At 39.2% G+C, this 1,153,433-nt stretch overlaps 4 protein-coding genes, 3 long non-coding RNA genes, 2 other non-coding genes and 4 pseudogenes across 44 annotated transcripts; 6 read left to right on the top strand and 7 right to left on the bottom strand.

The window, feature by feature from the left end:
* Window positions 1–75,327: 75,327 nt before the first annotated feature.
* On the top strand, window positions 75,328–76,518 carry LOC112854655 (dnaJ homolog subfamily A member 1-like; annotated as a pseudogene).
* A 42,907-nt stretch (window positions 76,519–119,425) lies between these two features.
* Window positions 119,426–145,958, bottom strand: LOC147575946 (uncharacterized). Its single transcript, XR_015241616.1, has 4 exons — window positions 145,788–145,958; window positions 142,361–142,553; window positions 127,106–127,181; window positions 119,426–123,270 (listed from the first exon to the last, which is right to left on the bottom strand). It is a non-coding gene; the product is annotated as an uncharacterized LOC147575946 (long non-coding RNA).
* RHOBTB1 (Rho related BTB domain containing 1) lies at window positions 145,059–269,358 on the top strand. 12 transcript variants are annotated; one of them, XM_086679789.1, is made up of 13 exons: window positions 145,451–145,601; window positions 160,489–160,588; window positions 205,212–205,262; window positions 205,390–205,481; window positions 230,321–230,522; window positions 230,903–231,006; window positions 248,123–248,308; window positions 251,505–252,484; window positions 254,304–254,422; window positions 260,260–260,410; window positions 263,472–263,560; window positions 266,551–266,656; window positions 267,178–269,358. In XM_086679789.1, exons 5-13 carry the CDS (start codon window positions 230,331–230,333, stop codon window positions 267,345–267,347), a joined length of 2,097 nt encoding a protein of 698 aa, XP_086535915.1. In that variant the 5' UTR covers window positions 145,451–145,601; window positions 160,489–160,588; window positions 205,212–205,262; window positions 205,390–205,481; window positions 230,321–230,330; the 3' UTR covers window positions 267,348–269,358. The 12 variants fall into 12 exon arrangements, with proteins under 12 accessions (XP_086535913.1, XP_086535921.1, XP_086535915.1 ...); XM_086679786.1 differs by lacking the exon at window positions 205,390–205,481 and adding an exon at window positions 146,174–146,303 and having other exon boundaries at window positions 145,455–145,601; XM_086679787.1 differs by lacking the exons at window positions 145,451–145,601; window positions 205,390–205,481 and adding an exon at window positions 145,059–145,210.
* Window positions 269,359–346,585: 77,227 nt separating this feature from the next.
* On the bottom strand, window positions 346,586–365,036 carry CDK1 (cyclin dependent kinase 1). 5 transcript variants are annotated; one of them, XM_086679783.1, is made up of 8 exons: window positions 365,017–365,036; window positions 362,340–362,400; window positions 355,504–355,660; window positions 354,528–354,651; window positions 352,091–352,261; window positions 350,530–350,693; window positions 350,264–350,405; window positions 346,586–347,071 (listed from the first exon to the last, which is right to left on the bottom strand). In XM_086679783.1, the coding sequence occupies exons 2-8, from the start codon at window positions 362,374–362,376 to the stop codon at window positions 346,973–346,975; spliced, it is 894 nt and encodes a 297-aa protein (XP_086535909.1). In that variant the 5' UTR covers window positions 362,377–362,400; window positions 365,017–365,036; the 3' UTR covers window positions 346,586–346,972. The 5 variants fall into 5 exon arrangements, with proteins under 5 accessions (XP_086535909.1, XP_086535908.1, XP_025773509.1 ...); XM_086679782.1 differs by having other exon boundaries at window positions 364,964–365,027; XM_025917724.2 differs by lacking the exon at window positions 365,017–365,036 and adding an exon at window positions 364,892–365,016.
* A 1,600-nt stretch (window positions 365,037–366,636) lies between these two features.
* LOC147575945 (U6 spliceosomal RNA) lies at window positions 366,637–366,743 on the top strand. The gene has a single exon (XR_015242121.1). It is a non-coding gene; the product is annotated as a U6 spliceosomal RNA (small nuclear RNA).
* Window positions 366,744–369,994: 3,251 nt separating this feature from the next.
* LOC147575944 (uncharacterized) lies at window positions 369,995–370,380 on the bottom strand. Its single transcript, XR_015241979.1, has 2 exons — window positions 370,274–370,380; window positions 369,995–370,171 (listed from the first exon to the last, which is right to left on the bottom strand). It is a non-coding gene; the product is annotated as an uncharacterized LOC147575944 (long non-coding RNA).
* A 28,892-nt stretch (window positions 370,381–399,272) lies between these two features.
* On the top strand, window positions 399,273–410,569 carry LOC147575943 (uncharacterized). Its single transcript, XM_086679781.1, has 3 exons — window positions 399,273–399,576; window positions 404,091–404,116; window positions 408,103–410,569. The coding sequence occupies exons 1-3, from the start codon at window positions 399,451–399,453 to the stop codon at window positions 408,278–408,280; spliced, it is 330 nt and encodes a 109-aa protein (XP_086535907.1). The 5' UTR covers window positions 399,273–399,450; the 3' UTR covers window positions 408,281–410,569.
* Window positions 410,570–416,427: 5,858 nt separating this feature from the next.
* Window positions 416,428–1,106,594, top strand: ANK3 (ankyrin 3). Of its 21 annotated transcripts, XM_086679771.1 has the most exons (52): window positions 762,366–763,509; window positions 870,315–870,416; window positions 870,823–870,921; window positions 871,135–871,233; window positions 880,441–880,539; window positions 886,495–886,680; window positions 887,336–887,359; window positions 888,525–888,623; window positions 910,078–910,176; window positions 930,827–930,925; window positions 936,854–937,051; window positions 939,140–939,238; window positions 941,937–942,035; window positions 943,890–943,988; window positions 946,752–946,949; window positions 948,987–949,085; window positions 949,367–949,465; window positions 955,051–955,248; window positions 967,317–967,415; window positions 975,916–976,014; window positions 976,104–976,202; window positions 976,741–976,836; window positions 981,136–981,208; window positions 981,370–981,432; window positions 995,714–995,767; window positions 1,002,858–1,002,981; window positions 1,007,895–1,007,997; window positions 1,023,845–1,023,951; window positions 1,025,901–1,025,933; window positions 1,028,611–1,028,835; window positions 1,031,660–1,031,814; window positions 1,048,808–1,049,019; window positions 1,050,234–1,050,441; window positions 1,053,388–1,053,484; window positions 1,054,174–1,054,402; window positions 1,055,036–1,055,161; window positions 1,056,090–1,056,212; window positions 1,056,649–1,056,675; window positions 1,057,737–1,057,818; window positions 1,061,880–1,068,368; window positions 1,070,309–1,070,383; window positions 1,073,700–1,073,831; window positions 1,074,753–1,074,896; window positions 1,077,764–1,078,075; window positions 1,078,355–1,078,445; window positions 1,080,481–1,080,859; window positions 1,082,561–1,082,611; window positions 1,084,687–1,084,773; window positions 1,091,524–1,091,607; window positions 1,091,720–1,091,779; window positions 1,093,279–1,093,359; window positions 1,105,177–1,106,594. In XM_086679771.1, the coding sequence occupies exons 1-51, from the start codon at window positions 763,396–763,398 to the stop codon at window positions 1,093,348–1,093,350; spliced, it is 12,519 nt and encodes a 4,172-aa protein (XP_086535897.1). In that variant the 5' UTR covers window positions 762,366–763,395; the 3' UTR covers window positions 1,093,351–1,093,359; window positions 1,105,177–1,106,594. The 21 variants fall into 21 exon arrangements, with proteins under 21 accessions (XP_086535887.1, XP_086535888.1, XP_086535889.1 ...); XM_086679761.1 differs by lacking the exons at window positions 762,366–763,509; window positions 1,025,901–1,025,933; window positions 1,077,764–1,078,075 and adding exons at window positions 416,428–416,701; window positions 535,317–535,355 and having other exon boundaries at window positions 1,061,880–1,069,685; XM_086679772.1 differs by lacking the exons at window positions 981,370–981,432; window positions 995,714–995,767.
* LOC147575942 (male-enhanced antigen 1-like) lies at window positions 741,653–742,542 on the bottom strand (annotated as a pseudogene).
* Window positions 1,086,477–1,087,300, bottom strand: LOC147575941 (uncharacterized). Its single transcript, XR_015241615.1, has 2 exons — window positions 1,087,106–1,087,300; window positions 1,086,477–1,086,612 (listed from the first exon to the last, which is right to left on the bottom strand). It is a non-coding gene; the product is annotated as an uncharacterized LOC147575941 (long non-coding RNA).
* A 22,458-nt stretch (window positions 1,106,595–1,129,052) lies between the features above and the next one.
* LOC112854928 (U6 spliceosomal RNA) lies at window positions 1,129,053–1,129,158 on the top strand. Its single transcript, XR_003223000.1, has one exon. It is a non-coding gene; the product is annotated as a U6 spliceosomal RNA (small nuclear RNA).
* Window positions 1,129,159–1,133,312: 4,154 nt separating this feature from the next.
* Window positions 1,133,313–1,134,096, bottom strand: LOC112854410 (GPI alpha-1,4-mannosyltransferase I, stabilizing subunit pseudogene; annotated as a pseudogene).
* Window positions 1,134,097–1,147,498: 13,402 nt separating this feature from the next.
* Window positions 1,147,499–1,148,453, bottom strand: LOC112854607 (small ribosomal subunit protein RACK1 pseudogene; annotated as a pseudogene).
* Window positions 1,148,454–1,153,433: the final 4,980 nt, after the last annotated feature.

The raw sequence follows: 1,153,433 nt of genomic DNA, 5'->3' as shown, positions 1-1,153,433 counted from the left end.
TAATATTGTGTCTACTATTTACTTCAAGTTATCCAACAGATAGGGGTAAGGCATAGGAGAGACGGTGTGGATAAAATAGGGCCCACCATGTGCTGATAATAGATGAATCAGGGAAACAGGCATATGGAGATTTATCCTACTATTTCTTCTAATTTTATGTATGCTCAAAACTTCCGTAACAATTTTATTTTTCAAAAAGCAGCTGAAGAAAAAAGAACTTTTCCAAAAGGTTTACTGAAACTGGAAAATGCCACTTTTTCTCTTGTATCATGGAGAAGAAAGTCTACTTAGGCCTTCAACTCTTCAGGCAGAGAATTTGACCCAACAGTGATTCCCTTCTCTCTTTCCAATAGGTAAATTGGAAAGGTAAATCAAGCGTTCAAGGCCAACTCCTTAATTTATCACAGAACACCTGTCTACACATCACCACTGATATAGGACAAAGATGAAAACCTTGAGCAGGGGTATCCTGACTCAGTTATGTGTAGCAGGACAAAAACCTTTCTGAACCCTGAACAGACTTTGAATTAATTGACCCTCCACTATTATTTGAAGGCCTTGCCTAAGTGAGAAATAAATAAATAAAGCAAACCTCAACAAGCAATCATTAAAAGGTACTTGGATCGTCAGCTGGTGACAGATCTCTGAATGCCGGGGAGGGGCTGGGGGTTGTTCAAGATCTCTGCAGTGCACGTAACTTCTCCCTGAAATAGCTAAAACGCTTCCTCAGCTCCCACCAGCCTCTGGAGTCCTTGCTTTACAGAAATTTAAGGCTCAAAGTGTCTACCCTTCCCCACGATAAAGTACAGAATTGATCAGGATTATGGAACCTGGAACTCTACATGTAAGAATTTTGTTTGAATATATCATGTGTTAGACAGTGACACCTATTGGTAAAGTGTAGTATTGTAAACCAGGACTATCGAATATTGCAATGCAGTCAAACCTTTCTAACTCAGACACAATGGAAAAAAGCCAGACTGAATTGGGGAAAATCCGTGGCAGGAAAAAAATCACTGTCATATGCTTTTATCACCTTCAACTAGTCTACATAATTCAACCTAGGCTAAAGGTGAGGTGTACTAGACCCTTACAGAAAGTATTTTTTGACGAGCACAGCAAATATTCAGCCTGAACTGTAGTGATATGCCTTAAATTGCAATTAATTCTTTTTAAATGGGTGTTCCCAAAGTTCTTAAAGCTGCTTTGTTCTCTTAAGTGGATAAACATTTCACAACCCTATCTCGATAAAGTATTAAGTGAATTTTATTTCTCTAAAAGTGACCCTCTGAAAATTCACAAATTCTAAACTTGTGAGATCCAAATCAATAAAAAATATATATATATATATGCCTTCTACACTCAAATTAGACAAAAGATTAGGAGATACATTTCAGCATTGTAAATGCCCAATGTAAATATGGAAGGAGGGGGCTTCTAAGTATGAAATAAATAACCTCAATCAGTTGTACAGGGGGAGGATGGATCCTCTCATTAAAGGATTAGATTGCTGGGGCGCCTGGGTGGCGCAGTCGGTTAAGCGTCCGACTTCAGCCAGGTCACGATCTCGCGGTCCGTGAGTTCGAGCCCCGCATCAGGCTCTGGGCTGATGGCTCGGAACCTGGAGCCTGTTTCCGATTCTGTGTCTCCCTCTCTCTCTGCCCCACCCCCGTTCATGCTCTGTCTCTCTCTGTCCCAAAAATAAAAAAAAAAAAAAAAGGATTAGATTGTAGGAACAAAGACAAGGCAAATGTGAAAAATAAAATCCCACCCAATTGTTTCAAATGTCCAGTCATCAGTTTGATCCCTTCCCTCATCAAAAGTGCTTACTTTGGGGGCATCTGTGTGGCTCAGTCGGTCAAGTTCCCTACTCTTGGTTTTGGCTCAGGTCATGATCTCAGGGTTCATGAGTTCAAGCCCCACATCGAGCTCCATGCTGACAGTGCAGAGCCTGCTTGGGATTCTCTCCCTCTCCCTCTCCCTGCTCCTTCCCTGCACACAGATCTCTCTCACTCTCTCTCAAAACAAATACATGAACTTTAAAAAAAAAAATCTTACTTTGTTCATTAGAATGATTTATATAACTTATAAAAGTAATCTCCATCAGAATCATTTATAAATATGCTTATATTACAGTGTCAATATAGATATATAGTACAAATATATATTTAAGTATGTATCATATAAATATGTGAAAATACATTTATGCCATAAAATTACATTGTAAAATAATTTTAATAATGAACTCAATGGGGAAACTAGATTGACTCTAAGTGATTTGTTTTATAAACTCCACTTGAGGGAACACACCCACACATTGCACAGGGAGTGATGCCTGAAAGAAGTCCTCTTGAACCAAGGTTCCTCCCTCCAAATCCCTCAGTCCTCTCCTTCCTGACTACTTGACAGCACTATAATGGGTGGTGTAAGGTTTTCTCAGGCTCAGTTCTGAAGTCACCTTTGCCCTGTGTCTCCTCCTCAATTACTCTTCTCTTCTGAATCCCGGTCTCCTCCCCTCAGGGACTGGGAAGGCAGCCTTGACTGCTGTGCAGAACAAAGGAGTGCTAACATTTTATTTTCCTCTGTGGCTCTCTCCCCTCCCCTCTCCCTGCCTGTTAGTCAATGCCAGAGGAGTGCTTTGAGGAATCCACTCTCAGGTCCTAAAGTCACTGTGTGACTGAGGTGCTTGATCCCACAGGGAGCTGAAGGTACAACAGGGCCTCCGATAGCCAATAGCCGGCATGTCTCTGGAGGACACGTGGAAAGCATGCGGGTTCACTGTGGTAGATGTGGTAACCACATTGACAAGCAATTTCAAATTCCAGAAAAACTAGCCTGGAAGGACTGGATCTAGAAGGAAAAAAAGGAATAAACAGACAAGGCCTCTAACTGATGAATACTTTGCTAATGCTTCCAAAGGAAGGACAACCTGTTAATAACAGACCAGGAAGGCAACCTTGCAGTTAATTTTTACTTTCTAGTCTCATCATCAAAGCATGTTTAATGTGATCCTGCATGGGGCAAGAGGGCCCTTGCCAAAATTAAAATCAGAAAAGGTTGGCCATCTGTGAGCATTAAAGGAATATGGAAAGAGTCAGAGAACAAAGGATCAACTCCTGGAATAAAGAAACATTTTTTAACTCATGGCTGTGTTTTGGTGTGTCCTTGTTTACCATAGGATTGTGGGGTAAAAAAGTTCAGAATCTTTAAATAAATAAAACATCACAGTCATGCTGATTTATTCAAGTCATTCACTCAGGGAGTGAGTTAATTGGAATCACTTGGGAATGAGCAGATTCCACTTCCTATAGGAGCCAAGTGAAGCCTCAGATGAAGCAGTTGTTGGAAAAGTCAGGGCAACGCTGATGGTTCATGAAGACAAATTAGTTGAGCCTGAGAGAGCTTGGTGAGCTAACGCAGACGCTGAGGGGTAGGATCTCAGCAAGCTGACTCAATGTTTTACTTAAACACCAAGATTCTGGTTACCAAAAGCTGAGGACTCTATCAGCTGGAAAGGCCCATGGCTACTTTCCTCTTCATAAAAAAGGTAAGAATAAATCAGTGGTCGCCAATGTGTGGTCCCTGGACCAGCAGCATCCGCATCCCCCGGAAGCTTGTTAGAAATGGGAATTCTCAGGCCTCACCCCCACACACTGAAACAGAAATTCATATGGCTGTGTTTTAATAAGCCCTCCAGGTGATTCTGAAATACACTTGTTAGTGTATTAAAGTATGGGAGCCACTGGAAGAAACTCCTGGAATAAATGACAAAAATGGTCCAATAACTTTGTTACAGTTAAACAGGGACTCAAGGAGTCTTTCCCTTCCTGCCTGGCTTTACCCTGGTCCAGGCCACCACAGCCTCATGCCCAGACACCTACAGGAGTCACTTCTCTGGTATCCCCATCTGGTTCAGGCCCCTCCAGTCAATTTCCCACAGTGTTGGCAGGGTGAGCCTGAAATTACAAATCAGCTAGTGTCACTCCCTTGATTGATACCCTGCAGTAGCTTCCCACAGTACTTAGGATCAGGTTCAATTCATGAGCTGACTTCTGCTGTGTTGCCCAAACGTTCTCCCAAACTTGAATCTCTTTGTACCTGAGGCTCCAGACAAGTTGAACTGCTTTTAGCTCCTCAAATCCAACTTCCAGGCCATGATGCCATGCTTTTTCCACTACCTGAAACCCTCTCTCCATGTCTCTTCATCAGGCCTAACTGGAGGTGACTTGGTGGAAGAAAAGAAAACCCATGGGAGTAAGAGTCATTAAAGAGAGAGGGAACCAGGAGAAAGGAGAGAAACCAACCCAAAAGCGTGTCGGCCTGTGCTGTGCACTTGGTGCATGGGGTCTCAAAGCCCATCCTATCCTTTGGTCTTCATCTTCTGCAGGTGTTCAACCTATCCCTGACTTCACCTTAAATGCCCCCCCCTCTGCTGGACCCTCTAGGCCCCAAAAGAAAACACTCTCTGCAGATTAGGCTCTCTATGGCTTCCAAATAATAATTAGCTACTGGACACACAGGGGTTCTCAAAGTGTAGTTCCCACACCAGAAGCATCGGCACCACCTGGGAACTATTTAGAAATTCAAATTATTGGATTGAATAATTCAGAACCTACTGTATCAGAAACTCTAGGACAGGGCTCTGCAACCTGTATTTTTTTTTAATTTTTTTTTTTAACATTTATTTATTTTTGAGACAGAGAGAGACAGAGCATGAACGGGGGAGGGTCAGAGAGAGAGGGAGACACAGAATCAGAAGCAGGCTCCAGGCTCTGAGCCATCAGCCCAGAGCCCGATGCGGGGCTCGAACTCACGGACCGTGAGATCGTGACCTGAGCCGAAGTCAGACGCTTAACCGACGGAGCCACCCAGGCGCCCCATGCAACCTGTATTTTTAAAAATCCTCCAGATGACTTTTATGCACAATAAAATTTGTATCTAAAATACTGTCTAGGGGTGGCTGGTGGTTTATTCAGTTAGCATCTGAACTCGATTTTGGCTCAGATCATGATCTCACAGTTCATGGGATCAAGCCCCGAGTCGGGCTCTGCACTGACAGCATGGGGCCGGCTTGAGATTCTCTCTCCCACTCTCCGCCCCTCCTGTCCCCGCATAAATGAATGAATGAATGAATAAATAAATGAATAAATAAATAAAATACTGCCTAAAGTATTTGTGTTAGAGCCCATGCTAATAGAACACCAGATACTCTCCTTGGCCCTCAAAGGGCTTTATATTTAGGCCTTTGGGTGATAATACCCCTCTCTTTTTTGTGTGAACCTCAAGATTGTTTTCATTGGTGTGACTAAATCTCAGGCAGGTGGAGCCAGGCAAAGCATGGGTGACCCCTTGGAAGGTTATAGCACCTGTCAGATGCAATTGTACAGACATTAGTGACTATGATAATTATAACAGTACTAGTAATCATCGGAAAGTAAATACTGATGATCATTTGCTAACCCCTTATAACATACTTTACTTATCCAACATAGTACAACCTTCGAAAGTAGAAATTAATATACCCCCATTACGGATGCAAAAACCAAGTCTCAGAGGTCACATGATTTGCCTAAAGACATTCGAGGAAGAAGTGATAGGTCAAGGACTTAAATGTGGAACTGACTAGCTCCAAGCCGCTCATTCAAGGGCACTAATTATTCCTACAAAGGTGCATGGGTGGTTACCAGAGGGAACACTCTGCCTCTGGAGCCAGGCCCCTCTTCTTCTAAGGGAACATGGCAACATATTGAGTTTCCTTCTGCGCATCTTGCCTTTCTTTTGAGGGCCTTTCTTTCAGTATTTGCTTTTGGGCTTCTCCTCCTCACTGACCAATGACTGGGATGATGCAGTTTGCATTTTCTGTTGCCATGCAGAAAGTGGCAGACACTGTGAAAGAGAGTGAGCCTTCCAGATGAAATGCAATGTGTAAATGGAAATTGTCATCATTATCCCCTGAATAAATGGAGAAAATGAACATTGGCTCTAGCAGAACTGGAAGGAAAAATTGGACTGCGAACAAAAGCATTATTAATTTAAGGAACTGCCTGAATTTGCCTCTGGCAGTTTCCTTTGTAAACACCGTTAACACTCTGGAATGCTTGAATTGTATCTAAATGCATAGCTTAAATATGTAAAAACAGAAACCCAGGCATTACTTTCAGGCATCCAGAGAATTGTTTGCTTCTAAAATCTGCCAGAACAAAATACAACTAGCATATGAGACTTCCAAATTATGAGGGTCTAATATCTCTCATAAAATCCTTTCACAGAATATAGAATTGTTGACTACCTCCTACCCAAGACCAGTTATAATTTACGACTGACAAAATATGGCTCTGTAACACTGCTGGTGCAGAACGTGCTTATATTTGTGTTTCTCTGTAACATGAACATGATTCTTGGAGGTAAAAGGCTGCAGCAAGGGATATCTTTAGGCAACAGAGTTATTTAAGTGGCCAAGTCACAGCTGAGTAACTTTGTAAATGAACCTGGTAGAGTCAACTCTGTGGAGAAGAATAATTGCATCTTTATGACCTCATTCTGAGGTGGAAAGCCCCTCACTCAGGCACCATGGTGGGAGGCATTCAGAGAAGTTGTATTTTGGACACTAGAATCAAGTAAGTTATATTTCCCAGAAGGAAAATATATCTATGAATTTTGGATGAGGTAGTTCTAAGCGAAAAGCCATCCTACCCTCACCAGGCTCACAGACTTTTCCCAAATAATCTGGAAAGTAAACATGGGCTTGTCAGTTCTCTGGAGCCCAAAAAGCATTTGGGAAAAATCTTGACTGAGTTTGATGAGCAACCATACCCCGGGGAATTCTCCATTTAGAAGCAAGAGAATAAAGGAAGTGTTGGAACAGTTGCTGCTGATTGGGAACCAACCAGCCCCTGGAGCAACTGATAGTAAGCTAACAGCTTCCTGAGCATGAGAGAGTCAAAGTTTGAATCCCTTGCTCAAGTGTAGAATAACAATAATGACAGCAACCAACACAGACTGGGGTCTTACAATGGATGGGGGAAACAAACACTTCATATATACTCATATATTTATGTGTATATATATATATATATATGTGTGTGTGTGTGTACATGTGTATGTGTGTATATATATGTATGTAAAATCATTTCTATACATTAATGTGCATATATAATTATTTAACACTTTTAATAGCCTTATTAAGTAATTTTAAAATGTTACTCCCATTTTACAGATAAGGACTGAACACAGAAGTTATGTAATTTTGTCCGTACTAGAAAGCAACAGAAGCAGGATTCAAACTGAGTCATGCTCCAGAATCCATGTTCCTAACCACTTACACACATCATCACTTGACAGGGAAAGATCATGGGCTTTCATGTTTGGCACTAAGGAACTGATTTCTGACTTACTCACTTTGAGGTACAATGGGATGCCATTTTGCAAGCACAATGGAATATTACTCAGCCATACAAAAGAATGAAATCTTGCCATTTGCAACAACACTGATGGATCTGGAGAATATTACGCTAAGTGAGATAAATCAGTCAGAGAAAGACCAATACCATACAATTTCATTCATATGTGGAATTTAAAAAACAAAACAAATGGACAAAGGAAAAAAAAGAGACAAACCAAAAAACAGACTCTTAACTATAGAGACAAACTGATGGTTACCTAGGGGAGGTGGGTGGGGGATGGGTGAAATAGGTGAAGGGTATTAACAGTACACTTATCATGATGAGCAGTGAGTAATGTATAGAATTGTTGAATCACTATATTATATCCCTGAAATTAATATAACACTGTATGTTAACTATACTGGAATTAAAATGAATAGAATAAGATAAAATAAAAAATGTGACCCTGAGTAAGTGACTTAACTTTATTCCCTGACTATAAAATAGATAAAATTCTGCACTAGCAGATTGTCATAAAGAAGGTACTTAAGACTTAGTAGACACTCAATAAACAGTTTCTTAAGCTACATCTTCATTAAATTCACTAACCATTTCTGGCTATGATCCAGTATTGGAATGGCAGCTATCAACTCCAGACTACTTCTCTGGCTAATGATCTGAGAGGCACAAGCAGAATGGAATGATTGCAAACTATAAAGGAAAAAATCATAAGCACTTACACACACAAATATATGGACTGGATTTTGGTGGAACTCAAAAGACAGAAAACACCAGCCTTCTACATTCAAATCCTATCAAATTTATCAGGTGCCTAGCATCATTGGATGAGGATCCACACTTAATTCTAAATCTGATTTTTGTTTGAAGAGTGTCAAAACTTTAAGTGCCAGCAATATATATTTTAAATAGATATCATTTCATATACATAAATTCATAAAAATATATATACAGTGGGGGGGGGGTATTTCCCCCTAAGGTAATTGTGTAACAAATTCACCTCATTGCTTCAGGCTATTTGAACCTCTCCATTACCTGGGCTGGATTAATTCTGAAATGATTCACTTAAGTTGTATTTCTCCGTGATTATTAAAATGAGATTTCCCCCCTTTTTCACAACAATTTCACCATTTTTCAAACTTGGCTAATGACTCTGCTTTTCCTCCAATCCTTTGGCCATATTCCTTACCATGAAACAACTTGGAAAGGATGTGTGATTATGAATGATTTTTTTATCTTTCCAAGTGGGAACCATGAAGTACTATTGTACTTTCTCATCCACTCCCCTATTATTTGGCTTCCTTCCTCTTTCCTGGGGAAGAGAAGGTATTTCAAGAGTAGAGAAGATTAGTTAATTATTTTCAGATGCCTTCTTACCTTGTTCTGTTAGACTCAAATCTCAATGGATTCATTTAAAATAACTGATCATTGGGTATCATTGAGGAATTGCCACTGTGGTATATTCTGACATGTATTTTTGAGTTCCAAATAAAACAAGAAGTTTCTCAGGGTGTAAGTAGCCCCTAGTATATTCCCTGCCTCCCTAATTTTATTTATTCCACATCTCCTGGTAAAATATCCATTGAGAAAAAGAAAGTAAAATGATTATCTGTTTATTAAGTTATTTTGATAGACAGGAACAGAGACTCATTAATGTCACTTGAAGAAAAGGGAGATTGAATATTAACTAGACTTACTGTGGTGATGATTTCACAATATATATAAACAGCAAATCATTATATCGTACACCTGAAACTAATATAATGTTATATGTCAATTATTCTTCAATTAAAAAAAAATCTTTGATGTTTGAAAAAAAGAAAGAAAAAGGTAGAGGGGATAATCACAAAGTCATTATAAAAGGTACAAGAATGCATTTAATTCAATTTTCTCCCAAATGTACAGAAAAGACATTTCTTCTTCCTTCTGGCCACCCCCCAAGTGACCTTGTCCTCCTGGAAAAAGTATCTCCTATCTGAGAAGTCCTCACCTTTGATAGCAATGAAAGAGGCAGGGGACACACGCACAGCCAGCCACATGAACCTGACCCACCTGGCAACCACCAGGGAGAAATCTTCCCTGCCAGGTCCAGAATGACAGGTAGGTGTCCCTCCTGGATGCCTGGGCAGATGGTGATGTCACAGAGAACACAGAAAGAGCAGGTCTGGAGAGGAAGAGGATGACTTCACATTTGCAAATGTCAACTCTGGGGCACCTATGAAACATTCAAGAGTACATCTGGGCTTGATTCTCACGAGAGAGGTCTGAGCTGCAGAGACAAGTCTGGTGACTTGCCCAGGCTACATGGCTTGGAGGTGGTGGTGGCAGTGCTGGAAGTTGATTGGAATCAGGTCTGTGTTAGTTCGTCTGTTGTGTGCTGCATGATGCCCCACATCAGGCCAACTAGTGAAGGTGTGAGGTGTGAGGCCGCCCTTCTGACCCTAAGCTCTCTGTACCTCGTCCCCTTGCTTCCTATTCCACTTTCTCAGCCTGCAGACTTCCTGTGCTTGCTTGTCTCTCCTTTTCCTTTATCTTAATTAACACTATACTCAGGAAAGGATCCATTAATATTGCTTTCCCCAGGGGGATTGACTCTTAAGCAACAACTCACCATGGGCAATGCTGAGGATGATGAACATAATGATGAGCATAAGAGGATCACTTATGGATATATTTTGTGTTTGTCCAGGCTGGGTTTTCCCCTGCATCTTCCTAAGTATCCAGGCTGTTCTTTCTACCTCACTGAAGATATGCACTGAAAAGACCCAATCCTACACACAACTTCTATTTCTGGATCTTTCAAAAGCAGGAGCTCTTAGGGTATAGCTGCAAGAGAAATACAGGGTGCCTGGTTAAATGTGAACTGCAGATAAGTAATAGTTTTTTTCAGTGTAAATATATCTCCAGTATTACAAGGGATATTCTTATGCTAAAAAGTTATTCATTGTTTAGCTGAAATCCAAGTTTAACTGGGTGATTTCTTCCATTTTGTTTTTTTTGCTAAATCTGGCAATCCTACTGTAGGGTAAAGGGGAAGAGCCTTTGCAAACATGACAGGGGGATAAAGAAGGGAGAATAAAATAGCAGGAGGGAGAGAAACCCAACACTAGGGCAGCTTCTGAGAAGCCCTCACAGAAATGGTCCTGAGTCTACCCCTCGCACAAGGGAGAGGGTACAGGACCTCACTGGAGAGGGGCTATTATCCTGCAGGAGTCTGGGCCTTTGGCCTCAGGGCATGTTCCAGGGTCCCCAGGACTAAACCAGGCAGACATCTCCTGAGTCCCTTAACATCAAGTAGCTATTTGTGCTTAGAAAATTATTTTCTCTATTAGGCCCCAAAGACTGAGATAAGGAAGGTCTAAGAATGCTGACAGTAGACTTCCTGCCAACCAGCATACAGAAGGCTTCAGACTACATTTATTTCTATCTAAAGGAAATTATGTGACATTTCTAACATCCTGTTTTGTGAAGAAAACTTCATAACTGCAAAATAATCATCATTACTGATAAACACTGGATATTTTCTATGTGACACACACCATGTTAAGTGTTTTATGTTCATTATTTTGGTTTTTGTATTAAAACATTATTATAGAACAAAAGGAGGGGTCCTTTGTTAAGGGAGTGCCAAATTTTGAGGAGTCTGTGAAGAAGATTCCAGAAGAGTAAAAGAGGACATAAACCAATGCCTACTTCACTTATTGATTAGCCTGGCTCTGGCCCCAAAACCTAATTATAAAGGAAATTAGGGGCTCCTGGGTGGCTCAGTCAGTTAAATATCCAGCTGTTGATTTCGGCTCAGGTCATGATCTCATGGTTGTGAGATCAAGCCCCATGTTGGGCTCCAAGCTCAGCCTTGAGCCTGCTTGGGATTCTCTCTCTCTCCCTCTCTCTTTTCCCCTCCCCTCCCTTACACACTCTTTCTCTCTCTCTCACTCTCTCTCTCTCAAAATAAATAAATTTTTAAAAAACAAATAAAGGAAAAATTATCTCAGAAAGATGCTTCACTCAATATACAATATATTTGTTTCAGGAGCCAGCCCTCTGCCAGCCTGCCTTGCTGCTCCCTTTAAAAGGCAAAAAGGGTTGGTCCTGATGTAAATGCTAAACTCCTTGCCTCAGACATAATTTTTAGGCCTAGCTCAGAACTTGCAGCCTTTCCCCTAGCACAGGCTAAATTCTTCCAAGCTCTGTAACTCTATAAAAACCACCTGTACCTTTGTGCCAAGGTTTCAGTGAAAGCATTATATTCTGCAATTACTATTCACTTGAAAGAGGGAAAATTTTCTTTCCAATCGACACAGTATCACTTCCCTCACAGACAGAATTGTTCATCTAGCACAGGCATTTCTTGTTTTATTTTACTTCAATTTCTGTGCTTCACAGATACTGCATTTTTTACGAATTGAAGGCTCATGGCAAACCCTGCATGGAACAAGTCTATCGGTGCCATTTTTCCAACAGCTTTGGTTCACTTCATGTCTCTGGGTCACATTTTGGTACTTCTCACAATATTCCTAAACTTTTCATTATTATTATATTTGTTATGGTGATCTGTGATCCGTGATCTTTGATGTTACTATTGTAATTGTTTTGGGGTGCCATGCCCATATAAGAGAGCAAACTTAGCCCATAAATGTGGTATGTATTCTGACTGCTCCACCAATGAACTGATCCCCATCTCCCACTCCTCAGGATCTCCCTATTCCCTGAGACAGAGCAATATTTAACCTAGGCCAATTAATTACATTATAATGGCCTCTAAGTGTTCAAGTGAAAAGAAATCATATGTCTCCCACTTTAAACTGAAAGCTAGAAATGATAGAGCTTAGCTAGGAAGGCATGTCAAGGGGTGCCTGGGTGGCTCAGTCACTTAAGTGTCTGACTTCTGGCTCAGGTCATGATCTTGCTTTTTGTGGGTTCAAGGCCTACATCAGGCTCTGTGCTGACAGCTTGGAGCCTGGAGCCTGCTTCGATTCTGTATCTCCCTCTGTCTCTCTCTGCCCCTCCCTTGCTTGCAATCAGTCTCTCTCTCTCTCTCTCTCTCTCTCTCTCAAAAATAAACATTAAAAAAAAAAGTTTTTTTTTTTTTTAAAGGAAGGTATGTCAAAACTAAGACAGGCCAAAAGCTAGGCTTTTTGTACCAGTCAGCCAAGTTGTGAATGCAAAGGAAAAATTCTTAAAGGAAATTTATAGTGCTCCTCCGGTGATCACATGAATGATAAGAAGGCAAAACAGCCTTATTGCTGATATAGAGAAATGTTTAAACCAGCCACAACATTCCCTTAAACCAAAGCCTAATCATATCAAGGCCCTAACTCTCTTCAATTCCATGAAGGCTGAGAGAGGTGAGGAAGCCGCAGAAGAAAAGTTTGAAGCCAGCAGAGGTTAGTTCACGAGGCTTAAGGAAAGAAGCCATCTCTGTAACATAAACGTGCAAGGTGAAGCATCAAGTGCTGATGTAGAAGCTGCAGCAAGTTATCCAGAAGATTCTGGTAAGATAATGGAGGTGGCTACACTAAATGACAGATTTTCAATATATTGGAAGAGTAGTCTGTTGGAAGAAGATGCCATCTGGGACTTCCATAGCAAGAGAGGAGAAGTCAATGTCTGGCTTCAAAGCTTCTAAGAACAGGCTGATTCTCTTCTTAGGGACTAATGCAGCTGGATCCTGGAAGGTGAAACCAATGCTCATTTATCCCTCCAAAAAACCTAGGGCCCTTAAGAATTATGCTAAATCTACTCTGTCTATGCTCCATAAATAAAACAACAAAGCCTGGGTGACAGCACATCTGCATATAACATGGTTTACTGAATATCTTAAACCCAATGTTGGGACCTACTTCTCAGAAGAAGATTCCTTTCAAAATATCACTGTTCATCTATAATGCACCTGATCACCCAAGAACTCTAATGGAGATGGACAGTGATATTCTTGTCGTTTTCATGCCTGCTAACACAACACCCAATCTGCAGCTCATGGGTCAGGAGTAATTTTGACTTACAGGTCTCATTATTTAAGAGATGCATTTTGTAAGGCTGTACCTGGTACAGATAGTGATTCCTCTGATGGATCCAGGCAAAGAAAATGGAAAGTTTTCAGGAAAGGATTCAACATTCTAAGTGCCATTCAGAACACTTGCGATCCATTGGAGGAATCAAAATATCAACATTAACAAAGGTTTGGAAGAAAATGATTCCAACCCTCATGGATGACTTTGAGAGATTCAAGACTTCAATGGAGGAAGTAACTACAGATATGGTGGAAACAGCAAGAAAACTAGAGTCAAAAGCAGAACGTGGGGGTGCCTGGTTGGCCTTGTCAGTTGAGTGTCCAACTCTTAATTTCAGCTCAAGTCAAAAATCCCAGGGTCATGGGACTGATCCCCGCGTTGGGCTCCATGCTGAGCATGGAGCCTGCTTAGGATTCTCTATCTCTCTCTCTCTTTCTCTCTCTCTCTCTCTTCCCCTCACCCCCACTTGTGCTCTCCCTCTCTCTCTCTCTCTCTCTCTCAAAAATAAAAATTAAAAACAAAAGTGGAGCCTGAAGATGGGCCTGAATTGCTGCAATTTCATGATAAAACCTGAATGGATGAGGAATTGCTTCTTATGGATAACTAAAGAGAGTGGTTTCTTGAAACAGAATCTACTCCTGGTGAAGAGACTTTGAAGATGGTTGAAATGACAACAGAGGATTTAGAATATTACATAAACTTATTTGATATAGCAAAATCAGGTTTTGAGAGGATTAGCTCAAATTTTGAAAAAAGCTCCACTCTTGGTAAAATTCTATCAAACAGCATCCCATGCTGTACAGAAAACATTCATGAAAGGAAGAGTCCATCAATGTGGCAGACTTCATTGTTGTTTTCTTTTAAGAAATTGCTACAGTCACCCCAGCCTTCAGCAACTACCACCCTGATCAGTCAGCAGCCATTGACATCAAGACAAGACCCTCCACCAGCAGAAAGGTTATGCTTCGTTGAAAGCTCAGAAGTTGATTAGCATTAAAGTATTTTATTAAATACTTTAGCAATAAAGTATTTTATTAGAATATGTACATTGTTTTTTTAGACATAATGCTACTGCACACATAAAAGACTACGGCATAGTGTAGACATAGTTTTATATGCACTAGGAAACCAAAAACAATTTCATTTGACTCACTTTATTGTGATATCCTCTTAATTGTGGTGGTCTGAAACCGAACCCACAGTGTCTCTGAGGCATGTCCATGCACAGTGTTCCTTCTCCAATAATAAGAAGCAAACAGGTTTCGACCTAACTTGGAAGCATTTTGCGCCTCCTACATGAAGGTATGAAATGGTTTTTCTTTCATGCTGAAAAATAAATCACAGTCATCCAATAGTCTAGCACCTGACTTTGAAATCTGAAATCATCTTCAAGACATCACAAAAAATAGAAATCATCATCATCATCATCATCATCATCATCATCATCTTTCTCAACAATGACTAGCATAATAGTGTTTGCCCATGTTACAAAGGTTTATAAAAGGATACAGGTCATGAAATTTCTTGATTTTTGACCAAAACTTAGCAATTATGTTTTGAAGAGGTTTTACCACTTAACCTTACAGATGAACTCCCTACCAAAACTTATTGGAAAAGAGGTTGTTTTTTTTTTTTAAAAAAGAGAGATTTGTGTTATAAGATTTATTGCCAAGTCCATGGTCTCTGGTACAGACACCTGATATTACAAATAATTCAATCAGAGGTTAGTCTTAAATATCTTGATGTTGAAAGCAAGAAGTTATTGACATTAATATAAACACTTTGTACTGGGGGATCTCCCCACCATCCACAATGAAGGCAGAAATAATAGTTTCTTTTTAAAGGAACTGGGAGGCATATACACGAATATATAATCCCTAATCCCATGCAGACCCTGCATCTTTGACCTCCTTAGCATTTATACTTCTGTATAAACTGCAATAAGTTAAAGGCAATTTTTCCTTTGGTAAAAACAATAAAGATCCAGACCTTTCTCCACCTGGATGTCTCACATTCTTCAAGATCAAAAAACTTCATTTCTCTCCGCCTTTTAAAAATATATTCTTGGGGCGCCTGGGTGGCGCAGTCGGTTAAGCGTCCGACTTCAGCCAGGTCACGATCTCGCGGTCCGTGAGTTCGAGCCCCGCATCGGGCTCTGAGCTGCTGGCTCGGAGCCTGGAGCCTGTTTCCGATTCTGTGTCTCCCTCTCTCTCTGCCCCTCCCCCGTTCATGCTCTGTCTCTCTCTGTCCCAAAAATAAATAAAAACGTTGAAAAAAAAAATTAAAAAAAAATAAAAATATATTCTTTCTGAGCTAGGATTCTCAGTTGGATATTGGAGTTGCAAATATGAAAAAAAGGAAAGACTAGAATGTACTATTATCAGTATGAACTCACGGTTTTTTTAAATACAGACAGACAAAAAAACATATACATAATACATAATATAGAAATATATATTATATACAAATACATATAAATATAAGTACAAATGTTAAAATATATATATTTACATGTATACATATATATACACACACACATATTTCCTAGCTCTGTCTAGAAAAGGAATTGGAAATATTAACACTCCAATAGTAATGAGTACACCCAAATTTTAGTACTAGGAATGAGTGTTCTCTGGACAAAGGAGGATTCTAGGACTGGAACAAAGAGAGTTCCAAATGATCTCTGTTGTACTATATTGCTCTAGAAGTCAGAAAGTATCCAAAGAATGGTAGCAACTACCAAAAGCATACAGAAACTAATTTGAAGGGATTCTCAGAGGGAAAATCAGGGACAATTTGAACATCAGAATAAATGACATAGTGGATTATAACTTATTTTGAAGAAGAAATCCATGAGTCTGACTTCAGCTCAGGTCATGATCTTGCAATTCATGGGTCCAAGCCCCATGTCAGGCTCTGTGCTGATAGCATGGAGCCTGGAGCTTGTTTCAGATTCTCTCTCTCTCTCTGCCCCTCCCCTGCTCATGTTCTCTCTCTCTCTCTCAAAAATAAATAAACATTTAAAAAATTAAAAGAAAAAGGGAGATCGACTGGGTGGCTCAGTTGGTTAAGTGTCTGACTTCGGCTCAGGTCATGATCTCACGGTTCATGAGTTCAAGCCCCTCATTGGGCTCTGTGCTGACAGCTCAGAACCTGGAGTTTATTTCATATTCTGTCTCTCTCTCTCTCTGCCCCTCCCCTGCTCATGCTCACTCACTCTGTCTCTGTCTCAAAAATAAATAAACATTTAAAAAATTTTTTAAAAAAGAAAATCCATGAGTCCATACTGATATAAATAAGTAAATACATAGATGAGGAGAGCAGAAAAGCTCTTCCTAACAGTAATATAGATATAGTAAGATAAATACAAAAGCAGTTATGAGTTAAAAAATCAACAATGGGGAAACAAAAGCAAAAATAACCTCTTAGGACTTCATCAAAATAAAAAGCTTCTGCACAGTGGAGGAAACAATCCACAAAACTAAAAGGCAAGCTATGGAATTGGAAAAGATATTTGCAAACGACATATCTGATTAAGGGCTAGTATCCAAAATCTATAAAGAACTAATCAAATTCAACACCCCCCAAAAAACAAATAATCCAGGTTAAAAAAAATAGGCAGAAGGCATAAATGGACTTTTCCAAAGAAGATTTCCAGATGGCCAACAGACACATGAAAAGATGCTCAACATCATTCATCATCAGGGAAATACAAATCAAAACTACAATGAGATATAACCTCACACCCATCAGAATGGCTAAAATTAACAACACAGGAAACAACAGGTGTTGGCAAGGATGCAGAGAAAGAGGAATCCTCCTTACACTGTTGGTGGGATTGCAGCTATTCTAGAAAACAATACAGAGTTTCCTCAAAAAGTTAAAAATAGAACTACCCTACAATACAGCAATTGTACTTCTAGGTATTTACCCAAAGATTACAAACATACTAAATGGAAGCGATATATGCACCCCAATGCTTATAGCAGCATTAGCCCAAATGTCCACTAACTGATGAATGTATGTATGTGTATGTATCTATGCATGTATGTATATATAATGGACTATTACTCAGCCATCAAAAAGAATGGAATCTTGCCATTTGCAACGACATGGATGGAGCTAAAAAGTATTAACGCCAAGTGAAAGAAGTCAGTCAGAGAAAGAAAAGTACCATAAGATTTCACTCATATGTAGAATTTAAAAAAAAACAAACAAAACAAATGAGGGGTGCCTGAGTGGTTCAGTTGGTTAAGTGTCTGACTCGATTTTGGCTCAGGTAATGATCCCACAGTTAGTGGGTTTGAGCCCCGCATCAGGCTCCATGCTGGGTGTGGAGCCTGCTTAAGATTCTCTCTCTCTCTCCCTCTCTCTCTCTCTCCCTCTCTCCCTCTCTGTCTGTCTCTCTGTCTCTCTCTCTCTCAAAACAAACAAACAAACAAAAAAGAAACAAAACAAATGAACCTAGTGAGGAAAGAAAGAAAGGCAAACCAAGAAACAAATTCTTAAATATAGAGAAGAAACTGGTGACTACCAGAGGGGAGGTGGTGGGAATTGGGTTAAACAGACAACAGGGATGAAGTCATGCACTTGCTGTGATGAGCACTGGGTGTTGTGTGTAAGTGATGAATCACTGAATTCTACACCTGAAACCAATATTGCTCTGAATGTTAATTTGCTGGAGTTTAAATAAAAACTTGGGGGGAAAATATACAAACTTTTTAAGTAAAAAAAAAAAAGAAAATCAGTAATAGATGCTCAAACTATCAGTTAAAAGTTTGATAAGGAACATGATAGTTACATAGCCTCAGAGTGTCCCCACAAAAACCCTGATAATTAAAAAGGGGAAAATTCATGTTATAGTGAAGAAATTTAGTGAACATCATCCTAAGTTATCAATGTCAGTATCACTGATTTTGGGACAAACCTACATTAAGTGCCTTATCCTATGACACACCAAGGAGGATACAACCTAACTTCTTTCTTTTCAAAAATGCATAACCTGAATCTAGTCATAAAGAAACATAAGCTCAGCCCAGGTTGAAGGGCATTCCACAAAATAAATGGTTCCTACCTTACAAAAATGCAAAGACACGAAAGACAAAGGTTTAAGAACTGTTTAAAATGAGAGGACAACTGCAGAGACAACTAAATGCAATGTATGAATCTGGATTAGATCCTGCACTGGGAGAGACAAGTAACAAAATCTGATTATGTCCTGTGGATTCAATAACAGTGTTGTACCAACATTAAATATCTTAAGTTTAATTATTTTACTGTGATCACGTAAGAGCCCATCCTTTTTCATAGCAAATATACACTAAAGTGTTTAGGAGTAAAGGAGCTAATAGTCTCCAACTTACTCTCAAAAGGTTCAGAAAAAAATTACCTGTGTGTGTATGACAGAGGACAAGAGCAAATGGGGTAAGAGGTAAGCAAGAGTGAATCTGGATGAAGTATTAGGTGGCATCTTGTACTATTCTTGTAACTTTTCTATACATTTAAAATAATATCAAAATAAAAAGTTACAAAAATCTCCCCATTTTTCAAGGCCCAAGTGGATCCTATATCTTCCATGAAGCCTTCTCTTCCTACTACAGAATGAAATCATAAGTCATAGAATTTTATTGCGCAAAGAGTCTAAGTACTTTCTCCAGAGAAATCCTGTAGCAGGGTGAGTCTGTATTATTCATCAGTTATTAATTAATCAAAAGACTTCTGAGGAAGTCACTCCTCTTGTCTCATCTATTACCAAAATCTTCTGCTACCATTTATCTCTCCAATTATATTGAAAGCCTCTTGAGACCTGGAAATGTTTCTTACAAGTCCTTTAACCTTCTGACCTCTTGTTCACACACCCCACCCCTTCTCCTGTCCCTACCCCCATGGCTCACAGCCTCTTGGCCAACAATAGAAAACACTGGTGTACTCCTCCTATTACTCCTTAACCCATCATGGTTCAGCTTTAGATGCCAGCCCTTTATGACACCATAGAATGGCTTGATTATCTTTGTACATACTCCTGAGAGCACCCCATTCTTATGCCAGTGTAGCACTCATTGTGCTAAACTGAAATTGGCTACTTTCTTGTTTATCTCCACCACCATATTCCAAGCTCCTTGAGGGCTGAGACTGGGTGAGAGGATTAGAGATTCATTAAATATTTATTGAATAACTAAATGAGTAATGATGGCTTAATTTCTGGAAGTCAACACTTGATGCCGGTTTGGATACCATTTTCAGACAACCTACTTCAGAATCACTTGGGGTGCATGTAAGCTATGCTACCAGGACTCACCTGGAATGTAATCAATCTTTGGGGGGATAGGGGCTGAGTATCAAATTCATAAATTTATCAGGCAATTGTAATTAACACTAAGAGGCCATAGATGGAGCAGAATGAAGTCATTTTCTATTATTCCTGCCCCCGCATTTCTCACCCCTAGTGCAAAACTCCCCGAAACAAATCTTGCTGTGATCCTGGAGTTTCTACTCATTTTACGCCCTCCCTATTGAAGTATGGCCTTTGAGGATCTGGCCTCCAGGACTGTTTCTCAGTGGCCAACTTTAAAGAATTTTGCAAGCCCCTCGTGTCCATCCAAAATTTAAGGCTAGTTGGTGCTAAAGAAGCCAATTTACTTAATATATCTGGAAAGGAATGACAAGGAAATACAGTTTAACATAATCAAAATTTTACATAGAAAATAACAAAAAGACAACATGTAGGATAAAATACAAAAAACAAAAACAAACAAAACAAAACAAAACAAAACAGAAAGACTTGCTTTCCAGCTCTGGTCCTACCAGAAAAGAAGGATTTTCATCTGTAAAAACATTAACTTTGGATTAAACCAACTGTTACATACAATTACATATCCCTTGAAGTACTAGCAGTGCCCTCAAAGTTTTAAAAAGTTGGAGAGAGGGGAGCCTGGGTGGCTCAGTCGGTTAAGCGTCCAACTTTGGCTCAGGTTATGATCTCGCGGTTTGTGAGTTCAAGCCCTGTGTCAGGCTCTGTGCTGACAGCTCAGAGCCTGGAATCTGCTTCAGATTCTGTCTCCCTCTCTCTTTGCCCCTCCCCCACTTGTGCTTTGTCTCTGTCTCTCAAAAATGAATAAATGTAAAAAAAATTAAAAAATAAAAATTTGGGGAGAAGACACTTATGGTTGTATGAAGTTTTACTGAGGGTCCTAACAGTGATATTTTTAGCCTGTGCATCTCTGTTGTGTGTTAATACAGACTGTTTACAAGCTACTAATAACCTCTTTGCTTTGTGATTCTAGATGAATTGCAAAAATAAGATATTCATTTCTCTTTCCATCTCTCTTTTTTTTTTTTTCAATGTTTATTTATTTTTGGGACAGAGAGAGACAGAGCATGAACGGGGGAGGGGCAGAAAGAGAGGGAGACACAGAATCGGAAACAGGCTCCAGGCTCCGAGCCATCAGCCCAGAGCCTGACGCACGGCTCGAACTCACGGACCGCGAGATCGTGACCTGGCTGAAGTCGGACGCTTAACTGACTGCGCCACCCAGGCGCCCCTCTCTTTCCATCTCTTAAATGCCATGGCTTTATCATGATCTTTATTTTAAGGTTCATGAAATGAAAAGAAAGTCCCCCCCCCCAAAAAAAAAAATAATCAATGGACAGCATCTTGAACACTGTGACATAAATTATTCTGAGTTAATAATTTACTAGTTTAGAGAGCCAAGGGAGATAAGCAAGATTCCCAACGTAAGTGAAAAAAAAAAAAACTGTGTGCATATTTAAATAATTCATACTTTAATTAAAATTGCCTATGGAACACTAGGGCAGTCCAAAATCATTTGACCAACACCTATGTTCATCAGTTTGAAAAAGAAAAAGAAGAGTCACATAAATAACTTTGCATGGTTTTCGAAGGTCCCCAAACTGTGGAAACATATAGGTCACATGCTTTTACCCTGTACTCCGTGCTAGAATTAGCTCGTGGTGTCAAGAGGGGGAAGCACACACTAAACAGCAGGTACTCAGTGGGTTTTGCTGCATGAAGCATAATGAGGATTTCAGATGTAACACACTAATACTTGTTTTATTACCGTAGTCAATTGTCCGTGCATCTTAGGATTCATGTTGTGTACATTGGCTAAGTCATGTTTCTTTCATTAGCTGAAGCAATTAATGTACATTCAGCCTTTTAAGTGCTACCTCTTTATGCTTTCTCCTTGTGTAATTCAGTTTGCAATGATTAAAATAATTTTTCAATGGCGATGTCACAGCTTAATGAAAAAATATATAGCAGTAATGTAAGAAGCATTTGTAAACATTTTTAGGAGGATATTGTTTGTTGTTACACAACCCTGTAGCAGATGGCTATAAAAAGCAGCTCAAATTCAAGAACGAGCTGAGAGACCTCAGGGGATTGGGATAAATAGGTGAAAGAAGGAGAGATTTTATTGTTCTGAAAGAGAATTTAATGCCACGTCAGAAATAGCTTTTGGTCCCTCTTTTGGTTTGTATGGTTAAGGATTAAATATGGGCTGGTGTTGACAATGAATGCCTCAGTCTTTTAACCATTGGGCACGCACCTTGTGCCTGACCCCGGGCTAAATCTTTGACATACACAGCTTCTCATTCAGTCATAGAAACTGTGAGAAACTGAGACATAGAAGAATGAAACAACTCTCCCTAGAGTCTCACTGCTAGTTAGCACTGGAGCTAGGATGCATCCCGCACCCCATCACCCTTTTACCTTCTTACCCTTTTACCACCTAGCAGAGTGGTTAAGGAGTCAGGCTGCGTGGGGTTATGTCTGAGCTTGGCTGTATAGTAGCAGTGGGACTGGAGCACGTTGCTTAGCCTTTCTGAAACTCACTCAGTTCATGGTCTTTAAAAATGGAGACGGTAATAGAAACCCAACTCACAGCAGTGTTGTGAAGAGCCAGTAAGTGAATACATGCCACGCGCTCAGAAGCACGCCTCGGCACACACATGGCAAGCGCTCGCTCAGCATCTCCTCTTAGAATTATTACTATTTCTGCTATACTGCCCACCCAGTGATGTCTGCTACTCTATTTCAGGCCTAATTGTTTCTTTGTTTTAAGCAAGATGCTGTGCTATTATGATGCCTATTAGTAAATGAGTATGTGTGCAAAGCGTCTTGGAGAGAATTATGACATGCTTGTCACATGTTATAATCAGAATCCAGATTTCATCAACGTATCTTTCCTAATTTAGTAAGTGGTTATCCTTTTAAGGCAATGGGTAATAATTTCACTAGATGTATTTTTTAAATTATTTTTAGCTTCTGCAGGAATGATATGATAATTCAGTCTTTAGCAACTAAATATATGTGATTAGACAAAGTAGGTCAGCTATTGAGAACATCATATAATGTTTCCTTTAGATTCCCAGTCAGCATTGAACAGAAGAAAAGCTATTCCTGATCTATGGTAACTCACTACATTCTTTATTCAGGCTGGCTGCTTCCTGAAAGCTTTCATACTTCCCTCTGCCTATATAATGCTTCCCCTGATTCTTTATTTGCCATTCCCCTGCTCTCCCTCAGAGACTAAGTTAAATGTTACCTCCTCCAGGAAGCCCTCCAAGAAGCTTTCCAGATCTGCTCTTCCTTCCCAGATAAAATTATCTCTCTCTCATGTGAATGCCTGAGACAGAAAGCATCCATTTTCTTCCAATAACTATACTCTCTTTCTACTTGCTTATGAACTTCTGGGCTTCAGCCAACAAAGGGCTTTCCAGAATAAAGACCGTATCAGCCTCTCAGAACACCCTGGGTATGGCCAGCCATGTGACCACAGTTTGGTGAACAGGATGTAGACAGAAGTATCGTGCCCTATTTCTAGGACACGTCCTCATATAGAGCAGTTCTTGACTCTTTCCCTCTTTCTGATTGCTCAAGTGGACTTAGCGGCTGATACTTGAGCAGCCATTTTAGACCATGAGGTAGAAGTCAAGTGTTGATGATGGCAAGAACGGCTAGTTAGTTCCTGATGATTATAAAGTCACTGGGAAGCATGGACTGCCCACTGCCAGAAACTATTTATGTGAGAAAGAAAGAAACTTTCAGTTTCTTTCATTTGTATATGGACCCAATCTTGACTCACTCAACTCCTTCACATTTGGTATTGAATGCACCTGTATCTCCTGCATGGCACTCACAATATCACATTGTATCTAACCACGAGCATAGCTGTCACTGTACTAGATGGGAGTTCCCAAAAGTGAGGACTGCCCATTGAGTACTCATCACATGCCAAATTCTTAGTAGGCTCTTGAGTAAATGCTTGTTGCATAAAGACAGCCTGAACCAGAATGTGTAGAAGACATTAAAAATATAGCTCCTCTTGACACGAAATCAGGAGCATTGTTTTGTATAAGCATAAATGTCTTTTTCATGCACAGATTTACAGTGCACAACGGAGAAGCAGCACAAAAATGTTCTGTTGTTATGCCTATCCATTGCTCTTACTCAGAATGACCTTATTATAATTAAGAGAGTAAATTCTCTCGCTTCAGGATTGTTTGTTTGCTTGAAGGCTCCAGCAATAAAGCATCTACATTTGGCTGAAGAACACTCTCGTCTGAAAAGATCATCCTCTTGAGTAGAAAGCCTTAGGAAGAGTGAGTGGTAGCTGTGAGGGAAGAGAGGCTCACGGCTGTCACATGATTCTTACATGTTACATGAGCCAAGGTTGTGGGATATGATTACAAGAATTATGAGACTCAGCCCATGTCCTAGGTTTTAGGCACTTGCTGGATATTTCTACACTTAGTCTAACTTCCTATCCAGAATAATTTTCCAGGTGTTCACTAAAATAGACAGTGTCTGTCATTTGAAAGTCTATATTATTATGAATTGCAGGGTTTAAAAAGTAGCAGGAACAGAATATTTTAAACTTGAAAAGCAATGTTTTAGCAGAAGGTAATGATTTCGAGAATGCAGCCTTGGGTTTTTGTTTAGTTTTTGTTTTGTTGTTTTTTTTTCTTTAGAATAAAACAATCAACTAAAAGAAAATAGAATATCTTGGGCATGAGTGTGTTACTGATTTATCCATCCTCTGCTATGATCCCATGACTCTTTGGTAACGCCACATGTCTGAAATTATTATATGAACTTTGTAAAAAGCATGACTTCTATGGGAATTCAAAACTCAACTTGAGTATTAAGCACTTAGCTCAGTTTCATTTCCCAACACTACTGACATCATGAAGCTCTTCAGAGGGTTCTGAGTGGTATAGAAAAAAGGTTTGTCTGAATTTAAGAGCCTAATTTGTCTGCTTTAGAAGAAAAAAATATAATCTTTTTGGTGGCAAAGATTTTTGAGATATAAGTATGACACTGATTTGGCTGTAAATTTTTAAATGGCAATGAGAAAATGAGCCATGTTCTTTTTCTCAAATTCACACTTGGCCAAAAGTGAGAATCCTTTCATACTGCTTCCTCTGAATAAGGGTCACTTTATTCAAAGGGCAGAAAACGGTAGAATTATTTAATATATAAGAGCAGCTGCAGAAAATGCCCTCACTGCCATTCTGAGGCCCAAGACAAATTGGAAAACATATGTCCCTCTGACATCAGTCACTTAACATCTTGCTCCCCCTAAAGATCACCGTCCTGGCTAACCATGTGTTGGCCAGTTTAAAAGTTAGTTCATTGGTACCACACAGCAATACCACTAGAAATAATGTACTCCAGACATTTTGTGTATTGGAAATAGGTATTTTATCTGTGGAAAACAATGCAAATGTCATTGAAACAACTTAATCAAAGGGCATAATTGTTAAAACAACTGAGCATGGCTAGATCATTTTAAGAGTGAGATTCTTAATCAGAATCACTTATCACCTTAGTTATTACCACAGTTATAAAATATTTGCCATCAATAAAGAAGAGAGGGAGGGAGGAAAGAAGGGAGAATGGAAGGAAGGAAAACATCTTCAGAAAGATGTCATAATCTCCCTGGTTTCAAGAACCTTAAGCCAGAGTCTTAGAGAATCTGAATCCCTAATTAAATAACCAGCCTTTGGATCCCCTGGGAAGCTAAAGCACGGCTGTTGTCATTCACATGTGTCTTAACAAAAGTCTAAGGACATGGGGACCACAAATTCTATCTGTGGCTCTGTCCAACCCTGGATTCTTGAGAGTCTTTTCTGTTCTTTTTTGCCTGGGTTTCCCCCCAGGCTACCAAAGGGAAGAGAAAGTGAGAGAAAGTAAGGAAGAATGTGTAGAGGAAGGGCAATAATATTAACATAGAGACATAATTCCCATTTATACCCCAGGTTTTCCCTTTTTTTACCTATCTGGGAGACTTTGGGTGTTGAAAGTACTGGAATGTGAGACCACATTCAGCAACTGAGCTGATCCACTATGTACTAGAAGTACTAAGTACTAAGGTGTGGGGAGAGCCACAAAGAACGGCCGAATTACAAGTGAAATAAACAAACTCCCGGTGGAGAGGAGCCGGTGCCCCACTAAAATACTAGACCAGTTTCAGTGACCTTGAACCCAGAAGCATTTGTACAGCAACTCAACCAAATGCTGGCACTCCAATCTGAAATCAAAGCCAAAAGCACAGTTTCAGAATCTGTAACCTATATGATCTTAATCTCGATCCACGGAAACTTCATGAATATTTTCTACTGAAATAGAGCCCGATCCAGGAGTTCCACTGAGGCATCTTGGAGGTACAGTACACTTGAAAGAGTTTATAAACAATTCACCCTGAAACTCTAAGGGAAGTTGGAAATGAGTAGGAAGTAATTCTTTATGAACCAAATCAAAGAGAAAATTGCCAGAAATTACATTACTTCTTTTTGTAAGACAGAGCTGAAACTGTTTTGACACTCATTAAAAACAAAACAACAGGCTCAAAAGGCAGTTGCTTGTGCTAAACTCCAAGTCACCAAATCAAGAGGTAATTGCAGGTATGGCTTTTGCAGAAATGGAATCTCAAACCAGTCAACCAGGAATCACCTGATCAGCACTAGTTAGGTAATCTGCCTGACAGACCCCTTCCATCCTCTAAAGTAACCTTGTAACAATCAACAGGCTTTTTTTACCTAGTGTAACTTCCTTGTTCCTGACTATAAAAGTTATTTTGTACAGCTCCTCAGAGCTCCTTTTTATTACTAGATAGGATGCTGCTTAATGCGAATTAATTTTTGCTCCAATACACTCTTAAAATTTTAAATAAGCCTTGGTTTCTCTTTTAACACAATGAATTATTCTTTATTCAACTGATGATTCACTCTTGCCAAAACAGTTCCCTCTTGCCTTTTTTTTTTAACTCAGAATGTTTAGTCATACAGTTATTATTGAGTGTTTTGGGTTTTATCCCTGTAAGCTGGCAACCAGATCTGAACTGCATTAATAGATCTGGTAAAACCCTGGAACTTGACTCAGGAGGATTTGTTTCTGTTTGTTTTCAAAAATACTAATGACAATAACAATTATAACTTGTAGGAAAACAGTTTCAACACTGTTGCTGGTTGCTACCAAAGTATTGAGTTCCCTATTTTTGAGAAACATGCTAAGGGATAAACTCTGTATTCTTTTTTTTAAATTTTTTTCAATATATGAAATTTATTGTTAAATTGGTTTCCATACAACACCCAGTGCTCATCCCAAAAGGTGCCGTCCTCAATATAAACTTTGTATTATTCTAAGTAGGTCTTTCGTAGTTTGAGAAGGGCCTTTTCTCTCTTCCCTCCTCCACTGCAAACCTTTCCCCACAAAAAAAATTAAAATTAAAAAATATTCTTTTGGCAATCTATTTGGGGGGGGGTGTGTGCTAACAAGATACTCCTAAGGGTAATGAGAAGACGCTAAAGAGAAACTTGCTTTAAGTGATAATTTTGCCTGAGGTCCATTTACCATGGCAATAATTAGAAAATCTGAATGTGGTAGGCAGTGTTCTAAGCTGACCCCCCCAAGATTCCAGCTCTCTGGGATACAATCCCTGACCAACCCCGTCGTTCCCCTAACTGTGGACAGAATAAAACCTGGATGGGACACTCTCCTCCTGGCCTGGAAGAAAGAAAATTGCCATATTGTGAAAAGAGGGTGGCCTCTAGGAGCTGAGAGTTGTCCCAGCCAATAGCTAGCAGGAAAACAGAGAACTCCGTCATACAGCCACACAGAAATAAATCTGCCAACAACTAGTGAGCTTGTGAGGACACTCCAAGTCTCAGCCAAAACCTTGATTTCAGCCTGAACAGAGGGTATATCTAATTTGTATCCAGACTCTTAACCCGTAGAAACTATGAGATAATAAACTGACATTTTTATAAGCCACCAAATTTTAGGTAATTTGTTATGTAGCGATAGGAAACCAATACGTTGACAAATGCACGTAAAAGTCAGTCAACAGAACTATTAAATATCCCTGCAGTAAATGGCACTACTTTATCCTGGTGGAAGCAAAAGCAAAGGTTAGACTTGGTATTCGATACTGTTTTCTCTTCTTTTTTCAATGATAACATCTGGCATTTGGCATAAATGCCTAGAACAGTGTTTTCATGTCTCCTCTGTCATCTTCTTCAGTGGACCACAGAATCTATTTCAGAGGAAATCATGGAATGATTCCCTTCTGATAAGATGCTCAAAGTCAAGATTCTATTGAAAAGAACATACGCAGCTAATCCATTTCGATTAAGTAAAGAAGTTTCTCTCTTATATATATGGTATCTCCTCAAGTACAATCAGAATTTGGTCAATCTAAAAAATGTGTTTGTAAAGAGGGGAGCCCATAGGGTCCAGGTGTACATATGGATAATATTAAGATTCTAATCATTGGTGTGTTTGTTTTCCCTTTTCCATTTTGTAAAAGTTATAGCAGTAGGTAGTAGTTGTGGTATAGAAGTAGTATCCTTTATGGCACATTGTGCTCAGCTGTTTTCTCTCCACTGAGACTCCCAAAGGAAACAGACTTAATGAGGAGAGGGCACACTGGAAGGGAAGACACTGGAAGGGAAAACAGTGGTAGCCTGGGCATTAGGAGACCTAGGTTCCAGGACCTACTTCGACATTAAGTAGCTCATGATTTTAAACATACAATTTTCTTTTTCTAGGTCTTGGTTTCTTCATCTATATAAAGAAAGGGTTCAATACGCTCACTATAGTTTACGGTGTTTAAAACCGCAGGGAATCCCTAAAGTAGCCATGGTGAAAGTGAAGACAGCAATGAGGTAGGGGAGACAGGAAACCAAGCAGGCAGGCTCCAGGTCTCCACGTTCACTTCCACACAGGTTAGTTATTCTCAGTTTCATACCTGTGGGCTCCATGGAGGATTTCATAACAACAAAGGCTGCCATCGCTTTAAAGCAAAAATGTTGAAAAGCACCGAGCTAGATGGTCTATTAGGTCTTTCTCAGAAAAGACTCTGAGTCTTTCAGAAGAAATAAAACAAGGAGAATGAGCATACGTTCATTCTTTTTCTGATCATCACTTTTATCTTAGATTCTGCTTAAGTAGGAATAAATTATTTTTAAGGAAGATGAGGTGTCCGTTAATCCACCTGGCATTTCAGCTTTCTTTGTCATGGAGATGTTCTCCTTTGCTTTTCATTAAGGTGGTACGTTTCATAGACAACCTATATTCAGAGCAATCATGATGTCCCAGTACAGTAATTATTTTATTTAAGTTTAGCTATATTAATCAAGCTAATTCGCTGGGTGAGATAAAAATTTCTTACATTCTAAAGTTGCTTATGTAAATAAATTCAAAAATCAAGGAATAAATTATTTTCTGTCTTTCTGTCCAATTCCTAGCTCTGGTCCCTGAATTTATGTTTGATGCTGGAGAAAGACCAGCTCCACCATCAAGCAGAACAATTCCTTCGTACTCTAGGAAGCTGCATAGACTTAATTAGGATTGGGTACTACTAGGTGTAGGGAGAGTAGAATGACTGGGAGAAATGCATAGGAATAGAGTTTCTAAAAATTAGTGATGTCAACCAGTAGGGAGCAGAGATGCAACCTGTGTTATTCTTGCCACATCTCAACTGCACTCCTGTCTAGATTTATTACTACCAAACCAAGGTAAATACTTTCCATCCTTTTTGCTGAATGGAAGCATGGCCTAACACGGACAAATATCATTGATCAATTTTAACAGAGGCTACATTATTATAATGATTATGACTACTTTTGCCAATACTTGTTGAATTACCATGTTCCACTGTGAAAACTGTACTGAGCACTTCACTGCTATCACCTCATTTAACCTGTGCAACCACCTGCAGTGTAGGTATTATTTTCCCCAGCTTACAAATGAGAAAACTGAGGCTCAAGGGAAGTTATTTAACTTGCTCAAGGCACACAGCTAACAAGTGACAAGCCTACATCTGTCTGACTTCTAGAACTTATCCACACGTTGTACTCTCCTCAAACCACTAGCGTTCGATCTGTTTTGGAGCAAAAATCAAGATATTTACTTTTGGGTGCCCTCATCACCAACATAGTATTGTGTACAACAAATGGTATTCAAAATATTTGTTATTGAAATAACTATCCCTGTTATTATCAGTGATTAAATTAAAACTGAATCCATTGGAAGGTATGGAAATATTAATACACCGCTCAGTGGAACTGAGCTTTATAGTTACCATGATAGCAAAAAAAAATGCACACAGAAAAGCTTAATTTTAATTCATATCATCTCTTCTCTAAATGGATTTTTAAACATGGGACCATTTTCCTCTGTACATAAATTCCTAATTCTCAAGAGCAGCAACATCTAAAGAGGACTATCAAAGCAAGATATCTAAAAAAAGATATAGTCTAATCTATATTAATTTGAATCTATATAATCTCTCCTGTAAATGGATTTGTTGCCATAGGACCATGGTCTTCACTACATGGAAATTTCTAATTATCTTGAATGCAATAATATTTAAACAAGAAAATTCAAGGCAAGAATCTAAAATAATGACTGGTATAGTCTGGGTTACTTTGGGATTCATCCTAAAATAACATTTAGCTCATTAGCAATAGCAGCCTGATCTATTCTCCCTACTTAGTAAGTGTTACATATGGTATCAGCTATATTTTCCAAACCCTGAATCAGGGTACATGACATAGGATTGCTAGGGAATATCCAGAACATATGGTCACCATCATATTAGGGAACAACCACGAAAGATACTTTGGAGTTGCTATTCCTACAGCACATATGTGTTTCAGGGAATAACCTCTTAGTTTCCCAAAGATATAGCCCAAATCTACCAAAAGCCTTTGAGAGCTGAAGTTAATTATATATCCAGGTAGGTGGGCCAGCAAGAGAGCTCAGAAAACAGCTTGATAATACAAGAAATCAACCCTTCAACCATTTTCAGTTTAGAGAAGCCACATCAAACCTTAATGAGAAACCACATGTAGTGGTAAATTCTGGCATTTAATTTTATGATTATTTACAGCCATTCTGGTGCATAGCATATGGCATAGAGTTGCCTTTTTAAAAGTACCAGGAAAATAAGCTGGAATAGACTAAATACATAGCCATTGAGTTTTATTCCTCTTGATAAAGAGATGGGAGACATATTTAATTAAACAAACAAAAGAAAAGATAAAATGGTACGAACTGTGGGTAATAATTCATACATTTGGAACCGCTTGGCATCATGCCTTAGGCAAAAACTGGTGACAAATATTAAGAAAATAACAAAAGTTCCAAAGTAATTTATTCTTAGGTGAATGTCCTATAGTCTGCCAAAAGCTTCATTCTTTTAATTCCATAGTCATTTATCATTCTAATAAAATTCTATAAAATACACCGTAAAACCTTTCACCTATTTGGTTTTTAAATTACTTTCTGAAATCTCATAGGAAACTTCAGGAATAGAACCAACAGTAAGACTCTTTTTTTTCTCCCCAAGAATAACTACTTTGCTCATCTGGATCCAAAACTAACAGATTTGAGTAAATTTACTTCCCAAATCAACCATTATGGTATGTTCCATTGAATGGTAAGATGAACAACTACACACAATACTGTAGAGTAAAAAAAGAAAAGCAGAAGAGTTTCAGGTACAGGATCGCAGAGCAGGGATTCGCCTCTCTCTCTATCCAAAACCCTGCCCCAAAAGAGTATACCAGGACAAAGGAACACAAGCATAGAAACACACAGAATGGGGGAAGAGACTAGTTCTTCACATTTCTGGAATTACAAAGCAGACAGAAGCACACTGATGGAAGAAACAGCAGAACAACCCACAGTCCAGAATCTGCCGCAGGGAGGCATAATGCAAATCACTGAGCAAGAGAGGCTCTGGGCTAGAAGCAAGACTGTGGGCAAGAAGGAAAAACAGGCTGAAAACAGAGGCAATGACAGAAGGATGATAGAATTGAAGAACAGCTCCGGTGAGTCACTGTCTTCTTTGATCCCCACATCTGAAGGCGGGCAGGTGGAAGGTAGGCTACTCTTTACTCTCAGGCAAAAAATTAATACAGAAATAAAAATTAAGGAAATGACCCTTAGAGACAAAAATGTATTGGGGCCAGCCATGGAAAGACTCACCACTGCTATGTTACTCCTATGGATTTAAGCCAGAGGGGGAAAAATAATATAAAATTTGACATTTAAAATTCAAGATTTTCATCAATTATTATTTGAAAACAATGCCCAAACCTTGGAAACATTTAGAACCCACTTTTCCTGTGTCCAAATGCCTAATGTGCATCCAGGATTCAGAACCCCAGGGGCTGCCTCTACTTATAAGATGACTGAAGGCTATTTGAGTAAGGAACTGCAAGCTTTGATGTGGGGTGTGAGTGCACACAGGCATCTCACAAGTATGTAACACTTCAAAACAGCCACTTAAGAAAACGTTGAATATTCTCCGTCATAAAATATTGAAGATTTAAAATCAACCAATTTCAGTCTCAGAAGGCCAAAGGAAGAAGAAATGGATGCAGATCAACACAGTTGATCTGACAGTTTTCCTCTGACAAATAACCCATCCCCTTGCTATCAACTAAGACCCTTTGACTTGACTTAATGACACTCCCAGACCTAGGATGGAGTGGCCATCTGATGCTGGTCTAGCCACCTGGGATTTCCTTTCTTTGGTCATAATAATTATTCGAGGACCAAATCAGAGCAAATAAGACACAATGTGTCTACGACTCTGAAACTTTGGAAAGTAGGACAGTGCTTTTTCTTATGAGACTGGAATCTGAAAAACTATAGGTTAGATTGGTAGAGCCAATATTTCCAACATAAGGAAAAAACCTGAGAATAACTCCAACAGAGAAGATCAGCTGAGAGACACTGAAAGAGAATCCAGCACCTGATAACATACTCTGGGTTCCAAAACTGAGCCTAGCCTACGACCAAACCTGCAACTGAATTTTAAGTTATGGGAGACAACAAATTCCCTTTTAATAGGTTTAGTATGGATCTTTGGTAACCCACGGTATTCTAAGTGAAACATGCTCCCGTCTACACATGAACACTTTCTTTCTCTGTCTCATACTGTTCCCACTCCCAGCATAAACACAGGATGCCATTTCCACGAGTCCAATACTCACATTTATAGACACAGAATCACAAACCAGCTCATTCATTCTCATTCTCAAATGTCCTGTGGTCCCATCTAGCCCCATGATAGGCCCAGAAAGATTATCCCAAATTATTGCACAAAGTAAAAGCTTGACTAGAAGAGAATCAGGCTGTGATTGCCTTATCAGTCATTATTATCATCAAAAATACTAAGACTTGGGGAAACAGGGTGGCTCAGTCCATTTAGCATCAGACTCGATTTCAGCTCAAGTCATGATCCCAGGGACGTGGGATCAAGCCCCACCTCTGGCTCCATGTTGAGAGTGGAGCCTGCTTAAGATTCTCTTTCCCTCTCTCTTCTTTCTCTCTCTCCCTTTGCCCCTTCTGCTCTGTTCCTGCTCTCACTCTCTCAAATAAAAAATTAAAAAAAAAAAAATTTAAAAATACTAAGACAAAGATTTACAAGGAGAATAAATACAAAAGCATGTAATAATAAAACTACAGAAAGCATCATAGTAAAACTACTGGAACATAAGGACAAAAAGAAAATCTTCAAAGATGCCAGAGAAAATACATATTACCTTCAAAGAAAGCCTAATGTGATTTACAGCTAATTTCTCAACAGAAATAATGAAAGGCAGAAGAATATAAAAAATCCTTGGGGCACCTGGGTGGCTCAGTCGGTTAATCCTCTGACTCTTGATTTCAGCTCAGCTAATGATCTCAGGGTCAGGGGATCGAGCCCCACATTGGGCTCTGCACTGGTGTGGAGCCTGCTTGAGAGTCTCTCTCTCTCCTCCTTCTGCCCCTCCCCCACTTTCATCTCTCTCTTAAAAAAAATGAAATGACATAACAAATTGTAACTATAAATTGACTAGGAAAAAAAATACACACACACACACACACACACACACACATATATATATATATATACACACACACACATACATACATAAATCTGGCAGCTTAAAAATCTTTTTTAGCATAACACCAAAGAGGAAAACCAAGAAAAATAGAAAAGAGGAATAGATCTGACCACATAAAAAGTATACATTTATAAGTTTTTATGTAAAATGAATGCTATAAAAATGTAAAAGATATTTTCAAACTGAGGAGAAATATAATATTTCCAATATATAAAATATAAAGCTATTATCCTTAATAGATAAATAGTATTTACAAATCAATAAGAAAAAATATAATCACTCAAGATTAAAATGAGCAAAGGATATAGATACAATTCACAAATAAGCAAATATAAACATTTAATAAACATGAGTATATTTAACTTCATTAGTAATAAAAATATAAATTAAACAAAAATGTCACAGAAACTCAGCTGTAAAATGGTCAATATTCTTCAAAATTTTTAATATTGAGTTTTCAAAGAATAGCTGATAATTAGGCTTTTTGCGCTTCTGGAGGGCAGTTTAGTAGTGTACACTTGTATAATCTTTTGGGGGGAAACCAGAAATTTTTTGTATAGAAAAAAAATTCATACTTGTGTTTTGGTCTATTCGTTACACTTCTAATAAAGAATACTTAATCAATAATCAAAAAGGTAAATGAAGGTCTAACTATAAGGAAGCTTATTACAAAGCAATTTATGTGTGTAAACTTTCAGAAACAACCTAAATATTCAACAATAATAGAGTTAATAAAGTAGTAAAATATGCTCTAATATTTTGTAATAAAATAAAAGGGGGGGCACCTGGGTGGCTTGGTAGGTTAAGTGTCTGTCTTCGGCTTAGGTCATGATCTCATGGTTCATGAGTTTGAGCCCCATGTTGGGCTCTGTGCTCACAGCTCAGAGCCTAGAACCTGCTTCGGATTCTGTGACTCCCTCTCTCTGCCCTGCTCATGCTCTGTCTCTCTCTGTCTCTCAAAATTTAAATAAACATTTAAAATTTTAAAATATATATATAAACAGGTAAGCATAGTATTATTCCATTTCTCTAGAAGATTTTTGTAGGATACACATCACCTTTTGTAGTACAGCACAAATTTTTAAAATACTGTATTGGACTCAATTTATATGCCTCTCCAGATTTACTCAGCACCACTGACCTCCCAGGCTGGACTGAAGACTCTTAGCTGCACAGCAATATAACCAACCTAAGTGAGTTCAGTGGTGAAGGTTTTGGGTGCAACAAGCAGAGGACATATTGAGAACAAGAAGGCTCTTTGATGACTCTCAAATCAGATCCCATTTACATACTTGGGAAGCCTCAAAATGTGAAGGTTGGGTGTGGAGAGAGGAAAGAGAGCCCAGTAGGTCCTTGTCTTACATTCTTACATTTCCTTTCCATCAGTGACTTTGGTGGGAAAAAAAATAGCACTCCAATTTGGGATGGTTAAGAGATCAGCCTGCAATTCAGTATCATTGCCAATTCATGCAAAGAATCCTTGAGAAGGGTTTCAAATCATTGTGTTTATGCCCTAAACAGATTGACTCTACAGCTACACACAGTTATTACCTGAGATGCTCTCATCAGTGTTCCTTGAAAGCAAATCCTTTTGATTCTTTCCTTTCTTAAATACAATCTTCCTCCACCTCACCCCAGGTCTTGGTGGTCTTCTATTCTTATGAGAGTAATAATAAATGAGACTCGGACAACAAAGGACAAGATTCAAGATTCCTTAATCAGATATCTCAGAACACAGACAAATTTAAACAAATTCTGTCCATGCAGGTGTTAATTTCAGTGTCCTTTCAGGAACATTCAGTTAAAACTGAATCAACATTCTGGTGCAGATGATCAAAGACAAACACTATTATCTTTTATGGTAAGTTTCTGTTGCCATGACACAGGTTCCCATTTTGTGATCTCAAAATGGAGATAAAAAAAGAAAAAAAAAAACAGAAGCCTCAAATATAGATTTTTACAAAGGGTGGCTGAAATTAGCAATACAATATTACTAAACTGGGAAACTTCTTTAGAATCTTAAAGTTGGTGAGACTCCCAAAATACATGAGGCACGTGTTTGTATACTGTCCAAGATTCAAGACTTTTCAATCATAAGAGAAATCATGTATGTTAAATAAAGGTAAATAAAAATCTGCCTTGCAGGATTCCAATAATATTAAAAATAAGCTTTTAAAAACCCATTAGTCTTATCTCCACATTAGATAATGGATTAGACAATAGATACATCTGCTCATTAGTACATTTCCTCAACAGTCTAGAATTGTATCTTAATGGTGATTGTTCTAATCAACAACCGTGCATTAAAATTTTCTTAGCTGCTAAATTTGCATCTTGGATTCCCTTCTAGTAAATTCTCCCATGATGCATTTGACTAATCCAGAACTTGCGTGCTAGTGACTTCACGCCCTCAAGGTGTAGGCACAGAACTCAAATAACCCAGTAAATCCCTTTCCTGGAATGTTAGGACTTGGAAGAAAACGGTTTATAGTTAGTGCCTGCCTTGGTGGCTGACAGTTTAGGATGGGAACCAGGGAGATGTTAGCAGCCATGGAAAAAAGAAAAGCAGTGCCCAATAGGAATATGTAGCAATATTCAGAGAAAAGCAGAAATAGGGCAGCAGGAAGAACGTATGGACACTGTAGGCCCCTGCCATTCTTACAATTACATCTCATCAATAACATCCCCCTTTGGTTCGAGCTACTTCAAGTTAAATTTTTATCACTTGCACCTGAAATACTTCTGACCAATTCATCATTTTTCCCTATAAATCCTCACATTCATTTCTTTTCTGGTCTTAATTGTTGCCAATTCAAGTTGTGTCTCCCATGAGATAGTCAATTCACATTTTGTAAAAAAGCAAACAAAATACTGAAATACTGATCAGATGTCATAATTATGAACCTCAAGTTTATGTTCAGAGTAAACATTTTGTGTTGTTGGGTATCACTCAAAACAAAAGGCCTTCAGTTGAGATTTAAAGATGTCATACAGCATATAACACTACAATAGCAATCTTTTAAAACATGCTCTAAACTGAGTTAATTGCATTTCTTATAAAATTCACTACTTAATTTTCAATAAATACATTTTTATTTTCTTTCCAATAACAAACACTAATATTTTTCTAGTACTTAAGATTTTACAATGCCTTTCACATATAATCATATTTGAGACTCTCAATAACCATGTGGAAGGTAGAGTGGATATTGTTTGCATTTTTGTACTATTTATGGTAGGCTAATTGCTCCAATTCACAACCCCAAAAGCTCAGTGACTCAAAACAATCAAAGTTTATTTTTTGCTAATGTTGAGTCTAATGCAGACGAAGCAGCCTTCAGAGATGCCCTTGTGACATCATTATCACCAACACCAAGCCAGCAAGAGGGCAGAGCAAGGGAAAGTATGCCAGATACTCCACCTCTTCAGAAGTGACACCCATCAATCCACCCACATTCCATTGGCCAGAACTAGTCACATGACTTTGGCTAAAAAGCCAAGAAAGAGGGAAAGGTAGTCCTTGGTTGGATAGCAGCTTCCCAGAGGCAAATCCATACTATGGAAGAAAGCATGGATTGGGAGTATTCAGGTAGCCATCCCTGCTATAGTTTTAGAGGTAAAGCCACTGAAAATCACATAGAGCAGGAACTGAACAGAACAGTTACTCCAACCCAGGTGTTCTGACTTCTAAGTGGTGCTTTCTCCTCAGCACAAATGCGAAAGGTAGTCACAATGACATGCATTTAAAGTTATCCATACATCTCTCCTTCTTCTCAACCCACTCGTTCAGATTTTTTTTAGAGACTCTTAAAAAACTCAGTTATTTTAGTATTTGTTTTATTCTGACCTCCTTCCTTTCCCACTGTTGTCTTGCCCCACCACATTAACCATGCTCCCTCTATTTTTGCATTTATTTGCATTCATGTATATTGGAATGTATTTTACCAAGGTCTATATCCACTGGCAGAACATGAGCATCTTGAAAGCAATGTTACTCCTTTATTTAAGTGATTAATACATTTAATCACTTTGTGTCTGGTACACAAAATGATTAATATATGCTTGGTGACTGAGGAACGACTTTCTCCCTATCTGCGTTTATTCAACACCTTGACCTCTCTTACAGATTAAACCTCATTTTCCTCTATTAACAGGGAAGACCAAAAACAGAAGCCAGAGCACATGCTACAGAAACAAAAATGTGAGCCTGGTAATGTTCTATATTTAACACATTTTATTATGACTCCTCTTCAGTAGCGTCAGCAATCCCCCTTTTTATAATGTTTGTTTAATTCTACCGTTCAGCAGCCTCAAGAGTCAGGGCGCCTACATTAGCTCTGAGTTGATGCTTGGATGAGCCTTAAATCTTCATGTTTTTTGACACCGTGCTGAGACAAACTCTTTGATTCAGGAAAACTGCATACTCTATGGAATAAGGCTGAAGCAATTAATCAAATATTTAATTATATCATAACAAAACACACAGTTATCAAGCTTTTAACTAACAATGGTAAAGAGTCCCCAGTGACCCAGGCAACAGAAGACACTAAGACACAAAAGGCTGCTTAAACCTCCATTCTTCCTGCCTCAGTGGAAATGTGTGGAGTCTGGAATGGATCAGCACCAAAAGGCAAAGAATCTGGTAGCCAGGCCTTTAAAAGCAGTCCCTTCCTTCAGAGACTGCCTGTTCCAGACGTTCCCAATCACTAGTCCAGACTGACCTGCCAACTTTCAGCACCTTGCATACTCTGAAACAGAACTCCTCAGTCCCTTACCCTTTGCCTCCTTTCTTACTCCTGGAGAACCACAGTCTAAAATCTAGATAGTACAATCCTGACATTTTGAAGCATGATTATCTTGAAGGGCGTGCAACACCAAAGAAATCATCCTACCCTTGGCTGACCATAAACAAATTCAGAATCCATAGAATGGTGCAAAACATTTATTTTCTAATTATGTCCATGTCACATAGATATCCACAAGTCTCTTCTCCTTGGTCTCTTTCCCTTCTTTTCAACCTCTCAGCTTTAACCCTAAATTCCTGGTTCATTCTGTGGCTATCCTTATGCCCAAGGCCAGAGAGATATGTTCCTGTCCCACTCCTCCTGGTGAGACTGGGCATGTACATTCTTTAGATTGGGTAACATATCCCAACTCCTCTCTCACTGATATGGAGAGCATGTCATGGCATAAACTTGATGGATTGTTATGCTTAAACAACCCTTCATACCAGTGTGAGAATGGTAAGAAACCAAGGTAATAATGGGACGGAGAATCATCCTGCTACAAAAGTTTGCCTACCCACTGTAATCTCAGACAGGAGACCATTTACCTCTACAACATAGCCCTCTATGTCACATACAGCTTACACCCACTTTTTCAGACCAATAAGATTATTGATGCTTCCCAATAAATGTGTCAACGGTTGTCTACCAGTTACAGAGTTAAGATTTAAGGTTAAGGCTTAATTCTGAAAAGGTCTGAAAACTGCAAAGTATGACAAAGTAGATCGATTGTTCAATTTTTCACTCTTTCCTTATAAAAAGATTACCTATCCATAGCCTTCACCATGGATTATGCAGTGCCACCAAGTAGAATATGCAAAATACACACAACTCTAGGGGCACCTGGGTGGTTCAGCTGGTTAAGCATATAACTCTTGGTTGGCTCGGTTCATGATCTCACAGTTCATGAGATCAAGCCCTGCATCAGGTTCTGCACTCTCAGCACAAAGCCTGCTTAGGATTCTCTCTCTCTCTTTCTCTGCCCCTCCCCCTCCTCTTTCTCTCAAAAAAAATTTTTTAAGTACACACAACTGTACTTTCAACTTGGTTATGTGACTTGCTTTGGCCAATGGAATGTGGGTAAAAGATACAGTGTGCCAGTTCTAACCAGAGAGTTTAAGAGGTGTTGTTTGCACCTTTAACCTTAAGCCCCTACCATGAGAACAGCATATCCCATATAGTGGTTCTTCCTTTGGCTTGGGCCCAGGAATGAGAAACACATGGACATGAGCCAAACTGAAACACCTCAAACTAAACCAAACCCAGCCGAACTCAGCCAAGCTCAGCAAAGCCACAAGCAAACTGTGGCTCTCATGTAACATGAGCGGTAAGTAAAATATCTCTTGTAGTAAGTCACTGAAATTTGGGGCTTGTTTGTTGCTTGATACTCAATAGGTTCTGATTAAATTTTTGTAGACTGAAATTTTAAATAAATGAATGAATGAATGAATGAATAGTAAAATACACAATTCAACAGGATAAGAGCTATCATAAAGCAATTTTAAAATAATTGTCAGATTAATAGACACACATTTTCAAAATTGTACCATGTAAAACATTAGTTTTGCTCAAGATATTAAAATGTATTTCTTGAGAAAACTGCTTTACAGTTAAATTAGTTTAGAAAATCTTGCATGAAAATACCTCCCTTTGGAGATTCATAATGCACATTAACAATTAAGGGCTGTGAGAAGTCATGTGATAAAGAACCCTATTTAACTTAATTTAGTACCTCCTAAAATTAATTGACCATCCATTCTTCCCCCTACTGGAATACCTATTAATATTCAATGTTTTTCAGAACATGGTTTGTGTCTTGGCTTGGGCTGCCATAACAAAATAGCATAGACCGGGTGGCTTATCCAACAGGAGTTTATTTTCTCCTAGTTCTGGAAGCTAGAAGACTGATATCAGGGTGCCAGCCTGGTGAGTTTACAGTAAGGACTCTCTTCCTGGCTTGCAGATGGCTGCCTTCTCACTGTGTCCTCACATAGCAGAAAGAGAGAGAGAGAGAGAGAGAGAGAGAGAGAGAAGGGGAGGGCCTCTTCATCTTGTTATGAAGCCACCAATCCTATCAGATTGGAGCACCACCTCTATGACTTCATTTAACATTCATTACCTCTAAAAGCTCTATCTCAAAATGCAGCCATATTGGCATATGAATTTTGGGGAGGACACGATCCAGTGTATATAACAGTTTGGGAAGTACTGGTAAAATAAGGGGTGTAACAGGAGGGCAGCAAGGTGAATTCAGTCTGTTGGTATAAACAGGCAACACTTTACTTAGGAGGTAGGACTTAAATTAGTCTGGGACCCAGGGTGAATTTAGCAAGTTATTTGAGGGATTTATAAAATGGTCCATTTTAAGTTGACAATCCTGTCAAATTTCAGGAGTTTGAGCAATTTGTTGGTCCAGAAAAATATACTACTTTAGGTATTTTACTACCCACTCCTTCCCTCACCCCCGAGAGGAAGGAAGATTTTTCTCCTCCCCTGGCAACAGCCCAGTTAATGAGAATCTGTCACAACTCAACCAATGAAAAGCCACTATACTTTGAACTCCAATGGACTTTCAATTTATAACATCCTTCCCAACCTCCCTCTTTCCTCCATAAAATAGCTCTCCTCTCCTTTGTTCTCTGGACTTGCCTGGGGTTTTGCTGTAGCTACTTGTCCCAAGTTGCAATTCTCTGCTCTTCCCAAATAAGCCCATTTTTGCTGATAAACTAAGAGTTTCATTTTTCAGGTTAACTGTATCTTTATTTGTTTGTTTTAAGGTTCAGGAGAGTATCTAGTACAACTATTTAGTAAGTTAATATGGTATAAATATATAGAGGTTTGAAAATGCAAAAGCTCACAGGAATCAGCATGTCAAACGCAAATGGGTAAAATTAGCCAAGTGCAAATGATAGGGGTGCTGGGAATTGTCACAAACTGGAGAACAGAGGCTCCGCTTTCTAGAATTCTAGCTAGTATTACCTTGTAGAGGTGGAAACTGTTCACACATTTCCTCATTTTTCAAGCAAAACTGGAAATCTGAATTTTAATGTAAAAATCTCCTAACTTTAAATGTTGGTGACTAACTGAACATTTTTAAACCCTCTCTCTATATATGGAGATAAATATGTTCCTCCATCTCCACACACACACGCGCGCACACACACACACACACATACACACACACACACACACTTGCAGGTCAAGTGCAGTCCAGAGGTCACCAGTTTTTAACCTGTGACATATACAATAAACACTTATTATTGAATGAAGACATCAAAACTATTTCTTTCCCTCCAGCTGAGTGACAGATACCATAGGAAGTCCTGATATTGGAGAGCAGCAGCTGGGATTGTCAGAATGGGATAGCATTAATTTTTATCTTTGCTCTATAAAGAGAAGCACTCTTTAGACCACTAAGATTTATGGAAATGTCTGAGAGAAGTTGCCATCAAATATTTCTTCTCTGTTTAACAAATACTTCTAAAGGACCCTAGTCCAGAAGTCATTATACATGGACTGGACTTCAGATGGTGTGGACTTTCACTGCCTCATTCAATGTCAAATTGAAAATATTACTATTCTTTTCATACTCTTTATGAATATTATTTTAAGATGATGACATTAAGTCATGCATAAGAAGTTATACACACAATATTGAGTCATTAAGACTTAACTACAGGATGCATTACATATAAATCCATATGTCTTCCACCTAACCATGATTTCTGTTTGTTTGTTTTTGTTTTTTACCAGAATGGCTTAATCTTAGGAGAGGATGCCTTAAGTGGGGGGAAGAAAACTGATCCCAAATTTTGGAGGACATATTAAATTTAGTTTTTCTCTGCAAAGCTCTGCTTCCTGTATTCCTTGTCCCACTGCTGTCCCTCACACCTCTTCCACCCAGAGAGAAAGCAAGATGTGAGGCACTGACAATGTGCTTTCTGTTCATTTCTTGAAGAATTAACTTTTGGAAAGTCTTCCCAGGCCCTTTCCATGAGGAAGCTGGGACTTGCCTCTTGTCCAACTGAATGCCTGACCCTCTTCCACATCCTCCAACCCTTTATCCTTACACATTCCTGTGTGGCAGCAGGACTTTCCCCAAGCTAAACTGATCTGACTGTGTATCCCTATAATTGGGAGTAGGATGTAAGAAACGGTCTGAGTTCTCTTGAATAGAGGAGACATAAGGGCATCTAAGGAGGGACTGTCAGATGGCACAGCCTGAGCACTAGAAGGGTGATACAGAGGGATAAAGCAAAGCCTGGAAGCAGAGAGAAAGTTCCAGGGACCACAGTGCTTGTTTCTAATTGCATCCTGAGGCCTGTCAGCTCTTCAGTCTTTGGGCTCCTTGAGACATATCTGTACCGTCATAATAAACACTCCTACACTTCCTTTTTAAAAAAATGTTTATTTATTTTAAGAGAGAGAGAAAGGGAACAAGTGGGGGAGGGTCAGAGAGAGAGAGAGAGAGGGAGAGAGAGAGAATCCCAAGAAAGCTCCACACTGTTAGCACAGAGCCCAATGTGGGGCTCGAACTCACTAACTGTGAGATCATGACCTGAGCAAAAATCAAAAGTCAGATACTTAACCGACTGAGCCACCCCAGTGCTCGCCCTCTGCTTCCTTTTATAAGCCCATTCTTACCTGTTTGTAGGACCTGATGAGGTCAACAGTAGTTCTATTTTGTAAACATTACCAAGTTCGATCCAGGATGTTATACCATTTAAAAAGTGGGGCAACTGGGTCACTCAGTTGGTCAAATGACCAACTTCAGCTCAGATCATGATCTCATGGTTCATGAGTTCAAACCCCACACCAGAACCTCTGTCCCCCTCTCTCTCTGCCCCTTCCCCACTGGCTCGTGCACTCTCTCTCTCTCCCACTCTCTCTCAAAAATCTATAAACATAAAAAAAAAAATTTAACTAAACAAACAACCCCTTTTCAGTTCAAAGGTGGCTGATTAGAAAATCAAATTCATGGTATATCTTAAGAAACCTCATCCTCGGGCACCTGGGTGGCTCAGTCGGTTGAGTGTCCAGTTTTGGCTCAGATAATGATCTCATGGTTCCTGGTGGTTTCAAGCCCCATGCCAGACTCTGTGCTGACAGCTCAGAACCTGGAGCCTGCTTCAGATTCTGTGTCTCCCTTTCTCTCTTCCCCTCCCCTGCTCTCTGTCTCTTTCTCTTTCAAAAATAAATAAGCATCAAAAAAAATTTTTAAGAGGCCTCATTCCAAATTTAATCAAATTTTTATAGAGAAAGTAAGCAAAAATACAACATGCTGAATATTTATTTGAAACAGCAGCTTCCTTATTTCAAGCCCTTGTACTTAGAACACTGTACATACAGATGTGGAGCTGCTGTATCCCCTGGTTTTCCCAGAGACATAAGAGGCTACGGCAACAGGGCAGCTAGAAGGCGTGGCCCACCTTCAAGTAAGTCAGATGAGGTGTGAAACAAGGGTGTCAGCTAGGACCCGTTCAATTTGAAGCCATCATTGCTACTGTATCAAAATGCCATACCAAACCTTGTTGTGATTTACTCCATAGAAAAGGGTCCCTGCCTTGGTTTCCTTTTGTTAGGCCTCAACCCCACCCCCCACCCCAACCATAGCTTTAGATTTTTACTTTTAATTTCACCCAACTTTACTCTTAGCTTTATAATGACTTTAACTGTTCAATATTTAATGAACCAATTAATTAAATAACATTTATTATGCTGCAGGACAGTGGTTCTCATATTTTAGTATGCATCAGAATTGCCAAGGGAGCTTGTTAAAAACTCCAGGCGCCCACCAACCCAGAGTTTCTGATTCAGGAAGTCTCAAGTGGGGGCAGGAGTTTCATTTTTAAGAGTTCTGCTGCATCTGATCTTGGTGATCGGCTAACTACATTTGGGGACGAACCAGTCTAGGGAAACAGGATTACAACACAGTATGCTTTGCAGGTGGTAAAGAAAACTGGCAATAGAGTTCAAATCCCTGGTCCATTCCTTACTAGCTGTGTGATTTGGGACAAGTTATGAAATGTTCTGTGACTCAGTTTCCTCATCTGTAAAATGAGAACAGTAATAATACTGGAGCCACAGGGTTGTTGTGGACATTGAGTGAGGGGACACAAGTGAAGTCCAAATCTCCTGGTACCCTGCCTGGCACTTTTGCTGAGTCCAAATGCCTCCTCCTCCTTCCAGAGCAACTGAGCAAGAGGGCTAGACTCTGCTAAAAGAATCATGGAAAATTCTGGGAAAGCAAATATGCCCCCCCCCAGCCCCCATCCATCCGTTTCCGGGAGAAGAAAAGGGCAGTTGTCTGAGGTAAAACAGGTGTGATGTGAAACGCCCCCTCCACCTGAGTCAACTCAGGGGTGAAAGCCTGTATGATGTGAACAGAAACAAGAATGGTCACTACTAACGAAGTAACCAAAAAAAACCCAAAAACCCTTTGGGACAAATGGCACTTTCCCTCCTAAATGATCCCGTATATAGGACCATTTACAACGTGTATACACAGATTTCACTGTCCTATTTACAGAAAAAAATGGGTCGCTGCTGGCCACTGACCTTCGCCAGCCCAGGGTGACCACCTTAAATCAAGAGCTTGCTGTAACACAGCTGAGCTTAGCAATTTTAATGAGAAATCTGGTCCTGCTGGATTACTGTTCCTGGACCACATCTTGTCAGCAATTCCTCAGGAAATTATTCAACCATCCCCAATTGCAAAGAAACAGATGGCGTACTGGAAAAAAAAAAAATATTCTGAAGTGTATGAGCTGGTAAAAAGCAAATTTAAGGACACAAAGGCCAAGGATGACACAAATACTAAAAGTACTTTTTCCTCAGAAAAATGGACTTGTGGACATTTTTGTTTTTTCCTGTCCTTTTAAACCATGAACTACACCAGTCACCAGCATGCATGCTCAGTGGAGAGATTTGCTGGACTTTTTAGAGCCGTTTAACAGAGACAGCTTGTTTTAATAATACAGAATAATACTGATCAAACGCTCTCATGGAAGATCAAGTTTTAAAATTTGTATTAATGCCCTGCTTTCATTTCCCTAATATCCTATAACCAAAACTCTAGGATCACACTCTATTATGCCAACTGCCCACAAAGAAATGTGGAATTATTATCAAAAATTATCATGGCACCTGAGAAAACAGCAGTGTAACCCTCATGAATATTAAATCTTTTCATAATGATCAGTGTTATTACCATGAATACTAAAATGTTACGAATTCATTGCAAATCATGCTCAGTGTGAAAAGTTGGCCTGTAACCAGAAAGTCTGAATTATACTTGGCAAATGCTTGAATCGATTTAAGTTATAAAAAGCAGGAAAAGGAAAATGGATAAAACGTTCGACCTTCAGCCTCAGAGGCCAAAGGGTGTTAGAAATCTTTCAAAAGAAAAGCAAGCTGCAATTTTCAAATATTTCATGGGAACGTTCGAATCTTTTTCAGAGTCCCCACATATGCCGAATTATATCCCAGCGAAGAAGAACCAGAGAAATGTTAGGCAGGAGAGACTGGGACATTTAATTATTAGTCTGTGGTTGTACTTAGATGGCACTAACTTGTACAGGTTGGTCCTACAGCGTGTCATGGGAGTGATTCTGACCTTGGAAGAAATTTGTGAAAAATAATCATTTTATGACAGCGCCTGCAGTTTTAAACACGAAGCAACTTGTAGTGGTCACATTTCCCACCGAAGTGAGCGCCAGTATGTTCTGCCTCAATAACGGAAAGCCACATCTATAGGAAAACAAATGTAAGGAGTGCTTTTCATGGTTAACTGATCACAAGCCTTCACCATGTGTTTTTACATTTGTATGACATTCAAGCAAATAAAACAGAATGATTGATTCTCAAGACATTCCAAAAGCAGAGTAACAGACGGAGTTTCAGGCAAAGAGATCCTAATGAAAATCTGATGGGAAAGTGGATCTCTCTCGGGGGGATTCCGACTGAAAAATCTGGGGGCAATTTGTAATGAACTGAAGCCTACATTTCATGAGTATTCCCTTAATAGCGTCACTTACAACTCTATTTACTGAGAAGGTCTCCCCATTCTTGTTGCGTGATCAGAAATCATAGGAACCACGCTTTAGAGTTCACATCAAAGCAAAGAGGTTCAACTCAAAATTGTCTCCTTGCAAAACATGTTTGTAAATCCACAGATTATTTAGCATCGTTCAAAATTAGGAGCATGTTCAACATAGATTTTAAGTAGTGTAATTTTACCCCAAAACTAGTTTAAGGTCCATCTGAAATTTCAAGTATCCAAAAATATCCTTAAGATTTAGAGAAAGTTCTGATTGGTGGACAGATTTAAGCAGCTCACAAGTTCCTAAAACATTCTCTCACTGTCTTCGACAATAATTCTTTAAGGTGATGGAGAATACAGGACAGATGCTAATTTTGCTTCTGGGAATTTCTATGAAGTTATAGGATGGCACTGAAACTGCAAAACAGCAGGATTTAACTAAACAGAACATCAATCAGTAAAGAACAGTATGGCATGCCTGGAATCCATTCAGAATGTCCTCGGGGCAGATTCCAAGATATTTTTCCCCCTCTAAATTTTAAGTGTCATAAGCAATGTCTTACATTCTTCCAGTAATTTCTGAAATTATATAATCACAGCCAACCAAGTGGCTCCTGAGAGTTACTCGGCTAATGATCCACCAGTAAAAATGATTGGGCTCTTCAGAAGAATTACTTTGCATTCTTCTTGAATTCACCCAGATTCCTCCAGCGCCCTCTGCACCTCGTTGGTTTCAACAACACTTTCTCAACAGGGTCTGACGTCTTCAGAGTCTGAGGGACCCAGGTTAGAAGTACAGATAAAAATTCTTCATATGTTCCCAGAGAATCATGAATAATATTTCTAAGTTCAAAAATAGCTCCTACTTACTTAACAAGGCAAGCAAATTGAGTAAAATTTTAAAGCAATACCATGAAGAAAGAAAATTTTCAATATTCCAGTTTAAATGAAGTCAGATGAAAGAGCATGGTAAAATGAAAGAAAAAAAAAGAATGTGGTTTTGATTCCTGGATCTTTCATGTAAAGGGAGTGATTGCTTTTCTAGGTCTCTGTGTCTTCATCTGTAAATTGGGAACAACTATGTATCTTGCAGCGTTACTGTTAGGATTAAATGAAAGAGTAGCACTGTGACCAACACCAAAATATGGCTTAATAAACACTTATTTTCCCTAGGATTAGAATGTCTCTTCACAAATGTGATTCCTCTGTGTGTCTGCAGAGGCCTGGGGCAGAACTAGCCATTTTCAGGACATCTCCTGTTTATAAAGCCCACTCATTAAATGGTAGCATTTCTTCCTCATCGGAAATTGCAAAATACAAGCAACAGATGCTCACTCAAAACAGCTCACATAAAGGAGGACAATTGGAAGGATGTGGGGAAAGTTTCAAAGGTGTCAGTGACCACGGCAGCTACCTAGTTTCTCTCTCTCTCTCTCAAGCCTACTGGTGTCTTCCCTACTTGCCTCTGCTTGCTGCCTTCCCTCACCTGCTTCTCTTTGAAGACCAGTTCTCTCTGCCTGTTGAGGCACGTGGCTGAAAATGCACCCTGTGCCAGACCCGCTGCTACATGGTGTCTGCATTCAAGCATGCACCACCCTATGAAGACACACTGTCTTTGACAACAGACTCACACAACAGAAAATCTGGTCTGTCTCTGGCAAATCAGGTTTATCTCTGGTACCAGAGGGTGGGGCAAGAGTGGGAAACAGCAGAAGCAGTTGCACCATGAGGACCATGGCCCATCCTTTCTGCAAACACTGTAACTGGGGACAGTTCTAAAAAAAGGAAGAATGTACTAGGCAGGCAGCCAGAGCAGACCTACTCCACTTCTCAACAAGATGTTACCTGCTTCTTATTTATCAAGAGCCTGGAGGCATCAGTGAAGCTGTGGCACTGTGCCGGGGGCCAGTGGGCATCCATGGCTCTCGTGGTTCTCAAAAACTAGGATCATGAGCAACATAGAAATTCAGGCCCTGAGCAATCATGGGAATTATCAACCGCTTCCAGATTTAGAAAATGGTGCCAAGCTTATTGTCTTTCCTATTTCTTCTCCCATGCATTATACATACTCTGGTCAACTCCCACACACAGGCCACACACAATCACCTCACTACACAGGTCTGCCAAAAACTCACTGTCCATAACCAGTCTGCCCTTACTGCCTTACCTGTCCTTCTCACATGTATTCTCTTCTTTCTCTCTTTTTTCCCACCTACTTTCCCTTGTAACATCCTCTCTCCTTCTTTCATTTCCTGGCCTATTAGCCCTCAATTCCAGAACTAAGTTTGAGTCTATAAATAAAGCATATACTGGGTATATCATATTATATCATATAAGGGGTGTCAATATGTTTGACATTGAAATGCCTCTTACTTTATTTGTTCTAAATTGAGTTCACTCTGGTACTAAGCCCCTCACTCAGAGTTTTCATAAACTGAATCTCAGACATATTTAGGGAGGCCCTCCCCCTCTCTAGAGGATTATTTAATAGTCCCAAAGAGTGTATACAGTCCTTAACATTGGAGAAAGAGGCCTCTTGTCTTCAGACCATCATGACTATCTTTGAGATGTTCATTATCTCTCTCTCTCTCTCTCACACACACACACACACACACACACACACACAGAGATCATCTAAAGGCAAGTGTTTCCCCACCTCTTGGCAAGCTCAGGCACAGCATCTTTTGCTATGGCTGGAACCTAGTGTATAAGACTTTTCAGGCATTTATGCTGTCATTCCCATCTGAGGCACAGCCATTTCAGGAAGGCAGTGAGGAAATCCATCTCTCTCCCTCCAAGGTCAAACTACATATCCTTCCTCCAGTCCTTGGAGGCCACCTCCTTTTCAAATAATCCATTCACTTAGTGAGTCTAGATTTTCAAAGCACAAAGAATTGGCGACCTCCCCCTGAGGGCAATAAATGTCCAGCTTCTGGGACTCTAAGCTCACTTTCTGTCTGGAAGGTAGAAAAGAGAAAAACACCTCTCATTTATTCTTTGACTCTCCTGTAACTGTGAGAACAAGACAGATATTAATACCACTTGCTTTAGCAACTCCCTATAAGTGAAACTTTTTAAATGAGTGTGCTTGAGGCCTCTTCCCAAGCTGTAGATTCCAAGGTTATTCTCTGAGAAACTGCAGGTGAGCATTTTGACCATCTATATAAGGGGTCATGGAAAGGAGATACTTCAGACTCTGGTGTTCTCAAGCAGCTAGAATGTAGAGGTGACCACACAGACTTCCTAGTCTGGCCTTCCATTTCTTTATCCGTTAAGTAGTAATAATACTACTATCATTAGCTGTTGCGAGGGTTAAATGGGGTGACATTTGAAAGGGTCATGCCAGAGGTACTGAAAGGTGTTATATGGAAAGTTTCTTTTTCTGTACAATGAGGGAGCCACCTTCAGAGTGGACTCCAACCAATCAATAAGTCTTCCTTCAAAACAGAGTTTAAAACGCCCCCTCTTGAAGAGCAACAGCCTGCAAAGAATGCTAATCAGAGCGGAAAAAAAATAGCAAGCTGAAGCCAAAAGACAAAGACCACTCAAGTGATCTCCACAGTTCAACAATAAAGCCCGGCAGCCAGCATTTGGGGAATTATATTATCCACCTGCCCCCTACCGTCTTCTCCACCTCTCATCAGAGCCAGCAAGGGCTCCAGAGGTGTGCTCCCAGGCCAGAATCTGGGAGCCAATGTCAAGCATGGAAGTATGTGAAGGGCTCGGATGTCATTCCTGGGGCAAAAGGAAACTCTTGTGTAAAGGTAGGTTTAGGAAGCAAGGAAAAATCCAGAAAGTAGAGTCCCTGGAGTTGCCAGAAAAGAACTGAAGGCAAAGAGATGTGTCTACAACATGAAATATGCACGGCCAGGCTAGGCCAAGAACGTGGAGCTAGGAAATACTCCTGTGCCAACCTGAGTAAGGCCAGGTACACTCACTAGGAGAGTCCAGAAGTAAGGGTGGAGGAGACAGAACAGGGAGAGAAGGACTATGCAGGCTCCACAGATAAACACAAACCTTTGGGCAATAACAGCAATTCCGGAAGTACTGATAAAATATAGCTAACATTTTTGTGTGCTGGGCAATATTTAAAGCATTTATTTGGCACGCCTGGGTGGCTCAGTTGGTTAAGTGTCTGACTTCAGCTCAGGTCATGATCTTGCAGTCCGTGAGTTCGAGCCCTGCGATGGGCTCTGTGCTGACAGCTCAGAGACTGGCGCCTGTTTCAGATTCTGTGTCTCCCTCTCGATCTCTGACCCTCCCCCACTCATGCTCTGTCTCTCTCTGCCTCAAAAATAAATAAACGTTAAAGCATTTATTTAATCTCACAACACCCTGTGAAGCAGTTCTATTGTTGTCTCCATTTTATGGCTGCAGAAACTGAGGCATCAGAACCTGCCAAGATGACACAGCTGAGAAGTGGCAGAGGTGGGAGTGTCTTCAGGGTCCAAGCACTCCCATGGTTCTTATGAGATGCCAGGCACTCCTTGAGGTATCTTACATACGGTAACTTAATACTTACAGCACCCTGTCCCACAGGCACTATTATGAATCAAGTATAAGTCTATATATATTGGTGCAAAAATACACTGATCTGATATGATACTTATTAAAGATTATCACCAAGAACTCTGTGAGGAGGAATCTGAGGCTCAAACCAGCCCCACTGCAGAGCACTTGTTCAATAGTTATTATATATAAGATAAATTCAGTAGATACATACAACATATACATATATATACACCCACATATCTAAGGTAAACAGTATATCCTTACAAAATTCTATCTGAGTTCTGAACATGTTTTAAAAACTAACTACACAGGGGCGCCTGGGTGGCGCAGTCGGTTAAGCGTCCGACTTCAGCCAGGTCACGATCTCGCGGTCCGTGAGTTCGAGCCCCGCGTCGGGCTCTGGGCGGATGGCTCAGAGCCTGGAGCCTGTTTCCGATTCTGTGTCTCCCTCTCTCTCTGCCCCTCCCCGTTCATGCTCTGTCTCTCTCTGTCCCAAAAATAAATAAACGTTGAAAAAAAAAAAATTTTAAAAACTAACTACACAAAAAGTAAAACAAAACAAAACAAAACAAAACAAAAAAACTACCCTATGATCCAGCAATCACACTACTAGGCATTTACCCAAAGGATACAAAAATACTGATTTGAAGGGAAATATGCACTCCTATATTTATCCAGCATTAATTACAATTGAAAAATTATGGAAATAGTCAAAGTGTCCATCAATTGATGAATGGATAAAGAAGATATGGTTTACACACACACACACACACACACACACACACACACGCTGGAATATTACTCAGCCATTAAAAAGAGTGAAATCTTGCCGTTTGCAATGACATGGATGCAGCTAGAATGTATTATGCTAAGAGAAATAAGTCAGTCAGAGAAAGACAAATACCAAGTGATTCCACTCATATGTGCAACTTAAGAAATAAAGCAAAGAAACAAAAGGAAAAAAGAGAAAAAGAGGCAAGCCAAGAACAGACTCTTAACTCTAGAGAAGAAACGGATGGTTAGTAGAGAAGAGATGGGTGGGGCGATGGGTGAAATAGGTGATGAGGATTAAGGATGCACCTGTGTTGAGCACGGGGGTGGTGTATGGAAGTGCTGAGTCACAAGACTGTACACCTGAAACTAATATTACACTGTATGTTAACTATACTGGAATTTAAATTAAAACCGAAAACACCACCACCACCACCACCACAACAATAACAACACACACACACACACACACACACACACACACAGCACAGTATCTGAATCTGGCAGGAAAAAAGCAAACTAATAATTCTGGGGGGCTTAATTCTGTGTGAAGAGCAACTTTAGACCTTTCCCCCCGATTTAAATTGTTCATTACACAAAAGCATTATCTATTTAATCCAAATCTAAGAAATTTTCTTTCAAGATGAAGAACTAACCTTCCAAGGAACAAAAATTTAATGAAAAGAGGAATACTAATGAAATTAAGGTATTTGAAGAAAAATAGTTCTATGTTAAGGTATAGCTTAAAAGCAGTGGAGGAGAGAGACCGATGTGCCTTCATGGGAGTCTGCATCTGGCATCCCAGCACAAGGAACATCTCGCAAGGCATACCATGGCCAGAGAGACAGAGGACCACACAGGCAATGGTCCAGAGCAGGAGAGCCATTAGTAAATGTCAGTAGGGGAGCCGAGCATTGCTGACACAGATCTGGGGTACCAGCCTGGACTGGCATGCATAGACCTTCACATTGTCAAGCATGTGCAGGAGAAAAAAAACAGAGATCAGAGATACAGAGTGATGTTCAGAAAAATGGAAATGGAAGGACATTTCTGCAGCGGAACAATCATGTGCCCTTAGAGCTCAAACTTTCGTTTTCAGACTCAAATTTCAAAAAGGATATGGCCATCTTTTCAGCTGAGCTGATGGTGAATAATTATATCCTGTCTACATTTCTTCTCAAATTAGATGAATTTTAAAATATTATGCTGACAGGCAGGTTTCATAGCCATCCTAATTCAATATTTTGATAAAGAGTTTCTTTTGTACATCATTAGTGCTTCACTGGCTCCTCTTTCTTATGTGGTATGGACTCTGAGGGAAGGGAAGTTAATGTTGAAGCCCATCATTTGACCTCCCAAGTAGCCATGTAAAGAATACCTTTGCTAGGTCAACTGTAAAAATAATATATTTTTTCCTTGCCTTTCTGTTAAATAAAGTGAGGGGCCTCGCAAGGAGTCGAATGGCTTCAGACAGCCTCTTGCGTGTAGAATCCAGGCAGGTTAGCAAAAAAGCCAGTTGCACATCTGGGTTTGAAGCCATCATTGAACTAGCATTGATGTGAATCCTGGTCCCATCGCTGGACTAGAATTGATGTCCTTGGGGAACTGCCTGCCTTCTGTAAGCTTCTCCTTCCCCTGCTGCAAAACAAGTAAAGCTACATCTACCTTGTTGTGGCTTGGCAAGCTTCTAAACCTAAAGATAGGTAAGTGCAATTTTCACTGTTGCCAGAAGGTTTAGCTGGGGATCATATGACCAAACTTGTCAATAAACACACATTTCATGAAAACTGTGTCTATTAATTCTAATGCCAGCAACCAAAAGATGAAAAGGAGGGGTTGCTAGGGTTTCTCAGTGGCCCAGTCGGTTAAGTATCTGGCTCTTGATTTTGGCTCAGATCATGATCTCACAGTTCTGGGGCTCAAGCCCCATGTCGGGCCCTGTGCTGACAGTGCAGAGCCTGTTTGGGATTCTCTTTCTCTCCCTCCCCCTCTCTTGCCCTCCTGGCTCTCTTTCTGTCTCAAAAAAATAAACTTAAAAAAAAATGGAAACAGGGGCACCCAGGTGGCTCAGTTGGTTAAGTGTCTGACTTTGGCTCACGTCATGATCTCAGGGTTGGTGATTTCAGGCCCCACATCAGGCCTTGTGCTGACAGCTCCGAGCCTGAAGCCTGCTTTGGATTCTGTGTCTCCCTCTCTCTCTGCCCCTCCCCCACTCATGCTCTGTCTCTCTCTCTCTCTCTCTCTAAAATAAAATTTTAAAATGTTTTAAAAAAGAAAAAAAAGGAGGGGCTGCTTTAAGAATAATGTTTTTCTTGGCATTTATTTATTACTTAATCTTTAAAATCTAATATTCTAATTCCTACAACTGTAATGGTAAAATATTATCCCCTATTTTGAAAAATGATAAAGTACGTAAAAGTCTGTGTAAAAATTCTGTGCACATCTGAGGACTCACAGGAATAGACATTTGACAAAATCTGCTTGTACCTAACAAACCTTCATTTCATGCAGACAACTAGATATGCTCTCTTAAGAGTTTCATTTTTGGATTTAGGTGGTGCATCTGAAAGAATGAGGCTGTTAATTGGATTTACAATGAATTCTATGAATAAATAAGTATACAGCATTAATATTTTATTAATAATTATTAAAATATGTTGGAAAGGCACGTATTATACTAGATATTTAGTAATATATGTAAAGTATCTAGTACAGCATTGTCATAAAGCAAACACTCAGAAAATGATAGCTGGTCTTAGCAAATATCCTGTAGAAAATAAGAATATAGTTAGAATAAACTGGAGAAGTTCCGGTGTGTTCTTTTGGAACATACCTTGCCAAAACCAAGCCAACGTTGTCTGCCTTTTACAAACTATAGCATCCTACATTCTAGAAGAAATCATTTTATTTCAATATGGGGATATTTAACTTTTAAATAGTTATCAGTTGACTTTTGTCAACTGTGGTTATTTTTAAGTCCCTAATTTTCTATTCAGGCAACCATGATTTTTTTTAATATTTCAATCAGTATATACTAGTGTATTTTCATTGGCTTCACCAATCTATTAAAAACATCTGAATCTATTATTCTGTTACTAAAACCATCACTCCACCTATGACAATCTATTTTGTTATACAGCATACACCGCATTGTCCGTTTTTGTTTTTCTGAATGCATCAACTGGATAGAATTCATGGCTGCAAATTTCTAAATCACAGTCCTCCACCTTTCACATTCAATAAATCTCTTGTTTCGCTTAATCAAAAATTATATCCTCCTCTTCTAGGGCAATACATGGAGGCTTAATGCCATATGAAATCTATGTATCTGTTAAATCTTGTTTTGCATTCATCTTGCTCGAATATTTATGGCCTTCTGAACTGAGAGCTCAGAAGGATAGTGGTGGCTTACATTTCCATATGGAATCTGCATTTATTCCCTCTCCCTTTTGAGACACCATCATACTGATTCTGGAAAAACAAAAACAGATAAACCCAAAAACACAAAGGGAATGACAATGTAATTCACCAGTAAGCAAGGGATCTCAAAATTTCTGTAAGACAAAAAAACAGATGGATGAGTCTGAAGACTAATGGAGAAAGATGGAGAAAACCGTAACTAAGAATACTAATGAAGTAGACTGCACTCAATAAGAGAAAACAGGTCTGCCCTAGAACACTCAGAATCACCAGGTATGGCAGAGGACAGATTTAAAGAATAGGCTTGAAATGAGGATTCACTGAAAGTCTACAGATGGAACAGTCAACACTCTCCCTCTCACCTACTCCCATGCAGAACACTCTAAAGTGAGATATTTATCTTCCAGGGGAAAAAAAGGCATCCTCTGGATATGGTGAATAAATTATCTGTGAAGAAGTAGGGCAGTCAGTATAGCAACTAGCACCCCTGAGCAAATTGCTCATCATGCTGGCATTAAGGAATCTCAATGCATCATCTTTGCTTTTCTAACCCCTTAACATAACTGACTCCTTCCCCTTCACCAAGTTCCACCCACATACACAAGGCTCGCAGTCCGTTTTTTAATCCCACCAATGATGGCATTGAAGATAGCTGAAACCAGCAATATAAAGACATTAGGCAAAAATGACTGAAGATGAACCAGAATAATTCAGGGAGAGAGGAAAAGAGAGAGAAAGAGAAAGAACAAAACTACTTCTGGTTAGTGTTCCCACAGAGGATGACAGAGAAGATATGGCAACCATAAACCAAGAAGAGGAGGCTATGAAAACAGTACAAAGGCCAAAAAAAAAAAAAAAAAAAAAAACCTCTTAGAAATCCCAAAATTGTCAAATTTTAAAAAAAATGACACATTATAATATTAAATCAAGCAAATTTCTCAGAGTGTAGGACAAAGAGATTGAGATAGAAGACATTGTTATGCCTTGACAAAATAATATACATTTTTATTTATTTTCAATTTTTAGAATCAACTTGCACACAAACTGGGGAATACTTTGCTATGACTACTGATCAGAATGTATGTATTCTCAACCCTGCCAGTGTAAGAGGAAAGCTGTAACTGACCAAGGATAGAATGAGATGAAAGGCAGTGGAGGAAAGCATGGGAACATTGATGTCATTATCCTCACAGTGGGTAGTGAGTAAATACTGTCCATTACGATGCAAGAGGAAGTGGTGGCTAATTACTGCTGGGAGTTGAAAAACTGACCAGTGAAGAAACTAGGAGTGGATAGAAATGCGGAGAAAGACGTAGAGGCCAGTATTACTAAGCTAACTCTTTGTACGTCATAATAGAACACTGATAAGTCAAGAAAGATAAATTAAGAAACACCAATGTGAGCAATTTTATATGAAGAAATGGAGAAAAATACATGAATAGACAAAAGCAAAGACAATGATAAGTAGTTGACTCTTACAAGTGAGACTGGAGTGAGGAAATTAACCAGAAGCCAAGAATTATTGCTTTTCATTCTAAGTGTTTCTATACTATTTGACCCTTTAAACCATGAGCATTAAATAAAATTAACTTTAATGCATTGTTAGAAAAACAAAACAGCATCTATCTACCTCAATCCCAAACTAGTTGAGAGGCTGTCTGTGCCTTTTGTATTTCTTTGGTGGATGCTCAACATTGATGCATTTCAGAATCAGGGGGGTCATTTTCCAGCCATTGCAAACTTCCTTAAAGCCCATATTTACCCGTTTGATACTGCAATCTATCTTCAAACTAAAGACAAAGAGGTAGAGAGAAATGAGCAGAAATAGTTTCATCTGACCTGCAAGTTCATCACAAATGAAGTAACCTCTTGATTACTTAGAATCCTTATCCAGAAATGCTGTGGGTCCCACTACCATTGTGACTCTTGCTTTGCCTCATTTCACCACACAAGGAGAGAAGAAACACACATATACACAGCTCACTCTGTTTCTGATCTAGTGGAAAAATTTAGTTTCCAAGCATGCCCAGTATAGATTCACATCAATTCCCCTGGACTTACTGAAGTTAGAAAGGTAACAGTGTAGAACTATGAGGTATTTTTTTTTCTGCTTCTTTGTATCTTTTGATATTTTCTTGATTTTGCAAAAGGGAGACATATTACTTTCAGTAGATGAAAAGAGAATAAAAGCTCTCAGGGAGTAGGGGGAGATCAGGAATGAGAACTTGAAAGACCTCAATTATCAAATAAAGGGAGATACATTTCAATTCCACCTGATGCACTAATGGGGTGAGGAAGGAGGTGCATACATTTTGATTTTTACTTGCATGGTGCGACAGCTTCCTAAAAGAAACTCTGGTCAAAGAGCCCTATGTCAACTTTCCTCTTCACTGACTTCAGAAACTGCTAAAATATCTTGTGCCATAATTTTCCTCCTTGTTTTCACACAGTTCTATGTGAGTAAATTCATTTTTTTATTCACTGTGTATATTGGGTTTATCTGTTTACACATTATAAAGCTAATACATGCTCCATACAAAAATAGTAGAAAATACTGAAATGCACATTTAATTTTGCAATCTGCTTAGCAACTTATTGTGAACATTTTTACTTCAGTAAATATATTTCTCCCAAAATTGTTTATTGATCACAAAATATTCCATCTGGTACCCGTTTTACACTTTTCTTAATCTTTTATCGTTGGACATTTCAAGTGTTTCTAGTTTCTGACCATGATCAATAATGCATTGGTGAATATATACATGCATCTTTGTACACATCTCTGAGAATTACTTCAGAGAAGATCGCTAAATATGAAGCTAGTAGATCAAAGGCAATATTTTTAAGTCTTCCATCAAATTTATTACTTAAAATCTATTTAATTCATTAAAATTCATTTTAATCCACATCTTTCATTTTAACCCACATCATCTCATCCTTTTAGGATCTGCTCTTATTAAATACAGCATTTTCAGATCTAGAAAAAAAAAAGCCTTGAAATGAATATACCAAAATGTCTGTATTTGATTTGACTCTGGGTAATGAGATTATGGATAATTTTACTATTTGTCTTTTACAGAATTTCTCAAATTTTCTCTATGATCACATATTACTTCTTTTAATTTAAATTTGTTAACTTTTATTTTTTATTATTTTTTAAAAAACTTTTTTAAAGTTTATTTATTTTGAGAGAGAGAGAAAAAGTTTATTTATTTTGAGAGAGAGAGAGAAGGTGCAAGTGAGAGAGAGGGGTAGAGTGAGAGGAGAGAGCTAGAAAACCAAGAAGGCTCTGGACTGTTGGCACGGAGCAAGACTCAAACTCACAAGCCATGATAATGACCTGAGCTGAAGTCAGATGCTTAACCAACTGAACCACCCAGGCAGCCAATTTGTCAACTTTTAAAATCTAAAATGTCAGCATTAATATGTATAGTTTATACACACCTGCTTCCATGCCAACTTCCCCTTTTGTCTTCATCTAAGGTGCCCATGGACCTTGGAGAAGATGACATTCAATCCTCTGAAGTTGAAGAAGTGAAAGCTCCTCATCCAATGGGAACAAATCCACAGGCCTGGCTCTGGCGGATTTTCTAACTCAGACATAGAGACTGTCACTACTAACTGGTAGGCTCTGGGGCTATAAAAAGTCATCTAGAGAAGGCATCATGCTAAGCGAAGTAAGTCAAACAGAGAAAAACAAATACTGTATGATCTAACTTATATGTGGAGCGTATTGTTTTAAAAACCTCATATTTTGAGAACAGACTGGTAGTTGCCAGAAGCAGGGATGGGTGACAAAATGTGTGAAAAGGGTAAAAAAGTACAAGCTTCCAGCTATAAAATAAATAAGTCCTATATTGCATATTTGAAAGTTGTTAAGGAAGAAAATCTTAAAAGTTATTATAATAATAAGAAAACAATTCTACAACTATGTATAGTGACAGATGTTGGCTGGACTTATTGTGGTGACCATTTCACAATATCTACAAATATCGAATCATTATGTTGCATACCTGAAACTAATGTTATGTCAATTATTGCTCAATAAAAAAAAAAAAAAGTCATACAGCTCAAGAGCCAGAGTCCACTACTCAGATGACTAAAGCCTTGTACATGCCTCAGATGTGGGACAGCGACACCCAGAAGTAACAGAGGGAGCCAACCTGCAGGGAGATATGGAGGTACATGCCTGGAAAGGCAGAAACATGACTGTGTGTCCTCAGAAAGATACAGAGAAAGATACCATGGTTCCTGATTTCCAGATCTCACTCCTGTCTCTGTGAATCCTGGATCAATTTCTTTTCCATCGTGTATGATATTTATGAGATAGCCAGTTGTAGTCTTAACAACAACAAAAAGCATATATATGTACATCTATATACACACACATACCTACATACATATATATCTACATGAGTTTGTGTTCTTTGAGATTACTGTCTACTTGAGCAACATGACAATTAACTTCATATTAAGTTTGGTGTGAGAACATTGACATTCTAAACCTGAAAGTGCAAAAAGAAAGCCCACGCACATCATTCCAGCCTCAACATAGACAAACGTTTATATATGGGGAGGTTTCACATAAAATCTGAATCTTTATCTTCTTTTGAAAATATTGCATAGATTGAGCATCACTGTGTCCCAGTTTTCTGGGAAGCCTAAACTGGCTGGAAATGAGCAGCTGCTGACCCTGTAGTCACCTGCAGCTCACATTCACCTGTTCAGGCATCTTTCCTGGCCGGCTATGTTTCTTTCCTGTATCGTTTAGCCCCCCCCCCCCCATAGGAGTGAAAGTTCCCCACCCCCTATTCTAAAAGATCTACTCCGAATGTCTCCCTCTCCTTTGTCTGCTTCTGAAGGTCTGATTCCTGGGTTCTTTATAAGAGATTACATGCAATGCTCACTCCATCTCCTGGATTCTCACCAAAGCCTCACTTTTAACTAAAGTTAATGGCTTGTCATTAAAGGGTGGTGTTGGTGACTGAGGAATCAGGCATTTCATCTGCCTCAGCAGTACATCTGTGGCAAAGGATAAAAGCCAGAAAAATCAAAACTTCCTCATTTCTCCAGAAAACCTTCCCTTTTCTAAATTAGAAACATCCATTTTGAAAAAAAAAAAAAAAATATATATATATATATATATATATATATATATATATATATATATCTGCAGATTCTTTGACACCACATCATTATCCCAAACCCAAACACAAGCCATGAGGCTGAAGGATCTGATGAAGGATCTGATCTGAACATTAAAATTATTCAGCTCCAATTATGAGATTGCCTGGTTTACAGAAGTGATTAGATGGTGTTCATTTGGGGGTCCTGAAAAACTGTTGTGAAGAAGCAAACAAGGCATCATGGTATTTCACACTTTGGATGGGAGCAATGCATGCCAGCTTTGAGCACCTGCTGATGCCCAATTCTTCTTCACCTTTTAGTGAGCCTTGGAATAACTCAAGGGCAATAAAGATAACTAAGTGGGGCCACAAAGGACATCTTAATCTCCAAAGTCTTGAAAATCTGAGGTCCTCGGCATTTGCTAAACCTCAGAGGAAATGTTTTTGATAAGAGTGCATGCTTTCGGAAAACTATTTGTAAAGAAGCAGAATGTTTTCTTTTACCCTTAATTTTTTGAAAGCTTTTGACATGAATCATTAACATTTTTCAAAATGAGCCCAATCCCAGGTGAACTAACATATATAAATAAAGTCTTTGCTCATGAGATCTGAATGATTTTTTTTTCTTTTTTTTTAATTTTTTTAATTTTTTTATTTATTTTTGAGACAGAAACAGAGCATGAGCAGGGGAGGGGCAGAGAGAGAGGGAGACCAGAATCTGAAGCAGGCTGCAGGCTCTGAGCTGTGAGCACAGAGCCCAACACGGGGCTCAAACTCACGCACCATGATATCATGACGTGAGCCGAAGTCAGACACTTAACCAACTGAGCCACCCAGGCGCCCCTGAATGAATTCTTTCAACTTACCACTTCAGGGCAGGAGATCAAACCAAGAATTGAACAAATTTCAGGCTAATGAAGAATGTCCCACCTTTTCTCTAGAAGACCAGACTTGTAGGAGACAGAAGGGAAAGGCATCAACTATAACACTGCTTTCCATTTATCAAGATAACATATTTCTCTGCAGAAATATTCCAAATTGTGCATTTCAAACACTAAGTCAAATTAGGGGTTCAGTCAAGCTCTGACCACAGTCAATATTAGCCAACCATTGACCAAGTTATTTTAATTTTTAATAATAAAAAATAGAATAGAACAATAATAAGTAGAACCAAATATATAATTATAAAACAGAATAGATACATTTATCCAATTCACCATTCTTCAAGTTTCAAATGGGCACAAGGAAACACTGATGAGCTGATTCAGCAATGAACTGTCATTCTCCAACAAGAATATTGAATGTTAACATACTTGACTTGAGACTGCAATTAAATGTACATCTAAAAGGCACTGCATGAGAATCTGGAGGGAATCCAACCCTTTCATTCTACTGTAATGTCAGACAGTCTACAGCCACCTTAACATTACATGCTGAATATGAAATGTCTGCTTGTATTCATCACTGCAGAGATTTGCAGAGAGCTTTAAATTATAACCCCTTGTGAATAACCACAGGCTTGTTGCTATGTATTTGTTTCATTTTTAGCAAACTGAGAAATAAGGGACTCCAGCAGACAAGGAATAATAGTCAGGAGCCCCCTGGGATATGACCCTGTGATCTCTGCCAGGTTCCGACTTTAGATTATCCAAGAAAATTTCAGGCTTCAGTTCAGGTCTCCATTGAGGTCTGAACCCCAGTACCCCCAGCCTCATTCCACAAAGAAAGATATTGCTATCCTCAGGAGGAAACACTTGTGACAAAATGTCAGGTATATTTTATTAATAGTAATGACCCTGGTCATGAGAAGGTGATTAAACCAGTTCCTGATTTGCTGGTTTGCTAGGAAATAATCTTAACTGACAAAACAAAGTGGTATTTTTTAGAAATATATATACCACTGTTTCTTCCCAAGCCATACTCCTCACATATGAAATATCAGATCTCAGAGGGAAATTAAATCATAAAATGCTGTAATGTCTCATTTAACAGATACAGTCAGAGAGCACTAAGTTACAGGTGAATGAATTTTCCAAATAACTTGAAATTTACCCCATTAAGCATCAACCTCTTAAAAGCTTAACAGGTAGATAAATAAAGTATATGTGATACAAATGTATATAAGTTATAATTTTACAGTGTACCATATAAATTATAATGTTTTATATATTAAATATATGAGTCTTTTTTTTTGCCTTTTAAAACAAACGGCATTGAACACGTACGCTTCTTAATAACACAGATCCTTAATCAAGAAAATGTGTGCATATGTTAATCTAAGATTATTAGTATTAACTAAGATTATTAGTATCCTAATATTGCTATATATTTTGATTTGGCTTTTTATAATTTTTCAGTCTCCTTTTCAATTTCAGCTGTTTGGTATCAATTTCAGGTTGATAATTCTATAGTCTTTCTCAGCTACCCAAAATCCCTCTTACTCTAATTCCTTATTTCTAATTTGCTCTGGACAAATGGACTAGATTTTTAGAAGTGTGTGTGTGTGTGTGTGTGTGAGAGAGAGAGAGAGAGAGAGAGAGAGAGAGAGAGATGACTGTAGCCAGCCTTTAAAGACTCCCATAAGAGTACAGTGCAGGATCTTAAATTACTGGAAACTACAGCCACATTTTGACTTCCAGACTGGCTCTTAGCTAACTTCTCAGTAGTTGATGTGGCTGGTTAGGTGACATCCTGATAAATGAGGTATTAATGAAGCATGATATTATATAAATTCTTTTCAATTGAAGGCTTAAGGAAACAATTCAAGTTTCAAGACTAACTTATTTCCATCCCCAAATTATGCAACCTTGGTGTGCAATGTAAATAAAATATTATTGAGTATAAAGCATAATTTAATGCTTAAAGAGCAAAGTAGTAATTTGGGATCACAAATGTTTGGGGAGAGAAATAAAAGGCAGCATATTAACGAACATTCTTCTGATGAATCTTCAAAGAATTACACCAGTCACGCACTTCAAAATCCCAGGTTTAACTTGTTCACTTGTTCAAGCATGCCTGGGGCCCTGGCTGGAGATTCTTCTGAAAGTCAAAAGAAGGGCAATACCTCGTTGTGTTTTTAAAGTCTCCTAGAGGGCTGAAAACCACAGGGACTAACCCCTCTGGATTATTACCCCCCCCTCCCAGGTACTGCTTTCCTATTTTAATATTAATATTCACCCTCAACTCTCCTGTTCTCTTCTTCCTCTATTTCTCTTTTCTCTTTTGTCCTGCCCCACCCAATAGACTTGGCAAAGGCTCCAGTGCTCTTTTCAAGAAGTGTGAGATCTTCCGGTTTTTCTAAGGCACTAATACATGCTTTAAACTTACTTTGCTCAAAATGAACATCTGCCAACATTCTGTGCTTTCCCATCCATGTTGCTCTTTATTTATTTATTTCCTCCTGCCTCATATTATAGCTAACTGTTTTTTACTTGCCTATATTCCCACTAAATTCTAAGCTTCTTGAGGATGAAGATTATTCCCTAGTCACCTTGATATCTAATGCCTAGTCAACAGGGGCAGTAGCTCTGTAGACATATACATATAATGTATATTTAATTAAATTGATTATATATATATATATTAATTAAATTGATGTTATTTATACCCAATAAGGAGAAGGAAAATATACTACATTTATATGTGTTGTTTTCAAAGCACTTCTACATTCATGGTCTTAATTTAAACATATAGCAAGCCAATGGTTTATTTTGCCTCCCCAGCATTCATTTACTTTTCTTATGATACTAGCACTCTGATTTTCCCTCATGAAGGATTCCTACACTTATTCTATTCCAAGTGATACAGGTGGCACTAACTCCAGTCCTGGCTCTACACATGGTCATGTGATAGATGCCGGGCCTATCAGGGCACAACATCCCCCAGACTCTGGTGATTGATTCAAGAATAAGCACTTGCCAAAAGAGAGAGAGAGAGAGACAGAAGAAAGAAAGAAAGAAAGAAAGAAAGAAAGAAAGAAAGAGGGAAAGGAAGGAAGAGAGAGGAAGAAAGTAAGGATTAAAGAAAGGGAGAGAGGGGGGAAAGAGAGGGGAAGGAGGGAGGAACAGGAAGGAAGGTAGAAAGAAAGAAGGAAAGGGAGAGAGAAAGAAAGAGGGAGGAAGGAAGAAAGGAAGGAAAGGAAAAACCTGAATTCTGGGGCCTCTGTGAAATTGTTAGGAAACCAAAATAACTTATTTTTGAAGAAGTTTCTGTGACATTAGGATGTAAATTAATTTGATATTACAAGGGAAAGACATTACAAAGACACCAGAACTGAGAAAAAGAGAAAAAATATTGACTCTTAATGACATCTTTTGAACCCCTGGATCCAGCCAACACCTAAAGCCTACATAAAAGAGTTTTGGTAAGTGAACCAATAAGAAAAGGTTATGTACAGCAAAACAATCAACAAAAGGTAATTACAGATTGAGAGAAAATATTTGCAAACTATATATCTGATAAGGGGTTAATAACCAAAATATACAAAGAATTCCTACAACACAACAGCAATCAATCAATAAATAAAATAACCTAATTAAAAAATGAGCTAAATACCTGAATAGGCATTTTTCTAAAAAAGACATATGAATGGCTGACAGGTACATGGAAAGGTGCTCAATATCAATAATCAACAGGGAAATGCAAATCAAAATCACAATGAGATATCACTTCACACCTGTTAAAATGGCAATTGTCAAAAAGACAAAAGATGGCAAGTATTGGCAAGAGTGTGGATAAAAAGGAAATCCTTGTACAGTATCCGTGGGAATGTAAATTGGTACAATCATTATGGAAAATAGTATGGAGGATCCTCCACAAGTTAAAAATAGAACTGCCATATTACCAAACAGTCCCACTTCTGGGTATATAATCAAAGGAAATGAAAACAGGATATCAAAGAGATATCTGCACTCTCATGTTTACTGCATCATTATTCACAATAGCTAATATATGGGAGCAAAGTATCCATCTATGAATGAATGAATAAAAAGATGTGATATATGTACCATATACATATAAGAATATTTTTCAGCCATAAAAAAGGGATATCCTGCCATTTGTGACAACATGGATGAACCTGGAATACATTATGCTAAATTAAATAAACCAGACACAGAAAGACAAATACTGTGTAATCTCACTTACAGGCAAAATCTAAAAAAGTTGAAATCATACAACTCATAGCAGAATGGTGGTTGACAGGGATGAGGGGGTGGGGGAAATTGGGAGAGATGTTGGTCAAAGGATACGAACTTTCAGTTAGAGTAAGTTCTGGGGAATCTAATGTACAACATGGTAACTATAGTTAACAATACTGTATTTGAAATTTACTAAGAGTAGATCTCAAATGGAGAGCACTTGATATGATGAGCACTGGGTGTTATATGTAAGTGATAAATCATTAAATTCTACTCTTGAAACTAATGTTAACTAGAAATTAAATAAAATTTGAAAGAAAGAAAAAGTAGATCTTAAGTGTTCTCACCACACACACACACAAATGATAACTATGTGAGGTGATGGATATGTTAATTAGCATGACTATGGTATGGATATGTATATTAAATCATCACATTTTACTATTAACACATCACACAACCTAAATATATATAATTTTTATTTGTCAATAATACTTCAATAAAGCTGGAGGTGAAAAAAGCCATTTGAATACATTTTTTTTTTCCATTTTAAATAAGAAAAAGTCCTGACTAGCCCAAAGATTAATATCAATGAGGGTTAAGGTTGTTATATAACCTACCTCTGACTCATGGAAGTTAAGCTGAAGAAGGTCTGGGGGACCATGATAGTTCTCCCTCTGCTACCATGCTCCCCATACCATTATTCCACCTCAGTGCAGTGTCATAAAATACCAACATCCCAATGGCAACACTTAGGGAGAGTCAGGAAACTACTTCAAAATAAATTAGTCAATTTTTTTAAAGTACATTGTTGCTACAAATTTATTTTATACAGTTCAGATAAATTTACCAAATATTGACAGCTTTCACAATTTTACTCATCCACAGTATGAGTGAATATAATCACCAATATTCCCCACACTGTTTTTCCCCCTCTTGGTACCAAATAGATTTGCTATTTCCTTCCAGATTCAGGTAAGTCCCTATGCCATGTGACAAGAATAGAAATTACTCAAGCAGAATACATTTTTTAAATGTCATGAACTAGGACAAAGAAATGAAACAGATCAAAACTTGTCTATGTGGTCTGACTAAATAATTCAACAGCAGATGGTTCTGGAAATTCGGACAGCTCTCAGTAGTTAGAGTTTAAGATCTCAGCCCCAGGCAGAAGGAGGCTTGCTTCAGCTGTTTCAATAATGCCTACCCATTTTCAGCCCACAATATTGGTCACTGTGTGCTCACCTGGCTTCTTCCATAAAACAGAACTTAACAAAACAAGGGGAAAGGAAAATAAACCTGGAGCTCATGTGAAGTATTGCTTGGTAACTGCTGCTGATAGGAAGGAATAGGATCTGTCCCTCTACTGGGTAAAATGTCAAGGTCAGGGTGGTCAATTCTCACACACATATGAAGATGAAAAGGTCATCAAGCTTTGGGGATTAATTTTGTTTGGTTTTCCATTTGTCCATACACACACACACATTCAACCCTCATTATTTGCAGATTCTGTATTTGCAAATTTGCCTACCTGCAAAAAATTGTTATCCGAAAATCAATACCAATGATGTTTTGTGAACATGTGCAGACATGAACGGAGTCTACAAAAAATGTCAGCCACACATGTTCCCAACTGAGGTAAACAAGGTGATGCCCTGCCTTATTTCAGCTGCCTATTATAAAAAAGTATCCTTTTCACAGTCCATGTAGGGCCATGTTTTCCACATTTTTGTGTTTTTTGCTGATGATTTCACTGGTTAAAAATGGCCCCCAAGCGTAATGCTGAAGTGCCATACACTGTTCCAAAACACAAAAGAGTGTGATGTGCCTTATGGAGAATAGACATGTGTTAGGCAAGCTTCGTTCAGGTAAGAGTTATCGTGTTATTGGCTATGAATTCAATGTCAATGGACCAAGAATATATATTAAATTGTCACATAAAACAAGGTTATGTATGGATCAGTTAATGATGATGTTGTGACCAGAGCCTCATAGGAGTCTAACCCTATATTTTCCCTAGAAGTAATGGTTCAGTGACTTTGCAAAACATAACTAGTGTGAATAATGAGACTTGACCATTAAAATGCCGTTAATTGACATTGTGTACAGACAGACCTTCATTTATACAGCCATTTTTTAGGGGAAGGGCTACATGACCCTTCCTGTATTCAAACTGAAGGTCCAGAGATAGAGTCGTGGTGAGAACATTCGGGGCCTGCTCCACCCAGTCCCAGCAGGCAGGAAGGTTATAAATCCCCTGTGTGGGACAACCTTACAGTGGACATGGAAGATGAAAGAGCTGACTTTGAGCCAATTAGTCACTGCTTCTCTCATGAGTCCCAGTAATGATATTCATGGAAGAACCATGGAAACTGCTTACCTGAGAAACAGCAAAACAAGGTACAACTACTAACTAATGCCATGATCCCTTTCTCCAAACATGGACATAACTTTATAATCTGCCTCACCACAAGTGGCAGTTATGGTGGCAATCTTTGTGTTTGCTCCCTACATCCCAAGTTTAAGCAAGGCATTGATTTTTCTATCAAAGTCTAACAGGTTGTAGCCATAGTGACCAGTTCTAATGTCAGCATCATTGGCCACAAACACACATGGCATACCTGCCAGGTAAAACGTGATGCAAGACAGTTTGAGAAAAATACAAAAAAGTTCAAGGTAAGGTTGTTACCTTTGAAAATCTAATGATAAAAGGAAAAAAAGCTTAACATTCCAATTTAAAGCTTTTGAGGACCTTAATTAATTTGACATTTCTATGAACTAACTCAGAATTCCTTTCAAAATCATGCAATGAGCAGTGGTAGGTCCAATGTCATGGCTCAGGCTTAAAGTATTAGCATATGAGCCTTTTGGAATAGGACATACTATTTTACTTTTTGTTTGTTTGTTTACTCCTCTTTCAGTGGCAATTTTATGCCATGCACATAATTGGAGCTCAATAAATATCTCCTGAATTAAATAGAAGGTACCTGGCTGGTTATTTGCTGATATCTTCCTAACCTAAAGCCCTGTCCTTAGACAAGGACAGTTATGGATCTTACTCTTCTTTAGAGTGTTTTCCATAATGGCTATTTCCAAATTGTTCAGGATGCTAAAGGAAAACAGATCTACCGAGCAAATGTCCCCTGAATGTGGCATGAATATGGCAGAAGGGATGCACGAGGAAGGAGAGAGAGATAGGGTGCTGGTAAGGAGAGAAATGTTGAGAGACAAGCACCAAAGCTTTATTAGGTCCTAGAAACACGGCAACTAGTATAAGAGTGCAGGAACCAGGACTTCTAGTTAAATATCGTGCACTGAACATATACATTTAGTTTCATTCCCTCTCAAAACCTATTAATACAATAACAAATTATAAACACACAAGCCCAGCAGTTCATGAATTTCACTCATGCTCACAAACTTTAAAATCAGATTTAGTTCCTTGGTCCTCACTAGGGAGAGGAAAACCAAGGTTACCAAAAATATAAAGAAATTCTCCACAATGAAAGAAAATGGAGAAACACATTAAAAATGACAGAGATGAGGGGCGCCTAGGTGGCTCAGTCAGTTAAGCATTGGCCTGCAATGCAGGTCATGATCTCATAGTTCATGAGTTCAAGTTCTGCATCAGGCTCTGTGCTAAAAGCTGCTTTAGATCCTCTGTCCCTCTCTCTCTGCCCCTCCTCCACTCTCTCTTTCTCAAAAAAATAAACATTATAAGAAAACAACAAAAAGGAAAAGTTACAAAAATATTATCAGAAGATAACTTACAAAACTATTATGACAGCATCAGCAATAATACTGAATATTGCATACATCAAAATACAAGGTGTCACAAAAAGAAGTAATATTTAGAGAAATAAAAGAACTCTTAGAAGTGAAAATTACAAGAACAGGAATTGAAAGAATTCAACTAAAGGGTCAGGAGAGAAGCTTAAGGAAATTTCCTTAGAAAATAGACACAAAGACAAAAATATGGAAAAAGAAGAGAAAGGATCAGAAAATTAGAGAAATAGTCTAGAAGCTCCCAAAAGAAACTGCACAAAAGATAGAATAGGAGAATCCAATTAGTAATGGATGCCACATTCATAAAACTGAAATATAAAAGTTTCCAAACTTAATGGGCTAACCTACTACACCTGACAATGAATAAGACAAATCAAAGAACCATCACCAGTAAATCAGCAATAAAACCTAACAGAATGAAAAAAATTGTCATATGGAAGAAATCAGGAGTCAGATTGGCATCAGATGATGCAAAACCAACACCAGAAGCTAAAACTCAAAGAAATAATAATGTCTTAAAGATTCAATGAGAAGTGGGGCATCTGGGTGGCTCAGTTGGTTGAGCGTCCAACTTCAGCTCAAGTCATGATCTCACAGTTTGTGAGTTTGAGCCCTGCATCCAGCTCTGTGCTGATGGCTCGGAGCCTGGACCCTGCTTCAGATTCTGAGTCTCTTTCTCTCTCTGCCCCTCCCCCACTTGTGCTCTGCCTCTGTCTATCAAAAATAAATAAAATATTTTTAAAAATTTTTAAAAAAGATTCAGCGGGAAGACTGATCTCCAAAATTCTACACTTATCCAAATTATCAAATAAATGTGATCATAAGGACTTTTTAGGTATACAAGTCCTCAAGAAATTTACCTCCTGTGGCCCCCTACTCTAGAAAGTACAGGATAAACAATGCTCTCCACCAAAATGAAGGTATAAACCAGGAAACAGAAAGACATGGAAGTAAGGAAACTCGGGACCCAACGAAAAAACGAGGCAAAATGTGTCCTAGAATGGTAAAGAAGGGACGTGTAGAGTGACTGTTGTGCCCAGGCCCAGAAAGCACTAATCCAGACTAGAGCAGAAGCAAAGAGGGTTCCCCAGAAGTTCCCTCTCTAAAAAACCTAATTAAAACTAAACATATTACTTAATGTGTTTCAATCTATTGAGTTATTTATGGGGGAACCTAGGCTGCTCAGTCAGTCAAGCATCTGAGTCTTGATCTCAGATCAGGTCTAATCTCAGGGACTTAAATTCAAGCCCCCACTGAGCTCCGCACTGGGCATGAAGACTACTTAAAAAAAAAAAGAGTTATTTAGAATAGGTAATAATCCCATAGTACATACTTGGAAGTTGCTTAGAGAGTAAATCTTAAATGTTCTCACCACAAAAAAGAAATGATAATTATGTGACATGATGAAGGTTTTAGCTAATGCTATGATAGTAATCATTTTGCAGTTTATAAGTGTATCAAATCAATACGTGTATACTTTAAACTTATATAATATTATGTCAATTGTATTTCAATAAATCTTGAAACTTAAAAAAATTAAAGTCAAGAAAAAAGAGATTTAGATATGACAGAGTTTGGGAATAATTTTTTCATCCATAAAATTGAGTAGACTAGCAGTGAAACAACCAGCTGAAACAACCTATGATCTCTAACCTATGATCCCAAATTCCTTAAAGATGAAAATCTATATTTTAGAGCCAAGGTCAAAGATGTATGGTTCATGCACTTACCCGGGAAATGAGCCAAACAATAATATTTAGAAAAACATTTTATTTACATCAGGATTTTAAAACTTGGCTAGTTAGCCTAATAAGCTGTGCTTCCTCTAGTCAAACCACACACAACCCACCTCCTCACCCTCTTCCAGGCACGGACTTCTTACTGTGGTTCCCAGAGAAGGAGCTGTAAACAGGTGACAAGAAATGACTTTGCTAATATTGGTATCTGTCACAGACAGGCCACCAGTCTACAAAGAGAATTTAAGGATAAGGAAGCCACTTAAGCATAAAATTCACATTAGCAAACTTATCCTTGCATTTGCTGATGACCCAAACCAAAGCCTCAAATACATGTGAAGTGTTCTACATAACTGGGAATAAATGTGTATTTCATGTGAAATCTCTTTTTTTCTCTTCAACCCCCATGTAATCCCAGAGATCCTGCTGGTCATATATTTCTTGTTCAGTAGAAATGAATTTCCAACCTAAGCAATGAATATGAAAACAAGAGACCAAGAAACTTTTCATACTTTTCCCCCTGGTTTCTAGCTTCACTTCCCCTCTAGCCATTACCCTTAGTTGTATCTTGCCATGACCCCCCTGGCCTGATCCTATCTGCCATATTTTCTCCAACCTCCCTGTCATTGTCAGTGGGTCTCTGTCCTCAGATACCTTCTCCTTGCCAGATGAGTTACAACCCTACTGTTCCTTATGCTAAACCGCTGGGGAAGAACCATGAAGAAGTTTGAGGGCAAGGCCAAGGAAACCTGCTGAAACCCACTCAACTGTTTCAGGAAATCAGGACAAAAGCTGAGAGTCAATTCTGGGCTTCCCTTGTACTTTATTCAATACTATTTCTTTTTTTTTTTTTTTCCAACGTTTTTATTTATTTTTGGGACAGAGAGAGACAGAGCATGAACGGGGGAGGGGCAGAGAGAGAGGGAGACACAGAATCGGAAACAGGCTCCAGGCTCTGAGCCATCAGCCCAGAGCCTGACGCGGGGCTCGAACTCCCGGACCGTGAGATCGTGACCTGGCTGAAGTCGGACGCTTAACCGACTGCGCCACCCAGGCGCCCCTATTCAATACTATTTCCATGACATCCCATGAAACCTGAGAAATTAGATAATCCAGGACTAGAGCAGTCAAAAGGTAAATAAATGACCACATGTGACTTGGCTTTGAGGAGATATTCATCTGAAGGTTTGCAAGATTTTCATTCACATTAAAGCTGCATATTTTGGGGGCAACTGGGTGGCTCAGTCTGTTAAGTGTCTGACTTCAACTCAGGTCATGATCTCACAGTTCATGAGTTCAAGACCTGTGTCAGGCTCTGTGCTGACAGCTCAGAGCCTGAAGCCTCCTTTGATTCTGTGTCTCCATCTCTTTCTCTGTCTTTCCACTGTTTGTGCTTGCTCATGCTCTCTCTCTCTCAAAAATAAATATATAAACATTAAAAATATATAAATATTAAAACTGTATATTTTTAAGTCTGGCTAAACTGGGATCCTTAATGTTTGGGGGGAGGCACCTTCCACTCTGAGTGTTTATAGCAGATTAGGGGACAGCTCAATAGCCTCATGCAGACAGCAAGGGGTACAATTTATTACATTGGATGAACCTAATTCTTCTAGATCAATATATCTCTGTACACAAAGCTTACATGAAGAAATAGTTAAAGTCCCTGACAAGGATTGCAAATTCACCTGCCTGGGGGAGTCAGGAGGTAACATCAATGACTGGCCACAGGCAGCCACAGGCAAGAGGGAGACCACAGGGAATTGAAGAGAGCAAGCCCCATCTGAGGGGCAACAGCTACTTCGCTCCCGCCTGTTGCTATCACGCAACAGCATATGCCTGTTGTCTCCCTATGCTTCATTCTTGAACCATAAAATGTCCCAACTTTTCAAACACTAGAAAGAAAAAAGAAAAATCTGTAAATTTAAACCAACTGAATCTATCACATTATAGTCATGCAAATTTTTATCTTTGCCAGTCAAATGGCTCTTCAAGAAGAGAGTAATATCAGGAAGGTTTAGAGAACCCTCTGGGAGACTGTTCCAAATTTCAAATACCTCAAACGTGACCTCTGGCTCTTTGCATGCACCACTCTCATCAACATCAGCAGGAGTTAAGAATTTATCAGATCAATTATATCAAGATTTTCAAATGGGCGCCTTCTTTTTATCTCTTCTGTATCAAACACTTATTTCATAATCCTTTGAAATATGGATGCTAGTCTAAACAAAGAGAACTGAATTTTCCTATTTAAGAAAATACTTGTACTAATAAGAGACCAAAAGAGACTTTATGTAAATTGACAAAAGATCCATTTTCTGTGGCTTGCATTAAAACTTTCAACATCAAATTAGGTAAAAGTGTCAGGAGGTATTCTTAAAAGCTTGACTGCTCAGGAAGGATCCAGGGATATGAGTGCAGCTGAGAGTCAGGACGTTATGGGTGGTTTTTCCTCAGCAAGCGTTTGGCAGACGCTGTTTCCACAGGATAGGATTGTTCATCTATCTTGCATTTTAAAATTAAACTAGTATTTTTATTGGGGCATGTGGATTAGAGGAGATCATGAAAAAAGAAATGGGTTGGCAAGAGAGAAAATTCAAATACCACCCAACGTCCTAAATTGAATTGCCTTGAAATAACCTAACAAGGTCATAAAAGTTTAAAACACTTCAAGGGTCAAAAGCTCAGAATCTCACAGCATTTCTAATTAGCAAAGTTCAGTTCATAGAAGGAAGCTAAGCGCTCAAGATTAAACCCAGCTGATGATCCTGATCACTTCCACTTAACCAGTCCACTTGACTAAGCCATGGGTTCCTTTTCTCTGTAAAATATCTGACTGATTTTACATTGGACAATTACCACTAGTAGGTTAGTTTCTAGAATGCCCACACATATGTTTAATGTTCACTCTGAGTTCTCTATGTTTCTCTCAAGTCAGTTTATGCCAGTTTTCTTGCTATTGCAATTACATAACTTAATTAAATGTACACAAACTGATGCAATAGCAGTGTGGGAGTTTGGGGATTCTATGAAAACCTGGTCGAATACTTCAGAAAGAGTTGACAAAGGCAAGAAAATTATTGTGGTAAGATATTTGTGAAAGAGTGTGAGGTATATTTAACAATCCAGGCAGACCTCACAACCCCTTAACTTCTAGCTCTGCTTTTAGTAAATTAAAACTAGGAGACACAGGAGACAGTGTCTTGTGGGTATGCAGGACGCAAGGAAGATGACCGAGCTCTCCTCAGAACACTGAAAAGAGGGGCCTTGACTCTTCATCAAATATTAGTGAACAACATGAATATTTAATACATGTATATATTGGGGCACCTGGGTGGCTCAGTTGGTTAAGCATCTGACTATTGATCTCAACCCAGGTCATGATCTCATGGTTCATGTGTTAGAGCCCCTCATCGGGCTCTGCATTGATGGCACAGAGGCTGCTTTGAATTCTGTCTCCCACTCTCTCTCTCTCTCTCTCTGCCCCTCACCTGCTTGTGCTCTTGCTCTCTCGCTCTTTCTCAAAATAAATAAATCAACTTTAAAAATTAATTAATTAATTAATTTCAAAAAACAAAACATGTATATATTGTTTTCATGAGTCCTTTCTTTTATGTTCCTATGTGAGTATAGTTGACATACATTGTTACATTAGTTTCAGGTGTACAGCATAGTGATTGGACAATTCTATACATCATGCTATGCTCACCACAAGCGTAGCTACCATTTGTCACCATACAACATTGTTATAATGTCACTCATGACATTCTCTATGCTTTGCCTTTTGTCCCCATGACTTATTCATTCCATAACTGGAAGCCTATATCTCCCTCCCTTTCACCCATCTTGTCCACCCTCTAGCAGCCATTAGTTTGTTCTCTGTATTCATTGATCTGATTCTGCTTTTTGTTTCTTTGTTCATTCATTTGTTTTTTTTAGATTTCACATATGACTGAAATCATATGGTATTTGTTTTTCTTAGTCTGACTTATTTCACTTAGCATTACACATTCTTTGTCCATCTATGTTGTCTCAAATGGTACAATCTTGGGCAGAACTTTCCAGAATGCTTGGTCAGAAGTGGAGGAGCCACGGCTGCCCAAACTACACCCAGGAATGAGCTCCTTCCCACTCCCTCACACCAACCTTGGCCTGCTCACCTGCTGTAGAAAATGGTGAAAGAAACTACTTACTGTGATGTTTGGGGGTCAAACCCAGTGCTACCCAGGAAGAATTGAAAAAGGCTTACAGGAAACTGGCTTTGAAGTACCACCCTGACAAGAATCCAAATGAAGGAGAGAAGTTTAAGCAGATTTCTCAAGCTTATGAAGTGCTCTCTGATACAAAGAAAAGGGAATTATATGACAAAGGAGGAGAACAGGCAATTAAAGAAGGTGGAGCAGGCAGTGGTTTGGACTCTCCCATGGACACCTTTGATATGTTTTTTGGAGGAGGAGGAAGGATGCAGAGAGAAGGGAGAGGTGAAAATGTTGTACATCAGCTCTCTGTAACCTTAGGAGATTTATGTAACAGTGCAATAAGAAAACCAGTTCTGTAGAAGAATGTGATTTGCAACAAATGTGAAGGCCAAGGTGGTAAGAAAGGAGTGGTAGAATGTTGTCCCAATGGCTGAGGTACTAGAGTGCAAATAAGAATTCATCAGACAGGACCTGGAATGGTTCAGCAAATTCAATCTGTGTGCATTGAGAGCCAGGACCCTAGGGAATGGATCAATCCTAAAGATAGATGTAAAAGCTGCAATAGAAGGAAGAGAATTCGAGAAAGGAAGATTCTAGAAGTTCATATTGACAAGGGCATGAAAGATGGCCAGAAAATAACATTCCATGGTGAAGGAGACTAAGAACCAGGACTGGAACCACGAGCTATTATCATTATTTTAGATCAGAAGGGCCATGCTGTTTTTACTTGGTGAGGAGAGGATCTTCTCTTGTATATGGACATACAGCTGGTTGAAGCACTGTATGGCTTTCAAAAGCCAATATCTACCCGTGACAACAGAACCATTGTCATCACCTCTCATCCAGGTCAGACTGTCAAGCAGGGAGATATCAAGTGTGCTAAACGAAGGCGTGCCAATTTATTGTAGGGTGAATATGAAAAGGGTCACCTAATCATCGAAATTAAGGTAAACTTTCCTGAGAGCGGCTTTCTCTCTCCTGATAAACTCTTTGCTAGAAAAACTCCTATCTGAGAAGAAGGAAGTAGAAGAGACTGATAAAATGGACCAGGTAGAACTGGTGGACTTTTGTCCAAATCAGGAAAGATGGCACCATCACAATGGAGAAGCATATGAGAATGATGAACATCTTCCTGGGGATGGTGTTCAGTGTCAGACCTCTTAATGGGGCCTGTGAATAACCTGCTGGCATCTTGTATGCAGTAGTGAATGAGAGAAGGACTGTAATCATAGCTCATTGTTTTTGTTTTAATATTCAACTATTGTAATCTTTTAAAAGTTAAATGAAGAATAAACTCAAATATTAAAACTCTGCCTTTGCCCCATATGTATGATGACTTCAGTGTGCAAGATAAGTTTAACACTCATAAAAACTACTTTAAAAAAAAAAAATCTCCCCTAGCATTTGTTAGGCCATACCTTGTAACTGATTTCAGCTCTAGGTACCTGAAATAGTTTAGACTGAAATGCTAAATGTATGTATTGATTTCAGTGTATGACCCTTAATTGGCAAACTATGAAGTTAAAACTTGTGTTTAATTGGCAGTCAGAAGAAGAACTTAACTTGTAGGGAAGTGTTGGTCTGTAGTTCTATTCAGTGGGATTGATTGTGATGCTTCTGCAATTATTCTATTGCCTCAACTGTTATTTGAAGATGGCATGTTGTGTGATTAATTGGGCCTGTGGTATCAGTGGTGGAAAGGTACCTTGCTAAAGAAGCATTTATCATAATCTGCCATTTGAGGGCTTGCACTTATAGAACTGCATTCCCTTCTGCTGTGCCATCTTATATATATTATATAAAATTTTATATCTTATGTATATTTTTTATATTTATTTACATTTTGTATACATATAAAATCAGTCCTGGTTACACTTTTTTTCCTTCTCTTTGTACCATGATAAGCTTCAGAGTAATGACTTTGGGAGCAGGGTAACTTAAAGTGAAGAGACATTTGCATGGAGAAGTGAATTTGCATGTATGAGCTAGGAAGGTGTTTCTTAGGTATGTTACAGGCTTACTTTAAACCATTTAACTTACACCCCATAATTTAAATGTTGGTAGTATAGTAAATTATGATGCATAGCTTTAATTGTATGTTTATAAGTTATGTTCACAAGCTTGAATCTGGATATCAGAATTAAGCAATTCTTGAACTATATGAATGTCTCCTTAATATACTGATTACAAAGCAAAAAAGAAATGGTACAATCTCATCCTTTTTAATGCTTTGTAGTATTCCAGTATGTGTGTGTGTGTGTGTGTGTGTGTGTGTACCACATCCTCCGTATCCAATCATTTATCCATAAATACTTAAGATGCTTGTATATCTTGGCTACTGTAAATAATGGTGAAATAAACATAGTGATGCATATATCATTTTGAATTACTGTTTTTGTTTTCTTTGGGTAAATACCCAGTAGCAGAATTACAAGATCAAATAGTATTTCTATTTTTAATTTTTTGAGGAACTTCCATATTGTTTTTCACAGTGGCTGTACCAATTTCACAGTCACTGTCCCACCAACAGTGAATGAGGTTTCCTTTTTCTCCACATCCTCCCCAACACTTATGTCTCTTTTATTCTAATTATTCTGACAGGTGTAAGGTGATGTCTCACTGAGGTTTTAATTTGCATTTCCCTGGTAATTAGTAATGTTGACTAATCATTAATCATGAATCCCCTTTCAATTTACTGACAAATTTTTTGACCAGTGCCAATCACATCGGATAATAGGGCTTCTACTATGGTCATTCCAAGTAAGCCCTATTTTCAATATGAACAAGGTAGCACTTTTACCAAAATTTATATTTGTAGCCTTTAGGTATTAAACCATTGTCAAGATAAATATTATCTCCTCGGTCTAACATCCTAGCATAATGATCAGTTGCAAGGTTAACATTTCAGTGGACCAAAATCAAGGTAATACCTATGGAAACACTCCACTATGAAGTTGCCTTTTTCTTCTTGATCTCTTAAAAATGTTCATGTGAAATATTCCTAATTAGGTCAAAATTTTGAAAATCAATAATCATTAGTAGTTTTATGTACCAGACCCTACTAATAAACATAGACACACTATCTATATTTATATAGTTATTTTTCACAGCACTGAGAAAATTAAGTGCCAGAGATAATAAGTTGCCCACAGTCACTGTAATGTGAAAGGCAATAGCCATGACTTGGCCTCTGGTCTCTTGGACTCCAAAGCTTGTACTCATCGATATAATGCTATCAAGAGCCCCCAGAATATGTCATTTTAATGCTACTCAACTAAAGGCTCCAAGTCTTTAGAATATCCAGATTTTATTTTTTTATTTTTTTTTTTAATTTTTTTTTAATCTTTATTTTTGAGACAGAGAGAGACAGAGCATGAACGGGGGAGGGTCAGAGAGAGAGGGAGACACAGAATCTGAAACAGGCTCCAGGCTCTGAGCCATCAGCACAGAGCCTGACGCGGGGTTTGAACTCACGAACTGCGAGATCATGACCTGAGCCAAAGTCGGACTCTTAACCGACTGAGCCACCCAGGCGCCCCCAGATTTTATTTTTTTAAATGGCTTCATGGGGCGTTTGGGTGTGACTCCCTCAGTTAAGCATCTGAATCATTTTTTTAATATAATTTATTGTCAAATTGGCTTCCATACAAAACCCAGTGCTCATCCCAACAGTGTCCTTCTCAATGCCTATCACCCACTTTCCCCATTGCCACATCCCCCATTAATCCTCAGTTTGTTCTCTGTATTTAAGAGTCTCTTATGGTTTGCCTCCCTCCCTCTTTGTAACTGTATTTTCCCCTTCCCTTCCCCCATGGTCTTCTGTTAAGTTTCTCAAGATCCACATGTGAGGGAAAACATATGATACCTGTCTTTCTCTGACTGACTTATTTCACGTAGCATGATACCCTCCAGTTCCATCCACGTTGCTGCAAATGGCCAGATTTCATTCTTTCTCATTGCCAAGTAGTAATCCATTGTACATATAAATCACATCTTCTTTATCCATTCATCCATCAATGGACATTTGTGCTCTTTCCATACTTTGGCTATTGTCGATAGTGCTGCTACAAACTTTAGGGTGCATGTGTCCCTTTGAAACAGCACTCCTGCATCCCTTGGGTAAATTCCTAAAAGTGCTATTGTTGGGTCATAGGGTAGTTCTATTTTTAATTTTGTGAGGAAGCTCCACACTGTTTTCCAGAGTGGCTGTACCAATTTGCATTCCCACCAACAGTACAAGAGGGTTCCCATTTCTCCACATCCTCACCAGCATCTATAGTTTCCCGATTTGTTCATTTTAGCCACTCTGACCGGTGTGAGATGGTATCTCAGTGTGGCTTTGATTTTTATTTCCCTGAAAGCATCTGAATCTTGAATCGGCTCAGGTCACAATCCCAGGGTTGTGGCATTGAGCCCCACGTCAGGCTCTGCCCTGAGTGTGGAACCTGCTTAAGTTTCTCTCTCTCTCTCTCTCTCTCTCTCTCTCTCTCTCTCTCTCCTTCCCTTCCTCCCCTGAGCTCTCTCTTTCTCTCTAAAATTAAAAAAACTATTAAAAATGGTTTCACATAATTTTTTAAGTCAGTGGTTATAACATGCAATTATATAATTTAAAAATACTAAATGCTCCTGCGCAAAATTTCTTTGGAACAGAAGGTATAAATACATATTACTAATAAGAAAGTACTTCCAAGGAAGGATATAAAAGGAATAATCCTTGGACTTTTAACTCATTCATACAAATACTCTAGGCTTGTACTCAGCACTGAGAACACCAAGATGTCTGAGATAATATTATTGTCCTCAAGGAGCCTGTGGTCTGTGTGAGATAATTAAGCAGCTGTAACATGATATCCCAGCAGTTCTTTTTTTTTAGATATAATTTATTGTCTAAAGGTTTGTGATAGTTTTGTCATTGAAAAAGTATATCTATATAACTTATTGTCAAGTTGGCTAACATACAGTGTATACAGTGTGCTCTTGGCTTTGGGGGTAGATTCCTGTGATTCATCGCTTACATACAGTACCCAGTGCTCATCCCAACAAGCGCCTTCTTCAATGCCCATCACCCATTTTCCCCTCTTCCCTGCCCTCCCACCAACAGTTCTAATAGGGATCTACCCTAAACACTGCAGAAGCAAGAGGTGATGAAAACTCAACAAACTGGTTATAGAAGGAACATATCTCAACACAATGAAAGCCATATATGACAAGCCAACAACTAACATCATACCAACAGTGAAACGTTGAGAGCCTTTCTTCTAAGACCAAGACCAAGAAAAGGGTACCAACTCTCATCACTCCTATTCAACAGAGTACTGGAAGTCTGTACTAAAACGATCAAGCATGAAAAAGAAATAAAAGTCATCCAGCACAAAAACAGACACATAGATCAATAGAACAGAACAGAGAGCCTAGAAATAAACCCACAATTAATGGCAAGAAATATGCAATGGGGAAAAGACAGTCTGGTCAAGAAATGGTGTTGGGAAAACTGGAAAGAAACATGCAAAAGAATGAAACTGGACCACCTTTTTACCACAAACACAAAAATAAAATCAAATGGACTTTAAATCAAAAGGCCCTAAAATGTGAGACCTAAAACCATAAAACTTCTAGAAGAAAACATAGGCAGTAATTTCTTTGACATTCATTGGCTGTAGAAACATTTTTCTAGCTATGTCTCCTCAAGCAAAGGAAACAAAAGCAAAAATAAACTTGGGACTATACCAGAATAAAAAGCTTTTTGCACAATGAAGGAAGCCACCAACAAAATGACAAGGCAACCTACTGAATGGGAAAAGATATTTCCAAATGATATATCCAATAAGGGGCTAGCATCCAAAATATATAAAGAACTTATACAATTCAACACCTAATAATAACAATAATAATCTGATTAAAATGGGCAGTGGACCTGAATAGACGTTTTTCCAAGGAAGACACACAGATGGCCAACAAACACATGAAAAGATGCTCAACATCATTCATCATCAGGGAAATGCAAACCAAAATCACAATGAAATATCACATTATGCCTATCAGAATAACTAGAATCAAAAAGACAAGAAACAACAAGTATTGGTGAGGGTGTGGAAAAAAGACACTCTCATGCACTGTTGGTGGGACTGCAACCTGGGAGAATATGGATATTCTCCAAAATATTAAAAATAGAAATACCATATGATGCAATAATTCCACTACTATTTTCCCAAAGAAAACAAAAAAGATATATGTACTCCTATGTTCATTTCAGCATAATTTATAATAGTCAAGATATGGAAGCAACACAAGTGTCCACTGACTGATGAATGGATAAAGAAGATGTGGTGTGTGTGTGTGTGTTTGTGTGTGTGTGTCTGTGTGTGTGTAATAGAATATTACTCAGCCATAAAACAGAATGAGATACTGCCTTTTACAACATGGATGGACCTAGAGGGTATAATGTTAGGTGAAATAAGTCAGACAGAGAAAGACAATACTATATGATTTCATTCATATGTGGAATTTAAGAAACAAAACAAATGAACAAAAAAAAAATGAGACAAAGAAATAGAAACCAGAGTATTTTTTTTTCTTTTCCTTTTTTCTTTTTGAGAGAGAGAGAGCATGTCAGTGGGGGGAGAGGAGCAGAGGGAAAAAGAGAATTTTAAGTAGGCTCCATACTAGGCACAGAGTCCAGTGTGGGACTTGACCCCACAACCAAGGGATCATGGCTTGAGCTGAAATCAAGAGTCAGATGCTCAACCAACTGAGCCAACCAAGGACCCCAAAAACAGACTCTTAATATAGAGACCAAACTGGTGGTTGCCAGAAGAAAAGTAAGTAGGGGGATGGGTGAAATAGAAAAAGGAGTTTAAGCATGATGGACACTATGTATAGAATAGTAGAATTATTATATTGTACATCTGAAACTAATACACCACTGTATGTTAATTATACTTCAATTAAAAAATAAATAAAATTGGGGCACCTGGGTGGCTCAGTTAAGCGTTTGACTTCAGCTCAGGTCATAATCTCACAGTTCATGGGCTCAAGCCCCACATTGGTCTCTGTGCTGACAGCTTGGAGCCTGGAGCCTGCTTCAGGTTCTGTGTCTCCCTCTGTCTCTGTTCCTCCACCACTCATACTCTGGCCCTCTCTCTCAAAAATAAATTTAAAAAATGAAAAAAAAATTTAAAGAAATAAAATGCATCCAGGGACACCTGAGTGGCTCAGTATATATGGAAAAGCCTAAAGACTCCACTCAAAAACTGTAAGAACTAATCAATGAATTTAGTAAAGTTGCAGGATATAAAATCAACATACTGAAATCGGTTGTGTTTCTATACACTAACAATGAAATATCTGAAAAAGAAAACAACCCCATTAACAATAGCATCAAAAATAATAAATAATTATAAATAAATTTAAAGAGGTGAAAGATCTGTATACTAAAAACTACACACTTTGACGAAAAACTGAATAAGATACAGACAAATAGAAATATATTCTGTGTTCATGGGTCGGAAGAGTGAATATTGTTAAAATGTCCATACTACCCAAAGCAATCTATAGATAGAATGCAATCCTTATCAAGATTCCAGTGACATTTTTTCTCAGAAATAGAGGACACAATCCTAAAATCCTAAAATTTGTGTATAGCCAAAGCAATTCTAAATAAGAAGAAAGGAGGAAGCACTATACCTCCTGATTTCAAACTATACTACAAATCTATAATGATCAAAATACTATTTGGAGGGCACCTGGCTGGCTTAAGCATCCGACTTCAGCAAAGGTCGTGATCTCACGGCCTGTGAGTTTGAACTTCACATCAGGCTCTGTTTTCCCAGCACACTATCCTTTTTCTATTGTGTATTCTTAGCGTTCTTGTAGAATATTATTTCAACAAATTGTGCTGGGAAAACTGAATAACCACATGCAGAAGAATGAAATTGGATCCCTATTTTACACCACTCACAAAAATTAACTCAAAATGAATGGAAGACTTAAACATATGACCTGAAGTTATACATCTCCTGAATAGGGGAAAGCTCCTTGACATTGGTCTTGGTGATGATTTTTTAGATATGACACCAAAACACAAGCAACAAGGCAAAAACAAATAAGCAATTCTACACAAAACTAAAAAGCTTCTGCACAGCAAAAGAAATAATCAACAGTATGAAAAAACAGCCTATGGAATGGGAGAAAACATTTGCAGATGACAAATGTTTGTGATGCAGGTCTAGTAAGAGGTTAATATCCAACATATATAAAGAACTCACATAATTCAGTAACAAAAAAAAAGCAACCCAATTTAAAAATGGGCAGAGGGACTAAACAGACAGTTTTCCAAAGTAGACATAAAAATAGCCAACAGGCACATAAAAAGATGCCCAACAATACTAACCCTCAGGGAGATACAAATCAAAGATACAATGAGATATCATCTCACCCGTGTTAGAATGGCTATTATCAAAGAGACAAAAGCTAACAAATGCTGGCAAGGAAATGGAGAAGAGAATTCTTGCACACTGTTGGTGGGGATGTAAATTGGTACCGCTATGGAAAAAGCATGAAGGTTCCTCAAAAAATTAAAAATAGAACTACCATGGGATCCAGTAGTCCCACTTCTGGGTATATATCTAGAGGAAGTGAAAACAGGATACAGAGAGATATCTTCACTCCATGTTCATTTTAGCATCATTCACAATAGCCGAGATACAGAAACAACCTAACTGTCCACCAAAGGTTAAAGGAAATGTGTTATATATACATATATACAATGAAATGTTATTTGACCATTAGAATAAAATCCTGCCATTTGCAACAAAATAGGTAGATCTTGAGGGCATTATGCTAAGTGAAATAAGTCAGAGAGAGAAAGACAATTACTGTATGAGATTACTTAAATATGAAATCGAAGAAGTGCAAGTCATAGGTACAGAGTAGAATGGTGGTTACCAGAGTCTTGAAGGGGGTTAGGTGGGCAGTTGGGAAGATGTTGGTCAAAGAGTACAAACTTTCAGTTATAGGATAAATGCATCCTGGAGATATAATGCACAGCATTATGATTATGAATAACAATAGTGTACTAGATACTTGATGTTGCTAAGAGAGTAGATCTTAAATGTTCTCACCACAAAAAAAGAAATGGAAGTTATGTAATGTGAAAGAGATGTTAGCTAACACTAAGGTGATAATCATATTGTAATATATATGTATCAAATCAACATGATATATACCTTAAACTTGCACGGTGTTATAATGAGATACATAATGCTTATTGAATTATCAATCATATCTCAATAAAGCTGGAAAAAACAAAACAGGTGATAAATTTGCCAGGGAGTATGCCACAGAATGGAGTCTTGTCACTAACACTACAATTGCTGGCACATGGTGCTAATAAAAGCAGACAACTTTTAGTCAGTTTTGTTTTGTGTTAAACAGTCTACAACCAATGCACTGGCTTCTGACCACACCCAGGTGAACTGTCCCCACCATCACCACCACCACCCCTGGCATGCCACTGTGAATTTGAGCTAGGTCTGGCTAAACAGAGAAGACATGGAAGGTCCTTTCAGAGAGAGACAGCCCCATATTTGAACAAGCATGGTGGTATGAAGAAAAAAGTAGGGGAAGAAGTTTGGTGTAGCTAAGCACAGGGTACAAAGAACCAAGCTGATATAAAGACAATCTAAAGTCAAGCCAGAATCTGAGCTGACTGCCTCAGGAAACCTGAGTAATCTGACACTCTCTAGTTCAAATTCTGGCTCAACCATTTAGCTTCTACATGATCTCAAAGCAGAAACCTATCAAATTAACGTAATCACAAAATGCCTACTCTGTACAGTTGTTGTGTGGATTGAAGGTGATGATGGATGTTTAATGCCCTGTATGGTATGAGTAGACAGTACAAAAGAGCCCACTGAAGGAGTTTAAACAGAAGAATGACATGTTTAGATGTGTGGTTTAGAATGATTTCTCTGACAACAGTGTGGAGTCAGGGAGATGAATAAGGAATTTGTGTGAAAGTACAGGTAAAGGAAGGAGAAGATATATATTCCAGCTAGCAGTTGTAGTATTTGAAGCAGGAAATAGGTTCTAGAGATATTTAGAGGAGGGGAGTGAACTAAATGTTAGTGGGAGTATGTGGATGCATCCAGCATTTTATTAGCCCACCAACAACCAAAGTGATGATTCACATTACTCTGAACACTTATTTATATCTACCTCTTAATAAAAAATAATAAATTTCAATTAAAATATGTCAGGGTAAGGAGTCAAGTACACCAAGTTCAGTTCTGACTCAGCCCTAGCTGGCTCTGTGACCTATGTCTCAATTTCCTCATTCATAAATATGAAGAAAATATTCATTCCACCTAGTCATAGGATTTTGAAAAGAATGAAGAATATTATTATCAACAAAATTTCAAGGTGTATCATAGGCATTGAATTAATAAGAATGGAATTCTCCATGGTTATATACAATGTTATTGTGGGAAAAACTGTGCTATTTTTGTAGCTTTCCTGTAAGTCTGAAATGATTCCAAAATAAAAGTTAAAACAGTTTTAAGGATGTGAATGCGCTTGCAACCCACGTGTGAGTCTAAAAAGCTGTTCTCAGAGATGCGGTCCGCAGAGAAGTGGGGACTATTCAAGCTGAGTTTCAGTGATGTTGCTCCGGCAGATTGAATGACTGCCCAGTGACACACTGACTCTTGGAAGCTCCCTTGTGGTAAAATTCTGAAATCTCTTCTTGCCAAACCTTTCTTTTCATGTAAGAATCACAGTAAACAGCCAAATCAAACAGGAAATCTTTGGCTTGGTTTAAAGAAGACTTTGGAAAACCACATTGAGTAGCCATTTGTCATTGCCACCAAGTCCTGGAGCCACAGGGAGAGGAAACACCAGCCCATCTCCAAGAACTTTTCTCACATGGTCTTTCACACAAGATCAGAAGGTCCCTGTGGACCTCTTCTTGGAACCCAAATCTCTAGTACAAGAAAAATAGATGAACATTTTTTTATAACCAAAAATCATATGCCAGACACTATTAGCAGCTTCCATATCCTTTTGAATGGAAGAGTTTTTTAAAAGGTTTTCATCAGTAGGAAAAATTAATGGGAAAATAAGGTGTGTGTGTGTGTGTGTGTGTGTGTGTGTGTCCAACATACTAAGGCCATTGGTATGAGCACAGAAGACATAAAAATAGCAACTGCATTGCCTAATTTCCTTCTAACCAAAAAACCGCTTTACTGATGAAGAAGCAGAAGTTTAGGGAAGTGACATGTCTTGCCTAAGAGTCTTTCCTCTTAAACTTAGAAGAGTCTTTCTAACTTCAGAACACTCATTCCTATCTGACACAATATCTAGCAAATAGTCGTGGGTAGATCCCGGGAGAACTACAAACAAGAAATAAATCATGCACTAACGGCCATCATTGAAACAGGCTTTCACTGCCATGAAACTACTCTGCAGAGCCTGACCTAAAATCACCCACCCCCATTCAACCATAGGAAAAAGAAAGCCCCAACACAAGCACAGCCCCCTCCAAGCACACATAATCGCTGGATTACAATTCTCCTCACATGCGTACGTGCAAAGAAAGGTCTTTCGAATGGAGCAAATAATCCATTAAATACTCAATTAAAGCCATTTCCAGAATGTACAAGAATGTGATTTAGGTCACACACATGATGTCAGAACTACAGGTTGAATCTCATCAATCAATGAAGCAGAAGGAAATAAGATTGAAACCAGTTGTTTGGCTTCATGTAGCTAAAATAACTGCACGATTAACTAAATTTTTCTCTTTCTAACTGGTTGTCATGGTATTGTGCAGATAGAATCTTAGACTGAGACTGCAGACAACAACGAATTTGTGACATTCTGCTTTGACCCTTATATTGCAATTATATTAGGGCTGTCATTCTCAGATGACACAAAATCACAATACACTCTCTTAAAAATCTCAGAAATTTTGGGATGGGAAAGCCAAGGAGTCAAGGGAAAGCCATGTTTTTAATCATTTTAAAAGATGGTTTTATTATTTTCAAATACTATATACATTCAAAACTCAAATATATATGAGTATGAAAAATAAATTCAATTAAGACAATGAAAAAATGGTAAAGACCTGCATTGCATAGTAACATATCAAAAATACACAGTTCTGACAGTTTACAAATATCAGTTGCTTTACACTGGGATAAAGCCACTTTGACTCAGTGAGAACTGCAATCATGATGATAGTCATTAATGTTTATTGGACATTCAGAACATACCAGAAGTTTTACATGTATTTTCTCATTAAACCAAAACCATTTTAAGATGGTGTCTAAGATGATCTCAATTTTACAAATGAAGAAACTGAGTTCAAGGAGCTAAGTACTTTGCCCACGATCACAGAGTTGGCAAGGGGTTGGACTCCTATCCATAAGACTCCACAGCCTGAAGCCTCAACTCCATCCTGACTAGCCTCTGAATACACACACTCCAAACTGCCAGATATCCAAAGCTTATTCCTTCAGTTACATTTCTTATCCATCCCCTATTTCCAATCTCACTGAGACCAGAGGGCACCTTTCAAATGAAGAATCAATGTTCACTGCAGCATTATTTACAATAACCAAGATATGAAAGCAACCCAACTGCCATCAATAGATTAATGGATAAAGAGGTGGAATACATATGCAATGCAATATTACCCAGCTATAAAAAAAGAATGAAATCTTTCCACTTGTGATCTAAAGAGTATTATGCTAAGTGAAATAAGTCAGAGAAAGAAAAATACCATACAACTTCACTTACATTTGGAATCTAAAACAAAACAAAACAAATGAACAAACAAAACAAAAAAGAAACAGATGCATAGATACAGAAAATAAGCTGTTGGTTAGTACAGAGGGGAGGAGTTGGGAGCAGGGGAAATCAGTGGAAGGCATTAAGAGGTACAAGTTTCCAGTTATAAAATAAATAAGTTATGGAGAAGCAATATACAGCATAGGGAATAGACGCAATAATATTGTGATAACTTTGTATGTTACAGATGCTAACTAGACTTATCATGGGATCACTTCACAATGTATAAAAATATCAAATCACTATGATATACACCTGAAACTAATAGAATAGTGTACATCAATCATACATCAATAAAAAAAGAATCAATGAATGATGAGTAGTTATCAATTTTGAAAGGTAAAAACAAACCTTGGAATCTAAAACAACTAACTGAAACACCCAACTCAAAATAAAGACATTTTTATTTCAGCAATAACATTCAGGTTTTAATCCACTTCCACCATTCTTTTTAATTTTTTTAATTTCTATTTTTTTACTTGAGAGAGAGAGCATGTGTGCAAGTCGGGGAGAGGGGTAGAAGGAGGAGAGAGAATCACAAGCAGGCTCCACACCCAGAATGGAGCCCAACAGGGAACTCAATCCCTGGGATCGTGACCTGAGCCAAAATCAAGAGTTGGATGCTCATCTGACTGAGCCACCCAGGTGTCCTCACTTCCACCATTTTTAAGAGATATATTTCTTCCTGGTTTGCTGGAGGTATTAAAATGAAGACTTTAAAACAAAGAAAAATAATTCTTCTCTAAGCCAAAGAAATTAGTGCTCCTAGAATCCACATTCAATCTGACCTTTCTATAACATATTCTGGTTAGTGCCTGGAGATGTGCACAGCGGTTATGGAAGTCTCTCTTCAGTCTCATTTCCCAGACACTGCACAGGGAAGATGTCAGGGAAGCCATGTTCGCTAGTGTTCTAGAGATGCAAATAGATACTAAAAGAGAATTAAATCAGCAAGAATATCGCAGCACGGGGACTCTGTATTATTTGCCCCTAGAGGTTCAAAAGTGGAAGATAGACAAAATAGACACTGTATCTCAGTGGGCAGAAGAAATGATTCATTATCTTAGAACACGATCCCTGGGGCGCCTGGGTGGCGCAGTCGGTTAAGCGTCCGACTTCAGCCAGGTCACGATCTCGCGGTCCGTGAGTTCGAGCCCCGCGTCGGGCTCTGGGCTGATGGCTCAGAGCCTGGAGCCTGTTTCCGATTCTGTGTCTCCCTCTCTCTCTGCCCCTCCCCCGTTCATGCTCTGTCTCTCTCTGTCCCAAAAATAAATAAAAACGTTGAAAAAGAACACAATCCCTAATGTACGTGACTTAAAAATAAAAGGAAATGGCAATAAATTTTCATCTATAGTGGGTTTGATAGATCACAACTCTGATTTCCCCTCCCCACTGAATTATTAAGGAAAAAGTCAATATGAATATGCAACAGAGTTGTGTCCTGCTTTCTCTTTTTGGCAAACTGGTCTTGGCTCCTAATTCCCAGCAGCATCAATTAACAATGCGTAATTTTAATAGAATGCTTGAAAATACAGAACTGCTGCTGTAAAAATTAATTGTCTTGAGCTGATTTCCTATAGACACCGTTAATCAATATTTTGCCATCCCACAAGCAGCTGCTAGCCTTCTTCCCGTCATTTGAGAGAGAAAGGAATGTGAATAAGGTGACCACGTACTCTACAGGTGTGTGGGAGACATTTGAATTTTTAACATCTTGGAATGTAAAATCCAGGAAAGAAAATAAATAGTTTTGTATCTTAAGCTAAAGCTGAAGTTCTTAAGAAGATTTCAGAGTGATTTAGATTAAATGATTTAATTAAATAAGGTCTGAATGAAGATTTCCTGTTACAGTGGTACCTAAAATGTGATCAATTGTTTGATGCCAAACTCTGGAAATTATACCCATTTATGTCAAAGAGTATTGCATATGATCATTTGGTGTGTTCAGAAATAAAATGATGCAGTTTATATCACAGAAAATGTTTTCAAATCTCTAGATCAGCATGAATATTTGAAAAGAGCACTCACTTGAGAAGAACAGGAGTCCAGGCCCAGCTCTGCCACCTCTTATAACCTTGAGTAGGACAATGTAGAAAACTAACATTTCCCCTCTTGCAGTCAAAGTTTCCTCATCTCTAATGGGAGGAAGGAATCTCTAAAGGTCTAGTTCTACAGTTCCTTGATTTAAAACCAAAAGGCTTGGAGCATTCACACAAAGATGGAAAACCACACATATTCTTTAACAAATGTTGGATATCTAGGCGTGTTAGTTCTCCAGGCCAGTGGGTACTGTCCAATTCTGCAGCCGTGAGGCCCACATCACTATCAAACATTTGATATGTGCTGTGCCAAATACACATCAGATTACAAAGACTTAATATGCAAAAAAAAAAAACCCAATGATTTTATATTGATTATAAATGGATATGATATTTTGGATATGCTGGGTTAAATAAGTAAAATACATTATCAAGATTAATTTTACTCCTCTCTTGTTCCTGTTTTCAATGTGGCTACAATAATGTGTTAGGTTGCTTACATGGCTTACATTCTGTTAGCGGACCGCACTGCTCTAGGTCTTGGCAGCTTAGCAGTAAGTGAAACAGACAAGTCCCCACCCTTCAGGATCTTGCACTCTAATAGAGGCAAGAAATAATGAACAAGAATAATTAATTTTAAATAACAGTGCTATGAAGATAATAAAAGAGAAAGTTGTGTCTAAATATTTTTCTTTAGATACGGTGGTCAGGAAAGATCTTTTAGCCAAGGGGACATGTAATCTAAGAACTCAATGGTAAGACATGGGAACTTGACACAGATCTGTGAGAAGAATGGTCCAGGAAGAGGGCACAGCAAGCCCCAAAATCCTGAAGTGGAAGCAAACTTGGGATGTTTGTTTTTACTGCACATTGAAACACATTTATAACACATTTACCAGAAGTACTATTCAGGCTCCATAATGGATTTCCCTGGCACCAAGCAGTGTTTTAGGAGCTATCACATACATCACCCCATTTTGTCTTCTCAGTGACTCTCTCTATGAATCTGCAGCACAGTGTCCATGGCACAGATGAAGAAACTAAAGCTCAGACAGTGTGAGGGGCCCGCCCAAGGAAATCTGATGTGGAAGAGAGAGTGGGGACCAGAAGATCCCCTCTTCACACCTCAAATCCAAGGCTCTTTGCAGTGTCCTCTGTCATCTTCACCCAAAGTACACAGCATATGCAAAAATGATTTCCTAGCAGAAGTGTGATGTCTCTGCCACTCTTTTCTAGCTGTTCTTTATTGCTCAGTGGCTCACAGAAGGAGGAGTCAGTTTGGAGAAATGCAATTACCACCATCAAGTATTTCACAAACATCAAGTTTGCTCTCAGGCAGCACAGTTACTAAACAACATTGTTCATTTTTAGAAAGGAAGGAAGAAACGCTTAATCCCTTTCCCCTTCTCCTCTCTTCCTCTTAATTACTAAACATTCATCTTACTCATTACATTTGTTAATGGCTTAACAAGTATTTTTGTTTGTGGTTCAGATGACCTCAGAGAGACAGCTGTGTAGTGCGGATCCAGGAGCCTGAGAGACCTGGGTCAATCCACCTCACCACTGAAAGGCTGTATGGTCTTGAACTGTACAATCTTGACACGAAGTCTCAGTTTCTTCATATGAAAAAAAATGGCATAAAAGTACCCACTGAGAAGGTTGTGAAGGTTAAATTAGAGGATCTTGAGCAAGTACCCATCCCAGAAGCTAATGGCGGCCCCTCAATGAATGCTGTACAATTATAGGTGTGACCACACTTTAAAGGGGCTTCACTGCACTCTCCTGGCAAGCTGAGGCATGGGGAGTTTGGGCCTATTAAAATCCTTGAGCATCCATGGGTTAAATGAAGATGACCATTTTTCCTTTATTCTGCAATATAACTGATATGTTTCTATAAATTAGAATCTCCTCACACTGGGTCCCAATCAAATCTATTCTCCATCAATTATCATTGGGGCAATGGCAAAATTAGAAACTACTCTTTAGTCACTGAACCCTTTTCTTGTGACTAAAGAATAATTTGGAGTTCCTAAATACTTTTAGGAACTAAAACTTCCCCAAGTATAGTCATGAACTAAAGCAGCTTCTGAAAGATTTCTTTGAGATTCCAAAGGGAATGCCCCAATACCTTCAAATAGCAGTAGCTTCAGCTTTTGGACTGCAGTTCTTTCTCCAAAAACAGAGCACATAGCTTTAAGGTCTCCAGTGATGTCCCCTTCAAGCTATGACACAAACGGCTAAGCCTGGCCCCTGGGAAAGTGCTCCCTGCTTCACAAAGATCTCAACCCGAGCAATTAGAGGGGAGGTCTGTGAACCATGAAGTTATTGGGAGTGGGGGTGGGCAGGAAAGGGCATGGAGATATAACCTCAAACATTTTTATACCTGTATACTGATGAAACACAAACAGTATTCCCTGCTTGATACTGACTGTGTTTCTGGGAACTTGTACTGGTTATAGAAATAACCAACAAAATCCAATGGTTTCATGGTGAGAGGATGTTTTCTCTCTTGTCTAATTGTGTGAGTTGTCCCAATGAGCAGATGTTTCTCTGTGAGGGAAGTGTATGAACTTGTTCAGTCCCAAAGATACCCACTCCATCTAAAATGCCTGACACAATCATCTGTCCATCTACCAAACCACTTTTGTTATTTCTTTTCGATTCTAAATCACAGTGTGTCAATTACCCACATACGGCTTCCCATAACCATTCCAAACTTTTCTATAAACACTGAGCTGGGGATAGGGTTTCAGAGGGATTAAAAGGTATTTTATTTATTTGCAGTGAAATGGTGTGGGGAAGTCCTTTAACATCAAGAGCAATCATAGAAGATGCTGTGGAAAGGGACATTAGCTTCTCACCACTCATGACTTTGTCTCATCGTCACGGGGGTTGAATTGTGTAGACAGTATATGAGCTTCAAGAAAACCTTTGTGTCTCCTTCCCTTATTACTGCTCTGCCCCCTTTTGTAGATGCCCCAGAATGGAAGTAAGAGGACAGCTGGCCCAATTCCTTCTTTCTGGAGCTCTGCAAACTCGCATGTGGAAAACCCTTAAGCATTATCTTAGGTCCTATGCACAGATCTAGAAATCCATACTTAGAAAGCACACCAGGGGTGCCTGGATGGTCAGTCAGTTAAGTGCCCAACTCTTGATTTCTGCTCAGTTCATGATCTAATGGGTTTGTGAGATTGAGCCTCACATCAATCTCATGCTCCACGCTATCAGCAAAGAGCCTACTTAGGATTCACTCCTCTCTCCCTGCCCCTCCCCCAACTCATTTTCTCCCTCCCTCTCCCTCTCTCTCTCTAAAAACAAACAAACATTAAAAAGAAAGAAAGAAAGAAAGAAAGAAAGAAAGAAAGAAAGAAAGAAAGAAAGAAAGAAAGAATACACCAAAGACCTAGGACCAATATGGACCAATATGTCCTTAGTATAAACTTTTCTCAGAGTGACAGGGATTTCTGGGAGTGTGTTGGAAGACTCATTTGCTTCTCCACAGAGATCTGTTTCATTCTAAGGAAACATACAAATCCAGTTCACTCATATTTTTACCTTATATTCTATGTAGAATATCTAACCTAAACTTGAAGTTTTCAACTTGCGATACCAAAGAACATAGACTTCCCATTTCTTTCAGAACATAGCTGTTCTTCTAGTTTTAGTGTCTGTCTTCTCCATTTCCCATTCCTTCTTATACCTCAATATGATTGGTCCCCAAGTTGAGAGGTATGACTGCGAGGTCATTTACCTAAAATGTTCTATCAGAGTTATCCCCAGAAAGGTATAGATCTGGGACACATAGGAAGTGCTCAATAGACTTAATGGTGTAGACCATTAACTTGCACAGTCTGGCAGCCAGCCAGCTATGCGTTTCCCACCACCTTCCAACTTTATATCCAGGTAAAATATCTTCAAATGATTTTCAAGAGATCCAAAAAGGGACAGAATGCAAGATACAATTTAGAACCAGAAAGAATCATCTAGTCCAACCTCATCATCATTTTGCTGGGAAGAATATGAGGCACAGATTGATGATGACTTGTCCAATGACACTGTGTTTATAAGGCCAGAGCTTAGGAACATACGCCATCTCATGACTTCCAGGCTAATGTTCTTTTCCACTATCCAATTTACCAACCCCAGGAATAGCTCTGCCTCTTATCCTAAGACTATCCTCCAGCTGTCCATAACAAAAATTTGGGAAGACTCAGCATTGTGAACTGAAAGGACCTTTGATGTGAGATCTGGGGTCAAGTTCATCTATGTGTAAGTTCCCAGGAAATTAACAGCAACTTCTCTGAGCCCTTATTTTCTTTTTGGTCAAGTGGGGATAATACCTGCCTTTGGTGCCTGCATTCTGCATTGTTGTAAAAAAATCAAAGGATACAGGGAATGTGAAATTGCTGTGAAAAGTGTTAGGTGTAATAATCCTCCAATTCAACTGAACTAATAGGCAGAGCACTGGATGCCTGAGAGGAACAGATACAACACCTGCTAAAAGTCCCCACATCATAACATATCTGGAACTAAAGAAAAACCTCTTCCCAGCAGCTCTGGAATGGGAGGAAAACCAGGAGGGGAAAGAAAGAGGAAACAAAATCCTATAACATCATGGTGTTATAGATGACCAACTGTCCTGGTTGTCGTAATTTTAGCATTAAAAGTCACATGTCCTAGAAACCCCTTAGTCTCAGGCACACTGGGATAGTTGGTCACCCTAAAATACAATACTTTTTAAAAACCTAAAATGTGAATCACATTATATTCACTTACAGGAAACTGAAAATGTTTCAGTTAAAATTTTTTCAGTAGCCAACTGTGAACTTTACATTACCCCTCTTCAGTGAGGTCAGAAATGTGAGGCAAACCTAAGTAAAGGCTTTAAAACATATTTTTCTGCCTCTGATGGCCAATGGTTTATTCCCCTCCTTATAAAACACTATACACAGCAGAAAAACAACAGCAAGATAAAATGGGTGAGTATAGAGACAGGATAGGAGATTAGAAAACATCAAAAAATACAATTTTATAACTCTTCTGCTCTATCCAGCCAATGAGTGCCTTGCATCCTCCCTGTCTGTGTGCAAAAGTTAGGAAGCTTCTCAAAAAGATGGTTCAAGATGGCAGCATAGGAAGATCCTGAACTCGCCTCCTCCCAGGGACACAAAACATTCGACAGCTACATATTAAACAAGTCCTTATGAAAAAGACCTAGCAACTAGCTGAACAGTTCCTCCACAACAAAGGACAAAAGGGTCAGATAGAAAGGTGGGAGAGGCAGAGATGCAATCTCACCAAAAACCTTACCCCTAGCACAGCAACCCACAATCAGAAGAAATCTCACAAATACAGAACTCCCTGAGGAGTGATGGGTTTGTGCCCCACAACAGGCACCCCAATCCTTGAGACCTGCAACAGAGAGACAAGCCCCCAAAACACCAGGCTTTGAAAACCAATGGGGCATACATCCAGGAGATGCCATAGGGCTGCAGCAAAGAGAGATTCCTCTTTTAGAGGGCCCACACACAGATTCACTCACCCCAGGACCATCACAAAATCAGCAGTTTGAAAAGCACCTAGACCATATGTAAAGGCAATTCATTTGCTAATCTTAAAGCATGTGTCATAGGGGCAAGAATCTGTTGGGACTTTCTCTTCAGACAGAGGTACTGGCAGGCACCCCTTTGAAATTCTGTCTCTACCTTGTTAGTGCTAGTTCTGGCAGCTACCATTTTTGCACTCTCCCTCCAACCTGTTAGTGCTGGGGCACACACCTCACCCTGTGCCACAGGCCCACCAAAGCCACACTTCAAGTGCCCCACCCTTGCACTGCAGTCACAGAGCTGCCAAAAAACAGTGGGCATTAGCAGCCTACAAGGGACACCCTTGAGTTCCTTGGTGTGATGCCAGTGGGAACTTCATTTCTGGGTCTCACAGGTCTGAAACTATTTGAAACACAGTTCTAGCAGAGTATCACCCCCATGGGCACCACTTAGACAAAAGACTAAACTAGGTCCTTAGTCTTCTTGTGAAAAAGACCTATTTATTTGTCCTACAGAGTCAGCCTGGTGGCAGACTTCAGTTTAATATGCAACTCTGGGGCGCCTGGGTGGCTCAGTCGGTCAAGTGTCAAACTTCGGCTCAGGTCATGATCTCGTGGTTTGTGGGTTCAAACCCAGGTGGGGCTGTGTCTGTGCTGACAGCTCAGAGCCTGGAGCCTGCTTCAGATTCTGTGTCTCCCTCTCTCTCTGCCCCTCCCCTGTGTTAGCACACTCTCTCTCTCTCTCAAAAGTAAATAATAAACATTAAAAAAATTTAATAATAATATACATCTAGAGGTTATGGAAATGCTCTCAGGGTACAGAAGCTTTGTGTTCTACCTACTTTGTTCTACCTAGCTTTGTGTCACTAGATTTCACTGGCACTTCCCAGAAAGAAGCTCATACACTCATCAGGAACCATGACTTTTATAATTGTCACCAGGGGGACACCTCTAGATCATGTGGTCTGAAGATCCATCAGGGCTTACAATTGTGGTCCCACAGGACTGTATATATTTGTATAATTTATAAGCTGCTGCCTGAGGGATTAGCTTTCAATCAGCTTGAAACTAGGTGCTGACTGAGATCCCTTCATCTGGAATGTTGACAGGTCTTGAAACACCCTCCACAACTCGGACCTATCAAGAATAAATTAGGCTCCTTAGCTAATCACAAAGTTTCAAGGGACAACCAAGAGCTATGGCAAGGTTCAATGATGAGGTTCATCTCCTACACAAGGCCACTCCTTCAAGACTGTGAGAGATAGCTGTTTCACCTAATACATAGAAACAAATGCAGAGAAATGAAGAAATAGAAGATTATGTTCCAAATAAAAGAACTGGAGAAAATCTCAGGGGAAAAACAAAACAAAACAAAACAAAACCTTAAATGAAATGGAGATAAGTAATCTACCTGATAAACAATTCAAAGTAATGGCCATAAAGATGTTCACTGAACTTGGGAGAAAAATGGACGGACACAGTGAGAATAAAGAGAGAAATATAAGAAAGTACCAAATGTCAATCACAGAGCTGAAGAACACAACTGAACTGAAAAATACACTAAAGGGGTTCAATAGCAGACTAGCTGAGGTAGAAGAAAGAATCAATGATCTGGGAGACAGGGCAGAGGAAATTACCCAAACACAATAGCAAAAAAGAAAAAAGAATTTTTTTGTAAAAAAGTAAAGATAGCTTACAGGACCTCTAAGACAGCATCAAGTAGAATAACATTTGCATGAAGGAGAAAGGAGTGAGAATGAGGCACAAAGTTATTTGAGGAAATAATGGCTGAAAATTTTGCTAACCTGGGGAAGGATATAGACAACCAAATCCAAGAAGCCTAGAAAGTTCCAAACAAGATGAACCCAAAGAGACCCACAAAAATGTCAAAAGTTAAAGAGACACTCTTAAAAGCAGCAATAGAAAAAAACAAACTTGTGACATACAAGGGAACGCCCCCCCCAAAAACTATCACCAGATTTCTTTTTTTTTTTTAATGTTCATTTACTTTTGAGAGAGACAGAGCATGAGTGGGGAGGGGCAGAGAGAGAGGTAGACACAGAATCTGAAGCAGGCTCCAGGCCCTGAACTGTCAGCCCTGATAGGGGCTCGAACTCAATGAACCATGGTATCATGACCTGAGCTGAAGTTTAGTTGCTTAACTGACTTAGCCACCCAGGCGCCCCTCAACAGATTTCTCATCAGAACTTTGCAGAGTAGAAGGGAGTGGTATAACATATTCAAAGTACTGAAATTTAAAAAAAAAAAAAAAAAAAAAAAAAACTTCTAAGAATTCTCTATGAGACAAGATTAACTTTCAGGATTAAATAAGAGATAAAGAATTTTCCAAATAAGCAAAAGCTGAAGGAGTTAATCACCATGAAACCAACCCTACAAGAAATGTTAAAGGGACTTTTTTAAACTGAAAAAAATGGTGTATCAATTACTAACAAGAAAAACATAGGAAAGTAAAAATCTTACTGGAAAAAGGTAAATATATACTAAAGGTAGTAAATTAAATCATTTAAAAAGCTACTATGAAGATTTTTTTTAAAAACAATAAAAGTAACTACTGATATAATAATGAGTTACAGGATACACAAAATAGAAAGATGTAAAATATGACCAAAAACATAAAATGAAAAAAACAAAATGAAACGAAAGAAAGAAAGAAAGAAACAAAGAAAGAAAGAAACAAAGAAAGAAAGAAAGAAATGAAAGAAATGGAGCAGGTAGAAAAATGTAGAATGTACCCAGGGTACCTGGGTGGCTCAGTCAGTTAAGCGTCTGATTTTGACTCAGGTCATGATCTCACGGTTTGTGAGTTCAAGCCCTGTGTTGGGCTCTGTGCTGATAGCTCAGAGCCTGGAGCCTGCTTCGGATTCTGTGTCTCCCTCTTTCTCTGTCCCTCCCCTGCTTGCACTCTCTCTCTCTCTCAAAAATAAATAAACATTTAAAAAAAATTTTTTTAAAGAATGTGTCCAAACTTAAATTGCTATCTACTTAAAATAGATTATTATGTATAAGAATGATAAATGTGAACACAAGGCAAAACTTATAGTAAATACACAAAAAAACAAGAAAGAAATCTAAGCCAAATATTAAAAATGTCATTAAACCACAAAGGAAAAATATAAGAGAAAAAGAGAGGAACTACAAAACGTCATTAAAATATTAACAAAATGGCAATAAGTACACACCTATCAATAATCATTTTAAATGTAAATGGACTAAATTCTCCAAACAAATGGATTTAAAAAGTGAATGGATAAAAAAAAAGAGGCCTATGCATATGCTGCATACAAGAGACTCACTTTAGATATAAGGACACATGGACTGAAATTGAAGGGGTGGAAAAAGATGTTCCATGTAAATCAAAGCCTGAAGATGCTGGGGTAGCTATACTTATAGCAGACAAAATTGGCTTTAAAAAAAAGACTATAATAAGAGACAAAGAGGACATTATATTAAGATAAAGCAGTCAATCCAAAAGAAGACATAACATTTATAAATATTTATGTACACAATATAGGACCACCTAAACATATAAAGCAAATATTAAAAGACCTAAAGGGAGGAATTGACAGCAATACAATAATAGTAGAGGGCTTTAACACCTCACTTATATCAATGGAACATCCAGACAGAAAATCAATAAGAAAACATCAGCCTTAAACAACACATTAGGCCAGATGTACTTAATAGCTATGTATAGAGCATTCTATCCAAAAACATGAGAACACATTGTTCTAAAGTGAACAGGAAACATTCTCTAGGATAGATCATATGTTAAGCAACAAAACAAGTTTCAAAATAAATTTTAAAAGATTGAAATCATATCATACATCTTTCCCAACCACAATAGTATGAAACAAGAAATGAATTACAAAAAGAAAATTGGAAAAAGCACAAATACATAAAGATTAAACAATATACTAGAAAACAACCAATGGGTCAGCAAAGAAATCAAAAGAGAAATCAAAAAATACCTTCAGACAAATTAAAATGGAAATGCACCATGCCAAAATCTTTGGGATACAACAAAAGGAGTTCTCAGAGAGAGGCTTATAGCAACACAGGCCTACATGGAGAAACAAGAAAAATCTCAAATAAGAAATCTAACTTTATACCTAAAGAGGAAAAAATAAAGCACAAAGTTAGTAGAAGGAAGGAAATTATAAAAATTAAGGTGAAAATAAATGAGATAAATGCTAAAAAGGCAATAGAAAAAAATAGCAAAACCAAAATCTGGTTATTTGAAAAGATAACAAAATTCACAAACGTTTAGCGAAATTCACTATTAAAAAAGAGAGAGGACTCAAATAAACAAAATCAGATATGAAAGAAAATCTACAACAAATATCAAAGAAATACAAAGGATTAAAAGAGATCATTATGAACAATTACATACCAACAAATTGGACAATCTAGAAGAAATAGATAAGTTCTAGAAACAAAGCCTTCCAAAACCGATTCATGAAGAAACAAAAATCTAAATAGACCAAATGCTAGAGAATACTTCCAAACTAATTGCATGAAGCCAGCATACCTTGATACCAAAATCATATAAGAACACCACATACACACAAAAAGATTATAGGCTAATATCCCTGATGAACATAGATGCAAAAATCCTCAACAAATATTAGCAAGCCAAATTCAACCATACATTAAAAGGATCATACATCATAATCAAGGGAGATTTATTTCAGGGATTCAAGGATGATTCAACATCTGCAAATCAATCAACATAATAACTCATATTAACAAAATGAAGAATAAAAATCATATAGTCATCTCAAAAGATGAAGAAGAAGCATTGAACCAAATTCAACATCCATTGGTAAAAAAATATATCCACAAAGTGGGTATAAATGGAATATATCTCAATATAATAAGGGTCATATATGCCAGGTCCATAGCTAGTTACTTGTATATACAGCATATGCACTCTTGCTACTTTTATTCAAGATAGTATTGGGAGTCCTAGCCAGAACAAGTAGGCAGGAAAAAGATACGGCATCCAAATTGAAAAGGAAGAAGTAAAACTGTCCCTATTTGGAGGTGACATGATTTTAAATATAGAAAACTCAAAAATCTTGACCCAAAAAACTGTTAGAACTAACAAATGAATTCAATGAAATTGCAGGGTACAAGATCACTGTACAAAATTCCGTCACATTTTTATATACTAAAAATGAACTATCAGAAAGAGATAATAATAAAACAAACTTATTTACAATTGTATCAAAAGGAATAAAAACTGGGGCACCTGGGTGGCTCAGTCAGGTAAGCATCCGACTTCAGCTCAGGTCATGATCTTTCAGTTCATGAGCTCAAGCTCCGCATCGGGCTCTGTGCTCACAGCTCCGAGACTGGAGCCTGCTTCAGATTCTGTGTCCCTCTGTCTCTCTGCCCCACCCCACCCCTCTCAAAAATTAAATAAATAAATAAATAAATAAATAAACTCAGAAAAAATTTAACCAAGGAAGTGAAAGACCTATATGCTGAAAACTATAATACATTTATGAAAGAAACTGGAGAAAACAGAAATAAATGGAAACATATTCCATGCTCATGGATTGGAAGAATTAATATTAAAATGCCCATATTACCCTAAGCAGTCTACAGATTCAGTGCAATCTTTATCAAAATTCCAGTGGCAATTTTTACAGAAACAGAACAAATAATCCTAAAAGTGGTATGAAACTACAAAATATCTCAACAAGCCAAAGCAATCTTGAGAAAAAAGAACAAAAGCTGAAGACATCATGTCCCCAATTTTAAAATACATTACAAACCTATAGTGACCAAACAGTATGGTATTGGCATAAAAACAGATATACAGATCAATGAAACAAAGCCAGAAATAAACCCACACTTATGCAGTCAATTAATTTATGACATACAAGGAAAGAATACACAAAGGAGTAAAGGACAGTCTCTTCAATTAACGGTGCTGAGAAAAAATGACAGCTACATGCAAAGGAATGAAACTGGACCACTATCTTATGCCATATATAAAAATTTACTCCAAATGGATTAAAGACTTGAATGTAAAACCTGAAACCATAGAACTGCTAGAAGAAAACTTAGGTGATAAGCTACTCTCGGTGATGATTTTTTGAACCTGATTCCAAAGGCAAGGGCAACAAAAGTAAAAACAAACAAATGGGACTATATAACATTAAAGCTTTTGTCCTGTGAAGAAAAGCATCGAAAAAAACAAAAATGAAAAGACTACCTACTGAATGGGTAAAGAAATTTGCAAACTATATATCCAAAATATATAAAGAACTCATACAACTCAGTAACAAAAGAACAATCTGGCTAAATGTCAGCAGAAGATCTGAATAGACATTTTTCCAAAGAAGATATACAGGTGGCCAACAGGTACATGAAATGATACTCCACATCATTCATCATCAGGAAATGCAAATCAAAACCACAATGAAATAGCACCTCACACCAGTTAGAGTGGCTATTATTAAAAAGACAAGAAATGGGGCGCCTGGGTGGCGCAGTCGGTTAAGCGTCCGACTTCAGCCAGGTCACGATCTCGCGGTCCGTGAGTTCGAGCCCCGCGTCGGGCTCTGGGCTGATGGCTCAGAGCCTGGAGCCTGTTTCCGATTCTGTGTCTCCCTCTCTCTCTGCCCCTCCCCCGTTCATGCTCTGTCTCTCTCTGTCCCAAATATAAATAAACGTTGAAAAAAAAAAAATTTTTAAAAAAGACAAGAAATAAGTATTGGCAAGGATGTGAAGGAAAAATAACACACATGCACTGTTGGTAGGAATTAAATCTGATGCCATCACTATGGAAAACAGTGTAGAGGTTTCCCCCCACGCCCTCCAAAATTAAAAGTAGAATTACCATATTTTCCAGCAAATCCACTTTTAAAGGATTATCCGAAGACAACAAAGACACTAATTTGAAAAAGTATATGCAACCCTATGTTTATTGCAGCATTATTTACAATAGCCAAGATATAGAAATAGCCTAAGTGTCCATCAATGGATAAATGAAAAAAAAAAAAATGTGGTGTGTGTGTGTGTGTGTGTGTGTGTGTGTGTGTGTGTGTGTTAGAATACTACTCAGCCATAAAAAAGAATGAAATCTTGCCATTTGTGCATGAATGGGCCTTGAGGATATTATGCTAAGTGAAATAAATCATACAGGGAAAGACAAACACTGTATGATTTCACTTCTATGTGGAATCTGAAAATCAAAACAAAACAAGATAAAACTCATAGATGCAAAGAACAGATTGGTGGTTACCAAACAGGACAGAGTTCGAAAGATGGGTTAAATGGTTGAAGAAGACGAAATACAAACTTCCAGTTATAAAATAAGTAAGTCATGGGGATTTAATGTACAGTATGTTGACTATAGTAAATAATACTGTATTGCATATTTGAAAGTTACTAAGAATAGATCTTGAAAGTTCTCCTTATAAGAAAAATGATTTATAACTCTGTATGGTGATGGATGGTAACAAGACTTATGTGGTGATCATTTTGCAATGTAAACAAATACAGAATCACTATGTTGTACGCTCCAAACTAATATAATGTTATATATCAAGTATATTTTGATTTAAATTTTTTTTTTCAACGTTTATTTATTTTTGGGACAGAGAGAGACAGAGCATGAATGGGGGAGGGGTAGAGAGAGAGGGAGACATAGAATCGGAAACAGGCTCCAGGCTCTGAGCCATCAGCCCAGAGCCTGACGCGGGGCTCGAACTCACAGACCGCGAGATCGTGACCTGGCTGAAGCCGGACGCTTAACCGACTGCGCCACCCAGGCGTCCCAAGTATATTTTGATTTAAAAAAAAGAAATTTTTAAAGTTTTAAAAAGAAGTTTATCAAAGCTTAGTATCCAATATGTTATTTTATCTTACATTTGCTCCCGTTTTTCTAAAAACTACAGAAAAATGCAGTAACTGGTTCATGACAGCATGGACTATCCCTAATATCTATATCTATTTTTTTTTAAGTGCACTTTTAAAATGGAGGATTGTAAAAGGCATTGTTTCAACTCGATTTATTCCAGTTGGCTTTTCTGGTCAAGGCCCTTAGAGCGTGTATTCTCTTGGCCAAGACTAGAAAGAATGTCATCATCAATATTCTAAACTATTCATCCCAAGTTCTAAATTAGGATCAGGCAGTCTGCCTGAATATACACCAATTCTGAAACCTATTCCAAAGAAGCAATTTTGCAGTGGGCAGAATAACTTCTTTAGGACTGTGTGCAGAAAGCATACCAAGATAAATGAAAGGCTTTGGAAAATTTCTGGTGTGCAACCACATTCAGAGTTTTCACCAAATATTTATTCTGGTGCCTCTATCTCCTTTTATTTCTTTTTTTTTTAATGTTTTATTTATTTTTTGAAAGAGAGACAGAGAATGAGCGGGGGGAGGTGGGGTGGGCAGAGAGAGAATAAGGCACAGAATCCGAAGCAGGTTCCAGGCTCCCAGCTATCAGCACAGAGTCCGATATGGGGCGCAACTTCATGAACCAGGAGATCATGACCTGAGCCAAAGTCGTACGCTTAGCTGACTGAGCCACCCAGGGGCCCCTGGCTCTTCCATTTCTTTAGCACAGATTTTTGAACATATGGCTTCAGGACATTTTCTCTATCTTTCTGACTCCTTCACCATCTCATATTCCAGTTTTGCAAGTGAAGACATGTATGAAAATGATGGGTGGGGTTTTTTTGCCCTTCAAATATGAGGAAAATTAGAAAATAAAATATACTAACACAGCAACACTCCTAAAGGACTTACATACAAATCTTGCAATGAACTCTATTGACATACAACGTACAGCAAGCCCCTGAGATTTTGTCCAGCATTATTCTTTCCACAATCCTTTTAGATCACATACAATTATGCCCACATAGAGCTAAAAATAGTTTTAAATTCCGATGAGGTATAAAAGCAAGATAAAATGACAGGCATAGTACACTTAGTAAAATAATCAATAGTACCTCATACATCTGTACTTTCAAATCTCCTTGAGAAGAATGATCTATATATACCAGCGTGGATTATTGGCTGGGGAGAAGAAAAGAGGGCCCTCTTTACCCGTGATGAATTCAAAAAGATCATAAGAACATTTGTCTTTAAAAATAAATCCAGTAAACTATACACTACACATTCCATCATCAGGCATATGTTTATGATGTGCCTTGACAAAAAGGTGTTTTGTTATGTTTTAATTTTTTAAATATCTTAGCTATGGTTTATTCTTCCATGTGAAATCCACATGGGCCTCTGGGCCTGTGTATACATGCAACCTCATGTTAACAGCACTTATGAGAGTACTTACTATTATAAAGTCCTAAAATTTTTACAAATGTAAATTTAATCATATTAATTAGTATTAAGAACAGTAGGTACAATTCTTATCCTTATTATAGAGATGAGAAAACTGAGCACAGAGAGCTTAAGAGACTTTCCCAAAGTCACAGAGTTAGTAAGTACTGGAATCAAGATTGAAACCCAGACAGTTCGGCCATGATCTTCACCACTGCTTCAACAGGCCATAGCATTTGCTGTCCATACTAGAGACACCTGTTGTTTAGTCTTTCAAAGATTCTTGCCAGTCTCAGTGCCTTTGACATGTTCTCTTTGCCTGCAGAATTCTTCCCTGCTGGCACCTTCTCACCATTTCCCTCCGAGCCTAAATGCCTTGTACTTAGGAGATCTTCCCTGTGCCCCCTCTAAAGTTAAGTATCTCTTTTCCATCCTTCTGTCTTTCTGTTCCTTGTTTATATCTCTCTACCATTCATCGCAATTTATAATTAGTTTCTTTCTTGTTTCTGTCAGACTTCCCCACTAGAACATTCTCCCCATGAAAGGACTGCCTATCTTCATCACTGTAGTTTCCCCAAGTACTAAGCACCGTAATTGCCTCATAGTCAAAATCAATAAATATTTGCTGAATAAATGAATATTTAAAAACTTTTACATAGTCTGAACTAATCGCCTAATTGGGACAACTTTGGGGCTAACTTGAAGCTATGTCCAGGTGCAGATTTAAGAAAAGAGGTTCTGGGTCAGGATTATTTAGAAAGTTTCTAGCATAGTCCATGAATATGGGTCCAATCTCAACACTTTTTAGACATCCTACTTCCTGCAAATGGTGAGGGTCCTGTAACAGCACAGCACCCTGCATCAATGTCCAAATGCTGCCTTGACTCACACCGAACAACTGGTAAATTCAAATATAGAAGGAAGATGCTTGGCTGGAGGGGATCCAATCTTGTAGCCCCTGGCCTCTTGCGCTGCCTACAGATGTATGTTTTTGCCGTAGAGTCTAACTTTTATATAAAGCCTACCTAAAAGTGTGGTGCTATAAAGGCAATTAGGTCCCCAATTATTTCTGTCAACCTCGGAATGATGGTAAAACTAGAAAGTCTCACTTTTCCAAAGTATTGTTACATAATTATCTTATCTGAACTTCCAAACTGAATAGCTGCTAGTCTGGAGTTCCACTGGGCGGAAATTACTGCTAGCAATTACCAGTGTTACAGGTCTTGCCTGAGATCAGAGGTCCCTTTCCCTGGTCTTCAAACCAACACTCTGAAGTAGAGACATTTTTAACTGCAGGGTCTGTTTGTGCTCACAGCGCCCTGCAAAGCCATGCCATCCCTCTGCCTGGGCAAAAGTCAGGCCAGCCCCAAAACAGCACTGATTAACAAGTGACCACATCAGTTACAGTCATGGCTGGAAACAGATGAGACATTCAAACTGTGTAATTTAAAGAGAATTGAGTAAAGGAATTGTTTACAAAATTAAGGTCAAGGTCTAAGCAATCAAAAAAAAAAAAAATGAAAGAAAGAAAGATGTAGTGCAGTCCTCTAGGACTAGCAACAGCAGGTGCCATTAGCACTCCTAGACATAAAAGGGCAAGAGCAGCCAGTGGTTCCCAAAACCAGATTCCAGAACGATTAGCTGTGGAGGCAGGTATCTGGAGGATGCCATCTGACAGGGAGTTGTGGCCTTCAGAGGGATGCAGACAGCCTGCGGCAGCCATGGCAAGAAGGAAGCAGGGAAATGAATAACCCAAACTTCTCTTAACTCACACCAACCACTGATCCAACCCAAATGGCACCCAAAGTTCTGAGAAATCATGTGATTAAATAATGTGACCACAAAAATATCCCGCCCACACACCCAGTTATATCTTACAGCATCACACAGAAGGGGTTCTTCACAGTACAGACTTTGAAAAAAACTGGAAAAGATGACTTCTGTCATCTCTTCCAGCTCTAGCATTCTATGACTCTGGCCAGTAATGAATGGGAAGGCATAGGACATGCGCATCTAAAAGCCAAGTAATGGCACTGTCACCTTGTGTTAACCAATATTACTTGCAGAATTATAGCCAGTCCCAGGATTCCATTTGGTATGGAGTCTTTGGCCACTGGATTAACAACGTGTGGGGAGGGGGTGTCTTTTTGGATAAAATAGCTGAAATTCATCCAAATTTCTTTTTTAAATGAGGCTGGAGGTTACTGAGAATTCACAAGAACCTATTAATTGCCTTCCCAGAATCATGATTGTGACAAGGAGTTCATACCAGATGCTCCTAAATATAATGAGACTAATTTGTAAATGTTCCCATAATGCACTGACTCTGAAGGAGCTCGCTGTCAGGGGAAAGTTTCTTCTGACCTCAGTTAATGACCTCCTTACATCGTGAAGCATGAAGATTGATAGATCTTGTAATTTTATCCCTGTTAATTTAACTGCAGATGCTATTCTTGGGCAACTTGGTGATCACAAGATTTGAAATATTGATAAGAGTCTATAGGACGGCAGTAAAGAAATAGCGGTTTTTAACAGACTGTGAAGGAACTTACAGCTTGTTAAAGAAAACTGGCTGCAGCTCAAAAATGCATGGGAAACTGACAGAGTGGGAAGCATTTAAGATAGAGTCAAGGAAGTAAACCATAAAATTTATATTTATGAAGCCAGCAATACCAAATGAGCAACAGGAACCAATGTGGCTGAGTGTGGAAGAGAAGACATATACACCAGCAGAGAAGCAAGGAATATTAGAAAAATAAAAAAGCATGCGTATACTATAATATTTAACCACCAAACATTTGCAACTAAGAACTATGGAGAATACCTGTGACTTGGTGGCTTTGCCTGGGATTGGAATGGACTGCCCAGCACCCAAGCCACCCCACCACCTGGGAAGGGTTTTTACTGGTTATCCCTACTTGTCCCCTGCACCCTGCTTCCCTCATTCTGCCCCCATGCTGGCTTCTGGGACATCTGTATATCAGAACTCCCAGTTACTGTGTTAGGAAATTCAATTGCACAATCCACAGGGCTGTGAAAGATAACAGCCTTAGTGAGAAGAAGTCCTGAGTGGAAGGATATACTTTTTGTGCAGAATAAATTTCTTTCAGGCATTGCCATGTGATGTTGTTTTTTTGTCCAAGCTGTAACCCACCCCTAATGTACAGGGGAATTATAATACCCAGGCAAGGGGAAAAAATTGTTCATAATTATCTGATAAATTCCTTGCCATTCTATTGAGATATAAAGTATTATCTCCATCTCAGAAATGAAGAAACCAAAACAAAGAGATTTCAGCACATTTCAGCAATGTGACCAGCCTGCTGGGTTGTGGGGAGTCACCATTGCAGCCCAGAGGGAGAGAACCTGTACATTTTCATCACTTCTGACGGCTTTACCCCCAAGGACTTGAGAAGGGAAACAAAGCAATTGGAAACGGTACCTTGAGTTCTTCTCTCCTCTCACCATTACCCATTTCTCTTGACTACCCCAACAGTAAGAGGAATTATAAAATAAGTATGGAGGAAAAGGGGAAGAGAGCACTGGTATACAAGTAAAATGGCCACTGGTAGTTACAGAGCCCCAAATCTGTGCTAGGGAGAATCTGGTGGCTGGGGCTTTTTGGGGAAGTGATTTAGATCTGCACAGAAGGGAAGAAATAGAATGACCTCTCCTGAGGTTAGGCATTGTAACACAAAAGCAACAATATTGGACTAAAAGTCCAGTGGGTCTGGAGTCTAACCCCAGCTCTGCTATTCTCAAGGTTTGTGTGACCATAAGCAAGTTGCTAATGTGCCTCCTGCATCTCAGGTTGTTTGCCAAAGAATGGAAGTTCCTTCCCAGTTCTGTCTCCGACCCCTCAAGCTCCACTCATAACTGGTTTAAATATATTTAAACCAAATGGCTGAGCAGAATTGAGCTTTTAGAAAGAGTCTCCCTTCACACAGCTGACAAACCAGCTTCCTGTGGTTTCTGTTAGCAGGAAGCTATCCTCAGCAGTATAAGCGCCATGGATCTCAACCAGTATTTCTCGTTTTTCTAAATTCTCTGAGATAACTGAGTTCCTGTCTGTCATGATTTGGGGGGCGACACGTTGCCTGAAAGGGGCCCAGGGTGAAAGTTCTCACACTTCCTAAAAAATCCAAGACAGGATGCTGTAACATTGAAGAATTCTCAGAAACCCAAAATCCCCCACTGCTATAATGGAGTCCAAGTATCTACTCCATGTATGAGAGCTCACAATAAATACAGTTAATAGACTATTTTTGTCAATCTGTTTTCTTAAAGTTCTGAATGTCTTGGATTCGATATTAAAGGTTTCCTTTGTTCCCTTGTAAAAGACATTACCTGACAAGCCCAGAGAAAAGTATAGTGACATGTTTTTATAGAACATATCACCAAAGCTTTATTATGAAGCTTGAAGCATTAGGTTTTTTAATATATATTTTAAATAAATAGAAAAGTAATGATGGGCTCCCAACAATTGTAAAATTAGAGGTTCCAACATTATTCTAACAGATGGCATCTTGCTTTGTGTTATCGTGTTTGAGTTAGCAACAGTCTTCATTATACAGAGATATTCTTCATTGTGTGATCTTCATAATAGGGATTAAGGAAAGGATATAAATGCAGTAATTTAGCAGATCTTATTGTTGGAAAGTGCTCATTTACTTCTAACTTGCAGCATGACTCTGTTGCTTAAAAAATGTTTTCCTGCTGTTTTTTAGCAGCAGGGAGAACACAACACATTGTTGTTAAGGTTGTTGATTCTAACTAGCTTTCATTAGGTATAAAAACCCATAAAGAATCAATAAATACTTTGTGTTTTTCTAAAGAGCATTCAAGGGTGGGTACTGTTAATGTGCTCATTGTGTCCAAACAGTATTAGCCCAAGAGAAATAATGAGGAAAAACATGAATAGAAAATGGAAAATACTGTTAGTAATGCTTTCCATGCAATAAAGCATTTCAAGTCAATAACTTGCTTACTACTTACAGGCCAGCACAATATTAAAAAAAATTCCCTTACATAACTGGCCATCTATGTTTAATGGGATTTTCTGTACAAATATTACATGGTCCCTGAAGGAGCTATTAGCTGTTCATGGCAACTGTCCATCTTGATCCTATTCCTCTAAGCTAGCCTTACCCATCCCCACACCACAAAGATAGTGGCCAATTAAAAAAAATGCTATGGCTTCTTCAGCTCTATCTCGGCATTGCCTACTGACCCTGCAAGGCTGATTACAACACAATTGATATGTTAGGTGCTCAATAAATGCTTCATGTATAGGAATGAATCGTCTCTAATAACTGTCTCAAAATTGCTTGCTTGTAGTAAAGTTGGGATTGATAAGAATACTATTTGTAGACAGTGGACTGAGACAATAAACTCATTGCTTATTATTCTAATCATTGTTAATATCATGATCCTTTTGAGAAAATGATAAAAATAATGAACTCTCTCCCCAGAAAAATTCACACACACACACACACACACACACACACACACACACACACACACTTGCTTTTACATACAATTTTATGTGGTTCCAGAAATCTTTTAAAGCATAGCAGATTCGAGGTTAAGGGTCCCTGACCTTCCAATGTAATAAAATGAGCCATGAAAATATTCATGAGCAATAGTGAGCAAACAATGACAAAATTCTTTGCAATGTTATATAATTCACTTTTTTATTTAAAAAATTTTGGGGCGCCTGGGTGGCGCAGTCGGTTAAGCGTCCGACTTCAGCCAGGTCACGATCTCACGGTCCGTGAGTTCGAGCCCCGCGTCAGGCTCTGGGCTGATGGCTCGGAGCCTGGAGCCTGTTTCCGATTCTGTGTCTCCCTCTCTCTCTGCCCCTCCCCCGTTCATGCTCTGTCTCTGTCTGTCCCATAAATAAATAAAAACGTTGAAAAAAAAATTAAAAAAAAATTTTTAATGTTTATTTTTGAAGGAGAGAGAGAGAGAGAGAGTGTGAGCAAGGGAGGGGCAGAAGAGAGGGAGACACAGAATCCAAAGCAGGCTCCAGGCTCTGAGCTGTCAGCACAGAGCCCGATGCAGAGCTCGAAACCACAAGCTGTGAGATCATGACCTGAGCTGAAGTCAGAAGCTTAACTGACTGAGCCACCCAGGTACCCCTATATAATTCACTTTTCAAGGATATCCATTGTATGGATCTTACAGGGTATTTGGATTTGGAGTCTGATTATTTGCTTCTCAAAAGTATTTTCCAATCTACCAAAGACAGTAAGTGTCTTGAAGTCAGGAGGTCCATATCTTTGAATCCACAGTCTCTGCCTCATAGCTGACCTTTGGTATATGTTTGGTGTGTGTGGTGGATGAATATATGGTTCTCTTGCCACTTCTGTAAATAGCTATGCTTCACTTAAGTGTTTGCATTTAGGTCATTAAATGCTTGCATGGAAGTGCAAAAAGCTTCTGTCAATTGAAGATTACTCAGAAAAGAAGATAAAGTGCATCTCAAATTGTAATGTGAGTCAATGGGAAAAGTGATTTACTTTACAAAAATGAAATTTATACAAAACTAGTGCATAAATCAAGATCTCCTCTCTCTCATGAATAATTTGAGTCACCTAGTATAATTTATAGCCTTTGTCATGAAGCCAATTTAAAACCCTATTCCAATTTTAGTATGTCTTCTGTTGAAGCTAGCACAAATACTGATGCAGGAAACTTGTCTGAATTGCATAAATATTTTTCTGGAGTAAGGGATGTGAGCTTTTCAAACACTGGGCATTTTGTTTTGTTTTGTTTTGCTTTTTAGGTCTTTGTTGAGACAAATTTTGAAATCTGCAACATCATTGTCACAAAGAATTCTTGTTATGTGAAGGTTATACATAGCTAGTGGCTCCAACTAAAGATGCAAATAAGATACTGAGGGGAGTAACTTCACTCTTCTGGAAATGCTAGAAAATTCCAACGTCCTGATTTGTGGGGAAATATTCATGAGAAAGGATTTTTCCTACTCCTAGCAGGAAAACCTCATTATGGTACAATCCCCTTTACCAATAAGCCTCTCTGCTTTGAGGTGCCAAACTGATTATCCAGGAATTTAGCTTCCTCTATGTATTAATTAGTTTGCTAGGACTGCTATAACAAAATACTGCAGACTGTGTGGCTTAAACAACAGAAACTTATTTTCTCCCAGTTGTGGAGGCTCTAAGCCCAAGACCAAGATGTCAGCAGATTTGGTTTCTCCTGAGGCTTGCAAATGGCCATCCTCTTGCAGTCTCTTCACATGGCTGTCCCTCTGCCACACACCCTAGTGTCTCTTCCATTTCTTATGAGGACATCAATCCTATTGGATTGGGGGCCCACCCTAAACAGTATCATTTTACTTAATCATTTCTTTAAAAGAGTATAACTCCACCTACCATTACATTCTGAGGAACTGGGAGATTAGACTTCAACATATAATTTTAGGGGAGAGGCACAATTCAGTCCATAACACTCTGAACTCCAGGAATCTGGCAGCTTGGCTTCTCATGCTCCTGTCTTCACAGATCACCTCTGGCTAAGCCTACTGTCCCAAAATCAGGTTTAGCATGACTTCTTTCTGATTCCAAGGTCCATGGTGTCTCTGAAGCTATTAGTTACTTCCACCTACTTTTCTACCACTGCCAAAGTAACCAGGGGCGAAAAAAGAGTTCTATGTAGAATTCTGAGTCACTTGCTTATTCTACTGAACTGTGTGTGTGTGTGTGTGTGTGTGTGTGTGTGTGTGTGTGTTCTTCTTGACATAGAAAACAAACCTCCAGTTCCTTGTTTAAATGTAAGCATCAATAAATCTGTCACAGTTTCTCTGACATTGGCCATAGAAACTTTTTTTTTAGATATGTCTCCCTGAGCAAGGGAAAGAAAAGCAAAAATAAACTATTGGTATTACATCAACATAAAAAGTTTCTGCAGAGCAAAGGAAATAATCAACAACAAAAAAAGACAACCTACTGGGGGCGCCTGAGTGGCTCAGTCGGTTAAACGTTCAACTTCCGCTTGGGTTGTGATCTCGCGGTTGGTAAGTTCGAGCCTCGCATCGAGCTATGGGCTGACAGCTCAGAGCCTGGAGACTGCTTCAGATTCTGTGTCTCCCTCTGTCTGTCCCTCCACTGCTTGCACTCTGTCTCTCGCATTGTCTCAAAAATAAATAAACATTTAAAAAAAAAGACAACCTGCTGAATGGGAGAAGATATTTGCAAAGGATATATCTAATAAGAGATTAATATCCAAAAAATATTAAGAACTTAAACAACTCAACACACACACACAACAACAACAACAACAACAACAACAAAACAAATAACCCAATTTAAAATGGTCAGAAGACATTAATAGATGTTTCTCCAAAGATGGCATCCAGATGGCGAACAGACACATGAAAAGATGCTCAATATCACTCATCATCAGGGAAATGCAAACGAAAATCACAATAGATATCACCTTGCACCTGTCAGAATGGCTAAAATCAAAAACAGAAGAAACAACAAATGTTGGTGAGGACATGGAGAAAAAGGAACACTCGTGCAACGTTGGTGAGAATGCAAACTAGTACAGCCACTGTGGAAAACTGTATGGAGGTTAAAGTTAAAAATAAAACTACCTACAATCCAGTAATCACACCACTGGGTAAATACCCAATGAGTACAAAAACACTAACTTGAAAGGATATATGCACCCCTATGCTTACAGCAACATTATTCACAATAACAATTATGGAAGCAGGCCAAGTATCCACTGATAGATGAATGGACAAAGAAGGTGTGGTATATATAAACAATGGGATATTACTCAACCATAAAGAAAAATGATATCTTGCCATTTCCAACAACATGGACAGACCTAGAAGGCACAATGTTAAGTAAAATAAATCAGTCAGAAAAAGACAAATACCATATGATTTTACTCGTATGTGGAATTTAAGAAACAAAACAAATGAACAAACCAAGAAAAAATGAGACAAACCAAAAAATACTCTTAACTATAAAGAACAAACTGATGGTTACCAGAAGTTGGTGGGTAGGGTATGAGTGAAATAGGTGACAGGGATTAGGGGTACACTTATCATGATGAGCACTGAGTAATGTATAGAATTGTGAGAGAGAGAGCACGCATGTGAATGTGAGTGGGGAGGAGGAGGGGCAGAGTGAGAGAGAGAGAGAGTGAGAGAGAGAATCCCAAGCAGGGTCCATGCTCAGTGTGGAGCCAGATTCAGGCCTCCATCCCACAACCCTGGGATCATGACCTAAGCTGAAATCAAGAGTCAGACGCTCAACCAACTGAGCCACCTAGGTGGCCCATGGAATTGTTGAATCAGTATATTGTACACCTGAACTAATATAACACTATATATATATATATATATATATATATATATATATATATATATAACTAATATATAACACTATATTTAACACTATATGCTAATTATACTGGAATTAAAAAAATAATAATAATAAATAAGTCATTCACAACAATTCCATTTACATTTGTGTATAATTCAACATTAAGTTGAGTGGAAGAAATTCCAACAAAAGCAACCGAAAAGGAAGAGCCAAACAGAAGGGAAGAGAACAGTGAGAGAACAATGTCAAAGGAAGAAGGAAAAAGGAGATTCACATGCTGCACAGGCACCTTGAAGGATGTTCACCAATGAAAGGACACAGAGTTTGGAAATTAAGAGATCGCTGATCATCTTAAGAGCAGTTTCAGTGGAGCAGAGTGGAATTTGGCAAGCCAAATACAGTTGGTTGAGAATTTAGTAAGTAGTAATTAACCAGAATAGTGAGTATCAAACAATATTTTCAAGACACAGAGAGAAGTAAGACAGTAAGCAGCTTGAAGCATGGCCAGTAGGACATGAAGCACCAAGAAATGAGTTTGTAAAAAGGGGTGAACATGGTTGTAGGTTCGGGATGGGGAAGAACTGTAAAGCAATTGAGGATTAGATGAAGAGAGAATATAAAAAATGGAGAAAAAGACTGTCCCAGGGATGAAGCACAGACTAGGACATACTAGGAAAGTGTGTGGAAGACTCGATAAAAAAGAAATTTCACATCAGGGGAGAACAATTGTCAGCATGGTAACAGGAAAGACATCTGAGCTTTTCCTGGGCCTGGTAACACCGGGTAATTTTAGCAGCTCGCATTCAATGACCATTTGATACGAGACATGACATGCTTCAGATGGCAGCTGGGGGAAGGAGGCCTTTTGGGAACTGGACTCATCTTCAAAACATCATTCTGCTGAAAAATTAATTAAGCAAAGAGTCAATTCACCAACTTTATCAGTTTATTTGTAATTTCTTTCTCTTAACTGTAAGTTTACAGCAATTAGTACTAGATGAGATTTTACAGATATTTGAAGATGTGGGAAAAGTTTTAGTTGACTGATTTTCATTTTGTTCTTTATACCACCATTTTAAGGAATATTTAATCGGTCAAAAGCAAAGCATCATGGAGTGCTTTAATCTATTTATGAATATATGTGATATTCAGAAAAGTATATTTAGGGGCGCCTGGGTGGCGCAGTCGGTTAAGCGTCCGACTTCAGCCAGGTCACGATCTCGCGGTCCGTGAGTTCGAGCCCCGCGTCAGGCTCTGGGCTGACGGCTCGGAGCCTGGAGCCTGTTTCCGATTCTGTGTCTCCCTCTCTCTCTGCCCCTCCCCTGTTCATGCTCTGTCTCTCTCTGTCCCAAAAATAAATAAACGTTGAGAAAAGTATATTTAAATACCATAATCAAATCTCAGTGTTTCCTATGGAGTTTTAGGTTATGTACCTAAAACTAATATACCTTATACCCTTTGCTTTGCCTACTGTTTGCCCTATTTGAGACCCTTTTGCCAAAATACTAAGTAGAAGAACCCACTCACATTGTTATTATAGCAATTAGGAGCCAAAATTTTGTATGTAATGTAGTTGCTCTTATTACTTCACAATTACTTTCCCTCCTAAAACAAGGACAGTATCCCCACGATGCAAAGGATCAATGAACCTGTCAGCTATCGAATAAAACTCATCACAAATAATTGTCCTTTGTATTTGTGCATCCAATGCCATCACTAAATTTCTGCTGTGGTCTTCAAAACCTAGAATTTTTTAAAAATATGTACACGTCCATCATTTAGTGCATAGCTGTGTTACTTGGGCTCTTTATGACTGCTGGAAGAGGCAAGTTCAGGATTTGCTGCAAGGGTACTGGGGACCTAGGGTAGCATCAGCTACAAAGTCACGAGGTGGGAGTGGTGGGGGGGACCTGTAATTCCAAGACCAAGATGTGTAATCAGCTCCACAGAAAGATCATTGGAGCCCAGGAGAGACCTGAGCAGCACTTATAACTAACATATTATCTGATCTCTCTATCACAATTTTGTATTTTGTATTTAGATTTAGATTTAATGTAACTCAAATCTGAAGTCCTAATCACACGGTCCTTTAAAATAATCTTATCTCAGCAGCCTCACTTTCTTTCTCATCTTTGAACGGTTTCAACCTTTCCTTTTCCTGCAACTGTCAACAAGTCTATGCTTTTGGATGTTTTACAGGGGAGCATAAACATTCATTTCCTAAATGAGCACCAAGACAAATTTTATTTAGGCTTAAAAACTACTTCTCGCTAATGAGAGAAAAACAAATTGGATTATATACGCAAATTTATAGAGTCCTTTGGGGATGGAAGAGGGTACCTCTTGACCCATCCATTTCGATCATGGGCCTCATAAGGAGTCTGGTTCATGGCCCAGAACCAGAATGCCGGACCACCACACCCATAATGTCAGCCACAAAGTATGTAAATAGCACAGTTCTCCATAGTGGTGAAAAACTGATATAAGGTCTCCCAAGTTTAAGTTCTGGTCGCTAAGACTTAATACTAATATCTGACATGTTATTTAATCTCTTTCTGCCTTTGTTTTATCTTTCATGAAATCAGGTGAGAATTGGATGAGTGTGTGTGTGCATTACTTATATATATGTATATACACATACATGCATATACACACATACACACATTTATACACACAGTTGGCACATAATATACACTCATGTTAGTGGTTTTGTACACACTAGAAAAGTCTCTAGATCACAGCTTAAGATCACACAGCTTAAGTTCTTCCCTTCTTGCTTTTCAGAAGGCAAATCTCAACAGTTGAACTCAAATTAAATGCTATTATTTCTGTGATACATAATTTATTCAGTGATTCAAGGAATATTTATTGAGTCATGCTCAATAAATGTCATGCTTTGTACTGAATGGTAATAAAATGTAGTGAAAAATAAAATGGTGCAGTCTCCACCCTAGAGGAGTTTACAGTCTAGAAAGGAGGATTTCAAACTATAAATAAAGCACAATTAGAATTCATGTGATGGATAAAAGATTGGACACAGTTGGGACAGACTCAAAGGAAACACAGATTTGCACTAGCAGATCTGCTGACCAACTATCCTCATATCCTGGGACACCCCTCAGTCCCAGGTTTGCCTAGGACTGAGAGGTGTCCCAGGATAGGAGACTTTCAATGCTAAAACTGGGACATTCCCAAGCTAACCAGGACAGCTGGCTCTCCTCCTAACAGGGAAGTCCCACAAAGGCAGGTATCTGCTTTATACTCTGGAGCATCTCCAGTGTGAGCCCCTAGGAATGGAGTACAATGGTTAAATATGGGGGTACTCTGGGGTCAAACAACACGTGCTCAAAGCCAGATTCCACTCACAAGCTGTGTAACCTCAGACACTTTACTCTTTCTCTCTGAGTCTCAATTTCCCCAAAATAGTGACATAGTTGATAAGTCGATGATAAGGATTAAATTAAAAATTAATATAGAGAATTATAAGGATTAAATTTTTAAAAATGGATGCAAAGCTTTCTACACACTGCCTGGCACACTGTCCCATTAATTTTGCTACTAATGGCCACTAATTTTGCTACTTTGTAGACCCTCAACAAATATTTGTTGAATGAGCATATAATTGCATATACTTTGACAATTCTATCATGTTTCTGACAGTTACAAATGTGTTTTTCCTTTGGAAGTTGGGTATGGAGTAATGAATATGACACCCCCTCACACACAGCCCACCACATCCATCTCAGACCACTCCTCATCACAGCTCTCCTTACACCTTTCTACATTCTTCTGGATCTGGTCATATTCCTTTGGAGTCTCTACATCGCACCAAGGCATGTCTTAAGCAGAACACTTCATTGTCCTGGTAATAGACAGAGTTACATTCTCTCCATCCCTCCCTAACCCTCAGCCCACCTCCTCAGGATGTCTGGTCTACCTTGTAGTCATTACTACTGTTAACATGGGAAATATTTGGTTGACTCAGCCAGGATCCAAGGAGTGAGCAGAAAGTTCCCTTCAGGAAACTCTCTCTCCCTCTCAGGAGAGGACCACTTGTACTCTTTCAAGGGTGTGTGGAAATGTACAGCCAGGAGCCAGGTCACATCTAATCTCTTAGGAGAGAGAGTTTGAGTTTCATCGGGAAGCAGGTTGACCTTGAACCAAACCAAAAATATCAATATGACAAGGGGTTCACTGTCTAAATGAAGCAGCCAATGTGTATTATATAAAGAGTAATTCTACCAGGAAGCATTTTAGCTTCCAAAATAAAAGATTTCTAGACTCCTAGGAAAATGTAGGAAGTATAGAAGGAAAGACTTAGAAAAGTACAGAAAATACATTCATAATGCCCATGATTTTTCAGAGTTCTTCTAGGAGCGTGTTAAAACTATCCCAAAATTCTGCAACCACACCAAAACGCTGATACCACCCTTTGGAATCTCATCCTCCTACACAAACGTATACACACACCCTATGAAAGTCACTGGTGTTGCAATCCATGCAATATGTGTCTCATTTATCAAGAGTGATTCCAATCGGAAAGCAAAACAGGGATTCAATGACTGATAGAATGCTGGACTAGGAGACTAGAGATGTTAGTGTCAACCCAATCCATTTGTGACTATGGCAAATCCTTTACTTCTTTGTTCTTCTGTTGCTCTAGCTCTAAAAGGATCATGGCCATCTCTGTCCATTTCTCCTGCATAGGGAATTCATTAAGAGGAATAAGATCAAATGCATGGAGGTATTCTTCAGAATAGAACTTATGCATACCTTATATTATTAATAATAAAAATTGGATTCAATAAGCCTGCTTTAAACAAAAGGCCAGGCAAGGGCAATTCCTCTGTAATAATGCCAGTCTTTTGTATCATGTAGACTTTGGAAATGTGAAGATATTTTGAAGCAATAGGAGGTGACTGTATAATCATTCTCTGTTAAATATTTTCAAGAGCCTTGCTCAAGTTAGTTTTAACTTTATTTAAATAATCATTCAGAGCTTTAACACAGATATTAATTTTAAAACTCCGTTTCTATAGTAGATATTATATAAGCTTATTCTTCCTTTATAAAGCATTCAGTGCACATTGAGAGAAACAAGTAGTTTCTGATTATAAAGCATATTGAAAAATACAACTATCATCAGATAGTGTATGTTGGATAAATAACACTCAATCATGTGAGTCAGCCAACTACTGTGGATACAAACACATTTTTTGAGTCATGCTGGCTATTAATCAGTGGTAACACCAATGAACAGAATGAAAAATTTCACCCCAAACTGACTGTTGAAGTGTTGCACATAATATTGCCCATTCATTCTCCATGTAATTAGTCACACTGCCAGCTTTGATAAGGGGGTTGGGTTTCCTATATCTTTTCTGGTTTCTTGTGTACTGAACAGAAATTGCATTTGCTTTCACTTCTGCTTGTGATTGGAAACTTTGCTGACATGAATGTCACACCTGGAATAACAGGTGGAGCTGTGCTCTCAGTCTTTGATGAGCATATCAGTCCAGTAACAAGCAAACACTGTCATCAATAAGAAGTACACACTTCTGACTCACTGTGCCTGATAGCATTCTTTAGAAGAATGTCAGCAGTAAGGGGTCAATATCTCAATCTTACAGAAGAAAAACCCAACTTACCACCTGGCTGTGCTACTTAGATCTGCTACCTATTCATGTCTAGGTTCCTACTAGTTTGCTCTCTTGAGTGTTAGAGATCAGACAGAATTAGCAATTGATCAGTAATTATTGCCAGGGTGTCCTTGAGCTGAGCACTGATTTTGTCTATGTGGATTTTGATTTGACTCCCCTGTGACATAAGATACTTTTCATACTCTCAAAGAGATTATGATCTAGTGGAGAAGTCAAAACAAATATTTGGAAAATTAAAAGACCATGCAAATTGTAATAATATGGCTGAAGTGTAAGAATTGTCTAAAGACAGTAACTGAATAAATGCCAAATGAATGATATTAAGGTCAGTGGTTTAGAAACAGTGCTCCAGGTAATCCCAAGTATTCAGGTGGGGGGAGCTCCCAAGGCAGCAGCAGAAGAGAAGAGAAGCTCCAAATGAGTAGGACTTCAGCCAAGCCCCCTTCCACCCCATCCACAACCTAGATTCTACCTCCGCCAGAGTAACTCTTGTGTTTGTTTTTTGTTTTCTGGGTTTTTTTTAACTTTTTATAGTGGAAATTCACATAGAATTTCATATCAAGAAAGGGATTCAGATTTGTTTTTTAAAAAGCCATTGATGTATTTTTAAATGCTATGAATTTCAGAATTGCATAGTGTAATCACTAGTGTGTGTTCAGTAGGTTTTCTTGGTGGAAGAGAACAGAAGACTTGCCAGATGAAGAAGATTTGGATACTCAGATGGCTTCCAGTTTAGTGGTTTATATAAAAACATTAAGATACTTAAACAGGTGGGAGTCCAAAGAGCTGGACTAAAGTTAGAGGACAATGCCACTTGCCCATAGGCTGTAGTGCGAGACAGTGAGAAGGGTGATTTCAGAGGTATCATCTTGGAGAGGAGCCATATCACAATCAACACAGTCATCATTTCATTAGAATAATCCATGTACACACATACAGGGCAGATATAAGAAAGCTCAGAGAAGAGAAGAAGGTTTCCCAGTAAAGAGGCAGAGACCTGAGGGGCTCTATAGGGAGTTAGTGTGGGTGGGACTCCTGGCCCATCTAAGGCAAACATAAGAGCTAGATCGGTTTCAGAAGTTAAGAGCAAGAGTCCTGGCTTGCCAAGAAACACTAGAAAAGTGAAATACAAGGACTAGGTCCTCTTCTCCCCCAAATCCTTTAGCCTTGAATAAAGTAAGCAGCAGAGAAAGCTCTAGAAGATGTCTTGATTCCACTTCTGCCTTCAGCTGACCTTTGAACCTAGCAACCAGGAGATATCAATTCTGCTTTTCTGTCTAAAGAGATGGAGTTGTAGGAAGTCAGAAACATTCCTCAGCACTTACAGCTAACAGCAGCAAAATTGGTGTGCATTGTCTGAACACAAGTGATATATTTTTTGAAATTACACAAATAGAGCTAAAGAATATTCAAGCACATCATAAGCATTCTTGGGCTACAAGCACAAAACATGGATAATTCAAGCATAAAAAATTACTATAAGAATACCAGAGTGTCTTGCAGAATTAAAGATGAGGAACAAGGATTGGGAAGGGCAGAACAAGGCTGAGATGTGGGGACTCTCAACAGCAGAAGTCTAAGGAGCCCCCTCTGTAGGGGCTGCCTTTTAGGGTTTCCACCTGCTTCCATATCTGCATGATATGGAAGATTTACTTTTGCAGATTCTCCAAAAAGAACAGCTAGCTGTTACCAAGGAGTTTTAATCTGTGCTGCAGTCACCTATAGCAAAGAGAAAGGGTAAGTGGAGCTGGAGCAACTCTGTGAGCAGTGACGCCTCCACAGTGTGCAACTATTGCATACACCATTATTCCCTGGTCTAGGAGTCATGGGAGAAGCCATCTATGGGGTACTGGAATCCAATGAACTTAGTCAACCAAATATAGTAGTCATGATGGCCGCCATTTTGAAAACCAGAAATAAAGCAAGTTGTTCTGCTTTGAACTATTTAGTAGAGCCTAATATTAAAACGAGTGCTCCTCCAATGGGTTCTTATGACAGTGTTTACCTCACTATTGTACATACTATTATAATTACCTGTTTACCTTTGCCCCCACCCCCACCCCACAGACTAGAAGCATCTCAAATATAGGGGCTGTTTCCTGCTCACATTTGCATTTCATCTATTAGGTGATCAATAAACATTTCTTACATGTAGGGAAATCATGCCTGTCAGACTCAGGATGGGCATAACTATTGGTCAGGAAAGGTATATGTTCTTCAGGCAGAGGTTGTGAGTAAAATAACAGTAGATTACTGGGAGATGAGACCCTTGATCCAAGATTCATGCTGTGACTGTGGTTGGAAGGCTAATTAGAAATCAGGCAATACAGTCAGCTTGTGGGAGGCAGACCTCCACAGCACAGGCTGAAGCAAATGAGCCTTTGGAGGTAGTCCTGGTCCCTCCCCATCCTGGCTCCTAAGGTAAAGCCTGGCTGATCTTATTAAATGTTTGGGCTATGTCTCCAAACTGGTTCTGCAACATCATATGCTGGGTCCTCTTCTTCTTCTTCTTCTAAATATTTGTCCTAAAATGGGAGAAGTAAATGTGGAGGTGCTATGTGATTCCCTTGCATTCTCTACCCAAAGAGAGATAATTTAATATTTTATTTTCTGTATAAACCATCCATAAACTGTTCATGTAAAGCCTGATTTCCAGGCAATCTGATTATGTCTTCTACTTCCCAAGGGGGTTTCTTCCACTCTACTGGTGAGAAGCTTTCCTCTTGTTAATCAAGGATCATGTTAATCATACCCCACCCCCACAGATGGAATTGAATAGTAGCAAAACCATCTCTAGTCTGGCTACCACTGAGGCCCACTAGAGACCACGGCTTCTTTGAAGAACGTTGCCAATATAGCTGACACTTCCCCAAATACTAACAAATCTCCAGGTCATCAGTGATCATTCTCAGAGTTAACAGATCATGTATCCTTGTGGATCACACATCTACTCAGAATTTTTTTGAGATAAAAGAACATGGATTATAACACTGCGAGCTCTTTATGCAACTTCTTAACAACTCTGTTCATGCTAATTAATTGCCAGATCTTTGGAATATGATCAAAACCAAAGTCCCCTAGTGGCCAGGATGAAGGTCCACAGCTGATGCAGAAAACAGAGAGCCCAGAAGAAATTTCATCTGTCCTGGCAAGGAAACACAAAGAGAGAATCTGGGTCAAAAAGCAGACAGCTTCTACAGTAACATTTGCATCAAAGAAAAGGCTGAGAATATTATTAACTATAGAATAAATACATAAAATGTAACAATATTTGAAACCAAACAGCAACTCTGTCCTTTAAAAAAAGCATTATATTGCTTTCTTGGGAAGCATATATCTAAAATTACAATAATTCAGATTGCTTTCACTCAGAAACATTTTGTTAAAAGATTGCCTTACATCATATTTGAAAAACATAAGCAGACTTTTACCAAATATAGAAACAAAGATCATAAACTGAAAATAGAAGCCAGAAGACAGACTCAGTGGAAACTACAGAAATATTAACATTGTATTAGATTTGGCAGTGAAGAAATAGAAATATATCGTGATTTACTACCTTTACAAAAGAATAAAAAAATTAGGTGAAAAAAATATTCAAACTATTCGAAATAGCAAGACACTTTTTGGCAATACGTAAGGAAGAAGATTTATTTAACTTTGGAGAGGGTTGGCAGAAAGGGACTAAAATGAGAAACAATAATACCACATATTAACTTTGTTCTTAAACATCTACATTTAATGTATCAACTTTGGCTGTTGTTATATGCCTTGGCAATTCAATAAAGTTACTGGAATGGAAAATTGAAAATTTTTATTGTGATATTTCCAATTTCTCCACTAGTGGAATAGTTTAATAATAAGCCATTGCATATGCTTTCAGCATTCTCATTAAAATGAGTGAGCTACAATTTTTCTTTCTATTCCTAGTTATCAGCAACCTTATTTACCAGTGCATATTAGGTAGGACACAAAGCTCAGCTAACCATTTGTGGTTATAGTTTCTGAACAAGCAAGTATTACCTATTGCAAAGGCATAAGGTTTGAAGCTGAAAGGAATCCTAAGTGGTTTCATATTCCGTATTTCCTAGTATCAATGAAGAAACTGAGGCTCAGAATGATTAAGTAACTTGTCCCAAGTCAACAGCTAGTCAATAGCTGAGCAGATGTCATCCTTCTAAAATGTTGTATTACAGTAGACTACCCTAGAATCCAAATTATTTCAGGAGTAGCCATTGAACATAGGCCTACAAATTCTTGTCTGGCAAAAAAAGAGAAAAAAAGAAACAGCCAAGGAGGATACTTAATTTATTAAAAGTCTACTTCAGCCTCTACCTTTACTTGGAATGGTTATTTTTCTTTTAGCTTTTATGAATCTGCCCCCAGTTTTTACATGGTTTAATGTTTTATAAAATGTCTCTCTGCTTTCACACATCAGAGTCGTGCAGAATACTGATGACTCCCTAATTTGTAAGGTGATCTCTTCATAAAGCCGTGTTAATTCCTTTGTTGGTCTTTGCAGAGTAAATCTACTTATAATCTGGTACCTGCAATTAAGTTGCTCATATAACAATTTATTTCCCTTTTAAGCAACAATCTGGGCACGTTTCTTTGGCTCAAGCACTACATAAACATTTATATTAACTATTAACCCTCCTGAGGCAATGGACTTGATGGAAACAGGAGCAGAGTGGAGCTGAAAGAACCAGGGGTGGATCCAATTCTCAGTCTGGTTGCCAATAAGCCATGTGGCCTTGAACAAATCATTTATCTTCCCTGAACCTTTCTCCGTGTGTAAAATGTAGGAGGTCATTTTTATGACCCTAAGATCTAAAACCCTGCATTTCCAAACTGATCGTTTTTAAGCCACCCTTAACAATAATTATTATGTTTACACCCTAAGCTTCCATCCTGTTTACTTCCATGCACCTGATACATATTTCAGTCCTACCATTGAGAAAAGTAAATAAACTGCAATAAAATGTGACATCTCCCCTACTATGCTGTGAACTCCATAAAAGGTTAATTCATTTTTATAGGCTTAGTGCCTGGCAGACTTGACATTCTATGAATGTTTGATATACGGATGGATGGATGGATGGATGGATGGATGGATGGATGATTGCCACAGCATAGCAGTAAGGAGAACTTAAGTATAAGTTTACATTGCCTCTGTAAATAGCCTAAAGATCATTGTCCTGAACCTCATCAGACACTTATATGTAAGTTTACTTTTTTACAGCATAATGCTCATAGTACATCTCTTATACATGATCTTTTCTTGCCTAATCTTAGCCTGTTAACTTCCCTTCTTGATGATAAGCTTGTTGAGAGCAAGAGATGTGTCTCATTCGTCCCATTCTGTACCTATTCATTGCACTTACGTATAAGACTTTCATCAATTTAGCTAGTTAAATGAATTTTAAAATTAGTTTCAGTAGAATAGTAGCCAAATAAAATAAATGATACATTTTGTATCAAAGTATAAATCTTTTTGGGGGTGGGGGCAGAGGTTTGGAGTGAATTATCTGGGATGATAAAATTGTGACTTTTTTGTCCTTTTACCTTTCATTAATCTCAAAATTTCACCCCCTATAAAAATCATTCATTCTTAGTGACTTTATTTTGCTTCATATGTGGTCAGCTCGTAATTAACATAATATAATTAGGTCTAATGTAATCTAGGAAGATCTCACAGGAGAGGAAGCATGAAGAACCCTTTATTGAGCTGCAATTCAAAAAAAAAAAAGTCATGGTAGAGAGGTATTTGCATGGTTTCAGTTTATATGAAATCCAGTGGCATTGCAAAAGTATTCCCCTGACCTTGCATGCAAATCATCTCCACGTTGCTTCAATAGATTCTTTGTCAAATGTTAAGAGTCCACACTCCAGAATGATACAGAATAGCAACAGCATATTGACTCTTGGTGGGATGTCCTACCCTCTTTTGACTTATTATCATGTGGATTACAGGATGTTTACTTTAGTAAGATGTTCTGTTCTCAGATGGATGCCCATTTCTCTGGTCAAAGGAGGATTTCCAGGCAAGCAGTTCTCCTTTTCAGGCAACATAAATTCGCTGATTGCTATCTCATCACTTTCAGATTCACAATGTCATTCTGGCATAAACAATGTATATGAACACATACATAAAGTTAATATTTTCTAACTCAGTTTTTTAATAGTCATCACAATCCTAATTATGCTATTAATCCATTATAATTATACTCATTATTACAAATATGATTTGTTCATGGGGATCTTCATTATTATAAGCAGTACATTACTGTTATAAATGTTATCAATAAACCATAACTGTTAGAAACACTCTTAATGTATTTACTCTTTGTTTTATCAGGTCCCACATAATCCACATGGGCATATTTATGTCTATATAAACTTCAAAAGAACCAGATAATCTCTTACTCCCAAAAAATTACTGTCATGTTAATAAAAATAATAGCTGAGGCTTATGGAGCACCTGCCATGTGCCGACACTAAGTGTGTTAACACAGATAATTTCATTAATGTTCCAGGATCCTATGAGGTAGAAGCTTATATTAGCCCCATTTTACAGATAAGAAAACTAAGGCTTATACAGGTTAAATAACCACTCAAATGTTAAGAGCTAATAAGTGATGGAGATAGAACTGGAACCCAATTTCACTTCAGATTACTGTTTGGGATAGCAGATGAACCTGCTCATCTATTTGTGTAATTATTTCTTTAACTTTAAGTTTGCATGTCACTTTTAAATTCTGTCTTAAAACCAGAAGTATATACAGAGTGCAAGTTGAAATGTTTGCAATAGGAATTACAGACTATCAAAAATATAATGAATATTATTACTGCAAAATTAGCAAATATAATAAATCAAAGTAGGAGAACAATGCAAGTATTATATAATTATCAGCATAGTTTTCTGTGAATGTGCTGTTGACTGATTAATTTTACAATTAGTAAACTTATTAACTGTGTACCTTAGCAGTTTTTTTTCTTTTCAGTGTGTAAGGTTTAAAGTTCAATTTCTTTCCACAAAGATTAAAGATTTTCCAGCTGCCAAAAGATAATAAGGCAAAAATGATTAAAAGTAAATTTAACCACAAAGGTTTTGATAGCACCACATTCCATCCCATCCATTTATGAATTGATTTTTGTAAAAAAGCAAATATGTAAAATCTGATATTCATCATTCCCTTTATTATTTTCCATTTGCTGTAGTCCAATTAGTATCACATTCATAAGGATCATGTGCATAAAATAGATATGAAACCACATTCCCTCTGAAAGTTTAAAAGCATTTTAGAAAATATGCCTAACACATTATCTTAATGAAGACTGCATACAAATCAGAAATGTTTCCTGGCTTTATAACCTAAAGCCAAAACAATATGAAACTTAAGAGCTTTCAAAACTATAAAATCTAAAAAGTTTAAATATTTATACTGGGAAGCCAATAAGTACTTTGAGAATATGAGAATTCACCCAGATAGCCTTTAGAACAAAACAACACATTGTGATCCATTTCAAAACTGCTGCTGTATTTACAAATCAAAAGCTTACTGAGGGTTGTCATATTCAAGACCTTATAAAGCATACTCCATGGAAAGCGCCCTCAAAGAGCGATCTTTTGGACTCTCAGGTTTATTTTGTCTGTTTTTAATTATGAAAATAAAACAGACACCTGTTTCACAATATTTAAAGAAAGAATTAGTATTTCTTAGCCTATTTTTTTATTACACAAAACTCCAGGTGGACATATCAGAACCAAGAACTCAATTTTTCATCTAGAATTCCTTATACTCAGATCTTCTGAGGCCTATGGGAATACTACATTTTTATCTGCAAAGCCATCTACTAAAATTTCCTTTCAATTAAAATAGAAATGATACTTAGCAAAAAGGGTGATTACATGAGTACACTTTTAAGAGGCATATTGCTTTTAAAAAGAAACTGAAAATGGGGAGCAAGGATGACACAGTGACTGGTATGAGCTTAGGGTCCGTTAGAGCCAGACTCCAATCCTGGTTTTGCCACTGACCAGATACACCGCCTTGACTAAGTCATTCGACTTGATTAAACCTCAGTTTTCCTCATCCAGAAACTAGACATAATTATGCTAATTCCCTAATAACACTGCTGTGAAGGTCAGGTAATATAAGCAAGCATTTAGCAGACTCTTGGAAACAAAGCACGTATTCAATAAATGGCAAGTTAGCCTCACAGTTAGAAAAGAGGTAAACAACAGGTAAAAGTAAGATGTCATTTGTCACGGATGCTGCAACAACGCAAAAAAAATAAATAAATAACAGAAAGCAATTAGACGGCCGTTTCTACTTCTCTGGTGTGTTAGTGTAAAACAACGAAGCTTGGGCTGGACTAAAGAAGGAAATGCAAGTACCTTTCTTCACCACAAGCCATGCAGTTAGGAGATGGGCAATGAGAACTTGACCTAACGAAGAACCACATGCTCTGAGGAAACTGTGGATAATTAACTTGTTAAATAATTCACTGAAATCAACCACTTGTCATGCTGTCAACCGCTTGGTCACGGCTGAAGAGGCTGTGTAAAACAATGATGCTTACAATTCAAAACTCGTACAAAATTCCTTACTTGAAATGACCTCAAAGATCTTATTACAAGATTGAAATTAGGGTTACACCATGGCACACAGGTTTAAAAAGGGGGAAATGACAATATCTTAGTCATTGCTTTATACCTAAGATTAACTATAAGAATGAAACACATAAAACTCCTCTTGTAAATTAAAAAAAAAAAGTTAAATATCAGTAACCTCATATGGCTCAAACTAATTTTCTGGGGTTTTTCATGACACATCATTCTAAGTTCATGTAAGCTTTGCCAGTCTACCATAGCAGGATGTGGACTAGCTTCAACCTTTTCAGAGTCCCTGTAAAAGTGGGAAGGTTAGGCAAAATCGCAAACACAAAACCAATTTTCTACAGGAAGTTAAAGAATATAAGTAAGGTGACATTATGAAAGTAGAGTCGGCTAGTCACATCTGCATTAAAAATGTTTTTTTCATGCAATCCTTGAGTACTCCACCAATTCTCCAGGGGCCAGTAATCCAATTTTTACAATATAAATTGACACAAGTTCCAAGGCCCTCTTTTGAATAATATTGAGCTCTGAGCTAAATCCCTGTTTAAAAAAAAAATTCAATTTCAGGGACTAATACACACAGCTAGTCCACACTAAGATCAGATGCCTCACTCACACAGGTGCACTCACTTCCAGGCACACTTGCAGATCGGTATGACCATGTGGGTAGTTCTGGCCAATGAAGTGTGAAAGAGACAATGAGTATCTTCTCAGTGCTAGAAGAAAGCAAAAGGCCCATATGGTTTTCCTTACTACACCGCAATAATCAAGGAGGTCTTGAATTGAGATTACAGAGGCGCAAGATCAAAAGAGCTTGGATTGCCAAGGCACCTCAGACGGGATAACTGCCACAAAGAGTCAGACAAACCCAGTGGGTCCTTGTTTGAGCAAGAGATAAACTTTTATTGTGTTAAGACATTGAGAGCTTGGGGTCGTTTGTTACCACAGAACAGCCTAATGTAACCTAACTGGCAGAAACAATTTTGGAACTATCTGTACCCTGCCAGAGCAAGTGGGCTCACCCCTGCAGAGCCATCACACATCACAGCTGGATCTGGTAACAGACCAGACCTCCCCTGCACCCCATCACAGTTGTACATCTCAGCTAGGCCCTCCCAAGCCCCACACTGCAGCCCCAGGCAACAGCCCCACCTAGCCCTCCTGCTGCTCCACAGCAGACCATTGGGCACAGTGGACACAGAAGACAACATCTGAGTGCCCAGCTCTGATGATCAGAAGGGATTGCACTCCTGGGCTCCATGCAGTATCTCCTACACAAGGCTACTCCTCTAAGACTCACAGAAGTGGCGTGCGCGTGGGTGGCTCAGTCGGTTAACCGTCCGACTTCGGCTCAGGTCATGATCTCATGATCCGTGAGTTCGAGTCCTGCATCAGGCTCTGTGCTGCCCACTCAGAGCCTGGAGCCTGCTTCAGATTCTGTGTCTCCCTCTCTCTGCCCCTCCCCTGTTCACACTCTATATCTCTCTCTCAAATAAATAAACATTAAAAGTTAAGAAAAAAAAGACTCACAGAAGTGGCTCATTTCTAATACATAGAAACAAACACAGAATCAGGCAAAATGAGGAAACAGAGGAACATGTTCCAAACACAAGAACAAGACATAAAAAAAAAGACATTAATGAAATGGAGATAAACAATCATAATTCAAATAATGGTCATAAAGATGTTCATCAAACTCAGACAAATGGATGTACACAGTGAGAGCCTCAACAAAGACAGAAAATATTAAAAAGTTCCAAACTGAAGTTAGAAGCTGAAGAGTACAATAACTGAACTGAAAAACATACTAGAGGTTTTCACAGCAGACTGGATGAAACTGAAAAGCATATTAGTGAGCTGGAAGACAGCACAACAGAACTCACCCAGACAGAACAGCAAAAAGAAAAAAAATTTAAAGGGGCTCCCTTAAGAGACCTTTGGAAAAACATCAAACAGAACAACGTTTGCATTTAGGGGCCCTCGATAGGGATAGGGAGAAAGGGCCAGAAAATTTATTTGAAGACACAACGGCTAAAATCTTCACTAATCTGAAGAAGAAACACACCTAGGTCTAAGAAACCCAGAGAGTTACAAAAAAGATGAGCCCACAGAGATCTACAACAAGACACATTATAATTAAAATGGTAAAAATTATAGATAAAGAGAGAATCTTAAAAGCAGCAAGAAAAAAACAATTTATTACATGCAAGAAAAACTGATAAAATGATCAGCAGACTTTTCAGCAGAGCCTTTGTAGGCTAGAAGACAGTGGCCTGACATATTCAAAGTGCTGAAGGGAAGAAAAGTCCAACCAAGAATTCCCTATGTGACTGCAGAAAAATGAACCTGGACCACTTTCTTACACCATACACAAAAATAAACTCAAAATGGATGAAAGACCTAAACAGACAGGAAGCCATCAAAATCCTATAGGAAAAAATAGGCAACAACCTCTTTGACCTCAGCTGCAGCAACTTCTTACTTGACATGTCTCTGGAGGCAAGGGAAACAAAAGCAACAATGAACTCTTGGTACCCCATCAAAATAGAAAGCTTCTGCACAGTGAAGGAAACAATCAGCAAAACTAAAAGGCAACCAATGGAATGGGAGAAGATATTTGCAAATGACATATTAGATAAAGGGTTGATATCCAAAATCTATAAAGAACTTAACAAACTCAACACCCAAAAAACAATAATTCATGAGGAAATGGGCAAAAGACATGAATAGACACTTCTCCAAAGAAGACATCCAGATGGCCAACCGACACATGAAAAAATGCTCAACATCACTCATCATCAAGGAAATACAAATTAAAACCACAATGAGATACCACCTCACACCAGTCAGAATGGCTGAAATTAACAACTCAGCCAACAATAGATGTTGGTGAGGATGTGGAGAAAGAGGATCTCTTTTGCACTGCTGGTGGGAATGCAACTGGTACAGCCACTCTGGAAAACAGTATGGAGGTTTCTCAAAAAATTAAAAATAGAACTACCCTACAACCCAGCAATTACATTAGGTATTTATCCAAGGGATACAAGTGTGCTGTTTTGAAGGGACACATGCACCCCAATGTTTACAGCAGCACTATCAACAATAGCCAAAGTATGGAAAGAGCCCAAATGTCCATCGATGGATGAATGGATAAAGAAGATGTGGTATATATATACAGTGGAGTATTACTCAGCAATAAAAAAAAAAAAATGAAATCTTGCCATTTGCAACAACTTGGATGGAACTAGAGGGTATTATGCTAAGCGAAATTAGTCAGAGAAAGACAAATATAATATGACTTCACTCATATGAGGGCTTTTAAGGTAGAAAACAGATGAACAGAAGGGAAGGGAAGCAAAAATAATACAAAAACAAAGAGGGCGACAACACATAAGAGACTCTTAAATACAGAGAACAAACTGAGGGTTGCTGGAGGGATTGTGGGGGGGGATGGGCTAAATGGGTAAGGGGTATTAAGGAAGACACTTGGGATGAGCACTGGGTGTTATGCATAGGGGATGAATCACTGGAATCTACTCCTGAAATCATCATTGCACTATATGCTAAATAATTTGGATGTAAATTTAAAAATAAATAGATAAATAAATAAAATTAAAAAAAAAAGAATTCTCTATGTGGCATTCAGAATTGAAGGAAAGATCAGAGTTTTCCAGATAAACAAAAGCTAAAGGAGTTTATCACCACTAAACTAGCTTTACAAGAAACATAAAGGACTTCCTTCAACTAAAAATAAATGGCACTAATTAATAACAGGAAAATATACAAAAGTAAAAATCTCACTGGAAAAGGTAAACACAGAAAAGTAGTAAACCAATCACTTAAAAAGGTAGCATAAAGGTCAAAAGACAAATATAGTAAAATTAACTAAATGTACAATAATTAGCTAATGGATGCATAAAATAAAAAGATGTAAAATGTTACACGAAATATATAAAAGATGAGGAATGTGTTCAAATTTGCATTGCTGTCAACTCAAAACAGACCCATTATATACATAGGAAGTTATATGTGAACCTCACAGTAACCACAAAGCAAAAACTTATCGTAAATACACAAAAGTGAATGACAAAGGAATCTAAACCTAACACTAAAGAAAGTCACCAAATTGCAAGGGAAGAGAGAAAAAGGAACAGAGAGGAACTACAAAAACAGCCAGAAAACAATTAACAAAACAATAATAAGCCATTAAGTATTTATTATTAACAATACTTATTAACAATAATTGATACTTATTAAATATCAATAATTACTTAAAATGTAAATAAATTAACCTCTCTAATCAAAAGACAAAAAGTGGCCGAATGGATAAAAACGAACAAACAAAACCCCCAAAACTCATCTATAACCTCCTACAAAAGATTAACTCCAGATGGAAAGAACACAGAGACCGAAAGTGAAGGGATAGAGAAAGATATTCCATGCAAATGGAAATTAAAAGAAAGTTAGTGTAATTAGCAAAATGAAGGATAAAAAACATATGATGATCTCCATAGATGCAGAAAAGGTATTTGACAAAATTCAACATCCATTCATGATAAAAATTCCCAACAAAGTAGGTATAAAGGGAACATATAAACATAATAAAGGCCATAAATGACAAACCCACAGCTAACATCATACTAAACAGTGAAAAATCAAAACTTTTCTGCTAAGATTGGGAATAAGACAGGATTCCCAGTCTTGCCATTTAATTCAACACAATATTAGAAGTCCTAACCACAGCAATTAGATAAAGGAAAAAAGAAAAGTAAACAAGAAAAGTCATCCAATTTGGACAGGAAGGAGTAAAACCCACTATTTGCAGATGACACGATACTGCATATAGGAAACCCAAAAGACTCCACCAAAAATGTATTAAAATAAATAAGTAATAACTCTATTCAGCAAAGTAGCAGGATACAAAATCAATATACAGAAATTTGTGGTGTTTCCATACTGAATTAGCAAATTATCAGAAAAGCAATTTTTAAAAAGATCCCATTTAAAATTGCACCAAAAAGAATAAAATACCTAAGAATAACTTTAACCAAAGAAGTGAAAAATCTATACAATGAAAGCTATAAGATTCTAGTGAAAGAAAGTGAAGAAAACACAAATAAATGGAAAAATATTCCATGCTCATGGACTGGAAGAATTAATGTTATCAAAATATCCATACTACCCAAAGTAATCCAAAGATTCAGTGCATTTCCTATCAAAATTCAAATGGCATTTTTTTTTTACAGAATTAGAACAAATCATTCAAAAATTTGTATAGAACAATCTTGAGAAAGATCAAAGCTGGTATCACGGTCCCGATTTTGAACTATACTACAAAGCTACAGTAATCAAAATAGTATGGCATTGGCATAAAAACAGATCCACAGATGAGTGAACAGAAATGAAAGCCCAGAATTAAACCCACACATATATGGAGAACTGATTTATGATAAAGGAGCTATGAACATACGTGGAGAAAGGCCAGTCTCTTCAATAAATGGTGCGGAGAAAACTGGATAGCCACATGCAAAAGAATGAAACTAGAACCATCTTACACCATACACAAAAGTTAAGACCTGAACCACATATTTCTAAAGGAAAACATAGGCAGTAAGTTCCTCAACATCGGTCTTACAATACTTTTGTGGATGTGACTCCAAAAGCGAAGGAAACAAAAGCAAAAGATTACATCAAACTAAAAAGCTTCTGCACAGCAAAAGAAACCATCATCAAAACAAAAAGGAAACCTACTGAATGGGAGAAGATACTTGAAAATCATATATCCAACAAGGGATTCATACCCAAAGTATATAAAGAATCCATGTACTGAATAACAAAAATGCAAACAACCCAATTTAAAAAATAGGCAGAGGAACTGAACAGATATTTTTACACAGAAGACATACAGATGGTCAATAGGTACATTAAAAGATGTTGAACATCACTAATTATTAGGTAAATGCAAATCAGAACCACAATGAGATATCACCTCATACAAGTTAGAACAGCTATTATCAAAAACGCAAGATATAACAAGTGTTGGCAATGTTATGAAGAAAATAGAACCCTCATACACTGCTGATGGAAATGTCAATTGGTACAACCACCATGGAAAACAGTATGAACATGCCTTAAAATAAAGAACAGAATTACCATATGATACAGCTATTCCACTTCTGAGTACTTCTTTAAATTTTATTTACTTATTTTGAGAGAGAGAGAGAGAGAGAGAGAGAGAGAGAGAGAGAGAGAGAGAAGGGCAAAGAGGAAGAGAGAGAAAATCCCAAGCAGGCTCTGTCCTCAACATGGGGCTCCATCTCACAACCATGAGATCATGACCTGAGCTGAAATCAAGAGTTGGATGCTTAACCAACTGAGCCACCCAGGCTTGCCACCACTTCTGAGTATTTATCTGAAGAATACAGAATATTGATTCAAAAAAATAAAATGTACTTTTATTATAACTGCAGCATTATTTACAATGGCCAAGAAATATAAACAACTGGGGCGCCTGGCTGGCCGAGTCGGTTAAGTAGCCAACTCTTGATTTCAGCTCAGGTCATGATAACATGGTTGTGAGATAGAGCCCTGCGTTGGTCTCCACACTGAGCTGGGATTCTTTCTCTCCCTTTCCCTCTCTCTCTGCCTCTCCCCCACTTGCACTTGCTCTCTCTCAAAATAAGTAAATAATTTTTTTTAATGTAAACAACCTACCAAACTCTACACCTGAAAAACAAATAATCCAGTGAAGAAATAGGCAGAAAACATGAATAGACAGTTCTCTAAAGAAGACATCCAGATGGCCAACAGGCACATGAAAAGATGCTCATCATCACTCCTCATCAGGTAAATACAAATCAAAACCACACTGAGATATCACCTCACGCCAGTCAGAGTGGCTAAAATGAACAAATCAGGAGATTATAGATGCTGGAGAGGATGTGGAGAAACGGGAACCCACTTGCACTGTTGGTGGGAATGCAAACTGGTGCAGCCACTCTGGAAAGCAGTGTGGAGGTTCCTCAAAAAATTAAAAATAGATCTACCCTATGACCCAGGAATAGCACTGCTAGGAATTTACCCAAGGGATACAGGAGTGCTGATGCATACGGGCACTTGTACCCCAATGTTTATGGCAGCAGCACTTTCAACAATAGCCAAATTATGGAAAGAGCCTAAATGTCCATCAACTGATGAATGGGTAAAGAAATTGTGGTTTTTATACACAATGGAATACTACTTAGCAGTGAGAAAGAATGAAATATGGCCTTTTGTAACAACGTGGATGGAACTGGAGAGTGTTATGCTAAGTGAAATAAGTCACACAGAGAAAGACAGATACTATGTGTTTTCACTCTTATGTGGATCCTGAGAAACAACAGAAGACCATGGGGGAGGGAAAGGAAAAAAAGAAAAGTTAGAGAGGGAGGAAGCCAAACCATAAAAGACTCTTAAAAATTGAGAATAAACTGAGAGTTGATGGGGGGTAGGAGAGAGGGGAAAGTGGGTGATGGGCATTGAGGAGGGCACCTGTTGGGATGAGCACTGGGTGTTGTATGGAAACCAATTTGACAATAAATTTCATATTAAAAAATAAATAAAAAATAAAAATGTAAACCACCTAAATGTCCATTGACGGATGAATGGACGAAGAAGATGTGGTGTATATACACAATAGAATACTACTCAGTCATAAGAGACAATGAAACCTTGCCATGTGTGACAACACAGATGAACTCTGAAGGTGTTATGCTAAGTGAAATAAGTCACATGGAGAAAGATAGATGCCACATGATGTCATGCATATGGTGGAATCTAAAAAAACAAAACAAACAAAAGAAAACAAAAACAAACTTGTAGATACAGAGAACAGACTGGTGGCTACCTTTGTGGAATCAGATTGGGAGGTGGGTGAAATGGGTGAAGGGGGCCAATTGTATGGTGATGGATGATAAATAGGCTTTAATGGTGATAATTCTGGAGTACATAGAGATGCCAAAGTATAATGTTGTGCACCTGGAAAAAAATTTGTAACTCATAGCATCCTCCCAGCTACCACCACCACACACACTCCTTCCACAAAAGATTTGGGTTTGTGGTTGTGTGGTTTTGGTTTTGATTTTCCTTGGTTGGTTCAGTTTTAGGGAAAAGTTATTTGGGGTTTGAGGCTGAAAATTTGAAACTGGGATCTGAGATAGGTCTAAAACCCTCAATCTTATTTTCTAAAACATGTCTAGAGAGGATTGAATCAAAACCTTTAGAGGCCAGAACACTGGAGATACTGTGTTTGGCCCTGACCCCTCCATCCATATGTAATTAATTCAGTTTGATGAAGCAAAATCACATATATGTGTAAGAAATTCTAACAAAGTTCTGACTTCTTTCTCATGATAATTATGCTGTTCTTTCTTTTTCTTTTTCTTTTTCTTTTTCTTTTTCTTTTTCTTTTTCTTCTTCTTTTTCTTTTTAAACATCAAAGATTGGGGCATCTGGGTGGCTTGGTTAAGCATCTGACTTCGGCTCAGGTCATGATCTCAGGGTTTGTGGGTTCGAGCCCTGCATCAGGCTCTGTACTGACAGGTCAGAGCCTGGAGCCTGCTTCAAATTCTGTGTCTCCCTGTATCTCTGCCCCTCTCCCACTTGTTCTTTCTCTCTCTCTCCTTCTCTCAAAAATAAACATTAAAAAACAAACAAAAAAAAATCAAAGATTAAATTGTTTTCAATAGGGCTTTGTTTGCCCATTATTTGCTAGCGCCTATATTGTTAGGACCAACTACCATCAAGTGATTAAGTTAGGTTTATCTGACCTTCAAGTTTCAGAATGAAATTAGAAAGATAATAAATATAAGAGGATAGTTTACAGAATAATCAAACTGGGCTTCTTTCAATTATTTCAGACAGGATACATAAAATATCCAAAATAGTTTCAAATTTTAACCAACAAAGTAATATAGGGTCCAGCTACTAAGACAATCTGTTTCTAGACTTGTTCCTGGGGTTTTAAGCCAAATAGGATTGTCCATGTACAATCCTTCCAATAAAAATGGGCCCAGGGCACTCTGATCCATTGCTTTGGTGGCAATTGTCTTAAGCCTTCTACCTTTGTTTCTTCCTTGCTTCTTGCTCCCACCTGCTCTACCCAAATTCTGAACTTTGTAGGTTTGTGCTTTTGATTTTAATCAAAGAATTTTCTTCCTGGCTTTTTACCTCTGGCATACTTTAGAGCTCAGAGTGTGCTTGGCATCTAGCCCACCCTGTTCCTTTCCCATCTGAAGGAAAAACTATTATAGCTACTATTTAGTGAGCAATTGTCATGTGTTAGGCATATGATAAGCACCTTGTATACATCACCTCAACTAATCCCCACAACAGTCTTCACTGATCAGTATTCTTATCACCGTATTATGATTAAAGCAACCAACGAACTGGAGAAAGGTTATTCAGCAAGAGGCCAGAATTTAATCACAGATCTCAATCCTACCCTTTTAGCTTAAACTATTGCTGCTTCCATATTTTCATTAAAAATAAATATTTACTGACAGGGTTCCTGGGTGGTTTAGTTGGTTGTGTCAGACTCTTGATTTCACCTCAGGTCATGATCCCAGGGTCCTAAGATAGAGCCCCACATTGGGCTCCACATTGAGCATGGAGCCTGCTTGAGATTCTCTCTCTCTCTCTCTCTCTCTCTGCCCCTCTCCCTTGTTCACACTCCCTCTCCCCTCTTCCCTGCTCACACACACTCTCTAAAGTGTGTGTGTGTGTGTGTGTGTGTGTGTGTGTGTGTGTGTGTATAACTGAGCACCTAGTACGTTCCAGGTTCTGCGCATTCTAATTGAGATCATATCATAAAGTTGCAAGCAAATAGATAATATCATTTCTGGAAGCGATAAGTGCTATGAAGAAAAAAAAATAAAGTAATGAAGAAGGACTAGAAGGGTGGGTGGCAACATTAGATGAGAGGAGGAGAGGAATATTGAAAAGGAGCCAATCATTTGAAAATCTGGGCTAGAAACATTCCAGACTGAGGAACATCCCATTCATAGGTACAGGGTCAGGAATGAGTGTGCTGTCTTCAAGAAACAGAAGGGTGTCTGGTGTTACTGAGGTTAGTGACCCAGGGGAAGATATGTAGAAGAGACGAAAAAGGTAGGCATGGCCAGGTCCTACAGGGCCTCGCTGCCAAGGCTAAGAGAGCTGAATTCCACATGCAATAGGAGCCACATTTGAAGGAGGAAGTGCCACGATTACCACATAATTTTTTAAAGCACAGATAATGCATCAGTTTTAACAATGAATATGGAGACACTAGAAAGACATGCATGCATAAGGTACTCTAAAAGGCCAACGCACAAAAACTCTAAAAGCAAATGGATTTTCTGCATCATCTGCAATCAGTTCTATCCCAGGAAATATGGAGTTCGTGGGAAATTCAAGGTCAGATTTTAATTTACTAATATTTAGTTATACTTAGGAGTGTCATCTCTTCAGGTTGGAGATGTCCTCCCAAGGTGAAATATCCTCTCTTGTATTGGCATTGTAAAGTAATGGTTTCAAAATTCCAGGCTCTACTGTTTCTCCCCACAAAGCATGTTATAGGTGAAAGATGGATAACACTACCACCATCAAATAATTTTATTAAGCACAGTATATTGAGAAAGAAACATACAGAATCCTCCAATCAAGGACTTGTCTTCTTTTATGGAAGGAGAAAATATGGTGCCACCCGTACAAAATCCATCTGGACAGACATTACAGAGATATATTTTACCATCCAATGTTATCTTTTGTAATAAAGCCCAAAAGGCATAGTACTGTAAAAATATAAACTTTAAAAATTCGAGACTTTGTTAATAAGAAAATTAAATAAAATTTGTTCACAATCCATGGAATTTGGTTATAGAATTTACAAGTCACAATTGTAGGACTACAGATAAATTTCCAAATTCCTTTCAGAAATATTCCACCCTACTGCAACTTTCAAAGTTTGGGAGGGGGGAAATATCCAAGTTAGATAAGATTATGAAATTATAGCATTTTCTTACTTTAATCCATGCCATAAAATCTAATATTAACTAGCTTATCAGGAATATCATGAGAAATACAACTAACAAGATTAAAATCTGGAGTCTAGAGCCAGAAATTCAAATGTTGGGGGAAAACACAAGAACTAAGGTGTGTTCCAGAATAAATATAAGTGCCCTAGAAGTAACAAAGAAAAAATATTCAGCGTATTTTAACAACTAAACTGCAGGGTAACTTCTTGCCCCTGGGAAAAAGAAAATCTTTACTTTCTCATAAAAGAATAAAGAACACACACATTTCAAGAGCCATAAAAGCTGTAACTAAGGAAAGCCCATCTGGGCAACTAGATTATCTTTACAATACACTCTTCACTATTTTATTTGGTCCTATTTTACGTACCTCAGGAAATTAGGTTTCCATCACTCTCAAAAATTTTCTACCAAACTATTAGATATTATTGCTAAGTAGTAACCAATAATCCCCACCAACTAGTTTAAAGTATTCTGCCCTCCTGTGTCTTACTGATATTTCTATTACTATTTTTCATTAAGACTATATTACCAAAATAATATTATTTTGTGAAGGTTAAAGTTCTAATTAGGAAAACAGGAGCTGGCAGTGGTTTAGTGCTGAGTTAAATTCTGAGACCCCAAGGAGAAAAAGAAAATAAATAATATAAAAATAAAATAATCTCTAAGGCCTCATGTCACCCTTTATTAATCGCAAAATAAATCTCTAGGAAAGAATGATCTCTTCACCTTCGTGGGCACCCTTTGCGGTAGGGGTTTTTGGAGGAACTAAAACACCCTGGGCTGCCAGACACATGTGTGTATGGATACAGTGAGGAATCGTCCAACGTGTCCTACTTTCTCTAACTCATACTTGGAAAGAAAAACAACATTCTCACCCAGCGCATTCTGCGGTAGCATATCACAACGAAAAGTACTCAGAATGAGAAGTCAGAAGGTTCAGAGCTTTGACCGCAGGCAGGCCCTGTGGTATTCCAAGCCTCAGCTGCTTTTTTCACACAATGAACTGCAGTCCAGCCTCCCCTGACTCTCCAAACGTTATAGTGTAATGATACTCATCTAAGAAAACAGAACTAAACAGAAAGTCCTTCTAGTAACAATATGCTGATACCAATTGTTACACAATGTTATGGCTCAATAACTGAAAAATTATAAATTTATCCTGCAGATAAACACGGTAAGTCTTAGAGTAGGGAGAAGAGAAGTTTTCAAGAGCTTGCAAAAAACAGGGAAAACCTTTCTTATGGGTGAACAGTCAGAAGAGTTTGACTGGGTTTTCATATTATTTCAAATCCCAGGCTCTGTGGGTACATTCCATTCTAAGAGAAAAGTCAACTAATTTAAAGAAGACAGGTGAATATAAAGTCATACTATTATAAGCTATTGTAATTCAAAACTAGAATAACAAGGTAAGCCAACAGTCCAAAGTAGACCCCAAGTTACTTTTATTTGGCAAGTTTAATTTCTGCTGCCAAATACCATAGTAAATTAACAGGGCTTCTTCTCCTCTTATTTCCCTTGAAACTGTGGAATGATCAAAAGAGAAAACAGAAGAAAGATATAAAAAAAAAGGTACTGGATATACCCTGAATAGGTATTCTCTGATTAATTAGTTGGTTTTATTCACTTTTTTCTTTCAGGAGCAGGGTTTTGGGTTCTAATGAATTATTTTACCCCTGGTTATGTAAATCAGTATTCGCAAACACTTTTGATAGACAGTCCATCGGTTAAAATGTTCAGTATATATTCCCAATATTTATTCATTTATTAATTTATTAACCAGATCACTTATTGCATATGCCAATATACATTATGAAATATATACATAAATAAAAGTGTTAAAAATCACTTAATGATGAACTAGATATTTATTTTGTGCTAGTCACGGTGCTTCATTTTATCATTAGCCTATGACTCAAAGTATAATATATACTTAAGGCAAGGCTCATTGTTAACAGAATTAGATTTAAATCCATATTTCATAGGCCTTCTTGATCATTTCAATGAAAGAGAGAAGCTGATTTCTTGGTAGACTGAATTAAGCAAATCATCAACTTTGTTAACCTCCCATTATGTCAAAGAATTCTTAACTGCAGTCAGAGAAGCTTCAATTCTACCAATTTCCTGTTTGCTTATGCTTGTATTATTAGTATTATCTTCTTTACAAAAATCCTTTGAAGCCACTTTTCTATTTTGTAACTGCTGGTTTAGTTAATACTGAATAATAGAATCCTTAATTCCTTAAATGAACAAACATAAAATCAGTAAGACGCAACACAATGTAATTGAAAGAAGAGCAGGAATCACATGTTAGCTGCTCCACACTATGGATTTCCCAGTATTTCTTCAAGATTCCTCTGTGAGGGAGGACAGGAGACCAAGGGACCTATGGGCAACTGGGAGGCCAGTATCAATCTGCATATTGTACACTTGCAAGAGCTTAGGTTTTATGAAATTAAAAAAAAAAAAAAAACATAAACAGAAGTTCAAAGTTTACTCCCCACAGCCTATTTTGGAGATAAAGTGTATAAGCAGTTGTAGTACATAAGGAGAGCTGTTACCTGAAGCATCTGCTACTTTACTTGAATATCAATGGGCCATGATTATGTTCTAGGCACACCACAGCTTAAGAGTCCTTCAGCTTGACCAGTAGGAAACTTTTATGGAGTTTAGAGGCTGTACTCTCTTGAAACAGCACTTTTCACGATAGTGACTAGACCATTCTTATTCCTTCGAGCTTCAGTCATTCATGCCCTCAGAAACAAACAACAACAAAGTTATAAAAGGCATTTGTTTGTGTTAAATACTTAACTCTATTCTTGTGTCCAGGTAAGATTAATCTTCAAACCTCAATGATCCTTGGAGGTGCTCCAAAGTTTGTTCATTGGCTAAAAGTTACACCATCACACCATTTTGTGCATTAGTAATCTTGAAATGATTAGCTATAATATATAATATAATGTATGAGTGTAGATGGTATCTAAACTCTTTCTTTAACATTCTTCATAATTTGTCTTAGTCTGCTGACGCTGCCATAACAAAATACCATAGATGGGATGACTTAAACAACAGAAATATGTTTCTCACAGTTCTAGAAGTTGGGGAGTCCAAGATCAAGTTGCCTGTGGGCTTAGTTCCTGGTAAGAATTCTCTTCCTGGTTTGCAGACCATTGCCATCTCACTGTGTGTTCATATGGCCTTTCCTAAGTACTAGAGCGAGCTCTCCAGTGTCTCTTCTTATGAAGACACTAATCCTATCAGATCAGGGCCCTTCAATTATAACCTCATTAACCTTAATTACTTCCATAAAGACCTTATTTCCAAATATGGTCACGCTGGAGGTTAGACCTTCAACATAGGAATTTTGGGGAGACATTCAGTCCACTACATAATTTATATGCTTTCTTTCAACAAATATTTATGTTTTGTCTTCTATGTGCATGACACTATAACCGTTGTTGTTCTCATTTTAGAGGAGACACAGCAAACAATAAATGTATGCATGTGTATGTGTGTGTGTGCATGCACATGCATGTGTGCACATGTATATTATATTAGAACAGGTGGTCAGGGATTACCTCTCTGACATGAGGACAAGGGAGAAAATATCTGATGTTACTGAGGAGCAAGCCTCTAAATATTTAGAGAAAGTGTCTCAGGCTCAACGACCAAGATGCAGGAGCCTAAGGGATGAAAGAACAGCAGAAAGGCCAGTGAGGGTGGCAGGACTGGGGAGGGGACAGTGATGGAGAAAGAGGTAAAGAGAGGTGGGGTGGCAGACATGTAAGGCCTTGGTGGCTAAGGTCAAGTTTGAACTGTCACCATGGAAAGTGACTGAAAGTGATGGGAAGCCATGGGGTGGTTTTTGAGCAGAGGATTGGCATGAGCTAATACACACACTTTTAAAGGGTCATCCAAAATTCTACATGGATAATAGACCATAGGGGCAAGATTAAGAGCAGTAAGACAAGTTCAGAGCCTTTTTCAGAAATCCAAATGGGCACTGCTGGTTTGGAAGAGGGGTAGTTGGGGTTAGACTTGGAAAACATTTTGAAGCTGGAGCTATCAGGATTTCCTGATGAACTGAATATGAGATATGAAAGAAAGGATAGCAAAAAAAAAAAAAAATCTTTGCAGCATTGCAATAATTCTAGGGTTCAAAACAAAATAGCAATCTAAAAGACCATTTGGAGGGTGTCCTCTCCTAGCACTCCATACTTCCACATACAACTTTTCATAGGTGCATTAATTATGTCTGCACTTGTCTATTTAGTAGCTATCTCTCCCCCATTAGAATGTGAGCTCCTGGAAGGTAGGACTTACATCTCTCTATCTAGTTCACTCTTACATCACCTGCACCAAGGTCAATGTCAGGCAGTTTTTGAGACCTCATTAAATACTTATGAACGAATATCCATAAGCTTTGAGCAATCTTGAAATTACATCTTATAAGTAGCAATTGAAAGAAATAGGGTGCTAAGAAGGCAGTATTCTCATTAGATGGCAGGTAGGACTATAAAGATTCTGTAATGTTTTCTAAGTTACCTTTCTCTAGTATTTAAATTCTAAGACACAACCAATTGTACTACACCAAAAGGACGTATCTCCTGTCAGGTGGTTAACACATTCTTCTGTAAATGGAGTTTTACCCTGATCTGATATCATAACCATATTATACATTTAATCTGTTTAATAATTCTTAGAAAAGTATTTCTGCTAAAAATAATACATACCACCAACCTTCTGTAATTCAAACTCAAGCAAAACGGCAAAACTGAAGAGTGAGGTCTACAGATAATTTTCAAATCTTATTTTCAATGATTGCAGGCTGTGTCTGCCATAAACTTTTATACCAGCTGTTAAAAGCTATTCAAATTGTTTTTGTTGCATTTCATTTTCACCACTCCTCCATATAGCGAGGTAAATAGACTGAAGACTAAAGATAGAAAAAGTTGTGGAGATTTGGGGGTGTAAAGTAGTGACTGGCCTATATAATCCCCGTCACTAAAAGGTTGGAATTATTCAGACGTGACCATACTTGGAACTTGGGGCAGAGCTAGTATGTAATGTACTGGTTTCCAGCAGTAACTTTTTATTTAAAAATTAAGTTCCTTTAACCGTTCTGCTGAAATGTCACTCGGTTGGGGTTTTGAAAGGGGAACGTGCAGACGGCTGCAGTAATGATAGAGACTCTTTGTGTAAACTACCCAACACGACACCGAGTGATGTGTGGTTTGTGATGTCAGCAGAAACCGCAGATAGAATCGCCTGGGTTTCTATCTCTTTGCTAGAGAACGTCCCTACAAGAAAAGGCTGACCCTTGACACCGCCAGAAACTTTCCCCAGACTTGGCCTCCATTGGTAGAAGGAGTCGCCCCCCTGCTGGCGGGCGCCCCACGAGAGTCCCAGAGGTGGGTCGTGGGGACGCCGACACTGGGGCGAGGTCCCTCCGGCCCTGCACAGACAAGGGCGGGGCCACACGCACTTGGGCTGGCAAGGGCTGGGGGGGAGGGGTCCCTGGGGGGGGGGCGGCGCAGCAGGGGGCCAGCTGGGGGCGGGTGGGCGGGGGCGGCCCAGGGCCACGCCCGAAAGTCTCAGCAGGCCGCGAGAGTGGGGAGGGCCCCGCAGCCCCCGCCCCGCGGAGAGGCGGTGGCGGGCCGCAGCGAGGTGGCCTAGCCCGGAGGTGGCTGGAGGGCGGGGGGCGCCCGAGGTGGGAGAGGGTGGGGTCAGGCGGCCTTACATAGCCAGAGCGGCCGCCTGCAGCACCGCCAGCAGTCGCCGCCGCGCCTCCAGCGCCCGCAGGTAGAGTCGGCAAGGGCGGGGCGGGGACGCGTCCGGGGTGGGGGTGGGGGATGAGGGACGCTCCTGGGTGGGAGGTGTTACTCAGAAGGTCCCCCTGTGTGCGCACCCATATTATCCGCAGACGCGAGCGCTTGGAGCATCCTTTTGCACCTCTGAAAGGGGCAGGGGTGGGGGTGACCCGGTTACCTTACGCTGACCTCCTGACAGCTGCCCAGCTGCACTGAGAAAGCACAGGGCCCCAGAGGGTGCTAGCTTCCGAGATACTTCGGGTGTTTTCTGCACCCTCCAACCTAACTGTCCAACACACACACACACACACACACACACACACACACACACTCGCGCTCTCTCTCTCTCTCTCTCTCTCTCTTCCCACCCCCCCTCCGCCCCCCGCAGGCAGGCGGAATTGGGGGCCTGAGGGATTAGAGGGATAGAGTCACTGTCAGTCAGAAGAGATTAGAATCTGGACAGGACATGTCCAAGCTGGAGTCTTCAGAAAGTAGGTGCAGCATCTGTGGCTCCTCGTGTCCAGCCCTCAGGTGATGTGTGATTGATTTTTCTTGGTTTGTTAGCTCTGAAAGCCCCAGGCTGTAAAAGGTTTGGGTCAACAATGAGACTGATCCACGGAGGCTTTCGTGCCCTGCTCTCCAACATCTCTGGTATCTGGAGGAGGGGCAGATTGGAGGATCCGAAAAGTCTGAAGTGAGTGTTCAAAGGAGCTTAGCGTTTTTAACTTGTGACTTTTTGAAAAAAGGAAATACACTCTTTTAGTTTGAGTTAGGTTTATTCTTTTAATATACATGCATTCATCTTAAGAGAACTGATGATGGCATTACATAGTGAGTCCAGTAGGTATGGCATCATTAGAACTAAAAACCAAGTTTACTGTGTAGTTCTAGAAAAATTGCTTCCTTACGTGTTTTTCTATGTCTCTATTACTGGGATGCAGCTTTGTTGGGAACGCTGTCAATAATCACCTTGGTGTCTGTGAGGTTTCCCCTGGTGTTGGCCACCTGACCCCAGACAGAGCCCAGTATGTACCCTTTTTGTAATACTGTGTTTCTGGTGGGCACGAACCTGCTTCCAGGCCTCTAGCCTTGGTCCCTGGTGAGAGGAAAAAAGTATCAAAAATGTGCTCTTGGCAAGTTTGGGAGCAAGGAAGAATGCTGTAGATTTTTTTCCCCATTAAAGTTTTCACGAATTGGCAATTTAAAACCCAAAGCATTGTTTACCACCTGTCAGACTCACTCGTAAGTGTAAGGATTAACTAATAAAAGATTTGTAAAATGCTTCCTGAATATAAAATTCCATAAATATGCAAAATAGTAATAATCCACCCATTGTTAAATTTATGTAGCTGCTTCTGCCATGCATACAAGACGATTTAGAATGCATGTTTCCTGTCAATTAAACAATGAGTTTGGAGTAAAATAATGAGTTCAATTCACATCCTATGAAACTTTGAAATAAAATTTCTCCCATAAGGCACCATCGGCAGAGAATCATAAAGTAAGCAGCATTTCAAAAAGTTATATATGGAATGGCACTTACCTTATGGCTGGGGGGAAAGGGACCCAGTGAACTTCTGAAACTAAGAAATATTCAGCCCTGGTTCGAGTGTGCCTGAACCATAAATATTCCCTTATGTTTTGGGGAATTCTAAGGAGAGAGCAAACAGATTTTGTGGCCTTATAGATAGTCCACTTTAATCCACGAAATATGCCTCTCCATATTTTAAGGCTGAAGTTCAATCTGTGGTTTTGTCCATAATGAAGAAAATCTTTATAGTTACTTGGATAAATTATTCATTCTTCCAATACCATGGGCTTGGTTTTTAAGCATCCTTAATATGAGCAATTATTTTAATATCCTGCAGATAATTAGATTAATTTGTTCCCAGTGGATTGAGTGACATGGTAACATCATATTTTTCTCTTTACATGTATTTAATAATAAAGTACGTCGTTTTTTTGCTTACTGGTTTCCTAAAGTAAAACCTGCTTCTTACATGCTAATTTTAAGTATAAATATTACTATGGATGGTCTTCGCTGTCTTATGAAGACAACTCTAGATTCACCACTAACAGATTAAGCTCTGAGCAAAACCATGAAGTTGGGAATGTCTTTCCTTGACATCTTCCCACCTTCAGTGGCCTTTTCTTCTCATTTTCTCCACTCAGCTCTCAGATGGACAGCCGCTAAACAGGCCCCAGCCCAGTATTCCAGAACTTCTCCTCTGCCAGCACTCTTCCTTTATCCAAGTAACTTAACCTCTGCCCTACTTATTTTCCAACAGCTTGGTATGGGTGAAAGTGCACTAGGTGAAAAATCAAAAGAGTTTGCATTTATCAGGCAGCTATGATACATCAGGCACTGCGCCACCTTATCTCATTAAATCCCTGATGCAGCAAATGTCATCCATATTTCACACAAAAGAAAACTGAGTCTCAAAGAAGCTCTGGTCCCCAAGGACAAGCAAAGAGCCAGGATTTGAAGCAAAGCATTGTGGTACTTACTGCTGCATTGTGAGCCTGATCCCTAAGAAGGGCTTATATTCTAGACTAAGGCATGGAAGAGTTCTCCCACTATCTGGCCATTTGACCTTAAACCCTCTGGGCCTTTGATTTCCTTTCTCTAGTTTTGGATTAAATGATCTCTCAGAGATGGAAAGGATATTTAGATGCCCACCACATTAAACTATTCCTCCCACGGGCTTCCAGAATATTCTTCCCTGCCCTGACCTTTTCTCCAACCCCCTCCTTGGTCTTTTTTCCTTCCTGTGGGTCCAAGTATATATCACCTCCTCCAAGAGACTTTTCCTAAATACTCTTCTGTTGTTTTCTAGCTCAGGCCTAGTGATCCCTTCTAACACTGATGACCAACTGCACTTACTTTATTTACACATCAGCATATATGTGGTTGGTGTTTTTATCTTCTCCTCCATCATTCCCACCATCAGACTGTAAGCCATGTGAGACCAGAGCTCCTCTTGTCTGACTTTTTCCATTATTGTATTCCCAAGGTGACACAGTGCACATAGTTGATGATCAATTAGTATATGTTGAATAATTATGAATTATATGATTATAATTCTATAATGAATAATTATTTCCTACAAAGGACATGTGCTAATGGCCAGTATATCGTCCCATCCCTGGGAAAACCTAAATGAAGTATCACCAGTCTTACACTGTTACAGTGAGCCTGAATTATGAATGGGGATCCAAGTATAGCAACAGAGACGGCAGGACAACCCTGGGACACACAGGACAAGCAGACACACTGAACATGGTCCAACCCCCATACTTTACAACAGAGAAATCTGAACCTCAGAATGATAATAAAAACTTGGGTTTAGAAGGGCATTGGAGACCATCCAATGGTCCAAACCATTGTTTTATTCATGAGGACACACAGAACATAAAATATGTAACAGATACATCCTGACTTCCAGAACAGCACACCTTTCACCAAGGAGTCAAAAATCTCAGGGACCACCCAATGAACAGGGGAAGGGAGCTTTAGGTAGTGATGCTTTTTCCCCCCAGAAATTCCAAAGAGGCTTAGGTTTCCAGACCAATCCTGGATAGCAACATTAGTACACAGCAGAACATTCTACTTCAGATAATCTAAGTTTTAAATTTTGTATGGCCTGTATAAATTTCAGTAACTCATTTACTATTTTAATGATCCACCAGGCAGACTTTTAATACCTATCATTAGTTTACCAGTTCTGTTTAAATGCTGGAGAGCTCCAAATGGCAAAACGACAGTGCTGAGCACTTACCACTACCATGATAGATTCAAGATACATTTAAAAGATGATTGATATTTTGAACTCCAAATGATGATGGCTTGTTTTTAAGGACTAAAATAACTTTTCTTCTCTAACTTAAAGAGCAATCCTTGCTAGAGTATTACATCCCATAAAAAAGCAGTCCTTAAACTTTAGAGGGCATAAAAATCATCTGGAAGGCTTTTTAAAAACCCAGATTGCTTAGAGCCTTTCTGCACATTTCTGAATTAATAGGTCTGAGATTGGACCCATTTTTAACACCTTTCGAGATTTTCTCAATCAAATAGTCTGAAGACCTCACTTTGAGATCCAGTAATTATTTTAGTATGTTTTGATTTTCCCAGATTCCTTGCAAAACGTTTTTTTTAAACAAAGATAATTGGGGAAGATGTGTAATGTGTTTCAATCTAGCAAACAGCATACTGGGTATGATGGGAATCTGTTTCCTTGTAGCCAAAGCCATGTATGTAAAACCATGATATAGTTACTATGTTTGATACTGGCCCCAAATCAGGAACATTCCAAAATATTTCTATTGGACTGCAAAAGTAAATCAGTAATTAGCAATAAAGGTTAAGTGTTAAGTTCTGTGGAGCAATAATGAAGCCCCTGCCCTCTAGATGACTATATTCAGTATAGTAGAGAGATACGATTAATATCCACAAAACATTCAAGGACAGAGTTGCAGATCAAGCACAGGATGCCCGGTTAAATTTGAATTTCAAATGCACAAATCATGTTTTAGTATAGGCATGTCCCATATATTTTTACTTGCTAAATCTGGGAACCTTGCTCAGTGAACATTAGCATTTAATGTTATTAGTTTCCAGGACTTGGGTTGGGGCGGCGGGGGGCAGGGAAGGGGGGGTAGTAATGCTGAGTGGTTGTTAAGTTTTGATAAACTGATAAAAGCTCTGAATGTGCTCCTGAGAGCACTTTCCGACAGAATGCTCATACTATTCCATGGACCCCCCCCCCCCCCACCCCAGGCTGCCAAAGCCCTTGTGGACATCAGAGTCATCTGCAGTGTAGACAGCAGAGGCCAGCTCTTCAGACTACTTAGGTTGGTGAGTCTGGAAGGTAGCTTGGAAAAGTGGAATGTGAACTGGGCCATTAAGAGAAGAAGAGTTTAGCTGTATTGTGGGTTTAAGAGACTTCTTAAAGCTTTCACAGAAGGCAGGTTCCTTTAGGCTTTGAGGGTATTTAGTAAGGAATATGGAAAAATTAGCTTGGGCTGGTTTTTGAAAGCCCAGCTTGTGGACAGCCTTAAATTCTAAAGGGTTTAGACTGCCTATCCTGGGAAAAAGTGTGTCTTTACTGATGTGTCAGTTAGGGATGAGGATCAGACAAAGGGAGATCACAGAGAGAAATTGCAGGCAGCCTCAGCTGTAGGGTCAGTAGGCCTGGTGTAAGCTCCTCCATTAACAAGCTGGGAAGCCTTCTGTGTGTGTGTGCAGTTTCCCTGGGCCCCCATCTCCTAAGCTGGGAATTGGGAATAATAAAAGGAGCTGCTAATAGGGTTGTAGTGAGGGTAAAATGAAGTTGTACGGTGCTTGGCACAGTGGGTGACACAGCATAAATATGCGATAATATAACATAATATAATCAGGGTTCCCCGGGGCTATGATCCACTGCTCCTGCTGCTACTGCCCTTGTTATTATTGAAGGGGGCGTGGTCGCCCAGCAGCCTGCAAGAGCGGTTTCAGGGGGAGTAAAACAAGAGAAAAATGATTGTTTGATCTGGATTTGGAGAAAGCTTTAAAATGTCCCTTTTCCAAGTTAAAATTTCTTTATCAAAAATTGTGAAGGCAGAAACTGGTTAGTAAAATAATGTTTGTACTTCTGAGGATTTTAAAATAAATACATTCAACTCTTCATTATTTTTCCTAGAAGAGGGAATATTAAGGACAATCTAAATCATATACTCTGATCCCAAGTCAAGGAGACGTTTTTTAATTGCATGTGTTACTCTTAATAGATTTGCCATCTTACCTATATCATTTTGGCTAATATTTAAATTAATTTGCACATGATAAGCTCAGACTAATCATTCAAAATGCTCCCCAAAGCCATTTAAACTGCAAAGCGGATGAGTTTATCAGAAATAATTCATGAAGCAACCTGCCTCCACAGAGCTGACTGAGAACACCGAAGATGGGACCATAAGGGCTCTGGGGTCAGACCATTGAGGTTCCCATCCCTGCTGCCTCCTGTGACTAGCTTTGTGACCACATTGCTTTGCTTCTCCAAACCTCAGTTTCTCCCAATCTGTAAAATAGAACTAATAATCTCCCTTACCTTCAAGGGCATGGGCATAGAGTTCTCACGTGGTTTCCGGTACCCAGTTAAGCGTCACATAGAATTCTGTGACCTCAGTGTCGTCTTCATCTTATCAGTATATTATTTAATATGTGCATAAAGAATTTATTTCAGGAAAACATCTAAAAATGTGAGAGATATTTATGATCTTTAGTCACATCTTAATTTATTTATTTATACAGCAAGGGCTATTTGGAGCATTTTCCAAACCACAGAGTACAGTGTTCTTATTTCAAAGAATTTCTAATCCCAATTTTCATTATGTGTTGCTTTCTCCAGCTCATCCATCTTCAACTTTTACAGGGTGATTGGTGCCTTTCTAGAGAGCTTTGGGTTTCAAACTATATATTAAAGCGTCTGGGCCCTAGAATTTAGTTGGCTCATAAACCTACAGTACAGAACAATAAGGATTGGTTTAAGGTACATTATAGTTACATGTATGGCAGTTATATTTTATTTGGTCTGTGCTGAGCACCTTGAGGGCATGTCCCATTGTGCCTTCAAGATGGTAGACTCAAATATTTATTGAATGAATTTAGTGTATAGTAAAATACATCGCGTTCTTTTTCTGAGGATACTTTTCCCTCACATTAGGAATTTTAACTCCTAAAAGAATGAAAACAAGGAAAAGACTTCTAACTTTCATGCATAAGATCATTAGTCTGATATTTCTAGACTGAAGTACTGAAAGTGAATTCGGAGATCTACCATTCATATTTCTATTTCCTAGAACAACATTTCCCTTAAGGTCTTCACATTAGCTGCTCCCTCCATCTCAAATGTTCTCCCCTCAGATATTGCTTATGTTCATTTTTTTGTTGTCTATTCTCATCCCCACTGGACTAGAAGCGCCCTGTGGTCAGAGGTCAAGCCTACCTGTTTACTGCTGTCTACTGCTCTAAATGCTACTGAGTATCTATTACAGTGCCAGGCACTTAGTAGGCAGTCAGTAAATATTCTGTCAATTAGTTGAATGTCAGAAGACCAATATTTGGTCTTCTACTGTCATCCCACTGCAGAGCAGTAATTTTTTTATACCTTTTGGGTCAAAATCACCTTTCAGAATTGGATTAAAATCATGAAGTGCCTCATTAATGAAATTTTACATGCTCAAAATTTTGCACATAATTTGAGTCCATGGACCACAGGTTAGGAATCCCATTCTAAAAAAAATATATATATATATGTATATATATATATATATTTAATATTTCAGTTAGATTTTCTTTATATATATGTATATATATGTATATATATACATATATGTATGTATATATATGTATATATATAAAGAAAATCTAACTGAAATATTAAACTAAATATCACAAAAATTTAATTACTACGAATCCCAATGTGTTAATATTCATGCATCTATAGTAATACTATCGTAATAAATTATATGTTGCCTTGGGAAAATTGTGCAACCCTCCAAAGGGAAAAAAAAGGCTATCTATAAATGTTGAATGTTTTATTTATATGCTGGAAAGGATTTAAGGCTTATAGAGAAAGGCTAATAAAAATACATACTGTACAGCAATATAAAATATATTTCAAATAGGTATGAAAAAATAAGTCAAAGGAAAAAAATAAGGCTAAGAACATAAGATGGGGCCAGTAGAGAGATTCATACTCAAAATTTATGCCATGAAATTCAACACTCTTGCTAGAAGATAGTAACAAATTTTGTTCTCAGTTTTTTAGCAGCCAATGTGAAGGAGAAAAATATAATCAGTTATGTCTTGCAGAGGGCCATATTTTATATATACTTAAATATGAATACCTGTATGTGTATTTAACAGCAAACTGGTTCTTAAAAGAAGGAAGTTTTATTATCATAATAAGGAATGGTGATTATATTTCCAACGTTTGTTTATGGCAAGTGTCTTCGTACCTGAGCTTGAAATAACCTATAAGAAATGTTCACAAATAACTGGCACTTTGGACATTTATGATTAAGATGTAATAACCTTCTGTTCTTTTTGTTAGCAGGTCTTACAGAAAGAAGCCTCCTTAGGGCAGTAAGACCGCATGAACTAAGAAGGGGAGGGGTGGGGACAGATGAGGAAAACCGTTTTCTCCACTGTCTTATACCCCATCACTTCCTTATCCCCCACCCTTTCCTCTGCTGCACACTATTTAAATAAGGTGCCTGAAGCTCTCTTTCTCCCCTTTAAGGCATATGCACCTAGGATGTTGACTAATGTAAGTTATTCCCCCTAACCTTAGTTTCCTTGGATAACAGTCTGTCAGGGACTTCTACGCCTTCTCTGAGAGAGCAAATACAATAACTAGCTTCTCAGAACATTATGTGGATTTGTGGCATTCTCTGAGGGGCTATAAATGGATCACATTGACAGCTTTATTTGTCATTCTTAAATGGAATGTGTTTTTCCCCCTTTGAGTTAAATCAAAATCAGATGGCATTTCTTATTTCATTGTGGAATGTTTTTAGTCTCATAATTGCAAAATTACATTCATAACTGATACTATGCTAATTTACAAAATTTGTGTTTTATTATTGGGGAGTTCCTATTTGGAAAGTAAGTGAGGGAAAACAACTTATGCAACATTTTCAGTTTGCCTATTTATTGAGATCCTGATATAGTTGCTAGAATTCTGTCGCCATATGGAAGTAGAGACAATTATATTGCATGAAATGACATGGATTTTAGAAGGAAGGATATAAAAAGGCATAACCAGCAGAATATCCACAATCCAGAGACTAAAACATTCTTGAAACCTCTTCTCTCTTTTGCCTCCCCAGCATGTCCCTGGTCTCAGTCATCCCTTCCTCTCCTTGCAATGGCTCTTGTTCAACATATGCAGGGGCAAAAATCTCAAGAATAGGGTTGGCAAGTACTACTTTCATACCATGGCATACTTCTTACATGCTAAAGCAGTTGCTTGGGCCCAAGTGAAGTTTTTCATTCAAAAAATCCCTATCAACCTTAGCTTGACAATAGCTAGGCCTCCAGGATCCTGTGAGTCTTCTTTAACATATGAATATCCTTTTGGACACTTCCTCTAGTCTTTACCTCCCCTAACTCCCAAGTATACAATCAATTGCTCTTCAGAATCCCAGGGCAGCTCTTTCTGCCCATGGGTCCTCTCCCCATGCTTTAATAAAACCACCTTTTGTACCCAATTAAACAAACAAAAAAATCCCCGTCACTTCCATCTACCCACTACTAAATCTGTATGAGAAAGGAAGCCCTCCTACTTTAATTTCTTAAATCCTCTAAAAGTTCCCAATGCTCTTTTACTGATCTCAATACTGTGCTTATCTTTAGAATTTTCAAACGCTATGCAATGGGTAGGCTTTTCTCGCTGAATTTATATGTGTTTATTTTCATACTCATTTTATACACATGCCTTTGATAAAGTCAACTTTACTGAGTACCCACTATGTCTGGACTCTCAGCATACAATGAACTGCATCAGGTATCCCCTGCCCTCATTGGGCCTACAGGCTTGTGGGGAAGACAGACAATAAAAGGATGACACAAATAGGTATGAAACTGACACTCTTCTACATATGCCACAAAGAAGAGACACAAGGTTCTGGAAAATGAGATCTAAATGATAGGAGTCAACTAGACAAGGAGTACAGGCAGAAGGCATGACGTGGAAGGGGTGGAAAGCCATGATGTATGGAAAGCAGAAAGAAGAAGCAATGTGAGAAACTGGAGGAAAATCAAGTGGTTGGAGTACAGAGGGCAGGGGTGAACAGCTGGAGTCCAGAGATGTGATCAGGGGCCATCACCATGAAAGGCTTTTTAGCCATAGTGAATAATATGTTTTTATCCTAGGGACCAATGTGAAGGTTGGGGGAGGGGAAGGGAGATTGTAATTAGTTACATCATCTATTTGGTATTTCAAAAAAATATTTCTGGGGCGCCTGGGTGGCGCAGTCGGTTAAGCGTCCGACTTCAGCCAGGTCACTATCTCGCGGTCCGTGAGTTCGAGCCCCGCGTCAGGCTCTGGGCTGATGGCTCAGAGCCTGGAGCCTGTTTCCGATTCTGTGTCTCCCTCTCTCTCTCTGCCCCTCCCCCGTTCATGCTCTGTCTCTCTCTGTCCCAAAAATAAATAAACGTTGAAAAAAATTTAAAAAAAAATATTTCTGGCTAGAATGCAGAGTATGGGTTGGCAAGGGGAATAGTGATGCAAACCAGTTAAACATTTTCAGCATAGAGATAATGATAGCATGGCCAAGGGGAGGAAGGATGAGAGGTTCATGATTTCTAAAAAGTGAATGGATTCAAGAGACATAGAGGAGGTAAACTGACAGGCCATCTTCTGCAATATTTATGTGGAGCCCATGAGAAGTGTCAGGTAACGCTAGAGGAGAAACAAGTTTGCAAAGACAGATGCTAAGTTCAGTTGGACATGTGGAGTTTGAGTTCTTCAGGAAACATTACAGGACAGAGCAAAAAAGACATTGGATTATGGGTGTGGAGCTTGTCAGAAAGCTCTACAGTTTGGATATAAACTCGTGACACATCTTTAATTCATAGTTGTGGATATGATGGGTATGATCCATAGATGGATATGATGGCCTAGAGAAAGATTATAAAATGAGTGGTAGAAGAGAATGCTAGGACCAAAGTCTTAAGAAATTCAAATCCATGCATCCAAGTAGTGAAGGGTGAGCCTCTAAAGGATGAAATAAGGGATAGTGAGAGAAATAGAAGGAAACCCTGGAAACTGCTGGATCATGGCTGGGGGGTGGGGAGGGGAAGGAAGCAAGGATTTCATTTCAGGAGGGTGGGAGTGGTCAGTTGGCTTGAATGTGGAAGATTGAGAACTGTTTATTTTATTTAGCAAGAGTGGAGAGCACTGATCAGGAGAGAATTGTTTTGAATTAAAATAAAAAGAAATCAGGGGCGCCTGGGTGGCTCAGTCGGTTAAGCGTCCGACTTCAGCTCAGGTCACGATCTCGCGGTCCGCGAGTTCGAGCCCCGCGTCGGGCTCTGGGCTGATGGCTCAGAGCCTGGAACCTGCTTCGGATTCTGTGTCTCCCTCTCTCTCTGCCCCTCCCCCGTTCATGCTCTGTCTCTCTCTGTCTCAAAAATAAATAAACGTTAAAAAAATTTTTTTTAAATAAAATAAAAAGAAATCACTAAGTGATATGTATGGGAAATAGAGTTATAACTAGTTCTATTTGTGGTCATGCCTGTTTGAGAATATTTCACATTTCATATTTTACATCTCTCTTAACATGATACTTGGGGAGCCAGCATGATAGACAGGAAAGTCATTTTGACATGCTGTTGACCATTATAGAGAAGAACTGGGGTGGATTTTGACAATAGAAGAGTCGAGGTCCTGGGGTCTGAACTGGAGAGAAAATAGGAACCTGACAGCAAGGAATTTTATGAGCACAACACTGCCTGTTCCTTCACCCAGTGGTGCTAGTGTGACCAGGGTAAATAAACCAAATGTTCACAAAGCAGTGTTGACTCGCCTCACCCACTTGCTGGCACCCCTATGTTGTAGAAGGAGGCTGTGGGCTGACACATTGTATGGCACATTCTCGGCAACTTCTTTGAGGTGAACTTCAACTTCTCTCCCTGCACCTGCTACCACACAAAAGTCTGAGCATGCCCACTGGCGGGGGTGGAAGGTGGGGAGCAGCAGGGAGACCACAGAGTAGAAGTTAATACCTCAGCCAGTGAACGCTGTGAGGAGACAAAGGTCAGATTGCAGAGGTGTGAGCTGCCAATGGGAGGTTAAGAAAAGAAAGAGGACTATTGGTAATTACTTGCAGTAGTCTGGCTAGAAAGATGAAGCAAGAGATTGGAGGGCAGCTGGAGAGAGGTAACTGGATGAGCAACCACTTAATCAACAAATATTAAAATCTCTTACATGTGTCTAGTGCTAAGAAAGGCACCAGGAAGAAATTTTCCAGCCTTAATGGAAGATCTGCCATAAGATCTATTTCTCGAATGCATAATGACTAAATATTTTGTGATCTGATTCGTTGAAACAAATGCAACATCTTCCCTCAGATATAAACCTTACTTGATCTTTATGAAATGATCAAATAAGTTTGTGTTAAGATAAAAAAGAGAAAAAGAACATGTCTACCTGTACTTTTTTTTTCCCTCATCCTCTCTCCTTTCATTCCTTCTGTGTCCCAAAGTTGGACAGTTCTGTTACTATCACTTATTCAGGAAATATCTTCTAGAATGGTGTTCTTAAGCCTATGTTCAGAGCGTCTCATAGTACTATTTGATGTTTAGAAATCATCTAATGTATAATTCATAGAGCACTCACATATTGGAATATTGAATATTACTACCCCATGGAAGTTAGAAATGTGAATAAAGCGGTATTCCCCTGGCCAGATTATAAGCTTTATGAGGGTTCTTGGCCCTGCTCTATTTAGAACTATCGAAAATAAAGTCAGAGTACTATAAATGGGATTTTTGTAGTTAGGTTGAAATTAAGGATCCTTGGGTAGGCAGAGAAAGGTACAATAAATTCTTACACAAGAATTCAGGAAGATCCCTGAAAGAGGTAATATTGGAACTGGGTGTTAAAAGATGAGACTTTCAGATAGCAGAAAGCTAGTAAGCAAAATCGCAGTGGCAGAAAACTACTTTTTGGAGGAGCCAGAAGAGCGAGCAGAAATGGTTTGGTATGGTTAGAGAGGCTGTGTGGAAAGCAGTAAATGCACAGATCTGGGATCCTGGAAAGCTCTGCTGAGGAGTCCTAGACTTGACCCTACAGTGACTGGAAGTGTTAGAAGTTTTCAGGCAAGTGGGGAAGCATGAGGTTTAGGAAGAAAACTGGGACCATCAGGAAAATTATGAATCAATGGGGACTGGAAGCAGGGAGTACATGAGATGGGAGGCCCCTGTCTGGATGGGAGATAGATGGTGGATGGTGGGTGAATTTCTGCCATGACAACAGCCTTGAACACGGAAAGGGGAAGTCGAGCTTCTTGTGCACAAAGTGGTTATAATCAGTTGGAGGTGTGTGTTTGGGAGGTGTGGTGATGGGGTAGAATGAAGAGGACGCCAGGTGTTCAAGCCAGGGAGAGGGACAATGCCACTGGTATTAGGTATGAAAGAAAAGTAAATTCAGGAGATGATGGGGATGAGGATCTAGCTAGAAAGCGTGAAAAAAGGTATGAAGACATTTAAGTCATGGGTGTAAATGAAATTGCTTCTAAGTGGAGAACCTTGGTGAAGGCCCACATTTAAGGAAGGGAGAAGGGCCAGAAGGAAAATTTGAGGCATTTCCTACAATATTAGAAGTGAGATTTCAAGGAAGCCAAGAAAAAGCTTCAAGGAAAAGGACTCATGTTGTGATAGGTTTCATTTATAGAGCTGACCCTTGAATAAGATGGGTTTGAAATGCAGGAGTCCACTAATATGCAGATTTTTTTTATAAATACAGTACAGTACTATAAATGTATTTTCTCTGCCTTATGATTTTCTTTCTCTAGCTTATGTTATGAGAATACAGTATATAATACATGTAACATATGTTATCTGTGAGGCTTCCAGTCAACAGTAGGCTATTTGTATTTAAGTTTTGGGGAAGTCAAAAGTTATATGCAGATTTGTGACTTCACAGGGTCAGCACCCCCTAACCCCTCCATTGTTCAGGGTTCAAGTGTATAATCATTTGGTTGTATCATTCTTTCTTCCCTTCTGGATTGGCCCCAAGAAATGGGCTGTGCAGCTGCCAGTGTTGTATCACGTCTAGGTTCACACTTCAGGCTTGCAGCTCTACCCACAATTTACTAATGAGCAGTGACTGGCCTAGAGTCATCAGCAGTCAGTGACTTCCTTGGGAAACTCCTCCCAACTACTGAGAGTGTGTGTGTGGGGTGTGTGTGTGTGTGTGTGTGTGTGTGTGTGTGTGTGTGTTAGGAAGGTACAACAAGGGAGGAGAGCCGGGTTTATATTTAGGATTTCCATAATTCAAGCTTCATGTTTGTCTCCAGGAGTAATACGATTTTATAGCAATAACAACTACCTCCAAGCATAAGTATTGTTTTGCCCTTCATTTTTCATGGTAGGTAGTCATTCCCGCTTTTGTTAAATAGTTGATTTTATTTCACTGTTCGTGTATCCTGTTTTCCATGAAATTTTTTTCCATGAATTTTGCATCAGGAATATTTCTTTGAGGGAAGTAATGCATTTTTTCTCCTAACAATAGGTGTTATAGAAGAAATTATGTTCTCCTTTTACCTAAATTTCCAAGAAATTCAAATCCAAATGGTAACTTCAATTATTTCAACTGTTGACCAATATATAGGTAGCATAATGAACTTCCTTTCTTTTTCACTCTCAACCTTGTTATTTTTATTCATATTTCATGATTTTTCTTTTTGGAAGTCACCCCAAATCCTTAAGATGAAAAGCCAGGGCATAAATGAGTATGTTCACTATTAACTAAATGTCTTTCCAGACATCATCTCACTTGATTGTCAGAACAAGCCATTGACTAGCTGGTCTTATTACTCCCACCAGAGCCATGAGGGAACAGAGTCTCAGTGAAGTTAAGGACATAAAGTTCACCCAGACAAACACTGAGTGGAATTCAACCCTGGGGCATCTTTCTCTAGTGGCAGAGTGGTCATTTCAGCCTATGTGGCTCAAACTTCTGTGGGCAGCTGGCCTATGTGTACATGGCATATGGCTGGCTGGGATAGCTCTTGTTCCGATGAAAACTAATCACTGACATATGAAACTAGTCTTGTTTTGAGCAGTTTTCTTCTTGATGATGAAATAGTCCATGTTTGTATGTCCTCCCCAGATTTTATAACATTCAAGAAGCACATGAAAGAGGCCTCTCATCCAGTATTCTTGATTAAATTATGAAAATGGAATTGAAGCTTATGTTCCCCCTTCGTACGGTAAGTAACTATGAATTTGGGTAACAGAATTGCCTTTCCCCTCCTCCTAATTTCCTCACAGTATTTACAAAAGAAATGGAAATGCTCCTGGTATGAAGGTGGCATGACTTGTGAATAATATCCAGATTTGTCTTCAGAATATTTCATTAAAAAGGAGAATTTCCATTTTTTCAGTTCAGTTGTGGTTTTTATAAATTCTAGTTTAACATGTTTTATCTGGTTTAGAATTGGAGTCATTTTGAACTACATATGAGTTTTGGTAATTAACATAACTCTTCTACCCACTTTATATACACTTGTAATTCTCTAGTGAAAACTGACATGTGGACTCTGAACATGGCCACATACAAGGAAGGTTTAGAACTGCCAGGTTGCTGTGCAGGGGCATTTCTCTTCATCCCAGAAGCCCTAGCTTGGAGCATCCACCCCCATTTGGCCTGGGCACTAACTGTCTTTAACTGGAAAGACATATCACCTTGCAAGTGATTAGAACTGACTCATCCCACATGAACAAAATCGGGTTTTAAAGAAAGGGCAACATTATCAAGTTCTTCTAGGTATTGTGCCTGAAGGATTTAAAAATGATTTGAGACAGTTGATTCCTTTGTCCACCTACAAAATCATCTGTTATTTTCACTCTTCACTATATTTTATTTTTCTTTATATGTGCTAATGAATGTTTAAAGGAAAAATTCTATATGTATAGTTATGAATATTCATTAATAAATTTCATTCATTGTAACAAATTAGGGAGGGAGGCATATGTGAATTTGTGGGGAGGCTGAATTATAGATAACTTTTAAATAAATGTGGCTTTTATTCTTTAAACTACATGTAGTAACTTCAACAAAACATTACAAAGTAGAAATCCTTAAGGAGACCTGTAATAATAAATCATATGAACATTTTGTTATTAGCATATAGATTGGATGTGTGTAGGAGCTTGTAAAGTGCCTGAGGTTCACTGAAAATAGTTTATTCTGTGTCTAAAAAGTGTATGCAAGATTGAAAATAAATGTTTAAAACACCATATATTACCTACCTATAAGTAAAGTGTTTGCAAAGCAAAGGTAAACATCAGCCCAGCTCATGAACAAATTATCAAAAGATTTTAAATTTATTGAAGCCGTAAATTAATGAGATATTACCATGTGTGCATAAATAACTTAAAGAATAAAATTTGCTGATCCTTCTCTCATATGGATATTTGTGCTAATGAATCAGGATCCTATTTACTCTATTAGTCCCCAAAGTAATTGCTTATTTGAAGAAGTTCTGTCTTATGGGTTTTCAGTTAATTAAATCCATTTGCATTTTATGCACACATTTTAAATTCTCAAGTCCTATTTTTCATAAGCTAGATTCAAATATGTTCATGTAATAATACCTCTCATTAAGGCATTAGTCTTTCATTTTTAAAGGAACTTTCAGAATAGCCATATGCATAAAATGGTTATTAATGAAATTCAATCAATATTTTAGAAAAGTCAACCCATTAAATGGTTTTTTTTTAGTTTAAATTTTCCTATTTGTAATGGTGATTACTATGCTGAACATACTTCCAATTTCTAATTTTTTGGTTAGCTTAATTTATTCAATGATTTTTTTTTTGCTTTGATTTTGCATGGCAGTTTTTAACTTCTAATACGCCTTTAGAATTACAAGCGACCTTTTCTCAAAGGGTGGTTTTTTTCAAGGTATGTGCATATTAACTGATTGATCTTGCCAACCCAGTTGGGAGATCACTAAAACACGAAGCAAAGCTTTTCTAAATCTAATACTAAAGAACAAGTATAATAATTCAACAAGTTAGGGATATTTTTTAAGGGTTTGTTTTCTCTTAGTTTTCAAATATTTGAGAAGTTGTGAATTAAAGTGCATAAGTGATAAAAATTGTAAATGCCTTTGTTATATCCAAACTGTAGAAATTTTTCCGTGCTGCCCAAGTTTGGAAGCTTGAAAATGCTACTGAATTTAGGAGAGTAGAGAAAGTAGATGAAAGAGAGGCCAGGAAGCGCCTCACAGGATATACACAGTGGGCCCAGGATCTAAGACCCAAGTACTTGGCAAGGCCAGATGCTGGGAAAGGCATCCAGGGGCACAATCTGGAAAGGTGATCTGGAAATTCAGTTCTGAAATCATACCTAACTGAACTATCTCTACATGGTTATTACATGTCACCCCATTTATAGTTTATCTAGCTTATTAGTTCCTCTTTGCAAAAAAGACACAAAATGCAGAGTCTGGATACATTTGGGTACCAATTCCAGCCTAAGTTTATAGCAGAATCAAAAAAGGATAGAGTATCCAAATGGACAAAGAAAGAAAAGGAAGCAAGGGAGGGAGGGAAAGAGGAAGGATATCCTAAAATCAGGATAAGTATGAATTATTTTGACCTTTTTGGCAATATTGGACAATAATGTACTTTTATTGACATCTAACATGAGATATAAGTATAAAATGGAGAACAATTTTTGATACACTTTAAAATTCATACACTTTATAGTAAAAGAAGCAATTTTCATTCAATTAAGTTTTATTAATTCATTTAAGTCATGATCTATGTAAAGCATAATGCCAATAGTATCCTAAGAAGATAACATTTTCTTTGTAGTTGGAATCGCCCTAAGGAAGCATTTCTTCTCATTTAGACAAAGTAGAAATAAAGCACATGTATTACCACTCGTATAAATTTTTAATACTGAATAAAATATTAGTGTTTAGTGTAATATTGATTCTCAACATAATACTCCTCCATAATAGCATGCTAATTGGTTAGAATTAAATCAGACAGATTCAAAAACCCTGAGAACAGACCATCTAACACTTGTAATTTTTTTTCATTAGTTTCCAGAACTCCAATTAAAATGGAATTAATCTGCCAAATAAAAGGCCATGGTGCAATAAAAGTTCCACATACTATGTCATGTGCATGCCTTCCTCCCTCCCAGGGCCACACCCCACAACAAGATACAGAAGTGAAGATCACTTGTGAGTTCGAACCACATAGTAACAGCCTTCAAAAGAGGCAGGCAATCTATGTGCATTCCAGCTCTATAATTTATTAACTGTGAGACCTTAGGCATTTTACTTGAAACTCACAGAGCCACAGTTTCCTCATCAATAATATTACTAGTCTAATAGTACCAACCTCCTAAAGTTATTGAGGAAGTAAAACAGAGGTTTGTTTAAACTAGGGGTGATTTTTTTTTCCCACCAGGAGACATTTGGTAATGCCTGGAGATGATTTGGCCTGTCCCAACTGGAGGCAGTGGGTGTGATATGGGCATTTGGGGAGTAGAAGCCAAGGACGATGCTATACAAGATGCACAGGACAGCCCCCCAAAATAGAGTCCACTGGTCCAAAGGTCAATAGTGCCAAGACTGAGAAACACTGGAGAACAGTGAAGTCATGTATGTAATGAGCATAATGTCTGAAATACAGTAGGCCCTCAAAAAATATTAGTATAATTACATTGTTATTGTCATTATTTGTTTGATAAGAAACTCCAAATCACCCTGGTGGTATCAGGACTGGGTACTACAAGCAATTCAGTAAGCCCATTGCAGTACAATAATGCCTATCTGCTAAGTCATCAGATGGACTATCCAATTTTTAGGTGCCTTCAGGAATGGACTGACCCACTTAATGCCTGACTAGTCTACCAAACTCACAGATAGGATTGTACCAAAGTCCATGGGCTATCATTTAATTTGTACCTTCTTAGAAATTAGGAAAAAAACAGGAAAAGACAAATAAAAAGTAACTTATTGTACCAGGTGACTATTACTTTCTAACTCTTGCTATTAGTAATGGCTCATGAGTCTCCTGATGATCATTTTTTTTTATTTTTTTTAACGTTTATTTATTTTTGAGACAGAGAGAGACAGAGCATGAATGGGAGAGGGTCAGAGAGAGAGGGAGACACAGAATCCGAAACAGGCTCCAGGCTCTGAGAGGTCAGCACAGAGCCCGACGCGGGGCTCGAACTCACGGACCGCGAGATCATGACCTGAGCTGAAGTCGGACGCTTAACCGACTGAGCCACCCAGGCGCCCCTTGATGATCATTTACTTTACAAAATAAGTTGATGTCTGGACATCATTTGTCTGGCAAATGGAAATATGGTCTTCTGGTTAACATAAGATCTTGACTATATATGGTACACAAATGTTATCAATTTTAAAACAAATTGAATGCAACAAAATAGTTTTAGCTTTATGTTAAAACAGTTTAGAGAGGGAAAACTCTTGCTTAATGCAAAACCTTCAAGGTCAAAGAGACCTGAGTTTGAATTTCAGCTTTATGACCTTCAAGCTGTGTGACCGTGAATGGTTTGTCTTCTCTGAGCTCAGTTTCCTCATCTGTTTAATAGACAGAAAATTATGTCACAGGGTTGTTGAGAGAATTAAATGATACATGCAGCATTTGACATTTATCAGTAGCGAATAATTATTACCATTTCTTCTGGAGACCTTGCATTGCCTTGAGGTTGTTATCATAGCCACTGGTTTTTATTGTAAGAATGGTAACTATGATGTGTAGATACTTTTTATTAACAGAGGAAGCCCAAAATAATCCATAGCCTCAATAAACAAAAAATCTTAGACTTACTTCAATAAAAGTGATTTAAGAAGAAAAAAGAAAAGGTACATATTATACATGGAATTTCCCAGTGAGAATTTTTTTTAAGGAAAAGATGGATTTCCTAAATTAAAGAATGAATGATGTGCACATCTTTCCAGCATATTTTAATATAGTTGATAATCCACTTTTTAATTAGCCACCTAATTATAATTCAATAGAAATTTCCCTAGGTGAATGTAGTAACCTACTTCAGAGAGAGAAATGGAGCTCTGAGTGGGCGCTCCTACTGTGAATTTTGACACTTTTTCAGGTTCAATTTGTTCTAAGGCTAACTGGCCCAGGAGAGATGGGGAGAGCTGTGTTTCATAACCTAATAATTCCCACTGCCAGGAAGGTTGACAATAAGGCCAAGTTCACCTTTCATTGGTATTTTTATTTTTTATTTTTCTCTTTTCTTTGTTCCCTGGAGAAGACCCAACTCTTTTTTTTTTTTTTTTTTTTTTTGTGCTCCCATCATTCAAATGTTTTAAATTTGAAAACAAAAACATTTACGCATAATCCAAACTACACCCTCCTTCATTTTCTTGGGAGTTTGGTGTCTTCTCAACTCAGGTTTCCCTTACTTCCAGCTCCTGAGAAGCAGGAGGCTGAAAGGCATGTGAGGAGACCATCTCAAGGTTTAATTCCACAACCCAGACTGTGCCAAGGAGGGAGATTACTTTTTAATCTATTCCTTAGCAATAGATGTTTGAATTTCTCAATCCTTAATATAGTTTTTATCATTAGTTGCTCATCACCTTAGTCTAAAATGTTTTCAAACTCACCAACTTTTGCTTTATTAATTGATTAATAAATTGATTGCTTTATTAAATCTCTCTTCCAACCAGTTTTAGCTTTGTGTAATTACAACTTCAATATATTTGAATGTAATTGTATACTATTGTCTCTCATTAATTTCTGGCTCATATCCATTAAACATATACAGACAAGAGAGGTGAACTTCTCACTTTAATTATTTCCTTGCTTTCACCCCTTGCCTCCTACAGTCTATTTTCAATAAAGTATGAGTCAGATAATTTTGTTCCTTGACTCAGAACTCTCCAGTAGATCCACTTCAATCTGAGTAAAAGCTAGAGCCTAATGATGGTCCTCAATGCCATATATGTGACCACCATGACCACCATCTCCTGCCCCAACTCGTACATTTACTCCACTCTAATTACTCTGGTTTCCTTACAGTTCTGTCGGTATACCAGACATATCTCTGTCTCAGGGCCTTTGCACTTGCTATTTCTTGTCTGAGACAGTCTTCCCCCAGGACTACACATGATTTACTCTCTCATCTCCTTCAAGTCTTTGTTCAAATGTCAGCTTCTCAATAAGACCTTCACTGACCACTCTTCTAAAAATGCAACCCCTTCCTTTAAAAAAAAGGGCGGGGAGGCTGGGTAGCTCAGCCAGTTAAGCATCTGACTTCGGCTCTGGTCATGATCTCGCAGCTCCTGAGTTCAAGCCCCACATCGAGCTCTCTGCTGTCGAGGCAGAGACCACTTGGGATCCTGTCTTCTTCTCTCTCTGCCTCTGCCCCTCCCCCACTTGCACACATGCTCCTGCACTCGCGCACTGTCTCTCTCTCAAAAATAAGCATGTTTGTTTTTGAGAGAGAGAGAGACATGGGGGTGGGGAGAGGCAGGGAGAAAGGGGGCACAGAGGATCCAAAGTAGGCTCTGCACTGTCAACAGAAGAGCCCAATGTGGGGCTCAAACTCATGAACCATGAGAACATAACCTGAGCTGCAGTCAGACTCTTAACTGATTGAGTCACCCAGGCATGCCCCCAAAATTTTTTTAAATAAAAAATAAATGAAAAAAAAATGTAATCCTTTCCCACACTATTTTCCTTCCTTGATTTATTTTTCTCCATAATACTGGTCATTCTCTAATAATTTCTGTGGTTTTCTTATTTATTTATTTTCTGTCTCCCTCCACTAAAATGTAAGCTTCATGAGGGCAGCAATTTTTGTGATTTTTGACCAAGCACCTACTCCAATGCCTAGTATCTGGCAGACACTTGATAGATATTAGTTAAACTGAATTGAAGTAAAATTACACACTTACTGACCTTATTTCATTTCCCTCAAAGCTTTCATTTCCCTTCTGTTAGTCCTTATCTTCTCGTGTTCTGCCATTATAGCTCCTATAGGACATCTTTGATCCCCCAACCCCCAGGTGGATTTTGGAAATGGAAGAAACAGTTTAACTGTGCTTCCTTTTCACTGATCACTGACAAGCTTTACTGGGATAAGTTTGCATTTTAGCCATATTCCTTTCCTATTAGATGAGGAGATTGTTATCACCAAAATGGTGAACTGACCGGGATAAATTAGATTCCTGATCAGAACACTCCTGGGTGAATCTTGATGGAAAAGAGAGGGAGAGAGGGAGAGAGGGAGAGAGAGATGGAAATGCTAAGCTCTATAAATAGGTATCCTTTTCTTAGCACACATGTTCCTAGCATAAATATTAGATCCTTAACCCTGATTCAAGAAAATACGTACTTCCTGATGACAAGAAAGCCATAAATATAGTTCATGACCAAAGATTAGTCACTGTTTATTATTGCTGGTGACACATGATATGTTGGGGAGATCTGGCAATATTTCAGACATCTCCAGTCAGCCATTTATCATTTCACAGTGGAAGATGAGGAGGTATTTCTATATTAACAGCCCCTGTAATAAGGGAGTGAGTGAAGAAACATCTGATGTGTTTTATCATTGAGAGTCAAAGGGACACTGACAATGTTAAAAATGTGCTGAGTAGATTACAGGTTTTGTACAAGTTGGTCTTCTAAACAAGAAGACTCCTTTTTCAAAAAAGTAGTAGAAGAAAAAAGGAACTATGTTCTACGTTGCTTACTTCTCCCTTGTGCCCATGAATGATATTTCTAGACTTGAGAAACTGTTTCTGAGAAACAGAAGCTTGATTTGTCTCCAAAGCCTCTAACATTCTGAGCAGCATGATGGTCTGGAGACCCTGCTGCTTCAGGCCATGCTGCAGTCCCAGCACAGGATTACCCTGCAGTTATGCAACAGAGACTCAAGGCATCTGCCCTCCACCCAGTGTAACAATGTTTCCCTATTTCAACCTAAAATTTAGAATAAATCAAGGCACATAGCATGTTAACAACTTCCACCTGCTTAAAAAATTCAAGCCTAGGGGTGGCGCAGTTGGTTAAGCATCCGACTTCAGCCAGGTCACGATCTCGCGGTCTGTGAGTTCGAGCCCCGCATCAGGCTCTGGGCTGATGGCTCAGAGCCTGGAGCCTGTTTCGGATTCTGTGTCTCCCTCTCTCTCTGACCCTCCCCCGTTCATGCTCTGTCTCTCTTTGTCCCAAAAATAAATAAACGTTGAAAAAAAAATTTTTAAAAAAAATTCAAGCCTATGTTCCCTTCATAACTACTATGGCCATGCAAGTGAAAGACATAAAGCTCTCTGGGAGAGGATTTTAAAAAGGGGCTTGGGGATGTGAATGGCCAAGAACTGTATCTTAGAAATGGTGGGAGTGAGCCACTGAAAAGTTTTTAACATAACCAATAACTTCTGCAATGCTCTGCAGAATTCTGAAGACACCATTAAAAATTAAATAAAAAGCCTCAGCTTGGTTTTGTGTGTGCTTCAATAGGCAAAAAGATATATTTAATGCAGAGGGTGTTGAATCTGAATTAGTACAAATATTATTAATTTAATGTTCATACTGCATTTTATGGTTTATAAACTGCTTAGCAATAATTTTATATATTTTTCCTCACAGCGCCACTGTAAAATATATCGGTATTTTATTTTTCCCATTTTATAGATGAGGCAACCTTTAATAAGTGATCTATTTCTTTCCTGTGCATATTGGTTAACTGGTAAATGATTAATTTATGTCTGCATGAACTTCATCATGCAGAGTATTTATTTTAGTGTGAGTTGGTATTTATTTTACCGACAAAGCATTACAGTATCCAATTATATATGCATGTTTTAAAGGCAGTAAAGCAGTCACCAGTAGTTAATGCAACATTAAGTCAGAGATTTTAAATCCACAGTAAATTCTGAGTGAGGGTATTTAAATCAAGCAGCGCCCTTTCTCCCTGCTCTCATCCATGTGGGTAAGAAATGGCCCTTCTATAAAATGACCATGTGGCATCCGTCCTGTGACATGGAAAAGATGTGCTGAGATTTTCAGAGCTTAAAATCTTAACTGAAGAGAAATACCAAAAGGTTTATAATTACATCTGGCAAAAATTCAAGAGTAAACAAATCTTATCATTTATATCTGCCTATAGAATAACTTGCAATTGGGGGGCTTCTACCTTGCCTGTTTTTTCTTCCCTCTATCTTATGTGCCTCCATTTTTTCCTTTCATTTTCTTTATCAGTTCTCCTTCACTAAGATGGTTGTTGTGGCTGCTGGTATGAACAAGTATAAGTAACCCCACACGAGTGATATATTAAGGCTTAATAAAAAGGATAACGTGTCTACAGTATTTGCATTCTCTCTCCATATTGCACTCTAGTGAGCTATCAGCAAAACTGCTTTTCAATGGGTGTGGCATATGAAGTCCAAGGTTCTCAAAATGCTCCCTAAGCACTAACTCAGCAATACCCTCTAATATCATTTCATACTTTACCCCTATAGAGGACAAAGCACCAAGAAGTTCATTCATCCATAAGTCAAATTTTTTAGCTAATTAGAAATATAATTTCTTTTCACAATAACTTATAACATATAATTTTCCCTTATTTATTGATCTCAAGACTCTTAAATTTAGCCAATAAAGCTAAGGATTTTTAAAATTCATTGCAAAGATTCCAGCCCTAATTTCACATGCAAAAGTCTAAATATTGGCATGTTAGCTGTCAAAGGCAGATGATTTAAAACACATTGTGTGTGCTGGATACTTAAATACTTCCAGATTCAGAAATTGTCTCCTTCAAACTTAAAATGTACTTAAAGACCCAGGAAGTGATACCAATTTTGTGAAAATATTTATATTATTAAAAATTTGGGGGTCGCCTGGGTGGCTCAGTTAGTTAAGCATCTGACTCTTAACATCTCACAGTTTATGGGATCGAGCCCCACATAAGGCTCTGCACTGACAGTGTGGAGTCTGCTTGGGATTCTCTGTATCCCTCTCTTTCTTCCCCTCCCCTGCTCACACTTGCGCTCTCTCTCTCTCTCTCTCTCTATCTCTCTCAAAATAAATAAATATTATAAAAATTTTTTGTACACACTGAAATATAAACTCCATTACATCAGATCTACTAGTAAGATAACATATTATGAAGTAATATTTTTTAAATTTATGTGATTTGCTATGGGGCCTACTGAAAAGTATCTATGTATTCAGGACACAGATGTTTTAAAAATAAATCTGTAAAACAAGGAGCATTACCAGAGAGGAATGTCACTGAAGTGCCATCCCCAGGCTTCCTGCTTAGAGATCAGTAATAAAAGGAATCAGCACCCCAGTGTGCTATTTTCTAACTCAGAATTAGATGGACTTGACCCTTAAATAAGCACAGTGGATTATTTTCATATAATGATTCCCACTCTCTCTCTCTCTCTCTCTCTCTCTCTCTCTCTCTCTCTCTCTATATATATATATATATATATATATGTGTGTGTGTGTGTGTGTGTGTGTAAATGCACACACACATGGAGATTTTAGCCTTACTCTGCTATAAAAATAGAGAAAACGTGTAATCAAAAGAAACATTTCAAGTATTAAAGTATAAATTAAATGTATGAAATACATAAACTTCTTCCTTTTAAAAATCGTCCCATCTAATAAAATGTCCAAATGGAGTGCTATCATAGTTTCCTTACATGCCACAGTTCCAATATCTAATAACCCAAGGCTTTTCCCAGTCCAAGACTTTCCCCAAGGCATTTATTATTCCCATTTACATTTATTTGACCCGTATTGCAGCTTCTAAACTGGATACATCATCTTCCCTGAGAACTTGGTGTCCTTACATAGCCTTACAGGAGAACTGTGAGTTATATCACTTTCTGATGCAACAATGAACTAAATGGGCAGAAAAGCGTAAGACTCCCTCACACTTCCTTGTTTTCCACCACCCACCCCTCACATAACATGAAACACAAGTGAGTGTCCCATTATTGTAAATGTTGAACTGGGCTTGATTCCCAGTTCTCAGTCTCGTAATCCCAGAATCCATTATTATGGTGTTTCTGTTTTCATCAATTGTCATCTTTTTATATAATTCTGTAAGCTTTTGCCAAAAAGAAACATTTCGAGGAGGGATTCTTATATGGAAAAACTGAAATACAATGTTCATGCTAAGGAAAAACATTTATTCTTTTTTAAAGAGAGAACTTTTCACCAAGTATCATGATTTTCCAGAACTGCATAGATGGAGAAGTTGCTGAAACTCAATCTTGCTTCCTGATAAAGTCAATATAGCATTTACACAGTTATTACCTAGAACTTCCATGAAAACTAATAAAAAGTATTTCAGGTTAAAATTTCAGCTTCTAGTTTACACTTAACTAAAAATCTCTTACAAATAAGCATTCTTGTCCATCAGAAGTTGGTACAGAAGAAGGAAGTTCAAAGGAGTAAATATGGGAAGTGCCTTTCCAGCCCTAATAGGGTAAGAAGATCCTGGCCCGAGAACATGGATCTCTAGACCATGGAGCAAATATATCCCTGAAGAGAGAAAAATCCATTAGGTTGTCATGGCTTTGAAACATCAGCCATTTACACTTGCCAGGTCCTGAACCCACATTCACTTGGTAATCAGTTCATTGATTAGAATTCTTCTTCTCATCTACTTATGTGTATATATCTATACCTACAGGGAGAAAATACAGCAGTCAATATAACTCATTAGGTTGATGGATATATTTCTTATTATAAGTTAATATATTGGGATTTTTCTGTAAAGACGCTTTTTAATTACTATAAATATTGTCAATGAGATCATTTTAAAATTATAAAACTCTCAGCCACACGTACAGAGGTAAAAGTTCCATTTCTGGAACATGAGACTAAAAAGAGTCATTTCTCATCCATATTTGCTTTTAAAATATAGCCACTCCCATACATGCTATCACAATGCCTTCCCCACCCCACAGGAAAGGGAACTAATGCTTGTAAGAAATGATAGTCGATAGTCTTACACACTATCCTCAAAGAAAGTTATTTGTTCAGGTTCACCCAACCAGTAACTAACAGAGATTAAAACTCAGGTCTGATAGATGCCCTTTCAACTAAACTTATGTCTTTACTTAGAATCCACTAATAGCAACATAGGCTGTGACTAGGAGAAGCAGGTAAGTACTCCCTGGCTGCTAGAGAAAAACACTGATCCTACTGGCTGTTTCCTCTAAACAAGCCTAAACCCAAATCTCCCATCCAAGAAGTTGGTGTTCTCTATCTGGCGCTTTTATCTTCATGGACATGTGCAGAAACCTTTTAGCTATATATATATTTTGGAGTCTGATTTTTAAAGTAATTCAACACAAAGACATTTGTTCATAGTAAACTTAAGAATGGATTGTATATTACCAGGGAACTGGAAAAGCAAAGAGAAATGATAATTATTTTACCAAGCAATTTCATAGCTGTCTTTCATTGTCTATTCATATCTCTTTATTTGGTCTGGCTAGTTATGAAACCAGCTCCCATTATTACATTTTGTTAATTGAAATATAGCTTTAATTGTTCCCAAGTATACTTTTATATTTTTTACCTAAAACTAATCTGAAAAAGGTCTTAAACCTATTTAATTGGAGCTGGTAGGAATAGAGGTGAGGGCACTCCTAAATTAATTATAAGCTTGGTGAGACAGAGATGAAATATTTTGGATTTTGACCATGCATGTTAGGTATTAGGAGAATTATATTTCATGTTATGGAGATGAACAGAAAATTCTGGAGATGATTTTTAAATCTTAAAGAATCAGGTATTGGGGTGCCTGGGTGGCTGAGTCGGTGGACCATCCGACTTAGGCTCAGGTCATGATTTCGTGGTTTGTGAGTTAGCACCCTGCGTCGGGCTCTGTGCTGACAGCTCATAGCCTGGAGCCTGCTTCCAATTCTGTGTCTCCCTCTCTCTCTGCCCCTCCCCCGTTCATGCTCTGTCTCTCTCTCTCTCTCGGCCAAAAATAAACACTTAAAAAAATTTTGTAATAAAAAAAAGAATCATAGGTATCAAATATTTATTCAGTCAGTTTGACTTCATTTAATGAGGTCATCCTTCCATTTTCCAGGAAACTATTTTGCTTAAACTAGTTCCAACATTAAAATCTTTCTTTAAGAAAAGATTATCACTAAAGATTGATATTGTATAATACAAACAGGAACTCATTTCAGTGTTTAGCCTACCTCCTCAATTTGAGTAAATTCTTCCTAATATCTAAGTAAAGTCTCTCCCAAAATGGCCCGTATCTTCTCCTCTGCAAGTAATGTAGCACTAATTTATTCTCCATAGTCTTGGTTCTTCATCCTTGTAATGCTTGGTTTGAATCTATATTCTCTGCATCCTCCCAGGCCTCCTTTCTTAATGGGTGTCTCCGTGTTTCCAGATGTCAGGGTTGTTTCTTTGGAGTATAAAACCCAAAGGGTGTTGCCCTCCTCACTGTAGCTCTGATGCTTCTATGATATAACCCCCTAAATATTTTTTTCAAAATGCTTCAGAAATGTACATATTAAAAACAAAGAGCAAACAAAAGAAGGCTATCTCAGATAAGGCTCAAATGGAGTTTATGCCAAAAATTTTCAGGAAGAGTATGAATACTTTTCTTTCTTGGATGCTATTTTGAACGGTGACAGGATGAACTAAGTGACCTCTTGATGATCTTCCAGCCCTGTGATTCTGTGATAATCTTAGCTTCCAGCATTTCATTTTCTCTAAACACTAAAATCTAATCTGCCCTAAGATATGAGAGTGTTTAACAGATGAAAACCTTTTAATGGAGGAAAGATTCTGCTTGTTTTCTTGGAAGTAATTTTCTTAACAATTGCTTACATTTATATTCAAGGCAGCCTATATTGAATCATTAAATCCAAAGAAAATCATAAAAGAAAAATTAGCAGACATATTATATAATGACGTGCAATTTATTTCTTGACTTTTGCCTTTATTGTTCTGCATTAGAAACATTTACTCCTGTAGACGTGGTTAAAGGATTCATGAACTCCACTTTCTTAAACCTAAAACCATTCTTGCTTTCTATACCACAATTGTTTCTACTTAAAAAGGAGACGTATGTTAGTACCAGTAGACATTTTAGTTCCAAGTGAGGCTACTTTCTGAGCGGGGCAGCCATAGAGCAAATTACATCTGACAAGTCCGTTTAGTAAAGATTAGCTGTAGTTAGATTAAACAGACCTTGAGCCTGCCATTTAATCCACCACTACTGGTTGTGTGTGCCCAGACAGTGACGATACTTGCAGGCACAGAAATTAGATTATTAGTTTTCATTGCTTTTTAATCAGCTGTTTTTGAACCAGTGGAAAACTTTAGACATAAAGTGAAAAACAGCCCTTCCACATATCAAATGGATGATCTACTTGACTCTAGATTCAGGTGCTAATATTATTAATTACATTATCAGTACTACTAATGATGATGATAAGAGTGTTACATAAAAACTAGCTACCCTGAGCTAATCTCTGGCAGAGCTTTACACAGATTATTTATATTGAATCCTCAACAACTGTTCTCTGGAGTTTTACCAAAATAAAAATGGTGAGTTATGCATATATTCTGGGACATTTTTTTTCTGATATTGACTCGGAGCGTCCATGAGTATTTTTCAATGAGTTGTTCAGCATTCAGTTGATTATTTTTTGTTGTTGTTTGGTCCAACTGCAGTTTGGATGATATAGAATGAACATAGAAAACCATAGCATTAATCTTGGACTGTAAAAGCCCTATTTGTATTGTGACACAAATATAAATGTAAAGCAAGCAGAAAAAATGCTATGTAAGCTCTTTTCTGAGCTCAGTATTGTTAGAAAATATTTAACTCTTGTGTTGTTTGGTAGCTTTTCTATTGTGTGTACCGTAAGTGCAAAAAGAATTACACTAGAGTTAAAAATTAGTCTGAAATTTCATAGTGAACTATTTTTATCAAAAACTTATCAGTTCCTCCAGTAAATGGGCAGCACTGAACTTTATACAATTGTCAAGAACCAAGAAATATAGAATTAATATTAAACACAGATCTGAGTTGTATTGATCAGCAAATACTTGATATAAGCTGCTAAAAAGAAAAGCCATGTATTATCATATTCCTTGTCTCTTGAATAAATACATGTCTTATGGGTAGAATAGTGGGTTTATATACCTACAGAGGGTAGCATTTGGTTGTGCCTAATGTAAGGTCTGCCTGCCACTCACATCATGTAAGTAAGCCCCACTCTATTCAAAACTGGGAAGTATTTTATTTTATTTTATTTTAACATTTATTTATTTTTTGAGAGAGAGAGACACAGAGTGTGAGTGGGGGAGGAGCAGAGAGAGAGAGAGGGAGACACAGAATACAAAGCAGGCTCCAGACTCTGAACTGACAGCACAGAGCCCGACATGGGGCTGGAACTCAGAGACCGTGAAATTATGACCTGAGCCGAAGTCGGATGCTTAACCGACTGAGCCACCCAGGTACCCCATAAACTGGGAAGTATTTTTAGTGCAATGTGTATAATTGGAATAGAACTGTCAACAACCACAACCTATGTTTTTTTGAAAAGCTGACACTATTATAGGCAAACAATCACGGATCACCATGCCATTCTGCTAAATGACAGCAAGACTCACCCATAGCACTGAATGCTCGCTCTGCCAGAAACCATTGGAGACCACACTGGAAATGGAGTTTCTGGGTGATGGTTTTACCCCATTGGCCTTGTATGTATCAATTAAGCAGTTGCCCTGGTTGTCCAGTTCTTCCCCTGCTGACATCATAACTCAGACTGTTAAAAATGTCTGCAATCCCATCGTCTGCTTTCCAGGGCTTTCACCTTGAGATGGAGAAAGGGACTGTATGGTCTCGCTTACTCCATCTCCCCAACTTCTAAAAGTACAGCCTGACGGTGACCAAAAGAGCTAAGTCAATGCCATTGTACAATAAATGGTTGGCAAGCAGCTCTGGAACTAAAAGACTCTTAAGGTTGAAGGGAACCTTAAAGGTCATAAATGATGATCCTACACTCTTCTGATGATTGAAGTGATATTCAAACACCAGTGATGATAGGAATCAATCTCTTGTCCTCCCAACTTCAGATTGCTCTAATTGATACAAAGTCCTTACATTAACTATAATGTGGCTCTCTGCAAATTCCACTTACTGGTCTTTAATGTAACCTTTGGAACTAATTTAATGTTTATGTCCTCTGATACTCCAAGAAGTTCCTTTCCAATGCTTCCTCATTCTCTCTGGTTTCCTTCCTCAATGCCCTTGTCACTTTCCTCTCAACATGGTCCAATTTTTTTATGTTGTTTATTTTTGAGGGGGGAAGGGGCAGAGAGAGAGACAGAATCCCAAGCAGACTCTGCACTGACAGTACAGGGCTCAAATTCACAAACTGTGAGACCATGACCTGAGCCAAAATCAAGAGTCAGTTGCAATGCTTAACTGACTGAGCCACCCAGATCCCCTGAACATGGTTCAATTTTTTAACATTTCACAAATTCAGAGTATGATTGGGACTTGCGCAGGATAAAACACAATTCCAAGCACTGCCTTGCTATTAATACTGAATTTGCTGTTGTGGCAACTATATCAGAGTGACACTTGAAATTCCTATGTGCTTCTCAAATATCTAAACTAAGTCACATGTACCCCATCCGGTACCTGTGTAGCTGAGTTTTTGTCTCCTTGTTTTGGACCACCATAGTAGATTTCATTAATGTTACCTCATTAAATTTGTTCCATCCTACCAACTTTAATGTTTTTTTCATGAGGAATGAAGAATGAATTCTAATCCTGTCATCTCACTTATCCACTATGTAAAATCCTAACTAGTATCATCTATAAATCTGACTAGCACATTCTCTATTTATATTAATACCTGATCTTTTTAAAGTGTATTTATCTATTTTGAGAGAGAGACAGCGTGAGTGGGGGAGGGGCAGAGAGAGAGAGAGAGAGAGAGAGAGAGAGAGAGAGAGAAAGAATCCCAAGAAGGTTCCATGCTGCCAGGGCAGAGCCTGACATGGGGCTTGAACTCATGAACCATGAGATAAGATTATAAACTGAAAGCAAGAGTCAGATGTTTAACCAAGTGAGCCACTGACATGCCCTAATACCTGATCTTTTTAAATGTTGACAATAACAGGACTGAGGCATCACTATTAAAAATACCCTTTCATGAGCATCCGTCTTTGGTTCAGGTCATGATCTCATGGTCCTTGAATTCAAGCCCCACATCGGGCTCTGTGCTGACAGCTCAGAGCCTGGAGCCTGCTTCGGATTCTGTGTCTCCCTCTCTCTCTGCCCCTCCCACATTCACACCCTACTCTCTCTCTCTGTCTGTCTCAAAAATAAATAAACATTAAAAAGAAGAAGAAGAAGAAGAAGAAGAAGAAGAAGAAGAAGAAGAAGAAGAAGAAGAAATGCCCTTCTAGGTAGCCATTAATCATTCATTTCTATTCTCTAGGGGTGGCTATTCAACAAAATTGCCAACACCCTGGATTTTTAGCTCATATCTTCACCTTAGCCAACAAGACACTACACAAATGCCTTGGCAGATATCCTGCAGAAATCCAGATATACTAGTTACCCCCATTGGCTAATCCATTAACCCTTTCAGAGAAGGAAATGATGTTCATCATCTACATGATCTATTTCATGGTGAATCTTTTGGAATCCAGCTGTGAGCCTTACCACAGTGATTTGAGGCTCACAGATATGTACATTTTAAGAATCTGCATCCCTGCCCCTTTAGAAATCAGATTCACATTTGCCAATCTCCATTCATGCTTCCCACAGTCCTGACAGTCCCTCAGAAATGTCAGCAGGGGTGTCACAGGTTTCATATGCTGCAGGGGTCTCAGCTTATTCATTGTCCCTAGCACCTAGCACAGTGTCTAGAATGGAAGAGGCATCCTACTATTTTTAAGGACTGAAAATACTCAAGTTAAAATACTCAGTCAAAAATATCATCTCAGATCATTGATTCCAAGGTTGTGAGACTGAGCCACACATCGGGCTCCACACTGATGGCATGGAGCCTGCTTGAGATTCTCTCTCTCCTGCTCTCTGCCCCTCCCCCGCGCGCTCTCTCTCTCTCTCTCTCTCTCTCTCTCTCATAAATAAACTTTTAAACAAAGGAAAAGCACAGTCCAAACTTGATATTTGGGTGTTTATATTCATGTTTTTAAAACTCTAAAATAAGAATCTTATAGGTCAGAAGACCATATTAATTTATACACCACATTAGAATTTTGAATTGAACCAAGAACACTCTCACAACTGATCACATGCCACACTTTCTTCCTGTGGTTGTAAATGACATCCCCCAGGTTTACAGAAAGATGGTCTGGATTTCACCTGGAGACATCTGGGCACTAGTGTTCCTGCTGAGGCTCAGAAGGAGCCATATTTGAATTGTTTGGGGGTGTGGAGACGTTAAAGAATATAAGAAGGCAAAGCTGGACTTTGGAGGAGAAGGGAGGGAGGCTTCCAAGTCGTTCCATGAGGCCTCATCCCTCTGTGCCCCTAGCACTGCACCCTTTCTCTGTTCCTCTGTTCCCTTTTGTTCATCTCCAGGGCCAAATTCTCTTAGGACCTGGCCCCTCCTCTGCTAGCATAATATAACCTACAGCTCTCCTTTCATCACACTCCTTAGGGAAATTTAAGCCAGAAGGAAAGGAGAATTTCAGGTGGAACACGCTAACAAAGAAGGTGATGATGACAAATCTCACATTTCAATAAAATCCTGGTAACTGAGATTTGAGATACTCAAAAGAATTACAGAAACACCAACACTGTCTCTTTGCCCCAAGGTTGCTGTCATTTCTGAGGGACTGAAAAAAAGTGATGTGCAGGGACACAGCTCCCACTACCAAGAGTCCTGGAAGGCATGGAGAACGTGGGCATCCTCTTACACCCTCTCTGTTCATCTTGTCTTCCCTCTCAGCAGAAGCAGTCTGTCATCCCTAGTCTCTCCTTGACACAAAGAAAACAGAAGTCCTACAATTCTGCTCTCTTTCTAATCCATCAGTGTTACTGTCAACTCTAAGCTACATGTCCATCTTTTATTGGAACAACAACGTGCTACATGAGCTTAAAAAGCAAACAAACAAAAAATAAAACAAAACAAACACAAAAAAAAGCAAACATGTATCCAGACGTTCTTTTCAACAGGTCTCAGGTCGTCTGCAGGTTTCCCTTTATATTTGCTGTCCTCCTGCCTGGACAACCCTTCACCTGACTTTTCCCAAGGCCAGTTCATAGTATTCAAGCCCCTGACGAAGAAGTGCCATCTTTTCAAAGATGGCCTCTCGACCACCCTGACTGAAGCAATCACACTGCGTTTCTCCTTTTCCCCTACTCAGCCCTGGTTTTCTTAAAAGCACACACTACTGCATGCAATTAAAGACACACCTTCTTTGTCCTTCTCCCCGCCTAGAAAAAAGGCCTCTAAGAACAAGGACTTGGCGTTATTCATATCAGCGTCCCCAGTGCCAAGAACAGTGCTGCTACCCAGAAGTTTCTCAATAAACATATGCCCAATGCATGAAGTGACAAATACTCAGAAATACTCAGACAAAGACTTCTTTGTCTTCTCTTTCACTTCAGAATTATGTACAACTAATTTCTAGAAATGGCTAATGGTAGAAATGGCTCATTTTAAATTTTTTTTATTCTGTAGAATATAATATAACCAGCAATGCTTTGATAATCTGAAAATTTTAGACAAGGTAAAAAAATAAAGTGGTAAAACTTAAAATAAGTTACTTATGTGGCCCCTGGGTGGCTCAGTTCGTCCGGCAGCCAACTCCTGATTTGGGATCAGGTCACGATCTCACAGTTCGTGAGTTTGAGCCCCACATTGGGCTCTGCGCTCACAGCACAGAGCCTGCTTCAGATCCTCTGTCTCCCTCTGTCTGCCCTTTCCTGACTCACACCTGTGAACACACTCTCTCTCTCAAAAATAAATAAATGTTAAAAAAAATTTAATAAAAGAAATTACTCACAATCCTAATACTAGGGAAAACATCTTAAGAGTTTGGGAGTATGTTTAGAATTTCTGCTAACTTCTCAATCTTTTCAAGTGATCTTCCCTTTCAAATTCTTGTGCTGTAGAATTCTTCTAATCTGTTCCCTGAACTTTTAAAAATCTGTTCTCATAAATTTGCCATATTTGTCTGATATTTTTCAGACTTTCTATCCCCATCACAGTTTTTAAAACTACATTTTTATTGTTCTATAAAATTCCTGTTACTTCCACATGGCCAGCCAGTTTCCCCCTCATGAACTAGAATTTCATTTTTTTCTGAAATATCAGTTCTCTCAATTCAAATTTTTAGACAATAAAATTGCCAACAAGGCAGGTCAATAATATATCAGATGTCCTTAGTTTAACTGAAAATGAATTCCGGAATAGCTGGCTAGAGACTACCATTGATACGGTATCTCACGAAATACTTGTCTCATTCAGTCTTAAGACTATTCTACCATTATGGATATACCATAAGAATTAGGTAGTGGGAAAATACTCACAAAAGACTTCCAAGAAATCTTCATTCACTCATCCATCCAATGATTAATTATTGAAGACCCATTATGTGCCAAAATTGTTTGAAGCACTTGAAATACCAAAATAAAGGCAAAGAATACAGTTGACCCTTGAACAACATAGGAGTTAGGGGCACTAACCACCCCCCAACACACAGTCAAAATTCCATGAGTAACTTTGGACTCCCCAAAAGCTTAACAACTTATAGCCTGCTACTGACCAGAAGCCTTACCAATAACATAGTCAATTAACACATATTTTGTATATTATATGTATTTTATACCGTCCTCTCATTATCAAAAAAAATCCATGTTTAAGTACACCCACACAGGTCAAACCTGTGTTGTCAACTGCACACTACTAAGGAAAAGCACACAATTATTTTACAAATAGTTACTGAACACCTACTAGGTGCCAGGTGCTACACCAGGCACATAAGCAGGAAGGAATCATAATGTCAAGGATACAGACACACTTGGGTTTAATTTCCACTACGTGCTAGCTTAAGAATTACTGAATAGTTTATTTCATCTATAAACTGAGAATAACAACACAGGCTTAAAGCACTACTATGAAACTTGAGAAATTAAATCATCCAACATACTATAATCCAAAGATGAGCAAAATTCCCTATTCTTGAGATACTTGAAATCTAGTAGATAATATACATAAAAGGTAAGCATTCAATAATACTTGTTGAATACAATTAAATACAGGGCAAAATGTGATACTAATTATGCTCTCTTCTGAATGGTAAATTTCTTTGTACACTTAGAATCCTTAATATAGTATGTTAGGAGTGATGGAATACTCAACAAATGTTAAATACATGAACAAATAGATGTTTTGTAAGTAATTCTGCAATATTGCCCTAAAATAATGAAATTCTCTCTTAAAGCCAAATATTTACTTCCAGAAACTTCATTTTTGTATTAATCATATAAATTATGCTTCAAGATTCTAGAAATGAAAGCAGATTAATTTCTGCCTGTCAAGTAGGATTACAATAGATATTACCCCCAATTTTTCAAGTTTTATATAAATAAGTTTGATCAGAAGGTATTTCAAATTGGATCTGCCATGTGAAAATCACAAGTTCATATTTGCTCTTCACTTTGAATTAGTGAGGCTTCTTTGTCCAGAAATGAGTTACAATTACACAACGTTGGAAATGTTTGTACATTTTCTCTGTATGAACTAACTTTATAAAGAAAGACTGAAAGGGCTGGGGTTTCTGGTTTCTGCTGCAAGTACAAACAGTGACTAACACGTTAGTCATAGTAAACAGCTGTTCCTTAACAGGACAAGAAATAACATGTTTAAAATGCTGCAGGAAAATTAAGATAGACAAAAGAAAGAATTTTTTACGTGTTGAAAGTAACTCTAATTCAGGCAATCCTAAAAAAGCATGCAAATGTAAAAATATTTTTGGGATTATACAGCTAGCCTTGAAGTAATTTTAGTTTTTAATTATGTCCTCCTCAATAAAAGTTGGATAGATGAGATGATTCTCCAAGGTCTTCTCGGATTTCTGGCAGTTTAAGAGACTTTGCTTATTTTCAATATGTCCCCTAGAGGGCAGCGGTGGCCCAAAACACAGGAAAAGATTTTTTTTTTTTTTTTTTTTTTTTTTTTTGTCAGTCCTGTATCCTCTCTGGCGCCAGCCTCTACTGCAGTCCCTTTGCCATTTCTCACACACCTGTCTTCTGTAAGCAAGTTGACAATGATATTTCTGAGTGTTTATTTCTGAGTACCTAACTAGCAAAACCATTAAATATTAGACAAGAATGTTGCATGAAGTATGTTTTTACAGAGATTGAAAGAAAAGAAAGTATATATATCACTTGACACACATCCACATCCTAACTGTCCTATCATGCACCTTTCATGCATTTTGGAGTAGACAATGGCTTGAGATGGTTGGGAAAAAAATTATAAGATGTGTCAAAGCAAAGAAATCAATTTTTTCCTTTAGTTGGTTTGAAATAAACCATAGTATTACCGAATACCTATTCATTCATTTATTCACTCAAGAATTACCTAATGTGTAAGAACCATATATCAGGTGTTGCATTTAGTAATGTGTGGAACAGAGAAACTACTTCAGGAACCTTATAATTAAGAAAGTGACACTAGATTACGTGATACAGGGAAGGATGACACAGTAATGTACCCAAATAATTACGAACTGTGGTAGCAATGTAACATCAAAAATTGTTGCGCCTTTTACAAACATTCTGGCTTTCTCTTCGAGGCCCACGGGTCTGAAGAAATCCTTGTCCTGTTCCAACAGAACACATAACTTTATATTTAAAAGGTGATGACGAACCACAGGAAGCTTCCTAAATAGGAGGGAGAGCCTGAGTGAGCACTTTACTAATGCTGAGGTTTTCTTTTTTAGTTAATGTTGCTGTTTAAATATTTTATTCTGCTCAGAGACATTTTTATGCAAAGGGTGCAACTTTCAAAAGAGACTTTTGCAAGGTTGCCCTAAAAGCCTCTTATAATACCTGTAAATTTATCTTCTGGGATCTCTTTTATTGTATTCAGATTATTTGCTGATTAAACTTTTTATTCACTTTCATCTTGTGAAATTGGGAGCAACATGCACTTCAAGTATGTGAAGAAAAAGATTAATGATGTCAGAATTATAATTCAGTCAATATTTGCTAAGCCATTTGGGTTTTCTGTATAGAGCAGAGGATAATGAAAATTGTCTACCGATACAGCAGTGAGTGGCTCTGAGAACATTCTTGCCATAACTTTTAGTCAACCCAAATGCTGTGGTCTGTTTATGTGGCTGCTTGTTTATGCAGATCACTGTGGCTGGGAATTATACATATTTGCAATACTTCCTGGGAGAAACCTACCATATCTGTACCTGTGGCCTTCAGTCTGCATTACAATCAAGGCTTCATTGAGATGCTAGAAAATGGACTTTCAGTCCTAACAATATGTCTGGTAACCATTTATGATGTTCTAACTCTAAGGAATGACGTATTTGTTTAAGTACATTGAAACTGGTGGATAATTTAAGTGAAGTTACTTTCAAGATTTAAAGTAGCAGGATCATAGTACTGTCAGTGGACAGTTAGGCTGACGAAGCCAGGACTAACCCAGGGAACAAAATTGTTACCACTGGACCAGGAACCACAGCATATTTAAAACTATTTCTATTTGCCCAGAACTGACTAAGCCAACTGTTATTTCCAGAGCTATAGTAAATCATCTTAAGACCTTATCAAAGGACAGATAAGCTTCTAAGTACTTGTCAAGTGGAAAACTTCTTTAGAAAAAAACAGAAAATTATAAGGATCTAGACATTTACACTAGACATTTTATGAGGAGAAAAAAACACTACATAACTTGCTTCTTTCTGAGGGTGTGGAAATTTCCCCTAAAAGTCAAAAAAAAAAATTGTTTGTAGAAAGAGTATAAGAGCTAATTTGGACTCCTAACTTTATTTTGCATTTGCAATTTGAAATGAGTCTATAAAATGGCTACTATTAAACATTAATCATTCCTCTCTCCTCTGCTCTTTCTGTGTGCTCATGTTTAAAAAGAACATATAACCATTGGGTATATTCTGATATATTATCTGTTGTAGGAAAGTATCTCCTGTTTCTATTGGAAGCCAGGGAAAACCAGATGATTTTCATCTTAGTTCCAACAAGAATTAGACCACTAACTGCATGTAATCAGCAGACATTTTCTATCATGTGGCTCATTTTGAAACTTTCTACTCACAGTAGTCCTACCACTGGATGTCGGGTGCAGAAAAATGGCCAGTTCCCTTAAAAACATTATAAATGATCACTACATTTAATGGCACTGCAATAACATATCCACAGAATAACCTATCTTGCTTAGAATTTACAGTTTGTAAAAGCACTTGCACACAGAGTAATGCACTTGAACTCATGCTGATCCTAGGTGGGTGTAGTTAAGTCCATTCCAGACATTTCTAAGAATTAGAAAGCTTGGGGGAGTTTCCCAAGGTCACATAGCTAGAAAATAGCTGAGCTCTTTCCAGGCAAGGTCTCTTCACTCGAGTCTAGGTCTACATGACATTCTAGTGAGGCTGTATTTACCACATGGTTGTGTTCATTTTCTTACACCAGGCAGCCTACTTAGATGTACATGTAACATATGCACAGCGGTGCTTTTATTATGTGTAGGCAACACACAGGTCTCCTTTTTAGGGAGGAGGAAGCAGAGCCCCAACAAAGCTAAATAATGCATCCAGAATGACACAGCTAGAGAGCGGTGGAGTCGGGGTTCCAACCTGGGGGTGTCCAGCTCCAAAGCCACGTGGCTGCCAGTAAAGCACTTTTCTTTCCAATGCCACCTATTCTAGACTGGGCTTTCCCTCTCCTGTGTTCTACTTTAACACTCTGTCAGGCAGTTCTTTGCAGACTTCTTTCTGCCTCACTGTTGTGTGTTTTCATTGAATACAAGGTTTCCTACATGGCCCAGATGATGTTGGTGTGGGCTGTTTTGCGTATAACTTGCGTAGAATGGCACAGTGTCCCTTGAGCATCAACAGAGGACAACTGAAGTAATACAGGAAATCCCAGGGCCCTCTGAGAATGGCAGCCACCCCTCCTTGTTCTCTGGTTGATTGAAGGCTTATAAGAAAAAGAGGGTCTGAGTAAAGCTCACTTGACTCTCTGAGTACAGGACAGAGTCATGACTCCCCTACCCACAAACCCAACCCCAAGTCAGTAGAAAAATGAGGAAGGGGGGCGCCTGGGTGGCGCAGTCGGTTAAGCGTCCGACTTCAGCCAGGTCACGATCTCGTGGTCCGGGAGTTCGAGCCCCGCATCAGGCTCTGGGCTGATGGCTCAGAGCCTGGAGCCTGTTTCCGATTCTGTGTCTCCCTCTCTCTCTGCCCCTCCGCCGTTCATGCTCTGTGTCTCTCTGTCCCAAAAATAAATAAACGTTGAAAAAAAATTTAAAAAAAAAAAAAAAAAGAAAAATGAGGAAGGGCTACAGAAAGAAGTTTGAAAAAAACTTCACAATCCTGCTGTCGGCCCTGTTGACACCATGGTGACAGGGCGTCTTCCTGAAATGGCCAGTTCATGGGTATTAGAGGTGATAAACAATGGAGTAGTAGCCAATGGCGCCTAAGGGTACAGGCCTATGGGAGTAGCCAAGCTGCCAGTACAGCTGATGAGACCACAGAAGGTGCATTCCAGCTGTAGTCACCACAAGCCCTTCACAATGTGGGCTATAACTGCCCACAAGTAAGAAAGACTCCAAAGTGCACAGTAGGGGCATGATCCAAAAGTAGTATCATTTACATTTTGCTTATGAGTATTTTCAGTTTGAATACATGGTCCAACCAAGTAGTTCAAACTCTCAGATAGATACTATGAAAATGGCTCTCAGAAAAAGCAGTCTAATTTATTTGATTCAGTATGTGAAGTTGCAAATGCAGGTGATTAAATTTCTAGTTCTCAAAGAGAGTACTTTGTTCCTGTGAACAGCTTATTAACAACTGGCAAAAACCACATGTGTGTCTGTGGACAGCAAATTCTGTTGAATTACTTAAATACACATACTATTCGATTAAATTCACCACCATAATCAATAGGGGCGTCTGGTTGTCACATTAATTATATTCTATAGAAATTCTATGGACACATCATTTAATTAGATTTTTCACTTAGTACTTATCAAAATACAAGAAATGCCATCATAGTTTTTTGCACATGATAATGAAAGCATAGGTACATTACCAACATTAAATCATGAAAGAATATCTACCCTTCTGTTTTCCTTCCTGCTAAAATTATCTAGCTTCTTACAGTACCACCTGTGATGATAGGCAGGCTACGCAGAATTTCAAAGCTTTCCACAACACCTACCAATCTCCATGTCAGAACAAATTAGTATTTCCAGTCTACTGTTTATCATTGTGGCATTTTAAAGCCTAATAGCTAATTCTTAAAAACATTAATAGCATCTACTTTTATTGAGAGCTCATGTTCAGTGAATGTGTTAACAGCTCCACTTATATGAGCTTATTTAATCTATAGAGAAACACTTTGAGGTTTCTTTTCATTATACAGATGTACAAACTGAGGCACAGGTCACATAGATGGTATAGAGCCAGGATTGAAACCTAGATCTGACTTATTTTATGGCCCACCTAGGCTAATCTGTTTATTTCACAGACACAGAAATGGACCCAGAGGAGTAACCTGTCTTTCTACAGGACACATAGCTGGAGAATGGAGACAAAACTGGGACTCAGGTTTCCACCAGTTACCTTTATTGTCTTGAGCCATCACTATAGGCCTGAGCTCTTCAGCTTTTTATTCTGTCTTATTTCTGTTTCAGCATACAGCAGCCAGGCTCAGAGACATGTAAACAATATCCATTAGCACTGCTGCCTGTGATGTGTAGTGCAATCACATTTTTAATGGACTCTGTCTGAGTCCTATGCTTGTCTGCATTGCTCTTAAAGAGGTCTGGAGTAAATCTATTGCTCACTTGGCAGTCAGCACTTGGCACAGTTTCTCAAGTGGTAAAGTTAGAGGTCTGTGGATTTTGCTTTCTCCCATATCTCTGGAAGCTTCTCCTAGAGAATGTCATCCTTAGCTCCCTATTCCAAGGCCAAAATCTATGACTGCTTCAGAAAAGGTCTTCTACCCTAAGCAGCACTGATCTGGCCATGCCTTTCCCTTGCTTTAAATACTCAGATAATAGGTTTTTATCATGAATGGGTTTTGCATTTTATCAATTACTGTATCTGTATCTATTGAGATGATCATATAGTTTTCTATTCTACTAATATAGTGATTTACTTTATTGGTTTTTGAATGTTAAACCAACCTTGCATTCCTGTTCACTTGGTCTTGATATGTTGTCCTTTGTTAAATTGCTAGATTTGCTAATATTTTTTTATTTGATAATATGTTCAGGATTTGTGGGTATATGCTCATGATGTCAAGTTTTGTCATGAGTATTAATGATGGCTTCATCTTGATCCAAGTGGTGGTCACATAGGTATTGACAGATAATGAACATAAGTTACAGACATTCCACTGTATGCAAACTACACCTCATTTAAGTACAATTTTAAAAGTCACTCATATAGTTTCACTGTGTCCTTAAGCAAGTTCATTAGAATGACATCCAAGGGTTCTGTTTGTTTGGATAGCTGGGTAATCTTTATACTTCACCTTGCAACATGGCCACACAGATTACTTTTAATTACTGAAAACTATCATACTGTTTCCTACTGTCAGAACTTTGCTAATGTTCTTCCTTCTGCACAGAATGACTCTCCTCCACACCTCTATCTTCCTATGAGAATCCCTGTCATCCTTCAAGGCCTAACATTAATGATGTTCCTTCTGGGACATTTCTTGGAAGATTCTGACACCCTTACCACCCACAGGCAGAATGTGCCATTGCACATTGTCCTCTCTGTTGAAAATATGGTCGATAGTTGATATTTTGTGAGATTTTCTCAAATAAAAATATTTTAGAAATCCATATGTAAACAATATTTTAATTCCAAGTTTTTAAAGATCCAGTTATGCTTACTCATCAAAAGTAATGTAGCTCCTCTGACCTGTGTAATATCAAGGTCCCAAACCCTTTAAAACTAAAACCTGTTGAGTTTCTTCTGCAAGATGGCCAGCTCAGAAATTTTGGAATTTTTTGGATGGGTTTTTTTTGGCTAAAGTTTATTAATTAATTTTTGAGAAAGAGAGCAAACAAGTGAGAGCAGCGGTGCAGGGGCAGACAGAGGATCCCAATCAGGCTCTGTGCTGTCAGGGCAGAACCCCATGCAGAGCTCCATCTCACGAACTGTGAGATCATGACCTGAGCCAAAATCAAGAGTCACATGCTTAACCAACTGAGCCACCCAGGTGCGACATAAATTTTGGTTTTTAAAAGAAATGAGAGTTTAGCATTTTTCAGAAAACTTAGGATTGCATTAGCATTCTTTTAATACACTGTGCTTGAAACTAAATGTTTTCAAGCTTCGATTTTATACATATAAAAATGGAAGCAAGTCAAGTTCCCTGTGATTTCTTCCTTAGAGGTGCTTGACTTTTCCACCTCCTTTAATTTGGTATTAGCCTTTTTGTTCCCTGCACTGACTCTTTTAACCACATGTTTTGAGGATCCAATTACTGACTTTTTAATCCGATTAACAGTGAAATCTGTGTCTGTTCTGGCAAAGCACAGAAAATACACTCATAAGTGGTATCTGCTCACAGTAAGTCCTTCCACTTTGCAGCAGTACTATATAACAGGTATGAATTTGGGATTGAATTTAGACTTAGGATGTTAATCCTTGAAGTCGTCTTTCTAGGGATGTGACCTTGCACAAGTGACTGACCTCCCTATACCTCAGCTTTCCCACCTGAACAAGAGGATAAAAGTACCTCACAGGGTTGCCTTGAGGATTACATGAGATAAAGCATGCAAACCACTAAACACTGTGTAGCCATGGAGTAAGCAATCAATAAATATTGTTGTGTTATTATCATTGGACAAATTATTAAGAAAATCTTTCAGTTACTCAGAACTGGATTACTAAATTTGTGATTATCCAAAAATTTTGTGGTGTTTTTTCTTCCCTTCTATTACTTACTCACTTGGACCTGCATCATTCTCAGTACCATATAGCATTTGATTCAGGTTGGTTTGGAAGACAGGAGGAGGAGGGAATCTGAGCTGACTCCTAACACTTAGTGGTGGGTACAGCACAGCACCAAACTGTTTGGGAACAGCTGAAGTCATTCAGAAGAGCACCGTCAGCCTATAAACAAATGAGTCCCAACTAAAACTTTTGTAGAATCCCACGTGAGAGTAATTTGATGTATCCGTTGAGAAAACTAATGGCTAAAAATTGTTATGAATTTAATAACGTGTTTAAATGAAAGATACGTCATCAGCCACAATAGCATACTTTAATTGTTAAAACAGCAAAATTCTTCTCCAAACAACAAACAAACTTGGTGCACATGTGGGTTCCTATCTCTTATGCAATCAAAAACTGGACTCTCCTGAGTATCTATCACTGACTACAAGTTATAGACCACAAATGTAGACTAAGAAAATGCTTTCTAATACTGTGTCAGTGCTTCTATATTACCCTAAATAGTTATACTGCTTTATAATCAGCACTGCTGGTGTATACTGGACTGGCAATTTAAATGAATGTATTTGTGCTATGTAATGATAGCTGGCAATTATCTGTGGTTTGGGGTAACCCAGGACAGCTACTCCTTGAATAATTGACCACAGTGACCCACATGTCTGCCCAATCAGAAGGAAGCCTCCACATCAAGTTCTTTGAAATGAATGCCCCACCAGTACACTGTTTTTCTATTATTTACTTTGATGTTCAGGAAGTGCATTATTCAGTGGAACACTGGATTGTTGATAGGTATTCTAATATCAAAAGAAGGGTTCCTCATCAAATAAATATGGGCTATTCAGCATAAGGCTATTTTCCTCTTATCGTTGCATAATTTACTGTCACATATAAACATCCTGAGAAGTCTTGCAATAAGAAATATAACTTTAAGAAGAGGACAAAATGCAAAGTATTTCCCAAATTTACTTGACCATTTATAAACAAAGTCTATTCCCCTTTATTAATAGAGTTTCACTCAGGACTGCTCCAAGAGAGTTGGGAAAAGCTACTTGATTAATATATCTCCTATTTACTATTAAATTCACTATTTGATAATTCCAAAAATATTTTTGTCTGCTTTCCTTCCATCCAATTTTTCTCCCTGTTCCTTATCCTTTCCAACCCATTACATTGCCAGATATAGCAAATTAATTAATTAAAATAAGAACGGGATACCCAGTTACATTTGAATTTCAGACAATCAATAATTTTTTAATATAAGTATGTCCCAAATATTGCATGAGACACTGAAATGTAATTGGGTGTCCTGTATTTTAACCCCAAGCCAAATGATGACTATCAGTGAGTAATTAAAGGAACTCAGCTTAATTTAGTAATAAGTACATGCAAGGAACTCATTCAATGCTTGCTGAATGTTTCTTGAACCTTTCATAATAACAAAAGTATGACACACTTTTTGAAACAACTATATTTGGCCTTTTTATAATAATTCCAACATAAGTAGTGAAGTCACTCTGGAACGCAAGACTGAAATAAATTCTTATGCTCCAGTGTGAGTGCTTGATTTTATAGATGAGGAAACTGAGCCCCGAGAGAAGTGACTTGACTTGCTCAAGGAAATTCTCCCACAAGGAGTTGAAAACTGTCAGTCTCAAGTTCTTGTTACCTAACTTGCAAGCCAACAAGGCTATCTTTATCATTGTGCACATATTTGGTAGGGCTTAAAAAAGGTGATGAACTAGTTAATCAAGTGTTCTAAATTATAGTTGCTAAGTTTAACAAAATATAGTTGCTAATTAAGTTAGCTACATTTTAGTAATGAAGCTTAATAAAATCAGAATAAAACGGAATACAATTAAAATAAATTTAAAGCTTTAATTATACTGTATATAAGCTAATGTTTCCTTCATCAGTCAGAAGGTGGTTCAGTATCTCCCAGTGTCTCAGTCCCCCATTATTGTATAGTATGCAAGAGTGCAAATTTAAAAAGAATACCAGGATGTCTTTTGTGTGCCTACTGTTTCTATTTATAAACTATTGTGCAGGACATATATGCTTATTTTCATCCATTAGTCACCTCAAGTGTGTTATTGAGAAAAAACATCAAGCCCAGCAATAATCTCACAGTACAAGCAGTAGTGCTTATACGAGCACAGTTTTTGTTCTATAGAAAGCAGAAGAACCACTTCCATTCACAGATGATACATCACCTTTACTATTAAAAAGAGGTATCGTTGGGGCGCCTGGGTGGCGCAGTCGGTTAAGCGTCCGACTTCAGCCAGGTCACGATCTCGCGGTCCGTGAGTTCCAGCCCCGCGTCGGGCTCTGGGCTGATGGCTCAGAGCCTGGAGCCTGTTTCCGATTCTGTGTCTCCCTCTCTCTCTGCCCCTCCCCCGTTCATGCTCTGTCTCTCTCTGTCCCAAAAATAAATAAACGTTGAAAAAAAATTTAAAAAAAAAAATAAATAAAAAGAGGTATCGTTTGGATTGGACTATTGCAAACTGCTAAGAAGACACTCAGGTACTGCTTTGTTGCCTGTGGGTTTTGCATTTAGTACCCATCATACAAATACCACTGTCCCTTCAGGTGCTATGTGACTCAGAGAAAGGAGTGAGGGATGCCACATCTTCAACAGGGATTTCAGGTTGGCCAAGAATGAGGAAGAAAGAAGCATCAGTTTCAAACTAATGAGTTCTTACGTATACAGCTTATTCCCTCACTAGATAGATGTGGATATTTAAACATCAAGAAATACCCTTCACTTGGTAATTGAGAATGATAAGCTCACTAGGAGCCTAAGTCCCTGCCTTATCTGTATTACCCATATATTTAAATCAGACTTCATAATCACATCATCTGTTAAAATGAGCTGGGTTTTTCCTGCATAACCTTCCCCTCTTATCTCATCAACTTGACATTGCTGGCACAAGGTGAAACCATTATAGTATGCCACTTGTTTCATTAGGAAGTAGAGCAATATTTTAATTTCAAGAAATATCAAGAAATGGACTGGGGATTGCATCGTATATTTTTCCATGAATTATGTGCTTTCTGTGACATGGTGGTGGTGAGGCCATATCACTCATCCACACCTGACCCACAGGTATTGGCCATCTTGTCAAGGACCCTGGGAATCCTGAAATTGTCGTCCCATAAAAATGAGCACCCTTCAACTCTACTTAACCTTTAACCTACCAGAGGTTTCTTTTTTATCTTTTTTTTTTCAACGTTTATTTATTTTTGAGACAGAGAGAGACAGAGCATGAACGGGGGAGGGGCAGAGAGAGAGGGAGACACAGAATCGGAAACAGGCTCCAGGCTCTGAGCCATCAGCCCAGAGCCTGACGCGGGGCTCGAACTCACGGACCGTGAGATCGTGACCTGAGCTGAAGTTGGATGCTTAACCGACTGCGCCACCCAGGCGCCCCTACCAGAGGTTTCTAAAATACAAAGTATTAAGGCAGTTTACCTGAGTTTGATATTAGAGTTTAAGAGACGCTGTGGCCCATTAGTGTCCAATGACACAATGCAATGTCATACACTGTCATACATACAGCATTACTTTGAATAAATAAGGAATCATAAATATGAAGTGCTAATTATATGGAAGTAGAATCTTTATCAGGAGTTCCTATTTTAAAATGAATAATACTTAGGGCACCTAGGTGATTCCATTGGTTAAATGGCTTACTCTTGATTTCAGCTTATCTCATGATCTCATGGTTCCTGAGATCAAACCTCATGTTGGGCCCCGTGCTGACAGCAAGTTGCCTGCTTGGGATTCTATGTCTCCCTCCCTCTCTGCCCCTCCCCCTCTCAGGCTCACGCACGCACTCTCTCTCTCAAAATAAAATAAATGAACTTTAGAATGAATAATACTTAAATAGGTATTTTACCTCTGGCAAGTGATTTGACCTTTCTGGTCCCCAGTTTCTTCATCTATAAAATGGGGATGATAGTGGTACCTCTCTCATAAAGTCACTGTAAGGATTTAATGTCAATGTGAAAGCATTTAGCACCATGCCCAACACATAGCAGGTGCTTACTGAATACTAATATAATTATGGATTAAAACGTCTGTTGGTGATCTTGGTGTTTACTCCTATTATTTGTGCATACTAGTACCTTATCTTTTTATTTTTGCACTTTAATCTTTGCAAAACACTTTCAGGACCTCAAAGTGCCTTTTCACGAATGACCAATGTAATGTTGGCCGTGATTACAGTGGAACAAATGAAACCATGAAGGGTAGTTTTCCCTTAAAATTGCAGCTTTTTCACAAGTAACACAGGTGGCCTGTATATATGAGTAGTTAGAAGGTAGAACTAAGGTACAAGCTTTCTCATGTAACATTATTGAAAACCATTCAATGTGGGCCTTCTTGCCCACCCTGCTGTTCAAGGCTCTGTAGGAATGGAAACACAAGGACACTGCCATGCCCTTCAGCAAAATCTCAGTGTTTTCTAAGACTGACAGGAGGATGGGAAGTGAGAACCTGTGCCTGAGCCCAGGACTCATCAGCTTATGTTTACAGGCTAAGGGATTGTGCTCCTTCAGTATCGATCTTGATGTCTAACTGCTTATCTCACTCACATGTGATGCAGCTAACTACTTGTCCATAAAGGGGAGTTTACCAAGTGGTACATTAGAGGTCATGTGAAATATTACAGCAAACATAAATATTTACAGCGCTAAGGAGAGACTCAGTTGTGTGCACAAATACAGCTGCTCTTGTCTCCAGGGCCAGGAGTCAGCTCCTCTGTGTTTTCAGATAAGGAATCATTATGAAAAGAGGGCAAATGCCAATGAAGGAAAAGCCTCCACAACTCAGCTTTCTTCCTAGGGGCTGACTGGTGGGTCTGCTTCCAGGCCACTTGTGTTTCTTACAACCCTGTATCCATACGTAAGTTGTGTAGTGGTATCTGCACACAAGTTAGTCTACTGTGCACTAGATTACCTCAGAATAGTTACTTCCACATGGCCAGACGATCAGGTTAGAATTCTGGTGCCCCTGTACTAATGGAGAGCAAGTCACTGTCTAGGAAACTTCATTCCCATCTCTCATATTTGAGATAATTCTCAAGCTTGTCATGAAGATTAAGTGACATGTATATTAGAGATGCTGGGTAAGCAGAAAAATGTGATACGAACATAGGTGGAATTATTCTTCTGAATTGGGCTGTGTGTGTCTGTGTGGTCCATTTATTTTTCTAGTTTCTGAATGTAGTTTAGCTCACTTCTATGGATGGGAGAAAATGCAGCAATTGCAAATCACTGGCAGAGCAAAAAGTCAAATCTCAAATATTAAACTTTCTACCTTATGGAGAGAGTTTGGTGGAAGCTACTATGTCTAATACTTACAGTCAGCACTCAGAGATGAGTTGTGGGAATGAGATAGTTCCTATATGATTGATCTTTGGCACTCCCAAATCAAGTGATACTCTGTGCTGCAGAGTGCTTTTGAGTGGCCTCATGATGAGTCCATTTTTACATTTACCAGTGTGTACAGAGCTTCATATTTACACTTTCCACAAACATTTGTTCATATAGTCCTCTTAACAACTTCTATAAAGTTGTGTTTCTTTTCCTCATTTTATATATGGAACTTTGAGATACAATGGACTAAGGGATGAGCACAGAATTATGTGGCTCGTTGATGGGATAGCCAAAATACAATTATATTTTCCTACTGTGTCCAGTATACTATGTGTGTTTGGGTTTTCTGGAGTTTTGGTGGTGGTGGGTTTTTGTTGTTGTTGTTGTTGTTGTTGTTGTTTTCACTTGTTTCATGAAGAGAAACAGTTTGGTATTTTTTGTATGAAACAGTTGGTCAGGCAAGATAGCCTTAAATATGTTATGATATATAAATATTGTCATATACTTTTCACTAGGTAAATCTTAAGTCTGGCATTAACACATTTTTAATATTAGAAATATAGGTTATTCCTGAAAGAAATACCCCTTTCACGTGCAGATTTTTTTCACGTGCAGATTTTTTTATCATATTTACTTTAAAAAAAATCAAAGATACATATTGTGCATTAGACTGTTGTGTTTTTCTGCTTACTAGAGGTATGATATATGTTTTCATAGTTTTATGAAAGAATCATACCTTTACTTTAAAAATCATACTTAAAAAAATCAAATATACACATTGTGCATTAGATTGTTGTGTTTTCCTTCTCTCTAAAGGTATGACATATATTTTCCAATTAGTAATGCCATACTAAAGAAAGACCTGCAGATAACCACAAAAGCTATTTTTTTACCTCCTCTGCTGAGCTAGACCAGCAGAACACCATCTTGGTATGAGAGATTTGGGCAGGAAGAAATGTAGTTAGGTTTGTGGAGCTTGCAAAAATCACATTTTTGCCAGACTCACCCCAAGCCAACAGAAAACCTAATGAACAGATCCATAAAGGATTTTTTATTATTATTATTTTAAAGAGAGAGAGGGAGAGAAGTGCAAGCAGGGGAGAGGGGCAGAGGAAGAGAGAGAGAATCTCAAGCAGGCTCCATGTTCAATGCTGAGCCAAACAGAGGCCTTGATCCCACAACTCTGGGATCATAACTTGAGCTGAAATCAAGAGTCAGCCACTCAACAGACTGAGCCACCCAGGCACTCCATACAGAAAGGATTTTTATGCAAACCTGCACAAATATATTTAACATGCTATACAAAAAAGAATACCTTTGTGTCAATTTCCAGCACATAGCCTATTAGTGCCCAGTAAAACAGGAACTCCAATATGAAAAACATGTTTGCCTTCATAGAACTAAAAAGTACCTAATATTTAATGTTTCTATCTTTAAAAGGGTATCATGAAAATTCCAAGATTGGATCCACTAGATTATTTTAAGTATTCATGTATTCATCTGTCTGTCCATCTACCTATACTTTCTATATCTATCTGTACTTAAATGACTCTTTAAAAAAAAAAAAAGTTTCTCAGGGGCACTTGAGTGGCTCAGTCGGTTAACTTACGACTTCAGCTTAGGTTATGATCTTGTAGTTTGTGGGTTCAAGCCCCGTGATGGGCTCTGTGCTGACAGCTCAGAGCCTGAAGCCTGCTTCATATTCTGTGTCTTCATGTCTGTCTGTCTCTCTTTCTCCCCCCTTCCCCTGCTTGTGCTCTGTCTCTCTCTCTCTCTCTCAAAAATAAACATTAGGGGCGCCTGGGTGGCGCAGTCGGTTAAGCGTCCGACTTCAGCCAGGTCACGATCTCGCGGTCCGTGGGTTCGAGCCCCGCGTCAGGCTCTGGGCTGATGGCTCAGAGCCTGGAGCCTGTTTCCGATTCTGTGTCTCCCTCTCTCTCTGCCCCTCCCCCGTTCATGCTCTGTCTCTCTCTGTCCCAAAAATAAATAAACGTTGAAAAAAAAATTTTTTTTAAAAAAATAAATAAAAAATAAACATTAAAAAAAAATTTTTTAAGTTTCTCATACAGACTAAATTAGGACAAACAGTGATAACTGGACCACAAACCCAAGACTAGGAGTTCATTTCCACTTGTAGTTTTTAGGTAAAGGACATCTCTTTCCATTGATTCCCACAGACAAGATTTCCCCAAAACAGTGAACAGAAAGTAGAACCTTCAGAGATCTCAACTACTGGTTTGAGTAACACCTGAGATAAATTTCCAAGTAGTCAAACACACACACACACACACACACACACACAGCTTAGCTACTTGGACTTAAGGGTTTTTACTTTTATCCAAGTGAAAAAGCTATGAACATACAGATTCATGCAAAACCTGCCTGTAGTATATGGGACAGAAAGGATTCACTGACCTCAGGTGTCTCCATTTCATTGATGTATCAACTACATGAAAGCTAGGGATGGGCCCCCACCCTCCCTACAGAATGCTGGACAACATCTGGCCTAGGAGTAGTCTGACACCTTGGAGAAGTATCTACTCTGGCAGAAGAAGTACTAGAATTCCTGAATACAGAAAACCTTTCAAGAGAAACAGATGCCAGAAGGCTCAGGTCATTTCCTTTCTGAGCCTTCAATGTTTGGCATTAATGAAGAGACCCACACCAGGGTCCATCTTACCTGCCTGTCATCATTAGCCGAGCTGCACCCAGCCTTTTGGACCCCACTGACCAGACCGACCCCACTGCCAGGCAGTGGGGGCTAGAGTCATGGTTCTTCTAGCATGCAAGATGTACAAGCAAGTCGCCATTAAACCACCGCTTGAGGCCAGGGCCCAGAGACCCTATTCTGTTCGGGAGTCCAGAAACGTTTCTTTAAAAGCCAGAAAACCCAAAAATGTGGGTCAGTAGATCAACTATGCCACTAGCATTTTCACAGTGCAGCGGACTTGTTGGCCGTTACATGAGCTGCCGTGTAACTCCAGGAATCTCCTCCAACAGCTGTTTTTTTTAGCATCTTTCTACCAAACGCACCTGTTCTTAAAAACATGGGTGAGTTCATTCCCTTCCACGTGCTCAACACTTGGTAGTACTTGCCCCTGAAATTTCTCTGGAACACCTGGAACTCGCCACCCAGGATACTATTCTCCAAATAGCAACGACACCCTCCCCACGTCCAAGGGGGATGACGCCTACCGCGTAAGGCGGTCCTCCTAAGGGCGCCCACCGCTGGGGCAGCTGCCTCGCTGGGCCTGGGCGCTGGAGGAGCGTTTGCGCCTGCGCGGCGGGGTCTCGGCTTCTTGGGCTGCAGCCCCGTGCGCTGGCGCTGGCCGTTCTGAGGCTGTTACCCACCGCTGAAATGCAGGTTTATAAAACCCTGAAAGGGCTCTCACTAGAGAAGTTTCATGTAAGTGCTTTAGAATACTTCATGTAACTGTCTGAGAATGTTCTCTATAAAACTGATGGCAACAGAAATGTTGAACAATAGTGATGGTATTGAAATTAGAATTGTCTTGCGGTAGTATTTAATTTGCACTTTGAAAATTCTATTATCCTAGAATATATTTTTGAAAAAACTCTCAAAACTCAGTAATTAAAAATAGTAATATTACGATTATAAAATAAGCAAAAGACATGAACAGGTATTTCAGCAAAAAAGGGATATGGATGGCAAAAAAGAACAAGAAAAGATGTTCAAAATCATTAGACATTTGGGAAATGAAAATTAAAACAATGTGTTGTCCCAACAAAATTACTGAACAAGTGAGTTTTTAAAAAATAGTGAGCCTGGGTGGTTCAGTTGGTTAAGTTTCCAACTTCGACTCAGGTCATGATCTCATGGTTAACATTCCAGCCCTCAATAGGGCTCCACAGTGTGGAGCCTGCTTGGGATTCTCTCTCTCTCTCTCTCTCTCTCTCTCTCTCTCTCTCTCTCTTTGCCCTTTGCTTATGCATGTGTGCATATGCTCTCCCTCTCTCTCAAATAAATAAACTTAAAAAAAAGAAATTAAAAAAATAGTGATAATACCAAAGGCTGGTGAGAATGTGGAGAAACTAGATCTCTCAAACATTAGTGGTGGAAATGTAAAATGGTACTCTGGAACGCTGTTTGACAGTTTCTTAGCATATGACCCAACAATTGTATTCTTTGGCATTCATCCCAAAGAAATAAAAACCCATGTTCATACAAATGTCTATATACAAATGTTTACAGAAGTGTTATTGGTAACAGCAAAATACTGAGAATTACTCAAACATCCTTCAGTGGGTAAATGGATGGACAAACTCTGATGCATCCATGCAATAGAAATTTATTTAGTAATAAAAAGGAATGAGCTAGTGATACATGTAACACCCTGGATGAACTTCAAGGGCATTATGCTTCATTAAAAAAAAAAAGTCAACTGTATGCTACCGGTTAATTTAACAGTCTCACAGTGGCAAAACTCTGGTGATGAAGGACAGATTAATGTTGGGGGGGATACAAATACAAAGAGGTAGGAGGAGGAAGTTCATTTGTGATAATTAAACAGTTCTGTTTCTTGCTTGTGGGAATTTTTTTTAATCCTATGACTTTGGTAAATATTTAACCATAAAAGCTAGTCAAAAGTTTTTACACCGCTTTCAAGCAATTCCAAAAGTGTTTAAATACACAGTGTTGGTTTAATTAAGCTTAAGTACCAATTTTGAATATTTATTAAAAGCTAATAGTATTGATTTTATTACCATGCAACAATTTTAGTATTTAAATGTGAATTATTTTGTGGTAATAAGAACGAGGATACACTCATGGCAGTGACTCAAGGGATTCTTTGTGTTCCTTTTCGCTCTTGTTGGCATAATATAGTCTGTATTTTTTGCTCATTTTCTCCCACTTTTACAGAATCAGGGGTTTTCTGTGTAACATTTGGGGGCTACAAAGCACCATTATGACAATCTCTTCCTCAGATCACTGCTTTTGTTTGAAAGGACTTCCTGGAACAGTGACTTTTCCTCTGCCTTATCTGATTTACCATTTACACCAGTTTATTTTCCTGAAAGTTCTTCCTGTCAGTTTCCCTCAAATTTAGACATCAAACTGGGTAGTTCCATGATGACTATTTGTTATTTAGCTCCTATTATAAGAAGCATCTTCTGGAAGACCTAAGTGAGCCTCTGTGTCCCCTGGGGGTGGATGGCAAATGGTAGGTAGCCTGTCAACTGGGTATGGGTATCTTTGTATAGGTATCTTTCTGGTCCTAGTACTTGCTTGTGCTTAAGCATGCTGCTTAATTCTTTTTTTTTTTTTTTCAACTTTTTTTTTTTTTTTTTTTTATGGGACAGACAGAGACAGAGCATGAACGGGGGAGGGGCAGAGAGAGAGGGAGACACAGAATCGGAAACAGGCTCCAGGCTCCGAGCCACCAGCCCAGAGCCTGACGCGGGGCTCGAACTCACGGACCGCGAGATCGTGACCTGGCTGAAGTCGGACGCTTAACCGACTGCGCCACCCAGGCGCCCCAAATTCTTTTTTAATTTATAATTGAGGAAATGAAAGAAAGGATGTCAAAAAGCAAGTTAATGATAAAAGAAGGTCTTGGCCAGGCTAACAGCTGTGCAAATGCAGCTGTCAAAATCTAAAAAACAAAAACAAACAAAAACAAACACCTACTTCTGCATGCCTCAGTTTCTCATATATAAAATTGTTATGATGAGGGGCGCCTGGGTGGCACAGTCGGTTAAGCGTCCGACTTCAGCCAGGTCACGATCTCACGGTCTGTGAGTTCGAGCCCCGCGTCGGGCTCTGGGCTGATGGCTCGGAGCCTGGAGCCTGTTTCCGATTCTGTGTCTCCCTCTCTCTCTGCCCCTCCCCTGTTCATGCTCTGTCTCTCTCTGTCCCAAAAATAAATAAACGTTGAAAAAAAAAAAAATTTTAAAATTGTTATGATGATAATAGCACCCACCTCATCATTTGTATTAATTGAGAAAATTGCTTTAAACCTCCTAGACTATCACCTACCACATATGAGTGCTGCAATACATGTTGGTTCCTGTTTCTTTTGAATTTCTACCCTATTTCTTAGTCCCCAGGGCAGTTTGAAGAGAAATAGCTTGCAATAAAAAGGACTGATCGCCAGCAATGAACAGGGTTAATTAACTTTTCCCAAGAAATGTGTTCCTGAAAAGAATCTGTATTGATTAAACCTTTCAAAATAGGGTCATTTTTAAAATTTTTTTTTTCAACGTTTATTTATTTTTGGGACAGAGAGAGACAGAGCATGAACGGGGGAGGGGCAGAGAGAGAGGGAGACACAGAATCGGAAACAGGCTCCAGGCTCTGAGCCATCAGCCCAGAGCCTGATGCGGGGCTCGAACTCACAGACCGCGAGATGGTGACCTGGCTGAAGTCGGACGCTTAACTGACTGCGCCACCCAGGCGCCCCAATAGGGTCATTTTTAAATAGACTAAGGTAGGTCTGTTTTGGGCCAAGTAAACGATCACCTCCTCAGGTCTCTGTCTTGAAGTTCTTAGAGTAGATCCCCATGTTTGACTTTTCACTACCCTCTCTCTCTTCTGGATATCAAAGATTATGGACCCATGACTCCATTTCCAAAGACAGTTCAATGGGGATGGTTTGAACAAAGCAGTTGCCCTTAAAAGGCTCCCTTTTCCCTAGCTTTTCAACACCTTAGGAACACAGTACCTGAAAACTCCTTGGGGACTAGGGGCACATTGTTGCCATCTTTGTATCCCCCTTGGTACACAGCCATCTAGATTTATAAAATGAATAAATTCCTAAGGCAGCTGAACACATCAATACCTTTATCCCCCAGTTCTTTATAGGCCAGGACTAAGGAGGTTTAAGGCACCCTAATTTTAGCAGACTGAGTGAAAGCTCTTTGAGGGCCAGGACAAAGCTGGCTGTGTTCGTTGTCACTCTCTTAGAGCTTCGCAGGGAACCTGACACTGGGTGAGCACTCAATAAGTTTTTGTTATGTGAATGCATGAAAACTACCCCTGGTCCTGTCCTCAGGGATCACGGCCAGCCTAGAAGAGGGGGGAAAGTTCATGAGGAGGAATGCACTGTCCTGGCCTTCCAAGAATACTGACAACCCATGAGCGCCCGACGCCAATTTCACTTCCTCACTCAGCCATTTGTAGGAGGTCGTAAATCCCCTCCTTCCTCGGTTCTGGGGACAGCCAAGTCTTGCTTACGCCCCCTGCGGGGACCCCAAGTCACAGAGGAAGGTAACCCAGAGGGGGGAGCCCGGCAGCACGTGCAACCTCCCAGGAGAGGAGGAGGCTGGGCTAACGCAGTCCTTAGTCAGCAGCTGGGCTCGCTTTTGAAACAAAAGCCAATGTCCTCCCTCGGAGTCCGCGGCCGGTCAGCTCCTAGGGGGAAGAAAGCCATGCTGCCCAGCCGGTTAGTGGCCCAACTTACTTTTCCAGAGCCTGGGACAAAGGGCCATCAGTTGTAGGGGTGTGGGTGGGGCGCTGGGGAATAGAGAGGGGGCACAGGTCGCCCTGACCCGACCCTCCCTGCCGCGTGGGAGAAGGGTCGGGGTCTCCCCGCTCTGCGCCTGTTTGTCCCGGGCAGCCCGCTTCCCAGCCCGGGCCCCCCCGGATCTGCGTAAAGCTGAGGCACCTTTGCCACCGGCGCCCCAGCGCACAGACACACCAGGCCCTGGTTTCATGAATGAAATCCAATCGTGTGGATATAAATAGCCGCGAAGGCTGCTAACGTCACAGTGCGAGCGGCGGCCGCCACGGCGGCGGAGCTCGGGGCCGGCCGCTGGGTTCCGCCAGGCTGGCCCGCCCGGGAGCGGGGTGGGGGCACAAGCAGGCGGGGAGGGCTGGGGTGGCAAAGGGCGAGCCCCTCTCCCCCGGACCGGGAAGAGCGGCCGCGGCGCCAGGCGAGCCCGAACCGGGAGGCAGTGCCATGCTGCCTTTGTGCAAAGTTGGGCGGCGGGCTGCACGCGGCGCGCAGGGGTCCCGCACACCCGCGACCGCGCGCAGTCGTGGCTGCTGCTGAGTGGCGGGGACCCCCCCCACTCCCCCCACCCCTTGAAGGCGGAGAGAGCTCGCGTCTCGCTCGGCTTCTGGGTAGGTTCTGTGTCGTGAGTGCGCTATGGTATGAAACTTATTCTTGGAGCAGCCGCCGCGGGGCCCCCCTCCCCACCGCCCGGGCCCCAGCGGGGGGCAGGTGGGGGCCTCGGGGCCGCGCCAAGCGGCCCGCAGCGTCCCGAGAGAGAGTTGTGGGACCGAGCTGCTGTGGGAGCCGCCCTCGCCTCTCTGCGAGGCCGGGAACCCTCACGGCAGAGGCAAGCCGAAGAGATTTCTAGGAGCGCCCGCACAGCCGCACCCCTTCTTGGAGCTGAGAAAATGTACAACAGGCACCCTTAGCAGGCTGGCGGCGCTAGGGAGGGGGTGGTGCCGCGTCGACGACAGGGCTCTTTTCCTTCGAAGAACAGTGGTGGGGAGCCGGAGGACCTGAAAAGGTGGATCGCTAGTCCCTTTAGCGCTTGCACCCCCTGGAGAGTTCACGGGTCAGCCCACAGTTTGGCGCTCCCCACCCCCAATCCCGTGTCTATGGAATCTGTTGTGAGTTGCTGTGACAACAGGAGGAGCTGCTATGAGGGGCTTGCAAAACACCTTACCTTGTTTCTGTGTGCTCAGCTTTCGGGGAGAACAATGGCGTGAAGGGTGGGGAAGGGGAGATGTGCAGACAAGGGAATCCAACACCCTTTCGAAAGAAAGAAGAAGGAAGGAAGGAAGGAAGGAAGGAAGGAAGGAAGGAAGGAAGGAAGGAAGGAAGGAAGAAGTGGAAAGAAGGCACAACTATGTAAAAATATATCATTAGATCCTACTTTTAGCTGAGCCTTTTCTATCCTCAGCAGTATCAAACATCTCAACTGAGGAGCAATGTCAATATTTAGACTTGGACAAGCCAGAAAGTTAGAAGGGAGCGCCAAGCGCAGGGTTTTGACTTGGCTTTGCACGTCAGCACACAAGCTGTGCCTTTCGAGCTGACTGTACACATTTGCTGGGGGAAAAATTGCATGAAGGTTGATATATATACAAAGACATCCAGGCCTAGGAAGATCCAGGAAGTTAAGACCAGAAGAGTCGCCTTGACTTTGAACTCCCCCGAACCTGTTCTGTTCATGCAGTTCTGCTGGACTCCAGCCAGATGCTCAACTTGAGGTTTCTCTAGTTTGGGGCTCCCTCATCCTCAACCAGGGCTATGCTGTATAGTTTACACTGGCCTGTGTATCCTCTCTAAACTGAGAAAAATATTGTTATTGGTAGTTTTCATCTTTGTGTAAAGTCCTCTCACTATCAGCAGATATAAATAGCCAATAGGCTGTGTTTGTGTGACCTCCTACAAGCTCCAGGCTTTTCTAAACATACATTGATAAGTTTGTTTACAAACACTCTTTAAAATTTGGAATTCTATTTCCTTTCAAATAACTTTGTGGATGCAGAAGAGTCACTGGTTGGTAGAAAATAAACACAAGTTATTTTCGGTATAATAATGTCTGCCTACTGCTCTGCAGGTGGAGTAAGCAGTCAATTATTATATGAGGTTGCCTCTGAGATTCCTGGATCATATGCAGATATAGTGGGAAAGGGGTTTAACCAGTTCCTCTCAGTGTGGAAGACTTTGAAATGATTATTGGGAAACAATAAAATCATGGTCAGTATTCTTCTGACCTTGCCCATTGATTGTTTTTATCCCAAATTTTGAAGGTAGTGCAAATGTAAGTACGTAGTGCTGTGTGTGATCACAGAGGTAAAAATAGAAACACAAATAATTTGATGTCATTCACCCAATGACGAGTTTTGTAAGTTATAAACTTATAAACTATACAAATATAACTTGAAAGGAAAAACCTAGAAGCATATGGCCTTTTATTTATGATAATATAGCCAAAAAATGTTATTTAGGAAGAGTAGTGTGTCCACGTGTATGACTTCTGTATGGTAAAATGCCTGTAAGGTTTTCCTTGTTCCCATCCGTGGGTTTGGGCCAAGTGCTTTTTTTGTATCATCCCCAAATGCTCAGAAATACATTTTTCACAAATGCTACAAAATGTTAACCTAGCTATTTCAGGATGTATTTGACCCAAAGAAATGCCACTTTAACACTGGCACTTGGCAAAAGTAAAGCGGATTCTGCCCTTTCGGGGGGTGGGGGGACAGAAAATTATGTGTTGAAAATGTTAGTGGTTGTCCATGTGCTTCTGGCCAGAAGTAAGTCTTATAAAGTGTTTCTCTTTTCTATGTAGGTGAGCCCAGCTGTGAGCAGGGTGTTCTGTTCTTCACTTCCAGCAAGCCAGGTCAGTGTCTTTGTGCAAAGCCATGGCCATAGCTCGATGACATCTTGTGTCTAATTCTGAGCATGTATTTCAGAACAGGTTTCTTAGTCATTTGTCTTAAAACAATTGACTTTAACATTTTTTTCAGGGACTCAGTTATGAACATCACAAGTTCAACGATTAATAAAATTATTCTATTTACTCTGTAAGTAAAATGGCACTAAAATGGATCTTGAATAGGTTTGTACTTTGACTTTTTTTTTTTTTTATGTTGGGATCAGAGTGATGCCAGAATCATTGAGGATACTGGGGATCTGGGTGTTTGATTATTAAAGTTTTACTTCTACCCTAATCTTAACACTCTAGAGCTGGAAGAAACTTGATATAATAATAGCTCTCTTTTTATTTTCAGTTAATGTGCTGCATTCGTTACATTTATGTTCTCATCTGCACCTAAAAACAAAAACCAACAAAAAACCCTGTGGAGTAAAACCACTCTCTTGATCCCCATAAGACAGGTGAAGAATTGGAAGTGTAGAGAGGTTAGATAATATATTCAATTCCTACTTTTAGTAAATGGAAGAAATAGGATTTTTTAAAAATCCCATCTTACTCTAAAACCTAAACTTTCTAGTTAAAAAATTCTTCTCCAAGAGGGAAGTTGGGGCAAAGAAAGGTTAAATGACTTGCCTAAGATAACATGGTGATTACAGTTCATATAATAACATGAAATGGCCCAACTGCTGAAAAAGAATAAATACCATTCTCTTAAATAAAACAGTGAAATAATAAGTATTCATGTGTACTTTCTGGCATGGCACTCTCTAAGATTTAAGAAAGTTTTTATCAGGGGGTCTGTGGTCTTAAGGATCTTACGAACAGATTTAAAAGGCAAGATGTTAAACATCCACGTATGAAAAGCTAAAGAATACATCAAGATCATGCATGCCAAAAGGCTAAATTGGGAGGTCAGTGGTACATTTACGAGAAGTTCAGCATTTTCCATTATGTGGGATTACTTTCCAATTCCTTGTATGCATGGAAGAAAGTCCAAGCACATATTTTGTCTGGATAGATGATAAATGAGTGCAAGTTTAGGAAAAGACAGAAGGCAGAATTTCAACCCAACAGGGAGAGATTATGCAGTCATCTAGAACTGCTAAATTACAGTATCTCATACTCAAAGGTGTTATTGCTTCAAAAGCATTGTAACAAAATTGTGAGCTGTTTGAATCTGCACAGCATCTTTGAGAAAGCTTTACTATTTAGCATGATACTTGAAAACACTCAATTCCTTTTGGAACCTCAATTTGCCTAAAATGTGCCATGTAGATAGATTTGGATGCATAATAGATAAATCCCAAGCAAAGTCCTGAAAATGGCCACTAAAGATTAAGCAGGACATTTTCCATTTTTACCAGGGTTGACAGCCTTCTCTTCCCCTCTTGCCTATTTTTGCAAAATAATTTGTAACAGTTGTTACAATGCAATATAATAATCCTTCTTAGGGAGTATTATATAAAAATAATTAAAAATGAAATGGAGAACAATTGATAAAACCTTCATATATCATCTTTTTTAAAATGTATTGGGGCGCCTGGGTGGCGCAGTCGGTTAAGCAAGCGTCCGACTTCAGCCAGGTCACGATCTCGCGGTCCGTGAGTTCGAGCCCCGCATCGGGCTCTGGGCTAATGGCTCAGAGCCTGGAGCCTGTTTCCGATTCTGTGTCTCCCTCTCTCTCTGCCCCTCCCCCGTTCATGCTCTGTCTCTCTCTGTCCCAAAAATAAATAAACGTTGAAAAAAATAAATAAATAAATAAAATGTACTAATATCCCCAACTCAAGCTAATAGCCCTAAAACCTTAATTAGCTAAGAGATACTTTTAAGCATTTAAGGGGTTGTTATAAGCTGTCCTATATAACAGCTTCGTCCTGTATAAGCTGTTATATACTGTATTATTACAGAATAGATCATAAGAACACTGAGAAGATCCAATTAGGTTAAGACCTCATCATCAACTGATATTTGGTTAACTGTAAGACTGATATGTCATAAAAATATCAATATAGCAACTATAAACTGTAATTATTTAAAAAGTAAAAATAAGAGAGCCTGTCTGGCTTAGTCAGTAGAGCATGTGAGTCTTGATCTTAGGGTCCTGAGTTCACACCCCATGCTGGGCATAGAGTTTACTTTAAAAAATCTAAATCTATGGGGCACCTGGGTGGCTCAGTCAGTGGGCGTCCGATTTTGGCTTGGGTCGTGATCTCATGGTTTGTGAGTTTGAGCCCCACATCAGGCTCTGTGCTGACAGCTCAGAGCCTGGAGCCTGCTTCAGATTCTGTGTCTCCTTCGCTCTCTGCCCCTCCACCACTTGTGCTCTGTCTCTATCAAAAATAAATAAACATAAAAAAAATTTTTTTTAATCTAAAAGTAAAAAAGTAAAATTATACTCTGAATCATAACAGACCAAAAGAGACTTTATAATTAGCATGTTATCCCTGGTAATAATTTAATTGGCAGTCATTCATTTGCTTTATTGAACTTCAGAAGGCTTTGGTTAATATGCTTGACCTATTTCAAAACATGGATGGAAACACTTGAAATTTTATTATGTTTTTCACTTGGGAAATTTACCTGTAGTAAATAGGAATTTTAAAAAATCTTTCTGGGGTGCCTGGGTGGCTCAGTCGGTTAAGTGACTGACTTCAGCCCAGATCATGATCTCACGGTTTGTGAGTTTGAGCCCTGTGTCAGGCTCTGTGCTGACAGCTCAGAGCCTGGAGCCTGCTTCTGATTCTGGGTCTCCCTCGCTCTCTCTGCCCCTCCCCCCCCTCAAAAATAAATAAATACTAAACAAAAAAAATTTTTTTAAATCTTTTCTATTGGTCTTCCTTTTGGAAAACAGGCAGTTCAGTCTCATTATTTGAAGGTCTCACTCTGGTTTCATATAAATAGGGTTCAAAGACTACAGGTGATCTGAATTTGGTTTTTGTGTTCATCTTCTTTTCTCTACTCAGGCTTCTCACCAACCTCACAACACCAAAACAAAACTTGGGGAAGGAAGGAAACATAAAGTCACAAAAGAGTGACTTATGTTGTATAGAAAGAGGCTGGAGGTGGGATGGGGGGGAGGGCCGAAGGGGGGAAAGCTTTGGCGTGGAGGCCAAACAGTCATTCAAACAGATGGGATGTGTGTGGACTGGTTGTTTACATGTCAGCATCAGAATTTTTTTTGTTAGTTTATAAACAAAGTCTCCACCTCCTCTTCCTGAAACCCTATGTTCCTTGTGCACAAAGGGCAGAAATCGGGAAATGGGCAAATAAAGAACCTGATACGAACTGTGGGTATGACAGCCACTCTTTCCAGGTGCCCCAGGACACTTCTCTCTTCAAATACTCCCTCCAGCTGTCCCATCAAGTACGTTAGCATGTCTCTGGTAAGGTTTTATCCACTAAAGGGTGAATTAGGAAGTTTTACAAAGAAAGAAAGGGATGCCAGTAGGTCCAGAAGAAGCAATTACATGTCTCCATTCTGCACCTTTGTTAATTTAGTGCCTAGACACACGTTAATGCCAAGTTCCCAGTGCTAATGAGGTTACCATCTCAGGCTCCATCCCTCTGTGAAGAAAGTTCCTTTGAACTGTTACTCAACCATAGTCCAAACCCCTAATGAGCACTGGAATAACAATAACCAGCAATTAATATGCTCCTACTAGATGCCAGACATTTTACTGCATTTCAATTAATATTCATTATCAATTCCAATTTTGTGGAAGCAAAAAATGGAACTCCAGATATGCTAAGTTCAAAGAGCAACAGGAAGTAGAGCTTGGATTTGCACCCAGGTCTGCTTAAGAACTTGAACATACATTTGTTTTAGATGAATTGCTAAGGGGGGGAATCACTATAAACCATTTTATCCCAGGTTAGCTTTGCAGATGGTGGAGTACAGGGGTTAAATAATTGTTGTTATGGGGTTTTTTTGTTTTGTTTGCTTTGTTTTTAATCTGACTTGAACTACATAGCTGGCTTGTTCAGACAAATTTGTTAACCTTCCAGGTCATTTCTAACATGTTTTGATGAAAGTCAAATCTTAAAACAGTTGAGTTGTGAAGGGTAGAATCATGGATCCAGAAAGGTCCTCAAAGATACTTAAGACAACTTCATGTAAGTGGAAAAACCTACCACCCAAAGAGGTGATAGAGCTTACCCCCTCTCATAGTTAAATATCTAACGCATCTGGAAGCAAACCTGGGTCCCCAAGTCTGAGCCCAGGACTCAGTTCTAGAACATAACACTGCCTGAACTGTGCCAAGTCTTCCAAAGCCTCCAGCATAGCCAAAATTACAACTATCAAGTATGACATCCATCTGAAACCTAAGATACATCCCAAAATGGGTGATAAGAGGATCTCAGGGCACTAAGAGAAACCTGATTTCTGTTCACTGATGGTGGTGTAGAACAGTCTTCCTGCTTACTTAAAGCATAGCAGCCCCACACTCCCATCCCTGCCACTCTGTCTTCTTGGAACGATCAGTTTTAATCAAGAATGGAGCTTTTCAATTTTGTCTGTGGAGCTCTGGCTCTTTACAGACTATGTCTGTAAATCTTCTTTGCACCTCATTTTTCTCATCTATGAAATGCAGACAGTATCACCTCTCTTAGAGAATTATGAGGATGTTATGAAGTGACACATGTAAAGCACATAGTAGTTGCTCAGTAAGGGATAGTTCTCTTCTAAGCCTTTCTAGAGTATTTCAAGGGGAAATGTTAATAACACACTAGGGCAGTCCTATCATTTTTCCCCTAAATGAACCAGAGTTGTTTGAATTTTGATATTGCAGGGGGTTATTACAGTAACCTTTTTCCTTGGGTAAAAACACATGCCGGGGTCTCTTGGGGTGCCAGTGGCCCAGTCACAACTACATTTGTTCTCCTTGTACTCTAGGGTTGCTATGGTTTACTTGAATTATTTTATTGCTTCAGTATCTGCCACAAACTAATACCAAGCTCCTCTTGGAGATTTGTGGCTCCCATTTCCTTCCGGAACTGTTTAAGTATCTAACACGTTTTCCACACAGACCTTTGCATCTCAAAGCAACTACTATATTTTCAGCCGAGTAACGAAGAAATACTTTCAGAGAATATTACCGCCAGTAGAACGTTTTTGCTTTCAATTTCAAAATACACGAGACTTTCCTACCGTCATTTCAATTAACTGTAGCATTAAGTATTCTCTGTGCTCTGGCCCTAGCTTCTCCTTTTGTCCTATGTTGCTGACTGATCTATGGATAGGAAAAACATAAGCACTGCAATTTCCCCCTTTTACCCTCCGTACTTGATAACTACCCTAGACTAAATTACATCTCTGGAAAGTATTTCCTCACACTCCTCTCCCCAGCTGCCGCACTCTGTCATGTGGCTGTCGCTGCCCTGCTTTGGATTTTTGGAACCAAGTCTTTGGCAACGTGTCTTATTCATCACATACATGGAGGGAAGCTAGTGTTGTGATTTTTTCCTTCTTGTACTTTCCCCCCCTTTTTAAGTTACTAATCCAAGTGGCCCAGTAATTTTCCTGGTGGCACAGTCTCCCTTTCAGTGTTTGACAAAGCTATATTGTAAGAGGCATGTCCTTTTCTTCAGGTTTATGTATACCAATTATGTGTTTTTTTCCTTTGCTATGAAGGGGCTGAACTGGTGCTAGACTCACCCTAACCTTATTACTAATCCCAAATCGATTATATAAATTTCAGTTCATACCAAGGAGTTTATTTTTAAAGCAGTGCTTCTCAAACTTTTTTAAATTTGTTTTTAATATTTTTATTTATTTTTGAGACAGAGAGAGACAGAGCATGAGCAGGGGAGGGGCAGAGGGAGAGGGAGACACAGAGTCTGAAGCAGGCTCCAGGCTCTGAGCTGTCAGCACAGAGCCCGACACGGGGCTCGAACTCACAGACTGTGAGATCATGACTTGAGTTGAAGTCAGACGCTTAACCAGGCGCCCCTCTCAAACTTTAATTGTGCATGCAAATCCCCTGGGCATCCTGATAAAATGCAGATTCTGATTGAGGAATTCTGGCGTGGGATTATGAATTTTTCACAAGCTCCCCATAGATGCCAAAGACCACATCTTGAATAGTGAAGGTCTAAAGTGTAGGTTTTGCTATATCTTATGCTGAAATTCATGCCTTACAGGCTGCTTATTTTGTTTGCTTGTTTCTTCTCTTTTTTTTTTTTTTTTTTTTTGCTTGTTTCTTAAATCATAATAGACACTCATGGAATCTTAAACATGGAGGAGATGTACACAGCAGTGGGCTAGTAAATCAACCAGGTGTCTGGGAAAAAAAAGAATGTATTTATGTGCATACATAAGTCTATTATAAATTTTACTGACATAAAGAATGTATGTAGCACACAATTTACAAATAATAAAAAAATATACAACACTCTTTATTGTAAATTCTGTAAAGCCAGTTGGGTTTTATAGAATGCTCACTGGTTTTGGTCCAACTCTTTTATCCATAAGCTACCTGTAGTACAATTGATGAAAGGGTGTAATTCCCTTATAAATATTGGCTGATATTTTCCGTTATGTTAATAAGCAGGATGAAAGTGCAACAACAAAGGCATGTCAGAATTGTACTCATTTATCAAAGATACGAATACCTTCTTTGCTGAACCGGATAATAGTTTTTAAATACTATAACAATATTTCCGAAAGTGTGCTATTCACATGTAACACGCTTCTAAATTTAATCTGCATCATTAACATTTTTTAATCATTTTCTTAAGTCAAGCAACAAAACAACAAAGCAAGCCCTGAATTGGTAGTGGTTGCCAATTTCTGTGGTATACAGACTCCCACCTCAGTCAGTTTCAAGCTACCATTGCCACTGAGTGTGGAGTTGGGGAGAGATGGCCCAATAAACACTGTGGTGAAGTATTTCCATCATACAGACAAAATTGGCATAAATAACCTCAAAATGTAGGTAACTGTAAAATGTAATGCAGTAATTAGAAAATGATGAGCTTTGAGCATTTAGTACCTTTGTTTTTAGTATTTCTTTGTTTGAAACTTGATCTAATTTAATTTTTAATACTGAACCTATTTTGTTTATTTTTTTAACTAAAGTATAGTGACACACATTACATTAATTTCATGTGTACAACATCACAGCTTGACAACTCTGTACATTAGGCTTTAACAGGTTTGCAAAAATCCTGGAATTTAACAGCCAGCTCTCACGAGCTGGTAGAGGCTGGCTGTAGCACACCACTAGATAGAGATGGTCTGGTCCAGTGAGTCTCAACCTTTGCTTCACATCGGACTACCTCAAGAGAACCATAACCTCAGGTCAGTAGATTTTAGTCAGGGCCGAGGAACTGGAATTTAAAACATTCCTATTGATGTGTATCTTATTAAAAGAAAAATACGTAAATCATAAGTATATAATTTAAAGGATTTTTCACAAACTGAACACACCCACATAACCAGCACCTACGTATAGAAACAGAAAGTCACCAACGCCCAGAAGCTCTTTTTAAATCCCTACCCAGTCACTTCCCAAACAAGGAAACCGCTATCTTCACTTGTAACCATAGACTCATTTTCCTGCTTTTGAGCGTTTACATAAACAAAATCTCTTTAGTGTCTGGCTTCATCCCCTCAATATTGTGTTTGTGAGATTTATTCCTAATGTATGTAGCAAGAGTTCATCCATTGTGTAGTATCCCAGTATATGACTAGAGTTCAATTTCTTCTTTATTCTTCTTTATTCTACTGCTGGTGGATTGTTTCCACCTGTTGGCTATTATGAATAGTGCTGTCAAGAATAATCATGAGGCGCCTGGCGTGAAGAGCGTGTGACTCTTGATGTTGAGGTTGTGGGTTCGAGCCTCATGTTGGGTGTAGAGATTGCTATAAATAAATAAATAAATAAATAAATAACTTACTTTAAAAAATAATATTATCATACAGGCAGAAGTACTTAAAACAAAACTAAATAAATTACCTGGAATAATTCTAATCAGCTGATATCTTGACTGCCTTCTCTACAACTCCCCCTCCTTTCTTATTTCTCATATAATATGATCAAGGCTATTGATTCTTTTGTGTGAATGTAATTTTAGTACCATAAACCATGAAGCTGTATGTTTCCATTCATTACAGTATGTTCTCCCGGCTCTTTTCAATTTACGTTCACCAACCTCCCCTTTCATCAAGACGCTGGCTCTTGTGCACTCTAAATAGGGATGAGATTGAGCCTCACATCAATAGCATGGAGGAATAATAGATACAGTGGAGATGCAGCCAAGGCTAAATTTGGCCGCTGATCATTAGGGATCCTAGAAAGAGGCTTCAAAGAAGGGGAATTGTTTCCCTTTGTGTTTATCAACAAAAATCAACAATGAACCCTTAGAATATTTCAGATTCTAATATTTTTAAAAATCCACTTATGTGAAGTAGACCAAGGACTCTTCTGAAAGAGAACTGAAATCTCTCAAAGTCTGATGACTTGATCTGGAAAGATTAGAGAAGGAGGTTTTCCCTGGTGTTCAGCAGGTGTATCCTTTGCCGCATTGTTCTAGGCTGAGTGGCTGTGTGGTTTTGTGTGTGTTTGGGCCGACTGAGATGTTAGTTCCTTTGATTTAAGTCAAGGGAGCTGAATGACCAGGAGCTCCAGGATAACACTGGTGATGTGGGATGGCTGCTCAGAATTTAAAGAAAGGTTTCTGGGGCAGCAGGCACTGAAAGGCACTTCACGTAAAGCTTTCAAGGTATGCAGAGCAAAGGTAGAGAGTAGACATTAGTTCCACCTAATGAAGGAAGAATGCATTCTCACATGCATAAATATTCTAGTCCCTGGTTTTCCTACTTCCCCATCTCACTTTTCTATAAAATTTCTTTGTTATAAAATAACACACGTTTATTCTAGAAAAGATGGAATATATAGATAAGAAAAATGTTTAAATCAATTATAATCCTAGTTGGCATTAATATTTTAATGTTTCTTGATGCCAAATGTTGCTGTATATATTTAGGTACTTAATTTTTAAGGAATGGTGTTATCCTGTACATTTTTTTGCAATCTTCTTTTCATTTAAATATGTTTATCATAAACATAAATATCAATGTACTCCTATAACACATTTTTGATGGCTATATACTCTCCTACTATGTGGACATTTATTTATGTGGGTTTCTTTGTTTTTAATCAACCCCCTGTCGTTGGATTTCCAAAATTGTTTCCAATATTTTGTTAACACAAATAATGATATGTAACATTCCTTTAATGGAATATTTTTGTATACCCTAATTATTTATCCAGGAATAAAGGCTTATAATTTGATGAAAAGTATGGACATTTTAAAGTCTTCTGAGTACCAGTTGCACTCCAAAATAATGGTATTATTTTCCACTCCCACAAACAGTGCCTCATCCCGCTTTCAAAAAACGTACAATATTCTATGTGATAAGTCGTAGCTAGAGTTGGAGGGTATAGAGACGTGTCCTGAAATTATTAGCTGGAATCTGTGCATTGATGTTAGCCAAAAACCTCTAATAAAATAGGAGATTTTAAGGAGTCTGCTTTTTGTCCACAACACTTTTGTATTTATGGTCTAATTTGCTAAAAAAAATCCTGGGGGAGAAAAACAAAACAGTTTTCTTCATTTGTCTGAATCAGAGCGTAACCTAATCCTAACTGGCATATTATAGTCTCCTAAATGATTAAATGCAGTTGCTTTACTGTCATCGTATCTGAACGTTTCACAGCAAGTGGTCTCTCTGGTCCTGCAGAAGCTGACCCAGTGACATCTTCAGAGGATGCTTTCAGTGAACAGAGACTTTCTTCATTAGGTTGGACTTTTAAGCATATCTGGTCTACAGACTTGATATTAGCTTTCTCAAATGAGCACTTACAACTTTGACATCTCTCTGTAGACTAAACCAATGTGTTAATTATTAATTCTTGACATATCTTCCTGATGCAGCCCTTAGCTAAGGTTCATACACAGGCCCTCCACAATCAATGTGTAGTGTCTTTTGTTGCTTTAATTTTTTTAACTTAAAAAAAATATTTAAGGATAATGTCTATAGAGAAATGTGTTTAGATCACAAGTATACAGTTTGATGAATTTTTGAAAACCGAACATATGTAATGAGCACCTAGATCAAGAACTCGATATCACCAGCACCCCACTTTTGGACATCACCCCAGTGCACCCTCTGTGTGTTTGAAATGCTCCAGATTTTATGTCCTGGGTAAGTCATTCATTTATAGAATTTGATTTTTCACTGAATCCTCACTTTAATGTGAGCTAGCTGCAGTCAGCTTTGATCGAGCTATCTCCCTTGTAACTGAAAACACGTACAATCTGCCTTCCCAAGTAAAGATTATAACATTAAATTTGTACACTGAGTGTACATCAGTATTTATATGTTTGTGATTTGCAGGTACACAAATACATACACAGCGTGCATACAAACAGATTTGGAATTTCTTTCTTCTTAATGAATGTAAGGCTGAATTATACTATATTGATCCAAGCTTCAAATATCTTAACTACAATTGATTATCACAGAATATTTCATGTGATATGTTTCTAAACAATTTTTTTTAATTTCTCATTTCAGTTACTCTAAGTATTCCCTCTGAACACTCAAAATTTAAAGGCCAAGAATTTTTCATCTTGTGCTTGAAATATATGTGTCCTGGGTGTCCACAGCTGTCTCTCTCTGTGGTTCAATTTCTTTGTCTGGTATTCAGCTAGATTATCATTTAGATTCCCATGGGGGTTTTTTAGTTGAAAGCCTGAGTGAGAAAAAAAAAAAAGTTTAACAGTCTCATGAAGCTTTATAAATACATGATTTTGAAAAATAATTTATACATCATCAAAAATCATTTATTATTATTGAACTGTATATATATATATATATATATATATATATATGTACTCTTATTAGAATTAACAAAGGTTAGACTTATGTACCCATTAGCTTTTTAAAAAACTAAGATATTTCTCCCATTGTAGAATACATTTAAGAATATTATTCATCCATAAAAAGTAATGAAGCATGAATATATGATACAACATGGATGAACTTGAAAGCATTTTGTTCAGTAGAAGCAGACAGACACAAAAGGCTGCTTATTGTATGATTTCATTTATAAGAAATATACAGAACAGGCAAATTCATAGAGACAGGAAGTAAATTAATGGTTTCCAGAGTTGGGGGGCAGTGGAGAACAGAATGACTGCTAATGGGCACAATGTTTCTTTTTGGGATGATGAAAATGTTCCAGAATTAGATAGTGGGCATGGTTGTAGGGCTTTGTGAATGTAATAAAAAACCTCAAACTGTATGCTTTAAAAGGATGAGTTTTATAACATGTGACCTTTATCCCAATTTTGTTAAAAAGGTAATATATTTTTGTCATAGAAAATTTGTAAAGTAAAGGAAAGTAGGAGAATGGCAACAAGTTTTAGCCCCGTTATCCAACAGCAATCCCTGTTATCTGTTCAGTGCACTTCCTTCGAATTTTCCTTCTGTATATTGCTCTTGCAAGAGGAACAGCTTCCCTTTCAATGATGGAGACACAATTATTAAATTTTAAGTATTCACATATTAATACACACCTATTCCTCCCCTACCCCTGGGGGGCAGGAGGGTGGGAACGATAGATCCAAGGAAGATCCATTTAGATGGTGGAGGGGAATAATGATGGAGATATAAGTAAAATAAGAAGATAGCCATGGCTATCATGGAGAGGTAATAGAGAAGCATCTCAGGAGAAAATATCTGCGGTCCCAAGAGGCAGAAAGACAGACAGACCTGAGCGGTTACCACAAGGGGTGGAACTCTTCAGGGACACATACCAAAGAAACTTTTTAGGAGTTTAGCTGCAAGATGCCCAATATATATCATGTCAACCACTCCCCTCAATCCTTAAATACCCATGTTGTTTCCCAGCTTTCTAAAAGTCACATTTGCGTTTCTTTTAGATGTGTCACCGTGCTAAGATGGTATTTAAAATGAAAGAACAAGGAGGCCCAAATTTATTTGAGTTACACGTATTTGTTTATTTTATCTGGTTTTCATCAACTATTTTTTAGATTGCTCTCCTGGTCTTGCCCGTAGATAGGGTAACATAAGCATTTTTCTATATTTCTATATTAATGCAAACTCAACATAAGGGATTGTAAATAATGACAGTCTTAATAGAAAAGACTTCTTGGGTATTTTCTTGATGGCAGGTATAGTGATTAAAATATTTTACAAGCATTATCTAATTTAATCTTTACAACAACCCATCAGGGGAGGCAACTGTCCCCAGTTTACAGATAAGGATACAGAAGTTTAGAGAGATTAAGTAATTGGCCCAAGATCAGATAAGCCAGTGCCTTAATTATTCCCTCCCTTGTCATAGATTTGGGTGGTTTTCCTTTTTTTTCGTATTCTTGATAAAGATGTGGTAAATATATTTGCTTTTAAAACATTTTCTTTTTACAAAGTCATTTCCTTAGATGGATATACCAGAACATATTTTTTTTTTAATTTCCAAATGGCTGAGCTTTTTGTTGTTGTTGCTGTCAATAAAACCATTCCTTTTAACTTTTTCATTTATTTATTTATTTGTGTGTGTGGCTAGGGAATTTGATTGGTACAACTTATGCTTTGGGAGGGGGATTTTCTCCTTCTGGTGGGTTAGTCAACTTCTGTAAATGTGCCAAGAACACCTGAAAAGACAGTGCACTCTCTTATCATGGAGTTTATTGAATATGAGATATCTATTCATTTATCACTTTTTTAAATGTTTATTTATTTTTGAGAGAGAGAAAGAGCATGCACACGAGCAGGGGAGGGACAGAGAGAGAGAGGAAGACAGAGGATCAGAAGCAGGCTCCATGCTAACAGCAAACAGCCTGATGTGGGGTTCAAACTCACCAACTGTGAAATCCTGACCTGAGCCAAAGTTGGAAGTTTAACGTACTGAGCCATCCAGGCACCCCCATTTATCACTACTTTTTATGCTATTCAAGCCCTCCCTGTGTTGTTTTTCAGTTTTGCTTTCTTAATCTGATGTTGATTCTGATTCTTCATCTCCTACATGTAGATAATTTTCATTGATTTCTCCTTACAGAATTTGTCTTCATTTTTAGTGTATGCTTTTTGGTCTGTGAAGGTTCATTATTACTGTTATGCTCTTACCACAAATTGCCTTTTTTTTTTACCTCCTAAATTATCTTTTACAGATACTTTTTCTATCTAATTTTGAAATCACAATCAAAATAACTATGCAGGTTAGTTTTATATTTTCAGTTGGTTTTGGTTTCCACAGTCCTTTTACACAGAAATAGACATTTTTTGGTTTGTTTGTTTGTTTTAGTTTTTAATCTTGAATTATCTCTGAGTGTTTTGTCAAGTATCCTTGAGCAGTTTAATTCAAAGAAATCTGAGTTTTTGCTCCCTGAGTCTTTTATACCTAAAAATAGTCTTATGGTTCCCTTTACATAAATAACAATTTGACCAGATTCAGAAACTTGTTATTATGTCCTTTTTCTTTCAAGGCTCTATGTTTTTCTACTGTCTTAAAATAGTGTATTGGTGAAGTGTGTGGTCGTCCATATTATTATTTCCTTCTAGAAAGAAATGCCTTTGGCTGTTAATTTTAGAAGATGTTTTGCTAAAATATTTGTAAGGTTATTATACAGTTTTTTCTGCCACTGGTATTTAAACCTTTTACTGAAAATAGATCTAGAGTCTTTTTTTTTTCCTTCTTCTCCTTTTTGTATTGGGAAAATTTTGTTTTATTAAATCAAGGTTTGCTCCTTTAGTTCCTCAAGAAGCCATACTATCTGGGGATTGCCTATCAATGGTCAGCCTCTTTATTATCTTCGGTTACATCATTTGCAGGTGGCCTTCCTTCTATACATAGTTTCTCATGTCTGGTCTGTACCTCATGAATCCATTTTACTACATTTTCAAAGCCCTTTACTGTTGCCATTATGCTTTTTAATTTGGCTCTCTTATATTTCACTTATCCATGGTCTTTACTTGTCTTTTGCCTCTTTATAGCCTCATGTGCTATTAGTTTGTATACCTGCATTAATCTTCTTTTGTGTGATCAATTACATGGTTCAGATATTTTTAAAGAAATATTTTCTTCTGCTCTTTCTTTTTTTTTAAGTTTATTTATTTATTTTGAGAGAGAGAGAGAAAAAACGAGTGGGAAGAAGGGCAAGGAGAGAGAATCCCAAGCAGGCTCCCCACTATCAGCACAGAGCCTAATGCAGGGCTCAATCTCACAAACTGTGGGATCATGATCTGAGCCAAAATCAAAAGCTAGACACTAACTGTCTGAGCTACCCAGGCACCCCTTGTTTTGCTGTTTCTTACAGTATATCTACTTCAGTAGAAGACCTTTCCTTCATGTCAGGGTTTTTAATAGACCATATGTTAGCTGGTCTCTGTTTACTCCATCCACATAGAAAAGGATTCCTCTGGCCAAGGATTAAAGTATATTCCAAATGCTTAGATAACCTAGGCTGTGTTGGAGAGCAAAGTAGGGCTCTACAGTGACTCAGGAGCCCACTCAGTTCCAGAGTGGACAAGCAAAGCTATTCAGTCTTGTGCATGTAGAGACATCTGTGGAGGGTAAGATAAGATCACTAATGAGGGGGCGCCTGGGTGGCTCAGTCAGCTGGGCATCTGACTTCAGCTCAGGTCATAATCTTGTGGTTCGTGAGTTCGGGCCCCACACCAGGCTCTGTGCTGACAGCTCAGAGCCTGGAGCCTGCCTCAGATTCTGTGTCTCCCTCTCACTCTGCCCCTCCCCCACTTGTACTCTGTCTCCCTCTGTCTCAAAAATAAGTAAACGTTAAAAAAAAAAAAAGTTTTCAATAAAAAAATTTTTAAAAAGACCACTAGCGAGGAGTGTCACCACTGAAGATATACCAATGGTCAGCCTTAGAGGTTGCACCTCTCCCCCTACCCCTGTCACATTAACAAGATCAGTCACTTCTGTGGCAGTATCAAAACTGAAACAGCTTGGCTAAGCAGGCTGGGGGAGGAAAAACAAAAATGAGTCTTTTCCATGCTCAGTGCTGTCTACCTGGTACACCCTCAGCAAGGGGTGCTTACTGGAACTAATCCTCCCCTAGGACAGCATACCAGGTTCCTCATGACTTTCCAGTGGCTCCACAGCTGATTTCTTCCACCTCGGTCCCATGTCAGGCCAGCTCTCATTACTCCAGACTATGAGCATCTGTGCCCAAGAGCATCCTACTTACCTCCCAGCCCAGCTCTTTTCCCTGTGGAAATGCGCAGTCTGCTTGGTCTTCAGTGATGTTCTCACTTGGCTCCATGGAAGTGAATTTGGCAGAAATCCTTCCAATTTCTGGTATATGGTTACTCCTTAGCTTTATTCTGATACTGTTGTGGAGTCTGCTCTTTGTGCAGAATAAGGTTAATTTCAGTGAGACTGTGTAGCAGGAGATCCAAGGCATGTATTCCAATGCTGTCTTGCCTTCAGGTCCAACCTATTGCCTCTTGTGATGTCTTTTAGGCATAGATTGAATTTCCTCATTCAAGATTCATTTATAAATCACTCTCCATAGGTAGTGGGTGCATGTACCTCCATTTTCCACTTCTTTCCCAGCCAATTAGTGACTCGCCAAAAAGGTTAGAAATCCCTTGAATGGGGATGTTGAAGTCCACAAGTTGATGGGAGTTTTATGAGACACTTACATGTGAATATTATTGAGATTCATAAATTGGCTCTCCCCACTAGAGCATGACAAATGATGACATTACTTTTTTTTTCCCCAATCAAATTCAGCCCTAAGCTCCACTGTGCCTATATATGGGCTCCCTCCTGCCCCCTGCCTTATCATTTGGTGAAGGCGCCTGGTTCTTGGTCCCTGGTGGTTCCCATGGTTACTGATGCTCTTCCTGATGGGGAGCCACGGCTGGTGTGATGCCATCTGTTAAATACCGCTCTCATGATGGGCCACACAGATGTCTCTCAAGGTGTTCCTCTCACTGACTGTGGGCTTAGCCACATGCTGCTGCTCTCGAGGCCACGGGCTTAGTGATCAGTCACCAGAGATAGCCGAGTGCAAGTCTGCAAGCGGATCCAGGTGGAGGGTTTCCTGAGGAAGGTGGAATCGCTGTACTTTGTTTTTTTTTTTTTTTTTTTTTTTAATTTTTTTTTTCAACGTTTTTATTTATTTATGGGACAGACAGAGACAGAGCATGAACGGGGGAGGGGCAGAGAGAGAGGGAGACACAGAATCGGAAACAGGCTCCAGGCTCCGAGCCATCAGCCCAGAGCCTGACGCGGGGCTCGAACTCACGGACCATGAGATCGTGACCTGGCTGAAGTCGGACGCTTAACCGACTACGCCACCCAGGCGCCCCGGAATCGCTGTACTTTGATATCCCACTGAACAAATATTTATTGAAAGCCACAAATGGCCAAGGCATTGAAAAGACTTGAGGATTTAAAGGTGAATAACAGTCTCTGCTGTCAAAAATGTATAATCTTGGTGAGGTGAAAGCAACCACATACACCTATAAGCATAACTGCCAATATGACAAATTGGAACTTGTTGAATACCCTAGGAATTCCTGGTATAAAGGAAGAATGTTTTCAGTGCACCTTCTTCTAAAGTGTAACTTACATCTATCTACTTTGCTCCATCTTGACCAGTTCCTGGTCCAAGCCCCCATCCTTCTCCCCGGAGAACCTGGGGGCATCCTAACCAGTCCTTCCACTCCCCACGCTATGTTCTCCACACAGCAGTCTCAGTGTTTGCTTTAAAAAAAAAAAAACATTTTTTAAATGTTTATTTTTTGAGAGAGAGAGAGCACACATGTGCACAAGTGGGAGAGCGGCAAAAAGAGAGGGAGGGAATCCCAAGCAGGCTCTGCACTATCAGCATGGAGCCCGAAGAGGGGCTTGAACTCACAAACGATGAGATCATGGCCTGGACTGTTAACTGACTGAGCCACCCAGGTGCCCCATCGGTGATGCTTTTAAAAAGCAAATCAGAACCTGTTATTCTTCTGCCTACAACATTTCAGTGTCTTCTCACTGTACTTACAACAAAATTCAGGTTCCCCTTTGTAGCCTAAAAGGCTGTGTGTAATGTAACACCTGCCTCCTGTCCGACCTTCCTCTCTCCTGTTCCCCTGCCCCCAGCTCCAGTGGGCCTGCTTCCTTTCCCTCCTCATGCCTGGGCCCTGCTCATTCTTCAAGTAGCCAGAAAATGGGCCCTCTTCACAGAGGCCTCCCTCGTCTTTCCTGCAGGCCTCCCACCCATTATTTTCTCATAACACCCTTTCGTTCTTCAAGGAACTGAAATCAAGTCTATGATTACAACTACCTGTTCCTCCCTGCCTGATTACGAAGTCCATGAGAGCAAGAATAGCGCCTGGCCTGTTTACCACTGCATACCTAATACTGTAGGCCTGCCACTCATGAAGCACTCAGCCTATTATTTCTTTAATTACGACTGCCAGAGTCCTAAAGGTGCAGAACAATTTCAGTGGTGGGTCAGGGGCATGAGAAAAAAGTCACCAAAGGAGAGGTTACCTGGCATATTTGTAGACAAAATCAACCAGAATGTCTAGAACGTAGCATACAGTTTACTTATGGTGGTTCTGAAAACTAGCCTGGATTTTTTATGTGTGCATCTTTTAAGCTAAGTTTTTTATTCCTTATTTTTCAACTGGGACAGCATTTACTAGGGGCAGTGGATAGATAGCAACTTTATTTCCAATCCTGGCTCACCTTCCCCACTGACAAGTTTTAAAAAAATGGGGAGCATGATCTTGTGGACATCTCCATTTTCACAGGGGTCTCGTGAGGATAATGAGTGGATGTTTTAAAAGGTGTCTCTGTATTATCTGTATTCCTGAACTTATATGCACTGTCCTTTCTGTTACTTAAACTCTTTTCCTTTCTGTTTTAATCAAAACTTTGAGTTGAAAAAAATATTGTTGATTTGAAAGGCGATTTTATGCTAGAGATATATTTCTTTAAACTTTTGATTTAGGGAAGCGCAGCCCAGCCCTGACTGCCTCTTTCCCAGATCTGAACCCATTCTCCATTCCAGCTGAGATGTTTATATTATGCACAGAGCAGCTCCTGCCTGCCTAGGACTGGTGATTAAGAGCTCAGGATAATGAAATCTGCACAGTTGAAACTTGGCTGTTGGCTACAGTTATTACGCAACTCTTAACATTTCTCTTTTGTTTCTGTCAATAATATACAATTCCCAGTTTTTCTTTCTGAGCTAACTCTTCCAACACACAAAAATTTGTTCCACTAGTATTTTTTTTAATGACCAAGTTAAATTATTTCTCAAAGTTCAGACTATATGCTTTTCTAAAGGACAAGAAAATTTAGTGGTTGTGCAATAGCATTGTTCAAACTGTCTATGAACAACTGAATGGAACTGGAAGTACAGAGGCCTTCTCTGGCCTTAGAGTTGTGTCTTTGAGTGGACTGCTCACCACACTTTGATTCAAAGAGCAGGCAGAACAAGAAACACAACACAGGTCATGGGAAGAGGTGGCATATTCCGATGGTGGGTGATTTGGAGCAATTAGACAATGCTTTAGTAAGATATCATAGACAAATGATAAACTTTCCCTGCCCACCCTCCCTAATATCTGAATTTCTCATGGTAGAAGAGACTCACACATTCACCTGGACGTAAAGAGTGGCTCTGTACTGGGCCGTCTGGGTGGCTCAGTCGGTTAAGCATCCAATTTCAGCTCAGGTCATGATCTCACGGTTCATGGGTTTGAGCCCCATGTCGGGCTCTGTGCTGACAGCCCAGAGCCTGAAGCCTGCTTCAGATTCTTTGTTTCCCTCTCTCTCTGCCCCTCCCCCATTTGTGCTCTGTCTCTCTCTGTCTCTCTTTGTCTCTCTCTCTCTCTTTCTCAAAAATAAGTAAACGTTAAAAAAAAAGAGTGGCTCTGTACTAAAATGCACCTATCCAAAGCAAGCAAGAATATCTTGAGTTTCATCACCCACAGTGCCTTTGAATTATTGAATTACGGAGACAGGACTCTGATGGTCATTGAGCCATAGTGAATGTGTCTGGCACTTCCTAAGAGCCTGTGTCTTAAGAGAGGAACAGGACACCAGGAAGGCCATCATCTCAAGGACTGAAAGTAGGAAAAAGTACCACCATTGGGAAGAGAAATGATTTATAAAGGAGATGAGATCAGCTAAGTTCAGATTTGGCTATGTCACTATTCGGGTCATGGTTGTTCCTAAAAGAGGGTCACAAATAATGGGGGACCTATGGACCAGAATGAATAGTCAAAGAAAGCTTTACTAAAGTGGGGCATGGTATAGTCTTATATTCCAAGCCCTTTGGCATACCGTAGTACCCCAGAAACACTTGATGATTCATTAAGGGCATTAGATGTGCACTTTGAAGGTATAGCCACAGGAAAAATAAAAAGTTCACAAACGACCATTCTATGGTTTGCTAATATAGGAAAAATGGGGGTATATGTGTATTTGTGCTTGTGATTCATTCTCCCAGAACCATTTATGATACAGAGGAGAAAGTAAATCAGTCTGTGTGGAGGCAGGACAATTAAGAAAGCTTTTTAGAGGAGGTAATATCTGAATAAGGTTTTAAGGAACGAATGAAGTTTTCCAGGCAGACAAGGAGTGGTAGAGGGTTGGCTGCAGGAATGGCATTTGTTAAAGGGACTGAAGCAGCCAACGACATTTAGAGCCATCACTGCCGTAAAAAGTTACCAAAAATGTCATGGCTTAAAACAAAACAAATGTATTATCTTATAGTTCTGGAGGTTAAAAATCTGAAATGGGTTTCATTGGGCTAAAATTAAGATGTTGGTAGGCTGTGTTCCTTCTGGAGCTCTAGGAGAAAAATCTGTCTCCTTCCTTTTTCAGCTTCTAGAGGTCACGTGCACTCCTTGTTTATGGCCCTTGGCTCCATCTTCAAAGCCAGCAATGTAACATCTTCACATATCTCTCTGACTCTGATCTCCTACCTCCTTTTTCTATATGAAAGAACCTGAGAGACTACATTGGGCCTTCCCAGACAATCCGGAATGAGCTCCTTAGAGTAAAGTCAGCCGATTAGCAACCTTAATTTCATCTGCTACCCTATTTGCCCCATGCCATTCACAGATCCCAGAGATTAGGACATTAACATCCTTGAGGGACCATTATTCTGCCTCCCACACATGCAATACAAGATGCTGAGGATGATGGTGAAGAGAAAGTTGGCATGATCCATCAACCCTAGGTAGAAAAGATCATCCAGGGGCACCCGGGTGTCTCAGTCAGTTAAGCATCCAACTTCGGCTCAGGTCATGATCTCATGGTTCATGGGTTCGAGCCCTGCATCGGGCTCTGTGCTGACAGCTCAGTCTGGAGCCTGCTTCGGATTCTGTGTGCATCTCTCTCTGCCCCTCCCCTGCTCGTGATAACAAATCACCCCAAAACGTGGTGGTTTAAAACAATAATCTGTACTTTCTCCTGATTCTGTAGGTTGGCTAGGTGATTCCTTAGCTGGGCTCACTCATAAAGCTTCATTCAGCTGGACAGTTGGCCGGGCTAGAGGATTCAGGTAGCCTCACACTATATGGCATCTGGTGAAGCCATCTGCAGGGCTGCTTCGGTTATTCTCACTGGGAATTCTCATCCTCTGTGGGGCTAGGCCAGCTTCCTCAGAGGACAGCCTCAAGACAGCATTCCAACAGCGTGAGGGTGGAGCTGCAGGCCTTCTGGAGACCCTGGCTCTGGAACTCACAGAGCATCACCACCACATTCTTTTGGAATGGGCCACGCAGTCACAAGGCTAGCTCAGATTCTAGAGGAAGGGAAACAGATTCTGTCTCCTGATGGGAGTTGCTGCCGCGCCCACGTTTCACCAGGCAGAGGCTGTAAAGATAGGAGTTTTACTTTGAGAGTAGGATTTTGAAACTCGACATTTCAGGGGTAAAATGTTTCTGGATGACAACAATATCCAGCACGTGGCCAAGAGCATGAATGGCCCAAGTAGAGTGTGGGGAAGGTTAGGTGGAGCAGCCGAGAGGCTAGATGTAGGATGTGTTGCCCTGTGGATGTGACAAGAAGGCTGAGCTGGTGGTGAATGTGGACCTTCAGGAGAGACCTGAAGTCCAGAAGGTGACATTAATCACGGTGTGAGCACATGGGGCCATCGTGACCACAGTCTCTAAGTTGATGGTGGGCACCAACACCCAGGGGGCAGCCACCCTGGGCCACCTCACCAAGTCCTCACTCCCCACCCACCACGTTGTCCTGTTCACTGGTCAGTTCTAAATAAACTTAACTGCTTCTGACATCCACAGTGTGCAGGTATGTCCTTCAACACTTAATGGTCAGCATCCATGTCCTGAGGATTCAGAAAAAGTATGAAATGAAGGTCAGGTCAGTTTTGAGTAAGATTACAAAGCTGCCGTGGTAATAGGTCCAGTGTCAGTCCTTTCTAGCTCTTTCTTTTATACTTTCTTTGTTTCCTCAGATTCGTATCTAAAGGCAAAAGAGTATCTGCACTGATCGGCAGGGTTCATGGTGGTGAAATTTATTAACAGTGTTAAAGGAATAATATTTATTGCTCTCATTCTAGGTAAATGAAAGTCAGAAACCAGATAGTCATTAACCAGATGGTCCTAAGAGCTCATTCAACTGTAAGAGTGCTAAATATGAATAAATTAGAGCCCATAACAAGTAAAGAAGGATAATATTGCATATTTTTATAATTATCATAACTTTATAAACGATGAACAATCAGTTTACAATACATGTGTAGCATGGCTTTGCATGCTTGGCTGTGACTTCTTACACTTAAAATAATTTTTAGATTACCACAAAATCAAGTTTATACCCCAAAGAAAAGATTTTCAGTATTTGGAATCCAGAAAACCCTTCCTGGAAATTCCACGTCTGCAGTGAGTGAGCTGGGCTACGAGTGTTTAATTCTGCCCTGCCTTTCACTTCCCTTCCATGTTGTCCCCTTTGTACAGAGTTTAGCACCTTTGGCAGTCACTTGGGTTTTGAGCAGATTGCTAGAGATTAGAGGATCCATGGATGTTATTCTCACCCTTGACACAGAAATTCTTTTCAGAACTGTGCATGAGGTGTGTCTATAAATAAGTAACGATAGTTTTGTAATCATAGCCTTAATATAAAAGCAGGAGAGCTTTCATCCCCTTCAAAGTAGTCTTGTGTAAAAGCTACACAGCTCTTCCACCAATGCTGTCATGATTCAAATTATTTGGGGGGTTCCTTTCAGGGGCTGCTCTCAAAGCTAGTTTGCAATCTGACAAGAAAACCAACTGTGTGTTTTGTGTGTGTCTATTTCAGTTTTGACTAAATCCAAACGTTCCCCCGAATTTTAAGGATTGGCTCTCCATGGCTTTTATCCATCTAAAAAAATAAAATTCACTTTCAAAAGAGTAAGATTTTCCACCACTTAGGATGATCAAAATAATGTACCTTAGTTTCCAGAGTTGTGAAGCTCCAAACAGATCCTGTTTTCTGACACAGGGTATATACCCTACAGTAATATCACCAGAAACATATCAAATTTCTTATCCACAACAAGTGTTACCATTTTTTATCCTAGAAGCTAGAAATGCCCCAGGAAAATATTTCTAACCTACCTTTCCAATTCTATTATCGCTTAGCTAACTGTGTCCAACTCCCACCCAGAAGTTTCCCTGCCTTCTTGACGTAAAGTCAGCTCTGCTCCATCTTGCATTTATGCTTGTTTTTCACTGAATTACTCTGTGCTTGCTCTACTGAAATTCGTCCTTCGTATAGATCTTCGTGGTTATTAAGTTTATGATTTCACGGCTAATCCTGGGCTTCCCCTGACTGTTTTGTTGTCCCCTCAAGGCACTCAACTCACCTTCAGCACCACGATTAGAATCCTGGGAGTCATGGGTGTGTCAGGTACATCAGTCAGTCCACCAAATCCTCACTACTTTAGGAGCCTGGTACTATAGTTCCCACTTAACAGATGCGGAAGCTATGGCTGAAAGCGCAAATGTCTTGTCCAGTGACAAAATGGCTGGAAAATGGGGAGAGTAGGATTCAAAGTCACATCTCCTCTAAGGCTGAGATTTCTCAACCTCAGCACTGTGACCGTTGGGCCCCAATTACTCCGTGTCGTGGGACCTGTACCTTGTATTATAGTATGTTTCGAAACATCTCTGGCCTCTCCCCCAACCCCATGTGACAACCAAAGATGTCTGCAGACTTTGCTAAATGTTCTCTGGCAGGTATTGCAGGACCACTGATCTGATGCCAAAGTCAGGCTTTTGCCACGTTAGACTATGAAATAGGGAACTAATAAAACCATAGACTAGAAATTAGAAGAGATCAATTTGAGGAGTCACCACCTGTGGGTGATCATCAGAATTGGAGTTTTTCTTAAGCCTCTCTTTCTCCACCCAAGACCTTCAGAATCTACATTTGCTGGTGGGCACAGATATCTATTTTAAGCCTCTCTATGGTGTGTAAACCACAGACAGGATCCTGAGACCAGATCCTGACCTCACCACACATCTGTTGTTTGAATCACTCCACTCAAGTCTTGCCAAATAGTCTGTAGTCTCGGGTTCAACACCTCCTGTGATGGTGTTACAGGAGACAGTCTCATGTTCAGATGGTCCTAACTGGGAAAAAGTATTCATTCTATTTCATATTCTTTCTTCTGTCTCTCCTTCTGTACTCTTAATCTCATATTATCCAAATTATCATTTTTCTCAAATCAGTTGAATTAAACAAACACTTACCGAGCCCCAGTTATGTATCAGGCCCTACTCTGAGCAGTTTCTTTACCAATATGACCACTAAAACCATTATTGGCTCATTAAAAGTGACCATCTAAGCAGTTTTCTCCTTTTAACAGTTACTTCCTCAGAGTGCCTGGGTGGCTCGGTTGCTTAAGCATGCTACCTGTAGATCTCAGCTCAGGTCTTGATCTCAGGGTCTTGAGTTCAAGCCCTGTGTTGGGCTCTGCACTGGGTGTGAAGCCTACTTTAAAAACAAAATTAAAAAACAGTAGACTTCTTCAAAAGGGCAATTATAATTCATTAAAACCTTAGAATCTTCCATGGTTGGCCAGCCATCCAGCTGCTGCCAAGAAGCAGTCTGCTCTGCGTTTTATGGAGGTTCCTGACCCCCCCGGGGAAGCAGAGCTCATGACAGCTTTTTCTCTTCCTCTTGACCCCTCACTCAGCAACTCTCTTAAACCTTTCTTGATGCTTTCAGGGAGATTCCAAACTAGCTCCTCATCCTGGTAAAATCATTCTTCACCATATGCTCCAGATTTCTTAATGAAAACACAGAGAGAAAGAGAATTAAAAAAAAAAAATACATTGCTTTATGGTGCCCCTTTTAAGAATATCGTTTTTATGAATTTGATTCATAAAATTCAAATTCATAAAATTTATGAATTTGATTCATAAAATTCAAAATTCAAAAAATAAAAATTCAGTTGGACTGTTGACTCATCTTTAAAGCAGGCTAATCCTCTTTGCTTGCACTTTTGAGCCTCCCCTAAGTCACCATGGTGGTGTAGAGCCTGCAGGAAACTGCTTTTCGGATAGAGAGATTGGCTCGTTGGGAGATTGAGATGGCATGGTCACTAATATTGCCAAGGTGGCTCGTGCCCCAGTGTCTAAGGTTAAACCTGCAGGTGACCAGTGTCTTTAGTGGATCAACATGAGTAGCTAGTGAGCTATAAATGTGTGCCAGCACTCTCATTTGCCTGGATGGATTTTCAGTAGGCAGGTTGTGTTTAGAGAAAACCAAGGAGAAAATAACATGTTAACCGGCATAAACCGTTTGGGGTCAAAATAACAAGCCGGCGGTGTTTTTGCACTTGTGTGAGACATAAATAGAAAACTTGAGTTTCACTTAGGCTTAGTATGGAGTTCCAAACCTCTCGCTTATGCCTGGGCACTTCCGAAGAAGAGCCCAGACAAAGGGGAAACGGCCTGAACCCCTCTCCCCTGTGATTGCTCTGTAACTCTCTTCTTCCAGAGTTTTATAAATGGATACTGACATGGACTACGAAAGACCCAACGTTGAAACCATCAAGTGTGTGGTCGTGGGAGACAACGCCGTGGGGAAGACGCGCTTGATCTGTGCCAGAGCGTGTAACACAACGCTAACGCAGTATCAGCTGCTGGCCACCCACGTGCCTACCGTGTGGGCGATCGACCAGTACCGAGTGTGCCAGGAGGTAAGACGTACAGAGTTTCTTTAGACTCCTAAGGGCACATCACTGCTATTGCCAGTCCGGATTTGATGGCACATCCCCTGCTATTGCCAGGGAGTACGGGTAACTTGTGCATGCGAAAGAAAGCTTATGTGTTTAGTGCCACAAGAGAAAACAAAAGTAAAACGCAAACTCGGGCGTATGGCTGTGGTTTCTTGAATGAGGAGGGTTTGGGTCACGTGATTCCAGAAAGAGAATTAGGACTTAGCTCAAGTCCTGTTAGATGCAGTGACAAAACTAAAGGCAGGTGGGTCAAGTGAGCCTTGAGGTGTGCTGACCTAGACATCCTTCTCCTGAGGAGCCTCTGAGTGACACTGAGCAGGACTGCACTCTCTCTCCTGCAGGTCCTGGAGCGTTCCCGGGATGTTGTTGATGAAGTGAGCGTTTCTCTCAGGCTTTGGGATACTTTTGGCGATCATCACAAAGACAGGCGTTTTGCATATGGCAGGTAAACCAAGACCAGTGTAGTGTGTTTGAACCTGAATACAATTTCCTTTTCCAAACCTGCAGCTGCTTCATAAAGCAACAAAAGCCGCGTCACATGGCCTTGAAATGTGTTGGATTCTGCGCTGTGTTTAAGAAAAAAGAAAAAAAAAATGTGGAATTGTTTTCTGATGTCAAGAAAAGCAGTCTGCCTTGACGCTAGGTCCCTCCCAGGAAGTCCCTCATTTGAAACAACCAGTGTTAGTCAAACTGGGACGTTAGCTAGAGGTTTCTGGTGTGCCCTCCGGCCCTGGCTGCTTTGATGGCAGGTTTCCTGAATGGTACTTTATTTACCTTTTGCTAAAATGTTTTAAGTTATTTCAGCACTCGGCCACCCCACTTCAGAAGGTCTCTTTGGTCTTTTCCTGACCACATTAGCAGAGTCTGATGTTTTTCACTTTGGGCTTTGTTATCTGAAAGTCTATTATTTTTATTTGAAGGTTGTTTTTGAAAAGAAAGAAAAATATCTCTGAAATCCTTCACAAGGCACGTTTCCAAAATGAACTGAAGCACTAATGTGTATTTTACATTAAAAATCAAGCAAAATTCCAGAAGAAGGAAAAATCAAGTGAAATCCCTGTAGTAAATCTAGAAGGACATTAATAAGACTAGGAACATGGTCAAATTGCCTTAGAATATTCAGCAACTTCTTCTTGCCACCATAACTTAAGGTCTTTCTCTCGATGAATGTGTTATAAGCTATCAAAACCCAGATAAAGAGATTTTCTTACCTCTTAATTGTAAATTAACACATTTTATCGTAAATTTAGAATTTAGGTGTCATGAATCAGTTGTCCCTCGTTAACCTCAAATGTCCTGTTACCTCGCAGGATTGGATTAGGCAGATACTCCAACCACATGAGTTACTCCTTGGCGTTGAGATAATCATTTCTGAAAGCACCTCTAGTCCTTTTTTTTTTTTTTTTTTTAATGTTTATTCAGTTTTGAGAGACGGAGCACAAGCAGGGGTGGGCAGAGAGAGAGAGAGACAGAGACAGCATCCAAAGCAGGCTTCAGGCTCCAAGCTATCAGCACAGAGCCTGATGTGGGGCTCGAACCCACGAACCGTGAGATCATGACCTGAGCCGAAGTCAGACACCCAACGTACTCAGCCACCTGGGAGCCCCGCACATTTCTCCAAGCCGGTGGCTCTCTAAGGCTCTGAGCAGACTTTTATTGGCATTTATCCAAGTGGTCTGAGCTACTCAATAAACTGCTGAAAGGGTTTGCCCTATTCCTAAGAAGTTGTTCACACCCTGAGAGAATCTGCCACTTAGACCAGGATGTTCGTGGGGACTCAGAAAAGGGCATCTGGGAAGTAAAACATCGATGTTAATGTCCCCTTGGTAATGAGGACTTTTGAGGTTAATTTCCAGAGTTGTAGATACTTTTCCTCTCCTTGAAAATCCTGTTTTATCATTTCTTTTCTTTCCATGGTGTTCTTGATTATTATATTAGTTGCCACTTTGTGGTTTTTCTTTTGTCCAGTTATTCCACACATACAAACAATAATAGTAAAGTGCCATTTAAGGACCATGCAGTCGGATTTGTAATATCTAAAGCATCATAAAATGATGACTTTAAGCAAAGTAAGGATGGATGTGATAGATTTCTGTGGACATTTTGCACCCTCACTTCCAAACAGCTGTCCGAAGATGATGGGCCTATTGATGAGCTTACCGAAGGTTTTGGGTTTAGCTGCTCTGGACCGTTTCATGTTGCCACTGGAATGTTACACAGCTGAAAAGAACGAGTTTTAACTTGGCCCCGAGTTTTACTTGGTTTAATGTAACGCTTATCTTTGGGTAATACAAGGGCTGCTTCACTGTCATGTGAGATTCCTGCTTAGGATTGATTTAATGGCATGATGGCCTTCATAGATCTCACACTGACAGGCATCCACACTGGGCCTTGTCCAGCTCCTGATGTATCTGGAGTCACTTCACCACGTGTCATGCCTGTGTTTGTTTATGCCCAACAAAAATAGGCTGCTCTTTCATGTGACTGCATCAGTTCAGACTGCATTGTTCTGCTCCCTTGTCTGTAAAGCTCGGTTCTATCAGCTGTAACCTGTTCCTCCTTTGATGGAAACAGGATGTGTTTTCCAAGCCAAGTTTGATTCTCCGAATGACACAGAAGGGCTTCAGGAAACACTCCCATGTTTCTGACCCAGCTGTCCGTGGGCCTCACTTTATATGCATGTTTGTACCTTGCATTTCCTCTGTCCTCTCCAGTTCTCCACAGCCTCACAGGTGTCCTGCCACGGACCGCACTACTGGTAAAGAACAAAAAGCAGAGCTGTTCTGCCTCAGCCTCCAGCATCTTTCTGTAAATGCTAAATATTATGCAATTCCACATTGATGTAACACCAAAAAATTGCATTTTGTGGAAAAGTCTGATGGTAATAGGAGTGCCTTTTACTTGTATAGGGTTCTGGCCACTGTATTTCATTGCTTTGCAAGAGCTGATCAATTTCTTGATGACTTCCATTTTTAGCTTTGTGTCATTCGTGAAGGAAAATAATCCTAATTACAATTTCTGACAATGCATTTGGTTTGCAAACCTGCTTTTTGACAGATGTTTTTTACTGTACTTGGTGTGAATGACAAATCAGTGGGATGTGATATATTCTTTATACCTGGATGTATTTGGAACCTTTTTAAAATAATTCCTGTGATTCTTTTGGTGACAGTGAGAGAAACCAGAGCCCTACCAAGATGCCTTAGGCCTTGTCTTTGGTGTCTGCTGCCCCTAAGGACCACAGTGGTTAATAAGTTGTCCCCTCAAACATCGTCTGGTGTGGACAGGCTCCACTTGCAGTGTGGATCCTGTGGGCCACGGTGGTGTCGGTCTGCCTACTGGAATTTGTATAACTATAAGCAGAAGGGCGTTAATCTTTCACCCCATTTTTCAACCAACTGGAATAATAGCTCCAATTTATCAAAGGCTTATATGTGCCAGTCAAAATATTAGGTGCCTTGCCAACATTATTTCAGTTAATCCTTTCAGGAACCCTAGAAGGCAGAGATTATCTCCATGCTACAAGGGAGGACAGAGCTGAGTTCTTTTACTCCCGTAACTTGCCCAAGAGTGAGTTTCAGAGGCAGATTCCAACCCACCTTTGCCTGAATCCCAGCCCCCACCCTTTCTTCTGTACCAAGCTACCTCAGCCTCATTTTAAACAGATGCGGCTGCAACCCACCCCCACATTGACGAGCTGGGTGTCTCTTTGCTCTTCTGTATTTGTGCGAAGGCTTAGAACTGGAAGAGGCCTCACAAGGTCATCTAGGTGACCCCTTTTCTTCAGGAAGGGAAATCATCCATCCAAGAAAAAATGTTGAGTACGGGAGTCCTTCTGTGGATGGAGAAGGAAGGTGGCACAGCAGCCTCAGCACCACTTAACACATTTAGAATCCGTCAAACCCTGTCTTGTCTGGAGTGAATGACTCCCAACTCTCGCAGCCTTTCTTCCCACCACCTACTTTCTATCCACTTTGGATGAACTTTTTCTGGCTCTTTTAAAATATCAAGAACAAAACTATACCTAGTAACCAGGACTGTGATCAGCTGCCCTTTTTTGGCAAGAAAACAGCCTCTTTTTAAAGTGGGCAGCGGGGGGGGGGGGGGGGTGCGCGGGGTTGGGGCTGGGTGGCTCAGTTTGTTGAGCATCTGAGTCTTGACTTTGGCTCAGGTCATGATCCCAGGGTCATGGGATTGAGCCCCACTTCAGGCTGGGTGCTGAGCCTAGAGTCTGCTTAAGATTATCCCTCTCTCTCCCTCTCCCCTCCTCACACACACACTCTCTCTCTCCCTCTCTAAAATAATAAAGGGGTATCACTCTCGGTTTTTCTTTCAAACTATTATAAGAATGAAATGTTCACAATTAGGCACTAAAAAGGGAGACAAGGAGGGTGGGCTCTGCCTTTCAACAGGATATCTGGGCCCCTGTCCCTCTCGTATAGTCACCCCACACGTAAATAATTACAAATTTTATGTTTCCTTTCCTTGAAAACCTCCAGCATTGATCTGTCTCAGGATTGGATAACCTTCAAACACATCATAAAGCTTGTGACACTGAAGGTGGTGATAACAACAGCTACAATTTAATCAAGGCCGGGCCTGTGCCTGATGGCCACCACTTCATTCTTGTGGTGACCCTGCAAAGTAGGCTCATTTCACAGTTGAGCAAACAGGCACAGAAAGGGGCCAAGGTCAGTCAGCTAGGAAAGAGTAGAACTGAACTTTTCCTGCTAGTTCTGTCGGACTCCAGAACCCATACCTTCCCTTTCCACCGTGCTGTCATGGCTGGTGATGATGGCTGATGACAAGCTTACCTTAAATTTATCCCTAGTCCAGTCTAATTTGTATGCTGTTCTATGTGGACACTGAAGACCAGTATTCTCCATCTGTCACCAGCTCTAGTTATGCCATTGTGCCTCGTAAATTCTTTAATACATAACAAATAGCTTAATTCTTTGTATAGCTAAACATGAGTGCTTTCATTTTCGTTAAAAATAATACATCCAAGTGAACTTTCTGAGAGTGAGTAGGAGCCTTGGGTCCTTTATATGGCATGCTTTCCCCTAAAAAAGTGAACTTAAACATGCAGAACCTTGCCCTTACACCCCACAGTTTCTGGGCATATTTTCTGTTCGGTTGGAACTCATTTATTAATACAGATTATTTTCACACGCGGATTTTTCTCAAATGTTAGCTCCTATGAGAAGTGCAGTATGTGTTTTAAATGATAATATTAATCAGAGCCATGGTTTCTGTGTGTCTATTTAGATAGGTCTAGTTTCATGCTGAAGGCAGTAATCAGATACACCATGAATACATCCCATTTTGAATGCTTGGTTGAGGCTCTTTTAAAAATTCAGGACTATGGGTGACCAGTGTTTATGTGTTTATCTGGGATTGGCTGTACTTGTGGTTAATGGCAAGGGGAAAAGTAGGAAATGTCTAATGTGTCCAGATAGGGTGCTTTGAATGAGCTCTTCCTGTCCCTGGCGCATTATAAATGCTGGGCCAGAAGTAACATTCTAATGACAATTTCAGGACAGCAAAAAGCCTGTTGGACAGTGAAATATATCAGGTGGAGGTGAGCCTGGGCCAGGACTAGGCTGAGGCAATAAGGCATTCACATTGGGCATAAAATATAAATAGTAATAACTTTTAAAAGATAGGATCACTAATTTTTTCTTTCTGCTTCAAACTCAGTATGGCTCAGTATGGCAAGGTTACTGGTCCTGACTTTATTTAATATTTTGATATTTTGTTCACCAGGGATTTATTTTGCCTTAATTTTGTTTTTTGTTTGTTTGTTGTTTTTTTAATATTGGGCACCTGGATTATGTAGTTTTTTGGCACCTCATTGAATTTTGCACCTGTGATAAAGGAGTCCTACTCACTCACAGGACTGTCTTCGCTAGAGTCCTGACCCCCATGGTAGACTTGAAAAGGAGGAAAGTTCACAATGCATGTACTATATGGAAAAGTAACTCAAACCACGCTTCTAAATGTGGGCACAATGGGATCTAGGAAAATTATTGCAACCTTTGTCCTAAAGTCCTGTGTCCTGCTGTGGCCTAAAGGTTTGCCCAGGTTATAGAAAACTGTAGAAAGACCAGGGCACTTGGGTGGCTCAGTCGGTTAAGCATCCAACTTTGGCTCAGATCATGATCTCGTGGTCCGTAGTTTTGAGCCCCGTGTCAGGCTCTGTGCTGACAGCTCAGAGACTGGAGCCTGCTTCAGAGTCTGTGTCTCCCTCGCTCTCTGCCCCTCCCCCACTCACGCTCTGTTTCTCTCTGTCTCTCAAAAATGAATAAATGTTAAAAAAAAATGTAGAGAAAAAAGCAAAACAATAGAAAGACTTAGAGGAATAAGTAGCTAGACCCAGAAACAGGAAACGTCGTTCCCTAAAAGGTTGAACTAAATTGCAGATTTAAGTATGCCCGCATATGCTGGCTATTCTGATGTCAGAGTTCTAGGGAGAGGTAAATCAGCACATTTTAGCCAGTCCCTGGATGATTATAAAGCAGGTGGTCCTCAAGGCATGCTTTGGTAAGCACTACTGTGGAATCATCATGATTATCATGCTCTTTACTGAACCTCAGCCAAAAGGGAAGAATCTCTTAAAGATTAGAGACAAAGCTTTTAAGTGAAGGAAACCAGAGGAAAGGAACACATACTGTGTGATATCATGTCTATAAAATTCCGGAAAATGCAATCCATGGTGATAGAAAGTAGATCACTGGTTGCCTAGGAAAGAGGACGAAGAGGGAGGGTTGGATTGCAAAGGGACACAGGAAACTTTGGAGGTGATGGAAATGTTCATGATTTTGATAGGGATGATAGTATTGGGGTGCATACGTAAGTCAAAACTAATCAGACCGAACACTTTAAGTCTGCAAAGTTTATTGTATTTAAATTGTATCTCAATATTTTTTAAGTACAAGTATTTTTATGAACAAAAAAATCTATTATGTCTGAGGAAATGTATGTGGTAGACAACATATGTTTTAATTTATAGAATTTAGAGTTAATTCTCACTGAAATACAAATTATTTGTGTGCACTTAAGGCGGGAAATGGGACAAGATCCTTAATAGAAGAGTATGGGAAACAGGATGGTCTTGAATCTCAAGGCTCAATAATGAAACACTATCAAATTGTCCCCAAATCATGCTGATTCCATTTTCCTAGAGATAAGCCCTCAGCCGTGTGGATCAGAGTCTGACCAAGTGGCCTGTGTCTTCAGCTGTGGTTATGTTTGTATCTTTTTCTAAAAAGATACATTGGACCAGGTATCCTGTGATAGCTGACCCCACAGTTCCCTGAAAGTTTTCTATTTCTCTGTTTCCCCATCAAATAGTAACCGTGTGGTCTTTTGTAGTTGGTTCATTCTGGAACTGGAGGGTGCAATGAGAACCTGTGGGAATGTACAGATGACCTTGTCTGTTTTGTGCTCATTCACCTTAGCTGAGAATCAGGTGCAGAGCTGGACGAGAAGTGTCCTTTCCCTGGGTGAGGTAGCTGCACGTTGGATATGAGGCTCCATTCTGGTTTGTTTCTCTGGACTGAGTCCCAGCCTGCCTGGCCTGTCCAACCTCCTGTCTTGCTCCAGACATAACCCGATATTTTAATTGTGTATGGTCTATAGCCTCTAGGCCCACAAATGTGCATTACACCTGCATAGAAATTATACTCCCACCTGCCTATTCTTTACCTACTTAATTACCACAACTATTCTAAGACTTTAGAATAAGAGGCACAAATTCCCAGAAGTCCCCTCCATACTCTCCCCCAACTCCCTGTTACCTTCAGGATCCAGGTGAAATGTCCCTCCTTATGTTCCTCAGGACTCCTTGGCAAATCCCTCTCATCACTATGATCACACACTTGAAAGTTGGCTCCTTCATCATCTTCTTCAGTTGCCCTTATGCTATGACTCCTACTATCTGTAGAACAAGAATTTTGTCTGTCTGCCCTATGCGTGGGCATGGCACATAGTAAGAGTTTAATGAATGTTAGTTGAATGAGTGCATGAATCTGTCCATCAGTCTTGTACATGGCAGGCTCTTCTAAGGCATTTACAAGGAAATGCCATTGTAACAAACTCCAAACTATTTCACTAGGTTGAATTTTAGGTTTGCATTTTTATAGTAAGAATCACAAATCATGTACCTATGTGAAAGTGACAAAGACAGAAAACACTGGTGCCTAACCTCTCCTTAATGAATGAGCAAATGAAAAGATGAGCTAGGAGATGAGCTAGACCAGGAGAAAAAGAATGGAGGTACACTGACCCACACCCTGAAACCCACCTTTTCTCCACAAATATTTTTAGATTTGTGAATTATTTTTGTAAAGCCTTGTTTGAAGGAGTATTCCTTTTTTCTTTTTTAATATGAAATTTATTGTCAAATGGGTTTCTATACAACACCCAGTGTTCATCCCAACAGGTGCCCTCTTAAATAGAAAATTACTTATGTCAATACTAACGATTTTCCAGTTGTAAGGTTGTTTGTCCTCTTAGTGTCATTTCCAAGATCCTTATAAGAATCATATTTTAGGGGCACCTGGGTGGTTCAGTCAGTTAAGCGTCTGACTTTGGTTCAGGTCATGATCTCATAGTTCAGTTTGTGGGATCGAGCCCCACATTGGGCTCTGTACTAAGAGTTCAGAGCCTGGAGTCTGTTTTGGATTCTGTGTCTCCCTCTCTCTCTGTGCCTACCCTACTCGTGCTCTCTCGCTCTCTCTCTCTCTCTCTCTCTCAAAGGTAAATACTGAAAAAGCTTTTTTAAATAATCATATTTTTAAATTTATTTATTTATTTATTTATTTATTTATTTATTTATTTATTTTAAATTCATTTGCCCAAAGATGAGGGCAGTGAGGAGAAAAATTGAAGGTGGATTATTACTGCTTTGTGCTTAACCAAAACAAATAAACAAAAATGCACCAGACTAAATGCATAGAAAGGATTCAAAAACTTAAATGTGGTGGAGATTTGTAGATTGTGCACTAAAACACCCAAACAAGATTTCCGTGATGCCAGATCATCCGGCAGACAGAAAACATGCCGTGCTCTGTACCACCCTCAGCCTACTGTCCCGCACTGTCCTTCCTGCTCTGAACTGCTACATCTCATATTGTGACCGGAAGACAAAACATCAGAAAGCTGGAATTTCTTTGTCCAACTGAGCCCTGGCCCCAGGATGAATCTGTCCTTGAGAAACAACAGTGCCAAATGAGATAGCAACAGGACTTGATTGATGAGTGGGGTCACTCGTGTTCCAGGACCTAGACAGATGCTGGCTGCTGCCCAAACACTGGTCACATAACTAGGAAAAACTGTCCATTGTGGCAGCCCAGAAAAGCATTGATGGCCTCAAAAGGTGCCATAGAAACATGAATAATGAGGCCACTGGAATAGGTAAGGAGAATAGGACATACACATTGTTCAGTATATTAACGTCTTGTGTTCTGCCTTCTTACTACCTTTTTTTCTATTACTACTTAATAACTGCAAGCTTGACCAGTTGGGTCAAATAATAGCTAAGTGTGTTAACTTTTCATCAGTTTGTGATGTTTCTATACTATAACATTCTGATGAGGAAATATATTTCAGCACTACAGTTTTCCCTTCTACATTAGGTGGTAAGAAAAAAGAGACTGTTGAGTAATTCTGCAGTGTCTTCCGAGGATGATTCTTTACTAGCTTTCAGCAGTTATATTTCAGTTAACGACATGAGCTGGTATACCAAAAGGAAAACATCTCGTGATGAGAATGTTCCGCAATTCTTATTGGCTACAACATATAAAATATATCCTGTGGTGACTTTTGAACCCATGATCATATTTGTTGGACAATAATTGGTAGTGTAAAGTTTACAGAACACTTTCACAGATATGTTTCTTAGTGAACCTTGTCAACAGTTCTATCAGTAACTTTTAATATTGGCCATTCATTAGGTTTCCAAAATCGTTCCACCACTTTATTCTTCCCCTGGAACCCCTGTGTCCCCAGCCTAGATATCATCTGAAGGACAGTGCTGAATTACAGAAAGATAAAGCAAATTAGCAGATTGTCTTTTCAACTTATTACCTTGGCTATCTTTCTATCTTACTGATTTTTGTTTTTAGTGTTTGCTATGTTTTTTTAAAAAAAACAAGATGGTCTGTGAAATAGAGGGTGTTCCCTTCAGCCTTGATTCTGTGTAACACAGAAATTAGTCGGTTGAAAGTAACCTATTTCTTTACATTTCCTTTGCTTCTGGAGATTATCTAACTCCATGAAGTGATCATTAATACATTATTATCTCAGTGTTATAAAACTATCCAATTAGATGGGGTAAATGGATTTTTTAGATAAATTCCAATAATTAAGAAATATATATTAACTGGTTAATCTCTGCTGTATACCAGAGATATTATATGGTTGCCTTTCAGCAGTAATTGTCTGAAGAAATAGCTCACATACTGTTTTCATTCTTTATTAAAACGTATTCCATAACTGACTTACTATACGCCTGAACTCCTTTCTTTTAGACTTTAGGACTGCAGACGTATTTGCATCTACGTCCTTTATCCTTCAATATCTAGAAGGCCATTTTACTTGGTAAACAGTCATTGGGAGCCTCTTTTGTCACAAATGCTGTGTCATATATACACCATGCAAGAGGAACTAATAGGAATGGAACAAAGTCCCCGAAGAAGAAACTCAGGGTACAGCAGGGAGACAGCAACATAATAATTACAGTTCAGTGTTAGAGATGCTAAAGTACAGATGTCAGCACCAGGAACAGGGAATACAGAAGCACTCAGCACAAGCTCTCTAGCATCATCCTTGACTCCTCTTGGGCATATCCCACACGTGGTCCGTCAGCAAACCCTGCTGGCTCCCTGCTGCGCAAATATAGGGAATGCGGCCACCTCTCACGACCTGCACTGCTCCCAGGCCAAAGTCCGATCGCCTCTCTCGGGATTGTTACCTTTTCACTGGTTCCATCCTTCTGCCTTTTCCCCTGACACGCCCCCTCCACCACCACCATCACTACCACCAACACCACCACCACCATTTGGTCAGCTCTCCTGTTCAAACATAAATTATGTTATTCTGCTTAAAAAATCCCAACGGTCCACCAGTTCGTTCAAAGTAAGAGCCAGACCCCATGAGGCCCTCCCTACCTCAGTCCAGCATTGCCTTCCTGAGCTCAGCTCCTGCTATTTCCCCCCCTCACCCAAGGGAGACAACCTTCCTCAGAGCCTTTGCATGAGCTGTTTCCTTTTCCACAGGGCTCTCCCCCACAGATAGCAGCATGTTAGCTCCCTCACCTCCTCAGGTCTTTACTGAAATGTCAGCTGCTCAGTGAGGCCCTCCCTGGTCACCTCATTCCAAAAGTATCTTCTGTTCCCTAATATTTCTGTCCCTCTTCCTTGCTTTATTTTCTGTTTGGCACTTGTCACTACCTAACACAGCACCTAGTGTACATATTTTTCTTGCTTATTGTCTTTGTTCTCCACTAGAATATGAGCATGAAGATAAGCATGAGTGATTTGTATTTTTAGCTAATTGCTGTATCCTCAGTGTCTAGAAGAGTACCTGATACATAGTGCATTATCAGTTAATATTGCTGAGAGGAATGACTGTGTATTACTATTGGATAAGTGGCATGAGACAAGTCCTTTCACCTTTATGAATTCAGAGAGGATTGCTGAGAGGTCTGGGTAAAGTCTCTTTACCCTTTCACTTCACACTTTCTTGTGTGGTGGAATGATCTTGCTGGTTTACATAGTTTCCTTTCAAAAGAGTTAAGGAGCTTAATCCCAGAGACCTCCCATCTGGCATTCAGGCTGATATGGAGGCTTTCCTGTATCTACAGCTAGTCTTGCTCTCAGGAGAAAACATGAACAGTACAGGAAGGAAGTACCTCCATCATTTCTCTTCAGGGAAAGCCAAAAAGGAATGAAAATGAGAGGTGGTGTTGGGAAGGAATTTATTACCACAATTTCACCTTCTCCTGTTAAACAAGCCTTCTTTATGTCAATGCTTTCTGTTCTCATTGACCAGGAGTTAAATAAGATTTCTTCTAATAAATTACTTGTGCTTCACTCAATTTCCCATGCATTCAACTTTTTCTGATGATTGTATGAGATTTAAGAATATACTAAATGGAGCTTAGATTGTTCAGTATGGAAAATGGTATATTGAGTGAAAAATAGCCAGTTTCTATTGGATGATAACCCACAACCTTCTGTGGTAGAGGCCAATGCCCCCTGTGATATTTGTATCATGATAGAAGAAGCAACCGTTCTTAAGACTCAAGTTTTATCTATCTCAGGGTTTGGTGGCATTGGTGGGATGTTGATATGGCTTTCCTGCACTTAAGAGCGTGCACTGCTTTGGCTACTCAATTTTGGAGGGTGGGGGAAAGACTGGTTTAAAGTATTGCTTCCTACTAAACGTGCAGTTATGGGCTTAGAAGAAATAGTTGCGCATGCTAATCACTCCCAAATCTGGATATATTGCAGGGTGTTTTGACAGTTTTCCCCACATAACATCTGTACTTAAGAAGCCTCACTGCTATTGGTAAAGTATTGACTTGATTTCTCTGCTCACATCCAGGGCACTGCATGGTCCTGCCCTGCTCTCCCCAGATCCCCTGCCAGGCGCTCCCCTACAGACCTCTCCATCTTCCATGAGTATGAGCTTACAGAGCCATTCATCTCCTGGTGGTTATGTTCACCGATCACTGACAACTCCCCCTGCATCTCATACACACCGGGCTGCTTCCCTACTAAAATTCTCCAAAGCCACGTGTTACACATTTCTTTTCTCTGCCATGCTCCCAGCTGTTCTGTGCTGTTTTGATCTGTTTGCATAGCGCTGTCAGACTACATGCATGAAAGGTGTGTTGTTGACTTGAATGGTTTCAAAAATGTTTCTGTAAAGAACCTACCTAAGTTGTAGGGGGAGAAGGAAGCTTGAAGCCCCAAAGGTAGAGGTCAGGGACTCCTGCGTGAACCTTTGCCAGAAGGAGACCTGTGCTCATTGGCAAAGGAAAGAAGGCCATTAAAATGTGATTGTGATCTCTACCAATATAAAGGATATAGGAGTTTCTACTCAAAAAGGAAATAATAAGCAGTACTGACATATAAAGAGGTGGGGTCCTACCACAGAATGAAAGACTTTAAGGGGCGTATTAACAACGACATACTTATTGGTCACCAAGTGTTCGTCAGCAAGGAATTGGCCTTTTGGAGAAGGGCATTTGGCCATCCTGCTCACAGCTATGTGGAGGACCAGATGGAACCCACAAACGTTCACAATGGCCTGTCAGACTGGCCTGATGTTGGGCTCTTAGATAAAGGATAATTTAGGTATTTTTCCTTCACTTAACCAGATAAGAAAATGCAAAGGCAGCCCCCTAGCCGACAGTGGTGGTGGACTGGATGGGACTAGGAAAGGAAAGATAAACCAAGAAGATGAGAGCACTTGTGTGATAGGAAAGAACTTGGAAAATCCATTCTTAACAACACATTTTTTTATAGTGACTATCTACCCTTTTTCAACCACTTCTTCAAAGGATGAATTTGGTATTTCAGATTGGAAAAGCAGCATTGCTTCTGGTTGCCTCTCTGACCTTTTCCCACCACGTTTGCTATATTTGACTATAGATATTACAAAGACAGGCCTTGGGAACTTGTACGGCCTTTGCTGTTTCAAGTCTAGCTTGGGCCAAGATATGTGGGCAAGATGCACTGTGTTCAGATTTTTTTTTCTTTCATCCTTCAATAAAGATTGGTCCCAACTTTGCACACACTTCTTATGTTATCCAAATACCTTTGCCAATTTTTTACATGCTATCTTTGGCCGGTGTTCTCCTTGAAAGATAACTGAAAAAAAAATATGCTGTCTTGTTTGTTTAATATCTGAAGAAAAACTGGTACAACTCAGGTTGGCTTTATCAGCACAAGCATTTTTGGAGGACTTGGGCCTTCTGTGACCACCCCCACCCCCGCCCAGCTGCCCTCTACCCCTGTATGAAGCAAGATCCGCAATTATTTCTACACACAGATTTACTTTGGATTTTTTACTTAACTAATCAAAACATCATTGCATGGGCATTATTTGATGTGTTAGTACCCTAGAGAAACTTTTACAGTAACATTTTCCCCTTAGGGAAAAGAAATTACATTTTTCTCCCCAAAATAAACATTCCGTAGGCAAGCAACTGAGACCCTGCATGCTTAAGTCCTTTGTAACCCTGGCTTTCTTTAATAAAGCCACTTAGCCGGGTCCACTACAACAACAAAAAATTCCAAACTTCTTCCTACCCCTTCTCAGTATTCAAGTTCTGGAGTTTAGAGTTTTGTCTACTCTGTGCTTTGCTTCTGCAAAGAATTCTCAAATTCTTGTGCTTTCTACTCCAAATAGCTGTAGGACGCCATTTAAATCCTATCAGATTCTTTTTACAGCTGAAATAGGAACGCTGAGGTCATTTCTAGGCTAACCCTGCTGCATAATATGTGAGAATGCCCTCATCACACATTCCCCTCCCAATTATTTTTAAACTCAACTCTTCAAAGTAAAAAAATGTAACAGAGCCATGGAAGTGGAAATGCTAGAACCTGCCTTTTTCATTTTATCTTCCACAGGAATGGCATTTTTAAACACGAGCTTGTGTCAGACACTGAACAGTCTCCACACAGGAATGAATGTTTTGATTAAAAGTTATTTAATAGCTCTAGTTCCTTGGAATTCTGCCTAAAGGGGGAGATATTCTTAGCTGCAGGTCCTGTGCCTTCCTTGACTAGATAGAAAAGAGGCTAAAAATCTACAGGGACTATGCGGTGTTCTCAAAATAGTTACTTGATTGTATATGTGTTTATATAGCAGAGAATACTGCTATGTGAAGAATTAGGAATTAGAAAAGAATATAGAATTAGAAAAGAATAAGGAGCAATGTGTCAAAACAGCATCTTTCTGTAGCTGTATCACTACATCCGCTGATTCCCCAGCCTTTTGGTTAAAATCAGGGTTAGGGTACTACATTATTAGGGCAGGCCAGAAAAACTGGCCTCTATAATTTATATAGAATGTTTTCTTAACTTGCATTCATATTTAGATCAACAACAGTTAAACCAAAGACGTTGAAGCAAGTTGGTAGGTAAAATATGATCTTATTTCTTAAGTGCTTTGAGTGTAAAGTAATGGAGATATATTCTCATAGCCCCTAACTGTGCATTAAAAAAAAAAAAAAAGGAAAAAAATTTCTTCATTCCAAGGATACAAGTAGAATTTTGACTCAATAAGTTATTTTAGCTTCAAAGGTAGTGTTGTGCTCAATACAACCTCTTCTCTTTAACTATCATCGTTTTGAGGCAAAATATTTACATAACATGGAATTATTTTTCTAGCCATCCAACAGCATTTCATGCATTGAGATATTGCTGCGACACAGTTAGAAGTCGGGCCCTCCGGACCTGTATTGGGTGACGGCATTATGCTATTATCATCAAGAGATTCCATTGTTTCCAACCCCCAAGGTCCTGTCTGTACTTGTTTACAGGTCAACCGAATAGTAACTCGTGTGTGCTCAGTGGCTTGAGTGTTATCACCGTAACCTTGGCAACCGAGCCAGCTCTGATTTCAAAACCTCACATGCTGTATCATAAAATTAGATAACAGAATTGACATTTAGCTTCATGTCTGTCATATAAATTAAGCTCTGAGAATATTTCTTTTATAGCCATGTGCTTCAATATGGAAATAGGCACCAATTAGAACAATTTTATGCATATACATACTAGTCCACATTTAGGTGCTGGGTACATTCCTCAATTCTTCCTCTACAGTATTGAACCTCACATATTGCCATGTTAATCTCACTGTGCCAAAATTCACGGTGGCTTTGTTTTATGATCAGGATGAAGCTTATAGCAGAGCTGTATCAGATATCCTATACAAATAGGATTATGAATAATAGAAAACTCAGCTCCTAAAAAATGTAAAATTCAAAGCATTGCTGGGTACTGTTATTTATGCTGATTAGAAGTAAGGCTGTGCACAGAATATTCCACTAACTAAATCAGAATCCCGACGACAAGACAGGCTTCCCTTTCATTTATATATTTATGCATATTTTTACACATATTATATTTTCCAGTGTCTATGAATCTCTGATAATATCTTTATTTCAAGGACATTCTAAACCTGCAGATTAATACATTCATCTACTTTGAGTCCCAGGTCCTCTTTTATAATTTGTAAATATTTAAATCTCAGGATTTTCCCCTCTACTTGCTATGGTCTATGCAGTTTTCCTGGAGTATAAATTTAAAGACTCAACTTGTGAATTACATTTAATGTAAGCACCCTGCAGTTTTCTGCATTGCAAATGATTATTTTTAGAAATTTTATGGTTGCCTGGATATATTTGTTTGTCTTCATTGATATGTAGGGGGAAAAAGCTCATTAATGATTTAAAAAGAAGGTGTTTTGATTCATCGACTTGATTCTTCTCATTACATAAACAATAAAGGCAATAAATTAACATCTAATAAAATTGTAAGAGTTTGTTTCCGAATTTAGCTGCAAGATAGTCTTGAATTCTTGGGCATAATTTTTCCTGTTCTTTATATTCTTTTGCCTCAATGTTTTCAAAGTCACCATTCAGCATATTTTAACCTAGATGATTGGTTTATAATTCTTATTAAAGATACCTTTTAGCAGCTGTCAAACACCATAATTGAACAACCGTTTTATGAAACGGTTCTTTGGCCTCTAAAATGGTAAGTTGTTATGTAAAAATAGAAGATCTTTATGTCAAAATTGACTGTAAAATACTTTTTCTTTTCCCCGTTTACCTGCTGTGTCATATATACCATTTGAGAAATCTGCTTCCAACATTCTCTTATTACCCATCCATCTAACTATTGCTAGTTTTCTGTTAAATACTACCTTCTTGCCATATATCTAGTAAAGAGTCAAAATTCCTGCAAATTCAGGACATTTTCTTTTCAGAAACAGATAAGTGGTTGTGCTCTCTACATGTGTGCTTAAGTGGGAAGAAGGGCAGAAATCCTTCTGTGTATTTGCTGACCCTGTACAGCAAATACCTGTTATGTTTTCAGTAATTAAACTGTTTGCTTTATCTCATTGGGTTGAGTCATCATCACCTTTCTGTTTAAACTGGTAAAAGGTAGTTCTTATTATTTTATTTTATCTTGAAACTATTTCTTGTGATTAACAGAAATAGTTCAGCATGTTGTGGCTCCAGGACTGAATCAAATTTGGGTAGTCATTTGTATTGTAAAAGAACATCTTTGGAAACTTTAATACATAGGCGTTCTGCAGTGCAATATGAAAATAAACTTGGGCTGTGTTTGGTGCTGGGATGTGGGGGCTTATCCGGCTGTTTGCATGACTCCGAGATGTATTATACTATCCTTTTTTTTTTTTTTTTAATTGTGACATGATATGGCATTAGATGGATGGGGGAGGGGAGGAACTGTAATGATAAAAGAAAAAAAAAGTTATATGGAAATACAGCTTCTTTTGTGATTTCCTTTTAGGTCTGATGTTGTGGTCCTCTGTTTTTCGATTGCTAATCCCAATTCCCTAAATCATGTGAAAACCATGTGGTATCAAGAAATCAAGCACTTTTGCCCTCGCACACCTGTTGTTCTAGTTGGCTGCCAGCTAGATCTCCGCTATGCTGATCTTGAAGCTGTTAATCGAGCCAGACGCCCTTTAGCAAGGTAAGCCAAGGGACTCAGTATTTTGCTGTGCTGGCCAAATTAAAGTTTAGAGGTAACAGATGTCCCTGTAGCCTAGGGTTATGCTCTTCAGTGGTTCTGGGGCCCCATCAAGCAGCCATATGCTTTAAGTTAGTTTGTTAATACTGACCCTTCTCGTGCTCACCGTCCCCTCTTAGGTGAGGAACCCATTTTTGTAAACTGGTTGGCCAGTTCTGGAAATGAATTTTATAATTGCAACCTGGTGTGAATAAAAGTGTCTTGGGGGCACCTGGGTGTCTCAGTCAGTTAACCGACCTACTCTTGGTTTTGGCTAAGGTCATGATCTCATGGTTCATGAGTTCAAGCCCTGAGTTGCACTGTCCGTGCAAAGCCTGATTGGGATTCTCTCTTTCCCTCTCTGCCCCTCCCACGTGTGCTTTCTCAAAATAAATAAATAATTTTTTTTAAGTGCCTTGAGGCACCTGGGTGGCTCAGTCAGTTAAGCGTCTGACTTCAGCTACACGAGTTTGAGCCCCACGTTCCAGCCCTGCATTGGGCTCTGTGCTGACTGCTCAGAGCCTGGAGCCTAGTTCGGATTCTGTGTCTCCATGTGTCTCTGTCCCTCCCCCACTCACACTCTGTCTCTGTCTCTGTCTCTCAAAAATAAGTAAACATTTAAAAAAAATTTTTAAGTGCCTTGAAATTTGCAGAATACTAAACAAAATAGTAGCTACTCATAGTAATGTCATTCTTGAAACTATGATTAGTTTAATAAAGTTAATGAACATTCAGATTGACTAGTCCCAGTTCTTGGCCCCCCAGAACATCAGGTTCATGCAAATACACATATCCAAGTGTTTTTAACCTTCTCGTTTTCCCCAATCCAACCTCTGAGAATATTTCATTCCCAAAATGGTGGTGTCTAGTTTTAAAACATCATATGGACCTATAGTTGCAAAACAGGAACACTGGTCTTTAAATGTTACTAGTAATTGTTTTTAAATTTTTTTTTAATGTTTATTTATTTTTTGAGAGAGAGACAGAGACAGAGCATGAGTGAGGGAGGGGCAGAGAGAGAGGGAGACACAGAATCTGAAGCTCAGAGCTGTCAACGCAGCGCCCAATGCAGGGCTCAAACCCACGAACCGTGAGATCATGACCTGCACAGATGTTGGACGCTTAACCGACTGAGCCACCCTAGTGGTGCTCCATCTAGTAGATGTTTTTTAAAATGTCACAACTTTAAAAATCAAACTGAGGGGGGATTTGTTTTACTTGTATAAAATGTGAATACCAATATTAGGGGGAAGTAAGAGTTTTTTAAAGCCCATGCCCCTTCCATTTTCCTGTCATAAAAAAAATAACTTTATATATATTTTATGTTTAACTACATTTTTTGCCAGAGAGCATAGCTTTCCCAAAAGTGTTGGTATTAATACCTTCCTTCAATGTTTGCCTGATAGGCTTGTTGCAAAAATTTTGTACAGACACAGCTTTTTACACTCTCACAGCAAAAGCAAATAGTATTTTCTTTAGACAATTTCGGATGTTCTTGTTGCATTTTGGATAAATTTTCTGAAAATGTTTCATGTTGTTTTCACAGTCCCTCTATTAAATGCATGGACTAGGAATTGAATGTTAGAAGCCACATAGAGGGAAAGGGGACTCACAGTGAAAGAGAGACTGCCCCTGGCATCCAGAACTTTCTGTGTAAAAGAATAGGCTGAGATAATCAGGCCTCACAACCATAGACGTGTGGAGGACAGGAGGAGAGTTACAGAGCACTAGAGGACAGCAGAGGGGACAGTCCCGATCCCATGAAGGAGCTGGTATTTGAGCGCAGCCTTGAAGAGTTTGCCAGTTAGTGATTTCCAAGTCAGTCCCAGGAAGAAGGAGCACAAAAAGCCCAGAGAAGCAAACTTTGAAGTTAAGTCTTCTTCCCTGCACTTCCCTCTGCCTTTGCAACACCCTGCCTTTTTTCCTTGTGCTCTGTCCAGGGCTTCAGATCCCAACTGTAACCAGTATTACCGTATTTCTCCTAAGACCAGTGCCTTTCACACACATTGCCTTCAATTTTGGAAGCCAAATATTTATTTAGGAAGATCAATTCCTAAGAGTGTGTCTCAGCATCAAGTGTGTGTTTGTGAAGAATGGAACAACAAAGTTAATTATGTTCTGGAACCTGTCTTTTACTATGCTATGCCATAGTCACAGCACTATTCTGCCTGGCCTCCCTGGGTTTGATTAGAATGTAAAGGGGCCTTGTGTGCCAGCCTGAAGGGCTGTGTGGAACCAGAGGAAATTTTTAAAAAGAATTACAGCTGAAAGTCATGCGTGTGTGATGTAAGGATGTTTCGTGCAGCAGTGGAAACTGTGGGCTGAAATGTGGAGAGTCTGAAGAAAGACAGTACAGAGGCTAATGCCATAGTCCAAGTGAAAGAGGCTGAGGGCGTGACTGCAGAGGCAGAAGAGAAGAGAAGCAGTTAGGCATGAAAGGAGAAGCACAGATCTGATGCAAGAAACTTAATTGGCTATTGGGTGGGGACCGTTTAGTCTAGGACTAGGGGCTTCTAGACTCTAACTGCTGGGCAGGGGTCTCTCTTCAAATTGCGAATGTGACCTGAAGCAAACCCTTTAGACTCTCTGCCTCGGTTTCTTCACGAGGTGGCATGCGAATAACACCCCTAGGGTTTTTGTGAGGCTCAAGTGAGAAAAGGTATATGGATTCACTGTAAAGTTATCAAGCAAAATGTAAGCATAACGTGGTGATGAAGGTGCAGACGTCACAGTTGTGATCGTTGTAACAGCTAATATTTGTCAGGCACTCCCTGTGGACCAGGCACCATGCTAAGCATATGATCTCATTTCAACTTCTCAGTAGTGCTTTAAGATGTAGGTGTTTATTATTCTTATTCCTATTTTACAGTTGGGAGAACCAAGGCTTAAGAAGGTTAAGTAACTTGCCCAGGATCAAATAGCAAGCAAATGGCCGATACTTCAGTTATTATAGTTACTCCTGAAAGCATTTTCCCCTGCAGGCCTGAGTCCTTTATATTTGGAAAGCTTGAGGTAGATCGATTTTTCAAGAGCCTTATTAAAAGTCTGAATAAGGACTTTAAAGGCACAATTCTATTAGGTGCTTTGATAGGCCCTTGTTACCATTTTTTTTTCCCTAAAATAAGGCTGATTATAATTTTTTTTAAATACTCCATTTTAGGCCCATAAAGAGAGGGGATATTCTGCCCCCAGAAAAAGGCCGAGAGGTTGCAAAGGAGCTGGGCATACCGTACTATGAGACAAGTGTGTTTGACCAGTTCGGAATCAAGGACGTGTTTGACAATGCGATCCGAGCAGCGCTGATTTCCCGCCGACACCTGCAGTTCTGGAAATCCCACCTAAAGAAAGTCCAGAAGCCTTTACTTCAGGCACCATTCCTACCTCCAAAAGCCCCTCCGCCGGTTATCAAGGTTCCAGAATGTCCCTCCATGGGGACAAGCGAAGCTGCCTGTTTACTGGACAATCCTCTGTGTGCCGACGTCCTGTTCATCCTTCAGGACCAAGAGCACATCTTTGCACATCGAATTTACCTCGCTACCTCCTCTTCCAAATTTTATGATCTTTTTTTAATGGAATGTGAAGAAACCCCAAATTGGAGCGAAGGAGCTGGTGAGAAAGAGAAGCAGAGCAGGGATTGCCAGGGGCGGGCATTGAGCCTTGACCCAGACGAGGAGCGGGAGGAAGGAACGCCAAGGACACCTCAGGCCAATCAGTGGAAGGCCTCGAGCCAGAACCTGTCCCAGCAGGAGAGTCTGGCTCTGGAAGGCGAGAGCTCAACTCCGGAGACACAGACCTTATCAGGCTGGAGCAAGGGGTTCCTTGGCATGCACAAGGAAATGCAAGCCAATCCCGTTTCAAAGCGCGTGGGCCCTGTCACTGTGGTCAGGATGGACTCCTCCGTCCAGCCAGGCCCTTTCCGGACCCTGCTCCAGTTTCTTTATACGGGACAACTGGATGAAAAGGAAAAGGACTTGGTGGGCCTGGCTCAGATCGCAGAGGTTCTGGAGATGTTTGATTTGAGGATGATGGTGGAAAACATCATGAACAAGGAGGCCTTCATGAACCAGGAGATTACAAAAGCATTTCATGTCAGGAAGGCCAATCGGATAAAAGAGTGCCTCAGCAAAGGGTCGTTCTCAGGTGAGGGGTCCAACGGTAAAGTCATCGATCCCTTTGGTTGTGATTTATCAAACATTAGCTGTTCCCAAATAGGCAAGAGAGTAACCAGCACTAACTTGTGTCCATGCTTATTTTTTTATGTAACCTTCTAGTTTGCGTGTATCCATCTATTTAATTCTTATCAGACTAATGGGCCAAATACTATTCCATTTTGAAGATGGGGAAATTGACAGGGAGGTTAGGCATATTGCCTCCAGGTTGTACAGTAGTAAATGGTAGAGCCAGGATTTGCACACAAGCTGCCCTCTAAAGTACCCTCACGGCGCTTCTCAGTTAGGTCACATTCCTCCTGAGCCTGCACCAGAGCCAGAGCAAGTCAGCTCGATGTTCAACTCCTTCAGGCTCCCTTCCCTGACCACATCTGATCTCCACTGACCTTTTGGCCTTGAAATCCTTGAGGTGATTTTGGCAACCCTCTGCCTTCGTATCAAGGGTGCCTCATCTGTCCATTTCCCCCTCCCTATCCTTTCTCGCACTCTACCACCCTACACTTCTCTATTTCTCTTGCCTCTTCTTTATCCTTGATAACTATGCTGTATGCTGACCACAGTGTCTTCACATAATTGCTTGTTTGTTTCTACTAAATTCTGAAATAGCCTTCTGTGTGTGTGAGTGTGTGTGTGTGTGTGTGTGTGTATTTCATTGTTAAAATTTGACTTCCTGACTTTTATTTACATGGATACTTCCATTTTGTCTTTATCTTTCATAATGCCTTGGTAGTACATATTTAGTACTATACATTCAGTAATTGATTACTGAGTCTGTTCATTAATTTTAAAACTTATGAATAATATTTACTTGAAACATTGACCATCATGAAATAGAAACAATCATGAAAAGAAATGTTACAAACCTGCAGTAAACAATGGACCTTAAGTGAAATGGATTGAATCGCCCTCCCCTTAATGCAAAGGCATAATGACCAAATACAACATGGAACTTCAACTGGATTGTCTTTAAAAAAAAAAAAAAAAAACCTATAAATACAATTTAGAGATAATTGGAAAATTTTGAGTATGAACTAGACGATGATATTACTAATTTTCTTAGGAGTAATGATATGATTATCTAGAAGTATATTCTTATTTTTAGAAAACTCTTGATAAAGTAGTTAGAAGTGTCATGCTGTTAAAAATGTCTACACACATAGGGGCACCTGGGTGGCTCAGTTGGTTAAGTGTCCGACTTCCGCTCAGGTCATGATCTCACAGTTGATGAGTTCAAGTGCCCCATTGGGCTCTGTGCTGACAGCTCAGAGCCTGGAGCCTGCTTCAGATTCTGTGTCTCTCTCTCTCTTTGCCCCTCCCACATTCAGGCTCTGTCTCTCTCTGTCTCAAAAATAAATATAAATATTTAAAAAATGTTTACACACGTATATATACACATACACACATATTCACTACGTATACACACACACATACTCATTCACCCATAGTTAAAGCAAACATGGCAAAATGTTAACAGTGTGATAAATGAGTTATCATTGTACTGTTTCTTCCACTGCTCCGTATGTTTGAAATTTTTCATAGTAAGGGAGAAAAACTATTCCTCTCCTTTATGTTACCATGTGGTTCAGAGAATTTGTATCGTGATCTCATGTGTCATCTTATATACTTAACTCCTCAATCCTTGGATGACATAGAGGGATCTGGGTGTAGTGGTTGATACCAAATCACTAAGTAGAGACACGGAAAAGAGAGTAAGAGATGCAGGTTGGTGACTGTGGGTTGAACTCTCAGCAAAGCTGGCTCATGGTTATGTTTCTTCGATCTTTGGGCAGATGTGACGTTCAGGTTGGATGATGGAGCCATCAGTGCCCACAAACCATTGCTGATCTGTAGCTGCAAGTGGATGGCTGCCATGTTTGGGGGCTCATTTGTGGAAAGCACCAACAGTGAGGTATGTGCCTTCCGAGAAGCCTAAGTAGTATCTTTATGACTGTGTGTGTGTTTGGTTAACCAGACGACTTCAGCTCTTCAACTGCTTCCATGGAGGTCACCCTCTTCTTAATTTTGCTGTTATGGGGAGCCATGGTCCGCTGTTCACTTGTGGTGTGTGAGCACCTGAGTGGTACCTGCGCATCACCCTTTTATGGTCACTGCTGTCATTTGTAAAACATGATCAGCTATACTTTTTTCAAATGTCACCAAGCAAGACACTATCAAACTCACATGCAGTTGGGGCAGTCTGTCTTCCAGAAGTTCGGGGTGGTGAAAAGTTTCTTCGCTTACCCGCATCCTGGGCTCAGCTGAGCCCCCAACCAGACGACGGCCCTTGAGAAGCCACATCCTTGTGCCCCTGTTTTCTCATCTGCACCATGAGGGGTGCACTGGATGGCCCTCGACATCTCCTTGAGCTACAGCATCCCCCGAGGCACTGCCCCGACTCATCTTCTCCAAGTCTTTGTTAACTGGAGGAAGACAGTAATGGAGCAAATGGTCATTCCTCTGAACACACCGCTGTCAATGCTTAGGTCTAGTGGAAGCCACTGAGTCACTTCTCAGACGCTGGCCCTATCTCCGAATAAAAGATATTCTTAGAGCAGAGTAAGCAGTATCTTGAAACCATTCTGTGTTCATCTTTTTACAAACCCTGTTGGAAAAGAAAGAAAAATTCCATTCAAGCACTTCTAACTTTAGTCTAGAAGAGCAAGCATTTTTGTTGAGTTCTGAAAGTATTTTTTAACCATCATTTTTTTAAAGGGGGACACCCCATCAAGTTTATTGTCCTAAGAGGCTCGCTTTGCTGATCTCAGCATCTCTCCACACTTTTAAAAGAAATAGAGAAAACAAGAGCTAACTTCTCGAAAGGGGCACTCACACCAGAAATCTGAGCACTCCCACAGTGACCCGGGAGCCTGCATTTGCATCCCCAAGTAGGGAAGCAGAGTCACGGCCTCACAAGCAGGGATGGCTGGGGCAGAGGAGGTCACTAGGCCACCTCCCGCTTTCAGAACAAACTGCAGCTGCTCCTAAACCAACTCCCAGCAAAAGGCTGTCTGCTGTGGGGGGAGGAGAAATGTTAGGATTGTTCTGATGACCTCGCTAGCTGTCTGCCGGCCTTTATAAGCCCGGAGGTCTGCAGCTGTAAGTAGTGAAGTCTTTCCTGTGCCACCAAAGATGTTTCCGAGCCATGTCACTGAAACTACACCAGCGTGGTAGAGGCCGCCCAGTGAAGGGCACAGGGCTTGAATCTCAGCTCCTCCACGTATAAGCTGTGTGGCCCTGGGCATCCTCCCTCTCTGGAAAGCAGGATAATAGCCACAGTGTGGTGGTGAAGTGCAAAAGTCAACACTCGCAGATCCTCATGAGCATTAAGTAAATGGTCGCTGCCATTAGTGTTATTTTGATGTCAGTCGTGTTCATATTCTTTCACTCTCACTTCCAAGAAAATTTGGGGAAGCCACCGATTAATAAGCCTTCATCCGAATGGCACTTCACCGGCTCCAGTAATCTCCAGAGATGAAGAGCCCGGAGGCTTGCTTCCCTTATGTGTCCAGCTCACTGAAATGTGTGCTGATTGTGCGGCAGAGCACCTGCTACTGACCCAGCAGAGAACTTGATCAAGGTCAGGAACCCAGGCACAAAGAGACACTGTCAGAGCTGACCTCACAAATGCTAATCCCCTTTATCCCTTCCCAGAATGGACTGTAATCGTCTCCAGATTAAAATGGGCAGGAGAGGTGACCAAAACAAAAACTTGGCAGTGAACATGAATGCACTCGTCTATGGTTAACAGCCTCTCTTGGAGGGGGCCACCTGTTTAGCACTACCTCTTAGAAAGACTAGGTCATTTGCCACTTAGAACGATAGCTGAGGTTAATAGGTATGGATGGCTTCTACCCAGCTTAGAAGACAGAGACCATGGACCCAAGCAACAGGAGGTCTGTGCCAAATTCCTTTAGCCAGTGAATCAGGAATGCCATGAGCTGTTGACATGTGTGCCCTCATCTGCCCCTTCTCTTGATTTCCAGAGTAGACTATAATGGTTATATAGTTTGAACTCTAGTCTCAGTTTGACCTTGGGAAAGCGACCAGCCCTCTCCAAACCTGTGTCCTCATCTTTAATATGGGGATAACAAGAGAACCTTCTTCAGAGGGCAGATAAGTCATGAGAGTACATGTGTGAAACATGGAATTTGGTGCTTGGAACATATGAAAGCTCAAGAAATGTCGGTGACCATTGTCCTGGAGGATCCTTGTTAAATTCTTTCCATGAGTAATTGAAAGTCTTTGTCCCCTGAAAGCCCCAAGTTAAAAAAAACCCCAGTTCCACACTTCCTAAACCAGCCAAGTGTGGTGGACGGGTCACGGGGAGGGAGGAACATCAGTTAAATGCTCAGTAAATATTCCATGACTTGGGATCTGTCCTTTGTAGGCCACCTTTTAACTCTTTATTGTCCTGTGAAAACCTGACTTCCCAAACCTCAAAATTCAGTCTTTCTTTCTTTTTGGCATTAACAGAATTCTCATACATATCCAGAAAGGAATAAGATATACCCATTGACGTTACTTTAACATTTTTTGTCATTTAATATTTAAGAAGACATTGTATTTTACTTCTATTTTTCTCATTACTTTTAATGTAGCAGTAAGCATAATTCTCTCCCCAGAGGTGCTCAGCAAGTGGTTCATTAAAAATGCATGCCTGAATTGTAGTAAGCAATGCTCTGAATCTGGAAAACTTTCTCATCCTCTGTGAGACTGTCTCTAATTATAAGCCTAATAGTCTGAGCTGATCTTTGCAATTAAAATTTTAAACCAACGAAACTGGAATAAGAGACGTAGTTTAGGATAGCATTAGAGTCTCTTTGCTGACTCTTATTTCTTCTAAGCTATGTCCAGCAGGTAGGATGCAAAATTCTTAATTCCATTTCTTATATAGCTTCATTTATATTGTTTTTAAAGTTCTATAAAGTAGTCTCTCCATTGTTATGCAGTTAAACATAAATGTTGAAATGACAGAAACGGGCTTAAAAAAAGAAACATGAGAATGGTGTGTGTTCTAAACGTGTTTTTAGTTTGTTTTCATTTGCTCTAACGGTCCTTAACATTATTTGCCCAAAAAAAAAGCCATCACTTCAAAAAATTGTTTGCCTTATGTTACACAAGAAGGAAAAAGCAAGCCACAGATGTTGATAAATGTCAGAACACTCCAGGGGCAGCTGGGGGGCTCAGTTGGTTGAGCTTCCAACTTCGGCTCAGGTCATGATCTTGAGGCTTGTAAGTTCAAGCCCTGCATCGGGCTCTGTGCTGACAGCTTGGAGCCTGGAGCCTGCTGTGGATTCTCTGTGTCATTCTCACTCTGCCCCTCCCCCACTTACAATCTCTCTCTCTGTCTCTCTCTCTCTCTCTCTCTCTCTCTCTGTCTCAAAAATAAATAAACGTTAAAAAAAATTCTTTAATCAAATGTCAGAACACTCCAAAGACATTGAAAGTATTGGGGCAGGGCTGCTTACAGGAATCTGTCGTCTCTTGTTGCTAGAAATAATTTCTTTTCACTTAGGATGTTCATTTTGTCATGACTTAGAACACAGTCTTAACAAAAAATGCTAAGGTAATATGAATATCTTCCAAATCCAGAGTCTCCGTGAAGAAGAAAAAGCTGAAGGTTATCACCTCTTCCAAATCTCTCCCATGTAACATATGAGGAAACCGAGGGTCAGAGAGGGAGAATGATTAGTCAAAGGTCACACTCCTTTTAGTGACAAACCCCCAGGCCTTTCCCAGCCTCTTGCCCTGGCATCTAAGACGTTGTTTTCAAAATAGCAGACCTCCCCGTAGCTGAGAGAGCAGGTTTTCACAGAAAGCTCTGCGACTTTTTATATTTATGATCACTAACACTTTATCACACTTAGGACTTTGTAAAATGTACATACCTTCACTACCAAAATGGTCCAAATTTTAAAGTTTCACAACTTAACCTTCAATTATGTATAAAATTGTACTAATCCAAACACGATCTGCATAAGATAAATGCATGTGTACATAAACGTATATGTATGTAAGCATATGCACAGGTACAACTGATATTAGATTCACTGGAATAGGAATTAATTACAATACAACAGCTTCTTTATTTTAAAATCACACCAGTAACAGTGTCTACTTGCCAGGTTCTATCTACTGTAGAGGTTGCCTAGAAACTTGAAATGAAGACCTTTGTCAAATCCTTGATGGTAGTAACCCATACAGCTTATTTACCAAATCATAATTGTTTTCATTGACTGTGTCTGAAAGGGGGTGTGTGTGGAATTTTCTTACTATTTCTGGGAAGTTCTTTGGGCCTTCCCTCTGATACATAAAGAGAAAGCTCTGTCTGAAAGGACAGTCCCTGTCTGAAGTGGCTGGTGGCCATGCAGGAGAATGACATAGAAGGCTGAGATAGCTTAAATGATTCTGGAACCACAACACTAGAATGCATTGACCATGAGACCCATGTAGATTGTGGAGAGAGAGAGAAGGAGGGAGAGATTAGATGTATAATAGAGATGTAATCATCTTTCTGTGGTATATAGAGGTTTGCTAAGCACCAGAAATCAGAAGTTTATAACTGTTTATCCTTCTCAACTTAAAATCTGATTCTTAAAAACTGTTAGTGAAATACAGTACTTTATTATACTGTGAGCCAAACAAACCTTTGCTTCCTTGCCATAAAGGGTTTCTTGTACTGCACAGTGGCTCTGACCACAGACCTTAGAATTATGCTCCCTAAGTTCAAATCCCAGACACTGACTAGCTCTGTGACCTTGGATTTGGGACTTAACCTCCCTGAACCTCAATTTCCATACCTGTAAAATGGCAAAAATAATAGTCTCTTCTTCCTGGGGAGGATATAAGGATCAGAGTAGATCACAGTACCTTGTGTATAAGAAGCCTTCAATTTTTATCATTATCATTCCAGTAGCTAATACCAATGGTACTGTTCTGTACTGTGCCGGGGTCCGTCTTGTAGAGTTACTTAGAGTCTCTATGCTGCCTAGCAGTGTGCATCCTCATTGATCCATGCCTTGGTTCTCTAGTGAACTCCAGCATATATTAATATTAGCAACAACTACAGGTACTCAGGAGACAGATTAGGTAAATCCTACAAAGAAGATGCCCAACCAACTATTCCCCAGATGTCCCAGGTAAGGATTTCTCTGGGTTCTCTGAATCTACTGATACCTGATAATGTTCCGATAATTTTGAATCTATGCGGTCATGTCATAGGAAAAACAATGAAGTGTGTGTACTGTGTTAGCCGCTATCGATAGAACGTTGGAATTGAGCCAGTCACTGTGGCAACTAGGTGGTTCCTCATCCTCTGTTTTGACATCTTAGAGAGCTGGGCTCTATCGTGTGTCAGCAACAGTGTGGTTTGCAGCTCCCCCCAACACCTGTCATGTCGCTAGGAGATTTCTTTCCCCACAATAGAGTATTATAAGGTACTTGGCAAAGAGAGCCCATAATGTCATCATACATTTACAGCCCATTTGTCTGATTTATAAGTCCAAATAGCCATTTAAAAATTCCAAATCAGGCTTTGTCAGGCAGCCCCACTCTTTTGTCATCTACAAATCACACTGTTATGTGTAAAGCAGTAAATAGTGAATGACTTCTATACACAGCCTCAAAGCAAGTGTCCTGGACTTGCCAATATCAAATCGTGCAGTTGGGATATTTATAAGCAGTGTAGCCTGAAAATGTACCCACTGCTTTCTTCAGCAGAACTTAGCTTTTTAAATAATGTTTCAGGTGTATCTCCCGAACATAAACAAGATGTCAATGCAAGCGGTATTGGATTATCTTTATACCAAGCAGTTGTCACCTAACTTGGACCTGGACCCACTGGAATTAATTGCCTTGGCAAACAGATTTTGCCTGCCACACTTGGTTGCACTTGCAGGTAAGGCCGATGACTGGGGGCCATGCAGCGTGACTGTCGGGCTTGTCAAAATTACACTTAAACAAAAATAACGTTTCCAGGGAATAAAAATTAATTTTGTATCACCCAACATAGGACTGTCTTGTTCAGGGTGGTGGGAATTGATCAGATGTATCAGACAGCCCAATTCAATTCCACAAATATTTTCTTTTTTTTTTTTTTTAATTTTTTTTTTCAACATTTATTTATTTTTTTGGGACAGAGAGAGACAGAGCATGAACGGGGGAGGGGCAGAGAGAGAGGGAGACACAGAATCGGAAACAGTCTCCAGGCTCCGAGCCATCAGCCCAGAGCCTGACGCGGGGCTCGAACTCATGGACCGCGAGATCGTGACCTGGCTGAAGTCGGACGCTTAACCGACTGCGCCACCCAGGCGCCCCGTCCACAAATATTTTCTTAAGCACCTACTTTGTGCTAGGCCCTGTTGGGTGATGCAGTTATCAAGATGAGTAACGCATGATCCCTGCTCTTGAGACCGATGCTCTATGCACTCTGCCTCATTTGTGGACCATGGAATTTGAAATAAAACTATTGTGTCCATATTATCCCCATAATGTGTGCTCAGACACAGTCTCTAAGAAAGAGGCAGTAGGAGGCAGTGGCTAAGAACATAGACTACAGAGCCAGATTTCTCGGGCTCAGATCCTGACTCCACCATTTCCTGGCTAGATGACTTCACACTTAACCACTGTGTCTCCGCTTTCTCTCTCTTTGGAATGGGGACCATGTTATTCTACTGTAGAGGTGTTACGAAGATTAAGGAGTTAAGATATATATATAAAGTTCTCAGAACAGTGTCTGGCACCTAGTAAGCATTATGTAAGTGTTTTTTTTTTTTTTAAAGCTATTTTAGAAAATGTTCTGACATTGTCAAGAGCATTTTGGGAGAAAGAAAAAAGGGGGACTTGGCTTCACTTCTCAAAATCTATGTGTCATTTCTGGATTTGTTCGGCTGGTAAGCTGAAACAGGTCTAAATAGGATATATATATTCACATACCTTTTTTTTTAAATGTAAACCTTCAGCTTCATTCACTGCAGGTGTCAGTTAGCAATCTGGGTGTTTGTCACTACGTTAGCTGATGCCTGTTAATCGTGAAAGCAGAAATAGTGCCAGTTTCATACATTGGCCTGCCTGTCCCCCTCATGCGGAAAAGTGCCTGAGCATATTAGCTTCCCAGTAAATACCTGTTGAATCATTAAGTGAATGAAAATGAATGTCAGAACAAACTAACTGGTCTTATCTGCACTTGACTTTCTGGCAGTGTCTTTAGAAAAGAAAATGTATTCCTCTGGACTCCAGGTTTCTACCAGGAGATCAAAGTCCTCCTTGCCTTGCTTCTTCCCCCACTGGAAAGAAAGAAAGAGATTGTTGAAGCATTGCTATTTGACTTTTTAAAAACTATTTTTAACCAGTACACCCAGAGTGTACTTATTTTTTAAATGCTAACTCTAGTAGGCTGCAGGAAGCAGTTCCTTTTTTCAGAGGTAGAGATTCTGATCCATTTGACTATCCAGTTTTTACAAGTATTTATCCTCTGAGGATGAACTGATTTTTTTTTAAATAGTCAAAACCAATTTGGAGCCAGATGTGCTGAAGAAGGTTTGTGATTAATCTTAAAATAATGCCATTTCTGCTTAAATATTAAGTATGGTGATGAAAACATGGGACTGACTTCTCCGTGAAAGGAACTGAATCAAAGAGAGCTTCTTGGGTAAACGACAGACTTCTGTGCATCTTTCCTTTTGTTATTAAATACTATCATTACTATTATGATTAATATAGAGCTTCCTAAGAAAATTCCCTTAATCATTTATAGTGTTTGGTTAGTACAGAGTGTTTAGAACATGTTTTTTTTAAAAAAATCAGTTTGTGGCGTGAAAATGCTTTGCAAACCTACATGTTAAAGGAATGTCAAGAAATGTTGCTATTAACTTGAAATTAAAAAGTCCAATGACTTCTTTGGAAAATTTAGTCCCAAATAGTTCTTTGTCAGTCCAGCCAAGGAAGATTGTGCCAAAGAAACCATTCAAACATAGATCTCGTATTGACCAGATAGAGGCATGTTGACTAAGACGTACGTAGAGCCAGAACAGAAGGTAAGCATGATTAAGACAGTTTATTGGACTAGAAGAATAGATGCAGTGGCTAGAGATGAAAAAAGCACCTTGACATCAAGGAGCTAGAAATGGGAGCCTAGATTGTACCCACACAGGTCAATCCCAAATGCAGGTGATGGCCCGAAACAGAGGCAAAGACAGTTCAGTCTCAGAGCCACTATTCCAATTCAGCTTCCAAGCCTTGGACGCAGCTCCCAGGCTTAAGTGGCTCTCCCAACCATATTTTTGTTACCTCTGGGTGAAGGTCTCCCCAGTCTTTAGACTCTAAGAAGCTGAGCAATAAAGATGTCACCCATCTTCAGCTGTTGAGACAGACATAGGCATTCAAATTTTTAATTCCCCATATGGATCCATTCCTCTGATACTCAGTCCCTCCACTGTCAGAGACTGTTGAGAATTGGAGTGATAGGAGTGGAGAAACTGTGAAACAGGAAGATAGCAGAGAGTCTAGAGGATTCTATGAAGGCGCTGGATTCTCCAGAGCAGAACTATCCGATAGAACTTTCTGCAGGGATGGAAATGTTCTGCATCTGTGTTGCCCAATATACATGTGGCTATTGAGCACTTCAGTGTGACTGAGGGTGTGAATTTTTAATTTTAGTTAATTTTAATTTAAGTTGAACTTGTCTCATGTGGCCAGTAGTTACCATACTGGACAGCAAAAAGGTCTGGAGGACTCTGGCTATTTCAGAAGAGCAAACGAGTGTCCCACAGTTGTTGGTACAGTGGCTGGAGACCAGAATTCCCCATGCTGACAGGCCACCCTGAGCTGAGTTTAGATGGCTACCAGAGCTGTGTCCCATACTTCCTCTCCAGTTAGGTGGTCCCAGACCAGACCTTCTAGGCGAGATGTCTGGCTTACAGGGTGTGGTTCAACTTTCTCCCGTTCTGTCTCTTCCCCAGAGCAGTATGCTGTTCAGGAGCTGACGAAGGCCGCAATGAGCGGCGTGGGCATCGACGGGGAAGTGCTCTCTTATTTGGAACTGGCCCAGGTCTGTAACAGTTTGCCTTTCACCTTTTCAGTGTGTTCAACCAGTTCATTTAATGCTGATAAAACATTCCGCTGTTGCATCTGTCTAAATAAAGATGTCACCACTGAGTCACAGAGGGCCCTGTGTACACTGAGAAGATCTGAGAGTTTCACGTTTCATGCACCATTCACCCTGCTGGGCTTCGTTTGAGAAAACAACAAGGACCCTACCCCACGCCAGCCCCATTGTCCCCCGAGGCACCAGCTTCACATGTGGGAGAACAACGTGGGGCATGATAGGGGAAGGTTTTGTCTCTCCTTGTTTGAATTCTTGGACACATATTGGCCAAGATCAGACAGTTTCTAGAACTCCACGAAGCCCTGTAATGCCCTACATCTTACTGCAGCTCTCCTGGGGTTTTCCAAAATCAGTATTTGTTAATATCAATATTGTGATTCCATAATCCCAGTACACACTTGCACTCTTCCAGCAAGGACCCAAGATCCAGCTCCAGCTTTGTCATGCATAACTTACTCAAGGCACAAAGCTAAACTCTGCCTCAGTTTCCTTATCATCCTGTCAACCTTACAGATTATTTTGAGAATCAAGTGGGAAAGAATGTCCAAGAAAGAGCAGTGAAGAGTAGAAGCCCTCTCACAATACAAGGCACCCATGCGGGATGCTTACTCCCTGGCATAGACTTCACTGACAATGAGTTTACGGAGGAACTAAGAAAAAATTCTTCAGTCCTTTGTTCAGCCCACTGGCTTTGGTTTTCGCTCCCTTTCTGTGTTAGGGTGGTGGTTTACTAAGTCTTAGATCCTTCTCAGTTAAGGGAGAGGAAGTGGTTTCAGGGAGAAGGGGGGAGGAAGTAGCAGGCCAAGATGGCTGGGATTCCCAAGGGGAAAAGGCAGAAGAGGACTTTACAGCAACCTGCTCATTGTAACTTACCATGCAACAAGTATTTTTATTTTCTCCCCACATATCAGACACCACCCTAGACAAAAGGACATGTGGCTACAAATGGTATGGGGCAATCATAGGCAGTGAGAGAAATAGAAGCATGAATTACTAAAATCCAATGGGAAACACAGCCTAGTAGAGGTTACAATTAAAACCAAGAACAGACATCTGTTGCAGTAGGATTAGCAAGCTCCCATCAAAACCAGGGGTGCCTGGGTGGCTCAGTAGGCCAGGGGTCAACCTCGGCTCAGGTCATGACCTCATGGTTTGTGGGTTGGAGCCCCGCATCAAGGTCTGTGCTGACAGCTCAGAGCCTGGATCCTGCTTCGGATTCTGTGTCTTACCCTCTCTCTGCCTCTCCCCTGCTCACGCTCTGTCTCTCTGTCTCTCAAAAATAAAATGTTAAAAAAATTTTTTTTTAACTGGTTGTCCATACTTGGAATCTGAGGTCTTTTGAAACAGGTCTGGAGCATAGTTTACAACTTGTGCTCTCTCCGGTAAATACTCCTCCTGGAGGAAAATGAAATGACCCAGAATTCCATATAGGGCGAGGCCACTTGAGGTAATGATTTGCAGTTGTGTTGATTTGCTCTGTGTCCCTGCCCTGACACGCGTTGGCAGGAAGAGTTGAGGATGGCGTCTTCCATATCTTAGCTCATTCATTAGACCCTAGCCTAGTGGCATGCTGGGTTTGTTTCACAATGAGCCTGGGGACAGGTGAGACCCTGATCTGTTGTTGCATTTTCCAGTTTCCATGGTGTAAATCCCCCCACCTTAACAACGTGAAATTGCTGAACTCAGAGTAGGGAAGAAATAGGCACAACTGACTCCCTTGGGCGGGTGCAGGCCAACTCCAGGACACCAGTGCCCTAATCTTACTTTCCGAAAGAAACCTGATATCAGGAGAAGTTGGAAGCATCAGCCAAAATTGTCTATAATGTTGGGGTTGCAATTCTCAGAATTTCTTGAGTTATTTTCTGAGGACTTCGCCTTTCTTCTGGGCCTTTGTTCACGGTAGAGACGTGGGTAGAGAGGAAGCACCCTGTCACTTTCGGGGCTTCACCCAATCAAAGAAACCTCAGGACCAACAAACTGAATGGATGTCTGAGAAAGACGTTGACAGAGTGTGGGGTGTGGAGTAGACCTGCCAAATTTGGGGAGAAATGGGGAGGTGACTGTCGATCTTTGAGCACAAAGTCTGTTCTGATCACAGCTCCCTCAGCTGCTACCTCCCCAGGCACCTGCTCAGAAAGGAGATGCTGTGAGTGTCGACTCCCTGCCACCCTGCCCACACCACCCCCTCTTCTCAGGTAACCAAAGGACAGGTATAGGACAGTTACACATTCTGCAGTCTCCTCTTTCAGATCTTCGGCCCCAGCAAGTTGAGCTCTGACCTGCGACACAGAGTGCTCCATGGCCTAGGCTTCCCTAAACAGAGTTGGTGTCCCTGCTCCACTGCTGGCTGGCACCTTCCTGAGGCCACGGTCATTTCTCACGAGTGGGCCAGCGATGGGGGAGGCTGGGAGATAAGGCGCGCTCTCAGCTCCTGATCTGGCATGATGATTATTTTCGGTGCGCCTATCACAGGGGCAAGGAAGGGGTGTGCCAAACACTATATTTGGCTGGCGTTGGAACCATGGCCAAAGTCAAAACGTTGTAGTCAAAACAAGAGGTTTAAGGGCGCCTGGGTGGCGCAGTCGGTTAAGCGTCCGACTTCAGCCAGGTCACGATCTCGCGGTCCGGGAGTTCGAGCCCCGCGTCAGGCTCTGGGCTGATGGCTCAGAGCCTGGAGCCTGTTTCCGATTCTGTGTCTCCCTCTCTCTCTGCCCCTCCCCCGTTCATGCTCTGTCTCTCTCTGTCCCAAAAATAAATAAACGTTCAAAAAAAGAAAATTTTAAAAAATAAAAATAAAAAAAACAAGAGGTTTACTGAATTAGTCACACAGGCCCTTTATCTCTTTCACCCCTCTCATGGCTTCCTATTCTTTGTGGCCCCACTTTAGAAAGCAGAGTCTGACCCCCCCCCCCTTTTTGGTCACTTCCCTGTAGTTCCACAACGCCCACCAGTTGGCCGCCTGGTGTTTGCACCACATCTGCACCAACTACAACAGCGTTTGTTCCAAGTTCCGCAAGGAAATCAAATCGAAATCTGCAGGTGAGACTGTGGGTCCCTATGTGTCCAGCTCTCATCGCCTCCAACCGAAGCATTTACCTCTGTGCCCTTGGGAAGGTCCATGAGCAGCAGGCAGCTCATGGAGAATTCCTTGTGACTGGCTGGCAGTCACATGCATGTGATGTGACACAAGGACTTGTGGGTTGGGAATTCTCTTTGAAGAACTTCATCCTTGAGGGATTTGGGTGGAGTGGGGATCGGGGTTCCCTGCTGCACAGCCTGCCGAGGTTGTTGCTCGTCCTTGTCTAGGGGGGCATGCCTAGGGCCAAGCCTACACTCTGAAGTCAGGCGGTCCTGGGTTCAGGTTCTCTGTGCCCGGCTACTTCAGGCAAGTGATGGTAACTCTCAAAACTTGCCTGTCACTATCTGCAAATGGTCCTACACACCGGGCTGTTGAGAGAATACATAAGAGAGCATGTATGAGAAGCATTAGGCACAGAACCTAGAATATAGAAGCATTCAATGAACCAAGAGTATTATCATCTTCATCTTTCCTTCATCAGACAACCAGGAATACTTTGAGCGGCACCGCTGGCCCCCTGTGTGGTACCTGAAGGAAGAAGACCACTACCAGCGCGTGAAAAGGGAACGAGAGAAGGAAGACATTGCACTAAATAAACATCACTCGAGACGGAAGTGGTGCTTCTGGAATTCATCTCCAGCAGTCGCCTGAGGAGGAAAAGAAACAAAAATCAGTAATCTGACACACACTTTTAAAAGCACTACTGTAAAATTAGTCCTATTATTAGAGATAAGTCGTAGTTCAGGTTTCAGGCACTGATCTTCCTCCACTTTTGTGCATTTATCTTTGTTGGGATCAAAGCACAAGCCTCCCCATCAATGAGCCTGGACAAAAAGGGAAGTTGACGCTCACTGCATTCCTTAAACCTATATGTATATTTTTTGTTAGAAGGCTTAATAAACTTTAGTCCGTTATTCCGTTTGTTTTTATACAAAGGAAAAAAAATCCAGCTTTCATGTTTCAAATTCCAAATTGGAAAATATTTTTATATGGTCTCTTGTATTTTGTTGAACTGAAAATACTATGTATTACTTTATTTTACAGGCCACAAATTAACCATGAAGTCACCCTGTGATTCTCTGCCCACATGACCACCAAGCATTATTACATAATTAGAGGGTTATCCTCTCGTTGTAAAGTAAAGGGTTGGAATGAAATTCCCCCAAGCGCAAGTTAGAGAGTGTTTAATCTTTGTTCTGCTGAATAACATTGGTATAATTACCAAGTCAACTCCAAGAATGTGTATTTGCAATATTTGCCGTGTAAGTGCTAGTAATTATATGGTTATATGTGCCATGTAAAATACAGTGATATCAAATCTTCTGTTGTTTAAAATGTCCAGATTCAAGAGGATAATCTTTATAATCATTAGAAGGGCTTATTAAATCCCAGCATTATCCAGGGCAAACCCACCAGTGGACCTGAATACAAAAGATACCATAAGAGTGTTGGTGTTTGGATTGCTGTGTTCGGGTTTGTGTCACGCAGTATTCCTTGATCTTGCCATGCTTCTGCATGCAGATTCTCTAATGACTTGAATCGAGATGGGCGAGGGAAAGATCTCCAGACTTTGTCCCATCGTCTTTCCAACCGAAACAGGCTTCCTCAGGTCTCTCACCTGCAGCCAACTTCACTTTGTAAGACATGCATTTTTAACTCTTCCCAGGGAAAATTCATGCCACTGTAGAAGTAGGCTGAGGCAGACCACCCACCCCTACTGAGATTCAGCGGGGCCTATGAAAGCGCAAAGCTGGAGGCTGGGTCGTCTGTGGTCCCTGCATTCTCCAACGCAGACAGGAATCTTATTCCAAGAGTCTAGGAAATGGTGCTATCGTGAGTTAGTCCTGACCCTTTGTCATTCTGAGTTTTCAGTGTTAAAATAGAAAGCATTGAGCAGGGGAGCTTTATAGAAGCAGTCAGTCATTGCTTCTCTGTACATTAAAACGTTACAGCACTCATACAGAGCATTTTAAGGCGACAGCTCCATACTTGCCATGGGATGTTGTATGGCGGGGGCTAGGGCTTATTTTGTTGGGAGGTCAACTTACTGATGCTAAAGGCTGTTGATTTTTTTTCTAGTTGTCGGAAGTTAGAAGAGAGTTGAGTCTAAACCCAGTGTTGACAACCATATGCATTTGAAAATCTATCCAGATTATGGATGGACATTTATTTACTGGCAGTGGATACACACCAGAAACAAGAGTTTGGAGAGGCCCAGAAATGCATCACCCTCTCATGACAAAGGAGAGGGCACTAGAGTAGAGATGGATGGTTGTAAATGCTTTTACTTTAACTTTTGGTCAGTGGGGCTGTAAAGCATTAACAGAAGGAGAAAGGAGACAGAATGAGAGGATAAATGTCAAGACTCAGGACGATTTGACATATATCCCACCATAAAATGGCAACAGTTGAGTTTTTAGTGAATGGTCAGAGTTGAATTTATACAACCAAAGCTCCCATGTGATTGTAATCTTGCCAAAATATAATGGACATGTAAATGAACCTGGGGAATAAGCAATAATATCCACTAGTGTTTGTCATCAGCTACTGTAACCAAGTGGCTGGTTCATTTGGTTGATGCTGATTATGGCCTTTAACCATGGTGGTTTGTTTTCGTGTTTTTTATTTCACAAAAAGCCAATAAAACTGTTTAGCTATAAAATGCCTCCTTTTTGTTTTTAAGGACTACCAAAATATCATGTGTATAATTTTAATAGCATTAAAAAAAAAAAAGTCAAAATGATAAAGGTGCTGGGCCATGGGGGCTGTGTGTGCTTCCATAACAAGGCATGTTAATGACTGTCATCTTTTTGGTATTGCCAGCAGACAATCAAATGCCAAATGAGGGATCTGGCTCTTTGTCCTTGGATAATACAGTTATGTCACTAGACATGACCGAGCATTGGAAAAAGCAGAAATGGTGTGGGGGCTCCTGGGTGGCTCAGTCAGTTAAGCGTCCAACTCCTGATTTCAGCTCAGATCATGATCTCGTGTTTTGTGAGATCAAGCCCCACATTGGGCTCTGTACTGACAGCCAGAGCCTGCTTGGGATTCTCTCTCTCTCTCCCTCTCTCTGCCCCTCCCCAGCTGGTGCTCTCTCTGTCTCTCTCAAAATAAATAAATAAACGTAAAGAAAAAAAGAAATGGTGTCTCTACCCTAATGAATTTATTATAGTCTGGGTTTGGACAATTCTTCCAGCAATTAAGTGAAAGGTTGCATTTTGGTCTTATGAAGATCAATATTTTCTTTAGAAGCAAATCTAAGAAAGACTATGGGAAAATATGTAAACAATTTCTATACTTCTAGTTAGTATAATGTCTACCCAAACTCAGAGGAAAGAAGGGTCTCCAATGAGATCTCATAACAGCACTCTTCTGAGTGGCATATCTCCTATAACTCCATGGAAAGGAGTTGACAACTATACAAAATAACTGCAGAGAAAAGACAGTGAGATTTCCAACACCTTCCCACACCTTTCAAAGGTGGGTAGTCCATATCATGACACCATTTACATAATATATACCAATGAAGTCCTACCTATAGGAAGCACTGATCTAAGTTTGTCCCAGAGGAATGCCTGGCAAATCATCGAAGATTTCAACATCGGCATTATAATACCCACAAATCCTACTGGTTCAGAAGTAACTCAAGTATTTTCTTTATGGACATTCAAAGGCAAGAATTCAGTGTTGCTAGGATTTTTTTTTCACATTTGTTTCCATTGTATGGTATATCAGTTATCAAAATTCAGTTTTCATCACTGTGACATTGACTTCTACTAGTCAGAGGAAAAAATAAAATGAATCCTGAGTTTCAAAACTATTTTATGAGTATAGCATTTCTGAAATGAATGCCTTTCTGCAAGCTAAAGATTTACCAGGCTATTTCTTTTCTTTTTATGATTTAAATCGAAGTTAGTTAACATATAGTGTAATAATGATTTCAGGAGTAGAATTTAGTGATTCATCACTTACATAGAACACCTAGTGCTCATCCCAAAAAGTGTCCTTAATTCCCATCAACCCATTTAACCCTTCCCCCCCCACCCATCTCCCTTCTAGCAACCCTCAGTTTGTTCTCTGTATTTAAGAGTCTTTTATGGTTTGCCTCCCTCTCTGTTTTCATCTTATTTTTCCTTCCCTTCCCCTATGTTCATCTGTTGTGTTTCTTAAATTCCACATACGAGTGAAATTATATGATATTTGTCTTTCTCTGACTTATTTGGCTTTTTTTTTTAGAGCATAATATACTCTAGTTCCATCCACGTTGTTGCAAATGGCAAGATTTCATTCTTTTTGATCGCTGAGTAATATTCCATTGTATATATAAACCACATCTTCTTTATCCATTTATCAGTCAGTAGACATTTGGGCTCTTTCCATACTTTGGCTATTGTCGATAGCACTGCTATAAACATTGGGGGGCGTGTGCCCCTTCAAATCAGCATTTTTGTATCCTTTGGATAAATACCTACTAATGCAATTGCTGGGTCATAGGGTGACTCTATTTTTAACTTTTTGAGGAACCTCCATACTGTTCTCCACAGTGGCTGCACCAGTTTGCATTCCCACCAAGAGTGCAAAAGTGTTCCCTTTCTCCACCTCTTCACCAACATCTATTGTTTCCTGAGTTAATTTTGGCCATCAGGCTTCTTCTTGAATTGGGCATTTCTTTAATCCAATACTCTAATTGGATGCTAGTGGACAAGTAGCAATAACTCCTCTTATCTAGAAGAATGTGACTATTGCCTATACAGAGAAGGGGCACCTGGGTGGCTCAGTCAGTTAAGCATCCGATTCTTGATTTTGGCTCATGTCATGATCTCATAGTTTGTGATTTCAAGCCCCGAGTCAGACTCCATGCTGACAATGCAGAGCCTGCTTGGGATTCTCTCCCTCCCTCGCTCTCTGCCCTTCCCGCACTCACTCACACTCTCTCAACAAAAAAAAAAAAAAAAAAAAAAAAGATCTAGAGTTAAAAGTTAACCAAGGAGAATGTGTTTCTGTTATATGTGTAATGAAGAAGCAGCTCAACAAAGCAAACAAACAAACAAAATGCTAAAGATAATTTTAAAAAAGAAAGAAAAAAAGAAAAACGGAGAAGAAGCACTGACCAAAGCCACACTGCAAAGTTGCAGTAAGCACTCTGAGACACAGATGTACTCTGTTTCAAAATGCCAAGTTTTGAGATTACTCCATATCTTATGGCTGAATTTATTTTCGGATGAAGACTTTGCTTTCTTGAATTTCCAGTTAGAAGGCAGGTGATGTATGCAACATGTAAAGACACTGGTGTGGCAACACTGGTGACTTGTAAATGCAATGCTTCTGGAAAGCTGTTCTGTTCCCTCTGGCTGGACTTGAAAACTCTATCTTGTGCCTTTAAATTGTATATGTTTACTTAAACAATTTAGATTCATGGTTTTTCACTGGGTTCATGTGTAGGTGCCTCATAAGTTAGGTATTACCTGACTACCGTCTACAAAATATGGGAATAATTTAGGAGCAGTAACTCTTGGGTAGAAACCAACCACATAGTTGCACATCCACAGGCATGAAAGTGGTAGAAACAATGATAGGAGACATGAAGTGACTTGTCAGCAATCACTCCTATTGCTCACAAAAATTTCTAGGAACACAACGTCTCAGTTACAAAATATCCAGTAGAATGTAGATGAAATGGGTAATATGCAAATGCGGCCCCATGCAAGGAGTATTTGAATCCTTTAAGTCTGAACACATTCTCAATCCAAAGACGAGAATGGTTAGATTTTTGCAGGCAATCATTGAGGAAAGAACTTGATTCCCTTTTCTCTCTCTGCTTGGATGCCCACGGTGAAAATAAAGGAAACTTCATTTAAAACGAAGTCAGGAAGCTCTGAAGGGGGTGCTCTCACACATGTACCACTCCGCAGCCTGCATAAACAGCAGAAAGAAGAATTATCTTGACAAGAGAGGCATTTTTCACATAAGAATTTCATCTCCTGTTTTTAAGAAAAACAAGGAAGATCCCTCCCTGCCCCAGCAACAGCGCACTAACCTCCTACCTGCAGCCAATGAGAAACACTACAACCTTAAACTCTTGTTCTTCTCCAATGAACTGCTGTTTAAACAGCGGCCTTCAATTTCCTCCTAAAACCTAATAAAAGCTGACCTTCCCTTTGCCTGTGGTTCATCATAGCTTGCATGTTCTGAACTGCAACTCCACCGCTGTTCCTGAATAAACTCATTTTGCTAGGAAGTAACTGGCTATTTTATTTTTTAAGATTGACACAACCAAAGTTTGGGCATTTTATTATTATTATTATTATTATTATATTATTCCCTCCCAGACTAATAAAAAGAAACATCCTTTTGCTTTGATGATTCATGGTGGTTCCGATCAGAGTGGGTATCTACCCAGGGGATAAGCTTTTGTGTGAAAAGATACACAACCTCCCTAAGCTTTAGTCATCTAAAACATGGGAATGGTTTTCACCTTTTTGGGTGCAGATTAAATGAGATGATTTAAGCAAAGCACTTGCACAGTTCCTGGCATATAGTAAGCCCTCAGTAAATGAACCTGTGATCTAAGCGTGTTGACTACCAAGATAAGAAATCTGAGAGAGTACAACACTGCATGTTCAGAATAGAACAATGTGGGCTTTTCCTCTTTTCCTTAAAACCTTGCTGCTTAATGCTTCATGACAGTGATTTAAAAATTAGACAATAAAAGCTATGGGAAAATAAAAAAAACAAGCCAGAAAGTAAAGGCAGGTAATGGCAATATGGAGGAAGGTATCGCACTTTCCACAAGGGCTCCCCGCTCCCTAGGCTGCCCTGTCTCTATGGAATAAGGGCTGCACTACCCCAAGGCCAAACTTGGCTTGAGTCTCTGATTCCTTTGGAGCATTTTCTCTTTCATTCCTCCCAGTCACCTTTTTTTCTTATTTTTGGATGTGAAGAGTCTAGTTAACCAGGCTCCTCAGTGCCCTGAGTGCTTAGCATTATCAGCTGCAGTCCTGCAAGACCCTTCTCTTTCATAATACCCACTCCCATAACATGTTCAATATATGTCTTTACATGTGTGGCTATCCTTAGATACAGTGCTGTTTCGGGTGTGCGATCATTAATTTCATTGATCCATCTTTCAGGCTCCACATTGTTTTTGGAAACCCAGCCACATAACACTGCACCCAGTCCTATGCCTCCCATGGCTGCATGGTTTTCCTTAGATCATATCCACACTTCACTCTCCAATCCCACTGGTGATGGGAACATTAGTCAATCCTCTCTCCCTGGCATTGCAAACGAACCTCCTCGCACACACCCTGGGGTTAAGATCTAAAAAACAGATTCTGGGACTCCCTCCAGATGTATAAACCAAAGCCTCTGAGCTGATGGACACATGTGGGAACTCACTGGTGAGTGAACTCAATGATGAAAACCCTTCCCTGCTCCCAGCAGTCGGTTGATAGGATTCTATAGAATTCAAGACTCAAAAAACCTGCAAGGCTCTGACACAGCCCAGACACTTGCTGTCCTCTGGCCCACAAGAAGAGAAAATGGGCTTAACTCCCTGCCACCTGAGAGGCTAAGAGGCTCTCCTGATGGTGAAAGTTGTGGCCTACTGGAATGAGGTAGTCAATCCCATCTGGCTCTGGCATTTTGTGTCCTGTGACTCTCACGAAACGCCTCTCAGGAGCCCCTTGAACACTAACATCCCTGATTTTCTGCCTTAAAAGAATCCTTGCTGGGCTTGTGCATGCTAATTGAAGGTTGCCTTCTAATTTTATGGCACATGAAGTCTAAAGGAAAAGTAAACTGCTAGTACAAATTCAGTAGATTGTTCAAACTGTCTCAGAGACTTTCAGTTTCTTTATGACTCTTAAATTCCCTAGAATCTATCAACTTGAATATAAAACTTCCCTTTTTCCTAGTTTCCTACCTTTGGTGGTCAGCCGAGAACAACACCTCTTAATTCATCAGATGGAGTGTGTTCAGGCCACTGTGATTTCCCTCCCAGCCCTACTCCCACTGGGATGCTCAGACTTCACTGTCACCACTGTCAAGACAGTCTTTTACTTAGTGAATCACAGAGACCTCTTTAAAAATAAGCATAGATGGGATGCCTGGGTGGTTCAGTCAGTTAAGTGGCTCAGGTCTTAATCTCATGGTTCGTGAGTTCAAGCCCCATGCCGGGCTCTCTCCTGGGCTCTCTGCTGTCAGTGTCTGCTTTGGATCCTCTGTCTCTCTCTCTCTCTGCCCCTCCCCTGCCTCTTCCACCATCCCACATTTGTGCATGCTTTCCCTCTCTCTCTCTCAAAAATAAAATAAACACTAAAAAAAAAAAAATACAAATAAGTAGTCATAGTGGGCCCTTCTTAACTCTAACCTTCAACTCTTACAGAAATGGGCTCACCAATCTTTAATAATAATAATAAATAATAATCTGGACTATCTCCCCAGAAAATTCTGTACTGCTGGTTACCCTTGCTCTCATTTTGCTTACATTTGTGTTGAGAGCCTGAGTGGTGAGACTGCTAGGATGAACTCTCACACACTCTCCCAATAATATTCAAGTGTTTCTTCACAGTGCCATAACTTGGATTGATGTTCCAAGCCTAGGCACCAATCTACCAGAGTCCTAAATAACTGATGTGAGAGCCATAATAATAATACATCATTTTTCATATATATCATGGCCAATCACTATGATAAATACTTTACATGCATTTATCTCATTTAATTTTCACAACTTTACCTTATGGGGAAGGTATAGGACTCCCCAGAAGCAGATCCTGAGATGAAGATTCACATTCTAGTGATTTATTTAGGAAGTGCCCTTAGATGAGACCATTAAGAGGAAGGAAGGAAGGAGGAGGGGACAGTATCAGGGAGTCCCACTCTCAGCTAGATCTCAAGGCATACCCTGGAGTATGAACTACACCTCAGAGTTGGATTTCTTATTCCTACAATGGTGATCAAAGGCTAAGTGCTCTGGGCAGGGGAGGGGGAGGGGATAATTGTAAATCCCTGACAATTTAAGGTTCTCTGGCATCAGAGAATTGAGGGAAGTGGCTCCAGAAGCCTGAAAGAAACCCTCCCATGAGAGTCTCAAGTATGGGCTGTTAAAGGTAAGTAGAAGTCATGGAGGGGACATTCAGAAGAGTAAGGACCTGAGGGCATCTTGGAGGAGAACAGTCTAATCTGCCTACTAACCTCTATTTTGAACTTCTGAAAAAACACCTGTTCAATTTGATGGGCACATTGATGGAAGTGTCATGTGCCGGTGAGTAAATATGGGTGAAAAATTTTGCATCCTCTTTTGCTTCTGTGTCAAAAAGCTACTGAAATCATTCTGAACAACATCAAAAGATAAATTCACCTTGATTAACTTGCCAAAATTACAGAATCTCAAACATAATCATCCTCCCACAAATGTACACAAGGCCTTATTCGAAAGGGCATCATTGAATTTTCCCTCGATTATGCAAAAACAAATTTAATAATTATTTACTTGAACCTAAACAAATTTCTGTCACACAGCATTTTATACACTTATGGCAATTTCTGGAAAAGGCCCGAGATGGCAATTCTGATTCTCCCTTGATATCCCCACCATCTTCCGTGCCCCACCCCCCCACCCCCACCACACACACACACACAGAATCAGTCCAGGACAGATGATCAAAGGCTAAAGATTTAAAGTAGACTTTTACAATTTTATGCCAATATGAACTGCTTGATTTTCATGACGTTCACTGCCTGATTTTTATTGAGCCTACTATAGCACCTAAAGTAAAGTCATTGCCTGGAGCCTAAGCAGTGGGATCTATACCTGTCTCCTAAACAACAGAGCATTCCTCCAGCTACCCAAATACTAAGCAACCTTTTCCAACTGCAGCATAGGGCAGTGTCTCCCGTTGGATCATTTTTCTGGTTTTATCCCAGCCGTTCATTGGGGAATAAAATGGTTTTATTGATCCCTATATCTATTTGCAACTCACTGAGATGAGAGGTACAGGGAAGGGTAAATATCTGAGCTCATCCCAGTGGAATATCTTTTTGTATTCTTTTCATAGGTTGGGTTATTTTTGCTGGACGGATGTATTGGTAGTGGGTGGATGATGTCTCTGTGTGATGGTAATTTTTATTGGAACTAGTTCTTTCCAAAAATGGTATTTATCTTCAATTTCATTGAGAGTGTTCTTCTTGATTATCTCCTGAAGCAAAAATGATTGCATTCATAACCAATTAGGATATATCTCTCCTGTCTTAAAAACATTTGGCCTGAGTGAGGCGCTCAGCTGACAGCCAGGAAAACATGCTTCTACTGAGAAAAACTTGACCCAAAGTCCACCCAGGAAATCAGGGCTTTCCAGGTTGAGGACTATTCCAAATCTCATTTGCCCTAAATCAAATGAGCAAATTCCCAGCAAAATCTGTCAATGGGGTCCCTTTGATCTTCAAGTCTGAAGGAATGCATTACAGCTGTCACTTTTCCACCCCACCTTCTCCCTCACCCCAAGCCTGACCTCTGCTTCTAGGACTGGCCCTGTAGAAATTCCATGTGCGCCACATCATACCAAAAGCAAGCAGACGATGCAAATGAAGGTCGGTGCTTTGTGGTGGGTTAGGTGGAGAAAGGTCTGCTTTTCAAATCCTACAAAGCTTCATATTGAATACCTGGTAACTCCAAATCTCTGGCATCAGACCTGACTTTTTGATCCACTGTATTTGCCAGGAAGTAGCTTCCTTTCATTCAGTCTTCAAAATTTCTTGTACTCGTGTGGTGCAAAGTATTCATCTCTTATCTTGGGAAGCCTCATGATCACATGCTGATTAAGCTCTCCTTCTACCTTGGTAAAGGGTTGATCCGATGATTATTACAATCATCTAGAACTTTTTTAACTTCTAGGTGCTAAAAACAGTATGTGACTGAATCTATGGCTCCAGATGGTATCTAGTATCTGGTTGGACACACCCAAATAACAATAAGATAATAAATGAACATGTCAAAATTAGATCAGGTATAGAAAACAAGTATAGATCAGGTATAGAAAACAGGTTTAATTTCATCTGCTAACTCAGATCAGTAATGTATGATTGTATTGAGTTATTCTGAGGTATGATGCAGGCTCCAGGGCAAAGAGTGTTGGGACTGTTTAAAAGTGTCTGACGTCAGCTGAATGGAAAAAGAAGTGGTATATATATATACATATATATAGAGAGAGAGAGAGAAAGAGAGAGAACATTACTTGGCAATCAAAAAGAATGAGAGCTTGCCATTTGCAACAACTTGGATGGAACTAGAAGGTATTATGCTAAGCGAAATTAGTCAGTCAGAGAAAGACAAGTATCATATGACTTCACTCCTATGTGGAATTTAAGATACAAAGCAAATGAACAGAAGGGAAGGGAAATAAAAATAATATTAAAATAGGCAGGGGGACAAAACATAAGAGACTATTAAATACAGAGAACAAACTGAGAGTTGCTGGAGGGGTTGTTGGTGGGGAGATGGGCTAAATGAGTAAGGGGCACTAAGGAAGACACTTGTTAGGATGAGCACTGGGTGTTATACATAGGGGATTAATCACTGGAATCTACTCCTGAAATCATTATTGCACTATATACTAACTTGGATGTAAATTTTAAAAATAAATAAATAGGTGCTTAATAAAAAAAGAAAAAGAAAAAGAAAATTTTAAAAAGCGTCTGATATGACTCTGGGAGAATTAACTAGTGGTAATTGTCAAGTTTTATTTATTCCACAAACATTTATTGTACAAATACCTTTATAATATGTGTAGGCACTTCTCTAAGTGTCAATGTCCCTATCACTACAGAGTTCACATTACACTGTGAGAAGCCTGTAGTGACTTACCAGGTAAATGCTATGAAGGAAAAAAAAGAAGACTATAGAAAGTATTCAAAAATAACATTTTAAGGCAAAATGGGTGAAGGTGGTCAACAGATACAAACTTTGAGATATAAAATAAATCAGTCCTGGGGATGCAGTGTATAGCATGGTGACTATAATTAATAATACTGTATTGTACACAATGGAATATTATTAAGCCATCAAAAAGAATGAAAACTTGCCATTTGCAATTATGTGGATGGAACTAAAGGGTATTATGCTAAGCAAAATAAGTCAGAGAAAGACAAATACTGTATGTGGAATTTAAGAAACAAACAAAAATTAGCAAAGGAGAAAAAAGAGAGAAAGAGAAAGAGAGAGACAAACTATAGAGAACAAACTGATGGTCACCAGAGGGGAGGTAAATGGGGGTTTGGGTGAAATAGGTGATGGGGATTAAGGAGTGCACTTGCTGTGATGAGCAGGGGGGATGTATCAAAGTGTTGAATCACTATATTGCACACCTGAAACTAATATACACTGATGGAGCACCTGGGTGACACAGTCAGTTAAGCATCTGACTCCTGATTTCAGCACAGGTCATGATCTCAGTCATGAGATCAAGCCCTGTGTCAGCCTCTATGCTGAGTGTGGAGACTGCTTGGGATCCTCTCTCTCCCTCCCTCTGCCTCCCCCTCTATAAGCTAACTATACTGGAATTCTAAATTAAAGTTAATTAAATTTAAAAAGAAAAAATAATAGTAATACTGTATTGCATATTTTTAAATTGCTAAGACAGATCTTTTTTTTTAATTTTTTTAATGTTTATTTTTGAGAGAGAGAGAAAGAGCATGAGTGGGGGAGGGGCAGAGTGAGGGAGACACAGAATACAAAGTAGGCTCCAGGCTCTGAGATGTCAGCACAGAGCCTGATGTGGGGCCCAAACCCATGAACCATGAGATTGTGACCTGAGCTGAAGTTGGACACTTAACCAACTGAGCCAGCCAGGCGCCCCAAGACAGTCTATCTTAAAAGTTCTCAACACAAGAAAAAAATTTGTAACTATGCATGGTGATGGATGTTAACTAGATTTATTGAGATGGTCATTTAGCAAGACATACAAATATTGAATCATTATGTTATACACCTGAAACTAATATAATGTTATATGTCAATTATATCTCAATTTTTTATTTTTTTTATTATTTTTTTTTAATTTTTTTTTTCAACGTTTATTTATTTTTGGGACAGAGAGAGACAGAGCATGAACGGGGGAGGGGCAGAGAGAGAGGGAGACACAGAATCGGAAACAGGCTCCAGGCTCCGAGCCATCAGCCCAGAGCCTGACGCGGGGCTCGAACTCACGGACCGCGAGATCGTGACCTGGCTGAAGTCGGACGCTTAACCGACTGCGCCACCCAGGCGCCCTCAATTTTTTAAAAATACCATTTTAGACAAAGGTGGTCAAGGAAGTGCTCTCCAAGGAGTTATTATTTAAGTAGAGATTTGAACTAAATGACTCAGAAGTTCAGAGAGAATATGGCTTCACAATGTTTAGAGATTTCACTAAGACCTGGAAGCCAGGGGTAATCAAATGGCTAGTGGCTGGGATCATCTGGACATAGCTACACTCACATATTTGGTGGTTAATGCTGGCACTTGACTAAGACCTCAGCAGGGCTGTTGATTAAGACACCTGTGTAGGGTTTCTCGATGGGGTCCCTCTACCTAGACTTATTTGGGTACCTGGGTTCCAAGACTGAGTGTTCCCACAGAAGAAGGTAGAAGTATAGGGTATATTTTTTATTTAGTCTCAGGAGTCATATCCTCCAACCATACTCTATTGTTTGAGGCAGCCAAAGGTTCAAGTTCAAAGAGAGAAAACATAGACTCCACCACTCAATGGGAGGAGCATCATGGTCAACTTAAAAGAACAACACATGGAATGGGAGATACTGTTGCTCCCATCTGCTGCAATATCTTAGAGTGAAAGAGTTGGCTGGTTTTTCACAGCTGGTGTTTGACTGGAGGAAGGAGAAAAGGGAGATGGAGAGGCAATGAAGCATACTCAACACCCAAAGGGAGCAAAGGGAGGGTCAGGGCTCAGAGCAAGCAGGAAATGCTCTGTCCCCACTTACTTTATTATTTGACATCTTCCACATGCAAAACTACTGCCAGGGCTGCTCCCTGACCTTTCCAGCCTGACTCCGACGTTAACCCATGTAACCAACAGGAACTGCATACACCTCACCCAAGCTCATCAAGATGCTTACCTCTCCAGCTGGGACAGCCACCATATTTTAGCAGCTTCAACTGTCTAAAGATTATTGACCCCCCTGAAGCCCAACTACTTTCCAATTGGATCTCTCAGGTAAGAAACAACCTCTTTAAAGTCATGTTCTCTCATTATCCTCACACAAACTCTCCAGAGAGGGTCTGAACTGCTTGAGCTAATGGCCTTTGGTGCAGTAAAATTTCAAAGAGCAAGTATTTTTTCATAAACAATGATAGCAGCAACAATATTCATTTTCAGTGGAGAAACCAGAGAGCCTAAAAGTCAACATGAAATACCAGTGGGGTGGCGCCAGGGTATCTTGAGTTTTTAAAGCACACTGAGTGATTGTCATGCTCATGGAGGTTGAGAACTACTGTGCCATCCAATCTGTCCTGATCCCCTTCCTGACCACTTCTTCCCTTTTCCTGTTGTGTTCCAGCCTCACTGGTCTTCTTGATGTGCCCTTAATAGGCCACATGTGTTCTTTATTTTTTTTATGTTTGTTTATTTATTGATTGATTGATTTTGAGAGAGAGAGCATGAGTGGGAGAGAGAGAGAGAGAGAGAGAGAGAATCCCAACCAGGATTCATACTCAGCACCAAGCCTGATGTGGGGCTCAATCTCACAAGATAGGAAGATCATGACCTGAGTTGGAAACCAAGACTCAGACGCTTAACTGACTGAGCCACCCAAGTGCCCCACGTGTGTTCTTGTCCTATGGTCTCTGCACATACTTTTGCCTTAGCCATCAGATGTCCTTCCCCAGTTACCTGCTTGACTAACTCCTCAATTCCAGGACCTGCACCGGGATCACAAAAGCTTCAAGAAGCAGTACTAGGTTTCCATGGAGGTCCCACCACAAATAGGCTTCTTTGAGTTTCTATCCATGTGTATAACCATCTTCAGGGAACTAAAAGCAGCCACCTCAAGTTAGAGATGGAAAAGAAGTCAGCCTTGAAGTTCTGTGATTATACACACCACGTCTCACTTGTCTGCTTTATCATCAGAGCAAAGCAGCAGTGACTCAGCTTCCTACTTGTCTCCTTCTCTGAAAATGGCCCCTCAATGGTTTATAGGTAAGCTTATTGTTGTACCTTCAATCAAACCCTGGTCTCAACCCAAACCACCTCTAGCTGCTCCTCTCTCTGATTCTAAGGCAGCTGTGTGCATGTCAGGAGTAGAATGGGAGGCAGCAGCCAGCAGAGATATCAGCTATGAAGCCCAGTGCAGAGATGAGGACCAGAGGGGGGGAGTGCCGGAGAGGAAAAAGGTCTCCCTTCCCCCAGAGTAACCTTTCCAAAAATAGGCATCCTGTTTTTTTTAATCAAAATCACCAACTCATATGTATTCTTCGGCATCTGGCACCGCAAAGTTCCAGATGTTCTGCAGTTGCTCTCACAAACTTCAACAGGAATGGATATTCAGATCATTCAAGGGGAATGGGAACAAGGCAGACTGCGTCAGAGCCAGGTGTCAGAAAGGATATTCATCCAACAAGTTTCCTGGAACCATCCAATTGCTGACTTGCAAGCACCTTGGGCCCAAGCTCTTCACAGTGGTATAACTTTCTCATCACCATGGGCACAACCGTTTTGGAAGGGAACCCTCAAGTCCTTTCCATGTTTGAGCAGCATTTTCTCACCCCTGTCATGATGGTGAAGTCTTGTGGCAACATTTCTTGAGCTTCCCTCCGCCTCCTGTTGTCTCCTGCCCTACAGCAGTGGTGGACATGGTCGGTGGGAGTGTGACACTCACTGAACAGGGTTGTTCAGTCTGGCGCTTCCTTGCCTTGAGGAAGTGCAGGAAGGGCCAGGAGTCTCTTCTATTCCCTGCAACAAGAGACCCTCTGGATCAGGACTTTGGAAAGCAGCCTGGAGGCCACCATTTTCTCAGGGGCCTTCCTTTCTCAGCCAGCAATGGATTGAGCAGCCTGCAGCCCACCCTGAAGCCAGCTGGGTAGGTGTGCCCTAGCCCACCGTGCCATGCAGTGCTCCCCAACAACAAGGGCTAAGGCAGGATCTGAGAAGCAGCAGGAGGCCCTCACTTGGCCCAAGGCCTCCAGACAAGGTCTCCCAATCCAGCTTCACTGGGAAACCCTGAAATTCAGGATTATTGGGCAGCTGACCCCACTACTGTAGCTGAGACCTTGTTCACCTTCTGGCTGCTTATACCTTTTCTCTACTCGTTAGAACCTGGAAGCAGGAAGAGGTGACTAAATGGCTTCCTCAAGCACACACCTAGTACCTTTTGTTCTTTCCACTCACTGAGAGCATGGCATTACCCTGCAATTAACCCCGTTTCCAGGTGAGGAGGCTGTGGCTCGGAGAGGATAAGTCATTTACCCGAGGTAGGACTCCAGTCCGTCTGATTCCTAAATCTATCCTGAAATGCTCTGCTGTACAACTTCCTGCTTGTTTCACAAATAAGAATACAGACCCAGAAAGGCTACATAGCTTAGCGAGTTTCCAACCTGGGTGCCTGAGCAGGGATTCTAACTCATTTCAGTATTCATTCACTGAATCAGTCATGCCCTCCATGTGTTTGTCTATTTACTAGATTTAGACAAATTTATCCTAAAGTTCTTAGAGATAGATAACAATGGCCATGTGCTATAGATCGAGTGCTTGTGTTCCCCCCCGCCCCACCTCCAAATTCATAAGTTGAAACCTATCCCTGTTGGGATAAGAGGTGAGGCCTTTGGTGTGATTAGGTCATGAGGGTGGAGCCCCGTGAATGGGATCATTGCCCTTATAGAAGAAGAGAGTCCCCTCGCTCCTCCCTGTATAAGGACAACCTTTGATGAGCCATGAAGGGGTTCTACCAGACACAGAATCTGCTAGTACCTTGACCTCAGACTTCCAGCCTGCAGAACCTGAGAAATAAATTTCTGCTTATAAGCCAGCTGTCTGTGGTACTTTTGTTATAGCAGCCCAAACAGGCTATAACAAAAGAGAACTCTGAAAACAGGAGAAAGCAATAGCACATGAATAGCATTATTGGATATTAAAATATCTAATATTATAATTCACACAGTTAATGCCAAGCCCAAGAACAGACAGAAAAGTGGCATAAAATAGAAAGTATAGAAACAAGCACAACAGAGTATGTTTGCTCTGTGATTCAAGTTGTCCTCACACGGGTGGGACAAGGATGGAATTTTTAATAAATGGTGTGGAGAGAAACGGATAGCCATTTGAAAAGAAAAAATAAAACATATCTGTACTTCCACATCATTTTTCACCTTACAAATCTCAATGTAAAACAAAACAAATATAACCAAAGAACCAATACAAAACTGTGGGTGAGTCTTTTAACAGGGGAACAACATTTATTACTGATTACTTTCAGGAGACAAAAGAAAACAACTGATAGTTTCAAGTATTTAAAATAAGAGTTGGGGGCGCCTGGGTGGCTTAGATGGTGAACATCTGACTCTTGATTTTGGCTCAGGTCATGATCCCAGGGTTGTGGGATTGAGCCCCAAGTCGGGCTCTGTGCTGAGCATTAGAGCCTGTTTGATATTCTCCCTCCCTCCTTCCTCTCCACTGTCTCTTTCTCTCCCTCCCCCTCCCCCACTCACTCTGTCCCCCTCTCTCTCTCAAATAAAAAAAAATGAAATGAAATGAACAAATAAAATGAGAAATGCATTCATGAGGCTCCTGAGGGCCAGAGAATGTGACACACCCCAATGTACAGAGTTGATGTAAGCGACCAAGTCTCAGGCCAGTTTCTTGGGCCTTTCTCATATATTTGAGCATGCTCCCCACTGCGATCTCTGGCACTGACAACCCTGCTGTTCTCGTCTCGAGTTTGTATCTGCAGACTGTCTCTCACACCCACCAAGCCCTCTGATCACTGGGTGCCCAGAGCTGCAGTGTTAGGTTCCAGGGTCCTTGGCATCAAATGTGCATCTCCTTTCCACCTCATTCATTGGCTAACGTTTAACCTGTGATGGGATTCTGAAGCCGTCCAAAGTTCACCAGTGCTGTAATCTGCACGGACAGGTAACAGATGAGCCCCGCATTGGGCAGACATGGGCTACATCTTTGTTCTCTGGAGAGGCAGGAAGTGAGCTGGATGCAGTATTTCACCAGGCACCTCTGTTAAAAAGACACCTCATTAGGAGAGATAACAATGACACAGGAAACCTATTCCGTGCCCTCAAGTGTGTTGGCAGCAAATTGGGAAACGAGGAAGATGGAAGGGACCTGAATGGTAAACCAACCACTAGTCTTACAGGAAGCGTCAGTGTGATCCCAGTAGGAGATCCTAGGTAATCAATGCCAGCCTCTCTGGCCAGCACGTGCTGGAGCCCAGAGAGGGGAGAATAAGAAGCAGAGTGAGCGAGGCTCTGTATCACCAAGGCATATGGCTAGTGGGAGAGTCTCACCTGGGTGCCATTCAGTTTATCCCCATCCCCTGACCAAAGACATCTTCCACACGCAGTACTTCCTGTACCCAGTAGTACACAACACAGCTGCTCTATCCTTCGCGGCTCACAGCAGGCCCTGTGGTCTGGGTTGTCACTTTGGGTGAAGACTCCGAACCATTGCAGATTCCCCCTCATCCTGGTCCAGGAAAGCGTGCCCTCAGGTGCTGTGATACCGGGAAATCCGGCATATGGTGGTTTGACATCCTGATTCTTGAATGATGAGTTAAAACTGATTCTTGAATGATGAGTTAAAACTAGAATGAACAATGAGATACCACCTCATACCTGTCAGAATGGCTAAAATGAACAACGCAGGCAACAGCAGATGTTGGCAAGGAGGCAGAGAAAGGGGAACACTTTTGCATTGCTGGTGGGAATGCAAGCTGGTGCAGCCACTCTGGAAAACAGTATAGAGTTTCCTCAAAAAATTAAAAATAGAACTACCCTATGACCCAGCAATTGCACTACTAGGCATTTATCCAAAGGATACAAAAATGCTGATTTGAAGGGGCACATGCACCCCAATGTTTATAGCAGTGCTATCGACAATAGCCAAAGTATGGAAAGAGCCTAAATGTCCAGCAACTGATGAATGGATAGATATAGATATAGATATAGATATAGATATAGATATAGATAGATATATACACACACACAATGGCAGTCAAAAAGGATGAAATCTTGCCATTTGCAACAACGTGGATGGAACTAGAGAGTATTGTGGTAAGCAAAATAAGTCAGTCAGAGAAAGACAAATATATGATTTCACTCACATATAGAATTTAAGAAAAAAACAGATGAACATGGGGGAAGGGAAGGAAAAAGAAGATAAAAAGAGGGAAGCATACCATCAGAGACTCTTAAATAGAGAACAAACTGAGGTTGCTGGAGGGGTGTTGGGTAGAGGATGGGCTAATGGGTCCATTAAGGAGGGCACTTGTTGGGATAAGCACTGGGTGTTACATGTAAGTGATGAATCACTAAATTCTACTCCTGAAACCATTATTACACTATATGCTAACTAACTTGGATTTAAGTAAATTAAAATGTTTTAAAATATTTATTTATTTTTGAGAGACAGAGAGATAGAGTGAGAGCAGGGGAGGGACAGAGAGAGAGGGAGACACAGAATCCAATGTAGGCTCCAGGCTCTGAGCTGTCAGCACAAAGCCTGACGCAGGGCTCGAACCCACAAACCTTGAGATCATGACCTGAGCCAACCGAAGTCAGATGTTCAACCAACTGAGCCACTCAGGTGCCCCTAAATAAAATTTTTTAAAAACTGGAGGTGAAGTTCCAAACCTTCAATCAAGCTCTTTGGGATCACAAGGCCAAAATACAGACAGCCTACAGATCCCAGCCGTGAGGGTTTTGTTTCAAGGGTCCTTAGGCGTATAGTGCAGGAGGCGAGGTTGAGAACGAAGTAAATAAGGGGAGCACATAATCCCCTTGCCTGCCCTAAGAACTTTGGACCAGTCCCCTGTGGAAAAGAGTGCTTCGAACAGACACCAAGCAGCTGCTTTCATCATACATTCTGACCACAAGCAGCAGGGGCTCTGAATGACAAACAGAAACTTTGCCCATGGCATGCTGGAGCTGACCCACACCAGTTTAAGAGAACCAGTTGTTAAAATTTTAGGAATTTTGCAAGCCATTTGACAAGTTGGTGGCTTGCAATGAGTATGGGAGTATGTGTACCACGGAACTTAGAAAACACTACAAAGCAGAGATTTCTTTCTTTTTTTTTTTTTTCCTTCTCTATGCTTCCTAACAGATTTTTATGGGACCTCTTAAATAATTCTGAAGACAGGGAGCTCCCTGCTCTCTATGTTGGCCCATCCCACTCTTGGGCAGCTCTAGTTGCTGGAAGCTCTTTCTCACACGAAGCAGAAGTTTGTTTCTTTATCATTTCCCCTTGCAGCCTGTTTGCTCACGGGGACCTCCCGGTGCTGATCCCAGTGGACACCACATAGGCTGCTCCCAAGTTCCCATGGAGAGAACACTACGCACTGCCAGAACATGAGACGTTCATCGCCGTTGGGCCGTCTCCCCTTGCCCATGACCCCATCCCGGAGGGTCTTTGTCCAAGTTTGCTTGTGCTCTTGAATGTTCCACTTGCAAAGTCTGTGATGACAAAACCACATTTCATCAAACTGTGTTTCTCTCTCCCCTGCCACTTAGAGTGATCTCCATTATTCTTAAACTCTTCCAATAGTCTTAATGCCAAAAGCTGCCAGAGGGGGCAGAATCGATTTTGTGGAGTGCTTTGCACAAATAAGATACACTAATTTTTTCTCTGAGAGGATCCTACCCAGGGCTAGGTGTCAAGTGGGGCTAGGCAGTGCAGGGCATCGGGTTTCAAAGCCACGTTGTCTTGAAAACCATGGAGCTTTGAGATGGGGCCAAGGGCAGGGGGAGAGGAGCACAGAGCAAACTGAGGCCTCTTCCCCAGGGGGCTCTCAATGACCTTGCCTGCATTGGGTAATGAGACTCCAAAGGCTTACTGCCAAATTCTACTCTGGCCAGCTTTCAGCTGTAGAAATATTCAAACAATATTTGTATAAATGGCTGCCATTGAGGAGGTTAAGCCTCCAAATAGGCATGCATCTCTGGGCTCAACTTCCTCTGCAGAAAAGGAGGCGGGGCGGGGGTTGGGGGGGTGGGTGGGGAAGACAGGCTTCACAACCAGAGCTGAATCCCTGAGCTCCAACACCAGCCCTGCCCCTACAGAAGTGACCCCACGTCTCTCAACCTCTGTTCCCTCATTTATAAAATGGGTGAGTGTGCACATTAAATGGTAAAAACCATGGGAGTACCTACAGTGGGACTCGGCACATAGCAATGCCCACCGATAACGGTAGCACCCTCTGATTACCAAGAACTTCTTATCAACCTCTTCTGAGCATTAACTGGGGCTTTCTTTATTCACTCAGCTGAGTAAATTGCTGCTGAATCTCCAGCCCTTGGGGTAGGCAGAATAATAAGAGGCCTCTCCCCAAAATATCCATGCCCAACTCCCCAGAATCTCTACGTGTTACCTTGCATGGCAAGGCAATTTTGCAGATGTGATGAAGTTAGGGATTGTGACTGAGGAGGCTAGCCCAGATTATCCAGCTGGGCCCACTGTGAGTCCAGGGTCCTTACAGGTGAAAGCAGGGAAGTGACAGTCAAAGGAGATGTTAAGACCAGAGTACAGGTCGAAGTCATGCAAGGCAGACTGGTGGATGACAGGCTGCTGGCTTTGATGCTTGAAGAAGGTCATGAGCCAAAAATACAGGTAATCCTCTAGAAAATGAAAAAGGCACAGAAATGCCTTCTTTTCTAGAGCCTCTAGGCTCTAGCCGACACCTTGATTTTAGCTGGGTGAAACCCAGGTCAGATTTCTGACCTCCAGGAGTGTAACATAGTAAATTTGTTTCAGTTGCTCTAAGCCACTAAATGGTGTTACAGTAGAACTAGGAAACTAATACAGTCCTTAATCCCTCTTCGCCCTGAGAGACCCACCAATCTCCTCCTCCAGTTTTGGGGATCTTCATGATCTCCCAGCTTGGTTCTGGCCCTACTGAATAGCAGAGCCACCCAACATTGTCAGGATGGACAAAAGATGTTAAGTCTGACTTGAGACAGAATGACAGGTAACATCGAGTGTGTTTAAGTACCTTACATGTAATTTAAGTCATTTAATCCTTATCACATCTCTATAAGATAGGTACTTCAAATACCCCTTTTACAGATGGGAAACTGAGGCACAGAGATGGTAAGTAATTTATTCAAGGTCCATACTACCAGCAAGTGTCAGGATGCAGATTTCAACCCAGGAAGCCTTATTTCAGAGTCCACGCTCTGAACCACTGTCCTACACAGAGCAAAGTTGCACACCCACCTCAGGGCCCTCTCAAGGTCTCCCCTGCAGAGACTCACCCCAAAGGCAAGACTTGAAATTTACAACAGCAGTTTTCTGGAGGCTGAAGAGTGGTTGGAAAGAGGGTGGAAGCCAACCTACCAATCCCATTTCTGAAATGCAATCACTGTCAAAGCCCAGAAAACTTTCCAAGATACTTGGAAAGGACTATTGGAGATAGAGTGCTCCCTCACATCCAAATCTCCCCACTCCCACACCAGGCTCTGCTTTTTGCCGGGCCCCAGAAAGAGGCTCCAGTCATCTCCAGTGGCTGGGCTGGTGTGGGTGCTCCATATAACAGGGCACCTGCCACCCTCCTGGTTGCTGCAGGGGGGCCCTGACATAGGCATTAGGCAGGAAGAGTGCAGCAGTGTGGCTGCTGTGTGAAAGGTGTTCAGAACGTTGCCTGGCCAATTTATTGATTCTCTTTCCCCAGAAAGAAGGGTGCTGGAGGAAGAGTTATATAAAGCAGTGTTTCTCAAACTTTAATATGCATATACACCACCTGGGGATCTTGTTAAAATGCCGACTCTAACTTAGAAGGTCTGAGATGGAGTCAAAGATTATGCATTTTTAACAAGGGGATGCAGATACTTCTGGTCTGTGCACCAGACACTCAAGTAGATGGAATGTAGGGCACAGAAAACAGAGCAGGAATCCCATCTCATGATGGAAAGGGGCCTTGAAGGCCCAGTGTGTACCCTAACCACAGTTAGAAGTCTGGACTCTTCAAACACTTCTCCCTTTCTGGGCAAGCAAGTTCAAGCAGGAGTCATTGCTCGGCCTGGCCAGGATAGTGGCAATGGGCCATTTTCACTGTAGGCTGGCCATGTCTCAAGCAGGAATGAGACACTTAGCCAGGCAGCCAAGAAAGGAGTTAACCAGTAGGAGCTTAAACCCTTCAAAGCCTCCGCATCCCCTAACAGAATAAACACCAAGCTCCTTGGGATTCACACCCATGTGGACACAACTCAAGGTCCTGATCTCCTTCCCACCACACCACATGGCTTCCCAAAGACTGCTGGCTTAGGTGGCCTCCACTTGGTCAAACACCTATTGCTAGGAAGTCCCAGATGGCCTTCCGTGCTCATGCTCAGGCAAGAGACTCTAGGCCCCCCACAGCCCCTCCATTAGTCCCCTCCATCATCGAAGCCCTCACTTCTCAGAGTGCGGTCTGTGGCCCAGCAGCATTGGTATCACCTGGGAGCTCATTAGAAATGCAGACTCTCAGGACCCACCCAGACCATCAGGATCAGAAGCTGCATTTTAACAAAACCCCTGGCGATTCGCGTGCACGTTAAGGTCTGAGAAGCACTGGCCTAAGCCGCTTCTATTTCTGTGTTTGCCTCCCCTGCACACTCAGCCCCCATCTCAACTTCCCTCTCCCAAGCGGGTCAGCATGACCTACATACCGAGTGTAAATTTAGCCTCCTTTCTGGCTCTCCTTGGTTACCTCTCTTTCCAGAAGCTTCCAATCCAGTGCTCCTCTTCCTCTATCAAGGGTCAGTTCTGCAACCCCACCCATCCCTAAGTTAGCCCAGAACATGTCAATAGCCTTTATTTAGGAAATCTCTCCAGTACTTTTTTTTCTCTCTAAACAAGAAATCATTTGCCTGAAGACTTAAATTGTTCAGACAAGCTGCTGTGTGCAAGGCCGGGGTTGTGCTAAGTTTTCCACTCCAGCCTGAGATCGTCTGTATACCAGGATGAGTCTGCCTTGGTGGGACAGAAAGGGAGGCCACCACGTGGGGACAGTTCTGTGTCGAGCTCTTGTCCTTGAATCATTTTGGGTTGTAACAGGGAGAACACAACAAAATTACAGTGGCTGCCATTCCTCACGAGGCACCAGCCAGGCTGACCCGGGTCGTCCCAGGGCAGGGGGCATTATTCGAAGGAGTCCATTTGACAAATGAGCCCACGGAGGAGGGTTCCTTTAAGGCCTCAAGGGCCTGAAGATACATTTCAGACTTCACCTGGAGAAATGGATGATCCTGCTCCCTTCTCAGACCCCATGGGAACACCACTCACAACTCTTGACCAGGAATCCTTTGTGTGCATTTTGGTTATTAATGCAGTCTGTCAGTTTTGCCCAGAACATAAAACTACATGCAGACATTTGTAATATAAATACAGATACTTTTATTAAAGGAAATAAAAACCAGTCCACCAAAGATATCACAGATCATACGTGGGTCTGTGTCTTTCCCATCTCAGTCTCATAAGTCTAATATAGACACTCCCTGATTTTTACTATTTCTTGTAATTTCTGATACCTTTATCATGTGGTTTAATGAAAGTTACTTAAATCTTTCATTTACTTAGCAAACGTTTATCGAGTATATACTAAATGCCAGGTACTCGACCGGGTGGTAAGAACATAATGATGAGTCACTGAGGGCCCCACAGTCTTGCAAAGGGACAGACAGGTAACAAATCCACAGTGTAGTAAGGCCTGCAATAAAGAGGTGTGCAGAGTACGAAAAAAGAATCCTTTTTTTTTTAATTTATTTATTTATTTTGAGAGAGAGAAAGTGCACACAAGAGGGGGTTAGGGGCAGAGGAAGAGAGAAAGAATCCCAAGCAGGAGCCACACTGCCAGTGCAGAGCCTGACATGGGGCTCAAACTTACGAACTGCGAGATCATGACCTGAGCTGAAACCAAGAGTTGCATGCTTAACTGACTGAGCCACACAGGCGCCCCTGAAAAAAAATCCTCAGTCATGAATAGTGGGATTCCCCAGGGAGTCCTTATTGTAGTGATTATTTCAGGAAGTACTGAGTAACACATCTGCTCTAGGATAAAAATCATTGTCACTTGCATACATGTCTTATGCCGCCTCTATGTTTATGGTGGCAATGTATTTTCATGGCATCTTCCATAGCTGTCACATTGTCAATAACAATAAATATGTAGCTTCCCAAACCTCTTGAGAAGGCGCCAACAATCCTCTGTAGGTTCCCAACATTACCCAAGTTCCCTATTCTTAGCACATTTTTTCCTACAGATTCAGGACCAGTGCCAAGATGACAAGGATAAGATCTATCATCCTGGAGAGCAAGATTCACAAGGACTAGGTGGGTGGCATGAGTGCCAGCTACACGGGCCAAGTTCAGAGTAGGACTCCAGATCCAGCATGGGATTGCCATGCACTTCAAGAGCCTGCAGCCCAATGCTATTAAGTGGGCGAATGGGGTATAAGTAAGGGAGAAAAGTTCACCCAGGGCTCCAGGGTCCCACTGCAGGTCTGCACACCCAATCAAGACACCAGCACTGCAGCCATGAGGAAGCAAGCCCCTGCCACCATACCTCCCACATGGATTACAGACACACAACCTTGTATATTTTGATATGGTTTCCTTGTTGCTACTTTGGGTTAAGTCTACACACTCCTGGATAGGGAGTAGAGAGATAATTTAACTTGTCCAGGAGCTAGGGCTGATATGTGAACTCAAGTGCGTCATTCCAGTTGTCAGACTCCCAGAAAGATGTAGCTCCTCAGACAGAAAACTGGAGGTTAGACATTGAACCTCAGATGGGTAGGAAAATAATCATCATGACACTACTAGCAAAAGTAATTGAGAGATTGCTACATGCCAAGCACTATCATAAGTACTGTACATATAGGAACTCATTTAAAGCTCACAAATTTATGAGGTAGCACTCACTACTTTTATAGATGAGGACATTGAGACCCAGAGAAGTTAAGCCCAAGGTCACCCAGCTGGTTGCAGAATCCACCACTCAGGCTCTGAACCAATGCACCACACCGCCACCCTGGGAATTCTCAGCTTTTTCTACAACTTGGAGTCTAGAATCTAAACTTCTAGGAGTCCCAGCATGCATGAAAGAACCTCCAGATGGAGTGAGACAGATGGCTTCTGTCACTAGGAGGAGCTAAGCAGGAAGCAGAAAGTAAGCAAGCCATATCTCCTAAATTACTGGTTCCTGAACCACATACTGCTATGCCCAACTCCAGGCATTCTGAATCAGAACCTCCATAGGCGGGGCCTGGGAATTAGTACTTTCATTCTCTCCAGTGATTCTGTCGTACCCAGTCCAAACAGCAGCATCTGGGAACCATGTCATAAGACTACATGCTATTCTGTGGATCTATTTCTCTTCATTTTCAGGCATGTCATAAAGTTTCAGCAAATTGGGGTATGATTTAGAGGCCAGGGAAGATAGAGAAAGCAATTATATGAATTCCCCCAAGGGGTAGATAAAACTCAAGGAATAAGATTTAAGGCTATCAGAACTAGTTGCCCAGAAATAGAGAGAGCCAGAGTAGTCTGAACTGACAGTTGAATGGGTAATGTGGCCCAACACAACAATCAGATGCCATTCTGCATGAATGTTATTATGTAGGAGCAGTGAGTTCAGTCTCAACTCACCATTTGTCTTACCACACACACCAAACATATATAATTCCAAGGTTTTGCATAGTCTTAATTGGAATCACATCAATGCCCAGTTTCTATCTAAGTATAATTGGAATTATATATTTAACAGAATGGTCCCTGAAAAGATAGGTTGATTAAACCTAACATATGAAATATCCTATTATAAAATCATTGTATTTCATGGTGGCATTTGTCAAGCCATTTTTCCATCTCCCAGCACATTCTAACCACCTGTTATCAGTTGAATTGTGTCCTCCCAAAAGATGTTGACGTCCTAAACCCCTCAATACCTATGAGGTGATCTTATTTGGAAGTAGGGTGTTTGCAGATGATCAAGTTAAGGTGAGGTCATTAGGGTGGGCTTAACCCAATATGACTGATGGCCTTATGAAAAGGGGAAATCTGGACACAGAGACACACATACAGAAAGAATGCTGTGTGAAAATGAAAGCAGAGACCAGGATGATACATCTACAAGCCAAAGAACGCCGAAGACCAGCAAACCACAAGAAGCTGGGAAAGAGGAATGATACAGATTCTTCCTCAGAGCCTTCAAAAGAAACCAAATCTGCTGACAGGTTAAGCCACTCCATCAGTGGTCCTTTGTTACTGTCGCCCTAACAAACCAATTCGGCATCATATGACCCCAAGTTAATTATCAACCAACTGTACAATTCATATCATGAGGAACCATTTAGCTAGGCTAATTCCAAAGTGCACCCAGTTTTGAGAAGCAGATTTTAGAATCAAGCATATTGTGCATCATATCCTTAATATGAAAGACACAGAAAGAAAGAGACGAATGGGAAATAGCAGTCTCAAATTCTTCACGAGTCATTGGTTGTCACCAGTTTGGAGACGAACATATGTGGAGAGAAGATTGCAGGTAAAAAGTATGCAACCTTGGGAAGGAAAAAGTATTTTCCCTTTACCCTTCTAGGTTTTTGGATGAGACCCCTCTATAAACACACACACACACACACACACACACACACACAGATTAACAAGAGAAAAAAACAAACAGAAGTTTAATAACACATAAACCTCCCAAATACATGGGAGATACCCAGGAAAACTGAGTAACTTTCCAAAATGGCCCAAGCCACCATCTTAAACACCTTGTCCAGCTAAAGGCAAAAGAAAAAAAAAGAAAAAGATGCTTGGAAGGGGGACAGGAAGGGCCAGTTATAGGAGGTTACCAGGAAAAGCAAGGTAAACTAGGGTGTGGTTCTTATGTAAATTTATGTCTGTTGCCTTCTCCATTGATCAGAGTTTCTCGAGATTTGGTCATCTCCTCTTCCAGGTATAGACAGGGAGATACCCTTACAAATGGAGATTTCCTTTATAAATATAAATTTCTTTTGTCTGCATTTCTTAAAATAATCAGCCTAAAAGAACCCATATGCCAAAGAGGCATATTTGCAGGTGGCAAATTCTTCTCTCCTTTACCCCAAATCCCAATATTGTTGTCTGATGAGCTATATTAATTACATGTGAAGTACCAGAATTTCTTTTTGTGACTTGAGTCCTAAAATCTCAAAGAAGGTGTAGCTGGGACACAGGGGTGCGAGAGCACCTGGATGCAGGGCTCCCAGAAAGATGAGGTTTCAGCACTCACTGCCAACAAAATGTAAAAGCAAAGAGATAGGCAGTGTGGAAACCAGAAAGGAATTTATTTCAGTGAGACAGAGCACAACTCTATCCCATGACCTGAGATTGTAACCAAAATTTAGAGTCAGACTCTTAACCAACTGAGCCATCCAGGCGCCCCCAAATGCCTATTTTCAAAGGGAATAAGGTCCTAGGTACCTCTCATGACCACACCATGAAAAATGTAAATCGTATGACCAAATGGTTTGGTAAACAGATTTCTTTAGCAGAGGACCTCACAGAGCTGTTAATATGCTAATGTGCTTTCTAAAGCCCCCAGAGGAGACTGGAGTGTGGTTCCCCTTGACCAGAGCCTGGAAATCACACACACTGGAAATATGGGATCTTATGATTCAATTTGTCTAAGGCTTTTTTAGCACTGATCACAGGAAGGATCTTCTTTTTGCCCACCACCTCTTTGAGTACTATCTCCCAACTTGTTTGATCATGGAACTCTTTTCTTTGAATGGTTAGTAACATTTTGAAGGAAATTAGTTTGAGGTTAAGGTAGCCAGGTAAAACAGTTACCAGAGAAAACCAAAGAAAAAGTAGTAAGTAACCTTCATTAAAAACATTCCATTTTCAATTCAAATATAACTAAAATTGTTGTTCACTTAAGTTGGGTATATAATTACTTTCTTCTAACAAATGTTCAAAAACTTTCAACGAATTTGTCATCAGTTGAATTTAGGTTCATATGAGATGGGTTAAATTAGATGGTAAATTAGAGAAAAGAGAAAAAGACAAAATGCTGAGGAGTACAATGGATGAGCTGGTCTGATACACTGTAGCATTTGATTTCATTGGAAGGATGCTTTTGTGAAGTAATTTAACAACATGTATTCAGAGCCAAGAAAATATCCTATACCCTTTTACCCGTTAATCCCCCTTCTTAGAAATAATTCGAAGTCTGGAACCAGGACAAGAGATGAAGGAGGGGCACTTTCCACATAAATACATTCACTGCATTTTTATTTTTAATGGCAAAAATTAGGGGAAATCTAAATGTTTTAGCCTACAAGACAACAGTTAAAGAAATTTTGGCACATCTCCTAGAAGGAATACCCTGTAACCACCAAAATTTTAAATTAAAATGTGGGATATGTAGCAACACAAGAAAAAACTTATTTTATAATAAGGGGAAAAAGAGCATGATAAAAAATTGCATAACATTATGAAAACCATATGTCCACAAACATTTATAAAAAGATGAGTTCTTGGTAAGATTATAGATGAATTTCTTTTTGCATTTTTCTAAAACTTTGTAATATTATTATATTACATTTAACTTTTAAAAATATTTTAAGAATATAAAAGCAGTTTGCTGCCAATACACCAGTATACGACTAAAGAAGTATCCGTATACATTTTTAAACCCAAATGAATTTCTGACAGGGTACAGAGCACATTTCTCAAATATTCTCCCACTCATCTGTAACCTCATTAAAATTCTATGACATTTCCAATGATATAAATTATCTTTCAACTTGAAAGGTATGCCAAGGCCTTTAGATAAATATAACCATTTCTGGTGCCCAACATGATTATTTTAAGTAATTTTACAAAATCCATTCCGCTCCTGCTGCACCTGGTAATTAAGTTCAAACATCCTGAAGAAGGGCCGCCTCATCTCCCTGAGGCCCAGAAAGAATTTCAATTGCCATTTAAAGCTTCCAATTAGCTCACAACATAAAATTACAATTTACTTTTGATATTTTTTCCTCTGGGCCTAATTTTTTTTTTTTTTTTACTACTCTTCTAACCCATATTGTAATTACGCCTGCTCAATCTGATGTGAAACGTCCCCTTTCTCCACACTGGGCTTATGGAAATACAACCTGGCTAGTCCGTCTCTCTCCTCTTTAACATACCTGTTGGTGGACACAAACAGGAGCTCTGTGCTCCTGAGTAAGACTCTCCCAAAGCACCAAGGACCCACCCACCCCTCATCAGCTGTATCACTCTCTCAGGGGGTGGGACCCCAGGTTATACCTCTAATACTTGTGTCCACTTTTCAAACGTGATTTCCAGAATGGCCCCATTGTAATTCAGGGACTGGAGGTAATATTGAAATTTATCTTCCCACCACATGGGAAGCACAAAGCCACCCCACTGTGGTGGGATAGTCTACTAAGGCATAATTTGTTTTTCCTGTAACCTTCCCTCTTGCTGTTTTAAGCAGATGGCCACACCCTTCATAATTCCTTGCCTTAGGGATGGTCTGCTCACCCCCACCCAGAAACAGAAAGCTGGCTGAAGTCAAGTCTGCCTAAATATTTAAATCATTAAAGAGATAAAAATCTGAGAGAGGAGAAAACAGGGTTTGAGAGCAGTGAGAATGAGGGAAGATGACCTCCTGAATCTAACCACTCTCCCCATCTCCACCCTGGAGGCCCTGGTGACAAGTGTATGGAGGAGACCGCAGCCCCAGGAGTTCTGGGTAACAGGGAAAGGGTGGTTCAGAACCAGGCTGTTCTTTTGTCCCAGAGGCAATAGGTACCTGTGTTCTGGACACACACACCTATCCCTACATTCAGTAAAGAACATTCTGAGCATACTCTCTGTGCATAACAGCTTTTAGGCCCCAGGGAAATATGTCTCCCCATGTCTTGTTCTAGTTCCTCAAACTAGCTGTGTCTGAATGCCGTGACCCTTTGTGGGCTGTCCTGATGACAGTGCCAAAGAGACACACTGCTTGGGAGCGTGGGGAGGACTGGAGAGGAGGAAGAGTTGAGGTAAGAGAGAAGACCAGGAAATGTGGCAAATCCTTTCTTTCAACTAGCACGAATGAAGTCAATCTTGCAGATGAAGTATTAGTTCCCAGAAGTGTGAAGTGGTCTTTTCTTGCCTTTCTTCTTGTCCCAAGTTAGAGTTACAAAGAAAGCCAACAGTCAGAGATGTATTTGCAATATTTGCACACAGTAGCTCAAAACCGTTGTGCAATGTTAAAGGATTCATGTTACTCAAGCTTCTACACACGGTCTACATTGTTACATGCACAAAATGGGGTCTTAATTTAATGCAGGTCAATGAGAACACTGGACACTAGAATTGTGACTAGATTTTTTATAATTTAATAAGGTTTAATTAAAATTTCAAAATTAATTTAAAATTAAAGCTATATTTACATATCCTTGATTTCTAATTTTTGATATTAGCTAGGATATGTATATTTTGCTATCTTTTGATAGATAATGTTTAAAATCTTAAAAGCAAAATAACTTTTTGAAAACATACAAATATTGCTAATTTCTTAAAATTCACATTATCTTAGTTCTACATTTTTTGGCAAAAACATATTCAAATCTCATTTTTGTGATCCATTGGATCATTACTGCAATAGAACATAAATTATGTGAAAACCTTAATTATAAGTGATTTTTGCTGACATAATGAAAGAAAAATAAAGTGTATGGAAAAAAATACATAATAACTCATGGCATACATATGTATATTTATTGTGTTACTCGTCTAATCATCACCAGCCCACTAACAGAATGCCCAATCATGCTCAAGAGATTTTTTAATTCATTTGTCTTTTGGTATTTGACAATTTTCAATCATAAAAACTATAGCTTTAAACATGTTTTGATTTGGTCATTATGAAGATATATTTGTCACAGTGGAAGGACAGAACACATCTTAATAGCCAACTTGATACCTTGATTTACTACTTCATCATTTCTATTTTTATTTATTTTTTTAACAAGAGAACATCACATTTCATTTCCTATGTGTGGGGAATCCACCAAGATGTGAGATCTCCATGACTTCTTCCTTAGACATATGGTATGAAATGTCCATGCCCTGCACATGGGAGGTTAGGGGAGGCTCTGCTTCCCAACCAACCCACTTCCCAACACAAGCCCCAGAACAGTCTCTGGCTCCGAATGGGTCACATGACCCTGAACCTATGAACTGTTCTCTGAACAACTAAATGCAATGCTCCATTGGCGAGCCTGGAAAAGCCTGTCCTTCTAGAGTCTGAGATGGAATTGGCTCCCCTCGAATGAAGTGTATGTGCTAAGAAGGGTTATTCCAAGAGGCAGATCAAGCTGTGTGAGTTCTAACACGATTTCAGTTGGGAGGGTCCAAGGTACTTAAGAAAAAGAAGAGAAAACACAAATTCAAAATTAGATAGTGAAAAAAAATTCAAATGAGGAAAGAAATAACAAATCCCAAAGCCCAAAAGGCTGACAGGTATCACAATTATCACAAAATCCTACCTGACATTTCTCTGTAATTGTTTTTTTTCCCCCATACTTTTTTGGCTGAATACACTTCAATCACTTCTTCACACAATAATGACTTCAGAATATCATTTTTAAAGGAGAATAGAAAGATAATTCAGTCCTTCTTCTATGTTGAATCATGGTTGATCAATATTTGTGGGGCTTTTTTATCACTGATAGTTTGAAAATGTTCTCTTAGCTTCCCAATGTGTTTCTGTGTAGTTTTATGATTATTGCCAAATTTGGGACTTCTGTCAAATTTCTTGCACATATGAGCTGGATAATTTCAAGACATTTCAAGTTTTCTTGCCCCAACCTGACATCTTAAATACTCTGATTTTGACACTCACTACCAGTTGCTGTCAGTCAGTCTCTCTTTTAGTTTTTATCTTAATTCCAGTGGGTTAGCATACAGTAATATTAATTTCCAGTGTACAATATAATGATTCAGCACTTCCATACACCACCCGGTGCTCATCACAAGTGCATCCTTAATCCCTACCACATATTTCACCCATCCCTCTACCCACCTCTCCTCTGGTAACCATCAGTTTCTTCCCTCTAGTTAAGAATCTGTTTCTTGGTTTGTCCCTCTCTCTTTTTTTTTCTTGCTCATTTGTTTTGTTTCTTAAATTCCACATATGAGTGAAATCATACGGTATTTGTCTTTCTCTGACTGACTTATTTTGCTTAGCATTATACGGTCTAGTTTCATCCATGTCCTTGCAAATGGCAAGATTTCATTCTTTTTTATGGCGGAATAATATTCCATCGCTTATACATACACGGCATCTTCTTTATCCATCCATCAATCGATGGACATGTCGGTGTCCTCTTGTCCTGGCATCAGCCACCACAGTGGGCAGGAGGAGTACTGGAAGTCAAGGATCACATCAGGATGCTAGCAAACACTGAACTATGACTGACTATGAACCACAAAAATACATCCATTGGAACACAAACTAAATGTATTCCCAACTCAACTTCTCTTAACTGGGTTAAAAAATATGCTTAGGGGTGTCTGGATGGCTCAGTCAGTTAAGTATCAGACTCTTGATTTCAGCTCAGGTCATGATCTCATGGTTCGTGAGTTCCAGCCCTGCCCTGGGCTCTGTGCTGACAGCTCGAAGCCTGCTTGGGATTCTCTCTTCCTGTCTCTTTGCCCGTCCCCCACTTGCATTCTTGTGCTCTCCCTCCCTCTCTCTCTAAAAAATAAATCAACATTTTTTAAAAATATGTGCCTACAGCTCTTCTGTTACCTTGAACACATGGGGAAGTGTGAATGAGGAAGGTCAGAAGGGAAAGAGACAGTGTTCTTAATCAATTGCAGTTAAAATATCTCGTTTTTACACATTTTACAACATGCATGGCTTGGTGACAAGTTGCTAGGGCCCCTCACAGTTGTCTTGCAAGGGGACTGTGCTAATGAGAGGCTTGGAGGGTTAAGTTTCAGGAGCTTCACAGCATACCCACCTCTGGGTATTTCTGATGCTGTTTCCTGAAGAAAGGGAAATGGATCCTGGCAGGTCAAAACTGTAGCTGTCTACTGCAATCGTTTTGGCTTCTATCGTTTCCACCACTCCATTCTTTCCCCTATGAATAAATATATCTTCTACAAAAGATTTTTGCCACCCTCAATTTTAATAACTTCGGTTTTTGCTTTCGCTCTGTTCTGCCTAAAAGATCCTGCACCTTTATTTGACCAAGTCATTCCCATCTCATGAGGCCCAGCCCAGCTGCTGTCTTTTTTGTTTCTCATCTCCCCATCCCAGGGCTTTCAAAATCTGGTCCTTAGAACACTAGCTCCTCCTTGAGATGCTCTATTTAAAAAGAAAAAAAATAATAGTAATGTTCTGGTTTTGGAAGAAGTTGCATGATTTTTCTGTCCCTCCCTGCCCCCCATCCTCTCCGGTTCAAAATGTATATTAGCAGTTTGAGTTCTGAGAAATCCTACACTGAAAGAATAATCATTCCTGAGAGCTTAGTCTATATCAGGCTGTTCCAAATGCTTTCCATGTCTTATTTAAACTTCACTACTAACCCTACAGAATACATTGATTTTACAGATAAGGAAAGTCTAGGGCTAAATAATTTGACTGAAATCACATGATAGGTAAGTGAAAGATCCACGTTTTGAACGTAGATGCTCTTGGCCATTGCTCTATGCTGCCCTTTTGATTTTGCTTAAACCAGTGCTTCCCAGTATTTTCAGTCACAGACCCCCTTTCTGCACAACTCTATTAAATCACCCATAAAAGCAGGATACACCCCCACGCACTTCAGCCGTGCCGCTCCCGAGGCTTACCCCCTTCTGTCTCCTGGCAGAGCAATTGTGATGCTCTCATTTCCTGCAGTAGGGACCTTTGTCTTGATCATGTTATCCCCCAGACTCTCCATACTGTCTGACACACAGTAGGTGTTCAATAAATATTCACAGACTGAATATATACTGATAGTGTTTTAAACTTTCCCAACTATATTTAATTGCAAAAGTGAGGAAGCAAATCCAATAAATTCAATGCTAGCAAAAGGAAAATAGAAGACTTTATACAACTTTTCCAAATCCTTTCATATTGCTCCTCTTCTACTGTTTACCAGCGAATAAGGAAATTGAAAGAAGCAACTACAAGCTGTTTTAATAGTCAGACTTAAATTCGATTTGGAATCAGCACAGAGAAATTATTTCTGAAGGCCCTTAACCAAAAAGGACTGGAAAGTATATTAAGTAAAACTCAGAAAAGAATCAACCATAGCCTGATATTAGCATCTTTGAAAGAGGAAATACACAATAGCATTCTTAATAATGTCTAATAATTCCCACAGCACAGGGGCACAAATAATGTTCCTTCTGAATGACAACATCTCAATTCCAGTTCTTGTCCTCCAACCTGGAATAAACAAGGACCATCCTCTGAATGTCCTATTGTTAACAGCTACAAGGGCAGAAGGCATTTTAATTTCAGAAGATTCAAGTTCAAATCATGAGTCGTCTTCTCCATTTCAATCACAATTCCGGTATACTTCTTATTGGTTAAAACGAATATGTTTTTACTGCAGGAAAAAAAAAAAGAATCTAAGCAAATTGGCACATACACTTTCAAAAATTTAATCCACACGTGTTTTGGTACCAGCATAAATAAGCTTGGCCCAATTTTGCAATGTCTTTGAAGACAACAATAGGGCTTATCTTAAAACTCCCTTGACCATATTATAAATATATCACATATCACAAATCCATATTACATTATTTCGCTTGCAAGAAGCCAGTCCAAATATTTAATGTGGATAGCTCTGAAGAGCAAAATTCTCTGCAGGTAGCAAGATGTTGATCAGAGCTGCCTGCTAGGTCGGAGCCCAGTTGTGAAACCAAATCTGGCCTCCACAAGGCCTCTGGAGTGATCTTACTCCTGCTTTACTTTTGGCCATTCAGTGGCCCCCCTAGTACCTTCAGAAGAAAGTCCAGACCAGCAACACCCCTCCCATGGCCTAAGCTCCTCTCTTCTGTAGCCTTATTTCCCACCATTTTCTCCATATAGAACCATTGCAAGTTTCCTGCATATGCTTTTTTATGTTTTAAATGGTTTTGCTCAAACTGCAAAATACCCTCCCAATCCCCCACCATCCTTTCTGCATCCTCTGACTCTCCCTGCTGCTTCAGCCTAAAACCTTACCTATCAATCAAAGCAACACTTAGCCAAGCAATTCCACTCCTAGTTATATACCCAAGAGAAATGAAAACATGCCCATATAAAAATCTGTCCATGAATGTTCATAGCAGCTTTATTCATAATAGCCAAAAAATGAAACCCAGTTGTCCATCAACTGATAAATAAATAAAATGGAGGGATAGCCATACAATGGAATACTCTTTGGCACTAAAAATAAAGGAAGTACTGATACATGCTACAACATAAATGAATCTTGAAAACATGAAAATGAAGGAAACCAGTCACAAAAGACCACATGATACAAGATTCCATTTTTTTTTTTTGTAATCTCTACATTCAATGTGGGGTTTGAACTCATGACCCCAAGATCAAGAGTCACATGCTCTACCAACTGAGCCAGTCAGGTACCTCTACAAGATCACATTTACATTAAGTGGCTAGAATAGGTTAATCTTTAGAGAGAGAGAAAATATTAGTGGTTGCCTAGGTCTGGAAGGGTTGGGGACAGGAGGAAGCGCCCGCTGGTCAGTATGGAATTACTTTTTGGAGGTAACGTAAGTGTTCTAAAGTTGATTGTGGTGGTGGCCGCACAACTCTATGAAGATACAGAAAGCCATTCAACTGTGTACTTCAAATGAGTGAATTGTAAGGTATGTGAATTATCTCTCAATAAAGCTGTTACAAACAGCAATGCTCATGCATCACCACCTCTGGGAAACTCTCTCTGACTTTTCCGAGCACATTTTGTCATTCCATCCGCTCATTACCTCTATCCTTGACACATGAATTTCACCACCAATTTATCACAATTAAGAGCAGTCATTTGCCAAGTACTTCATACCCAGCATCTTTTTTTAATATTTTCAATAAGCCTGTGAGATTAGTACTGTGAGCATGTCACTTTGCAGCTCGGCACATTTCGAAGTGTTTTGTTATCCAAAAAGACTGTTTCTCAAAGACAGCAGTTGCACGAGGGGACCCACACCTCTAATGTGGTCCAGTGGAATCTTTTTTGATTCAAGTCACAGTATTTTTAAAAACTTTAGTTGATAGAATTTTTAAAATCTGGAGATTTTATGTGAAAGTCCATTTTGATAACCTACTATGAAATTCAGAGAGCCTAATGATAAGATTCCACCAAAGCCTTTAAGCCTGGAGAGCCCTCTCTAACTTTTCACAGTCCTTACTTCTCCCTAGTGTCTCATATTGAGCTTGCTTTACTAATCGATGCTACCTGCACAAGGTAGAATAGGGTTTATACGCAACAACTCACCCTGGGCAAGAACCATGTCCTAGTCATATTTGCATTCCCGTAACACCTAGACAGCACGTGATAAGTAGTATGAGCGCAATAAATAACCTAGAACTGTTACTTTTCTTACTCTGTAAGTGAGCTATGTTCTGGAGCATGTTCCTGACCCTCTTATTATTATTTTTTTCAGCTTATCAGCCAATAAATCCCAAGTACAGCCTTGCATTGAGCTCCTGGTTGAAATCAGTTCAAAGGAGGTCAAATCCTGGCCTTCCAGGAAAACCAGGGGAAGTAAGATCTCACTTACAAAGCCATTAGCAAATGGTACAAAACATAATTAACAAAATGTAAGATGTACAGATTATAGCATTGGATGTCCTGTCACTACCCCAAGAAAAATTCAAGTTTAGTAAGCTTTAGAAAAAGCCCATGTATGTAAACAATAAAATCTTACCATTTTGATTACCTGAATAGGGCTGGGGTGGTCTAGTGTCAGACTGACCTATAAGTCTTCCATGAGGGTATATTTTACCAAGCAAAGTAACAGCCTACATGGAATTCATAGGGGTTTGTTTAACCTATTTATCAGGAAAGAAAAAATTGAGGCTTTTACTGAATCTATTATTGCTCATATGCAAATTATACTGATTAAAAAGTATCTTCATTTACTTCCAATACTTCCAATAAGACCCCTGGAAGCGTTTTATTGGCACCTGGTACTGACTTCAGTGACTATATACTGAGCTCTGACTCAGCCTTTAACCAGTTCACCGGTGGTGCGGAAAATTAGCCCACTTTTAGACACACAGCTATATTAATCATGTACATACATTGTGCTACAATTAGTCATGCACATACCGCACATACATCTAAGCTAAATCTTTTTTTATTTTTTTTTTTATTTAAAAAAAAATTTTTTTTTTAACGTTTATTTATTTTTGAGACAGAGAGAGACAGAGCATGAACGGGGGAGGGTCAGAGAGAGAGAGACACAGAATCTGAAACAGGCTCCAGGCTCTGAGCGGTCAGCACAGAGCCCGACGCGGGGATCGAACTCACTGACGGTGAGATCATGACCTGAGCCGAAGTCGGACGCTTAACTGACTGAGCCACCCAGGCACCCTTAAGCTAAATCTTTAATCTCCTGATCTTTTTAGATAAGTATATCATTTTAATTTTAAAATATTCGTACTCACAGAAAATTAGAAAGAAAAAATAAATGTTTGGTAATTTCAACCACACAAAGACTAGCATTTAACATTTTAGTACCTTTCCCTATAGTCTTCTTTTTATGCATATTTTTGCATAATTTTAATCATAAAGTAAATCACTTTTACACATTGCTTCCCATTTAAAATTATAACTTAAATTCTTTAATGGCTGCATAATATTGCATTGTGTGTATGTGCCCTAATTTATATAATTAGTTCCCTATTATAGGGCATCTAAGTTATGTCTTATTTTTCTGATCCGTTAATAATGCTGTAATTATCTTTCAGTAAACAACTTTTTTCATATTTTAAGTTGTGTCCTGAGGGTAAATTCTCAAGAATAGAAGTACAATAAAACCTTGGTTTGCGAGCATAATTCGTTCTAGAGACATGCTTGTAATCCAAAGTGAATTTCCCTGTAAGAAATAATGGAAACTCAGATGATTGTTCCACAACCCAAAAATATTCATACAAAAATGATTACAATATTGTAATATAATACAAAATAAATAAAATGTAAAATATAGAGAAAAACAAAATATAAAGAAAAATAAACAAATTAACTTGCAGGCACCCTTGAAATCCTTCGAAGCTGGTGTGAGGGAGATAAGAGAGAGGAGGGTTATCGTATAGGACAACTTTCACTATCACTAATGGAATCACTGATATCTGTTGGCTCAATGAAATCCTTTTCTTTTCGCACATTAACAAGGAACCTATCCAATGACACATGCTTTTGCTTCCTTTTGAGGATTTCATGGAAATGTGATATTGCAGTGACCTTAAACAGATTCATGGCTTGCACTGCTACAACCTTATTCAGGTGGTGCTTTTCTACAAAATTTTTTACTATTTCCCACATTTTACACATGTCCTTAATCTCATTTACAGTGAGGGATTCTCACTTTTTCTCCTTTTTCTTCTCCTCCTCTGCAGACAAGATGCAGACTTCTGATAAAATCTTGCAATTTCGGCCACTCGTGTACCTCGTTGGTACTTCTCACTGATTTCCTTTCCTGTTTTTTTTTTTTAAGTTTATTTATTTATTTTGAGAGAGACAGAGACAGTGCAAGTGGGGGAGGGGCAGAAAGACAGGAGAGGGAGAATCCCAAGCAGGCTCCACACTGTCAGCATGGAGCCCAATAACGGGGCTTTGGCATGGGGCTCGAACTCACGAAACCTTGAGACCATGACCCAAGCCAAAACTAAGAGTCCGGCTCTTAATCAACTGAGCCACCCAGGCACCCCTCAATGGTTTCCTTCTTAGCTTCCACCATGATCATTTCCTTCTTCTTACCCTCTTTCTTTTCTACCTTTTTCTGCATGGGGGCCATTGCATACACTTGCATGGATGTTGACTACAGTACAGTATTAATAAGCCCTTGTCATACACTGTATTTAATGTAACTGGCAGTAAGGCTGAGGAAAGGCTCTATATCTGCAGGCAGCCTGACCTAGAATGAATCAAAGCATTCCTCAGCTTACTCTTGTGTGGGAAAACAAAGGATTGTCCATAAGTGCTTTGGGGTGACAAAAAATACACTAGTGCCAGTTGTGGGCACCTTCCAAAGTGCTGAAAAATCACTGATTCTGCCAAACGCTGTACCTGAGACGAAGCACTCGAGCATGGAAGATGATCATTCACAATCCTGAAGTGAGTGAGAGATAGAGACAGAGATGGAGAGAGAGAGAGAGAGAGAGAGAACCATTGGCTCAGTTGTGATCATGTGACATTCGGCATCATGTACTACTGTATTGAGAAACATCGCTTGTTTATCAAGTTAAAATTTATTAGAAATGCTTGCTCATCTTGTGGAACACTAGCAGAACAAGTTACTCACAATCCAAGGTTTTACTGTACATTGTTACAACCTTTATTTGTATTCCCAAACTTCCCTACAGTTTGGATAGATTGCTATTCCTACCAGCAATGGCGGGGGGGGGGGGTCACCAGTTCATTTTCTTTTTTTTTTTTTAAGTTTATTTATCTATTTTGAGAGAGGTCAGAGACAGCATGAGAAGGGGAAGGGCAGAGAGAGAGGGAGAGAGAGAATCCCAAGCAGGCTCTGAGCTACCAGCTGCAGAGCCCGACATGGGGCTCCATCTCACGAACCGTGATATCATGACCTGAGATGAAATCAAGAGTCAGATGCTTAACCAACTGAGCCACCCAGGCACCCCTCACCAACCCATTTTCAATGAAGATTTTTCTTGTCCAGATTATTTGCAGTTGTGATATACAGGACTGGCTATAGACAATCTGGAGAAATTAGAGAAGAATGTCCTTGGTGCCACCTCACTTGCTTTTCACTCCTGTTCATGCAGTCGCCTCTATCCACGTCTCTCCTGCCCCTCTGGGTCCCCTTCACCTTCAGGCCTGCAGTGCCTCTGCCTTCTCCACCCGAACCCCTCCTGGACCTGCACACTCCAGTGAGCAGCTAACTGCCAGAGCCAGATGTAGGAAGGAATGGCTAAAAGGGGAGGTGAGCTCATTTGAGAGAGGATTTGCGTCTGCAATATTCCTAGGAGCCATAAAGCTGAGGAAAGTCCTGGGGGTAGCCAGGAACTTCCTGGGGCCCTTGAATCTCACCACAGAGAAAGCTGCTGGCCCATTTTGAAAGAATTGTTTTGGAGGAGAAAAAAAAAAGAGAGAGAGAGAAAGAATTCTTTTAGTTTTAACGGCCTTTATTTATTTTCCTGATTGTAAAAGTAATATATGCTCCCTATTAAAAATCTGGAAAATATTATCTCCAAAAGAATTAAGAAAAAAAACAGAATCACCAGGATTGCATCACCAGCTCAACAAATTTAGCTGAAAGCCTCCGAATACCCCATACCCTTGTCTTGAGCTCCTGCGGAGTCTGTAGTCCACGGGAGAAGCTGAGTCCTGCCTGTTCCTTTTTGATCAGCTTCCAGAAATTTGTATTCAACCAGGTCACCAGAATTGGAACCAGGAAAAGCAATTTGATCCCATGTAAGCTCAAAAGGTTTTGGAAGCCCAGACCGGCAGCTCTTCCCCCTCCTTACTTAGAAGATACACGCTTCCTGTCTGTGTTCAGAATCCAGTGGCATTTCCAGGAATTCAACTACTTTCCTCTCTTTACAGAGGGAGGGACAGTTTAGAAACCCAGGCTCTTGAATGGGAACTCAATTATTGGCATCCATGTCTTTATACTGTTTCCTTTGAGTATAATTATCAAGCACTTTCCGTTTTGCTTCTGGTTTGTAGTACTCATGGCCAGACATTTGACTTAGGTCAAGTTTCTGACCTTTTCTTATGCAACTTAGTTTTCCTTGGATTCACACAGCTATCAAACTACTTTGCCCTCGGGAAACAGCATGGTGCAACAGTTGAGGGTACAAGTCTTATGACGACGGAGCACTGTGTGAGTATGGCCATGGTCAAATAGGCACTTTGGCCCATGGCTGATGAGATGGTAAAGGGTACAAGTCCTTTGAAAGGCAATTTGGCACTATATATCAAAATTACAAATGCATATGGCCTTCAATTCACTAACCCACTTCTAGGATTTATCCCACAGATAGACCTGCACACATAGGAAATAAACATGTGTTTGATATTTAATGTACATTTATAATGTTATAATTATATATTAATTTGCATTTGAATTTTGTATTATAATTATGTGTTGTGTGTATATATATATATATACGCATACATACACACACACACACACTATATATATATATATATATACATATATATATATTATAGCAAAAGATTCAGAAATAACCAAAATGTCCATCAGGAGATTGGTTAAATAAATTACAATATGTTGGCATAAAATACTTTACAGATGTTTAAAAAGTGGGAGAACCTCTATGTACTGATATAGTAGACATTTAACATTGCATATATAATTTATATTATATGAAAGAAAACAGATTTTTTTAATTTTTTTTTTTTTTGACAGAGACAGAGAGAGCACATGTGCTCTCTTTGACAGGGAAAGGGAGAGAGAGAAGCTTAAGTTTGCCCCACGCTCAATGTGTGGAGCTGGACACAGTCTCAGTCTCATGACCTGAGCCAAAATCAAGAGTCTGTCACGTAACCGACTGAGCCACCCCAGGCACCCCAATAGATTTTTTGTAACATGTGATCTATATTATATATTCATGATGTATCTTCTTCATATATGATATGAGAAAGGCAGCTTCGAGTAGAGGTTAAGAACACAGACTCTGAAGCCAGACTACTGGATCTGAAGCCTGCTTCCACCTCTTCCTAGCTGTGTGATCTTAGGCAAGTCATTTAACCTCTCTCTGTCTCAATATAATCATTTTCTAAAATGGAGATAATTATCATTCTTACCTCACAGGGTTGATGAGAGCTTTCAATCTGTTGGTATTCATCAAATGCTTAGACCTAGATCTGGCACACAGCAGGGAAGCACCATGTAACTGTTAGTTACTTTTATATTCCATTAAATGAAAAGGACAACATTTTGGGGTGCATAATTTGCTACCTTTTGTGTATGAAATGGAATAAAATAAGAACTTGTGTTTGTATTTGCTTTTCTTCTCATAGAGCAGCATTGGAAAGATATATGAGAATCTAATGAGAGTGGTTCCCTGCAGGAGGAGAGGTCATGGTGCTGAACACAGGAGCAAACTTTTTAATTGCATACCTTTGAATATCCTTTTGATGTTTTTGAACTACATGGATTTAATGCCTATTCAATAACTTACTTTTCTTATTTTTTATTTTTTAAAGTTTCTATTTAAATTCCAGTTAGTTAACACACAATGTTAGTTAATCACAATATTAGTGATTCAACACTTTCATACATCACCCAACACTCATCAGGACAAGTGCATTCCTCAGTCCCCATCATCTATTTCTCCCATCCCCCACCCACCTCCCCTCTGGTGACCATCAGTTTGTTCTCTATATGTCAGAGCGTGTTTCTTGGTTTGCCTCTCTCTCTCTCTCTTTTTTCCTCTATGCTCATGTGTTTTGTTTCTTAAAAGCCACATATGAGTGAAATCTTACAGTATTTGTCTTTCTCTGACTGACTTATTTCCCTTAGCATAGTACTCTCTAGCTCCATCCATGTCGTTTGCAAATGGCAAGATTTCGTTCTTTTTGGTGGCTGAGTAATACTCCATTGTACACATATACCACATCTTCTTTATCCATTCATCAGTCAATGGACACTTTGTGTCTATAATTTGGCTATTGTAAATAATGCAGCTATAAACATCGGGATGCATGTATCCCTTTAAATTAGTATTTTTATATTCTTTGGGTAAATACTCAGTAGTGCAATTATTGAATCATAGGATAGTTCTATTTTTAACTTTTTGAGGAACCTCTGCTCCGACTTCCACAGTACTTGTACCAGTTTGCATTCCTACCAACAGTGCACTAGGATTCCTTTTTCTCCAAAAAGACATTTTTTTTATAAATTTTTTTAATGTTTATTTATTTTTGACAGAGAGAGAGAGAGAGAGAGAGACAGAGCATGAGTGGGGGAGGGGCAGAGAGTGAGAGGGAGACACAGAGTCCGAAGCAGGCTCCAGGCTCTGAGCTGTCAGCACAGAGCCCGAGGCAGGGCTTGAACACATGAACCATGAGGTCATGACCTGAGCTGAAGTCGGACACTTAACCGACTGAGCCACACAGGCGTCCAAAAAGAAATTAAAAAAAAAATAATAAGTATGGACCTAGGATTCAGGATGGTCTGTGTGCTAGCTCTGCCTCCCACTAGCTCCAAGACCTGGCACAAAATTACAAAGTTTGTGACTTCTTCAAGCCTGAGATTCCTTTCTCCATAAAAATCTTATCCACAGGTAATCAAGATACCCCAGTAACCTGTTTGGTGTAGGGCCAGCCGTGGCAAATGCTCAGGAAGCATTACCACTGGTAGCACTTACTGTTCACTTCCACTTCCCCTCAGGTGCCCCAAAGACGCTCATTCTCTTGCTCCACCTGCTGGCATTCCAGAACCTGAGACCAGACTACCCAGGGATGGAAGAGGAAGGCCAGACCTTAGGGTGAAATCAGCACAGGGTTCAGAACCCAGGTAAGTCCATTATTACTAACAGCATGGACTTGGGCAAGTAGCCTCAGTTTTATCATTTGTAAGGTGATGATAACATCAATAACCCCCATCTTGTAGGGTTAGCATAAGGACTGGAAATGATGTTCGTGAACTGCCCAGCACAGCGCAGGGAGGCACTGAGTCTGTGGAAGTTACTTTAAGACGAAAGAGAGGCGTGGTGGGAAGAGAGATGGAAGGGCTCTTATTCCCAGCTCCCGCTCTTCCTATGTGGTGGACGGCTTGGCTCCTGAAAGCTTGTTTGTAACCCAGTCTCGTGCTCTTTTAGCCCCCTGAAAGACAGAGAGCATCTGCCATGAGTGGACACATTCTCATTCTCGACGACGCTCAACAGAACAATTTCTGTGTAGGTTTCCCATCAAAAAAGACGCTGCAGGGTGAGCTAAGTGACAAGTACAACAATCCCACTTTGTGAGCACCTCCTGTGCACCATTGTCCTTGTCATTGAAGCTCCAGGCACAAAGCAGACAAGGCTCCAGTTTTCAAAACACCTACATCCGATGGACCATCAACAAATACGCTCAGGGAATGAGGACCATGTCTGTGGGGAGCCGCCTGAGTGAGATGGTCATGAAGGGAACTTGGGGTGCTCAGGTCATTGGTTTGAATACGTTATTTTCTTACTGAAGATTTTCTACCCTCCAGTTCTCTGGAAGATTGAGGACTTCAGACACATTTCTCATCTAAGGAGGAGGAGGGGAGAGGTCAAATTAGCGATCCAACCTCACCAGTTATAATCCTGTCGCCACTATTCACCAGGGCCTGTGCTCTGAATCAACATGATAGCAAATAGGCTGGAAGATCGCTAATTATCAAGGTCCTGACACTCGGGGTCCCCCTGCTCGTTTTGGCATTAACCGTAATATCGATGTAATGTCATTGCAGAATTAACCATAATATCATTTTTATGTCTTTGCAGACTTTTCCTATTTTACGTTCCCTCTTGCTGAGAGCCATGTGCAGCTCTATGTATAATGGAGTCAGGATTTTACTACCCTGGATGCTAAAGGTCACATTTTTGGCAAGATGTGGATAAGCAAAACCCCATGTGTGTCTATAAAACTAAATAGTAATTCCAAAGTATCTCTTAGTATGAGCTGGGATGTTTCCCAGATTTTAAAATATATAATTTTAAATTCATGATTCTTTTGAGAAATGCAGAAAAGTAAAATAAACCTCCCCTTCAAATACAAGTGCCTCAGGGAAAACGAAGTTTTATGTAAATAGCTGCAGGTGGTGATGTAGCAGAATCACAATAGCCCCCATAAATTTTGGAGTTCTCCAAGTGGGCTGAAAATTTTCTAATTTTCCTTTAGTTGCAGCTGAGACATCTCTTTCTCTGGGAAGAGATCTTTCTGTGATCTTCCCAAGACTAGGTTAGCTACCCACCCCTCTGTGCTCTCTTAGCAACCTGAACCTTTATCAAATGATTTCGAAAACCTTAATTATCCTGTTTAAACATAAAGTTCTCTTTTTCCCTTGACCTTATGGGCACAGAATCAGTTGAAAACTAATCCTTGGTTTGTAATGCGTTATCATCACTGGTCTATGCTTGACCCTGTTTTATAATCAGTGTTTTATTTTATCTGGGTATATATTTATCTGTAATAGTTCTGCCAAGTAGAAATATAATGGAAACCACATATATAGCTGTAAATTTTCTAATAGCTCCATTTTAAAAAGTATAAAGTAACAGATGAACTTAATTTTAATAATGTACTTTATTTAAACCAATATATCCAAAAGATTACCACTTCAACATATAATACATACAAACATTATTAATCAGATATTTACATTCTTTTCTTTCTATATGAAGCCTTCAAAATCTGGTATGTATTTTACATTTACAGAATATCTTAATTAGATCTAGTCATATTTCAAGTGATCACTAGTCCTATGTGGCCAGTGGACAGCACAGACTTATACCATAACCAACTTCCATGTGTGTATGACCAAAACAAGAACTGAAATATCACCAATAACTTATATATACCTGTAAACTCTTCTGTCACCCTGCTTCTTGTCAGATGGTCTGCTGGTTCAATTAGATGTTAAGTTCATAGAGGACATAATATGTGTATTTACATAGATAGTTGTGTTTTATTGTCATCTCAAAGTGTGTTCCCCAGACCCTAGGAGTCCTGGAGACACGTTCAGCTCACAATATTTTTCTCATACTATTGAGACATTATTTGCCTTTTTCACTATGTTGACATTTGCACAAATTACAAGAGCAATGGCATGTAAAACTGTTGGCACCTTAGCACAAATCAAGGTAGTAGCCCCGTGTCAGACTGTAGTCGTTGTAAAGTGCAAGTTTTACTTTTTTTTTTTAAGTTTTTTTAATGTTTATTTATTTTTGAGAGAGAGAAAGAGAGAGACAGAGTGAGAGCAGGGGAGGGTCAGAGAGAGAGGGATACACAGAATCCAAAGCAGGCTCCAGGCTCTGAGCTGTCAGCACAGACCCCGGCACGGGGCTTGAACTCACAAACTGCGAAATGATGACCTGAGCCAAAGTCAGATGCATAAACAACTGAGCAATCCAGGAACTCTGTGAAAGTTTTACTTTAAGATGTCCTTGATTAACCAGTAAAATGTATTAATTTTATTAAATCCTGATCCTCGAATGCCTGCCTATTAAAAAAAAATGTTTAATGTTTATTTATTTTTGATAGAGAGAAGAGAGGGACAGAGCAGGAGCAGAGGAAGGGCAGAGAGAGAGGGAGACACAGAATCCAAAGCAGGATCCAGGCTCTGATCTATCAGCACAGAGCCAGACGTAGGGCCTGCACCCACAAGCCATGAGATCATGACCTGAGTCAAAGTCGGAAGCTTAACCGACTGAGCCACCCAGGCGTCCCAACTGCTTGCCCGTTTAACCTTCTGCATGACAAATGGGAAGCAGGCACAGAGCACTCTCCTGCACACTCAAGTTCAGTTGTTGTCCAGAAGAGCACCTGTGCACCAGTCTGCGTTGTGAGCTGCACTCGTGGCATTTCACTGAACACTACTTGTACTTGAAACAACTGACAGATACACCATGGTTATTCAGAAGTGGAAATTTAGTGGGCATTTCCCCAAAATAAACAAAGTAAACCTGTCACTTCAGAGAAAACAACTGATGGTATTTGTTGCCAATAATAAAAATTTGAGCATTTGAGTGAAAACTCAAATTTTGGGAAATTTATATCCACTAATGTGAGTTTCACAGCTTGTCAATGTCTGTACACTTTTCTGAAGAGGTCAGTGGTGTTATTAACAAATGTGGTCTTTGTCGTTGTTGTTGTTGTTGTTGTTGTTGTTGTTGTTGAAAGAAGTGGCAACATTTAGAAGATATGTGTAACTCAGGGAGCCAATTTTTTTCAAGTGACTAGTGTACAATGTTAACAAAATCGTGCCTGGGTAAAAGATCCATCCAAAATGCATGATAAGCCAGTAGATTTTACTGTAATGGAGAACAAAATGTTTATTGATAATGGTTTTAGATTCTACACTGTAGCTAACCTTTAAGAAACTATCAATTACTGAGTTTTGGGACAGTATCAAAGATTATCCACAGTCTTGAAAAAGCTACTAAAATACCCCTTCTTTTTCCAATTACATATGTATTTTTTTGCATATTGCAACAAATTGAATCCAGAAGCAGGTATGAGAATCTAGCTGCTCTCTATTAAGCCAGAGATTAAAGAAGTTTGCAAAAATGCAAAACAATGACATTATATTCACTAATTTTTTTGTTTGGGAAATATAGTTATTTTTCATGTATTATGTATATTACTATGTAACAGGTTTACTATTGTTTTTTTTTTTTTAATTTTTAATGTTTATTTATTTTTGGGAGACAGAGAGACAGAGTGCAAGAAGGGGAGGAGCAGAGAGAGAAAGAGACACGGAATCTGACACAGGCTCCAGGCTCCGAGATGTCAACACAGAGCCCAATGCGGGGCTCGAACCCATGAAATGTGGGATCATGACCTGGGCCAAAGTCAGACGCTTAACCGACCAAGCCACCCAAGTGCCCCTATTATTGCTATTTTTAAATATATTAATAATTCAACATTTTTAAATTTCTCCATTTTAGTTTCTAATACAGTAAACACTGATAGCTATAACTAAAATAAAGAACAGCTCTTCTGGGGCGCCTGGGTGGCTCAGTCGGTTAAGCGTCCGACTTCAGCTCAGGTCATGATCTCACGGTCCATGAGTTCGAGCCCCACGTCGGGCTCTGTGCTGACAGCTCAGACCCTGGAGACTGTTTCGGATTCTGTGTCTCCCTCTCTCTCTGACCCTCCCCCATTCATGCTCTGTCTCTCTCTGTCTCAAAAATAAAATAAAGAAAAAATAAATAAAATGAACAGCTCTTCGATGTTTATTTATTTATTTTGAGAGAGAGCACACAGGTGTGTTAAGTGGGGACGGGGCAGAGGGAAAGAGGGAGAGAGAAAATCCCAAGCAGGCTCCATGAGCTCCCTGACACGGGGCTCAATCTCACAAACCATGAGATAATGATCTGAGGCAAGATCATGACATGAGCTGAAATCAAGGGTCAGACACTTAACCGAATGAGCCACCCAGGTGCTCCAACAAAAGCTTTTTGAGACCCTCAAAAATGTGTAAGAGTGAAAAGCATTCCTAAGACCAAAAGTTTAAGAACCACTAGCCTAGCACATTAGCCTGGCACATTTCATATTATGATATGATATGTTATGATATTTAGCTTATATATTATATATAATATACAATATATATTATAGCTTTCATATATTTACTGTCACCCTAATAGGTGATCAAAGTTAGTAACACCAGTGATGCCACAAATCAACATCATGTGCTTCCCAATGTAATGCACTAAGAAAGACACAACATCATGTCTATGGTATTCCTAACAAAAATGCACATCCTGAATATAACCATGAAGTAATATCAGACAAACCCAAACATTGACATTCTACTAAATATTTTGCTTGTACTTTTCAAAAATGTCAAGATCAAGACAGACAGGGAAAAACCAAGAAATGGTTTCAGTTTAAAGGAGACTATAGAGACATGACAAGTGAGTGCCATATATCACCTGGGACTTTCTTTTACTATGAAAAAACATATACTAATGGCCATTGGAAAAAAACTGAATAAAGTCTGTAAATTAAGATAATAATGTCTTAACGTTCATATTTTTAATTTTGATCATTGTGCAACTTATGTAAGAGAACGTTCTTGTTTTAAAGAAATAGTGAACAGGAGAAAGGTGTCATTTCTGCTATTGAGTCTCAAATGGTTCAGAAAACATGAGAGAGAAGAGAGAAAAAAGCAAACATGCTAAAATGCTAATATTTGGAATCTGGGAAAAGGAAATTCGGAAATTCTTTGCATTATTTGTGCAACTTTTCTTTTAGTCAGAAATTATGTCAAAACCAGGAATTAAGAAGGAAAAAAAGTTTACTAAATGAATCTGTAAGTAAATATTTGCTGATACCCCACCTTCTCCAGCTTCTGGGTTTAGACATTAGAAGGATTAAACAGGAAAAGGCAGTCTCTTAAGGTTGTTATTATATCCTTATATTGCTTTCAGGATTTGTGTTAAAAGTGCCTCCAGAGTTCACCTCCCTTTGTCATATCGCTTGAAAGGGCCTTTAGAGCCCTGAAATTGAGATTTTTATTGCATGGACTCCAAATTATTTTGTTTCTACTTCCATGCGGTGGGGGAGGATCATTTGCCAGCCTCTAACACGGAGCATGGAGAGAAAAGAGTAACTATGAAATGACTCTGGGAAGAAATAAGAAAGGGACTGCTGTCCACTCTGAGCGTTAGCCATCAGGAGTTGGGACAGTTGCGGGGCGGGGCGGGGGAGGGGGACGGGGGAAGGATGTGAACAGAAGCCGCTTCTCCAGCCGAGGACGCTCTGGAGGACAGGAAAGGGGTGGGACCCCGTATCAGTGATTCTTTGTTCCACTTCTCTGGTCTGAAAGTGCTTCGCGTGTGGCTTCACTGCTTTCAGGGTGAAAAAGGAGCCCGGGCCATCTAGGATTGGCTGAAATGTGTGTGGTTAAGAGTCTAGTCTTGTTGTGTAATTAGAAGCAGATCGTGAGAGTGAGCGAAGGGCTTTTTATAAAACAACACGCCTGCAGCCTTTTCTTAACAATTCGACTCTGCAAAGCTGGCTTCGGCCGCCTCCCCCTAGTGGTCCTGCGCAGGATCGCCGCGGCCCGAGGAGCCATTGTGTCTCTGGCTGTGCCTTTTTCTGTTCAGGACCGCGTGGGGAGCAGTGGTTTCTTGTTTGAAGAGCAGGAGTCTTATAAATTAGCTAATCTTACCTGGGGTGAGGACATTAAAATCTAGAGAGGGTGAGGAGATCTCTTGAGAGCACAGGTGCATCAGTCAACTTGAGCCCAGTCCAGAACCCTCTCCTAGGACAACGGGGGAGCCCACTGTCTTCCCAAACTTTGTGAAAAATCCCAAAGCCATGTTTAGAGAAAATCAAAGCCCTTCCCCATTACTGTGGGCCACCTGCAGAGCCCTGAACACCCCACCCAATACATTTCCTACTGTTCTCCTAGGCCCCTTGGGCTACCCCTGCCCTGCTTTAGTTTTAGTATGTGTAGCAAGCATCACTGCCTGACATTAGATTCTGCATCTGTGTATCTAGAGGTTGTCCGTCTACCACCTTAGAATATAAGCTCCATGAAGGCTGTTTCTTCTTCATTGCCGTCTCCCCAATGCCTGTCTCCTGGTAAGCGTATTAACTCCCCGTGGCTGCTATAACAAAGTGTCACAAACTTTAAAGCAACCGAAATTTATCCTTTTACTTTTCTGGAGGCCACAAGTCTGAAATCAGTTTCACCAAGCCAAAACCAAGGGTTGGCAGGGCCATGCTCCTTCTGGGGGTTCTAGAGGAAAATGAGCCAGTCTGTGTCTCTTGTCAATTCTGATGGTGACTGGCATTCCTAAACTTGTGACTACAACCTTCAAGGCCAACATCTGCAAATCTCTCTGTTGATTCTCACATTACCTTCTCCTCTGTGTGTGGGCATCAAATCTCCCTCTATCTCCCTCTCTTCTTTTTTTAAGATTTTATTTTTAAGTAATTTCTACACCCAATATGGGGCTTGAACTCACAAACCCTAGATCAAGAGTCACATGCTCCACTGACTGAGGCAACCAGGCGCCCCTCTGTCTCTCTCTTATAAGGATCCTTGTGATGGCATTCAAGGCTCCCCAGATAATCCAGACTAATCTTGCAAATCAGGAAATTGAGGTCCTTAGAGGTTAAGCGAGTGCCCGTAGTCAGATAGGCAATAATCATAGCTGCAGGATTTGAACCCAGCCAGTCTGACTGGAGGGTCCTCCCGTCACCCTGTGCAGGAGTCTGGTGGGTACTTGTACTCTTGGGGTTTGTGCTTATGAAGTAGCCTTCACTAACAGGGATACAAGGAGATCGAGGATTGGTCCCTGTCCTCCAGGATATATCCATTTATTTGTAAAGAAGGCATAAGTCAGAAAATGGTTGCTGTTGTGTGGAGAAGTGCTTGAAAGAGCGTGAACAGGCTACTGGAAGCTTGTGATGTCATTTCTTAATCTGGTGCTAGTTACAGTAGTATGTGAAACACTTTGTAAAAATTCATCACTACACTCTTGTGATTTATGTACTTTTCTTTGTGTATATTATCTTTTGAAGAAGACATAAAAATTTAGAAGGCATAAAATCAGGACTCTGGGAAAGGTAGGACCTGCAAGAGAAGCCATAAGGCAGTCTCTCTGACAGCCCTGGATGTCCAGGCCATTCCCTAGCCTTCAGGCTAATTGCCTGGCTAATTAAGGGCTATGAGGTAGGAGGGTGAGGGACTGAGATTTTTCCAGGGCCTTTCCTCCCAAAATTCCCAAGGTGAGCTCACCTCAAACTCAGTTTGGCTATAAAGTATCTTAAGTAACATTCTAAAATGTTGCCTATAAGAATGAACTTACCCCCCACCCCCCAACACACACCAGAGAAGTCTACTATCTCCCAAATTTGGAAAATCTTGAGCTAAACAAATTTAGATTCCTTTTCTATTACAAGACTTTGTCAGAGCCTTTACTATATTAATGTAAACTATAAGCCTTCAAGAGGAGACTTTCTTGCATTTTTTCCCCAACTTATTTTATTTTGGAATACTTTGTTTCCTTAACACTTTCAGGGTTAATGTTCTAAGGAACACATCTGAGGAAGTGCTATTGTAGAATACTGATGTTCAGACCCATATCACTCAAAGACCACAGAGACTGAAAGTCATCTTTCAAAGCATTCCTTATGGTATTTCTAGGTTATATTCGCTGTCCCTCAACAAGCCAGGAGGGTTGGTTCAAAAGAGCAAATGAAATATACCATAACCTAAGTGTCTGGATAAATGATGGGGACAGAAGACACCTGGGGAGTGGAGGAGGGTTGGAGTGCAAAGGGAAAAAATTACAATGACTTGAGCTCCAGGTTATCCTGAAAAGTTGGAAGTTAAGATACTTTTAATTGAAATGAATTGCAACCACCAGAGTGGTTTGGTTGAACAAAATGACTATTTACTATAAGGATACTGGGCTTTCTCTGGAAACCAAAGAGAGGATGACTCCGGACCTCAAGGGCAAGTTGGACCTGGATGCCATCAAAGCTCCCTCTCTGTCAATGCTCCTCAGTGTCCCCTTCATTCTTACCTCTCCCCGGACACCTATGTTTTTGCTTCTCAGTTGGCAAGATGGAAACTATGGTGACCAACAGTTCCAGAGTCTGCATTGCCACTGTTTGGTCATCTAAGGAGAGACTCAACTAACTCAGTCCCAAATTCCTGATGAAGGATTGGGGTCAGGCTGCTAGCCACTGCTAGAACACTGGGTGGTCACATCGCATGCCAGTCACGCTGTGACCATGTGGATGGAAGGATGCATGTGGACACCTGCATATGAGGTGGGAGCCCAGCACACCATCCGATAGACGGCTCTTCAAATCCAAGGGTTTCTTGTGTATATAGTTGCTTTCTTAAAGCACCTTCTTGGTTTCTACGTTCATAAAGAAATATAAATTTTTTGGTGACTCGGGAACTTTCAGTTCTTCAGAATCACAATCCAGAACACCAGCTCGCCTCTACCAACCTGTAGATGTGACATATGGAGGGGACACTGCAGACTGTTCTAGCTATATGTGAAAACCATTTTGGGGCGCCTGGGTGGCGCAGTCGGTTAAGCATCCGGCTTCAGCCAGGTCATGATCTCGCGGTCCGTGAGTTCGAGCCCCGCGTCAGGCTCTGGGCTGATGGCTCAGAGCCTGGAGCCTGTTTCCAATTCTGTCTCCCTCTCTCTCTGCCCCTCCCCCGTTCATGCTCTGTCTCTCTCTGTCCCAAAAATAAATAAACGTTGAAAAAAAAAAAAAAAAAGAAAACCATTTTACCCAAGTAACATGAAAGGAGCTTGCATTTAAAAAAAATGATTTGTTTCCTTCCCCTAAAATTTGAGTCCGTGAAGGGAAATTTGGTTAATTAACAATAGTTGTTTTTGGAAACTTGTTCTTTGAAGCTTCACTGGGCAGGATTTTGGCTGTTGTCAGCTACTATATCCTCCATATTTAATGCCATCGTTCTGAAATAGATTGAGTTCAGAAGTATTTTTCTCTTGCTTTGGAGATTTTGCATACTGGCCCAAATGGGTTTTTATTTTCCATTTTAATTTATACAGTATAAATACAATGTTGGACTTCTTTGGAGTTAACAGTTTCACTGTGCAGATGTTTCTTGAAAGCTTTTGAATTCATAGTGTTGGTTTTAAAAACATTTTTTTTTATTAGCCTGGCTGCCTGCCAGGAAAAAAAAAGTACTATTTCATTTTGCATAGAACTGTAAGATTCTTTCCTTGCTCTTTCCCCACCCCCAGCCAGCTACGTGATTACTAGGATTAAAAAAGCCATAGTGACATCTTGTGGTCAACCACCAGAGACACAGCACAAAGGGGTCATGGTGGGATGACAGACGTGATCTAGTTTGCTCTCCCACAAGTATTTCTTAATTTACTTTATTTGCTTTTTATTTACCATTTGGCTCAAGTAAATCACCCTAGATTTCCAGGTTGTTTTGCTTTATGGAAAATCTCAACTTTGCCCCCATAAAAAGGATAAACACTCTGTGTTCTGGAAAGGAAAGGAAGGCCATAACCCTTGCTTTTTGTTGGGCCCCTTGTAAAAATAGTGTTGCGCAAGTTACTCAGTAATAAGTCTGAAAAATATTCAAATCTTTTTCTTAAAAAATGGACAAAAAACAGTGTACAATGATTTTAAGCGCTTTCATTTATTATTCTAAGCTTTCAGAAACTAAGTGATTAGTTCACTTGTTTAGTATTTAAATGAAAACATTAAATAATAATTCTCTGATCTTTATGTCCACTCCCTAACTAGTGTCAATGGAGATAACATCTGCTTGCATAATGCTTAACTTTTTTTTGAATTTTTTTAATGTTTACTTATTTTTGAGACAGAGTGTGAGTTGGTGGGGGAGGGGGCAGAGAGAGAGAGACACAGAATCAGAAGCAGGCTCCAGGCTCTGAGCTGTCAGCATAGAGCCTAACGTGGGGCTCGAACTCACGAACTATGATATCATGACCTGAGCTGAAGTCAGATGTTTAACCGACTGAGCCACCCAGGCACCCCTTTAATTCTTGACTTTTAAAAGGAAAATATACCAAATATTATGCAGCAATAAAAAATTATATTACCAGAAATTTCATAAAACATAGAAGAAAGATATGATCTAATGTTAAAAAAACAAGACACTAAATTATTAAAGTATGATCCAATTACATATCAGTGTGAATATGGGTGTTCGTGTCTACACAAATGTGGATGTAAATGTCAATGTCAAAATCAAGGTCCATGGAGGAGGGTGTAGACACAGAAATAAGCCCAGAATAATATACTAATAAACATTTTCTGTTTCATGTCATTATAACTAATATTTATTTTCTTATGTTTTTCTCCATTTTCTATTTTTTCTTAAATGAGCATATGTGAAAGATCATAATCAGGAAAAATATTCAGCACTTCTTCTTAAGGATCAAGTTTCTATTTGTTTATGGTTAAAATATCTCCATTTGAGGATGACACCGAAGCATGAAAAAAAAATTCCTGTGAAATGAGATGCATGTCAATGCACTGAGATGAGAGAACCTGAGTGAGTCACCAGACCAACAGCAAGAGTTGAAATACTTGCAATTCCAGAAACATAAAGGCCTGTCCTTTTAGGTGCCTTCTCTGTGGAGCTTAGGGAACAGGGCCACTCTCTGCAGGAGAAGTTTGCCAAGGCCTTGAGAGAAACTGAGTTTGTCTTTGGTACAAAATGTGCATCAAACTATTTATTCACTACATAACGTATGCCAGGTGCTGTGCTAGAATCGTGAAATATACTAATTCTAACACTGAGAGTTCTGCAGGGTATTTATAAAGGTGAGAGAAGTGCTAGATGGAGAAATTAAGTGCCCCAAATCACACAATTGGCAGGCTGGGATTCAGACTCAGTCTCTTTGGACTCTAAAGCCCTGACTCTCACCATCCTTTTCAGCACATGGAATACTCCACATAAACCCTTAGTGTCTCAGCTCTCTGGAATCACAAGATCAAATTGTGATTGTCAGCCACTGAAACGTACCGAGAGGAATCCCTGGCAGGTACCCCTCAAATTCTTGTTAATGGTAAACACCTACATGCATCTGCTTCTCACCTTCCCATGGAAGAATAGGTTTTCTGCTCTACTCCCCAGGAAAGAATAATAATTACTTCTGGTTGCCTCTTCTCCATCACTCACTCAAACCCATAGGCAGAATGGTATTATATCTGATTTGTTATATTTGTGAGAGTCTGACATCCATTGGACCACACTAAACAAGGGGCAGGACCTCTGCACTGTAAAGGTAATATAAAGCCAGCGTCCCCTCTATGTCAATGTGTTATACAAAGCCAATAATATATTATCTTCTTAAACTTTATTAAATAAGCTGATTCTGAAGTTTAGATGGAAAAATAAGCAAGCGAAAGTGGTCAGGAAAGTCCTGAGAAAAATTACCAGATTTTTTTCCAAATCAAAAATTAAAGCCTATCATAAATCTATAGCGATTGAAAAATGTATAGTACTGGGGGGCCTGGTGGCTCTGTCGGTTAGGTTAAGCGTCTGACTTCGGCTCAGGTCATGATCTCACAGCTCGTGAGTTCGAGCCCCGCGTGGGGCTCTGTGCTGACAGCTCAGAGCCTGGAGCCTGCTTCCGATTCTGTGTCTCCCTCTCTCTCTGCCCCTCCCCCACTCGCACTCTGTCTCCGTCTCTCTCAAAAATAAATAACCATTAAAAAAATGTATAGTATAGGGGGCGCCTGGGTGGCCCAGTCGGTTAAGCGTCCGACTTCAGCCAGGTCACGATCTCGCGGTCCGTGAGTTCGAGCCCCGCGTCAGGCTCTGGGCTGATGGCTCAGAGCCTGGAGCCTGTTTCCGATTCTGTGTCTCCCTCTCTCTCTGCCCCTCCCCCGTTCATGCTCTGTCTCTCTCTGTCCCAAAAATAAATAAATGTTAAAAGAAAAAATTAAAAAAAAAAATGTATAGTACTGATACATGAATAGAGAGATGGATGAAAGAGAGTATAAAGTCCAGAAATAGACCCAAAAGCATCTGGAAATTTTGGATGTGATAAATTTAATAAACTTTAAAGATAATATCTCAAATCAATGAAGAAGATAGAAAAGATTCAATTAAAGGCTTTGGGTCAACTGGATGGCCATCTAAAAATAAAGTTGAATCCCATACCTTATACCTTATACCAGGAAAAATTCCCAGTGGTACAAAAATGTTAAGAAAATAGCATATTACAAGTGATACAAGAAACAATGGGAGAATTATTTAATAATCTCAGAGTGCAGAATATCTTTATATTTATGACATACCTAAAACACAAAAGTCACAATGTTCTGTAGGAAAAATAAAGACAAATAGCAGAACTGGAAGGAAAAAATATTTCCAATAGAAACCATGCTGGCTAACCTAAATGTATAAAGAATTTCTAGAGACCAATAAGGAGCAGACCAATGACCCAATTGAAAAATAACCAAATGATATGAACAAACTGTCCCCAGCAACGTAAAACCTATAAAAATCGGTTGAACATCACTCACAGTAGGAGAGATACATACACTTTACGACTATTGAGAAGTATCATTTTGTACCTAGTCCCTTGGCAGAAATCAAACTTCTGTAAGAGACTGTGTTGGTGGGGGTGTGGGGAGGCAGGCATTCTCCTATGTTGCTGGAGGAAGTAGGAATTAGAACAACCTCTGTGAAAGGCAATCTGCAAATGTACATATACTTTGACCCAGTTATTCCTCTTCAAGAATTTATAGAACAAAAGATGCTCTCATATGCAAAATGACTTACATCATTGCAGCGAGAAGTTTAAATAGCAAAAGGCTGAAAACATCAACAGAATGTTGGTTAAATAAATTATACTACATCAGAACACTTGTACAGCTATTAAAAAAAAGATGAAGCTCTTTATGGGTTGATATAGATAATCTCCAAGATATATTGTTAAAGTAAAATTCAGGACTTAAAATAGCATGTGGAATGTGTTATCTTTTTTACAAATCAAAAAAGGAATATATATGTGTGTGTGTGTGTGTGTGTGTGTGTGTGTGCAGTCTATCACTGGAAAGAGTGCTGGCAGTGGTTAGTTAAATATCCAGAAAGAATGGCCTCTGAATGTCCCACATAATACCAAGGCTGTGCTCTCCACCCAAAGGCCAGTGGACACTAATGGCAGAGATGTGTGAATGATACCCTCAGGGAGACCTGAGCACTCCCTAATGTGTCCTCCAAAAAAAGGGGTGTTCTTTTCAAAACATATGAACTTTTATTTTTATCTTAATTGATACAAATTTGCCATTGTAGTCAATAATACATTTACATTACTCTTTAAATAAAAATTATTATTTCTTTTTCCACAAGAAAGACACACTATATGGAGCTGAGGTCCCAGACACTCAGATATCTGAGCCTTCTCCCCATTTTGGCAGCATCAGAGAGTGCCTTGAGATCCATTCTCAGATGTTTATTTTATGTTTTAAGTCTCTAATTTTTCTTTCATTTATTTTTTGATAATGAATTTTTTATTGACATATAATTGACTTACAATATTATATTAGTTTCTTGTGTGCAACGTAGTGATTCAACACATGTATAATTGTGAAATGATTCCCATAGTAAGTCTAGCTACCATATGTTGCCAAAGTTAATACACTATTATTGATTATATTCCCCATGCTGTACGCTACATTCTCATGACTTATTTATTTTATAATGGGAAGCCTGTACCTCTTGCTCTCCTTCATCCTCTTTGCCCTTCTTCCCAACTCTCCTCCCCTCTGGAAACTACCAGTCTGTCTCTGTATGTATGAGTCTGGGTTTTGTTTTGTTTTGTTTTTTAGATTTTACATATAAGTGAAATCCATGGTATTTGTCTTTCTCTGTCTACCTAATTCACTTAGTACAATAACCTCAAAGTCCATCCATGTTGTTCAAATGGCAATATTTCACTATTTTTTGTGGCGGAGTAATATTCCATCTTATCTATTGTATAATGCTACAATGAACATAGGAATGTATGCATCTTTTCAAATAAGTGTTTCATTTTCTCCAAATACTAGATACCTAGGTATTAGTTCAGATAGATGCACAAAAGTGAAATGCCGGGTCATATGATAATTCTATTTTTCATTTTTTGAGGAACCGCCACACTATTTTCCACAGTGGCTGCACCAATTTACATTCCTGCCAACAATGTACAAGGATTCCCTTTCTTCCTCCACATCCTAGCCAACATTGGTTATTTCTTGTCATTTTGATACTAGCCATTCTGACAGGTGTGAGGTGATGTCTCATTGTGGTTTTGATTTGTATTGCCCTAAGGATTAATGATGTTGAGCATCTTTTCATGTATCTTGTCCATCTGTATGTCTTCCTTGGGAAAATGTCTATATAGATCCTCTGACCATTTTTGAATCAGATTGGGGTTTTTTCTGTTATTGAGTTGTATGACCTTTTTATATATTTTGGACATTAGCCCATTATTGGATATATGAATTACAAACATCTTCTCCAATTCATTAGCCTGTTTTTTTGTTTGACTGATGGTTTCCTTCACAGAACAGAAGCTTTGCAGCTTGATGTAGTCCCATTTGTTTATTTTTGCTTTTGTTTCCCTTGCCTTTGGAGTCATATCCAGAAAAAAAGAAAGAAAGAAACATTATTAAAGACCAATGTCAAGGAACTTAACATCTATATTTTCTTCCAGGTGTTTTATAGTTACAGGTTTTATGTTCGGGTTTTTAATCCATTTTGAGTAAATTTTATGTATGGTGTAAGATAATGGTCATTGTTTTGCATGTACCTGTCCAGTTTTTCATCACCATTTATTGAAGGTTGTTCCTTCCCATTATATCCTTGCTTCCTGTGTTGTAAGTTGACAATATATGCGTGGGTTTATTTCTGGTCTCTCCAGTATGTTCCACCAATCTATGTGTCTCTTTTTATGCCGGTACCATACTGTTTTGATTACTATAGCTTGTAGTATAGCTTGAAATCAGGGAACTTGAAACCTCTGGCTTTGTTCTTCATACTCAAGATTGCTTTGGCTATTTGGGGTCTTTTGAGATTCCATACACATACAAATTTTAGAGTTGTCTTAGCTCTGTGAAAAACGCCAATGGAATTTTTATAGGCATTGTATTGAATCTGCAGATTGCTTTTGGTAGTATGGACATCTAAAAAAATTAATTGTTCTAATCCATAAGCACAGAATATCTTTCCATTTATTTGTATCTCCTTCAGGGGGCTTCTGGGTGACTCAGTCGGTTAAGTGGCTAACTTCCACTCAGGTCATGATCTCAAGGTCTGTGAGTTCCAGCTCCACATTGGGATCTGTGCTGACAGCTCAGAGCCTGGAACCTGCTTCAGATTCTGTGTCTCCCTCTCTCTCTGCCCCTTCCCTACTCGTGCTCTGTCACTCTCTGTCTCTCAAGAATAAATAAACATTAAAAAAATTTTTTTTAATTAAAAATAATAACAATATTTGTATCTCTTTCAGTATCTTTCACATGTCATAGTTTTCAGTGTACAGGTCTTTCACCTCCTTGGTTAAATTTATTCCTAGGTATTTTATTCTTTTTGATGCAACTGTAAATGGGATTTTTAAAAATTGCTCTTTCTGATAATTACTTGTTAGAAACAGAACAGATTTTTGTATATTAATTTTGTATTCTGAAACTTTACTGAATTCATTTACTAGCTGTAACAGTTGTTTAGTACTCTTTAGGATTTTAGTATCATGCCATCTGCAAATAGCAACAGTTTCACTTCTTCCTTTCTAATCTGGATGCCTTGTATTTCTTTTACTTGCCCAATTGCTGTGGCTAGGACTTCTAATACTATGTTGAATAATAGTAGCAAGAGTGGAGATTCTTGTCTTGTTCCTGTTGTTAGAGGAAAAGCTTTTAGCTTTTCACCATTGAATATAATATTAGCTGTTAGGTTTGTCATATATAGACTTTATTATGTTTAGGTACATATCCTCTATACCTACTTTACTGAGTTTTTATCATAAATGACAGTTGATTGGCAGTTGCCAATTGATTTTTCCTGCATCTATTGATATGATCATATGTTTTTTATCTTCCATTCTGTTAATATGGTGTATCATTTGATTGATTTGCAAATGTTGAATCATCTTGTATCCCTGGACTAAATCCCACTTGATCATGGTGTATTTTTAGTGTTTTATTGACTTTTATTGAGGATTTCTGTATCTATTTCATCAGGGGTATTGACCTATATGTACGTGTTTTTATTTTTGCTTTGTTTTAAATTTTTTGTAATGTTTATTTAGTTTTTGAGGGAGAGAGAGACAGAGTGCAGGTGGGGGAGGGGCAGAGAGAGAGGAAGACACAGAATCAGAAGCAGGCTCCAGGCTCTGAGCTGTCAGCACAGAGCCCAACACGGGGCTCGAATTCACGAGCTGTGAGATCATGACCTGAGCCGAAGTCGGACGCTTAACCGACTGAGCCACCCAGGCACCCCATTGTTTTTGGTTTTTCTGGTGGTATCCTTGTAGGGTTTTAATACCAAGGTGATGTTGGACTCATAAAATGGTTTGGAAGTGTTCCATCCTCTTCAATTTTTTCAAAGACTTTGAGAAGGATGTATTAAATTTTCTTTGGATATCTGGTAGAATTCACCAACATACTCACATCTTTAACCTTTTTATGCTTGATATTTCCTCCTGAATTCCAAATAACAACGACAACAACAACAAAAAATGAATTTGCTGCACACCAGGCAATTTGATTAAATGCTCACAGCAATCCTAGGATGTAAAGATTATGACTATCCTCATTTTTTAAATGAAGAGAAGAGGCTCAGAGTAGTTAAATGTTGTCCAGCATTACATAAGCTAAAAAGGAGAAAGGCTGAAATTCTACCACAGATTGATCAGACACCGAAGATATTTCTTTTTCTCTGTATCTAACAACTTTCAACTCTCTCTACACTGTTCTCAATACCCACTTAGGACTGTGTCTGTATTTGGTTCTCTTTCTGGTCCTTTTCCTTGACATATTAAACCTTATGCATTCCTCTGGGTACAGTGGCTACAAATTCTAGTGGTTCTCAAGCCTAGTTGCACATCAGACACTTGGGGAGATTATAAAACACACCTATGTCCAGAATGCATCCCCCAGTTGCTGTTTTAACTGGTCTAGGATGGAGATTAGCAATCAGAATTTTCAACCCCTTACCTCCACTCCAGATATGTTTTATTCAATTCTGTACCCCTGGTGCCTAGTAGGCATTCACTAAATGGCAAATGAATGAATAAATGGATTGATGGATGAGGGATGAATAAATCGCGAACTTTAGGGTAAGGTAGAAGCCAAAACTAATTTTGACAATAAAAAAGAGCCGTTTTGAAAGACAGACTAGGTGGAAGTTGATAAATGCAGAGTCATTTTGATCTCCTCCGGAAGGCTGGACAAGAAGGAAGCTGCATCCATGTAACCCCGTCCAGAGCCCCACACAATGGAAAACTATAAATAGTGGCCCCGATCACATGAGGGTTATGTAATACAAGTTTCACAGAACACGGCTGCCTTTATCACTCAGGCTTAAGTTGCACTGAAATGGAAACTCAGCTGATGCCCTATGTATTAATTTCTCCAAAAGATGAAAGTCTCTAGCTTTTTCCCAGACCATCGATTGGCCCATGTTTGAGGCAGATTACTAGGGCCTTTCTTGCCAAAGAACCCCTGCCATCTTCGCAGATAACAAGGAGGCAATTTCAGCAGAAGAATTATTTTTATTTGCAAAGATAGGACCAGAATTTCCCCTGATCAAGTGAAAAGGCAGTGCATATCAGGTTTTCAGTCACTTGGAAACACAGGGTCACAAGGTCCAGAGAGGAGTTAGATATGCAGACTTGTGTGTATGGCTCCAGAGAGGTCACCCTGTGTGTTCCTCCAGTAGAGATTTGCTGATCATTCGAAAACATTTTGCAAAACACACAAATCCACTCTGTGCCACTTAACTCTATTACAAGGGCTTCTCATCTTCTATAAAATAATAGGGAACCCTCTTTGCCTGGGAAAGGAATCCCAGAGCAACCCTTGAATACACAATTTATTCTCACTGCTTAGTAAGGGGGACTTGGAAATAAATTTTTCCATGAGGCAAAGGCTAAGTATGTGATGGTAAAGACTCATACAATATTCTCCTTTTCCTCTTTGATACACAACTAGCCCTCACTTCCTTGTTCTTGGAGTTGGGCAGGGCCACATGACTATGTTCTAGCCAACAAAGTATGAGAAGTAGGTGTGCCACGTCCAGACCTGGCCATGCACATTTCTCCATGTGTTTATTGACCTCTGGGCAGCTGGAATAGAGATGCCTCCTAGGGCAATTCTGGAAACCATGAGTTAAAGACACTGGAGCATGGCAAGTCTGGATCCTTGAATGACTGCCTTTGGGAAAGCTGTCCTGCCTTCTTCCTTCTCATTACCCAGTGCTGCCATCACAGCAAGAAATACATTTCGAGGGGAGCCTGGGTGGCTCAGTTGGTTAAGCATCCCACTCTTGGTTTTGGCTCAGGTCATGATCTCCCTGTTTGTGAGATCGGAACCCTGAGTCAGGCTCTATGCTGACAGTGCAGAACCTGCTTGGGATTCTTTCTCTCCCTCTCTCTCTCTCCACCCCTCCCCTACTAGTACTCTCTCTCTCTCAAAACAAATAAATAAACATTTTTTTTAAAGAAACAAACATCAATTGTGTTTGAGCTACTATACATTGTAGGGTCTGTCTCTTCCAGCAGCCAGCCTTCCTTATCTAGTTATAGATGTCACCCACATGTCATGACTCTAGCATCAAGGATAGGAATCCTTCATTTGCTTTGGAAGAAAAGATCCCTCAGAACGGCCTACCCAAAAACTATTTTGCCAGCCTATCTTTGCCCTCAGGAGGCCCCAGTGATTGATAAGCTCAGATTTCTTATCTGAAGCCAGGTGTGGATGTTTGCAAAGATCATCTGGTTTATATCTAATATAGATGAGCTTTTCCAAATTCCATCTCAAAACACATATTCTATGCATGGACTTTAGTAAACACCAGAACCAGAAGAAAAGGATACATCAAGTAAAATTCATAATATGCTACGGATGGATTTCTGGAACAAACAAAATCGAAATTTTTATCAAACCGATCACATGTCAAAAAGATAAAAAAGAATCTGTCTTTAAAGATCTTTCTGCAATTCAAACAATCACAAACCACATTCCCTAAGTACTTTTTGAATTATCATGGACTAGTAAGCCTTTTAGTGAAACGAAACGTGTATTTTGCATAAGCTATCAATGATTTCAATGATATCCAAGATGCAAGCTAAGGTGGAATGGAGAAAGAAGAAAATGGAACCCTTAGACAAAAGTGAGAAATGATCTACAGTCCAGAAATTCACCATGGTACAGCAGAAAGGATTTCTAGGCCAGAAAGCAGGCAGAGTGGTCAATGGACAGACACTGGGTTAATGAGAATTTACACTTGTCAGTGAAGCTGGTAGAATGCTCTGGGGCTGACACATGGGGGGCCCTGCTGGACATCTGTTACCAAATGTAAGTGTCTGGCAACAGAAGAGGTGTGGGAACTCAAGAAGTCCAACTGATTTTTCTCCAACTCCAGCTAGGTGAGGAACGAGGAGTGAAGGGCACTTATTTGGGAAAATAGGTGAAAAACAATTACAGAAGAGCTCCCACAACAAATAAAGTGGATTCTCCGAGTGTGAGGGGGAAAAAGCAAGCTCTTAAAACTCAGGATCCTGACAGGAAGGAAGAGCTTATTCAGTGAAGAAGAAATCTATCCCTCCTCTGTCTGAGACACAGTCTGCAGGAACTTACTTGAACTTTACCACTCCAGAAACCTTGTGTAATACTCTCTTTAGCCATCAGGACAAATGTGAATTCAATGACTTTGGAAAGCTGCCCAAATGAAGCTTTCAGCAGAATTTTATATACTTCGGGAAAGGAGAGCCAGTGTAGCTGTGGCTTTAGAGCAGTGAACCCCCGCTCTTTTTTTATTTATTTTGAGAAAGCAGGCACATGGACAGAGAGAGAGGGAGAGAGAGCACAGGGTTAGAGAGAGAATCCCAAACAGGCTCCTGCACCATGAGCACAGAGCCAGACATGGAACTCGAACTCACAAAATGTGAGATCGTGACCTGAACCAAAATCCAGAGTTGGATGCCTAACTGACTGAACCACCCAGGCACACCAAAACCCCAAATTCTTGACCATCAATAAAATACTACTGAGTATATATGTGTATGTATTGATTCACAAAGTATGTATGTGAACTACCGTGTATAATACTAACACATTATATATCACATGAAACATATTCCTGGTAAAAGAAATGTTATAAGGCTACATGAAAATAGTATCTTCCTGTACCCTAAATGGGTTGTCTTTTACACACCATGTTGGACGCCATTACCTTCAATCCTGGTCCTAGAAAAGAGACCTTATCTTCACAAGAATGATTTGGTGTCAAAAAGAGATGAAAAACTCTTGGCTGGTGCTTTAGCTAAGAGATACCTTTACAGAGCTGTCCCCAGTTGTGCCTAAGTGGAAAGTGTGGATTGCATGTTATCTGTCGAAGTCTGTTGCCTGAGTAACCAGAAGAATCATGTGGAAACAGAGCTCCTTAAGGGAATAACTCATGTTTTATTTATCTGTCCTCCTCTAAGGGCTAGCAGGGTGTCTTACACTGAGGATAGGCTGGGTACTCAGTGACGCCTGTTGAATTCAAACATGAATGAGTAAATGACTGAACAGTTGAGCGAATATGCGAAAAACATTTTTAAGCCACAGGAAAAACACAAGTAAGGTATAATTCTCACTTGTCAGTGAAATATCTCCATTACTGGGAGAATGCACATCTTCTGCCTTGCCTTCAACTCAGTTGAAGTTCTAACTTCTCATCAATAGCTCTTCTTCAAAGGCCTTCAGGGTCTAGGCATGTACCACCGATGCCTGAAGACCAAGTAAAACAACAGGGACAGGTGGTTAACTGGAAACTGGCAAAATGGGGCATGCATAATGTCTGCTGAGGGTGACCATTTTTACCTCTGTTAGGCTAAGTGTTTTCCTCTCTGGGTGTCCAGGGGTTTTGTCACATGTCCCAACTACATTATTAACCTAAAGAGATCTGGGAATGTAGGGTGTTTCTTCCTCTGTCCCCACAGTGGTCTGACGGAATAAAAACTAGACTTAGGGTCCAAACCTTAGGCCCAAACTCTCCAATGCAATTAGCTCGATGGCCTTTGACAAGGCATAACCTCTGTGATCTTCAGTTTCTTCAGGCAGCCAATGAGAATAGCGCTACTTGCCTCAAAGGGATGTTCGGAAGAACAAACAAGACTTTTGCAAACTGTGATAATGTGTATAAATGTAAGGACTTACAGGTAAAATTAACGTAGTGAATAAAATACCTGTTGAAATGCATCAAATAGAGAGATGATGTAATTCTATACTCTAGGCCCAGAATCGATGTGTCTCTATTTAAGACTCCTTTTAAAAATAACATACACAGATGGGCATTTGGGTGGCTGAGTCAGTTAAGCGTCTTACTCTTGATTTCAGCTCAGGCCATGATCTCGATTCATGAGTTTGAGCCCTGCATCAGGCTCTGTGCTGACGGTGAGGGGTCTGCTTAGGATTCTCTCTCTCCCTCTCTCTGCCCCTTCCCTGTTTGTGCTCTTGCTCTCTCAAAATAAATAAATGAACTTAAAAAAAATTAAAAACTAATCTAAAATAAAATAAAATAAAAATAACATGTAGAAAAAAAATTTAAAAAATAGAGCAAGTTAACACACACATCAACACATTACATTGTTATCATCAAGGAGCTTGAAAATTTGGAACATTTATGATTTTAAGGTAAATAAGCAAGCATTGATGAATGTTTTTCCACTTTACAGTTTAAAGTGTATGTTTATTGTATTTGTGTTTTATTGGGACATGTAATACATCTATTATAAAATATTGGGTCCTAAACACTCTAATAGTTGTTACAGAAATATTTCTGGGTAGTAGAATTACTCTTAAATTTATTTTCATCTTTGTGCTTTTCTCTATTCTCCGAATTTTCTTCAATAAACACAACATACAACCTTTTTTTTTTTCTGATTCTTAAATATTTTAAAAAGAAAAAATACCACCCACGGACTGGTGGCTGACCAGAGACCTTTTTTTTTTTTTTTTTTTTAAAGTTTATTTATTTATTTTGAGAGAGAAGACAGGGTTGGGGAGGCAGAAAGAAAGAACAGAGAAGGGGAAAGAAAATCCCAAGCAGGCTCTGCACTGTCAGCACAGAGCCCTATGAGGGGCTCAATCTTACAAACCATGAGATCATGACCTGGGCTGAAATCAAGTCAGAGGCTTAACCAACTGAGCCACCCAGGCATCCCTGACCACAGACTTTTAAAACTGTGGTAGGAGATATGATAAATAAAAATTATCAAAATGACAGTCAATTTGTAGGATCAATCTAATTAAAACCTGATATAAAAATTCTTTATCAAACACTTCTTAGATCTGTTTTTTGGTTGTTGTTTTTTAATGTTTATTTTTGAGAGAGAGAGACACACACAGAGTGCGAGCAGGGGAGAGGCAAAGAGAGAGGGAGACACAGAATCCAAAGCAGGCCCAGAGCTCTGAGCTGTCAGCACAGAGCCCGACACGGGACTCGAATTCACGAACTATGAGATCATGACCTGAACCCAAGTCAGACACTTAACCGACCAAGCCACCCAGAGGCCCCTTAGAGCTGTTGTTAAAAACAAAAAAACAAAAAACTGTATAATATTCCACTGTGGTGTAAAACAGGAAGTGTAACAAGATACATTCATCTTTGCTTGAAATGATAGCGGGGAGGATGGCAAGGAGTGTGAGATGTAGGTTAAACATCTGACTTCCACTCAGGTCGTGATCTCATGGTTTGTGGGTTCAAGCCCCGCGTTGGGCTCTGGGCTGACAGCTCAGAGCCTGGATTCGGCTTCAGATTCTATTTCCCTCTCTCTCTGCCCCTCCCCACTCACATTTTGTCTCTCTCTCTCTCTCTCTAAAGAAATGAACCAACATTTAAAAAATTTTTTTTAATAAAAAATAGAGAAAAGAAGCAAAACTGTGTACTTTTTGTTATATTGTTTGAATTTTTTAAATATCACATGCAAGTAATAACTATTCTAAAATACAGGTATTATAAGAGCTCCTAACCTTTGTTCTGGGGAGCCAGTCCTCACAGTGGGTTTGCTGCCATTGCCAGCGGAGAGATAAATGTGCCGGCCTGTGTGGCCAGGGAAGCGCCAGACTGATCCTGAGCTCAGTTTCTTCAGCCTGCTGAGGGGTCGCGCTTGGAATTATCTGCTTCCTGTGGCAGCACGAGGCTCCGAGGCTCTGCTTCCTGTGGCAGCACGAGGCTCCGAGGCTCCGGCTCCACACTGCCTGTGTGTTCTCTGTTCCAACCCAGCATGGCTCTTGCTTGCCAGTTGGCTACATTGAACATAGTTGGTTACATTTCAGAAACTTGCCCTGTCCAATAAACTTTCCAAGACAGGCTCAGTATAAACTGAAAGAAACTAGGCTTGTGTTCAACTGAGTCTGAAGTACATTTGAGGTAGAAAAGCCTGGCAGGTGCCCCCCAGTGAAGCCATGCATTCTCCATGCTCCAGCTAGGGTCTGCAGCAAACACAGCCTCTTATCTCCTCTTTTGAGTCCATCCATGAAGTCTAAAGGGAAACACTGAACTATAGTTTCTTGACTAGCTGGCTGCAAGCCACTTCTCTGCACATGCCCTGTCTGGGGGATTTGGGTTGTAGAAGTTTACCAACACAAGTAGTCTGGTAGTCCAACTTAGCTCATGACTGGTGGATCTTGTCTTATCAGTGATGTTCTATGCAGCTCAGAGAAATATTACAACTTTGTGAGAACTACATTAAAATTAGAAATTGTGTTAATGAAGAAAACCATCCACTGAAAAATGTTAAGATAAGACAAAGAATGGGGAAAAATATTTGGCACACACATAACGAACAAAGAATTAGTATGCCAGCATGAGCAAGTCCTATAAATCAATAAGAACCAAACAATCTAAAAATAGGTAAACAAGCAATTCACCAAAAGGAATATCTGAATGGTCTATAACATACTGAAAGAACCTCAGTTTCAAGAAAACAAAACTAAAATTTTGTGGACTATTATTTCAAACCAATTAGATTAGCAAAATTTTTAAAGTCTAACAATACTTAATATTGGTTACTATTATAACAATGGGAACACATACACTGTTGTTAGAAATATAAATTGGTGGGGCACCTACCTGGGTGGCTCTCTGCTGTCAGCGCACAGAGCCCACTTTCAGAGGCTCTGTCTCTCTCTCTCTCTCTCTCTCTCTGCCCCTCCCCTGCACTTTCTCTCTCTTGAAAATAAACATTAAAAAAAAAAAGAAATACATGGGAATGCAAGCTTGTGCAGCCCCTCTGGAAAACAGTATGGAGGTTCCTGAAAAAACTAAAACTAGAACTACCCTATGACCCAGCAATTGCACTACTAGGCATTTATCCAAGGGATATAGATGTGCTATTTCGAAGGGACACATGCACCCCTGTGCTTATAGCAGCACTATCAACAATAGCCAAAGTATGGAAAGAGTCCAAATGTCCATCGATGGATGAATGGATAAAGAAGATGTGGTGTATACAATGGAGTATTACTCGGCAATCAAAAAGAATGAAATCTTGCCATTTGCAACTACGTGGATGGAACTGGAGGATATTATGCTAAGTGAAATTAGTCAGATAAAGACAAAAATCATATGACTTCACTCATATGAGGACTTTAAGAGAAAAAACAGATGAACATAAGGGAAGGGAGACAAAAATAATACAAAAACAGGGAGGGGAACAACACAGAAGAGACTCATAATATGGAGAACAAACTGAGGGTTACTGGAGGGGTTGTGGGAGGGGGGATGGGCTAAATGGGTAAGGGGCACTAAGGAATCTACTCCTAAAATCATTGTTGCACTATATGCTAACTAATTTGGATGTAAACTTTAAAAAATTAAAAAATTTAAAAAAATAATGGATAGAACAACTTGACAGAAAGCCAGCAAGGAAATTGAAAGGTAAATGAACTACACTATAAACCTACTAGATCTAACAGACATTCAGGAATTCTTCTGAAGTACACATGGAACTTTGTATATGCCAAAGATAATTGAAAACATATATTCACACAAAAACTTGTACATGAATGTTCACAGCAATATTATTCAGCATAGCCAAAACAGTAGAACCACCCAAATATCTATCAACTGATTAGTGGAAAAACAAATACTTTTTTTATAAAATGGAATATTATTTGTCCATAAAAAGGAAAGAAGTACTAATATATGCTACAACATGGATGAATCTTGAAAACATTATGCTCTGTGAAAGAATCCAGACACAAAAATCCACAATATATGATTCCATTTATATGAAACATCCTGAATAGGAAAATCCATTGAGACAGAAAGTAGACTAGCAGTTGTCATAGGCTAGGGTAAGGATGAAATGGGGATGGCAGCTTAATAGATGTAGAGTTTCTCTGGAGGGTGACAAAAATACAAAAATACACATTAATGATGGCTGTATATCACAGTGTACATACTAAAAACTCCAAAGATTATACTCTAAAGTGTTTAAATGTGAATATTATGTTCTTGTGAATTTTATCTCAGTAAAAAATAAATTTAAAAACTTAAGCAAAGAAAAAAAAAGAAATATAAATTGGTGAGGGGCATCTGGGTGGCTCAGTCAGTTAAGCCTTCTATTCTTGATTTCTGCTCAGGTCATGATCTCACAGTTCATGAGATCGAGCCCCAATTCTGGCTCTGTGTTGACCATGCAGCCTGCTTGGGATTCTCTCTCTCCCTCTCTCTCTGCCCCTTCCCTGCTCATGCTTGCCCTCTCTCTCTCAAAATAAATAAATAAACTTGAAAAAAAAAATACAGATTGGTGCACCCAATTTGGAGAGCAATTTGAACATAAGATATACATGACCTACGTATTAGGATGTAACAGAAAAACAAAAACTGTCCCAAGTACTGAAACAGAAGGAATTTAATGTAAGGAATTGGTTCCCTGGGGCCTGAAAGCATTATGTCAAAGAGCAGTGAGGGGGCGCCTGGGTGGCTCAGTCAGTTAAGTGCCCAACTTTGGCTCAGATCATGCTCACAGTTCATGGTTCAACAGGCTCTGTGCTAACAGCTCGGAGCCTGGAGCCTGCTTCAGATTCTGTGTCTCCCTCTCTCTCTCTGCCCCTCATGTTCTATCTTCTGCCTCTCAAGAATGAATAAACGTTTAAAACAAAAAACAGCAGTGAGGCACCACCACAGGAACCCAACAGGAGCCCACTACTGACCCTGGGGCTACGGAGGTGAAGGAGAGGAGCTACCGAAGACCAGGGGGCAGGAGCTGCGTGCATGATGACGGCTGGCAGAATGGAAGGGACCCAGTCCTAGCAAGAGGGAGATGGACATTCTCATTCCTCTCTCCCCACCTTCCCCACTCTCTCACCAGCGCCTCCCACTGCCTAAACCGGTAAACAGGCAGGTGACACGGGATGGGAGGCGGGGCCATGGCACCCACGTGGATCAGGGCCTGGAGACACAGAGCAGAGGAGGGAAGGATAAGGAACAAGTCTGCCAAAAACAAGACAAAAAGCAAAAACACCCAAACCCCAAACCCTTACACACAAGCAGATGGAGACATATACAGTAAAACTTACAGTGACACTGTTCATAAAAGCAAAACATGAGAAACAAGTCTATTAAGAGGAGAGGATAAATTGTAGTAGAGTCACACAATGGAATATTCCACAAAAATGAGAGCAAATGAACTATAGTTACATTTATCAACATGGATGAATCTCACAAAGCCAAGCAAAATAAATCTCATTCTTTAATATTTATATAAAGCATAAACGCATGCAATATGGCAATGATGATTATAGACAGACATGTTATATAGGGATAAAGAAAAGTTGAAAAAGTATAAACACATCTTCTGGGTAAAGAAAGGGAGATGTGAACAGGAAGAGATCTGAAGGTTTCATATGTAACAATAATGACACTGGGTGATGGATACATGGGGCAATGTATATTGCTGTTTATAGTTTATATAAAAGTATTTCATAATAATTACATTTAAGTGTTACAGAAGAGCTTGAAGGAATATGAGCGATGTGGACCTGACTATTCTAAGCGGGAGGAGACTCCATTATTTTGGTCTTGGAGGCAGGGCTGGGTGCCATTTGGCAAGACCCGCCCGAGAAAGCCCCTGCCAGCTGTCTCTACCCGCTGGACCCCATCCAGTTAGGTAAACAGTCAGTCCTTGTCCCTGCAAGCTCCAGACGTGCAGGGGCACCGTCAGTGGTACTCTCCTGACTGGTCGGTAGTACTCTGGGTAGAAGTCACGCCCCGTCTGCTTGTTTTCTCAGGCCTCAGCCAGGCACTTGTTCTGTGGCACGAGGGCAAGCAACATGTTCCAGAGCTCTTCAAGGGGTCTCTCTGCACCCCTCCTTCATTAGGCCTGGGTTAGATGGTAGCATTCCCAAAGCACGGCACAGCTCTCCAGAGTCACCATCCCCAGATCTCTCTTCCCCACTCTAAACCTTTTTAGTTCTCTTTGACTAGATCTAAGCAGGGCCGGCTTCACGGGTGTGTGACCTGTGCAGTCACACAGGACCCCGCACTTCAAAGGGCCCTGTGCTTGGTTTAATGCTCTGCTGTTGCCCTGTGAATTTTTTAACCATTTTTGAGCAAGAGGCCCACATGTTCATTTTGCACTGGGCCCTGGAAATTGTGTAGCTTATCCTGGGCCTAAGAGCTGTGGGACAGGTTCCTACAGCCATTTCCTTGTAAACCTGCATACCAGATATGGTAGTTCTGACAACTCAGATAGCTGATAACTATCTTACTGGTCTAAGTCACAGCAGGCAGCAAGAATCCCATTCCTATGGCCACTTCACTTATTTACTTGCTTATAATGGGTCTTCCCTCCAAGGATATGTAAAGTCCACCGAGACAAGACCTATTTAGTTGAATACTGTGTCCTCACGTCCTAGCTCAGTATCTGGCTCATATGTTCAGTAAATACTTGTTGGATGAACATTTATAAAATATTACACCTAATAACTTTATATGAAAATCATATGCCAGACTTGATACAGAGGATATATTTTCAAAGAATCAGCATAATACTGATTTTTCCACAGAAATATGTGTAAAGTAGGGAGATGCTTTCTCAAAATCTGCAACTAATACATAGTTTTGCTTTAATGCTGTAATTTTTCAAGATAGCCACCAGCCATTTATAAAATACTTGCTCTAAAATGTACCATGGGAGTTGTTTGGCCTTCTTTGTGACATCAAAGCCCATCTCAAGCTCATTCAAAAATACCTACTTTTCAGCACCAGCAATGGACCCCCCATTTAATGAGTGCTCATATGAGATTGCTCCAGAAAGTAAAAATATTTCAAATGACAAACAGTAAATGTTAAAATAAGTACAGCATTGTAACCACCACAGCCTACAGGAGTTCTAAGTCAGGGAGACCACAGCCTGGCTCACGCAACAAAGGGCTGCACATATTACCAGCCAAAGTACAGTGCTGCAATAGCATAAAGCAGTTCTACCAGCTTGCCAACTTTAAACTTTCAAAAATTGGGGGTATTTACGTTATTTCACTTTCCATACGGATTTAAACGTAACTTTATATTATTTGACATTTGCATAATCAAATTCACACAAATGGAACCACAGTATATGTCACTAGGTTATCTGAGTTTTAATGTGTCTGTAAATATAAACACTGCTTTAAACTGAACACAATAAAGGGTGGATGGGGAATAAGCAAAGAAGCAATGACTTTGTCTAGCACCAGATGACCTAAAGTGGTTTTGGCAGCAAAATCAAACAGGAATATCTCTTTGAATTCATTTGCTCTACATGGCAAGAGAAGGAAGAAGTAAAATATCTAATACCTAATATTTAAATCCTAGACAAAACATTTCGGTGCAAATAGGGAAGTGCTTTATTTACTCTGATCCAAGTCAAAGGTAGTTGGATAATTAGTTTTCTTTAAACAACATTCAGCTTTGCTGACATCTCATTTTCCAAAAGCAGCTGTTAGCCAAATATAGTATTGTTTATTCACTCCCCGGAAGGCTGTTTTTAAAAAGTGCTTCTTCTGGTAAATATGTTGCATCACATAATTGGAGATAACAGGAAAAGTAGGAGTTGCTGTGTGGATTTAAATAAACATATCCTCAAAAGTCCAGTTTTCTGTTTGTGAATAATTCTTTTATTTTTTGCCACTAAGGCACACTGAATTGTTTATTCCCTGATTTTGGGTCATGTTAGGAAATATTCCAAACATGACCACACATGAGATATTTCTCTTGAAAAATAAGAGATGGAAGTTGGGCCCTTTGCCTTTTCCCCTTATTGTACACGTCAGCTAATGTATGTTAGCTATTCCAGTGCCAGAGACCTTACCTCATACCTAAATTGCAGTTGGATAAAGTTTTATAGTTTTTTTTAAGAAAGCCATCTATTTAAAAATACCTGTAGCATCTAAGTCCCAAATTATCCTGTGAAGAGGAGAGAATGAAAATTGCTATTGCTTTTGCAAAGAACACACTCAGTCCCTATCATTTACAATGTGTTTGGCTTGCATGTGCTACTTACATTGTTGGCTACTTCAGTTTCTAGGAACTGAGAATGTATGTAACTTTCTCTGATCTGCTATTTTCTTCTGACCACTTGGGTTTTCTCCTGCCTAAATATTTCATCCTTAAAATACATTTCTTTCTTGACTCCATTATTGACCCAAATTCACTGTCAGAGCCAGTGTAAAAGAGAGTAGAAATCTCTTTAAACTGGAAATCAGAAAATCTAGACTCTAATTCTTACTCCATTGCTGAAATCCATGGTTTCTCCTTGGGGAAAATCAGGATGAAATTGATGTCCAAGAGATCCTATTCAATTCTGAAATTTTTTTATTTCACTAACTAGTTAATATGATTTATTGCTGAAAGTGGGTGGGGTCACACAGTGAATGCCAAAATTTGGGGCATGGAAGGGAAGATGTTTGTTCTTTAGGCTTATCCAAGCTGCTGTGACCTTCTAGACACATAGCTAATTAAGAGCTCCCAACATACAATTCACTTTGCATTTGTCATCTACTTCTTGCGGTTTTAGATGGATGCTGACAGGCCAAAAAATGTTCTGTGCTTACCTGGGAACTTGCAATCTTTTCATGTTCTGAGCCATTTTTCCATTAGTGCTTGTGCATGAGAAGTATTTCAAACAAGAAGCCAAAATGCACTTCTAAAACTATGTTCAAATTCTAGCAAGATTTAAGATGGAGCAAATGCTCTGCTTCCCATTTGGATTCGTGAAGCAGTGAACACACTTCATGACAAACACATTTATATTTTCTTGCACATAAATATGTTTGTCATAATACCAGAACCATTGAGACAAATTGCTATGTTCAGCTGGGAAATGTATCTTTTCTCTCTGTATTATAAAGAATGTGTTATGGTACAATTATTCTTGTGGTTTTATAGTTCAGGGCACTTTTATAGTATAGGAAGCTTCTGTCTACTGAAATAACATATGCTACTTAATTACTATAAAGCTCTTTGCAAATATAAAGAACTACTAATACCCATTAGCAAATAAATTTTCTAAATACATTCTGCTTCTGTTATTGTATGATTTCCGTAACAGAGAAGTACAGAATGGTTTTGACATCCTATCTCAAGGAAAACAATGATTCCTTGTAGAAAAGTAGATCTTACAGATTTCTACTTCTGACTGGTAGGTACCCATAATATAAACATTTCCCCAAAGTTTATAGGTTCTTTGAAAGGCCAAAAGGCATACATTGAGTATCAGTACCATTCCACCCAACCAGTACTAGAAGCTGCAGTGAAAACTGATTATGAGCAATAAAAAGCTTTTCAAGAAGATATTTAATTACATAAACATTTCTAACTACAAGGGTGCTTAAATCGAGGGCTCCTTTAAAATTATTCATCCAGTTTTGTGTTGGTATCGATAGCTGCATTAGTCAGGACTCTGAGGTTTAAATAACAGAACCTCAACTCAAACCAGATCAAGCAAAATCAAAACAAAACCCACAATCCCTACACCTACAAGGAACACTGGGTAGCTCAGACAATTTTAAAGCAGCACTGCAGGAACCAGGGCCAAGACCAGAACCAGGGACATCCTGGTCCCAGGAATCTACCACTTTCTCCACTCAGGGAGCTCCAGAGTTGGGGGTGGGGCAGAGGGGTGAGGGGGAGATGGCTCAGGCTCCCAGTCATGTTCTCCCAGGTTGACAATATCAGCAGAAAGAGGGCTTCATTCTCTCAAGGTTCCTATAGCAAAAAAGGATCCTGATGTGTCTTAGTTCATTTGCCCAGTCCTTGAACCAATTACTGCTACTGTGGTATTGTATACTGTAACTGATTGCATCCAGGTCATCCTTAAGAACAGAATGGAGAGCCAGAATTAAGAACCCCAGTAGGACCACAGGCAGTAGTGGGGCTCCCCTAATAAAAGAGGGTATTGCTACCAAAAATAGGAGAATGGACTGAACTTAAAACTGAACCTTACTTTGGTGACCTTGGTCTTTTCAATCTTGAGATGGAGGTTTCTGATAATCTGTTAATGAGTGATCTGCAAGCCTGCGGTATTGTTTTTGACAACCGTGAGCTTGGTGCTCCTTGGCATCTGGGCTGCCTTGGCTTTAGTTACTTGCCTACCTTCTGCAATTCTTTCCTCTTAAGCTTTTGAAACTAAATAAATACATTCGTTATGGATTGATCTTGGGAACCAACATGATGCCATGCAAAGAGAACAGGGGAAGTCAAAAGCCCCAGATCCTTCCTTGCTCTGGCATTTACTAGGCTTCTGACCCCTGGAAGGTTACTTCGGCAGGTTCTCAGATCTTAGTTTTATTATCTGTAACATCAATGCCCGTTCCAAGGTTGCCATGAAGAAAGAGGAACGTATGTAAAGCACAGTGGCTGCTCACATGTTCAATTACCGAAGGTGAGGTACCACCACCTTTAGGCAAACTTAAAGAATCGTGTCTAATGCTTCAAGTACTAGGCCGAGAGCTGGACAACGAAAGGGTAAGACATGGCCACTGCCCTCACTGGACTTGCACTTTAGTAAAGGAGAAAACAATAGAGGGAACATGAAAAAAACTGCTAAGCGTGCAAAGAAATTACCATGTGCTAGAACTTCACCTATACACTCTCCCATCTAGGGTTGCTTTTTAATGGATTTAAGCACCAGTTACTGTGGCAGAAAAACAGAACTGCCCAGTTTTTTGTAATAGATTGAAAAGAGGACATTTAGGGCATCCTAAATGGACACGGCAAATACAGGCAAAAATGGACATGTCCTATATATGCAGGATGCTTGGCAACCCTATCTCTATCCTGACAACCATCCTACAATCCTATTTATATAGTTATATAAATATATTACATATATTTACATAAATAATAAACCCTATGATCTCCATTGTACGAGTTAACAGACTCAGAGACACTGGGTGACTTGTTCAAGGACACAGAAATGGCAGAACTGGGAACCAAGCCCTAATCTCTCTGGCTCTAAAGCCTGGAATCTTTATACCATTCACTTTTCTCCACAAAGACAATGGAAGGTTTAGGGTCAAATTCCATTTTTTAAAAAAACAATTTATATATATGCCATGTCCCCATGTAAATTACCAAGATTTTATTGTACATTATGTATTAATCTCTGCATCATTGCTTGTATATTTAAACTTTAAAAAAAAAAAAAAAACCCTACGGCAAAGACTAGGGACAATGCTAACATAGGGCAATTGTCACAGTGCTATGCTCAAGTATATGGAAGTCTTACATTGGTGACAAAATATATAGCTATCTCCTGTCCGTCATGAAAAAGTATAGACTGAAACAGAAATAGAACAAGTTAAAGATACTGCATAATGCCATGAAGTTTTAAGACAATGAAAACTAGATGTCATTAAACTCACCACTGATGGTAACGGGCTGCATCAGAATCAGCCTGGGGAACTTCTGAACAAAGTTTCCTGGGATACATTTCCCAGTTTTCAACTTCAGAACTGCTCAAGAGTAGGGCTAGAATTAGTCTCAGGTGTTTCTAGTGTACAACAGACTTAAGAACTACTGACCTAGAGACATGTTCCATTTTAAAATTAATCAGAAGCAAGAGAGCACAAGCCAATTTAAAATATGTATGAGATGAGGGAGGACCCAATTCAGTAGCTTTCACCCAGCTACTGAAGCTGACATAAACACTTTACACAGCACTACACAAAAAAGTAGGACACTCATTATAGCAATTGATCACACACACTGTTCTACCATCTCGTTTCCCTGGTTCACAATGTAGGTTCTAAATTGATGACTTATTGACTTTTCAAACAATTAGACTCCATGCATCAGTGAGGTTGCCTGCTGCTTCTAAGAAATCCACAAAGCCTCAACCATTTGTAACCCTCATGTATCTAGACATTACTGAGACAGAAGTACCAAGAAATATTTACTCATAAGATGCGCTGAGTTTCTATTCTACATGGCGAGGAGGGGAAGTTGTGAACTACTATAGAGTTGCAATCCACAATTTGAAAAACTGATGCAGTTCAACACTTCACTTTATAAGTAAGAAAACTCAAGCCTAGGGGGATGTCATTTCACCATCTAATCAAATCTTTTGTGTGACCTTTCATTTACCAAATTCCCACCGTGAAATCTTAACTCTTAACAATGTGACCCCAAATGACTTCCATCCCTAGGTTCTGCACTCTCTTACTGCAGACTGACTGTAAGTCAGACTTGAAAGCCAAGATGAGCAGCTCCTTTGTCTAGTTATTACCTCTGACCAAGGCATAAGAATTCACTTAGACAAACAGCTTTCGTAACCTACCTAAAAATAGGCTAGTTCATAAATTTTCTAAACTGTTCTTCCCTGCTGTGAGCAGCCCTTGATCTTTGACTGTAAAACCTAGCAAACTTTGGCATGCTCTAATGTTAGTTTTATAGGTTACTGAAAACCTCTATAAATTTAGCATCATTTCTCAAATCTCAATAGTTTTCTCATTCTGAATGCTTGAACATTTAGGTCACAAATTGAAATAACAGCAGAAAAATACTCATCTTTAGGCAGGTTGTACGGTTACCACTTGGCAAGAAACAGACAAAAATTTAAACAGAGCATAAAAACACTTCAAAGCTTTATGAACTTTGAACTTAGCACACTTTCCTAAATTTTGGTGGTTCCAACTACAGGAAAACCAGACTCTAAAGATTTGAGATGATTTAAGCTAACTCAAAATTTTTCCAATTCCTGACATCAGTACTAGATTTATACTTTTATTATGGTAACATATAGTTGTTACAGTGAGATCTATAAACATATACAGAATTATTATATTTAAATTCATATAGAACAATATTTACATTTTTAAGTTACAGTTTTGAAATCAGAAGATGAAGTACAGCTTAAGTTTACGACAAAGAAAGAAAAACACAAAACAAAAAATAGACAAAGTTAACAGTAAAAATATAACTATCTGTTTTTGATACGTGGAAATGCTCAGAAAGCTACATCTTCTTAATCTGATTGTCCAAATCATTAAAATATGGATGATTCAGTGCCATTTTGCCAGAAATTCGTTTGGCAGGATCATAGACCAACATTTTCTGGAGGGGGGGGCGGGGAGATAAAAAAGAAAAAAGGTTTTGACTTAAGAAACGAACCATAAAAAAATAAAGCTTTAATTTTTCTACCAATAAGCCATAAGCTAATAATTTTAATAAAAATTACTACCAAATGAACATTTCCATTAGTTCAGTACCATACCACATAAATGTCTCAATCCTCCATACTTCACCCTCTAGCTCTTATTCCTTAAATCGTAGATACCTCAATAACCTCTTTCTGCTATAAATTATGCTTTAAGACACAAGCATTCTTAGTGAGATAGAGATAGTTTTAAAACCAGGACATAAATTTAAGAAAGATATCTAGTTAACTATATTTACTTTGAGAATTAAATGGCCATCTGAGTTATTTACAACATTCTTGAAATGGTGGCAATTAGCTATAGTGGTTTCTAATGTAGCTTCCATCAAGTTCCAAATAAAAACAAAACCAGAGCACAATGTGTTATAAACATAGTTAAAATGAGACTAAATGAATGATGGTCAATCTAGTATTAAACTTAATTTACACATAACCAGAAAAGACTGCATAAAGTTTAATGCTGATCTTAAATTTTATCTTTAAGAAACATTAATCTTAAAGAAAATCAAATCAATAAGCAAACCAGACATACTTTTACTATCTAGTTACCCTTTGAGCTGCTATTACATATTTAGCACTATATTAAGTGCTTGACACATACCGTGTTACACAATCCTCACAACAAAGCTAAGTATTGGTCCCATTTTACAATGAGGACACTGAGGCTCAGAGGTTAAGCGGCTTGCCCCAGCAATTCATAAAGCTAAGGAGTGGTAAAGCTTAAATGTGAAACCAAGTCTGATGTTTTACAGTAGTGGTTCTCATCTGGGTGAGATTCTGCCCCTCAGTGAACATTTGGCAATGTCTGGCATTTGGCAATTGTCACAACTGAGAGGAACATGCTACATACAGGCAGGTATAGGGAAAAGGACTGGAATGTTGTCAAATATCTTACAGTGTACAGGACCGATCCCATTAACAAAAAATGATCCAGTCCAAGATGTCAATACTAGCTAGACTAAGGAATCATGATTTACAGTATTTGAGTTTCATTGACTGAAGTGAAAATCTTTGTGTTCAAGAATTACAGAAGCTAAAAAGACAGATACGAAAGGCCTTTTAAGTCAAATTAACAATATTGATACATAAAATATTTGAATGACAGGTAAAGGACTTGGGATTTCACTGTAAGCAATTTGGAAATCTGAGCTGAATTTAGAGGCATAATGATTTATAAATTCTGAAAGGAGCCCAAAGACCAATTAGAAGATTTACAGGATAATATCACAATATTACATTAGCCAAGATTCATAAAAATTAGTTCCATCTAAAAGCTTAAGATTTAGGGGGCATCTGGGTAGCTCAGTTAGTTAAGTGTCTGACTTCAGCTCAGGTCATGATCTCACAGTTCGTGGGTATGAGCTCCGTGTAGGGGTCTGTACTACAGTTTGTGGGTTCAAGCTCTGTGTCGGGCTCTGTGGAGTTCTGCACCACTGGTGCAGAGCCTGCTTGGGATTCTTGCTCCCTCCCTTCTCTCTGACCCTCCCTCACTTGTGCTTTCTCTCTCAAATTAAATGTACTTAAAAAAAAATAAACAAAAGTTCGATATTTAGAGGCGCTTGAGTGGCTCAGTCAGCTAAGAGCCTGACTCTTGATTTCAGCTCAGGTCATGATCTCAAGATTTACAAGATCAAGCCCTGGGTAGGGCTTTGCACTGACAGTGCAGAGCTTGCTTGGGATTCTCTCTCTGCCCACCCCCCCCCCCCCCACCCCGTGCACTCTCTCTCAAAATAAATAAACTTTAAAAAAAAAAAAAAAAAAAGCTCAATATTTTTTTTTGTTATTTTTTATTTTTATTTTTTTAAAATATATGAAATTTATTGTCAAATTGGTTTCCATACAACACCCAGTGCTCATCCCAAAAGGTGCCCTCTTCAATACCCATCACCCACCCTCCCCTCACTCGCACCCCCTCCATCAGCCCTCAGTTTGTTCTCAGTTTTTAAGAGTCTCATGCTTTGGCTCTCTCCCACTCTAACCTTTTTTTTTTTTTTTTTTTCCCCTCCCCCATGGGTTCCTGTTAAGTTTCTCAGGATCCACATAAGACTGAAAACATGTGGTAACTGTCTTTCTCTGTATGGCTTATTTCACTTAGTATAACACTCTCCAGCTCCATCCACGTTGCTACAAAGTGCCATATTTCATTCTTTCTCATTGCCACGTAGTACTCCATTGTGTATATAAACCACAATTTCTTTATCCATTCATCAGTTGATGGACATTTAGGCTCTTTCCATAATTTGGCTATTGTTGTGAGAGAAAAGCTCAATATTTAAATACTGTTCTAAAAACAATTTTCCTAAAGCAGGCCTAGGGCAATTTCTTTTTTATCCTAATAGATTTTTTTGGCCCTATTTTTAAAGAAAACACCTATCAGTTGAAAGTGGCAATGTAGTAGTAAATGCAATTTTTTTTTTATAGTTTGTTAATGCTTTTTTTTTTTTTGAGAGAGAGACTGAGAGAGAGAGAGAACAGGGAAAAGGAGCAGAGGGAAAGAGATAATCTCAAGCAGGCTCCATGCTCAGTGCAGAGCCCTATGAGGGACTTGATCCCAAGGATCCTGGGGTCATGACCTGAGGTGAAATGAAAAGTCAGACATGCCCCATGGATTTATAAGAATTACATTATTCCTCCTAACCTTTCTGATGTAGAAACAAGGCACAAAGTAAGAAATGAGAGTTCATGCAGTAAATGGCTTTAATAACCAAAAATATCAAGCAATAAGGAAAAACCTATGTCTCGGATAAACTAAAAAGTAGTACACACCGGGACAAAAAGTTAGAAGGGAGGGCCATTACACACCAGCAACTTAAATAAAGGTGTACTAACCCTGGCCTTGCCTTCACAGAGCATCTTCGCTATGTAAGATTAAAAAACCAAACAAATAACATCTAATGCTGAATTCTCCTCTCAAAACCACTAATGTTTCTTGGTATCTAAAATGAAGCTAGTATATAATAAACATTAACAGTCATAATAGCTATGTGCCTAGCACAATATATATTGGCTTTCTATTTCCCAGGTAAAAGACTGGAATTGAGTACATTCAGAATCAATAATGTTGAAATCAGTATAAAGGGTCTTCTTACCGAGAGCAGATCCAAGCCATTTTCATCCAAGTTTTTGACATGGGATGCCAGACTTCCTGGTTTCCACTTGGGAAATGTATTCTTATAGTCCTGTAAAGATTCCACTTCTGGCCACACTTCATTATTGGGGGTGCCCAAAGCTCTAAAAAGCCAGAGAAAAACAAAAAAATTATTAAAGCATACATATAATCTTATTGTTATACATGTTGCCTTATTATTATTTCATCTGAAAACTTCTTAAAAGCTTAAATATAAGGCAAAAATACCTGAAAATTCTGAAGAGTTGATCAATTTCTGAATCCCCATGGAAAAGTGGTTTCTTAGTTGCTAATTCTGCAAATATAGTGCCTATACTCCAAATGTCAACTGGAGTTGAGTAGCGAGCTGACCCCAGCAGTACTTCTGGAGATCTATACCAGAGTGTCACTACCTATTACAAAGCAAATTTTTACACTGAATAAAAATACCTTTAAATAAATACATTAAAAACCTAAATATAAACATTTATATTTCAGTAGGACTATCCTTTAGAAAGTTCCATTAATTCCTCTGATAATATTGCTTGAAAGTCAATTAACTATACACAATATACTAAATGGAAGATAAATATTTCATTCCTAAGTTCTATTCATTAGGTTAAAAAACACTATACAAACATACCAACTCTTTTCTTGCTTTTCAAATCATTAGAGGAAAAGGATAAAAAAAAATAGTCAAGATAGCATTCACTTTTCAAAAGAAACAAAAAGGCAATTGAGAATAAATTCAGTGTGGCACCGTACAAATGAATGAATACTGCTTACATGCTAACAATGTTAAGTCAGGGACTCCTGGGTGGCTCAGTCAGCTAAACGTCTAACTCTTGATTTCTGCTCAGGTCATGATCTCAGTTTATGCATGAGCTCAAGCCCGGTACAGAGCCTGCTTGGAATTCTCTCCCTCTTTCTGCCCCTACTCCACTAGCACTTGCTTGTGCTTTCTCTCAAAATAAACTTAAAAAAATAATAACATAAGTCAAATAACAGTGGTCTAGGGCTAATCTATTATTTTACTATCTATAATTTGTCATGGCAAAAATATCATCTCACTTAAGCATCTGTTTAAGCCAATGGGAACCAAATAATCTTTATTTATACAGCTATGGGAAAAATAATAAAAAGGGATGATAAAAAGAAGCCAAGACATCTAACCAAATGAACACTGTTCTAAGTTTTGATTTGAAGATAGTCTTTGGGCTCAGGGATAGACAACCCCACAGAAGACAGTTTCCCAGAAGCTCTCTACTATACAATTTAATATTCCCTTTCTCTCCAGAAATAACAAATGAAATGCCATGTCATCTGTATTAACACTGAAAAACATTACAGTAGCTTCTAAATGTACCTGAAACAGTAACCCTTAGGTAAAAAAACCTGTCTTTTAACCAAATTGTGTACCAGATGATCCAAGCAGGAGACAAAAAACACACAGGAGATTTGCATGGGTAAAGTTTACTAAGAAAGATTCTTAACTAAGAGAGGGTTAGAATAAAGAGACTGACTAATAAATAATAATTTCTAGAACTGTAGTAAGGATAACCCCTTCCTCCTGCAGTGCCTCTCCAACACCATCCACTGACATCACACCTGCTGGCAAAGAAATATTTAAAGGTCTGAGTCAGATTTTCACATAACATGCAGTGAAGGCTGAGTTTGGAGCTGAGAGGCAATAAATTAATCCTGCACAATGGAAACCTTTATTATTTCTTTCTTGACTTAAAAAACAAATACAGAAAACAATCCAGCAATCACACATACTCTAAAACACAAAAACCACTATTCTACATACCTCATGTGTATATACTCTAATAGGTATTCCAAAAGCTCTGGCGAGGCCAAAATCAGCCAATTTAATTGTTCCTTTGTCATCAATCAATAGATTTTGAGGTTTTAAGTCTCTGTGCAAAACTCTTCTGGAGTGGCAAAACACAATCCCTTGTAGAATTTGGTACAAGTAACTCTGGAAGAAGGAAACATAAGTTAGAAACTTAACTGTACCACACAATAATTTTCTAAATAATCTTGATGGGTTTGTTTCAAAGATATAAGAAATTATAATACAGATAAACAATTTAACTGCCACAAAAGCTTTCAGGCCATTTGAGACTAGCAAGCAGCATTTGGGGTGAGAAGCCCACTGATATGCTAAGATATTCACCTTATGGACACATCCATATGAACTCATTTAGTCTTCTACTATTTTTCATCTCTCATTCTTTTTTCATCTCTTATTCTTAAGTCCTAATTAGTTTTCTGTATAGAAAGTTTTTTAAACTTTTATCTATATACTTATAGCAACTCTAATTTTATTAAGATTTGTCCATCTCTATTTCTTATTACATATTCATTTCCTCTTTAGAAACCCTGGTCACAGATTCCAAAAGAAATAACAAACAGGATATTATGATTATATATTTAAATAGAGACAATTATTGTAACATGCTATTTATTAGTTCAGAGAAAAGTATTATACAAGACAGGTGTTGCCAAGACAACGTAATTTGTCATTTGAAGCAACATGAATATTACAGAAATCTGAAGTATACATAGTAACAATATTGACTTATAAAGTTCAAAATTATAAAATAATACATAAAATCAACTGTTGGAACAAATGGCTAACCATTAAGATCCCTAGTTCTTTATACCAAAATAAAACTTTGATCCATCCACACAATTTAAAACAAACAAAAGGGAGGTGTGGCAACCTACTAAAAAATATTGTCAAGTATTGTTCTAGCATACACGATGTTTGAAAGACATATAAGCTAAAGTCCAAAAGTTATGTATAAGACTGCTAAATATATGATAAAAATTATTAATGGTATATGCCATTAACAAGTCAAAACAACAAAAGAAAAAAGGAATAAAGGGAGTATTATCAACATGTTAGCAAAAAGGACCTTAGAGACCAGTGAAAAATATCCTAACAGAAACATCAATGAAGATGTTTATAAATGGCTAAAAAATGAAAAATTATTAAATGAGATACAAAATATTTGCCTTTTTCACATGATGGACTGATAAAATATTTAAAAGATTGATAGGGGCGCCTGGGTGGCGCAGTCGGTTAAGCGTCCGACTTCAGCCAGGTCACGATCTCGCGGTCCGTGAGTTCGAGCCCCGCGTCCAGCTCTGGGCTGATGGCTCAGAGCCTGGAGCCTGTTTCCGATTCTGTGTCTCCCTCTCTCTCTGCCCCTCCCCCGTTCATGCTCTGTCTCTCTCTGTCCCAAAAATAAATAAATGTTGAAAAAAAAAATTAAAAAAAAAAAAAAATAAAAAAAAAAAAAAATAAAAGATTGATAAAGCTAGGTACTAAAACAGTAACTGTTACCCACCACAATGAGTAAACTGCTACAAGTCTTTGGAGGGCAACTGGCACTATCATGATTTTAAATGTAAATAAACATCTTCAACTCATTGATTCAAGTTATAAGAACTTATCCTATAAAATTGCAAATGAAGATCAATATACATAAGGATTCACTGCAGCATTGTTCCTAAGAGCATGAATCACCAAGCTGGAAAACAATTTCAATGTTTATTAGTATGGAACTGGTTTAAATAATCAGATCAAACATTTAGGTAAACAGGTAAGGCTATATGTTGAATGTTTCACAGTAAAAGGGTTTTACAGTTTTGTAAAACAGCGTATGTATGTACACAAAGTTGACATGCAAGTGTCTGTAAGACTATTAAAAAACTAACAATGGGTACCTACCTCTGAGAAGTGGTTTGGTAGAGTTAGTGTAAAGATAAGACATATCCACATATACACTTCAGTGCTTTTAAAAAAATTATACATTTATAATTTAGAAATTATACATTTATAATATAGAAATGTCTATTGTAAATTAACCAAAACATTCAAAACCAGAATAAAATAAAACCACTTGCCGTCATTACCTTACCCCAAGCTTTTGTTACATTGTTTCACACATACCTGACCCTCAAATAAAGACCAAAACATCCTAGCTTCCAACAATGGAATACATACCTACTGGTTTTGTTGTCTCAGGCACAACTTTTCACTCTACAACTAGAAGCAGTATCTAGTAATAAAAGGGGTAACAATCTAACCTATAGACTGTGGAAAAAAAATCTTCCTAATTCTACTTCCTAACACTCTTTCCAAGGATATTCCCCCAAAACACAGGAACTTCTACAGAATAGACCCTTTACACTCACAATGGATAAATACTAATAAACTTAAGTAAGCTTTTTACCTTAACAAGTGAAGATTCCATGAACTGACCAGGAGGGATGGAATCTAAGTATTTCTTGAGATCCATGGAAAGGAATTCAAAGATGAGATATAACCTGGAATCTTGCATAAGCACATCTTGAAGACTGAAAAACAAAACAATTATATGGAAAAAAATATCTACGAAACATTTTTGACCTCTCACAAAATAAAACTTCCAAAAACTTAACAGTGGCTATCACAGAAAGTGAAGCTTTAAGAAATGTTCTGTAACAACAAAAAGTACATACTGTTTTGGGAAAGAAGAGATGGTAGCTTCCCTAGTAATGAAAACCTTAGTTCTAAACTAGAATTTGAGAAAGGACTCTCAGGGCAGCAACTGAAAATTACGTAATATTATACAGAAGGTACTAACTGTCAAACCACTTCTATTACAAAAGAACATTTCTAGGTTGACTACTTGTTGCTCAGAGTTTGTTTTTTCATTGAAGTGAATTACAGAAATAAATTTTAAGATTTATTAGGAACACTTAACAGTTGCTCATTATCTCCAACCCCAGAAAAATGCAATTTAACCGTAACTTGGCCTGTTAGGAAACACCCTCCCTCCCCGCCAATACCAATCCAAATAGTTAAAAGAAAGAGAAACACTTTTCTTTTTCATCTGACAGAACTACCTGTCTTAGGACTCTGATTAAGAGGTCTTCAAGGACCAAAGCTCAGACTGGTATAGGTGATAAAGGTCTGTGAAAAAGGACTTTTTTTCTCCCTTGGCCGGTTTACCTTGAGTTTTCAGCTCCCAATACTAATCTCTTATCACCCTGCTCCTGTTTTAACAGCCCATTTTTCCTATGCCTGGCACCCTCAATTAACAAAATAGTAGGGTTCTCTTCTGCTCAGCAATTAGACCAGATATTAAGCAAATGTAAAAATTTCTACGTTGAAATTCACGCTTGAAATAGTATGCAGAAAATGGTTTAAATTCAAATATACCATACCTGACTATATTTGGATGACGAAGTTCTTTTAATAGAGAAATTTCCCGAATCGCAGTACTAGGAACCCCTTCCTCTTCACTTTCTAGTCTGATTTTCTTCATGGCTACCACTTGACCTGTAGTTTTGTGTCTACCCTTATACACAACTCCATAGGTACCTGAAATAGACAAAGTAAATGTCTACTATACGACACCCTCCACAAACTAAGATTTTACAAAATGACTCATCTTGTAAAATGTCACGTGATAGAAATGTCTACTGTGACCAGCTAGGAAGTATCATACTCATGATGATACTCTCATCACTTCCAAAAAGAAATTGCGGGTAACTACAACCTATCACATCTATAGTTTAGAAATAAAGTTCATGTAGTCATCACCATTTTCCCATACTTTAAATAACAATTTCCCAGCACATTTTAGAGAAGAAAACGGATCCTTTGCAGATCGAAATTTATCTCTTTTCAAATATCCAATCTAACAATAAAGCAGGCATAAAATACAGGGTGAGGATTTGGGCTGAGGAATTATTAACAGGAGTCACTGTGACACTTTCAGAAAACTTTGCATAGACTGCTTTATGCATATCAAATACATACTCAACCCTTATCTAAAAAAGAATAGGGCTAAAATATTTTATTAAATATTTATTAAATATGGGGCACCTGGGTGGCTTAGTCGGTTTAAGCATCTGACTTTGGCTCAGGTCATAATCTCAAGGTTCATGAGTTCAAGCCCAGCATCAAGCTCTCTGCTATCAGCACAGGGCCTGCTTCAGATCCTCTGTCTCCCGCTCTCTCTGCCCTTCCACTGCTCCTGCTTTCAGTCTCTCAAAGATAAACAAACATTACAAAATATATATTTATAAAATCTATTAAAGTTCACAATATCTACTATATAGTAGGAAAGCCTCCCACCCATTCTGAAGTTAACAAGAACACTGATTTGGATATATAGGCTTCTGATAAGGAGTAACAATGTCAATATAAGGGATCTTGGGCAGGAGAAGGGTGGATACAGAGGACAGAAATGGCAATATTAAGGGAGGCAGATTAGTTGATTTAAAAAGTTCATATACAGGACACATTTAGTCCCCAGATTTAGTGCGTTTTAAAACTGGAGTGGGAGGGGTGCCTGGTTCAGTAGGTGAAACATGTGACTCTTGATCTCAGGGTCATGAGGTCAAGCCCCATGATGGGCGTGAAGCCTACTTAAAATTAAAATAAATAGGGGCACCTGGGTGGCTCAGTTAAGGGATTCGATTTTGGCACAGGTCATGATCTCGCAGTTTGCGAGTCCGAGCCCCAAGTTGGGGTCTGTGCTGACAGCTCAGAAGCTGGAGCTTGTTTTGGATTCTGTGTCGCCCACTCTTTCTGCCCCTTCCGTGCTCATGCTGTCTCTCAAAAATAAACATTAAAAAAAATTTTTCAAATTAAAATAAATAAATAAAATCTTAAATAAATACAATCTTTAAACTGGAATTGGAAAATTTAGGGAGATCCTGAACTGCTTGACTATACATAAAATTTTACTGAATACCTTATTATTCTTCTGTAACATCAGTATAACTTCAAAAGTGATTAGAGTACATTTTTCTAAAGAGATCTATTCTAGTTTTTACCAGTTTCGCCAAAGGTAGCAATGTTTTTAAAAAGGCTAAGAACTACTATCAAATTATCTACTGGCTACTAGAGATGGTTTGGTGAGTGGCAAACTGATGTTATATAAACTTTGTTCTAATTTTGTTTTAAGATTTTATTTTTGAGTAATCTCAACACCCAACATAGGGCCTGACCTCAAAACCCTGAGATCCAAAGTTGCATACTCTACCAAGTGAGCCAGCCAGGATCCCCTAATTTTGCCTTAAAGAGAAATTCTAGGGGTGCCTGGGTGGTTCAGTTAACTGACTTAGGCTCAGGTCATGATCTCATGGTTCGTGAGTTCAAGCCCCATGTCAGGCTCTGTGCTAATGGCTCAGAGCCTGAAGCCTGCTTCAGATTGTGTACACGCCCCTCCCCCACTCATGCTCTGTCTCTCTCAAACATCAAAAAAAAATTTTTTTTTAATTCTATACAATAGTGGGCCTTCCTAAATACTGGTGTCATTTTACAGACAGAATTTGACTAAAGAGCCATTTCACATTATTTTGATTAAATCTGGATTAACTGTGACTCTTGGACAACCAAAGTCATTCCAGATTTTAAAAACCTCAGTTTTATGGATCTTTACAACCATCTTTAAAAATTGGTAACTTTCTGTACACTTAAAATCTGTCCATTTTTTGGGTATAAATCATACTTGCATCAAAAAACACAAAAGTAGTTAAGTCAGAAGCACAATCACCTGGCACACTGTGAAAGCAGACTCGGGAAGAATCATCACTTGCATAAATATAATATAAGCAGTTAATGGTAAATTCAGGACTAAATTTTTCCCCCTAATATTCTTTCTTTCCTTCAAGTGTACAACCTCATCAAGGTCTAAAATTTACTCATAACAATTAATTAACTTATAGCCAACACTTAGTATTTACCCAATTTTAGAAATCACAAGTGCTCTATGGTTCTCTTCTTTCTCTTTTTGAGCCATTACCCCTCATAACTACCGGTACAGAGCTCTAGTTAAACAGACCAGAATGATTCTACTAGGCAATTACCAAAAATTATTTATAAGATGCATGCATGCTATGTACTCTGAAATGAATTAAACATTATTAAATTTTTAAAAATGTTATAGTCAAAGTTATGGAGACTCTAAATGCTAAGCACAAAACCTTTATTTAACACATGTTTATTGAGTGAATAAAGGCCAAGTTAGGTCCCACATCATGGATATAGCTACCATGATCCAAAAAGATGTTTTCTCATGATAGAGTTCAAAAACTAAAGTGACAACACTCAGATCTTTGTAATTTAGAAGAAACCAGAAAATTTGTAATTTTGTCTTTGTAATAACTGAAATAAGAAAAGTCTATATTTAAGAAATGAACCAGGTTGTCAAAAACTAAAAGTGTTGGGGCGCCTGGGTGGCTCAGTCGGTTGAGCGTCCGACTTCGGCTAAGGTCATGATCTAGTGGTCTGTGAGTTCAAGCCCCGCGTGGGGCTCTGTGCTGACAGCTCAGAGCCTGGAGCCTGCTTCGGATTCTGTGTCTCCCTCTCTCTCTGACCCTCCCCCGCTCATGCTCTGTCTCTCTCTGTCAAAAATAAATAAAACATTAAAAAAAATTTTAATAAAAAAAACCTCAATGTGTCAAGATAGAAAAGGTAGGGGAACTATTCTATGTTAGAAAAGATTAAGGAGATATCAATCACTAAATGAAATGCAGAACACTGACTAGATCTTCAGAAGATACATGCAGAAGTATTCCAAGTAAGACATATCTGCAGCCACCCTGGAAAACAGTATGGAGGGTCCTCAAAAGTTAAAAATAGAACTACCCCTCAACCCAGCAATTGTGCTACTTGGTATTCATCCAAAGGATACAAAAATGTTGATTTGAAGGGGCACATGCACCCCAATGTTTATAGCAGCACTATCAACAATAGCCAAAGTATGAAAACAACCCAAATGTCCATCGACTGACGAATGGATAAAGAAGATGTGGTATACATATGTACAACGAAATATTATTCGGCAATGAGAAAGAATGAAAGATTGCCATTTGCAACAATGTGGATGGAACTAGAGTATGTTATACTAAGTGAAGTCAGTCAAAGACAAATATCAGGATTTCACTCATGTAGAATTTAAGATACAAAACAGATGAACATAAGGGAAGGAAAGAAAAAATAAGACAAAAACAGAGAGGGGGGCAAATCTCAAGAGACTCTTAAATACAGAGAACAAACTGAGGGTTGGCTGGTGGAGTGCTGGGTGGGAGAAGGGCTAAAGGGGTGAGGGGCATTAAGGAAGACACTTATTGGGATGAACAGAGGGTGTTAAATGTAAGTGATGAATCAGTAAATTCTATTCCTCAAATTATTATTACACTATGTTAACGAACTTGGATTTAAATTAAAAAAATAAAAAGTAAAGCACACCACTACAACTTACTTTACACTGGTCAACAGAAAAACAATATGCTAAAACACAGATAATAAAGTAAATGTGACAAAACTAACATCTTGGTAAAAGGTATTACAGGTTCATTAAATTCATCTTCAACTTCTCTGTATGTTTGGAAATAAAATAAAAAGTTGAGGGAAAGAAATTTAACTTTTCAAATCAGTACTATAATGTTAAAATTTGACCAGGTATCTGGCAAAAAGCAAAAGAAAATACTGTGTGAAAGATATCATCTAGGCCTTAAGTTATTTGTACAATTTATTTTTTCAAAAACAATGTCCACCAAAGGGGCACCAGGGTGGCTCAGTCAGTTGAGCATGTCCGACTTCAGCTCAGGTCATCATCCCACAGCTCGTTGAGTTCAAGCCCCACATCAGGCTCTGTGCTGACAGCTCAGAGCCTGGAGCCTGCGTCAGACTCTGTGTCTCCCTCTCTCTCTTCCCCTAACCCACTCACATTCTGTCTCTGTCTCTCTCAAAAATAAACATTAGAAAAAAAAATTTAAGAAAAAAAAAAAATGTCCACCACATAATCTAAAACTGCCAGGCACTGGAGTAGTCAAAACAACACAAGCCAGAAAAAGAAACAGGAAAAAACACTAAGGGAAACTGATGTTATTATCAAATATTTGACTACATCCAATAGTGCTGGACACTACTGCCAGGCACTGTTCATTCTTTTTTTTTTTTTTTTTAATTTTTTTTTTCAACGTTTTTTTTTTTTTTATTTATTTTTGGGACAGAGAGAAACAGAGCATGAACGGGGGAGGAGCAGAGAGAGAGGGAGACACAGAATCGGAAACAGGCTCCAGGCTCTGAGCCATCAGCCCAGAGCCCGATGCGGGGCTCGAACTCAAGGACCGCGAGATCGTGACCTGGCTGAAGTCGGACGCTTAACCGACTGCGCCACCCAGGCGCCCCATGCCAGGCACTGTTCAAACAGCTGTGAACAAGACAAAATCCCAAACCTCACAAAGCTTACTTACAGTGTAGCAAAGAAAAAGGATATTAAGGAAAACAAATTGAAAGAATTGCCACTGCCAAAGGCAATGAACAAGGCATATGAGGAGGTATCATGTAGAAGAATTGGGGAGGCTTGTAACTCCAGTAAATAGACTACATTTCAGATTACGCTCTGAACCACTTCTATTTGTAGTAGCAATTACAGTACCTTCCTCAAGAGTCAAATCTGTAGTCTCTTGCATGTTAGGAGTTCCAGAGTTTCAAAGAAAAACACATTTACACAAAAAGAATGTTTCTTTTTATTCCAAACTAAAAATCAGAACTCATTAAATTCTCTGAAGACTTAAGAAAAACTCAAAGCAGAAAACAAGTCTGTTAATCAAACCTATTTTTAACTCAGAAACAAGACTAGCTTAGTTGACCAGGTGTTAATAAGTATCTAAGTGATTTTTTTAAAAAAATCACCTAACATTTGTAAGTTAAGAACAAGAATCAATCTCTAACCCAACCACCACCCAAACATATCATTAGTATCTTACTAAATTCTTTCCAGTATTCTGCCCTTGGCTTTTTAGTAGTACTCCTTGTACAAGTATAGTTTTGGAGAACACTAACAATACACTAGTCAGAAACATCCCTGAAACAGAATCTACATACATAGGGGTGCCTATGTCGGTTGAGCATCTGACCTTTGATTTCAGCTCAGGTTGTGCATTTTCTCACGGTTCCTGGAATTGAGCACCGAGTTGTACCAAAGCAGAGCCTGCTTGGGATTCTCTCTCCCTCTTTCTACCCCTCCCCTGCTCATGCTCTCAAAAATAAAAAAAAAAAAAAAAAAAAAAAAAAAAAAAATTAAAAAAACAAAAAACAAACCCTACATAAATTAGACTCTAATAGTATAAGTTGTACCATTTATTCCTATAGAGTTTAGAATGTTAATACCAAGACTTTTATATAGAAACTTAGATGCTCTTGGGGCGCCTGTATGGCTCAGTCAGTTAAGCATCTGACTCTTGATTTTAGCTCAGGTCATGATCTCAGGGTTTATGGGTTCAAGCCTGCATAGGGCTTTGATGCTGGCCGAGCAGAGCCTGTTTGGGATTCTCTCTCCCTCATGCCTCTCCTTCACTCACATGTTCTCTATCCTTCTCTCTCAAAAATAAATAAACAAACTTTAAAAATTAAAAAAGAAAGTTAGATTTTATGTTGGGGGGAAAAAGGCAAAGGGATATTTTTACCCATCACTTATGCCATATAAACATTCTTTAAAAACTTTAATGAAAGTACTACAGAAAGGGAATGAATAATTATACATAAGAGTTATTGGTTTAGAATTGTTTAAACATGTAAACAAGACAGATCATTTAAATCTAGGGAAACTATATAGAAAACTTATTTAAATTGGCTTAATAGCTTATTGTAGCAGCTTAGAAAGTTTAGGTAAAAATATTTACCTTAAAAACAATTGTAGGAGATTAAAAGTACACTGTTAAACCTAATTCTACTGCCCTAACCTTTCCCAACACACATACGAGTTATCAACAGTCTTCTCAAATTATAAATACTGCTTTAAATGTTTCATATTTAAGATAATTGGGGGGAAGAGGGTTGCCAGGTAATCATATCAGAATAATTTCAATTCTCTTGGATATGAACATTTTTGTGTTTAAGTTACCATGTAAAGAACATACAATTAATGCACATTAGCACAGGATAAAGATTTGATTTTAATATTTACATGTCTTTATGTCACAGATGTTATAAGCATTACAAAATTCTTTTTTAAAACTTGGGTATTAAAAACACTCACCTTCTCCGATTTTCTCTATTTTGGTATAGTCTTCCATAGTTAATCGTAGATATGGTAGATCCTAGAATGAGAGGAAAAACTAATTTGATCACATGATCACCTGCCACTATAACTCAAAAGGTGGTTTAAAGTTTGTAATGAGATACAATGTGTAAAGCATTTCCCACAGTCTCTAGCACAGTGTTAATTTCCCATTAATATTAGTTACGTTAAAACAACACTTACAGGGGCACCTGGGTTGCTCAGTCGGTTAAGTGTCCAACTTCGGCTCAGGTCATATCTCGGTTACTGAGTTGAGCCCCAGGGCAGTCTCAGTGCTTGCTGACAGCAAAGAGCCTGCTTGGGATTCTCTGTCTCCCTCTCTCTCTGCCCCTCCCACACATATTTGCCTGTGTGCTCTCACTCTCAAAAATAAATAAACATTAAAAAAACCAAAACACTTATAAAGGAAAGGACTTCTGCAATTAAGATTTTCCCACCTTTCTTGGCTCTTAAAACAGAAGTATTTGTGTATCTTAACCAGTATAGTAGTTGCTTCTTCCAAACAAAGTAACACTCAAATTTAGACACAAACTTATGTATACACCCCAAACAAAAAACAAAAGTATGTTCTCTTTACATAACACTTCTAAGAAGCACCAACGTGTGCTAGTTATACACCCAAACATTTCCGTAAATAATATTTGACTGAATTTGTATCGCTTCATATTTTTTTGAAGAGAATTCAAAAGAAACATTTATTTTTTTTTTAATTTTTAACATTTATTCAGTTTTTGAGAGACAGAGCATGAGTGGAAGAGGGGCAGAGAGAGAGGGGAGACACAGAATCCAAAGTAGGCTCCAGGCTCTGAGCTGTCAGCACAGAGCCCGAGGCGGGGCTTGAACTCACCAACCGCTAGATCATAACCTGAGCCAAAGTTGGATACTTAACCAACTGAGCCACCCAGGCACCCCAAGAAACAGCTTTTAAAGACACAAGTAGCAGGACGCACAGCTGGCTCAGTCAGAAGAGTGTACAATTCTTAATCTCAGAGTTGTGAGTTCCAGTCTCATGTTGGAAAGAGCACATTTCATTCACACACACACACACACACACACACACACACACACACACACACTGGGTGCAGAGATTACTTAAAACTCTTAAAAAAAAAAAAAAAAAAGACACCAGTAGGGAGCTAATGTGGCTATACTGCTCACCCATTAGCAAGACTGTTTTAATGTCTGCTAAAATGCTGACAAGACACTCAAAACTTCCACAGCTGAGAAGTTTGCCCATGAAACATAACTTCAGAAGCCCAAATCATAATTCCCTTGATTTCCTAACACACTCCTCTCCTCACTAATAAGATCATATATGTAAAGGTGACTCTGAGTGACACTTTAAGTTCTATTTCTCACATTCATCTGCAAAATTATCCCAGAAGTAGAGACAAATCTTTTTAAATGAACAAAAAATTGCACTACATTGTCATGAGGGCCAATCTTAAATATTTTTTATTTTAATGTTACAAAATAGCAATAATTAGGATAATTGCCTTTTTTTACAATATCCAGATTTAATATGCCTAATGAACAATAAGACTTTGAGCTCTCTTTGAACAAATGGCTAAAAGTTCAATTTCAAAGTTGGGTTTAATCACCCTCCCTCCATTTTCCTATTTGTAACAGTTTAAAATAAAGGATGTCACTTTAAAATGCCTTTTGAATGTCTCCTAGGGCTGCGTACTAGCAGCAGGATGTAAAATGCCAATGGCTTCATCTCCTAGCCAGAGACCTCCAGGTCTTTAAAGGAAGCGGGACGTGCACATGACCAACTCTAGTATTAAATAAAAATACTAACACATACATATTTGTATCTATCTCTACGCATTTCTTAGCTTTCCACTTTGCATTGTACGTAACAGCCACCAAGCATAAAATTAAAACGAAAAATATCCAAATTCCCTCTGGCTCTATGCCTCGGCCAAGTGTTTTTAAACGCCTTGGGTGCACAAGGGCCCTGGGCACGGAGGCAAGTCCGAGAAGGCCCACAGGTTAGTTCGGTGTTCCGGGACGGCCTGGGTTTGGGAACCGGCGTGGGTATCTTGCCCCGGAGCCGTCTGGCCTTCCGCCCCCGAAGGCTAGAGCAGGGCGCACAGGGGACAGGCCGGAGCCGCAGGGCCTAAGACGGAGCCTGGCACTCCGCGTCGTCGAACCAATGCAAGGGTTTGGCTTCAACCAAGACCCAAAAGCCTCCTCAGCCAGGTCGGCGGCATTTTTCCGGAACAGCCGACCGCGACCCCTGACTGCAACTCCGAGGCCAGGGCAGCCCCAGCCCTCCCCGGTGTACGTCCGCTGGGTCTGGGCTCCCGTGAACCTTCCTGGAAAGCCGGGGCCAGGCCCGGAGCCGAGTGGAGGCCCGGCCTAGTCTCCACAGGCCCGGCCTGGCCCCGCGCAGACCCCCGCTGCCCAGCCCGGCCTCCTAATACCACCCGGTTCCTCAGCACTCCTTCTCGGGGGCCTCCGAGCCGACCCCCGCCGAGCACACACCCCGTAGGCATGACCCTGACCTCAGCAACTCTACCCGGCTTATTATCCCACGACGAAAGCGGCAGCAGCTACCACGTCAGCGTCGCTCTCACCTCAACTTCCAAGAGCCAGCTTTGGAGTTAAGTGCAGGCTGTTTCAAACTCACCGCGCTAAAGGGTCCGGGGCCCACCAATCAGATAGCCCGTAGACTTTCAAAGGAGCCAATCGGAGCCCAGCCACGCTTGGGCGGGCCTTCCCGGGTGGCTAAAGCGCGAAAAAAAATGGAAAGGGCGGCTGGATAAAAAGCAGGAGGGCGGGCGCCAACTGAGTCTTAGCGCAGGCGCTTTCATTCAGCCCAGAAGAGTGTCGTCCTACTGTTTCTAGTCGTCGGAAATCTACCGTTCACCCTGGGTCGGGTACTTCCCCTTCCAGTATTGGCAAAAATAAAACTTTTTGCACTCAAAGTGATACTACATATACATTTAGATTCCATTACTTTCACTTCTCATACTTAAAGCTAGCGTATATTTATGTTTTTCTAAGTCGGTGATTTTCCAGCTAGGCCAAAGAAGGAGCACATTTCACACATGCATGCACACATATACATATATGGATATATAGATATACGTATATATATGTATGTGTGCATATATGTATATATGCATATACACACACACACACACAGATATATATACAGATATATTCACTTTCTAAAATGTTTAGTGTTTTATTAAAGATTGCATTTATTTAAAAATTAAAAATAGGGGCTCCTGGGTGGCTCAGTCAGTTAAGGGTCTGACTTAGGCTTGGTGAGTTCGAGCCCTGCATGGGCTCTCTGCGGTCAGCACAAAGCCCGATTTTGGATCCTCTGTTCTCCTCTCTCTCTGCCCCTCCCCCTCTTGCTCCCTGTCTCTCTCAAAATAAATAGATAAAACTTTAAAAAAATTAAAATTTAAAATTAAAAAGTTTTAAGTTAAAAACAAAATTTTACATTTTTAATTTTAAAATATTTTCACATCAGAATTTTAGTTGATTTTTTAAAACACAAAAATTCACAATTCCATGAAAGGGAAAAAAAAAAGATCTAAATTATACTTTAAATAATCCAGTATCCAAAACTTTCTCTTTCATTGCCCTCCACTATATTCTTAAGAGAAATTTCTGCATTTGAACTATCTTTAAGTCTTTAAGAAAATATGAGTAAAATAGAACTAGGAATAATAAGAGTCCCTTAGTAAGAATTTCTCTTTGGCCTACCCTTAATGGGATGTAGAAGAAAGAGTGACTACCGTGAAATCTACAAATATGTATTAGAAGACTGAGATTATGGGGTGCCTGGGTGGCTCAGTTGGTTGAACGTTAGACTTTTGATTTCAACTCAGGTCATGATCTTAGGGTATGTGAGTTCAACCATCAGGTCAGGCTCTACACTGGCAGCAAGAAGCCTGCTTGAGATTCTCTGTCTCTCTCTCCCTCTCTGCCCTGCATGCTCATGCTCTCTCTCAAAAACAAATAAATAGGGGCGCCTGGGTGGCGCAGTCGGTTAAGTGCCCGACTTCAGCCAGGTCACGATCTCGCGGTCCGTGAGTTCGAGCCCCGCGTCAGGCTCTGGGCTGATGGCTCAGAGCCTGGAGCCTGTTTCCGATTCTGTGTCTCCCTCTCTCTCTGACCCTCCCCCGTTCATGCTCTGTCTCTCTCTGTCCCAAAAATAAAATAAAACGTTGAAAAAAAAAAATTAAATAAATAAATAAATAAATAAACTTAAAAAAAATAAGACCCCAATTAGATGCTCTTATAGATAGCACATTTACTAAAATTGGAATGACACAGAGAATATTAGCATGGCCCCTGGGCAAAGATGACATGTTCCATATTTAAAAAAAAAAAAAAAAAGCAGCAGCAGCAACAGCACCAGATTAGGGTAAAGAATAGAGGTAGTATATCACATGCATTTAATTTAAGTGTTTAGTACCTTTTTACACAGTGAGCAGTTTGTGTCATCTGGCACTATTTGTGGTACTAATGCACGGCCTTGACAATGTTATGCTCCTAGGTGGCAGAGCATTTGGGATTCACAGTGGAGGTAGAGGGTTGTGAAATCTCTGCCTGAACCTAAGAACTTTTAAACCTTACTTTTAAAATCCCAAACTCACATTCTAAATGAAGACTGACTACCCCAGAGAAAGCTTTAGAGAAGAAGACTGTTCTCTGCCAGTTCAGGGTACTGATTTTAATGAGAGTATATATATACATATACATATATATGTTTCTGGGAAGCCTCAGCAAAGCATTCATTTTATAGCATCTAAAAACAGCTGGTAATTCATTATATCCATTTTACATTCAGCATAAAGAAGACCACAAGCTTCCACAGCTGTGATGCTAGATTTTTCCATTTAACTCAATTATCTTTGTTTTTAAATTTTCAGGGGGTATTATAAATTCATGCTATCATCTCAGCAAATACAGTTTATTAATTATTTGGGCCAAATTGTATTCAGTGTCTCTAAAGTACTTTCCAGACACAAAATTAATCAGATACAATTCCTGCTGTAGGTGGTGGGGGTGGGAGAACACATGATTACTTAGAATTGTGTTCTAGCACTTATGCTGTAATTTATGCTATAAAGTGAAATGAGAACATAGAGGGGGAGATTATAAATTCGAACAGAGGAAGGGATATTTGAATAAACATTGGAGAAAGAATTGTGGGGGTGGGGCTTCCAAGCAGAGGAAATTCCATGAGGAAAGCATTGAAAGTCAGCTCAGATAATTCAGGGTGCCGCCATTGTAGGGTGCAGGGGGTCCTCAGGTGTTAAGCAAAGAAGGGAGTTTGGAGTCAGAATCTTGAAGAGCCCTGAATACTGTTGTAAGGGGCTGCACAGGAGAGGTACAGAACCATTTCAGAACCATTCTTGACATGCTATGAAAAAAGAACAGAAGAGGATAGGATGAAAAGGCATATGCTCCTAAAAATTTCATATTTATATTTTGGTAAACTCCATTTAGGAAAAAAAAAAAATCTGTTGGCACTGCATATGTTTGTTTTGTTTTATTTTTAGAAATAAACATTGCTGTGGAGTGAAATATCTCTCCCTCTGCCCCAAATTCATATATTGAAACCCTACCCCTTAATGTGATAGTATTTAGAGATGGGGCTTTTGGGAAATAATTAGGTTTAAATGAGATCTTGAGGGTGAAACCCTCACTATGGGATTAGTGCTCTTTTAAGAAGAGAAAACAGAGAGCTGGGTCACTCTGTCTCTCCCTTGCATGGACACAGCAAGAAGATGCCATCTACAAGCTCAGAAGCCTCATCAGAACCCACCATGCGGGCAACCCTGATCTCAGACTTCCAGTCTCCAGAACTGTGATGAAATACACTTCTTTGTGTAAGTTATCCAGTTTATGGTATTTGGTTGTGACAGCCCAAGCTGACTAAAGTATTTTTTCAGATGAAAAGGTTAAGAACATTTGCTTGTAAATACATAAAATACCCTGAAGGGAGATGCAAGAAACACTGTGCCTGGAGGAGAAGGAGTGCCTGGGGCACAGAGGTGGGAAGGGAGACTTTTGTGTCTTTGGAAGTTTGAACCATGTGAGTGTATTACCTAGTCCAAAAATAAATGAATGGATGTATGGGTAGATAAATGGATGAATGGATGGATGAATGAAAGAGGCCGAGCCCTCTTTTTGCTACTGGATAAAATTCACAGAAGTTGCTGGAAAACATACCCAAAAGGAGAAGACTGATCTCTCTTAACATAATTCAGAAAGTAAAGTGGTGGAAAAAGTAAGACATACAGTTTCAAGATCCTTTAATCACAGCTGAAAACATGGAACTATCATGGCTGTTCCTGAGTTAGGCATTTTTTTTTTTAATTATAAAAGTAATGTGGTTTTTGTAAAATGTTCAAACAACTCCATAATAAGAATTTGTCTTTTATAATCTTCATGCTCCAACCCTCATACCTCTAACAAAGAGACAGAAAGAGGAATTATGGTTAAGATGTTGGCATCCATACTGTAAACCCACGTGTGTCAACCTATCTCAATCTTTCATTGGAAATTCAGGAAATGAGCATGGGGTCAGGAATAGAAATGTGTTCACCAATGATTAAGGATCAAAGGTAACAGATGAATAGATGCATGTCTTCCCATACAGGTGGGGAGCAAATCCTTAAGGTGTGATAGGTAAAGGCTGCTCTGTGCAGAGCATGGTGGTTACTAGGAATAGTTGTGAGTATGGTGGAGGGCAGAGGGGTCAGGCAAGGCTTCACCACAGAGGTGGGTTCTAAACTGAGTCTTGAAGAATGAAGAATTTCCCAAGCAGACACATGCATGAGGAGAAATTTCTGGTCCATTGAAAAGAAAAGAAAAAAAAAAAAAAAAGACATGTTTGATGGACTGAAATTAATTCAGTATTGCTGGAACATAAATGGAGTTTAAGGGTTTGGAGAATAAGTCAGAAAAATGATGCTATGGAGTCAGGCAATATCCACACCTAGAAGGGTCTTTCAGTGTCCTGCTAAAGGACTTGGATGGAGGATGGAATTGAAAAAAACAAAATGTGAGTAGGGAGTGACATAGTCAGGATGAGGAACGTGGGATTAGGAAGGAAAAGTCACTGAAGAGGAGATCTGAGGAGGGACAATAAGGTAGCATCAGAACCAGACCAGTGGAGGCTCCACATCTATCCGAACAGGTGCTGAAACCAGGGGAGTGGTCAGTTTGAAGAGGTGGAAATAATGATGAGATATTGTAAGGAGCTAGGACAGTAAGACCTGAGAGATGAACTGGGTGTGTTGACCGAGGGAGAGAAGATCATCAATGATGACCAGGGTATATGCTTTGACAACGAGCTGAGCTGATGCCACTACCATTCTGGAGAGAGGCTAAGGGGCACTTACGGTTGGGGTAAGTGCCCATTTGGGCATGTTGATTATGAGATACCAATATGACATCCATGTGGCCTCAGATATCCAAAGGCAGATGCAAATTCCATGAGGCCTGAAGTAATATCATTTGGGGCAACTTTTAAAGGAAAAGAATGCTAGATTAAGTGTGATAGGGAATATTATGAGAATAAGAAACAGTAAAATTATAAAATTTTTAAAGTTGAAAAGTACCATAAAGTCACAAAATTCATAGAAAATTATATTTTTATTGATTGCCTGACACATCCTTATAATGCTTTTTGTCCTTACATTTCTGAGGGGCAACAATTTTTGGAATCCATACTTTCAGCGTTTATTCATCCTTTCAGCTGGCAAATTCTTTATCTTTGTCTCTTTATACGAATCGCAATTTTGTAATATTTACTATGAACAGAAAAAAGATAACTCAGTGTCTCCTTTAACATGGTTAATCCAAACTGGCTTTTTATAATTAATTATTTCAAAATGGTTTTTATGACTTCTTACCTCATTATTGATAACATCATGTAGATTTTTAGACTTTCTATCAAATTTGAGAAAACACTTATCAAGTTTCTTTCACATCTGAGCTGTTCGTATGATTTCTCTAAGCTTATGCCCTACAAACACAAGTATTAGGCTAAATTCTAATTTGCATGATTCTAAAGAATTCCAGATTCCAAAAACTTGTCTGATGCATTTATGATTGTTTATGCTGTGTTAATGAGTGTATTCCTGACACAAGGGAAGTTCCATTTGGATGACATAATGATGTAATTTTACAAATCTCCAGATTGGAAGAATTTCCCACAAGTTAGCTTCTCCTCTATGACCCGCTGCCCACTTACCATTCTGACAAGATCTCTGACCCTATATCTTTATCTCCAGATGCCAACAGAGTCCACAGAAAGGGTAGAAGGAGTATTTCCAGAAGCTGTTGCTATGTTAGGATCGCTGGCAATGACTTGGAAGTGCTGGAGATAACTACATGCCCCTAAGCCTCAGCTAAATGTATCCTCCACTCAGCTTCCCCTGAGCTGAATCCCCATTATGTTCATGGTCCCGTCAGTGCTGCTGGCAGGTGGGGAGAAATGCAACTGGTGGGAGTTGAACTGGAAAGAAACAATAGCTTTACAGAACTGTGGCTAAACTACCTTATTCCATACATTTTTCAAAAACGTATGATTATGTGAACACCCCTCTCAGAGCTCTGGGAAGGGCCCATGCTAAGGCAGGATCCGAACACTTAAGCTTCGTTAAATACATGGTGCATCTAACTGTTAAGCTGCAAACAATTTTAAACATAATTGGAGCCCGGAGAAGTGATCAGGGCTGTTGAAATGATCAGAGCAGTTGTTTTACTTGAATCTCTGAGGTGTTTTTAATGTATTTTTTTAATGGATTCTTTAAATTGTATCACAATACTGCTTATGCTTAAGATAGTCCCTTCTGCCAGAGGTAAAAGCTTACAGTACTTACAGTACTTCTTTAAATCTTTATCTTTTAAAATTATCCCCATGAAACAGGGCAATGGATTATGACTCTATCTCCAATCAGTAAGTTAAAGAATTAATACAAAAGTTTATTTTTTAATGGCGTTAAACAGATGAAGTTCTATTAAAAAAATTTTTTTTAACGTTTATTTATTTTTGAGACAGAGAGAGTCAGAGCATGAATGGGGGGAGGGTCAGAGAGAGAGGGAGACACAGAATCAGAAGCAGGCTCCAGGTTCTGAGCTGTCAGCACAGAGCCGGACGTGGGGCTCGAACTCACGGACCCCGAGATCACGACCTGAGCCGAAGTCGGACGCTTAACCAACTGAGCCACCCAGGCGCCCCTGAAGTTCTATTTTAATTCAATACACTGTCATCCAAAATTATACAGGTGTATAATGTGAAAGCTGGGGTTTCACATTATAAAATACTCTGCTTCATTTTAAATGTTTCCTGTAATTGACAAATTCCAAAGAGCAGAGCTACAGTAACACACTGCTAACAGTAAAATAATACAGATGAAACGTAATTTACTCTTTCTTCAAAAACGAGACAGTCACTTTCAGGTACCACAGGAAATTAAGCTCTTTCGGTTCCACTCACCAAATACTTGAGTGTTTTCTGTTCACCTGACATGGTTTGGGGGCTACTAAAGACACAATGATGAATTAGACTGTCTTCCTTGAGCTTGAGAGGAGGGGCCGAGATAAGAAAAATACACCAAATGACTATCCTTCCTTTAGGCTACCTAGTTAAATATCTTCCTTCAGCAGATACTTTGAACCAAGTACTAAGGGAATGCAAGTAAAGTGATGTCACATCCAGATAAGACAAAAAGGGAAAGATATCTGTTCTTCCCACATTTGATAACTTTATGGAGCCCTTATTTTATCCTAAGTGCTGGCTCAAATAATGGGCAGACAAATAAGAATCGGACCCAAGCCTGCCCTTCACAGTTTCAGAATGCAGATGGGGAAACATGGAAAAAGAAAACAAAAAAATTTCAAAGAGAAAAGTAGACCATTTTATTCAACAAGACAAAAGAAAAGCTTCTTCCTACTCCAGGGATCTTATTTGATTCTTTCCATAGCCAGTTCCAAACCACGGATTCGAAATGAGAAGTGGGAGCGGAACCAATGAAGCCGCACGGTCCCAACAAAAAGCCCACCAGGAATGGCTACACCATCACTGTAGGTAAAAGTTTAGGGAGGAGACTTCATGGCCTCTAAGCGTTTTAAATCCTGGTTCTCCCCCTTAATCTGTCTGTGGCTTCGGGCAAGGCACTTTATTTCTTTGTACCTCATTTACTCAAGTGCAGATGATAATAGTACCTGGTTGTGTTAAAATGGGGGTAATCCATGCAACATCTCCTGAGATCCAGGCCTAACCTACAGTAAAGCACTTCACCTGTGTGATTTTCCCTAATCATACTGATCACTATCTCTCACAAGAATTGCTCTGGTGATGAGTAGTGGGACAGAGACTTGAATACATTGCTTGGGGTCACAAGAGAGGTGGGAGGGAAACTCTGGAGATGGCAGATAAGGCTTCACTAATGCTGTGACCTTTACATTGGGTTGGGAAGGGAAACTGATGTTTAAATGGGAATTGAAGGAGAGCAGCCTGGGCATATGCAACGGACGGCACAGTGTCAACGAGGTATCTGGCATGCAAGGGATTGACAGAGGGAGCTTGGTAAAGCTGAGCTAAGGGTGCATTTGAACCAGTTCTTGAAGTACAGGCCCAACTTTGGCAAAGGGAAATGAAAGAAGGGAGTTAGTGGGAATGACGGTGGGAAACGTTCTAGGCAGAAAGAGGAAAAATAGGGAGCCGATTTGGAGAACACCCAGCAGTGGGATTTGGCTGGAGGGATAGCAGGTAAAGGGATAGAAGAGGGGAAAGGAGAGTTGGATCCCTATTGTGAAGAGTTTTAGAAGTCACTGTGGGGAAGTTTACCTGCAGTACTTCAGTCTAGAGGGAAGGACTAAAGGTTTTTTGGTTTAACTGAGCAGGGGAGTGATAGGATCCCATTTGCAATTGAAACAGATTAACTGGCAGTACTGAGCAGAAAGGACTAGTGTGGCAAGACAGCAGTGCAAGAATGCCAGCTGAAAGGTAATTACCTCCAGAAGTTGATTATATCTAATGCTGGGACCGACTCTATAAAGCTGAACTTTATAAATCTCTATGTACGTGGTGAATTGGTCATCTGGAGGCAATGCTGTAAAGACATTATGACTATGATTCCACTAGAGGGTAGTAGAGACAAATTGGTAAAATAGATGAAGTTGTTATCATTCCTACCTGCTATAAACCAAGTATTTTTCTTCTGGCCTATATTTTGTTATGGTTTCAGCTTAATTCAGTTAGCCCATGACTGAGAAAAATATGACAAGTACATTTAGTGGGTTGTGGTTCTAGACAAGTTAATAAATTCAATGTATCCATTTTTAGAAGGCAAAAATAAAGCTACCTGGCCAGACCAAAAAACTAGTTGGCACTTAGACTTTTTACAGTAACCAATATCTCATTATGGCCTTGATCGGAAACTCTTGTTTTATTTACTTTTAATTTTTTTTAATGTTTCTTTATTTTTGAGAGAGAGAGCTGGGGAGGGGCAGAAAGAGAGGGAGACAGAATCTGAAGCAGACTCCAGGCTCTGAGCTGTCAGCACAGAGCCCAACTTGGGGCTCAAACCCATGAACCGTGAGATCATGATCTGAGTTGAAGTCAGACACTCAACCTACTGAGCCACCCAGGCACCCTGGAAACTCTTCTTTTAAATTGAATCTTGAACATTGCATCCAAGTTGATTGTGGTTTAAGAAAAAGATGACAATGGTAACAAAGACATAAAAGTATGATTGGTAAAGTTAATTTGGATATGTACTCTTGGTTAGATAATTTAAGCTGAAAAGAAGCATATTTTTGGTATACTCATTTTCAGATAAAATCCTAAAATATTTTTCAGATAAAATCCTATATTTTATGCACACACACACACACACACACACACACACACACACTTCCTTTTGGGAAGTAATACAGTAAGGAAAAGCCATAATGCCCATACCATTTTTTTCTTATTCTTTATTTTTTTAAATGTTTATTTATTTTTGAAACAGAGAGCACACACATGGATGGATGGGGGAGGAGCAGAGAGAGAGGGGACCAAGGATCTGAAGCAGGATCTGTGCTGACAACAGAGAGCTTGAAAGCAGAGCTGGATGCTGGGCTCAAACTCACAAACTATAAGATCGTGACCTCAGCCGAAGTCAGCCGCTTAACCCAGTGAGCCACCCAGGTGCCCCCCAGTTTTTTTAAACTTAATATTCCTCTAACGTTATTTTATCATAAGGAAATAATTCTATATGAATAAGTCATATACTTGAAAAAACTTATTATGTTGCAATAACATTTTCTATAATAACAGAAATTTAGAGCCAACCTAGGAGTCTAATAGGAAAATGGTTAAATAGGTAAATTACGGTATTTCCCTTAATCAAATACCACATACTCAGACGCATGCACTGTGATTGCAAATTTATAAGAGCGTGAACTTATACTAGAAGGAAATAGAAACAGATTGTTCTCTTAGTGTAATGGGATGTGTGGTCATTTAAAAGCATTTCCATTCAACTAGTTTTATGTTGTTTTTACAATCACCACACACCAAAAGGGAGAATATGCTGCCACTAACATTTTACTTATAATTTCAAGGTATTACCATCTAACTAATACTTTTCCAAGCTTCACAGTGTAAAGATCACTATATATTAAACCTTTAATCAGAATAACTCTCTTCAATTACCTTAAAAAAAAAAAAAAGGAAGGAAGGGAGAGAGGGAGAAAGGAGGGAACTAAAGTGAGATTTCTAGAATACACCTGCTAACATATTTACAAGCAAAATATCTCTGGAGTCAATTATAGTATTGTAAAAGATTCATGAATACCTCCCTCAACAGCTTCAGAAAAGGAAAGCAAAGAGGCTAGCAGAGCAAACAAATTTTAAATGGAATTTGTCCATATTCCAAAGTCAGATAGACATGTTCAGTCATGAAAATGTCTAAGCTGAACATCCTCTTCCATCTTTAAAAACATAAACTCCAAAACTAGAAATAAACTCATCTTCATTTTAATGACTTCTAAACACTTGGAAAGGCAATAATCAGAATTTATAAATTACACAATGTTACAGTTGATGGAGCCTTAGAAATCATCTAATGAGAAATGAACAGTGTTAAAGCAATGTGTTTACATTTCCCCGATTTTCAGAGCTTCACATACTTATTTGTCTTGTTAAGTTCCTGATAATAAACAGTGTAACTTTGTCAGCATGTAGGAAATACATATATGTATAAATTAATAGATGTGTGTATAGATAAATAAAGTAAATCAATTTCAGTGTTTCAGTATGGTAATAACAGCTACTTTTTATAACATTCAGACATGCCATGAGCTGTGCTGAGAACTTTAAGTGGACTGACTTTAAAGATGAAACAATGCTATTGTTCAGATGAGGAAACAGATCTAGAGGAGTTTAATAATCTGCCCAGTGTCAGACAGCTAATAAGAAGTGGAATGGAGCCTTGAACCCAGGATTTTCTGACTCCAAAGCCTAGCTTCTCTACCCCCATGCAATCTTCCACTTAGATGCAATAAAATAAATAGATACTCTAACATGACAGATAATTGGAAATATTAACACTAATTTTGTTAAAAAGAAATTATATAGTCTTCTTATACTGTGTATCTTCATGACAATTTCATCCCCACTAGTGTCTTCTTAAAGAACGGAAGAAGTGTACCATTTTCTTTAAATAAGAATGTGATTAAACAAGTTTGAATCATTCACTAATGGTAGAGTATTCAAAATAGTTGTTCATTATTATTGGAACACCACAATTATTAGCTTCAGATGAAAGGGATGAAAACTTCAGAGCTCACTCTTGAATAGTTGTAGGTCTGGCTTTTCTCTCATCACTAGAATTTTCTACTCGAGATACATGGCTATTTTCAGTGTTTCCAGGGGAGCAGGCTGATGGTAGATTATGAACACAGAAGTGGAATAATGTAATCCTTGGTTCATTACAGTCTCACCCTTGGTGCATTTATGAGTACCTTTATCCATAGAGTTGTTAATTTATACAGTAATAATGTAATAAGCATCCATGAAAACCATAACTTTAAACCAAACTTTAAAACTGGGACCTTAACAATACTTTATATGGATGTGATCCTCTTTACACTCTTTTTTTTTTCTTCTACCAGTACTGAAAGCCCTGGTAACTCTATCCCTTTTTTTTTTTTTTTTTTTTTTTTTTTAGTGTTTATTTATTTTTGAGACAGAGAGACAGAGGGTGAGCAGGGAAGGGACAGAGAGAGAGGGAGACAGAATCCAAAGCAGGCTCTAGGCTCTGAGCTGTCACTGCAGAACCTGACGCGGGGCTCGAGCTCACACACCGCGAGATCATGACCTGAGCCAAAGTCGGAGGCTTAACTGACTGAGCCACCCAGGCGCCGCGGTAACTGCTATCCTTAATCATCATTCCTTTGCTTGCATTTTTATTTGGTTTTATCTTCTCTATGTGGTGTTAAAGAGAATGTGTATGTGTGCTTCCCCCCAACTTCTTATTTAAAAATTTTAAACCTACAGGGGCGCCTGGGTGGCTCTCACAGCTGAGCATCTGACTCATGATTTCAGCTCAGGTCATGATCCCAGGGTTGTTGGATGGAGCCCCAAGTAGGGCTCTGTGCTAAGCGTGGAGCCTGCTTGGTATTCTCTCTGTTTCTGCCTCTGCCCCACCTCTCTGCTCGTGCTCTCTCTCTCAAATAAAAATAAATAAATAAATAATAAATAACCTACAAATAAATAAATAAACCTACAAAAGAAGTTGAGAGTAGTAATAACAAAACCCATGAACCCTTCGCCTAGATTCACCAATTGTTTTCATTTGGCCAAGTTCGCTTATCTTTTCTCTCTCTTCATTCCTCCCCCCCTTCCTGAATTATTCATTCTCTAGTAAATTACAGACACCATGACTTTACCCCAAATGCTTCACCATGCATCTAAGAATGACCTTTTCCTTCATAACCAAAACATCTAAAGAAAGTAACACTAATTCCATAATACTTTCTAATATCCTATATACTTTCAAATATCTGTAATTTTCCCCAAAATGTCTTTTCAAGATTTAAAACAAAAACCCTGAAATACAGTCAAGACATAGGAATTGTATTTATGTCTCTTTAGTCTATTTTAACACTGCTTTTTGTTTTATTTTGTTTTTGGTAATACTATTGTAAGCCAGTTGTCCTGAGACAGTGTCCACATGGTACATGTGATTGGTTTTTCATGGTGTCATTTACCTTGTTCCAATAGTCCATGTACTATATACTTTCTTTAAATGTTAATTTATTTTTGAGAGAGACAGAGAGAGTGTGAGAGGGGAAGGGACAGAAAGAGAGGGAGACATAGAATCAGAAGCAGGATCCAGGCTCTGAGCTGTGAGCACAGAGCCCAACTCAGGGCTCAGACAGAGAAACTGAGCCATCATGACCTGAGCAGCCCTCCCCCCCGCCAATCATGACCTCCCACCCCCCCCCCCCCCCGCCAAACCCTCAGTTTGTTCTCTGTATTTAAGAGTCTCTTATGGTTTGCCTCCCTCTCTGTTTGAAACTTCCCTTCCCCCATGGTCTTCTGTTAAATTTCTCAAGTTCCACATATGAGTGAAAATATGTGATATCTGCCTTTCTCTGACTGATTTATTTCACTTAGCATAATACCTTCCAGTTCCATCCACATTGTTGCAAATGGCAGGATTTCATTCTTTCTCATTGCCAAGTAGTATTCCACTGTATATATAAAAACCACATCTTCTTTATCCACTCGTCAGTTGATGGACATTTAGGGTCTTTCCATACTTTGGCTTTTGTTGAAAATGCTGCTATAAACATTGGGATACAAGTGCCCCTATGCACCAGCACTCCTGTATTCTTTGGATAAATTCCTAGTAGTGCTTTTGCTGGGTCATAAGGTAGTTCTGTTTTTAACTTTTTGAAGAACCTCCACACCGTTTTCCAGAGTGGCTGCACCAGTTTGCATTCCCACCTATTTTATTTGTTTTTGAAGAACTGATGTTTGGCATTCTATTTTTTTAAGTAATCTTTATACCCAATGTAGGACTCGAACTCAAGAATCACATGCTCTAAAGACTGAGCCAGCCAGGTGGCCCTGGCTCTAACATTCTTTATTAATTTTTGCTTTATTTTTTTATTTCTGCTCTTATATTATTTTTTTCTTGCTAACTCATTAAGTTTTAGCACCTGACCTTTTTTCGTCTGTTTGTTTTTTAGAGATTGAGTGAGAGCACACAGCAGGGGAGGGGCAGAGGAAGAAGGAGAGAATCTTAAGCAGGCCCCACACTGGGCTCAGTCTCACAACTGTGAGATCATGACCTGAGTCAAAATCAAGAGTCAGACATCCAGCCTACTGAGCCACCCAGGCCCCCACACCTGATCTTTCCAATCCAAAAATTAATATCTAAAATGTCCCTCATAGGCGCCTGGCTAGCTCAGTCGGTAGAGCATGAGACTCTTAAAATGTCCCTCATATTGTATACCTGAAACTAATATAACACTGTATGTTAATTATACTGGAATTAAAAAAAAACAAAAAACAAAAAATCATCTCTCATAATATTACTTCTATATCCTATAAACTTTGATTATAGTGTTTTAACTTTTTGAATATATGGAATACATTAAAAATAACAACTTAAATGTCATTGTCTGCTAATTCTAATATCTGTGTCTGTCCTACTTTGTTTTCAGTTCATTTTTTTCTTCAATATTGGTTGTATTTCCTGTTTCTTTGCCTGCTTGGTAATTTTTTACTATGTCAGACATTACAAATTTTACACTGCTAGGGCCTAGATATTTTTGTATTCCTATAACTATTTCTAAGCTTTGTTCTAGGGTGCAGGTAAGTTCCTTGGAAACGATTTAATCCTCTCTAGGACTGCTTTTATGGTTTGTTAGGCAGAACCAGAGAAGTGCTTAGTCTAGGGCTAATTATGCCCTACTGCTGTGGCAAGGTCCCTCTGAGTATTCTTCCTGTTGTCCCAGAAATTATGAGGTTTTCTAGTCTGGCAGGGCCTGGGTGAGCACCTTTAACTCTAATCCTTTTGGGTGGTTGTGTTAGAGTTCTCCAGAGAGACAGAACCAATAGACTGTATGTATGTGTTATTGGACCCAATAATAATACAATTATATAATATAGAATAATAATGTAATGATACTAGAACCAATAGAATGTGTATATGTACTATTATATATATTATTATTGTCAGGAATTATAACTATATTATTTAACTATATCATTATACTACATAACTATATTATTAATGTAAGGAATTGGCTCACGTGATTATGGACACTGAGGAGCCTCAAGAGCTGTAGTCAGCAAGCTGGAGGCCCAGGAGATCCAATGGTGTAAATTCTAGTCTGAAAGCTGGCAAGCTCAAGACCCAAGGAGAGCCAGTGTTTCAGTTTGAGTCCAAAGCCAGAAGACCAATAGCTTGAAGGAAGTCAGACAATAGTAATTTTCCCTTGGGGGAGGGTCTGACTTTTGTTCCATTCAGGCCTTCAACTGATTATGTGGTGTCCAATCACATTGGAGAAGACAATCTGTTTTATTTAGTCTACTGATTCAAATGTTAATCTCACCCAGAAACACCCTCACAGACACACCCAGAACAATGTTGTTGGTTTTTTTAATTTAATTTTTTTTTTAATTTACATCCAAGTTAGTTACCATATAGTGCAATAATGATTTCAGGGGTAGATTCCTTAATGCCCCTTACCCATTTAGCCCATTCCCCCCTCCCACAACCCTTCCAGTAACCCTCTGTTTGTTCTCCATATTTAAGAGTCTCTTATGTTTTGTCCCCCTCCCTGTTTTTATGTTCTTTTTGGTTCTCTTCACTTGTGTTCATCTGTTCTGTGTCTTAAAGTCCTCATATGAAGTCATATGATATTTGTTTTTCTCTGACTGACTAATTTTGCTTAGCATAATACCCTGCAGTTCCATCCACGTAGTTGCAAATGGCAAGATTTCATTCTTTTTGATTGCCGCGTAATACTCCATTGTATATACCACATCTTCTTTATCCGTTCATCCATCGATGGACATTTGGGCTCTTTCCATACTTTGGTTTTGTCGATAGTGCTGCTATAAACATGGGGATGCACGTGTCCCTTCGAAACAACACACCTGTATCCCTTGGATAAATGCCTAGTAGTGCAATTGCCAGGTCGTATGGTAGTTCTAATTTTAGTTTTTTGAGGAACCTCCATACTGTTTTCCAGAGTGGCTGCGCCAGTGTGCATTCCCACCAACAATTCAAAAGAGATCCTCTTTCTCCGCATCCTTGCCAGCATCTGTTGTTGCCTGAGTTGTTAATGTTAGCCATTCTGACAAGCATGAGGTAGTATCTCATTTTGGTTTTGATCTGTATTTCCCTGATGATGAGTGATGTTGTGCATTTTTTCATGTGTCGGTTGGCCATCTGCATATCTTCTTTGGAGAAGGGTCTATTCATGTCTTTCACCCATTTCTTCACTGGATTATTTGTTTTTCAGGTGTGGAGTTTGGTGAGTTCTTTATAGATTTTGGATACTAACCTTTTGTCTGATGTGTCATTTGCAAATATCTTCTCCCATTCCGTCAGTTGCCTTTTAGTTTTGCTGATTGTTTACTTTGCTGTGCAGAAGGTTTTTATTTTGATGAGGTCCCAATAGTTGACTTTTGCTTTTAGAATAATGTTTGATCCAATACTGGCTACACACTCATGCAGTCAAGTTAACACATGAAGTTAGCCATCACAGTGGTTCTTGTCCTGCCCTCTTAACGGTTTCCACACATGCATGCGCTGTCAAAACCCTCCTGAATCCTTCAGGGGGACCCTTTGCAGATATCCAGGCTTCTCTGTGCATCTCTCCCCACCCTAGGATTCTGTCCTGTGAATGTTAGTTTGATTCCCTGGACCCTCAGCTTTGCATCTTCAGTTTGGGGAGTCCACCAGGCTCTACCTGTGTCTCCCCTCTCCTCACCACAGACTAGAAACTCAAGGCAGCAAACTGGAGCAATCATTCAATTCGTCCCATTTGATTCCAGTCTCTCATGGATCACTGTCCTATGTTGCCTGATGGCCGGTGTTTTGAAAACTGGTGTTTCATGTTATTTCATTTGTCTTATTATTCTTTTGGTGTTTGAGGTGGGAGAATAAATTCAGTGCCTTTTACTCCAAGTTTCAAAGCAGAAGGTCCTATAGTGTTCTAGGTTTTATTTTTAAATTTCCTGTGTGATATTTCTGTTTAACCCAGGGTTATTTAAAACTATGTTCTTGGGGCACCTGGGTGGCTTAGTCGGTTGGGCATCTGACTTTGGCTCAGGTCACGACCTCGCAGTCCATGAGTTTGACCCCCGAGTCAGGCTCTGTGCTGACAGCTCAAAGCCTGGAGCCTGCTTCGGATTCTGTGTCTCCCTCTCTCTGCCCCTTCCCCACTCATGCTCTATTTCTCTGTCAAAAATGAATAAATGTTAAAAAAAAAGACTTAAATATGTTCTTAAAATTTTAAATATATAGGACTTTTCATTTATCATTTTCAAAGTAAATTTTTTTTGACGTTTATTCATTTTTGAAAGACAGAGAGAGACAGAGCACAAGCAGGGTTGGGGTGGAGAGTGGGGGGGAGGGACGCAGAATCTGAAGCAGGCTCCAGGCTCTGAACTGCCAGCACAGAGCCCAACACAGGGCTCAAACTCACGAACCATGAGATCATGACCTGAGCTGAAGTCGGATGCTCAACCGACTGAACCACCCAGGCGCCCCTCAAAGTAAATTTTTTAACAAAACAGAAAACTTCTTTTTAAATTATATTTGATCTTTGAGATTTATTGATGTTTGCTTTATTGGCCTGGTACAGGATCAATTCTGTAAATATTCCATGTGAATTAGAGGAAACTGGGTATTCTCTAATCTTATATGTGGATTTATATATACATTCATTAATTCAGGCTCATTAATTACGGTTTTTATCAGACTTTTTAATCGCTGTTGAATTTTTGACAGCCACACCTATCAATAGTTGAGACAAATGTGTTGAAATCTTTCTTTGGTACAATAGCTGGATTTATCAATATCTACCTGTAATTCTATCAAATTTTGCTTCATTTTATTTGAGGATATTTTATTATATACTTAAATATTTGGTTGTACTATATCTTCTTGGTTAATTAAAACTTTCATCATTATATAGTAACCATGCCATTTCCTAACAATGCTTTTCTCCTAAAGTCTATTATCAGAATTTTCTGATGGAAATTTTATGTGAGAAATACATGCACTTTCAAATTTTCTAGTGGCCGCGTTGAAAAGGTAAAAAGAAAAGAAAGAAAAAGAAAAAAAAAAACAAAGATAAAAAAATAAAATATATAAAAAGGTAAAAAGAAACAGGTGAAATCAATTTCAAAAATACTTTTATTTAACCCAATGTATTGAAAATATAAACAATTAGGGACGCCTGGGTGGCTCATTCAAAGAACCAACTCTTGATTTTGGCTCAGGTCATAATCTCACAGTTCATGAGATTGAGCCCCATATTGGGCTCTGTGCTGACAAAGCAGGGCCTTTTTGGGATTCTCTCTCTCCCTCTCTCTCTGCCCTTCCCCTGCTCACGCACACGTACGCACATTCTCTCTCAAAACAAATAAACATGTTTTCAAAGTTACCAATGAAACGTAGTAGAAATAATTATCAGTGAGATATCATACATTCTTTATTTTTTTTGTGGCAAATCTTTGAAATCTGGTGTGTAAAAAACACTTATGGCACATCTCAATTCAGACTAACCAAATTTGAAGTGCTCAGTAACCACATGTAACTGGTGGCTACCATATTGGACAATGTAGGTCTACATAAGAGTACCAGCCTGCATTTGGTTACTATTTGTCTCTAGCTTCTTTTTTCATTCTTTTACTTTAAAACATTCTGTAGTCATAAGCCCTATGTCCTTGTAAAAGACATATGCATCGTTTTATGGAGTTTAAGATGTATGTGAAATCTGGCATGTAAACGGCTTTGAAATCAGGATTCACCTTATAATCAATCAATGTAGTGTTAACAATTTCTGTCATCTAGGTGGTATTTGTACCATAGTTGCCATTGCCTGAACATGCACAAGAATCAAAAGTACCCTTATTGGGGTGCCTGGCTGGTTCAGTTGGTGGAGCATGCAACTCGTGATCTTGGGGTCGTGAGTTCAAGCCCAACACTGGGCCTAGAGGTTACTTTAAAAAAAAAAAAAAAAAAAAGTACCGTGTCAAAACTTGAAAAATGGATGTCAGTGACTCAGAATCCAATCCCAAGAGAACACAGTGGGACTCTCTTTTAGCCCCTAAGAACCGTGTGGTTGTGGAAAAGGAGTGGAGAAAGTGTGAATCAAACATGTTTGGCAATATTCACAAAATAAGAGTAAACAAAATAGACTTAGCTCTGCATAATTGTAAAGCTGTCCTAAGAGCCCAGAACCAGTGGCTTTCAGTGCTTTTTTGAATTATTTTAGGCAGTGCTGACTCACCAATGCTCTTGAGCCACAAACCATGATATTGTAATGGATATCGATAAATGAAAAGGTGATTCATGAGGTTTGGGTGACTGTGATGAAATTTTAGAAACACTTTAATCAACTTATTTTGCTTTTATTTTACTTTTTATATGCACATATTAGCTATGTATGATAAATTACATGTCTAAATAAATCTAAGAGCTCTTTAAATTAACATAAAATAAAATCTAAGAGATCAGAAAGCTTTTGTCATAATTTAATTGATAGCGTTTCTTTTTTTTTACTTAGATTTACATAATAAAATGTACATTTTAGATTCAATGGCATGTTAGATTTGATTAGACAAGGTGTCTAGATTTCAGTTTTGCTTTTATACAATATGACAATCTCTTTTAACTGCCAAGTTCTGTTTACTTATATTTATTATAATTATTAATTATTAAAATGATCTCTTTCTATAATCATATTTTATTATTTCAAAGTGTACTCCCTTTTCTGTGCTTCTTTAGTCCTCTCATTATATAGCTTGCCATTTTGGCATGCTGTCGCATGCCTTTAATGTCTAGAATATTCAATTTGGGGTATTTATGGATATTCTGCTTTCTCTACTATATGGATATTATGGTGGGCAGAATAATGGCCTCCCAAGATTTCCACATACTAATCCCTGAAACCTGTGAATGTGCTTTGCTCTTACATGGTAATGGGGACTTTGCAAATGTGATTAAATTTAAAGGACCTTGTTATTTGGGAAATTATCCTGGATTATCCAGGTTGGCTCAATCTAACTGTCAGTCTAACAAACTGTCAAACTGTCCTTAACAAATGTCCTTAAAAGTGGAAGAAGGAGTCTGAGAGTCATAGGAAAATATGACAGTCTGGAAGGATGGTTAGAGGGATGCAAGATTGCTGGCTTTGAAGATGGTCTACAAGCCAAGGAATGCAGTAGCACCTTCTAGAAGCTGGAAAAGACAAGGAAATGGATTCTCCCCTGGAACTTCCAGAAAGGAATACAGCTTTGCTCACACCTTTATTTCATCCCAGTGAGACTTGTGCTGTACTGTTAATGGATAGAACTATGAGGTGATAAATTTGTGTTATTATAAGCCACTACATTTGTGCTAATTTGTTACAGTAGCAAGAGAAGACTAATACAGTTATTTTAAGGTAAACACAAACTTTACCAAGGATTTGAAGATCTTTACATATCTTGCATACTTTTTAGACTTGTTTGCTTTTATTTGTACTTTATCGAAAATGGTTTTCAGGATGGGCCTTTGTGTTGCAAATATTCTAAACCCTTAAGTATCTGAGAATATTTTTACCAAGCCCTATATTTCAGCTGTTAAAAAATTCTAGATCCCTAATGTTTTTACTTTAAAAAAAATACATATTTACTCTTTCTGCAAGATTTAGAATATGTTTTGCCTTTGCCTTTTAAAATTTCAAAGAGATCCAGGTGAAGTTTTTTTCTTCTTCTTTTGGGGCTTTATGAGACTTTTGATTCTAGGTCTCTCATCCTTCTCTACTTTCAATATTTTGTCTCCATTATTTCTTCAAATATTTGTTCCTCCCTATTTCTATTTTTCTCTTTTTTACCCAGATATTAGCAATTATATTTTTTCTAAAGTTTTTTTGAGGTTAATTTATTTATTTTTAATTTTTTTTTAATGTTTATTTATTGTTAAGAGACAGAGACAGAGTGCGAGCAGGGGAGGGACGGAGAAAGAGGGAGACACAGAATCCAAAGCAAGCTCCAGGCTCTAAGCTGTCAGCACAGAGCCTGATGTGGAGCTCGAACCCACCAGTCATGAGATCATGACCTGAGCCCAAGTTGGACGCTTAACCAACTGAGACACCCAGGTGCCCCTATTCATTTATTTATTTTGAGAGAGAGAGAGAGAGAGAGAGCAAGTGGGGGAAGGGCAGAGAGAGAAAGACAGCATGAGTGAACACAAGTTGGGGAGGGAGAGGGGGGAGGGAGAGAATCCCAAGCAGGCTCCATGCTGTCAGTGCCAACACAGGGCTCAAACTCATGAACTGTGAGATCATGGCCTGAGCCAAAATCAAGAGTCACTGACTCTTAACTGACTGAGCCACCCAGGCACCCAAAAGATTTTTATTTTTTAAAAATTTTTAAAAAGTTATTTCTACACCCAACATGAGGCTCAAACTCACAACCCTGAGATCAAGAGTCACATGCTCCACCAACTGAGCCAGCCAAGCGCCCCACAATTACACGTTTTCATACCATCTGGCTTTATTTTTATGTTTTCTTTTGCTTTTTTCTCTCCTTCTTCCTTTGTTGAGAATGACTCAATATGATCTTCCAATATGCTAATTTCCTCAGCTGGATCCTCTTAATTTTTATCCCATCTAGTATGTTATTTATCTCATCTATTGTATTTCCCATAACAATTTTTCCCTTGTTTTTCTTTTATACTGTTAATATTTTTCTTCCTTTTTAAAATTTTATTATTTATTTTTAAAGAATCTTTTAAATGTTTATTTATTTTTGAGAGAGAGAGAGTGAGCAGGGGAAAGGCAGAGAGAGAGGGAGACACAGAATCCGAAGCAGGCTCTAAGCAGGCACAGAACCCGATGAAGTGCTCGAACTCACAGACCACAAGATCATGACCTGAGCTGAAGTCGAATGTTTAACTGACTGAGCCACCCCTGGTGATCCATTTGTTTAGTGTATGTTTTAGACATATTTTACATTCTTTATCTGTTGTTGTAGCACATGCTTTTGAGGAAATCTGTAATCACTTGTAATTTTTCATTCTAAGTAGGTATCTGGTTAGTTTAGCCTATGAGCTCTGACTCTCTGGGAAGTATTGCTTCACATGCTGGGAAATGCCAAAGTCCATTCCTGACTAGGTGCTGGGAAGTGGGATCTGCCCCAGAGGGGATAGCCCAGGCACCAGAAAGTCACAATTATATTTCTCTCCTCATGAGAGGCAGGATGAATCTGTTTTCCATGGAAGTAGTCCTAGACTGGGTCATTGAGCCTGGGGAGTATTGGTGGGGAGACTGGGTCATTGAGTATCGATGGGGAGGACTAGGGAAGCAATTGCTCCAGACAGGTCGGTTCTCACTGTTTTCGCTGCTCTTCACCTGCATGGCCCCTGGGCACTGCCCTTTGGTCCCACATTTCCCCTTCGTTTAAGATGACAAGAGTGGATGACAATAATACAAACTATGTCAGCCTGGAGACAGAGACTATTTATCTCTGAATCCACAGTGACAGGACAGGGACATGAGGGGCCAATAGATAATTATTTTATAGTGAAATAGTGATAAATTGGATGCAGGTGGCACAAGGGTGGTATTTACATATTGATTACAAATACATATTAGGTAGTTAACAGAGATTGCAGATAGAAAGAAAGGCTATACAGGGAATTTGAAAAAAAAATTAAGTTCATTAGGTTATTCTACAGAAAGAAAAATTATTTGGTTTGTTATTCATACACACAGAAAAGTCAGACAAAAAGCACTTACTTCCCAAACATCTACATAATTTTATGTGATGTCTATGAGGCATTTGATATTGTTGGCAAAACTTTTTCTTTTGAAACTGTCTTACAAGATGCACCCTTCCCGACACTAGCCTCCTTGTGGTAAGTGGTTTTCCTCTTACCCAGTCGTTTCTGTTTCCCCTTGTCTTTTATTGGCTGTTTCTTTCTCTCCGTCATGGTTCCCACAATTTGATCCTGGGGACTCTCTTCTCCCTTTATGTTCTTTCCTTGCATGGTCTTGTTGAACCCTGAGGTCACAGCTACCACCTATAGAATGGTGATGTCCACATGCACATTTCTAATCTGCATCTGTCCTTTGAGCTCCAGGCTTACTACTCACTGGAGAAGCCCCACCTGGAGTTCCTGCTGGCACCTTAACCTCAGCCATGCACAGTCTCTCCACTTCTGCCCACTCCACAAGTTTCAATGTTGATCCTAATTGACCGTTTTCCTCCCCAGCCACACCTAATTCAACATGTCCTTCTACTTTTTCCTTTATTTCCATTGTCACTGCTACTTCCTTAGTTTGGGCTGTCATCAATTGCTAAGTCCACCATTTCAATAACTGCCTAGCTCTTTATCTGTCCTCTAGTCTCTCCTCAAGCTCCACAGCCATGTGATGACTTTCCTTAAAATTATTCAGGAGCTCTCCATCACAGTGACAATAAAGCCTCAACCTATTGGCATACTACTCCACTTTTGTCACAATATAGTTCTAGTCTGTCTGATCTATCACATCTCCTGACATCCCCCATGCTTCACTCTGTGGTCCTGGAGGTTCAACTAAACTGCCATTCTTCAAAACACATTAATATTGCATTCTCTCTATCTGAAATACCTACCTGCTTTGTCTATACTTTGTTGAGTGAGATGGGCCAGCCAAGGTACTGGTTAAGAAGAGAAGAAAGGCCTCAAGTTTAGCTGGTAGAAATGAAAGCAATAAATTCAGTAATTTCAAGAGAAACTGAAGGTCATTCAGAACATGAGGGAGAGAGAGCCCAGGAGTACAGTACAGTTTTGGGGGTGGGAGGCAAGGAGAGGAAATAGAGCTATTAGTTCAAGTTTCATTACCTATTATCGAGTTCTTGTTGACCTGGCAATGGAATCATCATCTTATGGTAATTGTACCATAATGAGAAAGCCAACATGTAAATAAAATAAACAGTGATTAGGGATCTTGAGCTACTTACCATTTCTTGGAAGCAAGTCGGGGGATGATTTTGAGAAAGGTCTGTGCTGTAAATAAAGAATGAAGTCATGGAGGCAAAGAAAATGGTTTATGTATATACAAGAGTAACTTGATGCTGCACTTGGGAGAGCTTTCTGGTACCATACACCTGTGTTTTCCTGACAATTTTTGGTCAGAGTCAGTGTAAGCTCATAAAGTGTGTGGTTATAAGTGTCTTTCATAGCCTAATCACATGTTTCTGTTTGGAGGGAAACCCCAGAAATCAAGAACCTAGGCAGGAAGTGGTAGACACTCACCGTGTCCCATGGGTTAGGAACAATCCAGGCAGTTTACTCTCCCCATCCTTTCATTACTCAATGCGGAGGGGATTGTGGGGTGCAGAGGACAGGGTCAAATTTATCCAAACCTATCCTGGGGGTTAGAGCAAGGAGCCAACGTATAATAAACTTGTTTCAATGGTATCTCCCCAAAATGTAATCCATGGTACAGTTTAAAAAAAAAACAGCTGGAGGAAAGGAAAAAGAAAGAAAAAAATTTTTATGTACGAAAATGGTATCGTCTCCAATTGTCTGCTAAATAGAAAAAAATAAAATAAAATGCAGAACATGAGTATACCAAGCTAGCTTTTTAAGAAATGGGAAAAATGATGGGGCGCCTGGGTGGCTCAGTCGGTTGAGCGGCCAACTTCGGCTCAGGTCACGATCTCGCAGTCCTTGAGTTCGAGCCCCGCGTCGGGCTCTGTGCTGACAGCTCGGAGCCTGGAGCCTGTTTCGGATTCTGTGTCTCTCTCTCTCTGACCCTCCCCCGTTCATGCTCTGTCTCTCTCTGTCTCAAAAATAAATAAACGTTAAAAAAAATTAAAAAAAAAAAAGAAATGGGAAAAATGAGAATATATATGGAGTATTTGCGTAACACTAAAAATTTACATAATAACCTAATTAAAATTGTTTCCTGTGATGGAAGAAAATAGGAAACAAGATAAATGGATACAGAGAGTTAGCAAGATATCTTAATTATTTTTTATATTGTTTTGATATTTGAAATATGCAAATGTTTTATCTGTTGAAAAAGTAAAATAAATTTAATTGTAGCTGTATATTTGCTACCTTCTAGAAATAAGTCAGAAAGAAATTATCAGACAATTAATTATCAGACTACTTGGGGAGAGGGAGGCAGGAGAGACAGAGAGGAAAACGTTCATTATAGTGTTGTTTCTAATAGAACAAAGAAAACTAACCCAGATAGACTAGTAACTGCATATAAGAATACACGATTATACAATGAACACAGGGAACTGTTAATGATTATGATGCAAATACATATTTATTGACAGTAAGAGTGGGAAAACATGATACAAAATGGTATGCATACTATGATCTCCATATGCGGAAATAAAACATTGTAGAACAATGTGTACCAAAATATTCATTTGAGAATACAGGAGATTTTACTTTAAACTTTGCTTTCTAATGTGGCGAAGTAATAAGGATTTTTTTTATGTATTAAATAAATAAAAGTTTAAAAAAAACTCACCTCTCACAGTCCCTCTTTCTCCTCATTGACCTTCTGTATTTTATACTATCAAAGTAGTGGCAGCAGCAGAAGCAGTGACCTTCATCTCGCCCCAAGCGTTGTTCTAAGTGCTTTAGAAGGATTAGTTAACAATCAGAACAATGATTGGAGGGAGGAGTTATTATATTTCCATCCTATAGGTAAGGATCCTGAGGCTTTCTAGAGTCAGTACCTGGCCACATGGATAATCATCAGCAGTGATAGTCAAGAGCCAAAACACTCTGTGTCTGGAGCTTGTGATCTCATCACTGTGTAATCATCTCATGCCTTTATTGGATTTTATCTCACTTCATTATAACTGTAGGTTTTGGCACCCTTGACACCCTCTTTAATCTTTGGTTCCCTGCAAAGTAGCTCAGCACCTGGCTTTTAACACACACCAAGTGTTTATTGGATGAATGAAAGGATTTTATTTTAAGCTGGAGTAGTTGTTTAACGTTAGCAGCTCTCTGGATATTATCTGTTGTGGCAGTTTCTAATCATGTTTGGTCCTCTTCGATGTTGCTACAGTGAATTCCATGTTTTTGATAGTTACACATTCCTATACTGTAGGACTGAGGAATAATTTTTATTCTATCACTCAGCCTGTAAAAGAAAAATTTATAAAACGTGTATTGGTACCTAGCATGTGGTAGGATCTGTCCTAGGCACTGGCTGTACAGATTAAAAAAAGACAGTTGTGAGGAGCTCAGAGGCTGGGGCAAACGGCGAGGAAGTTGGTGTCCCCAGTATTCACACCTTTACAAGGGAAATGGAGGGATACACAAGTCGCCAGAGAGCCCACAGGAAGTACCACTCCCTTCAACTGTGGACTATCCTGAAAGACTTCCCAGAGGAGGTGGCAGTGACTGAGCAGAGCTTTAAAGGATAAGTAAGAATGAAGCTAACAATAAGTTGTGGACAGAAGCAGCATAAGCCAAGCAATACTTTTAGGAGCTTGATGTCAAGGCAACCCCTTTACAATTTTGAGAAAAGACTTCCCTGATAGGAAACCTAATAATTTATATGTGGATGGACCAATTAATGTAGTCAGGAGAATGGGGATTTAGAAATTATGTGTAAGGAGAAGTGTATGTGTATGTGCAGACATGCAAGCCTGTATGATTGTGTAACATCAGAGAAAAAAGGAATAGTTCCATTTAGTAGAAAATTAAGTCTTATTTCAGATCACATCTTTGTTTTCTGACATTCTTAACAGTAATTGCATTAATTGTGACCAGGCCAGTCCCCTCTGTGCTGGCTTAGGTACATGAATTCCTTTCCTTGACTCTAGTAGCCTTGTGCAGTCAGAGTAATTTCCTCATTATTACTTATTACTCAGTGACCAGGAAAAAAATTAACAAGCTTCAAAGTATGTCTATTTTTTATCCAGAGAGAATTTTAGCCCTTCTGATTTTATCAGACCAAATAAATATATAACCAAGTATATTTCATGGCATTTCTTCTTTCCAATTCTACACTTGATCTTAGCCAAAGGGCCAAGAAGTGATCTTCTTTCCAATTCTAAAAATTTCTTTAAAAACAAAGGGAGTAAGTTGTCTCATCCTTCATGGTCTCCAGAGGTCTAGAGGCCAAAGCAAAATTTCCACCAAGTGCTCTTCTAGGTGGCCAGGTGGGGACCCAAGAAAAAATGTCCCAGAGGAAGACAATAAAATCTAGTCTTCTAGTCAAATCACCCAATTAAAAAAACTAACAACCCTAGAGCTGCTATAATTATAATTTACACATTGAACACCATACCTCAAATTTCTTTATCTTGACCACTTTGTGAAGTGGGGTGATTAATTAAAAGTTAATTAAATCACAGGCAATTTTAATTAAGTGGTTAAAAAACAATTAAGACAAACTTAGAAATGTTACAAAACTCTAATTAGAATAGCAGTAAAAAACCAACAAAGTAATCCAATAAACTTACATTTTATCTGCATATCGACAAAAGAATCCAACAAACTTCTATTTTATCTGCAAATTTTTACATCATCACTACCTAATTAAGTGGACCCAAAAAGGTGGGGTCAGATATTGAAGTATGAGCAATTTGGAGGAAAGATGCCAGAGATGGGTAAAATCAGATTTTTATGTCTTCTGTACCTTTATGGAATTATATTCAAATTTCTCTTAATTGAGCATCTGGTAGCCTTGGGTGATTCTGGACGGGAAGTAGATGGATCTTTGTGTTTAATACACAGCGCATTCTTGGCACACATTAAGTGCAAAATAGTAGCCTCTTGGATCTCTCATCACACAAGGTCATGGAGAAGTTCATTACAGGGCTCCTTTTATAATGAATAAGTTTGACTTTCACTGGTTAAATGATGAAACAGTACTGGTGATTCAGGATGGGTGTAATTTGTGTTTGGTGTTCTGAGTGGGTAAATAGCACATTTCCCATCCCAAAGTTATCTGTATCCTCTGCTCCCACCCCCTTGCAAGCCCAGAGTTACTGATGTGAAGACAGCCTTTGCCCACACACAGGGAAAGGACTAGGAGAAGGTGACTTCCAGATGGAGAAGATCAGGGGTTGTCTCGCTGACCTGTTGACTTGATTTTCTCTTCTTTGAGTCCATCTGACAGTCTTTACCTCTGTCTCTGTCGCTACCCCCAGCTCTCTCAACCACTACTAAATACTCAAAGGCACAACTTTTGTTGCTTGCAAACATGAGGTTTTCACTAGGAAGACAGATAGCCAGTGCGTGTGTGACTGGGATGAGTCTCCTGGAGTATCTCACCCTGGAGCAGGGTTTCCTGATCTTGGCCCTGTTGACTTTGGAGCAGAATAACTGTAGAGGGCTGTCCTGTGCTGTGTAGGCTGCAGCATCCCTTGCCTTTACTCATTAGATGCCACTAGCAATCCCTCATGCTGTGACTGTTAAAAATGTCTCCATATTGTTGGGATGACTCAGTATCTGACTCTTGATTTTCCACTCAGATCATGATCTCATGGTTCGTGAGATTGAGCCCTGCGTTGGGCTGTGCACTGATGGCATGGATCCTGCTCAGGATTCTCTCTCCTTCTCTCTGCCCCGCTTGCTCTCTCTCTGTCTCAAAAGAAATAAACATTAAAAAAAGTCTCCATGTGAAATGTGCCCCTGGCTGAGAGCTACTGCCCTGGATTCATGTCCCTTCAGGTATAAGAAGTGTTACATTTTATCTCTTCACATCTCACACCTGACCTAAAGAGGAGAAAGAAATACCCCTGGCCTTCACACCCTGCTATAACTGAACCAAACAAAAGCTGCTTCCAAATGGAGGCTCCCAAATTGTTTTCCAGAGAAAGAAATTTCTGCTGGTGTCATCCAGTAAATTGTCACTGTTTCTTGTAATGATTTTGCTGCCAGGAATCCATCTTTCTTTCCTTACACTTTTGTTCAAAGACAGAACTTAAAAAAAATGTTCAGATCTCTGGGCTACTTGGAAGCAAGACTTTTTCTTTATACTCCAAGTTTCCCTGTCATACTGATTGAAAATGTTCTTGCTGTCACCCAAAACCATACTCTTGAGTCTTTCCACACTGTTGTCCATACTATTTAATCCTTTGTCAATTCCTTTTGTCTGGTAAATCACTGTGAAGGTCAGAGTTCTCCACTCCAATACACATGTGAAGAGAACACATCCTTAACTGTAATAATTTCCATGGTCATTCTCTACATGGGAAGCAAGCCCTGCTCTCACTCTTTTCTCCTGCCCACCACCGTCTTCACCCAGAGAAGTCTGGCTTTATCTTAAGAAAGTGGTTCTTGGGGTGCCTGGGTAGCTCAGTCTACTGAGGGTCCGACTTCGGCTCAGGTCATGATCTCACCATCTGTGAGTTCGAGCCCTGCATCAGGCTCTGTGCTGACAGCTCTGGGTCTTCAGATTCTGGGTCTCACTCTCTCTCTCTAACCCCTCCCCTGCTCATGCTCTGTCTCTCTCTCTCTCTCTGTCAAAAATAAATAAACATTAAAAAAAAAGAAGAAAGTGGTTCTTACTTTAGCTTACATCAGAATCACCTGGAGGGCCTGTTGAATCATAGATTTCTGAACCCCAGCCCCAGGTTTCTGATATGATCTGGGGTGAGGCTCAATAATTTGCATTTCTAACAAATTCCAGTGATACTGATGTTCTTTCTCCAGACACTGCACACGTTGAGAATTGCTGCCATAGGTATGATGGCAGAAGAAAAAGCCCTCCAAGTGACTCTGATAGGGGTAGGGTGCCTGCTTAGTGCAGAGCCACCGGCCCCCACCCCTCCACTCCAACAAAGATCAGTGTTTCTTGACAAGTTCCATCCCACCAGCAATGCCATCTAAGCTTGAAAAGGACCATGAGAAAGTTCCAGACCTCAGGGAACAAAGGTGGGCTCAAAAACAAACAAACAAACAAACAAACAAACAACAGCACTGCAATTCATATGCATTTCGGGTGCTCAGACAGGTGAATTTCCACCTGGGCTGGCTTTTCAGATGAATGTTTTGCCATACTCCTTCCATGAAAGAAATAACATTTGCTAGCCTGAAAACTTAGGGACATTTATAAGTAAACTAATTGCATGCAGAGTTCTCTCAAGAAATAAAGGAGAGAGCATGAGGCTTGGAGTATGAACATCTGGGCTCTAGTCTGGTTGAATAATTTGGGCAGGTTACCTCTTGGCATTTTGCAAATACTGTCTTCTCATCTAAGACAAAGGCCCTAGATCTGTTCTGAGAGGGCCCTTTCAGTGCTATGATTCCAGAAACACCTCCCTAGGAAGGGACCTTTTAAGATCCTGGCCCTAAGAGCTGGAAAAGGTAAGGGACAGGTTCTCCCCTAGAGCATCTGGAAGGAACCTGCCTGCAGACACCTTGATGTTAGCCCCAAAGGACTCATTTCACATCTGCCCTTTGAAACTGTAATAGAACAAACTGATGCTCTTTTAAACCATTAAGTTTGTGGTCATTTGTTAGAGCAGCCACAGGAGACTAATATACCAAACTTAGACCAGCATGCCGCTCTCCTAGTTCCCAAATTGGAAGCTTTTGACAGAGCTGGCCACAAGTGGTAACTTGCAAGCTTGTTCCAATGAATCTCATTGCCTGCCTTTCGACATTAGAGCTGCCCTTCTTTAGTTAATATGGTTTCGTGATTCTCTATTCAAATTGCAATATCTCTGACAGGCACTCTGCCTTAGTCACTAATAGGTTTAGCACTAGACTTGGCAGACTGTGGTTACTTCCTAAATATTATTATAGTTGACTGCCAGCTGAGTGCAAAGCACCATGAGAACAGGACCTAGAGCTGGGGGGAGGGAGAGGGGGCTGTTCAGAAGGAAGTACAGTATTCGTCCAAGCTTACTTCCTCGGGTCTCTGTTCCCGGGGAGTCCACTGTAGGACCAGATATATATCATCCCATCAAGGCCCTGGAAAGACATTTTTGTTGCTCTTGCAAGGGAAGCTGCATAGTCATTCATTCCTGACTCTGCCATCATTCCTGTTGCCACAGTAATCCACCATCACTTCCAAATACAGCCTGTGTCCATAATGTTCTCAGACCTTCTTAGGCCCGGTGTCCCTGGCAGATGACAACCATCTTCCCCAGTTCATGATGATAGTAATAATCAATAAAATCAATAATCAATAATCATTGAATCATTATGGAGGGCCTACTATGTGACAGTATATCTGACTCCTACAGCAACAATGCAATATGGGTATTACACTATCTTATCTGACTCCTACCCAATATGGGTATTACACTGTCTTCTTTTACACAAATTTACTGAGATGCAAAAATGAATTATTTTAACTCAAATCATACAGGTGATCACTGATGGAGCCCAGGTTCAAATCCAGAAGCCAAAGTCCTCCCATTTTGTTACATTGTTTCTGTCTGCAAGAAATGGGACCCCAAGTACTTAGCACAGTGTTTGGCATATTGTAAGTTACCAGCACAGCAACCTCAGACACGGGGTGGCCTAGGATCCAGCAGATGAGGGGGCTTCCTTGGTACTCCCAGAAGAGCTTCAAAACCACACAGATGCCCTTCTGATTCTTCTCCCACATTCCATTTAGCCCACTGTTTCCATCTTTATTTTATTTTTTTTTATTTCTTCTTTTCTAATGTAATGTTTATTTATTTTTGAGAGAGTGAGACAGAGTGTGAGCCAGGGAGTGACAGAGAGAGAGGGAGACACAGAATCTGAAGCAGTCTCCAGGCTCTGAGCTGTCAGCACAGGGCCTGATGCAGGGCTGGAACCCACAAACTGTGAGATCGTGACCTGAGGCGTAGTTGGATGCTCAACTGAGCCATCCAGGCACCCCTATTATTACTTTTTTGAGAGAAAGAGAGGCAGAGAGAGATGGGGAGAGAGGATCTTAAGCAGGCTTCATGCTCAGTACAGAGCTAGACATGGGGCTCAATCCCACGACCCCAGACCCCATGACTGTGGGATCATGACCTGAGCTGAAATCAAGAGTCAGATGCTCGGAGCGCCTGGGTGGCTCAGGGGGTTGAGCATCCAACTTTGGCTCAGGTCATGATCTCACACCTCGTGAGTCCAAGCCCTGCGTTGGGCTCTGTGCTGACATTTGGAGCCTGGAGCCTGCTTCGGATTCTGTTCTCCTTCTCTGTCCCTCCCCCACTCGCGTTCTGTCTGTTTCTCTCTCTCAAAAATAAATAAACACTAACAATTAAAAAAAAAAAAAAAGAGTCAGATGCTCAACTGACTGAGGCACCCAAGCACCCCAGTTCCACTCTTTCTAGGAGCTACCGCTCAAAGGGGAATGAGTGGGGGAAAAAAAGGTAGGCACAGAGGCTGAGCACCTCTTCACCTGGCATCCTGCCAAATTGATTCCCTCTCTTCCTTCAATGGCTGCCGACAGGCCTCTATGCCTGCATTAGAGGCATAATGTCAAAAATTTCCACATTCTCACCTTCAGCACATACGTTCTGCTGTCTGGGAAACAGAAGGTAAAGAGCAGTGGAATTTGAGAAGAACCTGAGAGAACTCTTTCCTGAAAACAATTAACTCTTCTTATTTTTTATCCCATCTTGGTACTAGAACACCTCGGCATTGGTATAACTTAAGAAGAAGGTATTTTCACATGAAGATACATACAATTTTAATTGGGACCAAAATGTTCTCATTGCAATGTGGAAAAACAGGTCCTGAGAGATCTGAGCAAGTAAGGCAAGCATGTGGCCCACATGGTCCCTTTACCCCCATCTCTGATAGTGGCAGGCTTCACCAGCTGATCACAGCACTTTTCTCCACTAAACCCAGACTAATAAACAGGAGATGAACTTTGGAGGGCAATCATTTGGCATGCCTAGAATATGCCATGACTTTGAAGATGGGGTGCTCTGTGATTTCTTCCTGAGTTGTGAATTCACTTAGCAGTTTCTGAATTCTATTCATCCTTTAAAGCCAACACCCCCATCCTACCCACTCGGGGAAGCCTTCCCTAAATTCCTCCCCGACTGATAAATCCTGGGGAGAATCCAGATTTTGTGGGGCCTGAACTTTGGCAACAGCTTTATAAATTTTTCTATAGAGAAGATGGAAAGAATTCAGTTGATCTGAATTTGTTTATAAAAGTTTGTTTTGGGGGCGCCTGAGTGGCTCAGTCCGTTGGGCACCTGACTGCAGCTCAGGTCATGATCTCGCTGTTTGTGAGTTAGAGCCCCGCGTGGGGCTGTCTGCAGTCAGCACGTGGAACCTGCTTTGGAACTTCTGTCCCCCTCTTTCTCTGTCCCTACCCCGCTTGTGCTCTCTCTCTCACAAAAATAAATTAAAAAAAAAAGTTTGTGTTGGTTTCATATTGATTGTTGATAATGTCCTGTAAATTTTCAGGATGTTTTCTACTTTGGGAAAACCACTACCAATTTTCTTTTATATATTAACTCTAATATTTCAGGGTGTTTCAAGTTTCCTGTGCAGTGTCTAATTGGAAATAATCTTATAACTGATGACACTCATTGACTAGATTGCCCTCAATGTCCTCATATCCTTAAATTTTATTTCTAGGAAAGATGCTTCAAATATCCAAAATTGTTGTGGCTGACCCATCATGTCCTGGCAAAGGAAACTGGGCAGATTCCATGGAGTATCAAGTTAGGAATGTTCCTTTCTGAGCAGTACGGACTAGAACCAGGTATATATACTCCAAGCCTTGTGCTCTCTTTCCTGCCTGCTTAGAGAGCTTAAAATGCGTTGGGTATTTAAAAAATATCTCTAGGATTAATCTACTAAAATATCTGTGAGAATTCAAAAATGTATTTTTAAAAATTTATTTGTTTTGAGAGAAAGGGGGAGGGGTAGAGCAGCAGAGACAGGAAGAGAGAGAATCCCAAGCAGGCTCCACAATGTCAGCGCAGAGCCTGACATGGGGCTCGAGCCCAAGAACCGTGAGATCATGACCTGAGCCAAAACCAAGAGTTGGATGTTTAACTGACTGACCCACCCAGGTGCCCCTCATAAATGTATTTTTAAATGAATGCATGTAAAAATGGGTGAATGAAGAATGTAGGTCCAAGCATCTTCACATATTCTGGTTGCTCTTTTCTTCTATATTTCTTGTACTAATGTGTTAATGCCTCAATGTGTCTTATTTAACTGAGTTTCAGGCTTATCTTTTCAGCTGCTGGGATTAAAGTCTTGGTGAAATCACAGAATGCTAACATTGGAAGTGACCCTAAATATTCATAGTTTAAACCTTTTTCATTTTTAAAGGAGGCAACCAAGGTTGAAAAAGTTGAAGTTATTTTCTAGGGAGTCAGAGTAGGGAAGGGGTTCAGGACAGACCCCTCCACCCCCTCTGCCCTTGTCCTGGGAATGTGCCACTTTGGCATGTGGATTATTTTGAGCTAAAGGCATTTGAGACCGTGTGGGCTCAAGAAAAACTTTGGTCTCTCCCTTAACCACACAGAAGAAACTAAACTGGGCTCTTTCCCAGAATAAGGGCTATTAACAGAGATGTATTTTATCTGAGTGATCCATCTGTATGGCAGGGCAAACATCTAATTACCAAACATCTGGTCTTCTTACCACCCTGTGAAATGCATTCCTTTGCTCTGAAATACCAGATCCCTACGCCCCTCTCTTTCAGAATGACATATATATCTCATTCTGTCTGCCTGTCTTTGGCATTTCCATGTCTATGTGGATTCCCTATACGTATGCCTCTTAAATTTGATTTTCTCTTGTTAATGTGTCTTCCGTCAATTTGATTCTTAGTGCAACCAGAAGGCCCTTTGAGAGGACAGGAATTCTTGCTCCCAACAGTTGGTGTGGTTGGCAGGATACTTTAACTCATTGGACGTTGCATGGCTGGACAGTGCTGCAGCAGACAGATCCTGGGACACCTGACGTATAGTCAGCAGAAGGTGAGATTTCTTAACCATAGACACCTCCTGGAATCTCTGTCTGCAGAGTCTAATGGAGCAAGAGTGGTAAGAGTCTTTTCTCTCTTTCTAAATTTAGATTAGCAGGAAGAAACATTTGTGGTACTAGCCTGGTGACTCTTTGGTTAAATTTGGCAGCATAGTCTCTGGTTACTGATCCATTTCCTCCCAGAGATTGTCTTTGCTTTCCTTTTTCTGTCTTTTATGTTGTTTGCCATCTGTTGCAAAGCTGCAAAATTGGTGGGCACAAGGTGACCACTTAAAAGCTCTTAGAGCACTTGCCACCTCAATAAGACTCCTGTGATAGGACAATTTGGTCAGAGGATTGGTTGGATTGATTCTAGGTCATCTGCCCACCTTAAGAAAACTTCCATGAAGTGAGGTCCACTGTAAAACAAAACACTGTAGCATATCCCTCTTATGTATTATTGTGGCTCCAAGAGACCCAAGGCTTATATAAAGCTGTTAGAGTTTTCCTCTTGTCTTGTGCTGTGTCCTAAGAGTTTGGCTTTGTGACCAATGATAATCTTCTTTTTGGTCTCCACCATTTAGAGAGTGGACATTGGGTACACATTGGTGGCCAATCAAATAGACTGGGGATCTTAGTTTCTGTCTGTGTTTGGCTGTGCCAGTTCTCAGGGCATCTGACATGAGAGTTTCCAGCCCATAGGAACCTTTGTCGTCTCAACTGTCATTGTTTGTTAGTGCTAGAAAGTTCCAGAAGTACCTGCCTGGTGTCACAGATTAGTGAGTCTGTGACTAAAGGCACCTCACATTTTTGTGGGAGACTGGAGACACTATTTTCACTGCACCATCCTTACCACCTGTGCAACAAAAGCTCTTTGCTTTCTTGGACTAATGTTGGAAGCAAACTTTTGGATCATAGGGATGTATTATCTATGTCCTCTCTAGACACCTCTTGCGTCTTTGGTTAAGCCATTAAAAGGCTTCTTGGGGCACCTGGGTGGCTCAGTCAGTTAAGCATCCGACTTTGGCTTAGGTCATGATCTCATGGTTCATGAGTTCAAGTCCTGTGTCGGGCTCTGTGCCGACAGCTCAGAGCCTGGAGCCTGCTTGGGATTCTGTGAGTCCCTCTCTTTCTGCCTCTCCCCTGCTTGCACTCTGTCTCTCTTTCAAAAATAAACATTTAAATAATATAAAAATAAAAGGCTTCTTGGTTTGAGTCACTATTAAGAGATCCTGCTTGTCAATGGCCAGAAAACGGATTCTTTAAATTGGCTATATTTAAAAAATATATATTATAAAGAGCTCTCAATTGTCTTATTAGTATAACAGCTAGTTTCAGGGACTCCCTTGACAAGATAAAAGGACAGAAAGTAGACACAGACAAGAAAAAAATGTCCACATCCAATATAAATTCCCCTCTTAAAATCTGGTTGCATGTGTCTGCTGTAACTTCCCTTTCCCTGACAGATTTACAGAGATCACTCTGGCTTAATCTCTAGGTTCAAAGTGTACATGTGGCTCACATAACTGATAAAAGCCAGAAAATGAATTTAACAAAAGCACATGAGATTGTCTCACTTTGCTCCTAGTTTCTGGGGCTTGATAATCCGTCTCTGTCTACCCTCAGGCATTCCTGTACAACATCCTTTGCAGGAGTATCCTAGACCCCCACTACAAAAAAATTTGCGTCCCCTGGATAACAGCAGAGCTTTTAAATTATAAAGCCCTTTTGCCTCTACTTTCAAAAGATCCCACCAAATTTAGAGAGTAATTAGAAAGATTATTTGGCCATATTCATAACCTTCCCTTCTGAGGAAATAGATGACAAAAATTCCTCCTAGGCTCTCCTACAACTGATTTGCAAAAGGCCAATATTCGGGCCTGAATAGTAGTCAAGGTTAAAGGAGTTTGTTAAAATACTTTATACAGACTTTACAAAGGCATAAATCTTTTGGTTCCCATTTTAGTTAAAATTCTCCCTGATATAAAGAAGTAAACTTAGTTAAAAAGATAGGCTAACCCTTTGATATTTAAGGTATAATCCAGTTCTTTGGGGGAGTTAGAAACAACTGTCCTTATCTTATAAATCTCTATAAAACCAGAACTATAGCCCTAGAAATAAATTGAAGCCCACCCATCTTTACCAACTCTAAATCTTGACTATTTCTTTCAAAATGTTTGTGGACATTATTAAAAATAATCAGGATATTGAATCAAAATTGTTCTGTACTTTTTTTAAAAAGGGTAAATTTTAAACTTTTTAAAAAGTTTATTGATATATTTTGGGAGAGAGAAACAGAGATAGAGTGAGCAGGGCGAGAGAGCAGGCAGAGAGAGAGAGAGGGAGAGAGAGAATTCCAAGGAGGCTCTGCACTGTCAGCACAGAGCCCCACTCAGGGCTCAAACCCATGTGCCATGAGATCATGACCTGAGCTGAAACCAAGAGTTAGATGCTTAACCCACTGAGCCACCCAGGCGCCCCAAGGGTAAATTTTAAATAGCAGTTACCTAAAAATTCTAAAAAAAATTTTTCTTTACACTCTTCTCTGCCCCTGAAATTATAAATCTTATCACATCTTTGATAAGCAACTCTGTATGCAGGGAACATTAGATGTGTTTTTGAAAAGTATGAAGAATAGGAATACATTTTTATTGAGGTAAAAGAAAGTAATTTTGTCCTAAAATGAGACTGGTTACTTAGAAGTCTTAGGACAGAATCTGAATGAAAAGGAAATTGTGGAAGGTTTGTGAAGGGAAATCTTTGAAAAAGAATTGTACACATGCTCAGGACTAAACTAAGATTGGAATGAATGAGTTCTAAAAGTATGCTGGGGGGACACCTGGGTGGCTTAGTCTGTAGAGCATTGGCTCTTGATGTCAGCTCAGGTCATGATCCCAGGGTCGTGAGATCAAGCCCCATGTCTTGTGCTCTGCACTGAGCATGGAGTGGAGCCTGTTTAGGATGCTCTCTTTCCTTCTCTCCGCCTCTGTCTCCTGCTCTAAAATAAAATAAAACAATTTTTTTTAATAAAAAATAAAAGTACTCAGGTATTAGATTGACAGTCAGCCTTTTCTTTGTTAGAAGTACAAAGTTTTCTTGAACTATTGGTCTGCTCTTCACAAACAATTGTAAACAAGGGGCACCTGGGGGGCTTAGTCAGTTAAGTTTCTGACTCTTGATTTAAGTAGGTGAGTTTGAGAGTTCAAGCCCCGAGTCAGGCTCCAAGCTGACAGCAAGGAGCCTGCTTGGCATTCTCTCTCTCTCTCTCTCTCTCTCTCTCTCTCTCGGCCTCTCCCCCATTTTTACTTATGCATACTCTCTCTTTCTCTCTCTCTCTCTCTCTCAAAAAAAAATGTAAACAAATGCTTTTCTTTACCTTTAAGTAATCTGCCAAAAAACCAATGATTCCAGATTTGCCAAAATAATTTCCAATGTTTATCAGGTCTTTGATTACTTAAGGAAACTAAGTCTTAATATTAAAAGACCTAAATTTTACTCGCAATGATGTGACTTTCTGTATTTGCCTTTGACATCTTTTATTGTCACTTTGATGAAATGGATCATTAAATACTGTTTTCACAATGATTGTGATTCTATTTAATCAAATATTCAAACTTCTGATATTTTTTTGGACTTAGTTTTCAAAACCAAATTCTAAAATAAAGTCTTTTGACCATAATCTAACTGAAATTTTCCAGCGGGCCCCTGGAACATTTTTAGAGAAAAAAATTTGTGAGAAATTAAGTTAATTAGACTTGTTTGGTATGTCAAATTATGTGGGACGCATTGTCAAATAAGTGTTATCAAACACTATTATGTTATATTTATACAGACATGTTATTGAAACTAGAGTTCTAAAATTATGTGAAACTCCTAGAAATGTGACGTCCTGGTATATTATTGTCTTGAAGTGTTGTGTATCACAAAAATGACCCTATTTCCTTGTCAATTGCATTATAATGAATTCAAATGAGGTGTGTGTGTGTGTGTGTGTGTGCGCGCGCACGCGCGTGTGTTGTATTTGTGCTTTATGCAGGGAGAGTGCATGGTATATACATAAATTGTGTAGTTTGTGCAGTGTAAATGTGGTATATGTGTGTTTTTTTAAGTTTTTTATTTTCATTCCAGTATAGTTAGAGTACAATGTTGCATTAGTTTCAAGTACAGTATAGTCAAATCAGATCATTAACCATGGCTATTTTAAGTCTTTTATCATTTACAGACACTCATGCTTGTACTCAGATGCTTTATGAAAGTTTATTGCAAATGTGCTTCATCTTCAGTGAGACTCATGGAAAAAACTCTGAGTACAGGTTTCTGATAAGCTTAAGATCATAAAACTGAACTAGATAAAAATTTCCAGAACTAGTGGAAAAATTGGATTCAGGAAGAACAAGAATTAATAACATGAGACTGAATGATTTGAGGAAGAGGATTATACTTTTAACGACTTTTTGTTTGAAACATTGTTGACTTTTTAAAATGTTTTTCCCCCAGAGTTAAGAAAACTTTTTCTCTTAAGCTGACTTATAGCAATTTGATAAAATTATACCTTTGTGAACAAATTAAAACATTTATCTTTTCTCCTTGCCAGAACCCTCCAGAATTCAGAAAATCTCAGTAAGTATTCTTATATTTTTGTGGCAATATATTTATTTGCATAAGTTCAATAAGAATCTGTTATTCTTATGACAAGATACAAATAAAAACACTGGTTATATTACCAAGGCTTTGACTGGAATGTCATATATGACCAACATAAACTCAGATATGACCAGATAGCCTGAAGGAACTAAGGCTGGCTTTATGGAGCCAATAAAGCCCCCTTGGAAATGTCAGCCCGATACCTTGCTTACAGAGGTCACTTCCTGGCGGGTACAGGAATCTCAGAATATTTTGGGGACCTCAAGAAGAGAGGAATTGACCACAATTTATGGGCTTGTCTTCTGGCCCTGAGAGACTAAGGCTATTAGAAGTTAAATCTAGAGATTCCTTAAGAAAAGTTCCAACAAAGCAAGTTTTAAAGAGTTTGCATGGTCAATCACTATTCTTGCTGCACTTATGTAAATAATTAGGTTGAGGGTTTTTTTGAAACGAGTTATTTTTCCAAGCAAATGAGTGTTATTTTGGTTATCTTTGGTAAAAATGAGGGTGATTATGTAGAGAAATTATGTTTCAATAGCACATCTTTGTATGTATTCGATTTTAATACTATTCATTATAAAATGGACTAGATCCTGATTTCTTCTCGTGTCCTCCAATGCAAAGATCACCAGAGATGTTTGAACTGCAAACCAGGAAGATTTGTGAGATTGCACTACCTATCCTCACTCTATCTGAAGATACTTCAAGTGTGACATGTAGAAGTCTTCTCAACTGGCTACCCTCAGCACTCAGAACCTGGCTTAACATTTGGTCCAATTAACCATTGTTTTTCTTTTGTTTCCATAGAAACCCCTCTTATTTAATATCTGATTACTTGAACCATAGGTCTAACTTTGAGAACATACCTGTATCATGCCCCCCTGAAATGAGTTTGACTGAAATGACCTATTGTCAGGACTAAGAGACTGGGTCAGTGAGATGAAACAACTTGTTAGCTCAATTTTTTAATATGTGAAACTCCCATGGAAGTTTCAGATGGGGGAGTGGGAGAGGTTTAGGGCAGACTCCCTGACCATCTGAATGTGCCACTTTAGCATGTAGATTATTTTGAGCTAAAGGCACTTGAGACCCAGTGGGCTCAAGAGAAACTTTGTCCCTCATTTAGCCACACAGAAGAATCCAAATTTGAGGTCTTTCCCATAATAAGGGTTATTATCAGAGATAAATTTTATCTGAGTGACCCATCTGTATGGCAGGGCAAACATCTAATTGCCAAACATCTGTTCTTCTTTTCACCCTGGAAATGTATTTCTTTGCTCTGAAATCCCAGACCCCTATTCCCCTCTTGTTCAGAATGACATATATACCTCATTCTGTCTGCCTGTCTTTGGCATTTCCATGTCTATGTGTATTCCCTATACATATGCCTATTATATTTGATTTTCTCCTGTTAATCTATCTCATATCAATTTGATTTTTAGTCCAGCCAAAAAGACCTTGAGCGGGCAGGAGTTCTTGCCTCCTGAGAGTAGTCCTTCTAAATCCTGATCCGGACTTTTTACCACAACTAAGCTCTTCAGTATTGCAAATCAAATGCCTATTGCTTCCTTTTACCAATCTGGGAATTCAGAAGGCTTTCAACTGCCTTGAAATCAATCATTTCCACTGTTTCTTTCCTTTCCTTATTTTTGATTTAAGACATTGAGTATATATTAAATGTCTGTGTGTTCATCATGATGGGAATGCAAAGAAACATGTTCCCTACTCATGAAGCACTTACAGTGTTAGTTGAGAGTAGAAATACATATGATCATATTCATGGCAAGACATAATTATGGGAAAAATCCTGTGGATTTCCCCTGAAGTTGGTGTGTAACAAAAGTTTATTCCCTTGTAGACCATAACTTTTTCATTTTTCAGTGAGACCTTTGAAGAATCCTTTAGCAAGGCTGCTTATCTAAAGAACAGAATTTTAGCCGTATTAAGATGGGGCTGTCATTTTCAGTGGTATTGTTCTTTAAATGGAGCATAGCATCATCTTTACATTGAACTAACTGGCCAACATAATTGGTGTAGTTTGTTTTTGTCTCTTTATGTCTTTGGGTTATAATATAAGTTAAGGAATATGGATGGAACAACACAAACCAAATGGTTTTCCAACCAACTGTTCTGATGTGATGCACGAGAAATAGCCTCAGCCAGTCCTGGGAAGTGGTAAACTGTGATGAAGAGCATGGGATTTTTGTTAATAACCATTCATTAAGCAGATACCTATAAGTATTTCTTGAGTCCTTACTATATACCATGCACTATTGAATACTCTGATGATATAGCAGTGAATAAAAGGGAAAGTGAATATAGAGCTTATGTTCCAGTGGGGCAGACAGGCAATGACCAATCGCTTAGAAAGTTCACATAGTAATGAGTGCTGTGCAAAGAAAAACGTGATTGATGATGAAGCACAGACGGGAGGATCCATGAAGGCTTCTGGGGAAATATGACCTTCAGGGTAAGACCCAAATGATAAGAAGGAGGTGGCAGGAAGACCTGGAGGAAGGGCAGGGAAGATGCTGCAGGCAGAAGGAGCATCAGGTGGAGAAGCCATGAGATCAGATGGGTCTGGGCACATTTCAGAAACAGAATTTAGGCTGGTGTGGCAAGAGCCTGCAGGAGAAGAGTTATAGGGCAGGGGGTGAGATCAGAGAGGCAGGCAGGGGCCTGACCATGGCAGACTTTTTTGGCAGAATAAGAAATTTGGTTTTAACTCCAAAGGCAATAGAAGCCACTGGAGGATTTTAAGCAGGGGAGTCATATGATCTAATTTGCATTTTAAAAAGCACACTCTTGATGCTGTGACAAAAGTGAATTATAGGAAGGAGGGAGGGAAGCAAGGAGACCAGTTAGGATGCATGGGAGTATTCTAGATCAGAGATGGTGGCCTCTGAACAGGAGCAGAATGATAATACAGACAGACCTGATTACTTGACTCACTAGCAAGGAGAAACTGGTAAACTCTGGTTGCCAAGCCCTAATTTCCTCACCCATAAAAAGCAGGTAGTAATATCCATCTTGCAGATTTGTTTGGGGGATTGCCTGAGATAAAACAGAGTGCCTGCTACAAAGCCAAAGGATAGCATACTGGCAATCTAGATTGGGAGTCAGCAAACTGGCTCATTTGGTCCACCATTTGTTTTTGCTAATAAGTTTTATGTGAACATGACCATGCCCATTTGTTAGGCATGATCATTCTCACTGTACAACAGTGAAGTTGAGTAGTTGTAACAGAAACCATAGGGTCTGTAAAATCGAAAATACTTCATCTCTGACCCTTTATAGAAAGAGTTTGCTGACTGCGACCAAGACTGTAATAAAGAGTAGAAAGAATGTAAGACAGATGTACTATATCTATATACCTAGGAAGTGGTGCATTCAGAGAAATATTGGTGGCATGTCATGCAGTATATTTTTCAAGTGGTCTGTGAAAGAGAAGGCCCCAGCTATAAAGAGGCGATCAATAAAAGCATTTGAAATAAACTTAAAATGTCATTGTCATATAAACCAACAAATAATACCATGTAACATTCATATAATGTCTCTATCTTTCCATTCTGTTCATCAATAGTTTTATTAAAATCACTCACTATAGATATATAAATTCAATGTAAAAGAGGATAAGTGATGGAGAGGATAAGCAATATATTTCAATCAATTGGAAGACCCATACCTAAAAGACAGAGTTCAGTCAGGCCGTCAACAAGTATTAATTTAGCATTAAGTACGTGCTAGGTCCAGTGTTAGGTGCTGGGATATATGGTGGTAGGCATATACTACTTCCAGCTTTCGTGGTACTTTGAGTTTAATGTTTCCTTTTAGGGAAGACCTATAGGACAGTGTGTGAGTATCTTTGTGAGAAGAAAGTAAGACCCTCTCCTTCTTCAAGATACTTTATCTCCATCTATAGTAAATATTTTTAAAATATTGTTTTTCTTGCTCATCATCAGAGAAATACAAATCAAAACCACAAGGAGATACCAGCTCACACTGATCAGAATGGCTAAAATTAACAACTCAGATGTTGGCAAGGATGTGGAGAAAGAGCAACCCTATTGCACTGTTGTTGGGAATACAAACTGGTCCGGCCACTCTGGAAAACAGTGTGGAGGTTCTTCAAAATATTAAAAATAGAACTACCCTACAACCCAGCAATCGCACTACAAGGTATTTACCCCAAAGATACAAAAATGCTGATTTGAAGGGGCACATGCACCCCAATGTTTATAGCAGTACTATCAACAATAGCCAAGTTATGGAAAGAGCCCACACGTCCATCAACCGATGAATGGATTAAGAAGATGTGGTATACGATGGAATACTGCTTGGCGATGAAAAGGGATGAAGTTTTGACAATTGCAACAATGTGGATGGAACTGGAGGGTATTATGCTAAGTGACATAAGTCAGAGAAAGGCAGATACATGATTTCACTCATATGTGGAATTTGGGAAACTTAACAGGTGATCATAGGGGAAGGGAAGGAATAAAAAGATAGACAGGGAGGCAAACCACAAGAGACTCTCAAATACAAAGAACAAATTGAGGGTTGATGAGGGGTGGGGGAGGGGAAGGGTTAAATAGTTGATTGGCATTAAGGAGGGCACTTTTTGGGATGAGCACTGGGTGTTATATGTAAGTGATGAGTCACTGGGTTCTACCCCTGAAGCCATGCATGCTAACTAAGTCGAGAATAAAAAAATATATATAGTGGTTTTCTTAGGGCTATCTGCCAAAAACATGTAATATAAATATTCAACTCTACAGTAACTGCAATGTGAATGGAACCTGGGTGTGGTGCCCTTTTGCAGTACAGAAACTTGCTCAATTATATGCAGAAGTACAAGTATTTAGATGAGAAAGTGACTATAATATTATAAAGAAGGGACAGCCCTGGACTGAAGAGTGTGAAGACTGTTTCACTGGTTGTCAGTTTTAACTAAGTCGGTGATCCCTAAGTTGGGTTGTATCAGTATCCTAAGAGTGTCCACAAGAATTTCATATGACTCTCTAAACCTTTTAATGTAAAATTTGAACAAGCTACACACTGTTCTTGAAAGAGTGGACAAGGGGAAGAGCAGGCAAAATAAAACCATCAGTTATAGGATGTCTTTGTGACTGGAAAGTTGATGCTCTTGGAGGGCACAGCTGGTTTGGGGGCAGTGTTGGGGAGATGTGCTGTTGTGTTTCCATTTTCATCAAGTTGAACTTATTTATTTACTTATTTTCCAGTTTGAATTTAAAAACTCAGATTGGAAGTTCAAGGTTTTATATCACACAGTGATATACAATTAGAATCCCTAGATGCAGGAGTCCTGCAGAAGGCTACTCGAAACAGCTGTATAAAACACAAAGGCTGAAACTAGGCGATTCCATGGGAGCTGGGAGCAAAGCATGTAAGGAGTAGGTCAAGGAGCTTCATGGTTATTATTTCCCTTGGCTCAGGCCAAACATGCAAACACCTGAATTAAAAGATCTTGGTTCTGGTTTATCAGAATGAAAAGGAAGAGAGCAAAAGAAGCAACAGGGAACTAAAAGGAGTATGTGGGGAAAAAGAAAACATTTTAAAGGAAAATCTGATCCTTTTTAATCTCCCAATCCTGTTCTCAAGGTGTCATTTTCTTTCACTCCTTTCCTCTTGTGTCCTAGGTGCCATGTCGATGAACAACTCAAAGTGCCTCTTTCCTTTACTTTCCTAAGCACCCTCAATCAGAATCACGCAGCTTATTTCAATGGGAATTCAGCCAAGGGTAATAAGGGAAGTTTGCTTTTCCTTCTTACTATGAGGCTGAAATTTATCAATTTATTTCTCATTGCTAATTAGTTTTGCTTTATGGTAACTTTTTATATGTATTTTTGAGGATTGATATTACTATTATTCATACTATCATCACTTTATGTGTTTTTGAAATTCCAGACCAAAGTACGGGGAAGTGATAAATCATGTTAATTGGAATATGGAAATGGAGTTTACCACACTGATCTTTTCTATAACACTACTATGAAGTTTATTATGATTCTGATTATGATTATTACCCCTTTTTGTAAACTATTTTGTGATTTGGTTTTTTTTAAATTTTATTTTTAAGTAAGTAACATCTACATTCAACGTGGGGCTCAAACTCATGATCCCGAGATCAAGAGTCACATGCTCTACCAACTGAACCAGGCAGGTGCCCCATGTGATTGGGTTTTTAAAATATGTTGAGTCAAGGGGTGCCTGGGTGGCTCAGTCGGTTGAGCGTCCGACTTTGGCTCAGGTCATGATCTCCCAGTTTGTGAGTTTGAGCCCTGCGTCGGGCTCTGTGCTGACACCTTGGAGCCTGGAGCCTGCTTTGGATTCTGTGTCTCCTTCTCTCTCTGCCCTTCCCCCACTTGTGCCCTGTCTCTCTATCAAAAATAAATAAAATATAAAATATGTTGAGTCAGACAATGTTTCTCATTCCATAGGAGATACCCGAATAATCCCTATTTCCTTTGAAACGTTGAAGAAATTTAAGGAATTAAGTGATGGAAGTAGACACTAAAATATGTTATTTAACCATATTCTAAATGGGATTGTAAAAACTTACTCAATACACAAACATTGTCTTCTCATTCCAGTTGACTTTGATAAAAATATTGCTAAGCCATGATCTTTACTGTATATTTAGAAGTATGAGTTTCTACCCTGTAGAGACCATAAATGGGGAGAAAGGCCAAAAGCCACAAGAGAAAAAACATTTTGGTTCAACTTTGTGCTTGGTGAGCTGTTTTCTCTCATAAAATTTACAAATTAAGGGACATATTCCTATACACATTCATAGTCCCCATGGGTAGTGGTAACCAAATATGTTTCTTTTGAGAAATGTTTTTTTGTTACTTGCTTATCTTGTGAAACAAATACACATTCACTAACCATAATCTCCTGAACTTAGAAAAAAAATTTTTTCTCACAGGCAAAAACTTTCTGTAGTAACTCTTATTTCCCTGCTAATTACAGATTCCGTAGACATCATGCAAAAAATCAACTTTTCTCATTTGCTAATGTCCAGGTGGGAAATTTCTACTGTTTAAACACACTTGTGAGTTAGAGTCTGATTATAGTAGAAATTACTCTGGAAGGAATAGAGTGTCTAATTGAAGTTGTGGAGAAATATATAAATGTAGAAGCAGCAAAGGTATGACAGGGTAAAGAGCCCTTCTAGTGGTGGTTCTTGAAGTAACATTAGGTGACTTAAGGACAAGGTATTCACTACTTCTGTTAACACTGAGGAAAATGTTTACATCTATTGCCAGTGCTTGTATCCTCTAAACCCTTGTTAATTTTTTTTTTTTTTTATTGAAGAGAGAGGGTTCAGGCAGAATACAGAATAAATCAAGAAATTTACAATAATTTGTTTTCATCATATCTGTTGGGTGCAAGTGAAAGTGGTTTTCCATTAACATAGTAAGATAATATTTCTTTTAAAAATAAATTTGTGAGCTAAGAGTAAGTTAATGTAAATGAAAATATTAAGTAATAAAGGTGATACACAAATATGGCAAGTATTGTGAAGTGATAGAGTTCAGAATATTCCATTAGAGTTCTCTTAAAAGAGGTTAAATCGTCTTCAACCCAGACTTCTTCCAACTTCTTTTTTATCTTTCCTTCTTTCCTCTTTCCTCCTCTGATATGTTCTACTCTCAATGATTCAACAGCATGTACTGAGCCCATGTGTAGTGTCTGACATTGTGCTGGTTACTGTGAACACAGAAATACAGAGATTAATACATCATCATCTTCACTTTCAACCTGCTCAGTCTCACTGCAGACACAGTTATGCAAACAATTATTATACAATGAGAAATCTGATGTGCATGCAAGGTATAGTGTAGCCCAGAGGAGGAACAGCCATGCGGGAAGCAGGGAAAGGTATCGGGTTTCGACCTTGGGAATCAGTCCGATGAAATAATAGTCCAAGTTCATAAATATATCCTTAATCTATTCAGCAAACCTCTATTGAGCCTGATGTTGTGTTAAATACTGGGGATTTGGACATGAAAAAGATACAGTTGACACTTCAAGACGCTTTTGATTATAAGGGGAGACAGATAAGGAAAACAATGGTTATATAGATCTATATACCTTATCTGAAACTTTTGAAGGCAGATGAGTGTCACAATCCTGAATTTTTAGAATGTTAGTAAGGTGCACATACTGTATACTGCATAACAGCCATAAAAGCGTATGGAGCAGTACCCCACAATGAAAACATGTGACTATTCACACTAAATGGAATAAAGACTATAAATAGCCTCACATCAATTTGGTGTAGGTTATTAGTTATTGTAACATTTAAGATTTCTGAATTCAGAAGAGGGTGGATCTGTTCTTTAAAATAACCACAGTTATGTTTCCAGTTGTTTTGGAAGAACAAAGAAAGGTTGATGAAACACATTAAAAAAATTTTTTTTAAGTCATCTCTAAAACCAACGTGGGGCTCAAACTCATGACCCCGAGATCAAGAGTCACAAGCTGTACCAACTGAGCCAGCCTGGTGCCCCTGAACCACATTCTAATTGAAAAGTTGTTAGGGAAGCCTTCCTTAAAGATGTATTTTCTGAATGGGGTCTTGCTGGATGAATAGGAGGTATCCCCACAGAGACAATGGAGAAGACAAAGGACTGGAGGCTGGGGCGAAGGGTTTTCTAGGCAGTAGGGACAGCCTGTAGAAAGACAATGGACTTAGTGTTTGGGGGGAAATGATTCAGAATGGCCAGGTGAAGGTGTGTCTGAGACAGAGACAGAGAAGGGCATGGAGATGGAAATGCTGATGGAGAACAGCTGAGATCAGGTAGAGGCAGTGGTCAGGGCCCCTTGCTAAATCTCACCTTTATCCTGAAGCATAAAGAGAGCTAGTATGAGATTTTAACAGCATGTAGTCATGTGAACAGATTTGAAATTATAGAAAAATCATAATATTGGATGACAGAGTTGAACCACTACACAAATTCAGGCTTCTGTGGTTGTCTAATGAGAGATGAACAGAAAATGCAAGTTGACATGGTTTGCATATAGCAATTGCTCAATAACTTGTAGCGATTGGAAGGGCAAAGGCAAGGGTGTAGTGGGGAAGACTTAGAGATATTTCAGGGAATTATCTAGGACTCAGTATCTGATTGGACTAGGAGAGAGGGGGTGCAGAGCCTCCTCCCCTCCAAGACCTGCAAGTCTCCTCTCCTGGTTTCAGGGTCCCTGTTGCTTGGCATTCCATTTTGGACATGATGAAGTATGGGTTTGGGGATTAGGGAAATTATCTCCATTGGATTAGGGAGTCATCATGTGGAAGCTGAAGCCTTGATGTGGATGAGATCACAGAGAGACAGTGCCTGTATGAGAAGAAAGGAAGACTGAGGTCAAAGTCCAAGAAAATACTTAAGGAGAAGGAAAAGAAACTGTTGACCACTTAATTGCCTAGAAAGATCAACTGAGACAAAGTCTGGAAAACTCCACAATGGACATGACCAATAGGATGTCAAATGTGATTTTAAAAGAGCAGTTTCAGTCACTGAAGAGGGGCAGAGAGCGACTCTGACAGAGGACTGTGCAAGGGACCACCGTCCTTTTAAGACACCTGGCTGTGATGGGAGGGACTGAGAGCAGAAGGCCAAAATTAGAAGCGGTCATGGGGTGGTATGGAAAGACTTGGGTTTAATTTTAGTTTTTAAAGGTAGGAGTGCTGCCAGACGCCCAGCTTTTCCAGTGGTGTCACGGCCTGCCCCTGGATGAGAAGTGTGTTTAAGCTGAACACGAGTGTTTCTCAGAAGCAGGCGGACCGATAAACAAACTGGACTGGAAGAGCTCTGCAAGAGAGCACAACTTTCTAGGCTCGGCTCTTGTGCTAACTTGTTGTGCTGACTTCCTGCTGGGCTTTTGCACCTTCCTCCCTCCTTTGTCTATCTGGTTGGCTCCTTGCTACTTGTTTAAGACGGCTTTTATGGCTGTAAGGGTGCCTGGGAGCTGGCTTGTAAAATACCTATGTTTGTGCAGGATTTACCAAAGAGATGCTCTTCCCAAGCTACCCCATTCGTTTAGCCTGAATTGTGTGTTTCCTACATTTGACTGAGCCCAACTGATTCCTGAGCAGCTGAGGGCATAACGCACCAGGCTGGGCACAGTAAAGATGTAAGAAGACAGAGCATTTGCCTCTCTGGACCTTATAATCCAAGATATGGGAGTGTTTTGTAAATAATGGTAGCACTGGCTCTTAAAACTTTTGGAGGATATGTAGATCTCTTTGAAAAGTTGAATTTAATATAAAATTTCAGAGTGTGTGTGGACATGCTAAATTCCGAAGTGGTTTTCATTTATTTAATAAGGATTTTTTAAAATGTTTATTTATTTTTGAGAGAAAGAAACAGAGTGCAAGTGGGGGAGGTGCAGAGAGAGAGGGAGACACAGAATCTGAAGCAGGCTCCAGGCTCTGAGCTGTCAGCACAGAGCCCCATGCTGTGCTTGAACTCACACACCATGAGATCATGACCTGAGCCAAAGTTGGACGCTTAACTGACTGAGCCACCAGGTGCCTCTGAAGTGGTTTTTAAAACTCAAGTTAAGAATGCCCAAACTAGGGGCGCCTGGGTGGCGCAGTCGGTTAAGCGTCCGACTTCAGCCAGGTCACGATCTCGCGGTCCGTGAGTTCGAGCCCCGCGTCGGGCTCTGGGCTGATGGCTCGGAGCCTGGAGCCTGTTTCCGATTCTGTGTCTCCCTCTCTCTCTGCCCCTCCCCCGTTCATGCTCTGTCTCTCTCTGTCCCAAAAATAAATAAACGTTGAAAAAAAAAATTAAAAAAAAAGAATGCCCAAACTATAGAGTCGTTAGTGCTCTATTGGTTTGTAACCTTGGCCAAAATAATCTTTCTGAGACTCAATTTCCAGATTATACTGCCTGTCTTGCAAAGATTTGGGGAGGACTAAATGTGATATTAGGAGTATGATGCTTAGCACAGAGCCCAACATAAAGCTGGTGCAAATAAATGTTATTTCAGCTTTATGTGCATTAGGAAGGAAGTGAGCTAGGTGTTAAAATAGAGGCACAGCTAACTCACTACTTTCTGGTTAAGGAGTTATTCTGGCATCTAGTTGACGAAAACATTGTGCATTTCAATCATGTCATACCTACCTCTAGAATTTTGTTTTATCTCAGTCCCACCTGAATTATTACTATCTTTATTTACATAATTTAAAAACACTTACATATACTTGCTTAAAAAGGAAACTGGATCCCTACCATAAATAGAAAACCACTTTCACTTGCCATAAATAGTAACAATAAACAATGAAACTAAACAATGAAAATTTAACAATGCTATAAATTCTAGTTAGATACCAGTGCTCCCCTAGGGCTCCCCTTGGGACCTGCTCTTTGATAAATAGTTTAGTGTCAGAACACTTTCTTCTGGTTATAATCAGAAGAACTGGAAGAGAATTGAAAAGGAAATAACTTTCCCGCCAGTGTGATTCGCTGTTCTTTAATGCCCCGGCCCTGCTCGGTGCACAGACTGAACGCATCTCCCCTGACTCCAGTGACAGGCTCTCCCCCTTTGAGAGACATTGCTTCACACCCCGATCTGAATCTGAATAATAAATGTTGTGGGGGGACGCCTCCTGAATCCAACTGTCCCTCAGCCTGGTCCAGGACAGGAGCTCTGCAAGCCTGGTTATTTAAGCCTCTAGAAACAAGGCCACTCAGAGGTCCTGTCCCCTATTTCTTTGCTAGATCAGGCTCGGCGCCTACCTATCCCAGACGGCTCTGGAATTTTATTTTTTAACTGGACAAGTAGCCGAAGCATTCTGTGTGCTGCCGGAACCCCGGAGGGGAGGACGGGAGGCTGTGGACACTGTTTTGAAGCTGTCTGCCTGGCAGACACGGCTTCTGTATGGGTTATATGCTATAGATTGATAATAATAAAAAAGCAAAAGCAGCATTGCTCAATGATTTTACTCACCTGAGCTTCAATAAGCACCAATTAATCAAAGAATCAGAGACTTTTATTACTATTTTGTTACAATGGACGTGGCTAGGGGAACTGTATTCAGCAGCCCGCGGGAACTAGGACTTGCCCTCCCTCCCTTCCCGGAGCTACCTCGGCTCCCCTCCTCCCCAGGTAAGGTCCCCCACCCCACAGCCCCCGCTCCGCGCCCGCGGCCGCTCCGACCCCCCTTGCGCCCGCCGACTGGGCATGCTCGCCCGGGCCGGGCGGCCAGCGGGGCGCGGGCTCGGCTCTCTGCCGCGCCCCTACCTGAGGCGAAGCCCGCCCCCCGCACACCGGCCCGGGCGGGCACCTGGCGGGCGCTGCGGACACGGCAGGGGGAGGAGACAGCCGCGGGGCGGGCGCCGCGGGGCCGCGCGTGGCGTTGCCGAGCCGCAGCCGAACTTTCTCCCCAGAAGTCCCGCTTTTGGGGTCAGGAGGAGCGGGGCGGGGAGCGGAGAGCGGAGTTCCTGGAAGGAGCGGCGGCCGCAGCTTGGCAACATGGCTTCCTCCACCTCCTCCTCTCCGGCCGGGGCCGAGAGCACCCCTCCTGCGCAGGTGAGCGCCGCCCCGCCCCCCCCCCTACCTGTGGCTTCCTTCGCGGCGGGGGCGCGCGGGCGGCCGGGGGCCGGGTGCGGCGGGGGCCGCGGGGCGCCGGGGGCTGCCTGGACTCCTGCGCTCCGGGGTGCGCCGGGCGGCCCCGGCCACGCGAGCGGAGGGGGAGCGGATCCCCGCGGGTCGTGGGGTTCTGGCAGCGCCGAACTGAAGCCGCGGCCCGGGGCGGAGGCGTGAGCAGTGATGGTGTGCCCCGGCGCTCTAGCATCCCCGGGAAGGACAGAGGAGGGCCCGAGGGTCTCGGGCTTCTGCTTCGAAACGTTTGCCGCTTAGAAAAGCGCGGCCCAGGGCTCGGGACGTGCTCATCTCTTGGGCTTCCAGTCTCTGGGCTTTTCTGGTCTGGGCTCGCCCTTCCAACTCCGTGCCAGGCTGAGCCCTTCGTAGGGACAAGACCGAAGTAGGTTGCGGGTTTGGCCGGCAGGAAATCACCTGGTGCTGAAAGTTACCTTCAGAATTAGTCTGCCTTTTTTTTTTTTTTTAAGGTGAGTCAAGATACTTCGTTTTAACCCAGTAAGAAAACAAAATATACCTAAAGGTTGGGACATAGATGAAAGGGAGACCTGTACGGATGTAGTGGCAGTGCCTGGGGATGGCTTGGGGTGGGATTACCTCTTCCTCTAATCTTCGACCGCCTGCCATAGGCATGCAGGTGAAACACGAGGTAAAAACCGGGTGCGTGATGTGCAAAAGCAGAGCTTCCAGATAAGTCTCCTTCCTCCCACCCCACAGTCCCGAGCGGATTGCCACCTTTTAGCCCAGAGGCGTTCAGCGGCAATTTTGCAGCTGCCATTGGGTGTATAATATAGGATAATTGGTTTAAAACACTTGCGTATGTTTTCACGTTCATAGAGTGCCGACGGAAGTGGCCTCGAGAAACAGTAGTTGTCTTTGGGGAGGACCCGGGGAGGGGGGGAAGGGGGACTTAATTTCACGTACCTTTGGGGACCTTTTTCTTTTTTAACCATGTGCATGCAAGATCTATTTTAGAAAAATGAGAACTACCACCTTAAAAAAAAAATGAGGTATGTGTGAGTAGCCTTGAAGGCAATAGTTTACTTAGTTTCAGATTACGTAGAATTTCGCTTGAAACATACAAATCTTCTAGCCCTTATCACGTCTCCTTTAGTTGCCAAAATCCTCAGGGAATCAAGGGGACGTCTTCAAAAGAAGACTCTTAAGTCTTGGCAAAGTTAATAGGTGGTTTCTATTGCTAATTTGATTCTGAATTTTAATTTTGCTTGTTTGAAAATTAAGTGTGGCTTGTCTAATTTTGGAAGAGACCACTTTCCATTTAAACGCACGTTTGGGAGTCATCCTAAGGTTGTAACCAGACCTTATTCCAGGAGGGTAGGCCACGCAGATAGGCTGGAGTAGGAAAATTGGAGGGAGACGGTCTCAGAGTGGACACGGATTGCTGCCTTAGCAGTTCTGGCATCCTTATAATCTGCTGACCTGGGCTCAATCGGGAGCATCTTGAAGGCAGCAGATTTTCAATATTGCAAGTGGATGTAAAATTAAAGTCACAGCTCTGAAATGAAAACTGAAAATAAAACAATCTCTTGAGCATCTCAACACAGCCACTAATATCTAGAGGGCCCATTTCTCTTAGTTCTCAGATCAGTGGAGGATGAATAAGTGAGTTGTGAATCTGAGCTGTAGTTAAGTCAATGATGAACCATTTATGATGGTTCTCAGTGTTCTTTTTGTTAAAGCATAAATAAATATCTGTTTTGTAATCTACACAGTGATATGTTAGGCTCCATAGCAGAGAATGTGGCTCAATGTCCTTCAGACAATGTAAAGACCAGTCAGGGTGTTTTGGAATCCAAGGAAACACTGTGGATTCTGAATTTGTTTGCATTTTTGTGGTGGTGGTTACATTAGGACTGTGGTTTTCCTTTATTCAGTATTTAAAAAAGTTTTTTTCCTTCTATGGTGTTAATGGAGCAAGTGAGTCTGCTTAATTCTAGATTAATATTTTGGTAATTGAAAATAATATAATTTCTCTGGACTCTCAGGGTTGTTCTTAGCTTGATTTCTGATTAGTAACTTGTTTGTTTCAAATTTTTTTGTAGAATGTGTTACTATAATTATAGGAAATCAGTATAATCCAAATTAGAGAGCCTGTGAAATTCTAGCCTATGCAAGTGGCATTTTTACTTTTTTGAATAAACTAAATACTTGAAATTAATGATACCAATTAACCTGACACTTTTATACCCGAGTGTTTATGAGTTAATAAATTTTAATTGAAATGTTTAGCCTTGCTACACTGTCTCCAAAGTTACTAAAGTCTACCCTTCTGAGAAGATCAAGGTTACTAATAATCTAATCAGATCTGAAGTAACCTTTCCATGTATATATTGACGGGTCTGTTCATATAACTCTACCCTTGGATCTTACAATGTGAATGCCAGGGAGGTGTTGGGTTAATGCCGGAACAATAAAAGTATCTGGAATAGGGCCATTTAATTTTGATTTTTCATTTCATCCTCTGTCAACAGTTTAAATTTGTGAAAACAGCTTACATTTTTTAAATTGCCTTCTATCCATGATATAATTTTTAAGATTAATTTGATATTACCTACTTTCTTTTAGACATTTAAAAATCTTATTATTATTACTTTTAATTAAAAATTTTTATTTATTGGGGCGCCTGCGTGGCTCAGTTGGTTAAGCGTCTGACTCTCGGTTTCAACTCAGGTCATGATCTCACGGTTTTGTGAGTTCAAGCTCCACATCAGGCTCTGCGCTGACAGTGTGGAGCTGCTTGGGATTCTCTCTCTCTGCCCCTCCCCTACTCACACTGTCTCTGGCTCTCAAAATAAATAAGTAAACTTAAAAAATAAAACAAAATTAAATTTATTATTATTTTTACCTACAAGACTTTTTTTTTTAAGTACTAGAAGCCCAACTGGTTAGTTATAAATTGAAAGTTCCTACAAAGTTAAGTGCAGTCTCTGAGTATGTTTTTTTTCTGACTGGACCTTAAAGGATGTGGTAACATCTTCAAAATCTATAGTCACGGTTGAAGTACTCCTGGACACTTGTCTCAGTGTGTTTGAAAGTGGGCAGACTTTCAAACAGATTTATCTTCCAATTGATTTGTGTCTCCCATATCTTCCAATGGATTTATATTCAAAAGGACAAAGATATTTCCAGGAACCAATCAGGTTCCTGTTTGGAGTGAGATAAATGGCACCAAAATAGAATCGATTCTTCCATGTTTTATAGAAATTACTCCTGAATTTCCTCTTTGGGAAAGTCCCATATGGATTGATTAGCAAGTATCTTATATTGGGCAGGAAGAAAGCAGGTACATGAAAGTCATGTGCTTTCAGATCTAAGTAGATGGTAGTATTTTTTTGGGAAAAACTGTCTTTAGTACTTCATAATGTATATTACTAATAAGCAGAGATTAAGTGAACTAGCGTTTGGAGTTAGAAAAGAGAAATATTGAAAAATTGGCCCTAGCATGCATTTTGTTTTCTGGGTAGGGCATGAATATTCAGAAGTGGCCTGGTAGATGAAAGAGGCAGAATTGAAGTTAATTGAAATGCCATTGTAGAATAAAGAATTGTGTGTTGCTGAATTGGAAAGGCTGTTTCCTAAAGTGTTTTAGAGATAGCTACAGTGATTCATTAGTAGCTATTTTGTCCCTCTAGCACCGACTGCATTCTTGCCCTATGCAGTTCCTCTGGGTAATGTGAAGACTTCATGCCAATAGTCTGCCATGCAAGAGTCTGCTACTGTTCTCCCCTTTGTTCATGTCATGACATTTTATGTGGAACCTTGGCAAAAAGCAGTTCTGTGACTGCAGCTTTGCTCGTTAGCATCGAACATAGGGCTTGACACACAGTAGGCCTTCAGTGAATGTTTGTCGAATGAATGATAGAATAAATGATGAAAAGGATCTGGCATTCAGATTCAGGAACAGATTTAGCCATTTGAACAATACTTTGGAGCTCCTATCAAGTGAAAAGCACTGTGTGTTGCACAGTCTTGGTTTTTACTCTCAAGAAGTTCATAATCCAACTTATTTACATTTGCATAGGACAAGACCTACACAGAGCCAGTACTGGAAATTTTTCCATGCATAGATTTTTGATTTAATCATGTGCCATGTGCCTGATTTTAGTTTGGGCTTTAGTGTATAATCAAGAAGGGGAAATGTAGACAAAAGCACCTAAGAGTTTTAGGATGGCATCAGGAATGGAGAGACTTTACATTTCCTAGTTTCGCACTGAAAAAATGCTGCAGAATAGAAATGTGTGAAAAGCCACAGAGAACTATATGGAAAGGTGCTCTAACTTTTTCTTGTTAATGGCTGTCTAATATCCACAGTGTGGATAGGCCATAATTTATTTACTGTTAATAAACATTTACCTTGCTTCCAGTTTTTTGACCTCAATACACAGTGCTGCAAATAAATGTCCTTACACATAAAAAAATTTTTTTTGTAATCCAATTGGATGGAGAAGACATATGCATCTTTAATAATAGCAGCCATGATTTCTTGTGCCTCTCATGGTGGATACTGTATACCTTAGTGCAAACATTAGGTAGGGTTTATTACCTCACCCCATTTTCTACACAAAGAAACTGAGCTTTCATAGTTTCACAGAAAGGCTGTGCAAGTTGTAATTTGGTAAGGGCCGAAACTGGATTGGAACTCCTGTCTGCTTGAGCAATGGGCAGAGCAATGATGATGCAACCAGGAAGCCAGGAATGGAGTCCCCATAATCCAGCTAACTAGCACTGTGACCTCAGAATCTTATCACCTCTTTGGCTTTGCTTTCTCTCCTGGAAAGAGAGCTGGAATAAATGGTTTCTAAGCTGTAGTCCAGCTCAATTAGTCTATGATTTAAAAAAAAAATTAAATGCTAAGAGAGAGGTGTAGATAATTAGTAATAAAGTGATATATTTCCTTGTTTCTCGGAAGCATTTCCCCCTCATATTTTGGCATTCCTGATGTTAAGATAATTGCCTGAATGTTGAGAGCTTTTAAGTTTATTATATATTGTTTATTTTAAATGATTTATTTTTCTCAGAAAATCAGATTTTAAAGAAATAGTGCTTTTTTGCAATTGATGATATCTTGCAGCATAAGGCATTTAATAGTTCCAGGGAGAAAATAGATTATCTCAGTGAGTTTGGGCTGATAATTGAACACTCACCAAGGACAAGGGATTTGAATGGAGTATAAAAGAAGAGGAATACTTCATATGTAGGTGGAAAGCAGTTGGGATAGCTGCTTGGACTCTGTGGGTCCTTTAGGTTTCCTCCCTTCCTTCCTTCTTTTCTTCCTTCCTCCCTCCCTCCTTTCCGCCCATTCTTCCTTCAATTTGAGAGGTAATCAGTGGTATACTGGTAAACTGCCTCTCAAAAAAAAAAAAAAAAAAAAAAAAAAAAAAAAAAAGTCCCTGATTTATAGCGTTTGTCCATTTCTGGGATGTAAATATAAGAATTCTGGTCGCCAATTCTGACGTGTGTGGGGAGTGGGGTTTCCCCTATGCAAACAAGCAATGCAGTAGGGTGTCCTACCATTCAGCTAATTTCCCACATTGTCTGCCCAGACGTAGCATCAGATCCCACAGGTTAAAGGCTACCCACTGCACTACTACCTCCCATATCAGTTTAAGCCCGAGTTATCAACTGTGCTTCTGACCAACTGGCTATAAACGTGAGGGTCTCATAACCCCCTCTTTGGGTTTGATTAACTTGCTAGAGCAGCTCACAGAACTTGGAAAAACATTTTATTTACTGGATTACTGGTATCAGGATGTAACTCAGGAACAGCCAGATGGGAGACATGCATAGGGCAGGCTGTGGGAAGAAGGCTCAGAGCTTCCATGCTCTCTCTCTGAATGCCACTCTTACAGTATCTCCATGTGTTCACCATCCTTGAAGCTCTTGGTACCCCCTCCTTTTGGGTTTGAATGGAGGCCTCATTACACAGGCAGGATTGAGTAAGTCATTGGCCATTGGTGATTGATTCAACTTGTAGTACCTTTTCCATCCCTGGAGGTTAGTGTGTGGGACTGAAAGTCCCAACGCTCTGATCCCATAGTCAACTCCACCGGCAACCAGTCCCTGTCCTTAGGAGTTTTCTAAAAGTCACCTTGTAACGTAACAAGATACTTTTACTCCTCTCATCACATAGGAAATTATAAGGGTTTTGGAGTTTCATGCCAAGAAACGGGGTCAAAGACCAAATATATATTTCTTAAAAATTATAATATAGAATACTTCCACTGTGACTGATTTCAAGCTGCCAGTGGGAGGTAAACATGGAGTTGGGAAGACATGTGCACAAGTGACTGGCAAGCTGGCATTAGCCAGCTGCAGCACACCAGTTACATATGGTAAAAGGCACTGAAATTTTTTGGTTGAATCAATGATTTGTTTACTATGTATTTGGCACTTACCAGATACAAGGCACATACGGGGATACATGGATAAATAAGAGCTAGTTTTTACTCTTCATGATGTCTTAGTGTAGCTGGCCACTTAAATGAATTAAAAAAATTGTTATTTATTTATTTATTTATTTATTTATTTATTTATTTATTTATTTATTTAAATTCAAGTTAGTTAACTTACTGTGTAGTATTGGTTTCAGGAGTAGAACCCAGTGATTCATCATTTACATGTAACACCCAGTGCTCATTCCAAAAAGTAACTTCCTTAATGCCCATCACCCATTTAACCCTTCCCCCTACCTACCTCCCTTCCAGCAACCCTCAGTTTGTTCTCTGTGTTTAAGAGCCTGTTACGGTTTGCCTCCCTCCTAAGGGAGGATTTTTTTAAGAAAAAATCTTAATTTTTCCTTCCCTTCCCCCATGTTCATCTATTGTATTTCTTAAATTCTATATATGAATGAAATCATATGATATTTGTCTTTCTCTGACTGACTTATTTCGCTTAGCATAATATAATCTACTACCATCCACGTTGTTGCAAATGGCAAGATTTCATTCTTTTTGATTGTTGAGTAGTATTCCATTGTGTGTGTGTGTGTGTGTGTGTGTGTGTGTACATGCCACATCTTCTTTATCCATTCATCAGTTGATGGACATTTGGGCTCTTTCCATAATTTGGCTATTGTTGATAATGCTGCTATAAAGATTGGGGTACCTGTGCCCCTTGGAATCAGCATTTTTGTATCCTTTGGATAAATACCTTGTAGTGCAATTGCTGGATCTTAGGGTAGTTCTATTTTTAATTTTTAAGGAACCTCCATAGTCTTTCCCAGAGTGGCTGCACCAGTTTTCATTCCCACCAACAATGTAAAAGGGTTTTCCTTTCTTTGCACCTCGCCAATGTCTGTTTTTTCTTGAGTTGTTCATTTTAGCCATTCTGACAGGTCTGATGTGGTGTCTCGTGGTTTTGATCTGTATTTCTCTGATGATGAGTGACGTTGAGCACCTTTTCATGTGTCTGTTAGCGATCTGGATGCCTTCTTTGGAAAAATGGCTATTCATGTCTTCTGCCCATTTCTTCACTGAAGAAAACTGTTTTTTGGGTGTTGACTTTGAGAAATTCAGTACAGATTTTGGATACTAACCATTTATCCAATATGTCATTTGGAAACATCTCCCATTCTGTCGGTTGCATTTTAGTTTTGTTGATTCTTTCCTTTACTCCAGAAGCTTTTTATTTTGATGAGGTCCCAATAGTTTATTTTTGCTTTTATTTCCCTTGCCTTCGGAGACATGTCTTGTAAGAAGTTGCTTCAGCTGAGGTCAAAGAGGTTGCTTCTTGTGTTCTCTTCGAGGATTTTGGTGACTTCCTGTCTCACATTTAGGCCTTTCATCCATTTTGAGTTTATTTTTGTATATGGCATAGGAAAGTGGTCCAGCTTCATTCTCCTACACGTCGCCATCCAGTTTTCCCAGCACCATTTGCTGAAAAGACTGTCTTTTTTCCATTGGATACTCTTTCATGCTTTGTTGAAGATTAGTTGGCCATGCATTTGTGGGTCCATTTCTGGGTTCTCTATTCTGTTCCATTGATCTACATATCTGTTTTTGTGCCAGTACCATGGAACCAGAAAAGACCCCAAATAGCCAAAGTAATGTTGAAAACGAAAAGCAAAGCTGGAGGCATCACAGTTCTGGACTTTAAGCTGTATTAAATGAATTTTTAAGTAAAGGAAGGACTCTTATACTGAGAATGGTTGATCAGCTCTCTGTTTTCCACTGAGAATAAAATAAATACCAAATAGATCCTCAGATATCTAAGTTAGAAATGAGAGAACTGAGGTTTATAACTAGATTATTAGATGTTAGAGTGGTGAAACATGCCTTTTAAGACCTTGTTTCTTTGGAAGTCAAATTAAGCCTAATAGATTTTTCTTCCGCTTGTGTATGTGTTGGTGAGTGCGCATGTTTATTAATCGCATTTATTGAGATACAATTTACAATTTGAGATTTACAATTTATAATTTGTGATATAAAATTCACCATATTAAATGTATAGTTAAGTGTACAAATATTATACTCCAACCATGACAAAATATTTATCATCCTATGTTTGCTTGTGTTCTTTCTCAATTAAATTCTCTGCAATCCTCCAGGCAAATACTGTTCTGATTTCTTTCACCATGGATTCATTTTGCCTATATGTTTTTTGTTTGTTTTTGTACGTGGCTTCTTTCCCTAGCATAATGGTTTTTTTTGCTGTTATCTTTTCATGCTGTTGTCAGTATTAGTAGATTATTCCATTTTATTGCTGAGTAGCATTTCAGTGTTTAGAATGTACCACAAATTGTTCATCCGTTCATCATTTGAATTGTCTTCAGCTTTTGTCTATTATGGATAAAACTGCTATAAACATTTTCGTATATATCTTTTTGTTGACATATATATCCCCCCAACCTTTTTGTGTATGTGTGAATGAGGTTAAATAACTAGCATTAGGATTGTAGAGTTGAAAGGTCATATATGATTGACCGTACAAGAAACAACTCATGTCTTTCTTCATATCTGTAGAGAATGAATGATCTCAGATCAGAATGGGAGGGGAGGGGAAAACCCATGGAGAAATTATTCCTTTGGCATGTGCTTAATATGAGAATTTTTGAAAAATATGATTTTAACAATGGAAGAAAGATGGATATTGAGAAAAAATTGATGTTAAGTAAGACTTTACAAGCTTGTAAACTGTAAGTTTAATAGTTTTATTGAGATATAATTTATATACATAAAATTCACCCACTTACTGTGTACATGTCAATAAATCTTAATATTTTTACAGAGTTGGAAAATCATTGCCACAATCTGATTTTAGAATATTTATTACCCTCTAAGAAGTGCTCACTTATGGTTAAAAAAAAAACCCCAAAAACAAAAAAAAACCATGGTTTTGGAGTTAAGTAAGACCTGTGTTTTCGCCTGTATTTTACTAGTTAGCAACTGCGTGACCTTGGTAAGACAAATCTCAGTTTCTACACCTTTGAAATAGATGAAGACACCTCCTTTACTATGTATATACATATATGTGTGTGTGTGTGTGTGTATATATATATATATATATATATATATATTTTTTTTTTTTTTTAATGTTTATTCTCGAGAGATAGAGACTGAGCATGAGCAGGGGAGGGGCAGAGATAGGGAGACACAGAATCCAAAACAGGCTCCAGGCTCTGAGCTGTCAGCACAGAGCCCAACACGGGGCTTGAATCCATGAACCGTGAGATCACGACCTGAGCCGAAGTCGGATGCTTAACCGACTGAGCCACCCAGGCACCCCTACAATATTTTTTATAAAGATTATAAGTAATGCACACAAAGCACTTGGTACATAATAAATATTGAATAAATGGTAGTGTTTATTGTTAAACTGTGTCTGCATTTTTGTAATTTCTGTGGTATTTTGTTCATATCCTTATAACTGCTTCAGTAGTCTCTCTAAGGATGCCTTTGAACATATCTTTTAAATGTTTATTTATTTTTGAGAGGAGGGAGGGGCAGAGAGAGAGGGAGACAGAGGATCTGAAGCAGGCTCTGTGCTGATAGCAGAGAGCCCCATGCGGGGCTCAAACTTACAAACTGTGAGAGCATGACCTGAGCTGAAGTCAGATGCTCAACCCACTGAAGCACCCAGGTGCCTCCTTTGAACATATCTTTTAAGAGGAAATGAGGTAGAGTGGGAAGAGGACTTTAGATAAACGTACTGAGATGTTCCAGCTCTTCCATTTAATTGCTCTATTGGACAAGTCACTTAACTGTGTCTGTTTCCTTCTATGAGGAATTATAGTAATAACATCCACCTTGCAAGATTGTTCTAAGTGGTTGAGGAAATACACATGGCATGTTGATATAGTAGGTGCTCAGTAAATAGGAAGTGTTATTCTATGATATCAGAAGCCATTATCTTAAAAAAAAATTTTTTTTAATGTTTACTTATTTTTGACAGAGAGAGCATGAGTGGGGAAGGAGCAGAGAATGAGGGAGACACAGAATCCAAAGCAGGCTCCAGGCTCCGAGATGTCAGTACAGAACTCCACATGGGCTCGAACTCACAGGGCTAGAACTCACAAACTGTGAGATCATGAAGTGAGTTGAAGTTGGTACTTAACCGACTGAGCCACCCAGTCGCCCCTAGAAGCCACCATCTTTGAAGTGTTCACATCTAGGAATAAAATTTACGTACAAAATTCAAGGCATAGATGGAAAATTAGCTCATGTGTGCCTATTTGCTATATAAATGTTTATATTTTAGTACTGGTGGAGTGTAAGGACAAAGCCCTTAATAAAATATTTGATTAAATGAATGCATAGATGAGTAAATAAAGAAGAAAAAGCATTTTGTGTATATGGTTTTAGTCTCCCTCAGTGTTTAGGTATCTAAGAGAAAATTTCATTTTCCAAGCTTCAGGTTTATTTGCTTATCCCCTCCTATTTGGCAGGACAGGCTAGAGGGTGGGGAGCAGGATAATTAGGAATTAGAGTAAGAACAAGAATTATAATTTTTTTTTAAAAAAGGACTATAATTGCTGACATTTGTAAACAGCTGTTTATATTTTAAAATAACTTTCATGTTATTTTTTTTTTTAATTTGTATGTCAACAACCATATAAGGCAGTTGGAGCAAATAGTCTCATTTTAGGAGAAAGAAAGACAAGGTTCAGAGGTGTACTTGTTCCTGATCTTTATGGAACTAACAAGTGGCAAAGCAAACGAGGGAAGGGGGCAATAAATAAGAAAGCTTGCGTGCTGCTGGTGGGAGCTTAGACCAAGGCAGTCCTTCTGGAAAGCATCTGGCATTACTTAAGCAAATTATCTAGTTATTTACTCTTAACAATTTAATTCCTACAGGTGGACACTGGTCCCCAAAGAATGTGTCCAAGGTTATTCACTGCTGTGTTATTAGCGGTAGGGGGAATGGGAGGTAACTGGGGACCACTGCTGGGAGAGGGAGTGTATGCATCATGGAATTGTCTGTAGCCATTAGAAGCAACAGATTAGATAAACAAAATCAACATGAATGGATCTGAAGAATGGAGTGCTTGGGGGGGGGGGGGGCACCTGGGTGGCTCAATTGGTTGAGCATCCAACTGTTAATTTTGGCTCAGGTCATGATCTCATTGTTCATGGGATTGAGCCCACATCGGGCTCTGCACTGACAGTGTGGAGCATGCTTGGGATTCTCTCTCTCGCTCTCTCTGCCCTTTACCAGCTCCTGCTCTCTCAAAACAGACAAATAAACAAACAAACAAAAAAACTTAAAAAAGAAAAGAATAGAGTGCTTGGTGAAAAATATAAGAGTGAGAGACATATTAATTGTTTATGTGAATTAAAAATTCATAAGCATAAGCACAGTAGGCATTTCATAAGAAACTTACATAAAATACTCATTAAGTACATTAGAATAACTGCCGGTGGGACCCAGTGAATAGAAGTAGGCTATGTAGATAAAAAAGAATTAATAAAGAGAATAATGATAAGGTGCTATGAACCATTACATATGGCTCACTCAGCCTGCTGAATGATGAAGTTAAAAACAAAAAAGCCCAGCATATTGATATAGTTTGAATACCTTTTATGTGATCTCTGTTACCACTAGGCTTAACCAGGGAGACCCTGCTATCATACTGTATGGAATGGATATTCCAAGTGAAATAACATTTGGATTGGTTTCTGAAGTTGCAAGTAAAACTTCTCACAGAGAGCAGCACTATTTTTGTTGTTGTTATTGTTTTTTTAATAAAGATTTATAAGGGGCGCCTGGGTAGCTCAGTCAGTTAAGCGTCTGACTTTGGCTCAGGTCATGATCTCGTGGTCCATCAGTTTGAGCCCCGCTTTGGGCTGTGTACTGACAGCTCAGAACCTGGAACCTGCTTTGGATTCTGTGTCTCCCTCTCTCTCTGCCCCTCCCCAACTTGTGCTCTGTTTCTCTTAAAAATAAATAAATATTAAAAATTTTTTATTTTATTTTATTTTTTTTTCAACGTTTTATTTATTTATTTTTGGGACAGAGAGAGACAGAGCATGAACGGGGGAGGGGCAGAGAGAGAGGGAGACACAGAATCGGAAACAGGCTCCAGGCTCTGAGCCATCAGCCCAGAGCCCGACGCGGGGCTCGAACTCACGGACCGCGAGATCGTGACCTGGCTGAAGTCGGACGCTTAACCGACTGCGCCACCCAGGCGCCCCTAAAATTTTTTTAAAAGATTTATAATATGGTACACTTGAGTTGGTATACTTTAAAAATTAAATTCCTTTTAAATTTTATATTTGGGATAATAGAGACAGATGTGTCATATGGTACAGTTTTTATGGAGTTAGAATGTAATATACTAAATATTTAATTATAAAACGATAAACTCCTTATTCTTCATGAATTCAAAACATACTCAGTATCCTGTTATATCTAGATATAGTTGTCTTTGTGTATATTATTTTTAAAGGATATAAGTGTGATTTTTTTTGACAGATATATCCCCTTCTATTGTATTATTTGTTTTCCAAGTTAAATTTGAAGTGATACATCACTTTTTTGGTGGTATGGGTGGCTTTAAAAAGTGCAGATTTATTATGTTGAAGTTCTGGAGGTCAGAAGTCCAAAACGGGTTGGTAGGACTTCCTTCCTTCTAGAGGCTCCAGGGGAGAATCCTTTTCTTTATTTTTTTTCAGCTTCTAGCGTCCACATGAGACACTTGGCTTTGTATCACTTTAACCTCTGCTTTTATCATCATTTGGAATAGGTTGCTTTTTAGTTTACCTTGCCTTTCTATTCGCTATTTGTCATACCTCTGAAAGATAGTTATATAAAATGATTATAATTATGTTTTGTACATGTTGTACAATTTCTTAACTATTCTGACTGTTGAAAAAGCCATAATGGTTAAAAATTCAGCTGAGAATTCGCAGCCTTTCAAAGTGTTCATCTATCACTACTCTGGAGGTGTTGCTGGTATTCTGTAGGCAAACTGCTGAGACCAGAAGGGCACCCAATTATTTTAATGATAGGTGTAGAAGCTGGAGAGAAATTGATTACATCCTTGGTGCTCCCAGCGTCCACCTGTTTGTGAGTGGTATGCAGAGTTTCAGGTTTACCTGCAATATGCAGAAAAAGACCGAATTCTTGGGTGAGAGTTTCATCCACAACAGCATGCAATAAAACGTTGACAACAAAGAACTGGTTTTAATGCTGTTTTGTCTTTCTCAACAACATAAATAAAACAGTAAGAAAGGGGAAGCATTGTTATCCTGTAGAAGGGAAACAAGCTCAATATCAGGATATTTGAAAATGAGATTTGTAAGTGTGATGCTGAGCCGTCCTGCAGTTGTTTCCTCATCTACAAAAATGGGGTTAATGATAATGCCTGCTTTATCCATCTCAGAGCTGTAAGGATCACGTTGTATGATTAGGTAACTTATTTAGTTCAATTGCTTAGTGCCATATGAACATATTGGTGTGTTTTTTTACATTTTTTTTCACTGTGCTGCTTTTCATTATGATAGCTTTAGCATCCTGCAAAATGTGATAAGTAATAGAGAATAATATCTCAGTGATAATTGGGTACTTTAAAGTTCATTTCTTTTTTTTTTTTATTTTTTAAAATTTATTTTTGAGAGAGAGAGAATGTATGTGCATGCACACACTAGTGGGGGAGGGGCAGAGAGAGGGAGAGAGAAAATCCCCCAAGCAGGTTCTGTACTCTTAGCACAGAGCCTGACCTGGGGCTCAAACCCACAAACTGTGAGATCATGATCTGAGCTGAACTGGACGCTTAACTGACTGAGCCACCCAGGTGTCCCTAAAGTTGATTTCTTAAGAAATTGGGAATTTTTAGCATCTCTTTGAGATTTTCGCAATTTTTAATCTTATTAAAGCATTAACTATGCCAGGAAACTGCTATTTTAGTTTGCTGGTCCAGAAGAACAGATATATACACTATAATTAAAATCTTGGAGCTCCATGCTGCATTTCCCAAAGTCTGGTTAGATTGCAAAGCTGTTACTGAGTATGAAATGGCATGGCTTTGATTGGTGTGGATATCTACTTAAGTCTCCATTGAATATTTCAATATGTGGTACCTAGCAGCTTGAAATTCTCTGGGTGTTTGAAGAACCAATGTAATGAATTGCCCTCTAAGTTGGGAAATTTGGGTTTAGTCTGTTATTCAGTGTATATGTGTTTGGTCAAATCACTTCATTTCTATAGAGTATCCTCTTAACTGGTAAGATTTCTACCTGCTTAGGGGTGCCTGGGTGGTTTAGTTAAGTGTCTGACTTCAGCTCAGGTTGATCTCATGGCTCATGGGTTGAAGCCCCACGTTGGGCTATGTGCTGACAGCTCAGAGCTTGGAGCCTGCTTCAGATTCTGTGTCTCTCTTCTGGTCCTCCCCAGCATGCTCTGTCTCTCAAAAATAAATAAACATTAAAAAAATTGAGAAAAAAAAGAAGATTTCTACCTGCTTAATTTCCATGTTCTGAAATCCAGACTGTGATGAGGCTCTCAAACAAAACTAGTACATGCTGTTTTGCAGAACCTCCCAGGGAGCTAATTCTCAGCTCTAGGTTTGCCCAGAAATTGGTGTCTTCTCTGGAAGGGTAAGTAAATACCTAAATGTACATGGATTCCTAAAGAAGCCTTTTATCTGTTTGTGATCATTACTTAAGTTAGAAAGCTGAGTCATTAATGAGACCTTTCTCTCTTTCTCATGTAATGTGGTACAAATACTCTTAGTTCTGCTCCATACATGGCTTTTGAATCCCACCCCCTCTCCAACTCTGTGCCACTGCTTTAGTTCTGGCCCTCATCATCTTTCACCTGGGCCATTTGAACAGTTGCCTAAACTGTCTCCTTGCCTCCAACTGTCTTCCAGTGGACAGTTGGCATCCTGACTCATCTTTATAAAATAAGGATACACTGTCATTCCCTTGTTTAAAAACCTTTTATAGTTACCCGGTATAAGTAGGGTAAAGTCCAAATATCTTAGGGTTGCACAGAAGATCTTTTACCATCTTGTCCCAATACAACTTACCATTTTTACTCTTTTTTTTTTTCCTGAAACATCTGACATTGTGACCAGGCTAAATAATTATATTTTCAACTTTCTCCAAATGGACTGTACCTTTGCGTTCTTCCATGTTCTGTCTGCTAGTTTGTGCCATCCTCATTTTTCTCTTCCTGGAAAATCCCTACAAATCCTTCTGTACCTAGTTCCAGCATCCCCTCTTCTAGGCAACCTTCCTAGACTTCTATAGACAGTGACAGTCACCCTTACTTCCATAGTGTTGTAGCCCTTTGTGTGCAGTTGGCTGTAATGGAAAGTATCACATTTTGTTGGAAGTATTTATCCTGTCTTCTGTAACTAACTGAACAGTGGGCTCCTCGAGGGCATATTTATGCTTTTTCCATTTTCATGTATGCCTTTCTCTATCTAGGATCTAGCACATCTTGTGCTCGTTGATGATTATTGAACAAAAAGATAGTTGGCAGTTGGACAGTGTTTTCCATCATGGTCTCCTGAAGGACCATGTTGAGGATACTTTGCCCTAAGTCAGACGTAGAAATATATAACATTTTAGAAATGTGTCAGAAATCTGGCAAGGGTATATGTGTATACTAATATGTAATGATATTTTTATCTTTTGGAAGGTTTGACCTTACAACCATTTGCTGCTAAATAGCATAATATAGTGTTTGGATCTTGTAGTATCTGTGTGCCTTGGGCAAATGAAATTAACTTCTCTGAGACTCATTTCCTCATTTTTCAATGGGGGTGCCTATCTCATAGGGTTGTTGACAGAATTGCATGAGCTGCTCCATGGAAAGCTGTTAGCACAGCACCTGGCACTTAGCTACTATCATTTGGGCATCTACCAATAATATTGAATTTACTGTGTCTGTGTTAATATATGTTAATAATATGCATTTTCTACTGTTTCTTATCCTAGTAAAGAAGGGACTGTTCTCATATATTCTCTTTTGCAAAAGAACATTACATTCTTTTACTTAAACTTCCTCTTTTCCTTTCCTCTTACCATAAAATGGTGGGAAATTGTCCACCCTTTTGCTTCAAAGTGATTTTTTAAAGTAGAGACTATTGATAGAATCAATTGATGATAAAATTAATTTGTCTTTCTTGTTTATGATAGGTAGCAGCTAAAAATCTGTGAAGAAGACAGATCACATGCATAAAACAAAAAGCACCACTGTCTGCTTCTAATAGTCCCCAATCCAATGTATATTCTTTTGATTGCTTTGTAAAATTTATAACCAAGTGATAAACTGAATGGCATCACAATTAAAATCAGAAGAAAGGAGAAAATTTTTATTATAATATAACAAATCAGTTGTGAAGAACATGACAAAGTACCAAAAGGAAAAATGGTCAAGGGGTATGAACAGACAACTAATACAAGAGGAGAAAAAAAAAAAAAGGAGAGAGAAAAGAAAGAAGAGGAAATGCAAAACAACTGGCCAATAAACAAGTGAAAAGATGTTAAATTCACAAGTCTTAAGAGATTAAAAGGACCGCTTTCTATTCTATTTGATAACATTTTATGTACTAGATTGGGCGAAAAAAAAATCCTCTTTGGGGTATTGAGGATACGATTTGAGTGTCAGTTGTATAACTTTTTTGGTGTGGGGAGAACTTAGGTACACTATTTATCTGTTAAAATAAAAGCATGCTTACCCTTTGCTTATCTAGAAACCCAGTTTTGGTGAGTTCTGCTGTATAGAAGTTAAAACATCAAAAACAAAACACCAAAAAAAAAACTACATCCATATGTAAGGGCATATTTACAGGGATGTTTATTACAACAATGTTTGTAAAGCAACAGCACTGGAAACAAACAGAATTTAACCCTTAATGGGACTGGCTGAATGTATTAGGGTTTCTCTATTATATACAATGTGATTAAGACAATTTAACAATAAAAGCTACACACAGTAAACTGGAAGGATGTGCATTTAAAAATATTTATTTTTTAATGTTTATTTTTGAGGGAGAGAGAATGTCAGAGCATGAGCAGGGGAGGGGCAGAGAGAGAGAGGGAGACAGAATCTGAAGCAGGCTCCAGGCTCTGAGCTGTCAGCACGAGGAGTCCAACGCGGGGCTCAAACCCAACGCGGGGCTCAAACCCGCGAGTTGTGAGATCATGACCTGAGCCAAAGTCGGACGCTTAACGACTGGGCCATCCAGGCGCCCCAGATGTGCATTATTTATTCAGACTGTAGCATGATCCAGTTTTGAAAACAAAAAGAAAGAAAAAGGACAGTCATAATGTTTGAGCATTAGGTTGTTGATGGATTTTGAGGGGAGGGGGAATTATTAAATTTTCTTTTCACTTGATATGTTAAAATGAGCATATATTTAATAATGAAAGTATCCAATAAAGCAAAAAACCAAATCAAGGAAAGAAAAATTTAAGTTAAAGAAAAAGCAGAAAGACTTGTTCTCTTGGACATCTTTTACGTGCATACATTTTTATACAGTCATGTATTGTACATTTTATCTTAGGATTTGTTCCTTATTCATAGTTATAGAACTCCACTCTCTAAAATGGCTTGGTATCTGTGCTTGTGGAAATTTTTTCATTGCTAATTAAGATTTGTGGTCCCTTTGCACAGGTCTACTGTTTAGAAATTACATTTGGAACTGAGGTGGAGCTATACAAAATTTTTGCTTGGATGTTGATATCATAATCATATTTTTAGAGAGTGGAATTAAGAATGTTTATTTTCCTCTTTCATGCCTCAAAGTGAGATAGTTCTACCCTCATCCTTTTTATTTCCAGGTGAGTAGAGTCCTTGCCTCATTTGATCCTTTCAGTTACTGAGTTTCTTTTGATTAAAGTTTAAATTCTTTAAAAAAACCCTTTTTTTTAGTTACAAGAACAAGTGTTATTCATTCCTGAAAAATCAGAAAACACAGTCAAGTAAAAGCAAACAAACCCAACCCCTCTCCTCCAAGGCAAAAAATGGTGTGAATCCCACTCATTTGATATCAATAATCCCTCACTCCCTTGGTAACTTTATTTTAAACTGTCATTGCAAATATTTTCTATCGAGTAACAATGAGGGTCACCTCTGTTGTGAGGAACAATTATGTTACTTATGAATGGTTGTTTTTGATGATCAGTTGGGTGCCGGTGTGGAGTAACACCACAGAGAGAGGCCTGTGAAAAGATTTATTACACGCACAGGCCCCTGGGGCACAGAACCACATGCAGGGGCATGTGTGGAAGAAGCTTCAAGGGATCAGGTGGAGTACATAAGCCAGAGACAGGAGAGGGTTTCATTTTTGCATTTGAATATCACTAGGTCACAGTTAAGAGTGGACCTGAAGGGGAACTTGTACCTAGTCGCCTGGGTGGGGTATTCATGGCTTATTGGTGAGGATGTCAGGGCATCAGGTAAAAATAAAGTTTTAAACCATTTGCAGTGCACAGACAAATCTGAATTTCCATCTCTACAGCTTGTTGATTTATATCTTTTCTTACCTGGAAAATGGGCATAATAAATAGCACTAACCTGCCATAGGGTTGTTGTAAGCACAAAATTGTAAAGCTCACTGCTTGGTTCATAGTAAGTTCTTTTTCTTGCTATTTTTAAAGGTTTCATGTGTAGTATTGTTTTTACTGAGCAGGTAATGCACGTTCTCTATAGAGAAGTCAGTCACTGTGCTCCTGAACCTTATTTTATAACATGGCACACTGGGGTCAAAGGACCAGGCTGCTCCCTGGATGCAGGTGGCGCTGTGGGGCTGTGGCCACACTAGGCCCTTTTTCCTTGCCCTAAAGACTGAAGGATCAATAACCTCCTACTTCCAGGACACATGTAAGGATTATAATACGTTATTAGAAGTGAAACATGTACAAAGGTTGTGGAAATTTTTATGTCCCTTTTGTTTTTGGAGTACAGCCATATCCCCCTTCAGATGATAGATTATACCAATTCATATCCCACCAAAGTATGTAACTTCCTGAGTGCCTACTTCCTGAACTTCCTACCGCACAGTATTATTTTTTTTTCTTTACCTTTACGAATGTGATTAATGAAAAGTGGCCCAACATTGTTTTACTTTGTGGTTATAAATTTTTGATCAATGTAAAAGTAAAATATGGAATATTAGCTTTCAGAAAAGATCCTCAGGGGATAAAGTGTGTAGGCACTAATACCTGACAGTCTTATACATCACTGGCTCTGCGAGAAGCTTCTGTTAGTCTCTGCTCTTTGCGCTTGTCCCAGGAGCTCAGCTACTCACATTACATTGCTACACCTTGTGCTTCTGGTGACAGTGTGCAATCTGTTATTAAATTGAGATTCAACCTGGAAACCTCCATTCTGAAAGTTCTTTCCCTTTAACATTGATGAGAGTGAAATTGCAAGAGAATATTGAGGACTATCCATGACTTGAGTGGAAAGGACTTACTTTCCTGGCTAGAGATCCTGGCTAAAGACAAAAATTTGTCCTTACTATGTTCAACATTTTCTTTCTTAGCAGTATTTAATCACATAGTTTACTTTGGCAATACAAAGTTTGTTTCTCCAAATGCTTGCTTTATTTATGAGAAGCTGTACTTTGATTGCAGCACTTTTTTTTCACACAATTTTTGGTTTGTTTTCCCTCAGTTTCCCTGAAGAGGTGGCAAGAAAATGAGTAAAAATGTGAATTCAAAGCTTAGAATAACACTTTTCTAACTTTCTTGGATTTTGGTGTTAAAATTTTTGTGGGGTATGGTATTAGTGATTCTTGACAGATTGTTATTTTCATGTCATAGTCATGTCTTGTAATGGGTGCGCAAAAAAATTGAATATGTGTATTATATGTAGCAATGGTGTATGATTCTTCAGAGGAAAATATGACATTCCTAACCATCTGAAGTAGATTTGCTAATATTGGAGCTAGATTTATTTTAATTTGTATGTACACTTCTCTAGTTTTTCTTGTACTAGGGACAGTTCTTTGTTAAAGGGTAGAGGTGCACTGACGTGGTCAACATTGTCCTCAAATTTCAAACCTCTGATCTTCAGATCAGAATTTTAATATCTTTTGACTGAGAGCCATTGCAAAGCTTGAATTAAAAAAGAAAAAAAATCATGAAAACAAATATCATAACATTCATACTAGAACAGAGTTGTAAATATTCAAAACTGCCATTTAAGAATAAATATCATAAACTATTGTTCATCTTAAAAAGTAAAACTCAGTTATTTTGCAGCAACAATGGGCTTACTCAAGACTAACATAGAATTGCAATTTGGGTCATGCAAGTTACAGCAAAACTATGGCAGGTCTAACAGGAGACAGGAGAAGCAGGAGAGGGTGATGATGGTTTCTCATTGGCTGAGTTGCAGGAGTAGTTGATTTCTTGTAGAAGATGCAATGTACACCTTTCCCTGTTGGGGCCTGTTATTAGTGATTCTTTTATGTTGACTATTCTTCTGTTGGGCTCTGTAATTGACAGCTCTTCCTGTAATTGACATTGAGTGGTGCAGGCTCCCTCTGCTAGCCTCCTGACTCCACTTCGGTGAGACTTCATTCTTTATCAGTGTTCACGTTTCAATGTAGCTCTTTAATTATAGTAGCTAAAATGACTTTTTTCTGGCTTTAGAAGGAAATCCAAACAAAAACTCCCCAGAGTTTACCCTCTTGCCATTGTCCAAATACACACCCTCTCCCAGTATATGTGCTTTTGTTCGAATCCTTCTCTGTGTATTCTTCTACCCTTATGTACCTGGGAAAGGTCTCTTGTGCTTTATGCCCATCTTTTTTTTTTTTTTTTTAAGTTTTATTTATTTGTTTTGAGAGAGAGGTGAGCATGGGTGGGGCAGAGAGAGAGGAGGGAGATTCCCAAGCAGACTCTGACCCATCAGCATGGAGCCCAACGTGGAGTTTGATCCCACGAACAGTGAGATTATGACCTGAGCCGAAATCAAGAGTTGGATGCTCAACTGGCTGAGCCACTCAGCTGCCCCTAAGCCCATCCTTTGAATATCACTTCTTTTGTAAAGACTTCTTGAACTGCATCTCTGTCTCTCCTGCCACCAGATGTGTGTGCATATGTGTTTTCAGGGCTTGCATGCCTTTATGCCTTATACCTTTAATTTGTCTAATACTGATACACTTCTTTGGGCCAGGCACTCTGCTGAGACTGGATTTACAATGGCAAATATAACACTGTCTTTGCTCTGAAGTACTAGACTTTAATTAATAGATGTTAATTAATAGGCTTTAATTAATAGACTTTATTAATAGACTTTAATTAATAGATGTTATTTTCTAGAGCAGTTAGGTTTACAGAAAAATAGTATAGTAGAAAGTACAAAGATCTCCCATATACCACCCTCTTCTCCAACCCCACACACAGTTTCTTCTATTAGTTAGTATGGTACATTTGTTACAATTGATGAATGATATTGATACATTATTATTAACTAAAACCCATAGACTACATTAGTGTTCAGGATTTATGTTGTATAGTTCTATAGGTTTTTACAAACATTTGCTGTCTGTATCCTCCATTGCAGTATCATACTAAACATCCCTGGTGCTTAGCTCATTGGTCCCTTTCCCCTCCCCCACTGCCCTGGCAAACACTAATTGTTATACTGTCTATAGTTTTGCCTGTTTCCAAATGTCATATAGTTGGGATCATACAGTAGGTAGCCTTTTCATACTGGCTCCTTTTACTTAGTAATATGCTGTTAAATTTCTTCTAATTTTTTTTTTTTTTTTTTTTTTTGTGGCTTGATAGCTCATTTATTTTTTAGTACTGAACGATATTCCACTCTCTGGATGTACCACAGTTTACCCATTCACTTATTGAAGAACATCTTGGTTGCTTCCAAGTTTTGGCAATTGTTGATAAAGCTGCTGTAGACCCTCATGTGTACTTTTTTGGGTAGACATGGTTTTGAGCTTATTTGAGTAAATAACGTGGAGCATAATTGCCAGAACATATGGTAAGACTATAGTCAGCTTTGTAAGAAACTACCATCTTCTAAAGTCACTGTACCATTTTGTATTCCTATCAGCAGTATAAGAGTTCTTGTTCCACATCCTTGTCAGTACTTGGTATTGTCAGTGTTTGGGATTTTTACCCATTTTAATAGGTATGTGGTAGTTTCCCATTATTTTAATTCTCAATTCCTTGATGACATACGATGTTGATTGTCTTTCCATATGCTTATTTGTCATCTGTGTATCTTATTTGGTGAAGTTCCTAATCAGATCATTTGTCCATTTTTATTTTTATTTATTCTTTCCCTTGTTTTTAAATTGAGTTGTTTGTTTTCTTATTGTTTAGTTTTAAGAATTCATTTTATAATTTGGATATAAGTCTTTTATCAGATATGCACTTCGCAAATATTGTCTCTCATTCTTTTAATAGAGTCTTTCCTAGAGCCGAAGTTTTTTATTTTAATGGAGCCCAACTTAAAATTTTCTTCCGTGGATGATGCCTTTGGCATTGTATCAAAAACTCATCATCAAAGTCTATATAACCTAGATTTTTTCCTATGTTATTGCCTAGAAGTTTTATAGTTTTGTGTTTTATGATTTTGTAGTTTTATGTTTTGTGGGTTTACACTTATAGGGCTGTGATCCATTTGGAGTTAATTTTTGTACAAGGTGTAAGGTTTGTGTCTAGATTCATGTTTTTGCATATCGATGTCCAGTGTTCTAACATCCTTTGTTGGAAAGACTATCCTTCGACCATTAAACCAATTTTGCTCTTTTGTTAAAGAACACTTGAATGTATTTGTGTGTGTCTGTTTCTGGGTTCTCTGTTCTCTTCCATTGATCTATTTATCTATTCATGTGCTGACATACACTGCCTTGATTTACTGTAGCTCTGTCATAAGTCTTCAAGTTGGGAGGTGTAAGTCCTTTGATACTGTGCTGGTTATTTTGGGTCTTTTGCCTCTCCATATAAACCTAAAATTTTTTTTTAATGCTTATTTTTGAGACAGAGAGAGTAGGGGAGGGGCAAAGAGAGAGGGAGACACAGAATCTGAAGCAAGGCTCCAGGCTCCACACTGTCAGCACAGAGCCTGACTGACGCGGTGCTCGAACCCATGAACCGTGAGATCATGACCTGAGCTGAAGTTGGATGCTTAACCAACTGAGCCACCCAGGCGCCCCTCCATATAAACTTTAGAATCACATTTTTGATATCCACAAAGTAACTTGTTGGAATTTTATTTTTAAACTGATGTATTAGTTTTAGGAGCACAACATAGTGATTTGACAACTCTATATGTTATACTATACTCACCACAAGTGTAACTACCATCTGTCACCCTATAATGCTATTAGAATGCTATATACCATTGACTATATTCCTTATGCTGTACCTTTTATTCCTGTGACTCACTCATTCCAGAACTGGAAGCCTGTGCCACTCCATTTCACCTATTTTGTCCATCCCTCCCACCTTCTTCCCCTCTGCCAACTGCCAGTTTTTTCTCTGTATTTGTGGGTTTGTTTCTGCTTTTCTGTTGTTTGTTTTGGTTTTTAAATTCCACATATAAGTGAAATCATATGGTTTTTGACTTTCTCTGCCTGACCTGTTGCACTTAGCATAATACCCTACAAAGTCCATCCATATTGTCACAAATGGCAAGATCTCATTCCTTTCAATGGCTGAATAATATTCCAATGTGCACATGTATCTGTGTGTGTGTACAGTATCTTTTCTATCCATTCCTCTGTTAATGGACACTTGGGTTGCTTTCACACCTTGCTATACTAAATAATGCTGCAATAAATGTACGGGTGCATATGTCTTTTCAAATTAGTGTTTTTTGTTTTCTTTTTGTAAATACTCAGTAGTGGGATTACTAGATTGTATGATTTTTATATTTTTAGTTTTTTTGACTCCATACTGTTTTCCACAGTGGCTGCACAGATTTACATTTCCAGTAACAGTGCATGAGGGTTCCCTTTTCTCCACATCTTTGCCACTACTTGTTATTTTTTGTCTTTTTTTTTCCTAGCCATTCTGACAGGTGTAAGGTGATACCTCACTGTAGTTTTGATTTGCATTTTCCTGATGATTAGTGATGTTGAGCATCCTTTCATGTGTTTGTCGGCCATCTGTATATGTTCTTTGAAAAAAATGTCTATTCAGGTGCTGAATAGACAGCTCATTGTTACATTTGATTATTTGTTTTTTTTTGTGTGTGTAACTTGCTGGGATTTTGAGATTGTGTCAAATCTCTAGGTTGGAAGAATTGATATCCTAGTCATATTAAATCTTTTTGTCCACAAATATGAAATAACTCTCCATTTATTTAGGTCTTTGATTTCTTTTATGAGAGTTTTGCTTTTCCATGTTATCCTGCAACCTTGCTATCCTTGCTTATTAGTTCCAGGAGATTTTTTGTTTGTTGTTTGTTTTTGGTCAATCTTTGTTTTTTTGGCATTTTCTACATAACAATTTATATCTTTATGTGTACAAATACAGTAGCTATGAGTTCTAGTACAGTGCTGACTAGGAGTGATGAGAGGTGACATCCTTGCTTTCTTTGTTCCTGATCTTAGGGAGAAAAGGATCTGATTTCTCACCATTAAGAATGATGTTGGCGGGTGCCTGGGTGGCTTGGTTGGTTTGGCATCCAACTTCAGCTCAGGTCATGATCTCAGGTCAGCCCCACGTTGGGCTCTGTGCTGACAGCTCAGAGCCTGGAGCCTCCTTCAGATTCTGTGTCTCCTTTTGTCTCTGCCCCTCCCTGTTTACACTCTGTCTGTTTCTCAAAAATAAATAAAACATTAAAAAAAAAAAAGAATGTTGGCTATAGGTGTTTGTAGGTACTTATAAAATCAAGTGTAGGAAGTTCTTCTCTATTCTTGATTTGCTGAGATTTTTTTTTTTTTTAAGCATAACTGAGTTTTGGCTATTGTCAAATGTTTTTTTCTATAGCTATTGATAAGATCATATGATTTTTCTTTTTTTAGGCTGTTGCTATGATGGATCCCAGTAAATGATTTTTAAATGTTAGACCAGCCTTGCTACCTGGAATAAATCTCCCTTGGTTGAGATGTATAATTATTTTTATGCATTGTTGTACTTGATTTGGTCATATTTTGTTGAGGGCTTTTTGTATCTTTTTTCACCAGAGGTATTGATGTGTAGTTTTCTTTTCTTGTAATGTTTTTGGTTTTGGTATTGGGGTAATGCTGGCCTCATTGAATGAATTAAGAAATATTCCCTCTGCTTAAATTTTCTGGAAGAGATTATGGAAAGTTGGTATAAGTTCTTTCTCAAATGTTTTGTAGACATCACCAGTGAATAATTTTAGAAAGTTATTATTTCTGCTTATGAATGTTATTAATTTTTGATTCAATTCATTTAATAGATACAGGCCTATTCAGAGTAGCTGTTTCTTTCTGTATGAGTTTTGGTAGGTTTAACTGTATCTTTTAAGAAATCAATCCATTTCATCTAGGTTATCAAGTCTGTAGGCACAGAACTGTTCATATATTCTTTTCTTAAAATATGTTGTATTTTCATTTAGTTCAAAATATTTTAAATTTCTCTTGAGATTTCTTCTTTGACTGCTGTATTATTTAGAAGTGTGTTGTTTAATTTCTGTTTTGAGAGTTTTCAGCTATCTGTTATTAATTTCAAATTTAATTCCAATGTGATCCATTTCTTTTGTCTAAATTTGTTTTTTTTTATTTTTTAAAAAATTTTTTTTTTTCAACGTTTATTTATTTTTGGGACAGAGAGAGACAGAGCATGAACGGGGGAGGGGCAGAGAGAGAGGGAGACACAGAATCGGAAACAGGCTCCAGGCTCTGAGCCATCAGCCCAGAGCCCGACGCGGGGCTCAAACTCACGGACCTCGAGATCGTGACCTGGCTGAAGTCGGACGCTTAACCGACTGCGCCACCCAGGCGCCCCTTGTCTAAATTTGTTAAGGTGTGCTTTATGGTTTAGAAGAATGGTCTGTCTTGGCCAATGTTCCATGTAAACTTGAGAACAATATGTTTTCTGCTGTTGTTGGATGACATATTCTATAAATGGCAATTAGATCCAATTTTAGTTCACCTGTGTCCTTCCTGATATTTTTTGCCTGCTGGATCTGTCAATTACTGATAAGAGTATTGAAGTCTCCACAATAATAGTTGATTCATCGATTTTTCCTTGTAGTTCTATCAGTTTTTGCCTTACATTTTTTTTTTTTAACATTTATTCATTTTTGAGAGAGAGATGGCGTGTGAGCGGGGAAGGGACAAGAGAGAGAGGGAGACACAGAATCCAAAGCAGGTTCCAGGCTCTGAGCTGTCAGCACACAGCCCAACCTGGGGCTCAACCACGAGCTACAAAATCATGACCTGAGCTGAAGTCAGATGCTTAATTAACTGAGTCACTAGGTGCCCCTACCAGTTTTTGCTTTACATATTTTGACATTCTGTTGTTAGACACATATATATTAATGATTGTTATTTCGTTTTAAAACATTTACCTTTTAAATCAGTATGTAATGCTCCTTTTTATCCATGATATTTTTTCTTGCTTTAAAGTCAGTTTTTTCTAAAATTGAAGTTACTATGGTAGCTTTTTTTTTTTTTTGACTCATGTTGGCATGATATATCTTTCTTCATCCTTTTACGTTTAACCTATGTGTGTCTTTATATTTAAAGTGGGATTCTGGTAGACAACATGTAGTTGGGCCTTCTTTTTTTTAGTGTGTTGTAACAATCTCTGTCTTTTAATTTGGGTATTTAGACCATTCATATTTGAAGTGGTTATTTATGTGGCTGGATTAATAGCTACCATATTTTATTTATTTTTTTTTAATTTTTTTTTCAACATTTATTATTTATTTTTGGGACAGACAGAGACAGAGCATGAACGGGGAAGGGGCAGAGAGAGAGGGAGACACAGAATCGGAAACAGGCTCCAGGCTCCGAGCCATCAGCCCAGAGCCTGACGCGGGGCTCGAACTCACGGACCGCGAGATCGTGACCTGGCTGAAGTCGGACGCTTAACCGACTGCGCCACCCAGGCGCCCCAATAGCTACCATATTTTAAATTCTTTTTTAATTTGTTGTCCTGTTCTGTTTCTTTTGTTTTCCAGTATTTTTTTTTTTCTTGGCCTTCTCCGGTTTCAGTTGAGCATTTTATATGATAATTCCATTTTCTCTCCTCTCTTAACATATAAATTATGCTCCTTTAAAAATTGTTTTTAGTGTTTGCTGTAGAGTTGGTTATATTAATTTATAGCTAATCCATTCAAATAGTTATCCTTTCAAATAACACCATCTACTACACAAGTAATACAAATAATTTACAATACAGTATTCTCAATTTATCCCTCTTATAACATCGTTGTGATTCATTTCACTTAACTGTTAGCTATAATCACTGAATACATTGTTGCTGTTATTACTGAACAAGAGTTGTTATTGGACAGACTCTTGTCTGTTAGATAAGTTAAAAATAAGAAAAGTAGAATATTTTTACCTTAATTTATTCCTTCTTTAACACTCTTCCTTTTTTAATATAGATTTGAGCTTCTGACTTACATCATTGTCCTTCTCTTTGAAGAACTTTTTAACATTTTTTGCAAGGCAGGTCTACTGGCAACAAATTAATTTTTATTAATCTGAGAAAGTCTTTATTTCTCATTACTATTGTTGAATAATCTCTTTGGATACAAATTTTTAGGTAGGTTTTTTTTTTTCTTTTAGGACTTTAAATATTTCATGCCACTCTCTTCTTGCTTGCATGGTTATTGGGGAGTAATTCTTATGTTTCTGCTTCTTTCAGTAAGATGTTTATTTACTCGTGCTTTCAAGATTTTTCTCTTTGTGTTTGATTTTCTGCAGTTTTGGATATGATATGTCAAGGTGCAGATTTTTTAATATTTATCATACATGATATTCTGTGAGCTTCCTGGATCTGTGGTTTGGTGTATGCAGTTCGTCAGCTATAATCTCCTGTTACATACCAGAGCCAGATTGATTAGGTCTTTTAGTGAGACCCTGCACTGTGACCTTCAAAGTACTTCTCATCCTTTCTTTTTCACCTTAGGTGAGAAAGAAAGTCTAGGGCATGCTGGCAGTGGGCGTTTTCTTTCCCTGAAGTAGGTTAGGCTCTGGTAAAACCCAGTTAGGCTTTTGCAAATTAGGTTTCTCCAAAGGGCAGACTTTTGTTAAGGAAAATAGAGCTCAGGGTATATTTTAAAATGACTACCTGTCCCCTCTCCCTGCCAGAAACAGGAGGGGACGTTTTCTTCAGTCTTTATCCTGAGAACGTGGTGGGGTTCCTGGAGGTAAAACTCATGAAAGGGTTGGGGCTCTATTAAGACTGGGACCCCTAGAATTTTAAATGCTCAAGCCTGCCCAGAACCCTGAGGTGTGACTATGACTATTATTCCTAGATTAGGAATACTACAAGGTAAAAGTAAGCATCTAATTTGGAGTCATTTGATATGATTCCTAGTGTTGTGGTTATCTAATTTTCCCCACCCCTTCTCTCAGTACAGAATTTTGGCTGCTACTTTGCTAACGGACAGTTTTAGTGCAGGGTCCACTAAGCAACTATACATTGTGCATTATTTTCCTGGCCTCTTGTGTTCCTTGAATGTAGCATTTCCTGTCTTGGGTGCTTTCCAAAGAAAGAAAAGAATATTCTAGATATTTAAATTCCTCCAATTGACAACAGTGATTTAAAAAAAATAGCTCATTGGGGCGCCTGGGTGGCGCAGTCGGTTAAGCGTCCGACTTCAGCCAGGTCACGATCTCGCGGTCTGTGAGTTCGAGCCCCGCATCAGGCTCTGGGCTGATGGCTCAGAGCCTGGAGCCTGTTTCCGATTCTGTGTCTCCCTCTCTCTCTGCTCCTCCCCCGTTCATGCTCTGTCTCTCTCTGTCCCAAAAAATAAATAAACGTTAAAAAAAAAATTAATTTCATTGCTCTATAGCCATTTAAAAAAAAATAAAATAAAATAAAAAAAATAGCTCATTGAAATTTGCCACATTTCCCTCCCTTTGTTTTGAATGATAAGAGCTCACATTTGTTGACAGTGCGCTACGTGACAACTGTGGTTTTAAAGTCATCAGTTGTCTTAGCTCATTTGATTCTTACAACACTGCTATGAGGCAGGTGTAATTACTGATCCCATTTTATGGATGAGGGAATTGAAGAATAGAGAGATTAGGGCAATGGATTACGGTCACACACATATTAAGAGACAGAGCTCACCTTCAATCCCAGGCAGTCTGGCTCAGATGCTTATGATTTTTTTTTTTTTTTTTTTTTTTGCTATATCCATATACCACATTAAGTATTATTGTTTAAGTCAACTTATGTTTTGCAAATATCATTTTTTTTCTTTGAAAGGAAACTTGACAACTCTTGTAAATTGAAAATCACTATGGTTTTGCTGAAACAGAAAGTAAACATAAAAATCTTGATGAAAATGAAACAATGCTGCAAAATCCTAGGTAGATACCATAGCTCGCTCAAAGCTTTGATCCAAGAACTGCTTTTTCTTTTTTGGAAGGCAAGACTGGCACTTATTGAAGTGTTAAACTCTCTGAACTAAACTAAATGTCTTGAGGTAATAAGAAGGATTCAGAGAATATTGACAATGGCATGGCTACTAAGAGACAATACCAGTTGGAGACAGACAGCCTGCAGAGCCGAAGTGGCTGAGTGACTGAATCATGAAAAAGTGAAAGCAAGTGCACACCCCACCTCCAAGAAAGCCTGCAGTCCCTTTAGCCACCATCACTTCTGTAATCCTGCCCAGTTATGTCTTGCTTTATCAGAATTGTGTTGTTCAGTTTCAGGAAAACCTTATAGTCTGGTCCAAGTCAGGGTATCTGCAATTCTGTCACATTCTTATAATTATTGTACCCTTTTTGTTTGATGATTTTAGACTTAAATGAGGTTTAGCAAGTTTAGAATTGAGGCTTTACTTTCATATACCTGCCCCATACTTGTGTATGTATTAACTCTAGGCAAGCCAGATCTTAAATCAATTGAAATGTGAAAATGTGGATTTTAAGGTGAATGGTTAAAACATCCTCTTTTTTAAAAATATAATTTATTGTCAAATTGGCTTACATACAACCCCCAGTGCTCATCCCAGCAAGTGCCCTCCTCAATGCCCATCACTCATTTTCCCCCCTCCCCCACCCTCTGTCCACCCTCAGTTCTCTGTATTTAAGAGTCTCTTATGGTTTGCCTCCTCCCTCTCTGTTTGTAACTCTTTTTTTTCTCCTTCCCTTCCCCCATGGTCTTCTGTTAAGTTTCTCAAGTTCCACATATGAGTGAAAACATATGATATCTGTCCTTCTCTGACTGACTTATTCCACTTAGCATAATACCTTCCAGTTCCATCTATGTTGCTGCAAATGGCAGGATTTCATTCTTTCTCATTGCCAAGTAGTATTCCACTTGAGAATTTAGATTTAAAAAGTGACATAGTGTAATGTAGCCTCCTAATAATTTCACATTAGGATCTCTGTAGTCTAAGATTTTATATGTTCTAAATTATTCATAAAAGTGATTGTGACTAGTTATTCTATTATGATGGTGATTGTGACTGGAAGGTTCCCAGTTACTTTTTGTTGTTTTGTTTTTTGTTTTGGTAAAAGTGGCATTATATTAAATATTGATTGTGAACGCCTAGAATTTATAGTGAAGGACTATTTACATACTTGAACACTTTTATATATTATAGGTGTGAATCATGTATGAATATGTGTATATGAACACACACACATGTGTGTGTATTCACACTCAAGAATATTGAGTGCTATGAGTGCTGCCTTTATTTGTGTCTCCCCAGTATCCAAACAGTTTTTATTTGCTTTGGTTTCAAATACATGGTCAAATTATGTTCAAAATATTTTCTTGAGTATCCAGTATAAATTAGTTTACAGGCCTGAGTTCATTGTGCTTTAAGTATTTGTGATATGTTCTACAAGTTGTTTGACTTGATTTTGTCAGTTGAGTGTGGTAAACTTGAACAATTTGTTCACCAGCAACAATGGCAGGAATTGTGGCAATTTTGAGAACAAATGAATCCATAGAAAAAATGCATTTACTGTTCATGAACACCCAATGTTTCATTAAACCACTTTTATCCATATTACACTCTAAAATATGAGGGAGAGTAAAGCAGTGTTCAAACTCTTGCAGAGTCAGGAAAGAAGAAGCTGTGGTAGGAAACAAAACCAGGAAGGTACCAGAGATCACAAACCACCATGCCCCGTGATGGGTCTGGTGATGGCTGTCATTGTGCTTGATGAGCTAGCACAGGTGCTGCCTGCACCAAGGAATGCCCTTTGTGTTCTTTGTGCTTCCGTAGTTTGCTGGGAAAATGCACATCTGGTTGCTAACCAGCCCCCACCCCGCCCCGACTCAAAATAAATTTGAAGTCTGAGTGGAACAATAACTGTCCGATATGTCTGTATTCCCTCTTGAATTCATACTCATTTCCTTGCATGACCTTTTTACTTCCTCTTTGTAGAATTTCTTGGTTAGAAAAGGTCAGGAGGACAACGTCATTAAAATTCTTTAGATCTCTCTCACTTCATCACTATAATCTATTGCTTTTTCTGAGGTTATCTTTTGAGTTTCTGGATAAAGGCATTTTACTTTAAAAGCTCTGGTGTTTTGGATGCTCATTTTTTGTATAATTATACTGTATTTCCTTCAGAGTTGAGGCGTATGCTGATTGCTGCTATGTACTCAGGCTAAGTAGTCAATCAGCCTTGATTAAAATGCATTGTAGAGCTGAGGGTTTTTGTATTTCAACTGGTGTTAAATTGAGATAGTATAGAAAGAGAAACAAAACTAATAACTGATGTGAAATGAAGTGATAAAAATACTGTACTTGACATTTACCTAGACTGATTTTAAAACTTCTTGGATGCTAATGGTATATTGTTTGATTTTGATTCCACCTCCATATGATTAGGCTTATACTTACTTGGCTATTCACAGTTAACTTTTGGAGAGGCAGTAAGGTGTAGAGGTCAAGAGCACAACCCTGGAATCAGACTGTCTGGGATTGGAGCCAGGCTCTGCCATGTGTTTGCTCTGTGATTTTGAGGAGCTACTTAATTTTGCTAATCCTCAGTAAAATGCAAGTAATAGTATTCCAGTTTTTACCATTGTTGTTATTGTTTTAAACTTTTACAACATCCTCACTTTCTTGGGGTTCACTGGTCTACAGATTAAATTCAAAAACCAAAGCTGTTTAGAGCTTTGCTTGAACCTCATAAGAGCTCATTTGAGAAATGTCAACCTTTGATAGTGAAGAAACAATCAGATATTAAAGATATTGTCTGTCCTCCAGTTATAAGGAGATAATGGATATAAATGTTTGGAAAATTGTTGGCACTTAAGGGCTTCTTCTTATTCAGCTGCAGAGTACTTCATACATACAGTAATTTTGTGTACTTAGGAGGCATGCTTAAATGTGTTTTTTTGTGTATAACTGATTTCCAGTGTGCCTCCTCCTTGCCCCCCCTGCCTCACCACTTCAATTTGAAGTTGTTCTCTTGGAGGAAACCCTACTTCCCATACTCTGTAAGACCCATGCTAACTGTTGTCTTCCCATGAATAGGGAGTTCAAATGACCTTGAAACCATTTTCTCCTTTTCCCATCTTTCCTCTAATCTACTGATAAATTTATCTGGTGGTAGGGTAATGATTGTTTTTTCTTACCAGGCTTTGTTTTAGATGGTTTTTTAAAGGCTAGTCTCCTCTTTGTTCTTCTGGGTCAGTTTCAGGTTTTCCCACTTCTTGTTCTTCAGCTACTTTAGTGAATTTTTTTTCTCCATGGGAAGCATTTGGTAAGTAAGTTTATGGCAATGGTTGGCAAACTTTTGGTAACAGAGCCAGATAGTAAATATTTAGGCTTTGCAATGCATGGGGTCTTTGTCACACCTATGCAACTCTGCTGTTGTAGCTTGGAAACAGCCAAAGACAATGCACATGCATAGTACATGAAGGAATGAGTATGCCTGTGTTCCAATAAAGTTTTATTATGGACCCCAAAACTTGAATTTCAAATGATTTTTGTGTGTCATGAAATAGTTTTGTTGTTGATTGTTTTCAGTCACTTAAAAACATAGAATTATTCTAAGTGTGCTGGGCTGTACAAAACTAGGCACATTTGGTGCCTACATTGTTGTTTGTGGACTTCTGGTCTGTATCTTATCTGTGTGACAAGTGCAATGGTGAAAAGGTATCTGTAAATCATAGGTATTATTTTTATTATCAGCGTTTGCTCCTTTAAAGTACTTTATTTCATTAATAACTACTCAAAGGATAAGATGTGTGGTATTCTGGTTATGTATTGCTGTGTAAAAAGTCATTCACAAACGTAGCGACTTAACACATCAATTTTTTCTTATCTCTTATATTTCTCCTGGTAGACGTGGTTCAGCTCTCTTACTCAGACAGCATCTGGGACTGGGCTGGAGTCATCAGAAAAGTCTCAGTTGCTCTGGATTTCCAAGATAATTGGCTCATGTGGCTGAAAGTTGATGTTGGTACTGGCTTTCAGCTGAAAGCTCTGTGTTTGCATGGCCTATCCCTGTGGTCTGGGCTTCTCACAGTGTAGCAACTGAGCTCCAAAACAGAGTGACCTAAGAGGCCCTGGTAGAAATTGTCAGGCTTCTTATGACCTGCCCTAAGAGGTGACACAGTATCAGTTTTACCACATTCTATTGAAGCAAAGTGTTAGGGCTATCCCAAATTCAAGGGCCTACTTACTAAAGGGCATGAACACCTAGAGGTGTTGTTCAACTGGAGAGCTATCTTTGTAGACCAGTTACCATATGAGGCACTGTTCATCACTGAATTCAGAATAGTGGTTCCCTTTGGAGAAGGTAGTGGGAAATGGATACAGGGGGAAATATAATTGCAGAAAAATTTTCTGATTATTATGTATTTTGTAGTATATGGCTATATATAACTTTTTTTTTATACTTTTGGTGCTTTTTAAAAATTTTTTAAAACTGTTTTATTTATTTTTGAGAGAAAGGGAGAGAGACAGAGTACAAGTGGGGGAGGGGTAGAGAGAGGGACACACAGAATCTGAAGCAGGCTCCAGGCTCTGAGCTGTCTGCACAGAGCCCGGCATGTCGCTTGAACCCCCGAACCTTGATATCATGACCTGAGCCGAAGTTGGATGCGTAACCCAACTGAGCTACCCAGGTGCCCCCATATACTTTTGGTACTTTAAAAATATTTCATAATAAAATCATATACTTTTTTAAAAAAGATTCCATAGTATCATAGTTTTGAAGAAGATCTCGTAACTAGAAAATGTTCATCAACAATAAATGTGCACTCAACCTTAACAAACACAGGCTCTTGGCTAATCTGATTTCATTTATACCCCCACCCATTTATTTATTTTTTTTATTTATTTTTTATTTTAAAAAAAAATTTTTTTTTTCAACGTTTATTTATTTTTGGGACAGAGAGAGACAGAGCATGAACGGGGGAGGGGCAGAGAGAGAGGGAGACACAGAATCGGAAACAGGCTCCAGGCTCTGAGCCATCAGCCCAGAGCCTGACGCGGGGCTCGAACTCACGGACCGCAAGATCGTGACCTGGCTGAAGTCGGACGCTTAACCAACTGCGCCACCCAGGCGCCCCGCCCACCCATTTATTTTGAAGCAAATTGAAGACACCATAATATTTCAGCTCTACATATTTCACTTGTATCTCTGAGAGACAATAATTAAAAAAAAAAAAAACAAAACTAATCCCAACCTAATCATAGTGTCTAAATCTTAAATAATACCTAACACTTCTATCATATCTAAAACTTCAATAGTAATTCCTTAAATATTATCAGATAATCAGGAAGTTTATATTTCTAATTATCTATTAAATATCATAATTTCTGTTTGTTTTTTTTTAAAGATCCACACATTGTAATTGGTTGACCTGTCTGTTGAATCTCTCTCTTTAAAAAAAATTTTTTTTTTTCCAACGTTTATTTATTTTTGGGACAGAGAGAGACAGAGCATGAATGGGGGAGGGGCAGAGAGAGAGGGAGACACAGAATCGGAAATAGGCTCCAGGCTCTGAGTCATCAGCCCAGAGCCTGACGCGGGGCTCGAACTCACGGACCGCGAGATCGTGACCTGGCTGAAGTCGGACGCTTAACCGACTGCGCCACCCAGGCACCCCGAATCTCTCTCTTTAAAAAAAAATTTGTTTTTAATGTTTTCATTTATTTATTTTGCGGGTGGGAAAGGGCAGAGCAGAGAGCTAGGGAGAGAGAGAATCCCAAGCAGGCTCTGCACTGTCAGCACAGAGCCCAGTGTGGAGCTCAATCCCATGAACTGCGAGATCGTGACCTGAGCTGAAATCAAGAGTTGGATGTTCAACCAACGGAGCCAGGTGCTTGGAATTTCTTTTGATCTGTTGGTTTCTCCTTCTCTGTTTTTTTAAATTTTTTTCTTTTTCAATTTATTTGCTAAAGAAACTAGGTCTTTGTTTGCTGACTACATCCCCCTGGTTACAATGCATTTAGTAGTATCATTGAGTATGTTCTTTTATTCCCTGTAAATTGGCAGTGAAATTTAAAAGCTCTATCAGATTTAGATTTTCTTTTGGATAGAACTTCATAGGTTGTGTGGTATGTTCTTCCATGTGGGTGCAGAATAATGAATGCTTGTTTGTTTATTGAGGAGAAATACATGATCCACTAATTTTAGGAAGTACAAAATGGTGATATTCTGATTATAGAATTCATTCTCCTTTCATAAATTTATGGTTTTATTTTATTGGTGGTATATGCACCAGTACTGCTATGAAGAGAAAAGTCCTTAAATCCTTTATTTGCTCATCTTTTGGTGCAGTTCACATAGGAGGTTTTCAAAATAATGAGTTAGTCCATTGTCTCTGTCTTATGTCTGTCTCTCTTTTTTTTTTGCTCACCAAGATTCCATTTTCTAGGCCCCCAGGAGTGATAGGACTAGAATATCAAATAGTTACTTTTTTCATTTATTCCACAATAAGCACTGAGTCTCAAAATAATATCAATACTGTGACCTACAATGTGATTACTGTCAAGTATGTTTTCTTCTCCAGTTCTTTTTGTCTTTGTGTATATTTCATGTGGGATATACAAACTACATGTTTTAAATCATTTGGTGTAGTCTCTGTCTGTTTAGTTAGGCCTTCAACTGGCCACACATTTATTTTAGGAATTTGTTTTTAGGATTTCCTGCATTGGAATTTAATTTTATAATTATGGGAATTATTTATCTTCTTTCTCTAGCATATACTTTCTCTTCCACCTTTAATAATTTTTAAGTTTATGGTTTAAATTTTTCATTGGTTTTAGCATTATAGGCCATTTGGGGTATATATTTATAAATATATTTCCAACCCCGTTTATCAGATAAATGATAGCATACTAGACACATTTTCCCTATCTTGCTTTTTTTTTACTTAACAAGATATTCTTCAGAGCTGCAGGGAACTCCACTATGTGAATGTACCATAATTTTATTCAGTTTGCTACTTCTTGATGAACATTTGGATTGTTCCCAGTTTTTTTGCTGTTATAGTCCTGCCATGCATTGCCTTGTCTTGTTATGGCCTTTTTGTTTTGTTTTGTTTTGTTTTTTAACCAATGTATGTCTTTTCATGTTTTCTTAGTGTATCCTTGATGATTACAGCTTTGTAAAAAAGCTTGAAGTCCAGGATTGTGATTCCTCCTGTTTTAGTTTTCTTTTTCAAGATTGCTTTGGCTATTCGGGGTCTTTTCTGGTTCCATACAAATTATAGGGTTGTTTGTTCTAGCTCTGTGAAGAATGCTGGTGATAGGGCCTAGTGTATCCTTGAAATAAATATCTAAAGGCAGGTTGATGGGTCAGAGGGCAAATGAGTATGTAATTTTGTGAAATGTTGCCAAATTCCTTTTCATAGAGGCTGCTGTATTTTGCATTTTCACCAACATATGAGAATGACGATTTTCACCTATAGAATATGACATCAAACATATATTTTTTTTTACCAGTATAATGAGTAAAAACATGACAAGTCTACATGGTTTTAATTTCATTTTTCTTATGAAGACTATTGTGTTTTTTTTTTTTTTTTACATGATTAAGAGCCATCTTCACTTATTTTTCTGTCAGCTGTTTAGCTCTGTAGTCCATTCCTCTATATCATCATTGGTTCTTTCTCTATTTTTTAGAAATTCTTTACATATAACTGATATCCCCCTCATTTGTGTTAAAAATTGTAAATATTTTGTCATTTTACTTGTGATTTTTTTTTTGCCATTTGGGTTTTTTTCTTTTTGTTTTAGTAATCAAATTTATCTTTTGGTTTCATTGCTTATAGTGTTTGGTCATAATTAGAAAAGTTTTCTCTTGGCTAGAGAGGAAGTTACTTAGGTTTTCTTCTGGTGTTTATATGATTTCACATTTTTACATTTAAATTTCTGATCCATTTGGAATTTATCTTAGTGTATGGTATGAGCAATGGATCTAATTTTGTATTTTTTTAATCCAGTTATTAAAATGCCTCCCAAGTAAGAGTGTCTTTATGAAATATTACTTTTGCATTTGTAATTAGAAGTAATAATGGATTTTATTTTGCATTATTTATTTGCATTACTCATATGTCAATATTAACAATTTTTTTTTTTTTTTTGAGAAAAAGAGCAGGGGAGGGGCAGAGAGAGAGTGGGAGAGAGAATCTTAAGCAGACTCCATGCCTAGTACAGATCTTGATGCAGGACTCAGTCCCACAAACTGTGAAATCATGACTTGAGCTGATACCAAGAGTCAGACACTACTGAGCCACCCAAAGTGTCCCACAATTCATGTTTTTGGTTTTGTTTTTAAATTTTTTAAGTTTATCCATCTATTTTTGAGGGGGGTGCGCACAAGTGGGGAAGGGCCAGAGAGAGAGAGGGAGACACCGAATCCAAAGCAGGCTCCAGGCTCTGAACTGTCAGCACAGAGCCTGACGTAGGCTCGAACCCACTTTGGCTTGACCTGAGCCAAAGCTGACACTTAACCAACGATCCACCCAGATACCCCAGCAATTCATGTTTTAATATTAGCAACTTTATAATGTATTACACTAGTCACCCACTGCATGTTCTTTTGCAGGATTTTCCTGGTTTTGTTGTATGTTTGTTCTTTCAGATGAAATTCAGAATTGACTTCTCTAATTCCAAGAAAAAACCAAAATGACATTTTTATGTAGATTGTTTTAAATTAATAAGTTAACTTAGAACTGACATCTCTGTGATGTTGAATCTTCTACAAAGGTATGTTTTTTCTTTTCTAGTTCAAGTTTGCTTTCATGACTTTCAAGTGTGTATCATTTTCTTATTTAAGTTTAGTATGTTTTAAATTATGCAAAAAGTTTAAGTCCTAACATACCTCAAAAAACAGAAAAATTGAGGATTATTGCTGTAGTGACCTGCATTTTCACTGTACTGGAATTATTAATGTCATTGATACTCCCCATAGTAGATCTTTTATATCTGTATTTAGTTTCTTTACTTCAAGTCATTAAAAGCATTTTTTTAAACGTTTATTTATTATTGAAAGAGAGAGAGTGTGAGCAGGGGAGGGGCAGACACAGAGTCTGAAGTAGGCTCTAGGCTCTGAGCTGTCAGCACAGAGCCCAACACGGGGCTCGAACTCACAAACTATGAGATCATAACCTGAGCCAAAGTTGGACACTTAACCGACTGAGCCACCCAGGCACCCCATACTTCAAGTCATTTTTAATGCACCTGTCTTTAGGAAGCAGAAAACTCTACCCCTTGGTCCAAAGAAGAAGAAAAACAAAAAGAAAAAACAAAGGCTGCCTGGGAAAGGCAGTGGGTATGGGAGAGAGCTGTACAGAAACCTAGGCTGTAGAAGTTCAATATTTATATAAACTCTTAAGCCTGTGGTCTGTTTTTTCTCCAAAAGAATTTTGAAAAACTATTTGCCTCTGCACATTTTTTAGTTGACATCTAACATTTTTACCATAAATTTAAACCGTTGCAAATAATGTGATTTCCTGTTTATGATAAACAGTGTCACTTAAAAATGATACCATTACATCATTCTTTTAAATGTAGCCAATGAAATTGGAATAACAGCATTTTTAAGACCTCTGGTCATGCATTAAAGAAATATAAGCAAGATCTTTAGCAGCTCAATTTGACATTATATTTCTCCTTAAATGTGTATTTCCTTCCTCTTCCTGCAGAGAATTACATTGTATTGAAACACATTTTTGTGCCAATTTGTTGTCGTTGACCACTGTATCATACTTCTTGACAATAAAAATGCATATAAATTTAAAATAATTATTTAAAAATTTTCCATGACCATAAGGCTTTAAAGTGCTAAGACATTTTTTACTGAATTGTTACCATTGTAATTATTAGCAGTATAAAATTTATCCAAATAGCTCAATGTATTAAAATATTTGAGAATCATTGCATTTTTTTTAAAAGTAAAATTTTATTGGAAATGCTATTTCTTAGAGAGATGGATGAGACTTATTTTAGTTCTTCTTGTGTTTTAAAAAAAATTTTTTTTTAATGTTTATTTTGGAGACAGTGTGAGTGGGGGAGGGGCAGAGAGAAAGCAGGACAGAGGATTGGAAGTGGGCTCTGTGCTGGCAGTAGAGAGCCTGATGTAGGGTTTGAACTCAATGAATCGTGAGATCATGACCTGAACTGAAGTCAGATGCCCAACTGACTGAGCCACCCAGGTGCCCCTAGCTCTTCTTATTTGAATAATAGATATTAGTAGGATAAAACAGGGTTCAGTAGCAATTCCATTTCTACTGTTGTTTTTATAGCTCTAATCTTGAGAAACCTGGTTCACATGAATAATAAATGATAATAAAAAGAAGTTTTATTGTAACAGGTCAGGGGCACCTGCGTGGTAGTCGGTTAGGTATCCAGCTTTTGTTTCCAGCACAGGTCATGATCTCACAGTTTGGGAGTTTGAGACCCACACTGGGCTTCCGCTGACAGCACGGAGCCTGCTTGGGATTCTTTCTCTGCCCCTCCTCTTTTCTCTCTGTCTCTCAAAATAAATAAATAAACTTAGAAAATACTTTATTATAACAGGTCATTCAGTTCTTTGATTGGCTTCCATGTCACATGCCGAACACATGTAGCAAATTATTATCAAAAATTGCTTTTAAGGAGTAGCTGATAACTGGATTATACCCTTCTTTGGTTTTGTTCAAAGTAAAGCATCAGAAATCACTTCAATTGCCAAAGAATTTGTTAATCAGACAATAAGGTCATTTAGTTTCTCAAACTGACAGCAGTAAAATTTGAACTGTGCATATACTTGGCACCCCAGTGATTATTATACCCTGATAGCATGTGCCCTAGAAAGATGCAGTATGAAAGTGGTTTGCCTTTTTTTTTTTTTTTTTTTTTTTTTAATTTGGAGGGGAGAGACTTTTATAAGGAAGGAGGAGGAGGAGCAGATCAGCTTTAGGAAAAGTAGAAGTGTAAATTGAGAATCTGCAAATTGATATATAAAAGTATCCATGCTCCACTTTGTTATCCTGAAGCTTGTGGAATACATATGGCCCCAGTGTGAAGAACCCCCATCCCACCCCCCATCCCCCAAATTCTAGGCAGCCAGGACAGAAGGGACAGTACCTGGGACTCATCTAACAAAAAGAAACACAACAGCTGGAGGGCAGCAGAAGTGGTGCTACTATGCTCAGGATAACTTAACACATACAGGGGCACCGCCTAGTGTAATGATATTGTCTTCACAAGATGTTTTCTGTGTGGTCAGTCAAAACAGAACAAAACAAAACAAAAATATTTGACATTAATAGACACCTCACCAAAGAAGATACACAGATGGCAAGTAAGCATGTGAAAAGATGCCCCACTTCGTATGTCATCAGGGAAATGCAAATTAAAACAATAATGCAAAGCAACAGCGAGATACCATTATATACCTATCGGAATGGTCAAAATCCAGAACACTGGCAACACCATGTGCTGATAAGGATGTGGAGCATGGGAACTTTCATATAGTGCTAGTGAGAGTGCACATGGTCACAGCCACTTTGGAAGGCAGTTTGGTGGTTTCCTATAAGACCAATACTTAAACACATAATCCATCAGTTGTGCTCTGTGGTATTTACCTAGAGGAGTTGAAAACCTACACAAAAACCTGCACAAGGTTGCGCAAACTTGGAAGCAACCCAGATGTTCTTCAGTAGGTGAATAGATAAGTAAACTGTAGGACATCCAGACAGCAAAATATTATTCTGTGCTAAGAAGAAATGAACTTTCAAGCTGTCAAAAGGCATGGAGGAAGCCTAGATGCCTATCACTAAGTAAAATAAGCCAATCTGGAAAGGCTACATACTCTAGGTTTCCTACTATTTGGCATTAAGGAAGAGGCAAGACAATGGAGACAGTAAAAAGATCAGTGGCTGCCAGGAGTTGGGGGTGGGGAGCGGGTAACGGATGAAAAGGCAGAGCACAGAGGATTTTTAGGGCAGTGAAGACACACTGTATGATACTATAATGATGGATGCATATCACCACGCTACTGTTCAAACCCACAGAATTGGTGGGAACTGAGAGGGAACCGCTAATGTAAACTATGAACTTTAGGTGATTATGATGTGTCAATGTAGGTTCATCAGTTATAACAAATGTTGGGAGATATTAAGAAGGTGGGAAATTATGCATGTGTGTGGGGGGGACAGAAAGCAATAGGAAATCTCTGTCCTTTCTTCAATTTGTTCTGACACTAAAGCTGAAACTGCTCAAAAAATTAAAATCTTTTTTTAAAATTAATTTATTTTTTAATTTACATCCAAGTTAGTTAGCATATAGTGCAACAATGATTTCAGGGGTAGATTCCTTAATGCCCCTTACCCATTTAGCCCATCCCCCCTCCCACAACCCCTCCAGTAACCCTCTGTTTGTTCTCCACATTTAAGAGTCTCTTATGTTTTGTCCCCCTCCCTGTTTTTATAATCTTTTTGCTTCCCTTTCCTTATGTTTATTTGTTTAGTATCTTAAGTTCCTCATATGAGTGAAGTAATATGATATTTGTCTTTGTCTGGATGATTAATTTTGCTTAGCATAATGCCCTCCAGTTCCATGCATATAGCAAATGGCACAAAAAATGTCTTGTGGGGTGCCTGGGTGGCTCAGTCGGTTAAGTGTCTGACTTTGGCCTAGGTCATTATCTCGTAATTTGTGAGTTTGGGCCCTGCATCGGGCTCTGTGCTGACAGCTTGGAACCTGGAGCCTGCTTTGGATTCTGTGTCTCCTCTCTATCTGTCCCTCCCCTGCTCATGCTCTCTCTATGTCTCTCAAAAATAAATAAGTGTTAAAAAAATTTAAAAAAATGAAAGTCTTGAAACAATACACTGATTTTGAATTCTGTTGAGTAATGTCTGTGTGGATCTTAAATAAAGAAGTTCCTATAACTTTGGTCAATCTGCTTGAAGACTACTTGAATTTAGCTAATGGTGAAGGATAGAAGGCTCATTGGCCTGTTTTTTAGAGCTGCCATCTATTCCTAATAAAGGATTGAGCTCTTTTCCTGGTGGAATGAGTTTGTGGTACAGGTGTGTGAGTATAGGCCTGTGTTTGTTTTAGCAGAAGATACTTCAGAACCACTGCCTTAAATTATTCATTCTTAAATATTTCAAAAATCTCAGCTGGGCTCTTGAGAGAAAGAAGATAGCAAATGAAAGTCTAGGGTTAGGGACTGGAATACAATACTATATTTGCTATTATGTTAGCAAAGCCGTCTAGATTAGACTTGCAAGAGACATCATCATTGACGTTGTATGTTGAAAAGTCAGGGAGCCTGACCCACATTTTGGCCATGCAGAATGGTCATCTCACTTCACCTTAAAAAAATTACTATTTATACATATATATATATATATATATATATATATATATTTTTTTTTTTTTTTTTTTTTTTTTTTTCCTTGAAGAGAGAGAGGGCGCATGTGGAGGAGGGATAGTGGGAGAGACAGAGAATCTTAAGCGGGCTCCATCTCATGACTGTGAGATCATGATGAGCCGAAATCAAGAGTCGGAGCTTAACCACCTGAGCCACCCAGGTGCCCTTCACTTCACCTTTTGAGAACATCTTTCACTATATCCCTATGTAGGGCAAAATGTTCCTTTAGAATTTTGCTGGTTATTTAAACAAATAAAAAGTGGCATGTTCCCTGTGTGTATGTACATAAAGTTCTAAATACATTGGTCCTTTATTTATTTTTTAATTTTATTTATTTTGAGAGATACAGAGATAGCGTGAGTAGGGGAGAGGCAAAAGGGGAGAGGGAGAGAGAGAGCAAGAGAGTGAGAGAGCGAGAGAGAGAGAGAAAATCCCAAGCAGGCTCTGCACTGTCAGCGCAGAGCTCAACGTGAGGCTCAAACTCAGGAAACTGTGAGATCATGATTGGTCCTTCCATTTAAAGCTTCTGACTCTATAGAGTTCATACTGGTTTTATTCTATTTTACAGGTGGGGTAGCTGAAGCATGGTGTGATTGAGTAATTTGCCCAAAGTCACATGCTAATGAGTGATAGAGCAAGGACTCAACACAGACTGTTCAACTCTGAGTCTCTGCTCTTAACCATTGTATCATGCTGTTTTAAGGTATTTGAATAAGAGCTCCCAGAGCAAAGCTTCCAAATACGTGTGTCACAAAATGGTGAGTGGGGTTCATGTGTATTGAGACTCTCAGTCTCAGCGTTGGCAGGAACTCCAAGGCCAATTTGCCCAGCTTGGTGAACGGCATTTCCTTCTTATTCAGAGTGCTAGTTTAAATACTACTTGTTTATCTGTCAAGAAGTAGAAAAGATTGGGAGGCTTTGTCCTAGAGTTTAGGAGAGTTGACTTTGATCTAAAGGGTCTGTGGGCAGATGCCACAAAATAACTACATACGCACCAAAAAGAACTAAAAACACACAAATCAACCTGTTGAATGAAGTTATCAATGTAGTTTGTTTGAATGGTGAAGCAAAGTTGTGTGGATTTATTGAATCCAGGAATTATTAAAATACTTGCTTGTGGGTAGATTTAGGCTGGAAATCTCTATCAACAACCTTATGTTTTGACCCAGCCCAATATTTAAACAAGAATAGAATTTGTGTCCTTTTCATGGGTTGGAAATACTCTTACTCATGGTCCCTACTGCTACTATGTACCTAGAAGCTTCCTACTTTTACATGCCTGGTTTCCAAAGACATTTGAATATACAACTAGCTCTTGGTGAAATTACTCAAAGGAGGTGGTCATATATGGTTGCTAGGCTGCATTAATTTTCTTTTGGTTATTTTCACTAGGGGTTTGGTGGGGGTGGGGTGACAGCACTGGGTTTATCCAATAGGCAGAATAAAAACATGCTTCAGCACCAGCTGGTTAGCCCCCATATGACAACAACATCCTCATTCCTTCTTTGTCTGAAAAGTTATTTGGAAAAAATTTATTTCATGTGTCATAAAAAGTATGAGAGTTGTCTTAGAAAACTATATTGCCTGTCATACAAGTCAGTTCTCAAAAAGTTGTATTATTTTCTGTAATTATTACTGGTACAATCAGAACTACTTTGGATTTCCTTATACTGATATCTTGGTGTTATTTTTAATTTGAATTGTATATTTTGAGAGGAGGAGTATTATAAATCTTGCACTGGAGAAAGTGTCTCCTTTGGGGATGTGGTTTCTAGAAAAGAATACTCAATCTATAAAATTACTCCATAATTCTGGCCTGTATAGTTACCTACCTTAATTATTATGAGGAGTTGTGAATATTTAGTATATCACACTAACTCATTTTCCTTAAAAACATTTTTTTAAAGATATGAAATTATGGTGCATATTATGATGATTACCTGTGAATCCACCAATCTGCTTTATGAAGTCTTATGTTTTTTTTTTGTTTTTTTGTCACGTTTGCTTTTGGTATGTTTTTAAAAAATAAATTGTACAAATACTGTTTATCTCTTTTCTATCCCTTTCTATCCCTTCTAATATGATTTTTTTCTCATTGCATGCCCAGTTAACTGTTTCTTGAAGTTGATATTTCCTATATTCAAGCATGTTTTTATAGTTTAGTAGTTTCAAATTTCATTAAAATGGTTTCATGGTCTACCTATAGTTCTGCACTTTTTTTTTGACTCAACATCATGATTTTGAGATCTATTTACGTATATGGCTATAGTTCATTTTTAACTGCTGTGATTTTATTATAAAATACAGTTTTATATAGGAATCCACTCTCTATTGATAAAAACTATTTGTTTCCCTTTTTCTGCCTGTCACTTCAGAAGCTGACAGCATGGTGTAGGGGCTAAAAGTAGGGATGCTGGAAGTTTCTTCTGGTTCTTGTCATATTAACATAATTAACAAACCGACTAACAGATGAAAGTAAGCCATGCATGGATACATGAAGAGATGCTATCCCGAACAAAGGTACTGACTAATCCAATGTTTTAGAATGAGGTTCAAAAATGAAATAAAAAGTAAACAGGTGATTATAATAGTACCTAACTCGTGAAGTTGTAATGAGGATTAAATGGGTTAATATTTGTAAACAAACAAATAAGCAAACAACAAACTTTGAATAGTGCCTTGCACACAGTAAGTACTACATAGATATTGGTCATAGAAAAATATAAATTATATACAACAATAAAAGTTCTTGAAAAATCTCTCCTTGGGTACTTGAGATTGAGTTTTTTCTAGGATATGTAACTAAGAGTAAGTAGAATTGCTGAGACTAAGGGAATACAGTTCTTTTTTTTTTTTTTTAAAGCTCTTGAGGTTTTGTTTTTCTTTCTTTCCCCAGTTTTATTGAGGTATAGTTGACAAACAAAAATTGTATGTATTTAAGGTGCACAATGTGATAGCTTGATGGTATGCATGTCTTCCAATGTTAGCAGATACTGCCAGATCGCTCTCCAAGGTATTGGTGCTAATTAGGTTTACAGGCCCCATCACCCAAATGTGTACAAGAGATGACATTTTTCCAAATTCTTTCACAATCCACATTGGGAGGTTTTTAAGTTTTTGTCAGTTTTTGGGTATGAAATGAATCTCACTGGGGTTTTAATTTGCTACATTTCCCTGATTTCAAATGAACTACTTTTGTATGTTTAATGGCCATTTAAGTTTGTTTTTTTATAAGTTGCCAAATTAAATTCTTGACTCATTTTTTTTTTTTTCCTGTAAGCTTTGTGTTTTTCTCATTGACTTCTTGACCATCTATATAATCAGGAATGGCATCCTTTCTGTTTGACCTGCCCATAAGCATTTTCAGTCTGTGGTATTTAGGTAAATATTTTTTATAGTGTCTTTGGATGAGTAGAATTTTAACATTTAATATGGTTGATTTAATTTTTTCTTTATGTTTTATGCTTACTTTAAAATCTAGCTTAGGAAATCCTTTCTTTAAAAAATTTTTTTTTAAATGTTTATTTTCAAGAGACAGAGAGAGACAGCATGAAGGGGGAGGGGTAGAGAGAGAGAGAGGGAAACACAGAATCCGAAGCAGGCTCCAGGCTCTGAGCTGTCAGCACAGAGCCTGATGCGAAGCTGGAAATCACGAACTGTGAGATCATGACCTGAGCCAAAGTTGGATGCTTAACCAACTGAACCACCCAGGCACCCCAGGAAATCCTTTCTTAATTGAAGGTCACAAATATATTCTTTTATTCCTGCTAAAGGTATTAAAGTTTTTCTTTTGACATTTTAGTCTTTAATCCACCAGGAATTGTTTTATTTATGGAGCAGAGTTAGGATTCAATTATATATATATTTCTGTCAGGTATACATGTTTGTCCTTGTTTATTTTACTTCTGCTTTGGTCACATATCAAGTTCTGTGTATGGGTATTTGGATCTGTTTCTGGGCTTTATGTCTGCTTCCTAGCACTTTTTTAATATTAAATACTATGACTTTTTATAAATCCTCTTGAGACCCAGGGCAAACCTTCCCTTAAAATTATCTTAGCTATTCATGTTCCTCTCTAGAATTTGATATCAGCTTGTCAATTTTCATGAAAATTTTATTTTCATTTTGATGGGAATTATTTTGAATTTATAGACTAATTTTGGGGAAAAGTAATAATGTGATTAGGTTTGCCCACCCACGAGAAAATTTTTACTTAGGTCATTTTTTTTTTTTGGCTGTATTTATATTATAATTTTCTTTGTTCTAACTTTTACTTTTTTTTCAGTTTATTATTTATTTTGAGAGAGAGAGCATGCACCCAAGAGAGGCAGAGAGAGAGAGAGAGAGAGAGAGAGAGAGAGAGACCCAAGAAGCTCTGTGCTATGAGTACAGAGCCTGACACGGGGCTTGATCTCATGACCAGGATATCCTGACCTGAGCCCAAATCAAGACCTGGATGCTTAACTGACTGTGCCACCCTGGCACCCCTTTTCTGTCTTCTAAAATTTCTGTTTATATATTACTTTCCATGTTTGTATGTTTGGAGCAGCTGTGGTTAATTGGTGGGTTTATGTTTTCACTTGGAGGCCTCTCCTTTCTTTGCATTTTCTACCTCACAGATCTCTGTAGCTGTCAGAGTTCTAGCCCCCACCTCTCTGTTAGGGGAACTTGAGTCTCTCTTCATAGCTTCTGCAGTCTTGCTCTAGGCTGTCATTCTAGGCACGCCTTTGTTCCCATTTTCTATTACAAATAACATTGTCCATTCTAAAATGTATTGCCAGCGCTTTTTAGATTCGCTGAAGTTTTGCCAGGCTTCTCTTCATTGGGGTGGGTCATTTTTATATAATAAACATGTAGTAGATGTTTAGCAAATGCTAATAACTTAAGATGGTACTTTAAAAGCTCTTAGACTAACGTTGGTACAGTTACAAGGTCTTTTATCAAGGGAAATGAAAGCAATTGAACATCAAATGTTGCTTGTCCTGTCTTTACATTGGTTTTAGAAAGGGTGTTTGGCTATAATGTATCACAGACATATTAGACTTTCAGACCCATCTCAAAAATACAATACACTTAAGGCTATGATTTGTGTGTCCACCCCTCAAGATGATAGGACATCTTTTTGTCCTCTTTTTAAGGCACCTGTGGCCTATCTATGTGGATGGAGTAGCTGCATTTCTCTGTAAGGGCTCTGAGCAATCTTGACAAGAAAAATCTAAATGATTTAAAACATACTTTCAGTCTGGAACATTAGTAAACATTTTCTTTTCTTTTTTTTTTATAACGTTTATTTTTGAGACAGAGAGAGACAGAGCATGAACGGGGGAGGGTCACAGAGAGGGAGACACAGCATCCGAAACAGGCTCCAGGCTCCGAGCTGTCGGCACAGAGCCCGATGAAGGGCTCGAACTCAGGGACCGCGAGATCGTGACCTGAGCCGAAGTCGGCCGCTCAACCAACTGAGCCACCCAGGCGCCCCAGTAAACATTTTCTAATACTTGAAGGAGGGGCACGAGAGGCCATATCATGTCTTTTAACATCTGGAACCTTTTGTTCTGACGATGCTGTGTCCAAGAGAATGCCAGTACAGTAATGAGGAGAAGTATTAACCGACATTAAGGTTTTCACATTTGTCAAGCCGCTTCCTCTACCTTTCCAAGAGAGGATTGTTAGTTCTCTCTTTACTTAGTGTGTTAATACTTTTCTTGCTACACCCAGGACTGCAGATTTGTTTTAACCCCACATAATGAGCTGATGTATAGTTCTACTAGTCAGCATTGACTGAACACACAAAGTTCCTGATGACGCATAACTTAAAAATATTCCTAGCGAATTAGAGTATTTCCGTGAATTTTAAAGAGTAAGTTTATATGAAGTAAGAATATCTTTTTTTTTTTTTTTTTGAAATTCAGAATTACATAATGTGACTGCAGTGTGCAGGAAGGCCCGTGGATCTGTGAACTGACGTGCGATGTGTAATTCTGTCCTAGCCACTTTTATTATTTGAGCCTCAATAGGTTACTTTGGAAAATGGGGCTGCTGCTTATAGGAACTAAATGAATGAGTGCAAAGGAATTTAGAAAGCATAAGAAGAGAGGATTATGGTGGATTTTGCCCTTTATAAATTCAAAACAGACTTTTCATAGCTTTCTGGCTTTTAAGGTGAAATTGGGAAAAGGCAAACTTGGTGTTTCTAAAAGGAAACCCCACTTGTGAAATATCTTCAGAGTGAAGTTCAGGAATATGTTTCCAGTTCGTCTTCCCTTCTGGAGATAAGGATAGGGCATCGCATACGTCAGATGATCAGATGGTGAGGGTTATAGTCTGTAATTAGCCCCCCTCTGATTAGCAAGTTTGATGCTGTTGGGTTGGCTCTTCTCATTCCTCTAACTCTGCCAGAAAGGACCATGCTTGGTCAAAGTTAACAACTGTCCCAGATGTTGTTGGATACTTTCAGCATTTTTGAGCACTTTCTGAAGGCCAAAAATCCTCATTTGTCACTTTTTCCAATGTTAATGATGACCTTCGTAAGTAGATATTATGCTCACCATGTAACTGGTTTTAAAGAAAAAGGCCAGCACAGGAGTTGTTCACTGTAAACCAACATGTATTAAATGGCAGAATCAGGGTTAGATGAAGGATATCTAATATAGAGGTTTGTGTGCTTTCCACTGAAAGGCATTGGCCTTAATAATATGGCTTCTAGGATCGGGCCCCATGACCATGGCCTTGGGCAAGTTATTAACCTTTCTGAGTCTCTATTTTCTCATCAAGAACATGGAGATGACAATCCTTTTCTTTAAGAGCAGTTTCTAGATCCCTGTCCTCTTCTTTCTTTCTTTCCCTCTATCTGCCCTCATCCTTACTGAGGTCTTAATATGTGCTGTGCTGCTGGTGTGCACCAGGTGACACATTACTGAAGAAGACAGCCCTTTTCCCTGCCTTCATGGAATTTCCAGTTTACCGGCTATTCTTACACTGTGGAGGCACAGGTGCAATAAGCATGTAGGATATTATTGGAAGGCCTAGAAGGGCACATGAGACTGCTGGGCTGGATGGGTGGGGAAGGCTTCCTGCACTGCTGAGATGGAAAGATGATTAGCATTCAGCCAGATGAAGAGGAGGGAGAAGAATGTTCTAGGAAGAGAAAACAATATTTGCAAAAAGTAGGTGTGAGAGATCATGGTGTTTTCCAGAAACCGAAAGAAATTCTACCTGTGTCCACGTAGAAAGTGGTGGGAATGGTAGCAAAGGCACCTCATGAAAGGCCTTGCCAGTCACATGAAGGGTTTTGGTCTTGGTTATGAGGAACCAAAGGAACTTAAGGACATTGCCAAATGATAAGATGTGTACTCTCTGTATTGTCTGAAAAATAGATATAAGGAGGTCAGGAATGGAGGCCAGTTTGGAGAAAAGAGATGATGGTGGTGGTGGTCGGGGGGGAGGGGTTCCAAACTAGAACAGAGGTAGTAGAAATAAGACGTAAATATCTTTAGCAGATACCCAGATTGTAGGATGGCAGCTGGGATACAGCAGTTACAGGAGAGGGAGAAGTTGAGCACATTGTCCAGATACGTGACATTGTCCAGATATGCGGCTGAGTAAGTGGTGCCTTTCCCTTAGATAGACAATGTCAGGAGAGTAGGAATAGTGTTGCTGCTTACTCCCAGATAAAACATGTCCTGTGTGCCAGGCAATGTTGTAAATGCTTCCCATGTACTACACTGTTGAATTCTCACAGTGGCTCTTGAGCTGGAGCTAGTATGGATTCCCATTTTATAGATGAGGACACAAAGGCATGGAGAGACTAACAATCTGCCCTGGAACGCATGGCCACAAAATGGTGGAGCCAGAATTTAAACCAGGCACCTTGGGCCCAGCATCCACCCTGTTGTGTCTTATCAGTGAGGAACAGGAGTTCCCTTTTGGTCGTGCTGAGTTTGAGGCTCCATCAAGACGTCTACATAGAGAAACCCAGTGGTTTTGAGTTCAGGAAAAAAATTTAGGGGGCGCCTGGGTGGCTCAGACGGTTGAGTGTCTGACTTCGGCTCAGGTCATGATCTTATGATTTGTGAGTTTGAGCCCCACATCAGGCTTCTTGCTGTCAGCACAGAGCCCACTTCAGATCTTCTGTCGCCCCTCCCTCCCCCCCCCCCCCACCGCTCACTGCCCCTTCCGCACCATCTCTCTCAAAACTAAATAAAACGTTAAAAAAACAAAACAAAATTTAGCTTGCACTCATGGATTTGGGAAATATATGCTGGTACATGATAACTTAACTCTGAAAGGAAGGAGAGGTAGTGGCGTGAGAGAGGAAGGGAAGGTCTCTTGGGAGCACCAGTATTCTAGAGTCATTCCCAGAAGACTGAGAGTAGGCAAGACTGCAGAGTTAGAAGAAAACCAGAAGAGAGTTACTCAGTGACAGCTTCATGGGCTGCCTGGCTTTAAAGGACTCCAGTGTCCCCCTCTCCCCTCCCTCAATGATCAGGAGTCACTTGGACCATTGGGCATTTATTGCCTTCTTCCTGACCCTGAGGGCACCCCCATCTACTCCTGTGGTGTGTGTCTAATACATATCACTTCATTATTTCATCTCTCAGGCCAAGTTCTTTGCCCTGCCTCATGAATCATTGCGGTTATTTTAGCATCCATACAGTGCATGGTGCTTACTCGGTTAATTGCCTTCCTTGGTCCTACCTTGAACACTCTCCTCACCAGCCATCTCTCCCATTCTCCTAAACCCTTTGTTCTATGAGCTCTGTTCTTGCTTTTCAGTTCAGCCTGTTTTCTGTGATCAGCCACCCAACAGCCCTGTAACTAAAACCCAATCTTAGGCTCCTCTTATTAACCCATTTCCATGGCCAAGTCCCAATGTTGGATTAGGCCTGTGCTTGGCCTGCCCCTTTATTTTCTCCTTCTAGGGCCTCAGAATGTTATGGGAGGAAAAATCACAGAACTGCATTGATTCAACTTCCAAAAAAAATGTTATATTTTTGAAACTTTGAAATCCTAATAATATCTTTAATTTTCTTAATATTCAATAATCTATAACAATAATTTATATAAATATTTCATAAAACAGATAAAGTGATAATTATTTGTAAGTAGCCTGATAGCATTATCCATGATAGCTTTTATAGATTTTATTTGGGAATGATATTGGATATATATTTAGTAAATAGGCATTTTATAAATTACCTATTTTAAAAATACATAGTTTTGATTCCAAGGAGAAGAAATTCATATTTAGTGTTTAAGCTAGATAATAAGTCTTATGCTTTGCCTAAATATATACTCTTATGCGTTGAGGTTTTAAGGCTATTCTTGACTTTTTTTAATCTTCTGACCCAGTGTCTTGAAATTTTGCCCACTAAATTGTTTCTTTAGTAGTCATTTGTTTTCATTTGTTTCCTCCATGTTAAAGCCAATAAACTGTCATCATGAGATGTTTTCCTAAGCTGATGATGTAATTCTCACAAAAACCTTATCAATTTATTTTCTTGTTGGATTCTGCAAACTTAATATACTTTACCATACAATTTCTTCAGGATTTTTGAAATATTAAAACCTAACTCTTAGAGCTCTTTTTGTTGCCTTTGTGTTCATAGAGAGTAAGAAAATTATTCTAAACTGACATTGCCTTTTTCTCAGCCTGTGTCTTGCATCATTCATTCTCCATCAATGAGGACAAAACCACCAGCTCACAGCGGATTCATTTCCATTTCTTGCCTAACAGTGTGGCAAAGTACTGTCCGTAAGTAGGGCAGTCCGAGTGGATTTGGACAGCAGGGATAGCATTTAGCCCCTGTGACAAAGGGCCAGTAGACATCTAACAGAGTCTGGCTTTTGGAAGGAGTATTGTGCTTCATCATGTAAGGAAAAGCGAGTAGTGTTTGATGTCTTTTTTTTTTTTTTTTTTTTTTTTTTTTTTTTTTTTTTTTGGTAGCTGGGAAAGGATTAGTTTGGGATTCAGTCTCTAGGTGAGGTTGTGAGAAACAGTGTGGAATTCGAGAGTCTCTGGAGACCAAACTTAGTGCTTGGTTGCAAAGGCTGGGGCTTTTATCCTTCATAAATAATTTTCAATCCTCCATAACCATTTCCAAATCTAAGGCATTCGGTTATTCCAAATACACTTCTTTCTTTGAAAGCTGGAGTGGTAAGGCTGCAACTTTGTAAGCTGCTTATTTGAGTAGGAAAAGTAAGTGAAATATTTAAAATCCATTTTAAGAAATTATATCACCTCAGCCTCCAACCCAAGATTTTCTTTCTTGGATAAATTTTAAACATCTAAATGACACAATGTATAATAATGACTTTGAATAGTAACATGTACTGATTTTAAGCTGAAAAAAGTGATACATTGTAACCCCCATAAAACTACAACTACATTCAGACCCTCTTGTCTTCTCCTCTTACTTTCTCTTCCACTTGAATGCCTCCCTGCTGGTGTGTCTCATTATATTGGATCAGTTTTTTGAAAGAACAAATTAGAATGTTGCTGCTTCTTCCATCTGATTTGTTGGCAGCATTGCTAATCTCTTTTCCCTGGACTAGAATTTTACCATTATAGGCAGGACACCTGGTCTCAGCCAGTCTCTGCACTGGGCATCCACCTCAGCCATGAGCAAGTATTACTAGTGACACCACTTAACTCTCTGATACTTTTTTTTTTTTTTAATTTTTTTTTTCCCAACGTTTATTTATTTTTGGGACAGAGAGAGACAGAGCATGAACGGGGGAGGGGCAGAGAGAGTGAGGGAGACACAGAATCGGAAACAGGCTCCAGGCTCTGAGCCATCAGCCCAGAGCCTGACGTGGGGCTCAAACTCCCGGACCGCGAGATTGTGACCTGGCTGAAGTCGGACGCTTAACCGACTGCGCCACCCAGGCGCCCCAGCCCTCTGATACTTTTGAATAAAGAAGGAATCACTGTCCTTTTAGTTTTTCATTATAATTATGTCTCTTTAGTTCTTAAAAAATATATTTTTTTAATTGAGTATAGTTAATACACAACATTATCTTAGTTTCAGGTGTACAACATAGTGATTCAGCATCTCTGCATTATGCTGTGCTCACCACAGGTGTCGCTGCCATCTGGGTCCATACAATGATATTACAATATCATTGACTATATTCTCTATGCTGTGTCTTTTATTCCCAAGACTTACTCATTCCATAACTGGAAGGCTGTATCTTCCAATCCACTTTACCCATTTTGCCCAACCTCCCATCTCCCTTTTGGCAACCAACCATGGGTTTGTTCTCTCTATTTATAGGTCTCATTCTGCTTTTTGTTTATTCTTTTACTCGTTTTAGATTCCACATATGAGTGAAATCATATGCATTTGTCTTTCTTAGTCTGACTTATTTCACTTAGCGTAATACCCTCTAGGTTCATCCATGTTGTCACAAAATGCAAGATCTCATCCTTTTCTATGGCTGTGTCATTCCATGGTACATATATGCCACATCTTTTCGTATTCATCTATTGATGGACACTTAGGTTGCCTGCATAGTGTGACTGTTTAGTTCTTAACACTTTGTACCTTCTCTAGTTTACTTTTTCGTCATGACACTGAAGGACTCATGATCATTAGTGATCCTTAATGATTCTGTAAATGTATTGTAGCTGAGATTTAGAACTTATTGTTAGTATTTTACAATTAATGGATACTATTTTTATTACAGAAATGCAAAAATGGATTCTTGGGGCGCCTGGGTGGCTCAGTTGATTGAGTGTCCAACTCTTGATTTTGGCTCAGGTCATGATCCCAGGGTCGTGGGATCAAACCCCACTTTGGGCTCTGCGCTGATCATGGAGCCTGCTTGAGATTCTCTCTCCCTTCCTCACACTCTTTCTCTCTCCCTCATAAAACAATGACAACAACAACAACAACAACAAACAAACAAACAAAAACAGAGATGGATTCTTTAACAAATGTAATGACTTGCTGCTATGTGTCATGAAAACAGGTTATTGAAAATGTGTATAATAGAAGTTAACATGATTCGGGGCGCCTGGGTGGCGCAGTCAGTTAAGCGTCCGACTTCAGCCAGGTCACGATCTCGCGGTCCGTGAGTTCGAGCCCCGCGTCAGGCTCTGGGCTGATGGCTCGGAGCCTGGAGCCTGTTTCCGATTCTGTGTCTCCCTCTCTCTCTGCCCCTCCCCCGTTCATGCTCTGTCTCTCTCTGTCCCAAAAATAAATAAAAAACGTTGAAAAAAAAATTAAAAAGAAAGAAGTTAACATGATTCTATTAGCATATTCCATATAAAATTGTATTAGTAGTGATTTAAAGAAAATGTGGAATAAACTTATAAGTAAAAGTGATGATCTAGTAAGCATATGAACACACTATTTAATTTTATTAATTATTAATTATAATTATTAATAATTAATTTTATTAGTATTTCAATGTTAATATTGATTAAATGTTTCAAATTACAAGAATTGTTGTTAGTTTAGTAGACAAATAATTTAATTTTTTTCATTTTAAATTGCAGCATTGGGGCGCCTGAGTGGCTTAGTCGGTTAAGCATCCAACTTTTGATTTTGGCTCAGGTCATGATTTCATGGTTTGTGAGGTTAAACCCTGCATCAGGCTCTGTGCTGACAGTGTAGAGCCTGTTGGGATTGTCTTTCTGTCCCTCTCTGTGTCCCTCCCCTGATCACAATCAGTCTGTCTCTCTCTCTCTCAAAATGAATGAATGAATGAATAAACAAATAAATAAAATGGCAATATCAAGTATTTTGCTTCATTGTAGCATTTTCACTGATTTTATTGACTATTTCATGATGGTTTTATGTCAAAATGAAATAAACCTTACCTTTTGAGGTAGTCATGTTTTTTAATTTCCAGTGTACGGATGAGATAGAAAAAAGTGGAATATTCTTATTTTTGAGTTGAACTTATGTTTAGATATATAAATGGTGCAATTTAACTTTTAGATTACTATATGAAATGTAAATTCTGTTGTTATTTTTTCTTCCCAGTTATCTCAGTATTTCAACTTCTTTGTTGGCTGTGTTCATAGCTAACAAAGGTGGTGGCCCCAGATGTGTGGAGGAATGTGATACCTAGCTGACCTTTGAATTTCCCTGTGATTTCTTACCATCTTTTAGGACTAAAGTTCTATTTGAGATCAGAGGAAAGAAAGCCATGGACCCTCTCTTGAGAAAAAACACAAAACACAAAATTTATTAGGACACAAAATATACTATAACACAACATTTAGAGGCACAAAGTTTATTATACATTTCAAGGCATTTTGTGAATTCCAGTTTAAGAAGCCATGTCCTGTACCTGGGTGCTATTTCTGTTTAATTTCAGAGATTAAGTACCCCAATTTAGTATGTTATTTTCACATTTCTACAGAACTATTCTGCACTCATCCAAAAAGTATTTATTATATCAATTTTGTGCATGTTATAGAATTGAGGTATTGAGAAGAAGCCAGTACTCTGGCCATTATGTCATAGGTTCATTTGATTTCAGCTTGCCCATGCTACCAGAACCCAAATGTATCATTTATGCTTTTGTTCTTTTTTTTTTATAATCAGGTCATAATTTGATATATTACTACCTGATATCAGTTTGATTGTGAACATAAATTGGCACAGTATTTAGTTATGAGACATCCAGATGATTCAGCAAGTATTTATATTAATTTAAAAATATTACAATTGGTATGGTGATATTAATCAAAACAGAAGTTACCTGTAAAGGGGAGTGGGAGATTACTTGGAAAGGGGCACACAGAAATTTCTGGGGTGATAGAAACTTCTTATGTTCTGATTTAGGTATTATTTTTATGGGTGCATGCCTTTATCAGAGCTCATCAAATTATACACTTTAATTCATTATATGTAAACTTTATCTTAACAAAGAAAACATTTAATAGGAATAGAGACAATAGTTAAACGTTTTTTTGCAAGAGTTTTATATGCTCAGAAGAGGTGAGTGGACTTTAGTTTGGGACCCACAATCAAGGAGGACCCTCCAGGCCACTGAACAACATTTATGACCACACAGGGTTTTGGCCCAAACCCATGTGCTGCTTCCTACTCAGGTGAACTGAACTTGACCACGCGTGAGCAGGGAAGAGTCTGTGCTTAGAGCAGAGACAGCCTAGGCAGTATGACTCATGTCATCAAGTCCCTTGTGCCATCTTGACTCCAACTCAGCCTTCTCCTTCCCTGATACTCCTCTGAGTATTCCTCCTTCCCCCTGGTAGCCACATGGGAGCAGGGGAGAGGGGAACCTGAACTGTCCACAGAAAAAGGGATTGAAGAGAGCGGCAATCAAGATGAGAGTTTTTTAGTTGCTTTTTCCTCAATCTGTATTTTTACAGTGAACACTTGTGGGAGAGGTCAAAATTGAAGACATTTTCTGAGGAGGGGTCAAAATTAAAGTTAGATCCTTGTTCTATGAGTTATTTCCTGTTGTTGTAGTTTTTCAGGTTGTTGAGGATAAAGGATGGGATTCTATAGTCTTTTCTGAGTGCCTGTTTTTGCCTATTAAAGACTTTATTATTAAAGAAATTTTTTTTAATGTTTATTTATTTTTGAGACAGAGAGAGACAGAGCATGAGCAGGGAAGGGGCAGAAAGAGAGGGAGACACAGAATGTGAAGGAGGCTCCAGGCTCTAAGCTGTCAGCAGAGAGCCTGACGCAGGGCTTGAACTCACGGACTGTGAGATCATGACCTGAGCCGAAGTCGGACACTTAACTGACTGAGCCACCCAGGCGCCCCTAAAGACTTTTTTTTTAAAGCAAAATATGCTTGCAGCATAATTTTTAAAAAATTTAACAATTACTTTATCATCCTATGACATGAACTCTTTCAAGTTTTCCGCGTTTTAGATAGGTGGTCATTGTCTGCAGGCGAAATGATGGTTACCGAATTTAAATGATAGAAATGGATATTAGTTGTCTGTTGTTGAGTAACAGATCACACCAGAATTTAGCAGCTTAAAACAGTATTTATTATCTCATATACATTCTCGGGGTTAGGAATCCAGGAGCACCATGGCGAGAGGATTCTGGTCTCACAGTCCCTCACGAGGTCCTGCCAGGATGGGTTAGGAATCCAAGAGCACCATGGCGAGAGGATTCTGGTCTCACAGTCCATCACGAGGTCCTCTCAGGATGTCAGCTGGGATTGCAGTTGTCTGCAGCCATAACCGGGGGCAGCTCACTCATGTTCCTGGCAACTTAGTTCCCATTGTTGGCAGGAGGCTGCAGTTCCTCACCACGTGGGCTTCTCTTGGGAGTGCTTGAGTGTCCTCACAATGTGGATCTCTCCATTGGGCTGCTGTGTGTCCTTATAACATGGAGCTGACTTTGCCCACAGTGAGTGATCCAAGACAGGCTACAATGGAGACTGCAGTGTCTTCTGACTTCGCTTTGTAAGGCACAGTCTTTCACTTTCACCCTCTCCTGGGCTGGACTCTCTGTTCTTACAGCTTGCAGACCAGCCAGGGGGAGACATACACACACCTCTATGAGGTTAGTGACAAAAAAGGATATTGACAAAGGCAGAAAGTGCTGCTACTAAGACAAAGAGGGTACTGAGTTAGAGTGTAGCTGGTGGTGCCAGACAAGACCTCTGAGAGGAAGTGACCTTTAAGCCGAGACCAGATGGATGAGAAGGAGCCCATCACGGCAAGGACTAGGAGGGGAAAGAGAAGAGTCTGTGTGAGGCCCCAAGGAAGGAAAGCATTTGGCCTGTTGCAGAAATGGTGTGGCACAATTGAAGAGGTCGGCCGGTGCTGAATCATGCAAGTGGATCCCTACAAGTCGGATTTTAATATCAATGCCATGGTATATTTGCACTTAGGTTCACCTGTGTGTAACGGGCCCCCTACTGCACCTCCCCCAAGGAGACTGGTTTATACAAGATAACAGTTTATCCTTTTCTCTCTTAGGAAATGAGTCTTCTGGTAGAAAATCCAGGGACCCAGGCTCCTGTTGACTCATTTACTCATTCGACTATTTTCGGCTCCACTATCCTATTGTGTGGCTTCCATCCCAAAGGTGGCATCATGGACCAATATGGCGGCTGTGGCTCTAGTCATTACATCCTTGCTGTAGACCAGGAGAAGAGCGAAAGGCAAAAAGGCAAAACGAAGACCCCCTCCTGGCTTCTCGGTTCCTTTAGATAGCCTTCCTAGGAGTCCCACATGACACTCCTACTTGCAGTCAGTCAGCCAGAACTTATTCACATGGCCTCCTTCAGTTGTAAGGGAGAGTGTAAACTTTTATTTTGGGCAAGGAATACCCAACTGAACTCTCATGTCCCTTCTACTTAGGGGGAAGGAAATTGGATGTTGGGGGTCAGCAACCAGCAGCCTGTGCCACAAATGGAAAGTCACTAAAAGGTTCAAAACCAGGAGCTACATGATGCTTAAATAAAAAAGCTCATGATGGGAAATGGCTGACAAAGGGGAAGGAGTATGGTGGGGAGACCGTCAAGGAGCCTGTGCAGTGGTTCAGGGCTTAGGTCATAGGCTACATGAGGGGCAGTGGTACTAGAAGCAGGTGGATCTGGGCTGTATGTCAGAGTTCAGATCTACAGGTCTTGGTAACAAGGGAGGTGTGAGGGAAGAGGAGCCATCAATAATGAAATTCAGGTTTTCTGAGAGTGCTACAATTACAGAGATGAGGAAGAGCAGCCAGGAGACAAGCTTGGAGGGAAGATTAGGAGGTTGGTTATGATTCTTTAGGGTTGAGATATCTAGGAGAGCTGTTGAGTAAGCACTTGACTATATATTTCAGGAGTTCAGAAAGGAAGTCAGACTGTACCCATTGTGTTTGTAGCCATCGGGATATTTAAAATCTCCCAAGGAAGGAGGGAAGAGAAGGAGGAATGTGTCTTAGCTCCCACAGATGCTAACATGTAGATATTGGATAGAGAAGGCTCTGTTACCAGAAGAAAGTGAGAAGGAATGGCCAAGGAAAGCCAGGGGTGTGGTGTCTTGGAAACCTGGAAAGGCAGGGCTTCAAGATGGACTGTTTCACTGCTGAGTGGCTGAGTAAGGTATGGCCAGGAGGCATCCATCAGACCCAGGAAGCTGGAGGTCACTGGTGACCTTGAAAAGAACATTTCGGGAGAGTGGTGGGGATGGAGGCTAGCTGGGAGTGTGTTCAGGTGTGAGTGGGGACCCAGCAGTACCCGACTGCTGTGTATAGAGTGTAGGCTTCTGAAAATCTGTGAGTTCATCACAACAGGAAAATGAAAACTCTCAGACAATTGGAAGAGGCAGGATGGGCAGAAAGTGCTAGCTGCTGGAATGCAGGTCACTAATAGATTTAGAAACGGAAGAACAGTTTGTCAAGTTATTGAACACTCACTGGTGCTGTCAGTTGTCCGGAGTAGACATGGTTGTGAGGAAATTGTTCCCCAAAAGTGCCCTTCCCTGCTGGTAGCCCACAAATACAATCCATTTCAACAAGGGCTAAAAGGAGAGGAAAACCTGTTTGACGTACTTGTGCCAGCAATACAAGTCTGATCATTGAGGCCCATTCTCAAAGCCAAGAGATGATAAGCAAAAAATTGCTGGCCCCCAAAGCCACAGCAGCATCACATTTCTTGTGTTTGAAGACTTGTTTGAAAGAATCTTGGACAAGCTGGGCTAGCTAATGCGCACCTGCTAGAAATCATTTTTCTTTTTTTGCAGTCAAAGAGAAGGTCTCCAGTGTTCTGGCCACAGTTCCCCTTTCCAGCAGGAATGAGTAATATCCCTGTGATTAAGAAATTCCTGGCACCTGGCAGCAAGAAGAGCCCACCCCCTGGTGTCAATGATGTGAAAATGGTCCACCAGATCCTTATATCCTTATAAAGTGGGTATTTATATCTGTGCGTTGGTTGGTCTCTCTGGATTGCTGTGTCCCTTAAGTACTATAATCAATGCCACACTGAAGTGGCCCCCAGTTCTATGAATAGTTACTTCCTCACTTGCATCTCAGGGCCACCTTCTCTACTCAGAATCTTAATTTTGTCATGAGTAATTGGGAGAGAAGACAGGCCAGACTTTAAGTTAGACCCTTAATCTGACGAGTTATTTCTGGCTCCTCTGGATGGTCCATCGTGCTGTAGAGAGAGTGAGAATTTATGTTCCCCGAGCTTCTGTCTTCATCCTCTTTTTAGGAAGCAACGAAGGAGCAGCACACATTCCCTAGTGCAGTAGTCTTCAAAGTGTGGTCTCCAGACCAACAGCATCAAAGCTGCCCGAGAACTCACTGGAAATGTATTCCCTCTCTCTAACCAAGGCCTGTAGTATCCAAACTGAAAAGTGGTTCCCAGCAATCTGTTTTAACAAGCCCTCCAGGTGATTCCATTGCAAGGTAAAGACTGAGAAGGACTGCCCTAACCAAGGAGAGAGGTTCAGGGCCATCCCAGAAGAGAGGAAGTGGGTGCCAGTGACTGGGAGAGAACTGGGCCTTGGGTTGACTGTGTTGTAGAGTCATACAAACCTACAGGCTCTGAGGCCACTCCCTGAGGCCCTGCCTATGTACCTACTGGAGAGGAAAGAAGGGGAAAGGGAGGGAGTCGTAGGGGAGAGATGAACTGGAAAGAAATGCACACAGCTTGAGTAAGACACTTGGGGCTAGAAGGAGAAACAAAAATGACAGGTTTTTAAAGGATAAAAAATGTAAATTAAAGACATTTCCAGAAGATGGTCCACATTTCCGTATCTAAGACGTCAGTGTATCTTTAGAGATTGAGAACTTTAATTTTTATGAAATTCTTTATCATTTCGCTGCTTTGGTTTTCTTTTTTAAATACTCAAAAGATGGTAAGAGTCATTTTGTTCAGCAAAAAGTGCTTTGAACATGTTGGTGTTTTGTTTAATGCAACAACATCTGTAACACGTTTTTGACTTTATTTGTATTTAAGAACATTCTTGTTTGTGAGGATTCTTCGGAGAGGCTTCTGACATCCTGGTAATAGGGAAGGGGGCTCCTTTCTGTCATGGCCATCTGGCTCATCCATGTGGGGTGGTTCTTCTCCCTGTACTCATCCAAAATGGATGATAACTCAGGTCTGTCCCAGTTCCATGGGCGTGACTAGATCTGAACCCCACACTCGTTATGTGGGGACATATAACAGCTGGTGCTGCAGCTTTGTTTTTGGCAGGGAGGAGGGGAAGGGATGGATTACCTAACAGCATTTTCAAAGTGCATAGGTGATGAAATTAGATCTTTAAAGATCTCAGTAACTTGTCAAAGAAGATATCTTTGGCAAAGCATGCATTGCTTTCATATGCATCATAGTTGATTTATTTTCAATCTTTTCTTTCCTAAAATTTTTATGCTGTGATAAAATTAGGAAGAAATTGGGGTAGGGTGCCTGGGTGGCTCAGTTGGTTAAGCTCCCGACTTTGGCTCCGGCCATGATCTCACAGTTCATGCTTTCTGCTGTCAGTGAGGTGTGGCTGCTTCAGATCCTATCTCTTTCTCTCTCTGCCCCTCCCCTGCATGCTCTCTCTCAAAAATAAACATTAAAAACAATTGGAGTAGATTTGCCAGTTTTAGCAAATAAAAATACAGGGTGCCTAGTTAAATTTCAATTCAGATACATAGAGAATAGTGTTTTTTTAAAGTATGGGTATGTCCCATGCAAAATTGTTTATCTGAGATCTCAGTTTAACAGGGTGTCTTGTATTTTATCTGACAACCCTAAGTTCATAGTAACTAAAATATAATGTCTGATCATTACTGTCATTCAAAATTTCCCCAGCTATAAGCTAAAAGTTTCTTGAAATAGTTACGGCCTTAGCTAAGATTGGTTGTGGGCTGTGTACAGTTTTAGGCAACCTAGAGGCAACCTCACTCCTCAAGAAATCACATTAGAAGGCAGTGACTATGAGTGATAGACCTCTAGGGATAATCTTGAGCATATTCCGTATCTTTTTTTTTTTTTTTAATTTTTTTTTCAACGTTTATTTTATTTTTTGGGACAGAGAGAGACAGAGCATGAACGGGGGAGGGGCAGAGAGAGAGGGAGACACAGAATCGGAAACAGGCTCCAGGCTCTGAGCCATCAGCCCAGAGCCCGACGCGGGGCTCGAACTCACGGAGCGCGAGATCGTGACCTGGCTGAAGTCGGACGCTTAACCGACTGCGCCACCCAGGCGCCCCGAGCATATTCCGTATCTTTTACAATGCAACTTTAGAACAGGTAATTAAAACAGAATTTAAATTAAAAAAAAGTCATAATGAAATACGTATCACCCAAACTTGACCATCTTAACTATTTTAGGCATACACTTCAGTGGTATTAAGTACATTCCCATTAGTGGGCAACCATTACCACTACCCATCTTCGGGATGGAATTTCATCTTGCAAAACTGAAGTTCCACACCCATTACACAGTAACTCCCCGTCCTACCCTCAGTCTGCCCCTGGCATCTACCATTTTACTTTCTGTCTCTAATTGGCTACTCTAGGAGCTTGGGCTGCTTTGACCCTTTGGCGGTTGTGAATAATCCACATATCTGTCCCTTTGAGACCCTGCTTTCGGTTCTTTTGGGTGTATACCTAGAAGGAAAATTGCTGGATCGTACGGTAATTCTATGTTCACTTTTTTTGAGGAAGCACTGCTGTACAACTTTCCATAGCAGCTGCAACATTTTACATTCTCACAGCAGTGCAGTAGGGTTCCAATTTCTCCATATTCTTAGCAACTTCATCCTTTTTTGGGTTGTTTCCATGGTAGCAATCATAATGGGTGTGAGGTGACACCCCTTATTTAAAGAATAGATCACTGGGGCGCCTGGGTGGCGCAGTCGGTTAAGCGTCCGACTTCAGCCAGGTCACGATCTCGAGGTCCGTGAGTTTGAGCCCCGCGTCGGGCTCTGGGCTGATGGCTCAGAGCCTGGAGCCTGCTTCTGATTCTGTGTCTCCCTCTCTCTCTGCCCCTCCCCCGTTCATGCTCTGTCTCTCTCTGTCTCAAAAATAAATAAACGTTTAAAAAAAAAAAAAAAGAATAGATCACTAAATAACTTAGTGCTTTATTATTGATAATGAATTATTTGATCCAAGTGCACTGTGTGATATTACCTGGTAGCTGAGAACTGCTGTCCTGTGTGGTTTACTGGTTGCAGGGAGTTTATACTGACATTAGGATGGAGAAGTTGGATGGCTTTTTCAGAATCTTTCAAGACACTCCTTTTTAAAAAAAAATGTTTATTAATTTTTGAGAGAGAGAGAGAGAGAGAGACAGTCAGTATGAGTGGTGGAGGGACCGAGAAAGAGGGAGACACAGAATCCGAAGCAGGCTCTATTCTCTGAGTTGTCAGCACAGAGCCTGATGCAGGGCTCAAACCCACAAACTGCGAGATCGTGACTTGAGGTGAGGTTGGACACTTCACTGCCTGAGCCACCCAGGGGCCCCAAGACACTCTTACGAGAATGGCTTCTTTATTTTGTTTTTCATAAATTCCCAGAACTTCAACTGTGTTTATTTTAAATACCAAGGATCAATCCACACTTGAGTGCGAATGGGCACTTTATCTGAAATACTGTCCTTTCCATGGTGACAGTGTATTAGCCTCAGGAATGGGATTCATGTCTCAAAGAATTTGTTCAACCAATATTTAATGAGCAGCTGGTATATGCCAGGTGCCATGTTGGTATTGAGGACACATAGAAAGATCAGCATATTTTGATTCTGTTCAGGGTTCCTCAGGCATGATGGTGAGCACATTTTAGGTTCTCAGGGAATGCTTTATGAATAGAATTGCATTTTGGTATTTTTGTTGTTTTGTGGTGTTTCCAGTAGCTAAAAAAAAAGAAACGATACTACCTTTATTTCTTTAAATAACAATAAACATACAAAATAAATTCTTGCAGTGTTTTGTAGTGTCCAGCAGTCCTCAGAGTAGGAGCTTTCTCCTCATTTCATTGACGAGAAGACAGAGACTTGGTGCTGTTAGGTATGTTGCACAGAGAATTAATCTGAGCACCTGACTGGGAGTCATTCTAATTAGCATTCCTACTCTTCCCTTCTGGACGGGAAACACTTCCTGTGTTCCTTTTTTATAGCATGGTCCCATAAAAATAGTTGTTTTAAGGCTTGTTCTTTTTTAAGTGACTTGCATGTTGGATATAAAAGTAATTTAAATTCCTGTATTTTACTCTTCTTACATATTTTTAATCAACATTTGGCTTCTGTGGACTTGAAAATATTTCAACTTAATTTCAAAATTATTACTTTGTGACCAAATTGAGCATTATCATTATGGCATGAAGTAAATATCTCTGCAATACCTTTTGAAAATATTTTGTAGGTACCTTATTCAACAGAGGTCATTGTTGGAATTTTGAGTTTTATGCCTTTAAATGGATCCTGAAGTCAATGATTATTTAGATTTTAGGTCTGTCTGAATTCATGAGCATTTTGCTAACTATTTTGGCCTGCAGCGTTTTCTTTTAAGCTAATTTATTCTGTTTTCTCTCTGTGCTTTGAGACTTTAAATGGCTAACTTTGCATGAAACAAGCTTACACTAGGACCATCTGGTGTATCAAGGTGACCGATTCTCAACTCCTTTGGTCAAATGTTGCTTTCCTGAATGTTCTCTGCTATATATGTACATACCTAAATACCTTAATGTGGATATCTTGGATTGTATTTTAGATTTAAGACAATGTCATTGCTTCTAATTTTTTGGCTCCTTATTTCATCCAATGTGATGGCAACTGTCATTTCAGGCACAATTATAGAATCATGCCATAATAAAACCTCTTTTATACTTCGCCCTAACTTGCCAGCATTAGTACATGAAATTTGACATTAAACTCTTGTTTATTAATCCCAAACATTAAGGTTAGAAGTTCTTAGAGGCGCTGGATTGGATTTTAGGCTGAGCTAGTGTCAAGGTTTATGTGGCCTCCTGTGTCTGATTCCGCTTTCCTCCCTGACAGCCCGTGGGAGGCTGCGTGGGTGGGTAAGCGTTAGTCTGTACTTTCTTCCCAGTGCTGCTGTGTGGCCTTGTGAGCAGAGCAGAGCGGGCTGGGCGGTGGGGGGGCAGGGGGAAAGACCACTGCCTTTGGTTCTGAGTGAGCTCTTTAATCTCTCTTTATTTTCTTATTAGTAGCATCTATCCTGTTCTGACTACCTCACTGCTTCCTGTTGCAAGGGTAAATAAGATTTGATTTGTGAAGGCTTTGTAAATTCAAACCCCAGCACAAAAATAACTTTTAGATACTAATTTGGAGAGATTAGTTACACATGTCACCTCGTTAAGATGGAAGAATTAAAATAATTTATGTTAAAAAGTATTTTTACAGTTTCAAAGTGTTTTTACATATAGGTCACATTTGAACATTTTTACACCATTCTGAAGTAGGAGGAGGTGCTGGTCTTATCAGCTTTATTTCAGTAATAATGGAACTGAGGGGTTTGGTACCCAGACATAAAGTCCAGACGTAAGTCCCTGGGCCAGGACATGGAGGGTTAAGACCCCAGGGCTTCTCTCTGGCCTGGGACCACTGCCCTAGCCCGCTTTCCCTTCATGGTACTGAACAGGTGTAAGAAAGTCATTGCTTGGTGTTTTCATGTCCCCTCCTTTCAGCCAGCCCTGTAACATAGGTAGAGGTAGAGCTGCTTGAGTTGAAGCAACAGACAAGGGGCCAAGGGATCAATACCTTCAAACCTGGGACCACTTCAGTGGAATCTGTCTCTACCCTCTCCCTTTGACCTTTCTAGGAAAATCATAGCCCAGTGCTCTTTCCCTGTATCATGCTTATAGTAACTTCTGGAATCACACTTTTAAACTTCCTGGTAGCCAAGAATATATGCATAGGAAGGGTTTAATGGCAGCCATCTGATGGTGGGGGAAGGGTTGTGTACTATTTGTATAGCAAACATTATTTTTACATGGACTGCTCATTTATTGGTGGGGGGGAGGGGGAGGGCTTGCTGAGGGGAGTTACTGAAGGAGGAGGGGACAGGAAGGAAGGCTTGGCATTACCATGAACTCTTACATTATTTGACTTGCCTTATCTCCCTAAGTAGATTGTTCTAAAGGACTTTTCAAGGGCCTTATGTAAGGCTTATTTGCATACCCCACAAGGTCTTACACAGGTGTTCTGTAAATATCTGAGCGACTACATGAATAAAACATTGAGGAAAGTCCTGGAATAGTTTAATAGTTTATCTTAAGGGCTAGTTTCGTAGTGGATTGTACTCTAAACATGTTCATCCATTCAACAAATATTTGCTGAGCATGAGCTATTTTGCTAGACATTGTTCTAGAGACTCAGAATAATGCAGTGAACAAAACAGATTTCTATTCTCTTGGAACTTGCTTTTATGTTTTACTTTAGAAAACACGGATATAAACATTTGGAAGGAATTAATTGGCAAAGGCATTTATTCTAATTACAGCTTGCCTCAGGAAATCGTCAGTACATTTTCTACATTTACCTTAATGACGTGCAGTATGCATTATGAAGTGATGACAATAATGAATGTGTATGTAAATGTATATATGTAGTTACCAGTACATTTGATTGTTAGGATTTGGGTCTGGGGAGCATACAGCTTTTACTTTTTCAACTTTCTGCAGAATTTTGTGGCAGAAAGATTAATAAAGGATTCATTGTATTCTGTGATCTCCATGTTATCCATTTATCTTTTAATGTATAACAAATATTTTCATGAAATGTGAATGAGGCACACTGTGATTTAACTTTATATCTCTATGTAAATGGAACAGTTGAAAACATTTTTTGTATTCCATCTCTTTGCAGGGCAATCCCACGATTAAAATTGTCTACTATGTCATCAATTTTCTTAATCTTTTATTTATTTTCTTTATTTTTCTCAAAATAAACTCAAAAGACCAATAAAAAAGGAGATGAAAAAAGTATGTTCACAATTTTCCCGATTTGTTTATAATTCATATTCTTTTAGGAGATGGCATAACTGATTTCATCAAAAAATTTCACTGAATTGATTTAAGGTAATCCGTTCAGCCTTTGTTCCTACTCTTTACAGCCTGTGGGGTATAGAAGTTTAGAGCTAAGACTGGGACCAGATGATCTGGTTCAATTCCCAGTCTGACTTTGTTTGGGAGATAAAAGTGCACACTGGTGTTAGACTCAGCTCAAAGAACTGAAGAAATAATGATGCTTTTGTAACCCAGCTGTGCCAGATGGCAGGTGAGGGTGCCAAGGGGCTCCCCGCAGGTAGCAGGGCATCATTCCTGTAGATGTTGTTTGGGATGCCTTTTCTTGCCGCTACACCTGGAAACTGCCATTTGTCTGGGAAATGACTATTTAGTTCTTTTAAGTTTGCAAAGTTGCATAAAGTGAGCAGGTCATTACTGTGCTAGGAGTTCAGAATCCAATGTTAAGAGACAACGGTAACAGATAAGATAAAAGTGGAATCTGCCTAGTATGAACTGGTATCCATAGCAAAGGGTGAGAATAGACAGGTTGAAAACAATGAAGTTTTTATAGGGTAAGGAAAAAGAAAGTAACTAGAAGAACAAATGATTAGGTCCTTATAAACTGTATCTTTGAACATAGTGCCTATCATAGACTGGAGGGGCTCCCTTAAGAGTGTTATTTTGGTAGAAGGAAGCAGGAGTGCTTAAAAATTATAGTACTTTTATTTTTGGCCCTTGTTCTTTCACTTTCTAAGAAACTCTTTAGTTTTATGATTAAGCTCTTAGAAGTTGTTCCATTTCAGTAATATTTTCTTATATATTTATATGTTGTTTTGACAGCTGAACATAAAACTGTAACCTAGACATTGGGTACAGGTCCCTTGTAACAATTGTCTTCCAGAAAGAAAACAACTTCCCTCTCTCTGCCCCACCCCTAGCCCCATGCATCCCCATTACTTCTCCCTTCATAGTCCATCCTTCACCTTGAGGCCAGTCATCCTTCTGATTATTTTACTTTCTTTTCCAGAAAGCTTTCTTGGTGGTTCCCTACTTTCTACAGAACTAAGCCTGAACTCCTTGGTATACCTTCCAAACTGGTTGGTTGTGGTGCGTGTGTGTGTGTGTAATGTTATAATACTCCCAAGTTTTTGCTCCTGTTCTCTAAATATTTTGAGGTAAGACCGGTTCCTGATTCCTGAAATAGTGCTTAGATGCCCACACTGTTCAGTTCATCCCATTTTCTTGGCCTCTAATGCTCTCTAGTTTTTTGTCTAGAAGAATCTCACTTCTGCTTTAAGGCCATCTTATATGTCATCTCTGCTGTGAAACCTCCCTGATTCTGGTCCAGGATTAGAATTAATAAAATGTTCCCTTCTTCATGGCATTTCTGCCATAATGTTCAGAGGAACACAGCAGAATCCAGAGTTGCTATATTTCGTTATCCCACTAGATATGCGAAGAAGCAAGAACATTTGACCTGTACTCAGGCAGAAGGGCAATGAAGGGGGAGATGCTGCTAGTTGATGCATCTTTGCATCCCAGAACAGTGCCATATACAGATTGGTTTTGTTGATATATTCTTATTTATTTTAAATATTTATTTTTGAGAGCAAGAGAGAGAGAGAGAGAGCGAGAGCAGGGGAGGGAGAGAGACACAAAATCCGAAGCAGACTCCAGGTTCTGAGCTGTCAGCACAGAGCTCAGATGCGGGGCTTGAACTCATGAGCTGGGAGATCATGACCTGAACTGAAGTCGGCTGCTCAACCGAACTGAGCCAGCCAGGTGCCCCATCATTTGATATACTCACACAGAGATATATGTATTCAAGAAATGTTTTAGTGCCTGCATGTGGTAGGAGCTTCAGTATATACGAGGGCAAATGAGAAGATCCCTTTACCTGAAGCAGCTCAAAGCCTAGCAAACAGCTAATTATCTAATCAGAAAAACAGATGCCCTGGAAGAGGCATAAACCAAGAGTTCAGGGAGTCCAGAAAGAGAAATATACCAACTTATATATCTACCTATATACCTACTTGTTTTTCTATCTATATAACAAAAGTAATCCTCAATATGGCTAAGGTTTAAGAACAGGCAGATTATTGATTAAATTAAAGTAGAGCAAATCCTACAAGTTTAGCAGAGAGAAGATTTGGGGGTATTTTCTCTGATTTGTTGCAAAGTCTCCTGGAAATTAAAGGGCCTATTATCAGATTTTTTTGTACCTTCTGCCCCTTTTGTCAGCTTTCTTTATAGCTCTTAATTTAACTTTGTATACAGTGCATCCAATTGTTTTTTCCTGTTTTTAATTTCCCCCCACTAATTTTATACTTATGACAGTGTATCTGAAAGCAGTCACCATTCCCTTAAATGATTATCATATCCTTTTATGTTTATGCTAAACTAAGGATATATTATTTTTGTTAAAGGTGTTTAAACCATTTTGTATGTATAGACATTATGGTGCCTCTTATAAGGGACAAATAGCCATTATGTACTTTTGAGTTTTAAACTTGTACAATATCAACAGCTTCTAATAGAGGAGTGATGTGGTCTCACAAACGCTTTCACAGATAACAATGGTAAGAACAGAGTGAAATGATAATTAAAAGTTAGAAACTGTAGTTATTTAAAGATTTTGGAAAGTATCACAGAATAGACAAAAACCAGAGGGAAATTTAATCTCAAAAAACTGATTAGAATTGTGACTTTGTAGCTTTCTGGCCCAATACCCCTTTTTCTTGCCATAACTTTCAACGGCACACTGTGGCCATACTGGCTACATACATACATACTGGAGCAGGGATCAGACATCAGGTGTGGAAAAGCATGTGGAAATTGGAAGAGGAAATCTTGGCAGCAGCAGAACCACAGAAAATGGATAGGTAACTGCACACATCAGGGAGATATTAGGGAACCTGGCTAAAATGGTCCCTCAGAAATAGGTGGAGATGAGAGAGAAAATTACCTATTGGTAAGGATATGGAAGATCAGAACAGCGCTCAGATATCTTAATCTTTTTTTTTTTTTTTTTTTTTTTTTTTTATGTTATTTTTGAGAGAGAGCTCATGGGTGTGAGTGGGGTAGGGGCAGAGAGAGAGAGAGAATCCTAAGCAGGCTCTGCATTGACAGTGCAGATGTGGGGCTTGAACTCACAAACCATGAGATCATGACCTGATCCAAAGATGGATGCTTAACCGACTGAGCACCCAGGCACCCCACAGCCATCTTAATCTGATTGGTATTTATAGAACACAATATACAAGTACAGAATACTCATTATTTTCAAATGCATATAGAATATGCTCGAAGATAGACTGTGTATTGGGCCATAAGACAAGTTTCAATAGATTTCAAAAGATTGAAACTTACAGAATATGTTTTCTGACTACAATGGAAATAAATTAAAAATCAACAACCATAAAACATTTAGGAAGCCCAAAACACTTAGAAATTCAATGCTGCTAAACATTCATAAGTCAAGAAATCAAAAAGAAAATTAGAATAATTTTGAATTGAATGATAAAACACAGCATATCAAAATTAGAAAAAAGAAGTTATATAGGACATAGCTACAGCCTTATATGTTTATGATAGAAAAGAAATGAAAGTCTGAAATAATTTATCTAAGCTCACACCTTTGCACTTTAGTACACTATAAAATGAAGAAAAAAATTAAACCCAAAGTATCTGAAGGAAAGAAAATAATGATAATGTTGGAAATCAGTTAAAAAAAGACAACTAAAGGAAAATCAGTGAAACCAAAGACAGATTCTCTGAAAACGTAAGTAGTGTTGATAAACCTCCACCTAGACTGATTGAAAAAAAAAGAGAGAATCTGTAAAAAGCTACTAGAACTAAGAAATGAGGTTAGCAAAGTTGCAGGATACAAGAATAATGTACGAAATTAATAGTATTTTTTTTTTGGAAAATGAAATAAAAGTATAATTCTGTGTACAATATTATCCCAAACCATGAAATACTAAATTATGCACAAGACCTGTCAATGAAAAGTACAAAAACATTGCTGAAAGAAGTTAAAGAATATCTAAATAAATGTAGAAGTATATCATGTCCATGGATTGGAAGACTAAGTCTTATTATTAAATTGATCTATAGTGTCAGCATAGTCCCTGCTAAATTTCCATCTTATAGCCAAAGCAGTTTTTAAGTAGAAGAAAAATATTGGAGGAGTTATATTACCTGATTACTATAACACTATGTAATCAAGCCATAGTAGTACTAGAGAAAGGATAGACACATGAATCAGTGGACTAGTAACAAAATCCATAAAAATTTTATTACATGTATAATTATCAATTTATATAGTATCAGTTTTCAACAAAAATGGTAAGGCAATTTAATGGGAAATGGATAAGTCTTTTCAAGAAATACTGCTGAATAAGTGGAAATCTACATGGAAAAAAGTTAACATTAGCTCTTACCTCATACTATACTCAAAAATTGACTCAAAATGAATTGTGGCCCTAAATATCAAAGCTAAAGCTGTAAAACTTTTAGAAGAAGAATGGAAAAATCTTTGTGACCTTGGTGAAGGCAAAGATTTCTTAGGACACAAAAAATCATGATCATAAAAGAATATAATTTTAAAGATCACAATCAAAACTTTGGCTATTTATTTATTTTTAAAGTTTAGTTATTTTGAAAGAGAGACACAGAGTGAGACTGAGAGAGAGGGAGAGACAGAATCCCAAGCAGGTTCCATGCTGCCAGCATAGAGCCTGATGCAGGGCTCAGGAACTCACATACTGCAAGATCATGACCTGAGCTAAGATCCAGTTGGAGGCTTCACTGACCGAGCCACCAGTCACTCCAAAACTTTTGCTCTCTGAAAGGGGTGCCTGGGTGGCACAGTTGGTTGAGCGTCTGACTTTGGCTCAGGTCATGATCTCACGATTTGTGAGTTCGAGTCCCACATCTTGCTGCTGTCAGTGCAGAGCCCCCTTCGGATTTTCTGTCCCTGTCTCTCTGTCTCTCCCCGCTTGTGGTCTCTCTATCAAAAGTAAAAACAATAAACATTAAAAAGTATCATTAAAAAGATAATTTATAGAAACAGAAAAATTTTGCAATATATATGTCTGACTTATATCTAGAATTTATAAAGAGCTCCTAGAAGTCAAATAACTAAGACAAATAACCTAACAAAAGTGGTTAAAAAAATTGGAATAGCGCGTCACAAGTAAAAGTATATGAATGGTCAATAGAATATGAAAAGATGTTCAACATGAGTGATTTGGGAAAATGGAAGCATGTGAAGGTCTTCATTTGTAGAACTTGTCCAGGCTCTACCTCCTTTCTGTTCTCTGGAGCCCCACCCGATCTTTCTGTGCTATAGTTTTTGATCTCTTGGATTTTTGATCCTGTGCTTGCTTTGACTTCTGGATACTTCCTGGCTCAAAGCCCTGAGATTGGGACCAGACTGGTCCTATTTCTTTGAACAACTTAGATTTTTGTATATTTTTCCTGGAAGAGAATAGACCCCTTAGACAAAAATATGGAAACAAACCAGTGGCCTTTTCTTTTCATAAAGATTTTCAGTGCTTGGCTAATATCCTTTTAACTGGTATGGTTTACACCATTATGCTCTCACTTATGCCTCTCTCTGTCTCTATTTTCTTTTCTCCCTTGATTTTTTTTATAGAATGAAGCCAAATCGGCCTGTCCTTTGTCTCAGTAAGACTTTCTTTCTTCAATTTCTTTAATCACCTCTCTTTTTAATTCTGTTAGTGTGTTACTCTGTAAACTGCCTCAATACCAATTTTTCTAGAACATTTTTCATGTTTTTAAAAAAATGTTTTTAATGTTTATTTTTGAGAGAGAGAGAGAGCATGAGCAGGGGAGGGGCAGAGAGAGAGGGAGACCCAGAATCTGAAGCAGGATCCAGGCTCCAAGCTGTCAGCACAGAGCCCAATGAGGGACTCGAACTCATGGGGCCTGAGATCATGACCTGAGCCGAAATCGAGTCGGACGCTTAACCGACTGAGCCATCCAGGCGCCCCATTTTTCATTTTTTTATAGGTAGGAATTAAACAGATGTCAGTAAATTTAACATTTTTTTCTTAATGGATACTATATTTTATAAGATTTAATCATCTGGTTTTTAGACTAGTGGCCTTTTAACTGAGTGTATTTTGAGTGTGTGTTTTCTTGTGTGTGAAAGGCCAGAATGCCTGTAGCAGAAGGAACTGTTGGGGCATTTAACTAGCAAAGACTTATATGGTGCTTACTCTATGCCAGGCGCCAACTTGGCACTATTACAAATAGAACTAATTTAGCCTTCACAAAATCCCTTCACTATTATGTCACCATTACCAGTGAGGAAACTGAGGCAGAAAGAAGTTGGGAAATGTACCAAGGTCAGGTAGCTAATAAACAGCAGAGCTGGCATTTGAAGCTGGAGTCTGGCTCCAAGTTCTACCTAAATTGCTAACCTGTGCTGTATTATATAGCAGTGCTGGCTGTGTTCATTCTCAGTGTGATGTTGAAATGGATTAGGATAAGAAGTTGCTTTGCATTTTACTCAACAATTAAATGTGTTACTTGTGCATGCCCTTAACTTGCCAAGTTAATTGTCTTTGTTACTCTCTTTAAAGTTTTGGACCTTGTATGATAAGCAATTTTTGTACTGACAGGCCCTCGCTGAAGTAGTTGGACTAGTGTCTCTCTGTAGAGTGCCGTGGCCTCCTGTATGTTGCGAGCAGAGCCACCACGGATCTTGATGGACTACTCTTTCACATGAGTAAAGCATCTGTTTTCAGGTTAAGAACATCTCCTAAGACTTTGTTACTTTTGCCATCAGCATGACTAGCTAATTTCATTTCAAGGCTAGTTTTATACAGATAAATATTTGCTTTTTTGACCATGCATGAGGTCAGAAACTCCCAAAGCTAAGGGGAGAAAAACAAAGTTGTGATGAGACAGGACTGATGAGCAATCTACTAAGTAGGGTCACTTCATAGGTCAGTTTCTCTCCCCACAGCAGCTTCTCCATGCTATACCCAAGCTTCTGCCTCTACAAAACTCCATTTCTTTACAGTGTCCTTAACAGATGCCAAGACAATAGTCATAACAATGAATATTAAGACTACAGATGCCACTGGTCTGTTGTGAACACATTTTGCCTTGTTTATTTTTGCAGACCTAGCACCTGCTATCAGAGAATAGATAGGTCTTTCTCATCTTTTCTTAGCTGTACTGGCTGGCATGGGGCTGTACAGCAGTGGTTGGCAAACTTTTTCTGTAAAGGACCAGATAGTAAATATTTTAGGCTTTGTGGGCCATATTAGTCTGTAGCTCTGAGTTTGTAGCTGGAAAGTCGCCATAGGTGACATGTGAATGAACAGGTGTGGCTGTGTTTCAACAGAATTTTGCTAACAAAAACAGGTAGCTGGCTAGATTGGGCTCCTGTGCAATTGTTTGCTGATCCCTGCCTTGGAGTAAAGGTTCAGTAAATTATTTAGCAGTTGTAACAGTCAGAAGCATAAGTTGCACTGTGGTAACAAAGAACCTTGATATCTCTGTGGCTTTATCCACCATAGTTTACTTTCTGCTCATACTTTCTGTCCAGTGGCAATTGGCAGAAGATTTCTGCTCATTCTAGATACTCAAGTTCCGAGGCTGATGGGGACTTCATCTAGACATGTGTTACCACACAGCAAAGGAAGAGGAAGGTGTCAGATCATGAACTGTTCCTTAAAGCTTCCACCTGGAGGTAACACAGTGCATTGGCTGAAACAAGTCCTATGGCCATACCCAACTTCAAAGGAAATGGTGATGTAATCCTATTATGAACCTAGAAGGAAGAGACATGGAGTATTCGTGAATAGCTGAAGAGATCTTTTGTGGAAGATAGCAGATAGAACACTAAACAGGGTGAAACCATATACATGAGAGTTACTCAGGCTGAAGCTGGAATGTGGTGGCCAGAGCTGTAAGGGACTCAGGGGTCTCTTCGAGCCCCACAGATGATGGTGGGAAAGCCTCTGTTTTAAAGACAGCTACCAGCCTACAACTGAGAGAAGTAATTCTGGGTTTCAAATGCACCAAAAATGTATTGAGCTGAATTGATTTCACATCACATACTGTCATTTTTGGAGCAATTAATTGACTTTGTTGAACTTTTATATTAATTCTTACCCTTGGTACTTCATCTTAAGAGACTTACCTAGGATGTTATGGGAAATACTATTACTATATAAGTACTATTACCTATGCTTTAATAGGTTAAATTATTATTAGGATAAACTAATTACACTGTTAAAAGAACTATAGAGACCATGCATTTTTAAAATTATTTTTTATTTTAATTTTTTGACAATGCACTTTATCCCAGCTTTAAGATATAATAGGTATCTAAAATGCACATAATTAATTTATACAATTTGGTGAATTTGAATATGTGTATACACTTATGTTAACTTCACCATAATCCATGTAATAAACATATCCATCACTTTCAAAAGTTTCCTTGTGTCCATGGTTGGTTTTCTTGTCTTTTTCTTATTTTAAACACTGAGTCTAGCCTACTAACAAATTTTTAAGTGCACAATACCTTATTGTTAACTATAAGCAGTGTGCTGTACAGTAGGTCTTTGGAAGTAGCCTCTTGTATAACTGTAACTTTGTAGTTTTAATTTATTTATTAGGGGTTTGTGGCAGTATGGATGGTATTTTGATGGCAGGGCTCACCAGTGGCTTGCTCTATGCTCTTCCTTCCTGTGAATTTCTTGGGACAGCATAGGCCAGAAAAATGGCAATCTGAGAAGCGAAGTGTCCTCTCTTAATAAGTAGGAGACCCTGTAGGAGTAGCTTGAGTTTGTGTCTTGGGACCAACAGGATTAGTAAAGGAAGCTGGGAGTGTCCAGTTCTTAAGAAGAACACCGAGTCCTATTACATTCCCTGATGCATAGAACCAGGAAAAGAGACATGGTAACATGGCTTTGTACCTTCTTAGGTACACTAACCCTCCTGGTTATGATTGCCCTGGGCTCTTGCCAATTACACTAGCAAATTCTCCTTCATTGGGGGAAGCAGGAGCAGGCAGAGTTCAGGTGGATGAAGGGTAGATCTGGGTTGGGGAGGGGGGCAGGAATACCACCTCCCAAAAATTTTTTAAAGAAACTCTTCCCCTAAAAAAAGAGAGAGAGAGAATCAAGCCATAAGAGACTCTTAAAGATAGAGAACAAACTGAGGGTTGATTGAGGGAGGTAGGTGGGAGATGGGCTAGGTTGATGATGGGCATTAAGGAAGGCATATGTTATGATGAGCACTGGGTGTTGTATGTAATTGATGGATTCTACTCCTGTAACCAATATTGCACTGTATGCTAACTAACTAGAATTTAAATAAAAATTTGAAAAGAAAAACAAGAAACTTTTCCCCAGAGACAAACTATTTGCTTTTTTTAAAAAGAATTTTCAAGACTTGTTTCAGTTGAAAGGGGAAATGCTTTTCTTTATTCTGTTATATATAATGAGCCTGACATAGTTTTATCCCATAGTTTATTACTTTGTGCAACTGATCATTATTAGCAGTAGTAAAGATATGATTTTTCCTCCTTTTTTTAAGGAACCATTGGTATTTTAATTTTTATTGAGGTATAATTGACATACATTATATTAGTTATAGATGTACAACAAGATGATTTAACATCTGTTTATTTTGCAAAATGATCACAATAAGTTCAGCCAACATCTGTCACCATAGTTAACAGAATTTTTTTCTTATAATGAGAACTTTTAAGATCTGTTCACTCAGCTACTCTCAAATGTGCACTGCATTATTATTAACCATAGTCACCATGCTGTATGTTACATCCCCATGACTTATTTATTTTATAACCGGAAGTTTATACCCATTTCACCCACTCCCCCATGCCACGTCTGGCAACCACCAATCTGTTCTTTGTATCTATGAGCTGAGCTTTTTAAAAAAATTATTTTAAAATTTTAGTTTATTTTTTATTTTTTAATTCTAATATAGTTAACATACACTGTTATAATAGCTTCCGTGTATGATATAGTGATTCAACAATTCTCTCCATTACTCAGTGCTCACCATAAGTGTACTCGTAATCCCCTTCACCTATTTCACCCAGCCCCCCACTCCTCTCCTCTTTGGTAACCACCAGTTCTCTATAGTTAAGAGTCTGTTTTTTGCGGGGCGCCTGGTGGCTCAGTTGGTTAAGCGACCAACTTCAGGTCATGATCTCGCGGTTTGTGAGTTTGAGCCCTGCGTTGGGCTCTGTGCTGACAGCTCAGAGCCTGGAGTCCATTTCAGATTCTGTGTCTCCCTCTCCCTCTCTCTCTCTCTCTGCCACCCCTCTGCCCCCTCTTCCACCCCCCCTCCCCGCTCATGCTCTCTCTTTCCTTCAAAAATAAATAAACATTAAAAAAAAATGTCTGTTTCTTGGTTTGTCTCTTTTTTTTTGTCCATTTGTTTTGTTTCTTCCTTTTTTGATTTTTTATTTTGATTAAATTTCTTTTAATGTTTAATGTTTATTTATTTTAGGGAGAGAAAGAGAGAGAGAGAGAGTGAGCGGGGAAGGGACAGAGAGAGAGGGAGACCCAGAATCCGAAGCAGGATCCAGGCTCTGTGCTGACGTGGGGCTGGAACTCACAAAGCATGAGATCATGACCTGAGCCAAAGTAGGATGCTTAACCAACTAAGCCACCCAGGCACCCCCATTTGTTTTGTTTCTTAATTTGACATGAGTGGAATCATATGATATTTGTTTTTCTCTGATTAACTTGTTTCATTTTGCATTATATTCTCTAGTTCCATCTACGTCATTGCAAATGGCAAGATTTCATTCTTTTTAATGGCTGAAATATATCTATATGTATCTATTGTAAACAATGCTGCAAAGAATATGGGGGTGCAGATATCTTTTCGAGTTGGTGTTTTCTTTTACTTAGGATAAATACCCAGTAGTGGAATTGCTGGATCATATGAGGAACCATTAGCATTTTAAGTTCACGCCACAGAAGATCATTATGGCCATGGGTAAGCCATTGGCCCTGTTTCCCATCCAAAGAGAATAATAGAAGCTATGAATTAGAAACTGCATTTGAGAAAATTTGAGATATAAATTTTGATTTAATTTTGAGGAATTTAAAGAGGGAATTTTATTAACTTCAAGTTTTCTTAGTGCTTTTAATTGAGTAATGTGAAATAGACTTTCCAAAAGGGAGGTATTGTATGTAGCATCTCTGAAACTTTTAATTTATGAAATAATTGTGCAAAGGGCTAGTGATGCCCAAGTGGAAACATCATGAAAGATACACATGTCTGACTCTCTGAGAGAAGACATTATTATGTATGTTGAAATGATAGTGATTCTGAATCAACACTGACCCTCTGTATTTCCCCTCATATTCATTCACTCACCAAATTCTATTGACTTCTCTTTCATAATTTTGCTTGTGGTTTATCAAACCATTTGTGCCCTCTTGCCACCATCTTAATTCATGTCCTAATAATCTAATTGTTGAAAGTGTAGCTAGGTGACAGTGCTCTTTAGCAACATCACTGTTATAACCAGCTCTTGACTTCTTTCTTTTGTAACTCTTTCCAAGCTGGGACCTTTAATTCTGATCTGAGTGCATTTTAGATTATGGGATAGCTAGGGTGATTAATCTTTCCAATTTGCCTGGGACCATTGGATTTCCTGGTATGTGGGACTTCCTAAAACCCATAAAGTCCCTGGCAAATGGGGACCAGTTAATTTTTCCTCCCTTTTCAAAGTCCACATAGTACATGCTATAAAACATAAGGCAGGGTTTTTTGTTTTTGTGTTTTGTTTTTTGTTTTTTGTTTTCCCTTTTTCTGTTTTTAGACACTATGAATTTGGAGATTTATTGAAATTGAGCCCTCTTAATAACATATAAGTATCTGTATTATGTTTATTATATTTTTTGTATTATGTTTACATTTTGTTATATGGCATTTATCAGATATTTGACTGCCCCAATTAATATTCAATGGAGTTGTCCTGTGATAGGACTAAAACTGTCAAAGACAATTAACAAAACAGCCAGTAGATGGCAGTGTGACATTGTCCTTAAAGCTCTGCAGAAGCCCTTGCATTGCAGCTGCAATTTGGCATTATTAAGGCAAAATGACTTCCTATTTCATTTGGAAAACTACATTTTGATCAACAACCAAATAGCTTTTAAGTGAGTTCTGAGCAAGCAATTCCTTCCCTGCTTATAACCTGTCTTATATCATTTTAGCTGTACCATATTAGTTTTGCCTACCAGATAGCAAGCATCCTATGGTCAGGAATAACATGCTGTAAATTTTGTCTCCTTTCCAGAATGCTCAACTCAGAGCTGGGCATATAATTGCTCAATTACTTGCTCACAAGTGTTTTAGCTCAAAAATGATTAAAATGTTTTACTGTTATTACGCATTCTATTCAAAATATAGTCCTGGAAAGTCTATATAGTCTGTGAAGACACATGCATACATGCAATGCACACAAATATACACTGGTGACCATGCTGCATAATTTTATATTGGAAACTTAAATATGTGAGTCTTCCATGCTCTGCTTCTTTTCCACCTCTCTTCTGCTTTCAGTGGAACTTAATAAAAGTGCTGCCTGCCTGCCCTTGTCTACACCTCTCGCCAACCATTGACTCTGCTGTCGATTTCAGTTTGGCTTTTGTTCTTATCCTGCCACTGCTCTTGCTCAGGTGACCAGAGATCTCCATGTTGCTGAAGCCAGGGGACACACTTCCTTGCTTTCAGCATCTTCCCACACTGGGCGCCCTGGGCTTATAGTGTACTCGTCTACATTTCCCTTTTGGCCTTCCTTTCCAGCAGAAACTGCCTAGTATTCATTCAGTCCTCTTCTGTCTGAGCTAAATGTTGAAGTCCCTCAGGTCAAAATGATGTCTGATATCGTTCTCTCCTGTCCCTCAGTGAAGCCCTCAACTTCTTTCCATCACTGTGGCTCCCACCCGGGGCCAAGCCATGTGGCCTTTGCATCTGGATCACCCAGGCATCTCTTCAGGGTTTTCTTTTGTCCAGACTCGTTGCCACTAACCTCTTCTTTACATTTCTCCAGACAGAGCTTTCCAGAAGCCATCTCCTTCTCTTAGTGAGAACACCCGCAAAGTTCTTCATTGCTCTTAAGGACAAACCCTTATTGCTGCACTGTATATTCTAGCTAGCCCCACCTCCAAGCCAGCTCTATCTACATTTTTCAGCTTGATCTTGAGCCATTCTCCTTTGCTCAGTGCATTCCAGCCACAGCAGACTTTTTTTTTTTTTAAGTATTTCTACCTGCCTGCAGGCATCTGTCCAATAGTGAGCAAGCTGTTCTGTCTTCCTGGTTCTCTCTTTCAGGGCCCTCAGCCCAGTGTCTTCCCCAAGAGCTCCTTCCTTGTCCCCATAGACTATGTTAGGTCTGCCTTCTGTGAGAAGTTCTTTTAGTGTTGCATTATTTTGGAGCCTTTATGACAACTCTGTCAATGAAATTTTGTATACTCATGTGCTCCTTCCTAGACTCTAAGCTGTTATTGCCTGGTTCTTGGTTGTATCCTGATTTATAACAAAATTCCCAGATGCAGGCCAGGCTGGTATACACATGATAGACAGCATTTAATAAATGTGCCAGGAACTTCAGAAATGTTCCATCCTCAATTTCTAAAGCTTAGCTTTTCACTGTCATAGATTATGTATCAATTTATTAGACCAGTAACTTCAGTAGGAATATTGTTACTAGAAATTTGTTGAAAATTACTCAGGTGAAACTGAACTTTTTAGAATACCAAGTGTATTTTTAAGAAGTTTGTCCTTATTTTGTATTAGATATACCCTCTCTTTTAATAGAATACATACCACATTTTTATCTTGTGTTGTCTCTGTGTGTGTTTGTGTGTTTGTGTTTTGTAATCATCTATAACTATGGACAGTATAAATTGGGTGATAAAATTTCAAATTCTGGGCATCAAAAAAACCTTATTAGAAACAGCTTATTTTTGTTTTGTTTTATTTAAGATATATAAGATTTATATATATCCTAACCCACACTTCCAGATATATTCTAAAATTAAATAAAAAAGGTATTTATTTTTATAAAAGCCCCATTACTTTTAAAGTAAATAAAATTTTAGTCCTAATCAACCTTGTGGACCATAATTACTTCTAAAAATGTAACCTGAGTCTTATGTCTAAATTTGAACACCAAGGAAGAGTAGCAGTGACTCATCATCATTATTATTTTTTTTAAACTAAAACCAGCAGTAATTCAGGTCTCAATCTCAGAGCTTTTTTTTTTTTTTTTTTTTTGTCTAAATTAACTTCCTTGGATAGCTTTTCTTACTGATTTGAAAATTGTCCAAGTAGTATTGAATACCTCCCTGCTACATGGCTCACAATTACACATTTTTGTAAGATATATGATCTATTCTGTAATCTAATCTAGGAGAGGAGGGAGAGAATGGGTAAAGAGGACCAGTATGTGGCTGGGGGAGAATTATTTACCAAGGTGTGTGTAAACCAATCCTGTAAACTAAGCTGCAATGCTTCAGAACCCTGTTCTGATGATTTGACTCATGAATCAATCTGCTATATTATTTTTCCCGTAGAGAAATGTACTTTTAGAGATAATTATTCCTTCATTTGGTTCAGAGCAATTTCAAACCTTCTGGTTTTTCTTTAGTGGCATATTTATTTACTTAGAAATCTGTTTAACATAGGGGAAAAATCTTTGTGGCTCCATAATAGAAATTAAAAAAAAATCTGTTTCATGCTATGTGAAAGCATTTTAACAAATGAGTAGAAATATATTTTAAAGACTGACATAACCTTTAGAAGAATCTACCTTGTATATTTATTGGTCTTGCTAGATATCATGTTCCCATGTACCTCCTAGAGGTGGTTTATTTTCTCTGACAGCTTCTTTTGAGAATGACCATCCAGTGCCAGCTTGATGGGCATGGACAAGACCAAGAAAAGAAAAGTCATTTTATAATTCATTACTCTTTTCTCGAGAGAAAAATATAGATAAGCAAACCAGGGATTAGTTGAAGTAACTCTTTTACATCATTTTGTATTAGGGTTCTTTTGGGTTTCCTCTGATAGAAACTACACTCAAAATAGCTTAGGTAAAAAATGGAAAATTGCTCTATAACTGAAAGGTCCAGGAGGGCCTGTTTTAAGATATAGCTACATACAGAGGCTCCAATAGTATTGTCACAGCTGTTTCTGCCTCTTTGATACTTTTACAACTTTCTTCTTGATAGGCTTTTGTCCTGGGAAGGCATTCTCCTTAAAAAGCAGTGATGCTGGGGTGCCTTGGTGGCGCAGTCGGTTAAGCGTCTGACTTCAGCCAGGTCACAATCTCGCGGTCCAGGAGTTCGAGCCCCACGTCAGGCTCTGGGCTGATGGCTCAGAACCTGGAGCCTGTTTCCGATTCTGTGTCTCCCTCTCTCTCTGCCCCTCCCCTGTTCATGCTCTGTCTCTCTCTGTCCCAAAAATAAATAAACGTTGAAAAAAAAAATTAAAAAAAAAAAAAGCAATGATGCTTATGTTGGTCTAGGCTTACCAGGACCTGAAATAGGGAAAAAGATCTTCCAGGATATATATACATTTTTTTTTTAAATTTTTAATGTTTTGCTTATTTTTGAGAGAGAGAGAGAGAAAGAAACCCTAGCAGGCTCTGGCTCTGAGCTGCCAGCACAGAGCCTGATTATGCAGTTGAATTTCTGTTGAGTTCTGTCAGGTTGTGCCATTATGTATCTGGCAGCTCTTAGATGCATACTTATTGTGGACCACTGTGTCTCCTTGAGGAGCTGACTCCTTTTTATAAAGTGTCTGTCTTTATCCATGATAATATTCCTTGCTCTGAAGTCTACTTTACGGTTGTGAATATGCCGCCTGCCTCGGTTAGTGTTTCTATGATAGATCTTTTTTCATTGTTTTACTTTTAACTTGTGTCTGTAAACTTCAAGTGGATTTCTCACAGACTGCATATACTTGAGTTTCCTATTTTTATCAAACTTTACAATCTCTGCTTTTTAATTGGAATGTTAAAGGATTTATGTTAAACATACTGATACGATGATTTGGTTTACATCTACTATTTTGCTGTTTACTATTTGACTCCTCTATTCTTGTTCTTTTTTCTTTTTCTTTCCTTTTCTGGAAAAATAATGGAGTATTTTTTAAGATTCAATTTTATATGATTTTATTAGAAATACCTCTTTATTTGGCATATCTTTTTTTTTTTTTTTTTTTTAATTAATGAAGTTGTTCTTGAGAGAGAGAGCATGAGCAGGAGAGGGGCAGAGAGAGAAGGAGAGAGAGAGAGAATTCCAAGCAGGCTCTACAGGTCAGCATGGAGTCAGACACAAGGTTCAAACTCTGTGAGATCATGAACTGAGCCAAAATCAAGAGCTGGTCACTTAACCAACTGAGCCACCCAGGTGCCCCTTGTTTCGGCTTATTTTATGGATTTATTTTAGTGACTATAATCTGGGATTATGATAAATATATTTAACATATCATAGTAAATAAGCACTGCCTATTTTCCAGTATCTGTGTCAGAAACCCACAACAGTACAGTTCTATTTACTTCTTTCATTTTTTGGTGCTATTGTCATATACTTTAGTTCTACATATGTTATAAATTCCATATTTTTGTGTTAAATGGTCACTTTTATTTTAAACAGTCACAGGTTAAACTATTTTAGAAACAATCTCTTATATCCCCTTCTCCCTCATATTTACCATTGTAGGGGTGCTTCATTGCTTTGTATGATCCACATTTTCATGTTTTGGAGAAAATCTAGTGTGATAAATTCTCTCAGCCTTTCTTCTTTTCTCCTCCTTCTCCTTCTGTCTAAAAACATCTGTATTTCGGGGCGCCTGGGTGGCACAGTCGGTTAAGCGTCAGACTTCAGCCAGGTCACGATCTCGCGGTCCGTGAGTTCGAGCCCCGCGTCAGGCTCTGGGCTGATGGCTCGGAGCTTGGAGCCTGTTTCCGATGCTGTATCTCCCTCTCTCTCTGCCCCTCCCCCATTCATGCTCTGTTTCTCTCTGTCCCAAAAATAAAATAAAAAAAAACGTTGAAAAAAAAAATAAAAACATCTTTATTTCATCTTCATTTTTGAAAGATATTTTTTCTGTTTTTTCTGGGCATAGAAATTCTGTTGACAGTTTTCTTCTGTCCTAACTTTAAAGCCAGCATTCTACTGTCTTCTGTTTGTTTACTTTCTGACAAAAAAATCTACTGCCATTTCTTATTCTTGTGTCTCTGAACTCACTCAATATGTCTTTTTACCTCCAGGTGCTTTTAGAATTTTCTGTTTTTCACTTTATCACTCTTTATCAGCAATTTGATTATGATGTATCTTTGGTTTTCTTTATGTTTATTCTATTTGAGATACCTTGAGCTTCTGAAATCTATAGAGTTATTATTTCTTTAAATATTTTTGTACTTCTTCCCTTTTCCCTAAGACTCCACTTACACGTATGATAGACTACTTAATACATATGTACTTGTCACTGATGTTCTGTTCACTTTTTCAGTCTTTTTTCTCTCTGTGCTTTTTTGGACAGTTTCTATTTCTGTTTTCACGTTCATTGATCTTTTCTTCTGCAATGTCTAATTTGCTGTTAATCTCATCTAGTATATTTTTGACTCAAGAAACCATCCAGCATATTTTCGTCTATATAAATTCCATCTGGCCTTTGTATATTTTTCCATTTCTCTCTTTGGTATGGTTATATTTTTCCTTATGTCCTTGAGCATATTAATAATTGTATAATAGCTTTGTTAACATTGTAAATAACATTTGTTAACATGCCTGCTAATTCCCTCCTATCTGTCATTCTGGCTCTGTTTCTATTGATTGGATTTATTTTTTTTCCTGGTATTGGGTCATATTTTTTCTGCCTCTTTGCATGCCTGGCAATTTTTGACTAGATACTGGGCATCAAGATTTTCTCATTGTTGAGTGCAGGATTTTCTTGTATTCTTTTAATTTTTGTTCTGTCATGTAGTTAAGTAACTCACAGATCAGTTTAACCTTTTGAGGCTGCTGTTCAGCTTTGTTAGGGTGGGTCCACAGTAACCTTTATTCTTGGGCTAAGCCCTACCTACCAAGGTGCAATTCCTCAGGGGAATTACCCAGTGTTCCATGGATTACAGGGTATTTCCAGTTTGGCTGGTAGGAGCAAAGACTATTCCCAGTCCTGTTTAAGCACTTGGAATTTTGTAGCCCATTGGTTCATTCCTTCACCTCGTGGCGTTCCACCCTGTGCACGTAAGGTCTGTACTTGTTAATGATTCAGTGAACCTTGTTGTGTATCTACAGAACCTTCTGCGTAGCAACTTTCTCTCCTTTTTTAGAGAGAGAGAGAACATGATCAGGGGGGAGGGGCAGAAGGAGAGAGAGAGAGAGAGAGAGAGAGAGAGAGAGAGAGAGAGAGAGAAAATCTCAAGTAGGCTCCACACTCAGCATGGAGCCTGACTTGGGGCTCAATCCCATTACTCTGAGGCAAAATCAAGAGTTAGATGCTCAACCAGCTGAGCCACCCAGGCCCCCCATCTCCTTCCTCTCTTGAATTCAGCCTTACAAATTCTAGCTCTGTATTTCCTCCAGTTAGTAAGTCTGCTGTGCTGTGTTTGCATTCTCTCTTCCTGTGCTGTGGCCTAAAACTACTTCCAGGGAGTGTGTTGGGGCTATTATAGGGCTGAACTCACTTTTCTTCCTTCCCTCAGGGATCACATTTCAGCACTGCTTATTTTTCAATATCTGAAAAACATTGCTTCGTGTATTTTGTACACTTTACAGCAGAAAGGAAATTTCTATAGCAGTTAATCCTTTAAGAGTGGAAGTAGAAAAAATGTTATGTAAGTGGCTTCATTTTATAAATGCATATTTCATTTAATATTATATCATAAAAATTTCCCACATGTGATTATATGTCCCGTTATTCCATCCTGAGGATGATCTATAATTTATTTAACTCTTTCCTTCTTTTAGGATATGACCCTTGTTTCCAGTTTTCCACTATTTGAAAGTGGCTACCTTAAACATCCCTGGCTACATCTTTGGCTACACCTTTGGATATGAGTCCTTGTTTTTTTACATTCAATTATGTCTTCATGATGTATTTCTTAAAGTGTAATACTTGGGTTGAAGGATTTGCGAGTATTAATACCCCACAAATGTGTCACTAAGTATTTTCTGGAAAGATTATACCAGTTTCCCTTTGGCATTGTATGAGAGTACTCATTTTGCTACCCTCTTATAGCACTACCTTTTTTATTCTTTGTGTGAACACACTGACTGCATTACAGTGTGAAGTGTGTTGCTGGGGAGAATCAAGCATAGACTCTTTCCCCAGAGTGCTCATAGGTGAGTGAGAAAAACAGTAAACCAATCACCAACATATGATACATTTTGGAAGGAGTGATCCAAGTCCACCTAGGAAAACCCCACAAACGTGAAGTTTTCATCAAATATTTGAAGATAAGCAGTTTGTAATAAGGTCACACAGAGAAAAAGCAAACAAACATTAGAAAGGTTAATGCGACATTTAAGGTGACTAAAGTGTGGGTTTGGGGTGAGAAAGTAGGAGGAAATAAAGAGGGATTTGAAGGCAGAAAGCAGATAATGAAGGGCTTTGTTTGGTTTTGAGTAAGTGCAACACACACCCAATCTTCTACATTCCATGGGTGTACTGAATCTTTATGTGTAGTAAAATTCAATTTCTTACCATTGGCTTTGTTTTTCCTACAAAGATTTTCTTACAAAGGTTTCTAAAGTGTTTTCATAACGACGGGTCCTATTTCAATTGAGGATAACACCCGGCATCTAAATACTGCAGCAACCTTTTCTGTTGTTTGCTTCTTAAGTGAACAGGTTGAGGCCTTGTCTGCTCTTGTAAATTCAATGGGCTTGATTCTTTCTTGTCTTTTAAATAGCGTAAGTTGCTGTCTGTGCAGGCATAGCTGTGCCTGGAGCAGTTTTCCTTGCGCTGAACATATGATCTGGTCTTTATCCTGGGTGAGTATTCTTTCTGGGGCTGGCTTTTCTCCCTCAGGGTGAAGGTCTCATCTTCGCTTTCTGCCTCATTAGAACAAAGGCAAACCACGGGTATGCGGTATTATAAAACCAATGCACTTTAAGCAAAATTTAGCCATCTCACCAAAAGGAAAAAGCTTAAAAATGTCAAGAACAGAGATGATCTAAGACTTTGGAGACAGACCTACCTTCCAGTCTGCTGAGTGACTAATAAGTTGAATGATCTTGGTCAAGTCACTTAGCTCTTTGGTTTCTGCTTCTTGATTGATGAAATGAATTTTACATTCTCTAGTAGTTTTAAACTTTGAATGTATAAACAAGGATTAAAAAAAAGTTTAAAAGGATAAACTCGTTGTGGATATAGAAATTAAATTTGTGTTTTATATTAAAAGCAACATTTAGGGGCGCCTGGGTGGCGCAGTCGGTTAAGCGTCCGACTTCAGCCAGGTCACGATCTCGCGGTCCGTGAGTTCGAGCCCCGCGTCAGGCTCTGGGCTGATGGCTCAGAGCCTGGAGCCTGTTTCCGATTCTGTGTCTCCCTCTCTCTCTGCCCCTCCCCCGTTCATGCTCTGTCTCTCTCTGTCCCAAAAATAAATAAACGTTGGAAAAAAAAAAAATTTAAAAAAAAAAATAAAAAATAAAAAAAATAAAATAAAAAAAAAAGCAACATTTAGCCATATTCTGTAATGATCTATGTTTCCAGATTACCAAAGACCTTTAACAAATACAATTCTAATTTTTTAATGAGTTATATTCTAACCATCATGTGTCAGCTTAATACCTGAGAAAATATATTGGGTTGCTTTTCATTTCTCTTTGATGCATCGCAGATATTTACACTTGAGATGTTTCACTAGCACTATAGTTAAAATAAAGTGCTTAAATGAGTATTCAGTTCTTTTTTAAGAGACCTCAAATTACCAAAGTTAAACTCAGAATAGCTGTCCTGGTTGTGGGCATCTGTGGCTTCTTTCCATATCCACTTCTGCTGTAATTCTAAGGCTTTGTGAGATGAGAGAGGAGGCTTTCGAAGGCTGTGTATTATAATTTTTGTTTAAAGTACTATTAATCTGATACTTTAGTTATTTTTGTCTTAAATAGGGGTTTTGTGTGCTATTTTGGGCACAAACTGTACCACTTTTTAAAAAATGACTATAAACACTTTTTCAGTCCTAAATAACAGACTTGTGCTTGAGCTTTGGGCAAACTCTCCTTAATTCAGAGACTGCTCATATAGAGAACACATCTGAATGTCCTACTAATGATTTGGAGCCACTGATAGGAAATCTGTTATAAACTGATACTTTTGACGTTCAGAAACTGTTGCTGCAGGTGGGTCTATCCATCCTTAAAAGAAGTGGCCCTAGATTGCTGTACTTCTAGCTGTTTTATCTAATGGTACACATTTTTTTCATTAGTATGTTGCTCTCACATTTTTATTGACTGCTTCTGATGTAATTTGTGCTTAGAGTCCAGTTACTGGAGTTTCTTTAAATTACAGAGAAATCAGATGTAGAAAGTCCACCCTATACAGATAGGCCAATAGAGTTTAGGTGTAAACCGCCATTTTGCATAATGAGAGGTATTTCCACCAAGACTATTTCTGGAGGTATGGAGTAGAGTGGATTGTTGGGGAAACTAAAATATGACTGCTGCAAGACCACCCCTGGGTTACTAAGGTTTTAGAAATGCCCGAGCTGCCAAAATGATAACAAAACTGTTTAAATCATATATTAAAGTTGGTTTGTGGGAGAATTTTGGAACACTTGACAATCTTAAGACTGTTTCCCTCTTCTCCTTGAATTATCATGTGCCTTCAGAAATTTCCATCCAGCCAAACAAAACCCAAACAGAAATAGCAGGCAAAAAAACACTTCAAAAGTAATTTCAAAGATTCTACATTATTCTGTAGCAGTAAAGCTTATTATAGGTTATTATACAGAATAAGTGAATAAATTGCAGCCAAACACTCCCCATTTAAGTGGTTATAATTGAACTTGATGCAGATTATATTATAATTGAGATAGATATTTCTTATTTAGATGGAAGCTACTAGAGTTTGTTCAAGTTTTATGAGACTCCTGTCCAATTTCTTTGTTCATGTTATGTTAAATTATATTCTCCTTTGTATTTGACCCTAAGGCAGGAAACATTTGCAAAATTTGTTAGGCAAAAACAACAGCCAACATTCAGTAGAAAGTGTGGGCATTTTAATTCAAGAGTAGATGAGCATTTGAAAATTACAAAAGGGTAGATAGAATCAGAGCTGGATGCTTCAAGTGGTGTAGACTTTTAGGACATTGGTCTGCCATGATGCTTTTTACCATGTTGTACATTTGTAAATATCACCTAATGTTACCCAGAAAATTGAAGAGCTGGAACATCATTGCCTATCCCTACCCCAGCTCAATTCCTTTCTTTGTTTCATTGGATTGGCCAGCCAAAATTTATTATTTTTTTTATTTTTATTTTTTTTAACGTTTATTTATTTTTTTGGGACAGAGAGAGACAGAGCATGAACGGGGGAGGGGCAGAGAGAGAGGGAGACACAGAATCAGAAACAGGCTCCAGGCTCTGAGCCATCAGCCCAGAGCCCGACGCGGGGCTCGAACTCACAGACCGCGAGATCGTGACCTGGCTGAAGTCGGACGCTTAACCGACTGCGCCACCCAGGCGCCCCGTGGCCAGCCAAAATTTAAAGCAACAGTCATGAGCTGTTGTATCTGAACCTTTACATTTGTTTAAATTTGCTTAAATGTTTTTGTCTATTGCAGAAGTTTATGTGCTTTCAAATTCTTTACTCACTAGTATTTTCTTTATTAATAAGTGTTTTTATTTTTAACCTACTATATAGTGATTCATTGTGTTTACTTTTGTTTTAACTTTTTTTTTTTTAATGTTTATTTATTTTTGAGACAGAGAGACAGAGCATGAACGGGGGAGGGGCAGAGAGAGAGAGAGACACAGAATGGGAAACAGGCTCCAGGCTCTGAGCCATCAGCCCAGAGCCCGACACGGGGCTCGAACTCACGGTCTGCGAGTCGTGACCTGAGCTGAAGTCGGACGCTCACCCGACTGAGCCACCCAGGCGCCCCAACTTGTGTTTACTTTTTAAAAGAAACAAACAAACAGCAAAAACAACAACTCCAGCAATTTTTTGTTAGAAGTAAATTATTCCTAGCCACAGGATAGCACTTAAAAATAACCTTGAAGGAGTCTTTGTGATTTAATGTTTTTCAGTCTGGGGAATATATTCTCAGCTTGTGCTTAATGTACAGTTATTGGATGAAATAAAATATCTAAAGCTTTGCTGTCTTTTGTTCTTTCACTAGTCATGCTAATCATTTTTTTTAAAGGGTATTGTGATGACTATATTGTTTTGCATACTTGCTAAAACTGGATTTAACCTAGGTAGAAATTCCATTTGATTTTTCATTGTTATTAAACCCTAGGTGAATAATATTAAACTTGTAAACATGATTTTATCTAAGTTTATTCTATCTGGGTTTAGTGTAGAATCTATATACACTATTCTGTCTGGAAATAATAGAGATGATAACCCCAAAATAAACTATTAAAAATTCCCAGTGCTTTAATTTTATAAAATAACGATTGGGTATCAAAACAACATTAGACAAGTCTTAAACTAAAATACTGACCATCTTAAACATCATGCTTTTCTAAACATTTTAGTTTCTTTTACTTTTGTTAACAGTCAAGGGTTTTAAAAAGCAATTATTTTGAACTCTGTTGAATTGTAATATAGAATTTTAAATATTATATGTGTTATCTTATAAATAAGAAGAGATTAAAAACAATTGAAAAGTCAATGTCTTGCTGGATGTAAGAATAATTTGGCTTTCATGTAAATGAATATGCAGTGTATGAATTACAAAGCAATGTAAAACTAAATGGTGGTTGAAAAAAGAAAGCTTGCCTTATGTTAGCTGAATGTCTCATTTGGTAGATACAGTGTTTGAAGGTGGCAGGTGGTGTGGGGAACTGGTTGTGGGGAAGACAGACATCACAAGAGGTTGGCTCTACCCTCCCCAAGGATGTTTTCCATTGTTATGTCTGGAATTAGATTAATGGGCAAGACTAGACTCTGAAATGCTTAATAATAACTAGGCATGAAGGTGTTATCCCTTACTTCATTTAAACTGTTTTGATTTTTTTTAATGTTTATTTATTTTTGAGAGAGAGACACACACACAAAGCACATGGGGGGCGGAGGGCGGGAAGGGCAGAGAGAGAGAGGGAGACACAGAATCCAAAACAGGCTTTAGGCTCTGAGCTGTTAGCACAGAGCCCAATGTGGGGCTTGAACCCGTGAACCATGAGATCATGACCTGAGCCAAAGTCGGATGCTTAACTGACTGAGCCACCCAGGTGCCCCAACAGTTTTGAAATGTGAATTTTAGATTTCTTCAGCTTTACCAAAACTAACTAAACACACAAAGGTAAACTAATTAGATTTATAGTCACAAAAATATTAATCAGACTTATCTCTGGATGATAGCATTAGAGGTAATTGTTATTTTCCCTAAACTTTTCCATATTTTACAAAATTTCTGCAATGAATCTATATTAGTTTTATCATAGAAAAGATAGTTACTTCAAAATGTATTTTTTTATTTATACAAATACTTTTATTTTGTTTTTAGATGTATATATAACAGTATACATTTGAGTAAGGTGGCTTCTCAAATCTAGTAGGGGAAAGGTTACAAAAGATACATAAAAATATTCATATCAAAAGCATGAGGATCCTTACATCCTTCTTATAGAACAAGCACATTCTATACAAATGGAAGGGTTGTGACAAAGAATTTTAAAGGTCAAGAGCCTCTAAATGTATTTATGTAGATATATATTCTTCCTTATATATTCTTCTTTCATTATCACACAGCTATTATTAGTCTAATCTAAAACTTAGTCTAAATTTATATTTTTGATAAATGTGGTGATTTTATAGTTTTTATGTATAATTTTGATGCACATTTTGGAAGAAGAGTCTGGATTTTTATAAGTTTTGTAATAATGGACACCAATTAATCAAATATTAATTTTTTAAAGATTTTATTTTTAAGTAATCTCTACACCCAACTTGGGGCTTGAACCCACAACCCTGAGATCAAGCATCATATTATGTTCCACTGACTGAGCCAGCCAGCTGCCCCATATAATTAAGTATTTTTAAGGAAATTTATGACTATGGCCTGGGAGAACATTTAATAGGCAAATCAGTACAAAACACCTGATTCCTGTCCACCCCTTCTGACAAGATTCCTTTCTCCCCTTTATAGTCCCTATACTAGATGACTGTACCATCAGCCAGTTGTTTGTGTCAGAAACTTGGGAGTCAAAAATTGATTCCCTCCCAGCCTGTCTTCTGTACCTACTCCATTAGCAAATCTGAAATATATCTTATAGATGTCTGTTTCTTGCTGTCACCATTGTTACTGCCATACTACGAGTCACACCATTATCTCTAAACTGGACAGTGTTGCAGTCTCCAATCTGGTCTCCCTGCCTAATCCATTCTCTACACAGTCATAAAAACATGTGTTTCTGTTGGTAAAGTCTTTGTACTTGTAACCACATTTATATTCTTTCCAGGGCCTTACTTTGGTCCTACCTCCCTTTTGGTTTTCATATCATTCATTCTGTCCCTGTTCTCTCCTCTTCAGCCCCACTGACATCTGGCTGTTTTGTCAACATATTAAAGGCTTTGCTACTTAAAGGGTTTTTTGTTTTTTGTTTGTTTGTTTTAAGTAAACCCTACCCGCAACGTGGGGCTCAAACTCATGACCCTGAGATCAAGAGTCACATGCTGTACCCACTGAGCCAGCCAGATGCCCCTGTTGAAGCTCTTATGATGGCTGTTCCTCTACCTGGCTGTCCCTGTTTCCCCATGGCTGGAGCCTTGGAAGTCTCCCTTCTCAGTCCCTTCCCCTTCCTTCAGGAGGACTAACTGCAACCTGAGTTAAATTAGCCTGTCTCTTCTCACAAGTCATTTCTATTCACTTCAGTCTGATGATTTCCTCTGGGCTTTTTTTTTTTTTTTTTTTTTTTTTTTTTTAGTCATCTTTGTTTACTTATTTTCTGACGTTATCTGCTAGAACTGTGCTGGAACATTAACTGTCTTGTTTGTTTTCATACCCATAACTGGCAGCATATTACATGCTCAATAAATAATTGTACATTGAGATAGTTCATAATGAGCATGGATTTTACATGGATCTTTATAATTAACCCCAATGTTTTTTTTTTTTTTTTTTTAATTTTTTTTTTTTCAATGTTTATTTATTTTTGGGACAGAGAGAGACAGAGCATGAACGGGGGAGGGGCAGAGAGAGAGGGAGACACAGAATCGGAAACAGGCTCCAGGCTCTGAGCCATCAGCCCAGAGCCTGACGCGGGGCTCGAACTCACGGACCGCGAGATCGTGACCTGGCTGAAGTCGGACGCTTAACCAACTGCGCCACCCAGGCGCCCCAACCCCAATGTTTTAAAATGAAAATATAAAGGAATATTTTAATCTTTTTTTTTTTTTTTTTAGCTAAGACAATAAATTTAATTTACTCCCAGAGTGCTCATGTATATCTAGCATATTTTGCAGCCAACTGGTAATGAGGGGGAGGCAGATATCATGCCCCTTGACAGATAAGATGCTGACACGCAGATTAGGTGACGTGTTCACATTCACTTTCTGGTAAATGGTAGAATAGGAATCAGAGAGGCTTTAGTTAGCGTCCTTTAAATATAACATCCTTTTGTGAAAAGAGAACCTAAAGCTTTTAGAGGTTAAGTGATCAAGGTTACACAGCTGGAACTCTTGAAAAGAATAGGGACCAGGAAAAGATCTAAACAGAGTGCCCCTGAGTTGCTTCTCAGGTTCACTTACATTGTAGCATGTAATACTTCTGCAACTGGGAAAAAATATATCCCTTTATGTAAAAAATTATGGTTCTGTATTTTAAAATATGACTAACATTTTTTCACATTTAATAGTATAGTGATGTGAATTCTTTAAGTCCCGTAGGCATTAGTGCTATTTTTTTTTCCAGAAAATGCTTCAAATTAGCCTTTCGATTTTCTAACTAATGTCTTTGAACTCTGATATTGTTTGTTAAACATACAAAAGCATCCATAACATTTGTCACAGATGTTACGTGAGCTTTTTGGTTTCCAGACATCACCTCTTTAACTCTCTGTTGCTATGGGTTTTCATTAGTATTCCATGGAGCCTGGGTTGCCATAGAAAATGTGTAGTTGTAGAGGAGTTACCATGGTAACAGTCCGCCATTATGTGCTTTTCAGTATCAGCTAGCTGGAGATGATAGTGAATCTGAATATTTGCTTAGGAGTCCGATATTGAAAAATAAAACAGAATATTTTAATGTCCTAGTTATGTCCAACAGATACTTTAAATATGATGCTTGCTACCCTTTATTCAAATAAATTAAATAGAAATGAAAGCTGCTTTGAGAGCTAGTTTTTAGCAGCCATTTGGCTTCATCTCTAGAGATACTAAAAATTTAAATTGCCTTAAATGTTTGACACGCACATAAACTCCCGTGGAGTAAAGCTGCTTGTCAAATAAACATAAGTTTTTGTTTTAACTGGCTTGCCTTCTTCCTGACCTTGAATAATAGCAGCTCAGGTACATGTAAGAAGACCGAGAGGAGAAGAGTGTTTTTGTCTTTGAAATGTAAGTCAGAAATAAAGAAAGGAAATCACCTAGTGACTCATGGCTCTAAGTAGCTTTCCAAAAGAAAGAAAAAAAATCAGAGAAACTATTTTCAGTAAAATGGCAACTCCCTTGGTTGAACAGCAGTTTTAAAGATACTATTCAAAAACATTTTGATATATCCAACCCTTTAGCAATCATTTTGAAATTTCTAACCTATTAGAAATGTTAGGCATATTATGTCAGTTACCTACAAATAACCTTTGTTATTTTTATCTTGATAGAGTGACGCACCATTATTTTGTCACAGGGTGTGTAGAAAAAAAGTTATAACAGTTCGGCAAATTAGATCTGTGTATATTCGAGATTTTAAAAAGATGAGTGAACTTCAAGTTTTACAATTTAATTTTGTGATCTGGCTTAAATTTTTTGTTTGTTTGTTTTTAATTGCTGCTGTTGCCTGAACACTTGTGTTCCCTCTAAAGTGATATGTTGAAACCGAATGCCTAATGTGATGGCGTTAGAAGGTGGGATCTTTGGGAGGTGATTAGGTCTCTTATGAAAGAATGGGATTAGGGTCATTAAAAAGAGACCCCGGAGAGCTCTCCTGTGCCTCCTACCATGTAAGGACACAGTGAAAAGGCAGCTGTCTTTGAATCAGGCATTGGGTCTTCACCAGACACCTAATTTGCCAGCGCCATGATCATGACTTCATGACTTCCCAGCCTCCAGAGCTGCAAGAGATAAATGTTTGTTGTTTATAAGCCACCCAGTCTATGGTATTCTGTTATAGCAGTTTGAATGAGCTGAGACAATTGCCAAGCCTTTCTCTGAAGTTGTGGGAAGACATGATGTTGGGACCCCTTGTTTTTGTTTTCTTGAAGCCACTTAGTGTTGGAGACCTTTAACAATCTTCTCTTGAAGCTTTTTCTCCTGGGACATAGGAAGATAGCCTTTTCTCCAGTAGAGCAGAGGCTCAGCACAGAATCATGGGGTCATAACTGAGCACTTCAGAGAATCAGTGAGCACATGAACTGCTTCTGGGTAACCATGGGGTATTTGAGAGAAAAATGTAAAACCAAACAGTGTTTTATTAGGCACAGCTTGCACAGAGGAAGTATGTAGAGTTTAATAGAAAATATTTAAAAAAATTTTTAATGTTTTTTTTAATGTTTATTTTTGAGAGAGAGAGAGAGAGAGAAAGAGAGAGAGAGAAAATGTGAGAGTGGGGGAGGGGCAGAGAGAGAGTGGGACACAGAAGCAGGCTCCAGGCGCTGAGCTGTCAGTACAGAGCCTGATGTGGGGCTCAAACCCATGAACCATGAGATCATGACCTGAGCTGAAGTCAGACTCCTAACCAACTGAGCCAATCAGGTGCCCCTTGATAGAAAATATTTAAAACGCTGCTCTTTAATCCATGGTGTTACTGTAGGAAGTAATCCTCTTGCAAGGAGTGGCTTCAAGTGGACTTGAGAGTAAAATACTCTGAATTGCCAAACTATAGAGTTCTCAAACAGTGATGTTCATCTATAAATGCCATTTAACATAGTCCTAGTTTTACAGATAAGGGAATTAGTAACTTAATGGGTATTATCAATCTAGGATGAGAGTATTGAGTTTAGGAAAATAATAAAATTAAATACTTGGCATTTGGTGAAGTAAGGGTTTATTGTTGAGAATGCATTCAAAATGTTTCTGTGTACATTCATTTACAAGCCCCCACGGTATCTCAGAGCAGTGGGTAACAGAATGCTGTAGTTAAAAGCACAGACTTTGGAGTCAGGCTGCCTGAGTATGATTCCTAGTTTGATCAGCTATGAGGCTCTGTGATGTTGGAAAATATCCAATTGGATATGGGCCTCAGTTTCCTCATTCACATTATAGGGATAACAGCCGTTAATATGTTATAGGTTGTTATGAGATATGATGGAAAGGATTTATGTTTGTAAAGTGCTTAGAGTATGACCTGGTACACAAAAAGTGCCATTTGGGTGTATGTTAATTAAGGTGGAAAACAGTAGGGAGGTTGGGGTTGAGAGTTTCCCAGCTGATGACATTTGACCTCCAGACTGAGTCAAAGAATAATTAATTTGAAGAAGTCAGATAGGCAATACCATAAATAGTACACCTGTTTCACTCTTTTCAGATTTAAATTACATGTAAGACATTGGCATAACATTGGTAGCCTCTTACACTGTATACCAAGGTTCCATTTGCTAGTAAGTCCATTCAAATGCAGTAAGGATTTATTAACCTTGATTTTTATGATCCTCAGTCCCTATATAGAAGTTTTTGGCAGAAGAAGGTACCTTTTCATTAATGGCAGAAGATAATGAGGTCAGATAGCATTTATCATGATATATTGCCTTCTCTTACCTGCCTTTTCTTTTCCTTTGATGGATTTTGAGTCAGTACTTAACAGAAAGATTAAATAGAAGATAGAGTTTTTTCCAGAAGTTGCAGTTTGATTTGGGGCGCCTGGGTGGCTCAGTCAGTTGAGTGTCTGACTTCGGCTCAGGTCATGATCTCACAGTCTGTGAGTTCGAGCCCTGCTTCGGGCTCTGTGCTGACAGCAGAGAGCCTGGAGCCTGCTTTGGATTCTGTGTCTTCCTCTCTCTCTGCCCCGTCCCCGCTCATGCTGTGTGTGTGTCTCTCTCTGTCAAAAATAAATAAACATTATAAAAAATTTTTTAAAAAGTTGCAGTTTGATAAATAATTTCTTGGCTATAGTTAAATTCCTTTTATTGTAATGGATCAAGTTGTCTATTTAAATCAGATATCAGAGCTAATCCACAGCCCTGATTCAAACTCTCTTGTTTTTCACCTGGTGGCCCTGGACTGAATGAAATATTTACTATCTCTCATTCATTGCTCTCATGCTTTTCTGTCTTCAGTCCTTTGCCTTTCCCCTCAAATTTGATAAATCTCAAGTCAAGGCTCTGATCTCCTCTGTTCTGTCTTTTCCACGTTTGTAATCCACCCCCCCCCCCCCCATCCAATCTCGTGGCCACACTTTTACTTCTATGTGGCTATCTTGGAAAATTATCTTGCCGTCATCTTGATCTCTTTCTAGCTGGTCCTTAGTCTGACTGTATGCTAGTGTTTGCAGTGAGTACCTTGCTATAACTTCACTGAGGCATGCAACCCCCCAAACCTTTGTACCTCTTGACCATGCATGCCTCTACCACGTAATCCCATTCCTGCTATCTTTTAAAACCAGTGGGAGATTCTGTCAGGGTTCTAGCCTCTCCCAGGCACCAAGGCTCAGTGTTTTGGAAGTTCTGTGAATTCAGTATAGTTAACGAGAGGCACGCTTGGTGCTTTACTGCAGGCAGGGGATTGTAACTAACTGGGAGTAGAATTTACAAGTCCCTTGAACTCGGGTGGGAAAAAATTACTTCGTTTCAGTAAAATTTAGCGTTTCCTTTAATTATGAATTTAGGACAGATATCAAAGTAATGTTACTAATACCTATGACTTTGTCATCAGTAGTAATTATGAATATTTTCATATTATAGCTGTTGAGGATATCTAGAAATACCATTCATACTCTTAATTACTTCAAAATTAGTTATTAGACCTGCTACTAGATTGTACAGTGTAATGTATAAAGAAGCATTTATATTATTTTGTTATAAATTTGTTTTAAAAATACTTTAATATTTTTATCAAATAAAAGGTGGATGGGTGAAATATGTGAACAGAATTAAGAGTCTACTTACTTGTGATGAGCACAGAGTAGTGTATAGGACTGTTGAGTCACTATATATTGTACACCTGAAACTAATATAGCATCGTGTGTTAACTATATTGGAAATTAAAAAAGGTGTTACTGAAAATAATGTAAGTTCTGTCAGGAGAGGTAGTATATCTATCTTGATTGCTGTTGTACCTTAGCATCAGCTTCAGTATAGAAGCAGCTCAATAAAAATTTGTTAAAAGACATTTTTTTTGATTACTGTGTTTTGCTATGTTTGATTTCCTTTGCAATTCTATTTTATGTTTTAAAAGCACTGTCTTGAGAAGGGCTCCAGAGGCTTCATCATTCTGCCAAAGGGGTCTATGGCCCAAAAGATTAATCATCTGTATTAAGAACCCCTGTTTTCATGTTTGTATGATATCAAATATCATATAAAATTTGATAGTTTTGGTACTGCTCATTTCTTTGTTTATTTTTTATTTAAAAATTTTTTTAGAGCGAGAACGAGTAGTGGAGAGGGGAGAGGGAGAGAGAATCTTTTTTTTTTTTTAATGTTTATTTGCTTTTTGAGAGAGAGAGAGTGAGTGCAGGAGAGGGGCAGAGAGATACAGAATCTGAAGCAGACTCCAGGCTCTGAGCTGTCAGTACAGAGCCCGATGTAGGGTGGAAATCACAAATGGCAAGATCATGACCTGAGCTAAAGTCAGATGCTTACCTGACTGAGCCACCCAAGCGCACTGAGAGGGAGAGAATCTTAAGCCTGCTCCATGCTCAGCAGGGAGCCTGACTCAGGGCTCCATATAATGACCCTGAGATCATGACCTGAACCAAAATCAAGAGTCAGATGCGTAACTGAGTGAGCCACGCAGGTGCTCTTTATTTATTTTAAAGTGTGAAAATACAGCTTTTATTTAAGAATTTTTAATACTCAACTGAAATGGCAGTGGTTATACCTTGCTTGGGCCTCTTGGGAGTGGAATGCCAGGCTGGAGCCCCCCAGCCTCAGTTTCCTCCAGCATTTAAAAATATTTATTTATGCCTCAGACATTATTTTAGCCAATACTTTATCTCAGTGTTTAGAACCAAAATGCCATGATTTTACAAGTACCATGGATTCTTTTCAGCTATTTTAATATAGCAAAATAAAGATTAAGAAAAAGATTAATTTGTGAACACTTGTATTGCTTTGTATTTTGATTGCAGATAGCACAGAACTATGCAAGCTTGCCAGCAGTTTGTAACCGGGATTAGATTGAAGATACTAATAAGCTGGAAAAGTGTAGATAGGAGGTGAGGGGGAGGATGCACCAGGTGCAATCAGACCTGATTGAGTGCATGCTCTTTAGTGTCTCCTTCCAAGGAAATTAGGTACTTCGGAAAGTAACTGGTTTTGATAATCTATAGCCACATAGCAAAATGTTCTCAAGCTCTTTGGGTCATTTAGGGATTTTAATTTGTTATACCTTTTATTTTTGTCCTCTGTTATCTTGGAGGATCATATATTTTCTAAATAAATAAGCTAGGGAAAATGATTTCGTTATATTTACTGTCTTAAATTCAGTTATCTTATTATGTCGTGACAAACCACCCCAAAGCCTAGGGGCTTAAATGGCACTGTGTTTTTATCCCTCATGGGACTGAGGGGCTGTCGCCCAGGGTCTCCTGTGTGGTCACAGTCCTCCATAGGCCCCACTGCTTTGCATGTTCAAGGTGCCTTCCCTTCTCACCCATCTGATACCTCTGTGCTTCTCTTTCCCACCCCTCCCTCAGCAGACTTGCCCAGACCTTTTATATGGTGGCTCAGGTGACAAGACACGGGAAGCACGGCCTGCTGTCCTCTTAAAGGCCAGAGCCACAGTGCGCACAGCATCATTTATGCTGTGTTCTAGTGGCATGGAAAGATTCCAAGGGGTAAAGAAACAGACCCCCGGACGATGAGGGCAGTGGCATGTGTGCAGGGAAGGAAGGAGCTGAAGGTACCCAAAGCCCTCATTTCCCGTTTCATCTTGCTTTCCTCCTCAAGCTCATTCTTCCTTCTCTTTTCTCGATTTTTACTTCTTCTTCTTTATTTTTTTTTTTAGAGAGAGAGAGAGTGAGAGAGATGGAGAGAGAGAGAGAACTTGAACCTGTGAGCAGGGGAGGGGCAGAGAGAGGAAGAGAAGAGAGAATCCCAAGCAGGCTCTGCCAAACAGTGGGGCCCAAACTCACAAGTGGTGAGATCATGTCCTGAGCCAAAACCAAGAGTTGGATGCTTAATCAACTGAGCCACCAACATACCCCTCAATTTTACTTCTTTTCTTTCTAAAAAAAATCTTTATTTATTCATTTTGAGAGAGAGAAAGAGAGGGGCAGAGAGAGAGAGGGGAGACAGAGGAACCAAAGTGGGCTCCATGCTGACTGCAGAGAGCATGATGTGGGGCTCAAACTCACGAACCGTGAGATCATGACCTGAGCCAAAGTTGGATGCTTAACCAACTGAGCCACCCAGGTGCTCTTCAATTTTTATTTCTTAAGAATTTAGTTAATTCCTTTCTCCCAGGGTAACTCTTTAAAAAAAATTTTTTTAACGTTTATTTATTATTGAGAGACAGAGAGACACAGAGCATGAGCAGGGGAGGGGTACAGAGAGGGGGAGACATAGAATCTGGAGTAGGCTCCAGGCTCTGAGCTGTCAGCACAGCCTGACACGGGGCTCAAACTCACAAACTGTGAGATCTTGACCTCAGCCGAAGTCGGTCGCTTAACCAACTGAGCCACCCAGGAGCCCCTCCCAGGGTAACTCTTTTTAGGTTCTTAATATGTAACCATGTCTCTATCCACTTTTCTTTGTTTTTTTTCCCCCTCTGTAGAGCCATAACATCAATGCCTTTTCAATTCCACCACTGTTTTTACAGGCTTTCGTAACTCCCCCCTGCACTGTTACAGAGGGTTTTCTTATTGGTTGTTTTAAATTTGGATGTCCCAAGATCACCTTTGCTTCTGAGCCCAACTGCACGTTTAAGTTCCCAAGATCACCCTTAGGTTCCCAAGATCACCAGAAAGACTCCTAGAACTCTGTAAGTTGTTGTGCGCACGCTTGTGGTTTGCTACTGGGAGGGATGCAGGCTCAGATCAGCCCAGGGAAGACACACACCCTTCCAGGCCTGGGAGAGTTCCATGTGCTGAGCTCCATCGTCCTCCCCCAGTGCAGTTATGTGGCCACTCTTATTTCCCCCAGTAACCGTGTTTGAGAACACACATGCAGCATTGCCAGCCAGGGAATTCACTGAGCCTTTGTGGCCAGAGTTTTCGCTGAGGCTCAGTCATAGTCTTGGTTGGCCACATGGATATTGTTGACTGCTTGTGTGATTTACCTTAATCCCCAGTTCCTTCCTGAAGTCGAGCGGATAGCACGTGGCCACAGGTACCCGCGATAAAATCACATCGTTAGTATAGCATGTGTGGAGGGACCCAAAGCCCCAAGGTAAACAAAGATATTTATCAGGCCGAATATTCCAACGGTCAAGGCCACTTCCCGGGAGCAAGGGCAGAGGCTAGACCACTTTTCAGGAAAGGTTAATCCTTTATTACAGAGCTACTTTATCTCTTTGCTTCTCCATTCCATCTAACGTGTGCCTGCCAGATCAGTCCATGTAACGAATAGTTTTGGCCATGTTACTTTTTGCTCAACAACCTATGTGTCTTCTTATTACACTTTTGTCCCTATGTTCCAGAGTTTACATGTGGTTTTGATAATAAATATTCTTTTTTTTTGACCCCATAAACCAGTAAAATATCAAAGTGGTCCCAAATTATATAATCACCCTGTGTTTTCCAAACTGGTCTTTACCCCTGCTGTCTTTTCAACCTGCAATGCCCTTGCCCATTCAAAATCTTTGTGGTCTCATTCATGTGCCTCACTATCATAAAGCCTTAATTGCTTAAAATAGATTTATTTGATTTCTCTTTGGATCTCTTTCCTTGTACATCTCCATGATACTTGCTGTGATCTGCCTTGCATTGAAGTTATTTTTATACCTGTCTTATTCTCTTTATTAGACAGGAAGCTCCTTCAGAGTAAGGATTGTGCCTTATTCCTCTTCATGTTTTTTTGTGGAGGCCACAATAATGCCTGGAAACCTGAAAGGGACAGAATATGTACAGAATTTCATTCCTGTCTTTTGGAGAAGATCCAACAAATTTAATGTCACAAGAATAAAGTCTCTAAAACAGTGGCTTCTCCGCTGTAGTTAAGTGCCAGACGAATGTTATAGATAATAAGCCCTTCCTCCTAAGGTCTGGAGTGGGCTAGTGTCGTTAGGGAGATCCTTGTGAGGATTTAGCTGGTTTTAAAGAACTAAATTTGCATGAGTACATAAAGGTTAGTATTGTGTTCCTGGGCCAGTCTGCAGCATTTGGCACTATGGATAAGTCAGTGATTTGGGGAATCTAACCTAAGGGATCTGGGGGCATCTGGGTGGCTCAGTCAGTTGAGTGTCTGACTCTTTTCTTTTTAATTTTCTTTTAATGTTTATTTATTTTTGAGAGAGAGAGACAGTGTGAACTAGGGAGGGGGAGAGAACTAGGGGGAGAGAGAGAGAGAGAGAGGGAGGGAGAGAGAGAGACACAGAATCTGAAACAGGCTCCAGGCTCTGAGCTGTCAGCACTGAGCCTGATGCTCGAACCCATGAACCATGAGATCATGACCTGAGCCACAGTCGGATGTTTAACCGACTGAGCCACCCAGGTGCCCCGAGTGTCTGACTCTTGATTTCAGCTCGGGTCATGATCTCACAGTTAGTGGGATCAAGTCCCACGTCTGCCTCCGCAATGCCATCTAGGAGCCTGCTTGAGATTTTCTCTCTCTCTCTCTCTCTCTTTTTGTCCCCCTCCCCAACTCACATTCTCTGTCTCTGTCTCTCTCTCTCTCTCTCTCAATAAATAAATAAATAAACTTAAAGGATCTGATTGGATCTTGTTGGTCCCAGTGTGGAAAATAAATGTAAAGACTTCATTCAACTTCTCTCTTCCATATTTAACCCTCTCTCCCTTCCCCAGTCACAAATCCAGTGTGCCTTCATGAAAAGATGCTCAACGTCGCTCCTCATCAGGGAAATACAAATCAAAACCACACTCAGATATCACCTCACGCCAGTCAGAGTGGCCAAAATGAACAAATCAGGAGACTATAGATGCTGGAGAGGATGTGGAGAAACAGGAACCCTCTTGCATTGTTGGTGGGAATGCAAACTCGTGTAGCCACTCTGGAAAACAGTGTGGAGGTTCCTCAAAAAATTAAACATAGACCTACCCTATGACCCAGCAGTAGCACTGCTAGGAATTTACCCAAGGGATACAGGAGTACTGATGCATAGGGGCACTTGTACCCAAATGTTTATAGCAACACTCTCAACAATAGCCAAATTATGGAAAGAGCCTAAATGTCCATCAACTGATGAATGGATTAAAAAATGGTGGTTTATATACACAATGGAGTACTACGTGGCAATGAGAAAGAATGAAATATGGCCCTTTGTAGCAACGTGGATGGAACTGGAGAGTGTGATGCTAAGTGAAATAAGCCATACAGAGAAAGACAGATACCATATGTTTTCACTCTTATGTGGATCCTGAGAAACTTAACAGAAACCCGTGGGGGAGGGGAAGGGAAAAAAAAAAGAGGTTAGAGTGGAAAAGAGCCAAAGCATAAGAGATTCTTAAAAACTGAGAACAAACTGAGGGCTGATGGGGGATGGGAGAGGGGAGGGTGGGTGATGGGTATTGAGGAGGGCACCTTTTGGGATGAGCACTGGGTGTTGTATGGAAACCAATTTGAAAATAAATTTCAAAAAAAAAAAAACAAAAAAGGAACAAATCCAGTGTGCCTTATGCTGAGACAACTCTTAATATATTCATTCATAAAATGAATATATATACAATTATTCAGCATATATTTAATGAACATGTATCTATTAGATACTGTGTCACGTGTTGTATATTTGCTCAATATTTGCTTTTTTGGTGAACAAGAAAGAAATAGCTCTTGTCCTCATTTTCTCCCTTTTACATCTCTTTTAAGAGATGTAAAACACTAAAGCTCCTTTTCTGTTAGTTCAGGTTACTTTCATCTTATTAATTTCCCTAACAGGTCTGTGAAACAGGAGAGCTAAATGGATCAGATCTGCAGTAGCTAATATTAATTGAGCACTTAACTATGTGCTAAACACTCTATATTTTTATTGCCTTGATCCTTACAACCCTTTGGGTAGCAACCTAATTCTCGTTACATTATAAATGAAGAAACTGAGGCTGTGTTTCAGCTTTGCCTACTCTAGAGCTTTCACTTTTCACTTCTGTTGGGTGGATTACTGCTAGATTGGGTGAGCTTTGCCACCTATAGCTGCAGTTCTCTATGATCCCACATTGTCATTCTAGCCTAGTGTCAAACATAGCTCGTTTGTGTTAGAAATCGCACTTTAAGTTGTTACTACATCATTGGCTGAATGAATGGATCAAATCCATTACCTGTCCACAGCAGTAATACTTGTCTTTGTTCTTTACAGAGCTTTCTATTGCTTGAATATCACCTTGGGGGAAAAAAAGAAATAGATGATATTAGAAATATTTTTTTCACCAGCTACAAGTTGCTAAAAAAACTGTGCCACTTGGAATTTTCCAATAGTTCATGATAAATACATTAGTTGGTCTGAGTTCAACAAGTGAATTAAGACTTTTCTCAGCAAGTTGGTTGACATTAAGCTTCTCAAACTTGCAACAAATCACAGGACTCCAGGAAAAGTCTGGACTGCTGGTTTGTCAGTGGTAAATTGTTGCACTGTTCTCTAAAACAAGAGTATTATGAATGTCAAGTATTTCCATTTATTTGTTCAAGTATAGTTGAAATAATATAGTGTTTGGAGGCCTAGCCATTTTATAAAAGACTGATTTCCTGGGGATGCCTGGGTGGCTCAGTTGGTTAAGCAGCCAACTTTGGCTCAGGTCATGATCTCATGGTTTGTGAGTTCAAGCCCCGCGATGGGCTGTCAGCTCAGAACCCACCCTCTGTCCCCTTCTCTCTCTGCCTTTTCCCCCACTTGTTCTCTCTCTCTTTCTCTCTCTCAAAAATAAATAAACATTAAAAAATTAAAAAAAAAAAAAGACTGATTTTCTGAAGGAAATAAAATGTCCAATTTGGACACAACAATCTAGAATTTTAATTATCGTAATGACTAAGGGTGAGCGTATTACTTTACAAAAAGTCTTACTGTTCTAGACCCTCTCCCCTAAAGGTCTTTAAAATGCTTCAGTCCACTAGGTACTTCTTCTGAACACTGGCAGGTAAATTTGTGAATGTAGGTGAACACACTGCATTGTGTGTTCTTGTGTAGTTGAAGTGGAGAAATATTTGCTCAAATTGCTTTTTTTCTAATTTAACCAATGTTATCTCAATAGACTAGGTGGAGGGCAGGTTAATAGAATGGCTAAGAGTTGGGCTCTGAAGATAGCATTGGGTTTGAATGTTGCCTTTGCTATGTATAAGCTGTGGAACACTGGGCAATTTAATATCTCTAAGTGTCAGATTCTTCATCAGTAAAATGGGAACAATAATAATTCCTACCTCATATTGCTTATTGGATTAAACGTGTTTTGTGTTGGGCATATATGGTAGATGCCCTCTAGCTCTAAAATTCTAATAATCGCTGTTTTATTTATTTTTATTGTAGAAAGTATCAGTTTTCTTTCTTTGTATTTATTTAAAAACAATACGCTTTAAAACAATGAGTGGTCTTGATGATTAGCATTGTTGCTAAATACAAAGTGGCCACTGTAAGGAGGAACTAACAACGACACAAACAGTGGTCTCTTAACAGGATTGTTTTCAAGATGTTAAACTTGATTCTAGCAGTCAACTCATAAGAATTTTGGATTCATACCTAATTCTTGCTACCAAATGAAAATTTTTTGTTAACTAAAAGTTACTGAAATCTGTGGATTATGGAGCCACACGATCTGGGTTCAAATCTAACTCCGTTACTTATTTACTGTAGGACTTTGGGCAAATTACTTACTTTCTCTTTTCCTCAGTTTCCTTGTTAAAATGAAGATAATAAAAGTACCAATCTCATAGGGTTGTTAGGTGAGGATAAAAGAGATAATGCTTGTAAAGCTTTTAGAACAGTACCTGGCACATAGTAAGAACAATATAAGGATTAAGTCTTATTGTTTTATATTGATGGGGGTGCCTGTGTGGCTCAGTAGGTTAAGTATCCAACTTGGGCTCAGGTCATGATCTTGCGGTTCGTGGATTTGAGCCCTGCATTGGGCTCTGTGCTGACAGCTCAGAGCCTGGAACCTGTTTCAGATTCTACATCTCCCTCTCTTACTGCTTCTCCCCCACTCATGCTCTCTCTCTCTCTCTCTCTCTCAAAAATAAAACATTAAAAAATGTTTTAATTTGTTTTATATTGATGCTGCTAACAGAGCTAAACTTGATTTTCACCCAACCATAATGATGGATCTGCATTTTAAATGATAGATGGAATAATTATTATTGCAGACGTTGAGTAGTTGGATGTATATATAAGAAATATGTCAGACATGGAAAAGTCAGAAATTCAACATCTTCTAGAAAATGAGACATTATTGGGGTGCCTGGGTGACTCAGTCAGTTAAGCATCTGACTGTTGATTTCAGCTCAGGTCATGATCTCATAGTTTGTGAGTTTGAGCCCCACATCAGCTCTGCACTGACAGTGTAGAGCCTGCTTGCGATTCTCTCTCTCTCCCTGTCTCTCTGCCCCTCCTGCTTTCTCTCTCTCTTAATCTCTCAAAATAAATAAATAACCTTAAAAAAAAGAGAAAAAGTCATTATTTAAAAGCAGCTATTGGGGCGCCTGGGTGGCGCAGTCGGTTAAGCGGCCGACTTCAGCCAGGTCACGATCTTGCGGTCCGTGAGTTCGAGCCCCGCGTCAGGCTCTGGGCCGATGGCTCAGAGCCTGGAGCCTGTTTCCGATTCTGTGTCTCCCTCTCTCTCTGCCCCTCCCCCGTTCATGCTCTGTCTCTCTCTGTCCCAAAAATAAATAAATAAACGTTGGGAAAAAAAAAATTAAAAAAAAAAAAACAAAAAAAAAACAACAAAAAAAATAAAAGCAGCTATTTATAAGATTATAAATAATTATAAATAATCTTTTTTTATTTAGCATTTGTAGCACTATAATAGTCTCCAATACTGCTTTCATAAAACCAGACATGATTGGACCTATATTTTCCTGCTTATTACCTTAAGTGATTATTCAGTCAAAGAACAAGTAAGAGTTGTGTAGGACAGTCTCAAAGTAATTACCATGAACTTCAGAATAATCTTGTTGGAGAACAGTTGCTGAGAATTGAATCATGATTGCCTCTGTGGCCCTGATAGAAATGCTAAGTTTAGTAACCAGTGGTTCTAGAGAAGGTGGGAATCAGTTTAAGGAAATAGGAAGAATTTTGAATTTGACAGCGGAAGTCCTGGGTTTGAGTATTGGTGATGCCACTTATGAACATATAACTCCGGGGAATTAACTTGTCTCTTTGCTCATTAGGTTCTTCTTTTACAAACTAACAGTGATAATCTCTACCCTGATGTTCTCACAGGATTGTTTTGTAGGCCCAATAGCATAACAGGTAGAATCCCTCACCATGTATGTGATTGTGCTTTCCATTTTAATTAATGTCAAGACAAGACTATGTCAAGAACATTTTTGTTTCTGTATGGAACCTTGGATAAATGACTTGGGCTATGCCAAGAGAAAAGCAGACAGGATATTTTCTGTTTAAATTCTATTCTACAAATTTAGATCTATTAAATTTAAACCATAACTAATTTAACTTAATGTAATTTATTCTAATTTTCTTGAAACACATCACTTTCCCTCACAGCATATGATTTTGACCTGGCTGGCAGAGAAGGAACTTGGGTTGGGGGCTGGATTAAAGGAGAGGAGAGGAGAGGGTCTTGATGTGAAGCTGGTTACCAGAAGAGATGTAAATAGGTTTTGTTAAACTTTTGTCCTACAAATGATGTTTTAGCAAGACTCTCAGACCTTTTCTGGGGGTGAGAATAAGGGAAAAGATAGTAGGACCAGTATATTTCCTAGTACAGAGAGGATTGGGACAGGCAGCATCTGGGGTTTCTGTTAGGAAGAAGGCAGAAATCTGGCCCATGAAGGAGCTCTCACTGAAGAGGGTGGAGCTCATGTAGAGATAGAGTGTGGTCTGGATAATTACGTTCTAGGAAGAACTAGGGTCAACTGTGAGGTTTTTTGAAACTGCAACTTTCTTTTTATCTGCATTTTTTATTTCCTGCCAGTTGTCCAGCAATTGCTAAAGTTAAACTTCCCTAGAGCAGAAAGACATGTATTTAGGGGCACCTGGGTGGCTCAGTTGGTTAAGCGTCCGACTTCAGTTCAGGTCATGATCTCATGGACTGTGAGTTTGAGCCCAGCATCAGGCTCTCTGCTATCAGCTCAGAGCCTTCTTTGGATTCTCTGTCCCCCTCTCTCATTGCCCCTCCTTCACTCATTCTCTCTCTCTCTCTCTCTCTCTCTCTCTCTCTCTCTCTCTCCACTCTCTCTCAAAAATAAATAAGCATTAAAAAAAAAAAAAAGAAAGACATGTATTTATTTTGGGTCAGGCCAATAGAAGGAAAACTTGTCTTTCTGAAATGCAGTGGATCAGAGGGAGGGGAAATCTTGAGATCAGAGCTTGGCTGAAAAGGAAAACAGATAGGCCAAATTTTATTTATATTTGGCATTTGCTCTAAAGGCACATTCAGCCCTTATGGGTCTAAGGAGAAGGAGGACGTCAGGAGATGCCACTTAAACCCTCTTTTCTGGCTTTGTCCTTCTGCTCTACTTTCTACCACCATCTCCATCTCATCTGCTAACTCCCAATCCTCTTCCTTGAAGAGCTTCTGTTTTGCTTTAAACAACCCCTTTCTACCCTTAGGTGGCCCAAAACGATAGACGTTCTTTCTTCTCTCTGCTTGGGGGATATCTAGGGAGGATTTCCAGCCATGTCTTTGGTATATCCTACTAGATCTCTTTACCATACACATGCTGATGAATACTGAAATATTTCTACAGGTAATAACTGATGATCTACATTTCTTCAGATCAGCTGAGAAATTAGCCATCCTTTATTTATTATATTACTTTTATAAGAAGATGTTTTATAAGATCTAAATGAATTTATATGGCTAAGTTTGGAACAAAACAAATAGCTGGCTTGAAGACTGACTATATTACAGGGTGATAGCATTGTTGCAATGGAAAATAAAAAAACAATGGAATCAGACAACTTGGGTGTGTATTCAGACTCCATGTGCTGGCTGTATGACTTTGGGCAGCTCATGTTACCTCTTTAAAATTCATTTTCCTATGGGGATAGAAATAAAAATAATGTCAAAAAACAGTAATATAAAGACTTCAGTGTTACAAAGACTATGTGCCTTAAACCCATAGCCAACAACAAACTCAATGATGAGACTCTAGAATCTTTAGTATTTTAATTAGTTAAAAGACAAGGATGTCTTACCATTACTTTTAAAAATTTTTTTTCAATGTTTATTTTTGAGAGAGAGAGAGAGACAGAGTGCAAGTGGGAGAGGGGCAGAGAGAGAGGGAGACACAGAATACAAAGCAGGCTCCAGGCTCTGAGCTGTCAGCAGAGTTCGATGCAGGGCTTGAACCCACAAAACACGGGATCAGGACCTGAGCTGCAGTCAGCCATCCAACCAACTAAGCCACCCAAGCACCCAACTTAAAAAAATTTTTTTTTCAATGTTTATTTTTGAGAGAGAGAGAGAGAGAGACAGACAGACAGACAGAGTGCGAGCGGGGGAGGGACAGAGAGAGAGGGAGACACAGAATCGGAAGCTGGCTCCAGGTTCTGAGCTGTCAGCACAGAGCCCGACGTGGGGCTCAAACTCACGGACTATGAGATCATGACCTGAGCCGATGTCAGATGCTTAGCCGACTGAGCCACCCAGGCGCCCTAGGCACCCAAACTTTTAAGCATTGATTTGGAAGTTTGGGCCTATGTAATAGCATGTACCAAAAAGCAAGTGTGCAAGAGATGGTTGTGGAAAGAAAAGACCATCCCTCATAACTGAAATGAAGAGTGAGTTGGGGCTATCTATGTACAAACAGGTGAGAACAGCCAAGGCAATTTTGATAAAATAATTGCAGATACTTTTCCTACCAAATATTATGTGTAACATCAAGTTTACACTGTGAGCACAAGAATAGACAGATGGTAAGAGGAAGACAAATAAATAGACTGTCCTGAATGTGGTGTCCAGCCATTGACTTACTGAGCATATGTGCTGTGGTAGGCCCTGAACTAAGGGCTTTTTGTAAATTATCTAATTTAATCCTTACAACAAAACTGTGAGATGGATGTTGTGATCTCCATTTTACAAATAAGGAAACTAAAGTTTAAGGAAGTTAAGGGGTGCCTGGGTAGTTCAGTTGGTTTGACTTCACCTAAGGTCATGATCTCACAGCCTGTGAATTCAAGCTCTGCATTGGGCTCTGTGCTGTCAGCACGGAGCCTGCTTGGGATTCTCTGTTCCCCTCTCTCTCTCTAACTTTCTCTCTCTCAAAAATAAAAATAAATAAAAATAAAAAGTTAAAAAAACTTACCCAGGTGCCAAAGCTGACATTAGAGCAAATATTATACCTCAAAGCAATTGCTCTCAAACTGAATCTTACACAAATGAACCATGAAGGAGTGAGTGATTTTACCAGTGGTTTTGGGAAAAAGACAAGGGAGGTTGTCAGAAATTACATTAAGTACTCACATCACAGTATACCTACAAAAATTCTATCCAGATTGAAGAAAAGGGCCAAGGGTAAAAGGTGGTGGCAGGAATTAGAGGGCAAGTAAAAGAAATAGAAATAGCTATTTAATTGCAACTGGACTAGGGAAGAACTTTCCAAGCATGGAAACCACAGAAGAAACCACAGAAGAGAAGATTGATATGTTTGACTACATAAAATTTAAAATTCTGCACATCAAAAACTATTAGAAACCAAACCCAAATGCAAATAACAGACTAGGAAGGCCAATGAAAATATACAACTAAGATACACAAATGATTAATCTCTTTATCGTACAAAGAGCTCTTACAAATCAATAAGAAACCCACAAATTTCCTAAGTAAAAATGGTCAAAGGCAATAAATAGGAGAATTACCATGAATTTTTAAAATTGCTCAGAAGCACTAACAAGAAGAAAACAACTAAAAGTAGAAGTAGACACCATTTTCACTATGAAATAAAAAACATTTTATGAAATTGTTAAGATATTTGTGAGAAATTTGAGAAATAGGACCTGAGATACACTGCTAATTGTCTTTTTGGTGGGCAGTCTATAGGCATATCTCAGAGTTACTGTGGGTTTGGTTCCACACCACCACAATAAAGTGAATATTGCAATAAAACATATGATTTTTTTGTTTCCCATTGTGTATAGAAGTTATGTTTACACTGTACTATAGTCTCTTAAGTGTATAACAGCATTATGTTAAAAAATATACATACCTTAGTTAAAAAGCAATCTGAGCTTGCCAGGAGTCGTACTCTTTTTTGCTGGTGGAGGGTCTTGCTCATTGTTATGGATGCTGCTGGACCAGGGTGGTGGTTGCTGAAGGTTGGGGTGACGGTGGCAATTTCTTAAAATAAGACAGCAGTGAAGTCTGCCACATTGGTCGACTCTTCCTTTCACGAACGATTTCTCTGCAGCATGCGAAGCTGTTTGATAGCATTTTACCCGCAGTAGAACTTCTTTCAAAATTGGAGTCAATTCTTTCAAACCCTGCCACTGCTTTATCAACTAGTTTATGGTTTATTCTAAATCCTTTTTGTCATTTCAACAATCATCACAGCATCTCCAACAGGAGTAGATTCCACCTCAAGAAACCACTTTCTTTGCTGATCCAAAAAAAGCAACTCCTCATCTGTTCAAGTTTTATCATGAAATTACAGCAATTCAGTTACATCTTCAGACTCCACTTCTAATTTTAGTTCTCTTGCTGTTTCCATCACACCTGCAGTGACTTCCTCCACTGAAGTCTTGAACCCCCCCAAAGTTCTCCATGAGGGCTGGAATCCCCCTCTACCAAACTGCTGTGGGTATTGATATTTTGACCTCTTTCCATGACTCATGAATGTTCTGAATGGCATCTAGAATGGTGAATCCTTTCTAGAAGGTTTTGCATTGACTTTGCCCAGATCCATCAGAGGAATCCCTATCGTATCTATGGCAGCTATCGGCTTATGAAATGTATTTCTTTCTTTTTTTTTTTAGTGGTTTTATTTCTTTATAAGACTTTATTTTTTTAAAATATAATTTATTGTCAAATTGGCTTACATACAATACCCAGTGCTCATCCCAACCAGTGCCCCTCTCAATGCCCATTATCCATTTTCACCTCTCCCCACACCCCCATCCACCCTCAGTTTGTTCTCTGTATTTAAGAGTCTCTTATGGTTTGCCTCCCTCCCTCTCTGTTTGTAACTATTTTTTTCCCCTTCCCTTCCCCTATGGTCTTCTGTTAAGTTTCTCAAGATCCACATATGAGTGAAAATGTATGGTATCTGTCTTTCTCTTAGTGACTTATTTCACTTAGCATAATACCCTCCAGTCTCATCCACATTGATGCAAATGGCAGGATTTCATTCTTTCTCATTGCCAAGTAGTATTCTATTTATATGTAAACCACATCTTCTTTCTCCCTTCATCAGTTGATGGACATTTAGGCTCTTCCATAATTTGGCTATTGTTGAAAGCGCTGCTATAAACATTGGGGTACATGTGCCCCTATGCATCAGCACTCCTGTATCCCTTGGGTAAATTCTTAGTAGTGCTGTTGCTGGGTCATAGGGTAGTTCTATTTTTAATTTTTTGAGGAACCTCCATTCTGTTTTCCAGAGTGGCTGCACCAGTTTGCATTCCCACCAACAGTGCAAGAGGGTTCTGATTCTCCACATCCTTGCCAGCATCTGTAGTTTCCTGAGTTGTTCGTTTTAGCCACTCTGACCAGTGTGACGTTGTATCTCAGTGTGGCTTTGATTTGTATTTCCCTGATGATGGGTGATGTTGAGCATGTTTCATGTGTCTGTTGGCCATCTGGATGTCTTCTTTAGAAGAGTGTCTATTATGAAATGTATTTCTTAAATAGTAAAAGTTTTAAGTCAAGATCCATGGACTGCAAAATGGATGTTGCATTAGCGGGCTTGAAAATAAGATGGATCTCGTTTTACATCTCCATCAGATATCTTGGGTGACCAGGTACATTGTCAATAAACAGTAATATTTTGAAAGGAATCTTTTTTACTGAGCAGATCTCAACTGTGGGCTTAAAGTATTCAGTAAACCATGTTGTAAACGTATGTGCTGTCATCCAAGCTTTGTTTTTCTGCTTATAGAGCACATACAGAGAAAATTTAGGGTAATTCTTAAGGGCCCTCAGATTTTCAGAATGGTTAGTGAGCACTGGGTTCAACTTCAAGTCACCAGCTGTGTTAGCCTCCAGCAAGAGAGTCAACTTGTTAGTGAAAGCTTTGAAGCCAAGCCTTGACTTCTGTATGGCTCTGTGAGTCCTAGATGACCTCTTCTTCCACTAGAAGGCTGTTTTGTCTACAATGAAAATCTGCTTTTTAGTGTGGCCACCTTTATTAATTATCTTAGCAGAATCCTCTGGATAACTTACTGCAGCTTCTACATCAGCACTTAACTGCTTCACCTTATACTTTTATGTTTTGGAGACAGGTTTCTTTAAACATGGAGATTTCCTTAAGCCTTATGAACCCACCTTTGCTAGCTTCAGACTTTTCATCTGCAGCTTCCTCATTTGTCTCAGTCTTTATAGAATTGAAGAGAGTTAGGGCCTTGCTTTGGATTGGGCTTTGGCTTAAGGGAATGTTGTGACTGGTTTGATCTCATGTCCAGACCACTCAAACTTTCTTCATATTAGCGATGAGGCTGTTTTGCTTTTTGATCATTTGTGTATTCACTTTGAATTTCCTTCAATAACTTTTCCTTTGCACTCACAACTTGGTTAACTGGTACAAGAAGCCTAGCTTTCAGCCAATTTCAGCTTTTGAACATGCCTTCTTCACTTAGCTTTATCATTTCTAGGTTTTGATTTGCAGTGAGAGACATGCAACTCTTTCCTTTACTTGAAACACTTAGAGGCCATTTTAGGGTTATTAGTTGGCCTGATTTCAGTACTGCTGTTACTTAGGGAGTAGGGAGGCCTGAAGAGAGGGGGAGAGATGGAGGTCTTAGGGGGCAGGGAGGATGGTTTGCAGAACAGTTAGCAAACACACAACATTTATCAACTTAGTTACTGTTTTATATTGGACAAGGTCATAGTGCCCCCAAATTACTGATCACAGACCACTCTGACAAATATACTAACAATGAAAAAGTTGTGAGCGTTACAAAAATGTGACATTCAGTCAAAAAATGGACAAATGTCGTTGGAAAAAATGGTGCCAATAGAACTTGCTCAAGGCAAGTTGCCACAAACCTTCAATTTGTAAACAAATGCAGTATCTGCAACACCATAAATGGAAATGTGCCAGTATAGATTTTTGTTCTTTTGGTCTGTAAGCTGTGGGCCAGTGCCATGGAAAAAGCATATGCCTTTTCTTCAGAAATTCTATTTTGGTGAATTTCTTTTAAGGAAACTGGCAGCTATAATGTCAAGATTTTCGTGCAAGGATATTATTGCAATGTTAGATGTACCCAGGTAAATAGAAAAACAACACAACTTTAATAAGAAATATCAGGAAATGTTTAACAAATAGTGTCATGTGAATATGAAGATGTAACTTTTTTTTTTTTTTTGAAGGGAGAGGAGGGGCAGAATCCCAAACAGGCTCCATGCCCAGCGCAGAGTGCCATGTAGAGCTTAATCTCACAACTATGAGATCATGACCTGAGCCAAAATTGAGTTGGATGCTTAACCAATTGAGCCACCCAGTTGTCCCAAAATGTAACCATTTAGACTGTGTTTTTAAAGACTAATATTGGTAAAAGTGATTTGCTTTTGAGGAAAAAAGGCAAGACACACCCTATCTGTGGTATAATCCCAATGTTGTTTAAAAAGCTCTGTGTGTGTATGCTTGGGAATATTGAAAGGGAGCAACAGAAGATATAAATTCCATTCTAAATTGTGTGTACATTGGTTTTTACTTTCTGCATCGTGCATATTTTCTACAATAAATGCATATTGCTTTTATGATTATAAAAAAGCTATTAAATTTACTTTTAGAAGTTGTTGTGCAGATTAAATAAGAAAATATGGCCAAAGTAAGGTTTTAGAAATATTCATTTCCTGGAGGCACCTGGGTGACTCAGTCAGTTAAGCATCTGACTTTGGCTCACGTCATGATCTCACAGTTCATGAGTTCAAGCCCTGCGTTGGGCTCTGTGCTGACAGTTCAGAGCTTGGAGCCTGCTTTGGATTCTGTGTCTCCTTCTCTCTCTGCCCCTCCCTGCTTGCACTCTGTCTCTCGCTCTCTCAAAAATAAATAAACATTAAAAAAATCTTTTTAGAAATGTTCATTTCCTGTTTTCCTTTATTGGACACAGATAGGAATTTCAAATTTCAGATTTAATTCTTTGTGATTCGAGAGTGAATTTTTAAAAGTTGAGAAGACTAAACTCCTGAGACATCCGTTTGTGTAGCTTTCGGTACAGTTAACTAATGCAAGCAAGCATCACTACAGCTAAAGGTGCAAAGTACTGTGTTCGTCTCTTCACATTCTATAGATTTAATCTATGCCAGTTGGAATAATTTGCATCTTGCACATATTATTATATCCTCATAGGGAATGAGCTAAATTCATTTTCTCATGGCAGGATAAAGTTAGCACTTTGTAAAAGCAGAAAGTCAGCCTTCTCCTTCATCTGGCAGCGCCTGCACTCAGAATAGGTCCGTAGTTCTCTCTTTTGAGGCTGCCATTGTCTTACTGGAACCATGTCATCTCTTGCATATCCGGCGTTTGGCTTTTCTTTGTCTTGCTATTCTGGCCCTTGGTAAACAATATTTGGGATAATGAAGTTTGAGAGAGAAAATGGGTTTCTCTTAATAGCTGTGAAGAAAAATGATGTGGGGAATGTGTTTTACGGTGCCAAAATCTTCACATAAGCAAGACTGTTTTCGCAGTCTATTGTTACACTGTTGAAATTGTATCTCATGGGCATATTCCTTTCATGTTCAGGTTCACACTTTTTATGTATTTCACACAATTTTGTTTTTAAAAATTCTATTCAGATTATCGATGCCTTTGATTTGGTATGCACACTTCAGAGTTTTTCTTCATTGCGCTAGTTATGTGACCATTTCCTGCAGGCTCCTTTTTTCACTGTGCACCATCACCTTTCCTCTGTTTTGCTTTGCATTTTAAGGCACTTCCGGTGTTTTTAAGTCCATTAATAATAATCATTTGAAGGGGCATCTGGGTGGCTCAGTCTGTTGGGTGTCTGACTCTTGATTTTGGTCAAGTCATGACCTCATGGTTCGTGAGTTTGAGCCCCGTATTGGGCTCTGCTCTGATAGCACAGAGCCTGCTTGGGATTCTTGGTCTTTCCATCTCTCTCTCTCTCTCTCTCTCTGCCCCTCTCCTGCTCACGCACACATACCTATTCTCTCTCTCTCTTAAAAAATAAATAAACATTAAAAACAAATAACTGTTTGTAAACTGTTGTCATGGTAAATATATAAAATTCTTTCATGTTTGCTAAAATTTGTTTCTTTGTTTCTAGGGTGACTATGGATCCTACTATTCCCGAAGCTCCAGAAAGGTAAAGAAAGTTAAGATGGAACTCAATAGATATTTTATTTTTGGTTTCCCTTTTTTGTCATAATTATAAAGATGGACTGAAAGAATTATTTATATAGGATGAGGCTTTGTAACCTTTTAAAAATTTAATTTTTAAAAAATGTTTTATTTATTTTTGAGAGAAGAAAACAGTGCGAGCAGGGGAGGGGCAGAGAGACGAAGACACAGAATCTGAAGACAGGCTCCAGGCTCTGAGCTGTCAGCACAGAGTCCGATGCGGGGCTTGAACTGATGGACCATGGGATCATGATCTGAACCAAAGTCGGACACCTAACTGATTGAGCCACCCAGGCACCCCTAAAAATTTAAATCAGAGAACAGTTTAAAATTTTTTTAGTTTTTGCCTCATGGAGCCACCTGGTCACCTGGACACGTGCTCATGGTAGAATGGTACCTTGGGAGTGTTATCTATGTTCCACATCTGGTCCTCAGCTGTACGATTGGAGGTTTGATTTTATGACATCCAAGAGTGGCCCTATCCCCAGGAGACTGATGCAGCATCAATTTCTCCATTTATAATGCCATGAAAATCAAATGCTTGGCTTGCCTCATTAGTACATTCTCTGTTTGAAAAGCCTGAATAGAAATTTAATTATGATCAGATGCTGCTCAATCTGGAATTAGGAGAGCCAGTTTGATGATTTTAATAGTGCAAGTCTTTTAGCCATGATACCCCAGTGCCCCATCTTACCTTGAGGAGTGTTCTGCCCAGTGGGCCTTGTAGGCTGCCTTTCCTCTATACAGCGATGGGTAAATGATACAACTCCCCCCCTCTCCCTTTCCCACCTCCCTGGACTTGCCGCCACTCATCTTTCTATATGCTTAACATCCACTTTCTTTCATCTTTTAGTCTGGGTAATATCTGTTCTCTGCAACAGGCAGGCTAAGGAAAGGGTTAGGACTGGTTGTATTTGAATATCAACTCTACCTGGTTCCATGTTCTTGGACAAGGTACTGAGTCACTCTGTGCTTCAACTTCCTCAATGTGAAGATAGATTAGTAATGGTACCTATCTCATAGGTTTGTTGTGAGGAGACCATTTCATTCAGTGGTACAATAAGAGCTAAAAAAGTCAAATGATATAATTCATGTTATTATAGCTTATTGTTTTTTCTGAGGTGACTACTGCACTCATATGTATAGATTTTATTAGGGTGAATTATGCAAAATTGCCATTTTGGTATGTCAAAAATTGTCTAACAACAGCTACTTCCTTTGGCTAAATCCAATAACATTAACTTTTAAATCTTTTTCCTATTTATGGAACCTTTAGTTATTTTACTGCTTTAACACATATCATTTACCCTTATTCTTTGAAATATTCACTTGCATCATCTTCCTTAAATGATGTTATTTTGTTGTTGATATTCAGTGAAATGGTAGAGTAATACTGATTTTTTGTTGTGAACTACTCATAAGAATGATAACATAGTCTTTTTAGATTTTTACATTGGTTCAGTAGATATTTCTTCCCATCATATCACCAGCCTTACAAGATGTTGTCATGTTGCTGGTCAGTGTTATTTGTGTCACTGATAATAAACTAAGACTCATCTGAATCCTACTGTTAATTCCTTCTTACCCATGTACGTTATGTCTCACCTCTTAAAGAACTTTTGTATTTTGGGGGTATATTTTCTTTTCCAGTAATTTTAAGGGGCAAAAGTATAATTATCTTCATTTTCTAAAGTTAAAAAATTGAATTATATGTTGAATAATTAGACCAAGAGCATAGATTTAGTTAGTAATCTAGTTAGTTGAACAGAGATCTTCATAATTTCAAAGCTAAGATGGGCTTTTATAGGTCTTACCCAAAACTCTCATTTCATATTTTTGAGTAAATAAAAACCTTAAGAGGCTGTCTGAAATAATAATGGCAGAATCAGAAAAAAAAATGGGTATCCTTTAGTTTTCCCCATTCCCTCTATATTTCTAGGGTCCTGTTTTTGCTCAGAATCATTCTTTGACCACATTTTAGAGTTTTAAATCCAGCGTAGTTAATAATCGATACCAATTTTGGAATGAATGGAACATGAATTTCAGCACTACTCTGATGAGAACAAATATATATGTTGTCATGTGTCAACATTGAAATATTTTAGTTTTTCTTAAATATTATATGAGCATGAAACAAACCATTCAAGTGTGGATTTAGGACTTTCTTGTTCTGTTCTGCTAATAATGTATTTGTGCCCAAACCAAATGTAGCTATGTCTTATATGTGGTTTAAATGCTGTCTTTACTGAAGAATTGACTTTGTACTGTGATGTCAGAAGACATGAGGCATTGGCATTCCTAGGCTGAAATAAATGATTTCTCTAGAGACTTCAATACCACCATGAATTCACCAGTTCGGTGAGTCAATAAATCTGAATAGGGCAAAAAGAGACTGGGAGTTGATGCTTTTTTTTATCCAAAGTGAAGGATTTCTGCTGCTTTACAGTTTTGGTATCTTGGGAATGTCTTTTGTGGCCTCTGTCTGGTTTGGGTATAAACTCAACTGCCTTGGTTCTTTGGAACCCACAGTGGCCAATCAGCTCAGTTTGCCTCCATTCTCTCTTGTCACAGTTTCAAAGAACACACCAGAAGTCAGAGATCTGAACTCTAAAGAGGCCCCTTGCTGCTTGGCACCTACTCCAGTTTCTCATCTCCAGTCATTTAATGGTTCAACCCACTTTGCCGGCAAGGGAATGTCTGGGGCCTCAGGAGGCAACACAGAATCCTTTTTCAGAATTTTTGTTATTGAATCCTCTCACCTACTTAAAATATTAAAGTCCTCCTGGGATTAGAGACTGAGGAGGTATGATTTCATAGTGCACAAATTGAAGGGGTAGCTTGGATGAATTCTGAATTTAATAAGAAGATGATCGATAAAAATGAAAGGAAACCCAATTATTATGTCTTGATATCTGATTCTTTCTTTGTTTTCCCCCACCACTTTGATTATGTGTTTTTACAGAATGTGAATTGAATGGCAGCATTTAAGAAACCAAGGTCACTTTTTGAGTCTCGTATACCAAAGACTTGCCTAGGCAAGCCTTTGATTTAGATGTTTGTAAATGTGACTTGACATCTTTAGATAGGTGTGCTGTCAGAACATTCGATTTGCTTAATAGAAAAGATGAAGGAAAGCATGAGCCTCTGTGATAGAATTCTTTTGTCTTTGAACTCTGGAATATGAGTAATCAGGAACAATGCTGCATCGTGTCAGGCGAAGTCTGAATCCTGATGACACAATTCTAAGAACTGTCAGAATTGACTTATGCCCAATTTAAGGGTATGGGTTACAAAGAGGCTGACTAAAAATACTTGGATATTTGCTGTTGCTTGCCAAAGTTTGTTTTCATTTTACATTCAGAACAAATCAGAGCTACCACAGTGCAGGCACGATGCTGCCCTGAAGGTCTTTACGTGGGGAGACTGGCTTATACCAGGTTCAGATGTGACAGTGTGCTGGCCACATCCACTGTCATTTCACTTAGCCTCAGGACTGATCTGATAGCTTGGACATGGCTTTCCTCTCTGCTCCTTCAAATGGGCCCCTAACTGAAGGTGTGTGGTCAGTAGGAAGAAAAGACTCCCATTTTCATTTGGGAATATCAGTCCTTTAACACTTTTTCATGACATTTAAGGAATACATGTTTGCTTTGATTTCTATTCGAAAGAGAATAATGTTGTTGTATGCCTTAAAAAAAATGTGTTAGGAATGCAAGTAAGAGTACGTGAGTGTAAAAAAGAGAGAGAGGGAGTGAGTGAGTTGGGATTTGGAAGACTAAAAAATATCACATAGAATATTTATGAAAGTACATAGTTTGCTATATTAGAAATCATCTTACGAATGACAAGTTATTGTTAGTTCACTAATGTATAGTTGTCACATGTAAGCAACTGACACCAACTTTGAACCCACAAGCTTAGCATCCTGGCTTAGCAGACCAAAAGATTCATATATGACCAGATATTGTCACTCTCATGCTCTTACAAAATGCTACTATCCTTCCGCTCATGAGAAAATAGAATTTTTCAATTGAGCCTCTATTTTTCAGTATGATTACAAAGTTGTTTAAAATTTCAGAAATGAAGTCTGATATCACAGTATTTTCTCCCAGACATCTTTTGCTGTTTATTGCTTAACATCTTCTTTTGGAAATTGTCTCTCCATGTCTTTGGGCATTATTTTATCAGGGTATTCATATTTTCCTCATCAATTTATACAAGTTTTTTATGTATTAATATTATTTGTCCTTTAGCTCCATTTTGGGGGCAAATTATTTCCGTAGAGTTCCTTTGACTTTTATTTCCCTTTATATTATGTTTAGCTTGCAGAGTTTAATTTAAAAGTTTAGTAAACAAACACTATTTATGGTGGAACTGTTAACCGTAGACTTGTTTTCAAATATGGTAATTTTTAGAAAACATGTTTGGGCACAGTTTCAGATCATATTTTTTATATGAAAACCAAAAATCAAAAGGTGGTAAATATGGCTGAGGTGAGAGTCATGTTGGGGGCTTTGAATTTTCAGCTAAGGAGATCAGTCTAGAATAGACATGCTTCATATTAAATTGGATACAATTGTGGACCACAGTATGATAAGGGATCAGTATATGTTAATCTCCTTGAAGCAGTGGAGGAGGTGCCAAACTGTGGGACACTGTCATATTATTTCACTGTGGTGGTGGCGGTGGTGTTAACTCTCACGAAAGTCCCTTTTGTGACAGAATTAAAAAAAAAATTAAGTTTATTTATTTTGAGAGAGAGAGAGAGAGAGAGAGATCAAGTGTGGAAGGGGCGGAGAGAGAGAGAAAGAGAGAGAGAGAGAGAGAGAGAGAGAGAGAGAGAGAGGATCCCAAGCAGGTTCCACGCTGTCAGTGCAGGGCCTGACGCAGGGCTTGAACCCACAAACCGTGAGATCATGAGCTGAGCCGAGATCAAGAATCAGACACTTAATTGGTAGAACCACCCAGGTACCCCATGTGGCAGACTTTCTAATGGATTTATCTATAACACATTTAAATCCATGATCATATCTGAAAGGTTTCATATGCTCACATATGAAACTGAACTGTCTTCACTGAGTGTCTAGAACTCAAATTAGTACCCTGGAATTCCAAGGTGAATTCTTGTTCTACAGTTCTCATCTTTATGATGAAAAAGGGACCCTAACCTGGGTAATGTTATGGTTTCTGCTTCCAAACCATCTCCTTCTGGAGGGCGGGATACCTAGTGGTTGGTATGTAGCAAGCTACTTGCTAGTTAGTCAAGCCAGTCACTTGACTGCTATATTCCTGAGTTTTCTCATTTCTAAAGGCCCATAATAATAAGTACTTACCTCGTACAGTTTTTATGAAAATAAAATGAGAATACACCTTTTCCCCAAAGTTACTGCTCCATTGTATGTGTTTCAATGTGAAATTCACCACCAGCAACATTAAGATCGCCTTCTCCTTTCCTTTGCCTCAGTTGATGATACTCTACACCATCTTCCATGTAGTAGGTTTTGAGAAACTGAGGCTAAAACCCAGAAAACTATGAGGACGTAAACATTTTAATGGTGTAGTAATAAAGCAGGAGACAAGAAATTGGTGATGGAGCCAGGAAAGGACGCTTTAAAATCCCATTTCAAAATGGTCAGTTTCTTCCCATGGTTGCTTCCTTGGCCCACAGGTCACCGCCCCCCCCCTCCCCCCGCCATATCCATTTGTAATATTATAAAAGAGGGCTCAAAGTAGATGAACAGAATTTGACACTGTTAGTCTTGTTTTGGTCTTTAATGATGTATACTTATCTACTGTGTGTGTTATTACTAAATATGTGTTACTATATGTAATATGAATATATAGACAAGTGTACATGTGTGAGCACACACACTGTATAATGTATTTAAAATGGTGTAAGTTAGAGCTCTAAAAAGTCTCCATGATTCCAGATCCCTGCTGAGCCTCTCAGTAGGAGTTACTCTGCTAATTCATCCCAGGGGGAAGACCTGGGGAGGAGCTTCAGTGTGGTAAATACTGTTTACTCTAAGCTACAATGATGGGTTTCTTTCTTCACGATTAGAGTATAATGTGTATCCCCCACTGCTCAGTCCGTAGCTCCCAACTCAAGAGGTTATTGGAATAAAAAGTGATTCTGTCTCAGGCCAGAAGGAAAATAGAATTCATATGTATTCTTTCTTAGGTTCGTGAAAGAGAAAAAGATTTCCTGATGTAACTGACTGTGGTTTGTCTTTTGAGTCTATAACCAGTCTGCTGATAATTATTTCAAATAGTGCAGTAAAAGAAAAGGAACCAACATTTATTGAATGGCCATTATATGCTCTATGATTTTAACTCATTTGATTCTCCAAAGGCTCTGTGAAGCTGGTTTGATTACCCCCAATTTATAGATGAGGGACTGAGGCTTGAACTGTTTGGTAAATAGCAGAGTTCTGATTTACACCCAGGTCCAACTGATCCCCCAAATCATGCTCTTTCTGGGGCTTTGCCATCTGCTGATACATTCGATTATGAATAAGGGAGACCAGAAAAATTGCTCAAAGTTTTCCACATTCCAGGTGCTGGCCCTGCTCTCCACACCCAGGGAGATGAGTAGGCAGCTGCTGTGGGCAGTAATAACCATGTAAAGCAAGTTTCCTGCTCAGACATAAGTTCCCCCTGTCTCTTTTTCATCTGACTTGGGTACTGTCCTGCTCTTCACTATTTACCTCGACTCTGACTTCTAACCTGCCTCCCACCTCCCACTAAAATTTTTACATTCGCTAGGTTTGCTTGGAACTAGTAAAGCCATGTTGGTGACAGTTATTTACTTTACTTATTTATTTCAACTTTAATCTAGTGTTTTGGATATCCAGTTATAATTTGAGGCGTTTATAACCTCCTGAGAAAAGAGTCAGCAATTAAGATGTCAGCCTTGTCAGGATTCTTAAGCACTGTGCTGATAGGTACTTGGAAATGACATGGATGGAACATATGCTAAAACCTTCTGGCATGTAAATATGTTGCTCTTTAATAGAAAGTTTCCAGGATCCAATAAGCAGCCTTTTGCAATGATTTAGGTATTCTGGGTTGGATTCAGCCTTTCTTAGTAAGATTTTTTTTCTTTTTTTTTTTTTTTTTTTATGTTAGAAAGGGAGGAAGTGTTCAGTATAAGGAAAAATGGGTGAGCTTGAGTGTCTGATTGGTGCAGTCTTAAATTTTAGTCCCATCTCTCACTGTTGGAGTGCTCCTAGGAAAGTCACTTTACTTCTTGGAGCTCTGGTTATCCATTTGCAAAGTACATGTTGCACCTACCATTCTTTATAACACCCACTATAGTGCCTAGCACAGAGCATCACTGAGCAAATATTAGTTCTCTGTGTTTTGACCTGAAAGGTAATGCTTTTTATTTTATTTTATTTTTTTTAATGTTTATTATTGAGAGACAAAGAGAGACAGAACATGAGCATGGGAGGGGCATAGAGAAGGGGAGACACAGAATCCGAAGCAGGCTCCTGGCTTCGGACTCCAGGCTGTCAACAGAGAGCCCAATGTGGGGCTCGAACTCACAAACCGGGAGATCATGACCTGAGCTGAAGTTAGATGCTTAACCAGCTGAGCCATCCAGGTGCCCCGGGTAATGCTTTTAATTAATTTTTAGTTCTTGCCTTTAATGAATTCATGTGTATGAAGAAAAGACTGATTAAATAAGACTTTCCTCACATAAAGGCTGTATTCCCTTTATAGTTCTGTATCTGTTCTATTTTAAATAAAGGTTTAAACTCTCTCATTTCCCTGATACCTTCTGCATGAGATGAGACTTGAACTCGACATACAGCACCTAGTTGGGTGGATTCCATACATCCGCTGTGGGCAAGTGTTCTCCCTGCCAGATCTGGGGTGTGGTGAGTTTGAGAGTCACATTTTGCTAGACTTAGCTATTGATGATTCCAACACATTTTTGAGACATAGGTGATGCCTTTGGAATTGTGCAGGAAGCAGAAATTACAAATATGGTAGGTCAAAGCTTACAGCCATAGGAGAAAACGCTTCTTGGCTGGGGAGGGATCATGTTCCATTTTGCAATCCTCTGGTCTTTTCTGTGTATTCTGTGCTCCTGATAAAAACTTGCCTATCCCACCTGCCATATTAAGTAAACTCAGGAGTTTTCAAAAATAATTTTAAATGTGCCCAAAGGTTAACAGTTAATGAGTATAAGCCTAGAAAGATTTCATCTTAAAGTAATCAGCAGTAGATATTCTCCAGTACCTAAAGTTAAAATTAACTACTGATCTTTCACTTTTAAGTCAACAGATGAATACTTTTATATGCAAGACACACTTTTTAATGAAAATGTAAATATTTGTTTTCACCAAATGAGAGAAGACCTTTCCCTGTACAGGAATATGTTTTAGAAAAGACGATGTGTACTTTCTAAAGCATCACAAGAGACCAATTAATTTGATTAATCAATCAGAAGCTTTGAAATTATTTTTAGTGCTGTACAGTTATCAGTGTTCCAAAAAAAACCTGTTCCTCAGTTTACAAATGTGTTTATTTTTGTCCCAATACAATCATTAAAACTCTAGGAAATGTATTTTTTAAAAAAAATTTTTTTTAACGTTTTATTTATTTTTGAGACAGGGAGAGACAGAGCATGAACAGGGGCGGGTCAGAGAGAGGGAGACACAGAATCTGAAACAGGCTCCAGGCTCTGAGCTGTCAGCACAGAGCCTGACGCAGGGCTCAAACTCACAGACCGCGAGATCATGACCTGAGCCGAAGTCGGCCGCTCAACCGACTGAGCCACCCAGGCGCCCTGGAGATGTACTTTTTAAAGTCCAGAAATATAAGGAACTTAAGAATGACTACCTGTCATTTTTTATGGGTTTTTTTTTTTTAGTTGTCAATACTGCTGCCTATCAACAGCTAGCACCAAATTTTCTGCTGGTCTAAAGTCTAATGATACAGCTGTATTTTGATTTTCCTAAACACTTCTTTATAGACAGAAATAAGATAAAATATCTCTATACTAATATTTTGGAGCTCTGGAGATAATCAGCACCAGTATGATACCCTTATAACATGACTTGAGGAAGCAGGAAGTGTTACGTAAAGTCAGAAAGAATATTCAGAAGTTTCTGTATGTTTCCTGTTACTTTCTTTGACATTTTATTTTTAGATCATCCTTATGAAGTGGGCAGAGAAGCTCTTAATATAACTTTATAGACACAGAAATGGAAGCTCATTGCCTTGACTTACACAAAGTCCCATAGCTGACCTACTTGTGACTAGAGCCTGGCCCTTGGTTCAGTGCTTTTTCCCCTGTCCCACTATCCAAGTCACTCATTTAAGGGACCACATGCCCCCATTCAAGTCATTTCCCTGTGAGAAGCAGTCAAGCCCTGTTCCTTCGTGGGCTAGTTGTTAAACATTAATGGATGCACTCTGTAACTGACTACAGAGAAAGTAACACCAGTTCACCAATGCATATGAATCTTTCTGTGTATGTCTCCACTTTTCCCTTAAGAACATTTTTGTCTGGACTCATCACACTTGGTAATGTATGTTCTTTATTTTTTCCTGTGTGGAACCTAGATGGAGAGAGACTGAAAGCTGGTCTGTGCCTATCAGCTGTGCTCATGCCAGTAAGTGTACTGATTATGTTTACCAGGCTCAAGCTTTTAAGATGAGTCTCTATGGATGGAAATGAATTGCTCATTTTAGGGACTTGTCCAGTGCTGTGATCAGCTACATTCAAGAATGACAGAAGATACTAAAAGAATTCAAGTTATAATAATGTGTTTATTGGAAAACTAATATAGCAAAACCCAAAATGAATCTTGTTGTGTGGTTCAGTAGCAATCTTGGGGACAGCGTAGAGAGTGGCCTCTGAATAAGGATGCTTAGGAAGTCTGCTGTTTACCTTCTAACTCTTGAACTCAGTGATTTAGTTTTGTGGAGCTTGCTTATTTTGTTTCGGCAACCAGGCACACTTCCTATAGGTTTGGTGCCTTTCTCTCAACAGTCAAATGGGAATTGCCTACATAGAGCATAGGTGGTGAGGAATTATTGTAGAGGTGTTAAAAGCATTAGAGAACTTCCTTCCAGATCTTTGGTTTTAGACACATGTGGAACATTAGTTTATCTTCTTCTTTTTTTTTTGCAAATACAGGTAACCTTGCAAAATAGACTGAGTAGTTAGCTCTTATTTTCACAACCCTGGCATGAAAATTTCTTCCAGGCTGGAGCGGCTGCTTAGACTGTTGCTATGCAACCAGGAGAGGCGTTCACAAGCATTGTCACAAGCTGGCAATCAAAGATGAGACAATGTTTTCTTTTGATTATGTGTTTTATTTACTTACTTACTTACTTACTTACTTACTTACTTATTTGTGTCAACTCTTGGTTTGGTGAGTGTGTATTTACATCCTTTGGGGAGTTTTTATTTGCAGAAATGCCTTTTCCAGAGAAACTTTTTTTGTTGAAGGCATTTTGATTTGATCTTGCTAGATAAAAAGGTGAGCCTCACCTCATGGGCAGTAGGTGTTGAAATTAGGCCTCGAAGCAGATAAAATAGTTCTTAATAAATAAGAACATAGTGGAGTCAAATGCGGCTTTAACCACCCTTTTACTAAGAAAACATCCAAGCTTCGTATTCTTCTACTGCTGGTCTTTATACATTGTGCACTTCTCTGACCTAAATCAGTGGCTTTGAATCTGCAGTTCCTTCAGCTCTCTTGTCCCTGAAAGTCATGTCTAAATAGAAGACCATTTAAACCTTTACAATCAGGGTTTATCCTGACCAGATTTTCTGGAGCCATCTTTTATGTGAATCCTTGACCTTTACAGATTTTGTCTTTCAAACCCTAATGAACCGGCTTTTAAACAAATGTTTGGGCAAATGCTTATAACCAATGTTTATATTTTGAGTTATCTATTTTTCAATTACCGATTGGTGTTTATTGAGTGAGGCTGAGGGATGTGCCTCAGAACTGTTCATAAGACTCCTGCAGGTCGAGAGGAGATGGGAAGACTAAAAGGATACAGTTCTTCTGCCAGGAACCCAAAGGAGAAAAAGAGGGAGGATAGAAACTACGTATCAGTGGGCTTCCTATTAATGTCTGGCAACATTACAGTCCGGGTTATTGAACTGATAGCTTGTGATGACTAAGAAGCAGTGACAATTAGGAGCCAACCTGATTTCACTAGGAAAAACTCATGTAAAATTGAACCGGTTTTCTTCCTGATGATTTTACTATGCTGGTGATTCATGTAATTCTATAGCCACTGGATACGGATTTTAGTAACATCTTATGATCATCAACATTTCATTACTGCAATCTCTAACTTTTATGCTTTAAAATAGCACTTAGCAATTTTTTTCCCCCTGAAAATGGCTCTCTGTAAATTATTTGAAGAAATGAAACAGAACATTACAACTGATGTAAATGTTTTTGAGATTCAGGGATATAACATTTGCATATAAACATTATTGGTTGCATTTCCCCCCTTGTAATTGGGCCTACTGTGGAAAAGAGTTTTGCTTTTTATCTTTTAAAGTCAATATTTAGTGTTTTATTGCATGAGGCCATGCTCACATTTTAGAATGTAGCTCAGTCAGGATGAGCTTATCTTCATCATCTGTGCCCTCCCAAAGTGAGTGGGGTTACAGTTTGGGCCTTTGTCACTGCTGGGGTTTTGCATATGAAGTGTCAATGTGTCAGTGACTATTGGAAAAAAGCCTGATACCTCATCTTAGTTTCCATGTTCCCTTTGAGTTCTTTGTACAAGAGGGGAGACTGAACTATTTTAAATCAAACCATAAAGCACTACAGAGAATGCTGAATTTTTTCCATTTCTTCAATCCACAAGCATTTACTGAGTAGCGCCCTTCATTGGTTTGAAGACAAATGGGGTAGATGCATTCTCTTACATACTAAATTCTCATACTGCCTTTTTAAAAGACCTTTGGCCAACTGATGGACCCCTTCTTAGAAAGAAAATTTTAAATACATAAGATATGAGGAATTGATTATATTAAAATAGTTATCAAAGATTAAAAATTATGATAAAGTAATGGATGAATAATAGATATTAATGCATTAGGTAACAAGAACTAGCAGAGAGTTTAATATCAGCTCTATTTTTTAAGTTTATTTATTTTTGAGAGAGAGAGTGTGATCAGGGGAGGGGCAGAGAGAAAGAGACAGAGAGAGAGAGAGAGAGAGAGAGAGAGAGAGAGAATCTCAAGCAGGCTCTGCACTGTCACCGCAGAGCCTGATGCAGGGCTTGAACTCATGAACTGTGATATCATGACCTGGGCCGAAATCAAGAGTCAGATGCTTAACCAACTGAGCCACCCAGGCATTTTTGTTATCATGATGCACTTAAGCAATATCATAATATATCTGCCTAACTATAGAGTGGTAGAAAAGTAATCATTATTTCTATTGGTGACAAAGTCACAGGTACTATTAATACTCTGTGGCTTGGATCATGCCTACATTTATAATGCAAGGAGATGCTAGATGTCAGTTAGATGTTAATAAAAGTAAAGAGGTACTTTTCTCCATCTAAGAGTCTGTCCCCGGACGGATGTCTGTGGAGGATGTCCATATACCCCAATCAAAATACCCGTGTTTACATGTTCACCATTGTAATTGTAATGTTCTCAAAGATAATTTTCTTAAAAATAAAAAGTAAAATATAATATTAATATAAGATTATGATATATTCTTTCCAGATAGTAATGTCTCTAGGATTAGAATCCTTGTGGATATTCTAGTTAATATGTATAGTTTAAATTATGTTAGGCTTGTGTAATAGCAGAAACAAATGAACTTCAAACATGTATATTGTCTATGTGATCCAATCCTCAAAAGAATAGAATGGTAACTCTTTACAGAAGATTACAGATGGCTGGGCCCTTTGCCAGTTTTCCATTATATTGTTGAAGGAGCATAAGAAATAAAGCCATAGTTTAAGTGGAGACATTTCATCTAAACAACCCGTAAGAGGCCAAGGGAAAATGCTCAACTCATTAATGAAAAATGCTAGTAGCCATAGTGAAAATCTTTTGTGCAGATCACAGCACTGATATCATAGGTATTTGTGAGTTAATATATATGTAACACTTACAGTCATGCCTGACACATAGTAAGCCCTGTATTAGTGCTGTTATTGCTATTCCAGCATAAGTCACTACTTGTAAGCTCTAGAGATTTGTTGTGGAAGCCATGAAGCTTTCTTTCATATTTCTTTTTTTAAACATTTTTTTAATAATTTTTTTTTCATGTTTATTTATTTTTGAGAGAGACAGAGACAGAATGTGAGTGGGTTAGGGGCAGAGAGAGAGGGAGACACAGAATCTGAAGCAGGCTCCACACTCTGAGCTGTCAGCACAGAGCCTGATGTAGGGCTCGAACTCATGAGCTGTGAGATCATGACCTGAGCCGAGGTCGACACTCAACCGACTGAGCCACCCAGGTGCCCCTCTTTCATATTTCAAAGAACCATATTTACATATACAACAGTGATTAATTACCAACCCAAGATTGTGGGAAGACATCAGGAACATATTTAACTTATTATTTGAAAAGGTAATACATGAATGTTATATAAAATCTTAAAGATATAAAAGTGTATATATGGTGAACAGGAAATCATTTTTGCTTCCTTTTCCCCGGTCACCCAATTTTCCTTCCAGAGGCAATGTTTTATATATAAAAGTAATAGATTCTTATTTATTTATTTACTTATTTATTTATTTATTTATTTATTTATTTATTTATTGTGTATTTATTTATTTTGAGAGACAGCACAAGGGGAGGAGCAGGGAGAGAGAGGGAGAGAGAGAATCCCAAGCAGGTTCCACATGGGGCTTGATCCCACAACCATGAGACTGTGGCTTGAGCCAAAATCAAGAGTCTGACTGACGCTTAACCAACTGAGCTTCCCAGGTGCCCCAATAGATTTTTCTTTAAAGGGGGAGTTTATGCATATATTTACAAGTTTGTGTACATACACATATAGTTTTTTTTTTTTTTTTTTTTTTTAAAGTAAGCTCTACACCCAACATGGGGCTTGATCCATGATCCAGAGATCAAGAATTGCATGCTGTACTGACTGGGCCAGCCAAGTGCCCCCACATGTAGTCTTTTTCTTTTTTTAAAAAATATTTATTTATTTATTTTGAGAGAGGGAGAGAGAGGGAGAGTACACATGTCAGTGGGGGGAGAGAGGCCGAGGGAGAGAGAGAATCCTAAGCAGGTTCCATGTGCAGAGCAGAGCTCAGCGCAGGGCTCTGTCTCATGACTGTGAGATCATGACCTGAGCCGAAATCAAGAGTTGGATGCTTAAGCGACTGAGCTATGCAGGTACCCCCACATTATAGTTTTTTTGATACAGAAATGACTGCATGCTATATACTGTACTTCACCCTGAGTACATCAATAAATAAATCCTAAAGATCATTCCAGATAGAGCTGCCTTGTTTTTTAAAATTTTTAAAAATGTGTGTATTTATTTAATTTTTTTTTAACATTTATTTATTATTGAGAGACAGAGACTGAGCGTGAGCATGGGAAGGGCAGAGAGAGGGGAGACACAGAATCCAAAGCAGGCTCCAGGCTCCAGGTTGTCAGCACAGAGCCTGATGTGGGGCTTGAACCCATGAATTGTGAGATCATGACCTGAGCCAAAGTCTGATGCTTAACCGACTGAGCCACCCAGGTGCCCCTGTATTTATTTATTTTTGAGAGACAGAATGAGAGGGAGCACAAAATTGGGCACCCCAATTTCTTTTAAATGGCAGGTAAAAAGAGCTCCACATTTAGCCCAAGATATTGCCAATAAGACAGTAAAAACCTAAAATGCAAGAGAGGACAGATTGACAATTCATGGCATCTTTTCTTTCTACAATAATTCTTCAGCATGAGGTTCTTAGCCTTTTTAATATTCCTAACAGCGTGCATGCAGTGTCATGTACAGCATCCCTGCTAAGAGGCTCAGTGAGGAAAAGGAGAGAAATTTGAGAGAAATACATGGATTTTATCCGACATGAATAAGACCGTGATGCAAATAAGGATATAACACTTCTGGGATTGTCAGTTTTGCACATATGAATTTGTTCTGCATACTGTGTGTTCCCTTAATAATACTGGGAAAATGTTCAGAAGGAAAAACAAATGCTTGAAATAGATCTTTAACAAGCTGTGAAATGGCTGAACGCTTAACATAATGAAATACTAGCAATGAAATTAAAATCTACCACCCCCAAAAGTCCATTATGATCATTAATAATAGCAATATTTTATATGTCAGAAACACTTGTTCTAATCAAACAGGGAAACAGAGCTAGACTCTTTCACGGTCATTGGCTTATTGTGTACTCCATTTGAACAAACTCATTTTTTTATATTGTATCAAAAATAATTTTCCAGATTATCTATTTTCCAAACCTGATAGAATTTTAGGGCAAAATAATGAAGAGTACCCATAGTACTCTACTGGTTGCTCTGATGATCTCAATATAAAGTCAACAGGACATTGAACATGTTCTACTTTAAGGAACTCCAATATACAAAAGTCCACAACATTTTTGAAACCAATAAATTATACAAAAGCTATGTAAATAAAAAAAAAAAGAAAAAGAACAGGAAACATGCCATATGAAAGGATTTATTCTGAATATGTAATTCTTCTCATTAGAAAAATAAAGCTAGTAAATGTGTTCTTTAAAATGTACTTTTATTAGGATTCCTACCACTAAAGTGAGTCTTCAGATATAAGAACATAAAAGCTTTAAATCAACTGCTTCTATAGAGACTCCTATTAGAACCAGGAGACTAGAAACCCAAAACTTAAATCAGATGGATAAGAAATCAAGTTTTTTTAAATCAGTATGTTATAAAAGACTAATTACATTAAAAAACGGACTTCAGGGGCGCCTGGGTGGCTCAGTGGGTTGAGCGTCCGACTTCAGCTCAGGTCACGATCTTGCGATCCGCGAGATCGAGCCCCACGTCGGGCTCTGGGCTGATGGCTCAGAGCCTGGAGCCTGCAGCCTGCTTCCGATTCTGTGTCTCCCTCTCTCTCTGGCCTCCCCCATTCATGCTGTGTCTCTCTCTGTCTCAAAAATAAATAAATGTTAAAAAAAAATTTTAAAAAAAACCAAAAAAAACCCGGACTTCATGTAATATGAAAGGATTCACTCTGAATATGAATATTTCCTGATCAAAAAAATACAGCTTGTTAAATGTACTTATTTATTTATTTTTAATATTTATTAATTTTTTGAGAGAGAGCGAGCACAAGCTGGGGAGGGGCAGAGAGAGACACAGAATTTGAAGCAGGCTCTAGCTTCTGAGTTGTCAGCACAGAGCCTGACGCAGGGTTTGAACCCATGAACCGCAAGATCATGACTTGAGCCAAAGTCAGACGGTTAACCAACTGAGCCACCCAGCCTCCCCTAAATATACTTATTTAAAATTCTTAGCATTCCTCTCCACTAAAGTGAGCCCCCAAAGGTTGGAAAACAGAAATACTAAAATAATCGTCCTTTTGCAGACTTTGAAGACAGGAGACTAGAAACCAAAGACCTCTCTCAGAAATGTCTGTCTTCTTTAGACCAAGAAAGAAATCCTTATGAGTTCTTTCTCCTACCAGATATATTCTTTTTCCTTCTGATTTGCAGCAGTTGAGTCAGGAAGTTGCAAGTGAGATGTGAAGCAAATAAAGCATATTGCTGACATCTCATAATGTGAATATAGTTTATGTGATTATGCTACCTGGTTTAACAGATTTAAACACATTAGTAATCTGTATGCTGTCAGTGTGTAAGTATGCTGTCCATCCATGTGATTGTATCTGTTCATCAGCCTCTGTTCAGGGCACTTGGTGAGCTATTCAGTGACCAGTAAAGTGACCTGCACAATCCCTGCCTGGAAGAGAAGAGCCAGAATAGGTGCTTGTCATTTCTACCCCCAGGACTTTCCTCAAGGCTTCTGTTGCCCATCATTCCTATCTGTTTAAATTCTACACCTCCCTCAAGAATCAGTTCAGATGCCAAATTCCATGTCATTCTCATGGCTGGACTTGCTCTGTTCTAGTGCATGCTCCCCTAACGTGCTATATGCACTCTTCTGGCTGTGCACAGAAAGAGGACATGCTAGAACATGAAGAGCTCTCACGTCCAACTAGATTTAAATTCTTTAGGAAAAGATTGTTTTGTTGACATCTTTATATCTATCATGCCACTTTTTACAGCTTTCCTCTTTGTTCAAGTAATTTTAATCAAAGAATCAGCATAATTCATAATGACAACCTTTGGTTTGGTTTTGGTTTTTACTCTATCTGGCAGTGGGAATATAATCTCCTGGGGCTATGAGAACCGCAGTTCTCTCCTAAGAGTAACCACATGAAATATCAAAACATTCTTTTCTTACAAGGATTGAAGTAATTTTACTATTTCTTATTTACTTTTGTATTATTAAAAGTGTGTCTTTTAATGTAGCTAAAAAGCTTGGTTCCTGTTTCTGGACCTCACTCAATTAACAGAGTTAATTACATTCCAACTAATAAACTTGGGCAGAATTCTGTGCTTGAAACTAACTTACATTCTGATAGGCAAACCCATTTTAACTGAAGGTGTCTTATTCTTTAAAAAAACCAAACATCATCCAGTGTTACACAAATATGTGGTATACCATAACACAAGTTAACTAAGTCTTATCAAACTAAAGTACTGCTACACTAGCCCTAATAAACAGATGAGAACCATAGATAGTTAACATATTAATAACACCCATTTGCTTGATTTTGGTGACATCCATCTACTTATGCAGTGCTTTTAAAAAGTTTATTAAAGAGGCAAATGTTTCCCTTCTCTTTACCTCATCAGCTCCTTAGCAAACCCTTACTTCTAGAATACAAAACTAAATTGTTCCTATCTTGCTTACTTTACCCAAAAATATTAAATTGAGCCCCACTAATGAGGCTGTTACATTGTAACAGTATTTCTTCATACAGGAAAAAAAGTATTACCTTGAAAATTTAAAACAAACCAATTGTTATAATGTTAAATTTCAGGCTCTCCTAAAATGAGCTGCTGTATTTGATGTAAAAGTCAAAATGTCAAAACTGACTACGTTTAGGTATCCATTCCAAAGAAAGCTTTGTAAAACCCTTCATCAAAAGGCATTTTGCGTGCAAGTAAGAGCTACAACAATGAAATGTTTTCTCAGTGACTCCAGAGTTAAACATCAATATGTGATTGAAACATGATCTGCTTTGCTGAATATTACAGTCATTATGACAGGAAAGTAATTCACAGTGACCATTACATCAGAAATATTATTACTAAGATGAGAATGTCCTGAGGAGTAATAATCAAATAAATGGGATGCTTAACTACTCCAGTTTATTATTAAGCCCTAAAGACAAATTCTTACTGTTGTGGGGTTGGTAGGTGTAGCAGACTACCATAAGAGATATTAAGAGCTCATTACGTTGGTGAGCAAGTTTCCTCTTCTATTACTGATAAGTTAGGGTGGGCATGGCTCCCTCATATCTTCCTAGTGTGTTAATGTGGACATTTGATACCCCTTTGCTTTTTTTGTTTTAAGTTTTCTATTTGAGGATAGTCGACATACAGTGTTCTTTGGTTTCAGGTGTACAGCACAGTGATTTAACTTTCCTGTATGTCATGCTGTGCTCACCACAAGCATAGCTACCATCTGTCCACATACAATACTATTATAATATCATTGACTATATTCCCTATGCTTGACTTTTATTCCCGTGACTTATTCATTCCATAATGAAAGGCCGTGCCTGCCACCCCCTTCACCCATTTTTCTGTTGTTTTTTTGTCCTCTCCACCAACCATCAGTTTGTTTTCAGTATTCATAAGTCTCATTCCGCTTTTTGTTTGTTTCTTTGTTATTTTTGGATTACATGTATGAATGAAATCACAGCGTGTTTCTTTTTCTCAGTCTGACTTATTTCACTTAGCATAATACCCTCTGGGTCCATCCATGTTGTTGTAAATTGCACAATCTCATCTTTTTTTATGGCTGTGGAGTATCCCTGTGTGTGTGTGTGTGTGTGTGTGTGTGTGTGCGCACCACATCTTCCTTATCCATTCATCTATCAATGATACCACTCTTCTTTTAAAGCATTAATTGAAAATATAATGCCAATGCTTCTTTTTTTTTAAATTTTTTAATGTTTATTTTTTTTTAAATTTTTGACAGAGAGAGACAGAGCATGAGCAGGGGAGGGGCAGAGAGAGAGGGAAACACAGAATCTGTGCTGTCAGCACAGAGCCCGACGCGGGGCTCGAACTCACGGACCGTGAGATCATGATCTGAGCCGAAGTCGGATGCTCAACCGGCTGAGCCACCCAGGTGCCCCCTAATGCTTCTTTTCTTATGCCAAATTTTTCTAACATTAGACTTACATGCAATACAGTCTATATTGGAGGCAGTTTTATATGGCATCATCACCTCATCTACCTACTTTTGTCTACCTTGCTGACAGTCTAAACCATCATCTATCTCTCACGTGGACTGTTACAATGGTCTCCTGTTATCTTCCTCTTATGTCACCTACAATCTGTTTTTCACATAGCAACCAGAAGGTGCTTTTCAAACACATAGATCAGATGTCACTTTCCTGCTTAAAACCATCCAGAGATTTCCCATAGACAGTAAAGAGGTACCAGGCCCTGCCTACCTCCACAGCCTTCCCCACGTCTCGGCCCTCACTTACACCACCCCAGCCTTGTTATTCCTGGAACTCACCAATCTCCTCCCAGCTCCAGATGTTGCTGGAGAGCTCTTCTGCCAGACTTGCAGATGTGTGGTCTTCCTGCAGACTCAGCCCTCACTTTAGGACTGCACTGGCCACAAAGCGGAGAGCAGACACAGCCGCCAGGACCAAGGAATCCACCTGCGCCTCACTCTGCATATTTCCTCACAGCACTTATCAGGCTCTGAAATGATCTTCCTTATGAATTTTTAATGTGTTTATTCTGTGTGTCTGTGTCTTGCACTAGAAACATGATCTGCCTCACGTTAGGCATCTGATTTGTCTTAACCACCAGACCACGGCAAAAACTAGCAGAAGCTCAGTAAATACCTGTTGACTGACTAATGAGCTCAAAAATATGTGAGTACACACTCACGTATGAAGTTTTATGTTACAAAGTTGAATGTAACATTTGATAAGGCAGCAGTATCCCTAGATATTAATAATTTCAAAAACATGACTGTATGAAAACTGCTTATTTAGTCACCTGGAGCATATTTACTGTCAGGTTAGTAGCTTACCAGTTACCATCTACAAATGTCAACAAAGCCATTGTTAGAGTAGCATGTTGCTTATCTTGAATTCAGGTCTATGCACAAGCATGACCTAAAAAACTAGGAAATTATAAACAAACTAAAAGAGGTTTCTTGGCAGCTAAAGAGAGGTGTCCCCAGATATGAAATATATGTGAAGGGAGAGGATAGATTTGGGGAGGTATCTCTTAAAACTCTAGATCTGAATTTTACTTTAGAAGTAAAAAAACAGACATTCACCTGTCCTGTAAAGTCCCATGGACTATTAGAAAGTCATTAAGCGCGCACACACACACACACACACACACACACACACACACACAGCATCCTTCTCCCAAGGAAGTGGAAATTCAGTGCATTTGAGTGTGGCTGCATTTAGTAAGCTGTTTCCAAAAAAGCAGAGTACGGAATGGGAGGAAAGGTAACTTTACAGTGCAAAACTGGGCAAACACTACCTTGTTCAGGTGACCGAGGTCAGCATCATCAGTGATAAGTTACATTGATAACTTATGCTCAAGAGCATAAGAGCATTGGTCATAAAAAGTATAATTCACCTCTGTGATCATGCTCCCCCAAACCTATAACCCTAGACTAACCATGAGAAAACACCATACAAACTCAAATGGGGGAACGTTCCACAAAATACCTAGTCAGCATTTCTCAAAACTGTCAAAGTTGTCAAAAACAAGGAAAATCTAAGAAACTGTTGCAGACTAGAGGAGACTATAAGGGATGTGATGACTAAATATAATATGGATCCTGGAAAAGGACATTAGGGGAACACTAGGGGAATCTAAATAGAATGTGGACTTCAGTTAATTGTAATGCAACAATATTGGTTCCTTAGTTTTGACACCTATAGCACTAATATAAGATGTTTAATATAGAGGAACCAGTGTGGAGTATATAGGAACTCTGAGCTATCTTTGCAACTTTTCAGTAAGTCTAAAGTTACTCTAAAATAAAGGTTTATTTAAAAAAACAAGGCAGCTCAGGGTGTCTGGGTGGCTCAGTTGGTTGAGCGTTTGACTCTTGATTTCACCACAGGTCATGATCTCACGGTTCATGGGATCCGTGAGCCCTGCATCTGGCTCTGCGCTAACATCTAGGAACCTGCTTGGGATTCTCTCTCTGTCTCTGCCCTTCTCCTGCTCGTGCTGTCTCTGTCTCGAATAAATAAACTTTAAAAAAAATTAAAAGAACTTGATCTTCCAGGGATTTGTCTGAGTTGGCAGGCCCTATGCTTAATACCAAAGTCTGGACATTTTATTTCTTTCTCTAGAGTGTTCTAGTCCTTCAGACACCAGAGATTTTAGTGGGCTCTTACCTTGTTGGAAGTAGTAACAATCTAAAAGATGCCATTAAGCCAGAATCATCCTGCAATTGATTGCTAATGATTACCTAAAAGGAGCAATTACTGTTCCCTGTAAGGTGATTGCAAAGAAACCAGATAGCATGTATTTCTCAGGTAAAATCAAGGCCTAATCCTGTAAAGCTTCAAAGACTTCATCATAGTGAGGCTATTGCTGTTTTGTCCTAGTCCAGACAAAAGTATACCTGGAATAAAAATCAGCTTGCTATAAAAATAAATCTTCTGCAGATAAAATACAGGCCACAAAATGGCAAAGATCTGTAAAAAATTCTCTGTGTTTGCATTTTACTTTCATAGAGGTATATCTGTGTCTCGTGTGTGTTTGTGTGTGTGTGTATAAGGGTATGTGTGTGCATGTGTGTGTGTGTGTGTGTATATATATCCAAAAAAGTGTGTAGTAAATGGGTAGTAGTGAATGGGTTCCTAGCATTGTTTTGCAAAATGTATGGTAATGAATGACTTAACATATTTTTGAAAGAAGGAGACAAAAGGCCAGGTACATGTGATCCGTTCTCTTAGAAGAAGTTAATAAAGTCTTCAATTGAAAAATGGATTTATTTTTAAAGAAAGCACCAGCAAGACCAAGCAGCATACATTGGATTATTAAATGTTGCCTCGTCTGATAGAAGTGACAGCTGTAGTCCAGAGATTAGCTTTAGAATGTGCGAGTCTTTCCAAGGCTATAGCCCCTGGTTTAACTGTCTTTAGATGGGAAGATGGCAGGTATTATAGGGAACCGAACAGAAAGGTAGGTAGAAAGATTTATATAGGTAGATGGGCAGATTAGGTGGGAGGAGAGAGGACAAACTGATTGTTGTGTTCCTTATTAAAATTAATATATGCATTTCCTTGATAAATCTAAATTATATACATCTCCTCTATGGATATTGGTCATTTAACCAATGCCAGAGTGTAGAGAAGAAAGCCTCAATGGGATTATATCAACATGTGACTTACCCAAATTTGTATTTTAGAGCACGTGGAAAATAGATACTGGTTCCAGGTCTTCTATCTTTAATGCATAACGTAAAGCACTAAGTAAGTGCTTCCACTCTAATAGCTTTCGAGGCAAAGGTCACAGACTTTTTACTCATAAACAACCTTGTAGACATTTTCATTTTTGTTTCAGTGGCTAGGTCTTATGCCAGCAGAAACATAGAGGGATTGAAATCCGAGCGAGGAAATCCTGCAGTTCACCACAGGGCCCTGGAACAAGAGTATTCTTCTTAGAACTCTTTCATCAAAATTACTTTTAGTACATATTTGATTTTTTTGTAGTAAACCCATATTTGGCCAGCCAGCCGTAAAAGTCCAAAAGGAAACTAATAAACATTGTTCATACTTTTGGAAATATTGAGAGTGCCCAGAAAGCAATAGGAACATAAAAAAAAAAATCATGATTTTTGTATTGTTTTCCTTTTCCTGATTATGGATTAAAGAATTTCATTTGCTACATGGAGTTGTATGCCCCACAGCTGCGTCTTACGCTTCTACAGCACATTCAAGCACTTGATTCTCCCGACAGTGACTTTGTAGAGATCAAGGCAAGACATCCTGGATAAAAGGAATAAAATTTTATATAAGGCAATGATTGTTTTTGATTAAAACACATTTCTTCATTTCTTGGCTGCAAGGCAGGCACAACATGTTTTAAACGGGTGGAAAAAATTGTCATCAATTCCTTAGATTTGGGGGTACCTATAATGGTGAGAGTTAATTAATAAGTACATCAAACTCCTTAAGATTAATTGTTGTGTTTACTTAAGTATCAGTTATCGTTCTAAGTACTGCTGTAGCCCTTGGCAACTCTAAAGTGTTCTGTGTGGTGTGAGTTCAGCAAAGACATAGGGGTCATTCATACTGCTTGGCTAACAGAAATGCTAAGGAGGTTCCAGAGGCAAGGAAGCAACAAGAAAAGTGCCAATTTTCTTTTTACTTATTCTCCCCCACAAGGATGTATGCCTTTGGAAAGAAGGGTGGGGAGCACTTTCCTTGGGTTAGTTGTGGAATGTTCTCTTCAGCTGCAGCTTCTTGCAGCATTTAGCCCATCAACAGGCCAGAGAACCTACCAGAACTGTTTGTTGTAGGGAATGTGTGAGGGTTACACTCTAAGACCCTCATCTGTCTTGAAATAGTTCAGTCTAACTTTTGAATAACTCAGATGCTCAGTTATTCACTTGTCTCCTCTTCAATCTCTCTGTGTCTTACTTTGCATGTTGACGGACTATGGGTGGTATGCACTCAGGTGCTATATTGTACAGTAATCGTGTGCTTTCCTTCTAGTTCATAGCCCTATAGATTCTAAAATCTAAAATCTTTTAATATATTGTTCTTAGTTGCAAACAAAAAACTGATTCTGGCTAACTTAAACAGAAAAAGAATTGGTTGAAGAATACCAGACAGCTTGCAGAATTGAATGGAAGCCTGGACAACAAGGCTTGGAGTTATGACAGAAGTAGGGAATGTGGGCAAGCTGAGTCATATAGCCAGTATTAGTCAAAAGAGGCAATGTAGTCATGCCACAGAAAATGTTCTACTTAGGACTTTACTAATAGAACATGCCATGTTCACTGCTGGACACTAAGCCCTGTCAGCACTTCTGTAAATGTAACTGGCTTCTGCACCAATGCTTTGTATCTCTTGCTCTCTGGCATGCATGTGTCCCATCTAGGATGACTGCTCGGTTTTGAGGAAGGCTCAGTAAGATATCTTCAGTGTTCCAACCATCCTTATGAGGTCAGCAGGTTGTTTTTGGTGTTTCTGCTTTTTAGGGTCTAGCACTTGCATGGTCAGTGGTAGCCCAGAGGGTTTCAGGGGCTGAATCAGCTTGTTCTGCTAAGCAGACCAAGTTCTGAATGGCAAGTAAAAATCCATTCACCACCTGATTAAACATGATAATCTTGTTCAAACTAGAAATCACCATCTCTGCATCTCTCAGGTCTTTCATGCAATTGTTGATCTCTGCCATTCCTTCAGGGATGTTGTATTACTTTGATTAGGATTTTGATTACAAGGAAAAGCAGCTCAAAGAGTGCTTGGCTGTTCCCACAAAAATAACTTCTATGTTATGAGTCAGTGGGTTTTCTTTTTAGGAATATCTCTATTAAGTCTGCACTTGAAAATGGAGAAAGTAACCACAGTATGGGTTTGAGGTGCCACTGGGCTCAATGTGAGCTAGACTGAGTCAACACTTGACTTGTAACTTGATGCCAGAAACCTCCACACTGGCTGTTAGACTGCAGTGTCATGTGCAGAATTAGTTCTGGCTCAGAGCCAGTGCTCAGTAATTTCCAAGAGGCCTGGACATTTTTCTTCCCGTAATGTCCAAGCCTCTAAATGGCCACAAAGTCTTATGAGGAAGGCTAGACAGAAGATTCATGAACTGGATTTATGATTTTACAGAAGACATGTATAACTTTTGTTTGTATTGTTTAATCTCTCTTTTAAGAAGTTTTTTTTAATGTTTATTTATTTTTGAGAGAGAGACAGACTGTGAGCAGGGGAGGGGCAGAGAGAGAGAGAGAGAGAGAGGGAGAGAAAGACACAGAATCTGAAGCAGGCTACAGCACAAAGCCTGAGGCAGGGCTCAAACCCATGAACCATGAGATCACGACCTGAGCCGAAGTTGGACGCTTAAGCAACTGAGGCACCCAGGTGCCCTTTTTCTCTTTCCTTCCAGCTGATCTTAAAAATACAGTAAGATTGAACCACTAAATCTGAAAGACTCTGTTCCCAATTGTTTGTGTGGATTGATGGGCATCTCCATTTATCATGACAAGGCTTCTTTTCAAGTAGTTCTTTTATTTTTTTCAAGTAGTTTTTAACATGGGATCTACTTTCATTCTAGCATAGAAGTTTGGAAATTTTATACTTAATTCTTCCTTCCTTTCTTCCAAATAGATTGGTGGCTGTTATCTCCTAGGGAAGATAATGTTCTTATTATTTATTTATTTTAAGAAAGAGAGAGAGAGAGCGCAGAAGCACACATGAACAGGGGAGGGGCAGAGAGAGGGGAGAGAGAGAATCCCAAGCAGGCTCTACATTGTTAGCACAGAGCTCAATGTAGGGCCCAAACCCATGAACCGTGAGATCATGACTGGAGCCAAAATCAAGAGCCGGACGTTCAACCAATTGAGCCACCCAGGTGCCCTGGGAGGTGGTGCTTTCTGTTCCTGGCAAATGAATAAGAAACCAAGAGTAAAGAAAAAAAAAGAAAGAAAGAAATTAGGACTAAAGCAGATGGACAACTACACGCTGCTCTAGGTTCATTCCTTTGAGCCATATCTGCACAATATTGATTTATTATTTCTCTTGACTTGCTTATCATCAGCATACTCAAGTCTGAGATTTGGGTGGCTTAACTGCCTGTAAGAACTAGGCTGGGCTGTCTGGCCTTGAACACTGGTTCTGCTGCCTGCTGGCCATGTGACCTCAGGCAAGTCATTTAATGTCTTTGGCCCTGTTTTTTCACCTATAAAATGGAGGAAATAGTGCATATCTTAGAGGCTTGCTATATGGATGTAATCAGATAAAAATTATAATGTATAAGTGAACATTTAATAATATTAGCTAATATATATCTAAAAGCTTATAAAATTTTAAATTATAGAAATAAGTAATACCAAATGTAAATATTTTTAACTTCCATATTGGATTATCTGTGCTGCTGATTTTCCTGAGATCATTTATCTGGCTTATATTTCTGAAATACCTACTATGAGCAAGGCATCATTGCTGGTTTTTACGTGACATGCTAACTTGATCTGAGCTTGCTACTGGCTGTTGTTAGAGGACACAGAGAGTGAAAAGCTTGTTGGTAAAACGCTGGGCACATAAAAGTTAGTTTCTTTTTTTCCCCATCTGGGTTCCTTCCTATCCTGACTTCCGTACTGCACTAAAATTTAATCTATGTAAAATCTTCAAACACTAAATCAGCATTGTTCAATGGAAATATAATGTAAACCACATTTGTAATTTCAAGTTTTCTAGTAGCTTCGTAGATAAGTGAATGAGATGAGATTAATTCTAACTATTTCATCTAATCTAACATATCTAGAATAACATGATTTCAACATGGAATAAATCTAAGTAATTATTGATAAGATATTTTACATTTTTTTCACACCAAGTCTGTGGAGTCCAGAGTGTTATTTTACATTTGTAACATATCTCTGTTTGCACTCACCACGTTTCAAGTGCTCAGTCACCATATGTAGATAGTTGCTACTCTAGGGGACAGAGCAGGGCTAAATTATCTCACCAGATTCCAAGAGGTAGCTGTGAATTCTTCATTAAACAATTTTGGACTATTCTCAGATCCTCACCTGGAAGGAGAAAAACAGAAAGAAAATGAATCGTAGTTGCGTTTTTTATATGTGCTTTTTACAAAACTTACCCAGGGTAAACATAAAAAAAGAGTTTGTGGGTCAAAGACCCTGTTGGCTATTTTCAGAAATCCAAATAGCAGTTTACAGTTGTTAGGGAAGAGCTAAATTGTGGAAACTTAAAGGCAGGTTACATCTTTAGTTATTCTTGATTGGGAAGAAAATCAATAGCTGGTTAGTGATGCCAAAAGGAAGCTGGTTGAAATTTAAAAAATTTAAAAATGAGTGTGATAATTTACCCATAATAGTCAATGGCATTTTTTTTTTTCTACCCAAGACCTTATAGTCAGAACATGATATTGGGGCACCTGGGTGGCTCAGTCAGTTAAACATCTGACTTCAGCTCCAGTCATGATTTCATGGTTTGTGAGTTCGAGCCCTACATCGGGCTCTCTGCTGTCAGCACAGAGTCCACTTTGGATCCTCTGTTGCCCTCTCTTTCTGCCCCACCACTGCTTGTGTTCTCTCTCTCTCTCTCTTTCTCTCTCAAAGATAAATAAAACACTAAAAAAAAAAAAAAAAAAAAAGAATGTGATATCTGTTAAAAGGGAGAAATTACAGAATTTTTTTTCTTTCTGATTGGGAGTACCAGTGTTTTTTGTTCTCTAAACTGGTTATATGGTTTACTATGGAATGAAGTCAGTTATGTGGAGATTAAGGGACTCTCTTCTTTCATGCCATCTGTTGCCAGAGTTCTGTCATGCTTCATGCCACAGTCATCTGTGACTTCAGTTGTCACCCATGTGGTTGATGATCCAAGCTACCGTGCCACCTGAAATTTTAAAAAAGAAAGCTCAGTGATTTCTCAATAATTTATGATGACAGTCACATAGATCATGCATCATATGTGATGTCATTATATATAGAAGCATAAACATTTAATTTATTTGGCAGTTGATTTTTGGATCAGAATCATTAAGGGTTCACATGAGACTTACCATTTTTTATTTTGCCTAAACTTTTTTAAATAGAAAATTTCATATATATGCAGCATTAGAGAGAACAGCATGATGATCCATGGAACCTTTTAGCTCAGCTTCAACAATTATTAACTAATAGCTAATTTCTTTGTCATCTATAGCTCTGACCCCAATTACCTCAAGGCATAATTCCAGAATCATTGATAGTGCATTGGTAATTTTAGTACCCTCAATAAAATACCACATCGCATCTAAATGTAATAGTTTTAATTATGTAACTTAGAATTATTCAGTCAATGTTCATATTTTCACAGTTGGTTTTGTTTTGTTTTTTTTTTTTCCTGATAGGAAACTTGTTTGAATCAGGATATAGTCAGTGTACATATTACATTTGGTTCACGGGCTTAATCCATAAGCTCCCTCCTCTACTTTCCCCACCCCTCCTTGTAATATTTTGTTGAGAGAACTCGGTACTTTGTTCTGTAGAGTTTTTCCCAGTCTAGATTTTGCTGGTTGTGTCCCGGTGACACTGGTTATCATGTGCCTCTAATCCTCTGTAATGTTTGTAATATGGTGGTTAGATGGAAAAGTTTGACTAGATTCAGGTTTGAGTTTTTCCTTTCCTTTCCTTTCCTTTCCTTTCCTTTCCTTTCCTTTCCTTTCCTTTCCTTTCCTTTCCTTTCCTTTCCTTTCCTTTCTTTCTTTCTTTCTTTTTTTTTTTTTTTGGTAAGACTGTTTCCCAGGTGCTCTTGTGTACTTTCATGAGGGAGCACATAAAGTCTGGCTATCTTCCTTACCACAGTGTTAACAGTGGTGAACAGGTTTGTGTGCCACCAGCTTGAACCAGCCAGCCACTATAAAGTTCTTCATCTACTTTTCAGGAAGGAGTCTTAGCAACCATTGCTTTGATCCATCATTTCATTAGGAATTGCAAAGTAATGATATTCTAATTCAGTCATTCCTTCTTAATTCATTAGCTGGAGTATTTCCATATAGAGAAGCATTCCTTTTTCAACTGCTTGGTCTATTTGAGGTACAGTTTGTATAGTCAAGACAGGATTGATACTTGATTCTTTTCCCTTTTTTAGCAGTTTTCAGAATGAGTTGGTTCTGTAAGGTATCCTCCAAGGGTAAATGTTTCTTTTCTCCAGTACCATAATTCAGCGATTTAAACTGATTTGAAGTGTTTCAGTCCACCCTATACGTTAGTCTTTTTGATGACCCATCTGAGGCCAGTGGGAGCCTCTTTAAGTCGGTTCTGAGTCCTCTTTAACATGACCCCAGTGGACTTTGATAGCTCCTTTGCCTTCTGAGATGCCAAGATGTTGCAGGCTCATCTTACATTTCTCTGCCTCAGATCTTGAATCAGCCATTTCTCCAAGGAGTCCCAGTGTCTCTAAGTGAATAAATGGTATTTAGAGAACACGCCTGGGCACCTTGGATCTTAAGCGTAAGGAATTTTCAGTCTGGAATCTATATTATGAAAACTCGAGTGAAATTAGTCCCAGTCTAAGCAGCTTTATGCAACTCAAGTTTATTTCTACCTATTGCATTGGCAAGCAGTCTTCCATGCTGTGATTTAGGAACCTGGACTCCTTTTGTCTTATACCTGCAAGAACCCATAATGCCTTAGAATCCTGTCCCTTCAGCTGAGAGATGAAGAAAGGAAAAATGGAAAGGCACCTACTTTTTAACCACTTTAGCCTGGATGTGCTACACATCATTTCTATTCTCATTCTGTTAGTGAGAACCACTCATATGGCCCTGCTTCAAAGCGACACAGTAAAGGTGGTGAAGGGAGCCCCATTGGCCAGGGAACTCGACACTGTAGCGGAGCACCCATCTTTGTTGAATGGCAGGCTGACTCTGCCAGAGGCCAACCCTTTTGCCATCCCAGATCACGTGCTGTCCCCTACTTTCTCCAAAGTCTTAGTCAGTCACTGCATCCAGCCTTAAGTACAGCATCTTCCCTCCCCCTAAATCAGTATACAGTGGTGGAGCGTAACGTGACCACAGTTATCACTCCCGTGTTGAAAAGAGGAGGAGGAGGTGGGGCACAGTTCATTGGTCCATAGAAATTTTGGAATACTCTTGGGGATACATGATGAGGTCTTTGTGCTCTGGCATTGGATGAAATTCCTTGGTTAAATGTATTTTTTTTTTTTTTTAATTTATTTTTGAGAGACATAGAAGAGTGTGAGTGAGGGAGAGTCAGAGAGAGAGACACACACAGAATCTGAAGCAGGCTCCAGGCTCTGAGCTGTCAGCACAGAGCCCGATGTGGGGCTCAAACCCACAAACTGTGAGATCATGATCTGCGCCTAAGTCAGACATTTAACTGACTGAGCTACCTAGGTGCCCTTGAAATTCCTTGGTTAGACTTGAATTCTACTTTCAGTTGCTGTAAGCAATTCCCTGTCCATTTCTCTGTGTGTCCCTTGCCTCCCCTCTGGCAGGTTTGTCTGTATTCACTTTCATACCTGTCCATGTTCGTTGTGGTTATAGAGTATGCCATCCTTGGGAGCTATACATTTTTTTGCCATCTGCATCCTATTCTTGCCAGTTGGAAGGTAACTTTGGGGATTCAAAGCTTAAAAAAATTTTTTTTGGCTCAAACTCTCTACATCTTTTTTAGAAGAGATTCTGATTTCTTTAGTAATATAATTCTTTTAAAACCTTGGTAGGGTCCTTCCAGTTAGTTCCAGGTGCCAGTAACCTCATCCAAAGGTCTGTGAAGTTATAACTGTCAATTTCTTTTTTGTTTGCTTTCTCATTCCTTTGGCTAGATCTCTCATTTAGGAGTGGCTGTTCAGGAACCACTTAAAATAGAGAGAAGGCATTTTCTTACTCTGATCTTTGCCCCAAGGCTGAGTGCCAGGGGGCCTTTGTCCATTATGAGGTGTTTCTCAGTCTTCTGTTTGGGGTCTTGAGGCACTCGCCTTTTCCATCCTTGTAAGTTCCCACATTTCTGGACTTCCTCTCTCCTATTCTTTTTTTTCTGATAATTTTTACCGAAGATCATCTCTTTCTTCCCAAACCTTGCGAAATGCTGCCAAGAACACCGAGCACACGCAGAACATCCAGGCACAGCAAACGTGCAGGGTGCCCTTCAAGTTACCATGGGCAAGAGGTACCGAGTGCCCCACCCGCAGGCACCCAAGGATCCCCAGGTTTGCAGCCTCTGGCACTAGTTTCTTCGCTGCCCACTGCCTGACTACTAGGCCAATTTTAGATATTTTTTATGGCAGCGCCTCACTCGAAGGTACTCATTTCTGTATTCATCAGGGTGATGCTAGCTAGCCAGGGTAGTAAGTACTGTCACCAAATTGGAGAATTTCAGAACTGAAAGAGGACTTTAGAGATCACGTAGTAGAGCCAACTCCTCTTCGTTTCGGGAATCAGGAACCAAGACAGGAAACAGCCGAGGCTTGGCCACAGCAACACAGTGACCTGGAGGCGTACAGTTACCAGTCTGACTAGGCCTCTGTGATTTTGCCCCTTGGCCCTTAGCTCAGCCTGGCTCATCCCAGAGGCTTAATGAATATCTCAGACTGAATTGGGAATGTGTAAGTCTGAATCTGTTAGGACATCACTGAGGCTCAGACAGAAAGAAAGGAAGGAAGGAAGGGAAATTCAGGGAACCACTGGAACTTCAGTAAAAATGCCTCAAGAAAGTATAGATTAGAAGACCTATATGACTTTGTTATTCTCTTTTGTACATTTTCATGCTTTTAATTTTAATCAGAATGCTAAGGACTTTTTTTTCTTTTTGAGAGAGAGCTGGGGAGAGGGCAAGAGGGAGAGAGAACTGGGGAAAGGTGCAAAGCAGAGAGAGAGAGAGAGAGAGAGAGAGAGAGAGGGAGAGAGAGAGTCTTAAGCAGGCTTCATGCTCAGCATGGAGCCCCACGTGGGGCTTGATCCCACGACCCTGGGATCATGATCTGAGCCGAAATCAAGAGTTGGGCGCTCAATTGACTGGCCCATGCAGGCGCCCTGCTAAGGACATTTTGATCATGTAGTTTTGAAATAGCTGTTTTTATATAGTCTTAATAATAAGTCATTTAATATTTAGCTAAAAACCAGTAACAAATAATTAAGTCCTGAGTTCTGCTCCCAATCTTCCTCTTACCATCTCTGAGCTTCTAGTGAGGGGCGAGTGGGGTGGGTCGTGCTTGGGATAAGATGGGCTATGGTTAAGGAAAGGGGTGGTTTGAGGAAATAAAAAAAAACTGCCATCTTTGTATTTTGGTGCTGTGTGGGAAGTAGCCTGTTGAGATTTCTATGTCACTGCCTTCTCCCACACCACATCAAAACATAAAGATAGGACTGGAAATTTTAGAGAGCACAACACTTCCAATGTAGGGTAATGTCTGGCATGCCACAGGGCTCTATAATTCTGTCATTCGTTAATGCAGGTGGTATTTATGAAGCACCTGTTCTGTACCAGACCTTGTACTGGTGCCTGGCATATACACACAACATGATACAAGTGTTGTGCCAGGAGCTTATAGGAAACATAATTTATTAAGTTTCAGACTATTCTATTGGACCACAATATTGGGCATAACAGTTTTTGAAGGTGATAAAAGTTTGCATGGACATATGTGTTATCCTCTTGAATGCAGACATAACTTGGAAATATTGTGGGTTCAGTTCCACAGCACCACAATAAAGCAAACATTGCAGGAAAGCCAGTCAAATGAATGTTTTGTTTTCCAGTGCATATGAAAGTTATGTTTATACTATACTGTAGCCTACTGAATGTGCAATAGCATTATGTCTGAAGAAACAATGTCCATGCCTTAATTAAAATACTTTGTTGCAAGCATAAGAGACTGTTGAGAACTGAGAGCAAACTGAGGGTTGATGGGGGGTGGGAGGGAGGAAAGGGTGGGTGATGGGTATTGAGGAGGGCACCTTTTGGGATGAGCACTGGGTGTTGTATGGAAACCAATTTGACAATAAATTTCATATATAAATTAAAAAAAATACTTTGTTGCTTAAAATGCTAATAATCATCTGAGTTTCAGTGAGTTGTAATCTTTTTGTTGGTGGAGGGTCTTGTCTTGATATCAATAGCTGCTGATGGACCAGGGTGGCTGAAGTTTGGGGTGACAGTGGCAATTTTTAAAAATAAGACAACAGTGAAGTCTGCCACATCGATCGACTCTCCCTTTCACGAACGATTTCTCTGTAGCATGTGGTACTGTTTGATAACATTTTACCCACAATAGAACTTCTTTCAATTTTTTTTTTAATGTTTATTTATTTTTGAGACAGAGAGAGACAGAGCATGAACGGGGGAGGGTCAGAGAGAGAGGGAGACACAGAATCTGAAGCAGGCTCCAGGCTCTGAGATGTCAGCACAGAGCCTGATGAGGGACTCAAACCCACGAACCATGAGATCATGACCTGAGCTGAAGTCGGACGCTTAACTGACTGAGCCACCCAGGCACCCCAATAGAACTTCTTTCAAAATTGGAGTCAATCCTCTCAAACCCTGCCCTGCTTTATCAGTTAAGTTTATGTAATATTCTAAATCCTTTGTTGTCATTCCAACCATCTTCTCAGCATCTCCAGCAGGAGTAAATTCCATCTCAAGGAAACACTTTTGTTGCTCATCCATAAGAAGCAACTCCTTACTGTCCAAGTTTTATCATGAGATTGCAGCAATTCAGTCCCATCTTCAGACTTCACTTCTAGTTCTCTTGCTGTTTCCACCACACCTGCAGTGACTTCCTCCACTGAAGTCTTGAACCCCTCAGAGTCCTCCACGAGGCCTGGAATCCACTTCTATCAAACTCCTGTGGGTGTTGACATTTCGACCTCTTCCCATGACTCATGAATGTTCTGAATGGCATCTAGAATGTTGAATCCTTTCCAGAAGGTTTTGTACTGATTTTGCCTAGATCCATTAGAGGAATCCCTATCCTTGGCAGCTATAGGCTTATGAAATGTATTTCTTTTTTTTTCTTTATTATTATTTTTTTTTAATGTTTATTTTTGACAGAGAGAGAGAGACACAGCATGAGTGGGGGAGGGGCAGAGAGAGAGGGAGACAGAATCTGAAACGGGCTCCAGGCTCTGAGCTATCAGCACAGGGCCTGACGTGGGGCTCGAACTCACAGACCGTGAGATCATGACCTGAGCCGAAGTCAGACACTCAACCGACTGAGCCACCCAGGCGCCCCGAAATGTATTTCTTAAATACATTAAATAATTTAAATAATACTTGAAAATCAGAATTTCTCCTTGATCCATGGACTGTAGAATGCATGTTGTGTTAGTTGGCTTGAAAACAGCATGAATCTCATTTTACATCTGCATAGGAGCCTTTGGGTGACCAGGTGCATTGTCAATGAGCAGTAATATTTTGAAAGGAATCTTTTTTTCTGAGCAGTAGATCTCAACTGTGGGCTTAAAATATTCGGTAAACCATGTTGTAAACAAATGTGCTGTCATCTAAGCTTTGTTGTTCTGATAAGATTTAGGGTAATTCTTAAGGGCCCTAGGATTTTCAGAATGGTCAATGAACACTGGCTTCAACTCCAAGTCACCAGCTGTGTTAGCCTCTAGCAAGAGAGCTGTGTTCGTGGAAGCTTTGAAGCCAAGTCTTGATGTCTCCTGTATGGCTCTGGAAGTCCAAGATGACATCTTCCAGTAGAAGGCTGTTTTGTCTGCAATGACAATCTTCTTTTTAGTGTGGCCACCTTCATGAATTATCTTAGCAGAATCTTCTGGGTAATTTGCTGCAGCTTCTACATCAGCACTTGTTGCTTCACCTTACATGTTTATGTTATGGAGACCCCTTCTCCCCTCAAAGCTCATTAGACCTCTGCCAGCTTCAGACTTTTTTTCTTCAGCTTCCTCTCCTCTCTGTCTTCATAGAATTGAAGAGAATTGGGGCCTTTTTCTGGATTGGGTTTTGGCTTCAGGCAATGTTGTGACTGGTTTAATCTTCTATCCAGACCACTCAAACTTCCTTTATATCAGTGATAAGGATGTTTCACTTTCTTAGCAATCGTGTGCTCACCAGAGCAGCACTTTGAATTTCCTTCAAGAACTTTCCCTCTGCATTCACAACATGGCTGGCACAAGAAGCCGAGCTGTGAGCCTATCTCGGCTTTTGACATGTTTTCTCTCTAAGCTTAATTATTTCTAGCTTTTGATTGAAAGTGAGAGACGTGTGACTCTTCCTGTCACCTCACCTCAACACTTCAGGGTCATTTTAGGGTTTATAACTGGCCTAATATCAATATTGTTTTGTCTCAGGAAAAAGGGAGGCATGAGGAGAGAGAGAGAGAGAGAGAGAGAGAGAGAGAGAGAGATGGAGAACGGCCAGTCAGTGGAGCAGTCAGAACACACACAACTTTTCTCAGCTAAGTTTGCGATGTTATAGGAGCGTGGTTTGTGCTGCCTGAAAACATTCATAGTCGTAACATCAGAGACCCTTGGTTCCAAATCACCATAACAAATACAATAATAATGAAAAAGTTAGAATATTGGGAGAATTATCAAAATGTGACTCAGAGACATGGAGTGTGCAAATGCTGTTGGAAAATGGCTTCGGTAGACTTGCCCAAGGCACGGTTGCCACAGATCTTCAATTTGTAAGAAACACATTATCTGCAAAGTGCAGAAAAGTGAAGGGTGATAAAATGAGGCCTGCCTCTGCTCTGTCTACTCCCACAGAGTTAGAGAAGGTCAGCTTGGAATCCATTTCTTTGGGAGATTTTTCTGTCCTTCAAGCCTGAAAAAAGCCTGGTCAGCTGAGGTAGACCAGATTCCCCGTGAAGGTGTTCTGTGCATTTATTTGGGGATGTTTTCCATTTCTGGGTGAGCATTATCTTTAGTATTTATGTCTAAGTGTAAATGTTGAATTTGCTTTTGTGAAAATATTTTTACAGACTCTGTTATGAGAGTTGAGGGATAAAGATGGCCTGCATACTTGGGTTAATTGTTTGGAGCACTTTCTTAATAACTTTGTAAGCTGTTGTACTGAACAATCCTAGAGAATCAATACATTTTAATACAGAATCTTAGTATAAAGATTAATTATATCAAGCTAACCTTAATTTATATGGAAAAGTTCTCATTCTTTAAAAAATCTTTTGTAGTAAGGGTGAGAAAGGAGCAGGATTTGGACATGTTTATCATCCCAACCCTGGCTTTGAGGTAACTAAAGATGTCATGCCAGAAAATGGTGTGTATGTATGGCTGTTTCTAGAAACTGACTTAGATAACAGTTGTGGTTCCCTGGTCACATCCTCATTTCTCATTTTGATTAGAGTAGAGCTATGTGTCTCTTATTCCTTGGATCCTTAGGCCTAGAAATAAGTTCACCTCCACTGATTATCCTAGTAGACTTGAGGTATAGTCACAGAAATAAAATTCACAAAATAAGAAATAACAGCAATTCATAAATGTGAAGAGATTCAACTTTTCTACCAATCAGAGAAATGCAAGTTAAAACCCAGCATGATAATATTTTTCTCTTGTCAATTTGGCAAATGTTATAAAACTGATTCTAGGATATGCTGGTGAGGGTGTAAGGAAACACACATATTTATACATCAATCAGGAATGTTTAGATTGATACTGAATGACAAATTCTGGGGGAATGTTATTCTTAAATTTTTTTTTTCTACATTTATTTATTTTTGAGAGACAGAGTGAGACAAAGTGAGAGTGGGGGAGGGGCAGTGAGAGAGGGAGACACAGAATCTGAAGCAGGCTCCAGGCTCAGAGCTGTCAGCACAGAGCCCGACGCAGGGCTCGAACCCACAGACCGTGAGATCATGATCTGAGCCGAAGTTGGATGTTCAACCGACTGAGCCACCCAGGCGCCCCTGGGGGAATGTTATTCTTACTGCTTATCTTGATGAGAATTTCTGAGTCATCTTACCATGTCTTAAACGCATAAATCATTTAGAGTTAGAGGCATCATTTCATAATTTTATGTCAAAAGCATCAATAATACAAACAAACAACTTAAGAATGTTTATAAGAGGATTGACATTGCCCTGGAATCCCTCACTTCAAGAGGACTTTGTACTTTCACTTATTTGGTTGGAGAAATATGGGTCAAGGACCATGACAGATTCAGAGCACTGTGTGACATTCAATATACACCTTGTAAAATTAACAATATTACCTTAACTTTGTAATTCTCATAACTAATCTGAGGATTAACCATGCATGACATGGTGAAAACGTCATTGGCTGGATCCTTGGCCTGGCTTTAGTTCCAATATGATCTTGGACATGTGGCTAAATGAGGCAACAGCTTGGTTTCACGTGTGTGAGTAGAGGTGGGCAGGAGGCTCCTAGAACAGCTCTCTTCGTGTTCATTTCACAAACTCTCTGCTTCAATAACCAATCCCCCTTTTATTGTAGCTCCTCCTTTGTTTTTAAAAATTTTTGCTGCTAGAAAAATCTCTCCAGCCATGCCTTCTCCTGTTCCATGAAAGAATGATTTCAAGCATTTGTGCCAACAATTATTAAGCAAAATGAAAGTAGGAGGTGTGTGGGTATACTCGTCATTATATCGTGATAGCTTTAGTCAAGGCAGCGTTAACATTAGTAAAAAATGTTCAGATACTGTGAGATACAGCTTATGTGAAAGTTTTTAAAAATAAAAATTTTCTTCTAATCCCTTCTATTTTAGTCATTGAAAGAATAAATGTTTCAATATTACCATGTGGGGTGGATGTGAAGCAGAAACTGTCCTGGGTAGACATCTAATGGGGAAGGGTGCCCTTGGAGCTGTATCTGGCCAACTTTCGCATACCTTTTCCACAGCAGTGAAAAAAACTCAGCAGAACTACTGGCCCCATTTGGGTGTGGACCCAAACATAAGCATCCATAGTTCTTAATCATTTTAATATTAGCATTGCTAGAGATTACCTTTTGTAAAGCAAGGGACTTTTCTTTTGAATCTGTCACCATGGTTCTTTTAAAATCATTTAGGATCTCTATTGTTATTAGATAAAGCACATGGATTTAGGGAAGATCACAGGAATGACTCATCAGTTCTCACTTCCCCAAAGGACTCATATCTGGCGTGTAAATACTACTGGGCCTCTAAAGAGAATTGTGAGCCTGGGGAAAGAAAATTGCCCTGCTCAGAAAATTATACTAGTGAAAAAGCTTAGGTTCAGGAAGAAAAGAAACAAAAAACAAATCACTCTTTTATAGGAGCATTCTGTCTCTCCCTATTTTAATGGGCACATGGCTAAATACTCAGGAAAGAAAGAACACCCAGGACAAAATAGGATATTCCTGCTATGAACCTGCCTGAAGGGTTCTGATATATTGTCAAAAATGGAGCCAGTATATCAAATGTAACTTCACAGATAATGTTGCTTAGAGCAAACCTGGTTAAAATTTTTTTATTTTAAAAACACTAATGAGTAGTACAGATGGCCATTGGATAAGGCAAAAATCATGGTGATATTTGAGAAGGGGCTGAAAATTGAGACTCCATTCACTCTCTCATTCTACTTCGCCTCATGCCCACACCTACCTGAGTGTTCTGTTGTTCTAAGCCAACGTCTAGATGTCACTGTGTGTCACTGTTCAATGTGCAGACTTGAAGAAGATGAGCGGCTTAAATACAGAGTGTGTTTCTTCAGATGTTTTCACTCACTTTAGAAATATCAAGATGTTCTGTAAAACATGTTGGTTTTTAAAATTTAAAAAAAAAAATTGTTTTGAGAGAGAGAAAGAAAGAGGGCGAACAGGGGAGGGGCAGAGAGAGAGAGGGAGAGAGAGAATACCAAGCAGGCTTGATGCTGTCAGCACAGAGCCTGGTGTGGGGCTTGAACTGATGAACCTTTGAGATCATGACCTGAGCCAACACCAAGAGTTGGATGCGTAACTGGCTGAGCCACCAGGTGCCCCAAACATGATGGATTTGATACATACAATTACACTGTGATATTTTTTGTACTTGTAAAGCATTACCAGGGATAGCCCAGAAGTTTAGGGGTGCTAGCACATCACTTGAGGTAGTGGGCAAGTGGGAATATGAGGCAGTAGTGGGGGTTATGGTGGAAGCAACCTCAGACCAAACTTCGCCTAAGGCAACCTCAAATCTTTGGGAAAGAGAGTGGCCAGTTTGACTGATGAAGTGACTATTTCTGTGATACACTTCCTCTGTTTTCTTCTCTCCTGGCATTCACCCAATATAGGGCAAGGTAAATACCAAAACCTCACAGTGAAGTTTCTACAACATGCACCCAATAAACCCTAGTTATGTTTGTTGTTGTTGTTGTTGTTGTTTTTTATTTAAAGTACATGCATAACTATTGAAGGCATGTTTGCTTACCACTGGAGATGATTTCAAACCTCACTGTGGATTCATGTTATCCTCTCTGGGAGATACTGGTGTAGTGGAAAGAGAGCCCTTCAGTGGAGGAATCCGTAGAACAGCCTCTGGTCCCAGCTCTGCTATTAACTGGCTGGGTTAACCTCAGGGAAGATCTGTCAGGGCCACAGGTGGGTGAAGAGAGAACAACATCTTCACATTTTCCTCTGTGCTGAGGATTCTAGGGTTTCCAGAAAATAGCTCATTTGCCTGTAGTTTTGCCTTTAGCTGTACAAGTATTTGAAACATTGAGGACTAATGAGTGGTGTCAAGGGAATGCTCTTAGTAAGATTTAGCACCTACTTTAGCTTGCCAGCCAGCAGTGTAACTTACAGTATGTACATGATGCCCCAGCCTTAAAAATAAAATTAGCTTATTCATATAGGTATTTCTGCTGAACTTCAATGGAAAGTTTTATTTTTCACTTTTAATTTGATGTGCTTTAATTTTAGCCGAGAAATTACATCAGTGTTAGTGTTTTCAAGTGGATTTTATGCAGAATATAGCATAACACGTTTGCTTCCTAATAACCCTGGCCCCACTATTTCTCCTATGGTAAGCCACTTTCATTTTAAAAATAGATCGGTTCTACGAGACTTAACTTGGCCCTGGTTGTTGTCCTCTTATGCGAGTTATTTAATTTAAAAATAGAACTGTCTCAGTAGATCTGTATCAACTAGTTTAGGATCGTTTCTATCTGGAGTAAACTCTAATTAGGCAGGCGGTTCTGTGGAGTCATGTTTGGAGCGTTGCAATCCAGTTATGTTTTCCAATTTGGTGACCTGATAGAGAGCTTTGTTTCCAAGTTGATAATTTCAGTGTATTTAGCTTATAGTTTTTTTCTTAGACTGAATTTAATTTTCTCAAGGGTTGAGGAATTTTAGAATTTGGATGAAAAAGAGATAACTCTTGGAAAGTAGTTAACATTTAAGATTTTTGGAACAAGGATTCACCTGCAGACTGTTTTTAGATTTTTACTCAGGGCAATTTTAATGTGCACTGGTACACCTTTGGGCATATTAAAAACAGTATTTCTGTGAATGCGTATTTCTAGAGTACAAGTGTAGGAAGGACCTTTAAACAGTTATAAGGAATAATTTTTCTATTTGTTACATCTAAGTTTTAATTTTTCAGACTTTAATGAAATTTGTCTAATTTCACAAAGTGAAATATGTTTTGTATTGTGAGGAATTAAATTACTATTGATTTTGCGATGCTTTAAGGCCTTAATTCTGACACAGAAAAGCTTTTTGCCTTATAGACTTTTAGAGATTTGTTCCTTCTAAAATGCGTAGAACTTATCAAGTTACAGAAAACAAACATCAAACATATTATATACATCACCCCATTCTGTTATTATCAAAATATACCTTAATTCATTTTGTTACTGAAGTATACAGTTTGACATATTTAAAACTTAATTTTTGAATCTGGGCTTTCTATCAGATTTGATTATACAATGTGACATCTGGAAATATTATTCCATCAGATTTATGAATTCCTTATCGGTAAGGTTAATTCCTTCCTAAAATGATCTTTTGTAGAATTTTGCTATATAATTTTATATCTAAAAGTCCTGTTTTTTTCTATCCAACCAGCAGAGAGCACTTTAGCTAATAACATGAGCAACATGTATATAAGTGAATAGTGAAGATCATGCTTTATCAAAGACATGGGCAATTATCATCACTCACAATCCCATTCTCTCCTGTCACTTCCAGTTTATTTCATCAGTTTCCTAAACTTTTCATCAATTTAAGCACACTTTTGTAGTTTAAAGAAGTTATTATAACAACATTTTCTCCAAACCCATTCTTGTGCTATTTACTTGGCCAGAAATTTTGTGTTAGTTGTTTTTTTTATAGATTTGATAATCTTAATTTATCAATTTTTATACAAATGGACTAAATTTAGTCTCAATTTCTGTACACCTTTGTTTTGTTTTGTTCAGAGAGGCTCTACTCTGGATACTCAGTAAATAATTATTGACAAAGAATTTTCTGGAAGGGGATTCAACTCAGTCATTCTTTAGATACCAGGAATCAAAATGTCAGGATTCTACTCTAAATGGGTGCAATATCACTGTTGCTTAGCTAGTGAAGAATGCAAAGATTTAGATAGTCTGACTTCGGTTCCACCTGCGTACATCCTTTGGTTTATACAGAATTTGTATAAAGTACCTACCTCACCCTTGTCCCTCAAAAGGTCAGCAAGTAACAAACCCAGGCTTATCTGATTAAAGCATATGAAGGATAGAGACAATAAGATACTGCCTAGTGCCCAGATTTCCCTGTGCATTGAAGATGACAAGGGTTGAATCAGGGAAGAAGGTGAAAGGTTTATTCTTCCATAATATGATTTTTTTTACCTCGTATTGTGTGACAAGAGGAATGTTGAGAAATAGCAGCAGAAAGTGGGGACAATGGAAAGGTAGCAGTTCACAGTCTGAGCAGAAACTTGCAGTATGGGGTTACAAGCCTGACACCATTCAGAATTGTGGCCACATCAGACTTACTGAGGTGTACATTATTATAAAGAAACAATGTGAAACGTCATAGTGGGTAGCTCCAGTAGCTAACCTACAGTTCATAAAATCCAGGTAGCTCTTGGAAAGGTCATTTGCACCCATGGCCCTGGCCTGCTTGGCCACAGGGGGATATCTCAAGCATCCCTCACACTCAGGTTTTCTGGGGTGGGGGCTGGTGATTTGAGGTATGGTCGAAGGAATGTTTGCATATAAACACAAACCCCCTTCCTATGTTAGGTAAAGAATGGGGAATATTTGAGTATAAACATCTGCCCTTTTGGGTCAATATTTTAGCATCATTTCCTCAAACCAGTGCTAAATCTTCCCCCACACAATACTGAAAATTAGTCCTTGTGATATGGTTTTCTCTGCAATGCTGTGCTTTATATCATTTTAATCCAATTTCTTGTGAATAAAAATGTTAATCCAATTGCTCCTGAATACAGTTGTTAGAGCGAGAAAGGAAATGATTGATTCCTGGCTTCTGGGCCCCTAAGGATGGATCTGACCTTGCTGTTCATCTCCTCCTCCCCTGTTCACTCTTCCTGTCTTTACACCCGTGTGAGTTATCTGCTTTGAGAGACCTGTTTCAGTCTTCGTGGTGGCCTGTGTTGGCTCACAACTTTGTTCCTTCCTGAATCAGAATGTATCTAGCGCTCTTCAAGAGATGCTTACATGACGGTTTCTGCTTCAAATTCAGCTATGTTTAAATGGATGGAAAGCAGGTTCAGGGAGTTTCTCCTCAGGTGGGAGCTCCCCCCCTCCCTCCCAGGTATCCAGAAAATGCCCTGCAGCCCTCGGTTAGGATAGTGTGTGGCATGGAGTATGTAATAGGAGTATGTACTGTGTCTACATGTGTAGACGGCGGCTCTGCTCGTCATACTTCCTGAGTGTTCTGGAGGGCTTCTGGTGTTGGTTGGTTGGTATATTCATGGCAGGAAACCAATGATCAAATACAAATGAGGGTAAATTAGGTATGGGGCCTTCTGTAATTAGCCCTTCATTAGAAATCTTTAGCCGGAGATTGGCAATTTGCCCATCTTTTTGCTCATCACATAAAGAGAAGTAAGCATGGAGAAAGTGTAACCTTTGGCTTTGCCAGTAGTAGTAGGTCTCTTTTATTGTCTGAATCACCCAAGTGTTTTTTGCGAACCTGTAACCTGATCTTTTATCACTCTTTGGACCGCCTCCTCCTCTGCTGTGCCCTGATGCATTCAACACATGTGTTCGAATGGGAGGCCGGCAGCCCTCAGAACAATTTACATTCTGCTTCCCAGCCTGCCACAAGCAGCAAATCAGCCTCTGGGAAGGCTTCGGGAGACTTGTCAGCAGTCTGTAGCTTATTTCTGTATGTGTGAGGGTGTGTGTGCGTGTGTGTGTGTGTCTCCGTCTCCCTCTCGCTTTCTCTCTCTCACCATTTACAGGCTGGAATCACTGTGGAGGAACAAGCAACAAAGTGTTGTCAAGATTTTATCTCAGGGTAATGATTAGTTAAACATGAAAGGCTGAAATATTGATTTTCATTGTGAGAATCATTGACTGATGTAGAGAACACCCAGTTTCTTCCTGAGGAGAAGCTGAACGGTGCCACATTCGCAGCCCGCGGGTCTCTGACAGCAGCAAGGGCTGGGCTGAAGCAGCGGCTGCCTGCCCGGGGAGCACCGGTAAATGGACTTTGGTCTCAATGCTTTGACTCTTTGTCGTGGTTTTGGATGTTGGAATACGGGTGGTGATCTCTTGTCTTTTATAAACTCACCTGATTTAAAGGAAAGATGAGTGAAGAACCAAAGGAGAAAAATGCAAAACCTGCTCACAGGAAAAGGAAAGGAAAAAAGGTAAGAAATGAATAAGCAACATGTTCTCTGTATTGTTCTCTGGCTCTGGGGAGGAAGTGATCTTCAGGCTAGATTTTTCAGAGATTGGATTTTTAAGAAGCTGCTAGAATCAGATTGCTTTTGTTTTCCAGGTCTATTAATAATGGGTGTGTTCTGTGTTGGAGACAAACATCACAACTCAGATGCATTGCTAAAATATTTAAAAGGTTAAATATAGTCATTTAGATTTCACTGAAGTGGTGTGTTTTTCATAGCGATATTCAGGATTATTAAGTAAACACATGTCCTAATTATGTGGGTGGGTGTGTTTTTTTCCCTTTAAATTTTCCAGAGTGCTTGTTAATCAACAGGGTACAATTACTAATGAATATTATTATGGTATAGATGTTTAGCTTTAACACATATTTGAGGCAAACTTAGGGAAACCTGTAGTTACACTTTAAAATTACAGCATGGAGGTGAACTCCATTTTAATTATTGATCAGCTTATGGCTGACAAATCTCAATTTGCAATAGACTCTGCAGTTATACAGCCACATGCCTCATCTTTCCATTACAATTTATAAAATTAATTTTGTTTTCCATGTAAATTGAAGAATCTCCCAAATATCAATAGATGATTACTATAAACCTGTAGATTCATTTTGGTTGTCTTGAATGTGTATATCTTAAAATGTGCTCCTAACTTTTTAGTACATTTTGAAAATGAGGGTTGGGGGGGAAGGTAGTTCCCTAGGTCTAGCATTTGCTTTTGATCCATTGTGGCTAATAAACTGGCTTCCATAGGGTGTATACCAGCAGAAAAGACATTTGTATAGCTATAACAAAGAAAAACAAATTCCTAAAATAGGATTTTAGTTCAGAGCTAGTTAAGGAAAATGTGTACTATATATTTTTTTTATCTATAATCAGAATCTTCAGATAATATCTTCTAATAGCTAGGGCCATTATATATAATAGTGACTCTTTAAAATGCTTCCTTGACCCAACGTAATGTATGCTCGACCAATGGACATGTAGGGAATGGACGATTATAGTAGAGAAGATAAAGATATCAACTCCTCACTGAATTGTCAGCATTAACAGTTTTTTTTAATTGTTAACAAACAGCACTGTTTGTTATTTATGGAAAGGTTCATTTGGTGTTCTTAAAGGAGCTACTATCAGTAGACTACTCTGAGGACACGTTTATGAATGTGCCATATTCTAGGGCAGTGGTTCCACATCCTACAGATGGTGAAGCTGTGCAGACGAGCTTTAAGTCAGCCTTGACTTCTTGTATGTCGTCTCCGCAGGGATTGATGATGTTGCAAAGGTGCTATTCTGATTTCCCAAGGGAGCAGGTCGCAGCTGCACAGCACAAATGATTTGTTTAATGCTTGGCATAGTGGTGCTGGTCTCAAGGAAAGCTGTCAGCTTTGCTCATGTTTATGAGATATGGCCTTAAGTGTCTGACAGGCTCCACCATGATTCTGAACACGGAGTGTCATGGGGAGCCCAGACACACATCATGAGCCACGACAGTGCAATCCAGATGAAAGTGAGCAGTGGCTGGGTCGGTTGTAAATCCATTGAGCCTTTATTTGGAATCCTTTAACAGAGCATTTTTTTCTCTCTTCCTTGAAATTTTACCAGCTGTGTTCCACTTCTCCTCATATAAGGTTATCCTTCTCAGACATAGTATGAAGTCAGTTGCTTTGATTCCTTCCCTCATATGTGCTATACTCTCCCAGCTGCTGTCAGGGTACTCTTTATGAAGCCTTCATTATCACTCTGCCTCAGTACCTTCCAAACTCCTTCCAGCCTGCTTAGTGAAGTCCAAATTCCTCACTACAGAGCCCGAGGCCCTTCCCAATCTGACCTGCACCCACATCCCAGGATTTTGTCCTCCTTTACCATTTACTTCATTCGTATTTGACTCCATCCAAACTGGAGATCTTACCAGCCCCCAAATTAATTATTTCTTCTGATGCTTGTCCTTTGTCCATGGAGAAGGCATTTCTGTGCCAGCCTGCTTGGTGAAATCCTACCCATCCTTCAAAGTACAAGCCAGATCTTGCTTTCTTCTTGAAATCTGTCAGTTCACCCTGCTTAGAAGTCAGTCTTCTGGATTGACAACAATACCTTATACTATCAAGACACTTAACACATTCTGCTTCTTTTTCAAGGTATCGTGTACCTGTCCTATTCTCTTATCTATATTGAACCTGCTGGTATTCACCTCAGAAGGCCCTCAGTATGTTCCTTGTATGCAGCTGACACTAAATAAATGTCCCATTGAAAGATCTCTCTCATTTACTGACCAGAATTCACCAAGAATGTTTAGTGTTAGAGTAGATACATACCAAGTAGGAGGTATCTTTTAAATGAATAGGCCTCTTTCTCGCAATATTTTCTGGATTAAAAATATAATAATTTTTTGTTTTCTTAAAAAGGATATATATGTATACACACACATATGCGTGTGTGTGTGTGTGTGTGTGTGTGTGTGTGTGTGTGTGTTCTGTTTCCTTCTGAACAAAATATTCCAGAAGGTCTCGGGTGTTCTAGATGACCTACACTGCAGCATCGGTGGGTGTGGTCAAATGAAAGCATTTCAGGTGGGAACTATATGCAACCTGGCACATTTTGTTGCAACAAGCTCCCCAAATGTTTGAAATATTCCTAATTATTTATGGAGTGGTTTTAAAATAAAATTTAGTGTGGAATCCTTTTTGTATAGGAATATGTCTCAAAATGGCCTTAAAAATTATGTGTTGTTTTTGTTTTCAGAACAGATCCCATGTTTAGGGAATTTGTGTATAAAGTCTCTCATGAGACATATTTAATATTGGTGCCAGCAAGCTAGATGCAATGGAATCATCATATTATTCCTTCTTTAGTGCACAGGAAGTGTTTTGTATTTTGCTCAGAGATAGAAGGATGCAAATTGATGTGAGGAAATGTTTTTTCCTAATAATTTCTGTATTTTGCTCTGAATGTGAAGAGGGAGTGTGCATGGGTGTGTATGTGTGTGAGCGTGTATGTGTGTGTGTATCCATATCCTGTAGCTATTTATCTTTCCTTGTGCTGGTTATAAAGAGAAGGATTTACTGAAAGTCAAGAGAGCTGGCTTCTGATATAGCCCTGCTTCCAACCGGATGTCTTGAATAGAACAGTCAAACTCTTCAGCTATAAAATGGGGTTCATGTGTCTGACACAGCTATCAGGGATATTAGGAGAGTAAAATAAAAATAATCAGTAGGGCCATATTTTCAAAAGAGATGTTAGAAATGATAACACCTAAAATCAAAGTGGTTGTTATTGTGGATTTCAACCTTCTATAGATTGCCTGATTTTAAAGAAGAAATGGCAAATGAGGCCATTTTGCCCACATAATATTATACTGACTGCCGGAAGTACTTAGCTGAGTCAGCCACCAAAGAATAAGTGTGAAAAGTGTCATTTGGTGATTTTATTTATTTAGCATCTGCATTTAATTGGCCTAAGCTACCATAACAAAATATCATAGACTGGATAGTTTAAACAACATACATTTATTTTCGCAGTGTTCTAGAGAATGCAAATCCAAGATCAGAGTGCCCACATGGTGGGTCCTGGTACGGAGGGCTCTTCCTGACTTGTGGATGGCTGCCTTCTCACTGTATGCTCATGAAGCCTTTCCTTGGTGAGGAGGATAAGGAGGGAGAGACTGATTTATTGTAAGACCGGTTGGATAAGCAGTGCACCCTTATGACCTCATTTAACCCTGACTACCCCCTAAAAGCCTTGTCTTCAAACAATTACATTGGGGGTTAGGCCTTCAACATATGAATTTGGAGAGGGGGTACAATTCAATCCATAGGAGCATTCAGAGAAGGGTGGGGTGTCCAGATTCCCAACTTCAGTATGCTTAATAAAACATGTGATGGTGCTTGAAGTCCTTTCAATTAATTTAGTTATTCAGCAGATGCTGTGTAGTGGAGAGTCTTTAATTACTGGGCCAGGGCCAGCTATGGTAAACCAATCCATGCAGAAAGTATTAAGGGTACCAAATAAAGGTGAATTCAGGTTCTGTTGGTGGCAGAATGAGGGAGTAGGAAATTCCATCTGAGGGTGATGTTAGGAAAGAATAGATAGAGGAAGGCATCCTTGAATTGATGTTAAGAAGATACGTGTTTTCTAAGTGCTCCCCAGAGGGTCAGAACCTTCCAAATAGAGTGTGGGATGAAAGAGAGAGAAAGATTTGAAGCCGCCTGCTTCCTGCTTTGTAATCTAACCATTGTTTTGTGTGGTTGGAGTATAGTGGACAGGGATGTGTCATTGCAAGATACAAAGATGGAAAAAAGATGAGGGCCAACTCAAGAAGTTTGAGCTAAAGATCTCTTTATTGTTCTGGGTTCACCAAAAGGCTTTGAGCAGATGAGTATTGAAGTCAGATTTGCTTTTTAGAAAAACACCGTTAGTATTTGGTAGAAGTGCTAGGTCTTTATTTTATACCATCATTCCCATCTGGGAATATAGGTCATATATTTTACTGCCGATGGTTGTTGAAAACTTAGGTCCTCTAGCCTTTCATTCAGTGACTTTTTTTTCTTTACTTCTTTCCTCCCTCCCTTGCTTCCTCCCTTCCTTTTTAGTCCAGATTGGAAAAAATACTTAGATATTTAGACCCTGCTGGGTAAAACTCATTGTAGTGAGTTTGCTGATTTTCTAGGGAATGTCAGGAAAGGATTTTCACCATTTCAGTTCGCTTGCCTCTTCCATCTTAAGAATCCAAAATAACTTACTTTAGGTTAGTCTTTTTCACTTTGTGTTCCTTCTGCGGGTGGACTTCATAACTTTCTTTCTTTCCTAGCCTTTTTTCCCGTGTCCTTGCCTTATGTATGAGAGCTGTCTTTGTTTCTTCTCTTACGACGCTTATGTTATCCAAATATATACCTGTTTTTTTGAGGAAGAGTCAAGAGAATGTCCATTTCTGAATTTCATTCACTATTCCTAATGCTGCTGGAGTTTTCATTGTTCGAATTTTTGTTTGTTTATTTTGGTTCTAGTGTCTTTGGTTAGGTGCCTTGATAGCCGAGTGCCCTCCAAACTGAGGTGATGTGCGGGCACACTTTGTACACATGACATCTATGTTGACCTGTGTTGTAATTTTTATTTGTGTGTTTGGACATTGCTTGCTATTGCTCTAGAAGCAAATAGCTTCTTGAAGTCTTTTGTTGATGAGTGGGATGAGTTGAGTAACGGTTCACGGAACATGATCACATATCCAGTGCTTTGTATATGGGGACTAATGTACACTCCATGTCAAATGGCTTTTATATCCTTTTCCATTTCACTGTATGAATCACTATCAAATATTTCTTCTTTTAGTGTTATGTAAGTAGAAATTTTTTAATGTTTTAAAATTTATTCTTAATAATTTTTCTCTTGGCTGTTGCACTTTATTTTTGCAAATACTATCAATTTTATAGTTAATAGGCATTTAAAATGTTTAAATATCTTGTGCATCCATATCCAAGAATCAGAAATCTTGATTGCTCCAAGAATGAATTTGTAATGGTATTTTCTTGAACTTAGCATTGGAGTTTGCTAATTTCAGTATGCAGATTTCCATGTTGTCTTTACTCAAGACATTTGTACATTTGAAACTTTCTTTTTGCAGGGAGAGAGTGAATGAATTAAAAGAACCTGAGAGGTTACTTCAGGATTTCAGAATTTCATTAAAAACCCTCACTCAATTTAATACCACTTTTTATTTTTTTAATTAAAAAAAAAATTTTTTTTAACGTTTATTTATTTTTGAGACAGAGCATGAACGGGGGAGGGTCAAAGAGAGGGAGACACAGAATCTGAAGCAGGCTCCAGGCTCTGAGCTGTCAGCACAGAGCCCGACGCGGGGCTCGAACTCACGGACCGTGAGGTCATGACCTGAGCCGAAGTCAGCTGCTTAACCGACTGAGCCACCCAGGGGCCCCTAATACCACTTTTTAAAATCGAATTTAGTGAGGTACATTTACCTGGAAATTTTCTTCAATTTTTTATTAGAAAAAAGGCAGTTGAAACTTGATATAAATTTATTTTCTGTATAGCAGCCTTGGGGCATGGCCCCTGAACATCAAATCCATAAAGGAAGCCACTGATATCCCACAAGTTCACAGTCCCTTCTCCATAATTCCAAAATTCAAAACGAAACCTGAAAATATTTTCTAACTTCTTTGGCGGCAAAATCTGACCCGACCTGAACTCATTTGGCAGCAAAACCTGTTCTGACCTTATGTGAAGCTATTTATAGTTTTTATTTATCCAACATAGTGTGAATATTCATATGTTTTTCTGCAGAAGTAAAAATTCTTTGCTTATGGTGTACGGTCCCAACATACTGTGGGGGTGAATCCATAATATTGGTATATACCTTTCTAAACTCTGGAAAGTTTTGAATTCCAAAGCTTTCCTGGCTGCAGAACTTCAGATAATGGATTATGAGTCTGCACTGAGTCCTGAGCTGCGGCTGGACATGAGCCAGCATGACTTAAGGTTAGCTTGCAGTGAGGAGGAAGGGGCTTGTTTTTGTCCTTAATAAATTTCAGATAAAGTGGCATTTTGTAATGCTGGGCACCATATCAAAGGTCCCTAATGCAGTTTTCAGTCTTGCAGGAAAAATTACTTCCAGGTGCAATCTAACAGATACTTGCTTGTTCGGCAATAAATCTCAACATTTTTGGAAACCAATTTGACAATAAATTTTATATTAAAAAAATAAATCTGAGCATTTTGGACAAGGTGGTTTTGAAGATGATATTTATGAAGCCTTTTTGTTGTTGTTGTTTTGTTTTTAAGTTTGCTTGTGAACTTAAAAAGTTTGCTTGTGAAACTCAGAATGTAATTACACAGTTTACTGAATGCAGGCCATCCTGTATCTTTCACTCCCAACTCACTAGTCTTTTAAATTATATGTTTCATAGCACATGAGATATGTTTGGCATTTCATGTGTGTGTGTGTGTGTGTGTGTGTGTGTGTGTGTTAAAACAAACTATAATGGTACAAAGCTATTTAGTAGATCTAGTTCATCATTTTGATTCTGCCTCAATACCATAACATTTCTTCTTTCAACAAATCTTTTTTGAGCACTCACTATTCTAGGTGTAAGGGATTCATCTGGGAACAAAAGAGGCAACAAACTTAGAGAGTAGTACTAGCAGTAAGTCAGTATGGAAATTACACAAGAGGCCTCTACTCTAGAGAAAGACTGGATTTCAAAGAAGGGACGGCCCCTATAGCTAGTGAAGGAGTTTAAAACATGGCGGGAAGGTAGCAGGCAAGGCCTTGTGGTAGGGACCCTTAAGCGGTAGGAACCCTTGAGCGGTGAGCTCAGTTATGACAAGGACTTGGCCAGCTCTGGAAAGATGACATTTAGGCAGAAGGAACTGCTTGGGGAATGCCCTGCAGTAGTTAGGTCCCCAGGAAGGAACAGTTTAGTGGACTCTTCTCATTGGTATGAACTTTAAAGATTTCTGTACACTGCTCTCAAATGTCTTTTTCTTCCTGGAATTCAGTCAATGTTTTGTGAATTTTAAGGGTAAAGAGCAATATTTTATGGAGGCAGTTGGGGCTACATGGCACCCAAACAGGGTAGCACCCAGTGAACTTGTGATGACGATGAGCTTTTATTCTACTTTTCATGTTCCTTTCAGTGCTGCTCATTGTTAACCAGTGTGACTTCAGTACAGCAAGGAATTTGGAGACTTACAGGAACCCTCATCTCTTAAGCTTCTAATTAACAGTGACTCCCCCCCCCCAAGTACACAGTCTATTCAATAAATTAGAAATACAAATAAAGACATACATCAGAAACTAAATTGGATAAACCTTGATATGATGTTTGTGCACAGTAATTTTTGCAAATAGCACATATGTAGCCCATGAAATAAATATGCCTTGCCTGAGAATATAGACTTCATAATTCCAAGCATTGGTGTCATCTTTAATGTCTATGTTTTGTGGGCACTTAAAGAAAAATTAAGCGATAATTATAGCAAACCAAGCTAATTCCTTGACATGAAGCTTAACCTCTAGATAATTTTTCTGGGAACATTGTGTAATTTTCCTTTGTCATTTCCACCATGCTGGCTTATTTAGGCTTTACATGCAGTGATTTCATCACTAGGCAATTTATCTTGGCATTTTACAAAATTGGAAAATTTCTTTGGAACATTATCATGTTATCGTAAATATCGTTTTCACCATTTTTAAATCTAGCTCATTTTAACATAGAGGGAACATTAAAAATACATACAGAAGTTGAACCGCGGTAGTCTGAATATTAATGAAAAAGATTTTCTGTGTAATTGCAGGTAATTAAGTGAGTCATGTATTCAAGTAAATATTTATGAATAACTTCAAAGTTTCTTTTTCAAAACAAAAGCAACTACAGTTCTGATTTTATGGATTCCCACCCCACTGCACCCACAGAGATGTTTATCAAGAATTTAATGGATGCCTCCTACCATACATGTGGGGTTATTTCACTCAATCTGTTGTTTTGGACACAGAGAGAAGCAAAAGAAACAGATATTTGAAGTTTTCTGTTCGGATCCATTAAGCAGGGCTCATCCTCCTCAACTGTTCTTTATGTCTTCCAATTAGAAAAAAATGCACAGGGTATTTATGAGGTTAGAATAGCAATAATAGATTCCAGGACTCCAGCCTTTCTTTTTAAGAATTTGCTAGCGTTGGACTTTGATGCTTCAATTATGTGAGGGTACTTGAGATAGGTGCTAGAAACTTGCAGGAGCACATTAGTTCCTCTGAAGTTTTCACTGTCTTTCACAGACTTTTGCTATTTTAGGGGATCTCTAGAACAAAACTAAAAATGAAGGACGGTCCTCTGTACTATCACAGTGTAAAGACTACAAAACAGTCATTTTAATTGCTTAAATTTAATGACAAGTTTTCTCTCCTTAGTACACCTGATGAAAATGCTTTTAACGTGAATCTTTTATCTCTAGACAAAATGCCTTTTAGGAGGTAAACTTTAGGCATTAGGTGATAGCACTTCATGTAAATTATAAATATGCCAATTATAGTTTTGTCTCTAGAAGATAGATGTACTAATGTAGCTGCACTAAACTAATGTGTCAATATGTGCCTTTTATCTTCTGCCTGTAAAGCTGGTCTGTAATCTTTGAAGTGGAGATTCTCCTAAAAATATGATCATGGGCTTTGGTCAAAGGAAGATATTTTGCATGGGAAACTGGCAAGAGTGAGAATGGAATCACGTACACCAGAGTTTATTTAAATTATTGTTGTGGCACTTAATATTTATGCAAAGTTAACCAGGTTGCCTAAAGTCTAAGCCCTTGTTTCCTACTCTTTAGAACGGGGATGTATTGCTTACATAGAGGTTTAATATAAGGATTAGAAGCAGTATATGCCAACTGGCTAACACAGCTCCTGGCTGAAAATAGGCATATGTCATAAAGTAGCTGTTGTTGCCATTAGTGTTAAAAGCATTGCTAGTATAAGATTAAGCTTGGTCCTTCTTACTGCCTCTGCAGAAATGCAGACTTTAAGAGATGTAAGTTCATCGTCTCCCTCAACGAGAATTTTTGTGTGTCATTTGAATAAGACTTGTTCTCTTTTCTTGTTTACAAATCCGAATAGCTTGTTCCTTGATGATAAAATTTATTTGTAATGTTGATTTCCTTCCTCTTCGATAAAAAAATTAGAAATTTGTCATCCAAAAATAACAATGTGTTTAAAAATTATCTTCTGAATTGTTTTAGAATATTACGTATTTGCCTCTAGTGAAATTTCAATTTAGGAACAGATTTATAGAACATATTGCATTATAATCATAAAAATCGGTGGAGATCGTTCATTATATTTGTGTAATGTTAACTTCTGGTAGTACATGTGAGATAGGATTTAGATTATTAGCATTTATATTCACATGGTAGTGTATATTTTACTATTGTATTTGTGCTCTAAAAATCCTTGTACTTTGTACTTTATTTAACCATTTAGAATGAGGGAACAGGGTGGTATAGAAGGAAGAACAACAGGTTGTGGATTTTCTTCTTGGCCCTGTTATAACAGCAGCAAGAAGCAATGTAGTGGAAGGAACGTAAGATTCAAAATCAGCCGATATTGACACTGAAGATAGTTAAGACAACATATATGAAAATATAAAAATGTTCATTGAGTTTACCAGTGTGACATTGAACTGAAACTTCCCATTTTCTGATATCTGAAATGTAGTTTGAACTAGTTGATACCTATGATGCTTATGGGTTTTAAGACACTGCTTTCTAGCAACAATATTGAATCCATACTTTCAAAGCAATAGTGTAACGGGTGAGATCTGGGGCAGAGCTTTGTGTTTGCTGAAGGGGACAGAAGCCCAAGGGAACCTCCTCTGTGTCGTTGTCACCTTCCATTCAACACCTCTAGCGTTATTTTGTCCCTAATAATGTAGCCACCTCATTTGCTAATTTGCATTCTAGTTTTTGTATTTTTATAACTGAAGTGTAAAGAAAACAAGGAACGGTTACTAGTCTTTTCACCTTTCACATAGAATCCCAATGCCGTTCTGTTATATTTATACTTTAACACCACTCTAAATTTAAAGTGTGGGATATGAAGTAGTTCTAGAAAGAACACCCTAGTTAATGGTAAAGCAAGTTGTTGGACTTTCCTTCTTGGGCCGAAGTAGAAGATCCCTCAGTGACAATTTGTGCATGGTTTACATGTAGATCACAGATGATTTTTTTTTTTTTTTTACTATGGTAAAATGCTCATAACATATAATTAAGCATTGTCACCATTTTTAAATGCAAGTCACTGGCATTAATTACTTTCACAATGTAGTGCAACCATCACCACTGTCTAGTTCCAGAACTTTCTCATCACCCCAAATGGAAAGCCTGTATCCACTGAGAAGTCACTCCATATCCCCCCCCCCTTCAGCCCCTGACAGCCACTAATCTTTCTTCCTCTATGGATTTACTATAATCGGTATTTCATATGAATGGTTTATGGTTTATACACTATGTGTCCTTTTGTGTCTGGCTTTCTTCACTTGGCATATTTTCAGTGTTTATCCATATTGTCACATATGTCAGTACTTTATTCCTTTTTGTAACTGAATAATATTACATTGTATGGATATTCCCCATTTTGTCTATCCATTAATCTCTTAGAGGACATTTGGCTTGTTTTTATTTTTTGACTATTGTGAATAGAGCTGCAATAAACTTTTGTGGATGAATTTTGTTGTTGTTTTGTGGATGGATTTTTCTTTGAATACCTCTTTCCATTTCTTCGGGGTATATACTTAGGAATGGAATTCTTTGGTCATGTAATAATCCTATAAACATAAAACTTATTAAAGAACTTGCCAGAATGTTTTCCTCTAGTAGGTTTTTTATAGTTTGATTTCTGTTGTGTTCTTCTTTCTTTCTTTTTAAAAATTTTTTTTTAATGTTTATGTATTTTTGAAAGAGAGAGAGAGAGAGAGAGAGAGAGGGAGAGAGAGAGAGAGAAAGAGAGAGAGGGAGGGGCAGAGAGAGAGGGAGACACAGAATCTGAAGCAGGCTCCAGGCTCTGAGCTGTCACCACAGAGCCTGACGTGGGGCTTGAACTCACGGACCGTAAGATCATGACCTGAGCTGAAGTCATATGCTTAACCAACGAGCCACCAGCACCCCTGTTGTGTTCTTATTTTTATATCTTAATTACTTTAATCGCTTATGACTCTTTTGGGGTTTTTTGTGGGAGTAAAATATAGTGAAATTTTGTGTGCATTTATCACAGACAGAGATGGTGGGAAGGGGCTTGTGGAGAGACAGTGACACTGATCTAGTGCAAATAGAGGAGCCACTTGTGAGCTTTTAGTGAATGGCAGCAGGTATATCCTAGAGCATAGAAGGAAAGTAAAATTCTTGTGGTAATGTTCCTGATGAGGACTTTTACTTGAAATAGGATCTTTGAACGGTGGCAGAACTGAGAAGACTTTGCAAGCACAAGTTATTGACTATCCCAGAACAAAGTGGACGAAATGGACTCTGTTCTTTGCACAAGGCCAGAAAAATAGCTGGTGCATTTAGCCGCATCTGGCATAAGGTTTTCCGGAGAGAAGAAAGAGGCTTAAAATATCAGATGCCCTCTCTGTAGCATGTATTTATGGCTAACTTTATAGTGGAGCAAATAGTATATAATTCTCATTTCATAGTATAGCTTCAATCATCCTCAGTTACTTCTCTTGTAATATCTACAGTGAGAAAATGCTCCTGGGCAAGGTCACAGAATGGGAGGTTTCTGAACCAGGTGGGCTGTGACTGACAACTGTAGGCCCATTTTTGCTACATGTTTTGTGGGCAAAACCAGGTGAGCTGCACCACTGGGCGTTTCCTCAAGAGCTTCTGAATATGTGACTCTAATCACGTGTTGTCATAAACAAGTATTAACTGCTTTGCTCTGCAGTAGACACTACAAAAAATTTTGGAAAGGCATTTGCTTATGGGTTCCATGATCCTTACAGAAGAATCAGGAAGATTCCCAAAATACTGGGTGCTTAGCTTTTTTCTAAGTGGGGTAGGTTTGTTGTTTTTCTTTCTTTTTTGGTGATACCCAACCGCATGAAAATATGCAGTTAATCAAGTTATTCCACACAGTGCTGAGCAAAACTGTTGTTACCCCATAGAGTACTTTCTGGTCGTGACATGTGTTACATATTGAAGATTTAGAATTCCCATTCAAAATCTGTTTTGTGGTCTTCAGATTCAAAATGAAATGTAGCCTTTATACCTGAATGCTTTAAATTTTTTTCTTTCTTTAAATATATTTATAACCAGAAAATTTTTATAAATTTCAATTCTAAGAGGATATAATATTCCTATAAAATGTAGCCTTTTATCTAAATGTTTTCTTAAAATTTCTTGCTTTAAATTTTTTTGTAACCGGAAATTTTTAGAATTTTCATTCTTTTTATTTTTATTCTTTTTATTTCATACCATCCTCTGTAAGAATCTTGGACTCGGGTCTTATTTAAAAATGGAAGAAATGCAAAACTAAAACGTTGGAAATATTCCTGCTGAGGGACTCAACTAGAAGCTATAGTGATAGTACTGTATGGTTGATCCTATAAGGAAAATAAGCTTACTAGCAAAGAGATGTACGAGAAAAACCACATGGGAATGCACCCTTGACACCTCTCATTGCAGATTCCAGTGTCTGTTAGGTGGGTTTTGGATTTTTAAATGACATTCAGAGTGGTTCTTGTCATATACTTTAAATTGTCATCGACTCCCTTTGGCTGTACTATAAAACCTCATGTCATTGTAGTTTCTGGGTTCATCTTCTTAAAGTTGGTCACTGGTTGGCAGATATCATTTGTACAAAGAAGCTCCAGGGAAGAAAGGCTTAGTGTTTAGCGCATTAGGTCTCTTTCCTTGAGCCGCCACCAGTTTGGACCCAGCAGGATGATCTGGAACACCTGCACTCTCGGTGAAACACACTGTCCTGGGCTCCATGGGTCCTGCCCTGTCTCTGTTCTCAGGAGCATTGTGTCATCTTTCGGGACAACCACTTTAGAATTTTATTTAGAGAAAGAGCTCTATGTGATGTAGTTTGAAAAGGTAATACATTTAAAAGATAAAAAGATAACCTAAGACCAATAATAACACAGACTTAAGAGTATATTTGAGGGCCACCTGGGTGGCTCAGCCGGGTAAGCATCCAACTCTTGATTTGGGCTCAGGTCATGATCTCAAGGTTCATAAGACTGAGCCCCTTGTGGGCTCCCTGATGACAGCGCAGACCCTGTTCGGGATTCGCTGTCTCCCACTCTCTCTGTCCCTCCTCCACTTGTGCACACGTGCATGCATGTGCTCTCTCTCTGTCTTTAAAAAAAAAAAAAAAACTTAAAAAGAAAGTGTATTTGTATTATAAGTATATTTTGTTCATCTGGAAAGGTTTTTTGGAGAGAGCTTGTTTTGAACCCGGGTGGCAAGCTCATGATTAAAAAGCCAGAGAAGTAATATAAATGAATAAATTGGGGCCATGTGGACAGTTTCATAATCATTTAAGAAAAGCCAGAAGTCTAGATTTGTATGTGAAATCCCTTGATATGGAAATACTGAAACTAATTAATATTTTTTGAAAAACCCTTGTGTTGCCAAAACAATAAAACAGACACCTAACCAGGACAGTCTTCTGGCCCCAAGTTTGTACCTTTGTTGTTGTTGTTGTTGTTGTTTGAGAGAGAGAGAGCATGAGAGAGTGACTGAGCAGGGGAGGGACGGAGAGAGAGGATCCCAAGCAGACTCCATAGTGTCAGCACAGAGCCTAACACAGGGCTCTGTCTCATGAATCATGAGATCATGATCTGAGCCGAAATCAACAGTCTGATGCTCAAATTGAATGAGCCACCCAGGCACCCCTGTACCTTTGTTTTTAGCTATGTTGACCACTGTCTTCAGTGCTAAGTAGAACTTTAGAACTGAGTTCCTGGGTAGAGAAATGTCTGTGGTAAATGTTTATGTAGTCTAAACCTATCTTCCTTTATTTTATTGGTTAAAAATTTTTGTTTTACTGTTTGATTGTTCAAATACCGATATTAGATTTTGTTCCACCCCACACCAATCAAAGCCCATTAGAAAAATGATTTAAAGAATTTTTTTTTTCAACGTTTATTTATTTTTTGGACAGAGAGAGACAGAGCATGAACGGGGGAGGGGCAGAGAGAGAGGGAGACACAGAATCGGAAACAGGCTCCAGGTTCTGAGCCATCAGCCCAGAGCCCGACGCGGGGCTCAAACTCACGGAGCGCGAGATCGTGACCTGGCTGAAGTCGGACGCTTAACCGACTGCGCCACCCAGGCGCCCCAATTAGAAAAATGATTTAAATAAGTTCTATATACATCATGTTTCTCAGGGCGCTGAGTAGAAGTAATAAAGGGGCTGTAGCTGGAAAAAAACTGGATGGTGCTTGAGGAGTTCAGGAGCTTTAAATGGAGGCTGAAATTGTAGATTTCTAAATCATTACGTGTCAAGCAGGAATTTATTTTATTTGAAATGTGTTGTAAATCAAACTCTTTGAGAAAAATGGAAGATGGAATTAAGATTTTCTGAATCCCTGCTATGTACCAGGTAGAGTCTGAGATTTACACAACTTACCTCATTTTCTTAAGTCCTCCAGCAAACCAGTGAAATGTTTTCTTTATTATTTTACTATTGATCAGGCTCACCCAGTGGGTGTGTGGCAAACCCAGGAGTCCAGCCTGTGGGAATCCAAAGCCTGATTTCTTTTCTCCTGCCCTTTTATACTTCCTTGTTTTAAGGAACTTTGCTGCTGATGCAGTATAATTCAATTTCAGGCATTGTTATTTATCAGTTTTTATCAGTCGGTATTAACATGAAGTAAAGGAAGCAGAAACACCTGCTTTAATAGATTTAGCAAGATAATTCAGTTCTTTATGCTTTATTAGTATATACAGCAAATTTCTAGGATTCTACAGCAATGTAGCTTCATGAACACAGCTCAAATCTCACATATATAGAGTTCATGACTGGTACACGAACAGTAGTTGCAAATAGACCTGTTTTCACCAAAGTGCCATACCAAATTCACAAGGTATCCAAGAGTCTTAACAAAAAACATATGTTTGTACTATGCCATTATACATAAAACTTTAATGCTGGCAATATTTATGCTTATTGTTGTAATAAAAAACATTTTGTTGAGACCTAACATGTATATTTTTGTTGGTTGTGAAAGCTCAGATACGGATATTTAAAAAGTGTTATGTATTCAGCCTTATTAAATACTTAGTTGAGAGCACAAAAATTAGCTTAGATTTTATAATTATAGGATATGAGATGTAAGAAAACTCCTATTCCTAATTGCAGATTAACAAGAAATGAATATGAATATCATATTTCCTCAGTTCTAAGTGGTAGAGTACAGTACCTGGCCCATTTTAATATGGCTGAGATTGGAGTGCATTTTACAATCCATGAACTCTTATCTCTGCTGTTGTCCAGACAGCAGCCATGATATAATTGTCATAGCCTCAATGTGCAAGCTTGCTTGTTACTCCAGGGGACATGACTGCAGCGCCTCAAATTTTCAGTCAACAAAGTACTTAAGGATCCGTTAGGGAGGGATTTGTAGAAAGGGTGACAATGGGTTGGGAGATTATCCTGGAGATGGTTGTAGAGCATTTGTCAACCAGCACAGAAATGTTGGTGAAAACTCACTGATGCCCCAACTTCAACGCACTGCCGATACAGAAGAGTGAAGGTCTGAATGTGCTAAGTTTTAAGAATACCTTACCCAGTTTATTTCACTTCTCTCTTCTTGTTTTAGTATGTATAAGAGTCACATCTGATACAAGATTATGTATAAATGAGTCTAATTATTTTCAAAGAAAATCGGAAAGTTCATGTGATAATGCTTTGTGTCATAATTTCATTGACTGGATTTTTTCTTTCTTTATGTTGCATTAAAAATGGCACATCTCATAATCAGTGGCATCCTAAATTGATGAAATACAATAGTGAACAATGGACTTTTCAAATTAAAAGTCAGATGTCAGAAATAGATTGTGCTTTCAGGACTAAAATGAGAAACTTAATGGTGTTAAGTGTCTGCTAGATGCTGTAATAATACTGTGATGCTAAATTATAATTTTAAAAATGCTATTTAGTTTTGGAAGATAGTATTTTTCTTCAAGGTTTAATCAAACTCAAAATAAATATATGGACTATACACATCTTCTCAAGTTCTTTCACTTTATTTTGTAAATGGCCGCTGAGGTGTCTGCAGTGTGCACCAACTTAAACTTGTGAATTGTAAGACTAAATTAAATGTGAAAGCAGGGGCACCTGGGTGACTCAGTTGGTTAAGCGTCCATCTTCGGCTCAGGCGATGATCTCAGGGTTTGTGAGTTCAAGCCCCGCGTCGAGCTCTGTGCTGACAGATCAGAGCCTGAGCCTGCTTCGGATTCTGTGTCTCCCTCTCTCCTGCCCCTCCCCTGCTTATACTCTGTCTCTCTCTCTCAAAAATAAATAAACATTAAAAAAAAATTTTTTTAATGTGAAAATATAAATGAACATCCTGGGAGTTAGTTGCTTCTCATTTTAATTCTGTCAGCAAATATTTTTCATCAGTAATAGCCCTTTCACTTCTTTTAATTTCATTTTTAAAAATATAGTTGTATTTTAATCAGTTATTGAGTGTATTCACCATACATTTTCATTTCAAAGCACAATTTTAAAGTGTTACAGAATTAGATGTCCTCAAGTATTCAGTTTCTAAATTCATATATTAAATATTATTAAGTTAAAAGCTTAAGAAAATAAACAATCCAAACCAGGCATTTTGTTGTGCGATATATTGGCAATACATGTGACTGAAAAAATAGAAAACGTGTAACTTAACTTTGTGTGTGGAAGATTCTTGATAAGGGTGCTACTGAACCTTCTCTTAAACTGTGGATATACTGACATGATGCAACTTCACTTGTGAAGAGACACTGAACAGTATTTGCGGTGACATGGTTGATGTATTAATCAGAAATACAAAAAGACATAATATTTAATGAAGAAATAAATATAAAAGCACAAAGATCCTTGTTACTTTATGAAAATGTCAGAGCGCTATAAAGAAAAATTCACTTTGTGATAGCAATGGTTTCTCCAAAACTAGATGAGCTGCCACCACATTCTAATTTCTTGCTTTTCTGTTGGACATAAAAGGTGGACACATGACAGTGGAGTTAGAACTCATTTATCTTTAAATCTTTATATTCCTGTTTTTCAGTGTGCCATTTCGTTTTATGTTTATCTTTTAGACAATGTATTTCATTGTCTTTTTAAGTAATACTATGCTTCTAGAAATACCAGAAAATACAAAAAGACAAAAAACAAAAAAACAAAAGAGAACCAAATAAACATTTTGAAAATTCTATTCATACTTTGGACTTTTTAGAAATTCCCATCTTTTTTTGGGCTGTTTAGAAAACTCTAAACACATTTTCCCTTTCTTTTTATAAAATGGTATATTACTCTGAAATTTTTTTAGAATACATTTATACAAAGTAAATGCCTCTTAATTCTGTTACTTATGAGAAAGGAATCTGTTAATGATACAATTATGAGCTACTTAAGAAAATAAAAGCTGCTTGTGTATCTTACCTTAATCAAACCTATTTATCCCTACCACACAAGAATGTTTTTATAATATAAAATATAAATATGTAATATATATATATACATATATATATGCATATACATATACATATACATATTACACACACATATATGTATATATATACTTTTTAAAGCCCTGTAATTATTAAGACAAATATTATGGTACAATTCACCCATGATTTTACTGTTGTTATTTTTAGTTTCAATAGTTCCCTTTTTCATAAGATATGGCAGATTATTGAATAGTTCTGTTTTAGTTCAAATAATTCTAGTTCATGACAACACAAATGGAGGTTCTTTATGCAAGCATAGTAAGTACTCGTCTATTTTTTTGTCCTCTACTACTCTTCTTGATAACATACTCCTTATAGGTACCTGTTCAGACAACCCAGAGTAATATGCCACCTAGTGACCCCATTAAGAATTCACATTTTTCAGTCAACAATCCAGCATACATTAAAGCCATTTCAGAGTACAGGTCTTTATCAAAATGCTTTTGAATGACTCCTACATACACATTGCTTTGGATCTTTTCTTTTGTTTGTATTCTCAAATTTCAATTATGATAAGAACTTTTGGATTAGATGTAGAAGAAACTTCAACATATAATTTCCTTCCACCTGACCTAGTAAAAAATGTGATAGTCCTCCATAAAATCTAAGTTTAATGGCCATATCTCCTAAAATTCTAGGTAGATTAATCTACTTTGTGTATGGAATAAAGTTTAAATGAGTTTAAAATACATTGGAAACATTAGCTTAACTAATTATGAACTTTAGGGAGAAGTATTATTAGGTCTTTTCCCCAATGAGGAAATAAGAATCATGGTCTTTGAATATTACATACATTAGTTGTAAAAGAAATGCTGTATTATTTTATAAAAATAAAGTATTAAACTGTAGTAAATTAATAGTAAAATAATATTTTTATGACATTGCAGATGAGAATAACATTATTGAATCATAAGCCATTATTAACTATTAATGTTTTAGACTATAGTTTTTGAAACTTATTTCAAAGTGGCTAAGTATTTCAGACCTCATGGTATGTAACATCTTTTGGAAAACCATGGTGTTTTGTGTACACAACAGTCACCATGGGGATGTGTGTGTGTGCATATGTGTGTGCGTGTATGTATGTGTTTGGAACAGGCCCTTCTGTCTCAATCATATGTGTGGCTGTGTCTGATGTGCTTGGTTTCCTAGAGAATTATATTATTCAGAAAGCTTGATAACAAAGACTTAAGTTTCTTATTTAATTTCTTTTGGAATTAAAATACCCATGACATTGCAATTAGTGAATTTGACGATACTTCCCGTTATGTGTGTGATGTGGCTTTAACATGCATTAAGATGTAGATTAAGTGAGCAGGAGTTACAAAATCTGATTGTAGAATGGCCTGGACTCTCTCATCTTCACTTTCCTCATCCATAAAAATAGGGATAATCTGATGTCTTGTCTGCCTCATGAGAGTTTTTAAGGATTAAGTGAGATTGCAAACGTGAGTGTGTTCTTGGGTTTATAATGAAGACAATAGTATAAATGTAGGTTACCAAGGGCCCCTTCCTGGCTCAGTTGGTAGAGCACATGGCTGTTGGTCTCAAGGTTGTAAGTTTGGGCCCCATGTTGGGTGTAAGACTACTTAAAATGAAATCTTTAAAAAATAAATAAATGAATAAATGGGGACACCTGGGTGACTCAGAGTTAAGCATCTGACTCTTGTTTTCAGCCCAACTCATGATCTCATCGTTCGTGAGATCAAGCCCCACATTGGGCTCTATGCTGACAGCACAGAGCCTGCTTGGGATTCTCTCTCCCTCTCTCTCTCTCTCTGCCCCTCCCCTACTCGTGTGCATGCATTATCTCTCTCTCAAAATAAATAAACATTTTTAAAAAAATAAATGAATGAATGAATGTAGGTTACCATAATTATCATATACATAATTACCATATACTATTTTAAGAATTACCTATATATGAGAAATGGAGTAATAAAATTTGAGAATCAATGGGAACTAGTACAGTATGTTTAAGTACTTCAGTATATAAGTAAGGATATTAATGAGTCAAGGCCTAGCCCTCATTTTGAACCATCAGACTTAAAGTTATTTGAGAGATATATAAAAATAGGTTTGAGACTTGGGTTTGAGACACATTGGTTATATAAAACAAATGGTTTGAAACTATGTATTATTGTTGGTTATTGTGAATGTCCTCTGTGACTGTTTTTAAATACTTACTGTGGGAAGTTTTCCTCTTTGGGAGAAAATAATAACTTGACCACAGAGCAAATGGTGTTCATTATGCCATTTCAGACTTGTTCCCTTTGTGGTGTCTTGTAATTTGAACTTATAATATCCTTTTGAGGGGTGTCTGTTTGGCTCAGTCAATAGAGCATGTGACTCTTGATTTTGGGGTTGTGAGTTGGAGCCCCACATTGGGGGTGGAGTTTCCTTAAAAAAATAAAATAAAAAACCTTTCCATTTTGTATACTGTTTTTTTTTTTCTTAGAAATTAAATAAAACTTAGGGCTGTGATGTTGAGATGGCCTCACTCTTCCCTATTGTCTGTGGTTCCTAAAATAGAGGTTTATAATCTTGTTTCAAGTTTGAACAGAAGAGAGCCTTCCTTTTGCTCTGTCCTGTTCTTGAACATATTGTTAATCTGCTTAATAAGGGCAATTCCCCTCTCCCTTTTTCTCTAAGTATATGTTTTCTGGTTAACTACAAATGTTCAAAAACTTTCGTTGATGGAACTGATAAAGAAGATGACAAAGAAAAAGGAACATATGGGTGAAGGTGGTCAAAAGGTACAAACTTCCAATTGTAAGATAGGTAGGTCCTGGGAATGTCATATACAGCATGGTGACTGTAGTTGTCAATACCATATTGTGTATTTGAAAGGTGCTAAGAGAGTAGATCTTAAAAGTTCTCGTCACAAGGGAAAAAACTGTATATGCGGTGATGGATGTTAATTAAAATTACCCTGGTAGTCATTTCACTATATATATATGTATACACACACACATATGTATGTGTATATACATGTATATATATATGTACATACATTTATATATGTATATACATGTATATATACACACACATATATATGTATATACATATTAAATAGTGGAATCATTTCACTATATATACATAGTGAAATATATATATGTGAAATCATTATGTTGTACACCTAAAGCAAATACTAGATTATATGTCACATCTCAATTAAAAAAATTTATTTTATTTATTTTATTTTTTATTTTTTTACAGATTTTTTATTTTTTATTATTTTTTTTAATGTTTATTTATTTTTGACAGAGAGACAGAGCATGAACGGGGCAGGGGCAAAGAGAGAGGGAGACACAGAATCTGAAGCAGGCTCCAGGCTCTGAGGTGTCAGCACAGAGCCCGACATGGGGCTTGCACTCACAGACCGTGAGATCATGACCTGAGCCGAAGTTGGACGCTCAACCGACTGAGCCACCCAGGCGCCCCACAGATTTTTTTTTAAAATATTTTTTTAACATTGATTTATTTTTGAGGGAAAGAGACAGAGCATGAGTGGGTTAGGGGCAGAGAGAGAGGGAGACACAGAATCCGAAGAAGGCTCCAGGCTTTGAGCTGTCAGCACAGAGCCCGATGCAGGGCTCAAACTCATAAGCAGTGAGATCATGACCTGAGCTAAAGTTGGATGCTTAACCGACTGAGCCACCCAGGCGCCCCTCAATTAAAAAATTTTAAAGGCAGCATACACAAATACAGTGGTTGACAGTATGTCTGTTTTCAAATCCATACTCCATAATTTACAGCTGTTGTGACCTTGGACAAATTAATCCATCAGTGTGTGACTCAGTTTAATCTTCTGTACAATGGGGATGGTATTATTTACCTGCATAGAATCGTTACTAAGATTATATGAGTTAAATACTGCCTAGCCCTGGAAAGCACCATGTGAGGACCTGCCACATAAAGGGGCCTGATTTTGAACCCTTTTCTGATCTTTTCTTTTGATATGATTATTTACATGGTTTCTTTCTTGTAATTATTGTTTTTCCCAGTTGTATGCATTCTACCTCTTGCATTGCAAAAGTTAAGTCTGGGTGTGTTTTATAGGAGGGGTCATAGGCATGAAGGAAATGAAGACAATGAAGGAGTAAATAGGCAGTTGAATGGAATGGAATGGTGGTTATTGCTGAGTTCCAGTTAGTACAGAATATCCTGAAATGCAATAGTTTGCCCTGAAGTTGCACAAAGCTCCTTGTGTTTGCCTTGGTCATTCCTGTGGATCCTCTTACATTCCAGGAAAAGCTCTAAAGTAGAGACATACAGTGGCTTTCAGGAGAATAGAAGTCAAATTAAGAATCACAATAATATTGCGTGGTAACTAAGATTATGGATGTTGGGGACCCTTGCTTTCTGGAAGACACCATGAGGCCTTGCATGCTGGTTTGCAGAGCATGTTATCTCTCAGTCCCTCTGGGCTGAAGGCTCTTTATGAAAACTCATGAAAGCATCACCTAATCTTATAAGGAAGTAGATAATGGCATTGTTCTAGGATTGTGCCAATTGTAAAATTTTAATGAGAAACTGAGGTAATATTGCTATTGTGCAGTATCCTTAATTGGAGGAAATCTAAATAACATATAGCCAGCTCTTAATTTGTAGTGCCCTCTCTATATCTTTCACGATCTTTGATTTTGTGGGTTCTCTCTGGACACATGCTATCTTTTGCTTTGACTTAAGAATGCTTTAGGCTAAATATAGTGTTTCTTTCAATTCCTTAAAAATCTTACACATTCATGAGAATCGTGAGAACATCTCTTGCCATCATCCTTGGCAGGCTTAAAAGCTTCTCGAATATTTGTTTTTTGGGTTTGAACCAAGGTCTATAACACCTGCTAGCACAGAACTGACCAGAAACCCTAGTTACCTAGAACTATTTTTTCATGTTATTGTTCTTCATTTGACTCAGAACCATAGAACTTCAGTTTGGGAGTATCTAGAAGAAAATTTAGTTCAATAAAAGGCACGAGTACTCTCTCCAGGACTCATGGCTGGACCACTGGATAAAACTGCTATTCCCTGGACAGATAATTTCTGAGACTGCTAGTTCTCTAAGCTCACCTTTGTCTTCTTTCCTAGGACCTACCTTCATGTATCACTGAGTTTCCATCTTTTTGTCTTCTCCATCTGACCTTGCTGGCCATTCTAGCACTCTGATGTTCCTCTTCCCACCCCTGTGCTGTCACTTTTCATCACAAGAGTGATGTTCCTATTTTATATGTCCTTCATACTTATTATGGTTGTTTCATTTTTTTCAAAGCATAAATAAATCTTTGCAGGTAAATTAAGAGAATCTTCTAGGGAAGAATCAAGAAGGGCCAATGTCAGCCAAAATAACGTGACACTTTCTTTCGTTTACAAAACCATTATCTACCATCCATAATGCTGAATTCACTAGAAAATCAGATAACTCTGCATCTGCCACTGCATTCCTTAAGAATTTTATATAGACTTGTGTTAAAATATTATGTGAAACCAAGCAATATGGAAAACATCTATGATTAGTACTTAGATTTCTTTAAATGTCCTGTGGTAAGCAGTGGTGGAGATTGACACAGACAAAATTATCATGACAGCCTTATAAATGAGGGGAAAAATGGTTAAAAGTGTATTTATTTTACATTATTTTGGAATTTTCATGTATTGTTTTAGATTAAAATCGAAGTCTGTCATTTTATTTTTTAAAAATTTTTTTTTTTCACGTTTATTCATTTTTGGGATAGAGAGAGACAGAGCATGAACGGGGGAGGGGCAGAGAGAGAGGGAGACACAGAATCGGAAACAGGCTCCAGGCTCTGAGCCATCAGCCCAGAGCCTGACGCGGGGCTCGAACTCACGGACCGCGAGATCGTGACCTGGTTGAAGTCGGACGCTTAACCGACTGCGCCACCCAGGCGCCCCGAAGTCTGTCATTTTAGAGTGAGTTGCCAGATAATTTTTTCATATTTGTCACTGCCATTTAGAGATAACTTAAAGCTCAGTGCAAAGTCATTATTTTTTAAAAGAAGAATTTGTTAACCTGTCAGAGTTAAAGATCATTAGTGATGATTAAATATGAGAGAGAAATGGAAAGCAGTACTTCAATGCCATCCTGAAGCAAGCAGGAATGTGCAAGAGTGGCAAACAAGAATGTTATATTCTTAGTTTATACATTTAGGATTCTGTAATTATCTTTTTATTACTCTTCTTTACCTCTCAGAAATTTTAGTAATATTCTGAACTTAAATTCTAATGTAAAAAATCAAAATCAGACTATTGAGTTAAATGGTAATAACTCAAAAAGGGTTGAAATACTATAAGCCTAATATTCTTTTGTGCTAGTTTTCTGAGTGGGCTCTTAGAATAAAGTGTATATGGATGTTTACTGAAGCCTGCCCCATTTTCTGGGTTTTGATTTTTGTTTGTTTTTGTTTTTGTTTTTTTTTTGCATGTTGCCTTTTACCAATATGGTTGCTTTCAGTAAATTTCTGGGCATACGGCTTACACATATCTAGAGCCTGCTGTATGTTTTGCACTGTAGCAAACCACAGATAGAGGTATGGATGAAGCCTTCTCCCTTCCCCCCCCCCCCCCCGCCCCCCAAGGAGTTTACTTTCCTGTTGAGAAGATAGGAGCTCATGCAACAAAACCCAGGTAGTGCAGACACCAAGATGGAGGCATAGACCGCGTCCTACACAAATTTCACCAAGATGGGAGTTGAATCTGGGCAGAGTAGCTAGAGAAAAGCCCCACGCTGAACTAGGATTTGAACTAAAGCTTCAAGAATTTGACAGTTTTAAGTAAGTTGGTGGGAAAAGGAAGCATCGTGAAAAAATGGAATGTGTATTAACAATGAACTGAAATAGGTAGAATTAGTAATTGAAAATTTCGCATAAGATTTTGTGAGATTTTATTATTTTATTTTTTAAAGACTTAATTTTTAAGTAATCTCTACACCCAATGTGGAGCTTGAACTCACAACCCTGAGATCAAGACTCACATCCTCTAACCAACTGAGCTAGCCAGGCACCCCAGATTTTGTGAGATTTAAAAAAAAAACATAGTGGGGCGCCTGGGTGGCGCAGTTGGTTAAGCGTCCGACTTCAGCCAGGTCACGATCTCGCGGTCCGTGAGTTCGAGCCCCGCGTCAGGCTCTGGGCTGATGGCTCAGAGCCTGGAGCCTGTTTCCGATTCTGTGTCTCCCTCTCTCTCTGCCCCTCCCCCGTTCATGCTCTGTCTCTCTCTGTCCCAAAAATAAATAAACGTTGAAAAAAAAATAAAAAAAAAAATAAAAATAAAAAAAAATAAAAAAAAACATAGTTATTTCCGTGAGAATAACACATGTGTATGATATGAAAATCAAGGACAAGGAAGTCACTCTGCGAGAAACAATCACTATTACCAGTTTCCTTTCAGAAACAGTCTATGTACATCAAATGTATGTAATGTTTGTCTCTATCCATCTATCAGGCTGTGTTTTTTCCTGGGACCTGACTTTTTCCATACAGAGACACCCTGTTCTGTGCGGCAGCCCATTGCATTGTTTGGGAGTGTGTACACTTTAAGCATGTTACCACTCACCTGCTGATGGACATTGGGTTTAGTTTTAATCTTAAGCTTTTCCAAGAGTTGGTGCAGTAAGTATCTTGCCCACTTATCTTTGTGCATATGTTTCAGTGTGTCTGTGAGATACCTTCCGAGAAACGAATTTCTGGAAGCAAAGCATGTATACGCTGTCAATTTATAGTTCTGGCCAAGTCTCCCCCCACAGAGTGTGTCCCATTTCATCCCATATTTTCCCATCAGTAATGTATTGGACTTTGTGTTTCTTGCAGTCCTGCCATCACGGAATGCAGTCGAGACTTTGTGATATTTTTCAATATGAAAGATGAAAAATGTATGTCACTGGAGTCAAATTTGTATTTCTTAGTTTCATAAGATTTTAATTAATATCAATAGCATGATTCCTCATGGACTATTTAAAACAGGCCATTTAAAAAAGATTTGCTGCAAATGTTTTACTAGAAGGATTACTCATTGGATAAAGTCTCAGTAATAGCTAAAAAAGCCATGGTAAGGGCAAGCTGAACCATGTTGGGTGTGTGGGGGACAAACTGCATCTGTGTTGTGGGTATGTAGGCAGCAAATTACCTCTACATTTTTCTGGCTTCCACAGTTTTAAATCCCATCAAAACCAGTAAAAGGAAATGTTGTGTTTCAAACCTCAGCCTGATGCTGAGTGGGCTCAGCGCTTGAATAAATGACCCAGTGAATGAATTGGAATCCTAACCTTTAGACAGGTGAGACTTCAAAGTTGAGAAGACAACTAATTATTTTAATTAATTATTTAATTTAATTATTTAACCAGTCAAGCACAGAATGAAGGAGCAATCCTTATATTACCCTTGGTGTCCAGAAATCATAAATGTACTTTATAGATAAAATGGTTCTGGGTTTCTTTGCATTATTCCCCCCACGCCCCTGCCCCTTTATATCCACACCTGCTATGAGGCATTTTGAAACTTAATATAGCTGTAGGATTTATCTTTTTAGTTAAGAGAAAAAACAAACACAACTGTGTACAAAGGAGAATACAGCCAATCCTAACATTCTTAGCATTTTTTTTAACATTGTGGACTGATGTTTGAAGGGAATGCTGCCCCACAAGGACGTGTGGATTAACTGGGGTGGTTTTCGGGTAAATCTCTGCTCTTGTAACTGTGATGTGGACCTCAGATACAATAAAGGAAATAGACAATTGCTGGGGGTGGGGACGGTTAGGATTTTTTTTCCCCCAACAACATTAAATGAGTCCAAAAGTCACAGGAAGGGGAGAAAAGACATTAAAAAAAAATTACAGCCAAACAGTTGGCAATTTGGTGTGTGGCGTTCACAAGTAGGAGGGGAAGTGAGAGGATGTTTCTTGGCACGCTGTCATATTCCTAAATAAGCTACACGTGTGTTTACAAATGGAGCACACACTAGTCTATGGCGGCTCAGTCCCAAGGAAGTGGCTGCATGCTCACAAATGAAAGGTGCCTGCAAGGAGCTTTGCCTGCTGTGCCAGAGAGAAGAGTCCTCACGTAGGGCAAAACTCCAGTCACCTGCTTCTGAAGAAAAGTCTCTGCTTTATTTTTAACCCAAGTGTCTCCCAATTTAGCCTTTTGGGGAAAGCCTGTCAGGGTGCCACGACAACCCTTCTTTTCCATCCCCAAAGGAGCTCCCTCCTTTGCCAAAGCCATATTCTAGCCTAGAAAGTAGTGCAACTTCCTCTCTAGCCACACTTTCAGGAGTACTCTAGAGAGGATGGGTGTTATTCTTACGATATTTATAGCAAAGAGAGTTAAATGAAAGCTGGGTGCTGTGGTGGCATAGGGGGTATTTTTAGTACTTTCAGTACTTTGCGCCTTTCTAAAACTGCCGGCTTCTGTGAGCAAGATGTAAAATCACTCGCTTTCTTTCTTTACAGGTCTGTAGTGCAGTTAAAAAAAGAGAGAGAAAGAAAGTTTCTCTTCCCTCACATTTCTAAATCTGTGGGCTTGCTGACAGTTTTCGTACAGTTGAACACTTTTTGCATTTTCTGCACAGGCAGGGATTGAGTGTGGTATCTTCATTGGCTCACTGATTAAGAGTGGCATGTGCATACTTGTGAAAAATGTTAACAACACTGAAAACAGCAGATGGGAAAATGAAAATGCCCCTTTAATCCCCATCTGACCAAATCTCCTCAGTGAAGAGTTTGGCGGAAAGCCTGACAAACTTTTCTTTGCATATTCTCGTTACATGTATAAGTGTACACGCTTATATGCTTTTTTTTTTTTTTTTGAACCTCAGACAATACTCTATGTCCTTTGGTGAAGAATTGAGTTTTTTTTTTCCATTTGCCAGTATATCTTGATTATCAATGCATGCCGATACACGTTGATTTACCTAATTACTTGTTAAGTATTTGATGTTCCATTAGGATTATGCCATACTTTATGAGCCCAATTGCTGTTTGATAGATTTATGTTATTCCCAATTTTTCACTATTAGAGGCTGATTTCTGTGATATGTTTGGAGTGAAATTTTGCTATGCACATTAAAACATACTGAAGACTTTAGGGGCACCTGGGTGGCTCAGTTGGTTAAGTGTCTGACTTCGGCTCAGGTCATGACCTCACAGTTTGTGAGTTTGAGTCCTGCTTCGGGCTCCGTGCTGACAGCTCAGAGCCTGGAACCTGCTTCCGATCTGTGTCTCCTTCTTTGTCTGACCCTACCCCGCCCACGCTCTGTCTGTCTCTCAAAAATAAAGTAAACATTAAAAAAATACTTAAGACTTTGGGGCGCCTTGATGGCTCAGTCGGTTAAGCGTCCAACTTCGGCTCAGGTCACGATCTCTCGGTCCATGAGTTCCAGCCCCGCGTCAGGCTCTGGGCTGATAGCTCAGAGCCTGGAGCCTGCTTCCGATTCTGTGTCTCCTTCTCTCTCTGACCCTCCCCCGTTCATGCTCTCTCTCTGTCTCAAAAATAAATAAACGTTAAAAAAATTAAAAAAAAATACTTAAGACTTTAAAACAAGCAGATTGGCACTGTCATGACAGGTTTTTCAAAGGTAGGGTGATTTTCGAGCCTAAAACCAATGGCCACATTGGAGATAGATAGGTCCTGTCAGCTCTCCATTCAAGGTGCCATGAGGCAGGAGCCTCTCCTGACTTTTGGAGACACTCTAAGCTGGTCTTTATGTACCTTTGTGGAGCTCTCACCATGATGCCCCTGGACTCACTGTCATCACATCTTTATCCCATGTACCTCTCTCACCTTACCACACTTTCTCTTAGTTGACACTTAGTTCTCTTAGGTGTTTAGGATTAATTTGAAAAATTCATTCATATGTAGTGTGCTTCCAAGTGGAGCTAGGATAGCAATACCCATGTTTTAGAAAGCTAAACCCATTCGTGAAATTACCTGAAGGATCCAGATGGACCTCATAGAACTTATGGGCTGAAAACACAGCTGTAGCTCAAAAAGAGACTAGACCAGGAGCTGGAAAGCCATGCAGAACTAAGGTCACTCCATCTCCCCACAACCATGTGGTTTCTAATCTCCGTTTATATCCATCTCCATTCTTCGCTGATGAAGATGGTCTTGCCCATCAAGCAGAAACAAGACACCTCCAGCCATTTTTACATCACTGGCTGGTTCAAGCCTTTTATTTTTTTTTATTTTTTATTTTTTTTTTTCAACGTTTATTTATTTTTGGGACAGAGAGAGACAGAGCATGAACGGGGGAGGGGCAGAGAGAGAGAGGGAGACACAGAATCGGAAACAGGCTCCAGGCTCTGAGCCATCAGCCCAGAGCCCGACGCGGGGCTCGAACTCACGGACCGCAAGATCGTGACCTGGCTGAAGTCGGACGCTCAACCGACTGCGCCACCCAGGCGCCCCATGGTTCAAGCCTTTTAAAAGGTAACAGCAGTCTTGGAGTCCTGATTCCAAATTCCTAGGACAGAATATTGTATTGATTGGTTTAGTTGTGTGTCTGTCCCTGGGATAAGGAATTAGGCAAAGGAGCCTCAACATGCCTGAAGCTTTCTTCTTATTCACTTTCTCCTTTTTACATGTCACTGTCTCAAAGAGTGCTTTCCCACCCACCCAAAATGCGCCCTTGCCTGTGACTTTCCCTCTCATGGTTATGTGTTATTATTCCACAGCACTTAATCTTGAGCTATGTATTTTTTGCCTTTTTCTCCCATTAGAATATTAATTGTGTGGCATAAGGGAACATATTGATTATATTCATTGTTGTTATCCCAGGACCTAGAAGAGTGCCTGGTTCACAGCGGGCACTCAATGTTGAATGAAATACATGTTGAATGAAGACACGGATGGACAGACCTCAAAGACGTTCCTGTATCTTACAGAAGCTGTGCCTTGGTGATGTTTAATGGCCAGTGAAATGGCACATTTCAGCTTCTCTGAGAACTGCTTTCTCCTACATGTGTTTTTGAGTATTTTTCTTATTTGAAGAACTATGTATTTCAGTAGTTCCTGTTTTAAATAGGGTTTGCTAGATGCTTTGCTAGACTGCATGAGGAGGAAGTCAGGTATCATAATGTTTGGTAGAAGTATTAACTGAGATGCTGGAGGAATGCATACTTTGTTCAAAACCAAACACCTAGTAGATAATGGATATTATTTTAGGACCCAGGTCTCCTGATTCCTATACTGGCATTAATCTCAGTAATCTCTAGCTTTTATAATTAATTATTTGGGGTTAACAAGAAGCTTTTAGTTCAGACTAAATGCTATTTAGTTCAGACTAAATGCTATTTCTTATTAAGATAAAGTAAGGAACCATGTTTAAAAAAACAATGGTATTATATACACTTTTTAAAAGAAAAATTCCTGTGGAGTCATATGTATGAAATTTCTAACACAACAGTATTTTCATAAATTTGTATTTTAATGTAGTGTCAACATAATTGCAACATTTCAATGATAAAGTGTTATAGTTTCATGTTTGTATTGATGGTCTATTTTATGCTTCCCTTTTTTATGGATCTCTGAAGACATATTATCAAAGAACAAATTCTGTGATACTGGCATTCTCCTTCATTTAGCTTTGCTTGCTGTTAACAGACTACTGTGTGCTGTGCATAAGGAACTTTATGGATACAACTTGAATTGGTGAGATGTATAAAACCAAAAATAAACACTGAATTGAAATGTACATGCTAAATAATTCTATTAGAAATTGTTATTTCATTGACTATAAGAGATTGTTATAATTTTATTAAAAATTTTTTAAATGTTTATTTATTTTTGAGAGAGAGAGAGAGAGAGAGAGAGAGAGAGACAGAACATGAGTGGGGGAGGGGCAGAGAGAGAGGGAGACACAGAATCCGAAGCAGGCTCCAGGCTCTGAGCTGTTAGCACAGAGCCCAACACGGGGCTCGAACTCACAGACTGCTTGATCATGACCTAAGCTGAAGTCGGACACTCAACCGACTGAGTCCCCCAAGTGCCCCAAAAGATTATAATTTTAAACGTACCACTTCTTTTGAGAAAGTCAAAGCAGTTCATTGGTGTGTGTCTCAAAAGCAGTAGGAGGAGATGGTCTCTGCCTTTGGAAGTTTTAAATGTAGAAGGAAAAGTTACATTTAAAAACTAACTGCAGAATTATACTGTATGTTACATGTATATGGACAGTCCTTCTTTGTATCTAGCACAGTGCCTAGCAGATTTCATAGTTTATAGAATAGACTGTGCAGATGTTTGTTGAATGACTAAATAAATCAATGATTGAATAATTGAACTTACTTCCAAGCAGAGTGATTAAAGGAAAAGTCTTGATGAAGACGTCAGCTTTTTGGAGGCAATGCAGGGGCCAGAAGGGGGGTATTCTAGGCATAGGGAATTAACATGAGCAATGATTTCCTCTTCCAAGGAAACAAAAGATAATGTGCTGTGGCATAAACCTGCTGACAAACACATAACTGTGAGCTGCTGGCCGTTAAGAATCTTGTGTATGAGACTATAGGATACACTGTAGGATAAATCTAGCATACAAGACTTTTTAAAAATTATTTTTTAATTTTCAATTTTTTATTATTTTTTTATTTAAAAAAATTTTAATGTTTATTTATTTTGAGAGACAGGGAGGGAGAGAGAGAGGGAGACAGAATCCAAAGTAGGTTCTGCACTGTCAGCAACAGAGCCTGATGTGGGGCTTGAACTCACGAACTGTGAGACCATGACCTGAGCTGAAATCAAGAGTCAGACGTTCAAATGACCAAGCCACCCAGGTGCCCCATAAGACTTTTCTTAAGTGGCATTTAATAGGTTGTTTTAATTTGGAATTCTATGGAGTAAACTTCCCCTGTTATTCTTGTTCACCACTGGTTCCTTTTCTTTGCCTTTCTCAATTTTAATCATCCTTCTGAAATATCTGCTCTGCTTCTAAAAACAACTGTCAAAGGACATGTGACCCAACCTGAACATAAGACCATGGCTGGCGAACCATGGTTAAGGAATAACACCAAATTAAGTAGAACCACACTTGCCCTGCTCTAACTAAAATGACGTTTAACTGAAAGTATTTTGGATGTGCTCAGATTTCTTACTGTTATTTAAAAAAAGAGTTTAGAATTTATTCATTACACTAATACATTTTAAATTTATTCCCTTATAAAAATGACTCATCATGAATCACACATTATAGGAGCATCTTAGTCATTATACACAAATGAAATGGTGACACAAAAGACAATGAAATGTCACCTTGTTTGTTCCATGATGGTAAGTATGACTTACAATTCAGATTTTATTTGAGGTTCTATCATATGGCTAATGCAATTACACTTTCATCATATTTTTGAAAATCACATATGAAATATTTTATTTCTGTGAAATAAGGCTGCTTAATAATATTCCATTTGAGCAATACTTTATTTTCATAATATTAAAAGTTATAAGTACACTTTGCTTCCATAACATATACTAATTTCCATTTTCTTCTGTGAATTTCAAAAGCAAGCTCTTTAGTGGCTTGGGGTTTTATGAATATAATATAGCAATGTGTATGAAGAGTGACCGATTAATCTGGTGGCTTATGCTGTAGCAGTTTTACTCTGTGCCTTCACTTCGTCTGTGCATGAGATACCCAGGTGGCACTTTGAGGTTCTCAACTGAAAATGATCTCCATTGTTCTGTTTGAAAACATTTTTATATCTAAATCTTAAAATAATTAGTATATTTAAGAGGTACATGGAAAATCCAAAACTAGATTTACATCCCACTGAATGGTTGAAATGTTTTAAATTTTTTCTCCAAATTTTATATCAACCATTAAAAAGCTAATAAGCTATAACAATACCATTTGAGAGAATGAGGTAACTGTTTTCATTCTACAAAATGACAGCCCCCTAGTGAAAACAAAATTCTTATTTAGTTGGTCATGGAATTTAAAAATTTTCCCCCAGATTTTCATTTCTTGTAAGTCCTTTCACTGGTATGTGAGTTTTTGTGTGCCATTTTTTTTTCCGTATAATTTTTCTTGAAGCGGAATGTCAACATTAGCATTTTCTGTCCATTGCTGAAGCAGACATTTGGGTTAATGCTGATGCTGGCTTTGTTTCAGTCAACTGAAGAACTTTGACTGTAATTATTGGGATTACTTTAATTTAGAAAAGTGCCCGTCCCTTTTGTGAGCATGATTTATTCTTGCATAAGTCAAATTAAAAAATTTTATGGCTACAGACCCATCTTCTTGGCTTTTTAATTCTTGGATGCACTATTACTTTGAGAAGAAGGAACTGGAAGAAAGGAGACATGACATATCATTCGAGATGAGACAGATTCAGTTCTGGAAATCTTTGTCACCAACTGACCCACAGTTAACTGGTTGGAAGACTTGCTGAACCTTCCTTTTAATGACAGAAGTGACCATTTTTTGTTGTTTATATAATTCACCTTTTTTGATGAGAAGATCCCATAAAAAAGAATTTTGTTCATAAACTCATTTTGCATTTGTTTTAGGATATTTAGAATGTTCCTGTCTTTGAACATGAAATATTTTAGAAACTTACTCTATTATTAATTTTTTAATGGGGAAAGTATTTTTATGTTTAGCTTGTAGAATTCTATTTGAATTTTCTTGGGGAAAAATGGATGGTTTACAGGTGCCATTTTCTCAGTTTTTGCTATTACATCATTGTAACAGTGCATGGTTTGCTAATTTTTCATGCAGGCTTTTGAAATTTGTGCACTATTTTGCAAAACAAGCTTTCTGGAGTTTAACAAAAGGAATGCAAATTGTTACATCTTTAAAATAAGATTGTTGGGGCGCCTGGGTGGCGCAGTTGGTTAAGCGTCCGACTTCAGCCAAGTCACGATCTCGCGCTCCGTGAGTTCGAGCCCCGCGTCGGGCTCTGGGCTGATGGCTCAGAGCCTGGAGCCTGTTTCCGATTCTGTGTCTCCCTCTCTCTCTGCCCCTCCCCCGTTCATGCTCTGTCTCTCTCTGTCCCAAAAATAAATAAACGTTGAAAAAAAAAATTTAAAAAAAAAATAAATAAATAAAATAAGATTGTTAAAAATATAGGATTGTTAATTTTTTATCAGCAATTATAAAAGTACCTGTGGTTAGGATTTTGACACAAGATAATTATATCTATTTTACTATAGAATTAATAAGAGAGAAATAGTTTGTGAATTTCCAAAAAATGATATGATCAACTTGTTAGAAGTAGTTTTTAGTCATTCCTAATGAGATCACAAGCATTTGTAAAAATATTTGTGACCATATAGAATTCTTTTCTGCTTTGTTGCAATTTACAGTGACTATCCTCAAAAAGAAAATAATTTGTTATTGAAAGCTTGAATTTAAATAATGAATTGCTATTTCCAGAACAATACTTATGATTGTCTTGGCTGGAGGTTTCAAGCAGTTGCTTTGCCAATATCTAGAGCATTGTTTCTCAAGCATTATTTCCCACCTAAGGAGCCTCTTTAGACTTCTTTTTTTAATCCCCTCAATGAAATTGTAATATGATAGATATACTATATATCTCTATATACACTTTATACACTAATTGTATATGTGCTTAGTCCATATAAATAATGTGTAATGTCTAAGATTGTTTTCCCTCCCCCATCCCCTGCCACCAATATATATATATATGTATGTATGTGTGTATATATATATATATATATATATACACACATACATGATAAAAGTGTTCCAGGTGTTCCAAATATATATATATATATATATATATATATATATATTTTTTTTTTTTTTTTTTTTTTTTTTTTTTACAGGGGGCACTATTGCCCCATTGAAAATGCATGCTCTGGAGTAGACTACACTCAGTCCTGAAGGAAGATCACTATTAAGCCAAGAAATCACAGTCCCCTTCTCTTTATTGCTAAGTAATGTGCAGGATATATAGTCTACTTACTTATAACGTTAGGCTTCCTGTCATATTATTTTACTACATAGAGCTAATTAGTATTTGCAACTTATCATTCGAAGGGAAAATATTGACAGTCCCCTCGGCTCAAGGAGCTTTCGGAGCCTTCCGAAGTAAGGGGATTCTGTACCCAGAGAGCACTAATTTGGCTGTACATCACTGAATCGGAAATTTCGGATGACCTTATTTTCTTCTACTGCTGAGAAACTGGAGAGAGTAAGGAATTTCCCAGTCTGGATTTGGCTCACATAGTATATTAATTTAATATCTGGGCTAAATCTAAAAGCCCACTGGTACTGAATGATTACATAACTGCCAACATCAGAGCCAAATAAGTTTTGTTGTTTTTAAAACTACAGATGCAGTGGTTTAAGGTCACCAGCCTATAGTGACCTATATTCCTAGTGGTAGCGCTCAGTGACTTGACAAGAAGGAAAATGTGTCTCCAGGTCGGAGCTCCGCAGCTCTAGCTACAGCTCAGAGCCAGCCTCCAGCAGTCCTGTGGCTGTTTACCCAGCTGTGATGAAATGAGGTTTGGTTTTGAGGGTCTGTGAGGCTTAACAGTGGAGGCTGATTGACACTGGTTGATCCTGCTGCAGTTCTTTTCTTCAGTTTGTTCCTTGCTGAAAGACTAGGGGAGTATTTTTCACCCTCTGGCCTCCGGACTTTTGTCACAAGCCAGGAGTTCACCAATTGCAGTAATAAGACACATGCGTTTTCCCTGTACTTGAAGATAGGGCCTTGTCCTTTTAACTGTTACAGCTGGCTATGGCTATGATTTCAGACTAATTACAGTTTTCTCACATATACTAACAGCTCTAATGTAGAATTTGTTAATAATCACACTCTTAGGTAGAACCAATAAGCTTCTGAGAAATGGAAACTTTGTATATACCCTAGAGGAAATTTAGGTTGTTGCAAATTTAATACTCTGATGTACTGTAATGAGATGTATTATTTTTCTTAAGTGCTTCTATAATTTATACATAGGACTCTTTGATCCAATTTCAAGTAGTAAAAAATATACATCTTACAGACTTCTTTGACTTGTTATTGCAACTTGGAACACTTTTATCATTTATTGTATCATCGACCTTTGCAAATTTAACAGTGTAGTCCCAGTCTTTACTAAGTGATGTGAGTAATCTGTAATTTTGCTGAGACATGGATGTGTCCAGAGTTCTAGAAGTCTGGGGTACAGAAGAATGTGATGTAGCGAGCAAGTTCATCCATCTACTCAGGGCCTACTGCCCACTATCCCTAAATTGTCTTGTGCTCTTTGTTGCTTACACGTGTGGAGGAAATTACATGTGGGTGGGATCCATGAATTTGGGGAGTGACAGATGTCTCTTGCTCTTCTAATTACATGTATCAGCTCTATTGTAATTGTTACCGTTTGAGAATAGTAGTGATTCTTACCACCAACTGGAGATTCCTGTATGGCCATCCTGAGAATCGCTTCCATAGTGACAGGGTTGGATCTAAACTTCAGGTGTGTCAGGGTAGGAAAGAAACCAACTTGAATCAGGCTTGAAATATAACAACAGAAACAAAACTCCTTATGTTCTTGTTAAATATGTTCATATATACAGCGTTGACATATTATAGGATGTTACTTAAATGGAGAGAATGACTTTTTAATCAAGTCCTTGCAATTAGATAAAGTAGAATAGTGTAAGGGCGCTCAAGAACAAATTCTCTCCTCTCTAATTTTCTCCTCTACCAGCTAATCTTTTTACATTATAAATTTACCTCTGGAACGTAAAACAACCATTTCGGAACATAATTTAGCCAGCTCGTGACAAAAATAACATGCGTTACAAATAATGGGGTCAGAAACAAATTCTGTTTTGCACTGCACTTTGTTCCCCCCTCATTTCCCACTCTTGTTCCTCTTTCCAATGTCCCTTATACTCCCCTCCCCCCAGAACCCACAGAAATGTTATGTTCTTAACTCTACCTTCTGGGATGCTACTAAGCCATAATATGTTCTATCTTTTGTTCCTGAGAAGCACTTATTGCTATGTCTGAGGGGGGTTTTGTGGATTAGACAAGGAGAAGAGAAAAAAAACACCATGCAGAAGAGCCCAGCATAGGGAGCATGGAGCCCCCACCCTGGAGGGGAAATGGGGTATCACTGACCACTGGGGAGTGGCTGAGCACCCCATCTGCTGTGGTTCATGGATTCCTCAACTGGACAATGGTGGGATTTTCCTGGATTGCACACTCCAGTTCTAAAATTGTCAGTCTTAGCAAATTCTTTTGATCTTAGTCACTCCGTCATTTATGCAGCCAGGGAGCCACTGCATGACCCAGGGCCTGGTGCCATCGGCATTTGGTTGCATAGTCCTGTTCAGATTGGGCAGCAAGGTCACCGTGACGGGCTGCTGATGGGAGTGGTTCTTAGCCTTTAAAGTTCAAGGATCAGTTTCACACACAAGAAATGTTGGAGGGACATCTTTAAAGATTTCATTGCATTCCTACATGTTACATACACTCTTTATGACTTTTCTGTTGAATCAGAACTGTTGGCAGCCCTGACCAGGCTTTCTTAGATACTCCTGAGGGTACCTTTTAAACATTTAGCTATTCCTCTTATTAATTATCTTCATCAAGTGTTCCCTACCCAACATTGCACAGTATAACCTGCTCAGCTCAAAGTTCTGTCTCACACTTATTCCCATAAAATTTTGCATCTTCACTTAGTGCAAAAATTATTATACATCATAGTGATCATATTTGGAAGCATGCTTGGAAAGGGCATGTAGCATCCTGGCTGAGAACCAGTGGACTAGAGAGAGAAGTGGTTGCCAGGGTGCTCAGACCAACAGCATCAGTAGCAATATCACCTGGAAGTTTCTAGAAAGGCAAATTATCCGTCCCTCTCCCTGCATTCTACTGAGTGAGAAACGTTGTAGTTGGGATAATACAATATGTGTTTCAACAAGCTCTCTAGGCCAGTCTGATGCACACTAAAGTTTGAGCTCCATTGTACTACAAGAATTATTTCCATACATATACTCAACTGTGGAGGTAGGCATGGAGCTGGGTCTCTTTAATCTGCCATGTGCAAATTAATCTCAGTAAAACATTTGGATTGATCACAGCAGACTTTGGTTTTAGGAAGTGATTCTCAAACTCTGGCTGCATGTCAGATTCAGGCTATTAAACAGTACACATTCTTGTGTTTCATCCAGTATATTGTAATTCAGTCTCGGCTGGGGCCTAGCGGCCCGTTTCAAACAAACAGCCAGTCTGCAAACTGTGAATTAGTGCTCAGCCCCGTGGGTGTTAGAATCACCTGGAGGGCTTCTTTAACCGGATCCCTGGCCCTACTCCCAGAGATTCCTCTTTGGGAGGTCTTGGATGGGACCAAGAATTTGCTTTTTCAGACTTTCAGGTGATGCTGGTTCTTGGCCCTCAGATAACACTGATCTAGAATGCTATAATGCCATTATCTGAGCTCCAAAATACACGTCATATTTTACTCACACAAGCTCACTATAAGTTATAGTAATTTCCTCCAAGTCTTCTATTTATTTTTATTTTTTTTTAGTTTTTGAAATAGAAATATATTCACATAAATAAAATATTTTTTTAAGTAAAAAAGGACACTCTTTGGGTCCACAACCACTGATTTTTCCTTCCCAGAGCAACTAATATTACATGTAAATTATGTATCTTTTCAGTGATGTTTATGTTTATATGGGCATACATATATAAATGTACACAGACTGAACCTCCTTTTTAATTAAAATGCTAGCATTCACTGCTCGGTACCTTGCTTTTGTCCCCTGATACATTGTGTGACTCTTTCCATTTCAGTACATAGAAGGCTCCCTGATTCTTTGGTGTAGCTGTATAGTACTCATTGTGTGAATGTCCCATTACCTGTTTAAACAGTTTCCTACTGATGGGCATTAATTGAGTTTCCAGTCATGTAGTCCACAAATAAACCAAAGAGCAGACACCCAAAATCCAAAAACGTCCTGTTGGAGCAAATTGCCTTATACTCTCCATTAGCTCCTGAAGAGATCACCTTCTGGAATTATCCAAATAATTATTATCCTATTGGAAAAAGTTTATTTTTCATCAGCATAAGATGTAATTAAAAAAATTTTTTTAATGTTTATTTTGAGAGAGAGAGAGAGAGAGGGAATGAGAGATAGAAAGTTGATTTTTGATCAGCATAAGATATAATTAAAAAAATTTTTAATGTTTATTTATTTTGAGAGAGAGAGAGAGAGAGAGAGAGAATGGGGGAGGGAGAGGGGTAGACTGAGAATCCCAAGCAGGCTCGGTGCTGTCAGTGCAGAACCCAACGTGGGGCTCAAACTCAAGAACTGCGAGATCATGACCTGAGCCAAAGTCAAGAGTTGGATGCTCAACTGATTGAGTCACCCAGGTGCCCTGGCATAAAATATAATATTTAAAAATTGTCATTAAGATATTAAGTGACAAGTTTTACTGGGTAAGGAAGAGTAGAGAGTAATATTTACTGTGCACACCTTGGGGACCAGGCCTTGTCACTAACATATTCTCAATCTCAGTCATTAGAAGGCGGTACCTTCAATAGATGTTATCATGATTTTTCACAGAAGTAGCATGTGTCTCAGAGACATGAAAGTCTGCAGCTGGTAAGTTGTGGAGTGAGTTAGTACACTTCTTACCACCCCAGCACCCTGTGCTTTCTCTCATACCTGTGTCCAGTTTAGTGGTGTGCCCAGGATTGGGTGGTCCTGGCATGCCTAGGGCAGGGCAGTTCAGGGTGAGTGAGGCGACTGACGTGCCTGAGGCACAGGACTGAAGGAGCAGCTCTCTCTTGGAGTCATGCCCGGGTGCCCTGTGCGTGTCAGATGCTGGCCCTGAGTTTCCTCCTCTACAAAATGAGGATAAAAATGACACCTACCTCATAGGGTTTTTTTCCTTTTTATGAGGATTAACAGAATTTATACACATACAGTATTTAAAACAGTGCCTGGCCTACAGTAAGTTCTAGTTAAAGTTAGTTATAATTAAAGTTCAGTTTCTTGATTCTTCACTTACATAGAACAGTCTTAATCCTGCTTCAATCAGTGGGATTTTGGAAGCTAAAAACTTTTTTTTTAAAGAACAAAGGAATATTTTCATAGCTATTCATGAGCCTGCTTTCATGACCTAACTCAAATAGGAAGATCCTGACATCTCCTTTAAAGTCATCATCTTCTAGAGAGCTCCCCCAACAGACCACCGTCTGGGCACCGAGGTTGGCTTCTGTGTCAGGGGCACGGGGCTGGGCGGCAGGACCCTGGCAAAGACTGGCCTGTCCAAGGGGTCAGGCCAGGGGCCAGCTTTCTTGTGACTCAAGTTCTGTTTTCTTCCCCTTTGGAGGCAGGAGGTGGGATGGGGGAATCCCAGCTCCTATTTAATGCCAGCTTTTATTCAGTTCCTTTTGAGAATTCCCTCCTTCCCACACTTCCTCCCACTCAATACCCAAAAATATTAATGCCTGAGAAAGAAAGTGAATTCTGAGGCTTTTAAGTAAGTACTTCAAAAATGTCTGTCATGTGCCTTTATGTATTTGTAAATTGTTTAAGATATAACAAGGCTGGTGTTTGTGTGTAGATGGTGATAATGTCTAATTGTTGTTATTATCTAATATATGCCATTGGGAACCAAGACAAACTCATTTGTGATTAAAAACTGTTTAATTGATGTTTTTAAGGCATGTCTTTTTTCTCCAAGAATGAATGTGTCTTCAGACTTGCAGTCTGAGCAGATGAACATCTGGACTTTACCATTTTTGTTTTGGAGAGAAGAAAGTGAGCTCAGTGAGCACTGGATTCTGGACATATCCTGCAATGTGCACATGAATCTATATATCATCAATTTTAATTTTCCGAATAAATCGTATTGGTTAAACCTCTATCAATGTGTGGGAGTGGCATGAAAGATCAGTTTGTGACTAACAGCCTCTTCCATTGTGTGCATCTGGGAAGATAGTCCTCTGGCTCTGGATTGCAACTCTCATTGTGTTTATGGTGAGGCATTTGAGAACATTTTGTGAGCTAGTGTTCAGTGCCTTCTGAAAGCCTTTGCTTGGGAAACGCATACCAAGGCCTGATGACTGCCTCGAGTCTGGCCTATCTGTGACTGGTGTTTTTGGTGCTTCACAGATATGTTTTCTCTTACCCTTGTTGTGTATTCCTAGTTTAGTCTGGGAGAACAGCTGTGCCGGCATTCACTTGTGAACGGGTCTTTGCACATGCGTTCTGTACCTAGAATGGTACTATCTTGAGTATCTTCACTGGGTTGGTAGATCATACCATTCATGGTGATGAGGAACCTGTCTTATTGTTAACAGATGGCTCACATGTGAAACTCATCAAAATGTCTATATAGGGTTAGCATCTTGGTGTTATTATCAGTGTTAATGGCAACCATCTCTGTTCTCTGGGCCAGTGGTGTTCACACTGTTTTGATCATTTATTCCATTAGTAAAAAATCAGCACATGCACTTATATAGGAGTGGTTCTTTTTTTTAAGTTTCTATTTGCTTAAGAAAGAGAGAGTGAGAGAGAGAGAGAGAGAGAGAGAGAGAGAGAGAGAGAGAGAGAGCTGGGGAGGGGCAGAGAGAGAGAGGGAAAGGGAGAATCCCAAGCAGGCTCCATGCTGTCAGTACAGAGCCTGATGTGGGTCTCTACCTTACGAAACGTGAGATCATGACCTGAGCTGAAATCAAGAGTTGGATGCTTAACCGACTGAGTCACCCAGGCACCCCCGCAGTGGTTCTCAACAGGGGATGGTTTTGCCCCCCTGGGGAACAATAGACAATGTCTGGAGACATTTTGTTTGTTACAGCTGGGGAGATGGTGTTTACTGACATTTAGTGGGTGAGGCCAAGGATACCACTAAACATGCTAAATGCACAGGATGTCCTCCCAAAAGAAAGATTGTCTGGCTTATAATGCCAGTAGTGCTGAGGTTGAGCAATACTGATATACAGGTTGAACCATATGAAATTGCTAACATTATATTAATTTGTACTTACAAAAATGCCAGTTTCATGCATTTCAGCATAATATGTGGAATTATAAATTGCATGAATGAACTACTCAACCAATAAATTATTTACATAATAGAATTCACAAAATAGCTTCTTTTGGAGAAGCTATTAAAATAGAGAGCTTTAATATTTTCTTCTTATGTTCCTGTGGATCATTTTGTATATACTCCACCTTGGAGAATACTGCTCTAGACTTTAGTCTAATCTGGAGTTTGATGTGACTGCCATCGATTTAGTAGGATAAAGTGTGTTGTATGATACTCTTTGGTATAGTTGGGGTTCTTTGTGATGTCTGGGGTGACTGGCTGCTTCTTGTAGGGCACAGCTGTAGGAATCTGGGCTCTGATCTTGTTTGCCCCCTCAAGCAGAGCAACTCTACCTAGCAATGACTTAGATCTTGAGCTTCCATTTAAATTGCATTTGAAGAGAGAGTTTGGTAGGTAAAATTACACTTTGAAAACCACCACACTGGACGGTGACCTTGGGAGGTGCAGGAGCTATCTCCTTACATAGCCCATAGTAGCTGCTTAATACATGCTCTTTTGAATGAATTCCACAGGACATTCTTCTTGAATTGAGAAGGGCTTTGAATTGAGGAAATTTTTGTCTGTTAATATCATCCATTGAAAAAAATTGATTTTCCCAAGGTTCTTAGGGAGGCTCATATTGCTATTTTTGCTTTGTTGTTTTGTCAGGTGGTATTAAGAACTCATGTGGGTGTGGGTGTTTCTGAACCCATCTCTCTCTTTGTATTGTTTTTTTCCCTCTCTTTGTATTCTTAACTTTTTCTGTGATAAATATGGATTAGTGAAGACAAAAGACTTCTGCATATAGTCAAATGGTATGCCTCGATCCTATAAAGCGTGTTGGAGAGATTGCCTGTCATCTTAGCACATTAGCAATGAACGACATTAGACTTACATAGGGAGCTTTTAAAACAATGCAGATACCTGATTTGAGGTAGGTCTCTAACATCAGTATATTTTAAGTGGTCTGTAGGTGATTTTAGCTTTCAGTTAGAGCTGAGAGCCACTGATTTCGAAGTTAGATACCTTTTGTTTCCTGCAACGTCTTTTTTAATATAATTGCATAGCTAGCACTTTGTGTACAAGATCTTCAATATCTATCTATTTAGTGGGAAAAAAAGATACAGATATATGTGTACACACGTGAGTGTGTGTGGAAAAGAGACTCATTAATTGTCCATGTTGCATTTTCTCCCATGACCATGTATTTTTTTAAAAAGCAAGAGCAAAAATGACAAATAACAAACACTCCTACCAATCTACATTTTTTCTTCTTCATACTAGTCTTTTTCTAAAGACTCAACCGTAGGTCCCTCATTCCTTTCCCACCACAGTGACATAATTTCTTTGGAAATCTGTGGAAGAAAATATTAATTTGGCATTGGGGAAAAGCTGATTATCTGTCTCCTAACAGCTTGTTGAGAAAGATTCTGATGTATTTCTGTAACAATACCTTTTTTTGTTTCAAATTCTTTATGGGTAAGCATGTTAGATCAAAGAGCTGTTTTATTACAGTGGTCTGGAATAATCACTACTGACGTTTTATGAGGCACTGCAAAATTCAAAGAATGTCTCTCTGATGGAATGCACAGTCAAAGGGACTCTGATGTATAGAATCAGCGTATCAGGAAAAATGTTATATATTATAGTTGCCTCCACTGGGATGAATACGGTCTTTAAAGTTGCTTCTGATTTTGCTGTTCCTACAACACTGATGAAATCATTCTAGGGTACTCATTTTACTGTACTCTGAGAACCGTCAATTGTATAGTCAAAAAACTGAGTTCATTCAGATGGCTCTTCTAGTTTTTCTATCACTCTGTGTAGAATGATGAGTATATATGATTTCACTAAGAAAGGTTTACAAGTGAAAAATACCATTAGGATGGGAAATGTTTTCATGCCTGACTTGTATATTAATATTATCACGAAGACTGGGGTGCCTGGGTGGCTCAGTCAGTTGGGTGTCCGACTTCGGCTCAGGTCATGATCTCACAGCTTGTGAGTTCAAGCCCCGCGTCGGGCTCAGTGCTGACAGCTCAGAGCCTGGAGCCTACTTCGGATTCTGTGTCTCCCTCTCTCTCTGCCCCTAACCCACTCACATCCTGTCTCTGTCTCTCTCAAAAATAAATAAACATTAAAAAAAATTTTAATATTATCATGAAGAGTCAGAGCTTCTGACAAATTCCATCTATCCTGAGCTAGCTCACATTATGTTTTACCTCTTTGCTGTTTGAGATTCAAATATCTTTTCTTTGCAATCTCTGAAATAGCTTGACCAGTTTGGCCTGGTCTTTCTTGACCCCAGCCTCAGGCAGTCTGGCCCAGTTCCTTTTTATACAAATAATGTTGTAGGTTTCACATCTGTGTAGAGTAATTGAATGGACAGTAACTAGCCTTTGTTAGGTGCTTGATCATTTACAAAATGCACTATCCCGTTTGGTCCTTATAACAACACTAATGATGTAGACATTCTGTTCTCTCCCTGTTGCACATGGGGCTCCAGGAAGTTAGGTTGTGCAAATTCAGTTTATGCAGATAGAACTAAGACACCTAGTAAAGGGAGGAAAAAAAAATCCCTATTTGTTGGTTCTGGCTGTTAACAAAATCTAATAGGTCTCCATCCAAAAAGGATTGCAACTACAAAAGACAAACTATGCTTCCAATTTTGGTAAGCACCGCAGCTCAGGGCATGTAGTAGGCTTTCAGAATGTATTCAGTATTTGTTATCTCTTTCCAAAGATGTTTAATGCTGAGTTCTTTTAACATCATGTCATGTTATCTTTCTTTAAAAAGGTATTAAGTTTTTTTTTTTTTTAACTTCTAGCTTTTGGCTACTACTGAAACTGTGCAGTCATTTTCCCTAGTACACCTTGCATTTATATCAATAAACAATATTTGCATGGATTTTCTGAGTTGCTGAAGGGTAGCTGTGGTTGTTCGTGGTAGGAATCTGATTTGAAAGTTTTACATGGTTTCTGGGAGTGACAATAATAAAATTCTCTTCTCAAGTTGGATGTTTATATTTGTAATAGAATCTTCTGATGTTTTTGCTCAACTGGATAGGTTCTGTTTACATATGTAAACTGCGTTTTTAGACTTAACCAATTAATTCCTTCTACAACTTCCCATTATCGTCCTTTGTGGTGGGGTTTCTACAAAGAAATTCATGTCAGATGAAATTATTAGAGGGAAAATAAAGTATTTAAATTATATATGTTTTGGTGAATATGACAATGCTTTAAATGAATAAAAACTGACAAAGGACAGTGTTTGCTTTATTGATTGAGCTTGTAGTGTTCAACTACAATGCAAAACACCACACTTCACTGGTTTAGTTCATCATGTGAACTGTATGATCATGGACTCTCATTGCTTTTGGGGTGATTCTCCCCTTCAACCTTGAGAGCGTGCCTCATAAGAGTTTGAGACAAATAGAATTTCACTGGACTCCAATTTCAGTTTTGTTTCTTTGTTTGTCATGGCTAAACGTATGGGTTTATTCAGCTGGAAGTCTGAATATGGTTCCTACTCTTTTATGGACTTTCTTCATCGCCAGGCTCCAGGATGGTGCGTAATCTAGTGTTTCTTCAACCAGCCTGGTCGTTCAGATTGCCTGGGATGCCTGATTAAAATTCCCAGGGCCTTTTATTGGAGACAGGACTTTAGTTAGCTTAGGAGATTGTTGTCATCAGGAGTGTGTCCCCCCTTAGTTGTACCACCATGCCCATCTCTAGGTAGACCTAGAGGTAGCCAGAATAGTAGGGGTGGGAGAAAGAAAGGGGAGGCCAGCAGGAATTGGACTTTTCAGTCCTTTGTGGACATAGGAGTTCCATAGCATCCCTCCAATTTAATACAGGAAAAGACCTGGCCCAAACCTTGTACCTTTTGAATAGACCAGTGTGGGTTTATACACGTTTACAGATGTATACATTTGTTTTTAAATAGCTACAGGGTGCCTGGGTGGCTCAGTTGGTTGAGCATCTGACTTTGGCTCAGGTCATGATCTCGCGGTTTGTGAGTTCAAGTCCCACATCAGGCTCTGTGCTGACAGCTCAGAGCCTGGAGCCTGCTTCGGATTCTGTGTCTCTTTCTCTCTCTGCCCCTCCCCCACTTGCATTCTGTCTCCTTCTCTCTCAAAAATAAATAAGCATTAAAAAAAATTTAAATGGCTGTAATTTGTTAAGCACCTGGTAAGTCCTAAACATTCTTATTTAATGCTACAACAGCTTTTTCTTATGGTGGTGACAAAGAGTCCACTAAAAAAAATCATGTACTAGATCATTTATCTAGAAAAAATGGATCTCTGACAAATTACTGCTGGTAAATAAATGTTTTAATTCACAAAGTTGTTTTGCACAAATGTACTTGTGTGTACCCCAGGCAAAGTTGTAAAAAACTTTGAAATAGGCAAAAAAAATTACGAGGTGTCTTTTTAGTGGAATATTGGGTGATGTCTACTGTCTTCAAGTCATGTAATTCTCTAGAGGTCTGTGTCTTTCATTATCTTTAACATGGGTTGCAGAAAACTGATAGTAAGGCAAATAATTTTTGTCGCATGGAGATGCAGTGGACACCACCACCCGTCTTCTTGGTTGACGAGGCCGGTTTAGTGTCTATTAATTCATTTCGGCATACCAGATCGCATCCCAGATGTCTGCTCTCCCACCTGGTTGTAACATCCTGCTGGTTCCTTCATTAATTTAATGACTTCCATAAAAATCTTTGAAACATGTTCTTTTATATTCATGTAAGAATCATCATTTTAACCTTTAAGAAGATTATCCTTTAACTCCTATTATTCTTACAAAGCCCTATGAGGATATGTAAAATGGGCATTATTATCTCCCTTTAACAGATGGGAAATATTTAGCCAGTGGATGGGATTAGGAACCTCTAATCATTCAGACGATCTGGATGAGTATTTAGGAGCTTCTGGTTACGCTGGACCACAGGGTCGGGACCTAAGCAGTCTAGAGTGGAGGCTCTGGCCACAGCCAGCCAGGAGGCAAAAATCCAAAACCTGGGTCAAGGATGGGAAGTCAAGTGTCAAAGATTTAAACAAATAACAGTTGTGGAATATAGGGCAGATGAGTGAAAAGTTTGAATTTAGGAAAGAGGCTAGACAGCAAGGAGCCCATGATGCAGGCAGAAACCTGGCCAGAAAGCATGCATTGCTTACAAAAAAAATATATCCTGATAGGAAGCCTTAGCAGTCTCTTTGTGTTAGAACCATTCTGTGGTCTTGTGTCAGCAGGAAACAACCACAGCCTGGGTATTTAAACTAAGCATAAAATTGGAAGCACCTGGCCCAATGAAGGAGCTTGGGGCTTGAGGCAGGCAGTGACTTCTGCAAAGGAGGTGGGGACAATGGCCTTCAGCTGGGCTCAGCTGCAAGGAGTTGCATTGATTTTTAGCCATGTGGTTTCTTTCAGAAAACTGCACACATTCCCCAAATCCCCATGGCGCTGACATTTCTTACCACTCTGATTAATCAAACTGTGTTCAGAGTGAAAAAAACTTCCCTGGCCAAACTATTAGCCTCTTGATGGTAGCAACATTACCTGGCCTTTGGTTTGGTTTTTTGTTTTTGTTTTCCCACTTGAAATTATTCCTGAAGTTATGTTCGCTCACATTCTCATTTGGAAGCAAGTTGGGTATTTGTTAGCATTCATTATCTGCTACAAGGAATCAGGAAGTGGTGATGTTTTGGAAGTGATTCAGGAAAAGCTTTGTAATTACTTTTTGGGGAGGATCATCTTCAGATAAAGGCAATCCTTCTCAAGGCTTTGATCAATTATATTACAAAGGGAAAAAAAGTGATTCCAGAGTAGGCCCTGCATGACTTGTAAGAAACTGTTTAAAACGTAAGATGTTGAAATGATTTGGGTATTTTATTCCACACCATTTTCCAATGATGCAGCCACTGTTTGACATTAATCTCTAATTTTAACTATGAGATCTTGCAAAAGTAACTCATCATGATTACAAATGAATTTTAATCAGACCTGATATGAATTTACTAATTATTTTTTGTGCTCAGATCTTAACCTCTGCTCAGAACTCCAGGCTTTATTTAAACTCTGAAATACTTAATACAAGCATGATTTTCCCCCTCAGCCTACTCTAATCAGGAACCTCATTAGACACACTAGCTTTTTGCATTACATAACGTATAACACAAATGATGGAAGTCTCTGGATGAGATATTTTAAAAAGTTATTTGCTGTAGGCTATAATTCATTCTTAAAATGATATACTGAGAGGGGCGCCTGGGTGGCTCAGTCGGTTAAATGTTCAACTTAAGCTCAGGTCATGATCTCATGGTTTGTGGGTTCGAGCCCCGCGTCAGGCTCTGTGCTGACAGCCTGGAGCCTGCTTTGGATTTTGTGTCTCCCTCTCTCTCTGCCCCTTCCCTGCTTGCACTCTGTCTCTGTCTCTCTCTCTCTCTCTCAGAAGTAAATAAACATTAAAAAAAATTAAAATGATATACATTAAAATGAGTGACTTAACTCATGAGGCAGATTCATTTAGACTCAGGAGATGTAAACATACTGGAAGTCCCTGAGAAACAAAATAATCCTCTTACAGTGGATACTTGAAGAAAATAAGGCCATGATTATTCACAGGCATGATTTATTTTGCCCCAAATAGATGAAACTTGGTTGTACTCCCCAAAGGGCTATCACTACTTTTAATTTTGAAATAATGGAGTTTGTAGAAAATAGTGGCTGGTTTGCTGCTGAAGCATAGTGCTCCTGACACAGTGGTTAGCTGGGCTGTGAATCAAATTTCAAAAAAAAAAAAAAAAAGGAAGACAAAATTGCAAAATGGAAAAATGACCAGAACTTTTGTGTTAGGTACAAATTCAGAGAATTTGGAACATGTCATTCTATGTGTAATTGGTCTATTAATATCTAAAACTGTTTTTAATTCCCCCCTTTGCACAGGGGTCATATTTTACAAGTGTTGAGAAGGAGATGTTTTCTGCTTGTCAGTCATTATGATTTAAGTGGCAGCAGTGGGCAGAAACACTGTAAGTACTCAGGGAGTAACACAAAAAATGGAAAAGCCTGTGATGGCAAGGCAGAAAAAATGGACAAAAAAATCAGAGGAAAAAATATTAAGAGATTGTTATTATACTGAAAATTGCATACAAACTGGGCAGGTATCTTTAAAGATGTCTTGGTTGAAAATTTTTTCAACTTGGTTTTACTCCTTTGAAATGCCTCTTAATTTCATAATTTCTTTTTATCCCTGTGTAGGTCTGAATGAGCATGGGATTTGAAATCAATAGACCTGAGCTTAAAACTTAGGCTCACTATTTTCCATTGAGTTCTCTGATATTGTGAGTGTGCTCAGGCTAACATTGCTGAAATGGAGGCCTGCAATCAGAACACAATAGTTTATCACTTCATGACCAAGAAATTTCCACAATCTCATAACCGGTTGCCCCTTTAACTCATCATCCTAATCCTGAACACATGCCTGGGACTTTGATGGCATCCAGTTTTTGTTTGTTTGTTTGTTTGTTTTTTAGCTTTAGAGAAGGAGAGAATCCTTTTTTAAAATGTTCATTTGTTTTGAGAGAGAGAGGGAGAGAAAAAATTCCAAGCAGGCTCTGTGCTGTCAGCGCAGAGCCCTATGTGGGACTCCATCTAATGAACTGTGAGATCACGACCTGAGCCAAAATCAAGAGTCAAATGCTCAACCGAAGAGCCACCCAGATGCCCCATATTTCCCCATTTTATTGTTACGATTCTTTGCCTTTGTTCTGACTGTGGTGAGGTATAATAAAATCAACACGAGAATATAGGCTCTTTGAAGGCAATGATTCGGTCCTTTTTACCCTGTATCCCAGTGCCTAACACATGGTAGGTGTTGCATATACATTTGTTGGCTTATGTAGAGTTGGAATAACTAGGATGAATGCCCAGACTTGTTCTTATTAGCTAATTGTCAAGTCTTAGGCTCTCTGAGAATCCATTTAGAGACATCAGAACTTAGAGAGACACCTTTCCTATTGTTAAAATGAGGGGCCAGAGTGAAATAAATTTCTCCAAGATGTTTTGCAGTTCAGCTAGTAGGAAATGATTTCTCCCTCCTCCAAATATCTGTAACAAATTTCCATTTATCCTTTCCTTTTATTAATTGTTCAGCCATGGTTGGACTATGTAAGCTTCTGCAGTGCAGGCACTTTGTGTGAACATGGATTGCATTTCCTATAGCACCGTCCTGGAGCCTTAAATATGTGACACTCCAGGAATTTTTTAGTGAGTATCTGGATAGACTTCATCTAGTATTGCAAAAAAAGTGCCCCCAGACACACAAGTAACTTTGTCAGCCTCTTTAGTAGAGTTTGTCATGACTTAATGCCTCACCCAGGACATTGGGTCTGGGCCAAGGGCACCTCTTAGCTCCTTGGATATTATAACCTTGCTTTTCCTTATTCTCCTTATGGCTAGAGCAAGGAGGGAGGCAAAGGCAAGATTCTCTTACTGAATTCTCTAGCATCTACAGGAAAGGTTTTTATGAGGAAGAAATTGAATTTCCCATCCCTGAGGCAGGAGGGAACTGGGTACAAGAGAAGCTGGGAAGTGAGCCAGTGACGAGATGGGAAAGCCATCCAATGCTTCCCAGCAAAACTGGGGCTGGGTCCTTTTATCCTTTTGGATCAGTTGTGAATTATCAAAATGCCTACGGGCATTGTAAGCCAGATTTGCATGTTGACTCGGGTAATTAAAAGCTGTTTCCGATCAACAAATTTGTAGTCAAGCCATCGGTAGTCTTCAGGTGAAAATAGTCTTCCTGTTGTTAAGGTTAATTAGCGTGTGCGTTTATCTAGGAAGCTGAAGAGAATGGTTTCACACGCAATGAGACTGGGGTTTGGAAAGAAGGAAGGGGAAAGTGGAAATCAAATCATGACTGGTCTCTAGCAGTCAGCTAGGCCACTGTGTGCAGCATATCCCAACCAGGCATGGCCGATTGTAAGCCTCCTTTGGGGCACACATTCTCAGGCCTCTCCCCTGGAGGTTCAGATCCAGGGATTCTGTGGTAGGGAGGGGAATCTGGAGTTCTAACAAGCGTCCAGGTGATTCTAATAGTGGAGGAAGTGTGTGAAAACTGGCTGAGAGCCTATTCCTAGGTCTTTAAAGAACCCAGTTTGCAGTGGTAACCAGAGGGTCTATGGCTGGGATGGCAGTCTGGAACAGCAATGGTATATAGCCTTTTACAAGTCACACTGTGTGTGTCATTTTCTAGGGAATAGGAACTTGCTAGTTTTCCCTTATGACATTTGTTAGTATGTACCATGTTATTTGCAGTTAGAAAAGTAAGTGAATTTTACATAAGTTATTTGCTGACCATACCAGAAACATCTGGCAAGAGTGAGGTAAGTTCTTCCATGATTTCTTTCTTGTCCCAGGCTTTAGGCTTAAGTTCGACTCAGCTGACCTCTAGGGTGGTGTGGTGTTAAGGTATTTCGGCTACTCTTATTATAGCAAACATTGATCACATTTTACTGTGTTCTAGGACTTGGCTAAGCAAATGAATCATGGCACTTAGGTATCATGACTTCCCTGAGACATAATATTATTCTTATTATGCCGAGATGGGAATGGCGGCTCAGAGAGGCTGAGCAACTAGGTTGAGGTTACACAGCTAGCTGATGTGGTGGTTCTCTGGCTCTTAAGCCTTGCTCTTAACCAGTAGCCTCTGCTGCATGCTGAAGAGGAAATCTCCAGTGGTTGCTCCCTGTGTAACCTTGGCAGTCCTCTTCATTGTTGGCTTACACAGAATGCACGTCTCTTCATTTCTTGTTCAACACCATGTTATGTATTGGTATATATTTTACAGCTTACAAAGTACTTTCAAATGTAAGACTCTGTGATCCCAACAATCCCGAGGCACAAGTTGTGTAAGAGAAAACAGAGTCTTAAAAAGGTAATGACTTGTCCAGGGTCCCAGTCCCAGTTATTTCTTTTGTTTTCTCTTTTTAAAAATTAAGGTAAGCTTTTGATGTAGGCGATACACGTGGCACAAAATTCAAATGGTACCAAGTGTGTGTGTGAAAGCTGGCTGCCTTTTTCCCTGCATGTATTCCCGACACGGGGCTTCCTTCCCCAGAGACAAATGCAGGGCCTGATACAAGTTCTGTGGACCCCAGTCCTGTGATGCCCCCTACTGCTCCATAGCTCAGTGCCAGCAGAACATTCAGTACTCCTGTCTGGACTTGTCACTGCAAAGTTTGATTAGTTGAGTGCCTAATGGACTGTCGCAGTGTATTCCTATAGATAGAATAATGTGCTGGTTCTTGCTTTGCCAAATCTTTTCTCACCATCTCTGCCCCCTGCCACCCGGCACCGACACACCAAACACGTCCATTTAGCTGTCACTGAAATTCATCATCAGGCAAGAATTTTTCTTTCCTAAAAACGAGAGGGGAATAATGCTATTCTTATACCTCTGCAATAATTGCAGACCTTGGGGAAAATGTAGTCCATGGAGAGACCGTTGGAATAGAGCGTCCCTGGGCTTTGCATCCACCAGTGGTGTGTACTCTTGGGCAAGTTGTCTGATCCACTCTGACCCTCAGGTTCCTCATTTGTGAAACTGGTAGGATTGTGAAGATGACCTGGGATTACTAGAACAGGTCCTGGCTCTCCCTATCTGTCTCCTCATTCGTACAAAACTGTGATAGAAGTAGCTTCTCCTCCTCTTTTGACAGAAGGTGCTTGATATGTTTTCTTTTCCAGAGCCACCCTTGCAAACATTTGACTTAAGATAAACCAGTGGTCTCTACACTCTTACGGGAAGTGTGTCTTGTTCAGTGTTGTGGAATTAAGTCCTTTGACTGTTGGATTAAGGTGACCTTGCACATTTCACCTCCTCCTTGGCTCCCTTAGTTGCTCCCAAATTCCCCATTAATCTCCATTCTGGTACCCTGTTGATTACATTATCCCTGCCCTAGTGAGCCTCACTCTGAGCTCTGACCACAGTCAGTACGGACTGGCACATATGTTGGCTTCTTTGCTTGATGTTCTCGATCTTTCCCATTTAGGTTGCAAGCTCCCTGAAGGCAGAGGATATATTGACTTAAAAAAAATTTTGTTTTAATTTGAGAAAGAGAGAGAGCACAAGCTGGGAAGGGGCAGAGAGAGAGAGAGAGAGAGAGAGAGAGAGAGAGAATGAGAGAGAGAGAGAGAGAGGGAGACACAGTATCTGAAGCAGGACCAGGCTCTGAGCTGTCATCACAGAGCCTGACATGGCACTTGAACTCACAAACCGTGAGACCATGACCTGAGCCGAAGTTGGACGTTCTACTGACTGAGCCACCCAGGCGCCCCTAGGATATATTGACTTTATTCACAAGTGTTTATCCAGCACAAGCACAGTGCCTGGCACATTGCGGGTCCCAATTAACGACACATTATTATCTTTCAGTGTTTGACAGTTTGCTTCTAGTTTTCTGTTTGGTTGCTTTGACTTCTAACTCTAAGCAACACTGAACAGGAGGAAAGAAGAATTTCTCCAGTCCTGTTGCTGTAGCCATAAATCCTGTAGCCATCTCCTTTGAAAGTAGAACTTGGCATTGTTAAGGGACAGTGGTGGTTCTGAAACACCCTGCTGGTTGTTAACCCCTGGATGCACACAGCCTCGTGCAAATCCAAGGCACTGATATTTTAATAATGATTTATCAGTATATCAAATACTCTATTAATGAACTAATTAAACATTATTCTGGGTATTTTCTCATTTATTTATTAACTCATTTATTTTGAAAAATTACTTCTGCCCTTCTAGTGGGTGAGGAAAGGCCCTATGTAAGGCTGATGATCCTCTTTGTGGATATATTGCTTTCTTGTAAAATCTTAATTGCACTTTCATTTCCAGCCAGCCCAGACTAGACCCTGTTTAATGTGTGAAGGCTGGAACCACCGGGGAGCATTTATGGCCAATGCTTCCTGCAGTTGCACTTTATTCCCTGAGTAATAAGAAAACTGGAAAGTGGTTGATAAGTTGATTTAATCATTTTTGCCCTTGTTTGGCCTATGATGTCAGCTGTTTTCTGGAAATGTTCATATCTGTATCACCCCAGAATGTCTAGCATATAATATGTTACCTGTTGCAGGTTCCTGGTCAGAATGTTTTGAATAATAAATATTACTGGTCTAGTATTCTCATTTATTATTAAACCTGTTTAGCTTGAAGCTTAACATACTTACATTTATTTAATGAGAGAAGTCTTTTTTTCTTTTAAAAAAATTTAGCAGTGTTTTTTAAAAATATTTTTATGTTTATTTTTAAGAGAGACAGAGTGTAAGTGGGAGAGGGGCAGAGAGAGAGGGAGACACAGAATCTGAAGCAGGCTCCAGGCTCTGAGCTGTCAGCACAGAGCCTCATATGGAGCTTGAACCCACGAACTGTGAGATCATGACCTGAGCCGAAGTTGGATGCTTAACCAACTGAGCCACTGAGGCACCTCAGCAGTGTTGTTATTTTAGAGCCTATTTAAAGATCCAGTTAGCATCCTCAATCAAGCATATAATTCTTTACAGTCAATTTTGACATTTTATATGAAATATCTGGGGGAAGTAGCCATTTGATGCACCTTTCATTTATTTGCTATGTTTTTAGTAAATTTTTGATTCAGTTATGTTGACATAGTTATAAGCAACTTAGACTGCTAGACTACTTACATACTTCATCCTCTGGTAGCTCTATTTTCTTTTTTTGGAGAGTTTTTTTATGGGTGATCTCAAAGAACAGTCACAGAGTAAGGTTGATAGATAGGGAGAGTACAGAGGACCTCAATTTGCTTTGTGTTTTCTGTTCATTTTGGACTTCAAGGAGGAGAAATCCACTCAAAAAGCTCAGATAGGGAGGAACTTATTTTTAAAGCACTAAAGGAATGGATACTGGAGAACTGAACCACAAGAAAGTAGCGCTATTACCCTGAGGAATAGGGAAAAACCAATCAGGCAGCTATATTGTCTCTTCTTTTCGTCTGAGTTCTATGCTCTCCATCTTGACTTTCCTCTGTTCATCTGCTTCATGGTTGTATTATTATTATTATTATTATTAATTTATTTGACAGGCAGACTTTTCTTCTCACTCACTTCCACACTGCCCCATTTAGCTTCCTCTACTGACAGACTTCCTCCAATGGCAGACTAACTTGGTCTCAGCATTTTTTTTAGCTCAAGTTGGGCTAGCATTGATCAGGTATCCGTCTTGGTTCCAATCAACTCTGGGTGGGTTTTTGGAGCATTTAATACCAACATGGCTGCCTAGACCTACCTCTCCAGGAGGAGATGCTCTCTTCAGATGCAGATGTTCTCTGAAATAAGAGAACAGAAAGATAAGGATCAGCAGTGCTAGAACTGGGGGCTGATAATCAACCAGGTGAAACCCAGGCCATACTCTGATGGGTCAGAGGGCCATTTTGTTTGCTTTATGCCTGAACCCTACAGCTAATTACATTTTGAACATCATTCTTTATTAGTATTTTTTTTGGGGGGGTGGATTTTTATTATATCAACCTGCTGACTTGTCTAGATTCACTTTTTAAGGCTATTTTAATTCTATAATAACTACTTGTTTCTTACTACTACTTGAGTTGGTGCTATACATAAGATTATCTGTTAAAAGACAATTATTTCCCCTTCCGTGAATGCTGTGCACTACTTTAAAAATATTATATAGATAGAGTTTCTAATTTTTCATAATATGTAGAAGGCAAACAGGAAAGCCTATTTAGGGGGTAGCTGGTATGTTACCAGTTTGAAGCCATTTTATGTTAACATTCGGACCCATTTTTCATTTTCAACCTTCTCCCACCCCTTCTCAACACAAATTCTTATTGTAGCCAAACATCCTTTAGCATCCAAAGATTTGTCCCCTTCAATTTTTACCTCCTTTGCATTTTACTTTCTCAAAGAAACCTCCCAATCTCCTTCTGCCAATGGAGTATGGTCTCTGGTCTCTTCCTTGTCTGAACACTCAAAGATGATAGCACTTCTCATCCAAACAAATAGTTAACCACTTACAAAATAGAATACTGACTGGTAGTTGGCTTTTTATGTTTTAAGATCCCCAAATAGTTTTTTTAATTAAGTAAACTCAAACTTATGACCCTAAGATCAAGAGTGGCATGCTTGACTGCTGAGCCAACCAGCACCGCCCCTCCCACCAACTAGTTTTTAAGGTCTTGAGAGAAATAGCCACATCTGACAATCTTTGTGCCCACCATAGCACCTCACACCTATATGGGTCTTAGTTCACTTATTGAACACACCCTGTGGATCAAATGTTGTTTTAGAGACTGGAAATAGGTAAACAAGCTGTTCTCCAGCAATTTCTTTGTCTGATGTGTTAGTCCTCATGCCACGAACTGAGATGCAGCTATTGTGTTTAACATTAAAATTCATGATTAGAAAATTCCTCAGTGCAGGTTTTCAATGAAAAGTAGCAAGTATGAATTATTTAAATTAAAGAAATAATTGTTCCTCTGTATTGTTGATATTTTTAGTATACCTCAGGTGAATTGCCCAGGTCCCCCTCTCCCCCACCCCCCCCCAACCCCCTGATACAGCCTGCCATGACTGCTATTTCCCAGCTGTGCCTATGGTACCTAACCCTACTTGGTCATTAACATATATATGAAATCCAGATAAGAGTTTTCTTAAGCCTCATCTTTCTCGGTCTGCATCAAAACTGTAGTTAGTTAGTAATATTGTTATATAAAACTTAATTCCATAAAGAACTGTTTTTCCAGAGTGTTTGAAATCTTTGAAAGAATCCTCCTTGCATTAAATTAGGAGACTAAGAATGTTTAAAGCTAGGAAATTATTGATAGCATCCTAGGCCAGCAGCAAAATCATTTTCCTTGAGTTGCAATGAATAATTGATTTTCCTTAAGAATTTTCCTTTCTCCTGTGGAAAGATCTTTTTGCTGTTTCCTCAGTGTGAAAATAACCCCTGGCATATACATCATGACACTTTCCCACTTGGTGGTAACTTTAGCATTTAAAACCGGTAGGATTTTTTCACTAATTGGGTGTATATTTCCTTTCAGAATTTTTTATTCTTTAGTTAAAAAAAAAAAAAGCATTCCAAGGACTATGGCATTACTTGATGTAGGGGGCAAAAAGTGCTCAATATATGATTGAGTTTTGGTTTTCAATCCCTGCACTGAGATGGCTGATGCAACACAACCCTATTCAAGTCTCGTTTTCTGTTTTTTGTCTTTATTTACTTCTCTATCTCTGGGGAGAAGAAGATGACCTTTTTCTACACAGGAGAAGACTCAGACTGATGTCTGCATATTGTATTTATTTTAATGGATGGCAAAGATGACAGTTCTCTGAAACAAGTAACATGTCTTTGCCCGTGAAGGGTGATTTCCCTGGGTATCACCCATAGTGAAGTTGGGCATGCTATGCTCTATGGTCTGCTGCTAATGTTTCCAGAACATGGATAATTCCAAGATGGCTATTTCAGTCTTGACTCAGTGGCTCTGTGCCTCAGATTTATTTGCATTGAGGGTCAAGATCTTTAAATATCTCAGATTCTGTTCCTACCAGGAAACTTTGAATTATTGTTTAGAACGGCAAATATTCTGTACACTACTCAACTTGCATAGTCTCCTGCTGTTAAAAAAATGTTCTTCACCACTGTCCTGCTGATGGTTGTGTGAAAGGTAGGGGAAGTGGTAGGTAAAAAGCAGGGGAGCAGTCTGGTACTGGGGGAACCTGGGTTTATCATTTCAGTATTCTGCAGTGTTGAGGACTTCTGAATGTGCATAATGAGCTGAAGCCACATGTAGTCATCTGCAAATGCTTTGAAAATAATGTTCTGAGACACATGAATAGCTATTTGCCTAAACCAACTCCTGTATTAAAGAACATCTCTATATGATGCACTAAACATTCATTTCTATCTGCTAATATCTTTTATTATGTAATTCTGGAATGGAACTTTTTTCATACAATGAAGCACAGGTGTATTAGTGCTATTCTTCCACCCCAATAATTACCTTTAATCTTGGGGAATTAATAAAAAAAAACAACTTTGGGAGCTGCTGCTTCTAGTGCCTAGTCCTCTGACTTCTTTTCCTGGCAGATTCCCTAATTCTTCAGTAACAAAAGTTAGAGCGAGCCATCGTAACAAAATGCCCATCCCAAACACTTGTCAAGCATTCTCTTTCTAACAAATTTAAGGAAGAAAAGAGACAAGATACAGTTGGGACCATTTTGATCATTTCTATTTGAATTAAAATGGGCTTGTGAGCACACATGTGTCATTTCTCTCCAGAGCATTCACATGGTATCCAGAACCGTCAATGTGTGTAAGACTGAGAACTAAAATACAAATCGTAAGAAGCTGGCTAAGCCCGATGAATGTTTTTTTTCCCCTTTTAATAAAAAATATTTGCACTTGGTAAATCCATATCTCACATTATCCCTATAAGAGAAGATGGTCAGTCATATAGCTAGAGGCAGGTGATCGAGCAAATATCTTATGGTCTGGACACCTGGGCTGGAATCCCAGTGAGTAGCCATGTTAACTTTTCGCCCTTCATGCTACATTTCTGTTTCCTTATCTGTAAATAGGAATCATTCTTTTCTTAAGAGGATTCTTACTAAGGTAAATCCAGCGGATATGCAAAAATGCTTAGCCTTGTACTTGGCACATGTTAGCTAATCAATGACTATTTAATTGAATTAGGTCCTTTCTACGATTGGCCTCAATGAGAAGGACGTTAGTGGAAGATAAAACCACATGCACTCCAGAACATTCAAAGAAATATTTTGCCTTCAAAGTCTTCACTCTAGGAAGTAGTATGCATGTTCAAGAGATAATTTACCTTGATATATAGATATATGTGTACAGCTATATCTAACTATCTATCGTCTATCTGCCTACCTGCCTATTTATCTATGTGATAACTTTTAATGAGTAGAAATATAATTGAAGAGTGGATTTGAGTTTTTAAAATGTTATTTTATACTAGGTAAAGGAGTATTCCCATCAAGTAATATGGTTTTTAGCCAAAAATAAAATGTTACGTTAAAGTAATGGGACCATTGTCTCATAGAATTCCTATGTCTGAATGTAGTTTCAAAAAAAGGGTTCCCAGAAGAGAGGAATAGTTATTGCAGTGGAAAAAGCACATGGTTTCCATGTGCTTTGAAAGGAGATAAGATACCTTTGACTAAAAAAGGTCCTGTTACATATATTATATACCATTTAATAGAACATGTATCAATTCTATGAATAATCCTTAAAGGATCTTTTGTGAAGACAGTTTTATAGAATCAGTCCAAGGACAGATAATCATTTGATACTTGCAAACTTTGATCCATTGAAGCACTTTGTTTCTATCAAGCTTGTATTGTTAATAGTTTATTCTAAGGGAGTGATGTTCTTTGTCTTACAGAAAATAGCTGTAAAACCATATTGTCATTTTGATGTTTTTTGACGTGCACAATTATAGACTTCCTCAGTCTTTCAGTAACATGTCAAAATGAATCCCATGAGGGAAAGAACTTGATGTCTTGACTCAGGAATCTGTGAAATCTGAGTTGATGATAATAAAAAATACAATTCTTTATTCTACCTTTGTCACTCCTGGCCATGTGGCTTTGAGCAAGTTTCTGAATTTCCTGTTTCTTAAATTCTCGATTGACAGAAAATGAGAATAACATTAGTTCTTGCCTCAAAGTCTTGTTTTAAAAACAAAATGAATTTGCACATGTAAAATGCTTTGGGACTTGGCACATGAGAGTAGCTCAACTATTAACTGGTATGACTTTGGATATATATAGTTCATTTTTTTAGGTTCTTCATTTTTTTCCTAGTTCTCTGTCCTATACTTTGACACAGGAGGAGTGCTCATGCTAAAACATACCTCTGCGAATGTGCACCCTGAAGTAGATAAGGGCAAAATGATGGTGTTTGCTGCTCTATTTATGGCTTTTTAAGCTGTCAGTTGCCTAGGAGATCATTGGCAAAATCCCAGCAATAACTAGCACCATTTTATCCTATAAAGAGAGAGCTGCAGCTGATCTAGTAATGATCATTAGACCCTGCTTGGGGAAATACCCTCAAGATCTTAAGAGATTTCTATTTCTCTTACTGTTTTATTGCCATATTTTTTCTTCATTGCACTGTGGAAGAATCGTTTTATCACCTCATCATAAAGAAAATACTGACTCCACTTCTGTATCCAATTAACTTGTACCTGTTAAAGAAGTCATAGTTTGTCCATGGGAGAAGGAACCCTCTGTTTTCAAATGATGTTATTAAAGACCTCAAGGTTATATTTGTCTTTTTCTTTATCACATAATCTGCTTTAAGTCAAAGCTAATTAGTAGACATGTGGGGAGAGAATTGTGCCTTCATGATTAGACTGTTTTAAACCTTTGCTCTTCCTTTTGTAGGTAAGTGAACATGGCATTGGGCATTGCTCATTATGCTTCCTGTCTGGCTCTTCCTCGTACTATCAATTTATGGACTACAGCTCAACGAGGCAGTTAAAAAAAAACATTGAGATACAGGTACTTGGATACTATTGGAGTATATGTTCTGAGAGAGATGGTAAGTGTTTGTTCATTTTAACTACACCTCATGATGCAAGCTGGGCACCCACTTCCTTTCCCTGCCCTAGCAAAAGTGGTGGTGTTGCTCTAATAAGCATCTCTAGTTGGCACAGCTAAAAGAATGGAAAATGAGATTTACTTTGCAGTCCTATTGGATGTGCTTTCTGGTGGACAACTTAAAAAGGCCAAAACGTTTGGTGTTTTAAATGAATCTGTATCAGTACACATTGTATTTCACATATGGCCAGTTTGGAATGAAATTTTAAGTATCATGATACGATAGTGATGTTACAATTGTCACTAGATGGTCTGTAGAGCATAAAAAAAAAAGAAACTCTGGGCTGATAGAGAAGGGTCTAGGGTCCCAGCCAGAGTAAAACACTAAATTAATAGTTGCCTGAGGACTAGAATATTATTAGATTTTTTTAAAATTCAGAGTTCTAAATTACAGAAGTATAATTACAGAAGTATACAGAAGAAAAGAGTTTTCTTTTTAAAGATTTGAAAACTATTCACTAGGTAGACACTCAAATATCAGATCTATACTTAGAAAGGAATCTAAAGGTATTTAAATAGGAATATGAATTTCTATTCGATTCACTACTGAAAAGATATATTGTCATTAAAGACTTTTGAAGTATTACGTAGCTTTTTAGTATTCTAGGACTGTTATATCCTTTAAATATTTCCATTGTTAATTTCTAAGAGTTAAAAATGTAGTGACACTTCTGTGTTTTTTGAAATTTGGAGTTCAGTTCACTAGCTGGCCATTTCTTTTGGTTGAGAATTGTTTTTTCACTCTGATTAAAATTAGACCACAAAACTTATTTAAATATAAATTCTTGGTGGGTTGTTATTCTTTTTATTAGAGAACAGATACTGCATACAAGCTTTCTTTTGAAATACACATAAGTATGTTTTCAGCTTGACATACTTAGAAAATATATGAATGTGTTGGTTTCTTCTTATAGCTGAGATAAAGGAAAAGAAATATTATCATTACCTTTAGAAATCTTACTCTAGAGAGGCTCAATGTTAAAAGTACTGCAAATGCTGACTGACTCTATTTTCTTAGAAGAAACGGTACGTTTAGACGATGGTTATTTCAAGATGATTCCTTTAATTCTTAACTGTTATGCTGCTGTGGCATTAATCTTTGGGTTTTACTTTAGTAGAAATGAATCCCCTCTGAAAGCACCAAGTTTTGTACATCTGACACTTTCAAACAGCAAATTTCTAAATGCTACATGGATGTGTGAATAAATCTTTTATAATGGTGGTTATTTTCTCGACAAAATGTTATCTTTCACAGACCACAAACAAAAGAGCTGATTTATAAGTAAATACAATATTACCATTTACAACATAACTTGTTTTACTACTAATGAGAAATATCCTTGAAAAAAATAGGACATAAAAACAGAACTTTCACAATGAGGCCTTGAGAGAATTGGTCATGAACCTCAGACCTCTGAAGGTATATCTTGTATGTTGTAAATTTTATTAATAGTTTATTCATCAGAAATCAATCTCAATCAACATTATGCTTGGACCCAATATATATCATATCATCGGTTCCTAGTATCGTAGATTTTACTAGGGTATTCTGTGACAAGTTTTCCATTCTTATTAGAAGCAAAGTCGTTCCTGAGTTACTGAGCTACAGAAATCCAGAGCGTTTGGCCTTTGGGGAAATCAGAGGTTCTTTAGAGCCTTCCAAGAAACTTGAAGATAACTTTTAAAATATCAGTAAATTGTATTTGTCTGGAGTATATGGTTTATACTATATCATCTTCTGTCCTAGCAATTCCCCAGTCATGTTTCTCTTTAATAGAAGTTCAGAAATTGCCACAGTTGTTAGTCTTGGGGGAGCTTTCTAGAGCCCTCTGAAATTTACTTGACTGATTTTTGTGATGTGTTGCACAGTCCTTTAAGTGGTGCTGATGGTGACCAAGCTGCTCTCCTTGTAGGAGCTGAATCATTTTGGTGGTCTTTATAGCAGGACAGTGACTTCCTTTATCATTAAAATAATGCCACTGAACGGGAAGGAAAAATATTTTTGAAATTTTGCTACGTCAGTGAGCATTCTCCTTAGCATTTCATGCTTTCAAATGTAAACACTAAAAATCAGTTTCGTTTAGGCTCTGTTGTGCTCATCTGTGGAATGGATTTTAGGCTTTACTATGAATATGAATAGTTACTTAACTGGAAGAAGAAACTTGACCCAGGTAGCTGTAGAAGCAGGTTGTTTTTGAGGGCTGACTGGACAAGTTTGAACCTATCCCAAGTGATCGTCACCTTTTCACTATGTAAACCGAGATAGGTCACCTAATCTGTTTGGAATTATATTTTGAATTGAGGTTGGAAAACACAAAGTTGAGTTTTTGTTAAACAGAAAGAAAATTTTTTGTCCGTAAAATCCTAACTCCTCTCAGAGTATTCTGTTGTAAATACTAAATCTTGGCATCTAAAAGAAACTGGAAGATTGTAGGTTAGTTGGAGTTGTGGGATAAATAGGACATTTGCTGTACCTCTGGACCCTACCTCTGACTGTGACAGACTTTGCTTCTTAAGTAACCATACATATGGCATAGCAAATGGCTACCATTAAGTTTGGAAATATTAATAAATATAAAGTTTAATTCATAATTGTGACATTAACTTTTAGTTGCATTTCCCTTGTAATGTTCTAAGAAGAATAGCTAATACTATTAGCTATTAGCCCTCATGTATTAAAATATTAAAGACAAACTAAAGGAAAATAGATCTTGGTGGGCAAAATAAGAGATTAGTGTTTAACAAAGTTAGTCAAATGATATAAATGAATTTGAGTAAAATATGAGTTCTTTCAGAAGCATAATTTTACATATATTTCATGTTAAAATTTTCAACAATCATGTTTTATAATTCATGTCGATGTAAAATACTTTGCACAATAGTTTTATACGTCTAGCATTCTAGATTCTCTTTAAATAAAAGTTTTCACTATGAAATTTCAGTATACACAAAAAGAGTCATGCAAATATCATCATCACAGATTTACCAATTATCAAGATTTTTTCTGTAATTACTGTACTGTTTTTGGAGGGTTTGACCTATTTTATTTTTTTTATTTTTATTTTTTTTAATATATGAAATTTATTGTCAAATTGGTTTCCATACAACACCCAGTGCTCATCCCAAAAGGTGCCCTCCTCAATACCCATCACCCACCCTCCCCTTCCTCCCACCCCCCATCAACCCTCAGTTTGTTCTCAGTTCCCAACAGTCTCTTATGTTTTGGCTGTCTCCCACTCTAACCTCTTTTTTTTTTTTTTTCTTTCCCCTCCCCCATGGGTCTCTGTTAAGTTTCTTAGGATCCACATAAGAGTGAAACCATATGGTATCTGTCTTTCTCTGTATGGCTTATTTCACTTAGCATCACACTCTCCAGTTCCATCCACGTTGCTACAAAAGGCCATATTTCACTCTTTCTCATTGCCACGTAGTATTCCATTGTGTATATAAACCACAATTTCTTTATCCATTCATCAGTTGATGGACATTTAGGCTCTTTCCATAATTTGGCCATTGTTGAGAGTGCTGCTATGAACATTGGGGTACAAGTGCCCCTATGCATCAGCACTCCTGTATCCCTTGGGTAAATTCCTAGCAGTGCTATTGATGGGTCATAGGGTAGGTCTATTTTTAATTTTCTGAGGAACCTCCACACTGCTTTCCAGAGCGGCTGCACCAATTTGCATTCCCACCAACAGTGCAAGAGGGTTCCCGTTTCTCCACATCCTCGCCAGCATCTATAGTCTCCTGATTTGTTCATTTTGGCCACTCTGACTGGCGTGAGGTGATACCTGAGTGTGGTTTTGATTTGTATTTCCCTGATAAGGAGCGACGTTGAACATCTTTTCATGTGCCTGTTGGCCATCCGGATGTCTTCTTTAGAGAAGTGTCTTTTCATGTTTTCTGCCCATTTCTTCACTGGGTTATTTGTTTTTCGGGTGTGGAGTTTGGTGAGCTCTTTATAGATTTTGGATACTAGCCCTTTGTCCGATATGTCATTTGCAAATATCTTTTCCTATTCCGTTGGTTGCCTTTTAGTTTTGTTGGTTGTTTCCTTTGCTGTGCAGAAGCTTTTTATCTTCATAAGGTCCCAGTAATTCACTTTTGCTTTTAATTCCCTTGCCTTTGGGGATGTGTCGAGTAAGAGATTGCTACGGCTGAGGTCAGAGGGGTCTTTTCCTGCTTTCTCCTCTAAGGTTTTGATGGTTTCCTGTCTCACATTCAGGTCCTTTATCCATTTTGAGTTTATTTTTGTGAATGGTGTGAGAAAGTGGTCTAGTTTCAACCTTCTGCATGTTGCTGTCCAGTTCTCCCAGCACCATTTGTTAAAGAGACTGTCTTTTTTCCATTGGATGTTCTTTCCTGCTTTGTCAAAGATGAGTTGGCCATACGTTTGTGGGTCTAGTTCTGGGGTTTCTATTCTATTCCATTGGTCTATGTGTCTGTTTTTGTGCCAATACCATGCTGTCTTGATGATGACAGCTTTGTAGTAGAGGCTAAAGTCTGGGATTGTGATGCCTCCTGCTTTGGTCTTCTTCTTCAAAATTACTTTGGCTATTCGGGGGGTTTGACCTATTTTAAAGCAAATCTTAGACATGTCATTTGCTCCTAAATACTTCAACATGCATGTCAAGGAATAGGGACATTTGCTTACATTTAGCTACACTATCATCACACCTGGAAAATCGATAATAATTTCTTTACACCCTCTAATACCTCGTCTATGTTCAAATTTCTCATGGCTCAAAAATGACTTTCTGTAGCTGGTTTCTTTGAATCCGGGTTCAGACAAATTTCCACTTGTTGCATTTGGTTGTATCACTCAAGGTTCTTAAAATTCAGAAAAATTTCCTCTCCTCCTTTCTCTTGCTTTTTCTTGCCATTGATTTGATGAAACATGGTCAAACATCCTCTGGAATATTCTGCATTTTGCGTTTTTCTCGTTTCCTGTTGGTGGTGTCCTGTAATTTGTTCCTCTATTCCCACATACTTGTAAACCGCAAGTTGGATCTGAACAGTTGACTATATTCAGTTTTAACATTTTCAATAAGAATACCTCATAGATGAGGTTTATATAGATCCTCTCAGTATCTCAACCACATTTGTTTAGTAACAAACTTCATTCCATTCTTCAAATAGAGCTCTTAGTGTAATTTTTTTTTTTAATTGTAATTCCAGTATAGTTAACATACAATGTTAGTTTCTGGTGCACACTATAGTGATTCAACAATTCCTACATCACCCGGTGCTCATCACAACAGATGTACTGCTTAACCCCCATCACCTGTTTTCCTATCCCCCCACCCACCTCCCCTCTGGTAACCATCAATTTGTTCTTTATCTCACTGTAATATTTAAAAGAAATTTCTTTATTTTCCTTTTCCTGCTCATTAAGTCTTTATGGTAATTAAATCCTTTGGAATGAGAAGTCAACTTCAATTAATTGATGCAGGAAATACTGGAAGAAAAATAGACACTTAATGCCTCTAAATGCATAAAGAAAGCTGCATTCCTCATATTTGTCATAAATTGTAAATGACCAGCCAGATGGAAGCTGTGGCCCACACACTGCCCTGTTATGAGCAGATATCCTCATGCTAGAGAGGTCCTAGTTATACAGACCTGCCACTAGGATCTTAGCCCATCAAGGTTTTTCCTACCATTGCTATATTAAATGCATTCAGGTTTTGGGTAAACATCTAACACATATCACTTAGGAATAAAATAGATCACAAGAAAACATGATGATGGATGTTTGGTTTGCTTACAAACCCTGGTAGATCCATTTTGTTGCCCCTTATATTTTGATATTTTAATTCATCATCTCTTAGTCATAACACATGAAATTCTCACTTTCAGGATCATTCTTTATGGACCTTTAAAAAAAGTGTAATAAAATGGAGTTAAGGTATCCCATTAGCTGGAAAGGATAATAGAAGACTCATTGTCACCCAGCCAAATGATAGTTCCAGAGGGTACCATCTGAAGAATGTTTTCACTGTGGATGGACATCTCATCTGGAAATATGAACACTTGGGAAACAGCTTTTGAAGGCCTCATCTCATTGTAAAAGTGGGGAGACTTTAAAAGGAGAATGTGCAATCTAATGGGATTTTGACTCTGGTTTCTAATAGGCTGAATTATAGTGATAGAACCTATCCAGGCTCCATAGTACATGGAATGAACTTGGATTTAGAGATGCAGAAGTCCAGTTCTGGATTTTAAGCAGTATAGCTTTCTGGTCAAGAACACAGGCTCCAGGTTCACACTGGGTGGACTGAAATTGTTCTTACACATGTGATTCTAGAAAATTTACACGAATTTCTGAGAAGCCCCATTTTGTTGATCTGTAAAATGGTGAAAATAGACCTTGGTCTTAAAAATTGTTATGAGGATTTAGTGAGACAGTCTACTTAAGTGCTTTCCTAGTTCTTATATGTAGGAAATGATCAAAGAATGTCATCACTGCTGTTTTACTATTGATGGTAACTAATGGCTGTTCCCTTCATTAAAACCTTCGTAGTGAATTCTGTCAGATCTGTATTTATAACTTGGACTCCATTAGTTTATTGGGTTTTTTTTTTTGAGTAGTGATAGTTATTTATTCAAAAATTTGCTCTTTGTGTGCCAGAGTCCTCTAATGATAAAAACTAAATTTAATAAGTTTAAAGAGAACATATCAACAGAAGCACAATCAACCTGTCTGCTGATTGTCTTTCTACATGAGTAAAAATGGATACAAACTTTCAAATATATAAAGTTACAGACTTAAGGCTACATACTTAAACATGCATATGTAATTTCTAGCAAATATATATGATGAACAAAAAGGTTGTAGTTAGATTAGTTAACCAGAGAGCCTTCTTTAGTGCCAAGTATTCTGCCAAACATTTTTTATAGATATTTCTTGTAATCTTCATAACACTTGTTTAGTGTGTAGTATTATTATTCCATTTCACAGATGAAGAAACTGAGGCCTAAGGTCCTACTACTAGAACATGACTCAGATCTGTGTAAATCTGGAGCTGTGTATTATCTTCTATATGAACTCTCTGCTTTTCAAATCCTGTTATGAATTTAGGGAGTTCTTACTGGCTCCTCTTTGCTATGAGCTATGCTGTTACTAAAGTAGAGTAAGCACTTGCATCTTGTGGTCTGGAAGTTGTGATTATGGCTGTGATCACCTCAACTGTGGCAGAGCTCTGGCACTGTGGTTACTGTCAGCTCATCCCCCAGGCTTCAGAAAGCTTTGCCACGTGGGCTAAGACTTTTCTAGCTAGTCAAAAGTATTAGATAAAGTATTTTCTGTTTATCATTTTGGTTGAATTCAGATCTTCTCCAGTATCTAGAACAAGTTCTGGAACGTGTCCTCTTGGAAAGGACTACTCTTCACTGTGAAGTGCTGCCCCTTCTGTGAAGTGTATTCTCCTTTGGCAGCACCATGGTTGATGATACGGAAAGAAAAATGCACTCCCCTTGGGAAGGGGGTTCCCTGTAACATAGTTCTCATTCTGCTAGGACGTAGATTAGAATGAGGGCTCAGTACTGATATGTACACTCTGTCCCCTCACCTCGTGTCTGCTCTCAGCGCCCTTCCTTCCTCACCCCCTTTCTCTTTGCCTTACCTTAAAGTCAAAGCTCTCAGAAATGTGTTGATTTGGACTTGCAGCAAATTCACCTATTGGTAAAGAATAACTTTGAATTTTTTTATGACATCCTTTATGCCCTCTTCTTAGTGACCCAATTTAATGATGACATAATTAGGTTGAGAATGTAAAGTCCTGGAAGGCAGAATATTTATCTGGTTTTTGCATCTCTCAAGGTAGTTAGCATTTTCAAATGGTAACATCTGTTTAATAAAGGGATAAATTTACCGCGCTCAATTATCTCCTTGAGAAGCGCTGTATTAGGTATGTGTGCAGAGAGGCTTCAAGGTGACTACTTGAGTCCCTCAAGGACAGGTGCTAAAACCTTCTAGAGCAGTGGTCCTCAAACTTCGGCATTGTAGGAATTACCTGAAGTACTTGTTATAAAATGCAGATTCCTACATCTCACCAGTAGAGATTCTGACTGGGCAGTTGGGGGGGGGGGGGGCGGGGCGTGGTATGGGCCAGGGCCTGGGAATCTGTATCGAAAATGATCTCAGTCGTGTCAGTGCTGGTGATCCCCTTACTGCCTTCAAAAATCACTGCTGTAGGGTTTCTCTGTTGTCTCAAAACCTTGCTCTGTTTTCAGGCATGTGTTCTCAGTGCCTGCCCTTAGTATGTTGGTGGGGCCTGGGAGGTGTCCAACAGTTGAATAGCTTTTGGAACCCTCCCACCATTTCTGTGTTTCCATCTCCCCACCCCCCCCCCCATTGCCTTTTATTCTGTGCACAAGGTATCTGCTAACCTCAGTTCATCTGTGTTTAAAATATATTCCTAATTCTTCACACAAACCAAAACTCTCGTTTCTTCATCATGCTAGTTGTCTCCAAAAAAAAACACCAAAAGATTAATTTGAGGTTGGATGTATATGATTGACAGCTGCTTAATGTGTTACCCCTTCCCAAAATTCAGTTTACAAAACCCAGATGAATAGCATTCATGGTACAAATTTAGTTAGTAAGACAGATTTGGGGGACAGGTATGGGGGAAGAATGATTGCGGTCAGGGATCATTTTTCTTGGGACTACTCCAGTCACACAGTGCAAGCCTTGATCTTCCTTCCCTATCTATAATGCTGTGTTATCAGTGGGTAAATCAAACATTCTAGCTTTTTCTGGTCAATAATAGGTGCAGCAGCAGCTCAGGTAATTTAGTCAAGATCTCTTGATTTCGGTAAGTGCTGTAGTTGTCTGTTTTATAATAGGTGGCATTTAGTTAACCTAGATGTTTCTGAAAGATACTTCTGAATTCTTTAAAATAATTTAGTAGGTGTCTGTGTGGGAGGGCTTGTGAGCCCTCTGGCCAGAACAAGATTGTTTTTGTGTTGATAACCACTGTGCACCCACTACTTAGCTTCACAGATTAATTATGCAGCCCTCTATATGTTGTGTATATTTGAGATTTTTTTATACTAATAAGACACTAAGTTGAGCTTAAAATATTCCACTAAAGTGGGCCAAGCTTTCCATTTTCCTGTCTTTGAACAAGTCCCTCAGAACTGTAGCATTCAGATGCTCTTAGAATCTGGCTTCTCTATAGACCATGCATGACACTGCAGGCTGAACATAGGAGGGGAAGAGGTGCCAGCACTGGGGGAATATTTTGTTTTAAGTAGCTTTTATTTAACTGGTGTTTTCCTTCCATGTCTCTCACATTTTGATCTGGACGGAAAAGGTCAAACCAAATTGATACAATTTGGATATTTGACTCCTTGATTAGGACATTTCTAATGTCTCACAAATTGTTCAGTTTTTAAGAGCTGAGCTGGGGCGCCTGGGTGGCGCAGTCGGTTAAGCGTCCGACTTCAGCCAGGTCGCGATCTCGCGGTCCGTGAGTTCGAGCCTCGCGTCGGTCTCTGGGCTGATGGCTCAGAGCCTGGAGCCTGTTTCCGATTCTGTGTCTCCCTCTCTCTCTGCCCCTCGCCCGTTCATGCTCTGTCTCTCTCTGTCCCAAAAATAAATAAACGTTGAAAAAAAAAAAAAATTTAAAAAAAAAAAAAAAAAAAAAAGAGCTGAGCTTCTTAGTTTCCTTTTCTGACTATTGATGAAAACATGTATGTATAGAAACATGTATGTAATTAGCACTATAAATCATATGCTTTATGGAAGACTGATAATTTCTACTCACAGGTGCCCAGATCATACTGGATATGAACAAACTGAATTTCTTTTTGCATCATGGCATAAGATTCCTGGGACTCTTTAGAAATAATTTATATGGCTTTATTCATGACCTTTTTGAAGGAGATTATTTTGTCAGGTAACTAGGATACTGGCCAATTAATTTTTATAAACATATCTAGGCCGCTGGACCCTGTGAGGGCAGGAACACATTTTAATCTAGCTTCCTTGCAGCATCGTGGAGGACCATACAACTGGGACTTTGACTATAGCAATGAATAAATGAACAGTAGTTCATTGCCACTTTACTACGCTGTGACTAAGGAGATAATGTGACTAGATTGTTTAAATTACTTGATGTGACAAGCATATTTTCATTGAAATCAATCATTTTCATTGGGTCAATGTGAAATTCTTCTCATCTTTATCCTTAATATGTCTATATTGATCTTTTTACAAATCTATTTTAATGGCCACATTGAAACTTGGTATTTTATGGGGCGCCTGGGTGGCGCAGTCGGTTAAGCGGCCGACTTCAGCCAGGTCACGATCTCGCGGTCCGTGAGTTCGAGCCCCGCGTCGGGCTCTGGGCTGATGGCTCGGAGCCTGGAGCCTGTTTCTGATTCTGTGTCTCCCTCTCTCTCTGCCCCTCCCCCGTTCATGCTCTGTCTCTCTCTGTCCCAAAAATAAATAAAAAACGTTGAAAAAAAATTTAAAAAAAAAAAAAAAAAAAAAAAAAAGAAACTTGGTATTTTAATAGCTTATAATGATAACTAGTTTTTTGAATGGCAGTCTACCTGGGGAAATCAGTCAAGTCAGTTAAAGACAATAAAATGGGATGGAATGTCGAATAAGAGTTTAGGGATGCATTGCAAAATTTATTGTTAGATGTGAAAATAAGCTAACCTCAGATTTGCCATTTCATTTCCAAATCCTCTCTTTGAAGCAGTGTTCTGCCCAGATTCAGCATATTTAAGGAGATGCCCATCACAAAAAAATGATTTGTAAATGGGAGTTTGTTTTCTTATGGAATTCTCTTTGAGCTACAGTAATACCTCAGGAGTGAGAGTACCAGTTCAAGGACAAAGGAGGTGAAGATCTGGGGGTAGGGAGGTGGAGATGGGAAAGAGGCTTAGGAAAAAACTGGAGGAGAAAAGAGGTTGAGAGGCAATTTGGAGGTAGGGATTGTGGGTGGATTGTCAGGAGTCTGACGGTGATAACGGATGTTCCCATGAGGGGAAGACACAACTGCAGATAAAACCTCTAAAAATATTTTGTTTTACTGAGAGATGCCGAAGGTTCTATTGTCTGAGCTGCAGGGGTGAAATCTCACTGGTGATTTATGGCAACCATATTTTGTCTTGCTGAGTTTGTTGTACTTTGTCTGGTACATCCTAATCCCTGTATTGTGATTTAGGGCCTTGCTTTTCCAACTCTGTGCATCAGAATCCCCTAGATAGTTTGTTCAAGCTGGGAAGGGGACCTGAACTTCTGATTTAAAATAGAAGGCTGCAGTGCTAATCAACTGAACATTTTTAATGGATGAATATTATTACTACACAAAATTTGAAACAGAGGGGCCCTCTTGTTTTTCTTTAGAAGAACCTTGAGAGCCACTTGTGGGAATATGAAAATGAAATAAGAACAAAGTTTAAAAGAGTGATCATGCATGTGTTGAGTTCCCTTCTAGGCGCTTGCTTTACACATTGTCATGCTCATTTATATCACAGACTTAGAAGAAGAAAATGTGTACATGTGGCTTCCTAGGACTTCATTTTGTGTGTTATCTATTGTTGGCATTTGAGCTTTTTTTCTTTTAATGTTTATTTTGAGAGAGAGAGAGAGAGAGAGAGAGAGAGAGAGAGAGAGATAGGGATAGGGAGAGAATCCCAAGCAGGCTCTATACCTCCAGCACAGAGCCTGACATGGGGCCCAAGCCCACGAACCATGAGATCTTGACCCTGAGTGAAACCAAGAGCCAGACGCTCAACCCACTGAGCCATCCAGGCACCCCAGCCTTTGAGCATTTTTCAATGTAATTACGTACCAGGACAACCACAATCACTCTTGAGTGTGCCATTGATAGGACTGATATCAGACGCACATTTATTTCAAATCATTTGGACCATTCCCTGCCCCACCCCTGCAAAAGCCTGTGTTGTATCAAAAATGAAGATGTTCTTCCTGTGTGAAGTCCTTTCTCAGAAGTGAACATCAGTGGTAATCTTCAGCGATCATCTGTCTAAATGTTTGTAATGTATAAGGAGGAAAGATGTGGTACAAATGGGTGAGAAATGGGAGATCCAGGCCCTATCTGCCTCTGAATTACCTACTAGCCAAACAATTCAACCTTGCCATGCCTTACATTTTTCTCCTTGGTAAATTAGGATGATTTTTTTTTTTTTTTGGTCTCAGGATATTATGTGAAGTATACCAAATAGTGCAACATGTTTCTTATCTTGAAAGGAAGGTTGTCTTGCCTTTAAAGTAATTAAAGTTGAATAAATTGAGCTATAATAATAAAAAGGAAGGCTAATGTTCATATGGAAGATTTCCTTCTTAAAGTCATTTTGGAGAAAAGTGAGCAGATTAGATTTCCCCAGAGATGGAATACCATGCAGGTTTCTAATTATGAAGAAATAATGATTATAAAGAAATAGGAAGTAGAATGCATTTAATTTTGCCTTGCTTGTTTTTAACGATGATTTGTTTTGAGTCAGGTAGAGTTTACTTAAATTTTTTTTTTAAATTAGGAGTAGGCAGTTTGCTATTGAAATCTCAGGGCCAGGAGGTGGTGAAGAAAAGAAAAAAAAAAAAGAAACATACAGACATCTGGGATCTGTCCTTAATTTAGTTACATCAGCTATAGGAACACCTATTACATGCCTCTGAAACAGGGATTTGCAAAGATAAGTTAATTATTAAGGGCAAGCCTCTGGAGTCTTCTAAAGAATCATAACTAACGGTTGCTTCTCTGCTTGAATCTCCATGTCTTTTAACACTCTTTGCCCCACTGTGTGTTAAATTATATAATTGCAAATTTATTTTTCTTTCTCCTCCCTCTACCATATTGGAATTTGCAGTGAGATTATAGAAATTTTCTTTTTAATCTAAGTATTACAAATCATACCCAGTGTTTTTCACAGTACTTCATAAAAAGGTAGCTGTCATGTTATTGTTTGATTTTGAATCAGACTCTTGGACTTCTGCGTTTTTGCTGGAACCCTACATGCACAATGAACTGAGCACTGCACTAGAGTTTTAGGCTAGCTATCATGAATCATGGGCTTGGTATGCTTTCAATGAGAATTAAAGCAAGAGGTCAAATGGAGAATATTCCAGAAGTGTGCTTTACAAATGGTCATGTGTCTACCAAGCATTTAAGGGTCCTGTCAATAATGTAGATTCTGATTTAGTAGGTCTGGGTGGAGCCCACAAATCTGCTTTTCAATACACTCACAAGCAGTGTCAATGTTGCTGGTCCATGGACCACACTTTGAATAGTAAATTTCTACAACCATGGCCTAAATCTTAACCGTAGGGGTTTAGTGTAGTTCTATAGGAATTGACCTTGAAGTGTTAGTTTTGGTTTGTAAAGCTTTGTATGGAACTTCTTAAAGTTGCCCTATCCGTCTGTACTATAAGACAATTGCAATTTGCTGTTGATATGAACTTCTTGCCACTTTGTGGATATATCTTACAGGAAATAGTGGTTTCTCTCTCTTACAAAAGAATGAAGAAAAGGTTTCTTCCTACTTTCTGCTATTTCTGATTCTTTGGAGAAAGTATTGTTAGATTTCTTAGTTATTTTAAAGCTAGAAGAAATCTAGGCTTGTAAGTATTTTTGCTAATCCCTGTAGAATTAATCTTATTCTGTGGTGATTTAGAATGGTAAAGTCACTGTTGGTATTAGGCTATGTATGTATTTATGTAGGCTACCTATGTATTTATGACATCAAATCTATGGTATACATAATATTAACTTTCAGTAGGAGTAATTAAAAATATGAAACCATGACCTAAGTGTCAAGATTCCTACATTTTAAAGTGTGTATTTATTGAAGGTAGTTGAGAGACCATCTCCCATAGTAACTAATTAACAATAAAACTGATCAAATTTTTAAAAGGAAGCCTAAAATTACACACTTTATTGGAACCAGTTTTTATTTACCCTACAAATATTTACTGCAAGCTTACGTGCCAGGCATCAGGTTAGATTTTGGGGAGAGAGAGAATGAGTAAATATTTAGTAATGTTTTTATAAATACAATGATCAAGAGAGAGGAAGAGCACCTATATGTTGATATATAGAGAAACATATGTCAATATAAACAATGTTCACATACATATGTACACATGATTCAAAGATCAGATAATATCTCTTGTGCTTCTTTTCATTTTGAAGCTTTTTATTTTTTCTCTGGGTTTCAATAATAGCACTCTCTTCCTGTTTCCAGTTTAATTATTTCCTTCCATCTCCAGTGATACCTTTTATCGGTCAGGGTGTTTTCTACACCAAGTAACAGAAACCCTGCTAACTTTAAAATGTTATATTTCTGGGGCACCTGGGTGGCTCAGTTGTTGAGCATTGGACTTGATTTCGGCTCAGGTCATGATCTCAGAGTTGGTTAGACAAGCTCTGTGTCAGGCTCTGTGCTGACACTGTGGAGCCTGCTTGGGATTCTCTCCCTCTCTGCACCCCTCGTACTCACTCTCTTTCTCTCAAATGAAAATAAACTTTAAAATAAAATAAAATGTTATATTCCCAAGCTTTGTGTTTGAGAATCCTATTCTCACTGTATACTCTGTGTGTGTATAATTTTATCCACCCCCATGGCTTAACTACCACCTTGATGTGTGAAAATAGTTCCCACATCTATACACTCAACCCAAAATATTTTTAGCTTTTCATATCTATACATCTAGTTTCTTCCTGGAAAACTGAACTTGAAACTGCCAACAAAGTCTCAAATCCATTACAGTCCAAAATTGAGCTGGTTATCTTTACCTAACAATTCCAACTTTTCTACTTTTAACTTGACAAATCATTTAAGCTAAGACCCCAGGAGTCCTGTTTGACCATTCAATCAGTAGCCAAAATCTTTTGATTCTTCCTTATCTTCTCTTGGCCTCTTCTCCTCCTTCTCCTGACTGTGTTTCTACTGCCTCCCTTTGGGCTCTTATCATTGCTGGTCATTAACTACTCTCTCTCTCTCTCTCTCCTTCCATGCTACAGCCTCTTCCAATTTCTTCATCTCTACTCAGTCAACTTCCCAAAAATGCATCTGATAATTTCTGACTTGTAGTCAGAAGCTCCCCTTTGTCGAGTGAAATTCCTTTCCATGTCCTAGCCTTATCTCATGCCTTGTATTTCAGTTAGTTTTTCCTACTTTCCCCCCAAACATGCAGTGGTATTCTTGACAGTGCCTGTGTTCCTGCTGTTTCATTTACTTTTATGTCCCAGCTCAATCACTATCCCCTTCTTAAAGACTTCAAAATTCTACTCCTTTTATGTCCCCAGGAGAACTGAGGAGGAGGCAATGGTGGTGTTGGTGATGATGATAACAATGGTGACTACTTGATGTATAGAAATACACATATAAAGCATGCATGTATGTGTATATAAATAGCATAAACACTATTCTAAGTGCTTAATACATATAAAACCATAAAAAACCACTATTAGTAGGCACTCCTATCTTTATCTCATTGAGGAAACTGAGGCACAAAGATGAAGTCATCTGCTCAAAGGCTAAAAGCAATGACAGTGGAATTTGACCTTAGTCTGGCTCTTGGATCTGTGCTCTTAGTCACCATCCCTTCCTGTGTCTCAATCATATGGTCAATTTTTTCTTGGGAAGCATTTTACCTGATACATATTTTTATTCTTGCACTTAAAATATTTCACTGCACTGTCCATCCTGTCTAATTTCCCCCTCTATACCAACAGTTCCTTGAGCAGTTTTTATTCACACCCAGTCCTAAACATAGTAAGCACAAAGTATTATTAGGGTGGGGATAGAAAAGAATGGAAAGAATGTTTGGTATAATATTTATGGATCAAGAAAGGAGTTCTGTATTTCTCTCAAACACTATAAAACTGTGATTAGCTTGGCATTCATAGTGGCAGGGATTTTGATTGAACAGTTTAAAGCCTTAAGGGCAAAAATATTCGTGCATTTTGCTGACTCTGAAACTTAAAAATAGGTTTATTCAGGACACATAACCCAGATTCCCTTACTGTATATGTTTATCAAACACAAATCAGTTTCAGAAAAGACTTGCACATGAGTGTTCACTGTAGCCCTAGTCATAATATGAACTAAAACCAGTCTAAATATCTACTGACACCTGAAAGAATAAACAGAGGATAGTGGATTCATATAATGGAATATTATTTGGTAATAAAGAATAAAAAGGCGCAAATAACTGATATACAACAATATGGTGAATATCAAATACACTATGTTGAGCAAAAGAAGCCAGATGCAAGAGTACAGACTATATGATTCTATTTCTATGGAGCCATAGAACAGGCAAAATTACTTCTAGTTCTATAAATCAGGTCAGTGGTGGCCTGAGTGGATAAAGTGGAATTGATCGTAAAGGGGCAGGAAGGAACTTTCTTGGGTGATGGAGATGCTTTACAATTTGTTTTGGGTGGTGTTTACATGGGTTTCAGCAGTTTTCAAAACTTACTAACCTGAACCCATAGAATCTGTGCATTGTATTGTATATTAATCATACTTCAGTTTATAAAGCTAGTGGAAGTAGCTAGCAAGGGAAATAGAGATTAAAAGGATTTATTTTGGCTGGGGGGTGGATAACAGCAAGTTTGTATGCTAATAAAAATGATAAAGTTGAAGGGAAATATATTGCTGAATGAAAGAGAAAGGAGAAGTCGTGAAGTGATGTACTCGAGTAGGAGAGAGGGTGGGAGAAGTGCACAGGTGGAGGGACCAGCTTGAGAAAGGTCATGGGTAAGGTGCGGTCATGGATAAGGATGGGGGGAGGCTTGGTTGTGTCCTTCTGAGTCTCCGTGAGTCTCTGAGTGCTTTTTCTCAGAAGTGAGGGTAGCAGAGGAGATGCAGGAAGTTAGAGGGAGTACAGAGCAGTGTGGTCAGACTTTTATCAGAGGCATGATGCATGTTAAAACAAATTTGCTGGCCCCTGCCCCAGAGTTTCTGGTTCAGCAGGGCTGGGGAACACTGAGAATGTGCCAACCAGGTTTTAGAGGGTGCCCATCTGGACAAGACAGGGGTCTTGAGAGCCACTGATGAAGAGCTCTCACTTTTATTGCTGAAACAGTTGTGCTTCCAATGATACCACTGCTCATCTAAGGGGCTAGAACTGTGACCAGTAAGTAGCCCAGGCTACTGCCTCCAACTCAGTATCATCCTACTACCACCCTCTCTGGTTTGGGTAAGGAGAGTAGTGGAAAGCAGTGGGTGCCACAGGTGGAATAGGGGTGTGCACCGGGAGAAACAAGGTGGAGAAGGGACAAGCTTGGGATTACTGAAGCAAACCTTGTCAAGGTCACCTTGGTTTACCTGTGTGCCCTGAAGAATAAATGGGTGGGGGGTGGGGTGGGGGGGAAGGCTTTGTCCTGTTCAGTATACATGAGCATAACTTCAGATCATAGCAGGACTTTGTTTTGCTTTCTACTTACAAGGAAAATTTATTTTAGGAAGTTTATTAATGGAACATTATCTTATGATGGCTAGTACTTCATTTGTAAGCATATGCTTTCTTTTGGACCCCGTGTACATACTATATAACAGATATGTTGTAAGTAAGATCATGTGAATAGGATTGTGAAAATGTGAAATACTTAAACGCCTTTTAAATTTTATGTACATACAGGTTTAAGTTCTTCCGAGTAGCAATAGTGAAATATGACTCAAACTATATATACAACAATTAATATATCCGTTTATTCAGAGAGAAGGCTAGAACGTAATGTGCTAAATATTAGCTGTGGCTTTTGTCTAAATAGGGTGATCACAGATGATGATTTAATCTTTCCATATCTTTAAAATGAGTATAAATTATTTTCATAATAAACTTATTTTAAAAACTATTCATCGGGGCGCCTGGGTGGCGCAGTCGGTTGGGCGTCCGACTTCAGCCAGGTCACGATCTCGCGGTCTGTGGGTTCGAGCCCCGCGTCAGGCTCTGGGCTGATGGCTCAGAGCCTGGAGCCTGTTTCCGATTCTGTGTCTCCCTCTCTCTCTGCCCCTCCCCCGTTCATGCTCTGTCTCTCTCTGTCCCAAAAATAAATAAATGTTGAAAAAAAAAATTAAAAAAAAAAAAACAAAAAACAAAAAAACTATTCATCATAATGAATACAACAACCTGTAACATGTAACAAAATAACTAAACAAAAAACTAATTTTCTTTTTTTTTCTTTTTTCTTTTTTTTCTTTTTTACTGCACTGGCTTGGGATGCTTGGGATGTTATCTACAAACAAGTAAAGTGTACCTGCCCTTTCAGAATTTATATGTTTAGACATCGATGATCAAACTCACTGAATCTCAGTGAGGCTCTTGATCCTAGTGGCTGTTTCAGCATAAGCTAGTTGCACATTTATGTTTTGGTTTGAAGTACTGTTATTCACTTTTGTTTGCCCCCTTATGTATTACAAGTGTTTTGAGATTATGGGCTATGGCCACTTGTTTCAAATGCAACCATGGTAAGAATGAAAGTGTTGTAGTTTTGCCTAGAATACACTATTAAAATGCATTTTTTAGTATAAAAATATAGTACATGGCCTCCATTTCTGGTGGGAGTCTATAAATATGAGCAAAACTGCCAAGAATATGCTTGGTAATGTCAAATTATATCAAATAAGATCGATTTATACAACTTAGCCACTGGCATATGTTATATTAGTCTGATACATGAATAAATAAGCACTCTGATAAGAGTGCTTATTTTGTAAACATTCGGTTTAAAAATATATTTTTTGGCAGCAGAAGGAATGAAGTGCATACTACCGTCTGCAGGGTGGATGAACCTGGAAAGCTTGTGTTAAGTGAAAGAAGCCAGACACAAAAGGCTAACATATTCTATTATTTCATTTAGATGAAATATCCAGAATAGGGAAAACAATCGAGACAAGGTAGATTCCTGGTTCCTTAAGACTGGGAGTGGAGAGGGGATTGTTGGGGCTGTTTACTAATAGGTGTGAGGTTTCTTTTGGGATGATAAATTGTTCTAAAATCACACAGCTGTGAATGTGCTGACACTGTTGAATTCAACAGTTTAATTTCAAATTGGTGAGTTGTATGGTATGTGAGTTGTACTTCAGAAATTGTTAAGCATTTCTTCACATGTTTAAGAGCTCTTCGTCTAAGGTGTGGTGCATCTTTGTCTTACTGGGATGACCGATTTCTAGAACTTCCACAGACTTTCACCCAACGGCCCTTTCCCACTCACCTTCCCACTCCTTCTATGGCATGTGTAAACTGATCCCAGCATTTATACTTCCATGTGACAGACAACTTGGCCTAAGGGAGTTTCTTAAACTGAGTTACTTTTGGCAGACATTTTAATTAGCTGATAAGCAGAGAAAATCCAGATGGTATCTATCACCTATAATTAAACACTTCAAACTTGTTTCAAATTCCTTACTCTCTCCCACAGGTCTTTGTTCCCCCTTGTACTTCACTTTCTTTTGGTGTAGTAGAAAAAAGCCTCAACCTGAAGTCTAAAGTATATATTTTTTCTCATCTCATAGTAAATTTTGATCAGATGCCCAGGGTTTCAAAGGATAACCTATGAACCAACAACATCAAAATTATCTGGGGGAATTTATTAAAAGTGAAGATCCTAAGTCGAATTTCCAGAGATTCTTGGGGGTCACCAAATACACTTTGCAAGTCAGATTGATCAGTGGGCACCTGGAGATATGCGTTTTACCAGGTAGTCCTCCCTCTGGCCCACAGTGGTCCTTATGTGCACTAATTGATAAGCACTGTTAATTTATTAAAACTCCTGCCCATTGATCATGCTTAACTATTGTTCATGTCTTTTCTGCCTTGTTTGATTTATTCTTTTCAGGTGTTAGGAAACTCCTTTGCTTTAGTCTTAATGAAGAGTTGGGTCAAATGTTTATCTGAGATAGTTTTGATTTTCTCTTGGAGACCATTTTTACTTTTTTCCCTTTATTTCCTTTACACAGCTCCCTGTTTCTCTTCTTTTATATAATATATTGAGTGATTCTAGGTGATGTGCTAAATACTGGATATTCTGAGTAATCCAGGATGAATAAACTATAGTTGATGTCTTCAAAGATTTACAGTATAGATTTTTCACTACATGGTTGAGGGTTTTTTTTCCCCTTTAAAATATTAAGTCTTCTTCTTTTTTTTTTTTAATTGCCCTGCCCTGCCACATAACTGCTCATAGCAATAACTTTTAGAACAACTAACATATTTGCATTATTAAATTTGGGAAAAAATATATGCTGCTCCTTTGCTTAAAACAATTAGCATTAGGGGCTCTTGGGTGGCTCAGTTGGTTAAGTGTCCAACTTTGGCTCAGGTCATGATCTCATGGTTTGTGAGTTGGAGCTCCGCGTTGGGCTCTGTGCTGACAGCTCAGAGTTTGGAGCCTGCTTCAGATTCTGTGTTTCCCTCTCTCTCTGCCCCTCCCCTGCTCACATTCTGTCTCTCTCTCTCAGGAATAAATAAAACATTAAACAAAATTTATAATTAAAAATTTTTTAAAATTAGCATTAAAGCATAAATAGCATGGAAATTTAATAAAAGTATTTAATTTTGTTTATAAAACTATAATATAGACTGACAGTTGCTACATAACTTTTAGGAATAGGGAGTCTATAAATGTTACTCTATTCTGAAAAGCATCTTTCAAAAGTTGTATTATTACATACACTACTGAAAATTGGAGACACCGATTTCTTTGTGTTTGCATGAATAAATAGATCAGTAAGAGAAGTTATTAATTTACTTTATTCTAATACATATCGTTAAAGAATTTTTTTCTTAACATTCCATGTCTTAGAATTTAAAAATATTGACTGCAGATAGATGACAGAATAAAATCAAGGCTTGTTCAAGTGTGCTTATAAAACTTGGTCATACTTTTATTACTAATAACTATAAAGTTTAATGGAGGCCCAATATTTTCATTAAAACTGATAAGGAACTCTTGCTATTCTTTTACTTAATTGTCACTTATGTTCTAATTAATAATTCTTCCCATTGCATGTATTTCTAACACTGCCAGGAATTCCTGTTCAGAGAGCTTGCTGCTAGCGTATGGAAAAAGCACTTTCTGATTTGCATAACCAGCACCTGTCACATCCACCTATAGGGTAGACTCCATTTGAGTGAAGTTGTCCTTTCCAATCTCTCAATAATAAGCCCTCTTTCTTCAAGAACCCCCTTCCTGCTTCATTTTTTTCCTTTTTTTCTCCTTTGTTTTGCCAACTTATTCTTCTCTGTTCTCTTAAATTATAGCTTTCCTTTTTAGTATCCAAAAAGCCCATTTTTAAATGTACTACTTAAAATTTACAGCCATTTTATTTATTTATTTATTTATTTATTTATTTATTTATTTATTTATTTAGTTGATGGAGAGAGAGAGCATGTGCCAGTGAGCATATTTGGGTGGAGGAGGGGCAGAGAGGGGAGAGAGAGAATCCCAAGCAGGCTCCATGCCCAGCGCAGCACTGATGTGGGACTTGATCCCCCACCTTGAGATTGTGACCTGAGCCAAAATCAAGAGTCCGTCACTTAACCAGTGGAGCCTCCCAGGCACCCCTACAGCTACTTTAGGTAGAATGTTCTCAGTGTGACTATCATGTTCATATTTCCCATGCCATCGTAAGTTATCATTCCTCTCCCAGCAAACACAAGTGAAGCATGTCAGAAACTTCTGAATGCTGGAGATACACTATGAATCAGAAAGCCACAGTCTCTGCCCGGACAGCTCATGCAGCTAATTATAAATCATGACAAATGCTTAGATTTGTTCACGGGACTATGGGAACAGTAGATGGGGCATCTAACCCACCCTGGGAGAGCTGTGCTCAGGAGTGATTTATCAACAGCACCTTTCCCAGCTGCCTACCTCTCTCATCTCCCCCCAGAAGTCTTGGGTCCCTTGTTAGTCTTCCCGGAAACCCCTTATACAGATGTGTTACAGAACTGAGTGCACTGTTATACTCTTCCCTGAGGATAATCTCTTCCACATGTCTGGGACTCCCTGCCTGTTTGCATGGCTTCATTCATATCCTATGAGAAAGACTAGAAATAGACTTCTCCTTGCTGTTCCATCAGTCAGACTTTGCTGAGACCTGGAGCCTTCCTAAAATTGGAGGTGTCATAATCTGTGGTGAGCACCGGGTTCCTGAACAGGTGTAGACCTGGGGAGAAGCAGATTGCAGCCTGTAGGATGTCAGGATCAAGGGAAGCTTGGATGGCATGTAATGGAACCTACTCACAGTGCACATAAAGAAACTGGAACCCCAGAGCTAAGTGACTTGCCTGGATTTACATACTCAGAGTACCTCCGTCTCTTAGTTCTTATTCCAGTGCTCTATTTTCCACCATACTGCTTTGCTGAAAATTAGTGGCCTTTATTATTGTTCTATGGTGAGCCTCATGGATTACATCCCTACACTTAACTGTACCAGTGTTATAGTTAAATGTCATTTTTACAACCGCAAAATACACAGATGTGTGTATGTATAGTTTGAAAAATCATTATTTTACTTGATATAAAGGGGAAAGTAACATTGGGGTCATCTTAAATTAGTTGTTAGATGTAACCATGTAATAATTTCTTTTTAAAATATATTTTTAAAGTTTTTATTTAAATTCCAGTTAGCTAACATGCAGGATAATATTAATTTCAGGTGTAGAATTTAGTGATTCAACACTTCCATACCTCACCCAGTGCTTATCACAACAGGTGCATTCCTTAATCCCCATCACCTATTTAACCCATCACCACCCACCTCCCCTCTGGTAACAATCAGTTCTCTATAATTAAGAGTCTGTTTCTTGGTTTCCCTGTCTCCCCTTTTTTCCCCTTTGCTCATTTGTTTTGTTTCTTAAATTCCACATATGGGTAAAATCATATCTTTCTCTTGTTTTACTTCGCTTAGCATAATACTCACTAGCTCCATCAATATCATCGCAGATGAGAAGATTTCATTCTTTTTTGTCGCTGAGCAATAATATTTCATTACATATATCCCACATCTTCTTATCCATTCATCAGTCGATGGACACTTGGGCTGTTTCCATAATGTGACTATTGTAGTTAATACTAGTAGAGAAACACCAGGATACATGCATCCCTTTGGATTAGTATTTTTTCTTAAAAACTTAGAAATTGAAAATTCTCAATTTTTTAAATTGAGGTATAATTGACCTATAATATTATGTTAGTTTCAGATGTACAACATAGTGATTTGATATTTATGTACATTGTGAAATGATCCCCACACTAAGTCAAATTACCACTTGCCACCATTCATTTTTAATACAATATCACTGACTGTATTCTCCATGCTATACATTACATCTCCATGACTTATTTATTTTATAACAAGGAGTTTGTATCTCTTGATCTTCTGCATTTTTTTTGTCCCCAATGCTATTCTCTTCCCTTCTGGAAACAACCACTTTGTTCTTTGTATCTATAAGTTTGGGTTTGTTTTTTGTTTTTGTCAGATTCTACTTAGAAGTGAAATAAGGCAGTATTTATTCCTCTGACTAATTTTGCTAATTTCTCCACATTTTCACCAGCATTTATTGTTTTTTGCTTTTTTGATAGTGGCCATACAAATGGCTATAAGGTGATATCTCATTGTGATTTTGATTTGCATTTCCATGATGATGAATGATGTTACATATCTTTTCATGTTCCTTTGGCCATCTATATATCTTTGGAAAAATGTCTAATCAGATCCTCTGCCCATTTTTAAAATCAGATTTTTTTGGTATTGATTTGTAGGAGTTCTTTGTATATTATCCCCTTATCAGATATATAATTTGTAAATATCTTCTCCTGTTCAGTGAATTGCCTTTTCATTTTGTTGATGGTTTCCCTTGCTGTGCAGAAGCCTTTTAGTTTGATGTAGTCCCAATTGTTGATTTTTGCTTTTGTTTCCCTTGCCTTTGGAGTTTGATACAAACAAACAAACAAACAAAAAAACAAAAAAACAAAAACAACCCAACCAACACACAAAAAACATTGCCGAGACCGATGTCTAGAAGCTTACTGTCAGTTTTCTTTTAGGAGTTTCATGGTTTCAGATCTTGCATTCAAGTTTAATCCATTTTGAGTTAATTTTTGTGTATGATGTAAGATGGTTCAGTTTCATTCTTTTGCATGCAGTTGTCCTGCTTTCCCAACACCATTTATTGATGAGACTGTACTTTCCCTGTTGTATATCTTACCATCTTTGACCATATATGTATGCATGGTTTTACTTCTGGGCTATTTTATTCTGTTCTATTAATTTATGTGTCTTTCTATTTGAATACCATACTGTTTTGATTACTATATCTTTTTATATAGTTTGAAATCAGGGTGCAGGATACCTCCAGCAATGCTCTTCTTTCTTAAGATTGCTTTGACAATTTGGGATCTTTTGTGTTCCATACAAATTTTATTATTATTTGTTCTAGTTATGTGAAAAGTGCTATTGGAATTTTGCTAGGGATTCTGTATATTGATTTGGGTAGTATGGACAATCTGACAATATTAATTATTCGAATCCATGAGCACAGAGAATATCTTTTATTTGTGTGTTCTATTTTTTTTATCCGTGTTTTAGGATTTTCAGTGTATAAGTATTTTACCACCTTAGATATATTTATTTCTATGTATTTTACTCCTTTTGATGTGATCGTAAATGGTATTGTTTTCTTGATTTGTCTTTCTCATGATTTGTTCTTAGTGCATAGTGATGCAACAGGTTTTTTTTATGTTAATTTTGTAGCCTGCAACTTTACTGAATTCATTTACTAGTCTAAACAGTTTTTTGGTGGAGTTTTTAAGGTTTTCTGTATATAGTATCATGTCATCTTCAAATGGTGACAGTTTTACTTCTTTATTTCCAATTTGGATACCTTTTATTTCTTTTTCTTTTCTAATTGCTCTGGATTTCCAATACTATGTTGAATAAAAGTGACAAGAAGGGCATCCTTGTCTTGTTCTTGATTTCAGAGGAAAAGTTTTTAGCTTTTCACCATTGAGTATAATACTAGTTGTGGGTTTGTCATCTATAGCCTTAATTATGTTTATGTGCATTCCTTCTATACCCACCTTGTTGACAGTTTTCAGCATAAATGAACACTGAATTTTGTCAAATGCTTTTTCTGCCTATATTGAGATGTATATATGATTTTTATCTTTCATTTCGTTGGTGTACTTTATTGCTTTAATTGATTTGTGAACACTGAACCATCCTTGCATCCCTCAAAGAAATCTTGCTTTATCATGGGGTATGATCTTTTAATGTATCATTGAATCGGTTTGCTAATATTTTGTTGAAAGGATTTTTTTGCTTCTGTGTTCATCAGGAGTATTGGCCTGTAATGTGTGTGTGTGTGTGTGTGTGTGTGTGTGTGTGTGTGTGTGTGTGTGGTGTTCCTGTCTTCAGTATCAGGGCAATGCTGGCCTTGTAAAATGAGTTTGAGAGTGTTTTCTTCTCTTACATTTTTTAGAAGAGTTTGAGAAGGGTAAATATTAAATCTTTGTATGTTGGTACAATTCACCAGTGAAATAGATTTTGGACTTTTGTTGATTGGGAGGTTTTTGATTACTGATTCTATTTCTCTTATTAGTAATCAACCTATTTAGATTTTTTATTTCTTCATGATTCAGTCTGGAAGATTGTAAGTTTTTTGGACTTTATTGTTTCCAGGTTGATCAGTTTGTTGGTGCACAGTTCATAGTTTCCTAAGATTTGTGTTTCTGTGGTTTCTTATTCTCTTTCATTTCTGATTTTATTTGGGCTCTCCCTTTTTTTCTAGATGAGCCTGGCTAAAGGTTTGTTAATTTTGTTTATGTTTTCAAAGAACTGCTCTTGGTTTCATCTTTTCTATTGTCTTTTTAGTCTCTATTTCATTTCCACTCTGATCCTTATCATTTCCAACCTTCTACTTATTCTGAGTTTTGTTTGCTTTTCTAGTTCCTTTAAATATAAAGTTAAATTGAGGTTTCTCTTGTTTCTTGAGGTAGGCCTGTGTTGCAGTGAACTGCCTTTTACCCTTTATCCAGGTTACCAGTTATCAATTCATTGCCTTTCTTAGTTGATTTGTTTCTCCCATCACACATTTATTGATCAAAGAGTACTTTTTTTTAAAGTTTATTTTATCTATCTAGAGAGAGATACAGACCATGCGAGTGGGGAAGTGGTAGAGAGAGAGGGACATGGAGAATCCTATGCAGGCTGCACATGGCCAGCATGGAGCCTGATGTGGGGCTCAAACTCACAAAACCACAAGACCATGACCTGAGTTGAAACCAAGAGTTGGACACTTAATGGACTGAGCCACCCAGGTGCCCTGATCAAGGAGTACTTTAAAACAACCCCCAAATATCATATTATTTCATCCATAAATACTTTCATATATATATATATATATATATATATATATATATAATATATATATATATATATTATATATATATATATATATATATATATGACCTGGGTCCATGATTACAGGGTATCCATCCAAAATGGTTTATGGGAACTAAAGGGAGAAACCAACAGAATTTGGAAAACTATGATATCACTGAAATCAGAGGCATAACAAAATTTATTCTGTTGTTTTCAAATTGCTATGACATTTTGATATAAAATACAAAAAGAAGAAAAAATGCATTACTTTTTAAAAGCATAAAAGAAGAGCTGAGTGGAGCCCATTAAATCAAAGTTGTTTCATTCTGTTTCTCACCATACTGAAAATTATCTTTGAAAGAACATGAGCATGAAGAAGGGAGAAAATGGGCAGAAAATGGGGAAAAACATTATTTAAAAATGTGGGACGCCATAGCTACAAATTTGAAAATTCTATGGGATATTGCATGTAAAAATATTTTAGAAATTTTTTTTAGATATTTTCATTTTCAGAATTAATGTTTTGTGATAGAGATATTACAAGCAGAAGTAATTTTGCTTACTGTGAATCATGATTTTGCATATTCTTTTCCCAAGAGAAATGGCATTTTAGGGTGATTGAAAGTAAGACTGGGTTCTGGAGTCAAAGAGACCTTATTAGCAAGTGGCAGAGCTGGGATTTTAACATTTCTCAGGACTAATAAAATATACAACTTTGCCAAGTTTCAGTTTATTCACGGACAAAGTATAGAGAAAAATACTATAAATTGTTACAAGGATTAAACAAAAGACTTACCTAATAGAGACTAGTGTTGACACATCCATATTAAGCTCCAGAAAGACATGGCTATCACCTGTCCTCCCTTCATAATCAGACTTTAGGATAATCCTGTGATTCATTCATTAACTTTTCTCAGTGGGCATGGTTCTGTTACATAATCTCTTGTGCCATGTGTTTTGTGTTTTTTTTTCTTGTGACCACAATATCTTATCTTGGGTAAAATTGTGTTTTTATTTTTATTTTTATTTTACTTTAATAAATGAGAATTGGAATTGGGAATTGGAAGACCTGGGTTCTGCCAGTAACCAGGTTTGGTGATTGTAGGCAATTTACTTAATCTCTCTGGACACAGCTGTCCTCTGTTATGAAGGAGCGGCTTGGAATAGATGATGGTACAGATGCTTTGAGTTTCAACATCCTATGATTATCACTGGGAAAGTAGAGCTTCAGCATTTGAACCAGAAAGAGCAACACAGGAGAAAGGCTTGTGGGTGGGAGTTGGGAATGAAAGAACAGGAGGTGACAGAAGGCATTACTTTTCAGAATGAAGGGAGCAATATGGGGAGTGGGAGGAAATAAGAGAATTAAAGAACAGAAAAGGAGAGCAGTGCCAGGAATTTCATAGCAGTGCCCACTATTGTTTCTGCTACATGTTTTAGTGTTGTTTTTTGTTTTGTTTTGTTTTTCTTTTTTTTTTTTTAGGGCAATATTCAGTGAGTGTGTACTATAAACCCAAGTTCTGAGGAAACTCCAGGTCTTTACCGTTCATTGGAGACAAAGATAGTAGGTTTTGGTGTCTGTGCTGGGATGCAAAGCAAAGTATAGTGTGATGGATTTTGCTCTCCGGTTTAATGGGAGCTTCACACATGAGGTTTGTGTTGATAGCCAGCAGGAACTATGGAATTTCACTCACTAGCCAGGCAGCAGAATGTAAGACATGGCTTTCAGTAGAGCCTTGATATTAGTTATGCTGGCAAGATATGACAAAAATCACTTTAAAAACATATTGTTTATGTGGCCTCGTGCCAGTCTTTTGTAGCATTTCCAAGAATTCTCATTGTGACAGTTTGGGATTGGACATAGGCAGGTAGATCAGTATTTAGCAATAAAGTGTTCCTTGCTGCTCTTTGGCAAATAATCTCTGTAGTTCAGCCTTTGAAGGTCGCTTTGAGCAAACTTTAAAGGAAAGTGTCATAGAGATGAATAAGCAAAGAGAATGGTTACTTCACAAAACAACAGTATCTTAGTGTGGTTATTAGCTTCTAAAACCTGGTGCTAGTTTTAGAGTCCACAAGCATCAATTGCCAGTGCGTTGATTCACAGTTTAATTCAGAGAAACTGCTCCTAACAAACCAAATCTATAAGATGCTGATGTATAAACCAACATGGTAATTTATAGTGAAACCTATGAATGGATCCAAAAGTTTTGTCAGCTGTTTTCTGACAAGATGCAAATTTACCTGGAGAGGCTATTATTATCTGAGTTTGCAGAGTTTGGAAAATAGTTGAATGACTTTCTTGGCCAATACCATTAAGTATCTTGGCCAATATCATTATCTGTAGTTCAGGGACAGATCTGCCCAAAGCACTGGATAACCAAGCTGGCTGACCAGAGAACTCCCTGTGGTCACTTTTCTCCTGCTTTATTTCTGTGCATCATCTTATATGAACTCTGTCTTACCATTATATTTCCAATTTCTAGTAAGTACTTGTCACATATTTGCTGAATTACTGAATGAATTGATAGGTGTTCAAATAGATTAATTTGAATTTTGTTGAAACTGAATAACAATCTGTTTTCTTTTAGCTTTCACATCACTGTTTGTTTTACCTCTTCTGATTGGAATTGAATGTTCCCAAATCTCAAGGCCACAAATTGGATTACTTTGTAATCTATCCATTAGGTGTTAATTATTTCAAATTTCATTATCTTCCTTTTAAACAGATGTTCTACAAAAACTCTTCTGGTCCCATGGCTTTTAAATACCTTCAAAATCCTGATGCTTTCTACTTATAAACCTAATAGGTTTTCAGCTCTCAAGGCCATTTCAAACTGAACATAACCAAATTGAATGCGTGATAGTCATCCAAATATGCTCTACTCTAAAATTCTTCTTCAGTAATGGCTCAGGTGCTTATGTTGGAGCTCAGGAGTAATCCTTAGTCCTCTGTGTCTACACATCTACTTAATCCTGGTGTGTCAGTGCTCAAAAGTAGCCACATTTCCTAAACAATAGTTTTAATTCACGGGGGTTGTGTCTACCATTTTTTTTTTGTATTTATGACTAACCTCCAAATGTACTAAATAATGTATTATTGCCTTATAGTAAGGAAATATTTTACTTGATGACTTTGAAAAATATTTACCTGATATATAATTGTGTAATTTGATCCTGTTTTCTAAAACCATCAAAACCTAGAAATGAAGCAGTCAGCATATTTTTTCTATAAAAACTTTTGTTTTTTAAGAGGAAAAATCATTTGGTTGCCCTGATCTGTTATTCCTTGAATTTTAACCAATTCCTAGTATAACCAATCACAATTTTAGTTCAACTTGTTAAAAATTGATGAATAAAATAACATAAATCTTGGAAGCAGTCTTAGCTGCATATATTTAGAGATCCTTGATTAATATAGGTAAGATACTGGTTTAGGAGCTGTATTTTCTTTAAAAATTGACAATATCGATAACAATAAAAACAAACTATTTTCATGTGCCAAGAATACTGTACTTTTCACGTGCTACCTAAATAAGACTTCGTAACAACACTGTAAGGTAAGTTTTATAATCCTTATTTTATAAACGAAAAAATTAAGTTTCAGATCAGTTGTAATCCAGGTCTTTTGACCCTAAGGCTTGTGCTCTTAACCACTAACATGTTGCTATTCAATTTTCCATGATATGTGCTAATGAAATATATTTATCAAGTTTTGCTTCTTTTGGTAAGAGTGATTCTGTCGATGACAGTGATTAGCTCTAAAACATAATGTTCTCCTCTTACCTTCCTTATGCTTACCATAACTAACAATTACTGTCAAGTTGTGTTAACTTAGCAGAAACTTGTATCCTTCTTGTACAGTTTTTCTTTTCAGAATTTGCTAAATGATCCATATATACTTGACAAAATTACATTTTATTCCATGATCAATTGTTTTAAATGTTAGATTAGAAACGTGGAGCTATAATGGTGATTTCATGAAGTCCTATTAGTCACTCTTCATTCATTCAATTTTCATTTTTACCATTGTATAAAATCCTCTACAATATAATCTACTAATATAGCTCTAGATTTTTTTTTTGCATTGCTGAAAATGTGTGACTCTTATGAATAGAATCAGAAAATAGGAAAAATGGCAATTTTGTAAACTTTTGAATTTGAACTTTTTATAGGACTATGAAAAGAACCCCATTGGCTCAGGCTAATGACCTACCCAGGTTCATTTGCTAAAAGTGTTGTGTTGGCTCTTCTACAGATGGACTGTTTGGAAAATTTCCTGCCCTAAATGTTATTGCACAGGAGAGAAACTACTTTCTTGGGGGAAGAATGAATTCATTATTCATCCCCAATCTCTTTCCCCAAATGCAGACTGCTATTTCTTTTCTCAATAAAAGGAAATCTTAGTGGGTAATGATAGTTGATTTCCTACATAATTATCAAGTATGAATTTTAAACTTTACAACTTGCCTTCATATTATTCTGGGATGTCCTTTTTGTGGGATAACTATAGATTGAATGAAAATGTCCCTTCGACTTGTCCATTTTCAACCTCTTTCTTAATCTTGTACTATGGAAAGAACGGGGGTGTGCACTTAGAGTTCTCTAAATGGTTTTCAGAATGATTCTACCATCTTTTTTGCTTATCTCTTTTCTCAGTCATTTTGATCATTTTTCTCACGAGAGTTTAAAGTCAAGTGAGCATTCTGGCACCAGCATTCAATATCTTCCTGTTCTTGTAGGTGTGGTAGCCCTGTAACACTTTACATTTTCTGCTGTGCTTCATGAGTGTGCATGGACTTGTTGCTCTGAATTCACCTGTGCTTTGTGTCTCTAAGACCTTTGTTTTCCTTTAGACTTTAGAACATCATCCTGTTTTTTTTTTCCTCTGCACAATCCCTGTGTTTGGGATTATAAATGCTTACTTTCAAAGCTGCTGCTTTTGGTTTGAGCTAGAATATCTGTTGGCATGCTGTGTGTGTCTTCAGTGCTTCTTGGCTCCTACAGAACCAGAGTTTTTTAAAAAAGCAATTTCATGTCATGAGACCAGAGTAAATGTGGCAGCAAGATGGACAGATGCATTGCTGGGAGGTGGCCAGAGTCTTTGAGACCGGCTCTCTGACTTTAAAGACACATCCATGTGTAATTGGGAGTGACAATCATTTGCTAATATTTTTCTCATTTTTGAGGAGAAAAAGATCATTCTAAGCGTTATAAACAGGGCTTACGGAGCTGATACACTATTTCAAAATTAAACTGTATGGCCTCCTTTTTGAAAACAGTTTCCAGATACATTTAGACTCAGAAAATGTGTACACTTTCTCTCTTGAAATGGGTAAGATGAGTTCTGTTGTTAATTCTGAAATAGGACTAAACCATGTCTGTATAGCTGATGTGACAAACTGAAGCCACGCTTTATGGACACAGCTAACTAACACCAGTAAACAGGAAACACAACTCTTATCTAAAAGTGGTAACCATAGGTGCAGTGCAATTGTTTTCAACTTAGATTTATATGAAATGGAGAGATGGGAAAGCTTGTCTTGTCATGGTTTAATCCATGTGTGTTTTTCTGATAAGGAGTATGGTCAGTAGATATGGTTATCAGTGGGGTCCATTTGCTTTTATGAGGAAGAGGTTAAAATTTGTGTCCAAGGTTTCATTTTCGTTCAGCACTTCCAAATGAATCCTTCCAAATGAGTCATTGCTGCCAACAAGTTTTATGAATCTTTTATTTTAATTTCTGATTAGATTTGTGTGGTAGCTTCTGAATGGCACATTTCTGTAAGTAAGGCAATAATGGTTTGGGGTTATTTAACAAAAGACTTTTTAAATCGTGTGTGTGTGTGTGTGTGTGTGTGTGTGTGTGTGTGTGTGTAGATAGGTAGATAGATAGGTAGATAAATTAAATAGCCAAATTCTCTTTCGCATGTTTTAGATATAAAAACCTTATAGAAAAAAATTAAATGTAGAAAAATATAAAGAAAATAAGTGTCTCCCACAAACTCCTATGTTCAAATAACTACCAATCACATAGTAGTATATGTGCTAAAGAAGTATTTACACACAGAGACATGCATGTATTTCTTTCAAAATAAGCATGGAATATTTTAAAAACAGTATAATTGCATACATAAAAATTAGATTTTAGATTTATGCTGGAAAATCCCCGTTTCCTAGAAAAGAGTTTCCCCTTAGGTCTTATTTCTTTATTCATTCAACTGTTTGTTTTTTTACGGCTTATATCAATTTCAAGTGTACAATATAGTGATTGGACAATTAGGTGCATTACCATATGTTCAGCATGATTAAGCATAGTTACCAACTGTTACCACTTAGTTATTACAGTATTATTGACGATATTCCCTATGTTGTACTTTACATCCCCGTGAAGTCATATTCTGTTTTAATCAAAAGAAAAATTCAGGTCTAAGTTCTTTGCAAGGTCATAATTGTTGGAGACCAAAGTGTGAACTCACGGATCCTGAAATCATCCAGTCTCACTCTTCTGTTGCACATCCCTGAGGTTTTCATTTGATGACCCTGCTGCTTCTGTCACCCTCCTGCTTATGGGGTGAAGCAAAGCCATCTTTAGCCCACTGTCGCTGGCTGTCCTCTCTTCAGAGTGACATCAGCAATCTGGAGACATTTTGGCCCTCCTCGCTGGCATTAGAATGCAGTCTGTGAATGGGGGATGGAGAGAACAGTCTCCTTACAGAAGTTAGTTTCTCTCCATCCTTTCTGGGTGTATATTCTTTTCCCTTTCCTGTGCTACCTGGACTTTTTGAAAAACTGCTAAAGGGCAGTGAGTTCATATGTGTCCCAAACTGTAGCAAGCTTTAAATTCCTTGGGAAGTTTTGGAAATCATTCTTTTATGTTAGAGGTTTGTATAAGCTTGGCATTCTATCCTAAGTCAGCAGTTGTTTCGATAGAAAGATAATATGCTGCGGCATCACCACCCACTCCTTCCTAGATTAAACAGGCACTCCAGGAAGATGTCCACATTTTTCCTTGGGTGTTAACACCCCAGTCTCCTCACCACCATCATGAGTGCTTGAGGTTAAGAAGCCATGAAAGGCATTTATTCAGTGACATCCATCACCTGGTGTTCCCATGTGAAAACGGGGAGAGAGTGGTGCCCTTTCTTGAAAGGACCTTCATGCTCATACCCTTTTTGCTATTCTGAACATAGAGTCACATTTGAGATGAGAGCATTACTGCTTCAATATTTTTTGAGCCATTTTAATAAATACAAAACCCTGAAGTTATATTTTTGTGTTTGAGTATAGAATTAACATATAGACAAAGAATACTGAGGCATCTGGAAATTCTGAAGCATTGGAAAGTAGATTTGTATCCTAGTTTTTCTTTATAAAATGTGTAAATGTAGGCTTTTAATGTAATTATTTGTAATAATGTAAAAAATAGACATATAAAGAGAAAAGCAGTATCAATCCCATCACTGAAACACACACACACACACACACACACACACACACACACACAATCACCTTTTTAGGCATTTCCTTCCAGAATTTTTTTCCATTCAGGTAAGAGTGTGGTTGTCTATGGGTGTGTATAGACATGTTTGTGAGTATTGCAAAATGGGACTCATGTTTTATGTTCAGTTTTGTATTCTGCTTTTTATTTGCTATATTGTGAGCATTCCTTGGTATCATTAAATATTCCTCAGTTGTGCAGAAAATATTGTCAGTTGTGTACCCTATTACTTAAACATTAAATAATAATATTAAATAATACCTACATTACAGCAGGAGATGGTGGGACACTCTCACTATGGAAGGTATGTTGCAGGCCTGGTAAGTGGTTGTTGCTCCCATTATCAACATTTTCAAGTTGCTTTCTAGAAGCTTTGTGTACACAATGTGGAAAAGAGAATGCTCTCACCAGAAATGAATATTATGATTTTACAGATGTGGAGTAAATTTAAAACCTCAGTTTTCTTTCTAATGATGAATTATTCATTCACCAATTTATTTCTGAGTTTCTACCATGTGCCAAGGGATGTGTGAGCAGTAGAGCAAGTGTAAGATACAGTCTCATCCTCAAGAAGTTTGCAGCTGTATGACTCAATCTCTCTTGAAAGTAACAGTGCATGAGTATTTTAAGGGGAGAAAATTCATTGACCTAATAAGTTTGCAGAATGTTCCAAGTATATCTCACTCTTGAAGGCTCTCAGAACTTATGAAATCTTTAAGAGAAAGACACCCCTTCTTTAGCTTCATTAAGTGAAGCATTTACTGAACGTATGTACCCATGGAAATCTGTATCCCAACACACTAGGGTTCTCTTAAATTCTCCTGATGACTATGGTAAGTTACTTAGCACTACAATATTTTTTATGATTGTTTCTATTTATTTATGAAATCATATATTTGTTTTAGGTTGGGATTGGAGGTTGGGTTGTTATTGGAAAAATGAATGTGGTAGTATAAATAACCAATGGATATTTTCCTTTGTCTTGAGTTGGTCTCAAATAATAGCATAAAGACCATTAATACCAAAGTGCTATACTGAGATTTTAGCATGCTTCAATAATTATAGAAGACTGCAGTGGTGCTTACCTATGTGTGTCGGCTTGAAGATAGTTCAAGTAGTGTCTGCCTTGAACCTCGAAAGGCCTCTTTCTAAGTTTGACATCTATCATAAGCATGACTTGAAATGCTGAATTGGAAGCCACTTGATCTGATAAAAACTCCTTCTCTAAAACTTTTTCTATTAAATTTCTCTGAAATAAATCCTGAGAGTACAAAGGCTTTCACTGATAATGACTTCTTATCAAATATTAATATTATTATTAATCTGCTTTTGGCTACTTTTTGTAACTCTTCTCTCGAGAGCCTTTAACAGCAGTGCGGGCAAGCTCCATTACCCAGGGATGGCACCGTTCAATGAAAGCCAAATTTCCATCTCAGCTGGCTTATTCAGATATGTTTTTCTTGTGCAGTATTTCAGAAATGTAACCTGTTGTCAGGCTGTAAGAAAAAAATCTATTTTGATGTATCTGAAACAAAGTATAAGGAAATTGGTAGTTTCTTATACTATTGATGGGAGTTTTCAGTTATTCTAATACCCTTGGGAGGCAATAGGCAATTTTTTCAATAAAGTGTATATAGCTTTTGATCAAATAATTAAACTGTCAGGAACTTATCCAGTGAACATCCTTATGGAAAGAAATCCCTAACATAATGTACGAGGCTAGGCATTTCAGCTCTGTCTACCTATAAGGTATTAAATTTACATCCATGCAACTGAGTACCAGGCAGCCATTGAAAATTATTAATATATCTGCAGGGGAAAATTTCTAGCATATAATAGTAAGAGGATAAAAGCAAGGTGCCAAGTGGCTCATTTAGAATGATAACCTTTTATTTAAAAGTAATAACACAAGGGGCACCTGGGTGGCTCAGTCAGTTAAACGTTTGACTTCGGCTCAGGTCATGATCTCATGGTTCACAAGTTTGAGCCCCGCATCGAGCTCTGTGCTGACAGCTCAGAGCCTGGAGCCTGCTTAGGATTCTGTATCTCCCTCTCTCTCTGTCCCTCCCCCACTTGTGCTTTGTCTCTCTCTCTTCCTCAAAAATAAATAACACAAATATACATAAAGACACACACATATACACAACACTTAAGTCTATGTGTGTGTATAGGCCTTTTTTTTTTTTAAAGAACTATACACAAAAACTGTTGGCTATGTTTCTTTTGGGGATAGAGACTAGGTGTTTGTGTTTTGCTTTATATATATATATATATATATATATATATATATATATATATGTGTGTGTGTGTGTGTGTGTATACATATATATATATATATGTATATATATTGTATTTGAAATTCCTAGCTGATTGCATTTATTACTTTTTTCGTTTTGTCCATGGGAGTTTTCTGTTTGGTGTGATTTGGGGTCTTTTTTGTAAGTATTAAGTGAGATAGCACAGGTAAAAAAGCCTAGAGCAGTATCACATTGATAATTATGATACAATTTTTAAAAATCAGTGTTCTGAAATAATAAGGGACAGAGCAGATGAAAGAGAATATGCCATGGAAAATCAGAAGTGGAAATCAGGGAGAAGATTTGAGAAGAGTTTGGGAGGTGTGGGGAAAGATGGGTTTTTAAAAATTTTTGCCAACTACATTTCTTCACCTTTAAGTGTTATTCTCTCAGTAAATCTCATGCTTTTGTAGTTGTGTTTCTACCTTACTCTTTGGTTTCTTTATTATTGGATTCCATCACTGTGCTGTCACATTATCTTCCACTTTCAATCATTGGCCCACATGGCTCTTCGCTGCTCTCACTTCAGGTTAGGACTTCAGTGGAGAACAGGGGTTAGGGTACTGACACCCAGTAGGCATCAGCTTTTGTCAGGTGCTTGCCACTAGCTGGCCACATGGTTGATGCCTTCCAGCGGTCTGACTTTCGAATTTCCTAAAATGTGTACTTGTCCTTATTAAATCAACAAATTCAATGTTGGCTAGCCTTATATTAGGAAACATTGAATTGCTGGATTTTTTAATGGCTGTGAAATTGCATAATCATGATACTTCGTTGATATTATTGGAAAATGTGAAATACTGCATGGTAGGAGAAAATATTGACTTGCAAGAAATCATTGTGGTTTATTTATTGTCATGATTATTTAACTTACCAAACATAGCTCTCCTACTGTGCAATTGTATAAATGAACAGCTGAGGCCTACAGTTACCCAAACTGACTAATTCCTATTCAATTAAACAACACCGAGCTATAAAATGCACATTTCCGCTGTGATATCGTACATTTTTCAATGCTCAAATGCTTACTAGCCCACCCTTTCTGTGATTTTTTTTTTTTTGACTTGACTGGTAAATTCAAGAAAACCCAAAGTACTTTGCATATTAATGTGGGGGATTATTATAAATATATCCTTATCTACACATGGAAAATAGTATTCAACTCTGATTCTGGTCCCCATTGGCTTTTCTGTGTCACTAAGTCTAAAGTGAAGAGCTTGGGGAAAGAAATTCCATACAAATAAATAGGTTATCATAGAATTTATCTGTGACTATTCAATCTAGCTTGTAAAGCTCAATGCCTAGGATGTTCCTGTTCCATATACATGTCACCATTGATGAGGTGAGAGAATTGGTTACACTGGCACAGACTTTCTTTCAATATGGTAAATGAAAGGATGTGACTCACTGATAATGTGTTTATAGCCAGTTTTTAAATATAGCCAGTTTTAAATGTACCAAAAGTACACAATTGTAAAAGAAATACTATGATTGTCTCATGTTCAGTGTGAGTATATAGGATGATTGCCACAAGGAAACATTAAACAGTATTGATCAAGATAACACTGTCTTAGAATTTCATTTTAGCATTATTCGTTAATGATTGTATGGCATATAACAACAAATGATATAACCAGCATTTACTGGTATAGTCTCTTGGAGTGCTTTAGTTGAGCCATGATATTTATTTATTCTCCCCTTAACATTGGCTTTATCATCAGCTCCATTTTGAAAGGAAAATAAATCTGCCAAAGTTCACCGAGCTAACAAGTGACAGGGCTGGGATTTAAAACCGGGCTAGAATATCCTTGTGGGTGAACTGATAATCATAGGAAGCAAGAAATTCATTAGGGGACCACTGGAAAAGGACGAGAGAGAGAGAGACAGTCTGACCTTTATAATAAGGTTTTGCTGTTTTACTTGAATGCACATTTGTGGAATAGATACCCATACTTAAATGAGTACAGCTAAATTGTTGCTATTCCTTTTTCTTTCAGAAATAGGATATACAAAATCCATTTTGCTTAATTCACTGTTTCTCTACAACCTTATGAGCAATATCCATTTTAAGTACATATGGTGTTGGATTACAGATATACAGAAATTTTTTGCATATTTCTCATTTATCTACAATTGTTTTAATTTTGTCTAGTCTCAACATTGTGTAATATGTGAATTCAGTTAGTTTATCTCATTGATTTGCAACACTATATTTTTTAGTTTCCCCCAACTTATGGACTAATAGCCTATAAAAATACCAAGAAATAAAGTTACTGTTTGTTTTTTGTTTCCAGACTGGTTTTCTGTTCCTTTACATGTTCTCTGCTATGAGGAAACAAAAATATAAGTAGATATTTTACATGATTTGCTGGGAAATACTTCTGGTTTAAAAAATAATATAAAATAATTGAACTATTTTTATTCAAGTTATGCAAAAATTGAGAGTGTTTTAAATGTTTCTTATAAATATTTAGGTGGAAAATTCTCATGAAGATTAATAATGCCAAGCTATATATGACTAAACATAAGTTCATTGCTAATTGATATTTAAATGTAACACACACTTGTTTGGCAGTTACTTTTGAAATCTTTTATAAGGAATGGAGCCATACTTTTTTTACATATCTAATGATGGTTCCCCTAGGCAACCACTGATCTAATTTCTGACTGAAGATTTTTCTGTTTTGGATGCTTCACGTAAGTAGGATCATACATTCTGTGGCCTTTGTGACTGGCTTCTTTTACTTAGCTTAATGCTTTCAGGTGTCATCCCATGTTACAGTATGTATCAGTATTTCATTCTTTAAATGGCTGAATAATATCTCATTTGAGGTCTGTACTACATTTGTTTATCCACTCATCAGTTGGTGGATATTTGGGGCTCTTTCCACCTCTTGAAAATAATACTGCTGTGAACAAGTTTTGTGTGGACAAGTTTTCGATTATTTTGGGTAGGAGTAGGATGGCTAGGTCATGTGATAACAACTACCAGCTATATAACATAAGTCTATGTTGAACTTTTTGAGGAATGCTCAGACTTTTCCAAAGCAAATGCACCATTTTATATTCCTGTCAACAGTGGATGAGGATTCTCAGATCTTTACAATGGAATAATACAGCCCATTTCACCAGTGTTGTGGAGATTAAGGCAACATATGTGAAGTGGTTAGGGTGGTTTTGGCACACAGTGTGAAGGCTCAACAAATGTCTCCTTCTTTGGCTTTTCATCATTAGAAAGACCTCTCTTATCTTGAGCCAAAAGAATCAACAGAAGAGAAACAATCGATTGCCTCCACCAGAAAGTAGCCCTTCCATAATTAGAAGACAGTTTTGATGCCTTCTTGATCAAAGACCTTACCTGAACAAATTCAGTCTGGCTCTTTTAGCTTTACCTTATACATAAATGGACCCATATATTCTTACATAATTATAGAAGTGCTCAAAGCGTGAATGACCTGCCCCTCAGCGTGATGGAGGGGCAAAAGAGCTCTTGGCTAGAATCAACTTCCATTTCTGCCACTGTCAGGCCTGAATTGTGACTTAATGCCTCTGCAGAACAAGGACTCAGATGAAATGGTCTCTAGGGTCACTTTAAGCTCTATTTAGCATTTGAATTTTAACATAGTCACAAAAATAGCTTAAACTTACACATCTGGACTCTTCCAAATGAAATACCTTTCCATTGCTGTAGAGCATTTTGTCAAGTTTCACTACTGAATTCCAAATTTCCAGAGTTCATCTGAGAAGAGATATTCCTGCTTTCTAACAGAAGAATCCAGAAATGTTTAGCTAAGGGGACAGAAGCAACCTGGTTTCTTTTTCTCCCTCTGATCCCACTCCTTTGCTCATTTGAGTTTAATTATATCCCCAAATTCTCTTAGAGCAATGTTTTTTCTTTCTTCTGCACTCAACAGTTTTCTACCCTGTAGACACAATACTTGATGACTAATTGGGAATATGTTTCGCTGGACACTGAATAGGTAAATGTGGATTTATGTTATCCCAAGTAACTTGGAGACCATAAACATTGTCCTACAATTTTGTGCAGGTATATGGGAATTTTCATGGTCCACATAGACTCCAGTAATTCCAAGTTATTATACTCAATTATACCCTTATTATACTCAAGGGATACATTCCTTCAAATGCTTCCTGGAATTTTGTAACTCACTAGTAAAATTCTGGTATGGATCACAGTAGGCAATTAAGAACTTCTCATGATAATCTAGTGTACCATATAAACATGGTAAGAAAATAAAATAGAGCTCTGTACCATTTGCTTTGGAGAGCCCAACAGATGTAGGGTGTGGCTCATTGATTTCTAGATAGAGAAAGAACTGTAGCAGGTGAAGAAAATATTCTTATAAGCATTACATTTTTTTTAATGTTTTAGGGTGGAGATTTTGTATTTTTAATGTTTTAGGGTGGAGAAAGAACTGTAGCAGGTGAAGAAAATATTCTTATAAGCATTACATTTTTTTTAATGTTTTAGGGTGGAGATTTTGTATTTTTAAGTATTGTGGGCATAAAATTAGTTCTACATATTGCATCCAAATTATAAGTGACATCTGTGTTTCAACTTTGAATTTTTGCCATGAGGCAATTGCCACTGGGGAATAGCAAGTAGAGTCAAGCATAATAAGTTTTTGAAGATAAGAAATCAAGCAAAAGTGTTCCGTCTTCATATCCTAAAGGAGAGAAACAAAGACATTGGCAAATAGTAGTTCCACATCATGTGACGGTGTTCTACACAGGGGACCACTTTTAGTTAGATAATGTTTAAGGTGTTTTAGAGAAGACTGCATATCTCCCTGTCCTCGTAAAACAGAACTTTATGAATCTGACAGAAATGCAGAAATTTTGGAAGAATTAACAGGTTATTTATTTGTCCATTATTATCTGGTTTCCAGAAAAATTACTTAAGGAAAAACCATTTATTTGAAACACCACATATCAAAGCAAGAGATGAACAAAAATGTTTGTAGTTAAAGATGTAAAAACTGAAGGGAAAAAACTCTCAGTAACTTCATATATAGAATTTTTCTTTCCTGAGTAAGTAATTCATATTGTGCTCACCTCTTGAGTAGTTCCATCATGTACGTTTTTCTAATGAATGATGACAAAAGCACCAATTAGCACACTCAACCTGTAGCATTATCATCTCTCAGTAGACTTTTAGCTGTTTTCTTCCTTAATGTCAGTACCTAGAGTCCCCACATGGGAGGTGTAAAGTTTAATGCAATGTGGGGATAAATTCTCCATGTCAAGCACTGCTAATCTCTGTGTTTCTGGATCATTTTAAAGTTATAGTGGAGTGCATTTCTTGGCAAAGAAAAAGGAATCTTTAGTTCCCCAGCAGAGAAGTAAAATGTCTTTTTGATGGAATGAAACCATCACTCCCCATGGAGTATTATATACATGGAGAACTTCTCTCTTTCAAACAAATACAAAATCTTTTTAAAGGAGGAAGAGTTGAGTCTATTAGATTCATTAAATTTAGGTTCATAAAAATTTGTTTCTTTGCAAATATTTTCCAGTCAACTGTTTCAAATCTGGAAAGTTCTTGGGTATTTGGGGTTTTTTTTTTAAAGCAAAATTATAAAACTATTACAGCTGAGAGTGAACTGGATTAGTTCTGTCCTGTCAGAATTTCCTTAACTTCTCCTTTGACAGGTTGCTAGCCCAGTAGATCAGGAGATTTCAGTCTGTTTGTTAAGATCACTTTTGATACTCTTAAGAGAAAGATGGAGAAATTTTAGGAAGACAAAAAATGGCACATAGTTGAATAATCCTATCTAAAGATGACAGGGACTTTTATAAAGTCATGCCACAGGGTTCTGTCTTGGGCCTTGACCTAGCCACTATTTTTGTCAGTGGCTAGGATAAAATGTAGACAGTGTTCTTCTTGACAAAAAAATATTGTAATAAGATCTGGAAAAGTAGATCAAAGAGATGAATCTTCATAGGGATTAATGTAAGATTCAAGAAAATCTATGGAACAAGTCCAAAAGAAGAGAGAAATTTCTTAGCTATTGAACCTCAGGGAAAAATATAGGACAGAAGTTTTCAGCTTTGGTTACACATTTGAATCACATGGTGGGTATCTGGGAAGACAAAAAATGCCAATATCTGGACACCACTCCAACCAATTAAGGCAGAATCTCTGGGGGTGAGGCCCAGGTCTTGGTGTGTTTAAAAACCTCCCCTGGTGATTGTATTGTGCATCCAAGGTAGAGAGCTACTGAGTTTATCTTGTAGATGGATTATAAAGCCAATAAGGAAGTAACAGATGTAACTGTCACCTTTTTTAAAAAGCTAAATTTTTTCTTGATTGGTCAGACCACGTTGAGAGTATTGTAGGAAAAGAGGGAAGAACAAGATAAAAATGGTGACAGATAGAAGTCTTTTCTGAGAACTCTTTAAGCAGGTGGAAATGCTTAGATGGTTAATGTCAGTAGGGCAGTAGGATTTTTAAGGAAGAGATCTCAGCATGCATACTTTTACACTCTGGGATACTGTTACAAAGAACCTTAGACTAGATTGCCTATAGAGAATCAGAATATTATGGAGACTTTCTTGCAAGAAATAAGGTCTTCATTAAAATGAGTCCTATCCTTTGACAGTTGGGGCATGTGCATGCATATCAACCCTTGTGGTGTTTTTGTTGTTGTTCGTCAACAGACTAATTTAGAATCTAGAAACCTGGCCTTTCAGTCATGGAAAGCCACTGATTTCTGCCAGCCCTTGACCAAATCTTCCCATTTTGTCCCTCCTTGTTAAATAATGTCATAAATCTCTTGCTTCTTCTAGTTTCTTTCTCGAAGGAAGCACAATCCAATTGCATATCCCTAAACTTGTACTTCCACTGTTCTTTCTTTGGTTCCCTTGGGCACCCAAACCACCAAGTGCTTCTTTCACATCTGAGCAATGTTCTAAAGAACCTCCCCTTTCTCTTCCATCTGGAGCTAGGCAGCTGGGACTGGCTCGGTGAAGACAGAGGGGGAATACTGTGAGAAGAGGTTATTTTCACTTCAATCTCTTTACTCTGTCAGGATTGAAAGGTGTGAATTGATATTTGATTGCATGATTCTTGACCTTGCCCAATTTGAGCTTGCAGGGGAGTCATTTCAAATACTTGTGCTGATATGGAGCCACTTAAATAATAGTTATATTTGCCCTGTTATTAACTTGTTCTCAAGTCACTGATAGCCTTTTCCTGAGGACAATTTTGCTGTGACTTTTGATGTGATGTTGGAGTTCAGACATACACCTAGACTAAGCAGTTTACCCAAGTATGTCTTATGTACACAGAGTTCACTAAACAAATGGGTTATTGGACCCGTCTAGGCCAACAGTCTTTATTGTCTCCACTTTGCTGATGTGTCTACAACATCAGCATGTGAAATTCTCCATAACAGATGTTTGGACATTCCTATCCATTAACCATCAATCTATGCACTGAAATTATCATTTTGATCCAGCTATTTTTATGGTGACTATCTTAATAAGTGTGAAGGATTATGAACACGTGTTATTTTAATTTTAATTACTTGTCAGTATAAAGAAGTAGCATTTGTTGATTGTTGTTTAGGTTTCTTCCTTCAGATTTGGTATCAGGAAAAGAATGCTTGTCCCATGAGGGAATGGGTTAGAAACCAGGATGTTCATTTTAATAAAATGTTAGCAGACTGTGATAAGATGTGATGCTAGGGAGGCACCATTCAGGGTAGATTTGTACATAGTTAAAAATGGGCAAACATTGGCATTTCTATGACCCATGCTCAGATCATGTCTCTGCTTCCGACCAGTCATTAATTAAAAGTCACAACTTTTCTGAGCATAAGTCTTTGTAAAATGGGAATATTTGACCAGAATAATTCTAAAATCTGTTGTCACTCAAAAACCTCTATTGTATTATAATTATAAAGCCATATACCATTTTTTCAAAGTATTATGCCATCATTCTATTTTAATAAGGTTTAGCAATAATTTTGTTCATCTACACTCAAACTTACTATAAGTTTTGTATTGTCTTGTTGGCATCTTTACATGGAAAATATGAAAATAAAATAAATTATTAGGATTATGGGCAACAAGGACTCTGAGGTATGTTTTTTGGGGAGTTGTAATACTTTCAAAATCAGGAGAACTAAAACATTTTCTCTCATCACCCCCTTAACTACGTAGACACTTCAAAATATTAGTGAGAGTATAAATTCAACATACAGGTATAAAATAATACAAATAGGTAACTCAGTGGATTAAAATCTGAACACTACCCTTCAGAAAGCCCTAAAAACTCCAGTCAGTCTAAGTTAAATACCAGAGGAAATAACAAGTCATTTTTAAAAGAAATATTCAAGAACATAAGAAAAATGAAAAGATGTTATCTGTCAAACCTATATGGTTCCTAGCGTATTTTGAACAATGAACCCCTACCCCCAAGGTGGATGCCAATTTTAATTCTGTGAAAATTAAAATTTGGATGGTCATATCCAATTAGGGCAATTGACAAAATAACCCTGATGTGTTTTATTTGTTTGTTTGTTTGTGTTGGTGGTGTTGGTGGTGGTGGTGGTTGTCATTGCTGTTGTTTTGAAGTAATCTTCAGGACCATACCTTTTCAAGACTGGGTGTGTTTGTTTCTTTGTTCTAACAGTACTTTATGGTAATTATCTTTTGGGGCCTTTAAATTGCTTAGGTAAGTACCATGCAAAATTATATTTCTCCCTGAGTTTCTAATGATTTTTTGCTTTCTTAATATTGCTTTTCTGGCTTCTTTAGTTTGCTGAATCATTGCCTATGCCTCTGGGAGACATGTAGTTATTTCCCAGAAGATTCATTCCTGATGAGAAGTGATTGCCTACATATTAGAGGCTTAGGTGTTTCGGCTGTTTGGCTTCTTTTTTGATAAATCACAGTTGTTGCAAAACAAGTGTACAGCTAAGCTCAGGAATTGCAGATTTCATGGTGGATGGGCCTAATAGAATTGGTGACATGTTCTCTGGCTTTTATCTTTAGACTTGTTTCAGGTATTAGAGGGTATTGGAGATAAAACCATTCTGCCATCTGCTCTTCTGAGCTGAGGTATTGGTTCCTATTGTCTTGGACTTGTGTCTCATACACTTGACTCTACTTTTGAAGTTCCTGCCACCAGACATGTTATATATTTTCAGAGATGCAGGTGCATGGGGGTTTGTAAAGACCAACTAGAATAGAGTCTAAGGGAGTGTGTAGGTTTCCAAAAGCAGTAAATTACTGGAAATGTCCTCACGTGGACAGTCTGAAGAAAATTGTGGTGATTGATATGAGATCACTTGGGTTAATTAAGGTCATATTCCATAAAGTCTTTGCATTTTACTTTCTGGGTGATGAAGACTGAGAAAGCGTTATGGAAACAGTTTTAAACACCCTCATGCATCATTAATTAGAACTGACAAAAGAAGCAATCAATCAGAAAGAGAAAAGACCTGGAACAGTGCTTAAACATTGAAAGCAGATTATAATAAAGCAGAGGAGGGTCCCAGGCAAGTGTAAAAACAGCGAAAGCTGCAGGATCTGGAAGAGTCCACAGCACCTCATTCATCTCATCCAGGTTTGTGATTGTCAGTTTGAAGCTTCTCATCAGTACAGGACCCAGTGCAGGTTTCTCAGACCTGCCATGTCTCACAGAGTTTGAAAGTAAGGTATATGGCAAGGGACAGGCAGATATGCTGTTTATTATAGAGAAGGGAAACACTCAAAATATTAGAAAAAAACTTTTGACTTCCAGACCAGGTGATTTAAAACTCTGTAAAATGTCACAGGAACAGAATCTCATATTTTGTATGTAGTGCATCTGTCCTTTAAAGAGTGAATAGATTTGTTCCTTGTAAACCAATTGTCCCAAGGTAATGTGGAGTATTTTCAGTTTAGGCTCTTTATGATGTAGGTACCGTCACTTATTCTGATGTACTGTATTTTTTGGTACTTTTAGTTTGCTTTTTATTACATATAAAATAATCCCACCTGTATTTTAAGTAGAATAAATGTGTCATCTTTTTTTTTTTGCCAGTAGCATTAAGGCCAATCCAATTCTCTTTTTTTTTTTTTTCAACGTTTATTTATTTTGGGGACAGAGAGAGACAGAGCATGAACGGGGGAGGGGCAGAGAGAGAGGGAGACACAGAATCGGAAACAGGCTCCAGGCTCTGAGCCATCAGCCCAGAGCCCGACGCGGGGCTCGAACTCACGGACCGCGAGATCGTGACCTGGCTGAAGTCGGACGCTTAGCCGACTGCGCCACCCAGGCGCCCCAATCCAATTCTCTTTGATAAAGGAGATGCATATCCACGAACTCTGTTTTTGGGGGTATGAATAACACACCTCTCCTTCTTACTTTAACTACATTATTCATAGGCCCTAAGCCATGAGACCAGTGTTCTTTCCTTCATGCAGGCGGAAGTCCACTGAAATAACTGGGAGTTTCATGTAACTCTGGCTGAAGTTAATAACTTTCTTGTGCTACTATCCCTTAGACTATCCATTGCTATGTGGCACATATTTTTACTTAAGCTTATTTTTTCTGTTTCCATTTCACTTACTCATTGCAAGTTCCGAAGGAAAAGGAACCTTTCTGCTTTAATCTCCTCTGTTCCCAAAGGACAGAACCAATCTCCTCCCTCAGGTTCTTGTTGAATTTTCTCAGTACAGCTGTTATAATCTGCAACCATTTTATGAGATGTCACAATCAGCTGGCATTTGTCTCTTTCTTTCTCTAGACTGAATTCCTCTTTTGAGGGAGTGACTATCTTATCATTATTCCTCACAGTGGCCTAAGGCTGTACCAAACACACAGTAGGACCCTAAAAATGTTGAATTATATCTTCCTTTGAGGGGAATTATGGGGCATCATTTTGGAATATGGAACACCTGGGCTGCTAGCAAGTTTCATTTTCTCAAATTACATTGATGGCAATATGAGATCATTGGGAGGAGCTGGTTTCAAATGGAAGAACATGACAGAAGAGAGTATACTATTATTTTCCAGAAATTTCCTTCCTTACCAATAGGGTGCCAATTCAGTGAAGTTGATTTTTGCACAGAATAGCACAACTTGCCTGGAAAATGTTTGCATATGGGAAATAATTGCAATCAGTGATTTTTGTTCGTGCTATGTGCTAGATACATTCAAAGGCACTTTCTATCCCTTACCTCTTTTTTTTTAAATTTTTAAAAATGTTTTATTTATTTTTGAGAGACAGAGAGTCAGAGAATGAGAGAGGGGTAAGGGCAGAGAGAGAGGGGGACACAGAGTCTGAAACAGGCTCTAGGCTCTGAGCTGTCAACACAGAGCCTGATGCGGGGCTCAAACTCGTGAACAATGAGATCATGACCTGAGCCAAAGTCAGATGTTTAACCGACTGAGCCACCCAGGTGCCCCTCTATCCCTTACCTCTTTTAATCCTTACAATAACTTTATGAAAAAGGTTGTATATTCTTCTGTATGTTAGAGTATAGAGAAGGAGAAGTTATCACCCAAGACCACGTTAGAAATAGTACAACAGACTCATGACTGAGCCTGTGTCTGATCCAGATCACATCTACCCATCTATTTACACTGCCTCCTGCCACACCCCACCACTGATTCGCTCTTAGACTCAATTGGTTGCTGGCAGGATTTGCCAGACTAGGAAGACTGAGGACCCAGAGATTAGGCGGATGTGAAGGGAAAGCTGCTTTTTAAAATAATAAGACAGAAACTAGAACCTCCAAGGAGATTCTCTTGAAGGACACCCTGAGGCCCTAACTCTTTTCCTCCCAATTTCACCTTCCCCATGAGGCTCCTTCCCTTCGTGTTTCTTAGCCACACCACCTTGCCTCATGGAGACACAAATGATCTTTTTTTTATCCTGTGACTTAAGGGGACAATGTAGGTGATACCCTCTTTTGGTTCCATTAACATAGCAGAGACCACTGGAACTTGATAAATGCCATGGGAGAACAAAACTGATAAAAATACAATTGAAAAACCTATTAGCAATCCAGTCTGTAAATTCCAAGCTTCTGTTTTGCCCGACTTAGCTTTTTGCCCATTTCTTTCAATATCCATTATCCACTATATATCAGCATGGTGAGTCAGTATTATTTTTTTTTCATTATGAAGACAGCTTTGGTTTCCTTAGTGTATAGACAATGTTTGTTGCACATGTGAATTTGCAGGCCTTTAGTAGTTGCTGTACTCATCACTTCCACTCCTTTCTGGGACCCACAGTTTAGTTCTAACTTTGCACATGTATAGCTTCTTTATTTGCAGAGGGTAATGTCTTACCACCTTTACCTAGCAGCCCCTTCTTAGTATCTGTGACAGCCATGGTGAAGGTTAATGTAGGCAGCCCCTTTTTATCTCTTATTTAAGGCGGTCTTACAGGTCTGACTTCTTAAGAGATGTGCCCTTTCAAGTGATTGCTTCCAGGAGTGGAGACCCACCAGTGGGTGGCCTATTGGCTAGAGTAGAAAAGTCCCAGCTAGAGTTGACAGCTGAAGACCCAGGCAAGACAGTTAGCACTAGGCCCAGGCTCTGGATAGAGGGGAGCAGGAACAGGAATCCTATCCAGTGGTAGGTAGAGAGCAAGAGGACAGTAGGCTAAGGTTGGTTAGTATCAGGAACCTGACAGCAAGAAGCAGAGACTGAGATTTGCAGATGGGGCTTTGGGAATCAGACAGCAATCCCTGAGTTCACTCTCACAAGGCAAGACTTGAGTTTTGGAGGAACTTGGATAAAGGATTAAAGCAAGGCCAGCAGCTAAGACTGAGTTGATGTTGGCTGACAAAGGTCAAGGGTGGTGCTAAGCCTGCTGCTGGGTCATATGTTGTTGATGACAGTGCCTCAAATGTAAGGAACCAGAAGGACAGGACATGTAGTAAAGAGATAGACATGTAGTCAGAATTACAATGGTCAGTTTCAGTCCCACTCCTTATCATGTTATGGTTTGATCACTGGTACTTCAGTTAGGTGAGTCATTGTAGGAGGCCGTGGCTGTGCTGGGAAGGGTGTGTTTTCTCTCTCTGTGGGATCAGGTGAGGGGGTAGGTATCTGAAAAAAATATTGATCAGTGTTTTAACTTTTTTTACTCAGAAGGGAAAACAACCCTATTGTTTTTGTAATACTAACTATAGAAATTAAAGCTCTATGGGATCTTTTTGGCCAGTAGTGGGGAATACAGTGATTCACTCCAAGGAAGTGAATCAGAATCTCCTGGGGAAGGTAGCTAATTTTATTTATTCAAGGGGGCACTGGTGGCTTGGCTCTTAACTGGAATTTTTTGACAGCTCCTCACAGGCATTTATTTCCTTGGTTAGACACAGGAAAGAAGGGTTTGCTCTCAGTAGAAACCCCTGGCAGGTGTCCTCCACTAATTGGATTAGTGATTCAGGCTTTGAGTATAGATGGATCTCCAAATTATGTTGCATGCATGACATTTTAAAAAGATGACATGTTGAGCCAAACCAGCTGTGAAGAACTGGCGTTCCCTGACTAGGAGGCTCTAAGACAGGTGCACCTTTAACCAAAAAGGACTTGGTTGAATAGATTGAGGAGGGAGCTATTTATTTATGTATTTTACTTTTTTAAGGATTCTTTTTTAGTAATCTCTACACCCAAGATGGGGCTCAAACTCATGACCCTGAGATCTAGAGTAACATGCTCGTCCCACTGAGCCAGCCAGGCACCCTAAGGACGGAATGATTTAAAAATATTTTTGCAGATGCCCTCACTATATATTCTCATCATGTCTCCCAAGAGGAGTGACTCCTAAAAGAAAAATAGAGCGGAAAAAGGATGGATACCATTAAGACCTAAGAAGGACTCATTCTTAGACCAGCAGCCAAGACTGAGTGGACATTGCCTGGTGAGGGCCAAGAATGGGCCTGCAACAGGGCCACAGTGCCTCAAATCTAGGGAATTAGAAGGATGTATAATGAGACATGTAACTGAAATTAGAGTTAACTATTTTATTAAAGCCAAAGTAATTTTTGAGTGTGATGTAGACAAGCGATTTACATTTATAGGCAAAGTAAAGGAAATACATTTTAAATTGTGTTTAAACCATAAACATAATAGTTTTAAAATGACCAATTATAAACTGTGTAAAACTGTGAAGAAGTACAAAAGGTTAGCACATAGAAGCCCTGCAGGGCATTAACTTTTGTTGCCTGGTTGAATGATTTTGTATGTACTTTGGATAAAACTTGTACCATCATCTACATTTAATTGAAGAATATCTTGACACAAGGTAAAACATTAAATAGTATTCTTTGAAACTACTTGTCTGTATTAATTGGGCATTTTTCAGCACTGTGCACCCTAAAAGAAAATACAGACCTAATATGAATGCTGAAACAGATGAGATCTATAATGCTGTAAATACAAATAACCTTGTTATTCTCATTAATCAATTTTATAGTGAGAAAATTTGCTAGAAAAATTAGATTTTGTAAACTATTGTTATTTATTGAAAAAATTAATGTTTATTTATTTTTGAGAGAGAGAGAGAGAGATTGCATGTGTGAGCGTGGGGGAGGGGCAGAGAGAGAGGGAGACAGACAATCTGAAGCAGGTTCCAGACTCTGAGCTGTCAGCACAGAGCCTGTTGCAGGGATGGAACCCACAAACCATGAGATCATGACCTGAGCTGAAGATGGACACAACTGACTGAGCCACCCAGGTGCCCATGTAAAACACTTTTTTTTAGTAGAGATTTTTTTAAATGTTTATTTTTGAGACAGAGAGTGCACGGGGGTAAGGGCAGAGAGGAGGACAGAGGATCCGAAGCAGGCTCTGCACTGACAGCAAAGAGCCTGATGCGGGGCTTAAACTCATGAACCATGAGGTCATGACTGGAGGTGAAGTTGGACGCTTAACCGAGCCACCCAGCTGCCCCTAGATTTTATAAAATATCTTTAATTAAACCTCTTCTCTGTTCTCTGCATTGAGGGCTTCTTATTAGGCTTTTGTTTGAAAGTGATTACTTTGCTTTAAAAGCATCTTAACAACAAATGTTTAGATGCACCAAAGAATGCTACTAATTGCTGCATATTATCATACAGAAATGTCATTTTCATAATAATTTACAACTTTCCCAAATTTAAGACTGTAGGCTTCTCTTCCTGTGTATGTATTCAATATATTTTGAGTGATTAAAAAATTATTTGTGAACCTGACCACAGTGCTGTATATAGTTTTACTGTCTTAGCTTTAGATATTTTTGTGGCTAAATTTTCTTAGGAAAATTGCATTCAGTTAGTGTGTCAGGCCCAACAAACTTATTTGTGAGTTCCAACAACTTCAGGTAAGGAGAGAGATTGTTTTATCTTTGATTTTCAGGTAGAGCCAAGCAGGACAGAGGAACTCTTTTTTGTATGTAATAAAAACATTATCCTAGGCTGTCCTACTTTAGGCAGAGCCACACGGTGGCCTATTTTCATCCTAGCGCACAGAATGGAGCTTCTCTTAGACAGGGGGCATCCTGTAAACCAACCTCCTTGGCCTTCTTCCCTGTTATAAAGGAAGTGCTTTTCCTGTCCTTATCAATGTTGGGCTTACAATTTCAAGGGGCTCTAAGCCACGAGACACATGAGAGATCCTAAGAGGCTGGGCTGGCATTAATAGAAACTGAAGGAAAGAGCCCGAGGGCATTCTGTGGATAGGGAAAGAAAAGGAAAGAAGTGTCATTCTAGATTGTGCTTCTACTGACTTTCCAGGGGTTGTGCTTTTTCTCTCCCTCTCATCTTCCAGCGTATATAAAACAGTACATTTTCATGTCAGAGGGGACTGAGAATGATGTTATCAAAAGATCTAGTTCTTGAGAGATTTCTGCTCAGAATCAACATGACAGTTCAGTAGTTACAATTCCAACTGCTATTATGATTTTGTAGATGGAACAAAAATACAAAGGAAGCATCCAGTTTCTTGTGAATTTAAATCCACACTTTCAAAATAGAAGGGAAGAGAGTGGTGGATAAAAAAATGACTTTAAAAAGACAGAATTTGCATATTAGCAAGAAAACATGCCAGCTGTTTGATTCATTGTTAGATGTAAATGATAGCAGCCTATAAACCAGTCTTGTTCAGTCTGACTGTAAATCTAGATTTCATCCGTTTTCGGTGTCTCGTTACCAGTAGTAAGCAGACAACTAGATTCTCCTAAACCAGTGCTAATGGGGATATTCCAGAAAATTGCTAATATTTAGAGAGAATATTTTAGAAATTATGTTATAGCTATGTCAGAAACAGGACATTCTGGGAAATTCTTATTTAACTATATTTTCTTTTTCTGTTTCCTATTGGTTGGGTCTAGTGTCACAAAAGGTCCATCTTCTGTCTGAATAATGGGTAAATAAGGAAAAATGTGAAGGGGAGTTCAAGTGTCTCAGACATGTATATGCCATTTGTTCTTGATGTCTTCTTAGATCCTATCCAAATCCCAAGGTCTTTTACCATTTGTCTCTAAGACATGGAGAATTTGGGAGCAGCACACACAGAGAGATAACTGGAGATATATTTTAATTTCCTTTGAGAACAGAACATCATGAGAACAATTTAAATGGCTGGAAAATGTATTCAAATTAAAGAGAGAATTCTTAATTTGTAGGAGCTGGAATGGATTATGGAAGTGGGTCAGAGGAATTTCTTCTCCAGAAAAGTATCTGCAAAGCGGTAGGGCGGGGGTGAGGGCGGGGAGGGGAGAGCACGCTCCCCACTCTGGCGTTTTGCCAGGCTTGTGTACCTTCAATCTCCACAACCACTTTGTAGTTTCCGTGTTCCTATTGAACTTGACGTAGGAGTAAACAGACTCTGAGGTTGAGCAGTTTACCCAGGTCTTCACATCTAGCAAATGCTGGAGCCAAGATTCAAATTCAAGACTTTTCCATTTCTAACAGTGCTGTTCTTTTAACAGTTCCACCATGCCCCTTCCCCTAGAGATCCTATTCATGCATTTAGTTTTCTTTGGAGCACACAACAAATGTGACTTGCCGGGTTTCTTCTGGCCCCTGCTGCCATGGGCAATAGAGCAGACCTTTCACTGACCTTGCCCACAGTTCCCTGGGTACCACAGGAAATATGTCCAGGATGGTTTGTGATCGGGTATGTGGTATGGCTTCCTTTCCCCAAGGCTGTGACCATGTGCGTTTCTTGAATTCAGCTTATGTGAAGCTTTTCAACGGTCACTAACAAGCAACCTTTTCCAACAAAACCTGTAAAAGGAGAAGTTAAACGAAAAGAGAGGTCCACATTCTATGGGCAACCTACATATAATTTAGATCAAAAGTGTAATCTTTGAAACCTCATTTAAAAAAATAAAACCTTGTATAATTAAATTGAGCTTGAATTTCTAGGTATCTTCATAAAATTGTGAAGAACTTAAGAAAATTCAGTTTGTGAATCGCATTCAGCATTCATCACTCTTCGGTGACATTAGTTTCATTACAAGGGCTCTCCCTCCTTTGAAGACTTTCAAGACACAGCAGTCAAAATGACTATCCCCTCAGGTCCCTCTTCATTTCACTGGCTGTAGAGTGTCAAGAACACTGAAAGACTATAATGGGTGATTTTTCAGCGATGTTTTCTTTTCCTATTTCTATTTTGCTGTTGCTTTATTCTTTCGGAGTGGCTTTGCCATTTCTGCATTCCTCTCTGCAAGGTCGCCCTTTCTGTTAGCACTTCTTTCAGAGTGTCCGTGTCTGTAGGAGAGCCTTGTCCATAAGGAGAGGAAATCCTGGGCTGCCCGACATGATTATCAGTGCTCACCAAAACTCTCTTTGGAAGAACAAGATCGCCGTCGCTCTTGACAGTGAGGAACCCATCCTTGTATCCTGCCAGATCTCCATCCCAAAGGAACAACACAGGCTGCTCTGAGGAAGCCACAATGGAAGGATGGGGGGCGGGGGGGGGGGGGAGACGGCTGCTGCAGCCATGGTGGTTATACTGGGATCAATAAGGGCACATTTCTGGCAATGCGATTGGCAGAGAAACAGTTCCTTGAAGTTTGTCCCTGGAAAAAGGTGGCTATTAGTGTTCCAGAGATTGATCAGTCCACTCTGCTGGTTCGTGCTGTGCTCTGCTAGGGGATGGATGTCACCTCTCTTACCCCACAATTATCAAGATTCTGAGTTTAAAGATAGCATTTTCAGAATTTGCAGAAACATGTTATTCTGGTTTTTTTTTCTTCCCTAGAAGACAAAGTACATGAACAGAGTTTATGAAGCAAGACAGAGGTGTGCCTGACACCTATGTGCTAATGAGACTCCACTCTGTTTTTAGATGTGACCTTGCCACAGGGCCTCCAGTGTGTGTTCAGTGTACTAGAAGATGGTAGAAACCCTTGGGATATACTTGTCAAATCCTTCAGTGATGGCAAAAATCACTCAATTCCTTAAGTGACTTCTCTCTCTCAGGCAAGGCTCACGGTTGGCGCCACACACACCAGCAGAGTGTGAGTCATGAGAGCAGACAGCCCAGAGACAGCTGCATTGTAGCTGCCCAAAGGCCCAATCCTACCATAAGGCCAACTACTCCTGCCCAGGAGCCCGCAGACTGTCCAGATCTGGGTGCTTATAAACACACTCATGGGTGCAGGAAATTGGGGGCATAAGGAAAAGACAGGAACAGAAAGCATGATTCCGTATTCTGGGCAGAAGATGAAGTTTACCTTTTGCTTTTCCCCATCCCCCTGTTCAGCTTTTGTCCTTTTCCTGGACCCCAATGTGTTCTTTGAAGGGCAGGTCCATGCCAAATAATAGCACAAGACCAGCTGCCAGGGCACTTGGGTCCCAGTGCCAACCTCAGCAAGTTCTAGACCAGTGGTTTTGAACAAGTAACTTCACCTCTCTGAAGCCTTAATTTAATACTCACCTCTTTCTAGAGGTTTTAGAAGTGTCCTAGGGCTGCCGTAACAAATTACCACAAAGTGGTGTGGCTTAAACAACAGAAACGTATTCTCTCACAGTTCTGGAGGCAAGAAGTTTGAAATAGTGGTGTTGGCAAGGTTGGTTCCTTGTGGGGGCTCCGAGGGAGAATTCATTCCACACATTTCCTAGGTGGTTGTTGGCATTCCTTGGATTATTGCTGCATATCATTCCAATCTCTGCCTCCATCTTTACATGGCCATTGTCTCTATGTGTCTCTGTGTGTCTCCTTTTCTGTCCCTTAGGAGGACACTGTTTGTTGGATTCAGAGCCCACCCTAATCCAGAACCATATCCTTTCAAGATCCTTAATTACATTTGCAAAGATGCTTATTCCAAATAAGGTCACATTCTGAAGGGCCAAGAGGACGTATCTTTTTTGTATTTTACCCACTACAGGGGCAAGAATATCAGCTCTGCCTACTGCACAGGTTTGTGTTAGTAAGAAGTGAGATAATGCACATGTGAGTGTTTTCCGATAGGTCAAGTGTGACGTTTTATTTTTGGCACTCTCTAGCTTAGCGGCCTTTGTAAATGCCCCATTTATGGAAGCCACTCTCCTGTTTTTGTATTCCATTTCCATTATGGTCTCATCTGGAGCTGTCTTTCTAGAGATTTATTCCTATCACGTTCCCTACAGTATCTTATACTCTGGCCCCAGAAGATTACTTAATTCTCGAATCCTCATGCGCTTCATCACTCTGAATTTTCCCCACTTATTCTGCCGCCTCACTTTGCACTCACTTCCCTCCTACTTATCTTTCAAGGCTGGGCTGATATCCCACTTCTTTGGCTAAATGTTCTTCCCCTATGTTGAAATTTCTCCAGGAATGTACTGAAGCTAGCTCACACTGCCTAGAGAGAGCTGAATGCTGCTGGTTAAATATTCAGTAATACTTTGGCAGCTTGAAATCCTCCATGGTAGGAGTGTTTCCACCGTAGAAATTGGCAGATGCCACAAAGGAGAGCGTTTTCTTTCTCTTTGCTGTCACACCACTGCATCTTCCCCGTCTCTGCACCTCTTACAGCACATTGTTTTTACCTCTCTTTTAGCATCTTAAACATAATCTATGTATACGTAATTATGTAAATAATGACTCTTGCTAGATTGAGTTCTTTGAGGCCAAAGAAATGTTCTATATTCTGTACAGTTGTCTCATATCTCACAGCACCTGCTATGGACTGCGTGGTGTTTCTCAAGGTTAACGTGTTAAAGCCTCAACCCCCAATGTGACTATATTTGGAGGAGACAAGGCTTATGATGAGGTTTTTCAGGTTAAAGACAATCCTAAGGTAGAGCCCCAATCCAGTAACATTAGTGTCCTCTTAAGAAGAGGCACTAGAAAGTGAGCTTGTGCTTTCTCTCTGTACTATGAAGATACAGTGAGAAGGCTGTCATCTACTAGCCAGGAAGAGAGCTTTCACCAGAAACCTAGTTGGCTGGCACCATGATCTCGGACTCTTCTGTCTCCAGAACGTGAGAAATAAAAGTCTGTCATTTCAACCACCCAGTCTGGTATTTTGTTAAAGCAGCATGAGCAGACTAATACAGCACCTAGTATATGGAAGATGCTCCATAAACGTATGTTAAATTGAGTAGGATAAAGGAACAACTAGAGTAAGGGCAGCCAACATTTGTTGAGCCCTCCCTCTGTGCTAGCAACTCTGTAAAGCAGGTACTTTAAACCCATTTTATAGATGGTAAGTGACACTTAGAAAGTGAGCAAAGTCGCACAGCTAGGAGGTGAGCCAAAAGTCTGATTCCATAGTCTAATTCTTAAACACTGTATTAAATTTTCTCTTGAATAAGATGAATTTCCTGTCCCAGACCTCTACCATCCAATAGGGTAAGTAGCTACATGTGACTGTTGAGCAGTTGAGATGTGGCTTGTCTGAATTAGAAGTGCAAAACACATTTTAAAGATTTAGTATGGAAAAAATGAATACTAAATACTGAAATGTTAAAATAGTCATATTTCATAGTAAGATATATGGGGTCATATAAAATAATTTCTACCTCTTAAATGTGGCTACTAGAAAATTTTAATAACACATGTGGCTTCATTATCTTCCTATAGAAATATAGACTACTGTTTCCTAGGGGACTCCACTTCAGCTACAGCAGTTGTATATCCAGACGTGATAATTCAGAGACTAGTCCACAGGTCTTAAACTTCCTCTGGGATTTGCTTTTGGTCACTTCACTGACCCTTTGAGACTAGGCATTTGCTAGGGATGAAGGAATAAAGGTCAGTGCTTCAGTCAAATTGGAGTCTTGTGGAAAGGTCAGGCATCCAGGGAGTCATGGAGCAAGGTTGGAGCCATTGGCCAAAGTATTATCTCCAAATAATCTGTGAATATCGGTTACAATAAATCTTGTGTCTGCTCACTTGGAGGGGAGCCATAGCTCAAAAGGAGATGCTTCAAAGGAATTAGTAATCAATTCCTCTCTTCCTTTAGAGGGCAGGAAGCTGCTTCCAGTAAACAAAATAAGCCGTGCTAGGATCTCACAGCACTCCCCAACTAGCAGCTTGAGGTCATGAGGATGGGCTGTCACTTCCAAATAGATGAGTAGAGAAAATCCACAAAGCAGGTGACTAAGACTTAGGCATTGCATCCCCACCGGTTATCCCAGGAGGCAAATAGTAAGGAAAGGAGACATATGATTTGTGTAAATAGGTCAAATCCTTTGGAAAACAGAAAATGAAATACCAATAGATGCCAGTAAAATGAATCCATCAGCTTCCCAGCTTCTCTGTCTCTAGGCCACAGGGGTTCCCGCACGTTCCAGTCTGAGTCAGAGGAAAGAGAAGATGTGGAGGCCCTGATTCTCCTGCCTTTCTAATGAAGAAGTAAACTCTGGGAATGTTATGATGACATTTTATGTTTCTCCAGAGAGCTCTAGTTTCATGTAATTCTTTTGGATTGTCTTTGGTGTTCTAAGTTTCTCTATCAACCCCTGGAAACATCATGACTCTCACTGACTTTTATCGGCACAGAGCCCGGACATTTGTGCCCAAGCTGTGATGTTTATGGCTGTCTCTGACTAGCAGCTGCAGAATGCTGCCAGAGGTATTTCCCTCACTTCTTCTCTGAATTTCTCCAGTGCACAGAACAGAGTCCTATCTCCACTCCTATGCTGTGAATGAACAGGCTTTGTGAAGGGGGTCAGGGAGGATTTCCTCTGGCAGGCAGGGCGGAGTGGGGGCTACCCATCTACTCCTCCTTCATTGACAGAGCATGGTGTGAATTTCAAGGGTCCCCATATCTGTTAATACCATTCCTCTAAGGAGAACAGAACCATACAGCTCTAGAGATGGTAAAAATTCTTCAAATCTTTTCGTCACTCCCTAATTTTTAAAGTGAATGATCCAGTAAGGTTAAGTCCTTAGTCTTGGTGCCTCTAGACCAGCCCCCTCCCCACCATGCCAGGCCCTCACCTTTCACTGCACAACATCTGAGTCCTCATCATGGTCACAGGAAGAAGCTGGATGGCAAGATCCTACTCTTAAATCAAGGTCAGAAATAACCGACTGCCAGTTTTGGCATTCAGTGTGAAAATCTGTGCATGATGCATTTGGCCCAGGGAACACCTAGTCTCACGATGACTTTGGAATTCCCAGCTGCGCCTGTCTCCTGGGCAGACCTCATTTGTTTCAGTTAATGCAGATGACAGGAAGGAGCTGCCGATCCTGGAGGAGCAGAGGCTTTTCTCCTTTTTGTCAGCCGGGGAAAAGTGCACTTCAGTACCCAGCAAAAAGTAGGCTTCCTTGGGGAGCATGGGCTTCTCCAGCAGTGATAGAAATGCTTCTGTTTTTGCCCTTCCTGAACCGTCCCCTTCCTCCTTGGCACACTAATGCTGGCACTTCATCTCTACTCTCCCTTTGTCCTGATACCCCCTGTGTCACAGGCTGTGACATTTTTAGAATGCTTTGTAAAGTAAAATGCCTCATTTTCTTCTTGGCTCATCCTACCTGGGGGAAGCCCTCTGGTCTTTGAACACACTAATCTCCCTGTCCCCTCCAGTCGGAATAACTGCGCGCAGCCGCCTGTGATGTGGCCATGTGGCATTTGGCAGCGCGGTGGGCGCTGGGTGCGTGCCCGGTCTCACACTCCACCGGTATTTCCTGTCACTTGTGGAATTTGTTTCCGATCACCTTTGCTAACCCGTGTGGGTTTGTATTTTAAGCAGACTTCCTGCTTCCGCAGTGGTTCTCACAAGACACAGAGTAATCCGAGGATCAAACAGAATAACTAAATCACCAAGGAAGTTCATCGTAAGTGGTGCTTTACCTCCAGACACCTCCTGGGGGCCATCTTATGAATTTTTTCAAAGGTGTTTTCGTTGGTTACGGTAGTTTTGAGTGTTTTGTCTTAATATGAAAATACCTTACTGTATCCTAGCTTGTTTCCCATAGAGAATCCCACCCCTCCCTACAATTAACCTTTGATACTGAAGCTACTTTTAAAACAACCCTGCCGTTGCTATTTGAAAAGGCAGTGTCAAACTTGATAGCCTGTACATGTTACCTTGGCTGTTTAGAAGAGCTCAAAAAAAAAAAAAAAAAAAAAAACAAAACAGAAACAAATGAGAGAGATAAAGGAGAAGAAAATATTTTGTTTTGATAAAGCTCTGTCACTAAATGTCGTTCCAAACCCAAAGAAGTCTCTCAAAAGTCTCTAAATCTTGAAGTCATCTACAAACTGGGAATGCATATTAATTCATGCTAATTGTCAGAATGAAGAGATGGAGAGGATAAAGGGACACACTGAGAATATCAGGTACTACCCAGGATTAATACTAATTGATCCCAACTCAAGCTGCTTAAGCCTCGGAGATGGAGGAGTTCCCGGGGCATAATGGAACACGCCGTGAGGTGCGATTTTCTCAAATTCAGTGGGCCCTGGATGGATACATTCCATTCTGATGGATGAGATATTTGCTTCCTGGGAGTGTTTTCCTTCACTGGAGGCAAGAAAAATTGCTCCTTAAAATATACCTCTCCATGGTTGAGAAATACAAAACCCAACATGTTTTAAAATTCCAAATGGCTAGGGATTGTCAAGCGTACAGAGACGTGAAGGCATCCAGGCACTGGTCTTGCCGTGCCCTCTCTTAAGTTGGGTATTTATAGAAGGGCCTTGAGTGCCTCTGCGTCCCCTTCCTCTTGTTCCTCTGAGCAAACAGGTTATAATTTTAAGAGGACAGTTCTCATTTTGCAATAAGGTGGAAGGTGGAGGGGACAGACCCCTGAATTTTTTTTAAAATCAGTGATTTCAACTTAATTATTACTTCACTTATTGTGATCCTAGTTTGTGCCAAGCATTAAGTATTATCTTTTGACTAACCACAGATTTTCAAAGGAGTCTTTTTTTTTTTTTAAATAATCTGGACCATGATATTTTACTTCAACTTTGCTTTAAAATCAAGTTTATTAAAGAATAAAACTAGCTCTCATAACAGATTTTTTCTTCCTTATTTTTACCTTCAAGCTGTATCATTGTGATGCTTGCAGAAGGGATTCATTTTCAAAACAGTGTAAAGGCTAAAAAACCTTATATATGATGAGATTTAATTTATCAACAGTGCTGGATTCACTTGGAGGAACTACAGAATTGCAACCAAAGCAACACAGAAAAGTAGAAGGTCCTCCAGATACCACATGGTCGTCCATGACCTCTGTGACGTATTCACATTTCAAAACTTAAGTTTATGCTAAACACATTAAAGAAAAAATAAGAATGTTTTTCTTAGCAATTTAGAAACTTATTTAAAAAGAAAAAAAGAACAAACACGCCCTCTAGTGACAAATCATAAATTAGCAATGAAATGAAATTTGGTTGATCTTCCAAACCCCAGGGAGGAAAGCCCTGTGTTTCAGAGGAAACGTGAGTTATGACTAAATCAGTAGATTAAAATGTGGGGGGGGGAAACAGAGAGAGAGAGAGAGAGAGAGAGAGAGAGAGAAACATTTTATGTTTTTAAGTGTTGACCATCTGCTGTCTCTCCTTTTATTTCGTTTTTAATCTTCATTATTTATTTATTTATCTTTTAGAAGCATTATGCCATGTAAAGAGGTTCTGATGTACAAGCTTGGGGATTCCTTATTTCACCATTTTTAACTTCAGTAATACTTTGTTTTACTCTTTAGTTAGGATTAAACATTTTAGTTCTGGTACTGTTATCACTTGCCAGAATTTCAGGTCTAGGGATGCACAATAAATGGATATAAGGTATAGGCAGAAAAAAACAAACCAGAAGGAGAAAGTAAACACTTGTAATCCCACTACTCAGAAATATTAGTGTTAATAATTGAGATTAGATGCATCTTTTGTCTTTTTTTTAATGAAAAAGATTGACATTTTCATGCCAAATGTTGGCTCACCAGCAGCATTGGGGTGGCTCCCTGGTTGGCTGAAGGTGAGGTCAAGGGCTTAAGATATGTTGGTAAAAGTCAGCTTGAGCGTATGTGGATGTCAGTGCACATATGTGCACATACCAGATGGATGTGGGCCCCAAATAAGTAGTGTCTACCATCTTGCCTGACACCTATCAAGGGGTCAATACATGTTTGCTGAATGGATGAGGTAGCCTCACTATTAAATCAAAGTTTTGTAGAGGAGGAAAAAGCTCGAGTTGGGCAGGACTTTTGTGATATACTAATCCAAGATGGACATCTATTTTTTGATTGCCCCCAGCATCTGTCGGTATCACATGGGAGCACGCTCCTTGAAATTTCAAAGGCTTTTATTTTTAATCTTCTCTTTAGAGCAGTTTTCCCCGGAAGGGATAATGTTTTCACTCAAAGTAAATTGGGCGAAATGTAATGGATTACGCTGGGGACGCTGGAAGTGAGCATTGAACAATGTGATTGGGCAATTCTGGAAATTTGTGGTTTGTTATTTTTGAAAGGCTTGTGCAAAATCTCTTGTTTTACTTTCATCATTGTCTCAGGGTCCTAGCGAAGAATTGGAGGCAGGGCAGAAAAGAGTGAAGCATTTCATCAAGGTCATCAGACAGCAGTGATCCATCCGCACCCTGCTTCCCTTCCCTACTCCATGCGCCCAGGAAATATGTTTTATTCCAACCTGCATCCTTTGTTTCCCCACCTCTATGCTTTTCCTCCAGTTGGACACTAGGGGGAAGTGTTGTGAATAGCAAATGAACACAGGAATTTACATTGGGCTTACTATCAACATACAATATTTTATTTACTTATGTTAGATAATAACCATTTTCTAAACCTACTCTTGAGTTTAATTCTGCTCACATAATTGCTGTTGTATGTGTGTGGGACCTACATATAACATTACTGTAAGAAAAATGCTAACTTCAGGAAGTAGAGATTAAACTGCAGAAACTTATTAGCAGAAGATACAGAAGAAAAAATAAAGCTTTCATGACGTGAACTGGAGGTTTCACTGCATGTTAACTCATGATATATTAATAAAATTAATGCTTTGACTTAGAAAGCTTTTTTTAATGCATATTATTACTGCAATCGTGGATTTTCAGTTCTCAAGAAATTGTTTTCAGTCTATTTGTAGCAATTATTTTCATCTCTGTAAAATCAAGATGGAAAAGTATTTTGATTAATGATTACAAAAATAGTAATGCTCATTGAAAAGCAAATTCAAACAATGCAAGAGGAATGATATTATAAAGAGAGTAGAGGGGCCCCGGGTGGCTCAGTAGGTTAAGCATTCGATTCTTTATTTTGGCTCAGGTCATGATCTCAAAGTTCGTGGGATCCGTCCGCGTGGGGCTTGGCTCTGACAGCCTGCTTGGGATTCTCTCTCTGCCCCTACTCCCACTTGTGCGCTCTTTCTCTTTCAAAATAAATAAACATTTTAAAAAATCAAGAGAGTAGAAATCATCCATAATCCCTATTACTACCCAGACATGACCACGATTAATGTTTTGGTGAATATCTTTCTAAATTTTTTCCTGTCTTCTGCTTCTTCCCCATCCCTCTGTTGCCCACCCTCCTGCCTATAGACAATAAACCCTAAATCTATCGATATTACCAGCTCAAAGCTGTCTCCTGAGTGCCACTGGAATGTCCCACAAGCTCCTCAAACTTAATACTATTTTAAGACTGTTTTATAGAGAACGAATTCATTTTAATTTTTTCATATACACTGTCTTTAATATTAGTTCCAATTGTTGAGGCAGTCTGCCAACTCATACGATATACGTCCTACGTGAATTTAGGCTACTGGATGAAATTTAGGTACTTTTTGCCACATAGTCTCTCAAACATTGGGACCTGTCAGACTGTGCAAAGCAATCACCCAGGGAGCACAGTGCAATAGAGTTTCTTGTTCCCCATTCCCAGAGATCCTGAGTCAGTGGATCTTTCGGGGAGCAGCTTAGTTTCCCAGTGGGACCTGACCCCAAGTAATTTGGTACAGCTGGTCCCAAGTTCCAAGTTGGTGAAACTCCACACAAAGTCAAGGACAAGCAGGTAGATATCGTTTAAGTTGTTACTCTGTCTCCCTTCCACGCTCATCCTGAATTTTGTTTTGTTTTTATTTTGCTTTTTCACCTAAAGTGTTGGAGCAGCCAAGCTTGTGAATACCCACTGATAGCTTGAGTGTTCTTTGTAACATGAAAGTCTCCTGGGGGCACTCAGCAGGGAAGGACATACTGAAATGTACTTTGTACAAATTGAAAAACATGCTATGTGGAATGTGTTAATGAACTGAATTTTTTCAGCTAAGTGATATTTGCTACAATTTGTTTAGGTTTTCACACAGTTTATTTAGTTGCTGGAAGGAGAGATGTCCAGCTAGGACAAAATTAAAGTATAATCGTGAATTGTCAGAGCTATAAGGACGTCAGAGGTCATTGGAACCAATGTTCTTAAGGGAACTAAAGCCCAGAGAGGTGTAGTGTTCTAATCCAAGGCCACACAGTAAGTTATGGTCAAAATCAGATCTAGAACTTAGATCTTCATCCCAGAGTACCATCTCTGTCTACTGTTTGTTCTTATCCCAGATTGGATGGCATCCCTGAGGCAAAGGACCAACTCATTTGCTCTGGGGGCATGGTGGGGGGAATGAGAAGCCAAGTGTTACCAGGGAAAGATCCCACAGCTTTGCTGCAGCTTTCCTTATGGCGAATTGTGGACAGCACATTGTTTTTCTTTACCAGCTCCTTCCTTGAGTAATTATTGCCGGCTGTTCAGGACTGTAGAAGTGTTGTTCTAGGGATTTATTTTATCTTCCTCTTTAAAATGTATCCTCCCACCCATTAAACTAACAGACTTGTCACTGCGAGGTCAAATGGCTGCAAATGGCTCCTGCATTCACATTAGCATCTTCCTCCCCTACCTCTCATTTTAAGCTAGGCTTTTTGTTGTTTTAATGAAAGAAATGGAGCCCCCGATGTTGGAATGTCAGGAACTTAGCTGTGTTCATAAAGAGACACAGTTGGGGGGACGAAGGTGGGAGAATAAATTTTAGCAGGGCCTTATATCTCATCCTTTAAATGTAGGCCTTGTGGCTGGCAGAGTTGGGGTTTCAGAAAGTAGACCTAGGGTTTTTTAATATCTGTGCATCCTAGCCTCACCCCTGCCTCATCCTCTCAGACCACATGTACACGGATGTAACTTTGCAGGAGAAAAACCTAGTATATCGGGAGTAACTTTGTTTTTGTTTTGCTGTTTTTATTTTTATTTTTATTTTTTTAATATATGAAATTTATTGTCAAATTGGTTTCCATACAACACCCAGTGCTCATCCCAAAAGATGCCCTCTTCAATGCCCATCACCTACCCCCCCCTCCCTCCCACCCCCCATCAACCCTCAGTTTGTTCTCAGTTTTTAAGAGTCTCTTATGCTTTGGCTCTCTCCCACTCTAACCTCTTTTTTTTTTCCTTCCCCTCCCCCATGGGTTCCTGTTAAGTTTCTCAGGATCCACATAAGAGTGAACACATATGGTATCTGTCTTTCTCTGTATGGCTTATTTCACTTAGCATCACACTCTCCAGTTCCATCCACGTTGCTACAAAGGGCCATATTTCATTCTTTCTCATTGCCATGTAGTACTCCATTGTGTATATAAACCACAATTTCTTTATCCATTCATCCGTTGATGGACATTTAGGCTCTTTCCACAATTTGGCTATTGCTGAGAGTGCTGCTATAAACATTGGGGTACAAGTGCCCCTATGCGTCAGTACTCCTGTATCCCTTGGGTAAATTCCTAGCAGTGCTACTGCTGGGTCAAAGGGTAGGTCTATTTTTAATTTTTTGAGGAACCTCCATACTGTTTTCCAGAGCGGCTGCACCAGTTTGCATTCCTACCAACAGTGCAAGAGGGTTCCCGTTTCTCTACATCCTTTCCAGCATCTATAGTCTATCGGGAGTAACTTTGAATTATTTGTGATGACAAAGCACTTGTTAATGTGCAAATTTGGGTGAAGAAGTCTGTGCGGTAGTCACACACAGGGGCCATTGCAAATTTCTGGTGAAGATGTTTCTGTCTGCTGTCAGCTTTGGTAGACAACTCAGGTTCTCCACTTTGAAATAGTAGTAAGTAGTGCCTTGTTATTTAATAATTGTCAGAAATGCCATAGAAGCACAGAATCTTGGCATTCATAGGAACTTCAGAGCTAACTCCCAACAGTGTGATTACATGGAAAGTTATGCTTTCTGGAGACAAACTTCAAATCAAATCTTACTTTCTGTGTAGTCCCAGATAGGACACAGAATCCTTTCAAGTGTGTTTCTTCATCTGGGCAGTTAGGATGAAGACATCTAACATGTAAGCTTGTTATGAATACTTGTTCTTGGTCAAGAACAATTCACACTTCTGTCCCCTGCCCTTATCCCTTCTCTAGGCGTCCTTTCCACCATCTTCTGCTTGAGTTATTCCAGAAACGTGGAACTCGTTAATTCTTTGGATCCCAGTGGCTAGTCTGGGAACTTCTATGTGTTCATTCTTTTATCAGTAATAGTTATTGAGCCCCTCCTTGATCCAGGCATTGCTCTTTATATCAAATTCAGTTAGTGTCGCTGTCACTTCTACACTGCAACACCCCCCCCCCCCCGACTTCTCATCCCTGCAACAATGCAAGTCTCCCACATGGCAGCCCTTCGGCTGGGTAAGGACAATCCTTGTGTCTTCCATGCCTCTTTTCTTCAAACAAGTGTCTTCTGTGGTCTCTAGCCTACGCACTGACCTGTCCATCAGCATCTGGTTACATTTGTTTTTAATTTTCCTTAAAATATGGCTCCTAGAAATTCTACCACATCTGCTGTTAGGCTAATGATAAGTCCTTTACTTAGGATTTTAACTTCCTCTGATTAGAACTCTCTGCCGGGCATGATTCATTGGAGGACTGCATTTGCTCTCAGCTGCTTTTAGATGGCAATTGTGAATTTCTGATACCTACATAAATGTCTGAACACACTCAGGAAGTCACTTGTAGCTCTGGGAAACAGATGCTTTGCTAGAAGGAGCAGTGTTCCAGGTGCAGGGAAGGAACAGCATGTGGTAAGGAAGGAGCTTCTGAGCATAGCGTGCTGATGAGGATTGTGTTCTCTAACCCCAGTCTGCATCTGACTGGATACGGATTAGACAGGCACTGTGTTACAGATTGTTATACAGTGTTGTATGCCTGTTATTCTAAGTCCAAGACATCTTGTGGATCAAGATGGATCATATTGATATGACACCAAAAACATAAGCAACCAAAGAAAACCCAGATTGGACTTACCAAAATTAACTTTTGTGCTTTAAGAGACACCATCAGTAAAGTGAAAAGACAGTTCACAGAGGGGGAGATATATTTGCACATCACTTGACAAAGAGTCAGTTGTATTTATTTACAAAGCTGTGCAATCGTTACCATCATCTAATTCCAGAACATTTTCATCACTCCGAAGAAATGTGCCATGCCTACTGGCAGCAGTCACTCCCAGTTCTCCCACTGCCAGCTCTTGTCAACCACTAATCTAATTTCTGTCTCAGGATTTGCCTATCCTGGACATTTGCTATAAAAGGAACCATATAATATTTTTCCTTTGTGTCTGGTATCTTTCACTAAGCATCATGACTCTTTTTTTCTTCTTCCTTTTTTTAGATAATTTATTGTCAAGTTAGCTAACATACAGTGTAGTCTTGGCTTCAGGAGTAGATTCCCGTCATTCATCACTTACGTACAACACTCAGTTCTCTGTGCCCTCCTCAATGCTCACCATACATCCCACCCACCCCCAATCCCCCCCCCATCAACCCTCAGATTGTTCCCTGTATTTAAGAGTCTCATGGTTTGCCTCACTTTCTGTGTGTAACTTTTTTTTCCCTTCACTTCCCCTATGGTCTTCTGTTAACTTTCTCAAATTCCACATATGAATGAAAACATATGGTATCTGTCTTTCTCTGACTGACTTATTTCACTTAGCGTAATACCCTCCAGTTCCATCCATGTTGTTGCAAATCTCAAGATTTCATTCTTTTTCATTGTCAAGCAGTATTCTGTTGTATATATAAACCACATCTTCTTTATCCATTCATCAGTTGATAGACATTTGGGCTCTTTCCATAATTTAGCTATTGTTGGTTAGTGCTGCTATAAACATTGGGGTACATGTTTGTGTGCCCCTACAAATCAGCACTCCTATATCCTTTGGATAAATTCCTAGTAGTGCTATTGCTGGATCATAGGGTAATTCTATTTTTAATTTCTTGAGGAACCTCCACACTGTTTTCCAAACAAGAGGGTTCCCATTTCTCTGCATCTTCACCAACATCTGTTGTTTCCTGACTTGTTAATTTTAGCCACTTTGAACAGTGTGAGGAGATATCTCAATGTGGTTTTGATTTGTATTTCCCTGATGATGAGCAATGTTGAACGTCTTTCCATGTGTCTGTTAGCCACCTGAATGTCTTCTTTGGAAAAGTGTCTATTCATGTCTTCTGCCCATTTCTTCACTGGATTATTTATTTTTCAGGTGTTAAGTTTGGTAAATTCTTTATAGATTGTGATACTAACCCTTTATCCAGTATGTCATCTGCAAATATCTTCTCCCATTCCATCGGTTGTCTTTTGGTTTTGTTGATTGTTTCCTTTGCCGTGCATAGCTTTTTATCTTGTTGAGGTCCCAATAGTTCATTTTTGCTTTTATTTTCTGTGCATTCAGAGACATGTCAAGTAAGAAGTTGCTGTGGCCAAGGTCAAAGAGGTTGTTTCCTGTTTTCTCCTCTAGGATTTTGATGGTTTCCTGTCTCATGTTTAGGTCTTTCAACCATTTTGAATTTATTTTTGTGTATAGTGTAAGAAAGTGGTCTAGTTTCATTCTTCTGCATGTTGCAGTCCAGTTCTCCCGGCATCATTTGCTAAAGAGACTGTCTTTTTTTCCATCAGATACTCTTTCCTGCTTTGTCAAAGATTACTTGGCCATACAATTGTGGGTCCATTTCTGGGTTCTCTATTCTATTCCTTTGGTCTATGTGTTTTTTTCTTTGCCAATACCATACTGTCTTGATGATTACAGCTTTGTAGTAGAGGCTGAAGTCCAAGATTGTGATACCTCCAGCTTTGGTTTTCTTTTTCAACATTACTTTGGCTATTTGGGGTCTTTTGTGGTTCCATATGAATATTAGGATTGTTTGTTCTAGCTTTGTGAAGAATGCTGGTGCTATTTTGATTGGGATTGCATTGAATGTATGGATTGCTTTGGGTAGTATTGATATTTTAACAATATTTGTTCTTCCAATCCATGAGCATGGAATGTTTTTTCCATTTTTTTCATAAGCTTTTTATAGTTTGCAGCATACAGATCTTTTACCTCTTTCATTAGGTTTCTTCCTAGGTATTTTATGGTTCTTGGTGCAATTGTAAATGGGATCAATTCCTTGATATCTCTTTCTCTTGCTTCATTATTGGTGTATAGAAATGCAACTGATTTTCTATACATTGATTTTATATCCCGTGATTTTGCTGAATTCATGTATCAGTTCTAGCAGATTTTGGGTGTAGTCTTTTGGGTTTTCCATGTAGAGTATCATGTCATATGCAAAAAGTGAAAGTTTGTCTTCTTTTCTGCTAATTTGGATGACTTTTATTTCATTTTCTTGTCTGACTGCTTAGGCTAGGACTTTCAACACTATGTTAAACAACAGTGGTGAGGCTGGACATCCCTGTTGTGTTACTGATCTTAGGGGGAAAGCTCTGAGTTTTTCCCCATGGAGGATGATATTAACTGTGGGCCTTTCATATATGGCTTTTATGATAAGGTATGTTCCTTCTATCTCAACTTTCTTGAGGGTTTTTAATTAAGAAAGTATGCTGTATTTTGTCAAATGCCTTTTCTGCCTCTATTGAGAGGATCATATGGTTCTTCTTTTTTTTTAATTTTTTTTTTTAACATTTATTTATTATTAAGAGACAGAGCGTGAACAGGGAAGGGGCAGAGAGAGAGGGAGACACAGAATCCGAAGCAGGCTCTAGGCTGTGAGCTGTCAGCACAGAGCCTGATGCAGGGCTCAAACTCACAGACTGCAAGATGGTGACCTGAGCCGAAGTCATATGCTTAACCGACTGAGCCACCTAGGCGCCCCAGGATCATATGGTTCTTATCCTTCTTCTATTAATGTGATGTATCACATTGATTGATTTGCGAATATTGAACCAGCCCTGCAGCCCAGGAACGAATGCCACTTGATCATGGTGAATAATTCTTTTAATGTGCCATTGAATTTGATTTAGTATATTGTTTAGAATTACTGCATCAATGTTCATCAGGGATATTGGCCTTTAATTCTCCTTTTTAGTGGGGTCTTTGTCTGGTTTGGGAATCAAGGTAATGCTGGCTTCACTGAATGAGTCCAGAAGCTTTTCTTCCATTTTTTAATTTCTTCTTTAACTTCCTGGTTGACCCATTCATTCTTTAGCAGGACACTCTTTAACCTCCATGTATTTGGGGGTTTTCCACATTTTTTCTTGTGGTTGATTTCAAGTTTCATAGCATTGTGATCTGAAAATATGCATGGTATGATCTCAATTCTTTTATATTTGTTGAGGGGTGTTTTGTGACCCAGTATGTAATCTATTTTGGATAATGTTCCATGTGCATTCGAGAAGAATGTGTATTCTGCTGCTTTTGAATGAAAAGTTCTGAATCTATCTGTTAAGTCTACCTGGTCCAATGTGTCATTTAGAACCATTGTTTCCTTATTGATTTTCTGCTGAGATGATCTGTCCATTGTTGTAAGTAGAGTATTAAAGTCTTCTACAATCACGGTATTATTATCTATGTATTTATTTATGTTGTGATTAATTGATTTATATTATCAATGTGCTCTCACATTGGGGGCATAAACATTTACAGTTGTTAGCTATTCTTGATGGATAGACCCTTTAATTATGATATAATGCCCTTCTTCATCTCTTGTGACAGTCTTTGTTTTAGTATATGTGCTGCTGACGTGAGCACTACAGTCTTTGTTTTAACATCTAGTTTGTCTGATATAAATATGCCTACTCCAGCTTTCTTTAGACATCTAGTAGCATGATAGATGGTTCTCCAGCCCTTCACTTTCAATCCTCAGGTGTAACATGAGCCTCTTGTAGGAAGCATATAGATGGATCTTGGTTTTTATCCATTCTGATACCCTATGTCTTTTGATTGGGGCATTTAATCCATTTACATTCAGAGTGATTATTGAAAGATATGGATTTGGTGTCACTGTGTTATCTGTTGGTTCCATGCTTGTGGTGATATCTATGGTTCTTTGTAGTCTTTGCTGCTTTCCACTCACAGAGTCCCCATTAGGATCTCCTGCAGGGCTGGTTTAATGGTCATGAACTCCTTTAATTTTTGTTTGTCTAGGAAAGCCTTCATCTCTCCTTCTATTCTGAATGACAGCCTTGCTGAAAAAGGATTCTTGGCTGCATATTTTTCCTATTCAGCACGTTGAATATTTCCTGCCACTCCCTTCTGGGCTGCCAAGTTTCAGTGGACAGGTGATACTACCCTTATGTCTCTACCCTTGTAGGTTAAGGCCCGTTTGTCCTTAGCTGCTTTCAGAATTCCCTCTTTATCTTTGTATTTTGCAAGTTTCACTATGATATGTCATGGTGTTGACCTGTTTTTCTTGATTTTGAAGGGAGTTCTCTGTGCCTCCTGGACTTGGATGTCTTTTTCCTCCCCCGGTTAGGGAAGTTCTCAGCTATAATTTGTTCAAATAAACCTTCTGCTCCTTTCTCTTCCTCTGTTTCTTCTGGAACTCCTGTGATAATGGATACTTTCATTTCATTGAATTACTTAGGTCTCTAAGTCTCCCCTTGTGGTCTAGTAATTTCCTTTCCCTCTTTTTTCTCAGCTTCATCATTTTCCACAATTTTATCTTCTATTTCACCTGTTCTCTCCTCTGCTTCTTCCATCCTTGCTGTCACTGCATCTAGTTTATTTTGCATCTCATTTACAATGTTTCTTAATTCATTGTGACTATTTCTTAGGTCCATGATCTCTGCAGCAACAGATTTCTCTGCTGTCTTCTATGCTTTTTTCAAGCCTGGCTATTAGTCTAATTCTTGTTCAGATATATTGTTTGTATCTGTTTTGAGCAATTCTCTGGCTGTCATTTCTTCCTGGAATTTCTTTTGAAGAGAATTCTTCCGTTTTGTCATTTTGGCTAGGTTTCTGTCTTTTATGTGTTTTAATAGCTTGTTATGTGTCCTGCACCTGTGAGTACTACTATATTAAAAAGGGGTCATACACTGTCCAGGGCCTGGCACTTTAGGAAGTATTTTTAGAATGTGTTACATGAACTCTGTTGTGTCTTTCGCTGTTCTACCCCACTGTCCATAGTTGTGGATTGTTTGGACCTTCCACCAGGTGTGCTTTGATTTGTTCATTGAAGTAACCCTGGAAAAAAGGAAAAAAAGGAAGTGGGGGGGGAGCCTTATCCCATACAGAGAAATCAAAGGGGCTACAGAAGAAAAAAAAACAGGCAGAGAATCAAAGAAACTATAAGGCTGAATCGAGAAAGAGAGAGAGAGAGAGAGAGGAAAATAAAGAAGGAGATATAGAAAATGTGTAAAAAGAATAGAGTAAAAATGCCTGATTAAACAAACAAGAACAGATAAGGAAAGAAAACAAAAGATATATATAATAGAAATTGACCAAAAAAAATCAAATCAGAAACTATGAGTCTGATTCCAAAGGAAAGAAAAAAGAAAAAGAAGGGAAAGTGAAACAAAAACAAAAACAGACTAGCATACAAAACTGCAGGACAGTTGTCTCTTGGTGCCTGGGACTGGTGCCTTGGTGGCTTTGCTGGTCCGGAGGAGAGGCTGTGTGGTTTGGTCAGTGTCAATCTCACTCCGGTAGATAAGCAGTTACCAGGCAGGAGGGGTGGGGTTTGGTGTAAGTGGGTCGCCTCCACTGGGGGCCGCTGTTGTGTTCCCTGAAGCCCCACTGTGTTGCCGATGGGGAGAAAAATGTCCACACATCCCAGTCTCTTCTCTCCTGACCGGGTGTTCAGGCAGCTCAGTGAGTAGCACTGGCAGCTGACTTGTCCTGCCCCACAGTCTCCTGCACCTCCTAGGTGCTCACCTGGGACTCAAACCCCAGTATCTTAAAGGATGCCGCTCTGCATGGAGCTAGTTCTGGAATAGCGCCACTCCACCTAGTGGACAAAGGGCCTCTGGCTGGTGCATGCAGGGTCTTTTGTCCTTGGAGGGGCAAGATACCCTCTTCCCACAGTACTCAAGGGAGGGGACTGTTCTCTCCCTGTGTGCCCCTGAGATTGCCGAGTCCCGTGACCAGTTCCCTACCCACCCCCTAGGCACATGCATACGGTGGTGGCTCCAGTTTGGGCAAAGTCACGCACCCCTGAAATCTCCAGTCTTTAGCTCCTAAGGCTGTTTGCAAAGTAGAAACTGGCTGTCTCCATATTTTTCATTCCCCATTCCATGGTCTAGAGAGGTTATTCTTTTGTCCAAATACAATCCCAAACTTCTACAACCTCTCTTCTCTTCCTTCAGTCTCTTCACAAAAGTGGTTCACCCACTCTGTGCCTACACTGCCTGTTTTATCTCTCCCAATTCACAAACATGCACCTCTGTCCTGCCAAGCTGTCTCTTTCCACCTGTGGGGATTTTTCTGTCACTCCACAGACTGTATTCCTGGATATTCCAAGTGTTCTGACCTCAATACAGCTGTGTTTGAGGGACGAGGGAAATTCCGGTCCCCCTACTTCTTCACCATCTTCCTTACCCACGAGGAGTTGTTTTCAAGTGTCATGTTTCAAGGCATGTCCATACCATAGCATATCTCAGCATTCCATTCCTTTTGATGGCTACATAATATTCCATTATATGGACATACCACATTCTGTTTCTCCATTCATCATTTGATGGATTTGTTCCTACTCTTTGGCTATTAAGACTAATGCTGCTATAAACATTTATGTACAAGTTTTCTTGTATAAGTAAGTTTTTAATTCTCTTGGGAAGATATATATATATATATATATGTATATATATATATATATACATATATACATATATATATATATGTATAGGAATGGCCAGATGGTAGGAACTGAAAAGCTGCTTCTAAAATAGCTGCACCATTTTACATTTCCTTCAGTAATGTGTGAGGGTTTCAGTTTCTCCGTATCCTTTTCAACATTTATTTTGTTGTATATCTTCTTGATTATAGCTATCCTTGTGGTAGTGGATGCAAAGTGGTATCTCATTGTGGTTTTGATTACATTTCCATGATAGCTAATGATGTTGACCATCTTTCATGTGCTTATTGGCTATTTGTATATATTCTTTAGAGAGCTGTCTGTTTAGATCCTTTTCTCTTTTTAAATTGGATTATTTATATTTTTATTATTGAATTGTATGGATTTTTTTTACATAATTTAGAATTTTTACCTAAGGAAGATTTTTGAGAAAGGCAAAGATATTTGGTATTAGAGCTCATCTAGAGAAAAGATCTTATAAGGAAAGGAGATGTGCTTGAAATAAGAGAAATTAATAAGAAGACAACTACACTTGTTTCTCAAAGCATCAATTATGTAATTTTTTAAATAGATGGATCATTATTTCCAATGTAAAACATCATTTATATCAAGCCAAGAGGAAGATAAAATGTATTTAGGAACTCTCAAAAACAAACATTCCAACAACCAACACAAAAAAACAAATTCAATCTGTAAGCCTATAATGTCTTGTAATATCAGAAAATACTGATATATATCAAATATATATAAAAAATATATATTAAGCAAAGAAAGTATTATGACCTTTTGTGAAAAGCCCCTTATTTCTTGTGCTATTTCAATTATCACTTTTGTAAAAATAACTCTAGTTCTCAGGATTGGGGTTAGGCCATAAAAATAGGTGCAGGTAGCCGCAAGCATCTGTTCAGATAAGTTTCAACTATGGTTCATTGCCTCATGCACTCTTTCAGTTACTTTTTACATTTTTATAGAGCTTTACCTAAAATCTGATTTAGGGGTGTCTTGGTGGCTCAGTTGGTTAAGTGTCCAACTCACAGTTCACAGCGTCATGATCTCACAGTTCATGGGTTCGAGCCTTGCGTCGGGCTCTGTGCTGACAGCTCAGAGCCTGGAGCCTGCTTCGGATTCTGTGTCCCCCTCTCCCTCTGCCCCTCCCCTGCTTGCACTGTCTCTTTCTCAAAAATAAATAAACATTAAAAAAACTTTTTTAATCTGATTTGGAAAAATAGTAAACATGTTGAAAAGGAACCCAAATTCACATGAAGCTGCATTTTTTTATGTTTATCAAAAATGGAACATCAGTCATTTTTCAATTATTTGGAGAGAGTTCAGTGAAAAATTCCAAAGTGCAAAGTCGTTGCAGACACCTAGATTCTGAAGCCATTTGGTTGAGCTTCTTTGAAAATGCATATATTGTACTAAATAATGAAAAGTCAAGTGTTTTAGGGGGAGTGGGTATTGGTGGTGTTCCTATTAAATTCAGCTTTAAAAAAAATGTTTATTTATTTTGAGAAAGAGAATGCAAGCTGGAGAGGGGCAGAGAGAGGGAGAGAGAGAATCCTAATCAGGAAAGCGCAGAACCCAACACAGCATTCAATCTCATGATCATGACCGAAGCCAAAATTGAGTCCCATCAAGAGTCTTTGATGCTTAACCGACTGAGCCATCCAGGTGTCCCAAGCTGTGTGTTTTTAAGTCTGATTGTCTTCTCCGAATATTCCACAGGGTGGCAGTGCAGGAAAGCCACATTTTGTTAAAAACTCTATTTGAGGTAAACATTCTGGTACAATTGGCCCTGCCAAAGAATTTAAGGTTTCCTACCTATAAAAGACTGTTTTTTGTACTAGGAGTTGATGTTACACTGGATTAGACTTTTTAAATAAAACACGAGATGGAAGATGACTCACATTACAAATTTCTTTTGACTTTATTTTGTTTTTGTTTTAGCCCACAAATATTCACACAGTGAGTTCATGTACATTATTCAACATGTGATTTTATTTATATGCCACATGCCAGCATCTCTGTTGCACAAGAGAATATATTGCTTCCTAATACTAAAAATGTGAGCTGTGATAAAGTCACATAAATGAAAATAAATTTTGAAAACCAAAGTTATGAGCTCTTATAAGTATCTATATATTGTGTTGAAATCAGTATGAATATTCACCAGTAAATATAAAAGTATATTATTTAATCAAAAAATATGAGTGAGCACAGAAGTGTTTAATTTTGCATAGGGATTTTTAATGTTTAACCAAGACTCCTTACTGTACAGAGCTTTGCATATATACTCTTATTTGCCTCACTTTTATAAAACATTTGACTTCGTTTTTAAGTTAATAAATGTAACTCCTATTTGCTGTAAATTTCAAAATTCATTTGATACATGTCAACTAGAAAGTTTAATCAGCTGGGATGCCATGTAGCAAGAGAGATCCAGGATTCATCTGCAGCCTGTGCCTGTCCTGCTGCCGTGATTGCATAGGAAAGCAGTACTCATCTGAGCTACGTTTGATGTGTACTCAGGATCTGGAAACAGATCAAGAACTTGAATATACTCTGGGAGATTCTATCAGTGATGTAGTAAGAATGTTTTCTAAAACAGTCTGTAAGTGCAATCAAATAATCCCAAGCCTGTTTTCCTGGTTCCTTTCCTGCCCTCCACCTCCCACCCCCCACTCATCTCACCTCCTACCCTTCATCCACTTCACCTCCCACCTCACCCCCCACCCTCCACTCACCTCACCTCCCACCTCATCCCCCACCCTCTACCTCTCACCCTCCATCTGCCTCACCCCCACCCCCCACCTCACCCCCCCTTCACCCTCCATCCTCCACCTACCTCACCTCACATGCTCCATCTCCCACCGCCCCCCATCTCACCCCCTGGCTGCCATCCCCTACCACACATCCACCTCACCCCTCACTCTCCATCCCCCACCCCCCATCTACTTCACCCCCACCCACCACCACCTCACCTCCCACCCTTTACCTCTCACCGGCCACCACCTCACCCCCCACCTCACCCTATACCCTCCACTCCCCACCCACCTCACCCCTCACTCTCCATCACCCATCCCCCACCCACCTCACCTCCCACCCTCCACTCACTTCACCCCATACTCTTCACCCACCTCACTACCCCTAGGTTACTTAAAGATTTGTTTCTATTAATTACATTTCCATTTTTAGTGTTCTTCATTTGTCTTTTTTAAAAAAAATGTTGCCTTTTTACCTACAATTTCTGGCATTTAGGCTGTGATCAGTACCTGAAATGGGGTATTATTATTATTATTATTATTATTATTATTATTTAATTTATGGATCGACTTTATTTTTTAGACCGGTTTTAGGTTCACAGCGAAGTTGAGCAGAATGTACAGAACTTTTCTGCATACTCCCTGCCCTTACATACACACAGCCTTCTGACTGGGTAATTTTTTTTTTAAATGTTTACTTATTTTTGAGACACAGAGAGACAGAGCATGAACGGGGAGGGTCAGAGAGAGAGGGAGACACAGAATCCGAAGCAGGCTCCAGGCTCTGAGCTGTCAGCACAGAGCCCGACACGGGGCTCGAACTCACAAACCGCGAGATCATGACCTGAGCCGAAGTCGGACGCTTAACCGACTGAGCCACCCAGGCGTCCCGTGACTGGGTAATTTTTTAAAGAGCATTGGGGTTACCTTCTGTTGTCCTTATCACACTGTCTTGAAGGAAGCTTCATCTCCATGGCCATCCATTGTCCGAAGGTGGGAACAAAAGGGGATTTTCAATGATGGAGTTGGCTTAACGCAGGAAGAAAGGCCTGGGCAAATATTCAACTTGTTCATAAGGCTGTAATAGTTCATCCTGTAAATGGCTTCCTCAGAACGGCGGAGGAGCCACACTGGGATAATTTCACTTGGCAAGGACTTGTTGTGCTCTCTTTATTACTATAAGATCTTAGAATAATGCTGATGACCATTTTATTCCTGATCCCCTGCAAGGCCTCCCCCCAGGCCCCAACCTTAATATACAAGAATTGTAATATTTGATCTTTTGCTTGTTCAGCTTTTTCTTGTTCAGATTGTTCATGTGTTTTTTTATAAGTTGTCCATTTTTCTTATTTTATTATTATTTGGGAAGGAAAATACCATATTCCTTATTCCTCCGTGTCTGGTCAATTCCTGGAGTTAAAAAGGAATAAAACAAATGTCTTGGAATAAAGAGTGCAGTGGAAATGGCTAACTTCATGAGTGTTGGCATGTGCCCTGCTATCAGTGCCAGCCTGAATCAAAAAGGGGCCTAGGAGGTACTGGTCACAGAGTACTAGGTCCTGTCAACCTGGTGCCCTCTACAGAAGACCTCTGGAAAGTTCATCCTCAGGGAATCCAAACTACCTTGTAGACCAGCTTTCTTCTGCGCAATTAGGGCACCTAACTCTTAACACCTTCATATAAAGCGGAAGAAAAGCTGGTCTGAAGAAAAATCAGCATTCGTGTGGTAATAGCAATTGTTACACCATCGCCCCATTTGAGAAGATGGCAGCCTCAGAGCCCTGCATGGAGGAACAATGGCTCTACCTTGTGTGAACATTCGGCGTACTTGCTCTGACAGTAGTTAACAATGTCTACTTTGCAAATAACCACTAGAACAGTGTTTATTGATCAGCTCTTTAGATGTAGTCTAGGCTTTTTTTGAACATTCTGAATTTTCACTGCAATCCTTGAGCTAGGTAGGATAGAGCATGGTGTGGAGACAATGGGTGGCCCAGGTGGTTTGGCAAACAGGCTGACAGGCAATAGGTAGAATGAGTCAGAAAGGTAGAGACACAGGAAGCATCATTGAGAAGTATGTGGTTGGACAAGGGGATGCTTTTGTGCTAAATATTGTTTCAGAATTTACACTTTAATGATAATATTACAAGTTAACAATTGTTATGTTCTAGGCCCTGTGATGAATCCATTGCATGTATTAACTCCTTTAATCCTCAAAACAAACCTGTAAGGCACACATTTTGTTCCCCTGTGTTTACAGATGAGACAACTAAGGCTCAGAGAAGTTAAGTTCCCTTAGCCTGGGGTCACACAGCTAGGATATAGTAGAGTTGGAATTCAAATCCAGATCTTTGATTCCAAACTTAGAACTTTGAGTTATGAAAGATGTTTTTGAAACTCTAGAAAACTGATTCTTCCAGGAAATGGGGGCATGAGAATTTATTATTTTTCTCTCTTTTCCCTAAGTTGATTGACTATATTCTGTCTTAATAAATTCTCTGGGGGTGTTGAGGGGAGAACATGTCTTAATTCTGGCTGTTAAAATGAAGTCCCATAGACTGTGTGACTTAAACAACAAAAATTTATTTCTCACACTTCTGGAGTCTGGAAGTCTGAGAGCAGGGTGCCAGCATGGTCACATTTGGGTGAAAGCTCTCTTCCAGGTTACAGACTGCCACCTTCTTGTGCCCTCACATGGCAGAGCAAAAGCTAGTTAGCTCTCTGGTCTCTTCTTATAAGGGCACCAAACCTGCTCCTGAGGGCTCCCCCCTCATGAGCTAATTATCTCCCCAAAGCCCTACCTCCTAATGCCATCACATTAGGAGTTAGGATTTAACATATGAATTTAGCAAGGACACATTCAATTCATAACAACAATATATGTAACTCAGAAGATTACCCATGCAGTGTCTGAGCAAACTCTGTTCACATCTATGGACCTGATATAATTATTAGTAGCAACCTTTCACTCTCAGTAGTGTCCCAATTTGGACAACAAATGACATGGTCCCCCTATGTATAGCCTCATTTCTTCCAGAGAAGATCTGAGAAGTGAAATGACCCATCAGTTTGGAGTCCAAAAGCAGATGGGTAGCTTTCTCTTGCTTTCCTGTGGACCACCCATTCCACCCCATGTCAGGCATCTTGTGAGGAATGACAACTTTTGGTCATTGAACTGTCTTGAGTCTGGATGTTCTGCGCTGCAGATCAGTGAATTCTGGGTTGGTATTCTCTTGTTTTCCTGTATCTACATACCACAGTTCTCTTTTCCTCCTTTTTCTGGCAATCATCCTTCCACTAGTGTCAAAACTTTTTTTGTAGACTTCCAAGCTCATGAGACATTGGCCACTCCATGTCCAATCAAGGGGGTTAGTCAAATGCATTGGTCAGGAAACAAAACAAAACAAAACACCTTTAAACAATGGTTTTCCTAATGACATTATATTCCTATGGGCCAGATGAGATGGTTAAATAGAATTTCCAAAACTTTCATACAATTTTCTACAACTTCATATGACTGCTTATGACTTGCATGTAAGCAGATCTGGAACCACACTGGATAAATAGATAATCTTATCAGTCATCATAATCAAGTAGGACTAGCAGTTTCCAAAGTTTTATTTTGCCTTTGGGAAAAAGAATATGAAGATCAAAGTAGTAAGGTTCTTTTACTTTAACTTTATCCTATATTTTAACTCAAGAGTGATGAAATATTAATGTATACTATTAATAACATATTTGCATATGGTGCTCTCGTTTTTCAAAGAAGTTTTGCATCTATTACTTTATTTGATCTTTCAACAGTCCTGCGATTAAAGTAGGGTGGGAAATTTTATCTGTTTTTATAGAGGAAGCACCTGTGTTGTGGAGAGTCTAGTGAACTTTTGGGCTGCCAATGCATTTGATGTTAATATTATCCAATAAAACACATGGAAGTCTCAATATAAAGAGCAGTGCTTATTCCTGGGGACTGGATAGGAAGTGATATTGAATTGCCTTTCTCACAATATGGAAGGCGAATTAAGACATGTCTTCCTCCTACCAAACAGGGAGAACCTCCCTGGTAGAGTTGTTCCATTGCATCTGCATTTTTAGTGCAAATAGATGCGGTTTCCAAAATGTCATAGTCCATTCTATCCCCATGGAAACGAGGTTGGAAACCACCCAGGTCTTTCTATTGGACTCACAGGAGAGGATAGTATTGATTTATTCAGGGAAACTCAGCATGTCTCATATCCAGGCCTTTCTTAAGTCTTAGGAAGTGATTTCAGTGCTGATGGAGTTTCTGGAAACAAGTGTCACAGGACATTGCCAGTAAATCCATGTTCTCAGGGTTGTGGTATCATTTTTACAACTCTGGCACCACAGGGAATGATGTCATGTTATAGTGATGAAGCAATCAAGTCCCTTGAAAGTTAACTGAGGAACAGGAAAACGATGGAGAACAGCTTTTTGGGGGAAATTTTTTAGATAAATATCTTCTTAAGCCTTGTCTGTCTTGGTACTGAGCTACTAAAGCAAGTCACAGCACCCTGAAAAATGATGAGTTGTGTTTGTAGAAGCTAACTATATTTCAAAGGAGTGCTGAGCAGAGAATCTAGGGATGGCTCCACATTCCGGACTTGATAGAACTCTACTCATGCTTGGTTGTGTCTCAGACAGCTTCATTGCTTGGGCTCCATCTTTTGGTATGCTTGCTTAATTCAGTGATGGTCCAAACAGGCTTTTGAGGGACTTTATAAACAGCTATGAAGAGTTCATTGCCTACACTCACTGCATGAAAATGCAATTCAATTAGCCATTCAGAATTGAGTACTGGAGGAAGCGAAGCAGTTGGAAAAAGAGATATAGCTGCTTATTGCTGATGTGGGTTCTGGCTCCCGAGAGGGCATGGTGATGCTGATTGCATTCTCTGAACTTGATGCTGGCTGCCTCCTCGAGGATGGAAACAAGGGTGCCTGCTGGAATGAAGGCCTAAAATGCTCATTAGTAACTGTATTGTCTAACTGCTTATGTAAATATGTTCTTCCCAGAAGGAACGTGGGTGGTGCTCACCTATTCTGTGCACTTAGAACAACTCTGGGCTCCAGTCTGGCTCTATATGTAAGCCACCGGCTAACCTGGTGACCTTGGGAAAGTTACTTCGCTGCTCTGGACATGAAGATTAGATGCCATCAGTATTTTTCTTCTCTTTTTCATTTATTAAGCCATGAACCCTTTTAAAAACATTAAAATTTCATGCCCTTGTGTTTTTTTAAATCATAAAATGCCCATGGTGAGTACAATCAAGAGTGTCATACTGGATATGTTATTTTTAAAAAATACTTAGCAGGCTCAATTCTGATATGCCCATTCCTTTTACCTCCCAAGTTTGAACTCTGGAGGTTTCTGAGGCCACTAAAACCCTACATTCTATGTCATAAGACCTATTGATGCAAAAGTGCTTTTAAAATAATCACCTTGTGGGTTTTTTTATCTTCATGGTTCGTCAACAAAAATGTCAAGGAAGCTCACTTTACTCTTTACTTTTTGTGGGTATGAACTGCCCTGGACTTTCCCGTGAGATGCCCACACATGTACAGGCCAGCATCAGAATGTGCCCATCTGTCTGTCTCTCCTGATACCTTTCTATAATTTTTACTGGAAACAAATGTTGACTGCTGTCGTCTTTGATAATCTGTGCTCAGTTTCTTGATTCAAATGTAGTGTTTTGTCGACTTGGTTACCCCCTTTGGAATGTGGGATATAAATGTTGCCCTAAGTCTATGGATGATTCTCAGAATGACCTTCATCAAATGTTCTGTTAGTTTTCCAGTATATTCTTTATCACTTACTTTGCTGATTTGGTTGCATAGAATGTTAGACCCAGATGGGAACTTAGAGTGTCAGGTTGAACCCTCTCATATTTGCAGATGAGAAAACTGAGGTTCCAAGTTCATTCCAAATGAACCTCTCTCAAAATCTCTTATTATGATTTTGCTTAAACTGCAGCCTCTCCCTTACTATGGTTATATGACACCTACTGTTTTCATAGACCCCAATTCCCATCAGCTGCTCTTTACATACTGTCTTCCTTACTTCATAAATGTAGAACTTGGGTGACCTAACTGAAGATGCTGATTTGTGCTTTGCTAAAAGCTTCTAAAGCTATAAATAAGTAATTGTGGGAAGATGCTTGATGGCCTTTCAGCTAAAATAATAATCTCTCGGATTGATAGAGTTTCTTTCCTACAAGAGCTAAAAGCACCTCTTACATATTAGCACATTTATCTTCAATATCCTTGTGGAACTACAGGGATAGATGTGATCATCTGGATGATTCAACAAAGCTTTGAACAAGGCTTTCTCAAATGATCTACTGTGTGTCCTGCCCATAAGCTAAATCAAAGTTGGTGGGGTTGAAAAGAAATTATAAGGCAAAATTCTGGCTTTAGACTAGTTGTCATAATAGGGTAGCATCATGAGACAAGACAGAGGACTTCAGGAGGTTTTGTATAGTTGTGAAATTATGAAAAGTAGGACGGTAATGTCACAACTGGAGTTAAATGCAGGGACATGTCAGCTGGAGCAAGTTGGATGGAACCTAGAGTTCTACTGAAGCAAGGAGGTGGGAGTGAGAACTCAGTTTATGTTAGATGGTAAGGCATCTGTGATACAGTGGGAGTTTTTTTGGCCACGCTGGAAGCAGGAAGCAAGGGGAGACCAAGGGAGAAGGTTTGAGAATGTGGTGAGCTGCAAAGGTTAAAATACAAATCAAGTGGAGAGGACGAAAATTAATTTGAAGTAGGTCTACATTTGCATACCACTTCAAGTTTTTTCAAAGTATTTTTATTTCCCTATATAACCTCTAAGATTTGCTCTTAGTCCAGTGAAAGAATCTACTCTTTTTTTGTTCCCTTTTCATTCTTCTTCCATTCCTCTTTCTTCTCCTTCTTCTCCTCTTCTTCCTCCTTCTCCTCCTCCTCCTTTTCTTCTTCCTCCTCCTCCTCTTCTTCTTCTCTTCTTCTTCTTCTTCTTCTTCTTCTTCTTCTTCTTCTTCTTCCTCCTCCTCCTCCTCCTCCTCCTCCTCCTCCTCCTCCTCCTCTTCTGATGATTTGGGTTGTATCCATTTCAACAGATGGGAGAAGTGAGGCTTTCTCAAGGTCACATGGTAAGTAGTAGCATGAAGACTAAACAAACCTGATATTTCCTGATCCTCTGGTAAGTCACACTCATTATTCTACCCCTTTTGCTGTGTCTAAGCCTATTTGAACTGAAACCCAAGACCCAGTTCTTTATGTGGGTTTTGCTGATTTACCTTAGTCATTCCCTTGCATGCCACAGTGGCCCACCCTAACTTCATTAATCTTTCATGATCTACTTGCTATGTATATATTTTAAGCAGGCAACAGCCTGCCTCAGGAACAAAAACTTAAATTCACAGAGTGTGACTCTATTGTTAGAGTTGGTTACTGAAGCAAGGGCTTTAGCCAAGATTAAAGACATGTGATAAAGAACACAAGTGGTGAATGAATGTGGCTCACAGGGTGAAATGAAAGGCAGAACCTTTCCTATTTACCAATGACTGTAAGTGCTGCAAGGAATCTATTATTTAAACATACAGGACTTAAAAATAGATGTGGAAGGGAAACAGAATCACTACATACTCGAATATTATTTCCCAATATGTATTGTATAGTCTTATCAACATAATAGCCTACAGACTCTTTTTACCTGCCTCTATTGTTCTCTGAATTCAAATCCATCTTTCTGATACTTCTAGATGTATTTGTCTAAAACATGAGTCTGACCACGTCTTTTACTTGCTAAAACCCTTCAGTAATTCCCCATTTGCCTAAAGGAACAACCCAACATATTTATCTGGATATACAAAGACCTACCACTTGGCCTCCACCCAGCCCTCCAGATTCCCTTCTTGCCACTCGCCTACTTTGAAATTACTACGATCTCACTTGTATTTACACCAGTCCCCTTTGACACATTACCTTTTCATATCTCCTTCTGTTCTTTCTGCTGGGATATCTTTTATCCTCTTATTAACATGACTGTTACTCATCCTTTAAGATTAAGGTGAGGTGCCATCTTGTCTAAGAAGTAGCCCTGAACTATACCTCTTTCCTGTCTCTAGCTGATCTAAGCCCTTCTTTGGGGGTCATATATCCCTTTGCAGGTACTGTTCTATCATTGAAATGGTACACTGAATACAATGAAGTAATAATAAATGTCTTAAAACTGCATTGTTTACCATGTGTCATCACTGTTAATATCTCTTTAATCCTTGTAACCACTTCATACTTGGCATGTAGGAAACAATCAGGGAAGACTTGTTGAATAGAATCAATGAACCTATAAGAGGTATTATCTAGATTTCCCATATGATAAGACACATTTTCAAAGTGATTCACTAACTTTACTAAGGTTCACAGCTTGGAAATGGGGGGAAATAACTGCTATACTGCACTGCATATCAATCATACCTCCGCTTTAATTTCTGTCTGCTCCATCAAATTGTAAGGACAGAATTTAAGGTCAAGTACAGGAATGATAGCTTTTTTTTGTTCTCATTCCCTAAAGCCAGAATATTAATATAGTAGGTGCTCAATAATGTTCAATGGGATTGACTTGAATTTTCTTCTTATTCACCTTTTGATTATTTTTATTTTGGTGATAGGGGCCATCTCTACCTTTGAATAAAGGTACTGAAGAGTCAGTATAAACTATTTTATAGCTTACAGGCATTCAAAAAAGACTTGATTGGTTTTTTCCTCTAAAATTAGCCATCTAGACCCTCTTATGCATAATAATAGTGACAGAGTCATTATTATGACTTTGTTATCTATCTCCAGTGACTCAAGGTGTAATGAGGGTGGCCACATAATTGACCACACTTTTGAGAATAAAAGGGAGTGTTGTTAATAATTACATTAAAAGAGGAGACAAAACTGGAACTGTTCTGGGCAAACCAGGATGTGTGGTCACCCTGAATATGATGAATCACAGATAGGAGAGACTTAATTCAATGCTTTTGACCAAGTCCTTAAATCAGACTTGTGTTGTCTTCTGAGTTTTCCATATGGTAGAAAAGCTCCAGAAGAACTTCTCAAAATGTAAAATTCCTGGAAGAAATATGGAATGGACAAGGAACTAATATGTTCTTACTAATATTAATATGCTTGCGTGTATCTTGAAGTTTATTTTTCTGCAAAACCACCATTAGAGGTAATTTTTATGAAACGATTGTAGGACAGTTGTTTGAAACCAGTGCTATAGACCTCTAGTGCACTGTAAGCCTTTCACAGGACTACTGCTAAATTTGGAGCATTGTGTAAAATGTGTATTCTGGGTCTTCATGCCATCTCTAGAATGTCTGTCTGCTGACATCCTGTCTAACATAATGGGTCATGAAATGCAATGGAGAATAGGGACCAAGTGACTCTTAGTTAAAAGAGACTGCTTGGCAACATGAAGCCATTGGCAAAGATAGTGATTTTCCTGGAATATACAAGAAGTTTGCTTTGTTGGTATGTAAGAGATATGGTGAAGGCAGTTGTCCTCGATAGTCACTCTGGCCAGAAGTGTATCCACATGGAGATTGGGACAACTTCCGATGCTATCATAGACACTGTGAGTCAGTGTGTCTGCTATTGTTCGGTTGCTAGTAGTTCTGGGACCTACACTAGGGTGTGCTAGGAAAACAAAAGGATTGAGAAAGGCTATTCCAGAATAGGAATTCCTTACTGCCCTATCCTACCTTGTATAAGACTGTTTTGATTCAGAGGCAGCTGTGGATATTCTTTTTTTTCTTTTTCTTCTTTTTAACCAACTTTGTCAATAATAAAAGAAAGGTCATGTGCAGATACTTGAGATGGAAATAGACCACAAACAAGTTTTTCCGGCTCAATTAAGTTTATCTTCTTTGGTTCTCCTCTTGCCCTACAAATATATTTAGGACATGTACCTATGGAGAATTTCACTAGATTGGTTTTCAACTGGACTAATATGACCTCCCTAGTGGTCTTTGGGTATTATTTGGAGGTGTGTTGATTGCCGCAGTGACTGGAGGGAGACCATTGACATCATTTGGCGGAGGTCAGCAATAACCCTTCACCCTTCAATGCACAGAATTGTCCTGCACAATAAAGAATTGTTCTTTCTCAAATGTCAGTAGTGCCCCTTTGTGCAATTCTTGGGGAGTATATATTCTGATTTGGAGAGCGTATATCTGTTCTCTCTATATGTATGAAAGGTGAAACAAAGTCTTTAGGTTTTAAAGTGACTGAAAATTACTCCCAGATGACCTTTTTATTCTGTTAGTTGACGTGATTATTTAACAACTTAAAAAATATTTGGCAGAACTCTCTTTATTACCTTTTGCAAGGTAATAGGTACCTTTTGTACCTACTGTCTGTTTGCATTTTAATATTTCCCTTACTGCAATAGCTGTACAAAGGCCATTACAGAGTAGGAGGAAAAAAAGAGACCATGTTTATAAACCAAATTAATGAAAGGCAAAAGAAAAATGTTTTGCTCAGACTCTGTGACATAGAAATGAATAAAATAATGTGTTGCCAAATCCAAATTGAACTGAAATATAACAGGTAAGAATCTTATAAAAAGATATTCTACTTCCTACCCCCCAGAAGCTTAGATTTTAGGCAGATATTTATGATTATTTCAACTCAGATGGCAATAGAGGGTCTGGATCTCTTGGCAAATCACCCAAAGTTTAGAGTAGTCTTTCTCAATTAAAATTTACACTGTTGGAGTGCCTGAGTAGCTCAGTTGGTTGAGCATTTGACTTTGGCTTAGGTCTTGATCCTGTGGTTCATGGGTTTGAGCCCTGTGTCAGGCTCTGTGTTGATAGAGCTCAGAGCCTGGAGTCTGCTTCTGATTCTGTGTCTCCCTCTCTCTCTGCCCTTCCCCTGCTGTCTCTCTCTCTCAAAAATAAATATTTAAAAAAATAAAATTTACACTGCTAATCACATGTAAAAGCAGAATAATTTTATAGGTAGAAGATGATCAACAGATATTTGTTGACAGTTGTATGAATGAATAAGTGAATGAATGAATGAATGAATGAATGAATGAATGTGTCTTGTTGCTTCTTAGTAGCCAGAATTCCCTGGTTCTAAGCCATAGCCAAGAGTAATTAAAAGTAGAATTGTTTTGGGGAAGACTTTGGTGGAAGTTATTTAAAATTAAAAGGCAAGACAAAGTCAACATTTAAAAAATACTCCAAGCATAGATTTGAGTCTGAAAATAGATGATTTCTTTATCTCTCAAGCCCAATCCATTTCCAAAGCCCTGCTGCATAATATCTGCACTGAACTTTTTTCCAAGGCCTTCTCTATTTTTATATTACCTAGTTGTAACAATCCATTTTGGGGTCTGAGCCCTCCAACAAAAGCCATGTTTCAACATACTTTCTCCTTTTGGCCTCCAGTGTGCCCCTTAAAATAATTGAAGTCTGTGGGTTTTAAATATGGACCTGCCTTATGCAACTTGATTACAATGACCAAGTTTGAATTTCAGCACGAATGCTATGTTTACAATATCAGAGTATGGTTGGATTTTTAACAATATATTTTAAAAGGTCTATTGGGGTTATCTATACCTGGTTAGCACTTTACTTGAGTAGTATCTGCTTTTCCTTGTTGCTTATCTGCTCAACATAAGGGCTGCGGTTTCACTTAGCTAGCCCCTGAGAATGAGGGCTTGAGGGGAACAGCTAGGGGGAGAAAGGAGAGGTCACAGGACCATGCCACTGTTGTACCTGTGGAGATGCTGTTGGCAGAAGTGCACTTCCTGTACTCACTGCCCCTCATTTGATTCCCCGCTGAGAATTCAGCACTTGATTGCTCCAATCCCACAGGTCGGTAGGTGGCGCAGGTGGCCCCTCCTCACTCTTCCCAGTGCCCTTGCAGTTTGCCTTGTAGCTGAGAGGTTGTCATTTCCCCCGCCCATACTTACTAAAGAAGACTTTCCCCTTTCTGCCCCTCATTTTTTATTGTGGTAAAATGTATATAATGTAAAATTTGCCATCGTAACCACTTTTAAGTGACATTCATTATATTCACAATGTCATATAACTATCTTTATTATCTACTTCCAAAACTCTTGTATCAAGTGCCCTCCTTAATGCCCATCGCCCATTTAGCCCATCCCCCCTACCTACCTCTCCTCTAGCAACCCTCAGTTTGTTCTCTGTATTTAAGAGTCTCTCATGGTTTGCCTCCTTCTCTGTTTTTATCTTATTTTCCCTTCCCTTCCTCTATGTTCATCTGTTGTGTTTCTTAAATCTCACATAGGAATGAAATCATATGATATAATTCTTTCTCTGACTGACTTATTTCGCTTAGCATTATACACTGTAGTTCCATCCACATTGTTGCAAATGGCAAGATTTCATTCCTTTGATCGCTGAGTAGTATTCCACTGTGTGTGTGTGTGTGTGTGTGTGTGTGTGTGTGTGTGTGTGTATGGTATATATATATATACACCACATCTGTTTTATCAATTCATCAGTCTATGGACATTGGGCTCTTTCCATACTTTGGCTGTTGTCGATAGTGCTGCTATGAACATTGGGGTGCATGTGCCCCTTCAAATAAGCATTTTTGTAACCTTTGGAGAAATACCTCATAGTGCAATTGCTGGGTAATAGGTTAGTTCTATTTTTAGTTTTTTGAGGAACCTCCATACTATTTTCCAGAGCGGCTGCACCAGTTTGCATTCCCACCAACAGTGCAAAAGTGTTCCTCTTTCTCTGCATCCTCGCCAACATCCGTAGTTGCCTGAGTTGTTAGTTTTAGCCATTGTGACAGGTGTGAGGTAGAATCTCATTGTGGTTTTGACTTGTATTTCCATGATGATGAGTGATGTTGAGTATCTTTTCATGTGTCTATTGGCCATCTTGGATGTCTTCTTTGGAATATTGTTTATTCATGTCTTCTGCCCATTTCTTCACTGCATTATTTTTTGGATGTTGAGTTTGATAAGTTCCTTACAGATTTTGGATACTAACCCTTTATTTGTTTGTCGTTTGCAAATATCTTCTCCCATTCCATCAGTTACCTTTTAGTTTTGTTGATCATTTCCTTTGCTGTGCAGAAGCTTTTTATCAGGCACACTTTAACTATCAAAGTTGCCCAGAAGACTCGGGCCTAGGCCCAGGTCTGTGACTCATAGCTTGTGTTCATTCCTTCCCACCAGGGCCCACGGCTTTGGCTTCCTGCAGTTATAGACTGTCAGAGTTGGAAAAGGGGGTCACTGAGATCATGTAATAATCCCTCTTCCTTTTATAGATGAGAAAGATGAGTTATGTGCCATGCCCAAGTTCACATCTCCAGCTAATGACTGAAATGAGGTCTCCAAACTCCTGGCCCAGTATTTTTTATATTAAATTCATCTCTTTTCAAAGGATGTGTTTTAAATCTTATGGCACATTTATAAATGTTTCTAAAACTTTAAACTTCATTTGAGAATACAGATGTTTATATCCAGTAGAAGACTGAATTTACACATTACCTCTTTGAAATAATCAAATTAAGACTTTTTATTTTAATTTAAAACTTTATTGTTTAGATTAAAAACACTTAGAAGAGAATTCTTTTCTCCTGATATAGATTGTAAATACAAATTTTTAACTTTAAAAAGACTTAATAAAAATATGTATTTAGAGCCGGGGTTTCAATCAGTTTAAGAAGATGGAAGTTTTTGAAACTCAGAGTACTTTATATGTCTGAAAGGGTCACTCTAAATAAAGAAGAATAAAATAGTTGTTTAAGCTCTCTGAAAATTTCTATTTAGAGTTGACAGGTTAGTATGGAATGCTCAGTTAAATTTGAATTTCAGATAAACAATAAATAATTTTTTCTAGTATAAATATGTGTATGTAATATCTGAGACTTAATCTAAAAAATTATTTGTTGTTTACCTGATATTCAAATTTAACTGGGAGTCCTGCATATTATTTGCTAAATCTGGCAACCTTATTCCTATTATATTTATAATTTTTGACAGTCATATTATTTTTAAAAAGATTTTATTATATTTAGATCATCCACAGTTTAGGTACTAAGTGTTATGAAATGAATAGAACACATTTCTCTCTCAAGGAATTGAGATCAAACCCAAACAGGTAACATTACTGTTGTGCTAAATGCAGCTATAAGGGCAAAGAAAAAGTGTACACAGCCAGCCCAGTGGTTCAGAGAAGGCTTCCTTCCACATGAAATGATACCTGGGCTCAAGTGGAACGGGTGAGGGAAAGTTAACCATGTGATGAGACATATAAAGGATGTTCCAGGCAGACGCAGTGGGCAGTAGTGAAAGCTAAGAGGCATGAATCAGCCCGGTGTGTGTACACTGAGGGTGAGCGAGAGGCAGAGTGGATAGACCATTAGGCATGGTCAGAGTTATGCTTCAGGAAGACCATCCTGGGGTGACCTGGAAGCATTTCAGGAGGACGGGATTGGTAGTAAGAAGGTCAGCATTGAGGCTACTGCAATAGTCCACCTCAGACATGATGAGTCAGAACCAGGGCTATGATCATTAAAGGAGAAGAAACAGACCAAATGTTCCAGAGATCAGAATCCCCAATCCATGCTTGTTGGCTAGATGTGGACCTAGGAGATGATAACTAGATAAGTGTTTTCACTTCAGGACAACAGAACTAATTGTATATGTGGATAAAGAGCATACAATTGCTTTTTAAATAAAAACCTTACCATGATAATAGATGTATTAGTTTTCTTTTGGGTGATTATCTTTATTTTATATATGTGATTTTTATATATCTTGATATATATATAAAATATACATATATCTTGATATATATATATATATATATAAAATCTTGATGTTATAAAATATTCCTTCCTCAAAATTCTCTATAGAAATTAGGGTCTAATTTATTTCTGTTGGTCGTTGATGTGGCGTCATCCACCTGCCATTTTGTTCCCCTCCAATAGTACCAATAAGCCTTCCATAAAAACCACAGAAGTTCGTGTAGGTTTACATCCACTCTTTCTGCAGGATGTTGACCACCTCATAGGTGGCACTTCAATCTTTCACTTATATCTTTTTCTGGATCCATTGTTCAGCCAAGAAACAATGCATGCTCCAAAAAACGCATACTCTGACATCTATTTTTAAGTTCAAACTATTACATGAAACACCAACTCTGCACAGAATTTCCATGTTCCCTGGAAATAGGCTTACACTATTAAACTAGCCTGACAAACAGATCAGCTTCCATATGTGTTTTTATACCAGGGTTCAGATGTTGGCCTGGTTTATGACTTTTTCTCTAACCCTTAGGGCATTTGGTTTTCTCTGCTGGCCCCAGTAAAGTTGCTCTTTCTTAAACCACCTGAATCCTGGCCCAGTGATTCATTTTTCTCTGAGGTGCCTTCCATAACCTTTATGCCTAATATCTGTCTTCCAGGACCTACATTTCCCCTGAAAGTGAATGTTCTCTAGAAGTCTCTTTTAGGTCTCAGACTATTTCTTGCCCACTCACGTCTGGTCAGTTAATGCGATTGTTTTCTGTCTTCCGAATGCTGCAAATGTCCTGCATGAAATCTTCCTGCCTTTTCTAGGGACCTGACCTGCCTTCCTGCTTCTCAAAAATGTCCTCTCTATCACCATCCACTTCTCTTCACACTTCTCCCTGGATCTCAGCAGTCTATTGTCAGGGCTATTTTCTCTCAAGATCAATTTTTAGGTCAATTTTATTATTTCAGCACACATGCATACATGGTTTTGCATGTATATTTTGGTGAGTTGTGACAAATAAGACCTAAATAACCACTAGTGAAATCAAGATATAGAGATAGAACATTACTATCTAATGAAACTTTTGAGAACCATAAAACGTGTTCTTTACTGTCCACATATCGCTGTTTTCTTGAACGTTGGAAACACGGATGGTGTGGACGAGAAAATGAATCTTTAATTTTGTTTAATTTTTTAAATTTTAATGAGTTTAAATCATCACATACGGATCCTGTACCGAATGGCATAGCTCAGATATAGGACTTTCCCGTCACTCCCAAATTTCCCTCATTCCTCTTTGTAGTCCATCCTTCCCATCCCTACTCATCAAGCACCACTGATGTTGAATTTTCTTACTTAGAACTTCTCATAAATCAAATCATCTTGCTTGTCCTCTTTTATGCCTGGCTTTTTAAAACAGTTTTATTGACATATAATTCACAAATCACACCATATGCATATTGAAAATGTACAGTTCAATTGTTTTTACTATAATCATAGATATATGTGAGTCTGGCTTCTTTTGCTCAACATAATGTTTTTAAAATTCATCCATATATAATTGCATGTAACAGTAGTTCATTTTTATATATTTTCTATCTTAACAGAAACCAAAATGTAAATTACGATTACTATAGCCCATTTAATATATGTGTCTAGTATTTGAACGAGCAGGATTTCTGAGTCAGAAACTGCTGTACTCAGTGCTCCTCTTGCTCATGAAAATGTTTTCTGAGGTTTGGTTTTCTTTGCTGCCCTGGTAAAATATTAGAGCTCGTCTCACAACTTGTTTGGCTCACTCTCACAATAACAAAAGGCCTCTGGCCACTCTGTCACAAGAAAACTCTCATTTAGGAAATTAACAGGTTCATCCCAGTATATCGATAATAGTAGTAACAACAACAACAACAACTTGGAACTTCATAGAAAGTTAAAGCCTTTTCTCTCCTTCCAGCTTGAGCCCGACTGGAAGCTTGTGGCAGGGGACAGGAATCCCTTTTTCACTTTTTCACTGAGTATTTATCCTCCCTCCCCCACTAGCTCTTCCAGCTGCTGGCCACTCTGGGCTTGGAGCAGGTGGAGGGAGCAGAGGCAGGACAGATCGCTGATGTAATCTGGAGGTGGTTCCTCTGGCTGTTATGGAATTGAAAGTGTCTCCTCTTTGTGCTGTGTACAGCATTAAAGCTGCCTGTTTGCAGCTTTTAGGGGTCCCTTCTGAAAACGTTCGACTGTACTTCCCATGACACAGGCTGGCCTCTGATTTTTCTTCCCTCAGCCTTTGGGAATATTGGAGGCCCTCTTGAACTGGATTTTTGGTAGCTGCAGACAGACCATTTTCACCCCTGGGGCCCACAGCTGATCACAAGCAACACCTGGGCACATAGGCCCTGCAGCAGGTGCCACAGGGAACTGTAGGCAGCTGCCAGTGCAGTCTGGTTCATTCTTTCTCCTGCCTGCTGCCTCCTGTCACTTGCGTGGAGATGCACGCAGCTTCTGGAACCCCAGACTTCCAAGGAACTCCCTGAGCTCTGCTCTCGCAGTCGTTGTGGGGGTGGGAGTGGGGGTTACTCAGAGCACAATGACATCTGGAGTGATTCCTGTCTAGTATGCAGCTGTCTCCTCTCAGCTTTTCTAACCTCTCACAGTCTGAGGTGAGCAGTAAACTGAGGTCACAAAACTGGCTTTCAGAGCCTGCCTTTGCAAATGCTGCTGAGACGTCTAATAACTCACTCTGCAAGGTAGACATACTCGCCACCAGCTTTTTATGCCCTCAGCCAAGAGGGAGATTGAAGCGGTCTCATTGAACATCCTGTTAAACATGCATATGATTTTGGCAACATTACACCATTGACCTTTCTTTTGTGGTCCATCCTGTATAGGAGAGAAAGGCATATTCATTTCAACCCTACCCACCTTCCAAAACCTGTTCCTTCACAGAGGCTTTCTTCCTTGATCTCGAAAGGACGTCTGCCCCGGATATCATAGCTGCTTTTTGTACCTCCTTTTCTGTTTGTAATTGCCTATAAGATCTTTTACGATAGTTATTTGTGGATATGTCTTGTGTTTGTTGAATTGCACTGAAGATCGATCATTATATAAATAGCTTTGTATGCTTCTGAGAAATACTCAGGATTTGTGTATTCCCGTTATGTGCTGGAGTCTACATCACTCGAGAGTGGGGAGCGCATTCAACAGCTGTACTCGGGGAGGCTACAGTTCAGTGCCTACCTGCCCAGCAGGGGGTAGATTTGGGAATTTGCTGACAACAGGATTGAACCTATTTAGCAGAACAGGACTCTTGTAGGCATGTTTTTACATGATGAACATACATGCTAAAATAAAATGTCATTGTTTTCTTGTGCTGTAAGGATAATAGAAACCATCTTTTTCAAATTGCAAATGTTTTAAAAATTGGGGCAAAATAATAGTGCCTATATCGATGTCAGTGTTTCCTTTTGTCAATTTTATTATAAATTATATAACGCCTGAGAGTATATTTTAGTTTATTTATTAAATATCCATAGAATACTCTTGCGTCATGCTGAATAAAACATTTCAAAACGCTCTTTTATCTGAAGTAAACTTGCTTTTCTTTTATACTTTTGCAGAAATATATACTTATTTCATTTTGTAGAGCCTCCTAGATTTCTCAAAAGTTAATGGGATATTTCCTGGTAAATGATATAATTTTGGAATGCAAGTGAGGGGTCAACACTTTCTTTTTGATTTTTATATTGTCTCCATAGAGAAGAGAAATTACTTAGTAACTGTGGTGGGAGCTAGATGAGAAACTTGTCAGTGTAATGAAGATTTTATCTATATCTTTTCAAAGTGTCCTCTGTAGGGCTTTACCTAAGGCACTTGGCATGGAAGTGTAACAGGTACGGACATAAAGCACCGTGGTAGTCAGCATTTTCACTTATGGAGAACTCTTCACTTGTGTACTGTGTGCCACAATATCAGAGGAGGAAATAGACTTCTTTTATGAACTCAATATCCTTTCTAGTAAATTGGCCAAAATGAAGCCATCCTTCAAGTTCATAAAAATTTAATGCGAAAGAAGTGGCTAAAATTTCTATAATCCCCTTTTATAAAAGGGTTTAAGATTAATACCATAGAAAGGAGATCATTATTTTGTACTTCACATTTGAGTTTTGTAAATTCAGATTGTACTATTCTACAAATTGGGGAGAAAGATGATTCATGGGTAGACTTAGGGATGATCCATATTTTTATTGATTCATTAATTCTTTCCATCTTTTATTGAGTCCCTATTATGTACAAGATATTGTGCTGGGTGGGCATGAAAGATAAATGAGGTATGGAATCTTCCCGCAAGTGGCTTTACAGAGAAATACTATATGCACATTAAAATAATCATAATCCTAAATAGAAAGTCTTGGTTGTCATTAGGAAGGTAAAATCAATGAGTTGAATGTTTGTTGCACATTTTCTCTGTGAAAATAACGAACGGTACCAGTGCTCAGGGAGCTGTTATGGCTTAACCTCCGCAAAAGCTGGGTAGTAATGAGCAGCGAAGTTTTTAACACTTGCACAGTTTATCAATCTGGTGCCTGCAATGATGTCTCCAAATACTTCCTACCTAGCAGCAGACGAAGAGTCGCCCTCCTCACATGCCTTCTCACCTGTCGTTTTTGACCTCTCTTCTCTCTTGGTTCTTCTGTGGTGCTTAGGAGCTTCTTAGAGATTCAAAAGTAGTTTCTCTTTAAGAAAAATTGTAGGACCCATTTAAATTGGACAGTACACAACTGAAATTAATTGTCCTGGCTCTCTAAGTATTTTTTTGATTTTTGTAATGTTTGTTTATTTTTGAGACACAGAGAGAGAGAGAGACAGACAGACAGAGCATGAGCAGGGGAGGGGCAGAGAGAGAGACACACACAGAATCCGAAACAGGCTCCAGGCTCCGAGCTGTCAGCACAGAGCCCTATACCGGGACTGTACTCACAAGCTGTGAGATCATGACCTGAGCCAAAGTCAGATGCTTAACCGACTGAGCCGCAGGCGCCCCTGTTAGTCTTTTTTAATCAAATATTAATTTTCAAAATCAAATATTACAAATATTAAGTCATCTCCATAAAAACCTTATGAGTAGTTTCTTCTATGCCCTCATTTCTCCATTTTAGAAGTGTGAAAACAGAAAGGTTAGGTCACTTGTCTGAGGCCATTCCCCTAGCAAGTGGTCACTCTGGGACTACCCTATGACATCTCTTTTTTTCTCTTCAGTTTTACTGAGACATAACTGACATATAACTTTGTTTAAGGTTTACAATGTAACAATTTGACATATGAGCATAAGAAATGTTTACCACAGAAGTTCAGTCAACATCCATCACCTTGTATAGCTTAATAATTTCTTTTTTCTTGTGATGAGAACATTTATGACCTATTCTCTCAGCAACTTCCACTTCTGAATTCATTTGTGTTCAGACTTCCCAAGGTTGGAAAGGTTGGCACCCAGGTCCCCCATCCCCAACGGGGGCCCAGCTTTCTGCTACCCCTCCCAGGTGTTAGAGGCAGACTAGCTCCAAACTGGTCCCTCCTCCCCAAGACTGCTCTATCAGAAGCACTCCTTTTGTGGTTGCTGTTCGTGATATTGTCCCACACACACACAGAAACCAGCAAGAAAACAGACTGTGTCCTTAATAGCCCAACGGCTTTATCTGGCCTAGAGAAGCTTAGCATTTCTCTGTTGAGGTTGCCGTGACCAGAAAGTACAGTTACTGTTCACCACTTGTATTTGTCAGGTTGAAGCATACGTACCTTTGATCCCCAAACATAGCATAATTGTTTTCTCTTTTCCAGGTTAGAAAAGCAAAATAATCTGTGTAAGAAAATTCACAGGTGGAGGGTGATAACTGCTTTATCTTGTCTCTTCCCAACTCTGCAAGTTAGTGTAGCCTGATTGCTAAAACAACCCCTAAATTTGACCCAGTAAAGGTTCACATCACAGACCAGTGTGGCTTGGTGGAGGGGCCGTGGAGTTATTTGGAGTCTAGACCCCACGTGGTTTGAAACTCCGTCTCTACTGGGTCCTTGGAGTCCTTCAGTGGATCCTTGGAGAGGGGTCAACAGCCATTAGAAGAGAGGGACAGGACAAGAGGGACAAAGACTGTGTGGGAGTCTTAAGGGCCAGGCTTTGAGGTGCCATATGTCACATCAGTGTGCATCCCTTTCCGACGTCCGTGACATTGCTTCACCTGGCTGCAGGGAGACTGAGAACACAAGTCGAGATATGTGCCCAGCAAGAGAATGGAAATTGTGTGGAGAATAACTAGCCAGTGTCTGCTATACCAACTAAAGTTGGTTTTATTAAAACTTTCCTAATAAAGTTTTTTTTTTTTTTTATTTCCCCTTTCTGTCCTCCCTCCCTGCCTTCCTTCCAAGAAATACTTAGTGAGAACCTCCTTTCAAGTGTCAGGCACTCTAAGCTCTATGGAATACAGCTGTGAACAAAATCAGACATTGCCCCTTCTGGTGGAGTTTGCAGCCTGGCACTGGGAAGTTTAGAGGTTAATCACATCGTGACACACACGAAATGGAAAGTTGTAGCTGTGCCTTGTCCTCTGAAGGGAGGCATGTGAAGCTATGAATCCTACAACGGAAGAAGCTTACTTTGTCAGGATGGCAGGAACATGAAACTGTAAGGTAGAGAGGCATCATCTAGGTGAAGAATGGAGACAGCGGGTAGGGGCAGGCCTGGCAGACGATGAAGCTGAAAGGGAGAAGGAGGCCACAGCACGTGGCCCATGATGAAAGGCTGGGGAGGGAAGCTTCCGTCTTGTGCATGCAGGTGCCATTCGCTAAGCAAAGAAACAGTGGTAGGTCGGTGGGGGGCACGCCTTGCATTTACCTTTGGACATGGTGGAGTGGGACGCTTCCAAGGGAAGATGTCGTATAGACGGTTGAATTTTGGATTTGGGGAGCTCAGAAGCGGAGTCTGGGACGAGTCATCTAGTGCAAGAGATAACTGAAGCTGTGGGTATGGATGGCATGGCCCCCGGCGGAGACTAGAGCGGGAAGAGGGGAAGGTCCCAGCTGGAGATCGAAGGACTCTGATGTTCAGTGGGAAAGCGGGCTGGGTCTGCAGAGTAGGGAGAAGAGCCAAAGGCCTCTGCAACAGCTACTTCCTAAGCTTCAGTTTCAAATAAGTGAAAGAATGAATGAGAGGAAGAGGGAGGGAGAGAGGAGGGGGTGGAGGGAAGGAGAGAGGGAAGGAGGGGGAGAGGGATGGAAAGAGAGAAAGGACCAATGGCACATGAATCAGGCAAGGCCTTTCTATATTCATCTTTTGCTTAATCAGAAGAGTTGTTTTTAACAGGTAGCACACAAGTAGGCCGATATTACCTACAGTGTGATACATGAGGGATGTGGCAATAAGTCCTTTCAGGAAGGTGCCGTGAATTCCGACTGATGAGAAAAGTGAAAATAATACTATGATTTTCTCTGGGTCTTTCCAGAACTGGAGGAGTTGCTGTTTGGAAAGTTTCATAAACCAGACTCTCAAGCAATGCAAAATGAGGCTGCACGGCTATAGCAGTGAAGAGAGTCTTAAAAAAAATCAAACTGAAACAAAAGGGGGTGGAGAAATCAGCTGCAAGTCTCACTGCAGCAGTAGCTATGTCTGATTTCAGGAAAAGGAATTTGAACCCAGCTGGCACTTGCAGTAAGGATTTTACTTTGCCTTCCTTCGTAGATATATTGACATCCCTGCCTGCTTAATGAGGACAACAGTGTCAGGCAGAAGCCACATAATAATAGCATTGCTTCATGCTTGTTTGTTTTCCGAACTCCTTACTGTTGCTAATTAGTTAATGTACCCAGTGTTATTAGCTGATGTCAGAAACACATCTGAGAAGTGGAGTCTACCCAGAAGGATCTCAGTTGGTGTAAAAGCCTGAGTGGGGGAAAATGGGAAGAAAGAGAAGAATCCCCAGCTAGAGGAGGATGCAGCGACTTCAGCCCCGGTGACTGACGCATTCTACTTGTGCACTGGGGGGAGGTGTCTCTCCAGACTGCACTTCATTCTCTCCAGTAGCATATAGGCAGATGCCTTCGTTCTTTTTCTGTCAGTCCTCCAGAGTCCTTCCTTGTCTGAGCGGCACAGCAGATTGCTAAGTGTAATGGCAAAGTTCAAAGTTGAGGGAGTGTTTCGTAGGAGGGGGAGTCTCTGATTCTATTGCCTTCTGCAGATTAATTCTAGAGAGTCTGGGAATAAAGTGAAAAAACATCCTGCAGGGGGTGTGCTGGGAAATGAGTTGCCTGAACAGACGGTGATGGGGGGCTAAGGGCAAAAAGCAACAAAAGTTATTGATTTTCCACTGTGCACATAGCAGTGGGGAGGGATGGGGGACGGTCGTAGGTGGTGGGCCTCTTGGACCAGTTCTTTACAGAGATAATAGCTAAGTGGCAGAGACAGGACAAATATGCTGGAAAAGGGCAAAGCAATACAGAACCACATTAAACAAGTGACCTCAAATATGCAGTCACAATATTTGTTAAGTCTCCAGAAGGTTCATCTCTGCTAGATTGTATCTCTGCCACTCAGGGGCCAAGGGAGCACTGGGAACATAATGACTCTCTAGACTCAATGTACTCAGTTTGTAACACAGGAGTCATAACATCTACCTTACATGATTTTGATGTAGATTCATTAGATAATTCATGTAAATCCTGGCACACGGTGAGTATTTCATACATATGGATGAATTTGTAAATAAAGGAATCAAATGGTTAACATAGTGTCTGGGACATAATAAATGCTCATTTAAGGGACCTATCATTATTGTGGTATTATTTTGTAAGTCTTTAGAGAAAATGGAAGAAGTTTCTTCTCTGGTAACCTAATGTTTGGCTCTACCCTTCCAACTTTGCCCACTGACATACTGAGCAAGAGGATGGTTGGGTAATTTGCATCCTCACAATTCTGTAGAAAGGAATAAATTTGAATTATTAGCATTTTGCTGCCTCAGTTGCTTCAAGGTTTTGGAAAGAAGCCAAAGATAAGAGTGTAGAGGTGCCACTCACTCAATTTTCAGTGGGATTTTGGATACAAGGGACACACAGGTTGGCACCAGGGAGTAAATGAAATCATGCCGGTTAGAGAAGTGGCCCGAGAGAAAGTGTGTGTTTAAACAATTTGTTTACTCAGGTGTGGAATGGGGGCGAGTAACTGGGACCTCCCTGTGATATAATAGAGTAGAAAACCTGGAGGGCCCTCAGTGAATTTCTATCTGAAAGTTGGCCCAGAAAATGCAGGAACAATCATGCATTTCCATTGACAGTGCAATCGTTTATAGATTTCCTGAACAAAAGTCTACCATGGTTGATTAATTTGGTTGAACAGCATTAAGCGGTTTGTTTTTCTTATTGCAACTCATCCAGGCCACCAGGTATAGTGGCAAAAATAGCAAATGAGAAAAAGGCAAGGTAGTAAAAAAAATTATTATCTGCTTTAAAACAGGTACAATGCTAGGTACTTTATAAGAGTTACCAAATTGAGGTGTCATAGTAACTCCATGGAGTATATAAAACACAGGTAAATCTGACTCTAAAATCAATCCTTTTCTATAACTTCTGTAATGAAAACACCTGGATTATCATCTAGGGATCAACAAACTGGCCCCTGCCTGTTTTTGTGAATAAAGTTTTATTGGAGCAAGGCCATGTCCATTTATTTACAAATTGTCTAACACCTGCTTTTATATTACAAAAAGCAAGGTACAATAATTGTGGCAGTGACTGTATGGCCCCAAATACTTGCTACATGGCCCTTTATGAAAAAGTCCTGTGGGGTGCCTGGGTGGCTCCGTCGGTTGGACGTCTGACTTTGGCTCAGGTCATGATCTCACAGTTTGTGGGTTCAAGCCCCGCGTCGGGCTCTGTGCTGACAGCTCGAAGCCTGGAGCCTGCTTTGGATTCTGTGTCTCCCTCTCTCTCTGCTCCTCCCCCACTCATGCTCTGTCTTTCTCTCAAAAAAAATTAAACATTGAAAACGTCTCATGGCCCCTGGAACTATGAGTTTGTTTACTGCCCTGACACTTTGGGCGAGGTTCCTTATGAGACAGTGTCTTCTGCTGTAAAACATGGTTGATGCCAGCCTTGTCTATATTTACAGAATTGTTGTGAGAAGGTAATCTCTTACATGTGAAAATCGTATAGAAATAAAAGTGGTCTACCCTGTAGTATAGTTTAAGTTTTTTCCTCCCATCATACTATTAAGGGAATTTTTTTTTTTTTTTGGCTGTGTACATGGAGTGCTTTATTCACCACAGAGTGATACATGCTAAGATGGGTTGGGCTTGGGCCAACGTCCCTATATGTACAGAACTGAATACAGTGGGTCTCTGAGAGGCAGTCTGATTTGCCTTGATGTGGAAAGGGAGATGGAGAATATGAAGATGGTCTTACAACCAGGGATGTGTTCAGTCCTATGCTGGTAGTCACTTCCAGGCTGGGGTCGATCCCTGCCAGGCTTGGAGGGCCTTCTGTACCACATCTTCCCACTGGGCATCTGATATCTCCAGAGCCCAGGCAGGAACCCCTGGCACAGGCAGGCTTACTCCAGCCATTGTCCTTTTCACCAACTCCACATGTTCTGAAATCACAAAAAGCGGGAGAACAGAAACGATGGGACCAGCTCCACTCCCCCATTCTTTGAATTAACCCATAACCCTTGGGCTAGCAGTGTGGCCAAATCCATCTTGTTATTTCCAGGCAAGCCCACCTGCAACCCAAGTCCAGCACAATAGCCTTTCACCTGGATTCTGAAGTCTGTAAAGTCTTAGATAACAAACCGTTGTTTTAGGAACGCGGTGTTCCTCTATGACTCCCCTTTACTGGCTCTACCCAGTCCCTTTCCTCCAACATTATTCCAAAATGAAAGCATGCTCCCTTTACCCAGGTCCTGTGGCTCCCTCCTCCTCTTCATCCTCGCCCTCTAATGGCAGGTCTGGCAAATGAAGCCCAGGGCCTGGGTCCGATCCTCAATATCACCAACTACATCTTCTCCATCCCCCACCAGTGCCAGCTCTGCCTCCTCTTGTTCAGGATCTTGGTTCAGGGGTTGGTAGGAGTAGCCAGCTGGGCCTGCCCCTGTTTTCTCCTGCTCTTCCTCAGGCTCCTCGCTGCTCCAATCCCCAGTGCCTTCCATAGGGCCCTGGTGTGGCCCTAATTCCTCAGTCTGATTGGGGAAGATACGCTGGGGGCCAGTGGTATCTCCCCCTAGGACTACTGCTGCCATCTGGTAGGGCCGCTCAGAGCCCTTGGCTGAACCCCAAGGGAATTTTCAAATATACAAAAAATTTGAAAGAAGTGCACAGTGAATGCCCATATGCCCATCACCTAGAGACTACGATTAACATTTTTCTAGATTTGTTTTGTTACCTGTGTATCTATCTACCAGTCTCTCTATCCACCCATCATTCCATCCTATTTTTTATGCATTTCAAAGTGAGGTGTGCACACCAGTTTAACTGGAGGTCAATGTGTGTCTACTTTTTTAAGGTAAAACATACATACTGTGGAATGCACAAAATTTAAGTGTATCATTTGATGAATTTTTACAAGTGACCCTTGTTGAGATATAAAACATTATGATCACCTCAGAAAATTCCCTCATGCCCCTTCTCACTTGTTCCCCACCTCACCCCACTCCCAGAGGCAACTGCTGCTCTGATCTTTTTCACTCAGCATATTGTTGTATTTGAGATTCAATGTTTTGTTATGTAGAACAGTGGTTGGTTGCTTTTTGTTGCTGAGAGATATTAATTGGATGGAGGCACCAGTTTATTTCTTCATTCATCTGTTGATCCACACCTAGGTGGTCTCTGCTTTTGGTTATTATGAATAAATCTGTGCACATTCTTGTACCAATTCTTTCATGAACATATGCTTTCTTATTTTTTTGTTTAAACTTCTGGGAGTGAGATTGTTGAGTTGTAGGGTGGTTTTATAAAAAACTGCCAAGTAGCTGTAGAATTTCACCCACCCCCTCTATCCCCCAATAATGTGTTAGAGTTCTGGTTGTTTCACATTCTTGCCACCATTTGATTTGTGTCTGTCTTTTTAACTTTACCCTTTCCAGTATGTGGTTAGTGGTATCTCATGGTGGATTTAATTTGTGTTGCTCTGATAACTAATAATGCTTAATAAGTACCCTTTTATGTATTGGCCATTTGTAAGTATCTGGTAAAGTTGAGTTACTTCTAGTGTATAGTATGAAATGGGAATAGAGGGTTCATTATTCTCCTTACGGGCATGCTGTTGTCCTGTACAACTTGTTCAAAAGACTTTGTTCTCCCAATTGAATTGCTTTGTACCTTTATTATAAATAAATTAAAGATTTAAGTATAGGTCTATTTCTGTTCCATTGATCTATTTGTCTACCTTAACACCAGTACCAGTACTCTCTCGATTATTGTGGTTTTATAATAAATCTTAAATTCAGGTAGTGTAAGTCTTCCAACTTTGTTTTTATTTTTCAAGATTGCTTTGGATATTCTAGATCCTTTTTATCTATTACAAATTTTTGAATAAGCTTGTCATTTAAAAAGAAACTGAAAAAGTTATGATGGGGAATTCATTGAATCTGTAGATCTGAAGAAAATGGGTATTTTAACAATGTTGGGACTTCCAATCTATGAATGTGGTATATCTCTACATTTGTCTAGATCTTTAATTTCTTTCAGCATTATTTCAATGTAAAAATGTGAACATCTTGCATGTTTTTCATAAATTTATTCCTGAGTGGGGGCACCTGGCTGGTTCATTCAGAGGAATGTGCCATTCTTGATCTTGGGGTTGTGAGTTCGTGCCCCATGTTGGGCATAGAGATTACTTTTAAAAAATATTCCTAAGTATTTAGTGGTTGTTGGTGCTTTTAAAAGTAGAATTTTTCTTCTTTCTTTCTTTCTTTCTTTCTTTCTTTCTTTCTTTCTTTCTTTCTTTCTTTTTTTTGAATTTCATTTTCCACGTGTTTGCAGCCAGCATATAAAATAGAGTTGCTATTTGTAAATAGATCTAATTGTATCCTAAAACCAAGCTAAAGTCACTTATTAGTTCTAGGAGTTGTTTTGTAAATGCCTTAGGGTCTTTCTATGTAAACAATTATGTTATCTATGAAAAGAGTCCGTTTTACTCTTCCTTTCCAGTCTTTATGACTTTATTGCTTTTCTTTAACTTTTTACACTGGCTAAGATCTCGTGTACAGTGTTAAATAGAAGTAGTGGAAAGGACAGGCTTACCTTGTTCTTACTCTTAGTACAAAAGCATTCAGTAGTTTACCATTATGTATAATAATAGCTTTTGTAACTTTTTCATAGACTTTTTTTTATCAAATTGAGAAAATTTTCTTAATGACATAAGGAGATTCAATTTTGTGAAATGGATTTCATTTGTTGAGATAATCATATGATTTTTTTTCTTTATTAACTTTTTGATGCATTGTCTTTATTGACTTTTATGAAGATTAATTCAAGTTTGTATTTTTGGAGTAAACCTATTTGTTGCTCAATTTGATTTTGCAAATATTTTCCAAAGTGTTTTTGCATATATCTTGATGAGAGAGATAATTTTGTGTTATTTGTTGTTAATTTCTTTGTTAGATTTTGGTATTAAGATTATTCTGACCTCATTAAATGAGTTGAAGTGTCTCTACCTCCTCGATTTCCTGGAAGACTGGAATATCTGAAGTATAATAGATGCATAGTGTTACATTGGTTTCAGGAGTACAACATAGTGATTGAAGAAGTCTGTACATTATTCTGTGCTCATCACAAATGTAGCTATCATCTTTCACCATACAATACTATTACAATACCATTTACTATATAACCTATACTGTACCTTTTGTCCCTGTGACTTATCCATTCCATAACTGAAAGCCTGTATCTCCCATTCCCCTTCACCCATTTTGCCCAGAGCCCGACTCCCTTCTTCTATGGCAATCATCAATTCTCTGTTTTTATGGATCTGTATCTGCTCTTTTGTGTATTTGTTTATTCACTTGTTTTATTTCTTAGATTCCACATATAAGTGAAGTCATATGGTATTTATCTTTCCCTCTCTGGCTTATTTCACTTTGCATAATATCTTAGAGGTATATGTGTGTGTTTGTGTATGTGTGCATATCTCACATCTTAATTCATTCATCTATTGATGGACACTTGAATTGCTTCCGTATCTTGGCTGTTGTAAATAATGCTGCAATAAACATAAGGGTGCATATGTTTTTAAATTAGTATTTTCATATTATTTGAGTAAATACCCAGTAATGAAATTACTGGATCATATGGTAGTTCTATTTTTAATTTTTTGAGGAACTGCATAAATTTTCCACAGTGGCTGCAACAACTTACATTCCCACAGTGTGCAAGGGTTCCTTTTTCTCCACATCCTTGCCAGCACTTGTGATTTCTTGTCTTTTTGATTCTAGCCATTCTGACAGGGATAGGGTGATGTCTCATAATATTTTTGATTTGCATTTCTTTGATGGTTAGTGATATTGAACATCTTTTCATGTATCTGTTGGGCATCTTTATGTCTTTGGAAAAATGTCCATTCAAGTCCTCTGTTCATTTTTTAATTGGATTATTTTGTTTCTTTGGTGTTGAGTTGTACAAGTTCTTTATATATTTTGGATATTAACTCCTTAGTGGATATATCATTTGTGAATATCATCGACAATTCTCTAGGTTGCCTTTTCATTTTATTGATGGTTTCCTTCACTGTGCTAAAGCCTTTTATTTTGATGTAGTCCCAATAATTTATTTTTGTTTTTGTTTCCCTTGCCTAAGGAGACCTATCTAGAAAAATGCTGCTAAGTCCAGTGTCAAAGAGATTCCTACCTATGTTTTCTTCTGGGAGTTCTATGGCTTCATGTCTTGAATCCATCTTGAGTTTTTTTTTTTTATATGGTGTAAGAAAGTGGTCCAATTTCATTCCTTTGCATGTAGTTGTCCAGTTTTCCCAGTACCACTTATTGAAGAGACTATCTTTTCCCCATAAGTATTCTTGCTTCCTTTGTCATAGGTTAATTGACCATATAAGCATGGATTTATTTCTGGGCTCTGTGTCCCATTGATCAACATATCTGTTTTTATGCCAGTACCATGGTGTTTTGATTACTACAGCTTTGTAGTATATCTTGAAATCTGGAATTGTGATACCTCCAGCTTTGATCTTCTTTCTCAAGATTGCTTTGGCTATTGGAGGTCTTCTGTGGTTCCATACAAATTTTAGGATTATTTGTTCTAGTTCTGTGAAAAATGCTGTTGGTATTTTGATAGAGAGTGCATCGAATTTGCACTTTGCTTTGGGTAAGATGGACATTTTAACAGTATTAATTCTTCCAATACATGAGCATGGAATATCTTCCCATTTGTTTGTGTCCGATTCAATTTCTTTCATCAATGTTTTATAGTTTTCAGAGTATAGGTCTTTTACCTCCTTGCTTAAGTTTATTCCTAGGTATTTTATTCTTTTTGGTGCAGTTGTGAATGGAATTGTTCTTTTAATTTCTTTTTCCACCACTTCATTATTAGTGTATAGAAATGCAACCAATTTCTGTGTATTAATCTTGTATCCTTCAACTTTACTGAATTCACTTATTATTTCTAATTCTTCTTTGGGTAAGTCCTTAGGGTTTGCTATGTATAATATCACATCACCTGCAAATAGTGACAGTTTAACTTCTTCTTAATCAATTTGGATTGCTCTTTCATTCTTCTTTCCTTCCTTCCTTCCTTCCTTTCTTTCTCTTTCTTTCTTTCTTTCCTTCTTTCCTTCTTTCCTTCCTTCCTTCTTTCTTTTCTTCCTTCCTTCCTTCCTTCCTTCCTTCCTTCCTTCCTTCCTTCCTTCCTCTTTCTTTCTTTCTTTCTTTCTTTCTTTCTTTCTATGCTACAACTTCCAGTACTATGTTGAATAAAAGTGGTGAGAGTGGACATCCTTGTCTTGTTCCTGATCTTAGAGGGGAAAGCTCTCAGTTTTTCCCCATTGAGTATAATGTCAGCTATGAGTTTTTCATATATGCCCTTTATTGTATTGAGGTATGTTTCCTCTGAACCCACTTTGTTGAGACTTTTTGTCATGAATGGATGTTGAATTTTTTCAGATGCTTTTTCTGCATTTATTGAGATGATCATGATTTTTAACCTTCATTTTGTTGATGTGGTGTTTCATGTTGATCTGTGAATATTGAACCGGCTTTATATCCCTGAAATAAATCCCATTTGGTTATGGTGAATAATCTTTTCAATGTGTTGTTTAATGCAATTTGTTTATATTTTATTGAGGCCTTTAGTTTTCTTTCTTTTTTGTGTGGTGTCTTTTGTTTGTTTTGGGTATCAGGGTACTACTGGCCTCGTAAAATGTATTTGAAAGCTTTCCTTGTTCTTCTATTTCTCAGAACACTTTGAGAAGAATAGGTATAAACTCTTCTTTAAATATTTGGTAGAATTCACTTGTGAATCCATTTGGTCCTAGGCTTTTGTTTGTTGAGAGTTTTTTGATTTATCACTCAATTTTGTTACTAGTTATTGGTCTGTTTGGCTTTTCTAGAGTTGGTGTAATATTGATATTTCTTACCTAGGAATTTAATTAAACTCATCAGTGAAACCATATGAGTGTGGAGTTTCTCTTGTGAGATGATATTACATGATTTCAATGTCTTTAAAATTTTTTTTAATGTTTATTTTTGACAGAGAGAGAGAGAGAGAGAGAGAGCAGGGGAAGGGCAGAGAGAGAAGGAGACACAGAATCCGAAGCAGGCTCCATGCTCTGAGCTGTCAGCACAGAGCCCGACATGGGGCTAGAACTCACAGACTGCGAGATCATGATCTGAGCCGAAGCCAGACGCTCAACCGACTGAGCCACCCAGGCACCCCGATTTCAATTTCTTTAAAAAAAAAATAGCCTCTCAAATTTTCCTGTTCAGTTTTTGTCAGTTTTAGTAAGTTGTAATTTTATTGAGGAATTTGTCCATTTCATTTAAATTTTGAATTTATTGGCATAAAGTTACTCATAATATTCACTTATCTTTTTAACATCTAGTCCCTAGTAATTATTTATAGTATTGTAAATTGTGTTCTTTGACTTTTTTAGTACCAATTACTTGTAATGCATAACAAGCCACCCCAAAATTAGTAAATTAAAATAATAATCATTTATTTATCTGTGAGTAGGCCATTTGGGCTGGGATTACCTAAGAAGTTCTTAAGAGTCCAGGCAGGTTCACATGGGGGTCTTTGCTCAGCTGCCAGTCTGCTCGGAGGCTCTGCTAAGCCAGAGTTGTTATATAGTGGCTCTGCAGTGTTCTTAGACAGAATGAAAATGTGCAAATTCTCTTGAAGCCTAGTCTTGTTTTATGACAGAATTGCTTTTTATCCATATTTTTTTGATCAAAGTAAGTCACAAGAAGAACCCAGATTTACAAGTTTGAAAAATGGACTTCATCACCAATTCCAAATGACTGTGGTTGTGGGGCAGGGGAGAATTAGTACCATTTTTGCAATCTATCACATATATACTATTATGGAGAAATTGTCATAAATTTGGCAATTTTGTGCAAATAGTCTTATCAGTATCATGATACAGCAGTCTTCGTGCTGTATCTTTCTGGAATTTGCATAACATTGAGTTCTTTGGTGTTTAATCAAAAGCAACTCCTTTTCTCCCGTTAATACTTAGGAAAATTTTGATTGTTTATACGTTTTTGTCTTATAAGTAATTGTGTATTTTGGTTACTTGCACAATCCCAAACCAATAGAGTTTCAAGCTATGTTTTGGTCCATAATATTTTAAGAATTGAAAATGTGGCACTGGTGAAAATTATCATGGATATGTTGATTTGGGGCTTAAAAATAGGTTGATTCTTCGATGTTGTAGATAAACTATAGGTAATATGAAAGGTAATTAAGTACCTTATCATAGGTAAGATATTTCTCTAGGTTTCTCATCTTGTCTGTCAGTAGAGCAATTGTTGGACACAGAAAATGTAAGTGGAGTTGGGCATGTGATAATGGAAATGCAGTTTAATTCTACCAATCTGCAAACATATATTTATGCCTCGCTGTTAAGTCATATTTGTTTCACCTTTTTGGAAATGTACCTCTGGACATTTATCCAACATTACTTATGAGTGTGTGAACTCATCTGGTGAAAAGAGTGGTCATTTTTAGCATTGATTCTCTCATGGGGAAATTGGAGGTGACCTAAATGTCTAAGGGAAGGGGGCTGATTTTTTTTTTAATATGACAGATTTGTCACATGAAATAGTATACAACCATTTAAAAGTTATAGAGGAATATTTAGTGACCTGTATGGATGTTCATTATATATAGTTGGTACATAATATATATTTAGAAGCAGATTGTGAAGCTACTTGTGGTATTCTACTTTTGGTAAGATACTTACATGTAAATACTTGTATGCACAAAAAAGGCTTAAAAGGATATATAACAAAAATGTTAATGGTGGTTATTTCTGAATGATGGCAATATGATTATTTTTCCAGTTTTACTTAAGATAGAATTGACAGCATTGTAGTAGTTCTAGGTGCACAACATGATGATCGGATAAATGTATATATTACAAAATAATTACTACCGTAAGTTTATTGAACATCCATCACCTACAAACTTTTTTCTTGTGTTGAGAACTTTTAAGGTCTACTCTCTTAGCAAGTTTCAAATGTATGATACACTACTGTTAACTTTACTCACCATGCCATACATTATATTCCCAGAAATTATTTATCTTATAACTGGAAGTTTGTACCTTTTGACCACCTTCACCCACCCCCTCTTTGTATCTATGAGTTTAGTGTTTTTAGATTCTATATATAAGTAAGATCATACAGTATTTGTCTTTCTCCGTCTGACTCATTTCACTTAGCATAATGCCCTCAAGGTCCATTCATGCTGTCACAAATGGCAGAATTATCTTCCTTATTGTGGCTGACTAATATTCCTCTGTATGTGTGTGCATGTGGGGGGCGTGTGTAGGTGGGTAGGTGTGTGTGTAAGATTTTTTTTTATTCACTTGTTTGTCCATAGACACTTAGACTGTTTCCATGTTTTGACTATTGTAAATAAAACATGGGGCATGGATACCTTTTCAAGATAGTGATTTTGTTTCCTTCAGATACATACCCAGAAATGGAATTGCTGACTCATTTGGTAATTCTGTTTTCAGTGTTTGTTGTTGTTTGTTGTTTTGCTGTTGTTGTCAAGTGTATTCTTAATCCCCTTTATCTGTTTTACCCATCAACTCCTGCCCCTCTTCCCTCTGACAACCACCTGTTCTCTGTACTTATGGGTCTATATTTGCTATTGTTTGTTTGCTCATTTGCTGTTTTTTTTTAAGATTCCATATATAAGTGAAATTATAGCATGTGCCTTTGTCTGATTTATCTCACTTACCATAATACCCTCTAGGTCCATCCATGTTGTCACAAATGCCAAGGTGTTATTCTTGTTTATGACTAATATTTCACTGTGTGTGTGTGTGTATGTGTGTACATACACATACATACATATATCACATCTTCTTTATCTGTTTATCTCCCAGTGGGCACGTAGGTTGCTTCCTTATTTTTGGCAATTATAAATAATGCTGTAGTAAATATAGGGGTGTGCATATCTTTTTGAATAGTGTTTTAGTTTTCTTTGGGTAAATATCCAGTAGTGGAATCCTTGGATCATATGGTAATTCTATTTTTAATTTTTTGAGGAACCTCCATACTGTTTTTACTGCACCAATTTACATTCCCACCAACGCTGCACAAGGATTCCTTTTTCTTCCACATCCTCGCCAACACTTGCTATTTCTTGTCTTTTTGAATAGCCATTCTAACAGGTATAAGGTAATGCAATATGATTTTCCTGTTTTTAATCCACAATTTAAAATTTTTAGCATATATGTTGAAGACATGAAAAATAAATAAAAATGACTTTTAAAAGCCTTACACAGCCACAACTTACAGAATTATTTGCATTTTTAAATTGCTACACTCTATGTAATAAGATCTATGGAGCTTTATAAAATCTCTAGAGTTACCTAAAGCTTGAGATGATCTACTTATACAAAAGACGGATTTTATTATCATCCTAGTAGAACATGGCATCATGAAATATAGTAGTTTCCTTAGGATTTTTCTTTTGCTGTTAACATTCACAAGAACTCATAAAGATGGGGGAAATTCTTTTCTTATAAGCATCATGTTTTTATTTGAAAACATCACCGTTATTAAAATGACTTACAGACATTTTGGTTGGAAGCAGAATCAGCATTCTTATTCCTTTTTTATAAGTCAAATATTCATGGCTTCCTGAGTCTTTAAAAGAATCAGTTGGCTGGAAAATCATAGTTGAAAATGGCATATATATTGGATCTGTGTTAAACTACTTGCCATAATTTTGTGCTTTTCTTTCCATTCTAACTGATCAGCTCCCTGACATGGTAAAACACATTACATGTCTGTGGTAAAGTGGTATTTCTATTTAGTAAACCCTACTATCACCACTTATGGAATATAGACTTCAGCTAAATGTTACTAGATTTTAGTATCATGTCTGTGAAAAAAAAATCTCCATATTGAAGGTTTTGGTGTATATTTTATTTTCATTGACTGGACTATTGAGGCCAATTTCCATCCAGGAAATAGTTAATGCAGTGTGCAATATGTATGCACAAGGATGTCTATAAGGGGTTATTGAAATTTTGTGGGACCCAAATTAAATTAGATTTAAATTAAGTAGATGCTGGAGAGAATTTTTAAAGTAAGGCAAAGTGTTGTGAAATCACCACCTCTGCAGGATAGACCATGGATTGAATATTTTATTGATATATTTTATTAGGTATGCTGCAGGAAGGTACAGAACACGTCTGGGTGTGTAGAATTGAACGCATGGTTTCTCAGGTGGGAGGAAACACTGAGGAAGATTCTCCACATCTCCGGATCTGTAGCGGCTCTGTGCCTGCAGCACTGTTGTATAGGCAGCTTTTTCCATGTCAACACCTGCTCATTAGGAAATGGACCAACACTCCCCAAGAGCTCTCAGATGGCCTGAGTTTTGTATCCCTGCCAATCCGCACTGGAATTTAATAACAACCGTGAGGTGAAACTTGGGCCTTTCCTCATTGCTAATCCCCCAAACCATCTGGCCTTTCCCTTTCTCTGATTAACGGTAGAGTGTATGTGTTGGGGTGAGGGAGGAGGTTGGAGACAGAAGAAGAGGAATAAACCTATCTTATGTTTCTTAAAGGACAATCCACTCTCCATCAGAGCAGATAGAGGTCCTTGGAGATCATAGCTCTAAGCGCATTCTTCCATTGCGTCCACATCTTTGCCAGCTAGTTGTTTGAAAATCGTACCATTCATTTACTATTGACAAACGTCCAAGTTTAGTTCTTGTAATGAAATAATGCCGAAAAGAAGCATGTAAGTCTGTAATCATGATTCTGATATTAAAACACAAGGTTATGCATGTTCTCTTTCATTTTCTATTAGTTTTAGTAGAGTATTAGAAATACAGGAGATACTCTGTAAATATTTGTTTATTCCAGTGCTTTGCTCTACAAAGGATTTGAAGTCACTTAACAGGAAATATTTAGAATATGATAGCAAATTACAAATAAAACATTGGAACTTTGTAGGGGAAGAAATAGAATGCAAAAGTGAACCACATGGCCAGTGTATTGCATAGAGAATATCGTGGTTTGGGTCCTGTTGAAGGCTCACTCCAGGGCAAATGCTCCTCAAATAGAACTATGTATGGGATCAGTTGTTCTACTTCAAATTGCTCTCTTCCTCATACTACCAAACACTTGTTGAGTTTGGGTGTCATAAATACATGTGTCGGATCATGCTACTTCATAAGGGAAGTGTCCAACAAATATATTTCAACAAGTGAGTTAATAAAGAACTTTGACTTGTCTGTACATAGGATAGAAAACACCCATAGTAATGTCTTTCCATGACTCAAATGACAGTTACTATGTTCAAATACAAAGGGTAGATTCTTTTGCAAATATACACACAGTCACACTATGTATGTATATACATGTGTATACACATAAACATTCCAAGCATCCGTTTTGGACACTAGTGTTCATTCACTCTATTTTTCAGAAACCCTCAGAACAGTATGTCGCAAGCGATATGATGCCTTGGAAGAGGGGTCAGCAAACTGTGGACCTTGGGCCAAATCCGACCTTGTTTTTGAATTGCCTACAAGCTAATCGTGTTTACATTTTTAAATGGTTGAAAACAAATCAAAGGAAGAATAATACTTGATGACACGTGAAAATTATGTGAAATTCCAATTGCAGTATCCATAAATAAAGTTTTATTGGATCCTAGCCACATTCACTGGTTTATATGTGGTCTCTGGCTGCTTTTTGCATTGCAGCGACAAAGTTGAATAACTACAACAGAGACTATCTGGCCTACAGAGCCCAAAATACTTACTATCTGGCCTTTAACAAAAATGTTTGCTGACCCTTACCTTAGAAAATACAAAAAAATGAATAGGATGAAATCTGCCTGAATCAAGCTACACTTCATAGTATTTGGAAAGATACACCCTCTACCCCACCCTTTTTTAAAAAAGAAGAATTGGAAAAGAATAAGAAAATTATTTTCAACTCTTATCTTTTTTTAAAGGGTGTCATAACTTATTTTTTCCAGACATATAACCTTATATGCCAAACAGAATATTTTGAATAGTCAAACTTTATTCCTTAAAAATTGAAGTCCAGTTGCCCCTCCCCTGTTCATGCTCTGTCTCTCTCTGTCCCAAAAAAATAAATAAACGTTGAAAAAAAAAATTGAAGTCCAGTTGGCACGACAATATTCTATTAGTTTCCAGCCTGCAACATAGTGATTCGACCGTTACACCTGACCCTTGAGCAGCATGGATTTGAGCTGCATCGATCAGCCTAACACATACTTGTTTTAAAGAAATATAGTTCAATACTGTAAGTGTATTTTTTCTTCTTCATTATAACACTTTCTTTTCTCTAGCTTACTTCATTGTAAGATAGTATATATAATACATATACAAAATATGTGTTAATCAACTGTTTATGTTATTGGTAAGACTTCTAGTCAATAGTGCTATTAGCAGTTAAGTTTTTAGGGAGTCAGAAGTCAACTGTGCAGAGAGTTGGTGCCCCTAACCCCCATGTTGTTCAAGGATACACTATAAATACTTCACAAAGTGCTCACGATAAGTCTAGTTACTACCTGTTACAATACAAAGTTATTGTAATATAACTGATTATAGTTCCTATGATGTACTTTTCATCCCCATGACTTGTTTATCTTATAGCTGGAAGTTTTCACCTCTTAACCCCTTCACCTGTTTTGCCCATCCCCACACACTTCTCCCCTCTGGCAACCACAAGTTCTCTGTATTTATGAATCTACTTCTGTTTGTTTGTTTTTTTTCAAATGTTACTAACCCTTGTGATTATATCCTAACATGATATAATAGAAGGGCAGGTAAAAAGGTACAAGGTTATGGAACATACAACAGAAAGTTTAATTTGTCTAATTTATAATTGGCCTTGTGAAGCAATGTAAGAGAGAAAGCCTACCAAGACTTACCGTAGTAAGGTAGGAAGAGGCAGATCCTAAATGCACTTGGAGACCCTGTGGAATGCCTTGTGATTACATGTACTGTTTTTGTCTTCTGTGATCATATTGTTTCATAAACATTAATGATCAAAGCATACTAGCAATAAGCAGATACCATTATTTCCATTTTACATGAGGAAAGGTCTATAAACTTTGTATATAGGTCTTTTCTCTAGCAGTAAGTCAGTGTCAAATCTGAGAAAATAGACTTTTTTCTTTTTTGTCAGATGGAAATCTCTGCATGATTGATATGGTCTAAAGTACGGTGAATTATTACCTGAGTTATAGTGTGAATATCTGGCTGATTTCCTTTCCAACCTCTCTGGCACAGTGCTCAGTCGTCATTATTATACTATCCTTGGTCACTATAGATGACCTCATGAGTGAACTAAAAAATTTCTAAAAATAAGGACATTTGCTTTCTTTAAAAAAATATTTATTTATTTATTTATTTTGACAGAGAGTGTGCGTGGCAGGAAGGGACGCAGAGACTGGGGAGGGAGAGAATCCCAAGCAGGCTTCAGGCTGGCAGGGCAGAGCCAGAAAAAGGGCTCGAACCCACAAACTGTGAGATCATGACCTGAGCCAAAACCGAGAGTCAGACACTTAACTGAGTCACCCAGGCACCACAAGAACCTTTACTTTCTTATGCACCACTCTATCCCTCATATACAGTGTTAGCAAATGATCACAGAGTAGGCCAGCAGATTCCTGAATTTTTAAATCCTATCTCCTTCATACCTTTGACTTTCAGTTTCCTCTTAAAAGAAATATTAAAATTTTTTTTTTTACGTTTTATTTATTTTTGAGAGACAGAGAGAGACAGAGTGCAAGTGAGGGAGGGGCAGAGAGAGAAAGAGACCCAGAATCTGAAGCAGGCTCCAGGCTCTGAAATGTCAGCACAGATCCCAATGTGGGGCTGGACCCCACGAGCCATGAGATCATGACCTGAGCCTAAGTTGGACACTCAACTGACTGAGCCACCCAGCGCCCCTTAAAAGAAATGTTTTAAAAGTGGGCTTACTTTCCTTATATCTTGACCAGAACATACCAACAGAAGAAGAGCACATAAGTCAATCATTGTCCTTCCTATAATTGTATTTTGGCATCACAGAGTGTGTATTCTGGGAGAAAGACTTTAGAGTTCCTTTCCTTTTGCAGATACTGGAGTAAAGACTGAGGAAGGATAAGGGACTTCTCTAAAGTCTCATAGCCATATGCAGCGAGGTTGGGGTAAGAGCTGTTTGACCCTGCTTGCTTGCACTGTCTTTGCATTGGGCCACTTCAAATATGATTATTGTATAAACATTAAATAACAAGAGTTTAGTGAAATATCTAAAGAATATCCTCTCATAAAATATGTTATGTTTCCTATGAAACAATGAGATTTATCTCCACAAGATCCATAGGAAAATTCATTCTATTACTTAGTAGACAAATGACATCCATGCTATTGGAATAGTTATTAAACTGTCAATTAAGAAAAGGTGATGGAAGCTGTAAGTATCCACATAGTTCACGAGAAAAGTGATACAAAAGCATCTATTGTTTATCTTTAGTAATAGCTATCTTTGAAGCGAGCACATTACTTGAGAAAACATTTACATTCACCATCCGCCACTGTAATCAGTGTCCTAGTTTAGGCCATGTGAGGGAATCCCTACCCTAATGGAGTGGAAGATTCAACTCAATTGTCTCCTCACCATCTTCATTTATTTTTCCTGGAGAATCAAAAATGGAAAGAGGCGGAGTCCATGAACAGTTGTTCCTACCCAGTCACTTTCAATTTGGTCACGAAGCTTTATTTCCTTCACAACACTTGGAACTCCCGAAGCTATCTTCTTCCTGTATCTGTTTGCTTACTCCCCCCCCCCCCCCCCAATTCCCACACTGACAAGAATGGAAGCTGCAAGGCACTGGGCCTCCTCTGTCTTACTCACCACTGGCATCGCCAGTGCCTATAACATCACCTGGACCATAAAGGGAAATCCACAGTGCTTGAGCAGTTGGCTAAGTGACTGGACTGTGCGGGGGTCAAATTGTGAAACTGTGAGCTCTGTGGCTGATAAAGAGGGACTTCATTCCTGACTGAGTAGCACTCTTCTGGGTGAACTCTTCACTATGCCCCGCTCTGCTTCCACAGCATCTGAACATGCGCTGTAATTGCTGGTTAACTTGTCTCTCTCTCCCATCCATTGCTTGAGGGCAGGAACCAAGTTCCAGTCATCTGTATGTCCCAGGTGCTAACCACAATGACCAACAGGGTGAATGGGCGAGTCCATGAGCGCCTGAATGGTTCTTTTAGCACAAATGCCTGAGAACATACTACCTTTGTGTGCTTCGCCTTTTCAAACAGAAAGCATGACTGAGTGCTGAGTGTCTTCTAATGCTTTTTTGGAGAAATATCTGTCTTTGGGAAGATAATTTCTGGCAAATAAGGCCCTCTTTTTGTTAATATACACTCTTTATATAGACTATCACTATAGTGTGAGCCACACATATATTTTCAAATTTCTAACAGCCACATTTCAAGACCTTTTTAAAAAGTTAAATTTATTTTAATATGTTTTATTTAACTGAACATATCCAAAATAGTCTCATTTCAACATGACTTAATATATAAAGTTATTACTGAAGTATTTTATATTTCTTTTTTCTTGAAACCCATTTATTTTATGTCTTAATTTGGATGCTAAATTACTGGAAATACTTGATCTGTATTTTTCAACTAAAGTTTAAAGTTGAAAAAGTAGATTCCCAAATCCAGGTTGTTTTAGACACACTTAAATGTGTTCCAGTATTTGAATCGAATATTTTTTTTAATGTTTATTTATTTTTGAGAGAGACAGAGACAGAAAGACAGAGACAGAGTGCAAGCAGGGGAGGGGCAGAGTCCGAAGCAGGCTCCAGGCTCTGAGCTGTCACAGAGCCCAGCATAGGGCTTGAACCCACGGACCGTGAGATCATAACCTGACTCGAAGTTGGACGCTTAACTGACTGAGCCACCCAGGCACCCCTGAATTGAATATGTCTTTAAGTTTAAAATTTAAATTCTAGACACACTAGTCATGTTTCAGTGCCCAATAGCCAAATATGGCTGGTGGCTACTGTATTGGCCAGATAGATTACAAACTCTCCTTAAAGGAAGATTATAGGAAAGGTATATTTATTTCCAAACACCCACAACCTTCTATCACTTCAGGTCGTAGCATTTTGGATTCGTGAGATGATGCCTTCAAAGTTCTTTGGTCCAAGCTACCTCCTTCCGTAAGAACAGGGGCCCAGAGAGGAAGTGGCTTGTGCAATCATTTCATTCACCCACCCTGCTTGGTGCTGGCTTCCAACGCAGTGCTCTGCCAGGAACTACCCATCTACTCCTTTGGGTCAGATGGAAAACAGGGATGTCCCTGTGGGGGTCTTCCCTGGAGCATGAGGGATCCCTGCTGTTGGCCAGTGTGGCTGTGATAGAGAGACCTTGGGGAAGCCGTCCCCATGTGCCTGTCCTTGCTGCACCTGTGAGGTGACAAAAGCAGCTGGCAGCTTGGGGCCAGCTGGCTCTCTAGCACTGAGGTCAGGCCAGTTAGTTGGACAGACAGTCTTCTCCAGGGACAGAGGGCAGACTGAGCAGTAAGAGAGATGGGCCCAAAGCCAGCGCTCATTGTAGGTGCCACCCCTACAATGGTGTGGGAAGGACCTCCAATCTTTCAGTATTGTCCAACTTTTTTTTTTTTTTTTTTTTTTTTTTTTTTTTTTTTTAGCATTTCATGTGTCTCATCTGAAAATGAAGAATACATGACGATGCGTTGAGTATTTCCCAGGGTGCTTTTTTGTCATTTACAACCATTGACAGGTTTAGTGCTTGTTTTCTTTCTTGTTCCCCACGTTGTTCAGAACCTGCTCAAGGTCTCTTGACATCATCTTTATCTAGGATGCCAAAGTTAATGAAATGACGATGGATCCATTTTTCTTTGTGAAGGAAAAATATTGTGACTCTCACGGTGAGGCTGCTCTGTTCCCAAGGAAGCTGAAGTGGGTGCAGTATGAAATAGATTTCCTTCCATCAAAATACACACTTTGCTCATTACCGAGAGCAGAGGTAGCGTTGGGAAGGTACAGCCTCCCCAGCAGATGGGAACTATTTTTTTCTTTTCTTTTCTTTTCTTTTCTTTTCTTTTCTTTTCTTTTCTTTTCTTTTCTTTTCTTTTCCTCTTCTTTTCCTTTTCTTTTCCTTTTCTTTTCTTTCTTTCTTTTTCTTTCTTTCTTTCTTTTTCTTTCTTTCTTTCTTTTTCTTTCTTTCTTTCTTTTTCTTTTTTTCTTCCTTTCTTTTGGTTTCCCATCCTCCATTTTTCTGTATACTCTCATCCTCCACTTCTCTACATTACTATGTAATATTTTTTCAAAATGCACAGTTACTGTAACTTCAAAACGACCAAGAGATAGTATCCTCCTCATAGAAATCACACACACATTGTTTGTGTGTCAACCCAGTTCAACAATGTGGAGACACAATATAGAATGACACCTCAGAGGGATCAAGTTATTAATTGGCTGAAGTAATAGTCAAAGTTTATCTCAAAATCCTGGCAAGGTGTATACCTCAACTGTGAAGAAAAAATTCCCTCACTGGCATCTAAAGTCTATAAAACATCTTAATGAGTTGACTTGGTTTTGTTTCAGTGGGATATTTAGTCACCAACTTGTGATTCCTGAATTAGAAATCACTCAAGGTACAAATATTACTCCAGCCACCAGAAATCCAGCTAAAAAGGGATTTTTACTTTTTTGTACTAGTTTTATGTGCATTACGCACAGATAGGAAGTACTGTAAATGAAATTTGTCATTTTTGGTAAGAAGTCAGGAATTATTTTGGACAAAATCATAAGGAAAGTTTTAACCAGAGTTGCTTTTCAACATAGATTCTGGTAACCAAGGTTCAGGAAAGGAAAAGACCAGGACTCCTTCTTGCTTCAGTTGGCTGCTGTTCAAATTTGCTTACCCAGGCTGCCTTCTGCAGGAAGGGTAGGCGGTAGGGCTGGGCTACCATTCTTTCAGTTCAGCCAAGTGGCTCCACTGTTATGTTTGTTGTAATCGCCTTTCCCATAGGATTTCTTCAAAGAAGGATTTCTGTAGCTAACAAGTTTGGAAGATCAGGCTTTTACTTTATTGTAGAAAGGATGCTTTAGGAATCCCTATACCTGGGACTTTTCTAAAACTAGAACAGATTCTCCTCCCGCCTTCCCTGGAGAGGAGTGGCTTAAGAATAGTTTTTCTTTAACTTTCAACAGCTTTGATATTCCATGCCCAGGCCATCCCCATCCTGTCCAGTACACCCCCATGGCCAGTGTCAGGAAGCAGGATTGGAATACTATTCCTTGCTGTAATACTATTCCTGTATCTCCTTCTTGCTGTCGGAGAGCTGCCTCTCTGCTCAGAGATACACTCTTGTACCAGCTGCACCATCCTTCTACTTTGGGGATTCGTACTAATTCTGTAACCTTGCAGAAGAGAGCAACCTATTCAGACTTAAGTGGAAAAGTTTTATGAATCTTCAGAGAATAAAGTTTTTAAAAGTTCTTTCCATGTTTTATTTTTAGCTCTTATAAGGGCTTGCTTTCTAGAATTACTGACAGAACTGTCAGTTCACTTTGAGAGGAAAAAAACTAGTATTTGTGGCTATCCTGGGTAAATGCCTTTGTATTGAGAGTAAGTACACAAGAAGCTAGGGAGTTACCTGTCAGGGCATAGGCTGGATAGGGAGAAAGGAACTAAGACTTTAGTAGTATAATCATCAAAATCTCAGACCCTCAGGGCTGCTTCCTTGGCAGCATTGCTGTTAAAAGTTCTGGTTTATTTATTTATTTTTAAAATATTTATTTATTTTTGAGAGGCAGAGACACAGAGCATGAGCAGGGGAAGGGCAGAGAGGGAAACACAGAATCCGAAGCAGGCTCCAGGCTCTGAGCTGTCAGCACAGAGCCCGGAGCCCAATGCAGGGCTCGAACTCATGAGCAGTGAGATCATGACCTGAGCCAAAGTCAGACGGTTAATCAGCTGAACCACCAGGTGCCCCAAAAGTTCTTCTGATTTAGAAATGGAGGACAAAACCCCACATTTTTTGTGAGATTGGAAATCTAAACAAGCAAGCCTTAGAATTTATTTTTGATGGATCCACCACTTACTGAAATACTCCAAAATCAAACATAACAAAAACTTTATATTTTGTTGACATAAAGATTGTGATGGACTCAACTTTGGGATAATTTGGGGAAAACAAACTATTATTCTAGAGAAAGTGTTTTAAGAAATACCTGTGAATGTTCGTTTTCCTAATTTCCAAGTATGCTTTGGCTAATAGAGATCAATGGGAAAGTATAGGTTTGCCAGCCTCAGACAAAGAGGTTACTCTGATCAAGGATACTTATAAATATATTTTAAAGTTTCATTAGTGTCTACAAAGAAAGAAAAAAAAAGGCCCAGGAGCCAGTGGGAAACCAGCCAGTTCTTTAGCTGGCTGGTCCTTCAACTTGCTGAAAATAAGGAAAGGAAATTGTATGAATGTTCCTCAAAAGTGCAAGGTAATTTATAAAAGGGAGACTATAAAAAGTTTTAATTTTCATTTTTTTCTCCACTTCACCTATTCCTATGACAATAAAAAAAATTCTTCTGGTAGAAAAACACTTATTTTTGTTACTAAGATCCAGATATGGCTTATTGCTTTTGGATCTGAGTCACCTTTACTTCCCTTCCTTCCTTTTCTCCTCCCTCTTGCAAGATGATGGTTTGGTAGGCAATGGAGAACGTTTCCAGGACTCTCTCTTGCTGAAGATGATTTCTGTGGGGAAGCAGCACATGAACATCAGCGCACGCAGTAGCCCCTTGGGAACAGTTTGACCTGCCTGGTTTTCAGGTGGTTCACGGTGAGGCTCCAGAGGAGTGTGCCATCCACTGGCAGCAGGACTGGAAATCCATGGGCCCAGCATCTTCCCTTCTCACTGCCTGTCACTGCCCGGCAGAGGGTAAAGCCCCCTACAAGGGGACAGGGAAGAAGATCTGTGATGTCCGAATCAGAAATGTAGTGGACGGATGTTTGCAGGAGCTCCCACTGGGGGTTCTTTATGAAGCACATAAACCACAGCCCCAGAGAACCCAAGCAGCTCTTCACGTGGCACCTTCGGACTTCTTGCTTCAGCCTTTGCACACGTTAGCCGTCACTCCTGCAAAGCCAAGTGCACCCATCTCCAAAGTTACAGATTTTTTTGTATTGGGAGAAGCACATGGACTTACAGTATAGGAAGCACACATACAAAGTCTTTTCAACAGAGCGTCATTTTTTTAAAAAAATTTTTCTGCTCCTTTTCCTAGTGAATTTAGGGTTTCTTACCAGAGCCCGAGTGTTTTAGATCCGGTCTACCATTTAGCCATGTCTTGCTAATGCTGTGTGAATACCACGTGTGTATAAATGGCTCCTGACTTAGTATGTTTCTTCCAGTGTGTGCCTCCTGGCAGAAGCCACCCAGCCACCCCACTGCCAGCACTCCGCTTCACATCATGAATATTCAGAGGCTGCAGTCATTGAGGACTCAGGTGGCAAAAATAGTAAGGTGATGGAAGCAAACCCTGACATGAAAGCCAGGGCTGCATTTCAGTGTCTCCACAGCCCTGAGTGCTGCACCCATCCTCTGACCCGTGGACCACATGAGAGGAGAGTCCTGGGGAACTCCTGTGAATCAGGCGTCTGTTCCATACACCAACATGCTCACGTCTTTCTGTATGATGTGTTGTAATCAGCATGTTGTTTTTAAAAGACAACAGGCCCCTCTGTAGTCCTCTCCCACAAAATGCATTTAGGCTGATAGTTCAGCATAAAGGATGCACTGTTGAGGCCAGCAATGCCTGCATTGTTTTCCCTGTAATGCAGTCAGGGTCTCCTCAGCAAAATTTAGTGTATTTTGTGAAATCTTATTTTATATATTTTGTCACCAGCAGCAGTTAAACTAAAGGAGGAACAGCTCCATTCTATTACGGGTTAAATTATGCTCTGTGCCGAACTAGTGGTGATGTATAAATTGCAGCCCTGTCTTTTTTCCAAAGGATTCTAAAATAGGTTTTCCGAATTAGTGCTGGATTTTCGCTCCTGCATGTGTGGTGACTCTGGATTTTTTCCCTTCAGAGAACCATCCTTTGCAGCATTCCCCCTTCTGAGGAATCACTTAGACACTTCCAGCTGGTGGCAGGGGATACAGCCATAATACAGCTTCCTCTGTCCCAGCTGTCTTTTTCACTACGATAAATGCATTACGATGGCTGCACTCTCGTGTAAAGGTTCAGGTAGAGGAAGGTGTAGGATGAAGTCTGGAAGCCGTCTTTTGGGTTTTTAAAAGCTTCAGCTTCAACAGCATCTCTGCATTTTGAATGTCTTCCTGCTTCTGGTCAAAGGTTTCTCTCCAGTGATTGGAATGCTACTGTAAGCCTGGTTAAAGGTGCCTGAGGATATCACCTTATACAAGGAAGCCCTGCGTGCTTGAGAAGAGCTTTTTCAATGCATTATGGCTCATGCAGCCTCACAATTAAAGAAAAACAGGGATTTAGAAATCAATGCTGAAGAGGAGACTGAGAAGAAAAGGAAACACCGCAAACGGTCCCGGGATCGGAAGAAAAAGGTAGTTGTATACGCCAGAGCATAAATCTTGCCTGGATTCTTTTTGTTTTAATCTCCTCCTGGCGTCTGTTAGAAGCATTAAGGGCTATTTTTACGTGCTGTGTAGAGTATAAATTGGGAACGGATGATAAAACCCAGTGGCCGACCATGGCCAGAGGATGGGCTAGGCAGGGGGAGAGTCTGTCCTGTGTGGGGGTGATTGCAGTGCTGATGCGGAAGGTGTGCCTGCACTTGACACAGGCAGGGGCATGTTGCCATGACACAGAAAGGTGTTGCAAAGGAGTTCAAAGTAGTTTCTTCCCAGCCCGGTCAAGGTTAAATGGACTGCGGTGACTTGGGTCTGAGGGAGAGGCCAGCAAGCCGGTCTTTGTACTTGTTGGAGGTCTAGGCTCGTGGAAAAGGAGCTTTTGTGCTAGAACTACTGTCACATGTGTGCATTTCTCAGGCACATCTGTGACCTTAAAGACGTAGCAGAAAAGTCATTTCCTGCTTTGCTTTCTTCCCCTCCTTTTGCCTCTTTTTTCTCTGAGGTGCTTTTAGTTAGGTTGTGCGATGGAAACAAGCTGCCAGAAATGACTTTCTTTTGTTAAACGAAGCTGAAATCACAGAGGTTTGTTATTCTCTGCTGGGTGAGAGGGATTATCCTGAACGCAGGAATTCCCATGGCAGGGCAGGGACCTGCAGCCTTCACCGCTGATTGCTTCTGATTAAAGCATGGGCATTGATCATCCCCGACTGATATTCTATGGCAGGGGGGAGATAGGAGGAATATTCTAGGTCAGTGGTGTTTCATTACAGCCGGAGAGTACTTACTGAGTGTTTAGTGGCTGTGCCCTTAAATGTGACTCCTAGGTACCCACTGGGGAGTGAGGGCCCGAAGCACTTTTCCTCTATGGCAATTAATAAAAATTGACTAAAACTCTGTGATCTGAATATGAAAGTCAGGTCATAAAGCATTTTTATGTCTCTTTGTGAGAATTCCCAAGGGAAAGATAATCTTAATTTGCTGTGAGCAGTGATGCATGTGCCTTCTAAATGACATGCAGATTTCATCCACCACATGTACCTCTCTTCAGGGCTGATCATGAATATTTTTGGTGCCTTTGCCGTTTTCTTCAGAGTTAGGATCTGTGAAAGAAGGCTCTCTGTGTTTTGTTATGTGGCAGACTTCATGAGATTGAGTTTGGAGAGGTACAGTCGCTTTGCTGCAGGATGTTAAATATAGATGCTTCCTACTTCAATATTCTTGTAAATAAACTTCTTGAACAGATTTTCACAAAAGTACAAACTCAGGAAATTGTTGGCAGGCATATTTCAGAGTCATGCACAGCAGAGTTGTGGAATTGCCATATTTTGCCAGGTTCTGGTCTAATTGCACTGTATTAGGTTCATCTGTGGGAGGTCACTACGGAGTGCCCACTCTTCACACATCTTTACCCACTCCCACCGTGATAAGCTGGCTTCTAAGAAACATGAGAAAAGAAGGTACATATATTTGTATAAAGATACAATCGCATCGTTGCTGTTAATACTCTGTATAAGACTTGTTAGCCGAGCCAGGCTTATGCGCCGCAGTTTCCTGTAGTGATGACAGGCCTGCTGCCTTGGGGCCTGGGCCCCTGTTTGACTTGGAAGCAAAATAGGGAAGGGGTGAGGCAAAGGGAGCTTCTGGGCTCACTGAGCTGAAGCAAATGCTTTGTGGACCAAAGTGCTTTGTTATGAGTACAACAGAGTCTGTCCAATGTAAATCTCTTAGCAACCAGGAGGGAACATGGAGAAATATCAATATCGCTATGTCAATGTGCAAGCAGATTTAAATGTTTTGTTCTCAGGACAGTCACAGAGTTGATCCAGAAAGTGGCCTGTGGCTAACACTTTCATTGCCATTGTACGAGTTAATTCACGACACACTAAAACCAGTATATTCCCTATCAAAGATACATGCATTTCAGGAGATTTAACATTCACAGTCCAAGGATTTTAGGGACTGCTTTCAAAGTACAAAGTCAACATTAGATTACTTTCAAGACATAATCTAGATTCTTTTTCAGTCATATAGTATATATACCACTTATTCTCTGCAAAGTGAATTGTTTTTACTTGGAGTTTCTTTTTCCTACCTTTTCCTAAGATCCTGATGAAGGCTTTTGGGTTACTTTGCCCCACATTATAGGCCCCATAGCAATTGGAAAAGCTTCTCTTATATACTTTGTGGGTTATTATGGGGTTCATTCCTCTTACTTATATGTAGAAATATCCTCTAGGATCTTTTAATTACATAAAAGTAATAGTAATTTCATAAAGTCACAGAATAGAAAAGCTTTAGATAAACGTGAAGAGTATCTATTTTGTAAAGGAATTTGATTCATGGTACCCCTGTAATTGAAGTTTAAACAAGCCCAGGTTGAACTTTTCCTGATATATATATGACATAACCTCATACAGTATGAGATATTACTAAGTATTATAATCAAGTCAGAATGTGTATATAAAATTAACATTCTATTCACATTTCATCAGTTCTTAAAAAATCCATGATTGCACATTTGGTCTGCTATGCATATTGATAACCATGAATAAGTGGCTACCAATCAAAAAACATAGGGAACTTTTGGAATTTATAATTACTTGAATTTTAATAATGGTGTGTTTTATTCTTGCCATAGCAACATTAGTGTCAAGGAAAGGAAAAATCTTCCTAGTTGCTAAAAGGAAATGCATTTCGATGGACAAACCTTTAATCTTTTTATCCCAATTTTTCTGACTTGAAGCAAACAAAAAGCAACTTTTTTTCCCTGAGTATTTTGTTTAGAAGGTGTCTTTCTACTGCATTTACCCATCTCCTTTACGCACACTGTCCCATCGCTCTTCCCTGATAGATTTTCCCCTTCACTCTCTTCTCCCAATGGGCCGCTAATGCTGGCAGTGAGTGGGGTGGCATGCCAAAGGTAGACAGAGTGCCTTTGGGAGGGACAATATTGGATCCATGCTCTGACTGAGAAAGTTGCAGAGAGGAACTCTTTATATTCCCTGCACCGAGCAAGGTCCTGGCCCACGGGCGGTGGTCAGAGGATAACCCAAGCTACCATGAGTTCATGAGGACTAGAAGTTACAAATGCTCTCAGGGCCACACTTCCCTTGTTGCCTCTGGCCTCTGGTGCCACATTACCTGGATATTTTGCTTTCTCTCCATGTAAACTATAAGGTACATTTCAATAATGAGGGCTATTAGGAGAAATAACATTAATTTATTCAATAATTTTTTTAAATGTTCACAAGTATGCTTGTATATATTTATTATGTCCTAACAAAAAAAAAAAAAACCCCACTTTGAGGTGATCTAAGGATATGTATACTAAAAAAGGAAACATTTATATGCATTGCTGACACAGGGTATACTGGGATAAAGGAACAGTCAATTTTATGATTAATATCTTTTCTAATTGTTGACAACAGACTCATGCAGCTATTCAGTGGCAGAGCAGGAATGAATATTTATTGCTTCATTTTTGCATTCACGTATTCATTCAGCAAACATTTACTGAGTGACTTCTGTGGATCAGGCATTGCATTCAGTGTTGGAGGCAAAGCTACAGGAGGCAGAGTGGCAACAGTACAGTGACTCCCTGCAGAGAGAGGAGATCACTAATCACCCTTCATAACACATGTAAAGGGAGCCACAGGAGCCCACTGTAAGACTGCAGTTCAACTCAAATGGGCTCAGAGAAGGTTCTCAGGGAAGCTGAGCCTTGGAGGAGGAGTGAGCAAGACAGGCAGGCAAAAGGACAGGAATCCCATGCCCAGTGTGGTGGAAATAAGAGGGAACATTCATGTGTGAAAAGCAAACATAAATAAGGAGCAAAAGGGATATGAGTGTATGGCTTGGAAAGTGGTCAGAAGCCAGATCATGAAGACCTTTGTATCCCATCTCACAGGGTGGGAAATTACCTTCTCCAAGGAGAGAGGGACTTGAATTGACTTAAATGGAGGCAGTAGGAAGAGTAACTGAATGGCTTTATGGTTTAGAACCATCACTCAGGCATCCATGCTGCAGATAGCAGCCGGGAGAGCCTTCCGGAAGCACGGGTGGTGATTCAGGAATGAGAGATGCTGAGGGTCTGAACCAGGGCAGAGACTATGACAGTGGAGAGGGGGTGTTGCATGCAAGAGATATTTAGGGGAAGACTCAACAGAATTTGGCAATGGACTGGGTGTAGGATGTGAGAGGGAGAGATCGGATTCTAGGGTAACTGCCAAGCTCCTGGCTTGAAGCGGAAGATGAATAATTAAATTTCCTGGATTCATGTCTTTTATTCCAGGGCATTTATTGACCACCTAAAATGTATCAGGTAGGGTTTTAAATTGCTTTGTAGGTAGAGGCTCATTTAATCTTTATAACTACCCTACAAAGAAAGTATTTATTATCCCCATTTACAAATGAGGAAACTGAGGCAGGAACCCATTAAGCATTCCCATACTATTTAGTGGCAGATCTAAGACTCCAGTGTGGAAAGTCTAGCTGTCTAGCTTGTTCTTTTACCTACAACACGGAACAGCATATGTAGTTAATATTTTCACAGCTACATATCAAAATGGATTTGATTCAAAGAACCTTCTAAGTGATCAGCTATTTCCTAGACATTGGGAGCCTTAAATAACAAGCTTTATATCGCTAAGTAACCCAGTGCACTATGGCAGTGTGTCTATTTTTCTTACCCTCTGCAATAGATTTTAATGTTTTACCAGAAGAATTTATGTTTTTAATTTTTGAAAATAAATGGAAAATTGCCAACACCAGGATTTCAAGTCCTCAAAGACATGTTGCTATAATAACATAACAATGTCTTAGGTGCTCACTGTATACCAGGCAATGTGCAGGGTGATTCCATGGATTATTCTACTATTTTTCTCACAACTTCTGTATGAGACAGGTATTATTTTCATCCCCATTTTTTTTATAGCTAAAACATAGACTTAAAGAGAACAAATAACTTGCCTGAGGTCATGCAGCTTCTAAGTGTTAGGTCTACACTTAAACTTGGATCATAGGACTTTGGAATCCATATTTAACCACTAGGTTTATTGTCATAAAAATCTACCAGTCTCGTTTAGGATTAAAGCAACTTAAAGATTTGAGAATAAATTTCAAGAGAGATAAATTATTGAGTGTTATCTATTGCTATAGAAGCTTGATGCTTCTTGACATTTATAGGCCTTCTCCATGCCTAGCTCCTGATGTACCTATGGCACCCATGATGGAAGATACCAGGCAGGGGAGGTTTTGTACTATAGTGACTGGACTTGTGAGGGTGAGGGTTGTGTGGACCGGTATCAGATAAAGGGAACCCACTCTGCGTCCTGTTCTGCTGAGAACATAGACTCCAGATCTCTAGGGAGCCTGGTTTCTCTCTCAGCATCCTTTATGCTCTGCAGTATAATTATAACCTCCGTGTGTCTCACCCAGGAGACTATAAGCTCCTTGAGGGCAGAGGTGGTGTCACAATCTTCTACTACCAAACTGGTGCTTGCAGGGTAGGAAGTGGTTGGGAGGGAGGGAGGAGGTGGATGGATGAGAGGCAGTACCATGCAGTGATTAAGAGTATGGCCTATATGTAAGATTGTCTGAGTTCAGGTACTAACACTCTTAGCTGCTGTGACCTTGGGAAGTTATTTAACCTGTCAGTGCCCCAGTCTTTTTACATGCAAAATGAATATAATAATAGAATTATTATTATATTATTATATTATTAGTCCTGTGCTTTGGTCACAGGACTGTAATGAGATTTCAATGAATGAATGAATGAACGAATATTAGAATGGTGCTTGGCACAAAAGAAGAGCCATATAGTGGTAGTTGTTGCTGTGTTTATTAATGTTCATAGTGAACAGAAGAATGAGCAGACTGTTTCCAACCTGAACCTTTAGGGGTTGTGCCAACAAGTTATCTCACTGAAGCCGGCAGGTAAGCTCCCTAGGAGCACAGCAGCTGTCCCGTCTCCACTTTTCCTCTGTTGGAAGAGGATGGGTGGAATAAGGCTTAGCTCAGTAGAAAAGTTATAAACCGGGGCGATGGTTAGTGAAGCATCCCACTTCAGCTCAGGTCGTGATCTTGTGGTTCGTGAGTTCAGCCTCACGTTGGGCTCTGTGCTGACAGCTGAGAGCCTGGATTCTGCTTTGGATTCTGTGTCTCCCTCTCTCTGCCCCTCCCCCTGCTTGCATGCTCGCTCTCTCTCTCTCTCTCTCTCTCTCTCTCTCTCAAAAATAAACATTAAAAAAGAATTTCTTTAATAAAAGAGAAAAGTCGTAAACCTTTGTCCTTTGATGTGCCATGGTATTTAGGGATAGGGAAGCAATTAAATAAAACTGGTCTGCTGATTGATTCTCTGTGCTCTCTGTTACTATCATGATAACATTTTTTATTCTCAAAGTCATGTGTTTGCTAAAAAAAAACTTAACACTTTCTTGGCCTTGATGAATTACCATTATAATGAGTACAAGATCATGTTAGGTATAAATTATACATGTATTAATGTCTGAACATGTTATTTAAAATTTTGTTAGTACTGTCACCAATATATTGTAGCTATTGAACTGTTTCTTCATTCTTCAGGCCCATGGTCTTTTCTGTCTCTTAATTTGCCTTTGGTAAGATGACATATTATTGTGTGTGTGTGTGTGTGTGTGTGTGTGTGCGCGTGCATGCGCGCACGCTTTATTGAATCTCAATATGGAAAAATGTTTTCAATAGGTATGCTTGAGGAACAAGAGGATTTGACGGTGCTTTGTACTTTTTGGTAGTTATATTATTAGAAAAAAATATAGTAATCCTATTACATTTAACTGGTATCCATTTAATAAAAATGTACTGTGCAGCTACATTGTGCCGATTATTGTGCTGGAGACTGGCATGTAAAGGATGGGACCTGTAGGCCCATCTACCTGCTCTTTGATATGCTGCTTGTACTACTTGATGCAGGTAGGGTGAAGGACCAGAGAGAAAAATAGATATTTTTTGTTGCTGGGTTAGCACTGGTTTATGTTAACACTATGCCATAGTGTTATCGACATGGACAGACGCTTTAGCCTAAGTTTAAGTTTGTTATGTAACTATGTAACTTGCCTCAGTCCAAGAATAACTGGGCTTGGAATCAAGGTCTGTGTGGCTCCCCTTCTTAGGCCATCAGAACCTCTAGAGGATAGGTTTTTTTTCTTTAAGGGAGGTTCTTACTAATAGATATCTATGGTGAATTCTTATGTCAAGAGAAGAATGGTCACTTTTGGAATGTTAAAAATTGAATAATTTAATAATTGAATTTTTATAAATTATTTAACATTCACTGCAAAATCTAAATATTGTCTAAATCGTAACACTTAAATAAGTGTACGTTTAAATTAGTGCACATTTAAAATAACTTTTAAGAGGAATCCAGTCACTGAAACAAAGTAGAATTGTAAGCTATCTGTTGATTGATGAATAGGTTAAATGTTGAAGGATGATGTCTAAATACAATGTTACACTGTCAGGTGTATACTCCAAATAGTAATCTAAAGAAATACTTGTATAGAAAGATAACATTTGAAAACAAGGAATCTGCTGTGTTTTTACTCAGACTGTTTCTTGTTTGTGTAAGTTAAAAGTAAGTTAAAAGTTTATTCCAAAGCAATGGAAATGGCGCCTGGGTCTTCTACATATGGTTCAGATTTTTCTGGTGATTATCCCCTTCGTTCAGGATTATGCTGTCCTGGACCCAGAGTGGCATCATGAGAAGGAATGACCCATCCCTGTCAAATATAGGAGCTGCCTATAAAATGTATAGGTTTCAATTTAGATTTAGTTGGTTGCAGTAAACCATAGGTGACCTTCTACAAATTAGGATCATATCATCAGTTCTGTTTGAATTTATATGAAGCCCATTAGAATGGATAGAGACTAATGTTTTTATCTGCCAGGTTTGGCAGAACAAAAGCCAACCAGTACCATCACCATAGGAGAGGAAGGGTATATGGACTGTGTGGAAAAGCATAGGGACAGATAACTTAGCTGGAGAGTGTTGAAAGCCCAAGATTTTCTAATGACTGGAACCCAGTGATACTGAAACATTTATAATCTACATGTAGGTATCCCTGAAAGCTTTGTAGTTTCAGTACTATGAATAGCATTATTTTATCCTCACGAAGTACAGTTTTCTAAGAGTCTATACAATTGAAGAAGGTATGAAAATATGGTAAATTGTGCTTAGTAGAGGATCAAAAACATTAATAAAGCAGGCAAGCAATAAGGAGAAAGTTGTGGGGAAGGGGCTAAATATTACAATCCATGGTGATGGAAAGAGAGGGCTTTGGGCCTACATAAGAATTCATATCGCAGCTGCCACTGATTAGCTATGTGGCCTTGAACTAAATTTCTCTGGGTCTCAGTTTCCAGATTGGTCAGATGGGGATATTAACCCTTTCCTTGCATACATATTGTAAGGAGTGAAAATACTATAAAGGCATTTTGCCAGGGGTCTGACATAAAGGGAGCAGTTAGCTAAAGTTTCCTTATCATGTGGGCTCTCAAATGTAACCAAGTGACCATAGTCAAGAAGAGAGCAGAGGAGCTGAGAAAACAAGAACTTTTATACCTAGCAATCCCTCAGAAGATTATTTGATGAATGAAATTTTACTGATAAACTGGTATCCTCAAAAAAGTCATTTGAGTCCTGCAGTTCAGGTCTTTGCAAACTTTTTTATAGTCCTTGGGGAATTAAATCTGTCATTTTGAGAAATATTTCAAAAGACTCACATGTTACACCTCCCATTCATTAACACTATTATTAATAGTTTCTCTCAGGAGTTAAATGATAGCCAAGGTAGATAGTAAAGAAAGCTTAAGAATCATATGTATAGATAGAAGAAGTATCAAATAATTCTTTTAACAAACCAACTTTATTTTGCAGATTTGGGCATAAATGTTAAAATACTTGGAGGAAGAGTATTTAGGGCTGAATGGAAGCAATCTTCACTGGATATATTTACTTATTATATATATTATATATATTATATGTAATATAATTATATATATAATATATATTTATTGAAACAAAAACATTACCTATAAATATGTCCATAAAGTATATGCACTTCATTACCAACCGGCTTTCCACCCCCTCTAGGTAATGTGGCCACCAAAGAGGTGTCGGATTGTTTCAGGGTAGCTGGGGACCTAGGGGAGAGTGAATGATCTGTTCGATAGGGAGATGTCACCATCTGTACCTGGTTTCAGAACCCACAGTGGCCTGTGGACTGTCTTTCTTGCCAGCACACCCCCTTCTCTCCTTCTCAGACTGCCACCCTTGAAGCCAAACAGTTTTTAGTCAGACAAAGCAAGCCACCCTGCCCGGACCAAATTGACCCACGTCAGCAACTGCCACTAAGAATTATCAGTGTGTAAACAGCCCTATTCACCTTAAACCAAAAAGAAAAACAGAACCTGAAATGTGGACATCTCTCATTAGACACTTTTGTTACAGACTCTAAGTGAGTTTTCTTTTCAAAGAAGGGCAGTACAGAGAGATGCCTATCAGCAAAAGTATATGGAGAAGAATTTACCTTTTCTTTCTTTTATTGAGCTGTAAGTCACTGAGGAACTGTGGTGGGCCAGGCGCTCTGCTGAGTGCTTTAAGAAGATTATCGTATTCAGGTCTCACGAATGGGGGCTATTATCCTACTTCTCTGGATTAGGGGAGGCATACTCTCGAACATTTCAGCAAGCCCAGGGTTGCATAATTAGTAAGTGTAAGGCTGGAATTTCCCCCAGGTGAGTCTGATTCCCAGCCCATGCTGAGTCCGCCACTTCTCCACCCTCAGTCCCTTTCAGTCATGATTGTTTCCAAGTCCCCACTGAGAGCCATTTTCACAGGAGACTGGGATCTGTGAGGTGAATCTTTCCTGGACCATGAGATGCCACCATGCTAGGGTTTCCACACCTAGAAAATGCCTCACAAAATCCTTCTTGTGATTGATTTCTTCCTCCCAAAAGAAAAATACACGTTGGGGCATGGACAGCAGGAGGGTAATAATGCTGGATGTAATAAATAATTTAACTTTCACATCGTACAGTTACCTGAAATGCATCCTGCCTCAACAGGACCATAATTATATTAATGGTAAAATAAGTGTGAGTACAGTTTATTTCCAAACTGTTGGCATTTGTGAACACAAATAGTGAAACCATTTTGTGTTGACTGATTTCTTGATGTTTGAAATGAGTATATTCCCAATGCCTTGTGCTTCATGCTTACCATTTTTATGAGAAAACTGTTAAGCTGATTTTGAAGAACTCGGCCTCAAAACAGACTAATTTTCAGAGCCTAAATTAGAAATTAAAAAACAATTTGTAGAATGGTAAGAAATTAGCACCAACATTAAAAAAAAAAAAAACAACCCTTTAGCCGACGACACCAACAAATGTTAGAATCGAGTCACCATAGGTGCTGCCAGGTTCTTTGCCAGGATAGAAGGGACCTCTTAGTCCTTATGAAGTGATTTTTTTTTCTTTTCCTTGATGGTAAGAACTATGAGTAAAAAGCTTTAATTTGGGGAAGGGAGTTGGCAAAAATTGGAATCTCAAAAAAAACAAAACAATTTGATTATTTAGGACAGATGATTTTAGGCTTTCTAACACACTTCACTTTGAATCTGTAGGAGCTCTGCTAGCAAAGTTAGGCTTTGTTAAATAAAATAATTGGCAGGTGTGAAAGGCTGTTCTCTCTCTTCACACTTATGTGAGTCTCTGAGTTACATGGCTTTCTTCTCCTTTTGCCCATGAGCAGATTGAGGCTCAGACATTGACTTTAACAGTCACAGTGACCACCAGACAGAGGCAGAATTTGAACTCATGGCCATCAGACTAAGTAAGCTCTTTCCCTTCTTTCACTATTCTGCCTATAGGTTTTTCACCACTCATGTAAGATTCTTGCATTTGGAGAAAGCTTTTACTTTTATTTTTTATTATTTTCTAATCGGTTATTAAATCATTTTTATGCTTCTCATTACTAATGTTATTGTTCATTTGTTTTATGTGACAAATACTGGATAAGAAGTGCTTTTTAAATAATGATGCGTGACTTAAACCCTGTGTTTTTATCTTCAAATGTTACATGGCGACGTTAAGTATTACTGCAAAGCACAGAGCAATTTTGAATCGGGAAAAAAATCATGATTGACCTTGGTACTGTGGATTTACCATTGCTTAGGGAAGCAATGTTTGTCAAAACCATTATCTTGAGCAGTGCATTTTGTTTTCTATCAGTAAATCCCCCAAATGCCCAATCTCATAATTCCCAGCCACATTCCTACTACCTGGCTGGTTAGGGGTGGATGAGAGAGGATGGGCTGGAAGGCTCTGAGGTCACCGAATCCCCACACAGGCCACTGCTCCCCCTTCCGTAAGGACCTGCTGTCCCTCTGTGCAATGGTTGGGACACCGCTACCTGATTCAATAACATAATGAGTGTATTTACTTAGCTCTGTCAACACTCAAAATATATTTGCCTGCTTCGAAGTAAGAAGATAACCATACTGATGTTGAAAAATGCTGAATGCAATTATTTTTTTTTTCCTTTGAAGAATGGCCATTGTTAAGGATCCCTGCTTTACTCTTCCTCTTCAGCTGGAGTCATTGCCACCTAAAAATAAATGGTTTTGTTGTGGACATTTATTCTAACCACAATTACTTCAAATAGAATTAATATATTAATACCGGTGACCCAAGCATATGAAACTCGCACATTCATTTATCTTCATTAGTGTAGAATTAGCCATCCTGGTAATCCTCCCCAATTCCTGTCTGTGATTCACTTCAAAAGGTTTTGACTGCACCTCATCTTAGCTGAAATTGGGTGTTTGAGGGTGACCATGAATACATTAAAATAGGTGTTTTTCCTGTTTGCTGTGTTAACATAAACCCTGGGCTTGGTTTTTCCACAGCTGTTCAGTGTGGTTACGGCAGCCTGACTTCCTCCCATTCCACTGTGCGTGGATCCGGTTCCTGGGCTTTGTCCTAGCTCTCCACTAGAGAGCCTTGTCTCCACTGGCTGGTTGTAACTTGATTTTACATAACATGTTTCAGTGGATTTTCTATGGGATCATATTAAAATAATTACATAGCCATCCATTTGGCATCTGATAGGCATTATCTTTTTGTTTTCTGGTGGATTAGTTAGGGTTTTGTTTGCAGTGTCAGGAAGGGAGAGTGTGCTTAGGTGCATTTGGCATTCTCGGCTTTGACCTGCTTTCCTAGAGCTGCTTTGCAGCTCTAGCAGAACCTAAATTATTAATGTGATCTGTTCTGTATCTGCACATAGAGCCTAATCCAGCCTTTTTTTTTTAAGTGCTGCTGAGGATCTCTGAAATAATGGGAGATTGATTTTTGGAGGCTGCGTGGAATGAGGAGTGGGCCTGGGTGTGAGCTGTGGAGTGATGTAGGTTTGGGTTTGAGCTTCCTCACCACCCTTTCTTTGCTGTGTGGTCTTCAGTTGGTTACTTAACCTCTCTGAGCATCTATGCCCTCATCCCCAATAACACCTATTGCAAAGAGATGCTATGAAGACAAAATTAAATTGAACATGAAGTGCCTGGCACAAGTCAGGGATTCAGCCGATATTCATTCCTCCCACCTCCCCACTCCTTTCCTCTTGCCCTCATCCACTTGGAAGAAATGAGTTTATGTTATGCTAAGTGTATTCAGTGAGAGTTGTGAGTTAAAAGAAGGAAGTGAATTCACTGAAGGTAATTCCAAGCAGGGTAAAAAATACATGAAAAACATGTATGTGTATATGTGGAGAAAAATATACATTTATATAAAGTGTAATATTAATAATTACATATACATGTACATATGTGTGTTTAGATTTGAGATGTATTCCACATGTGTATTATATATATTCTAAATAAGGCAGTTAAGCCCAGAGCCAATTTTTATTAATTTCTATAGAAAGAAATGTGGTTTCTGGAGAGAGCACTGTGCGTGGTGTGGGGTATAGGGACTCTTGGCTTTTGTGCAGGTGCAGTGGCTTTCCCAGGATCACTCCGCACAGCCCCAGCTTATTCCGCAGCAGCACCCAACGTCAGTTGCAGCTGCCTCGATAGATTTTCTAAACTGAGTAAGAAGCCAGTCCTTTTTCCCCTGGGTAGGCCTTAATGGGTTTACCTTTGCATTTAAAGGTCTCCCTCGGGCAGCTGCTCCTTGACTCCCAGAGTGAAACCCACTCGGAGGAAGCTAGTCAGCAAAAGATCAGTTTCGGTGACTCTCCTAAGAGGGCTTTTGAGGCTGTGTCTGATATGTGTTTCTCAGGGACAATTACAGAGAAATAGACTAACCTTGGGCAGATGGATTTTCTTGCTAAATGTTACTGCCCAATCAAAGACTTCTTTCAGAGCCTTTGACGGCATTTAATACCTGTTTGCCACCTTTACTCCCTGCTTGATTACCTATAATGTTCTGGGACATTCTGTCAGTTCTCTTACCTTCCTCTTTCTTACCATGTGAATAATTGATGTACATTGTAGACACAGCCTTCAACACAGGGAGGCTAAGGTCACCCAGAGAAAGCATTATTGCTATCATCTTGAAATATGTTTTTCCAATATTTTTCTTGCATGTATATACTTAGTTTCTTCTTCCCTCTTCTGTTTTTTTTTCCTTCCCTTCTCTTCCCTTTTCTTTCTCCCCCCACCCCAAATCAATGGAGATAATGGTGGCACCTCCTGTTTTGTAACCTGATTTTTTTCCTACTGAACAATATAATATGAGCATTATGTTTGTGTCAGTAAATACATTTTTGTAAGGTTTTTAATGGATCTATGGTATTCGACTTTATGGGTGTACCAAAATGTACCCAACTAATGTCTTGTTTTGTTTTTTTTTTAATTTTTTTTAATGTTTATTTATTCTTGCGACAGAAACAGAGAGTGAACAGGGGAGGGGACAGAGAGAGAGGGAGACACAGAATCTGAAACAGGGTCCAGGCTCTGAGCTGTCAGCACAGAGCCCAATGCAGGGCTCGAACCCACGAACTGTGAGATCATGACCTGAGCAGAAGTCAGACGCTGAACCAACTGAGCCACCCAGGTTCCCCTGTCTTGTTTTTGTATGTTTAGTTCATTTCAACTTTTGTTACCTTGAAAAATGGCACAAAGGACAACAAGGGCTTCATCTTTATCCACACTGAAGGGTTCTCACTTTCTGCTCTCCTTATGTTGGTGACTCTTTAGCACAGCATTCTAGGTCCTTCATTCTGAAGCCAACGCTACACGTACAACCTCATTTTCCACACGTACACTCGTTGGCCTTACTTAGTTCTAGTCGAGACACTGACTACCTTTCATTTCCCAGAGCATACATTTCCGCTCCCCCACTGTGGGGGTTGGGGGGTCCTTCATGCTGCCTGCAGTACCTCCCTCTCCCATTCTGTTCTGTCTGGAAGTCCTGTCTCTCCTCTTAACTGTTACAACTATTTATTTGCATCTCTTAGGAACTTTATGTGGAGGATAGTCCTTGTGTATGAAGATACCTAGATGAAAAAAGTCACAAATCTTGATTTTGGATCTTGGCATAGCCTCTAAGTTTGCAACTTCAGCTGCTCTTTCCTTGTCTGTGTTATGTCGAGGACCCTGACACAGTTGTGTGGAGGGACTCCAGTGGTTCCTTCGCACACTTTACTGGACTGCAAGTTCCTTGGAGCAGAGTTACCACTGATTCCTGGGGTGTCTTCTTCTAGGCCCCCTTGGCTCTGGCCCAGGGCTCTGTGCTCTTTCTCCAGCCTTTATTAGTCCATCAGAGATTATTGAGGCCTGTGGCTCTCAACTGGCAAGAGGAGAGGTTCTGCCTTATGCATCTGGGGTTGGTGTGACCAGCCAGCCTTCTTTGTCCACAGCTGGGGGGTTTCCTAGGATGTGGGGCTTTCCGTGATGAAACTGAGACAAACCCAAGGGTGTATTAGATTTGGTGGAATGTGGTGGGGCAAGGGCAAATGGTAGTGCAAGGGAAAGGTCCTCTGTACTACCTGCTTCTAAAACTCTCTCAGCTTTTGTAACTTTGAGAGGCTTGCCTTCTATCTCTGATTATGATGTCACTCCTTCTCCTCTAGGAGTCTTTTACCTGTTTTTTAATTTCCCATGTCATCAGTGGGCATTACTTTTTCCTAAAATTTCTGTTATCTACTGAGCATACAAGCACAGTGGACCATTGTGTGTGCCTTGCCATCACACATACAGGGAAGTACTTAAAATCTAGCTTTGGGCAATGACTCCTGCTTTCATTATATAGGGTCTCATCTAGGACCCAGTTGGCTTTTGCTTTACTTTTTTTTTAAGTTTATTTTTAAATTTATTTTTAGAGAGAGATAGAGAGCAAGCTGGGGAGGAGCAGAGAGAGATAGGATCCCAAGCAGGTTTCATGCCCTCAGCTTAGAGTCCAATGTGAGCTCAGACTCCTGAACACAAAATCATAACCTGAGCGGAAGTCAAGAGCAGGATGCTTAACTGACTAGGCCACCCAGGCACCCGCCTTTTGTCTTACTTTTATTTCATTGGCTCTTTAACTCCTGGATCACATGTTTTACTTCTTAAGGTTTTTGGTTTTTTGGGGTTTTTTTTTTTTTTGGTATCTTTTGCTTAACTTTATTTTTGACCCCACACAAATTTAGATTATACAGTACATACAGGGGGTTTTTTGTTTGCTTGTTTTATATATGCTTTAGTTTTCTGGAAAATGGCTCAGGGCAAAAGGAGTAAAAATATAGGCAAGGTGGTAAAACGCCCTAGCACAATCACCTTATTTTTATTATTCCCAACCTGGACTTGCCAAAGCTGTCTCCTCCCCCCATGCCACCTGAAACAAGGGAAGGATACTGTGACCTTCATCCCGTTTCTCCCCTCGAGAGGCTCCTAGCCTGCGTGCTTCTTTCACCAGACAGTGGGGGATTGGACACAGTAAAGAACTTGACTACTTTCCAGTTTCATTCTCAGTTAGTTTTCCCTTAGTCAGAGGGAAACTGCCACTGTTTTATTAGAAAACATTTTGATGTAGGCCACTACAAAGCTACATAAGTAAAATGTTTTAAGTGCAAGAAAATCACCTTTTGCTCAAATTTACATGATTGAGATAAACATATGACTTCAAATTGTTTTACAGTGATACTAGGAAAAAAAATCTATTGATCACTCCTCCATTTTCATACCAATCACTCAAATCATATTTAATGTATTAGTTATGACTTTTATGGATCGCAGATTTAAACATATGATTCAGTGAAAAGGAGAGCTCCTGTGGAAGTCTGATTTTGAACCTATAGGACTTATGTAAAGGACAGATACATTGAAGGACAGAGCTGTGTGGAAAATTCCCACAGAGTGTCTCCAAGTCGTGCAGTCTTCGAGGTGGAAGGGACCTCGAGGTCACGGACCCAGGGCCTCTGCAGAACCTGCCTGTCCTTGAAGATGGCTTTATGAATTGCTTGTCAGCCTGCTTATGAATCGCCTGGTGCTGGAAATGTCCTACCTCTAAACATAGTCCACCCCCATTTCTGGACACTTCTAATTGTTAGAATATGCTCTCTTATTTTGAGACTAAATCTCACACCCTACCATGTCCCCCCATATGCCAGTTATTTATACAGATGAAGATAGTGATGTTCTGGTGCCAGTGTCTTCTCTCCAAGTTAAATGCTCCCTATTTCTTCAGCCAGTCCTCATAAGATATGGTTGCAAGACCCCTTTATTCCCCCTTTAGCCATCATTTGCTACCCCGAATTGACAGTCTTCTGTATGTATATTGTCCATGTCATACTGTATGTATGACACAGCTCAGCCTCGGCTGTTGCCACTATTTGTAAAAGAGGCCAAGGTCACAGTCATTTTAGGGAGAAGACAATTGAGCTCCTGTATACTCCCTTTTCATAGGAACTTTGTTTCTGTTTTGCGTGTGGATTTATCCTTCCTCTTTCACTTTTAGCTTTGGCTCTTTGTTGGCATTGAAACATATACATTTGACTGATCTGTGAATACATTGGAACGTTTATAAACAGCATTTAAGTACAGATTTATAAAGATACAAAAGCTCTGTCCCCTCCGGAAAATGCCTTATCTTTTGTATTTTCCACTCTCCTATCTCCCATTACTTTATCCCTCAGACTCAAAAATTATTTTCTAAGTAATTATTAAGTACCAAACATACACACATTGTCCTTTCTCTCTTTTTTTCTTGGCTTCTGCCCTCCTATTCTGGTTTCCGTTTTCTTCTTTAAACCTAAAAGTATTCACTAGAATTCACTAGAACAGATGGAAATAGTTCAGTATCAGCCGGATACTAGAGAGGAACAAATAATGTAATGTGTTAAGCTTTATCAAAGGTTGATTTTTTATATTTCAGACTAACCAATTTACTAGGTAAGCAGCTGGCTTCTTAGAGACTTTTATGGACTGAATCCTTAGACACTAAAGTATGTAGAACTATTTGGACAAAAAAATGAGCCAAATGAATTTGCCAATAATTTGGCTAATAATAAGGATGTAAAAGTAACAAAATTCTAAAATATTTGTGTAGTGCAGTGCATATGAAACACACATATTGTTTTGATTCAATAACACTTCAGTTCAATAAATATTTATATACCTTAGAGATACAAAGAATAGTAAGACATGCTCCTAGTCCTTTGAGAACTAGTAGTGTAGTAAGGGAGACGGACAAGTTGAAAAGAATTAAGATAGTCTTCCAGTTGATATGGAATGTCTATAAAGTGAGATGGAGGCCATGTGAGGGGCCAGAGAGTAGAGACAGGTGGACATTGACCCTGGCCCTGAAGACCGAGAGGTGTGAGCAGAAGGCATAGTTAGAAAAGGCATAGTTAGAGCATAGTTAGAAAACTTGCAGAAAGAAGTAGAACTTGTCAGACAGGATGGCTTAATGTGGGTGCAAGAGAGAGGGAGGAGCCCAGCAAGATGAAGGGGCTGTCAAATGCAAGCATGTGAGAGGCTAGTTATACTTTGTGTTAAGAAAGGAATGAGGAGGGATTGGCTTGCATTTGTCTAAGATATCTTCTCCTCCTGCTTTCCCTTATTCCTGTTAACTCTTAATAACATTTTTTGCTTTGCAAAAATAGTATCTTAGGTTGACTTTTAACTTGGGTTTCCAGTATGAAGTTCTGTACTTGCACCTGAAAGAACAGAACCCCACTGAGCTGATACACGATGAGCCTGGAGAATAATTAGTGAATGGCTTTGAGAAATGTGGAAGTCATTGCCTTCTGTCTAGGCTGCCATCCATTGTCATGGGGTATGATGGATTTAGAAATGCTAGTTGAAAGGCATCTCAGATTTAGATTATGACGGTCTTTATGATAAGAACTGTGATGTTATGTTCTTGCTCTCCCCTGTCCTACAAGTTTTTGTTATATTTACAGTAAACCCTTTAAAACAGTGACATGTTTTAATGTATTCTTCCATTTTGTGAGCAATGGATTTAAAGTGATTTTATTTTTTTATTCTTTTAAGTTTATTTATTTTGAGAGAGAGAGAGAGAGAGAGAGAGAGAGAGCGCGCGTGCGCGCACGCGCACGTGAATGCAAGCAGGGCAGGGGCAGAGAGACTCCCAAGCAGGCTCAACACTGTCAGCACGGAGCCCAGTGCAGGGCCCAAACTCATGAACCATGAGATCATGACCTGAGGTGAAACCAAGAGTCAGACACTTAACCAATTGAGTCACCCAGGTGCCCCTACAGTGATTTTAAAAGGAGAGTAGTAAAAAAATAGAAGAAAATCATCTGCGTTAAACTACATGAACAATTTAATTCATTTCTTCCAGAAAACATCTTTAAATGTTTAAATTTCAGAAGCTTAGAGAAATGAAAAAGAATATATCTTGAAAAACAATAGGATGGTTTTTCTTGCAAATATGTTCATTAATAAAAAAAAGCTTGATTACACTTGAGATATAAGAATGCTCTGAAAATTTGCCAAACTGATTCTAATAACATGCACTAGGTTTAACCTTTCTGAAATGTACTTTTATTGAAAAAAGAATTCCAGTTTGAAGTTGCATTTTAAAGACTTCTGCAAAAATATTAAAATGCACTCAGTTGACCTTTTGTAAAAACCCTTTTGGGCAAGCATACATAGTATTTTGATGAAAAATGTTGCTTTAATATTAAAGCCCTAATTACCAGTAAGGAATTTCATCACCCCAAAATTCATGAGATGATTTTTTTCTAATTCTTCTTATATGTTTGTGTTCATGTGTGTTTGTATAGCTCTGTGTATTTTTAATTTCATGAACCTGACAACCGTATCTCAGTATCTGCAGCTATTCCTTCTAGTTGAAATAAACAGACATCTAATGTCATGAAAGAATTGAGCTTCATTGAGAGTCAAAGCAGCTGAGAGAAAACAGTCCAGTTTGTTGGTTTTTTAAAGATAAACCATAGATCTATTGCTCAGTTCAGTAGGTTGTTATGTTACATGGGAAGTTCCCTGGATGAGTTGATGTACAATACATGGTCGTACTTGACCATGGAAAGGAATCCTTTTACATCAGAATAATTGGGTCTTGATGTATCTGTCTTTGAGGTCCGCTATCCAGTTATCAAAAAATGAGGCACACACACACACATTCTTTCTAGAGAGACCTTCCTATACCCACTGTTCTACGCTGTGGATCACGGCTGGGACATTTGCTTCAGATGTGACTGGGAAGTCCCAAGGTCCCTTCTGTCATCACAGGGAATATGGCAAGAATGCCTAGCCTAGAATTTTAGCTTGCACTTGCAATTTAATGTAGAGCTTTTAATTGCATTCTCAGCAATATTTTCTTTCATCTCATAACAATAAAATCTTCATGGTGATGTCTCAGTACAGCATGGCACTGAAGCAGGGACACGTGGCACCAGGAAGGCCTCAGCTTTTGCATAAATGCTCAGCAAAAGGCATTCTTTTTGTTTATTTGCCTTACAATTCTATGTCCAGAAAATTCTGAAAGTGTGCGCACAGAATCTTATTGTTTTATAATGTTTCTGGGAAGAGTTTTTTAAACTCAGCTGTAATTTACTTGAGTCAAATGCAATGATCCTGAGTATATATTTAATCAGTTTTGACAAATGCACAGTTGCTTATCTCATTCCCCCAACAAGATGAATTGCATTTCATCACCCCTGGGAGCTCCTTTGTGCCATTTGCCAGTCAGAGTCCCTCCTCTACCCGAAGCAGCCAGTGTTAGGACTCCCAGCGCCATTGTTGAACCTTAACGTTAATTCTTAGAGGCTTCTCTGTCAAAGAAGGATCTTTAAAACTGTATTTTCCTTTTAAAGAGCTTCCCCCACCCAAGGGAGGCATTCAGAGGCATGTGCATAGGCTGATGTAGAGTTTCTGTATATTGCTTCTAAAACAGTATCTTAAGTGTATCTTAAGTGTCAAATTCTTACTGAGAGAGGAGCAGATCCCTTTCCAGCCTGTCAAACAAGATTTTAAGTAATTAGTTTTCTTGTTGTATTTTAATTTGTCTCCAGTTCAATTTCCACTTCTGGTAAAAATAACCAGCAATGATTTGTAGATTATACCTTAATTTTGTGGAGTACATTCACCCTTCTGTAGGGTGGGTTAACCAATTAATGGAAATTTAGTAAGAATGCCCACTAAATGCCATGGATGAAGCTGAAGAGTTCAATATAATGCCTTAATTGTAGAGAAACAGGGTTCACTTTGGTCTTCTTAGCTTCTGTGGGGTGATAAAAACAAGTAGAATAGTCTTTACATCTATTTCTTCTCCATGACTATATATCATTGCCTCAAAGGTGACATTCCATCGTTTGCTTCTTATCGTAACCAGACAAAGAGTATTTCTGTTCTCCGTGTGTGTGTGTGTGTGTGTGTGTGTGTGTGTGTGTGTGTGTGTGAGAGAGACAGAGACAGAGTTGAGCGTTCCATATTACCCCTAGAGATTTTTCTTACCCTCCTTTTAAGCTAACATGCTCTTCTTCATCAATAAATTTCAGATGCAGGGTTGGAATAAACTGAACACTACAGAGAAAGAAAAGATTCCAGGATAGAGAGCTACTTTTATTTCAATACTGCGACACATGGAGTATAGAATGAAATTGTGCTGCTGTTGGAATTTATTCTTTTTATTGAAATAGACAAGCATTAAACAAGCCATAAAATTTCCATCTGTATTCACAGCAGGCTCCCACCACCCAAAATACAGATTTCCTCCCCGCCCCCTCTCTCTAAAGCATCCAGGACTGAAACATTTTAGTATTTGAGACTGACAGAATCATAATATTTAGTTTCTAAGAGCAGTGGATCACCTCCTCCGTCCTTTGCACAGAGCCGCATCCGTGTTAAAGGGAAAGTGCAATTTCTGTCCTTAAATGTCACTGAGGACGGGGGAGTTGGGTCAGAAAGAATCTGCAGTGCAGCAGAGGAAGCACATGGGCTCCCGGCTTGGTAATTCTGGTGCTTTCATCACCTCATCAGGCTACTCACCTTGGGAAGGAAAGCAAATGGCATTTTCACACCATGCGCTGATGATGAGTCCAGAAATGAGGCACCCATTGCCATTCTAGCACATTTTTCTCCATCGCCTGAAGGACAAAGGCTTTTACTAGTGGGAAATTACCACCAAGGCATGTAAAAGTGAAAGAGCGTCTCAGGCTTGAGGAAGAATTCATTTTTTCTTTCCCTAATTTCAAAGCCAAACACTTGCTTGGCATTTTAGGCATAAAACAGCATAGAGTTCTAAAAAGATGGTTAGAAAGGTAATTGTAAATTCGAATCTGTTTAGCAAACTGTTGCCCCACTCGGAGAATACTCTGTTTCAATTTTTTATAAAGGCATTCTGATAAAAAAATTTAAGCACATTCTTTTAGGAGCAAGTTTCTGTCAGATGTCACACGAAGCTTCCCTTTGGTAGGAATGGTTATGTAAGGCGGGATGTGCCTCTATCTAACGAGTAGACATCTATCGTGAATGTAGGGCTCCAATGCTTTCTTGTCTCTCCCTGAAGACTATGGTATTTCTGCCTTGGTTAATTTAAGTGTAATAGAAATTTTTAATAATGTTACTCTGTTGGAACAATATTGCCCAGGGTAGGGGTGGGCTGTCCTTACCCCAGAGGGTACAATAGGATGTCCATGCAGTGGTATAATTATGTAAATTTAGTAGAATGCAAATGATGTTAGAGCAGGTGTGTCCACTGGAGGAAGTGATAGGATACTATAGTGCTTTGAGAGGGACATCAAAGGACACTGAGGAGGAAAACTGAACAAGTAAAAATTTTGAAATCTCAAAACATGTGTATCAATTTATTGTTTACAAAGGACTTTCATGTACATTATCACATTTGATCCTTGTAATTCTGTGAAAAGGATGGTCTCGTTTTCAAGAAGTTATATTACTTGTTCAAGGTCAGTTAGCTACCAAGTTACTTTGAATCCTCATACTATCCTTCCTCCTTCCCTCCTTCCTTTCTTCCTTCCTTGAACATGTTAGAGCATAGAATGTCCTCATCTGAGCATGGACATCCTGGGGCCAGGCAAAGTGGCAATACTAGGTTCCAATGTTTCTCTGGAGCACAGTTCAAGTCTTGAAACAAAGGAGTGGTATTTGGCTCCAAATTTAAAATATAAATTGTGTGTGTGTGTGTCTGCTATGAGACAAAAACTGGAGAGTAAAGGAAATGTTCGTGTCTTGATAAAGCATACTGTTGAGTTGCTTTCTATTCTAGTTGAGCCAGTTTACACAGCAGCAATATGTTGACCTCATTATACCCTCTCCAGCATTAAGTGTTAACTGTTCCTTTTCTTCACCAATTTCACAGTTGAACAGTGTTTGTGCCATTATTGTTTCAATTTGCAGTATTGTTTTATTAATGCAAATGGGTATTTTTTGTATGTTTGGTAGTCATGTGCATTTATCATTTATGGATTGCCACTCATGTAACTCACATGTATCCTATCCTTCATTTTTACTAATGCCTGTCTTTCAGTTCAGAAGTAATCAGGGATGCCAATCATGTGTTTCTAATATTACTGTAACGTGCCATAAACATGTAGAGGTTGAGTTTGTACCAACATAAAATGTTAAAGTTAAGATCTATTTTTAAATAATCAATTCCCTAATCAGTGAACTAGAATTTTAGAAACCCAGAAGGTACTTATTTTTAATATTTCAAAGAGGAAAAAGAAGACAAAGTTAGGACCACAGCAACGGATAATAGTTCCCAGAATTTCTTTAAGCTGAGAAAATGAACACATCTATTTTGTTGTTTCCATATAATTTCTATCAGAAAATTAAGATAATATCTCTTAAGTATGCATTCAGAATACAGTAAGAGTAGCTATTCATTTTCTCTCTGGCACCAAACTGAAAAGTGTAATACCTACTAGGGCCAGAGTAACAATTGCGGACATAGAACAATTTCAGAGTAAGAGCAGTAAAGAAAGGTTTAGTCCTGTCTAGATAGTATCTGAGAGGCCTGGAGGAGATGCTACAAATGTTTCCTGCCAGGGTCATTAGCACTGAGGTACAAAGGGAGAGAAAACGGTTTTGTTTTGTTTTGTTTTTTTGATAAAGAATTTCCAAATACAGTGATTTAATACTTTGGTCCTAAAAACTAAGTATTTTTGCTTTTGGCAGGCAAGGGACAACTGAGGCTTGGTATATCTTACAAAGACTAAATGTGTGTGAAATTCTTCCAGCAACTGTGTATATTATCACAGGCATACCTGAGAGATATTGTGGGTTCAGTTCCGAACCACCACAATGAAACAAATACTGCCAGGAAAGCGAGTTAAATGAATTTTTTGGTTTCCCAATAATGTAAAAGTTATGTTTACACTATATTGTTGTCTATTAAGTATGCAATAGCATGGTCTTAAAAAAAAAACAATGTACATACCTTAATTAAAAATACCTTATTGCTAGGGGTGCCTGGCTGGCTCAGTTGGTTAAGCACCCAAATCTTGATCTTGGCTCAGGTCATGATCTCACAGTTTACAGGATTGAGCCCGAAGTTGGGCTCCCTGCTGAGAACACAGAGACTGCTTGGGATTCTCTCTTCCCCTCTCTTTGCTCCTTCCCCTCTCACGCTCTCTCAAAATAATTAAACTTAAAAAAAATGCTTTATTGCTAAAAGGTGCTAACCATCATCTGAGCATTCAGCAAGTTATAACCTTTTGCTGGTGGAGGGTCTTGCCTTAATGTTGATGGCTGCTGACTAATTGGGGTGATGGTTCCTAAAAGTGGGGGTGGCTGTGGCAATATCTTAATGTAGGACAACACTGAAGTTTTCCACATCAATGGACTTCTCCATTCACCTGAACACTTAGAGGCCATTGTAGGGGCATTAAGTGCCCCAACTTTAATATCATTTATCTCAGGAAATGAGAAGGAGAGAAGCACGGTGGGGCGGGCAGAACACACACATTTATCGATGAAGTTCGCCTCCATACATGGGCTCAGTCTGGTTACCTCACAACAATTACAATAGCAACATCAAAGATCACTGACAACAGATCACCATGACAGATTTAATAATAGCAACAAGAAAGTTTGAAATACTGCAAAATTTACCAAAGTGTGACACAGAGACACAAAGTGAGAAAATGTTGTTGGAAAATAATGTGCCAGTAGAACTGTTTGACACAGGATTGCCATGGTCTTTCAATTGGCAAAAACAAAAAACCAAAAAACACATAGTGTCTGTGAAGTACAATAAAAGGAAACACAATAAAATGAGGTATGCCTGTGTTAGTATTACCATCAACTATTATTATCACTGTCACTACCATTGATACAATTACAATTCATGACAGTGATCAGGGGTCAGCTCTGCCGTCAGATTCCCAGATTCCCTGCCAGTCTCACCTCCATTGCTTACTCACCTGAAGTTAATTAATTAACCTCACGAAGTCTGTTTGGTCATCTATAAAACAGAGATACCAATAATCCCTGTCTCAAGGTGATTGTTGGGACAGTTTCCTGGAATGGTCAACATAAAGTGTTGCAGAAGTGCTCAATAAATCTCTGATGCTTTCTTACTGTCCCATTAAAGAACATAACTTCAGATTAAATCTTGGCAGAGAGTTTCCTAAAGAGGTTTTTCATTATTGGCCAACAGAAGACATTTCTTAAACATTAGGCAACCAAGAGAGAAATGTTCCTCACAAGGAAGGAAAGGCTTCCTTGGTAAAGGCTTGTTACCTCATTCAATGTAATTCAGTCTTCCCTTTCAAGAGCAGATTGCCCTTTGTTCTAGAGATTTATTATACAACAAATATTTGAAAATTATTCAGTGAAAATGATGATACATATTACCTATCAGGTTATTGAGAATGCAATTTGAGAGTGTTCTTCAAAACACGTTCATCTATAACCTGCCTCATAAGAATGTTTCCTGTGCTGTTTATTTCCTTAATATCATTTTGCAACTTATGTGTATTTTATACCAAATGGTACTTCTGTGACTGAGAAAAACTAAGTCCTTTGTAAAGAAAATCTTGTTCATGAAGGAAGTTTCCTGTTTTCATCTCTTTTCCTTCTCTTCTTTCCCCCTTTTTTTCCCCAGCATTTCAGCACCTATTTACCAGGTGCTGTGCAAGATACTAGCAAATAGTGGTAAATAACAGTCACTGTTTTGCCCTCTTAGATTTTTAGGCCTATGTTTTTCATACCTTGACATTTATTACACCTTTTTTATTTCACACTCAAATGTGTAGTGACCCTTGGTCACTACAGTGAAATAGATCCACAAAAAAAGCACCACCAAGGATAGTGTCCCTCACCCTTTGGGAATATGCAGAAAATGTCTCTAATGTTTCCTTGCTGTTACTACTCTTTCCTTTAAGACGCATGGTTCTTCCCCATTTATTTATGATTTTGTAAGTTGTCCATAATTAAAAATGATTGGCTTATTTTCTCATACCTTGGGAAAGTTTCCTAGGTTGTTGGGTTTGTTATAACAACAGTCTGCATAGAATATTGTCTTATTTTTCTAATGAATTGTATACATTTTTGTCATTAGATCTTTCTTCTTGTGAGACACCCCTTTACATGATTTCTGTGATACTGAGCAGGCTTGAATAATCTTTTCGGCTGTTCAGTTGGCCAAGATCCATGATATTCTAGATGCCGTTCTTTTCTCCTAAAATTAAACAAACAAACAAACAAAAACAGAAAATTTCTTCCTTTTAACTCCACTGTGCTGGTAATGTTTTGGCTGTTAGCTTTTTTAGAAATTTGCCTTCTATCTTCATGTAAACTTCTAAAGTTTCTGCCAGAGAAAAGGGATACAGAAAGGACACTATATGCATACATACCCATTGCCTAGATGTACTGCCTTTCACACACTCACTTTGGACTCCACATTATATTTACTCTTTGGTTCTATAATTCACATTAGGAATTGTTTTATTTTTGGAACTTTTGAAGTTGTTGCATCTCAAAGAAACCATGTTTTGGGTTCATTATCAGATGGTGTCTTCATATTTTTCTAATAAAAACACACTTTTAGGCCTTGACGCTTAGGAGAAACATCGCCCTGTATACTTAGCTATGCGTCCTGAGCTTGAAAGGGCCATTGAGAGGATAAGAGAGTTGTTGAAGGTGCATGTTCTGAAACCTGCTTGCTGTTTTGCCTGGTCATGGCCCCTTATCCTTGCCTCTACCCACAGACCAGCTTAGTTGCAGGAATGGTAGGAGTGCCTTCAGCTGCAAATAGCAGTATATCTGACTAGGAGTGGTGTAAACAGAGAGCTTGCTTTTCCCCATAAAGCTCCATCTCAAAGTAGAGGACCACTGAGGCTACTTCAGAAGCTTAGTGATGTTGACCTTCACCCCTTGCTTCATGCCTCAGACCTGCATTTAAGGCAAAAAGAAGTGAAGGAGAGGGTAACTACTGCAGTGGCTTTTTCAGAAAAAGAAAATGCCTCTTCTTGAGCTCCCAGCAGACTTTTGTCCCACTGACCAGAACTGCCTCTTCTAGCTCTCTCTGACCACAAGGGAGCCTGGAAAAAGGAGTAGCTAGCCTTTCTGCTGTGAAGGTAACAAAAGAAGGGGGTGTTGGGGTCATTCAGTGGGTGACCAGGGAACAAGTCTGCCTCCGTCTCAGGCAACCCAATCCATTCACCCTCCCAGAGCCAGCACTCATGCCCCATGTCCCTGAATTGCTCAGGCAGAGTTCTTCCGGGCGAATACAGCTGGTCCTGAAGCTATCATCAACTAGACTGATGGTGCTCCCTGGCAAGGACCATTTGAGCACATGTGGTAACAGAGAGATGGTGTTCAGTGAGGTTTGCTGAAACAATGAATGAGTGTGTAGTGTGTGTGGATCCCCTGATTGTTGCCTAAAGCCAGCTGCTGGAGGTCAGTGCAGAGTGCTGAATGAGGAGATCTCACTTCCACCTGACATTCCATCCTTGCCCCTGGGCATTCCCTTGGTGAAATGTGAAACCACAACCCTGACCACTTGTATTCATTAAGGTACTATGGGGAGCTTTTTGCCAAAATCCTGCTGGCGCTTGTGTGATAGAAATATTCACATTTGGGGCACTAGACTTTCTGCTTTCCTAGAATTTTTATACATAGTTTTAAATAGTTATAGTCATTTGGTGTCTTGATGATATAAATCTTAGCTCAGCATAACAATCAGTATAGCTCTCTGAATTGAGAATGTCTACAAAGTATCTATTCATAGGAAATATTCTGGTTGTGCTGGAGTAGGCATAGAATTTAAAATATAGTTTATACTTTCTAGAATTTATCCAAAGAGGATGATTAAACCAGTGTGCAAAGAAATACATGCAAAGTTTGGGTGTTTTTTTTTTTAGTAACAATGTTTTAAAATAAAATTTGGAAACATTCGAACTCATCATTAGGAGTTGGGTTAAATAGATAATGGAACACTATGAAAGCATTAAAAACGATCATGTAGGATATCATAAGAGCATCAAAGTGTTGCTGAGTATATCAAGTATGCTGTGTGCATATGGGGCATGTGCATGTATCAATATCTTTTTCACCAAAATGGTAGACAATGCTTAAGTTTTCCTGCATTGTTTATTTTTTTAAATAATGTGTGTTTTTGTTTTACAATCAGAAAATATATTTTTGGGGTGCCTGGGTGGCTCAGTCAGCTAAGTGTCTGACTCTTGATTTTTCTGCTCAGGTCATGATCTCATGGTTCATGAGACTGAGCCCCATGTTGGGCTCTCCAGTGACAGTGCACAGAGCCTTCTTGGGATTCTCTCTACTCCCTCGGTCTCTTTGACCCTCTCCTGTTCTCTCTCTCTCTCTCTCTCTTTCTCTTGCTCTCATAAAATAAATAAACATTAAAAAACCTGAAAATATAATTTTTACAGAAATATGCATTAGGTTAATAGAAGAGTACATGGAACCTCCACTAACTGGAACAAAACTAACAGTAAAACCTGTATTAATGGATCTTTTTTCTTTTGTTCACAAAAGTGGGGAAATCCGGATGAAATAAACTACAACTAGGGATATACTGTAAATAATAGTTTCCAAATTATGACATAGAGTGTATCTTCTCCATTTTTTCCCAATACCTCACTTTACCACAATGAATATTATCCACAACAATGAACTCCTGCCAGTACCTTTCTTACTGAGCAAGTGACTGAACTCTGTGAAACAGAAGTGAACTAATACATTTATGAAATATTTTCTTTTTTTTTTTCAACGTTTATTTATTTTTGAGACAGAGAGAGACAGAGCATGAACGGGCGAGGGGCAGACAGAGAGGGAGACACAGAATCGGAAACAGGCTCCAGGCTCTGAGCCATCAGCCCAGAGCCCGACGCGGGGCTCGAACTCACGGACCGCGAGATCGTGACCTGGCTGAAGTCGGACGCTTAACCGACTGCGCCACCCAGGCGCCCCTTATGAAATATTTTCAACATCAAAGGCTAAACAGAAAGTATTTACCGAAAAGTCTTTGAGTTAAACCAAAAATTAAATTCACATCCCAGTCCTTGAACATTCCAATTAATGAGGCATTCACCATAGAAACTTTGAAGAAGTGATTTAAAATTTCCTCTTTGGACTCTTCAGTACAGAGAACAAACTGAGGGTTGATAGGGTGTTGGTGGGAGAGAGCGGAAAATGGGTGATGGGCACTGAGGAGGGCACTTGTTGGGATGAGCACTGGGTGTTGTCTTTAAGTTATGAATCATGGGAATCTATTCTCATAGCCAAGAGCACACTGTGTACACCGTATGTTAGCTAACTTGACAATGAATTACACTTAAAAAAAATTTTTCCTTGAAATTCTAATATCTCAAATTGCTATTATTTACTAAAGACCACAAGTTTAGGGAGAAACTTCCATGAGTGGTTCACTTACATTTTTTCTATTGTCTTGTTTTTTTGAAGTAGCATAATTATAAGTAACAAAATTATGACTCAAGTGGAAATTGTACTAAAAGAGATACAGGCACGCATCAGTTCTGTGGAATATTGGATAACTTCCTTAGGTACTTGAGAAAGAAAAGGCAGCCCCAGAAGAAGGATTTTAAAAAACATAATTGATCTAATTTTTGTTCTAGAATATGGCCAGTATCACCCATATTCCTGTTGATATGAGCCTGCATGTGACTGTAGAGTTTTCAGGCTAACGACTAAAGATTTTAAATTGAACTACTTACTAAAATAGACCTACCTGGACTTTTGTTTTTCATTAATCATTTCATCAGGTATGGTATTTCCCATTTTCATCCATCTTTCTAAAAAGAACCACTTATGAGGTGCCTGGGTGGCTCAGTCGGTTGAGGGTCCAACTTCGAGTCAGGTCATGATCTCGCAGTCTGAGTTTGACCCCCATGTCAGGCTCTGTGCTGACAGCTCGGAGCCTGGAGCCTGCTTCGGATTCTGTGTCTCCCTCTCTCTCTGCCCCTCCCCCGCTCATGTTTTGTCTCTCTCTCTCTCTCTCTCTCTCTCTCTCTCTCTCTCTCTCTGTCAAAAATAAAAATAAACATTAAAAAAAATTAAAAAGAACCACTTAGAAAGAATCTCTCTCTGTAAATGTCAGCTTCCTTTTTCTTTTATGGATAGATCATAAGTAGAAACCAAGAAAAATAATTCTGGGTTTCTCTTTTTAGATAAAGGTTTATAATATTAGATCCAAAAGTTAAAATTGATTTTTCATCCAAAAAAATTCTTTTAGTTTTTGACTTTTAGTTTCAACAAATCCAGCTACCTGTCTGTTTAGGTCTCCTGTCACTAAAAAGGAAAAGAATGTTTTAGATAGTGATCTTAATTTGTTTCTTACATGGCAAGAAATATTTCACATCTCCTTTATTGAAATAAAATGAAACAAATATCATTTTCCAAGTTTCTTGACCTTTTAGCTGAATAATCCTGGTCATTCAGCTCCTTGGAATAGAATAATTGTTTTTAGTAATTAGATCTGTGCTTAATTATTTAGGGTCTTGGTCAAAATAGATGAATACAATCAAGCCTAAAATGTGGTTTCTTGTCCATCCTCATGAGCACACACATGCACACAGAGTGCACACACACTGAGATTTAAATCTGTATGAAAACTATCAAAACTGTTTTTTTGATTCTGAAAATACTAGGTATTTTGGACTTTTTCAGTTAATTTATTGTCTCTTCATTATAGCTCAGAAGTACAGAGAGAATTACTAATTGAATTAATACTATTTACTAATAGTAATAGAGTATTATTAATACTAATAAAATAGAGGTTTTAGAAATAAATAGTAAAGCTGAGCTTAGCCTTCTAACTTTGGTCAAATCAGTTTTGTTGGCATTATCATTTGGAATTTTAAACTTTCCAGTAGAGTGGCTGAACTCCTTTGATTCAAACCAGCCTGTGATTTAAATTAGCTTTGTTTTTAAAGGAACCTAAAAAAGACCAATTTACTCTAAGGAAAGCATGGATCACGCTAGCAGTTTGGGGGCTAAGAATTCATAATGAGTTAAGAACCTCAAACTGATCAATATATGATAGAGTGCATTTATAAAAAGTATAGTTCATTTAGTAGGTGTGATTTGAAGAAGTGCTATTAGTTCTTCACCACATTAAGCCTGGGTATAAATTTGCAGAGAGAAATCATTCTAAGGGAGCTATTCTGAGCAGCACTTTCAGTCAAGATGGTACATATGTTTCAGCTAGAGAAGAGTGCTATCGAGGGTGCTCTGGTATCACTGGTTGTCATCCACATTGTGAAAAGGAGGCTAGCAGGTGTTTATAAAAGAGTGTATAGTCAAAACACCTTACTAATGATATTAATCCTCACCACCATTTAGGTAGAGCTGGCAAGCAGTCAAATGTCAGATATTCCCTGAGCATTTCCCTTGTGCCAGACACCTTTCTAAGTATCAGGGATGCAACAGTGAATGAGACAGCCTGAGACCCTCAGAGGATAGAACTTGCATCTAGTGAAGGGAGTTAAATAATAAATACCCAAATGAATAGGCCAATGAAACCATTTCGTTTCGAAATAAATGCTATGAAGAAGGTAAATGTGGCCAAGGTGTGTAGGTAGTGAGTAGAGGAGCTGCTTTATATGGACTGATGAAAGAGACCACTCAGGGAGATGACATCTGAGTTGTGATCTGAAGTATTAAAAGGAGAATTTTTTTCCCCCAAGAAGAGTTTATTGGGCAGAAGGAACAGCAGGTGCAAAGCCCCTGGGGATGGGTCTCAACTGGAGCATCCTATGCTCCAAAATGTGGCCAATGTTCCAAGAGTAAAGTCAACAAAAGAAGAGTGGTAGAAAGTAGAGCTAAATTGAACCTTAATATGTCTGCTCTACAGCCAGCTGTTGCTACATCAGCAGGACAGTCTGATGTACAAGTATGGATGATAGTCAGGGGTCCAAACCTGAGACCTGAGATGGTCGTCTGTGAATGTAGTGAGTGATTTTAAGCCAATGGAACATGATTGGGGATGGCTAAAGAACAAAGGATGACCAAGCACAGAGCTCTGGGGCACACCGGTATTTAGAGATGTAGAAAAGGAGGAAGAACCAAAAGAGAGACTGCAAAGCAACACATATTGAGGTCAGAAGACCAGGTACACCTGTGTGATTGTCTGAGGCGGAAAGCTATTCATGGAGTAGAGTGTGGCCAAGCATGCTAGCTGCTCTACAGTGTTAAACAGAAAGTTGACAACTGACTTTGTAAGATGCAGGTGACTGGTGATCTTGCTAAGTGGGTTAAAGGAAGAAAGGAGATAAAGAATAAAAAGGACATTATACTGAGGCATTTTATGATGAAGGAGATTAGAGATACAAGGTAATAGCTGGTGGAGAAATGGGACCATGGGAAGGTTTTTTGGTTTTGGGTTTGGGGCATTTTGCTTTGTTTTGTTAGCACAGGAAGGATGGGAAAAGCATCTCACTGATGGGAAGAAGATTGTAGAGGTGAAGAAATTGACAATGCAAAAGACAGGGAATGATGACAGTAGCTAAGTTCTTCTTAAGAAGCCAGGACAAGATCTGGATGACATGAGAGAGCCAGTGCCCCTATGGGAGGGTTGGCTTTACGTAAAAGCAGCGACGCCACTTCCGTTGCAAAAAGAGAGGAAACATAGCATTGTGACAGATTCAGGAAGGTTGCTGGAGTCGGTGGCAAGAAGCTGACTTAGTACTCATCCCATTGCCTCTGTTTTCTCCATGGAGCATGAGGCGGCTGAAAGTGAAGGATGGAAAGGAGTTTGGGAGAAGGAAGAGAGAGGATTGGATGTGAAACCATTGTTTTGTTTGGATGGGAAAGCAGATTTGCCAGGGAAGTTTCATAAGACTGTCTGGCACCATGGAGTGTCCATTCAAGATTTATGGCAACAAATTTCAAGTGAGTCTAGTCTGCAGGGTCAGGTGATTTTCTCTGGGATTCTTTAACTGATCAGATCCAGGTGCAACTGAATTTGCTTAAATGTGTTTGGCGGTTTTCCAGAAGGGTATGGTTGAAATGCCAAGGATGTAATATATAAAGGGAGCAGTTGCAATGCCTGGAGATAGCATATAAGCCAATAAGGAGGAAATTGAAGACAAGATGGGGGTAATGCGTGGTGAAAGAGTGGATGATTGAGAGGCTTACACTGTGTATTTTGGAGGTGATGCTACTGTTGGTCATAAGGTATAGCGCATGGTCATGTGCGTATATGGCTGAAGTGGATCAGCATGAAGGACGCCAAGGACTTGAAAGGCCAGAGCCTTGGAAATAGCTACATGAATGTTGAAGTTGCTAAGAAATCTGTCAGGAGCTGTAATAGAGAAAAAGATGTTGGGCTATAGGATGCCACCATCAGTGATGAAGGGGGTGTAATGAGGATTTCAGTGGATGGACACAACAAGGAAGACTAATAAGTGATAGTCTGGTGCTTCAGGGGATCTGGGTTTTTGAAAGAGGAAGGAGGAGAAATGACTTGGAATTGCAAAAGAGAGCAAGAAGGACACCTGCCAGGCCCTGAATTGCATGAGGCATAGAAGTAAAACAGACTTCACATGAAAGGATTACAGAAGTATCTAAGGGAGACAGCCCATTTCTGGTAGACGAATAGGGCGATCGGAAAGTGTACTGAGTGTTTGAGACACTTGAACTTCAGATAGTGACCCAGGTAATGGGGACATTAGGTCGGGTGGGACTGTACCTGGAAGTCTCTCAGAGAAAGGTTGCTAATCCACTGGAGTACAGAGCATTTAGCTGGAGCCACTGCACGCACATTCTGTCCTCCAACCCCTGGACATAGGGACTGAACAAGGACTTCTTCAGGGAATTGCTGTATTAGTTTCCTGAGCTGGGAGTACCCAAGAGAGGAACTGCAGATGCCAGTAGATGCCATGCCTGCTGGGAACATGCAGCCAGAGGAACTCTCTAGGCATCTGATCTTCCTGGTAGCTGACTATATGTAGTGTGTAAATATATGCTGACAAGCATGAGTACTCAACTCCCACATGATTTCAGAGAATTATAAATTATATATATGAACTTAGAATGTATTTCCCATGAAACTTGTAACATGGAGGACATCAGATTCTCGGGGGAGTCCATGAAGACATTTCATACCCAAGATGGATAAACCAGGGATCTAAGGACACTACAGTGCTCACCATCCTTGAGACCAGTTCTGTGGGGATGGTGCATTCTACTCACTGCTGCTTCTCTGGGCTCCCACATAAGCAGCCCAGCATGAATTTCATTCTTTTCTGGACACTTTTTGTATGGGTTGCTGTTACTAGACTATAAGATCTTTGAAGGCAGGGCTATGCCTGAATCATAGCACGATCTCCATATTACATTGCCTGACAAGCACTCTGAAATGTCTCCTTTCTGTTCCTCCTCTGTCCTTTCTGGGAGGAGACAGGAATGAGAAACAAGAGAAGGTAGAGGACCCTTACAGGTCTTCTTTTCTACTTCTGTCCAAAATGCAGAACTTTAAAGTTATCAGAGGGCAAGATGATACTGACTAAATTTAGCCATGTGAAGAAAGGCACCAGAGGGAGGAAACTGTCTTAAAATTTGTAATCTGTTGAAGAAAGAAATATTGTACTATTACTATGGAGGTGAAGAAGTACTTTCTGGTCTTTTGTGAGAATGTAGAAGATGAGCCTTTGGGGAGTTGTCCAGCCATTTTGTCCTTTCCCTCAATTAGAGCAATATTTTCTAAACTATCTTTGGCCTCAAATGCCTTACAGAGACTCAATGTGATGAAGTCGTAGTAGAATATTTTGCAGTATGTAGGCTCATTTGACAAAGTATTGTTCCCTGAGAGCATGGGCAGTGATAATCCAAATAAGAACTAATTATTCCAGTAATGGCCCAAGAAAACACGTTATTCAAGCCAATGGTGCAAAAGCCAACCTTGAATTAAAAAACAGTTTTGATCATCAATTTCCTCCCTTTTAATGTCATGAGGGGAAAGCAAAGATGTTGACTTCTTGACAAGATTTATTTTCAGTTAAACTTTTTGACGGGAGTAATTGTTTTAATTTATTTGCAAAATCTTGAAAAATACAATTCCTGGAATTATGAAAAATACAGATTATAAAAAGAAAAAATAGCAATCATGAAAAATCTTAACACCCAGGATTCACCATTATTAATAACGTAGCATATTTTCCTCTACTCTTTTTTTTATGTCCCAATTTTTCAAGTAGCTAAGTTATATTCTCTAAACAGTCTTGATAAAAATAAATGTGAAGTCTGTTCTTAGATTAAGCTACAAAATACAAGATCTTACACTTCTAAAATTAATTGTGAAGATGATCAGATTCAGGGCTATTCTTTAGCAGACATATTAAATGTGGAATTCTCTCTTTTGAGAACACAAAGCCATCAATATCTAAAAGTTAATTTAAAAGGAAAGGTATTTTAGGGAGCACCTGGGTGGCTCAGTCGGTTGGATGTCTGACTCTTGATTTTGGCTCAGGCCATGATCTCAGTGCTGTGGAATTGAGCCCCACATTGGGCTCCACACTGAGCATGGAGCCTGGTTAAGATTTTCTCTCCCTCAGGGTGCCTGCGTGGCTCAGTTGGTTGAGTGTCTGACTTCAGCTCAGGTCATGATCTCACAGTTCCTGAGTTCGAGGCCCACATCAGGCTCTGTGCTGACAGCTCAGAGCCTGGAGCCTGCTTCACATTCTGTGTCTCCCTCAGTCTTTCTGCTCCTCCCTGTTCACATGCTGTCGCTCTCTCAAAAATAAAGATTAAGATTTTCTCTCCCTCTGCCCCTATCCCCTGCTCACGCTCTTAGTCTCTCTCCAAAAAATAAATAAATAGATAGATAGATAGATAGATAGATAGATAGATAGATAGATAAAAGAAAGAAGGAAAAAAATGAGGAAAAAAGAAAGTATTTTTTAATTTAAAAATCCATAAACATAAGATAAACATGTATTACAATAAAAGTTTACATTTTTTATACAACCACATTTTAGGGAGGAACTCCATTAAAATGGAAGGGGACAAAGAATTGATATTAAACACCCAACTCACATCACAGTCCCTTCTCTTAATCAGTATCCAGGCAAGAGCCAAGAAGAACTGGGGCGAGGAGCTATTTTTGTGTTCTATGTTCTTTATCTCTGGGGTTTGCAGGAGAAAAGGTGGCAAAGAACTTCCTGATGGCTGTTCTTAACTCCAGCTTATTTGGAAAGTATTATTAAAAAATAATGTTGGTTCTGGTTATTTTTCTTTTAAGATTTAGCAAACAATGTCAAGTTCAGTTTTCTATTGAGTTTGAAGGTAGTGACTTTTTTTGCAGCAATGAAAGCAGTTACCTGGTGAGAACAGTTTTGCAAACAAGCGAAGATGTGTTATGTCTCTAGTCACCTATTACCCCAGGAGAACCACTTCATTATCTAAAAGGGGTTTCTCATATCTTCTCACATCTCTTCTAACAAATTTGTCACTCATCTTGGGGGAGGCGAAGAAAGGCTTAAATCCTAATGGTTTATTTTCACAATCATTGAACAATTCACAATTCACACAGTATTCAGTGGTCAAGTCTAGCTGATTGTAGAAGGTGGGATGGAACTGGAAAACTGGGCTCTTTATCAGAATTGATCGACGGGACACAATACCCTGCTAGAGACAACAGCGTCCATGACATCATGGACTGCACGCGGGCATGGAGATGCCCCAGCCAAGCACAGCCACTTGGTGCCTGGTCACAGGCCAAGCTCATGATGACAACAGTGCATGTGGCTCTCTGGCCCTGCCTGCTGAACTCCATTGGGAAATATTAACAGGCAGGGATCTCCCTGGAAAATCCTGAGACAATGAACAAGTGCAAAGGTTCAGCAGGTTCCTGAGGCAGTGTTTATTTTAGCATTGGTTGTCATTCTAAAAATTGCTGCTGTGACCCTGTGCTTTCAGTGGCTGTGGAATGTTTGTGACCTTCCTCCTCCCCCAGATCAAGCAGGGGCACATGTGGAGAACAGAACAAGGGATGGTCATGTTCTGCCTGTGTTGCTGGCAGGGGGCTATGGGCCAAAGGTCTCATCCCTCACACAAGAGTAGTCTCAATTTGTGCTCATCAACAAAATTAATGATAAAAAGGCAGATTGTGTGGCAAAAAATACTGTAAAGTAAATAGTGTGAGAATCCAAGGACATACAGTTGGGCAAAGATAATCAAGGAAATCTTTACAGAGAAGCTTATATTGAAATAAATAAATTAAATCTGATATTAAATCAGACAATGCTCCAATCCTGGCTTATTATAGCATATATGATAATAGTTAGGGGGAACTCAAGGACTAAAGGAATTCAAGGATCTAAGATTAACAGTTTCTATTTTTCACTCATTCATTCATATTCTCTCTCTCTGCATCCCTTCCTTCCTCTTCCATCCACCTTCTACCAAGAGAGTCCTGTTCGATTTACTTAAGCTACCTATGAGCCTAATTCAGCTGCACTGTGCATGTATACATACAACAACGTACCATCCCTGAGTCTTCGAAACTTCAGTTGAATGGAGAAGTAAGTAGTTCATAAGCTGTGTCAGAGAGGAAGAATATCCTCTGCCCTTCAAGGTTCTTCCAGCTGGACTAAGAATCAAGTTGACATGAGACAGATTAACAGGAGAAAGTCAATTTTTAATTTTGTACCAAGGGGGATCTACCCAGAATCCATGGACATGGAAATTGGCAAAGACATGCAAAATGAGGTATATAAGTCATTCTGAACCAAAGAGAATGGGGGCAGGGGTCTGGGACTTCAAAGGGAAGGTGTGAAATTCACAGGAAGATGAAAAAGAGTAAATGTCTGGCAAACAAATGTTGCTGAAAACTCCACCCTCTTTTCTTTTGGAAAGAGAAATAAATGTTGGAAGAGTCAGAGGAGCAATTCTGAGGTGGTGGGGTCATTCCATAAGAACTGGTAGGAAGAAGGTTCCTACCTGTGCTCTCAGTCCATGATTTTCTTCCACATTTACTGGACTCTGGATCTGGTGGTTACCATGAACTTCAACTCAGCATTTATATAAATGTGGGCTCTTCCTTCTGCCAGGTCACTAGCATCTGTGTTTGTGTGGGTGTGTGAATAAAGTCCAAAGGCAAACCCTCAGCAAGGATTTTATCATCATGTGTGGGAGAGTTTATTACTCAGGCTCTGTTTTTCCATTTGCTGTGTACTTTGATTCCTGAATCAAATAAACAGAGAAATAAGTTGCCACTGTGCACCTAGACTTTAAATATAAAATAAGAGTATTTTATTTTAACTTTAAATGCCTTTCTGGATGCCTTTCATGCATTGGCATCCGAGCTTTTTGTTTTATAATCCTTGTTAGAGACCAATTTTTAAAGTAATAGGGATGTACCTTTTCATTCTGGATGCTTGCTGAGATGTTCTGTGTGGCTCTGCCAGCCTGAGCAGCTGTCCCCTGCCGCTCTATGCCTGCCTGTTCCCCCCTGTGAATTCTCTGGGGCTCCCATGGATCTTTGTACAGCCTGAATTGTAGCTAGCTTTCTCATTACCTTATCCTGCCATGCAGTTTTCCCCTAAAGTCTCAAGGCAATAAAGTTCAAAATAAAAATTTACATGGTCTGTAGATATTGCGTGTTTTAGTAAGAGACCGTGGACTAAAAAATGTAAGTGAATGGTCTTTTATTTCCTTTCTTCAGATAGGGAACTTCCCAAATGCCCCTGCCTTTGTATGGGACCAGTCTGTGATAGCATTGAAGTGAATAATTTTATATTTGGCAGTTGTATATCAAAGCAAGTCTCATAAACGCAGCAGATGTACATTCTGGGAGACTGCCATTAGCATGCATCTGGGGAGTTATTTAGTGGTTATTGACAGGCTTGGGGATGGGGGGCGGGGAAGGATGGGATACCCAGGACTTTCCCCCTCATTGTTTTATTTTCTGATGGTCCCCAAAGAAAAACCTTCTGAGTCTGAATCCTTAAATGAACCTTTTATATTTAAATGTTTGTAGTGCTGTTAACTGTGGGAAGCCTTTGGATTGGAGGTTTTCCACGGGAATTGAGAAAAGTAAGTCTGGCCTCTTTCATTGTTTAAATTCTAATTGTTTCTAAGAGAAAAGCATTTGAGGAAATGTGTTCGTGCCCTCTGATTGGCGTTCTCTGCTTTTGAAAGTAGATTTAGGGGATTTTCTATGTGAAACCAATAAAGCAGTTTAAGTAATTCAGAGCTAAATTATTTCTCCCCGGAAGACAGCCAGGTCAATGGCCTGGGAAGAAAGGAAGGGCCCAAGGAACTCACAGGTAGAACAGCAGCATCTTGCTCCCCCCACCCGGCCTCCCCCCCGGCCTCCCACAGCTGGTGAGTGAGGGGCTGCTGTAACCATCTGGACCATGAGGGTCCTGCCCGGCTTTACCATCCAGACCCTGAGGGTCCAACTGGGCTTTTCTACCACAGCAGACCTAAATTGCTCACATTATAATGTTTCTCGTCTTCCTGTTCCTCCAACCTTCTATCCCTTTTATCTTGGTAACAGTCACAGTTGTAGTTTTCCAACTGTTTTTCCTTAGAGATTAGAGCTGGGGCTTAAGAGATTCTTGGTATTAGGTTTCTGAAGTGTCTTTCCTGGAGAAGCAGGACTGAGCAGATTGGTGTGAGCAACCTAGGGGACCTGCTTCATCTACTCCAAGACAAAGGTGGAATAGCTTTTACAAATTACTTAATATCTTCCTGCCCCCACCCCCATCTGTAACACGCGAAGACTTAGGAGATCCCATATTGCTTGCTCATGGTATAGTGAAGATCAGTTTAGTCTCTCAAGTTTTTGCCCCTGTTCACTTAAAGCTCTTAGAGTTCTTTCTCCCTCCCTACTTTGCCGCCCCTCCTTCATGCCCATTCAGTCTCTTAAAGCCAGAACCTTAGCTGCCATCTAAGCTCCATAATTAATTAGCATACATTTGCTTGATGTTTACTATGTTTCCTAGTATGCATATTATATTACAGATATTTGTGTACATTATCTTATCTCCTCCATTTGACTGTAAATTCCTTAAAGACCAGGCATTTTCCTTCTTTGAGTCTCCCTAGAATAGCGCCTTGTCCATAGTGAGTGCTGAATAAATGTGGCCAGCACTATGGTTTTCAATCGATTTGAAAAAAACATGTAAATGATAGATATGTTAGTTATTAGGCATGTAGTCTCAGCACCACTGTGTTTCCATTTGTTTCCAGAAAAATAGTTATTAACTGTATAGGGCTCTTTTCTTTTTTTCACCTGCAATGTGTATATATATATATATATATATATATATATATTTATATATATATATATATTAATGTTCTGTGCGGCAGCACAGCAATATATATATATTGCTTGTTTGTTTTAACTATTTTTGAGGGAGGGAGTGCACATGTCTGGGGTAGGGGCAGAGAGAGAGAGGAGGGCAGAGAATCCAAAGCAGGCTCTGCACTGACAGCAGAGAGCCCCATAGGGGCGGGGGGCTCCAGCTCACAAACAATGAGATCACAGCCTGAGCTGAAGTTGGAGACTTAACCAGCTGAGCCACCCCGGTGCCCCTTTCCTTCTGATTCTTATCACCTCCTCCCTCTACATCTTCACCTGGGAGATGGGATTTGTCCAGAGATCCTGTTACTTGGAAGCTTCTTATTTTCCCATGAATATTTGTGCCTAGTAGAAGAGAGAACAGAGAGGATGAGAATCTCTCTTTCTCCCCTCAAGCTAGTTCCTATTCCAATGATTGTATATTATTCCAATTATTTGTATATTTTCCTCTCTTTTTCTTTGTATTTAGAAAGAAGGCTCATGTGGTTTTTATCAGGTAAAGTGAATTAATTTTATCCAAAGAACCTGCGTTATTGGGAGTCCATTTTTATGTGAAGCCCTGGTTGTAAATGAAGCAGAAGAATTTTCACATATTTTGGAGTTTTGGGGTTAAAAGAAGTGGGGGGTGGATCTTAGATGCACCGAACATTTCACGGATGTGCTTGTTGAGCATTTATCTTCCTCAGCATCAAACAGTTCTCCCTAACTAATCTTTGCTTACGATTTTTATGAGAGCTAAAAGATAGTTCCTTCAGTTTTGCATTGGCTGGCAAAGCTCTAACACATGAGGTCTTTGTACGTCTTTCTCCAGTAGCTGATAAAATCCAGCCTTCAGACTGAGTAGACGTCTTGCAGAAAGAGATCTTTTTCTGATTTCTCTGCTTGAATTCATGAGATCACAAGTTAAATGAAGGGTTGAAGTTCAAGTAGGAAATAAAAGGCCGAGTGTAACACCAAACAGTTTGCACCAAAAACGTTCTGCATTTCTCTCCTTCAAGCAACTGTTGCTCAACTAACTTGTGTTGGTGTTTTCTCCTCTCCTGTGTTTCTCTCATGAGCCTGTACTGTTACCACTTCCTTAGCCCTGGAGGAAGCGACCTTCAGAAACCAGTTCATGCTGGGAAGACTGAAATGGCCGTATAAATACATATGAGAGAAATGTGTACTGGTTCTGCATCCCTTGCATCTTTAGAAGTTAGGGTCTCAGACCTTTTAGTAGATCTGTTAGCTTTATCTGTGTTCCTTTTCACTCACCGTATAGTTACTGACAACTGATCTTGTGTATGTTTTTCTGTTCCAGGCATTGTGGGCCTGTATAATCTATTGAAACTGTGAGTCGATTTCTTGCATGGCTTATGAAATCACATTTTCTTTTAGAGACAACCCTTATATAAGATAGAAATGTACTATCTCATGAGTGTTAATACTACTGTTATTACTACTACCACTAATAATAATAGCACGTGTCAGATACAGGGACTTTATCCCAGGCACTATGATAAACCCTTAAAGTATAGTATCCCATTTAAACGTTTCAGTCCTCTGAAATGGCTAATGTATTTCTTCTCTTTAACAGCTGGAAGCCTGAGGCTCATGGAAGTTAAATTACTTGTCCTGGGTCACACAGCTAATGTGTTTCAGAGTTGAAGTTCAGACTCAAGTCTATTTGACCACTAAGTCTGTGTCTTTAGTCACTACCTCCTACTCTCTCTGGAGATTGTCAAATGCCAATACTTCCTGAAACAGCCAGTTACATTTTTGGCCAGTTGTGAGGTTTTCTTTCATGCAACAGATAAGACAGGTGCATGAGTAATTAAAACCCAAGGATCTGTAACCGAACCAATGTGAGTTCACTCCTTGGTGAGTCAGAAACTGCACCAGGTTGAGTTGTCGCACCAAGAAAACTTTTGTTGGCAGCAAATAAGGAGATCACAGGGAATGGTTTCCAAAGCCGTGACTCCTTGAGAGAGGGTGCACGGGTTCCTTTTATTTAGGGTTAGGATGAATATTTAGATAGGGAAGACTTGTCACCTGTGTATAGGTGGACACAAGGTCACACATACGCCTTAAGGAAATAGCCTACACATACATTGTATGTTATGTAAATGAGGCCAACGCTCCGCCTTGGTTAGGGAATTTAGTATTGTAATGAGGTAAAGGTAATTTTAGGTCATACCAGAGGTCACTCCGTGGTCCATCTGCCCAGTTGCAGGTCAGGTTTAGCTTAAAAGGTCTGGGACATTGGGTGGTCTTGTCCTCAGGCAGTCACTGTCACCTGGGGATGGGGGTCTGGGGGGTAGTTTCAGGTTTCATCTGCCTGAGTCCAGAGGAAGCCAGAAAGAAGACTTGAGGGGAAATTGTAAGACAAAGGTTAGTGAGTGCAAGCAGGTGGGCAGTAAAGGCCAGATCTTGGGGTCTAGTGGGTGACAGATCCAGGTTTCTGTAACACCCAAACTCATGATGGGCTAGCTGGGGTGACAAAGACTTAATATTCAAGAGTTTGCTTGGGGAATAGCAGCAAGTAAAATGGAGGAGTCCCTTTTGTCCTTCATAGGATTGTAATTTAGCTCGTCCTGTTGCTAATCATGCTGAAAAGAATGTGGAACCCTAAATCAGTGTGTGAAACAAAGCCATTTCTTGGCCGACACCTTCCAGTGCAAGGGAAACAAGCAAAGCAAAGCATTGTGTTGGTTAAGGGGCTGAGGGAACAAGACTTAGAGGTTCAAGGTCACACCTGAAACCATAGAGCCTATTTTTCACTATTGCTAAACAGAAGCTGTGTTTCAAAGTAGTCACATATTTTTAACAGGCCAACAGTCGACATCACCTGGGAACATGATGAAAATAGACATTCTCAGACCACATACCACATCCACCAAATCAGAAGTTCAAGGGGCGAGTCACAGCAGTCTATCTTAACAAGGAAGTTCTGATGCACAGTAAAGTCTGACAACCACTGGATTAAGGTGTACTTTTTTTCATCATTGCAAATCAATCTGGTGAAGGAATTGATTTATGGTATCAACTCACCTATCTGGTACTGGACCATTTATTCATTCACCATTTATTGTTAGGCACTTTCACAGATGTCACTTTATTTCATCCTTCTACTAATCCTGTGAGATGTTCTTATCCCTCTTTTACAGAGAAGCAACAGAGCTTCAGAGGTGTTAGGTGGCTTATCTGACATTACATAGCAGATACCTGTCTTGGTATTTAACCCAAGTTTCTGGACACATGCTCTGGGCATTAGACAAGATATGCCACCCCAAAATGCTCATGGTCAAGCAGGAAGACAGCTACCCAGCAAAAATTAGAAAACCCTGCTATCTCTATATACGTGTATTCATAGGAGTAAAATTAACCTTTTCAACATACAGAGAGTTAACCAAATTAATGTTCCCTTGTTCTCTTAAAAATATCCACATAAATCCTTCTCAGCAAGAGATAAGTAAAGAGATTAGACATGGAGTCTTTTTTTACATTTTACAATCATGGAACACGATGTAGATGGTTATATTTTAAACCCATGAGGCTTTTGAACACCAGTGAGCATACAAATTTATTCAGTAAACATGCATCTCGTTTGTACAGTACTGCGTTGGGTACTGGGCAGAAACTAAAAAAAGTAAATAATAGATGGTTTCAAGTCACTTAAAAGGTTCTTTGTATGAAATCATTAGAAAACAATAAAAGAATATCAGGGCCTAAGTGATATGATGTAATAGTGGTTGAGTAAAGGGTGAGATCAGTGAGGGTCAGAACACCCATTCTCTCTAAGTAATTCAACCCACCAGTGTTTTCGAGGAGAATAAGTCTGTATAATCAGATTGAACTTTGTTACTCTGGGCCCAGGGCAAAGAGGTATGGATGTAGCTTAATCTGAGTGTGTGTGTGTGTGTGTGTGTGTGTGTGTAAGAGAGAGGGAGAATATGTATCTACGCTTGCATATATGTTTCCATTTTGTGGGTAGTTATATACATGTAAAATCTCAAGTATAATTGCTAGATTGCCTCCTAACTAGATGTATCCATTTATACTATATATTCTCAAACAATATATGATGATCTCTGTTTCTCTTGTCTTCCCCAACACTAGGTATTTATTATCAATATTCTTAATCTCTACCAATTTAGTAGGCAATGTAATATTTTATTATTTTTGTCTGTATTTATTTAAAGATTTATAAGTTTCAGTAATTTTTTAGATGTTTATTTTGTCTTTATGTCCTTTGCCTATTATCTTTCAGAGGAGGGTTTTCTATTTATAGGAATTCTTTGTACTGTATGGATGACAGCCTTTTGTTGTAGGAGTTCCATATATTCCTTGTTGTTTGTCCTTTTTTATAACCTTACATTTTTTGTGTGCCGTATAGAAGTGTTACATTTTTATATACACAAATGTATAAACTCTGTTCTCTATGACTTTTGGATTTTGTTTTCTACTTAGAATTCCCTGCTTTAAAACTAGCCAGCTTATTAATGAAGGCAGCTTAATAACTATATTAGCTATATTTCAGTTTTATTCTTCCATTTCTACACCTGCAGGAAAACTTTTCTGAATGATAATTGTCTTGGCTTCCATGTAGAATATAAAGCTGTGCATGATATCAGACATCTGAAGTCAGTTCACCAGTTGCTTTGAATGCTCTCTTTCCATCTATACAAATAGTTACCTGTTGGATTTTGGATGTTGAAAGCAGGTAATTTGGGTGGAAGTGGCAGGAAAGGGCAGGCAGGCAGGCAACTCCTTTATGGAGTTGATTTAAAACTAAGTGGTTATTAGGATCTGCCTCTACCTCAGCCCCTTTGCTTGCTCAGCTTGGAGCAAGCACTCCACAAGGTCCAGGTCTGTGCAGTTTCAGAACTGGCACTTGTGCTAGCTCACAGTGTAGTGCCCGGGCCAGCAGCCCAGCAGCACCTGGGGGCTTAGGAGAAATACCAGTTCTCAGGCCCTGTACCAGATAGACTGAACCAGGGACTCCCAGGTGGGCCCAGCAGTCTGTGTGCACAAGCTCTCCTGGTGATTGTGGGGCCTGCTCAAGTTTAACAAGCATGGCTCTTACAAGACAGAAACTTAACCCACAAGCACATTCTTCCTGCAGCTCCTTTCTTTAGTTAGGACTGCATCATATGCAAAACCCAATTTCCCTCTTTAGAGGAAGATACCAGAGATCTACCTCCATTTCACAGAGGAAACATTTTTGACCATTTCCTTTTTAGATACGTTAGTAGGACTTCTCATAATCTAAACTACATTCTTATTTTTTTAAATTTTTTTTTCAACGTTTATTTATTTTTGGGACAGAGAGAGACAGAGCATGAACGGGGGAGGGGCAGATAGAGAGGGAGACACAGAATCGGAAACAGGCTCCAGGCTCTGAGCCATCAGCCCAGAGCCTGAGGCGGGGCTCGAACTCCCGGACCGTGAGATCGTGACCTGGATGAAGTCGGACGCTTAACCAACTGCGCCACCCAGGCGCCCCTAAACTACATTCTTCTTTATGTATCAGCTGTTAGAAGTATTTATGACTACCCTCTTTGAGAGATGAGGATTTGGTTTATATACGCCCTTCCCTTTCCCCTACCTCCTCCAAAATTTTTATCTCTTACTTTTCTTTTATATTTGGTTCTTCCAGACTACCTTCATAATTTTATTTATTTTTATTTTCTTAAGTGTATTTAGTTTGAGAGAGCATGTATGTGCACAGGTGGGGGAGGGGCAGAAAGAAAAAGAGAGAGAATCCCAGCAGGCTCCACACTATCAGCACAGAGCCTGATGTGGAGCTTGAACCCACAAACTGAGGTCATGACCCAAGCTGAAATCAAGAGTAGGGTGCTTAACCCACTGAGCCACCCAGGCACCTTTACCTTCATAATTTTATTTTATTTAAAAATTTTTTTAATGTTTATTTATTTTAGAGAGAGATAGAGACAGAGTATGAGCGGGGGAGAGGTAAGGAGAGAGGGAGACACAGAATCTGAAGCAGACTCCAGGCTCTGAACTATCAGCACAGAGCCCAGTGTGGGGCTCGAACTCATGAACTGCGATATCATGACCTGAGCCCAAGTCGGACACCCAACTGACCGAGAGCCACCCAAGCGCCCCTCTACCTTCATAATTTTAAATGACATACTTCAATTCTTAAGTTTTCACTCTTTGAGTACAATGAAGAAATTGACACCCACTTCCCCACCTCCTCCTTTCTCCCTCCTTCTTTGAAATAATTTTAGATTGTCAACATTTCTATTTTTCTATGATATATTATTACATAATTTGTTTATACATTGCTTTTGAATATTGGAAATAGTGTTTGCAATAGGATGGTTATATAAAAACAATATTCACTGAACAATGAAGATGTGCGATTGGTCTTTGACTTAATGCCTTGCCTACCTGCGTGTGTCCTGTCCTTGATCGCTTACCTAGGTTTGATTCACAGTCACATTATCTCATGACATTTCCCAAAGTGTTTTCTGTAGGCATTAAGCAAAAATGTGGCAAAGTGAGTTTGGGAAACACTCAAAGTTAAACACACTACTACTATAAGACTCTTCAAAGCCCTTGAGTTCTAATGAAAATCATTAATCTTTGAAAGAGGGATTGGTATATAGCATTTCTCAAATGGAAACCCTTTTTTATAAGGCATCTCAAGGAATTAGTGTAATGTAGAACATACCATGGAAAGTGTTGCCCTATGGGATCTGCAAGTCTTCTGCTCTAGAAGGCCTCCTTTCTGCCTAGATTCTGCACCCTGCCTATTACCTAACTGGTCTGGTTTGAGTCTCAGACTTAGTCAGCCATTGTTCACCGAGATCCTAGCCCTGACTTCTGGACCCAAGAATGTTCTTTTCCCCTCAGCCGCCATACTAGCTTCTAAGAGCTACATGTCTATGATCTAGGATGTAGTCAGGTACTGCCCACACCATTGTCTGTCAGAGTGCTCATTCACTGATTTTCTTTTATCAGATACTATGATAGTGATTTGCATCCTTCCTAAATGCTTGGTTTCTTTTATTTTTTTCCCAACTTATCCTAGAGATGGTGAATTTAACCAACCTACTCAGAAGATATTTTCTTTCTCAAAAGCAGAGTCATCTCACAATAAAACAAATTCACTCAAATTCATGTTTCAATATCTGAATTCTTATCTACTTAAATAAAAAGGTCCTTTATTTTGAAAAGGAGTGTTTTAGAATATGGCAGTGTAACAGATCATTTCATTTCAATGCGATTCAGGCTTTAAGAATAAATTATACCATTCTTCAGGACAAAGACCTTGTCATATCGCAGACTCTAGGCAAGCACAGTAAGTGGCACAGAGTAGATGTTTCATGAAAATATTTACGAATTTTGAATAAATGAAAGCTTCCTTCCTTTTCCTACAAGTTCAATTCCTTTTTCCCCCTTTCTCATGGATGTGTAATTTGTCACTCAAAAGAAAGTAGGTTTATATTTATCTTTCTGGAAGCTGTCCCAGCTGAACCACCTTTGAGACACTTGATTTTGTAAAACTGACCACACTGCCCTAACCTGACATTCTCAAATGAAACCTTTGTCTCAAGTGGATTAACTCAGTCATGAGATACTTAAAAACCAGTCCAGATATTTTTAACCTAAAATTAGCACTTCCTGTTTCCTTTTACCAAATTATTTTGTGTAACCATTCATTCAAAAAACCAGTCACTCAGTGCCTACTCTGTTTAAAGCACTATGCCAAGCAAAGAACAGAACTCAAAGATGAATAAGGCATTATACTAAGTATCCCTAAGTATCGTAACTTCCCTAAGTGTCCCTAAGATGCCCACTCTTTAGTTGGGAACATCAGACGTACACATAGGTACATAAAATGCAAAGCAGAGGCATGCCATGTAACAGAACCAAGGATATAGTCCTGGGGATGAAGAGTTCTCTGAATACAAATGATAATCATATTTAGGTTATTTTAGTGGAACCTCTTATATTATCCGATACATTAATGATGCTTCCTAACTGGTAGATGGTGGAATATAAAGAAACATGAAAGCTGGTGTGTGCCCTTGAAACACTGATCAGGAGACAAGCCATGAATGCAAAAAAATGGGTAATAATAGAAGAAGTAACAAATGTAAGCCAAAAGATATATGAAGTGTCATGAAGCAGAACATGATTAATCACCAGATGAATAGATTTGCATTTCAAAAACTCCCTACTGGGTTTCCGTTGGTCTTTTATACTTCTCAAGAAATCAGAATGTCCCAGACTCTTAATAATAAAAGTACTAAAAGTGTAGAGCTGAGCAGCCCATGTCAAGGCTGGAGAGAAAAGAAAGGTAGAATCCTCAGGAACAGAGTTCCTGACTAAGGAAGAGGTCAGGTTTGGAGTGATTTTGAGCAGATGCTAGAAGGGATAAGAGCCAGACAGGATAAAATAGAAAAATGATTTAGAATTTCTGTTCTAAATAATCCTGAATTTGAGTCCCAGGTCTACAAATTTGCTCATTTTGAAGTTTTGGGTAAGTTTTGTAATCTCCTAAGCCTCAGCTTTCTTATCAGTAAGATGGAATAACAATAGAATCTGCTGGGTGGTTGTGAGGATGAAATTAAATATTTCACATGAAGTGTGTGGCACAGGGTTTGCCTGCCCTAGATGCTTAGTCAATGCTGGTGGCTGAATACTGCTAACATTTTTACTATTACCTCTACAGTCTCCTCCCTGGGCTGTAAACAAAGGATAATAACAGTACCTCCAGGTGGACCTCCAAGTGTTGGTGAGAATTAATTGAGATAAACAGGCAAAATGCTCAGCAGGGACTGCAGCTTACTGTCATACAATGTATGTATTGCACATCTCCAGAAGATCCCCTCATCATCATCATAGATATGTAGAATTATTGTTTTATGTTTATTTATTTTTTAGAGAGAGAGAGGGAGAGAGCACATGCACGTGTGCACATGCACAGGGGAGTGGCAGAGAGAGAGGAGGGAGAATCCCAAGCAGGCTCCACGCTGTCAGTGCAGAGCCTGACGTAGGGCTCAAACTCAGGAACTGTGAGATCACGACCTGAGTGGAAATCAATAGTTGAACACTTAACCAACTGAACCACCGAGGCGCCCCTAGATATGTATAGTTAGTTAGTAGAACATCTTCTTGAACAACGAGCAAATCCTCCCAATTTGCACAGTCATTGTATTTGCCAGCACTGAGCTGACCAATAGTGAGTGCATGTGAAATTTTAGCTACTACTGCTACTGCTCCTAGTATTTTACTGCTCCTATTCCCTGCTCCCAAAGGCCTCCACTGTGCCCTGAAGGAGAAAGTTGTCTGGACAAGTCAGAAGAGTTTCTCTGCTTTTTGTTACTTCATTTAGTATTTTCAAAAACTGTATAGGATAAACATTGTGCTGTGGATTTGGTAGAAGAAAATGTTCTGCTTCTTGCTGAAAAGCCCATGACCCTTAAGTGATACAGCTGGAATGTAAATCTGGGTCTGCCTGACTTTTTTTTTTTTCATTGACACATATGGCCTGCCCAGATGAAATGCGCGTGCCTGCTTTCAGTGACAGGGAGAACTGTGCAAATACCACGTGAGAGGATTGTGTTCAAATAAGTATGTGAATGTGAGGTGGTGACGCATTTGTAACCTATGTGTGGCTGTTGAGAAATTCCCATTAACATATGCAGGCAGAGGTCATAAGGTGGCCTCTCCTTCCCTAAGAGAGAAGTCGTGGGATTCATAGAAGGCTCACTGAGGTTTTTATTCCTCTGATACGTTTTCATTTTATTCCACAGCCTAGAAATATTCTTGGCCTCTGAGTAGATTACATTTTCATAGCAATGCGGAGGATTTAACTCCCACAGATGTTAATGGAAGCCATACAGCTATGCAGCATTTTCAAAATGTACCACTTAACGTCTGAACCTTTTAATCATGCTAGAATTTTTTTTCTAGCAAATAAACAAAAATCTATTTTTATACTAACAAAGGAAAGAAACGAACACACAATTCTGTTTCACTCTGCTCTGGGAGTATATACTGATTTTCTCTTTGGAAATTCACCAAACATCTGTGAAACTTCAAATCTCCCAGATTTGGTGGCTTCATACTTAAATACAACTGCCATGTATTTGGAGACAAACACCAAACAAACAAAACCCTCAAATTTTTCTACTGTAAACCTCTATGGAGAGTGGCCTAAGTGGCTCAGTCAGTAAAGCGTCAGATTCTTGATTTCCACTCAGGTCATGATGTCACAGTTCATAAGATCAAGCCCCACATCAGGCTCTATGATGTCAGAATAAATAAGCTTAAATTTTTTTTTAAATATTAAACTTCCATGGGGAAAATGTTTCTAAGGAGAGTCAGAGAGCAAGCCTGTATCAGGGATTTATTTAGAAAAGCAACAAAGATTTTACCGAAGGATAGGGAACTTTCAGCCCAGTGTCCTCTATATTATAACTTCACCACAGTAGAAAATGAAACTTGGTATGGCAGTAGACCCCACCAGGGCTGGGAAAATACCATTGTATTCCCATTGCTTGGGACATGTTGACATATCTTACATATGCCCTGGTGCCTTTGACATTACATGACAACAATAACAAAAAGATTTGATATGCTATTCAATTTGAAAAGTGAGTTTATTGGGGTGCCTGGGTGGCCCAGTTGGTTAAGCACCGATTTTTTATTTCAGCTCAGGTCATGATCTCATGGTTCATAAGTTCAAACCATGCATCAGGCTCTGCGCTGACAGCATAAAGCCTCCTTGGGATTCTCTGTCTCCCTCTCTCTCTCGGCCCCTCCCCCACTCGCTCTCTCTCAAAAATAAATACATTAAAAAACAGGTCTAACATGTTTTTAAAAAAATAAAAGTGAGTTTATATGTATTTTCATTTCAATATCAATTCTCTAAGTGCGCTCCCTGGATCAGCAGCATCAGCATCATCTTGGCACTTGTTAGAAATGCACATTCTTTTTTTTTTTAACCTTTACTCATTTTTGAGAGATGGAGAGAGATACAGCATGAGTAGGGGAGGGGTAGAGAGAGAGGGAGACACAGAATCCGAAGCAGGATCCAGGCTCTGAGCTGTCAGCACAGAGTCCGACACGGGGCTCGAACTCACCAACCGTGAGATCATGACCTGACCTGAAGTTGGATGCTTAACTGACTGAGCCACCCAGGTGCCCCTAGAAATGCACATTCTTAAACCCAAATCCAAACTTAATGAATCAGAACCTGAGACAGGTGCCCAGGAATCCGTTTTCTCAAAGCTTTCCTGGTGATACTGATGCAGACAAACATTTGAGAAGCATTGGCCACAAATTGGGTAAAGTACTGAGTTAATCTGAGTACTGTTTGTGTGCCTCCTGGGTGGGTGAAGGTTTATTATAGCCAGCTGCCCATTCATCATACTAGTCAGCTATGTGTGATCGTACTTTGTCAGCCAGTGCTCTGTTTCATGCTTCACTGAACTTCAGTGTGCAGAGAAGTAGGACCCAAGATTCAGGAAAGAATCAGAGATGAGAGGAAAAACAAGAGAACAGGTGCACAGACCTCAGTACGCAGGTAAAAGAGGTCAGGGGTCAGCCTTTCTCCTACCAGTTCACAGCAACAACTCATGGCAACTACGGGACTGAGGTTGACAAATGGGGCTAGACAAAATATAGTACAGAAAGTTAAATATAAAAGCAGGTAAGGGGCTAAATTCCGTGCTACTTTATTGACAGTTAGGTGCAGTCTGCTTTTAGCTGTGATACCACCTCAGGAATATGTGTTTCTGTCACAGCTCTTACCAGATGCATGGGAATTACTTGTTAACCTATGTCCATGATTCTGTGAAAACAGAGAATACCATGCTTTATTCATTTTTGGTATCCCTTAGTATATGCCTAATATATACGAGGTATGGGCATACCCTGTTTTCCTGTGCTCTGTTTTATTGCACTTCACAGAACCTGCATTTTACAAATTGAAGGTTAGTGGTGAACCTGCGTCGAGCAAGTCTACTGGTGCCATTCTCCAATAGCGTTTGTTCACCTGTGTCTCTATTTACAGTTTGGTTATTCTTTCAGCCTTTCAGACTTTTTCATTATTATATCTGTGTCTGTGATCAGAAATCTTTATTACCATTGTAATTGTTCGGGGGCACCATGGACCGCACCTATTTAGGGTGGCAAACTTAATACGTGTTGTGTGTGTTCTGACTATTCCACCAATTGGCCGTTCCCTCATCTCTCTCCCCTTCCCCAGGTCTCTTTGAGACACAGCAATATTGAAATTAGGCCAGTTAATAACCCTACAATGACCTCTAAGTGTTGAAGTGAAAGGAAGAGTAGTATGTTTCTTATTTTATTTTCTTTATTTTTAAAATGAAAAGTTTTTTAATGAAGATACATCAAGGTTAAAGTACTAAATCTCAAATTTCTATGGTATGTCTCTCATTAAAAATCAAAAGCTCGAAATGATAGAGCTTAGTGAGGAAGGCATGTCAGAAGCCAGCATAGGCCAAAAGCCAGGCCTCTTATGCCATTTAGCCAAGTTGTAAATGCAAAGGAAAACGTCTTGAAGGAAATTAAAAGTGCTACTCGAGTGAACATTACAGATGGTAAGAAAACAAAACAGTCTTATAGCTGCTCTGGAGAAAGTTTGAGTGGTCCAGATAGAAAATCAAACCAATCACAACATTTCCTTAAGCCAAAGTCTATTCCAGAGCAAGGTCCTAACTCTCTTCAGTTCTCTGAAGGCTGCAAGAGGTGAGGAAGCTACAAAAGAAAAGTTTGGAGCTACCAGAGGTTGATTCGTGAGATTTAAGGAAAGAAGCCATGTCCATATCGTAAAACACAAGGTGTGGTAGCAAGTGCTGATGTAGAAGCTGCAGCAAGCTATCTAGAAGATCTAGCTAAGATAATTAATGAACACGGCTACACTAAACAGATTTTCAATGTATATGAAACAGCCTTCTGTTGGCAGAAGATGCTAGGACTTCATAGCTAGAGAGGAGAAGCCAACACCTGGTCTTAAAACTTCAAAGGACAGGCTGGTTCTCTTGTTGGGGGCTCACACAAATGGTGACTCGAAGCTGGAGCCAGTGCCCACTGACTGTTCCGAAAGTCCTAGGGCCCTTAAGAATTATGCTAAATCTCCTATGCCTGCACTCACTAAATGGAACAACAAAGCCAGGATGACAGCACATCTGTTTACAGCATGGTTTAGTGAGTATTTTAAGCCCACTGTTGAGACTTACTGCACAAAAAATGATTTATTTTAAAATATTACTACTTATTGACAGTGCACCCGGTTACCCAAGAGCTCTGATAGAAGTGTATTAAATTAATGTTTTTGTACCTGCTAACACAACATCCATTCTGCAGCCCTGGAGCAAAGAGTCATTTAAACTTGCAAGTTTTATTATTTAAAGAAATATATTTCATAAGAGTGTAGCTGTCATAAATAGCAATTGCCCTGACGGATCTGGGCAAAGTAAATAGAAAACCTACTGGGAAGGATTCACCATTCTAGATACCATTAAGAATATTCATGGTTCAGGGGTACCTGGCTGGCTCAGTTTTTAAAGCATGCAACTCTTGATCTTGGAGTGTGAGTTTGAGCTCCATGTGTGGTGTAGAGTTTACTTAAAATATTTTTTTAAAAAGAATTGAGTCATTGGAAAAGATCAAAATATCAAAAGGAACAGGAGTTTGGAAGAAGTTGATTGCAGCCCTCATGGAGGAATCTGAGAGGTTCAAGACTTCAGTGGAGGAAATCACTGCAGATGTGGTGGAAACAGCAAGAGAACCAGAATAAGTGGAGCCTGGAGATGGGACTGAATTGCTGCAATCTCATGATAAAACTTGAATGGATGAGGAGTTGCTTCTTATCAATAAACAAAGAAAGTGGTTTCTTGAGATGAAATCTACTGGTGAAACCTGTATGAAAGTGCTACCTGGTGAAAGTGCTATGAAGATGGTTGAAATGACAATAAAGGATTTAGAATATCATGTAAATTTAGTTCATAAAGCAGCAGCAGCAGGGTTTGAGAGGATTTTCTCCAATTTAATACATTTTTTAAATGCTTATTTATTTATTTTTGAGGGAGAAAGAATGCATGCATGCGCAATAGAGGCAGAGTGACAGGGAGACAGAGAATCTAAAGCAGGCTCAGTGCAAAGCCTGATGCAGGGCTCAAACTCACAAACCATGAGATCATGACCTGAGCTGAAAGCAAGAGTGAGACGCTTAACCAACTAAGCAACCCAGGTGCCCCATACTCTAAGTTTGAAACAAGTTCTTCTGTGGGTAAAATGCTATCAAAAAAGCATCACATGCTATAGAGAAATCATTGATGAAAGGAAGAGTCAATTCATGCAACAAACATCATTGTTGTCCTATTTTGAGAAATTGCCACAGCCACCCCAGCCTTCAGAAACCACCACCCTGATCGGTCAGCAGCCATCAACATTGAAGCAAGATCCTCCATCAGCAAAAGGATTACAACTCACTGAAAGCTCAGATGATGGTTGGAATTTTTTTTAGCAATAAAGTATTTTTAAATTAAGGTATACACATTGGTTTGTTTTCTTTAAATTTTTTAATGTTTATTTATTTTTGAGAGACTGAGAGAGACAGAGCATGAGGGGCAGAGAGAGAAGGAGATACAGAATCTGAAGGAGGCTCCAGACTCTGAGCTGTCAGCACAGAGCCCGACACGGGGCTCGAACTCATGGACCGTGAGATCATGACCTGAGCCAAAGTCAGATCTTAACTGATTGAGCCACCCAGGTGCCCCTACACATTGGTTTTTTAAGATATAATGTCATTGCACACTTAATGGAAAACAATATAGTCCAATATAGTGTAAACATAACTTTTACATGCACTGGGAAACCAAAAATTCATTTGACACACTTTATTGTGAAGTTACTTTATTGTGGTGGTCTGGAACTGAGCCTACTATATCTCCAAGATCATGTCTACACTCTGTAGCTATCTGTTGAATTGAAGCAAATCCTTCTGGTTTAGGGAGAGTTTCATGTTTGCCAAATATGACATCACCAAATGAAGGAAAAGCAGATAAAGAGGAGAAGCATGGACCTTAATGGGAAAAATATTCAGTGAGAGCCAATAAGAGAAAATGCTGTGATTGGAAGTATGAATCTGGATTTGAAAAAGTAAAGAAAATGGTGGGAAAATGTGGTGTTTGGAGGAAAACAGACAGTGTTGTGTATGGACAGGAGAACCAGAATGCCGTGTTTGACAAGAACAGAGCATTCAGAAGACAGAATGGAACAAGATGGGGGCAGCCAAGAAAAGACTGGATAGAAGATATGAAATACCATGAGCAGTAGGAGAGAATATAGAAAGCACAGGGCAGGGGGTGGGAATGAGAATTTTATGTTTTATTTGGCCAGCTAGACTTATAGACTTTAGAGTTCATTGTTTTCTTGCTGTTTCATCATCAAAGGAAAGTCCAGCTCACACAATGAAGCCATCTGTCAGTGTCCCCACAACTGCCCCACCGCCTTCCCTGAGAGCCCCCACGGGATATTTTCATCTTTGGCAAGACAAATTGTTTCTCTTCAACTGGTTTTAGAGGCTTACTCTTGATGACAAGCCACTGAGCAGCAATCCCTTTCTTCAGCCTTGTGAAGTGTGTTCCTAGAAACCGAGAGGGAAAGGCCAGCGGGCTCCAGGGTCAGGGCTTCACCCAGGAACCGTCACCATCTACCTGATTTGTGGCAAACCGGTACGAGGAAAGATTCCTTCTCTTTGTCTCAGCATTGAGTACTTTTCTCACTGAATACATGGTTTGCGCTTTGGAGATGCTCTCAGCCAATTCCCAGGGCTGCAGCTGGGCCTGAACTGTGGGGTCAAAAGCATCAGCTGGTATCAATAGATAGGCAAGCTTTGCTTTTACCATTATCTTAAACAAAATGAGTTTTAAAATTTCTTTTTAATAATTCGATGCTGCTTTTTTCCCTCAAAATGATGTTAATTTTAGAAAATGTAGGTAAGCAAAAAGAACATAAAAATGTCTTCAAGTCTCACCAAACCAGAAATAACTGTCACCATCTTGACATTGCACTATCTTTTGTGCATGTATATGTGTGTTTATGTCCTTGCAGAAGGAAACATAGTCCTTCAGGACAATGCATTGGTGGGACTGTATATTGGTCTCATACTTCATGTTCTCCATTTTGAGCTATCAGCTACTGCAATTTATTGAATCAAGAGATACATTATGAGAAAGTGAGATCCTGGGTTTTCAAGAGTTCCCTCTCATGCTCACATTTTAAAATTTCCTCCTATGTTCTTTCACATCCCCCTGCAAATATGCTGTTCTCTTCCAATCTAAATTAAGCCTGGGTCACCCCAGGATCCCCTGCCCGATGCCTCTCCGTCCCTTCTTAACCTCACTTTTTGGTAATCTCATTCTGGTAACAGCCTTACTTCCCAACCTGCCCCATGTGACTTCTGCATAGCTCTGTCCCCAGGTTGCCCTGCCCCCCCCCAAAAAAAATTGGATTTAAAATATCCTCAGTTTACATTATATCTCTGCCCCCAAGAGGTAGCTGTGCAACTTGGGGCAAATGTCTCAACCTCTCTGTGCTGTGTTTGTCTCACTTGTAAATTAGAGATAATAATAGAACCTACTGCATAAGATTTTTATAAGGATTGAATGAATGAAAACTTATACAAAACTTAGAATACTACCTCAAGAAATAAATTGTAATGATCATATGGATGATGTCTTCTTATACCTGTTTATTTCATGCTGATAAGTTTCTGAATCAAGGCTGGTGGGTTCATTAAAATTCTGATCACTCCATCCACAATTGCTCAAAAGTCAAAGTTCGAAGAGCTGTCATCATTGCCTCCATTTATTTAGTTTTGACTCTGCCTTATTTGCTATCCTATAGCTATTTGTAAAGGCTGGAATTTAGATGGGCTGACTTTCCTCATTCTTTCTGCCAAAGAGAAATGGTCCAAGTCTGACTTTTGTAATTGGCAGGGGCTAGAACCTGGAGGAGAACAACTTTCAGGTTAAGCACTGCCAAAAATATACCCTCAACCATGTAGAAATAATTTGTTCTGTAGAGTGTGTATGTATGTAATTGTATAATTTGTGTATATATGTAACATATATATATTTGGGTGTGTCCCCCATTAGCACTATGCTTTGAAAAAGCAAAAACTCCTTTAAAGAAACCTTGAAACAAATAAATAATAATAATGAAAAAAAAAAAGAAAAAACAAAAACTCCTTTTTTGAGCTGCTATCACAATATATTTTTTGAACTGCTACCAAAAAAAAAAAAATTCTCTTCTATACAGAAATTGTTTGTTCATGTGTATATTTATGTATCATGTCCTACAGTAGCATTATTCCTTTGATAAAACAATTGTTTTCTTTTTGGGGGCTGCTTGAAGGCTGGATGTAAACTAGACACATTTGTTTTTAAGATTCATATTTGTAGCCCTTACTTCCCCTGATACCCAAAACCTTGTGCCTGATCCTGGGTGTCCAGGGACCCCTACTGCTGAGTTGGGAAATACACCCTGGAATGTGCTCTTTTTCCTTAACAACCCTCAAACAAATATATGCACACCCCTTTCCGAATGCTCCCTTTCTTTAAAGTGACATGAAGTCTCCAGAACTTTAGCCTTAATAAAAATCCAAGTGTCTCCTTGAAAGTGACATTATTAACAGTGAGAATTTAAGGCCATATGAGGCCACCATTTCAGATCTCTGAGAATCTGATGAAAGTGATAGAATCTGCCTTCCACTGCCAGATGGACATCTATATCTAATAGACACATACTTTTTGGGGTTCATTAATCTCCTGACTTTGGCCCATGGAGTCCAAGTTCATAAATAAAAAACCTTGAGTTTGGATGATTATTTCTATACTCATAAAATGCTAACTTGTCCATATTATTATCTGTCGAAGGGGACAGACCTTGGTCCTGTTTTCATTTTTAAGATAAAGCATTTCTCATTTTCCCTAGTTAAGTTAGTCAAGGAAAAAATTTACTGGATCACAACAGACTTCTGAAATCCATTATCAGACATTAAGAGCTTGCGGCAAAGGTTTGTGAGGTCATTACTTTCCTTAGCATCTCCTGGAGCCAGGGAGGCCAGCAACTTACGGACCCTTTAGAGAACTTGCCAAGGAAAGGAATCAGTCTTTCCATTTCCACCACCTGCTTGAACTGGCCACTTCGTTTTACCTTTTGACCTCCTCTAGCTGGCGTGAAGCCAGGGGAAACAGGATAGCTAAGAATGAAAATTTTAACTACATAAGTACATACTTTGTGAAGTAGAGGGGAAACAGAGAATTCTAGTGGCTTTGAGATGCTATCTTATATAGATCATTTTTATCAAGGGAAATCTTTTCCCACAACATACACTTTAAAATTAAACAGTTTATAAAAATCATTAATGTGCTCAAACTAAATATGTGAAGCCATGTAAATTGTGTTGAATGTTGATAAAATCTTTATTAGGTGACAAACTACAGGATAATTGGTATCTAACATCCCCATGACTGAAACATTGTGTAAGAGCTATGAATACAAGTAGAAATTAACCTAATTGCTATCATCTGCTTTTTTAACCTTTTATAGGTTAGTATTAATTTCTGCTCTCTTTCAAAATTCCGGTGAGCACTGAGCTAAGGAAATGAAAACAGAGCTAAACAATATGTATTACACATCATTAGTGGACAACTGATGGAAATAAAGAAAAGAGTAATATAATTAGAAATTAAATAGTATCCAAGATTCAGAAGAGCAGAACATCTGTGTCTTGCTTGGTAGAAAATAAAAAAAAATTACTTTATATACCCTATGGCGATTTGGGAAAGGATATAGATCCACATGAGCCCATTTTAGAGTTCTTTATCAGAATTAAAAGATTAAAAAGCCTTTAAAAATCTCTAGTTATAGTTTTTTATACTTCAGCTCCTATAAGGTGTGTGTGTGTGTGTATATATATATATATATATATATATATATATATATATATATATGTACATACTTTAAAATAGGCCCTGCCATGGGGCGCTTGGTGGCTCAGTTGGTTAAGCTTCCGACTTCGGCTCAGGCCATGATCTCACAGTTTGTGGGGTCGAACCCCACGTCAAGCCCCATGGTTTGTGGGTTTTGAGCTGTTAGCACAAAGCCTGGAGACTGCTTTGGATTCTGTCTCTCTCTCTCTCTGCCCCTCCCTTGCTCACATCCTGTGTGTCTCTCTATCTCAAAATAAATAAACATTAAAAAAATTTAAAAAATACTTTTAAAATAGGCCCTGCCAAATAAGCCTAAAATTTGCTCAGAATTATAACGCTGGAATGGCATGGTTTATTCTTATTTCTCTTTATCCCCCCAACAGATCCATTCTCTTTGTGTTGTAATCACTTTTCACAGTTCAGTGATTCCTCTGATACTATCTTAAAGCACTGATTCTCAGAAGGGTCGAAATTAAACGGCATTTGCAGAAACCCCAGAGGCAGCACACAGCCAACAGCCTCAGATGCGTTGTTACAGAAAGCAATTATCAAAATAGAACGATGCCTTTATTTCATATGGTTTAGAACTTAGAAAAGAATGCTTTTATTAATATGTCTGTATTTGGTCTTTCCTGGGTGTCTGCCTGTGTTCCTTTTTTTTTTCCTCTCTTGGTAGCTACTGCCAAGCAAATGTGGCAATACTGACAGTTGCCACTTTAAGCAGCCTTGCCCTTCCCTTCTGTTCCCCCTCCATGTGTCCCTTTCACTGGGCCAACTACGAGGTGACTACAAAATTGGTAAATATCATTCTAAAAGTTGGAAGAGAGAACACGTACTACATGCACTAGATGCTTGTATCAGAGCGGTGGAGCCAACATCTGCAGACACAGCCTTTACAAGATGCATACTTGAATTAAGTGAATATGTATTTAAAGTACATTTTTAAAGGAAAAGCACTGTATCATTTTCTGTCCACATTGTATTAAAGTATTTTGCACATAATTAAGCTGCATATGTCTACAACAGGAAATCCCTAGTCATTCTGAATAAAGCCCTGAATTGCTTCTTTACACTTCTTTCAATTTAGGAGCAGAACATTAAGGAAACAGGGCCATTTGCATGTGCGTATAATGGCAGAGTTGGAGGAGTGTCTTAATTATTTTAATCATGAGAGGAATGATTAAACTAGTTGATTTCAGTTTATGCTGAGCTTAGCACAATAGAAAATGAGCTTAGGCCGCAACAAAAAGAAATTGAGTTACCTACATGGATAAATTTCCTGATGCTATGAATTTTTCAAATGAGTTATTAAGAGGCTGAATACATAGAGTACAAAGGAAGAAGGTAGTGACCTTATCTGAAATGAAGGGGGAAATGAGCCCATTTCTTTCTCCTTTTTTTTTGACTCACTATCTTTAAAATGGTTTCTCTGAAAGACAGATACCATATGTCTTCACTGTTATGTGGATCCTGAGAAACTTAACAGAAGACCATGGGGGGAGGGGAAGGGGGAAAAAAAGTTAGAGAGGGAGGGAGGCAAACCATAAGAGACTCTTAAAAACTGAGAATAAACTGAGGGTTGATGGGGAGTGGGAGGGAGGGGAAAGTGGGTGATGGGTATTGAGGAGGGCATCTGTTGGGATGAGCACTGGGTGTTGTATGGAAACCAATTTGACAATAAATTTCACATTAAAAAAATAGAAATAAAAAAATAAAATGATTTCTCTGCAAGAAGTAAGGTGCATTTAATATTCATATCTCAATGAAATCAGGTCACTCTTGAGTTTTAATTGATTACTAGTTGTGATAAAACAGTATACTTTAATTTAGAATATGAACTTTATTTTTTAAATCTCCTGAAAAGACAGGCTAATGTATTTATCAAAAAGAATGACATGTGTGGCTTCACAATGGAAGAGACATCAGCAGAAAACAGATTCTGAATCACAAGCAAGGTTGATGAATGACACTATATGGCAGCTGCAGTGACTTTGTTTTTTGTGGGCTTTTTGGGGGGGAGGGTTTTTTTGTGTTTTTTTTGGGGGGGGGTTTATTGTTGTTTTTATGAGGCTGGTTTAACTTTATAGTGGGATTTTCCTCTATTGACATTTTAACTTTTACAAAACCTATGGAAGTAATTATTCTCATTTTTGGAAATAACTTATTTAACGCCTACGACATATTCCATCACAGGAATATAGTTCTTTTATTTAACCACTATTGTTAGACATCGCTTCTAATTGTTCCTTACTGTGAGTAGTGTTGCAATGAACATTACTGACAAATCTTTGCCCACATTTAATATTCTTTCATTAGAAATAATACTTTTAACTCCGTCTGTCTCACGATCTAAAATTGATACTGCTTTATAATTAACTTCATAAGCCTACATAAGATTATCGAAGAGATATTATGGGATTAAACATGTCACGGAGACTTTTCTTGGTGTATTGATGACTTTTACATTGTTTCATCAATTGTTGTCTCCAGGAAGTATCACAGCTGAATAGACTTGAGTTTCTTATCTTGGCAATATCTACTTTAAACAATTTAAGCCGAAATTTGAATAGATAAAACAGATTTAAAGAAGATTACACACCTTTCTGTTTATTTTTAATTAAGGTATAGTTGGCACACATTACATTAATTTTAGGTGTACAACATAGTGATATGACAACTCTTTATGTTACGCTGTGCTCACCATGAGCACATGTAGCTACCATCTATCACTGTACAATTTTGATACACTATCATTGACTATATTCCCTATACTGTACCTTTTATCCCTCTGACTTACTCATTCCATAATTGGAAGCCTATACCTCTCACTTCCCTTCATTGCATGCCTGTTAGAAAGAATTATTTTTAAAAAGAGGATTCACCAAACAGTTCATTTAATTGTGTTTAAATGTGTTTAAAATATAACCAAATTCATTGCACTTTGGTGTACACACAACTTTCTGAAAATAAATCATTGGACTCTAAAGTAGCTCTTTGCAAACCTGCCTGAAGATCCAGGTTACCTGGGAGATGCCTTAACAATACCATTTACTAGGCCCACTAGAGCAGAATGCCCACGAGGTGGTCCTGGAGAATTGATACTTTTAAAATTTGACCAGGTGATTTTGACGATAAGTCGGGTTAGAGAGCTGTAGGGCCAAGGGCACCTTTATCCTATGATGCTCTTCAGATTTAAAAAGACATCAAACAAAAGAAAGGAGGCATGGAAGAGCCAGGAGACTCTCTGAATTAAGGCAGCACCGCCTTTAGGCTTGTCTTTTACTTCCAAGAAATCCCAAGGCTCTCCCTGTGTCCTTACCCCCATTCTTTTCTGGACCTTTAAAGGGGACCATGAGGGACTCTGGATCTAGAAGATTGTATAGTCCTTATGGACTGTTTTGCTTCACTATATGGAGAAAATAAAGATTAGTAGAATGTGGGAGTCAGTACCAAAACAAACAAACAAAAAAGGTTTTGTATGAGGCAGCATTTACCAACCTTCCCACTGTTCTAATTTTACATACTAATATGTATTGTAGCTACCACTTAGAAAAATAAACAAAAAAATGGTGCTTGCTATCCTACCTAAGAGAAAATTATTTGCCCCCTCCCTAGAGCTCCTAAAAAAGAGAGGACAGTCGCCCCTAAATATTTATTTATTAAACCCATTGCATGCACTGAATATGAGAACCCACGAGTACCTATTAAAAGATAGGCATAGAAGTGAGAGATGGCCTGATCTGAAATCTCACATTCCCTTAATCCCATAGTGAAATCACTTGAAGTGGCTACTCCCTTTCCCCCTCCCGTTCCATGAATATTTGTATGAAAACTGTTATGCTTGGATAACAATAAATACATTCGGTCTCTGCCCTGATGAAACTTACTTTTTAACATGAGAGTGAAGGCAATGAAACCATCTGCCTCTACCTGTGCATATAAACTCTTGAACAGTGTCAGCAGGAGGGTCAGGGAGAGGGAGGTGGTTCTGTGATTTGGCTGATTCTAACATAAGAAACAGGTGGTGATGGTAGGACAGCTTCTGAGGAGCCCTGTCTGTGACTGAACAGAGAAAGGGGTGTGATATTAGAAACCAGATGGAAAAAAATGCTTTCTCAAGTCCAAATATTTAGACATGGTTGGGGGGGGGGGTGGGAAGCAAGAATAGATTCGCACATCAGGATAGAGAAGGATCTGGAAACAAAAGTAGGTGAGTAAAGTACAGGGTCCTGGTAGAAACTCTTCAAGGCAATAATCAGAACTTTACCCTTGATCTTGACTGAAATGATACATGGAAACTTTCACAGTGCAAAAACTAGCACCAGCTTTGGCTTTCTTAAGCAATTGGTAACTTACTAGAAGATATCTGAGCCCTCTTCTAGGAGAAGACTGGAAAACCAGCCTTGGAAAACCCCAGAGAATCCAAGGTCTATTGTCCATGCTACATATCAGGGATGGGGGGAATGAAAAGCCATACCTCAGAGTAACTTCAAACCATCTTACCAAAACTTATGGTTCACTACAGCAGGGAAAGAAAGCCCTGGAGGGCTTAATACTGGTGATGAAGTGTTCCAGCCAGAAAATTATGTATAATGTCCACCCACAATCCTTGGATATAATATCCTCTTACAAGCACAGAGGGGAAAGCCAGATATAGGCATATATTCCATGCCTATGTGGTGGACAGGAAGCAGGGCCCAGGAAACAGGAACTATAGAAACCTTTGTCTTAGATGGTCTCTCTGGGCGCTTCCCAGAGAGGAATGAATAAATGTGGAATGAATAAAGCTGAACAATACTTAAGACTCTTTGTCACTGTCTTTTAAGATACATATGTCAAAGAGAAAATGTCTGATTGGTCTAGCTTGGTTCAAGTGCTTACTATTTTACTTTGGTAAGCAGGGCACACTGTGGGCAGTTACAGTGGGTGAAAGCTAAACCAAGAGGGAATCAAGGTGCTAGGAAGCAGCATAGGATACGAATATAAGCTGTTTGCTGAATAACAGAAATACCTACCTCGGTTGAGAGGTTACCAGGAAGCCTCTCGTTTTGGTATTCACCAAATATTTATGGAGCACCTCCTATGTGCTCTTATAAGAACTGTGGACCCAGCAGTGACACAACGGACAGTCTTCCTTCTCACTGAGCGTACACTTTTGATGGTCAAATAACCACGGTTGATGGATTGTTTGGTGGTGTGGAAAATATTCTGAAATTGTGAGAATAGGAAAAGATTATATGGGTAGGAAGCCAACGTGAGACCTCTGGGGTCAAAAAAAAAGAAAAAGTTTTTATAAGACTTAAGGGCCTTTGTGTTCCTCACTCCAGAAGATTTCAAAATAAAGCTGACTGGCCACTTACTACCAATGCTATAGAGTGATTACATAGACTGCATGAGAGAGGGAGACACAAGACACCCTTTGCTGCTTAGGTCCCTTCCAGCTCCAAAGTTCAGTGACTCAATGACAGCTGCATAAGGCAGAGTTGCCACTGGGAGACAGGGACATGGAATGAGGGAATCGGGCAACATTATCAGGAAGGAGACATTTCCTTCTGGAGACCGAGGACTCCAGAGTTTACCTGGAGTAGGATTCTAAGCTGGAGAACCAGATGAACACTGTCGGTTTATGACCATACTCAGGAGTCCCTACCATCACATCTACTCATCTACTGCTTCTACTTTGTCTTCTGTCCTGGCCCTAAGTGTCCATACTCCTATCGAAGGCCATACTCATGACGTGTGTGCTAGATCCTTTTCTTGCCAACTCTAGGTCCTCAATCCAGCATTTCTCCCTTCTCCTTCTATTAGTTTTCCTCTCCTTTGTGAGTACTTCCAGTTAGTATTCCCATGGTTAATTTCTCCTTTCATAAACCCTCTTTGTCCCCTGTCTTCCTCCAGCTTCTACTTCATTTCTCTGTCCTCCCTCACCACTAAGCTCTCCTAAAGAGCTGTTCCCCAAGCCTCCTCTTCCCTCCCTCATGAACCCTCTCCAGGCAGGCATCTTCTTCACCACTCGAGCAGCGCTGCCTTTGAGACACTCTCTTCACTTCTAGGACATCTCTCTGCTGATTTGCGTCCTACTTTGTTAGCTACCTTTTCTCATTCTCTTGGCTGATCCTCCTGTCTCCAACTTCAAAGTGTTGGCAAACCTCAGAGCTCAGTCCTTGGGTGCCAGCCCTTTTCCATTTACCTTTCTTCACTGGTCATCCCATCAAATCTCATGGCTTAAAAAACCTGTCAATATGTTGATAACTCCCAAATTTGTATTCCCATTGGGACATCTCCTCGAAAATCCAGGCATATATATATATCCAATAGCCTACTCAAAATCTCCATTTGCAGGTTGTTGCCCCCTCCATATTTTCTCAGAACTGTGCATCTTGGCCAGACTTCTAATTGCAAACATCTGTGATTTTGCCGGAAGACTTTCTCATCTGCAAGAGTCTACATGGCCTAGTTGACCCTTGTATGCAGCTGAGTTAACCCTCTCTTGGAGTGCCCTTCAACCAGTGACTAATGGAGGTTGATAGATAAATGTTCCAGCTCCCTCACCTTAGGGACCTCTGTGCCCCTACATAGAGGTATGTTGTGCTTCCCAGGGCTCCCCAGAGAGTCAGCTCCATTTACCTGTGGCATCAACTAGCTTGGTAGTACAATCTACATGCGCCCTTTCCTACACTTGTCACATTTCTCCAATTCCCTACAGTGTTTCCTGGGATTATCTCCCAAATAAATTACTTGCATCAAAATACTTGTCTCAGGGTCTGCTTGTGGGGAAACCCAAGCTAAGGCAGATGCCAAATAGGTATCTCACCTCCAACATGTCCCAAACCACATCCAAGATCTTTATACAAGGCCTTTACCCTCTCTTCTCATGGTCTTGCCTTCCTCAGTAAATGAATGATTTCTGCCGGTTGCTGGTCAAACACCTTGACACATGTCTTTCTCTCACACCTTATACCCAACTAGACAGCAGATCTGCCTTCAGAATTCAACCCTTGTTTTTTGTCGACAGGATTTTACTCTCTGGAATAGTATAATAGTCAACATTTTAAAATTGTTTGTCTCCAGACAATTAAATGTACTTCCACAAGGAAAGAAATGTCCATTTGTTTCATTTGCTGTTGTGCTTTCAGTGCCTAGAAGAGAGTCTGGAAACATAGTCAACCTTTGAAAAATTTTTGCTTAATGGGTTGCATAGATGGAAACAAATGGTTAATGAGAAAAGGCTTTGGGGGTGAAAGTGTAAAAGGCCACTAACCTAGATTGCTTCAAGATTATGAATGTAGCTGTTTCTCAAACTAAACTTTTTTGTTATTTAAATATTTCTACAATTAGAAAAAAGCCCTCTGGGGACTTTAGATACCCATGGTTTATGCTATAAGAGCTTACCACAGTAGGGTGCTATGTTACAAAAGTGGAGAAAAATTCTAATGAATCATTTTTAATAAGGAAGTCTCCCTCTTCCTACCTCTACCACCCCAACAGTTGTATGTGTTCAGCTCTACACACCTGTTCTCATAGGTATTTTGAGAATACATCTGCAATTGCTAGGACCACTTAGAAGAAGTAAAATTACTCTTGGGGTCAGAAAATGAGCTGGTATCTTGAGCCTGATGATCAGCAAGGGGCAATCAAAGAGGCATGGTGTCATAGAGGTTAGGGTCCTGGGCTCAGAAGTCAGCCTGCTCATTTCAGTCCCAGCTCCGTAGCTCACCAGGGGCACAGCCGTGGGCAACGCTACGTGACCTCTGTAATGTCAGCTTCTGCACTTGCAAAATAGTGGTGCCGATCTAATGAGATCATTGTGAGGATTAAGTGGGCTAATACATGCAGAACATGGAGCAGAGTGGCTGAGACAGAGTAAGTCCTGAGTAAGTGTGAAATCGCCTTCTCTGGTTGGGTTTATATGATTAACTTTCATATGTCCCAGACTATACCGTAGCTCCCAAGACATAACCTGTGCTTTTGCACAGCATTGTTATGTTTGTATAATGCTTTCTCTATTTTTTAAATGTTTTCTACATTTAATGTTCAAAATAATACCCCTATAATCGGAAGGGTGTATATTATCGACTTTAGTAAGGAAGCATAGAAAGTTTTTCTATAATAGCTTATTATAATAAGCCTGGGGACATTGCAGAGGAACATGCTGGGAGGATTTTTGTCACTCTACATTTGCCCACTAGAGATTCTGAATGACTGTCACACGAAACCACTCTTACAAATGGGATGGGGAGGGATTGTGTCCCACAGATTGAGTACACCCTGTTCAGTGGTATTTCACACAGTGTGTGCAACAAATAAACATTTTCTCTCAACTCACACTGCCCTCCCCAGAACAGATGGGAATGTCATCTCTCTAGGTTTTGCCACATCCTATTTGTTCCTTTCAGATCGTTGTAATCACTGAGGCTCACCAGTGCTGTGCCCACAGCCAACTTCAGACAAGTTGATGCTTTGAATACAAGCCCACAGAGGGCTGCAGTGCTGGCTTCTGTTGTTTATCCAGCCTTGTCTTTCTCTGCCTCAAGATATCCAAAGTGGGTGAAATGAGGGGCAGAGTTGAGAACAAGTCACATGAATGGTTCCAGGCCTCTCCAGAGGGACATTGTAAACGATAATAGAGCCATTGCCACCAACATAGGCACAGAGCCTGGCTCTTTGCTATCCCAGGAAAGAAAGTGGCCAAACTGGGGAGAAACTCACTTTAAGGAATTAAGGAAGGAGAACCTTGAGGAGGTAGGCATAATCAATATGCACAGGAAGCATCAAAGGGTGAAGGAAAATGAAGCTGGTTTTTCTCTAGAAATTCCTCTACTGCACCAGTTTGAGAAACACAGGTCTGGACTGGTAAAGGGAGTTGAAATGACGTGGAAGAGAATATAGAAGAGTATGTAGGTTATGATTAATCATCATCAGTAATGCATAGGCATGATTTATAGATGAGAGGTAGAACTCTTGGGCTGCCCAATATACTATATACCTATTAAATATGAAGTTCATAGCTTTTTGTGGTCCAGTAGAGAAAGATTTCTTCACAGCATAGCTGTCTCCAAAGACTTTGCCACTTGACCATAAGTGGAATATCCCCCAAGAATGTAAGCTCCTTGGAAGCAAGGCTCCATCCACTGTATATCCCAGCACTGAGCACAATGCCTGACACCTAGTAAGTGATTGTTATATGTTTGTCGAATCAATAAAGGAATGCATGTTAGAGCGAGCTGGAGGCTTAAGCAAAATATATAATAATATACTAAATAATGGGAATAGAATGGAAGACATGTTTCATTATAATAAATTCTACATCTCCATCCAATTATTTTTCCCTAACCTGGCACTTGTGGCATTGTTTTGTTTCCATTGTGATAATGGGAAGCTATGTTAATATGCAGATAGTAGGAATGAAAAGACCTAGTCTGGTCCACTCAGATCCAGTCCAGCCACCCAATTTGGGGAAAGGTTGTTAATTTCTCTAAGGATTGGTTTCCTTGTTTATTAAAGAAGGATTGTAGCACCGCCCAGAGAACCTCCTATCTCAGGCACTGGTGACTAGTTCACAAAGCCTTGGGAACTATGAACACCCCTTTGCAAATGTGTAACTATTATAACAGCCTTCATATAGTGCTTTTATTTTTTCGAAAACAGGAATTTACTATACAATCTGGTAATATTTTGAAGGAGTTGTATTAAGAACAGCAGCTCTTGGGGCGCCTGGGTGGCGCAGTCGGTTAAGCGTCCGACTTCAGCCAGGTCACGATCTCGCGGTCCGTGAGTTCGAGCCCCGCGTCGGGCTCTGGGCTGATGGCTCAGAGCCTGGAGCCTGTTTCCGATTCTGTGTCTCCCTCTCTCTCTGCCCCTCCCCTGTTCATGCTCTGTCTCTCTCTGTCCCAAAAATAAATAAACGTTGAAAAAAAAAATTTAAAAAAAGAACAGCAGCTCAATGCTCTTCTGTATGGATGAGCAAGTGTGCAAGTACTTAAGTCTGAGTAACTTGCTCACAGTTAAGAAGTAGGAAGGAACAGAGCACATTTTAAACCCAGGTAGTCAGCTCACTGAACCATGACACTCAGGGCCACTACTTTTTTATGAAGACATCTATTTTGTTAAGGAATCATAAATTTACATAGCTTTCCTTGTTCTGTTTCTCCTTCCTCATAGTTAACAGTTTTCGCTGGATAAAGTACCAGGCTGCCCAGAAGCTGCCTTAATAGCAACTTAGAAGAATGCAATTATTCATAATGTGTCCTCACAGCTTACCTAGTTAGAAGAATTCTTGAGTTTTCCTGGAGCTCCACAAGGGCTGTGGCTGGGGACCTTCATTTTAGCAGGCTTCTGATGCTGAGGAGCCCTCAGTCTCTGGAAATCCTGTCTATTGTGCCGAATTGAACAAATTAGAAAATCAAAAGCTTTTCTTCACATTTCTATCATAACTAGCCTCCCTTAGCATGTAGATTGAAAGCTGGGGTGGTTTCCAACACTCCTAACATATAACCATTGGAATGTTCTGAATTATCACCTTCTTGTTCATATATCCATTGGTGGAATTTTGCTAGAAAACCTAAAATAAATCCTTGCCATGCTAGTTAGAGAGAGAATGTTTGGTAAATGGGGCCAGCTCACACCTAGCTCAGTAAAAACACTGTGGATTGCTCAGCTTAGAAAGGAAGCTAGGGGGAGGCAACAGTATATTATTTTTATTTTAGAACTTTCCCAAATTCCATAGAACAAGTTTAAACCAGTGAAACTAAATCTCCAAATTAAATTGTGCGAAACATGCTTTGCACAGTGACAGGTGGAGAGATTAGACAACTTCCTTCATGTCCATAGACAACTTCCTTCATGTCCATTTTCATTACTAGTGTTTTTACAAATGACTCATTTCTAACAGTGATTTTGGCAAAAATCACAGGGATTCTGGAAACTGTTTTTACATTTTCATCAATATATATTAGAATTATGGCAATCTCAGTGGACTCCAACCTGGGTTCAGTGTCAGAATTTTTGGGTTCTTAGAAGGTCCTCAGATTTATTGGACTAAATAAGCAATCTGTTTGTATATGTTATTTGCACACCCTAGTGAAACTTAATAGATTTTAAAACACCACAATATACAAATGCTTTCATGACAGATTTAAATAAAAACAAGGTAATATCCTAGGAAATATTAATGAAAACAATGCTGAATAGTCCATTCTGTTTATCAGACGAAGATCTCATGGATATTACTTAAAGTTTTCTTGCCCCAATGTCTTGTCTCCCCTCTTCCTCTGGCCTCAGTGGTTGTGACTGTTTGAAATTCTTCTGCACCCACTCCCAACCTCTACTAACTTAAATTGCTAGGCCATGCAAGAAAACAAGAATAGGATGGATAATGGGCTTTATAAATTGAAAAATTCTGCACTAATTAAAGTTGCCATTAATAAGTGAATCATATCATTATGTCCTCTATGTTTCCATAAGTGTGGGATCAGAAGTCAAAGCGAGCAGAAGAACTTTACCGTTAAAGTTAAAACCATGTAGCTTTTTTACATGGCCCTCAGGTCTGGCATGCAAGTGTTTTCCTTTCAGATCAGCCCTTCATGCATTTCCAATTTTTAAGTTAGTCGTCAACATAAAAAGAAGGGAGAGTTCACTCAAAAACAGATTCACATCCTTTCTTGAAATATTAGAAAACCCACTTCTAGCATGGCTCCCTGATGGTCTAGACGAGCCACCTATCATGAGCTTGAGCTGGGTGGACCCTGCCCCATTCAGATGCCGTCTGTATGTACCTTCAGTCAGCTGGTCCTACGCTTCCTGCAGAAAATGTTATTCACCCAGGGAAAGTGAGGCTCCTGTTTTCAGTCCTGATTATGCTTTTACGGTTTTATATTCGTGTGACTGTTTCACAGGAATGTGCTTATTCCTTTTCTGGTGAGTCACATATTACTCATATGACACATATTTCCAAGACTTGTCTCGTTCAGACCTGGCTCTGTTTACATAACACAATTGAAAAATTGCTATTTTTAAGGGTTAATTTGGTTAGCTCCTATTGGATTTACTGCTCTGCAGAGTCTTCTCTTGTCAGAATAACACAATAATAAAGACACCTTGCACCATTCACTTGCACACCAATAGTGACTTCCTATGATGTTATGAAAATTGGGAAAATGAATGCACCATGTTTAGTGCAGTGTCTGGAATATATCATGAGTAATAATATCACTGGCATTAAATGTGTCTGCCTATATTGAACACATGAACTGGATGAAATCTGATGAAAATCATCTAATTTGAAATTTTGATAATTTTGGTTTCTTAACTTGGTTTTCTCAAAGTATCCCCCTATCAGAAGCTCCACAAAAGTAATTGCTATTTATTCAACCAATCAAAAATTATTTACTGACTATTAAGGAATGTTCTAGCTATGAGGGGAGCTGTATTAACCAACAGGCAACCTCTTGTCCTGGAGGTTTTTACACTTTAGCTGGGAGATAGACAGTAAACTGATAGAGCTACGTATTAATTCACATAGAGATAAAAGCCAGTAAGAAAAGTACAAAGGGGTGCCTGACTGGTTCAGTCAGTAGAGTGTGCGACTCTTGATCTCAGGGTCATGAGTTTGATCCCCACATTGGGTGTAGAGAATACTTTAAAAAAAAAAAAAGTAGAACAGAGTCAGGGCTAGAATAAGGGATGGGGTTGGCTGGAGGTGCTATTTTAGCTAAAATGTTTAAAATATATTTATTCTCATGTTTATTTGAGACTTCCTTTTTGCAGAAGCATTTTTTGTAAACATGGGACATGTCATGATAGCAGAATTTAACGAACATAGCTTGAAAGTAGAGGAGGAAATGTTTTGTGGTGGTGCTGAGTTGCAGGGAAGAGCCAAGGTCAAAGAAAGACCAACTGAAGATTCAAGAAAATGGGCTGATTGATGGTTAAAGAAGTTCTGGAGGAAATGAATGACCCCAGAGGGCAGGCAAAGAGATAAGCATTGGACAGCCTGAGAAAACCCAAATACCCCAGTTTACCCTTTTCTGTGGGGACAAAGAGAAGTCAGCACTTTTTCCAACTGTGCATAAAATGTTAACCCCCTGGGTCAAGGGAGGCTCATCTTTTTTCAATACTGACTCTCTTTTAGGGTATTACTATATTCATGTGGTTGTTACCCCAAAATATACTTATTTCATTTCCTATGACTCACATGTTACTCAAAAGTCATTCGTTTCCTGTTAACTTTGAGACTGCAGAGTCTCTTGAGGATATTTCTTGAACAGTTGTGTTAACCCCACAAAGCCACAGCCCACATCATCCCTACAGCCCCGGGAATAGGTGCCATTTCCAAACTGGCTTTACTCAGTTCTGTTCTGGTCAGTTCAGCAAACAGGTCTCGGTGTTGTGCTAAGTGAAGGAGGAGCAGAGGGGAATAGGCTACCTGTCCTTGGAGATGAACTACAACAAGACTGATCTTCCCTGCAAGAGCCCCACCATGTCTGTTGTGGGGAGGACCCAGGCGTTTTCAGTGGGGCCTTGTTGATGGCACTCAATGATGGAGCTGCAAAGCTTACTGTCTAGTGTGGCCAGGCTTGGGATTGGGACCTGGGGCAAACTGCAAAGGAAGGGTCCCGTTAAAGTTCACACCTCTGGCTCAGCTACAGCCAATTGTTAGCACGCAGAAATGAGGGGGTAGTTTTGCCAATGCATCTGATTTATTTCATTTCATTTTTATTTTAAAGAGAGCATGTGAGCAGGGGAGAGGGGCAGAGGGAAAGAAAAGGGGAGAGAGAGAATCTTAAGCAGGCTCCACTCTCAGCACAGAGCCCAATGTGGGGTTCAGTCCCACGACCGTGAGATCATGACCTGAGCCAAAATTGAGAGTCAGAAGCTCAACTGACTGAGCCACCAAGCATCTGACTTTTTAAAGAAGAAACAGAAATATGACTTTTTATGCAAAATCTCTTTATTTGTGAACATTAGCAGTAAGAATTTTTAACAAATTGTTTTTAAACCTGAATGAATGTTTTAATGAAGGAAGACATAGAATCCATTAATGAGCATTGTGACTTTGAACAAGTCATTTTTTCCTGTATGGATTTGTTACCTCGGAAAAATTGAGTCCCATGGTCTGTGAGACACCTTCCAATCCTAAGATTCCATGTTTGTCACTTGGAGACCACAGCTGAATTGCTGATATGACAAGGTCAGTAGGTTATGGGACTGTGCCCACCTTACTCATGTAGGTCCCTTTAGTGCAGAACCAGAGCATGGAGCACTCTTGCCTTTCTGGACCATTAGCAAATATACCAGTAGGGAACAGACACTTTCAACATCCAACAGACATTTACTGAGGGCTTGCTCTGTGCCAAGCCCCGTGCCAGGACCCAATATTCGGCTTCTTTATATGGATAAAGAGATTTATATTTTCCAACTCTGAAATGCAGGGCTCTTAGCCCAGTACTGGGCTCAGAATTACAGCTCAATAATTGTTAGCTTTCTTTTCCACCTTCCCTGAGGCTGTCCCCATAGAACTCTATTTGCTTGACTTTTTCCCTCAGCCTAGGATACACTCCTGTTTAGAAATTTTAAGTACCCTCAGAAGCCAGCTCAAGCCTGCCCTCTTTCATTTCTGCCTATAGACTCTGAACTCTGGTCCTCCTTCTTCATTTAACAAATATTTATTGAGCATCTACTATATTCCTGGTCTTGTTCTACCCATGAACAAGACAGACACAGCTGTGCTTGTACCAAGTGAAATTCTGTGGGAGTTGGGAGGGAAGGAAGAAACAAACTAGGAACTAGCAAATCCGAAATTTATCAAATAGTGAGACATAGAAAGTAATGGTGACATGAGGGTTATTTCAGGCCTATGTTAGATTGAGTGGCCAGAAAGGGCCCATGTGAGAGGATGCTATTTATTCTTTGACCTCACTGATAAGAAGGAACTAGCCTTGGAAGACGTGGCAGAAGGGAGCATTCCAGGCAGAGGAAACAGCAACTGGAAAGACCCTGGGGCAGGAATTAAATTAGCATTTGGAGGAATATTAAAGAAGCTTGTGTGGCTGGAGCATACATTGGAGGGAAGAGGTAATAGATGATATCAGTATAGACTTTTAAAAATTATTTTATGCATGCAAGTTTTCTTTTCACCCAATTAGAGTATAATTTCTTTAAGAGAATTGGACCAATCTCTTTTTTGTCTTCTGTTTAGTTGATATTTAGTTAACTGATATGGCAAAGTAGAGTTAACATTTCAGTGTGGTTTGATTTAGGAATATTCAGAATGGGTGTGTCTAATAGCCTAGGAGGTTTGCAGGGGTGTGTTCTTGTCCAGCTGCTATTTGAGCAGTGCACGTGTGAGGACACATGATCTTCCCTTTTTTCCCAGCTCATCCATGTGCTGTTTTGACTGCGTGTCGCTTCTGAGCCAGAAGCCAACAGACCTCCATCTGGTTTAGGAGATAAAGAAGAAGGGATGTTTCCACAAGTCTTTGTAATTAAACCACCACCACCACAAGATGGCCTTTCTCCACCAAGTCTGGCACTTTGATGAGAGAAGGCGTGCCTATTCCCAACTCTGATAACTGCTTCTTCCCAGCCCCCTTCGTCTTCTGCTGCCTGAGAGATTAAAGATGGTTGGAATGCAGGCTGGAGTAGTTCAGTGTTCTCACCCCTTCAAAGAAAGCACATGACACACTCCAGTCCTCTGCAGAGCAGCAGACCATCATGTGACTTGCGCCACTTGATCCTTTGAGTTCCAGAGTTGAGGAAAAGGATATTGCAGATAGAACGATGTGTGCAGATATTTAGTTCTACCTTCTTTCTGAATTTCTAGGGGAAGAATACATTCAGCAGAAAGGAGCTAGCTTCAATAATTTCATTTCTACACGTTTTAGGTATTGGGCATTACTTATGTTAGGATCTGGGACGCAACATGATCAGACTGCCCATCCATCTGGGGTAGGCATCGTGGTCCCGGAGTCTAGAGTTGCTTCTTAATAACTTGTCACATTGATTTATCAAATTATTCTGTCTCATGCACTTTTGTTGATGAATGCATTTTTAGTTCCTCATATTAAACTATCCTTTACTCTTCTCTTTAATATATCCAAATCATGCATAGTTTCTTCCAAAGAATAATTTTCTGGAATACAGCCAGTGTTTCCCCGTTCATAAAAGAGAACCACTTTTCTTTAAATTATCCACATTTAACATGGCTCATATAATATAGAAGCATATGTATGTTTGTGTGTGTGTGTGCACATGCATGGGTGCATGTTGATTACAAAAGCCGGGCCTAGAAAAAGCATTTTAGCTTCTTCCTTTCACTTGTGAAGGTTAGTCTTCCACTCATACATCAGACCCAGAATTAGAGCTTTACAATTAGAGTTGAATAACCGTTGGAAGATTCCTAGAAACCTAGATCATTGTGTGCATGTGTATGTGTGCACACATGCGTATTAACTCTCTGTGTAAGGGTTTTCCTCGTTTTCTTTTTAATGTTTATTTCTCTTTGAGAGAGAGGGAGACAGAGGATCTGAAGTGGGTTCAGCACTGACAGAGCCTGATGCAGAGCTCAAACTCACAAACAGCAAGATCATGATGTGAGTCGAAGTCAGCTGCTTAACTGATTGAGCCACCCAGGCACCCCTATACTATAAGATTTTTAAATAAATTGGACACATTGATTTCTGCCTAATAAAACACAATTTAGAAAACTGCTAAATGCTGGATGTGCAGCAGACCCAACTCCTATTTCTCTTATTTACTATTCTGATAGTTTAGAGAATATTTTAAAGAGTTGGCATATTTGTTAGTGTTTTCCCTTTACTTGCAAGCGTTAAACAGGTTAGTGTTCAAAAGGCAGAGGAAACTACCTGTAGAAGTTATTCCAGCCTTCTAAATCATTTCTAGGAGTGTGTATGGATGTCATAATTTGTGGACACCCAACTGGAGTGATGTGTTGATGTCAAGGAAGCACAATTGTAAGCTCACCATCTTTAAAGATTTTGTTCTTAGGCTATTCAAAGTCCCCAGAGTTCATTATGTTTTCCAAATCACAAGACTTGATTATGCACAACAGCAGAACATAGTCAATTTCATCTAGCTAAGAATGTTTACACTCAATGGAGCCCTTCAGAGAAGGGAGGGAAAAAGTGATCATCATTTCATAATCAGTTTTGAATTTTGCATGCTTCATGTTTATGTATTAAACAGCATATGACACAATGCAGAAATATCTTGCTGTTCTGTTTCTTCAGGCTACACTGAACACAGCCTTGGAAGTCCAGAAATAATCTGGCTTTCCTAATGCAACTCAGGCTCATAAAACCAGGGTGTCTTTGTTGTTAATGAACAGCATCTTTTATAATCCGTTAGCTATGAAGTATGCAAGCATTGGGAATGCGTATATATGAAGGGCTGATGGCAATATGTTACCACACATCATTTGTTCTCTTGTATCTTTGCTGAGGGGACCCCGTTTTTATTCTACCTGCCTCATTTGCACATAAAGCCATTTGCAAAAGAAAGGAAGGAGGGAGGATATGTTGAGTCCATCGATGTCATTTCTCATGGAACATGAGGCTTTGAGGAAGTGCGGGAGCAGGGTTGAGCGGCAAGGCTTGTATAGATGAAGGCAGGAAACTGTGAACTCAATGGGAGGCAAAAGTCTGCCAGACATCCAGTTAGAGAAGAATTTGTATCCTTTCTGTTGGGGATAAAGCAAGCCCCCTGAGAGTTTGATGAATTGGTCATTCTCACCATAGACTACTCTGTTTTATAAAAGTAACCACCAAGGTAGCTCTTGTGTGTCCTTGTCTAGATTGGGTATTACTGGATATTGGATGGTAAAGGCCTGAAGCTCTGGGAATGGAGAGAAATGGGATCACTTGGCATCTCTCTACCCTACCACATTGAGTTCCTGACCCCCTGGTCCCATAGGAGCCATCCAAAACCAAGCTCCCTCCAAAGTCAAGGGTCTTCTGTCTAATCTGGTCTCTCAACTTTTCTTTTATCCTCTATCTTGTCTGTTTCTCTGCTCATGAAGGAGGGTAGAATGTGCCCTGATGAAGATATGGAAATGTTGAATACAGCCAATCCAGATTACTTTACTGTTTAAAAGCTCCCTTGTAGATTAGATCATTTGCCCTCTTACAGGCTCAATGAGCTGCTTTTTCCATGTGTTCCTGTAAACAATGCCTATGTCACGGTCTCAGCTTGAAAGAAGGGGCAAACAAGGAAAAGAGAGAGCACACTTTGTTACTACAAGTTTTCAGGAGTCATATCAATGATGTAAATGCTGTTATCATCTTTTTTTTCCTGTTTGAAAACATTTTATGTTTTTGTTCAATATTGAAGAGAGAAAATTTTGCAGAAAATAGGTTGTAATGCTCAATGTTTTGTGTGTGATTCATAGGATAGAGAATAGTGTTAATATTTTAAATTATTGCTCAAAAAGATACTGCTGTTTTCTGTCATACAAAGCTAATGGGTGAATGCATTCTGCTGGATGGCAGGGAGTTTCTGCTATTTTCCAATCTCAAAGATCAGACAGCATGCTGGGTATCCACGATACTTTCAAAAATGCATCAGAGGGCTATAACCTCCAAACCCCTGGCTCTAGATTAGGGGCTAGCAAGTTTTCTTTCTCAAAATGGGCAGATAGCATTTTCGGTTTTGTTGCCCATACAGTCTCCCACATATTCCAATAAAACTTTGTTTGTGAACACTGATGTTGGAACTGCAGGTTACCTCCACGTGTCATGGAATATTATTATTCTTTTAATTTATTTCACCCGAAATGTAAAACCCAGTGTGAGCTCAGTGGCCATACAAAAACAGGTAGCAGGTCAGTCTGGGTGTTCATGATGTAGTTTGAAGAACCCTTTTCTTATCTATCCTGGGATGTTAGTGACATCTCAAGACAAACCAATCTTCACAATGAAGTCGGTATGTGGCGGCCCACTTTCAGGATGGAGTCGTGGGAGAAGGCAACTCTGCAGACATTTGCTGAATCTTGAAAGGATCTGTGAAGCACCCAGGGTTTCAGGAACCTCCAGCAGAGCCACAAAAAATTCTTCCCCTTGCTTGAAACGGTCCTGACACTGGAGATTATCTCTGAATTTCATTGAATATGCAGATGCTACCAACCTCTCCGTGGTTCCTCTCTGCCTCTTCCCACCTTCCTAAAATATCTGTTGGGCACATTCTGTTTGGAGCCCTTGGGGAGAGGTTGGGGGACACAAAGAGGCAAGCAACACATGAGTGTTCACAGCCTGTGGAAGAGTTGGAGAGCTGAGTGGAGAATCTCACCCAGGTGAGCGGCCTGTTGGAAGGGTTGTGTAGCCATCCACACTGCCCACCCAGACTTCATCCTCTGCTCACAGAATTTTGAGAACCAGTTCCAGCTGGATGACTCATGATTCAGGGTGGGTTGACACTGAACCGTTGGTTCCTAGTCAGGAACTTGGGTTGGTGGGAAAGACCATAACTTCTAGACTATTCTGTATTTTAAAGATCCATCCAGGAAAGTATTACCAGACTCTGCTTTGAGCTGGTAACTGTTCTTTCTACAGCCTGGTGCAAGTTTCTGTCCCTTTGTCTGAGCCCCCAAATGCTGAATACCAGAAGCAATGCTCATGCCATCATTCTTCATGAGCATTGCCTTTGTAGAGCAGCATTCGTGCACCATGAAAATCACAAGTTAGGGGCGCCTGGGTGGCGCAGTCGGTTAAGCGTCCGACTTCAACCAGGTCACGATCTCACGGTCCGTGAGTTCAAGCCCCGCATCGGGCTCTGGGCTGATGGCTCAGAGCCTGGAGCCTGTTTCCGATTCTGTGTCTCCCTCTCTCTCTGCCCCTCTCCCGTTCATGCTCTGTCTCTCTCTGTCCCAAAAATAAATAAACGTTGAAAAAAAAAAAGAAAAAAAAAAAAAAGAAAATCACAAGTTAAATCTCATTTTGAAAATTAAATCCCTGTGTAAATACCTTAAATCTTTAAGCTTGTTATAGGAATCCCATCATGAATTCTAGGCACAGCAGTATCTTTCACAGTGTACCATCACAGAACTACTCTTGGGTTTCCATTTCTTCATATTTGAAATGATGGGGTTTGATTAAATGATCTCTGAGATTATGCAACTTATTCTACTGTTTACCTTTTATGTCAAAATATATTTTTAAATATTGGATTTCCTTGAGGTAGGGCACAGTTGTTCTCATAAGATGTGGTAAAAGATGGTAACATAACATACCCCATTATGAAACATTTACTATTTTCAGCAGACCCTCCAGACCACCAGTTCAGGCTATACCAGCCTCCCACGTCAGCCTGCATGCACCATTTCGGGATGTTAGCTTCTATCCGTGCTTCTCCTTTCACAGCTGCAGTATCTGTGAGATGAGCGGCATTAGTTTGGGAAACAAAATGTACTGGCCAGGGGTGGGTTGCAAGACACAATTATGGGAATTATTACTCTTCTTACTTAGTATAATTATAGAGCATTTTTCTCTGAAGAGTTCCACAGAAAGGTTGAATCCGTTGGGATTATTTATCCTAGAGAAGAGAAGAGCAGAGGGGAAGGGATAACTCAGTAACAGTCTGGAATGTTTGGAAGGCAATAGCCAACTGTTCTGTCTTCTCACTGAAGACAGAAGATGAAGAAACCGGTGAGAGAGGTCTAAATGAGATGTGAGGAATAGTGCCTTGCCACTAAGCATGATTAAACACCAATGTGAGTTCCTTCTGGACAGGTCTGGGTAGACTGGGGGCTTAGATGCCCTGCCTGGACCCAGACACCTCGCTCTCTGATTTACATTGCAGACACCTGGAACAGCCTATAGGATCCAGGGGACAGATTCACAGGTCTGGACTCCTAGGCCCCCACCATTCTGATAGATAGGGTAGGGTTAACACAGACATAATAGCCTGGAACAGGACAAGAAACACAATAAATGTTATCGGAAAGATGTCTGCAGCTCGAGAGGAAAGAGCTGGGCTTGGGTTTGATGGACTTTGCCCCACCTGGGCAATGCCTGGCCTGGGGATGGTGAAGATTTCTTATGCCAGCCTCACCATCTCCACAGCATCAGCAGATAGGACCTTTCTCCCACATGTTAGGTGCCCAGCCTATATGTGGTGACTGTATAAATGAATGAATGCAGGAGAGAGGGAATAAAGAGATGTACAGTCAGTAGTGAAGAAACTCTTCTGGGCATTTCAGAGCCATGCCTGGTCCTTCCCCGACTGTTACTCCTCTCTTGGGTGCCATGTGCCCCCCTTGGGTGTCACACTCCCTTGGGAATCACTAGCACTGTGGTCAGCAGAGCAGGCTCTAGGGCAGAGGCCCAAATTCAAATGCCTCTGGGTAGCTCAGTACCCAAGGAGTGAAGCAGACCAAGCAAAGTAAGACAGTTGGGAATACTCAGGGCTGAGGTGGATAGCCGTCAGTCAACACCAGGAAACGGCCTAAGGGAAACAGTCCCAGAGTTGCCAGATCCTTGATTTTTTTTTTTTTTAAACAAGAACTCTAGATTTTGATATGAAATTACTCAATCTTTAAATGTTGGCAACTAAAAATATTTTTAAAAACACAGTGAGGGCCAAGAAAACGTGTGTTTGTTATCTACCACCAGTGTGACCTTTCCTTTAGAATAATGTAGAATTAGATTCACAGCTTGACTATTTAGTTGCTGTTGACCTTGGCAAGTTATTTAACATTTCTGAACTCTAGTTTCTCTCTCACGAATGTAGAAAGATTTCTTCATAGCCTAGCTCTGAGGACTAAAAGAACATATGTAAGAAATTAACGTAGTACCTTGCATGCAGAGTATTTAATAATTATTAAATAATAATAATAATGGCTACGATTATATTATTAGATTGAACCATATGAAAGTCCTGGAATACATATGGATTTGACCTATAAAGATGGCAATTTCATGTGGTTCAACATAATACTAATATAAAATCCTACCCCCATATACATTTTTATTATTTTGCCATCATTATTAAGTTTACCTACTTACTTCCTAAACACATACTTATGATCCCCCCTCTCCTACACTCTTCTCCACAGCACCTATCCTGTTTATCATACCCAATAACTCATTTATTATATTTATGACCTGTATAGTCTACCCCACCTCTGCTGGTATATAAGCTTCACTTAAGGCAGAGATTTCCTGTAATTTATTCATTGTCTTTCTACCCACCTCAGCCCAGTACCGAGAATTATGTAGTAGGCTCTCTGCAAATATGTGTTGAATGAGTAGGCTTGTACACTGGCCTTCCCAAAGTTGAGTTTAGTCTCCTACAGACACTTTCCTCAGCCCTTACAGGTTTGAGGAAACTATTGATTAGAACTGTTCAAATAAAACATAAATGATGATGATCATCTTATGGTGAAGGGTTTTTGGGGCCTTTGACTCGAGCTCAAGTATAATGTAAGACTAGTGAAAAGTTGTGTAAGTATTGCTGACCCCAAATCTGAAAAACTGAATTCAATTAGTAAAATTAAAAATACCTAAATTGGAAAAAAAAATGACCAGAAGCCTTCAATGAGGTTTTGTTCTGCTTTGTTTTTCTGGTCAAATACATGAGCATTTTATATGATGCCACATTTTTAAAAAGATGGAATGCATTTGCCCTTGGATAAAAGGAAATTCAGTTATCTCAAGATAACTCTCCTTGGCAGTACAGTATGCTTTCACTGTGTGTGTGTGTGTGTGTGTGTGTGTGTGTGTGTGTGTGTGCGTGTGTGTGCGCGCGCGCATGCATACATATATTCAGTAGTAAAACTATTGCAGCAAAAGGAGTTAAAATCGTAAAAGGCAGTCTTGACTGGATTCCAGAGACAGGGGAAAATGGCGGTATTGTCTTTAGGAGGAATGTCAGAGTAGCCCGCATACAGAGGAAAGTGCTGATAAGCAGAATGACAAAAGCCAGTTTCATGAGTGATTCCCAGCAGCTAGGGTACACTCCCAGCTGATTGCCTTGCTATTTTCGGTATTCTACATATCATGACTAAATACACAAAGCTTGTCTGGAGGCCACAAATATGGTAAGTCAGTGGGTAATTCTGGGAGCTACTGTATCGTTTGTAAGGGCCAAGGCACCTTCCATGCTCTTGTCTGCCCTGCCCACTCCCTAGTTCACTAGCTAAGAAAATTTTGAGCAGCTCCTACCTTTTTACCAGGAGATAGGGAAAACCTTTACATTTCCCAAGGCAGATATTTTTAGACTCAATGCTCAGTCCAAAGTGTTAACTAATTGAGTTATCAAGTTTCATACTTGGCCACAGAGAATGGCAGTGGAGGAGGGAGAGAGCTTCCCAGAACAAGTAAGCCTTTACAGTTTCCGAATGAAATGTGTTTTCCTTATAGAAATGCTGCTTGGGCCTGAATAGTTGTGTCTTTTACAAAATGTGCGTTGCCAGATAGGAAGGAGGCTAGCCTATGTGCATCATGGATCGCCTGAGTTCAGTATGTGTAGGACAATGGGCTGTCCTTTCTTTCTGTTTTGCTCGGATCCGGACTCTAGGTACGTTTTGTCTCTGATGTAATTTGGAGTGTGCTCGGCTCAGGCATGTCTGAAGAAGATGCTTAATGAAATGCAAAAAGAATTTGAGGAGTTTGGGGTCCTGGAAGGGCATAGTGGACCCAAGAATGTAAGGTTTAAATGTTCACACTTTTCTCAAGAGAAATGTGAGAGCTTTAAAACTCAGCTTTGTCTGGTTTATTAATTTACAAGGGGAAGTATGGAATCTTACTGTTGGGAAGGAAAACATTGTAGAGTTAAAGTTTGTTTTTAGAACTCATATAAGTGGCAGATGGGGGATGGGATGTATTTGGAAGTTGGAAAATGTAATTTTGTTTTTGTTTCACTAGAATTGCACATAATATAAGTATATCATCTCATTTAATAATGTTAAAGAATTAGCATAGTAAGCCATTGTCCCCTTAAGGGATACTGGATGGGTATTTGCTTGATGTGTGTAAAATTTTGAATGTTTGATTCTGAGGGATTCATAAAATACGATTTTGATTATGGCACAGTTTAAGGTTTCATGTAATCTCTCTACCCGTGTCTTTTCATTTAGCACCAATTTATCTACTTATGAGAACACACATATGCTCATATATGTACTTTGCTATTAATACAACATATTAAATCCTGAGCACCAGATGAACATTTTGTATGCAATACTTAGAATGCCCAGAAGAAGACATCATAAAAATGAGGACATTGGTGCTAGTTCTCACATCAGGCAGGCAGACATGCTAATGGTTTTGAGAAAAGAACTGTCATTTCATAGTGTTACAGAAAGCAATTCAGATAACTCTTACAATTTTGAACTTTATTTTAAATGGATTCAGTTTTAATCTTTGTATTCTTAGAAATAGGTTCAGCTCTTAGCGAAGAATATTCTTTTTATGCACTTTACTGAATATTGCTGTATTCTGCAGTAGACATGTATGAAATTTTAATCTCTGTGAGACTTGCAAACATTTTGTGTGCCTCAGAGAAAGGCTTTTTCAAATTAAACTTGAGATTTATTATAAAGATATAAACATTGTTGTGAATTCCAGACATTAGTGTTGATTTACTAGTAATATAAGCATACTGACAGATGAGTCCTAAAAATCATATTATGTCACTCTAAAAATAATCAATTCATCCATCAAAAATTTTGAGCTATATTGAAGGTTGAATTTCAAATGTGAATTCTGTTCTATTAATTATGGAACTGAAAACTTTGCATAAAATCAGAATGACATTTGCTGATGACCTAGTGAGACTTGGCTTTGCAAAATACTAATTGCTAAGAAGTTTCAAGCTAAGTGCAAATATAACAAATCTTAAAGCATGTACTTGAGAAGTTTTGGCCTCTAAGAATTGATGAGTTATTAAAAAAGAAAAAGATCTGAGATCCAAAAGGAAAGCTCAGATAAAAGCAGACCATCTTGTTTCTGCCTCGTGTCAGAATATATCAACTAAATGGTGAGAGCATTTGATCTCGGCCCATATGTGCAGCATTTTCTGTTTTGGTGGGCATGCTGTTTAAAAAATGTGTAATAAAATGACAGACTGAATTTGAAATTATCCTGCCCTAAGCAGTGACTCTGGAAGGGTACTGACCCGACACAGATCACACAGAAGTCCCGACACAATAGAGAGCAGCATATACTATTGCTGTCCTGGGTTTAGTTGGACAATGAATAAGAATTATTCATCTCCTGGTTTCGCCTCTGACTTGAATGGAAGACTGAACAGTTTGTCTGCATGAGCTGAACTATGGACAAAATCCTTGCAGAGAGGGTATAGTAGATAATTACATTTTCACAAATGATCATTAATACCTCCTGCTACTTCTATTTGGCTTGTGGTTTCTGTAATATTGTTTAGAGATTTTCTACAGGATTGCTTAGTCTGTGTATTGGGAGAAACTTTCTGTGATTTTACAACTTGTAATTGGGAAACATTTGCAGCACAAACCTTCTAGAAAGGTAGAGTGTGTGTACCTCTGTCAATTTTAGAAATTCTCAAAGGTTGTTAATCAAGTCTTTATGAAATAACTAGTTTTGCCATAAATGATTGATTAAAAAATTAACTCTTAAATAATAATCAAGCCCCCCAAAAAGCTAGACTTTGAGCAAAGCCCAAATTTAATACAATTTTAATGTGCATTTCAGAGGCAGCTAATAAGATCTTTCAATAGCTGTGAATTATTTTTAAATCCTTTAAAGTTGCTCTGTCATACCAAATAGAAGTTATTGGTATCACTTCATTTTCTATCTTCAACTCAGATGGGTTCTATTTTGTATGTCTGATTTTTTAAGAATGTGTTAATAAATACGTATTGAATCCATAATTTTATTGTTGATGATTTTCACTTTAGGAAGCATAGGGCAAGTGGGAAAATTCATCTAGTCAAACTCAAGAAAGGAGTCATAATACCTTTTTGCTGCTGACACTATCTGTACAGTTTCTTGTTTTAAAATGGAAACTTTCAGTTATATAGTAACTATGGTATTTACTTACCAACTACATGTGCTTTTTTTATGTGACAATGTGAAGATACTACCTCTTCTCAGTTATAAATATAGGTGATGATCAATCCTAAGCAACGTTTATAAGACAGAAGAGAATTTAAAATCTAAGTGTCCTGTCTTTTTAACAGTCACTCTTCTTTATAACACTAAGGCATTTTTAGTCACAAAGTAAAAATATATTTGCCAATTCTTTATTTTAATGCAAATATTGATGTGTTTTACTACAATCCCCCAAATATATGGCAAACGCTAGTATTAAGAATGAAATCATGTCTTCTAATTGGACTACTGATAAATATATTATTAGACTACACAACATGAATTTCAGAGCATGTCAGGCAAATACCTACAGTTACTAATTAATCATTTATTAAGCATATAAATCAATAAAGACTTTAATTCTTTTATTTTAGGAGACCTTTTTTACTCCCACATGAAATACAGATCTAAACAGACATTTCAGATAGATACTCTTCCAGATAATAATGTTGGAAAGTGAGTGCATTTTTCTTTGGTCAAGTGACAAGGAAGCTATGCAATTAATTTAAAAAGTAGAAGTTGATAACATTAAAAATTGCTTTGTAAAATCTGGGTACGCGTCAGCTTTTAGTCTTGAATTCTTGATTATATTATGTTCCAATTCAGCATCATTCTGATATGTTATTGACTTATATATTTCCATAATTCAATGACTATTCTGCTGTATTTTGAAAACACTTGTATCAATAAGGTAAATTCTATACTTTGAGTCCTGTAGCTTTTCAAACACAGACTGTGTCTTACTCATCTTTTGATCCTCAGAATTGGGCACATATTGGGCACTCAATAAATATCTGTTAAATATTTTTAAACAAATCCTTATCTCCGAAGAGTGTACCTGCTCATCAAAAGTAATTGCTCAAGAGTATTTTAAGCATCTCATCAACAGAGTATTTGAATGAAATTGAAAATAAACAGATATTATATAGCTGAAAAGAAGCCAAAACTGTTTAGTAAACTAGATTTAAAATAATGTTTGGCCTTCTAGTCACCATTGGTCTTATAAGACACACTATTTCTAAATGTTTAAATTATTTGAAACAGGAAAATTTACTAGCTAACTTTGCATTTTAGTGACCAAAATTAGACTATTATTTCCAGTCTAGAATTTTCCCAGAATACAGGATTCATATCTATAATTGTGTTTACACACTAATGACAGATTATCTATAAAGAATTTTCACGTTGGGGCGCCTGGGTGGCTCAGTCGGTTAAGCGGCCAACTTCAGCTCAGGCCATGATCTCGCGGTCCGTGAGTTCGAGCCCCGCGTCAGGCTCTGTGCTGACAGCTCAGAGCCTGGAGTCTGTTTCAGATTCTGTGTCTCCCTCTTTCTCTGATCCTCCCCTGTTCATGCTCTATCTCTCTCTGTCTCAAAAATAAATAAACGTTAAAAAAAAAATTAAAAAAAAAAAGAATTTTCATGTTATCTTTTTGAGATGGTGGCACCACTTGCAGTGAAATAGGTTCTTAATTTTTCATGTGTCCTTTCCAAGGACATTAAGTTGATGTTCTGGGGACGGTTATCCTCTGGAGAAGTGTAATAGCGTCAGAGTATTTGGAGTACTTGGGCACTTGGAAAGAGCCTACATATGAAGAGGTATATGGGCACTTGGAAAGTATATGGGCACTTGGAAAGAGCCTACATATGAAGAGGGCCGAAGTAAGGTAGTGAATAGGAAATAAGTACGTATTTGACAGATGGGAGAATCCATAATTTTATTGGCAATAAAATCAGTGAAGAGGTACAATTAGAGTAATCCTGGTCCATACTTTGCAAAAATAGCAGCACTGCACTTATTCACACTCTGTCTTCCTGCTCAAGCCTGTTGGCCAATTATTCTGTTAGGAGGTAGTAGGCTTCAATTGACAGCTTTGCTGTAGACCAGCCACTCTCAAAGTGTGGTCCAGGAACCCCTGGGTATTCCTGAGACCCTTCTAGAACCTATGAGGTCCTTCCTTTTCTAACTACATTATCTATCTGAGGCTGGATTCCTTTCACGTACTTGAACCAAAACAACACATGGCCAAAGACTGAATGCCGCAGTAGATATGAGAATCTAAATATCTTCTGTTGTCAGGCATTAAAGAGATTTGCAAAACTAAAACAACACCATCCTTCTCACATTTTTGGTTTGTTTTGGAAAACATTATTTTCCATAAGATAAATATTTTATGTTATGTCATGTGTGTTATTATTTTAAAATAAATTATATATTTAATTATCAGTTTTATGTTCTAATATGATAAAGAGCAATTCAAAAGGTCTTTGGGGATCCTCAATAATATATAAGAGTGTAAAGGGACCCTGAGACAAACAAGTTTGTGAACCACTACTCTAGACAGAATGCAGTGTGAACCTTCTTTGCCCTGGATTGTATCCTTAGCTTAGTTGCTGAAAGCACTGGTCAAATAAGGTCAAATTCATATATTCAGTCCCTGTGTGATCAGTTATGTGCACTTGACTCTCATGGTAATCATGATAGGCAAGGAAGCTAAAAAAATTAAGACATTTTAAGGTGATAATAACAAATAGTATTAATTAAAGACCAACTGTGCACCAGGCCATTTCTAACTGCTTTGCATATATTATTTCCCTTAGTCTTATCAAAGGCTGTACATGTTAAATTTTACTACTATTCTCATTTTACAGATGAGTAAACCAAGCTACAGTGTATTTAAGCCTCTTGTCCAAGGACACATAGTTTGTAAATTGTGGAGACATGTTTCGAATGCAGACATTTTGGCTCCAGAGTCTGAACTCGGAAATCATCAAAGTATATTGATTTGCTCATAGAAAGTGTTAGATTAGATCTAGCTCCAAAAACTTAAAAAATACATACAGCATTCTACCCCTAAGTCAGCACCTTCATCTTCATACATGAAAGACAGCTTCTTAGATATGAGTGTTTATTCCCATGATCCTTGCAGTATGTCTTAGCTGTTTGATTATAATATAGTTGAACATTTCAGTCACCCACCATGTTGTAACTACTGCACATTCTAATGGTTACCTTAACTTTGGGATAAAGTCTACTCTTATATGTTGAACTTTAAGTAATAAAAGATAACATCCTTCTTTACATTTACCATGTGTTTTCATTGTATTTTTTGAAGTTTTAAAAATTTCTTTATTTTGAGAGAGAGCGCATTGCGCACGTGAGCAGGGGAGGGGCAGAGAGAGAGGAGGGAGAGAATCCTAAGCAGGCTGTTCGCACAGAGCCCCCAGGCAGGGCTTGAAACCATGAGATTATGACCTGAACTGAAATCAAGAGTTGGACACTTAACCCATTGAGCCACCCAAGTGCCCTTCATAGTATTTTTTAAAAGACCTCTTGCACATCTGGGCATTACTTGCTCTTTCTCTCTCTCTTCCATTTTATTGCATTCAATGTAAATACGTTGCATCTTCTAATTACACATCTTGTTCAGGAAAATGTAAATGACACCTGGATATTATTTAATATTCCCAAATCATTCTATCTGTAGACCTACCCATCTATTTCTGACTTCACTAGTGACCTAAGCTTATTTTAAAATATGGGGTTTTTTTTTTTTATTCATTCAAAGAACTTATTTAGCTATATTTTCACCGAGGGGTTCTAAAATCCCTTTGTTGATGATAGGGTCGAGTAACAATGAAAAATTAAAATGGAAAAAGCAATAGCATTTTGGTATATTGGTGTTATTGAGTCAGTATGAAACTGTGTTCCCCACAATCCCCCCGCCCCCAAAAGCAAATAGTTTCATTCCAGCTGCACCATCTGGCACACAACATTTTAGGATGGTAAATTCAAGAACCCTTCATCTCACTAGCTAATGCCTCTTCTCCCTCTGGTGCCATGGACCTCACCCTTCAATTCCTCTGGGCTTTTATCCCCAGACCTCTAATTATCTGACCAGGAAGCTAAGTCCAGTGTATTGTGATTTCCTGGCTGATCCCCACCATACAAGGTATATTTATGCAGTGGAAGAAACTATGTATATTCACAATATTAAGTCTATCCACACTAAACACCAAGATATTTATTTTCTAACCTCAGAAAGAAGAAGAAAAAAAAACTGTTGGGAAAATGTTCATCTATTCAAGTAAACACTTTCTCTTTTCTCCTGATACCTAGACCAATTTTAGCTTATCACTGTTTTCGGTTGCTATATTTAAGATGTGAATAGTTCGCTGGATTAAATATTTTAGGACTCATGCCAATACCTCCTACATAATAAGGATCCTTAGGCATGAAGCCCTGTTCTGATTCATAACATACCAAATAAATGGAAAAATCCCAAACAGTTGATGTGTCTTATATAATCTACCATGTGTAATGCCAGAAGTAACTGCTATGTATTTCCTAAGTGGTAAGTAGCAATACCTTTGTATTACAAGATGCATTTCTAAGGGACTCTGCAGTTCTTTGGTTTAGCCAAGTTGTGCAACAACTTGCTGCTTGTTTTAATTTTTTTTAAGTTTATTTATTTGTTTGTTTGTTTATTGAGAGAGAAAGAGAGAGAACGTGGCAGAGAGGCAGAGAGAGAAGGAGAGAATCCCAAGCAGGGTCCGCACTGTCAGTGCTGAACCTGATGAGGGGTTCAAACTCACAAACCTGAGTCGAAATCCATAGTTGGACACTTAACTGGCTGAGCTACCCAGGCACCCCTTACTGCATGTTTTATAAAAAAAAAAAAAGGTACACACAGACCCCCAGATTTTAGCTGCATAATACTACCCGACTGGGGCTCAGAACAACTTCATTTGATCTCTAAAGAGACAAAGCTGTCTGTTTCTAGCCCTTGTCATGCAGCATGGGTCACAATGTTTAGATGCATCACCATGCCGCACAGGCTGCATGAGATAACTGTGTATGTAGGGAGTTACAAGATGAATGGTAGTTTGGGGAAAGGAAGGGGGAACAAGTAGACATTGGAGATCCTACTCTTTATTGGAGTGTGGCAGGAAAATCTTCAGCCAAGAACTTATACTAGTTCAAACCATAAAATCATCGACCGCTTCCTTCTTGCTCTTGTACCATGAGGTAGGGAGAACATAAAATCCAGGAATCCTGATTTCTACTTTCAGCAATTTCATAACTAGTTAAACAAATCATACTTCTCTTTGCTTCAGTTTCCTATTTGTACAGTAGAGATGCAGTAATCTACCTCAAAAACCAAAATGTGTTTTTAAAAAAAGAAATGTACATTTTTTTGTAATACAAAGCAAAGCTCTATATTAAACCAAGATTTAATCATTACTATACTGAATCTTTACTTTCCAGTTTACTAGTTCAGGGCTATGTCTCTTCAGATTATTTAGTACATATTGTTGAGGTGAATCAAGGGCACTTCCATAAATTACTCTCCTGCTCTACCAATTATAAAAAAAAAAAAAAAAAAAAAAAAACATGATGGGGCTACATGTCAACTGATCTTTCCAGGGGTGGGAGAGCCTGATCGCTTAAGACAGCCACTTCCTCCAGTGAACAATGGAGTACGAATTATGCCTCAAGTATTTTATAGGCAGCCTTGCTCATGGGAGAGTAAAAGAGAATTTCTCAAAAGACATGTTCATGTGGGAAATAATTGAGACAGATGAACTAGATGAAGCATAGCAAGAGAAGAGAAGGGATGACTGATAATGAGAAAGTTTAAGACCCCAATGGCTCTATATTTTTTTGTCAGCATTTACCTTTTGCCTAATGAATGGGAAAGGCTTTCAGTCATATGTTTTGGAGAGCCTGGCATCCACCAAATTTACACGTTACAAACCAACATTAACTGCTAACTACTTTATGCAACCTTCAATTAGATTCTTGTTTTAACTCATTGGGGAAAATAATTCTCTGAAATAAAAATGATTACAATTTCCAAAGGAGCTAAACGTTCCTCGTGTTAATATTCCATCTTTGTGGATTAAGGTGGGGGGAAAAAAAGGAAATTCTCCAGGGCTGTTATATGTTCTGAATTGTTGAGCACTGAGAGAGCTGTTGATAGACTTGTTTTTTTTATTTTTCTAAAGCAACGTATTACCATTTCTCTTGTGCTTCTTCATCCCAAGAGATAACCAGAAATATGTCCAAACACAGCAGAGATATCAAATAAGCCTGCTAATGAATCCAAAAAGATACATTCCAGAAATGATTTCTCCATCTCTGGCTGTCTTCCAGGTTTATTTATTTATTTGGATCTTTATATTTCAGAATAACAAAAGCTAAATGTTTTATGAATTTTAAGGTTAATGTGTCCCTGCTGCATAACTTTACTCATCTGCAAGTGAGGACAAACTCACCCTGTACTGAAATGTCCTTGAATGGAATGAAATGAAGAGATCATGTTGTTTTCACTTTAAGTGTCAAACATATTTTGGCTCAGGAGCCACACACCCCTTTCTACATCTTGTGTTAGGTACTTTGGCTAAAATGGAGCTTTCATTAACATTTTTCCATTTGTGTTCGTTTGGGAAAACACCACTTATTAATTCGCTGTGAGAGTACTTTCACATTGTACAGTATCAGGGAGGAACCCACTTGTCATTTAATTGAACCATTCTGTGCATTCCTGACATCATACATACCATTCTGCATCTATATACAAGAGTGTTGGTACATGATCTGTGTACACAGCCCACTAAGGTACTCTGCAACATCTATAGTGTAAGGAAAGTGTTTTAAATGAAAGTTTTCGGTCAAAGTGGTTTGAAATTCTGTCCCAGGCTACTACAAATCAGCACATTAGATTACTATATTGACCACATATTAGGACATACAAAACTCTCCTCTCCTGATACAAATGGCCTTACATCCCTTGAGATGTAGGCGAAACTCGCTCTTTGAAATCTTTATTTATGTTCCCAGAAAATTTCAGACAAACTCAAATAAATCCTGTTTTACAGCTGAACAGAATCAACTTCACGTTGAGAAGTATTAGAAACACCCACCCACCACCAATACCCGATGTGCTTTTTTTTTTTTTTTCCTATGGGAAACATGTTTCTTCTCTGTATTTATTTTTATTTTTAATCAGTCTCCAGGAGAATTTTAGGTCTCTGAATTCTGGGTGAAAAAAGACACTGCAAGGGGCCTGGATTCTGGGTCTTCCTTTGATGTAAACCAGATCGTAGTAGACAGACTTGATGAGAGTGGGTTTTATCAGCCTGGCAAAGTAAATCCTTAAAAACACTGTCTTTATAAAAACAAAAGCCTTCTAGCACTGTATTTATTTTTTTAACCGGTTCCCAGTTCCCTCTACTTAAAGATAAAGATGGAAATGTTGTTTTGCCTTTCAGTTTTAGAGGGGCCGCTGTGCGCAGAAGCCCTGGCAGATCTGAAATGTGCAACAGCAGGGGCCTTGCTGGCAGAGGCCCCAGTGGAAAGATGGTAACCATGCCTAACATGTGTTAGGGGACAGTGACCTCATTTTCAGGGATGAACTAAGGTTAGTTCCAAGCAAAGTCCTTACAAACAAAGGCAGCCTTGTAGTAATGGGAAGGAATCTGTGGAGGCAACCCCTGTCCTTTGGGTGGTTTTGATAGAGATGATTACAAATATAGATAGTCTTTGGAAGCATTTCCCTTAATGCTTAACTAAGCCCTCACCCCCTCTCTCACTCCTCCCATTGCTGATTTATAGGTGGAAACCCACTGGTTTATTTCCAGTAACTAGGTAGCAATTAAATAAAAAAGAATGAAATCTTAATAATCCAAGATCTTCCCTAACTAGAAGGGTTCTAGTTTTTTTTCAAGCACTTGCCATACAAAAGACACACACACAAAATTCCCTTTTGAGATCTCTGCACCTCACCCCCCAAAAACACACACCTAAAAAGAACTTATCTGCTAAGATAAATACCTAATACCCCTGGGTAGGGGAGGGGGACCAGTCTCCTAAAGATTTGCGGTTGTTTGTTGACAGGAGACAGATTATCCCATGAATGTCACAGTTGTTGTAGGTTGCGCAATTGGCCACATTCTTTTGAAATTGGTCAGAAATTAGATCACTGTGCAAGATATCTATAAAATATCAGCACACAATATCATACTCTAAAATATCTGGAAACTTTGAGAGGGCACTATCTGAATGGCCATGTCTCTGGGTATAAGCTATAATTCCACTCTAGTCTAGTGGGTTAAAAAAAAATCCCTCCTTTGTTACTGCCTCCCCCCTCGCATGCTTGAGTAGCCCTGTGGCTCCATGTCCAATCTCAAAGCCTTAAATTTGGAAGAATGTGACTCTCAAGCTATTTTTTTTTTCTATTGAACGTTGTTTTATCCCACATAAATATACCAGTCTTAGATTTTGAGGAGTTCTACAAAGCAGTTCCATTTATATTTCAAAACTAAAACTGACATTAAATCACAAATTAAGGAGCAATAGCACAGAGGACGTTGGGATTTTGATAAGCAGCCCCCATACTGTGCAAATCCCCTTCCTGATTGAGAATAATTTACAAATCTGTATTACTTTGTTCACCAAAAATTACTGCTTGATACCACCAAGGAAAGCCTTCCATCTTTCACTTCTGGGTACAAAAGTTTGCTTTAAATGGGGAATATAGAAGAGTAAAAGAGAAGGGTGAAAGGCAATTATGAAAGCCAAAATTTAAAAATCTTAACATTCTCGGGGCGCCTGGGTGGCGCAGTCGGTTGAGCGTCCGACTTCAGCCAGGTCATGATCTCGTGGTCCGTGAGTTCGAGCCCCGCGTCGGGCTCTGGGCTGATGGCTCAGAGCCTGGAGCCTGTTTCTGATTCTGTGTCTCCCTCTCTCTCTGCCCCTTGCCCGTTCATGCTCTGTCTCTCTCTGTCCCAAAAATAAAAATAAAACATTGAAAAAAAAATTAAAAAAAATAAATAAAAATCTTAACATTCTCTTATGTGAAAATAAAAATCTGTCAGCAGACCTTCAGAATGCTTCTCACATTGTTCTTTTCTTTTCCATCCTCCCTTCTATCCCCTCAAAGTATCCATATCACATACAGCCATATTTGTTTATTTTTTATGGCAATGTAATTAACATACAATGTTTCATTAGCTTTAAGTGTACACCATAGTGATTCAACAATTCTATACCTTATGCTTTGCTCACCAAGATAAGTGTAGTCACCATCTGTCGTCATACAGTGGGATTACAGTATCATTGACCATATTTCCTACTTTGCTTTTCACCTCCATGACTTATTTGTTCCACAAGTGGAAGTTTGCACCTCTTTTTCCTCTTTCTCTATTTCAGCCATCTCCCCCCACCCCTCCCCTCTGGCAACCACCAATTTGTTCTCCTCATTTAAGAGTCTGGTTTTTGTTTGTTTCTTTGTTCATTTGTTCTTTAGATGTTATATATAAGTGAAGTCATATGGTAATTGTCTTTCTCTGTCACATAGAGCTGTATTTTTACTCTCACCTAATTCCGTGGTGCTCACGTCTGGTTGCACATTAAAATCATTTGAGCTGTGTTTATTAAAATGTCTCATCTCAGACCAATTGAATGTCTGGGGGTAGGGTCTGAGTGTCTCATTTGTTCGCTTGTTTGTGTAAGTCTTCCCCTGGAGATCCTTGAGGCATAATAAATTAACAGCCAGTGACCTATAGCTCTTTTTGTCTCCATTTTCTTCTACATGAAGCTGCTGTCAACTAAGTAGGCTAAAACGTAGATTTAAAACTTTCTTCCCACTCATCAAAACCCTGCACTGTGTCCTGATAGCTTTGCGATGAAGTTAAATCAAATTTAAATGCCATTCCAAACCTTCTGTGAACTTCTCCTTTACCAATCTCTCTAGGGGCCTCCCCTTTTCAATAGATTGTCTATTTGCCATTCCTGAAACCTCCCCATTTCCATATCTCTGCCCATTTTTCCTTCCTTCTTTTCTCCACTGACTTGGTCCCCTCTAGAATTCCTGCCTCTCTTCTTAGTTGTTTTCCTAGCCATATTCAGTGTGCAGAAATGGCTCTTCTCAATAGCATCTATAGACTTCATCATCTTCTTTAGGATCTTCTACCTTAAATTCTCATTCCACCTGCTGTCTCCAGCCTTCACAGCTAGATTATAACATCATTGAAAGCAATAACTGTATCCTCAAGGTTGAGGCCAAGTAGATATCACTGCTTAACTGCCAGATATTGAACCCTGTATTGAATATGAATCCTTAATCCTCATGATGGAATAAATAATGTAATACTCACTTTGAAGATTTGTTTTACTAGTTAGAAGAGATATAATATTTATTTCTTGAAGACCCAGACTTGTGAATTCATGATCTACACAACACCATAGTGAGGTTGAGAATGTGGATTTAACTAAACAGATTTATTTATTTTCTGATATGTCTGCATAGATATGCTGGTTGGCATTCACATTTGAATTGGTGTATCCAATGTGAGAAAACTAAAAAATTGCTGCTCTTCCTGGGCCATATTTTCTGAGGTATGACCAGGCAACAGATCTGTTATATCTGGCCATCCAGATCATTCTTCTGCATGTTTTTATTAGAAGAAGTTTTGTTAGAGGTGTCTTATAATCTTCTTGAAATTAACTTCTTGAGAAGCAGAAAACAAGGTTAACAGATGGCCTTTTATATAGCAAAATTTATATCAGTAATTATTTGGTTAATTAAAAAAAATGATTCATAGCCAAGAACACTAAAAGGTACATATATTTGGTAAATATTTGAGTGTTACCTTAAATCACATACATGTGCGTCCATTTGCCCAACATGGATTTAAAGATGAAGACTTTTCTCAGAGTATGGATCCCCGACTATAATTCTCGTTGGCCTTCCATACCATAAATGCTCTTTGTAGGAGTCCCACTTTTCATCTCTTTAACGGAAAGCTAGAGATTAATCTGTGAAGTAATCTGAGTATAGAATCTTCATGGATTTTTCTGATTTTTATTTTAGCCCCTTACAATCCTCTCATTCCTATCTGATTTAGCAGGAATATTTTTAGGAACTTCTTTCTACTATGTCTTTCCAAAGTATTTAACTTAGTTTTCATAAAAGTATCCTTTCTCTGCATTGTTTTAAAGTTTAAATAATACCTAATTAAATTATGTAATTACAACAACCAGGACCACTGGTCTAAACATGCTAGAAGAAAACCACAACTGACTACCAGTAGGAGTAGGGGTATCTATTTGGGAGTCATCCTGTGTTGGACGAAAGGGGTGAAAAGAACCCCTTTATTGGTGAAGAGAACAATGACCACATTCCAGCAATATCTGGAAAGTTCTAGCAGAGTACCTGTCACTCCGATGACTCTAAATAAACGTTGCTGCTCTTTTTCTCCTTCTTTACTCAAGGAACATGAGTTCTTTTATATTATTCCGGAATATTTAGCCAAGGAAGTATTAGAATTGGGAATAAGGGCAGAGTTCTAAAACCAGGTAGACGTGAATTCAAATCTTGCTTCTGCAAGTTTCTAGAAAACTGCCCTTGGGTAAATTATCTAACCTTTTTCATCTGTAAATAGAGATGATAGTAACACAGACTTCACAGACCTGTGAGACTGAATTTGGGGTGATCTACAGAAAATGCCCCACATATTAGAAGTGTCCAATCACTGTTAGTTACAATACCATGTTATTAGGTATCAGAGCACTTAAAGACCTCCTGATTCATAAAACACAATAGACTGCAGGCCTCACCTGCATACACTTTCTGACAGTTATTACTGAAGCAGATACATTTCTCCACAGGTGATCTCAGCAAGCATCACAAAAATAAGGTGCTTTGCCTAAGGTGAATTGGGAAACCAGAGTAATCTCAGACTCACTGAGCATCACCCCTTTTATCTTCTCTTCAAGTGTGGAAGAACCCCTAAGTCTGTCCCTGGACTCTTACCTTTCTTTGGTGAAATGGAGAAACAGCAAGGAAGAGCAGACTTTTTTGGTTCCTAATTAAGTTTCTGTAGGATTTCGCTTCCTGAGGAATGATTAGAGCATTGGACCATGCAAGGGATCAGCATTTCTTGGTTCAGCGTGTACTGGGATTCTGTTAGGTAGAACTCTGTCCTGAATAAGACAAGCACCTGCCCAAAAAGACATTACTGTCCAGCTTGATAGACTCACTGGATCCTGAGCAAAACAGAGCACATGCTGTAGGAGTCCCAAGGTCAGGGGAGGGGTGTCATATCTGGTATTTGGGGATAAAATTGCACAGATGAAGTGACAGTTGAACTGGTCCTAGGACTTAGTTACTACACCTGTTGACGGGGGAGAGAGAGTGAGGTCTACTAGTCAGCAGAGAGATGTCCTGGATGACATCACAGTGACAGGATATTATGGGGCCTGTCTAGAAATAATAAGTGGGAGAAATGAAAAGCTGTCTAGATTGCTGTCAAGATCAGTATTTGTGTTTTTGGTTTGGGTTGGAAGTGTTTGTTTGCGTCAGGATTTAAAGGGCCTTGGAGGCTATGCAATAGCAATTGAATACTGTGATTTAAAAGCAGAAACATTTTTACAAATGAAGCTTGCCATCAAACATCAACATAAAAAGCAGATACTAGCGTATCTACTTGGGGTGAAACTGCAAATAGGCATAAGGAAATCAGCTTCCTCCGCCTCACTCTTGATCTTAGTTTGTCTGCTAGGGCCCCACGGAACCACTGGTATTGAGGAAGGAGCCTGGGTTTTTATCAAATACTTATGGCTTTCAATCCTTGCTGCTTACTTATTAGCTGTGTGACCTTGGGCAAGACACTTACTTTCATGAAACTCAGTTTTTCACATCTGCAATGCAGGTTCCTATCTTGATTGAATTTTTAAGAAATAAACACTAACAATGCATGTGTAAAAATTACATATGTAAAATGCTTAGTGGAGTCTGACCTATAGTAGGCATTCACTAAATTGCACTTACTGTTTTTGTCATGATTTTCTCAGAACCCTCAGTGGCTCCTCAGTGAGCTCCTGAACAGTGTTCGGTGCTCCTGGAATATTCAGCTAGGGATCGTGTACTGGCTACAACCTCTTAGAGGTTTTCAGAATGATCTGGGCATCACATGGCTAGGGCCTGAACTGGGCAATTAGAACAGGGTGAATAGAAAAAAAAAAAAAAAAGAAAAGGTTAAGCATATTCCCAGCTGTAAGGAAAGCTAAAATATTAGGATAATGATAAAAATAAGTCCTTTGAAGTGCACTTGTAAACTGGCACAAAAGTAAGGGATCTATAGAGGTAAAAATGACATGAAAGCAAGAACCAGTTTTACTTGTCTACATAGACACAGGGCCCAGGAGACAAAGCCTAGAACATGCCCAAATGGGCAGTTTAATAAGAGATCCCCTAATAAACTGGGCTCCAAAGGGGTTGGCTCCCAATACAGGGGTGGACAGGAAATAAATCCACCACATAAAAAGAGTAGCAAAAACTTGCCTGTCTCAATTTGTCACCAGCTGGAAGGGAAAAAAAAATCTTCCCTGAGAATTTGTAACCACAAGGAATCCCTCATATCCATACCAGCTTGAAATCTAAATTTATTTGTGTAGTCTTTAAAACAAAACCAAAAAAACTCTCAAGGCAAACATTTATTTTAAAAATAATCTTGGGTTGACAGTGCCTCTAAGCAACTGGAAGAAGCAATGTTAAATTCGTTTTTGGAGTATGGCATCCTTAACCCAGGCCCGAAAGAATTCCCAAAGATTAATTTCTAAGGAATATGAAATCATGGTCAATAATCACAAACCACAGAAAGTGTAAATTGCTACAATCACTTTGAAAAACAATTTTCCATTCACTGGTACAGTTGAGTTAGCACATACCAAGTGACACAGCGTTTATGATAGTAGGTATGTACCTTAAAAATCCTTGCCTGTTTGCACCAGGATTAGAGCCAGAGTGTTCATGGCAACCCTGTTCATAGTAGACCCAAACTGGAAACAACTCAAACATTCGTCAACTCCACAGTGGATAAATAGATTGTGTTACAATCATATAATGGAATCTTCTGCAGCCACAGTGATAAATCGGCTGCAGTTATACATGTCAGCATGAATGACTCTAAGACAACATTAGACAAAGGAAGCATGTCACAGAAGGATCCATAATGTATGATTCCATTTACAGAGAGTGCAAAGACAGTCCACTACATAACATTTAGGTTGGGGAGGTTTACATAGATGTTGAGAATGATTAACTAGAACAGAGGATGCCTTTGGAGAGCCGGTCAAAGAAGGGCTCATTGGAAGTCTATGGAGTGCTTGTAACTTTCATTTTTGAGTTTATTGGGCATGAGGCTGTTTCTTCCATTATTTTTCTTTAAGCTGTTCATATATGCTTCAGGCATTCTTTTGTATGTATGATATACATTACGATAAGTGCTTTTTAAAAGGAGGATAAACACTGTAAAAGTCCCTTGAGGCAGAATGTTTGATAAGAAACATACACATAATTTTCTAGAAGAGAGTTTGAGGGAGAGACTAAAGAAGAAATAAGTAAGTAATCAAAGATTCACACTTCGCATCACACACACATACACACACAATCTGTAGCTATTTATGGTGACAAATGTTAACTAGACCTATTGTGATGATCATTTTACAATATATACAAATATCAAGTCAGTACATTGTATACCTGAAAGTAAATATGATTGTTATATGTCAATCATACCTCAATTAAAAAAAAAAAAAAAAGATTCACACCAAAATTGTATGCCTGAGTGGCTTGGAAATCTTGGGACCTTTAAATACAAATAAGAAAATGAAAGGAATTTATGATTCACATCTCTGACATTAGTACCTAGTTGCTGCAGCAGATGCTTTATACATTGATCATAGATTATAATGTTTGTTGTTGCAGTGAAGGTCAGGGAATTGGCGGACATGGAAGTGGAAATGTTTTGGGATCCAATGGGTGCAATGTACATGCAGAATGTTAGGCTTCAAGAGAATGGTGGAAACCACGGTAGTGATGAGGTCACTTTGGGAACGAGCACAGGGGGGGAAAGAAATATGAGTTCTGAAAAAAGGAAACACCCATTTTTTAGTGATGGGTTGGGACAGTAAGGAACAAAAAAGAGTGAACAAAGACATGAGGGAAACTAAGGGGAAGACTTTCAAGAAAGAGAAGGGGGTCAGTAATGTCAAATGGTTTTACATTAAGAAAAGGCAGAGCTAACGTTTAAGCAATGGGATTCGATGATTGGAAGGTCATCAGTGATTTTGTGCAGAGAGGCTTGACTGATGAACCAGATAAGCCATATTGCCAAGAACTCAAATATGAATTAGTGTTAAGGATATAGAAGCAGTGAGACTAACCCAGACGAAGCCTTGAACATGTTTGATGCTAATAGGGTGATTTTTTTTTAATACATGAAATTTGTTGTCAAATTGGTTTCCATACAACACCCAGTGCTCATCCCAAAAGATGCCCTCTTCAATGCCCATCACCTACCCTCCCCTCCCTCCCACCCCCCATCAACCCTCAGTTTGTTCTCAGTTTTTAAGAGTCTCTTATGCTTTGGCTCTCTCCCACTCTAACCTCTTTTTTTTTTTCCTTCCCCTCCCCCATGGGTTTCTGTTAAGTTTCTCAGGATCCACATAAGAGTGAAAATATATGGTATCTGTCTTTCTCTGTATGGCTTATTTCACTTAGCATCACACTCACCAAAATAAAGTTATAATCATTTATTGAGTGCTTGCTATGCACTCACACTAAGCACCTGATATAAACAAGCTAATTTCATTCTGATACTAGATTATTTTATGCCCATTTGACAGCTGAGAAACTGGAGGCACACGTAAGAAGCTTGCCAAAGTTACTTGATAAAACTTACCTCTAATAAGTGGAGTAGCTAGGGTGCAGGCTAACAGCAGTAGAGAAATAGAGGAGATCATCATTTGCAGGGAGTGCTAGGTAGAAATGTGGGGGAAAGTTTTTTGCTTTGTTTTTATTTTAAGTTGTTTAAGAAACACCTGAGTATGTCGGTAAGCAGAGGGCAGGACACCAGTAAAGGACCCTGAAGCTTACAGGAAGGATGCTCTTACCCTTCATACAGTTCCCAGATAGTTGGGAAAATGAGATAAAAGAAAAAGATTCAAGAATTGGTAGATCAGGCATTAACAGTTCTCAGACATTGCTCCCTGAGGTTTAGAAGCAATGGAGCACAGCTCTATTACATACTCACTGAGCCTCCAATCTACATTTCTTCTGCCAGTCCACTGTCAGCCTGATCTTGAGGCTTCAACTAAACTCATTAAAGGAATTGTGGTCTAGAGAGGATATACCTGAAAGTACTTACATAGTTAATTTAATGGTTGGATGGACTGATGGATGGATGGAAGATGAATGAATGAACCAAGAGTTCGCAAGCATAAACTATGGAGCAAACATTTATTAAGCCCTTTCTCAAGCTAGTGATTAACAGCCTAGACTCTGGAGTTAGACTGTCTGGGTTTGTATTTCTGCCACTCATAAGCTGTGTGTCCCTGGGAAGGTCATTCATCCTTTCTATAGCTCAGTTTCTTCATCTATAAAATGGAGCTAGTAATTGTTCTTATTTGTATCAGTTGCTTAGGGCTGCCATAACAAACCACCACAAACTCAGTGGCTTATGGCACTAGAAACTTACTCACAGTTCTGGAGGCCGGAAGTCCAAAATCAAGGTGTCCACAAGGCCACACTTCCTCCAAAGGCTTGAGTGGATAATTCTTCCTTGTGTCTTCCAGTTTCTGGTGGTTCCTGGCATTTTGTTGTTGTTGTTGTTAATGTGTATTTATATTTGAGAGAGTATGTGAGTGGGAGGTGGGGGCACAGCACAGAGCTGATGTGGGGCTCGAACTCACAAACCTTTAGATCATGACCTGAGCTGAAGTCAAACACTTAACAAACTGAGCCACCCAGGTGCCCCACCTGGCACTCTTTATCTTGTGTCAACTTAACTCCAGCCTCTTCCTGCATCTTTACATGTTCTCTCTTATGTATCTGTGTGTCTTGTCTTTTTTTTTTTTTTTTGAGATATAGTTGACATATACCATTATATTAGTTTGAGGTGTACAATATAATGATTTGATATTTATATATTTTCTCTTCCTCTAAAACCATCAGTCATTGATTTAGGGCCCATTCAAATCCAGTCTGACCTCATCTTAACTAATTATTTGTGCAAAGATCCTATATCCATGTCCTGTGTCCTATGCCATCTTCTGGGGTTCCGAGATTTTGGAGAGACACAATTCACTACACTACTTCATGTAAATATTATAAGGACTAAACTAATGTAAGGATTCATGCAATTAATACATACTGTAGTAAGTGACTAATATAATGAAGTTAATGTAAGTACTTGTAATAGTGTCTAGCATATAGTCAGAGGTATGAAGTATTAGTTTATTACTGATGTTGGCACTCAGGAAATGCTTACTCATTCCAATCACTGCTTTCTGCTGAAAATATCAATATGCCAGTATAGGTGGAAATGCTGAGTTATTAGATTAATCCATAATAATACTTGACTCTACCCTTGAAGCTGTTTCCTTGAAAAACACACGTGGTTCGTATTTCTTTCCTGTCTAGTAAAATGACTAAGTAGACAAGACATGAAATGGTGATGAAAGACGTTATCATTTTCCAGATTCTTCCTACAGATTTTGATCATCTACGGGAAAAAATGCTGACTGACCTGCTTATATTCATTTTGTGCCAACTGACTCACTAGGCAATGATCTCCTCTGTTTGACTTTTCACGTGGCAGAGCTTACCTTCTCATGAGAGCTGATTTCCTTTCATAGGGCTTTGTCTACAACTGGCTTTAAGAGGCGTTGTTTTGATAGCATGCTTGGGACTAAAACCCAGGCTGTAGTCTGTGTAAAGAGTGACTCCCAAGTTTTTGATGAAATGACAGCTCAGAGACACAACACATTGATATTGAGCCAAATACAAAATATTATATATTTTTAGCGTTAAGGAAATAAAGAGCATCATATAGGTACTAGGGATAGAATTTGAAAAAAAAAAAATAGGGAAGAATCCATTATTTACCCTGCCACTTAAGCAACATGATTTGGTAAAGTGTAAGAGGGAGGTGAAAGTGAGCCTTCACTGGTGCCAGTATGTTTCACTCACCTCTGTGCAGCCAGATGTCAGCCTTGACTAGTGCCCCATCCATGTTCAGCAAATATTTGTGGAAGACAGGGCTGCATTGTTTGAAGGTGGTTGAGAATAAAAGGAGGATCTTCTTGGTTCTTCTTCTGAAGGTAGGAATAACCACACTCCCTAAGTTGTCATTTTTCTTCAAGGCAGACTTCATTTTCTTCCTCTTGCTTTTTCTTTGTATTTTCTTCCTTCTTTATTGCCCATACTTTTTCTTGGAAGTATAAAGTAGCTGATTGTTCTGTATCAGTGTGTTAAGCATGTCTGTGCATAACAGAGGGCTGAGAAAAGGGAAGAAAATAATTTTTTTTTGTTTCTTCTCTTTTTCTTAAAGTTCTCAGGTGATAAATTAGCTACCTTAGAGAATTATTTGATACTAGGGTCACTGGGTGAGACATATACAGTGAAGGTATCCACCGGAAAACTCTTAATCATTTATCTACTGCTCATGGATTCATGTTAAACATGTTCTTAAACATGGATCCGTGAGCAGGGTTGGCAATCCCGAGCCACATGAAATCAGTGTGCAAATTTTGTGTGCACGCACAGGTTTGGTGTGTATGTGCAGATTTGGTGTATGTGTGCATATATGTACAGTTGTTGAAGGAAAGGGATTTCTTTGCCACTTTTGTTAGTCTCAAAAGAATCTGAACTCCAAATAGGTAGAGAAGCACTGGATTAGAATTTTTTTTATCGTTGTATTTTGTTTTGCTTTAGAGATTCTGGTGAGAAAATTTCGGAGAGGAAAATGGGCAGTATATACAGTTGTCAAAACTTTTCAGATATGGAATCAACTCAGAGGCTTTCCTTGAATTATGATACCTCTGTTTGAACTTCTTTAGTAGCTGTTTTTATGCACTCAGAGTCAGAATTGGGGATGCTTAACTCACAGTTGTTATCTCTGGCAGTTGAAACATCCAATACTGATGTCATTTGTTCCCAGAACAGCCTCAGAGCCCTTCTGGGCAAATTCGCTGATAAGTCATTGAGCAGGCACAAAGAAGATGATGTTTTACGGTACAATGAGCCATCCTCGCATAGCTAATTTATTTCTAACTGGACTTGAAACCAGACAACCGTGCCCCCAACCATCTCAAAGTAGCAAACCTCTTTAAAAACTGTATTTTATTTTTCTTGAAATTCCTTCAAACTTTTGGTTTGTCCTTTGTCTAATTTGAAGCCATATCTCTTGTCCTCCTCTTACTTAACCCTCTGTTCTGATTAAATGATTTGCATGCTTGACTCACATCCCAATTTTATTTTAGCAATAGCTACGTGTGTTCCCAGATACCAACTCAATGGCTTAGTTTATCATCTTTGGCAGTCAGCTTTGAATTCTAGCAGGTTCTCCATTTAGATAGCTGCGGCTGCTGTTACGAATAAAACTTCCTGTATTGTTGCAGGCAATATTTTAATTAGTACAGTTATTTCCATACAATTTACTTATTTGTTGATTCATTCATTCACAAAACCATTTTTAGGCACCTGCTGTGTGCCAGGATGCTTCTAATTCCAGGGGAAACACAAAAATGAATGTTATACATATAGTCACTGGCCTGCAGTAAGTCAAGGCATGTGGTAACTCAGACAGGCCTACAATCTGTAAATAAATTGGTTTTCTCTTTATTTAGAGCAGTGGTTCTCAGCTGGGAAAATCCCTCTTCCCCAACTGCCAAGGGAAATTTGGCAATTCAGGATATATTTTTAGTAGTCACAAATAGGTGATAGTTGTTAGAGGCCAGGGATGCTAATAAACATCTACACCAAACAAGACCATCTCCCACATCAAAGAATTCCTTGGATCAAAATGCCAGTAGGGGTGGGTGGTTGGCTGAGTTGGTGGAGTGTGCAACTCTTGAGGTTGTGGGTTTCAGCCCCATGTTGGGGATAGAGATTACATAAAATAAAATAACATCTTTCTTTAAAAAATGCCAGTAATGCTGAGATTGGGAAGGCATGATTTAGACAAAGGAATACTTCTTCAGGGAGAGGTGTACTGCTATAAATGAGGAGAGTGGAACACATAGAAATAGTGGCCTATCCTTTGAAGACCTGAGCAAATCGAATCCTAACTAAATTGACCCACACCAAAACCAAAGACTCTTCTCAGAATGGAATTTCCTTTATCAGAATTACATTTCCAAGGATGAAGTAGCACTCCTCAAAGATTGGCATCTTGTCAGCTTTCTGTATGCCTACCCCTTGATCAAGGCTACCTCTGCTTATTCTTAAGGGACTTACAATTTAGAGAGGAAGAAGGACAGGTATACCAAAAACTATAATGCTGTGTGAGAAATACCCAGAGGAGTCAACAAAATTCATGCTTTGTGAGCACCAAGCAATTAATCTCTGACTGGGAGGTCTGGGAAGGCTTTCCAGATGAGGTGGCCTGTGAACAGGGGCTTTGAAGGTATTTGCCAAATGGCTGAAAGAAGACAATTTCCTCTGTTATTTCAGCCATACCCCCACATGATGGCATTGATAACCAATGATGAGATGTTTTTGGCTACCCTTTCAGGAAAACCTGCTTCTATGTTGTTCTACACTGAGCAAGACTCCTTTACAAGTTGTGCAGACCCAACTTTGAATTCTTTCATCTCCCTGTCTTCTTTCCATTAAAGGTTCACTGGTATAGGTGGTTTCAACCCCACAATCAGAAGTACTAGTGTTTAGCAGAAAGGCAGAGTTGTAAGCTTTTGGTGAATGCATTACAGATTTGGTTTTTGTTGCTTTCCAGTTTATATGTATTTATTTATTTGCTCTTGCTAATGTTCCTAATAGAGTTTTCTTAGGTGGTAGCCTTAGCTTGCTTGAAAATATATGGAAAGTACTCTTCACAATTTGTACAGAAATTTATAAATGCTTTTCAGAAACATTCTATGTTCTAACACATGGCTTTGTGCTGTGGGAAAATCCAAGAGAACATCCTACAAATTCCTGTTAAACTAGTATAATAACATTAAACATATTTGTGAACCTATGAATTGAAAAATTGGTGGGGACAGTTAAATATGAAAGAATGGAATAGATGTTAAATTTCTGTAAAATAGAATAATGAGATTTTCATAATGAAACCACCAGGAAGTTATAGGATTTCTCTTCAGTCCCTAGGAATTGTATGTTGATTGAAGGCACCTACATATTATGGGAAATTTTCTCAGTTATGACATCACACAAAGGGTAACTTTGTATACTTGAAACTAACTTTTCAAGAATTTATCCTTTTCCTGGTGATTTCACAAAGACTTTTTAGAGTATTTTCATGTTAGAAATACAATAGTTCAATTTAAAAATACTGACTTTAAAAATCTTTTTAGTTTGGACTATAAGCTGAATTGCTCTAACATGTATATGAGTTTCATTTCATCAAAATGTTTTTCTTTTTTCTTTTAGTCTGATGCCAATGCAAGTTACTTAAGAGCAGCTCGAGCTGGACACCTTGAAAAGGCCCTTGACTACATAAAAAATGGGGTTGACATAAACATTTGCAATCAGGTTAGTTGTGGTTTTTGTTGCTGTTTAATTTTCTAGTTAAAATTTTAAAAAATCCAGACTATAAACTCCTTGAATCTTTCCTTAGTTGTTACCAAGACTTTCTCTTTCTTGCCTTTTTTCTTTTTTCTGGCTAAACATCATCAGTCAGATTTTCAAATTACTCTGCTTTGTTAAAGGGGCATTCACACATGTAGGTATGCATTCTTTAAGAATTCTTAAAATTTAGTAAAAAATGATACTAGAACAACCTGCCTAATTTTCAAGTACCTTTATTCCTAATTCAAGATTCTATACTGCACACATACAAGTGATTGTTGGTGGGATATTATCTTCAGAGTTCTAAGTAGACTGTTTCCTGCTCTATTCTCAACCTGCTGAGTAAAGTTTTCCCTTCATTCTTAATCAGAATGGGTTGAACGCGCTCCATCTTGCTTCTAAAGAAGGCCATGTAGAAGTTGTTTCTGAACTGCTACAGAGAGAAGCCAATGTGGATGCAGCTACAAAGGTCAGTATCACATATTTAACGGTTTTTATGTCAATTGACAGATTCAGTAAGGATTCAGCCTTTGATAAGAATGAGGGCAAGCTTCTCATGAGATACTTATCAACCAACCATGTTCTCTTTGGGGAACTTAGAAACATAGAAGGATTCCATATTTTATAAAATGTTGAAACAAAGAGATAAAGAGGGTGAGTGATGTATCTTTTCATTTTACAGAAAGGAAACACAGCCTTGCATATAGCATCTTTGGCTGGGCAAGCAGAGGTGGTAAAAGTCTTGGTCACAAATGGAGCCAATGTCAATGCACAATCTCAGGTAAACCTACCAACTCTATTGCCAATAAATTTTGTTATAATTTATAAATGTTTGGGTCAAGTCCTTGCTTGGCATATGTATCCTCTGAGAATATAATTCCTAAGAGTTATATTCAATGAACAGTTATGTTGTTGCAGATTATTTAAATTCATATATATCCTCATTTGCAATATATTTATGTGAGAGAGATTTTTTTTTTAATTTTTTTTTTCAACATTTATTCATTTTTGGGACAGAGAGAGACAGAGCATGAACGGGGGAGGGGCAGAGAGAGAGGGAGACACAGAATCGGAAACAGGCTCCAGGCTCCGAGCCATCAGCCCAGAGCCTGACGCGGGGCTCGAACTCACGGACCGCGAGATCGTGACCTGGCTGAAGTCGGACGCTTAACCGACTGCGCCACCCAGGCGCCCCTGAGAGAGATTTTTAAAAGTCATCCATCTAGAAAGGGGAACCCTCTTGCACTGTTGGTGGTAATGCAAACTGGTGAAGCCACTCTGGAGAACAGTATGGAGGTTCCTCAGAAAAACTAAAACTAGAACTACCCTATGATCCAGCAATTACACTATTAAGTATTTACCTAAAGGGTATGAAAAGACAGATTTGAAGGGGTACATGCACCCCAATGTTTATAGCAGCATTATCAGCAATAACCAAACTATGGAGACAGCCCAAATGTCCATCAACTGATGAACAGATAAAGAAGATGTGGATTTACAATGGAATATTTCTCAGCCATCAAAAGGAATGAAACTTGCCATTTGCAAAAACATGGATGGAGCTAGAATGTATTTGCTAAGTGAAATAAGTCAATCAGGGAAAGACAGATATCATATGATTTCACTCATGTGTGGAATTTAAGAAACAAAACAGATGAATATGTGGGAAGGTGGGGGAAAAGAGAAGAGAGAAAAACAAACTATAAGAGACTCTTAACAATAGAGAACAAACTGTGGGTTGATGGAGGGAGGTGAGTGGGGGTAAATGGGTGATGGGTACTAAGGATAAGCACTGTTATATGTAAGTGATGAATCACTGATTTCTACTCCTGAAACCAAATTGCACTGTATGCTAAGTAACTAAAATTTAAATTAAAAAATAATAAAAAATTAAAAAGTTATCCATTTATGAAACTGTATGACTGGTAGTCATAGACACAAATATTTAGGGAATATTTGTAATGTAGGGTCTTTTACTATTTTATCATGCTAGCTTAGGTCCAGCCTCAGTATTTATTAACTTACAAAGGAAATGAGAGTTCCTGTAAGTGAGGAAATGCTCTTAATAGTTCATAATATCTCAGTGCTTTATATAGCTGAAAATGGGAAGACACTGCTTAATTCCTGTTTAGTAACTAAGGCCTCCTTGTTGTTCCGTGAAACAGATTAAAATAAAAAAACACACAGAATAAACTTTAAAATTTCCTAAACTAAAAATTCCAGATTCTTTGTATTGGATATACACTAATAATTTATTTAGTAGGTCCTCCTGTGTGCTCTGAGTCTTGCATGAAGTTCTAAAAAGAACACAAGTATATTACTGTTTGGTAGACTTTCAGTCTAAAAAAAAAATACTTTAAAATAGGTTTAAAAATTGGTCCTCATAATTCAAAATTTTCATTATTTGAGTTCCCACAGAAATAAGATTGTATAGAAAAGCAAACATCATCATAACACAGAAATATTCACTAAGGACCTGACCATTTTTAAAACTGGCCCTTGCTCAAACGTTCCTTCTAGTTGGATGCTTTCATCTACCCTTGTGTGTAAGTGTGAACTCCAGGAGGTTGGATATTGAACAAATTGATTATGGAACAAAACAACAAGTTTTGCAAGACACAGGATTGCATGAAGTTAGGGGGATGGCATGGGGGAACACTGGCTGCACAGCTGTGGGTTGTGTTTTTTTCTGGCAATGTGTGAAGAATTAGGATGATTCTCTGATAAGTGTTTCAAGTGAGAATGAGTTGAAATCAAATGGTTTAATGATTTAATCAAAGATTAAATTACCCTCCCCCCCAAAAATTAGGTGAGGTCTTTGGTTTGCAAAATACATTTGCAAAAAGACTGTATTTTTTAAAAAAAATTTTTTTTCAACGTTTATTTATTTTTGGGACAGAGAGAGACAGAGCATGAACGGGGGAGGGGCAGAGAGAGAGGGAGACACAGAATCGGAAACAGGCTCCAGGCTCTGAGCCATCAGCCCAGAGCCCGACGCGGGGCTCGAACTCACGGACCGCGAGATCGTGACCTGGCTGAAGTCGGACACTTAACCGACTGCGCCACCCAGGCGCCCCTGCAAAAAGACTGTATTTTTACTTAAGCAGTGAAAATAAAAAGTGAAGGACATCAAGCTACCATATAATTTTGTTGGAAAAATTACCCTTTTTTTTCCACGGAAATCCTATTTGATTTAGGCTTTGTTCATTGTGAGAACTTGTACATGCATCCAGTTATAGCCAATATTTGCTTAACTCCTAAACTTGCTTTTACAGTTTCTAGTTTTGTCTTTTACAATAAAGTCTCAAACTAACTTTTTTCATTTTAAGTGTACTTGATTTCCTCAGCCTTTTTCAGTACTGATTATCTTTGGATAACAGGATCCTCCTATATTTCATGGGTCCACAGAATTGCAGTGACACCCTCCATGGTTAGTAACATGGTTCCGATGCTGTTAAATATCAGTGTCATGGAAAAACAACTGTGTGGCACTTCCAAACATGTGCTTTCATGTATATCTGATCTATTTTTTTTTCTAGTTGCTTGTGGTTGGACCTTTGATCCATGGTCTATGCCTCTTTATTCTGATTCCCTATGAAGGTTTACTTGGACCAATGATGCTTTTCCAGAAAGGAATGTTATAAAATTGAATATTGACAAGTAAAATATTTTGAAAGAGATACAGAACAACTGACCATAAGCAAAGCACCATGCTTTTAAAACATTTTTTCAAACGTCCCTATAACTTTTTACTGGAAAATAACTAATGTTAAGCTCTGAGAGAGTGAGAGAACTCTTTAATCCATTTTTTTCATTTCCTTTCTCCCCCCACAGAAGAAGACATAAGCCTCCTCCTTTTAAGTAATGTGCATATTCTTGACTGTTCTTTAGAGCACCCAGAGTTTTAAACCTCCTTGACAATGAGAGACTCTGCAGTTGAAATCAAATCCTAACCAGATTTGATTTCAATTGATACACATTCCCTGCTGATGACAAATGAGAAGAATAGAGCCCATGGAATTTCTTGTTCCTTACAGCTGTGCTTGGCGTGCCCTGCCCCACAGTTCACAGTCAAGCATGGCGCCTTCATTTGGACACCTGTCCCCGTGTGCCTTCCGAGCTGTGCCATTCCGTGGACAGAATAAGTAATGAGATGGTCATGCAGCAAATGGGTTTTCCATGATAATTTCTGGTGGGAGTACTTCAATAGGAACTCTTACAAAGGACAACTGAGATCAAATTCCATTTAGGTGTCAGCACAGAAAACATCGCAGGAATGTTAATATTCAAGAAAGACCACATCCCTAAGTGAAATTTTAACCAAATAGGTAATATTTAGTAGCCAACAATAAATAGTATAAAGAGATCCCCCTCACCTTCCTTGTGTATAAAAGTTATCCTTATCTTGAAAATAAAAGTGAAATTGGGCAACAGCAAGTTCTGATCTTATAAACTGAGGGTCTGTAAACTAAGAATTTTTAGATGTCACTTTAATTCTTGTCATTGCCTTGATGTTACATCTTACTAAGTTAGTTAACTCTTTCTTATCTTACTTAACATTCCAGAAATGATTTAGGCCTACCCTGAGAAAGAAATTGGGTTGAATAATTAAATTGTGATTATAAAGAACTCTACTATGATTAAGTCCATAATACTTTGTACTAAATACAGCAACAATGATTACTAGTGTTTGCAAGTGTAAACTCTCAAATTACCACATCAAATGACATCCCTCACTCTTTTCTCCTTCTCTATCTTTATTCTGTAATATAAGGCACCGTGTTCATAAACAAGCAAGGTCTGTTTCAAATAATATTTTATCATAACTATCAAAGTATTCTAAGTGGACAAGTTTTCATAGTGGTATTAGCACAGACAAGACCTTTTGCAGGTATTTGGTGGGGGTATTTTTTAAAAATTTTTTACATTGTATTTATTTAAGTTATGAATAGGTGATATATTCACATGGTTCTACCATCAAAATGCATGGAAGGACAAACTGGAAAACCTCTTCCCACCCCAACCCCCATCTGCCCATCCCCACCCATCTGCACCCCAGGGTGAAACAGGTAACTTCTGACTAGGTTTCCGTGTTCCTTTTCAGAAAGGACAAGACCTTTCGATTAAACCAGTGCCTCCTTGGTCTTTTTGTGTTTTTAAATGTTTTCCTTCGGTGAAGAGGTCAGGTCTTGAGGAAGTCAGAAAATAGGTGTGGTCCAGATAAAGCCTCTCTGACCTTTGACCTTATAGCACACCGGTAATCTAACCTACATTCACAAAAATCAGTATCACCTGTAAATCAGTGCAAATTTATCACCATGCCCTTGTAAACATTTTAATTCAGAGCAACACTTCATAAGGTACACCGGCTGGCTGTAGAAACCTAGGATGGATAAAAAAAGTTCATGGATAAAATTTAAGCCCTTACTTTCTATTTTATTTTCTTTGGGTAGATATTAGGCAGCATGCCTCAGCATGGTCTATAAAGTTGTAGGTCTGTATATTTGAATGCTTAGGATAATATCACAATAAATGTTCTGAGCCGAAGGTACTGAAGATAATGCATCAAATCAGGTATCAACGAGCATTCTTTCTCAATCTTGAACTGTTCTGCCTTTTGAAAATTGAGTCTATTGTTGCTACAGAAAAAAAATGCAAATTAGGCACCCATATGTTCCCTTTTGGCCAGCTCTTTGTTTTGGAAATTTCCTAAGTTAGGAAATTAATTAAAAAAAAAAAAAAAACAGTGGTGTACTTTTTTATCTTAAAAGAAAAATAATATTCTTTCTGAAATCTGACCATTTTCCCAATGTAGGTGCTATTTTACAAAAAATCATTTCAGCTGTAGGTTGTACATTGACAACACATTGGAATCCTTGTGCCTTAAGCCTCTTTGTATGAGAGTGTAATGATCATATTTTCATTCGTCTTTCCAAAGGATGCTTATAATTACTCCCTAGAACCATAACTAGATGGTGTACATGTATTCTCATGCCATGTTGATCCTTTCTTGATTTTAAAAATTTGTATTGGGGGGCGCCTGGGTGGCGCAGTCGGTTAAGCGTCCGACTTCAGCCAGGTCACGATCTCGCGGTCCGGGAGTTCGAGCCCCGCGTCAGGCCCTGGGCTGATGGCTCAGAGCCTGGAGCCTGTTTCCGATTCTGTGTCTCCCTCTCTCTCTGCCCCTCCCCCGTTCATGCTCTGTCTCTCTCTGTCCTAAAAATAAATAAACGTTGGAAAAAAAATTTTTTTTTTAAAAAAATAAAAATTTGTATTGAGATTTTTGGGATTAAAACAACAGAAACTAACTTGAACAAAAATGGGAATTTATTGAAATTATTTGGGGAACACATCAAATAGAAAGCTAAAGGAGCTTTTTGGAAAGCTTTGGTAACCAGAGAGTTAGGGTGGGAGTAACCAGAAGCTAAACAGTAAAGTTGCCCTTCAATAATAGTTTTTACAGATCATTTGAGAGGGGGGAGGGGGGATTTGGCAGAAAATAGAATTAAGAAAAATAGAGAGTAGACCTGGAAGAGAAAACAGAAGATATCCTGTACATGTGCCTACTCTGTGGTTGAAGAAGTTCAGGCTAAATTGTCTTAAAGTCCAACCAAGACAGGCACTACCTACATTTCAGGGAAGAGGTAGTGCCCTAAAGAAAATAGGAGTGACATTGCTAGAAGAGACAGATGCTTGCTGACCAAAACTAAAGCAAAACAAAATAAAGAAACACTCAAATTTCCACTATAAAATGGAAATGTCCATTATGGAGGAAAAAACAAAAACACCAAAAACATTTTATCAATATGAACCACAGAAGTAAAATGAGACCATTCATCCCCATTCAATGCCATATATTGTGTGATTCCATTTATATGAAGTGTTCAGAACAGGCAAATCCATAGAGACAGAAAGCAGATTAGTGTTTGCCAGAGGGCATGGGGAGGGGTCAATGGGGAGTGAATACTAATAGTACAGAATTCCTTTTTGGGGTGATGAAAATGTTCTGGAATTAGATAGTGGGGATGGTTGCCCCACTAAATTTTACACTTCAAATGGGTGAGTTTTATGATATGTAAATTATATTTTAAAAAATATATATAAAACTGAAAAAATGTGAAAGAATGTGACCATTCAGAAAATGACCAGCTTTCAGGTAATGGCAATAGAATGGCAAACACTAACAAAAAAAAAAAAAAAAAAGAGGAGAAGCAATTGTGGGAAATGATTAATTATAGGGCTCAATCTTACTGTGACTCTTATCTACATATGATTTTTGAGTGATCACAGTTCTACACAGTTCAATTTCTGTTCTTGTGAGAAGGGCATGTGGAATGATTTAAAAGTCGTGCTTGTTAAGAATCACTCTTTGAAAGCTCCAGGTCTGTAAGCTCCAACATCCCTTAAACCTCAGTACCTGGTTTTGGATTATCTTCCTGGCTCATGAAACGTTTGGTTCTGGAAGATAAACTCAAGAACTGTCTACGTACATCAGGCCAGAAACCGGGTATTTGTATGCAGACCAGTGTTCCTTAGGTAACCTTGAACGACAGCAAATCTCTGCCCTGAAGTTGAGAGAATCCACTGACATAAATTGTTGATATTTATGTTTGAGAGAATAACATCTATTTTCAAAATTTTTCTTAAGAACTTTTCTCCTAAAAACCGGACCTTCCATCTGGAAATTTCAGCTGGTGAGGAAAGACACTCAGTAGTTCACTGAGCTATAACAAAAATCCCCCTAGTTTTTACCTTTTTCTTCTTTCTTAATATTTTCTGTTGTTTTTTTCTGGTTTTTTTTTAAGGAATATTTAACTCAACCAAGAATTAAGTAATCTTCCATCTTGGTCAAATAAGAAAATAAAAAAATAATCGGCAATATAGGGTAATCCTAAAGTACCTCTCAGTTTCCCTCAAATCTATGGGAAGAGTGACAAAGACAAAACACACCAGGCACATACACACATACCTGCCTGTATGCACACGCACACACACACATATGTACACACACATTTTGTTGCAATTATTCCACGTTTAATGTTGATCAAACCTTTCATGAGAGAACAGGATAGCAGTGAACTTCAATGATGTAATTTAAAGGGAAGAAGCTTGAATGCTTTGTCATATTCTCTAGCCTCTAATCTCATGTCTCTAATTTTGAGCTTGGCAACCAGATAACCTAGCATGTTATAATTATATGTAAAATAGAGTAAGTAGAATAGATGAGCTCTCTGATGAATAAAGTATATATATACACTATGGTAGATTTGTTATGTGACATCACTTTTATCTGCTTGAGGATCTTTTTTTTTTAATTTTTAATGTTTTATTTTGTTTTTGATGGGGGGATGGACAGAGAAAGGGGGTCAGAGGATCTGAAGTGGGCTCTGTGCCCAACAGCAGTGAGCACGATGTGGGGCTGGAACTCACAAACCGTGAGAACATGACCTGAGCCAAAGTCGGACACTTAACTGACTGAGCCACCCAGGTGCCCTGCTCAAGGATCTTTTTAAGTTACTTTTAAATTTTTAGCTAAAAGCCAAAAGCGTGGTGTCACCAGAGGCTGAATTATAGATAAGTAAGGTAGTCATAGAGTCACTGATATTTATAACAATGAACCTAAACCTTTTGAAGTATAAAAGTTTGAGTAATATTTGGTACATTTTATTTGGAATATATTTACCTATATTCCTTGTAATTGCATAATGAATACAATAAAATTTCCGGAACATACAATTAAACAGAACTGTATTCTGAAAAATGTATTCAAAGAAAATGTTATCATTTGAAAAATATGTTTTGGTGTATGTATTTGGCGATAAGATTTTGAAATATTACACAGATGAAATATTCAAATATTTCATAAATATGAAATAAATTGTTCTAGAAAACAAGCACACATATGCAACATATTTTTAGTCAAAAGCTTAAGATGCAATGTACACATTCATTTACTTTAATCCAGATTCTTTGGCAGTGGCTACATTTCAGACAAACATAAATACACATATAGAGTGTGTGTGTGTGTGTGTGTGTGTGTGTGTGTGTGTGTGTGTGTGTATTCTGAACATGAAAATACTATGGCTTTGCAAAACAATGCAAGGAAGGAAACTTACCAAAACGTAGACTACTAATTGAATTCTGTTTTGAAATTGAAGTATACCTTTTTGCATATTGGTGTCCTTTCCTTTGCTCCAAGTCATCCCATTTGTAGCAACTTTGAAGCTATTTGAAAGTAATATAAATTCCTTCCAAATTGTGAACTATTTTAGACTCTCTAATTTTTTTTTTTTTAAATTATATTTTTTTCTTTTTTTCAACGTTTATTTATTTTTGGGATAGAGAGAGACAGAGCATGAACGGGGGAGGGTCAGAGAGAGAGGGAGACACAGAATCGGAAACAGGCTCCAGGCTCTGAGCCATCAGCCCAGAGCCTGACGCGGGGCTCGAACTCACGGACCGCGAGATCGTGACCTGGCTGAAGTCGGACGCTTAACCGACTGCGCCACCCAGGCGCCCCTAGACTCTCTAATTTTAAAGTATTACACCTTTTATATGAAATAGCTAATTATTGTGTGGGGAAAAAGTTCACTGGGACACTGACCAAATGTATTTTTCTTCAAACCCTTACATAATCTAGGAAAATCCTTTGCTCATTGTAGGCACTCATTAAGAGGTTGATGATTAAACAAATGTACTTATTTATCTAAAGTGGATCTATTGGTATGAATTATACACACACCATTAATTATAAACTATACCCAAGTTACAAATTATAAGTGTTATGTTATAAAGTACTTTGAATTACACTTATAAATTCTGCTTAAACTATCATGTTTAGGCTTTCTAATGAATATGAATATCCACATTAAAGTATTCTTAAACTTATTATACATGAGCATTTTCTGAAACAAAAAATACCAGTATGGTAGAAAACTAGATTGGCCCCATAAATCCATAAATAAACATTTTATTTCTTCTTTTGCAGAATGGTTTCACGCCATTGTATATGGCAGCCCAGGAAAACCACCTGGAAGTTGTCAAGTTTCTTCTTGACAATGGTGCAAGCCAGAGCCTAGCCACAGAGGTAAGATATATTGGTTCTTTCTGTGGGTAAATTTCCATGTTTACAGGGCATTTTGTAGGCCTGGAGTTGTAACATGGAGAATTTGTCCCACTAGTATTTCAATTGTAATCATATATTAATGTGGGGATTCCTTATTTTTAAAAAAAAAATTTTTTTTTAATATTTATTTTTGAGACAGAAGAGAGCATGAACAGGGGAGGGTCAGAGAAAGAGGGAGACACAGAATCTGAAACAGGCTCCAGGCTCTGAGCTGTCAGCACAGAGCCCAACACGGGGCTCGAACCCATGGACCGCGAGATCATGACCTGAGCTGAAGTTGGCCGCTTAACCGACTGAGCCACCCAGGCGCCCCAATGTGGGGATTCTTAAATGTTTATGAAATACACTAGAAAGTCTATTCTTCATCTTTAAGGAATCTTCATTGCATAGATATACTTTCTGCTCTTAAATGCCTGGCTCTATCTTATAATTGAGCTATTTACTATTTACATATTTGTTTTAGAACACTTTTCTGTTTCTTATAATTTTGCCTCACAGGCAACCACTGTTTTGAAATATGTTTGTAATAAGACATGTTTGAAATCTGTTTGTTCCAAATATGTTAGTGTAGTTATAATAATTGAATTTATGTATTTCTAAAATTAACTGGATTTAATTCACACTTTTCAACAAAACTATTATGTTTTAAGTGTTAGATTAACATAGTATTGAAGAAAATTTTACGGTCTTGAATAGAAGAGTTATTTTTAAATTTTTTTTTTCAACGTTTATTTATTTTTGGGACAGAGAGAGACCGAGCATGAACGGGGGAGGGGCAAAGAGAGAGGGAGACACAGAATCGGAAACAGGCTCCAGGCTCTGAGCCATCAGCCCAGAGCCCGATGCGGGGCTCGAACTCACGGACCACGAGATCGTGACCTGGCTGAAGTCGGACGCTTAACCGACTGCGCCACCCAGGCGCCCCAGAAGAGTTATTTTTAAATAAAAAGCTATTTAAGTCAGCGGGACTGTCTTAAGTAATACAGTTTATTTTTTAAACTAAACTGGATGGAAGATTATGATTCCTGGTGAAGCGTATCTCTAGAAATCTATTGCTAGGGCACCTGGTGGCTCAGTCAGTTGAGCATCCAACTCTTGATTTCGGCTCAAGTCATGATCCCAGGGTTGTGGGATTGAGCCCCGCATGGGGCTCCACACTGAGTATGGAGACTGCTTAAGATTCTGTCTCTCTCCCTCTGCCCCTGTCCTCCTTTCATGCTTTTTCTCTCTTATATCTCTCAAATTAAAAAAAAAAAATCTATTGCTAATATTAAAAGATCAACATTTGGGTATTCTTTATTTTTAACAAAATCATAAAAACAGATGCAGAGTTATCCCTGTCAGAATAGGGTTCCTCTTACATTCTGATGTGCTTTCCAAATGGCACAAGAAAGGTAGCAATAGAGGAATTGCATATAACCTCACCCAGCTTTTGAGATCATGCCTTCTGGGGAAACCTCTAAATAAATGAAGAGGCAGTTTGCACAAAAAGAAATACAAATGACCATAAATGTATGAAAATATCCCATCCTCACTGATAGTCAAAGAAATATTAATTTATTAATCAGTTAAAAAATTAGACCCAGTCTTTTGCCTGGGAGATAAATAAAAGAATTTAGAGAGTAGAAGAAATTGGAACTTTCCCACAGTATTGGTAAAGTTGACCATTGGTTGCAACACTTTTGCAGAACATTTAGCAGTAACTGTCAAAAATTAGTATTTACGTACCTTTTTATAATTCCACTTCTAAGAATTTACATTCCAGATGTATTAGAAGGAGATGCCAAAATGGTATATGAGAAGTTCACCAACAGAATTAGAACAATTTTTTAAAAACTGGAAAAAACCTAAATATGCACCAGTAGGAAGCCTGTTTCATAATGTTGCTATACTCACACAATAACATGCTATTTGGAATTATCAGAAGTGAGGCAAGACAATATGTACTGATAGAAGAAAATTTCCATGGTATATTGTTCTCAGTGGTTTATTCTGAGCAGTAGGAGGGAGATTTACTTTTCACTTTATATCCTTCCATACTGTTGAGGATTTTTATCATTAGAATGTATTGTTTTTATAATAGTACTCTTAAAGGCAGGTAAGAACTACTGGTTTATAAAAAAAAAAAAAAAGAGGGGCGCCTGGGTGGCGCAGTCGGTTAAGCGTCCGACTTCAGCCAGGTCACGATCTCGCGGTCCGTGAGTTCGAGCCCCGCGTCGGGCTCTGGGCTGATGGCTCAGAGCCTGGAGCCTGTTTCCGATTCTGTGTCTCCCTCTCTCTCTGCCCCTCCCCCGTTCATGCTCTGTCTCTCTCTGTCCCAAAAATAAAATAAAAAAACGTTGAAAAAAAAAAAATTTAAAAAAAAAAAATAAAAAAAAAAAAAAAAAAAAAAAAAAAGAAACTACATTTGGTAGGCGTAGAGCAATGCCTACTTGTTGGATAAGAGAAAAACCCACTCCCATTTTTGAATAAAAATACTAAATAATATAAATATCCTAATGAAAGTGATTTCATAGTACTTTTTTTTGCCTGTGAAGGACAGGCAGTTTTAGACTGTGATATACAGATCACTAAGTATCTCTCCTTTAGCAGCAAGCATTAAGTCCAACTTACTGCTAAGTCTTTGGCATGATTATGGTTTTTAATTTTTTTTAATGTTTATTTATTTTTGAGAAACAGAGTGTGAGCAGGGGAGGGGCAGAGAGAGAGGGAGACACAGAATCTGAAGTCAGATGTGGGGCTCGAACCCACGAACCGTGAGATCATGACTTGAGCCAAAGTCAAATGCTTAACCGACTGAGCCATCCAGGCACCCCTGATTATGGTTTTTAAAACCTTTCCTGGGGTGCCTGGCTGGCTCAGTCTGTGGAGCATATGACTATTGATCCTAGGGTTGTGAGTTGAAGCCCCACACTGGGTGTGGAGATGATTTAAAAAAATAAAAATCTTAAAAAAACAAACAAACCCTTTTCTGTATTAAGTGTATACTGCATATCCCCTCTTTTCCATATACATCTTCCTTCTTTTGCTAATTAAGATTCTGAAACATGAGGTAAATGTATTTGTTCATTTACCCCACAAATAATTATTAAGCACCTATTGCATGCCAGATACTCCCCAAGGCAATGAAGTTTCTCTTGGAGCTTCCGTAATATTTTCTTTTGGCTTTTTTTTTTTTTTAAGAATAACTGCACAGAGTGAACCAAACTGTTTAAACTAGGTTTGCAACCAAAATCTGGAGCTGCTAATTTTAGCTATTGACACCTTAGAACTGGTATCTTTGTGTTTTTAATTGGCTTATTGCGGGAAGCACATTCTTAGGGGTGCTGATGGTATCAGTTGCAGTTAATTTTCTGGTGCAAAGTCGTTTTCTTTATGTATAGGCCTTGTGGGTTTAGAAGTTCATATTAGCAGAAATGTAGCCATTTACTTATGATTCAGAACCATAAATGGGCTGTCATTTTTACCCTTTAGATTTTGTCCAGGTTTAAATAAAATTTTTTTTAATGTTTAGTTTGGAGAGGGAGAGAGACAGAGACAGAGCATGAGCAGGGGAGGGGCAGAGAAAGAGGAAGACAGAATTCGAAGCAGGCTCCAGGCTCTGAGCTCTCAGCAGAGAGCCCAATGCAGGGCTTGAACTCACTAGTGATGAGATCATGACCTGAGCTGAAGTCAGATGCTTAACCAACTGAGCCACCCAGATGCCCCCTTTTTTTTAATTTTTTAATTTTTTTAATGTATTTTGTCCAGGTTTTAAAAGGGAGGTGCCACCACATTCACTCTTTTTTGGTGGGGAGGGGCAGAGGGAGAGGGAGTGAGAGAATCTCAAGCAGGCTTCACACCCACACAAAGCCTGTCCCATGACCACAAAATCACGACCTGAGATGAAATCAAGAGTCAGCTGTTTAACCAACTGAGCCACCAAGGTGCCCCATGTTCCTTCTTAATACATAATGTTCCTTTTGCCATTCTATCCTTTAAAAATGTTTTTTTCTTTTTCTTTGCAAAAGTAACAGATTATGTAAGTGAGAAAGTATAGGAAAAAGCAAAAAGAAAAAAGAGCCACTGTTAATTTTCCCTAGAGTAAACACTTTGTTTATTCACTAAGACCTTTTGGTACATGTTATCTTTACAAAAATGATGTCATATATTTACACAGTTATGTATATTGGTTTTCTCATAACATTAAATTACATTCTAAACTTTATGTCCTTAAGTGTAAATCTGTGATATTCTTTTGGGGATGTCTTTGTTGTATTCAGCTTTCTTGTCTTTCTTAAGGCTACAGGGACAGTCCTTCTAGCCACATTAATGATCATCCTTTTCCTCGTTTGAGTCTTCTTGGAAAAGTGAAAGGGGCAGATGGAACTTCAGCTGGATCTCGAAGCATGACGAATGGATAGAATTTGTATATGTAGAGCAAGGAGGAGGACATTTCAGGGTGAGGGTCATAGCATGAGTATAGGAGCTGGAGCAGAAATAATTTGCACATCCATAGCTAATATGGAGACTACAGGAAAGGATTTATATGAGAAGAGCCTGGTATTGGGGCCAATATTTTGCACATCCTTAAAAAGAAACACAATGATGTGCATTCAGTCAAATAAGTGGTAGGAACCCTTATCTGGTTGTTCATCAAGGAAAAGAATGATGAAGTGGTGGTTTAGGAAGACAAGACATTAGTATACAAGTAACTAGATTTTCTTTTCTCCCTTCCAAATACCGTTCCATTGGAGTAGTCCTCTATGTGTAGCACCAGGGCTACTGATATACAATATCATGAGCCAAGTGAAATAAGTAATTCGCCAGTTCTCTAGTAAAAATAATTGATTAATGTTCTTTTGAGTGTCTAATAATAAAAGCATTGCAGAATTCAAATTTGTAAGCCAGTCTTAGGATTGTCTACTCTGCGCTGTTTATTCTGCAGTCAGCAATACTAGCCCATCCACAAATTACTTAACCACGGTAAAGTCTGTAGCTGACTTTTCTTTGTCAGGTCCCAGGGACATCAACAGGAAGACTCAAAATATACAGGAGTGTATATCTGAATTTATCCTAGTCAGATTGTGCCTGATCCCTGTGTATTCTCCCTTGGTTGGTCAGAGAAGTCAAGAATTTTTCATAAAGACCTTTCCTAAAACAGCAATTGCAACGATTCATTAATTAACATGTTTAGATTGACCACCAGATAAATGCTAGGCAACAAGGTACACTGATGAACCAGACAGGCATATCCCCCAGCTTTAAAATATCAGTGGGGGGCACCTGGGTGAGTCAGTCTGTTAAGTGTCCAGCTTCAGCTCAGGTCATGATCTCACAGCTCATGAGTTCGAGCCCCACGTCGGGCTCTGTGTTGACAGCTCAGAGCTTGGACCCTGCTTTGGATTCTGTCTCCCTCTCTCTCTGCCCCTCCCCCACTCACATACTGTCTCTCTCAAATATGAAAAATTAAAAAAAAATTTATATATCAGTGGAAATTTGTATATCTTATTTAAATAAGATCCTTTGAAAATTTTGCTTGGATTTAACCTGAAATATTATTGTTTTCACTGTGGTTATTTTCTGGATATTGAAATTATGGTATCTTTTTCCTCTTTATGTGGTACTTTTATGTATTTTCAAAACTTACCCAGTTAATGTATATCACTTTTAACAGAAGAAAACCCATAAACTTTTTATAAATTTCTTATCATTGTATGTTTTGGTAAATATAAATAAGTATAAATATAAATAAGATAAATATATATAATATAAAATATAAATATAAATATAAATGTGTCTTTCACATGTCTGCCTACTTGAATATGCTAGCTTTAACAACCTAAACAAAAATTGGTCACATGGTCGCATTCTTATTTATTAATCAGAAAGAACAGATCCACAGGCATCCTTCTTGACCCATCCATTTATTTGCAGGATGGCTTCACACCATTGGCAGTAGCTTTGCAACAAGGTCATGATCAAGTAGTTTCTCTGCTGTTAGAAAATGACACTAAAGGAAAAGTGCGTCTTCCAGCTCTTCACATCGCTGCCCGAAAAGACGACACGAAAGCCGCGGCCCTGCTGCTGCAGAATGACAACAACGCAGACGTGGAGTCAAAGGTGAGGCACGAAGGAGGTGAGCTGGTCATGCCACTCTCCTGTGTGAGGCACCCACACTGTAAGAATGCCTGGTCTCCCTTTTGGCAAGCTTGCCCCAAACACTGAACTTCATGGGGAGTAATAAAAATACATGTCCAAGCACCTAAAGCTAGGAGGTAATAACTGTGGACACCGTCCGATGCATGCTAACAGGGAGGCCACCTCAGGCATTAATTAATATGCCCTTGTCAGTTTCCTTCCTTTTACCATATTTTTTAACGTATTTAACATGTCAGCTCAAACACCAGGGTGGAAGATTAGAAAACGCTAACAACGATGTGCACAAATAAACCTTTGGTTGGTATCTAAGATGAGAGGCAATGCACTGAGTATTGATCGGTTGTGGAGAGCATGCTGGCAGCCAGAGTCCCAGCCGAAAATTCTCATGGCCTTGACATGTACTCCCTGAAAGTCTCTGTGAAGGAAATGTGGCATTTGGAAGGGGCCATTGTGTAGCCCTTCATTCAGTCTAGCTTTCTTTCTGTGCCTCTTGTGTTCCCATCATTGCTTTCATCCTCATTACTTAGCTGTCATGAGCTTGCTGCTGTCCATGTCACCGACAGTGAACTAACCGTTCATTTTTTCCTCCTCTTTGCTTCCAAATGTGTTAACCTAGATGGTGGTGAATAGAACAACAGAGGTATATATATATATATATAAACATATACATAGAATCTGTATCTGCATCATCATTTCCCCATCACTTAGTGCTGCTGCCTCATTTCTTTCCCTCCTTCTTTGCATCGCCTTCTGTAGGCTAGATACCTGCTTTCCACCCCTGCCCCCCAAAGTAGCATGTGCCAGAGAAGATAGTAGTTTGATTACCAGGGCTTTCTGCAGCTGAACCTGGTGTTGGAAGGGAAGGATGAGGAATCCTTGAGACTTAAGGGCATCGCAATAGAGTTGTGTGAGATGAAGAGTTTTGACGCTTTAGATGCTTATCAGCTATACCTGAAGCTGCAGACAACCCTGTCATTCTACTCATCCAGGACTGATTCTTCAGAGTTCTGCATGACACTTACCCTCAGTGGTGTCAGCAAAATGAAGGTTACCTCTGAATGGTAGCAATATCTATCTCCCACCCCTTCCCACAAGACTCAGTCAGATAGCTAGCATGGCTAAGAAGCTTGCTAACAACTTAGAAATGCATCTAGTTCCTATAAGGTTTCAATCTTTGGGGACTAAGTGAATTGCTGCATGTTTTAGCATTTTTTAAGGAAGTAAAATGACCTTGGAATGGATAAGCTAGAAACATGTGTTATTGAATAGGCATTTACTAATAAAGAGACCAACTTGTGGATTCTTTATAAAATGGAATCACCCATTATACAAGACCAATTGTAGTGACCTCCCCTCAAATTGGTTTTATCATTGAAATTGGCATTTGCTCTATATTAAATATATTAAACAAATTGAATTTTGACAAAGAGTTTCAATGGACAATTCTATCTTTGATAATAAAACAGCAGTACTAATCAAACTTTCTATAAGCTATAGATTTTTCTTGTCATTCCTGTTTTGACTTTTTGAAACGTTGGCTTCTGTATAGTTCTGCTACTGGACTACTAAAATTATTCAGTCTGCACCCTTGGTTCCTTCCTGGCTATTCCTCTGCCTATGAGTTTGGCATTTATTTGAAACCCTGTGAACAATTGGCACTAACTGAAAGAAACCTAGTACAGAATGGAATGTGGACCTTAGCATATTTTGCTTCCTCCTTTTTCTTTGGGCAGGGTTATGGTTTTCGCGTGTCAGACAAGGGGCCGGCAAGAGTCCATTGAATGCCTGCTATGTTTTCTTTACAGAGTGGCTTCACTCCTCTCCACATAGCTGCTCACTATGGGAATATCAATGTAGCCACGTTGCTGTTAAACCGAGCGGCTGCTGTGGACTTCACGGCAAGGGTAAGAGCATTGCAGTATGACCTGCCCTGAAAGTATGGGAAATAATTCTGAGCCCTCTGTTCCCAGCATGAGGAGGGGATTGAGACAGATGACCTCCAGGGGTCCTGTCTACCCCTGTCCACCCACAGTGAGAGCTGTGGTTTTCTACTTTTCCTGCTGTGTTTTCTTGCTTTTATATAGGCGCACCTATTTCCTAACAGAAAAAATAAGCCAAGATCATGGGAAATGGGGGTGGGGAGGATGCATATATAACCGAACATGTAGAAGACGCAATTCAAGGAATCATGACTGTTTCCCATATACTGGGAAAGTACAAACCCTTCCCCAAGTAGAAATTTCCAAGACCATTAGAAATAAGTCAGATGGCGCTCATCATGCTTTAGGTATCAGGGTCTTGACCTTGCAGATGGGAATATGGTGGAATATCTGGATGAGAATTAAACTTCAGAACCCAAAAGCTACAGACCATCTTTTACTTTTATCCTCTGTCTCCTACAGACTTTCATAATGAGTAACAAGGTTCTGTACCCTGAGTAAGTTCTTATCCCTGGAGAAAGGAGTTACAGTATCGTGTGCACCACTGGATGGAAACTGGGATATCCAGACCAGTACTGCTCTGAGCGTAAACACCAGTCCGATGCTAGGTCCGAGCGTAAGAAACCTCAGCAGCAGCAGTAGAAATGAAATAGGAAGCAGGATAGGGGAGGATCCAGACTCCCCGGGTTCCAATTTTGGCTTTAACTTTTCTCTCTGTATCCCATCAGTTTCCTCATTTATAAGATGAAATGATCTGAATTATGAAGTTAAATCATAACACAATAATATCACCACTCCCTCACTGGGTCACTGTGGGGATTAAAGAGAGTGTATGTAAAGCACTTAGCACAGTGCCCGACACATTGTCGACAACGACAGCATCAGCACTGGGATTTCGAACATAGCATGTGAAGTAGTGTTTTTGCTAAAACCTTACACATGAGGAGAAAATGGGATTAGATGACACTGGAGAGAGGGCGTATACCGAAACTAGCATTCATTCCCAATAGCTGTGGAAGTAATACAATCTTTGAAGTCACTACCATGTGGCGGATGCCAGGCTAAGCATTTTTCAAATGTCACTTATTCAAAAACTGTTATTTATCCCTGTTTTACAGAAGAGGAAACCAAAACTTAGCAATAAGAAGCAGCTGGTCCAGGATCCCAGAGCCAGCAAATTAGGAAAGGCAGGATTTCAGCCCCAAAGCTCCTAACCACACCAGTATTGTGTCTCCTGTAGGTGACTGTAGGGGTTCATTTTTCCTTCTCTTCTTATAATTCATTAGTTCTATAAAAATTAATAAGAACTCAGATTGTACTAATACAAAAGCTATTTCCCACACTATTGTCATCAGCTTGCTGTAAGCCTTTATCGGTTTTAATGACTCAAGAGTGCCAGTCAGTCCACGTCACTGCAGAGCTCTGTTCTTACTGCATTAAGTGTATCCTTGGGATTCACTGACATGGCTGGGCTGAAACCTAATTTGACATTTTGAAGGACAAAGTGAAGCACCTCTTTAAGTCCAGCATCAATAGGGCATGTCAGTGTTAAAACTGAAGTTCTTGTCTTGAAGATGCATTCTTCTGGTTTTATTTCTGTAATATACAGTATAATGAAAACCTCATTAAATCACATCTTCTAATTAGGACATTTGGAAAAATTATGTCAGGGTACTGTTTGAAGTTTGTCTTTGTGCCATTGTTCAGAAATTTCCTGATGCTGAAGTTGGGGCAATGTTTAAGGAATTTAAGAGGACAAATTACAGTATTTTTGGACTCCTTCAAGCAATTCCAAAGCATCCACTTACCTTAAAACACTGAACGTGGTAATCACAAATGAATGCTAATTTATTGATTAAAGATCAATGGAGATCTCAGACCCACTTCCTTAACCTTGCCTGTGGTTTAAAATAACCGCATTGTACTTATGTATAAAATATGTTAAAATTCAGAGTGTTTTCTGATTTACAAAGGCATTTTCTCCAGTCATCCCTAATTAACGAGGCCTGCCCACACTCTGAGCTGAAAGCTGTGCTTTAATTGGATTGTACTTTGTAGGAGGCCCGTGTGGTTGCTTACACCCCAACACTTGAGGCTCCCCTCTAGTTGGTGATTGATGACTTGCTTTAGGAGGTTGGAGAAGAATTAGTCTTCACAGACAGCTTAAAGAAACCCATTTGAGGTTCCAGATCTCTAGTAAGTCTACTGCCTAGTAATCCAGCATCTGCACTTTGGTACCAAGGCCTCTCCCTGGCCAGCCTCAGCGGTGTCTTTCTGAGTCCCAGTCCTTCAGGGATGTAGCAGAAACAGCAGCTGGAAAGTAAGATACTGTGGAACACAGAGGGGAACAGATTTTACCTGGTCAGAACAATAAAGGAAGGGTCATTAAGCCCTGCTTGCTAAAAGCTAGTTGTAAATCATGACCGTAAATCATATGCCTCAGGAACCCGGTTCGAACGAGGTATTGATTAGATGGTTGGAGGTAAATTTCAAAACAACAGCAGCCCTTGTCTTAGGGGGCTGTGATATCTGTTAGCTGGCTGTGACGGATCATTGAAGAAAGGCAGGTGGAGTCTTGTAGTTCTTTGTGGGCTGAGGACGTGACCTAGACAATGGCTGCCTGTTAGCAAAGAGAGCTGAGGAATAAGACCAAGGACAGCACCCTGGAATCAATTTCCTGCATGCGGTAGATGTGCATTTCCAAAGCAGACACGAGGCCGAAACAAACACGGTGTAGCTAAAGGTAGTACACAGCAGAACAGATTGTTCTCTATGCTTCTCTGCAGGGCTGGCTAATTTATGCAGCAATAAAGCAGATCCTAACCAGTGGCGAATGTGTACCTTGGAGTTGCAATTAACATTAACCGATTTATAGCACACTCACCTGTTTACTACACCTGTCTTTGATTTTTATGATGTCAGTTTTGATTTTGCATTATAATTTTGCTATTTGTATGTAAGATACCTTGTGTGACATCTTCAATATTTCCTTCTGGATTATCCATGAAGACCTGGTCAGCCCCATGGGTCCACTGCAGGGAGTTAATAGAGTAGCTGCTGAACATGGCAATGCAGCTCCAGTGTTCTTCACTCCCTGAATTGAGTCTGCTGACATGGCATTGACACTGTCAGAATTTAAGCATGACCCCTGCTCTCTTAGCAAATTATTCTAACTCTCTTGGGGGAAGAGAATGTAACTAAGACACACCAGAGTTGCTACTGATTATCATTCCAGTAAAGCATTTTGCACTGGACTAACTGAAGGCCAAATTACTATGTGGATGACCGCAAAGTTCCTTTTATTGACTGAAGGAGATATATTTATACTTTATTTATTTATTTATTTACTTACTTATTTATTTTGCTAAGAGTTTTTTTCATCAAATATAATCGACCACCCAACTTAATGTTCACTCATGTCATTGACTTTTCGCCTGTAAATGATTATCCAACTCCCCATTTTGGAAAGGCAATTGAATAAAATATCCTTATATTGGTCTTGCTATTTAGTACTTTTTGGGTTTGATCTCTGGAAAGAATTAGGGATTTATGTGTTTCAGTGCTGTACCTCATTTGTTTCCAAAAGGATTTCAGGTGGTTTGCAAATTAATTACATACAAATTAAGCCATCTGAGGATGAAACAGAAAAAGTAAATGTTACCAAGCAGCTGGAATGAACCAGCAAATATAACCAGAGGACAAATTTAGGTGTAGGGCTTTGATATATGTAGTGGAAAGAGGAGCTAAGATTATATAATTTTCATTTTTTGACAAAAGAAGTCTTACAGTTATCTATAGAGACAATTTTGTGTGTATATGAAGTAAATATGATTTTTTATCCTCTATTAAGAACAGTGAGTTTCATAGTTGAAAATACCTTTAATCACCACATTTCAAAAGACTCAATTCTGATTGCCCCATCCTGCGTATTGATGCTAAATCTTTGTCCGTGAAGGCACCCGGCCCTAGGAGGCTGTGGGAGGGAGGCTGTGGGCCAGGTACTCAGCTTGATGATGTTCTAATTGTGTGTGATTAGAACTTGGCATGTGTGTCACAGATGAATGATGACTTAGCATGTCCATTGGACTGCCTTTCTCAAATATCAGATCCTTTGAACAAGATTTTTGGAGGTACTGGGTCATATTCAGAACTCAGTTAAGTCATATGAAAGGTTACTTTAGGGATGCCTGGGTGGCTTGGTCAGTTAAGCGTCTGACTTTGGCTCAGGTGATGATCTGATGTTTGTGGGTTTCCAAGCCCTGCATTGGGCTGTGTTCTGACAGCTCAGAGCCTGGACCCTGCTTTGAATTCTCTCTTTCTTTCTCTCTCTCTCTCTCTCTCTCTCTCTCTCTCTCTCTCTCTCTGTCCCTCCCTGCCCCCTTGTGCTCTCTCTCTCTCTCTCTCTCAAAAATAAATAAATAAATAAACATTTTTAAAAAAGAAAGGTTATTTTAGATAGGTGAACTGCTAAACCTACTGGTGGAAAAATAAAAGTGTCAGACTTACAACCTGCCCACATAAGTGGTCAACATGATTCAGCATGTGTATGAGCAAAGCAATGCCGTGGATAAACATTATCTGGAGGTTTCCTTTCTAAATTAAATTCAGTCTAGCAAACATTAAAGGGCTTCAATTATGGACTAGATTTAGAGACTCAGACTTCAGAAACCTACTGCCCTTAGTCTATTAATTTGGTTAGGCCCCAAAGTGCTAAACCATATAACACAGTCTCTCTCTTAATTTCCCAAAGCACAACTGAGTCTAGGCTATAATAACAAACATGACTTTTCCAAAAACATAGCGTGATGAAGGGTATTCAGATGACAGAAGCAAAGCTGAAGGACTGGTTCTGGACAACAGTGCCCCCAAAGTCCACTGGCTTTATGACCCAGTCTCCAGGGTACCTCTAGGTACCACCCGTCTGAGCCCCAGAGGCCACTGTGTTGCAGACTATCCTGCTTCCCACTAGTGAAACCCCTTTTATTGTGTCTCTCTTAGCCAGATTCCAAGCCCCTTCACCTAGTCTCTGGACCCAATAAGAGCAAACATGGTTATGTTTCCTAGACCATTTTAACTCAGTAGCCATTATCTAGTGGGACTAACTTTAATTTAAATTAGATTCAATTCAAAATTCTATTTCTCATTCTCAGTAACCACATTTCAGGTGCTCAATAGCCACCTATAGCCAGTAACTAGTGTATTAACACAAAAGATATTTCTTTCCATCAGCACAAAAAGTTCTTTAGAACAAAGCTGAGATACCATTAGTCTCAGGTCTTCCTTCCCATCAATATCATAATTATCTCTAAATGTAGCTCCCTCACCCAAGGAAAATGATCCCTTAAATAGTTCTGCAGAGCAATTTTACTCTGATGGACTTGCCCTTTTTGCTCTAAAGGAGTATTTTGCCTTTCTCATTATGAAACTAGAAACTACCACATCACCACCAAATATGAAATCGAAATGTTTTTGCAAAAGAGAAATAAAAATTACTAGAGGCTTTGGTGTGCCTGGGTGGCTCAGTCAGTTGAGTGTCCAACTTCGGCTCAGGTCATGATCTCATGGTTTGTGAGTTCGAGGCTCTGTGCTGACAGCTCAGAACCTGGAGCCTGCTTCAGATTCTGGGTCTGCCTCTCTCTCTCTCTCTGCCCCTCCCCCACTCATGCGCTGTTACTCTCTCTCTCTCAAAAATAAGTAAACATTAAAAAAAATTTTTTTTAATTACTAGAAGCTTTAATGTAGTGATTTCTTCCCAACTCATGCTATGAGAATTTCAGATGTACTGGAAATCAAGATAAATCTCAAGAGAGGTTCCCAGTCACTAGATTTTACCACATGGTTACTTCACTTCTAAAAACCTCAGTTTTTAAATCTGTGTAGAGGGTGCTTGTATCCTGTTCCTCAAATATGCATTCTCTGACCCCCTAAAATAAGCTGCTCCCCCCCGTCACACCACTGTATGTGTTCATCACACTGTGTGCTCTCGCTGTCACAGTGGGTGTTGCCTGTTCTTTCATATGTGTGGTAATGTCTGGCACACTCTGCTTATGAGTTCACTAAGCCCCTTGAAGGCTAAGATGCCTCATTCACCCTCTCTCGAGCTCCTGCCCTGTGATATTCTCATCTCACCTGGTAAATATCCTCTTCCTCAGTACTCCCCAGGTGCTGAGCTCTGTGACAGTCACTTTACCATGAAGTTAATCTTTTCAGTCTTCAGTGAAGGACTCCGCAACAGAGAACCTATTTCTTGCCATGTCGATTTTTTAGGAGAGGTAGGCATTTTATTTCGGAGAACCATTACTCATTGTACTATAAGAGGGCAGGACCTTTTTTTTTCCTTTTTTCTTTTCTCCTGCCTGACAGCCCTTTATCTGCCTTTGATGAAACGGTACTTTGGCATACAGCTGCATCCCACTCAGCCAGAGGGCTACAATGTGAAGACATGTGGGACTCTGCTTGTTATAGAATAAGGGCTCAGTAGATGTTCATTTTCTTCCTTTCTTCTATAGGTGAAATTTACAGTAATAATGATTTTCAAAATAGTTATAATTTATTGAATATTTACTAAGTTTCAGCTCTTTGTTAAGCATTTGACATGTATTATCTCAATCCTATACAGGCTGAAGTAGGGATGTAATGAAATACAACTCCCGTGTCCTTTTTGCTGCACTTACAAGACTTTGAATTCCTCAAAGACAGACCTGTGTATTATTACACATTTTGGAATCCTTAGGGTAGGGTCCAGCACTTAGTACTGGGAAGGACTCAATATCTATTGATTGAATTCAAGATTGAATGAACAAATAACATTCAGGCATCCATGTCCACTACTCCTGGGCAGGCAGCCCCTATCGAAACCCACTTTCCTCAAGCTCCAATCCTCTCCTGTCTTAGAATTTCAGGCTGAACCTCACCTGACTTGAGGGAGCTGCTTCCCAAACTGACATCAGCCGCATTAAGGGAGATGCAGAATCCATAGGATTCTAATAGCGAGGTTCTAAGCAAGTGTACCAAAGCCACAGATTGAATGTCAGGTGCCAAAGGGTAGGTTTATTTGAGCAGCAGGAAGACTCGTTATTCGACAGTGTAGATGACCTTGGAAGACAAGGCTAGAATAAAGGACCAGTCACCCAAGGCTGCTGCCAAGCTTTGTTCAATTAAGAATGTTTTGAACAGGGCCTCAGGTTCTGGACTGTCAAGTCCCAATCAAGCCCCCACCAGAGGGCACTAGAAAAGACATCGGCTACTACACAGAGAAGCAGGGAGCATCATGCCAGTAAGAGTGTGACTCTTGAAACGGCTTAACAGGGCTGTGGCCCTTCTGGAGACTCTACTTTGGATTGGATACAGGTTCCAATGCAAATATATTTTTACTATATTTTACGTGCATTATACAATTTGTTTTTCAGATGAAATGCAATAGAGGTGCCTGGGTGGCTCAGTGGGTTAAGCGTCTGACTCTTGATTTTGGCTCAGGTCGTGATCTCATGTTCTTGGGATCGAGCCCCACATCAGGCTCTGTGCTGAGAGCATGGAGCCTGCTTGGAATTCTCTCTCCCCCTCTCTCTCATCTTCTCCTACCCTCTCACTCTCTTTCTCTCACTCAAAATAAATAAATAAACTTTAAAAATAAATAAAATAAAATACAAGAAAATAAAATGAAATACAAAGCAAATGAAAGAAGAGAAAAATCACCCCAAACAGTCCTGTTAACTCTTTTCACACACACACACACACACACACACACACACACACACACACACACACAACACATTCGTTTTTATTGACAAATATTTTCAAAGATAGAGAAAATTAGATTTGTATCCTAGTACAGGCTCAGAAGCATTAAAGACAAAGACTTTTAAAAATTGGGTTATATAAACCACCTTTGGAATGAAAATGGGGATTTGGAAGCATTAGCAAAGGAATGCGAATTATGGGAAAGTAGCAATGCGGCTACTGCATCAACCATAATATTGTTGCCATGGTGACATTAACACATCAGGAGGAACAAAACCAATAAGCCAAGGATAGAGTGGTGAGAGATACACCTTGTACAGAGAGATTCTTCTAGCATGCTATGCAATCTCCCTCCTGCCTTTTTCATTTTATTTCCTGACTGTCACATCAAGGGAGAATCTCCTATAAAATAACTAAATATTTTTTTTATTTTTTAGAAAAGATTTTATTTTTAAATAATCTCTACATACAATGTGGGGCTCAAACTTAGAACCCCACAATCAAGAGTCTCATGCTTTTCTGACTGAACCAGACGGGACCCATCCTATATAATTTTTTAAAGGAACATTTTAATCTCAAATCATGAGTGTGTTGGAACTTACTAACATCTTGCTGTGTGGTATGGGATCTGTGTTCTCTTCTGAAGAGGTGATGTTTCTAAGTTGTAGCTGAAGAAGAGTCCTTAGATTTGTGTCGGACCCCTCGCTCTTGTTCTGACTGCGTCCTCAGTCCTAATGTGGTCAAGGGCAAGTCTCCTCATCACGGGGCCTGCAGTTTTCCTAACAGCTGGGTGAGACAAATAGCATTTCAGTCACAAGCCTTTCCCCTCTGCCCGACCACCCTGTCTGGTGGTGGTGGAGGCCACCTTCACCTCCCTTCTCCTTTCCTCACAGAGAGTAGGTATAGTACAGTGTTAAAATAAACAGCACCTCAGCTAGACTGCTGGGTCCCATACTAACAATGTGGCTGACTTTGTGTGCTCTTGGGCAGGTTAGTTATGCTTCAGCTTTATCATCCATAAAATGGATCCAATAATGGCACCCAGTGCATAACGTCACTGTGACTGAATGAGATGGTCCATTATACATTGCTTAGCACAGTGCCTGACCCACAAAACATGGACAAGGACCCTAGCCATGTTTGTGGTGGAGGTTGTCATTACTTTTTTCGTCTGGGAGGAGACTCATCACTGTAAACCACATTTATCTGTAAAGCATGACATATGTCAAGCAAGTAGCATCATGGCAGCTCTCTAGAGTACTTCTAGAGGTAGTCAGAAATGTTGCTTCCCACAATGTTGGATTTACCCTGCAGTGGTGTTTATCTGCATGAGAAGGTCAGCCTTTAATCATTTAAGAAACGATTACTATGACATTGTTTGAGACAGTAAGAATTCTAATTAGATCATAGAAATTGGAAGGTCCATGTTTCTCTTTGTGTCAGCTTTCCTCTTTGGACTTGTGCCCTGCTTCCTGCAGTGCTGCTCTGGAATTGTTGATCTGAGGACATTTTTAAACAACCCGAATAAATCCTATTTTAAAATTCCGTGAAATAAAGTTCTATTAAGGTAGGAGTTGGCAGAGCTCCCTTTATTCATTTGCACTTTAAAAGAGAATTATTCATCAGCTGTAGAATTTTCATCTCTTCCAGTGAGTGCAAACAGCAGTGAAGGGCTCCTGGGCCCCTCTGCTGAACATTCAGAATGCTGTCCACACTGTCATCAGATAGCACATTTGGATGAGCCCTCAAATGCACCCTGGGCTGCCCCTGAGCACTGTAGTTCTTCTGTGACAAAAAATCTTTCCTTTCTTCCTCTGGTGGTTTGAAGAATGTGCAGAAAGGGTGAAAGGGCACCTAGAGGGAAGAGCTTAGGACAGGAGCAGAACCAAAGGTTGCAAAGGGATGAACTTGAGAAACATGACCAGTCATTTACTGGCTCTCTCCCAAGTCAATGGAGGAGGTTTAAGAAAAGAAGTTCAGGTAGGAGATCAGCATTGGCTAGCATAGTTGGGAAAAAACTGAAGAGCTAAGTTGTGCTGGAAACACAGGGATTAGAATGAAGTCTAAGAAATGGAGGCGGAAGCCCACTTGCCAATGTGAAATGAGACTAGACACAGACAGTCATTGTTGACTATAATCACCAGGCTGTGCATTAGCTCTCCAGAACTTATTCATCTACTAGTTGCAAGTTTGGGCCTTTAAGTAACATCTCCCTAAATGCCAGCCCGCCAGCCCCTGGTAATCACCATTCCAATCTCTGTCTACAAGCCATTGCAGGACCTTACATGGAAAAGTAGGATGGTGGCAGTGGTGTTTAAGATGTTAGAACATACATGATGAAGGGGAGATGAGGACACTTGGCTGTGAGCTGTGGCTGGCTCCAGTCACATAGGGAAAAGAACTGTGCTCAAGGAGAAGCTTGTCCAACCTCGGGTCTGATGTGCCTCTCCTCAGAGGTGACTTCACTAGAGTCCTCCTACATCCACAGTTTCTCAGTAGGAAAAGGGAGATTGTCCTTCTCCACAGAAGATTTAGAAATTTGCAGAGGCATTTTTCATTGTCATCGTGGCTGGAATGTAATGGGACAGGACCAGGATGGCTAAATCTTCTCCGATGGGGACAGACCCATGCAAAGAACAGTACCCCAACCAAAATGCCAACAATACCCCCTGAGACATGTGGATTGAACATCTCTTTACAGTGCAGGTAGAGAGGTGGGATATCCCAGGATGGAGAAAAAGGGCCCGGAAGGTCATGCTCAGTCAGTGCATTGAGTTTCTCCCAGTGACATACCCCTAAGGGTAGGTGGGCCAGAAGACCCTAAGGTTCTTTTCAGCTCTTACTACTGAGACTTTCAATATGAAGTGGACAAAACTTATACAAAGTTAAAACGAACTTAGGTAACAGCTTTCATTTATTACTAGGTATGAGGTACTATAATAAGCTTCCTATACATGATTTTATTTATTCCTCACAGTAAGCCTGTGAGGTGTGGGTATGATATCCATTTTACACTGGGAAGCAAGCAGTTAAATAAGTTGTGCAAAGCCACACAGCTTTAAGGTGGTGGAGCTTGGGCTAAGAAAAAGTAAATACACTCAAATCAGACCCGAAAAAATACTCAGACTATGTAGTTCATACAATTCTAATATTGGAGGCCACATGTACTGGGCTTTGTACTGAATCCAGGATCATCACAAGAAAACCAGAACCAACAGCAGCCTCTCTTGTCTCAGCTGGCATTGTGTTCTCGGCCTGTGCCAGAGCCACAAAGTGAATTAAATACATTTTTTAAAAGGAGTTTAAAAGTTTTTTTTTTTTATTTACTAGTAAATCCCATTACACATTTGAGAACATTTAAATTGAGAGGTGAGCCAACCTAAAAACTAACAAATCATCAAATTCATTCTAAAATACAATGCCTTCCCATCTCCCCCACATTTTATTTACCTCTATTACTTCTGCATTTTTGAATACTGAAAGATCATGGTTTGAAATGAACTCTTGATATGTAGAAACTTAATGGCTTTCTGACAAAAAGGTATAATATGCATTTTCCGGTAAGAAGAAATACAAGGTGAGCTTGTCTCTACAAGGAGTGAGTTCCTCTGAGTTTGAAAATTAAAACCCACTTTTTCATTGCCTCCATGTCAGAGCCTCACAGCCAGTGTCCCCAGCTGGCCAGCAGCCTCCTGTTCCCTTATATTCAGAGTCAGTACCTTTGGGATAGGGCTTTGCAATCTGTGTTTTTAACAAATTCCTTGGGTGATTCTTCTGATAAGGCACAATAAGAAAATACTGTCTGAGGTTGATGGGGGGGGTGGAGGAGCGGAGAAAGTGGGTGATGGGCATTGAGGAGAGTGCCTGTTGGGATGAGTACTGGGTGTTGTATGGAAACCAATTTGACAATAAATTATATTTAATATTAAAAAAATAAAAATAAAATGCATAGATCTTGACCCCCCCCACACACACACACACAAAAAGAAAATACTGACTGAGGCCGTGCTATGAAAATCTTGTCCAAAGTTGAGCCACAGAACTCTTAGTAACTCATTGGCTTATAATAACTATCTTTATAACATCTTAATAATATAACCTTGAATTTACATTTTGTATACAGTTTACAAAGTACTTTTATGTAAAGCACACCATTTGCGGCCTGAAGAATAGATGAGCAAACAGAGATCCCACAATGTCACTTGTCCCAGATCCTACTGTGAGTAAAACAGAATAACAGGGATTTGGATCCAGACCTGCCCCATTTTAATATGCCTCATGTGTGACCATCAGCTGGCACCTGCAGAGGCTGGGTGGCCGTGAGGGTGTGTGATATTGGTCCTTGAGTGGCCGAGGTCTTCGTGATCCTTTGAGAGCAGCACCATGTGAGGACAAGTGCACTGCACACAGATAAGGCCATTTATGCCAGGACTGCTTCTTTTCCAGTTGCTTTTTCCTTAAAAACTTCAAAGACCTTGTTTTCATTCCTTGACATGTTTGAAACTTCTGCAAGGATCTAATTTATCCAAGCAAGGGTCTGGTTTGTCCAAAGACCAAATGAGGGCAGAATACCTTAACAATTTCAAGTTAACTTACATCTCAGAAGCCTATAAGAGTGATTTACTTTTTGGATGGGAAAGAAAATTATTTAACACAGAAATAGATGAATTTTATTCCAGATTTATCAGAAATGATATAGAAGTGTGGCAAATGTATCATTGTAAAGCCCCTTAATAGTTTTGTTTTTAAGAATCTTGCATGGTAGGGTGTTAGAAAAAGGGGTGGACTTCATTCATTAGAAACACTACAGGAAATCTAATATTGCTAGATTAACTTATTTTAATGTTAAAGAATTACAGAATTTTCAAACAACTTTCCTCAATGTACAGAAAGCAGCCGATTACTTTGTAATTGAACTTTTGATACCCCATTCAGTTCAACACTATAAGCCTCTCTGCCCAGATATCGCAAGCAAGGAGGGGCTTTCTTTACTATAAAACAGGGAGGGCTACTTTTGAATGAGTACTAATAGTGACACCTTTAAAGAAATCTGAAACCCATGAGTTCTTATTTAAAATGATAGAGCTGAACTAGCCCCTCTTTTAGATTCTGCATATTTGTATTAGCTCGGAGATATGCTGTTTCCTTTTGGTTGGAACTTGCACATCGGCAGCATTTTCAGTATGGAGACTATGCTGCTTGGATTCAGAGCTGCAACTGATGTTTGCCCAAGTTTAAGGGGAGACTCACTATCCGGATATGGTTTCTCCTTTGTGACCCCCTGGACAAGGCCAGCAGAGCTTTTAGAAGCAGAAAATTTAGGTTAATCCCAGCTCAGGCATTTTTCTCACCGTGTGACTTGAGGCTCCTTTCAGTTTCACCCTACTCACCTGAGAATCTGAACTAACAGCATCTACTTCATGCATGGATTGTTGTAGAGATTAAACGAGATGTATCTCATAGAACCAGCCAAAATAAGAGCCTAATAATTCATACCTTTTTTTCATTTTAATTTCATTTGTTCTGCAAAACAAAGAGTTGTTTGGTCTAAATCAAGAGGTGCCTTTTTTTTGCAGAATTCTTTTTTCTAACAAATTCTTATAAAATAAAAAGGCTTTTGGTGGTCAAAAATTCATGACTGTTCATAGAATTATGGAAACTCTGAAATGTATCCTGAAAGATATATTTTAAAAGTACACATTGAACACCCATTAGGATGACTTCTATCAAAAAAGAGAGAGAGGGGGAGGGGGAGAGAAAACTAGTGTTGGTAAGGGTTTAGAGAAACCGGAACCCTTGTCCTTTGTTTGTGGGATGAATGTAAAATGATACAGCTACTATGGAAGAGTTTGGAAGTTACTCAAAATATTAAGTACAGAGTTACCCTATGGTCCAGTAGGACCACTCCTGCAATACAAAAGAATTAAAAGCAGAGTCTTGAAGATATATTTAAACACCCATGTTCATAGTAGCATTGTTTACAATACACACAAAGTGGAAGGAACCCGAGTGTCCATTAACAGATGAATGAATAATCAAAATGTTAAACAAATGTTAAGCAAAAGGAGATGGTGGGCTGGAGAGAGACCTGGCAGAGCCTTATCTAAATTGTTGATGAGAGATCTGCTATTAATCCAAGTAAAAACTTCTAACAGTATTAACAATAAACAGCTTCATATTATCCTTAAAAGAACATAAATAAATTGCCTGAGGTTTTTTAGAGCAGAATAGATCCAAATAGTCAGAGCCTGGTTTTATAGCAGACATCAAACATCTAAGCATTTGCTGCTGCTCCTGGGGAGCCCAGCATCTCCAGATGTCTAATCCTGTAGGATCTGGTCAGTCTCTGTGGGAAGAGTGAGGTGGGAGTGTCGATAGCATCAGTATTTTTCAGTGTCAGTCTCAGCAAGACCTGTGTGGACTTAATCTCCTTATCCAGAAATCACAGAAAGAGAAAAGTTGCTGTTAGTAAAACTGGAGAAGAGGAAAAGACTTTGCCTAAAAAGACCTATTTCATTTAAGGAAAACTTCATGAAGTAAGAGGAAAATGGACTTTAACTAACAATGGTAGTCATCTTAATAATGACTGCTGTAGCAGTCATGGAGGGTTCCCTCTCAGTTGAATATTTAATTGTTTTAGAATTTGTGTTTGACTGGGACCATATCAAGGAACTAAACTAAAGTGGTCATATTGTTTAACTTTTCATTATCTAAAAGACTGTGAGTGCTATCATCCACCTGCTCTTCTACTTAGTGAGAACCTCCCAGACATGTTTAAAGAAAAGTAGAGAGAGGAGAGGGGACTGGGGATCGGAAGTCTACTGCCCTTTATATGTTTAAATGGAATGAAAAGTCTGCCATTTATCACAAGGTAGGAAGGGGCTCTGATTTCACTTCAGGAAGTTGTGGGAAAAATCTGGCTTTGGTGACAATTTCATAAAGAAACTTGGCCACTACCTCAGCCAGGTTCTTCAGAAACAGCTGAGAAGAAAGAAAAAGCCAGCAATTCCACCATTTCCCAAGAAAGGTACTTGTTTCTTCCAAGTCCTTGGAAGTTAAAAAAAAAAAAAGTATGGCTTCCCATGTTTCTATCACGTTCTGTCACGTGTATCGTGTTCTATCAGCCACTGCTATGCCCCTTCTTCCACCCTCCCCCCCAGTTCCACTTACTCCAGACACACCCCTTCAGAGGTTTTCACACGCTGAACTGTGCTGAGCAGACCTGTCCATCTCCAACACCCCTTGCGTCGGCCCTAAGAACTGTCCCTTTAGCACCTTCTTAGAGTTCACTCATTACTTCAGGTCTGCCATGTGAGATGTGTTTATGTCATCCATTTTTAAATGTCCATATGATAAATAATAAAAAGGATAATAATAGCTAACACTTTTTATAATGTTTACTAAATACCAAGAAACATTGTTAAGACTACCCTTATTGGTGCACCTAGGTGGCTCAGTCGATTAAGCGTCTGACTCTTGATTGCGGCTCAGGTCATGATCCCAGGGTCATGGGATCTAGCCCCACATTAGGCTCCACACCTAAAAATAAACAACTAAATAAATAATAAATTTTAAAATAAGACTACCCTGGGGTCCCTGGGTGGCTCAGTTGGTTAAGCATCCAACTCTTGACTTTGGCTCAGGTCATGATCTTGCAGTTTGTGAGTTCCAGCCCCACATCGGGCTCTGAGCTGACAGTGCGGAGCCTGATTGGGATTCTGTGTCTCGTCTCTCTCTGCCCCTCCCAAACTGGTGCTTTCTCTCTCTCTCTCTCTCTCTCTCTCTCTCTCTCTCTCTCTCAAAAAAAAATTAAAAAGACTACCCTTACTAACTCAATCCTTATGACAAGTCTATATGATAGAACTATTATTGGCCTAATTTTATAAATAACAAATCCATGATTCAGAGAAATTAAATAAGCTTGCCTAAGGTTAGGCAGCTAGTGTGGGGTCGATCTGGGATTAGAAGCTAAGTGGTCTAGCTCCAGAGTATTAGCTCTTAACTGCTGTAGTATTGGACCACAGTGTTCTCTTTATCTGCTGGCACACTATGAGGTGCTGCAGGAATGCTCTACTAGTAAGAATCAGTCCTAGATTTATACTGTTTAGAAGTTCAGGGACAGCATGATCTGCTCTAGTGAAAAAAGCATAAACTTTGGGGTAGCAAATTATGACAGTTTTGTGACTTTGGAAAGCTATTTTGATTTTTTCTTCTAGTTTCCTCATCTGTAAGAACAAAAACAAAAGCAATTAGATAGTACCTGTTTCTAGAGTTGGTGTGTGGGTTGGATGAGATAAGTAATATGGAATACCTGTGAGTTTCCTTCCTCCTTCTGACATGAATTATCTCATATCCGCTCTTGGCCACCCCATGGTGGAGGCACTGTAGGTATTATGTCCATTCTACAGATAAAAACATATATGTTAGTAAAGGATACGGCACATTCCCAACATCATATATCAGGAAGAAGAGTGATGATTATGGTCTGGTCTTCTCATTTCCAGTGACATGCTTACTAAGGAATAAAATTGAAGTAATGTTAGAATTCCCCACCCCCTAAACTCATTATGAAAAATCTTTGTATTTCTAGGACAGTTTTATAGTTTAGGAAACACAGTAAAGATTAATCCTTATTTTTGGATTAGGAAAGCGTGAAGAAACAATCATCTAGAATCGCAGCACTGAGGGAGAGATTATTAACATTGGGGTCAATATCTCTACAGATTTTTTAGAATGTGTGTATACATATACTTATGCATAAATGTGAGAGCATATTTTTATTTAATAATATATTTTGTGGTGTGTTACTGATTTATCACAGTCTACCTTCAAAGTTATAGCACTTTACACATATGAGAACAGGGTCATTCTCATTTACTTTTGCACATGTTGTAGAGCCCACAGTTCATTTTACAGTTCCTGCTTTAGATAATCAATTATCTTTTATATTTCCCTTCAGTCTTGCTATTTCTGTATTTCTCTGTGTGGGTCTAAGCTTTGTCTGGTATCATATTCCTACTGCCTGAAGAACTTCCTGTAATGTTTTTTGTATTGCAGGTTTGATGGTAATGAGGACTCCCAGCTTCTGTTTATCTTAAAAAGTCTTTATTTCTCCTTAATTTTTTAGAAGATATTTTGGCTGGGAATAGAACTCTCATTTGACAAGTGTTTATTTTTCAGTATTTAAAGATGCCCACTACGTTTTCAGCATTGCATAATTTCTGAGGCTGTAATTATTGTCTTTGTTCTCTATATGAAATGTGTCCTTTTTTCCTTCTGGTTACCTTCACAAATTTTCCTTTATCTTTCATTTTCAGAAATTAGATTGATGTGTTTAATTGTGACATTTGCTGGTTTATAGTTTATCTTGCTTGGTGTTCTCCAAGCTTCTTGGATATGTCGTTTCATGCATTTCATTATTTTGAGATAATTCTTGACCATTGTCTCTTCAAGTATTTCTTCTGCCCCATCTTCTCTCTTCTGCTTATTCAACTCATTTGTTTTGTACTGCCCCACATCCCTTAGGTTTCGGTTTTCTTTTCCGCTCTTTTTTTCTTTGTGTTTGGATCATTTATATTGACATATCTTTAAGTTCGCTGATGCTTTCCTCAGCTGTGTGAAGTCTGGTGATGAGCCCATCAAAGGAATTGTTTCTTATATTGTGGTTTTTCTTACCAAGGGTTTCTATTTGACTGAAACCCCGTATCTTTGGTGAAATCCCCTAACTTTCAATGCCTGTAGCTCACTGTTCCACTAGACAGAATGCAGGAGTGACTAAGGTAAATAGTATCTTTGGATATGGGCACATGTTTGTCAGGCTATAAATGTGGAAGGTTGAGCCTAGTCAAAAGTTTACATTTTGTTTGAGTGTACCACAGGCTTCAGCTTCCTCTGGAGGAGAGCTTCACTCCCTTATGCTCAGGGTGGTGGCTGGGTGGGGAGGGGGGTAGAAAATTTTAGGTGGTGTTGGTGCTTCATCCTCAGCTCTCCCTGCACACCTGAAGCATGAAGATGTCTCTCGCGAAGCTCCTGTCTGGCCTCAGCAGCTGACTACTGTTGCTTGTTACTCTATGCTAGGCTCCTGCTGGGACTGAGGGTTCTTTTATTCTGTCTCGGCTTCAGTCTTAGGGAGTGTGCCTGGGCCTCAGGGCTGAGTCTTTCTTAACATTCTTGCCCTTTCGACTATGGCAGCCAAACTCTGCCTTGTGTCTGTGGTTTTAGATTTGAAGGCTTTTCATATATACTGCCAAATTGCATCACAGAAAGCATGTGTAAATTTACATTTCACAAGCAGCAAATGAGGGTTCTCTTAAATAAGCATTTTCATCTCTAATACCAGTAGGCTCTTTTGATATGTTAGGAATCCATAATTTTGTTCCTCGCTTATATAATGGAAATGCAGCACTGAGTCTTGTGCATAGTAGGGCATTAAAACATTTTTATTAGTTATCTGATGAATCAGAATATAAATGTCCCATTGAGTGGCCCAAAGGTACCACTTTCATTTCAGTTTGTTCCAAATTGTCAGAAGCAGTCACTACCAGATTCTGGAATACAAAAATATGTATTTTACTCAGAAGCTCCATTTTATAGAGAGAAGCAATAGTTGTTAGATGGAGGCATTATGATCCCTGACTGAAAAATACTACTGCACAAGGATCTAGAAAACCGAATTATCATTCTGAGTCTGCCTCTAATTCTTTGTCTTTTAATATACAAATTACTGACCAATTCTATTCTGCAGTTTATGTATCTGTCAAATAGGGTTAGTGATTTTATTTCAATAGAGTGTCATGAAGGTAAAATGAAATTACATAAGGGTAAGCCCTTTACAACACTTTTCAAGTGCTATAGAAATATAAAATATTCCTCTAGGAAGGGCCAGATAGGTGTAGAAAAAAGTGGGAGTTAGACTTTCAAGGCACACTTTTGACATCTATGCATCACTGTATGAGAGAGTACATGAATATGGAAGAGAGCAAAATTAGAAGTAGAGTCTTCTTCTCACTAAAATTAGCCTACTTGTAATAGAGGTTAATTAAGTCCTTCTCAACCAGGCAAGGGCACAATTTTAAAGGGAAATTGCAAGTAAGTAAGCCCTGACTCCTGCGGGGAAGGGAGGAGGTCTTAGCACCATATCCCACTCTGGGCTCAGTAAGCTTCCTGGTAGACCATGTCTCCTACAGACCTAACCTGACCCTCCACCTGCTGTCTCAGGTCAAGAATTCATCCACTGTGATGCTTGGGTCACTGGAGTGACCCACAATGGAGACAAGCAAGACAATTAAAAAGTCATCAGGAAGTTTGTGTCCTTCTGCCAGCAAAAGGGGACCAGAGCATACACAATGTACAGCATATAGTTTTATTTCCTCTTTTGTAAACTGTTACACACAGTTGAAACCTTCAGCCATAGCTGGTAGGTATACAGCAGGTCAGCCCCTAGGCCAAATCTGGCCTACCATCTGTTTTTGTAAATAAAGTTTTTTTTTAAAATATTTATTTATTTTTGAGAGAGAGAGAGGAAAAAAAGACAGAGCATGTTCAGGGGAGGGGCAGAGAGAGAGGGACACACAGAATCTGAAGCAGGCTCCAGGTTCCAAGCTGTGAGCACAGAGCCCAACACAGGGCTCGAACCCATGAACCATGAGATCATGACCTGAACCAAAGTCAGATGTTTAACCAACTGAGCCACCAGGTGCCCCTGTTTTTGTAAATAAATTTGATTGGAATACAACCACTCCCATTTCTTTACATATTTTGTATGGCTGCTTTACCCTACAATGGCAGAGTTGAATAGCTGCAATAGAACTTATATTGCCTAAAAAGCTGAAAATATTTGCTATCTGGCCCGATGCAGAAGAAGTTTGCCTACCATTGGTCTAGAGCAATGATATTCATCCTGTGTACTCCCACCAGCATTACTGATGCAAATTTGGTTTACTGAGATCTCTTTCTTCTTCTTTCATTTAATGAATCATTTGATACTTCAGCACCTAAAAATAATGAGGGAAAGAGTAGTTAGGATAGGAGAATGTAATGCTAACAGCATTATAGTTTATAATGTTTAAAAAACTTTATAGGAAGTACAGGGCAAAAAGAACATGTTAAATAACACCCCATGAGGATGAAATCATGGAAGTTAGAAAATTCTACATGATCAATTATCCAGTTTTTTCAATAAGTAGTCATGGAAAAAAGAAGGTGGAGTAAGGCACCTATGGAGATTAAAAGACTTAAGGGACATTTCAACCTAATGCAGGTGTGGATCTTCTCATTTGAACAACCCTACTGAGCTAACTGGACATAATGGGAGAATTTGAACACTGACAGGGTCTTAGTGTTATGAAGGAATTATTTTTACTTTGTTAAATATGATAATGGTATTGTGACTATTTGTTAAAAAAAATCCTTGATGCCTAGGGTTTTCTTTTCCTTCTCTCAGACTTCTCCAGAAAAAAAAGTAGTAGGGAGTATAGAAGAAATACTATTCCTAAGAGGTTGATAAGTATTGAACCAGAGTGATGAGTACATAAAACTCATGCCTTTCTCTCAAACTTTGTATCTGTTTGAAAATTTTCATTATAGTGTTTAAAAAAAAAATAAGCTTGAGTCATATTTTAATTTGAATCCTGGTTTTTCCAGCAATTTGTACATCTATGAAATGGACATTGTAAGTCAGATTGTTTTGTGGCATTGTGAGGATTATGAGAATTAAGTGAGACAGTAGAGTTTAGCACAGTGCCTAACATATAGGAAATAATCAATGCCTGGTAGCTATTATGTTGTATCTGCTATCAAATGGCAAAAATACAACCCCGTAGGAGCCTAGTTCACTGATCATATAATTAACTTAGGTGAACAACGGACCTAAAATCCATATTGTTGCTACAAAGGAATAAGGAGCCAGCATAGAGAATGTTCTCACAACATACACATATTTCCCTGACAGTCTGGAAACAATCATAACACCTGTAAGATGCATGGGGAAAGACCTGTGGTATTGAGTATCATGACTTTAATTTCAGATTGTCCTAACAATGTGTTTATTCCTCAATGGTAATAATAAAAAAAACAAAAACAGTTTTCTGTGAGATTGCTGACAGATGCCTGCAAACACACTTTAGCCCCACGTGCATGGGAAGTCCTGTGACTTTGTACAGTACTGACTGATTTTCCACTTTGCGTAACTATTGTTTTTCCTTGATATCTTGTGCTCATATGGACCCAGAGATGGTGCTGAGCACCATACTCCTTTAACTGAGTCTGGCTGACTTAATCAGCCACTTAGTCAACCACACATTAGCCAGTATGTATCACACAAATTTGGAGGAAAACACATTGACTTAACGGTGCAAAATTTTAGAGCAAAACTAACAAACAAACAAAAAAAACAAAACCAAAAAAGACCCCATCTCATCCATCAGTCACTGCAGCTAAGTGAAATAAACTTGAACCCACCTTCAGAATGTGTTCCTTAAAATTCATCCCTTTTGGGGGGAGAGGGGAGTCTACTGAGTAAAATTACTGTCAGAGAGAAATGTTGGGAAGCATTCTGTTCACAATGGATGTTAAAAAAAGGAAATAAAAAAGTGAGGACCTGTTGGGGGGGAGTTGGGGAAGCAATGTTTCGGTTGAACTGAAGATACCAAAACTGTCCTTTTTTTCTGTTCTTCTACAGAATGACATCACGCCTTTACACGTTGCATCAAAAAGAGGAAATGCCAATATGGTAAAACTCTTGCTTGATCGAGGAGCTAAAATCGATGCCAAAACAAGGGTAAGTGCAATTTGTGTGCATGCTTATACTTATTTTCAGGAATTGTAATCTTCCCCTGATACCTTCACACTGGTTCAACAGTGGCTTCACTTTTACTTCGTTTGTTGTAGCCTCCAAGAAAATGATTCTAAATGTATTTGTCCCAAAATGAAATGCTGATCGACGTGTATAAATCTGTAACACGTTTATATGGCGTATGGTTTTAATTATAAAAACTAAGGCTTAAGGTCTAGAGTTTTAGTTGAGTTTGCATTTTTAAGAATGTAATCACTACCTGACCTGATAGGCTGGGCTGTTTGGTCAGTTTAATACTAAAACTGACAGTTACTCTATTTAAAAACAAATTGGTCTACTTTTGTACACTGCTGGTGCAAATGTAACGTGGTACAGTTACTCTGGGAAACGGTAGGGAGGCTCCTCAAAATATGAAAACTAGAACTACCCTACCATCTGGCAATTCCACTACTGAGTATTTACCCCCAAGTATGGAAAACAGTATCTTGAAGCAATATTTGCCCATTCCTCTTCATCACGGCATTGTTCACAATAGTCAAGAGATGGAAGCCACACAAATGTCGATTGACAGATGATGGATGAACAAAATGTAATGTATATAGATGGTGGAATATTATTAAGCCTGAAACAGGAAGCAAATCCTATCATTCTACAACATGAATGAATCTTAAGGACATTATCCTGAGTGAAAGAGGACAGTCACAAAAGTATAATACTACATGATTCCATTTTTATGGAGTTTCTAGAGTAGTCAAAACCATAGAAGCAGAAGCAGAATGATGTTTGCTTGGGCTTTGGGGGCAGAGAAATGGAGAGTGTTGTTTAGTAAGTTGTAGAGGCTCAATTCTGCAAGATGAAAAATTTCTGGAAGTGTTATACATAGCAATGTGAATACAGTTAACACTACTGAAATATATACTTAAAAATGGTTAAGGAAATAAATTTTGTGTGTTTTTTAGCACAATTTAGAAATCAAAAAAAAAATACAAAGCTGTCTGGGTAGGTGTTTGGCATGTTGCTTATTCGGTGCAATGCCTTTTGGGTAGAGGAAAGAACTGAGACTCAGAAGCAAGTTTGAATCCCAGATGCTGACCTTAGCCAGTTGACTTAGGTAGGCCGTTTAACCTTCTGCATGTAATTTCTCTTTCTGAAAATAAAGAAAATTAATGGCCACCTTGAAGGTTATTGCAGTGATCAAGCTAATGTTTGTAAACTGTGTTGCAAAAAGTAGACCAGAAAGAGGTCACAGCCATTGCTTATATAACTCACAGGTCCAGTTAGCATTAAACTTGTAATCAGGGGATTATTTTGTCCAACACTTCTTGTGTTTGTTCCAAGATGCGAGCAAGAGTGAGGCTAACGGAGAGGTGATCTCACTATACCCAGCCCCCTCTCTGAGGGTTTGGGGTGGTTTTCCCTATCTTGCCATTGTAGCCCCCGCAATCCGTGCTTCCTCCTCACAAGAATCCTGATCTCCGTGTTTCCAAAACTGGCCTGGTAACCTGCATTCGATTCCTGTGGCTCCTTGATTTACTACTTCATTTATTGTTCACTGTGTGTGTTCCCTCAAGCAATAAATGATTACGGAGTGGGCCTACTGTGGGGCAGATACAGCAAGACTGCAGGACACTGTCCTTACCCTCATGAAGCTGACAGGCAGTCAACTACCTGTGCTCTGACCCGAGAACAGCCCAGCTGTAGTTAGTTAGCAGGACACCTGGGCTTCCTTTTCCTGATAACTACTGACCCTGAAAATTTGTATGTACCTTAAAAGAAACCAGCTTTCTAGAGAGGAGGAGTGAAGAAAGATGAAGGTTGACCCCTAGAGGACTGTCTGACTGGGGAAGGAGATTGAATAGAGCTCCTAGTGAATTGACTTTGCATTCTGTAATAAGAAGCCATTACCAATATGCTAGAGCTGTCACTTTAAATGGCAGGGATCTTCCGCCAATATAGGCTATTTCAAGAGGTCATAAGTAATATAACAGAATTGGTGCTGTGCCACTCGATTACAACGTAAAGCTTAAGGATCATTTGCTTAAGGATCATTTGTGAACAGGGAAGATTTTTAGGAAGAAAAATGAGGAATACTAGAGCCAAGCAGGAAAGAGGAGCTTGAAGAGATATACTTGGTTATCCAGCTGGGGTTTTAGTGAGTATGTGGATTAGAAATTACCTTATTTCTCCCTCTCTTGAAATAATCAATCACTGGCAAAAATTCCTTTTCAGTTACTTTACCTCATTTATGCAAAAATTACCTGCTGTATTTGATACAATGAAAGGAGAATGGGGCATATGGGGAACTCAGACCCCATGTTTATGAGGCAGATAGTGGCACCAGGGCAAAAACTTAAAAACTGGATAAAAGTATGAGAGATATGAGGGCACCTGAGTGGCTCAGTCAGTTAAATGTCTGACTCTCAGCTCAGGTCAAGAACTCATGGTTTGTGAGATCGAGCCCTGTGTCAGGCTCTGCACTGACAGCAAGGAGCCTGCTTGGGATTCTCTCCCTCTTTCTCTGCCCCTCCCTTGCTCTTTCTCTCTCTCAAAGTAAATAAATAAACATTAAAAAAAATAGTTTCAGAGATATGGAATAATGTAGTATGCAACTTTGCATACTGTGCAAATTCAGGGGGCAACCTGGTTTCTCTAACACATTGTCCCTGTTGTGAAAGCCTATCTTATTTTGAATAAGATGCAGACTCCTTTTTACCATCCATTCAGTTGTAACCGGGATTCAGTTTTCTCCTGTGTTCTGTGAATGGCGCGTGAATGTGAAGGAGACAGACACAGAGAACAGAGAAGCCTGTCCTACTTCTGTTGTTGTCCTACAAGGAGTGGGGTGAGGGTGGGATGGCATTTGGGCACAGACTGAATTCCTGGCAGACAATATCGAAGAAAGCATAGTACATACCCCAAATATGTAAACTATTTTGTGTTCTTCTCATCAAAGCCTCCCTTCTCTCTGGCTGAAATGACTGAGTAGTCATTGGGTGTGTGGGTGAAAGGGAGGAGGCCAGCTAAAATGTCAGAAAGCTGTGAGGCCAAGCCTAAAAACAGAAAACAGAATTGTTCATAAATGCAAGTTTTAACTACTCAATCTGGTAACTCTTGAGAGAATAAATATTGTTATCTACCCATCCACCTCCTACCAATTACTTAGGACTGTTGTGGCTACCTTGCTACATCAATAGTCGGTTTAGAGACAGGAGACATCTCAGGCGCCAGCACTCCAAGGGACCTCGTTGGCTTACTCTGTTCCCTGCATGTGCTGCTCACCTAATAAAGTACTCAGTTTAAAAGCAGACTCTTAGAGCCCTTTTATTCAAGCAAAGAAACTTGATTTATGGTCAGAGTAGGTTAGGAGGACTTGAGCAAGATTTTACCAGCCAGAAAAGCAAGATGAGAGTGATCAGTGATCTGATCTCTAGTCTTAAGTGTGACTTGCAAGTAAAATTGTGACCTTAGGCAAGTTCACCCTTCTGAGTCTTAGTTTCTGTCCCAGCATGGATAGAGAGTTGTTCCAGATGATTTTACAAGCTCTCCCATTTGGAAGGACACCACATATTGTAGCTTCACTGTAAAACTCAAGATGGTTATATAAGTCAGGTTGATGTTACCAAAATGGTAAAGTAGGGGAGCTCAGCCTCCAACCCCCAACAAAGATCAACAAGAGTTTGGAAGCATCCACAAAGAAAAGCAGTTCTGGGAGAGCTCAGGAGTGCTCTTAGGAATCTTCAGCAACTCAGTGTGGGGAAGGAAAAAAACCCATCTGAGAATAATTACAAAAGAAGGGAAGGAAGAGCAGCTTCATTTTGCCTGCATCATCCAATCTCCCAGGCTGGCACTGCTCACTGCCAACAGGGAACTCCTCAGCTTGGAAGAATTTCCCTTACCAGAAAAGGGAGAGTGAAGTGAGTGGCTGGCTTCCCTAGCTTTCAGGACATTGTATGAAGGACCCTCTTCAGTTTGCAAACCAGATTGCAAACTGGTGTAGCCGTTCTGGAAAACAGTATGGAGCTTCCTCAAAAAGTTAAAAATAGAACTACCCTATGACCCAGCAACTGCACTACTAGATATTTATCCAAAGGATACAAAAATACTGATTCAAAGGGGCACATGCACTCTAATGTTTATAGCAGCATTATCAACAATAGCCAGGGTCACCTGGGTGGTTCAGTCTGTTGAGCATCCGACTCTTGATTTTGGTTCAGGTCATGATCTCACAATCATGGGATCGAGCCCCACATCACTCTCCACACTGAGCATGGAGCCTGCTTGATATTCTGTCTCTCCTTTCTACACCCTTTCCCAACTCTTGCACATGCTCACTCACTCACTCTCTGTCGCACTCTCTCAAAATAAACTAAAAACAAAAAACCAACAATTGCCAAACTATGGAGAGAGCTCAAATGTCCATTGACAGGTGAATGGATAAAGAAGATATATATATGATATATATTATAATGGAATATTACTCAACCATCAAAAAGAATGAAATCTTGCCATTTGTAACAATGTGGATGGAGCTAAAGTGTATTATGCTTAGCAAAATAAGTCAGTCAGAGAAAGACATAGACCATATGATTTCACTCATAGGAATTTAAGAAACAAAACAGATGAACATAGAGGAAGGAGGGGGGAGGGAGAGAGAGGGAAGCAAACCATAAGAGACTCTTAAACATAGAGAACAAACTGAGGGTTGCTGGTAGGGTGTTGGGTGGGGGATGGGCTAAAAGGGCAAGGGGCATTAAGGAAGACACTTGGTGTGATGAGCACTGGGTGTTTTATGTAAGTGACGAATCACTAAATTCTAGTCCTGATACCAATACTACACTATATGTTAACTAACTTGAATTTAAAGAACATCTTGGAAAGAAAAAAAAAAGTTTCATCCGACCCAGAGACTGGCAAAGCTGAGATGAATAGAGATAGGAAGGAACAAAGAAGAGTAGATGCTACCAGTATCATCCATGCAGTGGGAATGACTGTGGTTCCCAGCCACCTGCTTTGCAGAAGACCTCAACAGCTTTCTTGCTATTAAAGTAACTAATGGCCAGAAGAGCCACTGTGGACTCCCTGAAGACTTCATTGGGTTTGGCCCCTGCAATATTCACATTCACAGACTCCAGCCTCCTGAGTCCCTCCCTGCTCCCTACCTACACCTCCACCCCCCCAAACCCCCAGACCCTGCTGCTAGAGCCAAGGGTCCACACCAGCAGTCAGCCCAGCCCTCTGTGTCTGCACAAGTGTAAGAAGCCAGCCTAGACCCTGTGCTGCCCCCACGACTGTGTACGCACTTGGGGCTAGCCCTTCCAGCTGTGCATTTGCACACCGCTGGCCAGACCCTCTACTGCTACCCACACACCTATGGCAGATCCTGTGGCATGGAAGGGCACACCCACAAGCCAGGGCCTTCATTGCAGTCCATGGGTCTGAATCTGGCTCTGTCACCAGTCACTGGCCTTCACTCCTTAGCACATGTCAGGTAACCTTCTAGCTGTGCACCTGTATGCCCCAACCAGACCATCCTTACCGGCCTCCCAAGGCTTGGCACACACCCCCAGGAGACTGCAGCCACAGGAGTACACATGAAGAGCAGAGCCCCCACAGCCATTTGAAGGCCAGATCCGGTCCTGTCTCATGTCACTGACCTGCACCACTGGGCTCACCTGAAGCTGGTCTTTCAAGCTGTGTTCCGGCACGCCCCTTGCCTGACTCCCAACACCAGCCTCCGCTGCTGTGTGCCCACGGTGAGGCCCCACAGCCGCAGCAATACACACAGACAGCCATGGCGCCCACAGCTGCCTGTACACCTGCAGCTGGCCCACACCTTTACAACTGGCTCTGACCCCCACCGCTATGTGTATGTGTGAGACCGACCCCCACCACTATGTAGGGGACCACCCTACAGCTGTGTACATACCACCAGCTCTAGCCACCACCACCACCTGCCCACGTCACCAGCCACTGGCCCTGGAGGTGCTGCTGAGGACTCGGACAACCCCCCACAGTGCTCACCAAGAACTGCACAGTTGTCAATGCCATGAACCCGAGTGACCTGAGCAGATAAGACATCATATACCTCTTGGACCCAAACACCACACACCCCTGTATTTGGCCCTCTGTACCACTAGACCTGGGGTTACAGCACATTCCAGCGTGCCCCTGTGCACAAGTGAAAGTCTTTCCATACTGAGGTCAACCCATAAAGTATGGAAGAAGTGAGTGGTTATTTAAATCTGCAGACTTTAAATATGCACGACTATAGGGATCTTGAAGAATCAGAGAAACCACCAAGGGAGCATAGTGAGCTTCCAGTAATTGACCTCAAAGAACTGGAGATACCAGTGACCTAAAAACATCACACCCAGGGGCACCTGGGTGACTCGGTTGATTAAGACTAATAAAGGATTCAAAATAATTGTTCTAAAGATGCTCCGAGAGCTGCAAGAAAACAGAAAAACAATTTAACAAATTAGGGGGAAAATATAAAAACAAAATGAAAAGTTCAGCAAAGAGATAGAAAATATAAAAAGAGAACCAAGCACAAATTTGGAGCTAAAGAAGACAGTGATGGAACTGAAGAACTCAATAGACAGCTTCAACAGCAGACCGGGCCAAGCAGAAGCAAGAACACTTGAAATTATCTAGTCAGAGGAGCAAAAGAGAAAGGATGAAAAATTCATGAAGAAGACCTGCAGGACTAAAGGGGCATCGTTAAGTGAAAACAGTCCATCCATCATTGAGTCCCAGAAAGAGAAGAGAAACTTACTGAGGACCTAGAAGTGACACCACCCCCAAATCTGAAGAGTTGTAAGGTCAGTAGGGGGAAGAAACTAAACAAAGAACCAGGTGCCCCTAGAGAATAGAAACTGAAGTCTTTTAAAAAAAATATATTAAAAAGAACCCACTGGTTTTATGAAAAGACAATCCCCAGTTCTATTGAGTAATCAATAAAGCTTCAATACAGCATTTAAACTGCATTTGCAATATGTGAACTATTATTCAGCCATAAACATAAAAGCAAATCCTGCCACTTGCAACAACATGAATAGACTTTGAGGCCATTATCCAAGGTGAAATAAGTCAGACAGAGAAAGACAAATACCACATGTCATAACTCAGATGTAGAATCTAAAAACATCACACCTGGGGCACCTGGGTGGCTCAGTCGGTTAAGCTCCAACTTCGGCGCAGGTCATGATCTTCGTGCTTCACAAGTTCAAGCCCTGTGCTTCACAAGTTCAAGCCCTGCCTTGGGCACTCTGCTGTCAGCGTGAGGCCCGCTTCAGATCCTCTGTCCCCCTCTCTCTCTGGCCCTCCCCCACTTGTGCACACATGCTCTCTCTCTCTCAAAAATGAATAAACATTTAAAAAATAATAAATAAAATACAATGATAAAACATCACACTCATAGAAACAGAAAGGTGGTTGCCAGAGGCTGAGAGGCAGAGGAAATGGGGAGATTTAGTCAGAGAGTACAGACTACCAGTTATAAGATGAATACGTTCAGGTATCTAAAGTTTACTTGGTGGGGGCACCTGGGTGGCTCAGTTGGTTAAGCTTCTGACTTTGGCTCAGGTCATGATCTCACAGTTTGTGAGTTTAAGCCCCACATCAGGCTCTGTGCTGACAGCTGAGAGCCTAGAGCCTGCTTCGGATTCTGCATCTCCCTCTCTCTGCCCCTCTCTGGCTTGCACTCTGTCTCTCTCACTCTCAAAAATAAATAAACATTAGAAAAAATTGTTTAAAAATAAATTACTTGTTGACTATAGCTAACAATTCTGTATTGTATATTCAAAAGTTGCTATGAAAGTAGACCTTTAATATTTTGACCATGACATCTGCAAAATTCATGTGAGGTGAAGAATGTGTTAATTAACGTTATTGTGGTAAGTATTTCACAATATATATGTATACCAGATCATCACATGGTATAACCTAAATTTCTACAATGTTCCATGTCAGTTTTATCTCAGCCAAGTTAGGGCTCAGGGGGCAAGAGGCAGAAGCCTCTTGAATGGTGTTCTGAAAAGTGTTTAGCTAGGATCTGATGAAACACAAAACCTGTGGTCCTTTTTCTATCTAGTTCATTTCAAGAAAGGTTGTCCTATTTTCCCAGTCCTGTGATGCTATCTAATATCAACTGGCTTGTTGTATATTCTCCTGCAGAATAAATAAGAGTAAGTATGTAGAGTTATCTCTGTGATAACGGTGGCAAATGTGCTGAGATATAAACATATATCAAGGCAGATTCTTCAGTCTGGTCTATATGTAGATCCTAATTTTAAAATAAGTTTTGAAATTTGCTCACTTTTTTCCAACAAAATTTTAATGACTTTATTTATAGACTAAAATGTTTTGTAAGAATGGCTATTTGTGGTAGCCTGATGGGTTTTTTGGTTTGGTTTTTTTCCCCCATTTAACTCTCGATCTCAGCAAAGCAAGCATGTGTACTTCTTGAAGGAAGATACTTTGCAATGGATGGTCTCTTGTCATTTTCCTTTTCCTTTGCATCAGTTCACAGCCAAATCAAAAGCTCAATATGGACCCTAATCAGAACCATTTTAAGACTTTGTGGCATCTTCTGAGTTCTCTCTTTTCACTGGCTCTTCTCTACCCAATAATAAAGGCAGCTGTGCTTGTATTTAGTGCTTCAGAGAAGATGGAAGGGTTCCAGGTAGAGTCAGTAATACCAATACTCTGATTCCCAGAATGCGGCTCTAATCATGCCTCTCCCAGCTTCCAGTTTTCCTAGCAAGGTGCCACTACCCAGATCCACATGTAATCTCATTACCACCACATCATATCCGAGCCACACCTTGCCACTCAGATGCACACATTCATCTTGGTATCTGTAGCACTTAGCATGCTTTCTGGCACATGCCAGATGTTAAATATGTATTTGCTGAATATATAGAAATGAAAGCTACACTCTTGAAGGTTAAATTTGCCAAAAGGTCTTAATTTTCTTGACTTTATACTGATCCTGTGGTAATGTAATTTTGCTCCCTGAAGTTAATGGCTTCTAATTGATTCAGAAGAACGAAGAGATATTTGTGTGCAAGTAGATAAAGCGTTTTCAGAATACCTCAAATCTGTCAGTTGTTAAATTCTTATTATTCTGGGAAGGTATCAGGGGACATTTGGATGCCCTGTAATTTTAGCCTGTCTTTTCCCAGAAATGCAACTGGTTATTATTTCTGAGGTTAAATACAAAGAAAAAAGAAATATTGGTATTGACTTTTGCTTTCTATTGTATTTCCAGAAGTGTATTGCCTGGCTAAAAATAAATCCTTAAAGTAAATATTAAATATTTTATAGTCATAAGATAGTCCCTATCAAATGGAAAATTCTAATACAATATTTCCTCCTTACAGTTCTAACATAGACATGTTGACAAGAGCACTTGAAATAATGCAAACTGCTCTGGGTTTCTACATTAATCAAGACTAATTTGAAAATATGTCATTCAAAAATAGATTCATTTTTAATTTTTATGTAACAGATATTAAAAGTTAATTGAAAGTATTTATTTGGATTCTAAGAAGGGCAGGGCACCTTCCCCTAAATTTTGCTGTTAACCTTAAACCACTCTAAAAAAATTAAGTATTAATATAAAAAAAGAAAGTACAAGTAATTATGACATGCCCTTAGCGTTCAAAACATGAAAATCTCTTTGAAGGAAAGAATGCTTTTGAGAGTTGCAAAGAGTTCTGAGAACATAAGAGCATCTTATCTCTTTCTTTCTCCCTTTCTCTCTCTCTCTCTCTCCCTCCCTCCCTCTCTCTCTGTCCTAGTGATTTTACAGCATATTGGAGATCTCATTTCCCTTACCAAGTAGAGATCTAAAAGTATCGGATAAATTTTGTGTGCTACTAATCCTGGTTCTCCTGAAGAATCTGTGAAGCAGGCTCAGGACAGCAGTTATTTTAGTTAATTGCTATGTGGTCCTAAGTGCTCGTGCCCAGAAACTACTTTACTCTTCCTCCTATTTTCTTGTGATGTATGTTGGTAATGCTCACTCCCTACTTCTTTTAAAAAATTCTACATCCATTAGGCACACAAGTACTCTGCAGTTATCAACTATAAGCATCTTTAATTATCCTCCTTGCCAAAGGAAAGATACAATAAGTAAATACATCATTACTGTTTTTTTTACATTGTGAAGCTTAATTTGAATTTTTTCCATGTAAGATTTTCTAAGAACTATATAAAAAGCACCTTTATACATTTAAAATCATATTTTATAATAGGTTATTCAGTTTCTACCTACTGAAAATTTAGAAATTATCATCTATAGAAGGAACATTCCTAAAATAGTATATGATAGAAACAAATATAAACTATGATGGTGTAGTGTGTAGAAGTCACATATTCATGTTTTTTACTCAGCTGTGTTAGAGTTTTGGCTTCAAGGAACAATGGAGTAGCTTACAATGAACTAAGCATCCTGCTGATAAAAATCATAAACCCCGGGGGGCGCCTGGGTGGCGCAGTCAGTTAAGCGTCCGACTTCAGCCAGGTCACGATCTCGCGGTCTGTGAGTTCGAGCCCCGCGTCGGGCTCTGGGCTGACGGCTCAGAACCTGGAGCCTGTTTCCGATTCTGTGTCTCCCTCTCTCTCTCTGCCCCCCCCCCCCGTTCATGCTCTGTCTCTCTCTGTCCCAAAAATAAATAAACGTTGAAAAAAAAATTAAAAAAAAAAATCATAAACCCCGGAAAAATAGTTTTTGAAAACTTGTTTGTAGGCACTGAAAAATAATCGAAAATTGGCATAAATTGGAGTGAATTCAACTTTTGAAAGAACTAAATAACACAAGATGAGATCTATATTTTTATGGCAGGTACCGGATACAGTTGATTGAGAAAGTCACAATTTTATTGTCTTGAGGTCAGAGGATCAAGTTTGAGGCTGTAATGGTGGCTGGATATTCAGGGAGGAATCACTGATAGGAGGGAACCACAAGGGAAGTGCTGAAGTCAATCTACAAACATATACACTCCCCACAATCCTTGAATAAGCAATGAACTATGTGTGTGGAGGTGGGAAGTGGAGGGGGGTGGTATGAAACTACAAGGAGAGCAGAGGGAAATAACAGGTAAAAAATTAAAAGCTGAGAAGGAAGTTCAGCAGTGCTTGCTGCAAGGAAAATAGAACACCACATCAAGGAGACTTGGCAAATATCTTTGGCTTTTTATTAATACTACAAGGACTACATCTTAGAAGTTATGACTATGTCCCAGGACTAAAGGGATTACTCTTGGAATAAGGACGATTCTAAAACAGACCTGCTATTGAAAGCCTAAAACAAGTCCCTATAAGACTAGAGTCTTTATAGCACATTATTCACAATATCCAGTATTTAATTTAAATTTTATATTTGATTTAAAAATCACTAGTATACATGAAAGGAAATGAGAAAATCTGACTTGCTGTCAAAAGAAAAGTTAAGTAATAAAAACAGACCCATAGGTGACTCAGATGTTAGAATTAATAGACTTTAAAATAACTATAATTAATATGTTAAATATCTGAATGAAAAGACAGATATAGTGAGTAAGGCAAAATTTTTCAGGAGAAATAGGAAATCTTAAAAAAATAGAAATCTTAGAACTAAAAAACGCAATATCTGAAATTTTAAAAAAACATTCACTGGATGGGATAAAAACAGATTGAATACAAAGGAAGAAAGAATTGGTGAACTTGAAGACAAGTTATAAAAATCATCCAAACTGAAGAACAGAAAACAAAAAGATTAAAAATCAATTTGACACCATGTCAGCAACCTGTGGAATACTAGCAAGCTGACTAAACACTTACAGTGTGGTCCAAGAAGCAAAGGAGAAAGAGAATGGAACAGAAAAGATGTATATATTTATTTTCAAATTCAATCACAAACCACAAACCCTAGACCCAGGAGACTTAGAACACCCCAAGGAGGGTAAATACAAAGAAAACCACACAGAGGTACATAGTGGTGAAGCTGATAAATGGCAAAGATAGAAAAAAAAAAATGTTTACACAGCCAAAGGAGAAGATGCATTATAAATAGAAAAACAATGATGAGACTGTGATCTAACGTCTTACCAGAAACACTGGAGGCCAGAAACAATGGAACATTCTTTAAGATGCTAACTGAAAACTTTCTGTGAATCGAGAACTTATATCCAGTGAACACAAATTGATAATAAAAGCAAAATATAGTTTCAGTTAAGCAAAAATTGAGATGAAGTGTTACCATCAAACCCACACTAAAAGAAATACTAAAGGAAGTTCTTTAGTATTCTGAAGGGAAATAATACCATATGGAAATGTGGATCTAAATAAAGGAGAGAAAAATTAGAAGCAGATTGCTATAAAGAACACTTTTTCTTTTTAGAAATTCTTTAAAGTTTGATTGATAAAAATATCAATTTATTATGAGGCTTGTAATACATGTAAAAGTTAAATATATGATATTTATAGCACAAAAGGTAAAACTAACAGTGTAAATGGAATTATATTATAGAATTTCATATTACACATGAAGTTATATATATAATACATCATATGTAATATTACTCTATGATATATAATTAATAATATAATATGTATTATATAATATTACTCTGTGATATATGATTAATAATATAATATTATTTAGACTGATAAATTAAGGATACATATTATAATGTTTAGGGCAACCACTAAAAGGAAAACAAAAGAAAAAGGAGATTTAGTTAAAAAGCCAAAGAAGGAGGGGGTGCCAGGGTGGCTCAGTCAGTTGAGCATCTGACTCTTGATTTCAGCTTGAGTTGTGATCCCAGGGTCGTGGGATCAAGCCCATGTCAGACTGCACTGAGTGGGGAACCTGCTTGGGATATTCTCTCTCTCTCTCTCTCTCTCTCTCTCTCTCTCTCTCTGCCCCTCTCCCTACTTGTGCTCCCCCCTCAACCCCCCCCAAAAAAAAGCCAAAGGAGGAGATAGCCACTGATATATGTGATGATTTGGTGATTAGAAAACTAAATAATGCTCAACCCAAAAGAAGACAAAAAGGAGGGACAAAAACCCCACAAAGAACAGTGGACAAATACACAACAAATAGCATAAGGGTGTGTTCCAGGGTCAGAGAGAAAGCCATGGTTTTTTAAGCAGAGAGAACAATACAAGGATTTTGCCTTACTTTAGTTTTAAACACATAGAATGTATGACCGGGGTAGCAAGAAAGGGAAGTAGAAAGAGATATTTCTCTCTCCTATACGTGAATGGCAGAAATGAACTCTAGATCTTAAAAGGAGATTGTTTTCCAGAAGGAATCCGATCCCTCAGATGGAGGCAAGCCTAAGTATAAATTCCGATTCCAGCCATTTGCTTGCATGTGACCTTGAGCAGGTACTTTCCTCTTCTGGAGCAGCTTTCTCATCTATAAATGGAACTTGTAATGCCTTTCTCATGAGTTGTAAAGATTCAATAAGATCACAAATATAAAGCGCCTGTAACCACAGAGGGGTTTCAAAAAATGTTATCTCACACCCTCCTATGCCAACTCTACAACTGCCTCGCGTGCACAAAATGAGGATACAGTCAGAATTTTTGGTTAAAAAACACAGATATGAGACTAGCAGTACTGTTGGGCTGCAGGTGGGGCCCCCTTATTTATCTCTGGCTGTATTATAACTCTTCTTTCCTGAGCACTACTGGCTTTTTCTTTCATTGTTTTCAGTTTTGAATTAAGTATCACATCCTGTTTCACATCCATGATATAGGAAAAGAGTATATATCCATTGGATTCTCTCTGCTTGGTTTCCTTTTCCATCTCTAGAGTGAGATTTTTTGCTTAGAGGGTTTTTCTGCTACAGAATACAAATAAAATAAATGTCTGTTTTTGAAAGTATTTCCCAAGTCATGAATTTGTCTCATTTCAGTATTGGCTGTGAGCAAATTCAACATGTTAAGAACATATTCTGGGTTCCGTATTCTTAGGTCTGATGCCTTAATGTCCTGTTCCATGCTTTTCAGCCGAATAGGACCTGAAAGCAAGCCTTTTTGACCTTCGAGTGTGCTAGGTTTTGCTCTTAGGCTAACACAAGAGAGCATTTTGTCCAGCCAGTAAAGTACAGTTTCCCACCTCAGTAATAAGATTACTGTCATTGAAATGAAATATGAGATCTGGACTAGCCAGTTGGCTTTGCTTCAGAATTCTGCCCAAGGGAATACTTGTTCATTATGTCAGTGCTTTAAAAATCAGGGGAATTGGAAAAAAACTACCAACCCTGTGCAATTTCATTTCCCTCCCATACTGTTACTATGGCAACTCAGCATCCCTCTCTCCTTCTCTCCCGTCCAAGTGCATATGCTGCCATTCTTGAGGCAGCCTCCCCTGAGCCCCGGCAATTGCCTTTGTCAAGCATTTTCCAACTGGAAGTTGACACTGTTGTATGCAGCTGAAGAAATGCTTTTTGGTACTGGACCCAGTCTAAGTGACCCTGTATATCAGCTATAAATTTCTAGGGTTTGGGAGCAGGTTAGAATCCTCATTTTTGTATTGGAAAAAGCATGGCTCTAGTTTTAGGGAGAGGAGTAGACCAGTTCACTGCTGTGTTCCAAACCACAGTGCTCACAATAGTTCTCTTTTTTCAGCTCCTGGTATTCAAATAAAAGGAAAATATCTTATTTAGAATAAATCCCCTAATATTTTTCTTATTCTGAGAACTAAAAAGGCTGGTCATATTCTTCAAATCACTTATTTATGGGGAATTTTATTTTTCTGGAAAGAAAGACATTAGAGCACTTCTGAAGGATAAAATGAGTCTGCTCTTAACAAAAAGAATTTTTAACCAACTAACTAGAAAACATTTTTAAAGGACCAGCCCCCAAACCCACTCATTTGCTCACTCCATTCCTTCATTTACTCATCTGCAACTTTCATGGGTACAGTGCTGAGTTATCTTCTCTGTGAGATTCAAATATCCCTTAAGCTAGTGACCTTGTCCTCAGAACCAGCCTAGCTGAAATGATGACGCCTGCTCACAAATGACTAAGATACCCGGTGGAAAGTTAGAGAAGCTTCCCCAAGAGAAGTGCAGATAAAACAAGGAGATGTCCTGAAAATACAGTGGTTATGTCTAGTTATGGAAAAGTCTTCTAAGAAACGTAGGACTTTAAAACAGTACAAATTTGGATCTTGGAGAAAATGGAAAGGGAACTCCTTCCTGGTACCCTGTGTGGGCAGAGCAGAGAGACCGGAACACGAAGAGCTGCGAGTGGCTTGCGAGCTGGGGGAGAAGGGAGGGGCATCGGGGAAGGCCCAATGTAGCAGAGACTGCTGGTGGAAGACCACCAATGCTGATCTGAGAAACTGACGCTTGGCTGAGGACCGAGTGGTTATTGAAGGCCACGTAGCGTTTCATAATCAGAACAGTGCTTCAGGAAAGTGAATGATAAGCCTCACCCATTTCAAAGCAAAAGAAACCAGTTTGAAATTTACATATTATGTTTTGTCCAAATGCAGGTATTAAGTAAAGTCTGTGCTGGCTAATTTTCCTCTTTTTTTTTAAACTGAACTAAGTGTGAATCAGTACATGGCAGACACTTTCCAGTCTGGCTGTGGGTCAGCTGGTCCTATCTTCTTTGTGACTATAAAAGATGTGACACTAATTAAAGACCTTACATTAACTCTAGGCACTAGTTTTCCACTGACCTGTGAATGTCCCAGCAGCCAGGCTGGCACTGCCTGTACAGCCAGGCAGTCGTGACATCTTGTACAGCTTCCTGATGAGCCGTCTCTCCTGCCGGAATTCTGGCTGTTTGAAGTCATGCGCTTTTGAAAAGTTTCAGAGCAAATGTACAGCAGATCCAAAGGAGTCAGCCCAACTTGCAATCAATGTTAAAAATACTGCAAGTGAAACTGCAGTCAAGAGAGCTATGCTTCAGGTAGCTCTTTGCAGTTAGCTAGGAACTGAAGATCTTACCCTGGGGAGCCCCCTGACTTTATCATTGAAACCAGGTGATGAGAAGAACAATGGCAGTAACAATAGCACTTCACAGCTCTTGCACTGATGAAAAAATCACCTTCCCTAGCTGAGTCTCTAAAGTCTATGAGTGTTTAATAAATAAACACCAGAGATCAGAGGCAGCAGCTGCAGAATGAAGATAAAAGAAGGCTCAGGATGGCTGAAAGTTTGAAAAGAGGGGCTTTGTCTTAATAACTCCTCCTAAGTCATGTCTTGACTGTCCTGCACAGTCTGGCCAAGATCTGCATTCAGCCTGTGCAGGCTTGGAGAAGTAAAGAATCTTCATTTATCAAATGAATATTATACCTTTCGTATAGGGATAATCGTGAGGATAAAATGATATAATATCTTGGATTTGTTTCAAAATAATATAAGAAAGGAGAAAAGGTCAGGATATGGATGAATCAAGATTGATCAGGAGATGACAGCTGAGGCTGAGCACCAGACACCTAGAGAGACTCATTATACTATTCAGTCTGCTTTAGTCCAAAATAGGTTTGAAATTTTCCATAATTAAAGCTTTTATTGAAAAATGAAATCAGCAAAAATGTAAATCTGTAAAGGACAGTATGTTTCAAAGGATTGAGGTAGATTTTGCTCTTAGCCACTTTGCATTCAGTATGTAGCAATTTGCTTTGGGTAAGATAATTTTCATGGATAAATGAGTTGGGCTAAAGTAAATACTTTTTTTTCTGTGTGAGCATGGTTTGAACATGTCTGCACACATTCTGTCACCTCTTACATCTTAGAGTCTACTTATGAGAAAATAAAAGAAACAACTTTGACCTTTCAGTCCGTAAAAGACAATCACATTATGACAGGACCTGTGTGGTGTGTTTTTGTGTGTGTGGCAGAAGGTGGGTGTGATTATTAGTTCCCCTTCAGATATTTATAGGTTTTATATTATTGGGAAGACACTTGGACTTCATGGTGTTTTTTTTAATGTTTTCAGATTTTATTTTATTCTATTTTATTAGAAAAATGCTATTTCCCACTTGAAAATCTATACACTGCTTTACTTTGGTTTATGAGAGCAAATGTTTCAAATCAGCATAAGAGGCAGAATATTTAAATATGCTCACAGCATGATCAAATGAGCTTGTGATTCAAATTTCATTTTTAAGGGATTTTAATTCTGAGATGTGGCTAACAGGTTAGAAATAGGATTGTACCTTACTGATTATACATTAGGATAATTAGGGTTATTTTCAAGATCTGCTCACACAATCTGGGAAGTGATTTGAATACACTGATAACATTTTAATGTATCTTAAAATGTGACTGTCCTTAGGGTAGGCTTTGTCAACCACAGGAATCCTCAAGCTGGGGAAAACTTCTCCATAGAGTTTGGGGCCACTTAGATAGCTTTAAGTGAATTATTTTCTACTCCTTAACTCCTAATTCTCCTTTCCCACCTAGCCTGTAGTAAAATAGTCCTTGTCTCCTAGCACAAAAGGAAGACCTAAGTCACTCTCACACACCTGGCCCCAGGGTGCAAAACTTGGAGAGAAGAGGGGACAGAACAGAGCAAGGGGAAGAATTCAGAATATCCGTGTCATGTTAACAACTGTATGACTCTAATGATTGAACAACAAATTTGTCTGCTCATTGGATGATTGGAAATCCTGCTGCTGCCAACAAAAATGAAGGAGCTAGTGGAGTTGCCTTAGGATGCATCATTGAAAAAAATCTTTGGTAAAATATTATTAGGTGATTTTGGCATGTAATTCCAGAGTTTAAAAAATTATTAGTTGACACTGCTTTAACAAAAATCCATCTTCTTATTTGTGCAGACAAGATGTCTCAGCACTAACATTTATAAAAACAAAAATTGCGTAGCTCACTAGATCAAGCATCTGACTCTTGCTTTTGGCTCAGGTCCAGGGGTCCCATGGTCATGGGACCAAGCTCTGAATTGGGCTCTGCACTGAGCATGCTGCCTTCTTGGGATTCTCTCTCTCTCCCTCTGCCCCTCTCCCCCACTCGTGCGATCTCTCAAAAAAAAAAAAATGGGATAGTGTTTGTACCAAAAATAATAAAATTACCTAAGCAATAAACTTAACCAAGACAGAGAAAGATCTATACTGTGAAAATTATAAAACACCAGTGAAAGAAATTGAAGACAACACAAACAAATGGAAAGATGTTCTGTGCTCTTAGATTGAAAGAACCAATATTGTTAAACTGCCCATACTACCCAAAGCAATCTACAGATTGAATGCAATCCCTATCAAAATGCCAACAACATTTTTCACAGAATTAGAAGAGCCAATCCTAACATTTGTATGGAACCACAAAAGACCTCAAATAGCCAAAGCAATCTTGAAAATGAAAAAAACAATCTCAGATTTCAAGATATCCTTCAAAGTTGTAGTAATCAAAACTGTATGGTTCTGGCACCAAAACAGATACATAGATCAATGGAACAGAGCAGAGAGCCCAGAAATAAATCCATGATTATATGGTCAATTAATCTTCAATAAAGGAGGCAAGAATATGCAATGGGAAAAAGTCTCTTCAACAAATGGTGTTGGAAAAACTGGAAAGCAAAGGAGTGAACCTAGACCACTTTCTTAACCTGTTGGAAAAACTGGACAGCAAAGGAATGAACCTGGACCACAAAAATAAGCTAAAAAATTAAGGACCTAAATGTGGGACCTGAAGCCATAAAAATCCTGGAAAGGAGCACAGGCAATAATTTCTCTGACATCGGCCATAGCAACATTTTCCTAGATACATCTCCTGAGGCAAGGGAAACAAAAGCAAAAATAAACTGTTGGGACTACATCAAAATAACAACCTTCTGCACAGAAAAGGAAACAAGAAAACTAAAAGACAGCTGACAGGATGGGAGAAGATATTTGCAAATGGCATATCTGATAAAAGGTTAGTATACAAAATATATAAAGACCTTATACCTCAACCCAAAAAACAAATAATCTGATTAAAAATGGGCAAAAGACATGAACAGACATTTTTCCAAAGAAGACATCCAGATAGCCAACAGACACATGAAAAGATTTTCAACATCACTGATCATCTGGGAAATGCAAATCAAAAACATTGTGAGATATCACTTCACACCTGTCATAATGGCTAGAATCAAAAACATAACAAACAGTATTGGTGAAGATATGGAGAAAAATAAACCCTCATGCACTGTTGGTGAGAATGCAAACTGGTGCAGCCACTGCCAAAAACAGTAGGGAGGTTCCTCAAAAATTAAAAATGGAACTACCATATCATCTAGTCATTCCACTACTGAGTATTTACCCAAAGAATATGAAAACACTAATTGGAAAAATATATGCACCCCTATGTTTATAGCAGCATTATTTACAATAGCCAGGTTATGGAAACAGCCCAAGTGTCCATCGATAGATGAATAGATAAAGAAGATGTAATATGTGTATACACACACACACACACACACACACACACACACACACACACACACTGGAATATTAGGCAGCCATAAAAAATGAAGTCTTGCCATTTGCAACAACATGGAAGAATCTAGAGGGTACAATGCTAAGTGAAATAAGTCAGTCAGAGAAAGACAAATACCAAATGATTTCACTGATATGTGGAATTTAAGAAATGAAACAAAGGAACAAAGAAAGAAAGAGATAAGCCAACCAAAAAATAGACTCTTAACTATGGAGAACAAACTGACAGTCACCGGAGGGGAGGATTGTGGATGAAATATAAAGGGGATTACTAGTACATTTATCATGATGAACACTGAGTAATGTATAGAATTGTCAAACCACTATATTGTACACCTGAAACTAATATAACACTGTATGATAACTATGCTAGAATTTTTTAAATATATAAAAAATTTAAAAAGACTGCATTGGACTTTAAAAAAAACAAGATAATGTTGATGCTGACTCTGTCTCATTCCAGCAATAGCTAATATTCATTAGCAGACACATGAACTAGTTTTTGAAAACATACATCTCATTAAGAGGGGAATTTTAATTAATTGTTGCTTTTATTTAATAATCATAAAGTTTATATGATGTTTTTGCAATTTTTACCAATTGTGTTTGAATAATTTTAATAACTCCAATTAGGAGATTTACTTTAGTGCTTGAAAGACTTATATTCTCAGGAAATCTTTAACCTTTTCAAAATTTAACTTACATATTTTCACAGCAAAGAGATATGATATGGTAACTTATTAAAAATACTCAAGCACAAAATTATATTATATTAAGATAAAACCATGTGGAAGAAATTAAATGGAAATAGAAATGCAAGAGGGAAGAGGACCAATGTCAAATTCCTATTACAAATTCCTATTTTAAAAGGTTGTTTTTATATTTTTTTAACGGTGGATATCAAATTACATATGGTGTTTCAGTTCCATTGGATATCAGAAGAGTAGTGGAACAATTCTGTTTTTAACTGTGAGTATTCTAAAATGTGAGAAATTACATACTTTACAACTACTTAAACTTATGAAAAATTTAGTTCCTAGTTAAAAATATGAAACTGAGATATGTGAATAAATGTTTGAAGGTCACAGGTCCACAGCATGTGGATGCTGTACTGGATACTGAAGAAATACACTGCATTTACAGACTTTCCCACTGAATCTAACTCAAGATGTTTCCTCTGTTTAACAGGATGGTCTGACGCCCCTGCATTGTGGAGCACGGAGTGGCCATGAGCAGGTGGTAGAAATGCTGCTTGATCGAGCTGCCCCCATTCTTTCAAAAACCAAGGTAATTTCTTCCCAAGTTCTTGGACACTGACTATAAGTAGCTTTACATCCTTTTACTGCTTCTTTAATGTAGCCTTTTGAATCATGTAGAAAAATGATATCATTCCCATTTAGCAATTAAGGTAGGCTAGTTTACCAAATCTTTAGAGAACCTCAAAATAAGTTTGGGTTTAAGAAGCCTTCTGCTAGAATGCACTGTACCACAAAATCATTTGTGTGTCGGGGCGCCTGGGTGGCGCAGTCGGTTAAGCGTCCGACTTCAGCCAGGTCACGATCTCGCGGTCCGTGAGTTCGAGCCCCGCGTCAGGCTCTGGGCTGATGGCTCAGAGCCTGGAGCCTGCTTCCGATTCTGTGTCTCCCTCTCTCTCTGCCCCCCCCCCCCCCCCGTTCATGCTCTGTCTCTCTCTGTCCCAAAAATAAATAAACGTTGAAAAAAAAAAAAAATTAAAAAAAAAAAAAAATCATTTGTGTGTGTGTGTGTGTGTGTGTGTGTGTGTGTGTGTGTGTGTTGCTTTTGTTTTTGCTTTGTTTCAAGAACACTGACTGCTTGATTTTATCCAATATTTTCATAGTTCAGCAGTGACTGCTTATTGGGGAAAGAAAATACAAGATCTATAGTCTCTAAAGTCTGGGTGCTGGCTCTCTTTCTCCAACACCTTAGTTTATTTCTTGAGAGTTTACAGATTATTGAAGAGGATAGCATTTAACTGATAAAGACTAGAAACTTTGGAAAGATTGCATCTTGCTTGGGACTTTGGGGAAGTTGACATATCCAAAAGGAATGCATCGTGACTGCCCAACAAATAGTGTTTTGCAAAATGTCTTCTGGATTTTTATGGTAAAACCTTTTGGTGCTATTTGAAAAACAAGAATATTTGTAAATAAATTTTGGTACACATGAACTACTTGAGTCCCTACTATTTTTATTAATCAAATCAGTGAGTTTTGGAAGCTGTATTAAACTTTTTAAAGGGCCTTAATTTCTAAATATCATCAAAACAGCAAAAACACATATTGCTTCTGTGTGCACTCTGGTGTTTCCTCAACAACCCTAGTGAAGATGGAACATGGTTAAGGTGGTCTGAATAATTCCTTCACTCATTTGAAATGCAGGGTTTAGATTAGTGAGCCATGGGAAGTATATTACCCAACAGAGTTAAACAGCCACAATGTTTCATTGTATGCAATGATACCATGGCCTTTTGAGTGCTTCTCATCTAAGCCATTCTGTTTGTTCTTTTTCCTTTCACCTAGTCTGTATCTATCTTTTCCACCTCTACTGCTGTCTTCAGAGCCACCTCATCGTTAACTGTAATAGCTTCCTTACTGGTCCCACATTTCCTGCCTCACTCCTTTCCAATCCTGCTCCCATTGTGCAATCAGAGTGGCCAGATAAACTGTCAACTAGATCATGTCAACCTCCTGCCTAAAAACTTTCCAACTGATTCCCTTTGTTCTCTTAAAAATTAATTTTCGGGGTGCCTGGGTAGCTCAGTTGGTTGAACGTCTGACTTCGGCTCAGGTCATGATTTCACAGTTCATGGGTTCGGGCCCCGTGTCAGGCTCTGTGCTGACAGCTCAGAGCCTGGAGCCTGCTTCGAATTCTGTGTTTCCCTCTCTCTCTCTGCTTGTCCCCTACTCACACTCTGTCTCTCTCTCAAAAATAAAGATTAAAAAAATTTTTTTAATTAATTTTCACTTTATCAAAGTAATAAGGCATAAATATAAAATTGCTGTCTCATCTTTTCTTCCTTTTGTTCATCTCATTATCTATTCTTTCTTTACAAGAGATTTCCTTGATTTTTTTCTTCTTTTCTTAAAGTTTTCCAGTTCTTGTTTTATGGATGCAACATATTCTATTACCTTTCTGAGAACACTCAAGATAAATTTCTTTTAATTTTTTTCTGCCTCTCTTCTGCCCCCAATTCCTCATATTTTCTCTTCACTTTGTTGGCTTTGGTCCTCTATTTCATGTTGGGGGTTTCCCCACAAATGTCTGTCCCTGACCATAAGTGTCAGGCACTAACATTTGAGTGGAAGCTCTGTGCGAGTGTAGTCAGGACTCCAGGTGGTGATGGGCTGGAAGGGTCCCCTGATGTCACAATCAGTTGCCCTTTTTTCTGGGAAGTTCAATTTTTTTGAGAGATGACTCCTCCAATCTTTTGCAGTGTATACCTGTGTGAACACATTCAGAGTAAGAAAAAGGAAAGGGGACTACATTCTTCTGATCCTCCAGCATACTTTAATCATAATAATAACAAATATTTACATAGTGGTTCCCACATAGCAGGTTCTAAGCACTTTATATATATATATATATATATATATATATATCAACCCATTTAATCCTCACAATGAGGCACTAAACTGAGACCCAAAGAGAAGACTTTCTCAGGATAGCTTGTGGCAGAACAAGGATTTGAACCAGGACATCTAACTCAAGAGACCATACTCTTGACACCCATATTGTCCTTCCTTTTTCTGTGAGCACCTGGTCTCAGTCCAGAGCCTCACCACACCCCTCTGCTCTGCCTGGGCTCCTGTATCCAGAATCTCTCTGCTTCAATTTCTCCAGAGACTCAACTCTTGATTTCCTATAAGGGGCATGGGGCAGTCATCTGGCTTTGCTGAGTCAGAAGGGCCTGGAAACCTGACAGCACCATACACAGGTGAACCAATCCTGCTTCTAACTCTGCGCCTCATCTATATCTTCCAAGGTGTGCTGTGTTTCCATATCCCTTGCCTTTGGGGCATTTGAAAATTAAATCATTATGTTGGAGCCACATCATCAAGCCTATTGTGTTCATCTTTTCCCAATTCTGTATTCACTGACATGATGCTGATGGCTTAAAATTGGTCATAGGAGGGTTCTTTACATCATGGGAATTGGCAAATGCCACATATTGGGGTTTCTCTTTTTCAAAGAGCTGTTGTTAAACACTTAACAGTACATCACTGATTATAGCCCACCACAGACACGTAGCATTCAGCCTTCTGTTTTCTCCTGGCTGAGTTAACACACTAAGCCCTCTTTTCATATTCTAAAATTTATAGACCTCACACATCTGTTTTTATTTCCTTTCCTGTGTGTGTATGGGGGGGGGGGTATGTGGGTGTGCATGTGCACACACATGCATGTGCTCTTGTGGAATTTATGTTTTAAATTACTTTGGAGTTTGGAAAAGGATGGATAAACATAGGTCATATCTACGATTTCATTCTAAAGTGTCCCCCTGCACTAATAAATTCCTTACCAGAATCTGACCACCTCTGTGCCTTATCTCTCATTCTGCTCCTCCTTTTGCTTCCTGGAATACACCAAGTTTGTCCTCATTTCCTGTGCCTGCAGATTGAGTTCCCTCAGCTTGTCCCAGATCTCTGCAGTCTCCACACATTTTTCAACTCACATGTTTTCTTCTCAGGGAGGCCTTCTTGTTACTTTACTTTCTTGACAGCTGTCTCTCTCCTCAGTAAAATGAAAGCCAGGACTTTGCCTCATTCAGTGCAGTACCCCAAGCACCTAAATCAGCCCCTGGCACATAGTGGACTTCCAGTAAACCTTTTCTGAATGAACATTAGGTGAATGAATGCATTTCTGACTTTAAAACATTTGTCTAATTCCTCAAGGCTTTCATCTTTCTGAGCTAAGAAAACCCATCACATTGGATCTATACTTTCAGCTTTACGAGGGTACAGTATGCAGTAAGACCCCTCTCCCTAGGGTTCAGGATCTTTACTTTCTTGTCCTTCTCCAATGACATGTTACTACTCATATATTGTTATTTTGTGTATCAGTGGGGAATGTCCTTCTTTTGTTGACACTGCCTTCCATTTCTACTGGCCACTAAGTCATTTGTTTCCTAAGATTTTGTTTGTTTGTTTACTTCACCATGAAGTAATGTATCAAAACATATGACTGTATCAAAACATAAAGCAAAGGAATGTCTTGGCAGGAAGCACAGGAGCGCATGTGTGCATATGCTGGTGGGTGCTACTATCCCCAGTGTCTCCATCCTTTGTTGCACATTAGTGTCTACTTTGATTCAAGATGTTGGAGAGAATTTTTTTTAATGTTTATTTATTTTTGAGAGAAAGAGAGAGTGTGTGAGAGGGGGAGCTGCAGAAAGACAGGGAGACACAGGAACAGAAGCAGGCTCCAGGCTCTGAGCTGTCAGCACAGAGCCCGATGCGGAGCTTGAACTCACAAACCATGAGATCATGACCTGAGCCAAAGACAGATGCTTAACCGACTGAGCCACCCAGGTGCCCCTGGGGTGGAATTTCTTAGGTAGAAATATTCTGATTGACCCTGTGTGAAGTCTTCAAATTCACACATTTATTGACCTCTTTCTATATATACATGGCTCTCTGTGGGGCAGTATGGGAAAATTGTAACTCATGAACCTTTTGCTTTCAAGGAACACAAATAGCTGAAATACTTGACAGTGAGTGAATGATACCATGAGAGTGACTAGAGGGAGGCTGGCACCTTTTCTTCCTATCTTGATATCCCATTTTATATCATTTATAGATAAATTAAGGGAAATAACTTGAAAACAAATTTTTGGAAACTGAATTTGTGGTCGTATCCTACCCCCCTGGCCAGATATGTTAAACTATATATCATAGTGATTAATAGAGCCTCTCTCAAAAATTGGATTCTCTAGAAATTTCCATGTTTCCTCCACTTTGCCTCCACGTTTAAAGGCAGCATTCTTGAAAAGACTCATCTCTTAATACCTTGTTTTTGCCTTCACTGGGAAACACATACTGAATGCTAAATGTCACTCTAACCTTTTTTTTTAAGGTTTTATTTATTTACCTTTGAGCCTATTCATTTCTTCTCTCTTTAAAGAATTTTTGACTTATTCCCACCACACATGATTAACTGTCATTGAACCCAGCTGATTTAAACTGAGGCCAGCATTAGCTAATGAATTGGTCAATGCCTTGCCTTTCCTCATCATAGACACATGGGGGCACCAGACTGATGGCAGAGGGAAAGTTTCCTTTCTACACTGATGTGAGATAAAATGTGTTTAGTCAGAACTTTTTTGTTAATCAAATCAATATAGTATCAATATCAAGGGTTAGTAACTTGTAAAGGCAAAATAAAACCCAGTGTAATGAATACCATGGGTATTCATTTTGTTTTTTTTAAAAGTCCTTTTCACTCTTAAATATTAAGAATTCTGGGGGGCAGGGGGCGGAGAACTCTTGATCTCAGGGTTGTAGGTTTGAGCCCCACGTTGGGTGTAAAATTGCTTAAAAATAAAGTCTTAAGAAAAAAGAGAATTCCATGTCGCTGGGAATATGATTAATAATGGGCCTTAGGGCAATTCACACTATTTTTAAATCAGAAAAGGAATTTTCTTGGAAAATGTGTTTTCAACTGATAAAAGAAGTGGGAGGACTTGTTTTATAAGTACCTGCAGTTCAAACCAATCATTAAAACCTTTTAAAAAGAGGGCACCTGGCTGGCTCAGTTGGTAGAGCATACAACTCTTGATCTTGGGATTGTGAATTCGAGTCCCATGTATGGTGTAGAGTTTACTGAAAATTAAAAAAAAATTTTTTTCTTTAATTAAAAAAATTATAACACCTGAAAGTAATATTACTCCAAATTTTAACTAATTGGAATTTAAATAAAAATGTAAAACAAAAAAGCATAAAAGGGGAAGGTAGGGGCACCTGGCTGGCTCTGTTGGTAGAGCCACTCTTGATCTGGGGTCGTGAGTTTGAGCCCCATGCTGGTGTGGAGATTGCTTAAAAATAAAAAAAAAAAATTAAAAAAAAACCTTAAAAAAAAAAGGTGAAAGTATTTCTGTGTGAGAAACAAAGTTTTCATCTTTTCATGGTTGTATTGTATTTCGTGTTTGGCATATTTGTGTTTAAAAGGTAAAACAACTGACTTTCTTATGCGTTTCAGAATGGACTGTCTCCATTGCACATGGCCACACAAGGGGATCACTTAAACTGCGTCCAGCTTCTCCTCCAGCATAACGTGCCCGTAGATGACGTCACCAATGACTACCTGACTGCCCTGCATGTGGCTGCCCACTGTGGCCATTACAAGGTCGCCAAGGTTCTCTTGGACAAGAAAGCTAACCCCAATGCCAAAGCCCTGGTGAGTAGCTCAGTCAACAGGTCCAGCCTGTGTTGTCTTGCTGACAGTGTGCTACCTCTGCATGTGAAGGGATTACTTTGACGAGATAAAAATGGACGGTCTAGTTAAATAAAATGTACTTCCTATCAACTTTTTCAAATATCTTTTAAAGAAACAACCTATTTCTGACATGAACAAGGCTGATAGGGCTAAATCATTCTCTTTATAGCCACACTGGTGAATCTTTTACAATAAACAAGACCCAAAGACCATGTAAGTATAAAAAAAAGACTGAGCTGGTCAAACCAATCTTACTGAAGGTAAAGTTATAATTATGTGAATTAAAATTTTTTCCTGAGATCTAAACATGAAGTAAAATGGTCAGAAAACTTTATCTTCAGCATCAGAGGTCTAGGAATTTGTGAGCTGAAATTTTGTGTTATGTTTACCACGTAAGTTAACACATTGCCTGTCATCTCCTTTTCCTAGTGATAAAAATGAAAATTTGGGTCTGATTTGTAGTCTTCACTCCTAAGATGATCTGTTATTTTAACGCTTAGCTGTGCTATAGTTTTATTTTCATAACAAGATGGTGTGTGTTGTCTTTGGAAAAATAAATAAACCCAATTTGGTAAGCTGTTTAAGTTTAGTTCAGAATAAGTACCCATGTTTAGGAAAAAATCAGTCACCAAATGTTAGGGGAAACATGTGAGTTTACTAGCAGTTTTGAGGTAAAGGCTATCATCTGATCAACTGATTTGGAAAGGGTCACTGCTCCGTTCCAACTGGTGCTATCTCCCTGTCTGAATGAATCCATGGCACCTCTGGTCCTCTGTGGGCTCAGGACCAGTGGGCAGGAAAGATGAGGACTGAAGAGCACTCTTGGCCCCAGGCAGCTCCACCGTCTTTGTCACTTGAAAAACTTTTACCACAACAGCATTTCAAGAGCTGTTGACCTGCCCGGTATATCAAACATATCTTTGCATTCTGAGAAGGGAGGAAAAGAAATTATTAATCATGACTCGTTTTTCCATACAAGAAAAAAAAAAGCCTTAAAACAGGGTGTGGACATTCACTCTCATTTTCCTCTGACTCTAAAGATTTCACAACATGTAGAGATTGTAGCCAGTCATCCTGGAATGGACTCTGGCCAGGTAAATGGTCTCACAATGGCTATGGAAGCACCTATAGTGACTTTGACCTAAGCTTTTATACTGGACCCTGATATTTTATGCTTCTCTATGGTGGCTGAAAAATGCCCCATGGTCTCAATTATCAGGCAGTACATATTGGTAGGTAATATGTTAAAAAGCAGATTCCTTTAGTAGATTAAATATTAAACCAAATGATCCGAATAATGTTGGGTTGTTTCACTTCCTGTTTCCTTGGACTAAGTACCTACTTGAAATTTAAAAATGGAAGGGATGAAAACATTCTAAACAATCTTTTTTTTTAAATTTTTCTAACATTTATTTATTTTTGAGAGACAGAGGGAGATAGAGCATGAGTGGGGGAGGGGCAGAGAGAGAGGGAGAAACAAAGTCTGAAGCAGGCTCCAGGCTCAGAGCTGTCAGCACAGAGCCTGAAGAGGGGTTCAAACTCATGAGCTGTGAGATCATGACCTGAGCCGAAGTCAGACGCTTAACCGACTGAGCCACCCAGATGCCCCTGGGATGAAAACATTCTAGAACAGGTCTTATAGTTGAAGTCTGAATAGTATTGGCAAAGTTTTGGCTGTGAGGACAAACGTTTGGGTCCAGCTGTTTTTAGTCTGTGTTTGAAATGGGATGGAGAAGGGAGGGACACATTATTTAGAAGAGAAAATTCCAAAATAAAATAATCTTTAAAAATGCATGACTGTTTTGCCTTAGCTACTGAGACCATGACAAAAATTCACTTCCTGTTCATGATCCCCAAGGTACTTCAGATTTCTAGGAGCAGCTAGACTACCTACACTTCCAGAAAAGAATCTGCATTCTGTTAACCCCTCATTGTTTCTGCTCACTTCCAAATCTTTACAGAACTTCATTTTGCAACACATTTACCACATGCAATGGAACTGGATTTCAATGGAAGGCAGTAATGTACTTCTGTCTTTGTCCCTTTCAGAATGGCTTTACCCCTCTTCATATTGCCTGCAAGAAGAATCGGATTAAAGTCATGGAACTCCTTCTGAAACACGGTGCATCCATCCAAGCCGTAACCGAGGTGAGGGGAGTGGGATTTCTAGGGTTCCCTGGGTCATGAGGGGATGGTCTTCACAGCTGGAGTCCCAGAGCCATTCTCAACAGCTAGTTTTGCTGTGTATATGGTTGCCACTACTTTCTGAAGCCTTCACCCAAGGGGCTGCAAGGTCAGAGGGAAGCAGACAGGTATGAGGGGGAATGAGTATAAACACATCATTCAGAACACACGCTTTGTGCTCAGGGGTGAGTGGCGCCACCACTGAAAGCATAATTTACTTGAAATTCCGTAATGCGGTGCTTCTCAGATGGGGGCGATTTTGTCCCCCAGGAGGCATGTGAAAATGTCTGGAGGTATTTTTAGTTCTGACAAGTGGATAGTGCTCCTGGTGTCTAGTGGCTAGAGGCCAGATGCTACTAAATATTTCACAACGTTCAGGCCAGCCTTCTACAACAAAGATTATCTGGCTCAAAATGTCAGATGTGCCAAGGTTGAGAAACCTTATATAACACCACCCCTCAGTGTTTGTAAACTGAGCATTACTCTCTCTAAAAACTCAGAATTAAGAAAACACAGAGTTGCTGAAGTTAGTAAAGGACAACTCTAGGTTTCTCTTGTAAAACTGACACAGAACTCAGAGAAACGTTCCACCAGGATCAGTGCTAAGCACGCCTGGCATCTACCACTCCAGACTCCCCAGCCTGCCCTGCCCCCAGCACTCTGCTCTCCATAGATTCCAGCCACAGCATTTTCTGGGACTGGATACCCTTTCATTCCCCTCCTATCTCTGTACCCTCCATGTGTCACCCCCGTTTGCTATCTTGGCTAATCCTGTACACTCTTCAGGACGAATCTGGAGCCACTCACTAGGAAGTCCTTGGCCTCGTCTAGGAGGTCCTCCTCGAAGCACCTCTTCCTGTGCCTGTTTCCGTTAAAGCACTTATCTGGATGCTTCACTTATGACCTAGCCACTCCCCCTCCCCAGAAAGTGCAGGCTCCATCAAGGCAGGCCTGAGTCTGATGGGTCTATAGATGCCTGCAACATGGTATAGGCCATTCAGTAAAGGTCTGCTGAATGCATCAATAAAGACTGTAGCATTTGAAGCAGATACAAAATTTGAGATCTAGCCTAGTTTCTTATCTTCAAATATCTGCCTTGATTTGTAACACTTACAAATTTAACGTTATTAAATGGTTGAAAATATTAATACTGATTTGCTCTTTTGTCACTCCCATGTCTTTATGGTAGGGACCTGTTATTTTAAAAGCTTATTCTCAGTATATGGCAACCATTTTTAAAGATCAGAATGGGCTCCGAAATAAAATATTTTTGACTGGTGTTTGATTAAATATCCAGAGATGTCAGCAACTGGAAAGGATCCTCTGCCAGCCCTGTACTCCTCAGAGCTTTAAAAGGCAAGGCAGACCAAGATGAGAACATGCCTTGTACATGTTCTAAGGACTCCCCCTACTGATGGAAAAAGGTGTCAAATTTTTAACACAGTTCTCATTTTCCTCAGTCCCCATTATTTGAAGCCTGGCCAACCAGAAGTCTTTCTCTTCTGCCTTTTACTTCACTTTTATTAGACAGAATTTCTTTCACATATTTTTTTGACATTTCTCAAATTCCTGTTGAGACTGGATCTCCTTCTCATTCTCTTTTTAAAATACATTAGCTATTTCTAGCCATATTAAGCATTTTTACCAAGTTATGGTGTTCATGCTGTACGTGGAATTAAATTCTAAAAAATTCAAAATGGCATCATTTCATATAAGAAGCATAAGGGTGTGTGTTTGTGTGTAGGATTTGGGACAAACAAAATTTAAAGTCTTGTCTAGTAATCATTGTATTATTTGCTTTAATTATATCACCTTAATTTGTAATATTCATAAAGTTAAAATTAAGTGATTAAAACAATTAATGTGATCTGCTCATTTATTAGAGGGTTGGCCTTGTGTTAAGTACCATGCTCTTTTGTGTACAATGGAATCAGTTGACTCTAAGTTCGTCGGAATCATTTTTAAAGGCCAAAATAGGATCTGAAATGAAAGTCAGCTTTTTTTTTTTTTTAACATTTATTTATTTGTGAGACAGAGAGAGACAGAGCATGAACAGGGGAGGGTCAGAGAGAGAGGGAGACACAGAATCGGAAATAGGCTTCAGGCTCTGAGCTGTCAGCACAGAGCCCGACGCAGGGCTCGAACTCACGGACCGTGAGATCATGACCTGAGCCAAAGTCAGACGCTTAACTGACTGAGCCACCCAGGCGCCCTAGAAAGTCAGCTTTGTAATAGTATGTATGTAATCATACATGCACCTATTCCCCCCCCACACACACACATACACATAGTTATATGGATAAGAAAGGTTTAGTAGCAAAGGGGGAAAAACTTCAGGTCATTTCTCTCTAATTTTTTTTTTTCATAGCTCTTTATAGAATGTTTGAAATCATTCTTTAGCAGATATGACATAGGTCCTTCATAATCACTGAACTTGCTTTAAGGAAATGATTATTATGTATTAAGACATTTATCTTATAGAATCTGACATAGTGGTCAATGTCCTGACGTCTTCTGATCTGATCACTTGAGTGGTTATGTTAAGATGAGTGTGGGATGGATGAATGAATGGGTGGGTGCATGGAGGGCAGACAGGGAGGCAGGCAGACAAAACCTTTTAATAATAAGCTCACAAACCACTATTTCCCTCTTCTCTTCCTAGTCGGGCCTTACCCCAATCCATGTTGCTGCCTTCATGGGGCATGTAAATATCGTATCACAACTAATGCATCATGGAGCCTCACCAAACACGACCAATGTGGTAAGTATCCTTTTAACAAAGAATGTCCAATTATGAGTATTTAAGAAACTGGTAAAAATTGCTCTTATTTACTTATTTTTTATTGTAATTAAATTCATTACTATTTAATGTGACTACTTAGAAGGACAAAATTTGAGAATACTTGTGGTTTCCTTTACTTCGAAGGCAAGATCCATTCAATCGCCAGCTGGCCACAAATTGTTAGGACTTACAGGTTGTGTGCCTTAAATTTGCAGATATGTTACTACCAGATGTTATGCTTTAAAAAATAGCTTTTGTGGAGGGGAAGAATTTACAATAGAAGCGTTTAAAGAAGTGTTTCATGTTGAGGAGGCACTTCAAATGATCATTATTGTAATTTCAAGTAAATCCAAAGTAATTCTTCTCTTTAGTGAGCTTGACCATGTTATAGCAAACCCATGGTTATAACAAACCCATGTTCATAGATTGTCGGATGGTATTGTTGTCCCATATTAATCATTGCTCATTTCAGAGTAAATATCACTCTCTAAGTGACTTGTCACTCTAGATCTACATGTGGCATTTGACATTGTTTTATAGGATTTTAAGTTTGTCTTCATAATAATATTAGCATACCAGACCATAAGCATAACAACACTACTTGGACTCATGAGCACCAAAGCAGTAAAAATCAAATAAACCACTTGCTGGCACAGAAAGGGCAAGCCATAAGGTCCTGCACACTCACCCTGACGGTGAGCCTCCAGGAAGGCTCTGTCTTCTAACAGCCCAAATGAACACATCCACAAGATAGGAACAGACCAGCTTCTGAGCAGAAATATCATCTTTCCTGTTCCTAATGCCAGAGAGAGAGAGAGAATGTTTCCCTTCATAAAGAGAACCCTGGATGATCTGGTAAACTATATCTCCAATGCCTTTCTAGTAAGCATAGTAACAAGTTACATGTGAAATATGTCCTTGTGTATCCTTCCATGGAGGTGGATGTCCTGTAAAGCAATGCTCAATTTATAAAAGGAATTTTTAGGTGGATATCACTTGTGTGGGAGAATATATTTGCTCTTTATGACCTTTTGTTTCTTTTTGTCTATCCATGTTTTCTATATTGTTTACATTTTTTTATGAAATAAATGAATAGATAATCTGAATTAAACTCTCTCTGGTGACAATGAGGGAAGTGGTCAGGGTGGAGGAGCCCAGTGGCCAAGAAAATGGCCCCATGGGATAATGTCCAAAGACCAGAATACTGGTCTGCTGAGCTAAATCACAGAATGCAAACCAACAGCCAACAGCAAAGTCTGGCCCTCAGGTGTGTCTATATTGCCCTGGCAACATAGGATTTCTGTTTTGTTCTGTTTGCAATTCTGATTTTGTGGTCAAGGTTTAAGAAGTATATACAAACAGCCAAACTGCCAGCTTTTGAAAAATAGGAAGGTGTGGCATGATATGGCTGGCATCTGGCACAACTACTGAAGTGGTCTGCAGATGCCAAGGAGCAGCAGCCTCCCTTGGGCAAGGCGTCGGGCTGTCTAGTTGAGCGCTCCCCTCCTGCCCCACTCACTCATCTCCCCTCTTGCTTGGCTCCTGGGAGTATTCACCTTTCAAGCTGGGAGGAGGCCACACTGAGCAGCACTTCTGACACTGTTGGAGACCAGGCTCCCCAAGGGTTACTCCAATCCCTTCCATCAGGAATCAGGTTGCTGTGAAATTCTTGTGTATTTCATTTCCTATCTTTCCTCATTTTCAATAAGGAAGTGCTTGGGACTATTTTTTACTTAAAAAAGAAAAACACCCTACATCATTAGCATTATGCAAATAAAATATGCCACCCTTCTTCAGAGCTTCCATTAATTACCTTTGGCTCATGTTCCCCAGAGAGGAGAAACAGCGCTGCACATGGCAGCTCGATCTGGCCAAGCTGAAGTCGTGAGGTATCTGGTGCAAGACGGCGCTCAGGTAGAAGCTAAAGCCAAGGTATGTGTGACACAGGAAAGCCTTTGCTCTTGAGGAAAAAAATTACCCTTGATTTTACTAAAACCTTGGAACACCTGCATGCTCTCTTTCAGGGATACTCTTATAAAGTCATGACAAAAGTATCTATCCAAGTGATATTGTAAAAAAAAAAAAAAAAAAAAAAAAAAAAAATCCTTCCCTACACATTTGTCCATTCAATTATTTTACAAAATTAAATAGAACAAGAACTTTGCATCCTTGGCACATTGCTAGCCTCTAACAGATTTTGGAATCAAACCTAGACTTGATCCAGAATTCTTCACACTCCATAGAGAAGGGCTCATGTGGAAAGCTTCTAGAACAGGCATAATTTGGAAGCATAATTGAACTCTTTTGGTTGACTTATATGTCACCTGCCACAGCCATAAAAGGAAAAAGGAAGGTTTTACCTTTTCTTCACAACTTGAGATGTTATAAACCCTCAGACTCAAATTGGAGTGGCTTTAGGGATTTGCCTTTGCATAGAAGAATGTCTGGATTGAGACTGAATGCTTCGCTTTCCTGGTTTAGCTCCCAGAAGAAACCCACTTTTCTTTCACTATTGAGATAGGTAGTTGGTCTGGCTATCAAAATGGCAGTTCAGGTCAGGGATCGTAAGTAAATATGTAAATGCCTTAATCATTTAATTTAACCTTCAGAATATAAATGGTCTGCAGTTTCTAGTTTCAGGTTAAGTAGTGAGAAAACTGAGACATATATGAAGCAATTTGTATACAAAATATGTCTAGACTTTTATAACATCCCCCCAAAATATTTAGTTGTCTCACCCATATCTAATTTGACCACAATTGTTTTTTATCAACTTCTGTCAAAGCTTTCCAAAGCTTTTAAATTAGTCTTCTTAGGGGAAAATTAATCTTTCCCTTTCAGATTCATATTTTACCTGCTAACATATTGTGCGATTGTTTAATTAAAGTAATTAGTGCAAATATAGCACAAAGTAGCAATGTAACTAGTACAAAATAGCAGTGTGGGAACAAACACAACTAGATCATTGTAAGCATAAGATCTGCAGATGAGCCTAAAGGTTATAACAGCAGCAGACACAAGCTTTGGGTGTCCAATGTACTGTGGTGCCAGTTGGTGGATTTTACAGAGGATCTGGAGACAGAGGTCAGCAAACTTTTTCTGTAAAGAGCCTGTTAGTATATATTGTAGGCTTTAACAGATGCACCATCTCTGTCACAGCTGCTCGACTCTGACATTCTGGAACAGAAGCAGTGATAGGCAATCCTACATAAGCAAATGGGCGTGTCCATGTTCCAATAAAACTTGGTTTACAAACACAAGTGGCAACTGGATTTGGCCCCTGGATTGTAGTTTTCATACCCCTGATCTAGAGATAGTGGTTCAGTCTGCTTAATCAGTAAAGTAGAATAAATAAGAAAAGCTGTACTCTACCATGGATTACAAGAAACCTCACATTTTCTGAGTGTTGTTAGTGACATATCAAGTATTGTATCTAGGAAAAGGTTTCACTCACAGCTGAAATTGAGCATAGAATTTATAGTTATTGTTTCATTAAAGAGGCAGTATGTATTGTGATTAAGAACCTTTCTTTCTCAGCCAGAATGCCTGGGTTTGAACCTTTGTCCTCCATTTACTAGCTATATAGTGTTTGAGCGAGTTAATGAATATCTATCTCTGTGGAACATTTATTTTTCTAGTTTCTTCAAATAGAAAATGGAAATACTAACAGTTACAAGCGGTAAGATTGTCGTGATGATTAATGAATTAATGTAGGTGGCGTACTTAGAACAGAGCTTGGGACATGTAGGTGCTCAGCCCATGTTTAGTGGTGGTCGTGGCAGTAGCAGAATTACAGGAAATTTTTCTGTGACAATTATCTTTTTTCTGTTTTCAGTATTCTTCTTCCTGTGGCTCCACCAATTCCTCTTATACTTCTTACATAGACCCTCTTGCTTTGACCTTGACTCTCATCCTCCTTAGCTTTTCAGAGCAGTCTCCTGTGCTCCAACCTCTTCTCTCTAGCTTCCCTATTTAAAGTACTTACCTGAATTTTTTCACACTCAAATAGAGGATTTCTCATTGGATGACCACCACAAGGCATCTTTGGGCAAACTAGGAAAAGATGCCTCTCCCATTTGGGGATAAGATCCTCAAGGTGCAAGATATAGTGCCTCATGCCTGGGAGTGAATTGTAATAAGGGGCCTTTCCTAGGCAGATACAGCTCATGCCAGGATGTACACCTTGACAAGCAGAGGGTTGGCTGCCTTTCAGCCTTCTTGGCTAGGAGTCTTTTTGCAGTTATACCTGGACAACCTTATACCCGGCCTCTGTGCTTTGGACTATGACAAGGTGGCGCCAATAAAATAATTCATTCCATATGAGGGCACAATAACTGGTGAGGTATAATACCTTTCCCAGTTTTAGTAGGATAAATTCCCTTACCTCCCCAAAAAAGGAATCATTAGGGGATAAAATTTTAATAAAATATGGCAGGTGGTAGTGAGGATAATTTATAGATAGAACTGCCTTTCACACTTTTCATACTAATAGGTTACTCAAAGGGTATTTAACGTGCTTAGATCCACCATCTCCCCCTTACTAAATGTTAAAGAAAAAGATAAATGGGATTTTTTTAGCATTGAGGCAAAGAATCTACGGTAGCCTCTGATACCAAGCAAAGTTTGCTGAATGTTTCACAACGTCACCATTGTGTTCTCAGCTAATCAGCCTTGTATTTCAACCTTGTCATTTAGGATGACCAAACCCCACTCCACATTTCTGCCCGATTGGGGAAGGCAGATATAGTACAACAGCTGTTGCAGCAAGGAGCATCTCCAAATGCAGCCACAACTTCTGGGTATACCCCACTCCACCTTTCGGCCCGTGAGGGGCATGAGGACGTAGCTGCATTCCTTTTGGATCATGGCGCATCTTTATCTATAACAACAAAGGTATGAAAGTGAATCTTGGAATCCTGTTGTGTCCCCCCAGATCCATCCTCCTTACAATTCCCAGCATGGTAATAGGTACACGAGTGGTACAACAGCATCTATCCTTGGGATCCCAGGATAGCCCTTAACATGGTCAGCAAAACCATGGAGGGGCACCTTGTGGCTCAGTCGGTTGAGCGTCCACCTTCAGCTCAGTTCATGATCTCGTGGTCCATGGGTTCGAGCCCCACATCAGGCTCTGTGCTGACAGCTCGGGGCCTGGAGCCTGCTTCTGATTCTGTCTCCCTCTCTTTGCTCCTCCCCTACTCACATTCTGCATCTCTCTCTCTCTCTCTCTCTCTCTCTCTCTCTCTCTCTGTCAAAAATAAATAAACATTAAAAAAATAAGGGGTACCTGGGTGGCTCAGTCGGTTGAGCGTCCGACTTTGGCTCAGGTCATGATCTCACAGTCTGTGGGTTTGAGCCCTGCGTTGGGCTCTGTGCTGACAGCTCAGAGTCTGGAGCCTGCTTCGGATTCTGTATCTCCCTGTCTCTCTGCCCCTCCCCAGGTCATGCTGTGTCTCTTTCTCTCTCTGTCAAAAATAAATAAACATTAAAAAAAATTTTTTTTAAATAAATTTAAACAAAGCCATGGAGTGAGGCAGGGTAGTTTGGGGTATGTTTGTTTGTCTTATGTTTCTCAGTGCATTATCTTCCAAAGAACCATCAATGATATCTAGATTACAATGTTTCTTGCACATTATTTGATAGATTTAAATGGTGATTTAAAAACACAGCCATAGATCTCTCCTGCTAAGGCCAGGTATACAAACCACTTTCAAATCAGGAGGTGAATTTTTCTTGGATTATTTTTGTTTGGTGTTCTTTTGTTGCTGTTGTCTTGTATGATTAATGGTTTAATTTTTAAAATCTCAACTCTGATGCCTTAGAACAATAATCTACCACTCAGTTACTTTGTGGGTACAGACTGCAAATTTAGAGCTCATTTTTTGGTGATACTACGTAAACCTAACAAGTGTGATAGAAAGATGAATTGGCCTATGGCATGTCTTAGAAAACTAGAAATCAGTGCTTCACTCCCTTATTTGGATGCAGAGAAGTGTGATCAATGCACAAGATAATTACAATAATTAGAAATACTTGGAAAACTACCCGAATAAATGATGACTACCTCCAACTTTTGCCCCCTGTGACTCTTCAGGCTCTTAAGTAGAGCTGAGTTGCAAAGTTCCTGGATTTCATTTAATATGTAAAACAGATAATGAGTGATGAGGTTTTGAGTACACTTGCCCTTCCACCATGCCAGCTGCCCATTGGCTCTAGTTGGCTTTAGTCTCATGAGGTCAAATGTGTTGATGACCCTCCAGTTGCTGACTCATGCTTGGGAACCTCCATAACTGTGCATAGTGACTGACTGGTGGATACCCATGTCCTTGTAGGAGCAGGTAGCAAGGGAGAGCAACTACTCAACTCTCAGTACCCAGCTCTTGCAAACTTACTGGGATAGAACCATGTGTTATTATTCAGTTTACCTTTTGTGGTTAAGATGCATGACTCTCTGACTCCTACCCCTGAGGCCTGGAGCATACATAAAGATATGTGTATACATGCAGAAATAGGAGAAGAGGAAGAAAAAGGCTCCAGTCTAGTCATGTGGGAATATGGGAGGTCCAGACTTGTCCTGGATTTTCCCAAGCCTTCCAAATCCAAATTGGGACCCAGTAACATATTCTTCCCAAAATGTGAAATCCCAAAATAGCTCTAGAATAAGTCCCAGATCTAGCTCTCCACCTTCATCCTGGTCAGATGCCTGATTAGTCCCAGAATTAGTGGCATGTTGTGACTCAGTCAACAGAGAGAGAAAGATTAAATACTGCTCATCCTTGTTGATAAGGAGATTCTAGCTGTTGTCTTCCAGTGTTGGTCTTTAAATACAGGCTTAACTGTGCTTCATCGTGAGAATAATTCATTGGTTCCAAGAAAGCGATACCTTTGTTTCGTTTCTCTTGGTCATTATTTTTATGTTTCTGTTTCCAGAAAGGATTTACTCCCCTCCATGTGGCCGCAAAATATGGGAAGCTGGAAGTAGCCAATCTCCTGCTACAGAAAAGTGCATCTCCAGATGCTGCTGGGAAGGTATGAGGCTGACCACCTTGTAGCAGGCCCCTTCCATGGTAGCAAAACAAGCACTTGCTACTTCACCACCAGCCACCTAAATTATGACTAGTCCCGAGTTAAGTCTCATAGGATGAAGATCACTTTGGAAACAGGAGGTGAACGCTGGGGTCCAAGCATTGTGGAAAGCGGAATGTAACTTACACTCTGTGTTGAACCCACACTAATCCCATCTCCTAAATCTAGGCCTCTGATGTTAAGACGCTTTTGACACTGGTTGTTGTTTCTGCACGTGTTTTCAGAGCGGGCTAACTCCACTGCACGTAGCTGCACATTACGATAATCAGAAAGTGGCCCTCCTGCTTTTGGACCAAGGAGCCTCACCTCACGCAGCTGCAAAGGTACCTGTGATTGGACAGCCCGAGGAGGCCTGTGGGCAGTGTCTGTTGGTCTCTGTATGTGCATCCACTTTGCTGCACATGTAGCACCCTGCACCTTAGATATCACTTAAAAGACACAGAAATATAAGCTCCTCAGGGAATCTGTGCCTTCAGATCTTTGGTCACCTAATGTGGTAGATGCTCAATAAATATTCACGTGCCAATTGATTTTCCTTAAAAATCCGGGACATCCTGGAGCCTGTGGAGGAAATAAAGTTGAAGTATTCTTCAGCCAGATTAAAAACATCAGCATAGCCTAAGGGAGTAAGAAAGTCTGATTTTTCAAGGTTATAAAATATGTGTGATATTTTCCTGGCCATAAAACATTGCCTTCGAGTTATTTATTTCTGTTTAATAACATGGGTTGGGAAATTTTGTTTATGAGTTTTTATGATTGTTAAGAGGAATCTTTATTCCTATTATTAGGGTGTTTGGGGCCAGTAGACAACCTACATTTTTCAGAAAAGAGATACATAGAGTATATGGCTTCCTGATTCCCTGATATTCTGATTTGAGAGGCAAATCATAAAGAAAAGTGTATTTGAAGATAGGTTAGTAGAGTGCTGTCAGTTTAGTAAGCTCTCTCTTGTGGAACAGGTGGCTGTGATCTGAGAAAAGTGGAAAGATACAAACCACAACTTAATGCTGTCTAGTTCTTTCACTAAATACTATTGGTTGGAAAAACTTTTAGCATTTTTAAGCTTTATACATCTTTTTTTTTTTATTCTGCCATTGTGGGACAGCTACAGTGCTCTGCTTTAAACTTAGTGTTTACATTGAATCTGTTGTACACACAGGTCAATCAATGAATGGGCTGTTCTAGATCACTTTGTGGACTTTAAGAGAGAAAGTTTTCAGGTACCTTCTCTTTTTGAAGACTAGGTTATCTTTGACACCTATTTCTCCTCAGGACCTCTTTTCCTATATGTCTTAATTATCTCCTGCCCCAGCCTCTCCAGAATGTACCCAGTGAAATCTATACTTCAGAACCAAACCTCTAAATTTGCTTTTCATCTAAATGTGGCTTTCCCTCCATAGTTTCTGATTCTGACAAACATTTTTTCTATCATAAAACCATGCCTTGACATTTGATAAAGCTTTATCTTTAAAACAAAAATGAATAGTAGCATTATTCACAGTAGCCAAAAGGTGGAAGCAACCCAGTATTTATTGAAGAATGAACAGATAACTAAAATGTGGTGTATACATACAATGGAGGAAGTAGGAAGGAAATTCTGGCACATGCTACAACATTAATCAGCCTCAAAGACACCATGCTAAGTGAAATAAACCAATCACACAAAAGGACAAATATTGTATGAGTTCAGTCATAGAGAGATAGAAAGTAGAATGCTGGTTGCCAGGGGCTAAAGGGAGGAAGGACTGGGGAATTGGTGTGTAATGGATGGAGTTTCAGTTTGAAGATGGATGGTGGTAATGGTTCCAGAACAATGTGAAATGTAGTTAACGCCATTGACTATATTTTAAAAATGGTTTGGTTTTACATAATGTATATTTACCACAATTTAAAAAATGAAAAAAATTACATTAAAACTTAATGACTATCTATTTCATTTCAGTATATTTTAATATCCTTTTGGGCCTGGGCCACTTTTATTATATTATAATAACTCCAGGTTCTTGGTAGGAAAATAATTAATAAGGAAATTATTCATTCCTCACAGAAGAGTAAGATAATAGGAAAATTGTTCATTCCTCACATGAGAGTAAGAATTTTGACACAACTAGTACCAAGCTGTTTAGAATTGACAAGAGTCATAAAGTAGTTACGTGAAGCAAAATGAGTGCAAGCCACCCTTCCGTCCATCCATTCCTTCTTTCAATCCATAAATAACCTTTAAATAGGTCTGTAGTAGGTATATTTGCAGTTGATTTCCAGCTTCATATTTGTCAAACAAGACTTCATGTTTCCATGTCTGTAAAACATCCTTCACAACAAAGAGTTGAAAAGAGTTCTAACAGCACTTAGCCTTTGGAGTAGCTTTTATAGCCACTCCAACACTGGCTTTGCTAAGGAGACGTTACTTCTTGCTGCCACAGCACAATTGCCTCCATAAGAGCTTCAGTAATACCATCGCTGCTACATGGCTGATCATTCCCACTGTCTGAGGCACTGATCCTGGTCAGGAACTTTTTCTAGACTTTGATCCCAAGCAAAGTCTGTTCCTTCAGTTAAGGATGGGCTTTATCTGCTAGGCAAGAAACCTAGCTACTATTGTTTCAACTGATGAGGCTCTATTTTTTCTCATTTATAAACAGTCTGGAGGTAGGCAGTTGTTGATGTTGGTCCAGTGTTTCCAGAACATTAAGAAAAGCTCCCTGTGATTTTTTTTTCTTCCTTTCCTTTCAGAGACTGTTTTTGCCCAGGCTGCCCGTTCCTCTTTTCAAGCAGGAAAGAAAGACAATAGGGCATTCCCAGAAACTCCACCCAGCCATTTCTCCTTACATGTCATTGGCCACTTCTTTCTGCAAGGGAAGCTAGGAAGTGTAGTTTTTCAGCTGGACACAATGCCAAGGCTCTTTTATTAAAGAAGGAGGGAGAAGGGATAAAGAGTAGGCAAATACTCCCTGGAGTAAAGGAAGGTTTAGCATTTCCAAATTCTGGCTGTGGTGAAAAATGAGGGACAAAGGCTCAAAAAGGCACAATTTGAACATATGACTATAACAGCAGTTGACTTCAGTGTGAACTCTTTCTCAGTTCACATGCTGGGTTCTTAGGGTAGGTGATGCTCTCTTGCCTTTTCTTCTGTTTCATAGAATTGCCAACATATTTTCTTACTCATACATGCCCTAGGAACCTGATGCGATTTTGTAATGGGGGAGGAGGGAAGGTGCCGAAAAAGTAGATGGGCTTCTGTGATCCATTTTCACCAGATCTATTTCCCGAGGCAGGACTCTATGCTAGAAGCGGTATTGGCATGAAATCAGGCATAACCTGGACACTCATCGTGGAAAACAGATAGTGAGTCTTAACTTATTATCAGATTTCTCTTCCATAAAATGTACAATATATCTACTGGTATGGAACAGTAGAGATTCTTGGAAAAAAATATAAGGTATGATATACATCTATTACTTTTGTTAACTTAAAATTGCATTTCCTTTTGTTTTCATCTTGAATTACAAAAGCACACACTGCAAGCATTTTGTTCTCCACATCAAGAGGAAAAAAATATTTAAGATTATTCTGTAGCCGAATCTGTCACTATTTTATTTCTCTTCTGATAAATGCATCTTTCCCTTTAGTGTGATAGGTGAGAATCATTTTACTTTCGAGAAATTAAGAAGCATTTAGAAAGATTAGAGAACTTCTGATAGGTCTCAAGATGAACCTTTTTGTTTATTATTTGAAATATTTTTAAGTCTTTCTGAGATGAACTTCCATTCTAAAATAAATGCCATGAATTGTTTTTCCCTTGCTTTATTCTTTCCTTTGTAGCTCAGGTAAGGAGCTCAGAGTAAAGCCCTCAGTAATCATGAGTAACTTGTCTAAAGTCAGCATGCATTTCAGAGATGCCAGAGTTTCTCTTTTTAGTGTTCTTTAGGACCTAGGATTTTTGGGTGGAATAAGAAATAATCCAGAGGATTGTCACCTGTTAAAGGACACTGACCTGCCTTCGGTGGTTGACAAGTAACTAACGCGAAGGTTATGTCCGTAGCAAAAGCAAAAAGAAATAAGATGCATGACAAGAAGCTAAACTCAGGCTATGTTGCTGTTACCACTCTGACTAGCCAGTGCTAGACATATTTGACTAATCAGATGACCTATTTTAGCACTGATTTTGTGAATTTTGGCTTTTATGCAGGGGTGGGGATGGTAACGAAACAGACCACCCCCTCCTGTCATTCGCTGTAAAGTTGGGCTCAGTCCAAAGCTCTACATTTGGCTCTGAAGGCAATCCCTTTAGGGTGTGTCTGTACAGAGGGACAAATGTTTCCCAGGTCAGCTAGGGTTTCCAGATGGCAAAAGGTCAAAACTAAAAATAAGGATATAAAATCTTCTACCCTGGCCCATCCCGTTTGGCAGGGGCTGGTTTCAGAAGAGTCTGGAAGCAGCATTTCCACTTGCTTAAATCCTCTACAATTGATTACAGAAAGGGTGTTTCTCAAGTGAGAAACAGTATCCTACTAGGACATGCTAATGACTTAAAATATGAGGGTAATTGCAGTAGGCTGGCCGGATCAGTGGTGCGGCAGCCCCCACTGTCCTCTGTGTTGTTTCCTACCCATCCATATGGCCTGGAAAGATTGTGACTGATAGTTGTCTAGCTTTGGATCATTTTGCCAAATGTGAATCCATGAATTCCATTTTTTTTCCTCTAAATCTTCTTTTCTATAAAAAATCATTCTCATTTTTCATTGGCATATCTTATATAGTTGGATTCATGCCCAAGTGAAAATATAATCTTGCATTTCTCTTAAATGACAATAAGGCTGGACAAGGTCCCCTAGTGCAGGGGACCTTTCTTTCTCAGGGCGGAAGACTATGAACAACCCTGAAGCACAGTTAATTGCCAGTTTGCCAGAGGAATTTAAGTTGCTTGAACCTCTGGTCATCAGAGGTCAGTCAAGACAAGGATCCCAGAATGTCCTGAAAGTGGTAGTAAGCTTGACTCAAATTCTGAGGATTCACCAGTCACTGTGAGGCACTAGTAGAGATACAAAGACAAATACGACACAATACCTGCCCTCAACAAATTTGTATTTTAGTAGGAGGAAACAGGTATGCAAAGGAAAAAGTGCCATTATCTCCAGGACTTTGATTGGAGTCAGTTAGGTTGGGGGTGGGTATAGGTGGGGAAGGAGGAAATAAAACCCTTCATGAGAGTATAACCCTTGAGCTGAATCTTCAACTGATAGATGCTGACCCCAAAGACATAGTGGAGAAGAACATTCTTGATAGAATGAGGCAAAATAGAAACATGAGCTGTATCTTATGTGGGAAACCAGTTCAGCTGAAGCATAACGTAGAAACTAGAGTTTCATAGAAGAGGCAATCAAAGGGGCTGTGAGGGTAGATTATAGCATCTTGACTACCATGAACAGTAAATTTTTCAACTTGTTAGCAACAAGTGACTATTAAAGATATTTTAAAGGTAGAGTAATGGCTCTGAATAGCTATTATTGAATGAAAAGTGGAATAATGGCTCTGAACATGTCCATGGTACCACATTGTTTGTTGTTTCCTAGTTGTGTTTCTTCACATTGGCAATTTAAATAAAGCAAGTAATTATTGAGCACCTACTAACATTAACTGCCTGCAAGAGAGGACCCTATATTCCTTTTGCAAAACTGGTGGTACTCTGCATTAAACTGTCTGTAGTATGTTTTCCCAATTTAGGGATGCGGGAGACATTAGGGCAGTACATTAATGGCACAGCTTGATTTATCAGTTTGCTTATGTGATTATGAATTTTTAAACCGTCGAAGAAAATCACTAGAAAGGGAAGCATACTATTTGAAAGTGCACTGCACACATTTTTATCTTGTTACTGGGCATGTGACCAAGTGATTCGTGTTGACAGAATGGTTATACGCCACTGCACATCGCTGCCAAAAAGAACCAGATGGACATAGCGACAACTCTGCTGGAATATGGTGCTGATGCAAATGCAGTTACCCGGCAAGGAATTGCTTCTGTCCACCTTGCAGCTCAGGAAGGACATGTGGACATGGTGTCCCTGCTCCTCAGCAGAAATGCTAATGTGAACCTGAGCAATAAGGTAACCTTTCTTTTTCTCTGCAAAGCGTATAACGAACCCTTACCTCTCAGAGAGGTCACTAAGAAGCATGCACTAAGAAGCATGAAGAATCCAGGTCAAATAGAATATATAAAGTGTAACGTTGCACAAAGATGTTTACCAAAATATTGTTTATTATAGTAAAGACCTTGAGAAAAAATGTTTAAACAGTAAGAGAATGGTAAATCAATACTTGTCAAGTCATACAATTGAATAACATATAGTTATAAAAATGAAGTCCACAAAGTTTTTCTTAATAATATGAAGTTTTGGTATAATGCTAATTCAAAGTACCACATTGCCTTGCCAGAACTTAGCAAAATAGTAAGTTGTAAATTGTAGCCTGTTGATTTTGTCTGCAAATATTCGGGGGGTACCTACTCATTGCCTCTCCCAGTTTTAAGTCCTACTTAAAAAAATAAATATTAGAAAGAGTGCTGCCTTCATGGAGTCCATTTTAATAACAGAAGTTTAGAGTAGCTATTTTATTCAATAGGTTGGAAAGGTTGTTAGTCTTTCTATGTAAATTGGCAGTTTCAAGGAACGTGTGAAGTCTCTGTTCCCTAGTTTTTTCAAATTCCTGTCCTCATATTTGGCAGCCCCATTATTAGTGAAGAATTTTATGAAGCAAAGTCTAGCCCACAATTGGCCAGAGACATGTTAATGAAGTTAGACCTCTCATTGCATGTATCAGAGAATTTGGGTTTGCTAAACTATTTATTAATACCTTAAGTCTGAGATCTGCTCAAAGCACAGAACAGATGTTTCTAAGTCTTCCCTTCATATAACACAAAAGCCTGCTACAGTGCTCCCAAGTTCTTGACAATCCAAACTCCCTGGCTTTTTCTCTACCAGTTGGTGATGGCATGGCCATAGCTCAGATTTTGGAGTGGAGTTTCAAGACAGCAATAGTTTTATGGGGACAAATGACAAGTAATTTTATTTGTTTTTCATATACGTGGACTGTATTTTGGAATCATGGAGGTTTTGAATCCCCTGGGTGTGAATCCTAAGCCTGACTCTTCCTTGATGTGTGACTTGATTGAACAAGCTATATGACCTGATGAGCCTCAATTTTGCCCTCTAGTAAATGAAGACAACAATATTTACTTCACAGAAATGTCATAAAGATTAACTGAGGTAACATTCAGCACCTTCTCCTTAAGGAAGAAAATAAGAGTTGTCTTAATTGTGGACTTCTTATAATTTAGGGAAAATGTTATTCTGCACTAACCTGAATTCCCGAGGTTGTAATTTAACAAATTCTATAGACCAAAAGACATACATAAGAGAACAGGGAAATATTTTTTATTTCAGTTTTAATATCTTGAAAATATTTTGTGATTATTATAGAACAAAATATTTTTCATACTTTTCTGGTGTAACAATTTGATTTTCTCTTATCTTTTATTTATTTCATTTATTTATTTTTTATATATGAAATTTATTGTCAAATTGGTTTCCATACAACACCCAGTGCTAATCCCAAAAGGTGCCCTCCTCAATACCCATCACCCACCCTCTCCTCCCTCCCACCCCCCATCAACCCTCAGTTTGTTCTCAGTTTTTAACAGTCTCTTATGCTTTGGCTCTCTCCCACTCTAACCTCTTTTTTTTTTTTTTTTTTTCCTTCCCCTCCCCCATGGGTTCCTGTTAAGTTTCTCAGGATCCACATAAGAGTGAAACCATATGGTATCTGTCTTTCTCTGTATGGCTTATTTCACTTAGCATCACACTCTCCAGTTCCATCCACGTTGCTACAAAAGGCCATATTTCATTTTTTCTCATTGCCACGTAGTATTCCATTGTGTATATAAACCACAATTTCTTTATCCATTCATCAGTTGATGGACATTTAGGCTCTTTCCATAATTTGGCTATTGTTGAGAGTGCTGCTATGAACATTGGGGTACAAGTGCCCCTATGCATCAGTACTCCTGTATCCCTTGGATAAATTCCTAGCAGTGCTATTGCTGGGTCATAGGGTAGGTCTATTTTTAATTTTCTGAGGAACCTCCACACTGCTTTCCAGAGCGGCTGCACCAATTTGCATTCCCACCAACAGTGCAAGAGGGTTCCCGTTTCTCCACATCCTCACCAGCATCTATAGTCTCCTGATTTGTTCATTTTGGCCACTCTGACTGGCGTGAGGTGATACCTGAGTGTGGTTTTGATTTGTATTTCCCTGATGAGGAGTGTGACGTTGAGCATCTTTTCATGTGCCTGTTGGCCATCTGGATGTCTTCTTTAGAGAAATGTCTATTCATGTTTTCTGCCCATTTCTTCACTGGGTTATTTGTTTTTCGGGTGTGCAGTTTGGTGAGCTCTTTATAGATTTTGGATACTAGCCCTTTGTCCGATATGTCATTTGCAAATATCTTTTCCCATTCCGTTGGTTGCCTTTTAGTGTTGTTGGTTGTTTCCTTTGCTGTGCAGAAGCTTTTTATCTTCATAAGGTCCCAGTAATTCACTTTTGCTTTTAATTCCCTTGCCTTTGGGGATGTGTCGAGTAAGAGATTGCTACGGCTGAGGTCAGAGAGGTCTTTTCCTGCTTTCTCCTCTAAGGTTTTGATGGTTTCCTGTCTCACATTCAGGTCCTTTATCCATTTTGAGTTTATTTTTGTGAATGGTGTGAGAAAGTGGTCTAGTTTCAACCTTCTGCATGTTGCTGTCCAGTTCTCCCAGCACCATTTGTTAAAGAGACTGTCTTTTTTCCATTGGATGTTCTGTCCTGCTTTGTCAAAGATGAGTTGGCCATACGTTTGTGGGTCTAGTTCTGGGGTTTCTATTCTATTCCATTGGTCTATGTGTCTGTGTTTGTGCCAATACCATGCTGTCTTGATGATGACAGCTTTGTAGTAGAGGCTAAAGTCTGGGATTGTGATGCCTCCTGCTTTGGTCTTCTTCTTCAAAATTCCTTTGGCTATTCGGGGCCTTTTGTGGTTCCATATGAATTTTAGGATTGCTTGTTCTAGTTTCGAGAAGAATGCTAGTGCAATTTTGATTGGGATTGCATTGAATGTGTAGATAGCTTTGGGTAGTATTGACATTTTGACAATATTTATTCTTCCAATCCATGAGCAGGGAATGTCTTTCCATTTCTTTAAATCTTCTTCAATTACCTTCATAAGCTTTCTATAGTTTTCAGCATACAGATCCTTTACATATTTGGTTAGATTTATTCCTAGGTATTTTATGCTTCTTGGTGCAATTGTGAATGGGATCAGTTTCTTTATTTGTCTTTCTGTTGCTTCATTGTTAGTGTATAAGAATGCAACTGATTTCTGTACATTGATTTTGTATCCTGCAACTTTGCTGAATTCCTGTATCAGTTCTAGCAGACTTTTGGTGGAGTCTATCGGATTTTCCATGTATAATATCATGTCATCTGCAAAAAGCGAAAGCTTGACTTCATCTTTGCCAATTTTGATGCCTTTGATTGCCTTTTGTTGTCTGATTGCTGATGCTAGAACTTCCAGCACTATGTTAAACAACAGCGGTGAGAGTGGGCATCCCTGTTGTGTTCCTGATCTCAGGGAAAAAGCTCTCAGTTTTTCCCCATTGAGGATGATGTTAGCTGTGGGGTTTTCATAAATGGCTTTTATGATCTTTAAGTATGTTCCTTCTATCCCGACTTTCTCGAGGGTTTTTATTAAGAAAGGGTGCTGGATTTTGTCAAAGGCCTTTTCTGCATTGATTGACAGGATCATATGGTTCTTCTCTTTTTTTTGTTAATGTGATGTATCACGTTGATTGATTTGCGAATGTTGAACCAGCCCTGCATCCCAGGAATGAATCCCACTTGATCATGGTGAATAATTCTTTTTATATGCCATTGAATTCGATTTGCTAGTATCTTATTGAGAATTTTTGCATCATATTCATCAGGGATATTGGCCTGTAGTTCTCTTTTTTTACTGGGTCTCTGTCTGGTTTAGGAATCAAAGTAATACTGGCTTCGTAGAATGAGTCTGGAAGTTTTCCTTCCCTTTCTATTTCTTGGAATAGCTTGAGAAGGATAGGTATTATCTCTGCTTTAAACGTCTGGTAGAACTCCCCTGGGAAGCCATCTGGTCCTGGACTCTTATTTGTTGGGAGATTTTTGATAACCGATTCAATTTCTTCGCTGGTGATGGGTCTGTTCAAGCTTTCTATTTCCTCCTGATTGAGTTTTGGAAGAGTGTGGGTGTTCAGGAATTTGTCCATTTCTTCCAGGTTGTCCGATTTGTTGGCATATAATTTTTCATAGTATTCCCTGATAATTGTTTGTATCTCTGAGGGATTGGTTGTAATAATTCCATTTTAATTCATGATTTTATCTATTCGGGTCATCTCCCTTTTCTTTTTGAGAAGCCTGGCTAGAGGTTTGTCAATTTTGTTTATTTTTTCAAAAAACCAACTCTTGGTTTCGTTGATCTGCTCTACAGTTTTTTTAGATTCTATATTGTTTATTTCTGCTCTGATCTTTATTATTTCTCTTCTTCTGCTGGGTTTAGGCTGCCTTTGCTGTTCTGCTTCTATTTCCTTTAGGTGTGCTGTTAGATTTTGTATTTGGGATTTTTCTTGTTTCTTGAGATAGGCCTGGATTGCAATGTATTTTCCTCTCAGGACTGGCTTCGCTGCGTCCCAAAGCGTTTGGATTGTTGTATTTTCATTTTCGTTTGTTTCCATATATTGTTTAATTTCTTCTCTAATTGCCTGATTGACCCACTCATTCGTTAGTAGGATGTTCTTTAACCTCCATGCTTTTGGAGGTTTTCCAGACTTTTTCCTGTGGTTGATTTCAAGCTTCATAGCATTGTGGTCTTAAAGTATGCATGGTATAATTTCAATTCTTGTAAACTTATGAAGGGCTGTTTTGTGACCCAGTATATGATCTATCTTGCAGAATGTTCCATGTGCACTCGAGAAGAAAGTATATTCTGTTGCTTTGGGATGCAGAGTTCTAAATATATCTCTCAAGTCCATCTGATCCAATGTCTCATTCAGGGCCCTGGTTTCTTTATTGACCGTGTGTCTAGATGATCTATCCATTTCTGTAAGTGGGGTGTTAAAGTCCCCTGCAATTACCACATTCTTATCAATAAGGTTGCTTATGTTTATGAGTAATTGTTTTATATATTTGGGGGCTCCGGTATTCGGCGCATAGACATTTATAATTGTTAGCTCTTCCTGATGGATAGACCCTGTAACTATTATATAATGTCCTTCTTCATCTCTTGTTACAGCCTTTAATTTAAAGTCTAGTTTGTCTGATATAAGTATGGCTACTCCAGCTTTCTTTTGGCTTCCAGTAGCATGATAAATAGTTCTCCATCCCCTCACTCTCAATCTAAAGGTGTCCTCAGGTCTAAAATGAGTCTCTTGTAGACAGCAAATAGATGGGTCTTGTTTTTTTATCCATTCTGATACTCTATGTCTTTTGGTTGGCGCATTTAATCCATTTACATTCAGTGTTATTATAGAAAGATACGGGTTTAGAGTCATTGTGATGTCTGTATGTTTTATGCTTGTAGTGATGTCTCTGGTACTTTGTCTCACAGGGTCCCCCTTAGGATCTCTTGTAGGGCTGGTTTAGTGGTGATAAATTCCTTCAGTTTTTGTTTGTTTGGGAAGACCTTTATCTCTCCTTCTATTCTAAATGACAGACTTGCTGGATAAAGGATTCTCGGTGCATATTTTTTCTGTCTAGCACACTGAAAATCTCGTGCCAATTCTTTCTGGCCTGCCAAGTTTCAAAAGAGTTCAGTCACGAGTCTTATAGGTCTCCCTTTATATGTGAGGGCACGTTTACCCCTTGCTGCTTTCAGAATTTTCTCTTTATCCTTGTGTGTTGCCAGTTTCACTATGATATGTTGTGCAGAAGATCGATTCAAGTTACATCTGAAGGGAGTTCTCTGTGCCTCTTGGATTTCAATGCCTTTTTCCTTCCCCACTTCAGGGAAGTTCTCAGCTATGATTTCTTCAAGTACCCCTTCAGCACCTTTCCCTCTTTCTTCCTCCTCTGGGATACCAATTATGCGTATATTATTTCTTTTTAGTGTATCACTTAGTTCTCTAATTTTCCCCTCACACTCCTGGATTTTTTTATCTCTCTTTTTCTCAGCTTCCTCTTTTTCCATAACTTTATCTTCTAGTTCACCTATTCTCTCCTCTGCCTCTTCAATCCGAGCCGTGGTGGTTTCCATTTTGTTTTGCATTTCATTTAAAGCGTTTTTCAGCTCCTCGTGACTGTTCCTTAGTCCCTTGATCTCTGTAGCAAGAGATTCTCTGCTGTCCTCTATACTGTTTTCAAGCCCAGCGATTAATTTTATGACTATTATTCTAAATTCACTTTCTGTTATATTATTTAAATCCTTTTTGGGGCGCCTGGGTGGCGCAGTCGGTTAAGCGTCCGACTTCAGCCAGGTCACGATCTCGCGGTCCGGGAGTTCGAGCCCCGCGTCAGACTCTGGGCTGATGGCTCAGAGCCTGGAGCCTGTTTCCGATTCTGTGTCTCCCTCTCTCTCTGCCCCTCCCCCATTCATGCTCTGTTTCTCTCTGTCCCAAAAATAAATAAATGTTGAAAAAAACATTTTTTTAAAAAAAATAAATCCTTTTTGATCAGCTCATTAGCTGTTGTTATTTCCTGGAGATTCTTCTGAGGGGAATTCTTCTGCTTGGTCATTTTGGATAGTCCCTGGCATGGTGAGGACCTGCAGGGCACTTCCTCTGTGCTGTGGTGTATAACTGGAGTTGGTGGGCGGGGCCACACTCCGACCTGATGTCTGCCCCCAGCCCACCGCTGGGGCCACAGTCAGACTGATGTGTGCCTTCTCTTCCCCTCTCCTAGGGGCGGGATTCACTGTGGGGTGGCGTGGCCTGTCTGGGCTACTTGCACACTGCCAGGCTTGTGATGCTGGGGATCTGGCGTATTAGCTGGGGTGGGTATGCAAGGTGCACAGGGGCAGGAGGGGTAGGCTTAGCTCGCTTCTCCTTAGGTGATCCACTTCAGGAGGGGGCCTGTGGCAGGGAGAGGGAGTCAGATCTGCTGCCGGAGGTTTGGCTCCACAGAAGCACAGAGTTGGGTGTTTGCCCACAGCGAGCAAGTTCCCTCGCAGGAACTGGTCCCTTTGGGATTTTGGCTGGGGGATGGGCGGGGGAGATGGCGCTGGTGAGCGCCTTTGTTCCCCAGCGCCTTTGTTCCCCACCAAACTGAGCTCTGTCCTCCGGGGGCTCAGCAGCTCTCCCTCCCTTTGTCCTCCAGCCTTCCCGCTTTCCGAGCAGAGCTGTTAACTTATGACCTCCCAGACGCTAAGTCGCGCTTGCTGTCGGAACACAGTCCGTCAGGCCCCTCCGCTTTTTGCAAGCCAGACTCGGGGGCTCTGCTTGGCCGGCGAGCCACCCCTCCGCCCCGGCTCCCTCCCGCCAGTCCGTGGAGCGCGCACCGCCTCGCCGCCCTTCCTACCCTCTTCCGTGGGCCTCTCGTCTGCGCTTGGCTCCGGCGACTCCGTTCTGCTAATCCTCTGGTGGTTTTCTGGGTTATTTAGGCAGGTGTAGGTGGAATCTAAGTGATCAGCAGGACGCGCGGTGAGCCCAGAGTCCCCTACGCCGCCATCTTCCCTCCTCTCTTATCTTTTATTTTAAACATTCCTTTTATCTGTGCATGTCTCTGTATTAATAGGAATCACAGAGCAATTTCAAACAGCCATTATAAACAGGATGGTTTTTGAATTTCAAGCGTTCAGATAGAGACCAAGCTTACAATAATTTGCTGCAAAATTCAACTTGTCTTAAAGACAAGGTAGAAGACCTGGTCTTCTCAAATTGAAGTACATTCTGGCATCCATTAGAGTCTATTTGAAGGGCCCAGAATACTGTATCTCACTAATTCTCTCAAAGGCAATATAGACCTTAACAACTGGTTAATAGGTGAATGTTTTCAGGAGATTTGATACCAAAGTATACTGTGACTTCTTTTTCTTTAAAATCCTCCAGTCAAACAAATAAACAAATAAATAAAATCCTCCAGTCAACTAGTTGCAATACATATCCAGCCTTGCATTTGCCTTAAAATCACAGACATTTTTTAGGCTGAAAATACTTCAGAAGTTCCCAGTGTTTGCTTTGATAGACTGGAAATTAGCAAGGAAATTCTGAGGACCAAAATTGTCCGCCATCCTCCAGGGAAAAAATCCTACATGAGCAGAGATACTTCCAGAGAAATTTTGAAAAGCAGATCAGTTGGCTTCCCATGAGCACATTAAAGTTAAGGAACTTTCAAGAACTTCACAGTACCAAGGAATGATCTAATATGAAGGCATTTGTAAATCTTTGCTTCCTTTCTCAGTTGCCATGTTCCATATAAAGTGTGAAGTAAGCCCTGATGTGAAAACAGAAAATGAGCAGAACATGTTATTCAATAAGGAAACTCTGACCATTTTCTGTCAGTTTTTCCTAAACTGCCAATTTTAAACATCATTTATTGTCTCTCCCTCCCTGTCCTACCTCCCCACTTAACACTAGATTTTATTTCCTTGTTAAAAAATAGATATTAAAAAGAAAGATTTAGCTTTTGTGAAAATTGATATTGAACTAAATAGTTTATTGCTTTCACTTATTTCTTTTCTGACTAGTAATCAGTGGTTCCCAGTAGCTTCAAGGAAAAGAGACCATGACTAGCTACTAGTGAAGTTAGCTAGTGTTTGATTTCAGTTTCGCTTTTGATGTTCCTGCTTTCCCACATGGATTTTGTAGACCACAAGTAGCTCTATTCCTTTGTACCACTAATAGAATATTAAGCAGGGCTGTTGATATTCTGAGTTAGTGGTGTTCTCTTGTTCCAAATAACCGCCACTTTTTAAAATAAGCAATGGTTGAAACCTTATAAAAGATTAACAGGTAACCTCTGAATTCAAATGGGACTGTTGTAACCACCACATTATTATTTAAAAATCTTTTTAATGATGGGGTATCTGGGTGGCTCAGTCAGTTAGGTGTCCGACTTGGATCTCACGGTTCATGGGTTCGAGCCCTGCATCAGGCTCTGTGCTGACAGCTCAGAGCTTGGAGCCTGCTTTGGATCCTGTGTCTCATTTGTTCTCTCTGACCCTCCCCCGCTTGTGCGTGCTCTTCCTCTCTCTCAAAATTAAATAAATAAACTTTTAAAAAAAATAACAAAATAAAATCTTTTAAATGAAAATCATGAACATAAAAATAAGTTTCTTTTTAGCATATTTTATCTAAAGATGTTTGCTTTTTATCTTCTGATTTAATCATCTAGTGGATGATTCAGTGCTAGACGCTAGACACTGGTTATAAAAAGATTAAGGATACAGTATTTGCCTCAACAAGGTCACAGTGGTTTGAGGAAGACAGACAAGGAAACAGAATTTATTTTTTTTTTAATTTTTTTTTTAACGTTTATTTATTTTTGAGACAGAGAGAGAGAGAGAGCATGAACGGGGGAGGGGCAGAGAGAGAGGGAGACACAGAACCGGAAGCAGGCTTCAGGCTCCGAGGTATCAGCCCAGAGCCGGACGCGGGGCTCGAACTCACGGACCGTGAGATCGTGACCTGAGCTGAAGTCAGACGCTTAACCAACTGAGCCACCCAGGTGCCCCAAGGAAACAGAATTTAAATGCAGGATTATGATGCTCTTAATAGAGGTGAGCACATAGAAGGTGTGCACATAAATGTAACAATGAGGCCCTTTGTGAGACAAGGACAGACAGTGAAGTCCAGGAAGGCTGTGAGTGACTCCATGGTACAGGCAGAGTGGGTAACCCATGAGGCAGCATGAACACGGGGGAACACGAGAAAGTAAGGCCCATGCCACAATACCTTTCCCAAACTTTGCTGAGAAACACTCAGTAAAGTATCTTCAAAAGTCTTAAAAAGTCTCAAACTTAGAATAGGTAACCTCTACAAAATACTATGGCTGAAAATATTTGTTTCCTCTAAAGTAGAACATGGAGGGGGTGGGGGGATGGGTGAAACAGGGATTAAGGAGGGCACTTGTTGTGATAAGCACTGGCTGATATATGGAAGTGTTGAATCACTATATTGTATACATGAAACTTATAGAACACTGTATGTGTACTAACTGGAATTAAAAATAATAAATAAATAAATAAATAAATAAATAAATAAATAAATAAATAAATAAAGTAGAACATGGAACATTGTTCTAAGATTATGTCAGTGTTGGGTGGTGCCAGTCTTGGCCCCAGCTTATTTTTCTTGGACTTCAACTGAGTGCATTGGTCCTCCTTTTCATGTTTCCTCTCTTTTCAGTTTGAGTGGGCTTCCTCCCAAATTCTGTAAATAGTTAAAAAGCCGAGAGCAAGTGAGTCTTCCTGAATCCTATAATCTGTTTGATGGGACAGCAACCCCTGAATAAGTCATGTACGGCATCTAGAGGGCTCTGTGCCCTCGCTGGTGTTGTCCCTGATTCACTCCTCTCCTCTGACAAATGCCATGGCCGAGGCTCCCGTTGCACAGATGCTAGAGGAAGAGAAGGAAGGCCTCCAGGACTCAGATACTAACCTCCATGCTCGTACTGGGGGAAAGAAAACAATCTGCAAGCACACCAAGTTACTCTTTCCTAAATATTATTCATGAAAAGACACTTTACAACTACAGAGGATTTTTAAACTTGTGTACAGTCTTGGTGATTTTTTCTTGGCCATTAGAACAACCAGGTAGCCTGCACATTCTGTTGTAGACTCAGTTTCAAATGTTCAGTCTCATTAAACACATACACCATTCAAATGACCTGGAAATTCTCATGGTACAGCATTCATTTTGCATTTCGAGGCCATCTTTCCTACCCAGAAACAACATACAGAACATATTTATCAGCTGTGGGTATTAATATTCGGTGAAGAAAATATTATCATCATATGTCAATATTTAATTTTATAACCAACTTTTCTTTTAATTCTGCTAAAGCTAGTGCCAATGGTCATGTGTTGAAATTCCTGCATAATTTTGCAAAAAAATTCTCTAGGTGTCTTTTTGGTAAATATTTATTTACTTATTTTTGAGTATAGTTGACATACAATCTCACTAGTTTCAGATGTACAACTTAGTGGTTTGACAAGTTTATACATCATGCTGTGCTCGCTACAAGTTTAGCTACCATCTCTGTCCTGTCACAACACTATTATAATATTATTCACTGTATTCCATATGCTGTGCCTTTTATTCCCATGACTTATTCATTTCATAACTGGAAGCCTGTGTCTCCCACTCCCCTTCACCCATTTTGCACAATCTCTCACTCCCCTTCCCTGTGGCAACCATCAGTTTGTTTTCTGTTTTAACAGACCCGATTCTGCTTTTGTTTACTCATTTAAAATTAACAACAACAAAACATTTTTGTTAATTCATTTAAAAATTGTTTTCTTTGTGGACGTATTTTAAGGCAAATCCCAGACATTATATCATTTTATATCTTTTTTTTAAAGCCTCTAGTTAACAAGTGAACACTGGAGTATGTAGTAGGAAAATGGTATAATGTCTGGGATTTGCCTTAAAATACGTCCACAAAGAAAAGAATGAACAGGAAGTAGGGCTGGATGAAGCAAATGTAGGAAAACCTTGATAAACCATAGAGTCTGTGGTGAGTCCACAAGGTTCAGTCCATTCCTTCCACTTCTGAGAATGTTTGAAATTTTCATGAAGCCTGCAGATAACAGTGTTGCCACGGTGCCAATATATAAACATATTTTGTAGATTTTTTTAACGTAAGAATTCTAGGCTTGGGCACCTGGGTGGCTCAGTCTGTTGAGCATCTGACTTCGGTTCAAGTCATGATCTCACAGTTCGTGAGTTCAAGCCCCACATTGGGCTCTGTGCTGATAGCTCAGAGCCTGCTTGAATCCTCTGCCTCCTTCTCTCTCTCTGCCCCTCCTCCACTCATGCTCTTCCTCTCAAACATTTAAAATTTTTTTTTTTAATTTAAGAATTCAAGGCTTAGTCTCCTACAATTCATAAATTGTTGCTCATACATGCCATGTGTGCTATATTACCTTCTCTAAAATGACTGTACTTTGAATCTTTTGCAGAATGGCCTGACCCCACTCCATTTGGCTGCTCAAGAAGACAGAGTGAATGTGGCTGAAGTCCTCGTAAACCAAGGGGCAAATGTGGATGCCCAGACAAAGGTATACAAAAAAGAATGTGTCGTTTGGTGACTCCTATATGGAAACAAGTACAATTTGATGGGGGGAGAATAAATTTTCCATCATATCTTTTATACATAGCATGTCAAACATAAATCTGTGCAAAGGACACCAAAGCCTCTGGTTATAGTGTCCCAGATGCTTTATGTCTTTAATGGCCTGGGCACTTTATCCCAGCTGCCTATAGATATCCACCCATGATAACAGTATTTATCCTTGTGATAACAAATCGGTCCTCCAAGGACAGAGTGTAAAATCTTGGACCTTTTTTAGCTTTTGTGACTGACTTTAAAAACGCATCCAGAAAAATTTATCAGTAATTTGTGACCATTAACTTTGTTCAGACATAGTCTATTAAAAAAAAGGATAAAATAAGTTTTATTCAGTTATTCCTCACTTGCTAAAATCTTTATGGTATGTGTGGTCACTAGAATCTCCCTCTCTCCCTCTCTCTCTCTCTCTCTCTCTCTCTCTCTCTCTCTCTTTCTCTCAAATAGCTCTCTTCAGAAAGAAAACAATACTGATTAATATCTTATAATTACACAATTTCAAACTCAGATAAGAAAAATGGATGTTTTGTGTCATCAGACATAGGACTTCACATTAACCCCATTTCTCTGAGCATTTATTTTGCACTTAATTTTGCTACCTCTTCATGGCAAACTTGTTTTATCTACTCTAAAATATAACTCTTGTTTCTTTCCATATATCATATTTTTGACACAAAAATGAATGCTTATTAAATATTGTGAATACAAGGGCACCTGGGTGGCTCAGTTGGTTGAGCATCTGATTCTTGATTCTCTCTCTCTCTCTCTTTCTTTTCCTCTGCCTCTCTTCCTCACCCTCTCTCTCAAATTAAAAACATAAAAATAAATAAATAAATAAAGTTGTATCAAGCCTTGCACTGGGCTCTGTGCTATGCATGGAGCCTGCTTGGTATTCTCTCTCCCTCTCTCTCTGCCCCTTTCTCTGCTCTTGAACACATGCTCTCTCTCTCTCTCTCTCTCTCTCTCTCAAAATGAAAAATTGTGAATACAAACATTTTGTATATAATATGTATAGATTCTGAGGTGTATATATAAATACTGAAGATACTAACAAATATAGAAGTATCACCAGGAATTAGCCAAGTCAAAAGATATTCAGGGGCACCTGGGTGGCTCAGTTGGTTGACCGCCTGACTCGATTTCAGCTCAAGTCATGATCCCAGGGTCATGGGATCAAGCCCCCCATTGGTCTCTGCACTAAGCATGGAGCCTGCTTAAGATTCTCTCCGCCCCCCCCCTCTTCCTCTGCCTCTCTTCCTCACCCTCTCTATCAAATTAAAAACATAAAAAATAAAGTGGCATTCAGACATCAAAATCAGACTGGATTTGCCAGACAAGCACAGAGGGAACAGCCCTGAGTAGACTACACCCTTTGGACATTGTTCGGCTGTCTGTGGCAGTGGCTGCTCCACCCATACTGTGTTCTATTAAAAAGAAGCTGCCTGAAAGAGATCTGACCAGGCAAGATCCTGTCTGTGCTTTAAAGTTTGTGTTAAAGCAGTAAAGCAAGTATCATTGTCCCTGGTCAGGACAGCCCGAGGTGGAACTGGGAGGTAGGCAAACTCCCCTCTACCTCCCTTTCTGGAATTTCTGTGGTCTTGAGGTCTCCACGACCTCACTTGGTAGCCAGCTTGCTCAGCAATCCCTTCACTCTATTTCCCTTCCTTTCTAAAAATTCTCATGATCCTCAGTCTTGAGTGCTTTCCTAGGTAGCTGAGTATTTAAGAGAAACCATTAAAGGCACTGGCAGCAGCTGGATGGTTTCTTGCTACTCTCCATTCGAAAAATAAAAGCATTTTTAATTCTAAAAAAAGAATCAGACTGAGTTTAGCTTACCATCTTTATTTTACTTATGGTAAATATATTCATCTTGTGTTGTTTTATTTACACACACAAACACAGACTTAAACACGTTTTTTGGTTACCTCTCTCTTTACATAGTAAAGATTCCAGGAAGCACAGTCAGGGTTAAGTTTCTCCATATGTTTTTGCCCCTGCACATCCAAAGCATATACCATAATTCAGTCAGGAAGTGTGGCAATGATTCTCCGGGGCAGGTGGGGAGGCAGGACATGGTGCCATGAGTCTTCTTGCACACGTGGCCCCTGGGCTTAAGGTTCTTAGTCCTCTATCAGGGTTTCCTCCTAACCCAGCCCACCTTAGGTCATGATCATTTTTGTACCTGGTATAATATTTATGAAGCATGTTCCCTTTCCTGCCCTTTACAAGTGATGCACTTTGAAAAGCACCTCTCGGGGCGCCTGGGTGGCTCAGTCAGTTAAGCGTCCGACTTCAGCTCAGGTCATGATCTCGCAGTCTGTGAGTTCGAGCCCCGCGTCAGGCTCTGTGCTGACAGTTCAGAGCCTGGAGCCTGTTTCCGATTCTGTGTCTCCCTCTCTCTCTGGCCCTCCCCCGTTCATGCTCTGTCTCTCTCTGTCTCAAAAATAAATAAACGTTAAAAAAAAAATTTGAAAAGCACCTCTCTGCCTCCTACAAATTCTTTTCCCTTTCTTTTTCTTCTCAGCAAAGATCATAGCACCAAGAAAGCCCTGAGGCTGTGATCATACTATAGCTGAATAGAGCAGAAGTGCAGAGAGATAGGTTGTTGGGATTTGCCTTCTGATCTTGTGAATAAGTTTATTCTATGAATGTCCAAATTCTTATTGGTGAAGATGATGTCTCTAAGCAGCCTACAGTTGGAAAGTATAGTACCGTCAGATTCAGGCTTAAATTTAAAAAATGATAATCATGAAAACATGGAAAACACTTCTGTCTTGTGGGAAAAATATCTGAAAATCCTGGTAACAGCTTTTGCAGCCTTCCCACTGGGCTTGCTGACCTTCTCCACGTCCAGCTCTGTATTTGAAGTTCACCAAATCAGTTCAGACTAAATTGTGCTGCTGGCCACAGGGTTTAATATTTAGTGCTGTTCAGATGAAATAAAGCTATTCCTTTCACTTTTTAAAAGAATAATCTCCTGAAGCATTTTATTTAGACCATCCAAATGCACTGATTCTCAGGGGTACTAATTAGCAAATTAATAGTTAAATTATATTTCTTTAAATGTGTGTAAAATAATGAAAAAATGTATTTGATGCTCATTTCACATTCATTTTTTTGAGCTCTTACTACTTGCCAAGTTCTCAACGGGGTGATATATTCCTTGATCTCTTTATAGTCTAGAAAAGAAGACATATGATAATAAAAATAATAATAAAATAATATAGTAATAATATAATATAACAATGTATAATTATATATAATAATATAATAAAATGTATTATATTATATATATATATAATGTATAATTTCTTTCCTTTATTAATTAGTTTAATCCATACAACTACCCTAGGAGGTGGGAGAAATTAGTATCCCTGTCCCTCAGAGGAAACTGAGGTACAGACAAGTAATTACTTATACAAGGTCACATAGGTAATTGGTACAAAGCTTGAATTTGACCCCATATATAAATTAGTAATTTTAGAACTATTGGAATTAACTGAATTATTTCACAAAGGTTGGGAATGTAGGAGGGAGCTATAACTGGTTCAGTATCACAGAAACATGAGAAAAAATTGGGGGCATGTCCCAAGATACTGCTAGAAGATTAAGATTTCAGAGGGCCTGGGTGGCTCAGTTGGTTAATAAGCATGTGACTTTGGCTCAGATCATGATCTTGTGGTTTGTGAGTTTAAGCCCTGCGTCAGACTCTGTGCTGACAATGCAGAGCCTGAAGCCTGCTTCAGATTCTGTGTCTCTCTCTCTGCCCCTCCCCAGTTCATGCTCTCTCTCTCTCCCTCTCTCACATACACACACACTCTCTCTCTATTTCTCTGTCAAAAATAATAAATAATAAAATTAAGTTTTAAATAATAAAAAAAATATTTTCCAAGATTTCAGAGGGCCTTAATGTGCCAGGCAAAGTAAGTTCAGCTTTTTATCCTGTTTGCACTGGGAAGCCATGGAAGGTTTTAAACAGAAGAGTGGTAAGATCAGACATCGGGTTTAGAAAGAGCCTAAGAGATAGTGCAAAAACTAAGTAGGTCAAAGGAGTTTGGAGGAGGGGCATTTGAAGGCTGTTACTAAGGTCTAGATGGAGAATAAAGAAGACTCTGCTTAGGGGCAGATGGGAAATTGATGAACAAGGGAGAAATTTAAGAAATACTTAAATAAGTATTGGGGTGCCTGGATGGCTCAGTCCAACTCTTGATTTCGGCTCAGGTCATGATCCCAGGGTCATGGGATCAAGCTCCGCATCAGGCTCTGTGTTAAGTGTAGAACCTGCTTAGGATTCTCTCTTTCTCTCCTTCGGTCCCTCTCCCCTGTGTTCTCTCTTTCTCTCTCTCTCTCTCTCTCTGTCTGTCTCTCACTGAGAAACAATGTGGTGGAAATCAAAGAACAAATCCTGGGATCAATGATGTTTTAAAAAAGCTCTTTGTGAAGATATCTTACAGTCTTCCATGGGTCTTCGTCTGCCATATTGTTAAGTACTCCTTAGTATAACATGTGACGATAGTCTTTCATACACATACAACAATCAACACATAAAAATTGAAAAAAAAAATTCTACCTGAAATAAAATCAAGGAGTAGTCATAGCTGTGAATGGGTGTGTTCACTGAGGAAGACTATGCCAAGAGTAAGGAAGGCTAAGGATGGACTCGTAGATCGAGAACCACAGATTTTAGGAGGTTGGGAGTGAAGTGTGGCTTTCTTACCCCTCTCTCCCAAACCCCGTTTGAGCAGATGCACCTAACTCAGTAAAATAAGGTGCTACGGCACCATGGATCAAAAACGCCAGAATCTCCATCTGCACCTGTTTGCTCTTCATATACAAATGCAACCTCTTGGTATTGCCTAAAGGAGAAGGCTTAACTCCCACTTATAATGATGGTATAAGTAGGCAACAGTGGAAAAAGAGGCAGAGACTGCTCAGTTAGCTGAACTGTGATTATTTCTTAGCTATTCCAGACAGAATAGTCGGTCTTTCCAAAATTGATTGCTGCTAGTTGGAAAGAATTTCTCAAATCACATCCCTCTGAGCATATTTATGCAAGGTACCATTTAATGTGGGCATTTTATGACTCTCAATGAATGGAAAAGCCCCAATTTGGTTTCTCTAAATGCAAAATAAATCTTCTTGACGATGCACATGTATTTTTAATAAAATACTTAAATGCTTGTGGAGCACTGAGAATACCAGTGTCTTAGAGTATAACAAACAGGGAAGAGATTGGGAGGAATGAGCTCAGAGATTTAATGCATAGGTGGTGTAGAGGAGGGACCAGTTCAGACAGGCCCTAATAGCCCATCACAATGACTTAGGGTTTTACTAGGAATGAGATGAGAAGCTATGACGGTGAGTAGAAATTGTACATTAAAATACTTAAAATCAGGGCTCCTGGGTGGCTCAGTAAGCTAAGCATCCAACTCTTGATTTTGGCTCAGGTCATGATCTCACCGTTCATGAGATTGAGCCTCATGCCTCTCCCTCCCTCTCTCTGCCCCTCCCCTGCTCATGCTCTCTCTCTCTCTCTCTCTCTCTCTCTCTCTCTCTCTCTCTCTCCCCCCTCCCCTTCTCCTTCTCCCTCTCTCTCTCTCTCTCTCTCTCTCTCTCCCCCCTCCCCTTCTCCTTCTCCCTCTCTCCCTCTCTCTCTCAAAATAAATAAATAAATAAATAAAATACTTAAAATGATTCAATTTCTTTAAAAAATCTAATTAATAGATGTAGTACAATAGCCATTGGAAACTGCTGCATTATTGCTTAGGCACATTGACTCAAAACATGAAAAGTTTCTTAATATTTAGATTTTAAAAATATTTTCTATATGTTTTTTTAGCTTGGGATTAATCCTCCACCACTAAAGTTGGGAGTAATGTTACTTCAGTTAAGCTAATTGTACTGAGAACTGATTAGAGAAAATTATTTCCATGCCTCCTACACTAAGCACCATTCTGATTTCTAATGCAGTATCCTGAGCTCCTCAGCATCAAGAAAGAAGTCTGCAGGGTGCCTGGATGGCTCAGTCAGTTAAGCATCTGACTCTTGATTTCGGTTCAGGTCATGATCTCACAGTTTGTGAGTTTGTGAGTTCAAGCCCCACATCGGGTTCTGTGCTGACAGCATGGAGCCTGCTTGGGATTTTCTGTCTTTCTCTCTCTCTCTCTCTCTCTCAAAAATAAATAAACAAGAAAGAAAGAAAGAAAGAAAGAAAGAAAGAAAGAAAGAAAGAAAGAAAGAAAGAAAGAAAGAAAGAAAGAAAAAAGAAAGACAAAGGAAAGAAGGACAAAGGAAAGAAAGAGGAAAGAAAGAAAGAAAGAAAGAAAGAAAGAAAGAAAGAAAGAAAGAAAGAAAGACAAAGGAAAGAAAGACAAAGGAAAGAAAGAGAAAAGAAAGAAAGAAAGAAAGAAAGAAAGAAAGAAAGAAAGAAAGAAAGAAAGAAAGAGAAGGGTGTCTGTAAAGTAGGCAAGTCAGTTCTGGTCACCAAAACATGATCTTCTTCATCATGCATGGAGCAGCTTTGGGGTTTCCATATGACTCCCATACAAGTGGTTATGCTGAGCTTTATCAGTGGGAGTCCAGGCAGTGTGCGAGCACTGACAGCTCCGTTTGTGGAACAGAATGTGACCAGAGTAAGCTCTTTAGGGCATCACGTCCCTGGTGAGATGTCTTCACCTTCCACAATCAGCCATGGCCTGGCCATTCCCTTTTCAAATTCAAATATACCCATTTGTAACATGTCTTCGTCAGATGGGGCCGCTATAACGAGAATACCATAGAGTGGACAAACTTCCATTTCTCACAGTTCTGAAAGTTGGGAAGTCCAAGATCAAAGTGCCAGCAGATCCCTTGTGTGGTAAGGGACCTCTTGCTGGTTTGCAGATCACTATCTCATACCTTCTTGTTGTAATCTTCACATGGCAGAGGGCAGAGAGAAGAGGCGAGCTCTCTCCCCTCTTCCTGTAAGGGCACTAATTCCATTCATGAGGACTCCACCTAATTACCTGTGACCTAAGTACCTCCCAAAGGCCACATCTCCAAATGCCATCACACTGGGGGTTGGGGTTTCAGCATATGAATTTAGGGGGACACAGACATTCAGTCTGTAGCATGGAGTCACCATAAAGATACAATAGTGCATCGCACATGAGATACAGATCCTTGAAACCATGGACCCCCATGTTCCCCTGCCCCCCTCGTGCATACTGAGAAATGGTTTTAAAACTCTATGCTCTTCCTTGTGGTGATCTGGTGCTGCCAATGTCCTCATAAACAGAGATTGATTGTGGGCACTGAAATGACATGGTGGTGTCTCTTGCAATGTGGCCATCTAGACGAGTATCTGGATATCCTTATTTTAAACACATAGTTATACACACATATATATGATACATATATAATCATATATATGTGTAAAAATACATTTTTTAATAGATAGGACTTATGTCCTTCAGCGGTCAGAGGATATTAATTTGGGAAACAACTTACTGCTTTGTCTGTTAATTTGGGAAACAACTTACTGCTTTGTCTAAATCAGTTGTTTTCAAATTATGGGACTCTAGCTAGTTGGGCAGCAGCCTTTAGCTACAGCATATACACCCAGATCAAGTTCATGCGTCCCAGACCTCCTGAAGACCAGCCTCTTCGGCTTTAGTGGTTCTGTGCTTCCCACCTCTGTCATGCGTTCTGATGCTCATCCACTGCCTGGCATTATCATTAAGCCACTTTGTGTTTTTTTCTACCTCAGTTTTATGCTTTTAGAGAATAGAGTGTTCATCTTATGTGGATCCTGAGAAACTTAACAGGAACCCATGGGGGAGGGGAAGGAAAAAAAAAAGAGGTTAGAGTGGGAGAGAGAGCCAAAGCATAAGAGACTCTTAAAAACTGAGAACAAACTGAGGGCTGATGGGGGGTGGGAGGGAGGGGAGGGTGGGTGATGGGTATTGAGGAGGGCACCTGTTGGGATGAGCACTGGGTGTTGTATGGATACCAATTTGACAATAAATTTCATATATTTAAAAAAAAGAGAGAGAATAGAGTGTTCTGTAAATCCTAGTCCACATCTGTCTGCAGAACACTCTCCCTAACCCTCCCCCAGAAGCCACACCATCACTCTGTCCAGACTGCCGGCTGTGCCATGTTTACTTCCTATCTTGAAAAGTTGGTGCGAGAATAAAATGAGTTGATGCAAGAGAGAGTCCTTTGGGAAGTTCCTAACTACTTACATGTGACATGGTACTATTTTTTAGTAACCCCCCCCCCACACACACACACTCTCTCTCTCTCTCACACACACACACACACATATGGGGAAAACACTTATTTTTTGCCATCTCAAAAAGACAGGTTAAATAATACTTTTGCTTCTATTTAGGGTAGCTGTTACTAAAAGTATACTTATGAGGTTTCTTTTCTAAAAAATATAACTACAGATGGGATACACACCTCTCCATGTGGGCTGCCACTATGGAAACATCAAGATTGTTAACTTCCTGCTCCAGCATTCTGCAAAAGTTAATGCCAAAACAAAGGTAAACTCTTTTCTCCTTTGTATCCACCAAAGTCATTGATTTTTGTGTCCAAGGAAGTAAATGTCCTTTCTTCCACCTTCCTTCTGCAGAATGGGTATACGCCGTTACATCAAGCAGCTCAGCAGGGACACACACATATAATAAATGTCTTGCTTCAGAACAACGCTTCCCCCAATGAACTCACTGTGGTAAGGGGGAAGGGAAGGGAAGAGGGAGGCTAAGGGAGGAGGGAGGAGATGAACCTGGATACTGGAATCTTCTTACATTTTTTATCGGGCACCAATGTTGCTGTTTTACTTTCATTGATAGGTATAAACAGAGCATTCAGTGGAATGCAGGGCAGAGACAATAGCTATATTGTGAGCTGTCCAGAGAGAGAAAGATGTAATTAGATGTTTCATACTTAGAAACTACAAATCCATTGCCAACTAGTAGGAAATACATATATAAAATGAAAAACGTTTGTTTCTTTGATGATTTAGAACGTTAATAAGCCTCTTGGGTTCCGTGTGTAGAAGCCGAGTCTCTGCTGCGTGAGTGGGAACAGGTTAGGTGGGTTTTGTGCAAGGTATGTGTCTAATGAAATAGTGTTTTGTGTATGACAGTGGGTGGGGCCAATGAGACACTCGCCTTCTGTTTAGTATGGGCGAAACATGTGGGAGCACACAGACACTAAGACACGGGGAATGACTTGTTAATTCCTTGTCCTCATTTCCCTCTGGCCAGAATGGGAACACTGCCCTCGCCATTGCCCGGAGGCTGGGCTACATCTCAGTGGTCGACACCCTGAAAGTAGTGACTGAGGAAACCATGACCACAACTGTAAGTAGCAGATGCTGGCCCTTGTCCCCTCATAGCCAGCTCTCAGGCTGTAGATTTTCTGGGGCTTTTGGGAGATGAACCTACTTTCCCCTCTTCACAGACTAAGCGCCATGTTTCCAAATGCTGTCCCTCTCATTTCTGATATTGAGAAACTAAATACTAAAAATACCTTTTTAAAATTTGCATTAGGAACTATGGAGTTTTTCATTCCACGTAAAGCTAAATGTATGTATTTATTTGTTTTGCTGTAAAAATAGTTTTAATGAAGTGAAGGCAGAAATATTTTCACATTCTTCTTTGGCAGTGTAGGAAAGTTGAAGATAAGTTGGTTCTTTACGATGTTGTGACTCACAAATGATAATGGATTCGTTGCTATCATTGTGAAAACAGTTTTTACGTTGTTGCAAAACTAAAACATTAGGGAGAGGATCGAAATGGATTTTTATCACCACCCTCACCACCCTTCCAGTCAGCTATTGGCGTTTTCGTAGGAAAAACAATAGGATGTTTTATTAAAATTATAAATAAATCTTTACCAGGGAGCCTTATTGCGTCAGATACATTTTTACAAGCTGCAGCCTCTAGGATAAGTCATTTCTTATTAACACCATCTGGAGCCTTTGAACTGCATCAGGATTTGGTAACTTTGGAATCAAGAGCTGATATTGCGCCATTATCACAGGCTTATTGCAGTTATTCCTGACTCCATGACTCAACACACATGCCTGAGATTGGCTCTGTACAATGTAAATTTAGGACTCTGGAACACTGGGAATTATCGACTCTGCCTCCTTGTCTCATCCACCACCTTCCGATGTGAAGAAAGGCATAGTTAGCGTCTGCAAACAGTTTGTGTACACAGTGCTTCACGTAAAAGAACACAGGTTGAGGGTCTCTGCGGCAACCCGCTGGCTGAGTTATATACAGGGTTTACGAACTAAAACAATAAGCCTGCTGATCACAAGAGAGAAAGTATGCTATTTGCCAAAGAGAATGCAGTAGCTTCAATGGACTAGAGCAATGGTTATCAACCAGGGCACATTTCTAGCTTCAAGATACAGTTTTTATGCAGATAAATTACCCTGTATTGCTTTTATATACCTCTTGAGTATTTTATGATCTTAAAATCTGGTATTAAGTTCTTGAGAAATGAGTTTAAACAAATAATGTTTATTAACCTTAATCTTAAAAATATTCCATCTAGCTCTCTGTAGGGTATGAAACAAGAGGGAGAAGGACAAGGTAAAACAATGGTCAAGTGTCACAATGCTATAAAAGATTTGAAGTCACTGTAATAAATATATAGAACTTCTTTTCCAGTGTTGGAAAATTGAAACTTGTATAATAGTTCAAAATATAAACCTTGGGGCACCAGGATGGCTCAGTCGATTGACTGTACGACTTTGGCTCAGGTCATGATCTCATGGCTCATGAGTTCGAGCCCTGTGTCGGGCTCTGTGCTGACAGCTCGGAGCCCGGAGCCTGCTTCGGATTCTGTGTCTCCCTCTTTCTCTGCCCCTAACCCACTCACATTCTGTCTCTGTCTCTCTCAAAAATAAATAAACATTAAAAATTTTTTTTCAAAATATAAATCTTAGTTATCAAATGTAAAAAACTTTCTCACCCATCAGGAAAGTTCAGAATGTTTCTTTAATATCAAAAACAGCTTGAGAAGGGGCGCCTGGCTGTCTCAGTCGGTAGAGCATGTAACTCTTGATCTTGAGGTTGTGGGTTCGAGCCCCGTGTTGGGTGTAGAGATTACTTAAAAATAAAATCTTAAAAAAAAAAAAGAAAAAAAAAACCTTGAGGAGAAAATAAAGTTAAAGACAGAGAAAGTAAAGTGATAGCCTCAGGATATCTACTGAAAGAGAAGTGTTTCAAGGCTCTGGTTTCTAGTGAAAGACAGAAACGTATGGGAGTCAGGCCATAGCCTTCAGTGTCATCAGCTGAGTTGACTGGTAATTTCTTCAAGAGAGAGAAGACGGGACTTGTGCTGACAGGAAAGGTCCAGTTTGCCTAATGAAGTGAATGAGGCTTCCACCAAATGAAGTGGTCCCGTAGGTTAGGAAAGAGTCCATTATCCCTAAGACTTAGTCCATCATTGTGGTATTTGAGACTTTATCTCAAGCTAAGACACAACCTTGTCAACTCTGCCTTAGCAGATACATGTAACCTGGCACAAATGAGGACTGACACAGCTCAGGGTGGAGTCTGTGATCTCAAGCTCACAGGGTGGCCTGCACTGCTGGTGGTCTTTGCACAGCCAGTTGCTGGGGCCCCAGCAGCCATTGGCTCCATAAACAGATGTGTCTTTTTTCAAAACGCTTAAAGAGAAGATTCATCTTCCCCATGAGTATAACATATGATGTGGCAATTCTAAGAAAGATGCTTCAGTTAATGACATTACAGTCCTGGCAGAGTAGAAAACTGAGTAGCTAGAAGCTGACACTCAAAAGATGAATTAAGCATTTAAATTGCATTGTTTAAAATATTCAGTTTCCCTCATTAGCAAAGAACAGAGCATGTCTCTCAGATACTGGTTTCTAATACTGTTCTATAGTAAAGGGAATCAGGGCTTCCTTGGGAAATGACTGAATCCAGATCTGGAGAAGGAAATACACAAGATGAACGTCTTGTAGTGCCAAAAAGTAAGGAAGTGTCTGCTTCCACAAATAAGCAAATAAACACACACACTCAAAATGACAAGGCTATGTCACAGGGACACAGGAATCAACTGAAAGAGTTCCCAATGGCCAAAGCTGGAACAATGTAAGATAGATAGAAAGAGAGAGAGACAGACTGACAGACACACAGAGAGACTTGGAGTATAGTGCAAAGTATAAAGTAAATATCCATGAGTCCATATGATATAGATAAATGAATAAGTAGGGAAGAAGAGACAAATCAGGGGAAAAAAAATCAAACAATTTATGAAAATACCCGCAAGGAGGTGGAGAACAGAATTCTCTACTGCTTAAGTGTGGGCTGGGTATAGTGTTTTCCCTCCAGTGAAGACAGTCTGCAGAAGGGGGTGGAGAACAGAGTAACTTTACAATGGAGAAACCTAACAAGCACTGCCTCAGCCAGGTGACCAAGCCTAATACCAACGCTGGTAAATCATGTTGATAGTATATTGGCACTTTACCTCTGTGGTCTTCCTCCCCAAAACATGTGACCCAGTCCAGTCATGATAAAAACATGAGACAAATCCCAATTGGGGGACATTCTACAAAATACCTGACCAGCTCACTTCTAAACGGTGAAGGTCATTAAAAACCAGGAAAATCTGAGACACTGTCACAGCCAAAGGAGCCTAAGGAGGCCTGCCAGCTAAAGATAATGTGGTATCCTGATGGGTCCTAGAATAGAAAAGGGACATTTGGTAAAACCTAAGGAAATCTGAATAAAATATAGAGTTTAATTAATAGTAATATGTGAGTATTGGTTCAGTAATTGTGACAAATGTACCATAGTTTTAACAACCTAGCTTTTTTTCCAGTTGCCTTATTTAAGTATCTTCCCATGTTCCATTAGCCTTTCCTATGCTCAAGATAAAAAGAGGACTTGTTTTACAACTAAAACATTAAGTCACTAATATTTTTTAACAAGTTATGTTGTTGGTGTCTTTGGATGGACATAATCTATATAGGTAAAAAGTCATCAAAGAGCAAGTAAAAGATTCACTAAGGCCTTTGCTCTGTAATCTACAGTTCTTTAAAATTGTGTAGGGGTTAAAATGATCTTGCAAATGCATTACCTCTAAAATATTTTCTGCAAGGCATAGTTGCACAAATTATATAATTTATACAATCTTGATGTTTTGTATTTAAGCTAGGAATCAGAATGTACATATAGAAGGCCAAGACAAAAATCAATGGCTGGCATGGCACAGGAATAAAGACACAATGCTTGCTGTTCATTTGGCTTATCTTCAGCCAAGACTTTTAGTGGAATGAGGTGGCAGGTTCATGAGACCATGAAAAAGTGTAACAATGGACAAGGAGAGGCAATATCTCCCTTCTCTTGTCCTTTGAACAGCCTTATTATGACCTAAATCTTTTAAGCCGGTTTGCTTTGCCACTAGAATTTGTTCACCTTGTATTTGTTCTTATCAGTATATCTATGGTGAGGACCTTAATGCTAAGGGACAGTTTTGATGTCGTTTTATATGTGGGAGCTTCAAGATATTCAGCACATAAGTCCTGTAATAAATCAACTGATTAATTTAGAAAGAAATAGTGTCATTAAAATGTTCAGTCTGCTTACACTAAAGTACTGCTTTTTTGTTGTTGTTACTAGACTATCATAGAGAAGCACAAAATGAATGTTCCAGAAACGATGAATGAAGTTCTTGATATGTCTGATGATGAAGGTACGAAACCCACCTTTATGTTCGTAATTAAGTGTGACTTCATATTTGTTTCCTGAAGAACGTTTATTGCAAAAATGTTTTTAGATATGTTCATGTTTTTTGTTGTCGTATAAAGAGTATGCATTTTTCACACACTTACACTGTTCACTTAAATCATGCAGTTCGTAAAGCCAACGCCCCTGAAATGCTCAGTGATGGCGAATATATCTCAGATGTTGAAGAAGGTATTTGTAACTTTTTACTGTGATGAAATTTAACTACCAGCTTTATCTTCCATTTCCTATCTTTGAAATGTAACACTTCCTTGAGTTACTAACTTTTCACGTAACTTACAATTATTAACTTACATATCATTTAAAAGATGTGCGTTTGGAATTAGTGTCGTTTCTTTGAAGCCCCTCTGCTTGAACCCATTTTCCAACTTGAAAATACAAATGTCACTATATGAATTACTTTCTTTCTTTTTGTTTCTATTGAGCAGAAACTTGATTTTTATTGTTTACATTTGAAAATCTAGAAGAGAAAAATCTGCCTAATGTTTATGCATGAAATATTTTTTAAAATAAGTGAGAGAAGGTATCTTATAGGTAAGGAATTAAATGCCCATTTTTAAGGTTTACTCTAAGCTTCATAGTAAAAGCAGCTTTTGAACTTGAACTAATAATGGAAACTCAACCTGAACAAAACTGCTTTCAAAATATAAATTTTCAGTATTGATTTCATTAAAGAGATCAATATATAAATGCTGGTAGTCATACTTCATTTGCTTAAAATAAACTACTTGTTTTCTGCCTTATTTAAAAATTGATACATGTGACTAGCTCATGACATGTAGATATATCGATTAATGATATCTTTAAAAGTTACATTGGAAAGGTAGTACTTTTACAGAGCATAAATATTCTAAAGATGGCAAATTTGAGAGTTTTACTGGAATAATGAAATGTGTCCTTATAGTAGAATTTATATTATATTTATGTTTTTTTTTCTTACACCATTTGACTCTTCCAAACTACATCTATCTTCTTGCTCCCTGTATTTGCCATCTCTTGTGTATTTTTCTCATAGAGCGGACTCAATGCTGTTAGTCTTTCTCTGCATTTAGGTAATTTTCCCTATTTTAATTATTGGTTTCAACTTTGAATTGCACAAATGTAACTGAAAATCTAAACAGTGGAAAGCCTACGTAATCCAAAGTCACTTCAACGTTTCTGGCATCCTATGACTGCCTACTGTAAGTGCACTGTGGCCAGGGCGCTGCGTGCCTCGAAAAGTTAATGCCCTGGTGGTCATTCAGGAACCTGGAAGGACCCGTCTCATTGTTTGTAAATGTCGTGTTGATAAATGTTAAGGGCTTTTCCTCATTTTTCTTTCCTTTTGTCTCAGCCATAAGCTATATGTTTACCACTGTTCTATCGCCAATTGAATATCTGTATCAGCTTTAGGACTTTAAGAATATTATGCCTTCCTGTCATGTTATATTTCAATGCCTTCTTATGTAACATTTTAGGAGTAATTTCTTATGTGCAAAAGATAGAAGGAAAGTGATGTTCTCACATGGATGTGTACGCACATAAGACATGTCAGAAGTACATTTTCAAATGAGCTTTTATGAAATATGACAATCACAGACCTAAAAATTTGCTAGCTTTGACAAAATACCTCAATATTTGCATTGACGAGAGGCCAAGTTTGAATGGAAGAAATAACACTTTATATATGTGAATAACCAAATAATTTCCAAAAAGGGAGAAATTTTGAATCCTTTCACTTGAAGAGAATTCATCTAGCCATTTAACTAGAAATGACAATGATTTCTTATAGATTTATCTCAGCTTGAGATTTTGAAATTAATAAACAAATTTTAATTCTCATTTTAATAATCTTTAAACTTTTTGGCCCTTGCTTTATGGGTGGGTCATGGGCTGTGAGAATCAGATGGCTTTTGATTTCATAATATTGTAGAATTTGATGGTGGAAGGGGTTCCTAAAAGGTCACTTGACCTGAACAATAACCTTCTATGTTGGGGTCATCTCTATGAAATCCTCTCGGGGAGATCTTTTGCCCAGATGCCTCAATGACAGAAATTCCCTGGGGCGCCTGGGTGGCGCAGTCGGTTAAGCGTCCGACTTCAGCCAGGTCACGATCTCACGGTCCGTGAGTTCGAGCCCCGCGTCAGGCTCTGGGCTGATGGCTCAGAGCCTGGAGCCTGTTTCCGATTCTGTGTCTCCCTCTCTCTCTGACCCTCCCCCGTTCATGCTCTGTCTCTCTCTGTCCCAAAAATAAATAAACGTTGAAAAAAAAAATTAAAAAAAATAAATAAATAAAAGAAATTCCCTAATTCCCAGACTGCTTGTTCCATTTTTAAACTCTGAGTATAAAAATTCTTCATTTTACTGAGTGTCCTTCTCATTGATTCAGGCTTCTACTCATTGATTCAGGCTCTGATATATTTGGCACTATTTAAAACAAAATCTGCCTCTTCTATGTGACAATCCTTGCGATATTTAAAAAATATGTTCCCTATTTCCTCTTACTCTATTTTTCTCTAATACCTCCCTTTCCTCTGCTCCCTCATCATCATGGCCAGTCACCTATGCACATTTCAGTGTGTCAATTTCCATCTCAAATTGAGGTGACCGGAATGGAACACAGCATTCCAGGTACAGTCTGATCAAAGCAGAGTAATGCAGGGCTATTGCTTTGTCCATGGATGATACTAAAAATCTATTATTGAAGAGTAAGATGTTTTCGAGGTTGGGGCACCTGGGTGGCTCAGTCAATTAAGAATCTGACTTTGGCTCAGGTCATGATCTCATGGTTTGTAAGTTCAAGCCCTGCGTGGGGCTCTGTGCTGACAGCTCAGAGCCTGGAGTCTGTTTTGGATTCTGTGTCTCCCTCTCTCTCTGCCCCTCCCCTGCTTGAGCTCTGTCTCTCTCTCTCCCTCTCTCTCTCTCTCAAAAATGAATGAACATTAAAAAAAATCAAGATGTTTTTGAGGTTATAATAACCACTTAATTTGACTCCTGTTAACATTACTATCAGCTGATGTTCCTAAATTTTGCTTACGTGAGTCCCGATAAGCCATATCTGCCTTATCATGTATTTACATGGTTCTGTGCTAAATAAACTAGTGTTTCTGTATTATTCCAAATCGCAAAACAAATCCCTTTGAAATTTTAATTCTAAAAGGACCCCTACAACTTTAATGATAGCTTTTACTTCTGACTCATTTACCATATAGTCTTGCCACTGCTTTGCTACTTGAGGTGGATTCTGAGTTGCCGTACAGACTGCGGCAAATGTTTATTTCCATGTCACCACAAGGTGTTGTGAATATCTTCCTCTAAAAACCAGTAAGAGATCATCACACTGGTATCCTATGTTACTGAGGATATCAGCAGGTTTTAGAAGCAAATAAAAATGAAAAGCGATATACACTGCCAGTGTTTCTCAAGAAAGAAAAAGAGAATGAGTTTGCACTATGGAAAAATATAATTTTAATCCTGTATTCTAAAAATTGGTAAATATTAAGGGAATAGTGTCAACAGTAGTCTTTCTAGCCCTTCTCCTTCTTTTTCTTCTTTGCTTTCTCCTTCTCTGTCCCCTCTCTCTTTTGTCCACTATGCAAAATTAGTATAGGTAAAAGAATGTGTGCATTAATTTCACACACTAAAAAAACCAAGAAAACAAATCTAGACAATGTTGTCAGTTAATGATATAGGGGAACAATGGAGCCAAGTCACAGAGTAGAATAAAGGCTGAAGTATCAGCAAAGCAGAGCAATAGAAGGAAAGGCGATAAAGCAGCCTTCTCTAACTCACACATTACCCAGGCAGAGCTCCTAGACGGTCAGACTGATCCACAAATATCTTAATGCCCCACTATCTTCTTTCCCAGAAAATACGTTACACGCATGTACAATTAATATACATGCAAAATTAATGCTGGTTCTGGTGCCAGTTACATTCTTATGTTTTGTAACTCAGTTTATAATTTAAAAGAAAGAAAAGCAAAGATGAAAGAAGGAGAGAGAAGAGGGAGGGAGGGAAGAAAGAGAAAGAAGAGAGAGAGGAAGTAAGAAAAGAAAGAAGAAAGAAGCAAGAAAAGAAAAGAAAGAAGAAAATTGAGATTAAGTTTCAATCTGTCTTCTCTTTTGGGTCCCCCCTCCCAAGAGATTTTAGAGTTGGCTTTGGTTCAGTGCTGACTTTAAATTGTAAATTCCTATAAAGTATATTTTATAATTTTTTAAATAATGTATAAAATGTTGTTTTAGCTTGCAGAGTTCTAGTGAGTTGGGTAATAGTAACAGAGTTAAAGAGCCATAGATGGGACATAATGAGAAATGCAATTAAACCATGGAAAGTAAACCAAAGGCAGCTCTGTGAAATAGAACTCTACTGAACAGGTTTGGGAGATAACTGGGTAAGACTGGAAAAAATTGCTTAATTCTTAGCTACTTACAATTTTGCTAGGGCTGCAAAATCTCTCTCGGGATCTAAGGCAGACACTGAAAATTAAAAGGAAAAAAGGAAGAGGCTGAGTATACATGTGGTCAAATAATTATCAGATAGGTAGAGGTTTGAGATAAAATGCCATCAGATGTTAGTGACATGAGGGGTGAGGAGAGTCAGGCTCAGTCACCTCTGTGCCAAATTCAGTGCCCAGTGAACTGAATCAGTCATGTAGCCTATCCTCTCCACTATACTGATGAGGTAGCAAAGCCCAGATGAATGTTCAGTGACTTGCCCACCCAGGTTAGTGGCAGAACTGAACAGGAAGACGATCAGACAGTCTGGTTCTAGAGCTTCTCTTTCATTGCTACTTTAACATGATCTCTTTTCTTATACACAGAACCCAAGAATGTATTATTTTTAAGCTTCTAAAAGTTTTAAAAAGGGAAATATTAGGGAAAGGGACAGATTATGCTCTTGGATATTATCACAAGTAATAAGAATTATTTTGTAATGAGCTCGATGAGACTTTTGTAGAAATAGTTTACTTTCTCCTGACCATCCTGGTAAAAGAAGTATGCAGACCTAGATGCAAATACAAGTAAAATAAATAGACATGGAATTTAGAATAGATTTTAAAAACTCAAAGCAAGGGATTTTAATAAACATATCGGAGTCTTCTCAGGAGAGAGTAAGTCGAATTTGAATGGCACAATCTGAAACTCAAAAAAATTACTTCAGGAGACATGAAGATGCATATCAAAGGAACCACCAGAAAGATGCCCTTTTAGGACCTCTTCTCACAAATGCCTAGGACTATCCTCCTCCCCTATCCCCTGTCCATCCTAATAAATAAGTCAGGCGATGAAGTTTTTAGCTTTATAGGTCAGGAAACAAGCCTTGGAGACTAGCCTGACCCAGGTGGTCCAAGGGAGTGGTGGTGGTTGTGCAGAAATTGTTCTTTACCTGAAATGTTATCATTTTATAAATGATAACATCATAAATCTAGCCTTTGCCTGATATTTCTCTGCTTACAATTGACCTTTCAAACAGACCTTATATAACTGCAAGCTTCCTTCAGTGATAAAGTCAAAATGAAATACCACAAGCAGAACCCAAGTCTTATTCTCTGTTACATCCCCAGAACCTAGCACAGTGCCTGGTACACAGGAGATGTTCAATATGTGTTTAGGTGGTTGCACCACAGTGGAGGGAGACTCAAAGAAAGGAGAGTTTTACAGGTTTCTGAGAACTGGCAGGATAGAGAAAGTTTGCCTGCTGTGTCCTTCTTCCTTCTAATAAACACCTTCCCACTGAGACAGTGCTGGGCTATGTATCGTGTCAATAAACAGCTTTATAATGACTCTCCTAAGGTATATCTGCATCTCAAAGAATAGTTAACAAATTTAAAATAATTTCCAGTGAAAGAAAAAGAACTGTTAACTGTTAAATTCTAGTTTTATTTAATTTATTTTTTTAATTTACATCCAAGTTAGTCAGCATATAGTGCAACAGTGATTTCAGGGGTAGATTCCTTAATGCCCCATACCCATTTAGCCCATCCGCCCTCCCACAACCCCTCCAGTAGCCCTCTGTTTGTTCTCCATATTTAAGAATCTCTTAGGTTTTGTCCTCCTCCCTGTTTTTGTAGCATTTTGTTTCCCTTCCCTTATGTTCATCTGTTTTGTATCTTAAAGTCCAAAGGTCTTTGTTCTAAAACACAGTCCATCCTATCTTTGGTATGCTATCTTTGGTTTTGGAATTGTTGAGTGATTTTCCTCCACACCATCCACCTACCCAGCTACATACCTGAAATTTCCATCTAGATTCTCATAGACATCTTAACTCATCATGGCCTGGACACCTGCTCCAAACAGTGTCTCCTCCCGCCTTCTCCATCTCAGTAAGTGGCTCCGTCATGCAAGCCAGCTCTGAGGTTCTGTGTAGTATCCCTTTTCTTAGCACTCATGCCGGGTCCCTCGGCAAGTCCTATCAGTTTTCCAGAAGCCATCTCACGTCCCTCTTCTCTGCCTCCCCACTGCCACCACCCTCATCCAATCCCACATACTCCATTCTCCTGTGGACTACTGTAGGAATCTCTGTACACAGGTCCACATGTTTCCCCACAGACTTAGCTTTCTGCACAGAATACTCAGCAATCTCTAAAAAAAATATAAATTGCATCATATCATTCCATTCCCCAGCTTAAAACACTCCAAAGTTTGGGGTGCCTAGATGGCTCAGTCAGTTGAGCGTCCGACTTTAGCTCAGGTCATGATCTCGCAGTTCGTGAGTTTGAGCCCTGCTTTAGGCTCTGCACTGACAGCTCAGACCCTGGAGTCTGCTTCAGATTCTGTGTCTCCCTCGCTCTCTGCCCTTCCTCTGCTTGTACTCTGTCTCTCTCTCAAAAATAAGTAAACATTAAAAAATACAACTACACTCCAAAACTTATAGTTACGTTTTTAAAATTCATTCACGTGGTTGCATATTATCATCGCTCACTTGTTTGTATTTCTATATAATATGCCACTGTGTGCCTGTACCATAGGTAAGTTATCCATTCCACTTGGAAATGGGAATGCGGGTTGTTTCCAGTTTGTATCTGTCCCCAGGTACACGTCTGCATATATTTCTGTAGGGTATAGACCTATGACTGTAGTTGCTGGGTTGTACATTATGCAGAGACAACAGAATTAATCAAAGCCAGGGAACAGTAAACTAGGATTATAAAATTAGTGAGGTTATTAAAAAAAAAAAAAGGAAGGGAAAGAATGTTATAAAGTGATTACCATGAGAGAGGGAGGAGAAGGCTGTGATTGGGATAGGATATATTCTAGTTCTGGACCCGGATGCTATTTATTTTGTAACAGTTTGTGAAAATGTACATTTACGTTTTATGTACACACCTGCCTGGTTGCTGTATTTGATGATAAAAGTAGCCAGCCCCTCTAAATAATGTATAGTATAAATACACAACTCAAATAAAAACCTCCCAAGGCTTCACGCTGCACTTGAAATAGAACTCGGGCCCTTCCGTGGTCGGTGAGTTCGCTGCAATATGACTGTGGCTACCTATTTTCCACCGTCCACTCAATCACTTTTTAACTTCGTCCTAAAACTCATCTCAAGACACTAGTCATTAATATACAGGCCAGTGGTAATTTATATTACCTATATTAGTAGGTAATATAGGTAATGCCTGTATTAGTATACAGGCCAGTTTTGAATTTTCCTGCCATGTGGTCTCTAACTACTCCACCCTGCCTCTGTAGCACAGAAGCAGCAGGAGACCATACCAGCACAAATGAGCATGGCTGTGTGATGATGGAACTTGTTTTAAAAAATAGGTGGGAGGTGGGGCACCTGGGTGGCTCAGTCAGCTGAGCATCCGACTTTAGCTCAGGTCATGATCTTGCTGTGTCTCCCTCTCTGTCTGCCTCTCCCTCACTCATGCGCTCTCGCTCTCTCTCTCTCTCTCTCTCTCTCTCTTTCTCTCAAAAATAAACATTAAAAGAAATTTTTTTAAAAAATAGGTGGGAGGCAGATTCAGCCCACAGACTGTGGTTTACCAATCTGTGGTTCATTTTTTTCATTTTCTTTTAATGTAGACTGTTAGCTGCATGGCAGTAGACCTGTCTTTATCCCTGTCCCATCATTTAGGACACATACAGATAGACCCTCCTCTATGGATGTGCCCACTGGCTTAAATCCACACATTCACTTGTGTCTGTCCCCTGACAGGATTCCATATAAATGAACACTCAAAACATCATAAACAAGGTACTTACCAGAGCATGCGACTCTTGATCTTGGGGTTGCAAGTGTGAGCCCCACGCTGGGTGTAGAGATTACTTAAAAATAAAATATCTTTAAAAATAATAAACAGGTACTTACCATTTACTGAGCCCTTTCTATGTGCCAGGAATGAATCTAAATACATTTCATGAATTATGTCATTTAACCTTCACAGTAACCTCAGAGTTAGAGCCATTAGATGTGGAAAATCAGTTCCAGCAAGGTTAACGACCTTGATCAAGATTACACAAATCAGTGCAAGGGATTATATGCAAATCCCTGTCCTAACCTCTTCTCCAACATCCATGGTGCCTGGTAATTTAGATAACAGCCCCACAACTGTTGGATTTTTGCACATTTTAAATGAGATCATGTATAAAGGGATCTCAGTGAATGTTAGTTACAACGTACTTTATCTTGCTTAATTTTCTCAATCACTTTGAGAAAATATTGGTACTGTTATTATTCCTGATTTACACTTACTCTTTTTTTATTTTTTTAAATGTTTATTTATTTTTGAGAGAGACAGAGACAGAGCATGAGCGGGAGAGGGGCAGAGAGAGAGGGAGACACAGAATCCAAAGCAGGCTCCAGGCTCTGAGCACAGAGCCTGATGCGGGGTTCGAACCCACGAGCCGTGAGATCATGACCTGAGCTGAAGTTGGACGCTTAACCGACTGAGCCACCCAGGTGCCCCTAATTTACATTTACTCTTAATCTAAAGTGTTATTTGTTGTAATTTATGTTAAGGAATCTGGGGCTCAGAGGGTTTAAGATATTTGTTCAGGTTCACATAGTCAAAGAAACTGGAATTTGAATTTGGTTTTTTTACTCTTTCTACTCAAATTAGATGCGATAGAAAAAAATAGATAAAAGTGATAAAAGTGACAAGGAAATTCAAAACAATGAGAGATACTAAAGGCCTCAGGAAGAAAGCATTTCAAGGAATAGATAGAATGTGGACAAGTAGAAATTTGGGGCAGGTGGAAAGAGGTGTTCTAAGTGCAGAAAGTGTCAGAGATGGGGCACCTAGCTGGCTCAGTTGGAAGAGCATGCGACTCTTGATCTTGGATCATGAGTTTGAGCCCCACATGGGTGTAGAGATAACTTAAATAAATAAAAGAGAGAGAGAGAGAGAGAGAGACAGGAAAGCAGAGGACTTCACAGAAGAACTCAGCACAATGGGGCTCGGGAAACCAAGCACCGGCCTGAATGAGGACCCCGGGAAATGTCATAGGGAGGATGAGAAGCAGTTCTAGAAAACTCCAGGCACATTCTCATGTACAGAGAAAGAGGAATGCCAAGGGATATGGAGGGAGAGCAATGAGGAAGAAAACCAGAAAAGGCGGGAGATTCCCTGACAGGGTCCAGTCAAGCTGAGCACAGGTAATCTGGGGATCCCTGGGGATCTCAGGCAGCTGCCGCCTCCATGACATGACATTGTGGATATAGACACAGAATAGAGTAGTTCTAATGGAGTGTGTGCACTTTTTCTCCCAAGAAGTCGTGACAGGATGAGTAGCTGGAGTGGCCTGTGGAATAAAACAGACACAAGGATTGATGGCTGGGAATTAAGCATGCTTATTGGTTAAGGACAATAGGTGTTTTTTTCATCTGGCCAAAACAAGTTGTAATTTTGAATATGCTTTCTTCTCCCACCCTCCAATTATTTTAGTCCCTGCCCATCTACCTGGAAAGTCTGACCTGCTTCTTATGGAAGTGGGTCCTAATCTGACCACCCCTAACCCTTTCCCTTCATGTTGGGAACCGTGCTGCAGAGAGAAAAAAGCGGAGCATCAGCACTGGGAATGGACAGGGAAGGGAAGGCAGGGCAGTGCAGAGAGCTGGGAATAGGAGGGTGTGGAGAAGCAAGGCAAGATGCTACACACGGGAAGGGGTGCTTTGACCACCTGGGCCAGAACCAAAATGAGGACAATTGACAGCAGACCCCACCTGTCTTTACCTTTTTTTTTTTTTTTTTTTTTTTTTTTTAACGTTTATTTTTATTTTTGGGACAGAGAGAGACAGAGCATGAACGGGGGAGGGGCAGAGAGAGAGGGAGACACAGAATCGGAAACAGGCTCCAGGCTCTGAGCCATCAGCCCAGAGCCTGACGCGGGGCTCGAACTCACGGACCGCGAGATCGTGACCTGGCTGAAGTCGGACGCTTAACCGACTGCGCCACCCAGGCGCCCCTGTCTTTACCTTTTAAGCACACATATTTCAGGTGGAGGTAGGAAATATATATAACATGTGGAAGAGGCCAAATGCTGGCTCACAAAGCATATGAGCTCCTGATACTCCTTTATTCCTAGGACAGTGAATATGTTCCTGTTGTGCAAACACTGTCCTTACACACCTAAGTAAGGAACAGCTGTCACTACTGAGGTCTGGATTTTGTGTTGAAGCTAGACAAATAGCCAACAAAGAATAAATAGAGGAAAGAATCAATTGGCATGATGGACATGACCACCTTGAATTAAGCTACCTAGTTTCTCTCTAAGTGAGAACCAACATTTTAGTGCCTGATTTCACTGGGCTAGTTTGTGGCTAGTGATTTACTCATTGTCTAGTCTTCTTTACCAGGAGCATAGATTTTAGATAATGAGAACAGGGTAAGTAACCTTGTACTTCTTTCTACCTGCTTTCTGTCTCTAGTCTCAGAAGTTTATGTGACCACGTCAGTGTCGTCTTACTGAGATGACAGAGGGCAGTTTCTGGATGAGAGTTAAGGTATATTGATAAGAATGATAAAAATATGAAAAAGTTATAGTGTCTGTCCCAACATTGTCTTTTTCTACCTCTTCACAGGAAGGACACTGAAATCGTTTTCCTTTCTGGGATGAGTTTGTTTATTAACCCAACCAAGATCACAGGGGACATTTTTCATTGCTACATCTGGAAGAGTTCCAAGACTGAGTCATGCATGCTTATTTAGAAACTATATCTAGCTTGGATTAAGGAACAGTTTAAAAACTGTGATCCAGTTTTTAAAAAGAAGCACATCTAGCCACAAAGAATAGAATAATGTTTGAGAGTAAAGAATCAAATGGACTTTGTTTACTCTTTAAAACAAAACAAAACAAAAAACTAGCCTGAGCAGAAAGAGTCATCTGTTCTGTGGGATAACAGCAACTTGTTCTTGTTGGTTAAGAGATGTGCAAACTTTGCCAGTCAAGCCTGATTTCTCTTTGGCCACCTGGGAAGGCTGGCTCTTATGAACACCTAGAGCTTGGGAAAAAGCAGGCAGAGTGTGGCACATGGCTTCCCACAAGAAGTACATGAACCCCTTAATGACACACACTTCCTTAGCCTTCTTAAGACCATCTATTTCACCCACTGCTCATCTAACTGTTGTCTCAACTTACCCATTGTTCTCACATATTTTGAGAAGGAAAGCAAGAAAGCATTATATATATTCCAGAATGTAGTTGGTAAACTGTTTTGAAAGAACCTAGTACCATTGCTAGGAGATGCTGGAAAACAAAAGGCTCAAGGGAAGGCCCAGCATCTGCTGCTTCCAGGCTGAGGGAGGGAGCTCTGTTCTTTACCTGGCCTGGGGCTGCAGCCTCTCCCGGAGCCTCCACCCCTTCCCGAAGGTAATGGAGTCCTGAGCTGGGCCTCCAGCCTAACACAGAAGAGCCTGTGCCACACACACGACCTCTTCACCTGCGTGGAGCAATTGCACGAGCCGTATGTCACTCCCTCTTTATCAGTCTGTCAGATATTCACAGGAAACCTTGCTTAATCCAAGCTCTTGCCCCAAACTACAAAATGAAAGGTGAAATACGTGCAGATCTGGAATCTGAGTAACTTCCCATTGCTCATTGTGTAACTCTGGGATCGAATCAGACACTGAGAACGAGACTGAGTGCATCAGGCTTCTACTATTACCACACTCCTCTTCCGTGCGTTTCCCGCTCCCTCGCTTTTTCTGAGACTAAAAATATCAGGGGAAGGAGAGAAAAGACTTGTGAGCAAAATATAGTCATTTGGATTCTCCATGCTGAAAATTTATTGTCTAAACATGAGGGGAGACAGACATCTTTTGATTAATGCTTTGCGTTGATGGAAACTGTTTTCTCTTCAAAGTTATCTGTATTTTATGTCCCTTATTTGAACCTTCAAAAAATAAAATACGCTGAGTCTTATTTGTCTCATCTCTAAATGGTTAATTATAGCACATGGAATTGCTGAGAAGATGAAAAGAAATAACATACTAAGCATGTAGAACAGTGACCAGCATATAGTAGGTGCTCAATAAACAGCTGAGTCTCTCTTTTTTTTTTTTTTCTTGTTTTTATGAAACAGAGGCAACTATCAGTGAATCCTGCTTACTGCTATAGGATTAGAATTAGGATGGGAGAGGGGTTCCTGGGTGGCTTGGTTGGCTAAGCATCCTGACTCTTGATTTCAGCTCAGGTCATGATCTCGAGGTTCGTGAGATCGAGCCCTATAGCTAGCTTTCTCTCTCTCTCTCTCTCTCTCTCTCTCTCTCTCTCTCTCTCTCTGCCCACCCCGCCCCCACTCTTACAGTTTCTCACTCTTTCTCTCAAAGTAAATAAATAAACATTAAAAAAAAAGAATTAGGGTGGGAGAAGATGAGAGGAAGAGGGTTTGGGTCTCCAGTTTGTGTGGGGGGGGGTCAAATAAAGTGATTGCATTTTCAACCCCCCCCCCAAAAAAAAGAATTAGGGTGGGAGAAGATGAGAGGAAGAGGGAGAACTTTGAGGGTTTGGGTCTCCAGTTTCTCTGTGTGTGTGTGGGGGGGGGGGTGTCAAATAAAATGATTGCATTTTCACCCACTGATGGACATACAGTGGACATACAGTTGCTTGTCACTTGGATCGCAGTGGTTATTCTATAATCCAACTTCAGAGACCCTAAAAACATGGCCCAACATGGCCATCACTTTCCACAACTCAGTTGACTCTCACTTTAGTAAAATTGGCTGCTTGCTGTTCTCAGAACATTCCCATCCTTTCCCTGTCATGCCACATCCACTGGCTGGGATGGCCGACTTCCCACTTCCACTCCTCTCTGCTTGTCTTTACTCACACACCTCCTTTCAACATCTGCCACGTCTCCCCAGTCCAATGTGATGCCCTCTTCCTGTGAGCTCTTGGATACTTTCATCATTTCTCTTGCACATCCTCTGACACTGGTGTGGTGGTGAAGAGCTTGGGCTCTGCCACCTAACTGTGTGGGTTCTAATCCAGACTCTACCACTAACTAGACATGTGAGCTTTGAAAAATAACGGAACCTTTCCATATCTATGTCTTCATCTGGAAAAGGGAAGTAAGAGTATTTGCTTTGTGGGGTTGAGAAGTAAATGAGACGTGCGTATAAGTGCACATGAAGTGCTCAGTTAGCACAGTGCCTCACACATGCAAAGCACTGAGTAAAGCATAAGCAGCAGGAGTAGTAGTATAGTATTTCTATTATTGTTTGTGTCTTGGTCTTAGCTTCTTTATCGGAGACAAAATGCCTCAAAGGCAGTAGTTGGCTTTACTCATAGCAGATCCTGGTCTGGGGCTCTACTGTCTCAATGCCCAAAGTGTGGTTTGCGTCACCTGGGAGCTTGTTATACATGCAGGATCTCAGGGCCTGCCTCAGACCTGCGGAATCAGCATCTACAGTTCTACAAGGTTCTCAGATGATGCAAACATACACATGGCAATTTAGAAACACTGCACTCAATTCTTTGAATTCAGTTGCTGAAGCTATGTCAATTACTGTAGCAATTCCCACCAGGAAAATAGACACTTAATTCTGCAGAATCAATACTGCCATTAGATAACTGTCATTTATTTGTAAGCATGCTTTAAAACAGTGGTTATCACAGTGCGATTTTGGACCAGAAGTGATTAGGACCACTAAGAACTTGGGAACTTGTGTAATTGTAAATTTTCAGGTGATTATAATGCATCCTACAGGTTGAGAACCACCATTTTAGAACAATGGGAAGCTACTAGAAGTACCACATTAATAATGTGTATCTCCTTCCTCTTGCCTTGTTATTTTATTTTTTCTGGTCCATCTCTTAAATAGTAAGGTTGAATATCGTAACTAAGTTTTCTCTCCACATTTGCCAAATATTTGCTGGTGCACATACACATCTTAATATCTACCTGGCAGACCTATGTATGTCCAAATACTAGTTCTGCTGTATGGAACACAGCCTGTCTGATTTATCTGCAGTCCCTGTATTTTGTTTTGTTTTATTTTGTTAATTTTATTCATTTTTTGAATAGGTGATAGATGCACATGGTATAAAATTCCCAAGGTACAAGAGTTTACGGTGAAAAGTAAGTCTCCCTCCTTCTCCTCACTCCAGTAATATAGTTGCTATCTCCAAAGGCAATCACTGAATTTTCATTGCACAGATTTATTGAGCACCAACTATGTGCCAGGCATTGTTCTGGGCACTGGATATGGACCAAAACAGACAAAACTTTGCCCTCATGGACCTTACATTTTGGTTACCAATTTCTTGTAGTAGTTGTTCAATAACATAGTGTATTACAATAGTTAAAAGTAGGGCTCTGTAGTCAGACCAACTGATTTTGAATCCAGTTTTTCTCATATTCTAAGTGATCTTGGGTTATTTACCATTGTGAACTGGGTTTTCTTTATATTGAAATGGAGACAATGATTCTATTTTATAAGGTGGATTTGAGAATTGCTTCAGATCATACTTACAAAGCACCATACAGTGCCTGGAACATAGTAAATGCTCAGTAGATAAAGTGTTGACTATAATGGTGTGATCTCACTCTATTGTTCTGTAACGTAGACTAGAAATGCTTAAAGGATTTATTTTCCCAAAAGTTTTCATTTCTTCTCTTTACTATGTGATGATCAAAAAAATCACTTTTTTTCAGAATAAGTGTGCTAAATATAAGCCTAAGTTTTGATCATTAACTAGTTGCCTACAAGACCATTTGCTAAGTTCTGTTAAGAAACCAACTCCTAATAAATCACTAGAGCATAGGTACTATGTTCCTCTGTATTCTTTCTGATCTAGCTTTTTTGTAATCCCATGTAATTTGAAGGTTTTCTACTATCAATTCATTTGAAGGTGTTATGTATTGTTACTTGCAACTCTATAAGTTTATAAAATACATACCTTGAGAAGAAAATTCTGCATTTCGTAGCAGGGAAATAAAGCACTTCTGAGCAAAGTTTCAGACAATATAATTTGCTACACTTACCTTAAGGAAATTTCTTTATGATTCTTATCTCCAGACAGATGGGAAAACAACTTTCAACCCCTAGAAAAGCAACAAAAGTATTCCTTGGTGATGATCTTAACATGGAAAACGTTAGAAAAAAAGTTACATGTAAAAAAAGAAAGAAGAAAAGAACTCCTAGGGCATATGAAACACTTTCAAATATCAGGCCAAGAACTGTTTCCTCTATTCAGCATAAAAAGGATATTAGTGGTCGCAATGAAAGATTGCAAGGAATTGGGTTCGGTATATTCCACCACATGCTGACCTGAACTATTGACTTGGAATCTAAAAAGAATGAGGGCTGGGGTGCCTGGCTGGCTCAGTCAGTGGGACATGCAACTATTGAGTTTGGGATTGTGAGTTTGAGCCCTATGTTGGGTGTAGAGATTACTTACAAACCTAAAAATAGGTAGGTAGGTAGGTAGGTAGGTAGGTAGGTAGGTAGGTAGGTAATAGATAGAGATAGATGAATGATGGAAAGAAAGAAAGAAATGAGGATACAGCTATCTGACCAACTACAGTCCTGATAATCATTTTATATATTCTTTCTTTCTCTCCTTTGTTCTTGATTATATTTTGCATGATTTCCTGGTAGTCAAAGGGTGTGGATCTTTGAAAGGTTGATTGTGGTATGAGAAACTTTTTTCTTAACCTAGTCATGATAGGAGGACCAGGAAGAGGAGATAGCTGGAAAATTGAAGTGAAATCCTCTGAACAGCTTTTATTATTTGGTGAATGGTGGGATCACAATAGATTGGGGTGTTTTGTGTTCTTCTTTAAACATTACATTTCCAGTCTCTGGTATTTTATTATCAGAAATGGATTAACAATGAGAACTTCAGTGCTCATAATTTTAAGAGGCACAAAGTCAATACTAAATAGATGAGGCTTCCTCTAGTGGCATTTACCAGTGTGGTCTTCCTGGACTTGGTCTGTGCTAATTGAGTAGCACACTACAGAGCTAACTCTTAATTCACTAGGGATGCATTAAGCAATCAGCGTGTGACCTCTTTGGCTGACTTTTGGACCTTGTCATTTCTCATTCCTCTCTGTTTTCACTGCTTACTACACTGTGACAACCTACCTCTAAACTCAATATTTTAATTATTCATCTCCCATGGTTGTGTGGATTCATTAGGTTCAGCTGGATTCTTGAGATCTTTGCTGAGATTACAGTCAGATAGCAGCTGGGGTGGGAGTAATATGGCAGAATGTTCAATGTGGTATCTTCATTCATAGTCTATCAACCCCACTAGGATGAATGGAACATCTGAGCACTAATTGGGCCTCTCTCTGTCTCTTTCCATGCTGCCTCTCCTTACGGCCACCTTGACTTTCTTTACATCATGGTGGTCTCATGGTAGTCAAATTTCTTACACTGGGATTGGCTTCCCCCAAACTAGCGTTTGAAAGAGACTCAAGAAGAAACTGCAAGGTTTCCTTGAACTAAAACTGAAATGGCATGCAAAATCACTTCCCCTGCACTTTATTGTTCAAAACTTGACCCAGCCCAAATTCATTTAAAGGCAGTACACATGAATATAAGAGACATGGTTCTCATATATATATATATACTCATATATATATATAAATATATATATATAAATATATATATACATATATATATATATATTTCAACTAAATATGTTTGATATTATAACAGAGCTGTCCAGTCATAGAATTACCTTTGTTAGCTTATCTACATTTGGGCATGTTGGTCAGAAGCTACTACCAATCAAAATATTTTTGGGATTAGAGACAGTTAACAAGTCACCCAACACAACTCATGTCATGCTTTTCGAAGTTTTGGCATACAAAATTATAGAATATTTTGTTTATTGAAAGGAGAGTGAGTTTTTTCTATTATTATTCATTCACTGAATCAATCAACAAATATTTGTTGAGTCCCTATGAGCCAGGCCTTGTGTTACATGGTACAAAGCAGAGACATTTGCTGCTGTGGTTGGATTTTGCCTTTACCACTATCAATACTAGCAATCTAAATGCTAACTACATGAGTTCATGAATTCAGATGTTTGGGCACTAGACAAAGCTGTGTTACAGAATAACACTAACAGAGCAGATTAAGTCCTTTTTCCGTGCATTATTTCACTTAATTCCCCACAAGAAGGCTTCGGCTGGAAGGCAGCATTATTATCCTAGTTTTGTAAAGGTTGAAACTGTGACTCAGGGTAAACAGTGCTCCAAAGGTCAGCTAATTAGTAAATGACGAAGCCTGGATTTGAATCCAGAGCACCAACTGTGCAAAACTGCTTTAAAATAATACCATTGCCTTTGTTTCTACTTGCCATGCCTTTTGAGAAATGTTTTCACCATGTGGTAAGGCTATTTTAATTAATCTTTGGCCAAATATATTGACAGCTCTCACCCCATTTCAACTCTGGGCTTCTTTTGGTTTCATAGTGACCATTTTTGAAGTTTAAGAAGGATGGGCAAAGAAGAATAGAAACTTAACCTTATTACCATTTAACTGTATACCAGCCATCAAGTTTGACATGTCAGAAGAGTGCTATGTTGCCATTGCCAAGGCACATAGATGCAGAGACGAGCACATCACCTACCTCTTTATTTTCCTCTCCCATCCCCCTACTCACCTCCTCTCTGGTAACCACCAGTTTGCTCTCTGTATTTAAGAGTCTATTTTTTTAAACCATACTCTTTAATAAAAGCAATGATGAAATCCAAAAATATTTATTGGGCACTTGCAATATGCCAGGCTCAGGAAAATTTGGTTCCTAATCTAGGGGATCTCACTCTCCAGTGGGAGAGACTAAACAGATGTTTTCACCGGCAGTACACTCTGATAAGGGAAGCCCACATGCAGAACCACTAACTTAAGATGGTGAGTACAGGATGGGAGGAATTTTAGAGTCAAAGATTGGAGAAGTAGAGGGGTGAAGGTTCCATCAAGAGTGCGCCCTATGTGGTGGTTCAAAGTCTAAAGTGTTTCAGGAATTCTAGGGACTGAAATAATTCTGTTTGACAGAAGGGCAACAGGTGTGGAGGAATGGCTAGAGAAAGAGAAAGACTGGCCAAGAAGTCAAAAGGAAGGAACTTGTTCACTGAAGCCCTTGTTAGGGAGCTTGAATGAGCGACAGTCATTGAATGAGGTTTCGCTAAGCAGTTTGGATTTTAAGTGCAGATGTGGAAAACAGATTAATGTTTAGCCCTTTTATCCATTCTAACCATGACTTCCCCTTCCATTCTTTGCAAAACTGAAAATTTTTCTTTTGCTTGGGAGTATTTTTCAATATGTACCAGGCATTATAAATGGCTTTCCTTCTATCGCAGCATAATTACAGTGCTGACTACAGTCAGTCTCGTCAAATTAAAGCACCAGGTCTCCAATTGTCTTAATATTAGATGAGCCATTGATTCATTGATTGAGGCATTTATCCAGGAAAAATAAATCTGTACCCCGCTTCATCAGTTCTACAGATTCAAATTTCTGTATCTTTAGATAACAACCCAAGAGATAGAGACCCAATCAGAAAAAAGTACCATATGCCACTGATTTCAGCAAGACCGTTCAAAACCCTTTACTTACTCTCTAACCTCATTTTCCAGCTATTCTGAGAAAAAAGAAATTGAAATTGCCTCTCTAGTGTACCCAAATGGAGGATGCAGAATTCCTGCTAGTTTTCTCCTCCACTTGCCAACACAGACAGGGTGGAGCAGCTGGGAAGGGAGGCCGGGAGACCCAGAGAGAGGCCAGGAGTCCCAGAGAGAGGGAAACACCATAACAGCAAAGTGACAGCAGTGCCTCCTCCGGGCTGTTTCCTGCCCTTCGCAGCAAATGCTTCTTCCTCTCTGCTGGGAGCTCTCTCCAGAGCCTTCTCAAGGGGGCGGGGGAGAGGGGTGGTGGTGGAGGGATGACCAGTTAGTTCCTTTGAGTGGGTTAAAGAGTCGAAAGAACTTATGCCCAAAATAAAGCAGACATTCACTTGCTTTTTCCTTCTGCTCCTTTCTTCCAACTCTTGACAAAAAGCAGTGGGGATCCATGTACTCTCAGGCGCTTCTCGGAGAGCTTCTGGAATCGCTGTGGCTTCCCGCAGCCCCACAGTTTCAGCACCTCGGCTCAAGGGCAGGCCCTCCCTCTGGCTCTTTTTTTCCCCTCCTTCCACCTGACAGGGACCATAAATAACCAGGGCTCCCGGTGTTCCCAGCTGAGAACAAAGTTGAAAGTTTGCCTGGAGCTCCCTGCCACTCCCCGCCTGGGCCATTTCTTTGTTTTCTTCTGTTTTTTCTTCTACCTGGCTTAGCCGTTTCTTCATTCATGTTGGAGAAGAGTCACCTCCTGACTAAACGCAGCACCCCGCTCGCCGGCTCTCCCTAGATTTAAGGCGGTCTCGGTTACCCGGTTAGGCACCGGGCATTGGTATCAAATTACCGAAAGTCTACACTGGAGCAGTCCTCATATTTACATACAAATAACTCAAGGGCTTGCATTTATGTCACCATTCGGTCCTGCTAGAGGCTTGCCAGCGGAGTTCTTGGTCCAATCAGAAGGAGCTTTGAAAGGATGTCTGCAGAGTGATCAAAAGGGTCTTCTCAATTAAGTGTAGCCAGGTTTTGCTCTTTTTTATTTTTATTTTTTCTGGTCTGAAAGATCGAAAATCTTTGCACTCTGATGAGTAGAAAAAGATGTGTAAGTCCTCCACTGCCTACGAGAAGACAAAGATGCTGAGCAGGACCCTGCGGTGGTGGTGAAGACGTGAATACACCCCCAGGGGTCGGTTTGTTTGGGCTGATTCGGAGGTATATTCTAAATCACTGCCTAAGGAATTCCTGGAAACATCAGGAAAACATTTGATCAGCCCCGCCTGGTGGAAATGGCTTTACCGCAGAGTAAGCTCTTTCTTTAAGTTGTACTTGGTGTGTGCTGTTTTTGTTTCATGTGCAGTGAATGTGCAAATAGCCCAGCTGTGAATAGTTACTTAAAATAATCTCTTGGTACCGGGTAGTAGTAGAAAACAGATCTGTTTAGTTTTTATATTTGCAAAAACAGTAGTTGATAGTGTATTTTTAGACTTGATTGGTAGTTTAAAAGCTAAGCTCTGTGGTTTCCTGGGTTTAAATGAATGGAAATTATAAATGGTACCAAATGAAGGAATTGGAAAATATAGCTGGAACAGATGAATCACTTACCTTTGAGAAAACATAACATACATGCTTTTGAGATCTCTCTCAGCCAGACACGCTTGTGTCCAGAAAGACAAGGAGAGTCATAAAAAGGAGATAGGTTTGCCTGTTTTCGGAATGAACTTTTCCACAGTCTGTGATACGTTTTGAAAAGGATGGGAAACGTCCCAGAGGGCAAAAGGCATTTGAAAAACCTGCTCTGTCACTCTTGGAATGTGGTTTTTCCGTGAGGTCATGCTGTGCATATGTAGCTAGTAAAAGTTTTACAAAATTAACTCTTTGTATTGATGGGCAAAGAGCAATTTATATCAGTCCTTTCAAACTGCTGGTCTCTACATTTGGTCTCTACAGAAAGTAGAGCTCCTTCCCAAGTAGGGTTCCAGCCCTGGGGCAGCTGCACTGAGCTGTTACTGTGATTGGTGTAGAAACAGTTCAAAATTGATGTGTTTCAAGGTTTTCCTTGAACTATTAAGCAGTAATAGTTCAGATTAAATAACTTGCTAGTTTCTTCCATAAGCCCCGAACTGGAATCCTGTGTGTGAGAAGACCATTTTGAAAAAGAAAGTCCATTCCCTTCCCATATATGATTTTCCAGAACAGTAATGGAGAGGTGGCTCTTATTTTGCAATCCACGTCCATTCAGACGAGCTGCCCTTGTCATAGTGAGGCATGGAAAGCCAACCGAAGTAAAAGAGCCACCGTTCTAGTCAGCCTTCTAGTCAGCCGGGGCTTGAGGAGGGGAAATGAGACAGGGGAGACATTTTAACATGGAAAACTTAACACCAGGAGCTCTTTCGCTACTTAAATTCACTCTTGAAATTATGGACTAACCTCTACCTATGCTTTTTCCTTCTAAATGGCAGTTACAGATATTATCCAGGGGGTAGGGGATTATGAGAAAATGAGTGATTTGCTGGTGATCAAAGGAGCGGTTTTCCCCACAACAAATGCATTTTCAAAAGGGAAGCTTCTGATTGTGGTTTGCTTTGTCCATCCACAGGTGAGGACGCAATGACAGGTGACACGGACAAATACCTGGGGCCCCAGGACCTTAAGGAGCTGGGCGATGACTCTCTCCCTGCAGAGGGCTACATGGGCTTTAGTCTTGGGGCCCGTTCTGCCAGGTATTTTATTGGTGCTGTTTTTCATAGTTACCTTAATACAACCATGATTTGTCATAAACCAAAATCATTTTCATTGTTCACATTATCCCCAAATGTGCTCTTTGGATGAGGATGTGAATTTGGTAGAATGTTCTCAAATGTTCTCAACTCTGGTATACATGCTCTGCTGTTTTCTTTTGTGGTTTCTCAGTCCTTGGTTTTACGTGATTGAACATGTTGAATGTTGGTTCTTTTTTCCCCACCTTGCAGTCATGCTTCAAGCATGATGGCAAAAGAGCTCACTGATAAAACTGGGAGAGTCAGTGTGGTCTCCATGTTTAAAAATTAAATTTTGTTCCATAGTGAAAGAAAAATCTTATTTTCCACTAAGTATGAAATAGTTGTATTGATTGTTCACTGTTCTCTAACACTGAAAGAATAATTCATGATTGAAACTTAAGAGAGCATTCTAAAAAAGATTACATATAGCTTATTAGAATTGTCTACCAAGTGTTTGGGTATCTCTCTAAAACTGTGGCATTACTTTGTTTACTATGGACAAGTTAGGAGCGTTGCAATGACTTACCCAAAGTCATGGACAGGAATGGTAGCAAATTCAGCCTTTAAAACTGAAGTATAAAACTTTTGCATGTGAAAAACCTTGGCTCAAACTTACCTGACACTGGTTGAAAGAAACAGGACCTTGTCCAGAATCTGGGGACTTCTTTTCCCTGGTTGGTTTAACAGCATGTTTGCTGACAGTCAAGTTATTTTAAAGCTAATAATTAAACTTTCTAAGCTAGAACCCTGGGGACATTTTCCTATAGTTTAAGGATCTGTTGTAAAAAGTTTCATTGTCTAATAGTAAATGGCACTTCCCACAAAGTAAGCCTGGGAGTTTATTCTCAGTGTTGTTGATGTGGCCAAGTTTAGATACTGAATTGATTTTTCTTTGAGCTAGTCTTTTTATTAATACAACTTGGAACCTTATGTAACTTCATATAATTTTTGCTTTATAAATATATTTATAAAAGTCCTTAAGATCTCAGTGTAACAGGGGATCATTAATAACAAGAGGAAAATAACTGTTTAAAAATATGTAATATCTCGTGTAATCATGCAGAGCCATGAGTTAAACTGAAAAACATACAGAGTCTCAAAGGATCTCAAGGGAAAATTCTACTTAGAGGTTTAATAGCTTTTGTAATCCAATAACTAGCTGATTCTCTTCCTCAGATGATATGTAAAAGCTGCATTTTGTGAGTCAATCATTTGTATATAGAAAATTATAGAGGCTGACATTCAGGGAGAGATGACACCAGCATATTTTCCTAAGGCTTTCACACTTCTGGTTTTGATTGCACCCGTTATTATTTGTTGCTATTATATGTAACTCATTTTTTTTTACATTGGCAAGTCATGTTATGCTCAGAGGCAAATCTGCAAAAAACAAAAAAAACAAAAAAAAAAAAAAAAACAAAAAAAAAAACAAGACAAAACTATAACACTGATATATTTCTTAAAGTATTGTTAGAGTATTACCAAATATTCTGAGTGTAACATTTAAAAAGGAATACATTAAGTGTGTAACTCATTCAACCATAACATTTTTTTCTTTTTTCCCTGTCTGATTTTTTTGCTTTCTACTTCTCCTGTGTTTTTCTAAAAATACTTTAAATTAGTCCCAAGATCAGGTAAGAAGATATGTCACTTTTACAGTGTTTTTCTGCCCTTCCCCGACTCATTTTCTGATTTTTATTTTCTTCAGCATTGTGCTGTGCTGTGCTGTGATGTGCTGCAATGTGCTTATTTTTTTCCTGCTCTGCATTAGAAAATCGTTTTTGTAATTCTTAGAAAATTAGCAAGTAACTGAATGTATGACAAGAAATGTGACTTAATGCAAAATTGAGTACTTAAGGAATTTCTTTCCTTTAACTAAGTTTGTGTAATGCATGAAGTAACTGGAGAACTTTCACTGGGTTTGAAGAAAAAATCTTGATTTGAAAAGCAGTTTGTTTGCTGATTGCTGTTTTGTTTGGGTTGTGCTAGGTACATTCATATAATTTTAGACTTCTGAGGCATGTGTTTTTCTAACACTTCCTATATTTAACACGTAGGGTATACTGATGGCTACAAATAATATAGTTGACCTTAGTTGAAAACAATTTAATGCTTTCCAGACCCCCATGCAAATAATATCTAGTTTTAGTAGCTGAAAGGACGTCGATGTATTAAGGATTCAGAGTGAAGCTTAATGAACTCCATCTGTCTAACGTAACTTGTTGGTCCAGAATAGTGAGGAGTAGGAACTTAGACGTTATGTAAAAGAAAGACATCTTTAGGCTTTCCCATTGACGGCACCCAGTTCTAGGCTATTCTTCAGTTGTCACTCATATAGAAGTTAAAAGAAAGAGAATATTTTTTAAAAATTAACAAATCTTAGATTTTTTTAAAGCTGAAGTTGAAATGAATATGTAATATTTTTTTTAATGTTTACATGTTTGTTCACATCTACTGTAAAGTTGTTCTTACATACCACAGCGTTACCATGTACAATGGGAACCAGAACTTAAAGAAATGAATGTGGTGTCTCCCAACCATATCACTGGGGCAATTGGAACCTTGCTGTGACTACTTAGAAGTTACGCTAATGGTATAGCCCCTAGCTACATAAGATTATTTAAATTAAAATTAGTTAAAATTAAGTAAAAATCAGTTCAATTCTTCAGTCACAATAACCACACCTCAGGTGCTCAGCAGCCATACCTGGCCAGTGGCCAACGTATTGAACAGTGCCTGTCATTGCAGAAAGTTCTCTTGGGCAGTATCTGCTTTTAGGAAGTTTACATTGTATTTGAGGGATGGTAAGGGGCTAGAAACAGGAGTGATAGGGGGATGTTTGCAAGTAACGCAGTTTGCAAAAAATTGTTTGCAAGTAACCCAGAAAAAAAAAGGAAGAGTTATGTATCATGTGACTGGGTCCAGAAAGCCTGCCTATGCAAGTGGCCAGATACATGGCTTACTAGGTAATCTCTGTGCAGAAATAAGGCTTAGTTCTTTTTGTTTTTGCTTCTGTATCCAGTCTTTAATATTGTGCCTTACCAATAAGAATCAGTGTATTTGCTGAATACACTAGATAATGACTCTGTAGAATGATGGTTATTTTGAGGTCAAAAATCCCCCAAGGATTCTGGTGGAAGCCCAGGCTCTAATCCTAGAAGAATGCATCTCCTCATTCGTGTGGACCCTTTGAATGATTCCTATAATTCAGGGGCCTCTGTAACTTGATATAAAATACCCACCTTGGGTAATCTTTAGTATAGGGAACATTGGGGAAAAGAAGTCATTTTGTGCAAAGCAAGGAACCGTTCTTCTTTTCATCTTCTTTGCTCTTTTACACAAGCCAAGGCCAAGGCCAACATCTTACTGATTCTACTGATAAAGATTCAAGCGGCTACATTTAGATTCAGTTTATTACTTACATGGGCAGTGACAGGTAGCAACTTCCCACCATCTTTGTCCTCCACACCAATAAGGACAACACCAGAACAAAAGGTTCTACGGTATTTGTGGGATGCTGTGGGATGCTGCATTGCAGGGGGTCGACTCTGTCAGACTGCAGCTAAGTGATTTCATGCTCTGCAGCTTATTCCAAGGAGGGTGGGGCAGGAAGTGTCAGACCTCATTGGAAACAAGAGACAATGAGAAATTACCTTATTACAGCCTATCATATTAGGTGGGATAGGGAGGTAAGAGGCAGATGGCTTCAAACACCTCCCCACAAGTTTCTGTCCTCTGTTTGCAGAGGATTAATCACAAGGTGTTCTGCCAAGGCTCAGATTAGTTGTGAGCCCAATCAGCCTGCATGTCCTATGTGCATATGTGCAAGCTTCCCAGCATCCCTTACTCTTTTTTTTTTTTTTATTAAGGTGAGAGGTAATTGACATATTACATGTTAGTTTCAGGTATACAAAGTAATGATGACCATAATAAATCAAGTTAACATCCATCACCACACATAGTCACTCTCTTAGCAGCTTTCAAATACTTGATCCAGTATTATTAACTAAGTCACCATGATGTGTATGTATTCCCAGGACCGACTTATTTTATAACTGGAAGTTCGTACGTTTCAACCATCTTCACTCCCTTCTGCTGTCACCCCCTGCAACCCTCCATATTGGTTTTTAGTTTAGAGGTCAGTATATGAGAGGCACTTCAGGACATCAGGGGCTTGCACTCTGGGAAAGTCAGGGGCTGTGTAGAGGATTTAAAAGAAGCTGGAAAGGAGAACAATTTAAGGCACAAGGAAGAAAAGAGTAGAGTGTGGAAAGACAAGATCACCATACATGAAATTTGAATTTTTCAAGGCGAGAAAGATGGCAAAGATCATGTAAGATATATTTGTCATACTATTTCCTTTTTGATGTTTTCCATGAGTACAGCTATAAACCAGAACTCTTAATAGGTCAAACCCATAGCTAGTTTCCAAAGACTTATGAACAGACCCATTTGCAGCAGACATAATTCCATTCAATAGTACAAGGTAAACAGATAAAGGAGACTCTGAGATAAGGCCTTACCATAGAAAAATCTCTTAAACTATCAAATTATCTATAGTCATCTGGTTCTTCTCAGTTACCCTGTTAGTTCAACTATCATAGTGAAACATCCAGAGTTTTCATTCATTTCATATTGTCACAGATTTAACACCATTTAGCCTAATTTTAAACAAAATCTGATCATGAAATTGTTTAAGCTTAAGAGATTTCCTCAAATTTAAGGGATTTTATTTTTGATAATGTCTTTTCAAGAACAACTTCTGTTGATATTTTTAGCCATCTTGCCTGTTTTCAAACTTGCATGCATTAATTTTATTTTGTTCATCTCATCATCATCCACCACTCTTGAATGGTTAACTGTAAATACAACAGCCTCCGCTCCTTCAGTTCGGATAGGTCGTACACCTTGAACAGAAGCTCCTATGCGCGGGACAGCATGATGATTGAAGAACTCCTTGTACCATCCAAAGAGCAGGTACGCATCCTCCTTAAAATATTGTTGGATTGTTGAACTTTCATTGCTGTGATTGAATTGAGCTCTTTGTTCCGTGACAAAATCTGTACCTCTGCATGTTTGATTTTGCATTTGTAAATCTTCTTGTACTGCCAGGGAAAAAGGAAAAAAATCAATTGTAAAAAAAGAGGGGGGAGGGGAGAAAGAAATCAGTTGTGCCATACACAGAAATAGCCTGGTCTTCGGCAGGTGAATCCCCAAAAGCCCACAGAGAGGAACTCAGAAAGTCCTAAGAATGACACAGATACCTTTCTCATTTCTAGATCAAATTTATTTCAGTTTTTTTGAAGAGAGTTAATAATAATTGCCAGCTAAAGTTGCTGACATTATCCACGTGAGTGTTTGATTTTCCTAAACAAACTGTGGGTGCATGCTGGAATTTGCTAGAATTGTTTTTAGCAAGTAGTTAAAGATGAGATTGGTCAAGTCTTTGATCCCTTAGCTTCAAAGCTGCCTGTGATGGGCCTTCTCAAGATATGACAGTATTTTGTTTTCTACCAGAATCTCTGCTGGTGTTCACACAGTTTCTTCTTTCTGATCATTGTGGTTGAATAGATACTGGCTTAATGCAGGAAGTTCCAGCAGTGCAATCCTGCTGCATATGGGCTCAGGGTTATTCATTATTCTGGATACACACAATACTTGATTTTAAATGTGAAGTCATGAGCTGACAATGGGCCATAAAACTAATTTTGAAGGTGGCTTATCATATTCAAGCAATGTAAATAATTGATGAAATCATGCTACACTTACTTATTCACTGAACAATGAAGGTAAATTGGAGCAGGTAAATACGTGATAGTAACATTATCAACAAGTTAGAGGTTTAAGTAGCCAGTAGTCAGATTTCAGGGACTCCCATGTGTTTGGGACATGCTGACTTCCAGACGTACAGATGTACATGGAATTTCACAAGAACCTGCAATTAATATTTTATTGCTTTACACTCTCTGGAACATTCTTAGTGTGCAGGTTTTACAGAGGTGAATACAGTAGCCATTCAGTGTGTTGTCAGACACAAACAGCCTTTGTAGAATAATTATAGGTGCGATAGCATGTCATGGTTTAAGTGGGTATTAGCACTAAAGAAGGCACTTGTTTCAAATAATGGAGCTAAGCTCTTGGGTGTTAAGGTATTGTGCAGGTATTGGTTGAGATTTTCTGAGGTGCTCTCTCTTGGTTGGCTGTGGTCATTATCCTGGTTGGGTGATTCTGATCTCTTCATGTTCCCAATTGAAATGAGACGTTAGTGGATATATTATAACACCAGTGTAGAAATGCCTGTTATTCTCCATGACTAAGGAAAACCCACAAAACTTACAAAATTGCAGGTGATAGGAGATTCCTTAGGTATCAGTAACACTTTGGTCATATATAAAGTATGTGCCTAGTTCTATAATGGAATCTTAAATGCTTGATTGAATCTAATGATGGTTTATATTTCTGGATGTATATTTACTTGGGGGCAAGGGTCTGAAATTGGGACCATCACCCCCATCATCACCATGACCTCACCATCACTACCACCATCACCACTACTCCCACTGCCAGGTACACTACCTCTCCATATCTGCACATCAACCTTAAAATATAGATGATTGCCATGCTACAGGTGGTGAACAGGCTTCTGAGGGGTTTCGCACCATTACCTCATAGCTACTGCCAACACCTGCTTACTCAGGGAGGCTGGAAGGGGTAGCTTTAATCAGAATGAAAAATTTGTGAAAAGAAAGGATAAAGAGAACTTTAAAGGTAAAGCTGATGTTCTCTTGTTGAGTTTGTTGCTGCTTCAGTTTGAAAAGCACCTCTGTGGATGTCACAAACAACTCTCTAGACTAGTCAAGGGAAAGAAGAGCTTAGGACATCTTGAAACCTTTACAAATAAATCTTAAGTTGATAACTGCAGAGGTAGGAAGTTGCTTTCTCCAATGACCACAGAGAATCCCTTGATCCGACAGGTGTTCCTTGTGGAACACATACATTATTCCTGGCCACACAACTTCATAATAAAATCACCAGAGATTCAAAAATAGAAGTATGAATTACATGAAGACATTTTAGGGACAAATGAGGACATTTGACAATGTACTCGCTGTATTGTTAGAAAATCATTGTTAGTTTTGTTAACAGTGACAACATTATTGAAACTTTACAGGGTAATGTCTCTGTTCTGGGGGTATGCATGCTGTCGTTTTCAGCAATGAAGTAATCATTGAGTCAGCCACTGATTTTCAAATGGTTCAGCCAAAAGAAAAATACATGTGTAGAGAGAGAGAGAGCTCATGCAAGTGCAAACATGGCAAAATGTTAATGTTGAATTTAGGTGAAGTGCAAATGGTGTTTCTTATGTAGTTTTTTCAACTTCTTAATTTGTTTGAATACCTTCAAAATACAAACTTGGAGGAAAGGGGAAAACAAAATCTGAAAGAGGTGTGTTAAATTATTTAGTGTCTGGTATCTCATTTATTATAGAAGAGAGATGAAGCTACTTCCTCAAAGAGAGGCTAAAGGGAAGGGTCTAGGTGTACTTTGCAAGACTAATGAGAAGCATTTACTTTAGAAGGATGCTTAATATAAAGCACAGACTTTATATCAGAATTAAGTGGCAAACATTATTAGTTTGTATCCATCATGACTTTAAATCTGTATTTATAAACTTGAAAATGGAGTTTCTCCACAGTATTGATTATGTCTGAAAGCATGCCAGAAGCCTGAAATATTTAGAATTCTGGAAGCAATGACACATGACTTACTGTCAGATTTAAAACTGCCCTATCATTGCCCAGTTAAAGTTGCTTGGACACATAAAGTTGAAAATGAATAAAAATGAACTCTCCATGTGTTGCTTGTTTTCAACAAGAGTAGACCTCACCTATACAAAGCATAGTTAGTTGCCTCTTTATTATTGTGCTGCTGATTAATGAGTTTGCACATTAACCACAGTGAAAGTAGAGATTCAGGATAATTAGCACAGGCCTGCTACTCGCGTGTTCCTAAGAACCTGTGCTGTTGAAGGCAGGTGTGGAGGCCAGAGCTGGGAAGGGGGTTTGGAAAAGTGAGCCCGTCCTCATGCCCTGCTGAGCCTGAATCATGATCAGTTTGTAAACCACTTAATTCTCCCCCAGATAATCAAGAGTGGACTCTTTTGCCACGGTGATACTGGGTTATCCATGAAATGAACTCCCTGTCCTTTTGCCTTCCCTTTACCTTGCAATCAAGAGTCACCTGTAGGTATGCCTCAGAAAATATATATGTAAATAAACCATGCCTTGCATTTGTCAGAAGATTTTATTGTTTAAAGTAGTGACTCTCAGCCCTGACTGCTCATGAGAATCATCTTAAAGAATTTTTACGGGCACCTGGGTGGCTCAGTCAGTTGAGCGTCTGACTTCAGCTCGGGCCATGATCTCATGGTTGGTGGGTTCAAGCCCCACATTGGGCTCGCTGCTGTCAGCCTGTCAGTGCAGAGCCCGCCTCAGATCCTCTGTCCCCTTCTTTTTTGTCCTTCTCCCCTATTGTGCTCTCCCCCCAAATAAATAAACATAAAAAAAGAATTTTTAAAATATGATTGCTCATCATATGACTTCACTCATATGTGGGATTTAAGAAACAAAACAAAGAGGAAAAGAGAAACAAGGAAACAGACTCTCAATTATAGAGAAAAACTGATGGTTATCAGTGGAGGGAATGGGTTAAATAGGTGATGGGGATTAAGGAGTGCACTTGTCAGGTGATGAGCATTGGGTAATGTATGGAAATATTGAATAACTATATCATACACCTGAAACTAATATAACACGGTATGTTAAACAAATTAGAATAAAAACTTTAAAAAATGTGATTGTTCAGTGGCTAGGAGGGGCTTAGCATAGGATTTTTTAGTGCACCGAGAGCTGAAGCCCCTGATTCCTAGTCAGAATTCCTAATTAGGAGAAGGAGCATCTGGGTGGCTCAGTCAGAAAAGCATGTGACTCTTGGCAAAAGCATGTGACTCTTGAGCTTGAGGTCGTGAGTTCGAGCCCCTTGCTGGGTGTAGAGATTACTAGAATCCTTTTTTTTTCTCGTTTATTTATTTGAGAAAGAGAGAGAGAGAGAGAGTGCATGCGTGAGAAGGGAAGGGGCAGAGAGAGAGGGAGAGAGAGGATCCCAGGCAGGTTCTGCACTGTCAGCACAGAGCTCAGTGTGGGGCTTGAACCCATGGACGGTGAGATCATGACTGGAGCTGAAACCAAAAGTCAGATGCTTGACAGACTGAGCCACCCAGGCACCCCAAGATTACTAGAATTCTTAATCGGGGCACACATTGGAATCACAGTAGCTCTTTGGAAAGAAGATACCTATAGAATCAGAGTCTCCTGGCTGGGTTCCTGGACACGTGTGTTTTTAAAGCTCCACATGTGATTCTGGGATGCATCTCTGCATAAGAATCACTTACTTAAAGCAACTCTGGTTGGGATCTTTTTGTATATTGATCATTCAACATCTAATGTATTTGTTTTATAAGCTCTGACTTGTGTGTGTCAGATTGTTCTGGAACAACATCTGTGCTTGGAAACATTCTTTTCCAAATAAGAGGTAATAAGAAAAGGGATGATTCCAGATTGAAGCCCAGTTGTCTAGGATGAATACAATAGACTGGTTCTTTCATTTCTTCTGGCATAATTATTGAAAGCAACTGTCTGGTATGGCTTATGGAATTGCTGTGTGTGATCCATATCAGCCAGTCCTCATGCGTAAATGGCATAATACTTAGTAGATGCTGTGTCAAGAGGTATGGTGGTGATGCTTATGGGGATCATGGTGAAAACAGTTCATTTTGAGCTCCTACTATATGCCACTATTCTAAGTGTTTTGCTAGTATTAACTCATTCATATTTCACAAAAAAAACATTTGAGATAATTTCTTGGCTCCATTAAAAAGGTGAAGAAACTGAGGCACAGTCAGCTAACTCACCCCAGGGGGCACAGGTGATAAATGGCAGAGTCACTGGCCATGTGGCTCCAGGCTGCTTCCTTAGAGGCTGTGCATCTGTGTTGTTCTGTGTTGGAAGGAAGCCATCCAAGAGCCCTAGGACTTTATACTCTGTCCTCCAGGGTCTCATACTTGCTGGTATTTTTAAGGTGGATGTGATACCATCATCTTTACCCATTTTTTAGCAGAAAAGATTATAATCAGACATGTGTTCTTTTTTATAAAATTTTCTTTTTAATGTTTATTTATTTTTGAGAAAGAGAGAGACAGTATGTGAGCGGGGAATAGGCAAAGAGAGAAGGAGACACAGAATTTGAAGCAGGCTCCAGGCTCTGAGCTGTCAGCACAGAGCCCAACGCGGGGCTCCAGCTCACAAACCATGAGATCATGACCTGGGCTGAATTCAGATGCTTAACCGACTGAGCCACCCAGGCGCCCCCAGACATGTGTTCTTTATTATGCTTATGCCTAATTCTAATAATAAATCCTTATTTAATGTGACTTAAAGGGAACTGACAACTTATTCAGAAACAAGTTATAAAAATTATGGAGACAATTATTATGCTAAAAATTATGGCATATAAAGCATCATTAAAGGAATGGCAATACTTGAACATCACATAGATATGAGGTAGAAGGAATGATAGAGGTCTAAAATGTTTTGCAGGCTAGCCAATTAATTATAGTTCCTTTGAATGACCGTAGAAGTATTTGTAAGACCAAGAGATGCATGTATACAGCAGGCAGAAACATTTAATACAGTATGAATTTCTGGTAGTTATTCAAAAATAGAAGAGCAGGAATCACTTAGGGATATGAATTGTTTTTGCCTATGTACACCCATTCCATTTTCATAGGTGGGAGACAGGATCTGATGGTCAAACCTCTTCCCCCATCCATTTCTCAATGGATCTTTACAAGGATCAGAAATCACTTCCTCTCTAAGGATGGGCCCCAATCTGGCCATTCAGAGCATTCTTTTTCCAGGATTACAGTGATTACTTTAGGTTAAAGTATAAAATCTAGGCAAGTCTAATGAGACTCCAAGTTGAGACTTTCTTTAGGGGTTGCTAAGCTATAAAGATGATGTCAACCCAAAGCTGCTAAGGATGGAGCATGAAGACAAGCAGTTCCTACCATGTTTTGAGCCATGGCTGGATTCAGCCATTGCCTGAAGTTAGTCCTTCCCAGACTTTCCTGCTACATAAACCAGTGAATTAATCGCAATTTCCTCCCATCCCTCGGGGGCTGGGAGCATCTTAAGCCAGTTTAATTGGGGGTTTGGTCCTCACTAATATGCTTGTATTGTGGCGATCAAACCTGACATAAACAACCACATGTCAAGGGCAACATAGAAAGTCTTCCAGCATCTTAAAATGCCCTTCAAACTTGAGATTCTATTGTTTTATGCTTTCTCTCTAGAACAGTTGATTTTTTTTTAAGAGCATAGCTATAAACTTGGGTGTTCTAAAGCAAAAACTTTTAGAAAAACATTCTTTGCTAATTGATCACTGAGGAATGAGGGCCTTCCATTTGCTTTCACTTCTGTTGATCTAGAGGCAGCACATCTGTGAAGAGAGAGATACAGAGCAGCTGTGTGGCCCTGGCCCCGTTTAGGAGGTTGCTTTCATTTTGCAGCCTTCTCTCATACCAGATTTGCCCACATGGTTTATGTCTAAGGGGATGAGTGGCAGGGCTTCTAATAGTGAAGGTTTAACTACAGTAGTGTGTGAATGGTTGCATTGGCTGTTTGAACGGGAGCTGTGAGGTCCTTCTGTAGTCACAGTTAGAGGCCCTGTTCTAGCCTCCCCATACCTGGAAGTAGCTGTCATCCTTTCCACCACTCTCCCTGTAACTCTCTCATTTATCTCAGCCCAGTACTCACTCCAGATCCTCTGGGTTAGACTTGGTCTTTTTTTAGGCTAAGGACAATCTCATGTATATTTAGTCATATAAATGTTATGTACTACTTGATATATTAGCAAGTCATAAGTGAATTGGAAGATTCTTCAGAAGAAATTGCACGTCTGTCACTTCAAGACCTAGGCAATTATCTCAGTAATAGAAAAGAAGAACACCTAATCCCAAAAGCTGGTTATGCTAATACCCAGTTTTTCCTTCTCTACCTCTCACTCTGTTCTCCTCCTGCACCTCCCCTGCCCCCACATCAGCAGACTGGTCTTCCTGTTTCTGGTTGTGAAGGTAATTCTAAGGGGCTTTCAGAAATGTGCATGCTGGCAAAAGGTAGCCAGCCTGGGATTAAAGATTTGCTAGAGATAGTCTCCTGGAAGATAAACACCTTTGACTAGTGACATTTAATATGCTGCTTTTTCTCTTCAGAGTGCTTTGCCAGCATTTCTCAGGTGATCCATTCAACACCTCTCACAGATTGGTCAGCAAGATTACACATTTTGTTTTAAGGCAGACAGGTTGGTGTTGTGACTTACTTAAGGTGGTACAGTTAGTTTAGACATCTTGAACTAGATGTTGATGTGTTAACACCTTCCATACTGACCTTGATTCACCTTCTTTTGTGGAAATTGAAGCTAAATTATTTTGAAACCAATCAGATTTGGAAGTTCCAAAGAGCTCAGATTCTATGGTTTGTATTTTAGTATAAAATAAATCTTAGGGGGTGCCTGGGTGTCTCAGTCGGTTAAGCGGCCGACTTCGGCTCAGGTCATGATCTTGCGGTCGGTGAGTTCAAGCCCTGTGTCGGGCTCTGTGCTGACAGCTCAGAGCCTGGAGCCTGTTTCAGATTCTGTGTCTCCCTCTCTCTGACCCTCCCCCGTTCATGCTCTGTCTCTCTCTGTCTCAAAAATAAATAAACATTAAAAATAAATAAATAAATAAATAAATAAATAAATAAATAAAATCTTAGGTGTAGCAATAGTTGACTTTAAGAAAAGAAATATTTTGGGGGAAAAAAGACCTGCTTTAGCCAACCTTTAATTTTCATTTTATTCTCTGATTAAATCAGGTTTTCCTTTATAGAATCCATTTTTTAAAGGTGTACAACATGATGTTTTGATATATTTGTAAAATAATTTCCATAATCAAGCTAATTAACATATCCATCACTTTGATAGTTACCATCTTTTTGTGTGTAGTTGAGATCTACTCTCTTAACAAATTTCAAGAATATAATATATTATTATTATCTAGTTGCCATGCTATATATTAGGCTTCCAGAACTTACTAAACTTATAACTGCAAATTTGTATGCTTTAATCAATATCCCCCCTCTTCCTCCATCCCTGAGCCTCTGGTAGCCACCATTCTATTCTCAGTTACTGTAGATTAGACTTTTTGTCTCTAAAGATGGAATCCATTTGTTAAAAGAATATTTCCAACTAGTTGCACTGGATGTCTATACAGACCCATAGCAGTTTGCCGTTTCATTCAGTTTGCTGTAGATTACAATACTTATAATACTTATTGTGGTACCTGCCACAACATGGATCCACGATGGATCATTTCATGTCATGCTTTCAGCTTCCTATGGACTAGATACTATCATTACCACATACAGACAAAGAAGCTGGAGCTGACAGCAGTATTTCACTTGCTCAGTTTCACTTCAAGTGACACGAGGTGATAGACCTGAGAATAGAATTTAGGTCCGATGGCTGTTTGGACCCATTCTGTTGCTGACCACTGGGCTGCCACTCTCATACACCAAATATGGCACACCTGTCAAAGCATGTTCACCATGGGGAGAGTCAACATTTACGCAGGTATTTGTCATAGCCCAAACACCACTATTTGTTAATCCAGCAGGCTGCTTCATCTGGTAAGGCATATGCTATCTCAAAAGCTCATAGAAGGCTATAATGTCTTATCAATTTAAGAAATTAATTATCTTCACTTAAAAAATTCTGGGAAGTTTAGGATTATTATTATCTGTGTTTTTGTTTGCATAGCAATTTAAATTTTTCAAATCACTTTCACAATACTTCAGCCATTCCATTCTCACAGTAAATCAGGACAGTTAATCATATCTACCAGTTGCCCAGTGCAGAAATGGAGGTTCAGTAAGGTGATCAACTTGTCATTCGCTGGGCCGTGACATGAAGTAGCCAAAGTCAAACCCAAGTCATGTACTCTTGGTCTAAGGGAACTGACACCCACATGGGTTCCTCTGTCCTGGTCCTGTCTAGTTTGTGGTCATGGGGTAAAATTGTTCTTGTAAGCCTTTCCTTCCATGGGCTCCTAGTCTGGTGCTGTCATCCGGGTGTTTCTTAATTACACTGTGTTTACAGTTTTTCAGATTAGCTGCACTGCGTTTTGCATGTGACCTGATATTGTGAGGTCTACCTGGCTATGTGAACAATAGCATGTCAAGGCCACCAGTTAACCTACAGGACTACCTTCTGCTGCCTCCCAGGGGCAGCAGAGCTGACAGTGAAGGATCTTCACTGGTGTCATCCCACACTGGGGTTTGACAGTTGGCAGCCTGGAGAATTATCTAATATTGAACTTAATTGGTTATTCTTTCTTTTCCTTGCATATATTTTCTTGCTCCCTGCCTCTTTGCTTCCAAGCCTGGACATTAATTTTCAGACCTGGGCATTTGGGCATGTCCTCTTTTAAGGCCAGTGCATACTTGCTCTTTTCTTTCCTCTGATGAATAGGGCTAGTGAGAAGCTATTTTTGGAAAATATTAAGCTCATGGAGGCTGTGATATCATCATTAGTCAGGCTTTGGACTCTATTGAATAACGTGCATTTTGATTTTAATAGGGCCCTTGACATCATTTCCAAGATGAAAACTGATGTGCTTATTCATATCATTTTTGATGTGGGAGTAAAACGTCTTATTAAGTCAGTGTGAATTTTTCCTTAACACAGTGTTCTACTAACTAAAGCTACCCAGTGCTGGGTGTTGATTTTATGTTGTCACATTTTTGAAGTTTCTCTCTGAACTTCAGTTTCCTCAGTTCTGTACCCTGTGAAATGGGTATAATATTACTCCTAGGGCTACGAGGTTCTGAAATTCAAAGGATACATGAATGTAAAAGTCTAGGACAGTCCTTGACATTGAGTTGACACACAGTAAGTGTTGGTATTGCTCTTGTTAACATTAAGCATTTTTGAGTCAACAAGTAAGTCCTACACATTTACAAGATGCATTCTTCTAACTGAACGGGCTCCATTGATTTGATATAAGCATGCTGTGTATGTAACTGTAAAGGACTGGCGCTGGCACTGGAACATTGTTGTTTTTGCTGTTTCCCCGATTACTGTATTTTAGCAGATGAGCTAGTATAAATGAAAGTCCTTTGGAAAGCAGAAATGCAGTAGAACAAACTGAGGGTTGATGGAGGGTAGGAGAGAGGGGAAAGTGAGTGATGGGCATTGAGGAGGGCACTTGTTGGAATGAGCACAGGGTGTTGTATGGAAACCAATTTGGCAATAAATTATATTAAAATAAAATACAAAAAATTAATAAGAAAATTAAAAAGTTAAAAAATAACAGTGCTGTTATTAAAACACATGCCTTATGCAAATTATGGATTTTATTGTACAAAAACAAGGAATAAAATTAAAATAATGGAATACAAAAAAAAAGAAAAGTAGAAATTATTATACTTATAAAGAAACATTAATATGACTCCATGCCAACACTGGCCTTGGTACCAGATTTTTTAAATTTTTTATTTTGTTTTTTTATGAGAGAAAGAGCATCTCATACATGTATGTGAGCATGTGTGAGTGGGGGAGGGGCAGAGAGGGAAAGGGAGAGAGAGATGGGGCCGGGCGGGGGGGGGGGGGGGGTGTGTGGGGTGGGGAAGGAATCCTAAGCAGGCTCCATGCTCAGTGCAAAGAGCCTGACATGGGGCTCAATCCCATGACTCTGGGATAATGACCTGAGATGAGATCAAGAGTCAAGGCACTCAACTGACTGAGCCACCCAGCCTCCCCTTGATGTACATTTTTATTGAATCTCCACAGCAAGCAACTCTCAATTTGAAAATTTCAAAGGAAACTGAGACTGGGAAAAGTTAAGAAATTCACCAAGGACCATAAAGCCATCAAGTCATGTTGGGGCATCTCCAAAAGGGCTTTCAATAAATAAAGATAAGGAAAGACCAAAAAATATAGGTTCAGTTAAATTGCCTTATTTTGTGTTTAAAGGGATATGGTGTGGGAAGAACATGTTGTTTGTGTTTAGGTTATTAAAATTGATAGGTCTGCTCATAAATGTAAGCAAACCTCTTTGGGGAAAAAAAAAGTTGGGACAAATATTGGGAACATACAGCTCATCATTTTGAACAAGTACATTTGCTCATATTACATTTGTTCATTTGTATGCTGACAAAGTTTCATTGTGTGGCAAAGGTAAAGGAGTCAGGAAGGACTGACAGGGACCTGGGACCCCAGTGTGCTGGCACACTCCTGCCTCCATAAATAGTACATGATGGCAGTGATACCTCCTTGCATGGTATAATTCATTGTTTCAATAATTAATGTTGCCAGTGAATGTTTCTAAGAGTTCCAAAGGTAAATAATTTACTGTAATTACCAAGGAGGAGTGATATTACTTATTTGTTAGAACTTAAAAAAAAATGGATCCTTTGTGAAAAGTGACCTCAAGGCCCCAAATGTAGGATTGATACTGTGCTAAAAAATTAAAGTGAGTATCACCACCAACTTTATACTAATATTTGCCCTATTCTGAAGGTTAGTTGGTTGGAGTCTCCAGAAGTCAGTAAAATTGGTGAATAAGGCTGGACTAACACTAACACATAATCTTTGGTTAATCCATGTAGAATTTAGGAACTTTCTGAAGTGATGTGTTGCTTCTGAAGTGTTAGGACCTTGCTATTGTTGACTCTAATTCTATCCCAATTTGATTTCAGCGTTTTTAAAAAAAATCTTTGTTATTCACTGTAAGTTTTTAAATTTATGTTTTATTATTGAAGTTATACAAACAAATAAAAAGCCATCTCATTTTATAAGACGTACTCATTAGGAAAAAAGAAAAGAATTCACATGTATACCTTCAGCCTCCAATTTCTCCTCTCCAGACACAACTGCTTAGCGTACCTTTTGATAGCTCTTATCATGTGCTTTCGTGTGTCTAAAATGTATATGTGGCTTCTTGTTGGCTTTCACCCATTTGAGGAATTATTTATTCACTTCCCAAAATGGAAGATGAAGCTGTTACTTTAAATACCTCTTCTCTCCCACCATGCACACTTTCCATCCCCTTACTTTCCCCCAAACAGTTTTATTTTACTTTGGTTATGCCAGCATTTAGTGCTTCTATTATGCCTATGTAAATGTTTTCCACAGATGTGAAATGTATTGATTGAATTTTCTTTTTGGCACAATATTTTGCTTTCCCTGGAGTTTTTTGCATTTGCTTGGTGTTCTCTCTATATATCACTGGTCCAGTCCACAAGTTCCTCCCAGTTATGCCAATCTCCTCTCAATATGATCACATTCATTAGGTGTTCTATAAATTTCATCTCTCTGTGAGCTTTCTTAGTTGTCAGGTTCCTTGTAGTTCCACTGCATAGATGTCCTCCTGGGTCTTCCTTCACTGTCACCATGAAAATTCTCTGTGTTCTTATATTAGACCCTATATCTTTCCCCTTCTTGGTTGAATCCTTCACTTTGATGGAATACATCTTCCAATAGTTTCCTTACAGAGTTAATGAGAAATATATTTGGGGGGGGGGTATATTTCTGAAGATATCTTAATTCTATTTCCGTACCTTTTTTTGCCTGGTTTTAGAATTCTGGGTTGAATATCATTTCCTTTCAGGACGCTGAAGGAACTGCTCCATTGCCTTTAACTTCAGTTTTTCCTATTAAAAGACTGGTGGAAGTCTGCCATGTGTGATCACTTTTCCTCCCTAAATTTGTAGGCTCTTTCTTTGTCTCCAGATTCTAAAATTTCATGATGATGTGCTATAGTCGGTTTATATTCATAATGCTGGTCATTCAAGTGGATTGTTTTACTTTGGGAACTCAGGTCTTCTGCTTTGGGGAAGTTTCTTGAATTATTTCTTTGATTTCTTCTCTATTTCACTGTTTTTTTCTTTCTAAAACTTTTCTCTCTCTCTCTTTTTTTTTTTTTTTTGAAGAAAAGAAATGGGTTTGGAATTCCTGAAATAATCCTCTGCTTTCTTGTATGCTCTCCTATTTTCTACATTTGAAAATCTCCCCCTAACTTCTAGATATTTTTTCAACGTTTTTTTTTTATTTATTTTTGGGACAGAGAGAGACAGAGCATGAACGGGGGAGGGGCAGAGAGAGAGGGAGACACAGAATCGGAAACAGGCTCCAGGCTCCGAGCCATCAGCCCAGAGCCTGACGCGGGGCTCGAACTCACGGAGCGCGAGATCGTGACCTGGCTGAAGTCGGACGCTTAACCGACTGCGCCACCCAGGCGCCCCTCAACTTTAATGCTATCGTATTTGTTACTTTCTATGAGTTATTTTTTCTCTGAGTTTTTTGTTTGTTTGTTTTTAGTGTTTTATTGCTTTATAAGTATAAAAAGATCTCCTCTCTCTGGATATTAATGAAAAATTTTAAGTTTTCTTCTCACTGAAATGCCTCAGTTTCTTCTGATTTGCTTTTGTTCTGTTTGTTTATTTGTTTATCTTATTCCTCATATTATACACTTCACAACTGTCTAGTCACTCTTGGCTGTTTGCTCACTACTAAGCTCATGGGAAGCTCTCTGCACGGGAGCAGAAAGGCTTTTCATCCATGATCTACTGAAGTAATAAGCCAGAGACATTTCACTAGGAAATCCCAATTCCCACTGATTCCTAAGTCACTGGGAAATCCCAGAAAAGATTCCCATTTTCTGCCTGAGGCTCTGTCCCTATCTGTCTTGGAGACCAGTAAAGGAAGGTTGTTCTCTCCTCAAATACAGCTTCTGCCTTTTTCTCTTCAGAGAGTCCAATTGCACATGTTAAAACCTTTCGCTGGGTTCCACATGTCTCGTACTATTTTCTGTGTTTTCCATTCTGTTTTTAAGCCCTTTCTTTTGTACATTTTTCCATCTACACTTCCAATTATCTGACCCTGTTTTCTATTGTGCCTAGTCAAGAACTGGCATTGTATTTAGACGTGATCAAATGACCATTTGATTCTTTCTTATGTAATTCCAGTGCCTTGTTAACTTTTCCACCTTTTCATTTCTTTCCTCTGTTTTTTCCTTCATGTTTTTCAACATACTAATTAAAGCTGCTGTAAAGTTCTTATTTGCTTACTTCAAAATGTAGGATGACCTGGGAGTCTGTTTATGGTATCTGTTTTATTTTGTTTTTGTTCATGTGCTCTGGCCATGCTGGACATGATATATAAAAAGTTGTAGACAGGACACACCCGATGATGATGTAATTCTCCATAAAGTGTGCACCCTCCCTCTGCTAGACAAATAGGGTGGTAGCTGATCATTTCAATCCAGTCGAGGTTTTGCTGAAATGAGGCAAAATTGTTCGCCTCCCTGGTAAACTTGGACTACCTCTGCTTTGTCCCTGGCCCTTCAGGGTCCTTAAGTGACAATTTTGTGTGATCCTCTCCCCTGAGAAGTCCCAAACTTCTAAATCTTTTTTTCATGAAACTGCCAAGAAGCAACACTGTGCCTTTTAGTGATTTTCTGGTTAGGTTTCTAGCTTCCTGTTCTGCACAGTCCCAGAATTCAGCAAATGTTCTGCACGGAAATCTGTGGCACGTTTAAGGCCACCCAGATCTCCCTTGGTTTTTCTAGGCCCCAGTAGTGGCCCCTGCAGGTACAAAGCCCAAATTCTATCTGCACTGATAATTGACGAATGCATCCAAGTTAAACATGGCAACAAAAAGCCCACAGGGGTCTTCTAGCCCTTCCCCTCTCCGGAGGGCAGCTCCCCTTGTTCTCTGTGCCTTTTGTCTATGGCATTCAGAGCCCATCTGCATACTTACCAGGTGTGCTTGCAGCAGCAGTAGGCTTCCACTAGCTACTCTGCCCCACTTGGAAACAAAAGTCAGCAAGGTGGGTTTTTTTTTTTTTTTTTGAGACATGCGAAATAATTTTATAATTGTAAGATGAACTTGGAGATGTGTTCAAGTAGCTGAAATCATGGTTAGCGTTACTTCTGTGATATTTCTTTTGCCATGTCAGTTACTGAAGATGCTGTCCTAGAAGACTGAAATAAAACAGGGCACCTGGGTGGCTCAGTCAGTTAAGCATCCAACTCTTGATTTCAGCTCAGGTCATGATCTCTTGGTTCATGAGATTGAGCCCTGCATTGGGCTCTGCGCTGACAGCCTGAAGCTTGCTTGGAATTCTTTCTCTCCCTCTCTCTCTGCTCCTTCCCCCTGCAGGCACCCACTGTCTCTCTTTCTCTCAAAATAAATAAATAAACATGAAAAAAATGTGTTTCTTTTAAACTCATGCAGTGGTATGTATAGAAAAAAAGACTCAGAGGCACCTGGGTGGCTCAGTCAGTTAAGTGTCTGACCTCTTCTCAGGTAATGATCTCGCAGTTTGCGGGTTGGAGCCCCACATCGGGCTCTGTGCTAACACTCAGAGCCTGGAGACTGTTTCAGATTCTGTGTCTCCCTCTCTACCCCTCCCCCACTCGAGCTCGCTCTCGCGCTCTCTCTCTCTCTCTCAAAAATGAAGATTAAACATTTTTTTAAAAGTTAAAATAAAACAACTTATCAATAAACTTTGTTTTCTATTCTTGAAACTTCAATGTAGACCTATAGAGGAGTAAGTACAAATTTATTTTGACTATCTGAACTTACAGAGACATACAGGTATATTTTGTAGGTACAGAGAAACCAGTGTCTTATGTGAGTTATTGATGCCTTATATCATTTTATTTTGCAGCATCTAACATTTACAAGAGAATTTGATTCAGATTCTCTTAGACATTATAGCTGGGCTGCAGATACCTTGGACAATGTCAATCTTGTCTCAAGTCCTGTTCATTCTGGGTAAGTAATCTAAAAGTCACTTTCCTTTATCCCATTAAATGAACATTACATTTGTTATTTGTATTTATAAATTCATATTGACAAGCTTTATATGTATGAAATATTGTTCTTCTAAAAGACTTCATTAGTGAGTATATGTCATATATATTTGTAAATCATTTGTAAATGTTCTTTTCTGAGCAAATTGCTATACCTGTTTTTTGTTGAAAAAAAAACACTGTTGGAAAGGAAAATAATTAAAGTATTGGTAAATCTAGTCATTTCCCTTAATTTTACTTTATTCAGATAAAGTTTTTATTTCTGAGTGTCTGATTTTCCTTTCTAATGGAAAGTTATATATGGAGGTATTTCTGTTCATCCCTTGCTGACTGCTCTTGTGCTTTGCTTCACATGATGAAACACCTGAAATCTTCAGACCAGTTTGGTACCTCCTGCACTCCTGAAATAAAATTATGATTAAGTCTTATTAAATTACAAGAAAAGAAATTAATTTTTAAAAGAAAAGAAGTGAATGTACCAATGTGTGTACCCCAGAAATGCTGTGGTAAAAACCACGTTGAACAGGCTCCTTACCGCTGCCCCACTGGTAGCAGAATTAGAGGTGGGCGGTTTACAAGGTAGCCTGCTCTAACTACTGAATTGATAATCAGTGCATATTTACATATGGGATTCTTCACCTGTCAGTAATTAAAACTTGGGATAGTTGATGCCACACAAATGAAATAGAAATCATTGAGATGACGAAAATTTCAAGGTATTTTCACCTCTAAATTTGGCATTTAGGCCATAAATTAGTTGTGATCCAGGACAAGGACAGAGTAATTTGGAATTAAATTAGTTAACAGTAATTAACATTTCTGAAATGCTATATGTGTTATATGAATTATTTTCTGCTGCTTTTAATTAAAATAAATTGTAATAGCTTTACCTTTTTATGTGCCTGGCATTGTGTTAAATGTTTTACATGTATTATCTTACTTAATATTTTTTTGAACCTTAAAATGACACTGTGAGATAAGTTTTACCACTATCCCCATTTTGCAGATGAAAAGTCAGACTTAGAGTAATGCTGCAGGTTGAAGTATCCTACAGAATTGTGGCTTATAGCACAAATAATTGCAATATCATTCAAATGGAAGTAATTGACGTGAAAGTACTTTGTAAACTATAAACTACACATACATATTCTTTGACTAATTAACATTACATCTCTTTAACTCAATTACAAAATACTTTAATTATGGAGTAATAATTTTTAATTGCTTAAAATAGTTACATCATTGATGTTAGATGTTTATGGGTCTCAACTTAGAAAACCAAAAAACAGTCAGTTGGGAAGGAAACTGACATACTTAGGATACATTCAGTGAGCCACACGTTGAAGAGGTTCTTTGTATCAAGCTTGGTGAATGCCCACCATGTTACAAAGACCTAGAGCCAGCGTTTTCTCTACATAGGAAAGAAGTGTGTCATTTAGGAAACTTTCGTGCTTTGCTTTTGTGCTTTGCTTCAAATGATAGTTGGAACTTCAAATGAGAAATTGAGGGATCATAGAATAATAAGATCAGAGGTGAACTTTCCTGTACATTGGAGATGATGAAATATTTGACTATGCAAATTCTCTCTCCTTCCTCTTGAATTTATTGAAGGCAATAGACATGTCCAGGAAAGCAAAAGTAATGGCAGCTGGCGTGGGCTTATTTGAAAAGGAAAATATAGACTTGGTATACACTTGGAAATGGTTCACTAGTGCTGTCAGGTCTTAGGGAGTAGCTTCTATAGCCACTGAAGGCGAATGTTTTTCCAGGTTGTCCCACAAATGTCAAATGCCTTGGTTTCATTTTCTGACAGTTTTTATTTTTCCTTTGCTTATCATTGACATTTTCTGTTGCTTGCTTCTAATTATCTTCCATTAATTTCTCCCATTTGCTTTCTAAATTATTTTGCAGCTATTCTTCTCCACTTCCTCAGTATGATTCAAGGTGATAACTGTGTCCTTTATGTGAACCATCCTTTTTTGTATTTTTAATTTATGTGACGTTTTCCCACAGTTAGATGTGTCAGTGTCTGTAGTGTATCAGCTTTTGTCATCCTGCTGTTCTTACAACTAGAAACATTCATGTGTTAGTTTTAGGATTATTTGTAGAATTACTGCTTTAGTTTAAGTATTAATAAGATACAAAAGATATGATTAAACATCACCTTTTGATTTGTTTCCATGAGTTGTATTGCATGAAATTTTATTTTGCATAGAATATGTAAAGAATGAGTTTGGAAAACAATTCATGATGTTATTGAATAACAGGACCTTTACCCTGCTTAATATTTATTCTCTCCTTTCCTCAGTCTATTGGCTCTATAAAGTTGAAAACCTTAGAACAATAAATTACTGCTAATGAGTACCAACTAGGCACTGGGTGCTACGCAGAATCCAGAGAAAGAGCTTCTTCTAATTTGTCGTTAAAATCTTCTAAGACATGTTTTGTTTTGTTTTTTTCCATTTGTGTCTGATATTCTTTGTAGTTTGGATATTTTTATATTGACACTGATGACCTTCTTAAACTACCCTCATATTGCTCACCTACAAGTGTTTTATATATATCTTTTTCATATAGATATATTTTTAGTGTTAGTAACCGCATCTGACCTAGGCGGTTCCAAAGCACCTCTAACAAAATAGTTTTTGTTCAATGGGTCATTCAGTAAACATGTATTATGTGCTTACTGTATTTAGGAACTGTGCTCAGCCCTGCAGGTCAAGCAGCAAACAAGGCAGGTCTGATCCAAATTACTATCTATATTATTGAGATCAGCTCTTTGTTGCCAAGGCAAACACTGCCCTCCAAGTGTAAACACTCTGTGTTTATATGTGCTAATACAACCACATTTTCAAACCCAGAGTTGACCTCGAATCATTTTTAATTCATTCTGTTGCTAGTATTCCCAATCACAAGTTGATTTTCACTACTGAATGCTGGGAAAGATAAGATTTTGTCTTAGGCTTCTTTATAAATTTGCCCTATTATCTTCATTACTGAGTAAAGATAGTTATTAAATATGTGTGTGTCCAAGACAAGACAATGTAGGCTCCCCAGAGCAGTTTCAAGTGAGCCTTGTCATTTAGCACCCGAGGCAATTCATGTGGACACTTGCACAAGTAGATAAGTGTCTGTCTTTGACGTGAAAGGTGTGTATTGTGTTTTGTTTTAGAGGGGTTAGTCTCTTCCCCTCTTACTTTGAACATTACAGGGGTTCCAACCTCTCAAAGTAGATCTAATGTTACACACACACACACACAAAAACATAACCCAGAGGAAAATGGCTAAATCCAAAATAAGCAGAAGGGTATGAAGTTGATTCTACCTCACTGATGACCAGAATCGGTCCTGGACATCTGATTGCCTGGGAAATGATCACCATGCTATTGCCTTTTTCCATGGGGATGGCAGGTCGGTTGCTTTGAGGAAGAGGTTACTCTTCCAAGATCAAGTCCCCAGTTAGCACCTCCATGCAAGTTCCTAAAATCTATTTGCAAGATGTTAGAACTCTATTTAGATGAACTACATTTTAGTGGAAGATTTTTGATGGATGGGATTTTCCACCACCACCCCCAATACTATAGGTATTCAAACAATTTTCTCATTATCAACATTTATTGCTGTTGCAGTAATAAGCATATTTTCACATGTGGAAGTTGGAATGCACAGGGGCATAGTGTTCTCCTGTCTGACCTCCACTCTTCCATGAGTCAGATTCACTGGTTTATGTTACCAGAGTGCTTTATGACACCAGAGATTTGGGGACGACTCTTCATGAGCATGTGAAAGGAATCGAGAATTGCAATATGCTATTACCCAGATGAGATACTATAAGTTTCTCTATATTTTCATATCTACAATGCATACATTGGCCTATCTACTAAAGGCCAATGACAGAATTATAATATATAATTTAGAGACATCTTCTAAAAAGTCTAGGTTACTAGTTTTGTATGGCTGTGTAAATACTCAAGTATAGGTTATATTCAACAGTTTTAAAGTCAAATTTATGCTGCAAGGATTAAATCCCTTTCCATCAAAATTGCCTTGGCAGAACTAGGCATCTGCTTTTGTTCTTATATTCTGCTTTGTGATAGTGCAAATTAGACTGGTATGATTAAATACGTACATATTTATTTTAGGAGTTGTACATGTTAAGACATACCGTGGAGTTTCATCTGACTTGTCAGGGAGTGAGAGTCCATAGTGAGCATATGGCTAAAACCACTTATAGTGGTTAAAATGACCTTTGAATACGGCATAAGCCATCTGCAGAGGCCACATATGGCAGCCTGGGTTTGGGTTTTTAAATGCACAACAGTTTTTGTTACAGCTTTGAACCATTCACTGTTCCTCAATTGGAGCATCTGACAAAGTGGTTGGCTTCTACTAGGAGGCCACGTCCCACCAATAATAAGTTGTCATGTTTCCCTTTTTGCCCAATTCACAAGTTAAATGCATGTTTGGTGTGACTCCACTGTATTTACTTCCAGTTTATTTTTAAAGAGAGGAAATGATAGCCACATTGTCTGTCGTTTTAAACCTTAACATTTAATTTCAAAACCTGCTGTGAAGATGGTTTATATGTATCCTTGATTTGGCCTCTGGTCTTTCCCTACAGGTTTCTGGTTAGCTTTATGGTGGATGCAAGGGGAGGCTCCATGAGAGGGAGCCGTCACCACGGGATGAGAATCATCATCCCCCCGCGCAAGTGTACGGCCCCCACCCGAATCACCTGCCGATTGGTAAAGAGACATAAACTGGCCAACCCACCCCCCATGGTGGAAGGAGAGGGATTAGCCAGTAGGCTGGTAGAAATGGGTCCTGCAGGGGCACAATTTTTAGGGTAAGTGATTTTGTCAATTTTTATCTTGGCCCTTGTATGATATATTTGATTTTCTTTGCCCTTTTTAACTCAAGTAGTTAACTATTAAGACGGCATAGTCGGACCATTTTGATTGAGTACACCTCTCGTGTAGCGTCAAAGGTCACAAAGCTGTGTAATTCTGTGAAAAGCGAGTAGGCTGATACTTCCTTAACTCAGCTTGCTGGTCAAAGCTTTTACTAACCAAGAAGCATGTTCTCTGCTCAGTGAGTGCACGGAACCCCAGCAGCCCCTGTAGAAGTCAAGGCACCATTCTTAAGAAAAAATACAGATGTTGGAATTATATGAATAACTGGCTACTATGGGTACATGCCTTTTTAAGAGATAATTTGTAGGGACATAATCCATTGTGATAATGATATTTTACAAAAAGGAAAAATAAACTCTTTTCCTGAGGTGGCACTTGGGTGCAAATCAGGCAGGCTCTGTCGTGACGGACAGTTTGTTCACAATTTCCCCTTCTTGTTTCTCTTCCTGCTGCATGGATGTTATTCAGTAAACTGCATCTTCCTACCAATCCTCCCCCTGTAAATGAGGGTGAGAGTTTGGTTAGCCGAATCCTGCAGCTTGGGCCTCAAGGAACAAAATTTATTGGGTAGGATCTTTATAGACAAGATTCAGAATGTCTACAATTCTTTCTCCATTTTCAATTTTTTTCTGTCACACCCATGGTCTTATTCTTGTCTTAAGTTTCTTTTTATTTTTTCAGTTTTTAATGCTTTCAGTTGATGTGTGTCACTGAAAGAAACAAAAATCATAGTGGCTTGACTTAATGTAGCATCGCTACCTATCTTGTGCTTCTCCGGCATGTGGAATTTCCTGCAAGCATTCTGCTTCGTAACTTTGTGCTTTTGTAAACCTTTCTTTAATTTGAAATGTTTCAACTGAATATGGTAGTTTTTAAGACAGACTGACAATCTAATTTTAACCCAGTGTAAGAGAAAGTATTTGCAGGCTTTGAATCAACATTTGCTGTAAATGATATATATGTGTGTGAATATATATATGTGTATGTATATATATATATATATATATATATATATATATATATATATGCGTGTGTGTGTGTGTGTGTGTGTGTGTGTGTGTCTAGAGTTACATTTTCTTCAAAGTACATACTTATGCATACTAAGTAATCTTCATGGTCTTTGAGAAAGAAAAGTCCTCAATAAGTAAACTGATTTTGATAAATGTTGGGGCTAGAAGATATTTAAAGCAAGCCAAATAGGCAGCAGATAGAATGTTCTACTACAGTTATTAAATCGTCTTGTTTTGTTTTGTTGAAGCCGAAATGTGTTGGTATCTGTTGTTTGTTTGCTTGTCTGTCTGTTTGGGGGATTTGCCTTGGCAGTCTGCATGAAGAAACCTGTTATGAAAACTTATGCTTGGCTTTCACCTTGGTCAGAGGCCCTGGTTCATACCTTCTCTCCAGTGTTGTTCAATGTCCTACACAAAGCCACATTCCTCAAATATTTACAGAGACAGTATCTGATACATTAACCTGCAAAGATTGTATCTAGTTCTCAAAAAAAACAGAAGTCAAATCAGATGTGGTTAAAAACTATGGTAAATATCTTAACTCTTGAAATTATTAACACTCTTAGGAGTAGTTGATTTTGTTTTTATCTACCAAAAAATAAAGGCATTATTAAAAAATGTTGAAATCCTTAATTTGAATTAATTCTAATTATTTTGTCAAAAGTAAAATGATCATATTTATCATCCTATTTTAAGAGAATGCTTTTGTGATAAATGAAATGTTCATACATATTCATGTTATTGGATCATTACAACTAGCCCTTTTTATGCTCTTACCTATCTGAACCCGTATCTTCTGTTGTGACATGCACATAAACGTGTAGGGTAAGAGGTGAGGTTACATACAACCTCTGTAGGAGAATAATGATACTGTCTACTAAATGTCATAAAATAAAGCTGCACAATCCAACTACATAAACTGTGTGTGATTGTGGTCTGCTTACTTCCATTCATCCTTTTTAGCCATTTATCCTATTTTAAAATTTAACAAAATGATTCCTGTGCTTGATTGGCTGTCTTCAATTTGCAGCCATTCTTATACATTCTTCTGCAAAAGGACACTGTCAAAATTTAATATATCAATAGATTACAATTTCAAACCAGCAAGTGCTTTTTCAGAAAGTTTAAATATTTCTGTGCAGGTTATTATAGTGTTAGGAAATTAAGCTGCCCACGACCATCTCACAAATTAAACATCAGAGAAAACTGCCTTAACCATACAGGCCATTAAAAGTCATGGAAAGTCACTGTTGGAGGGAGTGAATTGTTATGTCGACTGTTTGCTTGCGAAGGGACAAACACCTGTGATCTTTCAAAATAGGAAATCTATAGAATTTCTTTTTCAAAGAAATGACTGTGTCCTTTTAAATCATTAGCTTTTTGTATAATATGATATACCTATTGTGTTTTTAAAAATGGACCAACTTCCTTATGGTCTGTTTTAATCTTTCAATTCCTTGATTCAAAATTCCTGTTTATATGTGCTGAATATTTTCTCCCATATTAAATCAAATGCCTAACATATGATAGGCCCTTATGAATTGTTTGTGAATGAATGAATGATGGCATGTTATCAGGCTTCTGATATATTATTTATTAGCAAATGATTCTGCAGCTTTGAAATCATTCCCAACCCTAGTGGCACCTCTGATTTTCAAATGAATACTGTTAATGAAACTTTTTTTTAAGTATGATACTATAAACATATTTCATTTTGATACCAAAATAATGTGGATTTCTTTTCCAGCCCTGTCATAGTGGAAATCCCTCACTTTGGGTCCATGAGAGGAAAGGAGAGAGAACTCATTGTTCTTCGAAGTGAAAATGGTGAAACATGGAAGGAGCATCAGTTTGACAGTAAAAATGAAGATTTAACCGAATTACTCAATGGCATGGATGAAGGTAATGGTGACAAGTCCTGGTTTCTGTCAATGTCTGCAGGTAGAAATCAAAGGCATGACTACACCAGAGTTAACTGCACCTGAACCTCACATGTCTGCATCCTGAGCTTGGGGTCTGGTTCCTCAGCATTTAGTGCTCTTATCTGTATCCAAGGCATGAAGTTCCAGTCAATCCAACAGCCTTTTGTTTTCATAACACTAATGTACAAATACCACTTGATGATTCTTTCCATCTTCAATGAGATATATTAATCTTTCCAAAACCTGAGAAAGTTTTCTAAATGAAAAATGTGTCAGGAGGAGGGGAAATAATAGTGAAAGGTATGCAAAGCATGCAGGACATTTTTAAGAAAATATGTTCACATTTTACTTTCGGAGTTATTATTTCTGGATCCTTTCTTGTGTCTCCATCTTCTCCCCGATTATGTCAACATTCTTCGTGAATTTTTAACTTCTGTTGGGCAATAATAAGTTGCAAAACTAATTATTGGAGTCTGTGTCGTAGTCTGTGACCTAGTAGGGCACATAGCCGAGTGTGTCACTTCCCATACACACCTTCTTCAGCTCTCTGACCCTTAGAACAAAGCAGGTTTTCTTAGTAGACATTGGGAATGGACTTGTTTTGAGAGTAGGTACTTGATGCAGACTTTTCCTTTAAAGGGGTGAAAAACAATTAGAGGCCAAATGCATCACAGAATGACTCTAATTTTTTTAAGTTTGTTTGTTTATTTATTTATTTATTTAGAGCAAGCTAGCGGGAGAGAGGGGGAGAGAGAGAGAGAATCCCAAGCAAGCTCTGCACTGTCAGTGAAGAACCTGATGTGGGTCTCAAACTCATGAACTGTGAAATCATGACCTGAGCCAGTCAGATGCTAGACCGACTGAGCCTGACTAATCTTTATACTGACTCCCTAATCACTACAAATTCAGCAATTGTTTTAAAGAATAGCTTTATTGGAGATGTAGTTCACCTGCCATAAAATTCGCTGTCCTAGCATTTAATTCACTGGCTTTTGGAATGCACCCAGCACAGTCTTCTGGTTTCAGAGTGACGACAAAGGTGCTAGAACGACTCGGGTGTTTGAGGGATGACCATGGTCAAGTTCTTTGGTCCCTGTGAGCCTCTTTGACTTCTGCAAAATGGAGATACCTTCCTTACTTCATAGGGCTGTTACTGGGAAAAAATAATTCTGTGAAGCACTTATGAAATACAGCCTTTGTCACATAGTAAGTGCTCAATAAATATCAGCTGTTGTCACTATTCATTCTATAGAAAAAAATCGTCCTATCAAAGGTTCTGTAAAAGACACAGTTCATCACTGCCAACCAAGAATTTAAAGATGTTTTTACAGCAGGGTAGGAGGAAATTAGTAATTGTTGAGTTTCTAGCATTTGTGAGAGAGTGATAAATTCCTTTCTGTATGAAAATTTAAAAAAAAGTATAGTACTATAAAGTAGGTAGTTTTAATCACACTTTTAAAAAATTTTTCTTTGAACATTTATTTACTGTTTATTATTTTTTTATTTTTGTAATGTGTATTTTTGAGAGAGAGAGAGAGTCAGAGTGTGAGCGGGAGAGGGGCAGAGAGAGAGGGAGACACAAAATCTGAAGTAGGCTCCAGGCTCTGAGCTGTCAGCACAGAGCCCAACACAGGGCTCAAACCCATGAACCCTGAGATCATGGTCTGAACTGAAGTCAGACACTTAACCAACTGAGCCACCCATGTACCCCTTTAATCACCCTTTATAGATGAGGGAGCAGAAGTTCAGACAAGTCAAGTCACTTACCTAATATTACCCAAACTAAGTAGCAGCGCTGGGGTTAGAAATCTGGTTCTATCTTGTTTTCAAAGATTTAACCATATCCCACTTATTTTAGAAATGTGTGCCCTGTGGAGAAGAAAATAAATGTAAACAGGAAAATTCCTACCAACCTCTAGATTTAAGGTTCAGGAGAATAATCATCTTAAATGAGCATATATTAAATGTTTACATATGATACTGATATTTATATCATATATCAGCTATAAATTCAAATAATCTCTGATAGGAACATGCAGTGGTAATTATGATTTCTAATTTTTATTACCTAGTCATTCTCTTCTAAGGAAATTGATAAGGAAACACAATTAAAAATTTTAAAAAGAATACATCTTAAGAGAATGAATTGAATTAGCATTTTGAAAATAGTAAAAGAATATAGATGATTCAGGATTCAAAAATGGAGAGAATAAGAAAAATGGGTTATCCAGAGAGGGTGGTTATTTTAAGGAAAATAAAGTATGTAAATATTTTCATGTATCTAGTATTTCTTAAATGCCAATGTAGATTATTAGTTTGTAATGTGTAGCGTCTCCTACACAAGGAGTTTGTTTCTTTTCTTTCTCTCTTTGTCTTTCTTTCTTTCTTTCTTTCTTTTTAGATACCTACCTTGATACTGTAACCTCTTGAAGGCAGGGTACATGTCTTAATCACCTTTGAACCCCCAGTGTCAGGCACAATGCTGATTTAGGTTTTCCCCCCTTGCTGGTAAGGGGCAGAAGGAGGAACTTCTCAAAATATGTAGCTAGCTGGAGGAAAAGTTCTCATTGGTCTATTTCTTCTACCCCAAATGTCATTAATGTTAATCTACAGGAGAAGAAAATTAAAGGGGAGCATTTACTTTGAGGAAATTTCTGGGAAATTAACATTATTCTAGAAAGAATACTGACCATTCTAAAACAGTACTGCCTAGTAGGTGATGATTTATACGATGATGGAAATACTCTATACTTGGGCTGTCCAAGAGTAATCACTAGTCACATGTGACTCCGGAGTACTTGAAATATGACTCGTACAGTTGAGGAAGGTAATATTTAATTTTCTTTAATTAATTTCAGATAGCCACATGTGGCCACTCGCTACCTCATTGGACATTGTAGTTCTAGCAAAAACACTGAATATTCAAATATAGTCTCCTTCATTTTTGAGTATAGATTATAATATGTCCATCCTACCAGGCACAGGTAGAATTTTTGAAAAAAAAATAGTAGATTCTTTTTTTTTAAGTTTATTTATTTATTTTGAGAGAGAGAAAGAGACAGCAGGGGAGGCGCAGAGAGAGAGGATCCCAAGGAGGCCCTGACACAGGGCTCGAAATCATGAACTGTGAGGTCATGACTTGAGCTGAACCCAAGAGTCAGACACTTAACTGACTGAGCCACCAGTTTTTGGGGCACCCGCAATTTTTTTTCAATTTTTAAGGATTATTTATGGAATGGATTTCCATGGTTTCATGCTGATTATCTTCATTTTGTTTTTATTAAACCAGTTTTAAATTGGAATTAGTCATATCTTTGCTTAGAAATTATGCCCCTCGAGCTTCCATACTCAGGACATATGTTAAGAAATGATGATATTAGCCCTCTGTCCTGGATTCTGTGTGTTATCTTGGAAATAGTAGATAGAGTTTCTTTGTTACATTTTTAAAGACCAGTTAAACTTTGGTTCTATTTTAGGCAATTAAAAGAAAACGTAAATACTTCTAGGCTTAAAGAATCTAGCACTGGAGGTACTTCAGCAAAAATAAGGACTAAATTCTCCAGGCACAGTGGTTTTCTTCATGGATTAAGTTTTAAAGTAACAATAATGAAGGAAGTACTATACATATTTTATAGCTGAAACTCAATCAGATTTCATACCAAGCTTAAGCCCCACTTATCACCACTCTTCTCTAGTACCCAAAGACATTTCATTCATACTGGAACATCCCCCTTCTAAAAACAGACAAAAATCAAAATCATCCTATCTCTTAAAAAAAAATCCAACACTTCTATTTCCCTAAGGTCCAGCTATTCAAAGTTCTCATAGGAAAAGAAGCATGAGTGCAGAACAGAAGTTTTCATGTTGTGTTCTACCTTCTTCCCTCTGCCCCAGCCCCCCTTTGTTTATTCCTGGATAGTTGTTAATGAGCATCATAACAATAGTACAGAAAATAAACCAGTGACTAGATCACTCAAGACTTCCTTAAAGAAAAAGAAAAAAGCATCCTGTTGTTTTAACTTATTAATTTCCCCAATTTATAACAATAAGCCTTATCTGTCATCCATGGCAAGTGACTCTTGGTATTACATGTTTTATTATAAATGTCTCCTTTTTTACCCTCTTTTCCATAAATAAATTCTGCTCTGTAACTAATCTATATGCTATTTTTATAACCAGTCCTGTTGCACCTTATTCTCTGAAAAATCTTAAAACCCAAATGTTAAAAATCATCTTAGGCAATATTTTGATAACTGACTTTTACTATACCATGCAATTGTAAAGATTAGATATGGTTCTGTAATATTTCAAAACTTGCAAAGCCTTTCCAAGTGCACAAATGGAGTAGTTAGAATAGCTCCAAAGAAAGACAAGTGTAAGGAGGAGGATAATTTTCCTAGTGTAATATGGTGGTTAGGATCAGGATCTGTGGACGTCACATAGACCACAATTCCCATGCTGACTTCCTAGCTGTGTTATCCTAACCAAGCACTCAATCTTTCTAAAATTTCATTTAAATCTGTAAAGTGAGGATACCTCATAGAGAGCTAAGGGGGAACTGACGAGCTAATATATATAAAGTTCTTAATCCAAGGTCTGATGCATAAGAACCACTCAATCAATGTTAGTATTTGTCACGGCTGCTGTGTACAGTTGTGCAGGAGAGCAAGTAGGAACTGAAATCTTGCCTCTTCCCCTTGCCAAGACATCTGCTCCGACACTGGCCTGCAGGACAAAGAGGCAATCTTAACTAATGTTCCCAAGCCATTTACCTGCAGGGCGGTGTCTGTCCTAAGTGGCACCCTTTTCCAAATTGCACGTGGCTAATTGAAGCCCTGGTCAGGGTTGATGAAGGTGACATTCTCTCCATCACCACTACATAGTCAGGCAATGGTAGGAAAATAGATCTAGATATAGACTTCTAAAGTCCAGGCTTCTGACCCCAAATTTGGTTGTTTTTCTATAATACCCCTTTGCCTTTCTGTATTCTCAAATGAAGGATGCCTATGAAAGTGTTTCGCGTGAAACAAAAATGTTACTTAAATGTTAGCTGCTATTTAAATCTTGCATTACTCATCAAGGTACCATCTTAGTTCTTATATGACTCAAAAGGATATGGTGTGGATTCAAGAAAAACCGTCATTGCAAAACGTGGTAGAATTAAGATTTATTTCTGCCACTAGGAGCCTGGAGACACAGGCATCAATGGTTATGCTAATGAAGCAGGTGTGTTAGCAGAGCTCTACTGAAGTAAGAGGCTAGAATGACAGAGGACAGTTGGTCTGGGTGTGAAGAACCTGCTGTTACCAATAAGATATCATGTGGCAGAAGCGACTTTCCTCTTTGGAGGCGGACCCAGATCTTGTCCTAGCACTTTTTCTCTCTGCTGAGAAAAAGATACTGGAAAACACAAAATAAATTCATTCTGCTCCCCCCCAAAAACATCATCTTTAAAGCGAACCAAGTTGAATCTACTTTGTAAGTTTGTTTAAAATCTTTAGTTAAACTCACAAAGTTCAATTAAACATGTTTAAAATTCTGCCTCTAAAGTCAGACCCCAAAGGGTGTTTTGTGGTTTATGGTTTTGCTGGACCTGAGAGGATTCACTAGTAGAAGAATCCTTCCTCCTTGGAGGTCTTAAAATTGAAGAGCTGGAGAAATGCTCTAGTGTGGCACTGACACTAGGGTTGCCACTAGTTACACGTGGCTACAGGACACTTGAAATGGGGCCAGTGCACATTGAGATGTACTGTGAATGTAAACTGCACCAGATGTGCAGAGCAACCCCCCAATCGATATCTCATTAATAATTTTTACATTGGCTACATGTTGGAATGGTAATGTTTTGGATATACTGGGCTAAATAAAATATATTATTAAAATTGGGGCACCTGGGTGGCTTAGTTGCTTAAGTGTCTGACTCTTGTTCTCAGCCTAGGTCTTGATCTCAGGGTCGTGAGTTCAAGCCCCATGTTGGGCTTCTGTGTTGGGTGTGGAGCCTACTTTAAAAAAAAGATACCATTAAAATTAATTTTACCTGTTCCTTTTTAATTTTCCAGGGTGGCTATAAAGAAATTTAAAGTTCCAAATGTGGTTTGCATTATATTTCTTTTAGATGGTGCTTCTCTGGACAATGTATAGATTTGGAGAGACACATTTATTAGATTTTAAAATCAAAATCATTGCTACCTAAGCATCACAAGAATGCTTTGAACATATAGGAATTATGCTATTATTTTAAAATCCCAACCACTGTGTTGGACCAAAGTGTTGCTGAAGCTCTCCAAACAATGCCATCATGCCAGGAAAATGTTTCCTTTCTGTTGTCATTGTTTTCCCATGAGACCAAGTGAAAGTTTAAAATAATGCATTTTAGATAAAATAATTATGCTTTTTTTCTGTAAGTTGAAGCAGGAAAGAATTGATAACTATAATGTCAAGTAACAGAAAACTAATTTTCCATAATTTTGTTATCTAACTATACGAACAATAATTACAGAGGCAGATGTTTCAGTTAAAAATTGCTACTTTGGTTCATTTCAAATGAACTCGTTTTTAATTCATCAGGCATGAGACAAAAGCATAATCTTAAAGCATCAAGTTAGATTGTAGAAGCGTCCAGTGCTGAGAAGTGGAACACGTAGCTTTATGTTGTACACAGCACCATCTGCTGGACAAATCTGTTAACAATTTTGAAAAATTCTGGAGGAAAAAGTGAAAACAACTTAACCAAATGAAGATTATGTTAGGGTGTCAAAAAACAAAAAGCATACCAAATACTATCAGTTAAACCCTTCAGCCTGTTGCCATAAAACTCATTTTAAATCAGTTGCTTGATACCTACCATAGTGCAAAAGGAAGGGAAATAGAACAGCTACCCCAAACCAACTAGCTGGGAAATGAGAATGGGGCCAAGCCAAATAAACATTAACCACACCGAGACTTATATGTGCCTGTGTAAATGGATTTGCCAGCATTTACATCTTTTTATAAAACATTAGTAGGTCAAAATAATGATGTCAGACACCCTGACCCACTTGTCAGACAGAATGGGGCTCTTGGCCCTCTGAGGACAGGGAAGCAAGGCTGAGAGATTGGGTGCAAGCTTTTATGACCTTTAGTGCAGATGAGAATGGAGGCCAGGGTGTCAGACACAGCAGGTCTAGGGCCCTTGGAGTTCGTTGTGCTTCTGTATCTGCTGCACATGCTGGGTTACTGATTTATGGTGTTCAGCTTTAAAGAATTATATATGATCCTGATTTTGAACATGGGATTATATTATTTGTTTTTTGCCTTCATATCGTAGTAATGGTTTAAACAAAGGGTTGAAGAAAGTGCCAAAATGGAGCTAATTGCCTGAAAGCCATGCCTTTTTATTTACATAAGTGGAAAACTAAGCAAATGTGGAAGAACATTTTCCTGGAAAAAATACATAGAGAAGCCAATGCATAGAATATAAAGTTTCTGCAATCCTGGAGGAAACCCTTATAATGATTATTCCAGCATGAGCAAACACTCCCTAACTTCTCTTCCAGAAAGCCTTCCCTAAACCCCAGACTAAGTTAGATCCACCTGGTAAATATGTCCACAACATCTGGCCTGTCTTCTTCCATAACAAGCAACTTTGAACTTTGCTATCTTCCATGATGTACGGTAAAGTCCCTGTGGACAGGGACTTGGCTTGACTTGTTGACAGCCATATTCCCAGTGCATGTAGCAGCTCTTGGCACAGTATTGTCACCACACCATAACTTGTTGAATGAATGGAAAAATAAATGCTTTGTATCCAAGCCTATGTCCCCACTCTTGATGATACATTCCCTTAATAATTCAGTGACCTATACCCAAGAGAGAAAGCAACTTTCTAAAGGAAGGGGTGCCACAACCAAATGAGGAGAGGTGGTCTGCATGGGAGGGAAAGGACACAAAATGATTAGAAATTAGTTTTCAAAAAATAATTTTAAAATATAATTGTCAGAAATTGTATGGATTGCTAAAACCGGAGGGGAAAACAAATAGATAATTCATTGTTTCTAGACAATCATCATTAGCTCTCAATGCATTGTACAAATCTGAATAACAATGAAGATCCTTACCTTGCACAAAGATGTAAAATAATGCTGATCGAGACAGATATAAAGTGCATACTGGAACTGAATAAGAATAGGAGTTAAATTTCTAAAATTGTACCTGTACATGGGACCTCTCTGTAATCTTTGCAATTTCCCATGAATTTATAATTATTTCAAAATAAAAGTTGGACAAAATTGGAGAGGTTTCTATTATGTTTACATTGAGGAAGAAGGATCAAGTTGTATCATTTGGCGGTTTTTTTCCCTGCAACTTCTTGGACAGACTTATTACAAAAGTTGCATATTCAGATGAAGCTGAATTTGAATTCCGAGGAGATGAACGTCTATGATTTCCTGAAATATTTGACTGAATATATTACAAGTGCCCTGGTGTTCCACATATTCTATAGCCAGAGTTGAATGTTACAGACTTGTCTTTTATTTCCTTCATTTCTCCCAATTTATTTATAAATTCTTATGTTTAATACTTTGTAATTAGTGAAACTTTATTTTGAAAACTGGAATGAAATTAAAATGACAGCAATTAAGATTCATACACCGTAGAGATATACACATAATGTGTTGTTGTTGTTGTTGTTGTTGTTGTTGTTGTTTAATCCAACCTTAGATCTGCCACAGATTGGTTTTCTGTTTCTCCTCTATTCCAAAGCTCTATGACCTTGGAAAGAATAAGTAGCTTGAATTATTACATGAACAGAACTATGCTGGTGGCTTTATATCATTTATTTGTCATATCTACCCCAGAGGAAGCTTTTCTTATCCTGATCTTATAGACAGGGAACATTAAGGCTCAGAGTTCAGGAACTTATCCAAAGTCCAAGCTCGCTGGTTGGAGAGTTAGATTTGAGCCCAAGGCAGCTGTCTCCAGTGACTTCCCAGAGAACCATCCTGGCTAGCTTGCCCTTTTGAAATCTAACATTGTAGGCCTCAGTTTTCCCCCACACCTCATATCAAATTCTCCTTTCTTAGAGGATCATGCTGAGCAGAATATTCACCTGACTAAAAATTAAACTCTAGGTACAGAAATCATCCTTTGTGAAAACTTGAGGTTGTATTCCTTCTATAGACTATTCGTAGTCAAACCTGACCCCACACTCACAAACAGCTTTCAGAAAACAAATTTGGTGTAGGAAAAAGAATCATGGTCCCATCTGACCAACTTATCTAGATATTTAATCATGTGCATGTAAGAGTGAGGCAAAACTAATCAAGGATGATCATTTGAAAGCTTTAAGATTAACCCATTTAGTGGGAACATGATTTCACTCCTGTTATTTATGCTTCATTGTATGATAATCTCTGTAACCATTTATATTCACAAAGCATTTTTTTATTCTTCTTGCTCTGTTGCAAAATCTCAGTTACAGAGAAAGCTGTCCCACCTTTTACAAATAAAGAAACTGAGTTACAAGGTGCTTGAGAAATTTATCATTAATCAGTGAAGAAAACTGTAGAACATTAGTTTCCATTTATTGCACAGCAGAAAGTGCCACTGTAATCAGAGCTTTCTGCTCATAGAGCAAGCCAACAAGAAGGGACATCACCTTCTGGACCAGGGTATCTGCATATCTGTCCATTACTCATCCATTTATCAGCTACCACCCCTGTGCCAGGTAATCTGCAAATACATTGTGTTAAATCATGGTTAAAGTCCATGTCTGTGTGACTTCATCCCTTCTCCCTGACCCTGTTCCTAGACCTAGGTTCTAAGCTCTAAAGCAGACAGGTCACTTTGGACAGGTCACTTATTCTCTTTGAAGTTCACACACCCTCTTTACCAAATGCTTTGTGGGACAAATAGTAACTGACTTGCCAGAAAGTAGACATTCAGTGAGTGTAAATTGTAACATTCCTCCTGACCAAGGCTACCTGTTTCAGAACTCATCTCTTTCTTTTCCCTTAATCGTGTGTGTGTGTGTGTGTGTGTGTGTGTGTGTGTGTGTGTGTGTGTGAGAGAGAGAGAGAGAGAGAGAGAGAGAGAGAGAGAGAGAGAAAGAGAAAACTTTACTAGTAACAGATTAAACAGAGAAAGAGAGGGGGTTTTAGGGTCTTTTCATAGTCTATCAATCACCCTGAAGGGTAAGAAGCTCTTTATTTTTATGTCATTTTCTCCTTTAATTCTATAGGTATGGAGTGGTTTAGTAAAATTTTTTTAAGCCATTTAAAAGTAATGGATAGGCGCACCTGGGTGACTCAGTGGGTTAAGCGTCTGACTCTTGATTTCAGCTCAGGTCATGATCTCACAGTTTGTGGGTTCAAGTCCCACATCGGGCTCTGCGCTGATGACTCAAAGCCTGCTTGGGATTCTCTCTCTCTGCTCCTCCCCCATTGTCTCTCTCTCTCTCTCTCTCTCTCTCTCTCTCAAATAAATAAACTTAAAAAAAACAGTAATGGATATTATTGCCTCATAAGCTCCTCTTCTCATATTGAACCATCCTTGCAATGTTTTTCATAAGATCCTATTGTCATGTTTTTCACAATTTGGGTTCTGAATCTTTAGGGACAGACATAGGGTGAAGTCTAAGACTTTGCTTCCCAGACATGTCAAGTCATAAAGTCACCTGAATTGACTGTGAAAAACAGCTTTTCAGGTTCCACTCCTGGCCTACCAAGTCAGAATCTCCAGGAGAGAAACCTAGGAAACTGTGCTTTTAATAGATAGCTCTGGTGATCTTGCCAGATCTTGCAAGATCTTATGATCTTGCCAGATTGGAGCACACACAAGCTGGGTTTTCTGTGGGTATGACTAGGACACAGGCATCATGTCTGTAGGTTATTTTCTTGGTTTTATCAATGGAAAGGATAGGAGCATAGCAAAGATTCTTGGTTCTATATTCCTGCTTCTCTAACCTAATAATAGACCATTTTAAAATCTGAATACAGGGGTGTCTGGGTGGTTCAATCAGTTGAGCATCCAACTTTTGATTTCAGCTCAGGTCATGATCCCAGGGTTGTGGGATCAACCCCTGTGTTGGGCCCCACACTGAGCATGGCACATGGCACTTTCTTAAGATTCTCTTTCCTTCTGCCCTGCCCCCCTGCTCGCATTCTTTCTCTCTCTGTCTCTAAAGAAAAAGAAATCTGAGTACAAGTATATTCAGTCCTGGAAAGAATATTGACATTATTCATATATACATAATTAGACTTTATTGCTATTTGCCTGGAAATGTGACTTTTCTGGCATACTTTTTTAGTTTGCAACACAGAACTTTTCAGAAGAGTTTGATATTCTCATAAGTTTTCAATGCCCTTTGGATAAACGTCCATTAAGTAAACAGTAATTTCTCTTATAAACACATGGACATAATAAAATTTACTGTGGATTAAAGAGTAGGAAGACAAGATCCACTTTTCCTCATACAATTTTTTAAAAAATTATTAAAAGAACAAACTATAATCAGTCTACTAAACTATATATATTTTAAAGCAAGATTTTTTGTTTAATTTTGAAAAAGAGAGAGTGTGTGTTTGTGTGTTCAAGTGGGGGAGGGTCAGAGAGAGAGGGAGAGAGAGAATCCCAAGCAGGCTCCATGCTGTCAGTGCAGAGCCTGATGCAGGGCTCGATCCCACAAACCATGAGATCATGACCTGAGCAGAAATTAAAAGAGTTGGATGCTTAACCGACTGAGCCACCCAGACACCCCTTAAAGCAAGACTTACAGAATCATGCAGTTATTTGGTATGAAAAGTGTGAGTCTCTATTAATTTCCAGTGATGTCTTTGTTCAGTGGATACTAGTTGAATACCTGCCATGGGCCAAGCCTCAATATCAAACCTCATTTAATTTAACGTAATTTTACTGTGGTTACTTCACATTTTATGAAAAGAAAATCTGGTTTTAATATACATTAACAGTTTATCAAAACTATAAATAGAATAAAAAGCCTCGTGATCAGGTGCTTATGATGGACAATATGGCCACAAGTCAGGGCTTCCCAGCTGCTGTGTGTCGACAACTTCCTTCCTCTTTCAGGCCTCTCGAGTCAGCTAAGATCATTTCATTACTGTGTTTCAGTCTCCTTTTTTTAAAGCAAGAAATAGAGAAAATGTGTTTGAGTTGAATCCACATTAAAATTTTAATAATCTGTTATATTATTGATTATATCATTTTATTATTTAATACTAGTATTAGTATTATTACCATGTAATAATACACAAGCATACACTCATTATTATATATATTATAATTTTCCTTTTCTCTTTCCCTGTCCCCTAAATTTTATGTACATTATATGAATTTATACATCAACATGTAAAGATGTGATTAGTCGATTGTTATCACATTTTTTGGTGACTTTTCCATTTAATATGGCTTGGAGATATACATATTAAAACATATACTTCTAGCCCATTCTTTTTAATACTGCACTGTATTCCATAGTATGAATCTATCATAATTTATTTAACCTTTGTCCTATATGATGACCAATAAGATCTTGTGATCGATTTTCAGGCCATATGAATTACATAGTAATATTACTGTTTTTCACTTCCTCCTCTTGTCTCTTCATGTTTACCCACTGTGCACATCATTTATTGTCTAACTTATGCAGCTATCCCAACATGTAATAGCCTAGCCTTCAACTGTAGCTCTTAGAGATGATGCTTCTTTTTATAAACCAGTATTTAAATATTTTTTGTAGTCTTCACCTTTGTATTGAGTTTTATTCTCAGAAAAAAAAGTTCAAAAGGAACGATATCTTTTCTCCATTTCATCATGCAGAGGCCTGGGAATCTAAGTAATTTAGGAGGGCAGTATGTGTATATGATCCTGTTTAAGGAATGGTGCATGGGGATTCTGATGTCCAAAATTTGCACAGTAGTTGTTTCTTTGGTGTGAGGCCTATATATTTTTTAATATTTATTTATTTTTGAGAGAGAGAGAGAGAGAGTGGGGGGGACAGAGAGCCCAGCCTCTGTGCTGATGACAGAGAACCCAATGCAGGGCTCAAACTCACAAACCACAAGATCATGACCTGAGCCAAAGTCGGAAGCTCAGCTGACTGAGCCACGTAAGCACCCCAAGGCTTATCTTTAAAATACCTGTTAAAGGGGAGCCTGGGTGGCTCAGTCAGTTAAGCTTCCGACTTCAGCTCAGGTCATGATCTCATGGTCCGTGAGTTCGAGCCCCACGTCAGGCTCTGTGCTGACAGCTCAGAGCCTGGAGCCTGTTTCAGATTCTGTGTCTCCCTCTCTCTCTGACCCTTCCCCATTCATGCTCTGTCTCTGTCTCTGTCTCAAAAATAAATAAAATGTTAAAAAATTTTTTTAAATACAACAGTGGAGGTCAATAATTATGCAAGTTTTAATGATGATGGAAAAATTGGGTCAATTTCAGAGTGGGTACAACACAGAGTGTTCCTGAACCACTGGCAAATCCTAAAAGATGTTATAAGTCGAGTGTGGAGTAAGAACCTGAGCTTTTCCATTTACCGCTCATCGGCTGCATCTGAGATGGACACACTCACTTTATATTTGGGGTGGCTTTCGTTCTTTATCAAAGGCAATATGGCAGAGTGTGGCCTGGCTGCCTCTGCTACATAAAGCGGCCATTCTTCCCAGTCCATTGCTATTGTAGTTTCCAGGGGTGATACAGCTGTCTCTCCCTTAACTCCTCACAAATGTGCATTCACATACCTGCAATACACACACACACACACACACACATACACATACACACACAGCTAAGAATGCATGTTTCCCGGAGTCCCCCAAAAGGTGCCTCACTGCCTCTGGTATGTCCAGCTTGAACTTGAGTAAACTTCATGCTCACAGGATACACAGCTTGTTACATGTGGAGTCAGGAAATCTTTCTTGTTTGAAGGATGTAATTTCACAGTGGGGTCTTCTTATATTGCTCGCACTGTGTGAAGTCCCAGGCTATTTCTGAAGAACATAATCACAAATTTGAGACCAAGGTGAACAATGTCTGCTTAGCTGCAGCTGATCGGATGCACAGCAACTGAAACTAATCATCAGAATTTCTCAGTTGCCACATGAATTATGAACTCTGGGAATTCAGACTTTCAAAAAGAAGCCAAATCATGGGAAGGGAAATATATCCTCTCTGGATGGAAAACTTATCCATCCAGTTTTGTCAATTGCTGAATAACTGAATGCCCCCCCCTCACCCCACCCAAGAATATTTTCCTGAGCGAGCTCTTTGGTTCCTTCCTGTTTTTCTATATTAACCTTTTTTAAAAAAAATTATTTGCCTTTGTTTTCTTTTATTTTCTTTCACTAAAAACTCAATATTTAGATTTGGATGGAGCAGAGGAGAAGCAGATGGTTAGGAAACCACACGGACCAAATTCTAGTTCCATTTGTGATCTGAGTGGGACCCTATCTGTCTCCTATTTGACAATTTGGTGTTCCCACCTCACAGTTTGGTGGGTAATCTGTAAAATGAGAAGATGTCACCGATCCAATTACCTAACCATTCATCTTCCCTTTCTATAAATTTCTATTCAGAATAAGCTGTGATCTCAGCCCTGTGTATCTGATGAAGGAGGCAGACATGTTCATAGTTAAACAATGGTAGGACCTGTTCTGTATGTGTCAGAGGTATGAACAGAGGCTTATGTGAGTACAACAAAGACAAAACCAACACCTCTCCCTGAAGTTTGGGACTTTCCCCTTTATTTTGTAACAAGACCATCCCAGCTATGTGAACCCAAAGGTACCCCCCCACCCCCTTCTTAGCTCCTCACCTTCAATCCCATCTCCCAGGCCTCAGAAGTGACCAGTACTAATACTAGAATGTTTCTTCTACAGATTTCTCTTATAAAAGTATACAGATGTGCAGATTAGAGTTTTCCCTAAAAAAGAGCAGACTTTGCATTTTTTTTTTTTTTTTTTTTTTTTTTTTTTTTTTTGCGCATCTTGCTTCTGTGCTCACTTTCTGTGCTTTATACTAGTCAGTCATTACCTGCCTGGCACCCTCGCATCTCACCCCTACTGCCACCTTCTCAGAGAGGTGTTTGCTGTTGGGGATCATCATATTGAAATAGCCTCTCCCACCCAACCCCCACTCCCTGCAAGGTGTGGCGGGAGAGCGAGGTCTCCATATAACTGTTTTATTATAATACATCTAGATAAGTTTTAAATTTTTGTAAGAGAAATTCTCCCTCACAAATCTACTTTTCCAAAATACTCTTGGCTAGTCTCAAATATTTATTTTGTATCATGTTTAAATAAGTATTTCCATGTAAATTATCAAGTTTGAACATTTTAATATGCATTTTTCTGACCAGTTTTCAGCTTCTGTGACTTGCCTACTTATAATATTTTGCTGTTTTCAATTGGCTTGTCTGTCATCTTCTTCTCAACTTGTAGCTGCCATTGATACTGAGCATATCAATCCATTATTTGCCATGTGTGACTATTACCTTTCCTTTTGTCTTTTAAGCTTACTATTTTTGCCATAGAAAACTTTGCATTTTTATAGCCAAAACTATCTTTTAGGCTTCTGGGTTTCCAGTTTTAAATATAAAAATTTCTCCTAACTAAGGCTGAGACATATTCTCTTGATTGTTTTATGGTAATATTTTAATTTTTTTAAGTAGTTAAGTCTCTCATCCAGCTGGAATTTATATTTATATGTCATAAAATATAGTGAATTATCTCTGTTCTGCCAAATAGATTTTCAATTATGTCAGTACCATCTTAAATCAGCCATCTTTCCCCCACTGATTTGAAGTTTAAATATATGACTTTGATTTAAATATATTCATTTAAATATATAATATATAATACATAAAAGTTGATATATATGCATTTATATATATACCACATATGTGTGTATACATATATAAATTTAAATCTATTTCTTGCTCTGTGTTTTTATCCCGCTCACCTATTTATCTAATCTTATATATATTCTTATATGTCTTTCCATATAAATTTTATTTTGATACTTCTAGATAACTATTAAAATCTTATAAAGTAAATTCTTCCTCACAAGCCTATTTTTCCAAAATACTCTTGACTAGTCTCGAATATTTATTTCATATGATTTAAAAAAGCATTTATTTAAATTAAACCTGCCAACATTATGCATCAGATCCGGCTTTTCAAAGAAGACCCATCTGGCTGCCCTGTAGGGAACGAATTGTAGTAAGGAGGGGCGGGTGACAGGGAGATGGCTAGGAGGTGGCTCGGACAGGGGTGGCAGGGCAAAGCCATTTCCACAACCAGATCAGCTGGACTTCGACCTTTCGATGTGATGTACAAAGAAAAGTGAGTCACGCTATTGGACAGCAGGGCTAGACAAATGTAAATCCTTTTCCAGAGTGAGGACAGACAGGAAGAAGTCAGTTTGGCAGTGCACAGGAGGAAAGAAGATATGTCCATTGTGGATAGGCGGATTGATGCATGAGGGTTATCTGTGGGCAGACAGAAATTGGTGTTGATGACGTTAATCATTTGGGTAATTTAAACATCTTTTAAAAGAGGCTTTCAAATAAAGTGCTAGAGCCTTTTAGACATACTTTAGACTTTATTCGCTTTCTTATGAGGCCCGACTTTCTTCTGATTCATTCCTACTTTGGCAGCTGAGGGCAGATTATTGTAAATAATCACAGAATGAGGTATCTCTTCTTACAGAGTAGAGCTCTGTTCAGATGAGGTAAATGCCAGTTTTTGAATATATGTGTTCCTCTTTCATAGAAATATTTTCCTATAAATATTATATATGAATAGCTTGATACTGGCTTTACAAAGCTTCATATTGTTAAGGTCACTATCACTTCCTCTCAATCATAGAAACTGTTTAGACCACTGGATATAAGTAGTATTATCTCTTGAAATTACACTTCAGTTTATCTACAGGTATTGTGTAGATTGACTTCTCACAGCTTTTTCATTCACTTGTCCTTGCAGAACTTGACAGCCCAGAGGAGCTAGGGAAAAAGCGTATCTGCAGGATCATCACAAAGGACTTCCCCCAGTATTTCGCTGTGGTTTCACGGATTAAGCAGGAAAGCAACCAGATTGGCCCTGAAGGCGGGATTCTGAGCAGCACCACTGTGCCCCTTGTCCAGGCTTCATTCCCAGAGGGTGCTTTAACCAAAAGAATCCGCGTGGGCCTCCAGGTAACGTTCACAAAGACTTGTTTCCTTGGCACATGTAGAGACCGTGTGACCATGCTCTGCTCAGAAGACCGTTGTGGTAACTCACCCCAGCGATATTGCTAATCAAAGCAGTGGGCCGGTTTGGGAAGCAGTAACCTAGTTCATGAAGTATAAAGTGAGCTTAGTGGCTTATTAAATAAGGTATGTATTTTAGGGTTTTCTTTTGAAAGTATACCTTGGTTTCTGATGAAAGATTGTTTTGTTAACCATAGGTTACTGGTCTCAGTATGTGCGACAAGAGCACCAAAAGAACAAATATACCATTAAAGAAATAAACTGTATTTGATTTGGTTTATAATATGCCATAGCATGAAAATCAGTACTAAGGAAACTTGCAAGCTTTCACATTTTGATTTAAGTAGATCATAAACACTGGGTTTTATCCAGACCAGTTAGAACTTGTTTTGGTTTGGAAGGCTAACTGAAAATCTTGGCAAGGATGGTCTTTCTTATATTTACTTGTTTCAGCTAGACCTATTGAAAAAGGAAAATAGTAAGGAAGGTAACTTAATTTGTGTTAATTAATATAGTCTTTAATAGTTTAACTTAAAGTTCCTGTTCTTTTTGTGAGGTTTTTTAGAGTCAAGTACTCTAAACTCTGAGAAGGCCGTCAGTAACTTGTGACTGAGGACACCACCTTATATTTCAGTGACATCAGGTTCCCTTCAGCTATCTCTGGTATTGAGTATTTTACCAAATAGCAAAGAAGCCATAAGGAAGACATTAGGTTTGGTAGTCTAGAATTGAAATCTTAAGTGCCCTTTTGTTACTTAACTCTGAAAAACCTCAATTTTTGCCTGGGCACACGTTGCCCATGTAATGTTTTACTGGATGTCCTGCATAGGTTTAACATACACTAGACTCAATATTTGCTGACCTTTACTTTTAGTTAGACTAAAAGGCTTCTATGCTGTGAGACTTGGTTCACTCTCTGTCACTCAAGCTCCTGTTGCCTGTTTTCTGCTGGGGAAATACACACACTGACCAGTTCCTGCTACACTGTTAAGTTGTTTTGGTTCTTTTTTGTGCCCTCCTGAAATAGTAAGGATTAAGAAGAAAGACTTTTTTTTTTTTTTGGTTGTCTGTTTTGAGCTTTTTCCTCCTCACTTAAAAAGTCAATTTTCCAATGACAGAAAAATGTTAACTTCCATTTAAGGTCCTTTCTCTGTCTCTAGGCCCAGCCTGTTCCAGATGAAATTGTGAAAAAGATTCTTGGAAACAAAGCAACGTTTAGCCCAATCGTCACCGTGGAACCAAGAAGAAGGAAATTCCATAAACCTATCACAATGACCATCCCGGTGCCCCCGCCCTCAGGAGAAGGCGTGTCCAACGGGTACAAGGGAGATACCACGCCCAATCTGCGCCTGCTCTGTAGCATTACAGGTTTGGTTAACTTGCTGCTGTACTTCCCTGGATGCTAGCTAACATTTGCAGTCATTCTGTACAAAGATATAAAGCCTTTGAAACATCCATGCCAACTTTATAAGCATAGGGACAAAAGAAAAGAATAAAACATTTTGCTTGTCTGTCACCTCATCTCTGTACCTTTTATCCCTGTACCTTTCTTTAAAGATGCAGAGATCATGACTCATTTAAAATTCAGTGATATTCTTTTCCCTGCCATTAAGTGTAGTATTAATAATTGCACTCTTTTAAGGTTATTGAGGTAGTATTGAATCTCCTAGAGCAGTTGGATAATCTCTCAAGGACCTAGACAGAGGCAGTGGACCTAGCAAAACCCTTTAGACTACAGGAGATTGGGTAGACTTTGGACAAAACAGAGCTGCCACAGAGAACGAGGAGTAGGGAAGAGCAAGTGCAAAGGCATGATTCTCACCACACAAAGTCACGAATATAATCCAATAGACTAAAGCTATAAGGTCAGGAGAACACATGTTGTGATAATCACCTGGACTCCAGAGTTAGTTCATCATTTGATCATCCTAATATGATTTTTAACAGAAAGTCCTAGATTAAGATAGGTTGTTTTTTTTTGTTTCTATGAGTAGTTTCTATGACTAGCTGATTCCTCTTCTTACACTGGAAAATTAAATGATTTAGGCAGTACAAAATGAGCTGCTTCTTTTTTTTTTTTTAATATGAAATTTATTAGCAACTTGGTTTCCATGCAACACCTAGTGCTCATCCCAATAGGTGCCCTCCTCAGTGCCCATCACCCACTTTCCCCTCCCTCCCACCTCCCATCAACCCTCAGTTTATTCTCAGGATTTTTTTTTTCAATATATGAAATTTATTGTCAAATTGGTTTCCATACAACACCCAGTGCTCATCCCAAAAGGTGCCCTCCTCAATACCCATCACCCACCCACCCCTCCCTCCCACCCCCCATCAACCCTCAGTTTGTTCTCAGTTTTTAAGAGTCTTCTTATGCTTTGCCTCCTTCCCTCTCTGTAACTTTTTTTTTCCCCTTCCCCTCCCCCATGGTCTTCTGTTAAGTTTCTCAGGATCCACATAAGAGTGAAAACATTTGGTATCTGTTTTTCTCTGTATGACTTCTTTCACTTAGCATCACACTCTCCAGTTCCATCTACATTGCTACAAAAGGCCATATTTCATTCTTTCTCATTGCCAAGTAGTATTCCATTGTATATATAAACCTCATCTTCTTTATCCATTCATCAGTTGATGGACATTTAGGCTCTTTCCATAATTTGGCAATTGTTGAAAATGCTGCTATAAACATTGGGGTACAAGTGCCCCTATGCATCAGCATTCCTGTATCCATTGGGTAAAGCCCTAGCAGTGCTATTGCTGGGTCATTGGGTAGATCTATTTTTAATTTTTTGAGGAACCTCCACACTGTTTTCAGAGTGGCTGCGCCAGTTTGCATTCCCACCAACAGTGCAAGAGGGTTCCCGTTTCTCCACATCCTCTCCAGCGTCTATAGTCTCCTGATTTGTTCACTTTAGCCACTCTGACTGGCATGAAGTGATGTCTCAGTGTGGTTTTGATTTGTATTTCCCTGATCAGGAGTGACGTTGAGCATCTTTTCATGTGCCTGTTCAGGCCATCTGGATGTCTTCTTTAGAGAAGTGTCTATTCATGTCTTCTGCCCATTTCTTCATTGGATTATTTGTTTTTGGGGTGTGGAGTTTGGTGACTTCTTTATAGATTTTGGATAGCCCTTTGCCCAATATGTCATTTGCAGATATCTTTCCCATTCCGTCGGTTGCCTTTTAGTTTTGTTGATTGTTTCCTTTGCAGTGTAGAAGGTTTTTATCTTGATGAGGTCCCAATAGTTCATTTTTGCTTTTAATTCCCTTGCCTTTGGAGATGCGTCAAGTAAGAAATTGCTGTGGCTGAGGTCAGAGAGGTTTTTTCCTGCTTTCTCCTCTAGGGTTTTGATGGTTTCCTGTCTCACATTCAGGTCCGTTATCCATTTTGAGTTTATTTTTGTGAATGGTGTAACAAAGTGGTCTAGTTTCATTCTTCTGCATATTGCTGTCCAGTTCTCCCAGCACCATTTGTTAAAGAGACTGTCTTTTTTCCATTGGATATTCTTTCCTGCTTTGTCAAAGATTAGTTGGCCATACATTTGTGTGTCCAATTCTGGAGTCTCTATTCTATTCCATTGGTCTATGTGTCTGTTTTTGTGCCAATACCATGCTGTCTTGATGATTACAGCTTTGTAGTAGAGGCTACAGTCTGGGATTGTGATGCCTCCAGCTTTGGTTTTCTTCTTCAATATTACTTTGGCTATTCAGGGTCTTTCATGGTTCCATACAAATTTTAGGATTGCTTGTTCTAGCTTCGAGAAGAATGCTGGTGCAATTTTGATTGGGATTGCATTGAATGTGTAGATTGCTTTGAGTTGTATTGACATTTTAACAATATTTATTCTTCCAATCCATGAGCACAGAAAGATTTTCCATTTCTTTATATCTTCTTCAATTTCCTTTGTAACAAAATAAGCTGCTTCTTAACTTTCTTGATAGTTCTTGTATTTTTTAAAAAAATTTAAAAATAAGATAATTATATTGTCTATCTGAACATCTAATCTTTGCACCTATAAACTGCACTTACAAAATGTGCTTTATAGCCTGTGGTTGCCCCAGGTTTAAAATATTCTTTAGTTGCCAAACAGAAAAATGATCTTTAAAAAATGTAATATCTTACAAGAAGATCACTATAAGGTAGCACTAGTGCTAGAAGGAGAATAGAGGAAAACTACCTTTAGGGCATGCCATTAATTGAAAGTTGCTGAAGTTTTGCAAGTTCCGGCTGTGCAGGAAAAACAGGATGGTGAAGAAGATATTATAAGGGGCATCTCCCATGATGACGTCAAGTTATCTGCTCTTGTTCTCTCAGGAGGCACCTCGCCTGCTCAGTGGGAAGACATCACAGGAACTACACCTCTGACATTTATAAAGGATTGTGTCTCTTTTACAACCAATGTTTCAGCCAGGTATGGAAATAAAGGATTCCCAAAAGCACTAAGGAATTAATTTTATTAACTTTTGGAAAGTAAAAGTTTTTATGCTCAATACCACCAGTATGATTAATTTTAAAAATTTTGATGGTGAACTTGGGCCTAACTCAGAAATGTAAAATTCACTACTGTACGTCATTTTATCCAGTTCTTACAAGCAGCTCTACGGTGCTAGACTTGCTTCTGCTAGTTCTCAGCAATTTGTAAAAACCTATTTCTGTTGATCGTTGTGGAAATCTGGCCCCTTTGCTAAAGGAAGACAGCAACTTGTTTTTAATTTTTATAGTCTCAAAGAAAAAAGATAGGATTTCCATGTCTTTCCCATTTTCTTCCATAAAATCCTTATTCCTTCTAATGTAAAGTAAGAGATTAAACTCTTAAGCAGGAGTAGAAGGGAAGGCTCATCATGGGTAATTATACGAGGGGAATAAGAATCTTATGGGAAGGACAAGAGAGAAAAAAAATCCTTAGCATTTCCTCAGCAAAGGAACAAACATATAATAAATGTAGACCTTCTGTAAGCAGAGTAAGCATCATTGCTGTTTGTTTAAATGAACAAGTTAATGTTTTGGTATCATTCCCTTATATGCTTTGACTTTTTAATGATGAATTATTTTTAAGATTTCGCTAAAATCATCTCATTTTCACACTTCTGTGTTTCTCAGATTTTGGCTTGCAGACTGCCATCAAGTTTTAGAAACTGTGGGGTTAGCCTCACAGCTGTACAGAGAACTAATATGTGTTCCATATATGGCCAAGTTTGTTGTTTTTGCCAAAATGAATGATCCTGTAGAATCCTCCCTGCGCTGTTTCTGCATGACAGATGACAAAGTGGACAAAACTTTAGAGCAGCAAGAGAATTTTGAAGAAGTTGCAAGAAGCAAAGATATTGAGGTACCTTGTTCATAACAAGTTTGTTTTATTACATTCCCCGGATATGGGGTTGTCTTTTGAGGTTAAAATAGCACTTATTAGAAATATCAAGCTCATGATTGATTTCAATTTTTGGTTAAAAAATTTGTTATAGACTTATCCTCTAATGTTTTATGTGTCTTTGTATGAGGCTATCTTGGTTTAAATGTAGTAGTAATGAATCTACATCATGGTCAGTGCTTCCCTGTGGTAACTTGAATTGTTTTATTTTTATGGTCACTGTCTTTAGCACATTACTATGATTTTCCATTTGCAAACTCAGTAAAAGTATTGGAGTAAAAAAAAAACAACCAACTTTCAAAGTCTGTATGAATATGCGATTGATGTCAGCACTTTCTCAAACATGTCTAAGGTTGCTAGAATAGAATTGAATATATAATTCTGTCTTATACATGTGCATGATTTGGTTTCCAATCACAATTGTTGAATTGTGAGCCTGAAGAGTTATTTTTGTGGCAAGTAACACCATAGAAATAATTTCCTAATAAGGAGTGACATAGAAATATGTCAGTCTTTTAATATTATGTGACTTAAAATTTCAAAATTCTTCTAATTTAATTAACATTAAATTATGTGTTTCTTTTACTCCAAAAGGTTCTGGAAGGAAAACCTATTTATGTTGATTGTTATGGGAACCTGGCCCCACTTACTAAAGGGGGACAGCAGCTGGTTTTTAACTTTTATGCTTTCAAAGAAAATAGACTGCCGTTTTCCATCAAGGTAAATCACCAATAGACTCTGTGAATTAAAAAAAAAAAAAAGGTGGGGAGCGCCTGGGTGGCTCAGCCAGTTAATCTTCTGACTCGATTTCAGGTTAGGTCGTGATCTCAAGATTTGTGAGTTTGAGCCCCACATCAGGCTCTGTTCTGGCAGTGCATAGCCTGCTTAGGATTCTCTCTCTCCCTCTCTCTCTCAATAAATAAATAAATATTTTTTAGAAAGAGCTCTTAGAGAATAAAAAGAAAAAAGTTTAATGATTTATCCAGTTTGAAGTAACCCACCAAACTTGAATTCAGAGGAACAAGGTCAGATTTTGCCCAGGTTCTCCCCCAGGGCACTTTTGAGCCAGGAAATCTTTATAATTAGCGAAAAAGAGCCTTTACCTTTTAAACAGCTAAATGATTGTTTCTGTTTAAGCAAATATTTGTCAGACCAAACAATCTAGAATAATAAAATGCATCAGATCTCATTCATGCTTATTAATCAAATAATGGCTGAAATCCAAACCCCATAATTAAGTTCCATCTTAATGGAGCCCAAGGACAGTCTGGAGAAACTTCCTCCTCCGAGAACAGAAGGACATGGGACAGTTATTTGCTGTTATTATTGTTGCTAAAACGGAGGCCTTGGGAAAGAGAAATTATTAGATGGGAAGAAAATGTATATCACCCAGACTATACAGCGTATTACCAGGGTAAAACAAGAAGACACAGCCATCCCGGGTCTAATCTAGGAACCTGGCATTCTAAATCCCGTTGAGTTTACATGTGACCACGGTGGTTGTTCCGTAACTATTACCATCATCTTTTCCCTTTACTTTTCTTGCCTCTTGAAGGGCTCTGTAAAATAAACATGTTTAATCCTTGTATAGACAGGAATCCTCAGAAAAGTCCCTCTCTATAACTGTCAACCACCTAAATTCTTCTAGATTAGAGACACCAGCCAAGAGCCCTGTGGTCGTCTGTCTTTTCTGAAAGAACCAAAGACAACAAAAGGACTGCCTCAAACAGCTGTTTGCAACTTAAATATCACTCTGCCAGCACATAAAAAGGTATCTTTTGATACTGGTTTATTGTGACTCTCTTCCCCTGGTCGTGAAGAAGTGGGCCCTTGGTATGCAATTAAGGAATGCTTTGTAACATGATTCAAGTTCCTGAAACTCCAGTTGTATTAGTCTCTTTGTGTAAATTGAGTCTTGTTACCGTGGTGTCAAGTTGTTATGGTTTGTATGATGGAGTCCTCTGTATGGTGCTTCTGCTTCTGCTGGTAGCTCAGAGATTTTTATGCTTTCAAATGATGTCACACATTAATTTGCCGTGGATGTACAGTTCTTGATATTTTGTGTTGGCTTCTTTTGATTTGCTTTGCTCTCTTGATTCAGCTTGCATTTTGTGCTTTCTACTCAGTCCTTTTCATATCCTGATATTCTTTTCCCTGCTGTCCATTATAATATTCCTTGTCTCTGCAATGCCTCTTGGAACCAAAAGGAGACAGAGTCAGATCAAGATGATGAGGTAATATGAACACTTCTGCTTTTACTCTATCAGAGATAGAATAGAAATTGAAACTGTATACAAGAAGTTACAGCGGGCTGAAGTGGGGAAACGTATTATATGTTGGCAGATCTTAGCGTAAGTGAGGTAAAGGGTGTACGGTTTTCTTAAAGAATGGTTTACTCTTCCTCCACGTGTACATGAGAACACTCCAGGGCATTCAGGAATGTGATCCCGCTAGTGTTTGAAAAAGAGAAACTAAAATTCTTTAAACATTTTTAAATGTAGTAGCTTGGCATGTATAAATGTACATTTTTCCATATTTCCACCTAGAATCCACTCTGTGTAACAGTCAAATCAAGATTATGAGTAACATATGAAGTTTTATTGTATAAGTCAAGTTGTTCTGTGTAATACCAACTATGTGTTCCATGGCTACTGATAAATATTTGTCATTTAAAGAAAATTATCTTGGCCATTTTTAAGGGTATAGTAGAGTAGTTCCATTTGGTTTTGAATGAATTTTTCCTAATGAAGCATCTCCTAATATTTTTCCAAGTTATATGATAATTGGATTTTTAAAACTCATACCCCAGTAATAATAAATAGAATCTTATTTCTAATAAAGCCATTAACCTTTTTTAACCTCATCTACACTTTATGCCTTTGAACATATAGAAACAGCAGCAGTAATCCGAATGAGGCGCCGTGTGCCCTTTTCCCTTGAATGTACTCACATAGAGGGAGTGTACATCGTGATATATGTGTTTTAAATATGAAGGATTTGGGAAAATTTACTGCTCAGCATCAGAAGTCTCTGTAACGCTCGTCTTGTATTTGTAGTTCCCTGTAGTCTGCTGTGTTGGTGCTCTTATATTTGCTAAATGATGGGAATTTGGTTGAGACAGTGGCTGGGGTTGTAGAGTCACAACAGGGAATTACCATTTTCATGAGGAGAATCCATACGAAGAAAAATAGAGATAAACTAGTCATCAACATGCCATCCTTCAAAATGTTTCAAAACCATACAGAGGTCACAAGGAATTTGGACACAGTCTCTCTCTCTTTTTTTTCTTTTTTAGGCCGAGAAAGCAGATAGACGACAGAGCTTTGCATCTTTAGCGTTACGTAAGCGCTACAGCTACTTGACTGAGCCTGGAATGAGTGAGTTTTCTAACACATTTACTAATCTATGTGGATGTCTGTAAGAAGAGACATTTTTTCTGTACAAATTGAATTTGGGGGTCATTTGGAAGCCCAATGGCAAAAGAAAAATTGCCTGCAAGGAAACTTTATCATGAAATGTAACTGATACTTTGTACATAGTTGAAGATGTGAAGCACAAACACCCTTAGACCATAACCTCAAAACAGTTTTTTTTAAAAAGCCCCTACCTATTTTAAAATTTAGAAACATCTACTCATTACTTGTCTTTAAAAACCGTGATTTCACTGTGATTGTTAACTGTCCTAGGAGATAATGCACCAATGCTGCTTTAAATCTAAGCTCAAAAGAGAAAATATTTTTATATATGCAGGTTGGTAGAAAAGTGATAATGTAAGTTTGATTTTCATCTCATTTTTCATAATATAGGTAGGTCATTATACCTCAGTCCTGATTCTCCTTCTTCCCAGTTTGCAAGAAGTGTATCTTCCTACGTTCTTGAGGCACTTGCTTATTGAATTCGTATCTCCTCCTTCCTCTCTCCCTCTCCGCCACCACCCCCACCCCCCACCCATCTTTATTAAGTACCATTTCCAAGGCTAGTCTTCACTAGACTGGTTAAGCCCTTTTCTTCTTTCAGTGATTGTTTTGGTTCATTGTTAACTGGCTTGCAAGTATCAGGGTATAAATCCATTCAGTCATCTTCATTCATTCCATCTCCCTCCCCACTTCATCTTCCCCTATCCCCTCAGCCCTCCAGAGAATCCCTCCATCAACAGGAGCTAAGAGTGCTGAGAATAGCACTGTGTTTGATCCATCAGAAAAGGAGTTTTACACAAATAATTGTTAGTGAATAATTTCTGGCTGTTTCCCATTACTCACAGTTAACTTGAGTTCAGGGAGGATTGGAAATTACAAATAAGAGCCACATCTTTGGTTTTTCCCACCTTTCCTGAGTTCTTGTTTCTGTGGGCCAACATAGCATATTCAGTGTGCAGCAGGAAGACTCTAGTACTTAGCTTAAAAGGTCTTAGCATAATCTTATGGAGTCTAGCTCCTTGACTACTGGCGGAACTTTTATATCCAGACACAAAACAGGGAGCATAAGAGAAATGGAGCTCTACCACACTCATAAATGTTTTTCCAGATCTCAGTTTTTGTCTCTAGCATAAATATCTAAATCCTTCCAAAACCATAAGGGATGAAACTAACTCCTCTTATTCTACAAAGCAAGGACAATATATGTGTATAAGTAGATGGTTTTTCAATAAGACTAAATATTCTTTGAGAACTTTTCTTTGGAATACTATTTTGCCTCAAATCTAAGGCTCTCAGAGGGTAGCTGGTTGGGACTCCCAGGCAAAATACTTAAGATTTGGACAGGCTCCATGACCAGCTTCTTTAGGTCCAAGGTACCTCTGGGCAGGTGAGCTCCCATATGATTCTGGTCCCTAAAGTATTTGGGGGACTATATGAGTTTGAGGTAAGGTCTGTGCTAAGTCAACTAAATTTTTTTCATTTATGCAAGTGTTGCTATTTTTTAGTTAGCTTCGGTTATGGTATAACATTGATAGAAGGAAGAAGGTACTTTTCTCTGTTTTATGAAAGGGAGCATAATAGTGGTAAACAGCGAAATGGAAAGGACTAAGAACTAAAAACTAAGGAAATGTCATGGCCTCTGAATTGGTGTTAGAACTGCAAGTGATGCAGCTTTTCTCTCAGTACCCTGTCCCTTCCACCCCCACCCCAACCTCCCAAACAAGAAAGAATCTGGTGTAATTCAGTGCCTGACATCCAGAACCTCCCAGAAATTTTCTTTGTTATAAAGTGCATCACAAAATATGTGTCATTTAAGCATAAAATGTGTAACCAATCAGTAAATTGGCTACTTCATACAAAGTTAAAACCATACATGTGGTTCAGAAGACTACATTGCTTGACGGAGCCAGCCTTCAGTGGTGAAGGAGAGATGCTTTGCCAGTTTCTGGTAGTTATAAAAATAAATTCTCTTGAGACATTGGGCTGAGCCCAAGTCACTAAAGTGAAAGAATCCCCAAATCTTCCATTTGCAGTATGGTGTGTCCAAAATATATTAAGCAATATAATATTGAGAATTATGACTAGGAGGGGTAATGAACGGGTGAGTTTTTCCTCAGTTCTTCCACGTTTCTTTATTATAATATGTAAGCTTAGAAGAGGACATGTTCTGAATATTTGAATTTAAATGTACACTAGGAATGAAAATCTTCACCCTTGTGGGAGTAGCTGCTAATCCAAGGACTGGATTGTAGCAATGGCCCGGGCACAGCATGAAGAGGAGCATAAAAGATGAAGCAGATTGTCATTTCCTCTTCGCGTTTCACTATTATTCTGAACCAGTGCTTTCTGGGAGCGAAACTGTACTCAACTTTGACATAGACCATTAGGCCTTGGCAGGCATTCCAAATCTCTGTGACCAACTCGGTTTGTTTGTTAGAGCTGTAGAAGTAGAGAGGACCAAGTGTGCATTTGCTCTCCCCCAGTGAGTGTGCTTACCTCATTTGTGTGTTTCTTGTCCCATTGCCAGATGAATGCTGGTACTAAATCCATCTTTCCTAGTGGTAGGTTTGCCTCACGGCTGCTCTACTCTTTGGAGCAGCCATGAGCCCCATGAACATTCTGGGAAGGCACCAGAATTGGTACCTTTGCCACTGATAAATAAATATGTATACCAATATATACTGGATCCCACTGCAGATACTTAAGTATGAAGTGTTAAAAATACGACTGTGCTTTTTAGATTTTCCCATGATACCTTTTGAGAATTTAAAGTGTGATAGATTGGGGGGGGGGGTGGAATATCCAAAATAAACAATGTGCTTTTCTCCATAATGAAGATCACACTGGATATGGATACATTTAGTTGCAGATGTATTTTCAGTATGCGGTATTAAATATTTTCCTAAAATCTCAAAAGGTACCAAGATTTTGCATCTCATGGAAAAAGTGTACTCTTCTTTCTAAATGCTCTTGTGGAAGTATTTTTAAAGTTTATATATTGTGCATAATATGGCATAAAAATTGTATTACTTCATTGGCTTGTTTGCCGTGATATAATGCGCATGATAAGATGTTTTCAGTTGCTTTGCTTGCTTATGGTAACCATGAACCATATTTTCCGCTTTTCCCCCCTTTGTGTGTATGTACACATGCATTTTTAAATCATTTCATATTACATTTTCTTTTTCCTCACCAAAAGGAATATGCTGCATGGGAAAAAATAAATGCAAACATTCCTTTTCGTTGTTGTTTCTTTTAAAGTTCTAACTCAGAAGATTTCTTGCTCTTATTGGCTTTTTATGGGTGTGAAGCATAACCGAATCATGCATGGAAGATACAGATTTAAAATCCAGTGGCTTCACGGTTTGCAATCAGTTGCCTGTCACATAAAAGTTACTTTGGATTCTGCATGAAATAGGCTTGAGTAGTTTTCTAAAAAAAGAGTTCTAGATATTTAATGTATAGCTGCACACATCGATATGGTTCTGAGTAGGTGCAATCTGTATCACCGAAAGGTTCAAGGAGAGGGAGCATTAGAAATTACTAAAATGAAAGTTATATGGTTGCACAAAACGAACGTGTACCTATACAGGCAAAACAGAATGGCTGCTGATCTTTCGAAACCAGCACATAAGAAAGTCAATAGGAAGTAAGGGAACCGTTTTCCATTGTGGTTACTTTTCTCATCATTAATTCTTTCCTCATGTTTTCTGTTTTTCATTGTTGGCCTATTTGGTTGCGATGTGCTTTTTCTGTCTTTCATTTCCCATTGCTCTGTTTTCTGTTTGTTTGTTTATTTATTTATTTATTTTTTTAAATTCTGGATTGGTTATGTCTGTGGAGTTTTTTTTTTCCTCTTTTACTTAATTGTTCGTTTTGCCTCTTCCATTCTAAATCATGCAAACAATTGTACTTGCTTTTGTAATATTTCAAAGTTTACTGACCAATTTTTTTCTCTGGTCTCTCTGTTTCTCAACCATTTTTGTTGATTTTTGTGTTTGATTTCATTTTTAAAATTTAAGAAACAGTTGAACGGAGTGCAGGAGCAACAAGATCCCTCCCCACCACTTACTCATACAAGCCATTCTTTTCTACAAGACCATACCAGTCCTGGACAACAGCTCCGATCACAGTGCCTGGGCCAGCCAAGTCAGGCTTCACTTCCTTATCAAGCTCTTCCTCTAATACGCCATCAGCTTCTCCGTTAAAATCAATATGGTCTGTTTCGACTCCTTCTCCAATCAAATCCACATTAGGCGCGTCGACTACATCTTCAGTTAAATCCATTAGTGATGTGGCATCTCCGATTAGATCCTTTCGGACAATTTCTTCACCGATAAAAACAGTGGTGTCACAATCTCCGTACAATATCCAGGTTTCCTCTGGTACCCTGGTTAGAGCTCCCACAGTCCCAGAGTCCTCGCCTTTAAAAGGGCTGGCATCCAATTCTACGTTTTCCTCCCGAACCTCTCCAGTGACTACAGCGGGGTCTCTTCTGGAGAGGTCGTCAATTACTATGACCCCCCCTGCCTCCCCCAAATCAAACATTAATATGTATTCCTCAAGTTTGCCATTTAAGTCAATTATTACATCAGCAGCACCGCTAATATCTTCGCCTCTAAAGTCAGTGGTGTCTCCAGTGAAATCAGCAGTTGATGTCATTTCATCAGCTAAAGTTACAATGGCCCCCTCTCTCTCATCACCTGTGAAACAGATGCCTGGACATGCAGAGGTAGCATTAGTCAATGGATCTATTTCCCCCCTGAAATATCCGTCATCTTCAACTTTAATTAATGGATGCAAAGCCACTGCCACGTTACAAGAAAAAATTTCTACGGCTACAAACTCTGTGAGCTCTGTGGTTAGTGCAGCCACTGACACAGTCGATAAAGTGTTTTCTACCACGACAGCGATGCCATTTTCCCCACTCAGGTCATATGTTTCTTCGGCACCATCCGCTTTTCAGTCTGTAAGAACTCCTTCAGCAAGTGCACTCTATACATCCCTTGGGTCGTCAATATCTGCAACTACCTCATCTGTAACTTCATCTATAATAACAGTGCCAGTATACTCTGTAGTCAATGTTTTGCCAGAACCAGCATTAAAGAAACTTCCAGACTCTAGTTCACTTACAAAATCAGCAGCAGCCTTGCTGTCACCCATTAAAACATTGACTACGGAGACACGTCCTCAGCCCCATTTCAATCGAACTTCATCTCCAGTTAAGTCGTCTTTGTTCCTTGCACCCTCTGCCCTTAAGTTGTCTACACCATCTTCTTTATCTTCCAGTCAGGAGATATTAAAAGACGTGGCTGAAATGAAAGAGGACCTCATGCGGATGACCGCAATACTACAAACAGACGTGCCTGAGGAGAAGCCATTCCAACCCGAACTCCCGAAAGAAGGGAGAATTGACGATGAAGAACCTTTCAAAATCGTTGAGAAAGTAAAGGAAGACTTGGTGAAAGTGAGTGAAATCCTTAAAAAAGATGTGTGTGTAGATAATAAAGGACCACCCAAATCACCAAAGAGTGACAAAGGACTCTCTCCCGAAGACGACTGGATAGAATTTAGTTCGGAAGAAATAAGAGAAGCGAGACAACAAGCTGCCACGATCCATTCCCCAACTCTGCCAGAGAGAGTGCAAGTGAAAGCAAAAGCCGCCTCCGAGAAGGATTATAACTTGACCAAAGTTATTGACTACTTAACAAATGATATTGGGAGTAGTTCGTTGACAAATTTAAAGTACAAGTTTGAGGATGCAAAGAAGGATGGTGAAGAGAGACAGAAAAGGATTCTGAAGCCAGCAATCGCTTTGCAGGAACACAAACTCAAAATGCCTCCAGCCTCCATGAGGCCTTCCACCTCTGAGAAAGAGTTGTGTAAAATGGCCGATTCCTTTTTTGGAACAGATACTATTTTAGAGTCTCCGGATGACTTTTCTCAACATGACCAAGACAAAAGCCCTTTGTCTGACAGTGGCTTTGAAACAAGAAGTGAAAAAACGCCTTCAGCCCCACAGAGTGCTGAAAGCACTGGCCCTAAACCACTTTTTCATGAAGTCCCCATCCCTCCTGTCATTACAGAAACAAGAACTGAAGTGGTGCATGTTATCAGGAGCTATGAACCTTCGGCTGGAGATGCTCCCCCAGGCCAACCAGAGGAGCCGGTGTCACCCAAACCTTCACCTACTTTTACAGAACTGGAGCCAAAGCCCACCACCTCTAGTATTAAGGAAAAAGTGAAAGCATTTCAAATGAAAGCCAACGGTGAAGAAGACGACCACAGTCGGGTTCTGAGCAAAGGCATGCGTGTTAAGGAAGAGACTCACATAACCACGACCACCAGAATGGTCTATCATTCTCCACCAGGCAGTGAAGGTGCCTCTGAAAGAATTGAAGAAACCATGTCAGTCCATGACATCATGAAGGCCTTTCAGTCTGGGCGGGACCCTTCCAAAGAACTGGCAGGTCTGTTTGAGCATAAGTCGGCAGTGCCTCCAGATGTTCACAAGTCTGCTGCTGAAACCTCAGCCCAGCATGCAGAGAAGGACAACCAAATGAAACCCAAACTGGAGCGTATAATAGAAGTCCACATCGAAAAAGGTAACCAAGCTGAGCCCACTGAAGTCATTATTAGAGAAACCAAAAAGCATCCAGAAAAGGAAATGTATGTGTATCAGAAAGACTTATCCCGGGGAGATATTAACCTAAAAGATTTTCTGCCAGAAAAACACGATGCTTTTCCTTGTTCAGAGGAACAGGGTCAGCAAGAAGAAGAAGAACTCACTGCTGAAGAGTCATTGCCTTCTTATCTGGAGTCTTCCAGAGTAAACACTCCTGTGTCCCAAGAAGAAGATAGTCGCCCTAGTTCTGCTCAACTCATATCTGATGACTCTTATAAAACATTGAAGCTTTTGAGTCAACACTCAATAGAATACCATGACGATGAGTTGTCAGAACTAAGAGGGGAGTCTTACAGGTTTGCTGAGAAAATGCTTCTGTCAGAAAAGCTAGATGTGTCTCACTCTGATACCGAGGAATCGGTTACAGACCATGCAGGACCCCCTAGCTCAGAGTTACAGGGGTCTGATAAGCGGTCCAGAGAAAAAGTAGTCACTGCCCCCAAAAAAGAAATTCTCTCCAAAATCTATAAAGATGTGTCTGAAAATGGTGTAGGTAAAGTGTCTAAAGATGAGCATTTTGATAAAGTAACAGTGTTGCACTATTCTGGCGATGTTAGTAGTCCAAAACATGCCATGTGGATGCGCTTTACTGAGGACAGATTAGACAGAGGTAGAGAGAAGTTGATATATGAAGATAGGGTGGACAGGACTGTGAAGGAAGCTGAAGAAAAACTGACTGAAGTGTCACAGTTTTTTCGTGACAAAACCGAAAAGCTTAATGATGAACTGCAGTCCCCAGAGAAAAAGCCACGCCCTAGAAATGGTAAAGAATACTCTTCTCAAAGCTCTACCAGTAGCAGCCCCGAGAAGGTACTGCTGACAGAACTGTTGGCATCCAATGATGAGTGGGTTAAGGCAAGGCAGCATGGCCATGATGGACAAGGCTTCCCCAAAGCTGATGAGAGGAAAGAATCCAGTCTGCCGAGCAGCCCAGAGAAGAAGGGTCTCTCCCAACAGCCTGAGGACAGCAAGTCCATGGAGGAAGCCAAAGAAAGCATTTTGCAGAGCAAAGCACCAGAAGGGCCCCAGTCTGGCTTTCAGCTCAAACAATCCAAACTCAGTTCCATTAGATTAAAATTCGAACAAGGCGCGCAGGCAAAAAGTAAGGACATGTCTCAAGAAGACAAAAAGCCGGAGGGCCAATCCAGAATCCCAGTCAAAAAAATCCAGGAGAGCAAGCTGCCTGTCTACCAAGTTTTTGCTAGAGAAAAGCAGCAGAAGGCCATAGACCTCCCAGATGAAAGTGTGTCTCTGCAAAATGATTTTATGGTCCTGAAAGCTAAAGATGAGCATGTCCAAAGCAATGAAATTGTCATAAATGATTCTGGCTCCGAGGATGTGAAGACACAGAGAACTGAAATGTCAAGTAAAGCAATGCCTGACTATTTTTCTGAGCAACAGGCTAAAGACTTGGCATGTCATGTAACCTCAGATTTAGCAACTAAGGGACCATGGGACAAAAAGGTCTTTAGAACATGGGAAAGTTCTGGAGCTGCTAACAATAAGTCGCAGAAAGAAAAACTTTCACATGTACTTGTTCATGATGTAAGAGAGAATCACACTGGTCACCCTGAGAGTAAGATTGTTGATCAAAGGAGTGAATTTATGTCTGTGACTGAGAGAGAACACAAGTTGTTAACAAATGGGTCTCTCTCAGAAATTAAGGAAATGACTGTAAAATCTCCCTCCAAAAAGGTCTTATATAGGGAATATGTTGTGAAAGAAGGGGAACGGCCAGGTGGATCTCTGGAACAACCTTCCAGGAGGAGTGAGAGCTCAGCAGCATCACACATCCCGGTCAGAGCTGCAGAGGGACGGAGAATACTGTCTTCTGATATTCCTGACGGTTTTTGCGAGCAGCCGACATTCCCCCAACACGAACTATCACCAAAGTTGTCCCCATCAAGTATGAGTAAAGAGACAGTCGAGACACAGCACTTTAATTCTATAGAAGACGAAAAAGTTACCTATTCAGAAATCAGCAAGGTTTCCAAACGCCAGAGTTACGTAGGCTTATGCCCTCCTCTCGATGAAACTGAAACCTCTCCCACCAAATCTCCTGATTCCTTAGAGTTTAGCCCAGGAAAGGAATCTCCCTCTAGTGATGTGTTTGACCACAGTCCCCTTGATGGATTGGAAAGAGTTGCTCCACTAGCCCAGACGGAGGGAGGGAAAGACATAAAAACTTTACCTGTTTATGTCAGTTTTGTACAGGTGGGGAAGCAGTATGAAAAGGAGATACAACAAGGAAGTGTAAAAAAGATCATAAGTCAGGAGTGTAAGACAGTACAAGAGACCAGGGGGACCTTTTATACAACTAGACAGCAGAAGCAGCCTCCTTCTCCCCAAGGTAGTCCAGAAGACGACACTCTAGAACAAGTTTCCTTTCTAGACAGCTCTGGGAAAAGCCCTTTAACTCCGGAAACACCCAGTTCAGAGGAAGTGAGTTATGAATTCACGTCTAAGACACCAGACTCGCTCATAGCTTATATACCAGGCAAACCCAGCCCAATCCCTGAGGTTTCTGAGGAATCTGAGGAGGAGGAACAGGCCAAGTCAGCCTCCTTAAAGCAGACTACGGTGGAGGAAGCAACCGTGGAGCGTGAAATGCCTACCGATGCGAGCAAAGACTCTAACCAAAGACCCAAAACCAGTAGAGTTGCCTATATTGAGTTCCCCCCTCCTCCACCACTGGATGCAGACCAGATGGAGCCAGATAAGAAGCATCATTATCTCCCTGAAAGAGAGGTTGACATGATTGAAGTCAGTCTGCAAGATGAACATGACAAGTACCAGCTGGCTGAACCGGTCATCAGAGTGCAGCCACCTTCTCCAGTTCCTCCCGGGGCAGACGTCAGCGATTCGAGCGATGACGAGTCCATCTATCAGCCGGTCCCAGTTAAAAAATACACCTTCAAATTAAAGGAAGTAGACGATGAACAAAAAGAAATGACCAAATCCAAAGCTCCTGCTGACAAGGCTTCCAACCAGAAAGAATTGGAAACCAATGGATCTGGAAAAGATAACGAATTTGGCCTTGGCCTCGATTCACCTCAGAATGAAACCGCCCAGAATGGGAACAATGACCAGTCCATCACAGAGTGTTCCATTGCTACCACGGCCGAGTTTTCTCATGACACAGATGCCACAGAGATCGACTCTCTGGATGGCTATGACCTGCAAGATGAAGATGATGGCCTGACAGAGAGTGATTCTAAACTCCCAAGTCAAACCATGGAAATCAAGAAAGATGTCTGGAACACAGAGGGCATTCTGAAGCCAGCTGATCGCTCCTTTAGCCAAAGTAAACTTGAAGTTATCGAGGAGGAGGAGGGAAGGGTGGGACCAGACGAAGATAAGCCACCTTCTAAAAGTTCCTCATCTGAAAGGACCCCTGATAAGACTGATCAGAAATCAGGGGCCCAGTTTTTCACTCTAGAAGGCAGACATCCTGACAGATCAGTGTTTCCTGATACTTACTTCAGTTACAAAGTAGATGAAGAATTTGCCACTCCTTTTAAAACAGTAGCTACCAAAGGTCTAGATTTTGATCCCTGGTCTAATAACCGAGGGGATGATGAAGTTTTTGACAGTAAATCACGGGAAGATGAAACTAAGCCATTTGGTCTGGCTGTGGAAGACCGCTCGCCAGCAACAACCCCTGATACAACGCCAGCCAGAACGCCAACTGATGAAAGTACCCCAACTAGTGAGCCTAACCCCTTCCCATTTCACGAAGGGAAAATGTTTGAGATGACTCGCAGTGGTGCAATTGACATGAGCAAGAGGGATTTTGTTGAAGAGAGGCTCCAATTTTTCCAGATTGGTGAGCATACTTCTGAAGGGAAGTCAGGGGACCAGGGGGAAGGGGATAAAAGTATGGTCACTGCCACACCACAGCCACAGTCAGGGGACACCACTGTAGAAACCAATCTAGAGAGAAATGTAGAGGCACCTCCAGTCGAACCCAACCCCAGCATCCCGACCAGCGGAGAGTGTCAGGAAGGCACATCCAGTAGTGGCTCCCTGGAGAAATCGGCAGCAGCCACTAGCACCTCTAAAGTTGACCCCAAGTTGCGCACGCCTATAAAAATGGGAATTTCTGCATCCACCATGACCATGAAGAAAGAAGGCCCTGGAGAAGTGACAGATAAGATAGAAGCTGTGATGACCAGTTGTCAGGGACTAGAGAATGAAACTATACCAATGATTTCAAATACAGCCAATAGCCACATGGGCACTAGGCCCCAGGAAAAACATGATTTCCAGAAAGATAACTTTAATAACAACAACAATTTGGATTCTTCCACTATACAGACAGATAACATTACAAGTAATATAGTTCTGACAGAACATTCTGCACCCACTTGTACCACAGAGAAAGCTAATCCAGTGAAAATCTCATCAGGAAAAAAGACAGGGGTACTGCAAGGACACTGTGTAAGAGATAAGCAGAAAGTTCTTGGAGAGCAGCCAAAGACCAAGGAATCGATAGGGATTAGGCGAAAATCCAAACTTCCCATAAAGGCCACTTCACCAAAAGATATCTGCCCACCAAGTCATATGCCAAACATGAAAGTGAGTAAAATGAAGCAGGTCAGTCAATCTGAGAAAACCAAAACCCTTATTTCTTCTTCATGTGTAGATGTAAAGTCCAGAATTCCAGTAAAAGACACACACAGAGATAATGTAGTTAGAAAAGCATGTGCCACACAAAAGCAAGGGCAGCCAGAGAAAGGCAAGGCCAAACAGCTTCCATCCAAGTTGCCAGTAAAGGTAAGATCCACCTGTGTCACCACCACTACCACCACCACCACCACCACCACCACCACCACCGCCATAGTAAAAGTTAGGAAGAGTCAGCTTAAGGAAGTATGTAAACATTCCATTGAATATTTTAAGGGAATTAGTGGTGAGACCTTAAAGCTTGTGGACCGCCTCTCTGAAGAAGACAAAAAGATGCAGTCCGAGTTGTCCGATGAGGAAGACAGTACCTCAAGAAACACGTCGTTGTCCGAGACTTCCCGGGGTGGCCAGCCTTCAGTTACCACGAAGTCTGCTAGAGATAAGAAAACAGAGGCAGCACCTTTAAAATCAAAGAGTGAAAAGGCCGGCAGTGGGAAAAGGAGCAGTAGAAGGACTGGTGAGAACGGAGGCAGTCAGGTCTCTCGAGCACTCTTTGCTCACATCCCGGAGAGCGAGCGTAGTTTGTAAACACTTTCCGACTTGTAGACCCTAGTGCATGAACTGTCGTGATTGCCTGTGAAGTGACTTAACCGTAGTTTCTCATTCTGTCACTGTCATCTGTGTGTGCTGTCTATACACTCTTCTTCCTCCCTTTTAACCAAACGACACTGTAGACAGCTAGGGAAGCATGCTGAAGACATTGGTGTCATTCAAGATGAGCAACTTTTTTTTCCTTTAATGTACTAATAATGATTCTGTCAAAGTAAAAGCAGAGATGTTGAGATCCCATCATGGTGTTTTCACCGACACAATGATTCTGTAACCGCTGTCCAGTAGCTAGCTCGTCAGCATGTTCGATTCCATCACATTGAGCATCCATGTAGTCTCACATCTGGCCGGTGCAGGTGACAATCAAGTGAGCCATGTGAAAAGAGAAGTGTTCATGTAGGTGACTAGGACACATGTAAGTGTACAGTGTTAGCATTAGTCTCTCTGTAAAATCTGAGTACTGCTAAAAAACATTTTCCAGTATCGTGTCTTTCTTGATGATTATTTTAATTAAGAAATTGTAAATCGTAGGTCCACAGAGTCCATGTGAACGGACAGATATCAGGATGGCAATAGTAGCCGACCACCTGGGACTTAGTTGGACAGGTAAGTGTATACACTACTGAGTGAGACAAATACAGTTTCTTAATTTCTTTGTCTTTCACAAGGGGTTCATTATGTAAAACAGAAACAAGCAACAAGGAAAAAAAAACCAGCAAACATTTTTATCATCTCTAATTCTATCAACCCAGAGATGATTACCGATAATACCTTATATACCGTGTTTTTCAAAGCTTTTTCAAAGCCCATACACTCAAGAATAGAAATTTACATCTCACTTTACCTTAAATGTAGGCACTTTCTTCACACTGCCATTTCTGGTAATATTAGATAACATTTTACCTAGTGGTAAATTTTTTTTCTGGTATAAAGAAAAACGCAGTTAATCCCTATGATTTTTAAATCATCCAAAATTTTAAACACGGTTTATGCCCTGAGGGCAGCTCTCTTAAGCAACAGTTCAATTAATCCATGCCCCGGTTTCACAAATTTTAATCATTCATGAGGTCATCTTCACACTTTTTATGACCTACACATGTTATCTGTATGTACATTTACCTGATATTTTTTTCCTTTTAAGTGGACTCACTTTTATGCCCAAAGATTTATTTCAAAGGAAATCTTTATCACTTTGCTAAAAGACGACAAGGATCATTTTCAATAACTACGTAAAGAAGAAAACAAGAGAATGACAGAAGCTTAAAATTTGAATTATAATTTCTTAAAGCATGATACACATGTATAAATCTATTCAAACTACAAAAATAGTTGAGTTCAGTAAAGTGAATGAAACTGTTTATGATCAGTGTGTAGAAAACGAATATTTGGGGCGCCTGGGTGGCTCAGTCGGTTAAGCGTCCGACTTCGGCTCAGGTCACGATCTCGCGGTCCATGAGTTCGAGCCCCGCGTCGGGCTCTGGGCTGATGGCTCAGAGCCTGGAGCCTGCTTCCGATTCTGTGTCTCCCTCTCTCTCTGCCCCTCCCCCGTTCATGCTCTGTCTCTCTCTGTCTCAAAAATAAATAAAACGTTAAAAAAAAAATTTAAAAAAAAAGAAAATGAATATTTAGTTTGATTTCACTTCATTAAAGATGAAGATAAAATTCTGTGTCGACTGAACGATTCTGCTTTGTAGTTTTGATGTTAACTGGGCCCCCAAAATCCTCCTCATATGAGTCAGAAAAATTTTAAGTTTTTAAGGTTGAGTGTATTTTGTTTAACACACAACAGCAACAAAATATAATAGCTTAAAATAGAAATGTTAACCATTGTCACATCTAAGTCATCATGTATACCCTCAGTGATATTCTATACTCAGGGAAACAATTATCTATATGCTATTAAAATGGAGAATATGAAACCAGATAATGGCAAACAAGGTCAGCTACATCTTCTTCCTTTAAATGTCCTAAGTTCTGCCCTCACCCCCAACTTAATAACCTTCCTGTCTCCTTCCACCCAGCCCCTGCTCTCAGGCCCACTGCTAACAATGAGGAGCCTAGTAGTACTCTGAAAAGACAGGTGGTCTGCATAATCCTTGGAAGCTTGTTGAGAGTTAATAGCAATTTGTTATGTATAAATATTTGCTAACATAAAATTAATAATTATATTTTAACATCGGACATTGTAATCTAAGAATATACTGGAGCAAATGTTGATTGTGCAGTATTATATGTCCATAACTATTCATTATTTGCCTTAGACAAATCCAGTCCTTAGTATATCAGGGTACATTTCAGGAGAAGATGTGCTGTAAAGCCATAACGTTGTAAAATTCTTAGTGGCAGTGTGTCTTTGCTCTTTGCTGGGTCACTAGACAAAGGATACAGTTGGATCATAAGGGTTTGTTGGACAGTAGGAGTATTGTTTCTTAAAGCACAAAGGACTTGAAAGAACTTAAAACTTAAATTTAACTTTTGTAAATTTGAATTACCTATGCTCAATGAAGATTATTAGAAAAATTATCATGTAGAAGAGCAAAATTTAATTCTGTCCTTCAGAACCACTGTTAACATCTCAATGTACTTTGATTTTTGTCTAAAAGCTTTTAAAATGTTATATACACAATGTAACTTTTTGCTCTTTTATTTGTGGTTACCTAGTTTCTACAAAATTACATATTCTATGGTCTTGATTTTAATGGATAAATAAGATCCAATATACATACTTAATAATGGTGTTTTTCTGACTTTGGGTCACAGTGTACTAGAGAGTCATGAAATCAATACATCCTTTTGTTTTGCTTTTAATAGGATAGAATGGGGGGGGATATGTCTGTATATTATGTGTATTAAGGCTAAGTTTTGCTCCTTAAAGATCTGGTTTTATTTATATAAACATCATGATATACAATGTATTTCTAACTGTAGGCCATGATCAAAACAGTTCGCAAACCACTGCATTAACTTAATTAACTCTTCTTTTGTTCAACACTTGGATTGTTTTCAGTTTTCTAATGGTACAAGCCTGAGATGAACATTCATGTGTATAAATCATTGTGTCCAACTCAATGTATAGTCATGATAGAGTTCCAGAAGTGAAATCACTTGACCAAAGAATCTGGACCTTTTTGAGCCTCTGAATTGCATTTTGCCAAATGCTAGAAATATTTAACCAGGGTAAAATCTTGAGCAATTCCCTTTCCATGGGAAGAATTGTTTCCCATTTATTTCTATAATCACTTAATATAATACATACCTGAGAAATTCTTTTAACTGTACAAAAAACATATAATGAAAAGTAAGGCTCCTTCTCATCTTTGGCTCCTAGTTTCCCTCTGTCAAGACAGCTACTAATGCTCACACTTGTCTTCCCAAAGACACTCTGATTAATGAGGTTGAGCGTATGGGTATAGACATTGAGATGGACACAAAGCTATTTCCCTTGTATTTGTTATACAAGTGACACCGTAACATAGACAACGCTCTGGTCTGGAGTCATCATTTAACCTCCCAAGTGGAATTCCTAAAGTCATGCTACCAGCACCCCCTTTGCCATATTTATGAGTTGTGTATCCCTACCCATCTTAGGTGAGGTTTGCACAAATTGTGAAGAATAATTTGGATGACTTAAGAGAATCCAGCAGCATCCTTTTTGTACAGATCAAGAATTCTTTGTAAAATAATCTCTCAAGAGGGAATCTAATTGTAACTAAGTAATTATCTCCAGAGAGTTAAGTCACAGCCTGTGTGTGATCACAGCTTCCTGTAAAATGAAGCATATAAAGATTAATGCTCAAGGCTGGACTGGGTTTTACTATAAAATTCCTTTCTTTTTTTGTGTGGCAGTTGAGCATTACTTTTATGAAACATATGTGATAAAAGTAGAATGTGAAATCTTAGTAACTCTTTTTCTTTTCTACAGAACTGGCAAGGGAACTGAATTTTTCAGTGGATGAAATCAATCAAATACGTGTGGAAAATCCAAATTCTTTAATTTCTCAGAGCTTCATGTTATTAAAAAAATGGGTTACCAGAGACGGAAAAAATGCTACAAGTATGCTGAAATTATATTACTTTAACTTTCACAACTGCATATATCCAATGTTTTAGATAAGCCTACTGTTAAGAAACCAGAGTAATCATAAAGTAATAGCAAGTCATTAAAGTTATACTTGTTTAATTTTAACACTGATATTCCAAACATCTATCTTTGGGAATCTTTTTAAGAAAGCAAATAGTAGAAAAAATTTTTTTTTTTTTTGCATTTTGTCTTTAGTTCTCTCTGTGACCATCAAAAATGAAAATACAATTGTAGCTGTTAAATTGTGGGGTAGTAGTCAGAAGCACTCTGAGGCTACTGCTGTGGCTGGGGATGGATGCACAGGGAGAGGAAGGAAGAAGGTATAGGATGAAATCATTTTATTCAGCTTCATATGTGCTGGCAGAGAAGTCTCTAATATTTTTAGGTTTGACTTTGTTTAGTTTTGCTGGGGTGGTGGGAGGGGTGGTGCTGTCCCGTGGCCAGTGCCAACCCACAACAATGGGAAGTAAGTTATTGTGGGTTTGCCAGGGTCAGCCTGACCTCAGTAAGCCGTTAAGATGGTCAATGTCAAATATGAGGGTGATCTATCTTGGCAGGCTGAAAGGAGAGGAACATGTTTAAAATTTTATTAGATCTCCTTGTAACTAAATGGAGTTTAGCTATTTTGAGGCCCATCTGCTCGGCATCTTACAGTGGAATGAATGTTGCTGTCATCACACACAGCTTCTCAAAAGTGATTCTTGAGACCCTAACATGACTTCCCTGTAATGGTGGGCTTTCTGAGCCCTCTGGATGGTGACCTGGCAGAGCTCAGTCAGGAGGAGCTGAATAAACTCTAGGAGAGTCAAGAAAGCCGTGCCTTTGTGTGGATATTGTGGTGACTGGAAGAAAATCACTTAATCGGGTTTTCAACCCTCTTTTCTCCTTTTTCAGCTGATGCCTTAACTTCGGTCTTGACAAAAATTAATCGAATAGATATAGTGACTCTGCTAGAAGGACCGATATTTGATTATGGAAATATTTCAGGCACCAGGAGTTTTGCAGATGAGAACAATGTTTTCCATGACCCTGTTGATGGTAATTGAATTTAGCGTTCATATTTATTTAATCATTTGATAAACTTTGAAAGTGTGGAGGACAAGGCAGCCACTTAAAACCAACTAAATTGTGATTTGCTTGACTTCATTTCTCATTTTCACAGCATCTTCTCTGACAGAGTCTGGAAATAAACACTCTGATAGAACAAACTTGATAAATGTCTGTTACATAAAATACACATAATGAGGTATAAAAGCATAAGTTAACTGTTGGATATTCAATAGTTGGTATTTGAAAATTTTTTACATGACCAAGTGGAAGAAAATTTCGTATCTAGAGAATGCATTGTGGTTGTCATTTTCATATTTACCTAAAAAACTAGTGAACTCTTTTATTAGTATATTGGTAAGACCAAATTGTGAGTTATTTTTACCAAATAACCAAGGTACTGGGTCAAGTTTAAGCATAGAGTACACAAATTGTTAAATAAAATGGTGAAATCTTGTTTGGGGACCAAGTATTTAAGCGCTTACTGAAAAAGCCTAATGCATCTCTCAAAAACATGTTTTACTTATTTAGCATTATTTTAACTTCATATGCTTCCATTTATTGTTTGGAAAAACCGTGCCTGATATATAAAAGTCGGTGTCATTTCTAATTCAATAAGCACAGATGTCACTAACAACATAATTCATTTTTTACATTAAATTAATTTATATAATAATATTATCATTTTTCCTTCAATTTCCTATGTAAATTGGGGCTTTTTTAATCAAAGTATTAAGTAAAGGATAACAAATATCTTACTATGTTTTTCAAGGTGTTTGTCTTCCTTTACAAATGGAAACGTATTCTGATAATGAATTTTGAGTAAAAAATGATGATGGTGTGGAGGAAGGAAGAAAAGCTAGGGATACTTTTCTATCCCAAGTTTTGAAAATTATGGCATTTTTCCCCGTTTTTAAACTGGCAAAGTTAGACTAACAAGAATCAGTAACCTCTAGTTTTACGTATGTTATGTGGCAAAGATGGCAAATTCTTAAAAAGTTTCTGTTTACTAACGTTAAAGCTAACAGAAAATTTAAAGCATATCTTATTATCCATATAACATAAACATGATGGGCAATAGTGTCTAAAGTGGTTTCTTTATAAGCTTATAAATACCATCAATTGGGGCAGGACACCTGGGTGGCTCAGTTGGTTAAGCATCCAACTCTTGATCTCAGCTCAGCTCTTGAACTCAGGGTTGTGAATGTGAGCCCCTCCTTGGTTTCCATGCTGGCTGTGAAGCCTACTTAAATACATACATACATACATACCATAGAACCTTGGAAAAAAGCTCTCTTCAAGGCCTTGTCTTATATGTGAGACCATATAATGGTAACCAATCTCTTTGCACTAAAGATAGACCATTATATCAAATTCTGAATTATTGCCAAGTTACAGTTTATGGAATCTTTTAATATTATTTTTTGGGAAAAGAAATTAAGAGAACTAATAAGCAAAAAAAAGAAAAAAAGAAAAAAAAGAACAAGCAGGATAACCAGAAAATAATGGAAATAGTCAATAGAATTGAAAGCTTTATTTATTTGTAACATTTTAAAATCAGAATTGAATGAAATAAATTCCCAAGGGCTTTTTGTGGCTACATATTAATATTTTATATTTCTTATTTTAAAAATTCGTAGGAAAATTTAGGAATGTGTATATGAAGTAAATTTCACTTGTGCAGATTATGAACCTCAGTTAATGTCAGCCAACTTTTCAATAAGATTCTGGTTTATAGGTGACTATACTTACCTACAGTAATTTGAATTTCCCACAAAAGCTAAGTTGATATTTGTCGTGGACTGATGGGAAAATTAGGCTTTAGTTTTGTAGACCATTAATTCAGAAAGTGTGCTTGGTTGCCTTTTTTTTCCTGTCTCTCCTCTTGGTGGAACTTTTATGAAGCCTCCTTTCCTCACCATGACCAGACCATTGTTCACTTCTTTCTCTGCTGAAGGAGAAAAATGTCCCCTTTGTCCACACAGCGAAGGTTAAAACAAGGGAACTGCTCCCTACCTCCCCACTGAGCAGGCTGGTGTTTCACAGTGTTGTTGTGAATATTCAGAGAGCTCTTTGCAAATGGCTTTCTTCCTGTCTCTGTCGTGTATCATTTCTTTTTTCTCTTTGAGTTGTGATTCTGAGTGGTCCGCATCACCAAAGTCACTAAGACCTCCATGTGCACCACAAGTCTTTCATCTCTGTCACATTATGACACCTGAAAGCTTTCCTTGGAGTCTTTTCTACTTTATCTGCTTCTCAAATCCTTTTCCTAACATCTTTTTAGACTTTTTTTTCCCCAGTGCTATTGCTCTAAAGTCTAATAATAATCTCTTTCCAAAGATTAAATTTATTTTTCTTCGCTGTAAATTTCATGTGAAAAAAAAGAAAAAGAATGAGAGTCGGGTAGCATTGCTCCTATGTAAAGCTCTTCAAATGAGTTATAAGTAATTAATTATAACAATTGTGGTTTGCTGTATGCAGTCCACCACCATATGGATTTTGCATGCTGAAAGTAGAAAGCTAATAAATTTGACCGTGGAATAAATGTATTTTATATAACGACAGCTAACTTTTTATTAGATTGAATTAGTCTGTATATTTAAGTTACTGTATTAAAATTATCAAAGTTGATAGAAACCATTTATATCTTAATTAATTAGTGTTCTGTTTTATTATAGTTTGCACTAGTCTTTTATTTCATTGTGTTACATTTAGTTGAACTAAACCAATAAATTTATGAACATTGTTCTGTAATTCATCATACATTTTCATACCTGATATAATTTAATTCATTCCATGTGTTTTGTTTGATGTACTCTAATTCATTCCAGTCAGTCCAAATGTACTGTCTTCCATAGGTTATCCTTCCCTTCAAGTGGAACTGGAAACTCCCACAGGGTTGCACTACACACCACCCACCCCTTTCCAGCAAGATGATTATTTTAGTGATATCTCTAGCATAGAGTCTCCCCTTAGAACCCCCAGTAGACTGAGTGATGGGCTAGTGCCTTCCCAGGGGAACGTAGAGCATTCAGCAGATGGAGGACCTCCAGTCGTAACTGCAGAAGACACTTCCTTAGAAGACAGCAAACTCGAAGACTCAATGCCTTTAACAGAAATGCCTGGCACAGTGGATGTAGATGAGAGCCAGTTGGAGAATGTATGTCTGAGTGAGTATCCTCAATACCTCGGAAGTATGGCTGGGGTCCCAAAAGATGTTAAACCAGCAGAGCCACTGAAACAAACTAGTAAAGTAAGAGTAAGCTCTGAGCAGCAAGAGAAAGGAAAATCTGGTCCTGATGAGGAGATGACGGAAGAAAAACTCAAATCTCTATTTGAGGACATTCAACTTGAAGAAGGCGTAGAGTCTGAGGAGATGACAGAAGAAAAAGTACAGGCTATTCTTAAACGTGTTCAGCAAGCAGAACTGGAAATGTCTTCAATTGCAGGTTGGCAGAACGAGACATCAGGTGGAAACCTAGAGTCCCCTGCTCAAGCTCGAAGACTAACCGGTGGGTTACTAGAAAGACTGGATGACAGGTATGGCTCCATTTCAGAAAAAAGGAAAGCGAAATACAGATTACATGTTAATAGTTTGTTTTAAAACCTACTTTTTAGCACTTACTCTTTTTCTAAATTACCATTCCAGTTTGGGGATAATACCTGCTTTAAAGGTTGGTTCATTCTGCTAATCTGGAGAGGGAAACTCACACGAAACTCAATTTAATTCTTAAAACTACTGATAGCCTGAAGCAAAATGTAAAAAGTTTTACATGCATGCCAAAGATGTCTGTGTTTACTTTAGAAGACTACTCTTTTCTAGTTTGTGACTTGTCTGATTTTTTTCACAAAGCTAGTAATTAATATGCTTTCAAAATAATGGGGTAAATAAAACTCCACGTCTTTTAGAAATACAAACCTTTCTATGATTTCCTGACTTCAGACTTTAAAAGTCATATGTAATTCTTCACTCCAAATCATATTGCCATGATAGAAATTTGATTACAACCAAAATAATTCCCTAATCATGAATCTGGTTCTTTTTGATACTGGACTTCCTCTAGAAAGGTAAGAGTCTAGTGTCCTTCAGACATTGGTTCAAATCCCACTGGCATTAGGTTTGCATTTTGTGACTCTGGGTGAATTTCTAAGCTGTAAGAACGTCACTTTAACTGACTTTAAAAATAAGAATACTACTACTTTCCTCACACAGGTTTACAGATTGAAGAAGGAAGCCTATAGAATGGCTACCAAATGGCTGCTACAAATAGTCTGTCAGTAATAGATGGCATTATTTTTATTTATTCATACATCAGACTAAAATATAACTTACTTCAGTGGCAACTAGTGATAACCTCAGGTGTTTTTGCATCCAATTTAAATTTATTTCATAACCATGTTTAATATTTTCATATGACTGGTAAAGCTTCTTGCTCAATGAAAATTCCCAAAGAGGGAGCTTGTAACATTTTGCAAAAAAGGAGTTTACAGAGTTCTTTTTGAAGAATAAGACCAAAGAGTTCTGTGCTCACCCTACCAAAGACAACAAATAGTACTAGTTTTGATGTCTGTGTTCTAATATAGTCACATTAATTTATAGTTACATAACAGGAAATAGATACAATTACATTACAGCATCTTTGCAGTGTGCTGGGACTGTTTGTACTTATACATATGGAATAGAGTGTGCTATGGATAGGTGTTTTTTTTTATATAATCACAATTTGATTTATAAGAATTCACACGTACTCACAGACATATACAATACATAAAGAACATTGCATTGCACTAATCAGTGCCTTCCAAATTCTGTAGATAATAAGCAAAGACCCTAAAAACAATGCACAAGCTAGAAAACAAAACCCATACTGATACCAGTAAAAATTAGAAGTCACTTTAAAAGAAAGTGTTGGAAGAGAAAGATTTGTAATAGTTCATTAAAAGGAAAATAGTCCTCACAGGACCTAGAAGCAACAGGTAAGCAACAACACCCTGCTCACCAGTGGGGGTCAGCACAGGTCAGGAGCCAAGAAAGATGAGACCCAAGCAAGGCTATCGTGGTTTGCAAAGGCACGCTGGCAAGACCCACAATTGGAAAAACAGAGACTGGAACATGGGGTTCTTGGGGATGTCAGGTCTCTCAAGGAATGCATTTTGTTCTCTGCCAGCAGTTTTTTCACTGGCAATATTAAAACCTTTGGAGATCTCCTTCTCCTTAGATTGGCAGTTCTGGAACTCCAGGTATGCCCATGAACCTCCCAGGGTGACTTCCTGAGATCTCAAATCCAAGTAGCTATCGCAGTGCAATTAAACAAAATAAAACAAAAACAAGGACAGCATAGCTAGGCAGGTTGGGCGGGGCAGAGCTGGGGCCCTGTGTAGCACCTCATCACCCCAAAACCCAAACCCATGAGAGACCCTCACAGTTTGAAATCCAGTGACCATATTTTTCATGTCTTTCTATTTTATGCCTTCAAGAGTAGTTTAGAACATGTTAGCGAAAACTTTAGAGCTTCTGAAGCCCACTTTCAGCCATGTATTGGCATTGTAAATTTCCACATCTTCTCTTTTGCAGCCCTGATCAGTGTCGAGATTCCATTACCTCATATCTCAAAGGAGAACCTGGAAAATTTGAAGCAAATGGGAGCCATGCAGAAGTCACTGCAGAAGCAAAGACAAAATCTTACTTTCCAGAATCCCAAAATGATATAGGGAAACAGAGCGCTAAGGAAACTCTGAAACCAAAAATCCATGGATCTGGTCGTGTTGAGGAGCCAGCATCATCACTAGCCGCCTATCAGAAAGCTCTAGAAGAAACCAGCAAGTTTGTAATAGAAGAGCCTAAACCCTGTGTGCCTGTCAGTATGAAAAAGATGAGTAGGACTTCCCCTGCAGATGGCAAGCCAAGGCTTAACCTGCACGAAGAAGAAGGGTCCAGTGGGTCTGAGCAAAAGGTATGCCATCTAGTTATCCGGTACACTGTCATTTAAACCAAAAGTCCTGATGCTTCACTTTGTTTGATTAGTCTTGTAACATTGAGCCCAAGGTTCTTTATGATAACCCAGTTGTAAATGTAACACTAATGGAGGGGCTGAACAAAGTGCTAGGTGGAACATATGCTATTGGATTACACCTTCATTCACTGAGAAGGCAAAAGCAAGCAGCATCAATTCAGCTATTTTTCAGGAGGAAGGAGAACTACAGAGATGTTATGCTTAAGGTCCAGTGTTAATTTGGTCTGGTATTTAGGTTTCCTAACTCCCAACCCAGTCTTCTTTCTTATGGAAGGGGGATAATTATTCAGACCTTTTCTGGTGGTTCTGCATAATTTAAAGAGTTTATAGCATGTGACCCATCTAAGAGCTCTACCCTATAAAAGTGTGTTTTGTTTTAAAAATTGGAGAAACATAGTGCCCAAGCCTAAAATGAGGTGGGTATATACCATGGTGGGTTGACAGCATTTAGAAATTGGAAGTTAGAGGTCTCATTTTAATAATTTTTATATCTAAGTTGATGATTATCTTAATATTCATTTTTAAAAATTTGAAAACCTTACTGTCAGAATTATTTGCACTTTGTGCTCCGTGTTCTTGTACCATCTAATAGATTTTTATTCGTTCTTTGAGGTTTATCATTTTTAGATATTAAAAACTTAAAAACTTTAGAACTGAAATTATAGATGGATATAAAAAAATAAAAATTAGCTCTATTTACTACATTCGTTTTTTTTTTACTGCTTTTTGCTCTCTCCATTATTGTGTCTTTTCCTGAACTGCGCAGTGGGCGTAGACTGAGACATGGGGATCTTTGGAACAGTAGCACCTACAGTTTTCCCTAAAACATCAGGTTGGCTTAAGATCTACCGCAGTGTTTTAGGTAGGACAAAAAAAAGTCTTTTGTAAAATATTGAGTCCATGATTAACTCCTGCTTTAGAAAAACTTTAATAGCAAACTCCCAGTCACTCAGGAGCTAATTATCAGCTTATCAACTAATCATATCCTTTCCTTTTCCCTTCTGCAGGCTATCTTTTGACCATTTTCCTGCATGTTAGGAGGGAAAGTGAGGGGAAGTAAAATGCTAAGGCCTTCCTTTCACTTCCCGACAAATGGGTTTTGAATATTGATTTCTTTCAGTTCATTCTAGTATATTTACGCAGTGCGACCTTGGATGTTCCCTTTTAAAATGAGTCCACAAAATAGAGAAAGAAGTGATAACATAGTGATGTCTTAACTATGAAAGTTTATTCTATAAAGCCTATTAAAATCCATAGAAAAGGTCTGAAATCAAATGATCATATACCTGTAAATAAACACTTCTTATATGTACACATGCAAACACATTGGCCATTGGGGAACCAGGGAGAGGGCAAAAGAGGGTTTGAAAATGAAAGCCTTAACCCTGAATGGAAACTCAGTTGAGTTCATCAGTACTGGAACATAATTGCTATTAGAAAATGTTTTCAAGGTTTCTTATAAATGAGATTGTGCTTTTGGGATTGGTCTAAGTAGATTCCCTAAGAACCCAAGCTTACAAGAAATCCAAAAATGTTCAGGATGTGCCCTTTGTGGCTAGACCATAGTGCATTAGCAACCAACTAAGTCATCTGATGTATGATCTCAGAAAACAGCCCCCTTTTTGTCCCCTAAAAAATCAGGTCAAAAGTCCGGGTGCGGTTCTTACACGGATGACTGCCTGCTGTTACAAGGTAAACTTCTGCTACTTTCCAACTCTTTCAAAGCAGTGACCCATGGCAAGAAGTACTAAGAAAATTGTTTGGTCTCCTAGTTACCCTCTTTGCCAATTCTAGAGAATTCTTTAAAGGGAATCCTGATCGAGATTCTACTACATCTTCTCTCTACCCTCCACCTTCAGATTAGCAGGGAGAATGTGGAAACAAAACACAGGCCGAATGGCCCCTTTCTATTTTTATAATTATGTCAATTATAACATACTTGACATCTAGGCTTGGTAGTGTTTGCATTAATGTATGTTCTGCTTTTTAATTTACCCAAGTGAAAATCTTCCCCAGTTTACGATCCGTAATTATTTATGAATAATTCTGATTGAATTTTTCTCTTTTCTTCATCTAATCTACTGATCTCTGAATGCAAATTAGAAATTCTTTTTTTTTTCCCACAATAGGAACTCCTTCCCTTTTTCTGCTTCTTTGAGCCATTTCAGGGCCTTCTTTCACAATACTTGGATCCTTCTAAGTTTTCTGAATTTACGGTCTTTTCAAAAAAACTTCAAATTTCATAAGAAACTTAGCAGCCAGTAGATCTTTGCAGGGAATAAGGAACTTGAAAACTCTTTCCTTTTGACACCATGTTATTTAGTAGGGTATTTTGTTCAAATGAAATTTCTTACAAAGTCAAGATTGATATTACTATAATATTTCAAAATATTTGTTAACTATACCTTTGGTGGAAAATGGCCTACTTTATTATCTATTTGAGAAACATTCCATAAATCACATTAGCTAACACTGATACCTCCTGTAACAATTTTACTTTTTCCCCCCTATTGATGCCAACACTGCCATTGATTTTTCCAATGGATATTAACTATAGTTTCTATCTCTGAGACTATCAGATTCAGGGTGACTAGCAAACTTAGAAAACAAAATACCAGAATTATTATCAGAATTCCACCATTAAATTTTGAAATAAAATCATTCAGTAAATAGTGTTCACCATGACATTGCAGTAGAAACTGAAGATATTTTTTCCTTTGAGTTATGAACTATGTGGTAATTCCTCTTCATTCTCATTGCCTAAAAATTAATATTTGTGCAATTACTGTATTCTTGTCTATGCCATATTCTTGTCTGTCAGGTGTTTTTTCTGTCCTAATTTCATATCAATTCTTTAAATTATTTTTTAATCTTTATTTTTGAGAGAGAGAGAGAGAGAGAGACAGAGCAGGGGAGGGGCAGAGAGAGAGGAAGACACACAATCTGAAGCAGGCTCCAGGCTCTGAACTGGCCAACACAGAGCCTGACGTGGGGCTCAAACTCACAGACCATGAGATCATGATCTGAGCTGAAGTCGTACACTTATTAACTGACTGAGTCACCCAGGTGCCCCTTTTTTCCTTTTTTTTCCACATCAGTTCTTTAAAATAAGACTCCAAGCTTTCACATGTTTTATATTATTCTTTCATTCATTTGCATAAACCCTTACTGAGTACGAGTTGCATGTTAGGTGCCAATTATACTGCTAAAAATTCCTGTTATAAATGTATGTAGCAAATTATACTGATGTAAATTCTTTACTTTTTTATAAATTTCAAATAGCTTTTGATAAAGTTGTCAAATCTGACCAAAATTTCATTGAAACTAGACATACTATACCTCTTTAATGAAAGGTCAAGTGAATATAGGTTTCAAACTAGTTTTAAATGAATATTAATTTTTCTTCAAACTAATAATTGGTAGCATATAGTTTCTGATGCCAAAATATCTCTTATTATTATTTTTATTATTTAATTACACTGATCTTTACCATATATATGCACATACAGATCAGTGTAATTAAATATATCCATTATTATATGCACACACATATATACACACATATACAGAGGAATTTCAGTTAGAATCCTGCTCAAAATTTTCTTCCATCTAAACTTTTTTAAAGATTCTCACAAATACATATCATGATTTTCCTTAGCAGGGAAAACCAGCAAGTGAAAGTAATTCTTTTTTGATTTCCCTTCTCAGAATGTCTTTTATTTTAAATGTGATGGTAAAATTATTATACTAAAAAATGCATTTATCAGGACTTGAAAGACAGTGAGAGTGATTCGAACTCAGAGGAAGAACGGAGAGTCACTACCCGAGTTATTCGCCGGCGTTTGATTATAAAGGTATCCTGTAGCCGGATGGTGATGGGGCATCGCTATGTGATTAGAAAGTCCTTCCTTGTGGCCTTGAAAATTTAGCATGCTTGATAACTAAGTGGCTCTGTGTATGTTTCTTTGCATATTTGAAAGCTTGTAAGAACAACCAGCAACAAGGAAAAGGTTGTGTTGCATGGTAGTGAGTGTTCTGTCTAGGCCTGTGTTTGACATGTGACAGCTGTAATTTTGTCTGGGAATTCTTGGTATTTGTATCCTGCTTTCCCTCAAAGTGTTATATGTGAACAAAGATTTTATCTTGGTTTATATCAAATGAAATGTTCAATCGAAACCTCCGAGGCCACAGTGAGGTATGAGGTCAGGTCAAGAAGGAGAATGAAATAATTAAAAGGCTCCCCTCCTCAGCCTCAAATTCCTACTGCCTGAACAGATAGATCTTAAGTAAAAACAAGTTCTTTTTTTTTTTTTTTAATTTTTTTTTTTCAACGTTTATTTTATTTTTGGGACAGAGAGAGACAGAGCATGAACGGGGGAGGGGCAGAGAGAGAGGGAGACACAGAATCGGAAACAGGCTCCAGGCTCTGAGCCATCAGCCCAGAGCCCGACGCGGGGCTCGAACTCACGGACCGCGAGATCGTGACCTGGCTGAAGTCGGACGCTTAACCGACTGCGCCACCCAGGCGCCCCAAAACAAGTTCTTTAATACCAAACGATGGCTGAGAATTTGGAGTAATAGCCTGGCATGGATGTATGTGACAAACAAAATTGGGCAAAACCTTCTGAAAAAAGGCTTTTGACTTGACTAACATATAGAAAATCAGTCTGTATTTTTATATATATGAAGCAGTTTTTACTGGAAGTGAAAAATATCATTCTCCCCCTGCTACAACACAGTTGAACACTATGAATAAACCTTCATTTCCCCCCACAAAGGCCTTTTGAAGCACTGACTGTATGCATGGTAAGGTCCAGCAGAACACTTTTCACAGCCTGTGCTTGTCTTCATTACTCTCTTTAGAGAGAGATTTCTTGATGTTAGAATAATTGACTACAGAAACTAGGAAGCCATTTTCAACACACAGGCCTTTGAAGGTGGTCCAAATAACTTGAGGCTCCTTGGTTGACAGCTCTGGAGAGAAAGAAAGGAAGGGAAATATGTATTGAAAACCATTTATCAAATTTATCCTCCCTTTCCAAAGTGTCAGGAGGCCCAGCAGAGAGCAGAGAAGTTGGCTTAGGTATCTAAAACTTTTTAATCCTGCTGCTTGTATTTTTCATGTAGATCAGATGAAAGAAGAGGACAAAATCTGCCAAATCTGCTCTAGTATAGTTTTTCTAAGACTCTGGAAGCATTAGAGAAGAAAATAGGTCCTTGTCTGAATCTTAAACTATGCACAAATCAATCATGAGCTCAATAGATAGCTATCAAAAAAAAAAAAAAAAAAAAAAAAAAAAAAAAAAAAAGCACGAATCACTTTGAAAAGTCCATATAGGCAAGCCAAATTACTTATGGGTGTCCAGTATATCCAGCATATTTGCAAGTATTCACCTCCCACACATTCCCTGGGATTAGGAGGAAAGAAATAATACAGGTTTTCTGAAGGAGTTAAAGCCATACTCTTTGCTCAGTCAGGCTTTGTTCTTCCCAGAATCAGTGTCTTCAAGAAATGATATTTTAAAGTGAAATGTCCTGAAAAAGCACACCAAACATATTGTCTTGTAACTGGCTTTTTATGCTAATATATGACATACTGGTGTCACCTCCAAATCCACCTCACTCCTTCTAAAAGCTGCTCATTATATGAGTTGACTCTCCTGTATATAGGACAGAAGAAAATAAACATAATCCTGCAAAAAAAGTGAGAGAGAGAGAGGATAAAGAAGTTTTACTCTAAAGAATACAAAAACAAAATAATAAAAACACAAAACCCATCAAATCAATGAGGGTTATTTCACTTGGTCTAGAATTCTAGATATGCATTAGCAAGCTAGCTTTTAAGTAATTTTGTTAGAGTGTGTTATTTATATATTTGAGCTTAATATAAAATTAAGCGTGTGTGATATATAAACATTTTTATTAAGGGCTTAAGTTTAAAAGACGAAATTATGCTATGATGGCTTCATAAAACAGAGGAGTCTGTGTTCTCTTCAAATCCCTACTTCTTGAAGTTTAATTTTAGGGAGGTTGAGTTGGAATGATCAGAGCATAGGTTTTATAACTGGGGAGTGCATTGTGTACACAATAGAGTCACTCAACAAATTTGGAGAAACCAAAACCTAAAAAAAATAGCTATAATTATAATTGAAAACTATAGATATAATAAAAATCTTTATAAATTACATGTATAAGAATCTTTCTGGTTACTCTTTTTCTGTTCAGAGTTTCAGGGCAGTTAGAAAGGATCACATTTCTGTTGCTTTTCTCTTCATGTGTTGGTATCTTTCTGAGATAAAAGCTGGAAACTGCCGTCATATACGGTAACTGGGATGTGGGAACTGCCTCTGTCAAAAACATGAAAGGAGAATGTTAGGATGGAAAGGAATCATTGATACTAAAATCACTTCTTTTCCAAGGTGACAAAACCAAGGGACTGGAGAGTGGTTGGTTTAGCCCAAATCACACTCCAGTAGAGTAGCACTTCTGGAAGGCCCCAACCCCAAACCTAATCTCGAGCCCTCCAGTGCAGCACCTTCTACCTGCTTTTTCCACAACACTGTGTTCTCCAGAATAAATAAAAAAGGAATAGCTTCTTATAGACCAAATTAGACATTTGGCCACTTAAACCTTTCCAGCGGCCTGGAAGAGGGCAGCCGTGGGCTGTCTCTCCTGGAAATTATCTGATGGGATTGGAATGCTGAGAATTTGGCCTGCTTCATGGAGGTTGTCCAGCCTTGGGCTGAACCAGCATATTTATGCTGTTTGCCATAGTGATCCCTCTAACATTTAGGATCTCGGAGTTGAAAACTATTGTGGGGTTGTTCCATCTCTCCCAGGACTAGCTGTGGCTATGCAGTGTCCACATAAGCAGTAGGTGTCCTCAGGATTCCATTACAAGTGTGGGTGAATCTGTCTTCCTAGCCATAAAATTTGTACAACTGATGGGGTGAAAGTATAATTTTATGATTTGTCTCTGTAATGTCATATGCAGGTTCATCCATTTTTTATGAAGTTCTTTTTTTAATTTTTTTCTTACATGTACTGTATTCAAGTCTCTAAGGAATAAGTCCAACAAACTCTTCCAATTGTGTGGGGACTTTTAGATTTTATAAGCATATTAATTTATTTCTGTATAATTTGATAATATGACAGTTGTTTCAAATGCTTCGAAGGAGTTTCAGTAAATTACTCAGTCCTATGAGCTTGTTTATTTTATTCGCTTAGCAAAGACAGTGATTACAAAGGTAAAAACTTTAATTCGCAGCCAAACTATTGTGAAGTTTGGTAGGCTTCAAATAACTGAATTTTTATTACATAGTTCAACTGTATTTTTATTTCTGCTTTTGAACTTTTTGCTAACTTCTGAATTAAGTTTACATATATGTTTTCCCCAAATCAAGCAACTCAAAAGTATAGAAAGATTGATCTACTCTTTCCATTTCCCAGAGGTAACCACTTTTCACGAGCTTCAGGTTATTTTGATGTACATATATTTATATGTATATAAAATGTACATGCACTTTATATACATGTAAACACACATTCCCCGAATTGAGTTTCTCAGAATATAAAAATGGGTTATACTATCACTTACTGCTTAATAACTTGCAAAGTTATATATGTCACATACATGGTATCCTTTCCACTTGGGGGAGAAAGCTAAAGTTTTAATGTTCTATACATCAGACAAATTGGTACATTTCGTACTGGTTTTCTTTCCTTTTATTCAAGGACAGAGGAATAAAAGCTATAAAAGGCAGTGCCTCTAGCAGAGGTCCAAAGGGAAGTACAGCTAGTCTACATTAAGGTGGCCACTGGGGATGATACTGTGACACCATATGTGCTGTGATTTTCCTCTGAAGTAGGAAAGGAAAAAGTGGGGGGGGGGGGGGAGGTGTTGCCAAAAATAATGCCATCAACAAGACCAGGGGGGAAATTTTGCCTACTTAAAGGTACAAACTGTTGTCTAGAACTTTAGGAACTAATTAGAGGTTATTTTCTGTCATTAAAGATGGACGATTTTTTTTTTAAGAACATGTTTCCTGACTCCTGTCTTCCCTCTTTATCTAATGGATTCCTAACTAATCTCCCCCAATTTAGTGAGTTTCTATATCATAACACAACTTACTTTGGCCTTATTAAAGCACTAATTGACTGTATTTAATGGCCAATTATGGTTAAGAGAGGTATCTTTATCTTTAGCTATACATAAACAGTATGGGTTTTCAGTAGGAAACAATGAAAATGCCTACATGCCAGACTAGATCTAAACAACTTCTATGGCTTGTTATTTAGAAGTAGGACTTTAATTTTTTCTAAGGCTATTAATATAAATCCATTTACTTCTATTATTCACTATATTTATAAATATACCTTCTTTCACATTTCTGTCAGAGACTTTCCAAACAGTTAACTGGCATCTTTCCCCACAAAAGGGTCCATTCATAATGTATCCAATAGGATTCTACTTTACTGGATTTTCCTGGGATCCTCAAATTACCTACTATGCAAAACACCAGACATTTCCCAGAACTAGCTCAAAAACATTTCATTTTTTCATGTTTAAGCTGTAATGAAATCTTTCATCACCTCTTATTATTGGCTTTTCTGCTTCTTTATGCCTTTGTTTTCAAAATAAAATGAAATTCATTTTTTTTTCCCAAAATATGTGAAACCACCCACAGGAAATATAAATAACACTTCCATAAAAAACTTTTTGCAGATTTTAGTGCATTTAAGCATGAGACCTCCCTCTACATTTTTCCAATCCCCTTCCCTCTCTTAACTGTGCTAATTGAAGCAAATCATAAGCAAGAGCCAAAGGGAGCTAAACATGAGCAGCAAGAAACATCATGTTTTATTTTCATCCCAACTCCCTCCCTCTCTACCACAGTGAGGAAAATGAACCCATGTCTCACCCAGTCATGAGCTATGAGCCCATAATCTAGAAGAATACAAAGTCATTTTGTAAAAAGAAAAGAATGAAAAACAATTTTGGCAGCAAAACAAGGTAATGTTTTAGTCTTTACCCTGTCATTTTAAACCGGCTCTGCCTTTCTACTGGCTGTGACATAAAGCAGTCATAGAACATTCTCACCATTGGCTGGTGCTGACAAAATTATCAGAGCTACTACCCATTCCAGCCCAACAACACTGCAAGAGTTAGAATCCTGGCTCTCCCAGAAATGTAGCTGTCAACTTCGTGATCTGCCATTTTCCCTAAAATAACATCAGGTGAACAACAACTACAGTACATTGTTCTACAGCATTGTCCCAGCCACCTTTTCACCAAGAAGTCTGACTAGCAGGTCACTAGGTCTGTAGAGTAGGTCTGCACTTAAGATGTTTGTCCTTGTTCCCCCAAACTAAGTGGCACTAACTGAATGTTGAATACCAGTGAAGAAGGTTATATATTGCATATATAGCCCCATTTTTGCTCTCTGAGTGGTTTTTCTTTTTTTTTTTTTAATGTTTATTTATTTTTGAGACAGAGGGAGACAGAGTGCGAGTGGGGGACGGGCAGAGAGAGAGGGAGACACAGAATCTGAAACAGGCTCCAGGCTCTGAGCTGTCAGCACAGAGCCCGATGCGGGGCTCGAACCCACGAACTGTGAGATCATGACCTGAGCCGAAGTCGGATGCCCAACCAACTGAGCCACCCAGGCGTCCCTGGTTTTTCTTATTGTACAATCATAGAGCCAAAAAGGGAGATATTAAGGAGCCATATAAATCTACCAAGCTGGAAAATATGAGCCCAACTTGGGGAGTTAAGAGTTTATTCCATTTTTTAAATTCACCAGAGGAAGATCTTTGACAGTTTCCCCTTGTAAATCAGATAACAGTCACTAACTGAAAGATATCATCATCTTAAATTCCTTTAGTACTGATCTTTTCTTTTCTTTTTTTTTGTCTGTGGCAATAGAGATTAGATGATCAATCATCACATAAAACCCCTTCACTTGAAGATAGTATTCAGAAATTGTGTACACCATCAGACATAGTTATGCTCATTTTAATACCTCCAAAAAGCTCAGTTTTAAAGAAAAACAAGATATTGTCTGTACTCTGAACTTCACTTTTTAAAAAAAGTCTATCTTACCCTTACTAAATGAATTTTTAAATGAAAAAAAAAAACTAATAAAAGACAATAAATGTAATGCCCCAACTAAGGTACTATCTTAATTTAGATTAAGGAAAACACAACCTAAAAATTATTTAGAGATTTGGTAGGACTAATTCAGAAACACAGTGCTCAAAATGAGGCGATCTAATTAGAGCTGTAATCATTGACTTTTTTTTTTTTCTTCAAAAAATGAAACCTTTTGGTTTATATAGCATTGTGTAACTGTGTTTTATAATTTTTCCTCCTTGGAGTTGCCTGCTCACCGTCAGTCTTGTACATACCTAAGGCTTACTGCTTTGACTGTTGTGGCCTGCTAAGTAACCATTAGAGGAGTCAGCCTTTTCCCTTTGCCCTGGAGTAGCAAGCAGAATTTATACTTTCTTTCTCTAAAACTCTGCAGAGCATGTGTGTGGCCTATGGAGTGCTGTGGAGATCTGTCCATCTAGTATGTTGCTAATCTCTATGCCACATCCTTTAGGGAGAGGAAGCAAAAAGCATTCCTGGTGAATCTGTCACAGAAGAACAATTTACTGATGAAGAAGGCAACCTCATCACCAGAAAAGTAATCATCATTGGGATTTTACACTTCTCTTGGGATTTAGATTTTTCTACTGTTTGCTGTAGTGTCACCACTTGAAACAGAAACAGAAAAATCTCACTATTGCTTCCTACAGATCACTCGGAAAGTAATAAGACGAATTGCTATCCCACAAGAGAGAAAACATGATGAGATGGTAATGGAGAGGGGCTGCCAGAGAAAAAGCAGAGGATAAACACTTTGTGAACTTTCTAGAATACGCTGCTAACAGGCTGGCATCTGCAGTGTGGCAGCTTGAAGTGTTTGCTGCTTTTGACATCCTGTGCATTTGATCAGGGTCAAAGAAAAAGACTTCTTAACATTCTTTAACATTATATATTTTTTACTGTCTTCAGAGTTTTCAGAAATAAGTTCATTTATGGAGAGTAGAATGTGCTGGTTACAGCATGTGAGAGAAATAAAATTAAAACCCTCTCTCACCACCAGACCCCTGGGCAGCACCCCCCCCCCCCCACTTTGGCCTCCCACCCAGTGCTTTGCCTGAAGCTTAGTGCCTGCCTAGGGGGAGGGTGGAGAGCACCTGAGGGAGGGCACTCACTTCCAGCAAAGGTACAGGGTTTCAATGTTAGAATGGCAAAAAGCTCACATCAAATCTATACATTTTTCCCTTTCCAGTATGTTCTACAAAGGGAAATCTGAATTCCCTTATCTTAACCCGAGGAGGGCTCTCCTCTCTGGGTTTATAACAGCCCATATGCAATGTGCCAGTTAAAGAACTAATCTTAACCACTGTGCAGTGTAACTCAGCAGATGAAACTCCATCTCCCAGACGAAACACCTCTGGCTATTTGTCATTCCTTTCCTTTTCTCATTTTGAAAATAGAAACTCCAATAGCCTGTGTTTACATAAGAAAAAGTGCACTGAAAATTTCTCAAGACTAACTCAAAAGATTGGAAAGGCTACTGTGTTTCTGTTATAAAGCTGGGAAAAGTGGAGTATTTGTACAGTTTTGCTCTCAGGGAAAAGTATCCCTGGTGCTCAGTGAAGAGAGGTCTTGTTTTATGGAAAATGGATGATTGCTTGATCTGCAGTAATGAGGAAGGGGTTGGTAATTCCACAAATTAAAAAAAAAAAAAAAAAGTCCCTCAGATCAACAACATTCCTATGGTGTTTAGTTCATGATCAGTGCTTTCCTGAGAAATTTTAGTCTCAACACAACAGATTGCTTAAAATTCTGTTGGCTTAAGAAGAAATAAATTATAATTTACTAATATTTGTTATAATTTGGGTTTGGGTGCCTTGAGAGCTTTGGTGATGATTTCTTCTAGTTTACAAGTAAATGAACAGGCTAACTCATTTTTTTTAATTTATCACTAACCTTTAAAAAATTTTTATTTGTTACTATTATTCTTTTTTTGTCACTAACCTTTTATTTATCACTAACCTTTCAAGTTACTCCAAAGTATAGTTATGTTACTGTATTCATTCTGACGGTGCTCTCTAGCTTGCCTCGATGATGCCAGGCTTGTGTGGTTACGCCAAATAGATTGTGTGTATTTTGAGACGTGAAGTGACAAAGTGCTTTAAACTGTGTTTCACTTACCTAATCCAGCCTCAAGGGACCAGAATGGGAACCGCTCTATGACTAAAACTCTTTCACTGTGAAATCTTAACACATACATTCCTTTTTACAGCAGGGAGAAGGTTATAAGGTGAAGACAGCGAAGAAGGAAATCCGTCATGTGGAAAAGAAGAGCCATTCATAACAGTAAACGGTTAGTCAAGGCAATAGGTGTGCTCATAGCAACAACAGTCTGCCTTAACTCGCTGTGAAAACTCTCCTTTCTCTTGATGAGTGATTCAGATCCCCCCATCCACTGCCCTCCTCTCTTTTTCACTGAATTCCAGCTTTGAATATCCAGTATGAACTTATTGGGCTTATTTCTATATTTACATATGCAATGTACACACACACTCCAGTCACAGTTCATAAACTTTCTCCTCACAAACTAGTCAGGAATTTAAATGTAAATGGTGTTTCCAGAAGCAAATGTAAACAGTGATTTTTGAGTCCCCTCTAAGAGTAGAGGCTCCGTGTGAAATGTGGTAGCATTATACAGCCTGACAGGAAGCCGGTCTGGCAACAACCAGTTAGTTCTCAACTGATGCACTCTGAGATTTGTGCACATCCAGCCTTTCACCGTTTTAGCAGAATGGCCTCTGAGAATTCAATTTCCATTGAAATAGAGTGGTTGCCCATTTTAAATTAAATGGCCAAGATCCCTATATGCTACTTGGTATATCTTCCAGAAACCAGGGCAAATTAAATAGAAGGTAAATGGACTATTTTTTTTTTTTTTTGAAAAAAAATTTTAATGTTTATTTATTTTTGAAGGAGAGACAGAGCGCAAGCAGGGGAAGGGCAGAGAGAGAGGGAGACACAGAACCCAAAGCAGGCTCAGGCTCCGAGCTGTCAGGACAAGCCCAACGCAGGGCTCACACTCACAGACTGTGAGATCATGACCTGAGCTGAAGTCAGACACTTAACCAACTGAGCCACCCAGGCACCCCTGGACTACTATTTTTTTTTTTAAGTGAAATATTGGTGAATTTGCTTAAATTTGTCTGAACTTTTTTTCATAGATGAGGATATTTCTAACAAACATTGTTTTCTAAGTTTTACGTTATCCTATTATCTTTAGCTATACTTATGAAAGGTCATTTCCTAAGCATGAAAAAAGCAGATGGAGCTTTGAAAAGAAATTTGAAAAGGTCTCCTGAGTCCGTGAGGTGAAGTAGCATGATTTCTCAAGGGATGTGCACCAGCAGTTCTCTTAGCCCTACTGGTCAAAATGACAAAGAGCATATAGATTCTAGTTTTTACTCGGACAGATCTTCTCTTCCCCAGTGACCGGAATCCTGGTACTGCAGTGTGGACATGAGGAACTGAGAAATCTAGTCTCATTGCTCTGAATTTTGTTTGTGACTTAACTAAGGCTGAGATAAATTCCTTTTTCTAAGTTTTTATTTTAATCCCGGTATAGTTAACATACTATGTAATATTAGTTTCAGTAGAACAATATAGGGATTCAACGCTTCTGTACAACACCCAGTGCTCATCACAAGTGCCCTCTTATCTCCCATCCCCTATTTCCCCAGTCGTCCCACCAGCTTCCCCTCTGGTAATCATCAGTTTGTTCACTATAGTTAAGAGTCTGTTTCTTGGTTTGCCTCTCTCTGTCTTTTTTTTTCCCATTTGCTCATTTTTTTTTGTTTTTTAAATTCCACATATGAGTGAAATCATATTGTAGTTGCCTTTCTCTGACTGACTTCTTTCACTTAGCATAATACTTTCTAGTTCCATCCATGTTGTGGCAAATGGCAAGATTTTGTTCTTTTTTATGGCTGAGTAATATTCCATTGTATGTATATATACATATATATGTATACTATATACATATATATGTATATATATATATCTGTATATGTGTATGTACACATAACATATACATATATAACATAATATATACATATTATGTAATATATATATATATATATATATATATAATCAAATTATTTTTTCCCCAAGATCTAGGATTAGGGTTAGAATTAGGGCAGGGATGAGGGTCTGTGTTTATTATTGCAGGCCCAGATAAATTCCTAATCCCTCCTTCTCAAAAAAGCTTACCATATGTTTATTCACTCCAAGATTTATTTCACTTCATTTCTGTGACACTTGCTGCGTAGGCACGGAGAAACTCTTAGTAGACAACATAAGCATGGTACTTTCCCTTACTGAGCTTATATTTTGGGGATTTAATGTTAACCAATCATAACTAATCACATTAGTATAATGGCATTGAGAAAACTACCAAGAACTGCAGAACATTCTGAAATTAATATTTACCATATATACTCATCCAAGTGTTCTACTCTGCTCTTCATTTCATTCTCACAGCTAACCCTCTTGAACAGATGCCCTATCATCCCCATGTAACAGATGAGGAAATAGGGCTCAGATTGCCCAACATCATGTAGAGTTGGCAGAAACAGGTACAAACCTGCCACCAGAGCCAACACCGTTAACACCCTCAACCATGTTGACTGGAGACTTGAGGTCTGAGGTGACAGGGAGGGCTTCCTTGAAAAAGTGATGTTTGAGTTTTGAAGACTGAACACAACATGACTGGGTGAAGAGGGAAGTTTGATGGTGTCTGGGGTCACCTTCTAGGCATGTGCAGCAGCACTTTGCAATGGCCAGAATGGGGAGGAACAGGAAGGGAGAATCTGGGGAAACAGGTCAGTGCAGCTGGCAGAGAGTTTGACCCTTGGGTCTGCAGAGGTAGGAAAGGTGGGAGTTGTCCAGCCTCATGAGCCTCTCTGTAGGGATTCTGGTCTGCACACTAAAAGCAGAAGGAGAGCAGTGAAGAAAGAGTCTCAGGCAAGGGTGGGGTATGGTCCAATGTGTACGTTCTGCATCACTCGCTCTAGCTGCAAAGGCACAGAACATACCAGAGGGGGCAGTAATGGATGAGCAGAAAACCGAGTAAGAAACTATTATAGGTGCTGGCTTGGCCAGGAGGATGGTAAGAGGCAGACTGAATCAGGAGACATCAACATGACTTGCTTTCCACACAGTGTGAGAGATGAGAAAATGATGGATGACATCAGTGCGTCAATACCTAGAATGAACCCACTTGTTATGTACGTCTTGCAGCTGTTCCTGGTGCAAGACATATCTAGATACATAGAGATGAATAAAGCACTAAGCATGAGTTTGCAGTCTTGACTTAGTCCATTTAAGCCGTTGTAAGTGATAAGCGAAAGGAATCCAGAAGAGAGTTCAGTATGCACCTCAACATTTGCCAGCTTGTTCAGACTGGATGGAAATGAACCAAAGTGGTTGCCCATAGCAGCGGAACCATTTTTCTAGAGCAACATCCACCTAGTATGTGTGAATAAATAACACCAAAAAAATACAACTGTGCTAGGTCCTTTAGATATGACATGGTCACTAAATGTACAAGAGGCCTTAAAATTACAAATAACCCACCCCATAAAGAAGTTGTCAGGGCCTTGGCTCACATGCTACACCACTCAAAGGAGAGAGAAAGTCAGGTAGAAGTCATATGAATGTGAAAATAACTCCAGCAGAAAGCAAACTTAATGTGTCAGATGGAAAGAACAGTGATTTGACTGTAAGCCTCACGTTACTCTCCAGCGTGGTATTTACCTTCCGTAAGTGAACCTGGGAAATGAGTCCAAGAATACCCACTGGAATTCCAGGACACTGAATGCATGCTCTGGAGAAATCAATTTGCAAATATATTGAGAGTTTTTATAGCCTGCTGGCTGCCTTTTTTTTTTTTAATAACAAAAACAACTAAGCAAGTAGACTGCTGCCAAATTTCACGGAGTCTCAGATGGTGACATCAAAATTTTTATTTCCCATTTTAGAACCAGCTAAATTTTGAGCTATCTGAACCCTGCACCTGCTTTTCTTTAGTACTGAGTCATAGTTATCCTGTTTTTAATGTAAGGGAAAAGCCAATGGCTTTCAATAGCTATAAAGATTTGTACACAGTGTATAGTGATTTATAGTTTACAAAGTGATTTTACATTTTTGTCTTATTTAATCCTTCAAAGAAGCTTCTAGATAGGTTAGGCCAATTTTGTTTGCTACCTTTTGAAGATGAATATTCCAAGGCTCAAGAGGTCAATGACATTTCTATTGTCACACAGCTTGTGATTGGTAGAACTAGGACTTAAACTCAAGATTATTGATACTCTACCTAGTGCCCTTTCTATTACACTTAGCTGTATGTCTACAATTTGAATAATAATAGTCATGTTCTAGCAAATGATTACTATACACCAGGTACTAGGTAAGATCATTACGTACATTACTGAATATAATCCCCAACACAATGCTGTAAGGTAAGTACTACTCTGAAGACCGAAGTTGAGAAAAGTTAAATGATTTACTCAAAGTCCTGTACAGCTGATAAGCAAAAGAATAAATTTGAACTTATCCAGAACCTAAGTTCTTAACTTATATTCATAGTTAAATAGTAGTTGATGATGCTTAGAGACCTAAAAGCAAATTTTGAATCAAACAGATGTACACAGACAACCTATAGTAAATGTCCTCATATTTTACACAGTGAAAATACTCGTAGATGTTTGTTCTTTTTTAAAATAAAGCAGACATCCATTTTGAAGGGGGTAACCTCTAAGTGTTTACTTCATAAGTACCATTAGAGGGCTGATTAGTGAGGTTGTAGCAAAGGAAGGTCCCCAGATGTAGCCATAAAAGACTGTGGAGCAGCTGTATTCCAAACCTCTTCTGGGGAAATGCTCAGAATCTCACAGCCATGTGGAAGCCAAGAGTGACAATGCTTGCCAAGGGCAACACTTTTTCTCAACCAGAAAGTTGGTTCATTTTTTTCATTCCTTCAAAAAATATTTGACCTTCTGCCTGGCTAAAAGTGGAAAGGCTAGATGTATGATGGTGAAGAAAACTTCCATGGGCCCTGCCCCTCCTAATCTCTCAGCCTGCGTGGAACAGATGCTTCAGGGCTAAAAATTCAAAGTCCAATATCCAATAAAAGAATAATGCGGAAACACATTTAGACTTTTGGGGGCTGGGAAGGTCACTCTGAAGTCATGACACATAGGGGCACCGGACTGACTCTGTGGAGCATGTGACTCTTGATCTCGGGGTTGTGAGTTCGAGTCCCACATTGGGTGTATAGATTACTTAAAAATAAAATCTTGAAGAAGAAAGAAAAGAAGTCGTGACATTTAAACTAAGAACTTATAGGTGGCGCCAACCATGAAAAGAATGGGGAAGAGGAGAAGCAGACTCCAAGCAAAGGATATGACATGAGCAAAGGCGTTGACCGGGAAAAGGCATAGTTGAGGAAATGAAAGAAGAGAAGTGTACACCAGAGCCTGGTGAGCTGGTGATGGATGAGGCAGGCACATGATGACTTAAGTGAGGGGTGCATCATCACAGGCCAGAGAACAGGCTTTAGATTTCATTCTAAAAGAATTTGAAGCCCCTGAAGGATTTTAGCCAAGAGCCTGACCCAATTTTTTTTTTTTTTTAAAGCACATAGATTATGTAGAGAATGGGTTGGAGGGGAAACAAGAGTAAACTGAAGGTGACTGGTTAGGTTACTGAGCAGTTGAACTAGGCCATAGTAGTGGCAGGGCTAGGACCTGGGCAGTAGGTTTAGGAAAATCAATAGGTAAATTACTTTGGAGGGGCAGGGAGGATGGAGAAGGGTTGAGTCAAGAATGATCCCCAGGTTTCTGGCTGACAGAACAGGGCAGTAGAGAAAGGAACAGAAGTAGAATGGGTTTTTTAAAAACGACATCAAGCATTCAGGCTTAGATTTGGGTTTAAACTGCTTTTGAGACTTCCAAGTATTGTTTTAGATATATAAGTCTGAAGCTCTGCAGAAAGGTTGGGGCTGCAGTTCTAGAAATGTTAGAGTTATCACTAAAGAGGTAAATGTTGAATACCAGAGAAAGGGAACGGGAGAGAATAGATGTGAACCCCTAGGGAGAGGATTAAAGTGAGCCTGGGAGGAGCTCCCAAGGAACAAGATTTTGAAGAGGAATAGAGTTAAAAGGTTGCCTCTGACTTCTTCCTTCCTAGACATCTCCAAGCTATTCTATATCCTATCATCTAAGATCACCTACATGTTCAGCCTCAACCCTGCAGTATACTTGTATGGTTTTTCATAGTGGTGGATGAGAGAAACTCTCCTATAATGTAGATCAGCTAACAAGCTTTTGTAGGCAGGTGACCATGCACATTTAGAGTTCCTTTGCTTCTTAGCTACTATGTGCAAGGTTTGTGACACACACCGTGTAGGCAGTAGGGAGAGCACAACATTGTAAGATACTATCTTAAGTCTGACATTATTATCTGAGAGAATCCCTGCCCACTATAACTTTACAGTCTAGTCCAAGAGGCACACATGATCATAAGTCACACAAATCAAAATACATAAATGTAATAAATGACATAACAAAATGCTCAGGGCAACCACTGGAAGATATAATTCCCTCCAACAGAGGAGGTCTTTTAAAGTTTCTCGGATGTACGTATTTGAACTAGTTGTTTTTTTGTTTTTTTTGTTTTTTTTTTAACGTTTATTTATTTTTGAGACAGAGAGAGACAGAGCATGAACAGGGGAGGGTCACAGAGAGAGGGAGACAAAATCTGAAACAGGCTCCAGGCTCTGAGCTGTCAGCACAGAGCCCGACGTGGGGCTCGAACCCACGGACCGTGAGATCATGACCTGAGCCGAAGTCGGACGCTTAACTGACCAAGCCACCCAGGCGCCCCAAACTAGTTTTTGAAGAAAGAGTAGCATTTGAGACGCAGCAGTGTGGAGAATCATACGTGCTTTGCTCAGGAGTTTGGCTCTTATCCTGGATACAGTTGGGTACTGGAAGCTTTGTGGCAGGAAAATAATATGATCAGATATGATTTAGGTAACTCTGATAGAAGTAGAGGAAGAAGAGAGTTTGAACACAAGGCCCTCAGATCTGCAACACAGAGGAGGGCCTGAACTGGAACAGAGAGAATGAAAAGCGGAGAAAAGATTTGAGGAACCAGATTAGTTCCGTGTCGGGAGAGAAGAGCGAGAGTTAAAGACATCAGGGTTATAGGTATGTAGGGTAATTATTAACAAAATCATAGAACCTAAGACCACAAAATCAAAATTAGTGATTGACGTAGCCTGGGTGATGAAGTAGCTTTGTAGATAGTCAGTGTGCAGGGCCCTTCACATTTGATGATGATCAGAGAGAGAAGCCTGGGCTGGAGATCATAGTGTGGTCATTTTTGGTATTTGGGTGAGAAGTGAAGTGGCCGGAGTCGATGGACCTGCCAGGGAGTTTAACTAGCTACATGAACTTAGCTGGGGTCTATGCCTTCATTTCCTCACCTCTACTGGGGTAAGAATAACAAACCTCATAAAGTTGTTGTGGGAATTAGCTGAGTTAATACAAGTAAATTGCTTCAGATAGCGGCAGGCAAGCCCATAGTAAGTACTGAGTAAGTTCAGCTAGTAGTAGCATTAAGGCAACCAGGACCAGTGGCCTGTAGATGAAGATGCGACGGGTGCCAGGAGGGAACAGTGGAAGAAGTTGGAATGGCAGCATCACTGAAATTCTCTGAGAAACAAGGGATGTGAAATAATTGAAAGTATTCTGAAGTATACCAACATCAAAAGCAGAGAAATTCCATGGGAAATTACTAAAAGAGGCATTCTCATTCCTCTTTACTAAGGAATGGACAGAGATAGATAACAAAAGCCCAATGGCTCTAGTTAATGATAGATCTGGATTTTAACCCAGATCTCCTGATTCTGCTTTCCAGAAATCCAAGGTGCCTGAATTGCTTCACTTCGGAATATTTTCCCTGAATTTATTTGGAGAAGATCTGTTTTTATTTAGTTTTGTTTGTTTTTACTTTTCTTACCCTTTAAAAAAATCCCTAATTAACCAAAAGCCTTGGCTCTGAGGTCAAGAGCAAGGATTGTAGAGTCAGGTGGTTTGATTTCCATTTCTAGCTCTACTATGTACCAAGTTCACTCTCTTGGGTTTGTTTTCTAGCTCTGTGGCTCTGTTTCCTTATCTGTAAAATGCAAGATTATAATAGTACCTTATTGTTATTAAATGAGCTAAGCCACTTTATAACAGTGCCTGGCACATAACATTTAATAATAATAGCTGTACAATTTTATTATTTAATTAGTATATCTTTTTCACAACCAAAATATAAATCAATATCTTCCCAGTATTTTTTTTTTAAACTGGCCCTATGACCTCAAGTATTTTTAAAGTCACAAGTCATTAGAAAAAAACAAACTCAAAAAACCATTTACTGGCTGGTATTTGTTTAACAAATCTCCATGAACTGGGAATTATTAAATTTCACTGTAGTTTATCATGTTTACATGAAGAACTAGAATTAATGCTTAGGAAAAAATATTTTTAGTCCCATGACTTCTGTAACTCAAGAGAGGAAAAAAAAAAAGGGAAGAGAAGAGAGGTGGGTAGGGATGGAAGGGAATAGTATGACAAATCTGGGTTCTCAGTAGGCTATAAGAAAGGCATACTAGAAAAGGCTTTCTTTCCTAAAGCTGTAACAGAGCTAAGTCTTTAAAGACGAGTAACAGTTAACCTGCCAAGGCCAATCTCCTTAGGGAGAGCGGAGTCTATACTTTCATGGAGATGACATTTGAAACAAACTTGAAGGATGGAGAGGAGTTAGATACTGGTGAAGATTGGGGAGGAGAAGTATAGGTGGATACAAAATCATGAGCAAGGAAAAGGAAGTTGGTGGGGCACCTAGGTGGCTCAGTTGGTTAAGCGTCCAACTTGATTTCAGCTCGAGTCTTGATCTCAACTCAAGTCTTGCTCTCAGGATCGTGAGTTCAGGCCCTCCATGCCCAGAATGGAGCCTACTTTAAAAAAAGAAAAAGAAGTTGGAAACCAATGTGTTGCTGACTAGCACACAGTCTAGCTCCCCCAAGTGTGGTCCATGAAGTATCAGTGTCACCTGGGAGTCTTGTTAGAAATGCAGCATCTCTGAGTTTACCCTGACCCACTGAATCAGAATCCACATTTGAAGATACTTTAGGTGATACATAAAGATATTAGACTTTGAGAAGCAGTGTTCTAGAATATATGGTTGCCTCTTAAACATGGTTGAACATTCAAATAATCTAGAGAGTTTTTAAAAAGTTTTTTGATATTTGAGGTTTTTTTGATTTTTTGCAGCTCCACCCCAAGAAATTCTAAATAAATTGGCATGAGATGTGGTCTGGACACTGGGTTTAAGTCTCCCCAGATAGTTCTAATGTGCACCCAAGTTTGAGAACCATTGGAGATTATGAAAAAAGCTTCTCGCTGAAGGGTAGTGGACAGTAAGCCTGATTGGGCTGAACTGCAGAAAGCTTCATATACCAAACTAAAGACAGGTGATTTTGTTTTGTTTTGTTTTTAAGGTGGGCCCTAGGGGCTAAAAACCACTGGTATGTGGATCTGTAAAGGAAATTGTGGTTCTAACTCAAGCATACACCTGACTTGAAAATGGATGTGGAAAGTACAACATTCATCTGTAAGATATAAACTGCCATGAAAATACACTGATAGCTGTTTTTCTATATATCAAAAATGTTTCTTAAAATTAAAAAATATATATAGTAAAATGATTAAAAGGAATGGTTGTTTCTACTACCTTTGGGTTTGAAAAGCATGCAAAACCCAAAGACAGATTCCTAAATGCAAAGGCCTCTGTCTCAGATGTATTACTTAAATCCAAAAAGAAAAAAGGACTCAAATTCTATTTCTGAAATGTCATCTTGATGGCCCCTGCCATCACACCTTTCCATCAGATGGCGCTCTCATCACAATTTGTAAGATGTCAATATTTTATAATAGGTATACAGTCTCTCAGCCAAGGCACTCATGCTTTTTGTAGAACACTGTACTTGGTATAAAGTCTTTTATCCAATGAATGACCTTCCTGCACCCCGTGTGGTTAGGGCCAACACACTCTGATTGTATGACCAAGAACAAGAGAGATTTACAAGAGGAACTCACTCCCCAATTTCTTTTTAACTATCACCCATACCATACCTGAATATAAATGGACATAATTAATAGCATTTTAAAAAATTATAGAAACAAATCCAATATTTCTATAAAAGACAGCATTTGCTTGCAACAGGGTGATAGGAGAAACACCTTGCTTCTTATGGCAAGATTTACCTGGGAAATTGGATTGGCTTTTGGAAGAGAGGATGCAAAACAAAAAAAAGTTCAACTGGGTTGTAGTGATGATTGCATATCTATATAAATGTATTGAAAACTATCAAACTGTATATTTACAATAAATTGTATGGCATGTAAATTATATGTCGATTAAGCTGTACAGTGTGGGGGGTAGGGGGTTCAACTAGGGAAGACTGCTGAGGAGCCTCCCTAGGAAGACACAAGGAGACCACGGGGGTAACATCATCATAGGGCCATCTAAGAACCCTGGTGCCCAGAAGATTAGGTATAAGTGGTAATAGAGGTGAGAAAATCCTGATCCTACTTGGATTTGCCCACTTTCTAGGGCATGTCCTGCCCAAATAAGTCACCTTCCTTCTCTACAACCTTTGCAGAATCCTGGGAAGGGGGGCAGATATTGAAATCACTCCAGAAGGACTTGACACTTTGATGTTCTTGGCTCCAAGCATTAGTGACCTGGGGCATGTTGGTCAGTAGCACTTTCAGCACAAAAAAGGAAGCAAGAACTAGTAGAGCAGACAGAGGAAGTACTGTACTAACATGTTTACATAAGCTGAGGTATCCTGGGTGATCCCTCTTAAAGAGACAGAAACTTGTCTGGGGTAAGTAAACAAACTCAGGGTCACTGAGGACACTCTTGGGCCCCAACAGAAACCCAGTTCTGCTGGTGCTTATAGGCCTGCACAAATGGTCTGCTGCTTACCAGTGAGTGAACACGGTTATTCCTACAATTGTTCTTGCTTTCTTCAGGTTTTCACAGGGGCTGGGATTTGTTCTCGGGCCAGTATTCAGGTCTGTCGCTTCACACTGAGAGAGGACGATGAACTATATGTAGGCAAACTTTGTTTTATGAAGAAAGAGTTCATAGCAAAAGCAGCTGATTTACTTTGACTGTATTAAGACTGGTTATAAAACACTGAGACTTTATGCAGTTATTATTCAGTAAGACAAGATGTTCTCAGCCTCCATAAAGAAGCTCAAATATAATGAATCGATTTTGTCGTGACTGATGTGGGGCAGGAGGAGGGAAAGTATTCTTTGCAGTGATGGAAGACAGTCTTTCATTTTAATTGGTGCATGGAAAAGCAATTCCAGAGTAATGAAGTAATGATGCTGTTCTCCCTTTTTGAAAGATTAGTTGTACTTTGGGGAGTGAGCACTTATAAAACATATGGTCATTCCTGAAATGCTCTATTCTGACTCAATATCCCGGGCTCCTTTATGCCCATGAGAACTCCAGACCCCTGATATTTTGATGTTGATGGAAATCCCACACAGCACCTCTGTGAGCCTCATTTTATAGATAAGACTAGGCCCAAAGGGCTGTAAATGGCTTTCCCAAGTATCTGAGTGACCTGATCGTTAGAGATAGAGCCCTAGAAGAGGGTCTTTTCCAACACAATCTCAAAAACCACACATACAGTGAAGAGTGTGCTTTGGAGATCACAGGGTTACCTAGAAAAAGTCACTGCCTTCAAAGAGCTTTCAGCTACACCTCAGGGCTTTGACCTAACAGATTGTGTTGGTAAAAAGAATCATGTTAAACTACCCCATAAGAAAGTAGAGGCCTCGTTCTCTAAGCTTTTCTGTTGAATGGGAAGGAAGGCTTAGGCAAGGCAAGAAAAGAAAAGAAAAGAAAAGTAAAGCAAAGAAAAGAAAAAAGGAAGAAAGGAAGGGAGGGAGAAAGAGAAGGAAGGAAGGAAGGAAGGAAGGAAAGAAGGAAGAAGAAAGCAAGCTAACCTCACTCCCTCTTGTCTGTCTTTCCACAGGATCGTGTAATTTTACTGCCAGTATTGAGAAATTCATGGAAGAGATGTCAGCAGGAAGTAAAAATTCATGGAGAAGGGTGTGTGTGTTTGCTGCTTCCACACATTAATGGCATGATTTTTTTTATGCAAAAAGAAAAAAAAAAGAAATCTACCCACATTTTAATTTAGCATGAGCCAATTTACAGAGCATGGAAATTCACTTTCATTCCCAGGATTGGCGCGTGTGCAATTAGCAATGCAGTGTATATACAAGAAGCCATGCTGTTAACAGTTTATCCTAAGTAATTTGGTGTCATTTACAAAAGGAAGAAATTCCTGCCGCCAGAAGGGACAGAAGACGGGATGATGAAATCACAGAGAAACACTAAAATTACTAACTCCACAACAGCTCGCCTTATTTTTCTTGGACCCAAACTGTCAGGGTATAAACACTATTTGTTTCTTTTTTAAAACATCTATAGTTTTGCTGTAAATAATAACACTGTATAAATTCTAACAGAAAAATAGAATAAATGTTGATAAGGCACTGCCTCTTAGAACACAAACAGAATATTGCAAATGCATTTAACATACTAGGGGTCTCAAGTGACTTCACCCTAGAAGAGGAGGGAGGGGTCCTGGGGGGGGGGGGGAATCTTCACTGATTCTTGTATATTAGCAATTATAATGTTTGTATATGCAAAACTGCTAGCTTGATTTTAAAAAACAGAAACAAATCTTTAAAATCTGCTGCAAATTTAAATAATTCCCAAAATGAGGAATTCTGTAGTTCTGTGAAAAAATTTTTTCTTCAGAATACTAATATTTTGATGCATGTGTATCACCTTATTTTGATTAAATCTTTTCCAATTTTGCAAACACTACAGTATACTGCAACACAGAAGATTTTATCTGTAAACACAAAGCCCTTCATCTAATATTTGTTGCTATTGCCAATTTTTCAATGAAATGAACTAAAAATGAAAAAAAACCCCTATACAGTAGTTGCTTTAGGGGGAGGGTGGGTGCTGTTAGTGCTTAAAAGGGGGTAATGCTTGCCGCTTTAGAGGTGGATGGTGCTCATAAGAGGCCCCAGTCGGGGGTATTTAAAATGGACTAAACAGAAATTCTTAGCTCGTAGAATGGCAGCACGCTGTACAATTATTACTGTATTGTGTACTGGCTATAAGATGTAGACACCTTTGAATAAGCCAATCATTTGTAACCATTCTAGCAGTGTCATATTAGGTTAATAAGGCTGCTGTGTTTTAAAGGGCATTTTTATTTGGGTTTTGGTGAAATCCTTTAATTTGTTGATTATATTCATATAAAATCAGCATTCATTGACACATAGCTCTAATGACATATGTATGAAAAACCATACACTGGATGACCTAGTCGATTATTTAAGCATAAAATAAATTGTGTTAAACTCTTCACCCACCTGTGCTCTACAGTGTCCTTGTGTTCTCTGGCAAAATGTGCATTTCGTGGAGGAGCCAAGAATTAAAGATTAACCGACAAGTGATCTTTGCCCTCATCCTGTTTGTGCTGCCCCCAGAAAAGTGGGGAATTGGGGCTTATTGCAACCGCATGTCCAGAAGTTGTCAACTGACAGCTCCAGGAACCCTCCAGGGCTTTTTGTTCCTCGTGCTCTTGTTTGCAGTTGGCGTTTGTGGTCGGTGCTTAGAAGTTGGGAGATTTTACATAAGAACCCAAATTTCTAACTTCCCGTAAAAAGCAAGATTTGACAACAGTTCTCGTTTCCAAAGGGCAACAACTTGTGGGGCCATGTCATGCCTGCCCTCTGCAACCAGGTGTGGGGGATCCAGACAGTGCAGAAGCCAGCCCCGCCTCTTACATTTGTTGGTCCTGATTGGCCTGGTAGGTAGGCACTGAGGTTTGCAACCAGACACTACATGATTAATTCAACAGGGGCAGAGACCGGCTGTTTTAATTTTCATTCTAGCCCAGAGCCAGGCTATAGTGGTGGTACTCGCAATTATCATCACTAAAATTGGAGCACTCTCTATATGCCCGACTGTAAGTGCATCGCATTGATTCAGTCTTCATAACCCACTTCATGAGGTAGGTACTGCCTTGGGTAGTAATTGTCCCTTTACAAATATTAAAAGGGTGCTTAGAGCCATTTGACAGGGTCACCTATTTCCTGTCCATTAAAGATGATTGCTGATGGGGCACCTGGCTGGCTCAGCCACTGGAGCATGACTCTTGATCTCAGGGTGGTGAGTTTGAGCCCTACCTTAGTACAGTTTACTTAAAGAAAAATGTTGAATTGAATGCATTGTTCCCAACAAAGATTCAGTATCAATGTGGAACACATGTATGGTGAATTTACTTTGCATGAATAATGGAGCTAGACTGCATTGTATGAAATCCAAAGCAAACAAAAAGTGCCTCTCCACCGCCACCAAAATCATAATGAGCAAACTCAGACCCCTGAAAGGTTAAAAAAAAAAAAAGTTCCAAAAGCCTCTCGGAAAATCGGGATCAGAATTCAGATATTCTAACTTCCCATCTAAGAGTTACGGATTTCTGACTCCTAGTCCTTGACAGGTGTTTATCCTGAATTGGAAACTCAATCACGTATACTTACCTGGGTATTAAATGGTATATTGTGTTTAGATAGCTAAAAAATTTGACTTTAGGGATATGTGATGGGCTAAACTACAGTTCAAGAACAAGTTCATAAATTTACTCAGAAATGAAGTATCCAAAATGGGAAAACAAAGCTTTTATTTGCATTTAAATCTGTGTTTGCATATATTTATATATGTATGCATAGGTTGAATAGGGCATACATTATGTATTCCTAACAGTCTTTGGCCTGCTAGCTTATAAAAATGTATTTAAGCTTTTCCTTGATTGACATTGCTGTTAAAAAAAAAAAAATCTGCCATTGATAGATTTCTGATATTTGCTATGTTTTTCATTTTATATTCGTAGCAAACTCCTGAGTTTGTTAAATTAAAATGTCACTAGCATATTGCCATATAAGTTATGGCAATAGACCATGCAGGGTTATCTCATCATTTCTAAGAGGGATCTACTTTACTGAACACAGAAGCAATCAGCCTTCTTTCCTCTATTAATAAATTCTGCCTTGGCCTCCTGATGCTCCACCATGTTTGTTTCAGTACCGTCCTGGGATTGCATCAAGATTGAGGTTTCTCTCTAGGACAAATAAAAAATTGTTCGTTTCCTTTATTATTATGAGTGTCAGGTCACATTTGGCTGTGCGACAAGGGTATGTGGTAAGCCCAGAAATATAAATCACAGGAATAATAACTCATCCCTTGAGTCTCTGAAGAAACCAGGATCCCAAAGCTAACTTCCTATCTGGATAAGTCTTTTTGGTTTGTTGCAGAGGCCCTGACATATCAAAAGGTGTGTAATTCCCTAGTCATACAGCACTGCTTCTCCTTCATGAATTCATGGCCAAATAGTCCAGAAGTAAATCTCTCTAACATTGACATATGAGCCTAACTTCACAAGAATTCTTTCAAAAATGGACGAGGCAATGGTGTCATTCATTTATGTGATTAGTTCAAGCAGTGGCTTAACTCTGAGAACTGGGAAAGAGTAGTGTTACCGGCTTTTCAAAAGAGTCCCAGCAGGTGCACCGCACCACCAGGTCCTCATGCTATGCTATGCACTTCCTGAGGGCAGAGACTGTGGTTTGTCCTCTGCTGTATCCACAGCACATAGAATACTGCTTGACACCTCATAGGTAGGTGCTCATATTTGTTGAGTGCCAGATGAATCATCAATCAAACATCAGAGGTCACAGGACAGCAAATAGGAAATGTTACCCTGTGCACCATCTTGTGCACCATTTTTTTTACACATTCAACCAGGTTGGAAATCAAAGGAAAGAACAGTTTTTGGTTCTAATGACTTCATTCACCAAGGACTAACTTCCTCTTTCTAGTTGCACAAGACTCTTGTTAGCCACAACGTCTTAAATGATTAGAGTATACCAATGCCTCGTGAGCAAACAGGACACCAGTCACACTGCTGAACTGGGCACCCTTCCCATGGCCATGGCTATATTCCTTATCCTTATCACTAATAGGCTGCTGAAAAGTCAGCCAAGAGTGTGGAGAACCCATCATGAACCCTCGTCTCTGAAAGTCAGCTTAGCCTCCTCTCTTTCAGACGTGATAGATTTTTTTCTTTTAAAGTCTAGCTACCTCAAGATTCCTACCTCAGTATTGTTCAGTGTTTGCTGGGTTGATAAAGGACCATAAGGTCCAGAAATTATACCCCAAGGGCCATATCCAGCCTGCAGAGAGATTTTGTTTGGATCACATGAAGTCTGAAAAAAGATAGCCAACATTTTTTTTTTAATCGGGAGATTTTAAAGAAAAAAATGAGCTGTGAGTTCTCTTTAAAATCTGAAGAAGCAACAATCCTATTTCTGAACTCCCTATGACAACAACCACCTGGAGCAAAAACGCACATGCCACCTCTGGACAAGCATGTGTTTTACAGATGTTCACCATGGCCCTTCCTGGATCCTACTGCCTCCCAACCCAGTCTACTTCATTCTTGTCAATTCAGTCTCTGGTATGACTGGAAGAAGGAGAAGGCAGATTGATGCATTCCTGCTTCAATTCTTCCTTCTATTTGGCAAGCCAAACATCGACCTCATTTTCATCCTCTCAGCTCCAATAGGAAGACAAATAAAGGAGTGAGGAACTGAGAAAAAAGATGAGTCCTGTGGTTCTCCAAACCCACCCCCACCCATCTCATCCAGCAGCAGGTATTCAGTGCCCGCCATTTTGCAGGTACTCTTCCAGATGCCAGACACAGTGAGGAGCATGCAAACAGCCTTTGTGTGAAATCTAAATCTAGGCCCCCTCAGGACAAAAACAGAAACCCTATAATTGTGGAAACAAAACTGCAGGACACTGTAGATAGTGGTACTGGAGAACAAGGGAAGACCACGAAGAGAGAGAAAAACAACTGTGACAACTGAGTGTAGCCATGGCACTTTCATATCACACCTGCTAGTCATAACCAAATGCATCTCAAGGGTGACAAAAATAGCAACTCAATAGAAAACCTTAACATCTCAAAGTTATTGGATCAACTCTACAAGCGACTACAAGCCCATCTCCCTTCCAAAGATTCTGGATTTAGGTGAAACCAGTCAAAACTTTGAACTCATGTGCAATGTTCTTCACCTTCCATACATCAAGTTCTTCATAATTCATGGACCTGTTCACAAAGCCTCCCCTGCTGATGCCAACACACAATGGTCACTCAGGTAAATAAATGGGTGTCCCACAATTCACCACTCAAGTCTCCATCCTTAATGGTGTCTCTGAATGTCTTGCTCTTTAAGAACAAGGACTGTTTGAGGCACCTGGGTGGCTCAGTCATTTAAGCATCTGACTTCGGCTCAGGTCATGATGATCTCACGGGTTTGTGAGTTCGAGCCCCACATCGAGCTCTGTGCTGACAGCTCAGAGCCTGGAGACTGTTCGGAGTCTGCCCCTCTGCCCCTCCCCTGCTTGCTCGTGCTCTCTCTCTCTCACAAAAATAAACATTTAAAAAAATTTTTTTTAGGAACAAGGACTGTTTTCCACAGTCCTAAGAGCAGAGCTGGGCACACAGAAAGTATGTAATAAATGCTCAGCATTGCATGTCTAATCATTTACTAGTTCTGTCTGGTGAAGGCTCACCAGACTCCAGTGATGCTGCAGTACATGATGAGGGCCCAGTATCAGTGCACACACCACCCTCTGGAAGTTAATGCTTAGTACAGTAAAGAGCAGAAATACAGTTTCCTCACAGCTTGGCTTGCTAGCACTGTATCATGGTTAGTGTGCCTTGTCTGAGTAGAACCTAAAGGAAAAACTAAAGGGTGTCTAAGGAAAAGCCTGTGGAAGCTTAACTCGTTCAAGGCCATGTAGGTAGGTAGATGATGGCTGGCTGGCTGGAGGGAGGGATGGATGGATGGAGTGGTGATAGCTGGAGCATGGCAAGCTTTAGAGTAACTGTCATGCTTCTGGCTACAATAAAACTTTGAATACTCAAGTTCCATTGGCCAAAGTGGTCATGCTCTCAAATATCTGTGGGCACTAGGCAGGTCATCTAAACTAGGCAAAGGGGTTGAGATAGATGGTTATTATACATAAATTATTGTCTAACTCTTCCTGCAGGTGATTACTTTCCAGCCCCATTGCTATCACCTTAACTATACAGCTTGCTTTGGCCAATGAAGGATGAGCAGATGCTCCAAGAGCTAGTGCATTTTTCTTCATGTTTTCTTTCCTCCTGCTTCAAGACCAGGGATGCTCCCCAAAGATCCTTCCTGGCCTGGTGCTGGAGTGAAGGTGATGTGGAGCAAAGAGACACAGTTGCCCCAATGGACATGCAATGTGAGCAAGAAATAAACCCTCTAGTAAGTGACTGAGATTTGCCGTAACCCATGATTAACATACAAGTCTGGGAGAAGACATTAAGGGGTGTGGAGTACTAGGTAAGCATCTTCCCCTTCTAAAGAGTCTGCAAGTCTAGTCTGCCCAACTTCCAAGTTTTCAAAATGTTGGCAATTAATTCAGTTTTGGTCACCAAGCATATCTGGTCTTCAACCTCTACCACTGGCTCTTGGCATTTGTAGAATAAACACATACCTGGTTCACACTATATAAATTTATTGATGTGTGGGTTTTTTTAATTTTTTTAAAATTTTATTTATTTGGGGGGGGCCAGTGGGGGAGGGGCAAAGAGATGGGGAGACAGAGAATCAGAAGCAGGCTCTGTGCTGAGAGCAGAGAGCCTGACGCAGGGCTCAAACTCACGAACCCTGAGGTCAGGACCTGAGCCAAAGTCTGACGCTTAACTGACTGAGCCACCCAGGCGCCCCTTGATGTGTGATTTTTAATTATATACTATAAAGTTGGTATACATATGCAAAAAAAATTAATTCCTGAGTCAGTGTGAAGGACTACCTAATTTCCCGCCTCAGTGCAGCTTGGTTGTGCTCTAAGTACCCTTTCAAGTGCTAACACTCTCATTAAGGGTCTATAGGAGTTATTTGGCTTTTTAACTTTCATTTTATTGTATATTAGTGAAGCAGTGATCTTCCTTTGTGCATCTGGGCCTACCGTGGCTCCTGCCTACCTCCAGAACCCCACCCCATCCATCTCACCCTTTCAGGATACCCCAGACCAGTGAGAAAGGCAGTCTGTGGACTGCTCTTAGTCTGAGAGTTCTCTGTTGGCTGCCGAATGGGATAAGAAACTGGGTCCAGAATATAAACCATGTTACTAAGCCTTACTTTAGTTCAGTTGACTTTTTTTTTTTAACATATAGTGAGGCTTTTCTGAGAAGGAAATGGTGCACAGATTTACATTCCAGTGTAAGTTCCCTGTCACAGATCGATGCTCTGCATAGCATGACTGTGGCAAACTAGCTTTCTTTCTGTTCCTCAAAAGTGCCAAGTTCTTGGGGTTCCTGGGTGGCTCAGTTGGTTAAGCATCTGACTTTGACTCAGGTCTTGATCTCAAGGTTTGTGAGTTCAAGCCCTGCATGGAGCTCTGTGCGGACAGCTCAGAGCTTGGAGCCTGCTTCGGATTCTGTGTCTCCCTCTGTCTCTCTCTGCCCCTCCCCTGCTTGAGCTCTCTCTCTCTCTCTCTCAATAATAAATAAACATTTTTTTTAAAAAGTGCCAAGTTCTTCCTCATCTCCTTCCCATCCCATTTGTCCTCTGCCAGGGAGCATCTCATTTCAACCTCCAAATGTCCCCACCTCAGGCCTTCCCTGCACACCCTTTCTGACTCCCTGCTTATTCTGTCACACCACCATACAAATTCTCTTTATAGCATTACCGCCACAATCATCCTTCTACCTTCTACCATCCTTCTACTATCCTGTGTACCTGTTTATTGTCTGTATACAATCTCCAAGGCATCCCCCACAAGGCCTAGCACCAGCAGGCTCGAATATTTGTTGCCTAAATGAGGGATGGAGGGAGGCACAGACAAGGATGGCTTAGGACACATTACATACGTATCCGTGAGTGTCAAGGAAAAACAGCAACACCTTCTGTGACTCATTGTGAAGTATCAGAAGGACCTCAGCTTGCCTTTGAGGGTTGCTGTGCTTCCGCCCCCAGCGAAGACTTGCCGAGCAGAGTTTTATAACTCACTCCCCCTCCGCAGCATGTTATGAGAGCTTTGTTACAGACTGTCAGGTATCATCATGGTGTTTTTCCGTCCTGTGCTGGGAACATGTGATAGGAAGGTTATTAAAGTCATCTGGGATGTGTCACAGCATCAGATCTTCAAATGACTCTTTGAATCACCCAGACACAGCACAGCCCCTGTTAAACTGGTACTAGAAAAGTGAGCCATCTTCCTGATGAAACAAAAGTCTTGCTGGTAGAACAATGACAGAAAAGAGCTGCTCAGACAGCCCAAGTGACTACCTTGTATAATGGCTGCAACTCTTCCTATCCTGGTGGGCCCAACCTATAACTGGAATCTGAATTCTCCTTTGGCTTCACCAGGTTAAAAAATCAGATGCTTCAGGGCCTGATGCAAGGCATTCTAAGTGGTAGGGCCTGTGGAAAACCTGAGAGCACATGCCCGAACGAAAACCACAGCAGTCAGTTCTGACAAAATATTATAATGCAGGAATGCAGGCCCAGAATTGTCAGCACTTCTGAGTTTTTGCAGAGAAGCTGAAAAGCTCCATGAGAAGATGAATGTAGGCTATGGATACATAGGTGTATAGGGATCTATCAAATTCAACTCAAATGCTGTTTATGTAGCCCACGCTGTGTCCAAGTCACTGCCCTGGATATCTTTACATATCCTAGGTAGATCTCTTCATCAAAAATAAAAAAGAACAAGAGCTGAGATCCATGGACTCAAAAGTTTTGACCTTCTCGGAAAAGCAGAATACGTGCTTCAATAGAACATATGACAATGTGGGGAGTGCTGTGTATTAAATACGTAAACGTGTGCGAAGCAGTCACAGCCATGCATGTGTTGGCTACGATCATGATTGTTATGAGTGTTAGCGGTATCATTATGTTATCCTGACAAGCATAACCTCAGGATTACCCTGGACAGAGGGAACTGAGAAGGCCTGGTGGAAAGTCTTGCACATCTTAGGCCCTCAGCAAACACCGGCAGAATGAAGGACTGCATGGTGATGGAGCAGCATCAGAGCTGGGACTTGAGAAATGAGAGAATTTCAACGTGCCAAGAAAGGAGGCCTGGGTAAAAGGAACAAAGAGGCTAGGAGGATAAACACGTCCCCGAAGCATGGGCAAAGTTTGTTTTGGTCAGAACTTAAGGAGAAAGAATAGGAGGCGAGGGTGGAAGGAGAGACTCAGCACGGAGTGCCCTGACTGCTCCTCCAGACTCCATATGAATCACAGCAGGCACTTGTACTCATTGTAAAGCCTTCTCTGCACAGCCTGCTAGACAACATACGTGACGACTCAGTCAAAAGAGAGACCAGTTGTCGGGGCGCCTGGGTGGCGCAGTCGGTTGAGCGTCCGACTTCAGCCAGGTCACGATCTCACGGTCCGTGAGTTCGAGCCCCGCGTCAGGCTCTGGGCTGATGGCTCAGAGCCTGGAGCCTGTTTCCGATTCTGTGTCTCCCTCTCTCTCTGCCCCTCCCCCGTTCATGCTCTGTCTCTCTCTGTCCCAAAAATAAATAAAAAAAAAAAAAAAAAAAAGAGAGACCAGTTCTCAAGAACAGTACCAAATTTTCGATATTTAGGACATGGAGAATGGTTTCTTGTGAATACACGCTTTTATATAATTGACATCATGCTGTACTAGTTACACAAGTTACTTTACCTTTATATTTCTTCATCTGGAAAATGGGGGTGATAGTTTTATCAACATATGAGATCATCCACATAAACCACTTCAAAAAGTATCTGACGGAGAGGAAAGTATTCTATAAATGTTCCCTACTTTTTATTATTTGTGGTGGTATATTATGCTGAGAGGTGAAAGAGGAAAATGCCTTGCTTGGGCCTCTGTGGTTTGTGAGCAGTGGTGTAGGTGGGAAGCCCATGACACAACCTCTCACATCTAAGATGCTACACGCTGCTCCAGAGACCAGGGGATGGACGCCCACTCTGGGAGTCTGCAGTCCGGCCCCACCCCCAGCAGCCCCCTTGCTCCCACCCTAGCCCCTGGACAGTTAGGCTTCCATCCCCAGCTCAGAGCCAAAAAGTGAGTCTCTTGCCAGGAAATCTGGCTCTGTCTCCACCTGCAGCCTGGCTCCCTCTAGTCAGTCACTGATGCCCTCTCTACATAGTCAATTCCAATCTCATTTTTGTTTCTCTAAATCCACTTCCTGTGCTCCATGAGAAAAGAGAAGTACTTTTTCTTGTTCACAGAGGAGTAAAATGTGTATGTGGGGTGAGAAGTAGAGGCTGAGTTATGGGAAACTTGGATCCAGAACCTATTTTTTATGACCTGGGCCCACAGTGATACCGACAGATTACAATGAAAAGGTTTGATTGTTTGATTTATCTACCTCTTCATCATCCAAAATAATGTTAAAATTCAAAACTTACCGAATCATAAATGAGAGTGAATGCCCTGCAAAATCAAATAGGATATTAGAATGGAGAGCTGCCTCTTCTGTGTACAGGCTGGGCAAAGCAGGAGCATACTGAGTAAAGGAGAGACCAGACCACACCAAAGACCTGTGATCCCAGCAGCAAAGACAGGGCCATGGGCAGGACTGGTGATGGGGGTTCTCATGAGGATGCTGGGAGGCTTTCTAAAGCAGTAACCTAGAAGCAAAGATGAGTTTGGCAACCACACAGCTGGAAATGGAGGGGAGTCAGGAAATTGGACTTAGGATTGCTGTCAACTCCTTGTTGCTTGGGCCTATTTCTATTTTACCACTTTCAAATGTGGCAGCTTTCATTCTAGGGACGTCATAAGGCACCACTTGCCTCAGACATCAGTCCTTTACAAAGTACCTCATAACACAGGTTGTTTTTAATCGTTCTGCTATTAATAGTGAATGGTGCCTCTAATTCATCAGAAATAATGCAAAGTTTATTTGCTTTTCACAAGTGTCTATTATTTTGGCTAATGGACTAGGCCCTCATTTTCAGTGCTATGTGTCACCAACAGGAATAAGAAGGGACACTAGGCTCCAAAGACTTGTTTTCTTGTGATTTCTTTAAGTTTCCAAGTACTGCAAGTTTTCCTTGTTTTTTGGGCTAAGTGTGTTTAAAAACAACAGAGTGATAAAATGTAAATACTAGTTAAAGAGAACTTGTCCTGTTGCCATAAAAGTCTCCTGCACAGCAAAGGAAACCATCAACAAAATAAGAAAGCAACCTATCAAATGGGAGAAGATATTTATAAATTATATATTTGATAATATCCAAATTATATAATATCCAAATATATATCCAAAATATATAAAGGGGTTAATATCCAAAATATATAAAGAGCTCATACCACTCAATAGCAAAAAACAAACAAACAAAACAAACAATCCAATTTAAAAATGGGCAGAGAATCTGAACATTTTTCCAAAGAAGACATACAGATGGGCAAACAGGTATGTGAAAAGGTGCTAAACATCACTCATCATCAGGAAAATGCAAATAAAAGCCAATGAGATATCACCTTACACCTCTTAGAATGGCTGTTATAAGAAAGACAACAAGTAACAAGTGTTGGCAAAGTAACAAGGGAACCCTTGTACACTACTGGTAGGAATGTAAATTGGTCACAGCCACTATGGAAAAGGATCCAGAGGTTCTTCAAAAAATTAAAGATAAAACTACCATGTGATCCAGCAATTCCACTGTTGGGTATTTATCTGAAGGAAATGAAAGTGCTAACTCAAAAAGATATCAGCACTCCCAGGTTCACTGCAGCATTATTTACAATAGCCACGATATAGAAGCAACCTAAGTGTCCATCAATGGATGAATGGATAAAGAAGATGTGGCATACATGTAAAATGGAATATTTTTCACCCATAAAAAAAGAGGGGAACACTGCTATTTGCAACAACGCAGATGGACCTTGTGGGCATATGCTAAGTGAAATAAGTCAGACCAAGGCAAATACCATATGATCTCACATATATGTGAAATCTAAATAAAAAGCAAACTCACAGAACAGACTGGTGGTTATCAAAGGTGGGGGATGGGAAAAATGGGTGAAGGTGGCCAAAAGGTACAAACTTCCAGTTATAGAATAAATAATTCCTCGGGATGTAGTGTACAGCATAAAGACTATACTTAATAACACTGAATTGTATATTTGGAAGTTGCTAAGAGAGTAGATCTTAGAAGTTTTCACTGTAAGGAAAAAAAATTTTGTGACCCTGTGGTGATAGATGTTAACTAGACTTACTGTGATCATTTCACAACATATACAAATATTAAATCATGTTGTACATCTGAAACTGGTATGTTATATGTCAACTGTATCTCAATTTATAAAATCATAATACATCAAGTAAAAGCAATATGGAGAAATAGAACAGAAACGGGCTTCTCAGTGTGACAGACTGGGTTCATATCATGAGTCTCTGTGATCTTGGGTGAATTATCTTTCCATATGTACATGGAATACTAACCCTACCTTAGAAGGATATTCAGGGATTCAAGGTAACGTATGTAAAAGTTCTTGTCCAGTAATGGTATTATTCTAATCACAGACAGAATTTTGACTAGGAATTAAATTATCATGACCCTGAAAGAGTCAGGGTGAACACTGTGCAGACAGTAAATGAATCATTTTATTTTTTTATTTTTTTAATATTTATTTTTGAGAGAGAGACAGAGCACATGCAGGGGAGGGGCAGAGAGAGAGGGAGACACAGAATCAGAAGCAGTCTCCAAACTGTCAGCACAGAGCCGGATGCAAGGTTCAAATTCACAAACCACGAAATCATGACCCAAGCTGAAGTTGGATGCTCAACCAACTGAACCACCCAGGTGTCCCACAAACGAATCATTTTAAAGGTTCCTTGTGCTGTGGCAGAAGGCAGCGTTGCTGGATACTAACAAATGGAAGGGATATGTAAGGGACAGGGAACAAGTGGATTGCAAGTAAAAACATTCTTTGTCTTTAAATGTGCTCTGTTATAACTGTTCTGAAAACTCTTTGTACTAAAGATGTATGTTTCACACTGTTTGGGATAAATTAAAATGTTAAAAAGAAAGTAGAAAGAAAGAAAGAAAGAAGAAAGAAAGAAAGAAAGAAGAAAGAAAGAAAGAAAGAAAGAAAGAAAGAAAGGTCTTTTCATTCTTGACAAATGAAACTTTCCCACAGGGAGAAAAAAAGAAATTTGCTTTTGTTTTAGAAAATGCATAATGCTTAAGATATTTCATTATTAGTGCATTATCTTGACTTCCAAAAATGAGCTCTGTGGGCTGGTATTAAATCAGAAGTGGGTGGCTCAGTCAGTTGAACATCTGATTTGATTTCGGCTCACGTCATAATCTCATGGTTCATGAGATTGAGCCCCTTGTGCAGAGCCTGTGGGATTCTCTCTCCCTCCCTCTTTCTCTGCCCCTCCCCCCACTCATGTGCATTTGTGCTCTCTCTCTCTGTCTCAAAATAAATAAAATAAATATGCTTATTATTTATTAAATAAAAAATAAGTATGCTCATTGCTGGTACTGTAGGAAAAAAATGGTTTTAAGTACATTTATATTCCTTTATTTGTCTTAAATCCTAAACATCCTGTTGTCATGGAAATGCATTCCCTGAGCATCATTGATGAAGTGTGTTTGTATTCCATGTACAGAGATTTTCAGTATTTTTCACATTTGCCAATCTCATATAGAAGAAAGCTGATTATCCAGGATTCACATATGATAAGAATATATGATATATGAAGCATCTGGCACAATTAATCCACTAGCTTGAATTGAAATGGAGCTTAAAGGAGGCATTGATAGCTACAGAATGACTAGGAGGAGGAGGAGGAGGAGAAAAAAGAATAAAACCAGTGAGTGAGGGGGACTTAGGTAAGAAGTGCCACAGAGAAGATGGCATATTTCTTCTCTGTGCTTTTCTAATGTCAATGAGGAAGTGTTACCAGTCAGGCTCCCTGGTTGAAAACAAAGGCATCTACCTGGCTAACTTGAGCACAAAAGAGTGTACTGAAAGAATGTCAAGCAGCTCACAGAATCATGGGAAAAGTTAAAGCTTTGGAAAGTAGGCACAAACCAAGAGAAACTGGGAGGCTGGAATTGGAGCTGGAGTCATGTCACAAGAGAAGCTTGGTGAAGGAGACCTTGCCAATGCCAGGGCTACTCAATGCCACCACTGTGCTTGCTTCTTCCTGACACTCACTCTAGACACAACCTTCTGGGTGGGATGGTCTGACAGGCTAAGCTGTGTTGTGTCTTAGCGGCCAGGGGCCAAAAGGATCCAATATTTTCAATTTCCACAATTGCAGGCAGAACACCCACCTCCTACCAGCTTCTAACAGAAGGAGGCTTCAATGTTGGGAAATCCCCTCAAAAGTACAAAGTTCCCCCACAAAAAATGTTCCTTTGTGTTTTTGGTTTATATATCCTTTCTACCTCCAGAGAAGACTTAAGGAAGCTAACAGTGAAAGGTATCAAAGAGTATATGAAAATAAAGAAAAGGAATCTAGAAGCCCTGGAACAAGGCTAGAAAGGCCTTAGCAGATTGGGACAGAGGGATTCTAGAAGAATTAAGAAAAAAATGTATCCTATTATTTCTGTGACATTTTCCCTCACATTCTTCTTGCTCTGTTTTTCTCTCTCCTTCTCCCTATGAATTTTCTTTCATGCTCAGTAAGATGAAAAGGTATAAAAAGACACTTCCTGACTATAGGGCTTCTTAAACTTGTTGTTTTGTCTTTCTGGATCAGTTTTCTTGAGGTTTATACGTAAAGGACAATGAGTATACAATGTTGAAAATCCTGGGACAGTACTGGCCAAGATACTTTAGTATCTTGGATTTTAGCAAAATCCTCTAAATCTCTCCAAGAAATGAGAGTGGTTGAATTAAGTGCTGTGGTGAGATGAACCTTAGCCTAAGTCATCAAAAAAAAACTATACTCCAGCCCAAGGTTTTGCCCCTTAGAAGTTAGGTGACCACAGGAAGTCCACCTAACCTCCATCTTGGTACTCAATGCGGCTGGAGTGACAAAAGACCATACATGAAAGTTGAGGTGCCTCCAGACAACTGTATTCATCGATAGCTTATTACATGAAAGCATAGTGAAGAAGACACAAAGGTTACTACCCTCAAGAAGCTTATATACTAGTAGGTTATTTAAGGTTTGGACAGAAACTCAAATGACATCAGTGATCAGAAAAGACAAACTGTGAAGCAGCTGTTTTTGTATCAGTATTGAGTGGTGAAGCCTGGCTCCGTGCAAGTCCTACCCAAGGCATTAAGTCTGTGAAAGAAAGCAAGAGTGAAAAAGTGAAAGAGTGAAAGAAAGAAAGAAAGAAAGAGAAAGAAAGACATATAAATAAATATTTAAAATACAGAATACTGAATGTAATAAAGGGTGTACAAATTAATACAGAAAAGGAAAAGATTTGTTCAAACAGTGTGAGCTGTCCGAGTGTTGAAGAAAGTTTCCAAGAGAACATGATAACTAAAGAGGGTTTGAAAGACAAAAAGGAGACTCTGAGGCAAATAACTGGAGGAAGGGCAGCTAAGGCAGTGAATACCCCATGCAAAGATTGTAGGATTGAAACTTTCAGTTCATGGTGGGATCTATAAGATGTTTGGAGCAATGGAAACCCAGAGGGAAGCCAGAAAGAAAGGACACTAGAGAGAGAGTCTAGGGACAATCAGGGGAACACCTATAATCACCATCTACAGGCAAGTGGAGAACAATAGAAGGCGTCAAACAGGAAACTAGGGATCTGGAAGCAGTTGGGTGGATAGATTTGAAAAGCATAAAACTTCAAGCAAAGAGAGTTACCAGAAGAGATGGCCACATCACAGGTGACAGATGATGAGATCCTAAGTGAAGGGGCTGTGGAGATAGACACTAGATCTAAGGACAGTCAGGGAAGGAAGACCGAGAAAACTTAGTGGTTTAATAAATCGGTGAGGTAACCTAATGTTAAATGTTCTGCCCTTGAAAGATACCTGTAGGATCAGAGAAGTAGAAAGAGAACAAGGAGACCACAATGTCATGAAAGTCAACAGAAGAGACCATTTTATTTTATTTTTAAATATAATTTGTTGTTAAATTGGCTAACATACAGTGTGTAAAGTGTGCTCTTGGTTTGGGGGGTAGATTCCTATGGTTCATCGCTTACATACAACACCTGGTGCTCATCCCAACAAGTGCCCTCCTCAATGTTCATCACCCATTTTCCCCTCTCCCCACCCCCATCAACTCTGTTTGTTCACTGTATTTAAGAGTCTCTTATGGTTTGCCTCCCTCCCTCTCTGTTTGTAACTATTTTTCCCCTTCCCTTCCCCCATGGTTTTCTGTTAAGTTTCTCAAGATCTGCATATGAGTGAAAACATATGATATCTAGGAGGAGACCATTTTAAATGGAAATGAATGTCACCAGTGTGAAACGTTATGGAAAAGTCAAGTAAGTTAGAGGCAGAAACATGTTTGTTTGACATTTGTAAGGCTTTTAGATGTTTTGGTAAAAGCAATGGAAGCAAATTTAGTGAATGGTAAGGGTTACCCTAAACAAGGAAATCTATCTCAGAAGAGGGTAGGTTATAGAGGCCATGAAGAAGAGGACCACTGGACCCACATGGTGATGCAGAAAGGGAGAGGTGGGAAGGCCTGACCTGATAACTCATGTTTTGCACCCAGACATACATTTCTCCTTCTTCTAGCTACAGCATATTGATTTTCCTTTAGAGAACTAATCTTCTAACCCCCAGAATCTACGTGATTGGGGATATAACCATGATATGGACACAAGTCTCAGGACTGGTAGAGGATTCCATTTCCTTGGCCACAGCAATGGATTCAGTGATGAGCCCATAACCCAAACCAGATCACAAACACACATTCTTTTGTTTGTTTTTCACATTTTTGGTTTGGTATATGAGCTGGTTTTCTGGTTTTTTTTTGTTGTTGTTGGGAGGAGAATTTTGTGGAGCTTTGTTTTTATTTTGTTTTTTAGAGCTGCTGGGTCTTTTCCTCTGGAATAACTAAGCTTATAGGATCCATCCCTGGAGATGCTGGAGGCCACCAGCTGCAGAAGACCAGCCCTGGAACAAGGCCAACACAGAGGAGAACAGAACCAAAGGATGGAGAGAAGCGTAGAGGAGGAGAGAAGGGGGAAGGAGACTAGGTTCTAATGGCATCATTCAAGCACCTGAGGGCAGTCATACTCATATACTTTTCAATAAAATGAATAGATAGATCTTCTTTATTTATACTGCATCCATTTAAAGTGGTTTTCTATCTCTTTTATCACAAAAGCCTGGTCTGAAACAGCAGGGGTGGGGGTTGGGGTGTTAGAAGCAAGCCAGTGCATCCTTGCCTGAAGCCAGCTTTGATCACAGATCTCTAAGTTTGTCCCCCACCCACTCAGTCAACCAGTAGTTTAGGGGTCTTATCCTCTAACTCCCCCAGGGGACTGAGTCAGAGGAACGTATGAGGAAGCTTGTAGGATCTCAGCAGCTTGGGCCTGAGCCAGGGCCATACTGTAGCTGATGAATCAAGGTTTCTGGGGACCAGCTGTGAAAAACAGACATACAGTACAATTCCTAGAATTTTTAGAGCAAGGACCCCTGACTGCTGCTATTCTGCAGAAACTAAGGACCAGACCACCATTTTCTGCCAAAGTAAGCCAACATCTAAAATGCAATCACTGTGAGAAAGAGAATCCTAAACACCTGCCACTCTGCATTTCAAGGAGATATTAGGGCTTCTTTGTACAGAAGTGCAGCATTCAACCCCAGGGGCACCAAACACATTGTAGTTATGTGAACAGCACCCCCTGGAATTACACCCCATTCAACCTGAGCAGCCATATGTAATGATCCCGGCAGATACTCACTAACTAGCTCATTAACATTAGCCTCCTGGGACCCCACAGTACAAAAAGTCTACCTCTGTGTAAACTACAGAGTGGGGTGAGAAGAAAGAAGTTATTTGCAACAGCTCAGACAGTAAGAACCTTTAGCACTTCAGATCTTCAGAAACGAGATGCTGAATTGTTCATGTGAAACCACCTTGTCCCAGGCCTCTGACCTAAGTGTGGGGCAGGGTTCGCAACCAAGGTTAACAGAATAGTCCACCCTAGTCTGAGCCCCTGTACATTCTCTTTCCCAAGGGGATTAAGTTGATCAAACACTGAACAAAACCACTGATCCTCAAGAAACCATCTGGATTTTTAGCAATCATGTTATTGAGTCCATTTTTAGTAAATAAAAATCAGGTAATTTAAGTGTGGAGCAGAGTCAGAGTTTGAGGCCTTATGTAAACCCTCTGGATTCCACGGTGCCCCTTTCTCTTCCAGATAGGGAACACACTGAAAATAAGTACAGACAGCCTACTCATATGTAAGTTCAGAATAGAATTGCCCAAAATCTTTGCAAGGCCTGTTACTGAGCCCACCTTTCATGATATGAATAGTGTGTCCAATGAGACCCAAATCCAGATCTTTGCTCGCCATCAACTCCATGTGGGAAGTACAGAGAAATTGTCTCTAGCTTCCCAAAGCAGAGTAGGGTCTCAAACACCAAGTAATTGACCATAAACCTCTCTTCGAGCAGCATTCTGATAAGAGTGCTAGGTTTCTTGCCCAGAGGGACTGAAAATCCATTTTTCTTATTTCTTCTGTGAAACTGCAAAATATTAAGAAATCATTTTCTCCCTAACTGTAACCTCCATAGACAGTATATTTGTAGTCGGGGTACAATTGGATTGGAGCCTTTTTATTTTTCTTTTTCCAGTGAGAACCTCTGCTCACAGCTAATGATCTCCTTACCCCACGTGCATTTTTCTCAGTAACAGAAACATTCACCTTAGATGATCCAGCCCTTAAAAGCCTGTGCTGTGTGTCTCCAAAGAGGCACTGTTCCAAAATAAGAACTGCATTCACACTTGGCAGAGGACTTTGTCTTCTCTCACACTTAGTATGATGGGCTCTCCCAGTCCAACATCAAATATTCTGCTAGTTTACATTTGTGCAAATCACACAGAAAGATTTTTTGATTCCTTTCAGTATTTCAAAGGTAGTGATTATGATCATAGTGAGAACCTCCCAAATATTAAGCCCCTAAAATGTGCTTTACAGACACTATCTTCAATCTTAGAATAACCTAGCAAGAGAGGTAGTAAGAGCCCCATACATAATTATTTGGTGTTGGATACACCAAATATTTGGTGTATCCAACACCAAATAATCCAACTGAGATATAAAGTCACATCTCCCTAGGTCTAAAGCCCGGGATCTTAGGCCATGGACCTACTCACTAGATCAGTTCAAGCACAGAAAAGACAGATATCCTTAGCTCGCAGAAAACTGGAATTTTATCAACGTGACGTCACACAAAGCATGGTTGCTACAGTGACTGATTTGGAGACCCTGATTGTGCCAACAGAGTGCTGATCATTAGATTTATGATGATCATGCATTAAGGGATTAGGCCTCGTTGGCTTGGTCAATAAGCCAGTGACACTATTCACAGCAAGGACAGAGAGGGAAGTGACGGCCTGTAACAGATCAACAGCACAGTAGCAAAAAGCAGATGACAATCTTCATGATGGAATCCAGGGTCTGAAGGCAGCCAAGTATATAATATTCAGACATAAAACATTAAGTTGAAGAGTAAAGCATCTAAGTGGAACACTTATGAGACTAAATATTTCCTGTCTAGTAATGAGAAGCAAGATTTAGACAGCCACAAGTACCCACCAATGACAAAGCACCTTCCAGAAACTGCACTGATGATCCTATCAATGTCACCACACGTATGTAGAAGATAACAAATAGTAAGAAATCTTCCACACCTCTAGTTCCAACAAGTTACCAGCAATTCACCAAAAATATCTGAATGGTTACGGTTCTCATAAAACTTTTAATGTAGTGCTCCAAGATAATTAGGTAGACAGAATATGGATTAATATTAATAGACAGAATTGTATTATGTTATACAACAGACAGTTTAGTTAAAAGTATATTCAAGTGTAAGTTGGAGAAAAACTAGACTAATCCTGGGATTCTCTGGATTTTAGTTTTAAAAAATTCATATAGATTTTGGAATACAAAACACCTGTGTCTGATTCTAAATCTGAGCTTCAAAATACTAATATTCCAGAAATACAGGTGTCCTAAAATAAAACTAAAACTAAATCTTATTTTTATAAAACCACAGCTGATTTGACCATCACATAAAAGACAAGGTCATGATGAAATAATAAATCTTCTATTTTTGAAAGAGAGAGAAATAAATTATATTTATATACAAATACTTTTAAATACTTTTAAAATACTTTTAAAAACCATAGGGAAAATGTAGTCTAATCAGTAAGATGCATAGCCCTGTAATGAGGTGAAGAGTTGGGTGGTCAGGGAATATGTGAACACTCTGCAGTCTTCAGTGTGTTTGTGCACAAGTGCAGTTGCTGAGAAGAGACAGAAGCAGCTCACCACAGGATTCTCAGAGGAGTATGTGACCCAAACAGGGATTAAGACAGAGTGTAGTGAAGTCTCAGAAAAACTGAAAACCTTGTCAATGATTGGAAGCTATCACCATCACTGATTGGAGCCTAAAATAAGAACTTGCTAAAATATAGGTACAAAATCTCTGAAACTCAAAACTCAGAAGAATAAAGGACCCTTCTGGAGTGATAAAAGAGCTGACTCTGTGGCCTTCAGTAGCATCCAGAGAGCCAATAGTCCATCAGGTCATTGTTCCTCTCTATCCGCCTACAAAGGACAAAGCCCAAAATGTGTAAGGGATTTGCTTTGTTTTTCCAACCACAGGGCCCTAGCAGTTCACAGCAGCTGGAGTCAGTCCAAGCAGCGTGCTGGAAGGGGATGGGCCTTGTATTTCATTTTTATAGACCAAATGGCTTCTCAATAATTTATCATCTGTGTGATGGAGAAAAGTACCAATAAAATGTGTTGTAAATCTCCACCTTCTTCCAGGATCAAGGAAATAACTTAAAGAAAGCTAAAAGAAAAATGACAACACAGTTTTCTGAGCTAAAAAATGCATGTTTTCTCAAATCTGATGCTGCCCCTATTTCTTGAACTAAATGTCTTTGAAGATGTTGAATTTGAAAAGTAGGGGGAAATGAGTCAGTTGGAGGGGGGTGTAGAAGAATTGTGCATATTTGGGTAGCCTTTTGAGTGAAATCTCCCTAAAATAGAGTCTGATAAGAGTCCCCTGTGAAACATTTTACCTTCTATTTTCTGTTAACATGCAGATCTGCATCTTTGTATTGTTTGAACCCCTCATCCCAGAAATGGTTCTTTATAGATGAAGGAAAATAAACCATGCACCTGAAGAGGAGGATGGGGTTGACATTAAAAAGGGCTATAAGGAATAAAATTCAAAATAATAATAAGGAACAGAATAAGAATGTTTAAAATTTTTAATGTTTATTCATTTTGAGAGAGAGAGAGCGCATGAGTGGGGGGAGGGGCAGAGAGAGAGGGAGACACAGAATCTGAAGTAGACTCCAAGCTCTGAGTGGTCAGCCCAGAGCCCAATGCCGGGCTTGAACCCACGAACTGCAAGGTCATGACCTGAACTTCATGAAGCTGGAGGCTTAACTGACTGAGCCACCCATGCACCCCCAGAATAAGAATGTTTAAAAGAAATAAGACATATCACTGGATGGATTTCACCAGAATCCACCTGTGGGATTATTCCTATTTATACATTTGTGGCATTTTGCCCCTAAAAATATATTTGCACTGTAAGATTTTTTCCTTTTTCAGCAAAATTTTGTGGCACTGTGCTCTCTCTGATGCATCATCAGCAGTTACCTTGAAAGGTTAGTGTAGCTCTCGCCTCTGAGCAGTTTCCACAGTCACTGCTCCCTATAAGTATAGGAACCCTTAAGAATGCCAGCCTGCACTGAACAACCAGACTGGAAACCGATTCCCTTTCTTATCTTGTCAATGTCCTAGCCAAGCCCAGTGCACACAGGTGGCTATTACATAGTCACAGAAGAGCAACAGCAGCTAACATTTATATAAAGCTTACCATGTCCCAGGCACTGTTCTAAGCACTCCTGAAAACTTTATGTAGCAGGTACTATTATTGCCCCATGTTATGGATGAGGAAATTGAGACATGAGAGCTTTAGTAACTTAACTAAGGCCACACAGTTAGTAAGCAGTGTAACTATGATTTAACTCAAATAACAACCCAAATGGGGTACAGATCATTTTTCCTACTTTTTGGACAAGGACTATGAGCCTCAAAGAGGTCAAGTGACTAACCTAAATTCACACAATTAGTAAAAGCAGCAAAATCAGAATCAAACCCAGGCTCCTTCCTGATGCCTGTTTGCAAGCTTCTAACACAACTTCAGTCGCATTTAAATCCTGTACAAAACTTCTTACTTTGGTTGTTTTTGACTTAGAGGAAATCAAAGACCATTCTTTCAGACAGAAAATAAGGGATCTAGAAATAAAGCTCCCAGGAAATAAAAATGTTCTCTATATTTCTTGCTCTCCCCATATGTGAAAGATTAATAAAGAAGGGTAGTGTGCTTAATTGCTTCAAACTTTACTGGCAAGAGGAAACAAGTTTAAAGAGTTGTACACACTCAAAATATCAATAGCACAGAAAAGGAGATGAAAATGCATATCAGTGTCCTGTCAAGAACAAAGGAATTTCAGCTTACTTCACTTAAATTCAGTTAAGGATGAGATACATTGGCTCTTTATTTCTAATAAATGAACTATTTACCTTGGCAAACATCAGAGTTGAACTTGCTTTCCGAAGCACAATGTCATTTGTAAAAAATGCACTCATCCTTGCATAATAAGGACACTTGCACTGACTTCAAGTGTTTATAATCTTAGAGAGAAAGCAAAATGGTTTTGGCAGAATGGTTTTTAGGCTTAGAGTTAGATAAACCAGGGCTTAGACAAAGAACTTGCTCTTGGCAGTTCTTTGTGAAGCAGCCAAATTTTGCTGTCAGCACCTCTGCAGCTTACCAACCTCCCCTGCCTCCAGGTGTGTTCTTAGGACTTACATACTGTTCCAGGGATGTTCACCACCAGACACACCCCACCACTGTTAACACTGCCTCCATGCAAAGTCTGATGTGGCTCTCTCTTTCTGGTACAAGAAAGACCCACTTTTCTTCCTTAAATAGAGAGAATGCAAGGGCATATTTTTGAGAGGGGAGAGGTGTGACTTGAAAGAATATAAGATATTGCTAAATGTCTCCCCAATACTCATTCACTCTTTCTATATTTTTGTAATATCATTTCCCTGCCCATGTAGAGATTGCATAGCACAACATCCCTTCCACCTAGCCTTGACCACAGGACTGACCTAAGTACTGGCCAATAGAATGTAAGCAGGGGTGACACATGCAACTCTTTAAAACTCCCTGTCTTAAAAGTGAGTCCCCTGGTCTCTACTCCCTTTTCCCCCTTCCATGGGGGCGGATAAACCAGTTTCAAATATCTGGAGGAGGGTAAAACCCAAGGAATGGTGGAACAACAAAACAGAAGGAACCCAGGTCCCTGGATGTCCTCAAGGAACAAAACTTCCTATAAACCCAGGACCATCTGCCTACCATCATATTACTGTGAGAGAGAAGTAAACTTTAATTCTGACAGAGCCTCTGTTATTTTGACTCTGTATGGTGGTCAAACCAACATCCTAAGTAGTATGGGCAAGAAGAGAAAGGAAAAGACTTGTATCAGACAAAATACACTTTAAAACAAAGACTAACGTACTCACTTTGGCAGCACATATACTAAAATTGGAATGACACAAAGAAGATTAGCACGGCCCCTGCACAAGGATGACATGCAAACTCATGGAACTTCCATATTTTTCCAGACTTCAAGCTGTATTACAAAGCTGTAATGATCATGACAGTATGGTACTAGAACAAAAACAGACACTCAGATCAATGGAACAGAATAGAGAACCCACAAATGGACCCACAAAAGTATGGCCAACTCATCTTTGATAAAGCAGGAAAGAATACCCAATGGAATGAAGACAGTCTCTTCAGCAAGTGGTGCTGGAAAAACTGGACAGTGACATGCACAAAAATGAACCTGGACCCCTTCCTTACACCATACACAAAAATAAACTCAAAATGGATGAAAGATCTAAATGTAAGACAGGAAGCCATCAAAATCCTTGAGGAGAAAGCAGGCAAAAACCTCTTTGATCTTGGCTGCAGCAACTTCTTACTCAACACGTCTCCAGAGACAAGGAAAACAAAAGCAAAAATGAGCTTTTGGGAACTCATTATAATAAAAAGCTTCTGCATAGCAAAGGAGACAATCAGCAAAACTAAAAGGCAACCGACAGAATGGGAGAAGATATTTACAAACGACATATCAGATAAAGGGTTACTATCCAAAATCTATAAAGAACTTACCAAACTCAACACCCAAAAAACAAATAATCCAGTGAAGAAATGGGCAAAAGGCATGAATAGACACTTCTCCAAAGAAGACATCCAGATGACCAACTGACACATGAAAAAATGCTCAACATCACTCATCAACTGGGAAATACAAATCAAAACCACAATGCGATACTACCTCACACCTGTAACAATAACAATTCAGGCAGCAACAGACGTTGGAAAGGATGCAGAGAAAGGATCTCTTTTGCACTGCTTGTGGGAATGCAAACTGGTGCAGTCACTCTGGAAAACAGTATGGAGGTTCCTCAAAAAATTAAAAATAGAACTACCCTATGACCCAGCAATTGCACTACTAGGTGTTTATCCAAGGAATATACAGGTGTGCTGTTTCAAAGGGGCACATGCACCCCAATGTTTATAGCAGCACTATCAACAATAGCCAAAGTATGGAAAGAGCCCAAATGTCCATTGATGGGTGAATGGATAAAGAAGATGTAGTATATATACACAATGGAGTATTACTCAGCAATCAAAAAGAATGAAATCTTGCCATTTGCAACTACGTGGACGGAACTGGAGGGTATTATGCTAAGTGAAATTAGTCAGTCAGAGAAAGACAAATATCATATGACTTCACTCATATGAGGACTTTAAGAGACAAAACAGATGAACATACGGGAAGGGAAGCAAAAATAATATAAAAACAGGGAGGGGGACAAAACAGAAGAGACTCTTAAATATGGAGAACAAACAGAGTGTTTCCGGAGGGGTTGTGGGAGGGAGGATGGAATAAATGGGTAAGGGCATTAAGGAATCTACTCCTGAAATCATTGTTGTACTATATGCTAACTAACTTGGATGTAAATTTAAAAAATAAGTGAAATAAAAATACAAGAAAAACACACAGAGACTAAAACAAGAGATAAAGAGGGGAACTATGATAAAGGGGACAACCCAACAATAAGATATAACGATTGTAAATATTTATACATCCAACATACGAACAACTAAATACATAAAACAGTTAATGACAAACATACAGGAATTAATCAATAATAATACAATAATAGTAGAAGACTTTAACACCCTATGTACATCCATGGATGATCATCGAAACATAAAATAAACAAGGAAACAATGGCTTTGAATAACACACTACAAAAGATGAATTTAACAAATATATTCAGAACTTTCTATCCTAAAACAGAATACACATTCTTTCCATGTGCACATAGAACACTCCACAAGAGCTCACATATTAGGCCACAAAACAAGTCTCAACAAATTCAAAGGGATCAGAGTCATGCCATGCACTTTTTCTGACCACAATGCCACGATACTAGAATTAAATCACAAGAAAAAATATGGAAAGACCACAAATACATGGAGGTTAAATAACGTACAAAAAACACTGAATGGGTCAATCAAAAAACCAAAGAAAAAATCAAAAAGTACATGAAAACAAAGGAGAATGAAAACACAATCTTTCAAAACCTCTGCAATACAGCAAAAGCAGTTCTAAGAGGCAAGTTTATAGCAATAAACGCCTACCTAAAGAAGTAAGAAAAATCTCAAATACAACCTGACCTTACACCTAAAGGAGCTAGAAAAATACAACAAACAAAACTAAAATCAGCAGAAGGAAGGAAATAATAAAGATTAGAGCAGAAATTAATGATATAGAAAAAAACAAACAAAAAACAATAGAACAAATCAATGAAACCAGGAGCTGATCCCTTGAAAAAAAAAATCAATAAGATTTATAAACCTCTAGCCAAATTTATCAAGAAAAAAGGAGAAAGACTCAAATTAATAAAATCACAAATGAGAGAGCAGAAACAACAAACACCACAGGAAAACAACCAATTATAAGAAAATATTACAAAAAACTATATGCCAACAAATTGGACAACTAGAAGTATTGGATAAATTTCTAGAAACATGTAACCTACCAAAACTGAAACAAGAAGAAATAGAAATTTTGAACAGACTGATTATCAGCAAGGAAATTGAAACAGTAATCAAAAAACTCCAAACAAAAGTTCAGGACCAGATGCCATCACAGGCAAATTTTACCAAACATCTCAGAAGAGTTAATACCTATTCTTCTCAAACCATTCCAAAAAATAGGAAAGGAAGGAAAACTTCCAAATTCATTCTATGAGACCAGCATTACCTTGATACCAAAACCAAATAAAGACACCACAAAAAGAGAAGACTACAGGCCAATATCTCTGATGAACGTAGATGCAAAAATTCTCAACGAAATACTAGCACACCGAATCTAATAATACATTTAAAAAATCATTCACCAAAATCAAGTGGAATTTATTCCTGGGTTGAAAAGATGGTTCAATATTCGCAATCAATGTGATATCACATTAATCAGAGAAATATTAAGAACCATATGATCATTTATTTTTTTTGAGAATTTATTTATTCTATTATATTTTATTTATTTTTTATTTTAGAGAGAAAACACATGTGGGGGAGATGGGCAGAAGGAGAGAGAAAGAGAATCTTCAGCAGGCTCCATGTTCAGTGCAAAGCCTTATGCAGGGCTCGATCCCATGACCCTAGGATCATAACCTGAGCTGAACTCAAGAGTCAGACACTGAATTGACTGAGCCACCCAGGCGCCCCAAATCATATGATCATTTCAATAGACATAGAAAAAGCATTTTACAAAGTACAACATCCTGGGACGGCTGGGACTCCCTCTCTGTCTGTCCCTCCCCTGCTGGTACTCTCTCTCAATAAAAATAAATAAACTTAAAAAAAAAAAGGTACAACATCCTTTCATGATAAAAACCCTCAACAAAGTAGGTTTAGAGGGAACATTCCTCAACATAATAAAGGCCATATATGAAAACCCCACAAGCTAACATCATCTTCAATGGGGAAAACCTGAGAATCTTTCCCCTAAGGTCAGGAATAAACAAGGATGTTCACTCTCACCACTTTTATTCAACATAGTACTGGAAGTCCTAGCCACATTAATCAGACAACAAAAAGAAATAAAAAGCATCCAAATTGATAAGAAAGAAGTAAAACTTTCACTATTTACAGATGACATGATACTATGTATAGAAAACCCGACAGACTCCACCAGAACACTACTAGAACTGATAAAAGAATTCAGTAAAATTGCAGGATACAAAATCAACACACAGAACCTGTTGCATTTCTATACACCAGTAATGAAGGAGTAGAAAGAGAAATTAAAAAAAAAAATCTCATTTACAACTGCACCCAAAATAGTAAGATATCTAGGAATAAACCTCACTAAAAAGGTAAAAGATCTGTACTCTGAAAACTATAAAACACTGATGAAAGAAGTTGAAGAGCACACAAAGAAATGGAAAGATATTTCATGCTCAAGGATTGGAAGAACAAATATCAATAAAATGTCTATACTACCCAAAGAAATCTACACATTTTATTTTTTTCTTTCAAATTATCTATTCTTGTTTGTGAGGATTTTCTCCATTTTTAGCTGAAATTAAAGTGTTTCTACTCACAAAATGAGAATAATTTGTCTCTAATCCATAAAACAATTCCTTTTCCTAACCGAAATGAAGATAAGTAAATAGATCTTATTTTAGTTTATGGAAAGCATTTAACTCCGTATAGCTTACAGGGGAAATGGGCATATTTGAAAACAGCCACAAGGACCAAAGTAGAACATGGGATGGTAATGAGCAGAGTCACAGAACCTACTGAAGAGGTGTGTAGGGCCGGTCTCACTGGAACCTGTAAAGCCACATTCTTATATACTGATCTAGATTTCAGATTGCTCCTTTGGCAGATGTCCTTTTTCTTCAAGGCACAAGGAACTGCCACTTCGGACTGAGCCCAGCATTTCAAAATTGGAAATTCTTGGTGACAATACATCAATAAATCCAGGTTATTGACTGCAATAAAGGTTTTTCCATCTTTACTACATGGTCGATGATAGCAATAGTGCACAGGTGAAAAAGCTTGGCAACAATACACTGTGAGTCTTGTCTGGCATATATTAGAACTTTAGATTTTTTGGACTACTAATTGGGAGCTCCTATATTAAAATTTTCTGAAACCAGCATTGCCTCTGTTATGTTTCTCTGTCATAATGAAGCTAACTCATGGATCCACAAAAAGTCCAGGATGTACTGTTTAATTAAGAGTTGGCAGGTCCATCAGTCCTCAACAATTTCTCCAAATTTCACTGTTATTAAAAGGTCTCTATGGGACCCATCTTTCAAAACTTATTCAAAATAATTTCAGAGCAAGAGTCCTTATGCCAGGGTCAGTGGGAGATAGCAGTGTAGGCCGTGGCTGGTATGCCGGTGAGCCCAGCCACCTCCCAGAGGAACAGCCAGGCCACTGCCCGGACGCCCATAGCCCTGTCAGCCAGGACACTAGAGAATGTGCTTCCTAGAGGAGCACACAAAGAAACACAGGTGGAGGAGAGAGCACACGCAGCATGGTGCTCCTAGAGCATGCTACTGGCGAGTTAGTGACCCTGATGGAAGGTTTGCTGATGCACGCCTGAGGTCCTCCTAGTCCCTTGGTCCCTCCAGCTCTGGCCAACAGGAAAGTTCTGGCAGGTGGAGGCAGCAGCCTCAGCCACCCTGTTTGCTCCCCCACCATCCCTTGCAATCTACACATTTTTCAAATGTTTATTTATTTTTGAAAGAGAGAGAGACAGAGCATGAGCAGGGGAGGAACACAGAGAAAGGGAGACACCGAATCAGAAGCAGGCTGCAGGCTCTGAGCTGACAGCACAGGGCCCCACACATGGGGCTCAAACTCACCAGCCACGAGATTATGACCTTAGCCTAAGTCAGTGGCTTAACAACTGAGCCACCCAGGCGCCCCACAATCTACACATTTAATGCAATCCCTATCAAAATACCAACAGCATTTTTCATAGAACTAAAACAAACAATCCTACAATTTGCATGGAATCACAAAAGACTTCCAAAATAGCCAAAGCAATCTTGAAAAAGAAAAAGCAAAGCTGGAGGCATCACAATTCTGGATTTCAATTTATATTACAAAGCTGTAGTAATCAAAACAGTATGATACTGGCACAAAAATAGACACACAGATCAATGGAACAGAAGAGATGATCCAGAAATAAACCCACCACTATATGGTCAATTAATCTTCAACAAAGCAAGAAAGAATGTCCAATGGGAAAAGGACAGTCTCTTCAAGAAATGATGCCGGGAAAGCCAGAGAGCTACATGCAGAAGAATGAAATTGGACCACATTCTTAAACCAAACACAAAAATAAATTCAAAATGGATGAACTAAATGTGAGACCTGAAACCATAAAAATCCTAGAAGAGAGCACAGGCAGTAATTTTTCTGACATCAGCCATAGCAACTTGTTCAGATAGGTCCCCTGAGGCAAGGGAAACAAAAGCAAAAATAACTATTAGGACTACATCAAAATAAAAAGCTTCTGCACAGCAAAGGAAACAATCAACAAAACTAAAAGGCAACCTATGGAATGGGAGAAGATATTTGCAAATGACATATCAGATAAAGGGTTAGTATCAAAACACATGAAGAACTTATATGACTGAACACCCCCCAAAATAATAATAATCCTATTAAAAATGAACAGAAGACTTGGACGGACATTCCTCCAAAGAAGACGCACAGATAGCCAAACAGATGCATGAAAAGATGCTCAACATCACTCATCATCTGCGAAATGCAAAACAAAACCACAATGAGATATCACATCATACCTGTCAGAGCTAACATCAAGAACGTAAGAAACAAGTGTTGACAAGGATATGGACTAATAGGAACCCTCATGCACTGTTGGTGGGAAAGCAAACTATTGCAGCCACTGTGGAAGACATTATAGAGGTTCCTCAAAACATTAAAAATAGAACCACCATATGATCCAGTAATTCCACTACTGGGTATTTACCCAAAGAATATGAAAACATTAATCAAAAATATATACATACCTCAATGTTTATTGCAGCATTATTTACAATAGCCAAATTATGGAAGGAGGCCAAGTATTCACTGATGGATGAATGGATAAAGAGGATGTGGTATGGGGCGCCTGGTTGGCTTAGTTGGTAGAGTGTGCAACTCTTGATCTCAGATAGTGGTAAGCAAAATAAGTCAGTCAAAGAAAGACAAATACCACATGATTTTACTCTTATGTAGAATTTAAGAAACAAAACAAATGAGCAAAGGGGGAAAAAAAGAGAGAAAAAGGCAAACCAAGAAACAGACTCTTAGCTATAGAGAACAAACTAATGATTACCAGAGGAGAGCTGGGTAGGGGGATGGGTGAAATAGATGATGGGGACTGAGAGACATTTATCTTGGGGTGCTTGGGTGGCTCAGTTGGTTAAGCGCCTGACTCTTGGTTTTAGCTCATGTCATGATCTCACAGTTCTTAAGTTGAAACCCTGCATCAGGCTCTGCACTAGTGGTGCTTTGGATCCTCATGTGCTCTCTCTCTCTGCCCCTCCCCTGCTCATTCCGTCTCTCTCTCTCACCCTCTCTCTCTCTCTCTCAAAACAAATTAAAAAAAAAATTAAGAAAAGAGTCACTGGGGTACTTGAGTGGCTTAGTCGGACTCTTGATCTCAACTGAGGTCATGATCTCACAGTGAGTTTAAGCCCTCCATCGGGCTCTGTGCTGGCAGCACGGAGCCTACCTGGGAGAGCCTGTCTTGGTAAGTACTGAGTAACCTATGGAATTGTTAAATCACTATAGTGTACACATGAAACTAATATAACACTCTATGTTAAGTATACTGGAATCAAAATTGGAAAAAAAAGGAACTATAATGAGATACAACCTCACACCAATTACTACATTTTGGATAACAATGCCAGAAAATCCCAGAAAATAACAAGTGTTGGAGAGCATGTGGAGGAATTGAAACCATTCTGCATTCTTTTATTTTTAATTATTTTTAATGTTCATTTATTTTTGAGAGAGACAGAGACAGAGAGTGAGCAGAAGAGGGGCAGAGAGAATCCAAAGCAGGTTCCAGGATCTAAGCTGTCAGCACAGAGCCCAACATGGGGCTTGAACCCATGAGCCGCAAGATCATGACCTGAGCCGAGTCAGATGCTTAACCGACTAAGCCACCCAAGAGCCTATGAAAGCATTCTGTATTCTTGATGGGAATATACGGATGCTGTGGAAAAGAGAATAAAGGTGCCTCAAAAAATTAACAATAGAATTACCATATAACCCAGCAATTCTACTTCTAGATATACACCAAAAGAATTGAAAACAGGGGCTCAAAAATATATTGGCACACTCATGTTCAGAGCAGTGTTATCCACCATAGCTCAAATGTGGGAGCACCTAGGTGGCTCAGTCAGTTAAGCATCCGACTGTGGCTCAGGTCATGAGCTCTTGGTTCATGGGTTTAAGCCCCACATTGGGCTCTGTGCTAACACCTCAGAGCCTGGAGCCTGCTTTGGATTCTGTGTCTCCCTCTCTCCCTGCCTCTCCCCCATTCACTCTCTGTCTCTGTCTCTCAAAAATAAGTAAACATTCAAAAAAAAATAGCTGGCTTGGTCCTTGGAAGATGGCGGCGTAGGAGGATGCTGGGCTCACTGCGCGTCCTGCTGATCACTTAGATTCCACCTACACCTGCCTAAATAACCCAGAAAACCGCCAGAGGATTAGCAGAACGGAGTCGCCGGAGCCAAGCGCAGACGAGAGGCCCACGGAAGAGGGTAGGAAGGGCGGTGAGGTGGTGCCCGCTCCACGGACTGGCGGGAGGGAGCCGGGGCGGAGGGGCGGCTCGCCGGCCAAGCAGAGCCCCCGAGTCTGGCTGGCAAAAGCGGAGGGGCCTGACGGACTGTGTTCTGACAGCAAGAGCGACTTAGCGTCTGGGAGGTCATAAGTTAACAGCTCTGCTCGGGAAGCGGGAAGGCTGGAGGACAAAGGGAGGGAGAGCTGCTGAGCCCCCTGACGACAGAGCTCAGTTTGGTGGGGAACAAAGGCGCTCGCCAGTGCCATCTCCCCCGCCCATCCCCCAGCCAAAATCCCAAAGGGAACCAGTTCCTGCCAGGGAACTTGCTCGCTCCGCGCAAACACCCAACTCTGTGCTTCTGCGGAGCCAAACCTCCGGCAGTGGATCTGACTCCCTCCGGCTGCCAAAGGGCCCCTCCTGAAGTGGATCACTTAAGGAGAAGGAAGCGAGCTAAGCCTGCCCCTCCTGCCCCTGTGCACCTTGCCTACCCACCCCAGCTAATACGCCAGATCCCCAGCATCACAAGCCTGGCAGTGTGCAAGTAGCCCAGACAGGCCACGCCACCCCACAGTGAATCCCACCCCTAGGAGAGGGGAAGAGAAGGCACACACCAGTCTGACTGTGGCCCCAGCGGTGGGCTGGGGGCAGACATCAGGTCGGACTGCGGCCCCGCCCACCAACTCCAGTTATACACCAGAGCACAGGGGAAGTGCCCTGCAGGTCCTCACCACGCCAGGGACTATCCAAAATGACCAAGCGGAAGAATTCCCCTCAGAAGAATCTCCAGGAAATAACAACAGCTAATGAGCTGATCAAAAAGGATTTAAATAATATAACAGAAAGTGAATTTAGAATAATAGTCATAAAATTAATCGCTGGGCTTGAAAACAGTATAGAGGACAGCAGAGAATCTCTTGCTACAGAGATCAAGGGACTAAGGAACAGTCACGAGGAGCTGAAAAACGCTTTAAATGAAATGCAAAACAAAATGGAAACCACCACGGCTCAGATTGAAGAGGCAGAGGAGAGAATAGGTGAACTAGAAGATAAAGTTATGGAAAAAGAGGAAGCTGAGAAAAAGAGAGATAAAAAAATCCAGGAGTATGAGCGGAAAATTAGAGAACTAAGTGATACACTAAAAAGAAATAATATACGCATAATTGGTATCCCAGAGGAGGAAGAGAGAGGGAAAGGTGCTGAAGGGGTACTTGAAGAAATAATAGCTGAGAACTTCCCTGAAGTGGGGAAGGAAAAAGGCATTGAAATCCAAGAGGCACAGAGAACTCCCTTCAGACGTAACTTGAATCGATCTTCTGCACGACATATCATAGTGAAACTGGCAAAACACAAGGATAAAGAGAAAACTCTGAAAGCAGCAAGGGGTAAACGTGCCCTCACATATAAAGGGAGACCTATAAGACTCATGACTGATCTCTCTTTTGAAACTTGGCAGGCCAGAAAGAATTGGCACGAGATTTTCAGTGTGCTAGACAGAAAAAATATGCAGCCGAGAATCCTTTATCCAGCAAGTCTGTCATTTAGAATAGAAGGAGAGATAAAGGTCTTCCCAAACAAACAAAAACTGAAGGAATTTGTCACCACTCAACCAGCCCTACAAGAGATCCTAAGGGGGACCCTGTGAGACAAAGTACCAGAGACATCACTACAAGCATAAAACATACAGACATCACAATGACTCTAAACCCATATCTTTCTATAATAACACTGAATGTAAATGGATTAAATGCGCCAACCAAAAGACATAGAGTATCAGAATGGATAAAAAAACAAGACCCATCTATTTGCTGTCTACAAGAGACTCATTTTAGACCTGAGGACACCTTTAGATTGAGAGTGAGGGGATGGAGAACTATTTATCATGCTACTGGAAGCCAAAAGAAAGCTGGAGTAGCCATACTTATATCAGACAAACTAGACTTTAAATTAAAGGCTGTAACAAGAGATGAAGAAGGACATTATATAATAGTGACAGGGTCTATCCATCAGGAAGAGCTAACAATTATAAATGTCTATGGGCCGAATACCAGAGCCCCCAAATATATAAAACAATTACTCATAAACATAAGCAACCTTATTGATAAGAATGTGGTAATTGCAGGGGACTTTAACACCCCACTTACAGAAATGGATAGATCATCTAGACACACGGTCAATAAAGAAACCAGGGCCCTGAATGAGACATTGGATCAGATGGACTTGAGAGATATATTTAGAACTCTGCATCCCAAAGCAACAGAATATACTTTCTTCTCGAGTGCACATGGAACATTCTGCAAGATAGATCATATACTGGGTCACAAAACAGCCCTTCATAAATTTACAAGAATTGAAATTATACCATGCATACTTTCAGACCACAATGCTATGAAGCTTGAAATCAACCACAGGAAAAAGTCTGGAAAACCTTCAAAAGCATGGAGGTTAAAGAACACCCTACTAACGAATGAGTGGGTCAATCAGGCAATTAGAGAAGAAATTAAACAATATATGGAAACAAACGAAAATGAAAATACAACAATCCAAACGCTTTGGGACGCAGCGAAGGCAGTCCTGAGAGGAAAATACATTGCGGGGCGCCTGGGTGGCGCAGTCGGTTAAGCGTCCGACTTCAGCCAGGTCACGATCTCACGGTCCGTGAGTTCGAGCCCCGCGTCGGGCTCTGGGCGGATGGCTCAGAGCCTGGAGCCTGTTTCCGATTCTGTGTCTCCCTCTCTCTCTGCCCCTCCCCTGTTCATGCTCTGTCTCTCTCTGTCCCCCAAAAAATAAATAAACGTTGAAAAAAAATTAAAAAAAATAAAAAAGAAAAAAAAAAGAAAATACATTGCAATCCGGCCTATCTCAAGAAATAAGAAAAATCCCCAATACAAAATCTAACAGCACACCTAAAGGAAATAGAAGCAGCACAGCAAAGGCAACCTAAACCCAGCAGAAGAGAAATAATAAAGATCAGAGCAGAAATAAACAATATAGAATCTAAAAAAACTGTAGAGCAGATCAACGAAACCAAGAGTTGGTTTTTTGAAAAAATAAACAAAATTGACAAACCTCTAGCCAGGCTTCTCAAAAAGAAAAGGGAGATCACCCAAATAGATAAAATCATGAATGAAAATGGAATTATTACAACCAATCCCTCAGAGATACAAACAATTATCAGGGAATACTATGAAAAATTATATGCCAACAAATTGGACAACCTGGAAGAAATGGACAAATTCCTGAACACCCACACTCTTCCAAAACTCAATCAGGAGGAAATAGAAAGCTTGAACAGACCCATAACCAGCGAAGAAATTGAATCGGTTATCAAAAATCTCCCAACAAATAAGAGTCCAGGACCAGATGGCTTCCCAGGGGAGTTCTACCAGACGTTTAAAGCAGAGATAATACCTATCCTTCTCAAGCTATTCCAAGAAATAGAAAGGGAAGGAAAACTTCCAGACTCATTCTATGAAGCCAGTATTACTTTGATTCCTAAACCAGACAGAGACCCAGTAAAAAAAGAGAACTACAGGCCAATATCCCTGATGAATATGATGCAAAAATTCTCAATAAGATACTAGCAAATCGAATTCAACGGCATATAAAAAGAATTATTCACCATGATCAAGTGGGATTCATTCCTGGGATGCAGGGCTGGTTCAACATTCGCAAATCAATCAACATGATACATCACATTAACAGAAAAAAAGAGAAGAACCATATGATCCTGTCAATCAATGCAGAAAAGGCCTTTGACAAAATCCAGCACCCTTTCTTAATAAAAACCCTCGAGAAAGTCGGGATAGAAGGAACATACTTAAAGATCATAAAAGCCATTTATGAAAAGCCCACAGCTAACATCATCCTCAACGGGGAAAAACTGAGAGCTTTTTCCCTGAGATCAGGAACGACAGGGATGCCCACTCTCACCGCTGTTGTTTAACATAGTGCTGGAAGTTCTAGCATCAGCAATCAGACAACAAAAGGAAATCAAAGGCATTAACTTGGCAAAGATGAAGTCAAGCTTTCGCTTTTTGCAGATGACATGATATTATACATGGAAAATCCGATAGACTCCACCAGAAGTCTGCTAGAACTGATGCATGAATATAGCAAAGTTGCAGGATACAAAATCAATGTACAGAAATCAGTTGCATTCTTATACACTAACAATGAAGCAACAGAAAGACAAATAAAGAAACTGATCCCATTCACAACTGCACCAAGAAGCATAAAATACCTAGGAATAAATCTAACCAAAGATGTAAAGGATCTGTATGCTGAAGACTATAGAAAGCTTATGAAGGTAATTGAAGAAGATTTAAAGAAATGGAGAGACATTCCCTGCTCATGGATTGGAAAAATAAATATTGTCAAAATGTCAATACTACCCAAAGCTATCTACACATTCAATGCAATCCCAATCAAAATTGCACCAGCATTCTTTTCAAAACTAGAACAAGCAATCCTAAAATTCATATGGAACCACAAAAGGTCCCGAATAGCCAAAGGAATTTTGAAGAAGAAGACCAAAGCAGGAGGCATCACAATCCCAGACTTTAGCCTCTACTACAAAGCTGTAATCATCAAAACAGCATGATATTGGCACAAAAACAGACACATAGACCAATGGAATAGAATAGAAACCCCAGAACTAGACCCACAAACGTATGGCCAACTCATCTTTGACAAAGCAGGAAAGAACATCCAATGGAAAAAAGACCGCCTCTTTAACAAATGGTGCTGGGAGAACTGGACAGCAACATGCAGAAGGTTGAAACTAGACCACTTTCTCACACCATTCACAAAAATAAACTCCAAATGGATAAAGGACCTGCATGTGAGACAGGAAACCATCAAAACCCTAGAGGAGAAAGCAGGAAAAGACCTCTCTGACCTCAGCCGTAGCAATCTCTTACTCGACACATCCCCAAAGGCAAGGGAATTAAAAGCAAAAGTGAATTACTGGGACCTTATGAAGATAAAAAGCTTCTGCACAGCAAAGGAAACAACCAACAAAACTAAAAGGCAACCAACGGAATGGGAAAAGATATTTGCAAATGACATATCGGACAAAGGGCTAGTATCCAAAATCTATAAAGAGCTCACCAAACTCCACACCCGAAAAACAAATAATCCAGTGAAGAAATGGGCAGAAAACATGAATAGACACTTCTCTAAAGAAGATATCCAGATGGCCAACAGGCACATGAAAAGATGTTCAGCGTCGTTCCTTATCAGGGAAATACAAATCAAAACCACACTCAGGTATCACCTCACGCCAGTCAGAGTGGCCAAAATGAACAAATCAGGAGACTTATAGATGCTGGAGAGGATGTGGAGAAATGGGAACCCTCTTGCACTGTTGGTGGGAATGCAAATTGGTGCAGCCGCTCTGGAAAGCAGTGTGGAGGTTCCTCAGAAAATTAAAAATAGACCTACCCTATGACCCAGGAATAGCACTGCTAGGAATTTATCCAAGGGATACAGGAGTACTGATGCATAGGGGCACTTGTACCCCAATGTTTATAGCAGCACTCTCAACAATAGCCAAATGATGGAAAGAGCCTAAATGTCCATCAACTGATGAATGGATAAAGAAATTGTGGTTTATATACACAATGGAATAGTACGTGGCAATGAGAAAAAATGAAATATGGCCTTTTGTAGCAACGTGGATGGAACTGGAGAGTGTGATGCTAAGTGAAATAAGCCATACAGAGAAAGAGAGATACCATATGGTTTCACTCTTATGTGGATCCTGAGAAACTTAACAGGAACCCATGGGGGAGGGGAAGGGAAAAAAAAAAAAAGAGGTTAGAATGGGAGAGAGCCAAAGCATAAGAGACTGTTAAAAACTGAGAACAAACTGAGGGTTGATGGGGGGTGGGAGGGAGGAGAGGGTGGGTGATGGGTATTGAGGAGGGCACCTTTTGGGATGAGCACTGGGTGTTGTATGGAAACCAATTTGTCAATAAATTTCATATATTAAAAAAATAGCTAAAATGTGGAAGCAACTCAAGTGTCCATTGAAGAATGAATAGATAAGTAAAATGTGATAATTCATACAATGGAATATTATTCAGCCTTAAAAACAATGAATTTTCTGAACTATGCTGCAATATGGGTAAACCTGGAGGACATTATGCCAAGTAAAATAAATCAACCACAGAAAGACAAATACTGATTGATTCCACTTGTACGAGGGGCTTAGATTAGTCAAAATCATGGAGACAGAATGAAGAATGGTAGCTGTCAGTGAAAAGAGGAGTTATTGTTTAATAAGGATAGAGTTTCAGTTTTACAAGATGAAAGTCACAGAGATACGGATGGTGGTGATGGTTGCACATTATGAGTGTATCTAATGCCACTGAATTGTACAATTAAAATGGGTAGGATGGGAAATTTTGTCATGTGTATTTTACCACAATAAAAACAGTTGAAAAAAAAATCTTTATGATCCATCCTTTGTCTTTGCTATTACTTAAGTCTGGCCAGAGGTCAGGACCAGACTAGCCACAGGCTGAATCCAGGCCAGAGTCACGGTTTTTGCCTTAAATTAGATGCCAATATAAAAACTGGGAGGCTCCAGATATCATTTTCCACTTAGGAGAAATGACAATTCCAAGTCTGGGCAGGAAACTTTAAAAGGTGAGCTGGGACATCTTGTCATGCAAGAGAGTAAAGAAGTTATCAAACACCTCTTTGGGTTGTGCCAAATGACTCCGGAGCCAACCTGCAGAGGCACAGATATATAAAATGCGAGATGATTTTGCCATCAACAAGAACTACAATACATTAAAAACCATCGTATATGTTTAAATCTGTGAGTTCATAATCATAATAAAAACAATTAATTGATAACCAGGGAAGATCCTTGGGAGCTAAATCATTATTTTGAAAAGGAAAGAGTCAGGTGTTCTTTGTGCCCTCCCTAAACAAAGCACACTGTTAAGTAACCAAATAATCGATAAGGGAAAGTTTCTCTTCACAGAAGTATTTTAGCTAGTAGGTAAAAATGTTTATATGCACACACACACACCCCGACACTACATACATATATATAATTAGTATGATAGAAAATCACTATTCTGCAGCCTCAGAACTAGTTGAGGGACTCCTGGGTGGCTCAGTCTGCTAAGTGTCTGACTCTTGGTTTTGGCTTAGGTCATTATGCCACAGTTTCATGAGTTTGAGCCCTGAGTTCGAGCTCTGTGCCGGCAACAGGGAGCCTTCTTGGGATTCCTTCTCTCTCCCTCTCTCTCTGCCCCTCCCCACTCAGGCTATCTCTGTCTCTCTCTCAAAATAAATAAATAAACTTAAAAAAGCACAACTAGTTGAACCAGATATTCAGTATGAATGCTTGCTAATACCATAGAAAAGAGAGCCCCTAATAGTACAGGTCTCCTGCATATGAAAGAACACAATACCACTTATTTAGTCGGTTTGACCAAAAAAGTTGAGCTGAAATTTGATCAAGCTTCTATATATGACTACCAATGGACAGAAAATACAGAGGAAAGGTGAAAATATTAAGTGATACTTTAAGGATACAATCAGAAAAATCCAGACTCTAGGAAATTTTACAGAAGAAACACCCCAGTTTCTCTAACACAAGCAAAAAAATGCAAAATAGCCAGGAAGGATTATCTCCCAATATTCCACAGCACTGGGATTTAAAGTACAGTCTTTAAGCATCAGAGTGTCTTATAGACAAGTGCTGCCTGTGCCATTTATCAGTCATGTGCATGGAAAAAATAATGTAACCTCTTGAAGCTTAGGCTTCTTCACCTATAAAATGGTAATACTAATGGCAACTATCTCATAGAGTTGTAAGGATTAAGATAATGGACACTAAACACTTAGCTCATTGCCTAACTTATAGTACATAAACAATAAGGGTTATTTTTATAATATTCATCATTGAAGAATTATGCTGAATGACTAAATGAATAACTAGAATTAATCTGCTAAAAATATTAAATATGAACTATTCTTAGCTGATAATGTTGGCCATCTCATTTACTCAATATTTATTGGGCACTGGAGCTGGTGCAGTAGGTACAAAAATGAGTAAGACGTGACCTATACACTTGGACTTTTGCCTTTTCAAACAGAAGTCCTACATATCTTAACCCTAAGGAATACTAACTAGCAAGGATGTCAAGGCCCTTCTAACAATCTGCTGGGAAGAACTTTTAGAATGGAAAACCATCATCCATTCTTCTTTCATACAGAAACTGGCTACGGGGTGGATGATGCTCACTGTCATGATAGTGTCTTCTACATTATTGAATCACTTTGGAATCATTAAAACAGACTTTGGCTACCTTTGTCTGACTCTCTTCTGCTATTCCTCTTTTCCAATCACAAGGTTTCCTTCTGCTCCATATACCTCCCGAAGATCAAAAGATGGATGTATTCATCAGTATGACTTGGACAGGGAAGAAAATAAGCAAACAAGCTTGCCAGAATGTTAAGAGAACAAGTACTCCCTCATTAGAGAAGAGACAACTGACCTACTTAAAAGCTGAGATTTGAATGACTAATGCAGTACAGACAGTTCCCACCTTATAAACACTCAACTTACAAATGACCTGCCCCAGCCCCATCCTAGGAAGCTGCTGTCACCATGTGAACCACCAAGTGCAGGAAGGGGGGAGGGGTGGTGGGGAATGAAGACTTTATAGAATCAGGGAGTTTAAAATAAAAGAAAAATATTGAGACAAGGATAGCATGTTTTCTCAAGTATATCTCAAGTTACTCACTTAACTCTCTTTTACTCCCTAAAATACCATAGAAAGCCACGGGTTAGCAAACAAGGTTTTTAAAAAAGATGGCAGTTTTTGCAATGCTTTATTATTTGGGGGCTAATTTTTCACTAATGATAGGAGAGATTCTTAATGTCAGTATTTTTAATAAGATACAAAGACTGCCCTTACTTCACCAACCATAGCACCCCAGGCACAGCATCCTGAACAATGAACATTCACTTGTAAGTACAATTCACAGCCACCATGTGTAGGAAACTAAACCACCATTTGTGCATGTAATACAATAGGAAAGGAGCCTCCTGGAGTTCTTATTTTGGGGTAGGTGTCTCTAAGATGAATGACATAAACCTGAGACAGTCCTCAGCAAAGCTACCCCCTGGCAGAAGGCCAAATGAAGTAAAAAAGAGGCCAACAGACAAAGAGAAGCTGATCTAAAAAAGTGTATAAGGAAACAGACACAGAGAAAGAGAAAGAAAAATCCTGCTGACGTCATTTGAACTACAAATTATGTACTTCCTAGTTACATAAGCCAATATAGTCTGACATGCTTAATATACTCTGAATTGTGTATCTTGTCCCATATAAACAAAAGCCCTAAAATAGTTTCATTCGCAGACCTGCTGGTCTCCTCCCTGACCACTGCAGGCATCCACCTGGTTTCCCAGATATTGACCTCTCTGCCTCTGGGCCTTGTCTCCCAAGGGGAGCTAGAGTAGTAATATTGGCCTGTGTTCCCCAGATCAGCTTCTCTCCCTGGATCTGGCCTATGAAGGGGGAATACTATACCTCTAGATGCAGCACCCCTTCCTTAATTATGTGATCTACGCCCTCCTTTTCCTCCTGTGATGTTGGATACACCTTGAACAGTACTAAATATAATTCCAAATATTTCTCAACAGCTTTGAAAACAGTGGACATATCACTGGAGGGTCACAAAAGCTGAGTTGCAAATATTTACATTGGTAGAATAAGTGAAGTTTAACAGTGGAATTCTATGTGTAATCAATGGGCATTTGTTTATTTCATTTCAGGTTTTAGTTAAGGTTTTTGCCAATTTTATTTCAATGTAGTTTGTGTAGTCATTTCCTAGAAATTATATGACCTTCCAGGATCTTTTTAGATTTTTTTTTACATTTTGTTACAAGGGGAAAAATAAAATAAAAAAATAAAATAAAATAAAAATAAAAGGCCACATTTAATTCTACCTTCCTAAAATAAGTATTTCCTTCCAGTTTGCATCTAATGTATTTTTTTTAAGTCAGAAAACCAATTTTTTCTTTCTAAAGCTCAGCCATATATTTCCAGTGGGTGCCGATGGTCACTTACCACATGCACACCAGGTTGTCCATGTAGCAGGCAAACAAAGTCTGTCCATCAACAGACCAGGCCGGAGAGGTACACTGGGATGGCTCAGTCTTGCTGCTAGTATTGATAACTTCCTGCTTCAGTTCGTCTACAATTACCTTGCCTTCTAAGTCCCAGATCTTGATTCTGGGGCCTGTGGCAACATAGAGCCAATATTAGTTAGGATTGAAGCACAGGGCATTGATGATGTCCCCACCATCTAGAGTATAGAGGTCCTACAGCATGGACTTGGCCATCCTTGCTTCTAAGAAGCACAGAGGGATCCATCTGGAGAGACAATCACAGTGTTCAGGTAGCCCATGTGGCCAGTGTGATTGGTCTTCAGTTTGCGGTTTGCTTGGTTCCATACCTTGACCAGATTGTCCCAGCCACAGAAGACAATGATGGGATTGCTTCTATTGGATGTAAAGCAGACGCAAGACACCCACTCCAAATGGCTCTCATCCTGGACAGTGTATTTGCATACACCCAGAGTATTCCACTGCTTGATGGTTTTATCTCAGAAGCCAGAGACTTCTGGGTTGCCAGAAGAGAAGGCCCCACTCAGCACATCCTTGTGTGGCCTACAAATCTGTGTGTGGTGGTACACACTGTGAGGTCCCAAAGCCAAAGTGTTCTATGCCAGGAGCCTGAGAGGGCAAACTGCCCATCTGAGGGTATGACCACATTACTAACAAAGTGGGAATGACCCTAAAGAACATGCTGTGGGATGCCCTAGTTAGTTTCATCCCTGGTCAGCTTCCACATGATAATGGCCTTATCTCAAGAGGCAGATAGTATCATGTCCGGGAACTGGGAAGTGGTGGCAATCTGGGTCATCCAGCCATTGTGGCCCTTGAGGATGCCACGAAATGTCATCTGCTCAGTCATGGAGGCAGCAAGTGCAGGTGTCTCCACAATGATGAAGATGAAGTGGGATGGCTCAGCATGGGGCCCTGCTGAGGAAGAGAGAACTGCATCTAATGTATTTGTGTTATCCACATGTGAAATCCCAGTAATACAATTGTCTTTTTGCTTTTTTACTTATATTGAAAAATAAAAGCTTTTCTCCACATATGATCTTCATAAATATAATTTAATAGATGTATATGTAATATAAGTATAAAAATATAATTTAATAATTCTACTCCTTCTAACAGATGTATAATTTACATGATATTCATAATTTATATTATCTAATTGTTCGGTATTTTAATTTTTTCCCAATGGAAAGTGGAATTATTGGGTCAAAAGTCTATGAACAGCTCTTCCTTCATATTATGCAAAATCCATTCTCAAAAGTATAATTCCAAGTCACTCCACTGGCCAAGTGTGGATGTTTGGCCAAGTGTGGATGCGTATTGATGTTTCACTTATTATGCAACATGTCCTGGCTTCAATATTATCTTCTTATTTTTTTCTTCTTATATAACAGATATTACATGTTACCTTTTAGTATAGATCATATAAATTAAAATCTAAATTTCAGAAAGAATAACTAAGTCTTAAGAGAGGAGGCTAAAATGAAAGATTGCAAGTATGTAAGTTTCTTATTTCTAAATGTTTTTAAAGTTAGCATTATTAATGTATACTATTTATAATCCTTTCCCATCTTCTAGACACTGTAACTTACAGAGAAGAATGTAATCTTGCATGGGCATGCTATTACCAGTAAATACTCTGGTTTCACGGAGCATTAAAACAAATATGCAAATCCATCATTTTGTACCCCACCAAAAAATGGATATACCCTGTAAAAGACAAAACTATAAGGATAAAAGTCAGAGAAGGCAAAATATAGAGATTTCTTTTGAGAAGTTTTACAGTCACAAAGAAGAGGAATTAAAATTTATGAACCAATATCTTTCAAAAATATCTCATGTTTTTCTGACATTTGATGTATCTTGCTTCCCTTTTCCAAGGTCTGAATCTTTCCTTAAGACAAGTATCCAAGCTGTAAATCTCCAGGGTGCTTTACTTAGGAAGCAGCAACAGGCTGAAGTGGGCTATGTGGCCATTGATGTGGACGCTGGAACCATCTTTAAGTCTGAAATTTAGCCAAGAATGAGGAGTAGCTCTGGGCTCAACTTGGGACAATGAAGACTGAAATGACAGACATTTAAACAGTTGTGGTCAGACTGCAAAGACCAGCAGTCCTAAAATAGATAGGATGCAAAGTTGACAGACTACAACTCTTTGCTTGTTTATCAGAGAAATGTATGTAGTCTTCATAAAAGCAATGGAATGGCACCACATATCTAGTTATATGATGATCATATTCCAAATGCCATACTCTAAGCTCTTGGATTTACAAGTCACCCCTATGTTTTTGTTGTTAAGTACATATAACAGCAAAAAAGCAGGCTAAAAAAAAGGCCCATTTCTAACCCAAGTTAATCTACAAGAATATTGAAAGGCAAATATATTGTTTAGTGCAAATATATTGAAGTGTTTAGTGCATTCAACCCTTCATTCATTCGAGTTTTTACTGAGTACCTATTAAGCTTTAGAAATGCAGTGATGATTGTTTAACATAGTGTTGGAAGTTCTAGCATCAGCAATCAGACAACAAAAGGAAATCAAATGCATCAAAATTGGCAAAGATGAAGTTAAGCTTTCACTTTTTGCAGATGACATGATATTATACATGGAAAATCCGATAGACTCCACCAGAAGTCTGCTAGAACTGATGCATGAATATAGCAAAGTTGCAGGATACAAAATCAATGTACAGAAATCAGTTGCATTCTTATACACTAACAATGAAGCAACAGAAAGACAAATAAAGAAACTGATCCCATTCACAATTGCACCAAGAAGCATAAAATACCTAGGAATAACTCTAACCAAAGATGTAAAAGATCTGTATGCTGAAAACTATAGAAAGCTCATGAAGGAAATTGAAGAAGATATAAAGAAATGGAAAAACATTCTGTGCTCATGGATTGGAAGAATAAATATTGTCAAAATGTCAATACTACCCAAAGCTATCTACACATTCAATGCAATCCCAATCAAAATTGCACCAGCATTCTTCTCAAAACTAGAACAAGCAATCCTAAAATTCATATGGAACCACAAAAGGCCCCGAATAGCCAAAGGAATTTTGAAGAAGAAGACCAAAGCAGGAGGCATCACAATCCCAGACTTTAGCCTCTACTACAAAGCTGTAATCATCAAGACAGCATGGTATTGGCACAAAAACAGACACATAGACCAATGGAATAGAATAGAAACCCCAGAACTAGACCCACAAATGTATGGCCAACTCATCTTTGACAAAGCAGGAAAGAATATCCAATGGAAAAAAGACCGCCTCTTTAACAAATGGTGCTGGGAGAACTGGACAGCAACATGCAGAAGGTTGAAACTAGACCACTTTCTCACACCATTCACAAAAATAAACTCCAAATGGATAAAGGACCTGCATGTGAGACAGGAAACCATCAAAACCCTAGAGGAGAAAGCAGGAAAAGACCTCTCTGACCTCAGCCGTAGCAATCTCTTACTCGACACATCCCCAAAGGCAAGGGAATTAAAAGCAAAAGTGAATTACTGGGACCTTATGAAGATAAAAAGCTTCTGCACAGCAAAGGAAACAACCAACAAAACTAAAAGGCAACCAACGGAATGGGAAAAGATATTTGCAAATGACATATCGGACAAAGGGCTAGTATCCAAAATCTATAAAGAGCTCACCAAACTCCACACCCGAAAAACAAATAATCCAGTGAAGAAATGGGCAGAAAACATGAATAGACATTTCTCTAAAGAAGACATCCAGATGGCCAACAGGCACATGAAAAGATGCTCAACGTCACTCCTCATCAGGGAAATACAAATCAAAACCACACTCAGGTATCACCTCACACCAGTCAGAGTGGTCAAAATGAACAAATCAGGAGGCTATAGATGCTGGAGAGGATGTGGAGAAACGGGAACCCTCTTGCATTGTTGGTGGGAATGCAAATTGGTGCAGCCACTCTGAAAACAGTGTGGAGGTTCCTCAGAAAATTAAAAATAGACCTACCCTATGACCCAGCAATAGCACTGCTAGGAACTTACCCAAGGGATACAGGAGTACTGATGCATAGGGGCACTTGTACCCCAATGTTTATAGCAGCACTCTCAACAATAGCCAAATGATGGAAAGAGCCTAAATGTCCATCAACTGATGAATGGATAAAGAAATTGTGGTTTATATACACAATGGAGTACTATGTGGCAATGAGAAAGAATGAAATATGGCCCTTTGTAGCAACATGGATGGAACTGGAGAGTGTGATGCTAAGTGAAATAAGCCATACAGAGAAAGACAGATACCATATGTTTTCACTCTTATGTGGATCCTGAGAAACTTAACAGGAACCCATGGGGGAGGGGAAGGAAAAAAAAAAAAAGTTAGAGTGGAAGAGAGCCAAAGCATAAGAGACTCTTAAAAACTGAGAACAAACTGAGGGTTGATGGGGGTGGGAGGGAGGGTAGGGTGGGTGATGGGTATTGAGGAGGGCACCTTTTGGGATGAGCACTGGGTGTTGTATGGAAACCAATTTGACAATAAACTTCATATATTGAAATAAATAAATAAATAAATAAATAAATAATAAATAAATAAAGACTGCTTTCCAAGTTAAAAAAAAAAAAAAAAGAAATTCAGTGATGAATAAAGGTCTTTGCCCTCTGGAAACATACACTTTCAGAGGTGGAACAAAAGCGAGAAGACAAATATAATGATTATAATTAACTAAACTAATAAGTATAATTTATGTAACAGAAGATTGTGTGAAGTTCCTGAAGATCACATAAGGAACTGAAATGGAGGGTGATGAAGTTGAGGAGGTGAGAAGATCTTAAACAAGATGGCTCTTTGCACTTTACAGCACCTATCATTTCAAAGACTTATGCCTGTCCTCCCTTCTTCCTCTGGTCTCTATCAGCCTCCAGCTGCTGCAACGTCCCCACTCCATATGCACGTACAGTACAGTCACACATATACACTCCCCTTTTCTGATGACCTCAAGACATGGCTCAGTATTATGAGATTAGAAAATCCTACTTTAAAATTGTTTTTTCAACGTTTATTTATTTTTGGGACAGAGAGAGACAGAGCATGAACGGGGGAGGGGCAGAGAGAGAGGGAGACACAGAATCAGAAACAGGCTCCAGGCTCTGAGCTGTCAGCACAGAGCCCTATGCGGGGCTCAAACTCACAAACCACAAGATCATGACTTGAGCTGAAGTTGGACACTTAACCAACTGAGCCACCCAGCTGCCCCAGAAAATCCTACTTTAAAGACATTGCAAGGATGCCTGCTGGGTGACTCACTCAGTTGGGCAACTGACCCTTGACTTCGGCTCAGGTCACAATCTCACAGACTGTGAATTCGAGCCCCGTGTTGGGCTCTGTGCTGACTGACAGTGCAGAGCCTGTTTGAGATTCTCTTTCTCTGTGCCCCTCCCCTTCTCATGCCCCCTCTGTCTCTCTCAAAATAAATAAATAAATTTTAAAAAAAGAAAGAAACTGCAGGCTATAGGTACTCCTAGTGGCCCCAAATGATACTTGATTATTGGAACTTCAGCTTGACAGGTTTTTTTTTTCCAATCACCATTATAATCTCTCATAGCACATTCACCAAAAAACCATGGGACAAAGAACATTTGAGAGAAAGAGTAGCTGGCTTTTAAAACAAAGAGAGAAAAACTTGTGAGTAGGAAAGGAGCCTCAGCACTCACAAGGCCCTTGTCTACAGCACCACCATTTATACTCACTGTCTTCCATTGAAAGTCCCTATCAGTTCACTACCAACCTGGACAGTGTGGAATTTGACTCTCCTGAGGTTAAAAGTACCTTAAGTCTACTGCAAGTCTCTG

The sequence above is a fragment of the Puma concolor genome, chromosome D2 (assembly GCF_028749965.1).
Source record: "Puma concolor isolate L17-30 chromosome D2, mPumCon1.1.hap2, whole genome shotgun sequence".
In the NCBI taxonomy this organism is placed as follows: domain Eukaryota; kingdom Metazoa; phylum Chordata; class Mammalia; order Carnivora; family Felidae; genus Puma; species Puma concolor.
Note: the sequence above shows the minus strand (reverse complement) of the source record. Positions and strands in the feature narration are given on the sequence as shown.

Coding starts and splice junctions, on each gene's coding strand:
- CDK1 (XM_086679783.1), bottom strand. CDS start 362,376: ATGGAAGACTATACCAAAATAGAGAAAATCGGAGAAG. Junction 352,262..354,527: donor TGGAATCTTCACTTGTTAAG/GTAAAAAGCTTA, acceptor TCCTTCTTCCAG/AGTTACTTGTACCAAATTCT. Junction 350,406..350,529: donor CAACTCTTCAGAATTTTCAG/GTATTTTTGCCT, acceptor CTGGCTTTTTAG/AGCTTTGGGCACCCCCAATA.
- RHOBTB1 (XM_086679795.1), top strand. CDS start 230,331: ATGGATACTGACATGGACTACGAAAGACCCAACGTTGAAACCATCAAG. Junction 248,309..251,504: donor GCCAGACGCCCTTTAGCAAG/GTAAGCCAAGGG, acceptor ACTCCATTTTAG/GCCCATAAAGAGAGGGGATA. Junction 252,485..254,303: donor CAGCAAAGGGTCGTTCTCAG/GTGAGGGGTCCA, acceptor ATCTTTGGGCAG/ATGTGACGTTCAGGTTGGAT.
- LOC147575943 (XM_086679781.1), top strand. CDS start 399,451: ATGGCTGGACAGTGCTGCAGCAGACAGATCCTGGGACACCTGACGTAT. Junction 399,577..404,090: donor AGTCTAATGGAGCAAGAGTG/GTAAGAGTCTTT, acceptor TCTCCTTGCCAG/AACCCTCCAGAATTCAGAAA. Junction 404,117..408,102: donor CCAGAATTCAGAAAATCTCA/GTAAGTATTCTT, acceptor GCTCATCATCAG/AGAAATACAAATCAAAACCA.
- ANK3 (XM_086679761.1), top strand. CDS start 416,645: ATGGCTTCCTCCACCTCCTCCTCTCCGGCCGGGGCCGAGAGCACCCCT. Junction 942,036..943,889: donor CACCAAACACGACCAATGTG/GTAAGTATCCTT, acceptor CATGTTCCCCAG/AGAGGAGAAACAGCGCTGCA. Junction 1,080,860..1,082,560: donor CCAGTGGGTCTGAGCAAAAG/GTATGCCATCTA, acceptor CTAAAAAATCAG/GTCAAAAGTCCGGGTGCGGT.